This window comes from Jaculus jaculus, chromosome 12, assembly GCF_020740685.1.
Source record: "Jaculus jaculus isolate mJacJac1 chromosome 12, mJacJac1.mat.Y.cur, whole genome shotgun sequence".
In the NCBI taxonomy this organism is placed as follows: domain Eukaryota; kingdom Metazoa; phylum Chordata; class Mammalia; order Rodentia; family Dipodidae; genus Jaculus; species Jaculus jaculus.
The window spans coordinates 19,840,641-20,705,640 of NC_059113.1; the positions used below are offsets into that span (position 1 = coordinate 19,840,641).

The 865,000-nt window shown below is 46.0% G+C and overlaps 10 protein-coding genes, 1 long non-coding RNA gene and 1 other non-coding gene across 24 annotated transcripts in view; 4 read left to right on the forward strand and 8 right to left on the reverse strand.

Moving 5' to 3' along the window:
- Window positions 1–38,137: 38,137 nt before the first annotated feature.
- On the forward strand, window positions 38,138–514,759 carry Msra (methionine sulfoxide reductase A). 12 transcript variants are annotated; one of them, XM_045130917.1, is made up of 7 exons: window positions 89,306–89,501; window positions 250,641–250,709; window positions 274,141–274,260; window positions 346,856–346,960; window positions 370,433–370,539; window positions 464,011–464,189; window positions 514,743–514,759. In XM_045130917.1, exons 1-6 carry the CDS (start codon window positions 89,366–89,368, stop codon window positions 464,173–464,175), a joined length of 702 nt encoding a protein of 233 aa, XP_044986852.1. In that variant the 5' UTR covers window positions 89,306–89,365; the 3' UTR covers window positions 464,176–464,189; window positions 514,743–514,759. The 12 variants fall into 12 exon arrangements, with proteins under 12 accessions (XP_044986854.1, XP_044986852.1, XP_044986851.1 ...); XM_045130916.1 differs by lacking the exon at window positions 514,743–514,759 and adding an exon at window positions 481,300–481,412; XM_045130914.1 differs by lacking the exon at window positions 514,743–514,759 and adding an exon at window positions 464,372–464,686 and having other exon boundaries at window positions 89,307–89,501.
- On the reverse strand, window positions 266,178–270,896 carry LOC123453654. Its single transcript, XR_006632911.1, has 3 exons — window positions 270,761–270,896; window positions 267,833–267,990; window positions 266,178–266,517 (listed from the first exon to the last, which is right to left on the reverse strand). It is a non-coding gene; the product is annotated as an uncharacterized LOC123453654 (long non-coding RNA).
- LOC101607322 (serine protease 52-like) lies at window positions 475,464–488,844 on the reverse strand. The gene is made up of 5 exons (XM_004671413.2): window positions 488,769–488,844; window positions 481,228–481,426; window positions 479,387–479,634; window positions 478,034–478,176; window positions 475,464–475,733 (listed from the first exon to the last, which is right to left on the reverse strand). Exons 1-5 carry the CDS (start codon window positions 488,842–488,844, stop codon window positions 475,464–475,466), a joined length of 936 nt encoding a protein of 311 aa, XP_004671470.2.
- Window positions 495,007–498,737, reverse strand: LOC101607034 (serine protease 55-like). Its single transcript, XM_004671412.1, has 4 exons — window positions 498,718–498,737; window positions 497,736–498,001; window positions 495,770–495,909; window positions 495,007–495,303 (listed from the first exon to the last, which is right to left on the reverse strand). The coding sequence occupies exons 1-4, from the start codon at window positions 498,735–498,737 to the stop codon at window positions 495,007–495,009; spliced, it is 723 nt and encodes a 240-aa protein (XP_004671469.1).
- Prss55 (serine protease 55) lies at window positions 514,744–536,402 on the forward strand. The gene is made up of 9 exons (XM_045130546.1): window positions 514,744–514,748; window positions 517,049–517,099; window positions 519,740–519,990; window positions 521,627–521,769; window positions 526,234–526,425; window positions 531,784–531,849; window positions 532,099–532,149; window positions 533,593–533,999; window positions 535,842–536,402. The coding sequence occupies exons 1-8, from the start codon at window positions 514,744–514,746 to the stop codon at window positions 533,809–533,811; spliced, it is 978 nt and encodes a 325-aa protein (XP_044986481.1). The 3' UTR covers window positions 533,812–533,999; window positions 535,842–536,402.
- A 33,856-nt stretch (window positions 536,403–570,258) lies between these two features.
- On the forward strand, window positions 570,259–570,765 carry LOC101606743 (heat shock protein HSP 90-beta-like). The gene has a single exon (XM_045130547.1). It carries the CDS (start codon window positions 570,259–570,261, stop codon window positions 570,763–570,765), a length of 507 nt encoding a protein of 168 aa, XP_044986482.1.
- Window positions 570,766–573,648: 2,883 nt separating this feature from the next.
- Window positions 573,649–583,058, reverse strand: Rp1l1 (RP1 like 1). Its single transcript, XM_045130548.1, has 4 exons — window positions 582,441–583,058; window positions 579,455–579,596; window positions 577,674–578,480; window positions 573,649–577,010 (listed from the first exon to the last, which is right to left on the reverse strand). The coding sequence occupies exons 1-4, from the start codon at window positions 583,056–583,058 to the stop codon at window positions 573,649–573,651; spliced, it is 4,929 nt and encodes a 1,642-aa protein (XP_044986483.1).
- A 50,153-nt stretch (window positions 583,059–633,211) lies between these two features.
- C12H8orf74 (chromosome 12 C8orf74 homolog) lies at window positions 633,212–653,434 on the forward strand. Its single transcript, XM_004671392.2, has 4 exons — window positions 633,212–633,259; window positions 634,724–634,916; window positions 650,786–651,201; window positions 653,198–653,434. Exons 1-4 carry the CDS (start codon window positions 633,212–633,214, stop codon window positions 653,432–653,434), a joined length of 894 nt encoding a protein of 297 aa, XP_004671449.2.
- A 23,223-nt stretch (window positions 653,435–676,657) lies between these two features.
- Window positions 676,658–683,165, reverse strand: Sox7 (SRY-box transcription factor 7). The gene is made up of 2 exons (XM_004671391.2): window positions 682,861–683,165; window positions 676,658–679,374 (listed from the first exon to the last, which is right to left on the reverse strand). The coding sequence occupies exons 1-2, from the start codon at window positions 683,096–683,098 to the stop codon at window positions 678,455–678,457; spliced, it is 1,158 nt and encodes a 385-aa protein (XP_004671448.2). The 5' UTR covers window positions 683,099–683,165; the 3' UTR covers window positions 676,658–678,454.
- A 20,889-nt stretch (window positions 683,166–704,054) lies between these two features.
- LOC123453927 lies at window positions 704,055–704,190 on the reverse strand. Its single transcript, XR_006633096.1, has one exon. It is a non-coding gene; the product is annotated as a small nucleolar RNA SNORA29 (small nucleolar RNA).
- A 16,776-nt stretch (window positions 704,191–720,966) lies between these two features.
- Window positions 720,967–788,090, reverse strand: Pinx1 (PIN2 (TERF1) interacting telomerase inhibitor 1). Of its 2 annotated transcripts, none has more exons than XM_004671390.2 (7): window positions 787,985–788,090; window positions 780,894–781,003; window positions 779,189–779,281; window positions 777,656–777,734; window positions 772,322–772,411; window positions 765,876–765,952; window positions 720,967–721,738 (listed from the first exon to the last, which is right to left on the reverse strand). In XM_004671390.2, exons 1-7 carry the CDS (start codon window positions 788,001–788,003, stop codon window positions 721,205–721,207), a joined length of 1,002 nt encoding a protein of 333 aa, XP_004671447.2. In that variant the 5' UTR covers window positions 788,004–788,090; the 3' UTR covers window positions 720,967–721,204. The 2 variants fall into 2 exon arrangements, with proteins under 2 accessions (XP_004671447.2, XP_044987581.1); XM_045131646.1 differs by lacking the exon at window positions 787,985–788,090 and adding an exon at window positions 787,660–787,961.
- A 43,607-nt stretch (window positions 788,091–831,697) lies between these two features.
- The window catches only part of Xkr6 (XK related 6), a 258,596-nt gene continuing 225,293 nt past the window's right edge, over window positions 831,698–865,000 (reverse strand). The window contains exons 2-3 of the mRNA XM_045131644.1: window positions 851,919–852,115; window positions 831,698–832,662 (exon numbers count right to left, since the gene is read on the reverse strand). Coding sequence (XP_044987579.1) covers window positions 831,698–832,662; window positions 851,919–852,115 — 1,162 coding nt within the window. The remainder of the gene's footprint in view (window positions 832,663–851,918; window positions 852,116–865,000) is intronic.

An 865,000-nucleotide genomic window follows, 5' to 3' on the forward strand; every position in this document is an offset into this window, starting at 1 on the left:
CAAGGGAAAAGTTTTTTTAATATTTAAATTAGGAATCAAGAATTCTAACCTCTAAGTTTTGCCACTAAAAGAATTGTCAAACTTCAGATCATTTATGTCATCTCTCTGAGCCTGATTTTCCCATTCTTTTTTTTTTTTTGGTTTTTCAAGGTAGGGCCTCACTCTAGTCCAGGCTGACCTGGAATTCACTGTGTAGTCTCAGGGTGGCCTCGAACGCACAGTGACCCTCCTACCTCTGCTTCCTGAGTGCTGGGATTAAAGGCGTGCGCCACCACGCCTGGCTATTGATTTTCCCATTCTTGAAATGGCAGAGCTTTGTAAGGTATAAGCTTGGCCAGAGTGGACTGGCTACTAAAATTCCTTTCTCTGTAAGTACCCAGTTGGTGTGACTGGCTCACTGAAGAGAGTGCTGGGTTCTCCTGTGGGACACTTACCCCACAAGGTCCTCATGAAAACTAGGTCAGTTATATCTTATCCTAACTCTCCAGGGCTTTTCAGGTTTTGTACTCTGCTCACCTTAGAATCCAAACCCCAAGATCAAACATGAAGATGGCACACATGGAAAGATCTTTTAATCATCTCCCACAATTCTGTAAGGTCAAATCCCCACAATAGTTAAATACATAAATATCCAGTGGCCATGCTTCTCTGAAGCGTGACTAATATAAGAGATGGAATTTATTATTTATTTATTTACAAACAAAGGGAGAGAGAGAGAAAGGCCATGCCAGGGCCTCTAGCCACTGCAAAGAACTTCAGACATATGTGCCACTTTGCGCATCTGGCTTTATGGGTACTGGAAAATCAAACTCAGGGCAGTAGGATTTTCAGGCAAGTGCCTGAACTACTGAGCTATCTCTCCAGCCTTGGAATTTTTTTTTTTTTTGTTTGTTTTTTTGAGGTAGGGTTTCACTTTAGCCCAGGCTGACCTGGAATTCACTATGGAGTCTCAGATGGCCTTGGACTCATGGTGATTCTCTTACCTCTGCCTCCCGAGTGCTGGGATTCAAGGCGTGTGCCACCACGCCTGGTAGGAATTTATGTTTTTTAACCCTACATCTCTATCCAGCCTTGAAGTAAGATGTGGAGATTTATTTGTCAAAGTTTAAGGTTTCTTCCAACCTCAAACTAGAGGATTAAAAAAAAAAAAAACTTGTCTAGAGGATCATCTCTGCACAGTATTAACATCTGTGCTGGTTGGATAGTTGAAAGGAAAGTGCCAAGCACACCTGAATCTCTCTTTGCCTTTCAGAATCCCCTGAAAGAGAGAGTAAAAATAAGTTTAAAGGTATAAACATAAAAACCAAGAGAATGGAGGTGAGGGAGAGTGCAAACAACAGGGGATCACTAATGACTTGCTAGAAGGCATAATGCACATAAAGGATGGCATGATGGTTGGAATATGAAATGTCCCTCCCAGGCCCACACGTTGAACCTAGAGGATAGTGCTGTTCTGGAAGGTTCTGAAGACTTCAGGAGATGGGGCCTAGCTGAAGAAAGTGGGCCACTGGGGGACATTGAATGGTATACCCGGTCCCAGTCCCTCACTTACCCTGCTTCCTGTCTGGCTTTCTCTGTTTCCTGTCACACTGCCATGTTGGTCTGCCTCACCATTAATCACCAAAGTCTCTGAAACTCTGAGCCAAAATAAGTCTGGCCTCCTTTTAAGTTGTTCTAGGCAAAAAAGGGACCAATGCAGGTGCTGACTGGAGACTGGAAGGGAACAAAGGAAGGCCAACTTTGACTCAACCAACACTCTGGGCGGAGGTTTGTAGGACCTGGAAGTCTCTAGTCTGCACTTAGAGAAGGTAGGTGATGCGTGGGACATGGTACGGTAGCTGAATGACTGAGGGGAGAGACAGGCCCTCCTTGGCCCTTTTCCCTTGCCTGGAGAGCAGACCTGACTAGCTGTGCTCTTCTCTGAGCCAAAGAGCGAGGGGACATTTCCTGTCAGCAATTTTTTTTATTTTGGGTAAATGTACATAATAGAAATTTCTAGCTTCATTTATTTCTTTGTTTTGTTGTTTTGTTTTGTTTTTGGAGGTAGGGGTCTCACTCTAGCCCAAGATTCACTATGTAGTCTCAGGGTGGCCTCGAACTCACGGTGGTCCTCCTACCTCTGCCTCCCCGAGTGCTGGGATTAAAGGCGTGTACCACCATGCTTGGCAATTTTTAGCTTCTTAACCTTTTTTTTTTTTTTTTTTGGTTTTTCAAGGTAAGGTCTTGCTCTAGCCCAGGCTGACCTGGGAGTCACTATATAGTCTCAGGGTGGCCTTGAACTCATGGCGATCCTCCTACCTCTGCTTAACCACTTTTAAGTGTACAGTTCAGTGTTTTTAGATGCATTCATAATGCTTTTGCAGCCAACATTTCCATCCATCTCCATCCCTCTCTTGGTGTGAGGCTATCACACCTGGTTCTGGTCAGTAATCAGGGATCTGTGTATTGTCCCGCTGGGCTTTGAGCTCTTCAGCCACAGATATTTCTTATTCTTCCAAACCTAATCAATAATACATTATGGGTCTGTGTAAGTGATAGATCACATTAAAAGAGGGGGGAAAAGTCACCCTTGGTGATATACCCTTGCACAATGGTCACCTTCCTTTCTGCTGCCCCTGTTTTGTCTAGTATCCACATGTGCTCATGATTTCACTTGGTCTTAATCTTGAAGTGTTGACAACTTTAAAGCAATGAAGTTTTAATTATGTATAGATTTATAAAGCAAGTGGCTATAAGGCAGGCTTGCGGGTGAAATTCATTTTAGAGGATAGGTATATATTGTGCCATGCATTTGGGATTCATGTTATATTTGGTGTTTAGAAAGATTTTAAGAGAATTCTTCTCTTTCCTTTTTCTTTTAAATTATTTGGTGTGTGTCTCTGTAGTGTGTAGTGTGTGTGGTGTATGAATGCACACAACTCTGCAGGCCAGGAGAGAGCATCAGGCGTTCTCTTTTGTCACTCTTCTGTGATATTTTCTTGAGACAAAGTCTGTCGCTGAACCCGGAGTTGCCAGGTTGTCGTCACACCATCTGACCAGCGAGCCCTGATGATCTTGTCTCAGTTCCCTTCGGCACTGTGTTTCCAGGAGTGCATAGCCATGTGTGGGATTCTTCGTAAGTACACAGTTGGCACACAGCAACAGAACTGAGCTAATCAACTGCTGGATACAATCAGAACTGGGCACTGGAATAAAGGTCCCTTGAGAAATGTCACCCTCCCCCCCCCCACACACACACACTCGCTGCCTCATCCTTTGCTGGTCCAATCAGCGTCTCTTCTGACCCGTGCCCGGAGTCTTGGTCCTCTAGGATGGAGAGCTGTCCTTGGTGTGATGTCCATGGATAAGCACTTAGGATGCACTGAGGGGTCCCTCTCATTCCCTCCTGCCTAGAGTCCAGAGGTGCCCTACATGCATGCCCACCAGCCTCTCACTCCATGCCAACCGAGACTCAGGGTTCTGCCTTGACTGAGGCCTTAGAAATGTGGCTTTCCCTCTTCACTGCCTCTTCCCCAGCTAGTCAGCATCTTTCCGCCCTCACACAGACCTGATACCTGAGGAGATCAACAGTCACTCACAAGGGCAGGCAGGATCCACAAACGGGGACACTATATATTTCAAGTTCAGGTGCAGTCCAAATCCAGAGCTGGATTCCGAAGTCAGCTCTAGAGACTGTTCCCATGGGCTTTGCAGAGTCTGATTGGGTCTATCCAGCCCTCAGCCCAGTCCTTTCTCAGCCAGGGACGTTTCTGGCCCACCACAGCCAAGTCCTTATTCCATTCCCTTAGCACTCAGAAATCTTCCTCCTCCTGAGCACAGCCTGTGTCCTCTTCTGTCTGTTACTTCTGCCAACCCAGTCCCTGGTTTCTGTTCTTCCTTTTCAGTAACAAGAGCCTGAGCTGAAGGGCCCCTCTTCAAGGAGAAAAGAGGCTCCTTGATTTATCCGTGGCAAGGAAACAGCAGCTGCCTGTGTTTGAGGACAGCTTCTGATCCACTCACATGTTCAACTCCAAGGGCACAGGAGCCTTAGCTGCCTCCTCAGAGACTGGAGGGACAGGAGAGAGGTACCAGTACAGCTTGTATTAGGTACTTTCCTGGCTACTGTGACAAAATACTTGAAAGAAGACACTTAAGAAACGAAAGATTCTGTGGGAACGGGAGGCAGCTGGTCACATTGTGACAACAGCCCAGAAGCAGGCAGAGACAAATTCTAGCGCTCAGCTTGGTTTTCTTGTCTTTATTCAGTCCAGGACCGCAGCCCATGCGAGAGTGCTACCCGCATTCCCAGTGGCTCTTCCCTTCTTGGTTAATCCTCTGGAAATACCCTTACAGCCACATCCAGAGGTGTGTCTCCTAGATGATTCTAAACCCTGTCACATTAACCAAGAAGATGAACCACCACAATGATATTGGAGCCAAGAATGGCATAGAACAGAAACTCAACTAATGTTAAGTGTCTAAACACTGATATAAGTCAGGAATGCCTACCAGCATTCGGGAGGCTGAGGAAGAAGGATCATGGTGAGTTCATGGTCAGTTGGGGCTACAGAGTGACTTCGTCTCTCAACACACACACATACACACACACACGCACACGCACACGCACGCACTGATGTGGGTTCCGAGAACCCAGATGATGCTCTGTGTCTCTCTCCTAAAAGACCCTCTGTCTAGTGAGGAGACAGATTTGCCTTAAGAACCCTGAAAAAAAATGTCTAATGCAGCACACTGAGACCGTTCTAAGATAGTAGCCATTGATTCTGTCTGGGAGAAAAACAAGATAATGTTCAAAGGTAAGTAAAATTTGAAATTTTTCAGTTGAGTTGAATGGTGGTTAAAAAAGTTGTGCCTTGTGGTTTGCTGAGTGCTTTCTATATTCCATTTGATTCCATTCATCCGTGTGTGCTCATTAGCAGAGTACTTAGTAATAGGGCCAAGGTGCAGGGGACAGCTACTGCTCCAAAGAAGGACAAACCCAACTGCTGTCTGTCCAAGAGTTTGCCCTCTAGTAAAATGGAAAGGCAAGCACATAAAAACCTCGGGGAAGTGTGAATCCCTCAGTGGAGCCTACAATTTAACCCGGGATTGAGAGCGGAGACAAAGATTAGGGACAAAATTAAGAGTAGAATGTTCCAGTTCAAGGCTAGAGATGACCAGAATGAACTGGGGTGTGGCAAGAAGAAGGTAAGATGCAAAGAACATTCTGTTTATTTTTACTTATTTATTTGAAAGTGACAGACAGAGAGAGAAACAGGCAGATAGAGAGAGAATGGGCCTGCCAGGGCCTCCAGCCACTGCAAACAAACTCCAGATGCGTGCGCCCTCTTGTGCATCTGCCTAATGTGGGTCCTGGGTAATTGAGCCTCGAACCAGGGTCCTTAGGCTTCACAGGCAAGTGCTTAACCGCTAAGCCATCTCTCCAGTCCCGCAAAGAACATTCTGGTACAACGCAAATGAAGACAGCGAGCAGTCAGGGAAGAATGCATAGAAGACATGAGGGAGAGGAGATCTAAAGATATGATCCAGTACAATCCAGGAACCCTTCAAGGAAATTCCAGGCCACCAAAAGCCAACACAGTAGACATCAGAAATCACTTGTAGATCTTTTGCAAAATGCACACAGCCCTACCTAACCATGTCCCCTCCTCATTCCCAGATCCTCATATTCCCAGGGTCCATGTCTCACAACTTCCTTTTGTAAATGAGAAAGAAAACTGAGCAGCTAGAGAGATGACTTAGTGATTAAGGCACTTGCTTTCAAAGCCAAAGGACCCAGATTTGATTCCCTAGTACCCTGTAAGCAAGATGCACAAGATGCCGCATGTGTCTGAAATTCACTTGCAGTGGCTAGAGGCCCTGGCATACGCATTTTCTCTCTCCCTCTATTTGCCTCTTTCTGTCTCAAAATACAAACATTAAAAAAAAAAAATCGCTGGGTGTGGTGGCGCAAGCCTCTAATCCCAGCACTTGGTGGGAGGAGCCCTGAGGTAGGAGGATTGCTGAGTTCTAGGCCAGTCTGAGCCTCATTTCAGGTTAGCCTGGGCCAGAGCAAAATCCTACCTCAGAAAACCAAAATTAAATTAAATTAATTTAAATTTAAAAAGAAAAGGAAACAGTACTCTTCTCTTATGCAATTTAGACCTTTTATGCCCTGCTTCCTATTATCTCTCAGGTTAAGATGAACCCTGTACCCTTCTGGCTTAGGCTGGCCTGATTTTCAGTGTTTCTCTATTCCCCTGTGTCAAGGGTAGATTCTCTTCCTAAATCCTGGCTTCATCTGGTTCACATAGATGGACCCACATTTCACACATGCAGTCTGAAGCTTTGGGGTCTGTCCTCTCGTTCCCATCTCCTGTTCACTGGCACCATTCACTAGGCTTCTGCTAGATGACCTCTCTGCTGGACTTTTTAGCTTTGGTTTCTATCTGAGCTATCCAACAGAGCCCCGTTCATCCCTCCACATGTCAGTGCAAACCCTGACTCAAGAGTCCAGGGTCCACTTCTCATCCCTGCTCCGGACCAAGCCTGTGGGTTGCCTCACCTGTCCCAGTATGGCAGACTGGTATCCTGAGGGTCCAGTGTTCTTTCCGGTGGGAAATGGAGGGGCTTCTTTGCAAGTATAAGAATTTGTCCACGTAGTGAGGGCATTCCAAGTCTCAAGAGTGCATGAAACTTAAACCCGCACAATGGGTGGGGGGGAATGGTGACATCAGAGCAGAAGACAGCTTAGTTGGGAAGAAGAAAGGATTCCATGGAGGGAAAGGCAGTGGGAGGAGATTATGATCATGGAATATTGTCTATATGCATGGAGGTTGTCAATAAATCTTTTTTTTTTTGAGGTAGGGTCTTGCTCTAGTCCAGGCTGACCTGGAATTCACTATGTAGTCTCAGGGTGGCCTTGAACTCACGGCAATCCTCCTACCTCTGCCTCCTGAGTACTGGGATTAAAGGTAAGCGCCACCACACCTGGCTAATAAATCTTTTTTTTAAAAAAAGAGTATATGGAACTTGAGAAAGTGCAAGAAGTATGACATTGTTGTGACATGAGGCACTTGACATGGGTAACAGAAGAAAGGCTGGGAAACCAGAGTGAGGAAACCCTGGAGGACCTTATTCATATGAGACGTTTCTATGAAATAGGAACATTCCCATATCTGATAGCTTTGAGAGCCATCAATCAACTTTCTAATCTCTGAATTATTAGGCTTCTTCATTCCTACAAAGTTTCTTAACATTAAAAGTGCCCCTTAAAAATCAAGTTGAGGGGGCTGGAGAGATTGCTTAGTGGTTAAGGTGCTTGCCTGCAAAGCCTAAGCACTGCTGTTTGAATCTCCAGGTCTCATGTAAGCCAGATGCAGCGACACAGCTTGCATTGCTGCATGTGGGTACAAGGGGTGCACGTGTCTGGAGTTCATTCATAGTGGCTGAAGACCCTGGCACCCCTCTCTCTCTCTCAAAAAAAAGTCAAGTTGAGGGGCTGGAGAGATGGGTTAAAGATTAAGGTACTTGCCCAAAGGATCCAGGTTTGATTCCCCAGTGCCTTCACAAAGCCAGATGCACATGTACACATACACACTAAATAAATGAAAATTTAAAAAATATGTGCTTATTTGTTTAGGTCTGGGCTGTTGAGAATTTTAAGGAGATGAACCTACTGCAAATTGATCTCACTTCCTTTCTATTCTCCTCTTTTGTTCTCTCTCTCCCTCCTGTATTTCTTGAGAGAGAGAGAATGAGAATGAATGAATATGAGCACTCTATGTCCTCTTACTACAAAGGAACTCCAGATGCATGCACTACTTTGTGTATCTGAGTTGATGTGGGCACCAAGGAATTGAACCTGGACTGGCAGGCTTTGCAAGTGTTTAACGGCTGAGCCATCTTCCCATTTCCCCTCCTGTATTTCACTGAGCTCTCTCCTCTTCCAAGTAGCCCTTCTTCTGTTTTATTATCTCATTCTCTTCTCCATCTTCTATGTCAAAATATTGATGGACTCAGAATTGTGCAGGTCTTGCGGGGGTAACAACAACCACCGTGAGGTCATAAATGCACTGGTCAGGCCAAGTTAAAGTAAGAAAAGAGATCACCCATAGTTATGTCATCTAAATTCAATCATGGTTATTATTTCAGTGTTGTCCTCTTGTTCTTTTTCTAGGTGTAACTACTGTTCCATAATTACTCTACACATGCATGTAAATATATTTTATTATGCTTTAAAATCTCTGTTAGCACTAGTAAGAATTTATTTAACTGTGCACTTAACCATTTATTAAAGAAAGTTGACATGAAGCCAGGCCTGGTGGCTCAGCTACTTGGGAAGTTGAGGCAGGTGGATTACAAGTTCTAGGATTTCCTGCATTACAAAGTGAGTTCAAGGCCAACCAGGGCAAATTACTGAGACTCTGTCTCAAAAGAAAAAGTAAAAAGAGGATTGGAGTTACAGTTCTATGGCTGTATACTTGCTTAGCATGCTGGAGGCTCTTGATTCAATTCCTAGTACTGGGAGCAGGTGGGGAGAAAAATCAAAAAACATCTACTTTAAGCGGGAAGCTGACACAGGAGGATGGAGAGTTTGAGGTCAATCTAGGAGACATAATGAGTTCCAGGCCATTCTGAATTCCATAGTGAGACTCTGTCTCAGAAAATAACCAAACAAGTTAAAAAAAAAAAAAAAAGAAAGAAAGACATCAAGGCTACTGCTATTTTTCTTATATTTGAGTCATATAAATAATGATGAGTATCCTTAGGTATATATTCTAATTCCCATTTTGTCTTTATAATAGAATTTTAAAATTGAAAGCATTTACTCTGAAATTGCTTACATCAAAGATTATACCAATTTACCTGACGTGCACGAGAATATCTGTCTTCCTAAATCTTGACAGCTTCAGATATTGTCTCTTTCTTATAACATCTTACTTTATCATTGTTTCAATTTGTATTGCTTTGATTGCTTAAGAGGGTGAAATTTTCACCCAAGTTTGTTAATCATTTATATTTAATTTTAGCGAATGGTGTGTTTATCCACTTAGCAATGGAGTGTCTTAATTTTTTTGTATAATCTTTCACTATATTAAATATACCAAATCCTTGTCATTTTGTCACATATATTTCTTTTTCAAAGCAATTCAGTGCTCTGAGTCACAACCATGTGAGAACAAGGGGCTCTGGGGAACAGAAGCAACGGCCATGTGGAGGGTGAGGACAAGCTGACATTTAGGAACATTCTGGTCAACAGTTCCAATTGGTGTTTGTTTGCTGAGGATGCTGGTGTGAAGCCCAGCTGGCTCAGGAGGTTCCATAGATAACTCGTGAGCAGATAAACAAGGCCAGGTGGGGACGGGGAAGAGACAGAGATGTGTCTTGAGACTCCTTTGAATCTATACAAGTGGTTGGTGAAGCGGACATGACGGAAATGGATAGAGAAAATGACTCTGCTGTCTTAGAGTTTATAGGCTAGGACTGTCCTCAGACTTTGGGAAAGCTTATTTGAAAAAAAAAAAGTTCAGATAACAGATGGATACAATTTCATTCCCTGAAATGAGGGAAGCGATACATTTCTGACATACAATGTAAGAGGATCCTTAAAATTTAAATTTGAAGGGAACAGCCAAATGCTTTGCTTTTCAATGTATAGGGAGCAGTGCATATGGGGAGATATATTTGGATATGGATTTTTTTTTTTAATTTCTGAGCAACCAACAAATTCTCTACATATTGGTTAGGGATTTATATTCTCACCTATACCCTGCAAATCCCATATTCCTATGTATTGCAGATATATAGGTTAGGACCTAAGTAAGGTAGAGGTTTTCCCTTCCCCTACTGGAAGTAAATTTTATTTTTCTTCTTTGGAGAAGATTGTTGAAGAGGGGGTTTCTGATCAAATTTGGAGTAGGAGAGAAGTTGGAAAAAAATGGGGAATTCATTAGCTGTTATTGCATACCACACAGCTTTCCTTTAATGTGTAAAGGAACATGATTAAGTCATGGAATCCTCTCTTATGTTCTGTTGTTTAGAGAGCTGTGCCCTGCCCTGCCCCGCCCCGCCCTTCCTCTTCCCCTTCTTCCCTCCCTCGCCTCCATTCTTCCCTTCCTTCTTCCCTGTTTCCCTCCCTTCTTTTCTCTTTCTCTCTCTTTCTTTTTGAGGTAAGGTCTCATTGTAGCCAAGGATGACCCAGAACTCACTCTGTAGTCCCAGGCTGGCTTTGAACTTACAGTGATCCTCCTACCTCTGCTTCCAGCCTATACCATTTCTTAAAGAGCCCTATGTCTGCATCTGTAGGTTCATATAGTTTATATCCTCTTCAAGCTTTAATAATTGCTTTTAAATGAAAGTAAGAAAAAAATAGTTTTCAAAATCTCTCATTATTGTGGCAGAGAATTAGATTACTAGATTTTTTTTCTCTCTTTTGATAAAATCTGAACTTGATCTTCAATCTTGTTACAAAGTAAGATATGATATATATCTTTGCATTCTCCAGTGTTCATTTATATGAATTTCACTTCATTCCATAAAAGGGTTTGGGCTTTTCTGGCTTTGCTCTGCTGTCTCCTTTCCTGAGATTAAATCTCTTCATCTCCATCTGGTGAGCTTCTATGCTTACTATGAGAGCCAACTACATTATCACCCTTTCTTCGGAGCCCTTCTGGCTCACCAAGGTAAAATGAAGTCCATCCTCCCTAATGTGTGCATGGCCATCATCTTTGGCTTGTTAATAGCTTACTGATGTCCACTGGCCTCCATACCCCCATCCCACAGCCCGGAGTCTACCAAGTATATTTAAGGGACTGCGGAGTGAGGTGCAGAGGCCCGCATGGGTGCGGACTTGGTTTCCTCTCTGTTTCTACTAGGAAAGTTCTCAAGGTAGCACTTTTGGCCTGGCTCTACTTCTCACTCGGGCCTTCGGTGAGTATGGACTTCTTTGCCAGTCTGTCTCCAGCACAAATGCAATCACCTTGACTGGGTGGATAAGCCTAATTGCAGAGCAAAGCACCGAGGAGTTCACGGTGCCCTGAATCCCAGCCAGCTGTTATCCGTAATAAGTCATACTGTCGCTCTCCGTCTGGCTGGCTCCCGAGTCTCCCTCTCAATTGGTTCCTGACTCAGGAATGGAAGAGATGCATTATCTATGGGTCCCCTGCCAAGCCCCCAGCACCTGACATTTGTACGGTGCTTTTCAGTTTACAAAACACTTCCACATCTATTATTTCAAGGGCTGTAAATAAGGCTGTGGAATATTGGGTAGGAGTGATTAATTTTAGTCAGGAAAGCCATCTCATGCCTCACAGGGCTGCCTGTTGATGGGTCTCTTTCAGCCCAAGTGTCTGCTGGAAGGGCTGGATTCTGCTTTTTTAAGCCTTTACAAAAGGAACAACAGCAAAAGTGGACAATGTCCACTTTCTGGCATCTTCCTCATCTACCATCCAGTAGTTTTCTGATCTGTAAAATCTAATACGTCTTCTCTGATTTCTGATGTCCATTGATTGGTATGCACCGGTGTTCCTAATTCTTAACTTGGGATGTCTTGATTTTGTCAGTCTGCGCATGTCTGTGATATCGACTTGCCTTCCTTATGGGTCAGGATCCCATAGTCTCTGCCACTAATTCTATGCTGTGACCACTGGTTTTCCCAGTCTGCCACATCAAACTACTTGGCACTGATTTCAGCGCTGATTGCTAATATTGTAGGATCACTGGACACACTCACTAATCGAACCAGCTGGGTCTTTCTGCTTACTCCCAGAAACGGCCTCATGACATTAGAGATATTGTTATCCCTGGGGCTCACATAGCCCGACTTTGTAGTCAACATCAGTTTTCCTAGGATGTGGGTCCACTAAGAGGCATTTCATTAATGTAGATGTGCTAAAAGGCATTTTGGAACAAATAGTTTCCATAAAAGTGCCAAATCCTCATTGACATTGTTTTTCACAGTATTAGCATATACACTGAATTTCAAGGCAAAAGGAAAAAAAAAAAAACAACATTCCAATTGGAAGTAAAGAAACTGAATTGACAAGCAGAAATGAAATGAGCCGATCTAATTTCAAAGCTTGTCCTGAACCAAGGGTAAAATAACAAACTAGGTTTGTGAAAAAAGGAAATCTAATATTTATAAGGAGTTCAACATCTAAGGGATGATAAATTGCACTTGAGAGGAAATGCTACATTAGATAAATTTTATCTTGACATTGAACCCTTTAAAATGCCTGTAGAGCTCGTCTTGTACATCTGCTGTAACCCACATACCAGTCTGTCCCTGGTAGTAACTGAAGGGTTATTTTGCTGAGAAAAAATCTGTTTGATTTAGAAGCTGGAAGAAAGGAGAGGAAAGCTCAGAGATTGGAATCTAAATGAATAATAGAAAAATTTCAAATGCCACCATGGTGGGGAAAAGATGAAGTCAAGTCTGTGATAATTGACACTTCTTTTTACATTCAGTTCTATTCTATATGATCTCCAAACACTCTCAGTCTGGTTTAACATCATTTAATTCTGTTTGGAATCACAATAGAGAAAGTGATGAAGGAAATCAAATCAGTGAAGTGCATTGTTGGGTGAAATTACCTGAGGAGATGGGATATTGGGTGGCCCTCATTTGCCCTGGGCCCTGAGCTCCTATAATCCCTGATAACAGGTGCTGAAAAGGTGGGAAGGGCAGTGTTCCAAGTCAGGAGTGTGTGGAGAGTAAAGAGTTTGATGGTTAATTTTGTGTCAACTTTACCGGGCTTGGATTCGTTAGTAAGGCATTATGAGCTGGCAAGGAATAGCTGGATGTGTTCAAGAGGGTCCTTTCGGGGAGAAACAGGCATTTCAATTGGTAGACTGAGGCAAGGAGATACATTCACATCAGTGTAGGTGAGTTTCATCTCGTCAGTTGAGGGCCCAAATAGACCAAAGGATGAATGGGTTTGTCTTTCCTGGAGCTCGGATGTCTGTCTGTCTCTGACCCTCAGATGCTGGCGCCCTTGAATCTCTGCTCTTCAGATTCTGACTGTGGCTGACACTTTCTTGACTATTAGCTTTAGGAATTATATCATCACCATGTTTATCTATTTATTTAGTTTTGGTTTTTGGGGGATAGGTTCTCGCTCTAGCCCAGGCTGACCTGGAATTCACTATGTAGTCTCAGGATGGCCTCGAACTCATGGAGATCCTCCTACCTCTGCCTTCCTAGTGATGGGATTAAAGACATGTGCCACCACGCCCGGCTCATTACTTATTTTGAGACAAGGTCTCATGTAGCCGAGGTCACCAGCAGGTAAGGATGGTCTTCCTGCATCTACCTCCCAGGTGCTGGAATTACAGGCATGTCCCCTCCTACCCCATCTGGACAACAGATCATGGGACTCTGTGGCTTCCATAATTCTGTAAACTAAGCCAATTGAAATAAAACAAATCTTCCTACATACCTAGGTATATTCTATTAGTTTTGTTTTTTCTGGGGGAGTCTGACTAATTCAAGGACTAAGGGACCAAGTATCATCACATATGAGATATAGGTGCAAGTATGTGCATGCACATGTATGGGCATACATGTATGCATGCGTGTGTAGGGTGCAAGTAGGGGCTCACAGGTGGGGTGAACAGTTTGGTTCCTCCTCTCTTGGTTTCATGAATCAGCACCTTAATTTTTTAAAAACCTTTATATTTATCTATTTATGTGTACTTATTTGTGCATGCACACACATGTGTGTGCATGCGTGTGCACCAGGGTCTCTTGTCAATGCACATATACACCAGATACATGTAGCACTTAAAAACTTATTTGTGCACATGTGTGGGTGCAAATGAGCTCCAGATGCATGTACCACATTTTGCGTCGGCCTGTGTGAGTGCTGAGGATCTGGACCCACGCCAACAGGCTTTGCAAGTAAGTACCTTTAACTACTGAGCCATTTCTCCAGCCCCGTTTAGTTCTTTAAGTTGGTCACTCAACTTCTCCATGAAAGCTTTTGACCTAGTGACAGAGAAACCTAAGTGTGATTTTAGAATGATCCAAAAAAGGGTGTTTAATATCAAGTGTTATATATATATATTTTTTCCAAAATTTTGTTTAGTTTTGTTTATTTATTTGAGAGTGACAGATGGAGAGAGAGAGAGAAAGAGGCAGAGAGAGAAAAAGAGAGAGAATGGGCACCCCAGGGCCTCCAGCCACTGCAAACAAACACCAGATGCGTGCGCCCCCTTGTGCATCTGGCTAACATAGGTCCTGGGGAATTGAGCCTCGAACCAGGGTCCTTAGGCTTCACAGGCAAGCGCTTAACTGCTAAGCCATCTCTCCAGCCCTCAAGTGTTATATATTTTACATGTAAGTTATGAGGTGGCTGTGATTTTCATGCTGAATAAATATTTAGTAGTGAACATTTGATTTGGCACTATAAATATTGGCCAGAATCGGACTCAATCCAGTTTTTGTCACTTATTAGGAACTTTGAGTCCAGCCCCATAATCAGAAAATGAAGATTAAGTTTACCTTAACAGTTTCTTTTGAAGATTAAATGAGAAATAAAAGGACCTACAGTGCATTAGTGGCTGATTAAACTTCTTTCTTCCTACAGTCTGGTTTTATTTTATTTATTTATTTCGGTTTTTTGAGGTAGGGTCTCACTCTGGTCCAGGCTGACCTGGAATTCACTATGTTGTCTCAGGGTGGCCTAGAACTTGTGGCGATCCTCCTACCTCTGCCTCCTGAGTGGTTGGAATAAAGGCGTTAACCACCACGCCCAGCACATTTTATTTATTTGTTTATTTTGTTTATTTTGATTTATTTATTTGAGAGCGACAGACAGAGAGAGAAAGAGGGACAGGGAGAGAGAGAGAGAAGGAGAATGGGCACACCAGGGCTTCCAGCCACTGCAAACGAATTCCAGATGTGTGCGTCCCCTTATGCATCTGGCTAACGTGGGTCCTGGGGAATCGAGCCTCGAACTGGGGTCCTTAGGCTTCACAGGCAAGCGCTTAACTGCTAAGACATCTCTCCAGCCCACACATTTTATTTGTTTAGTTTTTAAAAGTGCTATAAGGTGGTAGTGTATAAGTTTTTAGTACATTCTTACCATCCCACTTGGGAAACTGAGGCAGAAGGATAGTGAGTTAGAGGTCAGCCTGAGTTACATAGGGAGACCCTGTCTCAAAAACAAAACAAGAACTGTAGAGATTGCTCAGTGGTTAAAGGTGCTAGCTTGCAAAGCCTACCAGATTGGGTTCAGTTCCCTAGTACCCACGTAAAACCACATGCACAAAGTGGCATGTGTATCTGGAGTTCATTTGTGGCAAGAGGCCCTGGTTTTCCCATTGTCTCTCTCTTTACAAGTAAATAAATAAGATACTAAAAACAAAAACAGGGCTGGAGAGATGGCTTAGCAGTTAAGGTGCCTGAATGTGAAGCCCAAGGGACCCAGGTTCGAGTCCCCATGTAAACCAGATGCACCAGATGGCGCATGCGTCTGGAGTTCATTTGCAGTGGCTAGGGGCCCTGGTGTGCCCATTCTCTCTCTCTCTCTCTCTCTCTCTCTCTGTGCCTCTTCCTCTCTGTTTCTCCCTTTTTTCTCAAATAAATAAGTAAAATATATAAACAAACAAACAAAACAACGCAAAGTAAAAAAGAAGCCCTCAAAGGGTTGGGGAGATAGATTGCTTGGTGTGTAGTGCTTGCCTCACTTCACAAGCATGAGAACCTGGAATGGGCACCCAGCACCCACATAAAAATGCTGAGTGTGGTGAGATACACCCATGATCACAGTGTTGGGGAGACACACACGAGAATCCTTGGGGCTTACTGGTCAGCCAAGCCAGCCTAAGTGTGAACTCTAGTCTAGTGAGACAACCTGACTCAAAAAAAAAAAAAAGCGGACAACATTCCTGAGGCTGACACCCCAGAGTGTCTGCTGACCTCCACACACACTCACCCATCTACACACGTGTACCCACACACACATGAACATGAACACACATCTACGAATAAAGGAAAAACTCAAACCAGAATAAAAATATGTCATCCTAATTATTTATTTCAAAAAGTAATTGATCTTGGACCAAAAAATATATGACCAAGGCAGTAATTCTCAAATCTTAAAAAGAAAAGTGATAGCAAATCTATCATTCAGTTTTAAACTTTATTTGGAAATAACTAAAACTTGATTGAAGAGTTGAGAAATAGTATAAAGAAGACCTGGTTATATTTTTCCTAGATTTACCTATAGTTAACATTTTACCTCATTATCTCTCTCTCACTCATTTATTCATTCATTCATATGTGTGTATATGTTATATATATATAATATATGTAATTTGTCAAAATATTTATTTATTAAAATTTTATTTAATTTGTTTGAGAGAGTGTGAGAAAAATTTAGAGAAAGAGAGAGAATGGGTGTGTCAGGACCTTTAGCCGCTGCAAACAAACTCTAGACGCATGTGCCACATTGAGCATCTAGCATACATGGGTCCTGGGGAATCAATCCTGGGCCCTTTGGCTTTGTAGGCAAGTGCCTTAACCACTAATTCATTTCTCCAGCCCTGTAAATTGTGTTATACCAGTTGGGACTAGGGTGATAGCTCACTTAGTAAAGTACTTACAGTGATGTACCAATGATCTGTGAGCAGCATACAAGGTGGATCTTATCTGTAAATATTTTAGTATTTCCTAATAATATTCCTTTGCCTTAGCATCATATGTCCATTGAATTTAGATTATTTAATACTTATAGGATATTTAACAAAATCTGATCTTCCATCTTCATTACAATTTTGTCAATCAATGCATAATGTCTTTTCAGCAAGCATTTCTTTTTCTGCAAACACAGGACCCACTGAAGGACTGGGCATCACATTCAGTTGATGTATCTTCTTTATTCTGAATTAACAGAAACTGTACCTTTGCAGTTTTTAAAATTATTGATAAATGATATACCTTTACATGGCTAAGTATGCGTTTATAATTCAAGTAAGACGGCAACAGAATAACCAACTGCTACTTGGCTGGATGTCCTGATGGCATCTCTCTATTCACTTTGAGAATCATAGATTATCTACCTGGCCTTTCAGTACTCCAATCTGCTCTGTGATAATTACCCTTCTGTGCCAACTTGCCCATGCAAAATGATGCCCAGATTATATATGTGAGAGTGCAAGAGTTTCTAGGAGAGATTCTCACTGGGGATTTGTGGGTTCAATCAAGCAGATTGCTCTCCCTAATACATGTGGTCTCGTCCATCTTGTGGAAGGCCTGATGAACACTTAAGTTCACTCTTTTTCTTAAAAATTTGTTTATTTAATTAATTTATTTATTTGAGAGCAACAGAGAGAAAGAGGCAGAGAGAGAGAGAGAGAGAGAGAGAGAGAGAGAGAATGGGTGTGCCAGGGCCTCTAGCCACTGCAAATGAACTCCAGATGCATACACCCCCTTATGCATCTGGCTAATGTGGGTCCCGGGGAATCGAGCCTCGAACCAGGGTCCTTAGGCTTCACAGGCAAGCGCTTAACCACTAAGCCATCTCTCCAGCCCTTAAGTTCACTCTTGACTGAGCTGGAACAGCCGTCTTTTCTTGCCTTCAGACCTGTTGATTTGGACTGGAATGGAGAGCCTTAGCTCCTTGGCTGTCAGGCATCTGAACTGCACACCAACTTCCCTGGGTCTCTAGCTTTTAGAGGGCAGATTAGAGGACTTCTTAATCATGTAAGACAAAAACTTTACAGTAAGTCTCTGTGAAATATCTGTCTTTCTAACCTGCTGGAGTTCCCTGATGAATACATACTCTCACTCTTATCTATTCACTCTATGGAGTTAGGAACTTATAGCCGGAAACATAAGTGTGGCACAAAACCCAGGTTGTAGATGTGAATGCTGGTTCTGCCACTTGTTAGTTAAATGAACTCTAGCATGCTCATTTCATCTATATCCTCGAAAATCACATTGTAGAATGGGCCAATATATCCCTTTCACAGGTTTATTGGGAGGACTGAATGCAATGAGCAGACTAAATATTTGTACATGTTGCAGTCCGGTTCGCATTGCTGGTAGAAATCACCCAACCAAGAGCAGCTTGTGGGAAAAAAGAGGTTTATGTTGGCTTACAGGCTCAAGGGGAAGCTCTATGATGGCAGGGAAATCAACATGAGCAGAGGGTGGACATCACCCCCTGGCCCACATAAGGTGGACCATAGTAACAGGAGAGTGTGCCAAACACTGGCAAGGGGACATTGGCTATAACACCCATAAGCCTGCCCCCAACAATACACTGCCTCCAGAAGGCGTTAATTGCCAAATTTCCATTAGTCGGGACGTAATTTATGGGGAACACCTGACTCAAACCATGTTCTACCCCTGGCCCCCATAGACCAATATCCATACATGATGTAAAATATAGCGCATTCAGTTAAATTTTAAAAGTCCCCATAGTTGAGTACATGCATCTGGAGTTCATTTGCGGTGGCTGGAGGCCCTGGCGTGCCCATTCTCGCTCTTTCTCTCTCTGCCTCTTTCTCTCTCTCTCTGTCTCTCTCCGATTAAAAAAGAAAAAAGTCCCCATAGTTTTTTCAATCTCAATGATGTTCAAACATCCCCATAGTCCAAGATCTTTTAACTGAGCCATAAGACCAAAAAATTCCCCCCCCCAAAAAAAAACTATAATGGCACAGAATAAACATTCACACTGCAAAAGATGGCATTGAGCATAGCAAAGAAATATTCAGGCAATATAAGATTTAAAACAACCAGAACAAACATCAAACTCTGTAGCTTCAAGTCTAACAACTCAGGCCAGTGAGAAATCTCCAAGTCTGATAATTCTAACCAGCAACAAGTCTCTAGTATTCCAATTCCGCCCCTCCAGCCAGGCTACTCACAGTCCTGGGAAACTTCATCTGGGGCTGACAGCTTTCCTTAGCAGCAGTCTCATTGTCCCAGCATCTCCACTGGGTCTCCACTGCAACCCGCGGTTCGTCCTCATGGCCCCATGGGGTCTCCATGCAGGCATCCAGCAAACCTGCTTCACACTGCCCATGGCCATTTCCAAAACACAAGACCGTGTTGCAAACTCAACGACCCTCTCTTTCCTGCATTTCTTATACTCCACAACACCAGGTAGGATGCCAGTTTGTTAATCCAGGGGAGTAAAAAGCAGACTTTGAAGAACAGGACACTCCTTGAGCACTCAGGCCCCTTCAGAAGAGTCTACATTCTTCCTGTTGCCTCAGTGCAGGTCAGCTGGCCTAATCTCAATTGCAGCTGAATGGGCAGCAGTTCACCCAAAGATTTTTTTTTTTTTTCCTGTGCCATATCCCTCTGCTCACACCAGTTCATTTCTCCTCAAAGCAGCCCTGCACAAGTTCTCAGGACATATGCCTAACAGCAAGCTTCTCACACAAACTACTAGCCCAGTCTAAGCAAAGCTCTTTCTCACCTTCATAACCAAACCTCACAGTCCGTAGTTCTTATTGCATTCAGGTCTTTCGACTTTGACCAGAATAGACCATCAAGCTGTACTTATAGCACTGCAAGGCATCTCTTAGGCCAAGGTTTAAAATCCTCCCACATTCCTATTTTTTAAAATTTTTATTTATTTATTTGAAAGCGACAGAGAGAGAAAGAGGCAGAGAGAGAGAAAGAGAATGGGCACGCCAGGGCCTCCAGCCACTGCAAATGAACTCCAGACGTATGCACCACCTTGTGCATCTGGCTTACGTGGGTCCTGGGGAATCGAGCCTCAAACTGGGGTCCTTAGGCTTCATAGGCAAGTGCTTAACTGATCTCTCCAGCCATTCCACATTCCTCTTGAAAATTATCTCCAAAAGGCCAAAGTCACACAGTCAGGTGTCTAGCAGCAACCCCACTCCTCAGTACCACTTTACTGTTGCAGTCAGGTTCGCGTTGCTGGTGGAAATCACCCAACCAAGAGCAGCTTGTGGGAAAAAGAGGTCTATTTTGGCTTACAGGCTTGAGGGGGGAAGCTCCATGATGGCAGGGGGAAACGATGGCATAAGCAGAGGGTGAACATCACCCCCTGGCCCACATAAGGTGGACCATAGCAACAGGAGAGTGTGCCAAACACTGGCAAGGGGACACTGGCTATAACACCCATAAGCCCGCCCACAACAATACACTGCCTCCAGGAGGCATTAATTGCCAAATCTCCATCAGCTGGGAACCTAGCATTCAGAGCACCTGAGTTTATGGGGGACACCTGAATTAACTGCCGCAGCACGCATGTGCTTGGTGCATAAGACATCCTTGCAGCCATTCTCCCTGTCCGAATCAGGTGCTTGGCTTTCGGTGGCCATGCAGTGCTTGCTCCTTCACACCCTTTCAACTCTGCTTGTGACAGCCCCACTCCACCTTGTCCTTCCCTTTTCTTTTAAAACATATATTCACTTACTTATTATTGACTTAATTTTATTTAAGAGGAAAAAAAGAGAGTGACTGTGGGCACACTGGGGCTCCTTGTTGCTGCAAATGAACTCCAGACACATGTACCACTTTGTTCATCTGACTTTATATGGGTAGTGGGAAACTGAACCTAGACCAGAAGGCTTTGCAAGCAAGTGCCTTTAACCATTGAGCAATCTTTGTGGCACTTTCTCTTTCTTTTAAAATTTTTATTTATTTATTTATTTGATACAGAGAAAAAGGCAGAGAGAGGGAGCAAATGGGCATGCCAGGGCCTTCAGCCACTGTAAACGAACTCCAGACCCATGTGCCCCCTTGTGCATCTGGCTTTCCTGGGTCCTGGAGAATCGAACCGGGATCTTTTGGCTTTGTAGGCAAACACCTTAGCTGCTAAGCCACCTCTCCAACCCCTGACTTTCTCTTTTCTTGCAGCCTACCTGAAGCTTGCATACTTGCTAAGATTTGGCTGTCACGGTTCATGTCCTTCATGAAGCCCTCATGAATCTCAGCACTGTGCCTTCTAAATCACAGCACTAGTTTTGGATGTAGCAAAGGTCTTGTAAGTACTGAATGAATGAAGTCCTGGAACACTGAAGTTTGTGGCTCTCAGTAAGGCCACAGCAGTCCAAAATTTGTCACGTATAGAAGCCAGGTCAGTGGTGCCCAGCACCCTCTGCTTTCCATATGCTACTACACTGGCCTGAGAACAACCTGAGTGGCTAGGTTATTTTTTTAAGCTCCATTTTGCAGACAAGAAACCTGAGGCACTTGCTTGCAGAGCTGTAAGTGGTAGAGGGTAGAACTGGGCTTTGAACCTAGGATTGGTTCCATACTTTCTTTCATACTGGATTTCTACCCATGCTGAATTTTATGTTTACAAATATTGGCTTTGATTCATGAGTGACAGGTACAAATTAAATGTTGGGGGACCTGGAATGGTCATAGGGCTGCGTGCACCCACCTCTTGCTCACTCCCCCTGTCGTACCAAAGTAGCCCCAGTGAACGTGTGGCTGGCTCAGTGTGACTCAAAATGACAGTTTTACATGCTTCTGAGGGAAAACTGGCTAGACTAATATGTACTTCAAAAACCTGCAACAAAAAGCTCAATGATTTTCTATTTTTTAAAGTGTCAGTTGTGGTGAACAGTTAACTACCGGCAATGGCTGCTCAACAAACAGGCATTTATGATGAGTGCTTTGTAGGGAGAAGTTGATCAAAATGACCTCTCAGGGCCTTCCCAGCAGATTTAATCAGGCTAATCAAACCTTCAGGCTGAATCTGCGCTCAGAGAGGAGCACTTATCCCGTGTTTTGAACTGTTCTACTGCTGTTGTGGGCACACACCTCTTTCCTCCTCCAACTGGAAGGTTAGAGACATTCAATACTTTTCATTAGTCTCCCACAGTTCTGGACAGTGTTGAGCACATAGTAGGTACTCACTTAACACTAACTGATGGATCAATTCAAGATCTTAGAACCCCAGGTACATTACAAGGACACTTAAATTTGGGTCAGATCCACAGAGGACTCTAACTTACCCACCATTATGAGATGGATTGCAGGGGTGCCTCAGGGAAGCTCCACAGGGGTCATTCATTGCTTTCCAGTTCTGAAGACCACTTTGTTACTGCCATTAAGGATGGACTTAAGTAATAGAATGGATCTCTTATTTATTTTTTTTTCCAACTCTGATACTATTCTGGTCTCACTCCTGACAATGTGTGACAGGAGAAATGTGCTTGAATTTGTCCCTGATGGAGCTCCATGGGTTAGAAATACAATATTTGTTTGGATGTAAAATATCCCCCACAGCCTCATGTGTTTGGAGCTTCGTATTTAGTCTCTAGCTAGTAGAGTCTTTAGGTGGTGGAGCCTTGCTGGAGGAGGTGTGTCACTGAGGTGGCCCTTGGGATTTTGTAGCTCAGCCCGCTTGCCAGTGTCAGCTACTCACTCCTTCTGTTTCCTTCCTGCTGATCTGTGACAATGTGAGCCAGCTTCCTGTTCCTGCCATGCTTTCCCTGCCACAGTGAAACGTCCCTCTGACTCTGTAAACTGAACTAAACCCTTTTCTTCCACCAGTTGCTTTGGGTTTGATGTTTTGTTCCATCACTGAGGTGACTGCTATAAACACTAATCAGTATTAGTATGTTTTAGAGATGTGTGATCCAGCACTGAATTTTTTTATTTTTTTGGTTTTTAGAGGTAGGGTCTCACTCTAGTCCAGGCTGTCCTGGAATTCACTATGTAGTCTCAGGGTGGCCTTGAACTCACGGTGATCCTCCTACCTCTGCCTCCCAAGTGCTGGGATTAAAGGCGTGCGCCACCATGCCCGGCTTAGTACTAAAATTTAAATATTGGGATAATGGGAGGGCAGAGGAAAATTGGATCATGAATTACTCTCCCACAATTATTCAGGAAATGAAAAGCACTCAAAATCCAAACAAAGGCTAGAGAGATGGCTTAGTGGATAAGGCTTGCTTGCGAAGCCTAAGGACTTGGTTTGACTCTCCAGGTTCCATGTAAGTCAGGCACACTAGGTGATGCAAGCGCACAAGGTCACACATGTGCATAAGGTAGAGTGTATGCCTGGAGTTTGATTGCAGTGGATCAAGGCCCTGGAGTTCCAATTCTCTCTCTCTTGTTCTCTCACATTAAAAAAAAAGCCAGCCTGAGTCAGGCGTGGTGGTGTATGCCTTTAATCCCAGCACTCGGGAGGCAGGAAGAGGTAGGAGGATTGCCAAGAGTTCAAGGCCACACTGAGACCACATAGTAAATTCCAGATCAGCCTGGACAAGAGTGAGACCCTACCTCAAAAAAATAAAAAAAGCAAAACAATAACAAAAAGCCAGTCTGTTGGGCTTTCCTCAAAACAACAAAACAAAAAACAAAACAAAACTAAACAAGAAAAACAACAAGGATGATAAAAATATCAGCACTTGAATAACAAAACTTAAGGTTGTGTACACGGAAGGCCATAGAAGTCAGAACTCTGTAGCCACAGAAAGAGATTCTGACTTAGGACCCACTCCTGGTCCTGTATACAGCCTCCTGAAGATGGTGTTACAAGTGGAAATGGAGCCAAATCTGAAGACATCTAATTGAGGGGAAGTCTGTATTTTACCCTCATGTTACTAGGATTAGGGGAATACAGACAAAAAGGAAGTTAGCAAGTAGGACTGGCCCTATTGTCAGTGTAGCCTTCATAGTTCTTTTACACCGGAGTGTGGACAGAGTTAGGAGGATTCGCTTTTAATTAGACAAAGGAAAAATACAGTCACTGTTTTCTTGAAAAGACTATGCTGGGAAGGAGCCATGCCCTGCCTGTCCACATCTCTCACCCTCTGACTATAGTAGGTAGATCACAACATACATAGCCCATGGGCTGGTGGAGGAAAATTGGAAGATATATAGGTAGAGATATTTGGGGTGAAAACACGAATGCTTTTTGGAGAGATCTGTGTAGAGCATAAGAAAGATAACAAATGAGATATATAACCATGCAAACTCACCAGAAAGAGAATGTAGCCTAAGAAAATATGGTCAAAAGGAATATAACCAGCAACTTCTTCCTCATTTCCCCAGGGGGGGAAAAATATCATTCTTCAGTTTATGAAAGAATTTAAGGATATGTAGTCAATAAAAGAAGAATGCAAAAGAAGTTGAAAAGTAAGATGTAAAAGAGGTTACCAGAACAGAAAAAAACCAAACCGATAATGTGTCAGAAATACCTGGGGGAAATGATATAAATGGGGAAAGATTTATCTTGGCTCATGGTTTCAAAGGTTTTAGCCATGGTTTACTTATCCCATTGCTATGAACTTGTGGTAAGTTAGAACATCATGGTTGAAGGTGGGGGCAGTGGAAGAGATTGCTTACCTCATAGCAGCCAGGAAGCAGAGTGAGTGAGACAGGAAGGGGCCAGTGCACGTCCCCAGTAAATTTCCTTTAGCCAGCTCCACAGTTCCATTATCTCCCAATAGTCTATTCAAGTTTTGAATCTATTAATGGCTTAAATCATGGATTGGTCAGAGCTTTTATAATCTAATAGTCTCTAGAAATACCTTCACAAATAAGTCCAGAGGCATGCTTTACTAATCTCTTAAGTGTTTCTTAATCCAATCAAGTTGACAAAACAAAACATCATGAATGAGTCAGACATAATCATAATAAAAACAAATAAACTCAACCAGCAGAATGAAGACCTTAAAAAAACTGGCTCAGGGGCACCGCTAAGATAATTGCAGTGCACACATAAGAAAAAAGTTAGAAATTGAGGCAATTAGAAGATAGTTAGAGGACAAAGACATTTGCAAGAAGGACAATGGATGAATCCTACAGATACAGTGAATGGAACAGAAAAAATATCAAAGATACGCTGCTACAAGAAAAACTTAAATCTATTGGTTAGGTTTTTGTTTGTTTGTTTGTTTGTTTATTTGTTTGTTTTTGAGGTAGAGTCTCACTCCAGCCAAGGCTAGCTTGGAATTCAATATGAAGACTCTGGGTGGCCTTGAATTCACAGTGATCCTCCTACCTTTGCCTCCTGAGTGCTGGGATTAAAGGCCTATTCTGCCACGCCTGGCCTATTGGTTAGTTTTTGTAAATTTAATTTAATTTATTTATGTGAGAGAGAAAGAGAAATAGGCAGAGAGAAAGAGAGAGAATGAGTGGGCACATGCCAGGGCCTCCAGCCACTGCAGATGAACTCCAGATGCATGCACCTCCTTTTATATCTGGCTTCTGTAGGTAAGGAGGTTCAATAGAGGCCTGCACACTAGAATGGCCTCACTCCGGGAGACAGATCCACACAATATGGGGAAAGATTAGACCAACAACTAATGATAGAATGGTATCCTTGCATTGTGCTGGTATCTTCTGCTGTCTTTTTCTTTTTATTATTCGCAACTTCTATACTAACAGACAATAAACCATGGTATTTCCCTCCTCTTCCCCATTTTCCCCTTCACAACTCTGCTCTCCATCATATCCCCTTCCACCCTCTGTTTTTTGATATCTTTGTTATTTTGATGTCATTGTCTTTTTCTCCTACTAGGAGGCTCTTGTAAAGGCATTGCTAGGCACTGTGAGGTCATGGATATCAAGGTCAATTTATGTCTGGATAGTTGCATTATAAGGAGTCCTACTCTTCCTTTGGCTCTTACATTCTTTCCGCCACCTCTTCCACAATGGACCCTGAGCTTTAGAGGGTGTAATAGAAATGTTTCAGTGCTAGACACTCCTCTGTCACTTTTTCTCAACACTATGTTGCCTTTTGGGTAATCCCAGTGGTCACCGCCATCTGAGAAGAGAAGCTTCTCTAACTAAAAGTGAAAGTAGCATTAATATATGAACATTAAGTATAGTGCTTTCAGGTCAGTTTGGTGAGAATAATATATACATTTAGCTAGACAAAATCAGGCTTTATACCCCCAAGGCTCATGACCTCGACTGCCATTGGCTTTTGATTAGGTTTTCAGTACCAGGCACATATTCCCTCCCATAGAGTGGGCCTCCAGTCCAATTAGAGAGCAGTTGGTTTCTCCCAGAGCAGACATGCCACTATTGCACTTGTTCAGTCATTTGACCTGTCGGGCCACACTTGAGGCTTCCAGTGTTCACTGTTTTTTTTTTTTCTTTTAGCCACTGATGACTTCTGTCTCCCGTGGGGCTGCATGCAGTGTAGCTTTTTCCAGATTTCAGTTGGCTGGTCTACAGGGAGAAGATTTTCAGCTCAGCACCAGCTTGATTTTTCAGTGACCTTGCTGCACACTCATGTGAAGTCTTCAGTAATAGGGTCTTACCATCTTTTACTTGTGGGACACCAAGGGCCTTGGCAATAGCCTGTAATGTTTTGGAGGTAAAAGGGACCTCCCTGGCTAACAACTCACTGGAAGGTATCCCATCCCTGGCACTGAAAATTTTCTAGTAGCAATCTATGGCTTCTAGATGTGCCATTATCCAAAGAAGTAGGCTTTTATATGTCTTATTCAGACTATCTTCAATTTTTATTGACTCTTCCCCCACCTTTCTCTTACTCAAAATCTTTCTGTGGCCTCACTTAGGCCATCCCACACCCTGTAATCTGTTCTTCTACTTACATATATACAATATCTTCCCCTTAAATCTCTCCCATATACCATTTTCTAGCTTACTGGTCTCTGCTACCGATTTTTGGTTTCAGCTCACACACAAGTCTAAACATTTGTAGCTAGAATCCACATATGAGAGAAAACATGTGATGTTTTGCTTTCTAGGCCTGGGTTACCTCACTTATTATAATCCTTTCCAGATCCATCCATTTCCCTGTAAATTTCATAATTTAATTTTTCTTTATTGCTGAATAGAACTCTATTGTGTAAATGTACCACATCTTTATTATCCATTCATCTATTGAGGGTCTTTCTGGTGGATTTTGGCTTTCCTGCTTCTCTGCTGTGGATAATAAAAACCTATACACACTCACTTTTCACAAGGAGAGTGTATTTTGCTGTGGTTTTGTTTGAATCCCTCGCTAGGCTGGTTTAGCAAGGCTCCTATGCTGCCATCTTACCTGGAAGCCACTCCTGTCTGTCTGTCTGTCTGTCTGTCTGTCTGTCTGTCTATCTATCTATCTATCTATCTATCTATCTATCTATCTATCTATCTTTTTTTTTTTTTTTTTGTCAAGGTAGGGGCTAGGGTCTCACTGTAGCTCAGGCTGACCTGGAATTCACTATGTATCCTCAGGTTAGCCTTGAACTTATCATGATCCTCCTACCTCTGCCTCCCAAGTGCTGGGATTAAAGGCGTGCACCACCACACCCAGTCCTGTCTATCTTTTTGATGTAATAGAACTGCATTTGACAACTGTGGTGGGCTGTAATATTGTGAAATACATGTAATTGATCTTCCTATCTCCTGGTATATACCTCCTAAAATCACGTGGATTCTTCAAATTGATGTGTTTTATTGTATGCTGACGAGTTGACTGGTATCTTATAGCCTCTAGGTAACTTCTGGATGAGGGTGGCACACTTGTGGAAGGAAGTCTTCAGAAAAAGGACAGAGTTGGGAATGAATGCATGGAGGTCCTGGAAGGTGGAATGTCTGAAGATACGTGGAATCTCTGTGCTCCTTCCTGCATATGGAAGACTGAGTCTCTCACCTTGCCCTCTGCATCTCTTTTTCTGGTGTTCATTTCTATCCTTTGTAATATACTTACCATGCAGTGGGAAGAGTAAAAGAAATTAAAGTCACTTGAGCATATGCCTAAGATATTATTTCAGGGCTGTCTATTTTGTTCCATTTGTCTACATGCCAGTGCGTGCGTGCGTGTGTGTGTGTGTGTGTGTGTGTGTGTTTGGTATCCTCCTCAGTCATGTTCTCACCTTTTTAAATGTAAACTTATCACATGAGCATGTTGTATATTGCTCATAGTCCCATTGGGTTATGCTCTTATGTTCTCTCTCCCTCATTCCCATTTTACTGAGGGCCCTCCTCAGTGGAGTTATCCACTGTGGGGTCATAGGAATGTAGTGGGCAGTGTCTGTAGGAAGACAATGCCTCAGAACAAACCCTCTCACCCTGTGGCCCCTACATTTTTTTTTCACACCACCTCACTCTTTAGTGTTTCCTGAGCCTTGGAGGGTGTGTTATAAATCTCTTTTAGTGTTGAGCTCTCAGCACCCTCTCATTTTCTGCTTTCACGAGTTTTAAGTCTTTTTTTTTTTTTTTTTTTTTTTTTTTTTGAGGTACGGTCAACACTCTAGCCCAGGCTGATCTGTAACTCTGTAACTCCATGCTGGCCTCAAACTCACAGTGATCCTCCTACCTCTACTTCCCAAGTGCTGGGATTAAAACTTTGTGCCACCATACCCTGGAGAGTTTTAAATCTTTGCAGTGTCTACTGCCATCTCCCTGGAGGAGTTTTCAGGCTAGCAGTGAGAGTGGCACTCATATTTAATCCACCAGTTCCTCTATAATATAATGTTCCTTCTGATATAGGTATCAAAGTCATACCAGCCTTCATAAAATAAATTGGCGTTTTGGTTTGACTGTGAAATGCTCCTCATAGGCTCATATGTTTGAACGTTTGGTACCCAGTTGGTGGCACTGTTTTGGAAGGTTGTGGAATCTCTAGGACATGGTGCGTACTTGGGGGATGTAGACGCTAGGGGTAGGAAGTGAGAGTTTTAGCTTGTTCCTGTCTCTAGTCTAGCTCTTTGTTTTCCTGATCTATCAAGATGTAAACATGTAATGAGATGCTAAGGGGCTCAGGAAAGACCTTGAACCCCAAGCGCTAGGTTCATTTCTAATCTTAATCAAAGAATTGAATCGAATTAGACTGAGGTAATTATTAACTTATTATATTTATTTAGAGAGTACACAGCCAATGAAAGGCACCTACATGGTTAGAGATCCCACATGGCAGGCCTGGGAAAACCATGGAGAGAAAAGAAAGAAAGGAAAGTTCAAGAGCTCCTGCCATGTGGGGAGCTAGAGGGGATAAAGAGTCCCTGTGGAGACTCTCCCCTTGGCTCTGCCTGGCTGGCCTAGCTGAGGGGAAACTCACCAGCAGCTGGAAGTTCAGGAGAGGTCAGGCAGCACAGAGAGAAATCTTGTTCTCCCCTCACAAACTTTATAGTGTTGGGTCCTACCTGGTGCCTCGGGTTAATCAGATTGATGGATAGCTGATTGGTTTGGGGTAGGGGCTATCTTAGGAAGAGGTTAGGCAAGTTCCGGAGTCTCAGTTTGACCCACACAGTGTTAGAATTAGATTTAAGTCCTAGGAAAGACTCCCTCCTAGGAGGGGCCCAGGTTGTTTGTTGAAACACAGGTTAGGGAGCTAGGCAAGAGATAAGAGGTCAGATCATGCTTTGATTTCTAGCAAGTGCAGACTTTCCTGCCCTTTTGCTTTCAGGGGCTGTGTGACAGTTAAGGTGTTGTCAACTTGATCTGTTTAGCAATCCACAGGAATCCCTTTTGGGTGAGTCTCAGAGGTTGCTTCTAGGAAGGATCAACTAAAGGAGGAAGTCCTTCCCCCAGAGTGGGCGGCCTCCTCAGAGGGGAAGCTCTGGGTAAAAACAGCCCCTCCCTCTTTCCCTTCCTTTCCTTCCTTCCCCTCCCTTCCCTTCCCTTCCTTCCTCCCTCCCTCCCTCCCTCCCTCCCTCCCTCCCTCCCTCCCTCCCTCCCTTCCTTCCTTCCTCCCACTTGGCTGCCAGAGCTGCTCGCTACCTTCCAGCGTGGATTGAAGACCAGTGTGGACTAAAGACCAGCATCATCTGAAGACCTGCGTGGATCGAAACCCAGCGGCTCCTCAGGAGGCCTCCAGGCTTTCCGGCACCATCTGCAGTGCCGGGTCGGGACTGCTGAGGCATCTGGCCACGTGGACTGAGCAGCTACCAGGTTCGGTGATTCTTGGGCCTACAACTGCTATTGGACTACTGTAAGCTGATCCAATAAATCCTCTTTCTAAAATAATTCATTCTAGCAGTTCTGTTCCTCTAGAGAACCCTGACTAATACAGGGGCCCAGTCACTCTAATTGGCTACTCCCTCTCAGACCTCACGTAAGACTCCCGCTGTCATGGTCTGAGCTGGTCCAGCCACCAAGCCTTGCTGGCCATGATGGATGGTAGCCGCTGGAGCTGTAAGCCAAAATGCGCCTCTCCTTTAGATGTATACTCCTCTTCATGATGAACTTGAATATAAGGTGAAGACCTCACAACTCTGAGAATTAAGATGACAGAACAGAACATAGCTAGTAGATGTCCATCCAACTCAGGAAAACCAACATCACTTACAAGAGCAAGACAGCCAAGGGAAATGAGTGCTTGTTTCTTTCATTATAGATGGCATTGCTTCTGTCTAACAGTCAAGCACGCACAACCCTTTTTTATATTTTTTTCATTTATTTTTATTTACTTATTTGAGAGCAACAGACAGAGAGAGAAAGAGGCAGAGAGAGAGAGAGAGAGAGAGAGAGAGAGAGAGAGAGAGAGAGAGAGAATGGGCACGCCAGGGCCTCCAGCCTCTGCAAACGAACTCCAGACGCGTGCACCCTCTTGTGCATCTGGCTAAGGTGGGTCCTGGGGAATTGAGCCTAGAACCATGGTCCTTAGGCTTCACAGGCAAGCGCTTAACTGCTAAGCCATCTCTCCAGCCCTACGCACAACTCTTAACCTAAATCACTTTAACCTCTTTTTCCTTAACCTTGTAGGAATATTTTATGAACTACTATCTCTAGCCATGAGAAAATATTTATCTGGGCCTTAGCAATCCCTTTAGTTTCCTTTTTATTTTCTATTCCTCCTGTTAAACTAAAATTAAATGTAATGCCTTTTAATAAAAACAGAAGTTATAATATGATCTTATTTTTATAAAAGCATTTTCCTATCTAGTCTGTATATGCATGAGCCGCCTGGAACCACGTGAACTTTCATATTAATAATGATTTATTTCATGTAGTGGTGTTCGGGTTTGATGTTAACTTTATTTTGTACTTTATTTATGGCTTTATTTATTACATATATGTTGTATTAAAAAAGTCAATATGCTCTTTGAATGCAGAACCAGCAACTTTGCAGGGCCTTGCAGAGGGGATAGCTTGTTCCTTTTCATGTGCTCCTATGCCCATGGCCTTGGCTTTGGTTTTCAGCTTGACCTCTGATCTTCCTTTACAGGCCAATCCATGACTATATGTACACCTTGAGTTACCTGCTGTTTCCTCCACCTTGGTACTGGGGATTGAATCCAGAGCACATGCTATACCATACAGCTGCTTCCCTGGCCCTCACGGTAGGATTTCTTTCCTCAGCGTTTTGCCCTATGATGCACAGTCTGTCCTAGCTGACAACCCCCCCCCCCCCAGTTCTCCCTTTATCCCTCTTTCCTCCTATGCTTTTGTTTTGAGATAGCACCTCTCTCTCTGTAGCCAGGTTATCCTAGTGCCCACAGACAGAGCCTTTGTCCCTTGGCCCCTTGGCCTTCCTTATGTTGGCATTAGTAGGCATATGCCACCACCATTATAGCCTGGCTTGCCATTTTCTTAATGCTGGACTTGTACAATGCTGCTGCTGAGGGTGATGACTTGAACCCAGCATACGCTACTGTTCCTCTATGTAACTATTCACAGCTTTGATTCTGTGTGTGCATATGTGGGTGGGTGCATGTGCCGCACGCAGATGTGTAAGTCCAAGGACAACCTGGGACATTGGTCCTCACCTTCTGCATTGTTTGAGGCAGGGTCTCTAGTGGTTCACAGCTGTGTTCACAGGCGAAGCTGGTCCACAAGCTTCCCGCAGATTCTTCTGTCTCTGCCTCTCACCTCACTGGAGGCACTTTGGGATTATATATGTCAACTATAGTATCTGGGCTTCAACAAATATTTTTGGGCTGGAGAGAAGGCTTAGCAGTTAAGGTGCTTGCCTATGAAGCCTAAGGACCCAGGTTCAATTTCCCAGTACCCATGCAAAGCCAGATACACAAGGTGGCGCATGCGTGTGGAGTTTGTTTGCAGTGGCTAGAGGCCCTGGCACACCCATTCTTTTGCTCTCTCTCTCTCTCTTTTAAATAAATAAATAAATGTTTTTAACTTTTGTTTGTTTGTTTGCTTTTCGAGGTAGGGTTTCACTGTAGTCCAGGCTGACCTGGAATTCAGTATGTAGTCTCAGGGTGGCCTCGAACTCATGGCAATCCTCCTACCTCTGCCTCCTGAGTGCTGGGATTAAAGGCATGCGCCACCATGCCTGACGTTTTTACTTATTTCTTTTTGTATATTTTCTTTTGGTTTTTACTTATTTAATTGAGAGAGAGAGAGAGATAATGGGCATGCCAGTGTATCTTGCCACTGCAAACAAACTTCAGACATGTGTGCTACTTTGTGCATCTGGCTTTATGTGAGCACTGGGGAATTGAACCCAGGACAGGCAAGCTTTTTAAGAAAGGGCCTTTAACCTCTGAGCCATCTCTCCTGCCTCAGAGTCCTAACTTTTTAGGAAGGTTCTGGAGATCTGAACTCAGGTCCTCACACTTCTGAGGCAAGTGCTTTATCCGCTGGGCCACCTCATCAGTCCAGCTTTGATTAGTTTCAAGGATAAATTCTTAGAAGTAGGGTTAATGTGCCCGACTTTAAAAATGCTTGTAATTTTATATGGTCAAATTGATTTTCAAAAAGGTGATTTATCTAATTGGAGCTTTCACCGGTTGTGTTTATAGAAGCACCTCTTCTAGAACTCACTTGCCAGCATTAATCATTTTATTTTATCTGACATTTGTGTTCATTGGTAAGCAAAAATGATATTTAGTGATGTCTTAATTAACATTTTTATTATTAGTAAGATCAAATGTTTTTCACATGAGTATTGAATTTAAAAAATTTCAGTGGAGTAGTGCAAGTGGGCCAATGACCCAGAATTTCGTGTGTGTGTGTGTGTGTGTGTGTGTGTGTCTAGATCAGGTGAGAGCGGCAGGAGGAGCATGATGTGAGCTTCAGGGGAGGAGACTGGGTGACAGACAATGAAGACCGACCTGGGCCAAGGCAGGAAGCCACATCTGAGCACGATTTACCTCTCTCTCTGCCTTTTTTCATGCTTCTCGATTATAGTTTTCCACTTTGAGAAATTAGCATAGCAAGAACACTTTGCCCCAATTAATTACACAAGGTTCCTAATTTATTTAATTTTGGGTAGTATTTTATAATTCTCCTAAGAGGTCCGTTTCTATATTTCCCTTGCACAGAATCAATAATTCAAAGAATTTGTCTGCAAAGACTATGAATTTTGTTCTCCTGTGACTCCTAGATGGAAGTAGAAATGGATTCTGTGAGTTCAAGGAGGCTGAGAGGCACGTTCACTTGCTACTGGCTTTTGCTAGTATCTGTTAGCCTGTTGGCTTTTATCTTAAAGTCTTTATAGGTCATATTTTAAAAATAGAGACGTGAAACATACACAGGCAGGTTTTAGCCAAAGCAAACCCTGATGAAAAAGCGACCGACCCTGTGTAATTCTGTGTGGAATTGAAGTTCTTTGTTCTCTGCGTCTTTCACATAAAAGGATTCATGTGGGATGGGAGATAGGGCGGTTTTAATTTGGATCAACTGGACTTACCGCTGGATTTTACACCAGCCATGCTGTGAGGCAGGGTCTTTGTTTTCAGCAATTATCAAACTAAGCCTAATTAAACTTGCTTTGATGTACTGTAATGTTTTCCATAATTTTATATTCTGAACCATTTTCCTAAGTCCTTGTTTGAAATCAAGGCAAGACTATAGATTCATTTCACGTCTGTCATGCCATGATTTAGCATGTCTCTAATCAGGTTATGTCTGCTTTGGGTTGATATAACACAATATCATCACCACCACCACCACCACCACCATCATTGTATTTTGCAGCTTGGACCTGTAAAAATATTTTAAAAATACAACACACTATAGATTTATGTGAAAGAAAAGTGCACAGACTTCCAATCCTACCAATTAATTATGGATCTTAAATTATAGAATGAATTATATTCTGTAACATGTAATTGATTTCCCTTCTGACTGTGCTATTCCTTAAGGAGGATTATTTTATTTTATTTTTTATTTTGTTGAAGCTCATCTGGCACAGCTGTGACTCATAACTATTTCCCTGGTGTACAGGGTTAAGCAAGGTGCTTTGTTGTCTTTTTTTTTTTTTGTATTTGAAAGTTGTTTGTTGCCCGCTTAGGGGTGCATCCATTAGGTCTCTCTGGCTTTATGGGTATTAGAATAGATGTGAGTGATTTATAAAAAGCAAAAGAGCATTTCTCTCCACCATCCAATAAAAATAATTGAAAACACATTTCCTTCATTCAGCTATCACTCTACGTGGAGTTCTCATCAGCCTCATGCCTGTTGCTGCCTTTAAATACGCATGCGACTGTTTTTGTCACATTGACCCAATTTCCTGTGGCTTTTAACTTCCAGTTTGAAATGGGTACATGATAAACCCAAGTCAATCATGTTACAGACTCCAGTTTTAGCCTAGATGCAAAGTGAACTTAGCTATGGTGACCCTAGTCAACATTTTGAAGGAAGCAATGCCTCCCTTTGTTCTTATTAGTTTTTATGAAAATCAGAAAAACTGGGAGTTCAATTATCATCACTATTAGAAAACTTTGTATTGTTGGGTACACTTTGGTAGAAAATTAAAAATTTTTATTTTATTTATTTATCTGAGAGAGAAAGAAGGAGAAAGAGAGAGAGAGAGAGGACATGCCAGGGCCTCCAGCCATTGCAAATGGATTCCAGATGTATGTGCCACCATGTGCATCTAGCTTACGTGGGTTCTGGGGAATCAAACCTGGGTCCTTAGGCTTTGCAGACAAACGCCTTAACCACTAAGCCATCTCTTCAGCCCATTGATAGCATTTTTTGAAACTGTGTTGAAATGCAATATACATAAAGTATAGATTTTATAAGTGTACAGCTCAGTGAATCTTACAATAAACAAAAGACTGTTTAAACTAGTAGTCAGAGAAAGAGAATGTGACCAGTATCCCAGGACCCCCACCTCAGGTTCCTGACCCCTGCTCCCCTTGCACACCGTACATTCACCATGAGGCAAGATTTAAAGAAACACAGGGAAAAATTAATGATTGCCCCTCAGCTTTGGAATCTGGTTCAAGTCTCTTGCCAGCTGAGTTCCAACACAGGGGCTGGGGAGACGGGTTGGTGGATAAAGCACTTGTTGCAGTACCCATGTGAATGCCATGTGGGCGTGGCAGCTCACTAGACCTCAGGAGGCAGAGACAGGGGATCCTGAGGGCAAGCTAGCTAGTCAGACTAGCCAAGTGGCTGAGCTCTGGGCTCAAGGGAGAGGCCCTGTCTCAGCAAATAAAGTGGAGTGCACTTGAGGAAGACACTCGGTGTCAGCCTCTGGCCTCTACATGAACGTGCGCATGTGTCCACACACGAGTTCATATGCGTATGAACACACATACATATGCAAACATGCAAAACAAAAGAATTCCATCACAATTTGCTGTCAAGATTATCCACAGAGACTGTAGTTGTTTCCTTCCCTTCCTCCCTTCTCTTCCCCTTCTCTCTGTACCCCCTTCTGTCTGACCTGGAGCTCACTATACAGCCATGTCTGCTTTGAACTCCCAATTATTTTGCCTTTACCTTCCAGGTGCTGGGATTACAGGTGTATGCCATCATGCTTGGCTTTTAAAAATATTTATTGGGTACCGGGTGTGGTGGCACACGTCTTTAATCCCAGCACTTGGGAGGAAGAGGTAGGAGGATTGCCGTGAGTTCAAGGCCATCCTGAGACTCCATAGTGAATTCCAGGTCAGCCTGGGCTAGAGTGAGTCCCTACCTCAAAAAAAAAAAATTTTTTTTATTGGGCTGTAGAGATGGCGTAGCGATTAAGTACTTGCCTGTGAAGCCTGAGGACTCTGGTTCAAGGCTCGATTCCCCAGGACCCACATTAGCCAGATGCACAAGGGGGTACAGTGTGCAGTGGCTGGAGGCCCTGGTATGCCCATTCTTTCTCTCTCTCCCTCTCTCTTTCTTTCTCTCTTACTCTCTCTTTCTGTTGCTCTCAAATAAATAAAACTTTAAAAAATGAAAAGTATTTATTTATTTAAGAGAGAGAGAGAGAGAGAGAGAGCGCAAATGGCTGCTTAAGTCCTCTTGCCACTGCAAATGAATTCCAGATGCATGCTCCATTTTATGTATCTGGTTTTACATGGGTACTGGGGAATCCAACTTGGAATGGCAGGCTTTGCAAACAAGCACCTTTAACTACTGAGAAATCTCTACAGTCCTTTTTATTTTATTTTATTTTTTATTTATTTTTTGTTTTTTTTCAAGGTAGGGTCTCGCTCTGGTCCAGGCTGACCTGGAATTAACTCTGTCATCTCAGGGTGGCCTTGAACTCATGGCAATCCTCCTACCTCTGCCTCCCGAGTGCTGGGATTAAAGGCATGCGCCACCATGCCCGGCTTATTTTGTTTTTTGGGTTTCTTAAAAATATTTTCTGTTCATTTTTGTTTATTTATTTGAGAGTGACAGAGAGAGAGGGAGAGAGAGAGACAGATAGAGAATGGGCGCGCCAGGGCTTCCAGCCACTGCAAATGAATTCCAGACGTGTGCACCCTCTCGTGCATCTGGCTAACATGGGTCCTGGGGAATTGAGCCTCGAACCGGGGTCCTTAGGCTTCACAAGCAAGCACTTAACTGCTAAGTCATCTCTCCAGCCCTTGTTTTGTGTTTTAAAAGACAGGGCCTCTTTCTAGCCCAGGCTGATCTGGAACTATGTAGCTCAGGCTGGCCTCAAACTCATGGTGATCCTCTTATCTCAGCCTCCTCAGTGCTAGGATTAAAGATATGTGCCTAAACTCCTGGCCATGTGTGGCCTTAAAAAAAAGCCAAACAGTCAAATATAAACAAAAAAAAAAAACCCTCTTATTTTAAGGTCAAAGTGTATGTGACCTCTGATGTTAGCCTTACTTGCTTTTCTGCTATCGAGCTGCAGTGTTCTGAGTCTTTCATAGAACAATAAAGTATGTTTACAGTCCAAACATATGTCTTAACTCTCTCCTGATCTAGTATTGTAAGGATTTCTTCAACCCCTATAACTCATGATAGTTTAACCTTGTCAGCAGGTAATCTTGTCACCCCAAAAACCTTGTTATTAAAAATCCAGTTCTTTAGAAATCTTTTAAAAAATCTTTTTTGTTTATTTTTTATTTTATTTGAGAATGACAGACAGAGAGAAAGAGGCAGAGAGAGAGAATGGTCACATGCCAGGGCCTCCAGCCACAGCAAATGAACTTCAGACGCTTGCGCCCCCTTGTGCATCTGGATAATGTGAGTCCTGGGGAGTCGAGCCTCGAACCGGGGTCCTTAGGCTTCACAGGCAAGCACTTAACTGCAAATCCACCTCTCCAGCCCTAGAAATCTTTTAAATAACATAACTTGGACAGCCACCAAAATTGTACATGTGGCTATTGTTAAGATACGGAAGTTCAGCTCTCTAGAGGAGTCTGCCTCCATGTCTGCATGCTCACTCCCTGAGCTTCTCCTTCTGTTATAAAGACTGTGCTGATTAAGACTATATTGAAACTGTTTCTAATACACTCAACCCTGCTCCATATTGACTGGCTCCACAGTGAGTCGTGAATCCTGGATTTGCCTGAGCAGAGGTCTCTGTAAAGAGCTTCTGAGGTGACTCTAGGCTGCGGCATGGAGCTGTCTCCTTGCTCCTGCTCTTGCTGACAACCACTTTCCTGACTTCCGCCTACTTTGGTACCGCATTTGCATTAGACATTATACATGCATTACACAGCCTCACCCTCTCTGTCTGGCTTCTTTCATTCAGTGAGATTCGCCCCTATCGCTCATTCTGCCTTTACAGGTGAGCACGCCGGCACGATCCTGTTCCATTTCGCTGTTGAAAGGCAGCCATATGTGATGGAGGCATGGGCAGAGAGGCCTGGGAGCAGGGGGTCACGTGACTTTTCATGTGCAGTCCTGTCTCAGACCACTGTCAGCAGGAAGTGTAGACAGGGAAAGAGATTTGGCCCGACCCTTCTAAGCACTTGTTCATTCTAGATAGGAAATACCTAACTTGAGGAAATACTGGCTTTGTCTGTCTTCCTTTTCCCAACAACAAAGGCACTCAAATGGCCAGGGATAGGATTCAGTATACCTTGTCTGAATGGAAAGACAATGAAATGCAATTAAGAGGATGTGAAACAGAAAGCAGGTGACCCTCCAAATGAAGAAGAGATCCAAACGAGCAGGGAAGGGGAAAAGGAATCCCATGAAACGGCACAGAAGGTGCCCGGCGTGCCAGCGTGTGGGTGAGCCTCATTAAATCATACTTGTAGGGCAATGCTAAGTCCTCTGCTAATGAAAACAGAACAGTGTTCTGGTTTGCTGTTTTCTTGTTCTCTTGGGATGTCCCTCCATCTCTGATCTTTGATCATTTTACGTATATTTTGTTCAATTTGCATGGTTTTATTCCTCCACTCCCCCAAAGCAGCAACTGAACTCAATAAGTCAATCACTGCACAGGGTCCACATTCATCACAGCCATGTTTGATATTTCAGCCAATTTTGCTGGTCTGCTTTGCTGCTTTTTTTTTTTTTTTTTTTTTTTAATCAGGCCCCGTGGATTTTACTTGTTCTAGTAAATTTTTTTTTTGTAGAACATATTATGACTTCTATTATTTTTTCATTTCTTTTATTGACTTGATGGAAGTTGCTCTGCAATCTCAATAATCAGAGCACTAATCTATTAGTAATTGTTGCTAGGTCCCAGCAAGTGGTGGGAAGATAATTGCAGAGCTAATACCAGTGCAACACATAAATTATTCATTAAAACATATAGTGCCTATTTGAATATGTTGCTGCATTTGACTGGCGAAAACATGCTTTATTGGGGACTCTCATTTTGATTAAAGAAATTAAGAAGACACATTCATTCTGGTAGATTCAGAGAACTAATAATTTGCTTGCTTTAGGAATTGACCTCGAGGGAATGTCAGCGAATAATAGGCTTGAACATAAGGCAAGGTGGGATTCACTTTGGTAGATCTCTACTGCACCTCTGTGTGTTTATGTGCTGGGGCTGTCAAAACAAAGGGCCACAGCCGGGTTGGTTTATGTCTTCACAGGTCTGGGGGTGGAAAGGTAGGTCAAGGTTATGGCAGATCTGGTTCCTTCTGAGGCCCCGTTCCTTGGCTTATAGTGGCTGTCCTCTCTTGCTGTTCATGTGTTATTCTGCATCCTAATTTCCTTTCCTTAGGAGAACATGAGTCATAGGAGGGCCCACCCATGTAACCTCACTTTACCTTAATTGCTGATTTAAAGATGTTGTCTCTAAATGAAGTTACAATCTGAGGTACTGCTGTAAACAGGGTGTCTCTCTCTGACTTCCCTCAGCTCCTCAGTCTGTGAAAGAAATCAGGCAAGACACACAGGGCATAGCGAAGAAGACAGGCCGAGTTTATTAACGGACAGTATGAGAGGCACTCTTGAGGGGAAGATTGGATAAAGGCCAAAGGAGCCATTGTGGAGGAAAACACTCATGGGGTGAGAGTGGACAATGGCCAGAAAGACCAGTGTGCTGACCTACATGTTTAGGCAGGCTACATATTATTTTATAAAGTCTCTGGAATAGTCACTTTTCCTGAGGAACACTTTCCTGTCCAGGTGATTGAAAGGGATTTGGATTAACTCTTAGGTGAGGAAACAATGGTATGTGTTTGTTCTTTGTCAGGAAGTCCCTACCAGAACCTGGTGGTTGAGAAAGTCATGTCTCTATCCAAGGCAAGAGATATGACTCAGATCCCATTCTTTTGGCCAAAAGCAATGTAACAGAGCAGATTAAAAATAATTAAAGAAGGGCTGGATAGATGGCTTAGTAGTTAAGGTGCTTGCCTGCAAAGCTAAAGGACCCAGGTTTGATTCCCCAGGGCCCATATAAGCCAGATGCACAAGGTGGCACATGTGTCTGGAGTTTGTTTGCAGTGGCTAGAGGCCCTGGTGCATGCATTCTCTCTCTCTCTCTCTCTGTCTCTCTCTAAAATAAATATCCCCTCTCTTATCAATATCCTATAAAAAAAGGAAGAGAGAATAGAGCCACATGTGGTGGTGCATGCCTTTAATCCCAGCATTTGGAGACAGAGGTAGGAGGATTGCCATGAGTTTGAGACCTCCCTGAGATTACATAATGAATTACAGATCAGCCTGAGATAGAACAAAAAACAAACAAAAAAACTGAGAGAGAGAATAAAAGTTATTGTAGAGAGAGCTGGGAAGATGGCTCAGTGTTTAAAAGCATTTGTTTACAAAGCTTGCTGGCCCAGGGTTAATTCCCTAGTATCCACATAAACCCAGATGCACAGTGGTGCGTGTGTCTGGAGTTTGTAGTGGCAAGAGACCCTGGTGTACTGAAACATACATACATATAAACAAACACACATGCAAATAAATAAACATAAATAAGTATGTAAAGGGGCTGGGGTGATGGCTCAGTGGGTAACAGCACATGGCATGCAAGCATGAGGAATTGAATTCGATCCTCAGCACCCATCTAAAAAACTGGGTATGGCTGGGCATGGTGGCACATGCCTTTAATCCCAGCACTGAGGCCACCCTGAGACTACATAGTGAATTCCAGGTCAGCTTGGACCAGAGTGAGACTATGCCTGGAAAAAACAAAAAAGGGGGGAAAACTGGGTATGACACACATGTCTGTAACCATAGTTCTGAGAGAGCAGAGACAGAATTACTGGGACTCACTGATCACTAAGTCTGGCTGAACACAGCAGCTCCAGGTTCAGTGAGACTGTCTCAAGGAAACAGTGGGAGAACGATAGAAGAGGACGCCCACATTCTATTCTGGTCTCTGCACATCTGCACACTAGGTACACACATCTGCACACACATATATGCCACACATCACACACAGCACACACACGCATACACAACATTAGTCAAGAATAATGTGGCCATGTTTGATAGAAAATAGCTTTCCTTTAGTGGGTCTCAACAAATTCTCACTACCTCCATCTTCCTCCCTTTTGTTTAACCTATAGCTACCCTTTCACATGGAATTTTAAGTTCTTTTCTTTTTAAAATAACTTTTAAAAAATTTTATTTATTTATTTGCAATGAGAAAGAGAGAGAGAGAGAGAGAGAGAGAGGGAGAGAATGGGCACGCCAGGGCCTCCAGCCACTGCAAACAAACTCCAGATGCATGTGCCACCTTGTGCATCTGGCTTACATGGGTCCAGGGGAATCAAACCTGAGTCCTTTGGCTTTATAGGCAAATGCCTTAACCACTAAGCCATTTCTCCAGCCCGAATTTTAAGTTCTTTATGAAAGGAGAAGTAATTGTGATTTTCCTCCCCCTTTCTTGAAATAAATGTATTAACAAGGTCACAAAAGATGGGGTCTAAAACCCCATCTTGTGAGGGAGGGTCCCATTTTCAGAGGTCCATCCTTATCTGACTAACTACCTAAAATTGGGGGTTAGAACTTTAATTCAGGAATTTTGAGAGTATATTAGTTTTCTCATTGCACTGATGAAATGTCTGACAAAAGCAATTTAAGGAAAGAAGGATTTATTTTTGGCTACAAGTTTGAGGGCACGGTACATCACGGGGAGAAGTCATGCGAGCAGGCATGTGAGGTGTCTGGTCATATTACATCTGCAGTCAAGGAGCGGAAAGAAATGAATGCTGGCACTATTTATTTTCCCTTTTTATTCAGTTTGGAACCCCAGCTCATGCGATGGAGCCACCCACTTTCAGGGTGGGTATTCCCTCCTGAGCTAAACCATTTTGCAAACACCCCCAATAGACCTAGACAATTCTGTCTCTGCTCCCCTCAGAACCAGGGTATCAGACATGTGTGTATCCTAGGTGACTCTGAGTCCCATCAAGTTGACAATGAATATGAATCATGACAGAGGACACGATGTAGCTCATGGCCTCTTATCAAGAGCCGTATTTGCAACTGAGGTAAGATACTTATGACCAGTCACTGTCAAACCAGTCTCCGGCCCTGGGTTTCTGTCCCTTCCCTTCTCTTAGAAATCAGATAGGATGCTGTACTAGTGGGTGGCAGTACTCATGTGTAGACCAGCAGCCGAAGCTGGCCGGGTGATGAAGATCAGAAGTACAGAGGAGGTCAGTTTCCATGGGAAAACGCTGCCCTCCATGAATGTGAAGAAGCCAGGTAGGCAAATCCTCACTCTTTATTACCTCTCACGGCTGGTCCCAAGCTAGTTTCTCTGTGCAGCATGACAAGAAATGTGTGGCCCTTTGGTGCATGGGCCAAGTGATCAACTGCGTGTCTCCACAGCTTGTGGGCCGGCCCTGAAGCATGCAGTGTCCAGCGTGACTTTGCCTTTCTCGCACTCAGGCCGCCGTGGGACTGTGTCTGCCTAGTGAAGCTTCAGGACTCAATCCTTGCCTCGGGCTCTGCTTTCTAGGGAATTTGGGCTAAGAGGATATCTTACTGTAGAAGCTTTGCTCTAATTAGGGAGGTGGCAATGCATTGGAATAGCACAGAGGCCAAATATTCCTTTTTTTTTTTTTTTTTTTTGAGGTAGGGTCTCACTGTGGCTCAGGCTGACCTGGAATTCACTATGGAGTCTTAGGGTGGTCTCGAACTAATAGTGATCCTTCTACCTCTGCCTCCCGAGTGCTGGGATTAAAGGCGTGCACCACCGCGCCCGGCTCCAAGTATTCTTTTTATTAATTTTTAAGGTTAGTGCATAAAGCTATGGGGTTCAGCGTGGTGTTTTCACATATACTTTGTTCTGAGTCCTCGTCCTTCCTTGCTGCCCTACTATGTGCCCTGCTCTTGCTGGTCCTCTTCCTGGCCCCCCTTCCCCCCCCCCAGTGCCCTCCCTTCTGCTTTGATGTCACGTTTATTCTATTACCCTCTCTTTTTCCCCTTCCCTTCTTCCTTAAGCTCTCTCTTTCCCATTCATGGTCTACTTTTTAGTTTCATGACCTAAAAACACATACATATAACATATATACAAATTTAGACTCAGGCTTGACACGAGAGGAAATGTGCAGTATTTATTTGTCTTTCTGAGTATGCCTTAATTTTTTTCAGATAATGGTTCCTAATTCCACCCATTTTCCTGCAAATGTCATTTTATTTTTCTTTAAGGATGGATAAATTCTATTATATATATATTGTTTGTTTGTTTGTTTGTTTTTCGAGGTAAGGTCTCACTTTAGCCCAGGCTGACCTGGAATTCACTACGTAGTCTCAGGTTGGCCTCGAACACAAGGTGATCCTCCTACCTCAGCCTCCCCAGTGCTGGGATTAAAGGTGTTAAATTCTATCCCACATTTTTTTGTTTATTTTTATTTATTTATTTGAGAGCAACAGACAGAGGGAGAAAGAGGCAGGGAGAGAGAGAGAGAGAGGAGAGTGGGCACACCAGGGCTTCTAGCCACTGCAAACGAACTCCAGACGTGTGCGTCCCCTTGTGCATCTGGCTAACGTGGGTCCTGGGGAATCGAGCCTTGAACTGGGGTCCTTAGGCTTCACAGGCAAGCATTTAACCACTAAGCCATCTCTTCAGCCCCCACATTTTCTTTATCCAATCATCTGTTGATGGACATTTAGGTTGGTTCCATTTCCTAGCTCTTGTGAATAGAGCAGCAATAAACATGGCTATGCAGATATGTCTGTGATAGGACCTAGAGTCCTTAGGATATAGATACTGAAGTGGTATTGCAGGGTTCCTATGGTAGGTCCATTTTTAGTGTTTTGAGGAAACTCCACACTGATGTCCATAGTGGCTGCAGTGATTTTTTAAAATCATCTTATTTATTTATTAGATACAGAGGGAGGGAGGGAGAGAGGGAGAGAGGGGGGGGGGGAGAGGGAGAGAATGGGCATGCCAGGACCTCTAGCCACTGCAAATGAACTCCAGATGCATGTAACACGATGTGCATCTGGCAAGCGTGGGACTTGGAGAATTGAACCTGGGTCCTTAGGCTTCGCAGGCAAGTGCCTTAATCACTAAGCCATATCTCCAGCTTGTCCTTTGTTTTCTTGATACTAACTCCTCTGAATGGGGTCAGGTGGAATCTCAAAGCAGTTTGAATTTACATGTCCCTGATCACTAAGGATGTTGAACACTTTTTCAAATGTTTATTGGCCACAGAAAGGCACTTGCTTGCAAATCATGACAGCCTGGGGTTCAATTCTCCATTGCCCACATGAAACCAGAGGCACAAGAACGTGCATGGGTCTGTAGTCCCATTTGTAGTAGGAAGAGGCCCTGGTATGCCATTTTCTCTCTCTCTCTGCTTATGAATAAATAATAAATAAAATGTTTTTTTAAAAAAGAAATTGCCATTCTCAAATGGACACTTTAAAGTACATTTAGTTTACTGCCCTGGCCAATAATTTTTATCTCTGTTTCATGACAAATATTTTGGATATAGGAAAAAAGACTCTCACTTTGTGTTGACATTGGTGGAATTGTTAAGGTTGGATGCATCTAGAATTATCTTCAAGTTGAATATACAGGCTCATGATGTCACATTTAAGCTTGTTTTTCTTCTCATTTTTGAGTATGCTATGCAAGTACTGTACCAGCAAGCCACGCCTCCAGTCCCTCATGGATTTCGTTTTTCTTAAATTTTTATTTATTTATTTGCAAGGAGAGGGAGAAAGAAAGAGAGAGGAAGGGAATGGGTACTCTAGGACCTGTAGCCGCTGCAAACAAACTCTAGATGCATGTGCCACTTTGTGCATCTGGCTTTACGTGGGTACTAGGGAATGGAACCTAGGTAGTCAGGCTTTGTATGCAAGCTGCTCAACCTCTAAGCCATCTCTCTAGCCATTCATTTATTTATTTTTATTATTAGGTATGGGCATATTTTGTATGTAAACACCACAGGCTGGTCCTTCTTTTTTAATTTTTATTTTTGTTTTGGTTTTCGAGGTAGGGTCTCACTCTAGCTCAGGCTGACCTGGAATTCACTATGTAGCTTCAGGGTGGCCTCGAACTCATGGTGATCCTCCTACCTCTGCCTTCCGAGTGCTGGGATTAAAGAAGTGTGCCACCACACCCGGCTTTCTTCATTTATTTTTTAATGATAAAAATATTTCATTTGCTTTTCTCAACTTTGGTTTTGCTACTAAAGTTGATTACGCTCTTGTGGACAGATTTAAAAAAAAACAACAATTTCTAGTTTCATTTTCATGATGACATTTCACATCTCACTCTCTTTGTATCTTTTTTTTCTGATAAAATATTTATAAGAAACTATAAAGCCGGGCGTGGTGGCGCATGCCTTTAATCCCAGCACTCGGGAGGCAGAGGTAGGAGGATCGCCATGAGTTCGAGGCCACCCTGATACTACAGAGTGAATTCTGGGTCAGCCTGAGCCAGAGTGAGACCCTACCTCAAAAAACCAAAAAAAAAAAAAAAAAAAAAAAAAAAAAAAGCTATAGTCCACAGAGAGTGTGAATATATTAGAAAACACTGGTGTTGATGTACGTTTGGGTCTCATTGCTAGAAAGTTTAACAATACTGCATATAATCAACTTGAGGACTTACTAAAGTTCCAAAACTTGTTCTTTCTTGATTAACAACCACAGGATTTATACTATACGTTTTGTGTGTGTGTGTGTGTGTGTGTGTGTGTGTGCGCGCGTATGTGCCCACCACGGTATTCATGTGGTCAGAGGACAACCTTGGGTTTTCGGTCTTCCCCCTTCCACTTTGTTGAAACGTTGTCTCTCTTGTGCTGTCACTGCGAATGCCAGACTAGCTGTCCCACAAACCGCGGCCTTCTCTTGACTCTATTTCCCAGTGCAGTAGTCACGTGGATGTGTTATTTACTTCTGGTTTTACTTGGGTTCCGGGAACCTGATCTCTGGTTGTTAGTGTTTGTGCAGCAAGCGTTTTAAGCCTCTGAGCCATCTCTTCAGCCCTATAGCATCTTGTATGTGCACAAACTTGGTAACTGTTTCTTGCACCTGTAAGCAATTCTGGTGATGCCGTGTTCACCTCCCTCCTGTGTGCATCTGGTTACGGACTCTCTTGCTTATAACTTGGTGTCAATGGACCCTTCAAACCCGTGTTATCTGCCTGATGATTAAACATGAATTCTCACAAGAGATTTATTAAATGTCTTTTCCCCATTTCTTAACTTCTTACTATTTTTTTTGTGTTGGGGTGATTCATAAAAATGTAAATTTTCCAGGAAGGTCTGGGAAAGAACTCCTACATGGCAACACTGGTAAGACACAGTGGAATTTCAAGAAACTGGTTTTTATTTAATTGTAACTACATAGATTAGAGAGAGAGAATGGGCCCACTAGGGCCTCTAGCTACTGCAAATGAATTCCAAATGCGTGTGCCACCATGTGCATCTGACTTACATGGGTTCTGGGGAATTGAATCTGGGTCCTTGGGCTTTACAGGCAAGCACCTTAACCACGAAGCCATCTCTCCATCCCCCAAGAAACTGGTTCTTTCTTGGTACAGTGGTGGGTCTCACCTTGGGTTTAGGTGCTATTAGAGATCTAACTTGAATCATACACTGAGAAACACATTGTGACAGCTAATCTTCATTGGCATCTTGATTAGATTTAGAGTCACCCAGGAGACACACATGTGGGCATGTGTGTGAGCAATTCCAAAGAGGAACTGAAAAAGCCAATGGAGGGCTGGAGGGAATACTTAGCGGTTAAGGCACAGGGGGAGCACTCATCTGGAGTTCGTTTGCAGTGGCTGGAGGCCCTGGCACACCTACTTTTTTCTCTCTCTCCCCATTTTGCTGTCAAATAAATAAATAATAAAATATTTTAAAAAATGATCTCAACTTAACTAATGAAATCTACTTATTAAAAAAGAAAAGAAAGGAAAAGAAAAAGCCAGTGGAGCCCTAGCAAACCCCTTTTCTCTGTGTCTTGATCCACTCAGATGTGAACACACTCCCTCCACTACTGCTGTAGCCGCTGCTGCCACCACCAAGATGGACTTTACACTCAAACTGAGAGCCAATTTTTGGTTTCTTCTTTTCATAAGTTACTTTTGTCAGGTGTTTTATCACAATAATGGGAAAAGTAACTTGAACACGTAGTATTTAGTACCGTGGAGTCCTGCTCTGAGAAGCAAATACACACCAATGTATAGGCCTGGTAAGGTGTCCTTCTAGAGGGCAATTTCTTAGTTGAATGGTCTCATTTTTGTTTCATGTATTTTCTTTAAAATTCTAACATGTACACACACACACACACACACACACACACACACACACACACACACACATCATACAATTAACCCTCTTAGCCCTTTGAAGGTTCAACTGCAACCTCCATTACCTTCTATCTCCAGAACTCTTCCCCGCGTAGGACTGGAACCACATCTAGTTCCCCATTCACTTCTCCTCTCAGCTGCTGGCAGCTCACATTCTACTTTATGTTTCTAAATTTGACTCCTCTGTGTACCTCATAGAAATGGGAACACACGGTATTGTTCTTTTGTGACTGGCTGAACTCAGCATTGTGTCTTCGAGGGTCATCTCTGTTGGAGTGTATACAGGCTGATAGGGCAATTTCTTAAGGAGCCTAATATACTCATTGGAAGGAGCTATTTCTAAAGGAAGGCAGACGCCCTCTTGGCCTAGAAGCACACCTTGGCATTCAGAGCATTGAATGCTTTCTGCTCTCCGTGGTGCTCCTCCACCTTGGCTCCTCTCAACTCCATGTCCTGTAGAGAGAAAGGGCCAAAGGAAGAGCCCAGAGGAATGCTTGTGTTGAAGGCTCTATGGCATAGGAAGCTCTATCACATTGTGCAACCCCAAGCAGAGATGAGGCTGGCATTTTTTGAGTCTGGATACAGTGCATATGGTCTTGACTTTCATGTGTCTCAGAGGGACCCAGCAGCAGGGAGATGTTGCCCTCCTGTGGCTTGTGAGCAGCGAGATGTGGGTAGCAGAGATCTCTGCTGGGTCAGAAGAGCATGCCAGTGGTAGATAGGTACCCCAATTGCAATCTGTTTATAGCAAAATGTCATAGTCTGGGTGGCTTATAAAGAATGGAAACTTACTTCCCACAAATTTTGGAGGCTGAGAAGTCCAAGATCAAGGTGCTGCAGAGCTGGTGTCTGGTGAGGCCTGAGTCCTCATGCATGGCTGCTGTCTCACCATGACTTACATGGCAGAATGGCCCAGGGATTTCTTTGGCTGTTTTCTTTTCTTATCAAGGCACTGTACTTATGACTTAAACTTCCCCAAGGCCATCATATGCACTTTAAGGGACACAAACATTCAGACCATAACAGGGGACCTTCTTTCATTGGCATACATGAGACATCTTTTAGAAATTCCTAGAAACAGGGCTGGAGAGATGGCGTAGCAGTTAAGGCACTTGCTTGCAAAGCCAAAGGACCTAGGTTCATTTTCCAACAACCCACCTAAGCCAGATGCACAAGGTGGCATATGCGTCTGGAGTTTGATTGCAGTGGCTGAAGGCCCTGGCACCCCTCTTCTCTCTCTCTCTTAAATAAAGAAAGAAAGAAAGAAAGAAATTTCTCAAAACAATTAAGCAAATTTTAAGAGGCATTTAATATAACAGAGGATAAGAGAAAGAGGAAAAAAATATTGACTGTGAATATGAGCACTGATTATCTCTAGTCTGATTTGGTTTGACCAAGTATTATCTTAGCAATGTGCAACTCAGGAGATGGAAAGGAACAACATCACACATGAATAGTGGTGACACCAAGCTCTCATCTCCAATACTCATGGAAGACTTCAGTCAGAAATGGGTTGTCACTTTTGGAGACCTTCTCCGTGCTATCACAGGTACCGGATATAGAAATACTAGAAGATTTCATTTGCATTTCTTCTGTAAAGAGGATTTTACACTTCCTTCAAAGGTTTGAAACGGGAGCCTAATACTTTGAATCGCTAGAGGAAATCTATAATAATTTTTAAAGACTTGTAGAAAAGACTATAAAATCTATGGTGACCCTTGACTAATATTTTGATATAACATTTCACAAGAGTTGATGCCCATCAAGGATTATAACAAACAATTTCCTGGGGTCTTCTTTTATGCCTGGACTTGGTTATGCGAGTCAGATCTAGAGCACATGGAATGGCTTCTGGACTTTGACTTCATTAGAGCTGTTATGAGACACTGTGAGTGGTTGTATAATCTGGTAATCCCAGCACCTAAGGAGGCAAAGACAGGAGGATCATGAATTTGAGGCCACCAGGGGTATATAGCCAGATCCTGTCTTTAAAAAAAAAAAAGTGTTTCTAGGTAGGCTATGTAGAAAGCACCTTCTCCTTGCTGGGACAAAACACCTGGCCAGGAGCAGCTTATGGAAGGAAAGGGTTTATTTCACCTTGCAGTCTTGAGGGATTGTTTCCTCATGGCAGCGAAAGCATGGCAGAGCAGAAAGCCAGCTCACATCTTCACATTGACATCAGGGAGGAAGAAGCATGAGTGAGTTTGCTGGCTGGCACAGGCAGGGCTGGACTGTGAAATCCAGGGACATGCCTCCTCCGGCAAAGCTCCACCTTCCAAATGTGCCAACACCTGGGGACTAAGGAGGAGCCTTAATCACAGAACACTTGATGCTAGGATGGGCATTCTGCATTTAAACCTCTGCCTGCTGTCTGTGGTGTAAGGCAGATTATGGTGAGTGACTTCCAGGGCAGATGGTGTGATCAACTCATACAGTGGCTGAAAAACCACATGGAAAGCTTACATGTGGTTTAATATCCTTAAGAAGTTTCCTAAGACATCCGTCAATATGGTATCCCTTTCTGTTAATCCTGAGGGCTCCATCCCACCAAAGAGCAAAATGACCTGTGAAGATGACACATTAAAAGCCAGGGTGGGGCTGGAGGGCTGGCTTAGCAGTTAAGACATTTGCCTGCAAAGCCAAAGGACCCAGGTTCAATTCCCCAAGACCCACGTTAGCCAGATACACAAGGGGGTGCATGCGTCTGGAGTTCATTTGCAGTGGCTGGAGGCCCTGGTGCTCCCATTTTTAATTTCTCTCTCTCCCTCTTTCCCTCTGTCAAATAAATAAATAAAAATTAAAAAATAAAAGCCAGAGTCTTCAGGCATGGGTTGCTCAAGCATTCATACTTGCATTACTGTTTGCAAGATGGACCTGAGAACTGAGCAAATGCACTCTTACTGCATATGAAACCCACACGTGCAAGAAGGCATGAAAGGGAAATAGTTAAGCCCATGAGGCAGCAGGTGGCTGCTTTTAACTCAGGGAAGGGGGCGGGAGTGGGGAGTGATGGAAGTTTCGTAGTGGGAGACAGGACATAATCATAGGAAAAATGACTTGTGTGTGATGAGGGAGTGTTGCAGGCTGCACTTGGAACTAAAGGTCAGAGGATACTCAGGACTGTGCAAAATGTGGGCTGGAAACTGTCCTTTGGCACTGGAAGGGAATTACCTGCACAGTGTTTTGTGAAAGGCAGAAAGAGAGAGAGAGAGAGAGAGAGAGAGAGAGAGAGAGAGAGAGAGAGAGAGGGAGGGGGAGAGGGAGAGGGAGAGAGAGATCACTAAAGAAATAACCATGTTTGAGGCATAGAGCTGGCAGAGTGAATTTGAGCAACTCGGGGTACTTTGAAAACAGGAAGTAAATGGACCATGTGGGACACACAGGGAGAACAGGCAGCAGGGTTACTTCTGTCCACCCAGCTGCCCAATCTGGACCTGGAGAGACCCATCTCCACCTTCTTCTTCTCCTTTCCATCCCTCCAAATGGGTCTCTTCAGATCTGCGTTGCTAATGGACATTTTGTAAGTGTGTCCTGATGCATGTGGACAAGAATTTTTGCAATATCAAATTGTTTACGAAAGTGCTTGAGTCAACATAATGTTCAGCTGCAATGCATGGATCCTGGATTAGGAACAAAGAAATACTGAAAGACCTATTTGAGAAAATAAGGGGGGATTTGAATGTGGTAGAATTATCATTCATTTAAAAATGTGAATAATATTAGAGATATATATGAAAATATCCTTTCATCAATCTTAGGAGTATTTAAGAAAGAGGTGCCTGAGAGCAAGACCTTACCTTGAAAAAACAAAAAAAAAAAAAAAAAAAGAGGTGCCAAGACATCTTTCATAGTTTCTTTTCAAATAGCTTAGGAAAACACATGGAGAGAGAAGAGAGGGAAGAAAGAGAGAGAAAGAGGGAAAAGAGAAAAAGAAGGAATAGGAAGAAGAAGAGGAGGAAGAAAAGAGAGGGAGAAAATAAATGTGGCAAAATGTTGGTAGGTTATATAGGCATGTCTGAAAATTTTCTACCCAATGAGTTGCAAAAAAAGTGATCAAGCCAGCCAGGATCTCGTTAGGAAAACTGAAACCATGTTAGTATTTCAAACAGAAGATCTTTGAGGGCTGGAGAGATGGCTTAGCAGTTAAGATCCCTGCCTGCAAAGCCAAAGGACTCAGGTTTGGTTCCCTAAGACCCACGTAAGCCAGATGCACAAGGGGACACATGCATCTGGAGTTCGTTTGCAGTGGCTAGAGGCCCTAGCATGCCCATTCTCTCTCTTAAAATAAATAAATATTTTCAACAGAGGATCTTTAATACAAGGAATTGGCTTCAAAGACAGTGGGCAAAAGTGGAAGAGCAAAAGGACGGTGGTGGGAGTGGAGGGCCAAAAGGAGGAGCCGTGATCCCCAGAGAGCAGAAGCCAAAGCCTGCTGACCAGGCACACTGCTGCAGCTGGCTCTGGAGGTGGGGAAGAGGTGCCACCATCCCCAGCAGCCCCTTGAGAGACACTGCCTCAGCCCCGCTGTGGTCACCAGCTCCCCGGCTGTCCACTGCCAACTCCTTCCACACAGTGTCAAAGCCAGAAGCAGAAGGCCCCCCTTTCCCTCCCTCCTAATCTCCACCAGTGTCTTTCATGGAAGAACCTAATGGCAACTCCTTGGCCTGGGATCCTGAGAGATGCAGCTTGTGGGCTCCAAGCTCTCATCGTTCAGAGAAGAGTATGAGAAGAGAACGGGGCATGCAGAGATATCGGCCATAGGTAAGGTCCCTCTGTACCCTGTCTTTGCCAGCACTTGCTATGGCCAACTTTGTAGCTTTCGAATCTGGCGGGACTTAAGTGCTAATATAGTGTCATTTTACTTCGTATTTTAGCTTGTCTTTTATGGTTAGTTTAAAGGTTTCCTCCTTGGAGAACGCTGTCTCTGATCATATGGAATGAGCTTTTCTGCTCTGTCTTGTTCTCTGGACTTCTGCATTGTGTCACAACTAGTAATTATGTAGTAGGTTGTGAGATTATTTAGTATCAGACTCTTCTGCCATTGTGGAAATTTTGGTATGTGTTTAGTGTTTATGTTTCTCTCTCTCTCTCTCTCTCTCTCTCTCTGTGTGTGTGTGTGTGTGTGTGTGTGTGCATGTGTGTGCTTGTGCCATGGAGCACGTGTGGAGGTCAGAGAACAACCATGGATGTTGGTCCTTGCCTTCCACCTTGTTTGAGGCAGAGTCTCACATTGCTCACCACTGACTGCGTTCACCAGGCTAGCTGGCCCCCAAGACATGAGAGCCTCCACCTCCCCTCTTGCCATAGGCGCACTGGGATTCCAGATGCCTGTTAGAGTATCCGGCTGTACGTGGGTTCTGGGGATCCGAACTCAGGTCCTCATGCCTGCACGGCAAGCACTTTATCCGCTGGGTCACCTCCCCAGCTCCTAGGGTAGAGAGCCGACAGAGGAAGGCTCTGCCTCTTATTTCCTGCCGCATTCCTCATGTCCAGGAGCTTAGTAGGCATTCAGTTTTATATGTTCAATGAAAGAACCTAGAGGGATTCATAATGACGTCGACCCTGTGACTAAGAAAGCTCCCAGTGCCTCCTACTCAAGCGCTCCGTCAGCCAGGCGTGGTGGCGCGCATCTTTAACCCCAGCACTTGGGAGGCAGAGGTAGGAGGATCACCATGAGTTCGAGGCCACCCTTTGACTACACAGTGAATTCCAGGTAGCCTGGGCTAGAGTGAAACCCTACCTCAAAAAAAAAAATTAATAATAACAAAAACAAAGAGCTACATCAGTAGCACATCCCTGAGGGGGATGGGAGTTAACATAAGAACACCAAGAAGTGATGCCTTTTTTGTTTCTTTTTATAATTTGTTTTATAGTCTATATATTTGTCATGTATACCCACACCTACATATCTGATGAAAGTATTAACTATTAAACTATTTTGTTTTTATTTATTTGACAGAGAAAGAGAGAGAGAGAGAAATAGAGAGAGGGAGAGAGAGAGAGAGAGGGAAAGAATGGGCATGTTAGTGCCTCCAGCCACTGCAAACCAACTCCAGAGGTATGCGCCCCCTTGTGCATCTGGCTAATGTGGGTCCTGGAGAATTGAACCTGGGTCCTTTGGCTTTGCAGGCAAATGCCCTAACCACGAAGCCGTCTCTCCGGCCCAGTATTAACTATTAATAACTTGTTTTAGTCAGCTTTTCTGTCTAACAAATACACAATATAACTCAGCTTGAAAAGAGGAAAGGTTTATTTTGTCTTCGTCCATGGTTATTGGCCCCTTTGCTTCCATGCCTGTGGGAGGCAGCATATATAGTATAGTAGAGCAAGCTGATACTTCATGGTGCCAGGAGGCAAAGAAAAGAGACCAGCATCCCACAACCCCCTTTGAGGCCCACTTTTTGTCAACCTAGAGCTCCTTCTAGGCCCCACCTCTTTTTTCCTCCATGTGTGTGTGTAGATGCATGTGCACAAGCGTGGATATCAGTGTCGGGACCTCTAACATCACCCAAGGGAGCTCTTTCTTGTGAGGTACAGTATCTTTGCTCATGTGGTTTGCTGCCATAGATACAAGCTTCCAAAAGCAGCTTCAGGCGTTTGGGCCAACTTTGTAAATGCAAACTCTACTGGATGATGAGGTGACTCAGTGATGGTTGTGTTTGGTGAGTGTGTGGGGTCAGGACATCTAAGGGCTGTGAGAGATGATTTTGTGATGTTTAATTTATGGCTTAAAAATTACTTATTGTTGGGCTGGAGAGATGGCTTAGCAGTTAAGGTACTTTTCTGTGAAGCCTAAGGACTCATGTTCAGCTTTTCAGATCCAATGTAAGCCGGATGCACAAGCTGATGCAAGCATGCAAAGTTGCACATGTGCACAAGGTGGTGCACACGTCTGGAGTTCGATTACAGTGGCTGGAGGCCCTGGGGCACCAATTCTCTCTCTCTCTCTCTTGTTCATGCTTGCTCTCTCACATAAAAAAGGCCAGTCTGTTGGGCTTGCCTCAAAAAGAAATTACTTATTATTTATGTGTGTGTGTGTGTGTGTGTGCACAGGTGTACCCACATGTGCAAGAGTGTGCCACAGTCTCTTGCAACTACAAATGAACGATAGACACATGCACCAGTTTAATATAATATTTTATTTATTTGATAGAGGATGAGGGAGAGAGAGAGAGAGAATAGGCGCACACCAGGTCCTCTAGCCATTGCAAATGAACTCCAGACACATGAGCCCCCTTGTGCATCTGGCTAACGTGTGTTCTGGGGAACTGAACCTGGGTCTTTCGGTTTTGCAGGCAAATGCCTTAACCACTAAACCATCTCTCTAGCCCACACGCACCACTGTAAATCTGGCTTTACATGGATGTTGGGGAATTGAACCTGGCCCAATTGGCCTTGCAAGTAAGTGCCCTTAGCCACTGAGCCATCTCCCCAGGCCCCTCATGGATTATTGAAGAATGTCTAACTGTCTGTTGGCAGGGGAAGCTACTGCACAGGTGAGGAGCTTTTCCCTCCTGAACAACTACTGTTAACACCTTCCTTCCTGGTTTTAATTCTACTTCTCTGGTTGCTGGTTTTACATGACATAATTTTTTTAAAAAATATTTTTATTTATTTATTTGAGAGCGACAGACAGAGAAAGAGGCAGATAGAGAGAAGGAGAGAGAATGGGCGCGCCAGGGCCCCCAGCCACTGCAAACAAATTCCAGATGCGTGCGCCCCCTTGTGCATCTGGCTAATGTGGGTCCTGGGGAGTTGAGCCTCAAACCGGGGTCCTTAGGCTTCACAGGCAAGCACTTAACCGCTAAGTCATCTCTCCAGCCCTACATGACATAATTTATCATGGCTGAAAAGCACACAATGAGACCTACCTTCTTTACATTTTTTAAGTGTACTATATGATATTGTCCACTGTAAGCATCCAGCTATTCACATCTAGAGATTTTCAGCTTACATAAAAACTGTACGCCCATTATGCAGTATTCTTCCCCTTCCTCTGGCCCTTTGCCCCTGGCTTCTGTCCTTTCTGCTTTGTGGTTGTTCTTTCTTGTCCTTTGGGCTCCACTTCATCTCAAGGGATGTGTCCTTGTCCATTGGGCCATGCTGTCCTTTCTTGTGCTCTTTTTGTTTGTTTGTTTTCGATTTTTTGAGGTAGGGTCTCACTCTAGTCCAGGCTGACCTGGATGGAATGCACTATGTAGTCTCAGGGTGGCCTTGAACTCACAACGATCCTCCTACCTCTGCCTCTCAAATGCTGGGATTAAAGGTCTAAGTCACCATGCCCAGCTTCTTGCGCTCTTCTTCCTAAGAGCGTTCCTCCTGGGTGACCTCATCATATAATACTGTTTGTAATAGAAAAAAAAAAGATGCTGAAATAACTTAAGGGTTCAACAGTTCAGGATTGTTTCAATATGAACTATTTTTTAAAAATTTTTTTATTTTGTAATTTATTATTTATTTATTTATTTAATATTTTTTCCTTTTCACAATTTTTATTAACATTTTCCATGATTATAAAAAATATCCCATGGTAATACCCTCCCTCCCCTGCTCCCCGCACTTTCCCCTTTGAAATGAACTATTTTTTAAAAACAGAATGCTAGGCATCGTTTGATGAAAATGGCACAGTTCAGGTCCATTTATTGACACAGAGAGATGTCTGTAGTATTGCTCAGTCAATAAACCATGCTATAGTGCTGTATGTATAATGCGACCGTTTTTGTGTAAAACAGATAAATATACAATGACGTTTAAATGAATGTTCACCAAATTATTAACAGTATTTATCTCTGGGTGGTGGAATTATGTGCGTGATTTAAGTATTATTTCTGCTTGTCAGCAATTTCTAGTTTTGCTACAAGGAACATATACTGCTGGTATAATGAAAAAGAAATATTTACTGTGAGGGGGAAATAAAATCTCTTAGGAGATGAATCCCAGTCAGCCAGTTGACTGTGTAAAATTCTGCAGTAACTATTCAGCCAATCCTTTCTGGTGCAGTGTTAGCTCTGTGTGGGCGATGGGTCTGTGTTCCACTGATGGCATGTCCTCCTTGAAGACAGACTTTCAAAAAAAATTTTAATACTAGCCCACCCTCCCCTTTCCAGCAATTCATGCTATGGAACAACAATCAAAAGACCAGTAACAATTAAGGCCTTCAATAAGTCATTTCATTGCTTGAACTATCATAAGAGCTAACTTCACCAGACTCTACCGGGATGCATTTAGCCAGTAAGAATGCAAGGGTGCCACAGTTGACTCTAAACCACTTGCCCGCCCCTGAACTTGTATATGCAATAGTTACCAAAGCTTGGGAATTCCAGCAAATGTCCTTGAAGCTCTGCAACCAATGGTTGTTGGTATGATTATTCAAAGTGTTCTGGGGAAGCCTGGCTTGATTGATAGTGATGGCTGATTTGTTAAGCACTGACCATATGCAATTGACTTACATACATTATTCATTTTAATCCCCATAGCCCCCTGCATTACTTACTTTTCTCCTTGCTATGACCAAATACTCAATAAGGATCAATTTAAGGCAAGAAAGAATTATTTTGGCTCACGGTTTGAGGGTATGCATGATCTTTATGGCAACAGGAGTGTGAGATTGTTTACTCACATTGGGGTGAATTAGAAGTAGAAAGTGGACAGAAAATAGTGTCCAGCTACAAAACTTTAAGGTTCTCCCCAGTGACCCATTTCCTTCCATGAGGCTCCATTTCCTAATGGCTCCACAATCTCTCAAAAAAGCACTACCAACTGGACACTAAGTGTTCAATCTTGTGAGCCTGAGGGGGACATTTTATATTCAAAGCACATTACCACCCTATAAGACAGATGATGGTTTGGCTTGGTGGAGCAGAGAAGATCAGAGAGTTTACTCCTGAATACTTGGCAAGAGGCTAAACAACGTTCAGATCCAGCACAGGAAGTTCCCTTGCTGGCTGCAGACCCATGCAGAATCTGATGTGTTCACATACAAATGTCTCTTTGTCCTAAAACATCAACACCCATTTTAATCACCTGCTTTACTTGCCACACTTACCCAGAAAGACTTAAGATTTGAAGATTTGCCACTAGAAGTAGTGCTTAAAAGACTGCTCAAAGATCAGGTTCAGGTGACCTGCATCTTCAGAACAGCATTTCCAGAGTGAACCAAGCAGCATTAGGACATGAGGGTAACTCTTTTGCCTTTCATAGGGTATCTGTAAAGAACAACACCCATTTGAACAAATAATTCTAAGTCTTTTCTGGAAAAAAAAAGTTATTTTAAAGCAAGTACCTCTAACTAGTGAGCATCTCCCCAGCCCAAAAATGTTTTCTTTAAAATTCTATTGGTTGAGAGTCTGAAATGGAGTTCCTTAAAAATCCTTGAGTTTTTTCAATTTTGAGCAACAAAAATAAGGCTGGTGGTATCACCATACCAGATTTTGACCTATATTACAGAACCATGGTAACAAAAACAGCATGGTACTGGCACAAAAATAGACATGTAGATAGTGGAACAGAATAGAGGACCCAGATGTAAGTCTGGGCAGCTACAGCCACCTGATCTTTGATAAAAATGCCAAAAATACTCATTGGAGAAAAGACAGCCTCTTCAGCAAATGGTTCTGGGAAAGCTGGATATGTATCTGTAGAAGGATGAAAATAGATCCTTATCTCTCTCCATGCACAATAATTAAGTCCAAGTCTATCAAAGACCTTAATATCAGACCTAAAACTCTGAAACTGCTAGAGGAAAAAGTAGGGGAAACCCTTCAACATATTGAACTTGATGAAGACTTTCTGAATATAACCCCAATTGCTCAGGAAATAAAACCACAGATCAACTGCTGGGACCTCATGAAATTACAAAGGTTTTGTATGGCAAAGGACACTGTAAATAGAGCAAAGAGGCTACCTACAGAATGGGAGAAAATCTTTGCCAGCTATACAGTTGACAAAGGATTAATATCTAGGATATACAAAGAACTCAAAAAACTAAATAATAAGAAATCAAACAACCCAATTTAAAAAATGGGCTATGGAACTAAATAGAGAGTTTTCAAAAGAAGAAATACAGATGCCCTCTAAACATCTAAAACAATGTTCTACATCCCTAGCCATCAGGGAAATGCAGATTAAAACTATGCTGAGATTCCATCTCACTCCTGTCAGATTGGCTACCATCATGAAAACAAATGACCATAAATGCTGGTGAGGATGTGGTAAAAGAGGAACACTTCTACACTGTTGGTTGGAATGCAATCCGGTCCAGCCATTGTGGAAATCAGTGTGGAGGTTTCTAAGACAGCTAAAAACAGATTTACCATATGACCCAGCTATAGCACTCCTAGGACTATATCCTAAGGACTTGTCTGAGTACCTTAGCGAAGATGTGACACATTTATATAATGGAGTTATACTCAGTGGCGCAGAAACATGAAATTATGAAATTTGTAGGAAAATGGATGGATCTGGAAAGGATTATACTTAGTGAGGTAACCTAGGCCAAGAAAGCCAAACGTCACATGTTCTCTCTCATATGTTGATCCTAGCTACAAATGATTGGTTGGCCACCATCATGAAAACAAATGATCATAAATGTTGGCGGGGATGTGGAAAAAAAGGAACCCTTCTGCACTGCTGGTGGGAATGCAATCTGGTCCAGCCATTGTGGAAAACAGTGTGGAGGTTCCTAAAGCAGCTAGAGATTGATCTACCATATGACCCAGCTATAGCACTCCTAGGCATATATCCAAAGGATTCATCTCATTTCCTTAGAAGTACATGCTCAACCATGTTTATTGCTGCTCAATTTATAATAGCTGGGAAATGGAACCAGCCTAGATGTCCCTCAACAGATGAGTGGATAATGAAGATGTGGTACATTTATACAATGGAGTTCTACTCAGCGGTAAAGAAAAATGAAGTTATGAAATTTGCAGAAAAATGGATGGACCTGGAAAGTATTATACTAAGTCAGGTAACCCAGGCCCAGAAAGCCAAGCGCCACATGTTCTCCCTCATATGGGGATCCTAGCTACAGATGACTGGGCTTCTGTGTGAGAATGAAAATACTTAGTAGCAGAGGCCAGTAAGTTGAAAAGGAGACATAAAGGGTGGAGAAAGGAAGGGAGGAGGATACTTAATAGGTTGATATTGTATATATGTAATTACAATGATTGTAATGGGGAGGTAATATGATTGAGAATGGAATTTCAAACGGGAAAGTGTGGGGGTGGGGAGGGAGGGAATTACCATGGGATATATTTTATAATCATGGAAAATGTTAATAAAAATTAAAAAAAAAAAAAATGATTGGACTTCTGTGTGAGTAGGAATAAAACTCATTAGCAGAGGCCAGTAAGCTAGAAAGGGGATATGAAGGGAACAGAAAGGGAGGCAGGAGGACTTAATAGGATGGTATTATATATATGTAAGTAGAAGAACAGATTAATGGGGGTGAAAAGGCCTAAGTGAGGTCAGGGGAAGAGACTGAGTAAAGGAAAGGTGGAGGGATGGCTACTCAAAATCTAAGAGGATATACATAAGTCATACTTTTTTTGGACAATGGAATACTCAGAAGCCAGAGATTGTTACTATAAAAATTTCAGTGCCAGGGATGGATCATCTTCCAGTGAGTTGTTGGTCAGGGAGGTCACTGATACTCCAAAACATTATAGGCTGAGGCTCTTGGTCTCCCACCAGGAATAGATGGTAAGACCCTATTGCTGAAGACTCCATGTACTTGGGCTGCAAGGTCACTAAGAAATCATGCTGGAGCTGAGCTAAAAACCTCTTCCATGTAGACCAGCTGACAGAAAGCTGGAAAGAGCTTTACTGTATGCAGTTCAATGGGTGAGAGAGAAATCACTAGTGGAGATACTCAGCAGTGGACATTGCAAGCCTTAAATCTGGCCAGCCAGGCCAAATGAGCCAATGGGTGCAACAGTGGCATGTCTGTTATGGGGGAAACCAACCACTCTCTAATGGTACTGGAGGCCTGCCTGTTCCATGGGAGGGAATACATCCCTGATACTGAAAACATACAACAGGGATAGTCATGAGCCCTAGGGGTGTAATGTCTGCTGGTGTCTGGCTAAATGTATATACTATGCTCACCAAACTGCCTGGTAAACACTTCTCTTAATATTCATACCCATGTATTAATGCTACTCTCACATTTGGTTAGAGAAGCTTCTCTTTTCAGATGGCAGTGACCTTGGGACTCAGAAGGCCCCATGGTGCTGAGAAGAAGTGACAAAGGAGTGCTCAGCACTGAAATATCTCTATCACACTTTCCAAGGCTCAGGGTGCATTGCGGTGGAGGAAAGAATGTAAGAGCCAAAGGAAGGGTAGGACTCCTTACAATGTGTTCCTCCAGACACAAAATGGCCTGGATATCCATGACCTCACAGTGCCTGACACTACATACACAAGACCATCATAACAAGGGGAAAAAATCATGACATCAAAATAAAAGAGATACTGATTGAGAGGGGGAGGGGATATGTTGGAGAATGGAATTTCAAAGGGGAAAGTGGGGGGAGGGAGGGTATTACCATGGGCTATTGTCTACAATTATGAAAGTTGTCAATAAAAAAATAAATAAATATTTTTTTAAATCCTTGAGTTTTTAATGTGTCCTCATCACCAAAATAAAAAGTGAAGCAATTAATATGTTAATTAGCTTGATTTATGTAGACTACAATGTATGCATACTTCAAAACATCATCCTATATTCAACAAACATAATTTTTTTTGTCAATTAAAATGAATAAATGAAGGTATGGACAAATTGGGTGAAAAAAAAATCTGATCTAAGTCAGAGACACTGGGCTCTGTCCCTTCCTGGGTATGCAACCTTGGACTTGTCACTTGACCTTTGGAGTCTCGACCTCACCATGTTGAAGTGGAACTCTACCAATGTCATTAGCTCATTCTGAGCTTCAGACGGCCAGCTCAGAAGTCTGTCTGTGCACCTGGCCTATAACATCATTCTTCAGGAGGATGAGCTCTGAGAGTCCTCAGACTTTAAAGTACCTTTGCTCTTTAAATGCCTGATTAACTCGCGGAGGCAGTGTCTTCTAAAGCAAGTTCTATACAGAAAATGGTGTGCCAAGTTAACAATGCAGGAACACAGAAGGCCTGTGTTTTTCCACATAATAAACTGTGAAGAGATGAGCAGGGCCAGCCTTGCATCCTCCCTGTTAGAGCTGGTGCTATAAAACATGAACTCTTTGAGCCATGGTGTTATTATAGCTGACAATGGACTCCTAAGGAATATTCAGAGATGTTCTTGAACCTGTCACTAAACTTTAAAGAACATTGAGGCTGTTCGGGCTATCCTTCATAATTCATATGTGACAGACACCATGAATTGGGGGTTTGGGAACTGCTGCGGCATAGAAGTAAACAAGTTCCGTCAACATCCCATACATGGGCCCTTGGTCTCAGCAAATGACAAAAGGAGTGGGTAGAAGGTTCCCAGGGTGCTTGCAGAAGCTCAGAGAGTTGAGTCCCACACAGATGAGGCTGACAAAGAAACGTGGAGGCTGTTGACAGCATTACAAACCCAGTCAAGCTCCCAAGAAGGCTTCAAGAACCTAGTGCAGACCAGGCAATGAAGCAGAGACTCCTCATTTTTGCAGAACGTTTACCTCATTCTCAGCTCCATATGTGCGTCCGAGGAGTTGCCTTATCTTCACAGGGCTAAGCAGCACAACCCTGGGGTCTTATGCCCAAAGTAAGTGCTTCATGTCCTCTGGCCCAGTAGGCTGAGACAGATGCTGTAGGGAATGTATTAACTTTTTCACCACTGTGACCAAAATATCAGACAGAACAACTTAAGGGAGGAAAGATTTGTTCTGCTCCTGGTTTCAGAGGGCTCAGTTCATCACGATGGGAAGGAGGAAAGTGGTGCAGAACAGTTCCTATTAGGAGATGCAGGTGCTTGGGCTGGCTCTCACCTTTCCCCTGCTTATTCAATCTGTGTCTCTAGCCCATGTGGATGGTGCCAGCTACATTCAGTATGGGCAATCCTTTCTGGAAATAACTTCATGGACACAGCTGGAGGTGTGCCTCAAACTCTTAGGTAATAAATCCAGAGAGGTTGACCAAGACTGTCACAGGGAAAAATAAATAAGACATGGATTCTGTCTTTTAAAATCTTATATTGGGGCTGGAGAGATGGCTTAGTGGTTAAGGTGCTTGCCTGCAAAGCCAAAGGACCCAGGTTCTATTCCACAAGACTGACATAAGCCAGATGCACAAGGGGGCATACACATCTGGAGTTCATTTGCAGTGCTGGAGGTCCTGGCATGCCCATTCTCTCTCTCTCACCCTTCCTATTTCTCTCTCCCTCTCTTTTTAAAACAATTTTTTCATTTTTATTTATTTATTTATTTGAGAGTGACAGACAGAGAAAGAGGCAGCCGCTACAAATGAACTCCAGATGCATGTGCCATCTTGTGTATCTGGCTTACATGGATCCTGGGGAGCCGAGCCTTGAAGCAGGGTCCTTAGGCTTCACAGGAAAGTGCTTAACCACTAAGCCATCTCTCCAGCCCTTCTCTCTCTCTCCTAAATAAATAAACAAAAATAAATTTTTTTAAGCCAAGCAAGGTGGCGCACGCCATTAATCTCAGCACTCAGGAGGCAGAGGAAGGAGGATTGCCATGAGTTCAAAGCCACCCTGAGACTACATAGTGAATTCCAGGTTAGCTTGGACTAGAGTGAGACCCTACCTTGAAAAGCAAAAAAAAAAAAAAAAAAAAAAAAAAAAAAAAAAAAAAAAATATATATATATATATATATATATATATATATATATATATATATACACACACACACATACATACACATATATATATGAATATATGTATATATATATATATGTATATATATGTATGTTTTTTAAAGCTTACAGTGCACTGGAACTTATGATTACCCAGAGCTGTCACTGCAATTGTCACAAGATGGATGTCCTAAGACAGCAGAGTGGAATTCATTCCCAGAAGTCCCCAAAAAGGAGTCAGTGAGGCCACACTTCTTCTGAGATGTTGGCAGGATTTTTCTTGCCTTACTCTTGCATGATGTGGTGGTGGTATCCCCAGCACTCACCGGCTTGTGGCTCTGTCCTTGAGTCTACCTCTACCTTCAGATGACCACCTCCCCACTGGGACCGCCTATCATCTTCCCAGGAGACCCCCACTCATGTTGCTTAAATGGCCCTCCCTACTCCAGTGTGAACTTATCTCAACTAGTTACATCTGCAATAACTTTATTTCTAAAGAAGGCTTATGTGGTGTTGGAGGTAGGATTTCCAAAAACCCTCTTAGGGACCAAAATTCAAACCATAATAGATCACTTCAGCTTCTGAGTTCTTGTGCTTCTAATGGCCTACATTTGGAGAGTGCCTTGTCAGAGTTCTTCCTGTGTTTAGAGGCAATGGTCAGGCTGACAGAGAGGGAGGGATAATAATGCCTTCATTATAGTGTTGTAATGATGCACAAATGAGGAAAAACTTAGGTAAAGACTTCCTTGGCAGATAGGAGGTGCTCAACGCATGTTATTTCCTATGTGAAAGTTAATTTGTCCAGCCTTTGTTGAAGTTCTCAAGGGAGATGGTATAGTGATGGGAGTAGATTCAAGAAGGATCACATGTTGAGGTAGGAGACTGGAGAGTGGGGAGGAGCCAGTCTTCCTCTTTATCACATCCTCTTTCATAGGAACTCTCTGGGGTTCTATGAAAATATGTTATTTTCTTCTGAGGGAGGACCTTACAATGACCTAATTACCTTGTCATCAGCTTCTCATCTTAAAGGTCCTTCCACCTTCCACCATCGATAAGCTTTATCTCTTTCTTCTCCCCAGATACATACACAAACACAGGCTTTAGCACCTCCTCTGTAATGTCCTCCTCCAGATGAAAATAGAAAAACCGTTCAGAATTGCTAACCACTCTTTAGGGTGAAGGAATTTTGCTTAATTCGTTATCCATTCCAGGCATTTGAAAATGAAATACTGTGTCTCTTCCAAGAAGAGCCTAAACCATCTGCAAGCAAACAGGAATGTCCTTTATTTTCATTCTCAAAAATCACACTTTGAAAAAAAATCACACTTTGATGATCATTGGAAAATCCTGAAGTTATATCATCTGACGTAAGTCTATAGGGAGTGAGGTCTAGAGTTAGATAAGGAAGGATGGTATCTCAGTCTACTTCATGTTGGTATAACCAACCACCACAGACAGGCAATTTCTAAAGAGTAGGCATTTTTTGGCCCATGACTTGGAATTCTAAGTTGAAGGCATGTGTCTAGCAAAGTCTTGTGATCACATCATTAGATGGCAGAAGGCAGAAGGTTTAAAAATGGGCCAAACTCATTCTTTGTTCTTTCGTAATAGCATCAATTCTACTCTTTTGAATGAGAGGCCATCATAGCCCATGGCACAGAGGGGCCAGCTCACTATACTTGGATGCAGAGAGTAGAGCCTTGACGTTGCTTTGCCTGCAAAGGTCTTTCCACTCTGAGCTTGTGATGGGGGTGGGATAGGGTGGACAGACCTAGTAACCTCCACAATGTGTGGGGAATGTCTGAAGGTTCTAGACATCTTCATTAGTGTTCTCCTTTCTGACATAGTCATATGCCAAAGGCCCTCTCTTCCAAAACCATCACCTTGGGGATGTCAAACTCTCTGGGTTTTTGGAGACAGAGACATATATAGTATATTTACATATATGTGCCCATGTTGGTATGGCATATATCATCATTTCTGTTGGGTAAATACAGGTCTGACTTCATCAAGAGTATAAAAACGTGTGCAGTGGCTTAGGGCCTTACGTTAACATATCACCATTTAAAAAAATTTCAGGGGGGGTTGTATGTGTGTATGTTGTATGTGTGTGTGTATGTGTAGGGTATGTGTGTGTGTACACACAAGCCATGGCACACGTGTAGAAGTTCGAGGACAATCTTGGGGCAACAGTCTTCACCTTCAACAAGGTGTTGTTTGAGACGGGGTCTTTTCTTGTTTGCCACGAAGTACTAGAGCAGGTGGCCCATGACCTCTGGGATTCTCCTGACTCCACCTCCCATTAGTGGAGGCACCTTGAAACTACAGACATGTGTGCTACTCTGTCCTGCTTTATGGCTCTGGGGAGATGAATTCCAGTTATCAAGCTCGCTCAGCAAGTGCTTGTAAGCACTGAGCTATCTCTCCAGCCTACTAAGAAATAGTTTTGGAAGCTGGAAAGATTGCTTAGTGGTTAAGGTGCTTGCCTGCGAAGCCTAAAATCCCATGTTTGAATCTCCAGGTCCCATGTAGCCAGACACATAGTGTCACAAGTGCATAATGTCACATATGTGCATAAGTGGGGGGGTGCATATGTCTAGAGTTTGTTCACAGTGGCTAAAAGCCCTGGAATGCCCATTCTGTCTCTCTCAAAATAAATAATAAAAAAAAGAAATAGTTTTTGAACAAAGGCCTCACATCTTTATGTTATGCTGAGTACACTTAAAATTTTTTTATTTATTTGAGAGGAGGAGAGAGAGAGAGAGAGAAGAGAGGATAAAGGAGAGAGGAGAGAGGGGGAGGAGAGAATGGGCATGCCAGGGCCTCTAGCCACTGCAAGCAAACTCCAGATGCATGTGCCATCTTGCGCATCTGGCTTACTTGGGTCCTGGGGAATTGAACCTTGTTCCTTTAGTTTTATGGGGAAGTGCCTTAACCACTAAGCAATCTCTCTAGTCCTGAGCCCCCTTTTTGTAGTTGGTCCTGCTCACATTTCTAGAAATGGGGCTTGTTGAATTGCTAGGTAAATGAATGCTTAACTTTGTAAGATACTTGCAAACCATATTGGTCCCAAGGGTTGCATGTTTTGAGTGCCCATCAGCAACATACCAGGATACAATAGTTCTGCATCCTCATCAGCTTCTTTTGCTCTCTACAGATGTTTAAAACTAAAGCTGGGTGTGGTGGCGCATGCCTTTAATCCCAGCACTGGGGAGGCAGAGATAGGAGGATCGCCGTGAGTTCGAGGCCACCCTGAGACTCCATAGTAAATTCCAGGTCAGCCTCAGCTAAAGTGAGACCCTACCTTGAAAAGCCAAAAAAAAAAAAAAAAAAAAAAAAACAAACAAACAAACAAAAAACTAGAGGAGTGGTTAGCATGCTGTGAGGCTGTGAGGTATTAATGCTTATCTATGAACCACCCTCCATACCCTCTTCCCCTTCTTCTTTGGATTTTGGTTTCTATGATTAATAAGAGACTACATAAACTGTTGGAAATTGGAATATCAGAGTGCATGGAATCATGAAGTTATGGAATAATGGCTTTCTCTTTGTTCTCAATCATGTTGAATGGTCTCTCCAATTGTAAGTTGAGAATTTAGGCATATGCTTTCTCAGCTAATAGACTAAGAATTAAGCTACTTGCTGTCCATGAGCACGAGTAATTCTGGTTTTTTATTTACAATTTTGTCTATGCATATAGTGTATTTTTATTAATTGGGAACTTTAGTGAGTAAACATATTGCAAATTTTTCATATTCTCATTAGGTTATACAGTCTTACCTTCCCTCTCCCCTGCCAACATTCCATTGAGAGCCCTCCTCCATAGAGTTGTCAGTATTCACCATGGGGTCATGAATGCACCAGTCAGTCTCTATAAAAATGCCATTTGAGTTCTTCTATAAGACACACATTTACCTTAAAGGCTGCCTTTCTTTTAATTTATTTTTAAAAAAAGTGTGTGAAAGTGCTTAGTAGGTGGAAACAGGCAGATCCCTAGGGAAAACTGGCTAGCTAGACCAGCTAAATTGGTGAGCTCTGGGTTCAGTGAGAGAACCTGTCTTAACAAATTAGGAGCAATTGAGGAAGACACCTGATGTCAACCTCTGGCTTCCACATGCATGTGCACACACACACATGCACAATGCACACACATGTGTGCCCACAGGCACGTGAACATACACACAACACATGTACACATTTATATACACACCGAGAATTCAACATAGAGTTGAAAATGACATCCTTTTTTCAAGCACAGCTTCTCCAACAATGCAGTCAGCCCTGTACTGTGTTCACTGTTCTTTGTGACAGGATTGTATTCACTGGAATAAAGACTGAAATCCACGTATTTCACATGTGATTCTTTGCCCTTATCTAACAGTCAGTGTTTTGCTTTGGAAGGAAGTTAGATTGATCTGATAGGCTGTCCTTTTCAAAAAGCCACATCTGCTGTGGTCACATTATGATTTTGTAGGTGTTTCTATAAAGCAACCAAAATGTAATTTCCAAGAGGATCTTTCTTTATAAAATGATCATGAGTACATTTCCTGAGATTAAAAAAAAATAACATAATAGAAATATTTCCATTTCTTAAGTGTCCTGGTAAGTGTGCCACCCTGACTTGTGATTTTGGACACAAAAAAAGTGCAGCAAGCTGCTGTAAGATAGCTGTGCATGAATGACATTGAAATATGTGGAATGGCATAAAGAAAATGCTAAAATTCACAGAGGCGGGGGGGGGTGGGGTGATAAAAAAGAGCAAGTGAGGAGACACGGCACACTGACGGGTGGAATATACAGATGTCTGTTTCCTCCAGTCTAGACATGGGTAGAAAATAATTCCAACCAAAGCCCCAAAGGATTTTCAGGAAAACTGGCAAACTCATTCCAACTCTACCAGCAACAACAGAGAAGGACACCAAAACAATGTAAAAAAAATTTTGTGTGTGTGTGTTGCGTGTGTGTGTGTGTGTGTGTGTGCGTGTGCGTGCGTGCACGCTGTGTAGGCATGTGTACTCCACAGCACATGTGTGGAGGTTAGGGGACAGCTTCCATTTATTGCTCCTTGCTTTCCACCTCATTTAAAGCAGGGTCTTTCATTGTTCACCTCCCTGCTCACCAGGCTGCCAGACTCTGGAAGATTCTTTTATCTCCACTTCTCTCCTTGCCTGTAGGCATGCTGGGATTACAGATGCCGGCTACAACATCCAGCTTTACGTGGGTACTCGGGATCTGAACTCATGTGCTCATGGCTTGTGGCAAGTGCTTTATCAGCGCTGAGCTATATCTTCCTAGTCTCAGAAAAGGAACGTCAACAAAGGAACGCAGACCTCTTTTGTTGTGAAACGTTTTATCATAAGGACTTGGTCTTATTTGGGAAATTTCTATTTTTTGTTTACCCTACCAGCCAAAGTTAGGTAATAACAATTATAATGTTTGAGTACCAAGTGGGAAAACAAAGAATATATATGTATGTACATACACACCAGGAAATACACACATGCGCATGCACGCACACACACGCACGCACAGGATCTCAACCAGGAAAAATGAACGTCCTACTAGGCTGAGATTTTTCTCCCCACAAAGGTGAGGTTCACTTCAATATTATTCTTGCATGGATAGCATTCCACCCTTTAGGATAGTCCCTACTGATTCCCTGAAAGTGACATGGAGCTTTTAATATTAATAGAGGGCTCAGTATCTATCCTTCCATTAGCGCATTCTGTCTAATGCTAGGATGTTCAGATTGGTTCCAGGAGCAGATGGATAGCGAGAGCATTTAAATGACAGAAAAAATAAGTGTATTATGGACAGCTCGGGTAACAGACAGATTCGGCGAATCACTAGAACTGCTTCCAGAAGCATCCTTCATAATTTCTGGCTTCTCATTTTTCTATTAACAGAAATGAATTTCTTCTAAAATATAATAGGATGGAAGATGAGAGGGGGAAATTGACTTATTGATGAAAGGGAAAATAACCCCCACCCTAAAGAATTAGGTAGCCTTTTAATTTAAAAATCCAGCTGATGAATAATGCTGATATTTCCCCAGGGTGACTTTGATTGGGATTTCCATCCAGTCTGAGAGAATGACAGAGGCAGATTTTTTTACAGCCTCACACCTGCGGGCTCCCTTGTCCCTCCTCGCCTGCCATCCCTGGCTGCGGCCAGTCTCAGGATTCCGTGCTCCAGGCAAGGCTGAAGATGAGCCCTGGGCAAGGCTGATGCGGGGCTCAGACTTCAGCTATGGGATCCTCGTGCACTCAGACACACACGTAGTGGAAATGTTTATTTTTAGAACTATCCATAACATCTTCGTGACTCCAGATCTGCGTCCTCACTGAGCCTCTCACATGCCCCACTCCAGCCTCCTTTTAAGCCAGGCTCTATGGAAAATTCTCAGCAGCTCGCCTTCCTGCCAGTTTCTCTGAATATACTTTGGTGTTTAGAAGGACACATGGCTTCCTCTGACTTGTGGTGAGCCCATCTCTTCTGAGAGTGGCAAGGGTTTGGTCAGAAATGACCTCATCCTTCTTTCATAGCAATGATTCTGACCAGTTCCGAATCAACACCTTTTGCCTTGTCTCCTGCGCTGTTTCAGACCTGCACAGTCTGTGGCCTGTGGATTATCAGCCACTGCCCTATGGGGACACTGACATGGCTGCTTCCAGAGCCAGCCAGACTCATCATGCTCGCTGCTCTCTGCACGCCTTCCCACTCTGGTGTCTATCTCAGGGAAAGGCGCCTGGTGAATCTCAGTGCAGTCCACAGTCTGGAAATCATCTTAAACTCCCCTCGCTCTTTCTCTGGATGAAACAAAACCCAGGGCATATTTATTAGGCTGGAGCTCTACCACTGAGCTGCTAGTTTCTTTTTTTTATTTTTTATTTTTATTTATTTATTTATTTGAGAGTGACAGGCACAGGGAGAAAGACAGATAGAGGGAGAGAGAGAGAATGGGCGCGCCAGGGCTTCCAGCCTCTGCAAACGAACTCCAGACGTGTGCGCCCCCTTGTGCATCTGGCTAACGTGGGACCTGGGGAACCGAGCCTCAAACCGGGGTCCTTAGGCTTCACAGGCAAGCGCTTAACTGCTAAGCCATCTCTCCAGCCCTGAGCTGCTAGTTTCTATGACCAATTCTTTGTATCCAACTCACAAAGACTTGTTTGTTGGACTTGCTCAGTATTTCTCAAATCCATGTCTTCTTCTTCATCTTTATTGGTACCCACTTCATCTGGAAACTCTGATAATATCTCACCTGGAGTATATTAAAAACTTTCTCTCATTCATGTCATGTATCTTTTTTTTTTTTTTGTTTTTGGTTTTTTGAGGTAGGGTCTCACTCTGGTCCAGGCTGACCTGGAATTAACTATGTAGTCTCAGGGTGGCCTTGAACTCATGGCTACCTCTGCCTCCCGAGTGCTGGGATTAAAGGCATGTGCTACCACACCCAGCTCATGCATCTTTTAATATAATAACAACTTTGCTCCAGTATGGTCTTCTGAAAATGCAAAATTATACCTGTGTCCTACATAAAGTCTGTCAGTGGCCCCATCACTAGAAAGGTATGTCATGCACAACCCCTGAGGGGGCTCTTGTCTTCTTAAAAAAAAGTGTGACAGGGTCTCACTGTGTAGACTAGGCTGGCCTCACCCTCCTGCCCCTTCTTCCTGAGTACCAAGATTATGGGCCTATGACACCATGCCTGACTTCTGCCTGTCTTTCCACTGGTAGCTTTTGGCGCCTGATACTCACGGTGATCTTTGTGCACCTACTGAGTTACTGGCAGATCACCTGGTGGGCATCGCTTGCTTATATTCTGTACTTGCATGTGTTCCCATGAAATGAAATGGCCTTGCCCTGTTCTGTCCAGCGAATGCCTATCAGTTCTTCTGCTTTCAGCTCAAATGGAAAGCCTCTCACGACCTACCCCGCCCTTGCAGGGCAGAATGACCTCCTCCTTCTCGGTCTAGTGACACCCCATTCTCTAGGGCCGAAGGTAGAACCAGAGTGAGCATGTGAGCAGCCTGGCATGTAGTTTCCATACTCCTTTCTTGCCTTCCCTCCTCCAAGATCTGGAAGGAGCTGGCATTTGGCTAACTTGGGTCTGCGCGTGGGAGATTATTTACCAACCCTGGGGTCCCTGACTCCCTTGTTATGGTTCAGCTTAGGGTACCATGACCATGAGGGTTATGCAACACACGAAGATACGAGTATTCTTGGCTTTGGGGAAGGTAGGATATCAACGAACAAAATTTATGTACATGGCTCCGTGGTCTCATGAGCCAGTTCTAAATATGAATTTCATTTTGGGGTATGCTGAATATCCTGGGAGGAAATCTAAACCATTCCCAGGTGTTGAGGGCAAAAGAGATACAGTTGGCAGTTTCCCCCATTTCATCTTGCTACGTTTATTTTAATACTTACCCTGCTGTTTTCTTATATTTTCTAGGAACATACGTCCTCTTATACTAGTCTTATAACCCCTCAAATCTAGTCACACCCATGGCACATTAAAGGATGCTCAAGAAGCCTTGCTTTATTATATAAATAGAAGCAGTTTTCCATTTTTTCACCAGTTGTAGCCTTTATGCTTCATTTTATAGTGCTCCTGAGGTTAAAGCAATAAAGATTTCTCTTGGATTTCTAGTACCTATATGTTACTTGGGTATCACTTCATCACAACACACCTAGGAAGGACAGGGTGAGGAGATGACAGAAACCCTGTGCGTTGGGCATGTCTAATGATTCTGTGATGGGCCATTAGTGGTTGTTGTAGTTACAAGCAGGAGCCACCAGATGGCTTAAGGAAATGAATTTATTTCCATCCGAGATAGCTTAGAAGTCTGGGACTGAAAAAAAAAAAAAAAAAAAAAAAAAAAAGATTAGAGAGAAGCCTAAAGGCGCTCTTGAGTGAACCTCCACCAACCAACAAGAGCCCCTTACTAGGGCCTGACATCAGCAACGGGTTTGGACAGGTTTTGTAACGAAAACACTGAACTGTGTGCCCATCCTTTTACCTTTCAGTGTCTTCAGGCTTTAAGAAATGCAGAATAATTACTGAAACTCAATTCAATCCCACAAATATTTATTGAGTGCTTAAGTCTCAATTGAACCTTATGAGTGGCTCATGGAAGCATATGCTACTTGAAGTGCAGCTTGCTAGGCGTGGCGAGATGGGTGGTGGACTCAGCAAGGATGAGGATTTCTTCCTGTCTGCATGCATGAGCACCAGTCATCATCTCAAGGAGAAGCCTTGGTGGGAAAACAATTGTCACCTGGAAAATTTTTGCGCATGGTAATCTGCCTAAGATAAACAAAGCAAAATAAAGTGAAAAATTAAAACAACAAGATTTATAAATCAGGATCTATTTTGTATGGCATTTGCATATCAGAACCAGAGTCAGAATTATTAGGTTGAAAAAAATCAATGAGGTTATTTAAAATAACCTTAAGGAAAATCATCTGGGGGCTGGAAAGATGGTTCAACAGTTAAAGGTGCTTGCTTACAAAGCCTGCCAGCCCAGGTTCTGTTTCTAAGTCATCCATGTAAGCCAGATGCAAAAGGTGGCACAAATGTCTGGTGTTTGTTTGCACCAGCAAGAAGCTGTGGTAAGCTCATGCATGCATGCACACACACTCAAACACACACATACCACTCACACATGCACATGTGCAAAGAAATAAAAATAAATCGGGCTGGAGATGGCCCAGCTGTTAAGGCCCTTGCCTGCAAAACCTAATGACTTGGGTTTGATTCCCCAGTAACTACATAAAGCCAGATATGCAAAGTGGTGCATGCATCCAGAATTTAAAAAAAAATCATCTGTGAGGGTACACACCATTGGTATAATATATGCAAGTGACTGTCTCTACTTTTACTCTGAATACTTGGTGCTGTGTAAAATTTTGGGTATAAATGCAGATTTTTCTATCATTTTAGGATGTAAGGAATGAAATACAAGCCTTGTTAAAGATAATTCAATTTTTTGACATATTATTGGTGAAGGGGGAAAGAGCCCAAAACTGAGCCTTGAATTAGATATTTTAGTATATGTGCTGCTGAAGCGAGCACGATTGAATTATATATTTTAATTTATAATTTCATTAACATTGAGATAGTAAACCTTATTAACATGTTAATAAGTTGAAAAGTTAGGACAATCAGCAGTACCTGCTTTTTTAAAGCATACAATAAAGGATTTCTTTAGAACTGTTCAGTTTCAGATTGTTTGTATACTTCTGACTAAAACTTGGAACAGGCAGGGTGTGGTAGTACACACGTGTAATCCTAGTGCTCAGGAGACAGGGTGGGAGGAGGATTATGAGGTCTGAGCCAGCCTGGCTACATAGAAAGACCCATTAAATTTTCCAGTGAATATTCATGTTTATACCCATAGGTCAGTGTTAATCTCACAGTGATTACTGGGGAGGGTGCTCAAAACTCATCAAAGTGCTGAGACAGTTGAGTATTCGGTACTTGTGGTGGTTTGACTCAGGTGTTCCCCATATGTGTGTCCACTTACGTGTTCTGAATGCTGGATCTCCAGCTGTGGCAATTTGGGAATTGGAGCCTCCCCGGGGCAGTGTATTGTTGGGGCAGGCTTGTGAGTGTTATAGCCAGCTTCTCTTGCCAGGGTTCCAGTGTTTGGCATACTGTCTTGCTGCTGTTGTCAACATGATGTTGGCCAGGAGATGATGTCTATCCTCTGCTTATGCTATAATTTCCCCCTGCCATCATGGAGCTTCCCTTTGAGTTTGTAAGCCAAAATAAACCCTTTTCTCCCACAAGGTGTTCTTGGTTGGGTGTTTTCTGCCAGCAATAGTAATTTGGTACCAAGAAGTGGGGTCACTACTGCTAAAAACCTGAATGTGTGGCTTTGGTCAATCAATTGGAACTGATTTGAAAGAGGAATGAGGAAGGATTTAAAACCTTGGCCTATGAGATGACTTTCAGTGCTGTAAGTACAGGTTGGTGGACTCTTCTGGCCAGAGCTGAAAGACCTGAATGCAGTAAGAACTATGTATTGTGAGATTTGGCTTATGAGGGTGAGAAAGAATTTTGTTGGGACTGGATTAGAAGCAGTTTGTGTGAGAGACTTGCTGTTATGCCTATGTCCTAAGAATTTGTGCAGGGTTGTATTGCATAGAAATGAACTGGTATGAGCAGATGGATATGGCACAGAAAGAAATGAAGTCTTTGGGCTGAAACTGATGCTTATTCAGCTGCAATTGTTTGAGAGATTATAAACATTGGGATTGGGCAAGCTGATCTGCATTGGAACAGCAGGAAGAATGCAGACTCTTCTGAAGCAATGGATCTGAATACTGAAGTAGTATCTTGCTCTTCAATGTCAGATTTATTTCCCCCCTGGGTTAACATATTGGTAGCCCACCTGATACTGTGGAGTATAACAAATCCAGGCAGGAGTAGAACACTGAATTTGCAACATGGTTTTGTATTTTGGAAGATGCCATGGGCTGTGTGAAATAGGCTTGTTGGATTACCTGTGTAGAGGCCTGATGGAGCCATGAGGATGAATGGTGGGTGGCATAGAGACTCAATGGAGATGCCAGGACTATAGGATGGTTGCCAAGGAGAGCTTCTGGCACAAGATGAAGTTTTCTGGGACTGTGGGTAGCCTAGCTGGAGGGGTAAAATTGGAACTCCAGAGACTTATCACTGGTTAGAATTATTGGACTAGGAGACTTGTCACTGGCTAGACTTGTCAGACTTGGAGCTACAGAGTTTGATGTTTGCTCTGTCCTAAATCTTGTATTGGTTGAATATTTCTTTGCTGTGCACAATGCCATCTTTTGCAGTGTGAATGGTTATTATGTGCCATTCCTATTATTGTTATTTTTTGGTATTAAGGCTCAGATAAAAGACCTTAGACTATGGGATATTCAAACATCATTGGATTGATAAAAAATATGGGGATTTGTAAAGTTGAACCAAATGTGTTCCATTTTACATCATGGATGTTTATCTGTTTATGGGGACCAAGAGCAGAATGTGGTGGTTTGATTTAGGTATTCCTCATAAACTTATGTGTTCTGAATGTTAGGTTCCCCAGCTGGTAAAATTTGGGAATTGGAGCCTCCTGGAGGCAGTGTATTGTTAGGGGTGGGTTTATGGGTGTTATAGCCAGCTTCCCCTCACCAGTATTTGGTGCACTTTCCTGCTACTATTATCCACCTGATGTTGGCCAGGAGTTGATGTCCACCCTTTGCTCATGCCATCATTTTCCCCTGCCACCATGGAGCTTCCTCTATAGTCTATAAACCAAAATAAACCCTGTCCTCCCACAGCTGCTGTTGGTCAGGTGTTTTTTGCCAGCAGCATGAAGCTGACTGCAACAGTGCTAAATGAGATGTCTCTACCAGGTGCTCCAAGGCTCAGGGAATATTACAGAGGAGGAGGTGAAAAGAATGTAAGAGCCAGAGGATGGGAGGAATGATATGGAATGCTGTCTTCCAGACATAAAGTGGCCATTCCATTTGTGAGCTCACAGCGACTGTTGCTATTTGCACAAGATGTGCACAGTATTGGGCCTATCAGCATTACATCTTGGCTAGTGCAGGGCAAATAACGAGATAAACAAACCCAAAGCAACAAAAATGACATCAAAGTGGAAAAGGGATTAATTGGAAAGAAGAAAGGATTCACTGGAAGGGGACAGCTGAGAAGGTAACAGGAAGGGATTGTGATCAAAATATATTATGTACCTGCATGAAAATTGTCAATGAAAAGGCATTAAAGAGGGATGGAGAGATAGCTTAGTGATTAAGGTGCTTGCCTGTACAGCCAAAGACCCGGGTGCAATTCTTCAGTATCTATGTAAGCCACAGGCATCTGGAGTTTGTTTCCAGTGGCTGAAGATCATGGCATGCCCATTCTCTCTATCTATCTGCCTTTCTCTTTCAAATAAATAATAATTAAATATTTTTAAAAAGCTTTAAAGAAAAGATAATGACTCAAAAAATAAAAAATAAAAAACAAAGCAAAGCAAAAAGTTGAAGCAGATACAAAGGAATTCAGAAAAACCAAAATGCTGAAGGCAACAACACAGTTTATAATGACTGAATAGCAACTTCAAATTTTGTATTTGACAATCTGAATTGACTCACAGCAACTCCCTCAAACCAGAAAGGTATGGATGGGAATTTCAAGGCATTTGGGAAATTATGAAAAGATGAAACATAAGAATTCAGGGTATAGTAGAAGAAGAATTCCAGTCCAAAGGCAAATCCTAGAAGCAAATTTCCCCCAAATAGGGAATAAATGCCAATACCGATACAGGAAACCTTTAGGACACCAAACAGACAAAACAGGGAAAGAATCACTCCTTGTCATATTATAACTAAACTGTAAAACACACAAACCAAAGGAAATATACTGAAAGCAGTTAGAGAGAAACATCAAGTCCCATACAAATGCAAGTCCAGGGGCTGGAGAGATGGCTTAGCAGTTAAGGCACAAAGCCAAAGGACCTCAGTTTGATTCCCCAAGACTTACACAAGCCAGATGCACAAGGGGGTGCATGCATCCAGAGTTCATTTGCAGTGGCTGGAAACCCTGGCACACCCATTCTCTCTCTCTCATTCTGCCTCTTTCCATCTCTCAAATAAATAAATAAGAATAAAATACAAGGGCATGCCCATCAGGATAATAGCCAATTACTCAATATAAACTTTAAAAGCCAGAGGGTTTAGAATGATGTATTCCAAGTTCTGAAAGATAACTGTTAAGATTACTTTATCCAGCCAAGGTATCCATCCAAATTGATGAAGAAATAAGGACATTCCACAACAAAAACAGGCTAAAGGAATATATGACAACTAAGCCAGCTCTACAGAAAATACTTTAAAGGATCCTCTATGCTGAAGAGAAAGGAAAGCACACAATAAGGAAACAAGGAAAAATAAACCATAGTCAAATAATAGTTAATACAAGAGAGTGAAGGAAAAATAGGAAGCACCACAAAACAAGAAGAATGGCAAGAATAAATACACGCCTTTAAAAAGTAGCTCTTAATATCAATGGCCTCAATGCCCCAACCAAGACACATACTTGCAGACTGGATTAAAAGGCAGGCTCCTTCTGTTTATTGCCTCAGAGAAACTCATCTCTTCATTAAAGACTAAAACGATCTTAGGGTAAAAGGATAGAAAATGGCATTTCAAGCAAATAGACTTAGAAAACAAGCAGGTGTTGCTGTCCTAATATCTGACAGGATAGACTTCAATCCAACATTAAGAAAGATAAAGAAGGTCACTTTATATTGATTAAGGGCACACTCCAACAGGAGGACATTACAATTCTAAACATATATGCACCTAACCTGGGGGCTCCCAATTTCATCAAATAAACACTATTACACTTAAGGTCACAGATAACACCAAACACAATTGTAGTGCATAACTTCAATATCCCAGTCTCATCAATTGACAGGTTATCCTGGCAAAAAATAAACAGAAACATCTGGATTAAATGATGTCAAATGGACCTAACAGATATCTACAGAATGTTCCATTCAAATGGTGTAGAATACACTTTCTTTTCAGCAACACATGGCACATTAACATTCTCTAAAATAGACCATGTATTAGGACACAACACAAATATCATCAAGTACAGGAAAACTGAAATAATTCCTTGTACTCTACCTGATCACAATGGGATTAAACTACCAATCAACAACAAGAAAAACTATAGAGCATATACAAAATGATGGAAACTAAATAATACACTACTGAATGATGAATGAATCTTTGAAGAAATCAAAAAGGAAATCAACTCTCTCTGTCTCTGTCTATTTCTCTCGCAAATAAATAACTAAAATATATTAAAAAGGAAATTAAAAAACTCATAGGATTAAATAGCAATAAGAACACAATATACCAAACCTTTGTGAGACAATGAAAGTAGTCTTGAGGGAAATTTATAGCTTTACGTGCCTATATTAAGAAATTAGGGGGCTAGAGAGATGACTTAGTGGTTAAGCGCTTTCCCGTGAAGCCTAAGGACCCTGATTCGAGGCTTGATTCCCCAGTATCCACATAATCCAGATGCACAAGGTGGTACATGCATCTGGAGTTCATTTGCAGTGGCTGGAGGCCCTGAGGTACCCATTCTTTCTGTCTTTGCCAGGCGTGGTCGTGCATGCCTTTAATCCCAGCACTCAGGAGGCAGAGGTAGGAGGATCGCTGTGAGTTCGAGGCCATCCTGAGACTCCATAGTGAATTCCAGGTCAGCTTGGGCTAGAGTGAGACCTTACCTCGAAAAACCAAAAAAAAAAAAAAAAAAAAGAAAAAAGAAATTAGAAAGGTCGTAAGTAAACAATTTAATGCTTCACCTTAAGGTCTTGGTAAAAAACAAGGCCTAAGTGAAGTCAGGGGAAGAGATTGAGTAAAGGAACAGTTGGGGGAGGGTTAATCAAAATTTAAGATGCTATGAATAAGTCATATGGAAAAAAATCAGTAGATGGGAAGAGATAATATAGATTAGGCAGAAATTAATGAAATAGAAACAACAACAAAAATCAGTGGGGGCTGGAGTGATAGCTTAGCAGTTAAAATGCTTTCCTACAAAGCTTGAGGACCCAGGTTTGATACCCCAGTCCCCACATAAGCCAGATGCAAATGGTGGCACATACATCTGGAGTTCATTTGCAGTGGCTAGAGGCTGTGACACACCCATTCTTTCTATCTGCCTCTCTCTTAAATAAATAAATAAAATATTTTATTAAAAAAGAACCAGAGCTGGGTGTGGTGGTGCACGCCTTTAATCGCAGCACTTTGGAGGCAGAGGTAAGAGGATCACCATGAGTTTGAGGACACCCAGAGATGACATTGAATTTCAGGTCAGCCTGTGCTAGAGAGTGAGACCCTACTTTTTCATATGTATAATGAAAATCTACCCACATCCTTGGAGATGACCTCTGATGTATAGGAGTTTAGTTTTCATACTAATCTGAGGGCATTCCAATGACAAAGTAAGAGATGAGTTGTTTATTTGTATATGTTTGTTTACTTGTTATTGGAGACAAGGTCTAGTTGTATAGTCTAGGCAGTGTTTGAACTCACAATCCTCTTGCCTCTGCCTCCTGAGGAGTCCTATTTGCATCCAGCCCACTAAGCATCCTGAATGACAAAGCTGACTCAGGGATATGTGCAGGGGTCAGAAGATGCTGTGGCTGGCCACTGCTGGCTGGATGCTTACTATGTATTTGGAACTAAGTTCTCTTGGGAAGCAGTTATGAACAAACAAGGTGTCAACCCTCCCTGCATGGAGATTACTGTCTGGTAGAGAAGAGACATTTCAAGTGATCATATAAATAAATGTCTGTTACAATCACAGCTAATATCTTCATGTGAGGAAAAATGCTAGGAATGTTCTCAAATTAACTTATTTCATTTTTGCCTAGAAATAAAAAATAAAAGCAAGAAGTCAGTGTGGTGGTATGCGCCTGTAATCCAAGCACTCTGAAGGCAGAGGCAGGAGAACAACAACAAGTTCTAGGCTAGCCTGCTGTACAGTTTTGGTGTGGTTTAAATGAAAATATTCCCCATAGCATCAGTTATTTTTGGTTAAGTTTCTTAATTAGTCCCAGCTGGTGGAATCTTTGGGCATGGATGGAGCCTTGCTGTGGGAGGCATATTGCTGAGTGGACCTTGGAGTTGATTAGTCTTGCCTAATATGTGTTGTGAGCCAGCTCACACTTGCTGTTTTCTCTCTGCTGGGGATGTGTGATAAAATGAGCCAGGTTCCTCTGCCATGATAAAGCTTCCCTTTGAAATTGTGAGCCTGAAATAAAACCCTTTCTTCCTAGAAGCTGTTCTGCTTGGGTGTTTGACCCAGCAATAAGAAGGTAATGACTACAGTAGTGACTGCAATACTGGGAATTGAACCTACAGCCTTGGATGTGTTAAGCAAGTATTCTACCACTGTGCTACACCCCCAGCTCTCTTTTCTAACTTTTTATTTTGGTATGGGGTTTGTACATACAGGAAAGACCATTGCAAGCCTAAAATGACTGATCCTTTTGCCTCAGTCACTATTAGAATCTTCAGTTCTATCTAATAGCAGTTCTGGAGGAGAGGTTCATGGGCATATGAGATCATCGAGGGGACCTAGCCTAGCTTGAGGGTTGAGGGACACTGAGAGGAAGATGACCTCTCTCACAAAGGGGAGGACGGGTTATCCGAGGCTGCCCAAATGGCATATGGCAGGGTGTTCACTAGGCAATAGCGCTCAAGGTGTTATGTACTGCTTCCTACATGCCAATGTCTGCAGTGCACCCAAGGCTGCCTTTGCATTGTCCTCTGACCTAGCACAGAGGCTCTGACCCTCAGTCTGTTGAAAGGCATTGGGTCACCCACAGGGAGGCTGATTAAAGCCCAGGGAAGCTGGGAGCCCCAGATGTGGCATCAGCATCAGGCAACAGCATCAGAGGCTCTGAGGACGGCATCCAGAGGTGGCGAAGGGGAGGACCATCTGTGACAGCTGAAGCAAGCCTGATCAGGAGTGAGCTCTTTGGGACCCTGCTTGGGGAGGGGAAAGGGCAGAGCTGTCTTTTCTCGGCCAGGCTGTGGGCGGGGAAGTGAGTCACACACATGTAAGTATCCCTGTGCTGACTACGGCACTTGCATGTTCTCTGGTGTCTAAAATACACAGCCTGTCACCACCTGTGTTGTCTGCCGAGCACCCCAGCCCATCTCACTTTTTTTTTTCCCCTCTGGAGTTTTCGTCTTCCATTCGCAGCCCTTTGGCGGTTGCTTTGCGTGGCTCACCCTCTGCAGATGTCCCCGATTTAATAATGCGCTCGGTTTAGAAAGAAGGACGTCTGCATATGAGCTTAACTGAACACATAATGAACACACAGGTTCTGAACACATGGGCCACACAGCGAGAGGTGCGGGTTCTGGGATCTAGCCTTTGAGGCTCCAGGAGATACTGAATATGTAGTTGACGGCCCTTCCCCTACGCTTCTGGCTTCTGCTGCTGCTTGTCTTTTAGGCTCTGTACCCACGAATCCATCACCACCAACCTTTGAGAACTGAAAAAAGACCCGCAGAAATAATGTGTCGGTATTGAACATGAACGCACTTTATTTTCCTTCTTGTTGCTGTTTCCTAAGTAATACAGCGTAGCAACTATTGCCATAATATTTACATTGCATAAAAAGTTCTAAGTAACCCAGAGATGATTCAAAGTGTATGGAAGGAGGTGTGTAGGTCATATGCTAACACTATGCCATCTTTTTTTTAAAAAAAGACATAAATTGGGCTGGAGAGATGGCTTAGCGGTTAAGTGCTTGCCTGTGAAGCCTAAGGACCCCGGTTCGAGGCTCGGTTCCCCAGGTCCCACGTTAGCCAGATGCACAAGGGGGCGCACGCATCTGGAATTCGTTTGCAGAGGCTGGAAGTCCTGGCGCGCCTATTCTCTCTCTCTCTCCCTCTATCTGTCTTTCTCTCTGTGTCTGTCGCTCTCAAATAAATAAATAAAATTAAAAAAAAAAGACATAAATTTATTTAGCTTTTTAAGTTTTCATACAAGTAGATATTGTATGTTGTGCACATTCACACACAATATGCCCTTATATAAAGGACTTGAGGGCTGCAGAGATGGCCTAGTAGTTCAGGTGCTTGCCTGCAAAGCCAAAGACCCAGGTTTGATTCCCTAGGTAAGCCAGATATACAAGATGGTGCATGCATCTGGAGTTCATTTGTAGTGGCTGGAGGCCCTAGCATGCCCATTCTCTGTCTCTTTCTCTCTGCCTCTCTCCTTTCCTCCCTCCCTCCCTCCCTTCCTCTCTCTAGTAAATAAAAATATTTTGAAAAGAAAAGGATCCCATGAGCACTCATGGATTTTTGTGCTGTGGTAGTCCTGGAGCCAATCCCAGAGATACTAAGGGTTGATACTTCTGTATTTCCAAGCTCTTTATGTGATTTCTAGTATGTTCCAAGTCACTTTACATTCAGCAATGATTGTTAGATAAATTCACCCAGGTAAACTTGTATCCAGTATGTAACTGGAATGAGCGAAGGCAGTTGGGAACCATTGTTCTCTTCTAGGGCCTTTAGTGGCCTATTCATGGAGAGATAGGAGTGGATGTGGGGTCTAGAACAGGGCTTCCCAGAGTTTACTGTCTGGACCAGCAGAAATGAGCCTCAAATCACTGAGCCAGACACTCAGGGCTGGGGCCTGGCAGTATGGGTTTCAGTGAGGCCTCCATGGGATTCTCATGTCTCCTGGAATTTGTGAACCCCTGACTGCTTCAAAACCATGGTTGCTTATGCAAAATAGAAACTCATTTTTCATCTATGTGTATGCCTGTATAAGAGCATACAATAGACTGGGCAGTTTATAAGCAAAAGAAATTTACTTTTCCCAGTTCCAGAGGCTGAGAAGTCCAAGATCAAGGTACTGGTGGGTTTGGGATCTGCTGAAGGCTCTATTCCTGGTCCTTCCTTCACCTGCTGTGTCTTTCCCTGGTGCAAGGGGGCTTAATGGGCTTTTTGGGTAAGGACATTAATCCCAATCATGAGGGCTCTACCCCTATGAGGTATTTATCTCCTAATAGCTACATCTGTTAAGATCATCCTGTTGAGGGGTAGAATTGGCACATATGAACTTCTGGGGGAACACAAATATTCAGTCTGGGGTGCCCCATACATAAACAGTCTAGAGCAGAAGTTGCAGCTTCCTGATGTTTGGGACCTTCGTGCACTTTATCCAGTCGCTTTGCTCCCTCAAAATGTAGTCCCCATCGGCGATAGTGGTTACTGAGTTCTGGCTCTCACAACTATGTGTCAGCTAGTAGGAGAGGAGACAGGTTAGAGGAAATTTTCCCCCTGCTCCAAAGGTCATGACCTTGGAACTGCATGCTGAACTACCGCTCCCATCCACTGAGAGTCACCTAGTCACAAGACAACACCTGTTCTTCCCTGTGAGCATGGTCCCAATTGCAACCTGGTGGTTCTGTTATGGTCAGGAAGAGGTGAAAAGACACTGGGAGACACCTGATGGTCTCTCTGAAGGACCTCAAAGTGGAATTTTACCTTTAGCCAAATCGTTCCTTTTTGTTTTCCGTTCAGATCCATATTTCAAAGTAGGTGCTTCAGAGCAGAGGATTGTATCAATGCGAGATCCAGCCTTTTTTTTTTTTTTTTTTCTGTAATGATCTAGAACTTGGAATTAAGAAAGCTCAAATTTGGATCCAGGTACTCTTCAGTAGCTATTTAGAAGGCAACTTTCAGCCAGGCATGGTGGTGCACATCTTTAATCTCAACACTTGGAAGGCAGAGGTAGGAAGATTGCCATGAATTTGAGGCCACCCTGAGACTACACAGTGAATTCCAGGTCAGAGTGGGCTAGAGTGAAACCCTGCCCTACCAAAACAAAAGAAAACAAAAAGGCAACTATCTAAGCCCATGTTTCTTCAGTTATAAAATGTTGAAACTAAGCTGGGCATGGTAGCACATGCCTTTAATCCTAGTACTCAGGAAATAGAGGTAGGACAATCGCTGTGAGTTGAAGGCAGTCTAAGACTACATAGTGAATTCCAGGTCAGCCTGGGTTAGAGTGAGACCCCTACCTTGAAAAACAAAAACAAAACAAAACAAAACAACAACGATGACAAAACAGTGAAACTGTTGGAGTACAGGTTAGAAATAAGGCATGTAAAGAAGCTAGTAAGTGCTCAACCTTTAATCATTTTGGCTCTTCTTACACCCATTTTGCTTTTGAAATTTACCAAAAATACTCCATGTGCACTGGAGAGATGGATTAGCAGTTAGTGCACTTGCCTGCAAAGCAAAAGGATGCAGGTTTTATTCCCGATCACCCATGTAAAGCCAGATGCACAAGGTGGCTAGAGTTCATTTGCAGTAGTAGCTAGAGGCCCAGGTGTACCAATTGTCTTTCTCTCTCTGCCTTTCTCTCTCTCTCTCTCAAATAAATTAGTTAAAAAATTAAATTGTCTACTGATTACATTCTAAAGCTTCTTTTAAAAAAATCCATGCAATTAATTAAATGCTTCAGACAGCTTTGTATCATCTAGACAGGCCTCATATACAGGCACTTAATTTTAAGTATGCAAGTGTAATGTCACGTCAGCTTTTTATCTATTCATTTATAAGGGTGTCTGTCTTCCTTGTTAAGTGAACCCTTGTCTCTGTTGGAGTGTGCCAGGGTATCTCAGCAATATTCCTGGTTTTATAAAGAATAGAGATAAGAGCTAAATGCCTGCCATGCAGTTAGTTACTGAGTCTCTCCTCTCTCTGATATTCTCTTCAGTTCTGATGCATGGTCCCCCATGTCCCAACCTGTAATCCCCCTGGTCGTGGACTTGGGTTTTCATTTTCAGCCCCCAGTGGCTCCTTGTGCTAAGGGCTAGGATTGCACTATGGAGAATGCACAGACCCTGGGCTGCCTTATGTGGTGCCGGCTAGCTGTGGGATGTGTCCCGTCTGTACTGTGGCCCTTGGAGAATTCTTCCATGTACATGATCCCATTGGTGCTCAGCCTGTGGTATGTGTGGTAACTACCTCATAAGCAAAGGAAGTTCTAGCAAAATCTATGATTAGGAGCAATACCAAAAGCATATGAGAGCAACACGGCAGAACACTTAACATTTGTGACCAAAAAGCAAGTGCGCTCTCATTTGTTATGCGTTGTATCTCTACATATATAACAATCCATTTCCTAGTCTCTGCAGCTCAGGAATTTGGGAGTAGCCTAACTTGGGAGGCTCTAGCTCTGAATTTCTTATGAGGATGCAAGTAAGATGTCAACTTTTTGTCTGGGCTGGATTGCTTACCTGCCTAGCTGGTGGCAGACCACAATTCCTCATCTCCATGAACCTTCACAGGGCTGACTGATAAACTCATGATGTGACAACTAGCTTCCTTTAGAGAGAATGACCTAGAAGCAAGAGCTGCACTATTTGTTCTGTGACTTAGCCATGCAGATCACACTTTAGCTAAGTAAGAGGAAGAGAATGTGGCTTCAGCTCTGGGAGTCTCAGGGTACGGGGGGACATATTTTAGCCCTCCACAATCACTTGTAGAACTTTTCAGCTGGCTGGTAACACAGAGCACTGTAAGCCTCGTGTTGAATAGTATCAGTGTCTGAGTCTCGGTCAAAACAACTGCATCTATATCCCCCTAGAAAGTCAGACTTGTTTATTATAGCATTCAGCATTTTTAGATAAGGAAGCCATTTAACTGGCCTGGTATTTGCCATGTGGCCCAGGCTGGCCTCAATCTGGCAGAAATTCTCCTGTCTTACCCTCTTATATGCTGAAATTACAGGTGTGTACCACCACATATAGCTAAGAACCATCTTTTTAAAAATATATTTAAGTATATTAAATATATTTATATTTATTTATTTGAGAGAGAGAGAGAGAGAAAAAGAATGGGCACACCTGGGCTTCTAGCCACTGCAAACGAATTCCAGATGCATGTGCTCCCTTGTGCATCTGGCTTACGTAGGTCCTGGGGAGTCGAACAGGGATCCTTTGGCTTTGCAGGCAAACGCCTTAACCGCTAGGCCATCTCTCCAGCCCAGAACCAGCTTTTCTTTTAAAAAAGTGTATTCAGCCCAACTTTTAAGCATTTAAAAAAAATTATTTGCAGCCGGGCATGGTGGCACATGCCTTTAATCCCAGCACTGGGGAGGTAGAGGTAGGTGGATCGCTGCGCTGTGAGGTCGAGGCCACTCTGAAACAACATAGTGCATTCCAGGTTGGCCAGGGCTACAGTGAAAGTCTACCTTGAACCCCCCCCCCCCAAAAAAATAAATAAATAAAAAGAAAAAAAATTATTTGCGTGTGCTCGTATGTGTGTGTGCATGCCTTCCTTGTTCTCCTGCCACTATAATTGAATGCCTGTCTTGCTTTTACATGGGTGGCTGGGGATTGAACCTGGGCCAGCAGTCTTAGCAAGCAAGTTTCTTTATCAACTGAGCCATCTCACCAGGCCTGACATTAATTTTTTTTAAATTAATTTGTGTCTGGGTGTACCAGGGTCTCTTGAATGCTTGTCTGGCTTTACATGGGTGGCTGAGGAATTAAACTCAGGCCAGCAGGCTTTGCAAGCAAGCACCTTTAACCACTGAGCAATCTCCACAACCCCCAAGAATCATTCTTTTAAAAAAATATTTTATTTATTTACTTATTTGGGAGAGAGACTGAGAGAGAGAGGGAGGGGGGAAAGGAGGGAGCGAATGGGCATGTCAGAGCTTCCAGCCTCTGCAAATGAATACCAGATGCATGTGCCACCTTATGCATCTGGCTTATGTGGGTCCTACAGAACCAAATCTGGGTCCTTTGGCTTTGCAGCCAAGCACCTTGACCACCAAGCCATCCCTCTAGCCCCCCAAGAATCATTCTTGAAGAAATGCAATGTTTTCTAAATCAGGTTTTGGTACAATTAAACTCAGTATGTAGACACTGAAGATTTAATGTGACCTGATCAGGTATAATAAGACATGGAAGGAAAGTCATGGTTCTATTCAGTAGGAGACTATCTTATGTACTTCTAGATAGAGCTAAGAAAAATATTCTGCTTACACTCCTGTATTTTATTATACTAAAGAGAATGTGTACATTGCAACCTCAAAGATATATATCATTCAAATTTATAGGAAAAACAGATTTATAATTATAAAAATGACAAATCAAATTGGCATGTACCAGTTGGTGAATATGGGTGGATGAGTGAGGGAATGGATGGACCCCAGTACAGAGCTCAGAAGGAAGTAGGGAAAAGCCTAAATAAAAGCACAGCCTAGTAGTGAAGATGGCATTTCTCTCTTTAAAAAACAAAACTCAACTAATGCAACTATTTTATAAGTGGGCCAAGAAACCCATTTTATGAAAAGAAACTTTTTCATAAGAGTACTTTAAGTGTTTGTTTTTAAAATTATTATTATTTATTTATTTATTTAAGAGACACAGAATGGGAGGGAAGGAGAGAGGGAGGGAGAGAAGAGAGAATGGGCATGCCAGGGCCTCTAGGCACTGCAAAAGAACTCCAGATGCATGTGCCACCTTGCGCATCTGGCTTACATGGATCCAGGAGAGTTGAACTTGAGTCCTTAGGCTTTGCAGGCAAACACCTTAACTGCCAAGCCATATCTCCAGGCCCTCCCCCTTTTTTCAAGGTAGGGTCTTCTAGAGTGCTGGGATTAAAGGCGTGCACCACTGTGCTCAAAGTGTTAAATTTTTTTAAAAAATTTTGTTTTTCAAGGTAAGGTCTCACTCTAGTCCAGCCTGATCTGTACTTCACTATAGTTTCAGGGTTTCCTTGAACTCATGGTAATCCTCCTACCTCTGTCTCCCAAGTGCTGGGATTACAGGTGTGTGCCACGATGATGCCTGGCTTCAAATTGTTCTTCTTCTTCCTTTTTTTAAAATATATTTTATTTATTTATTTGAGAAAGACAGAGGGGGGCAGGGAGAGAGAGAGAGAGAGCACGAAAAAGAATAGGCATGCAGCAGGGCCTCCAGCTACTGCAAATGAACTCCAGATGCATGTGTCCCTTGTGCATCTAGTTTACATGGGTCCTGGAGAATCGAACCGGGCTCCTTTAGCTTTGCAGGCAAAATGCCTTAACCACTAAGCCATCTCTCCAGCCCCAAATTGTTCATTTTTTTTAAAAAAAATTTTATTTATATGAGAGGGAGGGAGGAAAAGAGAAAGTATTGGCACACCAGGCCTTTATGCTGCTGCAAATGAACTCCAGGTGTATGTGCCAGGCTGTATGGCTGTGCATCTAGCTTTACGTGTGTACTGGGCAAGTGCCTCAACTGCTAAGCCATCTCTCCAGCCCTAAAAGTGTTTACTTTTACAATTATAGATATAACAGCCATTGAGACACTTGAGAACACTTTAACAATGTTCAAAGAATTATGCATTTTTATACATTCAAACATACTACATATTTACATACAGTGGTTTTCACATAAGTAGTTTCCCTTGACATTACAAATTCTTCTGTTCTTAGCTGCAGAGTATTTTTAGCAAGTAACCCATGTCCAATCAACCACAAAACAGAAAAGGACAGTAAATCAGAAGAAATACAAAATATTTTCTTGGAATATTTTTTCCCTTCAAATGCTCTGTGACCAGCCTCTTACAAACCTAAAGGGGACATTTTGGGCTGTTTTCAACACAGGGTTTGTAAAACCTGCTCCTATAATCTCATAGCAAAAACAAAAGTAAAAGCTGGGACACAATTTGGCCCAGGAGAGTCTACATTACAAAGTAGACATTTTAATCCGTTTAATGCTGCGTGTCTGACAACATTCTACACTCTAGGTTAATCCTCCTGTCCTTATATTACAGTCTCACATAAAAACAAAGTGGTAACTAAACCCACGAGGGAGTTTAGGTCAAAGCTCCTCATCTCTGTAGGTGCTAATCTGAGATTCCTTCCTTCACATGAGGCTACCGCCCATTCTGGCAGAGTATTTTGTGTAAACCCGAAATTCCGCTTGTGAAACTCTGAAGTTCCTCTCCTGGCCCCAGCCACCTTACATTTGGGTTAGAAATACATCACAGGAACAAATGTTCTCTTGTGAGTTCAGAAAGAATAATTCAACAGCAATTGAACTTCATTTCAACTGTATTAACACTGTATTCGTACCTGACTTCTTGTTTTATGGCCTGTTAAACGCCTAAAAAAAAAAAAAAGTTCTTGCCAGGCGTGGTGGCGCATGCCTTTAATCCCAGCATTTGGGAGGCAGAGGTAGGAGGATCACCGTGAGTTCGAGGCCACCCTTAGACTTCACAGTGAATTCCAGGTCAGCCTGGGCTAGAGTGAGACTCCACCTCGAAAAGCCAAAAAAAAAAAAAAAAAACCAAAAAACAAAAAATTCTTTATAGGAATATATATTCTTACTTATGTATATATATATATTCATGTACACAGGTAATGAAATGAAATGCATATGTATGTATGCAGTTATGTTGAATACATCATCTCTGTTGTGCTTTTTGAGAATTGCAGTTGTCTCTTTGGACGGTAGGAATCTCTCTAAAGCTTGGTCATTACAACGGAGCCAATAAAAACGGACATACATTTCATAGCTGTCCCGAACACGTGTCCTCTCATAGTTTTCCAGGCCTAAGGGACAACTAAGGGGGTGGTGAAACGAAAGGCACTTTCAAATCAGATGATCCTGCTAGGTTAGACAGGACTTTCTTTTTTTGGCCCCTACCGCTTCACGTACACGTGCGTTCGCCCCACGAACTTTGTCCCTCTGCGGGCAGCAGGACCCCGCACCCCACGGGGAGGACACGCCCTCGCTCTCCGCGGCGGCTCAGCCTTAGGCAACCTCGGTTCCGGAGGCTCGCGGCAGCGCTTGCCCGGCTCCTCGCTCGGCCTGCCCTCGCCCGGCGCCCGCCCATGCTCTCGGCCACCAGACGGGCTCGCCAGCTCCTTCACGGCCCCATCCCCGTCCCGAGAATGGGCGACACCGCCTCAAAGACCGTCAGCGCCGAGGAGGCCTTGCCGGGCCGGAAGGAGCCGGTCCGCGTAGCAGGTAGGGACCCGCAACCCCCCCCCCAGGGCGCCACTGCGCACGCGCGTCGAGCCTGCGCCGTGAGGCCGCTGTGGCCCGGAGAGAAGCCGCGGGCGCCTCGGGTGGGTCCGAGGTCGGGTCTGCGCAGGCGCGGAGAGGCGCTGGACTCTGGCCCCTGAAGTCTGGGCCCTGAGAGGACTTGGTTCCCGCCGCGCTCCTCTATTTGTTTAGCTTTTCACGCTTTAAGACAAAACCGAACAATGTGAAAGAACCTAGTGTGGGGGGTCTACCTCATCTGATAAATTAGATCACATCCATATAAATCTTCTCTGTTTTGTTTGTGCAGGCATATGTGGTGTGCACATGCATGTGGTGCCCCATGTGATGGCCTGCAGTGGCAGATAGAACATCAGGTGTCCCGCTCTATCACTCTTCTTCCCGTTCTTTTTAATTTTATTTATTTATTTATTTATTTCCAAGGAGAGAGTGAGGGAGAGAGAGAATGAGAATGGGCACTCCAGGGCTTCCAGATGCTGCAAACTCCAGATGCATCTGGCTTTATATGGGTACTGGGGAATTGAACCCGGTTCATTAGACTTTGCAAGCAAGCACCTTAACCACTGAGTTCTCTCTCCAGCCTCTTCTTCCCATTCTCATTTGTGCTAAATACTCTTACTGATCCCAGAGCTTGCTGTTTTTTTTATGCTTTTCTGCAATTTTGGGGTGTCTGCTCCTCCATGGGACAGGGAGTTAGAGATCCATGTGGCTACACCCAGCTGTTTATGTAGGCAATGAGGATTGAGCTCAAGTGGTCTCTCAGGCCTCCTCAGACCCTAATGCTAACTACTGAGCCCTCTTTCCAGATCTCAGGATAAGTCTTCAGTGTGCAAACGTCACATAGCCAAAGTCAAAAGACAGCTCGGGATACCTGTGTGCAGAATGTGCCACAGAGGAAGGCCCAATCGCTCCAATACAAAAGGGGCTTCTAGCAAGGAAAATACCCATTACAAACACAGGCAGAGGTTCTGAACAGACAGTTTACCAAAAAGAAGTCAGATTGGCTGTGAAATATACAAGAAGATGCTCAAGTTCCCTCAAGTTTCCAATGAGGAAAATGCAAATACCAGTTTTCATTTTCAGGTTGGCAAAAATCCAGAACCTTGATGATCCATTCTGTCGGTAAATTCTCAGGGAAGCGAGCACTCTGGTGCGTTGTTGGCAAGGGTGTCAGCAGCTCCACTCTTATGGAAGGCAACTTGGCAGTGTCTGTCAAACATTTCAATGCTTATACCTTTGGACTCGGGATTTCAGTTTCTGAGAATTTGCCTTCCAGATTCACTTGCACACGTGCCAAAGGCCTACCGTACCAGGTTGTTCATGCGGCTCTGTGTGCAGTAGCCAGAGACTGGAAACAACCCACCTGCCCATCAAAAAGGGCTTGTCAGCTGAATGATGGGTCAGCCTGGCGATGAAGTATACAGCTGTAGCAGGAAGGCGGGGCATCTAGAGGAGTGGCTGTGGAGAGGCTGCCAGGGTACAAAGCAGCATAGCAGTATGCTAAGTTGTGTGTAAACCAGGAGGAAGAAAATGATGCACAAAGAAACTTTGAAAGGATCACTGGGAAGACGTGTAGCTGGGGTGAGGGCTGCACAATGCCATGAGGTTGGTTGGAGTAGACAGACTTTTCACTTCAGCCTTTTAAAAATAACTTAATTCATCTAATGTGACTGCATTACTGAATTAAGTAACTCTGCTCTGAAGGTGATCTCTCTGCTGATTTTATACTAATTGACCATCGTTCTGCTGTCATCTTTTGTCATACTTATTTCAAGTTAAAAAAAGTTGCTCTCTTTTTCTTGTCAAGTACATCTTTTTTTCCCTCTCAACTTGCTTTTGTAATCAAAATCTACATTTTGGCGTGATTTAAAAATCTAAATTTAGAGGGTGAAATTGGAATAAGTTAATCCAAGTCATTTTACATTTCATAAATATTCATTTTTATTGAAGTACCAATTGTGGTGGCATCATTTATACAGAGAAAAGATCTTTGGGGACAAATTCCTTCCACTATTATGTAGAAGGCATTATGTGTATTTCTTTTATGGTGAGTGATGTACACAGATTTTTTAAAAAAGAAAATGATAGGAAAGTTTTTCTTTTAGAAAAAATTCCCCTAGTGTGTGATTAATTTCTAAATTGTAGGACACAGAACTGCTATTTTTCCTCCTGCATCCTGCCCAAAGCTCTTAGATTGTTTTATTCTCTCTTCCAGAACCTTCTGTTTCCCTTCTGCCCCTGGGAGAAGGCATTCCCTATGGTACTGGAGTCTTCCCTCCCTCCCTAGCCTTGTTTCCTTCCATGCCTGACCTGATTCAGTGTTCTGCTGCTGCTGTTGCTCATGCGATTGCGCCTGGGTGGATTGCACACTCTCATCTTTTTTTTGTTTAATATTTTATTTATTTATTTAGATGGAGGTGGGGGAGAGGGAGAGGGAGAGGGAGGGAGGGAGAGAATGGGCATGCCAGGGCCCCTAGCCACTGTAAACTAATTGGACACATGTGCCACCTTGTACATCTGCCTTTATATGGGTACTGGGGAATGGAACTTGGGTCCTTTGGCTTTGCCGGCAAGCACCTTAACCACTAAGCCATCTTACCAGCCCTCTGATTTATTTATTTATTTTTGGTTTTTCAAGGTAGGGTCTCGCTTTAGTTCATACTGATCTGAAATTCACTATGTAGTCTCAGGTTGGCCTCAAACTCATGGTGATTTTCCTACCTCTGCCTCCCAAATGCTGGGATTAAAGGCATGCACCACCATGCCTGGCTGAGTTTTTGATTTATTTCTTCACTGTCTATTAAATGCATGCCCATAAAAAATATTGTGTTTTCTATTGGTCCTTATTTTATTCTTTCTTCAAAATTTGCCTGGTTTCAATTCCATTTCTCTCATAAACCTGTTATCTCTAGCCAGATGAGACAGCTTTCCTATCAGCTGGACAGATGGTTGTGTTTTGCTTCCACCTCCTTTTCCTTGACTCTCGTGTTGAGTTTTGACATCTGGTTTTCAAATCCTCCTCCATATCTTCCTGTTGATAACAGGCTCCTGGAGGGAGAAGTCAGAGCCTTGAGTTTGCTACTTGTTTCATCTTCAGACTTATAGCATTTCATAAAGGACACTATTGGGGGTATAGCTCAGTGGCAGAGCATTTGACTGCATAAAGGATACTGTTCACACTAGGGACCTGATTATGGCTTATGGATCCTGGGTAGAGTGTGGTTAGTACCAGAAAACAAAGGCAGAAAAGATAACCTTTCTGTGTGAACACTGTGACACAGGAGCTAGCTCAGTGCCCCTTTGTCCATGGGGTACATACATTGCTACTCCAGTACTGAGGAGGGCTTTGTACTGATTTCTTCAACTTTTCCTAGGTAACTTTTATGACCAGGGGAAGCATTGCCTCTGGCTAGGATGAAGAGTGGGTCCTCCATCTCTGAACCTTGACTAGAAACTTGCTAGGTATCTGCAAGAAGCATGGGGAGAGGGCACTGAGCTCAGCACCATGGGTGGGTCTGGTCCCGCAGCCTTCCCTGGGTGGGGTAAGGGAGGAGGAAGGAGAGCGAGGATGGCTATGGAGAGTTTTGGTGAGAGCGCCGAATCCTAACCACTGGACCACCAGGAAGCACAATGGGGAGTTTTGGGAGGCTGGGTGGATAGGGAGACACTAGGCTGGGCATATGATTTTGAGAGCAAATCGGTGCCAGGCATCAGCAAGTGTAGAGTAGAGGCCTCTTTGCTGAACTGACCTGGTCTTTCCATAAGTCTCAGCAGCTTTCAGTTGCCACTTCTACTGTCTTGGCTCTCTCCTACGAATAGCACTTTGTTGGCCCCCACGTTCTGTAATGACCAAAACCTAGAACCTTTGTTGCTATCCAAAAGATTGAGTTCTGTAGGAGGTGGTCTTGGGGTGTCAGTGTATGACGATGACAGTCACAGATGTTGTATAAACTTTTCTTTCATCTTTCTCCCATGATCAGTTCCCAGATCGTCTGAGAGCCTCCAGTACTCACTTCTGTGAATACACGGTTGTAGGTGCAAACTACTTAATGACAGGGATTGCCCTATATGGAACACAGGAAGACAGTGCATACTTGTGAATGACCTCAGCACCTTGCCTTGCTGGGAGGGACTCTTGAGAGCAGGGTGGTACATGGTAAACATACATGTGATATATCATGGCACATAGTAGATAGCCAAGAAACGTCAGAATGAGTAACGTGAAGAAGAGTACATTGAAGAATGCTGGTGGACAAGGGTCTGGGGGCATGAGCCCATCATTGTTTGCTGGTTCCCATCTTACTGATTGCTCTCTTCATATCCAACAGCCTTCAAGCTAAGTAGAATTTCTGAGTCACATAGGAAGGTGCATGATAAGAGTGGACCATGCCACTTGTTCAGTGACACAATGACAGTCCACTGGCCTGTTGTATCCCCTACCCTGCCCTGCCTCAGAGATTCTGCCCGGGGTTTGCTGAGTGGGCCTGGTATTTGTCAAGCTGCCTGAGCTTTGACTACATCCAGTTTCCAGTGAGCACAGGGCTGCATCACACAGCAAGTCGTCATTTCAACTTGTTCCCATTTCCTTGCCATGTTGTCCACCGAAAGATGGTAAGAGGTTGGGAGTGTGTCCGTAACTCTGTTTCTGGCACTTGCAGGCATTACTTCCTCTGTGTTTTCTCCATTCTACCCTTCTCCTGGGTGACTGGCTTCCTTCAGACTCCAGCCACTTGCAACTGCACATGACTCTTGAAATCTATACCACACCTTGTGAAAGTTCTGCCTTGCCATTTCCAGATACCAACAGGATATGTACCCAGTTCTAAAACCCAACATACCATTTCCTCTTTCCGTGAGTGGCTGTGTTTAACTTTCTCATCTCTGTGTGGGGAGTCATTGCTTCCAGTGGTCTTTCTTTATGAACCGTCAGGTAGATTTCCTCCTCTGTATTTGGAATTTAGCTATACTTCTTGTGTTTTATGAACTCCCAGCCTGGTTACAGTACCTGCTGGCACAACTAGACCCTTGGATTTGATGCTGACTTCCTCCTTATCTTCTGTCCATGCATTCTACCTGAGGAGATCCCTAGCTACACTGACTTATGGTGCCAAATGCTTGATTTTGGATCAAATAGACCCCTTCTGTAAGCTGGGTGTGTCATGAAAGATAACATAAAGTTATTATCCAGTGTGAGGAAGACATGTTTTCTTTACATGGTTTTACTCTCCTCCCTGTCTCTCCTTTATTCTTCCCCTTCCCCGCTTTTCCCTCCCTCTCTCATTCCCTTCCCTTCCCCTCTCTTTATCTTTTTCTTCCTTGCTTTCTTCTTTGTCCTCTCTCTGTCTCTCTCTCTCTCTTTCTGAGATAGGACTTTATAGCCCAGGTTGGCCTCAAACTCACTACATATCTTAGACAGGGCTGTAACTCACAATAATGCTTCTGCTTCAAGCTCCTCAGTGCTGGAATTACAGGCATGAGCCACCAAGCCTGGCTTAGTTTCTTATGTTTATGTAGGACTTCTGTGTAGGTTTGCCTGTGGTATCTCACAGTAGGGTATATTTCTGATCCAATACCTTGTTGAATAAGTTTATTAAATTCACATTGTAATCTAGCAAAGATTGGCTATAGTGAATCTTGAGGCAATGTATTGATAATACTTTGTTATAAATATATTACCATTACATTTTAGAAAAAGAAGAGTAAAATTTAGGAACATTAACTGTCTTTCCAGCATGCATATAAAAGGAATTCTTTAAACAATTTTTTTGTTTATTTTATTTATTTTTTTGAGAGGGACAGACAGAGAGAGAAAGAGGCAGAGAGAGAGAGAGAGAGAGAGAGAGAGAGAGAGAGAGAGAGAGAGAGAGGGAGAGAATGAGTGTGCCAGGGCTTCCAGCCACTGCAAACGAAGAACTCCAGATGCCTACGCCCCCTTGTGCATCTGGCTAACATTGGTCCTGGGAAATCGAGCTTTGAATTGGGGTCCTTAGGCTTCACAGGCAAGTGCTTAACTGCTAAGCCATCTCTCCAGCCCAGGAATTCTTTTAACATTACCATAGCAAAGTGATAATGGTGTTGAAACTATACTTTGTAAACTTTGAAAAATATTTGTGGGACTGGCTCAGCAGTTAAAGGCATGTGCTTGCAAGTCTGTCAACCCAAATTGAATCTTCCTTGCTACCCACATAAAGCCAGACAGCATGCATGTTTGTTATCCCAGGGTACCTGTGGCAATGGGAGGTGGAGCCGGGAGAATGAAGAAGCTTACAAGCAGTAGTGGCAAGACAGATCCTGTCCAAAATGGAGAGAAAGAACACCCCAAGGTTGTCCTCTGACTTTTGCATGCACACTGCGGTACACTCATGTGTATCACATATTGTTATACACATATACATGCATATAGACATATACATACACACAAATATGCAATAAAAATTTAAAAATTGTGTACTGCTTGGTAGTTTATAATTTACTTAGGTCAAATGCAATATGGAAAGTTTAAAAAAAGCATTGTCGGCTGGGGCCACAAATTATTCTTTAGCCTACTGAAAAAAATTTGATGTTTTGACAGATTGTACCCAAAGGGAAGACTCATGAAAATGAAACACTTTGAGGGAATTCATAGCTTTCCAGCTGGAGAAAATGAAACTTGAAGTGAAGAATCTTAAATGTACTATAGTTAGTGGATGAGAGGAAAACCAGGTTAGGTTTGTGGAATGGAGTAGCTTGCTGTCAAAGAGGACCCCTGGGAAAGTAGTCTGTGCCTGAAGCCTGCATGGCCTTCTCCCCAAGAATCAGTTCATGCAGAGCTCCGTCATGGAGCATCAAGCCTGTGCAGGACCTACTGCTGGGTGCGGAGACCCAGGGCACACTTGGCACTGAGATGTGTGCAGTGACCTGGCTCCTTCAGGAGCTGATGACAGGGGGAGCAGACACAGGTAGACTGCCCCAACCGCCCCGACAGATGGCTGGGAGACTGGACTCCAGAAGTGGAGACTGTCCAGCACCAAGTGGCTACATGCAGGAGTGGTATTGGGGAGCCCATTGCTGATAAGACTTTGCTTTTCCTGGGCAGCTGTGTGGATTTGTTGCAGTCTGTGGAGGAAAGGAGACAGTCATTTCCTGGTGAGAATTAGCTGTCATCGTAGGTCCTTGTCAGTTCAGTGCTGGACACTGCGAGTTGCATTGTTATTTTCACCATTTGGTCATGCATTCTAAACATTAGTTCTTTGTCAGGAAGGTGGTTTGCATATGGTTTTCTCCTAGACCGTAGCTTGACTTTTTTTTTTTTTTAATTTTTATTAACATTTTCCATGATTATAAAATATATCCCATGGTAATTCCCTCCCTCCCCACCCCCACACTTTCCCGTTTGAAATTCCATTCTCCATCATATTACCTCCCCATTACAATCATTGTAATTACATATATACAATATCAACCTATTAAGTATCCTCCTCCCTTCCTTTCTCCACCCTTTATGTCTCCTTTTCAACTTACTGGCCTCTGCTACTAAGTATTTTCATTCTCACGCAGAAGCCCAGTCATCTGTAGCTAGGATCCACATATGAGAGAGAACATGTGGCGCTTGGCTTTCTGGGCCTGGGTTACCTGACTTAGTATAATACTTTCCAGGTCCATCCATTTTTCTGCAAATTTCATAACTTCATTTTTCTTTACCGCTGAGTAGAACTCCATTGTATAAATGTGCCACATCTTCATTATCCACTCATCTGTTGAGGGACATCTAGGCTGGTTCCACTTCCCAGCTATTATAAATTGAGCAGCAATAAACATGGTTGAGCATGTACTTCTAAGGAAATGAGATGAGTCCTTTGGATATATGCCTAGGAGCGCTATAGCTGGGTCATATGGTAAATCAATCTCTAGCTGTTTTAGGAACCTCCACACTGTTTTCCACAATGGCTGGACCAGATTGCATTCCCACCAGCAGTGAAGAAGGGTTCCTTTTTTTCCACATCCCCGCCAACATTTATGATCATTTGTTTTCATGATGGTGGCCAATCTGACAGGAGTGAGATGGAATCTCAATGTAGTTTTAATCTGCATTTCCCTGATGACTAGTGACGTAGAACATTTTTTTAGATGCTTATATGCCATTCGTATTTCTTCCTTTGAGAACTCTCTATTTAGCTCCATAGCCCATTTTTTAATTGGCTTGTTTGATTCCTTATTAGTTAACTTTTTGAGTTCTTTGTATATCCTAGATATTAATCCTCTATCAGATATATAGCTGGCGAAGATTTTTTCCCATTCTGTAGGTTGCCTCTTTGCTTTTTTCACTGTGTCCTTTGCGGTGCAAAATCTTTGTAATTTCATTAGGTCCCAGTGGTTAATCTGTGGTTTTATTGCCTGAGCAATTGGGGTTGTATTCAGAAAGTCTTTGCCAAGACCAATATGTTGAAGGGTTTCCCCTACTTTTTCCTCTAGCAGTTTCAAAGTTTCCGGTCTGATGTTAAGGTCTTTAATCCATTTGGACTTAATTCTTGTGCATGGCGAGAGAGAAGAGTCTATTTTCATCCTTCTGCAGATATTTATCCAGTTTTCAAAACACCATTTGCTGAAGAGGCTGTCTCTTCTCCAATGAGTATTTTTGGCATTTTTATCGAATATCAGGTGGCTATAGCTACTTGGGCTTACATCTGGGTCCTCTATTCTGTTCCACTGATCTACATGTCTGTTTTTGTGCCAGTACCATGCTGTTTTTGTTACTATGGCTCTGTAGTATAGGTTAAAATCAGGTATGGTGATACCACCAGCCTCTTTTTTGTTGCTCAGTATTATTTTAGATATTCGAGGTTTTTTGTGATTCCAAATTAATTTTTGGATTGTTTTTTCTATTTCCATGAAGAAAGCCTTTGGAATTTTGATAGGGATTGCATTAAATGTGTAGATTGCTTTAGGTAAGATTGCCATTTTCACAATATTGATTCTTCCAATCCAGGAACAAGGGATGTTTCTCCACTTTCTAGTGTCTTCTGCAATTTCTCGCTTGAGTGTTTTAAAGTTCTCATTGTATAGATTCTTTACTTCCTTGGTTAGGTTTATTCCAAGGTATTTTATTTTTTTTTGATGCAATTTTGAATGGGAGTGATTCTCTGATTTCATCCTCTGTGTGTTTGTTGTTAGCATATATGAAGGCTACTGATTTCTGTGTATTTATTTTGTATCCTGCTACATTGCTGTAGGTTTTGATCAGCTCTAACAGCTTGCTAGTAGAGTCTCTAGGGTCCTTTATGTATAGAATCATGTCATCTGCAAATAATGATAACTTGATTTCTTCCTTTCCAATTTGTATCCCTTTTATGTGTGTCTCTTGCCTTATTGCTATGGCTAAGACTTCCAAAACTATATTAAATAAAAGTGGGGACAGTGGACACCCTTGTCTTGTTCCTGATTTTAGTGGAAAAGCTTCCAGTTTTTCCCCATTTAGTAATATGTTGGCTGTAGGCTTGTCATAAATAGCCTTTATTATATTGAGATATGTTCCTTCTATTCCCAGTCTCTGTAGGACTTTTATCATGAAGGGATGTTGGATTTTGTTAAATGCTTTCTCTGCATCTAGTGAGATGATCATGTGATTTTTGTCCTTCAACCCGTTTATGTAATGTATTACATTTATAGATTTGCGTATGTTGAACCATCCCTGCATCTCTGGGATAAAGCCTACTTGGTCAGGGTGAATGATCTTTTTGATATACTCTTGTATTCTGTTTGCCAATATTTTGTTGAGAATTTTTGCATCTATGTTCATGAGGGAGATTGGTCTGTAATTTTCTTTTTTTGTTCTATCTTTGCCTGGTTTTGGTATCAGGGTGATGCTGGCCTCATAGAAGGAGTTTGGTAGAATTCCTTCTTTTTCTATTTCCTGGAAAAGCTTAAGAAGCAATGGTGTTAGCTCTTCCTTTAAAGTCTGGTAAAATTCAGCAGTGAATCCATCCGGGCCTGGGCTTTTTTTAGTTGGGAGATTATTGATAACTGTTCGGATCTCCATGTTTGTTATAGGTCTATTTAAGTGATTAATCTCATTTTGATTTAATTTAGGTAGGTCATATAGATCAAGGAAATCATCCATTTCTTTCAGATTTTCATACTTTGTGGAGTATATGCTTTTGTAGTATGTCCCTATGATTTTTTGAATTTCTCTGGAATCTGTTGTGATGTTGCCTTGTTCATCTCTGATTTTATTAATTTGTGTCTCTTCTCTCTTTCTTTTGGTCAGATTTGCTAAGGGTTTATCAATCTTGTTTATCCTTTCAAAGAACCAACTCTTTGTTTCATTAATTCTTTGGATTGTTCTTTTTGTTTCTATTTCATTAATTTCTGCCCTAATCTTTATTATTTCTTCCCGTCTACTAATTTTTGGTTTCCCTTGTTCTTCTTTTTCCAAGGCTTTAAGGCGAAGCATTAGGTCGTTTACTTGCGACCTTTCTAATTTCTTAATATAGGCCCTTAAGGCTATAAATTTACCTCTTAGAACTGCCTTCATTGTGTCCCAGAGATTTTGGTATGTTGTGTTCTCATTATCATTTGACTCTATAAATTTTTTGATTTCCTTTTTGATTTCTTCATTGACCCACTCATCATTTAGTAGTGTATTGTTTAGTTTCCATGATTTTGTGTATGCTCTATAGCCTTTCTTGCTACTGATTTGTAGTTTAATTCCATTGTGGTCAGATAGAATGCAAGGAATTATTTCAATTTTCCTGAATTTGTTAAGATTTGCTTTATGTCCTAATATATGGTCTATTTTAGAGAATGTTCCATGTGCTGCTGAAAAGAATGTATATTCTGCAGCCTTTGTATGAAATGTCCTGTATATATCTGTTAGGTCCATTCCTTCTATGACCTCATTTAGTCCAGATGCCTCTCTGTTTATTCTTTCCCTGGATGACCTGTCAATTGATGAGAGTGGGGTGTTAAAGTCACCCACCACCACTGTGTTTGGTGTTATCTGTGACCTTAGTTCTAATAGTGTTTGTTTGACGAATTTGGGAGCCCCCATGTTAGGTGCATATATGTTTAGGATTGTAATGTCCTTCTGTTGGAGTGTGCCCTTAATCAATATAAAGTGACCTTCCTTATCTTTCTTGACTAACGTCGGACTAAAGTCTACCCTGTCTGATATTAGGATAGCAACCCCTGCTTGTTTTCTAGGCCCATTTGCTTGAAACACCGTCTTCCAACCTTTCACCCTAAGATAATGTCTATCCTTTGTAGAAAGGTGAGTTTCTTGGAGACAACAAATTGTAGGATCCTGCTTTTTAACCCAGTCTGCAAATCTATGTCTTTTCGTTGGGGCATTGAGACCGTTGATATTAAGAGATATTATTGAAAGGTGTGTATTTATGTTTGCCATTTTTGTGTGTGTGTGTGTGTGTTACTGGTTCTACCTGTGCTCTCTTCTGTTAACTGGTATTTGAGTATAGCTTGTTTTTTCTAGGTTCCTTATATGTGTGCTTTTCCTTTTGTTCAGCATGGAGGATTCTATCAAGTATTTTCTGAAGAGCTGGTTTTGTCTTCAAATACTCCTTTAACCTGCTTTTGTCATGGAATGTCTTTATTTCTCCATCTATTTGAATGGATAACTTTGCAGGATAAAGTAACCTTGGTTGACAGTTGTTATCTTTCAGAACTTGGAATATATCACTCCAAGCCCTTCTGGCTTTAAAAGTTTGTGTTGAATAATCTGCTGTAATCCTGATGGGCTTGCTTTTGTAGGTAACTTGATTTTTCTCTCTAACTGCTTTCAATAATTTTTCTTTGGTTTGTGTGTTTGGAAGTTTGATTATAATATGGCGAGGGGAGGTTCTTTCTGGGTTTTGTCTGGCTGGGGTTCTAAAGGCTTCCTGTATCTGTATTGGCACCTCTTTCCCAATTTGGGGGAAATTTTCCTCTATGATTTTGTTGAAGATGCCTACTATGCCTCTGGAATGGAGTTCTTCTCCTTCTACTATGCCCTGAATTCTTATATTGGATCTTTTCATAGCGTCCCGAATATCTTGAAATTCCCACTCATACTTTTCTATAAGTTTGTCTTTCTCTTTGTTGGACTGCATTAGGTCTGCCACCTGGTCTTCTAGCTTAGATATTCTGTCCTCTCCCTCATCCATCCTACTGGTGAGATTTTCTACAGAGTTTTTTATTTCATTAACTGTGTTCTTCATTGCTAGTAATTCTGACTGGTTTTTCTTTATTATTTCTATTTCCCTATTTATGTCTTGTATTGCCTTCTTTATTTCATTAAATTGGTGTCCTTCCTCTTCTTTGATTCCTTTGATTTCCTCTTTGATTTCCTCTTTGATTTCTTCCTTGATTGTTTTCATGTGTTCTTTGACCTCTTTGAACATATTTATAATTATTCTTTTGAACTCTTTCTCAGGCATTTCCTCTAACTCTTTCTCTCTGGAGGACATTTCTGATGCATTAATACTTTTAGGTGGATTTATATCATCTTGCTTTTTAGTGTTTCTTGTGTTATAATGTATATATTTTTGCATCTTGGATTAAGTTTATGCTTGGATTTTCTAGCTAGCTGTGTATTCTTAGCTGTATCAATTGATTTGATGTAATATATTTTCAGGGTAGGACCTTAAGGTATTAGGTGTGGCTCTTAAGACTCTCAGAGTATCTACAAAGATGTTCTTAGGGGTTGAGATTCCCTGCTATAGGAGTATTCAAGCAGGCTGAGTGGAATAAAATACAGGTAGATTCTAAAATTTAACTAAACACTGTACACATTCAATCAAAAACAGCCCCCAGTATATATGCAAGAGTAGTTATTATAATGACCAGATCTTCTATCAACAAAGAGGTTTAGATTTCTGGTCTGTTGAGGGATCCAAGTCAGCTTGTGACCAAGTGAGACCCTTCCCTGGTGCAATCCCAGTTACCTTGGGTGATTTTGGTCTCAGTCAAGTTGCTGCCTGGGTCGTCGGGCTGCTGTTCTGATTTCTGGAGCTGGGCACTTGCTTTTCCTACGGGGCAAACCGAGCTGCTGCTGCTGCCTCTGCTGCTCCTATAGCTGCCACCACCGGAGCCACCACCGCTGCTGAAGCTGCCGCTGCCGTGACCACCGCCGCTGCTCCCCCCGAAGCCGCTGCTGCGGGATCTGCCGCCGCTGCCGCTCCTGGGTCCGCTGCTGCTGGGGCCGCTGGTACCGGTGCTGGAGCCGCTGAAGTTGCTGCCGAACTCTGCTCCTGCTTGGTCCCGCTGTCCGCCCAAGTTGGCGTGGCCGGGTCCCGGGCCGCTGCTGTGTTCGCTGGAGCTGGGCTCAGGCGGTGGGGGAGGGGAGGGAGCCGCGGCTGCTCTGGTTGTCTCGCTGCTCCACGTGTTCTACTTCGCGTTCTTCTCCTCCGCTGCTCGCTGCCGCTCTCCCCTCACGTTTCCCGAGTTGCGGAGAGCGCGGTGTGAGGGGAAAATCCCGCACCTGGCTTTTCCTGCGGCTCGAGCTGGTCTGGCAGTTTTCTGCTGGGCCGTGGCTGCGGCGTTTGGCCGAGCTGCCTGAGCCGCTGGAGCCGCTTATCCCGCCTGTGCGGGCTCTGGATGCTCTATAACTCTTCTACTTCTCCGCTGCCGCCTCAATTTCCTATACACCTCACTTTTTAGTAAAAGCGTGTATTTTGCTGAGTTTTTTTGGTCTTTTTCCCCCCTAGGCTGCTTTGGCGTGGTACCTACGCCGCCATCTTAACCTATATCTAGCTTGACTTTTAAATCTTTGCAGTGAGGCCTTTTACAGAGCAGATCTTTAGTTTGATGATTTCCCCTCTAGCAGTTCCCTCCCTTATGGCTGAGTTGAAGAACTCTATGTCACCTTGATCTTGAAGAGTTTTTCCTATGCATTATTTTTCTATTTCTTTTTTTTTTTTTTTTAGTTTGAATTTTACATTTCAATCCACAGAGCATTCTGAGTTAATTTTTGTTTCCAGTTAAGCTCTAGGTTGGGGCTTATTTTGTCAGGTAGAACACTGTAAAGTCACTTCCAAGGGATACCTGAACTATCTGAGGGAAGCAAAGATCACCAATATGCCAACCACCAGGAATACATGTCAAAACATCAGCCTTTGTGTTTTGGAGAACCTAACAGTCAAGCACTGCATAGAATTATGTCCTATTTTATAGAGAAGAGACATAGCAAGACCAGCTTCAATAATGTGCATGGTCCCATGGCCAGCAAGTCCCTCCTGGCTGCCCACAAGGGCCATTTGTTTATGAAGCCCCTCTCATGCTGCAGTGGAAGGACCCTGTTCCCTCCTGGTAAAGATAGATAGTGGGGTTGGGAGGTACCATTTAACACACTCAAGCAAAAAAACACTACATACTCAGCTCACAATAGGGGAAGATATCCCACACAAGGCATAAACCTGGCACAGGCTGTGTGGGCTGTATCTATTGGTAAGAAGGGTTTCAGGCTCAAGGTCTGCTCTTAGGCAACATAGTTGGGCCAAAAGATTAGATACACAAGATTGCCTGTCCCACCAATTGTTTGACCTGTGAATAGTCAGTTGCTGTGGTAGTACTTGTTTTCGTACCATTGTTATAAACCATGTGGCCTCTGGAAGTGGTGCTTCCACGCTGTAATCTCAGCAGTTGGGGGGCAGAGGCAAGAGAATAGCCAATTTAAGACCAGCCTTGGGGTACATAGTGACTTCAGGTCAGTCCTTTACACTTTAAAATTAGAGAGAGAGAGAGAGGGAGAGAGAGAGAGAGAGACAGAGACAGAGACAGAGACAGAGATAGATAAATAGATAGATAGATAGATAGATAGATAGATAGATAGATAGATAGATAGATAGAATGAATGGGCACACCAGGGCCTCCAGCCGTTGCAAACAAACTCCAGATGCATGCAGCCCCTGTGCATCTGGTTTATGTGGGTCTTGGGGAATCAAGCCTCAAACCAGGGTCCCTAGGCTTTACAGGCAAGCACTTAACGGCTAAGCCATATCTCCAGCCCAGCTCTTTTCATTTTTGAGGCAAGATTTCTCTCTAGAGCTCACTGCACTGCACTCACTACAGTGGGATTCCTGGGAAATTCTGTCTTTATCTACCATCTCACTGTCAGAGTTGTGGATTATAGAAGCCCTTCATGGCTTCTGGCTGGAAGGTCTTCTGATCTGGTAAGGAACCAACTTGGGTACCTTGAGCATTGCTATGGTTATCCTCACATTGTTGGGACAAACCCCTGACCAGAAGTAGTTTAGGAAAGAGTTCATTTCAGGCTTACAGATTCAGGGGAAGCTCCATCAAGGCAGAAAAAGCTGGCACACTTCATCATATATTCAGAACAGAGAGGCAACAGCTCTAGCCCAGGCTGACCTGGAATTCATTATGCAGTCTCCAAAAACAATTCTTAATATTTTATTTTTCATTTATTCATTTGAGAGAGAGAGAGAGAAAAAAAAGGCAAATTCACAGAGACAATGGGTGTGTGAAGGCCTCCAGATGTTGCAAATGAACTCCAGATGCATGCGTCACCTTGTACATCTGGCTTTCAAGGGTACTGGGGAATTGAACCTGGGTCCTTTGACCTTGCAGGCAAGTGTCTTACCTGCTAAGCCATCTCTCCAGCCCTGTGTTAGGATATTGATAGGAATAACATTAACACTGTAGACCAATTTAGGGATAATTGATTTTTTTTTTTTTTTGAGGTAGGGTCTTGCTGTAGTCCATGCTGTCCTGGAATTCACTATATAGTCTCAGGCTGGCTTTAAACTCACAGGCGATCCTCCTAAGTGCTGGGATTAAAGGCGTATGCCAACACACCTAGCTGGATTTTTTTTTTTTTTTCTTCTTGAGGTAGGGTCTTGCTCTAGCCAGACTGACCTGGAATTCACTATGTAGTCTCAGGGTGGTCTTGAACTCATGGTGACTTTCCTACTTCTGCCTCCCAAGTGTTGGGATTAAAGGCATGCACCACCATGCCAGGTTGGTGTTTTTATTATGTTGAGTCTTTCAGTCTATGAACATAGCATGTTTGTATTTATTTAGATTTTAATTTTTTATTTAATTCTATATTATCTTTGGTTTGTAATTTGTAGTATACAAATCTATACATGTTTGCTAAATTTAAAGTTAATCTTTGTGCTTTTGAGGTAGGGTCTTGCTCTATCCCAGGCTGACCTGGAATTCACTACATAGTCTCAGGCTGGCCTCAAACTCACAGCGATTCTCCTACCTCTGTCTCCTGAGTGCTGGGATTAAAGGTGTGTGCCACCATGCCTGGAACATATTGTATTTTCTTTGGAGGGATTGTAAATATGGTAGTGTGTCTTTAATTTTGGTTTTCACATGCTTATTGTTAGTATATAGAAATACTACAAGTAAGTTTGGATATTGAGTTTTGGCTATTGGTACTATATCTGTCAATCTTGCTGACCTTGTTTATTAGTTCTAAAAGTTTTTTTTAATAGACTTCATGGTATTTTCTACACAGATACCATGTCATATGGAAATAGAGATAATTTTTATCTGTATGGTTTTTACTTATTTTTCTTACTTTATTGTAGTGGCTAAAACGTCCAGTACTATATTACATAAGAAAAGTGGGAACTGATATCCTTTTCTTTTTTCCAGTCTTAGGGGCAAAGCAGCCAGTCGTTCCCTAAGCTATCATTAAGCATAAAGTCAGCTCTAGGATTCTGCAGGTGCTATATACTGAGTTGAGGTACTTTCTGAGTTGAGGTACTTCTTTTTTATTCCTGATTGTTCTCGTGAGTGTGCTTTTCTTTTCTTTTCTGTTCAAGGTAGGGTCTCACTCTAGCCCAGGCTGGCCTGGAATTCATTGTGTAATCTCAGGGTGGCCTTGAACTCACGATCCACCTACTTCTGCCTTCCAAGTGCTGGGATTAAAGGCGTGTGCCACCACGCCTGGCTGGTTTTTCTTTTTTTTAAAAAAAGATTATTATTATTTTTTTTGTGTGGCAAGCCCAACAGACTGGCCTTTTTAAAAATAATTCCCTCCCCACCCCTACTTTCCTCCTCACAAATTCACCCCCCATCATATCCCCCTCTCCTCTCAGTCTCTTTTTTTTTATTTTTATTTTTATTTTTTAATTTTTTTTGTTGTTTATTTATTTATTTGAGAGCAACAGACAGAGAGAGAAAGAGGCAGACAGACAGAGAGAGAGAGAATGGGCGCGCCAGGGTCTCCAGCCACTGCAAACGAACTCCAGGTGCGTGCGCCCCCTTGTGCATCTGGCTAACGTGGGTCCTGGGGAGTTGAGCCTTGAACCGGGGTCCTTAGGCTTCACAGGCAAGCGCTTAACCGCTAAGCCATCTCTCCAGCCCCTCTCAGTCTCTTTTTTATTTTGATGTCATCACTCCTACTCTGAAGGCCTTGTGTAAGTAGTACCACGCAATGTTTGTTTGAGACAGGATCTTGCTGCACATCCCAAGCTGGCTTGAAAAACTTGCAACAGCCAGGCCTGGTGGTATACATCTTGATCACCATGGATTTGAGGCTAGCTGGAGTTAGAGTGAGCTCTAGGTCAGCCTGGACTAGAGTGAGGCTGAGGCTGGTAGAAAGCAATAACAAAAAAATGCAGCAGTCCTCCATCCTTAGCCTCCAGAGTACTAGGATTACAAGCATGCACCACCACACCCAGCATCATCCAACAGAATGCTATACAAGTGTGTGTTTTTTTTTTTTTTTTTAAGTCGGGTGTTATTTTCCCTCATGGTCTTTTTTCTTTATCACTCCTTCCTTTTTTTGTGCGTGTCTGCGTGCTTTCTTTACCCCTCGCTACCTGCTTACAATGATGCCTTCTCTCACTCTTCACCCACGTCCATCCTCCTCTCTTGCACCCTCACACTTATTCTCCTTACTATTCATTTGTCCTGCAGTCGTGTTCTTATATTGTCGTCTCCATTGTTCAACTCTATGCTGGTGATTTAACTCTAGTCTGCTTGCTTTTCTGTCTGGTGTATCCATCTGGAAGTTTGGCTAGGGCTGAGTTACTGGGTTTCTCCATGCCTTTGCGTGTTTATGCTATACGGTAACTATTAGTTAAATGAATGCAAGAATGATTATGCTTATACTCCGTGTAACATTATGTTTGGAAGTTGTCTGTTCGATAAAATCCTTTTAGTACAGTACAGGTCAATTGATTTTAATATTAATGACTTTCAACAAGTAGAATGCTGTTTTTAACTTTCCTTCCAGTACGAACAGTCCATCTTTAGAAATCTGATTATGACTGCTGGTGTGTGCCTGGTGGCTGACTTTCCAAATAGTTATTTAGAAGAGATCTGAGCTCTTAGCCTCTGCATTATGATTTGCATTGAATATTTATGGAAGGGCTGTCTTTCTACACATATGTAAAAATATTGGTAAGTGAAGGAAATGGCTCCCAGTTTGACAGACGAAAGTATCTTAAAAAGATCTGCAGTTATCTGCAGTTTCCCCAAGGTCGTGTTAACATAAAAAAGACATTGTTTTATGATCTAGAATCAAGAGATGATTTTAAGATTTAACAAGTTCCACGTGGAACATCTGTAAGGTTATCAGCACCAGAGTAACTGCTGCAGAGACCACATAGCAATATCAGCTTCTGGATTTATTGTGTTCGCCACATTCCTTCAGTACCATTCATAGTTTTCTCCCAAGGGCGCCACTACCCTCCCTTGACTTAATACTTATATACTGAAACTCAACAATGCTGCACTGTTGATGCTGGGAAAGGAGTGCCTGTTATCACTGAATACAGCTTTTCATCACTGCAGGCAGCAGTGGGCTATCTTCATGTAGATACGTAGTGCTTATAAATGGATTCTCTTGCCAGGATCATTTGGTTTGTAGGAAGCACAGTCAAGTCACCTTTGGGAAGTGTTCTGAACTGCACCTCATGTGCCAACTAGCTTCATGACCTTGGGTGAATTGGCCTTAGTTTTATCCTTTCTAAAATGGAGATAGTGGCACCAGCCTCAGGATGTTTCTGCGAACAGGCAAGGTGATGATGAAAGAGGCTAGCACAGAGCCTGGATCCTGGCAGGTGCTCAGAATGCTTCTGTTTTTTGTGGAAGGGGCCTGACGATGCACCTAGGAACCTTGGAAAGGCTGTTGAGCAGGTTCTATGACCATGGATGATGGCTGTGTCACATCCCCACACTCATCAAAAGAGTTTCAGTGTGGGGCAGGAAGGCAACTGAGTCACAGACCCATAGTGACCTTGCCCTTAGCTTGGGTTGCAACATTCCATTCAGGACTGACTCCTGGGATTGTCTGTGAGCATCAGTAGCTAAGTTCAGGCTCCCCTCACTGGGAATCCCTCCAAATGACTCTGGTGGCTGACATGGGTGCTCACGTCAAGTTTCCCCACTTCCCAGAAATAATGTCCTTTCTGATTGTCCCACTCACAGTTCTGAGTGAGCATCTTACAGGGCCAGTAAGTGCTGTGAGGGAAAGTTCCAGAATAGGCTATAGACGGTGGGAGCTGCAGTTGCTTCCACAGGCTTTGCTTAGGTTCTGCTTTCTACCTCATGCCTTTCCCCATGACTTTTCCCCACTCTTTAAGTATGACTTCAGAGGAAGAGAGAGGGCCTGGACTGGAGGCTGTGACTCTTCAGTGTTTAAGACTGGGAGATGAGAACCCTGGGATACATGGAGAAAGTACTTAGGAAAGAGAGGAGTCCCAGAGAAACCAAGAGAAGAGGGCATATTGAGAAGAAAGGGACACAGTGTAAGCAGGTGCCACCAGTACAGAGCTACCTTCCCTTTAAGAAGCTTGGCTGGGGAGAAAGGGAAGAAGGGCAACAGGTTCAAAAGAAATCTGGTTTTTTTTCCTCCCTCCCTCCCTCCCTCCCTCCCTCTCCCTCCCTCCCTTCCTTTCTTTTAAACAGGGTCACACTATGTTGCCATCTTCCTGTCTCAGCCTCTAGACTACTGAGATTACAAGCATGAGCTGCCATGCCCTGTAGGATATCATTTTCAGAGGAATAAGAGAGACTTGAGAATGTGTGTATTTGGAAGTGGAAATGTGGGAGGCCGAAGAAAACAAAATCATTTAAGTCTGCCTGGTTTTTGACATTTTCCATGCAGACCCTTTTTCACTTCCTTTTCCTGTGTCAATTCAAGATTATTTTCTGGCTCCTTTCTCTCCAATCTTCTCTTTCTTTGAGATTTCTGACCTCTCCTCTCTTCTCCTTTCCTTCTTCCTTCTCTTCCCTTCCCTTCCCTTCTCTCCTTTTCCCTTCTCTTCTCTTTCCTCCCCTTCCCCCTCTCTTCCCCCCTCCCATCCCCCTCCCTTCCCCCCCCTCCCATCCCCTTTCTCCCTCCTTCCCCCTCTCTATTTTTTCCACTGCCTGTCCTTTGGGGTGCCATCAGTACAGGTGGAATCAGAGTATGGAAACTTCTTGTCTGTTTAAAGGACATTCATCCACCCTCAGCCATATGTCAATCCTTCTTAATATCTTTCAGTGAATACTGTGGAATCTATGTGTCAAGGCATCTTAGGCCATTTTATTCACACTGTGGTGCTATTACATTTCTGACTTTCATACCCAACTCTTTGAAAGTTTTGGGATGTTAAGTCCAACCAACTTCTGTTAAGAACAATGGCATAGGAGAGAATAAACATACAAAACAGTTTTTTTTTTTTTAAAGTTTAGAGCTGACATAAAGCCAAGTTGAGAAAATTTGGTTGTTGTTTCCCTGTGAGTACCCATAAAAGGTTTCTTGGTGGGGAAAGTAAGAACAGTGAACAAGACTCACAGTTTGAAATTATCTGTTTTTGTTCTCTCCTGTTCTCCTCTTCCTCCCTCCTTTTTCTCTTTGGAGCTCCACTGGAGGCAGAAATGGAAGCTGACATCTGAGTGATGTTGTGTATAGCTGGTTTGAATTGTACCTGCTCTAGGGCAGACTTGGCCAACATACAATGGAGCTGGCTCTACAGCTCCCTGAGGACCCTTTGCCTGTTACCCCATCTAGAAGGGCCCAGCCCCTTTCCCCCATGCCTGCCAGACCCAGAGTGGTCCCCATAACTCTGCCTGGCTGGGATTGGGATCAATCTCCTCCCCAGGCTTGTGTGGGTCTTATTTAGAAGTTGGGCTGGGCCCTAACACATGCTGAAGCTTCTAGCCCTATTGGTGAGCTCTCGAGGGATGTTTTCACTAGTGGACATTGAGGTTCTTTGTAGAAGGAGGTAGAGGTGGACACCATGCCCAACTTCCTCCAGGCCTGGCTCTCCAGAACCGACTTTCTTCAGTCTCAACTCATGTAGGCCTGGTTTCCTCTAGGCTCTGCTCCCTCCAGATCTGGCCACCTCTAAGCCTAGCTGCCTCTAGGCCCAGCCTCCTCCAGGCCTGGTTTCTGGAGTACACTATATCAGAAACATAGGTGGACATGCTGTGTCTTTCCACAATAAATTCACAAGGTGTAATTGTTTCCATGGCAGCACTTTGCAAGACATCCATTTCCCTTGATAGCCCAGGCAGAGGCAAACACAGGCTCTTTTACTCTAGTCTTTTTTAAATATTTATATAATTAATTTATTTGAGAGACAGAGAAGGAGAAGTAGATAGAAAGAGTGGGCACACCAGGGCCTTCAGACACTGCAAATGAACTCTAGACACATGTGCCACCTTGTATATCTGGTTTGCACAAGTCCTAGAGAATTGAACCTGGGTCCTAAGGCTTCACAGGAAAGCACCTTAACCGCTAAGCTATCACTCTAGCCTTCTTACTACAAATCTCAAGTCGCACATATCACAGTAAATGTATGTCTCTATGTATGCATGCATATAGGCTGCAGGGTTAAAAAGAGGCAAGTTTCGGGTTGGAGAGATGGCTTAGTGGTTAGAGCGCTTGCCTGTGAAGCCTAAGGACCCAGGTTCGAGGCTCGGTTCCCCAGGTCCCACGTTAGCCGGATGCACAAGGGGGCGCACGCGTCTGGAGTTTGTTTGCAGAGGCTGGAAGCCCTGGCGCGCCCATTCTCTCTCTCTCTCTATATCTGTCTTTCTCTCTGTGTCTGTCGCTCTCAAATAAATAAATAAAAAATTTAAAAAAAAAAGAAAAAAAAAGAGGCAAGTTTCAAAGAGCCTTTGCCAGAGTTGGCAAACGGATGGCAGTGTTCCAGGAGTGCAGAGGTGAGGTAGACCAAGCAGCGGTAGGTCGCAGGAGAGCAGACGTCAGCCTGCTGTCAGGTTTCAGCTACAGAAATGAGGTAAAGTACGGGGCACAACTGGGTCCAAGATGAACAAATGGAAGGATGGACAGATGTCAGGTCCACACGGGCTAATATGTGGGTGGGCAGATGAAAATCTGAGCAGGCCACAGCAGCGTGACCAAGTGGAGCTGAGGCCCCTGAACAGTGGGGAGCTGCGTACGCCCCACGAGGTGCTCAGATGACAGGTCGGTGGGGGTCGCTGCCGTTACAGTGACCGATTCCTATCCATCATTCACATAGTAACAATATGAAACTTTATTTTAGACACTATTTATTTAAAGACACTAAAGATTACAAATTGGATTTTAACAGCAGCAAATAAATTCTAGTCTTAACGATTTACTCTAAATTTAGGAAAATCTTCAACTCAGGCCCGAAGTGGTGACAATCGCCTTTAATCCCAGCATTGTGGAGGTAGAAGTAGGAGGATCACTGAGTTCGAGGGCACCCTGGGACTACACAGTAAATTCCAGGTCAGCCTGAGCTAGAGTGAGACCCTACCTCAGAAAACAACAACAAAATAACCCAAAAAATAACCCCCCAAAAAACTTCAACTCAGGTGAGTTTTTTCCTTTGGCTAATGTTTCAGTGTAGAGACATTTCCAGTTGGACATTACAATAAAATTTTGTTTTTGGAAGTCTGATACATTCCCTTGTATTTTTAAAATCCCATTGGTATTTTAAGGGGAATTTAATCCATCTGATTTTGATCCAAATATAATTTGCTCACAATAATGGAGAAATATTTGATATCCAGAGACATCTATGGATGCTTTTACAGCATCTCTCCTGGGAAATGAGAAACCACAGTTTTCAAGAGTGAATCACAAACCTACAAAGTCTACTAAGTTAAATATCAAACCAGGCAGTTCCACATCAGTTATTTTTCTCCTCTGTTGTTTTTTGAGTATTTCTTTTTAACTATGCAAAGGGTATTTTCTTTAAGATTTTCCTTCTTTTTTCATTTCTATCTCCTTTTAAAAATTAAAAAAATTATTAATTTGAGAATGATAGAGAGAGAAAGAAGGAGAGAGAGAGAGAGGGAGGGAAAGAGGGAGAGAATGGGTGCTCCAGGGCCTCCAGCCACTGCAAATGAACTCCAGACGCATGTGCCCCCTTGTGCATCTGGCTAACGTGGGTCCTGGGGAATCAAGCCTCAAACCGGAAGCTTTTTCTCTTCAAAGGGAAGTGACTAACCACTAAGCAATCTCTCCAGCCCTCTTTTTTTTTTTACTGTTAGGATTCTGACACTTTTCTTTACTTAAAAAACCCAATGATTTTGGAAGATTTAATAAAACAACATTGATGTGTGTGCTTCACACCTGCCAGGAGCTCAGAGATCACATTGACATGCATTGCTTAATTTTAACTTTAAAGTACATTCTCCAAGAGTTAGATGTAATGCTCCCTGAGCAGCTTGAATTTCAAAGAAAGATTTTAGGGCTAAGGTCTAGCCAGATTTTATACTTCTGAAAGACCTGACCCATGAACTTGGGCTGTGTGGGATGGTCCAAGGACCTGGGGTGGCCATCTGGGGAATTGTGAGCTGGGGTAGGCCCCTCTGTTCTGGGGTACTGCTCCTGAACTCCTTCCCATTCCCTCTGGGGACTCTTCTAGTTCTTTTTTTTTTGTGCACGCACGTGTGTGCATGCACACATGTGTGCTCATGCATGTGGAGGCCAGAGGATGATAATGAGTGTCTTTCTTGATCTCTCCCCACCTTATTTTGTTTATTTTTATTTTTATTTATTTATTTGAGAGCGACAGACAGACAGACAGAGAAAGAGGCAGGTAGATAGAGAATGGGCGTGCCAGGGCCTCCAGCCACTGCAAACGAAGTCCAGATGCATGCACCACTTGTGCATCTGGCTTACGTCCTGGGGAATCGAGCCTCGAACCGGGGTCCTTAGGCTTCACAGGTAAGCACTTAACCACCAAGCCATCTCTCCAGGTCTTGTTTTGTTTTATTTTATTTTTAAAATATTTATTTATTTGAGAGAGAGAGATGGAAAGAAACAGGCAGACAGAATGAGAGAGAGAGAGTGAGTATGGACATGCCAGGGCTTCCTGCCACTACAAACAAACTTCAGACACATTTACCACTTTATGCATCTGGCTTTACATGGGTACTAGGGTCTCAAACCTATGACATCAGGCTTTGCAAGCAAGTGCCTTCAACCACTGAGCAATCTATCCAGCCTCTTACTTTTTATTTATTTACTTACTTATTTATTTATTTTTGGTTTCTTGAGGTAGGGCCTCACTCTGGTCCAGGCTGACCAGGAATTAACTGTAGTCTCAAGGTGGCCTCGAACTCATGGCAATCCTTCTACCTCTGCCTCCCGACTACTGGGATTCAAGGTGTGTGCTACCATGCCTGGCTCAGCCCCCTTATTTTTTGAGACAGAGTCTCACACTGAACCTGGGGCTCACCAGTTTAGTTAGATGAGCTAGCCAGTGAGCCCCAGGAATCCTCTTGTCTCCACCTCTCCAGTGCTGGGATTACAAGCATGTGCCACCATGCCAGGCTTTTACATGGGTGTTGGGGATCTGAACTTAGGTTCTCATGCTTGCACAGCACTTTACTCACTGGCCATCTCCCAGTCCCCAGTTCTGAGAGTTCCGGCTTTCTAAGGATGGTGGTGTTCCCAGCTCTCCTATCCTTCAGAGTAACTCTGTATTGTTTTGCCCTTGTTTCCCAAGTTTCCCCTTCAATCCAAAGCTGGCTGGCAAGAAACCAGGGGGGGGGGGGAGGAGGGGGGAGTAGGGGGAGGAGCTCACTCTTGCCCAACAACCCTCTTCTGCCCTCTGGTGCCCACAGCACATGGCAGTGAACCCTCCAGGTCCAGCTGGGATCTCATACCTGGATCATTATAGTAGTTTTCTGGTCTCTCCTTCTTGTAGTACATCAGATGAATCAGAGGAGGACATATCTTCCTGAAATAGCATTCACCAGAGAAGCCCAGTTGTAGTGGTGAGGTACACATGCTAGAGGTAGACCCAGCCCTGCCTGCCACCTATCAGCTCTGTGACCTTGGACAAGTCATATAACATTGTTCACATTGGTCAGTGCCTTAATTGGCTAGTCTAAAAAGTGAGGCTATTCACACCTTTGTAGTTAAATAGGCACAATTGTTATGAGTGAGAAAGGAGTGTTTCTGCAATAGGGTGTGGGAACCAGTAAGTGCTGGCTGTCAGTTTTATTCATTTCTCCCTATGTTATTTGGATTTGCCATGGGCCAAGATTTCCCCAAGTGTAGGAATCATAACACAAGATGGTATCAGGTGGTTCAAGGGTATGGCATTACAGAAAACTAAGGTACAGTGAGGACACAATTCATGTTCCAACTGTCTTTCGGCTCTTCTGCTTCTATCAGGGTGAGAGAATCTGTCTGGTACTAGGACGATTTTGACCTCTCTCCCACGCTTGCTCACATCTCTTTGTAACAGAATCAGGCCTTGAGCTTGCAGACAACTTTCTGCTGGTGAATTTCATAACGTCTTTTTTTTGTTCGTTAAAAACATTTTCTGTTTCTGTCAGGTGATACTTTATGTTTAATATAAAGTGTCCTTTCAAACTAGATCTAAGTGAAGAGAAATGAGTCCAAAGAAATTTCTGGAGGTAATAAATGATCCTTGCTGTAGTTTCAAATATGGCAAACATCATGCACATGAGGTTTGGGGCTCTGAAGTGTGAGGTCCAAGTACATCGTGTGAGATAGCAGACGCCTGGTTGGTCCTAAGGCTCAGGCTGAATTTGGCTCTCTCCATGGACTACTGTTTTTCACACCCCACCTCACTCATTGTTGTGTTTATTAAGAATGCTCCTCCTTGTTCCACTTCCTTTTTTTTTTTGCATGTGTGTAGTATGTGTGGTGAGTGTGCATGTCTGAATGCATTTGTGTGTGCAGATGCACATGCCTGTGTGCTTGCGTGGGGGCCTGAGGAGAAAGTAGGGTGTCCTTTCTGCAGTGCTCATCCCTGTGTTTCCATGAGAAGGAGTCTCTTACTGATTATGGAGCTTGCTGCTTTTGTGAGCCTCAGTGAATCTCTGATCTCTGCTTCTTTGGGGTTACAAACGGGCATGGAAACGCCTCGTTGTTTAAGTGGGCACTGGGAATGAAACTGTCTCAGGGCCTCAGGCTTGTACAGGAAGTGCTCTTACCCTCGGAGCCATCTCCCCAGCTTCCCTGTTAGACTTTTTGTTTTTCATTCATCCTCAAGGCTGCATTTAAGACTAGTGCCAGGGGTTGGAGAGATGGGTCAGTTGTTAAAGGTGCTTGCTTGCAAATACTGCTGGTCTGGGTTTGATTCCCCAGTACCCACATAAAGCCAGACACACAAAATGGTGCATGCGTCTGGAGTTTGTATGCAGTGACAAGAGGTATGCCATTCTCTCTCTCTCTCACACACACAAACACACATCCTTTGCCTCACAATCAATTAAATAAATTAAAAAAAGTGCTGAGCTGTAGCGTTTACTCAGTGGTTAAAGGCACTTGCTTATAAAGCCTGCTGGCTGGGGTTCAGTTCCCCAGTACCCACACAAAGCCAGATGCACAAGGTGATGCATACATATGGAGTTCATTCACAATGGCAAGAAGCTCCTGTATGCTCATTTTCTATCTCCTCGCAAATCAATAAAAAGAAAAAAAAAAAAAAACAACAACAAAAACTAGTACTTCACTGAGTCTTCCCCTGACCCTCACTCCAGGCTTCCATACTTCGTTTCCTTCCATGTTAATCACCCAGTCTGTGTACGAAGTGTATTTCTTTCTGGTGTCTGTCCTTCCTGTGTCTGCAGCTGGCAGCAAAGGGCTGGAACACCTCTGTGTGTCCCCTGCAGGGCTTAGAAAGGATGGGTCTCTAATGGTGCATCTGCCTGGAGCTCTCATTTATATCCCATAGTCTCTACCTGCTTGGGATGTAGCTGGGTGACTTCTTGTAAATCCTGCAGTTGGAAGCCATGACACCGTCCACTTTTAGCAACTTCATCACCTGCAGTTACCTCCGCCCCTTGCAGTTACTCTTTCCCAGCCCAAGCTTTTAGTGGCTTCATCTGTGTGGAGCAGTGCCATAGAGGACACATTTGCTGCAGAATCTTTCCTGTCAGCATGCTGCTGCAGGAGCTCAGCCATGCTTTGCACACATTGATGGTTTGCTCCTTTTTGTGACTTACTGGTAAGTGAAAGAGCACATTAGTGGACACTGCCATTATTTCAGTTTGGGGATCTTCTGAAATTTCTCCTGTGAATATTCATGCACGCGCGCACACACACACACACACACACACACATACACACACTTTTTTCTTTTTGTTTTTTTTTAAATTTTTTTGTTTATTTTTATTTATTTATTTGACAGTGACAGACAGAGAGAGAAAGAGAGAGAGAGAGAGAGAGAGAGAGAGGGAGAGAATGGGCACGGCAGGGCTTCCAGCCACTGCAAACGAACTCCAGACATGTGCGCCCCCTTGCTTATCTGGCTAATGTGGGTCCTGGGGAACTGAGCCTCGAACCGGGGTCCTTAGGCTTCACAGGCAAGTGCTTAACCGCTAAGCCATCTCTCCAGCCCTCTTTTTGTTTTTTGAAATAGGGTCTCACTGTATCCCAGGCTGATCTGGAATTCACTATGTAGTCTCTCGGTGGCCTCGAACTCACGGTGATCCTCCTACTTCTGCCTCCTGAATGCTGGGATTAAAGGTGTGTGCCACCACGCCCAGCTAGACGCACACATTTTAAGACAGGTTCTCATGCATCCCAGACTGGTACTGAACTTGCTATGTACTAGAGGATGACATAGAATTAAAAAATTATTTATTTATTTATTTGAGAGAAAGACAGAGAGAAAGAGGCAGATGGAAAGAAAGTGAGTATGGCCCACTACCACTGTAAATGAACTCCAGATACATGCACCACTTTGTTCATCTGGCTTTATGTGGGTACTGGGGAGTTGAACCAGCAAGTGCCTTTGACCACTGAGTCATCTCTCCAGCCCTGCATTGAATTTTTATTTGAGAGAGAGAAAGAGACTAATATATATAGAGAGAGAATGGGCATGCTAGGGCCTCTGGCCACTGCAAAAGAACTCCAGATGCATGTGCCATCATGTGCATCTGGCTTTCTTATATCAGCACTGGGGAATTGAATCTAGATGCTTAGGCTTCTGCAGCAAATGTGTCCTCTATGGCAAGTGCCTTAACTGTTTATCCATCTCTCTAGACCATATATTGAATTTTTTTCATTTTGTTTTCTGAGGTAGGGTCTCACTCTAGCTCAGGTTGATCTAGAATTCACTTTGTAGTCTCAGCATGACCTCAAACTCTCGGCGTTCCTCCTACCCCTGCCTCCCGAGTGCTGGGATTAAAGGCGTGCACCACCACACCTGGTGCATATGTTGAATTTTTGATTCTCCTACGTCCCATCTCCTGAATGCTGTGATTATTGGCATATGCCATCATGTCTGGTTTGTACAGTGTTGGAGATAGAACCCAGCAGGGCTTCATGCCTACGAGCAAACACCTTGCCAGCTGAGTTATAGCCCCAGCCCCCATGCACAGATATTGTTGTGGACATGTGTTTTTATTTGTCATGAGTAGACTAAGGAGTAGAGATGGCTGGTTTCTATTGATAGGTGTAAGGTTAACTTTCTTAGAATTAGCATCTGTTTACCCTTTTATTTGCCTGCAACAACACATGATGTTTCAGTGTTATGTATCCTCTGAGCACTTGGTATTGTCTGTCTGCTTTTACCATACAGCTTTTCATGGGATTGATGAAAGATGAGTGAAAGATGACTTACACTTGTAGATGAAACAGTTAGATAGAAGTTCAGTATTACCATTAAATAAGAGGTTGGAAGAAGCATGAGCCATGCTTTTCATGCTGGGGTTTAAACCCAGGGCCTTGTGCATGCTAAGTGCTTTATCACTGAGCTACACCCTCACTCCATGAGCAGTTTTTAATTTATTTATTTGACAGAGAAAGAAGGAGAAGGGGGGGAGAGAGAGAGAGAAAATGGGCATGCTAGGACCTCCAGACACTGAAATGAACTCCAGACTCATGTTCCCCTTGTGCATCTAGCTAACGTGGGTCCTGGGGAATTGAACCTGAGTCCTTTGGCTTTGCAAGCAAACGCCTTAACCATTAAGCCATCCCTCTAGCCCTCCATGAGCATTTTTGAGAAAAAGCAAGAGTTCTGGTTAGGCCTGGTTGATCTGAGGTATTAAGTTGCTGGTTGGACATATGAGGCACCTGTGCTCTTTAAACCATCTTTCTGTGTTCACCAAACAATCAAAACTGGGTAGGTGGCTTGATTTTTCTGTATCTAGCTATGTGTCTGATTTTAGGGACTAGTCACATCACTTCTCTGTCATTTTTCTCATCTGTCAGGTAAAATCCCACCTGTCCTCTTCCACAGCTTGGATTTGGAGTGAATGAGGTCAGCAGTGCAACAGTGGGTATTATGGTTACCACTACAGCTTAATTACTTACTTCATTTTGTTGTCCATTGTGGCTTCTAACCCCATACCGTGCACATAGTAGGTACACATAGTAGGAGGAAAGGAGGAGGAAGGAAGGCCAAAGAGGGGATGAGGAAAGCAGGGAAAAGAGAATGAATATAGGCTGAATTAGCTTTAGGAAGGGTAGTCAGTAAGTCACATTCCTCCCTAGAGCTTTGTGGACAGCAGCTTATCGTCCATTTATGTCACTAAGGAGGTGGCAGGGCGTAGGGGTTTGAGAAATCTTTATTTTTATTTATTTTATTTATTTGACATAGAAAGAGGGAGAGAGAGAGAGAGAGAGAGAGAGGGAGGGAGGGAGGGAGGGAGGGAGGGAGGGAGGGAGGGAGGGAGAGAGAGAGAGAGAGAGAGAGAGAGAGAGAGAGAGAGAGAGAGAGAGAGAAAACCAGGGCCTCCAGCCACTGCAAACGAACTCCAGACTCATGCGTCCCCTTGTGCATCTGGCTAACATGGGCCCTGGGGAATTGAACCTGGGTCCTTCTGGCTTTGCAGGCAAATGCCTTAACCACTAAACCATCCCTCCGGCCCAAAATATTTTATTTTAATTAATTAATTAATTTGATAGAGAAGGAGAGAGAAGATTTTTAAATAATGACACCATTGTAGTAGTACTTTTTGGGTGTCTGTCTGCATATTGGACGTTGAGCATCTTGGGTGTGAGGTCATTGTGCCTCTGTATGTTCAGAATCCTTCAACTTAATGTGTTAAGCATAGTAGACACATAACAGATGACATGTAAAATGAGTATCTTTGGAGCCTTTCTTTATTCTCCCACAAGTGACCTCTGCCCTGGCTCCAGTTGGCAGATGACCCTTGAGCAGGCTGTTATTCCTGGCACTTCTGTAGCACTCATGGCTGTCCTGAGCTGTAGGGTGGCAGGGCTTCTGTCCCCAGCTTAGGCTCCATTCATTTAGTGTATAGAGGAGGATTTCTGAGTAATAGCTGGAGGAGACAGATCTCTGCTCTGTGGGATTTCATAGACTTGTAACTAGGGAGGGAAAGAAGGTAGGGAAGTTGCCAGGAACTCCACTGTCCCCCATTTGCTGCCTTGTAGGCGAGGTGCATCTGTTTCTGACCCAGCTGGAATCATGGCCCAGCAGTGTCTCTCATTTCAGATGACAGTGCTGGCTCATGTTGCAGAAGTTCTGAAGATAGAGACCTTCTTTATCTCACCAGTGGTTATATTCCTAGATTGGCCCAAAGAAGAGAATTTTAAAGTGTTCTTTGAGATTCTGAGACTTGGGAGATGGCTCAGTTGGTAAAGTACTTGCTGCATAAGCAGGATGACCTGAGTTCAGATCCCAGCATGTGTATACAGTGCTGTGAATGATGCCTTGTACCTGTAATCCCTGTAGTGGGGTGGTGGACACAGGCAAGCTGGCTAGCTAGTTAAGCTGAATTGGAGGGCTCTGGGTTCAGAGAGAGACCCTGTCTTAAGGTAGAGTACGGGACTATGGATGATATCTGATGTCAACTTCTGGCCTCCACACATACTTGTACACATGTGTATGTGCATCCATACATATGAAAACACACATCCATGCATATGATATACATATATACAAAAGAAAGATTCTGTCAAAGCAAATTTCTTATGAGTCCCATCCATACAACTCATGAAACAGAAGCAGCTCAGCTGATGGAGGGCAGATAATTCAGAACTTTGCCTGCATATCCTTTCTTTTCCTCTGTTAGGTCTGAAGCTACTTGGCGTATGCATTATCTAACAAATTGCTCGTGTGTGTGTGTGTGGGGGGGTAAAAACATTGGAGAGCTACTGTCAGAAATACACAGTCCATTGTTGATAACCATGGTCACACCATGGCACTGTAAGCTCTGGAATGTACTCCTCTGTCTGTGTGGGTGTGGTGTGTACACGTATGCATGCTTGTGTTTGTGTGAATGTGTGAGTGCACTTTCCTGTGCAGGACAAAGAGAGGCTTGGGTGTTATCCTCAGGCATGCCTTCACAGATCCATGCAGACCCATGAGATAGGGTTTCTTGTTGGCTTGGAGCTCCCCAATTAGGTTAGCTATCAAGTTCCAAGAATCTTCTCATCTTTACCTCCCCACTAGGACTATAGGCATGCACCGTGACACCTGGCCTCTTACGTAGGTAATGGAGATTGAACTAGGGTGCTTGTGTTTGCAAGCACTTTGCCTACTGAGCCCCTTAAGTTTAACTGAGATCTTGTGTCCTTTCACAGTCCCTCCTTAATCCTGCCCACTTTCCCATCCTGTCCTCTGTAACCACTGTTCTGCTCTGCTCTTTGAGAGGCACCACATAAACGTGAGCAGCATTTCTCATTCTGTGCTTGCATTATTTCACTTTATCCTACAGGTTCATCCATGCTCTTGCAATGACAGGTCGTCCTTCTTTTTCTTTTTCTTTCTTTTTTTTTTTTTGGTTTTTCGAGGTAGGGTCTCACTCTAGCCCAGGCTGACCTGGAATTCACTATGGAGTCTCAGGGTGGCCTTGAACTCACAGCGATCCTCCTACCTCTGCCTCCCAAGTGCTGGGATTAAAGGCGTGCGCCACCACGCCCGGCCCGTCCTTCTTTTTAAAGGCTGAATAGTTTCTTTTCCTATCAACTTTTACTTATCCACTTATCTGTTGATAGACACTACTGATTCCATATCTTGGATATTGTCAATCATGCAAGTATAGATATCTCTTTGAAATACCAATTTCATTTGAATATATGCCCACTGGAGAGACTGCTGAATGATTTGGTAGTTCTATTTTAAATTTACTTTATTTTATTTATAGTCCAGATTGGACTCAAAGTCTCTACCTTCCTGCCTTAGCCACTTAAGTGCTAGGATGACTTACATGTGCTACTATGCCTGGGGATTTCTAATTTTTTTGGAGAAATTGTTACTTTGCTTTCCCTAATGGCTGTATATGCCCCAACAGTGCATGAGCATTCCCAAAGGACCATTAGTACTTGTCACATTTTTTCTTTTGATAATAGCCATCCTAACAGGGAAGAGATATCAATCTGCAGTGTTCTTCTATGTCTTTGATGTTTCTTTTTCTGTCCTATTCTCTGTCACACTTATTTCTATCCCAATCTTTACTATTTCTTTATTGGTTGTTGCTATATTATTATTATAGCATTATTATTACATATAATATATAAAATATTATTATAATATATTGCTATATTGTTGAACTTACCTCCAGCTTCATGTTGAAATATACTTCTACTGTGAAATAATGAAAGAGTAGAAGTCTGATTGTAGTATTTGGAAGTGGGCCTTTGGGATGTAAGTAAGGTTGAATGAGGTCTTATGTGTACATGCTGTCCCAACTTAATGGTACTATGGCTTTCAAAGAACAGTGACACCTAAACTACTTTGTTTCATCTTGTCACATGATGCCATGAGTTGCTTTGGAACTCTGCAGAGTCCCCACCAGCAAGAAGGACCTCCTCATATGGATCCTGATACTGAATTTTTTTCTACCTTCAGACCTTTGAGCTGTATAAGCTTTTATTCCGTATAAATTATTTAGTCTCTGGTATTCAGTGATAGCAACAGAAAGTGTTATTTGTAATATGTTCGTGAATTTTTCAATTCTTTTTCTCTAATGATTTCTATTACTATTCTACTGTGGTTGGAAGCATACTTTTATAAAGTAGTTGTTTGTTAATTTCTTGGGGGCTGTTTTGTGGCCTAACATTGGCTGCTGGAGAATCTTCCATGTGAACTTGAGAAGAATGTGCATTCTGCTATCATTGGATGGAGTGCCCTATAGGTGACTGTTGGGACTAGTTAGTTAAGTTCTTGGTCACATCTTCTGTTTTCGTAGAGATATATCTATTATTGAAACTGTAGTAGGGTACTGAAATTTCCACATGCTATTGTTTAATTACTTTTCCATTTTCTTCCTTTTTTGTTTCATGTATTTTAGGATTCTTTTTAAATATATGTTTGTAATGGTTGTATCTTCTTGATAGGTTGACCTTTCTATCATTATAAAATGTCCTTCTTTGTTTCTAGTATGTTTTTTGTAAAGTCTGTTTTGTCTACTACTGATTTTTGTTTATTGCTTGCATGGTATTTGTGTATTTGTATCTTTTTTTACTTTTATTTGTTTGTGTTTTTGAATCCAAAGTGTGTCTCTTGTAGATAGCATATAATTGATCATTTTTAAAAGTCCGGTCTGCTACCCCTGTCTTTTGATTAGAGTGCTTAAGCTCAGTTTATTTACATTTAATTTAACTGTTGGTAGTATTTATTTCTGCTATGCTGTTTTGCTTTTTTTCTTTCTTGTGTGATGGGGGCCAAACCCAGGACCTTTGTCTCTAGCCCCAGTTACCTGTGTTCTTGTCTTTTGTTCCTGTTCTTTCATCACTGTCTTCTTTTGAGGTGAAGGACCTTTTCTAACACTGTCACTCCTTTGTCATTTCTCTTATTATGCATTTCTGGACTTAGTGGCTGTTCTAGGGATTTCCTTTAACATCTCAGTTTGTAATAGACTAATCAGATTAATGCTAGTTTAATTTCAATAATACATGAAAACTTTGCCTTGCGCAGACCTCTTCTATGCTCATGCTCTTATTGTCCCTCATTGTGCCATTATACTTTCTGTGTTCACCAGCATGTAGTGATAGCTTTGTGACCTTGCAGTGTCAGACAGGCAGAATGAAGAGTTGCAACCCAAAGGAACATTTGTGCCATCGTCAACCTGCACTTCTGTAGTTAGCTTTATTTATTATCTTTTGAGATAGGGTCTCACTCTAGCCCAGACTGACCTGGAATTAAATATGTAGTCTCAGGGTGGCCTCGAACTCATGGTGATCCTCCTACCTCTGCCTCCCGAGTGCTGGGATTAAAGGCGTGCACCACCACGCCTGGAACAGCAGTTATTCTTTTTTTTTCTTTCCCCAAAATCTATATGTTTATTCTGGGCAAATCCCATAAGACACATCATTCTTATTGAGGCTTCTTTGTACCAGATGAGCCCCTTCTCCCTTGTTGTTTTTAATGTTCTCTTTGTCTTTAAGTGTCAATAATTTTACTGTGAAATTAAAATCTACTGAGGTACTACCCATGTTTCATCATCCCTATTTGAAAGGATAGCATGTGATATCCCAAATTTTATGATGTTTGTATAGCATTTTCCTTATCACATTTATGATTTTGTTTTTGCTGTTATAGTTTTATAGAACTTCAAAGTGATATTTATGTTATCTGTCCTCGTGACTCATTCACTTGTAGATTTGGTGAACACCTGCATATCGAAGGCTTTACAGAAGACTTTCAGTTTTCTTAGGTTAGTGACATGTGATGATGGATGACCCATTCAGTTGGCGAATTACTATGCATAAGGATGAAAGGATACTATGAGTTTGAACTGGATATTTTTGGAGCACAGAGCAGAAAGTCACGGATGACTTTATGACACTTTCTGGTAGATGAGCAAACTGAGGACTATCTAGATTAGCCATTTTAAGTCCTTGAGATTACCTGAGGACTAGAACTCAGGGCTCGTGATTCCTTATGTGACAATTCTAGAGGTGACTACTTTCTTTATTTGAGCATCAATTATTAATGCTTGAACCAACAGTGCAAAGTGGTTTTTTAAACTAAGTGAGAAAAGTATAGACTGGGTATTTTACTTCAAAAAGTACACATACTACAAATTAAAATAAACTATGCTTATTAAATTATACTCCTGAGAGTTTTATAAATGTTACTATGCTGAAACTCAGGTTATCAAAATATGGAAAGATTATTTTACTAAACTCACCTGTAGGTTTTATTTTCCTTCCTTTTTCTTAATATTTCTAGTTTGAAAAGTACTGTTCCTCTCCCTTCTTTATTTTTAAAAGAATCCTTCTCCTTTTATCTCTAATAAAATAGGTACAATTTATGTTACAGTTTTTTTTTTTTTTAAATGAGAGTTAACTGATCACTCAGAGCTGTGATCATTCCCCATAGGATAAAGCATGACTTATTTGGGCAGACAGTTTTAATTTTAATCTGCATGCCTCCTTTTCTAATCTCCCATGATTCTTTGCAAAAGGACAAGGAAAAGCAAGTCTTATAAAAAGAAATACAGTATGTGGTGACTATTAAAGTTCCATACATCCCTCACAGGAGAATTCTGATTTTTCTGCAGGTTGAGCATATGTTGCGTATGGACATTTCTAGGGAACAGATTCCTCATTGCCGAGCAGTGAACATGTTAGCTCACTCCGGAAACATGTTAGTGATAATTATGAAAGGTAGGCTACCATGAAATTGTAAGGTGATTTGGCAGAAGCTGGTGCTGCCGATGCCAGGATTTGGGTGCCGAACCACAGTTTCCTGTTTTCAAACGCATTCCTTGATCTGCAAAGGACATCTTTTGGAGACAAGAATTCAGACAGACTGGCACAGCCTGGACCTCCGCCAAGTCTGCTCGGAAGGATGCCATACTGGGAGCAAAGGAGTGAGAGAGAGAGAAAGAGGGAGAGAGAGAGAGGCAGAGGGAGAGCTGAGGAAAGAAAAAAAGGCAAGACTTGGCACAGCTCAGTCGAATCAGCTTCTTTTGTCTGCTTTCTCGGCTTGCGCTTCAGGAAAGAAAACCGTCCCGGGGTACGGGAAAACTCAGAACTTTCTGGTTTTCAAACTTAGAAGGCTTTTTAAGTCTCTTGGGCTGTTTGAAAGTGTTGGCACATACAATGACGTTTAGTCACCAGTATTAAGGGAAATAAAAGCCTTTTTCATAAAGAAGCTTCCACAGTGTCCATGCATTTGGGAAATATTATATTTGATTTTTTTGCATATATGATTATACCATGAGAGACAGGATTCACATAGAAGATGGCAAGGGACATGTCTCACTAGAGAGAATTTTAATTTTCTACAAAATAAAGTTTGCTCATCAATACAAATCTGCTTTCTAATCCAATCAGACATCCTTCGGAATGTATTCAGAACGTAAGTTTTCATACTTTATTTTACTTATTTTTCCCATTTGCAGATACTGACTTTTTAAGGAGACGTTCTAGAATTTCATGCAGCCCAGCCAGAAAGTCAGAGTATAAAAGTTGTTCCTTCCATGTGTTTTAAGAAAACGTTCTCTTAAAGCCACAGCCTTTATTTCCGTTGCTTCATGCTGTCCTAAACTACATCCCCCCGCAATTAGTGACAATACGGAAGACCAGGAAGCAAGCCGAAGACATCAGACTTCGCTTGAAGGGCAAACGAGAACAGTGAGCTTGGTCATTATTTTTTTGTGTGTGTGCGTGTGTATCTTTGCTCTGAACCATTTTTGGGAGGTGGGTGGGGAGGTGGGTGGGTAGGTCTCTGTGTGTAAAGATGTGTGCGATTAGTGAATTGTCCTTGAGAGGAGGAAATGATAAAAGGTATGATGGCAGAAATGGCTGGGAGGGGACTAGACATTTAAATCTTTTAAGAAGTAGTGAGCTGTGTTTGAAATAGTTGTAGAAAATTTTCATTTTTTAAAAATTGATTAAAGGTTTTATAATTCAGCGATTTTTGTAGCTTGGTTTTCTCAAAATGTTTTAAGAAAAATGTAAAAAGTTCATCAATTTTCTTTTTAATTCTGCCAGGTGTTTTACTTAGGTTTGTGTTTTCTATTTAATTTCTTATCAATAAATCCTTCCTATGAGGCCTGGTTCGGGTTGGGTGGAGATGGTTTTGATCTGAAAAATCAGCCTGGCTGGAGGAGAGCTCCCTGTGAGGCACGTATTTTTGTGGACCACCCTCACTGTCAGTAGGTATTCCATTTCTAAAAAAGAAGGTTTGGGTTGTAGGATTACGTGATGGCTTCTGGTAATGCCATATTTTCCTTTTTCTTCATGAACTGACAGGATACTGGAAAATCGCATATTTCCACCTAAGTACTAATCATTTTGGGCAGTATGAAAGACTGCCCCTGGATCTGTGCTTTTGTTTTGAGTATGCAATCATTGATTTGTTAAGCCTTTGACAAAAACAAATTGTCTATCGCTTCCTATTAATGCGCGCCTTAAACGATCAATTGTCTGAGATGTCTTTTATAAAATTATAGAGACACACCAGCCATCCTGGAAATGGCATTTGATATAAAAATATGGTTTTAAAACACATGAAGTCTAATGCAGGTGTTTGAATGGCTAGGCTGAGTATTTTCATCCATGTTTTTGTTTTTACTAATCAACATTTTGATGTTTAATGAAATGAAATCACGTAGTATTTATGTGGGTTGCCAAAACGACAACCGTTGTGTTATAAGCTCCTTTTTCCTCTCCTTTTCTGGTGTTCCTAAGATGGACGCCAAGCCAAAGACTGAATGATAGGCATAGGGAGAGGGGTGTTTACCTGACCAGTGCGAAGTTTCCAGTTGGTCCCAGGATCGATCATTTCCACGCTGAAAAACAACAGGGCATAAAACGGAAAGAAAGTTTAATAAACCAGCTCAAATTGGAGCTACAAGTTAATGCAGACCATTTCATTACCGCTTATATTTACTTCTTAAACATTGAGTATAACCTTTTGTCATGTAGGATTACTAAATGCGTAGCTGATTTGATTCATGACTATTTTTCACCATCAAGTTAAACGAATTCTTTGGTAGTTTATTTGTTAACTTCTTTGCAGCGAACTTAGTAAGAACAAACTTATATCCAAACTATTTTATTTTCAGTTATTTTCTAACTGTATAAACAAAAGTAGGCAAATAAAAAAACAAAGATGTCAGAATATAGCCTAAGAAATATTACATTTTTTGATACTAGTAAAACTGCATTGGGTAACTATGAGCTATTTTACCCAATAAAATTCCTTACCAATTCATTTTCTCTGGCCTACTTGTTAGATATCTTAAAACGAAAAAAGTTCCCCTTTTTGATGTGCGTTGTTTAATGAATGGTTCTGCGCATAACCTTTTTTGTGTAGTTCTGATTAAAAAGATCATGTTGATTATACTTTCAAAAACAGTTAGGTTGAATATAATGTATGTTTCTTTCCTTTAGACTTTTAAGACTAAAAACACATTAACTTTGGTCATTAACTATTTCTTGAATACAATAATATTAATGTTCCAATTCTTTGAGTCTCTAAGTCCTGTGGTTTGGTTGTAAGCGAACCCCTTCTTGAGCATGTATTTATTGTGGTTAAACTTATATAACATTTTGAAGTAGGCTTATTAAGACATAAATGGGTTAATATGGAACTGCTCATCAATGCCTGTCATTAAGTCACATTTTGATGTAGATACCTGAATATACAAGCACATGATTCTATAAACGAATGCAAACCTCTCAGTGGGCTTTCGTCCGGCATTTTATAATTATTCACTCATTTATTCATTTATTCAACAAATGTTTATTGAGCGCTCACTTAGGTATGCTAATATTTTCCTGATGGAGTTATTTTGGGTAACAGGGAAGGAAGTTGGATCCGTGTGTGGAAAAGAGGATAGATTTACAATAAAGCTCATAGAGCCTGGTTACAAAACAGCAATCCCAGAGTGAGATTCATTTCAGGATGTTAGAGGACATCCACTTTGAGAGCACAGCATAAGTGTTCTAGAGTGCTGACAGGAAAGGAATTGGCAGGTTGGTTGTTCATACAGACATAGAAATTTCTTTTGTCACTGTTTTGGTTGCTGCATTTCATTGGCTGAAGCGCTTCTGTGGTGGTTCAAATCTTTTGATAGACATGTTGGGTGAATAGTTCAAGGCTGCAAGGAAGGAATTAAATAGGGAGGGTTGAGCCACTGCTCATGTGCCAGACTTTACCTGGGGATTGAGTTTTCAAAGGTGTGGCTGTAATGTAAAAACAGTAGCCATACTCTGTTGCCTTTGTTTTCTATTGTGAGACCGAGGAGGTCTGAGAAGCCAGTCTGGCATCTAAGCCTAGCACATGGTCTCTGAAGGTAAGGGGTGATGTGGTTCAAAGGGACCAATCAGCTCCCATTTTATACTCTATTTCCAGGGCTCTCTCTCTGTATTGAACTTTGTGGCCCAATTTTATTCCATGTGGCTAATGTTCTCTATATAAATACAGAGGAAGTGTGGTCCTGAAGAGGAGGTGGACATCATCACATACATAAGGGAGAAGGGCTCAGAGACTGTGATGATGGCTGGAAAGGAGTTGGCTGCATGTATTCACTGCCTAATACTCATCGCAGGTCTCCGGAGGCCTGCTGGGGCCAAGAAAATGATACATGAGAACTTCTAGTCCAGCTGGGTGTGCAGAGAGGATGTAGGTAACTAACAAGTGTCTGTTTCCCTGCAGTGGCCTGATATCCATCCAGAAGCAATGCTTGGCATAGGGACTGGACCACAATGGACACTTAATATGTATTCTTCTCATACTTGAAAGGCAGAAATCATTTTGCTTGTTTTAAATCTAGAAACTATGTTGCTGGTTATGGATTTAGAGTGGGTTCACGATTGAGCCACATTCATTGTGACTGTTCGAATTCCTCAAAGTCAGTATCAGAAAAAATATAAAATAAGGGCTTGCCTGACATGACACATGCTGAGTCCTGGTCATCTAGTGTCTTAAAATCTCCACATCCTTGTTTTCCTAAAGGACCTATGACTGTCCCTTAGGATTTACTGGTGTGGCTTAAATTGGAACAGACCAAAAAGAAGGTCGTAAGTGGTTCTTATGAGTGCAGGAAGAAGACTGTGGAAGTGAGAGAGAACTGGCAAGAGAAAGCAGAGGAGAGCTGAAGGTTCTGCCCCATGCCAGTGAGGTCTCTGAGGTTCTTTAGAGAGCCTGACTTACAGAGGGCTGAGGATGAATGTGGGCCTAGGGTTAGACTGGAATGTCCACCACAGGCTGTCACAGGTATATCGGGAGTATATAAAGCATCCGCTGGATGTGTAAAAGGGCTGCTGAGGCCATTCATGTCAAGCACACTTTTTCTAGCTTTTTCTCCAGGGGTGCTGTGAGGCCCAGGAGAGGGAGAGGAAGTGTTAGGACTGTTCCATGCCTCAGACACATTGCCAATTTCAGACCCACCTTCCTTCCAGGACAGGTGCCTGGGTCTGTTAGAGTGAGGCTTCTTAACTTCTTTTACTTGAGACCCCAGGTAGATAGGTATATAAAATAGGTCTACAAGCAGACTTTTATGATAATAAACCAAAAGGAATTTATTTATAAACAATTCTTTGGTATCATATAATTTTACCATTGATTAAAGATGGAAGCAAATTTGCACATTAATTAGATGAGTGTGCTTTTTATTTCTGTATAAAGACTTGGCCAGATATTTGATGCTGAAGATCATAGAGTATCTTCAACATTTCTCAGAGTTGAATGATGTTTTGATATTATAGCCATCAGTGCTAAGAATGCCACTTTAAATAAGTACATAGTACAAACAGAAGTTTTGACCACTTAAGAAGTTGCTGGAAATTCTGAGCTAATCCCAAGTCAAAATTCATTTAATGATTTTTAAAAAAACTGAAATTGAAGTCAGGAATTTTAAAAATTCAACATTCTAATACAATGCAGTCCAATGAACGGATTCATTATTTTTACATGTTGAAGTATGACAGTAAAGAAATAGTAAAAGTCTTTATTTATCATAATTGGACCATTATATTTCTATAAGAACAGAAAACTTTGCATGTATAGGAAAACCCTGCAGTTTGTAACATACAGTAGTCTTGAATCTGAGCCAAGATGTCTCAGGCATTGTTCATTGGTATAATGTGTTGATTAGCACACAGTGCAATCAGAACCAAGGGTGCAGCAAAGTTACACAATACAACATAGGTGAACACTGCCAAAACATTCAGACGCATTATGCATTTGATTCAAATTAATTTATTTTGTTTTATTTTTAAAAACCTTCATATTGACAGTTTCCATAAATATAGACCATAAACCATAATAATTTCCACCCCACCCCCTTCCTCCCCCTCTCAAATCCAGCTTTGAGTGAATCTCTTCTTTTAGTTAGTCTCCCATTCTGATGTCATCATTTCCCCTTCCTATTACAAAGGTCTTGTGTAGGTAGCATTAGCTACAGTGAGGTCATGAATATCAAGGCCTGTCTGTGTCTGGAAGATTGCACTGTAAACACTCCTCCCCTTCCTTTGGCTCTTACATTCTTTCTACCACCACTTCTGCAATGGCCCTGAGTCTTGAAGGGTGTGTTAGAGCTGTCTTAGTGCAGAGCACTCCACTGTCACTTTTTAGCACTGTGGTGACTTTTGAGTCAGCCCAGTGGTCACCACCATCTGAAAAGAGAAGCTTCTCTAACCAAAAGTGAGAGTAGCATTAATATATGGGTATAAATATTAAAAAAGTGCTTAGAGGGAAGCTTGGTGGGCATAACATATGCGTTTAGTCACACAACAGCAGTCTCTACTCCCCTAGGGCTTATGACCTCCCCAGCCATAGGCTTTTGACTAGGTTTTCAGTACCAGTCATATATTCCTTCCCATGGAACAGGCTTCCAGTTCCATCACAGAGCAATTGGTTTCTCCCTTAACAGACGTGCCACTACTGCACCAGTTGACACATTTGGCTGGCTGGCTACCCTTAAGGTTGGCAGAGTCCACTGTGTTTTAACACCTTTGATACTTTCTCTCTCACGAAAGGCTGCATGCTGGATAGCTCTTTCCAACTTTCTGATAGTCACTAGGGAAGAGGTTTCCAGCTCAGGTGTAGCTTGACTTTCCAGCATGTGATCTTGAGTTAATGTTTGTTATTGAGTGTTTGGAAACCTTTTGCTATTGCTAGAATTTTCATGATCCCCCACATCTGGTTACACAACCCCCTATTGTGGTCCTAGCCCATAGTTTAAGAAGCTGCGTGCTAGATGACACCCCAAGCTTTGTGGGAGCTATTGGCAGCCCAGGCTTAGAACTGGCATAGCAAGGACAGAAGAAGACCAAAGAGGACGAAGAGAAGCTTTTGACCATAGGCCCAGGGTTGAGGAAGGGATGGGTGATGTGATTGGAGAGTTCTAGAGCCCATGATGGCCTAGGGAAAGAAGCGTGAGCAGAGATTATGGTCAAGTTAAGGAGAAGGTTTGGAGTGGCTCTGGAAACCACAGGTTGTGACAGCAGTCCTGTGGGCTGGCTTCCAAGGCTGGCCACATATTCGTGTTACTTTCCTTCTCTCCACGTAAGTGAAGAACTCACAGGAAAGGAAGATAGGTACCTGGGTGCTTCCTGTGAGGTTTGAGAAGTTACTAGAGTGTCTCATAGCTTAAATGTTTCTTGGCCTTACAATGGGAAACCCCAGTTATACATCTTCTTTTTCATATGTGTATGCTTGCTTGTATGTGGGTAGGCACACATGTGCACAGGTGTGTATTTATATGTGTATGTGTGCATGTGGAGGCCAGAGGTTGACATCAAGTATTTTTCTAAGTCACTTCCCACTTTATTCTTTGATACAGTGTCTTTCAGTGAACCCTGAGCTCATCAGTTAGGCTAGTGTAACTGGCAGCAAGCTCTAGGAATACTCAAGTCTCTGCCTCCCAGTGCTGGGACTGTTGGTATGCCCAGAATGCACCCTTTTATGTGGGTGCTGGGGATCCGAACTCATATCCTCATGTTTGTACAGCAAGCACTTTATCCACTGAGCCATCTTCCTGGACCCCAAGTATGCATCTTGATAAGTGGAGGACTTGGGCCCTCTGTAGCCATGCCATTCCTTTCTCCCTGCATTGCAATGGTATTTACATCTCTCCCCCCCTCCCATTATCCATCTCAAGCTACTGTCCTTCACTTGAAAAGACCAAGTGGTTCTTTGGCAGTTATACAGTTATGGCCCCTCAATTATGCATCTTTTTTGCATGTGTGTGGGTGCACACGTATGCACATGTGCAGGTGTGTGTTCATGTGTGTGCTGGACACCACTGTGCTCAAAAAACTTCCATGATGTGGAATAGAGAAACAGGCTGCAGAACCCTACCAACCCGGGTGGGGAGTTTGGCTCTGTCCTTTAGGCATGGGGCACTGATTTTGTGTTGAACACCCTGTTCCTTCATCTGTGGATGGAGCTCATAGAATCTCCTGCTGTTAGGAGGAGAAATGAGGACATCAGCGCAAGTCACCTAGCATGGTGTCTGGTCTGTGGGGAGGGAGCACCAGATAAAAGGTAGATGTTAGCTTATTTTATTGTTGTTGTTATTATTATTATTATTTTTGATTTTTTGAGGTAGGGTTTCACTGTAGCCTAGGCTGACCTTGAATTCACTCTGTAGTCACAAAGTGGCCTTGAACTCACAGTGATCCTCCTACCTCTGCCTCTTGAGTACTGGCCTTAAAGATGTGAGCCACCATACCCTGCTTGATCTTAGCTTATTATTGTAGGTTTTTATAAATTTGAAAATTGTGGTAAAATACATGTGTCACATAACATTTACCATTTCAACCTTTATTTTTAGTACAGTGGAGGGGGACTAAACACATTCCCACCCAGCCACAGAAACCTTTTCACCATGCAAAGCTGAAACTCAGTAGTCACTAACAAGAACTCCCTGTTCCTTTCTTCTGCAAACCATCCACATTCTGTCTCTGTTGATCAGACTGCTCTGGTACCTCACATAGGTCTAATCTTCATAGTCATTCTTTTGTGATCTGTGAGGGAGCATGTGTCAGTCCCTTCTTCCTTTTGGAGGCTGAATGTTGTTCCACTCTGCCTACATTCTGTATCCTGTGGATCCATTCACTTGCTGAGAGACATCTTCCACTTTGTGTCTATTTTGAATTAGCTTGCACATATTTTTGAGACCTTGTTTTCAGTTTTTTTTTTTTTTTTGAGGTACATCCCAAGACATGGAATTATATTCACAAGCAGTTTAAACTCAAAGCAGGTTTCAGTGTCTGGGAACTTGTGTACCTAAATGATGTATGCTGAATTTGACTTTCTAGCACAGATAGTGGTCAAATGGGAGGATGACAGAGAGCTCACAATGCCTGTATGGCTTTGTGAGGATATAATCTGGATACCATATTGATGGATCTCTGAATTATTTTTGTTCTGAATTCTTTTTATTGTTCTTCAGGAATGCTCATCAGGACAGTAGTCTGATGGCATAGTAATTATATTGTCCTAGGATATCCTGGCCATATTTCATTTTTAAAACCATATCACTTCCTTTTTTTTTTTTTCAAGGTAGGGTCTCACTCTAGCTCAGGCTGACCTAGAATTCACTATGGAGTCTCAGGGTGGCCTTGAACTCATGGCGATCCTCCTACCTCTGCCTCCCGAGTGCTGGGATTAAAGGCGTGCGCCACCACGCCTGGCTCAATTCCTTTTTTAAAAATTAAAATATTAAAATTATTTGTACGTGTGTTTATGTGTGTGTGTGCACACGCACGTGTGCGTGCGTATGCTGGGGAATTGAACCCAGGCTGGGAGGCTTTGCAAGTAAGTGCCTTTAACCACTGAGTTATCTTCCCAGCTCCCACATCATATCATTTCTTAAAAGTCCTTACCATTTCTGTTCGGAGAACTTCCTGGAGCCATTCTTAGAGGGTAGGTCTACTGGCAGCTGATCTCCTAGTTACCCTGTATGGCATTGTCTGGATTACCCAGTGGTTCCTGGAGGGCATGTTTGCTGGATATAGACTTCCTAGAGAACAGTTCCTTTCAGCACTTGAAGCACATGGGTTGTTTCTGCTTTGTGGTTTCAGATTGGAGATTTCCTTCCATTTGCACTTGTAAGATGTCACTGGCCACTGCTTTCAACATCTTTCTCTTTGCATTTAGTTTTCAAGGTGTTTTGATTTAAATGTGTCTTGTAAGACAATTGACTGGGTTTATTCTGTGATTCACCTTCTTTTTTTAAATTACATTTTTATTTGTTTATTTTCAAGCAGAGAGAGAGAGAGAAAAGAGGCAGACCAAAAGAATTGGCATGCCAGGGCCTCAAACTACTGCAAACACACTCCAGATGCATGTGCTACTTTGTGCATCTGGCTTTATGTGGGCACTGGGGAATTGAACCCAGGTTGTTAGGCTTTGCAGGTGAGTGTCTTAACTGCTGAGCCATCTCCCCAGCCCTTACTCACCTTCAAGAATAAGTAGGATTACGTATTTTAAAATTTTGTTTATTTATTCATTTGAGAGCAACAGAGGGAGAAAGAGGCAGAGAGAGAGACAGAGAGAGAGAATGGGCATGCCAGGGCCTCCAGCCACTGCAAACGAACTCCATATGTGTGCGCCCCCTTGTGCATCTGGCTAACGTGGGTCCTGGGGAATCGAGCCTCAAACCGGGGTCATTAGGCTTCATAAGCAGTGCTTAACTGCTAAGCTGTCTCTCTAGCCCAGGATTACAGTTTTTATTTCTAAATAAAAAATTGGAGGATGTGAATGTGAGACTTTATTATCTCATCTGTGTTTAGACTGATCATATTTCAGTTGTTTTTCTCCCATGTTCTATTGTCTGGCTTTTTAGGTTCACTGAGTCATTCATTCATTCATCTGTTGTCCTCTGCTAGTGAATCTGCCTAGTGCATTTAGTATCAGTTATTGCATTTTATTTGCTCCATCTTTATTGAGATGTTTTGTCCTTTCCATTGGTTTCCTGTGTGTTTGTAATTGTTTACTGAGACATTTCTATGATGCTGCTTTTCCATCTGGGTCAGATCATCCCAACATTGTGTCCTTTTGGTGTTTGCATCATTAATTGTTTTTTTTCTAATATAAGTGGGAAGTTTCTTGGTTTTTCAGGACAAGTGGGTTTGACTGTATCCCAGACATATTGGGTACAACACGAGTCTCACCATTTTCTTCAAGTCTTTTTTCCAGAAACCTCCCTTGACACTGAGCCATCTAGGGAGAAGTCCACATTCCTCATTGATTACATGAATAACTGAGGGTAACTGGCATGGACACTGCCAGGTGGGATGCAGTGTGGGCTCCTATAGGCAAAGCTGTGTTTTCATGATTGGCTTTGAACTTGCTACAATAATCTGGGCTGCATATTCCATAAGCTCAGTTTGCGTCATTGGTACAACATGTGCTTGATAAACCTGTTCAGTGATAGTAAGCTCTCAAAATAGGATGGAGCCCATTTTCATCACTAGCTTCCCTGAGGCTGGTGTGTTTATCATTATGAGCATACCAAGTAAAAGTCAGTAACAGATAACAAAATTTCTATTTCCCTCCTATTACTACCACTGGATTTTATTATGTTTGTAACTTTTTCTTGGTATAGGTGTGTAGTATGTGGTGTGTGTGTGTGTGTGTGTGTGTGTGTGTGTGTGTGTTGTGTATACATGTGTGTGCAGCTGTGCACATGCAATGTGCAGAGGCCATATGTGTGCAGAGGCCAAAGGAGGATATCGGGTGGTCTCCTCTTCTACCTTCTTCTCTGAGACAAAGCCTTGTTTAGTTAGACTGGCTGACCAGTGAGCCCCAGACACTCTCCTGTCTGCACACCTCTCAGTGCTGAGATCATAGGCAAGCATGATCATGCCTTAGCTTTGAAAAATATATTTATATTTGAGAGAGAAAGGGGGGGGAGAGAGAGAAAAAAAAAAGAGAGAGAGAATGGGCACTCCAGAGCCTTCAGCCATTGCAAACGAACTCTAGAAGCATGTGATACCTTGTGCATCTGGTTTATGTGGGTTCTGGGGAATTGAACCCAGGTCCTTTAGCTTTGCAGGCAACTGCTTTAACTGCTAAGCCATTCCTTCAGTCCCATGCCCATCTTTTAATGTGGGTGCTGAGCATCAAATTCAGGTCCCCATTCGTATACAGCAAGTGCTCATACCTGCTGAGTCATCTCCCAGCCCTGTTAGTGGATTTGAATGGATGCTTTAGGAATTTTAAAGATGGGCTATTTTGTTTCATTTGCTAACTCACACTTCTGGTTTCATGTGGATAATGCAGACTTTACAGATGATTTCTTTGAAATCATAGGTTTTCAGATTTCACTGTGTGGTAGTTTGAATATATGGCCTCATAGATTCAGGGTTGAATTTTGAGTCTCCAGTGGGTGGAGGCCTACTGAAGAAGAGGTATTAGTGGGAACAGGTCTTAGAGCCCAGCCCTAAGGTGTCTTTGGGATGGACCTGAATTCTAGCCCAAAGGTGTGGAGAGAGCAGTGTGAGTTCTGCCAGTTCATGCTTTCTAGCTGTCAGTGGGGTCTCTCTGCTTGGATCTGTGAAAGGGGGCCAGCTTCTTCTACTACTGATGGTGTTCCCCTGGGCTCTGTAAGCCTGAACTAAATCCCTTCCTCTTGTAAGCTCTATCTGTTTAGATGTTTGTCTCAGCAACAAGGAGCTGACTGCTACATACTGGGCATCTGTCCTTGGCAATGACAATATGAGATCTGAGTACTGGATCCCTTATTAATTGAGTGGTTTTGGGAAAATCCCCAAACTCTAATGGTAGGCTTTTCTCATCAGTAAATTGCTATCTTAATACCTGTTTTCAAGAGTTGGCAAGAATATTAAATGAAGCAACGTGCCTGGAGCAATTTAACAGATAGGCATGACACAAACATGAGAGATAATTATCTAGTTGAGCTACTCCAGGCACATGGTGCTGATGGATAAAGATAATGTACCTAATTCTGCATGCCTTTCAGCTGTGCATGCCAATAGATTCTGGGCTATACATGTATATTTTTAAAATGCTTTAAAATTTTTAATTAGAGAAAACTTTATAATACAGAGATGTGTTGAATAAAATGAAATGAAGATCCATTATCCACAATTTAACACCTTGCCAAATTTATTTCCCTCACATCTTTCTTTATTTTTAAAAATATCGTTAGAGGTGTCACTAAAGCCTTATTCTCTTACTGTTGAAATTGATGAACACTTCCACACATATTTTTGTTTTATTTAGTACAGAATAGTTTTATATTTTTACACACATTTTATATGTATATATTTCCATATCATTTACTACAAATATATTATCGTAATATTTACTACACAGGTAAGGTAGCTTTTAGTTTTAAAACTTACATGTGGGGGCTGGAGAGATGGATCAGCGGTTGAGGTACTTGCCTGCAAAACTTAAGAGCCCAGATTTGATTCCCAAGTACCCACATAAAGCCAGATGCACAAGGCAGGGCATGTATCTGGAGTTCCTTTGCAGCAGCTAGAGACCCTGGCGCACCATTCTCTCTCCCCACTCTCCCAAATAAATACATGAAATATTAAAAAAAAAAACTTAACATGGTTTGAAATGGGTTTGCACTGTTGCTGTCTTTTCTGCAAAGTGCATGAGATATTTCTTTTTTTTTTTAAATACATCTTTATTTATTTGAGAGAAAGAGAGAGGAGAGAGAGAGAGGAAAAGAGAACAGAAGAGAGAATGTGGGCATGCCAGGGCCTCTTGCTGCTGCATATGAACTCCGCATGTGTTTGCCACTTTGTGCTTCTGGCTTTTCTTGGGTATTGGGGAATTGGACATCAAGCTGTCAGGCTTTGCAAGCAAGCACCTTGAATAGCTGATCCATCTCATCAGCTCCCTGGGATATTTTTGAGATTTTTCAGGTGCAGGTCCAGTGTTAGAGTGAATACTGCATTGCAGTCAATCTGCTATTCTGTGGATGGACATTTGGGTCTTGGCCTGGTGCTGAGGGTGCTGTCATGCCTGTCACTGTCTAGAACTCACCAGGTTGGCAAGACTGGTTTGCCTGAACCTGTCACCTGTATAGATGTGGGCTCACCGAGGGAAGGCCCAGGCATAGAGCCCAGTTGCTGACTATGTCAGCCTTACCCCATCACACCAGCTTATCTTTCCCCGTGGCTCCACCAATCTCGGCTCTTGTGAAGGATCAAAGCTTAGCTTGCTCCATTCCACTAACACCTGCCAGTAGCTGACCGGAACTTTATGTCAATCTGATGGCCACGATATATTTTGCTGTTGCTCTAATCCATGTGCCTGATGACTCAGAGGGACAGTGTATCTTTTTGTACTGGCAGTTTTATTTCCTTGTTTGTATATTCTCCATTCACACCCTTTGCACAGTTTTCTTTTGGATGCGTTTTTCTTGTTAATTTGTAGCTTACTTTATATATGAATCCTTCATAAACTGAGAATGTCTCCTTAATCTTTGGTCTGCTTTACCTTTTCTTTGTTGTGACTTAAAAAAAATTCAAGACAGGGGCTCATGTAGCCCAAGTTGGTCTTGAACTTACTATGTAGCACAGGCTGTCCTTTAACTCCTGATCCTCCTGCCACCATCTTTCAAGTGCCAGGATTACAGGCATGAACCATTATGCTCAATTTTTTTTTGTTGTTGTTGTTTTAAAATAAATTATGGTACAAGTTTTTAAAAAAAAATGTAATGCTTTTGTTTTTCATTTTCAAAAGTTTTTTACTATAATATGTACTTGGGGTACATGTTTGGGGTATGTCTGCAAGAGATAATGGGACTAATATTTCTTCAAATGAATCAGACTTTTAGCCCCTTAATTAATGTCTAGGGGTCAAGTTCCATATTTTCTATATGAACTTTCAGTCAATTTGTTGAAATCTTTGACCAATTACTACTTCCCAGGAGCCAATTACTGAAGAGTTGTGGACTGAAGACTTGTGCAATTTTATTTTATTATCTGCGGCGACTCTTACAGCACACCAGTAATATGGGCACTGTTGTCATTGCGTCTGCAGTGTTGGTGAACTGGAGTTCCCTGCCCTTAGAAAGAATGTTCTTTTGATCTGATTACAGCGATTTCTATACAGTGAATGCTCTTGGTGCAGTAAGCACTTTCTCCTTTCCCTAGCCGGTAGACTTGCTAACAAAGCAACTTAATTGAGGAATGCAAACTGTTGGGGCAAGTGGAGCTGAGTTGTGGCTGAGGCTCCTGTGTATCTTTTGGTGTGCAATGAAGTAGCACTTATTCACTGACGGTGCTGTCATCCCCGCAACAAAACCCACCTAATCTCTCAAATGACTTTGCAAAACTGAACCACACAGAGGACCCAGACAGGAGGGTGGGGCAGTGCTGTGTATACACAGTTCTCTCTCTTTTCCTGTGCTTACACGGAATCCTGCAAGAATTCTTGGCCTGTTTCATTATTATCTCATTCTCTCTCTCTGTGTGTGTATTGTGGGTACATGTGTGTATGTTGGCCAGAGGTTGACATCAAATGTGTTCTTTAGTTGCTGTCACCTTATTTTTATTTATTTTACTTATTTGATAGAGAGAGAGAGAGAGACAGAGAGAGAGACAGAGAATATGAGAATGAGCACATAAGGGCCTCCAGCCTCTGCACATGAACTCCAGATATATGTGCCACCTTGTGCATCTGGCTTATGTGTGTCCTGGGGAATTGAACTTGGGTCCTTTGGCTTTGCAGGTGAGTTACTTAACTGCTGAGCCATCTCTCCAGCTCCTGTCGATCTTATTAATTAATTAGTTAATTAATTAATTAATGATTTTGAGACAGTGTCTCACACTGAACCGGAGCTCACCATTTTGGCTAGATGAACTAGCCACCAAGTCCTGGACATCTTCCTGTCTCTGCTCCCCATTGCAGAGGTTACAGGTATGTGCTGCTGCACCAGCTCTTACGTGGATGCTGGGGAATCCCAGCTCATGCTTATGTGGCTAGCCCTTGCTAACTGAGCCCTCTCCACAGCCCCTCTGGGCCCATTTCAAAGTCTGAGTGAGATACTCTCTTCACCAAACAAGAAGGATCTTGGTTGTTCGGTCAGTTCTCTATAGTCATTGTAAAGTTCTAGGTCGAAATTAGTGACTGGCAGGAGCCCGAGCTTGCCAGGCAGAACCTACAAGGCAGCCTCTTGGGCTGAATGTGTTAGACTCCACCTTTCCCTGCCTGCCCGCCAAGGGGAGCCTATGGCTTACTTTGTATAAGCTGGCTTTCTTCTACTGGTTCGCTAGCTTCAGTGAGGCAGGGGCCGAGAAGTCCACCGTCGCTGCCTGAGCTTTGACTGGTCTTCCTTCTTGCACTGCCTGACTTCTTTCTCCTCTGCAGTCAAGGTCTTTGGACCATCCCACCACTGTGTCACTTTGAGGAAACACCCTAGAAATGCATGAAGATGCTATGCTTCCTTGCAAAAGATGTTTCCTCCATATTATCTAGGGTACTCAGACAGACAGACAGACAGACACACACACATACACACACACACACACACACACACACACACACACACACACACAGAGAGAGAGAGAGAGAGAGAGAAAATTGCAGCTTAGAGAAGTGGAGAGCCTGGTTAGTGACAAGGCTAAGGCTCAAACCAGCTCTCTGCCTTCATTTCCTTTGTTCTTGCTGATGTTGTTCTGCCCTTGTTCTACATGTGAGTGGCTCACCAAGAGAATAGCAAGGTGCTACTATTGATTTTTTAAGCAGCGCCTCCACACCTATACCAATTGGAAATGTGTCCTTAGGTAAATCTGTCATCCCTCTCTCCTTCTTTTCCATTGTCTATACATCCATTCATCTATGTGTCCATCCATCCAATGAGTTAGTCCTCTTTCAGTTTCTGACTGAGTCCCTCAGGGCTCAGTGATGATGGTGCTATGCACGGCCCAGCCTCACAGAACTTATGGTGGGCTGGGGAAGAAGGACCACTAACAAGTGATGGGACCGAGTGTCGTGATGGCAGAGGTTTGATGGTTTAAAGGCTTGCTCTTCCTCATGCCTCTTTCGCTCCTCTATACACAGAGAGGATCAAGACTCACATCGTTTGGAGAACATGGACCCCCAGAAAACAAAATCTCCTTGAATGCTTTTTCTAATTAATGCAACACTGAGTATATAACTATCAAAAAATAGATTTAAAAGAAATCCAGAATGGTAGAGGTCATTTTGTTGGCCTCTTTGTAGCTGACCCAATGAGTGTCCTTCCTCAGTCTCCTCAGAGGCTGCTCCTGGCATCTCTGAGCAGCAATTTCTGGAGATGAACAATGCCTAAGGGAGAAGGTCGGAATAGCCCCACAGGCAATCTCCCTCCTGAGTTCCTGTGAATACTTTGGGAGAAGAGATCTGTGGAGTTAAGCTTTGGCTGTTTCTGGAGCTATGCCTTAAAAAAGAGAGAAAAAGAAAACCACAAAAACCCAAGATGCTGTTTAAATAAAGAAAAGTGAGTTTTACTTCCAAGAGAGCTTTTGCCATTTTCTTAATGCTTATTCTCCTTCTGAGAGCTCATTATGGAGTGAGTGTGGCAGTAGTTTACTTCAGTGAGTGTGCCTTGCCTGGACCAGGGGATGAATTAGAGGCCCAGTAAAGGCCAGAGGAGCAGGCAGAACTGCACCTCAATAACCCCAGGTAGTTCTAAAGCCGTTCTACTTCTTAACAGACCTCCCGGGAGCATCCCTGGTCTCTGCTGCCTCCCCCTTTCCATGCTTAATAACCTTTGCTGTCAGGAAATCCCTCCTCCTGTTTAACCTAGTTCCCCCTCGACACAGCTCAATCCTGTTTCTGTAGTTATCCTTTGTGGTGACAGAATAGCAGGTCATTATCTTTTGATGATTTCATAATGTTCTTGGAGGGGTCCAGGAAGGCTTCCCCAAGCCTCCACTTCTGTAAGTGAGGTAAATATATTCCTCTCCTTTCTTAGCACTGCTTCAGGACATTTTGCTATTTTTAAACCTTTATTCATATCCACGTCTTTGGTGTTGTGTGTGTGCTTACATGATTACCTTGGGTGCCATTCCTCAGGAGCTTTCCACCTGCTTTGAGACAGGGTCTAGAATTTGTCAGGTAGGCTAGACTGTCTGGCCAGCAAGCCATGGGGGTCTATCTACTTGTTTCTACTTCCATGCTGCTGGGATTACAAGTGTGTGCCACCATGGCCAGTGTGTGTGTATGTGTGTGTGTTCTAGAGAGTGAACTCTGGTCCTCATGCTTGCAAGGCAAGGACTTTACTGCCTGAGCTGCTCTGAGGTTCCTGGATCCAAATACCCCGGGCCTGCCTTGGTGAGCCACTGGTTCCATTTTATACTTAAAGTGCAGATCCTCGTCTTCCTTGTGGCTTATCCAGGTTTCCTGTTGTTTGTAACTGGGGTGTGGGGGCCATTCTGGAGGCAGAACGAGCATGAGGAGTGACTGCCTTTGACTTACTTGGCTAGAGGAGCCTGAGTGACTGCCTCTGCCTGGGATGGACCATCAAACTATGAATTTAGCCAGGTGTGGTGGTGCACACTTTTAATACCAGCACCTGGGAGGCTGAGGTAGGAGGATCACTGTGAGTTCAAGGCCGGCCTGAGACTAATTCCAGGTCCATTTGGGCTAGAGCAAGACCCTACCTTGAAAAACAAAAAAATAAACCCAAACAACAACAACAAAAATCTATGAATTGAACTGCTGGCTTTTCATCTCCATGGAAACATTTCTTTCCTGATCTACATTTCAGTGCACATACAATATCTGTTGGTCCTCTGCTCAGGAAATTGTGGTGCCATCATACCATCAATGCCTCTTTCTTTCTTTTTGTGTGGTGCTGGGTATCAAACCCATGTCCTTGCCCATGCTAGGCAAGTGCTGCTCCTTACCCTTGATTCATCTTCTACATGCCACAAAAGGGGCTGGAACTTGCAAACTTTTCTCTGTATGTGATAGATGAACCTGTCTGTTTCCCACCAGGTTCTGCCAAAATTCTTATTGGGAGGGGATTGTTTGGTCCCTGGGTCCCCCAGCCCTCATTAGCAGTATGAACCATTCTTAAACTCCATGCTTGTTAGTTGTCACCTGACTTGTTGGGGGTATTTGCTTCCTTTTATTTTATTCCATTTCATTATTATTATTATTATTTTTTGTTCGGTCTCTCCCCTCCTTTCACCTAAGCATAAAAGCAGCACAGAGCTCTCGCCTGGCTGCCGGCGTAGGCAGCCCTCCCACCTCGGCTGCCAAGCTTTTAGCAGATGAAATAAAAGTCTATTTATAACTGGTCTCTGATGGATTTCCTCCCTACCTGTGGTTGAGCTCCATCAGCAGGTGTACTGAGCAGATGGAGGAGGTTTTAATTTTTTCAGTTCAATTAGATCAGCTCTCCAGGTTCAGATCAGTCCTTCCCTTTCTCACTAAGTTCTTCCTCTTGGCATTGAAATTGTTGAGCATAGCAAAACCCAAATTAAGTCCGGGAGCTAAAATTCATGTAGTAACTGCCTTTAAAATAAGTACTCTGGCAGAGGACCATCATCCCATATCATAGGCTAAATCAGTATTAACTCCTTCTTCTCTAATATTTAACTCAATGTGACTTCATTAATTTAAATTCATATTCAGAGCACTAAAATGCTAAAAGCACAAATTCTTTATTTCTTATTTTTATTGGCATGCACAACACGTGCGTATGTATGCATGCATGTGTGTAGCATTGTGAGTGTGATGTGTATGTGGTGTATGCACATGTGTGTTTCTTTGTTTCTTATATTGTATTTTTAGCATTCAATCTCATGCAACTTGAAAATGTATTACACCAGTTTAGTAGTTCAGTTTATGTGATGAGGAATTTTAATGAGAAGGTGAAGACATTCATTTTCTGAAGTTCATTTGACATCTTTTGGACAGTGGAATTGTCAAGGGAATGTTCAAATAATATGCTATGGTTCAAAACCAGTGTGAAGATGGCCTTCCATAGCTCTGGGCTTAACATCAGGATCCACTGAAAGGTCAGTGAGCATAAGTCCTGGCTTCTTGATGTACAATGGTAGGGACAGTGACCATGCTTATGCTTAGTGGGGTGTGACATTTTCTGTTGCCAAGAGCCTGGATTCTTTCCACCTTAGGCTCTCAGATGGGAAGCCATGTCGGCCCACAGTCAAACATACACTTGCACGTCCCCCAGGCCTTTCTGTGCTCATGGCTGCTGGATGGAACAGTATTGTCTGTTCTGTGGGTCTGACTCTTAGATTTTTTAGTAATTATCTTTGATGTTGGGTTTGAAACAAGGAAGATGACCTATTCTGATGAATTCTTGTTTTATTTTTAGCCAATTTATTTTGATAATGTGTATGTGTGTGTCTGTGTATGAGCACATGTATGTGTGCTACTGTGCATGTGTGGAGATCAGAGGACAACTGTGGGGTTGGTCCTTGCCTTCCACCTTATTTTCAGATAGTCTTCCTTGTTCGCTACCGTGAATGCCAGATTCCTGGCCCAAGAGCTTTGAGATTCTCTGACTCTGAAGCATCCCATTGCCATGGGTGTGTTGGGATGACACACCCATGAGCTACTTGTGTCAGCTCTAAGTGGGTCCTGGGGATCTGAAACCCAGCCATCAGGCTTGCAGAGTAAGCACTGTTAACCACTGAGCAATCCGATGACTTTTTTTTGGTCTATTTTTATTTATCTGAGAGTGACAGACACAGAGAGAAAGAGGCAGAGAGAGAGGAGAGTGGGTGCTCCAGGGCTTCCAGCCACTGCAAACGAACTCCAGATGCGTGCGCCCCTTTGTGTATCTGGCTAATGTGGGTCCTGGGGAATCAATCCTTGAGCCGGGGTCCTTAGGCTTCACAAGCAAGCGCTTAACCGCTAAGCCATCTTTCCAGCCCATGATGACATTTTTGTTCAAATTATAGTAGGGTTTATTCACTCTGTTTTACTCAATTACCTCTGGAAGGTTTTTTCCAAGAGTGTGGATTAAGTGGATCTGTGGTTCATTCTGTAGTCTCTCTCCTGGTTTACTAGGTGTCAAGTTTCACATGAGGGAGGGTGTCTGGAACTAAAAGAGGACCATCAACATCACTGCTGAAAGATGGGTTGCACAATTTAGTGAGGACAGCCATGCACATGAGAGCCTGCCCCTCAGCAGCTCAGGTCCAGTGTGTTTGAAGACCCTCTGGAAATGTTTTCTAGGCTTGTCTACCCTCTCTTGTTCAGAGGGTGGCTTCACTATTGTCAGCAGGAGAGTCATTTCCTGGGTCTTTCCTCTTCTCTCAGGGTCTGTGTCAAGTACTGGCCTTGGTTCTTGGAATGGAGTTGTCCCTTTCTCACACAAGCCTGACCTGCACTATCTTTGGCAAGCTATTTTTCTGAGATGTCATGCTATGATCTTTCTTCCTGTTACTTTCCTCTCAGATCCTCCTTTTACCTTTTGGGGTCACTTAGCACACAAAATCCAATTCCGAATTGTGGCAGTCATTCACACATTTGAAAAAATGATCCTTCTGTGTTCAACCATTTCTCCATGACGTAGTGTAGTTACGTGGCCTTCCTCTAGACCTGCCCTGGCTTAGCTGGCTCTTCATTATGCAATGATGTGCAAAAAGAAAGGTAACATTTTATCTAGTTCAGCCTAAGAAGCATGGACTGTTCTTGCTTCAAGTATGTCTTATTCTGCAGGAGGGCAGCAGGTCAGGAGGACAGGCAGAATGTTCCAGGCTGTGATGGATTCACTTTGATGAGTTCAACCTGGTTGTCTGGGTGAATGCAGGAGAAGGGTTTCGAATGAGCTCCCTAATAACTCCAGGGCCATCTGGATCCTAGGTGGATTGTGCACATGAATCATTCCCTCCAACCAACACTCCACGTCTCCTTCCTCATTGCCATTCCCCACCATGACACAGCTCTCTCCCGGGGCCACTTTGTCTTGTCTCCTTTGTAGAAGCCAAAACAATAGGATGCCAGATTTTCTAGGAATAGGAAATAGGACCCCAGTCAGCTCCATTTATCATTTATCCAGTTCTTGTGCTCACTCCTGCAGCAAGTGGAGCCATCATAGGCAGGTGTCTTCGAGTAGGTTTGGGATTTTTTTCATTCATTAATTCATTCATTTATGCATTTATTTGGTGTGTGTGTTCAGGTGTGAGTGCAGGCACACAAGGACCACAGTGATCCTCACCTTCCACCTCATTTTAGTCAGGGTCTCTGTTGTTCACCTCTGTGTTCACAAGCTTCCAAGTAATTCTGTCTCCACCTCCCTCTCTTGTGGTAAGTGCACTGGGATTACGATAGATGCCTACTATAGTGGCCAGCTTTTCTATGTGGGGTCTGGGGATCCAAACTCAGGTACTTAGGGTTTGCACCATCTCCCCAGCCCTGGGATTTTTCCTTACATAATATTAACACATCCTGCTTTTTTCCCAAGGGGAGGGGTCTTGTTGTGGGGTGCACAGTCTGTAGAGCAGTGCCTGGCTCCTGTGTGCTTAGCAAACAGCCAGTGAACAAATGAATGAGTCACAAGTTTGGTTTTACACTCTTTTAAAAACTTTTAATTTAATTTATTTGTGTGTGTGTGTGTGTACATACACCAGGGACTGTTGCCATTGTGAATGAATGCCAGATGCATGTGCTACTTTTCCTAGATGACTTTTTATGGGTGCTGTGGAATTGAATCTGGGATGGCAAGCTTTGCAAGCAATCTCCCAAACCCTCTTGGGAAACAAGATGCAGAAGGTCACTTCTCTCATGTCATCACATCTATGAAGAGCTGTTCACAGCAACACTGACTTACTAATGAAAACAAGCAATCTCTCTCTAAAGTTAGGGCCCATTTGAGGTATCACTGTTGCCAGAGTTCTTTCCCCATTTCGAAAATTATAGGTATTGCCACTCAACAAAATGAAGACATAAAAATTACACACATAGCCAGGTATGGGTGGCTCATGCTTTTAATCCCAGCACTCAGGAGGCTGAGGTAGAAGGCTCACTGTGAGGATGCAGTCAGCTTGGGATAGTGAAACTCTGCCTTAAAAAGAGACATATACACTTAATGATGTGTCAAAGAAGGAACAAGGTATCCTTGCAACCAAATTAGAATAGGGTACTAATGCATCCAATAGCTCATGAATTTCACATGTAAAGAAGTCATTCCCTGACAAGCAGTCACGAGCACCTACTGTGCACTTGCTTGATTCTATGCAGGTCTTGGGCTACTGAGTTCAAAGAGTTGCTCTTTCCTTGAGTTACCTGCAGGTAGTTGAAAGGGGTGGCCAATCAATCACCTGATATCATATGACAACCCACTGTTGATCTCAGCCCCAGGTGCCACAGGAGCATTGAGCAGGGTCTGCTAGGGTAAAGCCGGGGGTTTTGGAATTTAAAAAGATGAAGTTTGAGGGTGGAGACAGGAGGATCAAGGCTATCCTTGACCACACGGTGAGTTTGAGGCCAGCCTGGACTATATCATACTCTGTCTCAAAACAAAGAAAGAAGGGCTGGAGAGATGGCTTGCCTGCAAAGCCTAATGACCCGGGTTTGATTCCCCCAGTACCCATGTGAAACCACATGCACAAAGTGGTGCATGCGTCTGGAGTTTGTTTCAGCATTTGGAGACCCTGGTGCATCCAATCTCTCTCTTGCTCTGCATGAAAATAAATAAATAAATAAATAAGTAAATATTTTTAGAAAGTAAGGAAAGAAAGAAAGAAAAATTCTGTTTGCACTGGATTGAGGTGTGGCTTGAACACAAGTGAAAGTGCTGGCTTACCACGTGAGTTGAAGGGACACTGAACTGTACTTGAAATGCCACTTGGAAGGGTATTTCTCTGTCTTATACTTTCCAAAACTCTCGTCCAAATGGTCTCTGTAGGACTCCATGAACACTCCTCCCAAGATATCCCTGCTTTGTTGGGAGTTGAATCCCATGACAGAGCATGGGGCAAGGAATGGAGAAAGAGGCTGGCTCTGAGCACGTGTAAGACTCTGTAATCTGAATATTGGAATGGACCTTAGCTTATGATCCCAGGATGATGGCTTTTACAAATCAAACACAGTGTCTTATATGCATGGATGGTCAGTAATTCAATGATACTGATGTAAACCAAACAAATACATGGACAGTCTGGTTACCAAGATCAAGTGAATATGTCTCAGGCTGTATGTTATGAGAGCTGTGAAAGTTTCTTTTCTGTTTTTTTATACTCAATTTTATGGTTTTATTATAAAACCTTTCTAATTTTTAAAGGGTTTTTTTGTTCATTATTTACTTATTTATTTGAGAGCGACAGACATAGAGAGAAAGACAGATAGAGGGAGAGAGAGAGAATGGGCGTGCCAGTGTCTCCAGCCACTGCAAACAAACTCCAGACGCGTGCGCCCCCTTGTGCATCTGGCTAACGTGGGATCTGGGGAACCAAGCCTCAAACCGGGGTCCTTAGGCTTCACAGGCAAGCGCTTAACTGCTAAGCCATCTCTCCAGCCCTAAAGGGTTTTTGCTAGGATTAAAAAGTTTTAATTTTTCAAATGGTGGACTGCGTACTCTGAGAAGCCAGTTAGGAAATTGTCAAAGAAAACCCAAACTTACCCTTATCTTTAGGTATGAATGAATCTCAGATTGCCTCAAAGAAGAAAAGTCCTAGGTCTCTGCTCACTGTTTTTTTTTAAATTTCTTTTTACTTTTTCAAATTATATATATATATATTATAGCAGGTTATACTCTTTTATACCCTTGCCCCTTCTCCTCTTACCCTGTGGCTCCTCCTCAGTGGAGTTATGGGATTCACTGTGGAGTCACAAAGGCCTCAGTCAGTACCAACGGGATAGTGGGGGGGACCATGCCTCAGAGTATTCCCACCCACTCTGTGGCTCTTACAATCTTTTCACCCCCTGTTCCACAATGTTCCCTGAGTGATGGCAGGCTTGTTGGCAGTCTGATTTAGTGTTGAGTTCTCTGTAGCCTCTGGATTTCTACTTTGACAGGTTTTGATTGATCATCATGTCTGTCACCATTACCCTGGAACTGGTTGTAAGGTTAGCAGTAAGAGCAGTATTCATGTCACTGCTTTCCATGCAGTTTCCCCTGGACCCTGGAAGATGTGGTAGAGGTGGCATCTCTTGTGATGGACAGTCGACTAGCATCTTGATTCTCCTCTGTTTTCTCTGCCACCTGTAAAACAACCCTGCTCACTAAAGTCACACTAATGTGACATTTCATCTTCACCAGGGGAACCATAGGCAGAGTATGAAGTGTAAATACAGAGAAGCCCTTCGTCATTGTGAGATGTTTAATTTCTATTGGTCAAGAAAGATTCTGATGACAATGAAAAGTTTCAGCTGGGCTTTCATGGATGTTTCCAGTTATTTTACTGAGTTAGACCTGACCCCCCAGGTTGATGTTGGCTGGCAGTGGCTGTCAGACCTTCAGCTTGGGTGTAGCTTTTCTGAGTCCTTGTCCATGTACAGTGGTGGTGGTGGGTGGGGAGAATGTCTCTTCTTCACTGCCCAGATAGCTTTAGTGGGGTACTTTCCTTGTAGGAAAGACTTTAGAATGGCTCTTTTACAATTTACTCAGCAAATGCCAACTGAACATTAACTATGTGCCCTGAAATACAAGAGGAAACAAAAGTAGGTCTGTTTTGATTCTGACCCCCTATGTAGAGAGCCTCCTGGATGTCAGAAATAACCACAGAAAGCATAGCTATGTGTGGTTATGGTATATCACTGAGGATATACCATAGGCCTAGTCACATCTCTCAAAGACTTTCTATGGCTCCCATTGCCATCACAATGCAAGTCCACATCCTCCAGCCAAATTCCTGGTGTTCAGCCTTCTTGCTATGCTTATCTCCCCCCCCCCCCCACCACTGTGCTGTCTTTTGCCTTGTCTCATAGTGTTGTGTTCTCTTCTATCTCTGGGACTTGGCACCTTCTCTTTTCTTTGCTGAGGATGGCCTGCCTCACTGTCACTAGCTGGAAAACTTGGACACATCCCTTCAAAACCAGCTGTTGGACTGCTGTTTGAGACTCTTGTCTTTGCCTCCCTCCTTCCACATGAGAGAATGACTGCCTGGGCTCCTGCTAGAATATCTGAGAAATAGTGTTGCTTTGGGAAGAGGCTATTGGTATCTGAAATCATCCTTAACTTTCCTGGCCCAGCCCAGGCTGCTCTACCACCCCAGAAGGATCTCACCATTCATGGAGGCAGGTTTGGAGTCTCTTGTGAACATGGGAGGGGGAGTCTCTGGAGCGGGTGTCTTTCAGCCTCTGGAATATCTCTTCAGAACACTATCCTGCCTCATTGTAGCATAGCGCTATGTCTACATAAGCACCTTCTAAGATCACTATCATGAATTAACCCTATTAACTCCATGGAGACCTATTATCTTGGATATTATTTCTGGTATCTTCTAATAGTACTATATAATTTGTCCATAAAATGAGAGTCTTTATAATAAAATATGAATAGCCTTTGTTGAAGGAAAAGAGTTTTAAAGAATCAGATGACAGGCCACAGCAGGGCATGTGATCTGAGGTTTAGTTGACCGCATTCCTTAGCATCTGGAGGAGGTGACAAAGGCCCTTTGGATGTGCTTTCTGCTGCTGGTGCAGGCTGAGTGATACAGGTGGACAGTGACTCTAGTTGGAGACGCTGTCCGGACAAGGTGTGTCTGTATACATTTGGTTCTCTGATTAGTACTTGGATCCCCAAGATGATGAATATACAATCTTCCTCTTGGGGAGAAAACTGTAAAGACATGTGGCAGGGAGAAAAGTGCCAAGTGCTTGATTCTTGGCAAGTCCCAGGTGATCAGGGAGCCTTGGCACAGCAGAGGGATGTGGTTGAAGGAACCTTTCCAGAATTGGGCTCTGAGTAGAATCTTGAGAACAGTGAAGTTTGGCATTGTCTCTGCCCTGGGTACAGGCCAGGGTCTTCTTGGCACAGATGCACTCAGGAGGGCTGAGTAGAGAAAGTTGAAAGATAGCACCACCAACCAAGGTGTGTCAGTCAGAGAAACCAGTGATGGGTGGCCGAGTCCACAGGAACTGGCAACAGCTCTTAGTCCCCAAGGGGCAGCAGTTAGGGGAATGGAAGCATGGCTGTAGATTACAGCTTCACTCTCTCGAGCCTCTGCTGAGCCCTCAGTACTGCAGTCAGCTTTGGTTGTGCCCAGTCAGCTCTCCAGATCACTGTTGCTTTTCCAGAGCCCCTCCCACCCCCTCCTGTGCACGGATGCACAAGTACACATACATGTGCAGGCTCTCTTGCACACTGGCTTGGCTGTATTGGCCAGTGGGAGGCACTGTCTCTGGTTGCATTGGCCAGTGGGAGTCACTGGCAGAGATTAGACAGTAGAATGATAGGTTGGGAGTTTATTTCCCATGATCAACTTCCTCTGCTGAAAGATTCCTGGAGGACTCTGCAGATGGGGGAAACAGTGAATTTGTAACTGTGCCAATCGAGAAGGCTACGGCTGTCGGATTGGGTGAGTGGAGAGTGTTTTCGCTCTGTTCATTGGACTCGCTGAGGGAGCAGAAGCATGAGTCAGTAAAGCACAAAAGTTCCACCAACAACTTAGAAAAGCCTTTATTTGTATTAGAACTACATCCAGCACTTACATGAAACTCAATAAACGCCAGTCACTTTAAAAAAAGCCACTGAAATAAGTGTGAGCCCAATGCAAATCTTGACATGGATCTGTTTTGTTGATGGTGGATAGTTTCTAGACTTTTCTGTGGAGTAGGGGTGAACAGTGAGGTGATGGCATGGGAACCCAGGGAAGGTGAAGAAGGTCTGAGAGAGATGAGGTGGGGAGCAAGTAAGGGGCTTGTTGAGATGTGGAGGAGGCTTTCACTGTGGCACTGAGGTCTGCCTGAGCAGGAGTCCATGGCTGTCATGGGACCAGCCCAGGGACTGGCAGCTGCTGGTTGTGTTCAATAGGCTGGGTGGAAGTAGAAACAGAGATATGGGTGTTTGTGGGGCAAATGTGGCAGAATCCTAAAGGGAAAAGAGATTTGGAGGTTGGGGCAAATGTGACTTAAATGTGACTTAAGCTTTTTGGGTATAACAATCATCTTTTACTAAAATGACAAAGAGAAAAAAGTCACTCTTGATTTATGTACATGCATTAGTTAACATTTTAAAAAGTTAAAAAATATTTATTTACAAGAGAGGAGAGAGAGAGAGAGAGAGAGAGAGAGAGAGAGAGAGAGAGAGAGAGAGAGAGGAAAGAAAATGGGCATTCTAGGGCCTCTAGCCACTGTGAACAAATTCCAAATGCATGTGCTACTTTGTGCATCTGGCTTCACATGAGTATTGGGGAGTTGAACCTAGGTTGCTGGATTTTCCAGGCAAGCACCTTAACTACTGAACCATCTCTCTAGCCCCATTACTACATTGTTACTATAGCCAAATTCCTGAGGAGGAGCAATGTAAGGGAGGAGAGATGTATTTGGCTCACAGTTTGAGAGGAAACAGCTCACCATGACAAGGAACTCAATAGAGCTTGTGGCATCTTGCTCAGGAATGGGGCTGGTTGTAGATCTCAACACACATGGCCCCCATCTAGGCCACACCTCACAAGGGTTTCACAACCTCTTCAAATAGTGCTACTAGCCAGGATGGGGTGTTTTATATCCAAACTGTATCCTAAACTTTTGTAGAAGCTTTCACTTTGAACTCCAGCTCTAAACTCCTTAAAACATGTGGAATTTTGCCTTTGGCCACTGCAGACTTATGAATCTACCAAAGAGGTAGGACGTGGGCATTAAAGGAATGGGCACCTTCTAAAAGGAATGCTCCCACACGTTACCATAGCAAAGCTGAAAGAGCCAATGGTGTTACCCAGCATGCTGCAGTGCTATTAACAAACAAGTTATGTAGGCAAGATTCTTGCCAAGAAAATTAATGTATGTATCCAGCATATGAAACACTCTGAGGAGCCGAGACAGCTTCCTGAAGAGGAAAGTCAGCCAAAAGCGGAAGCCAAAGAGGAAGGGAGCCGGGGCTCAGTGGAGGCAGCAGCCTCCTCCTCCCAGAGCATCCGGCCCTGTGGGCACAGGCGGAGGAGGCCAGGCTGTGAGTTCATGGTGTGATTGGTGTGAAAAGATAAAAAGACCTCTGGACTGTAAAATAAAGCAACTCAAATGATAAATTGTGCTGTTGTGTCATGTAATCTGGTAAGAAAGGTGAGCTCATTCAGACAACAGAGTTGGGCCAAGGGAGGGAAAGATACTGGCAGAAAACAGGTGCCAGGGGAAAGGACCGTGTGAAGCTCTATCAGAGAATGGCTCACTGGCCTTGGTCCAGCTGGGGTTGGGGCGCCTGTTTGGGGTGTGGCTGTAGCTGTGAGTGGTGTAAATAAAGTGAGTTTGAAGACAGAAGAACATAGAGGCCAGTGGATTTCCTTGAGGACATGGAGACCACCCCAAATGGTGGCAGGATTTGTGACATGCAGGCAGGTGCAAAGCCACTGTGAATGTCTCCCCATTTGCACTGAGGGCCTGGGGTAAGAGAAAAGCTAAGAAGCAGGCATGGTGTGATGGCATGGGCTGCAGAAGGCTTCTGTCTGGTAAGATGGAGCCATGTCTCTCCTTCTTGGGGGCAAGTAAGGTCTCTCTTTCAGCACGCACATGATGGGCTCTTTGCTAGGCTTGGTGCTGCCGCGTTTAAGGGCTTTGCTGGCTCTTGTGAACTTTACGGACAGTCTGAAGGGCTGTGGTGCCCAACTGGAGCTGAAATGCTCTCCTGCTGCTCAGTCTACTTTAACATCAAGTAAGTTTTCCTTTATGAGACATCAGTCAGTAAATAGAGCAGAATGTATGGTTAAATAGTTAAAATTATTTTCATCATTGCAATGATAATATGCCTTGCCATTTCAAACCCAATATCCACTTATCTTCCTTGAAATTTTGCAAGAAATCTATTATTCAAGGATGCAGACATGATTTTTTTGGGGGGAGGATTGAGTTAAACATTTTCTCAGGATTAGATATGAATTCAGTAAAAATAATTGAATTAAATTGGATGACATGAATAATTCATGACATGTAATTTCACATCAGCTCTCCCACAAAAGTAACGCTATTGGTTTATGTGCTGGGAAATGTATTTTATTATTTAGAAAGGTAGTGAGCATTTATTATTTTGGAAGATAATTCACTTTGTGATTAAATAGAGATATTAAATTGGGTTTGAGGGAAAGCATGCAATTCCTGTGAAAAGGTTTTGATGGAATTCACCGCTCCCCTCCTTGATGAAGCACTTGCCATGTCAGTTTCTGGTCACATCAGAAGGTAGACCAGGCTTGCCTTCTGCAGCTTCCAGGTAAGTCCAGTAATTGTTCCAGAACATTCTAGGGAGCATGAAGGCTGAGAAGTGCTTTCCTGAGGAACAGAGGGCAGCTTTCTAGCTAGCTCTGTCTTCTGGGACTGAGCTCTTAGGTTCTTGATTACATGGAAGATTTTCTGACCCTCTGCATCCTGCTTCTCTACGTGCAGTGCAAATTACTTGTCCTTCTGTGGCTGAACTTGAGCTCCCTGCCAGGAGCAAGGATAGAGCCAGTTCCCTCAGTTGAATCTCAGAGTGGTCAAAAAGCTGGTCTTCCCACACATCTCTTTGTGATCTGACTGTGAAGTCAGTGCCACTTGACACAGATAGTTAGAAAACATGATTGTGGTGGGAGTAGTTGGACCTCTTAGTGTGAACTCACTAATTCAGTGACATCACTTGTTCTTCCAAAAGCATGGGCTAAATGTCTACTGCACATGTCACCCATGACACTGAACCAGGCCTGGGGAGATGCTGGCTAGGGGCCATGGCAATAATGAGAAAATGTTGCTTGCAAAGTGAATTGCAAGTAGTCAAAGGATTCTTCTTAGCTTTGAGGAGGAGTTTGTGCCATGGAAGGAGCCAGAGAGAAGGATGGGAATAACCCAGACGGTGGTACCCTGGCAGGAGGGTATTAGTGGTGTCCTACTGGCTGTTCTGGAGGGAGAAACACATGGTGTGTAGAGGGGGATGAGCCTGAAGAGTCAGGACCCAGCTTACGGCAGGCTAAGGATCTCGGGTGGTGAAGACACGTGGTGCCTGCTCCTGTTGCCATCACCTGCAAGTCCCCAGTAAAGGTCCTTCCTCTTAAACACGGTGTCAGTTGGTCTACAGAGATGTCACACTACAGGTGACTCAGTGTGTATGTATTATGTGTATCTGGAGGCTAGAGTTTAATGACTGACTTGATCACTCTTTACTTTTGAGACAGGGTTTCTTGCCGACCCTGGAGCTCATTGATCCAGCGTGACTAACTAGCAAGCCCCAAGGTTCCAACTATCTCTACTTTGCCTGCCCAGGGACTCCTGCAGCCTGCTCTTTAACATCAAAACAATCCATGGATAGGTGATACTGAGATTAGGTACTTGTTATTGATAAAAGAGAACCAAGTTACCTTAGCTAGCTTGATTAAAATTCAAAAGGTTGTCACTAAGTCCATTAAGTCAGAGGAATAGATAAAATGCCCGAGTTTGAATAAGTCCAAGAAATTCAGATGGGAAAATCCATTGTGTATGTGTGCATGCTTTGTTTTATTTTTATTTTTTAGGCAGGGTCTTACTCTGGTCTAGAATGACCTGGAACTCACTTAGTAGCCCAGGATTTTCTCAAACTCATGACAGTTTTTTCCATCCAGCCTCCTGAGTACTGGGATTATAAGAGTGATCTAACACACTTGGCTTGAAAATCCAATATTTTTTATCCTTTTGTGTTGTGGACATATAAGTCCTATTGAATTTCAGTTTTTTTCAGACATTCTGAACATATGAGATGGTTGTCTACCTGCAGGGTAATTTCTATATATGGAATGGACATGCCACTGCTCAGTTTTTAATGGAACAGTGTTCCTACATCATCGACCTACCTGTGGACCATAGTGTATCTGGAGAGAGGAGGATGGAAGACTGGTGCTGAAAGAGACCTTTCAAGTTTCTTTATAAAATTCTAACAATGATAAAGCATTAACATACATACATACTTTGAATATATATATATATTTTCAAGGTCAGACAGCATCACGGAATTTGCCAGTTTTTATTTTGACTATTTAGACTCTGGCCATCCATGATTCACACCAACCTATTGTTCTCCCAAGGTGGAACCTTTGAGACACTGTGCAGCTAGTGGAGCCTGGAACAGGCTGTCCTGCACACCCTCTGCTTGGCACTGTAGGAGAGCAGCCCTGCCTATGGTGACATCCCAAGGGTCACTGAGTCTCTGGAAGGGGAAGGTCTGCTTTCTTGCATCTGGTTCCTTTTGATCTGCTGGATGGAGAAGGACTTTGCTGCCTGACTGTTCTTTCTCATGTCATTCACCCAACAAATGCTCACTACATGTCTACTATGCAACAGGCCTTTAAGTGTGAATCACATTAAAAGCCTGTGATCTTAATTATATTTTAGATAGATTTTTTTGTAGAAACTTAGGAAGACATTCTTTCTCCTTGGTAAACTTACAGATATCTCACCTGTGAGCCCTTCTTGGGCCTTTGCACTGGATAATGTGATATCTGCCCATCTGTATTTTCCCATTAGTGTGTAATCCTCTTGAAGGGAGAAGGATGAATCTCAACATTTTCATTTGTTTTACACAGATCCTTTGGCCAAAGCATATCTTATCCTTTAGAATGCCTCCCCACCGAGTATCTGTCCCCTTTCCCCTACTCCCCCTCCACTGAACCTCTTCTTTCCTAGTCCCTTTTCTATTTTGTTGTCATCATTCTTGTGCCCTCATATTGTGAAGGCCTTGGGTAGATAGCATCAGCCACTGTGAGGTTAGGAATTCAACAGCCACTTAATATCTAAAAGATAGTTCTCCCCTTTCTTTGGCTCTTACTTTCTTTCTCACATCTTTTCTACAATGGTCTCTGAGTCTTGGAGGATAGGAAACATTTCTTTTTAAAAAAATATATTTATTTATTTGAGAGAAAGAGACAGATGGAGAGATGGGCGTACCAGGGCCTCTAGGCCTTGCAAATAAACTCCAGATGCATGCACCACCTTGTGCATCTGGCTTTATGTGGGTACTGGGAAATCAAACCTGGATTCTTTGGCTTTGTAGGCAAATACCATGACTACTAAGCCATCTCTCCCACCCAGGAAACATTTATCAGGAAGTTAGACATGAATTTTCATGGCTTCTTCCCTATCATTGACACTTGTTGGCATTATTGGTCCTCTCATCATTATAGTTAGTGGTAATGGTGGCATTGTGGCACAGACTTCAGAGTGAAAAGATTTAGATCCCTATATGGAAAATGTACTTGACATTAAAAATGAAATTAAAGCAAAATTAGCCTCTTAGGCTTATTGAGAAAGTTGAACATAATATATATGAAGTGATGAAGTGAAAACCTTACTTGAAACAGTAATTTTGTGTATGCCTCTGAGCTGATGCCCACCCTTTATCCTCCTACACAGCCTGTGTTTAAGAACAGAATGAGTGTGGAGATACAGGGCCCTGGGGAAGTAAAGGGGAAGGAAGCAGATACTGAGGCAGAGCCCAGCCTCTTCTGGATTGGACTGGATAGATCAGAAGGGTGGGCATACTGTTTGCTGCAATGTGAATTTTTTCCTCTTTGGCCTCCATCCTTTAGCACAGGAGGCTCAGAAAGCAATGAGTTAGGTACTGGGAAAAAAGACAGTTCACGTTTGTATGTGGCTGAATTGGATCTGTGTCCAAAGTTCCTCATCTCGGTGAAGCTCTGTGTCCTTGGCTTGTATCGAGCCAACATTTGACCTATACTGGTCCAATTCCCCATGCTTTCTTTCCTCTCTCTAGCAATACCAGCATGTGTGTAGTGGGAGGATGGATTTCCACTCTATGCGTATGTCCCCATCCATCCATGTGCTGGCTGCATCCACCTCGAAAAATGACCAGGGATGTGTGGGGGCTGTGGAGGGCGGGCTTCTGTGGAGGGCAGCATGGTTGGCATTATCAGTGATGCTAAAGTGTTCAGCAGAATCAGAACGGCCACCACCCCAGCAGAGAACTGCCCAGTGAGAAGCACCGTCTGCTGCAGAGTGAAGGAGTGCTCGGCAACCTGGTTGATGAGGGGCTGCTTGGAGTCAGTGACGGTGCAGAGCAGCTGCGCCAGGGAAGCCGGAGAGTGCACGCTTTGGCTAATGGCATCATTCAGTGGAGATATCCACGGAGTCTTCATCCCCACCATGAGACTCTAGATGTGTTAAATTCCATCATATTTGCGAATATTATTTCAGATTTGGGGGGTGTCACGGGTGCTATTCTCTTTCTATTGGCATGGGTGAAATAAGGGCTGTTACTGTTTGGAGTATTCCCTTTAGACCTCTTTTTTTTTCCGCTGGGAAGCTATTAGATAAAAATTGAGTTGGCTTTGCGGACAAGGCATTTCGCCAGAAAAATAATGTCTGCGTCATTGTGCACTCACACAGAGACTGCACACACAAAGAAACTTTGGAAGGCTCTTTTGATATAGCACAGGGAGACCAACAGTGCTGATAATAGCACAGGGCTGGGGCTCTCACAGTGCCTTTGAAGGCACACAAAACATATGACAGTTCCAGCTGTAGCTAAGATATATCTTTTTGCAGTAGCTGGGAAAGAGATGGGCTTTCTTAGCAGAGTCCAGCAGATTGTCTCCAAGGCTTTGAAGACAGAAAGCTAACGACACCTCCAAGGAATAGCCTCCTCAGGTTTTAGATACCACAGATGCCGGCAATGCTAAAGCCAGGACATAAAATCTTTGTTACAGGGCCTTTAAGCATCCTCTGTGTGTACTTTTATTAGCAGGCTGAGTATGGATATAGGAATGCTAATGGGCTGTAGAGCAAGCTCAGCTTGTTTTTGGTAACTCCAGAACGATAAAAGTTATTGGAAAGGACGTGCAGTCTGCCTTTTTCCCTTTGTCCCTTTGTTTTTTATTTATTTCCTTCTCAATAGGATAACACAGCCCCAATCATGTGCTGAGTCCCACGGACACCAAGGTGACTCTGATGTGGATTCTCCTCTGTTGGGCTATATAGTAAGGAGGGGGATATGTATGTTCACAACCACAGTGCAAAGTAGCGGGCCATGAGTTTACACACACAACATGAATTCAGTGGAAATTTTGTCATGGAGGAAATGACTTCTGCCTGATGGGATGAAAGAAAGCAGAACAGAGGAGAGAGGAGAGACAACATTAACTGTTTCAGACTTTGAAGGGTTTGAGCAGGAAGTGATTCATTTGCAGGGAGAGGAAAGACTGTGGTCATAGGGGGCACCCTGTGCTGGTGGGCAGCATTTGCAATGGGCAGGGCAGGAGTGATGTGAAGTAGGGGTGGCTGAAGGGAGGAGGTTCCTGGTGTGTACTTCTGGCCTTTTAGAGAAAGAACCTAGGCTTATTTATTCATTAGTGGTCTGGCATTCCATATTCCATGTAGATATTCTTGTAGAGACTGTTAGAAGTTCCAAGGCCTTGAAGCTTCCTTATTCAGATGATCTTGAAGATCCTGTTGTCCCCTGTTGCCCGTGGCCAGGGCCAGCTTCTAGAGACACTATTACTGCATGTGTTCCTGGGCTAGGACAGAACACTACGGTGGCCTCAAACAGGATGGAGGTGGAGGCTCTTAGAAGTAAAATCCCCAGTTCCCTCTTACAAATGACAACAGTGCCTCCTATTTTATGTCATTTTCTCTTAGTGGAAAACCCAGTCATGCTAAATGAAAGCAGTGCGTGGTAGAGAAGAGTTGAGTGATGTTTATCAGCCTGTTATATGATTTCTTACAGAGGTTTTTGGCTTCCTAATTGATTAAAAAGAGAAAACCAGGGAAGATGAATGTGGGTTATATGCTATCGTGGTCACACAGAGTGAAATTGTTTCCATCTTGTCAATCAAGTGCTTAAGCTTGATTGCTAGTTTTTATTCATTCAAGTATGCTTTTCAACAAAGTGGCGTTGGCCCTAATCATTTTGTAAATAGGGAGTTGTATTGAGGGAAGTAAAGTCTCCCCCTTCACGAAAAAGATTTTGACTCTGGTGGCTTCTCTGCCATGGCTTTGCTCTGCGGCCCTGTCAGGCCATGCTCTCTATGCTGTGCATTCCTTGCAACATCAGGTTCTGGCTATGGTGACATCTTAGTCAGTTCAGGCTGTTGTAGCAGAATACATTAGATTCAGAGGCTAAAATGGCAGGCAGTTATTTCTCCTAGTTCTGTAGGTTGGATGCCCAAGGTCAAGGTACTTGTGGCTTCTGGGGAGGGATGCCTCCAGGTTACAAATGGCCACCTTGCTGTTGATCAGAGTGGGTGGAGGCTCTCTTAGAAAGGCACTGATCCCATCATGAGGGCTTCACCCTTATGTCCTCACCTTCCCCAAGCCCCACCTCTTATCACTGCATGGAGATCTAGGCTGCAGTATATGAATTTCAAGGGAGAGCAGCTATGCAGTCCATAATAAAGGGACTGGTATATAGCCCATCCAAGAACAAAGAACTTTCTGGCCCTAGTTCCCTAATGATGACTGAAATATGAAGGGCTAATCTTCCAGTAACCTGACTCTGCAATGGGAATGGACTTACTGGGACCCATAAAAGCCTAACAACAATCTTGAAAGATATATAATAGTAGCAAACATGCTACTGATTATTCACAAAGTGTCTGCTATCTGCCAGGTACTATGCCATGCTCAGAAAGTTTAATAACTTCAAGGTAGATGGATTGCAGTGAATACATGCTGATGGATCTTCTGCTTTCAGTCAGGCTGGATCCTATACATGAGAGGAACTAGACCTTAGCAGTTTACATATAGCCACTAGGGCTAGGATGCTAGAAGGCTCTACAGCAGCCTGGCCTCATAGAAATTATATTTCACTTACAACAAGCATGGTATGGGATCCTGGTTGATAGCTGAGTCCTATAAAAATGCCCTTAAAGGCCTGGAACTGCCCAACATTCAGTGAAGGGAATCCATTGGGCATTGGCAGTGTAGAAGGATGTCTGTAGTCCTGGATCTGTTGTATCAAGATATAGGTTTATTTTCTGGATACAAGGGTTTACTATGTAGCTCAAGCTCCTAGCAGCCCACCATCTGTCCAGCCTGAGCTTGTGTACACCTGAGCATGAACCCTGGGCGTGTGTGTGTGTGTGTGTGTGTGTGTGTGTTGTGGGTGCACATGCGTGTACAGGTGTGCAGGCATGTTTGTGGAGGCCAAAGGTCAATGTTGGGTGGTGTTCTCAGCCACTTTCTACAGTATTCTTGCTGAAACTAGAGCTCATTGATTTGGCTAGACTAGTTAGTCAGTGACCCCCAAGTATTTCCTATCTCTGCTACCCCAACTCTGGGGTTAAAGGCAGATGTCACTAAGTCATTATTTTACATGGGCGCTGGGGATCTGAAGTCAAGTCTTCATGTTTGCATGACAAACAGTTTATCCACGGAGCTATGCCCTCAGTCTCTGGCCTTGAACTCCTTGTGCCTTAGTCTCCCAAGTGTTGGGGTTACAGATGTGGCCACCAAAGATAGCTAAAGTTTCATTTTTTTTAACTTTTTTTTTTTTTTTATTTGAGAGCAACAGACACAGAGAGAAAGACAGATAGAGGGAGAGGGAGAGAATGGGCGCGCCAGGGCTTCCAGCCACTGCAAATGAACTCCAGACATGTGCGCCCCCTTGTGCACCTGGCTAACGTGGGACCTGGGGAACCGAGCCTTGAACTGGGGTCCTTAGGCTTCACAGGCAAGCACTTAACCGCTAAGCCATCTCTCCAGCCCTAAAGTTTCATTTTTTATTACACTTTCCCATGACCATCAGGGAGGCAGGGAAGGTGGTTGGAGGAGGCCAGGATGGAGTTGCATGGACCATCAGGGAGACAGGCAGGTGGTTGGAGGTGGCCAGGATGGAGTTGCATGGACCATCAGGGAGGCAGGCAGGTGGACAGGATGGAGGTTGCTCTTAATTGGACATCACTGCTGTACATTCTGGTGCACTGAATCCTCATGTCCACTGCGTAGTATTGATATGATTGATGTGTTAGAAAGGCAATGGTCCTTGGGAGTGTCCTTGTTCCCAGACTCCCTACCAGGAAGGCATCTCTGGTCCAGAGCCAGGCCCTGCTCTTGAGTAAGTGCTATGATGGTGAGGCTATGGTGAAATCATGAATGAAGGGCTTCCTACTCTGGACATTGTGGGAAATACGTAAGGTCCCCTAGTTTAGGTTCAAACCTAGAGGCCACTACCTACCATCCTAGCAGCCCACCATCCAGTCCAGTCTGAGCTTCTGTACACCCGAGCATGAATCTAAAGGTGGAGAAGACACCTTCATTATAGGACTAGTGCCTGGATGAAAGCTAGATAGCTTATGTGAAGAAGAGTGCTGGTGAGCACTGGGGCATGGAGGCAGCAGTTATACTAATAGTCTTCTGAGGTGGAATGCCACTGGCTGCACATCCTGTCTTGGAAGAATGTCCATTGGGAGAAATTGTAAGCTGCCTTTTTTGGGCCACCTGGCTCCTTGCCTACTCCTCGTCCTTTTCTGCCTCTCTGTTGTTTTGTTGAGGATGAATGTCATGGAGTTCTAGGTGCAAGTTGGTTGCCTTAACTGTACTAGGAAAAAGGAGAGGATTAACTTCCCATGTCTTGTGGTCAATCAGTTGGGAACAGGTGACACTTGATGACGTCACTAGCTTGCTGGATTGGTGGATGTGGTGGTTTGATTGTAAAATATCCCCCGGTGGCTCATGTGTTTGAACACTTATTCTCCAGGTGATGGTGCTATTCTAGGAGGTTGTGGAACCGTTAGAAAGTAGAGCTTTGCTGGAGATTGTATGTCACTGCGGGAGGCCTTGAGCTTACAGTGAGGCCCCAAGTGCTGTTCATTCTCTCCACTTCCTCTCTGCTGTTGTGACACCATGATGCCAGCCTCCTGTTTCTGCCATGCTTTCTCCTCAACACCATTTCCTTCCATAAGCTGCTCCTGGTTGGGTATCTTGTCTCAGCAATGAGGAAATAGCTGACAGCAGATAAATTGCAGTGAGAGTTTCTCGAAACGAGTGGGTGCAAGATGGAATGTTTATTCATACATGTGTCAGTTCAGGGACAGGGTGACCTTCCTTGTGACGTGCACCAACATTGCCAGTGTTGCTTCTGTTCAGCACTGTCAAGGAGCTTCCTTCTGGCTTGCCATGATGATTGCCATCATGGAGCAACGTGGCTGTGGTGACTTGAGAAGACCTTTTGTTATTGTGACAACTACACAACAGACATGTCTGTGGTAGTGGGACTTAATTTTCCCTTTAGAATGGAGAAAGAAGGGTCACAAGACTCATGTAAGACATTCCCCAAGGTCCTGATCACTCTTCCCTTCTAGCCCAACCTATACAAGGTAAAATGTTACCTGAGGGTGGGACCTTTCCTTGGTGCAGCTGCCCATGAATTGCTCATGCTTCTATAAGGAACCCAAGAAGCTCATTATTTCTCTAAGCTAGACATGACAGAATCTTTCCCTTCCCTGCCCCCCAGGTCTCTCAGTTCCCTCTTTATTTTGGGTGAATAGCCACTTCTTTTACATAACTCCAGAAAAGTCATCTGACAAGAAACCTTAGGCTATGTAGTTCATTGTCTTGCATGGATTCTGGTCTCAATCTGCCAAAACGCCTGTGGCCATTATATTGCCTGTACATCATTGCGAATGTGAGGTTTGTGTCCCAGCTCTGAAGCCTCACAGTGACCAAAGTAAAACCCTGACTGGTTTAGAGAAATAGGAGTCAGATAGATATTCAGAGGAAATCTTTTTCATCCATAGAACCTGGCAGTTAAACCAAATGTTTGGTTGAAATATGTCTGCAAAGAACTGTCTATTCTTGTTTAACAATGTCATTACATGTTCTGTTCAGAAGCTATGTTACAAGCTGCACACTGGCTGAGTGTGGGCTTTCTAAGAAACCTAGCCCCGAGAGCTCTTGCTGGAGTAGTCTGTATCCAGGGTAAGTTATGAAAGTTAGAGCTGTTGCCAAGGGAACTAGCAGAAGAATTTAAATGAACAAATCTCGAAATTGCATTTAAATTTGAGTAACATTTGACCTCAGCTTTGCTGGAAGGTAGAGGGGAAAATGGAGTAGGAATATACCAGTCAAAGATTAATGAGATGGGCACCCTCATTTTAGGACTGGATACTTAACCTTGGGTGTTGATATTTCATTCTTTCAATACACAGTTCTCTTTAGCTTTTTCAGAGTGCTAGATAAGCTCTTCCTGCAATGTTACCTGCCTCCCAGGCCATGCCTTTGGTGGGTGGTAGAGGCAGTTTCCATCATTAGGGGGCAGCTGACTTCAGAGAAAGGCCCTAAGATGTGAGGAAATGTGTTTTAATCATCAACACCAAATCTTTATGGTGACAAAAGGAATCCCAGAGTCCTCGGTGTGACAGTTTTGCTGGTGCTGGTCTACCTCACGTGCCTTTTTGGTCTATTTTATGTTAGCTAGGAAAATTAATTTAATGGTGTTGAAACACAGGGGAAGTGATGATGGCATGGGTAATATGAGTGATTCTAGCTAGCTATATTGAGATGTGATAACTTTACAGGGTATTGTGCTGTGCTTAATATAAAAAACGTGTTTCATGTAATACACACAGCTGCTGAGGATGTGCTAGTAGCCATATCCTGTGTGTCTGAGGTCAAACCATATGAAGTTGCCACTTTTGTGAGCAAAGGGAGCCAAATAGCATTTTCACATGGCTCCATCCAACACACATCTGGGCATACCCAAACCACAGACACTGCTCTGGGATTTCATCCCTGATGTGTTCCACAGTCCTAAAGACATGTGAGGTTTCTCATGAAGGCATTATTAACTATACACAAAGGTAAATCCTCAGACATTTCATCCAGTCAGTCCAGAAGTGAAATGCAGGTGGCTCCTTAAAGGGTGTGGTGGTGCTGACAGGTTTCATGGATGCAAGGTTAGGGAGGTGATCTGGGGCCACTAGCTGTGTGGCTTCCACAATTCTGTGTTCCATGTTGCCTTGTTAGTTTTAGATTTTAGGTCATCAAAGCAAAGATTGCAAGTGATGTCCCTAGCTTAGAAGAAAACTATTTCCAGATAGACTCCTGAATGTGGGGGCTCCAAGCAATAGAAAGTTCTGTAGTATAGAGGGTTGTGAAGAAGGGGCCAAACAGTCAGCATCAAGAAAAAGGAGGCCTGTGCTTGGGGAGGAGGGTGGGCTATGTACAGCTCAGGCCCTCCAGGGCTGCACACTGGAAGTGCCTGTGGGTGAGACTTCGTGGAGGACTAGGCCTGGCTACCGTGCTGGGCCACTTGAGGCTCTTTTCCTGCTGCCTGTCAGAATGGCCTGAGTGTCCACATGTGACAGCTTGGCTCAGTGCAGGCTGCTGCTCCCCTTAGGATCCCCCTCAAGGGATCTTGTCATCCTTCTGTGCCCTACCCATTATCCTCACCCATCTTGAGGAAGTTGACCAGGGTGAAAGGGTTCTGGGTCCAAGGCCTGTCAGTTCCTGTCCTCTCAGAAGGGTCTCTAAACTCTACACAGGCCAGCTGCTCCTTCCCATTCCTTTCTCTCCATGCCCAGGGATAAAGCCTTGACTAGACACTGAATTAAAATGCTCACATGCTAAGTAGTCATGGAGCACACACAATTCAACAGGGTTGTGGCCAATGACTTTGAAAAGGCCATACATTTAACAGCCATAGCAAGTGTAAACTACATTATTGAAGCATATTCTTTTTACATCGTGGAAACAGCTGATCAAGCCAAGGGACTCAAAACAGGCATAGAACATCCACCTGGAGGTATATATTATGATGTCCTCCAGCTTCTCCTGAGGTAAGGCCAGAGCCCACACCTAGTACTGGGGTTCGCATTGGATCCTTCTGGGAACTCAAGAGTATTCTCTTTGGGGTTTTTCTTCCTGCTAACTCTGCTTTTCAGAAACAGCCTTTCTTCCTTTATTTCCCAACTTGATTTTATATTAATGATTTAGGTTACCCTGCAAAGTAACAGATGTCATCAGGGCATCTTCCTACATAAGTCATTATTCTTTATGCTTTTTTGTCCCCCCCCCCCCAGCCCTCTGCCATGCTCCCTGCTCAACTTAAAGTACCTGCCTTGTGTTGTGGTTTTGTTTGGTGTGGAACCTTTGAGGTACCTGCCATGTGTGTGGTTTTGTTTGGTGTGGAACCTTTGAGGTACCTGCCATGGGTGTGGTTTTGTTTGGTGTGGAACCTTGTGGTACTGCCAGGGGTGTGGTCTTGTTTGGTATAAAATCTTGTGGTACTGCCATACATTGTGGTTTTGTTTGGTGTAGAACCTTTGAGGTACCTGCCATGGGTGTGGCATCATCTTCAGGATTCTTGACATTCAGAAGTTAAGTGGCTTCCTTGATATACTAAATGATAAATAAATTCAGTGAAAAAATTATTCTACAATAAATGCACTAACCCATTAGAAAAAAATGAACAGAAGTTCTTTGGAGTCAGTTCTGTGATGTTGGACATAAAACAGTTCATATAGTTTCTAAAGTGAGAGAGCTTTTTTCTTAATGAAACTCATACTTAGAAATTTTGATAGTTGGGTTTCCATCATTATCATAAAATACCCAAGGCAGCTTATAAAGAGAAATGAGACTGGGGAGACTCCTGTGCATTTGCTACAAAGTCTGATGGCCTAGGCCTGATTCCCTAGTACCCACATACACTCAGATGCACTATGTGATACACGCATCTGGAGTTCATTTGCAGAGGCACTAGGCCCTGGTGTGCCCATTCTCTTTTTCTCCTTGCAAATAAATAAATAATTATATTTAAATGGATGAAAACTTAAAAAAAGAAAAATGATTGATTTTGGCTCATGGTTTTAGATGTCCTAGTTTATGATTGCATAGACCCCTTGCTTTGAGACTTTTGGTGAGGCCGCAGGATGGCAATGTTGGGAGGCATGTAGCAGAATAAACTGCTTTGTAGCCAAGAGGCAAAAGAGGAAGGGACTGTGCTACCACAATTTCCTTTGAGAGCATGTCCCCAATGGCCAGAGTCTCCTATGAACCCTGTCCCCACCCCATCCTGAAGATTCTACCATCTCCCAAGAGTATCAGCATAGGACTAAGTCTCTAACACATGGCTTTTGGGGCCTTTGGATCCAACATCCTCACTATAGCCAAACTGTACATCCACCAGATGGAAGCGCCATGTGCAGACTGAGGAGCTTTCAGGAGCCCAGAGCCTGGATGGAGCAGCCTGCTCTGCTGTTTCCTTTTTCTAGGTAACTTCCTGCCCAGAAATTTAAAAACCATTATGCTAATACATTCACTAGATAAAATAATCTCTTAAGTAAATATAAATTTGATAGCTTTAGACTCTAGGAGGCACATTCAACCTTTTGACATTGTGACATGAAATTATCATCTACAAAGTTTACATTTGAAAACTGTGCAATTGTGTTATAGCTTCCCCCCCACCAAAAAAATATCTCTGGGTAAATCTCAGAAGCATGAAGACCTGAGTTTAATTCCAAGTACCCTCATAAAAAGCTGGCATGGTTGTAACATTATCTTAGAGGAGGGATGAAGCAAGAGTCTGTGGGTCTCATTGGTCAGCCAGTCTAACTGAAAATAAGAATAAAAAGGGAAGCCCCAGTTTCAGTGAGAGACTATGTCTCAGGGAAATAAGACAAAAGAGTGACAGAAGAGGACACCCTATGTTTTCCTCTGGCTTTCATATGTATTCTATATCTGTACACATATGTGTGTATAATACATACACACACACACACACACACACACACACACACACTCAGAATGTTTTAAGTAAATTTGTGATTAAAATTTTTTATTTTTATTTATTTGAGAGTGACAGGCAGAAAGAGAGAGAGAGAGAGAGAGAGAGAGCGGCCAGGGCCTCCAGCCACTGCAAACGAACTCCAGACGCATGTGCCTCCTTGTGCATCTGGCTAATGTGGGTCCTGGGGAATTGAGACTTGACCTGGGTTCCTTAGGCCTCAGAGGCAAGTGCTTAACCACTAAGCCATCTCTCCAGCCCGTCAGTTTGTAATATTGTGTTGGGTTCCATTCACAGTCATCCTGGGGCACATGCAGCCCATGGGCACTGGATTGGACATGGTTGCTAGAGGGATGCATTTCTTCATTGTTTCATTTGAACCTGAGATGGTGTGGTAGTTTGGATGACCCTAAATAGATCTAGTTTTATTAAAGCTTCTTGAATTTTCAGCTGTCTGGCTAGAAGAGGTGTCACTGTGGGCAGATCCTAGGGTCTAGCCCTAAGGTGTGTTTAGGGGCAGACCTGGAATTCCAGCTACAGTTTTGCAGAGTGCTTGAGCTCCGCCTGGAGTTCCTGCAGTGTGCTTGCTTATGGTGCTACTGATGGTGTTTGTGTCTGCGTGGACCTGTGAAAGGGGGGCAGCTTCTTCTGCCATCATGGAACTCCCCTGATCTGTAAGCTTCAGAAAAACGCCTTAAAAACCGTGTCTAGTTTGGAAGTTCCAGCAATGTTGAAGCTGATGGTGACAGAGGGAAAATATAGCAAAAACATTATAATTCCTTTTGTACTCACTTCTCATAAAAAGCAACAGCATCACTCATGGGGTCATAGGATGTTTGCAGAAAGAATCGGCCTCCTTTTTTTCTGCTTCTGTATGTGTGTGGTGTGTGCAAATGTGTGTATGCATATTTGTACATGGGTGGGCACATCGTTGTGTGTGGATGCCCATGTATGCATGTGGAGGCAAGAGGTCAACGTCAATGTCCGGTCTCTCTCTCTCTTTCTTATTTATTGAGACATGGTCATTCACTGAACCCAGAAGTCACTGATTGAGTTAGTCTAGTTAGTCAGCTTGCACTGGGGATCTGCCCTTTTCCTTGTCTAAATTCTGGGATTACAGGTCTATACTGCCATGCCCAGTGTTTATGTGGGTGCTGGGATCAAACTCAGTTCCTCATGCTTGCTCAGCAGGTATCTACTAAGCCATCAGCCTAGCCCCAAGCTGGCTTTTTAAATACTTATGTATTTATTTGAGAGAGCGAAACGGAGGCAGACAGAAAGAAGAGTGAGTATGGACATGTCAGGGCCTCCCCCACTGCAAACAAACTCCAGATAATTGTGCCACTTTGTGAATCTGGCTTTACATGGATACTGGGGAGTGGAACCCAGGCCATCAGACTTTGTAAACAAGCACCTTTAACCACTGAGCCATCTCTTTATCCCCCAAACTGGCTTCTTTTTTATTTTTTTTAATTTTTATTAACATTTTCCATGATTATAAAATATATCCCATGGTAATTCCCTCCCTTCCCACCCGACACTTTCCCATTTGAAATTCCATTCTCCATCATATTACCTCCCCATTACAATCATTGTAATTACATATATACAATATCAACCTATTAAGTATCCTCCTCCCTTCCTTTCTCTACCCTTTATGTCTCCTGAGCATTCTTTTTTTTTTTTTAAATTTAATTTATTAGTTTTCTTTTCAGTAAATACAGGCAGTTTGGTACCATTACTTAGGCTCATCTGTGATCTACCCCCTCCCATTAGACCCTCCTTGTTAATGAAAATGGGTCGTGCATTGTGGAGTTAGCCCCCAGTTATTAGTATGATAAATGTCTCTGCAAATCATGACCCAACATGTAACTCTGACATTCTTTCCGCCCCCTCTTCTGCAAGATTTCCCTGAGCCACGTTGGGTTCATTTTTGGTCTGCTTCAGTGCTGAGGTGTTGGGGGCCTCTGAGGCTTTGGCTCTCTGATTGGGTAGGAGTTGATTTTTCTCTGCGTTGATCTCCTTCCTCTTTGTGCTGGTATCCAGTTCACAGGAAAACATCACCCTTGCTTATTTCGCCAGTTGTCCTTAGTTTCAGTTGGGCCCCTTTTGAGGTATGTTGGGGCAGCTCTCTTCTTAGGATCTGCATCTATCTGGAAAAGAGAAGCAGATTCTCCAACGGAGAGTAAGTTAGCACCCAGAAAATTGAGATAACACTTACTTTTTTGATAGACAGTTTGGTAGGTGTAGGCCCTCTTATACCCCGTGATTGATGGTAGCTTGATATTGTAGAGTGGGCTTGTGTTTGGGTATGGTTCTGACTTGTTTCCCAGCTCCAGCTAAGGGTCTAGTACCACTGAGTGGATCAGTTAGCCAAATCAAGAGCAATTGATTCCTCACCATGGCTGTGTACCACTATTGCACTTGTGTGGGCATCACATCCGGTTATTTGTTGCTAATTAGGTTAAACAATGTGTTGCTTGGACAGATCTTGGTCATTTCCCCCAGTCGCCTATGTAGTGCCTTCTGGCACTAGACACGCTGACTGTCTGGGGACTGACTCTCTCCTGGCTTCCAGCCATGTCATTCCATTTTATGTGTCAGCTGCGTATGGAGTCTTCAGCAATAGGTTCTTACCACTGGCCTTTGGTGGGTCATCAAGTACTCTGACAGAAGTCTGTCATTGTTTTGGGAAACCTTGTAGGTTTCTCTGATCAAAAGCTCATTGTGGATGGTAGGCCCAAGCTGGAAGTGGGGGTTACAGGTCAGTGTCCACTAAGAAATTGAGGAAAAAGATAACTAATATACAAGAGTTAGAGAGGAGAGAGGTAGAGGGGAGAGGGGGAGAGGGAGGGAGGGAAGATGTAGGAGATTTAGGTCAGTCTTGATCCTACCCTCTCCAGTGTCTTGTGGTTCAGGTGTTTCCTGTAAGGGTCTAGTGAAGGTTCAGCCATTTGGTCTGTCTTTTAGGAAGTAGAATTTTATGGTACCATTGCCGTTTGGGTCCGGATTACTGTTTTCCACCCTTTGATTCCCTCCCCGCCCTCCCATCCATCTTACTGTCTAGTCCATGAGGTACTTGCTGGGTATGTAAGGCATCTTGGGCCGATTCAGGTTAGGTGTTGCAGATGAGTGAGACTATGTGTTGATTTTTTTTTTCTGTGATTGGGTAAGTTTGCTGAGAATGATCTGTTCCAGGTTCAACCATTTTTCCTCAAATTTCTTTATGTCGTTTTTTCTTACTGCTGTATAGAATTCCATTGTGTAGATATACCACATCTTTGTTATCCATTCTTCTAATGATGGACATCTGGGTTGATTCCAGCTTTTAGCTATTATGAATTGAGCTGCTACAAACATGGTTGAGCAAATCTCTCTGGCTTTTGGTTTGAAGGTTTTAGGGTACATGCCCAGTAATGGTATAACTGGGTCTGTTGGTATTTCTATAGTCAGCTTTTTTTTTTTTAAATTTAATTTACTAGTTTTCATTTCAGTGAATACAGGCAGTTTGGTACCATTGTTTAGGCTCATCTGTGATCTACCCCCTCCCATTAGACCCTCCTTGTTAATGAAAATGGGTCGTGCATTGTGGAGTTAGCCCCCAGTTATTAGTATGATAAATGTCTCTGCAAATCATGACCCAACATGTAACTCTATAGTCAGCTTTTTCAGGAGTCTCCATATTGCTTTCCAAAGTGGTTGTACCATCCTGCATTCCCACCAACAGTGAATGAGTGTCCCTGCTTCTCCACATCCTCACCAGCATTTATTTTCATTTGACCTTTTGATGTTGGCTATCCTTATTGGGGTAAGGTGGAATCTCATAGTTGTTTTAATTTGCATTTCTCTGATGATTAGGGGTGATGAACATTTTCTTAGGTGTGTGTTTGCCATTTGTATCTCTTCCTCTGTGAATTGCCTCCAAACTGGCTTCTTGGTACTAGTGAAACATTTCTGGAATGTTTTGTTCAGTGGTACATGTAAAATGGCACAATGTTCAGAGGGGATGGCTTAGATATACTCTTGAGCAGGGAGAGAGGTTGGAAAGTTTGCTATGACAGAGTTCATGGGCATGAGCTGCTTTTCGTAAAGCTGCTGCTTAATGAGGGCCTTGAGGGGCTGAGGAGATGGCTCAGGAGTTAAGTTGCCTGCTTGCAAAGCCTGCCTGCCTGAGTTCCCTCTTCTTTAGCTCCCATGCAAAGCCAGATACAGAGTAGCACATACGTCTGTGACTCCAGTGTGCCTAGGACAATGGAAAGTAGAGCCAAAGAATCTGAAGCTCACTGCCCAGCCTGACTGGCATTTGTGGTGGCAAGGGACTCTGTCGCAAGAAAGTGGAAGAAGAGCCCAGACACCCATGTTAATCTCAGACCTCACACAAGTGCTGTGCCCCACACACCCCCACACACATAAATTAAAAAAAAAAATAGGAACTTGAGTTGCAAGTCTTGAGGTTCCAAGACAGCATGGATGTTACAGTGAAAGAAGAGGGGCCAGAGAGGGAAGCTCAGTGCAGGGACAGAACCTGCCTTGCAATGTCAGCAGTGAGCTGCTTGTGGCCCATCGACAAGTGAGGACAGCGACTTCTAAAGTACAGCTTTTGTCCTTCTTCAAGAAAGAGAATTTTGAAGGCTTCTTTCCTGTCACTGCTTCTCAAATGTGTTACTTTTTTTCAGTGACATTTTTTATTCACTATCATAGGTAATCTGAACGGTAACAATATGGCGTAGTCCCCCATGGGACTAAATTATGCTATTTGCGTTTTGAATGTAATAAAAGGCTCTAAAAACATTTTCCCCCTGACTGAATCATCCTTGGAAAGAGAGGTAGCTCACTACTGAATTATTTTTAATTTTATCTGGATAAAACCAGTTGCAAAGAACAAAACTCCACACCTGTCTCAGAGCATCCCTGCCAGTGCAGGGCCACACGCCACACTCGGAAGGGAGGCTCATGGGGACAGCTGTGAGTGGGCTTTGGCAGCAGCAGGTTGCCATAGCAGAGCCAGTCGCCAAAAGCACATGGCCATGTGGGTCCCAGCACTCTTGTTTCCAGAAACGTATAGGCAGAGGCTGGACATTGTCATCTTGGGTCCAAGAAATGCCCTGCCACATTGGGTGGCTAGAGGACCCCTTGAATGTTTGAAATGTTTTCACTCCTATCACAATAGAAGCAAATTGAATTTCCTGTATTTGAGTAGAGTTCATAAGATTGAGTTCCTGCCTTGTGAATTTCTCTCTGTTGGCATTGAAAATGTTAAGATTGTATTTGGAACAAATTTGCTAATATATGTTAAGAACACATAGTTGGTGAATAAAAGAATTTATCTGAATATTGGATGGTAAAACAGTATTCTTCATACTTTTTATTTAAAAACTTACATCTTTGAGTCTTGGATGACACAGGTGGTGATGTGTCCCTCGTATAAAGCATAGAGTGGTCGTGTTCTTGCAAGTTGTGTCTAAGGAGTCTGTTTGTCCCGTTGATGTGCGGGGAGAGCGGAGTGCTCTTCTCATGGTTCTGGGCTCCTGCGCGAGCCAGAGCAGAGCATGAGGTGCCTTACATGCTCCAGGTGGCCCAGGAGCCTCCTGGATGACGACAAGAAAACTACACTCAAGGTTGAGGGAGAGGTTGGACGATCGTGGAGAAGCATGTGAGCTCCTGACAACACACTGGAGGACTTGGCAAGGCCTGCTATGCAGATGTTTCTCTGAGTCCTTGTGTCTGGAGAGACAAGGTCTGGGTGTAGGGAGGACCTCTCCAATCTGAGTCTTAGGACCGGTGCTGAGTAGGTAGAGGAAGGCTTGCTGGCTAGCTTGCTAGTTGAATAGGTGAGCTCTAGGTTCAGTGAGAAACCCTGTCTCCAAGAATAGGAGAACCATTGAGTAAGAAACCAGATGCACTCCTCTGGCTTACACGCACGCACGCACGCACGCACGCACACATGCACAAAAACATACACATGGGCATCATACACAGAATAAAAATCAATAAGAAGATAAGAACATGGAACACATAATTATTTGATAAATGCTAAGAATAAAATTAACAGCAATTAAGATTAAATATGGGGGGCTAGAGAGATGGCTTAACTGTTAAGACACTTGCCTGCAAAGCCTAAGGATACAGGTTTGATTCCCCAGGACCCACGTAAACCAGATGCACAAGGTGACACATGTGTCTGGAGTTCGTTTGCACTGACTGGAGGCCCTGGTGCCCCATTCTGTCTCCCTCTTTTTCTGCCTCTTTCTCTCTTAAATGAATAAAGGTTAAACATAAAGGGGAAGGTCACAAATACCTGGGGTGGCAGAAAGAGAGTGAGCCCAACTTGTAGAAGTGAACACACGGGAAGGCATGCCAGGCTGGAAAGCCAACTCCAAGTGGGCAGCCAGCGTCAGCAAGAGATGGTGGGAAATCATGGTACATGGAGGAGAGACTGTTTTTTATTTTTACATATTTAATTTTAAGAAGGGAGTGGGGGTCCACAATCAGGACCTCATGCCACTGCAAACCAACTCCAGACTTATGTGTCACTTTGCATGTCTGGCTTTATGTGAGTACTGGGGAGTTGAGCCCATGCTGTCAAGCGTGCAAGCAAGTGCTTTAATTGTTGAGCCATCTCTCCAGCCCCTGAGAGACTGTTCTGAACGCTACGTCCAAACATCTGCCAACTTACGGAAACTCACCTGCCCTTCACTGGCTACCAGGCTGGGGTCCTGGGTTCCAAACACTGTTAGAAACCAGAGCTATCACTCAGGGAGAGCTTTCTGCATACGTGGCCTCATTCTGTGGGCCTTACCTTTAATGCCATGACATCCCTAGGAGGCAACTGAGACACAGAGAGGCTTCCTGACTCTTCTGATACCATCTACCTGGTAAGCAATGAGGTGAGATCTGGATGCAAACATCTGGCTCCAGAAACATAAGGCCCAGCCCTCTCACCACCCCCTTTCCCTCACCAGCTGGAAGCATAGAGGCCACTGGGCAGAGACAAATAAGCCACACCCAGAGAACACAAGACACCTCAGAGGTCCAGGGAATGACAGACAGCCCAGCCTTCTGACTAGTGGAGCATGTGACTTGTGTCATGATTCTAAACCATGAATATACCGTATGTCTCTTAAAAGGATATGAGTCGGGAAAACATGAAGCTACCCTCCTTTGGCAAATGCTTACTTAAAAATGAGCAAAAACAACTTGAGTTGAGGGAAATAGCTCAGTTGGTAAAGTAGCTTATTTGTAAGCATGAGGGCCAGACTTTGATCCCCTGGTTCCCACGTAAATGCCAGGCGTGCTGGTGCACTTGTGGAGACAAACACATCCCTGTAGTTCTCCAGCTAGCTGTCTCCCAAATGAGTAGCTCCAGGCCAGCGAGAGAGCCTGTCTCAAAGGAGGGGGAGAGTGTTCCTGAGGGTGACACCCCAGGTGGTCCTGTGACACACACACCACATCTGCAGACACACGAACACACACATACACACACACAAACACACAAATCAACCCCCCCCAAAAAAAACCAAAAAACAAACCGAACCTCAAAAACCAATTGACCTGTTTGGTTTGACATAAAGTGACAAAAGATTTTTAAAATTTTTATTCATTTTATTCAATTTATTCATTTGAGAGAGAGGGAGAGAGAGAGATTGAAAGAGGCAGAGAGAGGAGAAGAGAAAATGGGCACGCCAGGGCCTCCAACCGCTGCAAATGAATTGCAGATGCATGCGCCCCCTTGTGCATCTGGCTTACGAGGGTGCTGGGGAAATTGAACTGGGGTCCTTTGGCTTTGCAGGCAAATGCTTTAACTGCTAAGCCATCTGTCCAGCCCAACAAAAGACTTTTTTTTTCTTTTTTAAATTTATTTCTTTGACAGAGAAAGAGGGAGAGACAGTGCGAGAATGGGTGCGCCAGGGCCTCTAGCCACTGCAAATGAACTCCAGACACATACACCCCCTTGTCCTAAGGAATCAAACTTGGGTCCTTTGGCTTTGCAGGCAAATGCCTTAACCGCTAAGCCATCCCTCCAGCCTCAAAAGACTTTTCATAGAGATCATGTGGCAGACATGGCAGTCGTCTGCAAATGCAGATGGAGTTTCAGGATTGTCATGGCTGCATGATGCCTAGCATTGCATAGTTAAGTCACAAGGCTTGCACTTGCCAAACAAGTTTCCTCATCGTTTCAGGTGCAGTGTTTTGCTAGTTATCTCAGAAACTCCTCTAGGCAAGAAAGGTCAGCATTGTGATTCCTGTTTCTCAGGTAGGAAAACCGAGACCAGAGGGCCAAATGATGTGATGAGGCTTTGTGGGTGGTACATGGGCAAGCTGATGGCCAAGCACTTCTGCCTGTAGTCCAGGTTCTTTGCCACAGGACCATAGTGACCTTCAATGCTGAAAGACACTGCTACATGTCCAGGGAGGTGCCTTTTCTAGAACTGTATCATTTCTGGAAAGAAAAACAAATGAAACCACTGAAGCTCTGATTTTTTCTTTCCTATCCCAGAGGAAGATGTTTGATGTTTATATTTTGGCAAGTGCCCTTAGAGATCTTTAACTTCTTTCACAGAATATTTAGGGTAGGGGCCTTTCCATTTGTCTCTAATGCCTCGAGCTATTTCTCGGCAGCTGATAAAGGGCTGGTCAGTTGCTATAATGGCCTTGGTTGCTTTAAAGTGCTGTTTGTCAATGCAGAGTCTTCCATTGCACAGTTTTAGACATGATTTTGGGTAGATGCTAGCAAACAATGTTATTTTGAAACCATGTTCTTGTTTTAAAAATCTGTACCCCTCTGTGATGTTTTATTATTCTACTCTTTTCCTACAAACTTTGCTACATTTCGTGCAGAGTAGGGGTATGTCATGGGGCCATGTGCAGCTCCCTCAGTTCCTATAGTCAAGGAGTTAAGCATGATTTTATCCAAAGAATGATAAGAAAGGAAGCTCCCTCCCCATAGTTTTGTTTAGTCTTCTTCTGGGGCACCAAGAGCTGAGGTGTGTTTGACAGGTTCTGCATTTCTTGTGCATGTGTACTGTCCCTCATAGCATCTGAGACCCACTGGAAAGGGAGCATTTAGAAAACAGAAGAAAGCTAATGCTGATTGAAAGCAAGATGCTTGCATCTTAATTTTAAGAGAATGCAGAAAGCCAAATGCTTTCAGCAAAGGGCCCCTTCCTGGAGTAATCTGCTTGGTATGGCATCCCAGTTTGTTGTATAATTTCAGCCCTGTTACCATGGTAACCTGCTTTAGTGTCGCAGCGATTGTTAATCAGGATTTGTCGTTATTCCCCTTTCATCACCAGGCTCTATATCCTTATGGATTAAATCACAGCTCTCATCGACAACGGCATAGATCAAACATTATTGCCAGGCATAAAACGCAACCGCTCCCTGTCATTCTCTTATCCCAGAAGCTGCAGATGCAAACGGAAGCCCAACTTTTATGAGGAAAACAGGGCTCGCTGGGCTCTTTTGATGGCTGCCCTCAGACAGAATCTGGCAGGCCCATGAGAGGGCAACTTTTCTAAAACTGCCCTGTGCCTGCTGGAAAGGCAGATGTCATTTCATGTCACCGTCAGCTGGACTCTGCTGATGCAAATATAGGCGAGTTGTTTCAATGTGACCTTGAACTTCCTCCTTCAGTCATTTCATTCCTGCTTGGCATTTGACTGAACTCTGATCCTTGGAGTGTCCTACTTTTCCTCTTTCTGATGGATTTCTCTGCAATTCTGTCTGCTGCTTTCCTATAGAAAGACTACCTGGACGGGAGGCCAGGTACTATCCCAATGTTGAAGCTACTTCTTCTCGAGCCCTGGGAGGCTCCGGGTGCACCTGATCTTCCTGGTTGGCATGGAAGTCCCCAGGCTGGGAAGCTGGTGGCTCTGCCACCCAGTGACTGACTGTAGCAGTGTTGGCGCCCCACCATCTTTATGAGAAGCAGCTTAAAGGAACATGGGGGTGAGGAAGGGCTGGCATCACAGAATGTGTACATACTCCCAGCCACAGTGCCTTTTCCTGCTAACTGCTTTGTTAGGGAGATCTGTTGGTCCTACTGGTTAATAGCATGGCTCCTGGAGCCTGTTTGCCTGGGTTCCATGACTGGCTTTGCCCCTTTCCTTCTGTGAATCCTTGAAAAGTGTTTGAATGCCTCTGAGCTTCAGTATGTAGAAGGAAGGCAATTGTAGTACCTACCTCAGAGTCATAGGATGAGAGAAGTTGGTATCTATAAAGTGCTTTGCTAGTGGCTGGCACCACGAGTGATGCTTAGGTGTAAATAAAGAAAAAGAAACAATACCACAAATATATGGTTTGAAAATATCTTCAAGATCAGATGATCCAAATATGAGTGGTGTGGAAACCAGTGCTCCCCTCCCCCTCCCCCTGCCCCCCTTTCTTTACTCCTTGCTTTCTCTCCTTGATCCCTGCGATGTGCCCAACCCCCAAGTATCATTCTGATTGGCTAAATTAATTCTGCAGCATCCTGCTGTGAATAATTATGTTGATCCAGTGTGTATTCTGATGCCTCCCCCCTTCCTTTGCCTAAATTATAATGTGACAATCGCAGCTCACAGCTGGCTCATCAGAGGTGGGCAGTTTGGGAATTGGCACATCTGAATGTGCCTCTCGGTTAACTCTCTGTCTTGATTGCTTAAGACAAGACATATGTAAACCCCATGATTATTGCCTCTTTTTTTTTGGACTTTGCAAAGACTCTGCCTTCAAACATAAAGCTGCTGGGTTTGTTTTGGGGGAGGGGGGACATGTTGGAGTCCCCCTCCCTCTTCCCTCCTCCTCCCTGCTTTTCCTTTCAGACAATAAATAGCTGTCAGGCTTATGTCAAGGATGAAATTATAGGTGCACATGAGGCCTTGATTACATTGTTTTGGAGAGTTCGCGATTAGCATACGGAGATGAAGTCTAATTTTTCACTGACAGAGCCGAGTCAAACTCAAGTGACAGCAGCAGGGCAGGCAGCATGAGCAAGGAGCGTCCCATAGATATGGGCACCTGTTCAGTATCCCATTGGCTTCTTCCATATTTAAAACAAACAATGGAAATCAAGTAATTAATACAAAGAATAGCTCCGTACTTGGAAAGAAAGACTAAGTGATAAAGGATGGAATGAGGGGGTCAGGTTAGATAAGGCCTTCTACTTGTGATTTTCACATGTGTTTCCTCCGTTGGAAGGCAGTGTTTGGATGGTGGAACAAGACTGTGTATGCGCCAAGGCTTGAGCTGCCTGAATTTTGTATTTTGCATGCTACTACAGCTTATTTCCTCTGTCCTGTGCATCCTTTAAAGAGATGTTCTGTGTCCATGCCATCTGCAGAGTGTACACCTTTTGGACGGTTGTTATTTGTCCACTCAGAGGGTGTAAACATGAGGCCTGGTCACTCTCAAAAGTCCTTCATTAAAAAAAATATTTGCATGGGATTTCCTTGCAATTTTTTTATTATTAATTTTTAGACTTTTTTTGAGTGAGAGAGAGAGAGAGAGAGAGAGAGGAAGAGAGAATTGACACATGAGGGCCTCAGCCACTGCAATTGAACTCCAAGCGCTTGTACCACCTAGTGGGCATGTGCGACCTTGTGTTTGACTCATCTTTTTGCGTGTGGTTAATGTGGGATCTGGAGGGTTGAACATAGGTCCTCAGGCTTTACAGGCAAGCACCTTAACTGCTGAGCCATCTCTCCAGACCCTCCTTGTAATATTTTAAGGAATGGGGCTTCATAGGATGGTAGATGAATAAGTGATTTGTTTGTGTATATGTGTGTGTACATGCTATTATAATGTCCCTGCTCATAGTGGTAACGGTTTGAAAGAGACGTGCAGAGCTGGGTGTGGTACAGCATGTCTGTCATCCTGGCACATGGGAGATGGAAGCAGGAGGAGCAGGAGTTCAAGGCTAGCCTGGGCTACATGGGACCCTGTTATAAAATCAAAAGAGAAAACAAAGCTCATGTACATAAATATACAAATGTTCATATACCACATCTGTGTGTGCATGAGTAAGGATTTTGGTATTGTCTCTTGAAAAGTTAAATAGCATTATTTCATTATTATTATTAAAAGGGAAATAAAGAATTAATGTAGATGGAAGAGGTAGTTCTTCAATGTGAAACCTTGTTGTAAAAGTGAACATTTGCAGATAGACCGTACTATTATTTATTTGAAACATATGTTTTCAGTATGTACTATGGCCAGATACTGCCATGGTCATGTAGTCTGGAAGTGGAAGTGTGTGGTTTGAACTGTGAAGAGAACACGTCTGGTCACATGAGACCACACAACTTGTCTTCATCAAAGGACTGTGGGATTAGGGAGGAGGACCACCATTTGCTTGGGGCTTTTCCCGACTCTCAGTGTAGGTGAAGGAAGGTAAGTGCAGGAAGAGGAGAACTGGTATAGGGTCACTGGAAGAGTTTGCATTGGAAGAGTGCTTTCCTGTAAGGAAAATATTAAACATGGCAGTGGAAGGAAGATATCCTTGGCCAGGCAGAACCTGGAAGGACTCAGAAGCATGGGCAAGGAGAGGCCTGGTGTGGCCTTTGTGTCACTAGACAGCTGTTGTTAAAATGGTTAAAATGGTTTTGGTGGCTGCCTAGGGCTGGGATCTGCAGGAAATGGGGAGTAATGTCTTCTGGGCTCTGGGTATTTCTTAGGGTGATGAAAACATTGCAGATGGAATGTTCTGTGCATTATAGTACTCTGGAAATAGCCTGACACTGGAATATACACTGAATGGTAATTATATCTCAATAAAGTTGTGATTATTAAAGCACTCCCATGATAGACCCATGAAATCAGACTGTTTGGGAAGTGCCAGACAAAAGGTCTTCAGATGACTGTACAGAGCCTCAAGTTACATCGAGAGCCCCTGGGCTGGCGTGGGGTGGACATAGGTGAGCACCTGGGCTCTTAGTCTGGAAGTTCTCGCTGCAAGGTTTGTGCCTCTCCAGGCCAAGCCAGGCCACTGGAAACCTGAAGTAGGAACTCTTCATGGAGAGACCCTCCACCAGTAAGGTATGATGACAAGTACCTATAACCCCAGCACTCAGGGGCTGGAATAGGAGAATCACCAGAGTGAGACCAGCCTGGGTTATATACTGAGAATCAGCCTCAAACCACATAAAACCACAGAAACCTGCTTATGCTATGGAGGATGGTCTTTGAATCTGCGATGCCGGCTGAGGTTATTCTGGCTTACCAGCAGGGAGGCCAAGTGGCCCTGCTCTGGTACCCATGGGAGGTGGCTTTGGTGAGCGGAAGAGGGCTGGGCAGATGGAAGAGACACTGAGAAAACAGTAATGCAGGTCTTAGCACTGTCTGGTGTGGGACCAGTAAGATTCAGCATCTCAGGGGACCCTGGTTTTTCAGGCAGTGTTCCTGGAAGGAAAGGGGAAAGCAGAACACATAGATTAAGCAGATATGAGGAAGCTTTGGGGAGATGGTATGCCAGTTTGGCATCTGATGGATTCAAAGGACCAGCGGTACAGACACAGGAGAAAATGAACGGTCCAGCAAGGAGATGGCAGTGAGGCTCTGACCCGAGAAAAGAGGTCGCAGGCACCAGGGGTATGCCAGCACTTCCTTAGCAGCTTGCTCAACTGTCTCAGACGTCACCTGCTGCCTCACCTGGGCCTCAATATCAGCTGCCCTGGGTGTCTTCACACTGGGACCTCTGGCCTTTCCTGAGTGAGTGGCCAAAGAGTGAGCGTTTCTTTGATGATCACTTCTGACAGATGTTGTCCACAAGGTCCCAAGTGGTGCACGATAGGCAGGAACCACAAAAGGCATAAAAATCAGGAGGCAGAGGCATGAGGCCCTCCAATTCCCAGTACTGTCCCACAAGTAGTAAAGAGTGTGGTGTCTTGAGGGCCTCGGGGCAGGCTGTGGAGGGAAAGGATTGGCTGCTGCCGGCTGGCCCGAGTTCACCTATGCCGAAGCCCACGTGCACATGCATTCATGCTGCTTTAGGGCCACCACATGCCTGAGAGAGAAGAGCAGGGCCCTTATCTCTGAACTGTCACTCGCGAGTATTAACTGACTGCAATTCTGAGCCGGCCTAGGCTCCTGACCCTATCTGCTATTCCCAGTATCAGGCCATGGTGCAAAACTCCAGAGAGGCAATGACTGTGGGGCTGGGAAGAGAAAGCAAGTCTCCCACATTACCTGAGGCCCTGAATTGGGGGGCCTGTCATTTGTCATATTCCACAGTGACTTACAATGGTGGCACTTCCATGGTCTGGCTTTTATGGCCTCATACATGCCCAGGTTGACCGTAGATGTCAGATCAAGCACTGGGGGGGGGGGGGGGGGGGGGGGGGGGGAGGGGAGGTAGGCAGGAGTGACTCTCCGAAGCTGGAAAGGGAAGTTTTTCCAGAGAAGGGTTCCAAATGAGACTGGATGTCTGAAAGTGGATGGGTAGATCTTGAGAAATGGTGTGATCCAGCAGAAAGTCCATGAAAATGGTTCTAATAAAATTTACCCTTTAACAATCTGTTTTAATTTCTAGATTGGGGCTGAAGAGTTTTGTTTTTATTGAGAAATGGAAAATGTTGGGTTTTATAGCTTTATTTCTATTTTTATTTATTTATTTGTAAGGAGAGAGAGAGAAGGGGGTAGGGAGGAAGGGGGAGAGAGAGACAGAGAGAGAGAGAGAGAGAGGAAATGGGCATACCAAGGCCTCCAGTTGCTGCGAACAAACTCCAGATGCATGTACCACTATGCATCTGGCTTTATGTGGGTGCTGGGGAATTGACCCTGGGATGTTAGGCTTTTCAGTCAAGTGCCCATCTCTGAACCATCTCTCTAGCCCTACCAATCAGATTTTACTTCTGTTTTCTAGGTTTTTAGATGATTTTATTGGTCTCTAGGACTGATTACTTTTTCACACAAATTAAGAAGTTATAGATTCCTTCACCTTCATTCTTTCCACAACTCACTTTGTATTCAGTCCAGTTGCACCCCCTTCTCCAGTCTTTGCATTTCTTTAGCTAAGCATTTAGTCTCATTGGTTCATATATTTTAGTTTTACCTTATGAATGGAGTGGTTCCCTTTCCCTGTGTAGAGCAGCTGCTGGGGTGCTGGGAGCCTGGGGAGCGCAGTAACCCGTCCTCTGCCCCAGGGAGTCTGAGGGCTGAATGAAGTAGGTGGTGCCAGGTGATAGAGTCCCTTTCTCCATTGCTGCCTCTGCCTTCCCACCCTGTGTCCAGGGATGGAGGAGATGAAGGTAGAGAGCAGGACCATGAAGGGAAGCCTCTGGTTCCCTCAGGGAGTTGCAGGAATGACCTGGTCACCACCTGTGAGGGCAGGACAAGAGGCTACTTGTTGGTTCCTGCTACCACCCTTGTAGGGTGCAACAGGTAGGAGATGATGATGGGCTCACAGACCTTAGTCTGGAATACAGCAATTTTGACATACAAGCAGAATTTTAAAAAATTGAGGTTCATAGTGTTTATGATTAATTCTCTTGAAGAATCAAAAGATCTTGGGGATATCTTTTGGTTGACAGCATGGGGTAAAGACCACTGAGGGTTTTGTCAACTTTACCTGTGAATCTACAAGGGATTGATGCTCTGCCCATTGGTAAGCACATGGTAAGCGCTGTGCTGTATACTGATTTAGTTGCTGATGGGAGCTGTTGGTCCCCTTGGGGCCTGGGGACCCAGGAACATGTTAGTTAGCAAAAGATTCTATGGAATGCTCGGGGAATGTCTGGAGCTGAAGGAAGGCAGAAATGCTCTCTGAGTTATCTGCAAAAGGGGGAAATGGAGCACTGTGTGGCTTTTTGGATGTCCTTTGTCCTTATGGCTTCTTAGCCCCTTTAAAGCCAGAGGAAGGTAAAGAGACAGGGATGTTGCTAATTACATCAGTGAAGAAAGTAAACCAGCCCTGCGGCTCGGAACACGACCAAAGCAACTCGAGAGAGAAAATTCATCTGTCATATTGGTACAAATATGTGCACTTCGATGATAATTACCACAGCCATTGTTTACTATTGCTTCACTATATTAATTATCTATTCAATGATAATTAAATACATAACTCTAAACATCATCCCCAAACAAATTACCTTTTATCAATTGCAACAGACCAATTAGAAATTTCAAAATGCAACCATGTAATCAACAGCTTAATACGTGATAATTATGACCAAAATTTCAATTAATGTGTTAATATATGACCTCAAACCTCCCGAAAGAAACAACAACAAAAAGGCAGGCCCACATAGCAATTATGGTCTAGCTTGATTGACAGATATCCTTGAGTTTTTTTTGTTTTTTTTTTGGTCTGACTTGGTAATTTGATTTATATCAAGAAAGCCGATTTTTTCTCTTGCTTGTACTGAATCCACTGTATAAACAGTGCATGGGGTTTATACATTCAGCCTCCTTCTTTTCTGCTCCTGCTGGTCTCTTCCTTGTACTTCTTGTGAGTTATGTCCTTGATGACACTCTTGCTGCTGCCCTTTGAGCCTGCGGACCGGTAATAGGCCTGTGACTGCTCACTTCACATGCACTTTTGTATCCTGAACAGATTTGTGTTACTGTCTGAATACTACTTGTGCCAGTGGTCTAATGTAGCATGTGCGAGTGTGTGTGTGTGTGTGTGTGTGTGCATGTGCATGTGTGCATGTGTTTGGAGGAAAGGGCAAGGGAGTGAGTCAAGGTAATAATTTATACCATATCATCTGGGAGCTATAAATAAAGATGACCAAGGGACAGTGCAAATGCATCTACACGTGGGGTATCATGGAGGACTTTTGTAGGAAATTTATTTGGTCAGCAAGATGCATTTAGGAAGAAATTTAGATAGAGAACATTCTAGCACAAGGAAAGGATTAACATGTTTGAGTTGAGTCAGGGCACCAGTATGGCCAGAATCCAGAATGACCAGAGACTAACAGTGACACGTGAGATGACTTAGGCTAGGAAGGTGAATCCCTCAGGTGGATTTTCCATTCTGCTGGTGGCACTTGGTGAGAAGAAGACCAGGTCACTTCTAAAGGATTGCCTGTGTTTTTCAATCTGACTTGAAGTGTTTGTTACTATTTTGCACTGTCCATGTCCAGCAGCTGACCCTTACTTCTATGATTCATGATGTCTGGTTTGTTGTGAGAGGAAATTTTATTCCAAACAAAACAGAGGATGCATCTACAATAGTTCTTTATTCTAAGTTGTATGGACCTCAACTCTGAGACATGGCCCTCTGAAGTGCACTGGCACGTCTATCAGAGACCTTGCTGTGTGTGTTGAATAGGAAAATTCCCTTGAAAGGTCAGTAGATTGGATTTCAGCTTGAAAATGAAAGAGAATAGATTCTCTCCATGTATAAATATATATAAGCATGTAAAGTAACATGCATATAAAATAACATGTAAACACACATATGTGCATGTTTATAAAAGTAAAATAAAGCTAAGTAACATTGGATTGCATAATAAAAATGATGAATATACTAAGTGTGAAATATACTAAAGAAGGAGTTTGTTTTGATGACTCAGAAGGAAGTATTTTTAAGACAGAGAACTTGTGTGTGTCAGTTTCTTCTTGCTGAATTCCCATCTCACTGACAGGAAGATGAGTCACTGGTCTGAGTCATAAAGCTTTAAGGAATCATGAGTAGCCTTATTCCAGCCTGGACACCAAGAAACATTGACTAAGTCTGAGATTGGATACAAGGTTGTTTGGGATTCAGCATGACAGCTATTTCTCTTTAAGCTTTGGAATTCTGTGTATCTTCTGCTCAAAGACAAAATACCTTTTAACTAAAAAATAAATTCTATTAAGAAAGAAGTAATGCTATGTACGGTGAAGGAGATTGTGAAAGCCTTTCATATTCCCAGTAGTATTATTCACAACCACTAAAAGGTGGGTCTAACCCATGTGTAAAACAGATAAGCAAAATGTGTCTCTTTGTGCAGTGAAATGTTACCCAGCCTTGAAAAAGGAAGGCGATTGTTGTGTATACTGTGACATGAATGAACCTTGAAGATATTATGTTAATAGCAATAATCCAGTCATGGAAGGACAAATACAGAGGCGTGGGAGGGTCAAATTCAGAGGCAGAATGGGGTTGCCAGTGGCTGGGGGTGAGTGGAATTAGGAAGTTATTGTTTAATGAAGATAGAGTCTCTGTCTGACAAGACAAAAAAGTCTTGGGGATCTGTTGCCCACCAAACATTTGCTGTCACTCAAAAGAAAACTTAGAAATGGTTAAAATGGTAAATTTAATGTTATTTTACTGCAATTAAAAAAGAAAAAGAGCCAGGTGTGGTGGCTCATGCCTTTAATCCCAGCACTCGGGAGGCAGAGGTAGGAGGATTGCCTTGAGTTCAAGGCCACCTTGAGACTACATAATGAATTCTAGGTCAGCCTGAGCTAGAGTGAGACCCTACCTCAAAAAAAAAAAAAAAAAAAAAAAAAAAAGCAGAGAGCTGGAGAGATGCTCAGTGGTCAAAGGTACTTGCTTACAAAACCTAATGGCCCAGGTTTGATTCCCCAGGACCCATGTAAAGCCAGATACACAAAGTGGTGCATGCATTTGGAGTTTGTTTGCAATGGCAGGGCACCTTGGTACACCTATCCTCTCTCTCTCTCTAAGTAAATAAATAAATTAAAACATACATAATTTTTTTTATTAAGAGCATACTTTGATAAATAAATACATTTTTAAAAAGAAAAAAAAAGGGCTGGAGAGATAGCTTAGCAGTTTATTTACTGAGATGGCATCTCTCATTTGAACCCAGAGCTCACCAATTCTGCTAGTCTAGCAAACCAGCTTGCCCTGGGAAACCCTTTTCTCTGCTTCTCAAGCACTGGGATTACAGGCATGTGCCATCATGCCTGCCCATCATTTATATGGATGCTGAGGAACCAAATTCCAGCCCTCACGTTTGCATGGCAAGTGTTTGATCCACTGAGCCACCTCCCCAGTGCACCATGATGGGTTCCATTTGTTGCTAGCAGAATGTAATGATTGTGATGGGTGAGACATATCAGATGTGCTCACTAGTTACCTGTATGGATGAGACACTTGCTTGACGGAAGAGCAGTCTCAGGACCGCTTCCAACTCTCACCAAGGGCACAATAGCTGTGATCATGCTATTATAATGCACCAGCCACTAAGAGGCTTCACAAACATACTTTGTAAGGCGCAAAAACCCATGTTTGCATTTGGTAAGAACAATATATTTATGTTTTAAATGGAGTAGTTTCACATAAAATGATATTAAAGTATGGCTCACACATTTAATTGTTTGAAGATCATTTAAGGAGATTACTTATATATTGAAAAAATTGATATTTCTCTTAGAAATAGTGACCTATTGTTTCTATGGAAATAGGAATCCTAGTCTAAGTGTTGTTTAAAGTTGATTCACAGAAGCCTAAATTTAGGCATCGTAGGTACTGCAAAATGTAACGTGAAGGTGAATTTTAATAGAGTGTGATTGTTATATGTACATATGGATTGGTATTATTTTGCTTTTTAAGAATAAGGTGAACAGAATAAATTAAATCTTTTTTAAAAATATATTTTATTTATTTAAGAGAGAGAGAGAGAGAGAATGGGCACGCCAGGGTCTCCAACCACTGCAAACGAACTCCAGACACATGCACCCTCTTGTGCATCTAGCTTATGTGGGTTCTGGAGAATCAAACCGGATCCTTTGGCTTTGCAAGCAAACACCTTAACTGCTAAACCATCTCTCCAGCCCAAATTAAATCTTTTTATTATAAGCTTGCCAAAAAGGACTTGGGGGGGGGGTTTCAAAACATTATACAAGAGTTTATTTGCAGAGGCTAGAAGGCTTGGCGTTCTCTCTCTTCTTTTTTCTCTCACTCAAATAAATAATACATATTTATAGGGCACAGTATACTAAAACAGTGCATATATATATATATACATATATATATATGAGACAATAAATCAAGATAATTATTGCCTCCTCAAGCAGTTATCATCTCTTTGTGTTGGGAACCTTTGAACTCCTTCCTTCTAGTTCAATGAGCCTTGTATTGAAAAACATACACACACATCCACACTGAATATAGTCTCATGACAAAGAATGTTAAACACTGAAATTTTTTGTAGGCTTGTATTGGTAGGGATATGGATGATAAAATTCTGAAACTATGTTTTTGGCTTAGCAAGTAAAAGCAAATGAATACATTGATACATTAACAAACACGATTTCACTGTATAGGGAAGCAAGTATGGAATGTGAGGAAAATCTCATGATATTGAACTTGAATGAACTCTTGATCAACACATATGCACGCATACACTCACATACTTTCTATTAGTGGCAGCTAGAAGAGGTTCAAAAATCATGCCCTCTTGGTAGCCATGAGCATCTAATGCCCACATGTTGCTTTCTAAGTTGCAGTTTCCAGTAAAAGAAGCACTGGGGAGGTGATGGGTGCCTTAGCTACTTTATTCATTGTCAAATACCTGACAAGAAGCAACTTAAGGGAGGAAAGGGCTTATTCTGGCTTTGTGTTGAGGGGTCTGTTCTATCATTGTAGGAGGAGCAGGAGGCTGGCTGTGCACATTGCAGTCAAAGTCAGGAAGCAGAGGAGTGAACAGGAAGTGAGGCTAGACTCCTGCCTCCAAATAACCCACTTCTTCCAGCAAGGCTCCTAAAGGTTCCACAATCTTCCCAAATAGCATAACCAGCTGGGCACTGAGTGTTCTAACATGACCCTGTGGGGGACATTTTGTATTCAAATCACAATAATGTAATGAGTCTGAGGCATTTTGCTGTGCTCAAAGCAAGGAAATCAAAGGGACTGATGAGGTTTTTCCAGCGGTTGCAGTGTAAAATGATCCTTACTGACCAGGCTTGAGATAACTGGAACATCATAGACACTTATGCTTATGGAGCATAACAAATTAACTTAAGACTCCATCATGAGGGAGTGGAGAGATGGTAGACACTTGCTGCTCAAACACAAAGACTAGAGTTGAGATCCCCAGACCCTATGTAAAGATGGACATGGTAGTATTGCATCCCAGTGCAGCTATAAAAGATGGGAGGCCGAAGCTTCCCCTCAAGACTGCAAGCCAAAATAAATCCTTTCCTCCCATTAAAAAAAAAAAGGGCTGGAGAGATGGCATAGCGGTTAAGTGCTTGCCTGTGAAGTCTATGGACCCTGGTTCGAGGCTCGGTTCCCCAGGTCCCACGTTAGCCAGATGCACAAGGGGGCGCACACATCTGGAGTTCATTTGCAGTGGCTGGAAGCCCTGGCACGCCCATTCTCTCTCTCACTCTCTATCTGTCTCTTTCTCTCTGCCTCTTTCTCTCTCTGTCACTCTCAAATAAATAAATAAAAATCTTTTAAAAAAATAAAAAAAAAATGGGAGGCTGAGACAGGAGGATATACTGAGCTCACGGGCCTGCTAGTCCGATGAACATGGTGAAGAACAAGAGACCCTGTCTTAAGCAAGCCTGAAGAGGAGGACCAGTACCCCAAGTTTTCCTCTGACCTCTACACATGCAATGTTGCATTGTTCACACTCACACAGTGCACTAATATGCACATACCCCATACAAAACCAACCCCCAAGCCCCAAAACAGTCTTCCCATATGGACTTCATCTGAACTGGGTTGTGAAGTGTCAGATTGTAGTAGACATGAAGTAAATTATGTGTTATTATGTGTTCTGTTAGGAGGTTCTAAGACCAGGAGAACCTAATGCTCTGAAGAAGGTGTAAAGTGGGGCAGTGTGGTGGTGACTGAAAGGTGAGAAGTTGACACTTTGAGCAAAGATTTGAAAGCAATAGGGAGCGCATTCCTGGCAAAGGGATGTCAATGTGAAGGTCTTGAGGCAGAATTGTATCTAGAACATTCAAGGTACAGCCAATGTGGCTAAGCAGGATGAATAAAGGTAGAATACTAGGGAATGGGCCCAGGAGGTTTAGGGAAGCAAGTAGGGAGTGCAGGATTGCATAGGGTATGGGCAGCAAGGAGAAGTAGGTGCAGGATATAGCACAGGGCGCCACGCATGTCATAGTGTGGATAATGGAGTCTGTTCCGAGACAGGACTTTATTGGAGGGTTTGACTGGAGGCGTGCCATAGTGTGACTTAATGCATTGGCTACTGCATATTGAAATTAGACTAGGATGAACTTTGGAGACCAACCCAGAGATGAGTTCAGTCATTTAGGTGAGGGGGGGTGATTAGAGCCTATATTATTTTGAAGGGGCAGTTGACAGCCTTCCTACAGGTTGGCTGTGAACCCTGACCCTAGAGAAGACTCAAGGAGACCTCCATGGTTGGCAACTTGAGCCAGAGGAAGCAGGCTGGTGGTATTAGGGAAGGCCACGTATGGGATGGAGCAATAGCAGTTTGGGCCATGTGGAGTTAAGATGTGCATCATCCTCTCATTGAAGCTCTGGGCAGTGGGTTGGGCATGTATGGAGCAGTCAGTCCACACAAAACTGGAGATGAAGGGAAGTCTGAGACCCATATGTGTGCTGCTCCTTCCCGTGTGGGAAGAACTCCTTAGCAGGAAAGAGGTGAGGAAGACAGGACCAGCTCTTTATCTTCTTGTCCCTGCAGCAAGTCAGAGAAGGAATGGGGCTGGGTCAGAGGACTCTTAGGTCCTTTCTGCATCCCAGATGCAAGAATTAGGTAGGCTCAAAATCCCCTGTCCTAGACTGGGGTGAGGGAGCTTCCCTCTCATTTCTGGACCCTGTGATTTTCCACCCCCTTTAACAGAAGGCTTGTCCTTTACTTAGCATGGAATCCAGTTAGACAAGCATGCTTCCTTCAGTGACTGTCATTTGTTCCCAGACAGCATCACTACAAAACACTGCCCAAAGCGTTGTGGCAGAGTAGATGCTGTGTCGGCAAATGTAAGGAGAGGCTGCCTGTTGTGAGAGAGGACTTGAGTGGGAACATCTCTTGAAATCGTTGTTTCCAGGCCTGGGTAGATGGCTCAGTTGGTAAAGTAAGCATGGCTTTGTAAGCATGAGGACCTAAGTTGAATCCATGCAGCACACATAAAAAGGCTGGACATAGAGCCTTGTGTCTGCAATTCCAGCACTGAAAGGCAAGCAGATTCCTTGGGCTCTCTTGGCCTACTTGGGGAGCTCCATGCCAGTGAGAGACCTGAGGAAGAGCACCACCAGGTTGTCCTCTGGCATCCACACTCATTTGCACACACATGTACATGTACTTGCACACACATCCCCCAAAACTTTATTTTCAGCAAAAATCTTGTTAGTCAACATCCTGTTTGGATTTAAATGCTGAGAAGACTATAGTTTATGGAGAGGTATACTAATACATCCCCCTCCAAATGCTTGACCAATAGCCAATTTAGTGGTTCCTGCAGTTATTTTTCTTTAATGAGGTACATTACTAATCTTGGAAGATTATTTTTTAGGTTTATTTTATTTTGCTTTTACTTGACATAGTAATTGTCCAAATTTATATGGTCCACTTTGATATTTTAATATAGGCATACATTGTATCATGAGATGAACTCAGGGTAATTAGCATTTCTATCATCTCAAACATTTATTTGTGACAAAACATTCAAAACCCTCTTTTCTAGCTATTTGAAGTACACAAAACCTTTTTATCACTGTAGACATCTTTCTCTGCAATAGAGCTCCAGAGCTTTCTTTGTCCTGTCTTCTTAGGCACTGGTCAGCCTCTCCCTGTCACCTCTTTTTCCATTATCTTGGAGTCACCATTGTGCTGTCTGCTTCTGTGAGGTCGGCTTTTTCATGACCCACACACAGTGAGCTCGGGCTTTACTTTTCTTTCTGTGCCTGGCTTATGTTATACAAGAGTAATGTTCTCTAGGTCCGTCCATGTTGTGCTAAGTGACGCACAGAAGCCTTCTAAGCTACATGAAATCCCATTTTCCAATTTTTGCTTCTGTTACCTGTACCTCTGAGTTCTTATCCAAAAAGCATCCTTTCTCAGAGTGTGTATGGCTAAAGGGTATTCCAGTGCACATGTGTACTACATTTTAAAGAAGTCCATTCATCACCTGCTGGATGCTTAGTATAAGTCCATCTCATTGGTGGTGTGAATGGTGTTGCACTAGACATTAAGTACAGATGTCCCTTTGGCATACTGAGCACATTTCTCATAGGGAGGGAGGGAGGGAGAGATGGAGAGAGGGAGGAAGGGAGAGAGAGAGAGAGAGAGAGAGAGAGAGAGAGAGAGAGAGAGAGAGAGAGAGAGAGAGAGAATATGCGCCAGGGCCTCTAGCCACTGCAAATGAACTCCAGATGCATGCGCCAGCTTGTGCATCTGGCTTATGTGGGTCCTGGGGAATTGAGCCTCAAACTAGGGTCATTAGGCTTCACATGCAAGCCCTTAACCATTAAGCCATCTCTCCAGCCTTTTTAAAAATTCTGATAGTACCATTCTAGGGAGAGTATGGTGATGTCTTTGTGGTTCAGATTTGCATTTCCTTCTTCACCTGTGATGCTGGGCATTGTGTATGTTTTCTTGTGAGAAATGTGTACTCAGGTTTGTTTGTTTTGAACCTGAGAAGTTTACCACATGCTCATGTTTGGAATGTTTGGGTTCCACGTGTGGACCATTCATAGGTGAGGCCTGGCTGGTGGAAGGTCACGAGGGCTGGGCCATTGAAGGCTACCCCTATCCTAGTTCCTGCCCTGCTCTGCTTCCTGGCCCACTGCCATGTGAGTAGGCTCCACCCCTTCTCCTGTTGCTGTGAACTAAGCTGCCCCACTGGGTTGTCCCTGACAGGATGCACTGAAGCCCTCTGACACCGGGAGCCAACATCAACCTTTCCCTTACTTTAGTTGTTTGTGACAGGTATTATGTCATAGCAATGCAAAAGTAACATGCTCCTTATTGTCAGTTTTAAAATCAGATTATTAAACAATACATTTTACTTTTGAGTTGTTTGAATCCTCATATATTTTGTATATTAATCCCTTAAAATATATGGCTTCCAAATATTTTCCCAGTCTGTGGATTAGTTCTTTGCTCAGTTATTTCCCTTGCTTCCTTTGCCATATAGAACTTGTAAGCTTGAAAAAGTCCGTTTTTCAATTTTTGCTTTCACTGACTGTGCTTTTGAGGTCTTTCCTAAAACAGTCCTTGCCCAGCTCCATGAGATGAAAGATTCCCCTTATATTTTGTTCTAGTTCTAGTGTTTAACCTTACGTTAAAGTCTTTACCTCATTTAGAATTGATGATTTATATGGTAAGAGATTAGGGTTTATTTCTCCTGTTTGTAGATATCTAATTTTCCCAGTGCCAATTATTAAAGAAAATTGTCTTCTTTTCATTATGTAATCTCATCACTTCTGTCAAAAATCAATTGTTTGTAGGCAGGTGGCTTTATGTATGGGTTTACTGTTCCACTCTGTGTCCTTTGAATCTGTCTTTATGTCAATGCCATGCTCTTTTGGTTACTATAATGGGGTAGGGTATTTTGAGATAAGGTAGTGGGATACCTCTAGCTTTGTTCTTTGTGTTCAAGATTGGTTTGGCTACTTAGGTTCTTTTGTGGTTCCATATGATTTTTATTATCATTTCTTTATTATGAATATCCTTTGTATAGACACATCATGTGTTAGTATCATCATTCTCCTCCTCCCTGCCCCAATGCCACTGAGGGCCCTCCTTAAAGTGAGAAGTTACCCCAAAGCATAAAGCAGAGGCAAGCAGAAAAACTGCTCTCCTGTACTCAGCCTGGCTGGGTAGGGGAAAAATCAGACTTATTTGTGTCCAGACCCAAGATCACAGGACAGAGGTAAGCACAGACAAGCCTTTATAGTCAATTGAAAATGTATCCTTTCATTAGATTCACATATGTGAAGGGAAGACATGATTGATTCACAGATTCAAAGGGTTGACCCCCAAAGGCCAGCCCACTCAGGTAGTGTGATAGACTGGAGGCAGCAGGGAACACTTCAGTTGTTGTGGATGAAACTGGATCAAATATGAGTTCCATTCCTGCCAAGGAGGGAGGCGTCTTTTGGTTTTCTGTTCGGGCTCCTGCCCCTGCCTAAAACTGACTATAAAGAAGCTAGCTTTCTCCCAAGTCTTCTGTAATATTTTAATAATTTTAATAATATTGATCAAATTATGGACATTTTAATGATATTAACTCTTCTAATCTACGTATATGGTATAGCTTCCCATTTATTTGTATCTTTTTCCTTGAGTATTTCATCAATGTTTTATCATATTTTTGTCAGAGAGAACTTTTTAAAAATTTTATTGATTTGTTCATTTGAGAGAGTGTGAGAGAGGCATACACATTCACACGTATATATACATATATATACACATACATACATACATACATACATACATATGGAGAGAGAGAAGGAGAGAGTGAGAATGGGCATGCCAGAGCCTCCAGCCACTGCAAACAGACTTCAGACACATGCACCTCCTTGTGCATCTAGCTTACATGGGTCCTGGGGAATTGAATAGCGGTCCTTTGGCTTTGCAGGCAAACACCTTAACTGCTAAGCCATCTATCTCTCCAATCTGTCAGAGAGAACTTTAACCTCTTTCCTGGTCAACTTTATTTCTGAGCATTGTATTATTTTGCATATATTATAAATGGAATTACTTTCTAGTTTATTTTCCAGATAATTCATGATTGAAATACAGATGCTATTGATTTTATATCAAAAGTATAACTTTGCTACATTTATTTATTAATTTTTATATTTGGGGGAATTTTTAGGATTTTCTATATATAATAATGACATCTGCAAACAGGAACAAATTGATATATTCCTTTCTTATTTGAATACCCTTTCTGCTGGTTAATTGTTCTGGCTAGAAATTTTAGCTCCTTGTTGAACAGAAGCGAGGAGCAGAACTCAGTATAGTGGTACAGACCTTTAATCCTAGCACTTGGAAGGCTACCAGGCTGAGGTAGGAGGATTGCCATGAGTTTGAGGCCGGCCTAGGGCTACAGAGTGTGTTCCTAATCAACCTGGGCTACAGTGAGATACTGCCTTAGTCCCCTCCCCCCGCAAAAAGAAGTGTTAAGTATACATTCTTATCTTTTGGAATATTAATTTTGTAATGGATTTTTTTTTCTGGGAGAAAATGCTTATAAAGTTTCCTTTAGTTTCCCCCAGAAAGATACTGTTATAACTTGAAATCCTTTTAAATTCCTTAGAAAAGTTGTCAGTATAATTCTTAGCAGGGTGTTGAAATCAAATGCTTTTCTTCTTTTCATTCCTTACATTTTGTCAATTGAAAGTATGAAAAGAAGTATTTATTTGAAATTCTCCTTGGGCCACATCTTTGTTACAGTGGAAGTGGGTTAAAAATAATATTAAAAAACCCCAACAGGTGATTAGAAATATAGTTCAGTTGAGTCAATAGCTCATCCTTAAAAGAATTCTATTTTTTTCATTTTGTGAATTTAGTAGGGTTCCTGTTTAGCTAAAATTCTAGGTGGTTCTCTTTTCTCTACAGGATTGGGGTAGTTAAATGAGAATAGTCAAATAGGTCTGTTTTTTTTTTAATGTGAACCCAAGAAGTCACTTGAATTCCAAATAAATAAATTTATAAATTCACTTAGGTTCTGGAATAAATGGAAGTAATTAGGTCTGCTTTAGTGCAGCATTAATTAACATTGCTGATTCTTCATATGTAATTATGCCAAATAATAATAATAAAATGTAAATATAAAATGAATAAGAGCAACCTCACTTTCCTTTCAAAAGCCACCGTATTGCAGGGTCAGATTACAGACCCCAAATATCACCCAGATTCCAGATACTCACTATCTAAACACAGGCAGTGTGAATTCTAATGAAAACCCGAACTCTCTGGTGTAAATCTTGCTGCCTGGTTCATTGAGGAGCTGCCCAGCAAGCCAGTAGCCACTCCTCAAAGCATTGCTGTGAATATTTGTATAATTAAATATCATCTGTTTCCCCGTTCAATTCCTGACGGCTTTCCCCTGGCTGTGGTGCCAGTTCCTCAAACATGAACGACCCAATGAAGTCACCGTGGCGCTGGTGGACCATCTTCATTAAGTACTTGGGTGATGAGCCCCTGAATGACGCTGAAAGTGATTTAGTGCACACAGACCCCAAACCTCAGGCAGACGCCTTAAGTAGGGCAGGATTTATGCAGCTTTAAACTGGTTTGTTTGAAGAGAAAAAAAAAATAAAGTTGTCTATGGAAGCAATTTGGGAAAGCCAAATTATACTCAGTGTCAACAAGCTGGTGACACTGAAAATCCTTTCAGGTGAAGAAGTGGCAAGTGAAGAGAAAGCAAGGTGCCCTAGGAGAATGTGGGACATGAGGCTGCATGTGCAGGTTATAGCTGTAGCCATGGAGAATTTCTTTGGCTCTTGGGGTCAAAGTCTGGGAAGCAGAGAGCTAGAGTGTGGCTTTACAAGGCTCTGCAAGCAAGAATCTGAGGAGGGAGGAGCACAGGCTTGGGAGCCTCTGGGCCATCCCACAGCCATGCATCCTAGCCAACTGTTTGGGCCTCATGTTCTCTGTCTGGAAAATGGAAACCTACCACTCATTTTGCCCACCTGTTACAGGCTGATGGCAGGATTAATCAGGAAAAGGCACCAGAAAGCACATTCAGAGAGCTGGTTCTCCCTACCAGCCCTAGATTCTAGGAGGCACATTGGGTGAGACTTTAGGGGTCTTGAGACTTCTGACATGCAGTGACTAAAGAATAAACAAAGCAGAGAAATGGTCTACAGTGGCAGTGTCCTGTGTCATTCCTTCAGCTCTGAGCATAGGCTCTTAGTTATTCTTGTTTTCCAGAGGGTCCTGGCAGAATCGAGGCTATGGGGGTGTGTTGTGAGGGCACGAGTGCACCCTACTATCACTATTGGTGTCTTACACCCATTAGCACTACCAGAGCTTCTTTAGTATGCACAGCCTGATTTTAGTAGGGGCTTCTTTTGCTGGCACTGTGGCCCCCTGCTGCTAAGCTAGGGGTATGAAAATGAGGAGGCCACTAGCCATTAGTGATTGATCTATTGTGGAAGTTGGGGTTTCTTCTCATTATCATTCTTATCATATCTTATCATTATTTGGTAAAAGGAAACCGTGTTGCCTGTTGGTTGTCCTCAAGAATCAAGTAGGAGGGGTTGGGGTGATAGCTCAGCTGCTAAAGTGTTTGCTTAGAAAGCATGAGGATATGAGTTTGATTCCCAGTACCCACATAGATGCTGGGCATGGTGGTGGATGCCTGTAATCCCAGGCCTGGGGAGGTGGAGACAGGAGGATCCTAGTACCCTCATAAATTCTGGGCATGGTGGTGCACGGCTATAATTCCAGGCTTGGGGAGGTGGAGACAGGAGGATCCTAGTACCCTCATAAATGCTGGGCATGGTGGTGCATGCCTGTAATTCCAGGCTTGGGGATGTGGAGATAGGAGGATCCTAGTACCCTCATAAATGCTGGGCATGGTGGTGTATGCCTGTAATCTCAGGCCTGGGGAGGTGAAGACAGGAGGATCCCCAAGTCTTGCTGGCCAACAAATCTAGTCTAACAGGTGACCTTTGGCACAGTGAAAGACCCTTTTTCAAAAAGAGGAGGATGGTGTTCCTGAAGACAATGCTTGAGGTTGTCCCCCTGGCTTCCACATGCAGCTATACACACAAGTGCATGCATGCCTGCATATGTCCATGTGCCCCCGCCACACGTGTGCACACTATACACATACACATGCCAGAAAACCTTGCAGAGACTAAAGTAGTCAACAGGATGAATTCTTATTTCTGGACCTGGCAGTGAGTCTCCTGGTGGGCTCAGAAGGCAAAGGGTATTACAGCTTGTGGACATATTTACTCCCAATCTTATAGCTTCCATGGTTCTAAGAAGAGTTGCTATCTTCGTATTGTTGCCATTTTATTGGCTCAAAATGTGCCTACTGTTTCCGTGGTCCTGTCCTGCCTGTCTGTGTCAGCAATCTTGAGAGAGTGAGGGATGGAAGGCACTGGTTTGTAGGTGGGATGGGAGTGGGATGTGGGCTTCAGAAGAATGGGGAAGCAGAACAGCCTTCTTAATCAAGGCCCTTGAGCTACATAGAAGCCATGCAAAGATCTCCAGAGAGAGTGACTCAGCCCAGTGTGAGCACGCTGATGTGCAGACACGTCTATGGGCTAATAAGAACAGTGAGAACAGCTGTGTTCTCAGTATCTTTCTGCTTTAGGTACTGTGCTAAGTATGTGATGCAAACCTTACTTTAATTCTCACAACCTTCCACAAGGTAACCACCAATAACTACATGCCAGTGTGGAGACCAAGAGTTTTAAGTGGCTGGCTCAAGGTCACATGGTCCATAGGTAGGGGAACAAATTGGAGTTCTCATACTTGGCCATGGCAGAGTTAGGTATAATGGAAGTTATAGTCTCATGGTGCCTGCAAAAGAGTGAATGTTTGTGTCCTTGCCAAAGCTCATGTGTTGAAATCCTTACTCCCAAGGTGATAGTATTCGTAGGTGAGGCTTTGGGAAATTGATTAGCACCTTGGGGTATAGCCCACAATGAGGTAAGTGCCCATGGAAAAGGGAGTCCAGAGGTCTCTCAGTCTCTGGGCACCATGTGATGATACAAAGAGGTTGGCTATTTATAACCCACAAGAGGGCTGTCTCCAAAATCTGACCATGTGGCCCCCTGACTTTGGACTGCCACCCTCTAGAACGGTGATAAACAAAGTTTAAACTGTCAGTTTGTTTCAGCAGCCTGAATGGATTGTGCATCTGAGAGTGGAAGTCCTTGTGTAAGAAGTTAGAGTCCCTCAGCTGTGTCAGCTTGTCCCTGTTGTCATGGCGTGTTCTCTTGGTAAACTGTACTCACCTTGTAGGGCTATTGTGAGGAGATGAGGCCAGGTGCATGAAACTGCTGTGAGCACTGTAAGAAACAGTGACTGCTCGTCACGAGGCTAGTGATCATGGAACACTGGTTATTTTGCTGTTAATCCTTGGGGTTGGCACTCATGCCTTCAGAACTGCAGAGAAAAATTCCTGCTTTAGCGCCATAGCATAAAATCAAACAACGTAACCCATATCTGGGAGTTGGAGGGTTAAGTGTGAAATCAGAATGGCACGGAGTAGAAAGAGAATTCTACGGCAGGGTAATGATGTCCAAGATCAAAGGCACATCTGTTTATCCATAAAAAAGAAGCCTGGGGAAGACATCATGAAGGTGGGAGTGTAAACTGGTGCAGCCACCATGGAAGTCAGTGTGGAAGTTTCTCAGAAAGCTAAAAATAGATCTACCATATGACCCAGCTATACCATTCCTGGGCATATGCCCTAAGAACTGTATACCCTCCTACAGAGATGCTTTATCATGCTTGTTTATTGCTGTGGTATTTACGATAGCAAGTAAATGGAGCCATCCTCGATGTCCATCAACAGATGAATGGATAATGAAAATAGGGTGCATGCACAATGGAGTTTTTATTCCGCCATAAAGAAAAATGAAATTTGCAGGAAAATAGATGGAACAAAAAATGTTATATTAAGTAAGCTAACCCAGGTGAGTACCTCAGGGGACTCCATACACTGTCAAATGGACTCTGTCTACCTGGGTGGCAGCAAATGGTCCGTAGGAACAAGAGGCAGGGGGCTGGGGGGAATCATCACATGGCACCTTCCACCAACTGCCTTAGCCAGTGTGGGTATTTGAACATTCTGGGCCTATTGAAGAACTTTCCTTTCTGGCTCAGTACTCTGAACCCACAGGGAGACCCACACTGTCAGTTAAGCCATTCTCTTTGCATGTCACCTCATGGGCTGGGTTCTTTAGGTCCTTCTCTTAAGGTATTTTGTTTCCTATTATCCACTTAAGAAATCCTCTCTTCCTTAAAGTCATACATTTGCCAAGCTGAAATTTATAGCAGGATGGGATTTATCATTATTATTTTATTTTACTATGTAAAGAGGAAATCTTTTTTATTGACAATTTCCATACATGTATGTAATGCATTTTGTTCACAGTCCCCCATTACCTTCTTTTATCCTCTTCCCTGTCTTCCTTCCACAGAACCCCTTCTTTTCGCCTAGTCCCTCTTCTAATTTAATGTCTTTTTTTTGGCCCTTTGTCCATGATGGAATGTCAATGGCCCAGTATTATGCAAGTAATGACAGTTGCTGTGAGGTCATGAGTATAATGGCCACTTCATATTAGGAAGATGTTGTTCTACAGTATTCCTCCCCATCCTCTGGCTCTTACCCTCTTTCCCCTTCCTCTGCAATGCAGAAAAGTGCCTTTTTTTTTTTTTTTTTTGAGGCAAGCCCAACAGATTGTCCCTTTTCTATGAGAGAGAGGGGGGTGGGGGAGGGAGGGAGAAAGAGAAAGGATTGGTGTTCCAGGGCATCCAACCACTGCAATTGAACTCTACATGCATGGGCCCCTTGTGTGCATGTGCGACCTTGTGTGCTTGCATCACTGTGCATCTGGCTTACGTGGGCCCTGTCTCCTTAGTCAAATGCCTTAACTGCTAAGCCCTCTCTCCAGTCCCAGAACAGCACTTTTAAGTGGACATAAGAGAAAACTGAGCCTGGGGTATGAGTAGGTGTCTCATACACTACTCCGGAACTGTTTGTGTGTAGGGATGCATGTTTGTGTGTATGTGTATATGTTTGTGTGTTAGAGAGTTATGAAATGATCCCTCCTTCAACTTGTTGTTCTCCAGGCTGGTGATATGCATTTTATCTCCTGGCATCTTAAGTTGCTTCAGCCCACACACTCACATGATCAGACTTTCATGCTCCATTGGGTTCCTGCCTTCTCAGCTCATCCCTGGCTGATGATGGCTTTGTTCACTTCCAAGTATGTGCTAAGAGCCCTGCTGGTCAGCTGTAGACTACCTGTCTCTCATAGGTCAGCTGTGGACTGCCCATCTCTTGTAGGTCAGTAGAGCCTACACATCTCACCCTAAATCTCCATTCTGGTTACACGTTAGGATCATCTAGAATGGATGCCCAGGGTGCCCCCTTGAGTCTCCCTATACCCCCATTTCAGTGTGTCTCCAGGGTTGAGCCTTACCCAGCCAAACTCAGCCAGTTGTGAGCAGAGGATGGGCTGTGGGCTGTGTGAAGAAGCCTTGTATTAGCTGGAGAGAAGTGGACAAGCCAAGTGCTTTGTCTCTGAGTCATGCATTCATTGTCCTGTCTCCTTCCTTCCCACCTCTCCATTCTTGTCGAGCACTGCCTTTCCCCCATCCTCCTCTCCCAGCTAGGATTTTAAATGTTCTATCTGAAAATGCAGGCACACTGGACACTACGGTCAGGCTCGCATTGCAGCCCAGTTCAGTGTGTTCCAAAGCCAGGGAAATGAGCTTGAACATGGAGCCTGGTGTCCAAAAATTATGTTGGAAATTACCAGGAGACCAATCAAATCATGATCTCTGGGATGAAATACTCAGAGTATAGCATTATTAACGTATAAAGGACTTATGGGCAAATCACTTTTAAGTATGACAAGGTCTCAAAATGTGTTTGGTCTGAACACAGAGAAAAGTGATTTGGGGGATTGTTTATCGGCAGTGCCATGAGGGAGTCTCGCTGCTTCCCCTTAAATCTGGTGGAATATGCGTGTGTGCACCGCATGATAATAACAGTCACGGCAGCCTGGAGATTAGCTGGGTCTTTGCTTCAGTAATTCCAGCATGCTAATTCACAGGATGGAGGAGGCAGGGGAGACGTGCGCGCACACCATCTTCTGCTCCCCCTGCATCCTAACCTGTGTGCTGTGCCTTAGGTAGGCGCCCAGGGCCACTGTGGCCGGAGTCTTCATAATGTAACTGCTGGGCCTGTGGCTGTTACTGTGAGCTAAACACTCATGAGTCCACACAGCTCAGTGAATAATTATCATTTCTCATGAAACCACCCCTCCTCCAAAGAAAAGAATACTGTCACCCTAGGAGGGTCCCCTGTGTGCCTTGATGTTATTTATGACACCAGGGCTTGTCACATGGGCACACATCCATGGCCAGCAGTAATCTCTGTTGCATGTGGAAGTAGTACACCTTGGCCACTGCTGACCTCAGTGAAGCAGTAGTGATTCTGTAACATGGCTGTCAGGGTTGGAATCTCATCTTTGTTACTTACTCACTCTGTGACCTTGTGTAAGTCCCTTGTGTTCTTTGTGTTTCAGTTTTCCTATATGGAAAATTGGGATAATGAAAGTACCTGATGGCTGTCAGCATCAAGTGTATTGATACATGTAAGATGTTCAGAACAGCTTCCGGGACACACACTAACTTCTAGGTCATTATTATTAATAGTGTTGATTCTTTGTATTGTGTTCCTTTATCATTGGAACCCCCATCCTGTCAATAATATCAAGGAGATTAGATTGCTGAGTTATCCTGGTCCTCCACATCACTTAGCTGATATCCCTGGCCAGCTCAGACGTCACTGTATACATTCCTTATGTAAACATGGATTGTTCTTCCAACACACAAAGCAGCATGGTACCCCAGTAACATTTGAGAGAACCCTACAACAGGGATGTGATTGTTGAAAGGTAGAGAGAAGGGAACAGCATCTATGAAATACTGAAACTGCTTTCTAACCCAGGGAAGAGCACGGAGTGCTGCGGTGCTTGTCCTTCACTTGGTTGATCAGACAATGAGGTACCGAGAGGTGAGGCCACTGGCTGGATGCCACATAGCTAGGAGGCGGTCCAGCTTGACCCTAATTCTCTTTACAAATCTTGGACCAGTGCCTACCACTTACGGTTCTTGGGCCTCTCACAGTCTACCCTCTACCCTTCCACACACCTCAAAAGTGACAACCCTACACCAGTTGTGGTGGCACACACCTTTAATCCCAGGACTCAGAGGCAGAGGTAGGAGGATTGCTGTGAGTCAAGGCCACCCTGAGACTATTAAGTGAATATTAGGTCAGCCTGGGCTACAGTGAGACCCTACCTTGAAAAAAAAGTGACAATTTGTGTTTTACTAGAATAAATCATACTTTGGGAACATAATCACACCTTGGTGTGCTAAATATGTATCAATGCACCTGGCATGTTGTCTCTAGTCCCAGGTAATGCTGACTGGCTTCAAAGCATGTGTTCATGATGAGAATATTGACACACTGCTTGTTCTTAACTACTGTGTGGAATATGCAGGTCTTGAGGTGGAACCTAACAAAGGGAATGTGATAAGTATTTTTGCATTTGTTTGTATTTTTTTCTCACTACCTTCTCTCATGGTGACTGGTTGAAATAACAGCTCTGTCTTCAGAATAAACTGAGCCCAACATAGACACCCACTAGGACTTCAAGGTGCTCATGGGATGGAGACAGTGGTAGAATCCTGAACCTGGCTCTGCTTAGGGACAGATGTGACTCCTCATTTCTTTCCTTGTTTGAATGTGTGTGAACCTGTGTGGTGTATTTGTCTGTGTTCGGGTGTGGGTGTGTGTGCATGTGGAGGCCAGAGAACAACTTCGGGTGTCATTTCTTAGACATTATCTCCCTTTATTGACACAAGCTCTCTCATCAGCCTGGAGTCTAGCCACAATTAGGCTAGAGTGGCTGCCAGCAAGCCTCAGTAATCTACCTGTCTCCACCTCCCAGCATTGGGATGACAAGTACACGGCACCACAACTAACCTGTTTATGTGGGTTCCAGGGATTGAGTTCCGGTCTCATGCTTGCAAGGCAGGTACTTTGCTGACTGAGCTGTCTCCTTAGCCTGCTTTCCCTCATTTCTTTTTTTTTTTTTAAATTATTTATTTATTTATTTGAGAGCGACAGACACAGAGAGAAAGACAGATAGAGGGAGAGAGAGAGAATGGGCGCGCCAGGGCTTCCAGCCACTGCAAACGAACTCCAGACGCGTGCGCCCCCTTGTGCATCTGGCTAACGTGGGACCTGGGGAACCGAGCCTCGAACCGGAGTCCTTAGGCTTCACAGGCAGGCGCTTAACTGCTAAGCCATCTCTCCAGCCCTCCCTCATTTCTTAATGAGTCAAACTGACCAGCTAATGAATGCATGTAGTGGGGCACTGGCAAAAGCCAAAGCATGCCATTAACTTGCATTGCTGCAGCAAGTAGGAGGCTGCCTCAGGCAAGGTGGCAGCCAGGTTTGTGCCTCTGAATGTGCCTCATGGTGTTGGTTTATTTCTGCTTCTCCTGTTATTGCCACTTCAGTCTGTTAATGTTTGCTTATTTTTACCTTTTACTCTATATGAAATGAATGAAAAATGGGTCAAGGTTAAATGAAAAACAAACCCATCCAACTTCTTGAAAAAAAACATTGGAAAGAATCTTTGTGACCTTGAAGAAGGCAAATAATTATTAGGACACGAAATCATAAAACAAAGAAAATGATAGATGTGTTATTCAAAAAACCAGAAAGATAAATCTTCACATGTTTATTTTATTAGATGTCATTATACATGCTGTATTAGTTTTTAAAAAATTTCTAACCACTTACCAGTATATAAAATTCACTTGATTCTTAATGCTGACCTTGTGTCCTCATCCCTGTTGGATTCACTGTTTGATCTGATAGCATTTTTGTTCATTCCTGGCCATAGATGTGTCCTCCAGAATTCTCATATTGAAACCATAACCTCTATAGTAGATTTACTTACCATCATACTCCAGGCCCTGGGTTTCACCTCTTGCACCACAAAAACAGAACAACCTCCCTCCCAACACACACAATTTTAACACCCATATGATGGTATCAGGAGGTGGGCTTCAGGGATTAGTGCTTATTATAGTTTGAATCTGAAATGTACATGATGATTTGTCCCCGACTGGCAGTGCTACTTTGAAGGCTGGGGTGCCTTTTGGAAGTGGGGCTCAGCTGGTGGGAGTAGGTCATGAGGGGCAGGACTTTGAAGGTCATATCCACTCTGGTTCTTGTTTGCTACCATGTGAGCACCCCACCATCTCATGCTCTTGCTGCTTCAGATGGAGCCCCACTTCTCTGCCATGATGGACTAAAACTCTCCTAAGACCAAGAGCCAAAATGCTTCTCCGTTAGGTTACTCTGTTGGGGATTTGCTCACAGCAATGTGAAATTAATTAACGAGTGCTCTTATTAAAACAAGACCTCATGGATTGGGGATGTAGCTTACTGGTAGAACACTTGCTTAGCATAAGTGAGGCCTTGGGTGTATTCCCCAGTTGAGTCCAGGGCCTTAAAAAGAAAAAGAAGGAGGAAGAAGAAGAGAAGGAGAAGGATAAAGAAAGAAAATCAGGGTCAAAACTTCATAGGAAAACACATTCCAAGGGAAAAATAAAATGACATTTGTCCCCTCATTCCTGTGGGATCATGTTACCATCCATGAGTTAGAAAGAGGACCCTCACCATACATCAAATCGTCTGTAAACCACCTATCCTATAGCAGGTTTTTATTTTTTATTTTTATTTTATTTTTTAGCAGCCCAAACAGACCTAAACACCTCGTTCTCTTCTGTGAGCACTGATGGCTCTGGTTGGCTTCTTCTGTAATCTAAAGTGTATTTTAGTTCCTTTTCTTACCTTACTGTGTGACTAGGCTCTCCAGAAAGATGCTGCTTGGTGATGGTGGGAATGGATCTCTGCCCTGGGGCTTGCCCATAGGCAAAAAGCTTTCTGTCTTTGGCAATTGAGAAAGATGCTCCCTGCAGGCTATTTGAGAGCACTGCTACTCTTGCAGATTTTCCCACAGTTGAGTCCTTTGTCTGGTGACCATGAAAAGTTAGGCACATGGACCACAGGGAGTGAGGAAAACAGAGGAGATTTATTGAGAAAGTATTGGAAAAGCCCCCAAATGCCAGGGCAATCATGGTTAGGGTTTCAATCAGCATCTAAAGTAGAAAAGGAAAGAAAGGTTACACTTTCTGAGTTGGAACTCAGAGAAGTGGGCAGGTTCTGCAGTGAAGATCTGCCAGCAACTGCCCTGAGGGAGGGTCTCCTGGGGAAATAGTACATTCTGTCATTTAGGACATAACCATTCCTCCTCCTACCTCTTTAGTGTGTCTTTAGGGTCGGGGTAGTCTCAACCAGGTGAGTGAGAGGCTGTATTGGATTAAGTTTTAAGGGAGGGAGTTTAGTCTCCTCCCAGGGCTATAAGACTGTGTTCTTCTGGTTAGGGAGGACATGGTTCTTCCCTTTTGTATGGTTTTTAAAATCCTATGGAGGGGTAGTTGTGATGTTTCCCTTCCTGTTGTCACCAGGGAAACAGGAGCTGGGTTCCCTTCTTTAGTGACCTCCAAACCTAATGTCTCTCTGCTTTAAACATTATTTTGGTTGAGGAGGTTACAGCCCCTCAGCTGACTGTTCCCCTTTCTGTGTAGCACTCTTCTGAAGGACTGACTGACCATATACAGTCTGGTTAGGAAGAAGAGCCCCTTGGAAGACTATTTTCAATGTGTTTTAGAATTACCTTTCTCACCCCCCAGGGTAACGGGAGTTAGGGGGAGGGGATAAAAGAGTATATAACGTGTTATTAATTTATATAAAATAAAAAGAAATTTAAAAAGTATCTTTTCCCTCTCTGTGAGTGCCAACATTTTAAAAGAGTTACCCTAATTTAAACCTTACTTTTGAAAATAAAACTAAGAAAATGAATAGCTCCCAGCTTCACCTTGTATTTGTGATAGGAATTCTTAACAAAATGTCTCCCTTCTCGTTGCTATGAGAGAAAACAAGGCCCTTCTTTCTATGTTAGGAGTTTTTTTAAATTGTACAAATTACTGTCACTGAAGAAAACTTTAAAGAGAATCATCCTTTTTTTGCTGTTGTTGTTGTTTTGTTTTTGGTTTTTCAGGGTAGGTTTTCACTCTAGTTCAGGCTGATCTCCAATTCACTATGTAGTCTCAGGGTGGCCTTGACCTCACAGTGATCCTCCTACCTCTGCCTCCCGACTGCTAGGATTAAAGGCGTGCGCCACCACGCCCAGCTAGGAAACATCCTTTTTAACATGCCAGCATTGTTCTTTTCCCAATGACCAATTTATTGTATATTTTCTAGCACGGGCAGCCACAGCAAACCACTGATATGGAATCGCCCAGTTAATTACATGAGATGTTATTGCCGGAAAAGGCTAAATCATCAGCGCAACCATGTGAGAACACTTTGAAAATCATCTTTAAAACATCTTTGCAATTTGTTTAGCCAGTAGTGGAATTTGTGCAAAGAATCAGTCATTATAATGGCATCACAGTTCCGTTAACAGTGACTTGAAATCACAACGTATTTGATCGTTTAGATTTACCAAAGCATTTCTTGTGCAGTGTTGCCCGCTGCTCACGTGTCTCTTTTCAGAAGTGGTAATGCAGAATCTGAGGTGCAGAGCATCTGAAGTAGGCCATGGGAATTGAGGGCTTTATACTGTAGGACAGGGAATTAGAGATAATGTCACATGTAGTTATAGTAACTACAATAATAAACTCTAATAAACTTCATTCCAGGTCTCCATCTGACCCCAGGAGGCCCCTCCTCTGTGCCCGGAGTCAGAAGGATGGAAGTGTGGCAAAGCTGTGGACACACATGTTCCATGCCATGTATGGGAGGAGGGGCAAGCACCAAAGCAGCGGGACTGGAGTGGTGGGGGCAGGAGGCGGCTGGTTTGTGTCACCCTGCATGGGCAATGATTCTAAAGGAGCTCGGGGCTTCCAGAACAGTGAAGGAATGCCACTGAAGAAGACCCAGGAAGAGCTGACTGAGATTGAAGGGACTCTGGAAAGATGTAGCTTTGGGACTTATTTCTGGGACTAACTCAAGAGCATCCACCTGGGGTAGCTGGTGGTAGGGAAGGGAGTTTGAGGCAAAGCCAGAACACCGGCTGGGTAGTAGCATCTTAACTGAGGGCAAAGGTCAAAAAGTATGCCAGCAGACAGCCAGTTAAAGTAAAGAATGTACCTGAATACCCAGGTTAAGGGGGCAAAAGGAATAGGTCAACAAGGAGTTGGGGGTGAGAGTCAGAGGGAAGTTCTTGAAGAGGAATTAAAGTCTTATGTATAGGGAAAGCTGACTCACTAGAGAGAGGATGTAGTAGTTTGAGTAAATGGCCTCCAATGTAGTCAGGAGTTTATAGCACTTTGTAATTAAGATCTGCAGCCACTTGGGTGGTGGAGGAGGCATCACTGGGCAGGTGTGGTGGTGGATTTGAAATGCCAGTCTAAAGATAAGCAAAGCGCCTGGAGTTCCTGAAGTGTGCTGTGTAGGGTGGCTTTAGGGGTTTTTGGCTTGGGGCTTTTCTCTCTTGCTTGAACCTGTGAAAGCAGGCCAGCTTCTTCTGCCGGATCTGTATGCTTCAATAAATATCCATTCCTTCCTAACTGTGCCTGGTCTGGAAGTTCATCTCAGTGACCTGAAGCTGTCTGCTACATGGGTCATCGGCTGAGTCATTGAGCGACAAGAGACAGGAGCACTCTCCTCTTCTGTTGGTGGATCCTTACTTCGTTTAGTGGAACATACCTACCATGAGGCTCTAGATACAGCTGAGTGGTAGAGTGCTTTCTTAGCATGTGTAAGGCTCTCAGTTCAGTCCTGTTCCCTAGCACCAAAAAATAAGTAAAATAAAAAAGAAACTAATAGTAAAAGTGAGCTTGTGCCAGGCTGAGGTGTGTGCTACCAAGGTGAGAGGGGGTCCTGAGGTGGTTATATTGAGAAAGGGACCAACTGAACCATGCCCAAGGTCATACCAACTAGAAATGACCAAAACCAAGGCAGGAAGAAAGTGAGCTGACCTTTCAACTGTCTCTTAAGAGTCTGGAAGGAGGGAGGGAGGGAAGAAGGGGGCAGGAAGACATTTTGGTGGACAGAAGACACTTAAAATAGTGTCCTTCTGAGGGGTTGCTTTCCTCTTATGCCATCAGTGTCCGCTGTGAGCCCTGCCTCTGTTCAGAATCACACAGCCCATCTTTTTAAAATCTTAGAACCTGTGGTCCCAATCTATGACTTTTAGCTCTTCAGAAAGAAGGCAGTTAAACGGCGGATACCTCAGAGGTGAAGGCTCTTGGTTTTCCTGGAGTCTTTGTTCTCTGCAGTGTGGCGTGAAAGTCTTAACAGCAGCATCAGCAATGTCACACCACCCAGTCCTTGTGAAGTCAAGAGATCCCCATGGGGAATAAGCTGAGCCTAGCAACTGAACATCATGATGTGGCCCTGTGTCAGGTGTGACTTTGTCTCACCAGAGAGGATTATGCCTGTGGCTGGTTCAACTTGTGTCTATAAGGATCTCATAATCTCCCTTCAGCCATGACCTTGAAAATTCAGCTTCCTCTGGCTGTCTCCAGGCATTGCTTAAAAATTGAGGCTACAACTGCTCTCCAGTCATCTCCCTAACACCCAAAAATGTATGCTGCAGCTTCCTTGGACCTCATGCCTAAAAATCTTCCTGCATGTATCTTCTTGGCTGTTTTTTTTTTTTTTTTTTTTTTTTTTAAATTGTGTGAGAGAGCACATTGGTGCACCAGGGCCTCCAGCCACTGGAACTGAACTCCAGACATGTGCAACCCCTTGAGCACATGTGCAACCTTGTGTGCTTGCATCACTTTGTGCAACTGGTTTACGTGGGACCTGGAGAGTTGAACCTGAGTCCTTAGGGCTGGCAGATAAGCACCTTAACTGTTAAGCCATCTTTCCAGCCCACGTCTCTTCTCTGGGTTTGCAACCAGGCTCAACTTTTCCAGATGTTGTCTTCCAAATCCTGCCTTGACTAACTCAGTGTGCAGCCCTTCCTTGTCACTGTTTTCTTGTCATTCTTTGCTGTTTCCTGCCATCATCTGCCTTCTGGGTCTGTCCCATGTGATGCGTTTGCATCTGAAAACGACTGTATTTCCATTTAACTCTCATAGGGCAGCCCTTGTTTCCACAGAACCAACACCAGGGCTGCGTGTGGGACTGTGGAACTGGGCTGCTCACCTGAAGGTCCTGTGGGCATGGGTCACAAAGGTTCATTCAAACCTGGGGACCCATCTGGACAGGTTTTTAAAGGGGAGCTCAGAGGGGAAGCCTTCCAGCCCTGTGGGCGTCCAGGACAAGTCTGGAGAAGAGATCTAGGAGCAGCCTGGATGTTGTGCAGCTCAGCAAAGGGACTGGCACTTGATAGATGTATTAGTGACTGTTCTTAGTGTTTCGCCAAAATACCAACTTAAGAAAGGAAAGGTTTATTTGGGCTCCTAGTTCATGGTGGCAGGTGGCAGAAGCTTTAGGTAGCTGATTATATTGCATCTGTAGGCATAAGGCAGAGAGCTGAATGCTGGCGTGCTTTCTCCTTTTAATGCAGTTCAGGACCCAGCCCATGGGATGATGCCACCAACATTAAGTGTAGATCATCCTATCACAGTTAGCCTAATCTAGAAACTCCTTAGCAGGCATACCCAGAAGTTTGTTTCCATGATTATAAATCTCATTAAGATTAGCCATCATGATATAGGACAGCTTGGTGCAGATGGGGAAGAGGGGTGAGCCCATACCCAACCCTCAAAAAGGGAGAAGATGTGAGAGTCACAGACAAAAGAGCTCCTGGTGGTGTCTCAAAAAGGAGGCATACTGAACACATGGCCTTCCAGGCAAGCAAGGGAGGGGAAGGGAGGGCTCAGAATGGACACCACCTAGGATAGTGGTGGCAGCCATTTCAGTATTGTTTGTTAGTGGGTGTACATTTCACTCTTCCCCGGTGTTTCCATGTGGGCCTTGTGACTCAGCATGATTTTCTTCTTGCCTGACTGCCCCTGTTTCAGAGTCCCTCCTCAACTCACCATCTTCTGCTCCTTCGAGGAGGCCCTAGCTTTCAATACAGTGTGATGGCCTTAGCCACCTGCTCCCTAAGCCTTCCCAGCCTGTCTTGAGCACTCTGTTTTCTTTGACTTCTTCTGGAGCTAGCTACTTCTACTATATAATTTAACACGAAATCATGTATGCTGTGGTTTAAAAAAATAATTTAAAATATTTTATTTATTTATTTGATACAGAAAAAGAGGGAGAGAGGTAGAGAGAATGGGCATGCCAGGGCCTTCAGCCACTGTAAATGAACTCTAGATGCATGCACCCCCTTGTGCATCTGGCTTATGTGGGTCCTAGAGAATCGAACCAGGATCCTTTGGCTTTGGAGGCAAATGCTAAGCCATCTCTCCAGCCCTATGCTGTGCTTTTTGTTTCGAGGTCATTAGTCTTATTTAGCTAACTTGAACAGGTGCTGTTGTCAAATCACCATGATCTTGATTTTATCATTCCCCCAAATTCCAGGAATGGGGTGCAGAATGAACAAATGTTGACTAATTAATAGCTGAGATTCTTTTTTTTCCATGTGTACCTGTGGGTAGATGTGTGTGCGCAGGTGCAGATGCACATGTACACACATATGTGTGGAGGTCAGAGGCCAGTGTTGGCTGTCTTCTTAAGTTGTTCTTCATCTTAGTTTTTTAAATTTTTACTGAGCTCAGAGCTTATCCATTCGCTTAGAATCTCTCCAGCACCACCATGCCTTGCTTTTAAAAATGTGAGTGCTGGGGATTTGAACTCAGGTTCTCATGCTTGCATGATAAACACTTTACCCACCGAGCCATCTCCCAAACCCCAAAAGCCAACTTTCCTTTTTATTTAAGTTTTATCTATTTTTAGAGAGACAGAGAGAGAGAGAGAGAGAGAGAGAGAGAGAGAGAGAGACAGACAGACAGACAGACAGACAGACAGGAAGTAAGAGATAGAAAGAGAAAGAAGAAGTATACTAGCACCTCCTGCCACTGAAAATGAACTTCAGATACATGTACGACTTTGTTCATCTGTCTGGCTTTATGTGGGTACTGGGGAATTGAACCTGGGCTGTCTGACTTTGCAACCAAGTGCCTTTAATCATTAAGCCACATTTCCAGCCCCTAGCTGAAATTCTTTTTTTAACTCTAGAATTTTTTATTATTATTATGAATTAGTTTTGTACTCATTGAATACAGTCAAGTTGGTACCATTATTAGCCTCCTTCCTGTCTCCCCCTCCCCCGCCAGTCCCTCCTTGTTGGGTTATGCATTGTGGAGTTAGCCCTCAGTTATGGGTAGGAGGAAGATTCTTTTTCAAAAAAATTTTATTTATTTATTTGAGAGAGAGAGAGAGAGAAATGTAGAAAGATAGAGCGAGAGAGAGAACGGGCATGGCAGGGCCTCCAGCCACTGCAAATGAACTCCAGACTCATGCACCCCCTTGTGCATCTGGTTTATGTAGGGTCCTGGAGAATCAAACCAGTGTCCTTTGGCTTTGCAGGCAAACACCTTAAGCACTAAGCCATCTCTCCAGCCTTGAGATTCTTGATTAAATAATTCAAAAGTATCTGTTCTGGGTACAAAAATTCCCCCTATTGGGGTATGGTTACAATGACTGACTTGTATCTCTCATGAAGAAAAGAATGTCTCATAAATATCTGTACTTCCAACACCTAGCAAAGGGCCTGGCTTGTTGACTAGTTTGCTGAATGTATACCCAGCTCACTTAAGCTTTCTCTTTGAGGATGTGTGGTACCATGTGGATCTAGTCTTTGTACATTGGCAAGCACGTAGCTGAGAACTGAAGGTTCTTCAGAATAGATGATGCACTAGAGGAAGCATTTTACTCTCTGTTTTTATCTGGGTAGCTACAACTCTCTTATTTCCTGTTTTGAATATTTGCTTTTGGCCTTATTACTCCATTCAGTCTGTTTATTTCTGACTCATTCCTCACAATAGATGTGGGTGGGTGGGCTAACAGTGGCATCATTTTCTTCCATTCCATTTCATCTTTTATCAGCACTGAGTTCTCATGGACGACTTTTCCCGAGTCATCAGTATTGGGCTAATGGACTGGAACAGCCCAAGTTGAAAGGTAATTACTTACTCTGCTGCTGATAGCCCAGATGAGAATAGGACTTATTAGATCTGTAATAATAGAAATCTGTGTGTAATGCAGATCTTTTAAGCAGTTTGAAACGATCTCAAATTCATCTTTCTTTGCCATATGTTAAAATGTCACATTATGGTTTTAAAATTCAGGATGAGAATTGAAGTTTCAGGAGAAGTCTGCCTGTGGAAAAGTTCTCAAATCTGTTCTTTGAAAATCAGATGCATTTGTTCGTTTCAAATTCAGCCTCCTCCCAGAAAGGAGCCCTGTCTGTGCTTACCCCAGGTGGATAGCACCCGGAAGAACAGGGTTCAGCTCAAAAGGATCTGGGGAGCAGTTCTGGTGGCCTGGGGTAGTAGGTGGCCATCAGATGCTGTGATGTCAGGCTTGATGACTACACCCAGTGTTCAGAATGGGCTCTAGACCTAATGCTTCCCACTCATGTGCACAAGCTCAGCTCCAGGGTGAGCTTCTCCAAAAGTGCTCATTTCTGCACTTGTGACTTGAGACTTCCAGAAAAGACTCTTCATATGCCAGACCTGAAATCTACATCAGTGAGGCTAATTGATTTGCGAAAGTTCATGTCAGTTAACACTAAAACAGGCCTAGAATGGACTCTAGCTCACACCCAGGAATCCTGCCACCCTTGTAGAAGTGTGTCCCTAAGGATACTTGTGGTCATTCCGTAGCTGTGTTTTCAAGTTGTTCATCGATCTGTCTGTCTCCATGTGTATGAAATAATCCTAAATAATTTAGCTTTCTCTGTGGATATAGAGACTTTTTATGTTGTAGTGTTGGGATTGAACCCAGGGCCTCATGAATGCAGGCAAACATTCTATCACTGAGCCACATCCCCAGCCTACCCAGCCTGTTGGAGTTCTTGAGTGGTATTGTTTATTGTAGTGGTGTAGAAAACCCTGGTGCCTGCACTAGTTACTTTTCTTGTCACAATATAAAAGAGGAAAGGCTTATTTTGGCAAAGTTTCAGAAGTTTTAGTCCACCATGGCAGGAACAGTAGGGTAGAGCCTCTAGAAGCAGGGACACACAACTGAGGTTCCACACACCACAGCAGCAGAGAAGAAGCAGAGACAGCTTGGCCAGCAGTGGAGTGAATTGTGTATAACCCTTAAAGGCTTACCACCAGTGGCCTACATCTGCCAAGACTCCATGACCAAAAAGTTTCACAGCTTCCCCCAACCAGTGCCACCAGCTTGGAACCAAGTGTGCAAACACATGAACATGTGGGGGACATGTCACATTCAAACCATAGCAATGCTATGCAATGTGCCAAGGCTGTATCACTTGTGGTCGGGAGAACTTCACAAAATTCCCTGCACAGACAGGTTGAGGCTGATGCAGATTCATTGGTGAGGGATTGGTTTGGGTCCCACATCTTTGAATTATTACACACTGCAACAACTCAGTAAACCGATGTGCCTGGCAAGGCATCCTGATGGATGTGGTGGGGTACGAAATAGGGTCCTTTGAGATCAGGATGCTTACATTATATTTGTTTGTCAGTTGCTTTTAAATTCTTTTCTGAGGACAACTTTGAGTGTTAGTTCTAGTCTTTCTACCTTGGGCAGTCTTTTGTTCAACACTGTGTTCACCAGGCTAGCTGGCCAAAATCCTGGGAAATTCTCTGGTCTCGGCCTCTTTTCTCACCACAGGAGCACTGGGATTCCAGATGTTCACCACGGCCTGAGGCTCTTATGTGGGTGGTGGGGATCTGAACTCAGGTACTCGTGCTTGTGCAGCAAGCGCTTGATCCATTGAGCTGTCTTCCAGCTTTAGTGATTTTTGTTGGTATGTTTTCTTTTAGTGCTGTGAGCTTGCTAGGGGCACAGTACTTCACAGTTCTGTGATCAACCTGTATTTGGGGAGGAAGGATCACATTTCAACAGCTACAGAAGCAGCTGTTTTGCATGGCATATCAGTGTTGACTTAAAGTGGCTCATAGCTGTTTGCCACATGCTTGGCAATGCAGTACTTATCACTAGGGAAACCTGAGATCTTTGTAATATATGGTATTTGCTGATGCTTTGTTTACTCATGAACCTTTTCTTTACATGTACTGGCAGTTCTGAAGTTTCTTAAATCTAATATTGGAAAGAAGAACAAGTATGGATACCTTAAGAGCCAAGGTGGGAGTTCCTGTTACCTAGATAGTACATATCCTTCAAGTACATATCTATAGTCCAGGAGGCTCACACACACACATATACATGTCCCTCAACTACATATCTAGTCAAAGAGGATAAGCATGTGAAGAATTGGAGGGAGTCAGACTTGGGAGATGGCTCAGTGGATAACATACTTGATGTATAAGTGTGAGTTTCTGTGTTTGGATCCCCAGAACCCTCATAAAAGCCAGGCTCTGTGGTGGGTTCCTGTAATCCCAGTGGATCTATAGTGAGAAGTGAGTTGCATATAAGAAAAATTTCCAGAAGCTCCTGGGCCAGATAGCCTGACAAATGTAGTAGTGAACAATGACAGACCCTGCCTAAAACAAGGCAGAAGGTGAGGACTGACCCCAAAGCTGTCCTCTGGCTTCCACACATGAACCGTGGCACTGCATGTGCCTGCACTCACACACAGGAGCACGTGTGCACATGCGTACACATGCGTGCGCGCGCGCACGCGCGCGCACACACACACACACACACACACACACACACACACACACACACACACACAACTGGAAGGTGGTTGGAGGAGACTGGAAGACCTCTTCTGACCTCCCAGTTAAGAAACAAAAGTAAAGAGGGTAAGGGATGTCTTCAGAATTACTCAGCACTATGTGTAGACCCTGGGAACCTCCAGGTCTGGACCCTACCTCCCTCACCTCTAGGTTTGTGTCCTTCCTAGCACTTTGCCCAGATCTTTTGTTTCAGAAACATAAACACTTTTTCAAAACATTTGAGCACCTTCTAATGAGTACATCTATTCCCAAGGCTGGAAAATTTGTGTTTCTATCAGAGCAAGAAATCTTATTTATAAAGGGACTAGCTAATTAGCCATGACATTTTAAATGTCTGCATTGTCCTTGAGCTAACAGTGTGAAAATCCAAAGAGGGGTAAGTACACTTTCTGATAGATTTTCTTTTCATTTTACGTTTTCTGACCATAAAAACCAAACGAATCTGAGCTGTTCAACAATAATACCATTCCACACAGGAAAGCCATTTAAAAAATCTGTTAGCTACAAGATTGCTAATTTTGTATCACAGAAAATACCACAGAGTATGAAGATACTCGAGGAGGAATGAAGATAAAATAGACAAATTGTGCTGGCAGATAAATGTTCGCCTTAGTGGTTAAAAGCAAACATTCATTTTGCATAGACACTGGTGGAAGTCATGGTCACTTTAATCCATCGTGGCGTGAAAGAAATGGCAGAGTTTATGGTCACATTAGTGGTTCATGTGCTGTTTCTTCAGTTGAGATCTGGATTAATACAGGTTGGTAAGTGTTTTGGCCTCAGAGGGACAGAGAGGGCTCTGAGACTCTAACTTTAAGCAGGCTAACCTAAATTGGAAGCTCTTGACTCTTCAAAGTTGGAACTCAGTTGAGACACTGTGGAATGTTTTTCTAGACAAAGGACCAGGAGCCGACTATTGTCTGTGATTGAGAAGAATGTGATGCCACCCTATTGGACCTTTTGCTCAGGCCTGCTGCCCGTGAAGAGAATTTGTTCATCAGTGCATTTGTTAGCTGGTTTCTTAGTAATTTTATGAGTTTTTGTTCTGAATAGAGGAACAGGGCTCTCAGTAGTTACCTTGGTTGCAAATTTCTGGACACTGTGCCCTGCAGAGGCATCAGAGAGGTACATCTCCCTCTGCACCTTGTCTCCTGCTGGGCAGCATCCAGTTCACTGTGATAACCCTGGCAAGTCTGTGTTCCATCCCATGTGCTGCTTTTTCTGCAGTTCAGTGTTATCTTTGTTTTTGCTTGTTTTGTTTTTGTTTTCAGTTTTATCTTTTAATCATTGACTCATTTTTGCTTCTAAAGCAATTTAGTCAAAGATAGGATCACCATCTATTTTAAAAAATGTAGCACCATTCTCAAGTTTCTTAGAAGAACTTCAAATATTTGGATCTATGCAATGAATAAGTACCAAAGAATGAAGACAGGGCTTTAACATCTCTCTGCAGATATAAGACTGTACTCTGATAGTTGGTCTCTTCACCTTTATAGCAAAGGGTACACTGAATGAACCCCATGGCTGCTTTGAGTGCTCACAGTTGGTCAGTAGCTTGTCTAATATGGCATTGTCTTTCTTTTAAAAAATATTAATATATTTGTTTATTTGAGAGAGAGAGAGAGATGGAGAGAGAGAGAAATGGCTGTGGTGCCAGGGTCTCCAGCTGCTGAAAGCAAACTCCAGACACATGTACCACCTTGTGCATCTGACTTACATGGGTCCTGTGGAATACGACCTTGGTCCTTTGGCTTTGCAATCCACTGCCTTAATCGCTTAGCCATCCCTCCAGCACCCCCCCCCTTTCTTTCTTTTTTAAGTTCTTTTATTTTTGAGGTAGCATCTCACTCTAGCCCAGACTGTCTTGGTTCCTTTTGCAGTGGCATTCTTAGTTTCTAGTCCAGGTCCAAATATACCATTCTACTAATGGAGAAATAAATTAGAAACATGGGCTCAGTGGGTGAAGAGACCTGGGCTCAAGTCCTGGTTTCAATTCCATTTAAGCTATATAAATTATAGATATAGATAAATATAGATATATATGGTGGGGTGCTGTTGCTTTGTGGTCTGACATGGGATTTGATAATATATTGATGGTGCAGTATCTATTTATTCTTTTCTAGCTCCCTATACCACCATCTCTCCCCAATAAAGGTTTTTGGGAGCATGAAGTATGACCCCTTTCAGTTGTTTCCCCCTTTAGGGGGAAAACCCTTCCCCTACCTTCACAATACATTTGTGACAACAAATGTGTGAATTTTTCACACTATACCATCCTCCAATCCTTTACAGACACTAACTGGATGTTTATCAATTCAAGTCCGCTTTGACCTGACTACCCAGAATTCCTTTCAGACCTCACAGGCTAAGATTGTCCCTACCCCACTGTAGATGCAAAGTCCAAGTCCAAGGTTATCACCTCTTCTGACAATAGCTCCTATTACATCTCCTCAGATTCCATACATTTGGCTCACAGAACTCAGGGAAAGGCATTGCAAGTATGTGTATTGGTTTATAGAAAGGATACAGCTCAGGACCAGGCAAACGGGAAATGTGATAGGTGATGGATTTGGAAGGATGCCTTTTCCAGGGCATCACTCTCCCAGTATCTTGATGTGTTCACCAACCCAGAAGTTCTCTTTACCCATTCAAAACTTGAGAGTTTCTACACAGTTCATTCCTAGGCCTGGCTGAGTCAGTCATTGGCCTCACCCTTCTCAGGAGGTCAGGGAAGGGCTGTAAGTTCCAACCCTCTAAACACTTGGTTGGTTCCCTCAGCAGCAAGTCCCCATACTGCAGGGGTCATTTCATTAGCATAAATTCAAGGATGGTGAGACTGGCCATGAATCACATAAAATGAACCCTTTAACCTCTCATAAATTCCAAGGGCTTGAGGAGCCCCGGGCCAGCATCCAAGGCCAAAGACCAAATCTATATTTTTCATTCTGTTACAGTTGTGGATATATAGCATGTTTCTTTAGCATCAGATACTGCTGGGTAATTGTGCTTTAGTTTCGATTGCATTGAAGAAAAACAAACCCATGTTTTACCCATGTTGGTACTTTAAAATACTGTCAAGTGGACAAAAAAAAATACTACAGCTTCCTCTTTAACTGACTTCCTGAACTTAACCTTTACCTTGATAACTTTCCATCCCAGCCTTTCTCTCTGGGTTTCCTTATGAAGTCCAAAGTTAATCCGGCAAATGCTGATTGAATAAGAGATACTATCCTAGGCACTGGGAATAAGTGAGGACAAGTATAAAATGTCTACACCCCAGTAATATGTGTGTAAATGGGTGGAGACCGGACAGAACCAGCAAGCAGAGTATATTGATAAGTATCACAAAGTAAGCTAAACAGATGGTATGAGAAGGGAGCAGAAGATGCTATTGTACAAAGGCTGGCCAGAGAGGATATGTGTATAGAGCTCATCCTTGAGTACAGACTTAAATTAAATGGGAAAGTGAGTTAAGCAAATAGCTACAAGAAGACTGTTCAGGGCACTGGAACAGCACATGCAAAGACCTTGAACATCTTGACAGGTTCCCAAGACAGCGTTCTATCAGGCTGGGGAGGAGGGAAGTCATAGGGAGAAAAAATGAAGTAGGAAATCAGCCACAGACAGACCTTGGAGGGATCTCCCACTAAGGTACAGGCTATTGGATACATCCTAACTTTGCTGGAGAGCTGTAAGAGACTTCAAACCAGAGAAGAGAAGAGTGAATTTGCAGTGCATACCATCACTCATATACTCAACAGAAGACAGATGGGGTGCAGGGCAGCCCAGAGAAAGAGTCAGGAGTTGTTCACTGGTGGAGGAAGTGAGATGCAATGGTTGGAAGTGATAGAGGTGGTGAGAAATAGTTACAATCCAGGCACCACAGAGATGGAGCCAGTGGGACCTCCTGGTGTCATATGGAAGTGTGTTGCCAAGAACATCAGTGCCCTGGAGACCTCGCCTCTAGTACATGGGCATATTCCTGCAGTGAGCAGCCTACGTCCATGGTCTCAGTGCCTCAGCCTGACTGGAACCAGTGTGCATTTTGTCTGAGGGAACAGGTGGGGAGAGGAATGCAAGGAAATACTTTCTTCTTCAAAGTGCAGACATGTGAGTGAAATGTCAGGATGGGGTAGGGAAAGGAGATGCTGTTTTCTTTGCATGTATACCCATCTGTAGTTTCCATCTGGAACCCCAACATTTGAGGCTGGGGGATGGGCAGGGAGGGGCAAGGAGTTTCAATGTCTTGCCTGTTTTATCACCTGTGTTTCAAAAGCAAAGTCAGACTTTCTAAGCACAGGTCCAGATAATTGTTTGTTTTATTTATAGAATGACCATGAATATCCACTATGAAGATAGGATGCAGTCTGAGGTCAGGGGTGTCTTAGTTATCTATTATGTGATAACTTATTCTCCTAAAACAGCTCATCATGAGGGATCGGTATCTGGGGGTCAGAGACCTGGACACAGCTTCAGGGGTTCTCACATGGTCACAATAAGGTGTTGGCCCAGGTGGAGTTCTTATTTGAAGGCTCACTCCAGGAGGCCTCTGCTAAACTCACTTGTGTGGCTGTTGGTCAGTTTCTCAGGAACTTTGGGCTGGGGGCCTTTGTTCCTTACTGGCTGTTGTCTGTGACTGCCCTTAGTTTTCTTGCCACATAGGTTTTTCCAACATGGTAACTTATTTTATCAATGTACACAAAAGAGGGTGTCTACCAGCAAGATGGAGTTCTAACCTTTTGTGGTTTAGTAGGTTCCCATATCCTCCCCATCAGGGAGGAAAGAGGATGCAAACCCATGAGTTCCACCGTGAGGTGAGCATATCTGGGGACAGCTAGATTGTGTATAGCATTAAACTGTATATCATAGATTTTCTTATAGGATAATATTAGATCATAAAAGACCTTAGTGATCACCCTGGACCTCCCACCCTCAGTTTCTACAGGTGACAAGTCAAAAAGGTGACATGGCTTATCTAACGCCTGACCTCCAGCCCGGGAGACATGCTGAAAGATTTTGGGAGTTCTGATGTAACTGATTTAAAATTTTTTTAAAATTATTTATAAGCAGAGAGAGAGAGAGATAAAGAAAGAAAGAAAAAGAGCAGACAGAGAGTGAGTATGGGCATGTCAGTACTCCTTGCCACTGCAAACAAACTCCAGATGCATGAATCACTTTGTGCATCTGGCTTACATAGGTACTGGGGAATCAAAACTGGACTGTCAGACTTTTTGAGCAAGTGCCTTTAACAGCTGAGCTATCTCTCTAGCCCCCAATCTTATTGTTTTATAAATATTTTATTTATTTATTTATTTATAAATGGAGACACAGAGAGGGAGGGAAGGAAGGAGAGAAAGAGAAGAGAGAAAATAAGAATATGAGATTGGGCACACCTAGGCCTCTTGCCACTGTAAACTAACTCCAGATGCATATACCACCTAGTGCGTCTGGCTTTATGTGGGTACTGAAGAATTGCACCAGAATGGTAGGCTTTGCAAGCAAGCACCTTTGACTGCTGAACCATCTCCCTAGCCAAGATTGTGGTATTTAAGTCTGTAGTCTAGGCCTCAAGGGATTGTGTTTTAAATGCATTGCTACTGTGTGTTGACTCCAGGCCTGGGTTTGAATGGAACCTAGTAAGCTTTTGTGTTTGAGACCCATGAGATTTAGATTCTGCCTTAGCTTGTCCAGCTGAAATCCAGTGCTGTCTGTCTTCTCCTCTTTTTACATACACATGTCTTCAAAGCATAAAATATAGTCTACAGCAAGTCTTTCAAATAATACTCTATGATCCAGTTAACCCATCTCACATTTTCCTTCATAGAATCACCTAGTCCCGGAGACAACCATGTTAAGGACCCTCGTCTTATAGTTTAGTTTATCTAGCCTCCTAAGTTTTACAAACTTTTTGTTTGCTCTTAGCTCCTGAGGTCTTTTTGGCTTTCCAACTTGACAACACCTTGGCCCCTTTAGGCCTGGTCATGAGTATGTCACTTGAGGCTATTGTCACAACAGATGTAGAAAGCGGTAAAGACAGATGAGTTATGCTCAGTACCAGCACTGTGTGAGAACTAACACAAGGCAGGCCTGTAGCACATCATGTGGTACTCAGGGCCTCTGTTTCCAGGGCCCAAATGGGAGTGATGGTCAGGAAGTGCAAGTCTCCAAAGTACTGTGTTGCTGCTACTAGAACGAAGGACCCTCCAACAGAGAAGTCACAGCAGTGTGGTCATGTGGCCACAATGTCAAGAGCAGACCAAAGATCTGACAGCTTGAAGCAGTAGCGGTCAGAGTAAAAATAAACAAGAGGTCACAGTGTAGAAATCCAGATTGAGTAGAACAGTAATAGTTATGAGCAGAGAGCAGGGGGCAGACACTCTGTGGCTAGGCGGTCTGTCCCACTCTTTTCCCTTCTGCTCTCCTTATAAGGTCCCTCCTCCCTTTCCTTATTTCCCCTTCTCTCCTCCCTCTTTTGATTTCTTAAAAAACATGTTTTGAGCTGTGTGTGGTGGTGCATGCCTTTAATCCCAGCACTCGGCAGGCAGAAGTAGGAGGATCACCACTTGAGTTCAAGGCCACCTGAAACTACATAGTAAATTACAGGTTAGCTTGGGCTACAGTGAAACCCTACCTCAAAAAAAAAAAAAAAACAAAAAACCGAAAAACAAAACAAAGCAAAACAAAAAACAGTTGGAGAGATGGTTTAATGGTTAAGGCACTTGCCTGCAAAGCCAAAGGAGCCAGGTTCGATTTTCCAGGACCCACATAAGCCAGATGCACAAGGTGGTGGTTCATTTACAGCTGCTGGAGGCCCTGGCATGCCCATTCTTTCTCCCTTTTTTTCTCTGTCAAATAAATAAATAAAAATAAAAAATGTTTTTTAAAAAAAAACCCAAAAGTGTTTTGGTTGGGCGTGGTGACACATGCCAGTACTCAGGGGGCAGAGGTAGCAGGATTGCTGTGAGTTTGAGGCCACCCTGAGACTACATAATGAATTCTAGGTCAGCCTGGGCTAGAACTAAACCTACCTTGAAAAACCAAAAAAATTGGTGTATGTGTGGCATGTGTATGTCCAGTGTATGCATGTATCTGTACATATGCACACACCCCAAACACATGTGTACAGAGGCCAAAGGAGAATGTGGGGTATCCTCTTTTATTGCTGTTAGGTATTGTTTTCTTGAAATGGATTCTCCCACAGAACATGGAGCTGCCACTTTTCTTTTCAGTCAGACTGGTTGACCAGCAAGCCCCAGTGGTTTCCCTGTATCCTTCCCCCCACCCCGCCGCAGGACTGGGGCTACAGGCATGCACCTGGCTTTTTACGTGGGCGCTAAGGATCAAACTTGGGCTCCCATGCTTGCATGGCAGGAGCTCTTACCTTTGGAGCCATCTGCCTTTGTAAAACTCTTCCCTGGAAGCCCAGGCCTGGATACAAAGGCATGGTTCTCTTCCTACTGACTAGAGCTAAGGACAATGTATCACCAGGGGAGTCAGAGCCCAGGCTGGTATAGGTGGCATTGAGGGTTGGGCATAGATGGTGTTGGTTGATGGGGGGGTTGGTTTCCTTATTGCTCTCCTACACAGGTGGTCTTTGGAATTATTCTCCTTTTCTTCATGTTCCCACTAGACATTTCTGGACTCCAAAGCTCTTTACAGGAAGCAAGAGGGATCAGTTTCTTGCCTGTAGGAACAATAAGCCTTCCTTCTGGGTGTGGGAGCTATGCCTACTATGTTATATATAGTCATACCCTCAGAAGACCCCTCTCTCCAGGCTTGGGGGACATGGTGTAGCTTGTGTTGGGTTCTAGGGTGTTTAGTATTTTTAAATATATTTTTGTTTTTTTTATTTATTTATTTGAGAGAGAGGGGTGGGGAATAGCACGCCAGGGCCTCCAGCCACTGCAAATGAACTCCAGATGCGTGCACCCCCTTGTCCATCTGGCTAACGTGGGTCCTGGGGAATGGAGCCTCGAACTGGGGTCCTTAGGCTCCACAGGCAAGCACTTAACCACTAAGCCATCTCTCCAGCCATTTAATATTTTTAAAATACTTCCTTGACCTGTGCTTTTAGAAAGTGACATTTTAAAACATGGTAGCCTCTTGGAAACGACAATAGGGTCCTTTAGTTTTGCCAGGTGTTCTTAAGTGTAGCAGGGCCATTTCTTTCACCAGATCCACCTGACTACCCTAGCAGGCAGGGAGGACAGGCCAGACCCTGTCTGATGGGTGGGGTGACCTAGAGTCAGAAGTGTTCAGTGGTATACCAGATGACAAAGCTGTTGGTTCTGTGACTAAATAACACCGTGCAACCAGGATTCATACCCATGTCTTCCCATTTCAAAGCTAATGTTCAAATTGAACAGAAAACAGCCTGGTTTTATCATCTACACTGTGACAGAAGAGGAAGCCAGAAAGTGAATGCAAGGAAGGAAACAAGTGATGCTGAATAAAACATGAGAGTAAAGTTTGCAAATGTAGTCCTATGATCTCGAGACTGGCTCTTAACTGTCCTTTCCTTGCGCCTGCAGCTTTTGGTAAATATTCTCAACATTTGCCACAAAATCCTCTATCTTAGGGCTAAAGGGCTGCCATGACCTTCAGTAAAGCCCCTGCTGGTGGCATCTCTGGGGATGACTCTACTCTCAGTGACAATTGGTGTTGCCCACACAGCTGGCTGAAGGGCTGGTTTGTCCGCAGGCATCATAATCAGGGTGTGGCAGGCATTAGAATCCATTACCGATTTTACCTGAAGTTCCAGGAATTTCATTTAGTTCTCACTTAGCAGCTGGATGATGCTACAGCTGTGAATCTAGCGTTTCCTCCCCCAAAGCTTAAGCACAGGGACAAGCAGGTCAGATGACTTGTAGACAGAGATGAGGCAGAAAACCTATTTCTGCCTCAGAATACATGCTCTGAAGGCACCATCGGGGCATTCATTAGACCGGTGGTCACAATTTAACTCCGGGTAACTGTTAGCAGGACAAGGAATAGTCATGGGTGTCTTTGCAAATCTTGAAGACAGATGTGAGCAGAGAAGGGAGCAAAATAACAGAGGGAGCATGAAGAACAGATTTGATGGTCAGTTTAAGATCTGGCCCCTGAAGGCCCTTTCCACTGAGCTACCAGGGATGCTTTTCCCCGAATCCCAGACCACAGGCAGAACCACGTTCACTCACCCCCTGTACCTCAGAGCCCTGTGTTTCTATGGAAACATAGTCATCATTCAAGGCTGAGCCTTGAGCCTTGATGCTTGGACCAAGTACTTTCTTGTGGCCCATCGCCACACAGTCTTCACATTGGCTCTGTAAACATTGTGCATGTTATTCCCCGTCATTTCTTTTCAAGATAAAGACACTGAAGCTGAGCAGGGCGATGTGACTTGCTGAAAGGCAAAGTCCTGGTGGGGACAGGAGCCCAGCAGAGCTTCATCTCCGTGCCTCCACTCCGGCCACATCACACTACCCTTGACTCTGTCTCATGCTGCTCACTGGTGACACAGGTCTGCGTTGCTGTTGCCACAGGGTGAGCCTATTTGAATTGTGTGCTTCTCGCCTTTATCATGTTGCTCTGCCCTACGGGGACTTTTCCTGAAAGAGCCCTCCCCCAGCATCACATTCTCATCATCTTCTCATGCTGCTCTAGGACGGGGCTGGCAAACGATTTCGATCAAGGTCCAGATGGTAAATATTTTAGGCTTTGCAGGCCATACGGTCCCTGTCACAGCTCCTCACGTCTGCCATTGTAGACTAAGGCAGCCATAGACAATATATAAATGAATGAGTGTGGCTGAGCTCCAATAAAACTTTATTTAATGACACTTGAATTCGAATCTCCTAGGATTTGCATGTGTCAAGAACCATTTTTCTTCCTGATTGTTTTCTTAGCTCATGGGCCATAACAAAAGCAGGAGGGTGACCAGATTGGGCTAGGCATGGTTTAGGCAACTCCTGTTTTAGAACTGACCAGGCTGTGACCTGTGGGTAATATTGTCACTGCTTTTGGAAGCACTTATGATTTAAAACTTCAAGTGCAGGTGAAATTGGTCACCTAGAAGGGTTTCGGGCAGCTGTGCCTGGGATGTGACTGGTTTGGGACGTGATACCAGTGGATGGCTGCCTCTGCGGGAAAGCAGGTCAGCCCCACTGGGCTGGTATTGTCTCTCCATTGAAAACGTTAGATTTAAATCCTGTATGCCATTTATCTTTGAGCTCTGTATACAGAGAAAGGTCTTGCTTTGGTTTCTGTAAAATACAAGGCTTAGATCTTTTTGTGTGAGCTGTCACCAGGCATTCTGAGGGTTGATCCTGTAAATTCATGCTTTTGAGTGTTGGCAGAGGGATGGCTTTTGTTTCTGAACAATTTCATGGAGCGTTCTTTTCAATCAGGACTTACATCAAGTTTCAACTTTAGCTCTACTTTTCAACTCTACTGGGTTTGAAAAACATGGTCTCTGCCATTATGCCACAGAGGACTGCTTTAGAGCCCCTCCGCCATGTAAGAACTCCAGAAAAGGGTATGGTCAGTTGCTGGTCCTTTCCTCGTGACCATGGGGTTGGCATGGCTGAGTCTCCTTCTGCATTAGCTCACCAGGTAACCCACAGTGACCTGATGAGACTTGGCTAGTGATTTCTGGATGTTCTTGAAGGGTTTTCTTTGTACCCATTTTTGGGTGTACATTGGGGTTAACAACTTTCATAAAATATTACTACTTGTAATATTTGGAAAAATAACAACATGTTTGTTGCTTTTTTCATTGCTGGAACAATATACTTCACAAGGTATTTTAAAAGGATTTATTTTAGCTTACAGTGCACTATGGGGAAAGCATGGCAATGGTCTTGGCCATTCCAGCAGCTCCTGGTGGTTGTGTTTGTGGGAGGAGCATGAGGGAATTTGCTTATGCTATGGAGGATCAGGAAGAAGAGAGAGATAATTAGTTCAGGGCAGAAGCAAAGCTGACCTACAACCCTTAAGTCTGGTGATTCCTTTTGCCCATGTCTGCCAACTAGCCTCTGCAACCAACCAAAACAGTGCCAACATCTGGGGACCAACTGTTCAAACACATTAATTAGTCTGTGAGGACATGTAACATTCAAATGATAGCACATAGAAAAAGAAATGGAAGCACTTGGGAGGCAGAGGTAGGAGGAATGCCATGAGTTTGAGGCCACCCTGAGACTACATACCTAGTGAATTCCACGTCAGCCTGAGCTAGAGCAAGACCCTGCCTCAAAAAACAAAAAACAAAAAAAGAAAGAAAAAGAAATGGAGACTCATAAGGAGCTTGGTTTTCATTAGTCCCCAGGCCAGCTTTCACCCTTTGATTCCTACCTTGCCATGTGCTAGGGGCCTCACTAGGAATGCCTCACCTAAGAGTTTATATCAGGGTCTGACTTATATAGTTACCCCTCAAAAATACCGCCCCATAGCCCAAACAAACATTTATTTCATATATTCCTTTACAAACTAGGGCATGGTACTCTGAGGAAAAAAAAAAATCTACTGTAATAAAGGGGTATGACTTCTTTGTCATTATTCCTCCCCAGAATGTTTTGATTCTTTTAAGCTTTGCTAGTAAGCAATGGTTGTTTGCTGTTTTTGTCTTTACATTAAGCTTAGAAGCTCCTCTAACATCGTGTTCCCTGTCAGCTTGGATTTATGCTCTGGTTATTTTCTATGCAGAGGTAATTCTGTAGTGGTTCCATTGTGCTAAAGAGATTGGACTTTCACGCATCCTATGAAATGATTGCCCTTGTGGACTACAGTCTCAGGGAATTTAATTTGAATGAATGGGAGAGCATCATGGAACTTTAAAAGTTATGCTGTGGGGGCTGGAGAGATGGCTTAACAGTTAAGGCATTTGCCTGCAAAGCCAAAGGACCCATGCAAGCCAGATTCACAAGGTGGCACATGCGACTGGAATTCATTTGCAGTGGCTGAAGCCCCTGGCGTGCCCATTCTCTCTCTGTTTCCTGTCTGTCTGTCTCTCTCTCTCTCTCTCTCTCTCTCATTGCCTCTTTCTCTTCTCTCTCTCTCAAATAATTTTTTTTGTTTAGTTTTATTTATTTATTTAAGAATGACAGACAGAGAGAGAAAGGGGAAGAGAGAGAGAACCAGCTAACCAGGGCCTCCAGCCACTGCAAACAAACTCCAGACGCATGTGCTACTTCATACATCTGGTTTATGTGGGTCGTGGGGAATGGAGCTGCAAACCAGGGTTCTTAGGCTTCATAGGCAAGTGCTTAGCCACTAAGCCATCTCTCCAGCCCTCAAATAACAATAAATTTTAAAATCTTTTAAAAATGTTATGCTGTGGCAAAGAAAATCTTTCTAATAGGCTTTACAAGCTTTGGGTATTTATAATCTTATGTTTTAAGCAATTAGGGAATATTTAGAATTTCTCACAAGATTAAAAACTACTTTAAAAATGGTTTAAGACCCTATAGAAATTGTAAAAGTAGGACAGAGGTCCAATGTACCTTTCAGCCAGCTCCCTCCAATGGTGTCATTATAATCTTACCATAGTGCATTGAGAAAGCAGAAAAATCACACTGGTGTAGTACTCTTAAGTATAGACTTCATTTGGACTTCACTAGATACAGCATGCACTTTATTTGTGGTGTATGGTTCTATGATATTTTATTACCCATGTGCCTTTGTATGAGCCTCACCATAATAAGAGTACAGCGCTGTTCATCATTCCAAAAAAACTCCCTCAGCATTGCTTTATAGCAGTCACTCTCCTTTATAGCAGTTATTCCTTTCCTAAGGTTTGAAAATAGTGTAGGTTTTGAGAAAATGATTAGTGTTTTGCATGTGTTTGTATATAGTATGTGTATTGTGTATATGAATGGTGAATACACATGAATGAGCAAATGTGTACATCCTGTACCCACACATACAGAGGCTAGAGTAGAATGTTGAGTGTCCTTTCATTGCTCTTTTCTGTTGTTTCCTTGAGATGAAATCTCTCGTTGAACTCACAGCTTCTGTTTTCAGTGAGCCTGGCTGACCAGCAAGCCCGCAGTTCTCCTGTCTCCATCCCCTACAGGTCTAGGGTTATAGGCATGCATGGCTATGCCTGGCTGGTTAGGTAGTTGGTGAAGATCAAACTTGGACCATCTTAGGTTCTTATGTCTGTATAACAAGCACTTTGACTTTCTGAGCCATATCCTAGCCACAATTTCTTTTTTTTTTTTTTCCTAGGTAAGGTCTCACTCTGGTCCAGGCTGACCTGGAATTCACTATGGAGTCTCAGGGTGGCCTCGAACTAATGGTGATCCTCCTACCTCTGCCTCCTGAGTGCTGGGATTAAAGGTGTGCGCCACCACGGCCAGCTGTTTTCTTTTTAATTGACTAGCAAGTGTTGCTTTTCAATGAATAAGACTGAAGGAATGGAGGATCATGTTCAAGCTATGAGCACTTCTGCAGTCTGTGTCAGGCATGAGGTGGGAGCTCACCTATCTTTTTGTTCCATTTCAATATCAAGTTCTCTAACATCACTGGTTGAAAAGAACATTCTTTCTTGATTGAATGCTGGAGAACCTTTGTCAAAATTTCACTCTGTATCCTGCCTTTCCACTCTACTCATTTAGAGGGCTCTCCTTGTATAAACACTACACGCTTTGGTTACTATAACTTTACAGTAAGTCTTGAAATCAGGTAGTATAATTCCTCCTATTTATATCTCAAAATTAGTTTCACTACTTTGGTTGCTTAGATTTTCTTTATAAAATTTAATATCCATTCATCATTTTGATTAAAACCCTCCCAAGCCTTTTATATGCATAATTGTAAAAGTGCAGATTATTTTGAGGGGAATTATCATTTTAAGTATGTTGATTCTTTTAGTCTATGAACATGGCACATGTTCTCACTTATATAGATCACCTTTAATTTCTCCCAACTGTGTTTTATGCTTTTCAGAGTATCAGTCTTACATATATTTTGATAAAAGTCTGTTTTAAGTATTTCATGTTATATGATGATACAATTTTTTTTTTATTAGAAAATTCACTTTCTGGGCTCAGTGGTTAAAGGGACTTGATTGCAAAGCCTGCCTGGCCCAGATTCCATTCCCTAGTACCCGAGTAAAGGCAGATGCATGAAGTGGCACATATATCTGGAGTTACTTGCAGTTGGCAAGAGGCCCTGGAGTGACCGTTACCTAATTAATATTTTGTGACCTTCATAGGCTTACTTATAAGTAGCAATAGCTTTTTGTTCCTCAGGAGTAAAAAATTATGTCTTTTGCATGGAAAAGTTTCCTTTTTAAAAATTTGATTATTTTCTTTTGCTTGCCTTTTAGAACTGAGTAGAACCCCTACCGTCATGTTGACTAGAAGTAGAGTGAGTGTATGTCTTCTTCATTTTTAATTTAAGGTTGAAACGTTAATTTTTACCATTAAATATGATACTATATGTATATTTTCTGGTAGATATCCTCTATTAAGTTCCCTTCTTAGTTGCTAAAAAATGAGGGAAGCCCAACAGACTGGCCTTTCTTTAATAAGAGAGAGTGGGTGTGAGAGAGAGAATTAGCACTCCTGGGCCTCCAGCCACTGTGATCAAACTCTGGACGTATCACCACCTTGTGTGCATGTTTGACCTTGCACATGTGTCACCTTGTGCTTTTGGCTTACATTGGATCTGGGGAGTCTAACACGGGTCCTTAGGCTTCATAGGCAAGTGCCTTAACTGCCAAGCCATCTCTCCAGCACACTTTTTTTAATTCATAAAATATAGGGCTTGGAAGATGGCTTGGCCACTTGCCTTGTAAACATCAGGACCTGAGTTCAGCTCTCAGCACCCATGTAAAAATGCTGGGTGTGGTGATATGTGTCTATAGCCTAGCACAGGGGAGGCAGAGACAAGAGGATCCCTGGGTCTCACTGTCTAGCCAGTACTGAATAATCAGTGAGTTCCAGGCCAATGAGAGATACTGTCTCAAAAAAGATGAATAGAATACAATGTAACTGACACTTGGAAGTTGTCCTTTAGTCTCCTACATGTGTGTACACACATGAACATATACACCCATATACGCAATGTGCCCAAAGATGCATGAACACACCCACCCACAGATATCTGCAGAATTGTGTCAAATACTTTTTAAAATACTGTATTTTTATTTATTTAATTTACTGAGAAAGAGAGAGAGAGATAGAGAGAAAGAGAAAGAGAGAGAAAGAGAGAGAGAGAAAGAGAGAGAGAGAGAGAGAGAGAGAGAGAGAGAGAGAGAGAGGGGGCAAGCGCCAGGCCTCCAGCTACTGCAAATGAACTCCAGATGCATATGCCCCCTTGTGTATCTGGCTAACGTGAGTCCTGGGGAGTCGAACCTGGGTCCTTTGGCTTTGCAGGCAAGTGCCTTAACCACTAAGCCATCCCTCCATCCCCCAAATACTTTTTAAATATCTGTGGAAATGCTCAGGTACCTTTCTAGTCTATTATAGCATGATAACATATTTATTAGCTTTCTGAATGTTAAATGACTACATGCCTTGGATCAACCCTACTTGTCTACAATTAATATCCCTTAAATATGTCTCCAGATTCAAAACCATTAAAGGATTTTTGTGCTTAGCTCATGAGGAAGAGTTATCTGTAGTTTTCTTGGGTTTAGTATCAGGTTTATAGTATCAGGGTAGTCTAGGACTTATAAGATGAGCTGAGAAAAATTCCTTCCCCTCTTTTTTGAATGTGTTTACATAGAATTGGCATCGTCTCTTCTAAAAATATATCCAGAATTTCCTAGAGAAGAGATACAGACCTGAGGTTTTCTATGTCAAATTTAGTATTTCTTATATTACTTTTGATAATCTGCATCTTTGACAGTGTCATTCATTCATTTGATACTGCTTGGTTCTAGTTGTTTCTTTTTGTGTAAGCTTTGAGATAAACAACAGTTTCTTTAGTGTGTCTCATTTCACATGGTCATGGTGCAAAGTGTTCTCATAGAGGCCACACTGATGTACATAGTCTCTCCTGCCATTTCTCACAGGGCAAAAGTCAACAGTGTGGGCATGAGGGCCTCCAAAAGAATGTGCCCAACTGTGGACCCTGATCATAGTCCCCATCTTCACAGTGTTAAGCATTCCACAGAGGCCCGGAGCCCCGAGCTTCCCAGGCCTGTGCTGCTCCTGTCCATGGCTGGTGTCCAGAACCTCTGCAGACATTCTAAGGCCTCCTGTCCCCTCCAGAGATGTCCTACTACACAGGTATAGTGGTATCACCTGTTGCTGATTGCCTGCCTTCAAGGGTTTGTCAACTTGACAGCCTAGCATCTTCAGAATAGCCCTGGCTAGAGACCCTCTCCAGCAGGTCTGAATCCTTTCCATTCCTGTTCTCTGGACTCTCCCTCAGCCAGGATAACGATACCTAGTTTCTTTAGACCATATAGTGACTCTTTTCATCGTTAGTATTCTGGATGTGAGACTTCCACTGTTAGCATGCTGAGGGGTTTCTAGCTCCTAATTGGACCCAGGCAGTTATGCAAAAACTTCTTGTAAGCATTGTTGGAGTTTAGACTTTGGTTATCTGTTTTTGTTCTAATTTTCAGTCAAGAAGAGTGGGAGCCATTGCTGTGTATTCAACTGACACCTCTGTATGTATTTTTAATTGGGGCTTAACTAAAAGGAAGGAGAGGAAGAGCAGAGTGTGCTGGGCAATAAGTCTGCAAGCTGTGCCAGGAACCCGTATCCCAACATCATCAAAGCGATCAGCTCTGGCTTCAGTCCTCCAGGGTTTCATGACAGTGAGCAGGCAGATTCTGTTGAGATATTTTGAGCACAAGATACAGGATCCACTATGTTGCTGCTTAGGAGACAAGTACTAGGGCCTTAAGCTACTTATGTGTGAAATATCCAGGCTAGCAAATGACCTGTTTTAATGTCAACCACAATTAAGATGTCCAGGCTTATTTTTATTCTCCAATACAAGAGGTGAAAAGCCTATATCTTAGAGGAATCACAATGAATAGAAATAACTCAACCATCTTTATACTTTCATCTAATCAAAGGGGAAAAAAAAAACTCCCAAATTCTACGAAACAACCAGTCAACCAAACAAAACTCCACCAACATACAGAAAAGTCTTTGTATCATAGCTAGGCCTTTGGCATGAATTTAAATTTAGCTTCCCTGGGAATTTTGGAAAAAAACATTTTTCTTCATTGTTTTTGTAAGCCCCATGAAGCAGAGATATAACTTCCTCAAACAAAACAGCAGGAAACATAGCTAGCAATCCCCTGGATAATGCAAATGAATTAAAATTGCCAAAATTATTGTAAAAGTGCTAAAAGCCTTGCTTTGATATTTCACACGCTATCCCTAGACTTTGGTAGTTCAGAAGTGCCTGCATTAGCAATGCCAACACGCTGGGGAGCATGTTTGTGAGAAAAAAATAAATTACATGTAGAGCGTCTCCAACTTAGAAATGGGTCATGTTCCAGGGGTTGATGTGAAAGTCGGACTGGAAATATATATAGTACTTTTTGCTTGGAGAAATTCATATGGTTTGCTTTCTTGGCTTATATCATTACTTTGTCTTTGCAAATGTATTTTTCATTATTAGAATTGATTATTATGTTAATTTTCTATGGCTGTGAATCCATTGTTCCAAAACTTACAACTTAAAACATCCATCACTGATGATCTCATAGTTTGTGGCCTAACTGGGTTAGGTTTCCTCGAGGTTGCTATGAATAGGTAGGTCAGCTGCTCCACATCTTCTGAGTCTTGCCCGTGTGGCCATTGGCAGGCATTATTGTGTCTTTATAGGGCTGCCTCATGATATGGTGGTGGTTTCCCCCCAGTATGAACCAAGAGAACAAGACAGTTACAACTTGCTCTTAGAATGGGCTGCCTATCACTCTCATTGTGTTCTGTCCATCAGTGGTGAATCACTAAGTCAGTCAGCACTCAAGGGGAAATGAAACCAATGCCCATTCCTTTTTTTGTTAATTTTTAAGTCCATATATATATATGGAGAGAGAGAACTTCTATACTTACAGAAAACAACCATGATATTTCCCTACCCCCTTTCCTCTTCATAACTATGCTCTCCATCATATTCTCATATCCCCTCCCTCTCTCCACTAGTCTCTTTTAATTTGATGCCATCATCTATTTCTTCTATTATGTGTAGGTATTGCTAGGCACTGTGAGGTCTTGGATATTGAGGCCAATTTCTGTCTGGACCCTTCCTTTGGTTCTAACATTCTTTCCACCACCTCTTCTGCAATGGACCCTGAGCCTTGGAGGGTGTGAGGTGTTTCAGTGCTGGACACTCCTCCGTCAGTTCTTCTCAGCCCTATGTTGCCTTTTGGGTCATCCCAGTGGTCACTGCCATCTAAAAAGGTAAGCTTCTCTAACCAGAAGTGGAAGTAACATCAATATATGAATATGAACGCTAAGAGTAGTGCTTTTAGGGCAGTTTGGTGAGAATAATATATGCATTTATCCAGACAAGAGCAAGCTTTATACCCCTAAGGCTCATAAGCTCCCCTGCCACAGGCTTTTGCTTAGGTTTTCAGTACCAGGCATGTATTCACCCCCATAGAGCAGGCCTTCAGTCCAATTAAAGAGCAGTTGGTTTCCCACGGAGCAGACATGACACTATTGTACCCGTTCAGTCATTTGGCCTGTCTGGCCAAACTTGAGGCTTGCAATGTCCACTGTTTTCACCACTCATGACTTCTGTCTCCCATAAGACTGCATACAGTGCAGCTTTTTCCAGCTTTCAGTTGGCTGGGTTACAGGGAGCAGCAGATTTTCTTCTCAGCACCAGCTTGATTTCTCAGTGACTTTGCTGTTCAGCCATGTGAGGTCTTCAGCAATAGGCTCTTATCATCTCTTTCTCATGGGAAACCAAGAGCTTTGGAATTAGCCTGTAATGTTTCGTAGGCAATAAGAACCTCCTTGGCCAACAACTCACTGGAAGATATCCCATCTCTGGCACTGAGAATTTTCTAGTAACAATGTATGGCTTCTGAATGTGCCATTATTCAAGAAAGTAGATTTTCATATGCCTTATTCAGAATATCTTGAATTTAGATTGCCCCCCCCACCATGCTTTTATAAATGTCTTCCCCTGACCTCACTTAGGCCTTTTCCCTCCCTGTAATCTGTTCTTCTACTTACATATATACAATATCTTCCCCTTAAGACCTTCCCTCTTCTCCCTCCCTTATAGCCTTTTTCTAGCCTGTGGGCCTCTGCTACTGATTTTTTGTTCCAGCTCACACACAAGTCTACACATTTGTAGCTAGGATCCACATATGAGAGAGAACCTGCGACATTTGCAAGCCCCACTTCTTGACAGAGCAGATCAGTTGTGGCTGTGTATCTGGAACTGGGGCAGGATCTGTCCTCAAGCTCACCAAGCCCTGTCCACACTAGGCCTTAAGATGACACTGTCACCTGCCTGGCACCTGGGGTATAGCTTTGTGGGAGACCCTGAACTCAGCACCCAGCTTTAGTTCTTAATAAGAAATTGGACCTCTGAATAAGAAATGTGTCATACATATGAATGGTGGCTATTCTGCTGTTGGGAGCTCCCTACTCAAGGTGGGAGGAGTCTATTTCCATAGGGCTGAGATTTCTTTCTATAGTCAGTTTAGTGGCTGGATAGCTAGGAAAGTGGAGAATGTAGCTGGCAACCCACTGGGCAGTAGGAAGAGTTGTTTAGTTGAAGCCATGCAATAGAACTTAGAATGCATTTTCTCACTGCAGCAGAATTTGATGAATGATGGCCAGTGTCCCAGAGCAGTTATATTTGAGATTCATTATAGGGGAGCAGTCCTATAGGATGTGCCACCAGGTACTCCAGCATGTTCATGGAAAATGGGTTCTGTGTCTTGGGCATCCTTCTTATAAGCCTATTTTTGAAATGTGATTCATTCCTAAGTTGGAGGCCTGCCTGTGTTATACTGACTCCTTCCCAGAAGCATGCCCTACCGTAGTTGATAATCTGAGCTATCCCTCTTTGGGGAAAGGAAAGTGGCAGAAAATAGCAATTATAGTCATTTATTTTTAGCACAAAATGCTTGAGACCTATCAAGATATAACTACACAAATAAGATTCTCCACAGGCTCTGTACTACAGGTCCTTATCTCTTAGGCTTGAGGTCATATTTATCTGCTCCATCTCTAGGACTCTGGGGTGTAAAGCAGGTTCTTCTAAAAACCATTAATCACATTTACACAGGAGAAACTTTTTGAACACTGTCAGGTATACCTCTATGGAAGCTCATAGCCTCTCACGTGGCTTATACATTTGTTCTTGCTGAGTTCTGTACTTTCACATATGGCTCTTATTTCATTCTATAATGGCCCATCCAATCATTAGGAAGTTTGTCAGGAAGTGATTCATCTCTAAACTATCCACATGTTTGCTACAGCTTGTGTGTGTGTGTGTGTGTGTGTGTGTGTGTGTGTGTGTGTGTGTGTACATATATGTATATACATACAAGGAAGGTAAGAGGTAGATTGCCTTTGGCATTCATCTTGAGTCCTTCATGCAGCTCTAGCCCAGGAACTTGTGGAAAGCCACTCACTTCCACTAACTTCTCCAAGCTTTGATATTCTGCTCTGTGTAGAAAACAAATTTAAAAAAAATCACAAGATCCTTTTGCATGTGTCTATGTGTGTTACTATGTGTATGTGTGGTATGCATATATGGATGGAGGTCAGAAGTAGATGTCGGTGGTCATTCTCAATCTCTCTCTCTCTCTGTCTTTCCATATGTAAATTTCCATAAGTGTGTGTGCATGTGTGTGTTGGTGTTTATGGGCATGCCAGGGCCTTTTGCCTATGCAAATGAATGACTGATACTTGAGTCACACTTTTACAGCTGGCTTATGCATGTGGCTTGGGAATTGAACCCAGACCAGTAGGCTTTGCAAGCAAGTGCCTTTAATTGCTGAACCATCTTCCCAGCTCCTTCACCTTACTTTTTGTGACAGGACTGTTCACTGAACCTAGAGCTCCCCCCATGATCCTCCTGTCTCCACCTCCGTAACACTGGGATTACAGACCTGAGCTGCCATGCTCAGCCTTTATGCGAGTGCTTGGAATCCAAACTTTGGTTCTCATGTTTGTATGGCAAGCACTGAGCTAGGGCTCTCTTATGTTTCTAATTTTAATTTTTTTTATATTTTATTTTTTTTATTTGAGAGAGAAAGGGGGAGGGAGAGAAGGAGAGAAAATATGGGTGTGCAAATGAACTCCAGATATATGTGCCACCTTGTGTATCTGGCTTACATGCGTCCTGGGGAATTGAACATGGGTCCTCGGGCTTTGTAGGCAAGTACCTTAACTGTAGGCAATCTCTCCAGCCTTCTCATCATATGTTTCTTGTTTCTTTCTTCTTTCTTCTTCTTCTTCTTTTTTTTTTCTTGGTTTTTCAAGGTAGGGTCTCGCTCTAGCCCAGACTGACCTGGAATTCACTATGAAGTCCCAGGGTGGCTTCAACCTCACAGTCATCCTCCTACCTCTGCCTCTTGAGTGCTGGGATTAGAGGTGTGTGCCACTATGCCTGGCTCATATGTTTCTTAATATGAATGTGTACTGAATTATCCAGATTCCTTTAATTGGCCATGAAACCAACCTGCTATCTCTCAAGGCAAGATCCTAAGAAGACATTTTCAGACCAGCCCATTTGCATGTGCTGACTCACTTATAAGAGTTGGAGATGAGATATACATATATTGTTTTCCATTAACATTTTGATCAGTTGAAGTCTAAATAGTAAAAACTAAATTTTTAAAATTTATAGAATATTGGAATTGATTTTAAAATTAGAAGTCATGAACATCTAAGATACACATTCTTATGTTATAAAGGGAAATACAAGAGTAGAAATAGAAAAGATGAGAAAAATAAGGGACAGAGAAAAGATTCAAATAGGTTCAAATCCTCCCTCTGTTCTAAAGTTAAAAAGAGGGAATCTGGAAACACTTTTTATTTCTTTAAACTTGCCCCACCCTCACTATTTTTATTTATTTATTTATTTTGGTTTTCGAGGTAGAGTCTCACTCTAGCCCAGGCTGACCTGGAATTCACTGTGTAGTCTCAGGATGGCCTTGAACTCATGGCGAGCCTCCTACCTCTGCCTCCCAAGTGCTGGGATTAAATGCATGCTCCACCTTGCCCAGCTATTTTTATTTTTATTTTTTTTAATTTTTTTTGTTTATTTATTTATTTGAGAGCGACAAACACAGAGAGAAAGACAGATAGAGGGAGAAAGAGAGAGTGGGCACGCCAGGGCTTCCAGCCACTGCAAACAAACTCCAGACACATGCGCCCCCTTGTGCATCTAGCTAACGTGGGACCTGGGGAACCGAGCCTCGAACCGGGGTCCTTAGGCTTCACAGGCAAGCTCTTAACTGCTAAGCCATCTCTCCAGCCCGCTATTTTTATTTTTAATCATATTTTAATTCTGTCTAAAGTTTGTAGTGACTGATATTCTTAAAATCCTTTCGCCTAACCAGAGGGCCATGACTATGTGGCTCTAGAGATGGAAGCAACTGTCAGGAGAAGATGCAGCCCCTTCTTTTCCTGGAGTCTCTTAGAGCACCCTAAATTCCTTGGCATCTGTAAGCGAGCAGCAGATTTGCTCTTCTGTATTCCGGGTGGGATCACCAGGGTCTGGGTCAGGGCTCATGCAATCTGAGCATGAGCCCTCCGTGGTTGCCAGCCACTCCTGCTGCTGGCCACTGTCTCTCTGCAGAGCCATCAGCCTGGGATCAGCCCCCGGGTTCTGTTCCCCAGGGGAGCAGGGATGTTGGATAGTTAAAATATCTGTTATTTCTGGTTCTGAAAAGGTAATTCGTCACATTGATCAGAGAGCAAAAGCAGTAGGCCAAGAAAGATGGCTTAGTGGTTAAGGCATTTGCCTGCAAAGCCAAAGGACCCAGATTTGATTCCTCAGGACCCATGTAAACAGATGCACAAGGTGGTACATGCATCTGGAGTTTGTTTGCAGTGACTGGAGGCCCTGAGGCGCCCATTCTCTCTGTCTACCTCTCTCTCTCAAATAAATAAACTGTAAAAAAACAACAACAAAAAAGCAATAGGAGACTTAAAATATTTTTTGGGGTTTGGTTTTGTCTTAACCAAATTGCAGTATAAGTATTTTCCTTTACTTTTATCCCCCAATATAATTTCCTCATTGTATATATGGGTGATTTTTTTTTTTTTTCAAGTTAGGGTCTCACTGTAGCTGAGGCTGACTTGGAATTCATTATGTAGTCTCAGGATGGCCTCAAACTCACAGCAATCCACTATCCTCTGCCTCCCAAGTTCTGGGATTAAAGGCATGCACCACACACCCGACACAGGATGCTTCTTTCAATCAGAATTGGTGCCAATCTCTTTAGATACAAGCCTATATTAATATGTGTACATAAGCAAAGAATTTATTTTCTCTGGTTGAAGCTGTTATTTGGCAAACTTTGCTAATGTTCCATCTCTTTATCAGTATTTCATTCTTCTTAGAATCTTTTCTGTCCTTCTGACCTCAACGACTACACAATGATTTAAGAAATCAGATGCCTGTTTTTTAGTAGAGGCCAGCCTGAGCAAAGCTGACCTTGTGTTCAAATCCACAATGACTTCTCTTTCTTTCTTTCTTTCTTTCTTTCTTTCTTTCTTTCTTTCTTTCTTTCTTTCTTTCTTTCTTTCTTTTTTTTTGTTTTTTTGAGGTAGGGTCTCACTGTGGTCCAGGCTGACCTGGAATTAACTCTGTAGTCTCAGGGTGGCCTTGAACTCATGGCGATCCTCCTACCTCTGCCTCCCAAGTGCTGGGATTAAAGGCATGCGCCACCACGCCCGGCTTGACTTCTCTTTCTTAAAATCCAACCTGTCTTTTTCTCAATGCAAAAGGAGAATTAAGACGATTTTTCTGTGCGTTTTGGACAATACATTCCATGCTTCACTTTCAATTAGGAGCCTCCACCAAGAAATAAAGTCCAAATTCTTTTTTCCATTGGAGAATACTAGTCCCAGAGCCCACAGAGCTACCTTGAGGCATAGCAGACCTGCTTACAGTCCATTAGGATGGTGAGAGGAGGCGGTGTTCCCCAGGAACAGATTGTGGGGGAAGGGCTGGGGCAGGCAGGCTCAGGTGAGCACCAGGCCAACTGGCCACCTATATCACTGTCAGAGGGATGGGGTGGGGGTGGGGAGTTGCCGGACCACCGCTGCTCAGCTGCTGACTGACAGCCGGCAGCACCCTGTGAAGCCATGTGCTTGCTATCTGTCTAAGGCTGCAGGACTGTTCACAGGAAGGAAGGGAAGAGCAAGCAGTCTATGCCATGGAACCTTGGTAGAGCAGTGACCTAACCTCTTCTGCACATTGCCCTGTGGAACTATTTGGGAAAGCAGATTTCAGAGGGTACTGGAAATGCATGGGCAGGTGCCAAGCAGGTGATGTGCCTAGTTGAGAAACTGTCTCTGTGGTCCATAACATGCCTAGGATTTGGCTAAGCTGCAGAAGGCTTTTTTTTTTTTTTATTTTTTTTTGAGGCAGGATCTTATTCTAGCCTCAGATTGACCTGGAACTCACTCTGTAGTCCAGGCTGGCCTCAAATGCATATGTCCTCCTACTTCAGCTTCTCAAGTGCTGAGATTAAAAGGTATGTGCCCCCACAGCCAGCTCTGAGGCCATTTTATTTATTTTTATTTTTTCTTTATTTTTATTTATTTAGTTGAGAGAGAGAGGCAGAGAGAGGGAGGGAGAGAATGGGCATGCCAGGGCCTCCAGCCACTGTAAACGAACTCCATGCGCATGCGCCCCCTTGTGCATCTGGCTTGTGTGGGTCCTGGGGAATTGAACCAAGGTCCTTTTAATAAGGTTGCCCTGGCATCCATGATGCTTGGAATAAAGGGAAAGATTTTACTTCCCGCATGTGCCAGAGATGTAAAGCAACACAAACCAGCAAAGCTTGGCCCCTAGTCTTTGAGCAGAGATGCTGCTTTCAAAACAATAACAGCAGGATTTCACTGTGATTCTTCACAGATATGTTTAACAGTCATGTTAACAATTGGAGCTATGGGGGCTCAGTTGGTAGAGTGCTTACCTATCTTCCCCAAAGTCCTGGGTTCAATCCCTAACACCACATAAAATCACACGTGGTGGTGTGTGCCTATAATACCACACTTAGCAGGAAGTTCGGGAGTTCAAGGTTATCCTCAGAACATTGTGAATTCAATACCAACCTGGGATACATGAACCCTTGTCTCAAAACAGAAACAAACAAAAACAAAAAGCCCTCTATACTGTGCTTTAACATCAATATATTAGCATAAAAGAGATTCATTGACTTTCTCAAGTATCTCAGTATTTTCAACTGTGCTATTTACAAGGATTAGTTAAGTGCATCATGCTGAAATATACATTCTTAATCTATAACTTTTATTTTAAATGTCACTTTTACTTTAAGATTATCTGATTTTTGATTACTCATTAGGAAATACTTATGTCAATGGGGAAGAATTTCATAAAAATTAGGTAGAAAATTCCCGTCAATTAATATAATTTTACAGATGCATGTTAGATGTGGTTCTTAAATGTAGTGACTGATGAAATTATTACAGAAGTGAAAATGGAAGTCTTTATATGAAGTGAACGATGGTGGAGTGCTTCTGCTGGGGCACGGTGTAGGCCAGGAGCCAGGCTGGCTGGGGATGGGGGCAGAGCAGGTGCCGGAAGAGCAGCCGGGAGCTCTGGGCACAGAAGCTGGGTGCATAGATCTGAGGAACAGGGGGCAGTCCCAAGAGGGATTGGCTGTGCAGACTGGTGAAGGACAAAGAAAGGGAGATGCTGCATCTTTCTCCGGATGTCATCAGCATGAAGCCAGTGACTGGCACAGAACCGGTGACCCGTACATTTCCCAAGTCATGTGTCCAGAAGCTGGCTCCCTGTGCCTTGAGTAACCTGGGCAGCTGCATGCTCCCAGTCCCCCGTGGCACCCTTCTGTGTCCTTCCCATACACACACCTGGCTCTTAACTTTATTAATTGTTCAGCTCATGAGCTCTCCCCAAGTTGGGGGCAATGACTTGGCCTCTATCACAGAAAAGCAAATAGCCCAGCCATGGAGCTGCTTGCCCATAAGTTCCCTAGCAGCTGAGCGCTCATCACTCAGGGCCAGACCAAGTTCAAGGTGGTCAGGACTCCAGAGAGAAAGGGCCTGCTGAGTCCTGACAGCACGAGCAGACAGTGCTGGCTGCTGGTGACCTTCATGTAGAGAGACCTGTTGCCTTCTCTTGGTCTTCCTACTTGAGGAAAACAGGACTAGGCCTGTTATTTTTTATTTATTTATTTTTAACAATTGGAAGATACGACACAAGTGGGACAGCGTGCTCTCTTATTTTCAAATGTTGCTCTTTCTTCTCCCTTTCTTCCCCCTCCTCCTCCTCTTTCTTCTTTTCTAGCTTACTAACTATCAAATACCCAAGGAAAATCCGGAGTCCATAGATGTGTAAAGAAGGAAGAAAAACCCCACAGCACTGTTCCATTTTTTCCTCCTCTTCTTCCTCTAGTCATTTTCCAGTGCCTTTGTTCTTTCCTTAACTGACTAGAAAGTTGTTTCTATCTCCCCTAACTCTGTTTTCCCCTTCTTGATGCCATGATAAATCACTGGCTAATACTTGAGAAATTACTATATAATTACTATATAATCATCCATCTTCATAATTTACTTGTTTTTAACCTTTCCTTTAAAACATGATAGCTTCCAATCATAGGAGCATGAAGACACAAAAGTGGGTCAAACCTCAGAGCCTCTGGTCACGTGTGGCTAGATACAAAGTTATCCTTTCCCTCCTTTCCAGGATGCCTTCCTCACATCTGAGTGACAGGCAAACTGTCCTTGATGCTGTGGATGGGACTTGAGACAGGATCTGGTCATTATCTGACATCTCCACTGAAGATGGAGGAGACTGGTACAAAATTAGATCTTGGTAGCTAAGGAGATATCTATCTCAGTTGGCTAAAGGGGCTTGCATACAAAGTTTGCTGGCCTGTTCCATTTCCCGGTACCCACGTAAAGCCCAATGCCCAAAGTAGTGCATGTATCTGGAGTCCATTTGCAGTGATAAGAGGCCTGGGTGCACTAATTCTCTCTCTCTGCTTGGAAATAATTTTTTTTCTTAAAAAAAAAATTAGATCTTGGGTTCATAAAGAGAACTGTACTTAGTTCAAGTATAACTTGTATTCTGAATCTGTGACCTGGACAAAGAGCTGCAAAGACTCAGGAAATGAGGTGTAGGTGGGAATTTGGACCCATATTTAAATTGGGGGGATCATCAACAGATTTTTATTTTCATACCAGTCCCAATAAGACCATTGATCACTTCTGGTCAGTGCTTAGAAGCAGTGCAAATGGGAGTAACCCATGATAAGTCAGTCTAGCCAACTCATTCATATGAAGTGTGGCTCAGTTTTGAGGGTTAACGTGACAGGAGGAGACTTACACTTCTAGCTGGCCTGTAGCTCTGAGAGTTTATTACTATAACCCTAGGCCAGAGCCCTGACTTAGAGATGAGTATGTCCCAGTAGATGAAGATCTGCTACTTACTGACTTGAGAGTCCAGAGAGAAGAGTGATGGATAAGCAAGAAAGGAATTTCTTTAAAAATTTTTTTAGTTATTTATTTATATTTATTTTTAATATATTTATTGATTTATTCATCAGGAGATAGAGAGAGAGAGAGAATGAATCTCCTTAAATGATTAGCGTGTCTATGTGTAGAGGTGATCAGAAAGGCTAAGGTGCATAGGAGACCAACACAACTTGGAGGCAGGGTTTCTGGAGGTTCTTGAGACTCTTCTGCTTCTAGTTACTCATCAGCACCTGTGGGTCTGAGTGAAGAGTGAGTGCTTTGTAACCCCCTCCAAGTCCTCTTCCAGGCTTAGTGTGATGTGAAGCTCTTTCTGTCCTGTGCCCATTCTGGGTCTGAGGCTGAGCAGGACTCCTTGGATAGCAGCCATTATTCCTGGAGTCTCTGACCGGAGGCCAGGACCTATGGGAGGAGAGGGAGGGTCGGGACCTACTCTCCAGTCTTCTACTGCCATGTCACCTCCTTCATCCAGTTGGCAGGCCATCACTTTCTGAGCACAGGTCAGGGAGCTTATGGCTAGGTGGCTTATATTTGGAACTGAATCATTCCATTCAAGGGAGGAAGTAGTCATAAAATTTGACATTCTCAGAGCAAAGTACAAAGCAGTACTGGTGTCACCTTCTAAAGCTTTGAATACATTCGCTAAATCCCCTGCAGAATGTATATGAAAGTTGGCTTTGACCCAGCCTTGCTCTGATTAACCTTTCTGCTCCTCAAGCCTGAGGCTTTCAAGAGAGGAAAATCTCTTCCTCGTCCTCACATACCCTTGACGGAGGACATGTCACCACTGTCAGTGGAGGCTGTTTTACTGGCCCATGTAGCTTTGGCCCCACTGAGCAGACAACAGGGACAAGGACATGCTCCCTGCCAGCCAGATTGGAGGCCTCCACCCTGCAGTGTCTGGACCACAGATGTCCCTACCTGTCATGCCTCCCTGCCTCCCTGTCATACTCTGTAGTAATCAGTAGTTAAGACCCAGTCACAAATGACTCTTCTGTGTAGCAAGTTTGACTGTTTCTGCAATGATGGATGCTACTAATTTTAAAGTAAAAGTTTAAACATGCTGGCATTTACTGCTGCCTATGTGTTCTCCAAATCTTATTTAACCTATACAGTGTGTTTAAGCTTTCTGATTCTTTCGTCCCCATGTATCCCAAATATTTGTCTTAGCAGAGTTCCAATGGCTAGGAATAGAATCATCGTTGCTAGAGTTTTTAATTTTAATTTCTTGGGTTTTTGTTTTTGAAATGGTGTCTCATGTTGTTCAGGCTGGCTGCAATATTGCTATATGCACAAGAATGACCCCTGATCCTTCAGCCTCCACTCCCCACGTGCTGCTACTGCTGGCTTTAATAACTGTCACTCTTATGCAATGCAAAGTAGCTTCACATTCCTCCTTGTGCAGTAGTCTCTTGTCTGGTTTTAGTTAACTATTATCAACTACAAGCTAGAACTATTAAAAGAAAATTTCCAGAAATAAACAACTTAAGTTTTAAGTTCTCTGTTGTTCTGAGAAGCTTGATAAGATATTTTGTCATTCCTCTCTGTCTTGTCACAGATGTGAATTATCCCTTTGTCCAGCTTCCTACACCTGAGTCACTTAGCTGCCATCTTGCATTTCATGTTGATGTTGTAGTATTGAGGTTCTGGTGTTCAAATAGCCCTTATTTTGCTTAATAATAGCCCCCAAGTTCTTGAGTAGGGATTCAAAGGAGACACCTGGGCAAAAAAGCCATGGAAAGGCAGGTTAATTTTATTTTTTTTCTATATGCCCCAGCAAGGATTCAGGGAATATAGAGGAAAACACTATATATATATATATATATATATATATATATATATATATATATATATATATATATATATATATGGTTTCATGTCTTCTGTCGTTGCAGCTGTCTAATTGGACCACATGATTTTATTCTGTGTTTTGTTTCAAAATGGTAAGAGACTATAGGGCGTATATTGAGACAGGGTTGGAAGACAGCATTTAGGGATAATGACAGGATGCGAAGGTTGATTAGAGATGTTTGCTATGAGCATGCATGTGGAGGAGAAGCAAACATGACATTTCCTGACTCAGATTTGGTTTAGGTGCAGAAATCTCCCACATGGATGATAGCACTGGCCCAACAGTTATGTAGTGTTTGCAGTGGGCCAGGCTTTACAGAGTTAACAAATTTAATTCTTTAAACAGCTCAGGAGGTAAGTACAAATGAGGAAACACGGACTCAAGACACAGTCGTGTGCTTTGCCTTCTTTTCTTCCTACACCCGAGCCACTTAGCTGCCATTTTGCCTTTCAGATTGCTGTTGTAGTATTGAGGTACTGGTGTTCAGATGGCCCTTATTTTGCTTAATAATGGCCCAAGAAATACCTAGAAATGGAGGCTCACAAAATTTCAGTGTCAAGCCAATGTCATATATCCAGGACATGGGAGAGGTTCAATCCAGAGCCCTATTCCATCTTTTGTTGTGTCTGCTACCACAGAACTGATGTAAGTTTCAGAAGGACTGATGCTGAGTTTCAGAAGAAAATGCAAAGTAAAGTTTACAGGATCTCCAACCTTTGGGTCTTGGGCTCTGGAATGAATGACAGGACAGGGACATTTCATCAGAGAAGGGACCAGTGTACAACATGGACATGCTCTGCCATCTCTTCACACTTCCCAGAGAAGAGATGAATAGGAAGAGACGTGGCATTTATAGATGAAATGGGGCTTCCTTGGTCCCTGGCCACATGGCTGAGGGACTATTTCTGATGGTCATTTTCAGTGTTCATTTTTATGTAAGGGACACATGTTCCTAATTTTTTTAAAAGACATATAAAAATATAACCATGGACTGGAGAGATGGCTTAGCAGTTAAGGCGCTTGCTTGCAAAGCCAAAGGACCCAGGTTCAATTCCCCAGGACCCATGTAAGCCAGATGCATAAGGTGGCACTTGCATCTGGAGTGCATTTACAGTGGATGGAGACCCAGGCACACCCATTCTTTCTCTCTTTCTCTGTGTCTCAAATAAATAAATAAAAATAAATTAACTTTCTAATCACATCTGGTCATATGGTACATAACAATGTTTCAGTCAGGATAGACTACATATCTTAAGGTGCTCCCATAACAGTTCATTGTCCAACAAATACAGGAGGGTATTTGGGAAGTTGTGCCATGTAATGTAGATTTGTTTTTCATGTTGAAAGACAATTGTGGCTGTATCTGCAAGGAAGATTTGAAAGGGATGCAGAAGACAATCACTGGGATCCAGAAAGGTCTGGATGGTTGGGACAAAGGTGAGGTGGGAGATTCTTTTTTTTTTTTTTTTGGTTTTTCAAGATAGTATCTCACACTGGCTCAGGCTGACCTGAAATTCACTCTGTAGTCTCAGGGTGGCCTCGGACTCTCAGCAATCCTCCTACATCTGCCTCCCGAGTGCTGAGATTAAAGGCGTGCGCCACCACGCCCGGCTCTGGGGTGGATGATTTTTGAGATGTTTAAGAGATGAAATTAGCTAGGATTAAGGATGTATTTGATGTGGGTGATCAAGAGAGGAGCAAGGAAGAGTAAGAAGTAGGCTGTTTCCAAAGGCAAGGGTGTACCTAAGGAGCCAGGTCTGCAGCAGAAGGCCATCTTCAGTACTTGGCTTCTCCACTGAGGGGGCATTTTCTATTATAAATGTACTGTGTTCTGACCAAGCTATAGATAAGCCTTGGCTGATTTGAGGAAACCACCTGTTAAAGAAAAAAAAAGAAGTTGAAGAAAGCCGGACATGGTGGTGCACGCCTTTAATCCTAGCACTTGGGAGGCAGAGGTAGGAGGATCACTGTAAGTTCGAGGCCACCCTGAGACTACAGAGTGAATTCCAAGTCAGCCTGAGCTAGAGTGAGACCCTACCTTGAACAGCCAAAAAAGTAGAAGTCTATAGTTTTGTTGCTTTTTAAATTTTAAATGTGTTTTCACCCTAAATAATAAGAGTCTAACCATGACAAAGGAAATAAGTAAAGAAGAAATACCTTGCATAATCATTGTGTTTTCATTGTTGCATACTTTCTACCAGTTTTTCTCACAACATTCATGTTTCAATCTCTTGTCCCTGTAATCTATATAAAAGGTATTAATACAATTGTTTTCCCTTGACAGTACTCTAAATATTTTCCTATATTTCTACATAGATCTAAAGGAAGTATATAAAATATGTTGTTGTCACATCTATTCACCATAAGAGATGCCATGGATGGGCCAAAGAAATGATTCCATCCAGGTCCATTTTGGTGGACCAGTGAGTTTACTGGAAATACTCACAGGAGTATGGGTGACTCAAAGGCAGCTACAGGACCAGGAAGACCCCAGGAGACTTTCAGGCAGCTGCACCACTGAAGAGTCCCACCCACTGAATGGAGGATTCTTGAAAAGCTGTGCCTCTGGGCAACTTAAAGCAGCTAGCTACTGGAGAGCCACCCTGTCAATTGTTTATTTCTTGTGTAACCTTAAGGAAGGGGTCCTCCTGAGAACCTCCTGAGCCCCTTGAATCCATTAGGCTCCCCATTTTTTCCATGTGAGCAACAAGCTCCATCTCCTGAGGGTTTCATGCTATCGATCACAGCTTCTGTGATCAAGAAGGTAACACTCATGCAACCTGGAGGAAAGAGACAACAATTGCATAGTATTCTATGCATGTGGTAAATCATAAATGGAAATTTTCTAAGCTTTTAGTTGATTTTGAGATTTTGTTATTATCAGACTTTTAAAAACAAATTTATTTAGTTATTTGAGAGAGACCCAAAGAGAGAGGCAAAGAGAGAGAGAGAGAGAAACAGAAGTAAAGAGAGAGGGAGAGAGAATGGACAGACCAGGGCCTCTAGCCACTGGAAATGAACTCCAGACATATATACCACCTTGTGCATCTAGCTTATATAAGTCCTGGGGAATCAAACCACAGTTCTTTGGCTCTGCAGGCAAGTGTCTTAGCCGCTAAGTCATCTTTTCAGCCAGAGATTTTGTTATTGTAAGACTTGAAATACATACTGTTGTGGATACTCCATTTTTTCACACCTGCATTTTTCCATAGGTTAAATACTTGCAAGTGGGGCTATGGGTTAAAGAAATGAGTTTATGACTCTTGATGTGGATAAGGTGACATTCTAGAACCACTGGTCAGGGATGTGGGGGCTATCCTTAGGCCAGGCCTTTGACATCCATATCGTTGTTGGGATACAATGATCAGAGGTCCCAACTATATGATTGAACTTGCAAAGGTCCTTTAATTATGGTTCTACTTGTCCCCAATAGTGGCAGAGGGCCATAGGAAGGCTGCTAAACCTGCCAGGAGATGCTCTGACCCTGGGCTGGTTCCTTATCTTCTTGCTTATTATCACTTGACACCATGGAAGTCACCCAACTGAACTACAGAGTTGAGTGCACTAGACATGGCCTCACAAGGCTACTGGGTCTAAAGTGTTTTGGCAGTGCTACAAAGGCTGCCAAGAGTCCTATGATCCTATGGTGTGGTAGTTTGACTAGATGGGCCCTCCAATATATTCAGTGTTTTATTACTTTGTAATTTGCATCTACACCCACCTGGCTGGAGGTGTTATCACTGGGATCTTAAGGTGTGGTGGTGGGTTTGATATTTCATTCTAAAGATATACAAAGTGTGCCTAGCTGGAGTTCCTGAAGTGTGCTGTGCTCTGTGGTTTTTGGCTTGTGCTTTTCTCTCTCTGCTTGGACCTGTGAAGGCAGGCCAGCTTCTTCTGCCATTATGGAATGGCCCCTGGATCTGTAAGCTTCAATAAATATCCCTTCCTCCATAACTGTGCCTGGTCTTCAGTGAACCTGAAGCTGTCTGCTATACATGGTTTGGATGGTTCAAGTCTTAATCTGTTTCAGTCAGTGTAACATCTCACCACACCCAAATTTTTGTCCTCTGGCTCAGGATAATCCTTGTCTCACTGTCTTCATGACCACCTGAGTAACAGCTCCCACATGTTGTATACCCAGCCTCCCAACTTGTTCTCCTCTGCCAGAAACTGTTGCAGCACCCCCAGTCTGCATTTGAAGCTTTCTGTCATGACTAGTTGTAGGTATCCACTCTGTCCTTGAGTACAGCAGCATCTGTGACAAACTTCTCTGATGCCCCCGCCCCCCAGGTTCTTGCCACAGTGCTGAGCCCCTTCCCAGAGCTCGGTGGACCTAGTGTGACTCTTATATCACAAGAGTGCTCCATCATTTGGTGTCTACATGTCTTGGCTATTCCTTTCATATATTTTCTACATAAATGCGCACATTCAAACATTGCCAAGGATATTAATTAGTCAATATTCCTAGATGTAGTGTACTTCAGTCTCCTCTGTTTGGAGGCCATAAGAACAAGTGAATGCTGGAAGCCCCAACCTGGCCACTTGTTACTTTCTATCCAGCCCTTGATTTGCACTGGGGGTGGTGTGGACCTCCGGGCTGAAGGTCATTGTTGGGTGTGGGAGTGTCCATGACCGTCAACAGGGCAAATGTCTTTGGTTCTGGGGGCAGGGGTTGCATTGCAGCTAGATGATGTCCTACCTCTGTTTCTTAGCAACTGGTTTCAGTGTTGCCTGCTCTTTTCCTTTGTGCTTAACCACTGACTGTGCTGCTGGTTAGGAGTCACTTGGGAAGGTACCCCTACTTTAGCCTGGTTCTCTAGGCTTCCTGTCTTCTCTGTGGGTGTCTAGCTGTCATGGGGCCTTCTGACTGACAGGGTGTCAAGCACTTTCTCGTTATCCAGACCTGTAAGAACTTGGGCCCTGACATGTTCATTTGCAAAAAATCACAAGTGCCAACCCATGCAGTCCTGTAACTAAGATTAAAAGCCAGGTAACTGAAACTCCATCAAAAGGGTAAGCTTTGGTGCATTCCTGACTCCAAAGGAGAAATAAGCACACTGACACATTTAATGACATGTGTTAGTATGTGTGTCGAACTTTTACACTTACGCTCGCATTTCTCTCCTTCTTTTTCTAGCCAAACACCATGTCAATGGCAACAGAACAGTTGAACCTTTCCCAGAGGGAACACAGATGGCTGTATTTGGTAAGATATCAACTCGGAAAGAAAATCCAAATTCTGTGCAAATCTCACTGCCAACTTTCTTAGCTTTAGCAAGTATCCTCGGGCTTCAAAATCTGGGCTCTTCTAGATATTCACACGTTGGTACAGCCAAGAAAACTCTTGAGTTCTTAGTGATTTCTGGGACCGGGCACACTTCTGTAGAGTCCAGTACTTTCTTTTCTCACTCTGACAGCCCAAATATCACACGCTGTATTTGCTGTTTCTTTTGTCCATGCTGTGAACTAACCTAATTAACTTGAGAGTTTGAGCTTTTCTTTGCTTGGAGAGACTTCTTTCTCCTGAATAGATATATAACTTTGTTATGTTGTTTAGAGTTGTCATTCTACAAAAAATCCATCTAGTTGGCTAATGTTTTCCTTCCATATCAATTGTGCCCACACATATGAACACCTGCATGCATACCATACCCACATATCACACCCCTAATTTTATGAATTATCATCATAAAGTTAAGCAGCACTTTTAGATTAAATTCCAAACCATTTTGTGAAGAAGTCTCCCTTGTTGGTGTTTCTCACTTCCATATCTAATGTCACTTAAGCTTCCTCAAACCCTGTCTGCATCTGGCATTTTCTTTGCTTGCCTCCCTTCCCCTGTCCCTCACTCTCTTCTTTAGATCAACTTCCTGTTTTGCCCTTCCTTGCTTCCCTTCCAGTTCCTTTCTCCCTATCATGCCTTGGGGCCCTCTCAGAAATGGCCACCTCTGTCACCTAGAATTTCAGCTGGATGTGTAATTTTTTCCCCCTGGTTTGTTTCCTTCAGTCTTTGGACAGGTTTGGGATTTCCCACATCATAGAAACACATGTTCCCTGACTTCACACCTCCTCTAGCTGCTATCCCTCTCTGGCCTCACTAATGTCTCCTGTGGGGACAAACTTGCTTTGCATCCTTGAAATGTGTCTGACCTCACATCTACCTGGTCCCTAATGGAGTACGTTCAGGATAGACCATGTCTTCAGGCCCCGAGATGCAACAGTGACCAGTGAGGTTGGGATGAATTATGAAGCAGGGATACAATGCTGCGTAATTGTTGGTCAGTGTTGCCCTGATGGGCAATCACCTTGTAAGATTTACCTATCTGTGATTAGAAATCACTCTACTCAGAAATTTAAATGGATAATGTGATTTTATGGAAAGCATAATATAATAATGGACACTCTCAAATGTGTGCTAGAATATCTGATAATTGATCTCCTTACTTTAACAATGTGTCACCATGGGACAGCAAATATCACATCTATCAATGTGTAAAGCATCCTTTTGATGATTTTATAAGTCCCTCAGATGTGATAATGCTGACATGTTAGAAACTAGGCTCTATGTGATTATAGTTTGAATTTGGAATGTCCTCCAAAGCTTATGTGCTAAAGGCTTAGTCCCAGCTGGTCACACTATGGGGGGGGGGCTTTAATGAGGAGGGACTAGTAGAAGGTCGTTAGGTCATTGGGAGTGTACCTTGAAGGGTTTATTGGGATTCTAGCCCTCCTATCCTCTGCTTACTAGCCACCATGAGTAATCAGCTTTGCTCTTCTATGCACTCCCAGTCCTGTGCCTCACCATAGCCCCCAAATGATGGCCAAGCAGCCATGGATGAAGCCTCTGAAACCATGAGTCAAAAGACAGTCAGCTGTACAAATTATCTCAGGTGCTTTGAAATAGCAATGGCTGCCATACAACTTACGGGGATGTGAATGAACGGATCTGTCTTAGCACATTTCCCTCTCCTATGGTGTGGGTAGAAACATTCATGCTGGAGAGCTCTCCTGGTACCAAGTGGCTCATGGCATAGCTTGACTCTCGAGTTGGAAGTATGATGGGGTAAAGCCCAGTGGCAAGATTGGTTTTCCTTTGGGGTTCCAGTTTGATGTATTGCGGTTTACTAAAAATCCTAACCAAAGAGCTTCATGGTTTGACTTTGGGGCAAGCACCTTTCTTTTTCCAGTTTCAGCTTGCTGGTGAAAAGCTGTCCTTCTGGAGAGGTGGCTTAGTGGTTTAAGTGCTTGCCTGAAAAGCCAAAAGACTTAGGTTCGATTCCCCAGGACCCATGTAAGACAGATGCACAGGTGGTGCATGCATCTGGAGTTCGTTTGCAGTGGCTGTAAGCCCTTTCACACCCATCCTCTCTCTCTCTTTCCCTATTTCCACCTCTCAAATTATTAAAAAAATAAAAATAATTTTTTTTAAAGCTGCCCTTTGCTCTACCTCCTCCCTACTCAGGCTTGTGTGGCACAGAGAGCCCCAGGAGAAACCATGGTGAATGGGCAGTGGGTATGGTTTGAAAAGAGATGGATCAGGGCTGGAGAGATGGCTTAGTGGTTAAGCGCTTGCCTGTGAAGCCTAAGGACCCTGGTTCGAGGCTCAGTTCCCCAGGACCCACGTTAGCCAGATGCACAAGGGGGCGCATGCATCTGGAGTTCGTTTGCAGTGGCTGGAAGCCCTGGCGCGCCCGTTCTCAATCTTTCTCTCTCTCTGTCTCTTTCTCTCTCTCTCTGTCACTCTCAAATAAATAAATAAAAAATGAACAACAACCAAAAAAAGAGATGGATCAGACAGAGCCAGGCATGGTGGTGCATGCTTGCAATTCCAGCATTAGGAGGTAGAGGCAGGAGGATTGCTGTAAGTTTGAAGCCCTGTCTCAAAAAGCAAATAACAACAAAAACAACCAAGAAAAGAAACAAGGAAAGGCAGGAACGAAGGAAGAAAGGAGCCATGGATCATGTGCAGAACTCCTCTAGGTTAGCAGTATTTGAAGGGCAGCATTATATAAAACAAAAAAATCTAATGTGTTGGGTATCTAAGAATTCTTTCTTTAGAATTGCAGTTGACTCTTTGAGATACCTAAAGGAAGGCCTGATCTGGCCAGGTATATGCAGTCATTTCACAGTGATGTTAACAAACTCCATGTTCTTTATGTCCCCTGCCCACCTGGTCTATGATAGAGCAAGGAAATGAGTGGCTTGGAGGACCTTGTCGCCCAGTTTTTATAGTTGCACTGAGTAGGTCAGGCTGAGTTGATCCTAACATATACTGGGCACGTATCCTGCCAGCTCCTTGCAAGGCTGGTGGTCAATGCAGTTTAGTTCTCAGAGAGGTCATGAGACCTAACCATGGCCATCTGACTAGGGAGTGAGGATTTGAACACACCTCCACTTGGTTCAGACTCCATGATTTTTTTCCTGATGTCACCTTTGCATTGCTCAAAGCAGCTCTAGTGGGGCTGGATAGATTCAGAAATGCCTTTCAGCAGGATCCATGCACAAAAGCACGATTTCCAGCCAAGCCAATTTAGCAAATTGATTTGTAAACTCGTGTGCATTCCCAGAGTGCTCTGAAGGACTCTTGAGATGCAGCTTTTTCTGGGAAAATGCTGCTTGGAGCAACATCTTTTATGATCACTGCCTCCACCTATTTGATTTTAGTAGCGAGTATTAATGCCGAGATGCACGTACCACATCTGCTTGACTGTCAGTTACCCAGAGCAACAGAGGTACTTCTTACAGGTTCCAACTCCTTCTTTAGCTCTGAAGGTCTTAATATGCTATGCCAAAGAAGTATGTCTAACTATAACTTCTTAACCTAGTGGTTATTTGAGTGTGTCTTACAAGATGCTGTCTACATAGGAACTTTAAGGCTTAAGCCACTCTGCTGGTGACCACTGAACTGGTGTGTGGAGCATAGGGAAGGGTAGTATGGGGGACCAAGGCCTAGTCCAGCATGAAAAACACATGAATGTGCAATTATTTTGATTGATCATGGAAATATAGATGGCTTTTACAAAATGTCTCCTGGCATACAGTCTTTCCATTTTTAACTCAAGACATTTGTTTTTAGACTGCCTTTTGTAGTCTTCAGTGAACTTCCCCCCACCCCCCAGGTCTTGTTTTTCTGCCCACCCTGGTTCTTTGCTCCTTTTCTGCTCTTTCCTGCCACAGCACTTGGACAATACTAAAGGAGACCATGGGCCCTGGTCCCCCAGTGGGGGTGGGGGGGGCTCTACTCTGCCTCTTATGTGTCCTTTCAAGTCACTGGGATTCGTTTGCTTACATGCTGCAAAGGCAGAACTGAACATTCTGCAATTGCCTAAGGCCTTTGTTCTTGGTGGCTGAGTGTGCCCCTTGGCTATCTTCCCTTTGATCCTCACAAGAGCTCTAGGCAGTGGGTATTTCTGTGCTTCTTTATAGACAGAGAAACTGAGGCTACCAGAGATGAAAGAGAGGTGGTGAAGCAGAGGGCAGGTTTTCTCCTGTGGGAGACCATCTCTGGCCAACATGCTGTACCTGTCTCAGGAAGGTTTTCTGTGGCTCCCAATATCTTAATGAAAGTGACATTTGTTAGTGGTGGGTCCAGCTGAGCTCCAGGCTATAGCCCCCTGTGGAGGGGATATGTCAGCTCAGACCAGCCATTCATTTTATGAAAATTGTGCTGGACATGGGGAGATTGATCATTTCAAAATAAAATGAAAGCTTATTCATTGAAAAGGGTGAGGGACAGTCTTCCCCCACACAGACTAAGGCCTTCATGACTCCACAGTGAATACCAATAACCCCACTGAGAAGGGTCCTCAGTGGAAAGGGTAGGGGAGAGGAGATTCAGTGTGTGTGTGTGTGTGTGTGTGTGTGTGTGTGTGTGTGTGTGTGTGTACACCAGGGGCTAGGGAAATGGTTCAGTGGGTAAGAGTGCTTGCTGAATAAGCATGAGGACCTAAAATGGCCTGAGTTCAATTCCCTAGCACCTGTGTGAAAAACTGAGAATGGCCAGGCATACTGTAACCCCAGTCCTGTGGAGGATGGAGACCTGAGAATCACTGGGGCTCACTGGTCAGCCAGTCTGACCAGTAACATGGCTCCAGGAGCAGTGAGAGACTCCATCTGAAGGAAACAATGTTAGCTTCCACATGCATGTTCATGGAGTACAGACATCTGCACACACATGTGCATGCACTATACATACAAATAACACACACAAAAGTAAAAGCTCAGTCATTATTTTTAGAAATTTTGCTTTGTATTTCATCTTTTCATACTTTATTTTTATAATGGGCATACATTAATTTGTAAGTCAGAAAAAAGTAACAATATGTATCTTTAAAATGCTTAAATCTATATGTGAACATAACTTTGTCATACATAGTAGGACACTTATGAAAGTGAAAAGGGTGCTATTAAAAATGATGTTGGTCAGGCATGGTGGCGCATGCCTTTAATCCCAACACTCGGGAGGCAGTGGTAGGAGGATTGCCATGAGTTCAAGGCCACCCTGAGACTCCATAGTGAATTCCAGGTCAGCCTGGGCTAGAGTGAGACCCTACCTTGAAAAAACAACAACAACAAAATGATGTTGAGGGACTGGAGAGATGGCTTAGCAGTTAAGCACTTGCCTGTGAAGCCTAAGGACCCCGGTTCAAGGCTCGATTCCCCAGGACTCACGTTAGCCAGATGCACAAGGGGGCACATGCATCTGGAGTTCATTTGCAGTGGCTGGAAGCCCTGGCGTGCCCATTCTCTTTCTTGCTCTCTATCTGCCTCTTTCTTTCTCTGTCTGTCATTCTCAAATAAATAAATTGAAATAAACAAAAAATTTTTTTAAATGATGTTGAGGGCTGGAGGGATGGCTTAGCAGTTAAAACACTTGCCTGTGAAGCCTAAGAACCCAGGTTTGACTCCCCAGATTCCACATAAGTCAGCCGCACAGGGTGACACACATCTGGAATTTGATTGCAGTGGCTGGAGGCCCTGGCATGCCAATACTCATCCTCTTTCTCTCTCTCTCTCTCTCTCTTTCTCTTTCTCTCTTGTGCACTCTCAAAAAAAGTGATGTTGAATTTGGGTGTATTGGTGCATGCCTGTAATCTCAGCATCTGAGAGACTGAGACAGGAGGATCACCAGCTCTAGGCCAGCCTGGGCCATCTAGTGAGATAGTGAGACTCTGTCTCAATAAAAACAAACAACAGGGCTGGTGAGATAGTTTATCAGCTAAGATACTTGCCTGTGAAACCCAAGGACCCATGTTTGACTCTTTAGATCCCATGTAAGCCAAATGTACAAGGTGATGCAGCATGCAAGGTTGCACATGTGCACGATGTGGCAGACACATCTGGAGTTCAATTACAGTGGCTGGAGGCCATGGCAGGCCAGTGCTCTTGCTCTCTCACATTAAAAAAAAAAACAATAAAATCAAAATTATATGGAAATAAGGTGCATACTTGTAGGATTTCAGGCAATTCGAATATAATGTCTCTTTGTTTAAACATGTGTAACGAAGCACTGTACCAGGCGAGGTAAAGAAGACACTGAACAATAAATAATAGAAGAGACATAGAAATGAAGGAAACGAGTGAGAAATGGTGGGGCAGCAGCTTTGCCACTCCTACTTTCTCTAACCCTGCAGTCTGGTCCTCTCTTTCTGAATGACGTCACATTAAAAGTTCATATTTCTAAAGCATGGTTACAGATGATTCAGTATGGGCTGAGGAGTTGACCATTACATACATGCAATTTTTATATTGTATTAATACTGTTCAGTAATGTGGAGTCATGAGCTCTTCATCACTGGAGGCATTCAATGTTAGACTCCCAGGCCATGAGAAGCTGGAGTTAAGTGATTTTAAAATACTTTGCCCAGTTAGTAAGATTTTACTGTGTTTTATAATAATAAACCTATTATAATTTTAAAAAATACTTAGAACTCAAAGTTTATTTTTTCTTATTTTTTTATTGACAATGTACATAAATATAGACAATATACATGATCAAAATCCCTTTCCACCACTTATCTCTTTCCCCCCTCCCAACTTTCCAACTGGTCTCTCTCTCCTGTTTTTTTTCCCAAATTTTTATTAACAACTTCCATGATTATGAAAAATACCCCATGGTAATGTCCTCCCCTCCCCCCACTTTCCCCTTTGAAACTCCATTCTCCATCATATCCTCTGCCCATCTCAATCAGTCTCTCTTTTATTTGGATGCCATGATCTTTTCCTCATCTTATGATGGTCTTGTGTAGGTAGTATCAGGCACTGTGAGGTCATCCAGGCCATTTTGTGTCTGAGGGAGCACGTTGAAAGGAGTCCCACCCTTCCTTTGGCTCTTAGATTCTTTCCGCCACCTCTTCCTCATTAGACCCTGAGCTTTGGAAGGTGTGATAGAGATACTACAGTACTGAGCACTCTGGTCACTTCTTTCCAGCACCATAATACCTTCTGAGTCACTGCCATCTGAAAGGAGAAGATTCTCTTCCAAAATCTCTCTCTTATTTTGATGTCAACATTTCTTTCCTCCTATCAGGTAGGTCTTGTGTAGGTAGCATCAGCCAATGTGAGGCCATGAATATCAATGCCAATTGGAAGACAATATTGTAAGAACTCCTTCCCTTTCTTTGGCTCTTAGATTCTTTCTACCACCTCTTTCATGAGGCCACTGAGCCTTGAAGGTGTGATAGGGATTTTTACTTAGTTTTGAACACTCCACTGTCACTTCTTCTCAGCACCTTGGTGAGTTTTGAGTCACCCCAATGGTCACTGACATCAGAAAAGAGAAGCTTCTTCAACCAAAAGTGAGAGGAGAGTAGCATTAACATAAGTATTTAGAGGGCAGTGTGATGGGTATAATAGATCCATTTAGCCAGACAACAGAAGTAGTTTCCCCCCTAGCGCTTATGACCCTAGTCATAGATTTTTGATTAGGTTTTCAGTGCCAGACAGGAATTCCCTCCCATGGAGTGGGCCTCAAGTCCAGTCGAGAGCAGTTGGTTTCCCTGACAACAGACATGCTACCATTGTATCAGTGGTATACTTGGCTTGGGTGGCCAGCCCTAAAGCTTGCAGGGTCTTTCCAGCTTCCTGACAGCTAGTCAACAAGGAGGAAGCTTCCAACTCAACAATAGCTGGATTTCTTAGTGATCAGTAGCCCAGGCACATGGAGTTTTCTTGCAGGATGGGGAGATCACTTAGTGTTTAAGGTGCTTGCCTGCAAAGCCAAAGGACCCAGGTTCGATTCCCCAGGACTCACATAAGCCAGATGCACATGGTGGCACATGCATCTGGAGTTTTTTTGCAGGGGCTGGAGACCCTGGCTTGCCCATTCTCTTGTTCTCTACCTATCTAACTGCCCTGCTATATCTCAAATACATAAATAAAAATAAAATATTTTTAAAAAAAGAAATAAGTTCCTGCCATCTAGTTCTGGTTGACAACCAAAAGAGCCTTGGCAATAGTCTGTAATGTTGGGGGCCATAAGGGGTCTCCCTAGCCAGCATCAGACTTCTTTTATCCTGTCATTTGGAACACATGTCCAGGCTGCTCAGAGAGGTGGGATCCGACAAGGAAACCACTGACATGCAGAAGTTGACAGCAACTGTCAGCAGCCAGCAGCCCTAAGTGAAACCTTGGATTGTCTTGGGTGTTTTGGTTCCTCTGGGAAGCTTGTGTTCTGGGCCAGGTTCTTTGGGGACCTTCAGCAAGAAGGACAGGTGTCAGTACAAGCTATTATCTGGGGACACACAGATGCCCTCATTTCCTGCTGTTGTTGGATTCCATAAACAGGTATAGTCCTTTCCTACAGTAATGTGCAGAAGGTCTGAGGGGGCGAGTGACTGCCGAAAGCCCAAGAATGCACCCCGTTCTGGGGGGCACTTTTGTCACCTCAGGGAGAATGAGATTAGTGTCTGTATGAGGAATCCATCACAAAAACAATTTTTTCCCTCCTGACTTGAACTGGAGTTGATTTTTGAAACAGTCCCAGTTATTTGTCTGCTGGCCAAGAACACAGGCTTGGAAACAGCAGGCAATATGTCAGACTTCAAAGGAAAATGTATTGGTGTCTCATTGGCTCACAGCCAACATTATGTTGGTAAATAATCGAATCCCGGTGTGCCGTATTTCTCCCTGAACCTTGACTGAAAATCACTGAAGCCGGGTCTGGAAAACAGAGGAGTGACAGTCACGCATTCCAAGAGAAAGGCCCGGAAGAATGACTTTGAAATGTGTTTATAATTAACCAGATCATCTATATTCACAAGAGTGGTGAAACTGCAGGCTGCGAACACGGGCAAACTTCTAATGGGGAAGCGATGGGGAAAATGGAAATAGGCCTTCTCACAAGGTCATTTGAAGCATTTGGTCTCCGGAAGCATATTTTAAGGCACATTTTATTTTACCTATCTTTTTTTAATGTGTGTGATAATCATTACCTCTATTTTCTTTCTGGGTATGGAGAGGCTCAGTGACAAAGGGAGGGGGACAGAGGCCTCTGAGCCCAGGCTCAGGAAATCTTTTGATGTGTGTGGCGTGGCTCGGAGGTGTAGCTGTGTTGTCTTGTGGCCAGGGTGGAGAAGAGCAGGGTGAGGGAGGTGGCCTGGATTCGTGTGGGAAGCGGAGGTCAGGCGAGGCTTCTCTGTGTTTGAAGACAGAGCTCTGCTATTCTGGGAAGGAGCGGTGAGGAAATGGTGGCTAGAGCAGCACTCACGGGTTTAGACATCACTTCTCCAACAACCTCAGCCATTTAGGGGGCCAGGAAGAAGCTGACAGTAAGTCCTGCCTATGAAACACCTGAGAAAAGATCTGAGGATCCCAGTGTTTGTTGCCCTGCCTCTATGCCCATGTCTCATCCACAACCTGAGGGGAGATTAAGCCAACACTCAGCCTAGGAGAGCTGGAAGGAGTCATGGATCGCAGCTGCACTGCTCACTGGGAGGGGCAGCTGTGTGGCCCGCCCCTGCTGGCAAGTCATGGTTGAGGTTAAGAGAGTGACCCAGTCATCGGCCATCAGCCAGTCCCTCCTTTGTAAAGCCAAACAAGTTCTTTATGCCAGGACACAGAGTGACAGCCATGGGAGATGAGAGCTGATCTTAGCCCTGCCTTCTCCCCCACATTCCCCTGCTGCCCCACAACTACCTGGAGCTTCCTCCTGTGTCCTGGCAAGAGCTTCCGGCCTCTTGTGAGAATGTTCCCATGGTTACTGTGGACATGGTGGGTGCTCACAGTGACCATCCTGCTCATGGGTCTTTTCTTTTTTTTGAATATGGAAAAAAGGTTTATTTAACTTGTTTTACAAATGTGACAGTAACTTTCTAAATTTCTGAGAAAAAGTACTCCAAAAGACAGGCTGGAGAAACTAACTTTTTTTTTTTTTCCGATGTAGGGTGTCACATTAGCTCAGGCTCACCTGGAATTTACTATGTAATCTTAGGGTGGCTGCAAACTCACAGCAGTTTCTCCTACCTCTGCCTTCCAAGTGCTGGGATTAAAGACATGCGCCACCATGCTTGGTATGGAGAAATGACTTTCTATTTTTCTTTCTGCATCCTCTTTTTCAGAAGAGAAACAGGGACTTAGAGAATATCATGGTTCGTGAGCAGGAACTTTGTAGATGACATTTTCACATCACAGTGACAGAAGATTGGACACCTTAGTTGGAGACTCACTCTGGGCATGGTGCCTGTAACGTGCCTATAATCCCAGTACTGGGGAAGCAGAGACATGAAGGTTCTTTGGGCTCCCTGCTTAGGTAATTTTGCCTAGTAGGTGAGCTCTAGGTTCAGTGAGAAATCATGTCTCAGGTAACAAGTGACTTGATGTCAGCCAGAGGCCTCCACATAATGCACACACACTTGCGTCAGACCTTACTTATCATGGCAGTTAGTCTCTTATTAGATGATGACCAGTTTACCAACATTTTCCCTCATTCTGTGAGTTGTCACTTCCCACTATTGTTTCCTTTTTGTACATTAGTAGTTTAATTTGCTACAAAACTCCTCAGCTATTTTTGCTTTTGTTGTTTATGCTTTTAAGGTCTTATCCAAACTTTTTCGCACACAGCAATGTCCTAAACATGTCCTCTGTTTTCTTCTAGTACCACAGTCCCCAGTTCTGCATTAGTCTTTAATCCATTTTGAATGGATTTTCACATATGGTGAGGGGCAGGGGGTCTAGTGTCATTCTCCTGCATATGGTATCCTGTTTTCCCATCATTATCTATTGAAGAGATCATTCTTGTTTTATTCTGTGTACATCCTTGGTGCCTTCGTTGAAAATCAGTTGACTATTAGTATGTGACTTAATTTTGGGGGTTTCTGTTCTGTTCCATTTGTCCATCTGTGTTTTATACCACTACCATCCTAGCTTTATTATTATGGTTTTATAGCATATTTTGAAGTTGCAAGTTGGGTCTTGCAAAGACATTGGCTGTTATTTTTTTAAAAATTTTTGTGAATTTTTTTTATGAAAGAGAGAACGACAATTGGTGTGTCAGAGCCTCTGGCCACTGCAATGGAACTCCAGACGCATGTACCACCTTGTGCATGTGTGCGATCTTGTGCACTTGCATCACCATGTGCATCTTTCTGGCTTATGTGGGTCCTGCAGAGTTGAACATGGGTCCTTAGGCTTTGCAGACAAACACCTTAACCACTAAGCAATTGCTCCATCCCAGGCTATTAAGTTTTGCTTGTTTGGGGTTTTTGTTGCCCAAAGTTGCTTTGATTAATAGAGGTATTTTGTGGGTCCATATGATTCTAACATTGCATTTTCTTTTTCTGTGGAGAATGTCAGTGTTGTTTGGATAGGATTCCCTTGAATTTGTAGATCACTTTGGGTATTCTGGACATTTTAACAATAAAAATTCTTCCAGTCATTGAACCCAGATGTCTTTCCATTTTTTTGGGGGGGGTGGCTATTTCAGTTTTGTTCATTGATATTTTATAGTTTTCATTATTGAGACCATTTGCTTCCTTAATTAACTTTCTTCCTGGCTGTTTTTTTTTTTCTATCCTAAGTGAGATTTATCTTATCTAATTCTTATTAGTATGTAGAAATACTACTGGTTTTGTATGCAAATTTTATGTCCTATATTTCTACTGAATTTAGCATTTATTGACCATCTACTGGATGCGAAGCAATGCTGGAAGGATGATATTTCCTGGTGCAGACTGCTGTGGAAGCTTTCAGGAAGGTGTCCCCTTCTGGTGCCTCTTTCCCACTTCCATCTGGTGCTTTCTCTTCAGAGGGCATACGAACTAACTGCTATGGTCATCAGCATCCACTGCAGATGTCATGGATATTCATTGCTATGTTCATTGGTATTCCATGTTCATTTATATTTCATAGATCTCCTAACCCTTCTCAAACAGAACACTAACTTGCCAGTCCCTTTGAGAAAGAAGAACCCATGGCTGACACATCTGGGAAACAAAATGAGCAAGGGCGCCCCTCAGCAACCCCAGTGCTGATTCTGTCTTTTTAGGCTTGTCTTTTCCCCTGATAGTGGCCAGGCACTTTTGGCAGGCTCTGCTGGAGCCCCCACCTTCTCAGCCAGCTTCGTGTCCTCGGGAATTCTTTGTGTCCCTGGAATTGAGGTGCTGTGTATGCTGAATCCTCTGCTCAGGTCTGGTCCAGCTCACAGCTACTGGATTTCCAGCCACCTGGAGCTCTGCCTACCTTCTGTGTGCAGTGGGCACTTTGTTCAGGAGATGCATGGTCATCTTGTGTCATCCCTGGGGAAGCAGCCATGGCCCCATTTTCCTTTAAAGGCTACAGACGTGCTGGAGCAGGTCTTGGAGACAGTAGGTAGTATATAATTCCAAAAGATGTGTAATGCAGAAATGATGAAGGGACATGTATTTCACCTGGAGTATAGGACCTCCATGGATTGCCTAGAGCTGTCTTCACATGGCCAAAGGGTCAGCATGAGGAAGCTAACTTTGTCCTTTGTAACCTCGAGAGAGAGGACCAGAGGGATGGAGGCACCTTCCCAGCCTTTGATTCAAGGGAGGAGATGTATAAGGAGTTTTGAGCATTCATAGGGCATCTAAGCTAGGTGAAAAGTAAGGTGCTTCCAGCCTTGGGTCTTTGGTTCTTTTTTAATGTGCATGCGCTTGCACACACACGCCCATGTATATGTGTGTGTGTGTGAGAGAGAGAATTAGCATACCAGTGGCCTCCAGCCACTGCAATCAAACTCCAGACACATATGCCACCTTGTTCATTTGGCTTATGTGGATCTGGGGAGTCAAACATGGGTCCTTAGGCTTCGCAGGCAGGTACCTTAGCTCCTTAGCTGCTAAGCCATCTCTCTAGCCTGGGGCTTTGGTTCTTGAACCCTCTTGGTGAATAAAGACCTAGGGAGGGGCTGAAGCAGAGCAGAGGAAAGAACCTGGAACTGAATTGACCATGGTGCAGAGGCAGAGTGGTGCACACATGCACACATATGGGCTTGTTAATTGGGGAAGAGGATGCTTAATCAGGTGAAAGCAGCATTAAGAGCTGGTGTGGACAGAAAGCAATTAGCTTTCATCAAATATTGAAAATGTCAATCAGATCCTAATTGCTATATAGCTTCTCTTATTAGCAGAAAATGTTTTTACATTTTGTCATTTTCAAGTAAGAGTATTGATAAGAAAGGTACCTTCCTGAGTTTTTAACATGATGTAAGATCATATAAAAATAAAGCAATATGGAAGGTAGACTGACTAATTCCATTTTCATCATGCATCCATTCCTATAAGTGATAATCTAGCATTTTAGAACTCACACTCATCTTTTTAAAAAAATATTTTCTTTTTATTTATTTATTTTAAAGAGAGAGAGAGAAGGAGAGAATGCGCACACCAGGGCCTCTAAGCCACTGCAAACAAATTCTAGACTGATGTGCATCTGGCATATGTGGGTACTGGGGAATTGAACTTGGGTCCTTAGGCTTCACAGGCAAGTGCCTTAACCATTAAGCCATCTCTCCAGCCCCTAAAACCCATTTCAACCCTCCCTACCTCATCCTGGGACCTTCTCTGCTAGGCTGCTGATGAATAGTGACTGGCTCAGGACATGCAGGCTGTGCCAGGGCCCAGTCAAGTTAGCTTCTTGTCTTAGGCCTATTGGGTTGCTGCCTTGAATTTAGCCCAGGTCAGTCCTTGTCCCTGCCCTGTTCCCCTTCTGAACAAGAGCTCGCAGTGCCCATTGTGGCTGGTCTTGCGTGTCCTTGTGCCACCCTGAGGATGGTGTCATTGCCATGATTTTCAAGAAGACAGGGAGCCAGCAAAAGGCTTTGAACCCTTTTCACTGGGAGACACAGATACTCATTTTCTTCCCAGACAGGGCACGGACAACAGACCCAAAGAGTGATGACACCTCACTCAACCAGTTGTGGTGAACCAGTGAGTTTATTGGTTACTTACAGAGCATGGAGAGAGGTTATTTATAGCAACGTGGAGCCTCTAAAGCAGCCACTTTGATGGATGGAACTTCCTGTGTCAAGAATACTCTTTGGATGCTCCTCCCTGAGCATCGGGGTGATGGCTTACTTACAGAGCATGGAGACCCCAAAGAAGCCCCTTCAGTGAAGTTCCTTGTCCCTTGCTCTTTTGCCCTCTATACACTCCATCCCCTCCCCCCACCTCCCTACCCCCCACTCCCCGCCTGCAAGCCATGGGACCTCATGTGTTATTGCACATAGCTGGCACTGGGGGTGCTGGAGATCTCTGATGGGGGTGTAATGATGCTCCCTACACCTTCTCCCCAGGTTGTCCCAGCTGCTTTTCATAAAGCTGGCGAAGTTTACTGCTTTCAATGTGGAAGAATTTTGCATACATCAACAGTGTGTTCTCCATGTGTACACTAAGAGCCATTGAGAGAAAATGCAATTCCAATAAATGTGCCTTCAACTAGCGCCCTCTCCTGAGATGCATGGGCTGGGCTGTGTTTATATACACGGCTGGTAAAGCACCGCCCTTCATCCCAGGAGGCTCCTCCCCAACTTGCTTGCAGGAGAGCGTAACTGCCCATAGTCCTTCATTTGAAGTCCTGTCCTGGGTGGGCACAGAGGAAGGAGCAGCAACTTTAAATTAAGTGCCAGAGCTGGGCGTAGTAGCACACGCCTTTAATCCCAGCACTCAGGAGGCAGAAGTAGGAGGATCACCATGAGTTCAAGGCCACCCTGAGACTACATAGTGAATTCCAGGTCAACCGGAGCTAGAGTGAGATCCTACCCCAAAAAACCAAATTAAGAGCCAGGGTTGAATTCCTGGCTGCCTTTCCTCTATTTTTGGACAAGTATTCTAACAAACCTACATCTCCATTTTCTCCTCTTGTGAATAATGTCATGTTTTCTTGCAGGGTTCTCGGGGAGTTCATGAGTGCAATGTGGGGCTCCCAGAATGCATCTGAAGAGTACAAACTCCTCCATTCTTTTCTCTTTTCTCCCCTTCCTTCCCATCATATAAAAAAAAGTCTCCAGGCTATTTGCTGACTGTAGGGATCATTTTATTTGCTGATCAAATGATAAAGTCACAATTAAAGGGAGGGAGAAAAAGAAAACAGAACAGGTTTCAATTCTTGTTACAATTCATTCCTCAGAGCCATCTGACATTGAGTAGTACTCATTAAACCATATCCAGTATGAAAGTGGGAAGGAGCTGGACAGGAGGAAGACACTGTGGCTGTATGTTATAAAGAGAGCTGGGCCTTCCTGGCAGTTTCCCCTCTGACAACATGGGCTGCTCTTTCCGTCCTGTCTGAAGACTTCTTGTTCTCTGGTCCCCGCCCGCAGCAGGCTGTGCTGGAGAATGGGCTTTGCTGATTAGCAGACATGGGGGTGGGCTGCTGCCAAGCTGGCCTGAACTGCTTGGATGATGAGCCAAAGGGCAGGGCACACATGGGCGATGGCCTTCAACAGCACTCTGAGTAGGACTCAGCCTCTCACATGCTCCGAATAAGAACATTTAGTCAGTCGCTGGGTTTTGGAGTAGGGCTTTATGGAATGAGACTTTTCTTTGAAGCTCTCTCTGAGGATTTCATAGGAACATCACAAATCAGTAGGAAATAAAGTCATTTTCACAAGTATGAAAAATCTCACAGGTATAAATATTTATGAGAAATGACCCAAAAATGTGAGTAAAAGTAATTCTAAAATACCAAAACCAAAAACAAGAAAAGCAAATCTAGCAGGACTTTTGAAATGCTCTTATGTAGTATTGAGTTTTGTTTTTTATTGAGTAGAAACTTTGCATGGCTACATCACACATTGGTATCATCATTTCCCTACTCCCTGCCCTGACTTCACTGAGGACCCCCCCCCCCCTTAGTAGGATTGCTGGTATTCCATGGAGTGTGGGTTAAGAGTTGTGAGAGCAGCAGTCAGTCATTGTGCGGGGAAGAACATAATGTCTCTGGATGTTCCCTCCCACCCTGTGGCTCTTACATTCTTCCCATCCCTCTTTCACAAAATTCCCTGAGCCATGGTGGATGTGTTTTAAGTCTACTTTAGCATTGAGCTCCCAGTGGCTTCTGAATTTTTGATTTGGTACTTTTCAATATCCTCAGTGTCTATCTCCATCACCTGATACAGGTTGTCAGCCTCCACGTGGAAGCAGAACTCTTGCTCATCTTGTCCATTCCTCTGTGGTCTCACCTGGGCCCTAGCTGCTATTGGAGGGATGATTCATCTCCTGCCAGGGAGTCAGCTATCTATCCCTTGTCTTGTTGATAGATTTTGGTTGTCCTTCGTTCTCACTACTTAGTGATTTCATCTCTGGATCTCCAGCATGGTTATCCAGTATTGACTTTTTAATATGGATGCTAGGGATAGAACTCAGACCCTCTTGGGCCTTCATGAAGCTTTGTGAGCAAATGCTGTCTCTCTCTCTCACACACACACACACACACACACGTGTGTGTGTGTATGTGTGTGTGTGTGTGAAGATTGAATCCTAAGTATTGGTTTTTAGTGATAATTACAAAAATATAAATTTGATATAGTGACATGGTATACTTTTGATACATTCTTTCAACTTCTAGGGGCTTAAATTATTATGTAAAGCTGAATATTTTCCTGCTTAACTCAAAGCTTTATTTCTGTAGAATGTGGGGGCATTTTGGAAGTTCTTTGGGAGGAGGAGGTAGTCATGGTAGATAAATTCACTGCATCTCCACTTCTAAAGGCCAGTGTCATCTTTGGATATGGTGTTGTGTGGGGAGCAAGTTAGATATATTCTGCAAAGAATTTGTTTCCTCCACATAGACTGCTCTGCTTCTCTCTGCTGTGTGAGGGTGCCTTATGCACTGTACCCAAGCAGGCAGGGTTGAAGAATGGCATCTAACCTGTTTCTTCTTGTAGACACTGCCATATCCCTGGTTCCATCCATTTGAGATACTTGAGAGGGTCTTTTGCCTTCTGCCCAGGTAAGCACATCCATGTGTATGCAGCTGCTTATAATGAATCTGCAAAGCTGAACTCAAGCTCATGCAATACCATCCTGCTAAGGAAGCAGAATTTAGATGTAAATGTATGGCTTTTTTTTTTTTTTTTTTTTTTTTGAGACAAGACCTTACACTGTAGCCCAGGCTTAGAAGTCACTGTGTAGCCCAGGCTGGCTTCTAACTCATGGCAGTCCTCCTGCCTTAGCCTTTTCAGTTTGGGGATTACAGACATGAACCACCATGCCCTGCTTTAAATGTGTTATCTAAAGGATGTAATGCAAAAAAAAAGAACATTTTAAAATAACACCAATGTGAAAAGAAATAAGCATGTAATTTTCATCAAGAAGCTTGGAAATTAATAGATCAAAAATTAGTAAATAAAGAAAAGAAATAGAAAACAAAATTTGATGAAGAGGATCAATGAAAGAAATGGAAAAATAAACAGGAAGATAAGAATAAATAACAAACAGTGAAACAAAGCCTCCCCTAGATCTTCCCTTCCTCCTTGCCAATGATACCAGGTCCAGTACATTCAGAAAACCTTATTGTCAATTCAAAAAATAAATAATGCTTTCAGATTCAATGCTGCAAAGGAGAAAAAGAGAAGAATAAAGGGTAGTCAAGCCACTTTCAGAGGCCCGTGTAATTTTGATTCCAATTTTCCATAGCAACAGTACAAAAAATAAGATTATGACAAATCTTCCCTATGGACATACATTTAAAATTTGAAATATAATACCAAAATTAATTCAGGACAAGAATGCTTTGATTAGGTAATAGGATGGTATTGTATATATGTAAGTAGAAGAACAGATTAAGGGGGATGAAAAGGCTTAAGTGAGGTCAGGGGAAGAGATTGAGTAAAGGAAAGTGGAGGGAGGTATAATCAAAATCTAAGAGGATATAAATAAGTCATATGTAAACCTACTTTTTTTGGACAATGGAACACTTAGAAACCATAGATTGTTAATAGAAAATTTTCAGTGCCAGGGATGAGATACCTTTCAGTGAGTTGTTGGCCAGAGAGGTCACCGATGCCCCCAAAACATTACAGGCCATTCCCAAGGCTCTTGGTTTCCCACTAGGAATAGATGGTAAGACTATTGCTGAAGACTCCACATACTTGGGCTGCAAGATCACTGAGAAATCCTTCTGGAGCTGAGCTAAAAACCTCCTCCATATAGATCAACTGACAGAAAGCTGGAAAAAGCTATGCTACATGCAGTTCAATGGGAGAGAGAGAAATAACTAGTGAAGATACTCAATAGTGGACACTGCAAGCCTTAAACTTGGCCACTCAGGCTCCATGGGAGGGAATACATCCCTGGTTCTGAAAACCTACAACAGGGGTAGTCATGAGCCCTAGGGGTGTAACGTCTGCTGCTGGTCTGGCTAAATGTATATACTATGCTCACCAAACTGCCTGGTAAACACTTAATGTTTATACCCATATATTAACGCTACTCTCACTTTTGGTTAGAGAAGCTTCTCTTTTTAGATGGTGGTGACCTTGGGATGACTCAGAAACAACCATAGTGCTGAGAATAAGTGACAGAGGAGTGCTTAGTGCTGAAATATCTCTATCACACCTTCCAAGGCTCAGGATCCATTGCCGAAGAGGTGGCAGAAAGAACGTAAGAGCCAAAGGAAGGGTAGGACTCCTTACAACATGCTCCTCCATACATAAAATGGCCTGGATATCCATGACCTCGCAGTGCCTGACACTACCTACACAAGATCATCATAATAGGAGGAAAAGATCATGACATCAAAATAAAAGAGAGACTGATTGAGAGGGGGAGGGGGGATATGATGGAGAGTGGAGTTGCAAAGGGGAAAGTTGGGGGAAGGAGGGAATTACCATGGATTATTGTCTATAATTATGGAAGTGGCCAAAAAATAAATTTAAAAATAATAAATAATAAATACTAATTATAACAGCAATACAAATCTGAGTGTATAGGACTATGTTTAATAGAACTGTATCAGACCCTTGTGGAAGCCAGGCGTGGTGGCGCACACCTTTAATGCCTGCTCTCGGGAGGCAGAGGTAGGAGGATTGCTGTGAGTTTGAGGCCACCCTGAAACCACATAGTGAATTCCAGGTCAGCCAGGACTAGAGTGAGACCCTACCTCCAAAAAACAAAACAAAACAAAACAAAAACAAGCAAAGACTCTTGTGGAGAAAATTATGTCCTGATATCAAAGGATACCCAAGAAAATTTGAATAAATGGAAAGGGATATTATGTTCATACTCAGAAAGCTCAATATTATTAACATGATAAACATTTTCAAACTAATCTATAAGTTCAATGTATTTCTAGTCAAAATCTTAAAAGGATGTTTTTGTTAAACATGACAAGTTGATATTAAACGAAATTTAAAATAGTAAGGAGCCAAGAATAACCAAGAAAATTTTGAAGAATGTGGTAAGATTTACTCCATCAGTTGTGACTCCTGACTAGAGTGGATACCACCTTGACCATGTGTTTCTTCTGCATCCAGACTCCCTGCACAGTGTTCTCCACTCAGGCCCAGAACTCAGTTACCCTAGCCCTGCTTCCTCTCACTCTGCTTCCAGCCTATCAGGAAATCTTTCAGGCTCAGTCTTCAAAATATATCCAGAGTGTGATCATGGCTTCTGACTTCCTCTGCCACAAACTGGTCTTCACTACTTACAAGAAATGACCAGACAGTAAGAGCAATCCTTGGGAAGCAGAAGTTTAGCCATCTCCTTCCCTGTTCAGCATTCATCACTGGCCTTTTACTTCTCTCAGATAAAATTCTGAGTCCTTGCATCCTACGAAGCCCTACCGAGCCTGCCTTACCTGGTCCTGCGCCTACTTTGCCATGGTTTACTCCACTCAAGCCATACTGGTTTCCTTCCTGTCCCTCCAACACAGCAGACACACTGTGTCTTTGTAGGACTGTTTCCTCTGCCTTTTCGAGACACATGGAGGAGAGACCACTTCACCGTCTTGACACCTTTGTTTGGAGTCAACATCTCCTTAATGTCCACCCAGTATTGAAAATTACCTCCTAGAGCCACTCCTTCCTCTGACCCTGCTTTGTTTTTCTTACCTTCTAGAACTTTTTTTCTCTTTGTTATAACATCATCCACCTGTTTGCTTTTAGTGCTTATTTGCTTTTACCCATGAAAGCGTATGTCTTAGAAAAGAGGAGGATCATGTTGATTTTGTTCATTCATGCATTCTAGTGCTTGGAGCACTTCCTGGCATGTAGTATATTTGTTAGCAATGAGTGAAAAGTACTGGTACCAGAAGAGACGGATGAAAGGAATATAGTAGAGGTTCCCAGCAACAAAGCCACTCATAATGATGCATGGTAGAGGTGATGGAGACAAATGGGGAAAAGAATGGACCATTTAATAAATACCAGTAGATTGAATGCCAATCTCACACCCTATGCAAAATTTACCTCCAGATAGATTAGCAACTGAAATGAAGAGCAAAGTTATAATACTTACTTGTACATGCACACCCCACACGTGTGTGTGTGCATAGTCACACACACTCACTCCCAAATCATAGGTTGCTTATATCATGCAGGAAGCTGTGAAATAAAACAGTTCTTCAAAGAGTTTTATTCTGCTAACAATGCCTCACCCATGTTATGTTCCTCTCTATAAACATGAACCAAGTCCTCAGAGTGTTATTTCTGTCACAGGTGGCACCTCAGAGACCTTTTCCCAGCTGCAGCCTGGTCATCAACTCCTTCAGAGGGGCCATTTCTTGATCCTATTAAACATTAAAAGGAGATTAAGTATCTCTCTACTTGTAGCTGATGTTTTGTTTTGTTTGTCCCCCCAAACACCTTAAGTTTTGAAAGTCTATAAAGTATCTGGGAAATGTTCCTGAAGCAGTGAGTAACTCTGTACATGTATTTGATAGCTTCTCTTTGGGTATCCGAGTTTTTGGGTCTGTGACTCTTGCACCTGGGGGCCTTTACTACCGCAAACAAGGGGTCCCTGAGCACATGCACTGTCATCCTTCTCAGTTGACCTTGCATCTACAATGGTGAAGTGACTAGTGGTAGGTGGCACACACAACATGGGTGTACTGGTCAAAGGATGGCCCATGTTGGGGCCAGGAAAGGGTGGAGGTGTGAGATTCATCACATTACTCAGAATGGCATGCCATTTAAAACTTAAGAATTGTTTAATTCTGGAACCCTGCATGTAATATTTTCAGAACATGATTATCCATAAGAACGTGAAACCAAAGATAAAAGGGGAACCATTGTGCCATGAGAATGAGTGGCTTGAACCATCTGGGGCCATGTGGGGCGACAGAGGAAGGTCAAGGTAGGCTGGCTATTCAAAGATCCTTTCAAGTGTACCTGTGTGTGGAGTTCAGGGCTGTGGTACCTTCTGGTTCCATCACTGTTAGACACTGTGCAAAGCAAAATTCTTTTATTTATGGAGCCTTCAGACTTGGGAACCTGAGGAGGGCGAGTGTTCAGCTCAGCCTCAGCACAGTTCTGGGTGGTGCATTGCATTCCACAGAGCTGCTCAGCTTACCTGAACCTTCTTCTCTAGTGATTCCCTGTCAGCCTTTCTCATCTCAGGGAATACAATGAGGTGAAAATGCCACTAGATCCTCTGCCATCACAGGGCACTCAGTTCTTGCAGGACTGAGTAAATCTTTATATTTACCAGCAGCAAACAATTCACTTGGAAACAGGACAAATGATGAAGCAGTGAATGACTCAAATGATACATACACTTACGCTATTTTTGAATGTTTTGCAGACTTTTAAAAAAATGCCTATTTTTTTTTTAAAGAATAGGAATCTATTATAGAAAAAAATTTTGGAACATGGTTTCATTCCGTAGCTCAGGCTGGTCCTAGACTTGTGGCAATCCTCCTGCCTCCCACATGCTATAGTGTGGACCACCATGCCTGGCTACAGAATGCTTTACAAAATGAAAAAAAAAATAAATACATTCTTACCATTCTGATAACCTTATGCCTGTAACGTTAGTATGTTTCCTTCTGACTTCATTATTTTGAACTATCATACTTATAGCAGACAGATTCAGGTCCACTGAGATGAACTTCCAGACCAGGCACAGTTATGGAGGAAGAGATATTTATTGAAGCTTACAGATCCAGGGGAAGTTCCATAATGGCAGAAGAAGCTGGCCTGCCTTCACAGGACCAAACAGAGAGAGAGAGAGAGAAGTACAAGCCTAAAGGTCAAAAGCCACAGCACACTTCAGAAACTCCAGCTAGGCACACTTTGCATATCTTTAGATTGAAATTCTGAAACCCACCACCACACCTTAAGATCACCCAGTGACATTGCCTCCAGCAGGTGGCTACAGATACAAACTACAAACAAACAACTGAATATATTTGGGGCCACCTATTCTATTCAAACCACCACAATACTTTTTAACTATTAACTTATTTTTGCTATATTTTCCCCTCACATTTTAGGATGTAGAATGTTTTTATCTAGTGCATAACTCCCTGCATGTCATTTTTTTTGGGGGGGGGGTTGGGTATTGCTTTATTTTTTTAAAGTAGCATAGTAATTAATGCCAAGAGTGTCAGTAAACCAATTTTTCTTACAGCTCTGTCATGAAACCTAGTAGGGGTTGTGGAATAGGAATCATGTTAATTCACCAACACTTACTCCACCAAGTGCTTAGTTAAATATGATTTAATGAAGTTACACACAATTTGAGTGAGGCATCAATCTTACTGATGTTTAGGAAAGGGCAGAGAAGCAGGTGGGCCTCCTCTATACTTGCTCATTGAACAGAACACAAAATGTGTGAGGTTATTGGTTGGTTGTTGTTCTTTTTCTGCCTTCTCCTCACTTATTATGCTTAACAATAGACCTCAGAAAGTTTACTTTTGGGTGAGCAGTGATTTATCAATGCACATTTATAGCGATTTAATTTTTCTTAAGGGTTGAACATGTATGTAAAATGGTTAATTAGGAGTACTTCATCAACCAAAAGAGATCTTGGAAGTTTTCCAATTTCCATCAGCAACTTAGTCCTGATGCTTCTTTGTTATTTTTTTAAAGGTATGACCAGGAGGCTGATTATTAAATAAATTTAAGTGTTAAAACTTTGCTTTTTAAGACAAAATATATCATGTTTTATTACCAGATGCCAGAATGCTTGTCTTAGGTAAGTGGTTTATCATCATTTTGTGTTTTTTTTTTTTTGCAGGAATGGGCTGCTTTTGGGGAGCTGAGAGGAAATTCTGGCTCCTGAAAGGAGTGTATTCCACCCAAGTGGGCTTTGCAGGAGGCTATACATGCAACCCTACCTATAAAGAAGTCTGCTCAGGTAGGGAGAATTTGCTGTTATAGGAGCAGCGGGGGTGGGGGGGTGTGGCTAACAGGATCTTTACAATAGAAAACATACATTTTCTTGGCCTTTTATTATTTTTTTTGAAAATTTATTTATCTGTGAGGAGAGATAATGAATGGGCACAGCAGAACATCTTGCACCTGCAAATGAACTCCAAAAGCACACATCATTTTGTGCATGTGACCTTATGTTAGCACTGGGGAATTGAACCCAGGGCAGCAGGATTCTCAAGCAAGCACCATTAACCACTGAGTCATTTAACAAGCTCCCCCCCACACTTGCTTTATTTTTTTAGGAGACAGAGAGAATGGGTACACCAGGGCCTCCAGTTACTGCAAACAAACTCTAAACACATGTGCCATCTTGTGCATCTGGTTTTACATGGGTACTGGGTTCTTGAACTCAGGTCCTTAGACTTTACAAGCAAGTACCTTTAACCACTGAGCAATCTCTCCATACCCCAAACCCCATTTTCTTAGTTTGTTTATTTACCATATCTGGAATATACTTGTTTGCTTTTCATTGTATATCTTTAGAAGATAATAAACTTCTCATGGAACGGAATGTCTGCTGTGAAATAGCCACCCAGTGCTCGGTGGTTTAGAACAACCATGCTTTTAGCTTTAGTCAGCAAACAAGGCTAGGATCAGCTTGGAGGTTCTTCTGCTTGACTCTCTTGGACTCACTCATGAGGCCATAGTTGTTCCCAGAGTGGGCTGCTCCATGACTAGCTGGTCTCAGATGGCCTTACACAAATAACTTGCATCAGTGCTGGCTGCTGGTCAGTGCTCACTGGCAGCATGGGAAATGGAGATGTCACATGCTGGCCTTTGGTCTAATTTACATTGTGGTGCATGCAAGAACTGAGGAATAGCAAGGGGGTTAGCTGACTCTTTAGGTACCATGTGTACTATTATCCCACTGGCCAGAGCAAGGCATACAGTCTTGCCTAGACACATGTGGGAATGTCCCTCTCCCTGCAGAGATGTGTGAATAAATCAGGCACATTGCTCTAACAGTGTGCACATGGCTCAAACATCTCTTGCACTAGAAATGCTTACTGGAGGGAAATTATAAAAATCCATGCTGCAGTCCTGGTCCCTGCCTATATAAACAAAGTTTGCTAAAACATGGCTATTCCCCACCCCCCCTTTTTACATAGTAGCAATGAACATATTCATGGCCCAGGGACAGGGCTATGTGTTTACAGTAGAGACTGTTTGAGCTGCAAAGCCTGAAATATTTACCCATTGGATCTTTACAGAAAATAAAATGCCAGGCTGGAGAGATGGCTTAGCAGTTAATGCACTTGCCTATGAAGTCTAAGGACCCAGGTTTGATTTCCCAGTACCCATGTAAGCTGGGTACATAAGAGGGTACATGTATCTGGAGTTTGTTTGCAGTGGCTGGAAGCCCTGGCATGCCCATTCTTCCTCTCTCTGTTTCATAAATGAATAAAGAAATTTTTTTAATTAAAAAAAAATTAAAAAGAAAAGAAAATTTCAACTCCTGTCTGGGCAGAGTATGGGAAGATGCCCTGAGGCAGATTTGAACTGAGTTCAGGTTCCTTTATGGATGGTTCTGGCCTTAAGAGCTCCCTTGCTTACCTAGCAACCCAAGTAGCATTTAAGCATTTCATTTTATTTTATTTTTTAATTTTTATTTATTTATTTGAGAAAGAGTCAGAGAGGCTGGGGAGATAGCTCTGTCAGTAAGTACTTGCACTACAAGCATAGTGACCTGATTTCAAGTTCTAGCACCCACACAAAATGCTAGGTGTTGTGGTATGTGCCTGTAAATATAGTACAGGAGAGTTGGAGACAGGAGGATCCCTGGTACTTGTTGGACAGCCAGTCCAGTCTAATTGGTAAGCTCTGGGTTAATGAGAAACCCTGTCTCAAAGATGTGGATGATGTTCCCAAGCATTCACTATGTGGGGTTGTCCTTTGGCATCCACATGCATGCAAATCCACATGAAAACACATGAAGACAGGCATACGCATGCAGGTTGAATTTGAAAAGAAAACTTTACTGTGCAACAATGAAGGCACTATAAAAATGCATATTCTGATTTTATCTTATTTCTAAAGAAGAATTAAAGTTGCTTTAACTGGTACTGGGAATATGGATTAAATACTTTAATGGTTAATGCATGCTTTTACTTTTATTTCAAAATTTGAAAAATGTTAAGGCAGAACTATAAATAGGGAGACTGTATTAAGCCCTGAAGGTTGCCCAAGTATAGCTTCTCAAGTCGTAGGAATAGACTTCTTCCTTTAATTCTAGACATGCGAATGAATGGCCTAGGAGGAAAAGGTCACTAAGAAAACCCCAAACCCCTCCTCTCTGAACTATTATTCTCATCTCACACATGTCATAACCAGCCCCAGTACTTCATTACTTGTTTGCATAGACCTATTCCTGCTCACCTCTGCCTAATGACAGCAACACGATTGCCATGAGTGCCCAACACTTTGTGTCTTTGCTTTTATCCCAAACAATCCTGTGTGACATGTCAATTTCTGTTTTCTACTTTTTTTACATTGGGTATTGAGGCTCAGGAACATAAGTAACTCACACAGTGCCCCACGGCAGGAATACTACCTTGGTTGCTGTCTGCCCAAAACTTATGCCACTGACCTTGGTGTAAGTCTCCCAAATTCATTCATCCATTTGCGCCTCCTTCCTCTTTCAGATCTAACCCTCTACTATACTTTAAAATATATTGGTTTTCTTTTAAACTATTTCTGTGTGGTAAGTACCAAAGGACTTGTTTTGTCTTTTGAATGTTTAGAAGGAAAGGGGGCCAAACCATTTAAGATACAGTTCATATAAACAGCTGGTGTCAGAGGTTGTAGCAGTGGATGAAGATGGGAACCACAGGGCTTGGGAGAGAGCTACCTACCCATTTCAGCCCTACACTCCTGCTAACTTAGTGATATAGCATAGAAAGTGTGGTTGTCATGGAAACTGGTTCCTGACTGGAAAGTGATAGCTGCTGGGACTAACCCAGATTCAGAAATATTTTCTTTCCCTGATATTTTCTTGTTCAGTTCATAAATGGGAACCCAGCAGATTGAAAGATTGCAATAGGAGGTTCCTCTGGCCTGGAGAGTGGTACCACCCTCAAGTTCCTGGGAATAAGTGGGAAGGAGAACAAACATGGCTCCAGCTAGAGTGATTATGGTAAAAGGCCACTTACAGACTCTTGTCTGGCTGGGGACACAGAGAGCAAGGTATGCTATTTAAACTAAAGCCCCTAGTGCACCCTGCTTTACTAAAGCATGCCATGGAGGGAGGAGTATTTGACAATAGGAGAAACAAATGAAAGAAACCCCAAAGCTCTCCTGAGAGGCGTAATAATTGCTTAGGTTCAGGGTGAGACAGACACCAGTCTGTATACTATTGGCGTCAATTTCAGAGTTGCTTACTCTTGTGATTATAGCTAAGTTTAGTAAGCTTTGATCACAACCATGATTATTTTGTAAAGGTTTTTCAGGATCAGTGGACTAGCTCTTCCTGTCCTGTCCCTCCTCAGCCTGTCAAACATGATGATCAAAGAAATTCCATATCTCTGCTCATAGACCAAGAATCATAAGCCATGGAGTCAGGGCCTCCAGCTCACCATGTTGCTCTGCGGGTGGGGACACAGCCTCAGCAGGGGACACATGAGCAGGCAAGCATGTTTAAGTGAAAAAGCAATGTGTGTCCAGAGAGAATGTACCTTCATATCCCCATGGTATTGCTGTGAGGAGGCAGATGGCCACTGTAATAGTTACTTTCTTATTGTTGTGACCAAATGCCTGATAAAAAGTAGTTAAGGAAGGAAGGGTTTATTATCATCTACCATGATGGGAAGGCATAGCAGCAGGAGCTTGAGGCAGCTATAGTGAGGAGGCAGAGAGTGATGAATATTGGAGTACTGCTAGCTTCTTACACTCCAGGATCCCAGGCCATGGAATAAATATGCCCACATTTAGGATGAGTTTTCACATCTCAGCTGAATCTGGAAAATCCCTTACAGGTATCCCAGAGATTTATTTCCATGGTAATTTTAAATCCTGTCAAATTGGCAACCGAGATTAACCATCACAGCTAGTGACTTTGAAACCCAAGCCAGAGTTCTGATCAGGTACACGGAAAATATACAAGGTTCCTGCTGACCTTTGAGAGAAGAGCTGACCCAGCCAGTGGTACATGGGTAAGGTTGACTGTGACATGGAAGCAGGACATGTAGGGATGGGTTCACTGATGGGTATGTGTTAGCTATCCTCATGTGTGACCTGACCCTTGCTCTATAGAAGACCCAGGATTCCAGAAGTTCCTTAAGCATTTGGGACAAGGTTGCTCTTGGGAAAGTGTCGGGAGCCATAGAGCAAAAGCCTCTCCATGTTGCCTGGGCCTGCTTGGTCAGCAGACTGCTTACAGACTCTTATCTTTTGCAAAAGGCCAGTTTATGGCCAGGCTTTTGGGCACTAAGCAACCAAAAGTGCCTCTATCTTGAGTATCTTGACTCCATTTTGTGATAAGTTGTCTGTTCTGGAAAGTCACGAAGCCTGCAGCTGTTTGTTAAAGTCGTGAATCTTGTGACCTTGGGCCTATGACCTTATCCTGTCAAAACAGAATTGTAGCAATACCTAAACTACTGACAAACTCCCCTGTTCTGCTGTATAAAAGGCACCCTGAGAAAAATAAAAATTGCAGCTTGATCAGACTCCTGTCTTGCTGTCGGTTCCTTGTGTCTCTTGTCCCTTCCATTTCAGGTTCTGTAGGGTCCATGCTCCCGTTGAAGCCCCGCTGGCTGGGGCAGGAAGGAAAGGAAAAGGTGTCTATATTGAGGCAGAAACTGACTTTAATCTTCAGGACTCAAGCCAGTTGCTGGCCAGTCTAGACTACAGTGTAAGAAGTGTGGGATCCCAGCAGGCGATCCCTGTCAGCCCAAGATGGGGTAGTCTGGACAGACCCACAGCCCCCAACACCATGGCTATTTCAAGTGATATAAACACTCTCTTGTTATGATCCATACTCTATAGAGCCTTCTCATCTGTTGATCTGCTAGGTAAATTGTTTAGAGTAAGAAACACAATGAGACCAGCTCAGCCAGATAGACCAACTCATTTCAAATCCAGTCAAGCACCACTCTGAGGTGTAGATCTCAGTCTACCATGAGTTATTTTTCCTTGTCTGTGGTGTGGTATATGCACTTGTATGTGCCCTTGCAGTGCCCCATGCACTTGGCATGGTGGTGGGATGACAGGTGGGATTCCCCTGCAGTGGATGGAGCTAAATGTCAAGTGTCCTGCTTTTTGGCTTGTTCTTGTTGGAGCCAGAGTCTCTTACTGATACTGCGAGCTTGCTGATTTTTGAGTCTGGTTGATTCCCTGACTCTACTCCCCTTCGTGAGAGTTTAACGCATATGTGTTCATGCATAGCTTCTTATATGGGAACTGGAGATTCAGACTCAGTTGATATCAGTCCCCCTCAGGTCCTCATACTTGTGCAAGAAGCATGCTTAACTGCTGGGCCATCTCTCTAGCCCTGTCATGAATTTGGTTTGCAGGGATAATTCTCTCCAAATTGAATCAACCTGGGGTGGCATTGAATGGTAGAAATGGAATTTTGGCCTTCAAATGAAGAGCCAGAAGCCAGGCCTCTATAGTTTTTCCACACGCTGAGCTATCCTTGTATTTCCCTGGAAAGCCTCTGTTCCTCACATGTGCCCCAAATATTATTTAAGCCCAATATTTTTATTTACTTCCTTACAAGTCTGCTTTTAAACAGACTCCTAACCAAGAATGTGAATATCCTTTCCTTGGACCATCAACTTGAGGTATAGGCTGAGAAGTGCTCTTCTCCAAGGTGTGGTGGTGTCTTCTGTGATAACACCACACTTGTCTCAGCTTCCAAAATTCCTGAGATTATGGCATATGCTTTCATGCCTCACTCTTTCAGGTGTTTCAGGCCTGACTTTTGATTTCTGTGAAAGCCACCCTGCTTAGCCTCTACAGCAGGACACAGACTCTGCTTGGATGTGGGATGGTATCTCTCACAGCCAGCAGACCTTGGCAGGGCCAGTGTTTCCCTTGTGTTTTGTGGTGGTTTGGATAGAATAGATGGTCCCCAATATATTCAGTTGTTTATTTGTTTGTAGTTTGCATCTGCAGCCACATTGCTGGAGGCAGTGTCAGATCTACTGAGTGGATCTGAAGGTGTGGTGGTGGGTTTCAGATTTCAATCTAAAGATATGCAAAGTGTACCTAGCTGGAGTTCCTAAAGTGTGCTGTTTGGCTTTTGGATTTTTGGCTTGTGCTTCTTTCTGTCTCTGCTTGGTTCTGTGAAGGCAGGCCAGTTTCTTCTGCCATTATGGAATTTCCCCTGCATCTGTAAGCTTCAATAAATATCCCTTCTTCCATAACTGTGTCTGGTCTGAAAGTTCATCTCAGTGAACCTGAAGCTGTCTTCTACATGTTCTGATTCATCTCTTCCACTATGAGAAGTCATCAGCATTTCATCATTCTTTTTCTAAAACCATTTGCAAGGACTCATCCTGTCATTTGTGATCCCCCTGAGTGCGCCTGTACCTGGTGTTGGAGAACCAAGAATAGAGAGTGGTAGCTGTAAGGATCCTAACTTCCTTGGGGTTCTGGAATCAGTGAAATATGGCAATTAGTAAGAAAGGCTTACATGCAAAATGTGATAGTGGGTCATAGGGACAGCATCTGAAGAGAAGTTGAATAGCTCCCTGTGTGGGGATTCTTTCCAATAGTCTAACAAAAGCCTGATCTTTCATGTTTGTTTGAAGGAATTGGTTTGGTCCAGGTTTCTCTTCTCTTCTCTTTCTTTTCTCTCTCTGTTTCTCATTGACACACACACACACCCTCATGTGCATGCACATGCCCTCAAATGGTTGTTATGCAAACCCACTGATTAACTGGAATGCTGCTGCTTTACTACATTGATTCTAGAAGTAATTAAGCTATTCAGCTTCCTGAATGGCCTGGTAGTGAGTTATTCTTACACTTTTGCATAACTCCTGTACAGATGAAGATATGAAAAGACATTCTGCAATGGATGAGCACTCTGGGTTAATTTCAGTGCATTAGCCTAATATACAAATATTCCATTGCTGGCAAGAAAACCAGGACATGCATTCACTGGGGAATAGCTTCATATTTTGCTTACAGATGTTCATAACAATTTCGTGTGTTTTATTCTCATCAAAAGCTTTTTGAAGTTTGTACAGCCAAGTGGCACTGAAGCCAGAAGCTGGAAAGGGACTGAGCCACTTCCCCCTTCTGGAGATTCACAGTCACCCAGTCACTGTCTGAAGCCCTGACACTTTCTTCACCAACATTAAAGCTGTTCTGCAGAGGTGGCCAATAGGGGTTTGGGTCTGGGAGGTCTGAGCATGAAGGTTCTCTCAGGTGTTCATCCCCATAGAATCTCCCTCTCCCTGGCCTCAGTTTCCTTTCTTAGAAAGTAGGAACAATACTTTACAAAGCCTTCATCATTTTGGTGGGGTTTATACTTGAAAGTGTTTCAAATCGGATGTATCCTAGAAAAGCTGGGATCTGTGCTTTCTGCCACCACATGCTTGGGCACATGAAAACTGAAAGGGGTGGGTCACAAAGCTTGCAAGTGGGGGCCAGCACCTTCCCTGCCTGTGTGCATGACCAGACAACTAGAACCCACATTCTTCTATCCTCTTCTGAGCTCTTGTAGGTCACCTCTACCATTTCCCTGAGTGTGTGTTGTCTCCTTGAGGCTCACAGCTCCCGCTAACTGCAGAATAATCATTCTTTCCTGAGAGTCTAGAGTGTGCACTATGCCTTTTCAATTGGAGGCAGTTTCTGCAGTGCTTGGGTGGAGGTGCACGGCTGTGAATCTTCTAAGAGTTAATGGAAGGAGGAGCTTTGCTATTAGCACTTTCATCACTCAGTGGAAAACTTCTGAGTCTCTTGCAGACTGCATTCACTCAGTCTGTAGTACATAGTCAGCCTCATTGAACTCATTTCAATGTCAGTCAAGAGAAATTACCAAGTTATTGACATCTCTTTGAAATGCTGGAGTCTTGATGTTTAGCTCTTGTCACATGCAATTTGATCATGTTATGTTCTCCTTATTTGAAATATAAAATTGAGGCTTGAAAATATCATGGACAGAATGAGAATGCTTCTGTCTTTCAAACCAACAGGTAGAAAGCAGTCTCAGAGTCCAGGAGCCCTTGACCCAGAGTTAAAGTCTCAGGAACAACTACAGATCCTGTCCAACCCCACCTCTCCTAACCCATGCACCCAGTTGTTCAGTAACTTAAGCAGTGGAGAAGACAGAACACAGGTAGTCAGAAAATATAGTTTTGTTTTACTAAGCCCAGTCACCCACAAGCTTGGCCTATGAAGGTCTAACAGCTGGAGTCCTGGGTGTAGGTCAAGGAGTCATCAGAGCATTTCAAGATTGGAACTGCTTTAACCAGCTCCTAGTCTAATGGTTTTCATAGTGGATGACCTTGGAACCCTTAGGCTCCAGAAATCTGATGTGGGAGTTCTACTAGAACTGGAGCATGTACCCTAAATTACAAGGAATTAAGCTATATACAGAGCTCTCTCAAGTTTTTACTCACACTGTATGTTGGAGGTGAGTGTGCTACTTACAACAGTTCCATAAAACATTTGAAGCTGCAAATTCTTTCTTTGTTGGAGAAACAGAGACTAACAGAGATTAAGTAACTAGAGAGATGGATTGGCGTGGAAGGCTAAAAGCTCCCATGGCTTTCTTGTTCACTGTGTTGTTGAATTCTAAAAGGACTTTTTTTTCCTGGTTAGAGTCTCAATGTAGCTTAGGCTGATGGAACTCATCATTTTGTAGCCCAGGCTGGCCTTGAACTCATGGCAGTCCTGCTACCTCAGTCTTCCCAGAACTGGGATTAAAAGTGTGAGCTGACACACCTAGCCTGAAAGAATTTTAAACCCTTCACTCATTCTGTCCCATTAGGTGAGCAGCAATCAGGGATTTGGAGTAGAAGGGCTGGGGAGTATAAAATAATGAGTTCAAGGATTACTATTCTTCCAATTGGTCCTTGCTCTACATTTCCTTCAGGATGGTTCCCCCCCCCCCAAGTTGGGTATATGTGTCACCCTTATCTGTGGGGAATATTCCAAAGAGCCTCTATGGATGCTTGAATTTGCAGGTAATACTGAACCCTGCATGTACTGTCTTTTCTGTATGTGCACAAACCTGTGATAAAGCTTAATGTATAAATCAGTCACAGTGAGAGATCAACAACAAGAATTAAAAAAATAGGACAATTATGGCAATATGGGATAATGAAAGTTATGTGAGTGTAGTTCTGCTTCCCTTCTTTCCTTTTTCCTCTTCCTCCTTCTTATACTACATTTATCTTCCTTTTTCTTCTTGACCATGGGTAACTGAAACCATGGAGTGAGGCCATGGACAAGAGGAATACCTGTACTGAGTTTCCTAATAGACATATTTTCATGGCCAGGGCATGCTTTCCTCACTAACTGCTGCAGTCGGGAAAGCTCAGGGCCTGACTTCAAAGAACCCGCAGGAGCTCTGAGGTGGAATGGGAAGGAAGTCATCAGTCGGGGGTGCTTTTCTTGGTTTTCCTCTCTCACTGTCTATACTTCTGCAAGCCCATTTCTCAAAGTATCCATCCCAAATGTATTCTTGAATCAAGCATGGCCAGTACATTGTTTCCGAAGGTCCTTACTCACAGATCCTACAGGTTTCAGTACCTAAGGGATGCTACCATGCTAAATAAAACCCACATTTACCCAATGTGCCAAATTCAAAGTGTGCCCTTGTCATTGCGCATCCTTTCTCCATGGACTTGGCATCAGAGCCACTCTCTTACACAGTCATGGTCACATGGTCTTTCTATCTCAGGGAGATATCTCAGGGATATTTAGGACTGTTATGCTAAAGAGGCATGCAGAGTCCCAGAGTTGAAATGAAATCCTCCCACTTTGTCTGTACACTTTGCTAGAGATGGTTGGTGTTTGCTGAGGTATTGAAATCTAGCTTAAATATCAGAGAGGATGAAGGGCTTCCTGTGGCATCAAGGAATTGAGGCTGGAGAGCACCGAGCCAGTCCACCACTTTCTTCAGGCAGTGTGAAAGAGCCTTAGTGCCTTTGCTTCCACCATGGGTCCATCATACAGAGGCACCAATTATGCTGGTGTCTGTTTTTTGTCACTTAAAGGTGAAAGGTGAATGGATTTTAATGGTTTATGAATTCCCCAAAGACTATTGCATGTGGTGCACAATCTCCTTGTGACCTTGATATTTAGTTCTCTGGTTTGTTTGGTTGGCCAACCCATCTCTCTTCTTCAGCAACTTAAATCACTGCTGGGGAACAGGTGCTATGGTCAAAGGTTAACAGGCTGACAGACTCCACGTAGTTAAATATGTCAATATATCAGGATGTCTGGTTGTGTAATTCAAATAGGCCATTGAAATGGAAAACAAGTGGAAAGAAACAATAATAAAGGCATCTTTTATCTGATCCAACATTAGAAACAGGCTAGTCTTTCATGTCTCAGGATTATATTCTCAAATATTAGAAGAGAGATTGAGAGGAATTTGCTATGTTAAGCAATTCTTAAAGCTAATTACAAAAGCCATTGATGAATGTACTTGTGCTAATATTTTCACATCACTGATAATGGAGCCATAATGTATTATGAAAAAAATAGCCTTATTGTGAGGGGTGAGCATCTCCAGAAATTTTATATGATATATTGGGTCTTAATTATACCCTAATGACAGGAAGTTCATACAGCCTTAGAATAAGGTTTCTTTCCCCACCACCAAGTTACATTCAAAATAGATATCTAGTTTGGTGTGGCAGCACACTTCTTTAGTCCCAGCACTTAGGAAGTCTCAGTTAGGAGGCTCAAAGCCAGTCTAAGGCTACAGAGTGAGTTCTAGGTCATCCTGAGTTAGGGTGAGACCCTGCCTTGTAAAAAACCAACAGTAAGGCTGGAGAGATGGCTTACTGGTTAAGGCACTTGCCTGCAGAGCCTAAGAACTCAGGTTCAGATCTCCAGGTTCCATGTAGCTAGACACACAGGGATGCAAGTACACAATGTTGCACATGCATCACAATGGGTCGCGTGCATCTGGAGTTCATTCACAGCAGCCGAAGGCCTCAGTGAGCCCATTCTCTCTCTCTCAGTCTCAGTCTATCTCACTGTCTGTCTCTCTCAAAAAAAAAAATCATGAAGACTTTACTGGGGAGATGGTTCAGTGATTAAAGGAGCTTGCTTGTAAAATTTGCTGGCCTTGGTATGATTCTCCAGTATTCTTGTAAAGCTATATACACAAAGTGGCATATACATCTGGAGTTTGTTTGGTGCACCCACTCTCTTCCCCCTTTCTTGTAAACAAATAAATAGAACATTTTAAAAGAAAATATGTAAGTATAAAAGTTGTCAATAATATATATTATTATATATATTATGTATTATATATTATATATATACGTATATATATGTTTTATATATATAATACATTATATATATCCATATATATATGTATATATATATATGTGTGTGTGTGTGTGTGTGTGTGTGTGTGTGTGTGTGTGTGTATGTATGTATGTATATGGTGGGCTGGAGAAATGGCTTAGTGCTTAAGGCACTTGCCTGCTAAGCCAAAGGACCCAGGTTCAATTCCCCAGGACCCATGTAAGCCAGATACATCTGGAGTTTGTTTGTAACAGTTGGAGGCCCTGGTGCTCCCATTCTCTCTCTCTCCCCCTCCCCCCATCTATTTCTCTCTCTCAAATAAGTAAAAATAAAATATTTTAAAAATATGTATTAAAAAAGAAAATATCACAAAATAAATATCTAGGTCAATGACTACCCCATATATCAAGTAAAAAAACCACAAGAGTGTCTTTTGCAAACACTGCATCCCCACCATGCTAGGGACACACCCTGGAAGGAGTACAGTGGATCCCAGTGGACTCAGGGTCACTCACCAACCTGGTCAATCCCAGTGGCCAGTAATCATCAACAAACCTCCAGTCTCCTCTGCTGGCAGATAAGTCTTGCCTAGTAAGTTTCAGCTTCTAACCTGTTAAATCTATTTTTTTTTTTTTTGGAGTAAACTAGAAATTTGAAAACATTCTGTCAAACATGGCCACTGCTCTGAGCCATGTTGACTTTTTCTTTTTTATTTATAACATTATTTATTATTATTTTATTATTTATATTATATTATTTATAACATTATTGCATCTCATTGTCCATAAGACTATTTGGTACAACCCATACAGGCTTTTATACAAATCTAAAATCATGCCACTATCTTGAAATCTTTATCTCTGCTATTTCTTTTGGGGTTTTGTTGTTACTGTATGCTAAGGATTGAACACGAGGCCTGCTACATCTCTAGCCTTTTGCCATTTCTTTCTTTTTCTTTTCTTTTATTTATTTATTTGAGAAAGAGAGAGGCAGATAGAGAGCATGGGTATGCTAGGGCCTTTAGCCACTCCAAATGAATCTCAGGTGCATGTACCACCTTGTGCATCAGGCTTTACGTGGGTACTGGGGAACAGAACCTGGGTCCTTTGGCTCTGCCAGCAAGCACCTTAACCACTATGCCACTGATATGCCATCTTTCCAGCCCCATTTCTTTCTTTCTTAAATAGAAATATAAATATCCCAATTAGCTACTTTTGGTAACCAGCAATCACAACTATTATATAAATTTCTCTAAATATTTTTTATTTTATTTTAATTGTTTTTGGTGGTTTTTCAAGGTAGGGTCTCACTCTAGCCCAGGTTGACCTGAAATTCACTATGGAGTCTCAGGGTGGCCTCGAACTCACAGTGATCTTCCTATCTCTGCCTCCCGAGTGCTGGGATTAAAGGCATGCGCCACCATGCCCGACTGTCTAAATATTTTTTAAATTAAACATAAACCAGTTGTCTAAATGATATGTAATGTAATAAGATGGGGCATGAAATAAACCAAAAATAAATAAATAAATAAAAATACCTGTGTTTCACAGTTTTCATATAACTACTGAACAAGGGCAAAAAGATTTAGAAAAATATGAGCAATATGCTACCATTTTCATTAAGGTAGAGGGCTCTAGTGCTATGACACATGGCAGGAAGTTGGGTCCCTTGACTTTTTCATTAGTTAGAAGGCCCAAGGGCTCATCTTTCCCAGGGGGTTGAAGTTTCATGAAGCACCAGTATCTTTTCTGAAGGTGAGAATTCTGCACATAGTCCAGTTATGAAAACATGGTGTCACTGACGCTCTGCTTGGAAGCGGGGCCTTCTTCGCATGCTGTACTCATTATTCTGGCTCCCGAGGTACCACCTGGTGACCTGCAGAGCAGCTTGAAAGTCAGGAACCACTGCGTTCAGGGCTAAAATGCTGCAAGAGAAGGCTTTGCACACACTGGTGACTATGGAAGCCAGCACATGAGGTACTTTCAGACAGAGAGACGGTCTTTCCTTCTGTCTTCACAGAGGCGTGCTGTATGCAGATGCAACCATGGGAGCAGACAGATATGCACAAGTTCTGGGTCTCAGGCAGGCAGTGTACATCATGCTTATCTCGGTGACTTGGGCCAATCCACATTCAACCTTAGCTTTACACCTTGAGTGGATTTGTTTTCCAGCTGCTTTCCCTCTCAGTCTTGGATGTAGGGGCTTGTTAAGCCACTCCATCACCTAAGCTGCCATCTATAGACCTGTCTTGCTGTGGAGGGGGTGGTTGCCAAAAAGCACCTGATCCTTTGTACGTAAGAAAGAAACAAAAACACCTGTCACTTGACTTAAAGCTGGTTTGTCTGTATTTGATAGTTTAAATATACTCCAGGGTGTGTGTGTGGGGGGGGGTGCAAGGTGTTAGAGAAATGGCTCAATAGATAAAGTGCTCTCTACTCAAGCCTGAGTACCTGGGTTTGATTATCAGACTCCATGTAAAAGTCTAGACGCTTGGTAAGCTTCTGTAATCCCAGCACTCTAGTGGCGCAATGGGAGACAGAGACAGGAGAGTTTTCCAGAAGCTCTCAGTGAGTACAGCACAATGAAGAGCACCAGCATGAACTCTGCCTCATGAGGAGGGACCTGAAAGGTGTCCTCTGATCTCACATGTGTTGCTGTGTACCTGTCCCTGCACATACACATGAACACATACACATACATGTACACCCACATAGTAATAATAAGAGAGGATCACTTGCCCACTTTTGAGACAGGTTATAAAATGGACAAAGCCACATAATAGAGGCTTAATTTAGCAGGGGATGGGAAGATCCAAAAAAATCTGAGTTACTTTCTAAAAACAATTTTAAGCCGGGCACGGTGGCACACGCTTTTAATACCAGCACTTGGGAGGCAGAGGTAGGAGGATCACCATGAGTTCGAGGCCACCCTGAGCATACAGAGTGAATTCCAGCTCAGCCTGGGCTAGAGTAAAACTTTACCTTGAAAAACAAAAACAAAAACAAAAACAAATTTAAGTTAATAAACTTTTATATTTAGAGTAGTTGTAGGTATACAGGAAAATTGAGAACTATAGAGATGTCTGTGTGCACCCTGCTCCCACACACCCACAAGCACCCCATCATCCACATCCTATCTCAGTAGACTCCGTGTGTTGCCATGGATATACCCACCTGGACCCATCATCCACTCCAGTAACATCTTGTGATTTGTTGTGGTTCAGACAAATGTATAACAACACGTTACTACGAGAGCATATGGCAGCATACTGAATGACTGCACAGCCCAGAAAACCCTGGTTTCTGCCTACGCAACCACCTTCTTGCCCCTCAACATCCACAGAACTTCACTCGCTATGGTGGCCGTGGTTTCGCCTTTCCTATCATGTCCTGTAGTGAGAATCATACAGTGTGCAAACTTCTCAGCATGGCCTCTTTGACTTAGCAATCTGCATGTATGGTTTTGTACCTCCGCGTCTTTGCAAGGCAGTACTGAGTCACATTCTGTCACCTCAATGTACCATAGTTTGTTTATCCAACCCAGAAGGGCATCTTGGTTACTTCCAGATTTGACAACTATGAGTAAAACAGCTATTGTAAACACAGGAAGCTGGTTATACTATACAATGGAGAGATTCACCCTCAAACTCTGGAGTGAGGGAGTCCCATAGGCCTGATTGAAGCAAAATTCCTCCAGAGAATGCCTTTTGGATCATATCAGTCCTAAGGGGCTTATCCACCACAAACACTTATTAAATTAAATTTAATTAAATGCTCTTTATTAGCAACAAAAAATGCAAATTGTGTGTGTGTGTGTGTGTGTGTGTGTGTCTATGCCAGTGGCCAGTGGTGGTAAATTTCCAGGGGAAGGTGTCTTTTCCGCCCAGGGGATCAGGGTTGAGGTGGCCTGGTGTTCTTCTCTGTTTACTTTCAGCTGAGACTTGCTCCTCTGAGGTCTGGCTTGGAGAGCCTGTTTCTTGGCTGACCTCTTGCTTTGATGGTGAGGTTCATCTCTAGCCCACTTCGCTGCCCCAGTGGCTGCTGAGGCTGGTCAGGAGCTCTGGAGCCTTTCCTTTGGAGCATCTAACCTTCACCTCACTGTGACTCCAGTATACTTGTCTCTTTCATAGTAGCTCACTAAAGAATGTTTAAAAATCCAAAGTATATTTTACTCAACATTTGAGTTAGAGAGAACAGGAGGATTGCTTCAAATGGGAGTTCTGAGACATGGTTGGAGCTCACAGACAGAAAAAGTTTGTTTGGAGGGAGTTATTTCCTTGGTGTGGCCAGGAACAGATGGAAATCAGTGACTTGGAAAGGTCCTGGAAGGGAAAAGATGACAGGCTTCCTTCAACTCTATGGACATTGTGACCACATACAGAGCGCCCTGCCCCAGGAAAATCTGACTTTAAGGACCTTGCTTGGGTCCTAATGCAGCAGGCAGCTTTGGGACCCATCAGCCTCATGTTCTTCTCTCCTTGGCTTTGTATGCCCTTCTTGTGTATTCTAAATTACTGCTTCTCTGTAGCCAACTAATTGGGTATACATGCTAAAGGCTGATCATTGTACCCGTCTTCAGACTGTCTTCTCAAGGCTTTGATGAAAAACAGAGTCTTATTTGGAAGAGGATTCAACATGGTCCAGAAATTTGCTGTGAAAAAGTGATAAAGTGGGGCTAGAGAGATGGCTTAGTGGTTAAGTGCTTGCCTGTGAAGCCTAAGGACCCTGGTTCAAGGCTCAATTCCCCAGGACCCACGTTAGCCAGATGCACAAGGGGGCTTACGCATCTGGAGTTTGTTTGCAGTGGCTGGAGGCCCTGGCGCTCTCATTCTCTCTCTCTGTCTCTCTCCCTCTTTCTGTCTGTCACTTTCAAAAATAAATAAATAAATACATAAAAATAAAAAATAAATTTAAAAAAAAGTGAGAAAGGGTTGTGTGACCTGATTGTATTGTGCCTGGACAATGCTGCAGGGCATAGAACTCAGTAGTAAAATTGGGGATGCTGTAACCCTGGATTGATGGATAGGAAAAGGAGAAAAGTTAGGGAGGGGAAGAGGAAAAGGGAGAGCAAGGGAGGGAGAAAAGGAAGGAGGGAAAAAGAGGAAAGAGGGGAGGGGAGAAGAGAAGAGGACAGGACTCTTCACAACTTCAATGGGACACACACACATGAAGCACCCATTGTCAACAAACACAGATGGCTGGTCATACAACCTGGAGTTAGGACAGTGGGTAGACAAATCAATCCATAAACTGGCTACGCAGTGACCACAGATAGCAGCTAGAAAATTCAAGGATGTAACAGATTCACCAAGACAACTTCCCTGGGCAGAGGTAGACACAAGGCCCTCATGATCTGAAAGGGAAGAGAAGAGCTCACTGGTAAGGAGAAAGCAGGAAAAATTCAGTGTGAACATGAAGGAATGATCTTTGGGTGTGTATATTTTTGAAAAGTGGGTTAGCTGAGGGAGTTATTATAAGATTTACCATCTTCAACTTATTTTTTTAAGATATAACTTTAATTATGTCACTTCTGATGCAACGGTGGGACATTTTCACAGCATTTGGAAAGGAAATAACATTTGGCTATTTGACATCTATGTAAAGTATGCCTGAAATGAATGTTCTTTATATTGAACCTTTATTGTCAGCACAATGTATAAAATAATAACTTTCTTGGAAATCATTAATTATATGATGCAGATCAGTTTACAAAATAAAGTGTAAAATACAAGATGGAGTCATCATTTAAAACACATTTAAACTTTAAAAATTTAAATTCTTTTATTTGTGGCACTGTGATAGGATTTTGATGGTATTGATCATCCTTGTGCATTTGGTGGCAAAATGTGTGAACTGGCAAGGCTTTAAGTTACTACACATTCAACATTTTTAATATGTACTTAACATATGTACATGTTCACATTAGGACTTATCTTTTTTGACAATGTGTGTGTATGTGGAGTGTTGTGACTCTGGTGTGTGAGATGATGTGTGTAGTGTATGCACATGTGTGTGCAGATGTGCATCCACTTTGCAAAGGCGTGGGGGGGCAGGGGAGAATATTGCATGTCCTTTTCTTTTTGCACATCCATTTGTTACCTTGAGTTGGAGTCAATTCTCTGCCCCGTACAGAACTGGGGTTACAGATGTGCATGACCATACCCAGCTGTTTACATGGTATAACATTTGTGTTCTCACTTCTGGGACAAAACACCTGACCAGAAGCAGCTTATGGGAGGAAAGGGTTTATTTCGGGCTTATAGTTTCAAGGGAAAGCTTCACCATGGTGGAGAAAGCATGGCAACCAGATTGCATCATATATTAGCAGCAGAGAGCAAGAGCAGTTTGAGAGTGAGCTGTCGACACTCAGTGGGGCCAGACTAACCCTCCAACAAAGCCCCACCTCCCAAAGGCTTTACCAGCTAGGGCCTGCATATGAAACATAATCACAAACACTTAATCACAAACATTCAAATCACCACACATAAGTGCTGGGGAGTTGAACTTGGCTGGTCTCAGGCCCTCTCAGGCCCTCAAACTTATATAGCAAGCACTCTACACTGCCAGCCCACCTCCTCACTCCTCTCTTTTAGTTTTTTTTCTCTTTTCTTTATGAGAGAGAAAGAGAGAGTGTGTGTAAGAGAGAGAGTTGGCATGCCCAGGCCTCTAGCCACTGCAGTCAAACTCCAGACATGTGCACTACCTTGTACACATGTGTGCATGCATCACCTTGTGCATCTGGCTTACGTAGGTTCTGGGGAGTCAAACTTGGGTCCTTATGCTTCATAGGCAAGTGCCTTAACTGCTAAGCCATCTTTCCAGCCCATTCCTCTTTTAAAGTTATTCATTTGTGATTGAGACTGCAGCTTTTTCTCTACCTTCATACCTTAGTTACTTACTCATCAGATACAATGGAACTGTGTGAAACTTGTATCTGCCTTCAAGATGGTGTATATGTATGGTTTATTATTATTTTTAATTATTTATTTATTTGACAGAGAAAAAAGGAGAGAGGAGAGAGCAGGCATGCCAGGGCCTCCAGCCACTGCAATTGAATTCCAGACATGTACGCACCTTGTGTATTTGGCTAACGTGGGTCCTGGGGAATTGAACCTGGGTCCTTTGGCTTTGCAGACAAGTGCCTTAACTTAAGCCATCTCTTCAGCCCTGGTTTTGTTTTTTCTTAAGAAGACAGATTTCTTAGGTTTACTGGAAAATGAAGCCTGCAGGACATGTGCAAAGATCCCTCATAACCAGACCCTTCCCAACACTCACATTTACTTCCCTGTTACCAGCATCTGGTATTAATGTAGAACACTCTGTATTTGATAAGCAAATACTGAAACATTTATGTCAGCTAATCTCCATTATTGAGGGCTTATCTTGGTGGTCTACAGTCTAGGAATTTTGATCAATATATAGTGACATGTATTGACAATTTTAGTGTCTTAAAGAATAGTTTCAGGCTGGGGAGATGGCTTAGCAGTTAAGGCACTTGCCTGTGAAACCTAAGGACTCAGGTTCAATTCCTCAGAACCCACGTAAGCCAGAAGCACAAGGTGGCACATGCGTGTGGAGTTTGCAGTGGCTAGAGGGCCAGGCAAGCCCATTTGTCTCTTTCTCTTAAAAAAAAAAAAAAGTTCCACCGCCTTAAAAAGCCCAAAGCCCTTGAACTCAATCTTTTCATGCCCCCATTCCCACATACCTCTAGTGACCACTAACTTTTGACTGTTTATAGTTTTGCCTTTCTCAGAATCTCATGTAGTGGTATGAGCCCAAAATGTAGTTGGAATCATATAATATGTAGCTATTTATTTATTTATTTGCTTTTTTAAGGCAGCGTCTTGCTCTAGCCCAGGCTGACCTGGAATTCACTATATAGTCTCAGGGTGGCCTTGAACTCACAGCCATCCTCCTACCTCTGCCTCGCAAGTGCTGGGATTAAGGGCGTGTACCACCATGCCTGGCTGTAGCTTTTTTTTTAAGATTGTTTTTTTTTTCCTTTTAGCATTTATATTCAAGGTGACTCCTTGTTATTTTGTGATATGATAGCTCATATCTATCATATCTATCTCTTTAGTCACCAAAGTACCACAGGTTATCTGTTCATCATGACAGTGGTTTCCCCTTGTTGACAACTATGAATGAAGTTTACCATAAACCTTTGTGTATAGGTTTTTATGTACACATAGATTTTTCATCCCATTTGGAAAATATCTAGAAATGTAACTGCTGGACTGTGTGGTAAGACTTCATCTGTATCTGCCAAATGGTACCATTTTCCCAATAGTGAAGGTTTCTGCCACTCCAAGTCCTTGCCAGTGTTTGATGTTGTCAGTGGTCTGGATTTTTGCCACACAGTTAGGCACATAGCAGTGCCTCCTTGTTTTATGTGATCTCTGTATCTTAGCACTGGCAAATCGTGGTGGCTCTGGGACAGTGGCTGCTGCACCTTTAAACAGACTTCTGTTCCTAATATGGACCGTACTATACTGAGTGCTGGCCCTTGCATTTCTTGTTCACTTTCTTCTCTTGACCTGATGCTGAGTCTTTTTAGTCTTTTATTTTTTCCCCTTCCTTGGCCCTTTGTGCTTCTGGTGTTTTGGTGATGAGCCCTGGCTATTCTCCCTGATTTTGCACTCTTTCTCCTCCCTGGCTTTGGTTGTTTACCCACCTGTGGCTAGTGCTGATTTTCTTGTCTTCTTACTGCTTTGGCAGCAATGGCTCATCTCCACCACACTTGCTGATCGCTCATTTGTTGATTCTACAACCAGGCTTAGGATTGGGCATTTACCACTTCACATGTCTATCACCCTGACCCCCACATTAACATCTTTCTGATTTCTTTGTCCATGCTGACAGTCTGTGGCCTTGTGTTCCCATCCAGACCCTCGAATGCCCACTACTCCTCCCTCAACTTCTTCCACGACAGATAATAGAAGCTGTGTCACCCTAGGAAGATGTTTCTATGCTCATGTAGTCTGTCCATAATGTGCATCCTTTGAAAGCCCTGTGTCTCCCCATAGCATGGCCTGTATGGACTTTTCAGTGCAAAAATCCAGAAATATCCTTGGCTTTTATTTTCTTTAAACACTGAGTGCTTCTGAGATCTCTTTTTTGTTCCAGTTGCCCCCACTGTGGGTGCCCAGCTTTGTGGTGGCTCTTCAAGGTTCAGATTTAGGCTCCTGTTCTGGCTTATTCAGAAGGCAATGGGGAAGCTTTTAAGCAGACATGCTGGAGTGAACCAGGTAGTGCTTCAGCCCATGTCGCCATTACACCTTCATGGCTGACACAGCTGTCCTCTCTGAGGTGACTCTTGCAGTGGCTGACACTTGTATAGACTCAACCTAGAGCCAAACATAGCATGGAGCTAAGTCTTAACAACTGTGAGCTTCGCCATGTGTATGTTTGCACTTGTTTCCTCCTCATCTCTCAGGAAAGTAAGGATCTCACTATGTCTTCATTTTGGTTTTTTAAGTGTGTCTACATATGTGATATTCATGCATGTGTGCATGTGTGTTCATATGTATGTGGGCACATGTGTGTGTGCAGGTGAAGGCCAGAGGTCAATGTTGGGTGGACAATCTCTACCTTATTGTTTGGTACAAAGTCTCTTACTGAACCCAGAGCACACTGGTCAGGCTAGACATTTAGCTAGCCAACAAGCTCTAAGGATCCTTTTGTCTCCATCTCCCCACTGTTGGGATTACAGGTGTGTGCCACTCTGCCCACCTTTTAAGTGGGTGCTGGGGATCCAAACTCAGGTCCTCATGTCTTCATGAAAAGCACTTTACCCAGTGAACAATCTCCCCAGCTCTCTCTTTACTTTAAAACCATATATATATATATATGACAAACTTTGTGTGGATATGTCTGCTCTTTATGGAGGATGTATTTCACTTTTATAATCCAATAGAGGAAATTTCAATAGAGGAAACCAACTCCTCCAAATTTATACTGAGGGGTAATGGCAAAACTTTGACCAAAAGCTGCTTTTATGAAAGCCAGTCTTAGGAAACACCATTGAATTCTAGATCAACTCCTCAAACTGTCATCAAGTCACAGATGGTCTCTCCTCATTACAGTGGCTCATGAGAACTGCAGTTGTTAGCAGGTGGCATTTTACCTCATGAAACATTATGCCATGTCCTTCACAGTCTAAATTGTTATTGCCACTGAATGACATTCAGGATGAATATCCCTTATTCAAAATACTTGGAATAGGAAATATTTTAGATTTCAGATATTTTCAGATTCTGGCATATTTTCATACAAATAATGAGGTATATGGGGGAAGAGACCCAAGTTTAAACATGAAATTCACTTACATTTCATGTGAACCATATACACATAGCTTGAAAGTCCTTTTTTTAAAATTTGAACAAGAGAGAGACAGAGAGAGAGAGAAAGAGGAAGAGGAAGAGTGTGAGAGAGAAACAGATACGGAGAAAGAGAGAGAATGGACGTGCCAGGGCCTTTAGCCACTGCAAATGAACTCCAGATGCACATGCCCCCTTGTGTGCATGTGTGACTTTGCATGGTTGTGTCACTGTTTACATGGGACCTGGAGATTTGAACATGAGTTCTTAGGCTTCACAGTCAAGTACCTTAACCGCTAAGCCATCTCTCCAGCCTGAACGTACTTTTTAAAAATTATATTTTATTTATTTATTTATTTGACAGGGAGAGCAAGAGAGAGAGAGAGAGAGAGAGAGAGAGAGAGAATGGGTGCAACAGGGCCTCTAGCCATTGTAAATGAACTCTAGATGAATGTGTCACTTTGTACATATAGCTTGTGTGGATACTGAAGAATCAAACCTGGGTCCTTAGGCTTTGCAGAAAGTGCCTTAACTACTAAGCCATCTCTCCAGCCCTTTAAAGCACTTTAAAAATATTTCATTTATTTGTAAGCAGAGACAGAGAAAGAAAGAAGGAGAATATGAGAATGGGCACACCAGGGCCTCTAGCTGCTGCAAATGAACTCCAAATACATTTGCCACTTTATGCTTCTGGCTTATGTAGGTATTAGGGAATCAAACCTGGCTTATTGGGCTTTGCAGGCAAGTGCCTGAACTGCTAAGCCATCTTTCCAGCCCCTGGAGGTACTTTAATACAATGTTTAAAATGACTTTTGCATAAAACCAAGTTTCATGGTATGGAAGCTTTTGCCCATGGTGTCATATTGGCACTCAAGAAGTCTCAGATTTATAATCATTAGTCTTGATTGTTAATTTGATAGGATTTGGAGTCACTTAGGAGACAAACCTCTGGGCATATCTAAGCAGATGCTCCTAAAGAGGTTTAACTGAGGAGGGAAACCCCTCCGTAACTGTGGGTAGCCCCATCTTATGGGTTGAGTCCTAAAGCGAATCAAAAACAGAAAGTGAGCTGAGCACAGCATTCATCTTTCTGCTTCCTGACTGTGGATGCAATGTGAGCAGCTGTCTCATATTCCTGGTAGCACATCTTCCCTACTATGATGTATCGCACCCTCAAACTGTGAGCCAAAAACAAACCCCTTTCCTTTTTAAAAATTTCTTGTGTCAGTTTTTTTATCAATGCAATGAAGAAAGCAATTAAGACATAGGCATTTTGAATTTTCAGATTAGGGATGCTCAAACTGTATGATAAATTGTGTACACATAGTAAATAATGACACAATGCATGCATTCTTAATCTTTAAGAAGCTTGGCATCTAGTCCTTTCTCTTATGCCACCATTTCAGATAGGTTTCAACTGCTAACTGTGGCTGCATAGCTACAGCTGGTCCAGGTGGGGCCCAGACATGGCTGGGTCTGAGCTAACTGGACAGGCAGGAGTGAACCAGTGAGCCTGACTGAGGTTGTTTGTGCTGAATAAGCGACTGTGGCAGTTGGGATGGAGGTTGCCTTCAAGTTTGTGTGGTTGTTAAGGTTAGGTGACTAAATAGTGAGATACTCTTAATCCTGCTGAATGGGCCAGGGATACGGGTATGCCTATCAGGTCAAAGGACCAATCTTGGGAAGAAACTATGAGGCTAGTGTAGAGACCCTTGGATACCAGTTAAGTAAATGGACAGGCTTGTCTGCTGCAGCAATTGCAGAGAGCCACTTGTGGGAAGAAGGTTCAGGTTGGTTCATGGAGGAGTGGTCAGCTCAGAATTCATCTCTTGGTGTGTGCTGCATGTCGCTGTAGACAGGTTGGTGTTTGGTGAATGCTGAGTGGCCACTAGTATTAGATCATGGCTCAAGCTTTCTGTCTCTGATTCAGGAAAGTGAGAGCATTGAGAATCAATATTCACTTTTTGCTAGTGACTGGATTCCTTGTCTGAATATCCTGGTGTTATTTTATTCAATTACACCCTGACTGTATGAGAGGTAGGCCCATATTTCAGAAATCAGACAAGATGCAGAAGGCTTATCATGCACCAAGTGGTATGGAGGGAAGAGACAGGCCATGGGCAGAGCTGGTCTGGACCAGATCCATAGAGCTAAAGGCTGATCTTGGCTCCCAGATGGTATGTGCTGTACACAAGTTGCCACCTCTGGATGGCGCTTTAGGTTAGACAGGGTCATGGCTGGGCTCCTAGAGAGCACCACTTCTGGGCCCTGACAACGGGATGACTAAAGGAAACAGTGACCATGCCTCTGTCAAATTATTAGAGGCCAAAGGACCTGGGGCATCTTAATATGTATAAGTTCGTTAATGTTTTATTTATTTATTTATTTGAGAGAGGGGGGACAAAGAGGAGGGTTAGAAAGGGCATAGCAGGGCCTGTAGCCCCTGCAAATGAACTCCAGGCACATGCACCGCCATGAGCATCTGGCTTACGTGGGTTCTGTCAAACCTAGGTCCTTAGGCTTCACAGGCAAGCACCTTAAATGCCAAGCCATACCTCAAGCCCATGATATAAGTTTTGACATATGTAGGCAGAGTAAAACCATCCCTATAATTAATGAACAGATCCATCACCTCAAAACTTTTCATGGGTCTTTGTAATCCTTTCTTTCCTGCCACCCTCATTCTCTAACTCCTGTGCCCAAGCAACTTCTGATCTGTTTTCTGTTGCCATAGATAAATGTACATTTTCTTGGATTTTAATAAACTCATATAGCATGTTTTTCTTGATGTTTGTACTTCTGTCTTCATTCACTTGGTTTGATTGCTCTGTGTTTCATCTATGAGTTTGTATATATCAATAGTTAATTACTGAATAATTACTGAATAGTTAATTGCTGAATATTATCTTTTTAAAAATTATGTTTTATTTATTTAGTTCGTTTTTTTTGAGGTAGGATCTCAATGTATCCCAGGATGACCTGGAATTCACTCTGCAGTCTTAGGCTGGCCTTGAACTCACAGCGATCCTTCTACCTCTGCCTTCTGAATGCTGTGATTAAAGGTGTGCACTGCCATGCCCAGCTTGAATATTATCTTTTAAAAATATTTTATTTATTTATTTATTTGAAAGGAAAGGGGGTAATGAACACTCTGAGGCTTCTTGCCACTGCAAAAACACTGCAGATGGATGCTTCACTTTGTGCATCTAGCATTATGTGGGTATTGGGAATTGAACCTGTGTCATCAGGCTTTGTAAACAAATGCCATTAACTGCTGAGCCATCTCTCCATCTGATGAGCGGTGTCTTGTTGTATTAGTAGTCCATTCGTTTACTTGTTAGTGAACATTTGGGTTGTTTTCCAGTTTTGCCTAGTACAAATAATATTGCTGTAAGCATTAATATATGATCCTGTCTTTGGGTGAATATGTACTTTTGTTTCTAATAGAAAAAATACTTAGTAGTGGAATGACTATTGGATCATCTGATAGGTGAATGTTTAATTTTTAACTTTCATGTCATTTCATATTATTTGTTTGCATGCACACATACACGGTTGCACATGTCACATGGAGGTCAGAGGATCACTTTGACATGTCTGTGCTCCACCTTCTTTGAGACATTGTATCTTGCCACTGCAAACGAACTGCCAGACTGCAAGTGAATGTCAGACTTCTTGGCTCCCAAGCTTCAAATTCTACTAGCTCCACTTTTCATTGTTGAAGTGCATTGGAATCATTACTTTGTGCCCCACTTTCTATGGCTTTGCAAGCCAGTCCCTTTAACTGCTGAGCCATCTCCCCAGACTGGATGTTTAATGTTTTTAAAGAAATTGCCTATCTGTTTCTAAAGTGCTCATTACATTCCCATTCCCATCAGCAGTACCTAAGAGTTCCAGTTTCTCCATATTCTTGTCAACACTTGGTATGGTTGGTCATTTTGGTTTTAACCATTTTGATGGTGTATAATGACATCACTTTGTAGTTTTCACTTGCATTTCCATAATGACTGATGTTATCATGTACTTATTTGGCACCTATGCCTCTTCTTTCATAAAACATTCAAATCTTTTTTGTTCTTTTTCACTGGATTTATTATTCTAGAATTTTCTTTTTACATTCTGGATGCAAGCCTTTTGTTAAATATTGATTTGCAAATGATTTTTTCAAGTTTTTGGCTTGTCTTTAAATTTTTTTATCAGTGATTTAAAAAATATTTTATTACTTGCAAGCAGAGAGAAAGAGAGGGAAAGAGAAAATGTGCACACCAGGGACTCCTGCTACCGTAAATGAACTCCAGATGCTTGTGCCACTTTGTGCATCTTACTCTATGTGGATACTGGGGAACCAAACTCAGACCATTAGGCTTTGTGGGCCAGTGCCTTAACCACTCCAGCCCATATCAACGATTTTTGAAGAGTAGAGTGTTCTTTTTGGGGTGCTGGGGATTGAATGAGGGTCTTGTGCATGCTAGGCAAAGACTACCATCGAGCTGCATTCCCAGCCCAGAAGTTTCAGATTTTAATGAAGACCATTCTACCTACTTATTCTTTTTAAAAAAATGTATTTATTTGTAAGAAGAGAGAGATAGAAGGGAGACAGACAGAGAGAATGGGCATGCCAGGGTCTCTAGCCACTGCAAACAAATTCTAAATGCATGTGCCACTCTGTGCATCTGGCTTGACGTGGATCCTGGGGAACTGAACCTGGGTTGTTAGGCTTTGCAGGCAAGTGCCTTAACTGCTAAGCCAACTCTCTAGCACCCTACCTACCCGCTTATTTATTCTTTTAATGAGTATTCTATTGACTCACTCTTTTATTGACTATACTTTTATATCTGTTTGAGAAGTCTTTGTTTAACCAACATTCATAAAGATTTTCTCCTATTTTTTCCCAGAAGTTGTTTGTAAACATACATTTAGTGATGTGCGCCATTTAGAACAAGTTCTTGTGTATGGCACATATCTTTTGACACATACCATATAGCACCTTATGCACTGGAGCCTCCCACCCATACCATCATCCACAGGTAAGCCACACTGTATAGGTACATTACTCAGAAAGCCGCTAAATACATTGCCCAGTTTTCATGATCCACTCGATGAACGAATAATAAGGTCATCAGGGGCAATCAGTGTTTTGTTATATTCTTGATTATATTCTTGATTGTAGTTTGTTGTGTTTCTTCGTATGAACATGGAGGGAATAAGAAGCGTACTTCTTCCCTCTCTAATGGGGGCCAACCTGACCCTGCGCTGCAGAGTGAACCTTGTCAACAGCCGTGATTGCACATTGTTTAGCCACCCCCTCCAGGCTGGGGTGATTGTGGCACTTTCCACTTCCTGGAGAGGACCCAGTGTTTAATCATGTAATTATGTCTCTGGACGGCTGTCCCAAACAACGTGGCACTCTCTCTGTGCCATTTGTAAGAGCAGCCAAAAGAGAAATTTCTTTTGGTTTGTATTGTAAAGCCCTAGTGGGAGGGGAAGGTGGCTGAGACACCCTGAGAAGAGTTCACAGAGTCAGAATTAACTCTGGAATGTGAGATTAAGGCAGTGTAGGCATATCTAGTTAATTCTTCTTCCTTTCTTCTCTGCTTGTCCTTCTAATGATTCGCGCATCGTCCAACTGACGGTGGTGAGTGACTTGGGTTCCATGCTACAGTCTCCCAAGGATGTAACTAGTCACTCCGCCCATGGAAATTCCTGATGAGTCCTGGTCTTCAGCCTGCTTCATGCTTCTGGCCTGAGAGCTGCATAGAGATGTAGGAAAAGGGAGTTGGGCTCACAGGTCAGAGTTTGTGTCCTAACCATCCCTTGCATCCACTGAGGGACTTGGAATGAGTCATATAGTGTTTCCCATCATTTCCTTATCTTTCAAGCAAGGAGAAGTATATTGTTTTAGTTTCCTCATGGCATGCCAGGAGAAGGTGGTTTACTCACGTATAGTATCCCTCCTTATGCATGAGGGCTATGTGTTCCTTGATCCTTTCATCCAAAAGGGCTCACACATGTTCTGTTGCATCAACAATTGATTACTCTTCCTTCCTCCAGGGACCTTCCTTCACCCCACCACCAAGCCTGAGGCTGAGGGTATGCCTCTGCCACACCCCTTTCTCTATAAATGATACCCTTGCATCATTTATGACACTGTAGTGGTACTTTCCTGCTATGCTAGAGTAGGAGTTTATACCCCTGGTACCATTTGATCAACATTTGATGACTAAACAAGCAATGGAGAAAGCTATGAGGACAAGAGAGCAGGCAGTGTTGTGTTAAAGGAATCCATTGCCTCGTGGAGAAGACGTGCGAGTGTTAATTGTAATGAGAAATTCATGTATTCAGTTTTAAACAAAATGGGAGTGCTTCATTCTCATCTTACAAAATCACTTTTATTGGCACACAAGACACTTGGATGTAAAGTAAACTGCCAAAAAATGACTTCTAAAGTGCTTAGAAGTGATAAAGAGAGACTTTATTTCTGAAATCTGCCCACTACCCAATGGCAAGTCTCCACTTCCAATGGCTCCGGGCCTTCTCCACCACCCTTGGACTTGCTCTCTGATCTTAATTCTTTGTTGGATGTGTGTCTTCTCCATTGCCATCCTATAGAACAGGGTAAGATATTGTATAAGATGAGGCAGATGGTACGATCTAAGCAAACCACTGCTGGTGATGAAGGAGGTGCTTGGACAAGTTTTGTACCACAAAGAATAAAACACACACACACGGATATACACATACACACGTACATATACATATGCACACACACACACATACACACATCAGACACACATATAGACACACATGCACAAATACACACACATGCACACACATATACACACATACATATGCATACACACACATACACACATGTGCACACAGTCATGCTGAGCTCAGAAACGTTAAGGTCACACATTTTTATCTTGCCATCATAGGACTGGAATATGGTCTGGTACGCTTTATTCCTTTTAAGCAAGACTATGGACTGATTTTCTCTCCTCTTCCTTGTATGCTGATTGCAATTATTTTGGAGTTTTGTGAGAACTTTCATACATGAACATAGTGCAATTGACCATAATCCCCTCCCATTAGCCTTCTTTTGTCCCCCATCTCCTGTTCCATTCTGTGGAACCCTTATTCTTTCCAACTAGTCCCTCTTCATTTCTTTTAGACAAGGTCTCACTCTGTAGCCCAGGCTGGCCTCAAACTTGTGATTCTCCTGCCTCTGCCTCTAAAGTGCTTGGATTTTAGGTATGTACCACCATAGTCATTTCTCCATGATTTTCTGAATAGGCCATGTTGAATCATTGAGTGGATCTTTTATCCCTAACAGAGCTAAGCAATTGAAGAGAATCATTTTATGTTATCTTCCTTCAATTCAGGTAGAATTCAACTTCTTGCTGTTAAAACACAGTTTTATAGCAGAAACCTTCTACCACCATCGGGGACCCTTAGTTTTAGTTTTCTGGAAAAGATGCAGATTGGGATACAATGGCTGTGTGCAGATAAGACATGGTCCAAACCCACCTGCGGGTTCCCTCTCTGTTCCTCGCGCAGTCATTTGTCTCTAGGTCTGAATACTTTTCCAGCACCTGTATTGGCAGCTGAAAGCAGAGTGCTAGCCAATATAGATGCATTGTCACTGCAAAATGCAATTGGCCGCCACATGTTGTGTTCACATAATGGGCAAGAGTAGAATTCATCCAAACAATTGTGCTCAAAGAAGCTGTACCACAGAGTGAGCCATTCTCGGTTTTCTGAACCATTAAAATGGTTCCATTGTAAGACATCCCTTTGTGGACTATTCTTCAGTGGGAAAATAAAAGCTTAAAGGAATTTCTTTTCTTAAAGAAACAGAACTTAGAATCAGTCATATGTCATGATATAGAACTAGTTCTTAAAAATGAGTAAATAAATCAGCAGTGTTCTCATTGATTCCTGTATCACTTTAGTAGGGCTGGGAGGACACTGTTAATTCTTTGAGGCATGTATTCATGTGGACCTCAGAGAGTGTTACCTGTAGGGAGCCAGCAAGGTACAGTGACATGGGCATGGCATTCATAGGTAGAGAATTTGGACATCAACCTTTCTATTCCCACCTGCTTGCTACATAACTGGAAAAATCATCTCCTCAGCTAACTCATGAGCTTGTTACAAGAGTCAAGAAGATGATGTGGATGTATAATATTGCTTCCACAGAGAAGGAAAAAGATTTAGCTCCTATAAAAACTCCTATGTTTTTCTGTAAACGCAAATAGAACATCCAGATTTGGTCTTTCTTTAATAGAGTATTATTAGGAAATTTCATTTTTTATGTACCTGTATTTTAAGACATTCTATTATAAGTAACAAAACATATTTCTGCCCATCAATAGCTATTTTTGCTTCAAGATAATGCACAAAGATTAAAATTGCATATAAGGAAATATAACATGTTATCCTTTGGTAAGGGGTCACATTTCCACTTATTTTCCACAGAAATTATATCTTTTTTTTAAGAAATTGGTAGACAAAATGGTCTACAATTACTAATTTTCTTATTCATGTAATAGAAACTTTAAACTAAATGGAATCATATAAATAAATGAAAAGAATTTTGCAGATCAAGATGCTAGTGACATGATGTTAACACAAGGACTGCTACAGAGACTGGGGACAGTCACTGAGAACAACTTGAGGGTCACTTAAGCCATGTAGGAGCAGCTAAAGGTGTAAAGAGGGCAGGATGACAGGGAAGGAAGGAAGTGTCACTAGGGTAGACTGGGCATATCTGGGATTCTCTGGTTTCATGCCCATTTATAGGAAGCCTTGGCACAGTGTATGCCATTCACTCTTGTCTCGATGAAGAACTGAGGGCCAACATAATTCTAGGATCTTTGGGGTTTTCTTCAAAAGGAGGGAATTGGCAAGCAAGGCGAAGGATGCAGTGGAGATCAGCAGCAGGAACTGGGCATCCAGGCACAGGGGAGAGGTAGGTACCTTCCCACAGCAGCCTGACACTATGCAGACACAGAGCTGGCAGGCGTCTCGCCCCATCCCTGGAACAGTGCTTTCTTTCAAACCCTCAGCTGCCTGGCACAATTCTCTTCTGGCAGTAAATAACTTTGAAGTTCATTTATAAGTTCTCTCTGTTTTTTTTAATACTCCATAGAATAAACGTTTTTATTCTTTTGAAGAACTCTCAAAACTCAACAATAATGAAACCAACAAGTTTTCAAAGCAACCAAAGATTGGAACCAAGTCACCCAAGGAGTTACACACACGGAACATACAAATTGTTGGTATGTCCAGCATCATTAGTTATCAGAGAGATGTCAATAAAAAAGTCACATTGATAAGCTGTCACAATCAATCAGAATGGCCAAGTCAACAAATTACTATTAATGCCAAGTGCTCATGTGGACACAGAACAACTGGACTCTCTCACATTGTGTGGGAATGCAAAACGACGTGGCCACATTGGAAACACAGTGGAAATGGGTTTGCAAATTTCAATTAATATATCTGTACCATAAAACCTGATCACCCCACTTCTGGCATTTACCAAAGAGAAAGCTTATATTTAAACAAAAGCCTAAGCAGAGGTATTTGTAGCAGCTACTTTCAAACAGCCCCAAACTAGAAATAATCCAAATGTCTATCATACAGGGAATATAGAAGCAAACTGTGGTACATCTATTCAGTGGAACATTACATAGCAATATAAAGTTAGCCACTGGTATAAAAACATGGAAAAGCCTCAAACCAGTTATGTTTACATCTATTTTTATGTGGCAAAAAAGGCAGAAAGTTCATGGTGTATGATGCAAGTCATAACCTCCAGAAAATCCAAACCAGTCTACAGTGACCACATTGGTTGAGGATGAGAATCCACCCAGGAGTGCCAGGCCTGCCTTTAAATTCATTATCCATATTGTGTGAGCACCTCAAGGTCAAAGGCCTGTGTTAAAACTTCTCACACTGCTCCCTGTATTAATTAATTAATTAGTGAGAGAGAGAGAGACAGGTGGCCAGGCAGACTGACTGTAAATATGCTAGGGCCTGTTGTCACTGAAAATGAATTTCAGAGTCATGCACCACTTTATGCATCTGGCTTTACATGGATTCTGGGGTATTGAACCCTAGGCCTGCAGACTTTGCAAACACGCTCCTTTAACCACTGAACAATCTCCCCAGCTCACTGTTTTTTTTTAAACTACATACAGGTTCTTGCATGTGAATGGCATGCGCTTTCTATTTCCCATGTCTTCAATTCTCCATTGATTAATGTGGAAGTAATTATAGAGTTAAAAACACCATTGTTTGGCAACCTCTAATGAAATAGTTTCCTCTGGAGATGTTCACTCTCCTTAAAGCACTTGCATAATAAACATGACTGTGGACAGAGGTGGTGGCTGTGGTCACGCCACTGATTCGTCTTAGCATCACTGCATATGACATGGAAACAGACCATCGCTATTACGTGTTTTGCTGACATGCATGGAACATGTTTTCATGATGCACCGTGAGACACATAGTACCTCCTATGAGGGATTCATGCAAAAAATTATTCATGGCCAGCTAAATGAAGACATTAAACCCAGTGTCCAAATCATAGGACATAAAAGATGTAGAGAACTTATGTGATACATGCCAGGGGGAAGCCAATAAGCAAATCTGGAATGAGGAACACAGTATGGTTAAGCAACCTCCGCATCCTCCTTCTTGATGTTGTATGTTTGTGTACACACACCAGTGAGCATGCATGCAGAGTCCAAAGGGCATCACGTGTCCTCTTCCATTGCTCTTCTGCCTTATTTCCTTGAGACAGAATCTCTCACTGAACCTGAAGCTCATTGCTTTACATCAGACTGACCAATGAGCCCTAGGGATCCTCTGGCCCCTCATTTTGGGGTTACAGGTATGTGATACAAGGTAGCACCCAACTTTATACGTGGGTGGTAGAGGCTGAACTCAGGTCCTCATGCTTGTGTAGCAGCTGCTCTTACCTGCTGAGCCATCTCTCCAATCCATCTACCTGCTTCTTAAATACATGAGTACATTTTGAAAGGCAGCCTTCTCTAAGACATGACAGCCAAAGCTGAGGTATAAACCAGAGGGTAGAAACTGACTGTAGGAAAATGACTCTTTTTTTTTGTTTGTTTGTTTGAGGTAGGGTTTCACTCTAGTCTAGGCTGACCTGGAATTCACTGTGTATTCTCAGGGTGGCCTTGAACTCACGGTGATCCTCCTACCTCTACCTCTGCCTCCCGAGTGCTGGGATTAAAGGCATGCGCCACCATGCCTGGCGAAAATGATTAAGAGTTTAGTTGTTAACAGTTAGAGAAACTGTACCATGAATTGGGAATTAGATGTGCAAATGAGTAACTATTAATAGGTGAGGTAACAGTAATGAAGTATATTGTAAAAAATTTCCTGTTTAAAATTTTGTTTATTTACAAGGAGAGAGAGAGGGAGAGGATGAGAATGGGCATGCCAGGGCCAAGTGCCACTGCAAACAAACTCCAGGCTTTATGTGAGTACAGCGGAATCAAACCCAGGCCTCCAGGCTTTGCAAGCAAGTGACTTTAACCACTGAGTTCTCTCTCCAGCCCTAAAATGTTCTATTTAAGTGTATATGCAACAAGGTAGTCCTTATTTGCAATATATGTGAAAATGTCAAGGGGTGAGATGATGGAAGAGATTTGCTATAAAATACTACAGGATAAGGGAATGAAGAAGAAAGGAAAAGGGTTGTGAGGTATTTTTACCATATGCTGGTAATCCTTACATCTGGCAAATGGGCATATGCTTGGGGTTTATTTAACTACTACTTTTGCTTTTTGTTTGTTTGTTTTGTTTTTTTTTCAAGGTAGGGTCTCACTTTAGCCCAGGCTGGCCTGGAATTTATGATGTAGGCTCAGGGTGGCCTTGAACTCACAGTGATCCTCCTACCTTTGCCCCCCAAGTGCTGGAATTAAAGGCGTGTGTTACCACGCCCAGCTCTAGGCTGTAGTTTTGGTTTTTCTTATGTTTGAAAACATTCAAAGCAAAAATTATTTTTTAAAAAATATTTTATTTTTATTTATTTATGAGAGAGAGAGGATGGGAATACCAGGGCATCCAGCCTCTGCAAAAGAACTCCAGACACATGCATCACCTTGTGCATCTGGCTTAAGTGGGTTCTCAGGAATCAAACCAGGGTCCTTAGGCTTCACAGGCAAGTCCCTTAACTGCTAAGCCATCTTTCCAGTCCCAAAATTCTTTTTTTTTTTGTTATTTGTTTATTTTTATTGACAACTTCAATGATTGTAAACAATATCCCATGGTAATTCCCTCCCTCTCCCCACTTTCCTCTTTGAAATTCCACTCTCCATCATATCCTCTCCCCCTCTCAATCAGTCTCTTTTATTTTGATGTCATGATCTTTTCCTCCTATTATGATGGTTTTGTGTAGGTAGTGTCAGGCACTGTGAGGTCATGAATATCCAGTCCATTTTGTGTCTGGAGGAGCACGTTGTAAGGAATCCTGCCCTTCCTTTGGCTCTTACATTCTTTCCGCCACCTTCTCTGCAATGGACCCTGAGCCTTGGAAGGTGTGATAGAGATATTTCAGTGCTGAGCACTCCTGTCACTTTTTCTCAGCACTATGTGCCTTCTGAGTCATCCCAAGGTCACTGCCATCTGAAAGAGAAGCTTCTCTAACCAAAAGTGAGAGTGGCATTAATATATGGGCATAAACATTAAGAGAAGTGTTTACTGGGCAGTTTGATGAGCATAGTATATACATTTAGCCAGACATCAACAGACGTTACAACCTTAGGGCTCATGATTACCCCTGTTTTAGGTTTTCAGTATCAGGAATGTATTCCCTCCCATGGAACAGGCCTTCAGTCAAATTAGAGGGCTCTTGGTTTCCCCCATAACAGACGAACCACTATTGTACCCATTGGCTCATTTGGCCTGGCTGGCCAAATATAAGGCTTGCAGTGTCCACTGTTGAGTATCTTCACTGGTGATTTCTCTCTCTCCCATTGAATGTATGCAGTGTGGCTTCTTCCAGCTTTCTGTCAGCTGGTCTACATGGAAGAGGTTATCAGCTCAGTTCCAGCAGGATTTCTCAGTGGCCTTGCTGCCCAAGTATGTGGAGTCTTCAGCAGTAGGGTCTTACCATCTATTCCTGGTGGGAAACTAAGGGCCTCAGAAATGGCCTGTAATATTTTGGGGTATTCAGAGACCTCCCTGGCCAACAACTCACTGGAAGGTATCCCATCCCTTGCACTGAAAATTTTCTGGTAACAGTTTATGGCTCCTGAATGTTCCATTGTCCAAAATTGTAGGTTTCCATATGACTTATTTATATCCTCTTAGATTTTGATTACCCCTCCCTCCACCTTTCCTTTACTCAATCTCTTCCCCTGACCTTACTTAGGCCTTCTCACCCCCATTAATCTGTTCTTCTCCTTACATATATATAATACCATCCTGTTAAGTACTCCTTCTTCCCTTTCTATTCCCTTCATATCTCCTTTCTAGCTTACTGGCCTCTGCTACTGAGTTTTCTTCCTACTCACATAGAAGTCCAGTCAGTTGTAGCTAGGATCTACATATGAGAGGTAACTTGTGATGTTGGCTTTCTGGGCCTGGGTTACCTCACTTAGTATAATCCTTTCCAGATCCATCCATTTTTCTGCAAATTTCATAACTTCATTTCTCTTTACTGCTGATTAGAACTCCATTGTGTAAAATACTTTGTAATCATCTTTCTAGCAATCATTCAGACTCTAAAATATAAGTCAACAGACATATAGTTTTACATAAATTTGTGTATTTTTACATACAAAAAACACCTGTCCATAAATTCAATTAAAAGTGGTTTTGTCTCCATTAAAAATTCAGATTTATCATGGAGTCTATCTGCATTACAAAGAGGACTGTTTCTTTTTACTAAAAACAGCTCACCAGGAATTCCATTAAGTAATTTATTTAATTTCCATGAGGATTCTTTGTCTAAATCCTCCCATTTAGTCCCCTTCTCCTTTGGTCTTTTCTACCTTTTAGCCAAGGAGGCTGGTCCTTCTCTCCTTCTAAAACTTTATGTCAGCTTATACTTGTCATTTCTATCTGGAACTCTTATTTTCACTTTTTACTTAACTAAAGCTTGTTGTATTGAGCTCTCCAGAGGATAAAGAGCCAATAGATGATATATGCTTGAGAGAGAGAGGAGAGAGGGAGGGAGAGAGAATGAGAATGGATGAATGAGAGAGAATTATAAGGAATTGGCTGACATGACTTGGAGGTTGACAGATCCTATGACCTCAGCTGGAGACCCAGGATCACTGTTGCCATAGTTCCAGTCCAAATGCCAACAGGCTTTAGGTCCCAGAACAGTTGAAGTTTCAGTTAGAATTCAAAGGCAGGGCAAAAACAATGTGACATCTCGGTCAGGCAGGAGTTCTCATTTATTCAACCTTTTTGTTCCATTCTGGCCTTCAACTGATTGGATGAGGCCCACCACCATCTGCTTTACTTAACTCATAAACTCCAATGTTCATCTCAGAGACATGCCCAGAATTGATAACCTCAAATAGACATTTTACCAAAGCCTGCAACACCTCTACCATATAGATGAAGTGTCTGTTTTTCATTCTCGGCTGTAACTTGTATAATGCCAAGGTTTATCACATTCTTCTTTCAGTCACTCAAGACTAAGCTAGGGCCTGACATAGGCCAGCATAAATAAACATCTGTTGAGTAAACAAGGGAGTAGAGAATGGATTGATCTACAAAACATTTAGGAGAAACTCCAAGGCAGATCATATCATGATTTTTTTAATAATAAACCAAAGAAACTTATTTGAAAACTGCACTTTGGCTTATATATAATATTACCATGTGTTTTGGATAAAAGCAAATTTGCAAACTAATGTAGTGGATGTGCCTGTTTTTACATCAAGAATTAAACCTTACTGAATATTTAATACAAAAGGGCACAGAGCACCTTCAGTGTTTTCTAGTTGATTGATATTAGGAAATGCTATATTTTGATATCCTAAATTTACATATGATTTTCATAAGTGTACAGTCTTCAGGATTTGCATGACCAGACCTGAAGGAAGATGCTTTGTTAGAAGGGACAAGACTCAATCAAAACAAAACAAATTATTAATTTCATTCCTTTTTATATTTTTGAATCAGAGTCTTACTCTGTAGCCCAGACTGTCTTGAACTCATTAAGTATACTAGGATGGCATTGAACACACATCATTTCACCCAACTCGGCATCCTGAGAGCTGGAGTTAATAGATTTGAGCCACCACATCTAGCTTCAATTCTTAATAGAGAGTCACATACAGGCTTAAGATTATAGGTGTGACCATTAAATTCAAAAGAACCTATTTGGGTTAGCCCAAGTAATAGAGAATTAATTATTTGATCAAAGTCTATATGTCATGGCTGAAAATCAATTGGCATTTGAATGAAAACAATATTCCTCTTTCTTACTCTATTGTACCTTGAAGTTTGCTTCCTAGAAGTCTTGCTTTATTTTAGCTGCTGTTTCTTCTAGAAACTTACATAGCTTCTGTGGCAGACAGCTTCAGGTTCACTGAGATGAACTTCCAGACCAGGCACAGTTATGGAGGAAGGGATATTTATTGAAGCTTACAGATCCAGGGGAAGTTCCATAAATGGCAGAAGAAGCTGGCCTGCCTTCACAGGACCAAGCAGAGAGAGAGAGAAGTACAAGCCTAAAGGTCAAAAGCCACAGCACACTTCAGGAACTCCAGCTAGGCACACTTTTCATATCTTTAGATTGAAATCTGAAACCCACCACCACACCTAAAGATCCACCCAGTGACATTGCCTCCAGCCAGGTGGCTTCAGAATGCAAACTACAAACAAACAACTGAATATATTGGGGACCATCTATTCTATTCAAACCACCACAGCTTCAATAACACATTTATGTTGCTATTATTTTGTTTGAAAAATGGGGTGGGGGGAAGAGAGAGAGAAAATGTATATTCCAGGTCCTCCAGCCATTGCAAATGAGTTCTGGACGCATGTGCTACCCTGTGCATCTGGCTTACATGTGCCCCAGGGAGTCAAACATGGTTCCTTTGGGTTTGCAGACAAGTGCCTTAACCACTAAGCCATCCCTGTAGCTCTGTATTGCTATTTCTTAATGTACCCATTTTAGACATTAATTTCTTGCACTCCCAAGAGTTGTACAACTTTGGACAAGCTGTTTGATTTTGCAGTGCCTCTAATTCATCCTTTGTAAAATGGGGACGATGACACTATCCTACTTCACGGTTTTCTTGTAAGGCTACATGAGTTCCTCTATGTACAGGGCTTGGTAAGAGTCATGTAAGCTGGGTGTTTGGTTCTTTTTTGCTTGTGTGTGTGAGATGTGTGTGTGTGTGTGTGCTCATGCAGTGCTCCCTGCCCTAGCCTGTGGTGGGGGATACTTGCCTGTGGTGGCCAGAGCAGGATGTAAGGCATCTCTGTACATTGCTCTTTCACCCGTTATGTGAGCTGGTGTCTCTAGAGAGCTTGCTGGTCTTGACTTGAGCTCCTGGGATTCTCAAGTGTCTGCTGCCTTATGGGACTGGAGCTGCAGACTCATGTGGCCTTTCCCACCTGTTATGTGGGTCCTGGAGATCAAATTTGATCAATCTCTCCAGCCCCAGGCCCTCATGCTTGCACAGGAAGTGCACTTAACCACTGAACCATCAGTTCAGCTCTCATGTATGTTTTCTTTTCTTTGCCTATTGATATGCCCTGGTACTCTAGTGCCTAAGCTGCAGCTATGAGTCAGCCATGATCACAAGGGGGCCATTGAGAGTGTGTGGTACCCTGAAAATGGAATGGACAGGAGGCTAGGCATATTTAGTGTTTTTGGATTTGTGACACTTTCAACTTTGAGTTGGTGTATTTAGATGTAACCTCATTGTACATTTAAATTGAATTTCAATAATGTTGGGGTTTGCTTGCAGAAATCAGAAACTATTTTAATAATCAGCATCCAAAGAGAGTTGAGTTTAAGTTGGGCATGGTGGTACATGCCTCTAATCCCAGCACTTGAGAGACACAGGTAGCAGGATCACTGTGAGTTCAAGGTCAGCCTTGGCTAGAGTGAGACCCTACCTCAACATCCCCAAGTATGTAAATAAAGAGAGAGAAAGAATTGAGTTTCCAATGTAATGGAACCAATATGTGTTGGCCTGATGGCTTCCTATACAGGTGATGGAGCTGTCACCACATAGGTCCACCTGAGCTTCCTGAGAGAAAGCTGATTTATAGGAATGAGGGCTTGAGAAAACTTATCCTTGCAGGGTTTTGGAGCAGGAAGCCCTGAGGAACAAGGAGAGAAAAATCTCCCTCTCTCTATTTCTCCAGGGCTGTCTACTGAGGAGGCTCAACACCTGAACATTGCAGAAATAGTCCCATGGCCCAGCTCTGTTATCACAGAGCAGGAACCAAAAGAGAGATGTGGAGCAGAGGAGTAATGTTTTACTAACTGGCTTTCCTACAAAACCCTGAAACATGCTATTGTAGTCAAAGGCTTGGCTATGTGTAGTGGGAGAGGGGCCATATGTTAGCAGTTTTCTAATATTGGAAAACAAAGGAGGAAATGTTACTCTGTGTCATTCACAGGAAATAACACTAAAGAATGAGACAGGGAGACAGACTTTGTATACCAGGAGGAATTTGGATGTTCACATCCAAATATTTCCATTATCTTTCATTAAGAATGACAGGAGCTATGGGACTTTACGTAGGAGAGAAGCTGAAACAAGATGACCCCCAAGGTCATTTCACACTGGAGAAGCTACAGACTGTCTTTGTTGCCTAAGGTAAGACATGCCTGTACACCCAATGGTCATCTTCCTCATTTATTTCTACGGACCATCCATCCATTCATCTGTCTGTCCATCTGTTCATCCATCCATTCTCTTTTCCATTAAGACTTAGTGAAGTTATTTCACTAAATTAAAGTTTATATTATTTGGATCTGTGTTTATTAATTGTTTTGTAAGGGCTATAACATTAATAGATTTAGTCAAAGTCATTACATGAAAATGCATTATTTTCATTAAATTTAAATGTTAGAATTAATTTTTATTTACTGACTTTTAAAATCAAGGTATTGTCTTTTTAAAAATTTCTCATAATATGCTAAAAAGTCAAGCCATAAAAGTAAAGAGACTGAATAGAACTATATCTAGCCACACGTCCCACAGAGAAGACACACTCTGTACAGTAGGTGAAGTGACTCCAAGGTAACGCTACACGATCAAGTCTGAAGCTTTAGAAGCCACCTGTGCAACTGTCTAAATATAAGAGCTGAGATGAGTATCTGGGTCTTCTAAATCAGCCATTCCTTATTTCCTTAGTTCAAGTCTTGGAGGAGAGGGTTAATGATGTGATTTTACTATTTGAAAATGGGTGTACTTTCTGTTGTGACACTTAGGGATCTTGGAGCACTCGAATTCTAAAGTCAAAATGAAGTGTGGGCTGCATTCTTCATGGGTCAGTGATAAGATAACTTGACACATTGAAAATAGCAACAGTAAGAGCATGTTGCGGAGGGTGGGGGGTGGCCTTTTGCCTGTGGGTCGGTGGGCTTCCGATGGGCAGAGCTGTTCCCCAGCATGTTAGGAAATGTGTGTATGTGGTGCTGTGGGAGAGTTGGAGCTGGTTCATTCTCCTGTTTGAGCCCGGGAACATGGAGCTGGAAATAGCAATCCTACTTACAAAGGAAGCAGGACTTAGAGAATAAGATGAATTTCCTACCATTGCAGCCAGACTTGTATGCCTGAGATGGAACTATACCTTGACTCCAAGCATAAAACTTGTTTTGTTTTGTTCTGTTTTAACCAAACTTTTCAGTTTGATTATGTAGTTCTCAAGATAATTGTTTATAAAAATCTAAGCCCCAGATAGTGTGGAAGTCCCTTTTGCTGCTCAGACACTTGCTAGCATGGGCAAGACACTAGCTAGTGTGGGCATGCTGGTCAGGAGTCAGGGCAGTGGCTGTCTGGTGGTCAGCATGCTGCTGCATATGCTGAGGAGACAGATAGCAGGGGAAGGTGACTTCCAGTAGTGGCTACGCCATTGCTACAGACAGTCCTCTATTCTCCCCGAGTAGTGAGCCCATGTGTGTGTGAGTGTGCATCCCACTGCAGCTGCAGGGGGCTGAGAGTGCCCGCCACCCATGCCGGCAGTGAGTTGGGTAATCATATATAATCCACCCAACAGAGGGCCGCCTTGTCATTGTTTAGGGCCCTTTCAATGTCTTGCAATTTCTTTTGTCTCAGTACTTCTGGTTGCGTCCTGAAAACTGTCAGGCTTCCCTGTCGCTGTAAGGACCTGACAATTCCAGCCTCACAATGAAACTCAAATTGGACCAGCTGCTGCCTCAATGGAGCAGGCTGCCCATCTCCAAGGCATTAAGCCCAAAATTATTTCGAAAATTGAAGCCTTTGACTCGCTGTGGATTAATGTGATTAAGCAGGGCTTGCTTTAATTTGTAGTCATCTCTTCCTTTATTAATAACACCTCATCAGCCAGAGCCTCACGCGTGTGTGCGAGACAAGAGAAAGTTAGGCTGATTGCAATTTGTCTGTGAGAAAAGTCTTTCATGTTTCAGTAGCAACTGATACAATGCTTCAGTTGGGGCACATTGAGATCTGCTTGTTATTCTTAATTTTTTTTATGGAAACCTAATAAGAAAATGAACCCTCCTTCCTCCATCCCTCTCCCTGTCTCCATCCCTGCTGAGGTCTATATTTGATTTACAGCTCCCTTTAAGTAATAAAGAGAAGATCTTTTCTTCATCTGAATTGTATCAGCTGGTGAAATCTGGGAGACATACCCTTCATGGTTAGGAAGGTAAAATTAAAAGGAATTTGATATTTTTCTCTATATAATTGAAAGGGTACCACTGTTATGATGATTATAAATAATGTAGCTTTTCTAAATAAGAAAGTATTACCTCATTACCTGAGATCTCAGCTTTTATAATCACAGCAACAGATTATAGTGGAAGAAATTAGGGCAATGTTTTAAAAATATCTTTAATAATTTTTTAAGCTCCATAAAATTATTCTGATGAAATTTACCCTGGAAGACTTAAGATGGTAAGAATTCTAAGTCTCATGTCTTTTTCTCTCTTAGTGTAATTTAGCTAATGAGAGTATATGTCTAGATCTTTTCTGAGGTTAAATTTCATCTTCCTGCTATACTATCAGAACCAAGTAACACAGGTCTGGAGTCAGTATCCATAGTGTTACTTAACTTTTCTTCACCACATTACTGTGAGAAAATGACTTTGGGAAGGTCATTCAATGTGTTTGTGCCTCAGTTTCCTGATTTCTAAACTTAGGAGGTTGAACAACTTCCAGGCCCACTTTTTTGTAGTTTCAATTTTCCTGTTTTCTTATCAGGTTTATGAAGGATGGTTTGCTGACTCCACTTTTATCCCTGTTTTCTTTCCTTTAGCCTTTACAAAATCCGTAGTATACATGACCACATTTATGGATTGTTGGGTCAAATCTTATAATTTCTGAAAGCCAAAAACATCTCCCAAAACTCAGTATCATTGCTCATCATCTTTCTAAAATGAAGTGGTCATCATCTTCAGAGTTCATTGTTTGCTAATTTGCTAACTTTGTGCATTAAGTACTGTTAACATGAAGTATGTGAGGTGATACATTTGCCAATTAGCTCCATTTCACCATTCCACAATATACCTGTCATGTTGTATGCCACTGGTTTATTTTCTTTTTTTTGTCTGTGTTACAAAATAGCTAACAGAAGCAATTTAAAGGAGGAAGGTTCTGTTTTGGCTCATGATTTGAGAGAATTCATCATGAGGGAGCAGGCATGACAGAGTTCGTGGCAGTAGGAGCATTTAGCTGGGGCTCTTCCAGCCTTGGCAGACCAGGAAGCAGAGAGCTCAGGCCAACAGCAGAGGCATTAATAAACTTCAGGCCCTACCCCAAAGTGAGACATCCATGTCTTCCCATCTAAGTCTCATGTTAGAAGGTTACACAACCTCCCAAGAAAATCACAAGCTTGAGACCAAGCATTCAGACACACAGGCAGATGGGAGCTTTTACACACTTAAACCATTACAACCACACATACACTATTTTTATTGTCTATAAAAATAAATTTGAGGGTTGGAGAGATGTCTTAGCAGTTAAGGCACTTGCCTGCAGAGCCTAAGAACCCATGTTCAACTCTCCAGATCCCATATAAGTCAGATGCACAATGTGATGCAAGCACACAAGGTTGCATATGCACACAAGGTGGTGTACGTGTCTGGAGTTTGTTTACAGTTGCTGAAGGCCCTGATGTGCCAATTATCTCTCTCTTTTCTCCTCTCTCTCTCTCTCTCTATTGTTCTCATTCTCTCTTATGAAAATAAAACAAGATAAAAATAAATTTGAGGGTTAGGGGGATGGCTCAGTGGGTAAAGTGCTCGCTGCAAGAGCATCAGGATCTGAATTTAGATCCTCAGAGCCCATGTAAAAGCTGGTATGGTGGACTGGAGTGTAAGCCCAGCTCTGGGAAGGCAGAGACAAGAGGATTCCTGGGGCTTGCTGGCTAGCTAGTTTAACTGGTGAGCCCTGAGTTCAGTGAGAGACTCTGTCTCAAAAAAATGACAGCTGGGCTGGAGAGATGGCTCAGCAGTTAAGGCACGTGCCTGCAAAACCTAAGGACCCAGGTTTAATTCTCCAGGTCCCACGTAAGCCAGATGCACATGGTGGCACACACATCTGGAGTTTGCAATGACGAGAGGCCCTGGCATGTCCATTCTTTCTCTCTCTCTCTCCCTCTGTCTATAATAATTTTTTAAAAATCTTTTAAAAGAAGAAAAGAAAATGAGAGCAATTGAGGAATTCACCCAAGGTTGATCTTCTAACTTCCACATGTACTCACACATGTGCACATGTATCTGTAGTCACACCACTCACACACATGCACAAAATCAGAGAAAAAGATGCTTCAGTTGTTGGTAGAACTCAATCACTTGGACTTGTGACAGGGAAGTTAGACTGAGCAGTGAGGCTTACCTGCTAAAGAGTAAGAAGTGGATTTTGGAGAATGAGCTGGTGTAATCCACTGTAACCCCCAAGTCCTTTTCATTCTCCTTCCTTGTTCCTTGTGTGACTTTTGGAGGAAGGTGCCCAGGTGGTTGTAATAAATGAACTTTCCAAATTCAATGGATCTTTACAAGGTGACTTCAAAGGACTGAGGTATCTCCAGATTCTCATCTGACTCACTTCTTTTCTGGCTTGGTCCTTAAGGCCTGCTGAGCTGCAAGTGTTGCAGCATTTGGGTCAAATGGACAATGATGATTGTCTCCTTGAACATGCTTAACAAGTAGGAGAGATTTGGGCCTTATAATAGAATCTCTATTTTTTCCCTTCAGAGGTTATTTTTGTAAAAGGTGTTTAGGTCACTGATTTTATGAGAATTCTGATGTTTTCTTTTTACTTGATGCTATGATGTTTTTCAAGGTTCTACTCCTGAATAAACCATCTTGGTTATCTATTGGAGCCTCTGCCTCTTCGTTAATGACTTTTACCTAGCTGGGTGGAGTGATGACAAAAGATTGCATTCGTTGCACATCTCTCATGTATCTATTCAACATAGCTGGGAAGTGAGTTAATGAATATAAAATAGCTAGCTTTTCAGGTCCATGCAATGATGGAAGGTAGGGGAGCATGAACATCCGTTTTAGAAATACACATTCTATTGAAGACTCAGTAATATCAAAGCTAATCTTCACTGTGAAGTCAGGAGGGGCATCTGCTTTTTTTCTGGTACAACCTTTCTGACCTCAGAAGTTTGGGTCAAATGTCCCAAGTGCCCTTTGGTCACCTGCACATGCTGCCCTGTCTGCCCTCTAGATATCTATAGCCAGCTTATGTCTTCCAATAGATTTAATGCTTGCTAAGCACCCTAGCCTACCAAGATTGAAATACATAGCTTTTCCCAGGTTGCAATGAAAAGTGGCCATGTATTAGTATTCTCACGTAACATAATACCTAGAAGGTGAGATATTTTGCTGAATATCAAGAGATGTTCTGAATGTGGGGTCTGTGTAGTTCTGCTAAGCCCCATGCTGTGTTTAGAGACTATGGTGCACGTGTGACACAATCCTGTATCAGATGTTTCAAATGTCCAGGACATAGATTCTCAGGAAAACAGATTCCCAAAAAAGACAGGCTGTCTTCCACAGCTCCAAATAGCTGTGCAGAGGTGTGAGTCCCATAACATTTCTGGATGTACCTTGGATTCTCTTGTTTTAAATTATAGGTGAAGCTGGGCATGGTGGCTCACACCTTTAATCCCAGCAGTTGGGAGGCAGAGGTAGGAGGATTGTTGTGAGTTCAAGGCCACCCTGAAACTACATAGTGAATTCCAGGTCAGCCTGGGCTAGAGTAGGACCCTACCTTGAAAAACCAAAATATATATATGAAGAGTGAGTCTTATAATTGGGACATAAGGAAGTGACTTGATCGTAATCACTGTACTTGGTGGCTGATTTCTTCCGTTGATGGCACAGTTGTCTATGACTTGTTAAAGATGTCACTATGATTTTATTGTGCTTTCTTTCTCTAGGCTGTGTGTGTGTGAGAGAGAATGAATGAATGGATATCTGGTTTCATTAGAAGAATCACCTAATCTTGAGGCAGACATGATTCTGCATACAGCTATGCCATTTACAGGAATGTGACCTTGGCAAAGCCATGTAACATTTTGCTATGTTATTTACTTTTTTTTTTTTTTTAAGAAAAAGAAAAGCCTATTTTACACAACTGATGTGAGGATTTAATGAGATCCAGTGTGTAGTTATTTAGAATACTTTTGGCTAAAAACAACAGAAATCTCAACTAACATTGGCTTATGTATAGGAACATGCCTTTTTTTATAACTAGAAATCATAATATTCCAGGGCAGTTAATTCACTATTTCAAAAATAATCACAAGAATTCAGTTCTTGTGTTTCTAAGAAACTCTGCTCTTTCAGCTTTGGTTGTGTCCTTACTGGCCCTGCCACAGCTTTATCCACTAAGCTCTCAACCCCAGCACCCATTGTCAAGAAGAGAGGGTTCACACTCCACGTTTGTGTCCTGTAGCAAGAAGAAGCACTTCCTAGAAGTACCCCATCAAAGAGTACTTCAAGAATCCAGCTAAGGAGCATTTGATGATCAACTGCTACATGGAGGACTCTGGTCTTGATGCTTGGGGTTTGAAAGCAGAATGCAGTCCAGACCCAGCCCTTGGGTCCCAGGGTTCTCCTGCCAAGCTAATCCCAGGCTGGTCCTGATGCTATAGAATGCTGTCCTCCCAGCATAAAAACCGTGACCATCTTTATCAGAGTAGCTGCAACTACTCTCAGGATGCCCTCAAGCTTGGGCCTGTTAGCCTTCATTCAGAGGAGGGTGTGGGGAGAGTCATCAGACCCTCACCTAAGATCTCAGTTGTATGTAATTATGCCTTAGTTTCATGTGGTCTCAGGAGGTGCTAGAGTGTACAGAGGGTAGAAGGTTAACTGAAAGGAACTATAGGCAAGTTGTCACTCATGCTATTATGGAGGAACTTTTTGGTGATGCAGCTGCTTTGGGGTCACCTACACTCCTATAAGTAATCCTCACCCATACTCAAGTAAGAAAACCCAACAAAGACATTGCTTCACCAAGCTAGACTTAGGTGGAATTGTTACTTTGATCTGTCTGTCTTTGGTGCCCCATCTGTGGAGAACAGACGTTGTCTGTGGCTCCACAGGGAAGGTTCACGCAGCACATGGAAAGTGGGGCTAGCTCTGGGGCAAAACCACGCAGCTCAGTGAGGGGAATGAACACTGCAGGGATTGAGAAGAGATGAGCCTGCCCAACAGCCCTTCACAGAGCTTGGATCTGGCTCTAGTCTCTCAGGAGGTAGGCCAGAGGAAGAAGAAGTGGAACCAGATGCGCTACCCAGTGAAGACGGCAGAGCCTGGCCTAGGGCCGGAGGCAGGGCTGAGCTCTGCCTTCTGTGGTCGGGCTTTAGACTACTTGTGTCAGGCGAGTCGGAAGTTTTAGAACACCTCTGCCAGCATTGCAGAGAGGTTAGGTTGATGAGAGGGGTGTCTTTAGAGGAGTCGGCAGATGAGGCGTCCTTCCCACCCAAGGCCCAAGCACAGCTGGCCAAGTAGATGCTTTATTGCTTCCCCAGAGGACACCTGGGAACTCACCATATGCTCCTGGAATTTGGGGTGGTGATATTAGTGTATGGCAGCACTAGATAAAGGTCAAGGGCAGGCCAAGTGCTGCCCCAGCTGGCACTGGGTGGAGGACTACAGGCAGATGGGTTGAGGTGGGCTTCCAGCTATGTATTGCAAGGGCGTGTTCTCTTCCAGAGTTGGACCCTGCCCTGGAGAGATCCCCTGGGATTTTTTTAAATTGTGAAACTGGGGAAATGGCTTAATGGGCAAAGTGCTGAGTTCAAAGTCCTTGTGCCCACATGCAGTGCAGTGTAGTGGCACATGCCCGCACCCCCAGCTCTGGGGTCAGAAAGACAAAGACGAACGGATCCCTAGCACTTGCTGGCTAGCTAGCCTAGCCAAATCTGTGAGCTATAGATGCAGGAAGAGACCCTGTCTCAAAAACAACAACAACAAAAATGGTGGTAAGTGACTGAGGAGGATACCTGACACCAATCTCTGGCCTCGACTTGCACCCACGTTACTGCCACATACGAGACACCCCATGCTTTCATACATATACAAACACATGTGTACATACTAAATACACACATAGGGAAAAATATGTCCTAAGAGGACCACTTAACATTTAATGGTGAGAAAATGAAGTTGATTGCTAGAAGCCAGAGTTGGGGGTTGTACTAGATACCTTCACATTTGCTGAGATGAACTTCCAGACCAGGCACAGTTATGGAGGAAGGGATATTTATTGAAGCTTACAGATCCAGGAGAAGTTCCATAATGGCAGAAGAAGCTGGCCCTGCTTTCCCCACGCCAAGCAGAGAAGCCAAAACCCCAAAGCCACACAGCACACTTCAGGAACTCCAGGAGAAACTCGGGCACTTTGCATATCTTTAGATGGAATCTCAAATCCACCACCACACCTGAGGGCTGGACACTAAGATCCACCTTCTCCAGCCAAGTGGCTGCAGATCCAATCTACAAACTAATAAAACACTAAATATATTGGGGGCCATCTATTCAAGCTACCACAGTGGTCAAGCAGGGGAGGCTGTAAGCAGGCCACGAGGGTAGAAGGAGAGACCTCACCCAACCTAAAGGAGCAGTAGCCTGAGTGTCTTAGGGGAGCCTTGTTGACATATGTGTGGGTGTGTGCATGCTGGCAAGACGGCCACCACAGACCAGGAAGCTAGACAGCAGGCATTTGTTTTCTCATCATCCTGAAGGTTAGACGTCTCCTGTCCTTCTCAACAGGGTTGGAGACTTCTGTACTTGGCTTGAAGACGCCATCTTCTTGTGCCCATGTCCTCACATGGTCATCTTTTTGTGTGCCTGTATCTTAACCTCCTTATAAGAACACTAGCCATTTTGGATTAGAACCGATCTTAATTCCCTCATCTTAACTCACTCACATCTTTAAAGACTGTCTGCAAATTCCATCCCATTCTGAGGTCGCTGGAGGAGCTTCATTAGAGTTTGGGGTGGAGAGCACAACTCAGCTCTGAAGTCCAGCTTGCAAATGTCGTCTTTATGAAGTGCTAGGCTGTTCCCTGCTCTCTTCTCTGGACCCAGCCCTGGAGAGGAGGGAAGGGGAGGGAAGAGAAGAAGAGGGGAGGGTTGGGATGAGGGGAGGAGAGGAGAAGAAAGGGGAGGGGAGGAGAGGAGAGTGGAGAGGAAGAAAGTGGAGAGAGGAGGAGAGGAGAGGAGAGGAGAGGAGAGAGGAGGAGAGGAGAGGGGAGGGGAGGGAAGGGGAGGGGAGGGGAGGGAAGAGAAGAAGAGGGGAGGGTTGGGATGAGGGGAGGAGAGGAGAGTGGAGAGGAAGAAAGTGGAGAGAGGAGGAGAGGAGAGGAGAGGAGAGGAGAGAGGAGGAGAGGAGAGGGGAGGGGAGGGAAGGGGAGGGGAGGGGAGGGAAGAGAAGAAGAGGGGAGGGTTGGGATGAGGGGAGGAGAGGAGAAGAAAGGGGAGGGGAAGAAAGTGGAGAGGAAGAAAGTGGAGAGAGGAGGAGAGGAGAAGAGAGGAGAGGAGAGGGGAGGGGAGGGGAGGGGAGGGGAGGAGAGGGAAGGGGAGGGGAGGAGAGAGGCAGAGTGAAGAAGCCAGCCACTTCCCCCTTTCACTCTATATCCTCTTCCATATATCTGACCAGAAGTGGCTCACTGCAGGAAGTGGGACGGAGTAGTCAGAACATTCTCAGAAGGTCCTCGCCAATCATATAACTCCCAGGTCAAGGTCTGACTTTGTAAAAATTATGCATCTTTAATTTTTCTTTTTTATGAGAGAGAGAATTGGTACACCAGAGCTTCACTTCTGCAGTCGAACTGCAGATACGTGTGCCACCTTGTGCACATGTGTGACATTAAGCTTGTGTCACCTTGTGCATCTGGCTTATGTAGGACTTGGGGAGTAGAACATGGGTCCTTAGGCTTTCCAGGCCTTAACTGCTAGGCCATCTCTCCAGCCCTCAGTCTGACTTTTAATTAACTCAGTCGCCCATAAAGCCAGTGCCATGGTTTATTTTTCTAGCTCATTTTAAGCCTTGCTGCCAAAAATGATCCTATTAAACTTTCTGGTTGAGACCTTCAGACAATCAGGGCACAACCTTCAAACCATTTTTTTAGGTATTTTATTTACAAGGTAAATTTAAATAGAGTGGGAGGAAAAGTTTGAGTCATGTCCTTTGCAATGAAAGGTCTGGACTGGCATGGAGTAACTTATGAAAGCTTGGACAAGTAACTGGTGCATTTGTATGTATAATTAGAGCTAAAGGTCCAGGTGAGGTATTAGGAATAACTTGTTCTTAAAATGAAAAATAAAGATGAACGCATATGCATTTAGTAAAAAGATGTTGGATAGTCTAAAAATATACCAGGCATTTGTTTTTCAAGGAAAATTAAGCATTTGATCCATGAAAGGGATTCTATAAAGTGAATTTAAATCACAGAGCCTAGTGAAAATGAACACGCCCCTGAACTTAAAAGCTGGGGCTCGGCCCTCCAAGGTGAAACTTCTAGAAGCCCCTCCTCATCACATTCTCTTGCCTTCTTCCCCAAAGTAGCCACCGCTTTCAGCCCTCTTTTTTTTTTTAAGTTTTGATACACTTTTGTTGTACACCAAAGCTACACATTAGTTTTGCCTGTCTGGCTCAACTTACATATAGCACTGTGCTGTACGGACTCTTGCGGGAATCACTGTTCACACTGACATTTCGTTCCCGAAAGTCTTCCTGACGGATGGAGTACCTGTGGGACCCTGGCTTTTTTTTTTTTTTTAACCTCTGATGACTACCTGTTCTTGTATGCCTATTTGGCATTTCCCCCCCATTTTCCTGTTGGCATTGGATAGTTGTTTGAATATGAAATTTCCCCCACAGGTTTACATGTTTGAACAGCTGGTCTTCAGCTGGTGACACTATTTGGGAGGTTATAGAACCTTTTGGATCTTGGGCCTACCTGACAGCTAGATTTAGGGGCAGGCCTAGAGAGTGAACCTGGTCCCCTCCAAGCTTGCTGCTTCTGGGCCCATGTAACAAGCAGTTGCTCCTGCCCTGGTGGAGCAATCTGCTACCATGCCCTCCCCATTGTGAAGGTCTGCACCCTCAAACTGTGAGCCAAAACAAACCCTTCCTCCCTTGATTGCTTCAGTCAGATATTCTGCCACAGCAGTGAGGTTACGCACCATGGTAAGTAACATAGCTCCGTTTTTCCATTTATTTTTCTTGTGCATCCAGATGCATGCTTCCTGGTACCCATAGGCAAGTATGTCTCTAAGTGCCAGGGTTGTTGAGTTGTACAGTATCCTCAGCATTTGATTTCCAAGGTAGGATGTCCCTATTACCAATATAGTTTTTTTTTTTTTTTCTGATTCTATTATTTCGGATGGCATCTTACTGTCTTTTAAGTAGCATTTTCCTGATTACTAATATTTTTCACATTTTGTTGGCCATTTGTTTTTTTCTTCTGTGAAGTCCCTATTTATATCTGTTGCTAATTACCCTACTGAGATTTTTGTCTTTTCCTTCTTGATTTTAAAGAGTTCTTTATGTATTCTCGATGCTAATTCTCTGGCAGCTTTATGTATAGCAACCATTTTCCTCATCCTTAAAATTTTCCTTATTGTATCTTTTGATGAGCACAAGCTCTATTTTAAGCCATCGAATTTATTAAACTTTCTCTTCATGGTTGTACATCTTGTGTCTTCCCTAAAAATATTTCCCTAGTTCAGGATCATAACGTATTTATTCTCTCTGTTGGCTTCTAAAACACAAAAGGGAGTTTTTCCTTTACAGTAAAAAAATTCTAATGTAAATAGAATTGATTTTGTTTATTAAGTTGGGCTCGAATATTGTTTTGATGAGTACTCATCACTTGTTCCAGCAATCAGTCACTGTTATACACTAGGCTTCAGTGCTTGCCTGGGTCTCTCTGGGTCCTGCTTTATTTGTTAGGACTATGTGTCTGTCACCATACCAAAGGTGCTAATTATTGGTTATGCATTTGGTAAACAAGCCTTTTCAGTGGGTTTTCAGGAGAGTCTTGGCTATTCTTAGCCCTTTGCTCTTCCATACACATTTTAGAACCTGATTTCATAAAAATATTCCAGTTGTGATTTTGATTACATTTTGTTGTAAATCTAAATTGCTTAAAGTTTTAACTTTTAAATATATTGTTGGGTTCAGTTGACTATGGACTTTAGATTTGCACATTGGTTCATTCATGAAGTCAGCTTTATAACTTTTCTTTTCTTCTGTTTTTGCTTTTTAGTTCATTCAAGGCAGGGTACACTCCATCCCAGGCTGCCCTATAACTCATTCTGTAGTCCTAGGTAACTTTTGTTTTTAATACTCTTTTAATTAACATTGCCAACCTTGTAGAATGTGTTGAATGTGCTACTCCTTTATTTTTTATTAAGACCGACTATGGAAGGATTGCCCAACTTTGTGATTATAGCAACAGCCATTGGATTGTGTACTTTAAACAGATGAATTACATAGTATGTGACCTTATCTCAATAAATTTGTCATCAAAGGAAAAACATTTCTTATTGTGATCACCAGCAAATCAAGTGGCTGTAAACTTCTTATTTTAAACCTGTACATGCCAATTCTTATGGTCTCTCTTTTCCTCCCCTATGGGGAAATGTTGAATAACAAAGTTCATCTCATTTATCAGAAGGGTTTGATTTCATGAACTTCTTGGAGAAAACCAACATGAACATCACCTTTCATGGAGGGTCATGACCCAGCAGCCCAAGGTGATAGGACATGGCAACCTGGTCCTACTTGCTTCTGGTGCCTATTGCTTAGATGTAGCAAAAAAAGGATCCCAAGACAATTTAAGCTCAGTGAATGCAGGAGCAAGCATGCCACATACAACCTACCTTAGGAAAGTGCTGGACATAAGAAATGGTCTTTAAGGGATGGTGGTAGACTGTGCTCCAGGGAAAAATGGCATCAAAGCTGAACAATGACTGGCTCTATGGAGTGGGTCCTCTGTAGGGAATCCTACTTTATCCTTTGTGCCAGAAACCTTGACCCCCCCCCCCCACCCTGTGTGTGAAGCAGGAGCCTGCTTTGTGAAGAGGCGCTGATCAAGACCACAGCCATTGTTGAGCTGGGATCCAAACATCTGAAGCTTACTACCAAGTACAATAGTGAAGGCTTCTTAGCCACGTTTCTAATTATATTTTCCTGGCTTTTGAGATAAAGGGACAAAGAAATATGGGCTTTACTTTTCAAGTTTAGAAGCTGCTCTGAAGTGTCCTCTGTGAGGTGGAGGGAGGGCATTTTGTTCTGCTGTGGTGCTTTCACAGAGCGTGTTCCTGACCCTCTGTCCATGTACTGTCACATGTGGATGTCAGAGATCCTTGGGAGCTGAGACAAATCATTTGTCCTTTCTAATGACTAGTCACAACTTACAATTTGTACTAATCAAAACCTTTCAACCACGAAAGCCAACAAGCTTTGCAAACATTTCCCTCTCACCAGCCTCTGCCATCTACAGAAGTATCTGTAAGTATCATGAGTGCTGGATGTTGAGAAGGAAGGCCGAGTTCCAGGATGTGGTGCAGGTAATGTTACAGGCTTATCTGCTGCTTGATATTCATGCTATGAAAGTGACTTTGAACTTACTTTCCTCCATTATTTTGATAATCGAGGGGCATAGGTTTTTAAAATTTTATTTATTTATTTGAGAGAGAGAGAATGAGAATATGTACACCAGCCTTCTAGCCACTTCTAATGAGCTTCAGACGCATGTGCCACCTTGTGTACCTGACTTATGTGGGCCCTGGGCAATCAAACCTGGATCCTTTGGCTTTGAAGGCAAGTATCTTAATCACTAAGCCAGCTCTCTAGGCCAAGGGTTATAGTTTATAGTGACCTCCATAAAGGGTATCTGCCAGGATCAAAACTCATTTATCTACATATTGCTGGAAGTAGCAAACTGGCTAAAACTCATACATCTAGCCTCATGGGCATTTTGGAGGCAGGTGTCTATTTCATCCCTTCTTCATTTCTAGGTATCTCTTCAGTGCCAAGTGGTAGAAGCCATGGGACACTGAACATGGTGCAAAGTCTTCAATACCTTCTAGTGTGTTCTCTGATCAGAACACTAGTGGGAAGGATGCCCCTGTAATTGGCATCCCCACCTCCAAACCCTATCATTACCCACGTGTCCAACACAGGACTGTTCAATGAACCCGAAATGGCTCAGCTCTTATCTTCTCACTTTCTGGCCAGTAACTATGGTACTTAAATTCAGGATGAATTTTCTGACAACCATGGAAAGGCAAGTTGCTTCCACATCTTTTATCAGCTCCTCATATTTTGAAGGCAAGATGTAGATTTAACATGATTAAAGCCCTTTCCTGTCCCTCATCAAGTGAGAAGAAGGAGGAGGAAGAGAAGGAGAAGATAAGGAGAAGAAGGAGAAGACCAGTACCAGTCCATTAAGGTGCGTCAGGCTGGCAGCCTGCTTTTGAAGATAAAGGGAAAGAAAATCTCATTTTCGGATAGCTGCAGGGCCTGCTTACCCTAATGTGGGAGATGTTCCTTAGAGCTTGGCCAGTGTCAATGCCAGGTGCAGACATAGCAGCTGTATAAGGGTGAAGGGGCATGCTTTTTCTTTGCCTGGAAAAGGCATTTTATAGGAGTTACTTTTCCAATAAACCATGCAAAAAACATCTGGACACTCTTAGATTCCAGGAACACAGTATGAACCCTACTCTTTGCATCATTTGATGACCTCAGCCACCCTAATATCTGTCAGGAGTATCATGATCTTGTCCAGTAACTGGAGCCACCCCTTCCTATTGATGACCAGCATGGGCAGATGTCACTTACTTCCCATGCTTCAGGAGCACCCTAAGCTGTAGTTAGGAGGAACTGTGTAGTAAACCTATCTTATCCACTACTTTTTTGCCCAATAATTAATGAGGAAAGTCAACTAAAGAGAGAGTATGTCATTAAAAAATGTTTATAGAGGGCTGGAGATGTCTTAGTGGTTAAGGCACTTGCCTGCAGAGCCAAAGGACCCAGGTTCGATTCTCCAGGACCCATGTAAGCCAGAGAGAGGCAGAGAGAGAGAAAGAGGAAGCAGAGGAGAATGGGCATGCCAGGGCCTCCAGCTGCTGTAAACGAACTTCAGATGCATATGCCACTTGTGCATCTGGTTGTTACATGGGTCCTGGGGGATCAAACTCTAGTCCTTTGGCTTTGCAAGCCAAGTTCCTTAACTGCTAAGCCATTTCTGTAGCCCCAACTTTCAGGGTTTTTTTTTTTTTCCATTGTAAATAAGCAGTTATTCTTGTGCCTGTCTAAGATTCAGACCGAGTCTTTTCTTGACCATGGTTCTGCACCTGGGCTGCCTGCTTCTCTCCTCAGCACAGTGTGGAGACAAGGCTGACTGACCAACTGCCTGTGTCCCAGTTCTGACTCACTATTGTCTTTTTTATTAATTTTTATATTTATTTATTTATTTGAGAGGGGAGAGAGAGAGGAGGGGTGTGACAGGGCCTCTAGCCACTGCAAACGAACTCCAGATACATGCATCCCCTTGTGCATCTGGCTTACGTGGGTCCTGGGGGAATCAAACCCAGGTCCTTTGGCTTTGCAGGCAAACACCTTAACCACTGAGCCATCCCTCCAGCCCTTCACTGTCATCTTGATCATGTCACAGGACCTCTCTGTGCCTGACTACCCCATCTGCAAGTGGCTGTAGTGAAGGGGTCCCTCAGTAGCTTATTGGGGTGATTGGATAAGCTGTTTGTGAGGCACTTAGGATTGTGCCTCATACACAACGCACACTGTTTGCCAGTATCGCTGTGGAGAGAGAAGTTGAAGATACTGGAGTAACACTCTAAACACAGACTTCTCTGGAGTTTCATGATTTCCCCCCTGAGGTTTTTCAAAATTATGGTTAAATACTCATGACATAAAGTTTACCATTTTTAGGGTTTAGTAGTACAGGAGTTCCCCCACCCCATCCTTGGCTTGACTTCGTGTGGTTTCAGTTATTTGTGGTCAACTATGGTCAAAACTATTTGAAAAGTTCCACAAATAAGCCATTCATTTTCTATCCCATGCCATTCTGAGTAGTATGGCAAACCTCTCTTGGTTCACTCCATCACCCTGCCTGGGATGGCCTCAACCTTGTGTGTAGTGTATCCACACTGTGTCCCCTATGCATGCTCATTAGTCACCTTCAGCTGTTCCCATGATCAGCTCCACTGTCATCATGCTTGAGTTCAAGTCACCCTTATTTTACTTACCAGTGGTCCCAAAGCAAAGGATGGGCACTGACAACTTTATTATAACATGCTGTTATAATAATTCTGTTTTATAATTACTGTTGTTAATTTTCTTACTGTGTCTAGTTTATAAATTAAACTTCATCATAGGTCAGTGTGCATGGAGGGAAACAGAGGATGTGTACAATTCAGTTCATTTCTCAGCATTATGACTCAGCTGGGATCTTAGAGGCTACTCCCCCCTCAGATAAGGAGGGACAACTGATGGACAGTCACTGCTGTGCAGTCCCCCATCTCCAGACTTTTTTCCATCCTGCGTAATTGAAACTGGCTTCCTTAAACATCTGCTCCTCATCCCTCCTCCTAGCTTCTAACAACCACTTCCCAATCATTTGTATTAGTTTTGCCTATCTGATAGGATTTTTATATAATTTTTGGTTTTATTTTGCGTTTTCATGCTTCTATATTACATTTTCATCATTCACATATACTCCACATCACCTGCTCTTATCCCCTTCAGTCTCACTGAACTTCTTCTCATCTTTATTAGTGACTTCCTGTCACCAGCAACACAACATGTGGTTACCTGCATAAGACCTACATATGAAGGAACCAGTCCTTATTCCATTATAGATAGATGAGGGGCTTGGGAGACCACTCCCCTTCCTAATAAACTAGTGAAAATTGAAGCATTTAAAAAATTCCTTACATTAAACTTTAAATTAATTTTTTAATATTTTGTTTTTATTTATTTTTGTGAGAGCAAAGAGAGAGGAGAGAGAAAGAGAAAGAGAGAATGGGCTGCCATAGCCTCCAGCCACTGCAAACAAACTGCAGATGCATGCCCCACCTTGTACATCTGGCTTAAATGGGTCCTGGGAATTGAACCTGGGTCTTTTGGCTTTTCAGGCAAGCACCTTAACTGCTAAGCCATTTCTCCAGTCCTAGATTAATTTTATTTTTTATTTTTTGGTTTTTTGAGGTAGGGTCTCACTCTGGCTCAGGCTGACCTGGAATTCACTATGTAGTCTCAGGGTTGCCTCAAACTCATAGCAATCCTCCTGCCTCTGCCTCCCGAGTGCTGGGATTAAAGGTATGTGTCACCACACCCAGCTCCTAACTTAATTTTTCAAAGTATCTTTTATTAGTTTATTTGCAAAAGAGAGAGAAAGCCAGAGCTGCAAATGAACTCCAGACACAGGCATGACTGTGTGCATCTAGCTTTATGTGGGTACTGGGGAACTAAAACTGGCCTGGCAGGCTTAGCAAGCAAGCAGTTTTAACCACTGAGCCATCTCCTTGCCCCTTAACTTAATTTTTAATAGAAAAAAGCTCTGCTTTTTTCTACTTTTAGTTCTTCTCTGTGTGATACTTGATTCTCACATTGTGAGATAAAGTACAGTTGGTCTAAACAAGTGAACGTGCTCCTGAACTGTGGGAGCAGAACGATGGTGCCCTGGCAAGCGGAGCTGGCTCCTAGGGGCTGGGGCCTCAGTGCCATGTTTGTGGGTCAGCCCACCAGAGCCACCGCGCTTACTCTAGGGATGTCCGGCTCTGGTTCATGGTGCTTGTCATCTTTCCTCAGCATCTGAAGCCTCCTCACTCCCAGCTCTGTTTTGAAATTGCACCTGCTTCTCAATTTCCAGTCAAACTCGCCTCTTCTATGTAACTTTCTCTGTCCTGTCCCTCTCCAAACTTCTGAAGTGTTATCCGCACCACTGTCCCCATGACTAAGACTTTCTAGCTCACAGTGTTCGAGTTTCCATGAGCCCCCTGGGAGCAGGCTCAGCGTTTCCTTTCTTTAGATGTCTCATGTCAGTGGCCTAATGCTGTGTGTGGAGCCAAGACTCAAGCTCACTTTCATTAAATTCCTGCCTTGTCAGGCTGGGACAGAAAACGAGCAGAGGAAATCAAGTATTGGAGCACTTTGTTGTTAACAAAACCTGTGTGCGTATGCACACACACACACACACACACACACACACACACTCACATTCACACACACACAACTATGTGAGTATGTGTGTAATGAAATCTTTTCTGTGTGCCCTTTCAGGATTGTTATCATAACTGCTGTGTGGATGAGGGGCCCCAGACATCAAGTGACACATTTTACCTGCAGTGCCAATGCCCTTGGCACTATTTCCCAGCCCTCCATTGTTAAAACCATTTGGTGTGCTCCTCAGGGCATGTCTTTGAGCTCCTAAATTAATTACTAGCTGTCATCAAAGTCTACTAATCAAGGCTAAGAGATTCCCAATATCACTCTAATTACAGCTGAGTTTGGTGCTGTAGGAAGCCACTGGTGACAAGATTTTAGTGTCTGCCATTAATGCAGGCAATCTGAGGAGAGACCATGAGATCCTAAAATCAGTGGCCACGTGGAACTGTGGCTCAAATCTGTTGAATGCCCTAAACCGAGCAAATAATTTGACCTCACTGAGGTTTAGTGTTTCATGTGTAATAATACATGGTGCAGCAGTGAAGGTTTCACAGGCAGCCCATGTATATGAAGTGTTGACTTAGTAACCCCACACTTACTGCAGTGGTCCAGCTCACACTTTGGGTGAATATGGCATAACTTATTTCCCAAACTGGTACTGAGGTGTTAGTTATAATGGAAGCCCCTTTGAGACACACCATCCAGTGTGGTGCATTTGGGATTAAAGTCCTGGCACAGTGAGTCTGTACTCAGGGCCTTACTTCCCACAGAAATTAAAATAACTGCAAGCAGAGCGCTGCACATTTTCATTTTGGTCTCCCTGGATGCCCTTCAAGTGGGAAGTTTCTAAAATGAGAGACTCAGCCATGCTTTCCTCAGAGAAGTCTTCTCAGACTCCCCAAGGCTGGGGTAGGTGCCCCTCTTCGTGCTGAGCATGCCCCTCTCCATGTGGTAAGTGCTTTGACCTGAAGCTCCCCCTTGCCTGCTCCCAGCCTTCTTGGACGAGGGCTTTGTGAGGTGAGAGGTCCTGCTGTGTGTTCTCTGAGGACTTGCACAATGAAACCTTTCTGTGGCAGGTAGGCTATATGACAAGTTCCACTCAGAAGCTTATAGTACAAGCCACCCACAGTGAGCACGAAGCAGTGCTAACCTACAGTTGATAGTGTTGCCATTTTGATTGTACTCATGGATTAATTAAATCAGTTAGACCACTGTCTTAACCTTTTAGAAACTATAACCATTCTAAGGAGACTTGCTAGACACTTCTTTCCTAATTGTCTGCCCCTGTCTATTAATTTTTAATATTACAGATGTAGTGTATATCAGCTTAATGTATAATGGTCCAAAGGTCTATAATTACCCTAATATGTAAGATGTTTTTATTCCACAAGAACTAATTTTTACCTACTTAGAAGTGAGATCACTGTTATTGAGAATGCCTGAATTAGACTATAGTGAAGTAAGCTCCTAGAATCTGCTGTTGTGTTTTGTGCAGATATTCTGAAGAGTTTCTAGTACATATGTGATATATTATATATCATAGGTATATGGCTGTAGTCAGTGACAAAGATAATAAACCTCAGCTGCTTTCCTGGCTGGCATGCTTTTTTTTTTTTTTTTAATACACAATAGCTGCTGTTTTTGTTGCTGAGCAAGCAGACAAAACCAAGGCTTTCCCCAGGCCATCAACAGTATTTCCATGTGGGGCTAAGTTAGGAACAAATCTGTAATGTTGCGTTTGTTGTGTTTTGTGTTTGCTGTGCAGGAGATTTAACCCAGTCCTTGTGTACGCCATACAAGGGCTCTGCCACTGAACTGTAGCCCCAAGCTATGGGCACATTGAAAAGCTTGGCTCTCACCTTCATGCTTCTCAAAACTACATAAACCAAGGCTGGGGAAATAGCTTGACTACTGCATGCAAGGGCCTGAGTTTAATCCCCATACCACTAACAAACAAAAAGCATTTTAAACTAAACATGTATTTAGTGCTACAGAATGTAGACATCTAAAGAGGTTGATCCATTCTTCTCGTGTGCTCACCTGCATTGTTCCATGCAGGTGGTTTGTATGTAATTAAGGTGACTGCCATACAGATTTAAAAAGCACCTGTCAGTCTGGAGAGATGGCTTAGCAGTTAAGGCACTTGCCTGAGAAGCCTAAGGACCCAGGTTCTATTCCCAAGAGCCCAAGCAAGCCAGATGCCAGATGTACAAGGTGGTGCATACATCTGGAGTTCATTTGCAGTGGCTGGAGGCCTTGGTGTGGCCCATTCTCTCTCTCTCTCTCTCTCTCTCTCTCTCTCTCTCTCTCTCTCTCTCTCTCTCTCTTTCCTCTCTTCCTTACCTCTTTCTATCTCTGATCTTCTCCCAAATAAATAAATAAAATATAAAAAGGAGATTTTTAAAATTTATTTATTTATTTATTTGAGAGCGACATACAGAGAGAAAGACAGGTAGAGGGAGAGAGAGAGAATGGGCGCGCCAGGGCTTCCAGCCTCTGCAAACGAACTCCAGACGCGTGCGCCCCCTTGTGCATCTGGCTAACGTGGGACCTGGGAACCGAGCCTTGAACCGGGGTTCTTAGGCTTCACAGGCAAGTGCTTAACCGCTAAGCCATCTCTCCAGCCCCAAAAGGAGATTTTTTAAAAAGCACCAGTCATGTGAGATAGGTGCAAAATGAGGAAGCAATTTTTCCTTATCCTTGGATGATTTAAATCCCTCTCCTGGCACTGCTGGGCAAACAGCCGCAGAGGTGATGAAAGTCAGTGACTATTGAATACTTAGCCCTCTATGAGACATCTCTGCCTCCCCTCCAAGCCTCAGAGAATTTCAGTAGAGGGACTAGAAAGAATGTAAAAGCTGGAGGATGGGGAGAAGTGTTTTGGAACTCTGTTGTCTGTACATGACAGAGCATTGAATTCATGAAACTCAGCATTGTGGTTACCTGCACATGACCTGAACAAGATCAGGCCAGTAATTACATCATGGATGAGGGACGAGGGATGGGCTCATGAGGCCATGCCCCTTGCTAGGCAGTGAATGGGTACTAGGAGGAGGAATGGCCATTCTCTTCAGTAGCATAGCCATTGATAAGTGATGGGGGGGGGGAGAAAGAGGAGTTCAGCAGGAAGGAGAGGGGAAAGAGATAATAATGAAGGGAATATATACTCAAAATACAACATACGCATGGATGAAATTGTCAAAACCAAAAATGTGGAAAAGTTGAGAATTTTTTTCTTGAAGAATACAAAAAGGTATTGAAATTTGTTTTCAAGAACCCTCTGAGTGAAATAAGGCTGCTTCTCTGGGAGCTGTGACTCAAGTTCAGGTATCTTAACTCCACAGTTCTGTTTTAATGGCCCCAAATGCTGTGAGACTTTGGCCTTCTCAGGGGTCATTGTGGAGGGTGACTGCAGCTGGCACAACTTGGACCCTGACTCAATAAAGGCAGAAATTTCCAGCAATCAGAATATTCCAGTGGTGGCATGCACTGCTTTGTGAAGCACTGTGTGCCCTACCTAGATGGATAAAATGGAATATCCAGGACGCTGAAAGTTCTGCGACCTTGTTTATAGCCACATATTCACAGTGCTTCAGTTCAGGGTCTCCTTTCTCAGAGGCACACGCGATGGTGTGAGAATGCACGTGCCCAGCCTCAGCCCCAGGACTCCTGTGTCAGAGTTCCATTTGGGATGTGGTGACCAGTGGCAGGGGTGAAATACTGTTCAAAAAGTGCTTCAAGGGATCCTAGGCAGAGAAGTTGTGAATACCTCTTCTCGTGGAGCCCACACATGACCAGGTACATCCAGGCCTCACTCCACACTGTTGGGTGTAACCTGGTCATTTCAAGGAGTCTAACTTCCTCCATGTGCAATACCCTTGTGAACATCACCCATCTGCTCAAACTGCATTTGTTCTCTCAGCTAAGAGGGTACCCATCTGTAGTTGGCTGATCTCTCATTGTGCCTGCGTCATGGTGGGGAGAAGTTAGTGCTGGTCTGGAAAGTAGACAGTAACCAGCCCCAAGTCATGGCTCCTTCATAAGCTTCCTGTCCTGGACAACCAGCTCCACCTACTAAGGACTGCCTCTGCAGTCAGCAAAAAGACGTGCCGAAATTTGTGCACTCACTCTCGTGCTCAGGCTTGCTTCCTTGGCAGTCGCAGGAAACCTCCAGTGGCACCAAGAGTTAATGATGTGGCTGACTGCTTGCTGCGGGATTGTCCTGATCACATATTCAACTGTGCTTATAGCACTCGTGGGAGAGAATCGCCTCTGAATGGCATGTCCATGGAAAATATACACCCGAGGATTTTAAATTCCCCACCATGTCTCCCTGTGGTGGGCCAGAGGGAAAAACAATAATACAACTGCGCTAACAGTTTTTTTTTTTTCTATACTTTTCAATCAATGGGAAGCTTTTTAAAGCTAGCATTTCTCGTTGGACACTTTAAGTGACTGATGAGACAAAAGGAAAAAAAGCCAAGATAAAATGGCAGTATAGACACTCCTCAAATCCTATAATGAACTCCACAGGGCATCCAATTTTGATGTATTAGGATTTTTTTTTATAATGAGTACATTGTTGGAAATCACATTTTCTATCGGCAGGAGCTGGAGATGAAACTGAGCTGACATCTTACCCCTTTGTAGTTAATTAGCAAGAGAAAAGTAGTGTTTTGAATCCTGTATGGGAAAGGGGAGTGTTATTCAAGCACCCTGGCCCTCTCCTCCCATCAGACACCTGGATCTTTTCGTGAGCTCTTTGATATGGTTAGCAGCTTCGATGAGGCCGGTTGGCAGGGAAAGGATGAGGGGTGTTGAAGAGTAGTTATTATTAAATGAAAAAAAATCACTGTAGCTCACTTCTCCCATTCCTCTGGCCTGCAGCGCAAATCCAATAAAATAGATCTGGTCTTTCTGTTTTAAAAAGCAGCTTCTCACTTAGAATAAGACTGTAAGTAATGCCAATGGGACAGTTCTTGCTTGTTGTCAGTGACTAACATTTGTCATCATCAGATTCTCATCACTTGGTACAGTGCGTGGGACTTAGGAGGCACTCAGCACATGTTCATAAATCAACGAAGAAGTAGTAACATATCGCATGCAGTATTAATGCTGCTTTGGCTGGTACAGTGTGTCCCTCTGGGAGGTAGCTGGCCCATCTTAGGATGGGTAGTGAGGTTTGCCTAGCATTCAGAGGTTATGGACAGGGGCTTGTAGCAGAGTGTACACATGTGGCTCTGCACTATGGTTAGGCAAGTGAGCACTGATGGGTCTACATGGACCCCATGTGGATGAAGACTGAGTGAGTAGTGGGAAAATCAAGCACAGTGTGTCTTCCAATCATGTGTATTGATAACTTAGTATCATGTCCCTTATCCCTGGGACTATAGAAGAGAGTTGTTGCTAGGGAGCCCGCTCCCTGTGTGGTAGACTGAACAACTGTTGGAAAACAGTGAGCACTTAAGTGATTTGTAGGGAAAGCTGAGAGCTGATCAGGGGCTGAGGATCCAGGGCAATCTGAGCCATTGGGGGCTCATTTGAGTCCCCTCCATGTGCCAGGTTCTAGACACTGCTAGGTACATCAGCCCACCTCCTCACCTCCTCTCTCATGAGTGACCTCAGGGGACATGACTATGCTGAGGAGCCTTGCTCTAAGCCAAGATGACCCCATGGCTTCTTCCTGTGTACCAGCTCTTTTCTTACAGCTGTCAACTCCACAAGCCTCCTGCAAGAGGCTGGAACTAAAAGAAGGTCAGTGCAAATGAGAGGCTTTATGGACCAGGATAAGAAGAGCTGGGAGCAGGTGGAGAGGGAACCTGGATCCTGGATCCTGGAAGGTGTAGGAAAACAAGGCTGCAATCACGCCAGTGCTGGACAGTCCTGGGGCCAGGTCAGGGGTCCAGAAGGCCCTGGGTAGAGGCCAGGGCAAGGAAAGGCAATAGGAGTGGAACACTTCTAAGTTCTAAGTGGTCTCAGTTGGTCATGAGCTTAGCCTTGGATTACCTGTCAGTAAAATGGGCTTCATGGCATTATTCCTCTTGACATCCTCCCAGACAGTGACACTTCTGTGCAGGTGTGGACTCAGAAACAATCTGCAGGGCCTATGTGGGGTTTCCTGTCTCTATCAATGGTAGCAAGTAGCTGGAAAGTGGGAATTCGTGATGGTAACAGGGCAGCACAGCCCCTCTAATAACAGAAAGCTCTAGCCGCTGACACTTAGCTTCTCAGAATCCATGCTCTGCTGTGAACTTCACCATGCTGAGGATGCTCTCCCTCTGAACTCATCCATCACCATCCACAAGGAACATGTATATCCATATGTCTCTGATGTCATAACATGCATGGAATCTGCCCATAAACCCTCTTTGCTGGCCTTTTCTTCTTGGGTCCCTGAGCCATCTTAGCTGGGCTCAAATCCATCTTCCCTTGCTTCATATTTGTTTGAATTTATAAAAATATTTTGATTTTTGTATCTCACTTTCCTCCTCCAAAGAGTGGGAGCAATAATGCGAGCTGTCCCAAGGTGTGTGAGGGTCAGTGTGGTCCATTCCTATCCAGAGCTTGGAATGGCACATGGGGTTTCATATGTTTAACCAGATGGTAGCTGTTTATACGTTGTTACTCCCAGAGAAAATGTCTACTCCCTAAGGTAAAAAGGGTCTCATATGTCCCACTTCTCCCACCTGCCCTTCACTTACATTCTAGATCTTTGAAAGTGTTAGTGATGCAGGAATTTGGGGTTCAGAAGGGTCTCCCAGACTGTGAACTCTAATTTTTGTGTTCTTATCCTGTTTTAACAAAGAATTGGTAAAATGAGCTTGAAGAATAAATTATGAATTATTGAGTTTATTTAGGAAGAAATTGGTATCTAGGAGAAGGCTGGAGCAGTTACACATGCACATGGAAGATAGGACCTAGAAACCCTTTCAAATAAAAGACCAGGGAGGATTAAGAAATAGTGACTCAGAGATCAAAGAAAAATCATATCTGTAATCAAAGTGAAAAGGAATCCCAAAGCATGACACATAGAAGGCAAGCAAAATATTACCCAGGCCAAGAAAAAATGCTGTCCAACTCCCAGCATGGCTAATAATTCCCAGCATGATTTTTTTTAATTTAAAAAATTTTTTATTTATTTATTTGAGAGCAACAGACACAGAGAGAAAGACAGATAGAGGGAGAAAGAGAGAGAGAATGGACCCGCCAGGGCTTCCAGCCTCTGCAAACGAACTCCAGACGCGTGCGCTCCCTTGTGCATCTGGCTAACGTGGGACCTGGGGAACCGAGCCTCAAACCGGGGTCCTTAGGCTTCACAGGCAAGCGCTTAACCGCTAAGCCATCTCTCCAGCCCTCCCAGCATGATTGAGAAGGGAAGAGACTGACTTATAGTGTGGTCAGAGAGGGAGATGGTAGGTGTATGTTGGGAGGAGACTCACCCTTCTTTATATGGACCAGACATCCAATCAGGGTGAGCCTTGTTATCAGAGTCAGATGTGTAAAAAGAGATCCAAATGGCTCAGGGACTCAAGAGGCTGAACTCAGAGAGGCTGGGCTGAGGAAAAAAGCAGGAAGTTCCTGCTGAGCATGTTACTGCAGCCATCTTGGATAGACAGGGTCAGATGATTTAAGTTTCAGTTTTGCCAGGACATAGTAACATCTGCTTGTTCCCTCTTTGGGCTTCTGTTCCTACCTGAAAAAAAGAAAAAGGAAAAAAAAAAAAAAAAAAAAAAAAAGACCTTACTCATGTTTCTCCTTCATGAATATCTTTGTTCTTTTCTTCTTTATTCTTTCTTTTCTTTCTTCTTTCTCCCTGCCTGCCTTCTTCCCTTTCTCCCTTAAAGGTCTTGAGTCTGCTTGTGGCTCCTGACCATGGAGCTAGCAAGGGCTGGTTGCTTAAAGAGCCCATAGACTCTCTCCAGATTGGTGGTTTTCTCACTTTCACTACTGTTAGGAACCACCTAGGGGAGAAGGGGGTAAACACTGAGGAGGCTCAAAACTCACTGAAGCAGAAACCCAGAGGCCATTGAGAACTCAGCACTGAAGGAGATTTTTAATATACCCTTTAAGGCTCAGGGGACATTAGGAAAGAGGGGGAAGAAAGAAACTAAGAGTCATAGGGTGGGAAGGTGTATTCTGTGACACAGTCCCCCCACAAGACTGGTTCATTTGTGACCCCACACTGTATACCAGTAACCCCATTGAGAATGGCCCTTAGTGGAATCAAGACTGGGAGAGGGGAAGTAAGAGAATAACCCAGTGGGAATATGACTAATATGCAATATGTTCATACAATAAAGTTCCCAATAAAAAGAAACCCATAAAATCAGAATCACCAGGGGAATTTTATAATAATACAGATTCTAAAAAAAAATTAATAATGGTGTTAATCATAACAGTATCAACAGTGCTACTATGAATGAAGTTTACAAGGTTGAGTTCTTCTGTGGGTGATCTGTCTGCCTACTGAATACAGGAATTATTGTTATTATTTTGAAGCAGGATCTTACTCTATCTAGTCCAGGCTGACCAGGAACTTACTCTTATGTAGTCTAGATTGGCCTCCAACTCATTGTGATCCAATTCTTCTACCTCAGTCTACCCTGTGTGCTGGGGTTAAAGGCATACACCACCATACCCAGCATTTGTAGAAATTATTGAATTAACCATGAGAACAGTCCCTTGTAGTCAGTACTGTGAACATACCCATGTTGCAGATAAAGTAAACAAAGCCCAGACAGGAAAGAGGTCCAAGAGGCCACACACATGCTAAGCACCTGCTCACGCCCAGGCTGAGCTCCTAGGACTTCTTCAGTCTGGGTGGCATCTGGCCTCTGTGCCTAGAACACACCGTGGTGGTATCTCTTCCTGGATGTTTTGTCTGGGAAGGAATACCAGCTGGATATGCATTCCCTGAGTTCCTTCACCTTTCTCTGGGTCTGCAGGGCTGAGCATCCGAGTGAAGTGCTTGGAGAGGGCCAGTGTCCTCCTTTCTCTCTCAGGATCCTTGAGTAAGGCAGCACTAAAGCACCCGTGGTGCTGCCATGAACTGTTCACAAGCATGTTTGCATTATGCTGTTTGCACTACGGAATGTGAAGACGCAGCTCGAGATATTTTTAAGATCTGGCCTTTTATCTCAGGAAGCATAAGCCAGTGTTTGCAGATTGGCCTCTGGAATGAAATTAGCCAGCCTTGCTGGTCCTGTGAGCATGGGCATTTCCATAAAGCTCCCGAGTCCCTGGGATACCTTTGATCATTTGCAGTGTGTGTTTTTACCAAGGTTCTTTTCCTTAGGAGAAATAAAGTAAAGAAATGGAAAGGTGAGCTCGGTAAGGGCACCTCTGCTCTGTTTGTTAATGCAAATGGGCTTGAACTTGAATGATAGTAGTTGCTTTTAAGCAGTTGGGGTTTCTTCAAACCTCTTCACAAATAATGTCTGTGGTGATCATGTCTAGAAGTGTTTGCTGGGGAGTGAAAATCCACCCTAAATTCATATTGCTGTCACAAAAGAAGAATCTAATATTTTTTAAAGTTATAGACAATTTTTATACACGTACATAATATATTTTGATCACTATGCTGTCACATTGTGTATTTTGTCCCCTGTCATTGACACCTTCTTTCCAATGAGTCTCTTTTCGATTTTAGTGTCTTTTTTTTTTGCTCTCCTGCATCATCCAGGATAGAATGGAGATGGTGCCAATGTTGTGCAGATGTTGTGCTATGAGATCATGAATGCAATGGCCACTTCATGTCCTGAAGACAGCACTCCACAGGCCTCCTCCCCATCCTCTGGCTCTTACAATCTCTCCTCTGCCTCTTCCACAATGTTTCCTGAGCTTTGGAAGGGGTATAGATGTCTCATTTAGCACTGAGCATTCAAGTATTCCCCACACTTTGATTAGCTTTGAGTCTCCCCAGTAGTCACCACCAACTGCACAAAGAAGCAGCTTGACGGAAGACATCCTAATAGTTTTCATTTCCTGTGTGTAAGTTGCTACACAGATGTAATTTTTCATCTTGGCCACTGCCTTGTAACATTTGCTTTTTTTTGGTGACTTCAAGTTTCCCCATTCCAAAGCCTTGGCTTAGAGTCAGTGGATGGGGCAAGCTTCCTCTCCAACTGGTTGGCTTGTGACTGGAGCCCACCAGTTTTTAGCTGTGTGATGTTTGAGAAAGTCTGTTGAGAGACTTTAGCTTCCTCATCTGTAAAAGGGGAACATGTCTTTCTTTCAGTCTTATTGTAAGCGGTATGTGTACCCCTGTACTCATAGCAGTGCTATTTATTTATAATAGCTAGAATGTAGATGGAGCTTGAGTTCACTGGTAGATGGATGGATTTAAAAAAAAACGATGGGCAGCTCTCTGTCTCTCATAAGTAAACTTAAAAAGGGGGAGGGCTGGAGAGATGACTTAGTAGTTAAGGCACTTACTTGTGAAGCCTAAGGGCCCTGGTTTGATTCCCTAGGACCCATGGGAGCCAGATGCACATGGTGACACATGCATCTAGAGCTTATTTTCAGTGGCTAGTGGCCCTGGCATGCCCATTCTCTCCTTCCCTCCCTCCCTTCCTTCCTTTCTCTCTCTCTCTCTCTGAACTAAAAAAGATGGATGTTCTATGCACACATACTTGAGAGTTTGTTTTGGCTGATAGGCTCGAGGGGGAAGCTCCATGATGGCAGGGAAAATGATGGCGTGAGCAGAGGGCGGATATCACCCCCTGGCCAACATCAGGTGGACAACAAGAACAGGAGAGTGTGCCAAACACTGGCATGGGGAAATTGGCTATAACACCCATAAGCCTGCCCCCAGCAATACACCGCCTCCAGGAGGCCTTAATTTCCAATTGCCATCAGCTGGGGACACTAGCAATCAGAAGACCTAAGTTTATGGGGGACACCTGAACCAAACCACCACAGGTGGATAAACACAAGGTGGTTCATGCACATGTGCACAGTGGAATCTCATCTAGCTATACAAAGAAAGGACATGCCAAATGGATGAACCTGAACGCCATCATGCCAAGTGAAACAAGCCAGTCACGAAAAGACACATACTATAGGATTCCACTTAGAGGAGATACCTAAGTAGACAAATTCCTAGAGACAAAAAATGGAGTGGGGGTTGCAAGGGATGAGAAATGGAGCTAGGGAGTTAGTGTTTAGTGGTAGGGTTTGTGTTTTGGTAGATGAGACGTCCTGAGATGAGCAGTGGTGATGAATACACACCGAGCTGCTCACCTCAAGTGGGGAAGTGTGTGTTGAATGTATCACATCAGAATAGGCAAATATCGCTGTGTGCATTAAATCTGTCATGTAGGCCTCATGCCTGCCATCTTCTTTTATGTGGTCAGTACACTAGTAACAGCTGCCAGCAGGCACTGAGGGTGTGGTGTCTTGTGGTTATGCAGTTGGGGCAGTGAGGGGGGCAATGAGTGGTGTCTCATGGTTATGTGATCTTCTATCACTTGGTAACCACTTGGTTTATTTATTTTCTGTTGGACTTTGTATAATAATGGAGCATTCGTGTGCATTTTCCACTATTTGAGGACTTCCCACATCACTTCACCACGGTCCATGAGAATCTCCCTGACTCTTGGCACATACGTAAATGGTCACTCAGAAAGGATGTCATTGTACTCTGCCACTAGCCAAATAAGGACCAGTGTCATTGTCTCCTCAACACCACCAGTAACTTTTGATCAGGTTTTACAAGTAGTTCAGTGAGTAAGAGTGGTATGTTACTGCTTTAAAATGAATTCATTTGGTCACTAAGAATGTTGAACATTTCTCGTGTCTTAATTTACATTTAATCCTTCCACTGTGAAGCGCCTGCCTATTTACATCTTTAACTTTCATATCTAGTGTTTTTTCATTGCTTTGCATATCAAATATATCTTTCATGACTTTAACATCCTGTTGCCATTTTCTTATCAGTCTTAATGCTTTTGTAGTGGTTAAATCACTTTACTCATTTAAACATTTCACACAACTAAATCAGATTTATAGTTGCTCAAAAGTGTTTTACCATCACATGACTCTTATACCTGCTATATCTTCTAAATTCTCCATTATTATTCCTTCCATATGCCACAAAATCTGTTTAGATGCTAACTTAAATGGCTATGGTATTTGGACTATATATATGGACTCACCAATTACTTTTAAAACTTTACTATGATAACCAATTAATAAGACAATGTAAAAAGACAAACATTAGAGCAAAGAAGAAACTAAGTTGATTAATAAATATAAAGTTTATTTTTTACTTCATTAATAGTTAAACTCATTCTGAATGAAACAATAGAACCTTATCTCCCAACTAGAAACTGCAAAGGATTAAAAATGTTGCAGTAGCAAATGAGGCTGCCCTCATGTTCTTAGGGGAGAGAGGAAACTGGGTCAGCTTTACTGAAAGACAATTTGGCACTAAGCATAAAGAAATTTAAAAATATTTATAAATGTTGATTTTAAAAATTCCACTTATACAACTATGGCTTGAGGCAGCCTCAAAAGTGTGGAAAAATATTTACATTCATGGATAAAAATAGGATTCCGTGTAAATGCCCAATGACAGGGAATGATTGAATAAGTAATCGGACAACCATCTGATGGAGTGTTATGTAGTCAATGCAAGTGGTATTTTCTAAAAATTTCAGTGAAATGAGAAAATACAAAATACCAGTGAGTGGGAGATGCATGCTGTAATGATTACAATTGAACAAGCTGTGGTGTGTGTGTGTGTGTGTGTGTGTGTATACACACGTGGATGTTATACATCTGGAAAGAGATACATAAAATATTTATCATGCTTATGTGGCAGCAGTGTGGGTAGCTTTTTCTCTTTTCTTAGTGGATGTACAGTATGTAGTATGTATGTGTGCATATGTATGGTGAGTAAACATGTAGACAGATGCTCACACTCTGTGTGCATCCTTGCTGAGGCCATGAGAAGATGTCAGGTGTCCTTCCTTATTGCTTCTCCAGCTTCTTTCCCTGAAGCATAGTCTTTCTTTGACCAGGGAGCCCCAGCCACCGCCTATCCCGATCCCCATCCCCTCAGCAGTGGGGTGGGCCACTAGCGCCATCGTTTTATGTGGCTGCTGGAAATTAAACTCGGCTCTCATGCTTTGCACAGAAGGCGCTCTTACTCACTCAGCCATCTTCCTAGCACCCGTCCTCTCTCTGTTATACGTCACATTTTCTAAGCTTCACATTACTTACAAATTTTGCTTCTACGATCAAAAAGAAACTGTGTTAAAAACTTACAGAGAATCAGAAGATTTCTTTTCTCTCCTTTTCCAGGCTCATACTCCCAGTGTTCCCCTTGTTTGCTGTCCTTGGATGCATCAGGTGGAACCCAATGGGAGCTGGAGGGTGAATTTTAGGTTATGGTACATAAATTCACTGGTTTGAGGTGACCTTGGGCACATCTAACTTATTTGTATCCCATATTTCTGCTCTATAAAATGGGGCTTGCTTTCTTCCTTGCCTACAGCAGTGGGAAGTTACGAGAATGAAAGTGAGAAAAACAACATGGGGAAATAGTTTTGCCAACTAAGGCTTAAGTGCTGGGTATACCTCAAATGATCTCATGCTGGCTAGTGTCCACGAAGGACCTTCAGAGTTCATGGTGGTGCTCGCGGTTTGAATTTCTTATGGGAAAGGGTACAGCTCCAAACCAGGCACAGGCAATGCTCTGATGGAGGGTTCGTGGGTCTCTCACCTTCTCTCCTGCCACATCAGGACATGTCCATCAGGACATGGCTTCTGTGTATAACCATGCACAGAGTGTTGCCCACCAGTGGAGCTTGTCTAAGCCTAGGTACCCTGGGTTTTTCTTGTGGCCTCATCCATTGAGTAAGATGATAGATGATGTAATTGCCCACATGGTTGGACTCAGCCTCCAGATTGATTAGTAGCATGTTAACCAAAAGCCTCAATTCACAGAGTGGGTCCTTCCCACATGGCTAGTCTTACCGTAATCCTGTTATAAGGTCCTTGCCCCACTCTAAAAATCCAGTGTAGCCAGCCCCATTTCTGTTGGACATCTCACAGATTCTCTCCCAGAAGTCAGAGGCAAAGGGCAGACCTCTTCTTTGGGTAAGGCCAAATTCTTTATGAGGTGTCCTAACAGAGCTGGAAAGCAGTTCCAGAGAAGAAAGGATGTTTGTATGGAACCTGCTCTCTACCAGGTTCAAGATGGTACAGTTAGGAAGAGTGTGGGCTCCGTAGCTGAAACTGGTACTGCAGGTACCTACTTTCCCATCCTTGAAGCTTCAGGACCACCTGTGAGAATAAGCTCACCTACAGTGGACCCTGCAAAGAGCTGTTTGCCACAGTGGATATTCACCACCAAGGGAGACAAACAGCCATCTTGGTGCTTGATCTGACACTAGCCTTGGTTCACAGCCTGGGGAGAGTGTCTCTCTACGAACGAGCTTACCTAATGCCAATGAGCACTCAGCTCATTTTGCAGGCTTCTCTCTGGCACCACTGCTGTGCATTGCAGCGTGGGGCTATGGTGAAAAGAAAGTGGCTCGGTCCCCTTGCAGAGCTTCTAATCCTGAGTGCCAGTCAGGCTGGCTCTGAAGATTTCAGAAGAATGGGATTACAAAACTGAAAATGCAAGTTTGTTTCTCATAGGAGAGCACACAGAAGTCATCTTCCCAGAGTGCTCTCCAAGGATGACTGCACTTCGATAGAAAAAAGAGCCAGCAAGGTCCCATCAGTTCACATCCAGTTTACACTTCTGCCCTCACTTCAGAGGGAAGGATTCCAGCTTCTGTCTGTTGGGCCACTTTGAGAACCAATAGCACACAACACATTGCTGTTGTCAGTAAAATTGGACTTTCCATTCTGTTTCTTTCTAGAAAAAACTGGCCACGCAGAAGTCGTCCGCGTTGTGTACCAGCCAGAGCACATCAGCTTTGAGGAACTGCTCAAGGTCTTCTGGGAGAATCACGACCCGACCCAAGGTAGAGTGATGAGTGAGCCAGTATTTAATTATCTTACTAATTACAGCTGGGATAATTAGTGTTGGAGCTGCATGGAAGAGATGAACCTTGAAATCACACAGGAGCTCAAGAATATGATTGCAGACATTTATTGACAGAGAAGGGGGGTGCGAGGAGAAGAGGGGTGAGAGAATAAAGGCGCAGCCACTGTCGGCGCCCCTCCCCCCTTACAGCTGTCAGGGGTGGGAAAATTCCCACAGAGAAAGACGCCAGACAATGGAGATCCGTTCACCTTTGATTATTACATTATTCCTCCTTAATGCAGTCTTTTGTCTACAAAATTAAAGTGTCTTTCCAGCAGCTCCAAAGTTTTCCTGATTTATGGTTCCTTCATTTCTTCCAGTTTAGCCTTTCTCATCTTTTGACGTTATCAGGTTTGTTTTATAAGACAAGTCTGCGGGTGATTTTGAAAAGGGAAAAACAAGAATATAAAGGTAAAATATAGTATTTGGTTGTCCACAATGCGTGGGTTATTTAAATGATTCACTTGTGTTCCTTGGAATTTGTTGTGTGGAAATATTAGTAATTTTGGACTACAAACAATGATGGCCAGAAACTGTATTTGATTGCAGACCTAAGACAAAGTCCAGTTTTGACCTAGATCATTACAATAGTCCATTATGAAGCAATTTACCAACTCCATCTTGAAAGCCTGTGAGTCTTTGCCAGTGTCGTGATTGGATATTGCAAAGCTTTCCAGCTGAAATGGATTTTTTTGCACAGCCCTCTTCATCTGGCTTCCATCTACAGAAGAAAGCCTTTGGTGTGGGGTTGTGCATCATGGGTTTGCCTTGTTGACTGCTCCTTAAGGAGTGGGTATGCCCTTCCCAGATGTGTCTGTGGTGGTCCTTAGTGCGGGTCCAGAAAACCATCTAGTGCCAGCATGCCTTGCAGAGGTCAACGGTCAGTGAAGGCAAGCACAGGGGTCTGACAGCTGGGGTAAGGTCAGGCAGGTCTGGGATGTAAGCATACCCACTAATGAAGGCAGAGGAAGGCTAGGGCAGGTTTTTCATGACAATGTCTGGTTTTACAAGGTGGTGGGCCCTTGATGGGAAAGGAATGAGATAAGGGGAAGAGTCTGTGGAGGGCTGTGGGGACAAGAGCACTATGAACAGAAGTTGCAGAACCACCCCAGTTTGGACCAGTGGACTATCCTAGTACCCAAAGAAAGCAGTAACTGGTGTGTATCGTAACAGGGTAGTATAGCCAGACATTCGTGCTGTTAAGTCTTTCATGAGATGGAATTTACTGTCAACATGGCTGGCAAACCCAATAGTCAGAATTAGGTGCTAAGAACTCCTAAACTATTAGGGAAGTGGCTATATATATCTGGAGCTCAGAGAATCCTGATACCAGATAGAAGGTAGAGTCCCCACAGGAGCCTTTCCAGCTGTAATGCCGTGTCCCTGTAGGATCTCTTACGGCTTCACTCCAGAACACTTCAGACATGGTGAAGTATGTCAGTGACTTTCCATCTCCACCTTTTTTAACGTCTTACCACGTCTTTGTGCACATGCAGGTTAATAAGCTGCTAGAACTGGCCCCAGGAACTCAGAGACAATTTTACTTTAGAAAGGACTTCTTAGAATCTCTGGCTCTCTTCCACAAACATATCACATTGCCTCAACAGTTCCGACCCAAACACCTTTTTGAGTTTTTGTTTTACTGCTGATAATACTTTACTAGAGTGCCATGACCAAGTGTGACTTCAGAAAAGACACTTCTTCTTCTTCTTTTTTTTTTGTTTTTTGTTTTTTGTTTTTCAAGATAGGGTCTCACTCTAGCCCAAGCTGACCTGGAATTCACTATGGAGTCTCAGGCTGGCCTCGAACTCATGGCAATCCTCCTGCCTCTGCCTCCCAAGAGCTGGGATTAAAGGTGGGCATCACCACACCTGACAAAAAGCAGACACGTATTTCCTAATAATTTTGGGGGCTTCTTGAGCTAAAAGTCCAATATCAAGGTATCAACCAGTTTTATTTCTCCAGAGACCTCTATCCTGGGCATCTTCTCTCAAGGTCCTCCCTTGCTCTTTCCTCTATGTGACTCTCATCTTCTTACAAAAGGAGGCAGTCATACTGGGTTAGGCCCACCCTAGTGACCTTGTTTTGCCTTAATCACCTCTACAAATCTTTTCCATCTACAAATGGAGTCACATTCTTTTGTGCTGGCAGCTGGCTTTCAACATATAGATGGAGGAGGAGCGTATCTTTGAGCCCATAACACTGTACGCTAATGTGACAGCATCACCTGCTATTTTTCCAGAGGTATTTTTATTTTTGAAAAGTTAGCCAGCTGTGGTGGCACACGCCTTTAATCCCAGCACTCGAGAGGCAGAGGTAGGAGGATTGCCTTGAGTTTGAGGCCACCCTGAGACTCCATACTGAATTCCAGGTTCTTGGGCTAGTGATACCCTACATTGGAAAAAAAAAAAGGTTTATTTATTAATTTACTAGAATATAGGCACATGCTAGGGCCTCTGGCCACTGTAAATGCATGTACCATATTGTGCATCAGGTTTTACATGGGTACTAGAGAATAAAGCCTTAACCAATAGGCATTTCAAACTAGCACCTTTAACTGCTGAGCCATCCCTGCAGCTTCTCCAGAGGTGTTTTTGGATGCTATTCAGACTTATAGCCTGGAAACGATTTTAGAACTCACCCTGGTGAACATCAGATACTGGAGATGACCCACATATTATGACCACAATTACTCTGGAAGTAGTTCACTGTGATGAACCGTCTTAAAAATCGTTCTTTTCTTCTTCCTTCTTCTCTTCCACATCCTCTTCATTCTCCTTTTCTTCTCCTCCTCCTCCTTTTCCTCCTTCTCCTTTGTCCTCCTCCTCTTCCTTACATGATTCTCTGACACTTCTAAATACCATGTTGACCCAGGCTTGTCCAATCATAGGATCTTGCCTTGTTTCCCACAGTGTTGGACCTACGGAATAGGCATGTGAGCCAGCAGTGTGGGACTATTGAGAAAGGTTTCTTCCTTTTCTGGGGTACCAAAATGGAGGTGCTCTGTGTGTGGAAGGGCTGTCCACAGGAGAAGGAAGACAGTCAGAAACACCAAGAGATGTGAGACCCACCAAGAGGCTCTGGGGCTCGAGACCCCCTTCCTCCTGCACCTCATCGTTCAGACCAGCCAGCTGCTATCCTGTGGCTTCCCCAGCTTTTGCTCTTGTTTAGTTAATTACTAAATTTCTGTTACTTGCAGCAAGAAAATCCTATGCTAGCCATTCATTAAATTTCATCATTTTGTTTTTCATGTTTGTAACTGTTAGCCACACACATTTTGCTTTATCAATCAAAGATCTAAACCATTTGGTTAATAATCTCACCATTGATTTAAATATGAAAGTGGGGACACTCAGAAGTGTTTCTTCAAGACTTGGTGGCTTGATTAGGAGTTTCCTTGATAATTCAGAATTAATAATTGGAATGCTGGATGTTGGGGAAGATGGTCTGAAAACATGAGAAATCTTCTCAATAGCTCTGAACTGCCAGGAATAATAGAGAAATGTGCTGTTATGAGAAAAGAGTCAAATTGCAATGTGTGAAGATCAAGGGAGCTTGAAGGTACATGAGTGCAAGGCTATACAACATCATCAGAACAAGTGTTAGTTACTAACACTGGAAAAACAGAAACTGAAACACAAGTTCAGAAGGTTCAGAAAACCCCTGTCTCATGTAATTTTTCCAAGGTCAGATGGAAGGCCATTGCCTGAAGAAGTCAGGCAGCAGGAGAACACTGAGCTGTGAGTACACCGCCTGCCTTTTGTCATAGTGTTTCCCAGTGGAGGTTGGTGGCACTTGATCATGGCACTTTAGGAAAGTAGTATCAGCAGTAAACCAAGAACTCAAAGAGGTGTTTGGGTTGGAACTTTTGAGTCAATGATATGTGATATGTTTGTGGAAGAGAGCCAGAGATTCTATGAGGTTCTTTCTAAAGTAAAATTGTCTCTTGAGTTCCTGGGGCTACCCAAGAGTGAGTACCTGAGTGTAGATTCCCAGAATGCACATAAAGCCAGATGCTATAGTGGGCATCTATAATCCCAGTGCACCAACAGTAGACAAGGTGGGAGTCAGAGACAGGAGAATCCCCAGAAGCTTACAGGCCAGCTAGCCTGGCAAATGAACAGTGAACAATGGGCGATCCTGCCTCAAATATGGCAAAAGCAAGAACTGACACCTCAAATTGTCCTCTGACCTCCACATGTACATATTCACATGCATGTGCTCACATTTACACATAGGGCACACATATACACAGATCACACACACACACACACACACACAAAGGGAAAGAAAGAAAGGAAGGGAGGGAGGGAGGGAGGAAGGAAGACAGGCAGGCAGCAATGGAGCTGATAAAGGCAATGCAGGCACACAGACAGCTGTTCTTATGCAGAAAGTGGGCATTCCAGGAAGAGTAGCATGCTGGAATTGGGCATCTCTAAGCTATGGTGTAATATCACAGTGAGGTTCCTTTCCAGAAACAAGAGTAAGTGGTTCCATAAAGTCACTGGAGGAATGTTCTCGCCTGCACCAGACATGCTAATTGGCAAAAACACAAAGCTTGAGGAGAAATTGAGAAGGCCTGACCTTTGAGGATATGTTCAGGAAACAGGCACTTCTCCCCAGAACCATGACTACACACACACGCATGCACACACATTGTGATTCACATGTTGGAAGACTTTAGTACCTTATTGATAAAATCATTAAAAATCTGAAGGGGCCATGTACATTTTGGGGAGTTATATTTATTGTATTTTGAGAGAGAAGCCAAACCCTAGAATAATATTTGCAAATGTGGGGATTTTGCTAAGGTTCTCAGACTCCTCCCGTCCCCCAGGTAACAACGGCAGAGCCTGAGATTGAAGAGATTTGGGTTCTAGCCCCAATTTAGACTGTTTCCATCCTGGATATGTTTGTCAAGACCTTTGGTCACTTTGAACTTTTTTTCTCTCATCGGCAAAAGAGATGGTAGGGTCTATACTGACTCCTTCATGAGCTATCATTGGAATCGATAGAATAAAGTGAAGATAAAGGTACCATGCAGGCACTAGGTGGTGGTGATACATTTTTCTTGACACAGTATGTTTATTTTAGAGCCTCTTGATTCTTCTCGCTGGGAAAATATTGTGCCCTTTGCCTACTACAGGTTGGTTTTTCTACTCACAGAGGTCCTCTTGTCCCTCATATAGTCAAGAAGAGTTCTGCATCATTTATGTTTGGCTGTGCACTGCACCTGGGGTGCTGGGGTGGTGATAAGCTGGCGAGTCCTTGATCCCAGGATCCTGAGGGCTTCTGAGACAGGAATAGAAAGAACTGGGTCAAGCCCCAGCCTCTTGCACCTGATCTGAGTCCTTCTAACCAATGCATGTGGACATGAGTAACACAGTTCAATGTTCCTATTCCTGCTTATGACACAGGGCACATAGTTGGGCCAAGCTACAGTACACAATGCAGACTTTGGCTCTGTCTGATCCCAGCCTATAAATCTGACTTCTCAGTTACAAGCAGTTTAATCCCTTCAGTCCTGGAGCCAGGCACCATGACATGTATTAAATACCTCTTAGAGGCTAGCCTGAGTGATGGATAGTTGATATTCTAACTTCATCCTGTGAACTTCACACAACCTTATGAAGAAGGAACCCTGATCCTCATTTAATGGAAGACCAGAAATGGAGTTCCAAAGGAGGGGCTTGCCCAGTCCTGCTGGTCCTGCTTGGACCCCACTCTTTCCTAAGCTCACATCTGCCCTCCTCCCCCAACACTCAAGGGAAGTAAGCCTCCTGAGCAGGATAAATATGTCAATGAGTTTCCATGGTAATCATCTTGTCTTTACTGCCCTTTTGAAAGTGAATATAGGCAAATGGTACTATGAATTTAATTCACTTTAAATTGGAAGCAGGTTTTGTTAACAATCACAGTATCCCATGTCTCTGAAAAGAGGGACTCCACACTCAGGTAATGCATCCCATGACCTCCAAGCCATTCCAGCTCATTGTGGTATGTGCGGGACTCTCACGGTAGCTGCAAGCCCTCCCAGAGGACTGTGGTTAGGAATGGCTCCAAGGCACTCCTTTGGGAGCAATGGCCTCTGGCCAAGAGTGTTAATTGACCTGTTAATTGATCCATTTCCCACTTGGATAGTTTGGCGTTTTATCCAAATATGTAACCAACAGTAAAGACTCAAGTTTCCGTATTTCTTAGAGCCAAGGACAGTATATGTCAGAATTTTTATTACTAGTGTATTTGTGGCAGTAATGGGGTAAAAGTTCTGGGTCCTGTGGACTTCAAGGAAGGGTGCTTTCTTCCTCTTCCTCCTCCTCTTCCTCTTTTTCCTCCTCCCCACTCTCCATTAGTGGGTGTGTAGTTGCAGTGGGGCACCATCTTAGTTTGTCTCTTTGGAGTAGGATGTTCTCTTCCCCTTCATCCTTCTCTGTGAGCAGCTCCAGGCATCATTTAACATAAGGCATAGGCACCTGATAGAGGGGTGTCACCACATGGCCCTGGGCACAAGGGCATTGTCTTCTGTATATAAGCTTGTGTCTGAATAAACCTGAGCCTTGATCAGAACTTACCTTGGCTCCATTCCTTGTGTTCTTGTCTCAGATTCATTCCCACTCCGTCCTTCAGGGTTTGTTTCGACCTTTGTGCTGCAGGCTGGTACAGGACAGAAGAATCTAGCCACCATCGCAGGCTGGGGTCTTTAGGCAAGAACTGCCTTATTTAGTCTACTGTTATTTTGGTTCATTTTAGGGCTTTTAATCCCACCTTCCTTTTTCTCAACAGCTTAACCTATATTCTCACTAGCATAGCTGAAACTATAAACTGATAATGAACTCCAGTTAACCCTCTGAAACATTAATTAAAATGTTCCCCTGATTAACTCATCTTTAATCAGATTTAGGATGCAAGTGTGGATTCCGGGTGGTAAAGCCATGGCTTTTGGTCCTTTCTGCCCTTTCTTAGCCCATTTTCCATAGTGACTTGTTGATACAGAGCAAAGTATGTTCCTTTCCTTCTTAAAGACCCCCCCCTTTTGGTTTATTTTAGGACAATTTCCCGACTTGTTCTATATTCCAGTGTGACTTGATGCCCCCCTCCCTGATCACTGCATGTTGACATGGTGGTCTTCCTTTGTTCATTCTGTTCCTCAAAGATGCAAGCAGTTTCTTACCATGAGACCTGTTGCAGTCTGGGTCGCATTGCTGGTAGAAATCACCCAACCAAGAGCAGCTTCTGGGAAAAAGAGATTTATTTGGCTTATAAGCTCAAGGGGAGGCTCCACGATGGCAGGGGAAAACGATGGCATGAGCAGAGGGTGGACATCACCCCCTGGCCAACATAAGGTGGACCACAGCAACAGGAGGGTGTGCCAAACACTGGCATGGGGAAACTGGCTATAAAGCCCTTAAGCCCGCCCCCAACAACACACTCCCTCCAGGAGGCATTAATTCCCAAATATCCATCAGCTGGGAACCTAGCATTCAGAACACCTAAGTTTATGGGGGACACCTGAATCAAACCACCACATTCCGCCCCTGGCCCCCATAAACTGATATCCATACATGATGTAAAATATAATGCATTCAGTCTGACTTTAAAAGTCCCCATAGTTTTTATCAATTCCAATGATGTTCATACATCCCCATAGTTCAAGATCTTTTAACTGAGCCGTAATACCAAAAAATAACCTCAAAAAAAACCATAATGGCACAGAATAAATATTCACACTGCAAAAGATGTCATTGGGCATAGCAAAGAGACATTCAACCAATACAAGATTTAAAACAACCAGGGCAAACATCACACTCTGTAGCTTCAAGTCCAGCAACTCTAGCCAGTGACAAATCTTCAAGTCCGATAATTCTAACCAGCAACAAGTCTCTGGCATTCCAATTCCGCCCCTCCAGCTAGGCTACTCACAGTCCTGGAAAACTTCATCAGGGCCGGCAGCTCCTCGGCAGCCATCTCATGGTCCCGGCATCTCCACTGGGTCTCCACTGCAAGCCACGGTTCATCTTCATGGCCCCATGGGGTCTCTATGCAGGCAACCAGCAAACCTGCTTCACACTGCCCATGGCCATTTCCAAAACACAAGACCGTGTTGCAAACTCAATGACCCTCTTTCCAGCATTTCTTATACTCCACAATACCAGGTAGGGTGCCAATTTGTTAATCCAGCGGGGGATAAAGCAGACTTTGAAGAACAGGACTCCTTGAGCACTCAGGCCCCTTCAAAAGAGTCGACATTCTTGTTGCCCCAGCACAGGTCCTCTAGCCCAGTCTCAAAGGTTTTAATCTATCAGTTGCAGCTGAACGGGCAACAGTTCACCCAAAGATTTTTCTTTCTGTGCCATATCCCTCTGCTCACACCAGTTCATTTCTACGCAAAGCAACCCTGCACAACTTCTCAGGACATGGGCACAAGAGCAAGCTTCTCACACAAACTGCTAGCCCAGTCCAAGCACAGCTCTTTCTCACCCTCATAAGCCAAACCTCACAGTCCATAGTTCTTATTGCATTCAGGTCTTGCAGCTCAGACCAAAATAGTCCATCAAGCTGAACTTACAGCACTACAAGGCATCTTTTAGGCCAAGGTTTCAAATACTCCTACAGTCCTCTTGAAAATCAGCTCCAAAAGGCCAAAGCCACACAGTCAGGTGTCTAGCAGCAATCCCACTCCTCGGTACCACTTTACTGTTGCAGTCTGGGTCGCATTGCTGGTAGAAATCACCCAACCAAGAGCAGCTTCTGGGAAAAAGAGATTTATTTGGCTTATAAGCTCAAGGGGAGGCTCCACAATGGCAGGGGAAAACGATGGCATGAGCAGAGGGTGGACATCACCCCCTGGCCAACATAAGGTGGACCACAGCAACAGGAGGGTGTGCCAAACACTGGCATGGGGAAACTGGCTATAAAGCCCTTAAGCCCGCCCCCAACAACACACTCCCTCCAGGAGGCATTAATTCCCAAATATCCATCAGCTGGGAACCTAGCATTCAGAACACCTAAGTTTATGGGGGACACCTGAATCAAACCACCACAAGACCTGAACCTACATCTTATTCTGTGCATAGCTCTCAAGGCCCTGGCTCTTTGGTCTCTGCCTAAAATATCCTGTCCTCAGAGAGGCCTTCTCTGACCTGGCTCCTTGGTTTCTGCCTAAAATATCCTGTCCTCAGAGAGGCCTTTCTCTGACCTGTCCAAATTCAAGTGCAACACCTTGCCCTCACTCCTGTGGGACTGTCTCCCACCAAACCTTTGTCCTTCCCAACATTTATTCCTAGAAGAATTATTGGTCTGTTTACTTGTTAATTCTCTGTCTCTTTGCTTTAAAAGACTAATGTTGCCACCTTCCAAGTCTCAGGGTCCATTGCAGAAGAGGTGGCAGAAAGAATGTAAGAGCCAAAGGAAGGGTAGGACTCCTTACAACATGCTCCTCCAGACACAAAATGGCCTCACAGTACCCGACACTACCTACACAAGACCATCATAACAGGAGGAAAAGATCATGACATCAAAATAAAAGAGAGACTGAGAGGAGGAAAGGGATATGATGGAGAATGAAGTTTCAAAGGGGGAAAGTGGGGAGAGGGAGGGCATTACCATGGGATATTGTTTATAATCATGGAAGCTGTTTAAAAAAATCAGTGTTGGGCTGGAGAGATGGCGTAGCGGTTAAGCGCTTGCCTGTGAAGCCTAAGGACCCCGGTTCGAGGCTCGGTTCCCCAGGTCCCACGTTAGCCAGATGCACAAGGGGGCGCACGCGTCTGGAGTTTGTTTGCAGAGGCTGGAAGCCCTGGCGTGCCCATTCTCTCTCTATCCCTCTATCTGTCTTTCTCTCTGTGTCTGTCGCTCTCAAATAAATAAATAAAAAATTTTTAAAAATCAGTGTTGTATGAAGTATTTTCTCACAGGGCACATGAGGGGCCTCAGTGTTTGAAACTGAGAAACAGTTAACTGCCCTAAGAGTGCATCAGGCTCTAGGAGGGAATGCAGGTTGTAGCACAGAATAGAAAGTGGGGATGTGGCGTCATCCCTCCATGTCCATGGGGATCGGGTCAGAGACCACTGTGATACAAAAATCTGCAGATACATCCTTTACTGGAAGTGGGACGTGCTGCCAGTGGGCAGCCTTCTATATACTTTAAATCATCCCTAGCTGACTCGTAATCCCTAATGCAGTGTAAGTGCTATGTAAGTAGCTGTTGTCCTGAGCTGTTAGGGGAATAATGACAAGAAAAAAGTCTGTATATGTTCAGTACAGATGCAATTTTTCCCAGCTACTTTCTATCCACTGGTTGAGTCTGATGTGTACAGGTACCGGTTATGAAGGGCAGATTGTAGCAGCTCTTCGAGGACTCCTGTTGCTGGTGGAAGGGCCACCTCACCAGCCTCCACCTGTCTCTTTCCTGAACTCTGGCTTTTTCTCCCTCATTTTTCCATGTGCTCTGGCTTCCTATTCTTTGTCCATCTCCTTCTTCCTTCTATCTCACACTCAGCCCACCTCTGACAGCAAATGTGCTTCAAGTAGTCCTCCAGGAGCTCAGTTGGCCTGGCTCAAAGGAATACCCTTTCCATGCTGTTAAACTTTATGGTGCCAAGGACCACACCCTTGCTAGCTGCCTTGGTCCTCAGAGTCATGGATAGTGCTCATGCTGCACCCCTCAGCCAGAGATGGGGCTGGAAAACCTCTGAGGGATCTAGTCGGTTTCCTTGGTCCTGCAGATCACCCTTATAAGTGTCCTCACTATGAAGCACTGCTCCAACAGCTTATCCCAGGAGGTCCCCAGTGTGGACCAGTCCCCTCCATCTTTAGCACATTGCCCCACAGCCTCTTGCCAGGTTCCCGGTGAAGCAGTGAATCCCTACCCTGACACCCTATGCTGTCTGCTGGGAAATATTAATTGCAGACAGAGAGCAGAGTCCTATTTTCCTTGTGTTTCTCATCAAGTGGGCAATTAAATGCTGGTGTTCATATATTTGAACTTGCCAAATTAATATCTGAACTTGATTGTGCTGACCCTTTTAAGTTAGATTTTTTAAAAATAAGTCACCAGTTTTGAAGGATGATCCTTTTTTAAACCATATACAAGGAGTCTATCATCTGCAAATAATTAGACAGTGGGAATTATATTGTTTTGCTAATGAGCAGATGTGCATGCTTACAGTGGAAGAACAGCTGCACACACGCAAAATGCAAAAAGGGCCCCAAGCCAGCATTATGAATTCTGCAAGGGATCTCATTCTTTCAAGAATTTCAGAAACAGAGAAAAATGAAACAAAGAACTCAAGTAATACTTTTCTTTATTAATCATTCTTTCAGTTGTGCTTTTTCCTGCACAGCATCATTACCCGTGTACACAGTGTCACTGCTGTGAGCGCTGAAATCTCTCAGATGACACTCCACAGCTCTTTGCTAACAGGTTTCCTTCGCCTCTCCAGTGCTGTAAGGGTCTGATGGTGTGAACTAAGTGAGGGATTTTGCATAGGTATAATTTTTGGGCCAGGCATGGTGTTAAGATGCTTATATATACAAAATCCTATTGGCACATTAAAGTCACCTGTGAAACTCAGATCCATTTTGCAGATCAACACACTCACCCAGGGAGGTAATGGTTGGGTACAAACTGCTTAGTATATTGTATGACAAAGATGGAATGTGTTCCCCAGGGCTCAGTTCCAAGGCTGGTGCTCTTCCTCTTACAAGGCCCAGCCTGTTAAGTGATGCTTTAAGAGAGCAGAAATCATGATACATCCTGACTGCAGACAGCGGCACATTATACAGTGGCCAGGAACTCCTATGGTGTCCATTACAATTTTACCCATCCTGTTAAGGATTAGCAAGATGACAATCATCAGGCTTTTGAAAACTTTCAGAGGAATTCCACATATTTGAGATCAATGGTTAGGTCATTTTGAATTTGAAAAAATTTGCACTTCAGTATAAAACACAAACCAGAAGAATTACTATGCTTCACATAAAAGAGTCATAAATCAGATCGAGGAAGAGTCATAGCTGGTCACATTGACTGGATTGGCCACTGGGTCATAAAGCTCAGCTTGTTTACTGAAAGCAATTTAAAATGACAGATGAAATATTTGGAGCATATTAAAAATACCTTAGGGCTGGAGAGATTGCTTAGTAGTTAAGGCACTTGCCTGTGAAGCCTAAGGACCCATGTTTAATCTCTCTCCAGATCCCATGTAAGCCAGTCACACAAAGGTGAGGCAAATGCAAGGTTGTACATCCCACTAGGAGGTGCAAGCATCTGAAGTTCGATATCAGTGGCTGAAGCCCTGGCATGCCAATTCTTTCTTTCTCTTCCTCTCTCTCTCTCTCTCTCTCTCTCTCTCTCTCTCTCTCTCTCTCACACACACACACACACACACACACACACACACACACACACACTTACTCACTCTCTACATAGGTAAATAAATAAAAATCTTAGCAAAGAACTGGCAAATGATGAAGATTTTTTACACCAAAATGGAAGAGACACTGGAACTGAGATGAGCAAGAAGAGACCTAGAGATGCCCATGTTCTGAGAGAATTTGCCAACACCAGAAAACACAAGCTTTATGGACCTTAGCAATGATATGAAAGGTGTCACCAGTAGTTACAACCCTTAACCTAATAGGCATCTATAAAATACTGCATCACACCTGGGAGAGGCCTGTGTTCACAATCATACAAGGAAGTTACATTCAGCCAGAAAAGACTCTGTATGTTTCAAAGGGTTTTAAGCCATATGGATTGTGTTATTCTACCATTGAGAAATTTTACTAGAAAACAGTAGCAGAAAGATATCTAGAGAATCTCCCTGTGTTAGGAAAAAATTTAATTTCTAACTATCCTAATGTTATGGTGGAGATAAAAAATGTCCCCCAAAGACTTGTGTATTTGAACACTTGATCCTCAGCTAGTGGTGCTGTTTTGAGGTATGTGAAATGTTTAAGAGATGGAACCTTGCTGGAGAAAGTGGATCATGAGGGGGTGAGCCTTGAGGTTTATAGTGTGTCCTCACTTTCACTTCCTGTTCTGTCTCTGTCCACAGAGATAGAAGCAAGCCGCTCCTACACACTCTGACACCACAAAACCACCTGCTACCTTGCTATGGGACTATGTCCCTCAAACCATGATCCAAAACAAATCTTCCCTCTCTTTAGGGTTTTTTTCTTGGGGGGGGGGTCAAGTATTTGGTTTCATCAATGAGAAAAAGCAATCAGTACAGAACATTGGTACCAAGAAGTAGGGCCATTGCCATTGCTGTGAGAACATGCCCATGTGGTCCTTAGGCTACATAACTGTTTTGCAAGAGGAATTGGAAGAGCTTTCAGGCTAGAGAAGGACTGGAATGGTTTAAACAGATCATTCTGTTCTGTAAAGAATCCAGAAGAACAGAATGCTGATAAGAACGTAGGCAGTAGAGGTTCAGCCTGTGAGGCTTCAGAAGGGAGAAAATGATTCTATCAGGAACAGGACTAGAAGATTCTGGCAGATAAACTGGCCACATTAGTCTGTGTCATGGAAATTTGAGTGAATATAAACTAAAAAGTAATGAACTGAGAGTGGAGAAGTGGCTTAGTGGTTAAGGTGCTTGCCTGCATAGCCTAAGGATCCAGGTTGGATTCCTCAGTACTCACATAGTCAGATGTCCATGGTGGTGCGTATGTCTGGAGTTCGTTTGCAGTGCCTAGAGGCCCTGGCATGCCCATTCTCCATTCTCTCTCTCTCTCTCTCTCTGTATGTATGTATGTATGTATGTATGTATGTATGTGTGCATATACACACACACACACACACACACACACACGGTGATATATATCTTCCTCTTTCCTCTCTCTCTCTCTCTCTCTCTCTCTCTTTCTCTTTCTCTCTCATATAAATAAAAACAAACAATGAAATAGCCATGTGTGGCAGCACACAACTTTAATCCCAGCACTCAGGAGGCAAAAGTAGGAGTATCACTATGAGTTTGAGGCCACCCTAAGATTACACAGTGAATTCTAGGTCAGTCTGGGCTAGAGCGTGATACTGCCTCAAAAAAAAAAAAAAAAAAAAAAAAAAAAAAAGAAAGGAAGGAAAAGAAAAGAAAAGAAAAGAAAAGAAAAGAAAAGAGAAAACAGAACTAGAGTACGCAGTTTGGTGGAGGATCTTTCAACAAGACAACATAGCTTACAGGCCACGACCCAGCAGCTGTGTACTACTTTTTCCAGGTTTACATTAGGAGAGTGCAGAAAGACGTGAAAATGTACGGTTGAGGAATGAAAGGGGCATGAAAGAGGTCAAAGCTGCAGACAAGGTGGGTGCTGATGAAGTGGCTGAAATTGTTAAAGAGGTGAATGCTATGTATATCTGCTGTTTCTAGACTGGCCAGTAAAAACTCCTGCCTGGCCTTTGAGCTCTGAATGTGAGTGCCAAATGCAGCAAACCATGAAGATACAAAAGCTGTTAACAGCCTCCAGAGGATTTATGCAGCAAGGATGGGTTGCTAGACCCTTTTAGCCAAGTGAACTTGGTATGATCAAGAAATACATTTGTAGGGGCTGGATAGATGGCTCAGCAAAGGTGCTTGCAGACAAAGCCTGACAGCCAGGAATCAACTCCCCAGTATCCACCTAAAGCCAGATGCACAGTGACACATGTATATGCAGTTCATTTGCAGTGGCAAGAGGCCCTGGCATGTCCATTCTCTCTCAATATCTATCTATGTCTCTGTCTTTCTCTCTCTCTCTTTTTCCACTTACAATAGATAAATGAATAAATAAATGAAAAACTTTTATTAAGCTCAGACATGGAAATTTGGGGGCTTATTTATTTACCAGAAATAGGTTCACTGAAGAGGAGTACTACTAAAAAATATTTAAAATGTAGCATTCATTTACTTATTGGACAGCTGGATGATCCAATGATGGCTTTTGAACATGTGAATTCTTCCCAAAATTTGGTACAAACCCAAATGAAATCACAACAGTTCTGCTATTGTTGTTATTGTCGTTGTCCTCCTCCTTGTAGATTTAAAAACTGATTCCAGGGCTGGAGATATGGCTTAGGGGTTAAGGCACTTGCCTGTAAAGTCTAAGGACCCAGGTTTGACTCCCCAGAACCTACATAAGCCAGATGCACAAGGCGACATATGTGTACAAGGTCACATATATGCACAAGGTGGCACATGTGTCTGGAGTTCAATTGCAGTGGCTAGAGGCCCCGGTGCACCAATTCTCTGTCTCTCACTCACGCTCATAAAAACTGCTTCCATTGTTTATATTCAAATAAAAATGCCCCCCCCCAAAAAAAAATAAAAGCAAAGAATTCTTATATAATAGATGGTAGGGGACCTTTTCCATTGTGAAGTCATAGCCATTAGTTAAGTGACTGTGGATTTGGTGCAGGGACAGATGAACAGAGCAGCGCAGTAGAAGAAAGAAGTGGCAAGAGACCCACATGTACGTGGAGGTGGCAGGTGACACAGTTGCCTCCTCAGGATACTAGGGTAAGGGGAACTTTTTTTTTTTTTACTAGTTAAAAAATCATTTATTTGCACATGTCGATGTGTGTGCGTATATGGGTGCAGCAGGGTCTCTAGCTATTGTAAATGGGATGCCAGATTCTTGTACCACTTTTAAATTTTTTTATTTTTATTTTTATTTATTTGAGAGAGAGAAAATAGGCACACCATGGGCTCCAACTGCCTCAAATGAACTCCAGGTATATGTGCCACTTTGTGCATCTGTGGCTTCTGTGGGTCCTGGGGACTCAAACCTGGGTCCTTTGGCTTTGCTGGAAAGTACCTTAACCACTAAGCCATCTCTCCAGCCCTTGTACCACCTTTTGCATCAGGCTTTACATGTGTGGCTGCGGAATTGAACTCAGGTCAACAGGCTTTGGAAACAAGTGCTTCTGACCTCTGAGTCATCTCTTCAGCCTGATAACATCATATAAATATTCTTATCCAGTCTGTGGCTCTTATAATCTTATAATCTTTGAGGGAACTTTTTTTTTTTTTCTTTTTGGTTTTTTGAGGTAGGGTCTCACTCTGGTCCAGGCTGACCTGGAATTAACTCTGTAGTCTCAGGGTGCCCTTGAACTCATGGCGATCCTCCTACCTCTGACTCCTGAGTGCTGGGATTAAAGGCGTGTGCCACCACGCCCGGCTCCTGGAACTTTTTAATTAAAAGTGATGATTTTCTTATGGAGAAAATTTAGTTCAATTTCTGCTTCACAATATGCACAAAAATCACTTCCAAGTAGACCTAAGACATAACTGTAAATGGTAAATAAACAAAACTTAATTAGAGCCATCGTTATGATTTAGGGTCTAGTAAGCATTTGCTACATAAGGCACAAATGGTACCAACCACACGGGAAAATATTTGAGATGAATTCAACTATCTTAAAATCACAATTTTGACTCATCAAAAACATTTTGAAGAAAATTCTAAGAGTAGAGATTATATTTGATGAAGAATTCATATCCAGAATAGTTAATTAACAGATATTAAAATTTATGTAATAGATTTCAAAATAAGACAGGTTGCTGAATAGGAAAATGGTCAAAGTGCTTGAATAACACTGAAGAATCATAAAAAATGGAAAATAATATCATTAGTTAATCAGGAAAGTGCAAATTAAGATCAAGTAAGGAATAGAGAGATAACTTAGTAACATGTTTGTCATGCAAACATGAGGACCTAAGTTCAAATCCCCAGCAACTACATAAATGACAGCTGTGGTGGTGCACACCTGTAATCTTGGCAGGTGGAGACAGGAGGATCCTGGGGCAAGCCAATAAGCTAGACTAGCTAAATCAGTGAGCTCTGCATTCAGCGAGATACTCTATCTCAATAAATAAGATGGAGCGCCCTTGAGGATGAGACCAGCACTGACCTGTGGCCTCCACATACATGCACACACCACAAACATATACACAAATATCAAATGGGATTTCCTTATACATCAAGCATTCTGACATAAAGTGAATGTCTGCCTTGAGCAGACTTTCCTGGATTGGCAAGCATTTGGAGCGTTAGGACATCTTGTGCAGTGACTTGAGTTTTATATGTTGAGCCCACTGCTGTGGAAAATGGCTTGCAGCTCATTATGTTGAAGACTTGCAAACCCTTTAAGCCAGCAGTTCTATTTTCAGGTATGTGCTCACAAGAGACTCAACATATGGGTAGCAGAATACATATTAAGAATGTTCTTGGCAGCCCCAAGCTGGTCACGCTCATCACAGGAGGATGATTGCACCCACTGTGCCATGTTCATGCAACAGGATGTTCCAGAGCCACGGAATGAAGAAAATGTAAACAACTCAAACCACAGTGTTGCTTCATTTGTGTGAATATCAAAGACAGGCCCAACTACACTTGCGGGGATGCATGGAGGAGTGGTAATACTCCACTTCTTGACACTGGTGGTCATAGTGAGTGTCTACCTTATTATGATGAATAATTATATCAGTATATAATAACAAAGCATTAGTTTAGTAGACTCTGCTGCGGTCTATGTGCTTTGGCACACCCATGCCTTCTATACTTCCCAGTATTATATCTAATCACTACAAGGCTGGCATGCTGACGGCTGCTTCTACTAATGGTATGAATGATATTCACAGAGAATGATTAACTCCGAGGATGTATGTGGACATGTGTGCTCTGTGCTGGTTCTGTAAACATTCTGAAAATCTCACTGATGTGCCTGATATGCTGTGAAGGGGTGTCATGTGGCTGACCCATTGCTATAAAACTATAAGATTTGTTTTGGGAACTGGGAAAATGACTCAGCAGTTGAAGGTACTTGCTTGTAAAACCTGCCAGGTTGAGTTCTACCTGGGTTCACTTCCCCAGTACCCATGTAAAAGCCATATGCACAAAGGGGCACATGAATCTGGAGTGCATTTGCAGTGGCAAGAGGCCCTGATGTACCTGTTCTCTCTCTCTCTCTCTCTCTCTCTCTGTCTCTCAACCTTTCTCTTTCTGACTTCAAATAAATAGGTAAAATAAAAAGGATTTGTTTTGGAAGTGATGATGTAATAATTTTAACATTGTGGAAGTTTTCTTATACTTTTATTCTCTGATTAAACATGGGAGTTTGGGGCAGAAACAGACATAAAATCCCAGAAGACATTCTAAGTGACATATAATAATAATTTAAAAATATTGCTTTGGCTAATCATAAATAAAATTTCCCTTTCATACAAACAAAATCTACATTAAAAGAACTTTTACCTCATAAGAAGAAATCACATTTTCAAAATAATTTATGTATGAGTACAGAAATAATGTGTGCTCATTACTGAAAATCAAAATCTTTCTCTTTGCTTTTAGATATAAAGTGAGTAGTTGGCACCCCTGTTACATGGCAATGTTCGTTCATCTCTCTTGAGATGCACGGCATGAAAAAAGAGAAAGGCCATTGTGAAAATGATAGTAGCACCAGTGGATATCCTTTAAGAGGAGAGCCTCATAATATCTTTCATAGCTCACTACATCCTACTTTAGATTTCTTTTTACTTAAATTACATATTATTTTCAAATTGACATAATGGTGGTTAAGAGCGTGGGCCTTAGACTTAGATAGTTCTAGATGTACCTGTGGCCTTTGACAGGCATCCAAGGTTCGGAGTGTTTTCTCCTCTTCCAGGAGATAGCAAGGCTCCACGTACCTGCAGAACAGAATGGGCCTAGTGTGAGGGGCTAGGATCGTGAGCTATTTTGGTAGCTTCTATTCCCTTTCCTCCCTCCCTGCCTCTCTTTCTTCCTCCTCTTCCCCCCTCCTTTTTTACGAAACAAGGACTGTCCATTCATTCATTCTGGGTTGTAAATTGAAAATGAGTTGTCAGTTAAAATTGACAGAATTAATTTTTCAGTCAGGTAAAGTGAGATCATTCTATATTCATAGGGTTTGTCTCTAGCACCCGAGGTAAAGGCCAGGTGTTCAGGGAAGAGTCACATGGGTGATAAGAAGAAGTTCTGCTATCACTGTGAGGGAGAGAGGCTCCCAATGGAGTCATTTCCCATGGAGACCATGCTTCCCAGCTGCAGCTAAGAGCTGCCACAGACTGTGTGAACTACATTCTTCCTGCAGGCCATCTCTGGTGCCATCTCTGTGGAGACAAACTGGTGGGTTGGTTCAAAAAGCCAGGAACCAATGACTAGCTTTTCGTGTGATTGGAATGACGTAGCTTTGACCCATTCACTGGTCATTTTACTTTTCACTGTGATTAAAGTTCCAAGGAACAAGTGGAAACATTGACTTTAGTAGATAAGAGCTATAGCACTGCTTTCACAGAGATACAAACCATAGAACACAAGATGCGTCATCTTGCTTGTGACCACTGTGGTCTTTTGAGCCGTGGTGTCTCTCTGAAGATGATCAGATGAATATAATGCTAAAGGCAGGCAGTAAAGCAGCTTGAATGAGAACCAAACTGGCTGACTGGCATGGAGTCCTAGGTTAGCTTCCATAACTCAGCCTGAGGCAGAGACGCAGTGCCTGTGACATGCTGAGGAAGTGCTCTGAGGGGAAAAACAAGAACCTAGAAGGGATTGAGGAAAGTAGGGTGGGGAGAGAGAGAGAACTTGAGCACGAATGTGGCCTCTGATCAAGTTTTGATGAGGGAAGTTCGACAGGTATGGGCATGTGACTGAGTTCGAACAACGAGACATAAGTAACAGTTTGGTGGGGGACCTTTAGGAAGGCTACTTAAAGGTAGAGGGAGCTAGGGGCTTTGTCCTTCCATGTTTCCTTCTCTTCCTTCCCCTAGTCTTTACTTTGGACGTGATGGCTGCTATGGCAAAGGACAGCACATAGCCCCAAGAGCAAAGGCCATATGTTTAGGATCGTTGTGTAGAAAGATGGAAGAAATTGGAGTCTTCGATGACCATTTAAGTCACTGCTGTTGTCATTTCTGGTAAACCAAGTATCCTTCATAACAGACACAGTGAGGCAGGGCTCATGGAGCGTGGCGATGCGAGGGACATGAGAAATAGAGACATGGTGCTGTGTCTTCCAGCAAAGGGTTAAGGACATCCATCACTTGGCTCTGAAAGAAGAGCAGCTTACTGGACACCTGTTCTGAACCAGAAGTCCTGGGAGCCTAAAAAGCGAACAGACCTTGAAACCTGAGCGCCACCAGTCTCTGAAACAAAACATGATAAACACTGTTTGAGAATGAACAGTTATTTCAGTGCTGGTTAAGGAGCCCCTCATACACATTTCCCGTAGATCTCGGTAGTAACTTATGGCATGTCACATTTTATCCAGTCACTAAGAGGGTGAGGCTGGGCTATGACCAGTCAACCAGAGTGAAGCACAGGACTCTTGCTTTGTGTTAGGAAATCAAATCCAGCAGACTGTGCTGGCATGCTGAACTTTTTCTGGCTGCTCCCTCCTTCATAAGGAAACATTGCCTTGCTAGTCAGTGTACTTTGAATTGTGTGGTTCTTCTCGAAACCTAGACTCATTTCTAGCAGTGACATGCCATAATCACCAGAAAGGAAGTGGGAAATCATTTTAATACTTCTACTTTTTCCTTCCAAGGCTATGATATAAGGATTACAATGACCTTTTTTGTGCTTTCTTTATGCAGGTGATAATCTTATATCTAAACTGTTATACTGATTTTAATTTGTGCTTAGTCTAAATTTTTAATTTTTAATATTGACATATTAAACTGACAATACTATTAAAATGAAATGCTATTTTACCAAAAATGAATGATAATAAAATCTTGTATTTTCTTTTTAAAAATATTTATTCATTTATTTATTTGAGAGAGAGACATAGAAATAGACAAGTAGAGGGAAAGAGAGAAAATGGGCACACCAGGGCCTCCAGCCACTGCAAACAAACTCCAGATGCTTGTGCCCCTTGTGCATCTGGCTTATGTGGGTCCTGGGGAATTGAACCTGAGTCCTTTGGCTTTGCAGGCAAGTGCCTTAAGTGCTAAGTCATCTCTCCAGCCCAAAATCTTATATTTTCTGATGAAAATCTCCATTCTCTTAAATTCAGGGATAAAATAAAATGAAAACATAATGGCAGTCATGAGAAGAAGTAGACAGATACACACACAAATACGGTCACCAAAGATCTTGGAAACTCTTGTGGAGCTGCTGGTTTCTACCAGTCTAAAAGCTCTCACTTCCTTCTTATGACTGCCTTAAAAATGAAGACTATATAAGTAATGATATCAAAAGTCATGGTCCATTAATATAAAGAAATGGGACTCAACCAGAGGCAATTTTGCTACCTAGGGGACATTTAGCAGGGTGTAGAGATATTTTTGCTTGTCACAACTGGGTGAGCATCAGTGACTAGAATCCAAGGATGATATTATATGTACTAGAAGCCTAGGACAGCCCCAGGACAAAGAAGGCACCCAGCTCAAGATGTCAGCAGTGCTGAGGTTAAGACACCTTGGTAGAAAGGACATCCTTTCCAGTCATCTTTTGCATTTTAGCACCTTAGTTGTCCAACAGTGTGATTAAAAACATTTGAATCTTATTTCAAGTATACTATTTGATTTCTTAGCACCCCCACCTTTAGAATAGCCCAAGTATGCCTTCCTCCCCCAAATGACCTAGTTTATCTTCTCCCTAACTTACAACTTATCAGCTCCTGGTAGGAAAAAGGTTGATGCTTAACCAGTCTCACATGGGGATTCACATTTCAATGTAATTTCCTGGGGTGCTGTGATTTAAAACTCAGAAAGTGAACACATTTATATTCTAAACCCAGTGGATTATTTGAAAGCAGTGTTTCTTGCCTTCACTTTACTTTTTGAAGGCATCTTTAATAAATAACCATATGGAGAATAATTAGTCAGTTCATAAAGTTTAAAGGAATAATCAATAAGTCAAAACTATAAGTCTAGCATACAAATTATGAAGTTAAGGGTTGTAGTTACCATCTTGATACTGGAACAAAACACCTGACCAGAAGCAGCTTATGGAAGAAAGGCTTTATGTCAGCTTATAGCTTCAAAGGAACATTTCATCATAGCAGGGAAATCAAGGAATGACAAGAGAGTAGGGTAGCATATCTTGTCATAGCCAGAGAGGAAAGTAGTCTGAGATAGCTCTGAATACCCAGGGGCAGGGCTAATAAATCTTATAGTCTGTCCCCAGTGTCACACCTCCTCTAGCAAGACCCCACCTCCAAAGCCTCTGCAACTCTCCCAAATTTCTACCAAGGGCCAAGTATTCAATGCACATGAGCCATTGTGGGGTGGGGGGGTGGCATTTCATTTAAACCAGCACATTGAGCATATCTTATAGGAACTCATTTCAGACCTCTGTAATTTTATTCATGCTATTTGCTTTGCTCTGGGAATGATGACCCTGGGCTTCATTCCTAGGAAGAGAAGGAGAGAAACATGAGGTTTGCCATCCTGAGGCCAGGGGTGGGATCAAGTGGTGAGATGATTCAGCATTAAACAGATCTGTCAGATCACTTCTTTTGTCTACATAACTGTATTAGTTACTATTTCATTACTCTCACCAAATAGTTAACAGAAACAACTTAAAAGAAGAGAGACTTATTTTGTTCATGGTTCCAGGGGGTTCTGTCTATGGTGACTTGTCTCTGTTGATTCTGGACCCATGGTACAGAACATCATTGGGGTGACTGAGAAAAGTTATTTATCCCATGGCAGAGAGGAAGCAGGGAGCAATGGGTATGGGATAAATACCTACTTATTTACTTCCTTCAGCAAGGCCCACCTCTGACAGTTTCAAGAGCCTTCCAAAATAGTATCACCAGCTAAGGACCAAGCATTCAAAGTATGACTCTATGAACATTTAATAGTCAAGCCATAACAGCTCCAAAGCATCATGAAGCTTTTACTAGTCAAGCCCCTGAGACAAGGCCCTGCAGCAGATCCAGATGTTCATCCTGGCTCCATGACTCACACCTAGAAGTACTGGGTCTCCATGGGGTAGGGCTGTGGAAATGGAAAGAAAAACATTAATAAAGGATTGCAGGAGGCAAAAGGAAAGGTAGGAGACTGCCCAGCTCCAGGAATGTTATCCCAGCTCATCATCACTAAGGGAGGAGCCATAATTCCTTCCACATGGGGTGTATCTCCTTGAGATCCAAGGAAATAATGTGTGTCATAATGCTTTACATGTGATAAGTAGGTCTTCTTTAAGTATTTGCATATATAATATGCATTTGTAGAGTAGTATAATCTAAGACCTGTGATAAATTTACCTAAGTTCTAAGATCTTTGTCATAATTAATGCAGATGCACTTCTTGCTATTTCAAGTGAGCAATGTCAGAGTAAAATCAAAACGAGTACTTGGAAGCATGGGTTGTAGAATCCACATACCTCAGCATTTGCCCGGTGGACCCAGCACTGTTGCCTCATAAGCACTCTTATCCTCTCTGTTCTTACCCCTAGGAATGCGCCAAGGAAATGACTATGGCACCCAGTACCGCTCAGCTGTGTACCCTACCTCTGTGGCCCAGATGGAAGCAGCCCTGAGGTCCAAAGAGGACTACCAGAAGGTAGGGCCCCCAGCTCTCACCTGTTTGTTCAAGCCAGTGTGTCTTGGGTTAGTCCTGACATTGAAGATGAATTTGGTTCTGTTTGCCTGCATCCATTCTCCAGTGCACATACTGTAGACCTTTCTAGCCTCCAGGTAGATCACTGTACCAAAGAACTGTGTGCAGTAGGATTTTCAGCGTGTGTTCTTGCATGTGTCTCTCGAAAATCAACTCACCCAGTATGCATTGCTTGTCTCAGTTCTGGAGGCTGCCATCTGGAATTGGGGTGGTGGCAGCATTGACGTCTTCTGGGGGCTGAGAAAAGGACCTGTCCAGGTCATTCTCCCTGACTTGCAGATAGCTGCCCTTCCCCCTGTACATAGTTCTGTCTTCTTCCTACTATATCCAAATTTCCTATTAAGACTCCAGTCCTGCTGGATTTGAGCTGACCCTGATGACCTCATTTAATTTGATTACTTCTATGAAGATGCAATCTCAAAATAAGATCATGTACTGAGAGATCACAACTCCAACAGATCTTTTCTGGGAGACACAGTTTAACCCGTGGCATACATTCATTCATTTTCTAATGCCAGTAACAGTAAGCTCAATTATAATAAAGTACTTGTCAGATACATGTACATTCCATCATGAAATAATTATTTCCATAATTAACTTGTATAATATTTTTACATTTCCTCTGATATAGACTTGGTTCTTTTTTGAAAAACTTAAATTGTTTCAATTTTTAGAATTTTGTGATATGCTTAAATTTTAATTATGATATTTTCTAATGTCAGTTCACATTTTAAAATAGAGCTAGTAGCTCCTATAATGCTGATCTACTTAACAATCATGTGAAAAGTCTGGTCAGGAATAGCCCCTGAGGAGGCAGTGGGGAGCAGCGGACACCTGTCTGATGATGCACGCATGGCCGGCATGTGCTGAAAAGGTTGTCTCCTCACACCTCCAAGGCTGATATCCCCTTGGCTGATGGGGTAGGTGGTAGGGAACACAGTCCCAGTAGCCTGCCTATGCTCATATTACCTCTCTTTGAGTATGGGCTGGATTTTTTCACTCCCTGTTACTGAATGCCAGAAGTGTTAGCATGTCACTGCTGGAGTTAGATTTTTAACGATTGTGGCTCCCGCGCTGAGGTCTCCTCTCCCATTCTCTTTGGGATCACTTTCTTGGTTCTGAGAGAGAGCTATGAATTGGCCCCAGTGAAGGTCAGCATTGAGGAACCACATACAGCCTCTCAACCCCAGCCAAGCCTTCTGATGAAACCATAGCCCTTGTTGGCTATTTGATCACAGGGCGATGAAAGACCTGGAAGCAGTTACCAAGAGACAGTGTAGGATGGTAAATGTATGCTGTTTCAAGAGTACATTTATCTTTCCATTCCAAACAGTTTTAACCTACACAGTCATGGTTCTATAATCTGTTTCATCATGACTTGTCTATAGTTATTTTATTTTTGGTTTTTCTGGGTAGGGTCTCACTTTAGCTCAGGCTGACCTGGAATTCACTATGTAGTCTCAGGCTGGCCTCAAACTCACAGCAATCTCCCTACCTCTGCCTCCCGAGTGCTGGGATTGAAGGTGTGCACCACCATGCCCAACTGTATTTAATTAATTTATTTATTTGAGAGAGAGAGAGAGAGAATGGGCATGCCAGGGCCTTTAGCCACTGAAAACAAACTCCAGATGCATGCAACTTTGTGCATCTGGCTTTAATGGGTCCTGGGGAATAGAATCTGATCCTTAAGCTTTGCAGGAAACCACCTTATTCCCCTCCCACACTCATCATGACTTTTCTGACAGTGGTGGGCACACCTGGGCATATGTGGTATGGTTATGGATATAGCTTTTAGTACCAAACTGTCGGCTCATGTGTTATTTGTGTGACTTATCATGCGCCTGACACTTAGAAAGCCATATATCTTATTTAACTGAAGATTCATGAGGATAAAGGAGTGAGAATCTGAGGATTCTCAGATGCTCAAAGACATAAAGCTCTGACTGTAGCATAGCTGAATACAAATGCCTGGAGTTGGACAACTGTGCAAGATCCCAGGCAGAAATGATGGGAGATTTGCCTAGGAAAGGAGGAATATGTATGCGTGGAATGTTTAGTGCCTATTTAGTCAATGAGAAGGAGGGGTTCAGGTTGGCTTGCAGGTGTCCGGCTGCTGATGAGCCCATTTAAGAAAAGTAAACGTGAGGGACCTAGACCCTGAAGAACTTGAACATTTGAGAGATAGGTAGAGGGTGCTGCCTCAGGCAAGACACCATGCTGTCATAAAGCCTGAAACCAGGCAGAACTTCAATTTGGTTCAACCCTAGTGCCTTTATAAAGGTGATGTTTCTAATAAACACTAACTATTATCTCTGATTTGTGTCATATGTAAACATATTATATGCAAATGGCCTAATTGTAAACTGTCAGTAGAAATACTAAGAGACTAAGGAGGGCTGGAGAGATGGCTTAGCAGTTAAGGCACTTGCCTGCAAAGCCAAAGGGCCCAGATTCAATTCCCCAGTACTCTCATAAGCCAGATGCACAAGGGGAAGCATATGTCTGGAGTTCGTTGGCTGGAGTGGCTGGAAGCCCTGACGTGCTCATTCTCTCACTCTGTCTCTCTTTTCTCTATCTCTCTCTGCTTGCAAATAAATAAATAAAATAAAATAAAGACAAAATATAGCTTCCTCCCCAGAGTACCTCAAAATGAGATGGCATCCTTGCGTAGATAATGAAGACCCTAAGTTTCAATATCAGTGGAGCCTTTCATGTGATGATGAAGAGGCGTATATCACATTTCCACTGCTCCCTCAGTATAGCTTCTTACCTTTATGTATTAGTTACTTTCTTTATTGCTGTAACCAAATACCTGACAGAAACAACTAGGAAATATTTGTTTAAGCTCCTGGTTTCAGAGGGTACCTTTCAGGCTTGCTTGGTGTCATGAACTTGGGCCAAACATCATGGTAGCAGAGCATATGACAGAGGCAGTGCCTCACTTTTTTGTTGTCATTTTTATGAGAGAGAGAAAAAATTGGCCTGTCAAGGCCTCTAGCCACTGCAATTGAACTCCAGACATGTGTGCCACCTGTGTGCATGCTTGACCTTGTGCATCTGGCTTATGTGGGTTCTGATGAGTTGAACCTGGGTCCTTAAGCTTCTGGGGCAAGCACCTTAACCACTAAACTATCTCTCCAGCCAAGTTCTTCACTTCTTGGTGGACAGGAATCAGAGAGCTTGGTAGGAAGGTGTCAGTGATATGCACACTCAAAAATTATTCCCACTAATATGCTTCCTCCAGCTAGCTCCCACCTCCTAAAGTTTCCAGAACCTCCCAGAATAGCCTCACCAGCTGGTGATCAACCTTCCAATGCATGAGCCTTTTCAGGGGACACTTCATGTCCAAACCTTAGCATGTAGCTTTAAGAGAGTGGCACACATGTTGACTTTTAGATAGCTGATAACTATAGAAAATAAAATTTAGCTACTAAATATCTATTCTAACCATTTCTCCATAGTTTTGGTACATTTTGGAAATTTAGACTTTTATTTTGGATAATCAAAATAACCTAATCAAATGCACTTCGGATGATTGGTAGTTGTCAAGGAATATGAGAGGTAGAGTAAGAGATAAACTGGCGGATGGGGGAGGAAGAGACAGAGGGATTTGGTTTGCTCTTACAATTAGGGTATACTTTAAAAACAGATCAGGAGTCCCTCTGCCTCCAGCAATCAGATATACAATACTATTCATATAAGCAGATATAATTGCTCTATCACCAACTTGGGGAACAAATGCTGCTACATTTCTTATTTTACCACATTAAAAAAAAGTGGCTATACTTTCTTACATGAGTAGAAAGTGGTATTACTGCCTAGCATAATTGGCTAAAGTACAGAATCTAAACTCTTTTTAAAAATATATTTTATTTGTTTATTTGGAGAAAGGGAAGGAAAGAGAAAGAGGCAGATAGAGAAGGTATTTAATCTTGTTAGACTCATTTCTTCATGCTACCAGATTAAGGTCTAACACTCCTCAATCTCATCAAAAACAGTTAGATTTATTTTCAAGAGCAGGGGACTTTTCCATTCATTTTCACATATCCTCCATCCTTTCTAGTCCAACCCTCTATTCTGGGAATTGGTCTTCTCTTAGTCTGTTGGGTCCCTGTGCACAAACTGTGCCACTGACTTGGGTTATCAATTTGCTAGTCTCTGCTATTTGCCCCCAGCGACCCCCAGTAACCAGCTTCCTCAGCAACTTCTTTACATGTGATGTTAGAGTGACAGGATTGCTTACCACAGGATGGCCATTTGAACATAAAATTAGCTGATTTTATCACAGGGACCAATTGTTAAGCTAATTGGATGTGCAGTACTGCTGAGGAGCCAGAAACAAAAAGCAATTTTCCATCGAAACTGTGGTTTTCTGCAAAGTTGGCTAGGCTGTCTATGCCAGGCCCACCAGCAACCAGAGGAAGAAGTTTGCTCATTTTTGGTCAGATGCAAGGGCAGGAAGGTTGGAGGAGGGTCAAGCTGATGGTACCTGCAGAAGACCTGCATAATGAGGTGGGGGGAGAAGATGACATCAAGACAGAAGAAAGACTAGTTGGAAAGAAAGGATTCAATGGAAGGGGTACTCAGAAGGGGGAAAAGGGAAGGTTTGGGGAGGGATTATGATCATGTTATATTGTCTATATGTATGGAAGTTGTTAATAAAAAAATTGCTGGGCATGGTGGCACACGCCTTTAATCCTGCACTCGAGAGGCAGAGGTAGAAGGATTTCCATGAGTTCGAGGCCAGCCTGAGACTACATAGTGAATTCCAGGTCAGCCTAGGCTAGGGTGAGAACCTACTTAGAAAAAAAAATTTTACAAATGGAAAAAATAGTATAACAAAACTAATAGTCTAAAATAATTCTAAGAGCTAGAAGAAACTTTGAGGGAAGAGAAAAGAAGAAACATTCCCTCTCTCTCTCTCTCTCCAAAATATTTCAAAGGCTGGCAGGAATGTTCTAGTACTTTTTAGTCACATTGTGTGTTTTTTTTTGCACTGAGTTAACTTATCAAGATAATGAAATTTGCCCATAGATTTGTTACAAGAATTATGTAGCCTTTTATATATCTCTCATCTATCATATTTGTTTTATCTATCTAACTGTCTGTCTATCTATCCTCTCTCTATCTATCATCTATCTGACATCACTTATGTATCTGCAGTAATAACCCAATATACATTGACCAAAGCTGAACCCTTTTAGTTTTGGACCCAGAAAATACTTTTAATTATGCCAATCTAGGTGAGAGAGATTTGATATCTGCAATGACTATTCCATCATGCTGTAACCATAATTCAGCTGAACTACCAGACACTGTACAGAGATTCTTTTTTTTTTTTGTTTTGTTTTTGTTTTTGTTTTTTCGAGGTAGGGTCTCAGTCTGGCTCAGGCTGACCTGGAATTCACTATGGAGTCTCAGGGTGGCCTCGAACTCACGGCGATCCTCCTACCTCTGCCTCCCGAGTGCTGGGATTAAAGGTGTGCGCCACCACACCCGGACTGTACAGAGATTCTTTTTTTTTTTTTTTTAATTTTATTTATTTATTTATTTGAAAGTGACAGACACAGAAAGAAAGACAGATAGAGGGAGAGAGAGAGAATGGGCGCGCCAGGGCTTCCAGCCTCTGCAAACGAACTCCAGACGCGTGCGCCCCCCTTGTGCATCTGGCTAACGTGGGACCTGGGGAACCAAGCCTCGAACCGGGGTCCTTAGGCTTCACAGGCAAGCGCTTAACTGCTAAGCCATCTCTCCAGCCCTGTACAGACATTCTTGATGGTTCCTTCCAAGCACCTATAGGCTGAAATGACTTCTCTCCTTACTTTCCCTCCACCTTATGCAATTATTAGTTGTAAGACTCATGTTACAGTTGTTTGAACAAAGCTAGTTGAAGAAAGATCTCAAGAAGCTTGCAAACAACTGGTCCACATGCAGTCTCCAACACTCACTTAACAAATGCTCTTTTTAAATTTTTTTAATATTTTTTATTTATTTATGACACACACACAGAGAAAGAGAGAGCATGAGTGTCCCAGGGTCTCAGCCACTGCAAACAAACTCTAGACACATGTGCCACTATGGGCATCTGGTTTTATGTAGGTACAGGGGTATCAAACGTGGGTCCTTAGGCTTGTGTAGGCAAGTACTTTAACTGCTGAGCCATTCTTCCAGCCCTTACAAATGCTCTTTTTTTATATAGAGAACATCCTGGGGTTTATTCTAATAACAAATAAGCCTGTTCAGGGCTTTGTGTGCCCTGGCCGTGGTTCTGTGGCTCAGAACACACTGCCAGCAAACATCTGTTGAACTGACCTGAAGAATACAGCAGATGAAGACGTCTACTGCATTTGCCTTTATTATGGACCTATTTTATGTGGTCCCTTCCCCACTGGGAGCCTGTGTTAAAGCCTTCCCGTCCCCCAGTGTGATGGGGTGCAGATCTTGGTAATTTGTGTTAAAAATAGAGCCCTGTGATGGGATTCATGTCCTTTAAGGAGAAACGCCAGAGAGGCAGTTCTGTCTTGATCTACTCCTGAGCACAGAAAAATCTTGTGAGAATACACCTAACCATCTACAAACTAAGGAAAGGGGCCTCAAAATAGAACCCACCTTGCCACATTTTGAACTTGGATTTATCAGCTTCTACAGTTGTGAGACAAGTATCATATCGCTAGCTAAAGCCGTGGGAGATTTGCCACAATGGCCAGAGCAGGTTAAGGCCATCTTGTTGCGCTCTGCTTTGTGGGAGGGATGGGAAGAATCATAGCCTGGGTTGAGAACAGTCAGCTGGGGCCCTGGCTCTGCTTTTACCCCATGACCTTGGATGGATTCTGCAACCTCAGCTACTTGTTTGAGAGCAGAGAAACCCAGCAGTGAGTCTTCTTACATCTTAAGGGTCCTTGGGACTGTCTCCTATTGTGTTGAATGACCTTCCCACCACACAAGACCCTGGGGCAGATCTGTCCTACTGCCGGCCTTTGAGGAAACTAAAGCTTAGAGGGCTGCATTCACATGCATTCACAGGATGACCCAAAAATTAAGCTTAGGGAGTTATAGTCATTTGACTCTGAGTTCCATGTGCTTTTCATCTACTTCATGAGGAGCCACTGGATAATCTGTCTAGAATGAACATCAGTGTGTAATGGGGTGACTCCAGAGACAAGGTTGTTTGCAATGGCTCTGTCCAGTTATTCTGAAGACCCTTAAATTTCAAACCACTGTTAAAAGAAAGGATTGAGAAGAAGCTCATTTCCTGCCATGAAAATGGTAGAGTAACTTCTGTTTCTTTGTTCCCAGGAAAATGGGTAGGTTGCATGCTAGGATACCATCTTGGGCATTATTTGCCGTACTGCTGTGTTTAAAGCCATGCTTAAAACCTGTGTGAGCCCCAGGATTCCTGCTTTCACCGGTACTGATAAACCATTGCTTTGCATTGGAAGACTCTGTGTAGGTTTGGGTGAATATCATAGATATCTATGGTTTGGGGATTAGCTGTTTGTCTTGTCTGTGTGAGTGTGTGCACACACACGTGTGTATGCTCACACATGCGTGTGCTATGGTTTATAGCATGAAGTTATGATTTTAAATGCCCATGGAGAACTCCTGAATAATTCATTCAAAAAGGAAAAAAAAAATCTCCCTTTAGAAGCTCAGCAATAGAGATGGAATTCCTCCCAGAGCCCTCTTGGAGCTTCGCCGTTGTAATTACAAATATTGCTATGAACTCAGAAGAGGAACTTGTGAAATAAATATTTTTAAAATGCCCGTTTCCGGGAGGCAGGCATGTACATTTCCGCGTCTGCAGCCTGATGGAGGTCTAGCTCTTTAGCCTTAATGGTTTACTTGCATCTCCGTGATTATTTTCATTTCCACTTATTACTGTGTGTTAGACTCCCTGTGTATGAGTACGAATTGCCCTTTCTTGCACTGTATTTAGAAATATCTGCATTACCCCTGGGCATTTGTTCATTAATAGGGGTGGGGAGAGGAAAAGCTTGTAATAATGGGCTTTACATATTAAACTGTGTGCATCCACATTCCGCCCCAAATGAAAAAAAAAATCTGGTTTATGTTACTGCCCCCTGGTGGCTGTAAGTCTCCACCACGCTGTCAGGGAAGCTAGGCCCCTGCAGAGAAGTTGCAACCACAGTGGCTGGCTTCCCTGAGCAGTACAGACCTGGGCATTGCTTTATTTGTGATCACTGCTCTCCATTCGAGGGCATCGCAAGCACTGTGGAACTGCAGGTACTAGCTAGATAGGGGACAGAATGTAACAGTGTTGGCAAGGCCCCGGGGACTTTCCATTTCAGTAGCAGCATAGACACAAAAAATCCCTATTGACAAAGGGCACTATTTGATCAAACGAATGCAAATTCCCTGAGGGATCACATTCTCAACTCATATTTCAAGGGTATGGGAAACTCTGGGGCTCCCACAGGTGACACATGAGCCCCTTGTGATATGTACAAGACTTTAGAGTGAATCTTTCAGATTTTAACTGTGTATTTATTATGTACCAGGGACACTACAGGGAGTGTTTGAAACCCACGATTTTTCTGAAGAGTGCTTAGGTGAAGACTAGGAAATGGCACGTACACATGCAGCTCCGTCCTTGTGGGGGTGCGTCTGCGGTTAGTTTGCAGGCAGATATGCACACGGGTGAGTGGGACAACATGGCCACAACCTTGCTTGTTGTATGACCTTGGCTTGTTAGCTGCTCCAAGCAGGGCTTTCAAAACAGGATAACTGTGGCTTCCTCTTGGGGAGTTCTGTGATCTTCCAAGCCGCGCATGTAACGTATGCCTGTCACAGAGCCATGAGGTGCTCTGTCCGAGATTTCCCATTCATCTCCTTGTACCCCATGACACTTCAGAGCCTGTTTCCCTCCACGTTCCCATCATGCCTTGCCTGCAGCACTCACCTTATCCCCCCATTGTAGGAGTTTGAGGGCTCTTCCCAGCTTTGCTTTTTGTATGCCTGCACGCCCTGCACCACTCCTCTGGGTCCTTGGCACAAAGCAGGCACTGTGGGAATGAAACCCCAGTGAAAATAACTGTAGGAAGCATTTTCTCATCTTCTGACACATTCTCTAAATATCATGCTTCAGATTAGCGTAGCACCTATACCCTTTTCCAGTTGTCTCCCAGGTACTCAGAGCTTATGGTTGGAATCCAGAATGGGCGGAAAGCAAGGAGGAAAATGTGCCACGAGTGTCTAACCTATGAGTTAATACACACAGAGAGAGAGAGAGAGAGAGAGAGAGAGAGAGAGGGAAAGAGAGAGAGAGATTAGGGTAGCATTTATACCCTTTTCCAATCGTCTCCCAGGTACTCAGAGCTTATGATTGGAATCCAGAATGGGCGGAAAGCAAGGAGGAAAATGTTCCACCAGTGTCTAACCGATGAGTTAACACACACACACACACACACACACACACACACACACACACAGTCATTAAGTTCAGTGAAGGAGACATGGAAAGCAGTGGAAACATTTTCAAATGCAGCATTTCGGCAGGGATAGATCCATTTTAGGGACAAAGGGGCCTTTGTTGCTCAGGCAGGTAGATTTATAAGCCTTGGCCTAGTTCGCTGTGTATGGAATGGCCTTCGGAATGATATGATCAGAGACCCCCACAGAGAGGAGGAGGGGGCCCGCACGAGCCCTTTCATTTTAGTAGCAAGCGCGTGAAGCAGGATTTGTTGTCGCCTACCGAGGCAGGGCGCTTGCCTTTCAATTTCCCTTGATTTGTCTCTGCTCCGCGTGGTTCTGGGTTTCTCGAACTCACCCAAAAGAAGCTTCCCAGCCGGTTCCTAAATGGCAGGAGAGCGGCCGCGGAGCGATGTTCATTTAAGGCTCGGAGAGATCACAGCTTTCATGTTCACCCCGAAAGCCGGGAGCCTCGAGCACCTCAGGAGCGGAGATGAAAGGCCATTTGTGCTTGTGCATGTGTGTTTAGAGCTTAAAGGACAGGGACAAGAAAGAAAATAGATGTTACAGCTCTCCACTTGATACAAAATATGACTTACTCCCTCAGGTGGGACCATTTAACTCCAGGCGCCGCCCCTCCCCCGTGGCCCCGCCATCCTCCCCACCCCCACCACATTTATCTCGGCCCATGTGACATCTGTTCTGGGCACCGCGAGCCATCTTCCCGTTGCCATGGCAGCCGGTTGAGCGAGCCCACCCATTGGCTGAGCACCGAGGAGAGAGAAAAGGCCTGCAGTGTCTGGGTCGCGCGCCCGCTGCCGAGGTGCTATCGGTCGGTCAGCGTGCTCGGCCACGGTCACGGGCGCAGGAGCCTCGGGGCCGTGGAGACCGCCCCCCGCAGCTGTGCACTCCGGGGCGGACGGATTGGGGCCGCGGTCAAGGTCATTAGCTGCTCCTTCAAGTGAGAAGCTCATGAAGGACAAAGCAGGGCGTGCTAGGGAAAGCTGCCCGGCTTCCCCTTTACCTTGCAAAGTCCTGCAGCTTGGTCGTCTTTTGTAGTGTTTCGTTTTGAAACTCGGCGGTGGCCCTTTGTGCTTTCATTCTGGGATGGGGGAGAGGGCGTGTCTGAGTTCAGCTGTCTGATTTTCCATTGGCAGTTACTATGCCACTCAGCAGTGAAAGAGGACTGGCCGCAGTTTATTGAGGGAACACATCACAACCTGGTAGTTCGAAAAATCATTTTCCTCCCATTCAAGTCGCCTCTGATTCTACCCAGGCGTTTGGAACCACTGCACTGTCTCGGCTATGGGTTCCTCCTGTCCGGATCCCATGGGCCTGGACAAGCATGAGAACCCTTTGGAGCATGCCTCCTCCAACCTTCCTGCTCAGAGGAGATGTTATCCTCCATCCCCGCAGCTAGGTACCAACACGACCAGTTGGATGTGTTGGGGATGGAGAATGAACTTGACCTGGTCTGCCAAGTGCTTCTCTCCGTGAACTAGGAGGCCTCTCCCATCTAATCCCTACCTTCACATGACACCAAGGCTGAAAGCTGTCAAGGTCACACGACTTGTAATTGAGAGACCTGAATCCAAAGTCCTTGTATGCATATTGCATCCTCTCATATGGCCAAGTAGACTCCTCCTGGATGATGTGCACCCTTGCAGATTTCCCAGTGGAAGTGAGCCCTACATCAAAGTTCCATGTACCAGTTTTACCTCTTCCATGAACCCATCACCAGTATTTATGTAATCTTACCACATTTGGGGCCAATTGAGTGGTTGTGACAGAAGCACATTTGCAAATCAAAATCTTAACAATATAGCAAGATTTTATTTTAGAAAATAGAAAAGTGTGACTAACAAAAAGCTTGACAGATATCATTGTGTTGAATTAAACACTAATATGTATTTTTACACATTTGCACCAAGGATGATCAGAATTTAACACCCAGGCACTTGTGGTAGTAAATATATATATGTTTTAACATGTTCATTCCTGTCTGGCTTGCTTATGAATTCTGTGGTGAAATTTCCACGTTTGTCTTGCCCTCTTGTGCTTCACACCAAGCTCAGCCACTCATGTAAGTGAGTGGAGTACATTTGATAGGTGAAACAGTTGTAGGCTGATCCTGTGTAACTGGTGTCTTTACTAGGCTTGCCTTGTGTGGCTTTTTGTTGTGAGTCCTAGAATTGTACCCCATGTGATAAATTATAAGTCTGTGTTTATTCTTTCTTTAGAAATGTCGGCTATCATTAACTGTGTGTTCATAAGTGTGTGTACTATCTGCTTAAAATTAGTGGATTTCTAGTCAGGGCTAATTAACTATGAGACATTATAAGTTTCTTAGCCTCAAAGAATGTCACAGTCTGGAGCAAAATGAGGATTAACATCTTTCAGTGACAGGCTTTGAAGGGAAAATGACACACAGCTTAAAGACATGAGTTTGGATCCCCAGCACCCAGTATAAAATGCCAGGCATAGAAGCATGCACCTTTAATCCCAGCGCTGAGGAGGCAAATAGGCAGATCACCAGGGTTCACTGGTTAGCTAGCCTAGCCAAATCTGTGAGCTCTAGCTAACCAGTGACACCCTACATCAACCTCTAGCCTCCACACACGTGTGTACATGTGTGCATAGGCATCTGTGCACATGCATGTGCATGCACACATACACACATGCCAGAAGGAGGAAGAAAAGGAGGAGTACATTGCATCCTTTCTCTGGTAGCAGGGCTGAGTCAGATCTCAGTCACTATTCACAGGCAGTGTCAAAAACAGGATACAGTGCACCCCCGAACAAGTTTAGCCTGTCTATGCTGTGTTGAGAGCACAGGTTTACACTTGAAACCACTAATAATTCAAAGTAAACCTTTGTGACATCCATGAGCTTCCAGTGGTGAGCCTGCAGCTCCATGAGCCCAGGGCATGTTCACCGCGTTACCAGAAATGCTGTCTGCTACTTGGCCACCGAGAGCAGTGTTCTGTCCCATGTAAGTAGGTCCATGTTCAAGTAGGCTTCTTTCAACTTCCAGAAGGCAGTTAATTTTTCTGGTTATAATTTTCAAACATCGTTAAGTGCTCCTTGGTGCAATTATCTGGTTCATGACCCTCATATTGTCTTATACTCCCCTTCAGCCCTGTCTTCCTCAGCCATACTAGGGTGCAGTGTAAACTCCACCCAACTCCCTGGTGTAGCCACCTTCAGGAACATGGCATTAAAGCGTTATTAGTATGCAGCAAGGTGCTCTTCTCTCACTAAGTCAGTTTGTAAAGTAGCCCTCACAAAGACACACATCCATTGTTATGACAGTTGGACTGTGGCTTCTGAAGCAAGACTAATAAGACTTGGAGGTGGAGCGGGAAATGAGGTGACCCAGCCAAGCAGGGGTTAGGGAAGCTGATAAAAGAAAAGAGAAATGAACTGAAGGGTCAGTCAAAAAGCCACGGGGGGGGGGGGAGACAAAAACAATGGATGTGTGGGGATCTAGCAGGGCTGAGAAAAAGAATCTGAGCCATTGTACACCTTGTGTGTGGACAAGCAGGTCTGGATAAAGAAATTATCCCAGAAAGGGAGAGGTGTCCCAGGATAATTTGTGTTCCAGTAGGGAACTGAACAGTGTTATGGGGCTGGGGAGAGGGCTCGGTGGATAAAGCACTTGTCCTGCACAAGTGTGAGTGTGTGCATTGTATATTTGAATCTCAAGAGCCGAAAGCCAGACACTGTGTAGAGTGTCTGTCATCCAGTGCACCTATGGTGAGAAAGGAGGTGCAGACAGGAGAATTTCCTGGAAGCTAGTGGGCCACTAGCCTGGCTGATGCAGCAGTGATCGTAAGGAGAGACCATGCCTCAAACCAGGTGGGAAAGGAGGACCAGGGTCTGATGTCCTCTGACCGCCACATAACACTGTGGCCCACAAATGCCTGCACTTATGTGCATGAAAGAACACACGCACACACACCCCAAAATAAGAAGAGTGTTTTAGGGCTGAGAGAATACCAGAATATGTCCCAAGTTCACTGCATATGGTTTGAAAGCCTCTGACACCCTTTGTGGAGTTTTGGAGACTCAATCAATGTTTTGAATATAATTTCCTAATCCCCCAAATCAAGCTGGCAGCTCTTGCCCTGCTTTCTGCTGCTGTGGATACTGTGCAGATCAAGGGAGATTACCACTGTGAGAGGACCTAATCCAGAACATGCTCTACAAATGCAATGCTTTAGCAGAACCGGGGCTATGGGGAGCACATTACCAGTCATTGCCAAACTGCATCTTCTAACTTCATTTATTTGGGATTTTTGTTACCATTGCACCCATATATGAAATGTGTTTAAATCATATTATTCCCTATCAGCCTCTCTCCTTCCCCTCTCACTCCTGCTGAACTCATTCACTTTCCCACCTCTTAGCAGTAGCTATACCACTGAAGAGAGTAACTCCCTCTCCCCCAGCACTCATTAACTGTCATTAGCTCCTCAGGGAGGGCTGATGACCTCATGAACCTCTCCTCCATCCATGGGGGTGTGTTGACTGAGCCTATCTTATGCAGATCTTGTGCAGGTAATCACAGCTGCTGTGAGTTCATGAGTGTACTGGCCATGTTATGTCCAAATGACAAAGTTCCACAGCACTCCTCCCCATGTTCCCGCTCTTCTATTCTTTCCACTCCCTCTTCTGCAGTGCTCCTCAAGCCTTGGAAGCGATGATAGAAGTGTCTCGTTCAGTGCTGAGATGCAACAGCCACTTATTGTCACACTTGGACACGTTTTGACTGGTTTCATTCTTTCTGCTTTCTCATTCACTAGGGTCATCACTTGTTCTTTTGAACTGAGGTGACTTCATAGCAGAGAGGAAGCTGGTGAAGAATAAGTGTAAATGAAGTTGATCTCTTCAGTGTCACCAACAGCTGACATGTGATTCCATATTAGTTCCTGTGGCATGGCTGTGACAAAATGCTTGACAGAAACAACGTGAGGGAGGAATTATTTTGGCTCATGGTTTTAGAAGCTTCACTTCATCATAGCAGGAAAGACAGGCAGAGAGGCTTATCTGTGGTAGTGGAAACATGTGGCTGAGGCTGTTCACATAGTGTCTAATCAGGAAGCAGACAGAAGAACCAGTGGTCTGCTTTCCCTGACTAGGCCCCAATCCCTGAAGTCTCCATTCCCTCCCAAATTATTACCAGTAGCTGGGGAATAGACATTCAAATCCCGGCCCTGTAAAGAACATTTCAAATTCAAGCGCTAAGAGGGTCTTGCTTCTCCATCCCACCCCTTGCCAGTGTAATAGTGGAAATTATGACTCAGAGACAATTCGCCAAGGGTCAGTGTTTGAGATAGGGGTTGTAAAAGTCTCCCATTACCATCCCTTTCTCTAATTGGAAATAAGCTCTTATATGAAACTTTGCTGGATAAACACTTCTCTCCAGAAGGAAATTCAGCCCTGAATTGAATCTGTATCATGAATCACCAGAATTTATAGTCCAGGACCTAATATCGCCACTTGAGCTCAGGGTCACGTCAACATATACAGCACAAGTCAGATGGATTCCATGTCTGCCCTGTCCTTGAGTCAGATTTTTGTTTGGTTTGTATTTCCTCTGTGAAGCAGTTAAGGTTTTTTTGTTGTTTTTTTTTTTTTTTTTTTGTATTTTTTTGTTGGTTTTTTTGTTTCACTGCAGGTTGCCAGTATGGGGTTCGGGAGGGATGAGGGTTCTTTGGCCTACCCTCTAGTGTTCTTCTCAGGTTCTCTCCCTCCCCAGCTGCATCTCTCCCTCTCCAAATTCAAGTGGGCCCTGAAGACAGCCACATTAGCACCAGAATCTGTCCTGTGTGACATGGGAAAGTGAATGATCATGAATGCTCAAAGAGATCACAGAGGAAGTACAGGATCCTCAGAGGCCAGAGCCATAGTAACCTGTTCTAGCTGAGCCCTGGTCAGTTCTCAGTCTGACCTAATGCCATTGCCCAGCCTCTTCCAGGCCTGCAGCACCCAGTTGTTGAGCTGGATTCCAGTGATCCTACTTCAACCTATTGCACAAGTGGAACTGGGAACTATTACATCCACTTCACAGTGTTGTGAGGAAGGTACATTCATTCCCCTTCTCAAAGCACTTTCCAAGTGACTACATGTCACAGAAAGGAGTGTTGTATTATAGAAACCAGTAGGCAGAACCAAATCCACAAGCCCATGTAAGTGACCACTAAGGCTTGACATCCATGCACGCTATACCTGTGTGTCAGTTCTCTAGTGACTTGGTCTTTACTTGTCCTCTCCTAAAGTGCAGTTCTCTTGTCATAATAAAAGTATTTCTTCAAGAACAACATGGCCCAAAAAAGAAAACCAGTAGGGAATGTTGGCAAGTGCCCTACACCCTGAAATCCCATTGCTAACTGAGGCCAGCATGGGCTATTTATAGTGATTTGAAGCTTCCAGAGCCACAGGATTAGAATTATCAGGGCTGGGCTAATCAATGTGAAATTCTTAATACTTCCCTACTGATTTTGGAGATGCGTGCAGACTAGGACCCTCAGGGAAGTAGACTAGTACTTAGTCTTGGGTATCACACAGACCTAATACCTATTAAGCCTGAAAAGTAAGTCATGCTCTCTGCCTCTGTTTCCTAATCTCTAAAATGGGTGTAGTTCTGCGTGATACTAAAAATTATTGTGGAGAACAACATGGGTCCCTGGATTGCAGCATCAGCTGCCTTGATGGACAGTGGCCAGCCTTCCTCCTCACAGCCTCTTCCTACCCCAGTACATCACATTCAGTCTACACTCAGTCTTCAGTGACGTCAGCAGCTAGCACAAAGACACACACGACTTACCCAAGGGGTTTACCCTTCAACACTCAGCTGATGAGAATGAAAATGTGACCAGGATGGTGCTAACTAAGGAGGTCTTAAAACTCTGTCCCTGCTCCCTGATATAGCTGTGCCTTCTGTGGGGTGGCTGTCAGCCCATCTTTAGAACTTCAGGGCAAAAGTTAAGCCTCAGGGTCCCCATCATAAAGGTTTCAGTGCAGACTCCTGGAGCTGCTCAGTGTGTGGTGTCAGGATTGAAGCCCTTCTGTTCTTGTCTTAGTCTGCAGTGTGGGAGACTTCAGACTCTTGGGGCTCCATTGTCATACAGAGCTGATCTTGAACAGTGATTCTCAGAACTTCTTTAAACACTTTAGAAATTATTGAGGATCTATGCCACAAAGAACTTGTTTGTCATTTATTGTATTAGAAGTGGAAAACAGGAACATGTGAAGTCTAAGCTAGTCACCATCAGTAAGACTGTCATTACACTGTGTAGCTTCTTAAAAACCCCACCTACAGCTAGAGAAAATTCAGAGCAAAGGAAAACTTAGGTCTTGTTATTACTTTCTGAAAAGGAGGATTTACATTGTGGACCCTGGGAAGCGTCTTGGAGCCCCCAAGGGTCCCTGAGTCACGTGGACCTATAGAACTTGAGGACATAGGCTATGTCTCACCACGTTCTGTACTGGATGGCAGGATCTTGTGGTTCAGAAGCAACATGCCTGAGCCCAGCCATGTGCTGCGAACGAGATGGACAAAGCCCGCTGGACTCTCAGCCAGCAGAAGGGCCTGGACAGCAGTGAATGAGCTGGAGATCGGGCAGCTGTTCAAGGAGCAAAGCAGGTAGTGGCTTTTGCTGCAGGCTGATTTGCTCATTGTCCCTTGGTCATGGGCAGTTTCAAAGCATGTCTTTCCTTCTAGTGTACAAGCAGTCTGTCCTAGGGCCGAGGCCCTGCAGTTGCTGGCATCGTCGTGTATAAACATCCTGGTCTCATAGTTCAGTCTGGGCCATGTGAGGAGGTGAGGGACAGTACATGCTGGAGACAGGAAGAAAGCAGACACATGAGGTGGACTAAGTTCGTGCTATAGTGAGTTGTCTTTGGAAAATCATCTCTCAAATGACTTTCCTGCGTCTGTGTAGGCTGAGTAGAGTTAGAATCAAAGACTAAGGCCCACCCTGTTCTCACAGATGAGGAACCTGATCCCAAAGAGGAAGACCAATGTTACCAAGCTCACAGTGCTACTTTATATATTAGCCCTCCATCCACTGGGCTTGCTCCCATGTCTTGGTTTAGTGGCTCAGGTCATACACTTCAGTTAAAGATAAATTGGTTCTAGTCCAAACTCCAATGCTGTGTATCCTTAGGCAAGCTTCTTAACTTCTCTGCTCTCAACTTCCTCATATCTAAAATAACACAATTGCATTATAATAATATAATTGTAGTTAATAACAATTCTTCCTCATAGGCTTGCTGAGAAAATTAAATGAGATATTGTATGGAGATAGCCTTGCATCTTGAATAAATACCACACACATTGTTTTAACTTCCCAGCTGACTCTTGGAAAGTGTATATTAGTAGTACTTTAGCAATGACTACTTCTAGAAATTTCTACCAGTCATTCCCACTCATGGTCTCAACTGCTTACTTTTTCAACAACCTTTAGGCCAGCTTAGCATTGTTGCAGTGTAAGTTGTGGAGAGCACCTCTGTCCTGTCTCCCTTCCCAAGGGGCTGCAGGTAGAACTAACATGGAGTTCAATCAGGTGCATATCAGACCTGACACTCCATACTGTGTGTCCTACAGGAGTGATCTGTGTTTTCAAGGCGGCACAAAGCCTCATAAGGAGCTAACAAGTCATATTCTTACCATTGAAGCCATATTTATGATGATTAAAATTTGTTTCTAGTGTATGTTTTTCCTGTTCTGTTTTTTTCCTCCCCAGTGTGGAATATGTGCATATGTTTCACAATCCATTTACAAATCACATTCTCCAAACACTTTGTCTCCTGGTCAGGTCAGAGAGACTTGGCAATGGGAGATGACCCACTTCTCTTTATTCCACAAATATAAGTGTAATAGTTTGTTCTTTGGGAGGGGGAAATCCCCTGTGGTCCTCCCACGAAAAGCCAGCAGATTTCTTTTTTAATTATTGTTAAAATAGTGTAATGAATTTGAAGATTTCACAAGCAAATAAGCACATAACAACAAAGGACAGTGATTTGTGAATAAAGTCCTATAGATAACCACAGTTCTCCCTATCTAGCCAAATGAGATGATCTTTGCTCTGTGTGCCCTGCTATCTCAGATCCTGCTCAGACATATGTGAGTATCAATAATGAATGAATGAATTGATTCATCCTCTGTCTTGCTGAGTGTCTCTCTGGGAGATACCGCTCATAGCTTTGTTTATCCAAAGATCACTTTGAAGACAGAACACTCTGTCATCCCAAACAGCCATATCTTGCCTAGCCCTGACATCTGATCCTTAACTCTGAGCCACAGGATCAGAACCTCTCCTTCTGCTGGGAAAGAACTGGCATCACTCAAAAGATGCTGCAGGAGGAGACCTGTGTTCTCCACTACCTGTACTCACAGCTGTGTGACCAACCAAGGCAAGGCCTTTCTCTTCTGGTCTTCTCCAACCATCCATGCAGCCACCACTCAGCAGCTGTCCACCTGTATTGTGGATATATAGAGGCCAGCAGTATCCAGTGTGTAGCATACAGCAAGACTCACTAAGGAATGGGCGAGCTAACTGCAGTGATTTTTCAGTGATTCTGGAATAGTGTATTCATTACTTTTTTCATTGGTGTGACAAAAGCAACCAAAGAAGAAAAAGGCTATTTTAGGGTTTAAGAAGGGTTACACTCTACCACGGTGGGAAAGGTCGGGCAGCTGTTCACATTGAGTATGAAATTAGGAAGGAGAGAGTGATCAGGAAGTATGGCTGGGCTTTATGTCCAAGGCCCACGCTCAGTGACTCAATTGTTCCAGTGAGTTTTCACTTCCAAAAAGATTGCATGACCTTCTGAAACAGTACCATGCGCTGAGGACATGCTAGTTCCTCAAACACAACTATCTGTGGGGAACATTTCACTTTCAAACCACAACAAATGGGATCTCAGGCTTCTATGTCAGGGATTCTTGTTCACAAGACAGTCTCTGTTCCTATGTGATCTGGTGACTCCAACGACCTCAGGTTCACTCTTGGGACTAGGAATGACTGTCACAGACATGCTTGTTTTTCCTTAGCATATGAGTTTTCTATTGAGTCTTTTTACATTGTGTCAGGTGTAGTGTTTTAGGACAAAGTGATTATTTCTCAAGATTCTGCAGGCTTCCTGGATTGTTCTTACAGGTATTGGGCTCATCCATGTAGCTACATTTTGGATCCATGGTGACATGTGGTTTTCTGCACTTAATCTATCCTCTGCATGGATGTCAGCCCAGGTTGGGCTGGCTTCTGGAGTGATGGCAGCACACAGAGCCCAGCTCCAGTGGCTTTCTGTACCTCTGCTTCCTTTGTTAAGGTTCTCTGACTGCAAAAAGTCTCACTTTCAAGCACAGAGTTCATGGAAAAGGGACTTCAGCTTCAAACCAGCGGTCATGACTTATTCAGGCTGTGAATGTAACCTGCCCCCAGCCACTGCTACCACTAGCCTTGCTTTGCTCATCATTTAATGGAAAGTGCTTGCAAAGCATGCATGGGGGCAGTTGAGAGTTGTGTTTCCTGCAGCAGGGCTGCTGCTAAGAAGTGTGTGACCATCATGGGCTCCATTGCCCTCATGAATAAAGGAAAGGTCTGAGACCAGACTGTGTGACTCAGGCTCAATCATGGGTGCATGTGTGCACACACAGACACTCCCTGTATGCTTACACACACCTACACATGCATGAATGAATGCACACATACACACTAGATATTCCATTTGAGTTTCTCACCTAATGTGGAAATAATTCACAGTTAAGAACTACACAAATGTAACATGTTATTAAAAATAATATTTGTGCAGAATTGTAGAAGTATATTTTCAAAGGACCTGTGACAACTTTATAGACATATGTTCGATGGAGAACAGGCATGCCATACTTTGGCTAATCACAGAATGTTTGCATGAAGTTAAGCTCAAGGAAGGGACTTAGAAATCAAATCTACTGTTTGGGTCTTTGTTCAAAATGCAGACCTCTTAGCTAGCTTGAAATTTGCTCTGATGCAGAGTTGAAATTTGACTCATGTTTCCTTCCTTCAACATGTTTGTACCTATTTGCTTGTTTTTTGTATTGTGTTGGTGTGAGGGCAGTCAAGTGTGACTTCTTGCTTAGTCTCCTCTAACATCTCCAACATCATTTAAGAGTATGGGGACTTCCACAGACCCTTCCATTGGCATGGTGACAAAGGACAAGAGACTCAGGCTCTTCTCAGTAAACACAGTCTCATGGCCATCCATCCATCCATCCATCCATCCATCCATCCATCCATCCATCTTCCTCTTTTCTGATAACTAAAGTGTAAAAGATGGGGCCATGGATTCTCTCCTATCTCTGCTTTGCACTCAGCATGAACCATGACTTATCAGTCATTCCTACTGTGACTGCTGGTCCCCTACCTTCCTAAGCCCAAATGTCCTTCCTCCCAACACACATTCTAGCCACAACAAAATTAACAAACCTACGCTCTTGTAGAGATGAGCAACATGGGAAAGTGCCAATTCCCCAGTTTATATACAGAGGTCACTGGCTTCTCTTTTGTAGAAGTCTTGTTCATGCTACTAAGGACGTAGAATACAGATTTCTTTATTCATTACTTTCTATAGTCATGTGTCACCCAGAAAAGAGGGATAGGTTTGCAGAACTGGGCCTGGTAGATACCTGAATATGCAATTGTTTAGGAAGAGCAGTCTCACTGAGGATGAGGTCCTTGGATATAGGTGAATATACACAGTGACCTCAGATACCAGCATGGTGAGAAAAAATCATCACCACCCATGCTCATGCTATCTGAGACTACCTACCAACTTGGTGTTTTAGTTCTTTATTTCCACATCTGATGGAGATAAAACAGCCAGAGAATGCCAGCACTGTAGAATGCCAGCCTGGGAAAATGGAATCCACAGAATGCCTACAGAATCTAAATAATTATATGCAATGCATCTCTTCATCGTGAAACCTGATTAGATAATGCAAATTATACATGATAATCATGAATTAAGGCAATTATACATAAAGCAGAATACAGTTATTGTTTAAATTGCCCAAGTTTATATTTAGAAATTGCTGTTGGTAGCATCCACATTTCCACCAGCAGTGACTTCACCTTGGCTGTCATGAGTTACAAATCAGCCATTTTGGATGGTATGGGTAACAGGAAGTGTTTCTAGTGCCCTGGGCTCCTCTGTCCTGCCACATGTATCTCCACCTTTGTACACACTGTGCCCTTGGCCTAAGTGAACTTCTTCTTTCTCTTTTCTTTAGTTCTTAGCTTTTTTATGATCCCCCCCCCCCCACTCTCATGAGACCACTTTCCCCTGCAGCCTCTTGGTGTCCCTTACATTGGCCAGCATGTCTCTGACCTCACAATGTGCCTCCATGACAGTATGGATGGCAAATCTCTCCTCTTTTGAAAACATCCCCTTGTTCCTCCTCAAAGACAAGGAGGATCCTGCTAGAGCTGCTTTTGTGCTCTCTCTCTCCTCTGTGCCCAGCAGTTACTTAAAAGCTAGAAATAGTTAATGAAATTGGACTAATGCAGCATCAGGACTTAAACAGCATATCTCCAAGAGAACTTGCACCTCCCTGCTACAGCCCTTTCAGGCCCTGTAGTCCCACATTAGCCCATTTTCCATTACCATAAACACCCAGTGCAAGTTACTTTATAAAGAAAAGAAGATTACTGTTACCGTTTTAGAAACAGCTTAGAGTAGGCTCTGGCCAGGGCTCCCCAGCTGCAGCATATCATGGTAGGAATGTGTATGTATAATGTGTATATCTACTTTTGTGTGGCATTTGACCCTCTCCTTGTTTTTTTTTTGTTGTTGTTGTTGGTTTGTTTTTTGGTTTTTCGAGGTAGGGTCTCACTCTGTCTCAGGCTGACCTGGATTTAAATGCATAGTCTCAGGGTGGCCTAGAACTCACAGCGATCCTCCTACCTCTGCCTCCTGAGTGCTGGGATTAAAGGAGTGTGCCACCACACCCGGCTTTTACCCTTTCTTTGTAAAACCATGAGTTATTCAATCATGGAGGTGTGGTGATTAATCTTGATTGTCAACATAACAGTATTTAGAATCACCTAGGAGACATGCCTCTGGGCATGTCTCTGAGAGAATTTTTAGATTAGATTGAGGTGAGAAGACCCTTCTCCACCCAGTGTGGGTTCTTCCATTCCACAGGCTGGGCTCCAGGACTGAATGAAAAGGAGAAAGCTAACTGAACAACAGCATTCATCTCTCTGCTTTCTGCCCATCATGATAGATATATCCCCATTTGAAGTATGAGTCCAAGAAACCCTCTCTTCTTTAAGTTGCCTTTGTCACACATTTCCTCTCCTCAGTGAGAAAAGTAATTAATGCAGAGGGCTGTGGCCTAACAAGATAATCTGATCTAATCACTTCCTGAAACCCCAATTGTCATCAGCATAGTTGGATAAGTCTCCACCCTCTTTACAACATTAACTATATATTCAAACCATCACAGCCACTGTCTTGAATGTCTGTGACAAGTCATGGTTGAGCTCCATGTGGGAGGCCTTTGGCCACTAGAATGTCAGCACTCCAAAGGCACCTGTGTGTACCTTCTCACATGACCCCTCATTCCACATTTCAGAGATAAGGGCATTCAGTGAAGGCTAAGTCTCCTCTCTGGAAGATTCTGACTCAAAGTGAAATTCCTGAGCTCTAGAGTCAGGGAGTCTTAGTTTGGATTTCACTTTCCCTTACCTAGCTGGGCCATTTAAGGCCCTTTCCCTTTTGTGTAAAATCATGAATCACAAAACAGTGTCTGTGAGTGGACTGTGGTCCTCTTTTCTTTCTTCAAAGCTTGAATTTTAGTGTCTTCAAATAAGCATCTCCTTGCAGTCAGCTTTCCATCCTCCCCAAGAAATAGTTAAAATGTCTTTGGAAAACCTTGTCCTTTTTGCTTCCAGCGTTTGTCAGCTTGCCAGTGTATCTGGAGTCTTCAGGAGTGTGGATGCGCTGTGAGGATGAATTTCCAAGTTGAAGGAATGGAGGCCCACCATAGCTGTCTCCCTGAGGACGCCATTACCTCGCTAGTTACTTTCCTGTTACTGTGAATAAATGCCTGACCAGACACATCTTTAAGAAGGGAAGCATTTGTTTCCCATTAACATTTCAAAGAGAAGTTTTATGAAAGGGAAGGGATGGTGACAGGAGCAGAAAGCTGGCTCATTGCATCCATACACAGGAAATAGAGGACAAACAGGAAGTGAGGCTATGCTATAAATACCTCAAGGCCTATCCCCAGTGACTTACTTCCTCCACTAAAACTCTATCTTCCAAATATTCCACCACCTTCCCTAATAGTTCCACCAGGTGTATGGGGTCATTTGACATTCAAACCACAGCAGTGAGGTGGAACTCACTTATCAGTAGCCATAACATTTGTATTGGAACCAGGAAGTAGCCTTCACAGTGCTTAGTTAATCTGCTAGCTCCCAGGCTTTTTCTTTTGCCTCTGGCCATGCCACACAGGGAATTGTTGCCAGGGCCAGAACCTCCATGCACTCAGCCATACCCACTAGCAGCAGCATGAAGAAGCCCACATCCTGCCGGCTCACTCCAAAGAGTCAGCACCCACTCTCCTCTACCTCTACCTCTCCACAGCCACCAGCTCCCGTTGCTAGTCATAGGGTCACTGTGAACTATTAAAGACGCTTGTCACAGTTGGTCTGTCAGGGTTAGGGTTTGTATTCAGAGGTTATCTTACTGCTATGCTCTTAAGGTGACTGATGTCCTTTAAATCACCACACAAAACTAGTTTCCTGTTAATTCTCTGGACCTGCCAAGAACAACTGAATAAAAGAATTATTGAAGCCATCTAAGCAGGAGAAGACATCTAAGCAACTACAGGTATCTGCTAGACACTTATTTCTTTTTTTTTTCCATTTATTTATTTATTTGACACAGAGAAGGAGGCAGAGAGAGGGAGTGAGGGAGTGAGAATGGGCACACTAGGGCCTCCAGCTGCTGTAAATGAACTCCAGATGCATGTGCCACCTTGTGTCTCTTCTTTACATGGGGAATTGAACCTGGGTCCTTTAGCTTTGCAGCAAGCACCTTAACTGCTAAGCCATCCCCCTAGCCCCATTTATTTTTTTAAAAAATTTATTTATTTGAGCAAGATACAGAAAGAGGCAGATAGAGAGAGAAACGATGGATGCCTATGGCCACTGCAAACAAACTCCAGACACATTTTTGCATCTGGCTTATGTGGGTACTGGGAAATTGAACCTGGGTCCTTAGGCTTCCCTGACAAGCAGCTCCATTGCTAAGCCATCTCTCCAGCCCTGGACACTTATTTCTTATGGGAACCTTGTGTCCAAATGGAAAAACTGATTACCCTCTGTGCTCCTCATTACAAAGGGTAGTATGTCACTGACAGTGAGATCTTTCTTTCTAAAAGTGACTGCCTGTGGGCTGGGGAAATGGTTTAGTGGTTAAGGCATTTGCCTGTGAAGCTTAAGGACCCTGGTTTGATTGCCCAGGACCCACGTAAGCCAGATACACAAGGGGGCGCATGTGTCTGGAGTTCATTTGCAGTGGCTGGAGACCCTGGCATGCCCATTCTCACTTTCTCTGCCTGTTCCTCTGCCCCCCCTCTCAAATAAATAAATACAATATTTTTTAAAAAATAAAAATGACTGCCTCTTTGGTGTAGGTGTTCACTATAAAAAAAGAATGAAAGATTTCCTTGAAAGCCTGCTACTTACACCTTTACTAGAAAGATGATTAAATTACTTCCCATGTGGAGCCGTGAACCTCATGGAAACACTTGCAAATCTGGACTCAAAATTTCTTTCATGAAGAGATGGTTACCTGTGTACCTCTCAGCTTTACTGAGCCACTGTCCCTGGGGTCTCCAGTGACCATGCACATTCAGAATCTGTCAGTCTTGGGCAGGTCTCCCGGAGAGGACCAGGCTTGAGGCATGTGTGTACATGCATGTATGCATGTGTGCATGTATGTGTGTGTAGTGTATGTACATATGTGTACAGATGCAGACACTGTCCATGCACATGCATGTGGAAACCTTCCACATTGTTTACTTTGAGATGAGTCTCTCATCTCCCACCCAGAGCTGCCATTTTTGGTCAGATTGGCTGATTAGCAAGCTCTAGCTATTCTCTTGTCTCTAACACTGCTCTCAGAACTGGGGTTACAGGCATGCATGACCACACCCAGCTTCTTATGTGGCTGTTGGGGATCAAATTCAGGTTCTCTCAGGTCCCCCTGTTCATGCAGCACACACGCTTACCCATTGAGCAATCTTCCCAACCCCAACGACAGGGAACGTTCTGTGGACCCAGACTATTGCAACACATGTAATGAGAGCAGAAGCAGATTGTGCAGTTGTTGGCTGGCTTGAGAGGGAGCTGAGAACCGAGCTGACTTATGAAGCTGTGACTCCAGTGCTCATGAGCCAAGCCGCAGTGCACTCACAATCAAACAGTAGAGCATCCTGGGAAAGAGGCAGCGAGCTGTACAAAGCAGCAGTTCCCTTCTTGTGTCTTCGCTGGGCATCAGCTGTTTTGTTGGCTGGTGAGGATAATCCGGAGGACACAGTCCAACCAAGTTGTGCCTGAGTGGGACAAAGTGGAGACATTACAGTGCTGACAGGGAGTCATCTCTGAGTCTTGAAAGCAGTATTATGCTGTGTGTAAAATCATACAGATAAAAAAGACATCAAGACCATGTATAAAAGGCTGTGTGTACATTATAGAGCCTGTGGAACATGTGTTTGCTAGTATGTAAACAAGCAAGCCTAGCATTTGTAACCAGCTCTTCATTGTGCTTTGGGACCCCAAGTTCAGGTTGGGGCAGGCAGCTGGGCTGGAGACAGGAGGGAAGATAGCAGAAGGAGGCCACCGTGGTCGCTTAGTTAGTCGCTCATTGCTGCGGGTTTGGTGCGAGAGAGCGAGGTGGGAGACGCTGGTTCGTCAGCACACAGGAGATTGCACTTGCAGTTTGCTGGTGAGTCTCTGCTCTTTGAATGCTTTCCTGAAATGCCATTTTGTCTCAGTGAAATGCTCCCTAAAAATACTCAAATATTTTTAGTTGTAGAGTACAAATCAGATTGAGCTGCACATTTCCCTGGTGAGCAGAAGTGATGAGTTTGTGTTCATTAACTCGAGGCCATCTGGTGCAGACACACTGCAGTCTGTGAACCAAACGTGCATCAAACTCCAGGGATCAGAAAAGCGCGCCAGACCCCGCGTTTGGAGAGTCAACAACAACCAGAGGGCAGAAGAGGCCTCGGCTATCTTTTTCTTTTATTTTTAAAAACCAGCTCTGCCTTGCAGTATATCAGAGACATCCCCGCTGCTCAGCTGGCGGACCACATTGCCATCTCTTCCTGGCCCATCTGAAGTGTCTTTGGGGTGTGCTTCCGCTGGTAAAGTCATTTCATCCATTTCCATCTCTGTTTGGGCGGGGGGTAGAGGGGAGAGCCTGACAGTCCCTTTCTCTGCATTTTTCTCTCACTACGAGCCAAAGCCAGAACGTGCTTATGCGTGCACAAATTTTCACTTTGAGACAAAGAATTCAGAAGCAGCGTCATGTGCAAGGTGGCTGGCGTGCTATGGAACACTCTCAGGAGAACAAGTTGCCTTCCGCAAGCTTCTTGAGAAGAGACGGCTGTTTCTTGGGGTCTTGATAGGAAAAAGCCCTTCCATAGTTGCAAGATTCCTGGCTAGCACATTTGCCAAAATAGAAATGACTTCAAAATTGCTGGGCAGATTCACTGGTCACTGCCTTCAGTTCTCCTTCCTGGAATGTGTCAGATGGCGTGAATGGGAGCCTTCCTGAGGTTACTCCTACCTCAGAGCCTGTGCTTTCGGGACCTGGAACTGGGGGATGTATTTGTGAGTCAGGGCTCAGCTCTGGAGAACAGGGTGGCAACTTTTCTGCATCTTGACATGATTTCCTGGGTATCTGAGGTGCACTGTCTTTCTAACTGCAGTCTCCTATTAGGTCCCCATGCATGTTTGGTGGAAAAGGATGGCAAGATGACTTCAATGGGGGTATAGTAGTCCCCCACACGCCCACTTCCCACCCTTTTATGTTCTAAGATGCCAAGTATTTTGACAAGATCACACTCTGAAAATTCTTTTCTAAGATAATTTATTTTTATTTATTTATTTGAGAAAGAGAACAAGGGAGAGAAAAAGAGAATGAATGGGTTGCCAGGGCCTCCAGCCACTGCAAATGAACTCCAGATGCATGCATCACCTTGTGCATCTGACTTACATGGGTCCTGGGAAATCAAACTGAGGTCCTTTGGCTTTGCAGGCAAGCACCTTAACCACTAAGCCATATCTCCAGCCCTGGAAATTCTTTTGAACCTCACATAGGACAGAAATCTTTTCATAAATAGCTATTTTCCTATGTCTTGTAACATGTTGCAGAAAATTTTGTATTTCAAAAAACAACAATAAAAAAGAGGTGAAGCAGAATACTTTAAAGATGCAGCAATTTGGTTCTGAAAGGACAGCAGGATACCCAGTACACTGGAAAATTTTCCTGAAGTGCCCAGAAGAGAGCTCAAACCTGTTCTCATTGCTTTCCAATGGGTTAGCTTGTCAAAGCACTTGTCTCTGGCGGTGCAGAGCTCCACCCCGGTCCCAGCTCTGTCACTAGGTCATTGTTACTATGATGGAAAGCAGGCAGGAAAACTTTGGTTTATCTTGGTTAGCCCTAGAAATGAGATGCATTTTTTTATTTTGTTTTTAAACCCTGAACAAAGATGCTCTTGTGCTTAAGAAGGCTCAGTTCCCACCATGTGGAGCTGTTGGCTCACTGAAGTCTCCCTAAGCCTTTGATTGGGTTAGAATGCATCTGCTTTGCCCTTTAAGTTGGTGAAATCCAGTTTGTGAAATCCAACTTCATCCCACATACTAGACACCCAAATGCAGGACACATAGCAAGAATTTATTAGTGCATGGGTCAGGTGAATGCTTATGGAGTTTTGCTCTAATTTTTAATTTTGCAGTAAGTTATGATTATTGAGCACAAAACAGAAAATAAAATGTACCTTTGCTAAATATATCTTTAAAGATTTCTGGTACATGTACTTATTGTCTCTATGTGGATAAATACCTTAAACAATAAAATAATACTACATATACATTCCATTTTGTAATATAGCTTTTTTAAAGAAATTCAATTTATTTTATTTTGGTGTGTATGGTTTATGCATGTTTGTGTGCAGATTCATGTGCCCTTGCACGTGCGTGTGGAGCCAGAGGAAGATGTCTGGTGTCCTCTGCAGCCCTTTTATCTTATTTCCTTAAGACTAAGTCTCTCACTAAACCTGGAGCTTACCACTTTTCAGTTACACTGGCTCACCAGTGAGCCCCAGCAATCCTCCTGTCTCCACCCCAACACTGGGCTTGTAGGCATGCCTGAGTTTTATGTGGCTGCTGGGAATTGAACTCGGGTCCTTATGTTTACACAGCAAGTGCTCTTACTGCTGAGCCGTCTTCCCAGACCCTGTAATATACCTCTGGAGTGATCGATATTTTACAAAACTCTTTTCATACCTTAAATGTTATTTAACTGTGTTATTTTTACTACGTATTGTCTGTTGGATGGATATACCATAATTTGTTTAACCAATTTAGTAGCATTTGACATTTGGGTTGTTTGCATGTCTTGCCTATACACACGGCTGTGACAAGTGTGCTTGTAGCTGAATTTGTCATGCATTCATAATTAGTTCCTTAAAATAACTTCCCAGAAGGGAAATGGCTCCATATGTAGGTATGCAGATGTTCATGGCTTTTGAAATGCATGCGTTAATAGCATTATGCACCATCTTGACTGTGGCATGTACCTACTATGTGATATCTCGTTATTGTCTTCCTCATACATCTGCACCTCCACCAGGGCAGGATCAAGCATGTGTCTCCATCACCTGCAGCACCAAGATGCTTCTCCAGCAGCCCTTCCTCCCGAACCCTCTTCCTCTCACATCTCTCACTCCAACTCTCTATCTCTCCAGTACCTCTCTCCTCTCTTTCCCTCCAAGTTCCCTCTCTCCCCAACTCCCCAAGTTCTAGCATAAAACATTGCCACCAAAAGTATATCAGAATTGGAGCCGGGTGTGATGGTGTACGTCTTTACTCTGAGCACTTGGGAGGCAGAGGTAGGAGGATCACTGTGAGTTTGAGGTCAGCCTGGACTAGAGTGAAACCCTACCTCTAAAAACAAACAAACAAACAAACAAAAAATAAGTATATCAGAATTTAATTCCTTTTCCTTTATAAGTCATGTACTATTTTTTTTTACCTACATATTTGCTGAAGGATTTTTTTTTCTTTTTCTCTCAAGTTCGGTAGTATCACTAGATCATGTATTGCTGCTGGTCATTCTGGGTTGATTGTCTCCAGTATGTGATGTGCTTTTTCAATATGCCGTTTTTTTCCTTGAGCCATGCATGTTCATGTTCTGTCTTGCCTTTCTCAGAGGCCAGCTCCCATTCTCCCACTCAGGTGGATTTTCTGTGTCATATATTCTGTATTAGGTCCTTCCTCGAAGAGCCTCATTTTATTTTTCTTTGTTTCTTTTTGATTTAAAAAGAAATTAATTGAAGTAAAATTTATTTATTTATCTGAGAGAGAGAGAGAGAGAAAGAGACAGAGAGAATGGGCATTCCAGGGCCTCTAGCCATTGCAAAAGAACTTCAGACACACGTGCCATCTTGTGCAGCTGGCCTTACATGGGTACTGGGAAATCAAACCTGTGTCCTTTGGCTTTGCAGGCAATGCCTTAATCACTAAGCCATCTCTCCAGCCCTCTTTTTGATTTTTTTTAAATCTTCTATCTTAGGACTGGGACGATGACTTGGTAGAGAGCTACAGGCATGAAACCCTGGGTTCCATCCCTAGCACTGCCCAGACTTGGCCTAGTGATGTACAACCCTAATCCTAGTGCTCGAGAGTTGGATGCAGAATCAGAAGTTCAGAGCCATCTTTGGATACATAGTGACTTCAAGGCCAGGATTGGATTTTAAAAATTAATTTAAAAAATGAAAAATTTCAAAACATATTCTTTTCACCCTTCGTTTCCTTAAGTCTAAGGTATCATTTGTTTATGTAAGTTTAGGGAATCGTATGTTTATGTATTAACATTTGTGTTTCCTAATTTATGTTTCTAAAATTATTTTAAATGTTACTTCAGGTCTTATATGATTTTCTTAAAGCATTTGGGTCATTCTGAAACAGTAGACTACCATTTTGCTCTTTTTTTATGTGCTTTTGTTATCTGTAGGGCTGTCTTTCTATACCCTATTTTTTCTTTCTCTTGGATAACAGTTTTGTTTGGGATTTGACCTGAATAGAGACCACTCCAGATTACCCCCTGCTCCCACTTCCTCAGGTTCTCCCCAAGAGAAGAATGGTCTCAGACAAGAGCCTTTTTGCAAACTCTGGCTTTAAGGTTGATGCGCTAAACTTTTAGCAGAATAGGTTCCCCTGGCTTCTCTGACTTCGGAGCGCTCCTTGAGCTGCATCACAGGGGGCAGCCTGCAGCTTGCTTTCAGAGGCCGCCTTTCCTGTCCCCTCTCCATGCTGCTCTGGCCCTCTGCTTCCCTTTGCATCAGTCCCTCTGCTCTGTCTGGGTTTTGCTTGTGTGACTCCATGACTTGATGGAGCAGGCTGCTGGCAGCCTTAGCTGGATTCACACTTGCCCCTCCCTGCTCATAGTTAATACCGTGGATATATCCTGGCATTTGGTCCTACAGATGCCCCATGACTTTCCTCTGCTTTCTGTGGCACAGCTGCAGGGCAAATGCATGACCCATTGCTTTGGTGGCTTTGTCAAGTGGTGTGTACTTTGGAGCTCAGGGGTACCCACTTTTGTTGTAACTACTGTCTGTGAGTTGTGGATTTTACAATTAGTTTCTTGTATGTTTGTACTATGGGGCTTTGGGAAAATGTCACTGTAGCAGCCATCTGCCTAGAACCCCTATGGGGTTAAAGCTGGTAGAGGCAGGGCTTGTCGTAGGTGTCCAGCAACAGTGACTCCATTATCCTGTATATAGCATGAGTTCTGTAAATGTTTGTGGCATGTCAGAAAACTGTCTACCTCTGCATTTAGACCCAAGCCACAAACAGGCGCAAATCTGTACTTTGGGTAATACATCCTGTCTCCCAAGAGAATGGCTGTCCATTTGGGTACAGGGGTTAGGATCTGGGTCTGGTTTGGGAGGAGGCCACCTCTGTACTGGGGAGGGCCTGAACAGTGGCTCTCTGCTGCCTAGTAGGTAGAAATAATGAGTTTGAAATGTCTAGAATGATTTTCAAGCTCAATGCCTGCCACTCTGAGCCTCCACCAGGGCAAAGACAGCTGCAAAAACCCATGACTCCCTGGTCTCTACTTTAGCACCTTTTACTTTCTTTTTTTTTAAAAAAAATGATTTTTTGGTTTATTGTTATTTATTTGAGAGCAACAGACAGAGGAAGAGGCAGAGAGAGAGAGAGAATGGGCGTGCCAGGGACTCCAGCCACTGCAAACCAACTCCATATGCATGCGCCCCCTCGTGCCTCTGACTTACGAGGGTCCTGAGGAATCAAGCCTCGAACAGGGGTCCTTAGGCATCACAGGCAAGCGCTTAACCACTAAGCCATCTCTCCAGCCTCTTCAACACCTTGTATAGAAGCAGCTTATCTGTGTCTTTGTTTAAGTCCCTCATTAAAGCTGTTTTCAACCCAATAAACAGTCTAACCCCAATTGGTCCAGTTGGACAACTCCTTGGTAACCTCTTCTTTTGTCTTCCAGACTCACTCTGGGTCACGGTCCCAACTCCTCCCTCACCCCTCCCCCACGCCACATATACACATTTAATGACGGACTGTTTCTTAGAAACACAATTACCAGGGATGCTTTGCAACCTTTCCTGAGATAACAGGCCCTTGGAAAGACACTGTGCAGGGGAGGAGGATGGAGCCCAGAGCATGGCTGCCTTCCTGTCACTGCCATGACTCTTGTTAATAGCTTCCAAGCTCTGCTTCAGACAAAGGCTCTGGGGTCCATTTCTGAAGTTCATTGCCTGGAACTTTGAGCCCAAGTTTCTTCTTCCAGTTTCTAAGTCTCTAACTCACTTTGACACAGTGGTGGCTCTGAGCAAAATGATGAAATGGTCCCATTTCCTTGGACCCTTCCCTGGCAGAAAGATGGTTATCACCTGGGTGCTGGGGCATACCAGCCTCAAATTTCATCAGGATTCTTGAGGACGGGAAACACTGGATGGAAATAAAGACCACTCCTGAGAGACATATCTGAGGACTCATGTCACGCCCTGCTGGCTTAGAAACCCTTGCCCTTCCTTGGAACTTCTGAGGACTGATTTACAGTTGGCTCTTAGCTTAAATGTACCTTTAGGGCACAGAAAGTAACCCTTATTCTTTTTGTCTTCCTCCATCCTCAAAGTCAAATTATTGGTGGGCTCAATATTATACAGGTCTTGAGGAGGTAACGGCCTCTATTATGAGATCATGCATGCATTGGTACTCCTTGGCTCTAACATTTTTTTTGTTCATTTTTATTTATTTATGTAAGAGCAACAGAGAGAGAGAGAAAAAAAAAAAAGGGCGCTCCAGGGCCTCCAGCAGCCACTGCAAACAAACTGCAGACATGTGCGCCCCCTTGTGCATCTGGGTAACGTGGGTCCTGGGGAATTGAGCCTGGAACCGGGGTCCTTAGGCTTCACAGGCAAGCGCTTAACTGCTAAGCCATCTCTCCAGCCCTTGGCTCTTACATTCTTCTCCCCCTGCCTTCCACAGTGGTCCCTGAGCCTTGGAGGGCATGACAGAGATGTCTCATTTAGCACTGAGCTCTCAACAACAGAAGGACTGCTTGGAAAGAGAAGGGTCTCTGTAGAATAGAGATGTGGAGGGGGACAAAAGAGATCAGTAGGAGGGAATCTGACCAAATAATAATATGCTCATGTGTCAAAATCCTTTAATGTTTGGTGTAAAAACAAAGAACATGAAACTTAAAAAGAAAAAGTGACTCTCAAGAAAATCACTTCTTAAAGTAAATCTGACTTTCCCAATGTGAAAAATGTTTCCCTGATATATTACTTTTAAAATGGCAATTGTTTAACTGATTGTCACTGTTCTGGGCAGAGCTGTGAAGTTCTTTTTCTTGACATTCCATTTCCTGGAAGGAGAACTAGCTTCTGACACTTGAGCTCTATGGTTTGTTTTCCCCTCCTTTCTGTTTTTTTTTTTCTTTCTCTTTTTTGCTCTGAGGAAGTAGAGTTGAAATGTTGGATGGGCAAAGGGCTATTCCCATTCCAGCTTTGCTCTGACTTACTGTGAGACTCAGATGCCTTAGTTAACCTCTCAGGCTTGCTCCCACCAATGCACATGCCCATGTGGGTGGAGCTTCCTCCCTAACTCCTGCTGTGTTGCTAAGTACATGGGTCTCAACACCAATATATCTACAGCAATAACAACAACAACAACAACAAAAACCTAAAATATACACAGTAATATCCCTTCTCCCTGGAGGACAGGACGCACAAAGAAGTACTCTCTTTCCTCCTTCATTTCCGTCCCAAGGGAGGTCTAAGTCAGTCAGGGCCCTTTCCCTTCTGACTTGTCCCTTCCTGTTCAATTTCCAAGCACGTTTCCCTCCCCCACCCTCCACAGTTCCTGAGCACTGGTTCTCCCTACTGCCCTCCCTCCCCAGCACTCTTAAATGTCACTGTGGAACAACAGAAGGCCAGGCTGTTTTCGCAGCATCTTGGGGTAAAAAAAAAATTTTTTTTTGATCCATTTGGTGTTAGGAGCACTCACAAGAAACATATTGAGGAAGGAGCCCTCGCCAGCCACATGAGTAAGTTGGGGATAAAAACAGCAAAATTTTTCTTCCCGGAAATGACCCTCTCCTGCCACTGTTAGCCTCTCCCTTAACCTCTTCTGTCTTCAGGCTTGTCCAAGGTCATCACCCATCTTCTGATGGCAAGCTGTCTTGTCCTAGCCCTCCATGGCTCTTCAGGCCAGGTTCTTAGAAAACCTGCCATGGATATATAGCCATGTGTGGTGTTTCCTCTGGGAGGAACGGGGTGAAAAGGGATGAAAAACTGTGTCCAAATTCACCCTGTGGAGCCAACCTGACCTGGTGGAGCTCGGAGCACAGTCTCTGAGTTTACCCCCTGTCTCTTTCTTCCAAACACCACTAGACTTTCTCTTTCCTATCTTGTGTACCCAAGTCCCCTGAGACTATGTGGCTCTGGAGAGCAATGCTAGAACATATGTGGTCACTTTAAGAGCCCTCCTATTGCCCTAGTTGAGTGCCCTTGAATTATAACTTACTGTCCAGTCTAGGTGCCTTTTTGCCTCACTCCAACCTCCACCCCTGCTGCCAGGGAAACCCTAGGCCACCTGCAGATATGGCCTTGGATCCTATCTAATGGCTCTGAGCACATATGCTGAGTCTCATGAAATAGAACTTTCCCTCCTTCCAGGAAAGGTAAGAAGCTCCCTTCATTTTTCAGAGGCTGAAGCCTGTCTTCTGGCTTAAGCAACTCCTCCATACTCTTCCATGACATACCTGACCCCTCTAATAAATCTGCCCCCCTCAAAAAAAAGAAATCTGACTCAGCATTTTTCGCTACTGAACCAGCCCTTTCAGACAATCTTTCTTTTAGTTACTTTTACAGTCAGGAGCCACATCTGGGTCATGTGTGAGTCCATCAGTATCTTGTAGATGGTAAAGATTTTCTAGAAGGAATACATACTTCCCTCAGCTGAGTGAGGCAAAGGGACAGGCCTCTGCCAACCGTGTCTTGGCCATGTTCAGCAGAGATGATACCCAAGCTTGTAGTCTTTAAAAACCCAGAGACTCTTTGCTTATCACTCAGGGTCCAGATGTGCAATTGTGCTATGACTTGGAATCATGATAGCTTGCTCTTTCTGCCCAGGACTTCTGAATGCAGTGTAGCGACCAGTTCAGTCCTGCCTGTTAGAGTTCCTGGCCATCAGAACCATGATGCTGTGAATTCTGTGAGGCTATTCTCCATGAGCCCCTTAGACTGGATCTTTGCTGCATTGTCACATCATCCAGGCGGGCTCCTTGGCCTCAACTTGCCCATAGGACCTTAGTTCAGCTGCATTGTGGGGGATGCAATTCTACCTCATCTTTACCCAGCAGGTCCCCATTGTGGCATTTACCTGTTCTGTCTATTGGCTTTCTGCATACTAGGAAGAGAATTGTGTGGCCATTAGATAAACTCCCCATGCCCCCACCTTGCCTTCCAGCCATGGGTAAGAAGAATTATAAGAAAAAAAATTACAGCTCAAATTTCATGAATTTACCAAGTTTACTCTAATAACTTGTTTTGACATTCCACTTGACAGAAGGCTAGGAGGCTGACAGTTGAGGTTTGCGGGTGGTGAGTGACCTTTTCTACAAGCTATTAGTGTCTGCACTGACTCTCTGTGGACTTCTACGGATGGACATAGTGCTCCGGGGTTGGCACACCCCACACCTTGTGTACTGTCTGGGCCCATGGTGGAAGTGGCAATGGAGGCCACCACTGCAGCTTTGTAGTGGGGACTTTCCGATGCAGACACTGGCTTTGTCGATTTCATGTGTGTGGGCACATGTGTGTGTTCCTCAGACTGGAGCCCTTCTTCCTCATGATGTCGTTCCCTGATCTGCCTTCGAGTCAGCTAGGGTGTGGGTTCCTTGGTTAATGCTGCTGTTTGCACGTCTCAGTTGAATAACACGTTTGAGATTCTCTTTATCTGCTGTTTTCCTCACCTTTCAATTTCTAAACAGAGGCTGAGCTTTGCCAAGCAGACTGATCTGAAGTAAAATTAGAAGCTCTTCCCTGTGCTGACTTCTAAGGACCTTCCTGGCTTTCTAAGAAGAAACCAAAAGCAAAAAGGAAGAAAGGAAGGAAGGGAGGGAGGAAGGGAGGGAAGAAGGGGGGAGAGAGGGAAAGAGGAGGGAAGGAAGGAAGGGGAGACTGGAAGAAGAAAACTTTCAGCTAATTATCATCTTTTCCCCCTCTACGCTCAGAGTACTGTTCTTAATTTCCTGACCAGCTTGTGCCCCTCCCCCGCTCCCTCTGAGCATCTGTGGCAGTTTCAAATTGAGCCGCGTACCTGCTGCTCTGAAAATCCAACATACCATACCAGTTGCTTTGCCAAACAGCGAACTGCCAGCCATCTGCCATCCAAAGTCAGAATTTACATTGTTTCATCTTAAAATAACGCCTCCGGAGTAGCAAACCACTCTGTGCATCAGGTTTTTAAATTGACAATCAGCCAGGATTAAAAACAAATACCAAATGGGCATAAAAAAAGAACAGGGGGAGCGGGGAGGACTGGCATTTGACAGAAAGTTTATTTTTCAGCATTTTTTTTACCTGGTTTTCTACCAAAATAGCCATGCCATTTAATTTTATCTACAACAGCAGGAACTACTTTTAGACCAAGAACATTAACTTTTTCCTTGCCTGGCTCTGGATAGAAAGGGACACAGGTCCATCTCCTCAGAACCACAAGCAGCGGGCAGGGAAGCCCTCCTCAACCGCTACTGGCCAGGCCTCCTCCTGGCTCTTCAAAGAAAGCTGCGACAGGAGAAAGTAAAATGCCTTCTTCAGAGTCATGTGTTGGTTCATGGACAAGTGATGCTGTGAACCCAGGGCTCCTGGCTCACAGCCTGGCCTCTGCTTCTCACTCCTTCCCTGTCTTGCCTCTCTTGACCTGTCCTTGTGCCGTGGGAGGCTCTCCTACACCCTTGAGCTCTTGATGTCCACCTGTAGCAACCTCCAGGACAGACAGGAGAAAAGACATACACCTGCAGGGCAACTGGGGACCTGCGCCATTGGTCTGTGGCCTCAGGAGAAGAGCCACAATGGTTCTGGATAGATTTCCAGAGCAGATGGGCTCCAAAGAGAGTGTTTCATTCTGAAAGAGAAAAAGAAAAGAGACTTCGTGTTCCTTTTATGCGAGCTGTTCTCGGCAAAAGCGGCTTGGGAGAAAGTGTGAAGTCTGAGTGGGCAGAAGAAGCAAAGGGCTAGAAATTTGCACCCATCACACCTGCTTGCAGTTTGGAACTCTGCACCACAGGCATGCTGGTCTGAGCTGGAGCCTGCAATGACCCTAACCAGGCAGAGTACCCTGTAGTCAAAGCCAGTAGGCCTCTCGTTGCCTCTCTGGAATTTCTTGTGAACTGGCAGTGGGGACAGTGACAAGCTTTTCCCTGTTTGTTCTCCAATTCTTTATCATCCATCAAGCCAGCAGCTTCACGACCTTGGTGTGTGATGAGAGCTTTCGTTGTTTTTTTTTTGGGGGGGGTTGCTTTCTGACTACGCAGTGGTAGGTCTTCCTGGAAGCTGCCTCTCACCCAGCATGGATTCGGGATCCTCTCCCTTCCCCATGGTCCCCATGTGCTGGACATCTGTCCCTCCCACGGGATCCTCGTGTTCATCAGCCTTCTTCCTCCTCTGGTGGGGCCTGAGCACCATGCATGTGTGAGCAAGTGGCACAGGGTCACTTGGGACTGAGTTGTCTGTGCTAACTGAGAGACCAAGGGCCCAGGGTCCTGTCTCGGAGACTCCACGTCTGATGTCCCTGAAGCTGCCTAAGATGGATTCCTAGTTACCACCCGTCGGTCGTCATACTGGGCGTGTGGCATGAGTTTCTCTCGAATATACCATAACTCTTTTAGTTAAAAGAGTCTTGCTGTAGCAGTTGCTTTCTTGGTGCTGTGAACTCATACCCAACTAGAAACAGCTTAAGTAAGGGAAGAGTTTAATTTTGGCTTTCAGTTTCTAGGGAAATTTTCATTGGGAAGGCATGGTGACAGGAACATAAAACAGAGTTAGTCACATCGCACCACAGCCAGGAAGCAGAGAAAAACAGAAAACGGGGCTGGGCTGTAATACTTCAAGGGGTACCCAGTGACCCATTTCCTCCAGGAAGGCTCCACTTCCTAAACCTTCCCAAACAGCATCACTAACTGGGGACTAAATGCTCAAGCACATGAGCCTTTCAAGGCCATTTCACATTCAAGCCACAACACCTCAAAGCCAGCAGCCAGTGCATGACAAGGGTGCTGTTTTGCTCAAGCCCTGCCTGCCAGAGTAGCAGAAATGCCTTGGAACCCGGAGCTCTTAAGAACTCTGTATACATGCTTCCTGTTGCTCTGCCCTCAGCACTGGGCGGGACCATTGCATTCAGGCCTAGGGACCATCTGTTCCGACACCCATAGTGTACCACAGGGAAGGCAACCAAAAGGAGGAGGCCAGCTGAGGCAGATGTTCGCAAAGGGGAGGCTGCATTCAGAACTCTCTGCGGAGCTGTCCTTGGAGGAAAGTGGGTGTGCTCATTGACTACTGCACTAGAAAGGTGTGCTGGCTTATTCCAGGCCAGGGCATAGGAAGGGACTTCAATGTACCATTGCTAGACCATCAACAAGGACTTCCAAGTGAGTAGAGCCCAGCAGGGAGTCCTCTGGACCACAGAGGAGTGAGTGTCCTATAACAGAGGAGTGAGTGTCCGAAAGCAGCTGATGCAGAGCGTGGAACCCTGAGCTGCACACAACCTTCTAAACTCTAAAAATCCACTAGGCCAGTGAACTCAGATCGCCCCTAAGGCAGTGTGATCCTGATGGCATGTTTTACAGCTCGAGACACTCTCGGAGCCTCTGTACAGAGCGCATCGTTTTCAGGCTTCCTCCTGCCCAGCCTTGAAAGCCCCGTCAGAAGCATGTGAACCAAAACAAAGCAAAACAGGACACAGCGACGGCCAAGGTGGAGTGCGCCCCTGCACCTGCTGTCCTCCGAGTCAGAAAGGAAGATGCCAGCCCTCCCCGGAACGCTAGTGCTGGCCTGCAGGGCCGAAGCCAGTGTGGCTCAGCCCTGCCCGGCTTGCTTCTAGGGATTGGGTCTTTAAAATTCTGCCTGGCTATTGGCACAAGTGCTATTTGCAAGAGACACTGTTCTGTAACAAAAAATAAATAAATAAAACTTGGCATTGGGGAGATTGCTCAGTGGATAAAGTGTCTGTCATTCCTAAATTTGGATCCTCAGCACACATGTACAAAAGCTGGGCATGCCAGCACATGCCTGTAGTACCAGCAGTGGGAAAGTGGAGACAGGAGGATGCCTGGGGCTTGCCAGCCTAATCAGTGAGCAACTCCATGTCAAGCAATAAGATGGAGCGCGAGTAAGGAAGACACCCAGTACCAACCCATGGCCTCTACACGCACACATGCACACACTCGTTCCTGCACACTGTGCACATACCCATACCCACCTGTACATGAACATGCATGTGCTCATGTATTGCCACTCATACAAACACATGGAGAGAGAGAGGAAGCTCATTATAAAGCCATTGTGAGGCAGTATCTTTATTTAGCTGGTGGTGTTTCTGAGGGAATCTTACTGATAGTGCCCCCCTCCCTCATGAGCTAAGTCTCCATTGCACCCTTGCCTTGGCAGGAAGGGGGTCTTCTGCTGGGAGTCCGCAGCCCTCCTCCCATCCTTGACCGTTCTTTCCTCCTCCTGCTCTGGAGAGGAAGCAGTAAACTCTGAAGGGACTTTGTACAGTTGAACAACCACAAACTCCATCTAAGGCTCCCCCTCTGGTGGTTTGTGGAAGCTTAGCAAGGACATGGGACTCTGCTTCTCTGCCATCTCCCCAGAGAACAGCAGCCCCCAGGTGTGTAGGAACATGGACTTGGGGCCCAAAAGCTAGAAAAAAAATGTCAGCATCCAAGTTCAGGATTCACAGTGAGTTTGAGATGACCCCTGCATTCAGTTGGAGGATGGGAGTGGAACAATTTCATAAAGGTGTGACTGAATCCTTAATGATGTATCAATTATAAGATAAGGTCATAATTATTTAATATTACTTTACAGTAGCAAAAACTAAGATGACTTTGTAAATGCTGCTGATGTGCCTATTTATATATTTATTACCTGAAAAAGGGAGAAATACAGGTTACTATCTCCCTCTCCGGCTAGAAATAATCTAGAATGCAGTTTATGTAAAGATCGCATGATCAGGACATAACTGCCACCTACTGGTACAGAGCCTGAATTGCAGATAAAGTACCCAGAGAAAAGACACTGACATTTCTAGTTTGGGGTGTGTGTGTGCCCTCGGATATGAATGCATGCCACGGTTGCATGTACAAGTAAGAGGACAACTTCCGGTGTGGGCTCTAATCTTCCACTTGGTCCGAGACAGAGTCCCTCACTCTTGTTCTTGCCGCTGTGCCCACCACGCTAGCTAGTCTGCTCTCTTCCTGCAGATTCTCCCAACTTAGCATCAATGTGCTTGGATTATAGAAGCTCACTATGGCTTCTGGCTTTTGTGTAGGATCTGAGCATCTTTATCTTAGATACTCCAGCTTGAGCAGTAAGCGCTTTATCCACTGAGCCATCTCCCCAGCTCAAGACACTAAAATTTCAAAAGTAAATATAATCACAGCAAAGAAGTGCCTCCCACAGAGACTGATTTTTTACATTCTTATCATATTTACTTGATATTTTTCATCTTCTTGGGCTGGGGGGTTGGCTCGGTGGGTAAAGTGCTTGCTTCACAGGCATGATGACCTGAGTTTGACCCTCAGGACCCACATAAGAATACTTGGTGTGATGATTCATGCCTGTAATGCACGAGAGCTTGGGAGACAAAGACAGGAAGACCCTTGAATCTCACTGGCTAGCCAGTCTAACCAGTCTAGCCTAATTGGTGAGCTCCAGGCCAGTAAGAGACCTTATCTCGATTTCTGAGGATAATACCCAAGGTTTTACTTTAAGGCCTCCCCCAAACACACATGCACACACATGCATGCACACTTGCTCATACTTAGTCCTACCATCAATGAACGTGCATGCACAAACTATTTTCATCTTCTGACTTCACTTGCCTTTGTGCTGCTTAAGAGTCCATCAGAAAATAAGAAAAAAAATGTAAAGGAAACAGAAATCTTTAATATATCAAAACTTGATTTTAGGATAACAACTTGTTAAAATGGGATTACAGATTAACAGAGCTATCAATATGCGATAGTGACTGCTTATATACTGCCATCCTATTATGTGTTGTTGATAGCTGAATAATTTATTTAACTTGATTGGGGACTATTGGTCACAAAACATGATTTTAAAAATAGTCGTAGGGGGCTGGAGAGATGGCTTAGCAGTTAAGGCGCTTGCCCACAAAGCCAAAGGATCCCAGTTTGATTCTCCAGGACCCACGTAAGCCAGATGCACAAGGGGACACATGCACCTAGAGTTCTTTTGCAGTGGCTGAGACCCTGGTGTACCCATTCTCTCTCTCTCTCTCTCTCTTGCTCTCGCTCTTGCTCTCACTCTCACTCTCTCTCTCTCCCTCTTTCTCTCTCATAAATAAACAATTTAAAAATAGTCATAGAGTTTTTTTTTAAAATACTTTTTTTTTTAATTTATTTGAGAGCGACAAACACAGAGAGAAAGACAGATAGAGGGAGAGAGAGAGAATGGGCGCACCAGGGCTTCCAGCCTCTGCAGACGAACTCCAGATGCGTGCGCCCTCTTGTGCATCTGGCTAACGTGGGACCTGGGGAACCGAGCCTCGAACCGGGGTCCTTAGGCTTCACAGGCAAGCGCTTAACCGCTAAGCCATCTCTCCAGCCCAGTCATAGAGTTTTTTAATATATGAGAATTATTCATCAGTTTTCTGGGTTTTAAAATTCTTACAGCAAGTGAAAGAATACCAGTAGTATTCATAGTATTTACTCTCTTCTGAGGCTGTTATTATTGTTGTTGTTTTGTTTTTTGAGGTAGGGCCTCACTCTAGCTCAGGCTGACCTGGAATTCACTATGTCATCTCAGGCTGGCCTCAAACTCACGGCGATCCTCCTACCTCTGCCTCCCAAGTGCTGGGATTAAAGGTGTGTGCCACCATGCCCGGCTTATTTAATTTTTAAGATTTTTTTGTTTATTTTTATTTATTTATTTGAGAGGGACAGACAGACAGAAAGAGACAGAGGCAGAGAGAGAGAGAGAGAGAGAGAGAGAGAGAGAGAGAGAGAGAGAGAATGGGCATGCCAGGGCCTCCAGCCACTACAAATGAACTCCAGATGCATGTGCCACCTTATGCAGCTGGCTTACATGGGTCCTGGGGAATCAAGCCCCAAATCGGGGTCCTTAGGCTTCACAGGTAAACACTTAATTGCTAAGCCATCTCTCCAGCCCTATTATTGTGGGGTTTTTTTTTTGTTTTGTTTTTTGAGGTAGGGTCTCACTCTAGCCCAGGCTGAGCTGTAATTCACTATGTCATCTCAGGGTGGCCTTGATCCTCCTACCTCTGCCTCCCAAGTGCTCAGATGAAAGGCGTACACCACCACACCCAGCTCTTCTGAGGTTTTGAAAGCAGGAGTTTGAAAGTGCCATTCTGATGAAAGCTAGTCCCCACTGGGTACTTCACCTTGTGATTTGTTCTCATGGAGGAGGAAGCTTGATGCCGAGCCGTCACTAACAGACAGAGTTGTTGTTCCAAACCTGTGTCTTGTCATTCTTTTGCTTTCTCCTTCATTAATAATCACCATCCATGTCATGCCCTGCACTTGTTCCATGTCGTTTTCATCCTGGCAGCCACACGATCCCTGGTGCCTTTGCTTTCCAGATGGGGAAACTATTATGGTCTAGGAGATGAAATGACTTCCCCAAGGCCACATGGTAAAGGGTAAAGGTGGGAGGTGAATCCAGGTTCTCTGGCTTCTCTCAGTACAGGACACCAGAATGGAAGTCTCTGCTTGCCTAGGGGTCTTGGGCATACATGTGGCCAGTCAGGCAGCTAGACAGAGATGACCCACATGTGAGGGTTCTGGGGAAAGAGGCTTAACACTCTGAGGTATTCTTGTCTTTTAATGTAATGTCCACTGTCATTTGTTATACATTCATTTCTTCATTCAATTATGTCACTCAATAGTAGAGTATCTATATCTTCTCACTGTCAGCTCAGAGGGCAAGGGCCTGGCCCATAGCTTTGGGAAACTTCCCCCGTCTTTTCTCCCCATTTTCTCTTTTCTTTTACTTAAACCTTCCGTGTGTGCATGTTTGTGTATGTATGATGAATCTGTTCATGTGCATGAGTGCAGGCGCACATGCCACGGCACAGATATGGAGGTCAGAGGACAGCTTCAGGCATCAGTCCTTGCCCTCCATCTTATCTGACATCGAGATGTGAGCTGGCCTGCTAGCTTCTGGGATTCTCGTTGCCACCTCCCGTGAAGGTGCTGAGATTGGAGACGCATGTGGCGTCCAGCTTCATGTGGGTTCTAGAGTTCTGAACTCAGGTCCTCACACTTGACCAGTGAGCACTTTTCTCACTGAGCCACCACCCCAGCCCTTAGTTTTCTTTACTGGCCACTGTTCCCAAATAAATCCCAAGACTCTGAGGGCTGCCATGGTGTCTTGCTGGTCAGCCTGAGCTTGACATATGTATCTGTTCTTTCACCGAATGACTCAGTCAGCATGGGAATTTATTGGAGCAGATATGTGTCAGCGTTGCCATGGAGAATCAGCACTAGCATTTTGTTCTGGGACATGTGTCATACACCCTCATAGGCTGGTCATGAGAGAATGCATTGGCAGTAGGCCCCAAGTCTGCCCTTCATGATCCAAATCCACCCTGTGCTGAGAGTGCTCAACCTGGGCACATCACATCCCCTGGGGAGTTTTCAGACATGCTCACCCATTCTCCCTGTGCAGCCTGATGGAAACAGAGCTCTCTGTCATGAGAGGTGATTGATAAAAACATGCTTAATTTGTCAGTTATTTTTAGAGTATATTATTTTAGGACAAGATCAGGAAGGAAATAAATACCAGAAGGCATTTGAAAGTCAGTAAGGAAGTAGTTTACCACAGCCTCTAAAGATGTCACAGCTTTAACACTAGAGAGGCATATAGGTGACAGGAGAGGGCCACTTCCATGGACTCTCCTTCCTGTTGGACAGAGGGAATGTTCTCAGACCCCTGACCTCTACTGGCCACACCCTGCTCCCTGACCTCATCTACATAAATGTAAGAATGCAGCCTTTCCCAGATGGTCCCTACCCTTGCAGCATGTTATATTTGAAGGTAAAATGTGGGGCCCCTGTGTTGAATACTTACTTGATCCCTAGCTGGTGGCACTGTATGGGAGGTTGTGGAACCTTTAGGAGTCAGGGCCTAGCAGGAAGAGCATTTGCTGAAGGGCAGGCTCTGGGGGTTATGATCTGGCACCACTTCCGATCCAGTCGCTTTCAGCTTCCTGATCCACAGAAATGTGAGCAAGGACACGGGCTCCAGCCACTCCTACCTCCCTGCCTTTCCTGATATATTTGGTCACAGCAATGGGAAAAGTTACTAAGTGAGAGAATGACACAACTGTTTGTCTCTTGTCCTTAGTATTTGCTCAGGACAAACAGTAGCGAAGCCACAGGTTTTTAGGTGGGGATGAGGAATAGGAGGTCACCTGCCATGGCGGGTCCTGAGTCAGGCATGCTATTCTGCCCAATCCCCTTCCCCCACCCTTACTACCCCTTGTACCCTTCTAGAAGGTCTCCTCAGGTCTTCACGACTCCTCTTCTTCATCCTACATCAAAAGGACCTGTTGCCTGTGGCCATAGAACCTCAAGAATTTGAAGTGACCACCGTTGTGCTCAGTGACAGAACAAGTTTGGGACGATGGTGTGGCATTAGCAGGCCCATGGCCTTGGACAGAGCCCTGGGAGCTTCCCGGCCAAGCTTCAGCCTCCCACCTTCTGGGATTCCCTGCTGGGTGTCGTAGGCCCCACTGGGCAGCTCCCACCGTACAAACCAGAGAGGTCTGATTAGGAATTCAGACAGAGACAATTACAATCACAGGCCTCATTGAACTGAAAGTGTTGAGGGTAATTTTCCAAGTGAACTCTGGGGAGATTATTTTCACTATGTTTGCAAATAAGATAAACAGATTCTTCCCGAATGTGCAGAGGGTTCTGCAGTTATAATATTGTGGTGCCTGTACCGGTTTCTTCTATTCCCATGCTGTAATGTCCCAAGTAAATAGGGCAGGTGCTGATTTTCCCTATTTCTAGATAAATAAAACATGGCTGAGATTCTGACTTACGCAACTACAGTGCTCCTAGCAACAAAAATGTTCCAGTCAACAGGAACCTACACTCCCACTTCTCACTCTCTCCTCTCTCTCTCCTTCCTCCCCCCGATGTGAGCAAAGGATGTGGATATGAACTAGCAATTATGCCAAACTAAGTTAGGGAAAATCATAACATGGTGCAGAGCCCTGTGCTGCAGACTGGGCATGCTGGAGGGATTTGCAAGAAAAACTCCAAGTGCTCAGGGAGTAGTTGAAAGAGTAGCTGCTAGCTTTGAAGGGCAGAGAGCTGGCCAGGGCTGGCTGGGGATGTAGCTTTGTGGCAGCGCACATGCCCAGCGCGTACAAGGCCCTGAGGTTGATCCCTAGTAAGGAAAAGGAGGAGGAGAAGGAAATGCTAAGAGACAACTAATACCAGTTTAATAAACCTCGATGACTCTAGAACCAGTTTTTCCTACATAACAGTGTGCCAAGCCTTGTGTTGAGTTATATTTTATAAGCATGATCTCACTTAGCACCCTCCTCATCCAGTCTATGAAGGAGACACTACTATTGTCATTTTCCAAATGTCAATCCAGGGCAAAAAGATTAAAGAAGATGTGATTCCAGTCTAGTCCCGCAGCTGGTGCCCAGACATGAAGTTTTGCCACACTGCTTTTGTGGGCTTCATGGAGGAATCACAGCAGGATCTGACCCATGAACAGTGGGTCAAGCTCAGGAAGTATGGGAAGAGTAGGCAAAGGGCTTCCAGCAAGAAGGGCATGACTAAAGGCACAAGGGCAGGCAGCACACAGTCTATGGAACACCAAGGATACCAGGAGAGGGGGTCCATGTTAGAAGAAGTGGGCTGTGAGCATCAGGTGGGAACAGGGAGGGATGGCCCAGATTAGATGAGGTCTTTAAAGCCAGGCCAAGGAGGTTGGCCTGATGGGGTAGGCAACTGTGACTTCCTATATAAAGGCAGGTGAGCAGGATGTGTCTGTAAGGACCTTTGATGGGGTTTGTTGACTGGGAAGGGGATTTAGTATAGTTACTAGGATGTTTAGGGGTCCACAGAAGACCTGGGCCAACCCCCAGAGGTGGGCTTACTCACTGCCTCCCTGTGCAGGCTCTCTCCAGTGCCCCACACGGCCTGCTCCTGGCACCTGTGCAAGCTCAGGAAACATTCCCCTGCTACTAGTCTGGTTGATGGAGAAGTCAAGCTGCCTTAGGTTCAGTTCAGCTGGGAGCTGATGGGCTTCTGTTCTGCAGCCCACATTCCTAGGGTCCTTTCAGTCCCAGAACACCTTGCCTGTGGAGTTCATGACAAGAGAGTACAGAAGTGAATTCATGGAATACGATTTGAGAATTATGGGTAGAGATGTAAAAAGGGATATCATGATGCTCCCAAACCCAAGGCTCTGGGGTGTCATGTCAGACCTGTTGGCTTCCTCAGTGGAGCCAGCTGCCCTGGGTACACCTCCGTGCTATGTCAGAGATGCAAATGAGCAGTCATAGTTTGTGTGCCTGGCCTCAGGGAGATACTTTCTCTAGGAGTCCTGAGTGAGGAAGGTAGACGTTAAAGATAAGCAAAGTAAGTCACACAAACTTTCAATAACTTTCCCCAGGTCTCTCAGCTGAGACAATAATGACTTAGGTCTTTCTGTGCTCTTCTACTGTATGCTAGAATTGGATAACCATGCAGAGGGGACTGGCCAGGTCAAGATCTTTGTTTTGTAGCCTTCAGAAGGAAAAAAAAAAAAAATCCTGTTATTTCATTGGGAGTTTGCCTTTGATATAAACAAAAGGGCTTTGAACCCAACTTGCTCAGACACACACCTGCTCCACCTTGCCCCACCCTGCCCTGCTCCTTCCTCTCTCTTCCCTCCTCTCCATCCACTGTTGGGCTGGGGTCTGCTCTCTGTTCTCGGGCAGGCTGACCTCTGGTTGCACTAAAGCTACCAGGAGTGATTGGCACTCCACAGCCCGCAGAAGCCCATGCAGGGATCATCAGCTCCACTGGGCCCTGGAAAGACATCTTCGGCCTTTGAGGAAATACCCTGGCTTTTATTTGTGGAACCAAATCTATGTATGTTTCAGTCTTTGTGCCCAGTGGAGTGTTTTTGAGCCAGTGGTTCTGGAGTACCTCGAAAGAGCTAGGACACAGGCAACTGAGCTCCAGACAAGGGTCAAAGGTCAGGAGGAGATGCTGGGTAATGGCATCCAAGTCCCTGGGCTTTGGATTTTTAAGAATAGACATGTATTGCTCTACCAGAACCAAGCTCCCCTGCCCTTTCACCAACAGGAGGTCATATTATATCACTAGGAGCAGGGTTGACCCACAATTATGCCCCTCATGCACCTGCAACCCAGTTATGACCAACAACTTGTTTAGGAGTCAAGGCTGTGAAAGGGGAACTTGACATGTGTGTTCATCCATGGCCAATCCTATTCAGTGTTAACACTACCCTGACTTGGCCTGAGTGTAATGGTTAGTTTTGATGGTTAGTTTTAGTGAATTAAGAAACACCTAGAATCCAGGCATGGTGGTGCACGTCTTTAATCACAGTACTCGGAAGGCAGAGGTAGGAGGATCACTGAGAGTTTGAGGCCACCCTGAGACTACATAGTGAATTCCAGGTCAGCTTGGACTCGAGTGAGACCCTACCTCGAAAAACAAAAAGAAAAAAGAAAAACAAGAAAAAAGAAACACCTAGAGCACTGAGGCACATCTATGGTTGTGCTTATAAAGGCATTTCCAGAGAAGTCTTAGTCAGAAGCAGAGACCCACCTGAATATAGGTGGCATAATCTGTGGGATAGGGTCCTGAGCTGAGGAAAAAGAGGAGAGGAGAAAGGCAGCTTAGCACGAACCCTCTCCTGTCTCTGTTTCCACATATGCCGAGGTGTGAGGAGTCACATCCACGCCTTCCCGCCACCATGACTGGGGTACACCTTCCTCACAATGGATTGGACGTGAGCCAAAATAAATCCTTCCTCCTTTAAGTTGTTTTTGTTTTTTTGTCTGGTATTTTGGTCACAGTGACAAGAAAAGTAGTCCACACACTGAGGAAGGGGCCTTTCACTGTGGCTTAGTCTGAAATGTCTCTCCATGTTTATATTTTGAATGTTTGGTTCTCAGCTGTGACACTGTTTTGAAGGCTGTAGAGCCCATAGGTGGTGACACCTGGCTGGTAGAAGTCGTTCACTACTGACAAGTCCTTGAAAGTGACGCTGCCCTCTGATCTGGCCTGCTTTCTCTGCTTCCTGGTCCATACTTTACCCGCTACTTCTCCATTCTCCTGCCACCATGAATGGACCTACTCCAGCCACTGCTCTTTCTCTACCGTGGTGGACTGTTACCTCTGAAACCTTGAGCCAAAGCAAATCCTTCCTGCTTATTTCTATCAGGAATGTTGGTCACAGATAAGAAAAATAATTAATACACATCCCTTTTACCCTGGAGTGGAATTGGGTATTAGACGAATAAAGTCAGCAGTATATGGAGGCTACTGTGTGGCTTTCTGGGGTGGGGGATGGGCGGAGCATTCCTAACATGGGTTCCTATTAATACCTCTGCACCCCCCCACCTCCATCAGGTTAAGGACTTTGCTTTGAGGGGCTTTGGAGGCTGCGTCTTCTTGGACGTGGCTGGATTTCATTCCTGTTGCTCTGAGTGGCTACCCTGCTGGGCTACAGGTTTCTGTTTCTGACATTCTGAAGACTCACTGTGGTTTAGGGGACAGATAGTGTATTCCCTTAAGAGAGTCACTTGGCAAACAGCACCACTTGTGCATGTGAGGTCATATATGTTGTGCTAGTCAACTTTCAGTTAGTATAACAAAATACCTGAAATAATGAATGAGAAAGAGTTTCTTTCAGCTCCCAGTTAGGCGATATCAGTCCATGTGTGGTTGGTCCTTGTTGCAGTCATGTTCATCTTGCTGACAGAAATCACCCAACCAGGAGTAGCTTTTGGGGGAAAAGGGTTTATTTTGGCTTACAGGCTCAATGGGAAGCTCCGTGACGGCAGAGGAAAATGATGGCATGAGCAGAGGGTGGATACCACCCCCTGGCCAACATCAGGTGGACAATAGAAACAGGAGAGTGTGCCAAACATTGGCATGGGAGACTGGCTGTAACAGCAATGATCCTGCCCCCAATAACACACCACCTCCAGGAGGCATTAATTTCCAAATCTCTACCAGCTGGGAACCTAGCATTCAGAATGCCTACGTTTATGGGGGGACGCCTGAATCAAGCCACCACAGCCCTGTTGTAACTGGGCTAGTGTTAGCCACCTATGGCATCTGGGAGGAAAAAATAGAGAAAACAAGACTAACATCCTACAATTTCCTTTGAAGACCTGCCACCAGTAACTTGATACCTGCCACTGGGTCCTTTCTCCTAAAGGTTTCACTATTTCCCAAGAATGCCAAGGATGGTGCACACCTTTAATCCCAGCACTTGGGAGGTAGTACTAGGAGGATCACCACAAGTTCGAGGCCATAGTGAACTCCCTAGTGAATTCCAGGTCAGCCTGCGCTAGAGTGAGACCCTACCTTGAAAAACCAAAATAATAATAATAATGATGCCAAGGGCTAAGTACAAAGCATTAACATATGGCCCTTGAGGGACACTTACCCAATTCACACTAGTGTATTTGATGTTCCCAACATGTTTTCTAAAGTTCCTGTTTTTCCTACCTCTCATCTATCTTGGATCACTTAGCCACAGATTTCTTCAGGGGTGTATCTGTATTTGTAGTAAAGTACAAATTTAAAAATGATCTTAATAGGGGCAAGAAAGCCCAGTGTGACATTTATAGGTGCATCTGTCATTATTTGGACTTGAACCTTGGTTCTTATAGGATGTGCTCTTGGGCATGAAATATTGCAGCTCTTCCCTACCTTGGTTTCTCAGTCTGTAAAATGAGGATGACAGAACCTGCTTCATGGGGTTTGCTGAAAAATCAGTGTTACTCTATATAAAGTGTTTAAGGCAGTGCCTTGCATATAGTAAGTACTCAATAAATACCAGCCTCTACTTGGTACTTCAAAACCCAAAGAAAATCCAGTTTTTATCAGCTTTTAAAAGTATTCTAATTTATTTATTTATAAGCAGAGAGAGAATGGGTGGGTGTACCAGGGCCTTTAGCCATTGCAAACAAACTCCAGATGCATGCACCACTTTGTGCATCTGGCCTGCTGTGGGTGCTAGGAGCATTCATTTCATTCCTGTTGTTCTGAGTGGCTGCCCTCTGGGGAATTGAACCTGGGTCCTTAGCCTTTGCTGGCAAGTGCTTTAACTGCTGAGCCATCTCTCCAGCTTTCTAAAATTGGTCTTAGTTGCCTTATTCAATTCTTTTAACTGCAAATGTTTGGTGACTACACAGTGAGTGAGCTGCCATATGCCAAGAGCTGAATAAAGACAGTGAAGCAGAGGCCTGGCTGTGCAGGAGGTCTTGACCTAGTAGAAGCTGCCGCCCTTGGGCGCACATGGCAAGTAGGCACTTTCCCGCCTCAGCGTGGAAAAGGCACTGATGTCAGGCAAGAAGAGCTCACCCCTGAAACCTCAGGATGATCAGGTCTTAGCCCAGCTCTGGCCTTGCTGTGAGCTTGAAGGAGCCTCAGGTTTCCTGGGTGTGGTTCAGCTCCTTCAGCTACCAGATGGGGCGTCGGGGCTGAGCCGCACTTCTCACGGCTGCCACTCACAGCAGTTCAGCGGGACATTGGTGAGCCTCCCACTGAATTGGCTCACGAGCCTTTTCTGGAACAACTCTCCCCCTGTACAGGTGGGCCCAGCCAAAGGATAAAAATGAGACCAGTGTGCCCGTACGACTGTACATTAATTACACTTGACACTCTTGGCTGGCAACATCCCCAACCGGAAGGTGGCCTGCATCCCCGGGAAGGGGAATTCTGCCAGCATTGACATGACACCTCTGACTAGAAGCGCAGCCTTCCTGTTACACACCATCCTCTGGTGTTGCCGCTCACAGCGCCTTTTTCCTCACACTCACTTTGATAGCAGACGGCCTACCTGCTCTGGTGACTGATTCCTGTGGGCTACAGGTGGATGGACGTGTGAGAAAAGGGTATCTTGGGGTTGGTTGATGAGGTCAGAGGTGTAGATGTTAGTATCAGAAACGTGCTCTTTTGGTTTCCTCTCTACCTAGCAAGATAGGGTAGCAAGATGACACCGAGGGCTTAGGGAAGCCTGGGACGGGAGTGTCTTTCAGAACCTTGGAGCTGCCTGGTGTCCAGCTTTCTGATCACATTGGAGCCTCCGCTGATGCTCTCTGGCTGCTCCTTTGTGGCCGACTCTCAGGCCAACTCCCGCTGGCAAATGGCCATTTCACAGGAAGGCCTGAGTAGCTAAGGGCTGACTATGGAGGTGGCTGTGCTCCCAGGGCCAAAAGGACCCACCGGGAGGACATTTCTTGCCAGTGAAGACACTCCTGGTCCAGGAGGGTCTCTGTTTGAGCTCAGGCAGTGGCAGCTGTGTGTGACTCCTGACCATGGGAGCTCTGACCTCAGCTAAGAAGTTGTAGTCAGTGGCACCTGTTCAGGGCACAAGGCCCCACTGTCCAGGCTAACAGGTGTCTGCATCAGTGGCTAAACACTAGCAGCACAGGTAGGAGAGAGAGAGAGAGAGAGTTGTGGATGGAGTCAGGTACCCTGGGTTCAGGTTTCAGCTCCACCACAGCCAGCAGTATGGGCCATATCATAAGAAAGATGGTCAGGTCACATCAGCTCTGAGTCTCGGTGGTTTCTACAGATTCTAAGGGACAGCAGCAATGCCATCCCATCTTTGTTCATCCATGCAAAGGATTGTACTTACCCAGAGGCCTTCACTGTGCTCAGAAACGTCTCTGGGTTGGCCTTTCTTCACTTAACAGTATGAGTGGCTTTCTCATTGATGTTGGCCACTTTCCACTCCTGTCCTCCACAGAGCATTTCTAACATGACCTGCTTTGCATCCCTGACCGGCCTTCCCACAGAGAGGCCATCTTCTGGGGCATTCCACATGACCCACTGTCAGCCTCATGTCCAACCACGCCTGCAAGTCCTGGAGGCTATCAGGAAAAGTCATTTAAAGCAAGCCCCAACGTCCTCAGCGATGTATGTCCTCAGCTGGACAGGCCCTGCCCTTCTTCTCCCGTTCTTACCAGGAGTCTCTCCTCAGATCACGAGCAGGTGGCCTCAGCAGAGGGTGAGCCAGGGCTGGGAGTGGGGGTGGGGCTGGAGGCAGCCTTCATGCCAGGCCTGCCTTCTGGTCACTTCCTGAGCATCTTGGTCTCCCAGCAGGAAGACTCCACCTTCCTCTTCTGCTCCTCTACTTTCCCTCCCCTTCCCAAACTCACTGCTGGACACACATGCCCCCTAGTGGTAGTGGTAGCCCCGTTGTTGCCACAAGATCAGGGATTATTGTGCCCATAAAAGTCATGCTATATCTATAAAATGATTTAAGATAAATCCCTAGGTACAGCATCACTGGCTCTAAGGTGATCTTTAGGGCATCTTCGTATGACAGTCTCCCCTGCAATCCACACACGGAACCTCTCAGCCATCCCACCCTGCTTTGGGGGCAAAATCCAAACTTCATGGAGTGGCAAACTGGCTTCTTTGTAATGTGGGTCACAAACTCAGTTCCAATACAGAGAATGGACAGGGCAGTCACAGAAATATTTGTGGGCAAGCCAACAGGAGAGGCTGGAGAAAATGCCTGTCCTGACCACCATTCTGTGACAATCTCCAGGGAAGGAAATATGGGGGTGGAACCCTAGGTCTCGAACATGCTAGACCAAGGCTACACTGAACTGCACCCCCATCCCCAGTGTCTGGGACTACGGTGGATCTGGGGCTGATCCACCCTGGGATCCTTTTCTTCCTGTTAGCTCCTGTTATTCTTCTCTTTTCCTAGCTTTTTAAAATTTTTATTTATTTACTTATTTATTTGAAGAGAGAGCATGCAAAAGTGTGAATGGGCATGCCAGGGCCTCCAGCCACTGCAAACAAACTCCAGAAACTTGTGCCACCTTGTGCACCTGGCTTATGTGGGTTCTGGGGAATCGCACCTAGGTCCTTTGGCTTTTCAGGCAAGTGCCTTAACCACTAAGCCATCTCCCCAGCCCTTTTAAAATTTTTTAAAACATTTTTATTTAATTGCGAGTGAGAGGGAAAGAGAGAGAATGGGCACGCCGGGGCCTCCAGCCATGCATATGAACTCAAGGCACATGCACCACTTTGTGCATATGGCTTTATGTAGGTACTGGAGAGTTGAACCTGGTCCTTAGGCTTTGCAGGCAAGAGCCTTAACCACTGAACTATCCCTCCAGCCCTCTTTCCTCCTTTTGCTCTCATCTATTCTGTCCCTAATAGCAACAAGCTCATTCCATCTCCTTTCACCCCTTTCACCAGCAGTTGACACTGTGACTGAGCAGTTAGGTGACTCACTTCTGGGGCCTCAAGAAGGAAGCAGCCAGAGTAGAATCCCCAGAACATCCTAAGAGCTAGAAAGAAAGAGACCATGAAGCTGAAATCCTGAGGCTGTGAATTTTGCTGAGTTGGTCTCTCACATGAGCAAGTCTGTCTGCTGCCCTGGAGACTGGGCTAGTGAGGACGGGGACACATATATGCCTAGGCCCTGATTGGGGTCATGCTTCTGACATTTGCTTGTTTTTTTTCTGGAGTCGCCAGATGACCCACAGCATGGTGCCCCAGAATGCTCAGGTAGTAGGCTCTGCCCAGTCCTTGTGGAAGCAGAAGCAGGCAGACTCTGAAAGCTGATGAAAATCCTTGCTTTCCCTAGAGATCTGGGAACCATCCTAAAGTCTGGAGCAATCATTCCTGGGTTGATCCATTCCTCAGCCCTCCTCAGGTCCCCACAACTATTGGGATTTTAGGGAGTTAGAGGTAGATGAAGAGCAGACTTTCAAATGACAAACACGCTGTTGGGAGCAACCTTTTTATGGCATGGGTCCTCCCACTCACACACTCAAGCAAGAAGACTGAGGCCAGTGAGGCTCTCAGAAGTTGTGCTTCTCCTGATGGCCATGGGAGTTGGTGAGGCTTTGGTTTCTGTGTTTTATTTTAGCTTCAGGAGATGGGTTGCCGGCTTCCCACTTCTGGCTGTAGTGCAAGACCTCAAGTGGTGCCAACAGCTCAGGAGCCTTTGAACTTGGAGATGGCCTTGCCCTGAGGCTCCCCAGTTCCATGCTTCTCTCTGGCCCTTAGGAAGAGAAGCCATGGCTGTGACCTCCTTTGTCTTGTCCCTGACACACGAGGCTTGAGGAGACACAGTGACCCCTGAACTGGGTTCACTGCCCAGAGCTCCTGGTGGCAGCTGGTGTGTGGCACTTTCTGACCTGCAGGGAGCTACACCTTGAATGCCCTGTTTGTGAAATGACCAGAGGCTGTCATTCTACACCTGCTTCTCATTTGGAACCTTGATCTAGAGTCGTAAAGGTAGTGCCAGGAGAGAGAGCTGCCAAAGTGTCTCATAAAAGTCTATCCAGCGGGCCTTCAGGGCCCATAGCTGGAGCCACAGGCAGCAGGCACGTCAGCTCGTCCTTCAGATTCGCAGGTGGCAGTGGCCTGGAATGGCCTAAAGATATCATTCAAGGGCAAGGATGGTTTCCGGACTCTTCTGCCCATAATGGGAATCCAGGCTCTGCTTGAAAGACGTCCTACTCAGCCCCTAACTAGCTGCTAGTGCAAATTCAAGCCCCCTCCCCAGTGTCTACTCCCCTGACCAGGAGCTCTTCCTGACCCACCTTGCTCCCTGTTCTTACCTTCAGCTCCCCAATGTGTTTCCCTCTTTAGAAAACTTTCACTTTCTGGTACAGTACTTCGTTAGAAAGAGCAAGAGGTAGGGGCTTCCCTAGAGCTCCAGAGCATCTGTGAGAGAACCTCTTCCACCCACAGTATCAGATGCCTGGAGATGGCTCAGGGTCACAGAGCTATTGGATGACAGGGTTGGGACTCAGAGAAAATGGTGAGCCATCCTGTTGCCATCTGTCAGGTAGGGGCAGAGGTGGGTGTACAGGCCTATCAGGAGCACCCATGGGTCCTTGAGGAAGATTCAGGGTGCCCATCCGGGTTTGGGATGAGAAGAGGGCCTAGTGTACTTTGTACAGATTCAATTTCAGTGTGTGTGTGTGTGTGTGTGTGTGCACGCACATGTGTGTGTGCATGTGTGTATGGAAGACACACATGTGCACTGTTCTAACTCCAGCAGCTCTTGGCTTCCACTAAGTCACTCCAGTTTGTTCTTGTGCTGAAAAGATCTCTGGAACACGCCAGTAAAATTATGGCTCCTTAATTTAGCTGCCTGTCAGTTACTTTCTTCCAGGTGGTTTCGGGTTGACAGTGAGTTTGACATTTGCACAAATGTTTAGGGAACCATACCTTGACACTTTGAAATGAAAAGGAATTTAAAGTGCATTCTCTCCAGGAGGCATGAGAGGTGTTATTTTTTGGGTCATACCATGTCGAATCTCCTTCCGCAATCCACACAGACAACGCCCAGTGATGGGATGCAAAGCTGAGGATACTTCTGAGCACGGTCACCTCTGGGACTCCATCTTCTCCCAGCCTCCTCACTGCAGTGACTTCTGCTCTATTTGAGCACAGATAAGGAGAAAGCATGCCTGTGTTGTTTGTCATGGCGCTGAGGCTGCTTCATGGTTCACCACACCCCTTTCTCAGGGGCTCAAGGGTGGGAAATGCAAGTGCACACTGAAGCTGAGCTTCACTGCTCCATCCCCTGTGACCTGAGACCACCCTGCTTCACAAAGCCACATGCTGAAACACTGTGACATTCACCTGCCAGCTGGATCATAGTTTCGAGCCCAGAGCTCATGCCTTAAATTAGAAGTGCCTGGCATATAAGGCTGTGTCACCCTGAACATGTGATAACTCCTCCTTGTCCTTAAGGAAGAAGAGAGGTAGCAGCTGCCCCCTTGAAATAGAAGCATGCCCTTCTCCCCCAGCCTACTTGTGCTGCCACCTCCCAATGGCTTCAGAGCATCACCAGGCCCTGGGCCACACTGGAAATGCAGAGTGAAAGCAACCTCTGACCCTGAGGGAAAGCCGGGTGCCTGTCTGGTCCATGGGAACCTCTCTAGATGGCCTCACCATAGAAACCAGGACACAAGTTGCTGTCTCTGCTCTCTCAGAGGGGGAAGAGGAAGAATGAAAGCATGTCCAGGGAGCAGCTCTCAGCTCTGGCTATGCAAGAGGGTCAACTGTGGGTGCTTTAAGAGTTCCCAACCACAGTCAGATGTGTAACTTAGGTGATACCAGGGTTGTGGTCAGGCTGAGAGGTAAAAGTGCTCACATGACAGTCCTATTTAGGGACTGTGAAAGAAAACAAAATTATTCATGACAGTTGCTAAAGAGGGTGGCAAAGCCTTTGCTGAAGTGGGCCAGTAGAATGGAGAGTTAGGGTAGGGAAGAAGGGTCATCTCAACTCTGAACACAGCAAGAACAAGAGGGGATCCACAGCCCAGGAGTAAGATAAGGGAGTGAAAGTGCTGAGGAGAAATACTGGGGGAAAGGAAGGACTAGCTAAGCTGGTGAAGATGAGAGATATTGCCTGGGAGTGGACGGGGAACCCCATCAGCTATGGAATATGATCAGCTTCACCAGAATTCTTTCTAAAACTAGGAGATGGGGCTGGAGAGATGGCTTAGCAATTAAGGCACTTGCCTGTGAAGCCTAAGGACCCATGTTTGACTCTGCAGGTCCCATGTAAGCCAGGTGCACACTGACATGTGTGCAAGGTCACACATTGCACAAGGGGGTGTGGGGTGCACGCATCTGGAGTTCGATTGCAGTGGCTGGAGGCCCTGCCATGCCAATTCTCTCTCCTCCCTCTCTTTCTCTCTCTCTCTCTCTCTCTCTCTCTCTCTCTCTCTCTCTCTCTCTCTCTCTCTCACACACACACACACACACACACACACACACGCATACACACCCAAAAGGTCAACCTGTTGGGCTTGCCTCAATAAAATGTAGATATAAAAATGACATAAAGTTCTCAAACTTAGGGCCTTGAGCAGTATTGTGGGAGGAATGTGGTACACAGTGTGCGTCCTAGGAGTGGGACAAGAGGAGAGAAATGGTGAGATGAAATGGAGAGCTGTTCTGGCCCTTTTGGGAAGGACAGGCTGCCACTGTCAGAGTTTCCTCCTTTGCTGAGAGTTTGGGGTTTGGTGTATGGCATTTGAGGTGTTTATTGGGTGGTCCAGGTGGAAAATTCTAGGATGCAGGGTAGGGAACCAGAGGGTGTTGGAGGTGTTGGCATTGAAGTGGCTTCTTTAGCCATAGGTGTCTTGTGAATGTCACAACTTGCCAAGGGAAGGTATCCTGAAAACACAACAGCTCTAGAGAGAGTACAGGAAGGGAGCTTGCAAAGGTGACCAGAGGCACATAGCGACAGAGAAAGGTGGGGCTCCACCATAGCCACCTGCTATGGTTGGGATGTGCACAGCCTTGTGCAGCCTGATGGCATTGTCTGGCTCCTGAGGGTGTGGAGAACAACTGACTAGGAATAGTCTGGTCTGCCCCCAAGACCTGTCTGCACGCTGGCTTATCCAGCCCAGAAACAATTCCTGTCCTCACCTACCACCAGCAACCTGTGGCATCCTGGAGCTTTTAAGACAATGTAGAAGGCAAAATGTCATTAAAGATGATCAGTAAACTTGTGACCATTGCCACAAGATAATTTGGGGGTCATGTTAGAGACTTTTCTTTTTTTTAATATTTTTGATGTTTATTTTTATTTATTTAAGAGCCACAGACAGAGAGAGAAAGAGGGAGAGAGAGAGAAAGAATGGGTGCATCAGGGCCTCCAGCCACTGCAAATGAACTCCAGACGCGTGCGCCCCCTTGTGCATCTGGCTAACGTGGGTCCTGGGGAACTGAGCCTCGAACCGGGGTCCTTAGGCTTCACAGGCAAGTGCTTAACCACTAAGCTATTTCTCCAGCCCGAGACTTTTCAAGGCATAGTAATTCCCACACAATGATACCTTACAGCTCTCTGGGTCATAGTTGTCCCATTGCTTCTATACATATTGTCTCATTTGCTCTGTCATCCATTTTGAAAGTGAGGAACTAAAGATATAAAATAGCATTTTGAAAGTAATACAATGTATGATGCGCTAAATTCATAAAGGTGAATTTTCTCATTCTTAGATGTCCCGGTGCTCCCAAAGGCAGGAACAGTGGAAATAATTTTTTTTTTAAAGCTCATCAATATTCTGATCCCTAGGATGAACAGTTTTATGATTCTCTTGGGGGCAGGCCAGGGTCTTCTATAGCCCTGGCTGGCCTCAAATCACTGTGTAGCAGAGAATGACCATGAACTCTTGTTCCTTCTGCCTCTGCCTCCCAAGTGCTGGGATCACAGACATGGACCACCACGTGTAGTTTTATGTGAGTCTAGCAATGAAACTGAGGGCTCCACGCATGCTAGACAAGCATTCCACCAGCGGAGAGCTGCACACCTCTGACCCCACCATTACGAAAAGGTTAAGTTCATTCTGTCTGACTATTATATCTATCTCCTAAGCTTTTGAGTTGTGGACAGTGTACTCCAGCTTAACCCAACTAGAAAAAAGGTATGTCCTCAGCAACCTAAGTCCAAGTCTTTTTTCAGTAGAAAAGGAGCAGAAGTCTTCAGCTTGGCCCTGGATCTTCAATTAAGATACTTTCAGCCAGTTGTGGCAGCTGAAGTAGGAGGATCGTCCAGCGCTAGTCTGGGCTACAAAGTGAATTTTATAATAAGGCCATGTCTAAAACATACATTTGCATACAAACCATGTTCCATTATTTAAAACTATTGGCATCTTGCTATTAACAGATCAGATCAGTGAGTCTAAGAGAATTTTTACAGGGTTCACACAGAGCCACGTAGATGAAGATGCAGAGTGAGTTCCCAGGGTCACACAGTGAGCTATAGCTGAGCCTAGGCTAGAAGTAAAGTTCTCATGTAAGACCATGTCTAGCAGCTCTGCCTACTACTATTCCAGCTTTGCTCTACCTTTGGGTCCAAGAAATGGAATTCATTTCTTTCATAGTTACCTTTGTGCTCCTGGGACAAAACACTTGACCAGAAGCAGCTGATGGGAGGAGAGGGTGTATTTTGATTCACAGTTCAAGGGGAAGCTTCATGGTAGCAGGTGGAAGCATCACATAAGCAGAGGGTGGCCATCACTCATCACCACAGCAGATGGAGGTGGAAGTAGCATTGGGAGAGTGAGCCAAACCCTGGCAAGGGGGAAGTGGGACTGTAACTCCCCAAAGCTCACCCCTAGCCACACACCTCCTCCTGCCAGGCTTCACTTCCAAATTTCCCTCAGCTGAGGACCAAATATTGAAAATATATGAGTTTATGGGGAACATCTGATTCAAACCACCACAAAGTTCTTACTTGCTACTGACCTCACTTGTCCATGTGGAAGAAGATGGAATTATAAGTGGAAGAAGGGTGCTGTCCCCAAAATACTGCATGTAGCTCCTTAGGAATGCTTCCCTAAGGTGCTGTTCCTATGGGGAACCGTCTCTGGCCCAGGGAAACTGGGACTGAGACATTTCCAGGGAGAGCTGGACTCTACCATTCCAGAAGTTGGTGCTTGGAGCCTGGTCCTTGAGCTCATAGATCCGAGAGAATTCTGCCTGGTCACAGCTCACTAAGAACCCAGCAAGAAGGTTTGGCGCAGCTCAGCTTTGCACAGGAGGCTCAACTCTGGCAAAGATGGAGGCCATGATGGTCGAGCTGAGAGTCTCATGTGAAGACACATTTTGACCTCAGACCTATGAGTGTGTGCTGAGTGGGAGGACATCAGCTCCTTCTCGCTTACATGTCTTCCCAGGGGTCCTTAACATCCACTGATTATATAGTAGCCAGTCGGGTGTGCCCAGGTAAGAAAGGACTGCAGGGGCTGGCTCTTCCATCATAGCCTCGGGCATGGACAACCAGGGATGGAAGGTACTTTCCCCAACCCCATATTAGCTGGCCAGTGTCAGAGCCATCAATGAGTACAGTCCTGCCCCCCGCCCTTGTCCCCAACTCCATTCTGCTCTTGGCCCTGAGCTCTCTTTTCTGCTCTCATCTCTCCATCCTCCTTCTCCTGGGATCTGCTCTCTTTGCTTGAGGTAAATGCACTCAGTAACCAAGCATGCTCTATAATTCAAATTTACCCTAGTGGCTAAGTATGTCACTGTGACTATACATCATCCTTGAATCAGCAATGTGACCAGTGGCCATGGCTATCCCCTTTGGGCCTTAGGTTCTTCATGGAAGGTAGGTTAGGTTAACCCAGTTGATCTCAGAGGCCAAAAAATGCCCCATTTTTCTGAAACCCTGCACTGCACAATAAAGACAAAGATTCTCTTGCTACCCATAACTGCCCATTGCCCTGAGTACTGGCAGAATGCAGGGGTTCCAGAAATCAGTGCCTCTACCACCACTCCAGGTTGTGACTGCCCCCTTGATATTAAGGATAGTGATAAAGTGACTTGGCAGTCACATGAATGATTGTGTAAGTGATGGCTGGTCATGGTTTGTGTTTTTGATTATGGCATGGGAATCATAAGTGTTCAGGACACAGGTGTCCCTTTGTGGCTGTGGTCTGCGCATGAGCAGTTGTCATATTTTATCAGCAGTGCATGTATGGTTAGGTAGAGATCACAGACTTTGGGTGAGCATGCATTAACATGAATCAGGGTAGTACATTCTTCATACATGTACATGACTAGGGCTGGCATGAAAATGCCACATTTGTGGTTATGCAGGCTGCAGGCCATGTGATGGATTCATGGCCACCCAGCTTATAGGCCTTGTATAACTTGGATTTTCTGCTTTGTGAAAGAACAGACATAAATGGGGACAGATGCAAAGACCACATCACCCATGTTAACACTGAGCTTCTAAGGAGCTGGTAGCAACTACTAGGTAGATGACACTGGTGTTTTGTATGTTTATAACAAATAATACTCAAATATTTTATCAGCCTCCTCACCTCCCTTCTTGTGACATTTATCTCAAACCAAAAGAGGGTGTTCAGTGTTCATGTAGAAAAACTGGAGTGAACATTCAACATCTGTCCTTTTGGAAGCCAAAACCCTCGGTTGGTCCCCAAAGATAATAGTTTGTATTTACATATAAGTGCTGTGCAGTAACCAGTTGTCACTGGAACTCCTAGTTTGTGTTCTCCAAGAAGCTGTCACAGAATCCCAGAACTTTTAATGACCCACAGGGACATTAAGCTGTAGACCAAGCTCCCTGCCTTCCCACCCGACCCCTCATGTGTAGCCCAATAAGGACATGGGCAGAGTATGAACAGCTAAGTAGTGCTTCTCATGCCAGGACTTGCAACAGGATTGTAAAGTGTGTGCATCTAACCTGCATGTTTTTGGAATGTTTGACTGAGACCAAAAAGCAGAGCAAACATCTGTCTATATTTTTAAGCAGGGGGATGGCATGGAAATAATTTTACAATAACAGGGATGTCTTTTACAATATCAATCCAACAAGACAAGTGAATGGAGCATGGGAGGCAGACACCAGAGGATCAGGCCAATTTGGATGCTCCTGCAAAAGTAGGTAGAGTCATGCACATGGCACCTCAGCTCAGAATGAGAAGAGCTTTGGCCACTGCTCCTCTATTCAAGGTGAAATGTTGAGGAAGTCCATATGTCCCCCAACCCTGGGTCCACTCAATCTACAGAAATTTCCTTCTAGCATAGGACAGTTGAACAACTGAAAGCTTCCCTAAATACCAGTATTTCTCGGTTTCCTTTTGCCCTATGTCTCTGAAAAATACTGAAGTCCTTGAGACTAAGGATAGCCTGTTTTCTGTAGCTTCAGAGGCAAAATAGTAGCAGTAGTAGTAGTAGTAGTAGTAGTAGTAGTAGTAATAATAATAATAATGATGAAGTATAGGGGCTGGGGAGATGATTTTGTGAGTAAAGTGCTTGCTATGCAAGCATGAGGACCTGAGTTCCCAGCACCCAGTTAAAACAAACTGGTCAAGGGGCATATATGTATAATCCCAGGGCTGGGCAGTGGAGACAAGAGGATCCCTAAGACTCACTAGCTAGTTTGTCTAGCTGAATCAGTGAGCTCCAGGTTCAGTGTGAAGCCCTGTCTCAAAAGAAGTAAGATGGAGAGTGATGAAGCCAACACCTGACATTGACTTCTGGCTTCCACGGGCATGGGCACACACAAGCATGAGTACCTACCCACGTGCCCTCACACATGAACCTACATACACATGTGCACACTGCACATATATGTGCAACTAAGTACAGAAATATAAAAACAGAAATGCAGGGTCAACAAGGGCATATAGCCCTGAGCTAAAATCAGACATGGAGCATAACAGAGACTCTTGTTTCTTTCAGTCTTTGCAGGACCTTCAAGCATGTGCTGGCCTGTCCACACTGTCCATCACAGTGCTGCTGTTGAAATTGGCCCTCTCTGTGCACTGTCCCACCCTCTCTAAGGGACTCTGTGGCACCCTTGGCTGTTTGAGAATAACCCCTGCACCCCATCCCAGGCCCCATCTCCCACTCCAGCCTTTATTATGTTTCTCCACCCACACTTGCCTACTGGAATCATTGGCCCAAAAGGTGTCACTACCGATGGCCTGTGTCCTTGGCACAAATACAGCCTTACAGGAGGAAGCCAGAATGTATCTCTAGTGCCCACTCTTTGGAAATATCTCTTCCTCCACTCTGAAGTCCTCTCCCCACTGTGAACTCTACTTACACGTCAAGTGCCAAAGGCTGTGAAAGGAGAGGCTGCATCTAGATGAGAGATGTGACAGTTCAATGAGTTCTCATTTACCTACTCTGGGAACTTCCATACAGAAGAGGCCGTTATGAAAGGAAGATGCTGCTGGCAGAAAACCCAGAGAAATGTTAGAGTATAAATGCGATTGAAATGAGATTTTAGGCTGTGTGATGAGAACTCGCATAGCCACCTCCTGAGCATGGCATGGCCATTTAAGCTCATCAGGATGACTGCAGATCATGGAAGACTCCCCAGGGGCAAGAGTTTCAGATGTAGACTAGAACCTTCTACTAGGACAGTGCATTATTGTCGAATGACCTTGGTTCTTTAGCCAAAGAGGCATCCCTTACAAATGCTTCCAGCACCTTCCTTCTGTTTTGTTTATTTTTTTTTTCTGACACTATGTCCCTATTTAGAGCCTTAGCTTGTTAAGTGAGTAAAATTTCCCGAGCTGAATGGAGGGGAGGGCCAGGGGTGTGGACTCCCAGACTGAGACAATGGCAATGACTAGTGGCTTGGTGACTCTTGGCTTTCTCCTGGTATAGTGCCCCAACCCAGATGAACACTCTTGGGCAAAGCCTTCCTGGAGCCTCCTGGCCAACATTGTTTAGGTTGATGTCTAAGCTCCAAAGCCTAGTTTCTTCGGGGTTGCTGTCGTTGCTTGACTTCCAGAAAGCAACATCCCTATGACCCACCGCATGCCTTGCTTGGAGACTGTTACTCAGCCGTGTAGTCAGATGTTGTAGGAATTGATGATCTGGAGGTGCGTGTTTTGCCTCTGTCTCTGGCTTGACCTTCTACAATGTACATTTCTTCTGGTCCTTTATTTTTATGAGCCACCTCTAATGTATGTGGGATAAAGTAAAGATATAGACAAACCAAAGGTGTCAAATGAATAAAGCAACTCTCTGTGGACTCTTGCTCCTCCAGACCCAAACACTGACCTTGATACTTTGTAGCAGCTCAGTAAATGTCACGTGAGTTGGGCCTATTTGCAGTGAAAGCAGCCAGAGGACCTACTGGTCTGTAGATCCCAGGGGGCTTTGGGTGCAGGGAATCTGATGGGTGAGGAGGTCAGTCCAGTCCAGTCCAGCATGACGAGATCATGAGGGAGTCTGTGGGATGTGGGGTGCTGTTTGCTTGGAGCCCTGGCTGGTCCGTGCTTCATTGTGCTTCCCACAGGCCCATGGGGAACAGAGCACCTGTCTTCCACCTGCTTCATATTCTCTCGCTTTCCATTTCCACTTGAAAATCTCCCACTCAGAGCTGTTTTGGAGTGTTGGATGTCTGGATTGAATACAAATGTAAAGCTTTCTCTGAAGAACATTCTGTTTTTTCTTAGTCTTTAGGATGCTTTATTGCTGTTATTCTAAATTACTTGAAAAAGACAAAAGAAAATGAAACGCAAGGCCATTGTCGCAGACACGCACTGACAGGCAGAGTAGGTGGAGGCCCCTGTTTCCTCCTGGCTTAACTGGAAGGCCTTGACCTTGGGCTGCCTTGTCGGCATCACGAAAGGCAGGGTAGGCTCTGTTCAAAGCAAAGACTGGCAGTGACACACACCTCTGGTCAAAGAAAATTGACAACTTCTAAATTCCATCTAAAAATCCACCTTGGAGTCTGCTAAAATGAGTGTCTCAGGCTGGGGATGTAGTTGATAGGGTGTTGTCTAGCATGTGTGAAGACCTGGATCCCATCCCCAGCACCACGTAAGCCAGGTGGGCTTGGTGCACACCTGTAATTTCAGCACTCAGCCTAGGTGACATGAGACCCTGTCTTTGACAAAATGTGCAGGTCTCCACTGGTTACAGAGGTGACACGGTGGACTCCTAACTGATGTGGGGAATATGTTTCTTCATGATGAGAGGGCTGAGCGCTGGGTTGGTGAGCTCCACCCAAGTACTCATGTCCTCATGTTTAGGACAGCATGAACTTTCCTTGAGGCCACAGCATGGTCATCCTCCACCCCAAGCCTCTGCTTGGGGGTCAAAACATCCTTTCCTCCCCATGGGTCCCTCAGACCCAGAGGACCCAGGGATCCTCCATTGGGATTCCTTTGCCCCAAGGCAGTCCGACTTGTCACTGTCCATAGGAGAGCAGGGTACCCAGCCTCAGGCCAGGCTCCTGTGCCCATGCAGTGTCATGCCCCTGCCTCTGAGCTGGGGAGACGTTGCCTGCTGCCTGCAATTCCTCACCAGCTGCGCCACCAAAAATAAGCCTTCAGCTGCGCAGGGCTGATCTTTCCGCTCCCCTTCTCCTCGGAAGCTGAGAGTCCAGCAGTCTGCCAGCTGGAACTGGTAGATTGGGGTTTTTTTCCATCCAGCTGAAAGGAAACGCAATACAGTGTTTTGTTTTGTTTTTTTTTTCATTTCTTTTTTAACCTTATTATGTCAAAGGAGTTGTCTTGTTCTTAAGGGCAAAAAATACCAGCATTGCATCTGAATCTGCTTTAGAGATGACACCAGGAACGGGAGGGCTGCGCTGAGCTTTTCCTGGCTCCTGGCAGGAGCCGAGAGGCAGATGCAGCTCCATTTGAGGTGGGGGGGGGGGGCGACTCTGGGAAGAAGCCGAGGCTCGAGTTGGGCTCAGCAGATCACTGCCAAGCCTGGATTGATAAACTGCCTATTTGCACAGAGGACAGGAGCAGCTGCCTACGCTGTGGGATTTTCCAAGGGCTGCAGAACTTTGAAAACCAGAGCTTGAAGTCATTTGTTCCTTTATTTAGCAAATATTTATCGGCACCTGGTGTGTGCCAGGTTCCAGGCTAAGGCCACAAAGGCGGAGAGAGGACAGTCCCTGCCCTCAGATGCCTCACCACCCAGGTGAGCAGAGAAGATGCACGCATGGTCTTTAGCAGGGGACACCATGCAACCAGAGCACTAGAGGCAGATGGCGGTGGGAGTGGACTGGCCAGGTGGCAAGTATGGGTCTGCCATGTCGCTGTTGAACCAGTGACCTTCAGGGATGCATAGCACATTGGAAGACTCCAGCTCTGCTTGAGGTGCAACAGTCCTGGGGACAATAGAGACTGTCACCAAGGAGGTGATGGTTGTGCTGGGTTGGGAACACTGGGTAGATCATGTAAACAAGAACTTTCCTGATAAGGGCAACAATGGGAGGAGGTGTGAGGGTTAAAATAACTAAGACCAGCAGCTGCTTTGGTGTCTCTACAGGTGTGTGTGTGTGTGTGTGTGTGTGTGTGTGTGTGTGGTGTATGTGGGCGCGTGCGCATGTGTGTGCATGCCCATGTGTGTGCATTAGGTGAGATTTACAAAGTGCAGGATCATTCTGCAGGGATGACAGGCTGGCCTGGCCTGGCTGGTGGGACTGGAGCAGAAAGATGAAGAAAGAGTGAGAAATGAAGACACCCTCTCCAGAGGATAGGTTAGAGGGGAAGAAACAGCTGAAGAAACAAATCAGAGGTAAGGTTGTGGAGGACTCCATGAGCTATAGTCTACTGAGCCTATGTCTGTACACGTGCATGTGCCCACCTGTGTAATACATGTGCTTGTGTTTGTGTAAAGGGAACATGTGATTGAATGAGCAAGGCTGGAGCTGAGAACATCAATGTTTCCCTGGTGTAGCTGGTGAGAGGAGAAACAGGTGTGTGAGGAAAGATAAAGAAATGTTGATCTATGCTGACTTGGAATGGTATACCTGCTTTGGGGTCTGTTGCTTGGAGGCAACAACAGTCTAGTGGAGAGATGTCAATAATGAATGCTACCAGCCTCTCATGGAGGACACATGGCTGAGGTAAGGGGGCAGTGCAATGAGGAAGGAAGGGGCATTATTAAGAAGGCAAGACTCACATCTTTGGTCAGTTGATTTTCCATAAGGTGCTATGTTAGTTACATTTCTCAATGCTGTAACAAAATACCTGACAGAAACAACTTAAAGGGGGAAGGACTTTTCTTTGGCTCACAGTATCAGGTGATACAGTCAGTCCATCAAGGCAGCTGGGGCTGCATCCATCTACCATAGTGGTAGGAGCATGAGACTGCAGCCCCTCACATCTTGGTGGCTCAAGAAACAGAAAGACTAGAAGCAAGGCTGGGTGATATTTCTCAAATACCCACCTTCAGTGACCCACTTCCTCCAGCCAAGACCGACATCCCAAATGTTCCACCATCCACCTCCCAGAAAGAACCACCAGCTGGGGACCAAGTGTTCAAACATATGACCCTGTGAGAGACACTTCACATTCAAACCATAACAGGTGCCAAGACTTTTCAATAGAGGTGATGACAGTGTTTTCAACAAATACGCCAGGACAACTGGACTCCCAAGTCTGTGAGAAGAGGAAAGTCCAAAAGAGCCATGCTGGGTCCTTTACAGTTCACTGTACACTTTACAATAGCTGACTGTCAGAGATCCACAGACTGAACCAAGAGCTGAGACTATAAACATCTTTGAAGAACATTTGTGAGAAAATGTTCACTGGATTTGTGATGGATTCAATGCAAGTCTCCATTGCATTTGGCAGTGGTTTCTTGAATATGATAACAAGCACAGCCAATTCATTAATATGAAAGAAACTAGACTTTGTCACATTAAAAACTTTTTGGGGGGCTGGGAAGATAGCTTAGCAGTTAAGCACTTGTCTGTTAAGCCTAAGGACCCCAGTTTGAGGCTTGATTCCCCAGTACCCACATAAGCCAGATGCACAAGGTGATGCATGTATCTGGAGTTCGTTTGTAGTGGCTAGAGGCCCTGATGCACCCATTCTCTCCCTCTCTCTCCCTACCCTTCTCCCTCTTTCTCTGTCTGTTGCACTCAAATAAATAAATAAAAATTTTTAAAAATAACCTTGTGGGGGCTGGAGAAATGGCTTAGCAGTGAAAGAGCTTGCCTGCAAAGCCTAAGGACTTATGTTTCTTTAGATTGCACATTATCCAGACACACAAAGGTGAGGCAAGCACAAGTTTGCACGTGCCTACTAGGTGGCACAAATGTCTGAAGTTGGATTTCTGTGGCTGAGGCTCTGGTGTGCTGATTCTCTCTCCCTCCTCCCTTCTCACGTGTTCTCTCTAAAAAAAAATTTTTTTTAATCTTTGTACATCAAAAGATGTTCAATAGAGTGAAAAGAACCCACAGAATGGTATAAAGTGATTTCAAATCATAAATTGGATAAGGATTTGATCCTTATAATATATAAAGAACTTACACAACTCAGCAATAAAAAGACAAATAACCAACTTCAAAAAATGGCAGTGGCTGGGCTATAGCTCAATGAAAGAGTCCTTGCCTAGCATGCTGAAATTCCTGGGTTCGATCCTCAGCACTCCAAATACATACATATTCATATACGTACACACACACAGACATTCAACACACATTGCAAAGAAAGGAAGAGAGATTTCATCAATGAAGATATAAAATGTCCAATAAGCACATGAAAGGGCACTGAAATTTAGGAAACTGTTGCAAATCAGAACCACCATGAGGTTCTGTTAACCACCAGGATGGATGTTATTTGAAAAGCAGATGATGGAGAGTGACAGGTGGTAAGGAGGAGGTGCAAAACTGGAGCCCTGTGCCTGTGGAAAGAACATAAAATGGTGCTTTCTCTGGTGGTTCCTCAAAAAGTGAAACCACAGAGTTAGCATCTGTGACTGCTGAGTAATTGCTTCCAATGATGGAGTGGAGTTGAATGTACAGAAACTGGAGAAGATAGGTACAGAGCTACCAGAAGATGCATGCCTCTGGTCTTGGTCACTCACCCAGATGAAGCCAGAAGCTTTTGTTACCAGTCCTATAGACAAAAGGCCACAGATTAAAATTTTCTTGAGCTGGCTAGAAAAAGGCCCTCTGAAGAAACCAGTGAAACATCTGGAAACTTGGCACCTGAGACAAAAGGAACTGCAGCAGCTGTCACGGGAGCAGAAGAAGTGTAGAGTCCAGAAGCCACTATGTGACATCCCCTAGAAAATGCTACTACCCTGTCCACAAGGACAGGACCCATGGTACCATGTGTAAAGGCAAGTGCCCTGTCTTCCCACAGTTCAACAAGACTGTGAAGTAGCAGCTGGGCAAAGGGAGAGTAAGGCCCTTGCTCCTGCAGAAGATCCCTGTGGACTCTATGGGCAGACACTGAGTGGACTGGCTTCAAAGAAGTCTGAGGCCATGCCCAGGCCTGGGAGCCTAAGCAAGGAAGACCTCCAGTAGGACTGCAGAAGTCCTCGCAGGGGGATGTGGGCTTTGAACCAAGGCTCTGACCCTCAAAAGGAAGGCCAGCCACTAGACAGCTCAAAGAAGCTATCCTTGAAGAGGTCACAGCATGCATCCCAGAATGTGCCAAGTACCTCGTGTGCCTGCACAATCACGGGCACTCGCCAAGACCCCGTGTGCCTGCACAATCATGGGCACTCACTGAGGCCCAACATTGGAATGCATCAGGGACACAGATGGGCAGAAGTGACAGCAGACAGCTAGACTTGAGCCCTGGCTTTAAGCATACCAGTCTCGTGTCTCCATGAGTCCCTTCATCCCTGACAGACTTAATCCTCTAGCCTGAGGAACAGGATGGGGAACTGAGAAGTGTTTGAAGGCTAGAGTAAGCAAAGTAGGAAATATCTCTGAATCATGAATATTTAATACATGAGAAATAAGTGAAAATATGGCAGATAGTGGTATATATAACTCACTTTGGAAAGATTTCTCACTAAAGTCATTACAATATTAAAAGTATTTTAAAAACTTTTTTTCAAGATAGTGTCATGCCCAGGCTGACCTGGAATTCACTATAGAGTCTCAGGCTGGCCTTGAACTCACAGCAGTCCTCCTACCTCGGCCTCCTGTGTGCTAGGATTTAAGGTGTGTACCACCATGCCCGGCTAAATTTTGTATTGATGAAGTAAATTTGATTTTGTAAGTTTTTTACTGACGAAGTAAATCCAGACGTTTGGAGGATCAAACCCGACCTGGGTGGCCCTGTCATGCTAGCCCCAACCCACCACCTCCATTCCAGCTGCCCAGAGGGACACTCTTTCAGACAGAGCCAAAAGGAGGCCAGTACTGTTCTTTCTCCATAGACTGCAAGGGTGTAAGGGGGGACTCTGGATGCTCCTTCATGGTTGTTCTAGAATTTTCCATTCCCTACAGGGAATCCTGCATGCTGTCTCTAACCAAGCCAGAGGGGCAGGAAGTAGCAGTCTGTCCCTGTAAGGAGTTGGTGAACAGGAGTTGTCACTGCCTGCCTCCGTGGCACAGGCTTTCCAGGCGAACAGTTGGCATTCCTGAGGGGCCGGCATCGCGCCCTGCCCTAGGCCACCATGGCAGGCTGGCTGCCCCTCCCTCACCTACGATCTGCCGTCAGCAGCTGTTTCTGACAGGTGCCCGGCTCTCCACAGCAGATGGTGACCAAAATGGGCTGGTTGGCAGGCTGCGCCACAGCGCCGCCCCCTCACACATGCTGATGTGTCTGCAGACACACAGCCCAGGCCTTGCTTCGTTTTGAAGCACCTATCTTGGGTTTCAGGTGTAGGCAGGCCTCCTTCCAGAACCACATGTCATTACCTGGAGCCCCCACCTCAGCTTGGAATCCTTCAGCATTGGACCAAGTATGAATCAAGCATGTCCTTGCTACCAATTGGGCCCAGCTTTCTCTCCTTCATGGTAATCTGACCCTGTGTGTCCCTTAGCTCATATGTTTAATGCAGAGCTCCCCACAGGCAGCTTTGGCCTTAGCCTAGAGAGACCACAAAGGTGCTGCAGTGACCACAGGACTCTAGTCACAGGGGCTGAGGCACCCTTGGCTCCCTTAATCTGTTTCCCCCAGGGGCCTGTGTGAACAGGACAGAAGAAACCTCCAGGCACTGGGAACCTGGTCTCTTGGTAAATAAGATGTGGCCATCCCCAGGCCAAACTGTTCACAGCTGAGTGAGGGAGCCTAGAAGGAAGGCAGCTACCCTTCTGAAGTCCCTGTCTCCTTCCTTGCTTCCAGCCTGCACCTTAGCTGCCACTGTCCCTTTCAACCCCCCGCCAAAAAAAAAAAAAAAAAAAAAACAGGCATTGCCAGGGCTCAGCTTTGCTGCCAGCCACACTTCAGAAGCCCCTCCTGCCCCGTGTTTGGGCTGCTCACTCCAAACAACAAGCCAGCCAAGGCCACCAGATGAGGGTGACATCTGGCTGAGACAGTCGCCAAGTCTCTGCTGCTCCATTCCTGGCAGGCAGGAGATATGTTCCCAATGCCAAATTCTTAAAGAGGGAGAGAAGAGAGAGAGGTAGGGGAAGAATAAAACTATGTGCTTCGTGCCCCACCATTTTTCTTCTTTTTTTACCCTCATACTTCGGTTGTCACCTTCCTTTCCCTGGAATAGGAACACCTAAGGAGCAAGATGCCTCTCTGCTAGAGAGCAGGCAGTGCCCCAGCATCTGCCACAACACTGGGGATGATGGAGCAAGTAGAGATGCTTGGAGGTGAACACACACACACCGTGGACGGAAGTCACAGAGGGTGGTGGGAAGTAGCTGATGACTGGAAGTCTCCCATAAGCTCCTCTTCAGTGAGTGCCTCTTTGGTGGCCTGAATAAGATAAGAATCAGACAATAGGAACCTGCCTTGTTTTCTGCTCTCCCAGTACCTGGACAAATGTCAAAGGCTGTCCCTCCATCTGACTCTTCCCTAGAGTTACAGGCAACCTGGTGCCTATCAGTACTTGTCCCCTTGTGTCAGGTAGGGGCAGGGAAGATGGTGTGTGTGTCCTGGCTAGAAAGTCTAGTGGGTGGCTCAGAATGGCCTCTAGCGGACCTGGCAACTTGTTAGCTGTATAACCTTGGGCAAGTTACTAAGCCTCCCTGAATTTCTCTTATTTAGCTGGAAAATGAGAATAATAGTTTCTTCTAGAGCGTTTTGTGGATTTTGAAATAATACCTGTACAAACAAATATCTGTCATTTTCACGTTAGAGATGAGCAAAGCCAAGTGCAAAAAGGGTAGGGATTTGGTCAAGGTCATATAGGTAGGTGAGGTTTCCTATGGAGTTAAAAGTGAAGGATAGGGTAGAGTGTGGGTGTCCCCAAGCGTAGGTAGGCCAGCAGTGGCCTGAGGGTTGGCCCAATGCATGCTGGGTCTCTCTCCTCACCACTGTCTGCCATGTGCTTTGTAAGTTGCCCTCTTGGCCTGAATGAAACTCACAGCTTTGTCTCGCTCCACCACGGACAGTGCTGTTTGTTGGTATGTGAGCCACGTGCACCCACCTCTGCTTCTTCTCATGGAGGGGCAGACGGATTTTCCTCATCTATGAAAAGTTCAAGGTTTGTGCATCTTTTCCAGCCCCCTGGATGCCCCTGGGAATATAAGGAACTTTGAAAAGAGGCCTGCTTGGGCTGGCCTTAGGGCTTGGCTTTTGCCTGCTGGAACTTATGTTTCCTTTGTGTCCTTGAAAATGTGATGAAAAAGTGCCATGTCTCATAGCTCAAAGGTGAACGGAGAATGCTGGGCCTTACAGTTGGCCTTCCCCAGCTCTCTGGGACCCCTGCCAGGGGCAAGGATGGATTTTAGGATATTGATGTCAGTCTGCGAGACCAGGTTGGAAGGTGATGGACAGATCTGCAAAGGTGAGCTGTGGCGGTGCCTTGGTGCTGTTGAGGGGGTGTAGGTGGACTCATGGCCACTCAGGATGACCTGCCCAGATTTTCTTGGCAGCTGATTTGCTGTGAATGTCAGAGGACAGTTGATGACAGAGTGAGACCTGCAGCCTGGGCTGGTGCTCATGGTGCCATGTGTGCACAGAGACGAGAGGACACCCAACTTTGGGGGAAGAATGGTGGGCTGGGGCTGGGGTGGCCTATGTCTGATGCTTTGGGGAGGATCCAGTAACCCGGAAAGAGCAGGGCCTAATGCCAGGAACTGAGGGGTAAGCAAGAGTCACCATTGAGCTAAACACCACGGAAGCTGCCCTTGAACTTCTACTGAAATGCTCATTCTGTGTTCACTGTCATGTGTCTTTTTTTTTTTTTTTTTTTTTTTTTGGTTTTTCGAGGTAAGGTCTCACCCTGGTCCAGGCTGACCTGGAATTAACTATGTAGTCTCAGGGTGGCCTTGAACTCATGGTGATCCTCCTACCTCTGCCTCCCGAGTGCTAGGATTAAAGACGTGCGCCACCACGCCCGGCTCTGTCATGTGTCTTGTGCTGATTTCATTCCAAAGCCTGACCAGTGATCAAGCCTAAGGATTCTGTCTGGATCATTCCTATCTGTGCACTGTTGCCAACACACACTTTCTTTGAGAGCATTAATAGGATTGTGAAGACACTTTAGTGAACACAAACTCCGTAGATTTTCAGCTAAAAAGAATTGAAAGGGCTGGGGCAATGGAGCAGTTGGTAAAATGCTAGCATGGCAAGTGTGAGGGCCTGCGTTTGATCCCCAGTACCCTCATAAAAGGTCCTGACATGCTGGTGTGCCCTAGTAATCCCGGCACTGGAGAGGCAGAGACAGGCGGATCCCTGGAGCCCACTGGGCAGCCAATCTAGCCTAGTTGGCAGGATCCAGGCCCATGAGAGGCTCTGCCTCAAAGGAGGTTGATGGCCTTCCTGAGGATGACCCCCCAAGGCTGTCCTCTGATCTACACATGCATGCACATATAACGTGCTCACACACATGAACATGTGCATCCACATACACACGGGCACAGACTGTGTTCACCGTGAACATACCTAGACTTTTTCCTGCATATGGTAATTATTTACAAAACACGCATGTTGCATTAGCTATTTTATCTAGTGTGGATGTGATTCAAAGGAGATGGAAAGATGTGTGTGTATGTACAAGCACTAGGCCTTATGTAAGGACTGGAGTGTCCTTAGATTTCAGTGCTTGGGGGACCATGGAACCCCCTCCCCCACAGGAGCGGCAGGACTCCTGTGTATCATCACAGAAGTGGGCATCATGAGTGGGTAAAATATGACTTCCAGAGTCAGACCACCTGTCATCCAGTCATGCCTCCCCTCTTCTGAGAGCTGTACAGTTACCTCAGAGGGTCAGAGCGAGATTACACAGGACTGTATTCACAAAGCAGCTCATAGGAATTCTCCCCACGGGCTCACTCTAGGCCTTTGCTCCAAAGACCACAGGGTTTCTCTGAAGCTGTACTAGTCACTGGTGGAGCTCCATGGAATGAGTCATCCCAGCCCATGTCCAGCACTCCTCTTGACGTAAGATTTGTGGCATTCAGGGCATGAATGTAATAAGTGGAGCAGTCGGCCAGCTGTGCTCACCGTCAGCATGGGACATGTGGGTAACAGGCTGTATGTTGAGAATACCACCAATCTAGATGCCACATGAAAATCAAGCCACGCATTTTGGGTATGTTGGTGACACACAGGAAAGGATGGCATAAGACTTTAGCTTGTCAGAACCTTGATTTTCTGCATGCTCGGAACATAATCCTTGCCTCCTATTTTCTATGGTGTGACATTCCATGGGCTCAGGAAGACCACAGTGGCACAGAAATAACTAGCATAATTGGAACAGTGTTGCCAAGATAGAATCCACGGAACATATGATATCAAACGCCCAAGTTCATCTCTCCCTCAGACAGTGCCGAGGAAAGGTTTTTTTCTTTTAGTTTTTTGAGGTAGGGTTTCACTCTAGTCCAGGCTGACCTGGAATTCACTATGTAGTCTCAGGGTGGCCTCAAACTCAAGTCCATTCTGCAGAGAAAGTTGAGCCTCAAGCTCAGGGCCCTCCAGCCCCCAACCTCTATCCAAACATGACTAGCCCAAGAGCTCCTGGACATAGTAGAGGGGATTTTTTATTATACTTACAAGTATCAAAAAGTAGTAAAGTAGCAAGCTGCTGCTTTAGTCTGTCATGCCCTAGCAAGAACTCCAGTTAGCATGGATTTCTATTGTATGAGCTGGTAAGCATGACAATCACAGACAAATGCAAATTATATAATTAGCTTGTGTTCTCGCTGTCTTCTCTGGAGGGAGTTCCGGTTCCTTCACTGGTTCTGAGCTTTTAAGAAAATGAAAATTGTGTTTTGGCAGAGAGCAATCATTGCCTATTTTGGAATCCCACACCTACCCTCACTCTATTTTTCCTTCCTCCTTCCCTTTCCCTCTTTCCTTCTCTCCCTCCTTCTTTGTCTTCCATCCTTCCTCTTTCAAAAAACAAAAAACAACAACAACAAAAATCCCTGCTCTGCCTCATGGCTAAGAAGCTTAAACAGCCTGCCAGCAAGTCCGTCCATCGGATCTCCACCCGCTTGCTCGCTCTTTCTTTTCTGTCTGTCTGTCTTTCTTTTCTTTCATTTTTTTTTTTTTTACACTCTTTTGGCAACTAGAAGAACCAGAGACCAGACTCCTCCAAGGATGTCTGTTTAGAAGTGAAGGTGCTGTTATCTAAAACCACCAAGCAAATCCATGTGGCTCAGTCTGAGTCTCGCAGGGAAACAGCCTTTTGCGGGCTGGGCTCTGTGTGCTCACGCCATAGGCTCATGCATTCAGCCTCAGAGGAAAATGACAAGGCATGGTTCTCTTGATCATGGCAGATTCTCAACTATGTGAGGGCTGGAAACTCAGTCACCACACCCCTCTATATCATAGCTTTATTTCCTCTCACTGCTCGGAGAGTATTTTATGGTGCTATTTTTAGTTTCCTTGGACAATGATTTAAAGGCCATCATTAAATTCTTAGCCGTAGACAGTACAGTGTGAGGGTATCCAGACTGCAACCTAAGGAGAATTTCTGTGCATGAGCTGGCCAAGTTGTTTGCATCGGACAGATGTTGCCTAGCCCAGGGCAGAGGAAGTCTCAAGATAGGTTTTAATTTCTTAATATTAAATGAGCAGTAGCTTTTGTTGTTTTAATTGGTGAATAAAAAACAATAAAGTGACTAAGTTTCAGTTTTTAAGCTTTTGCATAAAAGGATTTTTTAAAATTCCAATTGCCTTTTAAGTTACTGTTTCAAGTAAATTTTCTGTGTTCAAGAAGAGTCTACAGACAGATAGTAGTATGTCACTTAAAGAAAACATTTGACATCAGTCCTGGGCAGACAAAGAAAGGGCGTGTGCTGTGGATCAGGACAGGAAGAGGCCGTGTGCCATGGATCAGGGCAGGGAGAGGCCGTGTGCGGTGGATCAGGGTGGGGAGAGGGCGTGTGCCGTGGATCAGGACAGGGAGAGGCCGTGTGCCGTGGATCAGAGCAGGGAGAGGCCGTGTGCCGTGGATCAGAGCAGTGAGAGGGCGTGTGCCATGGATCAGGGCGGGGAGAGGGCGTGTGCCGTGGATCAGGGAGGGGAGAGGCCTTGTGCCATGGATCAGGGCGGGGAGAGGGCGTGTGCCGTGGATCAGGGAGGGGAGAGGGCGTGTGCCGTGGATCAGGGAGGGGAGAGGCCGTGTGCCATGGATCAGGGAGGGGAGAGGGCGTGTGCCGTGGATCAGGGCGGGGAGAGGCCGTGTGCCGTGGATCAGAGCAGTGAGAGGGCGTGTGCCATGGATCAGGGCGGGGAGAGGGCGTGTGCCGTGGATCAGGGAGGGGAGAGGCCTTGTGCCATGGATCAGGGCGGGGAGAGGGCGTGTGCCGTGGATCAGGGAGGGGAGAGGGCGTGTGCCGTGGATCAGGGCAGTGAGAGGGCGTGTGTTGTGGATCAGGGCGGGGAGAGGGCGTGTGCCGTGGATCAGGGCGGGGAGAGGGCCTGTGCCGTGGATCAGGACGGGGAGAGGGCGTGTGCCGTGGAACAGGGCGGGGAGAGGCCGTGTGTCGTGGATCAGGGCGGGGAGAGGCCGTGTGCCCTGGATCAGGGCAGTGAGAGGGCGTGTGTTGTGGATCAGGGCGGGGAGAGGGCGTGTGCCGTGGATCAGGGCGGGGAGAGGGCGTGTGCCGTGGATCAGGGCGGGGAGAGGCCGTGTGTCGTGGATCAGGGCGGGGAGAGGGCGTGTGCCGTGGATCAGGACGGGGAGAGGGCGTGTGCCGTGGAACAGGGCGGGGAGAGGCCGTGTGTCGTGGATCAGGGCGGGGAGAGGGCGTGTGCCGTGGATCAGGACGGGGAGAGGCCGTGTGCCGTGGAACAGAGCAGGGAGAGGGCGTGTGCCATGGATCAGGGCGGGGAGAGGCCGTGTGCCGCGGATCAGGGCGGGGAGAGGCCGTGTGCCGTGGATCAGGGCGGGGAGAGGCTGTGTGCCGTGGATCAGGGCGGGGAGAGGCCGTGTGCCGTGGATCAGGGCGGGGAGAGGGCGTGTGCCGTGGATCAGGGCGGGGAGAGGGCGTGTGTTGTGGATCAGGGCGGGGAGAGGCCGTGTGCCCTGGATCAGGGCGGGGAGAGGCCGTGTGCCGCGGATCAGGGCGGGGAGAGGCCGTGTGCCGCGGATCAGGGCGGGGAGAGGCCGTGTGCCGCGGATCAGGGCGGGGAGAGGCCGTGTGCCGCGGATCAGGGCGGGGAGAGGCCGTGTGCCGCGGATCAGGGCGGGGAGAGGCCGTGTGCCGCGGATCAGGGCGGGGAGAGGCCGTGTGCCGCGGATCAGGGCGGGGAGAGGGCGTGTGCCGTGGATCAGGGCGGGGAGAGGCCGTGTGCCGCGGATCAGGGCGGGGAGAGGCCGTGTGCCGTGGATCAGGGCGGGGAGAGGGCGTGTGCCGTGGATCAGGGCGGGGAGAGGCCGTGTGCCGTGGATCAGGGCGGGGAGAGGGCGTGTGCCGCGGATCAGGGCGGGGAGAGGGCGTGTGCTCTGTACCACAAGTATTACTTTGCTTTGGACTTGACATTGATACTCATATGCTTCAAATATGGAAACATTCACTTAAAACTGCAGCAGAAACCTCTGAAAGCTGCATTTCTTCAGCATGTAAGATACTTTAAGAAAGGCTGTATTCAGTAACATTTTGAGGCTTAAGAAAGAAGGGATTCATTAATAATAGTGAGTCATAATGAAGTATTTTAACAGCTTATATGAACAAATCATTGAATTCCTACTGGAAAGTTGATGTATTACATGTAGTCATTCTTTCATTTTAAAACGTTTTATCATTTGTTTCTTTGCGTGTGTGTTTGTATGAGAGAAAGAGAGAAAGAGAGAGACAGAGAGAGAGAGAGAGAGAGAGAGAGAGAGAGAGACTGTGTGTGTGTGTGTGTGTGTGTGTGTGTGTGTATGTGTGTGTGTGTGTGGTTGTATAGGCATGCCAGAGCCTCTTGCCACCTCAAGTGGAACACCAGACACTTGTACTTCCTTTTGGGCTCCAGCATTATGTAGGTGGCTGGAGAATTGAATCTTGGGTCAGAAAGCTTTGCAAGCAAGTGCCTTTATGTGCTGAGCCATCTCCACAGCCCCATGTATTTCTTTTCTTTTTCTTTTTTAAAGATTTTATTTTTTATTTATTTTTTTCTCAATTTTATTAAACATTTTCCATGATTATAAAAAATATCCCATGGTAATACCCCCTCCCCCACCTTTTCCCCTTTGAAATTCCCTTCTCCATCACATCCACTCCCCATCTCAATAAGTCTCTCCTCTATTTATCCTTCCCTCCTATTATGATGATCTTATGTAGGTAGTGTCAGGCATTATGAGGTCATGGATATCAGTGCCAATTTTTTGTCTGGAGGGAGCACGTTGTAAGGAGTCCAATCCTTCCTTTGGCTCTTACATTCTTTCTGCCACCTCTTCCGCATTAGACCCTGAGCCTTGGAAGGTGTGATCGAGATGTTACTCAGTACTCTAGTTACTTCTTTCCAGCACCATGATACCTTCTGAGTTGTCCCAAGGTCACTGCCACCTGAAAAGAGAAGATTCTCTATCCAAAGTGAGAGTAGCATTAATATAAGGGTATGAATATTAAGAGAAGTGCTTCCTGGGCAGTTTAATAAGCATAGTATATACCCTAATCCAGACATCAGCAGTTGTTACAACCCGAGGGCTCATGACTACCCCTGTTTTAAGTTTTCAGTATCAGGGATATGTTCCCTCCCTTGGTGTGGGCCTCCAGTCCAATTGGAAGGCAGTTGGTTTCTACCATGACAGACGTACCACTATTGCACCTGTTGGCTCATTTGGCCTGGCTAGCCAATTATAAGGCTTGCAGTGTCCTCTGTTGAGTATCTTCACTGCCATGTATTTCTTAATGTTATCCAAATTTAAACCACATTTGTGAAAACCAAGTTTTAAGTTTCCATAGGCACATACCAGTCAATTTTAGTTTCCCCAGTACCTTGAATAATATTTAGAGACAGAGAAAAACGTTTTGTGAACTAAACTCAACAAATAAGTTGGCTCAATAAGTTGTTTATGTGTTTGTGCACGTGTGTGTGTGGATAGCTGCATAGAGATACTATACGGGACAGAACACTTCTTCTTATAATTACAGCTGTAAGCCTAAGGATCTCAATGGAAGCATACTAGAGTCCTGGGGAGGACGTTTTGATGCATTTAAAATCCAAATGTGATTTTGGAATGTGTAGAGAGCTCTCAAAAATTCAACAAGGAAGAGCAATCAACTAAGCAATGAACACAGTATTTGAGCAGACATTTCATCAAAGAAGGCATACAAAAGGTTAATGATTAAAATGTGACCCTATTGTTATTAGAGGAGTGCAAATTAAAGCTGTCTTGAGGCATCACTACCCACAGATAGAATGAGTACCCTAAAAACTCATAGTAGCTCCCAGTGCTGCAAGCCCCAAAGAGCCACGGGGACTCCCATATGCTGCTGAGGTAGTGCAAAATGGCGCCACAAGTTGCAAAGACTGTTTTGAACCTTTTTCCAGAGTTAAATGCACATTCATGTCATGGGACCCAGCAGCCCACTCCTGTACTTACACACACACACACATACACACACACAAATAAGATTTGTGTTCACACATGAACCCATTTCCAAATGTTTATGTCACAGTTTTCATAATAGCCCAAAACTGGAGAGAGCAGAATGTTATTTAGCTGGGACATGACTAGGCTGAGGGACAGATGCCTGCAGAGGCCCTGTTGGGGTTCAGAAGGCAGTACCCCAAAGCATAGTGCTTTGACATGCTGAATGCCTTTAAATTAAAGGAGTTGGAAGGTGTGGATGCCGCCTCAGAACCAAGATTGTTCTAACCTTCTCTTGTCCTCCACCCAGGCACCCCACGAAGGGCTGTCTCTGAAGTCCCCTAACCTCTCTGAGGAAGCTTCTTCCAAAAGAAATGCCATTCTCTTAATCCCCCTTCCTAGGGATCTCATCAAAGAACCAGAAAGATTAGCCACAGGCGAGGAGACTCAAAGTCCCCAGCCCAGACAGACTTTCATGTGTCCTTCTGAGGGCAGCTCTCAGAGGCGACCCCAGAGACTTTATCTCAGTAAGAAGACATCTGTGTTCCCAGTGCAGTTGTGCCCTTCACTGTGCAGTAACCTGGTGCCACCTCCCCCAGCCCTGACAGGAACTTTGTCCAAAGGCCATTGTCTGCTCTTTGGGCTCATTCATTTCTGTAGAAATCATTTACTAGCCTGTCACTGCCCCTCACTTCCACTAAGAGTATTTGAGCTTCAGTCATGTTGTCCTTCCAATTTCCTATTTTGCATGGCTTCCATGAACTTGCACATGCTCATGAATCAATTTGTAATAGGGTGTTAGGGGTCCAGGAAAGTTCCTGAATCACAAACCCTAGGCTCGTTTCTAATTTTAATCAAAGAATTGAACCAAAAAGAAGACTGAGAAGGATAATTATTAAATGATTATATTTGTTAAGAGAAGTACAGAGCCAAGGAAAGGCACCCACGTGGCTAGAGATCCCACATGGAGGGCCTGGAAAAACCGTGGAAAGAAAAGAAAGTTCAAGGAGTTCCTGCCATGTGGGGAGCTGGAGGGGATAAAGAACCCATGCAGAGGGCTGGAGAGATGGCTTAGCTGTTAAGCACTTCCCTGTGAAGCCTAAGGACCCCGGTTCGAGGATCGATTCCCCAGGACCCACGTAAGCCAGATGCACAAGAGGGCACATGCATCTGGAATTCATTTACAGTGGCTGGAGGCCCTGGCACACCCATTCTCTCTCTCTGTCTGCCTCTTTCTCTCTCTGTCTGTCGCTCTCAAATAGCTAAATAAAAATTAAAAAATACAAAAAAAGAACCCATGCAGAGAACAAGGGCCAGGGGACCCTCCTAGCTCAGCCTGGGTCAAGGCCTGCGCCGAGCCAGCTCAGGCCCAGCCGAGGGAAGAACTCACCCACAGTTGGAAGTTCCCAGGTGGTCAGAGAGCCTGCCCTCCCCCTTGAAAATGTATTTATAACCTTATAGTGGTGAGCTGTCTTCCACCTCAGGTGAACCACAGGGACAGCTGGTTGGTTAGGGCTGGGGGCTGTCTCAGGAAGAGGCCAGCCCTGACACCAAGTTCCGGGGGCTGAACTTGATCAACCACAATGTTTCCTACAAAAGCCCTCCCTCCCAGGAGGGGCAGGAGGGGTCCAGGTTGTGGAAAAACAAGTCTAGGGAGCTAGGCAAGAGATAAGAAGTCAGATCATCTTTAATTTCTATCAAGTGCAAACTTTCCTGCCTTTTTTACCTTTAGGGGCCCAGTCATCTTAACTGTGTCCCCTCTCAAATTTACCTTGCTTCTTTTTATCCTGCTCATCATTAGTGAGTTTCAGGAGCCTTCAAGAGCAGAGAGTAGCTTTTCCCTTGATCCTGTGGCCTCTACTGCTGACCTTAAGTTGAGGAAGGAGCAAAAGAAGGGCTCTGTAGTTAAAAGTGCATCCTGTGGAAGCATGAGTTCTAAGGGGACCTACGACCACCCAAGTTCCACTTCCTGGTACCCATGTAAACAACTATAACCCCAGTACTGAAGGGGACAGAGACAGGAAGATCACTGGGGCTCACAAAGATGGCAAGGTGTGGCATCAATAAGAGACTGTCTCAAGGAAACACAAGATGAGTGGTGGAAGAGAAACTCCCAATGTTCTCTGCCCTCAGCCAGCACATACATGGACATAAGCATCTGCACACACACCACCACCACACATACCCACCTCACCACACGTGCACACCACACATACCCATATGTGTGTGCATGCACACGCACGCACACACACAGTTGCAAACTTTTAGCATTGATGAGGCTTCAACATACCCAAAGCTGCTTCACAAGGTTAAAGATGTATGGCTTCAAGGCACTGAAGGAACCTGGCCCAGCCATGACCTGATCAAACAGATTCTAGTGAGAGGCCACCTGTGAAAAGTAATGGCAGACTTCACAGATGGTCCAAGAGTGTTACTAAGCAAATGAACAATAGCAGCTCACAATGGAGGAGAGTGATCTGATTTTAGAGGAGCTCTGTTATATTATTTAAAATGTCCACTTTTCAAGGGAAAAGCTTAAGAGTCCTGGGGGACGGCTCAGTAGGTAAAGCACTTGCAACACAAGCAGGAGGGCCTGAGTTTGGCTCTTTGTCACCCACACCCACAGAGAGCCAGGCGTGGCAGTGAGCCTGTAATCTCAACACTGGGGAGCTGGAGACAGGAGGGTCCCTGGGATTTGCCTGCTCTCTGGTCTTCCTGAATCAGTGATCTCTAAGTTCAGGGTGAGACCCTGTCTTAAAAAATAAGATGGACAGGGCTGGAGGGATGGCTTAGCAGCTAAGGCATTTGCCTGCAAAGCCAAAGGATTCAGGTTCGATTCTCCAGGATCCATGTTAGCCAGATGCACAAGGTGGCACATACATCTGGGGTTTGTTTGCAGTGGCTGGAGGTCCTGGCGCACCCATTCTCTCTCTTCCTCTCTCTCTCTTTCTCTCTGTAAAAAAATAAATAAAAATAAATAAATATTTTAAAATTCAATAAAAAATATGAGAAAGACACCTGACATTGACGGCCTGCAAATGCATACATGCACATGTTTCCATACACATAAGACTTGCATACATATGCAGATAATATGAGACAAAGAAGCATTGAAGTACAGCTTACTAAGCAAAGACTTTAACATGGACATTATAAATGTGCTGAAAACCTAGCAAGCCATGCCTAGGTTCAAGGAAAACATTATCTCGTTAAGTAAAGAACACCAGTAAGGAGATAGACATTATAAAACAAGTGAATAGAAATCCTAGAACCAAACAGACTGAGTGGAAATTCAAAGCTTCAGATTTAAATGAAAAACTTCCCTAGAGAGGCTGAGTTGGCTGAAGGAAAGAGCAAAGTTGAAGTTAAGTCGATGGAGGTTTTCTAATCTGAGAGACAAAATTTGGAAAAAAGAATCAACAAAAACAAATGATGTCTGCACAACTCTGAGAATATGCTGGTGTTAGTCAGCTTCCAGTCACTGTGACAAACTAACTGGGAGAATCAACTTAAAAAGACAAAATGGTTATTTTGGCTCACAGTTTTAGAGTTTTTAGTCACAATTGGTTGGCCTGTTGCTTTGAGTCTGGGCAGGGTAGAGCACAGTGATGAATGGCTGTCCTCACAGCAGCCAGGAAGTGCAGAAGAGGAAGCAGGGCTGAGTGTGGCTCAGAGTTAGAGTGCTTGTCTAGTGTGCACAAGGCTGTGAATTTAATTCCCATTACTGCAAAAACAAAACAAAAAGAGGGGAAGAGGCTGGGGTCCCAGTATCCTCTTGCAGGTCATGCCTCCAATGACCTAAATTTCTTACACTAGGTCCCACCTCCTAAAGGTTCTGTCACATCACAACAGCCCCATGGGCTGGGGGACTCAGCACTCACAACAGCACTCTTGGCCATTGGGGAACATTCAGATTCAAACACAAGCAATACTAAGTCCCGCAAAATTGCATGAGGTGGTGATATATAAACTCCAGATCAATAAAACTGTTATCTGAGACAGGGGAAGGAAAGAAGAGAAGGAGCCCAGTTGAGAAGGTTCTGGAAATAGGCTCAAAGAAAGATTTAAGAGTTGTTCCTAGCTGGGCGTGGTGGTGCACACCTTTAATCCCAGCACTTGGGAGGCAGAGGTAGGAGGATTGCCGTGAGATCAAGGCCACCCTGAGACTCCATAGTGAATTCCAGGTCAGCCTGGACCAGAGTGAGACCCTACCTCGAAAAACCAAAAAAAAAAAAAAAAAAAAAAAGAGCTGTTCCTGACTTCTTAACCTTCTCATTTCACAGTTAAGGAAGCTAAGGCCCAAATGGCGAGATTAACTGACCAATGCTTGTAACATGCTAGACATAGCATTGTCTACCTGCTCCATAGTTAGGGTGGCGATATTAGTTCCTTTACTTGTTACTGTGACCAACTACCTGACAGGAAGTAGCTTAAGGAAGGAAAGAGTCTACTTCAGCTAGTTTGGAAGGGTTACATTCCACCATGGTGGGGAAGGCATGGCAGCAGGAGTGGGAAGCTGGGTGGTCACACTGCACCCAGAGTTAGAGAGAAGCAAACAGGAGTAGGATCAGGCTACCGAAACCCAATTCCCTCCCCAGTGACCCTCTTCCTCCAGCAAGGCTTTACCTCCTAAAGGTTCCACAACCTCTCTACACAGTAGGGACCAAGTGCTCCATCATATGAGCCTATGCCTGACAGTTCATGTTCAAACCACAGTAATGACTGACTGTCCCAGTTTACCTGAGCCTGGGCTCCTGTAGTGCTCAGTGTCCTGCATGCTAAGAAGCCTCTGAGCCCCGAGCGCCAAGCTCACCAGCACAGTTGGCCACTGTACGCTGTACCAGTCAGGACCTATCTTTCCAGCGGCTGTGTGTCGCAGAGCTTCCGACCTGAGTGAGAAATGGTGGTGTTCAGACAGCTCTTTGGCCTTCCTCACCTCAGCTGCTGCATTAGGCAGCTGCCATGCTGCTGTGCGCACGCATTCCTATGCAACCTCGTGGAATGAGGCAGCTTTCCTCTCAATAAAATCTGCATTTCATCCCCAAGGTGAAACCCAGCGTCCTTGGCTTTTCTGAAAAATGAAAAGGGGGTTCTTTTGTGCACTAAATGTTAAGAATATAATGAAAACAGGGGTTGTTGTTAATTGATTGCAGATATGAAAAAGCAGATTGTAAACCCTAAAGATTCGTGGAGTAAGGGTGGGAGAGAGGAAGAGAGAGAAAGAGACAGAGAGAGAGAGAGAGAGAGATTCATCTATTTCCTCTGCAATGGACAGCCACGAAAGGCAACTTCATTTGGGGAAAAAGCATTTGAATTCCTTGTCAGGACCAGCAGACCTCAAAGGAAATATCAAATCCAGAGAACCCCATAGCCCTTGAATGCCTAGTTGATTTGAAGGTTTGTGGTGGGGAGGGGCATGGCCTAAGACACATCCCAATCAGCTGACCCTGAGCCTTGTCCTCCAACACAGCAGAGGCCACAGGTCAGCCTTCCTTCGGCATCTGGGAGGGTTGGGGAGCCATAGGAAGCACAAGCAGGCTACCTCGTCCTTCTCCTGGCCGGCTGCTCAGTCACTTCCAGAACTCGCTGCAAGCAAGCAGCTGAGCCTCAGGGGCTCAGCTTTTTGTGAATGCTTTTTGGCTTAGGCTGAACCGTACCAGTCTTCCTCAGCAATGTACCTCAGCTAGAGAAAATGAAAGAGAGAGACAAAATTATATTTGGGGGTGCTTCTCCCAAATGTCATCATTGTCATTCAGGTCCCACCATACGGAGCACAGTGCTTTACAGGAACACTGCTGGCCACTGTGTCAGTGAGAGGACAGGAAGAAACTCCCGTGGGAGCTTCCTTCTGGGAACCAGGTGGTTACATTGGCTTACAACTCATTTTCCAAAGCAAGTCACAGCAGAGGGTGGGCGGTCAGTCTGGGGGGGGGACTCAGTGATGGTCACTGTGGTCTACTACACTGGGCCCCTAGGGTGGAGTTTTGCATATGGTAACAGCTGCATGGGACCCTGAAGGTCATTTTACAATGAAGAGTCTGACTCAGTGGGTCTGGAGAGAGGTGCAGCTGTGGGGTTTGAATATGCTGCCTCCACTGTGCACAGCTGGGCTCATCAGAGCCTCACTGGTCAGGGGAACTGAGCACCTCCCCTCCCCCTTCTCAGCAGAGACAGGCTCAGCCAGGACTGCTGTCAGGTTGTCTGGAAAACCACAGGGTCAGAAGACACTGTGAGTCACCTCTAGGATACGGGGGACACAGAGGGACAGGTCATGAAAGCCACTACCATGTGGCAAGATGCAGACCTAGGGAAGGACAGTGCACACCACGCTGCTGTCCTTGGAAGTCAGAGCCCCAGACCAGGTGCCATCATTTGCATAAGCCGGGCTTCTAAGTGGTCCCAATTAGATCTGATTGCACCGCCTTCAAGACTTTCCCTCCTGTCGGTTCAGTTTGGTTCACAAGGCAGTGGGGAAGGGTCAGCATGCTCTGACTGGACATTGTGAAGATACTAACACTCACGTCTCCTTGTCACATGGGTGGAAGGAGTAGGTGTTCATGGTGATCTGCCCTCTTGGCATGGGGCCACGGTAGTGAATTGACTGGTGGGCGCAACTCCATCTTCTCAGGTTTCTGCCCCAATTCTGTGGCTGAGCTGCCATAAGCAGGCAAGCCTGCTCCCCACCCCCTATTCCTGCTCTGTGCCTCCCAAGCCAGTCTCTCAGGACCCTCTGCCCAACTCTGAATGGATATGGCAATAGTATTCTTCCTCCTGCTTGTGTTGGAAAGCTGTGCCAACCATTTCTTAGCCTTCCCCAGACATTTTGATGTGTGACATCTGGTCAACCAGAAGCTGCTTGTGGAGGACACTGCTGACTGAAGAACTGGCATTGATGAGCTTGCTAAGTCTGCATGGGGCATGCGTGTGTGTGTGTGTGTGTGTGTGTGTGTGTGTGTGTGTGTGTGTGTGTGTTTGTCTGTGTCACAACCATAGCACAGAATGCCCTAGAATGGACCTAGAAGAAAATGGTCTCCATCTTCAGAAGAGAGTTAGGACCCAACCAGATGTGCCTCGTACAAGCTCCCTGCTGCCACTAGGGGGCAGACTGAGCAATCACAGTCTGCCCTCCTGTGGTGCCCAGACTTCTCCAACACAGAAGTTTCAAGTTGAACAATTAAGCCAAACCCAACTTCCTACGGAGGTAGGATCATACGCTGGACTTCCATTATAGGAAATTAATTTTATGTCATTAAAGTCTTCTTTTAAGTGATCATGCAATTAAATACACAAACATTTTAAAAATGTCATAAGCCAGGCATGATGGCTCATGCCTTTAATCCCAGCACTCCGGAGGTAGAGGTAGGAGGATCACTGTGAGTTCGAGGCCACCCTGAGACTATATAGTGAATTTCATGTCAGCCTGGGCTAGAGTGAGACCCTACCTCGAAAAAAAAAAGTCATAAAAACTCAACACTTAAGCTTAAATTCTTTTGGTGGGTAAAGACGGGGTTTATTTGGCTCAAACTTCACAGGACTTTCAAAAATAGGAGTGTGATGTAGTTGGAACCACAGATACCTTCTCTTTCCTGGTGATTTTCCTTGGAGCAAGTGTAGCCATTTCTTGCCACAAGGGCCTGCAGACTGTGACCAAAATGAGAGTTGTATGTCTGTACAATGCTCATAAGTGATTGGATAAGCCTGCATGTTTCCCTGCCCTGTGAGCAGTGGCTGCTGGGGGTTGGGTAGTGCTGTGATGACTTTGGACTTGGTCCCATCTAAAGAATTGGGTAGAGGATCACAACTGGACTCTGCAGGGCCTTAGACCCACTGGGTTCTTGTTCCAAACCAACCATGATCTCTCTGATAAGTAAACATAAGCAAGATTTCTAGTTGCTCTGTGCATCTCATAGGTGAAGTCAAAACGCTGACCCCTGATGGGTGATGGGCTTAACGAAATAAGGAGACGAAAGAGGCTTCATGTCATAGCTTACACCCCCTGCTCTGCTCCTTGGATATCCACAGGAAACAGATGCAGGGTCAGTATTTTGAGTGCCAGTGCTGCCTCCCTGGTCCTCCAGTGTGACCTCTGGAATCTACTGGAATTGGATGAGGTGTGGAAAGGTGGTAGAATTACATGTTTCAAGGCTTTGGACCCTATGAAGGGATGGAAGAGAGGCAATCCAATTCTCTTGCTGCCAGGGGAACTTGAACAAGCAGTCCTTTACAGTGGAGTATACCCCATTGCTCTGTGGGATCAGCAGAAGTGGGGCAAAGGAAGTGACAAGTGAGTCATGTGCTGGGGGCTTTACTGCTGTCTTCCTATGCAGTTTTGAGAGGAGCTACCGGAGACTGGAGAGGGGCCAGGGAAGTATCTGTCTGTTGTGAGGTGGGCTTGTCCTGTCCTGAGGTGTTATTGGCAGGAAAAAAAAAAACAGCATGAGAAGAAGTCCATGCATCCATCAGCAGTAGATAGATGGATATATAACATTTGACATAGACACACACTAAAATTTATTGAATCTTGAGAAAGAAGGAAATTCTGACATAGGCTCCTAGTGTGGATGGGCAGAGAAAAGACATGATGCTAAGTGGAGTGAGCTAGTCACAGAAAGACACAAATACTGCTCTGTTCTACTTATTTGAGGTGCCCAGATTCATCTCGTTCATATAGACTGAGTACAATGTGGGTCTGCCAGGGGTTTGGGGTGGGAAAAATAAATGGGAATTGTGATCTAACTGGGGGAGGGGGAGAATGGTGAGAAAGTTTTGGAAATGGGTCGTAGTGATAGTACACACAGTGTGAGTGCACTTAGCCTCACCAAGCCATAGCCTCAAAACTAGTGAAATCAGGACTGGAGAGATGACTCAGCAAGTTAAGGCACTTGCCTGCAAAGCCTCAGGACCTGAGTTCAGTTCCCCAGTACCCACTTAAAGCCAGATGTACAAGGTGGATAGAGGCCCTGGTGCAACCCTTCCCCCCCCCCTCTATGTGTGTATATATGTGTGTGTGTGTGTATTTGCCTCTTTCTTTGAAGTAAATAAAATATTAAATTGCAAGCAAATACTGAATGTCTATGGGAAGAAATTTGGGTTACCACAATTTTGAAAAATACCAAAAATTCAAAGAATTATCCTGTGAAATCCAGGCCACCTGAGCTGAGTTCCAGAATTGAGTGCAGGGCAGGGTGAAGAAAGAGGCTGATTCAAATCCAGACGACCCGTGTCTGCAGCTCTGGGGACATTCCTCTCTAATGGAAGAAAACAGTCAGGAGCTGGGCCTGGTGATGCAGACCTGTACACCAGCACTGTGGAGGTGGAGGAGGAGGACCACGAACTTGGGGCCAGTCTGAGCTCCATAGTGGGACCTCCCTAGGGGATGGGAGATGGGAGTAGGAAGAGAGGTGGAGGAGAGAACAGAGAGAGTGGAAGGGTGGAAAAGAGGAAGGAAGGAAAGAAAGAACAAAGGAAGGAAGGAAGGAAAAGGGGGGAAAGGAAGGAAAGGGAAGGGAAGGGAGGAAGGGAAGGAAAAGAAAGAAAAGGAAAGAAAACCAGATGCGAGAGAAGACGGTGTCTGTTCTCGGGCCTACTGCTCCCTAGTGCAAGGCTCTGGGCATGCCTCTCCCCTCCCCACCTGCCTGGTCTCCATTGTCCTAGGCTGAGAAATAAAAACATCCTAAGGGTTTGAATTCCATTCAGGGGCATACTCACAGGGAACAGAGCACATGGAACACCATTAGAAACTAAAATTGGGACAAGCCCAGGCCTTGAGTTCAAGGCTAGCGATACATCGCTTAGCCCCTTGATGAGGGGTCTCCAGCTCACTGACCCAGGGGTACATGGAGCCTGTCAGTGATTCTGATGTGGAGCTTGTTAGCTGGTTTGGGTTTCAGTAGCAGAATGATCTTGTTTGTTAATTTTATTGGGGGTTGGGGAGACTTCCCACAGGCAGGCCTTGAAGGTCACATGAGCCCACCATGCAGAGACTGGCAGGCATCAATAGGAAGTGACATGGCCGCTGCCTGGGCTCTGAGGTACTCATGGGAACCAGATGGGCTGGAGCCATCTGCTAGGCCTGAGGTGCCTCTTTGCCTTCACCATGGAGGTCTACCCTCAGATGGACAAGCTTTCCCTCCGGTGGGGACTTGACAGGACTGTCCACTTCCTGTCACCCCTCACAGCTTCACTGTAGAACAGTGAGCCTGATCTTGTGCCATATAACAGGAAAGCTGCCTCTAAGGAAAAAATTCAGGGGAGGTTTAGGAGACTTCCTGGGTTGCATGTGGAAAGGGCAAGGGAAAAGATCACTTCCATTAAGGAAACATTTGGAAATTTCCCAAACCAGGTGTCACTTCTAAAAACATAAAATAAAATAAAAATAAAAATAAAAATCATCAAGAAGGAAGGGAGAAGTTGGGAGTGGAAGATGGAAATGGAGGTGTAACGACAGACGGCATTCTCTTCTCCCAAGGAAGTGGTTCTGGCAAAGACACCGGTCAAGGCAGGCTGCAGCCTGCTGAGCCAGGCCTAGGGCTGCCAGGACAGTCAGGGGAGGGAATCTGCCCAGCAAGGAAGCTTTGTGCCTGAAGGTATAAGCCAACCTGAGCCATCTTCCTACGGAAAGGGGGCCTGCCAGAAGAGCCTGTGGGGGTGGGGAACCCGGTGGGGGGGGGGGCTGCTTTGCTGGAATCTCTGGAGTTCCAGGTCTTATGAGTGAAGTGCTTGCCATCTTGTGGCTAAGGCTGGTACTGCATGGGCCCAGCCAGCTGCCTTACCACTTGCTGTCCCAGAGCACTGCCCAGCTGGGGTGCCCTGGGCTGGAAGAATAGCTTGTGAGGACAGAAAGAGACACTTAGAGGACCCCCTTTCCTCACCCTATCTTAAGGAGATTCTGGAGGCCTCCTGGGCGTGGGACTCACACTTGTTCACACAAAGGCAGCCGGTTGTGGAGAGGCCAGTGTGAAGAGATGGGGCGGGGCAGACACTGCTTCTCTTCAGTTACCATGGGCCACAGATGTCAAGTCCTGAACTTGGCTTTTCTTTCGCACAAACTCATTGCTGACTGAAGTAACAGGGCCGCCTGCAACCTTGGGCTCCTCGTCCTTAGTGCTTCCATGGTCAGCGCCGCCCGTGTTCCAGAGCCTGTGTTCCAGAGCCGGGCTTCCACTGGCCATCCTCATGACGGCACTGCATGCCCAGCACGCTGGCTAGTCCCCTTGGCAGGGAGGTCACCCTTGAGTAATGTAACTGTGCCAGCAGCCGCTCCCAGGTCCTTGTCCTCCTGGAGGTTTTGCTTTTGGACAATTCTCTCACCAAATCTGGGCTGAGACTGGAGAGGTGGCTTAGTGGTTAAGGTTCATGCTTGTGAAGCCTAAGGACTCAGGTTTGATTCTCCAAGTCCCATGTAAGCCAGATGCACATAGTGGTGCATGTGTCTGGGTTATTTGGCAGTGGCTAGAAGCCCTGGCACGCCCATTCTCACTCTTTGTTTGTTTGTTTGTTTCTTTCTCCCTCTCTCTCTCTAACTGTAATAAATAAATAAATAAATAAAAATTATTTAAAAAAAAAAAAAAGCAGGCTAGCCAGGATGTCATCATGGTAACGGGAGGTGTTGACGGTATTTCAAGAAGGATGGGTTTTACAAAGAGGATTTGGTATTCCAGAACCCTTAGAAATGTTGTTAAAGTGAAAGTTGAGGAAAAGCACCATTAGATTTCAGGATACCAAGAAAGTTATGGAAACCACCTAAATTCATTGCTGGAGGCCTTCTTTGCCTGCAGCCCAGTGGCAAATGACCCTCAGAAGGTGGCCAGGAGGAGCTGGTTAGATCACAGGAGAGCTCTCTGCTGGCACCTGTACCCGTCTTTGTGACTGTGCCTTACAATCACAGACTCTCTTTGCATCCAGATTCAGTTCCATGTGGCCTTATCCCATTGGTGGAATGGGAAGAAAGAGACCCAGGCCAGCTGAGGATGTCGGGATCAAGATGCACAACCTTTAAATATGGGCGATGACAATAGAACTTCCTACTGTGGTGGTTGTGAAGCTAAAATTAACACATGTGAAGTGTGCACAAAGTGAAACACACACACGCGCTCACACAAGTCAAAGCTGATGTTAGAATGATTCCCAGTTCTCACTTGCAACCCGTGCGAGAAAGTCTTCCTGAGACTGTGATCCACTTCATTCCAGCCCTGCTTGGCTTTAGGTTGGCAAATATGCCTCCTTCTGGCTCAGAGGGCTGAGGCAATATTGAGGGGCAAGATGAAAGTTCTCAGAAGCCCGAAGCAATGGACAGAGCTGAATGTACTGCCTGGCAGATTTAGGGGCTCACCTCGGCACCTGACCAGCATCCTCATGAAAGCACAGGAGTCCCTGCTTGGTCCTGTAACTCTGAAGCAAGCAGAGTCAGCACTGGGCGTGGGCGAGTCCCTATTGTCTTATGCCTGCATATGCCAGGGTGACCAGAAACAAGAAAAAATAGGGGCACAGCTAAAATTCTGATGGGAGAAAGATGGACTAAAATCTGCAGGGAACAATGTCTATTTCCTAATGTGTCTCCTGCCCCAAATAGCTCTGCTTCCCTCCACCAACTTGTGTTGATGTGTTTCCTTCCCTGGCAGCTGATGCCACCAAGAATTAAACTGGGTCACAGAGGGGGAGGATGAGCTGCCACAGGCCCACAGGCCATGTCCTCCCCTGACCTGGAGCTCCCAGGAGAGTCCCTGCTCCCTAGAACCATTGTGAAGCCTTGGCACGGCCTGTTCCCAAACTGAGGATAAAGCCCCTGCCAGGCTCTTGCCCCCTTGTCATCTGTCTCTTCCTGACCCTCCTTCCTCATGGGCAGTCAAGGAGCTTTGGGCTGCCTTCCAGAATAGACATGTCCTACATGGAGCTGGGCAACAACAGGGCAATGGGCCGTGGAACACAAATTACTGCATTAAAAAATCATACTTCGGCTGGAGGGATGGCGTAGCAGTTAAGGTGCTTGCCTGCAAAGCCAAAGGACCTAGGTTTGATTCCCCAGGACCCACGTTAGCCAGATGTATGGGGGGGGGGCATGCATCTGGAGTTTGTTTGCAGAGGCTGGAGACCCTGGCATGCTCATTCATTTATTCTCTCTCTCTCCCCCTCTTTCTCTGCCAAATGAATAAATAAATAATTTAAAAATCATAAGTATGCTTGCTTTCAAGCCCCAGTCCATCAGCGCAGATTGTTAAGTATATACCCAACCTAAGCTGTGTGTGCCCTGCCCACCACACATCATCACCCCTCTCCCAGAGGTCTCATGTCCAGCTTTGGGTCCTGAGTTCTCTCCCCCTCTCTCCGCAGGTTCTTTCAAAGCACGGTTTTGGTCCCATCACCACTGACATCCGGGAGGGACAGACATTCTACTATGCAGAAGATCACCACCAGCAGTACCTGAGCAAGAACCCTGACGGCTACTGCGGCCTTGGGGGCACTGGGGTTTCCTGTCCAATGGGAATTAGAAAATAATTTCTCCCCACATGGTGAGCACTAGAAGTTCCAGCAAAACCACTGTCACCAAATGGGGCACTGCTTCTGTGATTCACACCCATGGCTTTTGACATTGCATATAGCACAGGACCTTTATAAAAACCAGGCTTATATTGAGGGTTAATTTACAGGAAGTATATGGCAAGTTGCTAAAATGAATTTGTCTTCTAATCAGCCGAGATGGGAATGGAGCATGAAATTTTTTGAATCATCTGGGACCTAAATGGAGATAATGAACACCTGTGTCCTCCTGCTCGTGCTGTGGAGGGAGGCTAAAGGCCGATGCAGGAAGATGGCTGGGCACAGCGCAGGGTTGCTGGGACTCCTTGATCTGTGTTCTGCTTCCCCTCACATGCTCTCCTCCCACCAGTGCCTTACAAGTCCTCTTTGTGCAGAGAAAAGATATGAGTTACCTTAATGCATTCTAGCCTCTTGCTTACAGCAATAAGATAGCTTGTTCTAATAAAAATCTACAGTTCAATAATACAAACAGGCTGGTGTATCACTCATCTTTCTCTTGCTTAGGAAGGGTATATTTGTAAGCACTGCGAAGTGTATTTAAGAGCTCAGGTAAAAATCCTTGTGATCATCTTCCCTCGAGTGGGAAATATTATGATTAAAATATTATGATTAAAATTTTGGAAAGCATGCACGCCTCTGGCTCCCTGCAGCATTCATAATGATAGTCATTTTCCAGGTGCCTGTCATGTCTGTCAAGAGCATCAAGGACAATGGTCTTTAGAGCAGACACTTTCAGTTCTTTCCCTGAAGAAACTTCTATTCAAGACAAGGAATTGGACCAGGAGCCATAACCATGAATAAGCAAATGAGTAACTAAGCTCCTGATAGAAAGATGAGCAGGATGAAAGAAGCTACTGGATCTGGGGCTGTGGAGCTACTGTCGGGCCATCTCAGCTAGGCAGGTCTAGGGAGCCTCTGTAAGATGGAGAACCTGGAGCACAACGGCCTGTGGGATGACACAATATGCAGGTTCACATGCATGCCAGAAACACATGCATGGAGTCAGACGTATCAACCAACAGTTATCAGCAGCCACCCTTTGCCACTTAGGCTGCTTGAAGAGTAAGCTTTGCAAACAAAAGGACCAAATGGTCAGGTACAAATGGCCAGGGTCAAATTAGAGGGACTGAAAGCCAGTGGGGCTTAGGAGTTTGCAGAAGGCGAACTGGGGAAAGCTGGAACAGGTGGTCAGAGCCAGCTCATGGAGACCTCCTAAGGCCCTGAGAATGTGCTGTTGATTCTACTGATCTGGGAGCCACGGGGGAATTTCAAACATTTCTTTCTCATCTCTTGCATGTGTATGTGGTGTGTGCATGCATATGTGTATTCATGTTCACATTGTGTGGGTGCACTGTGTGGATATATATAGACACCTGCGTGTGCATATTGAGGCCGGAGGTTGACTCCAGTATCTTCCTCAATAGCTTTCCCCCTTATTTTTTTAATATTTTTATTTTTATTTATTTGACACAGGGAAAGAGGGAAAGGGAGAAAGAGAGAGAGAGAGAATGCGTGCGCCGGGGCTTTGAGCCACTGCAAACGAATTCCAGATGCATGTGCCACCTTGTGCATCTGGCTTACATGGGTCCTGGGGAATCAAACCGAGGTCCTTTAGCTTCACAGGCAAGCACCTTAACTGCTAAGCCATCTCTCCAGCCCTCCCCCTTATTTTTTGAGACGATATATCACACTAAACCTAAGTTCACCAAATCAGCTGTACTAGCTACTCAGTAACTTCAGGGGTCCTCCTGCTTCCATCTCCCTGCACTGGGTTAAAGGCACATGCTGCCACCCCCAGTTTGAGAGTGCTGAGGGATCCGAACTAGGACCCCTGTGCTTGTTGTAGCAAGCACGTTGCCTATCGATCATCACTCCAGCGCTTCTCTCATTTCTAACCTGATCACAGAATGAGTGTGGATGTCACTGGTTTGTGAAAGCGTAGGTTTGGGATGGGGTGACTGAATGTCCCTAGCTTCTTGGTGGAGACATGGAGAAAGGCAGCTTTTGGGCAGCTCTGCAACTTGGAAGGGATCTGAGAATGAGAAAGTTAAGAATCACTGGATTAGAGATGATATTTGAGGCCAGGGAACCATTTGAAGTATTTAAGAAGGGAATGGGGGTTAGGGTCAAGGGGTCTGAGAAGTGAACTCCAAAGCCTTGTGATTTCAGAGGTCTGGCCAAAGTAGAAGCAGGACTGGGAAGTGACACTTGAGATTGGCTGTGTAGAAAAGATGCTCCCGCAGGAAGAAGGCATGTGCCACCTGAGTCTGTGGCTTGAGCCACCATCTGTGATCCAAGAACAAAATAATAACCAGAAGACCAGGTCCCTTGGGGGAAGATCTCAAAACATTTCAAGGGATTGATTGACCTTTGAATACTGCTCTAAGCCTTCCACACAAGAAAATGGGCTCTTTGCTGGAGTAACTCTGCCCTGGGGAAATGGGCCTGACTCAGTGCCCACTGGAGTTGCAGACTAATTGTAACTGACACTTGTCCTTGGAGATGCACAATGCCACCAGTGCTCACTAGACAGAACAGGAATCATAAAGACAGAGTCTCTTGCTCCAAGTCTGTCTCACAGGGCTTGGGGCGTCTGAATCTCCAGCCTCAGTTATCTCCTCACTCCCAAGATGCATTGTGTATATTAACCTTGTCTGTAGTTCTGTACACTTGACACTTTAATGTCTACCCTGAATGCATATGCTAACATTGTCTGAGTCTCTGTGACCTCGCCCCTCCCACTCCTGGAGGAAATCCTCCTGAGGATGTGCCTTCTAAAGACAAACGAATCCAGAGTCCCCAGGCCCAAACTTCACCCTCCTGGCCACTCTCTATTTATCCTCATCACCCCAGGACTAGGTACCCCTGAATTAGGAAGAGGTCCTTTTATCCCCAGAGCCCACTGAAATCACCCATACTAGCCAGTTGTATATTTGTGTATAGCTCGTCCCTTCCTATAGAAGCAAAAATAAGGCTTTTGTTTCCCCCTCTGCTTCTACCTCTGATGCCATGTGCATATGTGTGTGGTCTACATACCTGCTTAACAACTAAGAGAGATGTTGCATCTCTAGTTGAAATGGTAGATGACTATTTCTTCATATATTTTTATTGTTTTTTTTTAACTTCATGACTTGAGAAGTGGTCTCACTAGGTGCATAAACATTTCAGCTTTTCATATCTTCTCAATAAAATGACCCTTGAAATGATTCTCTTCGTCCTTAGCAATGATTCTCTCTTTAGAAATCCTATCTATCTTATATTATTATTGTCATCCTGGCCTTCTTTAGATTAGTGTTCATTAGATATGTTATGTTCCAATCTTCTTACATTTGTTTAATCAGCCTGTATCCTGATTTTTAAGGTAAATTTCTGTGCAGCACGGAGCTGAGTCACTCTTCTGTCATGGTGCTGACAGCACTGCCTCTTCTGACTGGGCAATTTAGACTATTTACATTTGATGTGACGACTTAGGTAATGAGGTAAAATCTCCTACATGATGGTTCCTTTTCTTCTTGTCTTATTTAGTATTTGTTTGCCTTTTAGTGTTTACCCTCTTCCTGTTAGGATAAGGAATAAATGCTTCCATTCTATCTTCTCTGTGGGTTTATTGCTTTACCTCTATTGTGCACTTTGGTGCCTGCTTTAATATTGCTCCATTTACTGTACATTGTAAGTACCTTCAAATAGGATAATTGCATTTCTCCCCTAGTCGCTATGTTATCATACATTTTATCCAATACTGGTTATAATTTCATACTCTCGCTTTGAATTGCCAATTGTTTTGTAAAGATACTTAAATAACAAAAGGTATTTTAGACTTTCTTACATAATTAACATTTCTAGTGTTATTTATTCCTTTGATTGGTTCATATTTCTATAACATACTTAGAGGATTTAGTTTTTCTTGTGGTGCAATTTTGCTACTTAATAGGTTCTTTCTGCTTTTGTATGTCTGAAGGAGTTTTTATTCAACCTTGTTTATCAAAATATATTCTTGGGGTTAGAGACATGGCTCAACAGTTAAAGATGCTTGCTTGGAAGCCTGGAGGCCTGATTTCAGTTCCTCAACACCCACATAAAGCTAAATTCGAAGTGATGCATGCATCTGTGATCCCCATAGGCCTATGGCAATGGAGGCAGGGCTGCAAGAATCTAAAGCTCATGGGCTAGGTAGACTGGAGCACCTGTAACAGTAAAAACAAAACCAGGTGACCTCGTCTCCAGCAAAGAGGAAGGAAAGGGCATGCAGCCAAGGTTGTCCTCAGACCTCCACACACGCACCATGGCACGCATGTACCTACACACACATCATACACATCCACACATACATACACAGAACATGAAATACTATAACATACATACTTGCTAGATTTGAAATTCTTTTTCTTTCAGTAATTTCAAGATTGTTTTGTTTTTCTGAATCAGGGTCTCACTGTAGTCCAGGCTGACTTCAAACTCACTCTGTAGTCCATGCTGGCTTTGAACTGATAGCAATCTTCCTACCTCAGTCTCCTTAGTGATGGGATTATAGGCATGAACCACCACACCCAACTTAAAAGGTATTTTTCAATTTTCTTTTTTCCAATTGGCATGCATACTTTCCCATGGAAAAATCTAATACTATCCTTTTCTTATTCCTCTATTCATAATGCACAGATTTTTACTCATATGATTTCTTTTATGATTTTCTCTTAAGTAATTTAATCACACTGGGTAAAATTGTGCTGTCACACACATATACATACATGCACACACACAGGAAAGTATCATGTGAAGAGACATACAAGAAATCTATGTAAAGGTGAAGCAGATACAAGCCAAGGAACACAAAGGACTGCTCTCAGTCATGTAAAGACTGCTGTCAATCACCAGTCGATAAAGAATCAAAGAAGGAGTCTTCCTTGGAGCCTTCAGAGGTTGGCTCTGGGAACATCCTGATTTTGGACTTCTAGCAACGAGGACTGTGAGAGAATGGACATATGCTTTTGCATGTGCGTGTGTGTGTGTGTGTGTGTATCTATATCTATCTATCTATCTATCTATTATATAGATAGATAGATATACATATATAGATAGATAGGCATATATATATGTGTATGTATGTGTATACACACACACACACACACACACACACACACACACACACACACACACATATATATATATTTACAAGAGAGAGAGAGAGAGAGAATGGGCATGCCAGGGCCTCCAGCCACTACAAACTAACTCTAGACATATGTGCTACCTTGTGCATCTGGCTTACGTGGGTCCTGGGGAATCAAACCTGAGTCCTTTAGCTTTGTAGGCAAGCACCTTAACTGCCAAGCCATCTCTCCAGCCCAAATATGTGTTCTCTTAAGTACTCAGTTTATGGCCATTGTTACAGCTGCCCTCAAAAGCTGGTATCATGGTGACATGCCTTGATGTAGTGTTCTTGCTTCTTGTACTGGGATTTTACTGAGCTTCTTGAGTCTATGTTTATGGTTTCTGTCAGGCGTTGGGGCCCCTGCTGCTAAGTCTCCAAATTTCCTTCCAGTGCTTCATCTTCTTTTGAATGATCATCTTTGTTATCCTTTTTTTTAATCTCCAAGTTTTGTTTTAGATAGTTTATTGTTCTATTTCTGTTTTCAAGTTCAGTAATCTTTTCTTTTACAGTGTAGAATCTACCATTCATGCCATCCAGTGTTTTCTCTTTTTCATCTTAGACATTGTTTTCATCCCCCACACCAAATACAAGGGACAGAACCCAGGACCTTGCATGTAGTAGGCGAGAGCTCTAATACTGAGCCACAACCACAACCTGATTTTCACTTTGACTCTTATGTCTCTTGACATTTGACTTAGAGGCTTTGAGATATTTTCATCTCTACTAACAGGTTCAGTCTTGCCTTCAGCTTCATGAGTACTCAACACATTTATAATTCTGTTCAATGACCTTGCCCACTAATTCTATTGCTTGTATTCTTTCTGGGTCTGTTTGACTCACTGATTCATTTCAATGTGGGATTATTTTCATCCCTTCTTTCCATGCATGGTAACTTTTTTATTAGACATGTGAGACATTGTATAGTTGATCTTTTTGGATGCTGGATATTTTTCTATTCCTGTGACTATTCCTGAGATTTTTTTTTTCTATGACACAGTTGGCTTACTTGAAAGCTACTTGATCCTTTTAAGGCATGCTTTCTAGTATCGAGGACTGATGCTAGGTTAAGACCCCATCTCCTGTGAATTATGAGTTGATGGAAACAAACTGTTTCTGGCCTGCAGAAGCTCTCAGACTTGTCTCAGACTATGAAAATGTGGTTTCTTTTCTTGTCGTTTGGATCAAATACCTGACAAAGCCATTGAAGGAAGGACTTGTTCTGATTCGTGGTTGAGGAAATAAAGTCCACTGTGACAGGGAAGGTGTGGAAAGCGGCTCCATGGCAGCGGAGCCTGTGGCAGCTGGCAGGGCTGGAAGTCCGCAGCAGAGAGAGAAGTGAACCTGCTGCTCAGTTTGCTCCCCCCTTTCCCTTCCTATTCTGGCCTGTGAGATAGTGCCATGTGCCCTCAGGCTGGGTCTTTCCTCCTCAATTAGTCCTCTCTGGAAACACCCTCACAGACATGCCCAGAAGTGCATCTGTTAAGGAATTCTAAATTCAGTCTAGTTGACAAGGAAGACTAATCAAGAAAAACTGCGCAGGCAAGTCCTACCTACCCACTGGGTATAACATTGCCTAGACAGCACCTCGAGAGAACTCACAAAAATGGTTTATTTTCTTTTATTATTGGAAGGAAAGACAAGGCAACAAATATATAAGATACGCTGATACGTGTATCTTCACAACAATGCATTCTCAGATGTGTGAATACACAGATGGAAGAACCCACGTCGCACAACCTTGCATGTGGACAGGGGGTCAGCTTGGTGGAGAATACTGGCGGGCAGTCTTTCACCACAGATCACAGCTAAAACAGGGCCATTGGTGAGCTCCTGGATGGAGCCGGTTTTCTGGGAACCAGGCTAAGGTTAAGACCTGAGTCCTGGTCTGCACCACCATGGTTCTATCAGACAAAGAAGAGAACAGAGTGGTCTGAGGGAGAAAGTTAGTCATAGAGGCTCTGCAGAGCGAGGTGTGGGCAGGCGTTCGTGGTCAGTACAGCTGGGCACCTTGGCTTCTGTAACTGGGCTGAGGTTTTCTTGTCTCTAAAAAGGAGCTGGGGCTGCTTCCCTTGCAAGGGAGGTCAACCCTCTCTGCAAGAAGGAGTGAGTCATGGAAAGCAAGGGAGCAGAGAAGGGTGCCAGCACTGCAGCATGATGGGCCCGGTGAGGCCGTGGGCCACTGCATCCAGCTTTCCCACAGGAAGAATTGAAAGCACCAAAGACTTGGACACACTGAAGTGATAGGGACCATGGATAAGGACTCACCTGCCACAGAGCCTGGCAGGAAAAGTCACCAGGACTTCAGCCACTACAAACCTGAGGGCAGGTAGAAAGGCCTGGATGGTACTGAGTGCTGAGTGCTGACCACAGAATCTGGCACGTGGTATTTAGTGTGGAGGGTGATAACTGACCTGCCCTACCCAGTGAGTAATACCACTGCTGAGACATCCTTACTGCAGTACAAGTGGTGAACCTCCGAATTTTCTAATTTATTTATTTATTTAACAGAGAAAGGAGAGAGAAAATGGGCACACCAGGGCCTCCAGCCACTACAAATGAACTCAAGACACATGCACCCCCTTGTGCAGCTGGCTAACATGGGTCCTGAGGAATTGAACCTTGGACTTTGGCTTTGCAGACAAAAACCTTAACCACTAAGCCATCCCTCCAGCTCCAGAATTTTCTAATTTACAGAACAAGTTTTACAAGATGAAATTCCACCTACTCCTCAATCCTATTTCTTTCCTCAGTTAACTGGTTGATCTGGCTTGATGCGACTGGCCTTGATCAAGACACTTGTCACTGTTATTTGGTCTTAGGGCCTTCGGTTTTCTTTGTCCCAAATTGGAGGGTGGATAGCGGTTGATCATCCCGTACAGTGCATCAAGGGAGTAAGCTCAATGAGAGATGTGCTGCAGTATTCTGAGAAGGCCTCTACTCTTCTCTGCAAATAGTCAGTGAGTGCTGTCGTTCTTGTTTGAAGGCACACGCCCAGGACTTGCCCTTTAGCCCTCTGTCCCAGATGGTATTAATGACATTGGAATGGAGTCTTTGTCATCTTGTGCTCAAATACCCTAGCTGACTTGTAACAGGAAAGAATTAGGGCACAGCTCAAACACAGAAGTGGAAAAAAGAGATGGACTAAAATCCACAGGGACAACTTTCTATTTCTTCATCTGTCTCCTGCCCCAAATAGCTCAGCTCTCCTCCCCCAGTTTGTGTTGATGTGTTACGCTTCTTTCTGTTGTGGCAGATGCCAACAGACGGATGCTTTTAAACTAGGTCAGGAAGAACGGGGATGCACAGACGTGGTCCCTCTGGCTACGTCATCCTGCATCCTTGTGCCCATCCCCAGTGCTCTGGCCTGACCTCCGTGGTATCTCAGGGTAGACCCTGCTCCCCTGAACCTTAAGGGCTGTTCTCCTGCCCAGCTTCCAAGTTCTCATCTTACAGCTTCTCAGTCCTCATAGCTGGAAGGATACAGGAAGGACGTTTTTGGTTGTGCCTCTCCCTGGTCCCATGTCCTGTCATTCTCATTCTACTGTACCTCTGCCACGTTCAGAGAACAAGTCATCTGCTTGTCACCACAGCCAGAAAGCTACCACACTGGGTCTTGTGGAGTGTCCATGGCACTGAGAGCCTGTTTCTAACATAAGATCAGGCTTGGAGACCTGGGTCTGGGAAGATAGCTCAGTGGTGTAGTGTTTACCTACCATGCATAAAGCCCTAGGTTGAGTCCCCAGTACCACAAAACAGACAAAAATTCAAAGATTAAAGCCAGGCTTGGTGGTTCTTCCAGTACTCAGGAGACTGAGATGAGAGGAGTTTGAGGCCGCCCTGGCTTACATAGTAAGTCCCATGCCGGCCTGGTCTACAGTGTGAGTCCATCTCTAAATAAATAAATAAAATAATACAAAAATAAAACCAAACAAACAAAACAACAAAATGAGACAAGATCCAGGTCAAGGTTCCCTGGGGTAATAGTAATAGCTGAGCTGCACTGGATAGAGGCTGCGTTTTCAGGCCAAGCAAGCCTGATTTCAAATTCTGAGGAACAGAGATGATTTCCCAATGCAACACAGTGAGCCTCAGAATCCAGACACCAACAGACACCTGACCATTCCTTCTGTAGTGCATGGCATGGCCTCGGCTGCCCATGCAAAGTCTGTGGGGTACCCACAGACTCCCTCCTTCCCTTTGTTCTGTCCCTAATCTAGGTGTAAACTTTGCTTTTCCTCAGGATGTCCTTCAAGGGAATAGGTATGGCCCACTCTGCACGGTGCTTGAGAGGGAAAATGTTATAGTGTGCAAAAGACTACCACCAGGGCTACTGAAGCCCGAATCCAGGTGGCTAAAATAGACTCGAGCACAGGGGGTCTGCCTTTCCAATCAGAGCTTTAAAGGCTGAGCATGGTGGCGCACATCTGTAATCCCTCTATTCCAGTGGCCGAGGCAGGAGGATCACATGGTCAAGGCCAGCCTGGACAACATAGTGTGACCTGTACCAAAATAAAAATGTAAAAAGAGGGCTGGGGAAGATGGCTTAGTGGTGAAGGCACTCGCCTACAAAGCCAAAGGACCTAGGTTTGATTCCCTAGGACCCACATAAGCCAGATGCATAAGGTGGTACATCTGTGTTGAGTTCGCAGCGGCTGGAGGCCCTGGCATGCCCATTCTCTATCTCTCTCTCCCTCTCTCTGCTTCTCTATCTCTCTCTCAAATAAATAAAAATATTAAAGAAAATGTAAAAAGAAGGCTTGGGAGACAGCTCGGTAGAAGAGTACTTGCCTAGCTCAGGTGCTGGGTTTAAGACTCAGCACTACAAAGCAGTGATAGCAGGGATGATGCTCTCTTGGTTTTCATTTCTGTGTGGCTGCTATGTGGCAGAGTGACATCATCTGAAACCAAACGCTGATGCATGCTTTTGAGTCACAACACAGCGAGGCTAGGAAGCAATGAGGACACTGAGCTAGCACTTCAGATGCTCAGCATGGCTAGGAACTGAGCTGACGTTACCAGCGAGACTTTGCCTCTCCTCTCCCCTGGGCGACATTTGCCAATTCTGTCTCTATGCTGAGAATCAGCCGTGTCCCAGAAAGGTCATCATAGGCACAGAGAGAAGCTGAGAGGGCCCTTAGTAGTTGCTTAGGTCTCAGGAGAAATTGAGACTCAGAGGCACCACATGCAGTTTCAAGCCACGTAGACATCTGGAAAGCTAGATGGGTGCCTTTGAGAAGTCAGAGGAAAATACTTGCCTCTGATACATGGCAGCCAAGGGCCCATGCACGGAAGGGAGCTGCTCAAAATCCCCAGCTTCCCTCCCAGACAGGTACCCGGCAGAAACCATGTGGGATAACCATGTGGAGATCTAGTCTGGGCTCCACGATCCCTGTAGACATTCAAGGCAGGAGTGCAAGAGACCTGTCAGGATGCCAAACAAGCCTGCAAGGGTTGTGCCCAGAAGGTAAGGCTCAATGGGTGACAGACTGCTACTGAGCCAAAGGTGGGTCTTAAAGGTTCTTAGTCTCACCTGAGAAAGAATATTCAAGGACAGACATGGAGAACATACAGCAAGGACAAAGCACCCCAATGAACATTCTTAAGACATGAGAGCAGGCAGGATAGAGAGTGAATGGCTTCCCAAGGGCCTTCGTGGTCTGGGTTTTTAGTGGGCTCTTATCTTGGTGGAAAAAGATTGTTTTTTTTTTTCTTTCTTCTATAATTGTGAGTAATTGGAGTTGAATCTATGTATCATAGATCCATTGCATACACCAGGCAGGGGAGTTTTCGACCCTCGAATTGTCCAACAAGGACTGTCACAGCGGGTGGCAGTGAAATCATTCAGGATGTGTCTTTACTTGTTTCATCAATTTATAAACCACTGTTCTTGGCCAGTTATTTACTAACTGCCTTCCTAACTCCCACATCACTCCCTTTGAAGAGCCGGACTCTCGCAGAAGACTCAACCTGCTTCTGAGTCCCAGTTGGCCGGCAGTGGGCTACAGTCGTGTCTCACCTCCTCCTACAGTCTCACGACTCCTTCAGGCACAGAAAATGGTCTGAGAGGACACTTGGTTTTAGAGACAGTGTAGTTTTTTAATTACCAGGTTAATAGAAGCATCACAAAATACAGGAAAAGGATGGCCCAGACTGAGAAAAGCAAACTGTAGCCGGCATCTGCCTCATACATATAAGGCCTCCCGGCCTTCGTCGTCTCCTTGCTGATCCACCGTAGATAACGGGACACCTTGGTATACACCCCGGGGTATTCCTTTTTGCCACACTCCACGCCCCAGCTGACAATGCCCACCTGGTACCACGTGAGATTATTTTTCCTTTTGTTGCAAACCAGAGGGCTCCCACTGTCACCCTAGGAGAGAAAAGTGCTTGATAGTGGAAGAGCAGTACCAAGCCACTCCTGCAGCCCAGCTGACTGGCAGAAGCAAAAGAACAGTCAAGGACGTCTCCTATGATGACAGAGGCTGACTTTGAATCAGCTCTTCAGACACATGACTGTCACACCATTGGGTAGGTGACAAACTCTTTGGTCAGAAGCAATGTGACGAGTGACAGTTTGATAAAAATGAATTTTCAGGGCTGGAGAGATGGCTTAGTAGTTAAGGCGCATGCCTGCAAAGCCTAAGGACCCAGGTTCAATTCTCCAGGCCCCACATAAGCCAGATGCACATAGTGGCACATGTGTCTGGAGTTTGTGTGCAGCAGCTAGAGACCCCGACACATCCATTCTCTCTCTCTCTCCCTCTCTCTCTGACTGTAATAAATAAGTAAGTAAAATCTTTAAAAAAGAATTTTCATCATCATCATTATTGATACATTATCATTACATAAATGTTTTCCACCCCAATTTGCCTCTGAGCTTGCTGGTTGGTTATTACAATTTTTCATGCTTCCCTGCCTTGTTTACTCAAATCCATGTGATACTGCCCACTTTTCTCTTTCGGTATTGCTTACAATCCCTAAAAGTGAAACAATCAACAACGAAGTCCCAAGTCTATCATGCCTCACAAAAGATCACTGGTTGAATATAGCGGACACACACACAGATATGTCCCAAATGCAAAAGAATGATTTTATGTTAAAATGTTATCTTGTAGCTTAAAGCATTAAATTTTAAACAACTTAGAAACTTTCAAACATCATGGAAAAAGTCATCAAATTAGTATGAGTAAGCAGAACAGACATAACTGACGTGAAGACTTGAGAGCGTGGCCATTTTCATGCTCCCAGGCCTTTTGGGCCATGGGAAAAAAATCTAGTAAGGAGCAAGATAGCGTTCACATCGGCAGCACATAGACTACCAATATTTTAGAAACTTCATTTTTAATAAATAATAAAGCTTAACTTATTTTTCTGGAAAAAAAGTACTATGTAGTGGTTAAGGCACTTGCTTGCAAAGCCTAAAGATTCAGGTTTGATTCCCCAGAACCCATGTAAGCCAGCTGCACATGGTGGTACATGTGTCTGGAGTTCACTTGAAGTGGCTAGAGGCCCTGGCATGCCCATTCTCTCTCTCTCTCTGTCTCTCTCTACTCATCTATCTATCTATCTCTCTGTTTCTCATAAATATATAAAATTTAAAGAATTTTAAGTGCAACTCAGATATGACACAAATGAAAAGAGAAGGTCATATGAAGACTGGGCAGAAGTTGAAGTGAGGCATCTACAAGCCAAGGATTGCCAAGCTGTGCCAGTCACACCAGGAGCTGGAAGAGGTGGGCTGGCTCCTCCACCAGAGGTGGGGAACAACATGACCTTGCTCACATCTTGGTTTCAGTCTTGTGGTCTTGAGCTGTGAAAGGCTCTTGTTTGGGGGGGGTGTGTGTGCGTGTGTGTGTGTGCGTGTGTGTATGTGTGGTTTGTGTGATGTGTGGTATATGCAAATATGTGTTGAGAGGCATGTGTGCATGCACACGTGAGCAGGCCAGAGGCAAACATCAGCTGACTTCTTATATTACTTATCCACATATATCCTTGAGATGAAGTCTTTCTTTGGATGTGAAGCTACAGGTTTTGCTAGCCCCAGGGGTTCTCCAGTCTCTGCTCACCTCAGGATTGGGTTACATATGTGCATGGCCACGTCCAGCTGCATACAACAGTGCTGGGGATTCGCACTCAGGCAATCTTGGGCCTCATGCTTGTGGGCAAGCGCTCTGAGCCATCCCCCAAATCTCATGTTGATTTGTTTGTTTGTTTATTTTTGGTTTATTTAAGAGAGAACGGGAGAGTATGAGCATGCCATACTGCAAATGAATTCCAATGCATGTGCAGCTTTATACATCTGGCTTTACCTGGGTACTGGGGAATTGAACCTAACTTCTGAGCCATCTCCCCCACCCTCATGTACACTTTTTTGGAATTATTTATTTATTTACTTAAGAGAGAGAGAAAAATGGATACACCAGGGCCTCTAGCCATTGTTTGCACAGTAATCTGGTTTACATGGGTACTGGGGAATCAAATCTGGGCCCTTGGGCTTTGCAGGGAAGTGCCTTAATCGCTAATCCATCTCTCCAGCTCTCTCATGTGCACTTTTTAAGCCACCCAGCGTGTGGCTGCGGTTATGGCCACCCCAGGCACTGCTGTGGCACTTCACCTACAGGGTGGATGGAGGCGTCAGTCACCCTCGCTCAGCAGAGCATAGCCCAATACCTGGCAGGCATCCTTCCCGCTTTCAGGATGTCCCGCGCACAGCATGTTCTTAGTGAAGAAAGGCAAAATTTGGAAGCACTTGGTCCACGTGAACAGCTCCAGATTGAGTTTCTGCAGTTTTTGAGTTGTGTTCATGCTTTGACCTTACCAGGAAGATAAGCAGAGGGAGAAAGTGGTCCCTTTAATTTGAGCACCTGAATCTGCCCACCTCAATGACAAGTGAACTTCCTTGTCCCCAGAGAACAATCCAAATTGGAAGTGAGTGCAGGTGTCTAGAAGATTGTCAAGACTTCCCCATGTGTCTGTAGCTCCCCAGGACGGGGTTCCTATTCAGTCTCAGCCTGAGTTTAGCATCTTCCCACTGCACAAAAGACACCAGCTCCAGCTAGGGCCCCAGAAGGTGTTTTATGCAGATGCGTAGGAGTGTCAGGAGAGCCCAGGCAGATATACACCACCTTGAATCATGCCAGGCCCCTTGAGGCACTCATCAAGGAGGAATGTTCGCTCCTTAAAACAGGGATGTTTCCTTTCTGGTTATTGAGTCCTGTGTCTAGAACACTTCTGGGACAGAGAAGAGGGTCAATGAATATGTGTCAAATAACCGTTGAGGAGCCTAAGAAGGTGGCCTTTTAAATTTAAGCTTAGAAAAGCATCCAAGGGTGACACAGACCAGATCTGCACTTTGGAAGCTCCCTGGAACTAATGTCCAGCACTTGGATGTCTACCTGGAGGCCCAGCACCACCTCCTACAAAGTATTTTTGCTTTTCTGTTGGTTCCAAGGCAAGACACATTCACCAATTAAAAAGAAGAAAGAGATATTTTTGTGGGCTTGCCTGGAAAGCAGTCCTGATGTGGATTACAGGTCAGTACTATAAGGAGAATTTTATGGTCATTGGATCCTATCCCCTTTGCCTGAACCTGTACTGTGCAAATATCCTAGTCACAGGAGAACAGAACTGATACCATGGATTGGAACAGAGATGCTCTGGCTGGCAGGGAGTGATTTCCTGAAAGCCAGTTCACATAGCTGCCTTTTGCCTTCTATATGCCCCTCACAGTTCCTCCAAGTCACCACTCAGGCTTAGGAATCTTCTGCCTGGGTTATCCCCGGGGCTCTGTGTAGGATTCCTATTCCATAATTTTTATGATTTGGAGCCTAGGAAGGCCCTTGGAGGATGGTTTCTCAGGAGACTGAGAACGGGGCAGTGTGAAACTTCAGTAAGAACTGAAGTCTTCATATCAACCAGGCAGAAATCTCAGGGGCAGCAGAGAAAACTTCTAGAGTTTTCTCCCTCTTCCCAGCACCAGCATGGTTCCACCTTACCTTGACTGACCTCAAATAATTCACTCACTATGATTGGTAGCACCCCATCCAGTCACCCAGCAGTTACTCCATCCCTGGATGTCGCTGACCTCTGAAAGGCAGATGGGTAACCTGTTGGTACCGAACTGTAACGGGGATTTGAGTAAGATCAAAGCTATGTCATTGTCCAGGATCCAGTCATCATAGTAAGGGTGCATAATCAACTTGTCCACATCCACATTGTTCAGGTTCTTGGTATCTAAGTCATCCTCGCCATACACAATCTTGAAGCTAGACCTTATTGACAAATAAAAGGAGAAAAGAAATTAATTGATGGAAGAGAAAAGGTGATCCCTAAGGGAAAATCACCCCTCATTCTGTGGCTATCCTAAGAAGTAGGCGGGCAGAGTTATCTGGGCCATGCATGTACTGCAGAGCCATGGAAAGGCCTGCGCTTTTGTTCACCAGCTCTGAACCTGATGGTCTCTGACTGAGGCAAGCCAGTGTCTAGGAAGCTAGTCATTGACCTTGATTCTCAAGATGGGCTATATCAACTATACCACAGGTACCTGAGAAGTTTTCTGATAATCATGGTTTGAGGATTTGTGCATTTAGAGTTGCTGTTGTGCACTCAGAACTGAGGTCCTGCCCTCAGATACTAATGCTCGCAAGGTCTCTCTGACTCTTGGGTCATAGTCAGCCACTGTCTCTCCCAGTGAGAACAAATGCTTAGAAATGTGTTTTGTTTGTCTTTGTGACATTATGCAGCACAAGATGGCTTTTTATAATCCTTCTGCCTTAGCCTCCCAACTGCTATATTACAGACATGCACCACCACTTCTTAGGAAGTGATCTCTAGTCTTAGGAAGATGCTCTCTAGAATTCAGACCATAAATGCAGGTACTTAGCAAGATGCAAAGTCCACATTTGTTCTTCAGTTTAGGATCCAACACGATGTAAGAAATCCTAGAAGGAGAGCTGCTCACTTCTCACCTGCTAGTTTGAGTACTTGGCCAAACACCAGATCATGTTCCATGACTGTCAAACTTGGTTGAGATGCCAGAGGCACTTAGGGCAAATATTATCCCATACTTGTCAAGAGAAATTGTCTTGGATGTTGGAGATGTGGAGATTGCTCAGTGGGTAAGAGTGCTTGCTATGCAAACATGAAGACCTGAGCTCAATCACCACCACAAAGGCAAAAACCTGGGTATGGTCATGCAAGCCTGTATCTCTAGCACAGAGGGTGAAGGTGAGGGTGAGGTGCAGAGACAGGAGGATTGCTGGGGCTTCCAGGCCAAAGAGTCTACTTAAAAATCATGCAAATTCAAGGTTCAGTGAGAGACCCTTCCTCGAGGAAAGGAAATAAAGCAGAAGAATGATAGAGGAAGGCAGCCAACATCCACTTCAATTTTCTTCTCTGGGCTCTGCATGCATATGCATGGAAGGCATGTATCTGCATACACATATGTGTACACCACACCCCACACACCCAAACACATACTTATACCATGCATACTATACACATGGAAGGAAGGAAGGAAAGAGAAGAAGGAAGGAAAGATTCTGGTTTAGGTATGATGCCACAGGCTTGTCATTTTAGTTACTTGGGAGGCTAAGGCAGGAAGATTGTAAGTTAAAGGTCTTCCTAGGCTACAGAGTGAGTTCAAAGCCAACCTAGGCAACTGAGTAAGATCTTGTGTCAAAAAAAAAGTGAGAAGATGGTTGTATATGTAGAGCCTTGTGGTAGTGTGATTGCCTAGCATGGGCCTTAGGTTTAATCCCCAATAATACACACACACACACACACACACACACACACAGAGAGAGAGAGAGAGAGAGAGAGAGAGAGAGAGAGAGAGAGAGAGAGGTTCTGCTAGTAGTACTCACTTGTTGGTATTCTTACTGAAGCAATGTGATGCAGTGAGAATCCACCACTCACTGAGGATGGTTCCTCCACAGATATGATTGCCCTCCATGAAAATCCCCACCTGCCATGGGAAATCGCGGATATCTGCAGCTTCTCCGCCTATGATCCCGGAAATGGTTATTTCTTCAGATTTGTGACTTATTCTTTGGCCACATAAGACTAAAAGAAAGAAGAAATCCAGGTGTGGTGGCACATACCTTTAATCCAAGAAAGGAAGGGAGGGAGGGAGGAAGGAAGGAAGGGAAGAAGGAGGGGAGGAGGGGAGGGAGGGAGGAAGAAAGGGAGGGTGGGAAGAAGGAAGAAAAGAGTAAAGAGATGGAGGAAGGGGCTAACTAGGTCCCAACAAATCAAAACTCGTTGGCTTAGAAGAAACGAATATAAATGCTGCTCTCCTCAACACATATAGCAGTGCTTAGCAAGGGGAAATTGGTGGGGGGGCCACCAGGCTAATCAATGCCTACACATGTGTGGGGCATACTAGGTGCCACCTTCACCATTATCTAGAAGGGCTCTGTGAAGCTTGTGAATGTGGTAGAAGAAATTTAACAAAGAAAGCAGACCCAGATGATACTCTAAAACACAGTTTCCATTATACAAGCTTTACCATGGAGACAGCATGAGCCTGAGTCTCCTCCCTATCTATGCAGCTGCACCCTGCTTGTTTGTTATCTGGTCAGTGCAGCCATAGACAAAAACACCCCTGAACACACAGCTTTCTGTTCCACATTTTTACTTTCTCATCACTGACTTATTGCTAAGGAATTTTCTATTTGTGCCTCAAAATCATGTAATCTTAGAAACTGTAACTCACCAATAGTGTAAAGAATTCAAGATGATGTCAAACTGCCTGCCATACTGTCTATAAAACCTCTGAGCTCCGTACACAGATTTTGGAAGTCATTCCCCTGAGTCCATGTCAACATGAATACATTTTTCTGGTTCCTCACTCTATTTCTGATGCCATCTTTGTGTGACTTAGTTTCCTGTAACATGAGGAGGGAGACTCAAGAAGGGACCAGCTCTTGCTATTGATCCTGTCAAGATGCCAAGGAGGGAACACCCCTTTATTATTTAAGTTACTATCCATGCAAAACTAGCCCCAGGTCTGGTGTTGGCATACAGCAGGAAACCTTTATCCTGGGCTCTAGATTTGTGTTTTTCTGGACCTTTTTAAGGGAATGTCTGCAGACATGGGAACTTTCACAGCCAAAGAGATGGATTGACTCTACCCAATTTCTGATTTCTCTGTCCTGCATTTCCTGTCATTATTAGTAGAACCAACTTGCATTCAATTTACTTCAGGGATCAGCTCAATCCACCACTGAGATGAAGAAATTTTTTGGCATTCCTGTGTGACAGGATTGTTTTGACATCTTGTTTGTTTGCTTGTTTGTCTGTTTATCTGTTTGTTTTCAAGATAGGGTCTCACTCCAACACAGGCTGACATGGAACTCACATTGTAGTTCCAGGCTGGTCTTGAACTCACAGTGATCCTCCTACCTCAGTGTCCTGGGTGCTGGGATTAAAGGCATATGCCACCACACTCAGCTTGTTTTGACATCTTTTGATGTCTTTCTAATATTATTTCTATTTTTTCTCCTTCTTTCCTTCTTCAGTGGATCCAACCTAGGGACTGGTACATGCTAGACATGTGCCCCATCACAAAGTTCTTATCCCTTTCAATATTGAATTAAGAAAAAAATAAAACAATAAAATCTATAATGTTAGATTCTCATTGCTAGCTAGACAGTCAAGTTTTGCCTAATTTTTAAAACTCACATAATCCCCCAGGGTTAAATGAGGCTATCACCACACCATTTTAAACTCACACAATTCCCCAGGGCTAAATGAGGCTATCACCAACCCATTTTAGAGAGTGACACTTAAGGTTGAGCATGTGGCCGAGTCCCAACACCTGGTGTACAACAGAGCAAGTTAGAGCACAGGTGATGGTCTGATGGCAGGGCGCTCAGACATATCGTGCAGAAAAATATGAAGTAGTTAGTACTTATATTCCAATTTTCTCCAATCACAGCTCCCACAATCAACTTGTCATCATAGCAACACCCCACCCACACACAACACTACTACCCACACTGCTATCACCACACCTCTACCATGGCGCATCACTGTCACCACACACTGCTATCACCACACCTCTACAATCACACAACACTGTCACCACACACGGCTATAACCACACCTCTACCATCACACATCACTGTCACCACACACGGCTATCACCACACCTCTACCATCACACAACACTGTCACCACACACTGCTATCACCAAACCTCTACCATCACGCAACACTGTCACCACACACTGCTATCACCACACCTCTGCCATCACACATCACTGTCACCACACACTGCTATCACCACACCTCTACCATCACACATCACTGTCACCTCACACTGCCATCACCACACCTCTACCATCACACATCACTGTCACCTCACACTGCTATCACCACACTCCTACCATCACACAACACTGTCACCACACACTGCCATCACCACACCTCTACCATCACACATCACTGTCACCACACACTGCTATCACCACACCTCTACCATCACACAACACTGTCACCACACACTGCTATCACCACTCCTCTACCATCACACAACACTGTGACCACACACTGCTATCACCATACCTCTACCATCACGCATCACTGTCACCTCACACTGCTATCACCACACCTCTACCATCACTCAACACTGTCACCACACACTGCTATCACCACACCTCTACCATCACACATCACTGTCACCTCACACTGCTATCACCACACCTCTACCATCACACAACACTGTCACCACACACGGCTATCACCACACCTCTACCATCACTCAACACTGTCACCACACACTGCTATCACCACACCTCTACCATCACTCAACACTGTCACCACACACTGCTATCACCACACCTCTACCATCACGCAACACTGTCACCACACACTGCTATCACCACACCTCTACCATCACGAAACACTGTCACCACACAGTGCTATCACCACAACTCTACCATCACACATCACTGTCACCACACACTGCTATCACCACACCTCTACTATCACACAACACTGTCACCACACACTGCTATCACCACACCTCTACCATCACGCAACACTGTCACCCCACACTGCTATCACCACACCTCTACCATCACGCAACACTGTCACCACACACTGCTATCACCACACCTCTACCATCACGCAACACTGTCACCACACACTGCTATCACCACACCTCTACCATCACACATCACTGTCACCACACAGTGCTATCACCACACCTCTACCATCACACATCACTGTCACCACACACTGCTATCACCACACCTCTGCCATCACACAACACTGTCACCACACACTGCTATCACCACACCTCTACCATCACACATCACTGTCACCACACACTGCTATCACCACACTCCTACCATCACACATCACTGTCACCACACACTGCCATCACCACACCTCTACCATCACACAACACTGTCACCACACACTGCTATCACCACAACTCTACCATCACACATCACTGTCACCACTCACTGCTATCACCACACCTCTACCATCACACATCACTGTCACCACACACTGCCTTCACCACACTTCTAGCATCACACAACACTGTCACCACACACTGCTATCACCACACCTCTGCCATCACACAACACTGTCACCACACACTGCTATCACCAAACCCTACCATCACACATCACTGTCACCACACACTGCTATCACCACACCTCTACCATCACACAACACTGTCACCACACACTGCTATCACCACACCTCTACCAACACGCCACACTGTCTCCACACACTGCTATCACCACACCCCTGCCCCCACACAATTCCATCATCACACAAACCCACCACACAACTCTGTTATCACATAACCCCCACCACCACAGAACATCACCCTAACTCCATTACCACACAACCCCACCACTACACAATCCCATCACCACACAACTCTACCATGCAATTGTCACCATACAACCCCACCACCATATAATGTCACCATAGCTGCATTACCACACAGCCCCACTGACACACAACCCTACTGCCACAGAGCTCCACTACCGAACTTCCCCACAACTTTATTACCATGCAACCCCACTACCACACAACCGTACTATCATACACTCAATCCCATCACTGCATAACTACCATAAAACTCTGTCATCACACAATCCCACCACCACATAATGGCACCACAACTCCATTACCATACAACCCCACTGCTATACAGCCCTATCAGTATAAAATGTCACCATAACCCCATTGCCACACAATTTCATACCACAGTATTCCGCCACATATTCTTACACCACACACCATGTTGCCACCACACACCCTCCCGCACACAGCTCCACCAGCACACAATCCCACCATACAATTCCATCACCACATGTGCTCATACTACCCACCATACCATTTATCACCATGACAAAAGCCTTAGTGCCAACACCTCAAATCACCACTTCTACTAACACCAGCCACTCCTCTTGACCTTGCCATTTCTCTTACAACATCACTAACCTTCTTTCAGTTTCCCAGAAATGCTTGTAGCTTCCTAGCTCGGGGTTCTTCCAATGCCTCCCCCTTGATCTGTGCCCTTAAGTGTCCTTAGTGGAGCTCAGTTATATAGTGAATGTTGAGTATATTCTGCCAAACTGAATGTGGTTGTGCATGCTTGAAATCTCAGCACTTGGGTGGTGGGAGGAACTCAAGTGGAATATATAGAGAGACCCAGACAAGAAAGAAAGGAAATTGGAAAAGGACAGAAGGAGGAAAGAATGAAGGAAGAAAGGAAAGGAGAGACGGATAGTGGAGAGAGAAAGGTAGGAAGAAGAAAGGAAGGAAGAGAAGAAAGAAGGAAAGAATCTACAAATCTACTTTACCTTAATCATAGAATTTCTCTCTTATTAAAAATTCTGTCTTCTCCTCCAAATACTAGCATCAGTTAATAATTAAACATTGGTCTATGAATCTGTTAAAGTCTCTTTCTGTCATTAGAGTATAATATCCATGAGGACAAGACCATATGTGACTAATTTTTGTGTCCACATCATCCAGCTCATTGCAGGAAATGAAGCAAACCTGCTGAATAAATGGATGGATGGGTGGATAAATGGGTCCCCAGTATGGTCAGAGGCAGCATGGGAAGCCTGTGGCCCAGGTACTTTTGACTTTTGGCCTCCACAGTGCCCAACAAAACTTGCTGCTGTTTTAAACCATGCAGATGTGGAACTTAGGCTCAGCCGCCCTGGGAAGCTAACACTTCATTCTGTATGAGCAGAAAACCTGTGTCAAGGGCTGGAGGGATGGCTCAGTGGATAAGAGCACTTGCCACGCGAGCATGAGGGTTTAAAAGGACCTAAGGCCACCTGAGTTCAATCCCTAGCACCCACATGAAAAGTTACACATGGCCACACATAGCTGTAATCCAAGTCCTGTGGGGAGCTTAGACCAGAGAATCCCTGAGGCTGGTGCAAATGGCAAGCTCTGGGATCAGTGAGAAACTATCTCAAAGAAACGTGTGCAAGAGGGACAGAGCCATAGAGGAGGTGGTCTCCACTTGCCACTGTATGCACATGGGGTACGTTTATGTGCACTACATATGTATATACAGAACATACACCACACATAGCAATAAACATACACGCCACCACTGTTCCCACAACACACACCACTACACATTCCCAGCAAACAAACAGAAAATCCAATGTCAGAGCACTGAGAATATGGGGACTGGCGGTGGAAGGGGTGGGGTGGGTAGGTAGGTGGATGACTATATAGTATGTGAATGGACAGATAGATGGGTAGATGGATGGATGGGTGGATGGATGTATGGATAGTCATTAGACATCTTAACTTCAATGGTAAAAACTTTTTGACCCACTAAGTGACCTGTACATGTGATCAGGGAATTGAGGAATTGTCAGTTCAAAGACATCTGTCCTTGTGAGTTCTCAAATCAGGAAGTCTGGAGCCAAGGTTGAGTAAGTGGCCCATAGAGGTATCTCACAGAACATGTGACGACTGAACTTTAGTTGAGGCCCAAGAATTCCTGCTGCGTCCCCAGTGCTGATGTCAAAGGAGACGCATGCCCTTCCCAATGGAAACCAGCCCACCACTGCAAGGCACCTGAAGCCTAATCTCAAAAGGAAACACCCGAATTTCCAGATCCAGAAAAGGAACCTTGGTATTTCAGTAAAGCAGTGTTGATTTCTGATGAAAACTAAGTGCTTGGGCTGCAGAGATGTCTTAGTGGTCAAGGCACTTGCCTGCAAAGTCAAAGAACTGAGGTTCAATTCCCCAGGACCCACGTAAGCCAGATACACAAGGTGGCACATGCATCTGGAGTTCATTTGCAGTGGCTAGAGGCCCTAACGAGTCCATTCTCTCTCCCTCTCTCTTTCTTTCCCTATTTCTCTATCTCTCTTAAATAAATAAATAAATAATTTAAGTGCTTAATTTGAATGATAATTTGCAAATATTTCAGCAAAATGACTGATAACTAGAAGCCAGGCTGAGTTCCCAATCATAAAGCTCCATATATGGGCTTTTTCTATGAGCAGCTACATGTGGGGGAAGAGGTTCTCAGCCTCAGCAAACCTCTGCAATGGGTTTCTGCATTCCCACTTCTTGGGTGAAGAAATCACCTCTGAGAGCTCACATACCTGGTGGCTCAGTATCACATAGATCCTGGGAGGCAGAGAGGGACTTTTCAGCAAAGTGTGACTGCTTCTTTGTGTGTGTGTGTGTGTGTGTGTGTGTGTGTGTGTGTGTGTGTGTGTGTGTTCCCTCTTGGGAAAACAGAGCCCTGACTGAATCCTGTCTCACAACTACTACTGAGTGGGCACCCCCAGGAACTGGCCCTTGGGACTAGCTCCTGAGTGATTCTCCCACCCACTGGAGGTCAGGGGCTCTTGCAGGACACAGATACAGGATTGATTGCATAGAGACCTACGTGCCAGTGAGTCATGTGTCCAGGACAGTAGGAGAGCGACCAGCAGTTGGAAAGCCGCTCTTCCATTCCTCCATCCTTTCATCAGCCTGGTGTCAGCATTAGCAATGGAGAGCCCCAGCTGAGCCATGTGGACAGAGGGCAGAGCCTGTTCTCATGCCAGCCTGACCACGAGATCACAATGGGCCTAGGTGGAGCAGGCATGGCCCAAGGCAATGGTGACCACTTGAGTCCTTCGGGGAGGGGAGGATGGAGAGATGGGAAGTGACAGGTGGTAGAGTGGGGGACTCCATGGCCAGGGGTGCTTCTGCATGACTGCAGGACAAATGGCTGGTGTGGCCTGAGTGAATGAGAAGGAAGCTGAGTGGACGGTGGCCCGGCTGAGGGAGCCCCAATGCACACATCACCAGTAGGGAGTCACTTTACTTGGAGCCTGAAGACAGGGTGACGACAATGTCTCAGTATGGTGTTGAGATGACTGATGAGCTAATGTCTAGACCCTAACACAGCACCTGGATGATGTCAAGCTCACGACGCAATTCCAAGTTCACCACTACTACATCTTCCTCCAAAGACAGCATTTCGACCAGCAGCACCTCTGAGCAAGACCCACCCAAGGCACACATGCATGGACCCCCGCAGGATGGTTTCAGTGGAGCCCTGCAACCATCGTCTACGGCATTTATTCATTGTCTGCTACATTCATTTCTTGTCAGCTGAGTCATCTAGCTCTTTGTAGGACACTTTCTACCTGCCAACCTTGGAGGAAGATGCCAAGGTGAGTGCATTAGTGAGGGTTGGCTAGAGCAGTCGAGCCTAGAGAATGGATGTGTCTTGCATGGGGAATTCACTGCATTAGTTTACAGGACACTGACTGAGCAATTCAACCACCGCTGTCTGCTGGCTGGAAAGATGCTAAACCCGGTAGCTGAGTGGAGGGGCCCCACAGCTTACCAGCTCAGGCCTGCTTCCTCTCCACAATATGACCAGCTGTGAGCTCCCACTGCCACAGTCCTAGCTGCTTCGGCCACCACAGCAGCCACGTCTCCTCTGGCCCCTGCCGTGCTGGATGGTGGACCCTCTGGGAGTAGGAACCACGCCGCCACATAGTCTCCCTCATCTACAGCACCGAACCTGAATCTACCCAAGACGCCGACATCCCCAGCAAGCATCTCGAGGACTAGACAACGGGGTGGGTGGGGAGGGAGGGGAGGGCAAGGGAGAGGGTGGACAACACAAATCTAGACCCAAAACGGCAATGGTACCATGAAATTCTACATCCTGAAAGGCAGACCAAATGGTTGAAACTTCACCAGACCCTTAGAGGGAACACCTGAGTCACAAGGCACTGGAGAGGGTACGATGAAGACTGACCTTAATCTTCTGTAGCCCCTCTCTCTCTTCTCTCTAACTCTTTTATATTAGTTATCCTTGTCTTCTTTCTCTTAGTGGGCACTGACCTATAACTCCCAGTACTAGAAGGTGGCTATCATCCACAATGAGCTTTTGATCAGAGAGACCTATAGGGTTTCCTAAAAGAAAGATTTCTGTCAGAGTACTTGATGACCCACCAAAGGTTGGTGGTAAGACCCCACTGCTGAAGACACCATATGCAGTTGGTGCTTCTCTTGCCCTGAGTGGCTTCTGTCAGTCATGCTGTCGCAGAAATGAGGAAAGTAAGAAACACAGCTCCATCGGTTGGCAGCACTTTTTCAAATTTTTATTTATACTTGTATATAACGCATTTTAGTCATAATTCCCTCCCATTACCTTCTCCTAACCCCCTCATTCCTGCCTGCCTTCTACTCAGCCCCTTCTTCCAACTAGTCCCTCTTACACTTTGGTTAGGTTCTCTTGTGTGTGTGTGTGTGTGTGTGTGTGTGTGTGTGTGTGTGTGTATGAGGCCCCTGAGCTTAATTAGGGTTGTCTGGAATCCCAAGCGCTTGCCATCACCATGTGGGAAGAAACTAGGTCTTAATTCTTTTTGTCTGCTCAAACTGCTATCTCCAGATACTAAAGATTGGCTGGATAAAACTCCAGACTCCTACTTTCTGAGAGTTATGGTCAGAGATGCTGGAAGTTTCTCAGTTGTTGAAAGTCCAAGATCAGTGTTCCCAGGAAGGGCTCCCTCTATAACTTCCAGATGGCCACTTCCTTGTGTCCTCATTCCTTTGTCTCTGGGTGGGGCATGGTGTTATCATTCTTATAAGAAAGTGTTCTCATAAAAACATCATCTTATAGACCAGGGCCCCACTCTTTTGACCCTAATTACTTTCCTAGTGGTCCCACCTCCAAAACTAAGTAGTGGGTTGGGACTTTCATGTGTGTTTGGAGAGAGGGGCACAAGTCTTGTCCAGCTCTGCTCAGGCAATCCTGTGGTGATCTGGAATGCTAGAAAGAGTATATCTCCAGGTTGAATGAGAGAGGGGAGGGGAGGAGAGAGGAATTCTTAGAATCAGAGGCTGGAGAGATGACTTAGTGGTTAAGGCACTTGCCTGTGAAGCCTAAGGACCCATGTTCAACTCTCCAGATCCCATGTAAGGCAGACACATAAGGAGACACAAGCGTGCAAGGTCACACATATGCACAAGGTGGCACACGCATCTGGAGTTCGATTATAGTAGCTGGAGGCCCTGGTATAGTAATTCTCTCTCTCTCTTTCTCTTTTTCTCTCTCTCATAAAAAAAAATGCCAGCCTGTTGAGCTTGCCTCAAAAAAGTTAAAATAAACAATTTTTAATTTTTTTTTAAGAAATTAATTTTTCTTAAAAGAGAGACAATCAGGCATGATGCTGGGCAGGCAGACAAAGAACTTGAGAGGAGGAGGACAAGAAGAGTGGGGCAATGGACACCAGGCTGAAGCCATGCAGCTGGGTGGCCCTGGGTGGCACCTGCCTTGCTCAGTCTCGGTGCACTGGGGTTTGACATGAGCTGGTAGTCGGGGTTTTGCTTTCTGCGGTTTGTACTTGACTCCCAGCCTTATTGCTGCTCAGCGGGTCCAGAGTCCCGGGTGAGACTTTGCGGAAAGCCAGCCCCAAAGCTCCCCTAGTAGAACGCCAGGCACGTGTGGCTCCCTAGCTGCCCATGAGGAGGGAGGGTCAGGAAGGGATGGGCTGGGGGATGCAGCCTAGCAAAGGCTCCATTTCTAGCGCAGGAACAGACCCCAACCACTCCCCCGCCCCCCGTCACACAGCGGTCGGGGTGAGCTCAGTGGTCCCAGGGAGCAGAAACTGTGCTCAGATGTCCTATGAGCAGGGCATCCTGTGGGGTCTGTGCTCAGAGCTCCAGGCCAGGAGCCAAGGGAGCCAGGTCAGGGAAGGACATGACCCGTGGGCCTGTGTCAGCTCATCACCGCCCTCTGTGACCCAGTTTAAGGCCTGGTGGCATCAGCTGCCAGGGAAGGAAACACATCAATGCAATCTGGTGGAGGCAAGCAGAGCTATTTGGGGCAGGAGACTGATTAGGAAATAGACATTGCTCCCTGTGGATTTCAGCCTGTCTTTTCCCTTCTGCATCTCAGCACTGTCCTGATTCTTTCTTGCTTAAGGCCAGTCGAGTCGGATCACTGTGTGCGGGGCAAAGGTCCAACTGTGGACTCAGGCTGAAGGCAAGGATGTGGATTTGTGTTTCCATAAGGAAACGGACTGTTGAGAGCCCACTGGTTTCCTACAGATGAAATTGTCAGGATGGCCAGATCCAGTCCTATCTTTGACCTCGTGAGCCTTGTCACGACTTTCTATAATTCCACGTGGTCCTCTGAGGTAGAATTAAGGACGGCTCCAGAACTGGCAGATCTCAAGGTTAGTGAGTATAAGCCTTAGCGTGTCAATCAAGGAGGGCTCCAGAAAGAACTAGTATACTACTCTGAAAACTTGAATGGACCCATTTTATTTTATTATTATTATTATGTTTTTTTGAGGTAGGGTCTCACTGTGGCCCAGGCTGACCTGGAATTCACTGTGTAGCCTCAGGGCTGCCTTGAACTCACGGTGATCTTCCTACCTCTGCCTCCCGAGTGCTTGGATTAAAGGCGTGCGCCACCACACCCGGCAGATGGATCTATTTTAATGATAGCATTAAAAGTGTGGATGTTGTAAAGAGATTTCTCAAAGGAGAACTGGTGTCCTTAAAGCCTGCTTCCTTCCAGGATCCAGGAGGAGCTACAGTAGTGGGAGAGGGGCCACAAGGGAGCCAGGTCAGGAAGGGACTCTTGTCAGTGAAGCGGACACAGAAGCAATGCCTCCGAGCCTCGCGTCTCCTGCCCTGTACCTTGGGTGGTGCATTGTGAGGGAAAACCAAGTGGCATTTGAGATTCCTGGTGACTCAAGTCACCTGGAGGCCAGTCAATATGGACCCAGGCAAGAGCTTCATATGGGTCTGGAGAGGGGAATTAGGGCAAATGCAAAAAAAAGAAAATTAAAAAAAACCAGGGCTCAGCATCACCTAGAACTTTCTGGAGAGTATGGAGTTGACAGCTGTGAGTCATGCTGGTTTCAGGACTGAGAAATGTACCAAGCTACTTGTGATTAAGGCTCAGCCCAAAGCCACGTGCTGTGTGCTCAGGAGCTTGTCAGCATTACCTCACCTTCCCCTCCTGGCAGCATGGGAGGAGATCTAACTCTCGCAGGGATGCTAGGGCCTGAGTGCCAGGATTCCCAGCATGCTTCAAAACAGGATTCCAAGCCAAGCTATAGGAAAAGAATTTATCATTTTTCTCATAATGGTTGCAGGCAAGCACATAGACCTCAGTAGGTGTTGGCCTTGAGGTTTGGCCATTAACCACGTATTCTTCCTGCAAATCCTCCAGATGCAACATCCCTGATTCAAGAGACAACTGGAAGACCATAAGCCACAGTGGGTCCTGGTGGCTCCTGCAGTTTACTGAGCTCTTGCAGCAAGCCACAGTCTTCCCTGACCTCTGCAGTTTACGTGTGTCCCTAAGTCTCTCTCTGCCTGAAACACACAAGAGCACTTGGTTTTCCTTACAAAAACCTGACTGACAGAGTTTTCTTCAGAAAGCTCCAGAAAATACCATGGCAAAGATGTTTGGAATCTCAAGGTGGTATTAGGCCTGACTTGTTTAATAGGTAATAATGACCTTTCTGCTAGTAAGACATGAACTCTGTTAGTTCACAATATGTTGTGCCAAGAGAGCTACCAACTTTATCACCTGTCCAGAACATCCTTTATCACCTTCCAGAACTACCTACGATAAGAAACCGAGTACAATTTGCAATAAACTCCTCTCAGGGAAGAGGCAACAATAACAAGGGCTGTAGTTACTGAATGAAGTTGAAAGTTTACAGAAAAATAAGCAAAATAATTTTTAAAAATACCATCTTGGGCCTTTAAAATGTGAACATCAAGACATAACCAAAGAGCCCTAAAGGAAACTCTTATCTAATGTGTCAATAATTAGACCCCAGCTGCTCTGGCAGGTGGTAGGATTACAATGCACCTTGAACCTACAGCCTCTTAGATACCGACAGGAAAGGACATTACTTGTCAAGAAGGGTGACCATTAGAACCACGGGTCTAGAGTTGGACCTCTGCTTGGTTTATCATGCTGGGTAACAGCTCTAGAGTCATGCTCCCTTTGCTTCCGAATCCCTGGGCCTTTCCTTGTCTTCGTGTGGGCTGAGCTATGTGTTCTCTAGGGAATTTTGTTGAGCTATAGCATATATATATATATATATATTTTTTTTTTTCCTACAATGAAGGTTTTTTTTCCAAAACATCTTATAGCCCATGTAATCTCAGAAGCATTCGCTTTTGTTTCCTATAACAAAAGAGTAAGGAAGATGCCTGAGAAATGAATTGACCTGAGAACCCCAACCTTATACCTTGATCTTTAACCCTGAGCAGAAGCTTGCCTTCTTGAAGACTCGCTTCCTTAAATACAAAGTAAAGATTAGGACTGATTTCCATCAATTGCTTCCAAATAGTAATTCATATTTCATGCCTCATAATTTCGATTTTGTGGAATGAAATTCAAAGGGAAGTATTCAGTCTAGAGACACAGACAGTTTAAGCAGAAGTTTATTTATTTGAGGTTTTCAGCCCAGCTGCAGGTCCAGTACTCCCTTGCTGCTACAGAAGATGGCTTAACTCAGATCCCTGAGAGTGACTGCTTGGCTATTCTGCCTTGCCGGACCCTCCATGTCAACATCCATTGTGGTGGCACAGACCCACAGTACTAGGGTTAACTGGGAGGAAGGCATAAGGCTGGCAAGCAGTGTAGCACACATAAACCCCTGAACTCCACCAGCCTCAGCTGGCCACTGACAGTCTGTAAATGCCATGGTCAGTATCTCCTGAAGGCCCCCTTGACCCTTCTTGTTAGAGGACGTAGTATCTTCCTCTGGGATTTCCCCTCCCACTGCTTTTACTCCCTTCTGGCACTGACCTTTATATTTCTACGTTAGATTGTGAGATTTGAAGAAACTGAGTCCAGGGTTAACTCCTGGGTTTTTGTTTTTTTTTTTTTCTCGTTTTGGTTTTTCAAGGTAGGGTCTCACTGTCACTCAGGCTGACCTGGAATTCACTATGTAGTCTCAGGGTGACTTCAAACTCACAGCAATCTTCCTACCTCTGCCTCCCAAATGCTGGGATTAAAGGCGTGCTCCACCACACCCAGCAACTCCTGGGTTTTGATGTAGAGGCCACCGCATGGTGTATGCTCTGTAGATATTTGTATGTGGATGGGAGAGGAGGATGGAGGGGACAGAAAAGTGAGACCAAAGCTCAGAATTCTGATTTATCACCAGCAAACATAGCAGCAAGCAGCATTTGAGACCCCAAGCTCAGCAATATGGGGAACCATGGACTACATGTCAAGGGGCTTCTCTGTGCTCCTGAGAGAGTGAGGGCTCTTCCCTCCTTTTGCGTCTCCTCCAGGATCCATGGAATAAATTGAGTCACAGATACAAACAGGCCAGGTCTACCCCTGGATCCTGAGCTCACACCCCAGCTGAAGACGCCAACTTGGAAGAGCCTCGGAGATCCCCAGTTCGCACAGACCATGGGTGCCCCGCCATCTCCCTGAGAACAAGCAAAGGAAGAAGCCAAGCCTTAAAACGTCAACAGGGCCTCCAGCAAGAGGGTGTGTGGTGGTGGCTCAGTCAATGAAGTGCTTGCCTTACGCTATGAGGCCCCGAATTCCATCCTCAGCGGCCCCAGCATGGTGGCACACACCTATAATTCAAGAGCTGGGAAGGTGGAGACAGGAGGATCTCTGAGGCTCTCTGGCCATCAAGCCTAGCCTAATTGGTGAGCTCTAGGAGAGTGAGAGATCCTGTTGCATGAAAAAAGATGGATGGCATTCCTGAGGATGGCAACCCAAGGTGGCTCCCTGGCTTTCATACACATGCACCTGCACACACACATGTATGCACATATCTGTATAAAAAATCAGGCATGAGGGGTGGCTAATGGTGTGGCCTGGGGGAGGGGGCCTTTACTATGAACCTGGCAAGTGTGGAGGAAGGGTATGGCAGGGGCTGAGTACCTGGCATTTGCCATTGGTGTCAGGCTCCTTCCAGGCACAAAGCATGGTCTTGGAGAGCTGACTCACTCTCTTGACACATTGTCTCCAGCTAATCTGAACCACCCTCAGCTTCTTCAGTTGCATGTTAAAGCCTTTGTAGCCTAGAAAAGTGAAGAAGTCAGTGTGAGAATGCCCACGATGTTGGCCACCAACAGCGACCAGCCCACACATGATCAGGGTGGAAGTCCTAGAAGAATGGAGTAGCCAAGCTCAGGAGACCTTGTGAGGCTGATCTAGAGCAAGACTGTACTCTGTTCTCTCCATAGCCACCATGATGCTCCTTCTGCTAATGGTCTCCATGGAAGTTGCTGGCTCCCTCCAAAAGAGGTCCAGCCCCTGCCAGGGAGACAGGAGAACTCCCTACAGGGAGCTTTCTCCATGGCGACCCCCACTCTCTTTGTGAAGAAGTTTGGAAAAGCCCAAGCCCTTGGACAGTTGTAGCTCATGTCTATGGCAAAGAAGAGGGAGATACCTTTTTGAAGATGTGCCCTTTTGAAGGAAGGACATGACCACAGTGCTACAGGAGCTCCTGGTTTTCTCCCCAGCCCGCTCTGCCCCCGCCCAAAGAGCCTCCCAGGCTAGAGAGCCCAGTGTTCTGCGGGGAAAGGAGTGGAGTCCCTGGTGGTTGCCTGTCTGAGAGAACCATTGACCACACCGTTTAGCCAGCATATAGGAGTGGGCATCATAGAACAGACCTTAAAAGTGACCCAAACAATTTTATCCATTAAAATGGTCATTGATTCTCATGTTCTGAGATTCTATGCCTCAAGTGTCTAATGGAGACCTTGCTTACATAAGTTAAATAATTATATAATTTCTGTGTGTGTGTGTGTGTGTGTGTGTGTGTGTGTGTGTGTGTAGGCCAGAAGTCAATGTCAGATGTCTTTCTCAGTCTCTGTCCCTCTGTCTACCTTACTTTTTTTTAAAAATTTTGCCATGGGGGTAAGATTCCTTTTTTTTTTTTCCTTTTCACTTTTTTCTTTCTCTCTTTCCTTCCTTCCTTCCTTCCTTCCTTCCTTCCTTCCTTCCTTCCTTCCTTCCTTCCTTCCTTCCTTCCTTCTTTCTTTCTTTCTTTCTTTCTTTCTTTCTTTCTTTCTTTCTTTCTTTCTAAGTAGGAGGGTCTCACTCTCTAGCCCAAGCTGAGCAGGCTGACCTGGAATTCACTATGTCATTTCAGGGTGGCCTTGAACTCACAGCAATCCTCCTACCTCTACCTCCCAAGTGCTGGGATTAAAGGCGTGCGCCACCACAACCAGCTTCACTTTACTTTTGACATAGGATCTCACAGTGAACCCAGAGCTCATCTCTTTGGCTGGAATAACTAGTCACCTTGTGCCAGGGATCCTCGGACTCTGCCTTCCCAGTGCTGAGATTATGAGCACATACCACCGTGAGTGACTTTTGCATGGGTACTGGGGATCAGAACTCAGGGTCCTCATGCTTGCACAGCAAGCACTTCACCCACTGAGCCATCTCCCTGGTCCCTTTCCTGGATAATTTCATTCATTTGCTCTCTATCACTTACTTAAGGGAGATACTACTGTTATTCTATGGGTGAGAAGGGAAAGGCAAGGAAGATGAAGGATGTTGTCAAGGATTCAAACCCACGACTCTGGGGCTGGAGAGATGGCTTAGCGGTTAAGGCATTTGCCTGCAGAGCCAGAGGACCTTGGTTCGATTCCCCAGGACCCACATAAGCCAGATGCACAAGGTGGTGCATATGTCTGGAGTTCATTTGCAGTGGCTGGAGGCCCTGGAGCACCCATTATCTCTCCCTCTCTCTGCCTCCTTCTCTCTCACACACACATAAATAAATAAAAATAAAGTAAACAAACGCTCACGACTTTCACATGCAGAACAGCAGACTGACAGCCTGGAGAAGGCTACATGAGGGCATGAGGGCCTTGTGCGGGTGCCAAGGCGAGACACCTACCGTAACCAGGCGATGATACCCACTCAGCCATCCAGCACCGGTCCCAGGTGCTCTGCTTCTGTGGCAGGCAGATGGGCATTTTGAAGTTAGTGAACTCCACTGGCGTGGCAAGCAGGAGCAGGCAGAGGTCACTGTCAAAGTGGGGCGGCTTGTAATCTTTGTGAACGATGATCTTTTGCACTTGTTTTCTCTCCAAATGGATGTCGCTGAGCTTCTTGGCTCCCAAGATCACAGTGGCATTTACCACTGTCATTTCTAATCTGAAGGAGGAATATGGAAACACCGAGGCTAACAAGACATGGGAGACAACGCATCCATGGACACATTTGTAAACAGTAGAGTTTATCATTAAATACTGAGGGATTGAGGGTAGTAGGTGTGTATTGGGAATCTAGAGAGTGGCTAGAAACCAAAAGAGTTAAAGAGTCAGGATCCAGAGCCAGGCAGATCTCTGAGCCAGTGTACCATTAGCCCAGGGGCAGCCCCAACCAACAGAAGCTCATAAATCTGTGAGAGAAGAAGATGTGAGCACTATAGTGGGAGGAAGCAGGCGGGTCAGCACACAGTAGGTACTCAAGGCAGGCATTATGAATGAGCCTGGTGTACTGTCTTCACATACAGAGGGTGGGCAAGGGAAAAGAAGACTATTCTGATTTTTGGATACTGGGCGCACAGACACCAGAAGCATCCAATGTTGGACAGGGTTGACCAAGTCAAGAGGAGACAGTAAGCATAGGGCAGACTTTTGATCCAAAGCCACTGGGCACAGAGCCCATGGACTTTAAGGCATCACACTTCAACACATTGAGGAACCAACCCAGACAACATGCAACACGTTGACCCGACACAGTGTAAATTAAGAGTGTGCCCCAGACACTTACAGGGTTCTTGGGAAGCAATGTGCTGCCGTCAGAACCCACCACCGGTTGATGATGGAGCCGCTACACAGGTGTTTCCCAAACATCTGGATACTCACTTGCCAGGGGAACTCACCATTCTGGACTTGAAGCAACTCACGGAGCGGCAACCATGAGGAGTTTGGAAAGGCAGGTCTGAAGCCACACAGAACTGACTCTGAAAGAGAATGGCAAGAGCCATTGCTACACAAGGGGCCTGGAGGGATCCTCAGTCGGTATTCCCACAATCACTCCAGCTAAGAGCAGGGATGACACTGAGGGAAGTCAAACAAGTGGACCCATGGGATAAATGGAACTCAGAACACACCCACACTGCATCTCCCTTAGTATCTAATCCTGACATCCAACATGAGCTCCCTCTGAAATCAATCAGAGCTGGCTGGCAATGAAACCATATCAAACAGTGCCAAAGATTCACAGGTCCATTCAAGAGACAGAGTCAAGTGGTGATTTGAACAAGGAGAAGTTATTGCGGAGGATCACAGACTCTACCTGGCTGTAACTTTAGAGGGTTGAGGACTGAGAATCCTGTGTGTGTGTGGGTGGGGGGTATGCCCAAGGAAGGAGCAGGCTTTATTGCTTCATTTGCTGGCAGATGTTGTTTGCAGTTTCATGAAGCGTGCAAAGCAGACAGGTTCTAGATGGTTACAACTGCTTATTTCTCCTTCACATTAAATACGTGGATGTATAAAATTTGAGTTTGGCATCTGCTAGCTTTTAAGCTAAGAAGTGTCAACGTGCTGAGAGAAATAAACAACCCAGAGGCCAATAGACAGAGGCCATCTTGGCTTATTGATACAACACAGTTTACCAAGCAGGGTAGGGCTTGAGTTCTGAGGGATGTACAGGCAGAACAGGTACCCTCTCCCACACTGCTGGCAACTGTGCCACAGAAACAAGAAGCAAACAGAAGCATGCCAGAGAACCAGGAAGAGACACTTCTCCTCCCTTCTGCAATATCTTTCTGGAACCTTGTATCAAGACTACATAATGCCGGGCGGGGGGGAGGGCATTACCATGGGATATTTTTTATAATCATGGAAAAATGTTAATAAAAATTGTGAAAAGATAAAAAATTAAATTAAATTAAATTCTTAAAAAGGATGCATACTGCACTTGCTGCAAAGAAAAATGTTCACAGAGTTTGTCTCCATTATTGTAAAGCAGCCAGTGAAGGGTGGAGTTGAAAATTAAAGCCACACATTGAGGAATCCAGGCTAGAAAAACCTAAAAGAGGGGCTAGGAGGGGAGCAGATGGGGAGGACGTAGAAGATATACAGGATAGATAAAATCCTGGTGACTACCAATCACGAGTAAATTCACCTTCCCTGAAGAAATTCTGGAAATGGCAGTCAGAAAAAAAAAAAAAAAATCTATGGAAAGACACTTGGCAAGAAACAACAAATATATATTCTCTTTTAAATGTGGGGCAGTGATATTAAAAAGCAACAAAAAATCACCAGCTAAAACTGTTGCTTGTTGGATTTGTAACATAATTACACACACACACACACACACACACACACACACACGTTCCAGATCAAACAAAATGCAGCTGCTTTGTGAACCAAAAGACATGCCAGAGCCTTCAGTATGTGGATGACTGCTATGACTCTTAAGTAAGAGAAGCCAATGGCCATTTTCAAGATCTTGTCTAACCATAAATGCTTTCTTGTGAGGCTTTTCACAGGACACGGGGAAAAAGAACAAATGTGGCATTCTTACTTCTTATACTAATGCCATCTAGTAAGTGTTTTCTAAATTAAATATGGCCTTATTCCTCCCAACCCCTTCTACTGCTCTCTCAGTCTGAGCCCAGAAAGATCCTCGATGTTTCTACAGGCAGTGGTAGACCAGGAGAAGCATAGCTGGTTGCTGGTTTTGTCCCCAAATCCTTGTCCTTCCAGAGCTCTAGGCCCAGCCCCCAGGGGTGGGAAGGTTTAGGCAACACCTTTGCCAAGTCCAGCACCATTTCCTTGTCTCCAAATCCCATAATTTCCTGAGCTCTACCTCAGCACCTCTTGTCCACCCCTCGGAAGCCAGGTGCTGGCCTTCCCCTCCCTTTGGCTCTGGGCTAGCTTGCTACCAACCAGGGTGGTCCTGGGCATGTCCTTTAAATGTCATGAGAAGTGCAATTAGAAATGTGAGCATCTTCTTGCCCTTCCAGTCCAGAGTTGCCCACCTTCCACCATAGCCCACACTGATGCAATGCCGACAGCAGCTGACCCCCATGGACATCACAAATGCATAGCAGAGCTGGCCAGGGTGACATCACAGTAAATGCTGGGATTAGAGAGTTGGAGTAGATGCTGGCTAGCCCAGCTGAACAGTTTCCACAACCAGACCTTCCTGGCTTGTGTTCCCTTTGCACAGTGGCTAAGGGGCAATGTGATGGACCATGGAGGGCCAGTATCTGTGAGTGAGTCCTGTGCCTACCCTTGACTCTAACCATCTTGAAGCACCATGGATTCCATTGTCACCTATGGCACTAAAGAGCTTTGGATCTCTGGGTGGGGTTTTATCTTCTCTGTAACCAGGTCTCAAAAGCCTGATTGCCTTGTCAGGAGATTTGAAGGTTGGTTGGAGGAGAAAGAGAATTAAAGAGGGTGACAGGCAACATTTGCATTAAAATACTCTGAGTGTGGCATAGTCTATTGGGGAAGAGGATAAATCCAGAACAAAGAATATTATGTAGGATCCAGGTAGGAGATGCTGATGACTAGAAAGAATTGGTGGGTGTGCCAAGGGATGACAGAGATGAGAGAGGTCAGCTATAGAGTTCTGTGGCTATTGGAAGTTGGAGCATCCATGGACACTGGAGAGGCACCCATCTATGAGACTCTAAATAGAGGCCATGCCAAGGAGACCATGTAAAGATGAAGGAGGACTGAGCCCCAGTGGTCTGGTGGTCACCAGGAAGAGCCAGAACCAGAAAGGAGACTGGTGATTGCCAGAGATGAGAGGAAAGTCAAAGGAGTTAGTGGGTGATGAGTGAAAGAGAGAGGCCTCCTGGGTGGGGATTGCCTTCTGTGAGCTCTGAGTCTCTCCCTTCCTCCCACTGCCCCAGCACCTCCCTCCCCATCCGCCACCCATACGTCACCTTATCCTTATCAACATCATTTACGTGCACATGTGTGTATGCATGTTCATGTGTGGATACAAGTGCATGGAGGCCAGAGGATTACCTCAAGTATCGTTCTCAAAAGTGCCACTCACAGCCGGGTGTGGTGGCGCACGCCTTTAATCCCAGCACTCGGGAGGCAGAGGTAGGAGTATCGCCGAGAGTTCGAGGCCACCCTGAGACTACATAGTGAATTCCAGGTCAGCCTGAGCCAGAGTGAGACCCTACCTCGAAAAAAACCAAAAAAAAAAAAAAAGTGCCACTTACCTTTTACGGAGACAGGTTATCCCATTGGCTTGGAGCTCATCCATTAGGATTGGCTGGGGCTATCCAGTGAGTTCTATTATTTCTCCCATCTCCACCACCCTTTTTTTGAATATTTATTTTTTTTTTAAAAGTTATTTTAATATTTTTTTTGTTCATTATTTATTTATTTATTTGAGAGCGACAGACACAGAGAGAAAGACAGATAGAGGGAGAGGGAGAGAATGGGCGCGCCAGGGCTTCCAGCCACTGCAAATGAACTCCAGACACATGTACCCCCTTGTGCATCTGGCTAACATGGGACCTGGGGAACCAAGCCTCGAACCGGGGTCCTTAGGCTTCACAGGCAAGCGCTTAACTGCTAAGCCATCTCTCCAGCCCTGAATATTTATTTTTATTTTTATTTACTTATTAGAGACGGGTGTGGGGGGGAGAGAGAGAGAGAGAGAGAGAGAAAATGGGCGTGCCAGGGCCTCTAGCCACTGCAAATGAACTCCAGACACATGCGCCACCATGTGCATCTGGCTTACGTAGGACCTGGAGAATTGAACCTGGGTCCTTAGGCTTTGCAGGCATGCACCTTAACTGCTAGGCCATCTCTCCAGTCCTTCACCACCCTTTTGTTAAGAGTAAGGCCCATGCCACCACACCTGGCTTTTACGTGGGTTCTGGGGATCAAACTCTGCTCCTTATACTTATGAGGTAAGCACTTTACCATCTGAGCTACTCTCAGCCCCTCTTGTCAGTATTTTAAGCTGTTAGTTATCAGTGTCTTAAAACTAGCAAAACTGGGGGCTGGAGAAATGACTTAGCAGTTAAGGTACTTGCCTGAAAAGCCAAAGAGCCCAGGTTCAGTTCTCCAGTACCCATGTGAGCCAGATGCAAAGGTGGGGTGCATGAATCTAGAATTCATTTGCAGTGGCTGGAGGCCCTAGTGAGCCCATTTTCCCTCTCTCCCCCCTTTCTTCTCTCTCTCAAACAAATAAAAAATAAAATATTTTTTTAAAAACCAGCAGAAACTTCTGCTTTGACTTGTTTGAAAGCCAACACCCTATCTCCTCTCATTCACAAACAGTCCTATCATTCAATGAATAAATCTGTTGATTTCAAGAAATGAAGGACCTTCTGAAACAGAAGGACTGGGGCTGGTTCAATTCCCCAGTACCCACTTAAGCCAGATACACAAAGTGGCACATGCATCTGGAGTTCTTTGCAGAGGCTGGAGACCCTGGCATGCCCTTTCGCTCCCTCTTTCTCAAATAAATATAAAATATTTTTTTAAAAAAATAACTACATGGAAGAAATTCATAAAGGGAACTGAGATGTCTTTGGGAACTCTAGAGCCTATTTCAGCTCTTGGGCAGACAATAATTCAGGAGCTAGGGTGTTAGAAACTAAATGATGACACAGTTTCCACTGAGAGACTCTACCTTGAAAAAAAATAGTGTTGTACATTTCAAAATTATGAAGAGGCTAACTTAAAATGCTTTTACCATATAAAATTTAAGTAAGCATTTGAAAAGGTGGATATTAAAAATGATGGATATTAAATATCTTGATTTAATTATTCTATATTGTGTTCATAACTCACAGCATTACTTTGTATATTATAAATGTGTACAATTATACATTATCAGTTTATAATAAAACATTGATGCATCCTAAAAACAAAAACAAAAACAAAAAAAGCTTCCACTGAAAGGCCTTTGGGAATCTTGTCCTGTGAATTTTGACAAATGGAACCCACAGACCAGTGAAGAGAGCTTATAGAGTTTCGAGCTTAAGAGAAGGGAAGAGTATAGAGCTCTTGCCTCAGCCAGCAACAGAAACAACAGGGTTCCAGGAAGTGGGAAGGACCGCCTAGAGATACAGGGTGGTAAGGAAGCCTGCTGGTCAGTTCAGTCCTGGTGCCAGGGGTCTGGGGCCAGGTTTTCTGGGAATAGGCAATCTTTCCAGGAAACTTAATCTTCCAGGAAGGATGTACATCAAGGGGTGACTAGCTCTCCTAGGAGGGGGAGTTCCTCTAGGGAGGAAAAGGTAAGGAAAGGCCAGACACGACTGGCATTTCTGACTCTGACAATGTAGAATGCCCCAGATTCTCCCCTTACAGGCTCAAAAACATTCTTTGCTTTATTTTGGGGATCCCTGTTAACCCTAAACTGCCTTAAAAACCATGAAGCTTCAGCCAGACTTCCCTTCTGGCTGTGAGGACCACCCTGCATCAAAGGTGCAAGGAGATGGGTAGGTGACCACAGTGTTTGCACAATAATAGTGCGTTTGGACTGTGATGAAACCCAGCCTGCTGCCTTCTGCTGACATTAAACACCATGCAGTGGGGTGACCCGCTCTGTTCAGATGGAGAAGCTAGAGGTACGTCAGGGATTCTCTGAATAGCCTTGGGGCATTGCCTCTGACTTGGAGTTCAGTTCCTCTGCATCCCAGATTTGGTGAGGAGCCAGGTGCTTACCAGCTCTGGTTCTGTTTCCTTTCTCCTAGGTATCAAAGCTGGAGGAAGGGTACAGGCTAAAGTGAGCTAGCTCATATAGCTGGTCACTGTTCTCTGAGTCTGAAGGCCATGTAAGGCTGGTTCTTGGAGGCAGGGGTGAGCATCAACACTTCCATGTCCCCTACAGGGCCAGGAGAGGCTATGCCTGTGCCCAGGTCACTTTCTGCTCTTAGTTCCCAAAAGCCTGACTCCTCCTTCTGAGATCTTCTTGCCCCTTCCAGGAAGCCCCATGGGATAGCTTCTAGGAGTACCCCAAGTTTCTCTCTCTCAACAGCCCCAACTGGGTCCCAGAATAAATTGGGAGTTTAGGGCAGGCCCTACCTAGATCTATCCTTCCCAGAACCAAAGTGGTTGGCCAACCACACACTCCAGATTCCCCCGTGTGAGCAGCCTCCAGTCCTGAGGATGAGTACACCAACACCAGAACTTGAGAAGTGTGTGCTTATCTCTGGCATTCTACTCTACCCTGGTCTTCAAATCCATGGGACCAGGATGTATAGGCAAAGGTTGGAAATCTGTACAAGGGTTACCAGATGAAATGTAATACACCAGATAAATTCTGAATTTCAGATTTAAAAAAAAAAAAACTTATTTACTCAATATGTCCCAGTCATTACACGGGGTATACGTAACCTTTAAAATCATTGTTAAAGGTGGTTTACATCCCAGAACTCAGGAGGTTGAGACATGCTCAGGTTGGGCTACATAGTGAGTTCAAGCTAGCCTAGGGTACAGAATAAAAACATTAAAAAATACGGAATAGAAAAATCACTGATGTTTTGTTAGTTTGTCTGCTTTTTACGTCCATTATCCATACTCTGTACTAACTCCACTCCTTGGGCTGCATATAACAGCCAGAGGGCCACTGGCCAGGACTTTGGCAATGTCACCAAGATGATGCCATCCTGTGGCCTATGAAGCACCAGCCAGACATCAGTCCTTGGGCAAGCTATCTCATTCTGTGCTTTCTTTCATCAAGTACATCTGCAGGTTCTTCCAGAACACCGGACTTGCTGGATCCCAGGTTTTCTCAATTATGGCAAAGGATGCTCATTGTGCTCTAGAGCATGGTGGCTTCTCATACTTTTTCCACCTGTGACAACTGTTTGCCCAAGAAATTTTTTCACAGAACCCCAGTATACATGTACATTGAATAGATATACCAACCAAACATTTACTTACAATGAATTGTAAAGACATTTACTTTAAAACAATTCTTTGGTGTACATGTCAGTTTACCATTGATTATAAAAAATCAAATTTGCATACTAATGAGATGGATGTGCTTAGTCATTTTTATGTAGGAATTAGCTCTTGGTTGAATGTTTGATAGTGCAAGACATAGAGCAGCTTCAATACTTTTCAGAGTTTCTTATTTTATTATAATTGTCAGTGCTGAGAACAGCATTTCATAGAAATACAAAGTACAAAATGGCAGGAGTATGTTAAAAACCATTTCAGAAATTGTTAGAAATTTTATCCTAATCCCAAACCAAAATTCATTGAACAATTTTTATTAAATTCAAGTTAGAAACTCAAACAGAAATTTTCTTTGTGTGTGTGTGTGTGTGTGTGTGTGGCAAGGTCTCATTCTAGCCCAGCCCTGGTGGACCTGGAGCTTACTGTATACCCCCAAGCTGGCCTTGAGCTCATGACAATTCTTCTACCTCAGCTTCTCAGTCCTGAAACTAAAGGTTCCACACTCAGTTTTCAAACAGCAAATTTTTAAATTTTTATTTATTTATTTGACAGATAAAGAGGAAGAGAACGAGAGAGAGAATGGGCACACTAGGGCCTCCAGCCACTGCAGATGAACTCCAGATGCATGCAACCCCTGTGCATCTGGCTAACATGGGTCTTGGGGAACTGAACTTGGGTCCTTTGGCTTTTCAGGAAAATGCCTTAACTGCTAGGCCATCTATCCAGCCCCAAACAGCAATTTTTTAAATCAAATATTCTTTTTTTAAAATTAATTTTTTTTAATTTTTTATTTATTTATTTGAGAGCGACAGACAGAGAGAGAAAGACAGGTAGAGGGAGAGAGAGAATGGGCGCGCCAGGGCTTCCAGCCACTGCAAACGAACTCGAGACGCGTGCGCCCCCTTGTGCATCTGGCTAACGTGGGACCTGGGGAACCGAGCCTCGAACTGGGGTCCTTAGGCTTCACAGGCAAGCGCTTAACCGCTAAGCCATCTCTCCAGCCCCAAATCAAATATTCTAATCCAATCCAATCCAAAGATATACTGATTTGATGCCTTACATACAGAGGAATAGGAAAATTGTCTTTGTTTTCTGTAATTAAACCATTATGTTCCCATACAAGTAGAAAACTTTGTATGTAGTAAAGATCATTTGATTCATAGCATACAATAGTCCTGAATTTAAGCCGAAATGTTTCGGCCATCTGCACTGTGGTATGACACACACACAGCGCCAAGTGCACATGTCATGTGCTCAGATCCAAGGCTACAGCGAAGTCATGTGATGCAAGTGCTGCTGGGAAACACTATATCGTGTGTCTAAAATAGTTGTTTTGTTGTTTGAAGGTAGGGTCTCACTCTAGCTCAGGCTGATGTGGAACTCAAAATAATTTTTGGTTGTTACATATTCAGAAACTTTCTATTATTTCCAGTTTTTTGAGGCAAACCCAACAAACTGTCCTTTTTTTTTTTTAATTCAAGAGAGGGAGAGAGAGAGGGAAGGCATGCCAGGACCTTCAGCCATTGCATTCGAATTCAGCCACTCCAGACATGTGTGCCACCTTGTGTGCATATGTGACCTTGTGCGCCTATGTCACTTTGTGCATCTGGTTTATGTGGGACCTAGAGAGTCAAACATGGGTCCTTAGACTTTGCAGGTAAGCGCCTTAACCACTAAGCCGTCTCTCCAGCCTTTTGTTGTTGTTGTCGCCATTTTGAGGACTATTGCCAATTTTTTTCACAATCCCGCCTTCAGTTACATAACCCCATATGGGGTCACAACTCAGTGTAAGAAGCTGTGGTCCATAGATATGGTAGCCTATGGAGTTGTGTAGATGCAGTCCATGTGGCTGAATTCTATAACTCTGCCCCCAGCACTTGTCCCTCCATCAGTGGGGCATGGTGTGTATCCATCGCAGAGCAAGGCTGGAGAACTGGTAAGTAGTTCACGACTGTGTTCATGGGAGGCATAAAGACTCCTCAGGCACATGGTCTTCAGAAGGAAATAAACGGTTTTAGAGCTGAGGTGTGATTCTGTTCAGATACTCCTATAGAAATGCGCAGAGTTTTCAGTGGAGCGATCCTGTCATACTGTCTGTGGGACTTAACTGTCTTCTTCCATCATACAACTAGACCTGGAGGTGGGTCCCCAGAGTCAAAGCAAGCAGTGAGATCAGACCCAGGGGAGAAAGACCATGTCCAAAGGGACTTGAGGGACGTGAGGAAGTGAGGGAACATTAGAAATGCCACCTGAGAGCCAGGAGAGAACCTGAGTGCTGAGACCAGTGGCTGGGTGACCTGTGTGGCTTGGATCCTTGGCCCAAGGAGCAGCTGCCTTCAGGGACCCACCTGGGAAAAAATAAGCTAACATCTGGCTCCTCCGGGAAGCAGCCAGAACCACACACACGAGCCAACGTGAGCCTCCCAGTTGTTTTCCATCTTAGAGGCATTGTGAGATCTCTTTTCTACAGGTGAGAAAGAATAATGATCGAGGATAAGGTGGACATGGAATCACCCTGGGAACCAAATTGAAATGAACCTGTAATTTCTTCCCAGCCACCTGGCCTGGCAAATCGCCAGGCAGATGTTTCTGAGGGGACCTTGGTAAGCTCACTCATGTCAGTACAAAGAGAAGGACAAAACGTACATGCTCATAAGGTCTGGGCTCCATAACTGCATCCCAGTGGCAGTGACACTGTAGGCTAGCTCCTCCTCCTGAGTTTCATCTTCCCATCTATAGGAATGGACAGGGCTTATCAAAGGACTTGGGTCATATAGGTAAGTATAGACTGGTGAGAGTGGATTGTTGCCCACTGTCTAGGGCTTTGAGGGGAGGCCAGAACTCCAGAAGCAGCATAAAGAAGGAAAGGGTTTTAAAAATATTTTTATTTGTTTGTTTGTTTGTTTATTTATTTATTTGACAGAGAAAGAGGGAGAGAGATAGAATGGGCACTCTAGGGCCTCCAGCCACTGCAAACGAACTCCAGACATGTGTGCCCCCTTGTGCATCTGGCTAACGTGGGTCCTGGAGAATCAAACCTGGGTCCTTTGGCTTTGTAGACCAACAATGCCTTAATCGCTCAGCCATCCCTCCAGCCCAGGGTTTGTTTTTGGTTTACATGTTTGAGAGGGTAGAATCCATCATGGTAGGAACAGGAAACCAGCATCACATGGTTACATCAGCAAGGGGGAAGTAGAGAGGCAGAACAGCAAGCAGGACTGGACTATAAAACTTCAGGGTCCACCCCCAGCTACATACTTCCTCCAACAAGGCTCTACCTCCTAAGGGCTCTACAACCCCATAAACACTGCCACCAACTGGGGGCTCAGTATTAAACACATGAGTCTGTAGGGGGCACTTTACATTCAAACAACCACACCCCTCTTTTCTCCCAGAAATTCATAGAAAGGGATGCCCGTTTTTATCCCTCAGAACTGATCCCATCATGTTACCTGTGACAGGTGGCTAATGATTCTCCAAGTTAAGTTCCAGTTCTAAAAGGGAAATTCATCTCAGTGTCTCTCTCTTTCTCTCTCTCTCTCTCTCTTGGACCAGTCTCTCTCCCTCTCTAATAATGACCATAGGCCAGGGATGAGCAGAAGAAAATCTTTGACACACAGGGTATGGGTGCTGGGAGAAACCTACAGAGCTCTGTCACTGTCCTCTAGGGTGTAGCCTGGTAGCTCATGGTCAGGCCACACCTCATTCCCACAGACATGTCCACAAAGTGTGAACTTTAAGGAGAAGTGATTGGGGCTGGAGAGATGGCTTAGCGGTTAAGCGCTTGCCTGTGAAGCCTAAGGACTCCGGTTCGAGGCTCGGTTCCCCAGGTCCCACGTTAGCCAGATGCACGAGGGGGCACACGCGTCTGGAGTTCATTTGCAGAGGCTGGAAGCCCTGGCGCACCCATTCTCTCTCTCTCCCTCTATCTGTCTTTCTCTCTGTGTCTGTCGCTCTCAAATAAATAAATAAATAATTTAAAAAAAAAAAAGGAGAAGTGATTGCATGATTGCATTTGTCATTGGAGGGCTGGATGATGGAGAGATGGTAGTAGGCCAGTAGAAATGGAAACTCCCGTTAGAAAGTCTTAAAGGTTGAGGCATTAAGTGAGCCATCTTGGAAACAAAATGGCCAGAAAGAAGTCTGCATGACCTCGTGTGAGTTCTCAACACAGCCCATTGTGACATCATCACCCTGGCCAGCTCAAGGAGGTGGCATGGCCAGCCAGTGTCATTCCCTCAGCCCAGCCTCATAACTTCCAGCCCACAGAACAGCCAGGGCCATGTTCCTGTCTTCCATTCTGCTGCTTATTGCCCATGCCCTGGGGGCAGATGTCGGTACGTGGACTGGTCTCTTTCTGGCCAGAGCAGCTGACCCAAGCAGGGTTGGGCAGAACACCTTCCTTTCTCACCTCCCTTCGTCCAGCCAGTGGTGAGCATTAGGGCCAAGGGAGCATGTGAACATAAGTCCACAAGTTAGCTAACAGACTCCCTGAAATCCGATCCCCCACGAATACAGACTCCTCATTACTGCATTAAAGCAGCTTGGGTCTTCTTTGCTCCCAAGTCTATAGTTCTCCTTGTCTGAACTTGATCTTCAATTTGGAAACCCCAGACTTTTCCCAGAAGGAATGATGAAATGCCCAGAGCTTATGCCTGCAGGAAGTAGCTGAACATCAGGCCTCTGACTTGGAGGGTGAGTTGGTGCCTGTGCTCTGCAGATGCCTGGCTCAGCACAGTCAAGTTCAAGAGCATGTCTGTTCTTGCAGTCAGCTTCTCCAGGCTCCCCAATGGATCACTGCCCTCCCTGAGGGGATGGCAGGGTCTGAAGAAAGCGGGGTTGCTTAACAGCAATAGCATATTCCTGTCTGGTGCCCACAGCAGCCCACAGAACTTTCTTCTCTTCGCCCAGGTACATTTTATAGTCTAGGGAGGGTTTGTGGTAGGGACACCATAGAGCTGTTTCCCTGGCTCTTAACAGACCGAGTACAATGGCCAGCCTCTGCCCAGCACCAGCCAGTGTACCTGGCCTTTAGTGTGGCCTAGAAATCACCACACAGAGCAAGCTGGCAACAGGGGTGGGGGGGTCACACAGACACTAATAGCAGAACCAGCCCCCCTGCAGTCCAATAACGAAGGGCCTCAAATGGCTTAAATGCCTCCTCTTCCTCCCTGTTCCCATCACTGCTTCCAGTCTTTGTGCTCCCGCGTTAATCTAAAAGCCTACACAATTCCATGCTGGCATTGTGGGAGGCTTAGGACCCAGGAACTGGAGAACAGGACCTCACTGCCAGGCCCGTGGGGACTTTGGTGCAAAATGGATCAGAGAAGTCCTGCGGGCAATTGTGGCTTGAGGGTTTTGCTCTGGGCCAAGCGCTCTGTGGGATGTTTCAATCATCCATTATCACAGTGGATTCATACACCACTCTTCTGGAGCTCATCTTAGGGATGAAGAGAGAATAAGCCAGGGTGAGTAGTGCTCCCCAAGCCATCTGATGAAGAGATATCAATGCCAGGGTTCAGCCTCGGCTGTTGACCCCAGAGCCCATGCCCTTAGCTAAGTTCTATAGCTGTTTCTCAGAGAAAGAGGGTCCCAAATAGTAACTCACCAGCACCAAGCCCATCTCACTGTGCATCTTCACACATTTCCGCATAGTTATATGTCCATATTTTAAAAATAATTTTATTTATATATTTGAGAACAGAGAAAGAAGGAGAGAGAGAGACACATACACACAGAGAGAGAGAGGATGGGCATGCCAGGACTTCCAGTGCAAATGCACTCCAGATGTATGTTTCACTTTGTGCATCTGGCTTTATGTGGGTCCTGGGGAATAGAACCCAGGCTGTCAGGCTTTAAAAGCTACCACTTTAACCACTGAAATATCTTCCCAGCCCCCCATCCATATTTTAAAAAATGTTTCCATTTATTCACAAATAGAGAGAGATAGAAGAGAGAGAGAGAGACAGAGAGAATGGGTGTGCCAGGGCCCTTAGCCACTGCAAATGACCTCCATGTTTGTACCTCTTTGTGCATCGGGCTTTACATGGGTAGTGGGGAATTGAACCTGAGTCATTGGGCTTTACAGGCAAGCATCTTAACCACCAAGCCTTCTCTCCAGCTCCATATATATATATGGCTTTTCAAGGTAGAGTCTCATTCTAGTCCAGGCTGACCTGGAATTTACTATGTAGTCTCAGGGTGGCCTCGAACTCACAGCAATTCTATCTCTGCCTCCCAAGTGCTGGGATTAAAGGCATGTGCCATCACACCCGGCGCCATCCTATTTTTAAGAAGGTGAAATCACAATTTCAAATATGACTTTTATTTGTGTTTATGTATGTGTGAGTGCACAGTGTAGTGGTCAGAGGACAGCTTTGAGGTGCCTGTCCTGTCCTTCCACATTCTTTGAGGCAAGATCTTCTCTTGCTGTTGTTTTTGATGCTGCAAATGCCAGTGCAGCCATCCCACAAGCTTCCGAACTCTCCGCTCTCTACCTCCCATTGCTGTATGAACCTTGAGCTGACAGACATATGCTCCACTTTGTTTCTGGCTTTATGTGGGCGCTGGGGAGGGTGGATGTCTGGTCATCAGGCTTGCAAGCAAGCATCCTTAGCCACGGAGTGATCTCCCCAGTCCTTATCATTCAACTTGCTACCATGAGTACTCCCCTACATCATTAACGTAACCATGAGCACGATTTTTATGGCTGAGTCATAGTGCAAGAGACAGATGCTATGACATCAGGCTGTTTTCAGTCTTCTACTGTTATGAACAGCACTACAGAGAACATGTTCTGCTATGCATATTTGCCCCTTAGGTTGTTTCCTTCAGTGGGAGGGCTCTTCATGGTTGTTGAATGCCTCTCCCTGCCCAGAGATGGTTCTGTGCCTTGGGACACAGCATCACTGAGACAGGGGTGCTGCTTTCTCCACCTGGAGCTTTCATTCTGGGATCAGAGTCTGCCAGAAGGGGTCCACAATGAGCCAATGTCAGGATAACAAACACCGTAGAGAAACTTGAAGCGGTGTAGGAGTGGACAAGATGCAAGGTCAGCTGGGGTGGCTGGGCGATGGTTGAAGTGGGGATCTGTGCTCACACAGGTGAAGGGGGGCCTCCCTCAAGAAGGGATTCTGGGCCGGAGAGATTGCTTAGTGGTTAAGGCATTTGCCTATGAAGCCTAAGGACCCAGGTTTGATTCTCCAGGTCCCACATAAGCCAGATGCGCATGGTGGCACATGCATCTGGAGTTCATTTGGTTTGCAGTGGCTAAAGGCCCTGGTGTGCCCATTGTCACTCACTCATTCTCGCTCTCTCTCTTTCTCCCTCTCTAATAAATAAATAAAAATAAAATCTTAAAAAAAGAAGGATTCATTGGTGCCTGAATGAAGGCACCCATGGACAGAATACTCCTGCCTCAGAGCCCTGGGGATTACACAGTCAATTTTCAATCTTGGTTGGTCCACTGGACAACTGTGTGACCACAGGCAAATTGCTTAACCTGCTCTGTGTCCCAGTTATCCCAACTTCAAAATGGGGATAGTAATAATAATAATAGAACCTACCACACAGGGTGATTATGAGAATTAAAGAGAGTATTTGTAAGGGGTTTGTGACCATCCTGACACATGGTGACCCTCCAGGTGTGTCTGGGAAATAACAGAAGGACAGGACTGAAAGGCCTGAGGAAAGCATTCATGAATTACAGCCAGCTGAAGGCTCTTGACCCATACTGAAGTTTTCTCACTATTTTAACCAAAAGTGATTGCCCTTAGGTCACTCCAGTCCCATCTGCAAACTCCTCAAAGCTGCTGTGGAACTTATGTGTAGAAAACTGGCATCAAGAAAACAATGATATAAGCTGGAGAGATGGTTTAGCAGTTAAGGCTCTTGCCTGCAAAGCCTAAGAACTCATGTTCAAATCTCCAGGTCCCACATAAGCCAGATGCACACTGACACAAATGTGCAACGTTGCACATGTACACAAAGGGGTGCACACATCTGGAATTCATTTGCAGGGGCTAAAGGCCCTGGTGCACCTATTCTGTCTACCTCTTTCTTTCTCTCCCTCTCTCTCTCTTAAAAAAATAAAAAGAGAAAACCATGAGAGAACCATGGGCCCTTTAGCATCAAGCCCTACTTTACGGTGGAAACAAGATGCTCACTCCGAGGGTTTGGAGAGAAGGGGCCTCTGGCCTCATCCACAGGGAAGGTTTCTCTCTCAGCTCCTTCATTCAGTAGTGCAGCTGCTCGTGCAGACCAGATTACAATAGTCAGGGCTTCTCAGAGTTTCCAGCAATTTCCATGTCACCTTGGGGGTCTATTACACTGGATGGCTTAAGTCACACAAACTACCTGTCATTATCCTGTAGGGTAGAAACATACCAGGGGAATTCCAGAGTAAGAGGAAGGGGTTAACAGGACTGAGTTCTATGATGCACCAGAGGAGAACAGCCACTGTTTCTTTTCTGGCTTCAGGGGCTGGTCTGGGTCCTGGATTCCAACTCTGGTGCCCACACTGCAGCACCTTATGTCAAGCTTCTCTTCCCACCTTCATCTGCCCCCATGTCTCTTCAGGGCCCTTGTGATGACATGGAGGGACTCATTCTTCTAAATGGTCCCATTTAAAAGTCAGAGGATTAACTCCATCCCCAAAGTGCCTGTTGCCTTGGAAGGAGAAATATTTGCTGGTCCCATGACACAACCAGGGGACCCACACTGCCCACCACACATGAGTTGGCTTTGGACATTATTTTACTCCAGGTTCTCTGGGCTTCTAGAAGTAGGCTGGATGAAGTTACCAACCATGGAGAATAAAGACAGAGCCAACACCCACATGCCACATCCTGAGCCACACGAGCTTCCTCCTGTTCGGATGGACCAGCCCCAGTGTCCTGGTCTCAGAATAGCTCGGGCTTATCTTCCAAGGCCCCACCCGCAGCCTACCCAGTGTGGGCTGACCCTCAAGTGTTTTCCCATCTGTTCTCTTCCAGGATGCGGTGAGAGACCCATGTATGACAGAAGGACTCAGTACTCCAGAATCATAGGTGGGCTGGAGGCTGAGGTGGGTGAGTTTCCTTGGCAGGTAAGTATTCAGGTCAATAATGTGCACCTCTGTGGTGGTGCAATCCTCAGTGCCTGGTGGATCCTCACTGCAGCCCACTGCTTTTATCCTGGCAAGCTGTCGTAAGTACCACGGTGGGAGCTACCCAGGGCCACTGTACTCAGCCACATGTGACCGGGAGAGGGATCCTAGATGGATAGAAGTGACTTTCTCTGTCTCCTGTAGCCTGGAGATGTGGACACAGCTGACCCAAGGCTGTGCCAAGGCGGTGACTATGGCTGGCTGTCCTGAGGTTACATATACACTGTGCCCTGTAGGAATACCTACAGTCTGATGGAACTCAGTCCCTTGTCTCTTCTAAGACATTCAAGCATCCCTAAGAACAAGTTATTCTATTCTCTATGCCTGCTTACCTAGGCCAACTGTCCTTATTTTTATTTTGTGTTCTTATAAATATTTTATTATTTGTTTGAGAGAGAGACAGAGAGAGAGGGAAAGAGAAAGAGAGAATGGGTATGGCAGGGCCTCCAGCCACTGCAAATGAACTCCAGATGCATGCGCCTCCTTGTGCATCTGGCTTATGTGGGTCTTGAAGAGTCAAACTGGGGTCCTTAGGCTTCACAGGCAAACACCTTAACCACTAAGCCTTTTCCCCAGCCCTCATTTTTTATTTTTTGTAGAATGTTTTTTGTTGTTCTTCCAAGGATCAATCCTCGGATATCTAGTTTTACTGACCATTAGCCATGTGCCAGGAATCCTACCAAGATTTACCTGTATAAACTTATTCAACTGTACAATGACCTCAGAAGCAGATAGAACAAATAACTCTATTTCCAAGATGGGAAAATGCAGTCTGATACACCTGAGTCCTCGCCCAAGGCACATGTCTGTAAGATAAAGGCAAGATTGAAATTTCTGGCTTTCTGGTTTACAACCTCCAGAAAGCTGGGAGGTATCAGAAAGGCTGGAGAGATGGTTCAGTGGATAAAGTCCTTGCTGCACTGCAGAAGCATGAGGACTGAAGGTGAGATCCCTGATGTCCATGTAAAATGCCAGGCCATCTAGGCAGGACAGCCTGCCTGTAATCCTAGCACTTGAAAGGCAGAGCCTCAGTGAAATATAGGAGAAAATGATCCCAACATCTAGTCTCCACACACACACACACACACACACACACACACACACACACACACCACATATATACACATGCAAAAAAAAAAAAAAAAAACGTAGGAGAATTGCTAAATGTTGTGGTACAGTCTATAATCCTAGCTACTGGAAGGCTGAGGCAGGAGGACCATATATTTGAGGCCGGCCCAGACAGAATGAGACCCCATCTCAAAATCAATGCAGATGAGGATGTGTGACTTACTGGTGGCATATTTGCTCATCATGCCTGAGGTCTTGGGCTTCATCCTGACACCCACAATAAAAGGGAAATGTCACCTGGCAAAACCAAGGCCTCTGTGGACCCTGATTTTTCAGGAAACTTAGAGACTGGCTAAGCTTCTTAAAATATTTGTGGCCATCTGCATGGATATAGTCTAACTGCTGCCTTTTGAAAAAAGTATTTGAGATAAAGAAAGGAGAGAGAGAGAGAGATTGAATGAGCACAGCCGGCCTCATGCCACTGCAAACAAACTCCAGACACATGTACCCCTTAGTGTGTCTGGCTTTATATGGGTACTGGGGAATTGAACTGAGGCCAATAGACTTTGCAAGCAAGTTCCTTTAACCACTGAGCCATCTCTCCAGCCCAGAACTGCTGCATTTTACTGAAAGTCCTTTCTGTAGAGCTGATTCTCAGCTCTCCGTTGTTGGTAAATCTAGTGCCGTGAATAACATGTGATGACTCATTATGTCACAGCCCTAGCCTGAGAGCTTGTTTTTCCTGTACCAAGCGGTCTTTGTGGATTGTTGAGAGAGCCCAGAACTGAGCTCTGGGTCTACTCTGTTCAGGACTAGTATCTCATTTGTTGTCAGAAACTCTGAGGGCACAGCTCTATTCTGTGGGTGCCCCTCAGGTATGCTACTACAAAATGTGCCCTGTAGTCTTATGTGTTTGAACACTTGGCCTCCAGCTGATGGCACTGTTTGGGAGGTTGCGGAACCCTTAGAAGGTGAGCCCAAGTTGGAGGAAGTAGATTGCTGGATGATGGACTTTGAGGGTGATAGATTCTCCCACTTCCCAACCCAGTCTCTCTCTGCTTTCTGATTTGTCCAGATATAAATAAGTGTTCACACACATCTACCACCACGCCTTCCCCATCATGATCACCTTAAACTGTGAGCCCAAGTAAATGTCTCTCTTAATTGCTCCTTGTCAAGTGTCTGGTCACAGTGACTAGAAAAGTAACTCTGAGGTACCTAGTGTGTGTGTGTGTGTGTGTGTGTGTGTGTGTGTTTTACACGAGAGTGAGAAAGAGAGAATTGGCACTCTGGCCACTGCAATCAAGCTTCAGACGTGAGCATGTGCGACTTTGCATGCTTGCATCAGTGTGCGTCTGGCTTACATGAGACCTGGAGAGTTGAACATGAGTCCTTAGGCTTTGTAGGCCAGAGTCTTAGCCACTAAGCCATGGCTTCAGCCCCCTACTGTGTTTTTTAAAAGTGTGTGTGTGTGTGTGTGTGTGTGATTGCAGGTGTGCTCATGCCATAGCATGTGGATGGAGGTCAGTGAACAGCCTCTAGTGCCAGTCCTCAGTTTCCACCTCATTTCTGAGGCAGAGTTGTTGTTTGTCACAAACTTCAGGATCCTCCTGTCTCCACGTCCCTTCTCACCATAGGTGCTTTGTGGTTACCAGGTATCTGGTTTCACAGAGAGCATGGGGAGCTGAATTTGGCTTGTCAGGCTTGCATAGTGAGGACTTTTACTCACTGAGCCATTTCCCCAGCCCATCGCTTTCTGTGCTTCAGAAATCCTCACCTTGCGTGGTGGTTTGATTCAGATGTCCCCCATAAACTTGTGTGTTCTGAATGTTAGATTCCCAGCAGATGGCAAACTGGGAATTGGAATTTTTGACCTTGTTGAAGATGTATTATCGGGGGCAGGCTTGTGGGTATCATAGCCAGCTTCCCCTCGACAGTGCTTGGTGCACTCTCTTGCTGCTATTATCCACCTGATGTTGGCCAGGAAGTGATGTCCAGCCTCTGTTCATGACACGTTTTCCCCTGCCATCATGGAGTTGCCCCTCAAGTCTCTGTGAGCTAAGTTAAACTCTTTCCTCTCATCAGCTGCTTTTGGTTGGATGCTTTCTGCCAGCAACAAGAAGCTGCCTGCAACAGTAAAACTGGCATTGAAAAGTGGGGTTGTTGCTATTAGAAACCTGACTATGGCTTTTGGCTTTTTGGAACTGATTTATGGGAGGAATATGGAAGGATTGGAAACCTTGGCATAAGAGACATCTTGCAGTGCTGTAAGTACAGCTTGATGGATCCTGGTAGGAGTTGAAAGCTCTGAATGTAGTAAGAGCTATGGACTGGAATGCTAGCTGTAGAGGTTGAGAATGAGCTTTATCAGGATTGGTCCAGAGGCAGTTTGTGTGAGAGCTTTCTGCATTTGGCCTACCTGTATCCAGAGAATTATGCGGGTTGCATTGTGTAGAAATGAACTGGTGTGATCAGATAGATATGACACAGAAGGAAATGAAATCTTTGGGCCAAAACTGCTGCCTGTTTAGCTGCAATTTTTTGAGAGATTACAACTGTTGAGATTGGACCAGATGACCTGCATTGGAACAGCAGGAAGAATTCGGACTTGTTTGGAGTAAGGGGCCTGAATGCTGAGGAGTGTCCTGATTTTCAAAGTCTGCTATATTCCTCCCTGGATTAATAAGTTGGTAGCCCACCTGGTTCTATGAGGTATAACAAATGCAGGAAAGAGAGAGTCATTGAATTTGCAATGATGTTTTGTTTTTTGGAAATGGCCAAGGGAAATGTGAAGCAGGCCTATTTGATTACCTGTGTAGAGACCTGATGGAACCCTGAGGGTGAACTATGGGTTGCAGTAGAGACCCTAGGAGTGTTTTAAATGCCAGGACTGTGAGATAGCCACTAGCGAGAGCTGCTGGCTTTGGATGCCTTGTGTCCCAGGCTATGAGGAGCCTAGCTGGAGGGGTAGAGTTGGAACTCCAAAGAATTGTCACTGGTTACAATTATCAGACTTGGAGACTTGTCAGACTTGGAATTATGGAGTGTGATGTTTGCCCTGTTTGTTTTAAATTTTGGATTGGTTCAGTCTTTCTTTGCTGAGCTCAATGCCATCTTTTCAGTGTGAATGTTTATTCTGTGCCACTTTCTTGGTATTATGGTTCAGTTAAGAGAACTTGGACTACGGGGACATTTGAACAACAATTGGGATTTATAAAAACTAGGGGACCTTTAAAGTTGGATGGAATGCATTGCATTTTACATCATAGGAAGTTTTATCAATTTATGGTGGCTAGGGGCAGAATGTAGTGGTTTGAGTCAGGTGTCCCCCATAAACTTATGTGGTCTCATTGCTAGGCCCCCAGCTGGTGCCAATATTGAAATCAGAACCTTGTTGGAAGTGTATTGTTGGGGGCAGGTTTATAGGTGTTAAAGCCAGCTTCCCTCTTGCCAGTGTTGGGCATACTCTCCTGCTGCTCTTGTCCATGTGACGTCAGTCAGGAAGTGATGTCCCGCATTTGCTCATGCCACGTCTTCCACTGCCATCATGGAGCTTCCCCTTGAGTCTGTAAGCCAAATCAAACAGCTTTCCTCCCAATCAGCTGCGTTTTGTTGGGTGCATTGTGCCAGCAATGTGAAGTTAACTGAACAAGAGACTCAGTAGGAACAGTCCTTAAGGCCCCTAGAACTGCATGGGGTTTAAGGTTTTTAGACTTGATGACTTCAGGTCACCTCTGTGTCTCCCTTTCCCTTCCTCTTGCTGGTCTTTGCTACCAGCCCAACAGACCTGAATGTTGTGGTGGGAACCAATGACTTAACCAGCCCATCCTTGAACATAAAGAAAGTCACCAGCATAGTGATGCACAAGGACTTTGAAAAATTCACCATGGACAATGATATTGCCTTGCTGCTACTTGGCTCGCCCATCAGTTCCAGTGATCTGGAAGTGCCCATCTGCATGCCCCCCAAGACCAGCCCTTCCAAATGGCATGAATGCTGGGTGGCAGGATGGGGCCTGACCAACTCAGGTATGTGTCTGCCCAGCACTTCATGAGAGCTGCTCGGGCAAAGCCACTCGTTCTGGAGAAGGTGGGGGAAGCACAGAGCAGAACAGGAGAGCTGAAGGAGGGAGAAGAAGGGTTCTCACAGGAGGTGGTCTCTATACACTAGGACTCACAGGGTCCTCATCTCAGCCTTTTTTTTTGCCAAAAAAAAGCCTGTCCCTAAAACCCAGCTGAAATGCAAGCTCTAGGCCAGTCCTTGGGTATGGTCAGACATCACAGCAGTCTTCTGTACTTAGTGGAATTAAACTCCAGGTATCCAAAGACCCCTCTGATTGAATCTCAGCAATATCACCTAACTGGTTCCTATAGACTTTTATGATACCCACCCCAGGCTGGGCTTCTGATGGTCTTGAAGCGATAGCTGGCTATTCTCAAAAGTCAACCTACTGTCTGTTAGGTTGTTACTGGGCCAACGTAGGAGAGAGTGTATGGAGCAGGAAGGTATGAGGAAGACCCCACTGGACTGTCCCCAAAGAAAACTCAGCAGAAGCAAACCAGTAGGAGGGAGATGGGAGCCCCACTTCTCTGCCAGAGGCTGGCTGACAAGACTGAGACCCTCTGATGTGAGCTGGGCCTGGAAGTCATGGGTGTTTCAGCAGCTCAGCAGAGGGGAGCAGGTGGAGCCTCGCTCTGGCTCCAGACGGTATTTAGAAGTGAGAAGTAGTGGGATGCAGATGGGGAATACTGGGCCAAAGCACTCCATAAGGGAAAGAAGTGTGCACTGATGAGAAGTCCAGGAAAGCTCCTAACCCCGGAAGGCCCAGACAGCACTCTCCTATTCTCCCCTGTGTATGAGTCACTTTTCTGCTGCTGTGACCAAAACGCTTTTAGAAACAACTGAGAAGAAAGATGGATTTTGTAGCTCACAGTTTCAGTGAGGTTGGGGTCTGTTATCGTAGGGAAGGGGTGACAGAGCAGCTCCAACCATGGAGGTGGGAGTATGAGGCTGAGGCCAGTCACAATGTGGTGGGCTTGGAAGTAGACAGCAAGAAGTACCAGGACCATGTATCCCCTCAACGGCCCACCACGAGTGGCCTGCTTCTTCCAAAGGTTCTATGGCCTCTCAAAATTGTGTCACTCACAGGCAAGCAAACATTCACACCACAAGCCTGGAGAGGACATTGCAGATTCAACTCGTTAATACCTTCTAAAGATCCGGCTCACCCACGATGTTAGAAGACTTAATAATTATTTTCCCAGGGCACAATTAGTCTTGTGTTGGCAGTGGGGACGCGTGGTCTGCTCACATGATGCATAGTAGTGACAGGTAAACAAAATGACAAGGCAGCGCTCACTGAGAAGTACCCAGTAGCATGCTCCCTGGAGAAATTGAGTCCATGGGCTTAGTGGGTTCAAGCTGACTAAGGGTCTAAATAGGGAGAGCACTTCCCCTAAAGTGGGGTTGCTTGGTAAAGCTAGAATGGTGCTGGATGAATGTCAGATGTGAATTATCTGAAGGCAGTGGGGATTGGAGCTCTGAGAAACACTGGAGTAGGTGGATGGGAATATGCAGAGGGTTCTCTAAGCCACAGCCAGTGCATTGCCCTCATGGAGACCTGCTACCTGATGACTTATCTAACGGACTTTCTCTCTGCGCCAGATGACAAAAAGTCAATGAAAACTGACCTGATGAAAGCGCCCATGGTCATCACAGGTTGGGAAGAATGTTTAAAAGTGTTTCCATCGCTTACCAAAAATATGCTGTGTGCTGGATATGAGAATGAGAGCTACGATGCCTGCCAGGTAATGTGGTGGGGAGGGGTGCAGTTACCCCTCCTTCTACTTGTGGGCCCTGTGCCCATATATTCCCTTTCCTGGGGAGTACATGATGAAGTGTCTGGAAAGCACAAGGAAGTGGAGGTTTTCAGCTATGAGAATGAGGACCCGAGAATCGGAGCCTCTGGGTGATGGCCTTGTGCTTCCTTGGGAGTCAGAATGCAGCATGAGGAGTACTGGTCTTCAGGGACTCCCTATACATAGGGCTCCCTGGGCTGCCCACATCTGAGTCTTTGTAAAAGATCAAAAGCCAAGCTGGGCATGGTGGCACACACCTTTAATCCCAGCCCTTGGGAGGCAGAGGTAGGAAGATCACTGTGATTCTGAGACCAGCCTGGGACTAAAGAGTGAGTTCCAGGTCAGCCTTTTCTCAAAAAAAAAAAAAAAGTCATGGAAGATTTGAGGCCTGTACAAGATGTTGCTTCATCATTCACTTAGCAAGCTGTGTATCAGTTACTTTTTCATTTCAGCCAGAAGCAGCTTAAAGAAGGAATAGGTTGGGCTGGAGAGATGACTTAGCAGTTAAGCGCTTGCCTGTGAAGCCTAAGGACCCTGGCTCGAGGCTTGATTCCCCAGAACCCACGTTAGCCAGATGCACAAGGTGGCGCATGTGTCTGGAGTTCATTTGCAGTGGCTGGAAGCCCTGGCATGCCCATTCTCTCTCTCTCTCTCTCTCTCTCTCTCTCTCTCTCTCTCTCTCTCTCTCTTGCTCTCTCTTCATCTCTCTCTGTCTCTCGGTCTCAAATTAAAAAAAAGTGAAAAAAGGAAGGAATAGGTTGACTTTTGGCTTACAGTTCTAGATCGAGTCCATCATGGTGGACAAAGCATGGCGGGAGCAGGAGGTGGGCTTCATATTGTCACCTCAGCGGGGAGGAAGCAGAGGCACAGTAAGTGGGGCTGGGCTGTACTGCCTCGAGGCCCCCCTCCACCCCAGTGACACACTTCCTCCAGCAAGGCTTCCCCTCCTATAGGTTCCATAATCTTCAAAAAGTGCCACCAACTGGGGGAGACATTTGATGTGCAAACCACCAGAAGCGTACTGGCACACAAGGCCCTGGGAGTCTGTGAGGGAGGCCTGGCTCCTGCCTGAGAAGGCCCACAGCCTCCTGGCCAGTAGTTGGGTCCATAGTCATGATGCATCTGATGATGCGGGTGGTTCTCATTGAATCAGACTTGCCTCGTAGGATCCCGGTTATAAAACGAACACAAAAATTTTCAGAGACAGGCTTTTGATTGGAGGCTAGAAAACTTGGAGGTGGGTGGGATTTAGAGCTTAGGATTTAATGGAAATCATGCTCATTTGGCTCTTGCCCAGTAGCTGAGTCAAGAACCCAAGTACATACACAGCGCAGAGGTGTGAGAGACAGCACTTTGACTGGGAAAGGTCATTGTGGTTTGGGCCAGCTTGCAGTGTGTCCTTGAGCAGCTGCGACCCTTCACCCTTAGGTTCCTCAGTGCAGGTCTGGCACATTCCATAGGGATGCCAACTATGCTTAAATATGTTCTCTTGTTATGGTCCCCTGCATTTATCTGTTATCTGCAGTCATGTGCCCAGATCTATCCACATTACCCGTATCCAACATCCACCCATGCCCACTCCCTAGGTCCCAAAAGTTCCAGTCCTTCTCCCTGTCTACCACACCTTCTGCCCTGACTCACCTTTTACCACCTCATTTTTTTTCCACTTTTACTTTTTAAAAATGTTTTATTAATTTATTTTAATTTGAGAGAGAAGGAGAAAGAAGCAAATAGAGAAATAATGGCCACACCAGGGCCTCTCGCTACTGCGAACCAACTCCAGACACAAGTGCCATCTTGTGCATCTGTCTTTACATGGGTACTGGGAAACTGAACCTGGGTCCTTAGGCTTTGCAGACAAGCAGCTTATCCACTAAGCCATCACTCCAGCCCATTGTGACCTCTTCTTAAAGTCCACTTACCTTTGCCTGACTCCCTTTTTAACTAGCCCCATTCAACCTGTCAAGCAACAGATTGAGGTCTGTCCTCATAAGCCCTCGTTCTCAGAACAGCCTCTCCCTCTCTACCACTTTTTTTTGGGGGTGGTGGTGGTGGTGGTGGTGGTGTGTGTGTGTGTAAATCCACAAGTGCCATGGTGTGCATGCAGAGGTCAGAGGACAATTTGGACATTGGTCCTTACCTTCTACATTGTTTAAGGCAGAATCTTTTGTAGTTCCCTCCTCAAATTGCAGCTGGTGATTCTCCTGTCACTGCCTCCCTTCTCACTGTAGGCGTAGTGGGATTGTAGAGACCTACCACAGCGTCTGGCTTTTACACAGGGTCTGGGCATCTGGACCCAGGTAACTCACACTTGTACAGCAAATGCTTTATCCATTAAGCCAACTCCTTGGACCCCTCCATAGCACTTCCACAGCTTGTCCACACTCCTGTCTGGCCCAACAAAAATTCAGTTTGGTTGAATTTTTATCCGCCCCTCTAGATCAGGGGCTTAGTCCCCAAGGCCTGTCAAATCCTTTTCCTACAGTGAGGATTTGTTAAGTGAGAGTGGCTGAACCTCCCCTGCCCCCGAGCTCTTCAGACTCACAGGGATGGGCAGTGGGGAGAAACTGCCAAGGTGTGAACACTGCACTTCACACATCATGGTCAGGAGATACATATCCTCCTCCCTGTGAGCACTTGTGAACACACACCACCACTTCCATCACCTTGCTGGGTCACAGAAAGGATGACCACCTCCCCCCCAAGAGAGACCACTGACTAGCTTGTAAGACACTTGGCTCCTTTGGTGAGATAATGTGGTCAACGTGGACTACGCCTCCACCCACCCCCCCCCCCCTCTGGAGGCGCGTGTTTCTTCTGTTAAAAGGATGGTCAGAAGCCGGATGTGTACGATGAGATGCAGGGACTAGGCACTGGTGCTGCATTAATCACATGAGGTGTTGGCCCGTGGAGGGATCACACGCTCAGAAAAGCTTAGCTAAGGAGCCCCTAGTGAGTACACATACCAAAGAAGGAAAGAGAAATGTCATCCTCTCCCAGGCTTCTGGAAGAACACAAAAGAGAACTCAGAGGAACCCACAGTGTACTAAAACCTCTGGTACTTTCAAGCTCTAACTGGGTTGCTTAGGCTTCACAGGCAAGTTCCTTAACCACTAAGCCATCTCCCCAGGCTGTGGTGGGTCTTTTTAAACTGGAGAAGGGTGCCTATGCAGGACCGTCCATCCTGAAACTTCAGTAGGGCAGAGTCCCTGTGCTCCCACTTCCCTGGAAAGACATCCAGGCACTAGCCCAAGCAGAGGAGCCCAATGGAAAAAGAAAGAATACAAAAGAGACTGACTCATAACCCTAATAATGATTTTTTTAATTTTAAATTTTTATTTATTTGAGAGAGATAGGAAAAATGGTCACATCAGGGTCTCTAACCACTGCAAACGAACTCCAGACGTATATGCCACCTTGTGCATCTGGCTTATGTGGGTCCTGAGTAATTGAACCTGGGTCCTTTGGTTTTTCAGGCAAGCGCCTTAACCACTCAGCAATCCCTCCAGCCCCCTAATAATGATTCTTGTGCCTCCTTTTTCTTTACATTTTTATGTGTAGTGTGTGTGGTATGGTGTGTGTGTATATATAGTGTATGCATGTGTGTGTGTGCAGATATGCATGCCCCTTGTGCATGCCTACAGAGACCAGCAGAAGCCATTGGGTTTCTTCCTCTGTCGTTGTTCTATTTCCTTTTCTTGTGGTGGAGTCTTTTGCTGAACATAGGGTTGCCACTGGCTGACCAGCAATTCTCTGGTCTCTGCTACCCACAGGACTGGCATGTGTGACCACACCTGGCTTTTCATGTGGATGCTGGAGATAGAACTCATGCTTGTGTGGAAAGAGCTTTGAGTCATCTCTCCAGCCAGCCCCTAGACTTCCTTGTTTCTTTTTCTTTCTTTCTTTGTTTTTTTCAAGGTAAGGTTTCACTCTGCTGACCTGGAACTCACTTTTAGTCTCAGGGTGGCCTCAAATTCACAGTGATCCTCCTACCTCTGCCTCCCTCCCGTGTGCTGGGATTAAAGGTGTGCCCCACTGCACCTAGCCCAGGCTTCCTTTTTTTTTCCTGCTTTTCCCCACCCTTTCGAGACCCTCTGATTTCAGAAGATCTGCAGCACTGGCTTCTGGTCTTCCCAATGCCTGTCTGCCTGTTACCCTCTCTTGAGTGCCTTTCTCATCAAGCTCTACTTCTTCCTCTGTTTTGGGTCCTGTCCCATCCCTGACCCTAGAGCCACTTATCAATACTCCTTCCTTAAGGCCAGGATGGGATGGTCTTTGGTCCATAGTGACCACACTTATTTGCTAACTTGGATTAGGGGGAATTTATGAATCCCTTCCCATGAATGAACTGTGCCCAGCTCCAATGGGCACTTTAGAAAGGACTCATGACTGAACTGTGTTCTCTGCCTACAGGGTGACAGTGGGGGACCTCTTGCCTGTACCACAAGGCCTGGCAGTAAATGGTACCAAGTGGGCATCATCAGCTGGGGCCGGAGCTGTGGAATGAAGTATACCCCGGGAATATACACCGTGTTGGCAAACTACATCCTCTGGATCGAGAAAGTGACCAAGATGGAGGGGAGGCCCTTGGGAGTTAGGATGAAGGTACCAGCCAATCAGAGGAAACTAGAGTCCACCCAGGCCTCCAAATGCCCACTCCCCAGCAGCCTCCGGTGCGAGCTCCTGCTTGGCCTTCTTTCCCTCATGATACTCAGATCCTTTTCTAGCTGGGAATAAAACAGAAGTCGCCTCTAACCCTAGGCAGGTATGTGAGGATGTGTCTGGGGCTGCCTGTTGATCAGAGCACGTGACCAAGAACTTGGGCTGAGGGTGGAAGGAAGAGGACTCAAAAGTCGAGCTGGAGCCCTGGCTTAGTGGCTGGGCAGTTTCCTCGCTATTTCAGATGCGGCAGATGAAACGCACTCTCGGTCACCTCAGTCAAGACGCAAGAATTTTTTTTGTTTCACCCATACATATTTTTTTTCTGCTTTTTAAAACAATATTCCATACCTTACTATTTAATATATTTCAGAGATTATACTTTATGCATATATAATGAGCTTTCTTAGTCTTTTTTTGGGGGGGGTCTTTCAACGTAGGGGATCACTCTAGCCCAGGCTGACCTGGAATTCACTATTTGAACTCACAGAGATCCTCCTACCTCTGCCTCCTGAGTGCTGGTATTAAAGGTGTGCACCACCACGCCCAGGTTCATATTCTTTAAAAAATTATTTAGCAGAGCATGGTGGTGCATGCCTTTAATCCCAGCACTCAGGAGGCAGAGATAGGAGGATCCCCATGAGTTTGAGGCCACCCTGAGACTACATAGTGAATTCTAGGTCAGCCTGGGCTAGAGTGAGACCCTACAATGAAAAACCAAATATACATGTGTATATATATATTTTCAAGCAAAGAGAAATAGAAAAGAGAGAGAAAATAGGCACATGGGCATGCCAGGGCTTCCAGCCACTGCAAATGAACTCCAGGTGCATGTGCCACTGTGTTTCTGGCTTTTATGTGGGAACTTGGAAACCAAACTTGGGTCCTTAGGTTTTGTAGGCAAGCGCCTTAACTGCAGAACCATTTCTCCAGCCCCTGAGCTTTCAAGACAATTTCTTGTAGGAAAAGCCTTTTCTAGCAGGTCGCTTGATCAGAAAACAATTATGAGACCTTTTGTTCCTCCTAGTTGAAGCCTATGACCCTTGGAGGTAGTAGGGCAGGCTGTCTCTGAAATCCACTGTTTAGGAGAGGTTGGACACAGAGACCTTCGAGCATGTAAATGGTAGAGCCAGGATTGGTGGAATTAGGCACGTGGAGATGCTGAGAACACACTAGGGGCTCATTTAATGCCCTGGGTTCTAACTCAACTCATTTGCCATTCATACCTAGATGTCACTGAACGACCATTCTGTTTGGTCCCCTCCAATCACACGTTTGAGTGGTTCCGAGCAGGCACTTAATACATACCATAGAGCTCCGGCCCTCCTGGTTAGTAATGACTGCCTGGCCTTTGAAAAACACTTCCTGTGTATTTGCCAGCCTCTACACACCTTGCTTATGAATTTTATAGTTTTGCTTATTGAGACAGGGTCTTGCTGTGTAGCCCAGATTGCCTTTAATTTTTAGATACCTTCCTCAGCCTTGAGTGTTGGGATTACATGTATGTGCGATCACACCTAGCTCTTATAAACACCTTTAAACAGAGTGACTGGTGTCTTCTCAGTTATCCTGTGAATTAGGAGTCACTGTCGTACCTGCCTACTTCATGGATGTGACTGGCCTGGTGACACTGCAGTTCTGAGCTGTAGCCACCAGGTGTCAGAGTGGTTCAAGGCAGGAGATCTTCCAGGAGTGTCTGGGAAGAACTTTTGTCTCTCCCAGTGAGGAAAGCTTGACCAGGCCTCAAGGTGCCAGGGCATGGAGGGAGTGACAAACACTGCCCTGAAGTGGGGAGAGGGGACAGTTGATCCCACGCCTGACAAGTGCTTGGGGCTTTGCAGGAGTTTACTTAGGTCCCACCCTCCAATGGCCACCGCCTCTGTTTGACACCATTGGCCAACCTTAGGACCAGCATAGTTACAGCTGAGCCAGATCAGGACCTGTGGCCAGGCAGGGTGCTCCTGCCTCACAGCCCAGAGGTTCCCCACTGCCATTACGAGGTTGATGGTTCTGGAAGTAGAGCCGCTGGTTTGACAGCACTTCCGGACCCAGCAGCTGGCTTTGCTCCTCTTAGCTTCATTTCCACCCTGAATGACACCGGTACACATTGTGAAAATGTCTTAGATCAATGAAGAGGAGACAGGTAGGATGTGTGGGGCCAGGAAGGAGCAAGAGCCCAGCCAGAAACTTCCTCTCTGTGGTTTTCTAAGCCACGGTTCTCCTCCTGCAAGACAGAGGTCGTGACTTCCTCCAGCATGTCTCCTAGCCTTGCAGAAATGAAGTCATAGCACTTGGCAACCCCCACAGCATCTCAGATACCCAAAGGCCCATTGTCTCACAGAGGACCACTAGGGTCAGTCCCACAGGAGCACTAGTGTAGAGTTGAGAACTCGTGTCCACGTACAAGGCTGCTGCAAAGGCTTCTGGTTAGTGGGCAGTCTGGGCATGCCTGGGGTTCTGCCTACGACCACTTGGTGGTAGTCATCAGCTGAAGTTGTGTGTGGGGTGGGGGGAGGGAGTTATTCCTTGCTTTTGTTTCTTTAGAAAGGTTTTATTATGTAATTCAGGCTAGCCTTGAGTGTGCCTCCTTCTGCCTCAACCTCCCAAAGGCTGGGGGTGCACCACCAGGCCCCAGACACCTGCTGTGTTTTAAACATTGAGGATATCTTACATCCTGGGACTTCCGGTACCTGTGCAGGTGCCAAGACTCCTCTAGCTAGCACCGCTTACCTGGTCAGAGGATGTTGGGCACTTCTGAGTCAGAATTGCCTGCAGTTTCCTCATCCACCTGCCCATCACCTCTCTCTGTCTACCTCACATGAACACTTGATGAGGACTGTTTCGTGACCTCGTGACCCTGGGCCATGTTATCGGGGCTTCTGATGCATTGGCCTCCCTAGAAGTAGTTTCCCACCTGACGTGTGTGTGTTGTCCACGTGCTGTACTTCTCCAGGAGACCGTGAGTGTGCAGGTGTGCACGTGTATTTGTGTGGGCAAGGGCTGGAAGGAAGGGCAAGTCCTCAGTTATCCTGTCTCTGTCACACTCAGATGACACACACACACTCACACACACAAAAATAAATCAATTATTCCCACTAAGTCTTTTTCCTACCCCAACAACGTGCCTTCCCCCAGGGCCATCTTCAAGGTCCCTGTCACTGCCACTGCCTTGTCACGTCTTCCTATTTCAGATCATGCTCACAAGGTCCTGCAAGTGGGGACTTGAACCATCTAGGTCCTCTTCCTCCCAGGAGCGCTGTGGAAGGATATCCTTTAAAAGCCATCTGTGCTCAACAAGCTGTAGAGTTCATGCCTTGTAGCTGAAGGTCAAATGACACAGGAAACAATTGGACCCTCAGAACTTCTTACTGATCCCACCAGCTGGCTTTCTAAGCAGGGTGGAAACATTAGCTTTAAGACACACTCACTCATTCACTCTTCATGCTGCACTGAATCAGTTTAGTGTTCAGAGTATTGCCTGCTGGAACACAAAGAACAAATGGCAGTCTGTCTGTCTGTCTATCTGTCTGTCTGTCTTGAGAAGATTGATACCAACCAAATAGTAGAGCTGAGAGTGCAGTACCACCGGAGGCATGAACCGAAGGCCTTGCACCCCAGTGGACTGAGAGCAAGCTGTCCTGGGACTGTGTGCCTGGGGTGCCTCATTCCACGAAGGGCTCCACTTCCTGGCAATGCTGGCCGCTGAGCCCAGGCGACAAGCTACGGGGAACAGCAGGGCAATGGGACAGTGTCTTCTCATCTGCACTGATCCACACTGGCCAGGAGGGCTGCCCGTGGCCCGAGAGAATCCCGCCCAGCCCATTCTTCCTGGGGGCAAACAAAAGCCTGCACCAGTTCCTGTCATGTACTGTGACCCATGATCCTCACCGCGAAGCATCCCTTTAAGTGCTGGCGGTACGCACCCGTAATCCTACTGCTAAGGAAACAAAGACAGATCTCTAGGGCTTGCCATTGCTGGTCAGCTCATCTAGCCAAATCTGCGATCTCCAGGTTCTGTGAGAGGCCCTGTCTCAAAGGCTAGTGTTGAGAGTGACCGAGGAATACACCTGACAGCAACCTCTGGCCTCCACTCCTATGTACACACATGTGCATGCGCATCTGCACACAGGAGCCCACACAATATGAGCATACATATACACATGTATACCATATGCACGTACACATACAGCAGCAACAACAACAAGAAAAAACCCCACAGAGATCAGGCTGGGGAAATGGCTTAGTGGTTAAGGCATTTGCTTGCGGAGCCTGAGGACCCCGGTTGGATTCCCCAGGACCCACGTAAACCAGATGCGCAAGGGGTGCATGCATCTGAAGTTCATTTGCAGTGGCTGGAGGCCCTTGTGCTGCCATTCTCTCTTTCTCTCTGCCTCTTCCTCTCTCTCTCAAATAAATAAAGAAATAAAATATTTTTAAAAAACAGAGATCGCACTCTTTAGAATGACTCATTAGATATATGTTGGCAAGGCTCTGAAGGAAAAGGTAGGCCTGCATTCTGTGGGGTAAGAATGTAAATTAGCATAATGTGGAAAACTGTACGGAGCTACCTCAAACAATTGTTTCTTAAATGAGGCTCAGTGGTAGAACATTTGGGTTTGAGGCCTAGCACCTAGAAAAAAGAACCGTCACGTGATCCAGTGATCCCACAGGGCAGGGGCAGCATCAGAAAGCAGAGCTTGGACTCCATTCCCTAGCTCTCCACACTCCAAGCTTCCTTCTCCACATCCACTTCCCTGCAGAGTCTCTACACTTTTGCAGTTCGGATGCCTGGGCTCCCTTTGACAGATACCCAGGGAATGGCTTTGTCATGGTCTTGGGCCACCTGCATAGTCCACCTAGGCATATGGAAGTCTTGGCAGAATAGATGGAGCCCATGAGGAGTTGCTGGGAGCCCACCCCATCCTTCCCCGCCTCCTGGGGAAGCGTCCCCACATCTGAGGGGGGCATGGGAAATTCCTGAGCACCCCTTGGTGCAGAGATTTAGAAGCCAAGATCACGTCCCTGTGGTTGAGAATTTTTACCTTTCACCAGCTGGCTGTCCCGTAGCTATGACATGGTCACTGGCTCCTTTTAGCCTGATGGTATTTCTGGGGTGAGGGTCAGAGTGACAAGGAGCCGGGGCCTTTGGCTTGTGTTCTCCGTCTGACCTGCGCGGGGGCTGGCCGTGTTAGCCTTTGGCCTTGCTGTGTGTGTATTGACAAGAATCTGCTGCAGTGGTGGGGAGAGAGCCTAGACTATTATGTTTGGTGTTTTGATTTCCACTTTTTCTTGTGAACTACATAGATTCGCAGAAGGCTGCAAAATGGCAAGCCAGAGATCACCTGTACCTTTCACATGGCTTCCCCCATGGTAAGCAGATAAAGCACTTGCCATGCAGACCCGAGGACCTGAGTTGGGAGTCCCAGCACCCATACAAAGCGACAGGCAGGAGTGACGGCCCACCCGTAACAGCAGCACTTGGCAGGCAGAGACCAGGGACCCCGGGCAAGCTGGCTGGCTAGACTAGCAAGGCTTCCTTGGACTCATATCCTAGAATGCGAGGGAAGAGCAGGGGGAGTCAGAGAAGATCCCAGCTCTTCTCTGTTCCCCTCTTGACAGAGCTCTTGTGCCCTGGGCCTTGGACACCCTGCAGATTATTCCCTCCCCAAGGTAAGGAGGTATGGACGGTCTCCCCCAAATCCCATCACTGCCCTCTGCCTGCCTTTCTCACATGCCGCTCTCCGCCACTCCTGGCCTGGGGGGCGAGGGAGGTACTAGCAAAAGCCAAATTTAAAAAAGGGAAACCAAAGCGAGTGAAGAATTGCCCATTCTCCTCAGAGCACGCACAATGGAGGAAGCTCTCAGAGAGGAAAGTCCCAACCGGGGGACACAGGGGTCCCCTCATTGTTCTCCCCCAGCCACTGATGCCAGTCCCAGCCCCAGCCCCGGGTTACAGCCCCCCTCCCCTGCAGCCTGAGCCCCTCCTCTTTCCCACCTTGGGCCCCTGAGAAAGAAGCCTTAAAGGCAGATGTCCCCAGGTCCAGGAGTGGTTCCCACAGGGGGGAAGGAAGTGCGGCCTCACAAAAGACTGGCTTTTCCCTGAGGAAGCAGCAGTGGCTTTGCCGGGGGACAGACCGCCCGAGGATGGGGGACAGAGGAGGCTGGGGGGCCCAGGGGACAGCTATGGAGAGGAGCTGCCTCTCCCGGAGGAAAGCTGGGCATTGTGAGTACTGTTTACAGGGGACGGGGGCCTGACCTTGCCACTTGTCAACAGGCGGGAGTCCCCCCCTCCCCACGGCCCCCTGTATTGTTGTCAAACAGGCCCATTCATAATTTTATTTGGGGGTGGTTGAGCTTCCAGCCCTGCCCCCAACTGGCTCACTTTCAGCATTGTAACCCGGATAAAAGGCAAGATATCCTTCCCCTTTCCAGTAGCCGGCTTCCTATCCTGCCTGTTAACCCTTGGAAGAACAGGAGGGAAATGAGAGCAACCCGCCCCCCAACACACACCCACACACATGCACACACAACAGGCAACAGGCCAGAAACCCAGAGCCCCATTTTCCCAGAATTGGCTGGGGAACAGTAGCACAGGATTCCGAGAGGGCCCGACGGATCATGGTTCAGATACTGGAATGCTGGGATGTTGTGGGGTGCAAAGGCAAGAAGAAGGGGTGTCTGGGCTAGAGGTTGCCAGCATAGAAAGGCCTGATAGTTATCTGGAAAGCCTAGTGATTGAGTGGGCGAAGGAAACCAGGCCTGGGGAAGACAAGGGCCAGAACGGGTGCCCCTGAGCCACTGGAGCCATTTGTTCTTGGAAATAGGCATGGAGGGGCAGGGGAGATGGCTCAGTGGTTAAGGCACTTGTTTGCAAAGCCTAACAATCCGAGTTTGAGTCCCCAGTACCCACATAAAGCCAGGTACACAAAGTGGCTCATGCCATGCATCTGGAGTTTGTTCACAATGGCTACAGTCCCTGGTGTGCCCATTAATATTCCCTCTCTCTCTCTCTCTCTCTCTCTCTCTCTCTCTCTCTCTCTCTCTTTCTCTCTCGCTCGCTCGCTCGCTCTCACTCTCTCTCTTTCCACCTGTCTCTTCTTACAAATAAATAAGCAAAGAACGGCCATTAAACACCTATACAGATGTTCAACGTCTCTACTCATCAGGGGAATGCAAATTAAAATGACTGTGAGTCAGAATGGCAACCATCAAATGGCAGCACGTGCTGGCGGGGGTGTGGGGAAAGAAAGAGGAACCGCGTCCCCTGCTGGATGGAGTGCAGACTTGCACAGCCCCTCTGGGAGTCAGTATGGAGACGCCTCAAAAGGCTGAACATAGAACTACCATCAGATCCAGGTATACCTCTTTGGGGCACATACCCTGAAGACTCCACTATTCCACAGAGACACTTGCTCAACCATTTTCAGTGCTGCTCTACTCACCGTAGCCAGTAACTGGAAGCCGCGCAGATGAATGGTGAATGAAGACATGGTACACTACGCAGTGGAGTTCTACTCAAGGTAAGGAGAAATGAAACAATCAAATTTGTAGGAAAAATGGAGGGACTTGGAAAAAATGATGCTGGAATGAGGTCACACAGGCTCAGAAAGACAAACGCCACATGACCTCTGTCATATCAAGTTTCTAACCTGGCCCAGCATTGGTTAATTGTAAGCTGTAATAAATATCTACAATATCAACATGGCATTAGATTGGACATAGGAAAAGAGGGAAATAGTGAGGGAAAGGAGGAAGGGCTACTGGATAACAAGTCAATGATGAAGAAAAAGAAAGAAAAGGGTAACCGAAAGGCCTCAGGTGTAGAGGAAGGAAGGAGGGTTAGGAAGGAGGCACAGTAATGGCACCCTGAATCAATTCCACAGAAAACGTCTTCACGATAGCACTCAATGAGGGTTAGGAGAACCCAAAGAGAAGCTCCACAAAAGGTGAAGAAAGCATTACCCTAAAGCCACAGGCACTGCCTGGTTCATTCCCAGGGCTGGAATTGGGTCCTAACCCCCTCACAGTGAGCTGTTGGTCAAGGAGACATGAGGTTCCCCCAAATCATTCAGGGTCTTGCCAAAACACTTGGGTTACCTGCAAGAGCCAAAAGGTAAGTCCTTATTGCTAAGGATACCACAGTCTATAGCCACAGGATATTAAGTGATCATGCCGGAATTGAGAGGGAACCCAGTCTCCTCCTGGCTGGCCCTCGTGGTGCTGGAAAGTGCTATGAGAGCGGCTGGAGAATAACAGTTGCCAACTGATTGATTAAGCAGGAGATCCTGCCAGTTACGCCACCAGCCAGCCGGGCAAGAAGTATACACCTGTTCACTAGTGGCACACAGCCACTGTAGGTGGCCAGCTGCTCGTGGATTGGACATGAGACCTGCTCAGTGGGGGGATTAACCCATATCTGGCTCTGGGAACCAAGCCAGGTTCCCTAGAACAAGAAACCAATGGGCTCCAGAGAGAACCTCCACTACTCTCTAACTAGGAATGGATATTCAAATCACTTTATCTTTCTAATAGCAAGGCTTGTCCCTTTTATTCAAACTGTTCTCACTTTAAAAATTTTTAATTTTTTTTCTTTTCTTTCTTTCTTTTTTTTTTTTTTTTTTTTTTTAGAGAGAGTGAGAGAGAGAAGAGATAGAGAATTGGTGTGCCAGGGCCTGAGCCACTGATATTGAACTCCAGATGATTGTGCCACCTAGTGGGCATGTGCAACCTTGTGCTTGCCTCACCTTTGTGCATCTGCCTAATGGATCTGGAGAGTAGAATCTGGGCCCTTTGGCTTCACAGGCAAGCCCCCCAACCACTAAGCCATCTCCCCAGCCTGTTCTCACTTTTGTTTTTTTTCAGTTTTTTTGAGGTAGGGTCTTGCTCTAGCCCAGGCTGACCTGGAATTCACTATGTAGTCTCAGGTTGGTCTTAAACTCACGGCAATCCTCCTACTTCTGCCTCCCGATTGCTAGGATTAAAGGTGTGCGCCACCGTGCCCGGTTCCCACCACACTCTGGTCTGTTCTCACTTTCTTTTTTAAAGCATTGTCTCTGAGGACATTTATAAGTAATGTTTTTCTGCCTCTATTTTTATTTGTTTATTTGACAGAGAAAGAGGGAAGGAGAGAGAGAGAGAGAGAGAGAGAGAGAGAGAGAGAGAGAGAAAATGGGTGCACCAGGGTCTTCAGCCATTGCAAAAGAACTCCAGACACATACACCCCCTTGTGTATCTGGCTAATGTGGGTCCTGGGGAACTGAACCTGGGTCCTTTAGCTTTGCAGGCAAACAATGCCTTAACCGCTAAGCCACCCCTCTAGCCCTGGTCTCACTTTTGATTGGAGAATCGGTTCTATTTTACAGATGGAGGAGAATATGGGCGAGAACAGGGTTGCATGAAGAATACATCAAGAGAAAGCTAACTGTCTAGCAGGAGATGGGTCACCTCCACCCCATCTGCCCAGGCCCAGAGATCTTTCTAGGGGAAGCGGTGACACAATTACCGCTCGCACGTCTAGTCGGAAAACCAGCCCCGGGGAAATGACAACAGACACTGTGGTCTCTCAAGCCTCATAGAAACAGAGGGCCAGAGTCTACAGAGAAAGCAACACTAAATCAGATCCCTATGTTGCCCACCAAGGCTCAAGGAGCATCGCTGAAGAGGGGGCGGAAAGAGTGTAAGAGCCTCATGGACGGTAGGACCTGAGACACCATGTTTCCCCCATTCCTACAGAAACTGATGGAGGCCATCTTGGTCCCCACAACGAATAATAACCCACCAAAGACCCTTAGCTGAACTGGAGCAGGAGAGAGGGAGTCTACATGTGCAACCTTTTTGTAAAAATATTTTTTAATGGGGCTGGAGAGATGGCCTAGTGGTTAAGTGCTTGCCTGTGAAGCCTAAGGACCCTGGTTCGAGGTTTGATTCCCCAGGACCCACGTTAGCCAGATGCACAAAGTAGCACATGCATCTGAAGTTTGTTTGCTGTGGCTGGAGGCCCTGGTGTACCCATTCTCTCTCTTTCTCTTTCTTTGTGCCTTTCTCTCTGTGTCACTCTCAAGGAAATAAATAAAAATAAACAAAAAAACAAATTTTAAAAAGAAACAGGGGCCTGGCGACATGGCTTAGTGGTTAAGACACTTGTCCTCAAAGGACCCAGGTTCAATTCCCCAGGAACCACATAAGCCAGATTCACAGGGTGGCACATGTATCTGGAGTTCATTTGCAGTGGCTGGAGGCCCTGTTGCACCCATTCTCTTTCTCAAATAAATAAATAAAAACTAAATTTAAAAAAAGGAATAGGTGTGGGTGTGAGTCTGCATGTGTGTCTGCATGCATGCAGGGTATGTGTGCATAGCCTGGACTTGTGTGCATTTATGTGTATGGATGTATGTGTTGATGCACACGTGAGTCTGCATGCATATTGGGGAGCTTGCATGTGTCTGAATGCATGCATACATATAGATGTGGGTTTGTGCATACATGTATAGATATGTGTGTATTGCACATGTATGTGTCTTTGCACATGTTGGGCATGTGAGTATTGCCTAGGTGTGTTCATGTGTAGACGTTGTGTGTATTCCATATGCCTGTGTCTTCACACATGCTGGGCATGTTGGCACGTGCCTGGTTATGTGCATGTGTATTCATGGATATGTGCATATATGCGAAAGCATGCATCTGCATGCATTCAGGGCATGTTGGAACATGTATGAGTGTGCATTGTGTGTGTGTGTGTGTGTGTGTGCATCACGTGCTTCTGTGTGTGCTGTCATGCACTACAAGGGGCTGAGTGCTGGATGCAGTCAGCGAGGGGTCCGGCTCAGTGGGAGGAGACAAGTGGACTCTGGCCGCAGGCTATTTGCCCAAGGCGGCAGCTCAGGCCCACCAAGATACTCCCCGGCTCATCCCGCCTCCAAGGCTTCCTTTGGCTCATGGTTGGGTTCGTTGCTTTTATCCCCTGACTCCATTGTGACAGGGCTACCAGGATTTGAGGAAACAGGTGTCTTCTGAACTAGCATATTCGTTCCTCCCCAGTGCCAAGGCACCCCCAAATCCCCCATGCCATTCTCTTGGTGGCACTGAAGCATTGTTCCCATTATGTAGCTGGCTGGAAACTTGGCTCAGTCACTTTACAATTGTGTGACCGGGCAGGGGGACCTCTCTGAACTCTAATGTCCTCAGATGTGGAGGGCAGACATGAATAGCCACAGAGGGCTCTCCTGATGCTTGGTGAGATAAAGTAGGTAAGTCAGGAATGAGAGCTTGCAATAGGTATATTGTCCCCTTCTCTCTCCTTCCCCTTTAAGACAGGGCAAGAGGCTAGCTCACAGTCATAGAGAGCAGAGCAGGGACCGGACTTGGGGAACAAGGGGAATACTGTCTCACCTCGCCATTGTCTATCTATAAGGCAGATCTCTCTGTTCAGCTGTCCCTCCTGGGGCAGGGCCCATTGAGGCAGGAGGCTAACAGAAAGTTGGGGTTGCCTTGTATTTTCTTTCTCACTTTTCATGCCCAGTGACTCCAAATATAGTAGAGCAAAGGCAGTAACCCATGGGGGCTGAGGTACATAGCCCCACAGCACCTCCCTTCCCACTAGAGGTGCTGACAGGAGCTGCGGGGGGACAACTTCCCACCCTCTGCCTCCCTCACACCCCCTTATCCACTCCCCCAGGCCCTCCGTGGGGACTGAGGCAAGGAAGAAGTTCTACATCAGCCAGGCTCACCGTGCGGGGCCCTGCCCTCAACCACAGACAGCTGAGTCTTAAGAGACAAAGCAGCGTCCCGTCAGCACAGCACTGCGCATGCCTGTCTCTGCTGCCTGCGGTGAGGGACAGGAGAGGGGCCCAGCAGCTTGAGCCCTCAAAGTCTGGAGCTAGGAAGAGCTGGCAAGGCCAGGCCATGCCAGAAAGGATGGGAGAGGAGCGCTCATCCGTCACAAAAGCATGGTGGCCCAGATGAAGTGATGGCTTTCGTTTGTCAAGCTATGCCCACGTTCGGGGTACAGCATGACAGAGACCGTTCTCCTGGCTGAGCCTCAGGCAGGCTCCCCCATGTCCTCTTCCTGCCTGGGGATTCTTCTTAGGGTTTGAGTCTGTCCTCGACGAGTTAGATTTTATTCAGAATCTGGCTAGGTCAGCCGACAGGCAATCTCCCCAAAGTTTGGATCCTCCCACCCTCCATAACTGATCAAACTCCTCACCTCAGCACCCCAGGCTATGTAGGGCTCCCTGGTCTTCCCTCCAGCCTTGAAGTTTCCACCTACCACCCCCCCCCACTCCGTCCGCTCATGACTATGTCCAGCTTGCTTTTGTGCTTGGTCCTGAACATGACCCCTCTTCCTGGTAGTGACGGTCTTCACACCTGATGGAATAATCCTGAGTAACAACCTTCCTTCCCATTTTGACAAGAGTCAGAGCAACATTTTTACTCTTTTTTTCTTTAATCCCCCTGGATCCTGAGCTCACGCCCCAGCTGAAGATGTCAACTTGGAAGATCCTCGGAGATGCCCAGTTCGCACAGACCACGGGTGCCCTGCCATCTCCCTGAGAACAAGCAAAGGAAGAAGCTAAGCCTTAAAAAGTCAACAGGCCTCCAGCAAGAGGGTGTGTGAGGCCAGGGCGATGGCTCAGTCAGTAAAGCACTTGCCTTACACTAGGAGGCCCTGAGTTCCATCCCCAGCGCCCCCGGTGGCACACGCCTGTAATTCAAGAGCTGGGGAGGTGGAGATAGGCTTAACCACAAAGCTATGGGGGACATTTTACATTCAAATGACCACGGAGATCAAACAAAACTAAGTGACTGTCTGCTTTGTCTGCAAGGTCTGTGGCACACAAGTGTTCACTCATGAGTGCTGTGAAAAGTCCAGCTGGCCAACAAACTAGAGGAGCCATTGCAAAGATCACCAGCAACACGCCAGGACGGGGAGGAGATGGAGGCTTCAAGAGCATACCCTGTGGGGGGAAAAGTCTGGGCCATGGACAGAAGACTCAGCAGCAGGCTGTGGAGATAGCTCAGTTGGTAAAATGTTTGCCTGAAGACTTGATACCCAGAAACCATGTCAAAATGCCAGGCATGGTGGCATGTGCCCATAATCCCAACACTGAAGAGGCAGAGACATAAGGTTCCCTGGAGCTCCCTGACCAGCCAGTCTAGCCTAGTTGGTGAATTAGTGGTCAATGAGAGACTGTGGTGGTTTGATTCAGGTGTCCTCCATAAACTTAGGTGTTCTGCATGCTAGGTTCCCAGCTGATGGAGATTTGGGAATTAACACCTCCTGGAGGCGGTGTATTGTTGGGAGTGGACTTATGGGTGTTATAGCCAGCTCCCCCTTGCTAGTGTTCAGTGCACTCTCCTGTTGCTATTGTCCACCTGATGTTGGCCAGGGAGTGATGACCACCTGCTGCTCATACCATCACTTTCCTCTGCCATCATGGAGCTTCCCCCTGAGTCTATAAGTCAAAATAATTTTTTTTTTCCCAAAAGCTGTTCTTGGTTGGGTGATTTCTGCCAGCAATATGAACCTGACTGCAACATAGACCTAGTCTTAAAGAGGTAGATGGGATACCTGAGGAATAACATCTGAGATGGTCCTCTGGTATACACATACACACATACACCTATGAACAGATGTGCGTGCACACATGAGTCTCAGCAGCTCTGGACACTGACCCTCAATCTGACTGAGCTGAGCTTGTGACCACCCTCAGCCCTGATGGTCACCTACGGTCAAGGCGTGCTGACGAAGGGCAGCCCTGGTCTCTGGAGCTCTGCTGGCTCCATGTGGAGAGAAACCTCACCTGGCCATGCTGTCTCCGAACAGGTCTTTTTTATGGACCTCCTGTGAATTCACAACATTTGGGGTCTTGGAGACCTGCAGGATCTGGCCCACACCTCCATCTGACAGCTGGGAGCCTAATCACTGGGCTACATGTCTCACCCCACACCAACTTGCAAGGTGTGCATGGGTCAAGCCGGGGCTGGGCTCCAGAGCTTCTTCCCAGCCTGGGCTCTCAGAAGATCCCAGTGAAAGGAGTCAGAAAGGACAGCACCAGTGTTGTTTCTTTTTTTTTTCTTTTTCTTTTTTTTTTTTTTTTGTAGTTGGGAGAACACCATCTTCCACAGCTTTCATTGTGGGAGAAGGAAAAAATAAGAAGCTGGGACTCAGACAGGAATGCAATTTTAAAAATAAGTCTTGGGGCCAATGTGTTTAATGCCCGCCCCGTGGGGATCTCGGGCCCATAACTTGGGAGCACAATGGCCTTTCTTGTTATGAATGAGTGTGAAGGGCCAGCAGAGGAAATAGGAAGCCCCCAATGCAGGCCGAATGGACCTGTGAACAGGGATAATAAAAGTTGTCCTGGATTTCCGTCACCACCAGGTGCTTCCGCCGGGACTTCCATTCATTCAGGCTGGGGATGGTCACCCCTGCCAACCCTTCCCCACCGACCCCAGCCCCTTGCTCTGTGGCCCTGATCTCACCCCAGCCGCCTACAGTCCACTCGGGCCTGGGCACTTGGGCCTGCACGACGGATGTGGTCCTCATCATCCTGTAGTCTCTCAATTCCATAGAATTTCTTCCAGAGCATAGAAAAGGAGAAGAGGGCAAGGGAAGATGGGGGGGGGCATCTGATGACAAGACCCCCGGAGGGTCTGCCTCTGTTTCCAGAGGGGAAGCTCCTGAGAGGGTGCCCAGGGACAGCGGGAGACACTAGGGCCAGGAGGTCTCTAGTCGCAGGGTGGGGTGGAACTGGACACTGAGGAGAACCCTCCTTTGAGGCGAGGGAGGCTGAGACCCATCAGTGCAGGTGTGCCACTTCATGGTCAGAATTAGCAGCCTGTCGTGCGCCTCTGACTTGCCCCGTGACCTTGAGAGTGCCACTCATGACACCATGCCCAGCTCTGGATTCCCAAAAGGTGACAATGGCCTGCGCCCCCAGTGCTTCCTCCCATGATCCAAAACCTACTGGTTCTAAGCAGAGGGCAGGGTAGGTCTCCACCCCAAATGCCCACGTAAGTCGGACTGATCATCCAGATGAGAGAAGTTGACCTGGTGTCAGGCCACAGGGAGAAGTGGGGACCCAGAGAGGATGTGGTCCCAGTCAGTGTTTTGGGACAGGCCACAGGACACCTACCTGCCTACAGCCAGCTATAGCTGCCTTGTCATCACATGCTGGAGACGCTGTGGGATGGAATTACAATGCTGTGTTTGAATTATTGCCCAGCAGGATGAGCTTTGTTATTCTGACATGGTAAGAGTCATTCTCTTGAGGTAGAAAATATACCACAGGTTCCATGGCTGTGCCCAAGGGTGATGGTTATGTGAGATATCACTGTGACCAGATACTCTTCAAATAGTACTTTGAGGGGAAGAAGGGTTCATACTGGCTTGTGATTCGAGGGAGTACAGTCCGTCATGGTGAGGAAGGCATGCTGGCAGGGGCCTGTGGCAGCTGGCCACCCTGCATCTGAAGGCAGTAAGCAGAGGATGGGAATTAGGGCAGAGCTAAGGAGCCTCAAGGCCCACCCCCAGGGACCCATTACTTCCATCAAGGCCCTACTTTAAGGCCTACCCCCCGCTGTGGGGCAGGTGTTAAAACACATGAGCCTGCGGAGTTCAGTTCACATCCAACCACAGCAACGGCTCACAACGCATACTAGTTGAACAAACAAGAGATCTTGAGAGTACCAAAATCGGCCCCTCACCATCACCATGGCAAGTGGAGACGCTGCCAATGGTGAGGCCCAAGTCCACACACAGAGTCCCTCGGTTCTGTCTTTGAGCAGCCAAGCAGTCGGGATTTACTGAGAACCAGCTGGGAGCAGAGAAAGCCCCTCACTGAAACTGCCCTTAATTGTGGATGGTTCACTTGTGTCTCCTTGGTACATTCATTAGCCACCCCGGGACTTTGGTAGCTGTCAGGGTGTGGATAGCGGCATCCAGGAATATGTGCAGCGTCAGGTCCCCTCAGGCCATAATGATGATGATGATGACAATGGCACAGATTAACGGTTTCCGGGTGAACACAGGGCTATGTATTCGGCACACATTCTGCTTATAGTCTGCCAGCTGAGCATGTAAAAAGAGCACCATCCCTGGTGTGGACAAGAGCTCTGAGGCTCCCTGAAGCATGTGCTTTGTCAGAATCTTGCAACCGGTAAGAGATTCACATGATGTATGTCTTTCCAGCCAAGGTGGCTGATCTGCAGAGTGCTGTCTGTCGTGAAGGGAAACTTCACCGAGGCTGAGCTATGCAATATTTTCTTCACTGGGTGAGAGGGTGCATTTGAAGGGGTCTTAAGTCCCCTCAGGACTGTGTGACTTTAGTTACTCCTATCAGAAGTATGAAGCACTTGGTCATTCTCTAACCCTGGGCAACTCAGTAGGCTCAGGGCCTCTGCTAAAGCCACAAGGGTGATGACAGCATTGAACCCTTAGTCTGCACATGCATTAGGCTCGGGACCAAAGTCCAGGAGACACATGGGAGCCAACAATGCTGAGCCAATGCACACGAGGAAGCCATTTACTGACTGTGTGTCTCAACGGAGCACACCGTGTCCTCTGTGGCCCTTGGTCTCTTCATCTGTCAAGCGGGGGAATTACATGAGACACTTTTGGGTCCTGTGTGGGCTGACTGATTCTAAACTGGCTCCAGGCCCTTTGGGGGACCACGTGCCCCTTTCCAGAAGCTGTATCAGAGGCGGCTCAGATGCTACCCTGTCTAGAAAAAGAGGAAGCTAAGAATAGGAGGCAGGAGTTGCCCGTGGGCAGAGCAGCCTTCTGTCTGTCTATCTGTCCCATATCCAAACTCTAGCCACCCTGGGATCTCACTTTTCTGAGTGTCTTTCAGAGGTGTTGGATGGTGGACAGGGAGAACCGGAAGGCTCAGTTGCTGTGGCTACATGCAAATGTGGCGGAGGCACAGAGACTTTCCTGCCTGGTGAGTGGAGAGGCAGCGAAAGAGCTCACTACACTGGCACAGTGGACAAAGACTTCCAACTTGGCTCCCATCATGGCAGGGGCAAGGGGCACACTCAACAGGGACCAACTCATCACACCCACCATCCTGCCTTATCTCATCCACCTTCCCACCCTCTGTCTTCCCCTGCCCTCTGTGTCTGCTTCTCCATCTCCATTCTACTTTCATCTGTACAATAGTTCTCAGGCGACCACTGCTCTGTGCATCTTTTTTAGTAGCTAATCACATTTCTATTTCTTCTGGTTCCCTTTAGTGAGCGTCACAGGAGCACACTGTGGTTGTCTTGTCCACTTTGCGCATCAGCGGGGTGACAGCTAGTGCTCAGCAAATGAGCTCGCGCATGAATAAGTAAATCCTTGGCATCGTATCCCCAAGTTAAAGGAAAGAGGGGCTCGGAGAGGAAGGTTAGGTTATTTGCCCATGACACGCAGATGGAAACACAGCCCACCTCCAATCCCAGGTTTGGGGAGCCTCCATGGTACTGTAGGGGGCATGCCTCATTGTCCTTTGAAAGCTCTGAGGAACTCCTCCTGGAGGCTTCCTTCAGAACTCGCTCCTCTTGTGAATAGCTCTGTACCCTCCCCCATCGCCTTTCCTCCACTCAGTTAAACAATAGGCACCTCACTCAGGTCATCCAAAGGTCAGGGTTTATCGTTCGCCTCCATCGGGTCAGTCCAGTCTCCCTCAGGGACAGTCTGCGTCTCCTCCATCAGAGGTGGCCCCAGGAGAAGAGCCATCACTCTCCGTCTTGTCCAAGGCCAGGGGACTGAGGTGCTTTGGGTCCCTGCAGGCGTGACCATCCATATCTCACGTGGTGGTTTCTAGAACTAGCAAAAGTGTACTGGGGGGAGGAGACCACACTCCAGTGACTCTCAGAATGGGTCCAGAATCCCCCTCTGGAAATACTGCTGAGCACGTGAGAGGGAGGCACTCAGTGTTTGCATTCCGGGTTAGCAGAGTGGGGAGATGGCTCAGCTGGTTAGAGCACTCATGGTGTCAGCATGAGCATGTGAGTTCGATTCCCCAGCACCCCTGTAAAAAGAAACTGGGGCCGGGCGTGGTGGCGCACGCCTTTAATCCCAGCACTCGGGAGGCAGAGGTAGGAGGATCGCCGTGACTTGGAGGCCATCCTGAGACTACAGAGTGAATTCCAGGTCAGCCTAGACCAGAGTGAAACCCTACCTCAGAAAACCAAAAAAAAAAAAAAAAAAAAAAAAAAAAAAGAAAAGAAAAAAACTGGGCATGCAATGAATGGAGCACAAACAGGTGGATCGCTGCTGGCACTTGCTGGTTAGCCAGTCTGGACAAAAAAAAAAAAAAAAATCAGTGAACTCTAGATTCAGTGAGAAGCCCTGGCACAAAGGAATGAGGCAGAAGAATAAGAGAGAGCAACCTGCATCCTCGTCTGGCCTCTGAGTCCCTGTACAGGGAACATGTGCATCTTGACACATACATACGCATGCACCACATATGTGTGCATGTACCCAAGCACACATTAGCAGAATATGCCACACACATTTGGGTCTAATGAGTGATGGGCTGTCACCAGCAAGACCTGTAAGTGGCACCTATTGTCACTGATTAATATTATGGTCTTCGTGGAGGGGAATGTGCCTGGCTGCCTTCCAGGACAGGAGAGGCACAGTCTACCCTCAGGCAGGTAGAGAGAGGGGAGCAGCTACGACCCCAGAACCCCAGCACTTGGCTGTGAGCCAAAGATGCCATCCTGCGGGCACCTCACAGGAAGGAGTGTTTCTTGGGAAGAAAGGTCGTTGGCTCTGGAGTCCTGCAGACCTGGCAGACGGAGACCTGTGCTTCCCACTCCCCAGCCGTGTGGCCCCAGGCTAGTGTTCAAATCCCAGGATCCCATACCCTCCACAAGTCCTTCACTTGCAAAATCCCATCATAAGGGGAGGGGAGGTTTCCCAGGAGAACCCTTGTGAAAGGGAGCTGGAAGGACAGGCACGATTGGAGAGATGATGCCAGGTGTGGTGGCGCACGACTTTAATCCCAGCACTTGGGAAGCAGAGGTAGGAGGATTGCTGTGAGTTCAAGGCCACCCTGAGACTCTATAGTGAATTCCAGGTCAGCCTGGGCTAGAGTGAGACCCTACCTCAAAAAACCAAAAAAAAAAAAAAAAAAAAAAAAAAAGATTGGAGAGATGAAGGAGGGGCGTGGTCTTGTGGGTGGAAGCAGGGTGGCAAACAGCCCTGAACCTCTAGAGCATGCTGGGCGCGCCGGACCGGGGACCACTGGCGGCCAGACAAGACAGGCCTTTTTCTACAAGCAAGAGGGCTGGAGGAAGGTCCGGGCCCCATGAAGTCGTCTTCTTAAGCCTTTTGGCCTAATATAGAAGTGGTCCCATGGTACCAAGAGTCCTGTCATGGGTTCTAGAAAGCCTGAGAGCCCACTGTTAACACCAGCAGTGGCAGAGTGCATGAGAAACCTTAGGGATGCATCTCATGTCATTGCACGGCCTTTGGCAAGTCTGTGTGGCTTGGACCATGAACTTGGCCCAATGGTTTTCATCTGCAGTCTTTCTGCTACTGGCTTGTTTTAGTTTTTTGAAGCAAGCTCAACAGCCTGGTCTTTTTTTTTTTTTTTAATGCAAGAAAGAGAGAGAGACAGAATTGGCATGCCAGGGCCTCTAGCCACTGCAATTGAACTCCAGACGCGTGTGTCCCTGTGGTGGTTTGATTCAGGTGTCGCCCATAAACTTAGGTGTTCTGAATGCTGGATTCCTAGCTGATGGAGATTTGGGGATTAACGCCTCCTGGAGGCAGTGTATTGTTGGGGACAGGCTTATGAGTGTTCTAGCCAGTTTCCCCATGCCAGTGTTGGGCACGCTCTACTGTTGCTATGGTCCATCTTATGTTGGCCAGGGGGTGATGTCCACCCTCTGCTAATGCCATCGTTTTCCCCTGCCATTATGAAGCTTCTCCTAGAGCCTATAAGCCAAAATAAACCTCTTTTTCCCACAATCTGCTCTTGGTTGGGTGATTTCTACCAGCAATGCAAACCTGACTGCAACAGTAAAGATGGGACCGAGGAGTGGGGTTGCTGCTAGACACCTGACTGTGTGGCTTTGGCCTTTTGGAGCTGATTTTCAAGAGGAATGTGGAGGATTTGAAACCTTGGCCTAAGAGATGCCTTGCAGTGCTGTAAGTACAGCTTGATGGACTATTCTAGTCAGAGTTGAAAGACCTGAATGCAGTAAGAACTATGGACTGTGAGGTTTGGCTTATGAGGGTGAGAAAGAGCTGTGCCTGAGCTAGCAGTTTGTGTGGGAAGCTTGCTGTTATGCCTGTGTCCTGAGAAGTTGTGCAGTGTTGCTTTGCGTAGAAATGAACTGGTGTGAGCAGAGGGATATGGCACAGAAAGAAAAATCTTTGGGTGAACTGCTTCCCATTCAGCTGCAATTGAGAGATTACAACCTTTGAGACTGGGCCAGCTGACCTGCACTGGGGCAACAAGAAGAATGTAGACTCTTGTGAAGAGGACTGAGTGCTCAAGGAGTGTCCTATTCTTCAAAGTCGGTTTTATTCCTCTGGATTAACAAATTGGCACCCTACCTGGTATTGTGGAGTATAAGAAATGCAAGAGAGGGTCACTGAGTTTGCAACACAGTCTTGTGTTTTGGAAATGGCCATGGGCAGTGTGAAGTAGGTTCGCCGGATGCCTGCCTGTATGGAGACCCCATGGGGCCATGAGGATGAACCATGGATTGCAGTGGAGACCCAGTGGAGATGTCTGGACCATGAGATGGCTGCTAAGGAGCTTCTGGCCCCATGAAGTTTTCCAGGACTATGAGTAGCTTATCTGGGGGTGGGGGAGGGGGCAGAATTGGAATCCCAGAGACTTGTTGCTGGTTAGAATTACCAGATTTGGGAGATTTATCACTGGCTAGAGTTGTTGGACTTGGAGCTGCAGAGTGTGGTATTTGCCCTGGTTGTTTTAAATCATGCATTGTGTTGCTATTCCCAGTGCCATCTTTTGCAGTGTGAGTGTTTATTCTGTGCCATTATGGGTTTTTTGAGGTCATTTTTTGGTATTATGGCTCAGTTAGAAGTTCTTGGATTATGGGGATGTTTGAACATCACTAGGATTGATAAAAACTATGGTGACTCTTAAAGTTGTACTGAATGTATTGTATTTTATATCATGTACGCTTATCAGTTTATGGGGGTCAGGGGCAGAATGTGGTGGTTTGATTCGGGTGTCCCCCATAAACTTAGGTGTTCTGAATGCTAGATTCCCAGCTGACAGAGATTTGGGAATTAACACCTCCTGGAGGGAGTGCATTGTTGGGGGCGGGCTTATGGGTGTTATAGCCAGTTTCCCCTTGCCAGTGTTTGGCACACTCTCCTGTTGCTTTGGTCCATCTTATGTTGGCCAGGGGGTGATGTCCACCCTCTGCTCATGCCATTGTTTTCCCCTGCTATCGCAGAGCTTCCCCTTGAGCCTGTAAGCCAATAAACCTCTTTTTCCCAGAAGCTGCTCTTGGTTGGGTGATTTCTACCAGCAATGTGAACTTGACTGCAACAGCCCCCTGGTGCGCATGTGCGACATTGCATGCTTGCATCACTGTGCGTCTGGCTTATGTGGGATCTGGAGATTTGAACATGAGTTCTTAGGCTTCATAGGCAAGTGCCTTAACCACTAAGTCATCTCTCCAGCCCCAATACTGGGTTTTATCCCCCTATTCTTCCCACCAGATTGTTGAGGCCAAATCAGCACCTCTGAAATGTTCTGCCCCTTCAGTTGGTATAGAAACAGGAGGCTGGGCTCTCTGACAGCTGACAGAGCACCAGAGGTTGCCAGGGCAAGAAAATCCAGACTACAGGCTGGCACTGCCTAGGATTAAGACCCTGAAGTGCCCACATCCACAGACTCCAGGGGACAGGTGAGAGTGTGCAGCAGGAATAACAAAGCTGGAGCCCAGCAGTCAAAGTTCAAACACTGCCCCTGACACGATGTCAATCAAGTCCCAGCTTATACTGTTGTCCTGCAAAGGTTTTCTAGAGACCGTGTGGGAACTGGCCAGGGTGTAGCCAGGGGAAGTACTGAGGCCTGGTGAACCACAGCTGACCACAGAGAAACACAAGACCGGAAGGGACCCCAGAGTCTGCTCTGACCAGCCACAGCAAGGAGGCTGACAAGTGTGTGCTCCCTGGCCAGGTGAGAGGGAAGGGAAGAAAGAACAGAGCTAGATGTCACACTCCATCACCCCTGGCCCAAAACTAGCTGATGTCTTCCCGGTCCCACAGCAGATGTCATGACAAACTGCAAGCCAGAGTCTAGAAAAATCACTTGTTTCCAGAAGGCTCTAGAGAGTGAGCAGGGCTTCCCTTCCCTCTGACTCCTCACCCAGCCCACACTGTATGAACATAGTCTGAGAAGGACCATTTCTCCGCCGTGGAGATATGGGAACTACAGCGGGCCATGCCAAGCTCACGTTGTTTGAGAATCGGGGTGAAGAAGGTTTTCACTTCAAGAAGTTAAGATTGGCAGGAACATAGATTTCAGTATGTCCATCTTCAGTGGAACAATGATATCTAATGTAAATTTGAAAGTTGCCAGCCAGGGTCAATGTGGGGGGCAAAAAAAAAAAGGCCAAATGCTCATGTCTCCTGTCAGGAGCAGGGTCAGGTGTTTGGGGGTCTAGTACAGGCTCGTGGCTGGAGCCAGAGCACTCCTGGGGGCAGAGCTCTTGGTAGGTGGTGTGCAGTCAGTCATTGGGGTGAGGTGGGGAGTGGAGCATAGAGTCCAGGGTGCTGTGAACACAGGGAGGTGGTCTAAGGCTATGGGGAGTCAGGAGTGTCATATATACTGTAAAGTGCTGAGACAAAGGGAGCACCAGGGAGACTGTGGCACAGGCACTCCCCCAGCAAGGGGGAGCTCCATGGGCACGGGTTGAGCTCCATGGGCACCCTTGGGGCTGAAGGGCTGGCAGCTCACAGGGTGTCCGCTCCTCACAGGCCCTGTGAGCTGGAAGTAGTGCACTGTGGAAGGAAGCAGGCTAGACATAGAAAACCCGGTTCCCACCTCAGCCACTCACTTGCCCTGTGACATTGGGTGAGTCACACCCTCCATCCCTCCCAAGCCTTAGTTTTCAGACCGAAATGATCTCTAAGATCTTCATCAGGTCTTAAAAACCTCTTCAAAACTAGAAATCTACTGCAAACTTTTGTCCTTGGATCAGAATTTAATGCCATAGGCAAACGCAAATTTCCCTCTTATTTTTCTGTTCTATGTTGAAGATTAAACCCAGGGCCTCCTGCGTTGCAGGCAAGTGCTTTACTGCTGAGCCATACCCCTAGCCCTACAACTTCTGTTCAGTCCCACTAAATGGTTCTAAGAGCCCCAGTGGTCCTGGGATAGTGTCTTCTGCTTCTCCTGGCTCTGTATTTACTTACTTATTTATTTAAGAGGGAGAGGAAGAGGAAGAGAGACACCAAGAATAAGGGCATGCCAGGGCCTCCCGCGACTGTATAGGCCACTTTGTGCATCTGATTTTATACGTGTTCTGGGGAATTGGACCCAGAACATTAGGTTTTGCAAGCAAGTACCTTTAACCACTGTCTTAAACCCCTCCCAATTCTGGCATGTCCCTCCAGGCCCTAACCTCTGTCCCTACAGTCCTTCTATGACCTTCTCTATCTTCCCAAACAGGGATCTAGGCCCCAGAGAAAGAGGGAACCTCCAATAGCCAGATCTCCTTGAAGGCATATACCTACCCAACAAGCTGTCCTGGTCCATGCCCATGACAGACCCCAACTTTTAGCTAAACTCAAAAAACAAATGTTGGGCACTCCTGACTCAGAAGGTTGGCACCTGTGGTAGCTAATCCTGGATGTTAACTTGACACGTTTTAGAATTACCTTGGAAACAAACCACTGGCAGGGGTAGGAGGATTGCCTAGAGTTCAAGGCCACCCGGAGACTACATAGTGAACTCCAGCTCAGCCTGAGCTAGAGGGAGTCCCTACCTCAAAAAAAAAAAAAGTAAAAATAACAAAACCAAATCACTGGGCATTTCTGTTGAGGGGGTTTCTAGATTGGGTTAACTGAGGGGGGAAGACCCACCCTGTGAGAAACGCCACTTGCGTGGTGGTGGAGGGAGGAGGCCGAACCACACAGAGAAAACCAGCTGAGTGCCAGCATGCATTTCTCCCTGCTTCCTCACTGAGGAGGCCCTGGCACCAGCAGCCTCCTGCCCCTGCCACCGGGCCTTCTCCACCGCGATGGGTTGTGTGCCATCCCTCCCTTACGTTAATGCTTGCTGTGCTTTTCATCACAGCAATGAGAAAATAGTAGCTCAGGGAAAGAGTCAGGGCGAGGACAGGACAGGACCCCGAGGGTGGTGCGCCATGATACTCAGCTAGATTATTGGAGCCCTCTGTGATGCGTTGAAGCCCAGGTGGTTAAGCCAGAGAGGCTGAGCGAGGGCTGACAGGGACCCGGATCGTAGAGGACAAGATCCCGTGCCCGGTTTTGCCATTGCAAAAAAAAAAAAAAAAACGGGGATCAGACAGTTTATAAAACAAAGTAACTTCTGTGGTCCCTCTCACACTCCAGGGTGCTGCATTTATGCAGCTCTTGGAGGAGATAGGCAAGCTGAACAGTTGAACTTGCTCCGAGGCCGCCCCCCGTTACAGGTAGAGAAGGAAAGACTGGACTTCCAGGTGTGGCTTGGCCACGTTCACCCCGCTGAGTGACTGCGCCCTGGGTCCCTTCTGCACACTCAGCGCTGGTGAGGACAGCCCGGGGCTCCACGCAGTACTGCAGAGGGTCTCCGGGAGAGAGCTAGACATGGGCCCCAAGAGTTGGGCCTGATCACGGTGCTAGATTCCGTGTGTGCAGCTCCGGGTCTCCGTATCCAGGATGGTGTTGGGGCCCAGGGCGCAGTGAATGAGGATTGTTCCGGGAGATGGCTTGCGCTGTGTTCTTCTGAATTGCCTGGGTCGGTGCCAGCGCCTTCCCCAAGCCGTGCCCGCTTGGCTATTGTGTCAATTATGGCTGATGTTATCTCGCTTGTTTATCCAGTTGCTGTATAGATTGACTCTCTGAATGTCAGGGTTTGGCTGTTTCCATAACAGGAAGCCGCTTGCTGTCTTACTGTATGAAGAAAGTCCAGTCAACACAATAGAATCTCAGCAAAACCCTAAACACTCCATTTGCTGGGGGCGGCCTCACTGAACGCAGCTCTTATTGTTCCAGTGCTAGTCGGAATCCTGTATTTACAGTCAGAGGGGTGTGTGTGTGTATGGTTGTGTGGGTGTCTGTGTGTGCATGCACGTGTGCGTTTAAAGAGATCAAGCCTGCCTTTTCACTTTCCAAGTTCCCCACCCAAAACTCAGCAAACTCAGCAGAACTAGGGCGCCAGGATTCCCCAGACGTAGACCTACTGACGCTGGAGGGTGGGGACAAGCAGGACGCAGTCCCTAGGGAGCTTCCTCCTGGGCCAGGCTTGCCTTGCCTTGCCTTGCCTTGCGATGGGAAGCACTTCTGTTTTCACACTGAGGCACCGTCAGACAGCAGAACCCAGGCGCCAAGATCCCCATGGAGGAAACCAAAGATCAAAGGGAAGCCACAGGGTTCCCCTTGCTGTCACTAGTTTGTTATCTTCTGCGGTGGCTCCCATGCCCCTCAAGTTTTCAAGGAGCCCTCGAAGGGCATCTGCTGGAATGGTGTGGGTTTCTCTGTGACCGGACTCTCCCAACCTCAGTTTGCCCAGGAGCTTGGGGACGCAAGGGCCATCAGCACACGCCATATGAGTGTGTCTGTGTGGAGAGCCACCTCTTCCAGGACACACTTGGCACAGTGGAGTCAGATGATGTTGCAGTCCGGTTCACGTTGCTGGTAGAAATCACCCAACCAAGAGCAGCTTCTGGGACAAAGAGATTTATTTTGGCTTACAGGCTCGAGGGGAAGCTTCACGATGGCAGGGGAAAACGATGACATGAGCAGAGGGTGGACATCACCCCCTGGCCAACATAAGATGGACCACAGCAACAGAAGGGTATGCCAAACACTGGCATGGGGAAACTGGCTATAAAGCCCATAAGCCCACCCCCAACAATACACTCCCTCCAGGAGGCATTAATTCCCAAATATCCATCAGCTGGGAACCTAGCATTCAGAACACCTAAGTTTATGGGGGACACCTGAATCAAACCACCACAGATGATCAGCGCTGCCGGGGGCGGGGAGGGGGGCTCTGGGGACAGGTCTCCCAGCTCAGGAGGCATGGGCAAGCACCCTGGGTACCGCTAGTGGGGTTGCTTGAGGGAATTAATGTACTGGTTTCCCTGGTGATAAAGTCTGCACGAAAGATGAGCCCAGATCCCATGGGGTGTAGTCCCTGGCTACTGTTAACCTCTGACAGTATCATAAGTATAGGTGAGCTTAGGCATTCATAATGGATTAATTAAGCCAGTAAAATAAATTGTGACCTGTCTGCCTGGCCCCTGGGTCCCCAACTCCCAGATCCCCTGTACCGGAGGGCACTAGTGTAGAGGTAGTGAGACCTGAGGAGATAAACCACCCCTCTTGCATTCCAGCCAAGGCCCAGGTGAAACCACAGAGGAAGTGGGGAGATGAGCAAGAGTGCTGCTTCCATGGTGAACCTGACAATCCGTGCCAGGGTGAAGGAGACAGACCATGAGGACACTCAACACTTACCAAAGCAGAGATCCAGAGGCTCCTGAGAGCTCATCACTGAAGTAGACTTAAAACACACCCACCAAGGCTTAGGAAATTTTGTGGAAGAGGGTGTGGAAAGATTGTAAGAGCCACAGGTTGGGATGTCATACTCAGAGGCATTGCCTCCCCCCAATAACTGACTGCTGCTCCCACAATGCATAACCCACAACCCCATGGGGAATACAAACAACCCCACTGAGGAGGGTGCCCAGTGGAATAGGGGCAGGGGGAGGGAAAAGATGGTACCAACACATGATGTATTCATACAAAGTATGTACTTAATAAAAATAATAAAGATAAAATAAAATAAAAAACTTATGAGACCATCCATAGGGGTTAAGTGAGGGGAACAAGGTACCTTTTATCCACAGAGCAAGGGCCCTCCTTACTGTCATCCATTCTCATACAAGGTCGGAATAGGCACTTTGGGTCTTTAGATATGAACACAGGCTTCAGAGCAAGTGCAGGGGGCGGGGGCAGGTCACAGGTTTACCTGGACTTAGGCATATTAGAGGGACCATGCTCTTGTGACTTTCTTCCCTTCATAGTAAGGGGACTGGCCTACCTAGAAGGAGGGTGGCAGAAGCTTGGGGAGGAGGGCTGGGGAGATGCTCAGTGGGTAAAGTCCTGGGATGAGAATCAGAGTTCCAATCCTAGAACTCAGGTTAAATATATATATAACAGCGCTGGAGAGATGGCTTAGTGGTTAAGGCACATGCCTGCAAAGCATAAGGACCCAGGTTTGGTTCCCCAGGACCCACATAAGCCAGATGCACATGGTGGTGCATGTGTCTGGAGCTCGTTTGCAGTGGCTGGAGGCGCTGATGTGCCCATTCTCTCTCTCTCTAATAAATAAATAAAAATAAATCTTAAAAAATAATACAACAACAGTAATAACAATAATTAGCTCCTTCTTCTTAGAATAAGCTGTGAAGTACTAAGCTTCTTGCAAAGACCTGACCTGGTTAGATATGAGTGCTGCCCAGTTCATTGGAGCCAAATGGGTAGAAAGAGTGTGTTGCTCCTTGATCACCCAACACACTTGGATGTTCTTGTGCCATGCTGAAAGAACTCTAAGGGAGATGTAGCCGAACCTCTACCCAATGTTAAAGTTTAAACAAAGCTACCTGGGGTAGACATAGGATTGGCCAAGGTCCCCACATAGACCAGAAATCCCCAGATGCTCAAGTTCCTTGGGGAAAATGGTGAAATATTCACATCAAACCTAGGCACACGTTCCTGTGTGCTTTAAATCGTCTTTACTTAGATTACTTAATGCAATGCAAGTTCTATGTGAAGTGCTCTGATGCATTGTTTAGGGAAGGATGGAGAGAAAAATGTCGACATGCTCAGTACTGAGGCAATCAGCGTCAACCTGTTTGTAATACAGTTAACTCCCGAGGTACTGAACTCGCAGGTATAGAAGGCTGCATGATACTGAGGTGGACACGTCCGTTTTGGTTGAAAACCTTTCGTGTCCCACTAAGCGCAATACCACTTTCATCTGCTCAGTTCTCTCCTGGGACGCCCAATGTTGTAGTAGCCTCTCTCTCTCTCTCTCTCTCTCTCTCTCTCTCTCTCTCTCTCTCTCAAAGCTGCTGCCCTGTGGACTGTTATGTAAAACAACTTAGCAGCAGAGGGCACTGTTTACCAAAAATCCAAGCCGAAGCTAGGCAAAGAGAAGCGACAGGGTTCTGATTGCAGTCACTGACACCCATGGCTCCTCTGAGCCCTGTCCAAAGCCAACCCCGTGAGCAAGAAGGTTGTCAGCCCACAAAACGCTCTCCTGCCCCACCCAGGATCTCAGAAGTTAGCCCGGCGAGCCGTCCTCTCTGTCCAGAACGACTCGCTCCAGCCTGCGTCCATTGTGTTGCGTTTCCTCCTGTTCTGTTCCACTGGCTTTGAACCTTGCCTTCGCAGCTCAGCACATCAGATGACTTCTCCAAGATGCCTTCCCTCTATTATTCTTGCTTACTGGGCATTCGCTGCCACGCTAATGTCTAAGGGCAGGGTAGGGCGGGACAGTACAAACTGGATCTACTTTGCACATTAGCAGGTTGAACTTAACGTCATCTCAGAGTTCAAGAGAAAGACAGATCCTATAAATCAGTAGCTAGTATTTGATGTTTTTGGGACTCACAGGTTAAAAGACCAGTTTGTAGAAAACACTTGCAAAAATCAGAATTACTTTTTTTTTGCATGTGTGCACATGTGTTTACATGTGTGTGGACATATGTGCATATGTGAGGAGGCCAGAGGTTGACATTGAATATTTTCCTCAGTCACTTTTTACTTTATGTACTGCAAAAAGGTCTCTCGCTTCAACACAGGGCTCACAGATTCAGCTACATTAGCTAGCCAGCTTGTCCCAGAGACCCCCTGTCTGGTTTCCTGAACATTGGGATTATGGGTGAGGCACCATGCGTGCGTGACATTTACAAGGGTTCTGGGGATCTGAACCCTGGTCCTCATGCTTGTGCAGCAAACACTTTATCTGCTGAGCCACCTCCCAGCCCAGGTTATGCTTCTTGGAAAAGCCTCTTTCAACATCTGCCTGGTCATCCCAGCTCAGGGGCATCTACGTTCTTAAAGACCCGAAAGATATGGCCTCAAGACTGTTCTGTGCTTATTTTTGTTTCTGCAACTTTCTAAGTTTATGTGGCTTGGAACATGAAGTTAGTTAACTTTGCATTTTATTTTCTCTACATTCTTGTTGGGCTAGAGTAAAATAAATGGATTTCTCAGTCATAAGGACATACTAAGGTGACTATTTTTTTTCAAGGTAGGGTCTCACTCTAGCTCAGGCTGACCTGAAATTCACTATGTAGTCTTAGGGTGGCCTCAAACTCACGGCGATCCTCCTACCTCTGCCTCCCGAGTTCTGAGATTAAAGAAGTGCACCACCACGCCCGGCATGACTTTTTCTTCACAGAAAGTCATGGTTGTGATTTCCCCAGGCAGATGCAGGGTTGGCTCAGGGACTGGGGGCGGAGGGGATGGCTTAGTGGATAAAGCTCTTGCTGTTCTAGCTGGACTCCCTGCGTTAGATCCTCAGATCCCACGTGAAATGCTGGAAGTCATGAAGGGCTCCAGTAACCTCAGCTTGCTGACACGGATGGCAAGATGGGAAGAATTTCCCGGAAGTTTGTGATGGGCACAGTAAAAGAACACCAGAGAAAAACAAAACAAAACAAAAAACAAGCAAAACAACAGAGTGAGAAACCCTGCCTCAAAACAACATCAACCAAACAGAGTTGACTGAAACCCAGAAAAGGTACATCTGTCACCTTGGCAATTGCCAGCAGGGGGCAAGACACAGCACTGGTAGAGGAACTCTGATATGGTTCCTGGATCTTCCCTTGGGCCAAACCGGCTGGGCAAGCTTCACCATCTGTGCCCTTGGTCCTGATGAAGGGGCCCATTGGAGGAGTCAGCAAATGGCCTGGGGCCCAAACTTTGAGCTAGGCTGTTCTTATGAGAGCATTCCCTATCTGTGGAGAGAGGCCTCTGACCCACAGGCCCCTCGAGAAGACTCCACCCACACGTACTCACTACATACAGAGCATTCTGGACCAGATGAATTTCAGTTTATCAGTGCACAATGTTTTGTAAAATATGAATAGACCAGCTATCTCATGGGATATAAGGAGTGTGTGTGTGTGTGTGTGTGTGTGTGTGTGTGTAGAGACAAGTTCTCATATAACCCTGGCTCAGACACATATTGAACTCTATATGTAGCTGAGAATGACCTTGTAATCCTGATAGCCATGATTTTACCTCCCAGGTCCTGGGATTATAGACATATTGCACCACGCCCAGATACAGTTAAGTTTTTAAAGCCATCCTTGATTGATCTGAACATTCAAACCTAATTAGGTGGCTTGCATTTTCTATACTGCTCAGCTTCTCCATGGGCTCCAGAATATTCTAGCCCAGTGCATACCAAAAGCAGTTGCCTCTCCCTTCACCAGGTCCTGCTCCCCAAGCTCTGGGAAGGACATGCCTTTGTGGCTCTGCACTTATCTAAAGCCCTGCTTGAGAAAGGGCCCGGGAACTGTGGATGACCCACATGCTTGCTCCCCTTGGCTGACAAGGCCAATCCCAAAGCTCTTTCGTTCTCTCCAACTTCCTTGGTTTTCTTAATAGCACCAGTAGCTCTGTCACCTCACAGTGACAGACAGATGCCAAGATTCCCAACTCATGTAGGGCATCCGTGTGAATGCCAGCTATAGGGGGCGCTGTCTCCTAAGGTCACAGCTGGAAGGCAGAAGTCCAGACCTGAAGTCTCCTGCCTCGTTCCCTGCTGGAAGAATAGGATACCCTGAAGATAGAGGGACCAAGTGCTGGGCACTCAGCCCCCCCAGACGTCCAGACGGCTGGAGCATGGGGACAGGCCTGCAGGGTCAATTGTATAGCAGGACATCTGGCATCCCCACAGCCTGGGCGACAGCCTCGGTGGCAGCCGCACTTTCCTGTGCGGCTGCTGCAGCGTGTAGGATGCTGATAAGGGAACAATGCAGCAGGAGTGGCAGCAGTGGGACAATGAGCAGCCCAGGGACTCTCCCAGGCCCGCAGATTGGGAAGGATTGGCAAGTCCCAGGGGCCAGGCCAGAGTCTGCTCTATGGGTACCTGATGCCGGACAGCCATCTCTGGTCAGGCGGCTTCCCAGAACCCCCGCCCCCTCTCTACGTGGGTTATGTGCACACACACACACAAAACTACTAACCCACGAAAGGGGGCAGGCAGACTGCAAACACCCCCAGGGTTACCTATGTCTTGCCCCACTCGTCTGGCTTCCTCTGCTGCTCCCCCACTGTCCCTGTCCATAGGAGGGCTCTTCACCCCAGCCTAGGAGCCAGGCTGCGACACGTAGGATCCCATGCGAGCCTGACAGTCACTCAGAGAGGGTAGCTCTTGGAGGCCACAGGGCAACCATTCACCTTGAGGCTTGGCTCCAACATGTGGTCAAGTGTCTTCATCCTAGGGCTGGAGAGATGGCTTAGCGGTTAAGCACTTGCCTGTGAAGCCTAAGGACCCCAGTTCGAGGCTCCATTCCCCAGGACCCACATAAACCAGATGCACAAGGGGGCGCACGCGTCTGGAGTTCGCTTACAGTGGCTGTAGGTCCTGGTGCGCCCATTCTCTCTCTCTTTCTCTCTCTCCCTCTCTCTCCCTCTCTCTCTCTGTCTGCCTCTTTCTCTCTCTGTCTGTAACTCTCAAATAATAAAAAAAAAAGTTGTCCTTATCCTGGGTGACCTGCAGACACCAACATAGGGACTCTGTGTAGCGAGGAGCTGGTCACTGGGTGACAAACACTGCGGCTCATAACACACGTGTATGGTTGTTATAGAATCCCGTCCTCCCTGGGCAAAACTGGAGCCATTGGAAGAGTGGCCTGGACGAATGAACAGCCTTCAGGGGCTGTTTTCACCTTCTGTGCATAGGGCAGAGCTCTGCGGTTGGGTCGGGCCTGTGCTTTCATAGCTGAACCCACCAGGTACTGACTGGTACTTAGAGCCACTTATGAGATGCAAACAGTGTTCCAGGATAAGGAAATTAAGATATGGAAGAAATGAAGGGACAGGAAAGCAGGGATGGACGGTACAATGGAGCCAGGAGCAGGGCTGGTTCACATCCACGCGTGTCACAAGGTCCAGCGCCCGGCTAGGGAGCCACAGTCGTCTGAGAAAAAAGCACCGCGAGTCACAAGTTGTTTGGAGGAGCAAAGACCCCACATCCAAGTGTGTTTTTGTTCCATATCCAAGTGTGTGTTCGGTTACTAAAACCAAAGAGAAACTCTTGCCCAGTGTCCTTGGGGAAAGGATATGGCCATATCCCTAGGTGTCACTGTGACCACAGCCAGCAGCCCCACCCAGAGTGGTTTCTGAGAGCTTCTGAATGTCTGGCTGAAGCACAGATAGAAGCCCATCTGCAGAGGCCCAGGTCGGTGGCCTGCTCCAGGGACTCAGCTCTGTGCGTCTGAGCTTGCTGGAGGGGAATTGTGGATACCCAGGGAGGGAGGACGCCTGGTACCCCCTCAACTTTCAGCCCCTCTAATTATGTGGGGGAGTGTCAGGTAGCATGGAGGCGGGTGTGCTCCTTCAAGGATAGCTGAGGTAGCCCCATGTGCCCAGCTTTGACTTCCTGTAGGGCTCTGTGCCACGTGGGGCATGAGATGACAGAAAGACCGCTTAGCTCCCTCCACCTTGAAGGTCGCAGGATGTCAGTGTCCAGCTTAACACAAAGTGTGCTGGATCATGAGGTACATCGCCTCGTGTTCATAGCCATCAGGCATCCTCCTAGCAATCTCCCTGCCAACCCCTCATTATGTATTTGAATATAATGAGTATTTATTTATTTATTTGACAGAGAAAGAGGGAGAGAGAGAGAGAGAGAATGGGTGTATCAGGGCCTCCAGCCACTGCAAACAAACCCCAGATGCATGCGCCCCCTTGTGCATCTGGCTAACGTGGGTCCTGGGGAATTGAACCTGGGTCCTTTGGCTTTGCAGGCAAACGCCTTAACTGCTTAACTCCAGCCCTAGGATGAGTATTTGAAACTCATTTGGCCTTAGATGCTTTGACTAACATGGGGAACAACAGGTACTTTAGTGAGAGGAGCCAGGTATGGTGGGACTGTCAAAGGGCCTCCAACTCCATGTTCCCAAGACGCCAAGCTTTCAACAGAAAAGCTTCGCCATAGGAGAGGCGACCAGGTAGAGGGTTCTCAGCACCTCATTCAGGTTGAGGCCAGGTATCTTTGCATTTGTACCCCTGGGCAGCCGCCACTCCATCAGAGCACCCCAAGAGCTCAGGGCTATGCGGGGTCAGCTTCCAGCGGTCCCCTCCCCCACACGATCAAGGGTAGGACACTGAGCCCCTATTATGGACTGTTTTGTCAGCACTTGGCATGCAACCATGCAGGTGACACCAATTACTTGTGTCACAGCTTCTGGGGAAGACGGAGATGCATGAAAGCCGGCTCAGGGCCATCCATCAAGGCCAGAAGGGGGCTGAGGGCCTGTCATGGTGACAGGGAATTGAGGGAGGTAGAGTCTCTCAGGACAGCTAGCTGGCAAAGTGCATTCTATCATCAGAAGTGATGTCCCCACAGGGAGGGTGGACCAGGGTGAGAGAAGGGACCTGTCGGGGCCAAGCATTGGGGACACAATACCTTCTGCCCATCACCCACAGTTCTGTGTTATGAATTATTCTATTCCCTTCCCTTGAGCCCCACATTCCCAGTCTACACAGCCTCTCCCCCTTTCTCAGGAAGCCAGTCATGCCGCTTCTTCTTGTCTGAAGCCTCCCCAGTTTATACCCCTCCGCTGATCCTCTGAAGCCCCTAAGCCAGACAATTTTCAACCCATCCAACAATAATTACCTTATTAAATAATTTCTGCCACCTTCTGTCACATGGAAGAATTTCTACAATCACATAGGCAGCATTGGTAGAACGGGCAGAGACTCAGCTGGGTTGGTAATGCCCACCACCAAAACCATGCTGGCGGCATGTAGAGTGTGGCAGTTGGGCAAAGGGGGCACAAATGACAGGGGGTTCCACCGTCTGACTCCTCTCTTTCTGCCTCTGCTGGGAATGTGCACGGGCTCAAGGCTCTGTGAAGGAAGCAGGAATACAGTTGACCTAGTTTAAGAAGTTCCAGTGGCCTCGCGAGATGATGAGCTTCAGGGAACCTGTCCCAGGAGGGAGGGGGAAGCTCTCCCACCCCACCCAACCTGCCTCCAGCATTAGTGCCCCAGCTCTCTGTTCTCTGGCCTCTCTCTGCAAGAGACCCTGGACTGTGGGGGTTTCTCTTAGACCCCTCAATCCAATGCATATTAGTTATTTACCTCATTGATTAAAGGGAGGAAGGGCTCACTTATACCCCTTACTTTTCAGTGGATTTTAACCCATCACCTCAGAGAAGCCATGGTAGCAGGAATCCCTGAGAGGGAAAGTGTAAGGCAGTTGGCCACATCGTGGCAGCTGACCAGAAGTAGAAGATAAACCAGAGCCAGGCTAAAAGCCTCAAGGGTTTGCTCCCAATGGACCACCTCCTAAAGATTCCAGCATTTTCCTAAATGGTGACACCAGCTAGGGACACCCAAGTCTCTCTCTCTGGGTAAACACCCTGCTCCTCCCCTGGCCTGTTCTGAGTGTCATAGGAAAAACAGGTAGGGCTTTATAAATCATAGAGGGCAATACACGTGGAGAAGATGTGTCTCAGTCAAGGTCAAGACAGGCTGCAGCTCATGGGGCCCAGAGTCTTGGCTGGGCTTCCTGGAGCCCTCGAAGGCTCCAGCATGTGGCTGTTCTACATAAGGTTCTGGGGGCGGGGGGAGGGCTGCAGAAGATGCCAAGGTCCTGCCACGACAGAGGAATGATGTGGGCAAGGAAGCCACCCAAAGGGGAGAAGGACCATCCAGTTTATCATTAAACAGCTGACCCTAAAGTTCATGGCCCTGAACTGCCAGTGTCCCTGAAAGGGGCGTCCTAGGTGAACACAGGAACCTTCCATATTTACTCTCAGTCCTTCACCCCAGACTGCTGCCATGGGCAGTGACAGGAGCCTCTCAGTCCTTATGCCTTAAAGGATGGTGACATGTGCCACCTCAGAGACCCACAAGGGGTCCATTTTGCCACTGATGAGTGGAAGGTAAATGAGTGACAGTGATGTGACCGCGTTCTCGCAATGCTACAGCCGGTCACCCGCCTCAAGGTCTGCTGGCTGGGATCCTGATGGCCTCCCCTGGCTTCCCTCACGACTTCCTCCAGCTCTGCGGCAAAGCTAATTCCCGAACTCTAAACCACAGCCCATGTACCCAAGTCTAGGAACCCAGAGCTGTGTACCCCACTGCCCCTGGACACCCCACTAGCTACAGGGGTGCACATCACTGAGGAGTGGGAAATGCAGATACCAGCGCTTCTATTTAAAGTAACCCCATTGTGTTAATTAATTAAAGCCTTTGTCTCTGAAAGGGAGAGGCAGTGGCATCTTTCCACCCCATCCCCCCCCCCAAAAAGGGATATGGACACCTCCTCTCTTGCCACACACCTGAATAAATCACTTGGGATGGCGGACCTGAGAGGGCTTCCCACCCCATCCGTCCACTCAGCAGGCTGGGGAGGGAAGGCTTCCAAGTTGCGGCAGAACACATCGACGGGGTGGGGGGTCCACAGAGAAGCTGCGCTTCGGCTCGGGGAATGCATAATGGGAAGATTTCACTGTGATGTATGGTTCTGGGGACATTATTAATGGTTTGCTGATTTTTACCTTTAAAACCTTTGGACAGATTATTTATTATGTCTTTGGCGTGCCTATGATCTATGGAGGGGCACTAATCTCTGAGCACGCCCCCCCCCCCCATGTCCCTGATCCTCTACAGCATCTAATTAGGCTGGGACGCTGCCCTCGCTGCCTGGCTCCACCCCACAGCCAAGCTGGAGGAGGCTGCATCCGGGAATCTCCCTTGCCCCGTGCAGCCTGCAGCCCAGAGACCCTGGCTCCTAAGCCTGGCTCCGTGTGGGAGGGCTGTGTGGCCCTGGGCGGGAGGATGAGTACTCTTGGCCTCTGTGCGCTTGCTCGTCTCTCCAAGGATACCTCTGGAGTGTTCAAGGTCTAGTAAGAAAGTGGAGACCAGGATGCAGGGAGGAGTAGGGAGCAATGGCAGTGCCCTTCTGAAAGCTCGGGGCCACGCTGAGCAGCGCTGACAGGTAGGCTTGTCTGGGGAAGACGGGAGTCCGCCGTCCCTCAGGGGTCTGGCTCCTTGTCTGTGGCTGCGAACCCAGAGCCAGAAAGGAAGCTGACTTCTCCTAGGGTGAAGTAACTTCAAGCCATCTGCTGATTGGGGACAGAGTGGGGCTGAGAAGCCATGGGAAGGAAGGAAGGCCACTGTGGCTGGCAGAGGTCATGGCCTCAGGCAAAAAAAAAAAAACAAACTTGGAAAAGAGGAGACTGCATCCCACTGGCAGATCTCCGCTCCTGCCATTGCCCCCACTTGCCCTTGGCATCCCTGGTTCTGCAATCCTCACCTGGCAACTCCCCTCCAGAGGCCAAGTGCAGTCTGGCAGCGGCCTTGCTTCAGTTTCTCAGAGGCTCCTCTCTGGGACTGTGTTTTGGGGTGTTGTTAGTCACTGGGTCGGGGCCTTGAGCTTCCAGTTGGCTAAGGGTAGATCCGGCTTGCCTAGGGCCCAGGGACAGGCCACAGACACGATTCTGCAAGCCTGCACTTCACCTTCTGGAAGTGTGGGTGAAAAGGAAGAAGGGAAGGAAGGAGGGAGGAAAGGAAGGAGGGAGGAAGGATGGAATGAAGGGAGGAAGGGAGGAAGGAAGGAAAGAGGGAGGAAAGGAGGGAGGGAAAGGAAGAAGGGAGGAAGGAAGGAAGAAATAGAGGGAGGAAGGGAAGGAGAGAGGAAGGAAAGAAGGAAGGAAGAAGGAGAAGGGAAGGGAAGAAGAAAAGAAAAGAAGGAAGGAAGGAAAGTAGGAAGGGAGGAAGAAGGAGAAGGAAGGGAAGACAGGGAGGGAGGGAGGCAGGGAGGGAGGGAGAAGATCCAAATTTCTACTTCCACCCCCTGTTGTAGCCCATACTTCTGCCTTCCAGAATGGCTCTCTGGTCACCCCTGGGGTCAGGTGATAGCCCTCCGCAGATAGGGAACTCTTTGGTGACTTTCAACTTCCTCTCTAACACCCACTACCCACTAACCCCTTCTTGCATGCACACATATCCACACACACATGCCATTCCACAAGCATGCACACCTAGACATGCATGTGCTCATGTCCACAGAAGCATACCTCATGGGGGTCACCTCTATCCCCCAGCCTCAGCCATGACTGCTCCCTTACCCCGTCTCCAGCCTTTCATCTCAGGCAGCCACAACCCCACTGCCACCTGTCCTGGGTCTATGGTGACAGGCCCTTTGGTTTCTGTGGTCAGGTTGTTGTACGGGACATTTCCCAGCCAGGTTTCTGCTGTCACCATCACCACAGGCACCTGGTGGAAGACCACTGTCTTCTTCCACGGATGCCTGAGGAAGGAAGTAGAGCTCCTGACCAGTGACCGCTGGTTGGGACTTGCATGCAAGGGCGTAAAAGGGGGACATTAGGGCTGTAGCTTCCTCTCTGCATCTCCAGCTGTTTCCATGTGGACTGGCCCATGGCAGGGACGCACTAGGATATACCAGTCACTCTTGAGCTTTCTTGTGGGGCAAACAGCTCTGGACCCAGGAGGGAACAGATTCAAGTTGTCCTGTAGAAACCTTCCTGCCTTCAGCCCTTTTATTAAAAGCTTTAAATATCATTTATTAAGATAATTATTTATTTATTTAAAAATTTTATTTTAGGGCTGGAGAGATGGCTTGGCGGTTAAGCGCTTGCCTGTGAAGCCTAAGGACCCCGGTTCGAGGCTCGGTTCCCCAGGTCCCACGTTAGCCAGATGCACAAGGGGGCGCACGCATCTGGAGTTCGTTTGCAGAGGCTGGAAGCCCTGGCGCGCCCATTCCCTCTCTCTCCCTCTATCTGTCTTTCTCTCTGTGTCTGTCGCTCTCAAATAAATAAATTTAAAAAAAATTTATTTTATCTTATTTTTTTAAATTCATCCAAAGTGAAATATTTATTTTCTGCAATGCCATATTATTTATAAAAGTACAAGTAATCACAAGTAATATAATATATGGAGAACAGAAAAGGTAAAAATAGCAGTGATTCTGGTTATGAGGTCAGAATGTAGTTGGTTGCTATTCAAATCAAAGCTAGGTTACATTGTACTAGGATGCCAGTAAGCATAGCTCTGCATCAAACAAGCTAATGACTACACTAAAGCAAATCAATAAAATAAATTTTTATTTTTACTTATTTATTTGAGAGGAAAAAGGCAGAGAGAGAGGTAGAATGGGCATGCCAGGGCCTCCAGCCACTGCAAACGAACTCCAGACGCATGCACCCTGTTGTGCATCTGGCTTATGTGGGTCCTGGGGAATTGAACTGGGGTCCTTTGGCTTTGCAGGCAAACACCTTAACCACTGAGACATCTCTACAGCCTGATTATTTATTTTTTGTTCATTTTTATTTATTTATTTGAGAGCAACACTCAGAGAAAGAGGCAGATAAAGAGAAAGAGAGAGAGAGAGGGAGAAAGAGAGAATGGGCACACCAGGGCCTCCAGCCACTGCAAAGGAACTCCACACGCATGCGTCCCCTTGTGTATCTGGCTAACATGGGTCCTGGGGAATCAAGCCTTGAACCAGGGTCTTTAGGCTTCACAGGCAAGCGCTTAACTGCTAAGCCATCTCTATTTATTTATTTTTAAACATGGCCTCACTCTAGTCCAGGCTAGCCTGGGACTCACTATGTCACCTAGGCCAGCCACAAGCTTGCAGAAGTCTTCCTTTCTCAGACTTCTGAGTTCTCAGATTGAGCCATGTGGCTACATTCAGGACTTCCTATGGTTTGATTCTGAGGCGTACACGAGGAGCTCAGGTGTGCTGGAAAGGCTGCGGCAGGAAGAGAGTTGAAGTTCCATGATGGCGGAGCATTGCTCTAGAACCTTCTTTTACTCTGGTCCTTAATGCTGTTTAGAGCCACCTGTCCTTTTAGGTTTGTGAATCCTTAGGTGAGGGCAAGCTTATGTGCTGGGCCAGAAAAAAAAAAAAAAAAAAAAAGAGGACGCGGGGCTTGAGCTTGTCCCAGAAAATTAGTCACACCTGCACCCTGCAGGTGTCTGACATAGTCTGTGTCCTTCCTTTCCCTTTCAGCCTGGTCCTTTCCTGGAACAACATGATTGATGGGGCTTTGAGAGTCACTCGGTTCACCCTACACCTGGAGGCAGGGCGCTCCCGAGTCAGCCTGGAGAGAAGGGAAGAGACTATCCCGCTCTCTCTGGAACACAATGAGGAGTCAGAAGCCAGGAGAGCGGGCTCTGCCCACCTCCCCAGGACACGTGTCTCTTGGAAGCCACCGTGCACATGTGTCTTCAGCAGTGTGGGGGGCCACACAAAGACATGTGGAGGTGTGCCCCAGAGGTTGTGAAGAGACCTTGGGTGCTCAGCATGGACAGGAGCCCGTCACTTCACCCGTCACAGGGCCCGAGGCCAAAATCTGCTGTAGGTGGACCCAGCATGGGGCTGGGAATGCCACAGACCATAGGCCTGTCACCCAGATCAGAGGGAGCCTATGGCTTCTGGGCCTGGGGCGGGAGGTGGGAGGCAACTTCCTCCACAGAGCTGAGTCCTAAAGACCAATGTGAGTCTCAGGTAAAGCTCAGGAAGGACAAGGTACCTTCTAGAACATCTGCCACCTAGCCCAGGCAGTGGTGAGCCTGTGGGCTGGTTGAGCCCACACTTCTGCTTCGCTACTGGTAGCTCTGGGAACTGGGTCTATAGCCCACTGGTACTGGAGAGCAGAGAGAAGGAGGGAGGAAGAGGAAAGGCAGAGGAGAAGTAGCCAGCTGCTGTACCGAGGCCTTTCCAGCCATGGCCTTGCTGCTAGGGGCTGGTGGCCCAGGCCAGGTGCCCTTGGCAGGTTCCAGGCTGAAGCGCCATGACCAGTCTTAGAGAAGCGTGTGGTGCCCGGTGGGTAGAGATGAAGCTGAGCATGCTAGTTCAATCTAGGGAGTCCTTTGGGTGGGGGTAGTGGGGTGATGCTATAGCACAGGCCTTGGGTGGTATTGCAGGTGGGCACCCACGAGCAGACAAGGCTGAGATGCCAAGGGGCCAGGCCTGGCTTCCACTGGCACAAGGTGTGAGTCACTCTGCTGGAGGTGGGAGGGAATGAGCTCAGAGACTTGGCAGCCAGATCTGTATACAGAGACACCCCCCCCACCAAACCCCAGGGACTTGAGCTGCCAGCTGGGTTCTGGACATGGGGGTTAGAGACAAGGTCGGGATGGGAGTGGGATCTTTACCTAATTGCTTCTCAGGAGATGGAGTAGGGAGAGAGGCTAACTCAGGCTGACCTACACTGTCCCTTGGGGCGGGCCATGTAATGACGCCAGGAAGCCTGTGTGTGAGTGAGTGTATGTGTGTGTGCGGGTGCGTGAGTGTGTGTGCAGTCAGGGGTAATCATGGGCACGTATGTGTGCATCATGTGTGAGAACACATGCATGAGCTTGGGTATTAGTGAGTGACTATGTGCATTGTGTTTGTGGGTGGCGTGTGTGTGTGTGTGTGTGTGTGTGTGTGTGAATGGGTGGCTGCGTGTGTATGTGTGAGAGCGTACACACACGTGCACAGGCAGGAGTAGGTGACGGTATGTTTGAGTATGTGTGTATGCATACATGCATGACAGCATACATACACGTGAGTGTATGGTAGTGGCTGGGTGTACACATGTGTGCAAGCATGCATGCGTGTAATGGATATGTGTGGGGGAGGGTTGAGGCCCAGCCTCTGCATGAGGCCCCTTCCTGGCAGGTGAGGGTGAAGGTCTGGCTTGTCAGTGTGGGTGGCAGGAGGGGAGGGTGTGTTAAGGTGACTTTCCTCTGGTGCTTGATGAAATGGACATGCCAGGGTTCATGTTTTTTGTGAGCAGAGCTGTCCCTTTCCATACAGCTCTCTGGGTGGTTTTTTTTTTTGGGGGGGTCCATGAAGGTAAAGGGCAAATCAAGTGGCCTGTGGCTGCCTGGAGCCCTCTGCAAGTGGACACTTGTGCCGAGGGCTATACAGCCTTAGGGACAGGCTACTTTTCCCTGGCCACAGGAGTGGTCGTTAGTGGAGATGAAGCCTGTATCTGGGGAGACTCAGATGCTAGGGTTTGGTTAAGAGGGAACTGGGACCTGAGGGAGAGGGGTGCGCGCCCTAGCGTCTAGGCAGCGGGTGTGTCTTCTGCAGTGTGCTCTGCGGGTTTCTCTGGCCTCTGCGTGAGGGATGCTCAGATGAGAGAAGGGCCAGTTACAATCTCACAGAGCTGTGTAACCACTTGTCTAAGATGGATCTGGCCAATGGATGCTGAACTAATTTAGGGATGGGCCAACCCATTCAACAGAAAACTCCACACGTGGCTTTTGAAAGGCTTGGAGCTGGAGTCCTACCCTGACCAGTAAGGCCATCCTCTGGGTGTGGCCCCTGGACATGGGCGTGGATTCCTGGACAATGAAAGGTGGTTCTTGTGGGCTGAAACCTCTGATCCCTGCCAGCTGGATAAAAAAGGTAGGTCCCCTCCCCCACTATCAAGGCTAAAAAGATTTTGCGTACTGCCAGTACTACAAGCACATGGGCAGCATTTGAGCAACAGTTATCATTCAAGAGCCAGCTAAGGCCATGGAAATGCTACCTTCCTGAGAGATGTGTGGCAGAGGCTTTTGCAGTGAGGACACCCTAGCGAAAGGAGTAGGTTGGAGACACCAAGGTGCCCCACCTTAGCAGGTCACAAAACTCCTTATCTTCAAGATGGAAGAAAGCTTGGGGTTGTCCATTAACAGCAGATTTTTAAATATAAAGGGCAGAAATATTTGAGGGCTTAGAGCAGGTGAGTTTGTAACTGAGGAGTGTCCCACGGAGAGCTAAGTTTTAGTGTGACCCATGGCTCTATGAAACCAGGGATTGCGGGCTCCTGATATCCATCCAGAAGTAGAAAATCACCAAGGATCTGATGAATTAGTCTGGCGAAAAGAATCTTTGCCAACATTACTTTCTTAAGTCTTCGCGATTTGGCAAGAAATTCACTCAACAAAGCATAGACTGCTTTTTAGCTAAGTTGCTTATTCGCACAGCCTGAGTTGAAAATAAGGTAAAATAAAATAATAAATAAAAAGATACAATGGAGAAGGGTGTGGACGGTAGAGTGTGACATCTCAGTTGAAAGCCCGGCTTTGTAGCTTTCTTGCTGCTGCAATTTAGACAGGTTTATTATGTCTTCTATGCCTTGGTTTCCTGACAGATGTGCTGGAAAGATTAAACCATACCCCTTCTGTGAAGGGTCTAGTGTTGTGCCTGGGGTATGGTAGGCATTAAAACACACACCGCAATTATGGCTGAAGTGATGAGATTGCCCCAGTGCCCATGAAATGAAGTCTCTGTAGCCTGATCATTTGCTTCCAATGCTGCACTGGGTGAGAAACACTGCTGAGCCCATTTCTCAGATGTTGAATCTAGGACGCAATCTCTGGATCTCAGCCTTGTTCCTTCAACCCTGGATCTCATGTCCTTTTCACGCTAGGAGACGGACCACACATTCCAGCGAAATGCATGCAGGTCAGGAGAGACGGGGCTGGCGGCCACTGGAATCTTGGGGAGGCAGCGGGCAGTGAAACAAAGGCCTTGGGATGTCTCTGGGATGATTGGGGACCTCAAATTATAGCCAAGATGAATGCTCAGAGCTTCGTGCCAACCAGTAGGGGAAAGGAGGAAAAGGGCTAAGCAACTGTGCATGTCACCAAATCCAGACCAAGTTCACAATGCCATCAGTTCCAGGGAAGTGCTGGGGACCAGTCACGTCTCCACTCTGACAAGTGACCCTGAGTGTGTGGTCTTCCCCAGCCCTTCACCCACTGTCACTGTCAACTGATTGTAACTGACTGTTGGAAACCAACTCAGCACCCAGCAACACTGTACCTTGAAATGTACAAAAGTTGTTGCATGTATGTATTCTGGTCAACTTCTGTGATTAATGTAATGCCCTTAAATAATGACCTCATAGAAAGCTAAGCACCCTAGGTCAGATTTTTAGAAGTTAGAATCCTTATTTTTTTTTTTTAGTTTTGTTTTTGTTTCTTGAGATAGGGTCTTGGTCTAGTCAAAGCTGGCCTGGGGTACACTATGTAGTCTCAGGGTGACTTCGAACTCATGGAAAGTCTCCTGGGTGTTGGAATTAAAGGTATGCACCACCACACCACAAGTCAGATTTTATAGAGGGCATATCTACCTGTGGAGTAGATGACTTCAGACAAGCAAATCCCCCTCACCTTTGGGTTAGGTAGCTACACTGAAACTGCCAGTGACCAGTTCCTGTACTTGGGCGTATGCTCCACTTTTGTAAATCCAGATCTCATGAAGTCCTTAGGGACACAGAAGTGGGTGAAAACCAGTCAATGAATTGTGCCCCCACCCAGCAGCTCCCCCACACTGAGGCAGGACCCAGACCAAGACCTGCTGTGGAAGTATGCGGACAGAGGGCATTTTTCAAAGGTCAAAAAAGGAGATCTTGGACAAGAAGGTTGAGAAGGTGACAATCTCCTATAGGCTCGTGTCTTCGCCCTGCTGCATTGTGACCAGCACCTACGGCTGGACAGCCACCACGGAGCGAATCATGAAGGCCCGGGCACTTCGCGACAACTGCATAATGGGCTACATGATGGCCAAAAAGCACCTGGAGATCAACCCTGACCACCCCATCGTGGAGACCCTGCGGCAAAAAGCTGAGGCCGACAAGAACGACAAAGCCGTCAAGGACCTGGTAGTGCTGCTGTTTGAAACGGCTCTGCTCTCTTCTGGCTTCTCCCTGGAGGATCCCCAGATGCACTCCCACCGCATCTACCGCATGATCAAGCTAGGGTCAGGCATTGATGAAGATGAGGAGGCCTCAGAGGAGCCCAGCGCTGCTGTTCCCGATGAGATTCCCCCGCTGGCGGGCAATGAGGATGCATCCCGCATGGAGGAAGCCGACTAGAGTCCCCGTGGGAACTCTGCCCTCTGTATAGTTGCCCGAGCTCCTGCGGTAACCTTGACTGGCTCTGCCCCACCTGGCTCCCTCTGCTACAGTCCAGTGGTCTTCTCTCCTGACCTGGTCTAGGCAGGAAGCCCCTCCCCCACCCGACAGCAAGGTTGGGTGTTGTGTATTGTGTTTTTGTTTTTTATTTTGTTCTGAAATTAAAGTATGCAAAATAAAGAAGATGCCGTTTTATACAAAAAAAAACAACTGATTTTAAAAGAAAACCCAATAACAAAAAATGCATGTAAATCAATTCATTTAAGAAAAAAGCAAGGACCTCAGTGGGAAATTGAGTAAAATTTATAAAGAATATAATATAATATAATTTATAAAGAAACAATTTTGCAAAAACCTAGAAAAAGATTTTTAATTTCATTATTAGTCAAATATTTCATTAATCATCAAACATATGTAAAATAGTACACATTAAATTAATTCCTATGTTTGCCCATACAATTAACAAGTGATCTCTCCATTTGAAGGTCAATACCAAACGCTGATGGACATTCAGTAGTCCCGCTGATGCTAACTAGTATTGACCTTTACAAAAACAACTAGAGCAAAGTGTATGAAGAGTCCTAAAAAGGCCAACATCATTTGACCCTCCAATATCGTGCTTAGGAATCTATCCTAAAGAAATAATCAGAAATTGAGGAGAAGAAAAGTGTGTGTTGTTGATTTTTTTAATTTTTTGAGGTAGGGTCTTGCTCTACCCCAGGCTGACCAAGAATCCACTATTTAGTCTCAAGCTTGCCTTAAACTCACAGCAATGCTCTTAACTCTGTCTCCTGAGTGCTGGGATAAAAGGCAGGCACCACCGTGCCTCACTGATTTTTTTTGTTGTTGTTGTTCATTTTTATTTATTTGAGAGTGACAGAGAGAGAGAGAGAGAAGGGCAGATGGAGAGAGAGAGAATGGGCGTGCCAGGGCTTCCAGCCACTGCAAATGAACTCCAGACGTGTGCACCCTCTTGTGCATCTGGCTAATGTGGGTCCTGGGGAATTGAGCCTCGAACCGGGGTCCCTAGGCTTCACAGGCAAGCACTTAACCGCTAAGCCATCTCTCCAGCCCTGATATATATATATTTTTTTGAAACAAGGTTTTGCTATATATATTTGCTTCATTACATAGCTCATGCTATCCTTGAACTAATGATGATCCTCCTGCCCCAGCCTCCTGATTGCTGGGATTACAAGCATACTCACCATATCATGCCCGGAAAAGAAAGTTTTAAACTGGTTGTGGCAGTACATGCTAGTCATCCCCGGACATCCCAGCATGGAGGAGGCTGAGACAGGAGAATCTCATATATGGGGTCAGTCTGGGCTACATAGCAATTTCTAGGCCACCCCGAGCTTCATAACAAGACTTTGTTTCAAAGGGAAAAAAAATTTTTTTTTTTTTTCGAGATAGTGTCTCACGCTAGTCCAGGCTGACCTGGAACTCACTATATAGGCTCAGGGTGGCCTCAAACTCTCAGCAATCCTCCTACCTCTGCCTCCCGAGTGCTGGGATTAAAGGCGTGCGCCACCACGCCCGGCTGGAAAACATAATTTTAAGGCAACCTAAGTGGTCTCAGTCAATAAGAGGAGATGGTAAAGTATTTTATATTCTCATGATGGACAATTTTTCAGGGGTATATGAATGTTTTTGAGATAAATTGGTGGGTCCTCACGTACTTTAGCTTTTAGAAAAGTGGTATGGCATACCAACAATGGCATAACTATAGAGCCCTTGGAGAAAATGGAAGGAATTGCATCCAGTGGCTTCCAGAAACTCTGATCACGGGCTGATGGGCGATCATGTTTGTCTTCTTCCTGCTCTTTTGCTTTCCCCTATTTTTCTTTTCCAGAAAGTATAAATTAGAGCTGGAGAAGTGGCTCAGCAGTTAAAGGTGCTTACTTGCAAAGCCTGATGCCCCAGGTTTGACTCCCCAGGACTCATGTAAAGCCAGGTGCATTATTAAGTGGCACATGTGTCTGGAGTTTGTTTACAGTGTCAGAAGGCATTGGTGCACCCATTCTCCTCCTGCCCCTTGAATAAATAAATAAATAAATAAGTACATTTTAAAAGTATGAGTTAAGGGGGGGGGAATGCTTCAATTTGGGGGCTGTGAATAAGCTTTATCCAATGACCCTGAATGTATCTGCTTTCTTGCAATATCTGCATCTGCAGACTCAACATATATGACCCAGAACCACAAAAGAGCATCTCAAAGTCAAATGAGCCGAGCAGCCAAGGAGAAAAGAAACAGGGGTCAATAGGGAAATCAACCAACATAAACAGAATCTCCACTGGAAGAGCATTGCCAGCCACTTCCATCCCCTTAGGCTCTGTGGACACTCGGAGAGGCCACTGACCTCTGGTACTGGTCAGGTCTACAGATAACCCCTCTTCACACTGTGTGTGGGACACACCCTGAGCCTCTCTGAAGCCTCCGAATTAGATCCCAGACAGTGTGGTGTGGGCTGTGTCCTTGGCAAGTCACTTTTCTTATGAATGTTCTGGAGGTTGCATCTAGGGCTTCCCACATACTAGGGAAGTGTTCTACCACTGAGCTCTATTCCCCACCCCCTCTTAAAAGTAAAATTGACACAGCGTCTCACTAAAGTTGTCCAGGCTGGCTTTGAACTCTCCCTGTAGCTCAGGCAGGCCCTGGACTTGTGATTCTCCTGCCTCAGCCTCCCAAGAAGATGGGATGACATACTTCATCACTAGGCTTAGCTGACAAATCCTTGGTCCATGTCTATGTTCGTTGTATGCCCCCAGTGACCTGAGTTTCTAAATAAAATGTTGTTCAAGCAGCTCCCAGGTTTATGGTCATCCTGCCATTCGATCATTCTAGAAATCTAAGTCATGCTGATCAAAGCCATCTGCCCTGACCCTTGTCTGGACACAAGCAAATCTTTCGCCTCTCACATCACAGCCTTCACCTGTCTCTTGCTCTGGAGTCCTTGGGCCCGAGAAGGTTCCTTCTTGCTCAGAAGTGGAACTTTCTGGATACATTGTGGTGACTTTTCTCTCTGTATGCAAGACCCCGCTATCTTTAACCCCGATGTCCTTTAGGTCTCTGCTTGGACAGTCTTTTTCTGAGCCCTTCTGAGAGACCAGTGAGCAGTTGCTCAGGGACGAAGCGTTGGAGAAGTCACGCGCTGCTGCCTGGGCCTGGGAGCCTGGCCTTTGGTGAGGCGTGCGGAGCCGTCCCTCTTGATCCAGGCTGCTGTTTGCCAAAACGTCCCCTCTTGGTCTCTCTCCTAGACTAACCTGAGGGGCATTTTCTTGCTCACACTGAATTCCTCCTTCTGCCTCTGGCTGTCCCTCTCCTGCAGCTTCCTGACTCTCTACAGAGCGGCTGTTACCATCCTCTTGTCCTATAGACTCTGAAGCACCCCCATCCCCAGAACCCTGGCTCAAGGGTCCTTCCGTCTTCGTCACACCCTCTTCTAGCTGCCAGGCGTCTTGCATGGCATGGGCAAGGCAGGGGTGGGTTCTCCCCTCTTTCTCATTCTCAGGCTCGTGGTAACCACCTCTCTCTGCCTCTTGGAACCCAGTGTCTTCCGCTCTGCTGGACCTCTGGCCGCCTGTCTCCTCCAATTCTTCACCGGCTTGTGGGGCCGGCTGGAGCTCTTGCGCCCTGCCAGCTCCCTGGAGCAGGATCCCCGTCTTCTCAGGGCTCAGCCCGGCCTCCACTCCAGCCCCACACCCTGCTTTCTTGCTCTGTAGAATCTGCCTTAGGTCAAAAGCCTTTCTGATAGGTGCACTGGTAGCCACCGCGGTGTCCTTGGAGGACGTGGAGGCCAATTTCTTCTTCATACAAACATCACAGGGACAAAAATCATCCCCAGTGGTCCCTCCACCTGGCCTTGTCCCCAAGGCTGCACCGTAAGCGGGCCCATCCTCCAGAGTGAGGGAGAGGGGCCCCAGGCCAGGGAAGGCAGAGAAGTTGCGCAGGCCCTGGAGGCGGCGCCTGCGCTGCTCCGTCTGCAGGGATGTCTGCCCCCGAAGGGCTTCTCGAGGTGGTCCCGGGACTGTCCTCCCTGCCCGGCTCTGGATCTTTCGGAGCTCCTTGTCAGTGCTCGCCTGGAGCCTCAGGCCCACATCCTGCACAAGCTCAACTACCATTTGGTCCAGCAAGCCATTGTTCTGCAGGCTCCAGCGGGCTCGCAGCTCAGCTGTGGCGCTAGCCAGGTGGGCCATGAAGGCCTTCTCCATCTTTCTCAGCAGCTTAGACACCCAGATGGCATCCGGATCCAGAGACACCTTGTGGACCGTGAACGTGCTAGTCTCCCTGGTTCTTGGGCTGGACTCAGCTTGGGTCTGTTCACAGCCCATCCCAGCTGCTCTGGGCAGTTCTTCCAACCCAGGAGCCAATCTGGGGCCACTCTGACACCCGGTAGCATTTGAGTCTCTCTCGCTGAGATGGTAAGGGGGTTTGGTAGGTTCTTCTCCCTGACCTGGGGGACTCAGCTCTGAAGGTTCTGTTTCCTCTTTGAGTACTTCTTTGTCCTCTGGTGAGCCCTCCCCATCCTGAGAACCAGCTCCCAACAGTTCCCGGCTGCTGACTTCAACCTTTTCTGGAAAAGACTCCTCTCCCAGACCCTCTTCTTGTGGCCTCTCTCTTCCTATTTCTTCTCTCTCTTCTAATTGTTCCTCTTCCTCCTGCATCATTCCAGAATGTTCCAAAACATTGTCCAGCATCTGCTCCTGCTCTGTGCCACCTCTTTCTGTTTCCTCTCTGCTTGGTGCAAGAGCCCACACTTGAGAGTTGGATGACTCTGTGGAACAACTGGACACCTCTGGGTGCCCCTGAGTTTTGAAAGTAGGCCTTTGGGAAGAGGTGGTCAAGGGTGGCTCCATCCTCTCGGGGACCAGGATGGTGTCCACAGCACAGGGCACACTGCCCTCACCGGATCCTCCAGAGCCACTGCTCACATCTACACCAGAGGAGGAGGTGGGTGTGAAGTTCTCAGACCCCAGCAAAGCCTGGTGGGAAGTGAGCCTCCCGAGGCCCAAGTCCAGCCGGCCTTGTCCAAGCCCATTCCCTGGCCACAGGGATTGGGAGATACTTAGCAGCTCCTGGTGCCGAGGAGAATCTTCTAGCCTCATTTTCCCAGCCAGCGGCCCAAGATCCTCATCAAAGAAGTGAAGCCTGGCAAGGCAGGTGATGAGGGCCCTGGTTGAGTGGCTGAGCCTTTGGGCCACTGTACCAGAGACCTCTGGCAGGCTGCTGGGCCGGCCTTGCTTGGAGCCCAGCAGGGCCTTCATGATCTGTGTGGAGACAGAAACCTTGTTGGGGAGTACACGAGGGCTCACATCACCAACCACGGAGGTCCCTTCTCTCCCTTTAACCTCTGCAGGGTCCTGAGACACGTCACCTGGATCTGCATCCTGATGGGGACCATCTCCTGATTTGGGGAGTGCATCACCAGTCACTGGGAGGACTTCAGCTGGATCTGGGTGCAAACCTGTGTCCCCTTCTAGAAGCTGCTGTCTGGCTTCAGCCAACTCCCCTGGGCCTTTTGGAGAACCGTCATCCCGAGGGTCCTCCTCTGAGACTTTTGTCTCATCACCGGCCACCTCTGTGGTCTCACCTGCCGTCTCATATGTCATGAGTACTGGCTCTTCTGGGATGTTGTCTAGCCATTCACGAACCACAGCATCCGGGGAAGCGGAGGGCAGAGCATAGGGTGTCATGCCACCATCATCTTCCTCCTGTTCTTCAAAGCTTTCCCTGGCGCCAGGGGACTTTCCCAGCAAAACTCTCCTGGGCCTGGCATTGTCATCAACCCTTTGTTGGCCACTGCTCGTGCTGCCGCTGCTTGAAGGGTGCTTCTTGGCACAGGGTCGCTCCCCGGGGGGAGTGGGGCAGTAACTGCTGCCAACCCAGCAAGCCTCAGAGAAAGGGGCCTGTGTTTGACCACTAGGAGTCCCAAGGATAGAGGATGCTGCGAGCTGTGAACGGCAGCCGTCTTGGTGGACTCCTGGCTCTCCTGCCTCAGGACATCCTCCCAGCAAAGCAGAGGATGATGGAGACTCGGGGTTACCTCCTGCCTTGTCCCCCAACCCACCAGCGCCATCTGTGTGGGCAAGTGTGGGAGCCGAGGAGTGTGCCCTGTGTTCAGTGGCCCCCGCTGACTCTGTGGAGCGGTTGGAGCCGGAAGCATGGTCTGTGTTACTCATGTGTGGAATGGTGGCTCTGCTGGCTGTGGGCAAGTCCTGAGAGTCAAAGGAGCTGGAAGACGGCGATCCTGGGTCTCTGGAAGCCTGATTTCTAGCCCTGGATGAGTTCTTAGGACACTGTGGGTCTGGGCCACGGGAGCAGACCCTTCCTTTTTCTGGAGGCCTTGGCACTTGCAGAGCCTCTGGTGAGGCCAGCGAGCAGTGAGTGTCCCTGCACTGGTGACACTGCCCGTCATGGCCTCGCTGGGCCACACAGCAATGTACAGGGATGCACACAGCACTAGCTGGCCTCTTCTGCCTTCTCTTCCCCCTCTGGGATGGAGTAGCGGTAAGAGTTGGGTAAGCAGTGCCCACTGCATCACAAGAGGTACAATGGCCTGGGACCACAGGCAGACTCTGCCCAGGACCACCCCTGTCTTGGCAGGACCTGGTGCCCTGTCCATGCTTGTTTAATGGAACAACCATGTGGCTCACAGAGGAGGGACGCAGGAGGGGAACATGGGGGCTGTCAATATGGGTGGCCTTCCCCTGGGAAGCCGCAGCCCTTGCCTGGCTCAGGCAGCTCTGGTGCCCATCACTCCATTCGCTGGACTCCTCATGAGACCCAGCACTGGCTGATGTATCAGAACGGGTTCTTTCCATATCTTGGGCCCCAGGCCTTAAGCATTGGCACTGTCCCCAGACACCTGGCCCTGGCTCTTTTGGACATAGGCCCTTGCCAGTTTCCAGCTCAGCCTCACTCCGGGAAGCAGCAGAGGAGGTTGGACATGGGCTATCACTGCCCACCCCACCTTCTGGGGACTGGGGACAGTGGGAGCTTGCCTGGATATTTTCAGGGTGCCCAGGATTTGAGGCCGGGTTGCTACTGTCCTTGTCATACCTTTTCCTGACATCAAACCCTTGGATCCAGCGGCCCCTACAGTGGGCTAACTGGGCCAGTCCCCACCTCCTTCGAGGAGCTGGCCTTTCTCCTTGGGAGGTAGCCAAAGGATTCCTCCAGATGTCATAGCTGGACCCTGGCTGCTGCTGGCCTCGATCAAATACTCGCTGGCATCCTACCTCACAGGGACCCAGTCCTTGTGCCCTGGGTTCCAAGAAGCCCCATGGGTGGCCCTCTTGTCTGTAGCAGAGGGGGTGGGCCTCCTCCAAGACCCGGCCCGCCCTACTGGCCGCCGTGAGGACACTGTTGTGCCCTGCCCTCTGGGACCATCTCAGCGCATCCTCACCCAAGAGCTGGAAGCGGACTTTCATCTCCACAGAGAGGCTTCCATCCTCGTTCATGCACACCTTCTTCTCCACATCATCACCAACCATCAAAGCGCCAGGCGCGGCAGGCGTGTCCTGAGGGCAACTGTCCGTGGCAGGCCCCACCCAGTCATGATGCCCAGATGCCAAGCAATTACCAAGACCAGACCTCTCAGACAGCTGCAGCCTGCCACCAGTCCTGGACCTTGAGTGGATCACGCTCTGCCTGGCCCTTGGTCCCCCAAGACCTGGAGTACAAGAGAAGAGTAAGGGGGGAGAAAAAAAGGCAGTGAGTTCCTGGACAGCACCCGGGAAAGAACAACAATGAAAATGATCTGCTGGAAGACAAGGACAGAGCTGGTCAGTGAGGACTGTCCTGTGAGCCACTGGTCAGAGCCACAGAACTTAGCAGAAAGAAGCAAGTCTGAATGTAACCTCCATGCCACCAGCAATCAGCTGGTGGCTTTGAGCCAGGCTGGTTCTTGATCTGTAGAAGAAACTTATCAGTTTTTTTTTTTTTTTTTAATGACAAAGATGAGACTATAACACTGTGTGGGCTTTTGGGATGGACAAGTGGTTGAGTATATGTCTAGATGGATGGCCCACAGTCAAGGTATTGTATTCTGCAGACCACCAAAGTTGTGCCCAAGACAGTCATAACTCTACAGGTTGTAAGTGCTACATGCACAGGACCCACTGTCTCCACGATGTCAGGTGAACTACGATTCATGATAGTTATTTTCAACACTAAAATCCTTGAGCGCGGGCTGGAGAGATGGCTTAGTGGTTAAGGCGCTTTGCCTATGAAGCCTAAGGACCCAGGTTCAATGACTCTCCAGTTCTCATGGAAGCCAGACACACAAAGGTGAGGCAAGCACAAGGTCGCACATGCCCCCTTGGTGGTACAAGCATCTGGAGTTTGATTTTAGTGGCTGAGGCCCTGGCATGCCAATTCTCTCCCCCCCATTCCCTCTCTCTAAAAAAGAAAGAATGAAAGAAAGAAAAGAAAATCCCACTCCCACACTGATCTGTCACATCCCCAACAATGTCCTGCCCAATCTGCCCACTTAACGCTGATGGTGAAAAGGAGGAAGAAGCAAGAGAGACCCCAAAGGCTGGAAGGCCCCAGAACTGAGCCACGACACATTTTCTGTGTTGCCTGCCAGGCCTGTGAACCACCACCCAGAGCAAACAAAAGCAGAAAGCCCTGAGACCCACTCACCAGTTTTGCTCCGGGCAGTCACACCAGACAATGCGTCCATCCTGTTTCCTTGGTTATTTTCCACTGCTGGATGTCTGAAGGCCTCGTTCCCTGCGCAAACCAGCACCGAGGGGCCCTGCAACAGAGTCTGCAGAGTGTCTACCTGCAGGAAGAGAGCGTGGAGTCGGGAGCCAAGCCTGCAGGGGCTCCTCTGCCTCCGGAGGCCCAGGGACGAGGAAGCCCCTCTCCCCAGCCATTCTGATCTTTACACATCCTACCTTAGGTGCCTGAGCCCCATGACGTCTATATTACTAGCTGGAGGGTGACAACCCCCATGGGATCTCTTTCTCTGTCTCTTTCTCCCTCCACAGCCTCCATTCTACCAGCTGAGCATCTGTGACCACAGGCCACTTGCAATGGAAAAGAAGCCAAGGCCTTTAGGTTGCTTTCCTTCCCACACACCTACCTCTAGATATGGTTTCTTTTTTAAAAATTATATATATATTTGACAAAGAGGGAGAGAGAGAGACAGAGAGAGAGAGAGAGAGAGAGGGAAAGAATTGGTGCCCCAGGGCCTCCAGCCACTGCAAATGAACTCCAGACACGTGCACCCCCTTGTGCATCTGGCTAACGTGAGTCCTGGGGAATCAAACCTGGGTCCTTTGGCTTTGCTGGTCAATGCCTTAACCATTAAGCCATCCCTCCAGCCCTAGAATATGGTTTCTAAAACACCTATAGAGGAAAGCTCCCCAGCACCCATGTGGGTACATGATTTACTGCACTGGCATTTTTCCAGATGAAGTGTCCCCTTTAGTTTTCCATGACAGCCCGTCATGTTCTCCTGTACAGTCTGAGCCCATCGCCTCTGCCGAAACCCAAGAGCAAAGCACTGCTGTCCCAGGGGATCCTTCCCTACCTGACTGCTGCGATGCACTCCTGTTCCTCCCCTAGACCCACCAGCAGGAAGTGTCCCTGCCTACTCCCGGCTCAGAGCTGAGCAGGCCACATCACTCCCCGGTTCTATTCAAGCAAACTGTACCCCATCCTTGGAGGATATCACCTGGCTACAGAGGCCCTGCATAGCGGAAAGCTTGCACTATTGCTAACCTGAATTGCAATTCGCAGTGGTAAGGGATTTATTTACGTCTCTAAAGTATAAAATGTGCTCTTTCCCATTATTTCTATCTAGAAAGGCTTGTAATTAGCCCAGAGACAACACTACAGAGCTACTAGAATGTCCAAACTCCAGATCCCTGACGTCATCAAATGCTGAGGAGGATGTGGAGCGCCCGGAGTGTTCACATGTCCCTGATAGGGACAAAAAGAGGAATGGCACAGCTGCTTTGGAAGACAGTTCATCCGTTTCTTGCAAAATTGAGCAGATTCTTACTATGTGTTCCAACAGTCATGCTCTTTTAGTGTTTTTCTAAGGGACACATAACTCCTCCCAAGTCATACATAACTTTGTTGTATTCTAGATCTCCCAGCTCAGTTCAGCAGAAGTATGTTTTCAAGCTGCAAGTACATTCCTTCACAGAGTTCTAACCCATCTCAAAACTATGGTCATGCCTCAAGTTTACCCATTAATAGACACAACAATGCTTCACTTCTCCTAGGGAAAGAGCTGGGAGTGTCACTAAACGCCCTTATTCCCAGAGACAGACAGAACCCAGGGTCCATGGCAACAGAACATCAAGTGCTCAGCCAGCAGAGAACCTGCGGGGAGAGATGCGCTCACTATGTTTACAGAGACTCTAATAGCTCTGCAGCAGATGTAGGTAAAAATCCCAGCTGTGGAGATTGCTCATGCAAGCATGAGAACCTGAGTTTGATCCCCAAAACCCATGTCAGAAAGCCAAGCATAGTGAGCAGTACATGTTTGTCACCCCAGGAAGGTGAGGCAGACACAGACAGATCCCCTGCAGCTCACTGGCAGTCAGCCTAATTGGCAAACTCCAGGCCAGTGAGAGACCCTGTCTCAAAAGAAGTGAATAACATTCTTGAGGCGCGATAGCCAAGGCTGTCCTCTAGCCTGCTCACATACAAAATCTCGTATCAGTGGACGTGGTGGCGTATGCCTTTAAGCTCAGCACTTGGGAAGCCATGAGTTCAAGGCCACTCTGAGACTACAGAGTGAATTCCAGGTCATCTTGGGCTAGAGTGAGACCTTACCTTGAAAACTAAACAACAAAAACAAAAATTCTAGTATCTTCTTTTTCTCCCATTAATTTATGTTGTGTCTTACTACATCCCCTGCTGGGCTAACTAAAGGCAAGGGCCTAGTCTCATTTGTCAATATCCCTAAGTAGGGCATACCAGCATGTGATAAATACTCCATAATCCTGGCACATTCATGAATTATGACCTCAGCACCGCTGAGGCCAGTAGCTCTAACTTTTACTGGATGTGCAACTACGCTCAAACAGCCTCTGCGCCTTGCTTACCTACCCAAAGGGGAGGAGAGTCTTAGCCGCCTCATGAATGTGCGTGCCCAACACCAGCCTACTTCTCAAACACCCTCTTCCTCAGTGCTTTCCAGGACTGCACACCTCAGGAAACTGTTTAAGAAAAGGCCTGAGCCAGACGTGGTGGCGCACGCCTTTAATACCAGCACTCGGGAGGCAGAGGTAGGAGGATCACCGTGAGTTCAAGGCCACCCTGAGACTCCAGAGTGAATTCCAGGTCAGCCTGGGCTACAGTGAGACCCTACCTCAAAAAACCAGAAAAAAAAAAAAAGAAAGAAAGAAAGAAAAAGGAAAAAAAGAAAAGGCCTGACTTGGGCTGGAGAGGTAGCTTAGTGGTTAAGACACTTGCCTGCGAAGCCTAAGGACCCAGGTTCAATCCTCCAGGTTCCAAGTAAGCCAGATGCACATGGTGGCACATGCATCTGGAGTTTGTTTGCAGTGGCGCGTCCATTCTCTCTCTCTCTCTCTCTCATTAAAAAAAAGTAAAAAAATAAATCAGAAAAAAAAAAAACTTTTAAAAAATGTCTGACTGAACAGCCTACCTTTTTCCCACTGGTTGTGTACGCCTGCTTCACGGGAAAGTGCAAAAGATCCGAGGCTTTCCTGAGGAAGGCTGCCAGGTTCCTGGTATTCCTGTGGCTGAGAACGACTGTTTGCTGGCATGTAGGGTCCCCGTTCTTCAACAGTGTCATCCTCCTCTGGGCTGTGGGAGCCTTCCAGGAAGAGGCCGTCCCTGGCTCCTCACGCCCCCCTTCAAAGCCCCGTGATGGCACAGTGGAGGGGTTTCTCCTCAGCGGCCGCTCGGGTCCTCTGGGGGTCTTAGAGAGCCTCTTATCAGAGCAGAAGTAGCAGCCCCCATCTTGCAGCTGCTCCAGGGCACTGAGGCTGTGCAAGCCCCTGGGTGTCGTGACGGAGCGCACCCCAAAGGAGAGGGGCACACGCCGAGACAGCTCATCCATCAGGGCGCTGAAGGTCTTGAAGGTGCGCTGGTGAACGGCCAGGCGCACGCCAGCAAACTGGGGATCCCCTCGCTTGAGGAAGGTTATCTTCTTGGCTGGGGTGACCTCAGTGACAGAGGGAGTGGGAGCCACAGAGGGCAGGAGGCACTGCCGGTGGCTCGGACTTTGGGTGTCATTTGCGTCTCCTGGGGTGCTGGTCATGATGTTGTGGCCCACACAGCTGGAACAGAAAAAGGAAGAGGGCAGCTCCTAGGCTGCAAATTTCCCGTGCAAGGGCAGCTTTTTATTTTTAAAAAATCCATCTGGGTGAAAAGTAGAGGTTTGACACTGACAGAGCTGAGTTCAAACCCCACCACTTGCTGTCCAATGTGGCCCAGAAGGGCAATGAAATAACCTGGATGGGGATGGCTCCCATTTGTAGAATTAAGCTGCGCTTTGGTTTGCATAGCAGCTATGATAACTAAATGAATTAATGCAGCTAAAGTGCCTGGCACAGAGCAAGGATCAAAAGTATTGTTTCGGGCTGCAGAGTTGGATTAGCATTTAAGCGCTTGCCTGTGAAGCCTAAGGACCCTGGTTCGAGGCTCAATTCCCCAGGACCCACCTTAGCCAGATTCACAAGGGGCACATGTGTCTGGAGTTCGTTTGCAGTGACTGGAGGCTCTGGTGCACCCTCTCTCTCTCTCTCTCTCTCTGCCTCTTTCTCTCTGTCACTATCAAATAAATAAAAATAAAACAAAAAAATAATTTTTTTTCCTTTCTCTTGTTGCCTCTCTTGCCCTCTTTTGTGAGCTCTAAACTTCACTGAATACCCTAGTGTTTTCTAAAGAAGTGGGGAGAGGGGCTGGGGAGATTGTTCAGTGGGTAAAGCACTTGCCACATAGAATGAGGACCCAAGTTCAGATCCCCAGACCCACATAAAAGCTGGTTGTGGGGCTGGGGGATGGCTCAGCAGGTAAGGGTGCTTGCTGGTTAAGCATGAGGGCCTCTCAAGGCTGGAGACTGCCAAGTTCAACTATCCAGAACCCATGTAAAAAGCTGAGCATGGCCACATACATCTATTAACACTTCTCTAGACTCCGTTGCTCTGCCGCCATGGGGAGAGCTGGGCCCGAAGCACCAGTCTCAAACTCCTTGGTATCAGAGGAGACTTAGAACTCGAGTCTATAAAACCCAGAAAGGATGCAGTCCTTTGTGCCCCATTTTCTTCCCTTGCAAGAGGCACCATGAGCCCTCGGTCACCCACATGGGGGAGTGAGGAACGAAACAGCTCCACGGTCCATTCCTACTCCTACGGCCCTATGACATGCTCTCATAAAACCCTTCCATATACCTCATGCTCCACTCTGTTTTTCCCTTTGCTGCCAGCCAGAGTGTTCTGACACCAACTGAATGTTTCCCATGGCTCCCCAATAGTTGCAGGAAAAGTTTCTCGCCCTTTACCCCCACCACTCAAGGGCTTTCCCCACTGGTCCCCCACCACCGTGAGACTCGCCTCTTCTTCCCCACTGCATGATTCTAAGGTTCTCCCGGGTGGTGGCCCTACTGTACCCTGCTGTGACTTTCCTCTTTGTGAAGCACCCCCACATCCCCTGCTGGAACAACCCCATTTTCAGTATAGTATAACTGGAGAGTAGTTCGCCCTCCCCAGAGTGTCCAGCCCTGTGCCAGGCACAGATCAGAGCCCAGGAAATACATCAGATTAACAATGCAGATACTTCGCAGAACCTTCTGGCCGCCTTAGACCTGTTGGCCAGCAGGCACCTTGAGCACCTGTGGTCAGGGACAGTGTCTTCCCAACTCACAGGTGCTCAGAGCCAGTACAGGAGCCTCATCTGCTGCAAACGCACGTCGAGGGGTTGCAGTCGACAGCCTTTGATGCCCGGGCTGACTGCCCCCCACAGTTGTCTTCATTCAGCCCCACTTGTCTGATAGAAAGAACTCATCTCTGAGTTTCAAAATTGTGGTGCACAAAAGGCCTTGTGATCCTCTCATCTCTGGAGCAGCTGTGTAATTACCTTCTGCGACCTTCTCCCTCCCAGCCCAGAGGCTGCTCTCCGCGGTCCTCCGGTTGTGGCGCTGCAGCTGCCAGAAGCGGTCACTTCCCTGTGCCTACCCTTAGGGGCAGCTTTTCTCCTACTTGATCTTCCACCATGTCCCCCTGTACCCCCATAAACCTCAGTATCACCATGTCTCCAGCACCTTGATGCTTCCCACATCACCATGTCATCAATGCCACCATGGATGTCCCCCACATCACCATGTCCCCAGCATCACTATGATCCTCGATAACCCCGTGTTCCCCAGATTCACTGTATACCCGACATCATCACATCCCTCAGCACCACCGTGCTCTCAGCTTCACAATGTCCCACGGTGTCACTGTGCCCTCGACATTACCATGTTCCCAGCGTCATCAGCCCTCTCTTATCACTTTGTCTGTGGTGTCGCCATGCCCCCAGCATCACTGTGTCCCCCAGTACCCCTCAGCTGCCAGGGCTTCTGATTTAGACATGTGGCACAGAAGCTGAGCACATGACCAGGAGCCTGGCCTGGAGCCAACACAAAGACCCCAGTGGCTGCTTGTGGGCTCGGGCAGAACTGAGTGCTCCTTCCTTCTGACATTCTTCTAGAATATAATCGCCCTCTGAGCTGCGAGTTCTGATCCCCAAGTGGGTTTTGGAAATAAAAGGAGACTTATGACTGTGTGGGATCTTAAGTGCTGAGGAGGGACTAGAAATCCCCAACCACTGTCATGACGAATGTCCTACACTAGTGTGGGACAGCACTGTGCAGGTCACACTCACACACACACACACACCTTCACCTGGATACCCATCAACACACATGTCCGCTCACATACACACACATACCTTCACCCGGATACCCATCAACACACACACCTGCGCACGCGCACACACACACACACACACACACACACACACACACGCACGCACGCACAGGAGAAAAAGGAGCAGGAGGAACAGGAATGCTTGGCTGAGGGCTGCACATCACCAGAGGAGGTGGCCCTGTCCTCCAGCCCTGTCAACACGGATGGAGCAAGCAGGGCCTCAGCTCTTCAGAAAGTTATCAACATGCAGGACTTTCTCTTGTGGTCATGGGGATGGGAAGACAAACAGGGGAGATCATTTTACTTTGAAAAGACATGAGAATCTTGGAGTTCTTTCCCCTCAAGGTCACCTGGCCTCATCAGGTGACACACTCACTCAGTCACTCACTCATTCATCGGCCCCGGCCCCCATATTCACAAGGGTTTATGAGCAACTATCTGTTGCTTTGTGCTGTGCATTGGTGTCAGGAACACAAAGACTAAAAAGATAAAGCATGGAATCAAGCGATGGCTCCGCGGTTAAGGAGCTTGCCTGTGAAGCCTAATGACCCAGGTTCAATTCCCCAGTACCCGTGTAAAGCCAGATGGATAAGGTGGCACATGCATCTGGAGTTCGTTTGCAGTGGCTAGAGGCTCTGGTGTGCCCATTATCTCCCTCTTTCCCCCAACTTTCTCTCTCTATATGCTTCAAATAAATAAATAAAATACTTTTTTAAAAAAAGATATAGCATCCACCTACGAAGTCTGCATATTCTAGTGTGGTGATAGACACAGCAGTGCACACCATAATAAATGTTCTCAGCATATCTGTGTGCATGACGTGCACAGAATGTGACTGAAGACAGAGGAAATGGCAAATCAGGGAGGACTTCTTGGTGGTGGAGGTGACGGGGGCAGTGGGGATGGGTGGGTGGGTGCGTACTCCTAAGCTGAGTCTAAAGAACAGCCAGGAATTGGGAAAGGAGGGAGAAGTTGGTATGAGTGTGGCACGTGGACATGGCCTTGGCATCACCTCTGACTGGCTGCGGTGGGTGCTTGGCAGAAGAAGAGGGGAGGCCTGATGTCCCCATGTATCAGAAACCCCACCATTATCAGATGGAGAACGGTGCCCAGGGGACCACATGCTTGTCACCCGTGCACGGGGACACTGAACGCCTAAGTGTGGGATACTCAGTAACTTCAGGCCACAGTTCGACCCTCAGCTTGGTGGGTATGAGTTGGGGTGTCTGTCAAGGGATGCGCAGCACCACTAAGCAGTGTGGGTTGGTTCGGGGAGCAGCAGCGCAGGACCCCCACTTTCCGTGGATGTAGAAGCTGCAGTTGAGTTAGGAAAGAGCACAGGCTTGAAGAAAAGTGGAGGCCTAGGCAACTTTCCCAGATGCCCATAGACCATAATGCACCAGGCTCCTCTCCTGCCCACACACAAGCCTTCGGAGGCAGGACAAAGATAGCCCGTCACAGCTGGCACCGAGCTGGGTGCATCTCCATTTCCCTCCTATCTTTCTCCCTTCCTGACTCCTAGCTTCCAGCAGAGGCCTGGAGAAGATGTGGTCTCTTTCACCAGCTGATCTGGGGAGGACACCAGGCTGGTCCAGAGTGGGAACACTCCGCAACCTTTGTGGATCCTTTCCCGGCCTCAGGAGACAAGCACCCATTGGTTACAGAAGGGCCCACTGCACAGAGAAGAGAGCTCCTTCCATGCGCGCTCACCTGGGGCGGGATGAACCAGCCAGGAGGTGAGGCAGAGCCAAGAGGATCTGCCAGGTACAAAGACTATGAATGGAGAAAGAGACAAGGAGGAAGAGTAACAAGACAAATGTGGCACCAAGCTCCATTGTCCTCCCTGCCTGACAGGGAGGACAGTTAGGGTAACTGGGCCTCTGAAGGTTAAAAAAAAAAAAAAGGCAGGAAAGTCTGCACTTGCTAAAAATCAAAGATGATCTGAACTTCTTATCTCTTGCCTAGTTCCCTAGACCTGTTTTTCCACAACCAGGACCCCTCCTGGGAGGGAGGTCTTTCATAGGATTTAAACATTGTGGTTGGTCAAGTTCAGTCCTTGAACTTGGTGTCAGGGCTAGCCTCTTCCTGAGACAGCCCCTCGCCCTAACCAACCAGCTGTCCTTGTGGTTCATGTGAGCCAGAAAACAGCCCACCACTAAAAGGTTATAAATACCTTTACAAGGGGAAGGCAGGCTCCATGATCACCTGGGAACTTCCAGCCCTGGGTGGGTTGAGAGAAGGAGCCGGCCCTCTGCCCTTACTCTCCACATGGGGTCTTTATCCCCTCCAGCTCCCCACCTGGCAGGAGCTCCCTGAACTTTCTTTTCTTTCTTTTGTTTCCATGGTTTTTCCAGGCCCTCCACATGGGATGTCTAGCCAGGTGGGTGCCTTTCCTTGGCTCCGTACTTACCTCAATAAATATAATAATAATTTAATAACTATCCTCCGTTTTTTAAATTCAATTCTTTGATTAAAATTAGAAAAGAACCTAGGGCTTGGGGTTCAAGGACTTTCCTGGACCCCAAGCACCCCATTACAACCTGGGTGTCACACAAGCAGGGAACACCTAGGTAAGGGTCAGATGGCTCTCATACAACCAAGCTAGCAACCGAGCTCTGAAGGAGGACAACCCTGGCTCCCACAGAGGCTTCTTCTGGCAACGCTGAGGCCCTTCCCTTATAGGGGGTCTGCCTCCATGCTTTAAGCACTTGGAGACCCACAAGGTAAGAACAGGGCAAGGTGGAGTCATGGTTTGACTGGAAATCTATGGCAGGTGGTCTTGGTAGCACAGGGACTGTGTGAACCTGCCACTGGTGATGGAGTGTCCCCAGGGCCAGAGGACACTATGGTGGCCTGGTGGGAGGCAGAGCCAGGAAGGACGGAGAGGGGAGAAGGGCGTGGGGATTTCAGGGGGAAGTGGAGGCTTCCAGCTGTGGGTGGGGGTGGGGAAGCAAGAGAAATATAGATTAAGAGAAGGGAGAAAAAAATAGAAGTTGCAGGAAATACTCAAAAAGGTTGTTGGAGGAATTCAGCTAGGGTGGGCCCTGGGAGCCTGGGGGAGGAAACCATTTGGAAGGCCAAAGTCCTGGAAGTGGGCTGTGGAGGCCAGCAGACAGCAAGCAAGATAGGTAGATTCAGGGCTGGAGAGATGGCTTAACGGTTAAGGCACTTGCCTGCAAAGCCTAAGGATCCAGGTTCAGTTCTCCAGGTCTCACATAAGCCAGATGCACTTGATGGCACATGCATCTGGAGTTTGCAGTGGCTAGAGGCACACCCATTCTCTCTCCTCTCTCTCTCTCTCCCTCCCTCCCTCCCTCTTTCTCTGTCAAATAAGTAAATAAAAATAAAATATTTTTTAAAAGGTAGATTCAGTTATACAGTAAACATGGTAAGAAGCAGTTACAAAGGACACTGATAGCAAGGCTAAACCTAAAAGGGATGACCGGGAAAGGAGGGAGGCTGTCTGGAGGCATTGAATAGCAGTAGCTATTAAACATACAAGATGAAAGAAGCTATAGGTAATGTGAACTGCACAGGTCTCCAGGAGGAATGCACATAGGGCACCTGCCTCCCTCTCCCTCCTCCCCCGAGATACTAAGAGCCATTGACTATTTCCCAGGAGGAAGCTCAGTCTTTCTGGGGTCCTCACTGCCATAGGGATCTACATAGGCTGCAGGGGTCAAATAGACATTTTAATATCACTTTCTAGTGGCTTGAATTGCCAAGGTTCAGGAAGAGCACCAAGATTTTATGAACCCATAAGAAAGAAAGGAGGTAAGAGAATCACATGAGGGGATAGAGACCAAAACACAATTTGCTCATACAGTAAAGTTCATAATTAATGAAAAGATGGCTGGAAAGATGGTTTATAGTTAAGGTGCTTGCCTGCAAAGTCTAAGGACTCAGGTTCAATTCCCTAGAACCCATGTAAGCCAGATGTACAATGTGGTACATGCATCTGGAGTGTGTTTGCAGTGGCTGGAGGCCCTAGTATGCTCATTCTCTCTCTCAATAAATAATTAAAAATAAAAATAAGGCTGGAGAGATGGTTTAGCGGTTAAGCGCTTGCCTGTGAAGCCTAAGGATCCCGGTTCGAGGCTCGGTTCCCCAGGTCCCATGTTAGCCAGATGCACAAGGGGGCGCACGCATCTGGAGTTCGTTCGCAGAGGCTGGAAGCCCTGGCGCGCCCATTCTCTCTCTCTCCCTCTATCTGTCTTTCTCTCTGTGTCTGTTACTCTCAAATAAATAAATAAAAAAAATTAAAAATAAATAAAAATAAAAAAAGAGAGATGGGCTGGAGGGATGGCTTAGCGATTAAGGCATTTGCCTGCAAAGCCAAAGGACCCAGGTTCGATTCCCCAGGACCCATATTAGCCAGATGCACAAGGGGACACATGCTTCTGGAGTTTGTTTGCAGTGGCTGGAGGCCCTGGCATGCCCATTCTCTCTCTCTTGCTCCCTCTTTCTCTATCAAATAAATAAATAAAAATAAAAAATATTTTAAAAAATAAAGAGGGATGGAGAGATGGCTTAGCAGTTAAGGCATTTGCCTGTGAAGTCTAAGCTGTGGACGTGATGATGGAGATAACCGCAGGAAACCAAGAACAGACTTATCACTGCGCCATGTGCTCAAAGGAATTAAAATGGTACATTTTAACTTATGAACATTTACCATAGTAAAAAGTATAAAGTAAAATAATGAAATAATAAATTTAAAAATAGAGACTGTGTCAGAGATTATATGGCAAACACCCATTTTCGTAGAGTTTGGAAGGCTGAGGTAGGAGGATAATGAGTTGAAAGCCAGTGTGTACAAAAACACACTGCATAAATATAATATAAATATAAAAAATATAAAAAATAAATATAAAATGTAATATATATGTGTATATATACATACGTATGTATATATATATATATACATACACCATAGGGTAGAGACTGAGATGAATTTCCCTTTAAGAAAGGTAATTTGTGTTGGGACTGGGAAGATGGATTGGTGGCTAAAGCCTACTGGCCCTGGTTTAATTCCCAAGCCACCCTTGAGAAAGTGGCACAAGTGACTTGATATTTGTCTGCAGAGACAAGAGGCCCTTGTGTACGCACACACACGCATGCACACACATGCAAATAAATAAATCAATAAGCTTTTTAGAAGGAAGGCAATTTAGTGGAGGAAGTCTTCCTGAAAGCAGGTGTCAAGCTGGCAAGGGCTCGGGGGAAGTTCACATTGTCCACTCAGAAGAAACGGGTGGCAGACGCTTGGGATTTGTGGCTCCACCAGAGGGACAGGAGGAGAGGGACGGGACACAAGCAAGAATTCTCAGGAAACACGATGATATCAGATGATGATCAATCACACGGGCAAGGAGGCACAGCTTGAGGAGACAGACTCCCACCCCATGGAATCTGCCACTCAGGAAAGAAGCTAGGACTCCTGTACCTGGTCCTCCTCCTTTGACACTTGAGGGACCCGCTGCTCTCCCCGACACACACACACACACACACACTCGGCTTGGCTCTGCTAGGAGCAGGCCGGCACCTTTGGATAAGCCCTTTGGCCTCTCTGCTTCCGCGACCTCAACCATAAAACAGGTGCGGAACTCAAGGCCACTGGAAAGTCCTGCGTAGGAGACTGTGCTATAAATGACTGTCTTGAGTCTGGGAGACCTGAGATAGTGGATTGAAGTTTCCCTGGTCATGTCCCATTTCCTTCCAAAATTATACAGAAAACTCAAAACAAAACAAAAACCCCACCACCCCTTTCCTTTCCTGTTTGCGGATGAGATTGCAGGCGAGGCCAGGGGCCTGAGCCACCGATGCTCACCTGTAGGAGCTGGAGTAAGAGGACAGCGGGGAAGGGCTACAGAATAAGGGTCAGGGCTGGCAGAGGGACCCAGAAGTGTCACTTAGAAGCAAAGAAACTCTGAGCACAGACTCCTGTGCAGCCCACAGCCACTGGGTAACGCCTCCCTAAAGACGCACTCCTTTACTGTCTGGTGATAAGGGAAGAACACATCGGAGACTACTCAGGAAAAGAAACCAGAGACTGGAAGAAACCTGATATTGACACAGGAAGTAGAATCCTTGGAAACTGTGGGGGGAAAAAAAACCAAAACAAAACCCAGCATCAACAGGTCTTCCTGTGCCCCTCCCCCTATACACTTGCTGATGTTTTCTAGACAATCTATCTGCAGGGGAAGACTGCTACAAGCGTGGCCTGGATTTACAAAGCTTAAGGGGCTACTGAGAGGTATAGCTTTGCCTGAGCTCCTAGAAGGAAGGAAGTCGGTCTGATGTTTGTCTCACGTGGGAAGTGCCCCCGAGAGACAGATGTTTGCAGTATGAGTGACGCAGAGCTTCTATACGAGGTAAGAATGGAGTGACAGGACAGTCAGCGAAGAATGTGGTCATCCTCAACCAGGTTGGGCGGTGACAGTCCTCCTGCCTGACTAGGGGCCACTATGGGGGGGAAACACAAACAGCTAAGGAAAGGAGAAATCCCGCAGCGGCGGGGACTGAGGGAGCTGCGGAGGTGCTAAGATGTGTGTGGACAGAGTCCCTCCCACACACACCCAGCCTGCCCAGGGCCCTGGACACTAAGAAAGCAACACTGATAAAGTGGGCCAGTGGCCGGGCGTGGTGGCGCATGTCTTTAATCCCAGCACTCGGGAGGCAGAGGTAGGAGGATCGCCGTGAGTTTGAGGCCATCCTGAGACTGCATAGTGAATTCCAGGTCAGCCTGGGCTACGGTGAAAAACAAAACAAAAATAACAACAAAAAAAAGTGGGCCAGTGAACAGCAGAGAGGATGGAGCCAAAAGGGCTAAGATGGGGCTGGAGAGATGGCATAGCGGTTAAGCGCTTGCCTGTGAAGTCTAAGGACCCCGGTTCGAGGCTGGATTCCCCAGGACCCACGTTAGCCAGATGCACAAGGGGGCGCGTGCGTCTGGAGTTCATTTGCAGTGGCTGAAAGCCCTGGCGCGCCCATTCTTTCTCTCGCTCTCTATGTGCCTCTTTCTCTCTCTGTCACTCTCAAATAAATAAATAAATAATCTTTAAAAAAAAAAGGGGGGGCTACGATGACAAGGACCATAAGGAGAGGCTGGAGAGGAGAAAAGGAATAAGAGGGTTGTTTTTTTTTTTTATGGTCCTGAGGTAAGGAACAGAACTGAGCATTTACAAAGGCTAGGACTCTCTGAGGACTTTGGGACAGGCACTGGAGCTTAGGAAAACAGCACCAAACCCCCAAGTGCCCTTAAGGAGGGTGAGCTGCTGCACCAGGAATGAACAGAGACTCCGAGTGCCCGTCCTACAACTTAGCCCAGAGGCTCCTTGTACTCTCATGAGACAGAGCTGGTGAGGTCTTCTCCAGCCTGTAGTATATGGAGACTGGGGCAGAAGATGACCCCCAGAGAGGGGGGGGGTCAGTGGTCCAGGCCATGACCCCTCCCAGTCACATTCAGAAACCTACAGGTAAAGGGAACCTCTGGTAACAGAAGTGGCCACCTCCAGAGAGTGGCCACACATGCCACATAGCAAGGCCAGAAGAGTCAGCTGTTCACCCCGGAGAGGACATAAGACTCAGGCTCACAGAGGCCGGCATCGCTGAACCCTAGATGGGACCTTGTCCTCTAACAGAAAGCGGTGGTAATTAGAGGGTCTGGGTCAGCAGGGTACTGTTGTGAGGGGGAAGGTCTGACTTATGCTCAGATTCTTACCACAGGTACGAAGCACCCATCCAACAGCCCTGAAAGAACCCAAGGAGACTCTGGGGGAGGAACTGATGTGTCTGTTTCCTTAGCTGCAGTGATGGGATCAAAGGGGTTTGTACTTACTTCTAAGGTCATCACGTTGTACAAGACATGGAAGGTCAGCTATATAAGAATAAAATACAACTGCAAAGAAAAGATAACAGGAGCTGAGGGGATGAGTCAGTGGGTAAAGTGCTGGCCGCACAAGCATGGGAACCTGAGTTCACATCCCCAGCAACCATGTAAAAAAAAAAAAAAAGATGCAATGATTCTAGCTTGAGGGAGGCAGAGACAGAAAATCCCTGGGGCTCACTGGGTAGCTAGTTTAGCTGAATTGGTGAGCTCTAAGGTCAGGATAAGACCCTGTCTCAAAGAATAAGGCGGAGAAGGATTGAGAAAGACACCTGAGGTTGACCTCTGGCCACCACACACAAGCACATAGATGTGAGTCTTCGCACATGTGAACACACGTATACACATGCATCCACACCACACACATACTATGGTGGTTTGAATCATATGCCCACCCATGAACTCATGTGTTTGGAATGCTTGGTCCCCGGGTGGTGGCAGTTTTTCTTTTATAGAAGTCGGGAGCCTTGCTGGAGGAGGTATGTTGCTGGCAGCAGGCACTGGAGTAGGAGAGCAAGCCTCCCCGTGCCAGAGCCCCTGCTGCTGTTGCCCACCTGCTGTGGCAAGGTGATGTCCCGCCTCTGCTCATGCCATGCTTTCCCCTGTCACCATGACACTTCCCCTTGAGACTTGTAAGCCAAATTAAATACTTTCCTCCCATCAGATACTTTAAAAAAAATTTTTTTTGAGAGATACAGAAATAGGCAGGGAGAGAGAAAGAGAGAAAATGGGCATGCCAAGGCCTTCAGTCACTGCAAAAGAACTCCAGATGTGTGTACTCCCTTGTGCAGCTGGCTTACGTGGGTCCCGGGGAATCAAACTTGGGTCCTTTGGCTTTGCAGTCAAGTGCCTTAACCACTAATCCATCTCTCCAACCCCCTATCAGCTACTTTTATATGGGTGTTTTTTCCTTTTCCAGAAATGAGAAGGTAACTACAACATATACACATGCAAAAGAAAAATAAGAGAGAGATAATAAGCATATCAGCAATGTATTAAGAGAATTTTTTTGAATGACTCTCTGATTTAAATATTTTTTTTGTTTATTTATTTGAGAGAACAGACAGAGAGGGAGAAAGAGGCAGAGAGAGAGAGAATGGGCATGCCAGGGCCTCCAGCCACTACAAATGAACTCCAGATGCGTGCACCCCCTTGTGCATCTGGCTAACATGGGTCCTGGGGAATTGAGCCTCAAACCAAGGATCTTAGGCTTCACAGGTGAGCGCTTAGCTGCTAAGCCATCTCTCCAGCCCAATTTAGAGAATTTTTAAACAACTGGGGCAAAAGAACCACGAAGGCCAGGCCAGTGCCAGGAGAAGCCTTTCATTACCAATGAGGAGGCAGTGACATCTACAAACAGAAGGAAGAAGAGTGCCACATGACCCTGGGCTCTGGAAGGTTCTGACCTTGCGAGAGAGAAGGGGAAATGTGTCTGGAGAAGGAGACACACCCATGCAACAGGAGGCCCGCTGTGGCTGTCGCAGGTGTAGACACCCTGACTCCACCTTCAGAGACTCTTGGTTTTGGCCCGAGGCCCAAGCTTGTGGCTTGAAGCCAGTTTTCAATAGATCTATCTTTCAGTCATTGTTGGAACCCACTGAGTTCACACGCTGGACACAGTTGGGTGACAATGACATGCCCCTCGCCATGATATTCTGTCTAGATTCATGGGTTCATCAAGGAGGGTCATTCCTCACAGTCAGAGCTCAGGAGAGACTCTGGGGGGGGGGGCTGTGGGTGGGAAAGTGTACATCTTCATGAAGCACCGGGGATAGGGTGCATTGAAGCCTGTAGTCACCTTACTGATTAGGGTCTTGCTTGAGTAACACAAATCTCTGACCTAGGAGTGAGGGTACTGCAGGGACTGAGGGGGGGTGGGGAGGGCTACTTGGAAGCAGGCGCCACATAGTTGGGAGCCATACGCACTTCAGCAGGGTATGTTGTGAAATGGTGGTGGGGAGTATGACGCTGGTGCGGATGCTGTCATAGGACAATACCTCCACACGTTACTTCAACTGTTCCTATGATTCCTGTGAGGAGAGAAGGCTGGGAAACCCCCTTGCATGAAGGAGGAACTGGTGGCCTGGCAGGGTTCCCTGTTTTCCCCATACCCCTGTCTCTGCATCTTAAGTGGAAGAGGCAAGGCTTGGGACTTCTCCCTAGCCTACCTCTGTGCCATGTGGGCTGCTTAGAGACAGCAGATGGGCACTGTCCCTGCTGGGTAAAGCCCGAGGACCATAGGCCCCTGAAGGCTCTGCACCCTGGGGACAAGTATCTGTATTCCAAACAGGAAGGGGGAGCAGCCCGGAACAGCCTGGAATGGTTCCATGGAACCAGACTAAGTGACTCGTTGACACCGCAGTGGCCTCTAAGCAGAGCAGCTCATTTCCTTGAGAATGTTTTTGTCATTTTGTCATCATACTTCTCACAGTGGTGGAGGGCGCCTGAGAGGCCACCAGAGGACAGGTCCCGGTAAGGAAGGAAAGAGACAAAGGTGGGGCAGGCAGAGCCTAGCCCAGGAGGAGACTAGGGTGAGGTCTGGGAGAGTCCTGTCCTCAACACCCCATTGCTGACCTACCAAGTGTCCCGAAGCCACCTGGAGCCACCATGGTCGGCAGACAGTGGAAATGTCCATTTTCCCTACTTAGGGTTAGTTATAACTGGGTAATACTCTATGACACTTCATTGGCTCATTCTAGAACATTGTACTTCAGCCTTTGCTCCCCAGTGAACTGCGTGGAGGCCGATTTCTGTCCTGTGTGGATGGATGCACAGGAGGCTGAACCTAGCATTTGCTGGCTAAGTGCCCAACCCTAAAAGCTCAGCCCCCATCCATCCACGGTGGGGACATAGTGATTCTCCGGAGGATGGGATGAGATAGGAAGCACCTGTGCCGGGTGCTACCCCAGTGCTAGGCCCCCCAAAGCTTTGGGAGTTCTGCAAGTTAGAGTCCCAGATTAACTGTAGGGAGTGTAGAGGAAAGACACAGGCAGAAGGTCCAGCACTCTGAGTCCGTCCTATATCCAACAAGGACACAGATAGGCAATGGTACCCAAGGGAAGCTTTGGTGATGTCTCCATCTGATGGGGTGAGGAGACGACGTAACGCCACCATACCAGGGACCTCAGAGCTACAGAGTCCAGGGAGCTTGAGCAGGGGCATGCAGACAGGGCCAAGGAAGAGCAGGGAGTGGGAATATCTCCCCCTTTTTTCTCTGATCTGCAAACCACTGGTTCACTGCTCTAGAGGTCCTGGAGGAGGAGCCCCATCTGGTGATAGCTCTTTTGCTGCCATAGTCCTTAGGCAACCTACGCATCATGTGGTGAGACACAGGGAGCCCTGTCTCTGTCATTTGGTCTCATTCCCTGTTCTTAGGAAGTCACCGGTATCCAAGTATTGGGCTCTACCATGGTAAGTTCATCTTCCCCTAATCACCATCCAGAGATCCATGACACACCACAGTTAGATAAGGTCCCCACATCTGGTCTCCTTCTGCCCGGCCTGTACATCACAATGGGACATGATGCATTTCAGGACATGAACCCTTGCTGGACTCAAACTACTGAAACCAAAGCACCCTAAGCTGATCTCCAGACTCCTTCACCACCCCAAGATGCCATGTTTAACTTCCAGCCCACCCTTGGGCTCCACTGCTTTCTACACTTTCTGTTCTTTTGGATGGTCTGAAGGACCCACCAATACAAGGCACATGATTATAGATTGATGCATAATGTATCCTTACGTCCCACCATCGCCGGGATTTTTGTTTGTTTGTTTTGATTCTCCGGGTCTTACTATGTAGCTCAGGCTGGCTTCAAACTCTGATCCCTCCTGCCTTTCAGGTGCTGGGATTAGGGGCATGTGCCACCATGCCTGGCCACAAATACCTGCTGAATATTTGCCAAGACCTGGGTGTTGTAAGAAAGAAAACCAGGGAAGTTCTCGGGGGCAGGGAAGTTCCTCATTGTCTCACTGTGTAGGCTGAAGGCATCTATGAAATTGAGGGAGGACCTTTGATCTAAGCCACACCAGACACTCCAGTTCTCTCTGCTCTTTTTCTTCCTGCCTCTCGGGCTCAGTGCTGTGGAGGCTGAGAAAACAGGCAGTCTATTGGAGCGAGCGGCACCTGTGAGGATGGGGCCTGTGAGGGGGGCCTGGGGCCTCACTGCGCTGTGCTTACAACTTGCCTATAGGTTCGGGTCTACTGTGAAATAAATATGGACTACCCCAAAGAACATGAACACTGGGGACTCAGGATCAGATGCAGGCTGCAGCAGGAGTTAGTGAACCCTGAAAGACCTCAGGTCAGGCCACAACCCTGACTGTGGACAAAGTCTTCCCCCTGCAAAGATAAATCCCAGGGCCTGAGAGTCCTCCCTATTGCTGGGCAATGTCTTGGGTGGTCTGTTCTCTGATCCTTTCCCAGTATTTACTCACCAGCTCTCTTCTGACCACCTTGAGAAAGACATGCAAAATCTGTATGGTTTCACCTCCAGCCCCTCAGTATCCGCCTCTGTAAACTGAGTTATTCAGACTAACAATATTATGTGTCCTGCCGTTGCTCCCAGCCCAATCTATGGCAAGGGCTCAAGGACAACCCATATTGTCCTTGGCCATTTGGAGCAGGTAGCTTCATCCACTGTGAGGATGACTACATGAGGCAAAATGGGAGAAGCAGATTTGGTTTCAACCAGACCCCCCCCCTCCCCAAGGTCCTGGTGCTGCCCTTCAGAGGTGGCAGAACCTTGGATAAGGAAAGTCACTTGCCTGGGCCTGGACACACAGACACTTGTCCTGTGGGCTCTTCCTAGGAAGTCACAGTTGACAATCTTCTCTCTTCCCCACCCCCTTGAGTTGCATCGCAGGCTTGGTGGCTGTGGCTCAAGGAGCCTGCTTCACAGTGCCCCTTGGATGAAAGGCCTGAGGCTCAGGAAACACGGTTGTTTCCACTGCTCTCAGCTTCCTCCCTTTGTCTCAGCATTATAAACAAGCCTATTCCCAAAGCTGCATCTGATAATCCAGCTGCCACGAGCAAGCAATCAGAAAGGCTCTTAGTTGGTATTAAGTAGCCCTGAGCCAGCCTGATGCCCGAAACAGGTCAGGACTGGCTGTCACACTCTCGCTGGGACTGCCTGGGCTCCAGTGTACCCAGGAAGCTTCCAGTCTCCTGGATGGATCTTGAGCAGCTGTGAAAAGGATCGGCCTGTCCCCAAAGCACCCTGAGACATCTCCCCGGCCAACTGGAGTGAGCCTCACTGACCTGAGTCCAGAAGAACAGGGTCTTGGATGGGGGCATCCTTTGAAATATACAAAGCGTTGCCACTCTCTCACTAGCTGATCCTCGGGGCAACTTTGAAAGGGACAAAAGAGGAGGATCCTTTAGAGGGATTGAACATGAAACCCACAGAACAGAGAGGCCTGTCCCAGGGTAGGTAAGGAGAGCAGCCCTCTAGGCTCAACCAGGTGCACCCCAAAGTGTTAGGTAGGGTGCTCCTGCCCCAGTGTCAAGGAGTCATCGTCAGCACTTGTCTGCTTGCACCATCACAGCAAGCCACTTGAGCAAAATATTTAATAATGCCTATAACTGTGTATGGGATGTGCAGGTGTACCAACACCATTAAGGGCTCTCAGCATTAAATAGAGAAATAAAAACCATGGTAAAACAAAAAACTGATCTGGATGTCAGGTTGGGGAAGATAGGTCAGTTGGTAAAATGCTTGGCTTGCAAACCCGAGGGCGCCTGGGTTCAATCCCCAGAACCCCATGTTCAAATGCTGGATTATGACATATACCCACAACCCTAGTGATGGGGAGGCAGAGATAGATGGCCCCGCTGGTCACTTAATCTAGCTCAGCTGGTTAGCTCCAAGCCAGCAAGAGAGAGCCTGTCTCAAACAAGCTGAGTCACGCCTGAGCAATGATATTCGAGGCTGTCCTCTGATCTCCGTATGGACTCATGCACGCGCATCCACACATACTAAGCCACGCGTGGTGGCGTATGCCTGTAATCTAGGCACTCAGTCCTGCGGCCTGCCGGAAGTGGACTCCATATCCCAGTTACATTTCACCTGAGCTTTTCTGCCAGGAAAGAGTTAAAGTAGCTTCCTTTGGGCCACTTATCTCCTACATAGGAGTTTATTTCCCTAAATTGGTGGAGGAAGGGAAGAGAGGGGGGAAGTAGGAAGACAGAGAGAGAGAGAGGAAAACATGGATTAGCTTTAAGATCAAAAGATGCTCCGAGGTCCAAAAGGAAACACAGGCTCCGGGGGATGGGGGCTTTCAAGGCTGCATCCTCCCGATAAGGAGCTGGATCTTGAGATGGCCTCTCCCTCGTGCAGGCAGCCCTCAGCTGGGTCTCCTCTGCCATTAGAGCAGGCTGTGGCACCCACCACAGGAGCAGGGCCCCCAGAGGTGGAGCATGCATGTCCCAAGCCAGAGTAACTGGAAGTCTTGCAGTCCCTGCTCACTGGTTTTGACTAAGCTCGCCTGCCCCTGTGAGTGAGGGTATGCACCTCTGTCCACAGGCTCTGTGAGTCCCACTCAGGACTGAGCCAGCAAATCTAGTAATTAATTCATTCATTAAAAAATTTAAAAAGCAGTCTAGTGAGTTTTGTTAATGGGACACACTGAAACACCAAATGCCAACTTTCCAGGAAGCTGGGGACTGAAGTAGGATTTTTCAGTTTCAGTGGAAAAATTGAAATAATTCACTTCCCTGGTTTGCATTTCACAATTCAGTTAAATTTTCTACTCCAACTAAAGAATGGTATTGGTGAACCCAGAGCTGAAAACAAGCAAGGAGCGTGGCCCGATAGAAGGACACAGATAAGGCGTATCACGCTCAGCTGGGCAGTGGAGGGTCCACTGGGGCCTGGAGAGCTTGGCTGCACCCCCTGACAGAAGATCTCGTGTCGCACCCTCAGATCTGGTCTACACAACGCCATCAAGGAAAGCAGAGAGAGAAAGCAAGAGGGGTTTTGGGATAGGGAGTGAGACACGATGTCTAGGCCTTCTAGAACCAGGAATTCTGGGAACACACTTGACTGTTTTAACCTGTCCCAACTCTTTCTTATTGCATGGTGTTGATGTTTGAAATACATTTAAGAAACCATGTTATTGGAACACCTTGTTTTGAGTTTATTTCATGACCTCAGGGAAAATGCAACCAAATTATTTTAGACAACGTTTATAGCAAGGCCTCACAGAGCAAATCTGAAAGGAACAGCGTTTCTAAAGCAAGGGGCAGCAGAAAGCAAGGGCCCCGAGGCACCTTCCTTCTTTCACAAGGTGATGCTGGCACTATGTGGCAGAATATGTGTTTATCACAGGCTTCCCAGGAGTCAAGTTTATATTCTACTTAAAAGCCAAACAAGGGCTGGAGAGATGGCCCAGTGGTTAAGTGCACTTCATGGGCAAGCCCAAGGGCCTGAGACTGCCCTGAGTTTGAATCTCTAGGACCCACGTAAATAGCTAGGTGTGGCCACATGCACCTGTAAACCCAGTCCTGCAGGCAGAGTAGAAACTGGAGATTTCCTGGAGTCTGAAAAAAATGACAAGGTACGGAATCAGTAAGAGACTCTGCCTCAAACAAGACTGGGCAGAAAGACAGTGGAGGAAAAAATAAAGAAAGAAAAACAATGGGGCAAGACGCCCAGTGGTCGGTTTGGGCCACCATAGATCAGTGTACCCTGCCACAGGTGCATGTGTGGGATGCTACAAGGACACACACGCGTGTGCACGTGCACACACACACACACACAGTACTACCACCATCGTACACACACAAGCAAAAAAAAAAAAAATGTCTACTCTGGAAATGACACCCATCACCACAAAAGAAAGTTTAAAAACTGGCTGGGAGATCTGAGAGTGAGTTGACAGGATCCTAGGCTGGTCCAGGAACAGAACAAATAAACGTTGTCCCTCTTGTTGTGGCCATATTCTGACAATGACGCCTCAGGGGACTCACCTGGTATGACATGAGCCCCTTCGCATAAGTGAGCATTCCAAACACAGGAAATTTTACGACATAAAACACCAAGATATTTCTGCTGTGCTGAAAATCATTCTGAAAATTTGTTTTGGAAGAATTTGTCGATAGTAAGACGAGGCTGTGTTATATTATTGGATGCTATAATAACCTACGATTATTACAATATTAACCTGTAAAATAAGATACTCCAGGACTGAGGAGATGTCTTGATGGTTAAAGGCACTTATTTGTAAAGCCTGTTGTCTTGGGTTCAATTCCCCAGGACCTACATAAAGCCAGACACAAAAACTGACACAAGCAACTGGTGTTTGTTTGTAGCAGCAAGGTCTTGGCACCCCCCACACACACACACACAAATATGTACATACATTGTAAATAAAATATTTTTAGAAGATACACCAGGGCTGGAGAGATGGCTTAGCGGTTAAAGGCACTACTTGCCTACAAAGACAAAGGACCTAGGTTCAATTCCCCAGGACCCACATAAGCCAGATGCACAAGGTGGCACATGCATCTAGAGTTCATTTGCAGTGGCTGGAGGCCCTGGCGTGCCTGTGCGTATTCTCTCTCTCTCAAAAAGATAACAAATAAATAATTCAAAAAATATATACCATTTCCACATAGGTCATAGTACGTGCAATGCCATGGTTTGTTAATCCTAAACTGCCCTAACTTTCTTGCTTTTTTACTCCTCTGTGAATGAATGACATGGATGGGGCCATGTGGCTTACGGTGAGATGGGGCTACATGACCATCTCTCACCAATGAGGCATGAACAGACATGACGGGTGCTGTGCGTAAGTAGTCACACAACAGTGGAGCAAAAATACTAAAGTCTACCTATGGGATAGTCACCCCATGGGAGACCTGAATGAACAATGACTCTATATCAGCAACAGATTTACTTGTTTAGGACTAAACCATCAGTGATCTTGGGGTTGTTCGTCCCTTAGTTTTCCCAAGGTAATATATAGACAAGAAGAGAACAGCAAAAATAAACACAAACGGGCTGGAGAGATGGCTTAGCGGTTAAGCGCTTGCCTGTGAAGCCTAAGGACCCCGGTTCGAGGCTTGGTTCCCCAGGTCCCACGTTAGCCAGATGCACAAGGGGACGCACGCGTCTGGAGTTCGTTTGCAGAGGCTGGAAGCCCTGGCGCGCCCATTCTCTCTCTCTCCCTCTCTCTGTCTTTCTCTCTGTGTCTATCGCTCTCAAATAAATAAATAAAATTTTTAAAAAAATAAAATAAAAAATAAACACAAACATTTTGAAAAGCTCTAAGGAGAAAATCCAACATGTTTACGGTGCTTTTTTAAAAAGATGATAATTAAGTGAGGTGTGGCAGCTCACACCCATAATCCCAGCACTCAGAAGACTGAGGTAGGAGGATCACTGAGATCAATACCAGCTTGGGCTATAGAGTGAGTTCCAGGTTAGTCAGGACTAGGGACTCTGCCGCAAACAAAAATTATAATTATGGCTGCAGAGATTGCTTAGTGGTTAAGGCGCTTGCCTGCCAAGCCTAAGGATCCAGGTTTGATTCTCCAGCTACCATGTAAGCCGGCTGCACAAGGTAGCACATGCATCTGGAGTTCATTTGCAGTGGCTAAAGGCCCTGACATGCCCAGTCCCCCCCATCTCTCTCTCTCTCTCTCTCTCTCTCTCTCTCTCTCTCTTTCTGTGTGTGTGTGTGTGTGTGTCTCTAATAAGTAAATAAAAATAAATGTTTTTTAAAATGACAATTACAAGTTAAAAAATTAACCATTTTTGCATATTTCCAAAATTACCATAGGGTAATATTGACTACATACCTGAGCAATTGTATTTTTGAATGTTTATTTCAGAGAAGTAAAAATTAAGGTTACCCCCCAAACCTGAAAACAAATATCTATAGCAGCTTTAAGTTTCTTTTTTTTTTTAATTTATTTATTTGAGATCAACTGACAGAGAGAGAAAGAGGCAGATGGAGAGAGAGAGAGAGAGAGAGAGAGAGAGAGAATGGGCGTTCCAGGGCCTCCAGCCACTACAAAGGAACTGCAGACGCGTGCGTCCCCTGTGCATCTGGCTAACATGGGTCCTGGGGAATCGAGCCTCAAACCGGGGTCCTTAGGCTTCACAGGCAAGTGCTTAAATGCTAAGCCATCTCTCCAGCCCTTAAGTTTCTTTTGAGCTAGGACTATGTTCTCTGTGCTGGAACTCACTAGGTAGCCAAGGCTGGTCTCGAACTCTCAGTGAGCTTCCTGCCTCAGACCCCAGGATGCTGGGATTCTTTGTGCAAGCCACCACACCCATCACACCAGCTTTTCTAAGGAACATTAGAAGCAGGCAGATGTCCTTCAGAGCACAGACACTGAGGGCGACAATGGCATACCCACACCATGGCATGTGAGAGCAAGGAAACAGGTAAGCCACGACACACATGGAGGATGGAGACCAAAGTGCTATACACTTGGAGTCCAACTTCACAGCGTCTGGAAATGACAAAATTACAAAAGTGGGGGTGAACTCTGTGGTTGCCAGGCATTAAGGAGAGTGGGATGGGAGGGAAAGTAGGTGTGGGTTGTCAGCAAAAGGTCGGCTAGAAACGTCTTCATAGTGACGTGGTCGCTGTCCTAGTTATGACTCTGATCTGTAGCTTGTGAGGCATTACCAGTGTTACCAGTGGGGGAAAGGAGTAAAAGACACGGGTGATTCCTGTGGGTTATTTCTTACACCTGCATGCAAATCTGCAATTATCTCAAAACAAAAAGGTATAATTCCTTAAGAGTAGAATTTTAACAGACGGCCCAAAACAACAGAGGTCAAAAATGATCCAGTCCCCGGGGCTAGAAGACGGCTCAGGGGATACAGTACTTGCCACACAAGCCTGAGTACTTGAGTTTGGATGCCCAGAACCCATGTAGAACGCCAAGCATGATGGTGTACACCTGTGATCCCAGCACTGGGGAGGTGGAGACAGGGCCCTGGGGCTCGCTGGTCTAATCTACTTGGGAGCTCCAGGCAATCTCCAAAACAATGTGGACAGCACCTAAGGAATGACAGTCAAGGTTCTCCCCTGGCCTCCACACACATGCGCACATGCACACACAACTTTTTTTTTTTTTTTCGAGGTAGGGTCTCGCTGTGGTCCAGGCTGACCTGGAATTAACTCTGTAGTCTCAGGGTGGCCTTGAACTCACGGCGATCCTCCTACCTCTGCCTCCCTAGTGCTGGGATTAAAGGCGTGCGCCACCACGCCCGGCCTACACACAACTTTTATGAGGTTTCTTTTTGTTTATTTATTTGAGAGTGACAGACAGAGAGAGAAAGAGGCAGAGAGAGAATGGGCGTGACAGGGCCTCCAGCCACTGCAAAGGAACTCCAGAAGCATGCTCCCCCTGTGCATCTGGCTAATGTGGGTCCTGGGGAATTGAACCTCAAACCAGAGTCCTTAGGCTTCACAGGCAAGCGTGTTCCCACTAAGCCACCTTTCCAGCCCCTCACACAACTTTTAAATATCAATATGGTGCCTCCAATAGTGCCACCAGACCACCTCTGTGTCTGGGTTGTGCAGTGTCGCATGAGCATCCAGGAACCGTGAGCCAGTGAAAGGGAAGAAGCTGTAGGAGCTTTGGAGGGAAAGCAGAGCCCTATCAAAACTATGGGCAGCTTTACGAAGCACAAAACAACTTTCAGAAGGTCAGGGAGGCTCTTCTTCCTCCTCCTCGAAAATGCTGAGCTTCCAGCAAAACACCACAGAGCTTTGAGGCACACAGGCCAGGATGAACTTTGGCTCCTCCCTTAGTAGTTACATAATTAGACATGAATTAATTAGGACCCCAAGCTTCAGTTTCCTCTGTGTGAAATAAAAGGAGACAAGACAATGGTTGCCCAAGTTGTGTGGTGTGTGGATGTCTGGTCCCCAGTCCTTGCTCAGGCTCAGGCCTCCCCTCTGCCGGCCCCTGCTCCAGAAAGGAGAAGGTCCTGACGCAGCCAACAGCCTGGCATGGGAGCTAGAACAATGTTCTTTCCTGCCCAGGGCCTCATCGGCTCATTTCACTGGCCAAGTGATGTGTGGTAAGCCTGAGAGGACCAAGCTGCTGGGAGCTGCCTACATTTTGGGGACCAGTTATGCAATAAGGGAAAAAATTCACAGTTCTGGGGGAAGAGAAGAAGGAAGGAGAGGATGAGGAGAATGAGAGGAAGAAGAGAGTAAGCAAAGGAGGAAGAGAAAGAGGAGGGGAGACGGGGAAGTAGAAGAGGAGGAGCTGAAGAAGGAGGGGGAAGAAGAAGAAAAAGGGGAAGGAGGAGAAGGAGGGGTGGGGAAACACTGTCTTCTTTCTCTTTCACCAGGCAGCAGACTGGAAAAGGTTGGCATGTGGCTGCTACCGCCTGCATGCAGAAAGCCAGCCTCTGCTCCAGGAAAGAGAAGTCGCTGGTGCAGCCGAAGACCTGATGTGGGAGCTGGAAAAATGCGCCCCCTCCTTGCCTGGGGCCTCTTCCGCTCACCTCATGGGCCAGGTGGTAGTGTGTGGTAAGACATCCAAGTTGCAGGAAGCGTTGATAGATCCGTGGAAATCCAGAGGATGGAAGCCACCAGAATGTTACAAGAAACCGATTTATAAGGCCAGAGCAATAAAACAGGGTGCAGTCTGCATCGTGCTGGCAAATGTGGCTAGGGCAGGTGGAGAAAGGTTGGGAGGTGGGGAGAACAGAACCTTCCAGCATCTGTCAACAGGGGACCCGTTGCCAGGGAGTGGCTTGGGATGCGAGGAAGGCATTTGTGTGCCCTGAGAGCATATGACCCAATCCTGCTTCTGGAGAGGTGTGTGATCTGCTCTCTGCCCGCCTTCTTCTGAGGAGCCAAGCCCCATGCAAAGACCAGGCGACTGGCTCTAGGGCGCTTCTCACAGCTGGGATCAGGATGCCCCCCCTAGGATGTGGAGGTCCTGGAAACCTCAGGCCACAGCCTAGCCTGTTCTCCAAAAGATGAGGAGCTGGGCCAGGTGACCCTCAAGCACTTTCCCATCCAGGAAGCTTCCAGAGTGCACAGCAGGCGGCTGAGCCTCTGAGTAGCTCTCCATCTCTCCATCTGGGACCACCCTGTCCTGTGGTGTCATACACCTGCCCACAGGGACTGACTCCTCCACCTGTGAGTGTGCAGAGGGCTGTGATAGCTGAGGATGATGGTTGGGGCAAGGACGCACAGCATCCAAGGACAGAGACTTGGGGACTGGCAGCCCTTGCTTTCCTGGCTCTGTGGCTATTCTGCCACCCGTTAGAGCGCTTCCGTCCATAAAGCAAGGACAGAACTCCTGGCCTCTCTTACCAGCTTTAAGGATCTGCTTTCCTGTGCTCTAGAACAAAATACCTGAATCTGGTCTGAGTGCTTGTTAAGTAGTGAGGTTTTCTTAGCTCAATTTCGGAGATTGAAAGCCCAAGTTCAGGTGATCGTTTTGGGTCTGCCACTGATGAGGACCTCAGGATGAACTGCATCACAACGGCAGGAGACGGGAAGCCAGCATGTGGGGAGGGGTCCGTCTTGCTCTTTCACCTTGATCCTACTGTGAGAAGTAATCAGGATTCCTTGAGAACTACACTAATCCTTTCCAGTGGCCATGCACCCATGATTTACTGACTTCTCTATAGGCCCCACCTCTTAAAGGCTTTCTGGAGCCCACACTCTTAATGTGAACCTTGAGAAACACATTTAATCCATCAGTCATGGCCACAGCATAAGCTCCTCCTGTGAATGTCATGAAACTGGTACCCAGGGACAGGCCTGAACCAACAGCATCGTTCTTAAAACAGCCACCTAAAGCCGGGCGTGGTGGCGCACGCCTTTAATCCCAGCACTCGGGAGGCAGAGGTAAGAGGATCACCATGAGTTCGAGGCCACCCTGAGACTACAGAGTTAATTCCAGGTCAGCCTGGCCAGAGTGAGACCCTACCTCGGGAAAAAAAAAAAAAAAAAACAGCCACCTAGGCTTGGTGGTTAAGACACTTGTCTGTAAAGCCTAAGGACCCATATTCAACTCCCCAGATCCCACATAAGCCAAATGCACACGGTGACACAAGCGTTCAAGGTCACACATGTGCACAAGGTGGTGCATGCACCTGGAGTTCAATGGCAGTGGCTGGAGGCCCTGGCGTACCAATTCTTTCTCTGTCTCTAATAAAAAGAAATTACAAAAACACCCCAGCCATCTGATAGTGCCCGTCCAGGCTTGCTCTTGCGGGGCCGACCTCTCTTTGCTGTCTTCTCTAGGGCCGAGAATGACTTCGTTACCACTTTGTCTAAGTACAGGACTATTGTTGGCAATGAGAGTAAAGAATTTAGCCAAGTAGTTGTAAATTAAGATACCCAGGGAAAAAGAGCCACACCTCTGTTAAAGATTCTACAAGGCTGATAGACTGATTAGAACATCATGATTATGGAGAGCTGGAATGTAGCCATCTGAAGCCAAATTATCTTGGGCTATCTCAGCCCCCTTAATAGCCATTTGTTGCCCATCTCCATGTCGGACCTAACATCTCTGTGACTATCAGTTAAAATCCTTTCTGGAATGTACAAACAGACCCCCTAACTTCTGCTAACTCAAAGGCCAAGATTGTCACTGGCTTCCAAGGCTACAGCAGAGATTTCCTCACTCTGCTTTAAACCATTCGCCTGATGTTTGCACCAACGTGTTTGAAAAATGTCTTGTTGTATTACTTTCTTTGTTCAGTTCCTATACAAAACTTCCTGAGGGGCTGGGGAGATGGTTTGGAGTCTAAAATGTCTGCTGTGTAAACATGAGGACCTGAGTTTCGAGGGCCAGAACGCATGCAAAATCTCAGGCATGGTGGCGCGTGCTGGAAGCCCAGTGCTGGCAAGGTGGAGCGAGGGCATCCCCAGGCTCACTGGCTCGCCTGCCCAGCCACCTGGTGACTTTGTCTCCAAGAATAAGGTGGAGAGTGACTGAGGAAGATCCCCAGTGTTCACTTCTGGCCTCCATCTGCATGTGCACACATGCGCACGAGCACATAACCTGCACACACGTGCTCACGTACATACGAACACACATACCTGTGCCACATGCACACAGGCACGCACAAGCACAAAACGTCACGAAGTGGTTACCATGTTGAAATATGATATTTGGGATAACCTGAATCTGAGTTCCCAGGCCATGGTCAGTCCTCTTTGGCTAGAAAATAAACGTTCTTACTCATTGTGAGGGGACTGTGTCGATACAGCCGTTCATTTTGTTCAACGCTGACAACACTCTGGCCAGTTTTTTTTTTGTTTTTTGTTTATTTTTTGTTTTTCGAGGCAGGGTCTCACTCTAGCCCAGGCTGACCTGGAATTAACTCTGTAGTCTCAGGATGGCTTCGAACTCACGGTGATCCTCCTACCTCTGCCTCCTGAGTGCTGGGATTAAAGGCATGCGCCACCATACCTGGCTTTTTTTTTTTTAATTTTTTATTTATTTACTTGAGAGCGACAGACACAGAGAGAAAGACAGAGGGAGAGAGAGAAAATGAGCACACCAGGGCTTCCAGCCTCTGCAAACGAACTCCAGATGCGTGCGCCCCCTTGTGCATCTGGCTAACATGGGTCCTGGGGAACCGAGCCTCGAACCGGGGTCCTTAGGCTTCACAGGCAAGCGCTTAACCGCTAAGCCATCTCTCCAGCCCACTTTGGCCAGTTTTATACTGATGGTCATTTATTTCACACGGCCTGCCACATTGTGAGTGAGGGCATGCGCTGACTGCAAACTCTCTTAGATATCTGGGATGCTTCAAATTCCTTTGGGAATGAAAAAATATATATTTTGAGAAAATAAGAAACAAGATTGGTGGTCCCTGCCTGTAGTCCCAAGCTTGAGAAGCTGAGGCAGAAGGATTGCTGTGAGCTCGAGGCCAATCTATGAGACCTTGTCTCCCAAACAGGCCAAAACAAAGGAAACAATAAGAAAACCCTGAAAATGCAAGTGAGTTTCTACCAACATCCCCATAGCACCTGTGGTTCCCCACCTCCAATCCTCAACACCAAACAGATCCGGGTCAGCGGGGTCTGATCAGAATGGCAATTTCCTGACACTGCCCTCAGAGGGAGGAGACTCCCTGCTTCTAAGGTCGGGGTCAGGAAGCCCCTGGTGATTCAGAAACACAGGCTGGCTGGGGAGTCACTATAATGAGCTCATGCCACCAGGAAAGAGGGCCTCTAAGAAGGTTAGGTGGTGTGTGACCTTCAGCATCTATGTCCCTTTGCTGGGCCTCCACTGAACCATGAGATAGGTGTAGGTGTTAGAGAGACTTGCAGGGAAGTGTGGTGTGAACATGTCACCCAGCCAGCCGGAAGGACACACTTACCAGAGGCTACTTAGGAATTGGGGTCCTTGAACCCACAGAGGCCACATGCATGATGAAGCATGAGTCTCCTGGAGACTCGGGCTGGGCCTGGGCTTTCTCGGGTTTCCTGTTACTCCTGGATCACTTCAGGTCCCTGTGGGCAGCCCCAGTCCTTGGTTCCTACTAAACACCAACTTTACATACACCCTAACTCATTCGCCACACGCTCCCGTTACCATGACGTCCCGCTCAGGTTCATAGGATTAAGTGATCCTGGACTGAACCCTCTGAAGTCCTTAGCCAGAATAAATCCTCCCTCCCAGAAGTGGCTTATGCCAGGTGCTTGGGCTGCAGCAATGAAAAGCCACCTAATATGTAGCACCCATTCCCCTCTCTGTCTCTGTAAGTTTGGCTGCTCCTGTAAATGGACACCCAGTATCAGTCCTTTGGGACTGGTGTTTTTCACTTGGCATAACGTCTTCAAATTCCTGCTGTGGCATGCAATAGGATCTTATTTTTCAGTATTGCATGATCCTCTGCTGTATGGACAGAGACATTCTGTTTCTCTGGTCACCCCTTGACGGACACACTTTGATTGTCTTTCCTGACTAGTGCTGCTATGAACACTGTGTGCAAGCATCTGCCCAAGGCCCTGCTGTCCATCTTTGGGGCACATACCTGTTGGTGGCCCTGCTGAATCATGTGCCAGTTCTGGGTTTAACTTTCTGAGGGCCTTCCATGCTGTGAACAATGAGACGCTGGTTTACACTCCCACCCAGTGTCCAAAGCTTCTAGAGTCTCTGTGTCTTTCCGAATGTTCATATTTTCTGCTATCATTTTATTTCTATCTTACAGAGCGAGAGAGAGGCAGATGGAAAGAGAGAGAAAAGGAGAGAGACAATGGGTGTGCCAGGGCCTTCAACCGCGGCAAATGAACTGCAGAAGCATGTGCCACCTTGTGCATCTGGCTTATATGGGTCCTGGGAATTGAACCTGAGTCCTTTGGCTTTGCAGGCAAACACCTTAACCACTAAGCCATCCCTCCAGCTCTGTATTTTCTGCTTTGTGATAGATAGCTATCTTTTCCAGTAGATGTTTACAGCTACTGCCCAGAGGGTATGTTTTTAAAATGCCACAGGCAGGTCGCACAAAACCAGACCCAAGATGCACAGCTCTAGAATCCAGCAGTCACATTATCCTACACTGGCTTGGATCTGTGTGGTTCTAAAACAAGCATTGCAAGGAATCATGGGACAGGTCCTATAAATTATCCATTTTTAGGAGCAACCTGCCTTGCAAGGTCTTGGGTTCTCTATTTCTTTGAAGTGGCCTCCACATCTTTGCTTTGAATGAAGAGAGCCAGGAGGTCCCCTTGGCTTCTCGGGACCGGTCCTTAACTCAGGACTGGCTGTGAGACTCCAGAAAGGAACTTGGCTGGAGAAGTCATTTATGCTGAGTGTTGACAGATATAACATGCCTGGAGATAGGATTCTTATTTCAGGAGATTAGGACCCAGTGGCCATCTTCCCAGTATCTGGCCTCATCACTCCTGGACACCCACCCCCTTCCTTCCAAAGGTCTTATAGGAGTCTCCTCATTAGCTGGGACATGACCTCAGCTGGGGGCACGCCTCCTCGCAGGGCTGCAGGGCTGTGCCTGAGCCCGGTCGGGAATGAAAGCCTTGGTGTTCGGTCCCTCCCACAGGAAAGCCCTTACTACCCCTCTGTGGCTTCAGAGAGCTCCAAGGGAGGAGGAAGATTAACACTCAGACTAGCTGTAGGCCTGGCTTTCTCAGGATGCCGGCAAGATCCACCCCATCCATGATGGTTGCTGCTCTGCAGCCTCACCTTAGAACCACATAGTTTCACTTACCATTGGAGCTTCTCTCTCCAGCAGGCAAGAGTCAGGAGCCACTCGCAGGCACCACATGAGGTTCGCAGCCATACTGCATAGCAGCAGTGCAGTCAAGTTCACATGCGCATCCTCAGGGCCTGGGGCTTTGCTGGAGAAACACTCGCAGTCAGTGTGTCCAGCAGACTGTGGTCTTGATTAACCCACTGAGACCTGACCTGCTCCTCTGGGAAAGATGCTGCTTTGCGGGGGGGGGGGGGGGGTGCTTGGCCTTGGCTGCCGGGGAGCTCAGCTTCCTCCTGAGAGCCTTCAATGCTTATGTAAACAGCTAGCAAGAGTCCTCCAGGGTCAGTTCAGACTATACTTCCAGCCTGAGGATGGTCTCAAGATGTGGGATTAGCCACGTGCAAGAAAGGTCTTAGGGCATGATTCCCATCACAAAGGGACATTAAGGGACAGCAAATATCCTCCCCCAGCCATCCCTGTGCCACATCGTACTTGTTCCCGAGGCCTGGGGACCTTGTTCAAGTTCTTTTTTTTTTTTTTTTCTTTTCGGTTTTTCGAGGTAGGGTCTCCCTCTAGCTCAGGCTGACCTGGAATTCATCTGTAGTCTCAGGGTGGCCTCGAACTCACAGTGATACTCCTACCTCTGCCTCCCGAGTGCTGGGATTAAAGGCGTGCGCCACCACGCCCAGCTATGTTCAAGTTCTTGATAGCAAAGCAATGCTAAACCAAGTGGGCCCAGCCATTAAAAAGAAAAGCTAAACACACCCAGCGTGGTGGCGCACGCCTTTAATCCCAGCACTCGGGAGGCAGAGGTAGGGGGATCGCCATGAGTTTGAGGTCACACCTGAGACTACGTAATGAATTCCAGGTCAGCCTGGGATAGAGTGATACCCTACCTTGAAAAACAAACAAAAAGAAAAAGAAAAGAAAAGAAAAGAAAAGAAAAGAAAAGAAAAGAAAAGAAAAGAAAAGAAAAGAAAAGAAAGGCTAAAATCAATCAGGTTATTATTGAAACAATCAATTATTGATAAAAGAAGGCTTGTGGGGTGGTCCTGGTTTTGCTGGTTCTCTTTCCATTCAGGGACTGAATATGGATCCTCCTAAGCTTCCATTTCCCTACGGTAGGCCATGTGCTAAGACCCTGGCCAATGAGAGGATGCTGAGAGAGAGTTTTCATCCGTTAAGGGGGACCCAAGTCAGTGACTTGTCGCTTCTTGCTTTCAGGTGCTGCCCAGCGTGTACGTAACGCTTGGTGCCGCTGCAGCCTCAATGTGCTCATGAGGGAAAAGCCAAGAGGATTTCAGAGTCTTCATCAAGCCAGTTAATCAACCCTGCCTCTGGAAATGTGGGTTCGATGGGTCAACAAACCACTTAAATGGACTGTCAGGTGGGATCTCTTTTGCTAGCAGCCAGAAGCATCCTAAGTGGCCCTAATGCAGCGTTGGCCGTCGGCAGCAGGACGCAGGGCTGCGTCTGCAGGGAATTCAGTTAACTCTTACATTGCCCACATCCACAATAACAAGCTGCCACGTGACCTGTGCTAGTTCACGAATGGTCCCCATAGGTCATCTAGTCATATTATGGATGAGGCAAATTGAGGCTTGCGGAAGCGAAAAGAATGAGACTCGGTAGCTCTTCATGTCTCCCAGTGTGCATTCATGTGCGTGACTGAGCTTTAGGAAAATAACCATTATTATCCTCATTTTATAGGTCCATTAAAGCTGAGGAGAATATCCAGCTATTAATGGTTAATGACATTTTATAGTTTATAGAGTGTGCTGGCAGTGCATCTACCTGTTACCTCGATATCATTGTCTAGACAGTAAGGCGAAAGTTCGTGAGCAAAGAGGCTCAGAAAGGTGAACCCGCTCCGCCAAATTCCACCACACTCCAGAGCTGCTCCTCGGGTGCCCAGGGCCCCCAGGCCTTAGGGGTGCTTAGAGACACAAATCACTGTCCAGCCCAGACTCTCCAAATCAGAAGCTTTGAGGCTAGAGCCCAGCCAGGTGCCTGTGACAAAGATCCCCAGTAGATAATGGTGTGAACTTCAGTGTGAGAAGTGTGGCTTTGCACTCTCCTGGCTTCTCCTGACTGACTAGCCTAAAGTTTCCTCACCAGGTTAGCCACAGGCATCATCAAGATCAAGTTCTCGATAGCCGAGCAATGCTAAACTAAGTGGGCTCAGCCGTTCAAAAGAAAGGCTAAAATAGCCCGGCGTGGTGGTGCACACCTTTAATCCCAGCACTCTGTAGGCAGAGGTAGGAGGATCACTGTGAATTCGAGGTCACCCTGAGACTACATAGTGAATTCCAGGCTAGCCTGGGCCAGAGAAAGACCCTACCTTGAAAAACAAACAAAAAGAAGAGAAAGAAAGAAGAGAAAAGCAAAGGCTAAAATCAATCAGATTATTATTGAGTGAGGCTGCACAGTCATGAAATACAAGACATGTGCCAAATAAAATTAAAGACTATCTTTAGGGACTGGAGAGATAGATGGCTTGGTGGATAGAGTGCTTTCTGCACAACGGTCAGTAATGGAGTCCCCAGCACTCACGTCAAAGTTGGACACAGAAGTGTGTGTCTGTAATCCCAGCACATGTGTAGAGCGATGGGAAGTGGACAGACAGGAGAGTTGCCTGAAAGCTCACAGGCCAGCCCCCCTGGCAAACACAACGACCAATAACAAGACCGTGCCTCAAACAAGGTAGAAAGCAAGGATTGACACCCAAAGTTGACCTCCGACCTTACACACCCATCGTGTAGCACACATATGCCCCTCCTCTCCCCCAACACACACAGTGAAATAAAGATCATCTTTAAGACTGAAGGAAAGTAAGGACAAAATTAAGGAGAGTCCCACTGTGTGTCCCCTACTTGGCTCCTTATAACAGTTGCTCTCGTGTTCTTGTGACAGAAGTGACTTAAGGGAGGAAGGATTGCCTTTGGCTCAGAGTTTCAGGGAGATTTCAGCCCATCATGAAGAAGAAGGCAAGGCACGAGGAGCTGGTCTATCCCTGAGGGCAGGCGTGTATGCCAGCTCACAAGGTAGTGGCTCAGAAAACAAAGAGGGTGCCTGAACTGGAATCACCTTTTCCCTTCAATGGCCTACTTCTACCAATTAGGCCCTGCTTCCTAATGGCTCTATAGCCTCCAAAAGACCACCACAAGCTTGGGACTGAGCATTCAAAACATGAGCCCCTGGGGCTTGGAGAGATGGCTTAGTAGTTAAGGTGCTTGCTTGTGAAGGCTATGGACCTAGGCTTGACTCCCCAGAACCCACGTAAGCCAGATGTGCATGGTGGTGCATGAGTCTGGAGTTTGTTTGCAGTGGCAAGAGGACCTGGTGCACCTATTCTCTCTCTCTCTCACAAATAAATAAATAATATGAGCCCATGGGAGACATTTCAGACTCAAACTGTAATACTTGTAGAGCTTAGGACTCCAGATCATGGTATTGCTGTCTGTTATGCATACAACCCCAGATGAGCTAAGATCATCCAGAAAATGGATCACCATAGGGCAGCAAGAGGGAAGGGAGATGGCTACCATCATCCGCTGTGCACCAGACACACAGCCAGGGGACCTCATCTGAGCTTAAGTGCTCCTTTCTGGTAAGACCCTCATCCCCAGCTACCACAGAGAATTGGGGGCTCTGAAAAATTAAAGGAATTGCCCAATGTCCACTTAGCTGGTGACTGGTGCCTTTACTCTTCATATATTCTTCCATTTTCCTGCAGGTTCTGAGTTCCCTGGGCAACCTCACTTTATTATCAATCACATTGTATCAGGAAACAGAATCTCTCAAAGAAGCCTGTGATGCAATGTCAATGTCCCATCTTCAGCCTTGAGCTTGGCTGGCCTCCACCCAGGGCCTCTCACTTTGTTTCTGTACCTCCATACTCTCCTCCTTGCACCCTGGTGACCAGAGCTTGTTTCCTGCCTGTTGTCGGTACCCTCGCAGTGCTGGCTGAGCTCTGCACAGAATGGGTGCCGTACGAATGCTTTCATGAGCCACCTTCAGACTTTAATGTTGGGGAAGACCCTGATCTTTTGGGAATGGTACCATTAATGGGGATGATGTGGGGGGGGGGGTTGGGGAGCTGACTCAGTTGAGAAAGTGCTTGCTGCACAAACAGGAGGACCTGAGTTTGATTCCCACACCCACATGAAAGCTGGGAGTGGGGATGCCCAGTGCTTGGGCAGTGAAGACAGGAGGATCCCTAGAGCTTGCTGGCTAGCTAGTCTAGCTCAGTTGGTGACCTCCAGAATCGTGAGAGACCCTGTCTAAAAACTAACGTGGAGAGCAGCTTGGAAGACACCCAATGTCAACCTCTAGCTTCCACACACATGCAGACAAATGCACCCACATTAATCTGAGTATGCATGCTCACATGTGCATCTACCCCCCCCCTCCACCTCACCCTACCCCCCTGCACATACACATAAGAGGGGAGGAAAGGAACCCTGTCCTTGTGTATTTCCAGGGCCTCAGGTCATGGATGGACAAAGGAACGCCAAGTCAGGGGGAGGGTGAAAACACTTTCGTTGCTCTGTGGTTGGGCTGAATCTGCCCAGCACCCCCAGCAAGCCGCAGAGCCCTTGCTCAAGACCTGCTGACAGACCGATTTACTGACTCATTTACGTGACATACTTATCCAGTGACACAGGGCTCTTGGAGGGAGTTCAGAGGAGAAGAACCAACATGATTAAAGGGTTGGAAAATATGTTTTACAAGGAAAGGTTAGAAGGACCTGGCGTCTTTAACATGGCATGCTTGGACCTCAGAGCCGGGAGGAACAGTGGCCTCCCTCAGTCCAGCCCCCCAGCTTTGCACCTGGGGAGCCTAAACCCAGAAAGCAGGGGTCCCACCATCAGCCGGCTTCCGAAAACATATACTTGAGAACGCATCAACACATGCCCACCCATGCCTACATGAACACCATATGTACACACACGTGTTCACACACATCACACACACTGAAACCCTGAGCTGTGGAGAATGGCAGTCAGCTCTTGACTGGTCCCCTGGCTTGGTTAGGAGCCAGAGCAGGCCCATCTGAGGTCACTGTGATTTCTAAGAGGATTTCTAGATGTCTCTGTAACTAAAAGGGTAAATAAAGAAGGATGTGATCACACTCCCATGGGGTCTGGTCTTTCTGTCTGTCTGCATGCATACACCTTCCCAAAGGGAAGACATCGATGGCCCCAAAGGCTCATCTGCCCTCACCTCTGCTAGTCACTATGCAGCAACTGAGGACCGTGGTAGCTTCTGCTTGGAGAAGCCGTGCTGGGCTTGGAACCCATGGCCTCACACATGCTAGGCAGATGCTCCACCACTGAGCCACGCCCCCCCGCCCCCAGTCCTTCACCGGGGATTCCTGGCCAATTGCTCAACCATGGAGCTTTGCTTCCAGCCTCCCATTGGGACAGTCTAAACAATACTCTACCACTGAGCCCCATTCCCACCGCTCCTAGCCCCATTTTTGACCACTGTCCATATGTGCTCAGGTTCTATTTGAAGTCTGAGTTCTTTGAGAAGCAGATCAGGCCCCTTTCCTGGAAGACACTCTCACCCTGCTGTCCTTACCCTGAAGGAGCCCAGAGACACCCACCACTCCTCCCTCCACTCTGGGGCCCTGAGGACCTGGGAAGGAACTTCCCTCTCACTGGCTGTAGGGACTACATTGTTCCCTCTGAAGGTCCAGGTGCGAGAACCAGACAGGCTGTGACAGTTAACATCCGTAAATCAACCAGCAGGAACCTGAAACTAGGCAGCACCATGTTTAGACATGATCTACTCTCAAGGGCCTTGGAGGCTGTGGGGAGGCAGCCTGGCCTTGTATCACCACCAACATCCTACAGGAGAAACCCCTCTCTATTTGCTGGGACTTCCCAGAGCCAAGTCCTCCCATCTCTGTGATCACAACTCACCATCCTCCAGGGAGCACTGGATCATGGCTTGGTTTCCCTGAGTCCCTGAGCCCAGGGACCATCCAGTGAGGAAGGTCAGACCAAGGTGGATGCTCTCTCTCTCTCTGTGGCTGAGCTGTGGCCTCCTAGCCCTTGGAGCTGGCTGCCTCCTCTGGACTGGCCTCAGGTTGGCCCTTTATGGCTTGGTGGCCCAGAGTTCCAGTCCCTTCTGTCCAGCCACTGGCCCACTTGCACGGAACCCAGCAGCCCAGCAGCTTCCTGAAGAGCTGGATTATGTTGAGCCCAAGAAGATTAGAGGGATTCACCATCTGCAGAGAGGAATTAGCTTCTTGAGGTTACACAGATGGCTCCTGGCCCAAGGGTACACATATGAAGGCTTCCCAGCATAGCCACAGACTTGCAGGGTGCCCTCCAAGCACCAAAGGTCCCCCTCACTTGATTCCAGTCATTGGAGAACCCACAGCCATGGCCCTGGTGATGCAAAGCAAGAATACTAAGTTCTAAGTGGATAACCCTCATGTCAGCCACACCCAAAAGAAAGGAAAGGGGGGCACTCGGGAGATTGCTCAGTGGGTAAGTGTTGCAGTCCGGTTCGCATTGCTGGTAGAAATCACCCAACAAGAGTAGCTTCTGGGAAAAAGAGATTTATTTTGGCTTACAGGCTCAAGGGGAAGCTTCACGATGGCAGGGGAAACGATGGCATGAGCAGAGGGTGGACATCACCCCCTGGCCAAGAGAAGGTGGACCACAGCAACAGGAGGGTGTGGCAAACACTGGCATGGGGAAACTAGCTATAAAGCCCTTAAGCCTGCCCCCAACAATACACTCCCTCCAGGAGGCATTAATTCCCAAATCTCCATCATCTGGGAACCTAGCATTCAGAACACCTAAGTTTATGGGGGACACCTGAATCAAACCACCACAGTAAGAATACTTGCCACACAAGCATGATGGTCTTAGAGTGTTGTAGTTCAATTCTCAACACTCGAGTAAAAAGCTGGGCATGGTCATGTATGCTCACTCATCACCCCAGTCCCGTGGGAGCAGAAAGAGAAGAATTGCTGGGGCTCACTGGTCAGCCAGTCTGGCTGAAAATGGCAGCTCTGGCCCCTGAATGCATGTGTATAGGATGAGCATATCTTCACCCACACACATGCACATACTATACATATTACACATACTAGACATGCACACATGCATAAACAGAGGAAAGGAAATAAGAAGACATGGCAGGAATAGGAATTGGGTTCCCAGAGGTCCTAGAGAGCTGGGCATCCTCTGCTTCTTCCGTAGACGCCAACTTCCAGCTGCCTCACAGCTGGCTTTCCTACTTCATGACTCCAGGCTAAGTCGGCCATGCTGGTCTGATGTTGGCAAGACCATGGAGAATGGCTGGAGCCTGGTGTGCCTTAAAGCTCATCAAAGTACTGAGAAGATGACAGTGGTGTGTTGAGCACTAAGTGAGACATCTTTATGACGTCCCCCAAGGCTCGGGGCCCATTGAGGAAGAGGTGGTGAAAAAGACTTATAATGCGGGGGGTGGGGAATGATGACATCAAAATAGAAGAGGAAGTAGTTGGAAAGAAGAGACTTAGTGGAGGGGAGACTCCAGAGGGATAAAGGGAGGGGATTATGATCACGGTATATTGTCTAGAGATGTGTGGAAGTTAGCAATAAAAAGATTTTTTAAAAGCCCACTCTCTCTGATGACAGAAAACTTACTTTAAAAAAATGCCCCAGCTTAGGTGCAGGGTTGTCTGGAGGAAGTGGGTGAGATGCCACCTGGCACTTTGCTTGTGGAAAGGAACCAGGTGAAAGAGTCACCCGTGGGCCCGTGGCTGAGGGGGAGTGGCCTTCAGGAGGCAGTGGCCTAGCTGACGTGTGTTCCTGTCAGCCGGGTTAGCTCTGCGGTGACTGGAGGAAGGCTTGCTGGCTTCTGGTGACAGTTGCAGCCGGTCATCCCAGGGAACAGAGGGTGTGGATGTAGGGGATGGGTGGGGTCACACTGTATGTAAAAACTGAGCTTGCCCAAGAGATTTCAGTAAGTTACAACAAACATCGTCAGATACAGTGGACATCAGCTGAGGTACGGATTCTTCCAGAACGTGAGCAGCAGGAAGAGCTTTCAGACAGTGAAATGTTTGCATCGCGTTTACTGAACATCTGTGCCATACGCGAGATCACTGGTATCTAATAAATGCAGATTCTACCAAGGATACAAATAAGCCCGCCAGGACAAGAGGAATTTCACTAGGGTTTATGTTGGTTTTGTTTTTACAAATAGAAAAGAAAGTTATAATTTTATTAGCATCCACATTGAGTGAAATAAAGGGAGTGACCACAGTGGCCTTTACATAGGGTGACTGCATATTTTATCAGCCAAATCAATGCACTTTGGAGAGTAAATGGGGATGGTGAGCTTTCTAAATTTTTCTAAAGCACCTACCATATCCCAACTGCCCCCTTGGACCCATGATTGAAGATGAAGCCAAGAAATTGCAGAGACACTGATATCCAGTGGCAGAGTCAAGAAATGTGCCAGTTAGAGTGAAATATCCTGAGCTTGATGATCATTCAAGAGACCCAAAGCAGAATCAAATGCATGCCATTGATACAAAGGCTACTGAAGCTAGAGGGACATCATTCTCAATGGACAAAGGACACTCCCAGCTCCATGAAGTGGGTTATCCAAACAAAAATATGCACCTTTCACCCCACATTCATCAGCAGAGAGAAGGGGGGGAGGAAAAGAGACAGCCTTGCCTGTGCCCCTTGTTTTTCATCTGTTATATAAAAACGGGTATGGTTATTACTCAAACTAGAAGCCAAGCATGAAGCCAGGAATAGGGCCAACATGGTCTGTCTGGGTTCCTCATCTCCCCTAGAAAGGGGAGCTATAAAAGGTCATGTTGGTCCCTGTGTGGTGCAATATTACTCTTTTCACTGCTGTGGCAATGTACCTGACAAAAGTAACTTAAGGGGCTGGAGAGATGGCTTAGCGGTTAAGCGCTTGCCTGTGAAGCCTAAGAACCCCAGTTCGAGGCTCGGTTCCCCAGGTCCCACGTTAGCCAGATGCACAAGGGGGCACACGCATCTGGAGTTCGTTTGCAGAGGCTGGAAGCCCTGGCGCACCCATTCTCTCTCTCTCCCTCTATCTGTCTTTCTCTCTGTGTCTGTCGCTCTCACATAAATAAATAAATAAATAAATAAATAAATAATAAATAAATAAATAAAAGTAACTTAAGGAAGACAGGGCCTATCTGGGCTCATAGTTTGACAGTCCAGTCCATCATGGTGGGAAAGGCAGGGCCATGAGAGTGACTGGCTGTAGCAGCAGGAACCAGAGGCACTTGCTCACATTGCATTTGCTGTCAGGAAGCAGAAAGAGACTAATGCTGGTACTCAGCTGGCTTTTTCATTTCTTTCTTTCTTTTTTTATGAGAGAGAGAGCAAGAAGGAAAGAGAGAGAGAATAGGCACGTCTGGACCTCCAGCCACTGCAATCGAACTCCAGATGTGTGTGCCACCTTGCACACACATGCAACCTTGCGTGCTTGCTTCACCTTGTGCATCTGGCTAACTTGGAATCTGGAGAGTCAAACCTGGGTCCTTAGGCTTTGCAGGCAAGCGTCTTAACCACTAAGTCATCTCTCTAGCCTTTTTCTTTCTTTTTTTTTTTTTTATTCCATCTAAGACACCAGCCCATGGCATGGTGCCACTCACATTCAGGATGAGTCTATCTCCTCAGTTAATCCTCTCTGGAAACACCCTCACAGACGTGCCCAACAGTGCTTCTCCTAAGTGATTCCATATGCAGTCCAGTTGCCAGTGAGGACTAAGTCACTGTGGATCTCAACAAGCAGGCAGTGGTTGCTTACACGGAACACATGGCAAGGGTTGGTTGCCACAGGTAGAGTGGCACCCAGTGGGTGGATCTAAGGATGGGTTCAGCACTCCACAGCACAGAAGGCAGCCCCCTGTGGCAGTAACCCAGCCCCTCCATGTCAGTCCTGCTGAGGTTGAGAAGCAATTGGCCTCATAAAGAGCAATAGACAGGAGGGATCAGCAACATGCTGGTGATGTGGCCTGGCATAACCCTGATATCATGCAAAAAAAAACAAGAATTCCTCATGAGTTCTGGTTATAAGATTGGTTCTAAATGGTGACCTAGAGAAGCAGACAGAGAGCCATAAGGCCACAACACAGGCAGGGTTGCTGAGAGGGCAGAGAGAGAACAGAGTATGTCTTTCCTGATCCTTCTTCACTCTCTTTGCTTCCATAAGTAAGTGGTTTTCTCCACCCCGTGTTCACCACAAGCCAGAAGCAACAGGGCCAAGTGAGCACGTTTTCATGAGCTGAAGTAAACCTTTCCTCCAAGAAGAGAGAGAGAGAGAGAGAAGTTAAAAAATCTTAATTAATTCCAGATGAAATCTGTTTCCCTTGGCAGTGTGATAAAGACTCAAACTGATAAAAGACTTAGCGTAAGTACTTCATCTGATAAAGACTCAATGTAAGCGCTCAGTCCAACAAAGACTCAACCAACGTAAGCACCCTGGAAATGAATTCAGAGCAAACAGTGAGAGTCCCAAGGGAGGACAGCATTCTAATTCTCAGACGGTGGTCGGTGTCCAGATCCGTGCTCAGCGTAGTTTATTAAATGCCATAGAACCCTGGGAGGCAGACGTTATTGCCATACTGTCAATCTGGGGAAACAGAGTCATGAGACCCGTGAACTGGCTCACAGGGTAGAGCCAGGCACTTCCCACCAGCCTCATGCCTCAGCACCGCGCTGGGCTCTCTGGTGAGAACACCGTAGACCCACGTGTGGTTAAAGGGGGAAGAAGGAGAAAGGAGGGAATGGGGAAGAAGGAGTCGGGAAGCAAGAGGGTCCCACCACCAAAACCAAGGAAGAGCGTGCCAGTGTGTGGAATGGTCCAACCAAAGAGAAGGGGGCCTGGAATTATCCAATCAAAGAGAAGGGGGCCAGGAAGATGACTCAGGTTGTGAAAGCGCGGGGTGCCTGGGGGCCTCAAAGAGCCATCCATGAAGAGAAGTGTGAGCAGAAGACAGGCTGTGCTGGAGAGTGGGAGGAAACAGCATGGCAGCTTGAGTCATTGGTCTGGGAGTTTGCCAGTGAAGGGTGGGAGAGAAATGAGGTTGAAATCAAGAGCCAGCACAAAAGCAAGGACTTGGGTGACAAGAGTCCTGGGGGGGGGGGTGGGAAAGGAGGGTCACAGCTAGTTCACAGCTAGTTCCTGGGACCAGGATGTCAATCTAGTGATAGGCCAGCAATGGGCAGAGCAAACTACAGTCTATGAGCACAGCTGGGACGGAACAGCCTCTGATAGTCTTCCCCAGCTCCGTCCTCAGTCAGCAGAGGAGACACAGAACCCCCGACACCACTCCCCGGCAGGCACAGCCATGGCTGGCAGATGTCCTTTGGGACCCTGTCGAATCCTAAGTACATTCTTCCACAGCATCTGTCAATACAGAACACAACAGGTTGGCTAATTCCCAACCAGAGGAACGTCTGTATGCCCCAGTGGTCATAAAATAAATAAATAAATAAATAAATAAATAAATAAATAACAGCTCAAAATTGAAAACAAAGAAAAGTCTGCTTTTAAGGCTGGAGAGACAGCTTAGCGTTTAAGGCACTTACCACAAAGCCTAAAGACCCAGGTTCGGATTCCCCAGTACTCAAGTAAGCCAGATACAGAAGGAAGCATATGCTTCTGGAGTTTGTTTGCAGTGGCTAGAGGATCTGGTGTGCCTATATTCCCTCTCTCTCTCTCAAAAATAAATAAAATATTTTTTTTTAAAAAAATACACTGCAGCCGGGCATGGTGGTGCACTCCTTTAATCCCAACACTCAGGAGGCAGAGGTAGGAGGATCGCTGTGAGTTCAAGGCCACCCTGAGACTACATCGTGAATTCCAGGTCAGCCTTGGCTACAGTGAGACCCTACCTCAAAAAAACAAAAAATAGATAGATAAATAAATAAATAAATAAATAAATAAATAAAAATTTAAAATTCACTGCATCACTCAGTGCTTTTCTGCAAACTGTTGCAGCCAGGTCATCATTTCTCATCTTCAGAAAGTCTTCCCCTTTCCCTGGCCCTGCCTCTCTCCCTCTGCTCTCTTTCTCTCTCTGGAGGGCACGTCATCAAGCTCTGCCACCATCTGCTGCTCCTTCCTGGCCTCTTTTGACACCATGGACTCACTCCGTCATTTGTGTGGAATCTGGCACCAGACCGTGTGGGGTCTCCCGGCCACCGCAGCCCTGCCACTTTGCTGTGAGCCCCCCATGTCTGTGTGGCACCCAGCCCGCAGACCCCAACTCCACAGCCCACCATCCTTCATGGTCACCCATCTTGTCCACTCACTTTTTCTTTTTTTAGAGATAGGGTCTCACTCTAGTCCAGACTGCCCTGAATTCACTCTGTAGCCTCAGGGTGGCCTCGAACTCATGGCGATCCTCCTACCTCTGCCTCCTGAGTGTTGGGATTAAAGGCAGGCGTGTGCCACCATGCCCGGCTCCACCCACTTTTTCTTTCCCAGGGCCTCATGGCCTGTCCTGAAGAGGACTTGAAGAGGTCAGACTGGTCTGTGTCTTCATCTCCTACTCCCATCAGGTCCCTTCCCTCCCTTCGGCAGGTGCTGAGCCCAGGGACGTTTCTTTCCCACTCCCTGGCTTCAAGGTTCTCCCATGGGTCTCCCTTCAGCCGCCTACCTTCCTCTTTCCACTTCTGCAGATTCAGAAGAGCTAGAGGAATTCACCCAGTACCGTGGGTTTAAGTGACTTCAAAGGGACAGCCCCAACATTAGGGGAGACTTAGGCACAACCCCTGTGTGTCTGCCTCACAGTCCGGTATAACGGGGGCTAAGACAAATCTGCACCAGTCTCCCCAAGTCCTATCCCAGCAGCCCTGTGCCACATTGCAGGAAGCGGGCTCTCTGTCTGTAGGGTTTCCTGAGGTCAGATCATGCAATCTCCTCAAGAAAAGCTGTGACTGTGACAGTGTCATCTCCATGGTGGCCTTTACTTAGACACTGCAGCAAACAACAGGCATGCCATCAAGTGTGACACGGGGGGGGGGGGGGGGGGGGGTGTCCCCAGCCATTAACCTCCCACCACACCCTCATCCCCGGAGGAGATCTTTGACCCACAGCCACTTGTCCCAACTTCCCCGGATGTCTGCATACAATCTGATTTACACAGAATTGAACTATGGGCTTTGACTTTAAGATGCAGTAAAAGCAGTCTGGACCCAGGAGGGACTGCACTCTTGAATTCTGATATGTTTCAGGGCTAGGAATGTTGGGCATCTGCACCAGCTGCCACTCCCAAGAAACCTAGAGGTCACAATGGGGACAAGGAGCATTGAGCGCAGCAGTGAATGCTAGCCTCGGCTGCTCAGTAGTTCAGGTATGCTAAGTGAATTCTGACAAATGTTGTTTCCAGCTTATGCTGGCTTGTGGTGCCTCCCCCATGGTGGGTCAGGAGCACCTGTGTAGCAAAGGCTTTGAGTAAATCAAGCTGTGTGTGGGGCTTGGAGAGGGCAGGGCTACCTCCACTGCAAACCTTTGCAAAGATGCCAACTCCCTCCTCCTAACCTGGACTCCATCCCTTGAGGTACCTGAAGCATTCAGACTTTCCCAGTTCCATCTGAATCTAGTGCTGACTGCCTGGTCATTTTTCAGAACTGCTCTGGGGTGCCTCATTCTCTGTCACAGATGCTGAGGGTAGCCGTTCTCTAAAATACTCCCTGGACTGTTTGTCTCCCCCCATACCCCCAAACTCCAGGGCCAGGGCTGGGTTACCATAACCTAGGAGAAAAGTCGATGTTGCAACTTGTCTTTCCCTGGGGCCAAGGTCCCTACCTGCCTCATAGGCAACGGGCTCCAGGGCCTGAACAGGTGTGCAAAGGGTGCACACACTAGGATCGGGCTGCTTCTGCACCACAGTCTGTCCTTGATGGACTCTTCTTTTGTGTCAAGGAGCAGGCTTCCCAGCCTCCCCCAGCCCTGGAAAAGTCCCCGTCTGTGACTGACTGTCGCTTTCTCAGGGTCCTCATAGGAAGTGGACATGCAGCTCACGTGGTGACAGCGGAGACATCCTTAGGTCTCCACGCCCCCACTTCCTGGTTCTGGCAAATCGCTTTGCTTCTGTGAATATGAGCCTCTCCTCTTGGCCTGGCCCTCCTCCAGACCTCATTTGACCCAACTGAAGCTTCAGAAATGCAAGCCTCTAAGCCGGGCGTAGTGGCGCACACCTTTAATCCCAGCACTCAGGAGGCAGAGGTAGGAGGATTGCCATGAGTTCAAGGCCACCCTAAGAATACATAGTGCATTCCAAGTCAGCCTGGGTTAGAGTGAGACCCTACCTCAAAAAAAAAAAAAAAAAAAAAAAAAGAAAAAGAAAAAGAAAAAGAAAAAGAAAAAGAAAAAGAAAAGAAAATAAAGGCAAGCCTCGGGCTGGAGGGATGGCTTAGCGGTTAAGGTGTTTGCCTGCAAAGCCAAAGGACGCAGGTTTGATTCCCCAGGACCCATGTAAGCCAGATGTACAAGGGGGTGCATGCGTCTGGAGTTCATTTGCAATGGCTGGAGACCCTGGCATGCCCATTCTCTCTCTCCCTTTCCCTCTCTCTTTCTCTCTCCTCCCTCTTTCTCTGTCAAATAAATTAAATTAAATTAACTATTTTTTAAAAGAAATGCAAGGCAACACTGGCTGGCCTCTTCCCTATGGTCAACAGGCTGGTGAAGGACTTGGCTGGAGGCCTTGGCTAGATCTTCATGTTCCAGTTATGAAGAGAGGGAGAGAAAAGGCCAAGAGTGTGCTCTGGTATGGCATCCTGTTCTAAAACCCTGTCCTGTCTGTCCACCTGCTGTGCCCTGCTCGCTTCTCACGGGGCACTCCAGCTCATGTAGGCCGAAAGACCCGGCTGTAGCTAACAGTGCGCTGTAGCCTGCAGGTGCAAACGCCAAAGTCCATCAATACATCAGTTACTTGCTGGTTGCTGTGAACTGATTCCTGACCAGAAGCTACTTAAGGAAGGAAATAATTTATTTTGGTTTACATTTCGAGGGGATATGCTCCATCGTGGGCAGGGAAGGCATGTGGCAGGTGTGGGGAGCTGGCTCATCACATCAGCAGGAAGGAGGCAGACAAGAACACACAGGGGACGCTGTGCTACAAAACCTCAGAAACCCCAGTGGCCCACTTCTTCCAGCAAAGCTCTATCTCCCATAAGGCTCCACAACCTTCCCAGACTGTTGCCCCCACCCAGCTAACAACCAAGCTTCAAACACAGGAGCCTATGGGGAAATATTTTACCTTCAAACTACAACCATCAGTAAGACCCATAGGGAACAAAGACTGAAGGACAATTGACACTCAGGGTCTACCCTTCACACCTTCAGATCCTCTTGACACTCATCTCCCAATCCTTCTGCCCTCTGCCCATTGGGCATTCCTGGCAGGTAGAAATCAGTGTTAGATACTTTTATTCTTTTGTGTTTCATTTATTTATTTATTCATTCATTCATTCATTCATTTATGAGCAGAGATAGAATGGGTGCACCAGGGCCTCCAGCCACTGCAAACAAACTCCAGACCCATGAGCCGCTTTGTGCATCTGGCTTTATATGGGTACTAGGGAGAGCACCTTAACCAGTGAGCCATCTCTCCAGACATTTTATGTTACCTTTAAATTCATATGCATTGTGTATACGTGATTAAAAAGTTACGTGACCAATATGTAATATGTTCATATAGTAAAGTTCACAATTAATAAAAATATTTTTAAAGTTATGTGGCCATATAAATACTATTAAGTATTTAAGGGAAATAGATCAACTACGATTAGATAGATAGACAGTTAGGTGATAGGTAGATAGATGGTAAATGAATATATAGACAATAGGAGAGAAAATGACAGTTGAAAGGTGACTGGATAAATAGGTGGTAGATAATTAATAGCTGATAGATAAATGATTAAAAAGTGACAGGTAAATAGAGAGTCAGGAAGGGGTTGATTTAAGGCATTGGCTCATGTGATCACATGGTCTGGCATGCCCCACATCCCACACCTGCAGGGCCAGGCAACAGCCTGGAAACTCAGGCAGGATTTGATGCAACAACATTGGGCAGAATTTCTTCTTCAGGAACCTTCCATATTCCTCTTCAGATCTATACCTGCTTGGATGAGGCCCTCCCACAACACGGAGAGACCACCCTTCTCTCCACAGGGAGTTGGCTACAGCTCCTAACCACACCTGCAAAATGCCTTTGAGGGCTGGAGAGATGGCTTAGCAGTTAAGACTCTTGCCTGCAAAGCCAAAGGACCCAGGTTCGAGTCCCCAGGACCCACATCAGCCAGACGCAGAAGATGGCACATGTATCTGGAGTTCATTTGCAGTGGCCACAGGCCCTGGCATGCCCATTCTCTCTCTCTCTCTCTCTCTCTCTCTCTCTCTCTCTCTCTCTCTCTCTCTCTCTCTCTCTAACAAATAAAATAAAATAAAAAGGTTTTTTTAATGCCTTTAAGGAGCACTTTGCTTGCTTGGAATTTCATTAAACACCTACACACTGTGACCTGGCCAGATCCAGACACTGAGAATGGGGTTGGTAGCAGAACGCAGGTGAAACAGGCTAGTGGGCTTGAGACCGGGTTTTAGTACTGACATCTGACCAGTGAGTGGCGCCCCTCCCCCACTTGCTTCTCTTAGTCTCTCTCCCCTACCTGGAAGACCTCTGTGTTCGGTGCCAGGGGAAATATTTGTAGACAGCCTGACTGTCCCATGTATCCATCTATATTTCTAGCATCCAAGCACTAACAATGAAGGTTTTAAATAATGCTGGTAGTAATTTGGGTAGATAGGTAAAAAGATGCTTTAAAAAAAAGAGAGAAGCAAGGCTGTACAGATTGCTCAGTGATTAATGTGCTTACCTGTAATGCCTGACTGGAGTTTGATTCCCCAGTCCCCATATAAAGGCAGATGCACAAAGTGGTACATGTGCATCTGGAAGTCGTTTGCAGTGACTATAGGCCCTGGTGTATTCTCTCTTTCTCTATCCTTGCAAATAAATAAACAACATATTGAAAAAGAAAATGACTGGGGCTGGAGAGATAGCTCAGTAGTTAAGGCACTTGCTTACAAAGCCTAATGACCCAGGTTCAATTCCCCAGTACCCATGTAAAACCAGATGCACGCAATGACACATGCATCCTGAATTTGCTTGCAGTGGCTGTAGGTCCTGGCATGCCCATTCACTCTGTCTGTCTCTTTTCTCTCTCTGCTTACAAATTAATAAAAAAAATTAACTTTTTTTGGTTCATTTATTTATTTATTTATTTGAGAGCAACAGACACAGAGAAAAAGGCAGAGAAAAAGAGAGAATGGGCACGCCAGGGCCTCCAGCCACTGCAAATGAACTCCAGACACATGCGCCCCCTTGTGCATCTGGCTAACGTTGGTCCTGGGGAATCGAGCCTCGAACTGGGGTCCTTAGGCTTCACAGGCAAGTGCTTAACCACTAAGCCATCTCTCCAGCCCTAAAAATTTTTTTAATTTAAAATTTTAAAAATTGACCTTGAGCCAAGCATAACCAAAATCCATGGACTGTGATGTCTATATCTAGCTCCAACTAGCAACTTTGTGTCCAGGCCCCAGGAGGACAGAACTGGAATCTGACGGCATTAATTAGTAGGGCCAACTGTTAAGATCAAGGTTCCAGTAGAAATTCTTTGAGCCTTCTCAGACATTTAACCTCCTGTGCTCAGGATCCTGGAACATAGAAAGGTGACAGTCAGATAGGTTTACAGAATGGCTGCAGGAGTAAAGAGAAAGAGTGTCTCTAGGTGAGACTCCTGGAATAGGCATCATTACTTACTACCTGTGGGAACTGTCCATTCATGGCTGGAAAGTCTAGGAGGCTTTTATTTGTTTTAATGTACTTTGGGGTTTTTTATGGCCAACAGCTCTCAGCTGAGCTACACACATTTATTCCCAAAGTAGATAGAAAACATCCTTCCATAGGGCTGGGCTTCATGAAGCAGGCCTGTAAACCCAGGTCTCCTCCAGGTGGCTGAAGAAGAAAGAGCTCAGGTTCAAGGGCAGCCTTGGCTACAGAGTGAGTCCAAGGCTATCCTGTGGGCAACTTAGTGAGCCCTTGCCTCAAACAAATGAAACAGCTCAAATCCATCACGCTCAGGCCTATGGGAGCATGCGGCTTCTCCACATGGGTGTCAGGTAAGATTTGACGATGTCCTTGTTTAGCAAAAGAACATTGGGTCTATGGCTCAGAGAAGGCAGGGACATGGGAAGGCCGGAGGAATGAGGTGTTTCTCTCGGTCAGTGTCACCTGTGATGTCTCTGCACGTTTAGCTCGTCAGCGCTTACTAAGTCCCCACCACTGCCTGGGCCTGCCATAAGCCCCGGGCCCCAGAGATGAATACGCTATCCCCCACGTGCTTATAGAGCAGGCAGGCTAGAGGGGGGCCAACCATCGAATAAGACATATGGCATGCTCTTTCATAAGAGCCCTGGCAGAGGCGATCACAAGCCTAGTGTGTTTGCTGAGCATCATGCCCAGTGGCGAATCAAACAGCCGTGCATAACATGAATTCCCATCGCACCTTTCATCTCTGCAATCAGGAGACAAAGATAGGAGGATCAATGTGAGTTCAAGTCCAGCCTGGGACTACAGAGTGAGTTCCAGAATCTGTGTCTCTTTGTTCAGAAAGCGGCGAGAACCGAAGAGGACCATAATCTATCAACAAGACAAGAAAAGTTCGCTGGCTCCCTGGCAGGAGACGAACCACCCCTCACACAGTGGCTGGGGCCCACATGAAACCATAGAGGAACTGGAGAGATGAGCAAGGGTGCTGCTCACACGGCAAGCCTGACAACCTGGGCCAGGGTGACGCAGACGGACACCGAGGACACTCAAAACCCACCAGAGCAGAAATCCGGAGCTGCTGAGAGCTCAATAGTAACATAGACTCAAAGCACACCCACCAAGGCTCAGGGAATTTTGCAGACGAAAGAGCGGAAAGATCGTAAGAGCCACAAGGCGGGAGAGAATCAGAGGTATTCTCCCCCCATCCACAATGACTGGCTGCTGCCCTCAAAACTCATAGCCCATAACCCCTTGATGAATACCAGCAATCCCACTAAGGAGGACCCTCAGTGGAGTGAGGGTAGGGAAGAGGGAAATGATGGTACCAACAAGTGATGTGTCCATACAAAGTTTCTACTTAATAAAGAGAGGCAGAGAAGTGATTCCAGCCAGACACAAAGGCTCATGCCTGTAATCCCAGTACTCAACAGGAGAAGCAGAAAGGTTGCCATGTGTTCAAGGTCAGCCTGGGCTACAGACTGTTTCAAGAAAATACAAAGTATAAAATGAAGTGCTTTCCTGGTTTTATGATCATGGGTAGCCTACATGAAAGCAAACCAACAACACGGCTAAGTGAAAAGCCATAAGGTGTAAAGTGTTATCAAAGCGGGCTGGAGAGATGGTTCAGACACTTTCTTGCAAAGCCTGAGGACTTGGGTTCGATTCCCCTGTGCCTCCATAAAGCCAGAGGCACAAAGAGGCGAATACGTCTGGAGTCTGTTTGCAGTGTGGCAAGAGGCCCTGGTGCACCTGCCTCACTCTATCTCTCTCGTTCTCTAGCCTCTCAAATAAATCTAAATAAATGAATAAATAAGTGTTATCAGAGATGTACTGCTTGTTATGAGAGCAGGTGACCCCTCAGAACAGGGTCCCTGGGAAGAGATGATGATGCAGAGACCTGAAGCACCAAAAAAAAAACAAAAACAAACAACAGAGTAAGGAACACTCCAGCAAGTGTATAGAGGTGGGCACAGTCCCGGAGGGCACACTGCGAAGCCTCAAGGCCAGTGGGCAAAGCAGCTAAGGTGGGGTAGGAAAAGGACCCAAACGGCCTGGAGTTTTGGGCTTGTGCTGTGAGTGACCACGGAAGGTTGTACAGCAAGAAATCGATGTGGTCCAATTTTATATGAACATGCATTGATATAGATGGAGCTGGGGAGGGGTAACGTTGCACCACCCACCAGAAATGAAGTCCAGCCATCTCTGGTGAGACGCCCCACCAATGTAGAACTCCCCCAAACAAGAAGCAGAACATGGGTGCCAGGAAGTTCTCCTTGCTGACAGAGCCCCCGGCCACATCAGATGTGTTTGCATTTGTCCTGGTAACAGGATGAGGAATGGGGGAAGGGGAAGCTGGGATGTAGGACTGGCACCTACTAAGGAGGAAATAGTGGGGACTCTACTTGGTACTAGGCAAGGGAATGGGGAGGGAAGGGAGTCTCGGCTTGGTAAATGCCTAGGAGACAAAGGGGACAACTGTAGAGATGGCTGAGAAAGAGGGAGGGGAGGAGCCAAGGTGGAGGGACACCTGGTCAGTCCAGGAGAAGATAGGTGGGGACACTTCCCCGAAGAATGAGTAACATGCAGCCTGAGTTCTGTGCCATGAGCAAGATCCTCTGGCAGGGGATGGATACACGTTAGGGAAGAGCGGCGAGTGGGAAAAGGGCATCCCAGAGCATGCTAACCCCAGCCCGAGTGCAAGGCTCTCCTACTGGGACTCTGGAAGTGGGCAAGGAGGCAAGAGAGAGCCATCCTGTCTCTCAGATGACCTGAGAGCTTGAGGGGCTCCCAGGACAAAGCACGGAAAAGCTAGGCAGAAGAAGACGTCAGATTTCTCATCCCAGCACATGGTGCAAGGACACTGCATTTGGGGGACCCCTGCCAAACTTCCTTCTGCACCCCAAAGCAAAGTCACAATGCTGGAAACACAGAATCATGGATGCCACCAGCCAGTGGAGGACGGGTAAAATGCTGAGGGGATGAGGGAGCCAGGCAGGATGTGAAGACATATTGGTGTAAAGAAAAGCATTGGCAACATGGAAGGATGGGGAGACACAGGCTCAAGCTAAGATGACGAGCGGAACGAGGTAGGTGTGTGTGTGTGTGTGTGCATGTGTGTGTGTGTGTGTGTGTGTGTGTGTGTGTGTGTGTGTGTAGAGAATAGGTGGGTGGAAAAGACTGACAGCAAGGGAGTAAGGATCAAGATCCCTGAACATGGGCTGGAGAGATGGCTTAGTGGTTAAGGTGCTTGCCTGCAAAGTCAAAGGACCCAGGTTTGATTCCCCAGAACCCATGGAAAGCCAAACTCACAAAGTGGCACATGGGTCTGGAGTTCCTCTGCAGTGGCTAGAGACCCTGGCGTGCCCATTTTCCCTCTCTCTATCTGCCTCTCTCTCTCTCTTTCCCTCAAATAAGTAAAAGTTTGTACAACTTAATTAAAAAAAAAATTTAATCCCTGAATGGGTTCAAAGGGACAGTGTTGGGGGCGGGAGGGGGGGACAGAAAGAAAGAAGCTAGAAGGAGTTGAGGGACCTCATGACCTAACAAAGCTAACTGTGAAGTTCCGGGAACCGAGACGTCGCGGTGAAGTTGCCGGGCAACCAGAGAGCGGCAGGGGCCATGGCACTCCTGACACCCCAGGGCGTGAAGGAAGTCTTCCAGTTTCAGGTGAAGACCTCGAACTCTTGGCTCCTGGTAGCTCCGGGGCGGCATGTGCCAGGAGAGGCTCACGGGTGCTCCCTCCTGGGGGGGACGTCTTCAGCATCCACACGTGTCCCCCGTTACCTCTGAGGGTGCAATGGGTGCTTGAAGCTAGAATTCTAAGGTTGGCTCTGGGTTTAGTTTGGGCCTATAAGGACAGTCCGTGCTGTGGCTAGAGCTCGGTTAGAGTGGGGGAGGAGGAGGTGGGTACTTCATGCCCTGGCTGCCCTCTGGAGGTGTGTGCCCATGTGGGGAGGAGGAGGGGGCTCCTGCAGATAGATACTGCAGACAAGGGCTGTTTGGGACAGAGAAAGGAACAGTGAGAGGGTACAGAGGACAGGGCTCTGGGGTCCATCTGTCACAACTACCACTGGTCCCCTGGTCTACCCAGACAGAGCCACCTTACCCTGGGGGAACAAGACTCCTGTATATAGTTGGTTTTCACATCTCCTCACACCTTCCCCTAGCCCCTTTTAAGTGGCACGTCTTCTCCAACTTGACTTGGTGATATATACGGATCTAGGACACCCAGCAAGGGAAAATGTTACTTGATCAGGTTTTTCCAGCCTGCCAAAGCCCCTGTATTTTTACCAAGCAAAGTATGGCCCACAAAAGCTCTTTTCCACAAGTTGCACACTTTGGTATGAGTGAATCAAGCCTTCAGGTGAGTTAGTTCAATGTCTCAGAAGAAAATGATGCTTTAGGGAGCAGAAAAGCGGAAACAGATAAAGAACCTGGGGCCCATTGGGGCTACACAATGTCTAGCATGAGAACTCTCAAAGATAGGAAGAATGTGGGCTGGAGAGATGGCTTAGTGGTTAAGCGCTTGCCTGTGAAGCCTAAGGACCCCGGTTTGAGGCTCGGTTCCCCAGGTCCCACGTTAGCCAGATGCACAAGGGGGCGCATGCGTCTGGAGTTCATTTGCAGTGGTTGGAGGCCCTGGTGCACCCATTCTCTCTCTCTGCCTCTTTCTATCTGTCACTCTCAAATAAATATAAATTTTTTAAAAAGATAGGAAAAATGTTAGAAAGGAGTGGGGAGATGGCTTAGTGGTTAAGCACTTGCCTGTGAAGCCTAAGGACCCTGGTTTGAGGCTTGATTCCCCAGGACCCACATTAGCCAGATGCACAAGGGGGTGCACGTGTCTGGAGTTCGTTTGGAGTGGCTGGAGGCCCTGGTGCACCCATTCTCTCTCTCTCTGCTTGCCTTTCTCTCTGTGTCTGTCACTCTAAAATAAATAAATAAAAATGAACAAATTTAAAAAGATGTTAGAAAAAAAAGTGTCCAGACCTTGGGAAACAAGCTGACTAGGATCCAAAACCTGATTGTTCTTGGGTGTCCTCACATTCCTGATTACTCTTGGCGCTCAGCTATGACACCCCAATAGTGTCTTGCCCTATAATGATATCGTCTCATTTCTCCACACCACAGAGACCCCAAGGGCGGGAGCATCTTCGGAGGCTCCTGAACTGGGAGGAGTTTGATGATCTGAGGGACGCCCGCCAGAGCATCTTGCTAGACACCCTCTATGACAGCGTCATCTTCGCCGTGGGAAAAGGTTTTCCCTGGGTGGAGGTAGTCGAGGTGGTCAAGTTCACGGAAGAACTGCTCAGAGAAACCAAAGGTAAGGGGCACCCAGGGCGAGGCTAAGAGCCCTTCCAAGTGGGAGCCAGGGACATCCTCCACCCACTTTCCAGCACAAAAGGTAACAGACTGCGTCTCCATCCACCCTGTCTTGCTCTTCATGGTCTACAAACCCTGCCCACCCCACATGCTGCGCCAAGGTGTTTTGGTTTTGCTTTGCCTCATCTTAATGCAAAGCAGGTATGCCATTCTCTGGCTTGCAGCCGTCACTCCCTGTTCCACAGATGTCATAGGAGGCATCCTTTCAGGTCCGAGCTCATGGCTGCAGGGCCAGGCACTAAGGCAGGTGCTGTGCGACCCGCATCTCTCCCGTACCCCTGCCCCGTGCATGGCAGTCCATGGGAAATGGCTACTGGGTCCTGGAACTGGAGTCACTCGTGTCTGCCTCTTGGGCTGGGAAGTGCGGATTTATTCATGAAACGAACCTTATCTGTAGAGCAGCCTCTCTGACTGCCACGATAGCACGTCTAAACTCAGCCACGAACTAGTCAGAGGGGCTGAGGTTTAGAGGAGAATTCCACACACATCCACATTGGTAACCAGATGGAAAGAACTACTATGCAGGAAGAAACAACAGATGCCTCCTTAACCAAGTGAGTCCCGCAGCAGTGAGGACCCCCAGCGTCCTTCTTGGACAGATCCTGCCCAGAAGGAACATACAGGAACGTGCTCAGCTCACCATCCTATAGAGTGGTGTCTCGTGGACTCCCCAGACTTTGGAGTTGAAGGCACAATGGTGTGGCTCAAGGATGATGCTTGCAGCCCCTGAGGACAGGAAGGGTGGCCCCGGTGGTATACTCATCAGCAGGACATCCACGACGTCTGGCAGAGGGACACGGGGAGAGCTTGAGCAAGCATGAGTGTTGCAGTCAGGTTCGCGTTGATCAAGAGCAGCTTGTGGTGGGGCGGGGGGTATTTTGGCTTACAGACTCAAGGGGAAGTTCCATGATGTCAGGGAAAATGATGGCATGAGCAGAGGGTGAACATCACCCCTTGACAACATCAGGTGGACGATAGCAACAGGAGAGTGTACCAAACACTGGCAAGGGGACACTGTCTATAATACCACAAGCCCGCCCCCCACAATATGCACTGCCTCCAGGAGGCGTTGATTCCCTAATCTCCATCAGCCGGGAACCTAAATTTATGGGGGACCTCTGAATCAAACCACCACACTCAGCCATGCCCTGAGGAAGAGCCCTTCTTCTACCACCCCACCCCACCCCGAACGCTGTTCCAGTCTCTGGGCGCCTTTCCTTTGCACTACACACTGACACTCTCTGTAGTCAGCTCGTTTCTGGCTACACCCTCAATGCTTGCAGGGTCCTGGTTCCAATCCTGGTTCTACTGTATGACCCGGGTGCTTCCCTCAACCTCTCTGTGAACCAGATGACTTGCTTGTAAACCAAGAACAAGAATGGCGCTCCCCTCGCCTGGCTAGCAGGTTCATATCTGTAAAACTCAGCTTCCTACACCATGGGCCAGGAACCCAATATGGGATCATGTACCTGAATGTGGGGGATTGTGAAAACTTTGGCAACTGTAAATGGTTCTAAATGTGTGATAAGCAAACATCACCTCAAACTACAATGTGAAATGAACCCAAGGTGCAGCCGTGGTTCTGAACACATGGCACGTGCCCTTGGCACTGTGTATCCCATCACAGCACTCAACACCAAGGAATGCTGCCTGAAGCACCTCAGCTCAGATTAGACACTATTGTGTGCTATGAATTGTAATGTTTTCACTGTTTGTTCCAAGTTTTCCGCTCTTGTAGAAACATATGGCTTAAATATGGAACAAAGACTTGATATTTTCTTACCATCACTCCTCAGCATGGGGGACCAACTGAGCAAGCCTTAGATCATATCGTGTTAGATTGTTCCAATTTTAAATTGCTTGGGATTGGAACAGAATTTCCAACAACTTCTGAAATGGCCCTAAGCATACTTCTGTCAGCTTGCTCTATGTATTTCTTTGACAGGGCATTCTCAGCACTGTAAAATCGAAATACTGATCAATCTGAAAAACAATGAAGCTCTGACACAATTAAGACTCCAGTATTGGTTCTGATGTAGAGATGAAATACACAGCCAGCTGAATTGTAAAATAATGATAATGTTGAAGACTTAAAATAGAATTTTTTTTAAAAAAATGAAAAGAAATTTTAAAACTATATTTTTTTAAATCCTCATGTGTGTATGGTGTGTTTGTTCACATGTGAGTGTGGCATTTGTGTTCTAAGGCGCGTGCATAGAGGTCAAAGGGCGTCTCTCCTTGCTTCCAACCTTGCTTGCACTGGGTTGCATTGCCTGGTCTTGAACTTCTGGGCTCAAGTCATCCTCTTCCTCCTTCAACCTCTCATGTAGCTGGGCCCACAGGAGTGCAGCCCTGCATTGGCCTCTAGTTTTTCTGTTGTATTTAGGGGTGCATAGAAGTCTGTCTTCTTTGACGGTCGGATCCCTAAGGAAGAACAGCTGGCCATGCACTGGCGAGCCTGTGCACCAGCATTTGGCCTTGAACCTAATGCTGAAGGTCATTGAGATCCTCATATTCTTCCCTGAGGAAGGTCGCGCTTTGGAGGCAAGCATGGTACCATGTGTGAAGGGGTAGAAAAAAATTAAATAATTTGGTAATACTCTGCCTACAACTAAAACTACACTGATCCTCTGAATTGGTTCATGCCCCATGGGAATCTTGAAATTGTGACTTAATGGGATTCAACTTTTAGATGGACTCTCACTCAGAGGGTAGCTCCGGAGCAGGCCGGGCCTTTGTGCTCCCCAGCCACAGCCGGGTCTCCCCGAAGCCTTGGCTGACTCATGCCTGTGTGTGTTTTCACAGCTACAGCCACTCTGGACCATGCCCTTCCCCACCACGCATGCACTTGCTTCCAGCCTTCCTTCCCACCCTGCAACTCTGTCACTTTTCAAGCCTCTGTCCATGAGCTGTCCTCCCCCCCCCACCCCCTGTCATGCTAAAATCCTCTCCAAGGCCCTCCAAGTCAAGGCCACGGAGAGAGACACGCACTCGCAGAGAGGTCCATGCCTGTACAGCCTCACCCCTTCATGGCCTCAGTGCCGGGAGCCAATGAAATGGACTGTGAACAGATGAACAAGCAGGATGCTCAGGGTGCACAGAGGTGGCCAGAGGCTCACCTTGTCCAAGTGAGTCCTCGTTTGGCCACACACTCGGTGTTAGTGGCAGCATCTTCGAGGGAGGCGTCAGACCCGTAGGCAGGTGTGGGTTCAAATGCCACCTCTCCCTTTATTCCTGCCTACCTTGATGATGCTGGTTGTCTTGGACTCCGGGTACCAAATGACATAATGGTTCCGACTCAGAAAGAGTTGTCAAGATTCAGTGAGACAGGACACATAAAACACACACGTGTTAGGTAGCACATGTCCACCACCCTGGAGATGAGAGGGACTGAACCACAGATTCTAACCATGCACGATTGGAGCCACATGCAGCCATAACTTGACTTTTGCCTTGATCTGCAATTGGGTTCAGGTCCCCTGGCCAGCACAAGGGAGACTCAGACAACTTCTAGGTTCCCACTAATCCAGCTGCCCCATTCTATGACCTGCCTCGGACATGCACTGCGGGCTCCCAGACAGTCTCCCTTCCAGCACCCTGCCCTGGCTCCTCCTGGACATGCCTCACCTTTCACGGGTATGGGTGCAAACAGCTGGGCCGTGGGCCAACTCCAGCAGGGTTTCTGTTCCGGCTGACATCCGCGCTGGCTGGCACTCTTGTTGGCAGGTGGCTTCCGCGGGGTGCTTTGTTGTGGCTAACCTGGGCTAAGGATGGCTGCACTCTGTTTGCACACCAGATAAGGACGTTGGCAGGCGGTGTTTAAGGAGGGGTCATGTTTGCACAACCGTGATTCAGAGCTCTGCCAGCATAGCTGCCAGCTCAGCTTATCTCCTTGCCCAATCGAGCCAGTACAGGGAGGGAAAAGGGGGCGGCCCTTAATTCAAATGCATAATCTGGTCTGTCCTGGCGAAGGGCTCCCAGGACCTTCTGGCCTCAACTCCAGGCCAGAAGACAGATCTTTGCTTGGCACCTTCTCAGCCAGCCTCCGGGAAGCTCTGGGTAACTCGTACCTGACTGTCCCCTCCCTCCCCTGATCTCTGGGCTAAGGGTGAGATCACTAGCTCAGGGGCTGAGGAACAAAATCCTTCCAGTGTGGGACATCCTGGTGTGACGGAACCACAGGAGGGGGTAGACTGTATGCTTTACTTAAGCCCTGGGAAACTTGGGAGCAAAGAAGGGACACAAATCTGAGGGTTTCAGGAGGCAGTGTTTAGAGAGAGAGGTAAAAAGAGCAGAGAGGGGTACAGCCCATGACCACTGCTCACCTGAGGGACGCCCCCACCCCCTCACCCCCGGCCAACCACCACCATTCTGCTGTTTCGGCTCTTGTCACCATCTCCTCTTGTCCCTTGGTTCATCCAGACATGTGACGTAGCAAGCCGCCCGCCCCTCCATACTGTTTCCTGGCCACCAAATCCTGGGGCTAGGAAGAAGGCAGAGCAGAGGACCTGTGAGCAGAAGCTAAGCAAAGTGTGTCATGGCCCTGGCATCTGCAGTTCCACCCACGGCCACTCCTGATTTCTCCAGGAAATGTCGCCAGGCCACCACAGGGTGGGAAGGCAGCCACCTGCCTGCCCCCAGCAGCACAGGCCTGGAGGAGGTAATGACTCAACAGGTTGCCCTGCCCAGTTCTTTCTCCCAGGGTGCTCTCGGCCAAGCTTGGCATGTGGACCCTCAGTCCCTTACAGTTTAGTCACTCTGGGGAGCCTCCCGCACTCTGGGCTGGCAAGCAGGTGCCACCTCCCGTAGTCTGGGGTGGACTGAACAGGTGAATCTCTGATGAGGCTGAGTGGCCATTGGCTGAGAGTTTGAGAAATCATTTTTTGGGGGGTGGGGGACAAAACTCTCATTTCAGAGATGGCCCCTGGGCGCATGAGCGGCCTTCCTCATCCTCACGAAACGCTGTAGACTGAGAGTCGGCTGTGTTAACTGTCTCCGACTCTTCTGGAAGATGGAAGTCTGACACCAGGTGTCCAGGGCGAGCTCCACCTGAAGCCACTCTCCTTGGCTTCTGGCTGCTGTCTCCTCCCTGTTGTCCTCACAGTCTCCCGCTGTGTCCTTCCATTTCTTCTCGGCTAGTATAAGGACTCATTCATGTTGGATGACCTCATTTAATCCTGACTGTCTCTTTAAAGACCTGATCTCTAAATGCAAAACGTTCTGAGGTTCTAGAGGCTAGAGCTTCAATGTATAAATCTGGGGTGGAGGGGCCAGGCATGGTGTGGCGTAAACCTGTGTTGTCAGCACCCAGATGATTGAGATAGGAAGGTTGCAAGTTCAAAGCCATCCTGGGATACATAACAAGATCTTATCTTAAAAGGAAAAAAAAAGCAGTGCTAGGGATGTAGCTCAGTTGGTAGGGTGCTTGCCTAACATTCATAGAGCCCTGGGTTTGACCCCCAGTACTACATAAGACTGCTGGTAAGGGTGTCGGTAAGTTTAGGAGGTGGAGGCAGGAGGCTCAGAAAGTTAAGGTCTTCCTTGCCTCTGAGGACAGCCTGAGAGACCTGAGACCCTATCTCAATAAGTTCATAAATTCAGATAAATTAATACGAAAGGTAAAATACAGGGGTAGGGGACAATTCAGCCTTATTTATGCAGAGTGAAGTCACAGCTCTCCAAACAAGACGGTCAGTACATCAGCCGGAAGTCAAAACTGCCACAAAAACCTTCCCTTCTCTTTCTTGGCCAGGACAGCCATCCTGCCAAGGGTGGATCCACAGTCTTCCCTATGGCCTGATGGCGTAAGGCAGCATTTCTCTCTCCCTCTCTCTTTTTATTTCTTTTTATATTTTTGGAGTTTGAGTTGGGGGATGGGGTTGAGTCAGGATCTCACTCAAGCCCAGGCTGACCTGGAAGTTACTCCGTAACCCATGTTGGCCTCAAATTCACAGTGATCCTCCTACCTCAGCCTCCTTAGGTGCCGGGATTAAAGGCGTGTGCCACCACACCCGGCTGAAGGCAGCATTTTAAAAGTGAGGCACTGAGGCCCAGAGAGGTGAAGTCACTTTCCCAAGGGTGCACCTAGGGTCAATGATGTTGATTCGAACCCAAGTCAGTCTGCCTGACTCAAAATACACACCTCACCTGAAACCTGGCATCTTGCTCAGAGGGCACACCAAGGCTGAGATGCAGGCCCAAGAGGCCCCGGACACGATGGGCTGGAAGTGCTAGGAGAGCAGGAGGAAAGAGTACCTGGGAGCTTTGCCTCTAACTGGGTCACCCAGAGTCACAGCATGAGCCCGGGGACTGATCCTGGCCTCCAACAAGGAGGCCACAGTGGAGTGAGTGTCCCCGACCCAGAGGGTCGACCGGATGTCATCTGATGTGTCCTGTCCTGGACGTGCCACCTGTGTGGGAGCGATAAGGCGGTTCCCTGCAGGTCAGTCCTCTGGCACTTGCTTGTGACCCCCTGGTCATCTCATACTTCTGTCCTGCCTTAGCCAGCTGGGTCCCTGGAATGAGCCGATTCTGCAGCTGAGCATATAGAGTCATGTCCCCCTAACACGGTGGGATTGCTGTTTCTATCTCGTGAAGGACAATGTGAATGCCAGGCGTGGTGGCGCACGCCTTTAATCCCAGCACTCAGGAGGCAGAGGTAGGAGGATCACCGTGAGTTCGAGGCCACCCTGAGACTACATAGAAAATCCCAGGTCAGCCTGAAAACAAACAAACAAAAAAAGTAGAAACAGGGTCCTGAGTCGAAGCTCTCCTCCTCAAGCTCGAGTCTGCTGCAGAACATGGCCCAAGGTGCCCTCAGTGCGCCATGGTGTCTCAGGGGGGACTGTTGACTTCATGGAAATCTCCACAGCTTTGTAAAGTGGACTCAAGAAGTCACCTGATCCTGCCACCCAACACCACACCGTCTCAATCCTCTCCCCAGCTCTGCGACACAGACATCAGGCCTCTCATGAACGTCTTGTCATTCCTCGGGAGCAGTGGATGAATGGCTCGTGTTTTTTTTGGTGTTTTTTTTTTTTTTCTAGAATGTTGAACCAAAATCTGTTTCTTTGAGACTTAAGTCTTTTGGGCCTCACCTGCCCCACGTACCACCTATCCCAGCGATTCATGCCTCTCTGCTGCTACTGTGGCCAAGGAAGAAAGAGAGTTCCCCTGGGGGATATCACTTCGTACCCATGTCCCATCTTGCACATGAACCAGCAGGTGACCATTGAGGAAGGACTATAATAGAGGCCGCTCTGTTCCCAGGATGTGGGGCTTTAAGGTGGTGCCCTGCCTCTGGACATTCCAGATTAGCACACAGGCCTTGGGGGCGCGGGGGGGGGGGGGAGCTGCTGGTACAGACTTGAGGAAGAGGAGGAGGAAGCTGACAATGACAGAGATGGTACTGATGGAGCTCTTACTGCATACTAGGCACTATGGGAAACACCAGGTGCCCAGCTTTCCTCAGACTCGAAAAGGCAGGGTGGTTACTGCCTCCATTTTCCATACAAAAGTACCAATGCTCTCAGAGTAGTCACTTATGCCAGTGAAGATGCACCACGGCAGGGTAAGTCTCATGCAAAGGAGCCAAGCTCTGAGATGGCCCCAGTGTCAATGACATCCCTTGGCTCGGTGCTTGCCTCCCTGGGTTGTCAATCCTCAATGCTGCTGTCCTGGGACAGCCAGGAAGGGTCAGCTGTCACAGGCCATCCTGAGGTCATAAGGAGAGATGAAGATGCTGCTGCTCCCACGCCCAGAGGATGTGGAAGTGGACTGCCAGCTCTCATGTCCCTGGAGCTTGGCCACCTCAGAGGGAGATGGGGAAGCCAGCACCCTAGAAACCCGGACACAGGCAAGAGCCATGGAAGTGGTGGCAAGGAAAGTGGGGAAATCTTGGGGCTTTCACCTCTAAGTCATGCCTGTCCCCATCACTCCCTCCTCTGGTGGCTGTGTCTACCCATACATGAAATCACAAAGAAGCCCCAGGATCCCTGGACAATAAGAAGTAGAAACTATAGGCTAGGGAGTTGGCTCAGCAGTTAAAGGCACTTGCTTGCAAAGCTTACATCCCTGGTTCAACTCCCCAGTATCCAGATAAAGCCAGGCACACAAAGTAGTGCATGTGTCTGGAGTGTGTTTGCAGCAGCAAGAGGCCCTGGCGTATCCATATATGCTCACTCTCTCAAAGACTTTTTTTTTTTATTTTGTTTTGTTTTTGTTTTTGTTTTTCAAGGTAGGGTCTTACTCTGGTCCAGGCTGACCTGGAATTAACTGTGTAGTCTCAGGGTGGCCTCGAACTCACAGTGATCCTCCTACCTCTGCCTCGTGAGTGCTGGGATTAAAAGCCCATCTCTAAATACATATTTTTAAAAGTAGAAATAGGAGCTGCCGAGCGTGGTGGCGCATGCCTTTAATCTCAGCACTGAGGAGGCAGAGGTAGAAGGATCACTGTGAGTTCAAGGCCACCCTGAGACTAAACAGAGAATTCCAGGTCAGCCTGAGCTAAAGTGAGACCCTAGCTCGAAACACCAAAAAAAAGTAGAAAAAGGGGCCTGGAGAGATGGCTTAGTGGTTAAGGTGCTTGCCTGCCAAGCCTAAGGATCCATATTCTACTCTCCAGATCCCACTTAAGCCTGACTCACAAAGGTGAGGCAAGTACAAGGTCGCACATGCCCACTAGGTGGCACAAGCATCTGGAGTTAGATTGCAGGGACTGAGTCCCTAGCGCACCAATTCTCTCTGTGTCTCTCTCTCCCTCCCTCTAAAAACATAAAATATTTTTTAAAACATAAATAAAATAAAAACTTTTTAAAGTAGAAATAAGTCCCTTTTCCAGATTAGAAAACAGGAGAGACTTCGTTGCCAGATCAGGACCTCTGGGCTGGAGTAAGCCCAATCCTTTTTCTGGGTTGAATTTCACCATCTGCAAAACAAACAAACAAATAACTGGACTCTCGGTATATCCAAAAATGTGTTTTTTGATCCAGAGAGGTGATCTGCCCCAAGTAGATGTGAAAACAGGTGATTTGGCTCAGCTGTTTTGATAATTAGATGAACTTATTAGCATACTGTCTTGAGCTCATTAGCATATTGAGCCTGTTTACTTTCCTTGGATCTAGTATATTTTTATAGGTCTCTGGCCTAGAGCATGCATTTTTAAAAACTATATTTAATTAATATATTTATTTGGCAGAAAAAGAGGGGGGGAGAGAGAAAGGGCACACTAGGGCCTCCAGCCACTGGAAATGAACTCCAGATGTATGCACCCCCTTGTGCATCTGGCTAACGTGGGCCCTGGAGAATCGAACTTGGGTCCTTAGGCTTCACAGGCATATGCCTTAACTGCTAAGCCACCTATGCAGCCCAGAACATGCATTTTTGATGTAATATTTATCACATGACATCCTTTGAAGAATTGTGACTGAGAGGGCTGGGAACCATTCCCACATCCATCACTAAGAGTCTAAAAGGAGTGCCCAAAGCCCTCTGGAGCTGCGCAGCTGGATGAGAAAGTCAACACAGCCACTCACCAATTGCACGCCCTGAACAAACCTCTCAACTTTGTCCAGTGGATAGGAGTGGATGCCCCAAACTTGTCTCCCTCCCTGATTGGGAGGAGCCAGGGAGCCCAAATGGAATGTGAGAAGACATTGTGGCATTCTCCAGCCCAGAAGACCATGCCACCTCCTGTGGTCACCACATTGATTCCTGGTGGCAGAGCACCTTCCCAAGAGCAGAAAGGGCCCAGGGCAGTGCTGGGGAAGGCAAGGTGGAGCTGGATGGAGGTCACAGGCCTGGGCTTCCCTCTGTCTCTCCATTCCCTGATCAGCCTCCAGTGGTCAGGCACTGAGAAAGATGGCCAGGCTGTATCCTTGCCTGATACTTGGGCCTTAGAGCTAAAATGGGGCTCATGTCCACCCTGGTCCCCTGTGTGCTGTGGTAGAGGTTTCTGTGCTTCCTGTTGCTGTCCTTCTGTGAGGTGTCTGCAGTTGCCATCTGAAGAGCCCCCCCCCCCCACGCTTCCCTCCTCATTCCTCTCCTCCTCCACTCCGTTCTTCCTTGCAGGTGCTGGCCTCCAGGGGTTTGGGGACCATCTTCAGGAAGTTCCCAGCAGCCAATGCAAATGAAGGCCACTCCCTATTATTAAAGAGCAATATGCAGGCCCAGCCCTGCCCACTTCTGCCAGAGGCTTCTCCTGCAACTTAATCCCTCTGCTCTGAGTCACTCGGGCCCGAGAAGCACCATCCCGGGCCAAGACTGTACCTCAGGAGCCAGAGTTGATCAGGCTGTGTTGAGCCCAGAACTGGCCAAAGCAGTGTCTTGTGGGTAGAAATTCAAGTTCATTCAGCCAGGGCTTCTCTTCCTGTTGACCCAGGACTCACATCGGATTTTATTATCTCTGAAGGAGGCTGCATGATAAGAACCTGACCTGGAACACTTGGCTATGTCTTCTGGAATATTCGTCATGTACCTGTACCTCATAGACTCCTTGACTCAAGTTTGAGCTCTATGTGTGGCTGCTGGGGCTGCAGGAAGGACAGGGTTGGCCTTGGGGGAAGAGGCAGACAGAACAGAACTCCACCCCATCACTGCCAGGCCAGGCTGGAGGAAGAGCAAGGCACCTTCTGGCAAGTTCAAGGGCGAGGAGCCCAGAAAAGGTCTGATGAGTCATCTTTTGAAGTCTACAAGCAGTCATTGGCTCCACACAGCCTTCAGTCCTGCTTTGATGGTCAGAAACAATGACGCGGTGCCCCACCCCAGGATCCCGTTATTGGTGGGCCGTCTTTCCTCTCCTGGGCCACCTTCACTCTGAAACTCACCCAGCCCCCTGCTTCTTGCCTCACCGTCTCTGAGAGCTCCTCCACAATTCCTTACTGAGAGGACTTTACAAGAGTCTATGGCACACTCAATCCTGGAAAAGCTGCCTGCAACACTCCGGTGTGATTCCGTGAGCTTGTGGCACTCTGGAAGCCCATCCTTGGCTCCCATGGGGAGGTGCAGCTCTTCTGTGTGACCTGCAGAACCTTCCTGAGCTCATCTGTCCAAACTGAAAGCCTCAAGCCTGCCCATCCCCAGCCTGGTCTCCCAACACCCCCTTTAGCCTCCCAACACTCACTGAAGACCCTGGTCCATCAGCACACACACTCTGTTCACCTCTGCTTCTTCTCCTGCCTATGAGAACTCTTCCCACCATCCTGTGAAACTCTTCCTTATCCTTAGCTGCAGGAACCTCCATCTGCCCAGAGACCTCCAAGAGCCAGAACCCACCCATCTTCCATGCTTCCTTTCAGCCCTTTGGTACCTCTGAACCTTTCTTGCATTGGACCTGGCACTCAGCTCAGCATGGGCTCTTCACAGGGTCCTCAAGTCTCGGTTTGGTAATTCTGTGGGGAAGACAAACATCTGAAAAGCTGAGGCTGGGGCTGGAGAGATGGCTTAGCAGTTGAAATGTTTGCCTGCAAAGCCTAAGGACCCAGGTGTGATTCCCCAGGACCCATGTAAGCCAGATGCACAAGATGGTACATGGTTTCTGGAGTTTGTTTGCCATGGCTAAAGGTCCTGGAGTACCAATTCTCAGTCTGCCTCTCTCTCTCATAAATAAATAAATAAATTTTTAAAAAGCTGAGACTGGGGCTGGAGAGATGGCTTAGCGGTTAAGCGCTTGCCTGTGAAGCCTAAGGACCCCGGTTCGAGGCTCGGTTCCCCAGGTCCCACGTTAGCCAGATGCACAAGGGGGCGCACGCGTCTGGAGTTCGTTTGCAGAGGCTGGAAGCCCTGGTGCGCCCATTCTCTCTCTCTCCCTCTATCTGTCTTTCTCTCTGTGTCTGTCACTCTCAAATAAATAAATAATTAAAAAAAAAAAAGCTGAGACTGCCTGCCACATGTCACTTTGAACCACCCATCTCCCAAAGCAAAAAAGAATCAATGAACATGCTCACCAAATCCAAGCAGCCCAAAGCTCACATCAAGGCAGGAGGAGATCCTGCAGCAGGCGGAGACCAGGGACCTCAGAGCAGGAATGACGTGATCACTGGACAGACTGGAGGTTCTGTCTCCCTTCTGGGCACCCTTTGTGCTGTTTATTAGTTCCTGTGTCAGAGGCTGAGACCTTGTGGCCCTGACTCCAGTTCCAAAGAACCAATTCCTAAAGCAGCTCTCATCTTCTGAAATGGATGCGATAGGGCTATGGGTGGAGGGAGCTGTCTGTGTTCTTAGAAAGCTCCAGGTGATTCTAGAATGCAGGACTGATAACCCAGCCTGGGTTTCCACTGGGCTGGTCCTTCCCTATCACTAGCTGGGACATGGGTGTGTCACCTGAGAAAACCCAGAGAGACAAAATTCAGTGCTGAGAATCAGGACTGTTGGATAGAGCTGGGCTTTTGTTATGGCTCAGATATTTTTGCCCCATTGAGAGTGTGTACTGGAAGAATGTGAGAGAAAGGCAGGAAATGGGAAGACAGAGGCCAGAGAGCTCGGATGATGTGATGGCTTGATCTGGTCTGTTCCCCACAGGACTGTGTTTGGAGCACTCAGTTCTAGCTTGTGACCTTAAGAGGTGTGGCCTGGCCAGCTGAAGCAAGTCACTAGGGACTCACCTGGCCATTCAATGCAGACTGGTGCCCACATGGGAGACCAGCAGGCCCCTTGGAGCACGCATGCCCGCCTTGCCGCGATCCCTGTGTCTGCTCTGCTGCCCTTACAGTAGAGCCCGGGAGTACTCTGCCGCCCAGCTCTGAGTGAGAACAGAGCAGCGAGATACCACTCACTGTCCCAAGGGTGGCACCTGCCAAGAGCCCCTCTGGCTGGTGAGCCGGACCAGCACCTGCTCTCTTCCTGTCCTCCCTCAGCCTTTTCTTCCCGCATGGCCTGCTCCTCCTTTTCCTATTGTTCACAATTGTCCCTGGCCCCCAGCTCATCCTGCCTCTTGTTATGTTGCAAACTGTTTTCAGATGTCCTTGTACCACTAGCCCTGAAGACAAAATCCTAGCTTCCATCCTGCCTGCTACCCATCTCCTGTCCAGTGGTCACTGCCGGGGTTGGGGCAGCTCTGGGCCTCTTTGCTGAGCACGCCCCGTCTGCTGTGGGCTGTCCTTTGTGGGCAGGCATGTGTGTTCCTTATCATGGCACTGCCAACACCCAGCACAGTGCCTTACTGTAAGGGACAAACTCTGACAGGTCGCGGGTTCAGCAACGTTTGATGAATGAACTGGAAGAGCAGGAGGAAGGAGAATATGCAGACAGAAAGTAGAAGAGAGGGAGGGAGGGAGGGAGGGAGGGAGGGAGGGAGGGAGGGAGGGAGGGAGGGAAAGAAGGAAGGGCCAGGAAAGACTTTCGTCTCAATAGTTGCCGCAGCACCTCTATCCATTTGTGGGTTCCTGCCTCCCAGCAGGCTCTGGGAGAAATACATAGACCCATTAGCCCACAGGGTACCCCCAACACGTGTGTGGGAAGTGAATATATCCTCAACTTTATGGTTAAGTGAACAAAGGCCCATGTGTCCTGGCTAGGAAGGGACTGAGCATCCCAGTCCTCCAAGCGAGGGCCGTCCTCTGTGACAAGAGCACGGCTCATTCATTCTGAAAGAAGAGGCCAGATCATCCACCTAGCAGCTTCCGGCCTGGCCCAGGCTCTGAGCCTGCCAACCCCTCCCTCTCTCGCTTGAGGAGTCCAGGTATTATGGTTGGAATGTCCCTCGAAGGCTCACATTTTGAATATTTATGTCCCAGTGGAAAGCTGTGGAACTTTTAGGAGGTGGGGCCCAGCTGGCTGAAGTAGGTCAGTAAGGATGGCCTTGGAAGGTCACATCTGGTGATTGTTCGGCCCTGTGCTCTCTGCCTCCTGGTCCCCTGCAACATGAGCAGCCTCCACCTCACACATCTACTGTCGCAGACAGAGCCACGCTGCCCGGCCATTCTCTGCTATCATAGACCAAAATCCTTCTAAAAGTGTAAGCCGAACAAACCTTAATTTGTTTCTGTCAGGTATTTTATTTTATTATTTATTTATTTATTTTATATTTTGGTTTTACAAGGTAGGGTTTCACTATAGCTCAGGCTGACCTGGAATTCGCTGCGTAGTCTCAGGGTGGCCTCAAACTCATGGCAGTCTTCCTACCTCTGCCTCCCGAGTGCTGGGATTAATGGTGTGTGCCTCTGTCAGGTATTTTAGTCACACAAGGTAATCTCCTTAGCTCAGCTAAGGAGGCTCACAGCCAAGTGGAGGCCCATACCCTTATGGTTTGTTAAGGCAATGCTGTCACTGGTGCTGGTCCTCAGGGAGAGACGTGAGACAGTCAATATTCCCACGCAGGGCAAAGCAACCTCTTGAGGAGGCGACAATGACCATGAAACTGGCCACCCTTCTTGTATTTGTCAAGAGGCAGTCAGCTACTGCTGGACACTCTCAGAGCTAGGGGTTGTGTCATGGAAGAGATGAGGAAGGGGTAGGCCAAGGAGCCCTCCCCACTTCAGGAAGAAACCAGATCCAGCACTTCACCTCCAAGGTCACTAACAGGACCTTGACTATGTGCACATATGACAGGGTGGTCACTTGGCCAGCCTTCCACCCTGCAGAGGGGAAGTTGTGTCAGGAGGCAAGAGAAACGTAGTCAAGATCACAGTGTATCCAGTGACTGCATCCGTGTGAGCATAGGGCTGAGTTCTTTCGCCATATCTTGACTTCTCCTTCTGCCCAATGTGTCATCAAGATGGCACACCATTCGGCCATGACCCTTCATGAACCACTTCCTGCTAAATCCTGGTCATGGGCTTGGGGCCTGCACTTCCAACCACTTCACCAAGGACCTGAAGGGGTCATGCCCAAGAGGGGACGAAAGAAGACAAGTTTCCCTCAGAAGATCTTCGTCCTTGGCACTACCCTCAGAGCTAAGCCTTAGTGTAGGATCAGTGATATTTGACCAACTCTATATGACAGGTCCCCAGAATCACAGTTACTGGGAGACTTCTCCATTTACCTTATGTTCCATTCTCAACAGAATCCATTTGTTATACCTTCAGCCCTTTCCCAAGGAGTGAAGTGTAAAGTGGCATAAAACAAGCTGAGGGCTGGAGAGATGGCTTAGTGGTTAAGGCACTTGCCTGTGAAGCCTAAGGACTCAGGTTCGATTCCCCAGAACCCACATAAGCCAGATGCACATTGTGGTGCAGTTCATTTGCAGTAGCTAGAGGCCCTGATGTTTCTCTCTCTCTCTCTCTCTCTCTCTCTCTCTCTCTCTCTCTCTCTCTCTCTTTTGCTCTCTCTATCTCCATTAAAAAAAAAAAACAAGGGCTGGAGGGATGGCTTAGCAGCTAGGGCATTTGCCTGCAAAGCCAAAGGACCCAGGTTCAATTCCCCAGGACCCACGTTAGCGCAAGGGGGCACACATGTCTGGAATTCTTTTGCAATGTCTAGAGGCCCTGGCGTGCCCATATTCTCTCTCTCTCTCTCTCTTTCTCCCTCTCTCCCTCCCTCCCTCTCTCTCTCTGTCAAATAAATAAATAAAAATTTGAAAAACAAGCTGAAACAAATCTTCAGGAGTTAGACGATGGAAGAGTGAGATAATACATAGGGAATATTAACATAGAGAAAATAGAATAAAACAAAACTTACTGTGTAAGGTTATTCTGAGTTTCCTGGGGTTGAGATGCAGAGGAAATATGATACGCCCATAGCTTTCAGAAAGTAGCTCATGAATGATGACAGACAACCAAAGCAGGACCCGAACCCTGAGGTCAGTCGGCCTCGCAACCTTCTCCTGATCAGTTTTGCCTGATTCTCGCTCTGTGTCCCACCGCTTGACCCCCGCAGGCTGCTCCATCACCGAGGCCGTGACAATCCTGGGGAACAAGCTTCGAGACTACCAGAAGCAGTTCAACGTCACCCACCTGCTGGCCCTCTGTGACTACTTCCACAACACCTTCATTCGCCACTACAAACTCTTCCAGTATGTCCTGAGCCAGGACCGAGAGGTGAACCTGACGGTCACCCACGTGGAGGTGTGCACACCGCCCCAGCCCCTGCCGCTGGCTGAGGGCACAGACAGGGACGTATGGAGGCATGAGCAGCAGGTGGCTGAGCTGAGCGCCGAGGAAGCGCAGAAGCGCACGAACTTGCTGCTGCTGAGGGAGGCTCTGTGCCTGGAGCAGGAGCACATGCTGCAAAAGGCCCTCAGAGGTGATGAGGTGGCCTTGACATCACAGCCCCGCCAGACCCTGAGGAGGGAGGTGAGGATCCCCCACCAGAGCTCAGGCCCCCTTCCCACTGAGGCACGCCGGCCTCGCCGGCCTCATTCGCTATTGGTGCTCGCGGGGGTGAGGGAGGAGACGGAAGGCCACGTGGGCATCCAGCGTCTCTCTCAGGCTTTGCGTGCACATCATTGTGCCAAAACCCTACAAATAGAAACCCGTGCCCCTGTTTTAGTGAGGGCACAATGGAGTCACAGAACTCAATTGGCCAAAACCATCAGACTTCCAGGGGATAGAGTTCACAAGTGGCCCGAGGCCCGGATGACCCTAAAGTCATTGATGGTGACACAGTCTACTGGCAGAGAGGTGACTGGGTAGGTTGCCCTTCACCCGACCGGCTGTCCTGCATCAGCAGAGTCTGAAAGGGCTTTTGGCCACACGTGGGCATTGGCATCATCTTTGACACCTTATCTCTCTCTGCACATAGAGGCAAGCAAGTGTCTCAGGGGTAGAAGAGGCGGACAGTGGATGTGGCCTGTGTGATCTGTAGGTTTTCTTTGTCACTCGGTTGGTTTTGGTTTTGGTATTGCCAACTAAAGAAAAAAAGTATTCCTTTAAAGTCCAAAACTGTGTTTTTGTAACTTCAAAAATAATTAACAGGGGCTGGAGAGATGGCTTAGTGGTTAAGCGCTTGCCTGTGAAGCCTAAGGACCCCGGTTCGAGGCTTGATTCCCCAGGACCCACGTTAGCCAGATGCACAAGGGGGTGCATGGAGTTCGTTTGCAGTGGCTGAAAGCCCAGGCACGCCCATCCTCTCTCTCTCTCTCTCTCTCTCTCTCTCTCTCTCTCTCTCTCTCTGCTTCTCTCTCTCTCTGTCTGTTGCTCTCAAATAAATAAATAAAAATTAAAAAAAAATTAACAGAATGGTTAAGTCTCCCAACACGGCTCACGGGATGCCATGGGATCTTAGCCCATTAAGATATCTAGTGGGAGCAGCCAGGTGTGGTGGCCCCCCATCTGTGATCCCAGCTCTTGGAGAAAGCGGTAAGATAGAGAGCTCAGGGTCATCCTTGGCTACTTAGTGAGTTCAAAGCCAGGAGGTGCTATATGAGACCCTGCTTCCAAAATCAAACAAAAAGCCACCATCTAAAGGGAGTCCAGAAACCTCTGCCATAGCCTGTCTCTAGGTCCTTCAGGGACCTTGTTGTGGAATACACAGGCCAGGCTGAGGAAAATGATTTGGCATGGCCCACACCCACAGTGCCCTGCTCACCCCTCCTAGCTCCTTTCCAGCCTCCATGGAGTTCCCTGGTGAGGCTTGGGGCCCCTGAGGGCAAGCCTGAGGGGGACAGTCAACACTTACCTCCTTAGCACAAACACAACAAGGTTCAGAGGTCCAGGCAAAGAACATTACGTTTACATTGAAAGAAACGCAAGGGGCAAATGTTAAATTCACTGGATTTCAGAGAAATGTATCACAAGCAACAGATACCCAAAGTATTTCCTTTCAGATATGCACGAATAACTTCCCCTCTACGGGCTGCTCCCAGGCAGGGAACTTTGAAAGTGGTTACCTGGTCCATGTCTCTAGGATACTATGGGGTCAGGAAATGTGAGGGATTGACAGATGCAGATATAATGGCGGATAGGACCTGGCTTCCCATTCTTCTCGTGGCCAGCTGATTTGAGGACACCTCCACTCTTTGAAGCATCTTCCTGTCCCCCTTCAATGGAGTCACTAAGCCCAAGACGTGATAACGGGAGGGAGGTGGGGGGACCTTGCAGTGACCACAAGAAATAAAGTCATGCAGAGCACAGGATAGGGTCTGTGGTTGCAGAATCATGTGAGAACAGACAAAGCCCTCACGGCGCTTGTTGTCCCTGGTCTGAAGGGGAAAGGGAATGAAGTGATGAGCTGTAATAGGGGAGAAGGAGGGAGATTGGGGTTGTGTCTATAGGTAAGGACTCCCACTATGGCCATCCCCCCAGCTGGCAGGAGGAAAGAGGGTCTCCTCACCTTTGTGTGTTCCCACAGGCACTAGAACATTTGGTCAGTGAAGCCATCCGTATCCAGATCTCGTGTCTCCAGGAACTGCTGCAGTATGAGATCCAGGTGGCCTTTGACATCCTGGACCTGAGGCTGCAGAAGAAGACCCTGAACCTCAACGCTCCTCTGCCCCTGCTGCCCTCCCTCACCGGCCAACTGGCCCTAGAGGACTCTCCTAAGGCCACGAAAGCCAACAAAGGAAAGAAATCCAAAGCTAAGAAGTAGAAGGTCTGGCCCCTCCACCCAAGGACCAGTGCAGGAAGCATCACGGGCACGCTCCACATAGATAGGGGCGCCTGACGATTAAAAGAAACAAAGCCACATGCCCGCTCTGTGTCTGTCGTGGAAACGCATCCACGCAACGGGAGAAAGAGGCAACCCGGCTGGCTGGGTCAGATATTGCTCTTGGTGGGATCACAGAAAAGCCGTGAGCAGAAGGGGCCCTGGAGTTCCCCTTCCTGAGGCTTCCAGCAGTGTGCCAGGGAAGGTCTTACAGGACATGCCGGCAGAGAGGTCAGGCAAGGTCTGCTGTGTCCAGGCCTAAGCAGCTGCAAGGGAGCCAGAGGAGGAGGAGGACTGGAGGCTAGTGTGTGGCGCTCTAGAGTCTAGGTTTTGTTTTTCCTTCTGGGACTCTATGCCTTCATGCAAACTGCCATACAAGTGGGAAGTTGCTGACTTGATAGCTGACTGTGGTCCCCCAAATCAGGACTGTAAGGACCTTACTGCATGCTGCCTCTTCCCAAATCCCTTGGAAGGCCCTGAGGACAAGCGTGGGGCAATGCTGCTATAAGTGTCTCACAATCAGTAGCCCAGAGGCACTGGCCACATTGGCTGAGCAGTGTGCCCAGGACATGGCATGGAGCCCTAGTCCCTCCCCCTCTTGCCTGAGCCACCCTCATGTACATCCCATCCCCATCCAGAGGTCCCCCACACGCCTCGGGACCCCAGAAGCTTGGCCCTGCCTAAGTCTTGATCATTCAGACCCGGGATGCACAGCGGGCTCCAGGCACTGTGCTCTCTAGTGGTCTCAACTCCCCAGGAAGGTTCCTGAACAAGAGCTCCAGTTGCCCACCTATACACCCTCAGCTGGCCTGGAGTCCCCACAGCAACAGGATTCCTTCCACTCTCGGGGTTGCTCTCCTCGTGGAAGTGGTGGGACCCGAGCTAGGGCCTTAAGCACATGGCAAGTGTGATGTAAAAAAACGATGTAAAAGGCTAGGGTTGCAGCTCCGTTGGTAGGGGGCTTACCTAGCACGCATGAAACCTTCCATTCACCCCTCAGCACTGCAAGAACCCGTATGGTGTGGGTACGTGCCGCAATTGCAGCACTTGGGAGGTAAAGGCAGGAGGATCAGAAGTTTAACGTCATCCTGAGGTACACATCCAGCTGGAGACCAGCCTGGGCTACATGAGATCCTGTCTCAAAACTGAACAAAGACCACAGATACAAAGCAATCTAGGTAAACAACATTTGGTAAAGGGGAGGGAGGATATAGCTGAGTTGACAGAGTGCTTGGCCAGTACATATGGGGCTTTAGGTTCAATCCCAAGCACCGCATAAACTGGGAGTGGGAACGCACACCTGGAATCTCAGCATTTAGTAGGTGCAGGAGGAAGCTCAGGTCAGGGTCACTGTTGGCTACATTGTTTGAGGCTGGCCTGGACTACATGACACCCTGTCTCAAAAATAGCAAATTTAGCCGGGCGTGGTGGCGCACGCCTTTAATCCCAGCACTCGGGAGGCAGAGGTAGGAGGATCACCGAGAGTTCGAGGCCACCCTGAGACTACATAGTGAATTCCGGGTCAGCCTGAGCCAGAGTGAGACCCTACCTCGAAAAAAGAAAAAAAATAGCAAATTAAAAAAAAAAAAAGATAAGAAGGGAACAAATGAATGAACAAAAAAACTAACAAAAAAATATTAGAAACATATCTCCTTCCTCTGTCCCCACAACACTGAGAAGCTAGGAGCCATCTCAGGTACAAACCCTTCTCCCTGTAGTTTCTTAATAGGCCCAGGGATGCCCTGCTGTGTGCTGGAAGCTTCTGCCCTCATTGGCTTCCTGATCGATGAGAAAAAATTGACACCCCCAGTCTCAACTGACTTCCTGGGGGCTGATGTGTAATGAAGAGGGTTTGAGGGGAAACAGGTCTACTGCTTCCCAAGGCCCTTCTAACCCCATGAGCAGACTAAGCGGAGGGCTGGGGTGTTGGGTTACAAGGATGGGTCCCAAGCAACCTTGTGCAGCAGACTCAGGCGGACTCCAAACTGACCAGGAACAGCAAGCTTGCCAGCTGGGCCCCGCACACCTATGAAACCATGGAGCCCCTTAACAGAGGAGTGTTCCCACACCAGGGTGAGCCTGGGGTAGTGTCAGAATATGAGAATGAAGGGGCCCTACATTTTGGTTGACTGGGGACAGTGCAAAGTGACACCTGTTGTTCCAGTGGTAAGACTTCTTTATTTACTGGTTACTGCACATTTAATGGTGGGGGGGGGGGAGGGCGTCATTTAACTTGCTTTAAAAGAAAACAGGACAGCTTGGGAATCCTCTGCTTGTCCCAGCATCTGCTGTCACACCTTTGGTGGACATTGTTAGTTCGGGGCTGAATTGTCTCCCATTGGCTCATGTTTTGAAACCTAGTTGATGCCACTAATTTGGAAGGCTGTGGTACCTCTGGGAGGCAGAGTCTATCTGACAGAGGTGGGTACCCTGAGGGCTGGCCTTTTGATGGGGATTCCCAGCCCTGATTCTGGCCTTGGCCTTGCTCTCTCTGTGGTCCGCCACAGTGTCATACACTCCCAGCTCCGTGGACTGAGCCGCTCCACCATGCCTCCCCTGCCCTGATGCACTGACCCCCTTTGCATAAACCTTCCTTCTTTCTTCCTCCCTTGCTTCTGTTAGTTATTTTGCTCACCTCAATGCAAAAGTAGCGAATAGGGCTGTGAGAGGACTCATGGTATGCAGTCGGAAGTTCCCACCTGGACTGAAGGGAGATGAGATGCCAAGGTGACCTGCCCTTCCCTCTCAAGCCTTTGCTGACTCAGTGGAACCCTCTCCCAGCAGAGCTTGAGGCCTGCCTCCTCGGGCATTGAAGCGCACGCAGGTAGACCCAAGCCAGCTCCACCCCTTGGAGAAGGCTCCACTGTTCCTGTGAATTGCTCTGTCCTCAGCCACTGTGCACTGCAGGCTCTCTGAAGCCACCAGGCCACCAGGCTCCAGCCTGTGGGAAGGGTGACAGATGAGCCAGGGGCATGCTCAGTAGGTGCAGAGCTGGAAGGCAGGCAGAACTGGCACTGGCCCGGGGGCAGAGGGCAAACTCACAGCTTCTGTATGCCCCACGGTTTGCTGTTAACTTGCTTTTTCAGTAGACCCTTCTGCAGCAATGAGTGTGCACGAGAGGAAAGAAATGAGGGAGTGAAAAGGCAACTGTTTGTTACTTGCCTTTTTGTTTTGAGACAGGGTTTCCCTATGTAGCCCTAGCTGGCCTGGAACTCCCTGTGTAGCCCAGGCTGGCTTCAAACTTGTGGCAATCCTCCTACCTCAGCCTCCCGCCATGTGCACCTGAATGTGATTGTCTTGATTTCGTAGCTCAAGTACACAAAATGGTGATCTGTGTTTAAGCGTTCCAGTAGTGCCAAGGACATAACACGTAGGTGTCAGGCTGCTGAGGGAGGCTTGGGTCTGCTGTGAGGCCAGCAGGACTCTCACCATCTGGAAACCCTAGGAGACAAGGCAAATGACCAGTTTCATGGTGGCTTTGGCCTCTGTCCACTCTAAGTCTGCTTGGACATTATCTGCAAGCAAAAGATAGTTGTTTGCCCGACGGCACCACCATGGGAAACCTTTATGCCCAGTTAAAGAGTATCAGATGCATCAATAGAGAAAGCAACCAGCAGGCTGGGGGGGGGGGGGGATGGCTCAGTTTGTAAAGTATTTGCCTTGTGAGCACAAGGACTTGAGGTCAGATCCCTAAATGCTGTGTAAATGTCAGGCGCAGTGGTACACACCTATAGTCCCAGTGCTTGAGAAATGGAGACAAGAGTGTGCCTGGCACTGGCCGTCCACCCAGTCTATCCTGATTGGTGAAGTCCAGACCAGTGACATATCTCAAAAAGAGGTGGACAGTGTTCCTGAGGACATTCCCAAGGTTGTCCTCTGGTTTTCACATACATGCGCACATGCCCACACACAAACACACAAACGTGCGTACACATGCACGCACACCATTCACAAATACACAGAAAAGAAAACGAAGTTTGGGCCAGGTGTGGTGGCACATGCCTTTAATCTCAGCACTCAGGAGGCAGAGGTAGGAGGTTGCCATGAATTTGAGGGCAGCCTGAATTCCAGGTCAGCCTGGGCTATAGCAAGACTCTACCTAAAAAAAAAAAAAAAAAAAAAAAAAGCAGCTGGGCTCCAATGATGGCACACATTTCTGTCCTCGGGCAAAGTGCAGCTTGGTGGAACTCATTCAGCTGCGGGTGGAACTCCCCTCACTATTACAAATAGTCAGACTTTCGTTCACAAAATGCAACATTCATCAGTGATAGAAGTATTGCTTCTATCATAAGAGCATTTGATGCATGCTTGAGGGCCTGAGAGGACTAGATACTGCCTAAATAAACAGCTGAGTGTGACCACACATGTCTTTAACCTCAGTCATGTGGGGAGCAGAGACTGGACTCTCAAGGAAATGGATGAGCAACAGAGGGAGGACACGACCTTCTCCTCTGGCCTCCACACGCCTGTGGGTGCACCTGCACATACACATGCACACGCCACAGCACAGCACACCATACCACACACTGCACACACAAAAGCACTTGCTTTTGAGGTGACAATAGGAATACAAATGCATATATATCTTAGCACCTTGGTACAAATAATATTCTCACTAGTTTGGAAAAAAAAAAATCTATGGAGCCGAAATGTACTTAGAATCAAATGCACCCACAGGAACAGAAAATAAGGAAAGAGAGATGGAGCAGGCAAGAGGAAACCAGAAATGAGTGACTTTCTTCAAAGACACTGCGCAGTGAGCAGTTGAAGTTCGCACCTTTTCTTTTTCATGAATGTTACTTCACCAGACACTTGGGTGTTGTGAACTCAACACAGAGCCTCCCTCCCTAAAGGTGAACACATTCCCCAAGTGGACCAATCAAAAGATTCTACTGGGCTGGGGGGATTGCTTAATGGTTAAGGCGCTTGCCTGTGATGCCTAAGGACTCATGTTTGAATCTCCAGGTCCCACATAGCCAGGCACACAGTGGTAAAAGCACACTATGCACATGCGCCACAAGGGGGCGCACACATCTGGAGTTTGATCACAGTGGCTGAAGGCCCTGGCACACCTATTCTCTCTCTCAAAAAATAAATAAATAAAAAGAAGGAAAAAAAAAAAAAAAGAAAGATTCTACTGCCATGAGCTACAGTGATTTGGGTCGGGCACAGTTCTATGACCCAAATTGGACCAATCAAACTACCTCATCCTCGCCCATCCACTCCACCCATTAAGCTGATCGACGCAGGGATTTTTTTTTTTCCCCTCCTTAAAACTGACAGAGTTCACTTCCTTTCGGCTGTGAAGCTGCAAGGAGGCCAGGGCAGGCTGCGGCTGAGATTCCACCCAGAGAGAAGGAATGCTATAGGCCAAGAGGCCCAAGGGCGAGATTGATTGAGAGATTGTGTCCTTAACCCAGTCCCTCTGGGGGCAGCTCCACCCTGATGTGCAGTGGTTTGGTTGTGTGAGTCAATGTATGTGCACACGCGCGCGCGCGCACGCGCGCGCGCACACACACACACACACACACCCATGATTTGACTGAGGTCAGTGGGAATGGCAGGGAAGGATGTCAGCATGGCTGATAAGGAAATTGAGGCTCACAGGTGGAATGATTGCTCAAGGTCACTTGACTAATAGAGGGTGAAGGCTTGACAGGAATAGCCAGACCTCCACCTGTCTGCATGACAGCTCTGATGCCCTGGGCAGCCTCGCAGAGTGGACCCCACAACCAGGACTAGTGCTCTGCTCATTGAAGCCATGGTCCCTGAAGCAAGCCACCCTTTTGTTCTGGACAGTGATAGAGACCCCAACCCCCACTGAAGTGGAAAGCTATCCTGGACCAAGGGCAGAACTTCTCCTCTGGAATTCATGCACACAATGTCAAATGGTGGGGAGGGGGTTGAACAAAGGGAACAGTTTGCCCCCCTCACTGCTCTCTCCTGAGAAGCCAAGAGCAAAGCCTCAAGCCTGAGCCCCCAAGCTTATGCCAACCAGACAAGACTCGCTGTCAAAGACCCTTATGGGCTCACTTGTGAGATATCCTCCAAAGAATGCAAGGGCTTCCTGCCTTTTTCTGCAAAAGTTCTTTTTTTAGCCCAAAGGGTGAGGCGCGGAGTCCATTGTCAGTGCCCACAGTCTTGAAACAAGGAGCGAGCTAACCCCCGTGGCCTTTCTGGGGCCCTTTCCGGCTCTGATAGTCTAAGAACTCTAAGAACATGGCTCCCAGCCATGAATCCATGAGAACTGGGCCACAGGTTCTCTAAACCTGAGCCAGGCTGCCAGTAGGATGACCCGGTGGCAGCCAGGTCCCACTGTTCTGGAAAGGTCTCTCGGGAGGCTGTCTCTCCCTCCTGCAGGGTTCTGATTTCAAGCAGAACCTGAAAATGCTGCTTCCATAGACTCTAACAGTGCAGGACGTGTCAAGCAAACCCAACTGAGGTGCATGATGTTTCTGTGAATGGGTTTCAGCCAGGCAGGGCAGCCAGGGCTCTGGAACTTTACTAGCAAAGGCATGAGACAGTGGGTGAAAGTTGGGAGGCATCATCCAAGATACTGTGAGAAACTAGCAGGTCAGCAGCTACTGTCTTAAGAATAGTCCTTGTGGAAATGGTAGGTGTGTGGGAGAGCTCGCTGGTGGAGTAGCCCAGGAGGAATTCTGTATACAGACACACTCTGTCATAGTGGACAGCCTTGTGGAGCAGACATCCTTGGGGGTAGGCTGAAAGCTCCGCACGGGTCCATGTGAGCTCTGATACCTTTTGAAAGACACCACCGGTCCTTGTGGACTATAGCTTAGACTGAAGTTGGCATGCTACCAAAACGTTTTTTTTTTCTTTTTAAAGGCATGCCACCACAAGCTGCAAGGAGGCCAGGGCAAGCTGCGGCTGAGATTCCACCCAGAGAGAAGGAATGCTATAGGCCAAGAGGATCAAGGGAAAGATTGATTGAGAGATTGTGTCCTTAACCCAGTCACCCAGCCAGTGGCTGGCTCTTGTTTTTTTTTTTTTTGCGGGGGGGGGTGGTTTTATTTTATTTCTTTATTTATTTGAGAGTGGCAGATAGACAGAAAGAGGCAGATAGATAGAGAATGTGTGTGCCAGGGCCTCCAGCCAGTGCAAACGAATTCCAGATGCGTGCACCCCCTTGTGCATCTGGCTAACGTGGGTCCTGGGGAGTCGAGCCTCGAACCGGGGTCCTTAGGCTTCACAGGCAAGCACTTCACCGCTAAGCCATCTCTCCAGCGCAGTGCTGGCGGCTTTCGTTCCCACACCCCCTGCTACCAGGCCCTTCCACATGGCTGCTGGGATTTCCTCACAATGTGGAGTGAGCTTCCAGCAGGAGGAAGCAAAAGTTGGCAGCCTCATTCATGCCAGGGTGGGGGCAAGCAGAGCCTCACTTCTATGGGACTCCATTCCTGACATGGTGTCAGTAGCCAAGGCTCAAGGGGATGGGCAGATAGACAAACCCCTCAGTATAGGGTGTCACAAAGTGTCTCCAGCCATCTGTAACCTGCCCTTCTGGCACTGACCCTGTGAGCAGGTGAGTGGAAATCAACTGAGCAAACAAATCAGCAAGTGGGTCCACTAGCCATCCTCCACATGATCTCCCCCATTCAGCCCTCACGCTCCGTGTGGGCTCTTAGAACAAGATATTAATTTATCACTTGCTTGAGATTAAAAGGTTCTTTCGGTTTCAGAGGCACAAAATAGTTGAGCTGAAGGGACCCTTGAGGTTCGGTTACCTCAGCCAAGGAAGGACTGTCCTGCCACCTCTACAGCGGCTACTGGCTGGGAACCTGCCCAGCTTTCCCCTGCTTCAGAAACACAGGAATGGGCTGGAGAGATGGCTTAGCGGTTAAGGTGTTTGCCTGCAGAGCCAAGAGATCCCGGTTCAATTCTCCAGGACCCACATAAGGCAGATGAGCAAGGGGACATATGCATCTGGAGGCCATGGCATTCCCTCCCCCTCTGTTTCTCTCTCTTAAATAAATAAATAAATAAAATATTTAAAAAAGAAAAAGAAACACAGGAATGAGCCTTCCCAGTCTCTTGTTTAGCTTCACACCCAGAATTGCCACTTCCAGCAACCTGTTAGGAGCAGTTATTGAAAAGTCCACAAAAGCTTGTGCCCTGGGAGGGGGTCAAAGGTGTCACAGAGGCAAGGAGCTCAGACCAGAAACTCACAAGGCCCCTGCGTTTGGCATGACCTGCCTTGGTTGCTGGCTACACAGGCTGGGCGCTCACACCAATGATGGCCATGCGGGAAGTACGCTGTTTCCGCATCACAGGGCCTTTGTGGAACCTCTGCAATGAGTGAGACATAATGCAAAAATAATATAAGAAAGGAAAGCCCTGCCTTACACTGGGTGCTGGCTATGCCAGGCTGTATTCTCAGACTCTTCACTTCGTAAAAAATAGGGACACCGAATCCAGAAAGGTTGGGCAATTCAGCTCCGGTTCCTTAACTAATAATTCACCTGCTGGGGCCAAACCTTCCCGCCTACTCCTTTCTCTGAATCAGCCAACATGAGGTGACTGCCTGCTTTGCTAGCAGAGCCCACAAGGCCACAGTGCCCTTCACACAGTACAGGAGGAGACAGACAAGGCAGGAGTCAATGTTGGGTGGGGAGCTCAGGACCACAGGAGGCACAGGAGAAGCCTTGGGCATGAGAGGACTAGGGGAGATCAGTAGGACGGGGCGCTTAAGGTAGGTGCGGCCACACACTGAGGAAGCCACGTGCTATGGCATGACTTTTCTGAAGAGTCTATCAATTCAACCCAGGTGAAGGTGACAATAATAGGCCAGAGGAACAATTCTGTCCAAGTCCAGCATCGTGAACCAATTACTGGCATTGTTTACAAGAATATGGGTGAGGGGTTACTGACAAGGGCATGGGTGAGAAGCACTTACAGGAATGTAGTGAGAGGGTCACACAGAAGCATGAGTGGAGGCCGTTATTGACAGAGTGTGGATGAGGGGTTACTTACAGGAACACAAGTGAGGATCTACTTTCAGGAGTATGAGTAAGGGGTACTCTCAAGCATTTGAGTGAGGGGTCACTTACAGGAGTGTGAGTGAGGGTGCTATTGCAGGAGCATGGGAGACTCAGGCAGCTGCATCACTGAAAAGCCCACCCTATCGCCCTGTGATAATGACTCATGAAAGCTACATCAACTTGCAGGTAACGAGTCTCCTCTCCTTAGAAATTGTGTAGTGCTGGCCATGGTGGCGCAACGCCTTTAATCCCTGCACTTGGGAGGCAGAGGTAGGAGGATCGTCGTGAGTTCAAGGCCACCCTGAGACTACAGAATCCCAGGTCAGTCTGGGCTAGATTGAGAACCTACCTTGAAAAATCAAAAAGAAAGACAAAGGAAAAGAAAGAAGGAAATTTGTGTGCTGCCTTATATAAGCTGCTGAGAGCCAGATCTTAGTCTTGTAAATCAGGCACCCAGGAGACAGCAAGACCATTTCCTATAGAGTCATATCCAAACTAGTAGAGACAGACACACACAGGACAAGTCCTCCGGGCAGTATATAACAAAGAGAGGCATCTTCAAGCCCCAGGAACCCTAGGCTCTTTTCCTCTCACTCCCAGGAAGAGAGGTTTCCGCCTTGAGCAAGACAGTGTACGCAGAGGCTAAATCTGGCGGTCCTGGGCCCAGACTGATTCCCATCACTCTGGGGCAGCGAAGCCAAGGTGCTGAGTCACCCTGCAGCCTTCAGGAGTCACTTCCCTTTAAGGTAGTTCCAGAGACCTGGAAGTGGGCATCCCTCCATCCCTGGCCATCTGGATCTGGGCCTGGACCCCCAGAGATGAGGCATTTCCAAGCAGGGCTGACTGGCTGCCTGGCAGCTGACAAGGGGGCAGGACTCCACAGTCATAGGGATGCCGGGAATGTGCCCTTTCAAAAGGATAGCCAGTGAAATGACACAGCTCACATCCAGAAAGTGAAAACAATGCCTCCTTCATTCCACAGCACACAATCCTGGCAAGAAAGTGCCAGAACTTCCTGATGGTGGGAACTGGCGTGGTGTGTGTCCTGGCATGGTGGCTGTACCAGTGGGGAGGCTGGGAAGAGAAAGAGTGCTGAGGACCCCACGCTTTGCCCACAGACAGCACCAGCAGAGAGCAGGTAGGAGCTCATTCCGTCAGCAAACCCAGGGATCGGTGGGCTGTGGATACAGAGGGCATAGAAGGGCCAGCTTACCACAGGATGGTCCAGCCACCACAAAAGGGCTAGCAGAGATTCAGGGAGACATTTAAGCACAGGCTCACTCATTTAAAAGGCCAAGTTCCCGCCAGCTGTGGGGGCACATGGGTCAACAGTGAGCTAAGGAGGATGACGCAGGAAGATCTTAAGTTTGAAGCCACCTTGGGCTATACTTAAAAGAAGCAAATTTCCGAAGGCTGAGGACGAGGCTCAGTGGTAGAGCACTTGTCTAGTATGTGCAAGGAACTGGGTTTCATCCCATGAGGAAACACAAAACAAGATTCCAAATCAATGGATTTCCAGTGTTCTAAAAGAAATGAAAGTATGTGTGTGAACATACCCATAGATCTGGGGAACACAGTTAGAAGGAACACAATGAAATATGGACAGTTTCGCTACGTGTGAGTTTGTAGGGATCTCTGTCTAGTATCAATCCCCACGGCCTGTCCCAAGTGGGTTGACTGCAGAATAGATTTAGTTGCATGGTGCGTGTGTATGCATGTGTGTGCCCCACAAGTGGCACAGGCTTCCTTCTGGGCCATCCTCTGGTGAAGAGAGCATTACGAAGCAGTTTTGCTTCCAGCTGATGCCAGGGTAGGGCATGATGTGGCAGGAATCCAGCAGGGAATCAGATTTTTCCAGCATCAGAAGAAGACAATGCTGTTGGGGGATTATTTCACCATTAGCCTTCTCTTGAGCTCTTCTGGTCATTCGTATTGATGATGGTTATGTGGAAGCTCCAACATACAGATAGAAACACGGCCACAGAGAAGAGAAGTCACTGGGCTGGGGTCGAGCTCTGAGCCAAGCGTGGAGCACCTGGCAACAGAGGCCTGAGTGGCTGTTCAACCATCCAGCAAACACAATCAGACACCCTCTCTGTGCCTGCCACAGAGCAGGCAAGGAATCAAAGATCAATGTGATACCTTTCCCAGATAAATACATTCCCAGACGGGTGGGAGGAGACACTTAAAACAGAGATTGCATCAACACGATCGAACCATGGGAGAACATTGTGGGAATATACAGAAAATGGGGCCACAATCAATGTGGGGTGGGGATGTGAGACAGAAGATCATGGTGGGCAGAGGGTATGTTGACGAAGCCTTTAATTTTTTTATTTATATATTTTCTTTATTTATTTACTTGAGAGAAAGAGGCAGAGAGAGAATGGGCACACCAGGGCCTCCAGCCACTGCAAAATGAACTCTGGATGCATGTACCCATTATGCTTATGCGGGTCCCGGAGAGTCGAACCTGGATCCTTTGGCTTTGCAGGCAAACACCTTAATCGCTAAGCCATCTCTTCTGCTCCTGAAGAAGCCTTTACAGAGGGAGCCATGTGAGCCTAGTCCTGACACACCAAGTGAAGATATGGGGACGAATGTCTCAGCCGAAGGGCACAGCAAGCGCACTGGGATACGAGGAGACAACAGACCCTGTTGGGAAATTTGCCCTGAGCACTGTCTCAGGTGAGGGAAGATTGGCCAAGTAACTTGGGCTTGGATGGGACAGGATCCCGGTGGTCCCATTGAGAGATCTGAGCTTCACCTCGGTGACAGAACTGGGTGAGCCGGTGTTTTTTAAGCAAGTAGATGCCTTTGGAGAATGTATGGAATCGTCATTCAGCCTGGCTCAGAAGACAGGAGAGTCCAGAGGTGACAGGTGGGGGGGGGGGCGGACAGCAGGGATGGGGAGGATGGAATCCAGGAACGCACAGGCACAGGGAGCCCGTTCCCAGCAGCAGCACCCAGACCTCGCCTGGCAGGGAGGACACTCCTGGACTGGGGTTATATGAGTATCTGCAGCATCTTGCCCCATCCCAGCCATCCCGACACACAGCAGGGTGGAGAGGTAGCAGATGAGGCCATGTGGGCCAGGTGGAGCGGGGCTCCCGGGAGGTAGGGCTGGGCTGGTGATGCACGGGACCCTAGCCAAGCCAGGTGTCTGGTGACGGAAGGCTGGGTGGCAGCCAGAGCTGCGGAGGCGGTTGAGATGCAATGACTCCAACCCAGCTCTGCGCAGCTGGCTCTGGGGCACAGGATGGGAGGGATTTCTGTCCAGAGACATCCCTCTCTTTAACCAAGCACTCCAAAGACCACCCAAAGGCTGAGGCCAGGGCCACAGGAGGACACTAACACTTGCATTTCCCCACTCTTTCTCCAAGGCTCAGAAAACCCAGGTATTGTAGCCCTAGGAAACTGTAAGTTCAGCCTCCTAACTTTCAGAGGCCCAGAGAAGGGATGTGACTCGCCCAAGGTCACATACCAAGTAGATGGTTCAGCTAGCATTAGTGGCAGAGCATCAGCAAAGACCTCAACCCTGATCTCCCCCCCCCCCCCCCCCGCACACACACACAGGAGACCCTAGGCTGCAGGATGCTTCCTGCAGCCCAGGGAATGCCACTCCTTCCTCGAGCCACCTACCAGCTGCTTCAGAGCCCAAGGCTCTGTCCCAGTTGGGTGGAGGATCACCCCTAGGATCAGGCCAAGTCCCTCCTGGGAAGGGGCCAGGGGACGAGATGTGAGGGTCTAACCTCTACCACCCAGGGACAATCTGTGGCCTGCTATGCTATGTGACTTTTCTTTCATCTTCTGATTAGTTTCCCTACCTGGAGCAGGGCAGTCGTGGTGAGTCAGGATGACTGGATTGAGCAGAGGACCCAGAAAATGTGAAGGTGCCCAGCACTTACCACAGGCAGCATCAGGGCCCATCCATTTCCATGTGCAGCTATCTGCCGGGAAAATTCAAACGTGTCTGGGGCAAGCAGGCCCGAGGGCAATTGTTCTGGGCGGCAAGCAGGCCTTACCTTCTGTTAGGATAAGCTGACCTTCTCAAGCATGGAAGGGTAGGTAAGGGTGTGAAAGGGAGGGGAGACCCACCTGCTGGAGGACCCCCAAGGAGGGAGGAACCAAAGGAAGAAAATGTGGTAGGAGGCTCCCTTGGGAGCCAGGACCCCTCACATCAGCACTGGGGAAACTGGCCCGTGGCTTACTGTGACAGCTGCTGCCCCCTGTAGAGAAAGGTCCTTGGTCATTCAGCAGGATTCTGTGTAGCAGGCCCCATCCTGGGTGGCCCATGCTGAGCCACAGCACCCCTCTTGAGATTTGCTCAACAGAGCAGGAGCGTGGCCCCAGGGCAGAGCAGCAGGTAGGAAAGCACAGGACTTTCCCCATGGGCGAAGCAGCTGGGGTCAGCCCAACAATGGCTCTGGAATAAGACTCCCTGCCTTCAGCCAGAAAGCCCAGGGACAGGGGAGCTGAGCGCTGCTGCTGGAGGTGTCCAGAGTCCAGGCCCCAAATCTCAGGGCTGGGGAGTGCCTTAGCTCCCCTGTGGCTTCCCATGCCGTGTTTGCTTCATGCTATGTGTGCTCCCTGGCGCGCGTGTGTGTGCGTGTGCGTGTGTGTGTGTGTGTGTGTGTGTGCGGGCGCGCGTGTGTCTCCAGAGCCTCATCCCAGCCCCAGATCTGGGCTTTAAGAAGTAGAAGGAGAAACTTCTAGGGAGGACTCCCTAAATCATCCTAATCCTGGTCCTGCCCCTGACGGGACCTCACCTGTGTGCTGGGGCCCTCTTCCCACAGCCTCACCTGAGCCACGAGAGCAGAAGGGAGCTGGGGGGGGGAAGGCAGGAAACGTGCCCTCTCCCAGCTATCAGAGAGGAAAGGGGGTGGAGGGGCGTCTGGGGGTGCCAGCCTTGCTCTGGAGCTCACAGCCCCTTCTCCTGGAACGTCCCCAGGCAGATGGGAGGAGGGTGCATTCGCGGGGAGGCTGAGCACCCTGGTTCCAAAGCCCTAATTCCAGGCTGGGTCTGAAATTCTTGCGGGGACCGATAGCCATGGAATGCCTGAAGCGCGTTCACTTGGGAGCAAGCTTTCTGCTCTCAGGGATGGAAGGCGAAGGTGGGGCCCTGAGACAGGCGGGAGCCCCGGTCAGGACCCCTGGGCGGGCAGGGCCCCGCGTTTCCTGTGGCTGCTGCGCACAGCGGGTGGGGAGGAAGGCGCGACCCGGTGCTAATCTGGAGAAGCGATTTTCCTCCTTGGCGGCCCTTCCCTGGGCCCGGTTCTCTCGGCGGCGGATCGCGGCGGTTCTCGGGAAGGTGGTGGCCAGGGCTCTGCAGGGAGGGGCTGGCTTATCAGGCAGGAAACACTGGGCTTCTCACACTTCCTCCCGCTCTGCTCACAGCAGCTCCCAGGGCAGGAAAAGCGCGGCAGCCACCGCTCTGCGGGCCTCCTGCTGGCGCTGGCCCTCCGCTCTGTTCTCAGCCCGGCGGAGGCCCTGCTGCACAGGGGTGTGTATGTGTGCGCGCGCGTGCATGCTAGATACACACGCAGTGTGCCCTCTTTGTGTGTCACATGCTGTGTGTATGCGCTACGTGTGTTATCATGCTGCTGTATATGTGGGCTGTGTGTATGTACAATGTGTATGTTGCATGTATGTACAATGTGTGTTGCATGTATGCCATGTGTTTGCTTCATGTTATGTGTGCTCCATTTTGTGTGTGTGTGTGTGCAGCTCTCCAGAGCCTCATCCCAGCCCCAGAGCTGGGCTTTGGGAAACAGGAGGAGAAACTTCTCAGTCATTCTAATCCTGGTCCTTACCCCCTGAGGGGACCTCACCTGCGTGCTGGGACCCTCTTCCCGCCACCTCACCTGAGCCCCAGCCCCTAGAGTCCACCAGACACAGGCAGGCTCGTTTTCTTTGTCCTTACCCCCCAAGCAGCATGGTGTGTTAGGGTTTCTCAGTCATCTAGTGATGGTCAGTCTGTGGAGGGAATGAAGTTCAGCGTAAGTACAAAGGTTACACCATTTTCTTTAAAAAAGTGTTTTTAATTAATTAATTTATTTATTACAGTAAAAGAGAGAGGGAGAAAGAGAGAATGAGAATGGGCACACCAGGGCCTCTAGCCGCTGCAAATGAACTCCAGGGGCTTACATGGGACCTGGAGAATAGAACCTGGGTCCTTAGGCTTCAAAGACATGTGCCTGAACCACTAAGCCATCTCTCCAGCCCACCATTTTCTATAAGTGACTTGAGCAACAGGAATTTGGATATGCACAGGACTCCTGGATCTAATCCCCTGCATAACAATGGACACCTCTTCTCTGCCTATGTTAAAATGTCCCCAATAGCCTGAGGAGGGTGATGGTGGGAACAGATCACCTCCTGTCTCTTCTTTCCAGCACAGTTCAGGATGTCACATAGCTTCATTGAGTATTGTGGTACCCCAAGACCTGGGATTGGGGTTCCTGTCTTTCAGAGAAGGGAATAAACATAAATAAAGGGTTCTGGCTCTGTGGGGTTGGGATAGAAGAGCTGTAAGACTTGGATTCTCTGATAAGAACCAACAGGATGAAGAGACCTAGGACCAGGAGCAAGTGGACACCTTTAGCCACCTGCCCTCCACATGACCTTGTCCCCTGAAGAAACAGCCTTACTTCCCAGACCTCGTTGCTTATAAAACAGGAAGCACCCTCCGCCCCTGGGGTTGCTAGAGAGTGCAAAGGCCATGCGTGCCTCAGAAGTCAGGGCCTTTCTAGGCAGAACACTTGCCATGTTTTCAGGTCACCCACTTGCCCAGCTCTGTGCCACCCTACAGTTTCTTGAACAGGTGGGAGATGAGTGACCCTATGAAAGGAGGGGTGAACAGGGCTTGGGGAACTCACCGTTTTACCCACTAGTGTGTGCCTCTGGAAATGACTACATCAACACCATTCTGGAACATTCCAGGAGTATTCTCAGCCTACACTTTCCCAACTCCTGGTGAGACTATCATTCTTTTCCACTCTTTGTATATTGGGTCTGCAGGAAGTCACAGTCCCTATCCTAACCTAATGCGGTCCCCAAAAAGGCCAGCCTTCAGGGGTGGGAATTACCTGGCCAAGGTGAGGATGCACTACTTTACATGTCCATTGAGGATACCAAGCAGATATGGACTCAGGCTGCAGTGGGAGGGGTTTAGTAAGGTAGAATAAATGATGTGCATGTGTGTGTGTGTGTGTGTGTGTGTGTGTGTGTTCATATCATGTGAGGCCAGAGCCTGACATCTGGTATGTTCCTCAATTATTCTCTGGAAGCTTACCAATTGAGCTAGACAAGCTAGTCAGCAAACCCTTGGGATCCTCTTATTTTATTTTTATTTATTTATTTGAGAGAGAGAAGCAGAGAAAGGGGGAGTGAGAGAGGGAGAGAATAGGCAAGCCAGGGCCTCCAGCCACTGCAGACAAACTCCATACAATTGTACCACCTAGTGCACCTGGCTTACGTGGATCCTGGAGAATAGAACCTGGGTCCTTTGGCTTTGCAAGCAAGCGCCTTAACTGCTAAGCAATCTCTCTACCTCTCCCCACCCATCCTCTTGTCTCTGTGCCCCAAGGGCTGATATTACAGGCATGCACTACCATACATGGCATTTTACGTGGGTATCAGGGATCTCAACTCAGGTTCTCATACTTGCCCAGCAAGCACTTTACCCACTGAGCCAATCTCCCCCAATCCAGAAAAAGGACTTTTTGATTATGAATTTGCCTGGCTAACTTATGGAGAGAAAAGTACCTTTCCTGAAGGATTTTCAAATGGAATAACAACTCCATCTGCTGAGAGATTATTCATGCAGGAAGGATGGGCTTGAGGATCACTTGAGCCCAGGAGTTCTGGGCTATAGCGCCTTATGCTGGTTGGGTGTCTGCATTGAGTTCGACATCAATATGGTGACCTCCTAAGAGTAGGGGTACCACCAGGTTGCCTAAGGAAGGGTGAACTGGCCTAGGTCAGAAACAGAGCAGGGGGGGAAAAAGGACCCAATATAGGCCAAACAAGGAATCTGGGGGCGATTCCAATGATCCCACCTCCCTGCCACCGCCATTGCATATGCCATAAAAATCCTTTTCTCTCCCTTCCTCCAATCACTCTGACAGCCACCAAACACATAGCCCCAAGTTCCCAAGCTAGTACAGCATACAGGCCTAAAAGAAATGGAAATCACTGGAAGTGTCAAGTAGGCCATATTTCTCCTGTCCCACTCAGGAAACTTTGCAGTCTCTGAAAAACCGTGGTATTCCAACTGCCTCCCCTAGCTGAGAACAGAGGCAGGCATTTTCCCCACAGTCTTTCCACCCCGGCCAGGGAAGGTCTGTCCCTGTCTCCCGTCACACCTTCCAGACAGCCCTCCACCCACAGACAGAGCTCCTTCTGGCCCAGTTGCAGCTCCATGGCCTGGGGTCCTGGGAGCCACCTGCACCTGCCTCATGGTGAACTGATGTTAAAACCCAAGATAAGAACCATGTTCCCATGTCTCAAGCTGCCAGCAGCATGGCGAGCCAGAAGCCAGGGGGAAAGGAACACCCCAGGTTGCCAATAGATACTCTAATGAGCACAGAGTGAGTCTACCAGCCGCCCACAGCACCTCAGAATGGAGGCCACCAGGGCCTGGCCTGATGTAAACCAGCTAGGAATGGTTGTCAAGGTGTTTAATGTTTCCATTAAGACGTGATGTTGATTTCTTTGTGGGGACAGCAGAAGTCTCTCAGCTTCTTCATGCTTGGTGCTATGACCAAGTACTGAAAGCTTAATGCAATCAAGTAAGAGAGTCTCTGATGACCTAGAAAGTATAGATGTGGAAAGCACCATCAGGATTGAGTTTATTCTCTGATTTTTGACAAGGAGACACAAACCATCGAACATTTGGAAAGCACACACACGCGCGCACACACAAAATCTAACTGTAAGCAGCTAGTACTTGACTCTATGGAAAAATAAAGTTAAAAAAATTCTTTTCAGATCATGTCTCATATAGCCAAGGATACCCTCAAGCTTTCTGTGTAGCCCAGGATGACCTTGAATTCTTTTTTTGTAAAAAATATTTATTTATTTGACAGAAAAAGAGAGAGAGAAAGAAAGAAAGAATGGGCATGCCAGAGCCTATAGCCAATGAAAACGAACTCCAGATGTGTGCACCACCTTGTACATCTGGCTAACGTGGGTCCTGGGGAATTGAACCTGGGTCCTTTGGCTTTGCAGGCAAACGCCTTATCCGCTAAGCCATCTCCCCAGGCCAACCCTGAATTCTTTATCCTCCTGCCTCTCCCCTCCCAATACTGGGATTACAGGTGTGTGCCACCAACACTCAGTTGATGTGGTGTTGGGAATCAAACTAAGGGTTTCGTGATCTCTGTGTAAGCATACTACCAAGCATCTACCAAGTGAGTCACAACCCCGGCCCATAGACTTATAAGAGTTTGTACATTCTGGGAAATGAATGGAGTCTTTTCGTCCTCTTGTGCTTTAACTATCAGTTGAGAACCCCTGGAAGAGTCTTGAGCGATGGGAGAGTATAAGCTTGAGCTCCTGGGCCTCGGACCAGTGGGTGCCTCCCTGGCAGTCCTGCTAGGCGCAGAAGCCACTCAACGTTCACCACAGTGCTCTGTATCGCTGTAAGAAGGCGGAGCAAGCCAAGTTATCCAGTAGCAAGGAGGTGTCAGGGTACAATACAATAAGCTGTATAAATTCACTGAAGTACTGCATAGCCATGGGATGATCAATATGAAGACATATGTTGGCAGAGAAACTCCTAGCATACAAGGACTAGATCCAGCCGCCTACCAGTGGTGTGTGTGTGTTTACACTCCAGCCACAGCACGCACAATGGCGTGAACTCAGACATGGGACAGGGAGTGTGGGATACAATACAAATATGATCACCCTGCAAATAGCCATGGCAAGCGGGTAATTTCTGTTTTCAATTTTTTTCATCGTATTGGATTTTTTTTTTTCCTTTGTCTTTTACCTCTCCCTCCTCTTTTTTTTTAAAAAAAAAAAAACACAGGATCTTGCTATGTAACTGCTGGCTTCAAATTTGTAATTCTTCTGCCTCAACCTCTTGAATATTCATATTGGCTTTTCAAGGAGAAACACAACAGCTTTTGTAGGAAAAAAAATTTTGGTGACATTTAATGCTAATGAATAAAAATATTTACCACAAAAGACCTGTAAATATATGTTAATTTGGCATGGAGACTTTAATCCCAGCACTAGGGAGGCTAAATTAGAAAGATAAGTAGTTTCAAGGCCAACCTGGACTACAGGGGTACCCTGATTTAAAAACAAAAAACATTAGCCACATGTGATGGTGGTGCATGCCTTTAATCCCAGCACTCAGGAGGTAGAGGTAGGAGGATTGTCATGCGTTCAAGGCCAACCTGGGCTACAGAGTGAGTTCCAGGTCAGCCTGGGTTAGAGGGAGACATTGCTTCAAAGAAAAATTATCAGTGATGTCTCTGAGATATGGACAACAAACAGCTTATTCTTTTCCTTATGATATCATCAAGTTTTCTACAAAGACTATGTCTCCATGTAGAATGAACATATATGGGCTAGGGAGACGGTGGCTAAAATGTGTGCTGTGCAGCTCTGAGTGCCTGCCCATATGAAAGTTGAAAGCTGTTGTGAGCCTCTGTCACCCCAGCACGCCTGCAGTGAGAGGGGGTGTAGGCAGGAAGATTTTCTGGAAGCACCATCGTTCCATCCCTCCATCCATCCTGTGCCTGCTCTTGTTTTGAGCACGAGCAGCTTCATTGATTCCAGAGCTTGTGGTACTACTGTTTTTGGGGTTTCTGCTCCCCCACAGGACCAGGATTACAGGTGCAGATGAGATCTGGAGAGTCAAACTCTGGCAGTTTCCAGTAGTCTCCAGCCCCCTCATGTCGTAATGCTTTTGCAGGAAATGTACTGAATAGCTGAGCCATCTCTCCAGCCCTGGAAGCTCTCAAAAGGAATGGAGCCATGAACAACAAGAGACCCTTCTTCAAAATGAGGTAGACGAGAAGGACAGACCTGGAAGTTGTCTTCTGACCTCCACACATGAGTCATGGCATGCACCCACTCACATACATGAACATGCATGCACACATTAAATAAATAGTTTTTAATTCTTATTTATTTATTTGAGGGAGAAAGGCAGAGAGAGAGAAAGAAGGAAAGAAAGAAAGGAGAGAGATAGAGAGAGAAAGAAAGACAGATGAAAGAAAGAAGAGAGGGACAGAGAGAGAGAGAGAGAGAGAAAGAAAGGAGAGAGACAAAGAGAGAGAGAGAGAAAGAAAGAAAGAAAGAAAGAAAGAAAGAAGAAAGAAAGAAAGAAAGACAGAAAGAAAAGAAAGAAAGGAAGGAAGGAAGGGCACGCCAGGGCCTCCAGCCACTGCAAACAAACTCCAGACATATGCGCTACATTGTGCATCTGGCTTACGTGGGTTCTGGGTCCTTCGGCTTTTCAGGCAAGTGCCTTAACTGCTGAGCCATCCCTCCAGCCATAAATAAATAAAAATTTAAAATCTACTATCACTGGATAGATGATAGATAGATAGATAGGTAGGTAAATTAATAGGTGTCTCCCTTCCTCTCTTCCTCTTTCCTTTTCCTTCATCCCTTCCCCCTTTCACCAGGAAGAAAACAGAAGCATAGTCATCTTAAAAGGAAAGGGAAGTTAATTAATGACATTATGGAAAGACAAACAAACAAAAATGAAAGGCAAAGTCGGGCATGGTGGCACACGCCTTTAATCCCAGCACTCAGGAGGCAGAGGTAGGAGAATCACTGTGAGTTCAAGGCCACTCTGAGACTACATAGTGAATTCCAGGTCAGCCTGGGCTCCAGTGAGACCCTACCTCAAAAAAACAGAAAGATGGGCTGGAGAGATGGCTTAGCGGTTAAGCGCTTGCCTGTGAAGCCTAAGGACCCCGGTTCGAGGCTCGGTTCCCCAGGTCCCACGTTAGCCAGATGCACAAGGGGGCGCACGCGTCTGGAGTTCGTTTGCAGAGGCTGGAAGCCCTGGCGCGCCCACTCTTTCTCTCTCCCTCTGTCTTTCTCTCTGTGTCTGACGCTCTCAAATAAATAAATATTTAAAAAAAAAAAAAACAACAGAAAGAAAAGGCAGCCAGAGTAGCCAGTCCCTAGCACTGCTCTGGCTAAGCCCCCCCCTCCCGCCCCAAGCCCCAAGATCTTGGTTCCCAGGAGGATGGGCCCACAAGGGTAGGAGTCTTTCAGGAACCCTTGGCCAAACCACAGCCCTGCACTGTGCCTGCATTCATTCATTTCACGGTCACTCTGGGTCTGCCCACTGGAGAGGACACAGGCACTGGGTGAGTCCACCGCTGGCCAAGCACTGTGGTCATTAAATGGGGTGTCATTAGACAGGTGATGGTTGTGAGGGTCTCCGAGGTGGGGACCAGAGTCGGTGAAACACAGACACTTGGGGAAGGAGTGTTTCCAGAGGCCATCAGGTGTTTTTGCATTAGGATGCCCAGTGGGGGAGGGCTGGGGAGGCGGGATTCTGCATGAGCAGCTTTTAGAAAGAAGAGGATCCGCCACTGTCATAGCGGCTGGGCAGCTGCTGCAAGTCTGAGACTTGTATAGCTGGGGGTGGCGGGTCCCTTAAAGGCAAGAACAAAAAATATCTTCCTTTTTACAAAGTTTATGAAAATAAGTGGTCCCATGAACACATAGAGGCTGCCCTGGACCTGCACAGCGGCTGGAGGCCATGGCATGCCCATTATCTCTCTCTCTACTTCTTTTTCTCTCCTTTAATACATTAATAACAAAACCTGGGGCTGGGAGACAGCTTTCCAAACAAGCATGAAGCTTGGATCTCCAGCACCCACATAAAAGCCTGGCGCTGTAGCGCACGCCCGTAAGCCCTGTACTGAGGAAGCAGAGGCAGGAAGATCCTGGGGCCTGGCTGGCTATCTTATTTAGCCAAATTAATGAGAGAACTTGTCTCAAACAATAAGGTGGCGAATGACTGAGAAAGGCACCCAATGTCAACTTCTGGCCTCCACATGCATGGGCATATACGTGTGCACATACACATGCATAAACACACATACACACCCACAAAACAAATTAAAAGGCTGCTCTAGGCCACCAACTATGAAACTGGTTATGTGAAACGTTACCCACATGTACACGGGTGCTGGAGCTGGCACCCTAACAAGCTTGGCAGAGTCCATGCCAGTTCCCACCAAGGTCTCACTGTTCCTGGCTGGGCAATGGGGAGGGAGGATGACAAGCCCCACCCAGGATGAGAAATAGCCCGTAAACCTTCCTCCCAGCACCTATAAAGCACCATTAACGTAATAACTATCGTTCATGATCAAACTGAGGGATGAGCAGAGGCCCACGTGGGTCCTCCCCAGACCTACTCCTTGGCCTGTGGAGCCTGGGAAGGCTCACTACCTTTGACTTGAGCAAGTCACAACTGCTTTGCGTGGAGAGAGGCCAGCAGAGGTGACCTGCACCGGGCCTGAGTAATGTTGCTTCCTCAGGTGTTTTCTTGCTAGGAGTGTAATCCTGGACCGCCCCAACGACCTCAGCCTGTGGTTCCCATGCTCTGCTCACAACCATCTCTACAATGTGCCATCAAGTCCTGAGGGCCATGGCGCAATGCTGAACCACTTCACCAGTATGCAGAACAGAATAGGCAAGAGAGGTGGCATCCTAGGCTCAGGCTGTCTGTAATCACTTCAATCCATTTTACCGGCATGGTGGCACACGCCTTGAATCCCAGTACTTGGGAGGCATAGATAGGTAGGAGGATTGCCATGAGTTCAAGGCCAGCCTGACACTAATTCCAGGTCAGCCTGGACTAGAGTGAAATCCTATCTTGAAAAACCAAGAAAGAAAAAAAGAAAAGAAAGTTGCTTGGATGGGCTGTTAGATTTGTGTTCTCTTTCAATGTCACTGATAAAACACTGTTCCCAATGTATGACATTGGAATTTATCCCTCTCATATGATTCATAAAATAAAATGAAAACCCCTTATGCAATAAAAACTTTTAAAAATAAAAAAAAAACTGATGCAGAAAACAACTCAAGCAATTCTACAAATAATACCAGACATGATATCTATGACTACATTGAAAACTTTTTTTTTTACAGCAAAACTCTATTTCAAAGGATAGAATAGTCATGGTACAAAAACATTTATTTAAATTAAATATTTTCAACAAATCAATATTTACAACTGTTCCAAGCATGTGTGGTTCTGTGAAAAATGGAACAGATTAGCTTAATGTCTGTGATACTGTTTACAAGATTATTAATACACATTGTGGGACTGGGCACCAGTCAATTATATCATCAACCATTTACTATTTATTACCAAATGGCATACACAGTAATAACAAAGATTAATCATATCTTATAAGTGAGTTTATAATAAGACTTCTTAGAAGAAGAAAAGGATCTGTCAGCAATATAAAATAGAAGGTGAAAATAACAGGAGAATATATAAAACACACATTTCATACACGCAATAATATGTAGACATCAAACAACACGAGTCTCTTAGCTCACTGTTAGGTTGTTCCTTCAAATAAGGCTTGGGAAGGATGGACATGTCTGCGGTGGGGCCAGAGCTCAGAAACATCTTTGGATCACAGTGAGTTTCTGCTTGGGACATAATCAATAGAAAGTACAACGGGAAGGTTGTTCTGATATATCCATGTATTGGCTGAGGACAGTGCTTAAAGGGCCAGATTGGCCAAATCCCCCTCACAGCCAGAGGAACCATGCTTGGGATTTAACATCAGGTGCCTTTGAAATGTGAAGTTAGTTTAGGGGTGGAGGGAGAGCCAAGTGGAAGAGAAAGAGCTCCTGGGAAAGACAAGGGCAGGCGAAGGAAGCCCTTTTTGCATCATCAAACAGGGAAGTAGGCTACGATTTTGCCCAGGAAATCAACACATCCAGATATGAAGAAAGTGACATTGCTTTGTGGCAAAGTCTTTTGAGGTCCCTGGCTCTTTGGGTCATTCCACAGAGAAGTGGTAACATCGCCACATTTAGAAGAATCCAAGCAAGGCTGCACGCCCAAAAGAGGTTCACAAGGGCATCTCTCCCACAGGAAAAAGTTTTGTGAGGCGTTTGTAACAGAAATAAATAAAGAGTGTGTCTAAAAATAATATTTAAAATCAATTTGCTTCAATTTTACTTTCAATGATACAAACATTGATCAGTTTACCAAATCTGGGTGTATGGTTTTTTGTTTTTTTTTTTCTTTTTCTCTCAAACTGGAGGATTTCTTGTAATTCTAAGGTAACTGGAGGGGAGTACAGGAAAGCAGAAAAGCTGTGTCCTTAGGTGGTGCGCATGAAATTCCCGCATGACTGGGATCTTTAATGAGACATTCCCCCACTTTCCCATGGCTAGCCTGAAGAGGACCCTCACCCAGGAATCTGTTCAGAAATGTCTGGCTTTCACACCCACCCTCACTTTACGGAAGAGCGGGTGGCCAGGAAAAGGCAGACTAGGCAGGGTTTGTTTTTTGTTTTGTTTTGTTTTTTAACCAGTGTTTGAGGCTGAACTGAGACAGACTCCAGGTCCCATCCCAGCCCTGGGTTCTTCTCACTAGGAGCACCACAGACCAGAGGAGGTTACATCGAAATCAGAAAGTTCCAATGTGCTGGGCTTCCCAACATGGGCTACGGTGGCGGTGGCGGGGACAAGGGAGAACGAGCAAGGAAAATCAGCAACCAGGGCCGCCGTCCTGGAGTACAGCTGACAAAACCCATTTGAAGGGACAGCTGGGACACTGGATCAACAGTGCCCATCCTGGCTTTAGGGCAAAGGCTCTGGTGGCAGTTCCGGCCTTCCTGCCACACGCCCAGGGGGCAGGAGGACAGTTGGTGGCACTGCAGTCTCTGCCCTGCTCAGGGCAGGAGGGACAGGACAGCCAGGCTGGGCCATGCGCGGGGGGTCTCCAGCTCTATGACACACTGTAGCTATTGTAGTATGTGGCTGTGGCATCTGCCAGGACAGAGATGAGGCTGGTCTCTGTGGGGCCCGTGGGGGTCCCCTGAGAGAGTGGGACATGTCCGCTGAGGGTGCCAGCCCCCACGGCAGAGTCTGGGTGGCCAGGAGTGTTCAAATACTGGTCGAATTCATTGCGATCCATGTCACCCAGAAGTTCCACCTGACTCAGCTGGTCCAGGGCATCGAAGCCAGGGTGCTCAGGAGGTGGCGAGAGCTGGCCCAGGTGGGCCTGGAGGTTGGAGTGGAGAGGGTGGTAGGTGGCAGGGGTGTAGTAAGAAGCCGGAGATGGGGGACAGCCAGGAACAGTGGACATCATAGAGACTCCCGGGGACTGGCTGAGGGCCAAGGAGCCTAGGGGGTGGTTGCAGTGGAGGGGACCCGGGGTGAACTCTGGTGAGTAAGGGGGTCCTGGCAGGTGAGGGAGACGACGAGGGTGGGCATGCTCCTCCTGGCAGGGGGAGGAGAAGAAGGTCTGCTCGGGCTCCAGTACGTCCAGGGGCGACATCTCCGGCGGCGTGGGCAGCCCATAGGGGTACGTGTCCACACTGCCGGGGGCACCGGTGGTGGCCTCGTGGTAGCAGCCCCTCAGTCCAGGCAGGGTGCTGCCTGGGGAGTACTCACCCCTGTCTTCCTTCTCCCCCAGCACCCCTCGGCCGCCACTGCTGCTCTTCTCGGGCAGCGCGTTCTGGTCCCGGGAGAGGGAGCTCAGGAGGAAGCCGGGGTCGACGCGCTTGCACAAGCGCTTGGCCTGCTTCTTCCTGCGGGGCCGGTACTTGTAGTTGGGGTAGTCCTGCATGTGCTGCAGGCGCAGCCGCTCTGCCTCGTCCACGTAGGGCCTCTTCTGCGACAGTGTCAGGGCCTTCCACGACTTTCCTGTTCACACAAGCCAGAGAAGGCCACGCTCAGCGTGTGTGCGCTGCTGGCCCAGCAAGGGTACTTCCTCAAGGACGGGCTTCTCCCCCACCTTCTCCCAGCCCAGATCTGCTGATCCATCATCCCATCCTGCTTACATCTCCCCGAGTTACTTCGCACGAAGAGTGTATAAAAAAAACCATGCCCTCGCCGCGACCCAAAAGATTCCAGTTTTGGAGTCCCAGGGCAGGCCCGCCGGACCCCATATCAACAACAGCAGCAACAACAAAACACCTTAAGGCCCGTGATGTTGACTGATGCTCTTTATACCCTTCAAGGGTCATTTCTATTCATTTGTGCATTGTAGTAAAAATCCCCTGCCTCTTAGCAAGTGATACTATAATGTTTAGCTATGGTATAAATCTATGGCACTTATGTGGAGGAATTTGGGCTCAGCTGATCTTTTCACAAAGAAAGTAAATTACAGGATGTCACTCGGGCTAACAAGTGACTATTCTTACCTCTGAAGGCCAAACATACTCTGCTATGAAGGTCAGAATGCTACATACACACACACACACACCCCATCTCCTTAGGACCCTATGAAAGTGGCAGGACACTTGCTCAGCCATGACTCCACACAGAATCAAATCCCGTAGCTTCCCACGGCCTCTGCTTTCCTGTCAAGTAGAAAGTGTGCCGACCACCCAGCTCAGAGCTCCTCATTTAGAAGCCACCCCCCACCCCTCATTACCCGCTGGTGCCAAAATGCTGCTTACACTTGATTTTATGTTCTTCCTTCCTTGCCTGTCATCTTTGCAAATCACCTTGGCATCTCTCTACTATCTTTCAAAGGACATAGTGCCGCTCTCTGCTCTGGGGCTTTCCAAAGGTCATTTTGAGACTCCTTATAGAGTTCCTTATATACTTCCAGGGTGGGCTCAGAATTCTAAAATTTAACATGATCTTTCAGGACTGTAATGAATCCTGACATTTGAGACCCTCCAGGACAAGGCCTCTGCCAAAGCTCCGTAAGGAAAGGAACTACATCCTCCCAATGGGCACACTCTGCACACAGCCAACACCGGGCATGTGGGCCCATCCTGGCTGGCTAGATGGCTCCATAGACCAGGACCTCAAAGCGGACCGAGGGCTCAAGGAAGGCAATTATCAACTAGTCTGTGGCTATCATCAATTAATCATGTAACTAGCTGTCACTTAAAAATATGACTTGAAGGGTATTAGGAACTCTGGTTAGAGGTGGGCACCAATTCCCAGCTGGTGACTGAGGCTGCAAAGCTAATGCAAGATGCCCATGGTGTGACACACTCCACACTCTGTCCATGGTCCACATATAAAATGTTAACTGCAGGCACCAGGATGCTGTCATATTACTAAGACTGTCTCCCTTTTAAATGCTACCAAATGTCTAATACACTAACTCTTAATATACTAGAAATATTTCTCCTAGTACATTCCTCATATTCTTATTCTATCCATCCATCCATCCATCCATCCATCCATCCATACATACATATATATAGCCTTCTACCTAAGTGCAGGTTTAACGTTAAAACTTGGAAACCTTGCAGGGGCAAAATCTGGAGGTCTCACATGTTGCCCTGCCTTCTCCTTGGTCGGAAAGGGAAGAAAGGGCTCAGGAAGATCACAGGGATAAAAGCAGCCCATCTGGCTGCCCCTGTTAACAGGTGCACGGAGTCTGGATTTTGACAAGCAACAATAAATGTCCTGTTGGTTTCCCTCACTCAGTACTGGGCCTATGCAGCAAAACCGGAAGGAATCCATATCTTTCCTGAAAAACTGAACTGTACCCTCTTGCAGCCCAGTTCCCAGATAGGACCAACTTACAGGAAGCCTTTGTCTATTAGGCACTGTTCCTGCCTCGGTCTCCAAGCAGGCAGCCAGGACAAGGCTTCCTAGCCTACTCTCTCTTCTCACTTAAGCCCTTAACAGAAACCCGGTCACAACTGGGAACTTCCTGTCCCCAGCTTTGCCTAATCAATGGGGTGATGGAGGTGGGTGAAGATTAGGTTTTCATTTAAAAAAAAAATGCTTGCAGCCAGGGTGTGGTGGCACATGCCTTTAATTTCAGCACTAGGGGAAGGGGGATGCAGAGGTAGGAGGATCGCCATGAGTTCAAGGCCACCCTGAGACTAGCAGATTCTAGGTCAGCCTGGACCCTAGTGAGACTACCTGGGAAAACCAAAAAAAAAAAAAGTTTGCACTTTAAAAAAAAAATCTTTTAAAGTCTGAAGAGAACGATAAATTTTAGGTCAAAGAAAAATGTACTGTATATGTTAGTACAAAATAAACATTTTACTGTTTTGTGCCGAGAAAGCGGACCTGGCTAGCAGGGACTACAAAAACATGTTGAATACAGCCCGCCAGCCACAAGGCTACAGGGTGGGCAAGAAAGAGGCTCTTGGAACCCTGCACCCCACCAGAAGCTTTGGGGGCTTTAACCAACAAGTAGGCCTGGGCCTTCTCTTGGGCTCTGCGGCTTATGGGCCTCAGAAACCCGCCCCAAGATCCTGCCAGGGGAAAGGAGCCTGCCCTCCGATGGGAGGGAAAAAGGAAGGGCTGGGATCCCTGCGCCAGGGGTGTGGGGGTCCAGTGACCAAGCACTGAGGCCTGGTGCCTACTACACTCAGAGCCCTTGGCTTTGAAAGGGTTTCATTGGTTCAAAAGAATAAAAGAGGTGGGGGGGAAGTCGAAGCGCAATGAAGGCGAAACTGAAAAATGTTGAAAACCCAACGGAAACAAGGAGTTATTATGGAAGCATCCTAAAATCCTCTAGGTTCCTTGGCCATGTCCTGTCCCTATCGTTTATCCTGGGCAGAGCCGCAGCGGCACTTAAGTCCTGGGCTTCACGACAGGCCTCTCTGGCTCCCGTAAGTATCTTCCTCACGTGTGTGATAGAAATAATAATAATAATAATAATAATAATAATAATAATAATAATAATAATAGTGAATCGAGTCTCTATGGATGGACATTTTGGCTGTAGTTTTTGGTTCTTTCGCTGTTTAAATAATTAAGGCAAAGTGGGGATTCATCCCGTCCTCTCCTGATGTATATTCGTTACAGTTTTATCTGTGACAACCTCCCTTTAATTGTCCCAATCATAAACTACAGAGAATGACGGGGTTTCCCGCTTCACTCTTCCAGCAAAGGCGTGTCCCACCCAGCCTCGACGTTTCCGCCCGGGGGCCCCCCAGTCCTTGCGCGCGCGCGGGTTCCCGTCGTCAGAACCCCACTGCCTGGGTGCGCCCGGGGATCTGCGCTCCTGTCGCTGTGGCCCGGGAGGGGCCTGTCTGGAACCCACCCCAGCAAACCCAGCGGTTTCACTTTGGCCCCTTCAACTCACAGCGTCCCTGTTCTGATCCTCCAACCTCCCCGCCACCAGTACATCACCGGTACGGCGAGCGCCGGCCCCCCACGTGCGGGGTCCTGCCCAGCTCCGCGCGCCGCCCCGCGCGCACTCACCCAGCATCTTGCTGAGCTCGGCGTTGTGGAGGTCGGGGTTCTGCACCGCCAGGCGTTTCCTCTCGTCCTTGGCCCACACCATGAAGGCATTCATGGGCCGCCGGATACGGCTCTCAGAACCCTTGTCCCCCGAGGGTCGGGGGACAGCCGGCGGCGAAAGCCCATCCGACAGCTCAGTTTCCAAGGCGGGACACTCGAGCCCCTCGGTCCATGGATAGGCGCCGAGCAGCGAGGCCATGGCAGAACGGGGATCTCCTGGCTTTGCCTCACGGGGGGCCGGCGCTGACCTGGCCCTAGCTCGGGTCGCGACGTCCAACTTGGCCGGCGGCCCCGGGCCAGCCCCTTTATTTATCAGCTTGGGGCGGCCGGGTTGTCCAATGACTCTCCAAGGCGGCACGGCCACTCCCTCGTCTCGTCGCCGGCGCCCCCTCCCTGCGGGCCCCGCCGCCGCGTCCCCGCTCCGACCTGCGGAGAGGGGGAGGAGCGGCAGGGTCTGTCCCGGCGCCCGCCCTCGGTCCGCCCCTCGGCCTCCCAAGCCTGCCGGGAGATCCGCGCCGGGCCACCCGGGTGCCGCCTCCCGTCCCGCCGCAGGTGCCGCAGAACCCCGAGGCGCGCGCGCGGCCCGCAGTCTCCCTGCCCAGCGCGGGGGATCGGGTCCAGCCCCCTGCCCTCCTGAGGGTACCGCGACCTCCCCAGACCAGACCACCAACTCCCTACAAGGGAAAGCTGAATCCAGACGCGAGAGTCCAACCACGAACCTCTCCTGATCGGCCAGTGAGCCGTTCTGAAGAGGACACGCCTAGCGCTGCTGGAAATGACCGTGACCTGGGCTTTGGCCATCTCGCCCCAGCCAAGCAGACTGACCTGAGAGGGAATCGGGTCTACATCCAGCCTCGGGCTCTGCACAGCGCCTGTCCCGGGCCTCCTGGTCGGAGCCAACGCCCCCCACCCCCGCTTGGGTCCGCAGAGGGGCCTCAGTCACCCTTGATTTTCTAACTGTGTAGTTCCCTCTTCTTGCCGCCCAGCCACCCAGTTCTTCAGCTCTCTTGCTGCTACCACTTTGGCAGAATTCTCTTTTTGTGTTTTCTCCGACTTGAGTGGAGTCGCTCACACCTCGCCTGTGACTTCCATGTAACCCAGGGGCTTCCCCAGCTCCCCACATCCTGATACCCAGAATAAAGGGGCTGTGGAATAGGAACCACAGCTGCTCTGCTCCCCACATCAGCTCCACCCTGCACAAAGTATTTACGAACTAAGGAATAAATGAATGAATGGATAACTAAAGAAATATGACGGACACACCCTGCTATAGAAACCACAGCAGATCAGAGTAGATTCTAGAATTCCATCCACAAATATTAGGGGCGCAGCTCCTGTGGGGAGTTCCACAGCGGTGAGCCTGGAAGGAGGAGGCGGTGTTGGCTTGGGAAGACCACTGGGTGGTGGCTCCGAGCCTGCCTTAAGCGCTTGAATTACTGAATGCGTGATTCTGAACAAGTCCGCTCATATCTTCCCAAGACCTTTCCTAATCCGAAGACAGGGACGACGATAACAATGACCTCACAGGCCATGGTGAGATAAATATAGTGAACGGAGGGCTCCCACTGTCTGATCCTCGGCGACAAAACAACTCTAGACTAAACCTGCCAGGGCGCAGTCCCGGCGCGGTGACTGAGTGCAGAGAAGTCTCCTATGCGACAAGCAAAGCGCCCCGTGCTACTCTGAGCAAGTGGCTAGAGAACTGTGACCTCTCCATGTTTGAGTCTTAATTTCAATCCAGAGCCCCAGATACCGTACAAAGGAGCATGCCCTTTCCGCATAAAAATAGATGCCTGGAGTCTCCCCTCCCCTCCATCAGCAGCAGGGTTCTAAGGCTCCTGAGCCCCATCCTCTGGCTTCCAAGGCCAGGGGCGTTGGGTCAGGCGCACTGCAGCTTGATGCTGGCTGGGAAGGAGGTGTCTCATCCGGGATAGCGGTCTGCCTTCCAAGACACCAAGGGAGGAGGCGGTCTGCAGAGACTGTATCACCATGGATGACTCTACTGGGGAAATCTGGCCGTTTCCCAGTTGGGGGCCTCTCTTCGTGAGGGAGATCTGTCTGTCCTGGGGAGTTGGCTCTCCGAGGAAGTGGTCACAGGGGTCTCCCCAAACAGCAGAACATCATGGCCCAACCCTTTCTGACTATCTCAGCGGTGGGGCCAGGATGTCTCTCTGCAGCACCAGGGGTCTGGAGGGGACGGCGCAGCGCCCTCTTCTTGGAGACCTGAGGCCCTCCCTGGTGTGTCTCTTGAGTAGAGCTCTCTGGCTCAGAGGCCGGGCCAGGGCGCTAGGTTAGGAAGACGGGGAGAAGGCAGAACCCTCACATGGGACTCCAGAGACCCTTGGCAAAACTGGAGAACACTCCAGGCAGGGGCAGAGAATAGGTGATGGAGATGTTTCCCATTGTTTAACTTCTTGGTTCGCGTCTGGAAAGAACTCGCGGATCTGGAGCCCAGCACTGGAGCTCTCTGGCTGAGGCCCCAGAGCGTTGGCGCTGTCCATAGGTCCCAACCCAGGTTGGTTCGCTCGCTTGTACGCTCGCTGAGTTCCTTAGTCTTTTGCCTTCATGCGTCGTGTGTGCGGCGGGCGGGGCCAAAGGACATAGGCTCCGCTCACCTCTCAGGTCAAGAGCTCCTTGCAGAGCTCCGCTCAGATCCTGAGCGCCGCCAAAGCCTGCTGAGCGACTGCGCCCGGTCCCGGAGCCCTCAGAGCCATCCCGACACCCTCTGTAGCCAACATCGGCCTAAGACCTCAGCCAGAGGTTGGGTTGGGGACTCATCACTAGAGACTAACTGTCAAGCTCTAAGCCTCTCAAACCGACCAGAGCCTCAGATCCTGCGTAAACCCTCTGTACTTGGAATGAGGGAGAGCAGAGCCCTCGGTCAGGTCCCCGCCCCCGCGCAGCCCAGCAGGGAGGGTTCAATCTGGCTACCAGTTTTTAGGCACCTACGTGAGGTCTACCTATTCTTGGTGCACGTAAGGAACTGCAGATGCTCATGTCTTTAATGGCTTCATGCCTTAAATTTATGCCTTAAACGTAAATGACTTCTTTTCTTTCCTCTTCTTCCTTCTGCCACGTTCCCTCTTTCTCCTCCTTCCCTCTTCCTTCCTCTTTCTTTCTTTCCTTTTAATTCTTCCCTTATAAAGTGAGGACAGTGCGGGGTTACTGATAAAATGTTTGTGAAAGCCCCCCCAAATACTTCAATGAACAGTGAAACAGTATAAAAACCACGGAGTGGGTGAAATTCTAAAACAACAACAACAACAACAAAAAATGTTTAAAAGGCCAGACCTTCAAAACTTTCTCCTCCGAGTTTTCCCTACTCCATTTCAAACTGAAGGGTGTTAGTGAGCCCGAGGTTGTGGGGCGAGGGGAGGGACAAGAAGAAGGAAGGAAGTTACCAGCAGGTTCCCACCCCTCCAGGCCCTGCAGGGCAGGAGAAAGGTACCATCTAAGAACCAGCGCAGATGGACACTCAGGGGCATCAAGCTCTGCCAGGCCACAGGGCTGAGCCCAGGCACGGGTCTCCTTTGGAGGCCTGTAGCAGAGCTGGCGTCATTTCCTACATGTTTGTTTGGCTGTTTCTTTGTCTCTTGCACCAGATAGCTGCAGGTGGAAATCGCGCTCATCGCCATCTTCGTCTGCACTTGATTGACAGTCTTTGTAAAGCAGCTTGTCATGGGCTGGCTCGTCCTTGCCTCTCCGCCTCTGTACAGGCTGCAGGAGTTTGAATTTAGTACGGGGCCGGGTCATTTGCCAGATGAGGGAGGTGAGGCTGTACCTGCAACGGGTGGGTCAGAGACCCCCTACCTGGCATCTTTTTCCCTCTCAAGCCTTTGGTTCCCCTGCACTCACTTCTCCTACCTTTGCCCTGTCCACTCTGACCTCAGGAAGAATATCTTTTCTTCTCCTCATGACTGAAGCTCAACATTTATCCTGGACAAGATACATGGAAATCAAGCTGGCATATCCAGGCGACCACAGGTGAGGGTCCGCTGGAGAGCCAGGGCCTGACCACACCTGTCACCCCACCTTCACCTCAGCACCTTGTCGGGTTCCCCACCTGTAACAAGTTGACAATCAGCAGTCCCCTCCCCCCAGTCACTATGATTTGCCTACACTGGAGAGTTCCTCTTTTTTAACCCACAGAAATCTCTTCAAAGCCACTCCACAGATACCTATCAAGGTTCCTAATTTAGAATGACTTTGGGGGATAAAAACCAACAGAGATTTAAGACGTCCCTGCAGGCTTACCTGAGCAGACTGGGGCAGGCAGAGCGCAAGGACACCTGGGGAGTGTCTTGTAGGTCATAGGGTCAATGCTTGTGGTAGTTTGAATAGATGGCCCCCAACATATTCAGTTCTTTATTGTTTGTAGTTTGCATCTGCAGCCACATGGCTGAAGGCAGTGTCCCTGGGTGATCTTAAGGTGTGGTGGTGGGTTTCAGATTTCAATCTAAAGATATGCAAAGTGTGCCTAGCAGGAGTTCCTGAAGTGTGCTGTGGCTTTTGGCTTTTGGCTTGTGCTCTCTCTCTGTGCTTGGTCCTGTGAAGGCAGGCCAGTTTCTGCCGTTTATGGAACTTCCCCTGGATCTGTAAGCTTCAGTAAATATCCCTTCCTTCATAACTGTGCCTGGTCTGAAACTTCATCTCAGTGAACCTGAAGCTGTCTGCTACAATGCTCTTCTCCCTGGAACCAGGGTGGTGGTGGTGGGGGGGGGATCATTTTGAGACTACCTTTGCACCCAGATGTGGGTGAAGTAGATCCGTGATAACATGAGACCCCCCTGGAGAGTGAATTAATAGTGACAAAATCCTGGGGTATTAGGGTTCCTCAGACCAGACACCCCAAGTTCCTATGACATCCCCATGCACACAAACATGCCAGTTCTCCTGTCACTTGTCTGACTTGTCACGTCTTCCTGTGGCGGCCTTGAAACTGCACAGTGGGAGGAACACTGACTGGGATCCAGTCTAACTTGCCCCCACATAGCAAGTCATCTAGCTAACCAAGTGATCCTAGGTTGGGAGGCTCCCTGAGACCCTGTGATATGAAGGTGAAGGACTGTCCTGAGATAAGGTGATGTGATGGTGAGATCCAGCTGCCTCCAGTTCTCTGTCATCTGCTATACTCTTGTTTTTTTGGTTTTTTTTTTGGTTTTTCGAGGTAGGCTTTCACTCTAGCTCAGGCTGACCTGGAATTCACTATGTGGTCTCAAGGGTGGCCTCAAACTCATGGCGATCCTCCTACCTCTGCCTCCCAAGGGCTGGGATTAAAGGCATGCTGGGATTTCTTTTATGAGAATAACAGCAAGACACACAGAGAGAATTGGCATGCCAGGACCTCCAACCACTGCAATCAACCTCCAGATGCATGCACCACCTGGTGCACATGTGTGACCTTGCACATGCATCACTTTGTGTGTCTGGCGCTTACGTGGGATCTGGGGAGTTAAACATGGGTCCTTAGGCTTCACAGGCAAGTGCTCTAACCACTAAGCAATCTTTCCTGCCCTGCTGTGCTCCTTTTAAACTTCTTCCCGATACAGAGGGGTGGGGGAGGAGAGATCTGTCAGGAACACACGTCCTACCTACATTTGCTTCCGTTCCACTCTGCACAACTGTCGTTTTCCCTGGAGAGCACATTGCAATATTGCTGCTTGGAAATAATCTATATTTAACTGGTTGCAAGTAAATTTTCAATTAAACAAAGTATTTAGACATGTTGGCATACATATATAATTTCAGCACTTAGGTCAGCCTTGACTACATAGTAAGTTCAAGCCAGCCAGGCCACATGAGACCCTGTCTCAAAAGAAGAGGGAGGGGCTGGAGAGATGGCTTAGAGGTTAAGGCATTTGCCTGCAAAGCCAAAGGAGCTCTGTTTGATTCCCCAGGACCCACATAAGCCAGATGCACAAGGTGGCACATGCATCTGAAGTTCGTTTGCAGTGGCTGGAAGCCCTGGTTTGCCCATTTTTTTTCTCTCTCTCTTTCCCTCTCTCAAGTAAATAAATAAATATAAAATTTAAAAAAATAAGTAGCTGGGTGTGGTGGCACACGCCTTTAATCCCAGCACTTGGGAGGCAGAGGTAGGAGGATCACTATGAGTTCAAGGCCACCCTGAGACTACATAATGAATTCAAGGTCAGCTTGGGCTAAAGTGAGACCCTACCTCGAAAAACCAAAAAAAAAAATAAAATAAAAATAAAAATATATATATATATATATATAAAATAAAAGATAAGAAGAGGGAGAAAAGGGCTGGAGAGATGGCTTAGCAGTTAAGGCACTTGCTTGCAAAGCCAAAGGACCCAGGTTCAATTCCCCAGGACCCACATAAGCCAGATGCATAAGGTGGTGATATGTCTGGAGTTTGTTTGTAGTGGCTGGAGGCCTTGGTGTGCTCATTCTCTCTCATTCTCCTTTTCTCTCTGTCAAATAGATAAAAATAAAATATATTTTAGAAGAGCGAGGAAAGAAGCAAGAGAAGGAAGTGGGGGGCATCAATGCATTACAAGAAAATGGAGTCGCTGGGTGAAGGGAGTGCATTGATTTCTCTTTATCCTGCCTCTTTCAAAGTGCCTAGAGGGAAAGTGAGTAGAAACACAGAGACAGAGAGGTAGCAATACAACATGGAGTCAGTGTTTGCCTAGACCATCGGCATGCACATCTGATTCCTGGGGGAGGCGTGTCAGGTCAGCGATGATGGTGATCTCAGCTCAGAGTTCCGGACACCAGCTTTGGGGTGGGGGAGCATGTCTGCTGTGAAGGCCCAAGAAGAAATTCTTGTTCAGTTTATGACATTGCTTTAGTGGGTGAATTTTCAATGACTATTATTTTGTGTTCTATTTATTTTATTATTATTATTTTTTGTTTGTTTCTTTGTTTGAGGTAGGGTTTCACTCTAGCCCAGGCTGACCTGGAATTCACTACGTAGTCTAGGGGCAGCCTTGAACTCATGGTGATCCTCCTACCTCTGCCTCCGAGTGCTGGGATTAAAGGCGTGTGCCATCATGCCCAGTTTATTTTTTTTTAAACTTTATTTATTTATTTGAGAGAGTCAGAGAGAGAGGGAGAAAGAGAGACAGAGAGAATGGGTGCACCAGAGCCACCTTGTGCATCTAGCTAACGTGGGTCCTGGGGAATCGAACCTGGGTCCTTTGGCTTTGCAGGCAAACACCTTAACCGCTAAGCCATCCCTCCAGCCCATTGTGTTCTATCTTTAAAAAATAAAATGTGTATGGAGGTACTTTCAGAGAAGTGCCCAGGAGTTGTATGCCGGATGTATAAATGTGACCTGTATAAATAGCACTTAGGTCAAGACTCTCAGTTCCCAAGGGGAGGGGTTTCTCACACCAGGGGAGTCCACAGGGAGAGCCTGGGTTAATTAGAAGGTCAAAGGAGAAAGGCAGGCGATGAGCAAGTGCCTTCAGCACTGACAAAGAAGGGATCCGGCAGGCTGCGCCCCGGCTGGCTCCAGAGTTGGCTGGAGTGAATAATCTGAGCAGGCTCTGGGGGTGGGGAGTGTCCCTAGCTGTGTGGCACCTAGCTCTTAGGTAGGTGAACAGCAGCCTGGAGTGTGGGAGCCCACCCAGGAGGTGACAGGTTGGGCTTGGACTTGGCTGTTTTACATAGGAAAGGCATCTCACAGGTGAGTCCTCAGTTATCTTTAGGGACTGTCTATAACAATGGAGGGACGTCCCTCCAGGGGATAAGGCCCCAGAGGCCAAAGCATCTTTAGAGAAAACGGAAGGCATGATGAATGTGTTTCTTTGTGACATTCCAGAGCCTAAAAGAATGGTTTGGGTATAGTGGGCGCTGATGGAAAAAGGGAAAAGAAGGGAGAGGGAATAGGATGCAATGGCTGACCAGGTAATGGGAGGCAGCCTTGCTTCCCACAGATCCCAGTCATCCACAGCAAATCAAGTCATCATGAGGACACCTTCTTTCTTTCTTTTTTTTTTTAAAGATTTTATTTTTATTTATTTATTAGAGGCAGAGAGAGAGAGAGAATGGGTGCACCAGGGCCTCCAGCCACTGCAAACGCAATCCAGATGCATGCACCACCACATGCATCTGGCTTATGTGGGACCTGGAGGATCGAACCGGGATCCTTTGGCTTTGCAGACAAAGGCCTTAACCGCTAAGCCATCTCTCAAGCCCTGGACACCTTATTTCTACTCTACTTGCTTGTGTGGAGATTGTGCTGGGCGGTTCCTGTGTTCAGAAAGTTGGCACGTTGACAGTCTTAGATGTCCTTTCATAGACCATACTGAGAATCTTGCTCTCATCCAGCATGTTCACTTTGATCCCCTGCCTAAATCAGTCGTCAACACATTTGCTCCAAAATTCTGCTCGACCTGGCAGGGATGCGGGGAGAGGTGTGCTCAGACACCCATCCCTAACTCGGTGGTGCATACAGTGCTGATGTCCTCGGACTCTCTGGGTCAGGAATCTGGATGATGCAAGAAAGAGTGGCTTATGCCTGCTTCCTGATGTCCAAGGGCTGGGCTGGAAATACACGAATGACTAGAAGCCACTCATCTGGCCAGAAGCCAGAATCATCTTGAAGCTTCTCTGCTCACATGCTACACACCAGTGCCAGGATGACTCTGAGGTCCGGCTAAGGTGGAACTGCCCATCGGTGTGTCCGCTTGTGGATTCCCCATGTGGCAATGCCCTTTGTGAGCGGAGGCCTCGGAGTAAATGGACTTCTTTTTTTTAAAAAATTTATTTATTTATTTATTTATTTGAGAGCAACAGACACAGAGAGAAAGACAGATAGAGGGAGAGGGAGAGAATGGGCGCGCCAGGGCTTCCAGCCTCTGCAAACGAACTCCAGATGCGTGTGCCCCCTTGTGCATCTGGCTAACGTGGGACCTGGGGAACCGAGCCTCCAACCAGGGTCCTTAGGCTTCACAGGCAAGCGCTTAACCGCTAAGCCATCTCTCCAGCCCTAAATGGACTTCTTACATGCCAACTCGGAGTTCTGAGAGTGAATGTTCCCTCTGTAAGGCATGGGCTGCCTGGCCTTTTCTGACAGGTTCAGAAAACATCTTGTATGAGCTTCTCTCTATCAGTTGAAGCCTGGGCAGGTTTAGGAGAAGGAGCATAGACCCCAGCTGTCCACAGTAAGTTTCAAAAGGTGGTGGACACATTTAACAAACACCTTGCAGTGCGTGGGGATAGCAGAAGTAAGACCTTCAGAAATTGACCACTTTGGGAGTAGCTCTTCTCCACTCCTGCCTTCCACACCCATGTGAAAGAAATGTTGCACAATACTATTCCCTTAAAAGAGTTTTCAACGTTTGTTTAAAAAAAAAAAAAAAACTAATGAAAAGATAAGATAGATCAGTAGTTAAAGGTAGTTGCTTTCAGGCTGGGAATATAGCTCAGTTGTGAAGGCGCTTGCCTACAAAACCTAACGACCCAGGTTTGATTCCCCAGTACCTATGTAAAGCCAGATGCACAAAGTGGCACAGGCATCTGGAGTTTGTTTGCAGTGGCTCTAGGCCCTGGTGTGCCCATTCTCTCTCCCTGCCTCCTCCTCCCCTCTCTCCTTTCTCTCCTTGCAAATAAATAAAATAAAAATGATATAAAGCCGGGCATGGTGGTGCATACCTTTAATCCCAGCACTCGGGAGGCAGAGGTAGGAGGATAGCCATGAGTCTGAGGCCACCCTGAGACTCTATAGTGAATTCCAGGGCTAGAACGAGACCCTACCTCGAAAAAATAAACAAAAAACCAATCAAACAAACAAACAAAAAATTTAAAAAAACAGGGCTGGAGAAATGGCTTAGCAGTTAAGCGCTTGCCTGTGAAGCCTAAAGACCCTGGTTCAAGGCTCGAATCCCCAGGACCCTCGTTAGCCAGATGCACAAGGGGGCGCATGCATCTGGAGTTTGTTTGCAGTGGCTGGAGGCCCTGGCGCGCCCATTCTCTCTCTCTTTCTCTCTCCCTCTCTTTCTGCCTCTTTCTCTGTTGCTCTCAAATAAATAAATAAATAAGATAAACACAAAAATTTAAAATATTTTTAGTTGCTTTCAAAGTCTGCTGGCTCGGGTTCAATTCCCCAGCACCCATGTAAGGCCAGTCTCCAAGCGATGCATGTGTCTGGCATTTGTTTGTAGCGGCAAGTGACTCTAGAGCCCCCCCCACACACACATATGGAAACAAATAAGCAAAATTTAAAATAATGGAACCGGTATATCAGTAACTCCATTTCTTAAAAATTCTCTGATTGCAAATAAAGAAATAAATATTTTTGGGCTGGAGAGATGGCTTAGCGGTTAAGCGCTTGCCTGTGAAGCCTAAGGACCCTGGTTTGAGGCTCGGCTCCCCAGGTCCCACGTTAGCCAGATGCACAAGGGGGCGCACGCGTCTGGAGTTCGTTTGCACAGGCCGGAAGCCCTGGCGCGCCCATTCTCTCCCTCTCCCTCTATCTGTCTTTCTCTCTGTGTCTGTCGCTCTCAAATAAAAAAAAAAAAAATTAAAGAAATAAATATTTTTAAAAAGGGGCCAGGGAGACGGCTAAGCAGATAGTTTGTTTGCAAAGCCTGCTGACCCAGGTTTGCTTGATTGCCCAGTACCCACCTAAGCCAATGTGTCTGGAGTCCATCTGCAGAGGCCTGGGGTGCTTACTCTCTCTCCTCTTGCAAAATAAATATTTGAAAGTTTTTAATTATTTACTTGCGCTTGTGTGTATCTGAGCACATCAGGGCCTCTTGCCTCTGTAAATAAACCCCAAACACTCACACCATTTTTATTTTGCATCTGGCTGACATGGATGGCTTGGGAATTGAACCCTGGGCCAGCAGACTTGGCAAGCAATTTCCTTTAACCATTGAGATAATGGGGTGGTTTGAGTCAGGTATTCCCCCCAATTTGAGTGTTTGGTTCCCAGCTGCTGTTGGCAATTTGGGAGTTGGAGCCTTGCTGGAGGAGGTGTGTTGTTGGGGGTGGGCTTCCCCTCGGCAGCGTTCAGCACACTCTCCTACTGCTATTGTCCAGCTGGTGTTGGCCAGGAGGTGATGTCTAGCCTCTGGTCATGCCTTGCCATTATGGAGATTTCCCTTGAGACTGTAAGCCAAAATAAACCCGTTCCTCCCATCAGCTGCTTTCGGTCAGGGGCTTTGTGTCAGCAATGAGAAGGCAACTGCAACAGCTGTCTTCCCAGCACCGTAACTTCAAGATGGAGAATGCGAGGCATAAGATATGCTCAGAGCTATAAAACAATTTCAGGATGGGCCTGGGTCTAGCTATATTTGGAAAAGAGTTTAAAGGAGTCACAGGTCTCGTTTAGAACTGAAATGTACAGGATTTTGTTGGAAGGGGCTTTGTGGGTAATTTGAGAAAACGTGAAGTGCAGCAGCAAAAAAACGTCCTCAGTCCTTCTTCAGCTGCCTTGGAATTGGAGTCACCCTGCTCGCCTGGCACGGTGTCTATTCGGCATAGTGTTTGGAGAAGGGCTAGCCGTAGTCTTCCTGACCTGTGAAACACAATTCTAGGATGTGTTGATGCAGCCCATTCTGCCTCATGTCTGAATGCCTTATCAAGAAAGCAGGAAAGGGGCTGGAAAGATGGCGGTTAAGCGCTTGCCTGTGAAGCCTAAGGACCCCGGTTCGAGGCTCGGTTCCCCAGGTCCCACGTTAGCCAGATGCACAAGGGGGCGCACGTGTCTGGAGTTCGTTTGCAGAGGCTGGAAGCCCTGGCGCGCCCATTCTCTCTCTCTCCCTCTATCTGTCTTTCTCTCTGTGTCTGTCGCTCTCAAATAAATAAATAAATAAATAAAATAATAATAATAATAAAAAAAAAGAAAGCAGGAAAGATCTACTACACTCTCCTGGGAACTGAGAACGATGGATGTGAAGTGACAGGGAGTGGCAGAACGGTAAGTCTCTGTTCAGTTCCCCGCAGGACACAGGCTGAATAAGATGATGTTGGTGGGCTGGAGAGATGGCTTAGTGGTTAAGGCATTTGCCTGCAAAGCCAAAGGATCTTGGTTCAATTCTCCAGGACCCATGTAAGCCAGATGCACATGGGGATGCATGCATCTGGAGTTGTTTACAGTGGCTGGAGGCCCTGGAGTGCCCATTCTCTCTCTCTCTCTCTCAAATAAATAAATAATATATATTCTTAAAAAGATGATGTTGGATCCAAACAATCACCTGTAAGATGATGTATAATCCTACCTCAGATGACCACAAAACTGGACAATAACAAGGGAGCTAGAGGGATGGCTTAGCAGTTAAGGTGTTTGCCTGCCAAGCCAAAGGACTCAGGTTCAATTCCCCAGAACCCATGTTAGCCAGAGGCACAAGGCGTGCACATGTCTTAAGTTCGTTTGCAGTGGCTAGAGGTCCTGGCATGCCCATTCTCTCTCTCTGTGAAATAAATAAATAAATAAAAATAAATAAAACATTTTGTTTTTTAAAGAAGAAACAAGGTCTTTGGACATGATACACAGAGCCCTGGACAGTGATTCAGAAAGGACACATGTGTAGGGAGCCCCACAAATGAAGCCTCCTGCATGTGCGCTGTATCTTGCGGAGGTTTCCAGCCACAGCCCTGGGGACCCACCAAGACAAGGGTTTCACTGAGCTGAGCAGACTGTTCACATCCCAGGGCGGATATTCCCCTGTAGCACTTACTAAGCAGGAATCCTCACATGCATGTGAGGCATACCAAACCGGCGAAGAGCACGCTGGAGAAGGCGGGTAGGACTGTGTTTGAGAATGCTGGAGAAGACAGGTGGAACTGCGTTTGAGAATCCTGGAGAAGGCAGGTAGGACTGTATTGGAGAACACTGAAGAAGGCAGGGAGGACTGTATTGGAAAATGCTGGAGAAAGCAGGGAGGACTGTGTTTGAGAATACTGGAGAAGGCAGGGAAGAATGGATTGGAGAACGCTGGAGAAGGCAGGGAAGAATGGATTGGAGAACGCTGGAGAAGGCAGGGAAGAATGGATTGGAGAACGCTGGAGAAGGCAGGGAGGACTGTACTTGGTCCCCTGACCTTTCTCAGGGCCGGAAAGATTCTGTTTCCATCAGTCATGCTACAAAGGGCTCCTAACACATGGGACTAGCCCGAGGGGAGGAAGCAGGGACATGCAACACACAGCAAGGAGAAACATCAATCAACAGAAACAACCTGAAGTGACAGGCATGATGGAACTGGCAGATAACATTAAAAGAGCTGTTTTAAACGCACTCCACACAGAAAGCGAGGACACAGCAGAAAGAGAGATGTGAACATCGGAAAGGGGCACTGGGAAGTAGCTCAGTGGGTAAAACACTTGCCGTGTTAACATGAGGACCTGAGTTTGAGTTGCAGAATCCACGTAACTGAAATGCCAGGAGTGGCATGCATTTGCAGTCCCAACACTGGGGAGGTGATAGACAGGTGGATCTCTGGAGCACACTGGCTAGCCTAATTGGTGAGCTCCAGGCCAGTGAAAGATGCTGTCTCAAAGAGGTAGATGCATTCCTGGGGACTGCTCCTTCCTCCCTACTTGTCCTAGGTTGCTGGGATTACAGACGTTCACACTATAGAGTCCGGTTTTTGTGTTGGTTGCGGAGAATCTGAGCTCAGGTACTCACACTTACATGGTAAGCACTTTATCCACTGAGCCATCGCCCCAGCCCTAGAGTAACGTCTTTAAAGGCCTTGAAGAAAGTCTTTCCAAACTTCACAACCTAGAATTACACACCAAATGTTTCCTGGGTACTTCATAAAGTAAGGATGTTTGTTTTGACTCATGGTTTTGAAGGTTGAAGAATTCAAGTTGGGACAGCCACTTCCGAGGAGGGCCCTGGGCTATGTCATATGCTAGATGACATATGGTACAGAAGGGGACGTAGAGTATTGAGTGGCAGACCTCTTCTACAAGATGTCAAACACATGGAGTGGCCTCGACTGGACCAACTCTTTCTTTCTCTTTCTTTCTTTCTTTCTTTCTTTTTTTTGTTCTTTTTTCAAATGAACTTCAGATACATGAGCTACCTTATGCATCTGGCTTATATGGGTCCTGGGAAATTGAACCTGGGTCCTCTGGCTTTGAAGCAAGCACCCTAACCACTAAACCATCTCTCTCCAGCCCAACCAACTCCTTGTAGTAACTACTGTGGCCCTGAGATCCAAGGCACTTAAAAAAAAATTTTTTTTTGTTCATTTTTATTTATTTATTTGAGAGTGATAGAGAGAGAAAGAGGCAGATGGAGAGAGAGAGAGAGAATGGGCACGCCAGGGCCTCCAGCCACTGCAAACGAAATCCAGATGTGTGCGCCCCTTGTGCATCTGGCTAATGTGGGACCTGGAGAATCAAGCCTCGAACCGGGGTCCTTAGGCTTCACAGGCAAGCGCTTAACTGCTAAGCCATTTCTCCAGCCCCCAAGGCACTTTTATGAGACAAGCTTTAATCCTTTTCAAAGACAGAACTCCCCTAATTTAATACCCTAATCCTACTAATACTCCCCTAATACCTGCCTCCTCCTCTCAATGCCTCTACTTTGGGGACCAAGCCTAGCACATGAAGCTTTGAGGGCACAACATATCCAGACCACAGCCACCAGCCAAACTATATTTTAAAATGAAGGTAAGGGCTGGGGAGATTGCTCAGTGCTTAAGGTGCTTGATTGCAAAGCCTGAAAGTTCAATTCCCCAGTACTTACGTAAAGTGGCAAATGTGTCTGGAGTTCGTCTGCAGTGGCAAGAAGCCTGGCATCCTCATGTTCTCTCTCTCTCTCTTTTCCTTGCAAATAAATAAAATTAAAAAATAACATAAAAGTAAATGGAGGAGCTGGGGGGATGGCTCAGCAGTTAAAGGCATCTGCTTGCAAAGTGTGCTGGCCTGGTTTTGATTCCCCAGTACCCACATAAAGCCTGATGCACAAAGTGGCATGTATGTCTGGAGTTTGTATGCAGTGGCATGAGGCCTTGATGAAAGCAAACCAGAGATTTCTCAAACATGCAAAAGCTGAGTGAATTCACCAGCAGAGAAAGCTTGGACAAGTGTTGTAAGAAGCTCTTCATGCAAAGGATTATGGTGCCACGCAGAAATCTGGATCCACATCATGGAATGGTGATATATGGATAAACATAAAAGCTCATTGAAAGATAATTGTTTCAAGAAAAAGCAACAATTTAGTGTGTATTTTGAAGCAGTATGTAAGTAAAATGTTATAACAACAACAGCACAAAGACCAGGAAGAAGGAAAGGAATGCAACTATTGAAAGGCTCTTTAATGCTATGGACATATAATGTATAACATTATTTGATGGTATAATATAATCAAAGATATATACTGAAAACTCTAGAACAACCATTCTTTTTAAAAAAGACAATTAATGTACATAAAATGGAATCATAAAGATTGGAGAGATGGCTTAGTGGTTAAGCACTTACCTATGAAGCCTAAGGACCCTGGTTCAAGGCTTGATTCCTCAGGACCCACGTTATCCAGATGCACAAGGGGGTGCATGCATCTGGAGTTTGCAGTGGCTGGAGGCCCTGGCATGCCCATTCTCTCTCTCTCTCTCATATATATACACACATACATACATACACACACTCTCTGTCACTCTTAAATAAATTATATATATATATATATATATATATATATATATATATATATATATATATACACACACACACACACACACACACACACATACATACATACATACATACACTCTCTCTGTCACTCTTAAATAAATAAATGAAAAAACTTGAAACATAAAAATTCAATGATACCTTAGGCTGGGGATATAGCTTAGTGGTAGAATGCTTGCCTAGCATGTATGAAGTCCTAGGTTTAATCCCTAGTACTGCCAAAAAAAGTTTCAATGATTCTAATTTACTCAACACAGGAAAAGAGAATGAGAATCAAAATAATGAAACAGATTGACCAAATTGAAAAAAAAGTAAGATAAAGATTAAAATAAAACCCTACTGATTATCACATGAAACATCTGTCCTAAATAAAAAAAAAAAAAATCCAACCGTATAGTTCCTATAAGAAATTGTCTTTAGGGCTGGAGAGATTGCATAGCAGTTAAGGTGCTTGCCTGCAAAGCCTAAGGACCCATGGTTAATCTCTCTCCAGATCCCATGTAAGCCAGATGCACAAAGGTGCCATAAGTACATGCTTACGAGGTGGCACAGTGTCTGGAGTTTGATGTCAGCGGCTGAGGCCCTGGTGTGCCAATTCTCTCTCTCTCTCAAAAAAGTAAAAACAAAGAAATAATCTTTAAACACAGAAGCATGATTAAATATGAAAGGAAGGAAGTTTTGATCCCCACCCTGGTATGTAAAGAACCTGTAAATTATTAATCCCATTCTAACAAGAATAGGAGAACAACTAAAAATAAGAACTCTTTGTAGTTCCACCAGAGAACTGAGGTCACATAGCAAGTCATTGCCCTGAGGTTGGAACCCAGACAAGTAGTTAGAAAATCTCCGTTCATTAGAGAAGAAACCCATGTACAGAAACCTCCAAAGGAGGTTTGTACAGTCTGTCATGTCTGGCTTTTAACAACAACAACAACAAAAAAATCAGATGACATAAGAAAAGGCAATGAATGTATTTTGAAGAGAGACAGCAGACAAGAGAACCAAACTCTGGTATGACAGAGATGTTGGAATTATCAGACTGAAAGTTAAAAATAACTGTAACTAGTGTGCTAAGGGTTCTAATGGAACATGTAGGCAACATTCAATAGCAGATGGTAATAGAAGTGGAGAAATGGAATTTCTAAATCAAAGATCTTAAGGCAATATTAGAAATAAAAAACAAAGTAACAGAAATGAAGAATGCCTTTGATAGGTCCATTAGTAGATGGAGCAGGGCTGAGCCAGGAATCAATAAGAACTTTAAGCTGGGTGTAGTGGTGCACACCTTTAATCCCAGCACTTGGGAGGCCGAGGTAGGAGGACTGCTGTGAGTTCAAGGTCACCATGAGACTACATAGTGAATTCCAGGTCTGCCTGGGCTAGAGTGAGACTTTACTTTGAAAACACACACACATACACACACACACACACACACACACACACACACACAAACTTTCTAAACTGAAAAGGAAAATGAATGGGACAGAGTACACTAGGATTTGGGGACAACAATGAAAGGCATAGGATGCAGGAATAGCAGAAGAAGAAAAGAGTAAAGGAACAGAAGTGATGGGAGATAGTTTCCTGAGTCACATAGTCAGGAAGCCCAGGAGAACAACAAAAGTAGCATGTTATATCCAAACTGCAGAAAACCAAACACAGAAAAAAAAACAAAAAACCTTCAAAGAAGCCAGAGAAGAAACCATCTTACCTACAGAAGGGAAAAGATAGAATTATATTGGAGTTTTCTTCAGAAACTATACAAGCACAAAGAAATTAGAACTATTGAAGTGTGAAAAAGATAAAGGAAAGCTCACCCACCTAGAATTCTGTATCTAGCAAAGGATTTTTTTAAAGATTTATTTATTTATTTATTTCAGAGTGACAGACAGAGAAAGAGGAAGGGAGGAAGAGAGAGAGAGAGAGAAAGGATGGGCACGCCAGGGCCTCCAGCCACTGCAACCGAACTCTAGATGTGTGCACCCCTTTGTGCATCTGGCTAACGTGGGTCCTGGGGAACCAAGCCTCGAACCAGGGTCCTTAGGCTTCACAGGAAAGTGCTTAACCACTAAGCCATCTCTCCAGCCCCAAACAAAGAATTTTTAAACAAAAATTGAAAGAATTAGTTGCCAGTAGATCCACTTGGAAAGCAATGTCAGAAAGAATCCTCCAGAGACAAGGAAAAGTACACAGGTCAGAAACTAGCATCTATCTCAAGAAAGGCTATTAAAGAAAGGAAAAGGGACTTCTGGAGATAGCTCCGTGGGAAACAGCTTGGTGTGGCCTGGTATGCCTGCAGCCTCAGTGCTGAGAGGGGCAGAGACAGGAGGATCTCTGGGACTCACTGATCAGCCTGTGTGGCCCAAAACCAGTGAGCTCCAGATTCACTGAGAGACTCTTTCTCAAGGGCATAAGGTTGGAGGTCAATAGAGGAAGACACTCAACATCCCTTCTCTGGCCTCCACCTGTGTGCACATTTGCACACACACACACATACACACACACACACACACACACACACACACACACACGTATACACCACACACATATACATGCATGCACAAAAAGAATGACAATTTGTGTGTGATGCTGGAGACCAACACATGTAAGGCTATTGCTCTTCCACTGAGTTACAGCTCCGGCCCAAAATATTTCCATTCAACTTTTTTTCTTTATACTTAATTGATATATTAATTTGGTGATAATAGTTTATTTAGAATCATAAGATGATAATGTACCCAGTCATTACACCTTATTAGTAAATAAAAGGAATAATATATATACATAAGAGATGGACAGGGCCGGGCGTGGTGGTGCATGTCTTTAATCCCAGCACTTGGGAGACAGAGGTAGGTCCATGAGTTCAAGGCCACCCTGAGACTACATAGTGAATTCTAGGTTAGCCTGGAGGTAGAGTGAAACCCTACCTTGAAAAACTGAAAAAAAAGAGAGAGGTGTGCAAGACAAGTTGGGGCACTCGGTTATAAAATATTTGTACCATCTATGAAATGTCTCAGTGTTATTTGAAAGTGGATTTGAATTAGTTGTAATGTATATTATACACTCTAGGACAACTACTAAGAGAGAATTTTTCAAAAGGTAATTGACTAGCCAAGACAATCACAAAAGTGAATTTAAAAAGCTGTTCAGTTCAGCTACAAGGTGGAAAGAGTAGAAGAAGAAAATAGAAGCAAAGAAAAAAGTTGCCAAATAGAAAACAGTAAATGACGAAGGCAAGGAGAAATAAGTAATTGTGATAGCTTGGACTATTATTGATGTTAGCAGCATTATCTTCCTTTCCCTGGACATGTTGTAGCTTTTAGTAAACAATTCTTTCATCTCTTTGGTTGAGTATATTATTATGATATTATATTATTAAGTATCTTATTCTTTTGATGTGATTCCTAGTACTGTTCATTAGTAATAAACAGAAATGCATGTTGGGCGTGGTGGCACACATCTTTAATCCCAGCACTCAGGAGGCAGAGGTAGGAGGATCACCAAGAGTTCAAGGCCACCCTGAGACTCCATAGGGAATTCCAGGTCAGCCTGAGCCAGAGTGAGACCCTACCTCGAAAAAAACAAAAAACAAAAACAAAAAAAAAAGCAACTGATTTTGTATCCTGCAACTTTGCTGACTTTATTACCTGTAGAAGCAAGTTTTATGGTTTTCTACACATAAGACCATTCACCTGTGAATTGAGATCATTTTACTTCTTCTTCTCCTGTTTGGGTGCTGTTTCTTTTTTAAAAAATATCATTTATTTATTTGACAGAGAAAGGAGGGAGGGAGGGAGAGAGAGAATGGGTGCACCAGGGCCTCCAGCCACTGCAAACAAACTCTAGACGCATGCGCCCCCTTGTGCATCTGGCTAACATGGGTCCTGGGGAATTGAACCTGGGTCCTTTGGCTTTGCAGGCAAACGCCTTAACACTAAGTCATCCCTCCAGCTCCCCCTACCCTTTTTTTGGCATGGTTATGCTGGCTGCCACTTGCCATACTGGGTTGAAGTGGTGAGAGTGTGGGCCCCTTTGGCTTGTTCCTCACCTCACAGAAGCTCTGAAACCACTCAGTATGACAACTGTGGGGGTTTCCTTAGATAGCTTACAGTACACTGACTGTATTTTCCTTCTAGTCCTAGATTTTGTGGATGATCAAGAAAGGATGAATTTTGAGCTGGGTGTGGTGACACACGCCTTTTATCCCAGCACTTGGGAAGCAGAAGTTAGGAGTTTGAGGCCACCCTGAGAGTACATAGTGAATTCCAGGTCAGCCTGGGCTAGAGTGAGACCCTACCTCAAAAAACTAGAAAGAAAAGCCAGGTGTGGTGGCGCACACCTTTAATCCCAGCACTCGGGAGGCAGAGGTAGGAGGATCGCCATGAGTTCGAGGCCACCCTGAGACTACATAGTGGGCCAGAGTGAGACCCTACCTCGAAAAATCAAAAAAAAAAAAAAAAAAAAAAAAAACCTAAAAAGAAGAAAGGATGAATTTTGTCAATTTTTTTTTTTGGTATCAACTGAAAATGGTGATGCATTTTAACCCTTATTGTGTATATTACATTGAGGTTTTCATGTTTAATTTTCCTTGTGTTTGAGGAACAAATACTATGCAGTCACCAAATTAGTTGCTTTTCTCACCACTGTGATTAAATACTTGACAAGCAGCAACTTCTGGAAGGAAGGTCATCTGTTGGCTTGCAGTTCAGGGAACACAGTCCACCATGGCGGCCAGTACGCAGCAGCAGAGCATGCAGCAGCTGTTTGCTTGCCTTGGATCAGGAAGCAGAGCCGGGACAGGAAGTGGGTTGTGGCTATAAAGCTCCAGACCCGTCCCCCAAGGAGCCACTTCCTCCAGCTCAGCCTCACCTCCCAAAGGTTGCATAACCTACGAAAATGGTATCACCATTTTGGGACAAAGTGTTCAGACACATAAGCATGTGGGGGGCATTTTATATCCACACCTTAACAGTCACCGTTTACAAATAATCCCTTATTTATGCCATTGCATTTAGTTCAAGAATTTGTACACCTATATTCACAATGGATATTGGTCTGTAATTTTGTCTTCCTGTGAGAGCAGGAGTATGTCAACCTCATAGAATGAGTTCTGAATTGTTTTTCTAGTTTTTAGAAATGTTTGGAAATTGGTGTTAATTCTTCTTTAAATATTTGGTAAAATTCTGGGCTGGAGAGATGGCTCAGCCATTAAGGCACCTGCCTGCAAAGCCTAATGACAGGAGTTTGATTTCCCTAGTACCCAGGTAAAGCCAAATGCACAAAGTGGCAAATGCATCGGGAATTTATTTGCAATGGCTGGAGGTCCTGGTGTACCCATTCTCTCTGAAAATGAATAAGGAAACATTTTTTTAAAAATGGGTAAAATTCACCTGTGAAGCCATCTTGCCCTGGGCTTTTTGAGAGATTTTTAGTTTTGAATGCAGTTTCTTTACTTGTTCTAACTCTATTCAGATTGTCTTTCTTTTTTTTTAAAGATAAGCCACAAATATAATTTTAATTTTAAGTATTCATTTATTAATTTTCTATTTTTGTCCAGCCATTTCATGTAAAGGGAGGACATTGAAAGACCCTCCCTCCTCCGATCATGGCACCTTTAATCTATCCCACAGGCATAGCCACTAGATTCTATTAGGAGAAAATGTGGCATTCAATGGGAAAGACTGTCTTTCTTTTTAAAACATATTTTTTTAAAAAATTTATTTATTTATTTATTTATTTGAGAGCGACAGGCACAGAGAGAAAGACAGAGAGAGGGAGAGAGAGAGAGAATGGGCGCGCCAGGGCTTCCAGCCTCTGCAAACGAACTCCAGACGCGTGTGCCCCCTTGTGCATCTGGCTAACGTGGGACCTGGGGAACCGAGCCTCGAACCGGGGTCCTTAGGCTTCACAGGCAAGCGCTTAACCGCTAAGCCATCTCTCCAGCCCTTAAAACATATTTTTATTTACTTATTTGCAAGGAGAGAGAAAGAGATACAAAGAAAGAGACAGACACTTGGGCCTCTTCTTACTGCAAAAAAAAAAAAAAACTCCAGATGTGTATAACATTTTGTGTACTTGGCTTGACATGGGTATTGCAGAATCAAACTCAAAGACCATCAGGCTTTGCAAGTAACCACCTTTAACTGCTGAGTCATCTCTTCAGCCCTCTAATTCAGATTTTCTATTTCAAAGTGAATCAGTCTTGGTAGATTATGCCTGTCTAGGTATTTGTTAATGTATGTTATCCAGCTTGTTAATTTGTCCCCAGTTGCATGTAGATCTGCAGTCACTCTGAGCTTTTCACACAGCCACAGATCTAAGGTATGCCATCATTCTCTGTCTGAACTCTGGGTCAGGTGTGACAGATGCCATTTCCTTGAGCAGTTCAGAGGCCAGAATGGAGCAAACAATTTCCACTGTGCTCTTTCTGGGCCAAGGAAGGAAGCCAGGAATTAGGCCTGCCCCTCTGTTAATGCCATGCATGGGAAAGCAAAAGCACCAGAAAATTTTCTGCTGTAAGTCTGGCTTTCTCCAGATTTGGTATTCACTTGGTCACTGCAGATCTTTGGATGGTTTCCAGAAATCCTATCATTTTAATATATGCAGTTATTTCATGTTTTTCGAGGTATGTATTTGCAAATGTGGCATGTCTGTTATGGGGGAAACCAACTGCTCACAAATTGGACTGGAGGTTCACTCCATGGGAGGGAATTCTTGCCTGACACTGAAAACCGATGGTGGGGGCGGTCATGAGCCCTAACGGTGTAACGCTTGCTGGCGTCTGGCTAAATGCATGCATTATGCTCACCAAATTGCCTGGTAAGCACTTCTCTTAATGTTCATATCCACATATTAATGCTACTCTCACTTTTGATTAGAGAAACTTCTCTTTTCAGATGGTGGTGACCACTGGGATGACTCAAAAGGCACCATAGAGCTAAGAAGAAGTGACAGAGGAGTGCTCAGCACTGAAACATCTCTATTAAACATCTTCCAAGGCTCAGGGTCTATTGCAGAAGAGGTGGTGGAAAGAATGTAAGAGCCAAAGGAAGGGTAGGACTGTTTACCATGCACTCTTTCAGACACAAAATGCCCTGGATATCCATGAGCTCACAACACCTAGTACTACCTACACAGGACCCTCATAATAAGAGGAAAAGATGGTGACATCAAAATGAAAGAGAGACTAATTGAGAGGGGGAGGGGATAAGATGGAGACTGGAGTTGTGAATGGGAGAGGAGGAGATTATCATGGTTTATTGTCTATAATTATGGAAGTTTTTTTTAGACTACAGAATATGATTTTTTAATTTGTGAGCTTGGGTGAGGGGTACTCTTAGAAAATGACTGGTGAGCTATTTATTAGAGACCAGTTCTACCAACTGTGGTTCTATCATAAGACCAGAACACAACATGAACGCAAATGTTCATGCAGAATAGGGAGCGACTGGTAGTTCCCAGATAACCCACTGACACTGAAAATATTTTCTTTTTTGAGAGAGAGAGACAGAATGGGTATGGGAAAGCCAAGACCAACTGCAAACAAACTCCAGATGCATGCACTACTTTGTGTGTCTGGCTTTTACATGGATACACTAGGGACTTGAAACCAGGCTTTCTGGCTTTATAAGCCCAGACCTTTAACCATTGATCTATCTCTCCTAGCTCTACAGTATTTTTTTTTAAAGATTTTTTTTAAATTTTTATTTCTTTATTTGAGAGTGACAGACACAGAGAGAAAGACAGATAGAGGGAGAGAGAGGGAATGGGCGCGCCAGGGCTTCCAGCCTCTGCAAACGAACTCCAGACGCGTGCGCCCCCTTGTGCATCTGGCTAACGTGGGATCTGGGGAACCGAGCCTCGAACTGGGGTCCTTAGGCTTCACAGGCAAGCGCTTAACCGCTAAGCCATCTCTCCAGCCCTACAGTATTTTTTTAAATGATCAATTATACACAGAAAAGTGCTTTCAATGTCTATTTCCTATCACTTTTTATTTAATATTTTATTATTTGAGAGAAAAGGAGAGAGAGGGGTCGATAGAGAGGGAATGGGTGTGTCTGGGCCTCCAGCCACTGCAAAAGAACTCCAGATGTATGCGTCACCTTGTGCATATGGCTTACTTGGGTATTGGGGGAATCAAACCTGGATCCTTAGGTTTCACAGGCAAGTGCCTTAACTGCTAAACCATCTCTCAAGCCTATTTCCTATCACTATAAAATATAAGGACAATTGTGTGCTTTTCATTACAAGCTTGCTAAACTCAGTTACTAGTTCAGAGTTTTTAAAAGTAGATTTCTAGGGGTTTTCTGTGTTCACAAAATGCAGCAAAAAGGTAAGCAAAAGATTTAGACATTTTTGGGCTGGAGAGATGGCTCAGCAGTTAAGGCGTTTGCCTATAAAGCCTAACAACCCTGGTTTGATTCCCTAGTACCCACGTAAAGCCAGATGCAAAATGTGGCACATACATCTGGAGTTCATTTGCAGTGGCTAGAGGCCCTGGCACATGCATTCTCTCTCCCTTTCTCTTCTCTGTGTCTCTCTTCTCTGTCTCCCTCTGCTTACAAAATGATTTAGACATTTTCCAAACAATATGAAAATGGCATTTAGGCATATGAAAAGATGCTTAGTTGTCAGAAGATAACACTAAAGAGGACCAAAATAAGATGTTTCTATGCAAACTTAGACTGAGAATAGCCAATATTGGTGAGACTATGGGTCCCACAGAGCTCTACCAAACAGTTTGTGGGGGATGGTGCTGGAGAGGTGATTCAACAAGTAAGAGGGTGTTATGGGCAAGCATGAGGGCCTGAAGCCACCTGAACTTGATTCTCCAGCACCAACATAATCATCTGGGCATGGCCATGCATGTCTGAAACTCCAGTCCTGGGGGTTGCAGAGCATAACTGGGGCTGGAAAAAATGGCAAGCTTCAGAATCAGTGAGACTCTGTCTTAAGGAAATACATGGATGAGCGATGGAGAGCGACATCTGATGTCTTCCACCAGCCTCTGCATGCACCTGCACAGGGCCCACACATCTGCACACACATATACATACATATACAATAAACATCCCACACATACATATTAAAAAATGGCTTGTGGGGATGGAAAGTGGAACTGTTTGAGTTTTCAAGTTAAACATTTACAACATGGCTCAACTCTTCTAGGTATTTCCTCAGGAGAAATGAAAGTGCATATAAATAAGGACTTGTTTGAATGCTTATAGCAGCTCTGCATGCAAAGGTGCAAAACTACTATTAAAAAAGTTCAGGGCTGAGAGATGGCTTAGTGGTTAAGCGCTTGCCTGTGAAGCCTAAGGACCCCGGTTCGAGGCTTGGTTCCCCAGGTCCCACTTTAGCCAGATGCACAAGGTGGCACACGCGTCTGGAGTTCGTTCGCAGAGGCTGGAAGCCCTGGCGCGCCCATTCTCTCTCTCTCCCTCTATCTGTCTTTCTCTCTATGTCTGTCACTCTCAAATAAATAAATAAAAAATGAACAACAACAACAACAAAAAGTTCAACTGAGAGCTGGAGGAATGGCTTAATGGTTAAGGCACTTGTCTGTAAAACCAAAGGACCAAGGTTTGATTCCCTAGAACCCACATAAGCCAGATGCACAATGGGGTACATGCATCTGGAGTTTGCAGTGGCTAGAGGCCCTGGTGCACCTATTCTCTCTCTTTCTCTCTCCTGCCTATTTCTCTCTCTTAATAAAGAAAAATAAAATGTCTTTTTAAAAAAAGTTCAGTTGGTCAATGGCTAAACTGTGGTCTATTCACACAATAGAAATCCATTTAGCAATAAAAATGGAGTACTGTCAAATACATTAATTAGCACTGCTGAATCTCCCAAACATGCTAAAATGAGATGGCTCCGTGTATGTGACTCCAGAAATAACACTGTAATGACAGAGAGCAGCTCAGTAGTTCCCAAGGGCCCAGGGTGTGTGTGTGTGGGGGGGTGACACTGGGTCCTGTGGGGATTTGGTGGTCATGGAAATGTCTCATATCCTAGTGGCTGTCATCACACAACTGTATACACCTCACAAACTTCATCAAATCACAAACTTAACGTTGGAGGCTTTCTATTGTCTGTAAGTTCCTCTTTGAGAAATCTGACTCATGTAACCCTGAACAAGAAACATTTTGTTATTTCGGCTATAGGCGCCCAATCCTCCCCTTGAAAGTCCCCATTATCGAAAAATAGAGAAAGGTGGGTATAGTAAGAGCTTTCTGGTTAGCTTATCTAGCTCAATTTGTAAGCTCCAGCTTCAGTGCAAGACCTTGTCTCAAAAAGTAAGTTGAGCCGGGCGTGGTGGTGCACGCTTTTAATCCCAGCACTCGGGAGGCAGAGGTAGGAGGATCGCCATGAGTTCGAGGCCACCCTGAGACTACATAGTGAATTCCAGGTCAGCCTGAGCTAGAATGAACCCCTACCTCCAAAAACCAAAAAATAAAAATAATACTACATAAATAAATTTGGAGAGTAACTGAGGAAAGCATCCAATGTTGCTCTGTGGCCTCTACATACACACAAACATGCATACACAACGCTCCCTCTCACACCCACACCATATATATAGTTCCTCAACATGTATGAGGAAACACACACAATGTTGTTGGGGTACTCTGGAGAAAGTGTCTCGTGACATCTTGAACACAGCATAGCCCAGCACAAGCACATGCAGAAGAGACATCCAACCCAGGCCACAGTGCACTGTGGGTTCACATAACAACCCGGGGGAACAGCCAGGATGCCGGAGCATACCAAGAGCCAGTGATAGCTGGGAGTCAGGCACACGTGAGCTCCAGTCCCCGCCTGGCGAGTCGTCCAACCCTGAGAAACTGTCAGCCAAGCAGCTCTGTTTCCCTCATCCAGGACTGGAGTGTTCACAGCACCAGTGGGCACCCTGAGCAGAAATGAGAACACACCCAAGGAAGCAAGGAAGCAGCCAGGTCATCAGAGGATGCCCACTACTCGTCCTTAGCTGCACTGGGGGTGCAGAAAGCAGGAATCAGGGGCGCAGGAAGTCGAGGTGCCCTTCATGGTGCCATGACCAACACGGGGGTAGCAGAGCCATCTTTGCTGTCTGATGCACTCTGGGAGCCAATCAGAAGAAGGCCTCTGCCTGGCAGAGGTCACGGGAGGCCATCCGGTCCTTTCCCTTGCCTTCTGCCTGGGTGGCTTGGTCCCCGAGGATTGCCCTGTCTTGCACAGCTCTGGTAAAATTTCTTAGGCTCCCTTCAGTCCTAAAACCTGAGATCCATGAGGTAAAGCTCAAGACCTGCTCCAGGCGAGTTCAAGGTCACCATTCCCGACCTTCCGTGCGCAAAGCATGAAGGGCTTTGACACCGAGTGGCACTCACACCCATAGGTCCCCACGCCGCGAATGGGACTGCTGCCCACGGACACAAATGAAACTCTCCTGAATTTGCAGAATCCTTCAATGTTGACAGCTACCTCCTGGATTTGGACGCCGGAGACGTGAACACCCAGAGGAAGGAGGCGGCTTTGTCCCCAGCTCCTGGGCTACAGTTAGTTACCCAAACCCAGAGCCGCGGAGCGCAGCCTCTGGCAGCATCTCAGCCTGGAGGTTGCTGGGAGGGTGAAGCCTTCCCCGCATTCAGTGCGCTTCTCTTCCTCTTGGACCTTGTTGCTGGTCTGAAAGCACCTTACATCCCCCAAATGGACTAAACCACATAGACTGCAGAAGACGTTCAGGAAAAAGAGAGGTGCGACGGGAAGCGCTCAGTCTGCAAAGTGCTTGCCTTGCATGCATAAGGACTTAAGTTTGGATTCCTAGCACCCATATAAAAGCCACATGTGGTGGTTGTGCTTCTGTGAGGTGGGTGCTGGGGAGGCAGAGACAGGTGGATCTCTGGGGCAAGCCCCTGCTACTTAGTCTAGCTGAACTGAGGAGCTGTGGGGATGCAGTGAGAGCCTGTCTTGAAAAAAAATTGGAGTTATCCAATACAGACCTTTACACACATGCACATATATACACACACATCTGCATACATGTTTGCCCCCCTAACACATACACAAACGCACACTAGCCACACATATTTATATGCAACAATAACACATACTATCCAATACTTTCCCAGGATCAAAAAGAAGTGGGAACTTGGGAAGAGAGCTTGCTGTGGTAGACATCCCTCTCCCCCCCCCCCCCCCGTGACTATGAACTGGTGATTTTTTTTTTTTTAGATTTTACTTTTATTTATTTATTAATTAGAGACAGAGAGAGGGAGAATGGATGTGCCAGGCCCTCCAGCCATTGCAAATAAACTCCAGATACATGTGCCCCCTTGTGCATCTGACTACCGTGAGACCTGGAGAATCGAACCGGGGTCCTTGGGCTGCTTCACAGGCATGTGCCTTAACTGCTAAGCCGTCTCTCCAGCCTGAACTGGTGACTTTGTCAAGGTACTGAACAGCTCTGAGCCCGTTGCCTCACTGGTAAATGGAGCAGTGCTAGCATACAGGCTTCTGGGTTCGAGACGAGCAAGAGTTCCTGTCTCAGGCTGAACACGTGGAAGGATCCCGGTTTGGGTGATCCACAGGCTGTGTCCAGAACGTCTCACTCTCCCTCTTCTGGCTCAGTTAGCATCTTCCACTCCTCTTGGATAGGAAGCGCCTCACCTCAGCACAGCAGGATTTTGCAATCCCTCTGGGCTAAATTCCAACAACTAGCTCTCAACTTGGGGCTGCTTTGGAGTCCCAGGCAAGGGCAGGATCTGAAGCCTGTCACCTGAGAAGTCTGAGTCAATGTGAGCACACCCAAGCCTGCCTCAGGGCCTCCTCACAAGTTAACCACCTCCAGTGGCCAGCCCTAAACCTTCCTGGGACTCGGCTGGCTTCAGGATGACCTGACCACGCCTTGCCGTGTCTCATCCTGAGCTCGTTAGTCCCAGGCGATCATTAGAGCATGTAAAAGGTAGCTCGACAGCGCACCAGGGCTGCTGGGCCAGGCCTTGTCCAGCTGTGCCAAGAGCAAGGTGGCCACCATGGAGGCTCCCCAACCTCATGAGGAGCATTCATTTATTTCAGCACGTGGAGGCCAGAGGTCGACGTCAAGGGTCTTCCTCAGTCTCTCTCCACCTTATTCTTTGAGACAGGGTCTCACTGAACCTAGAGGTCACTGATTCAACCTGGCTAGACTAGTTAGCCAGTGAATCCCAGGGATCCTCCTATTTCTGCCTCTCAGCACTGGGATTACAGGGGGACATCGCCATACTTGGCATTTTACGCTGGTGCTGGGATCTGTGTGGCAAGCAGTTCACCCACTGAGCCATTTACTCAGCCCCATTTACTTTTTTGTTCAAAAAAGTAAGTGTGGGGGGCTGGAGAGATGGCTTAGTGGTTAAGACACTTGCCTGCAAAGTCAAAGGACCTAGGTCCGATTCCCCAGGACCCACGTAAGCCAGATGCACAAAGGGGCGCATGTGTCTGGAATTCGTTTGCAGTGGCTGGAGGCCCTGGCACACCCATTCTCTCTCTCTCTCTCTCCCTCTGTCTGACTCTGTCTTTCTTAAATAAATAAATAAAAATAAAAATAGAAGCCTGGGTTTTATTTATCCATTGAGACACACATGCATACACACACACACACACACACACACACACACACACACACACACACAGACACAGAGAGAGAATATGGGTGCACCAGGGCCTATAGCCACTGCTAACAAACTCCAGATGCATGCACCACCTTGTGCATATGGCTTATGTGGGTCCTGGACAATCAAACCTGTGTCCTTTGGCTTTGCAGGCAAATGCCCTAACTGCTATTCTCCAGCCCATTATTATTATTATTGTTATGGTTTTCAAAATAGGGTCTCACTCTAGCCCGGGATGACCTGGAATTCACTATGTAGTCTCAGGGTAGCCTTGAACTCACACCGATCCTCCTATTTCTGCCTTCCGAGTGCTGGGATTAAAGGCCTGTCACCACACCTGGCTCATTTACTCTTTTTTAAAGGCTGTTTTCCGAGCTGAGGAGATGGCTCAGTACTTGCTGCTCAAGGTTGAGGCCGGAGTTCGGATCCCCAGGGCCCACATAAAGCCAGGCTCAGTGGCACCTGTGTCTTTGATCCCAGAGGCACCTACAGCAATAGGAGGCAGAATCAGGAGACTCCTGACCATGGGCCAACTAGTCTGCCACTGGTAGTGGCGAACAAGAGACCCTGTCCCAAACAAGGTGGCAGGTGAGGACCCACATCTCAAGGCTGTCCTCTGACCTCCACATGGCATTGTGGCATGCATGCATGGGCACACACATACACACAATACCACCCCCCCCCAAGAAAAGGTATTACGGTGATAGTAGCTTTAGCTTCATTGACACTTTAAGGGGAACGCAGACCTTTCCCACATTCTCTGCCTCCTCTAACATTAATTTCCCTTACCAGAGTGGAGTAGTGTTTATAGTGGGTGAACCTATACTGACACAGCCATTACCCAGTCTGGGTGCACGGAGGACACTCTTTGTGTATGTAGCCCATTCTGTGGGTTGAGAGTGTCTAGCACATGTCTAAAATACACTTTAAATACATGTCCCTGATGACCTCGGGATTCAGAGCAGCTCACGGCCCTAGGAGCCCTTGGGAGGGAGCGACACTTCTCCCTTTCTCCCATGGTGGGTGCGGAGGCAGAGAGAAGGCCCAAGTGCCTGCTGGTGGGTGTTCTGTTAGACCCCCCCTTAATCCTTCTGCCACCTCTTGAAGGGGTGGACCTGAAAAAAAGGGCCTGTGAGGGATTATTTGAGGTCCCAGTGACCAGGTGACAGTCACAGGAAGGTCTTAGGAGAGAAATTCAGCCCTTAACAGGCGAGGTGAGGAAGTTTCACATCTACCCAGTGCAGTGCTGAAAACTTTAGGGAACTCTAAGAAGGGCACAGTATGGCTGACACCCTCTTCGTAGGACATCTCCCGGACCTTCAGAGTCCAGATTCTCACTTGGGCGTGCTCTGTTTTCTTTGTAAGAATCCTGTCCTTACCATGTGCCAAGAACCATCCTGGGTTCCATGAGAGGCCCTGGGGTGAATGGGTGCGAGAGCCACGCGAGACCTTCATACAAATAGGCTCTGATGGGTGTAGAACTGTGAAACTCAGGCTGGGCAAGGCTACAGAAGTTATGTGTTTGGAGATGAGAAACACAAGTGGTCTAGAGGGCTAGGCAGCCGTGAAGGCCAGGGAGCCATGGACCAGGAAAGAAAGGCACAGAGGGATGAGAACGGAAAGGAGGCCAGATCCACTCTGGGCAGGGCCAGCAGGCAGAGGGCCCAGCGGATGGGTGTGCTGTGCTGTGAGCCCAGGACAGGCGTCACGCAGCTGTGTGCTGACATGGGATCCCGTGTGTTGCAGTCAGGACAGCAGAGCTGGTAGAAATCACCCAACCAAGAGCAGCTTGTGGGAAAAAGAGGTCTATTTTGGCTTTCATGCTTGAGGGGAAGCTCCATGATGGCAGGGGAAAACGATGGCATGAGCAGAAGGTGGACATCACCCCCGGCCCACATAAGGTGGACAACAGAACAGGACAGTGTGCCAACCACTAGCTAGGGGAAACTGGCTGTAATACCCATAAGCTCGGCCCCCAAAAATACACTGCCTCCAGGAGTCTTTAAGTTCCAATTGCCATCAGCTGGGGAACTTAGCATTCAGAACACCTAAGTTTATGGGGGACACCTGAATCAAACCACCACAAGGTGGAACTGTTCAAAAGTACTTCCCACCCGCGAACACATGTGGTCTTGGTGACAACAGTAGGTTCAGCAATCAAAACTCCTTGGACACTTTCAGAACTCGAGGGTCCTGCAGACAACCCAGTGAAGATGGAGGACACGAGCTTGGAAGCACTGAGGCAGAGTCTTACACCTGGGAATCATCCTGGTGGCTGAGGGCCTCTGTAGAGAGAAGGAAGGGGAGCTCCGAATGGTACCTCCAAACGCTGGAGGTATGTGGTACCTCCAACCCCATCCCAGCTGAGGGCAGTAAGAGCAGCCAGAAATAGAGATGGGATAGGAGTTTACAGAGCCACCGAGATTTGGGAATAAGGCCTTTGCTTGGGGGTTCCTGAAAGTGGAAGGGGACAGGATGGTTTTATCACCCAGAGGGGCATGGACCATCTAGCTCACTGCTCTAAGTTTGGAAGGCCAACATGGACATAGATTTTTTTTTTAATTTTTTTTGTTTATTTTTATTTATTTATTTGAGAGTGACAGAGAGAAGGAGGCAGAGAGAGAGAGAGAGAGAGAGAGAGAGAGAGAGAGAGAGAGAGAGAAAGAGAGAGGGAGAGAATGGGTGTGCCAGGGCTTCCAGCCACTGTAAACAAACTCCAGATGCGTGCACCCCCTTGTGCATCTGGCTAATGTGGGTCCTGGGGAATCGAGCCTCGAACCGGGGTCCTTAGGCTTCACAGACAAGCGCTTAACTGCTACGCCATCTCTCCAGCCCTGGACATAGATTTTATTTTTATTTTTTATTAGTATTTTCCATGATTATAAAAAAATATCCCATGGTAATTCCCCCCCCCCAACTTTCCCCTTTGATAGATTTTTTTTTTTTATCCAAGGTAGGGTCTTACTCTAGTCCAGGCTGACTTGGAATTTGCTATGTATTCTCAGGGTGGCTTTGAACTCACAGCGATCCTCCTACCTCTACCTCCCAAGTGCTGGAATAAAAGGCTTGCACTACAAGTTGCCCGGCCCAACTTGGACATCTTAACTGATGTTTATTTTTTTTTTCTCTCAATTTTACTAAACATTTTCCATGATTATAAGATATATCCCATGGTAATACCTCCCTACTCCCCTTTTCCCCTTTGAAATTCCCTTCTCCATCACATCCACTCCCCATCTCAATAAGTCTCTCCTCTATTTGGATGCCATGATCCTTCCCTCCTCTTATGATGGTCTTATGTAGGTAGTGTCAGGCACTATGAGGTCATGGATATTGAGGCCAATTTTTTGTCTGGAGGGAGCACGTTGTAAGGAGTCCAACCCTTCCTTTGGCTCTTACATTCTTTCCACCATCTCTTCCGCATTAGACCCTGAGCCTTGGAAGGTGTGATCGAGATGTTACTCACTACTCTAGTTACTTCTTTCCAGCACCATGATACCTTCTGAGTTGTCCCAAGGTCACTGCCATCTGAAAAGAGAAGATTCTCTACCAAAAGTGAGAGTAGCATCAAAATAAGGGTATGACTATTAAGAGAAGTGCTTACTGGGCAGTTTGATAAGCATAGTATATACATTAATCCAGACATCAGCAGATGTTACAACCCGAGGGCTCATGACTACCCGTCTTCAGTTTTCAGTATCAGGGATGTATTCCCTCCCTTGGAGTGGGCCTCCAGTCCAGTTGGAGGGCAATTGGTATCCACCATGACAGATGTGCCACTATTGCACCTGTAGGCTCATTTGGCCTGGCTGGCCAATTATAAGGCTTGCAGTGTCCACTGTTGAGTATCTTCACTGGTGATTTCTCTTTCTCCCATTGAACTGCATGCAGAATGGCTTCTTCCAGCTTTCTGTCAGCTGGTCTACATGGTGGAAATTATCAGCTCAGTTCAAGCAGGATTTCTCAGTGGCCTTGCAGCCAAAGTATGTGGAGTCTTCAGCAATAGGGTCTTGCCATCTATTCCTGGTGGGAAACCAAGGGCCTCGGCAATGGCCTATAATGTTTTGGGGGTATCAGGGAACTCCCTGGCCAACTCACTGGAAGGTATCCCATCCCTAACACTGAAAATTTTCTAGCAACGATCTATGGCTCCTGAGTGTTCCATTGTCCAAAACGGAAGGATTCCATTTGATTTATTTATATCCTCAGATTTTGATTAGCCCTCCCTCCACCTTTACTTTACTCAATCTCCTCTCCTGACCTCACTTTGGGCCTTTTCACCCCCATTAATCTATTCTTCTACTTACATATATATAATACCAACTTATTAAGTACCCTCCTCCCTTCCCTTCTCTTCCCTTTGTATCTTGTTTTTAGCTTACTGGCATCTGCTACTGAGTTTTTTCCTTCTCACACAGAAGCCCAATCATCTGTAGCTGGGATCCACATATGAGAGAGAACATGCAGCACTTGGCTTTCTGGGCCTGGGTTACCTCACTTAGTATAATCCTTTCCAGATCCATCCATTTTTCTGCAAATTTCATAACTTCATTTTTCTTTACTGCTGAGTAGTACTCCATTGTATAAATGTGCCGTATTTTCATTATCCACTAATCTTAACTGATGTTTTAATGCTTGGTTTTGTCCCATCCAGACTGAAGGACTGACTGTCCTTGGCAGTGGGTAGAATACCCTGTCTCCTTCCCCCACCCAGGAGATCTTCCAGTGACAGGAGGGGAACTGGGCACTAGCTCTAGTTTTCAGATGGATCCTGGGTTATGAGCAAAGCCTGTTTCTCACACGCTTTATAGGAGGAACACACGTAGCACAGTGTTGTCCCTTCATCAGTTACAAATGCTGCTAGGAAGAGATAAGTTGGTATAGTCACTCCTTGGTTCAGGCCAGTGAGATAGCGAACTTCTTGCAGCTTCCAGCCTACCAGAAGCACTGGCATGGATGCCAGAGGGCAACTGCCCAGCCAAAGGACAAGAGGCTGGGGGCCTGGGTGAGTGGCACTGGGACTGTCCCTGGACCCACTCTAAAGAACAAGCTAGGAGGCCATGCATCATGGTGAGAGTATAATGGGGTCAATTACTGCACCTCCTATTAATCCATAGCCCACAGTCAATAATAAACATTTTTTTAAGAGTGATTCTTGGCATCATGTTCCTTTCTCAAAGGAAATCCAGTACAGAAAATTCCATATGTAACTAATTGTAAAACCCTTCCCTCAGTTAAACAATTCACTGTAGCTTTCCTTAAGAGTTTGCTAATGTGTCTGTGAAAATTCATCTTGAGTGGGAGGAAATGGCTTGTCAGCGCTTCAGGCCTTCAGCAGAACCCCTCACTGGCAACCCTCCTTATCACCCCAAGAACCGGATACAGCCCCCCAACCCCTCTTCTTCCTACCATGTCTCTAGCTTTTTCCCCTCACTGGTTCCAGGGGAGCTTGTGCATGTCAATTTAATATATTCACTATTTCCTAAATAGACTATGTTTTTACGCAAGAAGGTTAGTCACAATCTTTATTAGGACATGCTACTAATTTGCTCATTAATAATTGAACACCATAAAATCGCACACTGGGCACCCGATCTGACCTCTGCTGCTCCCCACCAGCACAACAGGCTTCAAACTGCACTGGCTGCAGAAGCTTCCAGATAAACAGGGTGGCGGGCGGGGAGGAAGTTCTTACTCAAATCTAAATACAGCGCTGCTTGCTGATCCAAGGGCTGAGATCACCAGCAGAGATTGCGACAAAACTCTTCCCTTGTGCTGATTCTTTGGAGAAAACAGGTCTCAGCCTGCTCCTGCCACTCAAGGAACAGGTGAGGAGGAGAAACAGAGGCACGGGCTTTGCAAGAAAACAAATAAATGCTTGTTAGGGTTTTATCTCTCCAAAGCATCACTATTTCCTACAGATTAGAACAAATTCTTCTTGTCACAGTCTTGCATGCAGGTTTTAAGAAAACGACTTAAGTTCCTACCAACTGCTTGACCACACTGGAGGATCCCCTGGGGGAGGGGGGTTTCTAACTCACCCATGAGCACATCTTCCAGTACACGCAAGTGATACTCACTCACGTGGGTTAGCTGTGTTAATCTGGATTTTGCCTTCCCACTACATTTGCACTTGTAGGCAATACTGAGCCCCTGCAACAGGAAGCTGTGACTGCTCCCTGCCTCAGTTTCCTCCAAGGCAGATGAAGCTGTATTGTCAACAAGCACGAAGGCCAAGAACCACTGAAGGAGGCTCTGTGATGTGGTACAGAAGCCTAGGGCATTGTGAGCTGTGGGGCAGCATAAATCTCCAGAAATTACAAGAGGCTCCTCTGTAAAGGGGATAGGAATGAGGTTACCTCATGAAGACACAAGTTGATTTATTTAAAGTGCTTGGAATAGGGCCAGACACATAAGACTGTTTAATAATAATCATCTATTAAAATCCATAGAAATTGCCACAAGACATGGAGGGACTCTTCAGACTGCTCTTTGCCTGGGAACTTATCTTTCTTCTTAAAACTTCAGAATGCCAAGGAAAACAATGAAAAAACTGTACAATTAATGTATCTCTATCCAATGAGATAATTCAAGGCAAAGAGCCGATTCATGTACTGTTTTACAAGTACCAGGCCCGTGAAATGCAATTCTCCTAGTGTTTATTTCATTATTCCAACATTCACTTGGATCCAAAAAACTAAGCGGCCTGTGAGATATGTGCGAAAAATGAAAGCAAGCTGAGGATTTCTGGAGAAAATACTGTTTCCTTCAAAGCAAATGGTTGCACTCTTTGTTAAACCCCATGCCCTTTTTATAGGTCAGGTGGGTAGCACGTGTGAGGCCATGACCCTCAGCCTGCAAGACACACAAAAACCACCAAGGAGCCCAGTAAGGCAGCAATGCCAGTCTACATTCCCTCCGTGAAAGGCGCCTTGGAGCCACCTATGAGTGGCCGCTGTGGGTTTTCCTTCAGCGCTCCACATCTGCTTCCCAAACGCTCCTGGTTCGCTCTCCTCCCTGACTCTTCCCCTTCCCACCCCTCCTTTCCATCCCTCTCTACTTCCTGCTAAGAATGGGACCTAGGACCCCACTCCGCAAAAACTCTCACTTTTACTAACACAGGAAGTGAAACATGGGAAAGGGCAAAAGAAATTGGCCTATGTGACATTTCCACTCCCTCTGGGTCTCATTTCACATACAAGATGGGACAAGCAGAGGTAACTTGGGTATGAGCCCTCTGTGAAAACCTTTAAGGTTTTATTAGCTTGGAATTCAGGCTGAGTCCACAGGAATTCTTACATGGGGGGTGTGTGTGGGGGGGGAGTTGTCTTTTTAAACAACCATGGTTTAGTGTGCTTAAGAGGCTAGACCCCAAGCTCTTCATGGATTTTCTCAATTTAAAGACTCTGGGCCAGACTTCACCTAAACATGTGACCCCAGGAATTAAATCAAGGGCAAAAGGTCACAGGGAGGGAGTTTTAGTTCCTGCCATCAGTAACAACCAGAGTGCCACCCCAACAGACCTATCAGAAGGAAGGGCCAGCGGTGCAAGAATGCCCTAATAGGCCAAGCCAGAGCCTGGGAAGAGGGTAGGGAAATGGAGGGCTGAAAATAAGGAAAGCCAGAAAGAAGACGAGAAGACAGAAGGGGTTAAAAAGGCCAAGCAAGGCTGGAGACATGGTTTAGCAGTTAAGGCGCTTGCCTGCAAAGCCTATGGACCCATGTTCTACTCTCCAGATCCCTTGTTAGTCAGACGCATAAAGAGGCAAGTGCAAGGTTGCGCATTCCCACTAGGTGGCACAAGCGTCTGGACTTTGACTTCAGTGGCTGAAGCCCTGGCCTGACAATTCTCTCTCTCTCCTGCCTGTCTGTAAAATAAAAATAGTAAATAAAAAAACAAATAAATAAAAAGGCCAAGCAGAGGGAGGTTGATGGGTGTTAAGAGAGTAGATGTGGTCCCATGCACTGTGGCAGGGTTTCCAACTCTCCTAATGAAAGTTTTAGCTGAAAGGGCCTTACCTCAGCTGCCTCCCATCGAGCCTGCAGCTTGCTGCTCCTTCCCTTCCTGCTCACCAGCAGGACAGGCTGCAACTCCGCACTCACCTGCTTTAGCTCTCTGGGTAACTGGCAGGGAAAGGCTGGCTGGCATGGCAGAGGAACACTGAAGGCATGTGGACATGAGGCGACACCGTCTGTTTGGAGCAGGGCTGAAAGATGTCTTGGAGATCTATACTATCCAGAGCTTGAATAACTCAGTCCTAAAACCTAGACACTAACTTCCAACATGACATCAGTTTCATTGCTTTAGCATCTTAGGCCTTTGAACCTTTCTGGGGATCATGTGATCATTGTGGACAAGACAAGCCCACTGCAGGAATTCACCCTAAAGAACCTGAAACAAATATGCATGGATTGGCACTCTGCACAGCAGCTGTCAGTGGGCTGCTAGGAAGGCTGAAGACTCACCATCGCCAGAGTTGGTGTCTTTGAGGGGAGACTCAGGCACACGACAGCCAGTGCTCAGCGGAAGAGAGGAACAGCTGCCCCGGCAAACCCAAGGCACAACCCAACAAAACCCTCTCATTCAGGAATGCACTCATATAATTCCCACTTGGCAGAAATGTATGGCTGGCTATAGAACAAAAGGAACTATCTGGATTCAAATGATTGCCTCTTAATCCCTTAATTAGACTAAGTCTTTTAGAAGGAAGCACAAGTCACTTTTACTGACAGAAACCAGAGCAAACACAGACCAAGACATGAACACACGCATGCATACATACATGACTGTGTGTCTCTGTAGGAACATGAATGGACACTTGTGTGAAGGTTCAGAGTTTAAAAACGACTTTATTTGTTCAGGAGCTATGATCTGAAACATTCAAATCGGCTCTCCTGGGAAGGTGATTTGAGGAAGATGTGGTGAGCGGGCGAGACTCGGCAACCCATGGGCATGTTAAAAGATGTGCCTGGCTGCGTGGGGTTCACTGTGCCCTGACTGTGGGCCAGGGTGTTTGCCTGGCAGCGCCCTGACAGCAGAGTGGTCGGAAGGCCTGGCTGGCAAGAATTCATCTGGAAGCTTTCTTCTTCTTCTTCTTCTTCTTCTTCTTCTTCACCACAGGCGCTTTGTCTAGTGCTGTGTCGACTGCTAGTTCCGAGTTTTGAATCTTTTTCTTGTCTTTCCTCTTCTTGGGCTTTGGGGCATCATCCTGGTCATCAAGTAGCTGCACACAGCTCCCCGCGGCCTCGACAGGAACATCGGAGCACTCGTCCCTCTGGGGACTCCTGGGCGGGTTCTCTGCTTGGTCTCCCTTGTTGGCTACAGGTCCCTGGCCCTCTTCTTCTTCTTGCCTTTTCTTTTTAGACCGCTTGGCCTTGGGCTGGGGACAATCCTCCACACTGTTAACTGCTGCCCCTTTGTTTCTTTTCTTTCCCTTTTTCCACTCCCCTGGGGTCTCTGGCAGGTCATGCCTGGGAGCTGGCACCTGTGGCTTGTTTTTCAGCTGGGCCATCCGCTTGGCAAAATACTCCTGGATTGTGAAGGCGCTAGTGGTGGTGGTGGAGGCCTCAGTGCTATCCACAGTGGTGGGACCGCAAGCGTCCTGGGGGAAAAGAGGGAAAGTTAGCAAACCCCACTCAGTAGCCATGTGGAGCCCTCCTGCCTCCTTTTCCTGTGCTGAGCCACAGCCACAGAGCCGATGAAGGCGACCACATGCGAGTAGAAGACCAAACAGACCAGCGCTGACTTAGGAAGCCAGTGAGTGGTCACCTGGCTGGACTTTTGAGTAAAGATGTTACGAGGTTCCCACAAAACCCAGAGACACAAAGTTCTGGAGCTCTGTGGTTGCGTTAGACACTGACTCCACTGTAGGGAACATAGGCTGTGTCGATGTAGCAACTGAGATGTCATGTGTACAAGCTGACCCTCCCCTTGAGGACAGGAGCCAACTACAACCTGGAACCTCCCACTCAGAGCACGGTGTGGAGCAGCTGCTCCAGAGAGAGACAGCAGATGCCTGACCTGAGAGCTAGGCTCCATCGTCATTGTGAAATACGAACACCGCCTGTGGACTGGGTGGCTGGTGGACTAATTAGTGATGAACATGAGCACGTGGAAAAAGCAGTCCATTGCGCCGAACGCTAGATGACCACATGCCTAGTAAAATCAACTCCTAGAGCAGCTCTGCCCAGACACTTACAAGAATCAAGCCACTGAACAGTGAGGCTGAACTCAGGTTTTCATCCTCACCTGGCCCTTTCCCTCACACTCACTCATCCCTGCAGAGTGATGCCACCCTCACGTTCCAGGAAGAAGCGCTTTCCAAACTGGGATTCTATAGACCATCCTGAATGTGGCCAGCAGTGCACTCTGAACTGTAAACCCAGCGGCCCTGAAAAGCTGCCGGTGGAATCATTTCTAGTGCCCTGATGGAAATTCCAACAGAATCAAGTCTGCTGAAGAACAAGTGGGCCGTGAGTGGCCACTGCCTCTCAGCGCCTCATCAAAGGGGGTCAACATCGTGCTCGCTGCCGCGTTAACCCTGGCTTCAATTTTTCAGCCTCTGGCATGAAGAAACAAAACCATGTAGTCATTTCTGAAATTTCAAAAACAAAACGCAGAACACAGGAGACTAAACCAACCAAATTTGGGGAGGAAGTTTAAATGATCTGAGAAGTCAGTATTTGCTGGCAGCTCACTAGGTAATTTTGAGAGAGAGATTAAGGTAGCTGCCCTAGGAAACAAAAACCAGGTCCCTCTGCCTGCTTGTTCCTCAGGTGGTGACTGAGCACTGGATTCTGCAGCAGAGTCACCTTCTCGAAGCCCTCAATGTTCGTCAGTGCAGGCTGAGGGACAAGAAAGATCTTGCCTCCCATGGAAGGGCACACACCCACACCCATGCAGGGACACGGATGTTGGCAAGGTGGCCCACTAATGGAGCAGAGGTCTCAGCGATGGCTGCCTACAAGCTGGGACCACTCTCCTGTGGTGGCCGGTGAGTGAGGGAACCATGTTCAAGGCAGGGCCCACTCCCTGCTCATCTACTTATCACCTCCAGGATTTTTGTTTTTAACAGTTTCATCAAGGAACAGGCTGCGTTATTACCATATTTATTTATTAGGAAATACAAGGCCATTTCTGAGTCACTTGTTGAAGCCAGTCAATCTTTCTAATCCCCAGAAATCACACATGCTCCTCTTAGCAAACGTGAGGTGGCGAGGAGTTAACAGCTCAGCCACACTCAACAAGGCACGAGAGCAAAGTCAGAGGTGCCAGGACCCTCCTTCTCATGCCTGTGGACAAAAGGACAAAAGTGGACAAAAGGCCCTCCTGGGGAGAGCTGTGCCCGTCAAGGAACAAGTGGCACACCAGGACAAAGGAGCTTTTCAAAGAAAGGTTCAGTGAGTGAAGAGGGAAATGATAAGGGAATTTCAATAGTTTAAAAAAAAAATCACCCTAGGTTGTACCTTTCATTAATTAATTAGCAAGGACGGTGCAGAGGCCAATGGAGAACCTTGACAGATTTCCTACATGTGCTATAAAGTAGCCTTTCTCCTTGAAACGCAGCATGACAATGTTTTCCGTGGCTTTCTAAGCCAGCTTTCTAGTCAACCCTGTCTGTTCACAGAAGCCTCCTGACGGAGTAGGACAGCTTTTTAAAAAACAATAAAAACCTGATGACTAACAAACCCCAATGATAACCAGGCCAGGGTCTCAATTTCTACCCAATCTGTGATCAGGGGGACCTACTCCCACTTTACAGAAGCTTGAAAATTTGCCCCCCTGGGAACCATGACATTTAGTCATGCAAAGAAACTGGCCACAGCGCCCACACCCCAGTGTAGTGACGGGCAGCCTCCATCCGTGAGTGGGTCCCAGAACCTGGGAAGAGACATTCTCTCCACCTCACAGGGCACAAAGGGAGACTCACACTGCAAGGTACAAAACCCTTGCGCCCCACTGCAGAACCCTGACTTCTAACCTGCATGACACACTCACTGCCACCTTTTGTTCAGCCCAGGGCCAATGGTTTGCGCTCAACTCTGAGCAGGGGTTTCACGTAGAAAAAAGCAAGCTGTAGTAGAAACTACTTTTTAAATAGAAAGATAAAACAAACCCTGTATTATCTAGTTTGCAATTTTTTCCCCTTTTCTTTTTCATTTTGTCAAGGTAGGGTCTCACTCAAGCCCAGGCTGACATGGAACTCAGCTTTGTAGTCCAAGGCTGGCCTCGAACTCATAGCGATCTTTCCACCTCAGCCTCCTGAGTGCTGGGATTAAAGGCGTGTGTGCCACACCCTGCTCTAGTTTGCAATTTGTATAAATTAAAAAAAAAAAATACCCTGAAGCCAGGCTTAAGGATTTTGTAACTTGTTAAAGTAACATGTAAATTCACTTGACAAAGTCTGTGTTTTTTTTTCTTCCCTCTTGAGACCAGGTGTTGTCCAGGCTGTCCTTGAACTCTGAGGCCAGGTTGGCCTTTAGCTCGAAATCCTCTTGCCAGTTTCTTGAGTGCTGGGATTGCAGGTGGGCAGCAAGCACGTTGGCCTAAGGTCTCCTGGGTGGCAAGGCTGCCAGTTGTACCAGAGCACGTTGGCCTAAAGTCTGTCTTAAAGCAGAAAGTAAAACCCAAGCCCAGTCTTCTAGCAAAGGCAAGAATCCCTGTGAAACACATCCCGGCTACTTCCCATGTGGACAGCTGGTACTCTGTAGAGCAGTCCACTCCACTGTAGAAAGAGGCAGAAAGAGAATGGGCATGGCAGGGCCTCCAGCCCCTGCAAATGAACTCCAGATGCATGTGCCACCTTGTGCATCTGGCTTATGTGGGTCCTGGTAATCAAACCTGGGTCCTTTGGATTTGCAGGCAAGCGCCTTAACCACTAAGCCATCTCTTCCAGCAGAATCTTAATGCTTAAGCCCATCTCTGGTAATTTGGACTTGGCAATAATGAAAGCAAAGACAGAGAGGCAAGGGTGAGCTGAGCCTGCAGATCCGTAAGGTGGGAATGACGCACACCCCAACCCTTTCCGGCCCTAAAAAACATGCCAATCTTCCTCTTCCATCTACAGAATTACAAGCATGGTCTTTGCTTCTTTTAGGTCTCCTGCCTAAAGACCTGGCCACTCAGGAGCTGTCTACAGAAGCTCTCCTGGCCCATGGAGAACTCTGCTCTTAGGTCATTCAAACATCTGCTCTTAGGTCATTCAAATATCTATGCTGAGATGGGTTGCCAGTAAAATGACCCAATAGAGAAGAGCCTCTCTGTTTTCTCAGAAGAATGCTGTCAATCTCTTTTGGCGCAGGGAAAACAAGCAGGCTGACAGAGGACTGAGAAAGGTAGTTAGAGCTAATGTACTATGTCTGAGCATCCTAGAAAACATCTCTGTTCAGCACTGGAGCATCAGAGGCAAGCCCTTCAGCTCACTGGCTTCTCTCATTATTACTCATCTTAAGTGACAAAATACTGGAAGCTTTCTGACTTGCACATTAAGACAAAGGGATGGGTCATGATGCAACAGTAATCCTCCAATGAGCTTTTCTCGGTGGAAGGAGAAGGAGACTCTCGGAGCTCAAGAGGAATGGATGGATTTACCATCTGGGCCACTGCCTATGATGAACCAGCGTTTGCTTCCATGACTGGCCCCAGTTTGGCTGATTAAGTCTGTGACAGCTAAGAACACTTGGCAAGTAAGTCTGAAAGAACCTTCTGTACATTTTTAAACCTGAATGAGGTCATCATGGATCCCTGGGAGGCAGAAATTGTACCCATTCATTTTGGACTGAGATGAAGCCAGCTGTGAAGTAACTTTGTGAGACTTGTGAGAATGAAGGTAATGGCAAGGCCTGGAAGTTCTCTGGCTTCACACCTTCTCCATTGGAAGGAGCAGAAGGAACTGACTCAGTCACCCATTGGAGGACCTGGAATATTTATCCAGATCTCTTATTCACAGCCATACACATCACTTCCTTTAAGATCACGTGCAAGATGGCTTCCTTCAACACCCCTTGTGGAACTATCCTCTTCTGTTTATTGCCTATGACAAGCAATCAGAGACTTTTGCCTTCTCCTGGAATTTTCTCTGTAAGCATCTCCCAAGGGAGCCTAGGTTTCCGAAGAGCAGAGACCTTTTTGATCCCACCAGTGCTCCGTACAACCTCTAATGAGGAACAAGAGCATGGGGAGTGTTCGCAGAAAGCAGGAGACACCAAACCTGGCTGAATCAAGACCAGGACAAACTCCTGTCACCACCCACCAAACCTCCTAATTTCTGTTTATCAGGACATTTGGCAGGTCCATGAAGCAAACAGAGAATCAGTATTTGCAGTAACTGGTCTTACCACTCACAGGAAGCCAATTTCTTCAAACCCAAGTCTTGCTTCAGGACACATACCACTTCTGACCAATACAAGGCACATGAACACTGCTTGGAGTCACCCAATCACCCCCTATGGCCCTTGGTAATACAATACACAGAACTCTCAAAGGATCTGAATGTCTCCTGCTAGTGTTTCATTTCATGTCATCACAGTTACCTTCCAGAGACAAATTCAACTGGAAAAAGGCAAGATGGACAGGAACCATTACCCTCTTTCTGTGGGATCCACTGGGTACATTAATGACCTGCATGGACTGAAGTGTTCTTGCCAGGTGGAAGGCAAGAGTTCCGGGGCCCATGGAAGCTGTGACCAGAGCAGCTGACTGGAGAGGTCCCGCAGACCCCTGGGCCACAGTTGTGCCGCAATGTGACTGTAGACTCTCAGTCTAAGAGAGGGGGAAAGCTTCTGCTTCTAGCGTCATCACTAGTCACCTGCCACCAAAGGGAGGGTGAAGTGGTGGTCCACAGCCCTGGTTGGAGCAGGCTCTGGGCTTCCTGGCTCATGTACTTCCTCTGTGGTGGTTTCCACATAACTGAAAGCACCCACTGCTTTACAAGCAGAGGACTACTTTTGTGCTCACAAAAATTTTATCCTAGTGTAAACGTCTCTACTTTTTCTGAGACATCCATCATTCACATTTGGAATTAGGCTCAACAGACTGTCTTAGCAATAACTAGGCTTAGGATTTGCCTGGGAGACACAATCACTTTTAGTACACAAGAATGAAAAACAACCACACAGGCCATCAACTGAAGAGAAGTTCTGATTTGAAACAACGCTGAAAAACTGAAACTATAATAATAGAATGCAAACTATGCTGCAACTCAAATGGAAGACATGTAAGAGTTTAGCACGCGCACACGTGTGAAGAGGTGGAGGAGTCCACGGCACACTAAGAATTTAGCACGCGCGCACGTGTGACCAGGTGGAGGAGCCCATAGCACACGTAAGAATTTAGCATCGTTTGCATTTTGTCAGTAAAGCTTTCATGGAAATCTGTTCTCTAGTTATACCAGTAGTTGTAACAGGTGCAAAATAAATAAATACATGCTTAGTGAATACATTTAATATAAAATAGGAGCTGTTTTTGTGAGCACTGTACTGCTAACTTCCGGAAACACTGATGTTTTTCAAGGATACACACACACACCCCAGTGGTCTCCTTATCCGTAGTGTCTCTTTCTATGGTGTTAAGGTTTGCATGTGTTTCCCAAAAGTTCCATGTTGGAAAGTTCGTTTTCAAATTGAGGTTAAGGATGCAGACAGTCTCTGGGAGGCTATTATGGTCAGATGAGGTAGTAAGGATGGGGCTCTCTGCTGGGAGTTGTGGCTTTCTAAGAGCGACCTCAGCTTACACGTTTGTTCCTTATCATATGATGCCTCTCACAATACTTGCAACAAGGCAGGAAGGTCTTCATCAAATACTGGCATCCTAACATTGAACTTCCTTCGGCTCCAGAACCATACAACACATAAATCTGTGCTCTTCAAAAATTACCAGGTCTTAAAAAGCAATAGCTGAAGAAGTTAATGGTCTGGAAATCCATTATTATTTCATACATGTGTAAACTTTATTTCAGCTATATTTTTAAATTCAAGTTCATATTTTTTCTTAAGAAACCGCTGTGTAAAACCAAATTCAGCTTTGAATGGGATCATTTCAAAGAATTATGGAAGTTCTAATCTTTATAATCACCAATATTCCGCTTATATTTCTACTTACAAGTAAATTTTAAATTAAGTAAACATTTGATTTGAGTGGCAGGTAAAACAAAATGTTCCACTTATTCTAGACCTTATTCAAACATTGGTACCAGGTACCCAGGAGAAAATGTGGAGTAACTTTGTTTTGCATGCTGAGGTTTAGAGGTTGTTGAACAAAGGGCATCCCTATATAAATAAAGTGCTGAACAGTGTGCAATGACTGTAAATTTAGTAAGAGGGCTGGAGAGATGTAAAATACTGCAGCCATCTCATGAATGCTCTGCCATCCTACATAGTATCTATTACAAAGCACCTTTCTTGTATCCATACATTGCAGGTGTTGCTGTTAACATTTACTATATTTATTATAACCAGAATGCTGTTATTCACATTAAATGTTTATTCTTTAAAATGAATGTATTGTTTATAACCCACAAATGCATACTCTATGCCTTATATCTCAATAGTACTGTAATATGAACTTCTTTTGTGAAATACTTTTATTTTGTTATGCTTTAAATACACATACAGAAAGATTCAGTTGTTAGCTTTGAAAGCTGTACATATCATAATATAAATATATAAGAATAAAAAATGAATACTATAAAAAAAAAATTACCAGGTCTTGAGTGTTCTGTTATATATTATAGCAGGAAACAGGGCTGGAGAGATGGCTTAGCAGTTAAGGCACATGCCTGCAAAGACTAAGGACCCAGGTTTGATTCTCCAGGTCCCATGTAAGCCAGATGCACATGGTGGCGCATGCATCTGGAGTTTGTTTGCAGTGGCTGGAGGCCCTGGTGCACCCATTCTACCTCTCTCTTTCTAATAAATAAGTAATTTTAAAAAATATAAAATACACTAGGTGAAAGATTCTGAAAATAAACAATTTTCCAATTTTAACTGCCAGCCTTTCTGGGTAGGGTGATGAAAACCTGTCCATCTACCTTGGACATGAATTATCCTCTGTCCAGCAAATCCTTGTTGTATGTCCTGCCCGCACACGAGTCATTTTACTAGCTGCCCGAGGGCTCCAACTGTGCACGAAGGAAAAGTTCCTTTAAGTGAAAAGGCAAATGTTGTCGACTCAATAAGCCAAGAAAGTGAATCTTACACTGAGGTTGCTAAAATCTATAGCAAAAACGAATCTATCAAATTTGTGGAGACAAGCCAGGTGTGGCGGCGCACGCCATTAATCCCAGCACTCAGGAGGCAGAGGTAGGAGCATCGTTGTGAGTTCAAGGCCACCCTGAGACTACATAGTGAATTCCAGGTCAGCCTGAGTTAGAGTGAGACCCTACCTCGAAAAAATAACCAAACAAAAAAAAATTGTGGAGACAGAGAAGGTGATTCCTGCTGTTTACCTCAGCCTGCAGTTCCCCCCAGCATGACAGGTGCTTAGCCTATCCAGGGTCTCAAACTTCTGCTGGGGCCTCAGGACATATCCACCCTAGATAAGGGGGAGTGACTGTAACCAATTGGAATTGGAGAGCGTCAGGCTTTGGCAAAAACTTCAACCTAGGTCTTGTGCCCCCCATGGCAACAGTGTGACCAGCAGAGCTATGCCTGTGAATAGGAGTGAGGAGCAGAGGAACACAGTCCAGGAAAATGTGAGCTTATGAAGCAAGAGGGAACTCCCTCAGTGACCCATGAGCACGCACAGTGTCCAGAAAACAGCCATCTGTGCCTTGCTTGGAATTTACACTCAGGCAAACGGACCTCTTGGGGATGGTTGCGGGCACTGGGAAGCACAGAATAGCTTATTTTCCACTGGCCTCCAGCAGAGGAATAAAAGTCATGCCAAGTTCCCCACATGAATGCCAATGTTAACAAACCTGTTCATTTTTTTTTCCCATTTGCCTACTCAGCTGCTTAAATGGCCACTCATTAAGAAAAGCCAACACAAACAAGTTTTAAAAGGATGGCTCTCCATAGTAACGACTTCTCAAGTCCCTGACATCAGAACCACTGACAAGTGATGAGAATCCCTGCCTCTGGGAAAAAGGGGAAGGAACAGAGCAGCAGCTTCCTGCCGCCATGAAGGTCTTCAGACTTGGAAAGTCACCATGACTCATACTACATATTTGGCCACCAAAAGATAAATGAGGCTTCTCCAGAGCAGGAATGATCAATTTGACACAGGTACCAGCTTCTCTGAATGAAGTCTAAAAAGAATCCTAACTTACTGTTCTCTAATTCTAGGTCAACTGGTTCTCTCTCCTGAGACAGGACAGACAGATTGGACAAACAGCCGGAGGTGGGCTCCAATCACGGCAGCCAGGGCTTCCACAGGGCTCCTGCTCTTCTATCTCCTCCCAGGGGACTAAAAAATCGCATAGGAATCCTGACAGCTCAAATTTTGACACATTTTATTTTTTTTAATAATAGAAAACACAACAATTAAAAATATTTTAGATTCTTTAGAGAGTAAGAGCTTCAGAGAAGATCTTTTTAGCGTATAAATTTATTAATTTATCTTGAATAATTAGTCAAGATTATTTTCAAAAGAAAGGTAAGTTAACTCAGGTCAGTAAGACATAAGACCCATCTAGATCTTTATGTTCTATAGAAGGCTACTATTCTCATGGACTAAATCAAATTATTTATACATATATAAAACATATATTCAATATAGAAAATTATTTTAGTTTCAGAAAACAAGGTAAGAGTGGATTGAAAGTCTGAACCCAATGAGATGGGCTAATGTAACACAAGACCTCCTCTTGCCTTCTGCAAAAGGGCCCCATGGGTCCCAGGCCACTATGGAACAATATGAAGAACACTGGTCATGCCTTTATGGCCCATTACATTCCAACATTAACTATGTCTTCCATATTTCCCAACATTCAGCAATGAGAGCTTTCAAGGAGAACTTGGTCTTTTATGTAGCATACACAATTTTTTTTTTTTGGTTTTTCAAGGTAGGGTCTCACTCTGGCTCAGGCTGACCTGGAATTCACTATGTAGTCTCAGGGTGGCCTCGAACTCTAGGAGATCCTCCTACCTCTGCCTCCCAAGTGCTGGGATTAAAGGCGTGCACCACCACGCCCGGCGTGTACACAATTTTTAAGTTGTCACTAACTTTTGAAGGTTCAGTCAACCAATTTCTCCCAAGCAACAGTGACAGGTACCAATCCTGGGCTCCCCAACACTGTGGTCTCAAGTTGCAAACCTGTCCTTTGTGAGACTCACAGCAGCAGGCTAGGGAGGGTCTCAAGGCTGGCCAATGGGGAGGGAGGGGGACAGTGATGCCCCGGACTGCTTTACCTGAGTTTCCCCACGCTCCCTTCTCCGTCAGTCCTTCCCACACTCTAAGCCAAAGGAAGGCTCCCTGTCACCCTATTTTTATGATGTCACAGCATGCAAATGTGGAAGAGAATGTGATTTCCACTCCTGGCACGAGGGAAAGACAGCAGGCACATGAGCGGGTCCCACTCCGCTGCTCCCACACGAGGCCATCTAGGTGTCAGTTTCTTGTGATCACAGAAGCCCTTGAAAGCAGCTGCTTGATCTGTCAACAAACCCAAAACCAAATCTAATCCTTTCAGGCCCAACCTGTGTCCTGGCAAAACCCTAACCAAACAAAACAGCTCTCAGCTTCCAGCCCTGGGTCCCCTGGCAGGCCTTCATCATCCTCGGTGTTTCCTGCTTGCCTCGTTCTAGAGTGTCTCACTGAGAAGGTACGTGTCCGCTGCGAAGGCAGTGAGCATTTTAGCGACACTAAACAGCTTTCCAGACAGAAGTGACCAACTTTCTCCTCCCTGGCTCCTCCGAGAGAGAGGCAAGCCCAGCCTTGTTTGAAGTCCCAGCTGCCAGGAGATGACCGTTTATGTCCCTTGTCTGAGGACAGGAAAGGGACTGTGCCGTGTGCTAGGGAGAGATAAGAGCTGAGATTTCTGTCCTCAGCCCCTTATCAGCCCTTCCTGTGACTTTCCAGAGCAGACGGTACCGCAGCGGGCACTAAACTGAGCCAGCGCAGGGGCTGGGTCTGCGGGGCTCAGGACAGGGATCGAGGAGGGAGGGGTGTGCAATGAGCAAAAGAGAAGATTTCTCATTTACCTTAAGATGGTTGGGCCCACATAAAACTGCCCCATTTCTGTTTAAAACATAGATTTGAATCTGCTTGTTAAAGTACAGCAGCAGGCACAGGGTTTTTATAACTTCCCCTTTGGCTGGAGTGAAGCGCCACTTTCTTTCCTTGCTTTGAGCCCTTCCTCTGCTGCCCTGTCTACCAGCTCCTGGGCACGTAGCACAGGGCGGGTCTGGGGTCCTCAACATGGGCTGCAGTGTGAATGCCTGCCACATGCACGCCTGCCTTCCTTACACAGGACACACAATTCCAGTACTTGGAACATTCTTCCAAACACAGAAGGATGCTGCCTGGGACCTTCTTTGTTCTGTAATGAGTCACTCGTGGGCACCGAGGGTCAGACTCTGGTAATCTAGGCCTTTTCTAAGGAGAGGTAGAGGGACGATCACAGTTGCTAGAGATCAATACAGACTAAGCAGGAAATTGGAACAAACTGAGTAGTTCTTTTGACTGAGTCTTTCAAAAGAAATACTGTTTTGAGAGCAAGACAGAGGGAGAGAAAGAGGGAGAGAACGGGCAGGCCAAGGCCTCCTGCTACTGCAGGTGACCTCCAGATGCATGTGTCACTGTGTGAATCTGGCTTTTGTGGGTACTGGGAAACTGAACTGGGGCTGTCAGGTTTCATAAGCAAGCACCTTTAACTGCTGAGCCACCTCTCCAGCCCTGGACTGAGCTTTGCAGTTGAATCTTACATTTACCTGGTCTGCTCAATGGGACAGACTTTTACCAAAGAATGATACATTTTTCATAAAAGCAACAGGAAAGGACCCAGCACTACTGACAAGAGCTGCTGGAGGGCTGAGCAGTGGTTATGCCTCCCTCCAATAGAAATGCTGGTTCCCAAGCTTAGTGAGAAAAACTGCCCTTCCATTCTGGAATGGAATGGAGCTGGGAACAAGGTGCCAAGTCCTCAGATGCCTGAAGTCTAAGCACATCTGTGAGCAAGGAGCGGGCCAGGGCCCCCAGGGGGACGGCCACCGCAGACAAAGATCTGGAATCAGGTTCCACTTATATCTGCCACACAGACAGAGGAACAGCAAGTACGTGTCTCAATGACGAAGAGAATATAAATGGAGAATGTAATCAGGAGCCAACTGGCAGGTAACAAATCCAAATTCAAAGAACAGCAATTGCTAAAAGAACCACGGCAACTGCAATCCACTGGGTGAACAGCTACAGAAAGAAACTCTTAATGAGGGAAATCACAGTAATCTGCATTCACTCGACAGAAGCCAACCCCAACCCTGGGCATGCACTTGCCTTTGCTGTGTTGTTTCCGAGACCACTGTGCACCTCGTGGAAAACAATGCAGTTCTGATGCTGTCACAGGGTAAAGAGAAAAGAGGAGCAAGGGTAAGCCCGGACAGCCCTGAACCTAAATTGGCAATGGGAACATAAACTTCTATGAAAATTACGATTCCAGTCATGGAACAAGGAGTAGACAATGAGCAACCTAGGAACAAATGAGCATACGTTTAGATGTTAGCCTCTGAGTATCACTTATCATGGAAAAGAAACCAGGAAGAAACGGTCCAGGACAGTAAGTATAGACGGGGCCTGGGAAATCTAATATCTGATTGGAATAAAGCTATTATTAAATATCATTTAAGGTCCTGTCAAAAGTACTCAGGCTGTTATTTTACTGTAGAAATACCATGGATTTCTGTGCATTGATTTTATATCCTAAACTTTCCTGTAATCCATTTACTAATTCCAACAGTTCCTTGGTACTCCAGAACCCACCTGAAGAGGCTCCTACTGTCAAAGATGGGAAGCTTACCATCAATGACTATAAATGATGCACTGATACAAATATGACATACTTCAATGCAGGAGTGCTCTAAAGAGAAAACACCCCTGAAGACTGCTAGAGACTCTCCTCACCATGCTGTAAACGGCTAAGTAAAGGAAGTGAATGAAATCCCTAACACACACACACACACACACACACACACACACTCTGAGGGGGGGTGGAGGGAGGGAGGGAAGGATGGAGAAAGAAAGCAAGAGAAGGGGAGGGAGGGTTAGAAAGAGAGAGAATGGGCACGCCAGGGCTTCCAGCCACTGAAAACAAACTCCAGACACATGTATCACCTTGTGCATCTGGCTTATGTGGGTCCTGGGGAATTGAGCCTGGGTCCTTTGGCTTTGCATGCAAGTGCCTTAACGGTTAAGCAATCTTTCTAGTCCCTGTCTTTCTTATATGAACTCTACCTTGGGGTAATCTAATGGTATATGTGCTAAACAATGATTATTGATATTTGCATGTAGCAGATGGGAATGGAATTATAGATTGAAAGTTTCTATCCTCTTGAAATAAACAGTAGAGTGCTACAATATTCATGGATGACATACAGCTGACTTCTGGATGTGCTTGTTTCAAAGTAACACATAGAAAGGAGTGCTGGGTGTGTGCCCACTGCTGTGCCCACAGGGCAGCCACATCTCCACGGACTTCCCCAGAGCACTGCTTTCTGAAGGTCTGTGTCCTCATGGTAGTCTTCCCCTGGAGGATTCCCCAGATGCCGGGAAAATACGGTAGATACTACTTTCCTTGACTGTGAGCTAAGCCCATCACTGTGACACATGTCCAGTACCACCTTGCAGGCCTCTGATCCGGCTCAGTATGTGCACATGGACTTCCTGCCCAGGCTGTGGGTAGGGACCATATCTTGTTCTTTTAATCACATGATGCAACAGGGCTACTGGATGAACATAAAAGAACACCTGAGTTGAAAGAAATTGGAAGGAGAATGGGAACTGGATGGGAAGAAAATGATCACGGCAATGTTGGAAGAATGAAGAAATGTTAAGTGACTCCACGAAGACCACAGCTCTGGGCAAAGATGCACAGGCAGCTGAAGCCTGATGGAACGGTTTTCACACACAATGACTAGAAAGTAGGCTCTGTTTGGCTTCTTGTAGCTTCAACTCACAGATGGCTGGGTTTAAGAATTTAAAGAAAGTACCCCTAAGTATCGGCCTAAGAGTTCTAGACCCGCTAAGGACTGCTGCAAGGAAACCCAAAGTAAACAGTGACTAACGATGACAGTGTGCCCTACATCATGATCAATCTAAGTATCAGAGGTTCATTACCGCCAAACTGGTAGGGAAGCCATGCTTCTAGCCCCAGCCTAACATCTGTTCCTCCTTAATGGGAAGACAGGTAGATAAGAGGGAGGGAGCTGATCTAAAATTGTATCACCAACTTAACTCAATGAATACTGCCATGTGAGCTCCAGAGAACACAGAATGGAAATATTATATATGTATAAAAAAACCAAAGTAGGGACCATAAGCAGACACAGAACTTTCTGTCTAACACTTCTGGACAGCTTTGCAGTAAGAATCATACACTTGCTCTCAAGTTGACACCTGGAAGAAAAGGAAAACAAACTTACTGCTTTCCTATATCCTCGGCAACTTCCCGCCAAGGCCACTCACGTCCAGCATCCAGGTAGATGCTGTGCCCGCTGCAGCCAGCTTGTCTGCTAGGGGAAACAGACCCCACGGAATCTGCTGCTCGGCGCCCACAGCACAAACCAAGCTCAAGAATCTGTTAGGAAGGTTTGGGGCTGGCTCAAGCCTATACTACCAACACTTAAGAGGCAGGCACAGGAGGAATGTCTTGAGTGTGAGACTAGTCTGGGCTGTCTTAGACAAGCAAGCAGGCAAGCAAACAAGCCCATCCACCAGCCAACCAGAAAGCTGCTTGGAGGTCAGGCTCAAAAAATGCTTCCAAGCCAGGCAAGTGAAACCGAGAACACCGCGTGAGCTTGAGAGTCAAGACAGAATCACAAGAGTCCTGACGGAAAGGGAGGACAGAGGCCTCTGCTGCTGCGAGTGTGCTGGGACCGACTCCTTTGGATGCAGAAAAGAGAAAACTGCCAAAGCACAGTGGGTGACAGACCGGAGCGGCCCAAGCCACCTTGGCATGCTTCTTGGCAGGGGTGGCTGGCTACGGCTCCCGATGTGGGCTCTGTGCGAACTCCCGAGAGGCTCAGGCTGCACCAGCCAAGGACGAATGGAAGCACCACGCACAAAAAGCCCACTAGCCCTGACGCCCCCAAAACAGAACCAAAACCTCTGCAAGAAAACTCCTGGAAAACTCAAATTCAAAACTTTTCACAATTATGGAACAAGTTTAAAGCTAAAGGCGGAGTTTTAAACAGAATTTTCTCATTGTTATAAATAAGTTCCAAAGTCAGCTTAAAGATGGCTACAAATCAAGTAGCATACTGAATGCCCTTAGACCTGTTAGTGCAAACTCCCCATTCACTGTTCATGCTGCTTCCAGAATCCTTTCTGAAGAACATATCACACAAGAAGCACACTGAATACACTTAGAAGTATTACTGAACACCCCCAAGTCACACTGTTCACATTGCCTCCAGGTCCTTATTTAAGAGTATTTCACAGCCATTGTGGAAGTCAGTGTGAAGGGTCCTGAGACAGCTAAAAATACATTTATCATGACCCAGCTCTACCACTCCTAGGCTTATATCCTAAGGGCTCTTCTTTCTGCCTCAGAGATACTTGCTCATCCAAACTACCTACTCCACAGGAGGGAATACACGTCTGGTATTGAAAACCTTGCCAGAAGCCTTTGGCAAGGGAGGTCATGAGCCCTAGAGGAATAATGTCTGATGTTGTCTGCCTAAATGCATTCAGCATGCTCACAAAACTAATAAGCACTTTTCTTAATGTTCATACCCATATATTAATGCTACTCTCACTTTGGTTAGAGAAGCTTCTCTTTTCAGTTGGCAGTAACCACTGGGAAGACTCAAAAGGCCCCATGGGGCTGAGAAGAAGTGACATTGGAGTATTCAGCACTGAGCCATCCCTATCACACCCTACAAGGCTCAGGGTCTATTAAGGAAGAGGAGGTGGACAAAATGTCAGAGCCAAAGGAAGGGCAGGACTCCTTACAACACACTCCTCCAGACACAAAATGGCCTGGATATCCATGACCTCACTGTGCGCTACCTACAAAGACCCTCATAATAGGAGGAAAAGATGATGACATCAAAGTGAAAGAGAGACTAATTGAGAAGGGGAGGGGATATGATGGAGGATGGATTTGTGAGGGGGAAGATGGGGGAGGAGAGGGAATTATCATTGTTTATTGCCTATAATTATAGAAGCAGTCTATCAGCTTTTTTTTTTTAAGAATATTTCACACAAGAAGCATACTGAATGCACTTAGAGCTATTAGTGGAAACTCCCAATTCACACCATTCACACCGTTTCCTGAAACCTTCTTAAAGAGTATTTCATACAGGCCGGGCATAGTGGCATATGCCTTTAATCCCAGCACTAGGGAGGCAGAAGTAGGTGGATTGCTACGAGTTCAAGGCCACCCTGAGACTCCATAGCTAATTCCAGGTCAGCCTGGACTAGAGTGAGACCCTACCTCGAAAAACTGGAAAAAAAAAAGACTATTTCATACGAGAAGCATACTGAATACACTTGAAGCTATTTATTAGTCACACTGTTCATGCCGCTGCTTCCAGGATTCTTATTTATGAATACTTTGCTTTATGGGCTGGAGAGATGGCTTAGAGGTTAAGGTACTTGCTTACAAAGCCTAAAGACCCATGTTCAATTCTTCAGGTCCCACAGAAGCCAGATGTACAAGGTGACGCAAGTGTGCAAGGCCACACACATGCGCACAGGATGCCGTACACATCTGGAGTTCGACTGCAGGAGGCCCTCTTGTGCCAATTCTCTCTCCCTTACTTAAAAAAAAAAGGCCAGTCTGTTGGGCTTGCTTAAAATAAAAAAAAAAAAAGAAAAGAAAGAATACTTAACTTTAGAACCAAAATCTACTAAAAGGTAAGATTTGTAAACTCCACCCAACAGTGGTTTTCCAAATGACTTAAGAGTTTGAATCACAAAGAACTCCTAGGACAGAGGAAAAGTATTTATTTAAATTACTCAAAAGAACTTTCAGGTAGCTTCAAGCTATTCAGTGAGCTCATTTATGTACAAACATTTGCTGTACTAATTACTATGTGGTCTTAGAATAGCAATCCCACTGGGACAGTTCAGACAATAAGCTGGGGATGAGGCTGTTTTTTCCTCTAGAGCAAAGGTTCTTAAACCCCAAACTTAAATAGGAAAGAAATCCTGGATTCAAAGGCTTTTCAGCACAGTGAAATAGTGTTGAAAGACCTTTTTTTTTGAGTACCTGGTGTGACTGTATCTACACGTGTATGCACACCACCCTTCTCCGTGAAAGGGGGCAGCCCTATGCCATCTGAAGCGATGTGCTCAGAGTAGTGTTTTCTCTTTCTCATTACCAGGACTGGCCACCTTGATGACTTGGCTGGGCATATCACATAGCATGTGGAAGGGGGAGACCTGCAGCAAGATGAAGCTGTCCCTTGTCCCTTTCATCACTGAAGGGTCACCAGTGTTTGATAATGTTAGTGTCTCCCTGCGTCCTCTCTGACCTTGTGATCCTGCAGCACTAACTGGTTGCTGTATCCCTGTCCACAAAGAATATCATTAAGAGTCTGTGGGGGAGGGGGGGTGCTGAATTTTTAATAGCCACTGAAATCTCCGGTCAGTTTCTGTTTTAAGTTTGTAATGAATAAGCAAGATACAACTTATCATGTGTGCTCACAGGAAGAGCCTTAATTTTAGGTGAATTTCTTGAGACAATTAAAAACCTGTTAGTGGAAGGTCAAGGCCAGATCTGCAATTAGCGCCAGCACTTCCTGAGGCAGTGGGAAAGTGCAGAGGCCTCCATGTTATTCCGGACTCTTCTCCCCCATGGCTGGCTCATTAGCGTGCATTTCTGCCACACCAAACAGCTCTCAGCCTTCCTGGTAAACAGGGAACAGGCTTGTAAAGGTGGAGGAATGGCACAGTTCCCTGGTGATTTCTCCTAGGCAAGGGACATGAGGAGTGTGTGAGAAAAATAGTGACTTTCAGGTGTTACTTTCCTCACTGGTGTGACAAAATGCCTGACAAAAGCAACTTAAGGGAGGAAGAGTTCATTGTGTCTCCCAGTTTGAGGGTACAGTCATCTATGGTGGAGAAGGCGTGGTGACAGAAGTATGAAGCAGATGGTGACAGTGACAGATAATGCTGCTCAGCTACCTCCTCCTCCTTCTTTTTTTAATTTTTTTAATTTTTCAAGGTAGCGTCTCACTCTAGCTCAGGCTGACCTGAAATTCACTGTGCAGCCTCAGGGTGGCCTCGAACTCATGGTGATCCTCGATCTCTGCCTCCCGAGTGCTGGGATTAAAGGCGTGTGCCACCACGCCTGGCTTCCCTTCTCCTTATTCAGTCCAGGAGCCCGGCCCTCATTCAAGGTCATCTTCCCTCCTCCGTTGAACCTCCCACTTTACTGCTCAGCTAGGGGCCGCATGAGGGAAATTAATGGTGAAATGGACACAGCATGGATAGTAATTTATGTCTGTAAGGACTCACTATAGGGCTTCCTTGTATAAAGAACACCTCGAGACGAAATTAGCAAACTCCAAGATGTGGGAAATTCTTTTCAAGAGTCTTCAACAATAAATTCCAAAGAAAAGAGAACAGGAGAGTAAACCTACAGAGCACAAGGGACTTGGAGACATTATCAATCAACTGCAAGATACGCACCCTGCGCGCACCCTCAATGAACATGTTCGCCAACTCAGAAAGTACAAGACCGACAAGCAGGTGACGACGTCTGACAGTGCTGAAGGAGTCACCTCTCTAGATGTGATGGCAGCACCGTGACGTGTGCACATGAGTCTTTATTGTTTAGCGATGTAATGTGTACAGCGCAGTGTCTGGGACAGCAAGAGCAGGCAGGACACTGGCCATGAGCTGATCACTGCTAGGCTGCAGGCTATGTGTAGAGGCTCACAGTTCTCTGTGTCCACATACTGAAGTTTCCCACCACAAACACGCACAGTGAAGGCAAGTCTGCTGGGTGGGCTCCGATGAGGAGCGTTCTTCCTGGAGTGAAAGTGCTAGCTGGCTCTCCTGCCTCGGCCAGGCAGGTCCGCTAGCCAGGAGTACAGACCGGCCGCTCCGCTGGAGGCACGCGCGGTCACGGGAGCCAACCAGCACAGCGGAGACCCCATCTGCGCGCTGACTCAGACAGGAACAGCGAGGCCAGGGAGCACTGTGTTTCCCTTATGAGCTCATGCTCGGCCTCCAGTGGCCACTACTAAAGTCAGTCCAGGGGTTTTCCCCGAAAGAGTCACAATTCTTTTCCCGGGCAAAACAGGAACTGATCCCAACAGGAATATTATGTAATGCAAGGGAACCAGGAGATGGGGACAAGCAGGATGGGGCTGGGGGAGGGGAAGAGGAGAAGCACTGCAGGATGAAGGGCTGCTCAGAGCAGCCCCAGACGGACCGGGCCAGTACCACTTCCTGCCAGCCCCCTCCAGCCCAGCTACAGCTTCTTTCTCAGGGTCACTGGACACCCCTTGGGCAGCCAGGGCAAAGTGTGGGGTGAACACGGGCAAGCGCAGCCTCCCCATGGCCCACAGAGGATCTGCGAGGATCGTGGTAAGAAGAAAAACCATCACATTGGGGGGCAGCATGCTATCATGCTGTGCTGGGCGAGCTCCTCTCCCCAGCTTTATGGAGGGATAAATCTTTTGTATTTAAGGCACACAGGACATTCTGCTGTATGTACACATGAAAACAATAACCACCACCCAGCACAGCCATTGCCTCCCCATTACTTTTGTGTATGTGGTGAGGACAAGGAAGAATTGCTTGGCAAATTCTGTAAGGATGGGTCCTCTGCAACCTATGCTGCCCAGGCCATAGTGGGCAAGTGAGGCGCACACTAGGGACTGAGCCAAACAGCACAAGGACCACACATCAAACTGCAGGTCAGTTCGAAGAGAGAGAGCTGCATATGTGAGCGCCTAGGGAGGTGTTCAACAGCATATCCATGGTGGCCTTGCTTTGGACACACAGAACATCGCTGGCCATCGCTACTACACCAAGCCCCAGCACGCGTGAAACGTCTTATCTTTGGCTGTGTGTGTCAGGGTCCCTCTCCCTTCTCCTTGATCTATCATATAGCTCTTATATTTTATAGCATGGACGCTTACTGCTTGCATACTAACAACGTGTTTGAAATTAAAGAAAAACCTTAGAAGCACAGGACAGAGCCTTCTCTCCAGTTGGACAACTACACTTAGGTTACACTGCTGTCCTGCCCAAGTGGCAGGTGAGGGCTCTTGTCCTTGGGTTAAGTCACAGGTGGCAGCTCCCTCTGTCCCCCAAACTACCTTCCCCTGGTCTTTCAGGTGCAGAAGGCCCTAGTGCTTCTCTCAGCCACTGCTCCTCCCTCCCCCCCCCAATCCAGCTCAAGAGCCTGTTTATTATGCAGGGACTCAGTGACAAGTCTTTGAGCACCATGCAGAAAAAAACAAAAACAGAAACAGAAACAAAAACAAAAACAAAAAGCTGCCACGTGAGATGGAAGAGGAGATGTGGCACCATGGGAGGCAGACATGGCCAAGCACGTGGAAAAAAGTTAAGGAAAACACTCCCAGGGCAGGTGAGATGTAAAAAAAAGTAAAAGCCAACAGCTCATGCAAAGTAATGACAGGCAAGTGAAGGTAGGCCCAGGGTGGCTGCTGGATTAGGTTTTGGTTCTCTTGGCCCTGACCTACAAGTCCCCTCCTCACAGGACACCCTCAGAACCTGGAGCCGGCCACACGTCGCAACATCTCCCCAGGGTCTCCCAGCCTCTAGCTCCATGCCATCAACCTGCTCAGGCTTCCAGACGCCTTTCTGGAATCTACCTCCAAATGGCCTGTAGACTTTGGCATTGCCCTTCCCTACTCTTGTTAGTTTTCTACTAAACACCTTTAGCACCGTCCTTCCCCAGTCTTGTTCTTATTTCCTATCTCCTGCAGACAAAAGCATCCTCCTAAAAGGGAAAAGCCATCATCAAGCCTTTCTTACGCTTTCGGCCCTCCAAAGCGCTCATGCGACAGCACACAAAGAATGCAGCCGATGCTCCTAGCTTATGTCTAAGTGGTATTCTCTGGGACACTGGCCCCCCTTTTGGAGCCTAGTCACTTTGCAACACCCACTCCTGTGAGACAAAGCAAATCTATGACAAGACTCTTTCCTGTTGACACCGGGTTTGCCTTTCACACCCCCAGATCCTGCAGTGCCTTCCAGCCTTCCTCAGACAAAGTGCACAAAGCAAGTAAGTGTGTGCGCCTCCACGTCCAAGCCTCCTGGGTAGCCAGCTGTATTCAACGGGCTGCTGGAGGAAGCAGAGGACCAGGCCTGGGATACAGGCTGCTGCAGGGCACCAGCCACTCAGAGCTGCGATGACTATCTTGACACAATCTACCCCTGGCACACCTATTGGCACACTGGGCCCAATAAATAAAGGTGACTGGTAACTGCTTGTCACGCGACAATTAGAATTGGGCTTTGGTGGAACTTGGAAACAGCTCAATGCCCGGATCAAGACTGGTGAGTTCCTAAGTGCCGGCTCCCACTTTTGTGACTGCCCCAGTGGGCTTAGGACCTGCTGACCCCATATGATGTTTAGAGTTTGACCATACGTAAATGTGAAGCTGTGCCCCTGAAGAAAGGTGAGGGTGGTGGCGCCTCTGCAGAGCTCCCTGAGGCCAAGGATGCCAAGTCTGCTGGGCTACTGCGGCTTGGGGTGCCCTGGCTCTGCCTCTCACGGCCACCTACCCCATCTCAGCCTCTGCCATACCAGCATGGGGCGAGGTTTGTGACTCCACTCTGGCAGGGCTCTTCCTGCCCTTCACTGACCCTCGGGACAGCAAGGGGAGAACCCAGACACTTGTTCTGATTTGCCCCTGGAGGCTGAGTCTCAGGATAAAGATCCACTTACATAGGGACTAGAAAATTAGACTGCTGGGCGGGAGAGATGGTTTCACGGTTAAGCGTTTGCCTGCGAAGCCAAAGGATCCTGGTTTGATTCTCCAGGGCACACGTTAGACAGATGCACAAGAGGGCGCACACGTCTGGAGTTCGTCTGCAGTGGCTGGAGGCCCTGGCACACCCACTCTCTCACCCTCTCTCTCTCTCTCTCTTAAATAAATAAATTAGACTGTTAGCAGAGGCATGCGGGCCGTGTATGTCCTGTCCCCCGTTCCCACCACACCTGATGCCCTTCTTCTAGCACTCTGCACCTCAGGTGGGTGGACCCTGTCACCCATAAGATCGTCAGGTATTTTCCCTTTTTCCTGCTGCACAGTTCCTGTGACTGCCTGGAAACCCAGCCTGTCCCTGCCTTCCCCAAATTTCCTAAGACATCAGCCCTCTAGCTGGTCAAACCACATTAGTATTATGGCAAACTTTTCTGAGCTAAGAGGAGGGGTCCTGAGTTGAGTCTGCTCAAGTCTTTTGACCGACCATGACTGCTTTTTTACTAAAAAATTTCAAATGAATGCTAAGGAAAGAAACACATGACCTTTGGAATAAAACATTTATTTTTTATTTTAATCATGCAAGAGCATTACTTTCAACAACCACTCAAAATCAACCTTGCTTTTTAAAATACGAGTGAGTTTACAAGTCATTTGGCCGCAGGCCTCTCTGTCGGAGTAAAGACATGCATGTGGTCAAGGCCCCAACAACAAATCATGGTGAGTGAGTCACCCACAAGCAGAGCACTCTCCTGATGCTCCTATTACCTGCACAGATCGAGCCTCAGATAAGCTTTAAACAAACACTATGGCAGTGTGCGCCTGAAACAGATTCCAACATGAGAAAGACAACTCAGTGGGGTGTGGGAGCGGGGTGCTGCTCAGTATGGCTTTTACACTAGAGGATAAGTGTACCCCAGACTTGGGGATGGGTTTAAATTTGAATCAATATAACATTGCAAATGGACTTGCTGAATTTCTCACTAGTGTGTTGACCTCTTCACCGATTTTTCTCTTCAAAAAAGATGAAGTTATACAGTGGCAATGTAGAAAAATATGTTATAAATGGGCTCTTTAAAACTGAGGTATCAATGCTGGGCGTGGTGGTGCACGCCTTTAATCCCAGCACTTGGGAGGCAGAGGTAGGAGGATCGCTGTGAGTTCGAGGCCACCCTGAGACTCCATAGTGAATTCCAGGTCAGCCTGGGCTAGAGTGAGACCTTACCTCAAAAAACCAAAAAAAAAAACAAACAACCCCCCCCAAAAAAACAAAAAAGCAAACAAACAAACAAAAAAAAAACTGAGGTATCAAGTGCCCAACTCTCAGAAATGTGTCCTAATTTAATTCTTGCTTGCCTTTTATAGTTTCCTAAATAATTAAATTTTCATTTGCAAATGTATTAAAAACATAGAGTGAGCCTATAAATATTCACACAAATACCATCCTAAGCCTAGAAAGAATAGTTTCATTATTCACAAAGTAGCTTTATTATATATAGATTGGATTATGGCTAAACAGTTATGAAGTAAACAGATGGACTCCTGCCTGTCATACTTTTCAGTTAGTGGATGGAGCTTTCAGGGTTGAAAACTATAGCCTCAGCGCACATTCTTTAAAGACGGCACTCTGCTTCCAGTGACATCACATGAAAAGTGCCTGAATTCTGCCCAGCAGCAGACAGGCCATTTGAAGATTCTATTTAATGAGGGTCAACTTCCTGTCCATGGCAGGCTGAGGACTTAAACATTACTGAAGAGAGGTGGTGATACAGGAGAGAGAAAGTTCCAGATACTTACTAGGCAAATATACCCAGCTAAAGGGTAGGGTGAGCATTTAGACAATCAGGAAAATGAAATTCAAATTTAAAAGCTTCTTGATTTTCTAAGTGTAAAAATTCTAAGATTAATTTGCTAAGAAGAATTCACTTGGGCTACATTAAATGCTATTATCAAAGCGAGAACATGTACCAAATCTACAGGGCTAAGGGTTATCAAACTTCCACCTTAGCCGGGGAAGTGCACAGAATTTTCTCTGGCCTGCCTACAAATGGGCTCGGCTCACACACTCTGGGTTGGGGAGAGGGGGCTATCTTTCTTGGCACCTATAATCAAAGAAGTGAAACTCAGTAAAAATTCCCAACAGTCAATGTCACATTATGTAAAAATTAAGGTTCTGATTTGTAATTTCACAACTTACTTTATATTCACTGCTTATGAAAACAAAGGTTTTCAAAACATACTTATTACCTACATAGGTTAATATTAAAATTAAAGTGACTCCACTTTTAAAATTAAAGTGTGCCCTATGTTAGAGAATGCCAAATATTCTGGTAATTACCACAGAACAACAAATGACTCTTATTCATGAGTATCACTTAAGTTTTCTTCATGGTGTCTAAGCTTCCATCCCACACTTAAAGAATCTGCACGGGTGAAACAGCAACTGCTTTAACTGCCTAAAAGTAGTTTAAGATAAACTATTCTAGTTATGAAAAGACAGAGACAGGTGCTTCATGGAGAAAAGTGGCTGGTGATGCTGGAAGCCCAGTGGTGGGAGAGCTGAGAGGACTGGAAAGCAGCAGGTTCCAGGAGGAATCAGAGGATGACTTCCAAGGGAGCCAGCACTGAGGGTTACATGGGCACAGGGACTGCAGAACAAGGGAGGTAGACAAGAGGTGTGTGTGGGCCAGAGGACATTTGGTATCGTCTTCAATACTCACCACCTTATTATTAGTATTTTTTGTTTTGAGACAGGGTCTCGAGCACACAAGTTCAACTAGACTAGCTAGCTAGGAGATCTCAGGGATCCTCCTATCTCCACCTCTCCAATGATGGAATTATAGGCTCACGCCATCACAGACAACTTTAACGGAGATGCTTCACAACAAGCACTTCCTGGCTGATCCAGCACCCTGGCCCCAGCTTATTTATATCATATGTATGTGGAGGCATGCACACCATGGCACAGGCATGGTGAGGACAGCCTTGGGTATTCGTTTCCTTCCTTCCTTCCTTCCTTCCTTCCTTCCTTCCTTCCTTCCTTCCTTCCTTCCTTCCTTCCCTCTCTCCCTCCCTCCCTCCCTCCCTCTCTCCTTCCTGCTTCTCTCCCTCCCTCCTTCCTTCCTTCCTTCCTCTCTCCCTCCTTCCTTGAGACAGGGTCTCTTGTTGTTTTGCTGCTGTAGGCACTGGCCTAGCTGAGACAGGGGAAGCTTCTAGGTTCTCCTGGCTCCACCTTCTATTGCCCTAAGTGTGTTGTTACAGACACATGCACCACTTGCATCCAGCTTTACATGAATGCTGGTTTGACTTGGGCCTGTAGCTTTTAACTGTGGAACCATCTCCCCAGCACACCAGTTTATTTTCAAGTAGAGAAAGTATAAAGTATTTAACTAATTATTTTAGCAGTAAGAGCTCATTTATAAATGGAGGACCAAAAATGAGGGAAGCCCGTGGCAACGTGTATTTCTTTGAGGAAATTTGTTAGCAACATTTGTGGAAAATGTACCCAATTTTCTCCTGGAGTGTGTCTGATCTGGGTAAGTTTGTTAAATGCCCATTATTGCTAAGTGTGTGGGCACAGTGCAAGCTCACATATTACCGAAACACTAAGACAAGTATAATCCTCAGCCTCAAGGAGGAATCACTGCAAATTGACTTCTGCCTCCTCCCTAATCCACTTTCCTCAAGCATATCTGGAAACAGATCAGAGTGAAGTACTGTTTTACCAGTTTTCAACTAGCAAATGGTGAAAAAAGACTTTTGCATGAAGGTAAATTTTCACTTGATATGTGTAAAACACAACAGTGGAAATTATTCAAGAAGAAAAATCATGCCTCGTTTCTGTTGGCAAACAGGAGGCCTGAGTACAGGCAGTCAAGCAAGCAAGTGAAAAGCTGCACGGGAGGGAAAGTGGGAGCAGCCCCTGGCAGCAACTGAGGTCTTTCCCAGTCCTTGCGTGCTGAGTAACTAAGGTCTCTCCCAGTTCTTGTGCACTGCCTTTGCAAATCCCAGAAGGGGAAGCTTCCCTTTCTACTTTGAGAAACGGTAAATCGTTGCCAAGACCGTGCTCCTAAAGTCACACACTTATCACCATTACCTGGGAGTCTGTTAAAAATGCCTAACTGTGGGGCTGGAGAGATAGCCCAGTGGTTAAGGCACTTGCCTGCAAAGCCTAGCAACAGCCCTGGCTCAGTTCCCCAGTACCCATGTAAAAGCCAGATGCAACGTGACACATGCATCTGGAGTTAGTTTTCAATGGGTAGAGGCCCTGGCATGCCCATTTTATCTCTGTCTCTCTGCTTGCATATAAATATTTTTAAAATGCCAAATTGCAGACTCAATACAGAGCCCACCACAGCCCATTCTTTAGCAGCCAAGAACTGGAGGCAGTGCATCAACACTCAGTAGCTCCCCCTGGTGCCAGCTCTTCAGAAGACAACCAGGTTTTCCAAATTGCACTAGAAAGGATTTGTGGTTAGGTCTGCAATCCAGTCAATGACAGGGGAAGATCCTTCCTTCTTTCTGACATTTGTACTTATGATCACAAGCTAAGAAGTCTTGTATTTTTCCCAATATAATTTTCTGCTATTTGTAAAACAAGTTGTCCCTTCTAACTTGTTAATTCAAGAAGGTGAGAGCTTCACCCAAACATACTTTTATGGGAAAGTGGTTAGTGATGAGTACCTCCCTACTTTCTTGAAAAACTGAGGAAGCTGCAAAATACTTACATTTTATTTCAACAAACCACATTTGTTGCAGAAATTTTCTATTTTTCTTAAATTTCAATTTTGAATATTTTTCTTGTATATTTGGTTGGAAAAAAACTGCAGAAAGGGGGTAGGAAGACTCATTTAAATATCTTATTACAACTCTGCACTTACATTTTATTATTAGTAACTCTGCAAGTGTGAAATCCATAGAAGGTGCAAGAAAAACTGGCAACACTAGAGGGGGTGTCAAGTGTCCGTGCAGTGGCTCTTACAGGGGAGGAAAGGGTTTCCTGGAGGACCCGGAGCCTGACAGCTGCCTGCATTTAACAACCCCACTTCCTTCTCTCCATAGCTTGACTCTGCCTTCTGTAGCCACCAGAGATTCCCGTTCATTGCCCACCACACATGCTTGGCCTTAGTGAGATCTGAAATGGCCAAGGGAGTGGGCAGGTCCTGAGAAGGCATCCGTACAGGATGGAGTCACTCAGCCCGATCCAAGGCCATGACAGAACCACAGCTGCTTAATCCCACCACTCCCTTAACTGGTGTATCAGACAAGTGTGAGCCCTGCGCTGACTGAGTACATGAAGGAGCCTGTTGCTGGCGGACAGTCTCACAGCCAGTAGGTCAAAGTCAGGTGGCAGAAGGTCAAAGGAAGAAAGAGTATTCAAAGACTATGGGCAGGAATTTCAATCTTAGGGACTAGGAACATCCTTGGGTCAAGGAGGGTTTTCCAATTAGGCTGACTTAAAAGAACTCAGATGTATGCACCACTTTGTGCATCTGGCTTTACATGGGAGCTGGGGAACTGAACCCAGGCCATCAGGCTTTGCAAGCAAGTGTCTTTAACTGCTAAGCCATTTCTCCAGCCCATCCCAGGCTGACTGACTTCTGATGATGCTGGGCAGGGAACCTATTTGAGCATGGGCCCTGGTTAGCTGATGCTTGGCTAGCTGTCACTGACTGACCACAAAAGCTTAGAGAAGTTGAATTCCTACTGAAGGTCAAACCACCAGAAGGGTGGAGTGAGATCTGATGCAGGTCTGTAAGGCTGTAAGGCCTCTTGCTACAATGCGGCCTCCTTTCTGCACTTGCTGTTTTGTCAGGAAGACTCTTGCTCCTCCTCGTCATCCCTGCCCTCATCACTGCCAGGGACGGAACCCAGGGCCTTGTGTGAGCACTCTACCAGTGAGCTAAATCTCTAGCCCCTTCTAAGGCTTTTCCTAAGTATTTCATTTTTATTTATTTATTTGAAAGAGGCAGAGAGAGAGAGTGGCAGGGACAGGAAGAGAGAATGGGTGTGCCAGAGCCTCCAGCCACTGCAAATGAAACTCAAGATGCATGGCCACCTTGTGCATCTGACTTTCGTGGGCCCTGGGGAACTGAACCTGGGTTCTTTGGCTTCGCAGGCAAGTGCCTTAACCACTACGCCATCCCTCCAGCCCCCTTCTAAAACAATAACTTCTTACAAGACTATCCCCAGACAGAAATAAGTTGAGCCCTAACAGTTTTGTCCTAGAAGACTGACCTCCCGTAGACCACGTTTCTGCTATCATCCTAGCTGAATCTGTGATGGGGCACCTGGCTCCTGGAAAAAGGGACACACCACCACCTCACCAGTTTGGATGCACTGGCCGCAAGAGCCACTGAAATGTGGCAAGCTAGAGTACTGCTCCTCCACTGTGGAAACAACGTATAAGCCACCACTGGTCCTATTGGTGAGTGTACACAGAAAAAAGAACCCCAAGATGTTAAATAAATGGAAAAGGGGGGCAGCAAAAGGGCAAAGGAATGCAAAGGAATCCAGAAATCTTGGAAGCCTTGCAAAGCCTGCAGCACACGTCTCCAAGGAACGCCCTCTGCTGGCACATGCTGCAGATTCAAGATGAGGCTCTGGGGGCTGACCCCCACCTGGTCACACAGGCTGAGGACACAGATGACTTGCAGAGAGCAATGCATGCACCAGACACCGTCCTCACCCCAGCCAGTCAGCAGCACATGTCATGTGTAAGGAAACAACTTTCATTTGAGGGTATTAAACAAACTATGAAGGGGAATTAACTTTGCACCCCACTCCTTCATACCACGAGAGTGCAACCCCTCTTTAAAGCTGCTCCCATTTCAGGACTTTTGTTTGTCAGAACGCAAATGACAACAGAAAACCTGAGTTACACTGCAGTCCTAAGGCTTCCTAGTCAGGGGCTTCTCTGAGCCCTGACTTCCCAAGTGCTCGCGAGCAGTGATGGCAGCAGGCCTAGGTGGGCGACCCTCCTGGGGGGCCTTTACGTAAGACAGCTCTGCCAGCTAAAGTGCCCTTTCTTCCCACCTGGCTGCCAGTGCCGTGTGCCCTCGCGTGTACACGCATCTATCCTAGGCGGCTATCCTTCGGCGGCACTGGAACAGCTTCCTCAGCCTTCCAGCAGGGACTGAAGAGCAGCGGCTCTCCAGGACGCCTCCAGGCCTTCAGTGCGGGGCTGGGACTGGTAAGGGAGGCATCCAGGCACGTGGACTGAGCAGCTACCAGGTTCCTCGACTCTCAAGACTGTAGGCTGTTATAAGCTAACCCAATAAATTCCCTTTTTAATACAATTCATTGCATTGGCTCTGTTCCTCTAGAGAAGCCTGACTACTACGTGATACAACTAATGCAGTTACCTAGTGGGCAGTATTTTCTACAGATATGAAGCTGGGGCCTGTGAAGGAATAGGAGTCATGACCTCTGTCGCACGGCATGGGTTGAAGAGAGAGACACAGGCCCCCAGAGAAAAACATAGGAGTCTACAAGGACAGAGATCAATGAACTTGACAAATGCAGAGCTGGGTGGAAAGAGGGCCAGAGATGAGGAAGCCTCCGTGAAGAGATCACAGAGCACGCTCCCTGAGGGTGGGACTCCACTCGCTCCATTCCCGCTGCGTCACTCAAGCCCAGCCCGGGAGTATTTGTAAGTGTCTGCCAAATACACAGGTGAGTCAGGACTCCAAGCAATGCCCGTGTGTCTGAACGAGTGTTTTTTCTCTTTTTTCCCCTCTTTTTTCTTTCCTCCATGGTGGGAGCAGGAGCTGGGCTGCAGGCTGAAGGCATGCTCAGGTAGCAGAAGTTTGCAAGACCAGAGCCCCAGCAGTGGAAACAGAGGTGTGGCAAACACAGAGGGGCCGAGAAGGGTCCTGGGGAGATCTGTGTTCTGGATCAGCAAGCGTTAGTGTTTGGAAATACGTGAAGGCCAGATGGCTTAGGGTCTGGAGTCTTGCACTTGTGCATGTGTGGGGTCAGCTAGCATTGGACAGTATTTAGACAAGAGAGTATCTGGAAATAACATGACAAAAGGAAGCTTTGAAAACAAGGGTTAGAAGGCCATTTGAGATTATGGCTCAGGAGTAACAAGGAATAGAAACTACTCCTTCACCAGCAGTTATTACAAAGTAGATTGAATGTCCAAGGCATTAAAAATACAAACCCCAGGGCAGAAGCAATGGTTTAGTGGTTAAGGCACTTGCCTGGGAAACCTAAGAACCTAAGTTTGATTCCCAGAACCCATGTAAGCCGGATGCACAAGGTGGTACATATGTCTGGAATTTCTTTGCAGTGGCTAGAGGCACTGGTGCACCCATTCTCTCTGTAATAAATAATAAAAACATTTTTTAATTAAAAAAAATACAAACCCCAACAGGTCTTGTGATGGTCAACTGGATATGAGTCAGAATTTTAAAAACCCTGAAGTTCATACTCAAGTTTATTATCCAATCATGGTATAAATAAAACACCCAATGATAAAAAGGTATGCTCAAAACTGGGTGTGGTGGTGCAGGCCTTTAATCCCAGCACTTGAGAGGTAGAGTCAGAACTTCAAGATCATCCTGCTGAACAGTAAGTTCGAGGCCAGCCTGGGCTACCCTGTACCCCCAAACTAAGAAAAGTGTACTAGCTGCTTTTAATGTGTTCCCAGCAGCTCTAGGTAAGGGCTTAGTTCACTTACCACTGTCCTCACAGGAAGTGACCCCCTTCAGAGCACCAGAGAAGTTAAGTTGTGCCTCAGGTCACAGAGGTAGCCAGCACCAGGTAAGACAGACAGAGACACTGCTGTGGGCTCAGTCTTCTTCCCATTTGTGCATCTGCATTAGTTTCCAGTCATCTCTCCTGAGAGGGCAAAACTGCAGCAGGGAAGGCGGACACCCTGCACTCCTTCTGTGGGGAAGATGAACTGCAGCAAAGGAGCCCGGCAAGGCATCAGACCTGGGCCACCTCTCAGTGTAGATTCAGGGGAAGCGTACAACAGGACAGCTTGCAGGCGACAGGAGTTACACAAGAGGCTTCCAGGCTGGGGTAGTAATGATAAAGACGGATGTCTGGGGGCTCAGAGCACTTTCTACCACCCAACCCAAATGTCGGTGAATAAGGAAGGGATGGTGTATGCTCTTAACACCCACGAAGGTGTTCCAGTGATCACCTGAGCTCATGAGGGCTCACCTGGGACTATTGAAGGAGAAACAACACCTGAGGTAGGGAAGCAGACTGTCCCTTCATTGCAGGGATGGGGACCTTCTCAGCTTTATACTCAGAAGGCTACAGCAGCAGGAGGAAGAGGGATGTGTACAGAGGAAGATTCTACATGCTACTACAGACAATCACAAATTTAGGTGATTTCTAGGCTGATCCTTCTTAAATATACCTTATAAGGAAATAAATCTAAGCAATAAATAGATTAAGTTTTTAAGATGGGAATAATGCCAGGGCTGAGGCTTGAAACTGGTGACTGTCCTCAACCCTCCCAAACATCTTCAAGTAAATTAAAAAAAAAAATTATTGGAGTGTGTGTGAGAAAGAAGCAGATATATATATATGGGTGTGCCAGGGCCTCTAGGCCCAGTAAATGAACTCCATATGCGTATGCCACCTTGTGTATCTGGCTTTACTTTGGTACTAGAGAAGTCAAACCCAGGCCCTTAGGCTTTGCAGGCAAGCACCATAACAACTGAGCCATCTCTCCAGCCCTCAAGCAAAACACTTTCACATTTAGGAATTGATGGTTAAGAAACACAAAAGCAGTTAATCTTTTTTTTTTTAAGCTTTTTGAGGTAGGGTCTCACTCTATCCCAGGCTGATCTGGAATTCACTATATATTCTCAGGGTTGCCTCGAACTCACATGATCCACCTACCCCTGCCTCCTGAGTGCTGGGATTAAAGGTGTGCATCAACACACCCGGCCCTAGTTAATCTTTTAATAAAATTTCCTTTTGGCTAGAAAAGGCTTTCTTACAGTGTCTCTACCCTCCTTTCCTTGGATAACTCTTTTCTGAATACCCATCCAGGATTAGGCCCTGTCTAATTTATTGAATGTGAACCACCAGCCATTTTCCCATCAAAAACATGAGCAAGGGCTGGAGAGATGGCTTAATGGTTAAGCGCTTGCCTGTGAAGCCTAAGGACGCTGGTTTGAGGCTCAATTCCCCAGGACCCACGTTAGCCAGATGCACAAGGGGGCGCATGCATCTGGAGTTTGTTTGCAGTGGCTGGAGGCCCTGCCGTGCCTATTCTCTCCCTCTCTCTCTCTCTCTCTCTGCCTCTTTCTCTCTCTGTCTGTTGCTCTCAAATTAATAAATACAATAAAAAAAAAAAACATGAGCAAGCACCATAGGGTGGGTAGGAATATCCTGAGCCACAGCACTTCCCCTCCCCTCCCCCTACGAGTCTGACAGGCCCTAATTACCTCACATTGAATACCAAGAACCCTACTTAGGTGGGCCCTCAGGGAAAATGGGGACTAGAGGTAAGGGGATATAAGACTCTATATAACCTATGTAAATAAATAAATAAATATATATATATATAATTTGTTTAAATAAAAATATGGAAGTTACCGAAGGCATAATAGAGCCTGAGAGGCTGTGGCAGGACCTAAGCTGTGGCTGGAAAGCCCGAGAGGGCACTCACTGATGGGAGGGAGAGAGCTCCTTTCTGGCCTGTACTCTTCTCAGAAAGCTACTGGGAGATGAATGAGGAGCCAAGAGACTGAGGCCAAAGGAGCCAAGAGGAGCATGATGGAAGGAAAGGTGAGTGTGGCCAGCCCAGCAAGCAGCCCCAATGAACAGGAAGAGAGGCTGTCAGAGGCTTTCCAGGGCCACCACTCCAGCTGATACAAATGGCACCCTGAAAAAAAAGGGGCCCCTGCATATTATAGGGTGTTGGGGAAAGTCACAGTGACACACAGGAGCCTTCTGTTTGCCATCGGAAAGCAACAAAAGCACAAAAGGAAATATTATAGTGCACTATTTGGTTTAGTTGGGAACACTAGTTATGTAGTAAAAAAAAAAAATATTGGCAAATAACAACCAACCAGTAGCTGGGTTAGTAAAAAGGCAAATATCCTAACCTGCAAAAAAGCCCGGGTGTTAATACACCAAGAAATGTCAATGGGGGGGCTCCCACAGAGGCTCTTTCCAGTGATTCTCAACCCCTCCCCATCTAGCCCATGGCTGGTACCACTATGAAGTTCACTCCTTTTTCTAGCATGTGAGGATGTGGTGGTCATGAACTCAGGAACCCCAGGTCCCACACACCTTCTGTTCTGAGGATCAGCATCTGAACCAAACTAGCATCAGGGCCTCGAGAGTTGGCCCCACGCACCGTCACAGGAGCCACTATGTGCAGCTCCGGCGGATGGGGCGGACCCTCTGAGGCTACTGCATGCGTGGGGAAGCCCCACCGCAGACACTCCCTTCCTTGTCTCCACAGGTGGCCTATCCCTCATTTTCTGACTTAGGCTCCTTCCCTCATATTTGAGGTGCTTTTCTTTTTAAATTAATGCAGGGAGGGGCAAGAAGTGGTGCGCCAGGGTCTCCAGCCACTGCATAAGAACTCCAGCCACGTGTGCTCCTCCCTCTCCCCCCCCTTTTTTTTATTTGAGAGCGACAGACACAGAGAGAAAGACAGATAGAAGGAGAGAGAGAGAATGGGCGCGCCAGGGCTTCCAGCCACTGCAACGAACTCCAGATGCGTGCGCCCCCTTGTGCATCTGGCTAACGTGGGACCTGGGGAACCGAGCCTCGAACCGGGGTCCTTAGGCTTCACAGCAAGCACTTAACCACTAAGCCATCTCTCCAGCCCCTTTTTTTGTTTTTTTGAGGTAGGGTCTCACTCTAGCTCAGGATGGCCTGGAATTCACTATGTAGCTTCAGGGTGGCCTCGAACTTGTGGCAATCCTACCTCTGCGCTATCACATCTGGCTCATGTGCCCCCTCGTGCGCATATGAGACATTGATTGCTTATGTCACTGTGTGTCTGGCGTATGTGGGACCCAGAGAGTCAAACATGAGTTCTTAGGCTTCACAGGCAAGCGCCTTAACTGCTAAGCCATCTCTCCAGCCCCTCTATTTTTATTTATTTTTTAATTAAGGAACTGACTGGAAGAGAAGAATAACAGTAGCTTCTGCTCTGCTGCAAAGAGAACAGTAAGGTGGGAAAATGAAGGGCTTTCCCAGACCCCATCTGAAAGGTATCTGCCTTTGCACTCCTTCCCAGGATGGTGTGTCTCCAGGGTCTTTCCAGGGTAGCATATGAAGCATTTCAGGAACTGTTCCTGCACCAGGAATAAAATTTATAAGGTAAATTTGAAAAAAGAAAAAACAGGAAGATGAGAGAATGTGTGTCAATATGAAATATTACATTAAGTAGGAAGGCGCAGGACCTAACAGTGCTGTGAGGAGCAGGCCCAGGAGGCGGAGCAACACAGGGAGGAGAGAAGGATGCTGTTCACCGTGTGCTTTTGATGCAGCTTAACACGTGCACATTGTTTTCGGATGACCTTGATGATTCAAAAGGGTCCACCTCATGAGTGAGCCCCTGCAGCAGATGCTACAGGTGACCTCTTTCGCCCTCACCCCCCGCAGGTGAGGCCCTCATGAGCCCCAGTTTAAAGAAGAGGGAAGGAGAAGAGAGAAGGTAAGCCACTCGCTGTCAGCAACAGCTCAAAAAAGGCTTAAGCTTTCATAATCTGGAGATCTTCACTTTGTAGGAAGACAGTCAAAAAAAATTTCATAGAATATTTTGGGGAAAATTATCTGCTTTCACTTACAGATGAATATAGACAGATAAAACCAATCTGTCTAACAGACATGAGTAAGTAAAAAGCATTTATTTTCTCATATCTAAAATCCTATATTTTTCTATCAACAACACAAAAACGCAGCCTAAACAGCAAGAGCAGCAGAAAAGAAAAGTTGAAAAAAAATTGCAGTCACACAAACTGTAGTTAAAAAATGACTAAGTTTCCTTGATATATGAATTTGTTGGAAAACCATTTATCAACAGCCTGTTTCTCTCTAGCAGAGTCCCTCAAGCCAGGAGCCATGTCATTCCCCTTTGACTGATTAATTAGCCAATCAGGGGACATTTTTCATTGTGAGGCATGATGGTTTATTTCAGCTAATGTTTGGTCTCTAATGGCGACATATTAAAGCCAACTCGGCTATTTTAGCCCCGTGGAGTGACCAGAAGGAAAGGACAGAAGATAAATCAAGAGAGCGCCCTTCAGCGTCCCTTCCGTCCTTAACAAAACCCCCAAGGAGCAAATGGCTGGAGTCAAGAGCCTCTACCAATAAAGAGAACAAAAAAAAAAAGAAAGGCACAGATGCCTTCCAGCCAAAGGTAGTCCTTCCTATTTCTGAAGAGCAATAATTTATCCTCTGTGATTAACAGACTGCTGATAGAACCCATACCACAAAGTCAATACCTCGCTCTTCTTCCTTTTATCAAAAACTGGGCTCAATAGGAATGGTGGCTCTGCAATGCTTCTTGCTCAATGCAATGATTTCTCCCATGCTCCAGATCCAGAGGCCAGTGAGCACCCTACATCTAACACCATCACACACCCCATTCCTGCCAGCCAGCCAGCCCCTGATCCAGGTCTCTAAGTCTGTCCTCTGTCCCAAGGCTTTTGCAGGCTCTGAAACACAAGGAAGCAGAAGCTCAGATGGCAATGGCCAGCAGACAGTGCTCACATCCAGGAGGCAAGAGGCTCAGTCTAGGGCCTCACATATGCAAGGAGATGGAGATGGTAAAGCAACACTCGGCTACGCAATTCCACACAAGCCTTTCTTGCTCCCAGTCAGAAGCTCACAAACTAGCAGTTGGAGCCAGCAAGGCCATACACGTTTCCTGGTCCTGACAGTGTCCATGGCCAAAGCCATCACTATGGGTAATTTGGATTTTTAGATCTTGTAGTCCTTCACTGCTGGCTATCTCCAAGACTGCTTACCTGTTTATACTGGCAAGCAGGGACTCCACTGGCTGGAGCTTGAGGTCTTTTCTATGAAGAAAAGTAAAGCAAGATTTCATGGGTTTTATTTGCTTTTTCAGTTGCAAACAGGAAGGCTTATAAGGAAGGTTCAGCTCAAATGCCCATAAGAATCATGCAGGCGGCAGGGGGAGACATTCCATCCAGAACCACCAAGCACTGTAACATGGGGCAAGAGCAGTGTCAACCAAAGGCCCTAACAGCTGCACAGTGCACCATGCGCAGGGACAGAGAATAGCAAATGCAACACTGCGTGTGCGTGTGTGTGTGTGCGTGTGTGTGTGTGTGTGTGTGTGTGTGTGGAGGGTTGTTGCGAGGACATGACAGGGAAACCTGGAGGATTTAGGGAGAGCACACAACAGTAATGACATGACATGACTTGACACTAACAGTGACGCTTGCGGTGTTCTCTCCTGCAGAGGGCCATGAAGGAAAAGGGTCAAGTCCTACTCCCTCTGCATCTTCAGCAACTGTGGTAACAATATGGCAATTAACAGGTAGTCAATAAATTACAGAATGGTTATTATTTCATACCCTTTGAGGGTCTCTCTTCTTCCTGTTACTGCATTAAATACCACCCAATTATACACTTCCTATGGCAGAGCAGATGGATGCATCCCACCCATAAGGGATGCCATTCTGGGCATGCCCTAGGCACAAACCTGCCTCAGTGAATGCCTCTCTAGTGTGAAATTCCTGCTTTCAAAGCTACACTGCTACCCACACAGACTTGGGCAAGACAAGGTCTCTGGAGCTTCCTTAACTGACTGCCTCTGAGTCTTCATCAGCATCTGATTCTCTGGGTGAGTGTTTGCAAAAGAAAAATTTCCTGTGACCTCGCTGGACAGCTTGCACTGTCCACTCCCTTGTCAAATGAGAATATTCTTATATCCTAATCCCCAGAACCACTCAAAAAGTCTGTTTTGCTTTGTAATATCCATGGAAATTAGCTTCGTTTCCAGGGTGATACCCACCATGGTACAGGAGCATAAACTTAGGGGCTACCCTTGGCATCCTATTTTGTCTACATATAAAAATAATAAACTCCAAACCACTTCGTTAGAGGCTTTTAAGGGCAAGGACTGCTCACCCAGGAGTGGGTTTCCTCTGTTAATGTGAATGTGAACTCTGTCTACAGAATGTGATCACACACAGGTTAAAAGAGCCCCACTTCTAAGTGCCAGTGAAATTACAAGGCAACGTCTTAACCCTTGTTTGTTCACACTAACTGTAATGATGGCAATGACCTTAGCACTAGTAACCCAGAAGTGCTGGGCACTTACTATGCACTGGCCCTTTGCTGAGAGGTTCCCATGGCTGGTTAAGATAATTTCAGGAGACATTTTATCGCACTCACTTATAAACAGCAGGGAGGTTCAGACAGAATAAATCTTGTGCTTCACATCAAATGTCACCGATTTCTCATGGGCTCAAATGTACCCATGCCACACCCTGAAGTCCCTATTTACAACACCACTTTCCCTCCTTGGAGGAAACCGGAGAAGAGAACATCTTCCTGGATGACACCATCTCCTGGCTATGGGGTTCTGCCAGATTCACCATCAACGTGCACTCACAGAACCAGGCAGACTCCTCAGAAAGCTACCGCAGTTAACCCATGGAGAAAACCTCCTGCCAGTCACCCGACCTGCTCATCCTGTTTATGTGGGTGAGCAGTTCAAGGCAGTGTCTGGCTGGGCGGCTGTGGCTCAGTGTCTGTCTTATGTGGCTGTTAGGTTCATCTGGCAGAGCAGGGGGCACTAGCTCTGCCTCGCCTTCTGCATGCAATCCTGGGTCACCCACAAACCTTATGGAACAGGGTCTCTGTGGGCTGGTCTGAGAGCTGGCCTTTCTCAATGTGTAACAGCTCACAGCAGCTGGACTCATCACAAAGCTTCAAGCAGACGGTATAGCTCACCCCCCAGGGCTCCAATCTATTGACAGCAAGCCAATCACAGCTGCTCCCAGGTGGCAAGAGGAGAATTTACCCTACTTCCCAATGAGAAAGTGACAAAGGCAAGTATCTAAGAGCACAGGGGTTGGGAAGTATGGTTAAGGTCTTCCCTTCCTGCCAACAGAACTTGCCATCAAAACTCTTATTTCACAGGGTAAGGAAACTGACCTTACAAAGCAAATAAGAAAATCAGAGAAAGCTACCTTCCCATGCTGGTGCAAACACCCAAAGATCTTCCACACCCATCCCCTGGAGGAAGACTGTAAATGGACAAAGCCAGACTGCCCAGTGTGTCATAGCCAAGCAGGATCAAGTGATGCTTCACTGCAGCCCAGAGAAGCACACGCTTTAAGGCAAGGACGGCAGACCAGCAGTGACTCCCATGGCAGCCCCACCTCTCACTCCAGCATCAAGTTAGGGCAGAGAGCCCAGAGCCTTCTGCCTCCCTTACCTGTACGAGGCCTCCTGCAGGAGAGTGCTCATGAGCAGCATCCTTAGCTCGACAGCTGTCGGCCTGGGCTGCTTCCTCTCTCTGAACAGAAATCTGTCTATGGATTTCATCACTAGCACTCCGGCTTCCTTTTCCCTGTTCATCTGCTAAGCACACAGTTCTGTCACCTGTTCCAGTGACAACATGCTTTCCAGAAACCTTTGTCCCTGGATGCGTCTCTGAATACATTCTTTAAAATCCAGCACCAAGGCCTGAGCAGGACAAGCCAGACAGTCTCCAGGCAGAAACAAGCAAGGGTTGTGGCTTCCACACAGACACAATACTTTCCAGCCAGGTCAGGTTACACACCCTACCCCCAACTCCTAAGTAGTTTTCACTTAACTGTACCAAACCAGACCTTTCCAGGATTCAAGGCGACTTTACATATCTTATAACTTTTACCTTAAAGAGGTCAGAAGTTTGGGGCAAATGTCTCAACTTAGATTGTTTTCAATCTGGAGTGTATTATCAATGGTCAAGTGATGACAAGGGTTACTAAAGTCATCGCTGCTGGAAAAAAAATACATTTCAGCCCTCAAGTGTGTCACATGGCTTAGCGGTGCGGGGAAAGCGGCCTGCGGCTGGAACGTCAGTGCCCAGCTCTGCAGCGGGGCGGGGCAGCCATGAAAGGGCCAGAGAAAGGGAAGGCCACATCCAATAAACCATTTATGAGATTCACCCGAGCTTACAGGGTGCTAGCAAGAAAATCCACAACTGAAAGAGAAGCATCCTTTAACTCAAAGATATGTCGAGTAAGAACTACTTTAAAATTAAAAAAACAAACAAACAAAAAAGATTTCTTTTTGCAGTGATTTCCCCATGAAGGATTCAAGGCACCTCACCCACCCAGAAGAAAGAATGGCCTAAAATACCCCCAAGTCCATGCAAGCAAAGAGAAGAGTCGGCCTGCAAGTAGTTTTCAGATTGAATAATCAGCAAAACATAAGAGAGGGGCCTTGTGGCATCCGACAAGAAAGGGGCACAGACTGCAAAGAAGTCCCGCCAAGAACACTGGCATTAACTGGGTATCCTGGGAGAGCCCACGGAACAGCCCAGGGTTCTAGTGCAATCAGGCTGGACAGCTGAAGCCAGGGTACAATTCTGCCAAGAGCCTAGGCCAGAAGCCTGTTGCTTCAAGAAACAAAGTGAGGTGGTTGGTAACACACTTTCAGTCCTTGATATGGTTGAGGACTATTTTCTCTAGTGATAAGGCTGAATCAGGAAATAGGTTGGATGGAGGAAGGAAACTGGGAAGGAGGGGGAGGGAAAACATGAGGTGGGGGAAAAAAAAAACAGGAGCATCTGGAAGTTCAGCCAGATAGGAACTAATGGAATTTGTTTTCAGTGTCTCCAACTTCAACGTGCAAGCTGAGGACACACACACACACACACACACACACACACACACACACACACACACACTTCCTAGCCATGACAAGTATCTGATGCAGGTCTTGCACAGCCCAAGTAATTTCAGTTCAACATACTGGAACATTTATTTCTTTGTCTCTGTTAAGGAGGCAAGTACTCCACTCCACTGCCTTCCAATTAAAGCAGTGCCGATCTAGGTAAAGGGAGGACTTGAAAAGTGGATGGCTCTAGCTAGCCATTCCTACACAGTGGTTTTCTAAGAGTTCTGAGTATCTCTGGACTCTGGAACCTTGGACTATTTCCTTCATTCGTTTGGCAAGTGCTCCTAACAGCCAGACTCAGCCAGAAACCAGGGCCTTCTCCTGACAGCTCTGTGGCTGGAGGAGATGCTAAGCATTAACAAAGTCACAGCAGAGTCCTCAATGTGTCATAAATGCTCTAAATTCCATAGCAATAAACAAACAAACAAACAAATAAAATCAAGTTTAGTTAAAGTTAAGGCTTTGAAAAAGTATTCTTGCTCAAGTACACTGTTCAAAAGCCAACTTCTGGGAAACTGGGATGCATTTTTAACATAAAACAAATATCATAAGCAAATATTCACTCAATAATCCTCTCCCAGGAATCTACTGTGGCCATCAATGACTCTGTCTGACATGGAAGGCAGCTTGATAACTATCTTCCCCTTTCTGAGAAGATGGACTGGTTGATTGTGGTGGTTTGAGTCAGGTGTCCCCATAAACTTAGGTGTTCTGAATGCTTGGTTCCTAGCTGGTGGCGATTTGGGAATTAATACCTCTTGGAGGCAGTGTATTTGTTGGGGGCGGGCTTATGGGCATTATAGCCAGTTTACCCTTGCCAGTGTTTGACACATTCTCCTGTTGCTACTGTCCACCTTAAGTTGGCCAGGGGGTGATGTCCACCCTCTGCTCATGCCATCGTTTCCCCCTGCCATCATGGAGCTTCCCCTCCAGTGTGTAAGCCAAAATAACCCTTTTTTCCCTCCACAAGCTGCTCTTGGTTGGGTGCTTTCTGCCAGCAATACAAATCTGACTACAACATCGATCAAAGCATTTAGAAAGAACAGCATATTTCAGATATCAGCCCTGACACTGTGGAAGCCATGATTTTTTTTTTTTTTTCTTCAAGATAGGATCTTATTCTAGCCCAGGCTGACCAGGAATTCACTATGTAGTCTCAGGGTGGCCTCAAACTCACAATGATCCTCCTACCTCTGCCTCCCAAGTGCTGGGATTACAGACATGCGCCACCACGCCCAACTAAAGCAGACAATGATTTTTATGATACATAACAATTAAGATCGGTTTTTGGAAAAAGAGGAGTACAGTGGAATTTGGATTTGCTGAATACTTGTCATGTGCCACACTGAGTCAAGCAGATGCTGGGGATCCAGAACTGGACACAAGCCTCTTATGTGCTCTTTAAAGAAAAATCCACATGCAAATTACACTGGGTCAATTTCTTCATTCACTACAATGAACTCACTGGACAATTTCTGGTAATGCTAAACATAAATTCAATCCAAGGTTACTATGGGCCAAGGGAGAATAAAACACAATAATAATCCTTCCAACTGAGAACAGAAGCCAAAAGAAGAATTTTCAAGCCAGTCTGATCATAGGCCTGTTGCCCTTGGCTGTGTGGGCTGTAACTAACATGGTTTGGGTCCTTAGCAACACTTCACTGAGGGAAGGGGCATCTATACCTCCAAGAAATTAGAGAAATAAACTCAAATGCAAAACCCACATAAGCCAAAGACAGAAGTGACTGTGTTAGACTCTGACTTGTCTTAAACGTCATTAGACCTGGATTCGGTTGTCGCACACGTGTGGTGTGCATTCAGGCCATCCCTCAGTGTGGTCATGCGCCAGCAGACATGCAGACTCTCAGGCATGGCCCAGTTCTACAGATTCTGTGGGGACCTGGGAGCACGTGCTGCACCCAATATAACTGTTTCAGGACCTCCTGCACTGTCCTCAACTCTGCTTCCTCATCACACACTGGAGTCCTCACTAGTATCAACTGGGAAGGATTTAACAAAAATTCTAAAACAATTTTCTCCCTCTTTTAAATACTGATGTTTGCACCCTAACCAAAAACAGATATAACTGAGACCTGGCCCTGGCATTTGTTCAGAGCTTGCTATGAGGACCAGGAGCAGACTAGACTACTCAGCCAACAGTAGGAGGCAGCCTAACCCAGAGGCTGCAGCACGTGTGCAGAGAGGTTTCGCACAAAACACGGCACGACACCGATACCCAAAATGGGCCACCGAGGCGAGGCTAGCCAGGGAATTGCTGAAGTGCCTCAGACACAGGTGAGCTTCACTGTGACATGACCAAAGTCCAGAGACACCAGAGCGAGAGAAAAAGCCTTGCAGCGCTCATCAGGGGGAAGTCCTCAAGCAGAAGCTGGACAGAGGGTGACTGACCTGACTCTAACAAGAAAGGCCCAGCCGGGCGTGGTGGCGCATGCCTTTAATCCCAGAACTCGGGGAGGCAGAGGTAGGAGGATCGCCGTGAGTTTGAGGCCACCCTGAGACTACATAGTGAATTCCAGGTCAGCCTGAGCCAGAGTGAGACCCTACCTCGAAAAACCAAAAAAAAAAAGGTTAAGAAAGGCTCTCTGCACCCAGCACAAAGCTCTCCTGAAGTTGTATAAAAAGCCCCTCAGTTCCTTCTCTGATCTGCAGCTGTAACTTGCCGAACGGTGTTGGAGAGGATATGGGTACCAGCCGGGCTTGGGGCAGAGGGAAAGGAGCAAGACTCTAGAAGTCTGCCTGGTGGGACCTGAAAGAGGCCAGGAAGGGTGCAGGGCTGCTAGGGAGGCATAGTGGGGCCTTGAGAGAGTTGCTGACAGAGTGTGAGGAAAAAACCTGAAGAGCCAGGTTCTCTCGTTCTGTGGGCATGGATGTGCTGAGGACAGCAAGAGAGGAGAGAAGGCTAAGACAAGCCAGGTTCAAAATGCACAAGGGCAGAGAGGTCTCATCTAGTCACAGGACAACCACGGAGTGGCACAGTATGACCAGAGCTGGCCTGACAGATGACCTCAGCTCTATACATACCTAGACCCCTTCACTCGGGACCGGCCACCTTTCATGTGACTCAGTACCGAGAGTACCGCCACCAGACTCAGCCACCAGGAATTCCTGGCAGCAGGTTCTCCCCACAGGCCTGCTTCCTCTGGGCTCACTCTGCTAAAGAAGTGGGGCAAGAAAAACCTAGGAATTCAGCTCCAAACCGCAAAGAAAACTGTCCAGCAAAATCTCTTATTGAAGGTAATTCTAGAGTTTCAAAATGTAATAATGAGCAATGAATATTACCACCCTGGAAAAATACTCTTGTCAGAATAGAAGAATGCCAAAGACAAATGAAAGAAGCTATCCTCTTTGTTCTGAGGCCACCAGGAGAATTGCCGAGGAACAGATAAAGAAGCATGAGTGTGACACACCACATCAGCTGAGAGACCACATATTCCAGATTTTCTTAGACAACACCAATTTTCATTGTCTCCAAAAACGCAAAGCTCACACCTTCTAATAACTTCTAATGCCCCAAAACTGCATACAGGGCTATCTTTTACACTTGGGAAGAAGGCAGAAATTCTGTGTAATGTACGGCCCAATTTAATACTCAGAATTATGAATGACGGGCTTACCATCCTTAGGAGGGAGTTTAGTCACCTTATCCTACCAGTTTTGAAGCAAACCGTAATGCAAAACGGAGGGCATCCCTAGCTCTGTCTTGATGCCTCCAAATGGACCTCGTGGGTATTGGGTAAGGATATTCTTCCGCAAAACAAAGCAGAACTCCCCGCCAACCTCCCTCCCAGTGACAGCACATGTTCTTCCTTATGGAGCAGCAGCAGACATTTTTACCTGAACCTTAACTACTCTTACATCAGAGAAAACAAAACAAAAACCAGGTATTATATATCTTTTTCTAGATTCTTTATAAAACTTAGCTATCTACAGATGATTGGGCTTCTGCATGAGAAGGAAACTACTTAGTAGCAGAGGCCAGTAAGTTAAAAAGGGAAGAGAAAGGAAGGGAGGAGGATACTTAATAGGTTGGTATTGTATATATGTAAGTACAATGATTGAGATGGGGAGGTAATATGATGGAGAATGGAATTTCAAAGGGGAAAGTTGGGGGGGAGGGTATTGCCATGGGATATTTTTTATAATCATGGAAAATGTTAATAAAAATTGGAAAAAGAAAAAAAAATTAGCTACCAACTTTCTTTTTTTAAAAAAAAATTATTTGATGGGGTGGGGGGAGGCAGAAAGGAGAAAGTGAATGCACCAGGGCCTCCAGCCAATGCAAGCGAGGTCCAGACACATGTGCCACCATGCATGTGTGGCTTATGTAGGTCCTGGGGAATCAAACCTGGATTCTTAGCCTTGGCAGGCAAATACCTGAACTGCTAAGCCATCTCTCCAGCCTCCAACTTTCTTATTAATTTTCTAAATGAGGCTTTGTTGGGCTGGAGAGATGGCTTAGTAGTTAAGGTGCTTGCCTGAGAAGCCTAAGGACAGAGGTTTGATTCTCCAGGTCCCATGTAAGCCAGATGCACAAGGTGGCACATGCATCTGGAGTTTGCAGTGGCTGGAGGCCCTGGCATACACATTCTCACTCTTTTTCTCCCTGTCTCAAATAAATAAATAAAATGTTTTAAATGAAAGGAATTTTAAAGTGGCTTTGTTGCTGTTCCTGTTGTTTTTCTTCATGGTGGGGGGTGGGAGGAAACACTGTCTGAAAAGTGCTGTAACAGACAAGATCAGCCCTAGTGCCTCAGGAGCCAACACATGGCCACAGAGCGCTTCCCCCTGCAGGGCATACCTGAGCAGTCTTCTTGCTCTGTCTCTTTCCAAAAATGCAGTCCAGGTCTGTTCTGCTCCGAGATGACAGATCCTTCCCTAGAAAACAACACAATGCTATTCAATAGTCCCACTGGTTTTCAACAAGAAGCAAACTCCAAAAACACACAACTCTGGAAAGGAACATGGCTCGTAGAGAAGAAACCGTTTTCTGACCACTGACTTTCTCTTTCCCTTTTACAGATTACAGCTCTTTTATCAATAAAATTAATTAACTTTCAAAGTCAGGTAATCATCTAAATGTCTTAGAATGAGAACTGCTCATTCTCATCCTGGTGGCAGAAACAACCTGGTGCACACAAAGACAGCTGCATTTTCGAACCCTACCATGGCCATGCCTCCGAGGTGCGTAACAAACCAGGTCTCATCCCTTCAGAGAGAGAAGACTACTTAATGAGGATCATGAAATGCAGAACTGAAGATCTGTTAGACACATAGCTTCAAACCTTTTAACCAATCATTCATTTAATTAATAAGTACTGACATACAGGATCTCCATAACTACTGAGTGAAAGTTAAGAAACAAATGCAGGGCTGGGGAGATGGCTCAGTGGTTAAATGTACTTGCTTGCAAAGCTTGCCAGCCTGGGTTCAATTCCCCAGTACCCACCTAAAGCCAGATGCACAAAGTGGCACGTGTATCTGGAGTTTGCAGTGGCAAGACCCTGGTGCTTCTTCATTCATTCATTCATGAATAAGTAAGTGCAACTAAAAGCTCAAAGTTTCCTTTTGGATATGTTCTTACCTGCAACAGCTATACCATTGTTTAAAGAGAAGCCTGCCGCCTTGTGTGAGCAGGCAATTCAAAGGCCCCATTGAAGCAATGTCTATAGCATCTATGACTCTTTTTTTAAAATTAAACTTGGTTGGGTGGCAGAGATAGAAGAAGTGCCATGAGTTCAAGGCCACCCTGAGACTACATAGTGAATTATATGTCAGCCTAAACTAGAGTGAAATCCTACCTCAAAAAAAAAAAAAAAACAAAAAAAAAAACCAAGCAAACAAAAAACTTGGGTGTAGTGACTAAAGCCTTTAATCCCAGCACCCAGGAAGGTGGGAGGACTGCCTTGAATTCTAAGCCAGCCTGAGCTACAGAGTGAGTTCCAGGTAAGCCTGGGCTACAGTGACAGCCTGCCTCAAAAAAAAATTAAACAACGAAAACAAGAATAAACTCTAACAACTTCAAACCCACAAACCAACTAACTTAAGATTCATTTTTGGGGAATTCTCACTTCTACCTAATATCACTCTGTGAGCAGTCAGCTAAATCCATTCCCATTTGTCAGTTTCTAGGTAAGGACGTTGGAAAACAAACCTCTCTGTGTGAGTGAAACCTGGGTTTCCATCTGTAAGCCAAGTTCCATGGTCACCTCACTGCTCTTGCTTTCCTGTGGCAAACTGACTTGACAAAGCAAAGGCATGACCTACAAGGTTCCGGTTCACTGACTACCACTGGGACAGCCAAATATGGTACTGCTCAGTGACTCCATGAAGTAATGCAAACACAACACCCTTCAACTTAATGCAAATCCAGGTGCCACAACCAGTTTCAGAGGCTGTAGTACCAGAGGAGATGATGCAGGTGGCAGCCTGCTCCTGCAGGAAGGGAAGGCTCCTCCATGGCTCTGCGTACTGTCTCCTTCCCCCAGAGGCAGGCTCTGACTACGCAGCAGAACCTTTATAACAGGAACCCAAGAAAAGCTATCATGAGCAGGATGGCAGTGATGAGGAATAGGAACACAGGAAAGGAGAGGAATGAGAGATGATTGACAGTGAGGGGTGGGAAGCCTTGCAGGAGGGAGGAAGAGCTATTCTCAGCTGCCACCAGCTCAACCCATTTTCCACTGCACAGTATTCAATATGGTAGTCTGTACCTCAGAAAAACAAGCAGAACTTAGTTTAGACCAAACATTGGAAACTGGGCATTGGTGGCACATGCCTGTAATCCCAGCACTCAGAAAGCAGAAGCAGGAGGATCAAGAGTTCTGGACCAGGGCTGGAGGGATGGCTTAGAGGTTAAGGTGTTTGCCTGAGAAGCCTAAGGACCCAGGTTCGATTAGCCAGATGCACAAGGAGGTGCACATGTCTGGAGTACACATGCAGTGACTGGAGGCCCTGGCGCGCCCATTCTCTCTTTCTCTCTCTCCCTCTTTCCTTGTCAAACCTACATAAGCAAACCAGCCTCTTAAAAAAAATTAACAAGCCAGCCATCCTTACACCTATTCCCAGGAATGAAGAAGTTATCCTAAGAGAAAATGCAAATTAAGATCTCTTTGGTAGCAATTCACCTAAAAGAAAGCAGCAGGTATCAAAAAAGGGAAGGAGGGCTGGAGTGATGGCTTAGCAGTTAAGGTGATTGCCTGAGAAGCCTAAGGACCCAGGTTCATTTCCCCAGGACCCACATAAGCCAGATACATAAGGATTCATGTGTCTGAAGTCCATGTGCAGTGGCCCTGGTGTGCCCATTCTCTCTATACACCTGCCTCTTCCTCTCTCGCCTCTCTCTCAAATAAATAAATAAACAATTTTTTTAAAAAAGATCTGCATAAATTGGTACTTGCTTCTCTGCAGATATGGCCTCAGTAAACATTCCTCAAATTAAAAGGAACCACATTGGAGTTAGGTTTTAAATAAATATGGATGAAGCTAACTTAAAATTATACAGTTAATCACTTCCAACTGAAAGTATAAATTTGAAGCTACCGAAAGAAACAATTGTATCAAGAACCAAGGGACTGGAGAGATGGCTTAGCAGTTAAGACAATTGCCTGAGAAGTCTAAGGACCAGGTTTGATTCCCCAGTATCCACATAAGGCAGATGCACAAGGTGGACCATGAGACTGGAGTTTTTTGTAGTGGCTTAAGGCCCTAATACACCCATTCTCTCTCTCAAAATAATAATAATAATAATTAAATTTAAAGATTTAAAAAAAACACGATATAGTCAATATTAGACAGCAGCATATCTTACAGAGCTGCTTGCTATAGGGTTGTTTTCTTTTTAGGCAAGCCCAACAGACTGGTCTTTTTTTATATGAGAGAGCAAGAACGAGAGTGAGGTGGGGGGAGGGGAGAAAGGAAGAGGAGAGAGAAATTGGCACACCAGGGCCTCCAGCCACTGTAATCAAATGCCAGACACACGTGCCACCTGGTGTGCATGTGTGACCTTGTGCACTTATATCACCCTGAGCGTCTGGCTTAGTGGGACCTGGAGAGTCAAACACGGGTCCTTAGGTTTCGCAGGCAAACTCCTTAACCAAGCAGCCATCTCTCCCGCCCCGCTGTAGGGTTTTATCGGTGTGCTGCAGCAGGCGGGACAGAATGCCATCTACCAGCTTCCAGGACCACAATATGAATTAGCTTCACCAACCAAGGGAGCCAGCAACCTTCATTACAAACACCAAACCCCCTGTTATTCGTGAGGCTATAAAAGCACAGGTTCCTTAAGAGGGGTCACCCTTCATAAATCATGCAACACAGCCTGGCTGAGAGCTGCAGGGTGACTTAAAAAAACACCTCATTTACAGAACAGGAAACTGAGTCTGAAAGAAGGGACAAGGTTCAAGGATAAATATTGGAGAGCAACAGCCAAAACCAGCTTCCTCTCAAACAAGGGAAACTCGAAGTTTACCATTCACATCCCATTCCAAGACTAGCTCAAGAAAAATGGCTTTCCTAGGAAATTAAAAAAAAAAAAAAAAAAAAAAGGTCACCCTGAGCTAGAGTGAGACCCTACCTTGAAAAACCAACAACAGCAACAAAAGCCAACTTTAGGTGCATGGAGAGACGGCTAAACAGTTAAAGGCACTTGTTTGTAAAGCCTAATTGCCCAGGTTCAATTCCTCAGTACCCAGAAAAAGCAAATGGTAGTATATGCATCTGGAGTTTGTTTGTTTTGTTTTTTATACAGCAGTCAGTGAGATACCTTGGTGTGCCCATACTCTCTCCCTCTCCTATCTCTCTAATACATAAATAAAAATATTTGTTACAAAAAAGAACTTTAAAATAGACTTTTACTGTGGATGGTGAAGATACACGGTATTTACTAGGTCCTTTACTATCTAGACTTCCACTCAACTTTCCTGTTCTTTCCTCTTCTACCTCTCTGGCAACACATCTTCATCTCTCTTCTCTGCATGCCAAGGCTTCCCGTCATATCAATAAGGCTGATAAAGATGCAATCCTCTGTGTAAGAGAGAAATGAAGGCACAATGCACTGAGCAGTCTGACGGGGTCACAGCAAGGGAGTGGCTAGCTGGAAATAGATGGCAGGCAAGGCTGGCATCGAGTAGATTAAGGAGGATTACTGAGGTTGATCCTGGCTTCAGCAAAGCTTCAGGTGCAGTCAGGCGTGCCGCGGACACTAAAGGACGACTAGGAGACTGCCTGCAGGGAAGGTAAAGCTGTTGAGAGGCCAGAGCAAGCGTCACTGTAAGCTCTGCAGAACACCCTCTGCCATTATCCCCATTTCTCTGTATAGGATCTAATGGAAAAAAGCGGGGGGGGGGGAGGGGAAGGGCTATTTAAGTGACTGGAATTAAGGGACTGCCATCACTCTCTCCTCCAAAGACTGAGGGGCCACAAAGTTGTCCTCTGCCCCACAGCAGGTTGAGGTGGAAATAAGTCCTGGTTAGAGCCTCACTGGCTGAGAACAAAGAGCTTGCCTTACAGAAAGAAGAGGTTGGACTAGACAGATAGCTTAGCATTTAAGGCGCTTGCCTGCAAAGCCAAAGGACCCAAGTTCGATTCCCCGGGATGCATATAAGCCAGATGCACAAGGTAGTGCATGTGACTGGAATTTGTTTACAGCAGCTGGAGGCCCTGGCAGCATTCTCTCTACCTTTCTCAATAAACAAAAATAAAATATATAGGAATTAAAAAAAAAAAAACAAAGAAGAGGTGACACAGAAGAGCCGCTCAAAGCCCTGTGGGGAGCAGGACAGGGAAGCACCCATCTCTCCGTGCACACAATCTGGAAGTTATGCAGCTGCTGAGTTCCTCCCCTACCATGCCTTTCACCTTTCCCAAAACCAGTTCTACCTTGTGGGGTCCTGGTCCCAAATGAGAAACATTATCAGTAGTTTATAACAGTGGGCCTTCCATACTCTGCTATTATTGAGACATGTCCTGGGAGTTAAAAATGGGCTGGAGAGATAGCTCAGTGGTTATGGTGCTTGCCTGCAATGTGTAAGGACCCAGGTTCAATTCTCCAGTGCTCACGTAAGGCAGATGCACCAGGTGTCACATGCATCTGAAGTCTGCAGTGGCTTGAGGTCCTGGTGTGACCATACTTCCCCCTTCCTACCCAAACATGAAAGGCAAAGAGAATAATCTTTCCAGATGTGTTGAGGTAGAAACAGACACTCCCTCTTCCAGGGAACAATAATCAGGCTGTGACTGGATATCACACATAGTGCACACTAAATACAGTATTAATGCAGAGGCTGCAGCTATTCCATGGAAAACACCTTGGGAGCTGTTGAAGTTAACAGCTTTTGCCAGTACAACACTACCACCTAGTGGCTCCAGAGAACGGTACTCCCAAATGACTAGATCTACAGGAAGATGGAGACAGTCTGGGGAGGCAGATGAGCAAGGGCAGCGTTTACTGTTTACTGCCTAACTCTCGAATGCATTTCCCAACACCACTGTGGTGATGGCTTATGGGAAGCCTGCACTGACATGCTATGAGTTGGAGCGACCATATGGGCACAAGGGTCATTTGGGATGTGATCTATCATGATGGAGATTTTGACAGTTAATGCCCTAAACTGTCATATAACAGAAACTATCCACCACTCAGCTCTGAAAAGTCACAGCTAAAAATGTAGAACAAACTAAAACTGCTCTCTGACCAAGCTATATGATGTCCCTGTCTCCTCTAACTGTAATACTGACTTCCACTTTCAGCTCTGCTACAGGACCTTCCCAGCATGACAATTGTCTCTCAGCGCCACCCCACCCCAGCCTGCACTTGAGCAACATCCCTAGGGCTGTTCAGTGTGGGTGACCTGCAATCAGACCAAGACCTGGAGGCCTCGGTGTTGCCAGAGACCACCCTGGCAGGCTGCCCAAACCTCCTGTTCAGAAATTAAAACAGGGTTGGAGAGATGGCTGAGCAGTTAGGACACTTGCCTGCAAAGCTGAAGGACCCAGGTTCGATTCCTAGACCCATGTAAGGCAGATGCACAAGGGGGTACACGTGTCTCAAGTTCGTTTGCAGCAGTTGAAGGTCCTGGCGCACCTATTCTCTTTATCTGCCTCTATCTCAACCTCTCTCAAATAAATAAAATAAATAGATAAAAAAGAAAGTAAAACAGCAGTCAGTGCTGGCCAAGAGCTAAAAGTGCCTCACAAAAACCAATGTGAACACACAAAATTCAACAACCAATAAATGCTTGCTCTTACCTTTGGTGAATTTCTTATAATGAACCCGGTTTTTGGAGATTTTGGACTTTTCCTCAAGGCTAAAGGATTTCTTTTCCTTGTCCGAGGCATCTTTAAAAACAGAGAAAAAACATTAAACCCTATGTAACTCATTGTCTGACCACGAAAAGTCTTACATAAGATTTTTTTAGGACTGTCATATTATAGAGTGCCGTGGAATGATTGGCGTATGTCTTAACTGTGGATCAGGCAAGGTTCCTGCAGTCACTTATGAAATCTTTGAGGAAGAGAAAGGCAAACATGTCTCCACACGAATGCTCATTTCCCTCCTTCATGGCAGCACGATGCTGCCTTTCAATAGCTGGATGAATGGCTGGCTCCTGGGGCACAGTCACATACCCGGGCAATGCTGAGTTACCCAGCGGTGAGGAGGACAAGCTATTACACATGCGACAGCCTGTTCAGACTCCGGAGCAGTAGTTGATGAGAAACGTCAACCCACTTGTACGACACCTGATATGACGGAGGCAGAGGTGGGGAGCAGACGGGTGGTATCGGGAGTTGGAGGGGTGGGAGGTGGGTGTGAAGACACAGCCAGCGTGAAGCAGCTCTTTCGTAGTTCTACACTTTGATTGAGGTGATCTCCATACTTGTACAAATAGGAGCTAAAAGAGTGGCAGAGGTAAAAAGGTCTGTAGGAGCAGTAATGGTAAGTGTGACTTCCTGGTTTCGATCTGCTCCAGCAATGCCACTCAGGGGAAGCTGGGTAAAGAAGGCCATTCAGGATGTTTCGTACCTAAGAGTTGTAAAAATACTTCACAATAAGAAGTCCTTTAAGAAAGTGAATAAAGGTTAAAAGGTTAACGACCCTAAGAAAGAGATCTGAGGTGATGCGGGTGGAGGGGCACGGGCATTATCCACAGGCTCTCTAACGCATCATGCCAGGGAGGACCATCTACGAGGGCACAAAAACAATAAAAGGCCTTAACGTGCCTGTGCCTGACTAAAAGGGAACAGAGAGCCAAAAATGAGACTGGAGTTAGAGTCTATGAAGAATATTAACCAGCTACTCACCTCCCTGCCCTTCATCTAGTGGCCAAGTTCAGAGAAGAGTCCCACAGACACAGAACAGCATGGGTGGAAGGGTCAGAACTTTGTGGGCTCTGAGGACAGTTAGGCATGAAAGATTAGAGAAAGGAAACATAGGTACATTGCCAGAGCTACACCCCAGATGGCCGAGATCTCTTCCAGGACTTCCTTACCAATTTTAAAAGCAAAATGTAACCTATACGGCAGGCTTGGGATACTGCAGACAGGCGCTTCAATCTCTCAGGCAGTGCCCAGCAGGACTGATGACATTACAAGAGGAAACATTCCCGTGGACTGCTACTTTCCAGGAACACTTTGGGATTTTGTCTTTGAATGTCCTTCTGCTAGGAAAATGACCATCTTTCTAGGGTCAAACGTTTCATATGGAGATAATATTTTGAATACCAATGTCCCAAGCATTAATCATCTAGGAATATCAGCTTTAAAGATCAACCAAGGGCCTCCAAACTCAAGGCCGGACTAAGTGGTCTTTCTGCATTCATGTGGACAAAGATATTGCATTTACCAACGGTGACACAGCAGGAGAATAACACGTTAGCTCTCCAGGTCTGTCCTGGGGATAGGTTTGCCTAAAAGGACTCTTAGGAAGGCTTCTTTCAGTCCTAGCTGGCAGTGACGCTGGAGACAAGCTCTAGGCAAACTAGTCATTGCTGCAGGGCTACCTGCCCCCTCTAGTGGTCTGGAGAGGAATTTATCTACAGGTCAGCAAACTCAAGGCTTTCATATATATAGGCTTTAAGCTGACAGGTAAGACTGTTCCTGAGCAGCACTGCCTGGTGAAACTATCACAGCTCTCTGACAAACATCACAGAGCCCCACTGGGTCATTCTGCCTGCAGTGCTGGAAAACTACAAGGGGAGCAGTGACCCTGCCTGGCCCTGACCACTGGTATGAGACAAAGAGACCCTGTCCTGTCTTAGGGTTCTCAGCAGTCCTGAAAACAGTGATCAGTCATGACACAGCCAGTCTGGAGAAAAGGAACTTTCTAGACATTGCCTTCATCTCAAAAGCAAACCACACAGAAACTTGCTCTCTTCTCCCTATCCACAGAACTGATCTCAAAACTCCCTTCTTCATGGGATCTTGGACTGGATCTGTTCTTGGGATTCTGGGACCTGTTAAAAATATTCTGAGATGCTAAACCCAGTATGATGACCCTCTGCTCACGAATGGAGATGTGGCATCAAAGAAAAGGATCCCAGGTTCAAGAGTTTCCACTTCCGTTAAGTATGGTGGCAGCAAACCCAAAGTGACTGCCATTTTCATGACGTCACCAAGTACTCACCAAGGCAGAGGTTAACCCCTGATATTCTAATTGCTGTATCTGTTGCACCTATCTCATTTTCATTAGTCCTTAGATCACACTGATTACATGGGCTACAGTTTTCAAGAAAGAGACCCACGTATGTAAGCTTTCCTTTTCTTTTACAACGTAAGCACAGTGCATACGTATAGTTAAACTCTGTTCATTTAAGAATTCTGAGGCAAATCCTTTTGCCATCATCTTCAGGGTTAGAAAACAGGCACTGCCAATTTCTAGAAGCATCCACACACCCCTCTCAGTATGTCTTGCCGCTTCCTCCCAGAACAAGGTTTTCAACCCTCCACAATAGTAATCACTCTGTTTTTGCAGAGGGAGCAGCTGCAGTGTGCATACCGCCCACATGGCACCACTAGATGCCAGTAAGACATCTCTAGTTGTGACAGTGAAAACTGTTTCAGACACCGCCAAACTTCCTATGGGTAGCAAAACTACCTCAAGGTAACCATTACATCAATTTTTGTGACAACCTTCCCACACCTACCTCCCACTTTGGTTTTAACTGATTATTTTATGGGGTGCAGAAGAATAGCACCATAGAAAGATCCACAAAACACAATGTTTACAGGTATCTGTAACTGCTGCCCAGGCCAGAAACAGAATGTTAGTGTCAACTGAGTCCATACACTGGACCCGGGGCCTCCCTCCTCCCGGAGAAGCTGCCCTGACTGTCACAATGAGTTACTTTGTGTCTGAGATGACCTCACCACCTAAGTCTGGCACCCTAACACCAGAGTTGTGCCTGGTATTTGTAGCTTTCATAAAGTAGAAGTGTATCTTTATGCTCACCTTTTTCCATTCAATATTTTTGTACCAGGGACAAACTACAGCCGATGGACCTAGGTCAGCCTTCACCTGTGTTTAAAAATAAAGTTTCATGGGAGCACACCCACAGCCACTCGGTGACACCCTGCTGTGGCTCTAGTCACCAAGGTGAGCTGTGAGGGCTTTCCCGAATACTCAGTTGGGAAGGCCCACCTTAACTGTGAGAGGCAACCAGAATTCATCACTTTGCGCTTCCCCACTGTGGCCTGAGAGTGACCAGCCCCACGCTTTCCCCGCCATGATGGACTGAATGCTGGAACTGTAAGCTGAAATAAGCCCTTCCTCCCTTAAGCTGATTTTTAAAAATATATTTTATTTTTATTTATTTGAGACTGAGAGAAAGAAGCAGAGAGGGAGAGAGAGAGAATGGGCACGCCAGGACCTTCAGCCGCTGCAAACAACCTCCAGTCATGTGCACCACCTTGGGCATCTGGCTTACGTGGGTTCTGGGGAATCGAACCTAGGTCCTTTGGCTTTGCAGGCAAGTGTCTTATCTGCTAAGCCGTCCCTCCAGCCGCCCTTGGCTGATTTTTATTGCATATTTTGTCCCAGCAATGAGAAGGTAATATACTGGTTCTTGCAGAAAACATTCATCAACCCAGTGCTATTCTCGTGCACGTAACTATACTGTATTTCTTTGCATTGACAAAGATTTTGGTGAATTTATCCTTTCGGCTGCTGCACCGGCGGGGTGGGGGGGGGCATTGATTAATGCCAGGGTGAGGACACTGCTAATAATGTCATCTTGTTCACGTCTTCCTGAACAGACATATGCACAGATATCTGTTGTTTGGGACTAGCATATGCATGCCTCCAACTTTTCTAAGTAATTCTACCCTGGGGCCAAATGGTCATATTTATATTACTCCAAATGTTCAGAACTGGCCATCGCCAGTCTTCCTAATTCCAGTGGGTATGCAGAGGTGTCTTACTGTGGTTTTCTCTCTCATCTTTCTCATGACTAGAGAGCAGTGTGCCCTGTTGCATTTCTTCCGGCTACTTGTTTATCCTCTTTCATGACATGCTTGCTAAAGATGTGTTCTCCAGTGTCGTGGTGGTGTGTCTACAGCCCCGGCTACTGAGGAGGCTGAGGATCCCCTAAGTTCATGAGTTTGACTAGAGAAAACTTATCACACCTGACAAAGCTGAGCAATCTGAGCCTGTAACAGGAATTGGAAGGTTAAACAGGGCCAGGAACATAGCTCAGTGGTTAAGACTCTTGCCTACAGAGCCTAATAACCCAAGTTCAGTTCCCTGGTACCCATGTAAAACCAGATGCACAAAGAGGAATATGCATCTGGGGTTTGTTTGCAGCAGGTCCTGGTGTACCCACTGTCTGTCTCTTTCTCTTCTCCCTATCTCTCTGCTTGCAAATAAATAAATTACTTTAAAAAAAAAGTGCAAAAAGGTGAATAAAAAAAAAAACTAGGTAGAATCAACCCAGGAAAATGCTTTTCTATGGAGACTCTGCTGGTTGCTGGTCTCATTTACTATTTCTTTTTTATTTTCTTTTCTTCTTTTTCTTTTTTTAAATATAGAAATAGAAGAGAGAGAGAGAGAGAGAGAGAGAGAGAGAGAGAGAGAGGGAGGGAGGGAGGGAGGGAGGGAGGGAGGGAGGGAGGGAGAGAATGGGCATGCCAGGCCCTCCATCCACTGCAAACAAATTCCAGATGCATGCACCATCCCAGGCATCTGGCTTTACATGGGTTCTGGGGAATCAAACCAAGGTCGTCAGGCTTTGCAGGCTGAGCAAACTCTCTGGCCCCATTATTTGCTATTTCTTGTTTGTATTTTAGCACAATCTTTCCATTCATGTTCAAGCATCCCTGAAATCATGACTTTGCTACTTGAGGTATACGTCTAATGTATTTATTTTGCCACTCTCAGTCTAAGGAAAAAGTATTTACTATGCTAATGGCTAAAGACTCATTCAATGAAGGCACCACAAAAATATAAACAGAACAGGAACATCAGCAAAAGCTTCATTAACCTTAAAGATACAGAATGCTGACAGTAGCAGCAAGTTAATAAAGATATTTTATATTAAGAGGTCATGTCCCCTGTGATTCAGTGGGACACCAATGCTGATGGTTCCCCACCTGCTGCTTCCTGACCATGGCAAGTGTTCAGTGCCGCCAGAAGCTGATTAAAGTCATCCTGGTGAGCAATCCAGTTGTCCTGCAGACACCAAAAAGAGACAGAGGCAAGCTGAGACTTTATTGAACTGACTGATGTACGTAAGACATATTTTACAATCTAATTGAGCAGTTAGCATGACATTGTGTTTTACTGAAATCTTGATAAATTTAAATGGATTCAAGAATATTAAAGGGGGGGCAATCTTTGGGGTGTAGCTCAGTGGCAGAGTTCTTACCTAGCATGTATAAGGTTCTAGGCTTGATCCCCAGCACCACAAAGAAAACAAGATTTGAAAATGACATCTTAGAAGCATAAACCTTGACCTCAAATATAGAGATCAATAATTATTAAAAAAAAAAAAAAATCAACAGGCAACCTGTGTGTTAAATATAAAAAAATCACGCAATTAAAAACTCCCATTTTTTTTCTCATGCAGAAATTATGCAGTTCAAGGGGTAAAAGCAACAAAGAGCACAGCTGTCCTCTGTTCTACAGAATTTAACAATATTTTGTTGAATACTGACTACCTCTATCAACCTCCATTTTACAAAACTCTGTGGAACGAGGAGAGAAGGACCTCAAGTCCCGAAGCGGTGAGCAGCTACCTAGGAGGCGTTGGCCAGTAACGAGGGCCTCCAGAACACCACCACCTGCGGGCAAGCACGGCGCCAAGCAGGAATTCTCCTCATGTGCCTTTCTTAGGCCGATTCTCGTTATGAATGCTTCAAGCTAAGGCAACATGACTAGGCTAACTGGGCACTGCTTCTCCTAAGAATGCAAGTATACCATGTTACATGTTCCTCAAAATGGCATTCAGAATCAGCCTTAGAGAAACTCCTCCTTCAGGGGCTGAATATTTTAGCTGCTCCAGTCTACTGCCCAGAGCTACTGAACCAATCAAAGTTATCCGATTTACATAAAGTCGTTCTCCCAGTTTTAATACCCAATGCTGTTGGCTACAAAAATTTAGGAACAAAACTTTCTGCTTAGACACTTTGCACATGAAAAGCATGGCAGGCAGCTAATTGAAAAGCGCAGGTTGGTATTTAAGAAGAGCGCATGCATGCATTCAACTGCTGTATGCCGCAGAAGCAGAGCGATGAAAAAGAAAGGGAGCGCCCTGTTCCCGCAGCACTCCAAACTCAGTCACCAGTGTTGACACTAACCACGTTAGCACACAGGTAAAGGTAAAAACTGCTTCTACCCTGACATGAACATTTCTATAAAAATATTTTCTGCAAGTTTAGCAATAAAACTAGCTTGCATTTCTTAGTCATGGCAGGTAAAGAGCCCATGGGGACAAGGCATGGTGGTGGATGCAGGTCATGGGGTGAAGAGCCAGCTCAGCCAGAGGCTCTTTCTTTATCCAAACCATCGGGACACACTTGAATAGTTTAAAATTGTTCCTTCCTCTTCAGTGGTCTAGGATCTCTGCATTTACAAACTCAAGTCAAATACACAAAGAAATCCCCAGGCAGCACACCGTGGCTCACTTCATTATTGATAGAAGCGCCGAGTCCCAGGTGGTTATTTTTAACTTGAACTTTAATATGTTCCGTGGCTCCTTGCTCCTGAGCTCCCAAACCCTGTGTGGAAATGAAACACAAAGAGATTACATAGTCCTACCAGGTGCAAAGAGACACTGCTTCTTTCTTCCTTCACCAGCCGTTCAGATAACTACTCAACCTCATGCCCTCAGAGGACGCAGGCCAGAGGACTCTTGGAAGATGTCCACAATAGCAAAACATACTAACTGTGAATGTCAATTTTTTTTTAGTTTTTTTTTATCATTTTATTTATTTATTAGATAAAGAGGGGGGGAGAAAGGAAGGACGTGGCAGGGCCTCTAGCCACTGTAAACAAACTCCAGATGCACGTGCCACGATGTGCATCTGGCTAACATGAGACCTGGAGAATAGAACCTGGGTCCTTAGGTTTCGCAGGCAAGTGCTTTTAACCACTAAGCCACCTCTCCAGCCCTGAATGTCAGTTTTTAACTTGAGACCCAGTACAAGGTCCAGGGAGACATTAAGTAGAACATACTTCTTGCAGATGCTTAGAAGCAGGGTGTTACTCAAAACTAACAGAAGGCCATGGGAAGTACTTACACATATGGTTCTCCATGAGACTTAATGTCACAGCACACCAAGGAAATGGAAGCAGCGCTTCACGCCCCTGGACTTAATTCACTCTTACTCCTAAGGTTCAGTAATGAGAACAGCAAGTACAAGGACTATAGGCTGGGACAGGGCTTGGTCAGCCACAGGAACTGTAAGACCCCTACAGCTGGATGAATGGAGAGCAGATAAGCTAACAGGGTTAGACCTCACAGGACCATGCAAGTCATCACAGAAATTTCGATTACCACTAGACCCTTGCAGGGTCTAGTTTTTGTACTTGGAAAGGCCGTTCTGGCTGTTGCTGTGTGGTGAAGTGGATAGAGGAGAAGAGGCTGCTTGAGTACGGGGGCGGAGAGTACCAATTCCAAAAAGCAGGAAAACTTGGGAAGGAAAAGATGAAGGCAAGGCTCAAGAGATTTCTTCTACAAACTGTATGTACCCTTGGGAAGCTCACTCAAGTAACACAGCCAAGACGGCTACCGTATTTACCAACTGGAGCTAAGAGACACGGAATGGCAACGAATGAGACCGCCTGAGCAGAGCACAGGAAAGGGCTTGAGGCTGGACCTCAAGAAGGATCACAGCTCAAAAGGCTGGAGGAGAGCAATGAGTTTGGCAATGGCTGATGGGGCCAAAGGACCAAAGAGAAAGGGTAGCACTACGGAAGCCGAGACAGGTGTAATACAAGGAGTACCTACGTCCAATGCTGCCAAGGGGTGAAGGAACAGAAGGATGAAACACGGTCCACTGGACATGACCAAAACCTTAACTGTGCTTACACAGAAGCCATGCCAGGGCCAGGGGTGAGTGGAATGTGAGGGGAAAGGGAATTAAGTAGAACTCGTGGCATCATAAAATTCTGACATCTGAGCATGATTCCACATGCAATTGAAAAGTGATGTCAAAAAGATAGATAACCCATAAGTGTTGGCATTTATGCTTAATTCTGATTTATCATCACTTGGTCACTACTCCTTATTTCTTCAAAGTCAATTATTAGTCTAAAACAAAATTTCCCCAAGCCTCTGACTCGGAATCTCTTGGCATGACTCAGATGTCTGGATTTCCCTTCACATACCTTTCCTTTAGACCACCCCATCTTCTCTAGCATCCTCTGGCCAAACTTGGAATCATCATTACTCCACGCAGTGTTTCTTGGATCCACAGCCCATTTCTGCTTCCGTCGACCTGCAAACAAATGAGCAGCTCGTCAGCAAGTCATCTTCCTACAGTGACCCATCACGCAAACAAGCACATACTTGCACACAGTACGGCACAGTCAACGTCCAGTGCAGTGCTACTGGACTGGACCATTTCTCCTGCGTTTCTCAATAACCATATATTCCCAAGAAATATACTGATTCTTTAAGATTCAAATTAAGATGTTCCCTCTAAAAATGACAAAGCAAAATAAATATCAGATATACCTACATTGGAGCCTTCCAATAATAGATGGAATTTTCAAAGAACCCCAGGACAGGAGATATTTTTACCTCTACTTTTCAGACTAGAAAGTCTGAGACTTAGAGAATGAAATCTGCCTAAAGTCCCCAAGTAGAACCTAAACCCTCCATACAAAGCAAAGTCCTACTGATTTCAAAACAGAGTCTTGGCCGGGCGTGGTAGCGCACGCCTTTAGTCCCAGCACTTGGGAGGCAGAGGTAGGAGGATCGCCATGAGTTCGAGGCCACCCTGAGACTCTATAGTGAATTCCAGGTCAGCCTGAGCTAGAGTAAGACCGTACCTCCAAAAACCAGAAACACACACACACACACACACACACACACACACAAAAAAAAAAAAAAAAAACAGAGTTTTGTCTCATGTAGCCCAGGCTGGCCCCAAATTCCTGATCCTCTGCCTCCACCTCCCCGCTGCTAAGATTAAAGGCACGTGGCACCATAACAGGCTCAAAACTTCTATTTCTATTTATTTATTTTTGTTGTTGTTTGTTTTTTTGTTTTTGTTTTTTTTTCAAGGTAGGGTTTTACTCTAGCCCAGGCTGACCTGAAATTCACTATGTAGTCTCAGGTTGACCTCGATCTCAGTGATCCTCCTACCTCTGCTTCCTTAGTGCTGGGATGAAAGGTGTGCGCCACCACACCAGGCACTCAAAACTTCTATTTAAAAAAATATTATTTTTTGTTTATTTATTTGAGAGCGATAGAGAGAGAACGAGGCAGATAGAGAAAGAGAGACAGAGATTGGGCGTGCCAGGGCCTCCAGCCACTGCAAACAAACTCCAGACCCCTTGTGCATCTGGCTAACATGGGTCTTGGAAAATCGAGCCTCGAACCGGGGTCCTTAGGCTTCACAGGCAAGTGTTTAACCGCTAAGCCATCTCTCCAGCCCAAAATTCTATTTTTAATATACAAACAATTATAACCTTGAAGAAAGTCATCTATGCCTCCATACTCATGATCTACAGATATGACACACCCTAAGGAAATGGCCCAAATGCCATAATTTATTCACTGAACTTTCAGAACAGTCTTTGGGCACTTAACATCCTATTGCATTTTGGCTATTTAGATCCATCCTTTATTGTTTCTATTACTCCATAATCTTAAGAGCCATATTCATTTCTCATTCTTTCTTATGCTTCATTACAAGGGGGGGGGAGCATTTTACCTAATCTATAGTCAATATCCAGTAAACATGTCAATGAATGTATGAAGGAATCACAATGAGGAAAAAGGAATAAGAAAAGAATTAAGGGAACTGCTTTGAGACTTTTTTTTTTGAAATACACACCAATAACTAACCACCAAGCACTCAAGCTCATCACTGTAGTTTGTTTGGGGCAGGGTCTGGCCTAGAACTCTCTATGCACCCAGGTTATCCTCCAACTTGCACCACCCTCATGCATGCCTGGATTATGGATGTGGATGGTCTGGCCTTATCACTGTAGTTTTTAAGGGAAATTAAGGCAGAGAAAGAACCCTGAGGTTCACAGGAGAATCTGAGCTCCTATAGGTGACCGTGGTCAAGCGAGGAATCTGGAGGTTTGAATGTTGTCCTCACTGATTTCACTGACCTCCTGCATCCACCTAAAAACACTATCAATCAATGAGCCTTCATATCCTGTTGAAAACTCATACCACCTCCAGTCAATGGGGCTCACTGTGCTACATGTAAGATCAGTAAGAAACACTGTTCAAACATGCAAGCAGAAAAATGCTCACAAGGCAAAACAAGGTGGACTCAAACTGAAAGTGTTTCGCAGGGGAAAAAAGGTGAACCTAGACTTGTCCCACGTGGATCAGTGAGCACTTCACTTGGTAAGTACTCAGCACACTGCACCAGGCTACTAAGCAACACAGCAGAGACGTGCAGCGTCCTGAACGTAATCTGGTTAGCTGTGTGTCAGCTCCACATCTAGAGAATGCCTGCCAGGGGTCTATGGCTGAGGCTGGTGAGGAGTCAATTCTGACTGTGACACAGCCTGCCCTCCCTGATAGAAACGCACCCATGTCATATGCTTATAACACAACGGACTGTCATGCTCCTTATCAAAGGTTAGTTCCTCTTTCCCAGGAAGGCAGGTATCCCAATCAAGGGGGACAGAGCTGTTTCCCAACAAAAAGTCTTGGGAGGAATCACAATTTAAAATTTTAAAAAATAACACTGGATCAAACAAAATGTAACACTGAAAAACTTCCCAGGGCCGTTTCTTAGAGGAGGGCAGAACAGGTATACTATGTGTCCCAATTTATGACCAGACCCATTTCCCTGCAGCATTTCCTTGCCTTCCTATTATCTGAATTTCCAGGTCTGCCCTGATTGAACCACCTTTCGCCTGCTGCTGTCACGGCTTGCATATAAAGTGCCCCAAAGCTGATGTGACCTCTAGCTGGTAGACGGCAGAGAGGTAGCAGCACCTTCTGATGCTGGGACCTTGCCCGACCCCCCCCCCTCGCCACCATGAAGTGAGCAGCTCTGCTCCACCACAGGCTCCAGGACATATTAATGTTCAGTGTCACCTCAAACCCCCAAACAATGGAGCGAAGCAACCATGGACTGAAACTGCAAGCCAACAAAACTCTTTCCTTCTTTGTTTCTCTCAGGCATTCTGCAACAGCGATGGAAAGCTGACTTTACACATCTGTCTCTTGGGCCCGTCTACACTGTTCTCTGAAGGCAGCTCTACTACCCTGAGTGGAAAGAGCTAACGGAAGGCCTGAAACTACCCTCTGAAAGGCTTGTTGACAAGGCTGGCCTGTGCCAGAGAACCTGTATCTCAGGAAGGTTCCTCCTTTCTCACAGCCGGGAAGAGTGGCTCACTGGGATTCCCAGCTTATGCAAATGCTGTGCTTTATGCTGAATGCCGGCTTTCCTGAGGTCTTCTTTTCGGTGGGGGGGGGGGGGGGATGCTGCAACATGTGTGACCACGCCAGAAGACTCTGGACGCCTGTGTCTGGTTGCCCCTGGACACTGCTCTGTGCATTTTTTTTTCTTTTACTTACTCTGCTCAGCGTCCATTAGCCACACAACACTGTATAGCTGTATATTGAGTCCCGTACCTGAATTCCACAAGTCACTGAATCTGGGGGTATGAAACAGCACTGAACCATCTTCCAGCAGGGACTCCTCCTACTGGGACATCGAACTGTAACTAGTTCTTCCAGGATATGTTTGAGGTAACCCCAATAAACGCCCATCCAGAGCACAACTAAAGGGGCTTCGCTTTTCTACCCAGGCCTGATGCCCCAAGGCTTGTGCTTAACTAGGCTTTCCCTGAAGGTCTGCTGAGTCCCAACAACCAAGGAAAAAAGTTTTGCCTTTGCAATTTTTCCAAACAGTCAGACATTTAAGAACCCAAAACATACAAACCATGAGTCCTTATTTAAAAATAGGGCTGGCTTAGTGATTAAGGTGCTTGCCTGTGAAGCCTAAGGATAGATTCAATTCCCTAGTACCCATGTAAGCCACATGCACAAGGTGACACATGTGTCTAGATTTTGTTTGCAGTGGCTGAAGACCCAGGGATGTCCATTTAAATTCGTTCAATTCTCTCTCTCTCTCTCTCTCTCTCTCTCTTACACACACACACACACACACACACACACACACACACACACACAAATAGATAAGACCTGATATGACTGCACTCATTTGTAATACCAGCACATAGGAGGTACAGAAAGGCAGGCCAGAAGTTCAAGCCTTCAAGTCAAGTTCAAGGCCATCAGCCTGGGACACATGAAACCCTTTTTCAAAAAGTCAAAGTGGAAAAAATGATTCAGAACACATTCAAGATTGAGGAAATTGGAACATAAAATTCTACTGCAGTAAGCTTTCAAATCCATCAGCTTTAGTGTTATGATTTTATTACAAAATATAAAGACTACAAGTGCCAAAAGTTGGCCATGAAAAGGAAAGCATCTATTAAAAAAAGTATTATTATCAAAATAACCTGAGTCTAAACATGTGAGGTAGATAAAGACCAAGGAGTGAGGGAAGTACACAAAATTCCTAGCTTGCAAGGGGAGGTTTGTGTCAGCAAGATTTCTTATGTGAAAGAGGGGAAACTCAATAGAACACACCTGATAATCAGAGATATATACTGTCACTACTTAAATGTGTATATGTGTGTTTGTATGTGTGTACCAGTGTGTCTGCACATGTGTGAACATGCATGTAGAGGCCAGAGGTCAGTATCAGGGGTCTTTGTCAAGCACTTTCACCTTCTTTTTTGAGACAAGGGTCTTTCTCTAGCCTAGAACTCACCAGCTTGGCTACAGTAGCTGGTCAGCAAGCCCCAGGGGTCCCTTGTCTCTACATACCCAACAGAGGGAATGCATGCACTGCCACTGTGCCTGGCTTTTATGTGGGCGATGGGGATCTGAATTCAGGTCCCCATACTTGCATGGCAAGCACTTTACCCACTGAGCCATCTCCCCAGTTCTCCCACCCCTTTGTGAAGCAAGGTCACCTTGGCCTTGAACTCATGGCAGTCATCCTGTCTCAGACTCCACAGTGCTGGGATTACAGACATGGGCCACCATACCTGGCCCAGGAATGCTAAGAAATTAAAACAAAACAAACATACAAAAAAACGAGGACTTCACAGACAGCTTAGCAGTTAAGGCACTTGCCTGCGAAGCCTGAGGACCCATGTTCAACTCTCCAGGTTCCAAGTAAGCCAGGTGCACAAGGTGAGGCAAGTGCACAAGGTCGCACATGCCCACAAGGCGTTGGAATTCGAGTGCAGTGGCTGGAGGCCCTGGCATGCCAATTCTCTCCTTCTCTCAGAAAAAATAGGGGGCCAGTCTGTTGGGCTTGCCTCAAGGAAAAAAAAAACAAAAAACTAGATTCTTTAAAACATAATAATTTCACTGATGATGGATGAAAACAATCTGCATGGCAAAGACAAATAAAGGAAATAGCATATTTAAGTGGAAATGCTTACTAAGGGGGGAACATAACCATACAAAACAAGCTACAGAATGCGCCTCATTTCTTTTCTTTTTTTTTAATTTTTATTTATTTGAGAATGACAGAGAAAGAGGCATATGAGAGAGAGAGAGGGAGAGGGAGAGAATGGGCTCGCCAGGGCCTCCAGCTACTTCAAATAAACTCCAGATGTGTGCGCCCCCTTGTGCATCTGGCTAACGTGGATCCTGTGGAATCAAGCCTCGAACTGGGGTCCTTAGGCTTCACAGGTAAGCGCTTAACCGCTAAGCCATCTCTCCAGCCCAAGCCTCATTTCTTAAGCTACCAGAGAACTACTGTTGGGCACTGTAACCACGGGACCTGAGACTTCTCTGTGCTTCTATTTTCTCATGTCTAAGATGAGAACATCAATCCTAAATATCTTACCACAGGAATACTTAAAAAAAAAATTCGCTTAGAAATTCTAGACAAAAACCCCATAAATTATTATATATCATGCCAAAGAAAAGAAACTTTGGGGTAATAGAGAGGAGAATCAAAAACTGTCTTGAAGCCATGGTTGAATTAAGGATATCTGTGAACAGCACTTCACATCCTAGTGGACGTACAAATTTTTAAATAGACACACTAAGTTAATCAAGAAAACAGGCACAAACAAATAGCTGAGCCAGGGATCATGTTCCCAAGGGCATGCTGAATTAAATATTCATCAGGGTATGTGAGAAGTCAAAGTGATTTTAAGCAATCCAGATCCTAATTCTGTCTACTCACCTTCACAGATGAAGAAACAGAGCTTACAAGATCAAGATCGCCACCTGAAATGTGCTCCTCTAAACAACTGCTATTTAAAAACACCTGAAAGCCACTCATCTCCGTTGGAAAGATAAGAGAGGTACAGCGGTAACTCCATCAATTTTTTACCACTTTCTAGCTAGATGTCTTGGAGCCTATTACTTTCCTCCGAACTTCACTTTGTGCCCCAATAAAACAGAGATGGTTCCTGACCAATTTCGTTCTGCGCTTCTAGACCTCCGTCAGCCCCTTAGACAGCATGCTGCCTGCATTTATTTTGCAACATCCCGGTGCAGCCGCAGTCGCTGTTTAAGCCAGCTGTTTCTGTTCACTGACTGCCCCAGCCAAGGGCCAGTTCTTCGTGACCACCGCACGACTGCCATCTGGCGGCGAGCAACCTTAGCTACAAGTCTCATTGTAAGTACAGCAGCGTTCCCAGGGAGAAGTTAGGGAGCTTCACAGCGCGATGGGAAAGATCAAAGGCAAAGAAACACAGTGGGGTGTGGTGGCCCGAGGTGGGAATAACTCCAACTAGCCACGGAAAACCCTGCCGCCTCACTTAGAACTCATCAGCCCGCACCTTCCTCCCGAAGGCTAACTTCCGGTGTTGAATGCTTCCAACCCTTGCTTCTCCTTTTTTCCTGGCTCCAACACACCTTCCATAGTTGGGATTTCACTGCCCGACGGGATGCTACTGAACCACCTCCTTGTCTTTAACCCGAGGAAACTGAGGCCCGGGGAAGTGAGGGAACCAGTCCGGGACACAACCGCCGCCTGCAGGGACAGCGTGGGACCTGGATGCCTGCCTCGCTGTCAGACGAGCCGCGCGCGTCCCAGGCGAGCACCAGGACGACAGGCTCGAGGCGACATCCACACGGTCGCTAGCACACCGGATTCCAACGTCTCTGCGGGCCCCGAACCCCGGCCTGGGACGCCCTCGTCCCCACAGAGGCGTCCTTTCCCCCGGCGCCCGACACTCACGCTCCGCCAGCATCGACATGTCGCGGAGTCTGCGGCGCGCTGGCCCCGGAACCGCGGCGGCAAGACCCGCGGCGAGCAAAGAGAAAGCGCGCACGCCGGGCGGAAAGGCAGCGGGCGGGGCGCGGGGCGATGACGTCAGAGACGCGCGACTCGCCCGCCACCACGTGCAGGCGAGGGCCGCGGCCGCCCACGTGAGCGAGGAGGCGTGGCTACGATCTGAGGGGCGTGGCTTGTGGCGCGGGCGGAGAGGGGCGGAGCCACGGCGGGCGCGGCCTTCCGGTGGGGCAGAAAGAGGCGCGCGCGGGCTCCGCCTTGCAGCCGCTCGCAGGGTAACCCCGACGTGGAGAAGGCGGACAACCCTGGGGGCGCCACCGTTGAGAAGGGTGCTGACGGGAGACTCGGAGATCCTGGGCTGGAGGGGGAAGACATGACACTGTTGAACTGTGTCTTTTCTGCATACCTCTACGTCTGTGTTCCGGGGATGATGGGTGGGGGAAGGGAGGGAGAGAAATGTGACAACGTCTTGGAAACCCGCACATTGCTGGTGCCCTGGTAGGAGCCATGCACATGCACATGCACGCCCGCAGGGAGTGACGTTCACCTGGCAAACAAAAACCCACCATATTCTTGTACCCAAGCGTGAGAAAAGCTTAGTTCTTCTGTAGTCTTCAGAGTTAAGATGTCACACTGGCTCCAGTAAACTCCTCCCATCCCAAAGGCTCCTTATCTGCCGCACCTGGCATTGGCTACGCATTCCACTTCCCGCTTTTTGTTATTTCCCCCTCCAGACCTGCGACGTCAGCTCTTACACAAGTCATTTGTGTTCTCTCCCGATAGCCTCTCTTCCTCCAGGGGACCCTTCTCTGTCGTGAGTTCAGCCTCGCCTCTCTTCCAGATGGGTCCCAAGAAGACTTCTAATCTAGACCTCAGTTGTTCCCAGCTCCACACTGCAATCAATGGACTCCTTTTTTTTCTAGGAAGGGGTGTGCTGGTGTCTTCGAGGAATAGCGAGCACCTGATGGCTGTCATGAGGAAAGGGCTCAGGTCTGGGGACCACCAGTTATGCAAACTAGGTGTGACTGTCATTTACCACTGCACTCCCTACCTGTAAGATGAGAGGTTGAGAACACCCAGCCAAGGAAGCATGTGCTTGTCCATGGATTATAAATACCAAAGAGGGAGCAGACATGACAGCTGTGCCGATGAGGCCAGCCGAGTCTTAACAAAGTCGTACCCCAGTACACATGGGCTGCAACCCCAGTCCTTTCCATCTCTTTTTCCCTGGGCTAGTCTGTACCGCAAAGCGCAGGTGGATGGTGGGCTGCAAAGCAGGCGGGCACGCAGGAGAAATTTCCTCAGCTATGCCTGTAACAGGACTGAAAACAGAGCACATGGTGAAGGGGGTAAGCTTCCTTGTGTTCTCACAGTCTTAGAAAACCATTAGCCTACACGAGGATCAGCCTGTGGGTGGCGCTGCCGAGCACCTGCTCTTGGATCCTTTGTCCCTCTGCATTTGAAAACATTCTTGGGAAGATCTGTCAGCTGCTATTAAGCCGTTTACCTCAATTTGACAGCAAGTTTGGAGACAAGAGCAGAGAAAATAAAAGTGTCAGTGCAGATTTGGAGTTTTGGGGGGGGTCCAAGATGGTTAGAACACTGTAGGAAACATCATAATTTTGCCTGATGCAGAAACTCAACTTGATGATTAAAAAGTAAACTCAGGGCTGGAGAGATTGCTTAGTGGTTAAGTCACTAGCCTGCGAAGCCTAAGGACTCATGCTTGACTCTCCAAGTCCTACATAAGCCAGACACACAGTGACCAAGCACGCACATGCGCACAAGGGGGTACACACATCTGGAGTTTGACTCCTGTGGTTGAGGCCCTGGCCAAGTCCCCCCACCCTCTCTCTCTTCCTCCTCGCTCTCTTGCATAAAAAAAAAGGCAGCCTGTTGAGCTTGCCATAAAACAATTTTTTTTAAGTAAACTGATAAATTAATCTTCATAGAAATAAGGGGCAATGGAAAAAGATTCTGAGATTATCAGTGTGAATTTCAGTTGCATCATTTGAAAATATTCTGTAGTCTTAAAAATGCAACTTCCAGTCTCAGAACTCCTAAGCAATATTCAGTGAAGAAAACTTTCAACATGATTCATTTGTGCCCTACACAAGCCTTTTTCATTATGAATGTCATATGATGGTGCTCAGAACACATCCTTGTGTAGCCTGAATTTGACTGAGCAAGACAATGCTTCCTTCCACTATGCACTGTTCCCAGGAAGAAAGACCACTGGGTGGAATTCCTGGATTAAGGCTGTGATAGCTTATACCAATGGTCAACTTGATAGGGCCTAGAATCACCCGGGAGAGATTAGGTTTGTCTCTGGACATGTCTGTGATTAGGTTAATTGAGGTGGGACCTCAACTGTGGTCCTGGTCCTGGACTAAAAAAAAAAAAAAAAAAGACAGCTGGGGCTGGAGAGACGGTTCAGTCGTTAAGGCACTTGCCTGCAAAGCCGAGTTTGATTCCCTAGTGCTCATGTCAAGTCAGATGCATAAAGTGGTGCATGCACCTAGAGTCCAGTTGTAGCCTCTGGAGGCCAGGGTGCACCCATTCTCTCTGTCTCTCTGTCTCCCTGTCACAAATAAATATATTCTAAGAAAAAAGAAAAAGAAAACAAGACAGCTGGCTGAGCACCTGCGTTTATCCTTGCCTGTGCTCTGCTTCCTCACTGTGGACTGAATGTGAGCAGCTGTCTCAAGCCCCTTGCCTTCCCTGCCGCGATGGAATGGAACCTGGAACCATTAGCTGGAAACATACACTGCCTCCTTTTTATGCTGATTTTTCGTCAGGTGTTTTGTCTCAGCAACAAGAAGGTAATTGACACAAAGGCATGTACATTCCAACGTCAAAAGTAAAAAGTAGAGGAGTCACACTTCAAAACGAGAGGAGCTGGTCGTGGTGGCGCACTCCTTAAACCCCAGCACTCAGGAGGCAGAGGTAGGAGGATCACTGTGCATTCAAGGCCCCCCTGAGAATACATAGTGAATTCCAGGTCAGCCTGGGCTAGTGGGTTAGAGTGAGACCCTACCTTGAAAAACCAAAAGAGAGAGAGAGAGAGCTGGGAAAATGACTCAGTGGGAAAAGCGCTTCCATACAACCATGAGCACTTGAGTTTGGATTCCCAGTATTTACATAAAATGCTGGGAATGGTGGCACCCGCCTGTAATCCCAGCAGTGGGAAGGTGGGGTGAGAGAATCCCTGAGGCTCACTGACTACTTAGTCTAGCTGAATCAGTGAGGTCTAGGTTCAGGGAGAGATGCTATCTCAAAGAGTAAAGTAGAGAGAGACTGAGGAAGACCCCTGACATAAACCTTTGGCCTCCACATGCACACACATACATGTACACATGCATCTTCACACAAGCACAGAGACACACACACGCACATGTGGGAACACATACCATTATGCATAACACACACCCTTAAGACACAGAGAGAGGGAGGTAGGGCGGGCACAGAAAAATAAATGGCAGCCGGGCGTGATGGTGCACACCTTAAATCCCAGCACTCAGGAGGTAGAGGTAGGAGGATTGCCGTGAGTTTGAGGCCACCCTCAGGCCACCCTCAGGCGACATAGTGAATTCCAGGTCAGCCTGAGCTAGAGTGAGACCCTACCTCAAAAAAACAAAAAAATAAAAATAAAAATAAAATAAATAAATGGATCAATTTCTGCCTGTTTTGGCTTCAGAAAAAAATGTGTCCAAATATGTCTCTAGGTGTTACACTACATTGTATGATATATGTGGCAAATGACAGCAGTTCACTCACTTAGCTATAGGGATCACCACAATAGTTCCTCCACAACCCCAGCTACCAGTAACAAGGATGCCCAAAATTCTCTTTCTATGTCCCAGAGAAGAGCAGGCCTGCTGTCATGGGGATAACTCATGTGCTAAATCCTCACCCCTAAGGAGACATCATTAGGAAGTGGAGCCTTTGAGAGGTAACATGGCGGGGAGAGTGGAGCTTCACAATGGGACTTCAGGCCCAGAAGCTTTCTTCCTCTCAGCTCCACCATGTGAGGACACAGCTGTTGCCTCTGTGGACCAGGAAGCAGCCCCTCACCAGAAACTCAATCTGGCAGACATGTGAAACTTAGACTCTTGGCTTCCAGAACCCTGAGGAAGAAATTTCTGTTATTCATAAGCCACTCAGTCTAAACATTTTGTTACAGCAGTCCAAATGGACTAGGACAGTCCATATATTGGCACTGGGTAAGAATAAAATTCTGGACCCACATTGCTTCTGAATAAGAATACAAAAAGGGTCTTCTGTCATTGCCTTTTAAATATAAATATAAATATGAATACATACTATATATACTTATATATTATACATATACTATAATATATATGCTTATACATACATATATACATATATATACTTTGTGGGAAGAGAGAGGGAGAGAGTGAAGGAGAGTGAGACAAAGATGGAGAAAGAGAGAGAAAATAAGTTGGCATGCCAGGGTCTCCTGCCACTGCAAATGAACTCCAGATGCACGTGCCACTTTGTGTATCTAGGCTTTATGTGGATACTGGGGAAATGAACCCAGGCTGGCAGGCTTTGCAAGCAAGTGCCTTTAATGGCTGAGCCATCTCCCCAGCCCTAAGATTGTCTTTGATACAAACATTTAGGAGAGTGAGTACACTTCTTGTAGGAAGGATTTTAGTTTCAGGTCATTGGTAAGAGGCTTATCAGAAACCAAACCTTCCTTAAACCATTGAAACTACTCTAAGCTGAGGATTTCCCATTAATTTAATAACTGTTTTGGAAAGACGATTTTGGGATGAGTAGACTAAAGGGACTTCCTGTTTCCTTCCCAGTGGACAGGTCCCCAGATTTGCCCCTTCATAGGACTAAGATTTATGTTATGTTACTGGTATCTGATAGATTTCAGAAGTACTGACTTAGACTTTAAAATGATCCAGCCAGAGCCCTGGCCAGGGTCACATATTCTCAGGAGAACAGACTAAAGTTAAGCAGATGTGGTGATTTGAACATAAATGTCCCTCATAGACTCATGTGTCTGAAGACTTAATCTTGAGTTGAAGGTCCTACTTGGGAAAGCTGTGGAACCTTTGAGAAGTAGAGCCTTGAGCTTTCTTAGCTTGGCTGTCTTGCTGTTCTCTCACTACTTCCTCCATGCTGATGGGATGATGGGATGCCAGCTTTCTGCTCCTGCCATGCTTTCCCCATCACCATAGACTCTGCTTTCTGGAACTATAAGCTGAAAGAAGCATTCCTTCTCTAAGCTGCTTCTGCAGGGTATTTTGTCTTAGTAACAAGAAAGTAATGTGTCCAGTGGGCATTTCAGAAAAGCAAAGGCAGGCTTACTCATCAGTGTTCCTCCAAGCGAAGACAGATGGGGAGTGTGGAAATGCAAGTATAGAGAGCTACAAAAGGGGGGGAGAACAGGATATTAAGGGAGGTGGATGAAATGACCAGTTGTTGAGGCTGCGAGCCTCTGCTCACTGAACCTTGAACTCCTCCGTCTGATGAAAGTGCTCTCTCTGTGTATCTTGTTGTCTTTCTGGCTCACTTCTCCTTTCCTCAGAGGCATCCCACATTGGGGCAACCTTGTGCTGAGGAGGGCACACTGACAGCAACATGGATTCCTGTCCAGTCAAGTTCCCCTCCCTTTCCTCCCAAACCACGCAGTGTGAAAATGGACTACATCCATGCATTCAAGGGAGAGTAGAGAATAATGTCCACAGCTCATATCAGCACCACCTTTCGCTACACATGCTTTGAAAACTGTTGAAGTCCCACGGATGCAATTCCTCTTGGCAACTCTCTTCCCCTCCCACCCCACTCCTTGCCCATCCCACTCCTTAGCCCACCTCCAAAATGAGTACGATTGTACCCCATTTTGCTTTTCTCCTATGATGACAACAACAACAACAAAAATAAATAAATAAAATAAACCATCCTAGTGGAAGGAGAAGAGACCTTTTGTAGCTCACTGCCTCTGAGGCAGTTTGCTCCAAGGATTCATTGGCAGTTTTTCTAACATAAGGCATTAGAGAAGAAAACTGTTATATCAGAAAACATAACCCAAAAGTTTTCCTTTTCTTCCCCACCCTTGCATCTGCACTTTTAACACCGAGTTTACCCCTCTAGCTTTTTCTCAGGATTTCCCCTACTTAGCCCCTCCATTGCAGTCCACATCCAGGCTTTGGAAGTGGGAAGTGTAGATGTGGACTTGGCTTGCCTTGTAAGTGGGGGTGGCTGGGTACAGCACACAGCACAGCCAGAAGTAGTGGTGACATAGAGCAGACCACCCACCTACCTCTGCACTTCCCTTCCTCACTTCACCTCGGTCCTTTCCCATCTCCTTCCAACTCCCAGGCCCAGAAGCCCTCAGTGTGGTGGAGGCCACCCTCTGCTCCTACTGAGGCCAACTGACACCCACAAGTCTTCCCGCCCATGAGAATTTGTCCCGCCCCAACTATGTAGAAAGGAAAAGGCACGCACACGTGTTATTAAAATGAACTGTTTATATTATCTCAGTTGAGTCAATACATTATAATGTATTAAAATGGAAAGGTACAAAATTGAAATAAATACTTTCTGATTCATGTATAAATCTTTTTTTTTTTTTGTCAAGATGACTTTTATCGTCAGTACATGTCACAAGAAAACATTTAAAATGACACCAAAACAATTGTTGAAATCATGGTGCATGGAGGAAAAAGGTAAAGAAAACAACTGTTGGCTTGTTTTGGCATGAGACCTTGATACAATTTGGGTTCCCCAAAACCACGTGAAGGGTGCGAAAATAGAAATGCTCAAAACTGACTTAAAAAAATAAACAGGCTTTACAAAAACCCTCTTTTTTTTTTTTTTCTGAGCCCACACACTTCTCTACACGGTCTGCACTTACAGTAGATACATTCATTATTGTCCAAGGGAAGACAGCAGCTGCCTTTCACTTAAAGAGCTTGGTGGAGAGGCTGAAGGAATATGCTGCAGCTGAAGGTGAGTAGAATGTTCCAGAAAACAGAAAAGTCTAGATGGTCTTCAGGAACAGCACTGAGCATGATGGGGGTGGAGGGGTCTCTGGGAGAGAGGTGGAGGTGGATGACAGGGAGGTGTCCAGATCTGAAGCAATGGAGACCAAGGGACGGAGTCAGGCCGGCGGCAGCCACCGTGGGCCTAGGCAGCTCTCCGTGTGAGCAGTCCTGGGTTTGTCCTCAGCCTGGGAACACTGCGCTGTCAGCGAGAGGTGGGCCTGGGCTTGAGTCAGGCTTAGCCTCCTTTCTGGTACAATAGCACTGGGGAGACAGGCAGGCTTCCCAGGGACCCCACGGGAGAGGCTTCTCTCCTAGTCTGACTGTTTGTTAAAGTGGTCATTAAGGCAATAAGGACTTTAGCAAAGTGGAAGTTAAGGGCAGCTAAATTCAGCCAGATCAAAGGTAAACAGAAGGTGAGAAGGGGACCCATTCTCCTCAGCTACCTTCCCCAAGCCCAAGAGGCCTCGGCTCCTGGAGCACTGGATTTACAGTACACAGTAGCAGAGGGCTTGCCCTTTGGGGGTGGCTCCAAGAAAAGAAGGCTCATCCCTGACTTGGGGCAATGTATCCATGCAGTTTCTACTCTTCAGACTCTTTGCTGTGGTCACTTGCTGGTGAGTGGCCAGTAGAAGCACCAAGGTTCATATAGAAGTTAGGTCAGGATCCTGGTGGTTCATCCCAAAGTTCTTGAACACCAAGGGTCCTGGAGAGCCAGGCAAGATGCTCTCGTGCACCATGAGACCTACACTGCTGGAGAGTACAAGCATTCTAGACTTCCAGGCTGGACACCCTCTCCCAAGCAGACGGAAGAACGGCTGCAGGGCCAGCGGGATGCGCGGTCCCAGGAAGTCTCCAGGAAGTGGAAGAAGCTCTCCTGACCTGAATGTACACACAAGTGACAGAACAGGACAGACAGAAGAACTGTTCCCTTCCTCCGTGCTGTGGAGTCAGGGGATGGACAGCTACCTTGCAATGCTCTGGGAAGGGTGGTCTCTGAGAGCTGCTTGTCCTTCTGAGTCAGCTCTCATAAGAGGCTGGGTGATCTGACTGCTGAGACTGGAGTGGAAGAGACAGATATGAGGCAGTGACTGCCAAAAGGGTACAACCACTTGTCCCGCAGGGGAAGTACATGCGGCAAGGAAGGACAAGGCCAACAGAACATCCTCCATCATGAGATGGGAGGCCAGAAAGATCTCCCCCTGAATAAACCTGGGGCCTGGGGATACAGCAGCATGGAGACACTAAGCTCAAGTTACTCTGGCCTACCTTGGAGGGACACTCACGGGGGTGAGACATGGACCAGGCAAAACATGACTCCATAATGGCCAGCCATCTGGGGCCAGCTTCAGGCCTGGTCTTTCTCTAATAGAAGTCATCATTTTGGCCTTAAGAAAAGTGGACAGCCATTTTATCCGGCAATTAATAGAAGCATCAGCAGTAAAGAAAATGTGCTAAGCCATGAGGATGTGAGCGCAAGATTGCACATGAGAAAAGAGGTCATTACTGAAGTCAATTGGTAGGCACATGGGACTTCCTGGGCTAATTCTATCATAGCCTATATTCAGGTATGTTCCCTAAGTTATGCACAAAACAAAACAAATCCTCTCAGAGCAGGTGCAGCTTACTCCCTCCTTTCACAAAACACCCAATGGCACACAGGTGTGGAGACGGAACCAGAAGTCAGCCATCTTTCCATGGGGATTGAGATATTGCAGTTGGCTTTTGATGTTTCGGTCAATGTCCTGTTCTCTGGCTCTGCTCTGGTCTTACCAGGGTAAAAAACAAGCGGAGCTCTTTAGAACTCTTTGTCAGTGAACCTTAAGGACATAATAGATATGGCAGGTGCCTTTATTGCTTTCTAGCCTTACAGACACCTGTCTGGGGAGCTGGTGAAGCTCAAGAGAGGGCAGTCCTGGGTTAGGGTGCTGCCATGCCATGGGTGGTAAGCTGGCATGTAATGGCAGCTGCCGGCTGGGGTCATGTTATCATCAATCGTGCCTGTTGTTTAGATGCATTTTTAAGAATTTAGGAGGCACATGAACTGCACTAACAGTTCAGAAAACAAATTTCAGCACACAAAAAGGAAGGTTTGCTACAAATGCACGGGACACTATGCAGAGAATACCCACATAGGAGTACGTGACTACAATGTACAACACAGTACAAGATAGCAGGATCGTGAATCATTTCCAAATTTTGTTGTGTTTTCTAGCTTTTTAAAAAAAAGAACAAAACGCTGATCATCATTCCCAATACCAAGCATATTAGCACCAGGACCCACAGCCACAGCTGGGAAAGTGGGTGCATCTTGACACAGCAGGCTGGCTACGTGAGTAACTGGCCATCTGAACATGCCCTTCTCCCATGGAGCCACCAGAGATGCTCTGTAGCCCTAACTTTCAAAGGGAGAATCTCCAACCCCAGTCTGACCCATCCTGTAGGGCAGGGACATACCTCTTCTCCAGGGACCAACACTTGCAAAGACACTCATGGTCTTTTCTTGGTTCCCACCAGGCTTCTCTACAGTTGACTGGGGCCTGGTGGGTGCAGAGGTGGGGTGGGAGGGACGGGCTGGAATAGCAGTACTTTAAAGGTATAAAGAAAGCCCTTTCAAAAATCTTCAACTCACGGAACCAGAGAGACGGCTTAGTGGTTAACACACTTGCCTGCAAAGCCTAAGGACCCATGTTTGAGCTCTCCAGATCCCACTTAAGCCAGACACACAAAGATGAGGCAAGTGCAAGGTTACAATGCCCACTAGGTGGCGCAAGCATCTGGAGTTCGACTACAGTGGCTAAGGCCCTGGTGTGCCAATTCTCTCTCTGGTGCACACTCTCACTGAAAAAAAAAAATGTTCAACTCAGGAATTTTGGTCCCTTTTAAGAAACATTCCCAATCTAACTGAAATAGGAAATGAAATCTCCATATACTAAGGAATACAAGACTTTTCTGAACTAGAGGCTGAGGAAAGGGAGGCAGGACTCATGGTTCCTTCTCCAAGCTATAGTGAGAGTCAGAGGACCGCCTCAGCATATTCCAGATCAGATCTTCGTAAGCTTTTGGAGACAAATCTCAAAGAATCCTCTCAGAGGAAAACAGAGCAGGTAAGCTGGGTGCTCCCAAGTTCCTTGAAGGGGGAAGGTAAGGCCAAGAGGCTACCACTGATGTTGGGTAAATGGCACCCAGGGACATTCCCTTGTCTGCCATTTTACATGGGGAAAACACACTTTGGCTTCTGGTGGTGCCATGGAGATAAAAAGTTAACAATGTGAGGTATATTTGCAAACAACAACAAAACAGAAAGAATTTGTAGTACATATGAAGAGTTACGTGAATTAAAAAGTTGTGGGTTAGGCTGGAGAGATGGCTTAGCGGTTAAGGTGTTTGCCTGCAAAGCCAAAGGACCCAGGTTCGATTCCCCAGGACCCACGTAAGCCAGATGCTCAAGATGGTACATGCATCTGGTGTTTGTTTGCAGTGGCTAGAGGCCCCAGCACACCCATTCTTTGTCTTTCTCTCTCTCTGCCTCTTTCTCTCTCTCTAAAATACATAAATTAAAAAAAAAAGTTGTGGGTTTCCTGAGGGAGGCTAAGATAAAAGTACTATAGAATGTTCTTCCTAGAGTGACCAGAAGCCTCAGGGGTATTGTTATGCCTGTAGGAAGACATCAAATAAATCAAGTTAAGGGGTGGGAGATGGGTCGATGGACAAACTACCCTGGTTATTGAGAAAAAATTCCATTCCAGCAGATTCACAACAAGTGATAGATTTAGATTCTGCTGTTTTCTTATGCTCACTGGTATTTGTCACCTCTCAAAAACACAGGTAACTAAGACGTCAGCTCATTTCTTACCTCTAACCCTAACCTTCACTTAGCTTACACAGAGCTAAGCTGGGACAGTGGAAAGTGCACATGTGTGTTCCCATCAACTGGTCACTGAGGAAATGGATTATTCTCTTTGGTTCCCAGGGATTTATATCAAGCATGGCACTGGGGAGATAGCATATCAACCTCACAAATTTAAAGGCGCGTTCTGAGCTAGTGATTGTAAGTCAGGAGAGGAACAAGAGAGGCTTGAGTCTCCATCAGTTCTGAGTTTCCTTGATCATCACTCCCTCTCTCTCAGCTCAGCTTGTGTCATATGGGAAGAGATGACACTGGGTCACAAAGGGTCCTCGGGTCTTTTCTGGCATTCATGATCTGGGGTCCTAGAGATGCTGTCAATCTAGAATAGATGTGAGATAGGGGCTGAAGTTTAGGAAGAGCTCTATAGCCTTGTGTACAGGGACAGTGACCTTTGCTATTGGGAGTGATAAACTTTTTCACAGCTTCCTCAGACTCCTGACCAACGCCTGCACACTGTACTGATCCACCTGGATTCTGGCCACAAAGGGCCACAGCAGAGGTGCACCACTACCCTGTTCCTCAACAACCTACCCTGACTCTGAGAAAAAGGAGGAGATTCCTTCAGTGTATGTTGAAAGATGCCCACTGGAAATGGGCAGTAACATGATCCAGGCTCGCAGTCACGTTCGTTACTGAGAGCAGAAGTATGCACAGGGAAGAATCAGCTCGCAGGTGAGCTCCGAGCATTTAACTCCGAGGAGGAAGATAGGCAGAGACATCCAAGAACTAGTTTCCAAATGGCTGGCTATCTGGTGGATATTTTCCTGCAGAACCAATAATCCCAAAGACCTCAGAAGACTGTGACCTCAGCTTGAGGTGAAGGGAGTGGCCTGCTTACACAGGGCTGGACTGTTCTGCTTCAAGACCAGTGTTTGAGAAGCACAGCTCCTGGAAGTCAGTATCTAGATGCTGCTAGCAAGTTGTATGTGGGGTGGGGAGGGGCCCGAGGGGAGAATCTACCAGTCTGGAGGAATGGGGAAAATCAGAATGGCAAACTGCTAGAATGACCAGGGGACAGTAAGCCCAAGGCTTGCTTCTGATTCCACAGAGAGAAGACAGGATTCTAGGACGGGGGCTCAACTCCATTGTCCTGAGAAACTGCCTACCAATTGTTTAAGCACACTGAAGACCCAGGGAGAGGTCACTGCCTCCCCCTTCCAACACTACCCTTTCTGATCTTATATATGGAAGAACTAAGGGACAATGAGGCCACCTATTTTTCTGCAGTTTTCATGGGGTTCTGACAACAATCCTGGCAGGAAAGCCCAGCCTCTCTCTCTTTCTGGATCTTTCAATCTCTCCCATTGCCTTTCTGCTTAAATCACATGGAATGTCTGCCTGCTTATCTAGCTACAATATATAATATAGACTATTGTGTATAAAATATAAATAATTCTTAGATTCTTGCTTACCTTCCTATCCTTTTCTTCTTCTTTGTATAACTAGGATTTAAAAAAAAAAAAGTTCCGTAACAGGGGAAAAACCACAGTACTGCTCAAAGGAAGAGACTTCTGGAAGGAGAGATGGTCCTTGTCCTGGGGCTCAGGATGCTTTAGATCTGGACTGGACAGCAATTAGATGGAGCAAAATTGAACAGAAATCAGCAATGGAGACACCTGTGCCAGATGGCATGAAACTTCCACAACCTGGTTTTAAGGAACAGTAAATACAGTAGAGAGAGATAGATACGCTATGTGGAATCTTGAGTCCCAACATAAGTTATAAAAAAGAGTTATGCTAAAGTAAAGGAGACAGACATCATTGGGAATAAGTCTGGTTGACAACCAATCACCATTAGGATTAAAAAGTAAACCGGCCTTTTCACTGTGTACCTCCACAACATTTCTCAATGCACTAAGCACATTTTAACCATGCAAAAATACACAAACGTCTTAACTAGGTTGTTGTTTTGTTTTTGTAAAAAAAAAATCAAACACCAACATTATGCATTTTTGTTAATTATATTGGTTAAAGTAACAGCCAATGGCTGCCAGATATCAGATACATCATATACATATTTTTATACAGAATCTGGACAACACAACGTTACACATCAGAGAGAGAGGAAAAGAGAAAGAGATTATTTGTTCCTTTGTGGGTTTGTTTCTGAGTAAAAAAATAAAGTAAAAGATGAGAAGTGATGCTAACAAGGAAAACACGTCAACAGTCAGGAATACATAGAGAGACTTGCTAACCGGAAATACAGGAGGAAGAGAGTTCGTATTTAGGTCTGCGTCTAGCATTTTCTTCACTAAGAAACCGAGGAGCACAACAGGTGTGTTGGTTTGGAAAAGCGGAAAGAGCAATAACATCGTGCTGTCTATTTCCCAGCACGTTTCCAGCAAGAGGAGAAAAATAAATTGTAATCACAAATCAATCGCACAAGTTTTGTTCTCAAAAAATGTCCTCCCTTGCCCAGAAGGCTGGGCAGCGCAGGGGTGGGGGCAGCTCAGTTGAGAGAGTCCCTGGCAAAGGTTTGGCCAAAACCACTTGGCCTTGGATTAGTTGGAGATGTGAGCTGTCTGTGGGAACTCACGCAATGGGATGTGATGTCGCTTGCTCCGTCTAGGCAAGGGTTCCTGGTGCCAGCCCATGACACAGCCGGAGGAGACATGACCCCAAGACAAGTTCTGCTAGCCGGGCCCCAGTCCTGCCCCCTTAAACTTTTGGCGTCAACACAATCTTAAGGATTCAACCTGGAAAGAAAACAAGACCTTGAACACAAGCTATGGAAGCTCTACCGTAATTATGGTTAGATACAAAAATGTGAAAATTCAGATGTAATCAAAAATACAAAATCAGTTTCAATAGATTTGCTTTTTTTTTTTAACCATTACAGTGCAAGGTTTTTCAAATTACAGTAAAAGTTATGTGTCTGCTTACAGTAACTAGAATAAATAGCTGATTTTGTTCTAGAATCAGAGGTCCCTGATAAGTGAGAATGCACCAATCGGAAATCAATCCAGCACAACAAATGGAGACATTTACAGGAACAGAGGTCATTGCTGCCTTTGTCCCTTCAAACAGTAACAAAGAATGGTGTTTGCACAACCTCCTCGGAATAAGGTGCCTCCTCCTTTAAAAAAAGGAAAAGATAACAAATAGGTGGCACTGAAATTACAACAAGCAAAGGACTGGAAAACTGAGCCTGAAGGGCAGAGATTCCTGAGGGAGTTCCCGCATCACTGAGCTTTGCCAGTATACTTGGAAAACAATGCTTTGAGCCTCTCTGAGCAATTCAGCTAGCTTTGGGCTGTTGGGAGTGGGCGTGGTGCCACCTACTGGAGAAAAAGAAAACAACAGAAGCGCGTTCTGGGAGGCTGGGTGGGGAGTGAGCAAAAGCATAGTCATTGTCCAAGCCATGGTGTCTCTCAGGGTCTCATGTTCTGGGAGGAAAGAAAGGGAAAGGATCAAAAACTCAAAAGGACATCTGCAAATGGGAGTACCTCGCCCCCCCCCCCCCAACACTAAACCTCACCTTGGGACAAGAGGCTGGCAAAGAGCAACATGGCTAAAGGAAGTGACCAAGTGACTGTCTTCGCATCTACAGGTGGGACATGAGGAGAAGCAAGAGGGATCGTGGAAGCCTTGCCTCTTGAGCTTTGCAGCACTGGCCAGTCTGGGGTGGGTTAGGAAGTACATACGGCCACTGGAGAGCTAAAGACAGCCTCTCTCGGTGACCAAGAGGAGGGATGGATGTTTGGCACTTGGGCTTAGACAGCAGGCAGAAAAGCCTGCGAAAGTCACACAGCCTGCAAGTTGGTCTTTGGCCTTCTTCCTGAAGCCTCATGAGCCCAAACCCAAGAAAGCCATGTTCTGATGATGTGAGGGCTACTTCCTATACCAAGTTCTGATTAACTGTGGAGCAAGCTTTCTTGAAAAATTTAAGGGAACTATTTTATTTTGTGTGTGTGTGTGTGTGTGTGTGTGTGTGTGCGCGTGCGTGCGTGTGTGTGTGTGTGTGTGTGTGTGTATTTTTTGCGAGGAGAGAGAGAATGAACAAGAACCTGCCAGGGACTTTTGCCACTGCAAATGAACTCCAGATACATGTTCCACTTTATGCATTTGGCTTATGTGGGTACTTCGAAATCAACCTTGGGATTTTTCGCTTTGAAAAGCAAGCATTTTTAACTGCTGAGCCATCTCTCCAGCAAAGGGGACTAGTTTAGACTGTAACTGGAGGCATGGGATTAGCCAGTCTTGTGTGGGGTATGGCAGCCCCATCCCCTCGGCTGAGCTGGTATTCTGATCACTGGTTTCCTCCTAGCAACCTGTGTGTCAAAGGTGAGCAAATCTTTTACTCTCACCTACAGCCAAGCAAGACAGAAAACTCGAACTCCTCTGTGATGCCAGGATAAAAAGATACCTTTGACTCAGAGGGGGAGGTGGTAATGTCAGTCCAGGAAGTTCTTAATTGGGTAAAGCCTGGTTATCGAATGAAGCATGGGCTTCCACTACAAAACATAAGTACTACATTCCTCAAGAAGCAAAAAGCGCTTTGTAGACCTGCAAGATCTGTGTTCAGAGTACCCATGCTGCCCTGGCTCCCATCATGGCTGGAGGTGGTCAGCCAATACATGGCTTCCTACATCAGGTTACTGCCAGAGTTTGTTCAAGGGGTCACAAGCTCAGGCCGAACATGTCATTTGTCCTTGGCATAAAGAGCTCACACTCTTCTCTGGCCAGAAGAGATCCTATCTCCATAGGCCTCTAAATCGCCTCCTTACTAAGCTTGCCCAGAGTTTGAAATCCATCCACAGTCTATTACACCCCAGCGGGTCATTCTGGAAACATGCTCTCTGCTCCTCACCAGCCTGATCCACAGTATAGCTCACAGTGTGGTCCTCTGTTTGTTGCTATGGGTGCCATGAAAGTAACTGGCCCCTCTTGGCCATAGTTGACCATAGTTCTCTTCTAGAATGGAGGACTTCTGAAAGCTGGTTCACCTGCATAACCTTCACAAATAAGTTTCCATGGCTCTTCTTGGCCGCATCTGCTCTTCCCAAATGGTATTTCTAATCTGGTAGTCTGTGGTTGAAAAAACATTTAATAATTTGTGAACATAGATATACTGGCATGAAAAAGGGGAAAGAATGGAATTAGGGAATAAGATAATAGAGTGAAGTTTAAAGGCTAAAGAAAATGTTCCCAGGTCTAGAACACAGTCGCAGGTCAAAGCTAGCTTGGGAGTATTTGGAAGTACTTGGCCCCTGGCTGAAAGACATTCCCAGTAATGGTGTTTCTAGAATGGATGTTCTCAGTGGAGCTAGGTGGCTTCTGCTTTTCTAGCTCTGAAGATAACGTGGTTTGCACATCACTGGCCAGACACTGGAGTCTAGGGATGCTGTGTACTTCATTACAGAAGCCCGACCTCAGGCAGGTCAATTTCCCTGGCCTTCAGCCTCGCCGCTTGCAGATTGGATGTGACGTATCTTTTTCATTTTGTTAAGACTATCCAAGGAGATTACTCTAGGGAAAGTGCACAGCAGGCATCCAGGAAACAGCGTGGACAGCCTCCTTCACCTCTATTACATGTTACCTTTTTCCATGAAGTGAAGTCTCATAGCATTCTATATTCAAAGCACATTCTGAGTAAAACTGTCATCTGCTTTAAGCGGACTTTTAAAAGACAGTGGTGGTGGTGTGTGTGTTTTCTGGTATTGTTTAGTTTGCTCAACAATCTCTGAACATCCAACATGCCTGATTTCTGTGTGCTGAGCAGCTGAGTCTCTGGCCTTCCCATCATCAGGTCTCATGTACACTTGAACTCTTAGATATCAACTGCAAGAAGGGGTTTGAAGGAACCAAAGTGGCTCTTCCTTCCAAAATAAAGGCTTGGGACATGTTTATTAGGATGGTGAGCAGTTGGCTCCATCTCTTCTTTGAAGTCCAGAGAAAAAGCTAGGATTGATTGAGGAGATATTTACTTTGAATTGAAGGAGATCTCCTTGGATTCCTGTGTGCATAAATAAATATTGGGCTGGCTTAGAAGGGGGAGAGCTGAGAGTCTTCTAGTTTGTTGGTTATGTTGACGAAAGAATTCTAGGAGAGGAAAGGATATGAGGGGTGCTGTCTTTATTAGCAGACAAGGAAACTGCTTGGGCTTGCGCAGCAGGATGGTGTTAAACCCAGTGCTCGAGGCGCTGTGCTCGGGTTGTGCTTGAGACTTGATTCTGCCTGGAGGGGAGGAGGGCTGGGCATCATCTCCCTGTGGTCCTGGGGTGCTCTGCACAGCTTCCTAAGCTCTGTCGTAAGTAAAGTCACTCTCCACCTGGCCTCACATAGAAAAGACTGCTGGGTACATGCCTGATGGACTTGAGTGGTCCAGTTTGCCAAATCAAAATAGGATACCAAGGAGGGACAGCAAGTATTTTTTGAAGGCATAAAGAAAGAACAGCGTACCATTCATCACTGTTGAACTGAAAACCACTTTTTATTGTCATAATGGACTTTACTTGGAGGTAAAATACATAATACTTTGGAAATGGGCATGTGGCAAGTGATGAAGGCAATAGATATGATATACACTGACTTCATAACACCTTTGATGAGGTACTCCAACAGACATCTCAGAAGCTATCGTGACATTGGGACAATGACACAGAAAGAACAACTCTTTGGAGGAACTGAAATCATGTTGAGCTAAAGAGGCATTGAGGGCAGGGGGCACTGACCCAGGCCTTCTTACTTCCAAGGAACCTGTGAAAGTGTGCTGAGTAATACAAGGCTGTGTTGATACTTGTGCCCTATGTCCCTCTTGGCTGTTCCTAGGATAACATCATTCTCCTTTCTTCCCTGTAACCTATCTCCCTATATTTTTTTCATATTTTTTGAGGCAAGCCCAACAGACTGGCCTTTTTTAATGAGACAGAAAGACAATTGGCACACCAGAGCCTCCAGCCACTGGAATAGGGATACTGCCTAAACTAACACCTTCAGTCCCTAAGGCTCAGGATGAAGGCCTGTGGTCTATGAACATGACATGATCAAGAATGACAGCTAGACTGGTATAGTGATGGTCTTTCATTTCTCCTGGAGGTTAGGCAAGAAAGGGGCTCATTCATCAGTCTCAAGATCAATCCTAACATGGTTATAGGGAAATAAACTGTTCTAGAGCCACCTATCTCAGAGAAAAAAGAACACCTAACTGCTCTCTCCCTTTTCTGCTTTTCTTAGTAGGTTATCTTTGCTTACTGAGCATTTCTTTGGAGAAAAGCTCATAGTGGCCTTGCAACGGGAGTCTAAAAAACAAATGCATTGATGCTCAGGGGGGAGTGGTGGGAAATAGAAATGTATTCATTCAATATACACTGTATTCAATGTTTCCTCTTCCTAATTCCGAACCCTAGGAGGTGCTGCCCATGAGGAAGACTCAACAGTCCTGCCTAGGGGCACAGGAGGCCAGAGAGCCTGTGATATCTGGGGCTATCTTCTCTGCCTTTGACTCAGTGGTACTCGATGTCTTCCTGTCTCTTGCACTCTAGGGAGCCCCGGTACACTTACCCCTTTCAGCTTTCCCTTTTAGATGATGAGTTGAACTGGGTTCCCCCACCAGACTGTGGATGACTTAGGGCCAGCATCTAGTTAGGATGTCTAATAGGTAAGTGATGTGTGAGGAGACTAACCAGGGAGCAGAACGAGTCTACTATGTGGGAACTTGGGAGTCTAGCTGACTCTTGGGTCTCAAGATAAGAAATCACTTCTTTTGGCCTCAGGAGAGAAGGGCTACTAGGTTCCCGAAGCAAAGCAAGAGACCTGATCTTCAGGTAAGCCACATGGAGGCAAAAGATCTTATTTCACACAGAGCTCCGCTACTCATTGTCTGTTTAGTTGGTTGGGCCCCCCCAAAGTATACTGGTACCACTCAATGCTCTGATCCCTTATCTTCCATGTGGAGGGATCCTGATCCTGCCAAAGGGGCTGATTGGGAAAGGCCAGAAGAAAAGCAACTGACCAAAAAAGCAGGTTCTCATAGGATCTGTGTTAGGCACTTTTTTTTTTCTGGGTAAAATCTTTGGAAGCAAGGGTAGTAAATTTTTCCCCCATCTGTCAGACTCAAGTAAATGCTTCAGGGTCTTATCTCTAAACATCAAAATGGGTCATTTCCTCATTGGTAAAGCCATCAGTAGCCATTGCAGATCCAAATAAAATACCCCACCATAGGGTGAACTTCACAGTTCAGTTAGGCAAATAGGAGGAAAAGAAAGGCAAAGATCCCCATCAATTACAAATCGGAACATGTGGGCAGGAAAGGTGAGGGACTTTTGACCTAGCCCATGAGTCTGGGTCAAGAAAAGTAGAAAAGATCATTGAACCATCCCCAAGATTTGTTTTCATCTCTAAAGTAAAACTGTGGGTTATATCCCCCTAGATAATAAAAAGGTTACTCCAAAGGATAAGGTAGGTTCCCTAAATAAGAAAACAGAAAAGCACTTAGCAAGCTGGCATAAAGAAAATGGCTTGCTTGGTCAATATGAATGACATCTAAGCTGAATGATGGTTTGGGCCACACACTGTCCTGAGCAATGGTTTGAAGCCACACACTCTAGCTGGCTGATAGTTTAGGCCAAACTCTCTGGAGCAGACAGAATGGTATGTGAGGTATGTGGGAAGAAGTGAGTGTCTGATGTCACCCTAAGTGGTAGATGGTATGATCTGGAATGGAATGATCCAACTTTAATGTCATGAAGCTAAGGTAGAAATGACTTATGAAATGTTGAAGTCCAGCTTTTCTTACTCTAAGGAAGTAGGTGGACATATCTTGCACCCATATGAAAAGCTACTTGGCTGTGGGTTGCCAACATCACTTATTCTATGGATGTTAAAGAGAAACTAACTAAAAGAAATCAACCCAGGAGAATGTGAGGAATCTCACAGATGTTCTAAGTTTGGGCTCTGGAACCATGTGTGGTCCTTTGCATTCCAACCAGCCATGCCCAGACCTGAGGTGTATCTCTAAGGCCAGGCACAGTGGTCCAAACCAGCTTGGGGAACAGACCTACCAACCGTGAAAGATGTGCTGGAAACTGTCTTACTTTCTCATTGGAAAGGAAACAATGTCTTAAGTGAATGAATGACATGATATAAACAATAGCCAGCCCTATATGCTTCCCTTGATGTATTGTATCTCATGAGTCTTTCCAAAACTGTCTCCTGTTAAATGTCTTAAGGTTTATTTTTCTAATGTTTACATCTCCCATGGATCTAGCATGTGCTGGGCAGAGTAAGTGTTCAATAAAGACTTCTGGCCAAGATGGTGACCACCTAGCTACCCTGCAAATCCCGGGGAATGAAAGATAGATGCAGATCCTAAGGAGAGAGCCACCCCATCATACCTCAAAAGGGCCCTGTCTGAAACTAAGGAAAATAAACAAAACAAGCAAGGGTGATGTTTTCCTGTGAACCAGATACCAGCACAAAGGGGAAGGAGACCAACACAGAGAAAAATCAACTCCTACCAAATCAGAGAGCCAGAGCCTCAGAGGCCCCCAACACCTCATCACTGAAGCAGACCAAAAATGAACCCAACATGGCTCAGGGAAATTTTGCAGAAAAGGGGGCGGAAAGAATGTCAGAGCCACATGTTGGGTCAGGATATGCAGAGACATTTATAGTACCAATAACTGTGGGCTAACTCCACAAGGCATGACCCTATACCTCAACAAGGAGGGGCCAATGGGGAGGGGTAGGTCATGGATGAGCCTAATAATGGTACCAAACTGCCTGTATTTGCTGAATAGAAAACTAATTAAAAAATAAATGAATAAAAAGCTTATCTTAAATAAAATTTGAATTTGAAGCAATTTTAATAAAATAGAAATTAGATAACTCTTAAAAAAAGTGTTCAATAAATACTTGATGGCCAATTGATTGAATTTGAAGTAGGAATACCATTCTGGCAGGAAAAGTTCTATGAAGTAAAAATACATCCATTATCTACTACCTTGTCCTTACAAAGAAGGTAAGTGCATGGCAGACCAAGTGGCCTGAAAAGCCCATGTCCAAAAATCTCCACCAGGGCTTTATAATACTTTGAAGTCAGGGTAAAAGAAATAGTTGGGTACACTTGCTATGGTACATTAAAATGTACCTGCTGCCTATGGTCCAGTGATCTTAGTTACTCAGACCTAGAAGCTCTTCTTGCCCACCTAAAAAAAGATTCCTTGGATTCAACCATTCATCTCTAAGGAAGGCACCAAAAGAATAGGGAATAAGAGAAATAATTGTGCTTTCTACTGCTGAAGGAGGGAAAGGAGGAAGGGACGGAAAGAGAAAAGGAAATAAAAACTAAAAAATAATTTCTCAAACATTTAATGATTTCAAATGAAATCTTGGAATCTTAGAAAGCTCAGTGAGGTGGCAAATTCCTCAGACTCAAAAATCAACTTTGAAAGCATATTGTTATTATGCCCTTGAGCATGTGTTTGTGTGTGTGTGAATATATTATATATTCTCACTCACCTACTTCAACACATATACATATAAATATATATTTATTATTACATTTCTCCCTCCAAATCAACAGTAATGCATTCCACCTTCAGTATATATTTTATGTGCATTTCCATTCATAGACAGACCATTGTTCCATAAAAAAGAGAAATAGCCAATAACAATACAGAGTGACCTAGGCAGAGTCCTTCCCAATGCTGGCTTAGCATTGTTAAAGAGCAAAGCAAACCTCCCCAAATGAAAGTTAAAAATATCAGTCATCAATACACATTAGCAATTCTTTATGATCCTCAAAAGAAGAGAAGAGAAAAACCCAATCTATTATGAAATTGAATCATAAGTGTTTTCATTTTCTCTAGTATTATATGCATTTTATTGAGAAATTACCATTTATAGAAATGATTCCCCCACCCACCCCCAGCTTTGATTACTGTTTTTTTTTTTTTTTTTTTTCCTGGCTCTTCAGAGCTGAGAATAAAATGCATTGAGGGTTTGGCATAAGCATCATTCTAACTTTCACCATTGTTCATCCCATTTAAAACATATTGAATGAATTTGAAAAAAGTCTTACATATTTTTTTTTTTTGCCAAAGACACATGAAAAACAAGAGCTGTTGAGCCCCCACAAATGATGTAGGGCTTGCAACCTAGATGTGCTTAGTGGAAGGAAGGCAATTTTGTCCAAACACATAAAGAAGATAAATCGCAGACAATAACCTTCCTTCTATTTGGGATCCCATGAACCTGTCCTGTGACCAGTTCGGGACTCTTCTGGAAAACTCAAATCTTTGTGGTTTCGCTGGCTTGTAGACTACAAATGGTCACTGTCCCTCTTAACACATGGGATGGAAGAGAGTTCCAGAAGGCTTAGAGAAGAGGTGGAGGCTGGGCACAGTAGTTCACCTCCACGTAGTACAACACATTATATCAATGTGGAGAGAAAATGGCCAAGTCAAAAGGGTAAAAACAGCCAAATCAGGCAATAAAGCTAGGAAGTCATCGAGTACCATATTCCATGCCAAGAAACAAAGTTACAGAAAGAAATCAGGTTGAACATATAAACCAGAACCCCATGGGGAATACCTGCAACCCCACTGAGGAGCATCTCCAATGGAATGGGGGCAGGAATGAGGGAAAAAAGGGTACCAACACATGATATATCCATACGAAACATCTTGTTAATAATAATAATAATGGTAAACATTAAAGAAAAAGAAATCAGGTTGGACACCAATAAACAGCAAAAGTTTCAAAGAGTCAAAGCCAGAGCAATGTTTCCTTTTCCCCCCTATGCACAAACCTTCCATTCGAAACCCAAAGGGCAATGGTGTTGAGATTGATCATTTTATCTAGAAGATTCAAGTCTGTAGAGACATTTCCATTTGATCACTTGGGCCTACAGAAATAAAGCACCTTTGAAACCAAGAGTTGTTCAAGAATCCTAGTGTCTTATCCAATGTGTCAAAAAAGTACAGTGATAATAATTAGAAGAACTCATCAAATAATAAACACAACAAGATTGACTCTAGAGAATAGGCAAAAGTGCTCCCGAGGACGATTCACAACTAAGAAGGTAGAGTACAATAAAAGGCTATGACATTTCATGAATATTCTGTGTTATAGCTTTGAACTTTATTGCAAAGCAAAAATATATATTTTTATATATATATATTTTTATCTACATTTCACCTCTGACATTGTACACAACACGAAAGCACAGGAAACCAAAAAAAAAAAATCATAATGAGGTAGATACATAACACTTACAGATGGAGGAGACTAAAGATTTTAAATTTGGCTTAATACTGTGGTCACCAGTGTCTTCATCTCTAACACAACAACAAGCATAAATTCACAGGGCAAGAAGCCCAGTGACCTTCAACCCCAAAGTAAGCCCCATTAAAAAAAATACCTGTTTCCAAATGAAAACAAGAATTTAAAGTCAGAATACCAGATGGGTTCAAATGCAACCCCTGGTAAAATTAAGAAAACAACTGATTTTGCTTTTTGTTGTTGTTATTGTTGTTGCTTTTGTGTCCCCCACTGAAGGAATTTTAACTTATCTAGGAGTAACATGTCCCCATAGAGTTGCTGTGTATATTCTTGCCAGGTGGGGCTGAGGGATCTTGGGTGCTCACCAATCAGTTACTGATGATGAGCAAGGGAAGGATTTTTTCAATCCCTAGAGCAGACTCACAGGAGAAGGCTCCCAGGGGAAGGGCCACTGGCCTTTGGGGCCCTTGGAACACACTGGCTGTGTGAACCCTGCTATGAAATTCCTGGAAAGCTTCTCTCTCCTGAAATCAGCTGCCCCTGGGGTGGTTCAAGCAAGGAAGATGTACCACCTACAAGATGGGCCTCTGGGATATCCCTCTCCCTTTATCATTTCCAGCAACAATCCTTCCAGTGAGAAGCTAACAGGCCACCCAGAAGGCCACCTTGATCTTATGCATGCATTTTCACTGCCCAGGATACAGTTGGGCAGTGATAGCCACAACAGAGACCAGTCCTTTGTGTCCTTTTGTCTGTGTCCTGAATGATGAGAGCATGGCAGAGGAAAGAGAGAAGAGAACAAAAAAGGAGGACCCTAGGCTGGGTGAGCTATGACACAGATAACCAGGGAAGGTCAACTCAGATCCTGCAAATGGCAAGTAGAGAAACTTTTGTCCTTGGCATATGTGACCAGGAGGTTCTAAAGACCTGCAGAAATAAAGGTGTAGGGAGCAAGGCTCAAACCTGTCTACAGGACTCACATTGAGTTAAACTTCCTTGGATAGCTTGGTAATCATTTCTACTCTTGATATGATCTTGCTTTGGGTGAGACTGGCTCTACTGAGAAATCTTGGGGGTAGCTGCAGGCCAGATCAGCCTTGGACCAGAGATTGAAAGGTCCTGGTGGAATGCTTGATATCTTTGGGGAGGTTAGGAGAGAGATGGAGGGTTACTGAGGCATGGGCAGGGCACACCTCAGGGAGGAGTGAGGATGGCCTCAAATCTCAGAGGTCAGGGTTGACTGGACCAGCCCTTTGTGCTTAAGCTCCCTGGGGATTGAGAATGACCCAGGATACCCCTTCCTCCTCATCTCCCCAGAGCTGAAGACAGCATGTGGTCCACAGACAGTGCTGTCCAGTTGAGCTATGTGTTTTGGAAAGTGCAGTAAGTATTGGTTGTGGCAGAAGGAAGGAGTGTGAGGGTCCTCAGGCTTTGGAGACCCTATGAATATGTACTTCAGTCCAGGGACTCTTCCTGTCCTCCTTGACCCTTCCCAGGGAACACTCAACCTTGGACTTTGAACATCAAATATTGGGCCTGATGAGGAAGGAATTAAAATCAACTCGTGTATACTGAGGTTACCAAGAGGGTGAGCAATATTTCCAGCCAGGCTGGGTTAGTGCTGTCTGTCTAGAGCAATTGGTTCTAGGAGAGTAAGGCCAGGTGAGCTTGGGACTCCCAGTCCTGTTCCCAGGAGTTCCTGGAGGAGGCAAGATTGGGGACCGTCTCCAAAGGGGTCCCAAATCTCATGAATCCAGAGACCGGATCTCTGTCCCCTGGGAAACCCAAAGCAAAAGAAATCAGCTGGGACCATGGCAGGCAGCATTAGGGCAGCTCTGAGGGAGGACTGTCTGATTTCAAGACATCCCATGGGGAAAGAGAAGAGCAACTTTTCTCCTTGGAGACCTTGGAGAGCAAGTTTATCTGAGATAGAGAGTGGGTGAACCCAACAGAGGTGGCGCTGTCTCCTCCACACTCTGAGATCCCACTGTGTCTTTTACTCCAAGGATCTCAGCTCTGCTCGTGGACTGAGGGACTTTCCTCAGGGACAGCTGCTACGATGGGGCAGAATTGGGACTGCCATGTGCGCATGCAAGCCCACTCAGAGTGCCCAGTAGGCAGTAAACGGATACAATTGCTATAACCAATGTGCAAAGCACAGGCTGATAGGGGAGGAAGGCTATGCCAGTCTTTTTCCCACTACTTAAATCTATCTCATGTATCCTCCCTGTCCTGTTCCTCTCTTCTCCCCATACTCTTCTCTTTCTCCTTTGCATTGTTTTCTTCTGTAACCGTCACTAGGGGTGTGAACTTCACTTCTTTCAACCTCCTATTTTGATGCTGGCCCCTTTTCATCCCCAACCCTGCATTCATCCCCATCCTTGGGCTGCTCCCTTTCCAACCAGCATATGAAGCTACTGGCTAGATCCTTCTTGCTGCCAAGCTCAGGCCACTGCCTTCAGAAACCTCCTCTCAACCCACCCAGGAAAGCTCATATTGCTTAAGCTATTTTAACTCCAACTGTGAACCGCTCTGAAGGAGCCCACATATCAAGTCATCTCTTGAGAACATGAAGATAAAAACCAAACAGTGAGAGGCAGAAGTTCTCAGGACAAGCAAAATGTGCCCCTGGGGTGCTCACCAAAATGCATCAGGGAGCTCTCTGAGAAGCAAGCCAAGGGGTCCTGCTTGGGGTGGCCGGTAGAAAGCAGTCACCCTCTCCTAAAGGGATATTCTGTTGGATAAATCATCATGGCAATTCCTCTCTCTCCTAACCTTTGTGCTCACTGGATGGAAACAATGCTGGGCTTTTTGGTGTCCATCTCAAATAGTCCCTGCCAGGTATTGTGAGCCCCTGGGTCTTTTTGAGTCAGCGAGAGAAGATAAAAACCTAGAAGGGAGTGGACCGCTGAGGTGACCCAGAACCCCAGTATCCAGGTCTGACTCACAGCTATATCCTTAACTATCCACAGGACCCCAAGTCACTATTTACTCATCTGTAAAATGGAGGAGGATTCCTGGCCTTGAAAAGATCCTAGTGGGACAATCTTGGTGAGGGACCAACATGCAACCTCCTGCTTTCCTTGCATCCAGTCAATGCTCCTCAGATTGGAGCTCCCCTCCCTTGCCAAAAGGCCCTGCTGCAATCGGCCAGCACCACTGTGAGGTCCTACTGGACTTACTTGAACTTATTCTTGGACCCACAGTGAACCTAAGTATTTCTCTCTTCCCTGAAGGGCTATCCACCAGCTTCCTTCTTCAAATAAACCAGCTTGGAAGGCTCTGGGCCTCACAGACTTCCCCAGCCCTGACATCCGTGGCAGACCTATGACCACTGCAGGGTCTCGGATGCTAACTGATGGCAAAAACTCCTACCGCAAGTCAGCTCGCATGTCACATGGGAGGATGCCCACTTTGACGGAAGCTTCCTCCGCATAAGGTATCTGGGCTGGTGACAGTCAAGGCCACCAGGCACAGTCCATGGGTCTAGACTTGTGTGGTACAGACTTAACATCATAGCCCCGAGACACACAAGTCCCTTCCCAGAGTGATTGGTGGCCACGGCCCCAAACGGGCGTTGGGAAGTCTAATTTGCCTTGCATGAATGGAACAAGGGAATCACCAACACATTTCTTTTTCAATGGTCCCTCTTAATTTTGCCCTAAACCCGAGCCTCTTGAAGACTTTGGATGTGCGAGGCCATCTCTGGGCTGGAGTACCCTCAGCACAAAGTCTAAGAAGGCAGGGTCATAGTTCTGGCTCTCAGCAGCCCTGGTCAGGACCCTGGCTTCTCGGCCACCTCTTACTGACAGCCAGGCATTGGGACATTTTGTGTGCTGTGAAGCGATGCTCTTGGGACTTCCTGAGCCCTGCAGATAGGCTGGATGCTGCAAAAGATTACTAGGGGTTACTTATGCAGGGTTGGACCCAACGGTGGGCCTTAAGGGCTCCAGAAAACTATCTCAAAGGAAAAAGAAAAAGAAAACAAAAGATTGAGAAATTTCTGGGATGGTCTCGGGCAGGTGTGACCTGTATGCAGGGCAAAGGTAACTGCACAGACATCATTTAGATCCCCTGAGTAGCTAAGAGAAAGTGTGTGATGAAGGAGGGGCTCTGCTAGAGACCATGAGCTCTCACAGGAGGACCAAGGTCCTTCTCTAACCCAAAGGAATTCCATGTACGCCCCCACCAGCCAGGGCAAGGGAGCAAGTTGTGCTACAGCAGTTAGGCAGTGTCTGCATTTGTCTCTTACAAACTCTCTTGGATGGCTCCGCCACCTTGTGCAAGATTTGTAAACCAGAAACAAAACTCAAACTTGTGCAGTCTCAGACCAAAAAAAAAAAAAAAAAAAAAAAAAAGAGTAGAGAAAATGCCTTCTGTGTGCAGGGTTTCCCCTGCCTAGTTTGTGCTTTGTGTAATCCCTGGACCTCTCCTCTTCCCTGTAACTACCTTTTGAAGCCTTGTGAATTTGTGCCAAATTGGCGGGGTTGACCCCATGGTACACCGTGAATGTTCTGGGAGCTGCTACGCTCATCAACAGCTGAGGGTACATCACCAGCCAGTGCAAAAGCAGAAGCACTGGTTGCCTGTGTGGTTCTGACATCAGGCCCTGGAAGAGACCCCTTCCACTCACTTAAGCTTCGAAGCTGAAGCGGAGACACGAACCCCACTCAGGCAGGTTGCCATCTGTGGCTGGCAAGGAGGAGGGGCATTAGCAAGGCTAGGGGAGTGGGATTTGGCACTGGGTACATACCATAGACTGGGGATTGGCTAGGAAGGAACACAGTTGGCCAAAAGCTAAGGCAGAAGATTCTACTTGACCCTCTGGGGACTGGTTACTCCATAGAGATGACCACAAATAAGGAAAGAAAAATATCACACAGGTCAGATCGTCCTGCTCAGAGCACACTGGCTCCCTACCATGGTCTTGATTCAGGACCAGGGTGGAGGGGCTACAGTAATAGCTGAAGGGGTGTGCTTCCGCCAACCCCAGAGGGTATATGCTCATTGTTCCACTTAAGCCAAATTTTTTTTCTCTTGCCTTAAGTCCACACATCCCCAGAACATATACCATAAAAAAGTAGAACATATATAAAGGAAATAAACATTTTTTGAACCAATAAGAAGACAAAAGAAATTGTAAACACAAAACACAAAATACACATCGGTTCACTTAATAGAACCAAATGAGATTACATCGAATCATTTCAAAGGAAAGCAAAGAAAACTTTTGTTGTTGTTAGCTCTTAAATTTAGGACAAGAATTGCTGTAGCATGCTCACCTTGAACCAGGGATTGAATATTGTGGTTCTTGTAGAAAGGGGGAAATAATCTGTGAGGGCTATGGAGAACAGTTTGGAATCTGAGGTGAAGGGCAGGGAGAACCTGGAAGATTGCATAGTTGTGAAACAGTGGCTTTTTATCAAGGTGAACATGTACGTTATCTGACAAAATAGCATCTGATATATTTTTTTCTCTTCATTTCTGTTTGCAATATTTTGTTTTCTGTCAACCAGACACATTGTACACAGGACATATATACAGTTCATACACACACACACACACACACACGCATACACACACACACACACACATGCCAGTACTGACACCAGAGTCACACAACCAACCTTTGAAAGACCCCTCGCTGCTTGTTTGACAAAGTTGGCATTCCCCAATACACCTTACTGCATCCCTACACCACTTCTTTTTATAAGTCAACTCTCAGATGTTTGCTTTTTGTGCCAATTAAAGGAAGGGGCAAGGGATGAGGCATGAAGGCAAGCACCAGAAATGGTTTAATTCTCTTACTGAGCTTCTGTGGAAATGTATCTCCACATTTTGCTTCGGGGAGAGTCACGATGTTTTAAGAGACAGAAGAAAAAAGACAACCACTTCTTTTCTCTAAGCTTTCTTGAGGTAAACGTTATTTGTGAACACCTTAGGTCATTGCCATCTTTACACCACAGGTTGAGAAACGTTTCAGAGGAAAGAATCAACACTCAAGTGTAACATCTATGATCCGGAGAACACTTTTAAAAGCACACTCACAATTTAACTTATTTCTCTTTCTTCTCATTCAGCCTGTTCCTTCTAATAGCATGTGGAACAGAACAGAAAAATGGACAACTTCCTGTAGCACTTTGGGCACCCTTCATCCAATTCTCACCATATTCTCTTGCGCACACACACTGAAAGTTGTGAATCAATTGAAAAGTAAGATAAAGATGGGCATACTGTACATTTCCCATTCTTTCTATATGCCTTCAGCATATATATCCACATCTTTATGGATATATATGGTAGTTGACATTAATATAAGAAATAACAAAGGTTTATTAAGTTACCTTTTATACAGAATCTCTGCATTTTATCTGTATTTTCTATTCTCTCACTTTTGGATAAACAGTTGGCTATAACAATCTGTAGTAAGGCTTCACAGAAAGAATTCTGCATGTTTTGTTTTTCTCTAAGAACCAAAGTGTATAAAATGAGGTTTGATTCTAGCACCTTATACCGTATTTGTGATGTTGTTCCCTTGGGAGAGATGAGCATTCCCTCACACCCTAGAGAATCTCCATCAGTTACACAGTAGCCAATGGTATTGCCAAAGGGAGGACATAAAACACTTGAGGCAGAGGGACCAGGGAACCAAACCAAAACCCCCAAGGTTAAAATCTTAATGACATACAAACAAAAGTGAAAACTTCAAAATCATGTCCAGTTGCTATCTACAAGTTAGTAATGATTGAGCGATTGAATCCCATCAACTGATTCTTGAAGCTCCCCTTTCCCATGAGGTAAAGAACTAGTATGGGAACCACTTTAGGCGAATCTGGGAGACTTCAGCAGGTCGCAGAGGAAAAGGTCTGAGTTAAGGCACAAAGTTGGGAATGCCCAACCTCTTGCCTTTTACTTCTAGACTTTTCTTTGCCACCTCGGATTGGTCAGTCGAAATTTTGGAAAAGCAGCTTATTGGCCACAAGTGGGAAAAGCAAAATGAATGAAAGATTTTTAAAATATCAGCACCAAAGAAAGTTCAAAAGAAGCTGCTTTTTGCTTCTCTCTCAATCATTCCATGTTATGAAGATAGCAACTTTCACAAAGAAGACAGCTTATCCCAGGGGCAAATGGGGGGGGTAGTGAGGGGAGAAGAGGGATAACCCATCTTATGTATTGGTGCCCTTCCCCAAGGTCAATATTCTCTAGAGAGCTAGTAGTTCAGTCGAGGGGTATTGTATTTTTGCAGAGGAATGATCACATCCCACCAAAGCTGCATCAGAACCTCAATTATATAATTATAGAGCTATAGTGATATATCTATATCCATATTGATTTACATTGTATACGTTCGTGTCTTACTGGCAGGGAATCCCAAGGAGAAGTCCTGGCACGGCTGTTTGCTGCATGTGGCTGCCTTGAGTGGAGTTACATGACAGAGAAGCACCACACGAAAAGGCACCACAGGTTTCAAGAAGTTAAATTGTGTATTGTCACCTCCCTGACCTTGCCATGGTGGGGGAACAGCTAAGTCACATGTCCTTAGCAAAGACCTTGAAGCCTTTGAGTCAAAAGATTTCATGCCATGCACATCTGTCTATCCCAGCTTAACAGGGAGAGAAGGAGGAAAGAGGCTGGCATTATCTTTTTGAAAGAATATAAAAAAGGGAAAGCATTTCTGTTTTTGAAAAACATGAGGGATCTTAGACACTGAAAGCCAAATATTCCTTTAAAGAGAGGCAAAAATTTTAATTTAAGGAAAGTCCTACATGAAAATCTTTGTATCATAATAATTTGATTATAATGGATTAGGAGAGAGAGAAAGAAAGAAGAGGGAAGGAAGGAAGAAAGGCAGGAAGGAAGGGAAAAGGAAGAAGGGAGGGGAGAGCCTATTACATAATTAGCCACAAATAGCACCGGATGGAGATCATCGAGGATGGATAGGTGCCCATGTGTCCACACAGCTGAGGACCATGTGCTGACTTTGAATCCATTTTGAGGGTCTGACTAAAAACAACTGAAGCCTTTTGCCATTGTGGGGCACCAAGGTTTCCACGGGCCACTGGCAAACCAGGAAAGAGCTATAAAGTGAAGTCATTGGCCTTTTAATCTCTATCCACAGTCAGGAAATGTTCCCTTCTCTTTCTGACTCCAGGTGGAAGCCACACTCCTCAATGGGACAACACATTGCCACAGGAAGACCTTAGCCTAGGAGTGGGAGCACTGTCCTTTTCCGTGGAATCTGCTGGCTCCCAAGTTTGTCTTTCCACGGTCCAAGCCCATTGTGACAAGATAGGCACCTGGGAACAGGATCAAGATGGCTCTCTGCATAGGGATTTCTGTCCCCAAACCCAGGTCAAGGGATCTCCTGGTCTTCTGGAGACAGATGGCTGGTGATAGTGGTAATGTGGCCTGGCTAGTTGGTCTCTGTAATATAGTCATGTGAATGGCATTCTTGGTTTTCCTTTTACTTCCTCAAACTGGGGTTTTAGCTTGCATGGTTTCCAAATCCAGATGCTTATCAATACCAAAAGTGGTCTTTCCACTTCTATAGGAGGAAAAGAAATGATTTCTGTATTCCAAATTATATATCCAAGTGTACTTCAGGAGAACAGACAAAAAGGGACAAATAAAGGGTTTCTGCCACAAGAGCCTGGCTCCATTGCAAGGGAAGCCTTCAGCTCCTTCCTGGGATCCAGAAAAGCCAGCTGCTCATCATTCTCCTGGGCTTCCTCTTACACTCTTTGGCTCACCATGCACCTCTTGCATGACATCTCTGGGCATTTGGAAGTCTCTGTGTGCCTGCCCTTGGTTATAGGAGCATGGTTTCTACCCATCTTTTCCTTCCTGGGGTTTCCAGAACTTGTCTCTGTGTGGGAACTGGGCTCAAGCCCTGGTCATCCTCTGCCATAAAGTTCCAGGTACTTCAGTAACAGGTAGAGTCTGAGAGAAAGCACTCTGCGCTGCTCTGCTCCTGGCCACTGGAGATGACAGAGATGGAGGAGAATGCACACTTGTCCTCATTACTGCTCCCCAAGTGACATTGGCTGGAATATGTGCCACCTAGGCACACTAGCTAGGCTGTGGCACTCTGGTGGAAAATACTGGAAGCTGCTATCTCCAAGTCTCTCCCTTATCTTCAAGTTCAAGTGCTCCCCCTATGGGCTCCAGCAGCACCTGCCTGGGCCTCTATGAAACCATCAGAATCTGTCCTGCACACATTTATCACATTAGTCCAGTTTCTGTGTCAGGAGTCGGTTCAGTTTTAAAATGGAAGTGAGCATTTTGGAGACAAGGAAATTAATAAGTGGGAAGGCCAAGTAGTTGGTCCAAGCCTACTGGGGAGTCTGTATACTATCCCATGGTAAGAGGTAAGCTTTTGAATCTTTTGGCTTGTCGTTTCTTGTTTACACTCCCCTCCTGTTATCCATGGGCCAGGACCATGTTCAGCGTGCTAATAGGGACTCAGTTAAATCACACTGGAAGAATTAGGGATTCTTTAGCTCCTCATGGGGTGCTTTAATTTCACAGTACATATCACCCATGTGCATCAGGGCTCCTGGTGACCCCTCTCAACATGCACACAACCAGTACCTGTATAGTCAAGGGCAAGGTCACTGCCCAGCGCTCCCTGCTCCCTTGGCTAAGCTACTTCCTTACAGATCAGTTCTAGACAAATGAGAGATAGAAACTGGCCCATTTACAGGCCCTTATAACTTGGTTAGCAGTAGGTAGCTATGAACCTACTATTTGGGAGAATCAGGTGACAAGCTCTGTTCACCAGGAATTATGGTTAACACTTGTAGAGTCAAGAGTAAGGGGTTGAGTTTGGGGGCTCTATTCTACTCACTCAGCATTTCTGATGGCTGTGACCATCAGATAAGTAGAGGGACAGAGAAGAGGTGTAGTGGGCAGGGGGATGTTTTGTGGAAAGCCGTTGACCTTGTGGATTCTGGAAGGGAGAAGCTGGAGTGCCATCTGCTTGGAACAGCTAAATTCATATTCTAGACCTTTTCCTTCATGGATACACACCTGATCTCTTGTGGGGTAACACCTAGACTCTCAAAATTCACTATGACTCTGCTTCCTTGAAACCCAACCCCAGTACTCAGAGTGGACAGAAGTGGCCACAGGGAAGGGGCATTATGTTTAGCCCTTTAGAGAAATTACAATAGAACACACTCATGGCTCCAACGACCTGAGAAGTTCAACACCATTAGCTCTGTGAAAAAGCCTGTTAGCAGCATCAAAATGGAAATGAATGGCTGGTAGAAGCGGCTCCAGGGAAAGGTAAATTAAGATAGGAAAATGGCCCCCAGTAGCCATTATTAGGTTCCAATCTTCTGGTCAAGGTGTTGGGAGCCCAGAGGGTTCAGGAGAAGCCAGAATAGAATGGAAGGTGGTCAATGAAGAAGGAGCCATGGTACCACCACCTGTTCTCAGGCAGAGACTGAGCTAGAACATTTTGGAGATCTCTACCTTGTGGCAGGGGAAGAATGCATTTTCTTTGAACAGTAAGCCAGTATGACTACCTGCTGTCACCAAAAGATGACAGTGACACCTTGGGAGGATCATTCCTTTCCCACCATCCTTTCCTTCCTTTCTCTCTCCATCCCTTGTCTCTTACCCTTTTGCCCTCCCTCCCTTCTTTCCTTCCTTCCTCCCTTCCTTCCTCTACATTAATTTTTGTCAAAACTCTGCCATTTTCCTTTATCAGTAAAAGCACAAATCACAGGAAGGCAGGGCTGCTGTCGCCCCTCCGGAATGGCATTCTCATTTCCTGGGTCTAAGGTTGGATATAGTTGGATGTGTTAATGTAGCCCCTATGACTCTGAGGCTACTGTGGGGATGGATGGGGGAGAGGGTTGACAGGGCAGAGGTGCATGTAAGGACTTGCAGCCCAGAAGGCAGGCCTCTTGGAATCAACCAATCTGTAGTGGGGGCGGAAAGTGCTTGCCCACACAGGCAGAGGACCAAGAAGCCGCAGAGAGACGTTCAGAAAGCACTAGGGCAAGTTCACAGCATCAACACGGAAGCCACCCCTGCCTCAGGCCTTGGACTCAAAGACGGACATGAAGTCTCAGTAATGCTTGGGATGCCTAAGGAAACACCCCCCAGACCTCCCTAGCCATCATCCAAGACACAGAGGCCATCAGTCTAAGCCCAGTGTCTTAAATGACCTTTCCTCTCTCTTTGTCTCTTCTTCCTTCTGGAAGGAAAATAAAGTGACTCTTCTTACTTCAAAGGCTGGCCTCAAGAATGGTTTTAACAGGTGGTTTTACTCTTACTGGGTTCTGGGGATGTCCTTTTGTGGCAGGAGGGGTTTCTGAGGACTCAGGGACACAGCCCACGGGACACTGGGAGAGATTCCCAAAAGTCATAGGTGAGGGTGTATTTCCAGAGTTCTTTCCATGCTCAGCTCAGGAACGGACCTGGCTCTTAGAAATCAGAGGATCCCCAGCAGGGTGCTCACTGAGTAACTTGAGATGGGCTGTATCTTATAACCTACATTTAAAATTTTTTTATTTTATTTATTTGTAAGCAGAGAGAGAGAGAAAGAGAGACAGACAGAGAATGGGTGCGCCAGGACCTCCAGCCATTGCAAAGGAACTCCAGACACATGCACCTCCTTGTGCATCTGGCTTACACGGGTAGTGGGGAATTGAACCTGGGTCCTTTGGCTTTACAGGCAAGTGCCTTAACTGCTAAGCCATCTCTCTAGCCCAGGACCTACATTTTTTATGGAGTGTGTTGGCATGGGAAGAACGCTATGCACATGGGAAATCAAGTGACAATCGTAAACAGGCTTTGTTTTATGCAGGAAGCTATGAAACTTCCCCCACCAGAAAAAAACCAAACAAGACAGTTTTCTAGTGAAGACCCTCATTTTCAGGAGCCAAGACTTTGCAACAAACAGCATACTAGGCTTTCCATGGAAACAAACTAAGAAATGCGGAGCTGTTGCGGGACAGCAGGGGTGAGTGACCTGCTCTCTGGGTCTGAAGAGAGCCCAGAGCCGAGCCCTGGAGACTCACAGAAATAACAGAAGTAGAGCCAGATGCGCTCCCCACAGGCAACGCCCACTGACACCCACCTTCCTTTTCCCACATAGGGTGCAGAGCATGCAGGATGTTTGCTTCTCAGATTCTCTGATGGAAGCCAGAGGATTTAAAGCTCTTCTTTCCAAATAGTTGGGAAAGAGAGTAGCCTTCCTGGGTCAAAGATAATATAGCCCCACATCGAGACAACTCTGTTATTCTATTCCATTGTCTCTTTAAAATAGCCTTCATGGAGAGAGGAATCAGCCCATGTTTCTTCCTCCTGCACCTACCATGGTACCTTATATCCAGTAGGTGCTCAATTACTGCTGAAAAGGATTTTCAGTAAGAAGCAAACATAACACTCTTTTCCTCAAAATACTTTAGCATACCTTAATTACTTTCTCCTCACAACACCCCTGTGAGGTGGGGTTGCAATATACTTCTCAATGCACAGGAGAGATTGGCTCCAGAGTGACTTAACTTGGGTACATCTGCAGGACAGATCCCTACATTTCCCCTTCTACTGACATCTCTATGATCATGAGAAAGTCCTGATCCCTTCTCTCGTTCTCTGACCCTTTTGCAAAATAATAATAGTAAAGGCATAAATATGTCACTCTGCGAAATCAATTTGCTCTGTTTGAAAAGAAAATGCTTTACTGTTACTGCCCCAGAAGCATGGCTAGCTGGAGGTCCATGTTTTCCTTCTGCACACTTCTGGAAGCACTCCTGCTCTTCCTCACCTCCTGCCATCCACTGAGGCTCTCACTCGCGGCGATTCTCGCTTCTATCTTCTAAGTTCTCATTCACAAATGCTGCTTGGTTTCACGAGTCAGAAAGAGCACCATTGAGCGCAGAGTCATGGCTGAGTTCTCTGCATTCATTCCTCTTGGTCGCCTTCAGAAGTACCTTGTGGGAATAAATCACCCCAACGGGATTTGGCCTCACCACAGGCAATTACATACACAATCAAACAGAAGTTGTTACTGACTTTTAGATTTGCGACTTGGTCCCTTCACAATGATAACAATATTAACTTTGCAGACTAGAGTCAGAGCAGGTGGGAAAGTGGTCAGGCCAGGGTTCCGAAGTCAAAGGCAGGACGATTTGACAATAATAGCCAAGTCTTGCCCCTGTGGGCACTTTATTCCTCTGGGAAAGTCTCCAGAGATAATTTTCTTTCTTTCTCCCTTTCTCCCTTTCTTTCTTTCCTTCTTTCTTTCTTTCTTTCTTTCTTTCTTTCTTTCTTTCTTTCTTTCTTTCTTCCTTTCTTTCTTTCTTTCTTTTTGTGTGTGAGAATTTCTAGATCAAAGTATACCTGGCCAAGACCAGGTTGATCAATCCACAAGAATAATTTTCTTTTGCAAGAAGGTTTTCAAAGCCAGTTTAAAATCAGTGTCGTGACTGGAAACCCTGAGTCCTAATGCCCTCCTTGGCTCCCACCTGCCCTCACCCTGGGTTAGGTCCTAAGAATACAGAGGGCCTTCCTAAGAAATGTTTTCTTATTCCAAGTACATCTTGGTTATTGAAATAATAACAGTCAAACCATACTTAAAAAGGGGGAAAAAAAGAAAAGAAAAAGAAATTGAACTTAGTTTTTCCAATTCAAGTTGTAAAGGGGAAATATTCTGATTGGGGGGGGAATATACTGATTTAGGAGGGAAATCCATGCCATTCCCCAGCTTGGTTTGTCTCTGAATCTCTGTTTTCAGGCTCTACTCAGAGCACACCAGGGAGTGGTGAGGATCCACTGCAGGCACCCACATTCCTGGCTGATGGGGTGGTTGTTTGGGAAGCCCAGGTTTGTTTCCTGCACTCTGCAGAGTGGGAAGAGAAGGTGAGTCCATTCGATGAGGGGAGCCCCATGACTTTGAACAAAGGCAAGAGATATTTCCTGAAGAGCTTTTGACCACAGTCCATATCTTCCCTAGACCTCTCCCCTCTCAGCCTGCCTTGCGTCTGCCCAAAGCTCAACAAATACCAGTTTCCAGATGGATACTACTGTGCATTCTCTAGTCCATTAAGAAAAAAAGAAAAAGAAAAGAAAGAATACCATGGGGAAGATTTAGTTTAAGATCTGCAAATGGCCAGCTGGGGTCAGGTGATCAGGGTGGGGTCCCCTGCTGGGGTGCTATTGTACTTAATTTGCAATGCTGTGAATTATCTGAGGACCTCAGGACTGTGCAATTTCTTCCTGTCCACATGTCCCTTCTGCTTATCTGTAGGCTTCTGGGTATCATATATCCCTGAACCCTCATCCTTTTCCATAGATCCACTTCCTAAGGTGTGGGGTCACTCCCCTCCCTGTGTGATGCCTTCACAACAGCACCCCTGAGCAGGAAGGAGAGCCGAGGTGGCTTGCTTTCCCACCATGCTGCAGATGAAGAAACCAAGCCATCAAGAAGTGAATCCCACTGAGGTGCCTGAATGAGGTGTTTTCTGATCTTTCTGGGTCTAAGTAGAGTGCCTAGGAGGTATTCAGCTAGAACAAGTCTCCAAGCCAACTCTAGCCTGAGGATACCAGGGCTACCTTGTGATGGATGGGAAGAGTCTTTTTAATGGCCAAATGCTGGTCTGTATCCACTATGACAGATGGCCAAAGGTTGCTCAGGGACTGATGCTCACCAGGTTACCAGCAGGCACTGTACCAAAGGGAAATAATAAATATCCTTGTAATCCTTGGTTTGAGGATGACTTTTTAAGAGCAACTGTCATCCCCAGAGGCAGAAGCATAGATTACTGACTGACTTCATTTTGAGGTGAGGTCTTGAGATTCCTGGAAGGGATCAGCAAGGACAGCCTGCATATTATTCAGCATGGGACAGGGCCGCCTGGGGCAGGTTGTCCGTAGGTCCTGCCTGCTCCTGACCCTATGGTCTATTCTTAGCCCTTGACACAGGTGTTGGCCTGGGGAAGGGGGCATCTCCTGGGGCGGTCTGTCTGCTGCCCTCAGGAGCTATCATTAATAGCACTCCCTACTGTGGGTTCCAGAACACTCCAGCCGTGTCCTGCCAGCCACTGCAAGGAAAGGCACAGAGAATAAGGAGAAGCAGATGGTGCCTGGGGGAGCTGAGTAAGGCAGACAAAACCAGGTGGGCAGAGGAGAAAACTGTGGCTGGGTCAAGTCAGGATCTTTCGATATTTGGACTATAGCACACGATGCAGTCTTTGGAGTGAGAAGTGAACACTTTAGAGCTGCTAAGACCGGTGAGGACAAGGCATGTGTAGTTGCTGCAAGAATTTCTAGTAAGCGCCTTTGTTTTCTCCTCTGGAGGGCTTAGAGAAGCAAAACTCTGAGAAAGCCTTTTTACATTGTTACATATTGTGAAGTGAGGGCAGGCACATGCTGATTTAGGGTACTGATTTAGGGACATCACCTCACAGGCTTAGGGGTCTAGAACCTGCAGTTGGCTTACCTCTGTCATTACCATGTTCCTGAGGCTGAGCTGTGGATAAGGGCTATGAGCTGCTTCTGTGATGGGGCCAGTTTGGAAAGGGGGGGACAAAGACACACACACTCCTGGAGGAAGCTCCTTTCATGCTGACCTGGACTCTGAGGAGAGGAGCAGCAGCTCCCCAGTAATCACATCCTCCCGCAGGCTCTGCTCTGCCTCATGAAGACTAGTGCCTTGCAGGACCCAGCAACCAAACTGGTTCCTATCGGCTGGCCAGCACCTGATGGAGTTGGCCCCTCAGGGTCCACTCCATCACCCTCAGATCTCCCTGGTGGGTCTCCTGACCACCCTGGGAGTTTCACTTGGACCTAGGGATAGTAATAGTGAACTTTCTTTCCTTTACCCTCTAAATGTATACCCTTTGTCTTCAGCCAAATCTAGTGGCATGATTTTAATGTTTGCCACTCTCTGGGCGAATGAATGCTAAATGGCCATCCCCAGCCCTACAGCCAGAACAGGAGGGTGTGGGAGCCATGGTTACGTGCCAGTTTCATTTTCCATTACACTAGGGGCCTGAGGTAAAGGGGACAGAAAGTTTTGTTCAGGTCTAGAAGCATTACGGCTTGGGGCTCTTTAGAGCCTGGGTGACAAGGCACAGAGTAGACAGGGAGAGGAAAAGGTGGCTCTCTCAGGCATGGAAGGACTGAGAGGCGAGTTCAGATGGTGACGGAGTGGCTCTGGGACCCCTCTCGTGTGCTCCGAAACCAGCCTCTGCGTGGTGGAGCGGTAAGGCTAGGGGGAGAATAGAGAAAATGATAGAATTTGATGATGTTTAAAATTCACACTTTTTTTTTCTGAGAATCAGGTTTGTATTAGATTAGGGTCTAAAGCCTGTGACATGAGAGAGCACATGGCTCGGAGAGTTACCCTTGCAGCCAGGCTGGACTTGACATTTTTAGCCATCATGGAACTCAAGGGGCCACAGCTGTTGACAGGTCACAGATACCACAGAATAAAGAGGGGTTCTGTACCTAAGGAGTGGATTTGGGGTCCCCAGGTCAAAGAGAAATATGACTTTCTTCGTTAAGACAGTTGAGAAAGATGGAGCTGGCCATTTTCAGGCCCTCTAACTATGTGGGTGATGAATTCCCTGTGACCTCTCTGGTTCCAAACTAGTTGGGAAAAGTCTGACCCTGAAGAGCAAACAGACACTTGTGAACACAGATCATATTTAAGATAACAGAAACTCTGGGGCGAGCAGGGGCTGACTTTAAAGATTCAGACCCTCCATCACGGCCCTAAGAACTGTGAAGATTCCCAAGGCAAATTCACCCAAGCAAGGGAGACGGAGATTACAGAAATGACAATAACAAAACCATTTCATTGTGGTGATAGGACCCTATTTCTTAGAACAGAAGATAGAGCCACACTTCTGTGTGCTTAGAGGAATGGAATGTTGGGGAGGGGGTGCGGGAGTGATTGCAGGCATATTCAGAAGGAGATGCAGTGCAGAGAGAAAGAAGTAGCGGTTACTTTACAGCTCCTGGTCCTAGCAAGCTCCTCTCCCACCACAGCTGAGTTGAGCATTTCTAATCATGGGTCCTGGGAAAGATATAGGTTCAGAGATTTCCTTTTTTAAAGCACTTGATTAAATAAAAAAAAAAGCACTTGAGTTTTAGGTTATGTTTAGTGGGAGGCAATTGGAGCAGAATTAGATCTTGTTGGCTCATAAAAGGAAAGGGTGCAGGGACCCAGGAAAATTAAAAGCAGATTGCTGGGGGGGGGGGGGGGGGAATAAGGCCACCTTGTGTCCTTGGAGCAGTGGCCCTGCTGTAAAATATCCTTAGGAATCTGGGTTTTCAGGACCCAAGTCATCGGAGAGGAAGACAGAGGATGTGTGCAGAGTCATCTGGGGTCAGCCAGCTGCCAGCAGTCTGAAGGAGAGAGACACTGGGCAAGAGCACAGGGGAGCTAATGCCCCAGCCAGTGGAGACTGGAAAGACAGCACACTGGGGACAGAGACAGCACACAGAGGATGCTGGCACACTCCCTTCATCCTCCAGTTCATGGCTCACGTTTCTCCCTTTTTCTGTCTCTCAGGCCTTTTCTGCTGCAGCCCACACACGAATGCTCTTATTACTGGGAAATGTAGAACGTGATGAGAGGGTTGGGGATGCCACTGAAGAGGGACGAGAGCCCAGGCCCACCAAGGCTCAAGTAAGAATCTAGACAGAGCCCAAGGCCATCTCCTCCTTCGCTCCCCCATAGCTAGGGCCTCCCTGAGCTGGAGGCCATCCTCCCGACTTTGAGGGCTCCTGGCCAACATTTGCAGTTTCTTTTAGAGTTTCACGTAAGCATAAACATGCCTGTGCGCACACGCACACACATGTGCGCTGAAGATGGAGTAGCAAAATCGAAGTGGCAAATCAAAGCCTATAGCAGGGTTGAAACACCAAAGAAATCAAAGGGAAATAATCAAGCCAAAGTGGTAACGTTCCTGAAGGGACATGTGAACACTAGATGGCTTCAAGGGAGCTTTCTAGTGACACACAGAGCCTCAGACCTGGGACCCCAGCTAGCCAAAGGACATGTTCCCCCACCCTCCAAATGGTTTCACCTTCCCTGGCCTAAGCAGAGTACAGGACTGAGCTTGGAAGCCAAGCCTTGGCAGGGAACAGAGTGACAGGAAATGGAAGGAGTTGGCTTTTGTCTGCTGTTGACCTGCCCCAGAGCTCAGAGTGACCTGGGGAGAGGACACCCCGTTGGCCTTTACCACAGCCCAAGTGTGCTCTGTTCTGTCCTGCTTCCTAATATGGGGGCCAGGGAGGACCCTCAGGGACCCCATGTTAGGAAGGCCCTGCAAATGAGATTAAGGTCAGAACAAAGGAGGGAGCATTTGGTCTTACAACTGATGTATATATGTTTTTTAAAGATTCAGATAAGTCATGAATGGGGTGAAAGGAAGTCTCTTTGAATAATATTTTTCTTTAAAAAAGCCTCAGAAACATAAAATCTTTTTTCCCTCAGTTTTGAACTTCTCTTAAGAATAGTTCAATTTGAGGTCTTGCACCCTAAACAATTATATCTGGAATTTTTAAAAAAATCACAACTACACACAACAAAGGCTAACATTATTTACTTAAAAATATTGTGTGTACATATATATCTATATATATATATATATATTTATATCTTTTGTGGAGATATTTTTCTTTTTTGTGATTTTTTTTCTTTTCCTTTTTTTTTGTGCCCAAGTAGAGATACAATGTTGGTATGAAAATGATACCTTTGAACATAAATACTCCTTAAAGGAACAATAACTTCAAAAAATAAAAACTTTACAAATGGTCAAGCATACTGTGATACCTCCAGAAATTCACCTTGGTATAATGAGAAAATAAACAGTTGAATCAAATCCTCACCCAAGCCACATGGCCTACCTGCTGCTTGCTGAAAGGGCCTCATTCTCCAGGGAATGCCACCACACTGACATCACGGTCCCCCCTCCCAAAACACTTCCCATCCACCCCTTGCATTTTCCCCTCCCCCAGCCATTACAGCATCTGCCTCATATCAGTTTTATGTATTTCTGGCAAGACCTTGCAGCAGGGGTATACACACATACACGCACGCACGCATGCACACACACACACGTGTGTGCACACTATGGACACACACATACGCATACATACAGAGCACACATGATATTACTCAGTCAACCCAGATGCACCAAGTGAGCTGAATGATTTTTCAGCCAACCACAATGACAGAAGCACCAAACAGTCTTTGAAATGGGTCAGTTATTACAATTTGACTTTTTATGTTAGATAGGTATTCTAGATTTCCTCTTTGTGTTATTTTTTTTTTTTTGTAAAATAAAAGCACACATGAAAAATGAAGAATTCTTTCCAGATCAATTTAAGGCTTCCTACCAAATGGAAACAGAGGAGCCTTCCACGTGTGACACATGCCCCTGTTCTCAGCCTTAAAATGATGGAAGAGATGGCTGTTGCCAGTCACGGACTAAGCACTGTGCCTTTAAATTGATGTCGTTCTTTTTGCTACTATGCTGAGTTTTATTATTACTGAATCTCTTTGATGGCATATATGGAAATCTCCTTGGATTTGCTTTTGTTGGCCAGATTGTTAGGGTATCTTGTTGTTTTGTTCTGTTTTGTTTTACATGGGGGAAAACAATATGACTCTTGCTAGGTGAATGCTAAAATGGCACGTGGCTAGCCTTCAAGTAGCTTTTGTGGCCAGTGGAGATCCAAACAGCCCTTGAGCTCCTAGAAGGCTCTGTGAAGTAGGGGAGGGACAGGAGAAACAGAATAGATAGAGGGGGTTCTATGCCTTTGATAGATTTGTTTCTTCAATACTAATCATCAGATAGGAAGAACGATTGCTTTATATTATATCTGTTGGTAGGTTTTTGTTTCATTTGCTTGTTTAATTTTCCCTCTCCTGGTGCAAACATCACCAGGAGAGAGTTTTGCTTGAGAAAATGTGACAGTACTTAATGAAACTCAGCACCTAAGGGCATAAGGCAGTTGAAGGTTTTTTGTTTGTTTGTTTGTTTGTGTATTTGTTTTGTTTTGTTTCATTTTGTTTTGTTTTATTCTTTCAATCAGCACCAATCCCGGTAAATGATCTACACTTGGTATAAGGTATAAAACTTTTTTTTTTTTTTTCTTTTGGAGAGGAGATAGCTCCTCCTTCTCCATCCTATGAACCATAGTGTGGGATTTTATTTTATTTTCAATACTGTTTCTTATGTGTAAAAAACAAAAGGAAGGTTTTCTTTTTGTTTTTACTTACAAAACATAGAGAATATCTTTGTATACATACAGCGACTGGAAAGAAAGCTTATCTGAAGGGGACGTGACTTATTGATTTTTTTTTTTTTGTAGCGTTGGTGTTGGTGTTGGTGTTGGTGGAAGAGGTGGTGGTGGTGGTGGTGGTGGTGGTGGCGGTGGTTCTGTGTACTGGGGGAAAGGAGGGTTATATTTCTTGCAAGCGGTGTTGACCACAACCAATCTGAAGGTTCCCTTCTCAATTTGGGTCAGGATGCCCTAGAGTGAAGACTCATACTGGAGCAACTCATACAGGAGCGGCCCGTCTCGGTAGCGAATGCCCACTGCCGTGGGGGTGACGTACTGCAGGACGTTAATAGTCCTCCTCAGCCTCCTGTCTACAAAGTGAGCATCCCAGGCCGGGTACCGCTTTCTTGGCATGTCAATCTTAATCAGGGGCCCCTCTGGGTGATAAGGACGCCCCGAAGGGGTGGAGGGCCCCATGGGTCTCACTTGGAATACGGGCAAGCAAGTGTCGGCCGTGAGATCCTCCTGTTGTTCCGTCACGGCTCTGGTGGGCGTAACCTGGGTCCCCCGGTACCCAGGGGTCTGAGGTGCCATGGGCTCAACATCGGGGGGCAAAGGGATGCCCCAGAGCAGCTCGGCACAACAGGAGCTGGCAAAGACCTTAGCCCGCGGCCCCATGGGATGCAGCACGCCGTAGTATAAGAGCATCAGCGCGATCCCAGCCACAAAGCTAACGAAGACACAGCACAGTGCTGGCACCGCATAGGAGTCAGTGCTCTCGGGGTTTCTGTAAAAATACCAAAGGAACGTCAAGGCAGCATTCTCAGTCAGGACTATCGTATAGTAGGCAAACATTCGATATCGAGTCCGCCCTTCCTTGACGTTAAACCAGCAGAAAATGTACACGATCCCTACCACCATGTTGAAGAGGATCTCCTCCCACTTGGACATGCAGAAGTCCGTCCCGCCATGGATGATCCAGAAGGCCATGGCGCACCAGTGCACCACCACGAAGATCCCGAAGTACAGCTGGAAGATGGAAGCAAAGAGGGCAAAAGAGATAACTCGGGATGAGATGGTGAAGAGGCGCCAGAAGAGGTGGATGAGGGCCCCTCTGTAGCTCATGCTCTTCTTGTCGTCCCTGGAATCCCGCAGCAGCTTGTGATAGGAGGCTAGCACCCAAGCCAGGGACATCAGGGAAGTCACAGAGGAGACACCTGCCGGAAAGACACAAACCCACACAGTCAAAACCTTGGTCATCAACTGCGGGCCGCAGAGAGAGGCTGCCAGGCCGAGGAGACGCCCACACACTCGGATAATCTAGAGGAGGAGGGAGAGAGAAACACAGAATCAGGCTGCGGTCTGGAGTGCTGGCTGCCGCTCCCTACGCCGACGTCTTTGGGTTTCTGAGGTCCGTTTCCACAGCCCCGTGGGCAGGTTCAGGAGCTCCGAGGCTCAGGCATGAAGAGGAGATGCTTTTCTTTTTCTTTTTTTTTTGTCTGAGGTTGAGAAATAGGGTGATGTTTGTGGTATGCAGACTGTCATGGGCCCTACCTTAGGGGGTCCCTGTTGCATGTGGATGTTTGGCCATCATTGGGGTCCCTGTCCCCAGTATCCACAGGAACCTACATAAGGGATCAACCGGTTGTGCAGACCCATGGTGAACCCCCTGACCCAAGCTCCTCCCTCAATCATTCTCCACTGTGAAGGTGCTGGACTGAGCGGCTCATGAAGGGCCTCAAGAGACTCCTAGTAGGAATCCTTCCACTTGGCTGTCCCTGTGTCTGCCACCTGAGGCCAGCTGGACTTGTCCTTCCTCTTCAGCCGGCCACCTCTGTCATGGCTTCTGCACTCTCTTGGCCTCCGCAACCCTCTCAGTGTTTTCTACAGCAACCCTTGCCAAGGCCTGTTTTGCTTACAAGGCTGTCTTTCCCGTCTCCTTCCCAGGGTAGCAAGAGGGTAACCCCTGCTTTGTGTGTGGGGGGGATGTCTCTCTTCCCCTTGGTTGGTTCGGTGAAGTTTTCAAGGCCCCTGGGTTTCAATCCCTGCCTGTTCTCTGACAAAGAGCCTGAATGGGTCAGGTTCCCCGTGAAACTTGCATTGCTACAGAGGAATGTTCTCTCTGACTTTGTCTGCTTGGTATTTGTAAGTCAAATGAGGTACCAGTAATAACTACAGGATGCTCTCTAATCCACCCATGAGCCAGTATCCTTCAGCCATTGTCCAGCAACCTTCTCTCAAGAAGGGTTCTCATGAACTCACGTGTGGTTCCACTCAGGGCACCTAGTACACTTTTTGTTGGTCCTTCTACCTAAAACCCCAATGGAGAGCCCTGACTCTCATCCCCCTGACTGTCTCCTTCCAAATCATTTACCTGTTCACGAACATGACTCTCTGATAGCACTTTCCCAGACTAACAGCAACATGACTCATTCGTCATTTTTTCTCTAAAGCATAAAGGTTAGATCCTGGAGAATCATACTTCCTGGAGACTCCACCTGGGTCCCTGCCCATCTCTGCACAATGATTCCAACTTCAAGGAGGGATTGACAGCCCCTGCATTCATGCTCCCTTGTCCCTCACAAGGCTCCCTCCTTTGCTCATCTCTAGTGGATGCTCAGGATACTAGCCTGCAATACAGAATGTGCGATAGCAAACCCAGCATGTTGGCACACACATAGAAACATCTGGATGCTCAACTGCCACCACAAGCATGTGTTCCTTCTGTCATAATAACAGAAACTCAAAACAAACAGGAGAGATGACACATGAGCCCATCTCCTCCATGGAAACCACTGGGGAAAACATTCTGTGAGCAGTCACAGTGATTTCTCGCCCACTTCTCTAGAGAGTCCAGAACATGGTAACTTATATGTCTCACCTTGCTTGTCATATATATAGGGCATCAAGCCTGTAGCCCAGAGGCCATATGCAGTTTGTGGACAAAGCATTTAGAGCTGTGTTCCTGATTCAAGGCTGGGGTAAAGGAAGAAGAGGGTCCATACATGGGTCCCAGGATTTGGGTGTGGGTTTCTGGAAGGCAGAAAGCATGCAGCCACATCTTAGTAGCCTGTTCCAGGCTTATGTCCAAAACTGGGACACTATGAAGAGCTTCCTTTAAACACCCTTGTGACTTCACTGCAGCTGGACTAAACTAACTTCCTTCCTTCCTCCCTCCCTCCCTTCCTCCCTCTGTTCCTTCCTTCCTTGCTTCCTTGTGACTTGGCCGCTTTATGGAGCTCAGGATGTCTGGCCTGGAATTCTCAAGTCTCTTGACAAAATCTCCAGAGTTATGGCTACTGAGCTCTTTTCTTTTTTTCTTTTACATGTGTGTGTGTGTGTGTGTGTGTGTGTGTGTGTCCCCACATGCATGCACATGAGTGTGTGTATGTAGAAGACAGGGGTTGATGTTGGGTGTCTTCCTCAATCATGTTCTATTATTTATTTTATTATTTGAGAGAAGGAGAGAGAGAATGAGAGAATGGGCATGCCACGGCCTCTAGCCACTGCAAACAAACACCAGATGTATATGCTCCCTTGTGCATCTGGCTTAGATGGGTACTGGGGATTGAACCTGGGTTCTTAGGCTTCACAGGCAAGGGCCTTACTCACTAAGCCATCTCTCCATCCCATTTTATTTGTTTGTTTGTTTGTTTGAGGCAAGATGTCTCATTGAGCCTAGAGCTCACCAAGTCAGCTGGACAAGCTGGTCAGCAAGCCTTGGGGACCCTCCTGTCTCACCCATGCAGTGCTGGAAGTACAGGTGCATGGCACCATGCCCTACTTTTACGTGGTCCTGGGATTCAAGCTCCAGTCCCCATGCTCATGCAGCAAGCACTCTACCCATCTCCCCAGCCCTTAAACTCACTTCTTGATGTTAATATTTATGCACCTGACAGGAATGGTCAAGCCTTGGCTACCAAAGAGGAGTTTTATGGACACTGAATAAGAGCAAGGCTGACTGGGGGCTCCTTCTAGTAAAACAAACCCATTACTGTCCCTATTCTTTTTCACATGTGTGCTGAGCAAAGCAGAAGAAGGAGGAAGAGGAAGAGGAGAAGAGAAGGAGAAAATGACAGGTCAGCTTTGGTTGGCGCATGGCCTCATTTGGGCTAATTCTGAGCAGCATGCTTTTGAATAGACTTGGGGTTCCCAAACAGAAAGCCTTTGGTCTCCATTTTCCCTTCCAGTTCTGTGTGTTGACCTTAGCCCCATTTGCATCAGGAACTCAAATGTGCATCTGTCACTAGTAGGGGAGCCAAGTCCCATTCTCCTTTATCTTACCATCTCCCGAGATACCTACGCCTCCTCCAGATCTACCAGTGTGGCTCCTGGCTCTGTTCCTGTCTCACCCTCATCACTCTACGGTGGCCATCTCCGATGGGCCAGGCAGACCAGATAGGGCCTTGCTTCTTGGTTGGAGCTTCTGTTTTGTTTTTGTTTGTTTGTTTCCTGCAGAGTATGATACAAATGTTTACCCAACCTTATAAAACATCAATGCCTGATGATGAGGAAGGCTAGAGAGAAATGTCACATGGGAGATGGGGGTGCAGAGGTTTGGGTAGTGTCGACCAGTGATGCTGCATCTACTCCTGACCTGGTAAAGTTAGGAATCACCACTCAGCTTGTAAAAGGAGAGCTGCCCCCCACAAATACACACACACACACACACACACACACACACACACACACACACTCCCCCCATAGCCTGCTTATTTCATAGAAAGCAGAGCCACAGGGATTCCAAGACCACCCTGAGGACCAGTGACCATCCACACAAGGCCTGAGGGCCACATTATTTTGCAACATGGTGCTGCTTGCCCATTCTGTCTCTTTTCCATCCTGTCCCTCTGCCAGCTGGGTTTTCCAGAATCCCTGAGATCATTTGTGATGAACATTTTTGGTCTGCTCCAATGACAGCCTGTTCAAGCTCCTGGCTATTGGCTCTTCAAGGGCTAGAACACCAGGCTGTGTTCTTGGCATTATAAAAAAAAAATGCCTCCAAGTCAAACAGCATGTATGCATCTACAGCCCGAAGATGGCAGGCACAGGTGGGGAGTGTGATGCTCATCTAGGGCAGGGAATCATGTAGAAAGAAGGGTGGCCTGGGGTGCCCAAACCCTCACTCCCACCATGTTCTGGATTCACCACATCGCCTACAAACTTCCTCTCCTGGTCAGGCATGGTGGCGCATGCCTTTAGACCCATCGCTTGGGAGGCAGAGGCAGGAGGACTGCTGTGAGTTCAAGGCCTCCTTGAGACTACGTAGTGAATTACAGGTCATCCTGGGCTCAATCAAGACCCTACCTCAGGATCACTGAGAGTTCGAGGCCACCCTGAGACTACATAGTGAATTCCAGGTCAGCCTGAGCCAGAGTGAGACTCTACCTTGAAAAATAAAAAATAAAAAAAAAAAACCCTACCTCGAAAAACCAAGACCAAACCAAACCAAAAAACTTGCTCTCCTAGTCAAGCCAAGTATATCTTTTTGGTGCTGTTGAAGGGTTTAGTCTTGAAAGGAGTCCCTGAGAGGAGATGAGAAACTAGGAACTGGGTTCCTTACTGGATGCTCACCAGAGAGTCACTTTTGCCCTTCAGGCAATCAAAAGCCAATGGTACAGGCAGGCAAGAGAAAGATCTGTTTTTGGACTGGGGAGACGGCTCAGCCATTAAAAGCACTTGTTTACAAGCCTGCTGACTCGAGTTTAGTCCTTCCCAGCACCCACTGGAGGCCAGAGGCAAAATGGCACATGGATCTGTGATTCCAATGAGCCAACTCTGGAAGGCCCTCCACCAGGCCAGCTAGTTTAGTGTGCACAGTAGCAACGCATCAACCAGAGATACCCTGTCTCAAAGAAAGAGGAAGAGAAGGATGGATCCCTTGAGGTTATCCTCTGACCTCTACATACAAGCTATAGCTTGTGCATGCCCCTTCTCCCCCTCCCCCAGGAACAAATAAAAAGCCCCACAGGACTTGTCTGGACCCAGCAACATCAGGCATGCTGCTATGATTGGTTGATGGACCAAATGTCCACCATTCAGCCACTTCGGCATCTCTTCCTTGGGCAAGGCCTACGGCCATACCAACCCACAGGGCTGTGCAACTCTTCAGTGGGGAGCCACCAGTGGAGGGTACATTGTGCTGCCAGCCAGTTTGGGGAACATAACAGGAGCCGAGATGACAACCCAGGACAGAAGATAGCTCCATCTGTGCTCTAAAACCTCCCTGAAAACACCCACCTATCCCAAAACACACAGGACTGACCCACCAAGTACCCCCACTTATGATCTTATTAGGAACCCCCTGGGGAAGACATACTGGCCAGGGTCTGAACTGAGTCAGCCCCCATTCCCTGCTAGATCCCTAGGTTGAAGCCCAAACTTCTAGTACCTAGGAATGTGGAGATTAGTGTGTGTGGTTGTTTTTACGACAGGATTTTACCATATCGCTCAAGCTGGCCTTAAACTCACTGCCTCTCCAGTGCTAGGATTACAGACAAGCTACATCATATCTCACTCAAGCAACATGGTATCTTTAAAGAATGAGGTCATATGGGTGTCCCTGATCCAATAATGACTAGTGTCCTCACAAGAAGAGAAGATGAGGCTATGGAAAGGCACCAGGGCAAATACATGCTCAGAGGAGAAAGTGCGTAACAGGGCAGATGGCATCTGTAAGCTGGAGAAATGCCATTCCATAGTGTAGTGGTTTATGCTGATTGTCAACTTGACAGGACCTAGAATCACATGTGACTAGATTGGCCTGTGGGCATGCCTGGGAGGGACCATCTTGATTGGGTTAGTTGAAGTGGGAAGGCCCACCATGACTGGTACAGCCATTCCATGGGCTGGGATAGTGGATTATATACAAAGGAGAGAGATTTCACCACTCTCTGCTTCTTCACTGTGTGCGGAAGGTGACCAGTGCCTCAAGCTCCTGCTGCAAGGCCTCCCCTGAGCCCTGATGGGCTGTAACCTGGAACTGTGCGCTCAAATAAACCCTGTATCCCTTGAACTTTCTTGTCAGGTACGTATCCTGTCCTAGCAACAAGAAGTTGATTAATACACATGGACGCCAAAGGCAGGAGAAATAAGTTCCTGCCATTGAAGCCACTAGCCTGTGTGCTCTGTAATGGCAGTCTTGGTAAATGAAGGGAGGTCTCTTTTCATTTGTTTTAAAAAAAATAGTAATATTGGGCTGGAGAGATGGCTTAGCGGTTAAGCGCTTGCCTGTGAAGCCTAAGGACCCCGGTTCGAGGCTTGGTTCCCCAGGTCCCACGTTAGCCAGATGCACAAGGGGGCGCACGCGTCTGGAGTTCGTTTGCAGAGGCTGGAGGCCCTGGCGCGCCCATTCTCTCTCTCTCCCTCTATCTGTCTTTCTCTCTGTGTCTGTTGCTCTCAAATAAATAAATAAAAATTAAAAAAAAATAGTAATATTAACAAAAAATTTTCTCAAGAGACAGAAGCAGGATTTAGTCTTGAAAGTGGCTCCTGTGCCAACAGCCCCCAAAAGGCTGAATTTTGAATAAGGCTGGGCGAGGGGAGGAAAAGAAGGAAAGGATTTAAATCAGGAATGGAAGGACGGGGAGTCTCTCTGGGAACCTGTGTGAGAACCTTGATCACTGAGTCAAAACCCACTTGAATTCCTCTCAGCTTTCCTCAGGAGAGTACTCCCTTGCTATAAAGAAAGAAGTGACAGACAAAATCAGCTCTGGCCACTGTCTCCCGTTAGGCGATTAATCCTCTGAGGCTCCAGGGTGCTCCAATACCTGCAGGAAGTTCAGGCTATTCCCTCTGCACTGGCTCCCAGAAGGTTCCTTCTGTGCTTCAGGTCAACCTAAAAGTCAGTGTGTTCCCAAACAAGGCACAAGCCCATAGGAGGGTTGGGAGGCCCAGGAAAACTGAAGAACCAGTATAGGAACATTTGTGATTTTCTTCTACTTAGTCATTCCGTGTCCTCCAAAGACCAGGCTGGAAATTGTTAAATGTTTCATCTTCAGCTGTGACAAGTTCTAGGCAAGTAACCTTCATGGCCTACTTACTGTTCTGGTGCAGATCACGATGTGGACTAGCAAATGCTGTTGCAAGCCCAGCCAAATAGGCTGGGAGATGGCTTTGTTGGAGAGCCCCAGGGGCAACTGTGCAGAGAAATACCCATAGAGAAAGTCTTCAAACCCTGATGTCAGGACCTTAGGTTCCACGTGTGTCATGACCACACCTACGGCCCAGCCACTGACACAAGAGGTACAGTTACCAGGGAAGGTCCAACTTGGTGGTCTCCGTGCCATATTCAAAGGGCACTGCCTGCCAGTTGAACTTTTTGACAGTTGGGTAACAAAGCAAAACAACACAAAAAAAGTGAATGTGGACATCTAGTGATCTGGGAGCATGGGGGGAACAGGGTATCTGGGGAAAGGATGGAGCTCAAATCCAGATGAGCCAAGAGAAGTGGGAAGAGGCAGGAGGTGGAGGTGGACGGAAGCAACAGGGTGCCCGGCCATCACAGGAGGCTGAGATCTTACAGGCACAGCACAAGGCTGCACCTGAAATGGGCCAACTGGTTAGCGAATGGGAGCCAGACAAGTCTCCGGAAAGGGGGCCCAAGGAGGAAAGAGAACTCCTCACAGGAGGAACACAACATACAGTGGAAGGGATGCTCTGACGGGCTCTGTCAGCTGCTCAGGGAGGTAGGCGCTTTCAGGAACACGCTCTTCTATTACCACTCCTTTAAAGTGTTCTTTCCCTCATGTCAACTAGAACTCTCCAGGAAAAACAGCATACTCCGAGGCTTTCCTGGCAGCCATCTTTATGATGCAAACTGAGCATGCCCAACTTTTGGACATGTACTCCATGCACCTAGCTAAGCATGCCCAAAAAAAAAAAAGTGCCTGCCATCCTTCCTTAAACCGAGCATGCTCAGAAACATGCTCCTTAACTGAGCATGCTCAAGAATATGCCAGTTCTAAAATAAGAATAGGCTCCCCAAATAAAATCCTTGTGCTTCCTCTGTTTTGAAGAGGGAATTGCTTAGGAAATAACTCATGCTGACCTGAAATTCACTATGGAGTCTCAGGGTGGCCTCGAACTCACGGTGATCTTCCTACCTCTGCCTCCCAAGTGCTGGGATTAAAGGCGTGCGCCACCACGCCCGGCTCCTGTGCTCTCTTTAACTGCGGCAGCTAATATGTCTTTACCTTTTCCTTCCTGGTCACATTTGTTTTGGGCTTTGCACTCCTCAAGTTGGGAGCCCGTTGTTTGCATATACAGGAGCACTGAAGGATGGCCGGCTAGGCCCTCTGAGGGGGAGGGAGGGGCCAACTGTAGGGCTTTGCTTTGTCCCCAGCTGCCCCCTCCACGGCTGCCACACAGTGTATAGTCTCTCCACACAGAAGCACAGTGTTGGAAAAGCACTTAACAAGGGGCGGGGGAAGGGGCTCCAAGGGCAGAACAGGGTGGCTGAAAGAGGCCCTGCGGGGACTTCCAGCCTCCAGCTTCTTAGAGGTACATGATGGGGTCACTCTCGCTCCCAGAAGTCGAATCCCTAGACCTCACCCTCTCCTGCCACTGTTTCTCCTCTCTCTTCACTCCAAGGTTCCCAAAGGCAGGACCACAACCTTCATTTGCTCTTGAATGGCCCTTCCACCCCATCCAGACTCTCTCTGAGATGGTCAACTGTCCCTGACTGCGGCCTCTCCTGACTGTGGCACTAGGTACCGGGATCTTCTCTGACCTCTGTCATGCTCTGCAGTTAGTTTCCCTCACTTCTCTTTCCACCTTCTGTCCACTGGCTCTTGATGGCAGCCTTTTCATTCTGGGCTTGTTGTGCCCATTTTACAGGTGGAGAAAGTGAGGTTGAAATGGGAAGACTCAGATGTGGTCACAGCTGCACTGCACAGCAGTAGCTCCCTGCATACTCATGTAATGTATCTAGTGTTATATCCCTCGAGATTCCCAAAGCCAAGACATCTGCTTTGCTGGCCATTTGTCCCTCTGCACCTTTAGTGACTGTCATTCCCAATGTGCCATCCACCTTTGTTTGAGACAAGGCCTCTCACTGGCCTGGACTAGTGGGCCCCAGGGATCCAAGTACTGGGATTCCAGGCACAGACCACCACACTAGAGGTTAGATCGACCTTCCCTGCTGCGGTATTTTCCTATGACTGTGGAACAAATGGCCATAGAGGTGTTAGCCGAAAACACCCAAGTTTATAATTGCACCGTTCTGTAGGTGAAGGGCTGGGCTCTGCGGCAGGGGCGAGGCTGGCTACCAGATGGACTTGCCAGGAGAGCCGCTTCATTCACTTCTGCATCAGGAGTTGCTCACATATCTCAGCTCGCGGCCCTTTCCTCCATCTTCAAAGCCAGTGATGGCTTTGTGTCTTTCTTTGAGCTTTTATTGCCATATTCCTTTCTGTCCATCTCATCTGCCTCCTCTCAGATCCATCTCAGATCAATAGAACCATCCCACTATATTAAAACCCTTCACCATACTTGCCAAGTCCCTTAGGCACACAGTGTGATACTTACAAGTTTGGGGTTAGGAGGCAGACTCCTTCAGGGACCATCTTCAGCCAGTAACATCTACTGTCACCTACTTAATAGCTACGCCATCGTCCCCAACTGGGGTGATTTTGTTTCCCAGCGGACACTGGGCCATGCCTGGGGTCTCATAGCTCAGGGTACAGATAGCACTGGACTCTGGTGGGAGGCACCCAAGATGTTGCCAATCACTCTGTGAGGAACAGGCCTGTCCCCACGACAGTCAGCTGCCCCCAGATAGGATCATGCTGAGGGTGGGGCCACGTGACAGGGCTTTCCTGTGTCTTCTGTGCTCTGTGAAGGTCAAACAACTGGCAGGCTGCAGCCACGTAGTTAGTTTTCCAGGGAGCTACCCCTGAGATCAATGGATACCCTGAAAGACCCCCAAGGAGTGTGGACACAGGAACTTCAGGGCACGATGAATCGGTGTCTGATAAAGGCTCTGAAACAGAGTGGGAGGTTCCCAAAGCAAGAGCCACTGTCTGACCTTAGACACTGGCCCCCAGTGTTTCCTTAAGATCTCTATGAGGCAGGGGAAGGCAGGAAACAGCAGTGGTGTTCACCTTGACATGAGAGCTCATCTGAGCAGCCCACAGGTACCCCATGGCCACTCTCAGAACACTGAATTTCAGGAAGGGGCCAGCCCTCTCCTCAAAGAGCTTCAAGGTCAAATACAGCAAGAGGAAAACTAGCTGCTGTCTCCACTTCCCCTGACTCTTTCTCTTAAGATGCTGCCAGAGATATCAAAATACCATCTCCACAGCCGGCCGGATAAAGGCAGGCCTTAGAGATTCCAGAACAAATGTCAGCCACTCAGCTGCACAGCCAGGCTCAAGATCACCTGGGTCCTGGTTGGCGGGAGCACACTGTGAGGCAGGCTGTCTGCCTTCCCCGGAGAGCCCAGGAAACCCCTTCTCATCGACCAACGAAACAGGCCTGGTCCATTCTTCTGTGGCTCCCAAAAGTGATGGTATTTGAATAGGGCCCGAGAGGTGCCCTGGAGGGGACATGGGCTCTGCTAGTCGAGATCAGGCTTGGGTCCAGCTGTGTGATCTTGGGCGATGGAACTATTGAGGCTCAGATTCACCATTTGAGAACCAGGGGTAAAATTATAGGCTTTAAATAGGCCATGAATTATGGATGTGAAACATGTAGGCACGTCTTTGCATTTATATGTGTGTATGTGTGTGTGTGTGTGTGTGTGTGTGTGTGTATATATATATATATATATATATATATATATATATATATGCTCTCTATATATACACACACATTTTTATATATAGCAGGCATAAATACATAGCTCAAATACATGTAGAGAATGCTTATATAGAGTGTAAGCATATTCTCTCTCTCTCTCTATATATATATATATAATATATATATCCCATATGTACTTGAAATTATATTCATGTACTTATTTATTTATTGCCTAAAACATGAGCCTCCTCCAGATGGCAGAGACCCCATTATGCTGCCCATTGTGGCACCCTCAGCCAGTACTGGATGGTCTGGACCTGGATGGGTGATCATCTGCTCCTCCATAGCAGGTGACTCCAGGGGAGATGACTCCCAACTTAGGAAGATGAGAACACACCGCAGAGAGGTCACACTGAGCACCACCCTTGTCTGGGAGACTGAGCCTTTGGCACCAAGGGTCCTGGGAGAGACAAGCCTGCCAGAGAGACATTTGGCTCAACCTCAGGCCGGGGGTGGGGGGGAGAATGAGGACAATCACGAGTCAATGTCAGCCATTGCTACTGGGGTGTTTCCTTTGTCCCAGGCCCAGAAGTGTTACCTACTCCTTTCAAGAGACCCCTGAGGGGAGAGGTGGAGGGACCTGCTGTGATGGTATGGTTAAGCAAGGTCTGTGCTCAGCACTCACAAGGCTCTGTCTTTCTTCTAGGTGACAATCTCCAGACCACTAAGTGAATAAACAGGGACAGGAAGCCCTTACCCCCTAGTGCCCCTGGGCTTTCCTTGGCATCTTCACGGTGAGAAAAAAAAAAAACAAAAAAAAAAACCAATCTACTGCTGAGGAGCTAGACGATTCCATAAGGTTATGAATTCATTGAACTGTTAGCCCACAGTCAACGAGAACTACTTCCCCTGTCTTGCAGAGACTTCCCTACTCCTCTTCCTCAGCACCAGAGCCAGCCAGGGTTCAGAGGGGCTCTGGAAGTCCCTGTTACCCTCACGCCCATTGCTGAGGCCCAGATGTGAGTGAGCCACACATTTGCCCAGCACACCACTTAGCAGTTGCTGCAGTGCCCTTAGCTCAAGCCCTCTCTGTGTAGACAAGGGCAGCGATGTACACCAGACCCTTGGCAGGCCCGAATTGCGCAAGCCACAAGGCTTCCAGCCTGTTCCTGGCGACTCTGTGATGCTGGGGACGCAGGCTGAAGGCAATGCCACTCCTCCCCGCCTCCTGCTTTACCTCAGATGTTAGGTGCTTCCTTGACCTCAGCCTTTGCCTCGGCTCTCCCCATTTTCTACACTTTCCCCAGCTCAGCCACCATGCTCCCCCTTTTGGATTTCTTGGCTCCAAGGTGAACCTTGTGATGCCTTCCTGGCCACCGTGCTGAAAAGTGCACGCAGCTCTACTGATCTTGCCGTCTCTCTCCCTGGCTCCAGGATTCTCCTTTGAACCGTGGTGGTTTGAATGTGGAGCGGGCCTCCTAGCCCCGTGGGTCTGTGATTAAGCTTCATGCTCGATCCCCAGCTGGTGGCGTTGGTGACCTGGGACCTGACAGTCCCTTCTTGCTGTTTCCTCCCAGCTGATGTGACACTCTGGCTGCCTGGCTTTGTCATGCTGTACCTGCCATAGTGAAACTTCTCCTTGAAACCGTAAGCTGAAATAAGCCCTTCCTTTTTGCAAGCTGCTCTGGTTGGGGGTTTGGACCCAGCTATGCGAAGCTAACTGTTTATAATGGTTATGACTCACTAATGAGGAAAATAAAAATACTTGCTTTGCCTATCACCTAATACACAAGAAACAGGCTCCATGAAGGAAGGGGGAGGTCAGTCTGGCTTGCTCCTTTGCTGTATCCCTCCCTGGCTCCCACAACCATAGCAGACACACAGCAGGTGACAAAGCACTTCCCAAGGAAGGGAATGAATGACCAGGGCAGTCGCTGCTCAGGCTTCTGAACCCGGGACACCTTCCTCTGGGAAGTCACCTCAGCCACCTGTGCTGGCTCAGGAAGCCCTGGGTCAACATGACTTGTTCCAGCATCATTTTCCAAAGGGCCAATTATCATTTTAACCAAGTTGATGAAGTCAATTTACTTTGTCTTCCTCGTATATTTTTTTCTTTAAGTCCCTTCCTCTTTGCAGCTGTCAGGGACAACCTCAGTTGAAAGGCCTACATAAGGCAGGGAATAAGTGAGACCTCTGTTTAACATCAGTGCACAGTGTGTCTAACATGCGATGGCTTCCTTGTGACTTTAAACAAGAAGGCATTTGGGGCTGGGAACAATGATAACTGAGGTCGCCTGGCCAGGGGATCCCACAGGTGGATGCCATGCATATTCCTAATGGCACAGCCTCAGAAGGAGAGACAGAATGGAGCTGGAGAGAGGCCATGCTGGAATGATGAGAGTGGCCATGCCTGCAGTGGTCGGAGGCCATGACCTGGCTGTGTCTCTCCATTCCAGTGATGGATGAAGATGAAAGATAGTCAGGAGGGACCAACAAAAGTATACATCTTTGGCTTGAGAGATGGCTTAGCGGTTAAGGCGTTTGCCTGCAAAGCCAAAGGATCCCAGTTCGATTCTCCAGGTCCCATGTAAGCCAGATGCACAAGGGGGCGCATGCATCTGGAGTTCGTTTGCAGTGGCTGGAGGCCCTAGTGCACCCATTCTCTCTCTCTCTTTCAAATGAAAAAAAAAAAAAAGTACACATCTTTTCCTTCTGTAACTACCTATGGCCAAGACCTAGAATGCAATGGGTAGCCTGGGAGCCGGGGTCCCACAGCACGTATCCATATCTGCAAGCCCCGCATATCTCCTAACGTCTCCCCACAGATCAGCACACATGAGTCAGTGGGAAGAGCTTCATTCCACTGGGCCTGTAAGTCAGTACTGAGCGCAGATACATCCATGGCTCTGAACACAGTGACTGATCACACAACAAAACTCTGCTCGATCACCTTGGAGAGTGATGTCTCCTGGGAAGAAGCAGGTGTGTCTCCCTGAGAGGGCTTGGTTTGTGGCTTCATGTGGGCCATAGATCACTCTGCCTGGTCTCAAGCTCCCATCTAAGGACTTCCTGTCTAGCCGGCTGGCTCACTGAGAGGGTGGAGGGGCACATGCAGCTCAAGGCTATCTGAGAGCATGTGGGTTGTCCTCAGAGATCGCAAGCACAGTTAGGGATCTTCTATCTCAGCTCCCAGTTCCTTTCTTCTTTCTTTTTTTTTAAAATGTTTTTGTTTGTATTTCTTTATTTGAGAGCGACAGACCGAGAGAGAAAGAGGCAGAGAGATAGATAGGGAATGGGCACGCCAGGGCCTCTAGCCACTGCAAAGGACCCCCAGACGTGTGCGCCCCTTGGGCATCTGGCTAACGTGGGTCCTGGGGAATCGAGCCTTGAACCGGGGTCCTTAGGCTTGACAGGCAAGCGCTTAACTGCTTAGCCATCTCTCCAGCCCTCCTTTCTTCTTTCTGAACTTCACTTGTGGGCTGTATTCTATCCAAAGCCCTTCCAGTGGCTTGTGCTTGGTTTTCAGGTTGGTTTCATTTCTAGACCAAGTTTCAACAGCATTGGAGTAACTCAGGCAAGGGCTCGCTCCCCCTTCTCTGTTCCTGTTAAGCTAAAATGCCCAGGGTCCTTTCTCTTCAGCTGCCACCCCACTCATGGGGGTTTCCCCCACCCACAGTGAAATGAAGAGGCCCTGTGGGAAGTGTGGGCTCCCCGGCTCTGTCTCCCTGACCAGATGGGTAAAGCTTTGTCGGACACAGGCAGGGCCCTGGGTTCAAGCAAACCTAAGCTGTCTGACACGAAGGCCCCAGGCTATGGAGAGGTCGCAGCAGCCTGAACCACTGCTGGTCATATCTCGGACCAAAGGGGCAGGGGAGCTCCTCCCCCCATTCTCGGGGGTTGCAATGAGCCAGGATCCTCCCCTTATTCTTGGGGGTTGCAGTGAGCCTGGGCCCCCGGACAAAATCTCGGACCCTGAGGTCAGCAGGAAGTAAAGCCACTCCCTCTCCAAGCATGGGATACTTGGATATTCGGCTTTGTCCATAACCCTGTGGCCTTTGGCCAGTTGCCTAGGAATCTCCTTATATGGTATCAGCCAGTATCTTTGCACACCGTCTCGGTGCCATTGCTTATGTGCTGGAACGAACGTCCCCAGATTAGGCATAGGCTAGCAACCTTTAGACCCACCAATCCCCTTAGGATGCCTTCAGCTGCTTATAAATCCATTTCCCTGACAATAAACTGAGAGCCGTCACCAAAACTGCCTCCCCAAAGTCTTTACATTTGCAAGCTCACCACCATGGTTGCCTGGGATGCCTTGGGGGACTGTGGCCGGCCCGAGGACCCAGGAACCCACAAAGCTTCCCTGTACTTAGTTCACTGGCAGAAAAAGGCTGGGGGCTCGGCTCCTGGCTGCTGGATCAGTGGGATGCCTCCTACCAGGGCCACTGAAACTGAAGAAGACCAGAGGGTCATGCGCCATTTTAGAGATGCTGGCCACTAGGGTCAGTGCCTAACTCCTTACTAGGGAGCGAGTTGCCTCGGACGAGTCCCGTCTCCCTGGGCTCCAACTTCTTCATCTGTAGATAGAAGTGTTTGGCTGCAATCCCGGCTTTCAACAGAACTGTGAGCTTTTTTGACGTGGAGGGGCACAGGCTCACAAGACAGGACCTTGCCATCTCATGAGAACTTCAGGATCTTCAGAGTTTTTTTTTTTTTTCTTCCCCAGGCCAAAAAGAAGGGTCAGTGCTATCTCTCCATGTAAGCGGGCTCCATGTCTCTGAGCAGAAGGTCCTGGAGTGTTGAAATCCTGGAAAAACCATGGCGCCTCACTAAAGGGAGGTAGCCCTTGTGGTTTTAAATTTTTGTTTATTTATTATTTAAAAAATGTTTTTTTTCTTGTTTATTTTTATTTATTTATTTGAGAACGACAGAGAGAAGGAGGCAGAGACAGAGAGAGAATGGGTGTGCCAGGGCCTCCAGCCACTGCAATAAAACTCAGACGCATGGTCTAAAGGTTCCACAACCTTCCAAACAGTGCCGCCAGCTGGGGACCGAGTGTTCAAACACACGAGCCTGTAGTGGACATTTCCTATTCAGACCACAACAACTATTTCCCAGGGATAATTTTTTTTTCCTAACTGATGCTGAAAAGAGTTTTTCCAGGATTTCAACACTCCAGGACCTTCTGCTCAGAGACATGGAGCCCACTTACATGGAGAGATAGCACTGACCCTTCTTTTTGGCCTGGGGAAAAAACTCTGAAGATCCTGAAGTTCTCATGAGATGGCAAGAATAAGCAAATACTTCCTGGGGCTGCTGTGGGGCATCAGTGAGTCAGTTAATCCATGGAACTCTCTTAGTCTAGTCGCTGGTACACAGTCAAGCCCCCACGACAGTCTTAACTAGCATTGTTGGTACCACCACCATCACTACAGTGGGTCCTACACTCCCTGTAATACAGCAATAGAGCCCATGGTTCATGTCCCCAGAGCCACACCCTGCCCATCTCCCAGTCAGTCTCGGGCTTCCAGCCCTTGGCACGTGCAGTTCTGCTGCCCAGCTCTGTCCTTGGGACAAGCTTCTACTCACACATCATAACCAGTTCAAATGTCACCTCTTCTTAAGCCCAGAGGTGGCCCAGAAAGAGTTACCCCTGCCACCTCTGGGTTTCCAAGAAATCTGCACATACATTGGCCACAGACCCCAACACATAGAGCAGCAGACCCTAACCTCCCGGGAGGCAGGTATTTTTGCAAATGCATTCCAACATCCCTGGCCCATGGCAGGTGCCTAACCCAGGAAGTGCCCACCACAACCCCATAAATAGGATGAGTCCTTGGTGTGGGTCTTAGCCGAAACAGGAGGTCTCACTTCAGCAGTGTTGGGGGCACGACAAGTTCCCCAGGCCACACACACCCCGTGCCAATGTTTGATTGGAAGAACAGAAAAGTCCAGCTAGGCATGGCGGCACTCGCCTTTAATCCCAGCACTTGGGAGGCAGAGTAGAAGGATCACCATGAGTTCAAGGTCACCCTGAGACTAAATAATGAATTCCAGGTCAGCCTGGGCTAGAGTGAGACCCTACCTTGAAAAACCAAAAAAATAAAAAATAAAACAAGAAGAGAAAAGTTCAAGGTTGGGTTGGAGGGACTGCTTAGTGGTTAAGGCACTTGCCTGTAAAACCAAAGGACCCAGGTTCAATTCCCCAGGACCCAACGTAAGCCAGATGTGCAAGGTGGAGCACATGTCTGGAATTTGTTTACAGTGGTTGAAGGCCCTGGTGCGCCCATTCTTTCTCTATAAATAAATAAGATAAATAAATGTAAGAAGTGTTTTAAAAGCCCAAGGTTAAGGAAAGGTGACAACTGTCCCGAGTCTGGATGGGCCCCACAGCAGTCTTTCTGGCAGGGTGCTCCCTTTCTGACATGGCATCTCCTTCCTATCACTGCCCACATGGGCTCCACCGTGTCCTGCTGGGGATCACTTTAAAACAACCTCCAGTCAGCTCACCGATTTTTACTTTCGATCCCCAGTCTCACAGCTGGACCTCCCTCCCCAGAAGCCAGCAGCCAGCTGTTAGCACCCAGCAGCGAGAAACCTAGCATTCAGTATTCAGCACCCCGAACCCAGCATCCAGAACCTAGTACCCAGCAGCAGATGTTCCCAGCTCCACTCACTCTCCTCCCTGCACAGCAGGAAAGGGGGAAAGGGGGTGCTCTCTCAAGGCAGACAGCGAAATGACTGCGTAGCTTTCTGCAGAACCCTCCCCGCAGCGCACAGTAGAAGAAAGAGCTTGCGAGCCCCCCAGACCATGCTTCTGGGCCCTGCCTTTCACTCACTCTCCCATCTCCTCTGCCCTGCCAAGTTGAAGCCATGCAAGTCCTTCCCCTTTCTGAGTCATCACCATCACCTGTCTCCCATGTAGAAGGCCTTTCCTACTTTTGGGCCTTTGAGCATTCTAGTCCCTTGGCTTGGACAGCCATTTAATTCTATGCTTTTCTCCTTACTGTTTCTACCTAACTGCAAGGTTTCCTCTGACCTTTACCTCAAGGGGGCTCTCTGTACTCCCCATTACCCCAGTCTGCCTTCCGTACCCACCCCAACCCAGAGTACCCGCCACGCCTCTGCAGACCCAAGCCTCGCCATGGATAAATGTGACACGTCGGAATGACACCTTCCTGTTCTATCTTAAGCTTTTCAGACATCCGATTCAAGGAAGACCACGCAGACGTGCCCCAGTGACTCTCGGGTATTTCATTATTTCACTTGAGTCCATACTGAGGGGACACTGGACATACATCCATCTCCCAGGCTGGCTGTCACACCACTAACCTCACAGTTTGTGAGGACTGGACGGTGGAGAGATGACGGGGGGCGGGGGTAGAGGTGGGCAAAGGGTAAGACAGAGGGGAAACCGTTCGGCCAAGCAAACCCAATGGCTTCAATGATCTTTCTATCTGCCCACGTTAGCCACGCAGAATGGACCTGAGTCATCTCAGAGCAGAGCCAGTTAGCCACAGAGCCGCGAACAGAGCCTGGAGTCACCAATAAAAGCACCACCACCACCAACAGAATAGCCACACACTGGATGAGGACTGCCAGGGCTCGGGAGCTGACGGACCAAGACAGCAGGACGCCTACTGGCCAGACAGAGAGAAGGCAAGCAGTGGGATCCCTCTCTCCCAGCTGCCCCACTACACTAGCTCATGGGTGTTCCTGTGGACCTCTGTGGTCAGGGCCTCTGGGTCCAATCCCTCCAGCACCTCTCTGCTTGTACACTTCCAGCCATGAGAAACTCCCTCCCTCCACAGACCTCCTTCCATGCCTGGATAGAACGCTTGTCACCCGTTGAAATGATCATGGTCTCCCTGGAGCTTGCACTGCCCTTTAGGACCATTCTCCCTGCTATCCCTCCACATGCTGGGACTCATGGCCCTTTTACCCTCTCCCGCCGACTTTCCCCCACCAAGGTGCCACTTTGGTCCCCTTCTCATCCTAGTGCCAGTTCTGGGGGAGCTCCCGTCTCCTTTAGCATCATGAACTCTGTAGCACCTGCAGGCTGGGCTAGCCATCAGCATGGTCCTGAGCAGCTCAGTGTAACCTTGGCTTCCAAGGCAGCCAAGAACCTTTGTCCGGAGGCCCTCACTGTCTGGACAGGATTCTGCACATTCTGCAGGTAGAGCAGCCTGGTTTTATTTTTTCTTTTCTTTCTCTCTCTCTCTCTCTCTCTCTCTCTCTCTCTCTTTCTCTTTTTTTAAACAAATGAGGCTTCTCCATTTGAGGGAAGCAAGAGCTGGTGGTTTAAAATGCCCAAATGCAGAGGAGCCTGACATCATCACCCTCTGTCTCTAAGTCCTGAGCTCTCATGTCCCGCCGATGTGATGTGCCAACATCCCAGCTCAGGCCCGCACAGAAGAAGGGGGCTCTTGCACGTGATTTTGAGGGCTGGTGGGGGTGGGGAGACGGCTCTGCCGCCCCCAGGCGTATTGGAAATTCTGTTCTGCTCTGCCTTCTGTGCCACTGGTAATGCCTGCGGCTGACTGTCCCAAGGTCCTGTGACATCCGTGTAGGTATCAGGCCCTGCTGGTGTGACTCGGGCGGTGGCTTAAGGGGCTTGATTTGAGGAGCTGGCCTGAGGGCGGGCTGGGGGGGGGGGCGAGGGGGCGTGGCGTGACCCAGGGGGCGTGGCCTAAGGGGGCGTGGCTGGGATGTGGCCGCGGCGCAGGGCACTCACAGGGCAGTGTCTCGGCGTTGTTCTTCTGGATCATTATGCAGAGCTGTAGCACCAGTTGGGGGGCGCTCTCCAGAAAGGTCTCCAGGAGGCGCAGCATGTTGACGTCTGCATATTCGTACATCATAGCCCAGTAGAAGCGTCGCTGGTGTTCCTTCTGCCGCTGGCTCTGAATCCCCAGGTACATGGTGCGGATATACCTGTGCGGAGATAAGGGACGGAACACAAGCATGGGTGGGGGCAGGGGCTGCAAAAGGAAACACCCCCCACCCCGCGGGGCCAGTTCCCTAAGACCCAAGTCGCCTGCGTCCACATCCCGTTGCACTCCAAGAGGCTTGGCTGCGGCTCTGAAGTTCTCCCAGACCCACGCGTGAGGGTCAGGTCACAGAAGGGTGGGGTATGGCCCACTGAGGATCCCCCAGCAGCTCAGGTGAACCTGCGGCTTAAGTGGGCTTGAGGTTCGCTGTCCGGACGAGCGGAGGTGTTCCAGTAATACTGGTCCCCCCATTGCTCTGGAGAGGAAAAGACTGACTTTTGACGTGTTTCTTCTAAGTGCCACTCACCGGCTGGCCGCACCCACGAGGTGAGGAGATGAGATGCTCAGATGCCACCAGCTCACCTCCCCTTCCCTGCCTAGGTGGGTGGAGGCACACGCTGGCTGCCAAGGCCTGGGCATTTCCCTGTACCACGGGGAGAGCTGAAGACCGCCTCCATTCCTGGGCAGTCACCAATCCACGGACCCCTCCCTCAAGATGACACCCAGGCTCCTGTGGGAGCAACAAGGGCGAAAGGAAGCAAGGACGGGTGCAGAGTCTTGTTTCTCAGGTCAGCCGAGGATGGCGGGACCTTGAACTAGCTAGTCCTCCTCCGTGGATGACTTCCCCCTCTTTAACATGGGCGCCCCACAGGGTGAGTAGGATGGCTAAGGAGCTCCCGTGTGCAGTGGGCACTCACCCTGGGCCAGCCTCACTGTCACCCGAATGTTTTGTTTCCAAGCCCATGTCAACAGGAAGACCCCAAGTCTCAACCTCTGAGGCAGGTTCAGGGTCAGGATGCAGGTGTGGCCAAGGCAAGGTTAGAAAGCACAGCTTTGCCAGACCAAACGAGATGGAGGGTTCGGGAACCAAACACGGGTTGGCATACACTGCCCAGCCCCAATCCTCATGGAGCACATGGCTGGCTCCCTGTGCAGGCCCAGCTGCCTGAGAAGCTTCCTGTGTGCCCACTTGCAGCTGCTGGACAGTCCTCACTGACCCACCGCATCAACATCTGGGCCTTCCCACTGGCTCACACTGCCTACTCCTTCCCCATAAGAAGTCCTCTGCACAGAGCAGCCACAGTGACCTTGGAATATCCGGCTTTCTATCCGGTTCAGGACACTTCTCAGCCCTCCTTGGGCTCCTGTTATCTGGGCCCTTTTATCATCTTTCCTGCCTCCCTGGAGCCAGGAAAGGGCTCACTAGAACCTTGTGTGAGCAGGGACCTTGCTGGTGGCTTCCTGCCACATCTCAGTGCCCACCTCAGTGCCTGGCACACCACATGGCATGCTGTGGGCACCTGGGGAGGGAGTAAGTGGACACTAAGGATGTGTGTCCTCCAGGGTAGAGGCATCTGGACAGGACAACACTGTCACATGTCCAAGGTAGCCCTTAGTCATGCCGGCAGCAGGTGTGTGAAACCCTGCAACAGGTGATCTCTGAGCAGGGCCGTGTTCCCATGAGGGCAAGAGGACATCACCTGAGGACTGTGCAGATGGAAACCAGTACCTTAGAAAGCCATACTGATAAACATGTTTGTTACCACATTTAAAACTATAAAGCGAAGCACCTTCCCCACCAGCTGCAACATGGTGGGCCACTCTCCAGAGCATCAGTGGTGTCCGGACCTTCTGATGGATGAAAGTTCCAGGATCCCTCCTCTGGTGCCCACTGAGCCACAAGTGTGAATAAGTATGCCAGCCAGGGAGCCCTGCTGGACATCCAAAGAATAGTGCCACAGCTTTCCCCCTAGCTTCTTTTTAAAAAATATTTTTGTTCATTTTTATTTATTTATTTGAGACTGACAGAGAGAGAGACACAGAGAGAGAATGAGCGCGCCAGGGCTTCCAGCCACTGCAAACGAACTCCAGATGCGTGCGCCCCCTTGTGCATCTGGCTAATGTGGGACCTGGGGAACCGAGCCTCGAACCGGGGTCCTTAGGCTTCACAGGCAAGCGCTTAACCGCTAAGCCATCTCTCCAGCCCTCCCCCTAGCTTCTTAAGAGCCTTCGGAGATGGGATCCTCCCAGAGGAAGTGGAAGTGGACACTCACTTCTCTCCAGACACTGTCCTGGAGACAGCCCACTAAGAGTTCAGTGAGGCCACATTGAGTGGACTCTCAGGGAAGGGTTGAGGAAAGGTTCAGGTGCCCCAGGCCTCAGTCAGGTGTGTCAGTACCCAGAGTCCCTAGCATGCCTTGTGGGGCAGGTCTGCTCATCATCACATCAAAAGTGGGGCAACTGAGGCCAAGGGGAAGCTAAGCATTGGATTTTGATACTGCTCCAGGTCCTGTCACTGGTTGGCTGTGACACTCCCCACAAGGTGCTCTCTCCTTGTGGACCCATCTGTGGAGTCACCAAGGGAGCAGAGGTGCTCAGGAAGGGAGAGATCCTGGAGGCACCAGTATAGACACCCAAGAAAGAGCTGAGAGAGAAACAGACAAGGAGATGAGAGAGAGAAGGAGGAGGAGGAGGAAGAAGAAGAGGAAGAGGAGGAGAGAGGAAGGAGAAGAATTGAAGGAGGGTGGGAGAAAAGTGAGGAATGAAATGTCAAAATCTGGAGCCTGAGAAGAGGGCCACTTAGGAATAGGTGATGGTTACTGGTGGTTTGATTCAGGTGTCCCCCATAAACTTAGGTGTTCTGAATGCTAGGTTCCCAGCTGATGGAGATTTGGGAATTAACGCCTCCTGGAGGCAGTGTGTGTGTGGGGGGGGTGGGCTTATGGGTGTTATAGCCAGCTCCCCCTTGCCAGTGTTTAGCACATTCTCCTGTTCCTGCTGTCCAGTTTATGTGGACCAGGGGGTGATGTCCACCCCCTGCTCATGCCATCATTTTGCCCTGCCATAATGGAGCTTCCCCCACCCCCCGCCGAGCCTGTAAGCCAAAATAAGCCTCTTTTTCCCACAAGCTGCTCTTGGTTAGGTGATTTCTACCAGCAATGCGAACCTGACTGCAACAACGACTGTGTAAGTGGGCAGAAGAGGCCCCTGCAGGGACCCACAGTCTTCATTAGCTTCGAAGGGGATGGGGTGGGCGTCAATGCCCGTATGATGACGTGAGGAGGTGCGGCAGGACCCAGCACAGGACCCAGAACCAGCACTCTGAGCCGTTGTGTCCATGCGTCCAGTAGGGTGCGTTGCTGTGGGTCTCACCAACCAGAAGTGGTCCCCGACCCAAACTCAGCTTTCTCCACACAACACAGACCTTCACCTGGGACAGGCCACCTGTCCACACACTCTTTGGGGATACACGCTCCCACCAACAGACTCAGCCTCTGCGACCCTCCTCCCCCCAGACCTCCCAGTCCCGAGGCAACTCCAGCACTCAGGTTCCAACTAGTTCTGCAACAGTACCTCCGGCCCACCTGTGTTGTCCTCTATGTGCCCAGAGCAAGTCCTCTGCTTGCAAAAGGTCAGGCACGGGAAGGAACCCAGAGAATGTGGAATGTACTGGAATTTAGCCAAGAGACGCCAAGCCCCACTTTTCTTGGGGCAGCGGCATGCCAGGGTGCAGGAAAAAAATGGGGAGAGGGGCACAGCCCATCTGGGTTTGGCTGCCAGGCCTCCTGGTCACCAGGCTGTAGCCTCTGCCCTGGAAACAGGTTGAAGTGAGAAATCAGAGTGGAAGAACTCCGGACGCCCTAACTCCCAGGTCATGGAGGTGTGTGTGTTTCAAGGCAGGGTTTCGCTCTAGTCTGGGCTGACCTGGAATTCACTCCCATAGTCTCAGAGTGGCCTCAAACTCACAGCAATCCTCCTACCTCTGCCTCCTGAGTGTGTCATCATGCCCAGCTTTTTGTGTTTTATTTTTGTTTGGTTGTTTTTGCTTTTTTTTTCTTTTGAGACAAGGTCTTGTGTTTCCCGGGCTTGCCTCAAGCTAACAGCCAAGGGTGGCCCCGCACTGCTGATCCTGCTTCCACCTCCTGAGTGCTGGGTTACTGATGTCACCCCTCAATCTTTGTCCCAAGACAACAAACCAGGGACATTAGCTGACCTCTAATAACTTAGGTCTGGACACAGAGCTGGCCCAGCCCTCACTTTATATGCCAGGACCCAGAGGCCACCGCAGTGAGCCGGCCTCTCTCACTCAGTGAGTGGAACAGAGCAGGGAGAGTCTGGCTCTCTGATTCCTTGTCCTGGCCAGTCACAACTGGGTACCTGCCAAGCCCTTTCCCGTCGCTCCTGAGGACCCGGGCAGCTCCTGGGGTCACGGCTTCTGCCATCCCCAAGGGCACTGGGAGGCTGCATCCTTCCCTGAGCTCCCAAACTGTGCACCTCGGTTACTGTGCCATCAGCTTCAAGACAGCCGCCAGGGGTCTGGGACTCTGCCCCTCTTTCCTTCCCCCCTGCGCCCCTCAGCTCCTAGCCTTCCAGCTCCTCTCCTGTGGGAATGTGGGCTCCTGGACCTCTGAGGTCACCCTGCCAGCTGTGGCTTGCTGGTCCTCCAACCTCCAGTGAAGACGATCTCCGCCTTCGGCCACACGGTGGCGCCAGACCCTAAGTGTCGTAGGAAGGACACTCCACATCGGTGATCTCATACCTAAGGGCCTGCGCCCTCCTATGCGACAGCGTGGGGCTGCGGGCGGGCGGGCGGGCGGCCGGGCCTCGGGCACACAGGCCCAGATGTGCAGGGACCCCACGGGAGGGCACGGTGGATGCCGAGGTCTCCCTTTCCTTGCAGGTTCCAGGAAGGGAGACACACACTCCCTCCTCCTGGGTTTGCCCCCACATCTTGTGTCACACCGTTTCTCCCCTAAGAGCATCATATCTTGCAGTGGACAGTGTGGGAGCAAGGGCGCTGCAGGTTATGAGGGAAGCTGGGCCGGGTCTGTGTGGACCACAGGGCTGTGCATCCTTGGTCTGGTCCCTTCCTGACTGTGTGCCCCTGCGCACCCATGACACAAGGGCAGCCTGACACGCTGGGAACTTCCACCCACATCTTATACATCATCCTTCTTTCGGATTGTGGACTCACAGAGTGCGAGCCCGCACCTTTACAACAGCGTCAGGTGTTTGCGGGTCTTAACATCTGTGTAAATGAGTTAAGAGCATTAACTCATTTAATTTTAATTTTTGCAACCACCCTTACAAGAATCTCCATCGTTGCTATTGTGTCAGGTGGCCCACTGAAGCTCTGAGGCTGAGAGGTGCTCCTTAGTTGATCTAGGTGCAGCCTGGCTTTGGGGCCAAGACCCTTGACTCTGGCCACATAAGGCTCAGGTGAAGGATTTGTTTCTTCCTTCTGAAGTCATCCCAGACTGCTCCCCAGGAACAGAGGGCAAGCACTGAGTCTGCTCAGAACACTCAGGCTCCCTCCCAGTTCTGCCCCCCTGCCGTGTCACCCAGCTTCTTGGAGCCCTGGTTTCCTCATCTACAAGATGCGTGGATCAGAGGAGGGTCCTGGGAGATGTTGAAGCAATGAACTTGTGCCATCATGCCCGGGTCAGAGGGCTTATGAGGGCTTCAAGTGCCAGAGGTCCTGTGAGAGTGAGCAGCCCCCAAGGTGCCCTCCTCCCCTGTGCGCTCTAGCTGGATCTGCTCACCAGGTCTTTTGTGAGCCCTGAAATCACGTCGAACTCCTGCTTCCTACCACTAGGGGAACACTAGAACTCCAAGCACATTTTCATTTTCATATCAGCACTTGGGGATACAGAGTAGTCATGGTTTACTTTATTTCTTCCTACTGGTTCATTTGAGGCTCAGAGAGGCTGAGTGATTTTTTTTTTTTTCCCAAAGACACTCAGCTAGTCACAGTTCAGCCAAAGTGAAGTCCTGGCCGAGACCACCACCCCCTTGGGAATTAGCTAGAGGTTGCCTACCTGGACCTATAATCCCAGCTCCTGCTTTGGATACTCAGAAAACTCTGCTTGTGGAAAACAATCCACCCCAAAGCTCCCAACAGGACAGAGTCCAGGTTTACAAGGTCCAAAGCTTAGAGAACCCTTCATTAAAAAAAAAAAAAAAAAACACAGCAAGGGTTGGGGAGATGGCTCAGCAGCTAAAGGCACTTGCTTGAAAAGCTTGCCAGCCCAGGTTCAATTCACCAGTACCCATGCAAAGCCAGATACACAAAGTGTTGCATGCATCTGGAGTTCATTTGCAGTGCCAAGAGGCTCTGGTATACCGATTCTCTCCCTCCCAGGTCCCTCTCTCTCCCTCCCTCCACCTCCTCTCTCTAATAAATAAAGAAAAAGAGGGTTGGAGAGATTGCTTAGTGGTTAAAGGTGCTGGCCTAAAAAGCTAAAGGACCTTGGTTCAATTCCAAGGACCCACATAAGCCAGATGCATAAGGTGGCACATGTGTCTGCAGTTGCAGTGGCTGGAGGCCCTGGCATGCCCATTCTCTTTTTTTTCTTTTTCTATACCTCTCTCTCTCTCGAATAAATAAGGAAAAATAAAATTTTAATAAATAAATAAAAATAAACATGGTGAAATCTGCCAACTATATACCCCACAGTTTTCCAGAAAATCAAAAAGTAAGGAACACCCCATTCATTTTGAGGCTAGCATTACTTTGATACAAAAGCCAAGACACCTGGTACAAGAAAAAGAAACTACAGACAATATTCTTCATAAGCAAAGATGCAAAAATCCTCAACAAAACACACAGCAGATCCAATCCAACCCAATAATACATAGAAAGAATGATACATCAGGGGAGTTTATCATGAACGTGGAAGGTTGGTTCAATATTCAAAAATCAATGAACGGATATTAGCAAAACCCACACATCACATCAATTGATGCAAAAAAGTAGTTAAATTCAACAACTCTCCAAGGTAAAAGCTCCCAGAAAACTAAACACAGGGGGGAACTTCCTTACCCCTACGAGGCCACAGGACACTTCCAAACACACAGTGACTTCATAACGACAAAGGACTGAGGTGGCTGTGTTAGGATTTGGAGAAAGTTGTGATGTCTACTCTCACCATTCCCATTCAACATCATATGGAAAGTCCTAGCCAGTGCCACAACTCAAGGAAGAGAAATACACACAGAAAACCTAAACAGACCACACAGAAGACACTAAACTGTCCCCGTGTTTTAATTGACAAATCATCCGCAGGAGCTGCAGACATGGCTCAGCTGTCTGTCAAAGGCACTTGCTCGCAAAGCCTGCTGGCCCTGGGTGAATTACCCAATACCACGTAATGCCAGATAGCCAAAGCCATGCATGCATCTGGAGTTCATTTGCAGCAGCAAAAGGCCCTGATACATTCATTTTTTCCCTCTCTCTCAAATAAATAAAAATATTTTCTAAAAAAAGAAAAAAAAAACAGGGCTGGAGGAATGGCTTAGCGGTTAAGGCATTTGACTGAAAAGCCAAAGGACCCAGGTTCAACTCTCCGGGACCCATGTTAACCAGATGCACAAGGGGATGCACGCCTCTGGGGTTTGTAAGTCGCTGGAGGCCCTGGAGTGTCCATTCTCCCCCCCTCCCCCCTTTCTCTGTCAAATAAATAAATAAATAAATATTTCAAAAAAGAAAAATCAACAGCACAGATAAGATTTACAGGGCCTATTAGGAAATATAACAATGTCCCACAAAACAATGTCAGCATATAAAATCAGTAACATTTCTATGTATTATGAATAGACAATTAAAAAGCGTAAAAACAGATTCCATTTATGTATTCCAAATATGCTCCAAAACTGAAAATTTAGACATAAGCCTAATAAAGCATGTAAGGTTTGTATACTGATAACCACTATAAAATGCTAATAAAAGAGAGACCAGAGAAAACTTAAATAATAATCATGACATAGTCATTGATATACTTAAGATGGCAATTACCCTTAAAACTAATCTGCTTAATGTCATTCTAATAATTCCAGCAGCATTTTTTTTTTTTTTGGCAGGTACAGATAAGCAGATTCTACAATTTATACAGAAATGCAAAAGTCCTAGCACAGCCAGGGCGGTTTTGATTTTTCTTTTCTTTTCTTTTTTTTTTCGAGGTAGGGTTTCACTCTAGCTCAGACTGACCTGGAATTCACTATGTAATCTCAGGGTGGCCTTGAACTCATGTTGATCCTCCTACCTCTGCCTCCCGAGTGTTGGGATTAAAGGTGGGCGCCACCACGCCCAGCCCCAGAACAGTTTTGAAAGAGAATAGACTTGAAGAGCTCACACTATCTGATGTTAGGAGGTATGATGGAGTGACAGGAAGTAAGACTGCAGCATTGGAAAAAAGAGAAACATTTTAGAGCATGTGGCCAGTTGGTTGACTACAAAGGTGCAAAGAGACTTTCATGGTGAAAATGAATGCTCTCCTGCCTTGTGGCACAGTGTGTGATTCCAAGGGCACCTTGCTAAGGAAGGGCTGTCTGCATTAGTCCTCGGCATGCATGTCCCTGCAAAGAACAGCACATGGTGGCCTTGGTGCTGGAGATTTATGGTGGGAGTCCATTCCCTGTAACTATATGCTGAAAGTATCCTATGTTGAAAATGCATTGTACACACCGCCCCCCCGCCCACGGACCTCCAAGCCTAGCAACATCATGTTTGTGGAGCGCAGATTGGTTCCCCTGGTGACTGTATGAGCCACTGGAAGCTATAGCTCACTGCCAGTGCTCAGCATCACAAGGCAAGTGGGGACAGCATATGTCAGCCCAGGAAGACCAGAACCCCAATTCAGTTTCCATGGAATGTGGAATGATTTCACATCACTGTCAAGTCAAACGTTGTTAACTTATACTATTGTCAAGTTTAGAGTGCTTGCAGGCAAAGGAAGGAAAGTAGAAAGGGATAGAGAAGGGAAGGAGAGGGAGAGTGGGGAAGGACTGGAGGGAAACAGAGAGGAAAGGGAGAGAAGAGGAAGGAGGAGGAGAGAAGAGGATGGAGGAAGGAGCCTCGGACGAGAGGTGGCATTGATAGGACATAAGAACCCCAGGCCTGCCTCCCTCCTCTGCCACGACTTGCCTTGCTACAAAGGGTTGCATATGCCAATGTCCAGATCCAAGTCATGGTGGTCTCTGTGAAAAGGCATATGGCTTTCCATCCAGAGCCCAGGGCCAGTCAGGGGGCAATGTGCTCCAGAGAGCCACTAGAAGCATTCTAGGCTGAGCAGAGATCGTGGAAGGCCTTGAATCCCACCTGTGACCCTGGGGGACAGGCTGAGCTCTGGAGAGCCAGGCCATTTTCTTTTCTCCATGTGGCTACCTGCAGACAGCTGTCCTGGGAGTGGAGCTGGGCAAACCACAGAGCTCCCGCCCTCTTCATGAGGCTCCAAGGTCTTGCCAGTCCCCAGAAACACTTCTTAGCCAGCAGCAGTGACTAATCCGGAACATGAGGGGCTTGTCCATGGTGACCTGTGTCTCAGATGACACATGCTTCCCCTTTGCAATAAGCTAGAGATCTCCTCACCAGCAAACTATGTTGTTTCCCTTGCCGACTGACACCCCAAAGAGCAGCATTCATGCTGACCAGAAGGCAACTGGAGGTATAGTAGTTTGAATGTAAAATGTCCCCTCAAGCCTCATGTGTTTGCAATTAAGCCTCATACTCAGTCCCCAGTGGGCGGGGCCTTTGGGAGGTGGAGCCTTGCTGGAGGAGGTGTGTTGCTGGGGGTGGGTCACCCCACAGGGTATTCAGACTAGTTTTCTCTTGCTACTACTCATTCTCGGCTTCTGGGACAAGAGAGGAGCCAGTCTCCTGGTCTGCAATGCTTTCCCCACCTCAGTGAAACTTCTCAGAAATGTAAGTGGAATTAAACCCTTTCCTCCTCTGAGCTGATTCTGGTCGGACATTTTGTCCCAGAAATGAGAAGGCGGCTGCAGCAGGCAGGGTCAGCACAGCCACTCCAGGCCATCAGCTCCTGCCTGTTCTCTCTTTTTAAAAATGTTTTCTTATTTGTTTTTATTTATTTGAGAGGAAGAGAAGACAGAGTGAGTAGGAGTGTGCCAGGGCTTCCTGCCACTGCAAACGAACTCTAGATGCATGTGTCCTTTGTGCATCTGGATTTACATTGGTACTGGGGAATCGAACCCAGGCCATCATGCTTTGCAAGCAAGTGCCTTTAACCGCTGAGCCATCTTCTCAGCCCAGTTCGCACCTGTTATTTTGATGCCTATACCATCAGGCCATTGACTCATTATGGACAGCATGCCAGGGCTGCCACAGGGACAGGGTAGCACCAGACCAAGCCTCTCACACACCTCAGAAGGTCATGGGCTTGATGATTCCCAGGAGAGAAAGTACACAGTACTGAAGAATTGAGCGGGGAGGCAACTCGCTTCCTGCCTCAGTGCAGTCCACACAGCCTCCTTAACCTCTCCTGCTAGAGATGCAGAACTTCCTGTGGGCTGTGCTTGGGGACAGGAAGAGAGGACATGGCACACCATAGGGAAACTGAGGTAAAGGAGCTAGTTGGGGGTCAGTCAGCTTCCTCCTGTGACTCATGCCAGATTAAGATCTGTCTCCCCTGTGGAGCCCTAAGACCCGAGGGCAGCCCCCCATCCCTGAACCAGCTCTTTACCCTCATGTATCCCAGGCCCCACCAGCATCCCTGATATAGGAAGGCCCTGCAGGACATGGCTGGTTTAGCTTCAGCCCTCACGCCCAGCCTCCTGACTGCAATTGAGGGGGGAGGTGGGTGGACTGCAGAGCCCTCGGTCTGCGTGGTCACACACCTGGTCACACACCTGGCTGCTCCTGGAGTGCTGAAAGGCACAAGGCTGTGAGGAGGCCAGAGGTGCTGGTCCAGGCTGCTGGCTCTCCTGCGACGGCCCCTTCTTTGATTTTCTGAGACCACCAGACCATCAGGGCCTTGGACAGCATAACCTGGAACCTCCTGGGGTCCTCTAAGGAGAACCCTGAGGCTCAGGCCACCACACCGTAAAGGACCCCCAGTGGCCTATCTAGTACCAGCACCAGCACCACCAGCAATGGTGCCTGTGGGGCTGTAGACAGGCCCTTTGGAAGCAAGAACTGCTGGGCCTTTTCTGGAAATGCCTAGCAAGCCGACCTCAAAGGCAGGACAGGATCGTCTCTGAAGTTAATGATAGGTATCTACCTGCAGAGTTCCTTGCTGGGGCTTTTTTTATTTAAAGTTTTTGTACTTTTGTCATATTTGAACACAAGCAGATGTGTGTCTGAGCCACCTAAAGTGACTCTGCCTTTATCCATGGGTGGGTGCTGCAAATATTCTCTCTCTTTCTCTTCCCTTCCCCCACACCCATACACGTCTGCACCCACCCACTACCCATGTGAACGCAGCTCACAGACTGCTCACAAGAACATTCTGCTTCCTACCACAAATTATACACACCTGCATGCCACACTCTTCATAGAATGTTCTACAGAGTATACACACAAATACACACACGCCGACATACACATAAACACACAAAACAAATATGCATCTATGTAACACACACTTGAGTCCATTTGTAGAGACACCTGAAAGTGTCTTCACAACTGCATGGCCCCATGGCCACAGCCAGCCTGGAATGCCAAGGAGGTCCATCTGTCCCCAGCTGCCCTGCAGGGTCCATGGCTCCTGCTATTCGATGTCATGGTGACCTCCACCAGGTGGGTGGGCAGACACAGAATAGGTCAACCCCCACCCCCGGCAGCCAAGGAGACATGGGACCCCTCCCAGGAGCTGGGCCATCTCAGAGAATTTATCAGTCGAGTGAGAAGGGAGGGGAGGGGTCTCTAGATTCCATGCCACCCTGTCCCCATTATGTCCCACCAGCCCTGGTCACACTGTTTCACTTGCGTCCCCTGAGCTGGGCTGGCTGGTCACCATGAAACAGAAGTGCTATGATGCTGTGGAGGTACCTCCTGCTAAGGGACAGGAGTTGCCTCCTGGTGTGTCTTGTCCATTGCTAAGCATATCCCAGAGCAGGAGGGGTCATGGTCGGTGGCCTTGTGCAGCAAGTATAGAAGAAAGTGGCCCAGAGGAGGGGATGGGACTTTGGGGACTACAGGCTGGACAGCTTGCACGAGGAACTTGTCTCTTGGGGGCTGTGCATCATTTCCACTTTACAGATGACAGAGATGAGGCCAGCCCAAATCTGATCATCTCATGGGGGACATGCCACTACCTCCTGGAGTGTGGTCCTTTCCAGTCCCCTCCTATCTGTCTCCCCACTACTGTACCTGCCTGTCCCCAGCCATACTGACTGCTCTCCATCCCCACACCTGCCTGGGCATGCCTCTCACGTAGTGTCTTGGTTAATGCTGTTCCTCTCTGTCTGGGGACCCTCCCTGGGCAGGCCAAGCTCCCTCTACCTCCTTACCTAGGTTACGATATTTCTTGATAAAGATAGTGCCTTGCCCCTACCCAGGTTATTTCCTGTCTCATGTCCTCATAATTCTGGGAACTTAGTGTCATAGTTGCTTGTACTTGTTGGGTTCTATCTATAAGCTGAGATCCGTGGACACACCAGGTGTGTACCTGTGTGTTCCTGGGTCCTTGTTCTGGGGCCGGCCACCGCTCCCCCAACCCTGAAGGCACCCAGGCAACCAGGGTAGGTGCGCTCAGTGAAAACAAAAGACTTTTGGGAGATAGGTGAACAGCTTTCTCGGTTGATTGTCAGGGAAATGGGTTCATAAGCATCTTGCAGCGGAGGGTCCTAAGGGATGCACAAGGTTCATTGTTGATGCCTAATTAACATATGGGGACATTCATTCCAGCACGTAGGCAATGGAAGGGGTTGTCAGGTGATCTAGGGTCTCAGGACTGTGTGAAGGCTGCTGGCTGATAAGGAGTTTCCTAGGCAACTGGTCCAAGGTCACAAGGCTATTGGCAAAACCTAAGTTCAGGTGTGCTGGGCTTGGAGAGGGAGTGGCTTCCTGTAGCCCAGAGGTCCTAAGCAGTGC

Excerpts from the sequence above, each read along its gene's own strand:
- Msra (XM_045130917.1), top strand. The coding sequence starts at position 89,366 with ATGCTCTCGGCCACCAGACGGGCTCGCCAGCTCCTTCACGGCCCCATC. Across the intron at positions 274,261-346,855 it reads CTATAAAGAAGTCTGCTCAG|AAAAAACTGGCCACGCAGAA; the intron begins GTAGGGAGAATT and ends GTTTCTTTCTAG. Across the intron at positions 370,540-464,010 it reads CCAAAGAGGACTACCAGAAG|GTTCTTTCAAAGCACGGTTT; the intron begins GTAGGGCCCCCA and ends CTCTCTCCGCAG.
- LOC101607322 (XM_004671413.2), bottom strand. The coding sequence starts at position 488,844 with ATGCTGTCTTTGGAGGAAGATGTAGTAGTGGTGAACTTGGAATTGCGT. Across the intron at positions 479,635-481,227 it reads TTCAGTAAGAATACCAACAA|GTCTAGCTTCAAGATTGTGT; the intron begins GTGAGTACTACT and ends TTTGTCAATAAG. Across the intron at positions 478,177-479,386 it reads ATGGGGTGCTACCAATCATA|GTCAAAGCATGAACACAACT; the intron begins GTGAGTGAATTA and ends CTTCCTGGTAAG.
- LOC101607034 (XM_004671412.1), bottom strand. The coding sequence starts at position 498,737 with ATGGTGAGTTCCCCTGGCAA. Across the intron at positions 498,002-498,717 it reads ATGGTGAGTTCCCCTGGCAA|ATTAGAAATGACAGTGGTAA; the intron begins GTGAGTATCCAG and ends TTCCTCCTTCAG. Across the intron at positions 495,304-495,769 it reads ACACCAATGGCAAATGCCAG|GGAGATGGCGGGGCACCCAT; the intron begins GTACTCAGCCCC and ends GCTTGTTCTCAG.
- Prss55 (XM_045130546.1), top strand. Across the intron at positions 526,426-531,783 it reads CCTTGGGAGTTAGGATGAAG|ATTCGCAGAAGGCTGCAAAA; the intron begins GTACCAGCCAAT and ends TGAACTACATAG. Across the intron at positions 531,850-532,098 it reads TTCACATGGCTTCCCCCATG|AGCTCTTGTGCCCTGGGCCT; the intron begins GTAAGCAGATAA and ends CCCTCTTGACAG.
- LOC101606743 (XM_045130547.1), top strand. The coding sequence starts at position 570,259 with ATGCGGACAGAGGGCATTTTTCAAAGGTCAAAAAAGGAGATCTTGGAC.
- Rp1l1 (XM_045130548.1), bottom strand. The coding sequence starts at position 583,058 with ATGACCAGCACCCCAGGAGACGCAAATGACACCCAAAGTCCGAGCCAC. Across the intron at positions 578,481-579,454 it reads GACTGCCCGGAGCAAAACTG|GTCTTGGGGGACCAAGGGCC; the intron begins GTGAGTGGGTCT and ends CTTGTACTCCAG. Across the intron at positions 577,011-577,673 it reads TCCAAAAGAGCCAGGGCCAG|CCAGCAGAGCCACCATTCCA; the intron begins GTGTCTGGGGAC and ends ACTTGCCCACAG.
- C12H8orf74 (XM_004671392.2), top strand. The coding sequence starts at position 633,212 with ATGGCACTCCTGACACCCCAGGGCGTGAAGGAAGTCTTCCAGTTTCAG. Across the intron at positions 634,917-650,785 it reads ACTGCTCAGAGAAACCAAAG|GCTGCTCCATCACCGAGGCC; the intron begins GTAAGGGGCACC and ends TGACCCCCGCAG. Across the intron at positions 651,202-653,197 it reads GCCAGACCCTGAGGAGGGAG|GCACTAGAACATTTGGTCAG; the intron begins GTGAGGATCCCC and ends GTGTTCCCACAG.
- Sox7 (XM_004671391.2), bottom strand. The coding sequence starts at position 683,098 with ATGGCCTCGCTGCTCGGCGCCTATCCATGGACCGAGGGGCTCGAGTGT. Across the intron at positions 679,375-682,860 it reads CGAGCTCAGCAAGATGCTGG|GAAAGTCGTGGAAGGCCCTG; the intron begins GTGAGTGCGCGC and ends TTGTGTGAACAG.
- Pinx1 (XM_004671390.2), bottom strand. Across the intron at positions 772,412-777,655 it reads CCATGGTCAGGAAGCAGCAG|ATGCCTCGGACAAGGAAAAG; the intron begins GTGGGGAACCAT and ends CTGTTTTTAAAG. Across the intron at positions 765,953-772,321 it reads TTATAAGAAATTCACCAAAG|GGAAGGATCTGTCATCTCGG; the intron begins GTAAGAGCAAGC and ends GTTGTTTTCTAG.